The sequence below is a fragment of the Schistocerca cancellata genome, chromosome 12, assembly GCF_023864275.1.
Source record: "Schistocerca cancellata isolate TAMUIC-IGC-003103 chromosome 12, iqSchCanc2.1, whole genome shotgun sequence".
In the NCBI taxonomy this organism is placed as follows: domain Eukaryota; kingdom Metazoa; phylum Arthropoda; class Insecta; order Orthoptera; family Acrididae; genus Schistocerca; species Schistocerca cancellata.
In genome coordinates, this window is record NC_064637.1 from 47,201,074 (window position 1) to 48,354,506 (window position 1,153,433).

Here is a 1,153,433-nt window from a genome sequence, read left to right on the forward strand (position 1 = left end):
CTCTCCATGGTACTCTATCCTGTGTAAGCTTCTTCATCTCCCAGTACCTACTGCAGCCTACATCCTTCTGAATCTGCTTAGTGTATTCATCTCTTGGTCTCCCTCAGCGATTTTTACCCTCCACGCTCCCCTACAATACTAAACTGGCGATCCCTTGATGCCTCAGAATGTGCCCTACCAACCGATCCCTTCTTCTAGTCAAGTTGTGCCACAAATTTCTCTTCTCTCCAATTCTGTTCAATACCTCCTCATTAGTTATGTGATCTACCCATCTAATCTTCAGCATTCGTCTGTAGCACCACATTTCGAAAGCCTCTATTCTATTCTTGTCTAAACTGTTTATCGTCCACGTTTCACTTCCTTACATGGCTACACTCCATACAAATACTTTCAGAAATGACTTCCTGACACTTAAATCTGTACCCGATGTTAGCAAATTTCTCTTCTTAAGAAACGCTTTCCTTGCCATTGTCAGTCTCCATTTTATATCCTCTCTACTTCGACGATCATGAGTTATTTTGCTCCCCAGATAGCAAAACTCATTACTGCTTTAAGAAATGGTTCAAATGGCTCTGAGCACTATGGGACTTAACTTCTGTGGTCATCAGTCCTCTAGAACTTAGAACTACTTAAACCTAACTAACCTAAGGACATCACACACATCCATGCCCGAGGCAGGATTCGAACCTGCGATCGTAGCAATCCCGCGGTTCCGGACTGCTTTAAGAGTCTCATTTCTTAATCTAATTCCCTCAGCAACATCCGACTTAATTCGACTACATTCCATTATCCTCGTTTTGCTTTTGTTGATGTTCATCTTATATCCTCCTTTCAGGACACTGTCCATTCCGTTCAGCTGCTCTTCCAAGTCCTTTGCTGTCTCTGACAGAATTACAATGTCATCGGCGAACCTCAAAGTTTTTATTTCTTCTCCATGGATTTTAATTCCTACTCCGAATTTTTCTTTTGTTTCCTTTACTGCTTGCTCAGTATACAGGTTGAATAACATCGGTGATAGGCTACAACCCTGTCTCACTCCCTTCCCTACCACTGCTTCCCTTTCATTCCCCTCGACTCTTATAACTGCCATCTGGTTTGTGTACAAATTGTAAATAGCCTTAGTCTCCCTGTATTTTACCTCCGCCACCTTTAGAATTTGAAAGAGAGTATTCCAGTCAACATTGTCAAAAGCGTTCTCTAAGTCTACAAATGCTAGAAACGTAGGTTTGTCTTCCCTTAATCTATTTTCTAAGATAAGTCGTAGGTTCAGTATTGCCTCACGTGTTCCAACATTTCTATGGAATCCAAACTGATCTTCGCCGAGGTCGGCTTCTACCAGTTCTTCCATTCGTCTGTAAAGTATTCGTGTTAGTATTTTGGAGCCGTGGCTTATTAAACTGATAGTTTAGTAATTTTCACATCTGTCAACACCTGGTTTCTTTGAGATTTTAATTATTATATTCTTCTCGAAGTCTGAGAGTATTTCGCCTGCCTCATACATCTTGCTCACCAGATGGTAGAGTTTTGTGAGAGCTGGCTCTCCCGAGGCTATCAGTAGTTCTAATGGAATGTTATCTACTCCCGGGGCCTTGTTTCGACTTAACGTCTTTCAGTGCTCTGTCAAACGCTTCACGCAGTATCATATCTCCCATTTCATCTTCATCTACATCCTCTTCCATTTCCATAATATTGTCCTCAAGAACATCGCCCTTGTATAGACCCTCTATATACTCCTTCCACCTTTCTGCTTTTCCTTCTCTGCTTAGAACTGGGTTTCCATCTGAGCTCTTGATATTCATACAAGTGGTCCTCTTTTCTCCAAAGGTCTCTTTAATTTTCCTGTAGGTAGTATCTATCTTACCCCTAGTGAGATAAGCCTCTACATCCTTACATTTGTCCTCTAGCCATCCCTGCTTAGCCATTTTGCACTTCCTGTCGATCTCATTTTAGAGACGTTTGTATTCCTTTTTGCCTGCTTCATTTATTGCGTTTTTGTATTTTGTATGCCCGCGAAAGGCAAAGGTCCCGAGTTCGAGTATCGGTCCGGCACACAGTTTTAATCTGCCAGGAAGTTTCATATCAGCGCACACCCCGCTGCAGAGTGAAAATCTCATTCTGGAATTCTAGCTACGCTCTCAGGTTTCTTCTCGGAAAGCGCAACATATTCGGGACTAAACACTCATGTATTTGTAACATGCAAGAATATAAATGTCATTGCTGGTCATTTCACTCGCAGCAGTTAGATTAGATTCCTGCCTAACTGCACCCTTTGAAATCGCGAAATATTCTGAACAAAAATGTCAAATATTTGTGACAAGAAAGAATGTACATGTCATTGGTATTTGTTTCATTCATAGCAGCGCCATCTTTCGTTTACTAATCCGAATGGAGTGTTGGGCACCTCTGCGTGCTAGCGGGGATCCTACACGATGTTAGGCAGGGTCTCAGTCTGTTTGGCTCTTCAGTGTAAATCGTCTAACCTGCTCAGTGCACTAATACGTCACAAATTCATATTGGTCAATTCAATTGGAATGTAGTCAAATTAAGTCGGGTGATGCTGAGGGAATTAGATTAGGGAATGAGACACTTAGAGTAGTAAAGGAGTTTTGCTATTTAGGGAGTAAAATAACCGATGATGGTCGAAGTAGAGAGGATATAAAATGTAGACTGGCAATGGCAAGGAAAGCGTTTCTCAAGAAGAGGAATTTGTTAACATCGAGTATAGATTTAAGTGTCAGGAAGTCGTTTCTGAAAGTATTTGTATGGAGTGTAGCCATGTATGGAAGTGAAACATGGACGATAACTAGTTTGGACAAGAAGAGAATAGAAGCTTTCGAAATGTGGTGCTACAGAAGAATGCTGAAGATACGGTGGGTAGATCACGTAACTAATGAGGAGGTATTGAATAGGATTGGAGAGAAGAGAAGTTTGTGGCACAACTTGACTAGAAGAAGGGATCAGTTGGTAGGACATGTTTTGAGGCATCAAGGGATCACAAATTTAGCATTGGAGGGCAGTGTGGAGGGTAAAAATCGTAGAGGGAGACCAAGAGATGAATACACTAAGCAGATTCAGAAGGATGTAGGTTGCAGTAGATACTGGGAGATGAAGAAGCTTGCACAGGATAGAGTAGGATGGAGAGCTGCATCAAACCAGTCTCAGGACTGAAGACCACAACAACAACAACAATTTCTCCATATCTGTACAAGTTATTATTCACAGTCTAACATGACAATCGCGAAAATCCGCCTACTTTACGTTACCTGTAGAAATTGTAGCGTGCCAAACGAACAGCAAGTGACACTTCTGGGTACGATATCGGAGGAATGCCAATCATTTACGACGATTTATTAGTTTTTTTTACGATATGGAGCGTGTGTACTTCCTTAAAAGTCGACAATAACTAAAGTCTGACACCTTGGTAGGTACGTTATTGTAGATTACAGGACAGTTTATTTACGATTGTCTTGTAACATAGCCGGTCTCTGTTGCCGATCGGTTCTAGGCGCTTCAGTCTGGAACCGCGCTGCTGCTAAGGTCGCAGGTTCGAATCTTGCCTCGGGCATGGATGTGTGTGATGTCCTTAGGTTAGTTAGGCTTAAGTAGTTCTAAGTCTAGGGGACTGACGACCTCAGATGTTAAGTCCCGTAGTGCTCAGAGCCATTTGAACCATTTCTTGTAACATACGGATACTTACCGAAGAATGTTTTCCTTTTTGACAAAAAATTGCCAGTAAACACTCCAAGTCCCGATCTTTTGCAGAAAGACGCCATATATCTGCCCACCAACGCGAAATTTATTTCACTACACATCCAGCCCATTTCACTGAATATGGTAAGTATGGAACCTGTTTGGAATGTAATACTTATATTATTCGAAGTACCATGTATGTCACCTGTAATTGAAGGGCAAGTCGTACAGATGTCATAATAAAACCCCAAAAAGCAATAAAACTGTTTCGAAACAGGAAAGAGACCAATTCCACAATCGTTGCTATATCTGAGCCACAAACGCCAAGAATCTTAAAACATATTCGCCTTTGAAGCAGCGGTAACATATCTACAAAAATATTCATTTATCAGAAAGTCGCGTGAAGCGCGAGAATGGGTGAAGTATTAGGCTCCATAAAAATTCTTTCACACGTCAAAGAAAGTACCTACCACGATAAGAAGTGACAACTACAAAAATATACGCTTTTCATGCATGAAATATGTATCTCTATTCTCTCGCTCACAGCGAAGTAAGTTGCAATTATACACATATTCGAAAGCATTTCTTCATGAATAAGTTGTACCTTATGTCACTGAATCAGTGAAATTCGGCTGTTTTTACATTTATTTGACGATAATTCGTGTCCTTTGGTAAGTTTGTAACACATGGATTGCAACAATATAACAGTTATTCCGTTAATTAAGTAGAAAAATAAATAAAACTTTCATTATCCCTATGACGCGTGCGTTCTCGCCGTCTGGAGCGCTAGTATCGCTCTAGTTGCCAAACGGTAATTACTTTCACTCGAAACTGTTGCGACTGTACTTATTAGATTGTGGTATTAATAACAGTCGTGCACACGCAGCTGCTGAAATGTTTTTTCGTCACGACACGCGTTTAGTTTTATTCCGTTAAAACGTCGACAATGAAAGAATTTTTTCGCCAGTTTATTGCTTTCAATGTGGATGCGACGTCTGCATGCACATTTCACTTAGCTTTCCCTCTATGAATTGGCATTTTAAGGGAAGTTTGCAGGCAAAAAAATCGTAATTCTTGACATTTTACAAAACAGTTCCTAGAATATTCTTTACACTTTCCTGCACAAAGCGTATATAAATAATCTTTGTGTGATTTTTAGAGGTATTTAATTTTAGGATCCCGAACGTCACTCGGTAAAAACGGAACCCTTATGCTTACAGGATCGCTTTACCTGTCTGTTAAGAAGTATTTTACTCAGGAACGGTTATCCATATCAAGTTGAAATTTGTCACATGCTGAAACGTCCCCGTCCCCTTAGAACAATTGTACAAGACTATGCTTAACCTGACACACAATATTATTTAGCGCAACGCAATCTGACTTTCAAAAATCCCTAAAAAAGAATGGCCCTGACTAACATTAAACTATACCTTCACAAATAACTTACCTCACAAAAATCTTCATTACTCGAACTACTGCAATACAGCGAGCGCCACTATTGCCAGCTAAATAAAAGATTCAAACTACAGAAGGTACTAACTACTGATAGGGATAGTTAGCAAATGAAAGATTTTAATAGAGAACAAACACTGTATTTACCTTAATATCATCAAAAGTCATAATATATGTATAGCAGTTCATGACAAATTACAAAACTCCGCCATCTCTCTCCCCACATCCACCACTGCTGGCGGCTCACCTCCAACTGCGCAACGCTACGCGCTGTTCACATCCAGTTGCCGCTGCCTAACACTACAATGGCAGACAACAATGCAAACTAGCCACAGGCTGCACACAGCACAGCCAGTGATTTTCATATAGAGCGCTACATAACGTTGCCAATAAGAAAACATAAACAGCCTACTTACATAGCCCCCATGCTCCCCACAAAAAATTTTACAAAATATTTTTGGGCAGTGGCCAATAATGATTTGAAAAAATTTTTCATAATTACAATAACAAAGATATCAAATGCACACACTTATTTATACAATGTTGGTCAAAAGCTAAAATTTTCTCACAGTCCATAAAGACAGTCCTGATCATTCATCACAGTAAAACTGCCGTTTCTTTTGTCAAAGTCTGAGCAGTAAAAGACAATGCACACGGAAGTAGTGGATGTCCATGCAGTCTTGAAGAAGTAGTGTTGTCCTTCCAACTGAAAGACAGTGCTGACTCTTGACATGCTGACAGGTAATGGGCTACAACAGAGCAAACCCACAGCAGAGTCATTCGACGTTTTGAAGAAGATTGGTAGGTAGGTCATCATAGAGCAGACCCACTGTAGTTCTGGTAGAGAATATGGTATTGGTGGGCCACCAGAGGTGCAGACCCACTGCAGTCCTTGTAGAGATAATGGTATTGGTGAGTCATAAAAGGTGTAGACCCACTGTAGTCCTTGTAGAGATGGCCAGCAGCCATCTGCTGTGACTGTGCAGGTGCACAATCACCATTGAAGGGTCTTGCGGAGAATATAGCAAGTCCATAACCACCACTTGTGCACTCACAAACTTTTTGAAATTGTCCTTAGAACCAGCAATGCTGTTATCCAGTCCCTTGCTGAATTATCAACACACATGTAAACACTAAGAGCGCCAACTTCTCACATATTGTCCATATACTATGACCAACAGAAACGTGTGCAGTGAAATGAAACTTACAAGTTACTTAATTTGATGAACTGGTGTCAATTACAATTTTATAACATAAAAATACAATAACAAAGGTACAAAATACATCATTAAAGAACATAACAATACAGATAACATTTGTAGTAATACAGGCTTTACAAAAGAATAGAAATAGACATATACATCAGTGTTACAGGAATTATGACAAAAGTAAATACATAAAAGATAAGAATAATTATTGAAACATCCACTTTACACATGAGCATTAAAACAAAACAGAATAAATAATGTCTAAGCATCTTTGCAAGGTAAATAACATATTATTAATGCCAATTATATTTGAGGATAACAGTATTCCTTATCATAGTGAATGTAGCTTGATATTAAAAGAAGAAAAAATTCTATGAAACTACACAGAGACAGGAAGAAAACAAATACACAAGGGTACACAAACACATAGTGGGATAACACAAAAGGAAGGGACAGGGTTTGTTTTACTGCAGTATTTTGCATGGAGACCTCCCTTCGTTCATCATTATTCCCAAAAGTCCTATCTAAGCCTGCTTTCTGTATTCTGTTCACATCCTCTGTCAAAAATAGTTTTTCTCCACTGTACAGTATCCTTTTTTTTTTTTTGCCCAAACCATTTTCATATAGCTTCTCAATACATTTCTTCCAAGTCATCATAGTTAGTTTCTTATATAGTCTACCCCTCTTAAGCTAACTTAAATCTACTGAGCTCAGATATATATACCAAGGGACGAGGCAATGCAGCATCACATAAAACAATTAATATAAACAGAAATAAAAAAACGCAATTTGCGAAGCAAGCAGCATTAAGAAATTAGCAAAGCAATTGTAATATTACAACTAATATGAGCCAATGTGCAGCAACAATAAAAATAAATCATTAGTAAAACTGGCTTAACAGAATAATAAAAAGTCAAATTCAATACCACTATGCCTGGCAAACAGCAGCAACTTATACCTAAACATGACAGAGCTCAAGCAGAAAAAATATTACAGTAAAAATGGCCATGTTTAATACTTATGTCACATCTTAACACTAGAGTGATGCATCACAAAAACTTACTCTACCAAAAAAAATTACCAAGTAGTTGAAAAGAAAATTATGTATGCAGTTCCTGTGAAATGTCTTTGTGCTCCCCCATTTTTGGGAAATGTATTACAAAATTAGTATTTACTGGATCTGTAGACAGAAAATATTTACATTAGTACATCTATAAAATTCTAATTTAACCAATGCTGCAGTGCAGCCAAAAAATTTTCGTCGGCATTGTAATACATTCACGCATTTACGTACATTTCATAACTCTTAAAGTACGATTCTTTCAGTCAAATCTCAAAAACGTCGTAGCTTTCTGCAATAATTTCAAAACCTAAAGAAAATTCTCTGCTCATTTCAGTAGTGTCATCTGCCTCAAACGTACTTTAAAAATCGTGATCCCAAAGAAAATACATCATTCAAAGCTCTCATAGTATCACAATGGTTCTGAAAAAATATGAACAGTTCACAAAGTACAGACAAAATACAATTTCATAAGTGTGAAGTTACCCAACTGTGTAATTGCGTAAACATCTGTCACTGACGTAGTAAAAAAGTTTGTCTCTCTCAGTTAAATGATCAGATAGCTGTGTAATTTATGTATTAGAGAAATATGGTACCGATGTGTAAAGTTGTATAAGCAAATACCATATTAGCTAGGGCTCCTTGTGCTTGCCAAACACATGGTACACAAAGTAGGCGTGTACCCCCCTGAGGATTATTGTAATTATATCCTCAGGTGTTACAGATTACAGCAATGGAATGAAATGTATCACAGAAAACTTTCTTTGTAATTCAAAAATCTTTAAAAATAAATGTTTTAAGTACAAAATTAATCACTCAAATACGTGTCCTGTAGCCCTAAATATACGTCTTGCTGTAAGATAATCTCTGTGGAAGTGTCATAGTTATTGTCCTCCAAAAGCTAAGTTCTGCAGAAGACAATGTACTTACCTCATGATAAACGAAAGTGAAATGCTTTGCGTATAGATATCTTAGTTATTACGCTTATTGCCGTGATGAAGAAAGTACTGTGCTGTAACGTATTGTTGTGCTACAGAAAAGGCTGTCTCATTGTAGCTATACCACAAAAGTTACTACTAAAACATGTTTTACTTTACAGAAGAATTCAGAAAAACTGTGCAGATATCAAACAGATACACCGCAAAAGCAACATAGTAAATTGTCACTCATTAGTAGCGTCGTGATAAAATCGTGTAGCTGTCACATAAACTAACCACTGTCTCATCTGGCATCTCACAAAAAGTACTTTAAATCCTGAATCCACTCTCAAGCAAACCAAAATGTTGCACGAAAATCTCATTAGCAGTGCTGGTATATGTTCTGAGTATGTAAGCCGTATATTCGTTACGTAATCGTGCAACTAACAAGGAGGAATGTATAAATAACAACACTGTGTCGTCTGTTTGCAATAACAATGCATTCGCAATTTCTGTTTAAATAAGTTCTCTTGGTTCTTGAGTCGATATTGAACTTCAAAACATTGTTGCATGTTAACAGTTTCTCAGTGTGACAAATTGTACAAGTAGCGTGAAGTGAAAATTGCAAAGACTAAGTTAAAAAGCAGATTATCTGTCAATAAATGGTTTTACATGTGAAATGTGGTGTAAACCTTTACTCTTCCTAGTACGCACAGTTTCAACTCTAACGCAATTATCATGTGGTATCCGTCGGTAAAGAATACTGGAATTTTTCTCAAGGTTAGCGTCAATGTTATTTTTCCCTGAGCCAGCGGGCGCAAGTGGCTGCCTGCGGTGTGAGTCATTGTCTATTTCTTTGTTGGCGTGCGCCGTTACTGCGATTTGGAGACCTAACTTCTACAAATTCACCGTGACGAGAATCCCACCAGTTCTGATGCAGTTCAGGTCTGTCGTTACGATCATATCGTCTGTTGTCATGTCGGTAGATTCCATAGTTTCTTTCCTGTCGGTCACGTGGTGGAGAATTTCTCCCTGAATCGTAACTGCGCGCTGCACCGTTGCGTCTGAAGTTATTCTGTCTCCCATGATAGTAATTGTTTTGGTTCCCATATTGTCTGTTTCTAAGGTAATCTCTGTCATATTCATCACTACGGAAATGCAATCTTTCTCTGTAACCATTACTCTGCCAGTGGTTGTCATACGGGTGGTGTCTCTTTTGGTCACAATTTACGTTGTAAGAATAGAATTGTCGTGTCCTGTTATTGTTTCTCTCGTCACGGAATTGTGACGGATGTGACCTGTAGTGATTGTTTTCCTGTTTTCGCATCCTGCGACTGTCTGTGTCAATTTCTAATTCTTGTAAGAGTCCCTGAAAAGCTTCAATGTCGTCTTTGCAACGTCCTGCCAAAATAATATGCCGTAAATGTTCAGGTAATTTGATTAAGCAAATGCGGATGAGTTCTGAGGGGCTGTATGGGTTTGACAGGTACTGATTCTTGTGCAACATGTCTTCAAAATATTTGACAAGACTGGAAAATTCAGATTGTTCAAAGTGTTTCATCATCATGATGCTATGTTTTACTCGGTCTTGTGTAGCTTGTGACCAATGTGCTGAGAGGAACGCATGGTAAAATTCTCCTTCACTGTGGCAATCGTGAATGACCGATCGCATTCTTACAGCTGGTTCATTCTCTAAGTAGCCACACATAAATTCTAACCTGTGCACCAATGACCAGTTGGGAGGGAAACAATGAGAGAATTGATGGAGCCACGCTTGTGGATGAATGTCGTTGGCAGAATTCTTAAACGTTTTGAATTTACGTGTAGTAATGAACAGCTTATAGTCAAAATCATCGTGTCGGCGAGTAGCATGTCGGTCATTGTTACGTCGTGTCGGCGGCTCGATCTCAAAATTCGGTGCACATTGCCAATTCCTTTCATAATTTCCGAAGTGCCCTGTGTTATTATTTTGTGGCTGTTCCGTATTTCTATGTCCCTCTTCCCGTATTGGAGCGCGAGTGTCCTCTGAAATACGTAATTCTTGTATTACCTGTGTCAGCTGATCTTGTACTTCCCAGATTTCTCTTTGGTGTTGCGTATCAATTTGATTCAGATTTTGTTTCAGTTTCCTAATTTGTTCGCTCTCTTCTGTGTCATTAAAGACTACCGGTTTTGCGTCATTCAGATTATCATCTACCTTCGTAGATAAATTATTTAGCTGATCCGAAAGTTCAACTACTTTCTCTGATAATGAACACATTTCCTCAGTGTGTTTTTCTGAACCAAGCTTCAGAGTGTCCATTTGTGTTGAAATCGAATCTACTGTGTCCTTTAAGTTTTCCTGAGTTCTTGCAAGTTGCGTAACCGAATCGGTAGATGCAACTGAGTCAATTTTAGCCCACAAGGTTTCATGATTTTCATGAACAATGGTTTGCAGTTCTTTTATGGCTGCTTCGTGATTCTGTAATGCATTTTCATGACGCGAAAAAATAGGTTGAAAATGCTCACAAATTTGTGTTTTTACGTCATTACACACTTTCTGACATTTCGGTTCAATGTTATGTAACTCAGCAGTGAAATCTTCACGTGTTTGTTCGAGAGTTTGTTCCAATGAGTCTAACTTTCGAAGCTTTTGCTGTGTTTGTCTCTGATTTTGTTCCATTGTGTGTAACTGTTGCTGTGTTTGTCTCTGGTGTTGTTCCATTGTGTCTAACTTTTGAAGATTTTGTTCCATTGTGTCTAACTTTTGAAGCTTTTGCTGTGTTTGTCTCTGATTTTATTCCATTGTGTCTAATTTTAGAAGATTCTGTCCCATTTGTCTCTGATTTTGTTCCATTTGTTGCATTAATTGCAATAATAATGTATTAGTGTCTGGAATCTGTTTCTCTATGCTTTTTGGCAGTGCATTTTCACCGGCAACATTCACATTTTGACAAGCAGAAAATGTGTCTTGACTCATTTGAGAAAACGGTGAGGACGCAAAACCTGAATCTACAGTATTTGCAAAATTGTGTCCTATCATTTCGGATTCATGAGGCGAGCTGTTGCCGACCGATCGATCGATAATGCTTCCCTGTTCACTACCTGTTTGACTGTCTACACCATTATTTGCCGCCCGCTCCATCTCCCTATGCACAATTACCAAATTAATACTTCGAATGTCTGTTAATTCACTACACAGTGGCGCTGATAAGCTACGCTCGTCGTCACTATTATTTCTCAGTTTACTTTGAAGCCTAGTGTTACGTTTTTCACACGTCATTATTGTCACAATATTTCACACGATAACACAGAAAAGCACAATTTGAAGAGCAAAAATAAGAGAACACATTAACATAGTACTGAAAATAATATCTAGTTAATTGCAGCTGCGAAATACTTGGTGCAAATCTACATGCATGACACAACTGTTTTACTGTACAACAATGAAAGGCTGCAACTACAAAGGAGATTCTCTCTACAATAACGCGCTAGCAATAACCAAAATCTACACTAATTACACAAACTACAAGAAAAAATCAGAAGATTCCAGTGAGGTATCCTCGGCTAAGGGTCGACATATGAAACGTCCCCTCAGAATAATTGTACAAGACTATGCTTAAACTGACACACAATATTATTTAGCGCAACGCAATCTGACTTTCAAAAACCCCTACAAAAGAATGCCCCTGACTAACATTAACCTATACCCTTCACAAATCACTTACCTCAAAAAAATCTTCGTTACTCAAGCTACAGCAAAACAGCGAGCGCCACTACTGCCAGCTAAATAAAAGATTCAAACTACGGAAGGCACTAACTACTGATAGGCATAGTTAGCAAATGAAAGATTTTAATAGAGAACAAACAATGTATTTACCTTAATAGTCATAATATATATAGCAGTTCATGACATCCATTTTTACAAATTTCTAAACTCCGCCATTTCTCTCCCCACATCCACCACTGCTGGCGGCTCACCTCCAACTGCGCAACGCTACGCGCTGTTCACATCCAGCTGCCGCTGCCCGACACTACAATGGCAGACAACAATGCAAACTAGCCACAGACTGCACACAGCACAGCCAGTGATTTTCATATAGAGCGCTACGTAACGTTGCCAATAAGAAAACATAAACAGCCTACTTACAATGCTAAGATCTGCGATGCCTTGGCGGTGTAAAAAATGAAAACTTCTAAGTAATGCTGTCAAAAGATATGGTCATTCGTGCCACATACTTTGATACTCGCAAACTCACTCATCAAAACCTACAGGTTACTTTCCGTTTACCTAGAATCATGAAATTTGACTTGACAAGAAGCAGGGTTCCACAGTACAATCACAGGATAAAATTCGAGAACTGTAAATCTGTAATTATGTCACACGAAAATAATTTTCTTTGTCATTTGTTATGTAACTGTTTGTCGGCCTGTCTTTTAGACCCCGTTTTACATGAAGTGGTAGACATATCAAGTTCAAATTTGCCGCATACTACGTACGATTTATGGTGCCTTGGCGGGGTAAAAAATAGAAGCTTCTACGCCAATTTCGTCAAAAGATACGGCCATTTATGTCATATGTTTCGATTCTCGCACTCACTCATCAAAACCAACAGGGTACTTCCAGTTGGCGTAAAATCATGAAATTTGGCAAAAACCAAATATTCATAGAACACCTAAACGAAAATATCCGAAAACTGCAAATTTGTGTTTATATCACACGAAACACAGTATTTTTTTGTCTTTTGTTGTTCGACGTCGATCTTGAAATTTAAATATTGTTTAAAATCTTGGAATCACTGGGGCCGATGTCTTGCCAGTGTAAACGTCCATAACAGGCAAAAATGTTGGAGATTTTCAGTTGTTGCAAAGAATGAATTGGCTGTTTATACCGGTCCAAAATTAAAGCAATAAACCACTATTTCGCCGTCCTGTGTCTTATTGTGTTGGCAGAAGAGCCAACACCGTGTGCTAGAGGAGGCCGAAATGCACGCCTTTAAGCTCACGCAGGCTGGCGTGAGGTCTGGAAAATGACAATGTAATTAATATAGCCAATAAGGTACGTTGCTGCTGGAATACTTAACTTTAATCCATAATTGGTGTACATCTCTCTTGACTGTACATGCTTCACAATCTCAATATTAACTGGTAATGGCGCCTTGCTAGGTCGTAGCAAATGACGTAGCTGAAGGCTATGCTAACTATCGTCTCGGCAAATGAGAGCGTATTTGTCAGTGAACCATTGCTCGCTAAGTCGGCTGTACAACTGGGGCGAGTGCTAGGACGTCTCTCTAGACCTGCCGTGTGGCGGCGCTCGGTCTGCAATCACTGACAGTGGCGACACGCGGGTCCGTCGTATACTAGCGGACCGCGGCCGATTTAAAGGCTACCACCTAGCAAGTGTGGTGTCTGGCGGTGACACCACTTGTCTAATTCACGATCTAATCATACAGACTGTCAAATGTTCGTACGATCGTGTCCTGCACGGAAGATGGCATTCTGGTCAACGGACAACCATCTCAAAAATGACGCCAGGGCACCTATCAAAGGGGGTAGTGCTGCCGAGTAGTCCCACATCCACAATCACTGCGTACAGAATCACAGACGGTGCAGCATAGCACAGAGAAGACGCGTACCAGACTCTCTGTGTTGAAGGACCATGAGAAAAATCGAATCAGGACAGTCGCAGATTGATGTGGCCCGATGGCTTAACGTGAATCGTTCTGTTGTTGTCCGGATGTGGCTCCAGTTTACAGAGACCGAAACTGTATCCCGAAGACCCGGGGCGGAGCCGACCACCTGTGACATCGGAAATGTTGTTGTTGTGGTCTTCAGTCATGAGACTGGTTTGATGCAGCTCTCCATGCTACTCTATCCTGTGCAAGATTCTTCATCTCCCAGTACTTACTGCAGCCTACATCCTTCCGAATCTGCGTAGTGTATTCATCTCTTGGTCTCCCTCTACGATTTTTACCCTCCACACTGTCCTCCAGTACTGAATTGGTGATCCCTTGATGCCTCAGAACATGTCCTACCAACCGATCCCTTCTTCTGGTCAAGTTGTGCCACAAACTTCTCTTCTCCCCGATTCTATTCAATACCTCTTGTGCCACAAACTTCTCTTCTCCCCGATTCTATTCAATACCTCCTCATCTAATCTTCAGCATTCTTCTGTAGCACCACATTTCGAAAGCTTCTAGTCTCTTCTTGTCTAAACTATTTATCGTTCATGTTTCACTTCCATACATGGCTACGCTCCGTACAAATACTTCCAGAAACGACTTCCTGACAGTTTAATCTATACTCGATGTTAACAAATTTCTCTTCTTCAGAAACGCTTTCCCTGCCATTGACAGTCTACATTTTATATCCTCTCTACTTCGACCATCGTCAGTTATTTTGCAAAAGTCCTTTACTACTTCAAGTGTCTCATTTTCGGCTCTAATAGCAGCTGGTAATTTCCAGTCAGTGTTGCTGATATTCAGGGGCTTCCTGACGTTTGTCGCTTGTTGGTGTATGTTACTATACCACAGGTGGCTACGCCCTAGCTAGCAGTGTCTTTGACCGCTTGTGCTTCCACCTGTCGTTGTGATCGTAGTTTCCCAGAGTGAGGATGAAAGGATTGTTGGAGTGTCTCGAGTTCCTGTATTGTCGTGTGGCGCGTTTCCTGAATACTTCCTTGAGGGTTTCAAGGCGGTATCCATTGTGAAGATCAAAAAAATGGTTCAAATGGCTCTGAGCACTATGGGACTCAACATCTTAGGTCATAAGTCCCCTAGAACTTAGAACTACTTAAACCTAACTAATCTAAGGACATCACACACACCCATGCCCGAGGCAGGATTCGAACCTGCGACCGCAGCAGTCCCGCGGTACCGGACTGCAGCGCCAGAACCGTTGACCACCGCGGCCGGAAACCACTGTGAAGATCCACGGTGCGTGTGTAGCGTGGAGCGTTGCTGATCATTCGTAGCATTTTGTTCTGTATGATCTGCAGGCGGCGCAGTCGTGTAGGAGCTGCGTATCCCCAGATGGGAGCTGCGTACGTCATCAGAGGTCTAATCAGTGTCATGTATATGGACCTCGACACCCTCCTATTCAGTGTGCTTTCCCTGTTGAGCATTGGGTAGAGCTGTTTGAGCCTCGCATGCGGTCTGTTGGCAACGTACTCGATGTGGTCCCCCCACGTAAGTTTCCGGTCCAGCCAGACACCTAGGTATCTGACTTTCTCTCGGAAACGTATATGTAGTGTTATCTGTATACTGTGTTGATGTTTGCGCAGTAGTTTCGGTGTGCGTGTAAACAGAAGTGCTTCGCACTTGTTGACGTTTACTTTAATACGCCATCGCCCCATCCAAGGCTCAGCTGTTCTGTATTCGTGAATTAATGTTCGACGGTTTCCAATCTTGCGCAAGGATGGCGGTGTAGATGGCTAACGTCGTGCTTTGTGTTGCTGGGAAGTCGTTAATGTACAGGTTAAACAAGGTGGACCCTAGGATGCTTCCTTGCGGTACTCCAGCTTGGATACATCTACATCTACATCCATACTCCGCAAGCCACCTGACGGTGTGTGGCGGAGGGTACCTTGAGTACCTCTATCGGTTCTCCCTTCTATTCCATTGTTCGTGGAAAGAAGGATTGTCGGTATGCCTCTGTGTGGGCTCTAATCTCTCTGATTTTATCCTCATGGTCTCTTCGCGAGATACACGTAGGAGGGAGCAATATACTGCTCGACTCCTCGGTGAAGGTATGTCCTCGAAACTTCAACAAAAGCCCGTACCGAGCTACTGAGCGTCTCTCCTGCAGAGTCTTGCACTGGAGTTTATCATCTCCGTAACGCTTTCGCGATTACTAAATGATCCTGTAACGAAGCGCGCTGCTCTCCGTTGGATCTTCTCTATCTCTTCTATCAACCCTATCTTGTACGGATACCACACTGCTGAGCAGTATTCAAGCAGTGGGCGAACAAGCGTACTGTAACCTACTTCCTTTATTTTCGGATTGCATTTCCTTAGGATTCTTCCAATGAATCTCATTCTGGCATCTGCTTTACCGACGATCAACTTTATATGATCATTCCATTTTAAATCACTCCTAATAGGTACTCCCAGATAATTTATCGAATTAACTGCCTCCAGTTGCTGACCTGCTATTTTGTAGCTAAATCTACCTTTCTATGTATTCGCAGCACATTACACTTGTCTATATTGAGATTCAATTGCCATTCCCTGCACCATGCGTCAATTCGCTGCAGATCCTCCTGCATTTCAGTACAATTTTCCATTGTTACAACCTCTCGATACAACACAGCATCATCTGCAAAAAGCCTCAGTGAACTTCCGATGTCATCCACAAGGTCATTTATGTATATTGTGAATAGCAACGGTCCTATGACACTCCCCTGCGGCACACCTGAAATCACTCTTACTTCGGAAGACTTCTCTCCATTGAGAATGACGTGCTGCGTTCTGTTATCTAGGAGCTCTTCAATCCAATCACACAATTGGTCTGATAGTCCATATGCTCTTACTTTGTTCGTTAAACGACTGTAGGGAACTGTATCGAACGCCTTGCGGAAGTCAAGAAACACGGCATCTATCTGTGGAACCGTGTGTATGGCCCTCTGAGTCTCGTGGACGAACAGCGCGAGCTGGGTTTCACACCATCGTCTTTTTCGAAACCCATGCTGATTCCTACAGAGTAGACTTCTAGTCTCCAGAAAAGTCATTGTACTCGAACATAATACGTGTTCCAAAATTCTACAACTGACGTTAGAGATATTGGTCTATAGTTCTGCATATCTGTTTGACGTCCCTTCTTGAAAACGGGGATGACCTGTGCCCTTTTCCAATCCTTTGGAACGCTACGCTCTTGTAGAGACCTACGGTACACCGCTGCAAGAGGGGGAGGGGGGCAAGTTCCTTCGCGTACTCTGTGTAAAATCGAACTGGTATCCCATCAGGTCCAGCGGCCTTTCCTCTTTTGAGCGATTTTAATTGTTTCTCTATCCCTCTGTCGTCTATTTCGATATCTACCGTTTTGTCATCTGTACGACAGTCTAGAGAAGGAACTACAGTGCAGTCTTCCTCTGTAAAACAGCTTTGGAAAAAGACATTTAGTATTTCGGCCTTTAGTCTGTCATCCTCTGTTTCAGTACCATTTTGGTCACAGAGTGTCTGGACATTTTGTTTTGATCCACCTACCGCTTTGACATAAGACCAACATTTCTTATTCGTGAATTAGAATTCCAAAGGATTGGAAAAGGGCACAGGTCATCCCCGTTTTCAAGAAGGGACGTCGAACAGATGTGCAGAACTATAGACCTATATCTCTAACGTCGATCAGTTGTAGAATTTTGGAACACGTATTGTGTTCGAGTATAATGACTTTTCTGGAGACTAGAAATCTACTCTGTAGGAATCAGCATGGGTTTAGAAAAAGACGGTCGTGTGAAACCCAGCTCGCGCTATTCGTCCACGAGACTCAGAGGGCCATAGACACGGGTTCACAGGTAGATGCCGTGTTTCTTGACTTCCGCAAGGCGTTCGACGGTTTCCAATCTTGCGCAAGGACGGCGGCGTAGATGGCTAACGTTGTGTTTTGTGTTGCTGGGAAGTCGTTAATGTACAGGTTGAACAAGATGGGCCCTAGGATGCTTCCGTGGGGTACTCCAGCTTGGATACCATGTTGTGTGGATTGTTTATCCTGCACGTCAGCGTCAAAACACCTGTTCGTGAGATATGAGTGTATGAGACGTACGGGTCCGTCCGGGAAACCAACTTCACTTACAGGGTGTTTCAAAAATGACCGGTATATTTGAAACGGCAATAAAAACTAAACGAGCAGCGATAGAAATACACCGTTTGTTGCAATATGCTTGGGACAACAGTACATTTTCAGGCAGACAAACTTTCGAGATTACAGTAATTACAATTTTCAACAACAGATGGCGCTGCGGTCTGGGAAACTCTATAGTACGATATTTTCCACATATCCACCATGCGTAGCAATAATATGGCGTAGTCTCTGAATGAAATTACCCGAAACCTTTGACAACGTGTCTGGCGGAATGGCTTCACATGCAGATGAGATGTACTGCTTCAGCTGTTCAATTGTTTCTGGATTCTGGCGGTACACCTGGTCTTTCACGTGTCCCCACAGAAAGAAGTCACAGGGGTTCATGTCTGGCGAATAGGGAGGCCAATCCACGCCGCCTCCTGTATGTTTCGGATAGCCCAAAGCAATCACACGATCATCGAAATATTCATTCAGGAAATTAAAGACGTCGGCCGTGCGATGTGGCCGGGCACCATCTTGCATAAACCACGAGGTGTTCGCAGTGTCGTCTAAGGCAGTTTGTACCGCCACAAATTCACGAAGAATGTCCAGATAGCGTGATGCAGTAATCGTTTCGGATCTGAAAAATGGGCCAATGATTCCTTTGGAAGAAATGGCGGCCCAGACCAGTACTTTTTGAGGATGCAGGGACGATGGGACTGCAACATGGGGCTTTTCGGTTCCCCATATGCGCCAGTTCTGTTTATTGACGAAGCCGTCCAGGTAAAAATAAGCTTCGTCAGTAAACCAAATGCTGCCCACATGCATATCGCCGTCATCAATCCTGTGCACTATATCGTTAGCGAATGTCTCTCGTGCATCAATGGTAGCGGTGCTGAGGGGTTGCCGCGTTTGAATTTTGTACGGATAGAGGTGTAAACTCTGGCGCACGAGACGATACGTGGACGTTGGCGTCATTTGGACCGCAGCTGCAACACGGCGAACGGAAACCTGAGGCCGCTGTTGCATCACCTGCTGCACTAGCTGCGCGTTGCCCTCTGTGGTTGCCGTACGCGGTCGCCCTACCTTTCCAGCACGTTCATCCGTGACGTTCCCAGTCCGTTGAAATTTTTCAAACAGATCCTTTATTGTATCGCTTTTCGGTCCTTTGGTTACATTAAACCTCCGTTGAAAACTTCGTCTTGTTGCAACAACACTGTGTTCTAGGTGGTGGAATTCCAACACCAGAAAAATCCTCTGTTCTAAGGAATAAACCATGTTGTCTACAGCACACTTGCACGTTGTGAACAGCACACGCTTACAGCAGAAAGACGACGTACAGAATGGCGCACCCACAGACTGCGTTGTCTTCTATATCTTTCACATCACTTGCAGCGCCATCTGTTGTTGAAAATTGTAACTACTGTAATTTCGAAAGTTTGTCCGCCTGAAAATGTACTGTTGTCCCAAGCATATTGCAACAAACGGTGTATTTCTATCGCTGCTCGTTTAGTTTTTATTGCCGTTTCAAATATACCGGTCATTTTTGAAACACCCTGTAGATGGGAAAGACAATGAAAGATGTAGAAAACTAAAATGGACTGAAGCAGAGAATAGTTACAGCAAAGAAAAGCTGAGAAATTAAATTATAGCCAGGTTGGTGGCGAGAACCAAGGACATGTTGTACAGCTAGTTCCCACCTGCAGAGTTCTGGTGTCTGGGAGCAGAATCCAGACATGTGGTGAAACAGGCACCGAGGTCATCAATGTCATGTTGTAGAGCATGCTCTGCAACATGATATTGCAAGTTGCCTCTGCCTACGCCCACTCGTCGTAATTGATAATTTGGTGGGAGTCGTGCCAATGTAGAAGGACGAACAGTGTTTACATAATAGCTGGTACATGACGGGTGTTTTGCGGGTGGCTTTCCCCTTGATTTTTGAAACACCCTGTAGTTTGCGTATGAGGACTTCGTGACAGAGCGCGTCCGTCGTAGATGTAAACGCAGGGGGCTGGCAGGGTTGCGGCGGTCTGTGGGCAGGAGCTGGGGGCCGGCGCGGCGCCTCGGCAGACAGACGACGCCGCCGCCGGGCGCCGAGCGGCCAGACGCCGCCGCCGCCCCCGCCGTGCCACGCCCTCCGGCGCCTGCCGCCGCTTCCTCCCCCTGTTTATCCCCGGCTATTGGCTCCCGGCCACCGCGCCCATCCCCAGCACAATACAGCGCCCGTCATCGGCTCGGAGCACCGGCCGCGTCATACTTCACTCTGGCCTCGCTCTGTTGGTTCCAGCCGGCCGTTACGTTCGGCTGTCGTCAGCGGCGTCTCGTCTGAAGCCGTGCCTGTTCGCTTCAAAAGAGCGCAGTGTGTCGTTTTTAGTATATACACCACTGCCCATTAAAATTGCTACACCACGAAGATGACGTGCTACAGACGCGAAATTTAACCGACAGGAAGAAGATGCTGTCATATGCAAATGATCAGCTTTTCAGAGCATTCACACAAGGTTGGCGCCGGTGGCGACACCTACAACGTGCTGACATGAGGAAAGTTTCCAACCGATTTCGCATTCACAAACAGCAGTCGACCGGCGTTGCCTGGTAAGACGTTGTTGTGATGCCTCGTGTAAGGAGGAGACATGCGTACCATCACGTTTCCGACTTTGATAAAGGTCGGATTGTAGCTTATCGCGATTGCGGTTTATCGTATCGCGACATTGCTGCTCGTGTTGGTCGAGATCCAATGACTGTTACCAGAATATGGGGTCGGGTAATACGGAACGCCGTCCTGGATCCCAACGGCCTCGTATCACTAGCAGTCGAGACGACAGGCATCTTATCCGTATGGCTGTAACGGATCGTGCAGCCACGTCTCGATCCCTGAGTCAACAGATGGGGATGTTTGCAAGACAACAACCATCTGCACGAGCAGTTTGACGACGTTTGCAGCAGCATGGACTATCAGCTTGGAGACCGTGGCTGCGGTTACCCCTGACGCTGCATCACAGACAGGAGGGCGTGGGTTGTTGTACTCGGCGACGAACCTGGGTGCACGAATGGCAAAACGTCATTTTTTTCGGATGAATCCAGGTTCTGTTTACAACATCATGATGGTCGCATCCGTGTTTGGCGACATCGCGATGAACGCGCATTGGCAGCGTGTATTCGTCATCGCCATACTGGCGTATCACCCGGCGCGATGGTATGGGGTGCCATTGGTTACACGTCTCGGTCACCTCTTGTTTTCAATGACGGCACTTTGAACAGTGGACGTTACATTTCAGATGTGTTACGACCTGTGGCTCTCCCCTTCATTCGATCCCTGCGAAACCTTACATTTCACCAGGATAATGCACGACCGCATGTTGCAGGTCCTGTACCGGCCTTTCTGGAATCAGAAAATGTTCGACTGCTGCCCTGGCCAGCAAATTCTCCAGATCTCTCACCGATTGAAAACGCCTTTTCAATGGTGGCCGAGCAATTGGCTCGTCACAATACGCCAGTCACTACTGCTGATGAACTGTGGTATCGTGTTGAAGCTGCATGGGCAGCTGTACCTGTACACGCCATCCAAGCTCTGTTTCACTCAATGCCCAGGCGTATCAAGGCCGTTATTACGGCCAGAGGTGGTTGTTCTGGGTGCTGATTTCTCAGTATCTATGCACCCAAATTGCGTGAAAATGTAATCACATGTCAGTTTTAGTATAATATATTTGTCGTATGAATACCCGTTTATCATCTGCATTTCTTCTTGGTGTAGCAATTTTAATGGCCAGTAGTGTATCCTGTTGTGTTCTGTTCTCTACGTCAAGTGGTGCGCTTTCATTGTGTGTACATGTGCAGTTCATTAAACTGTATCATTTGTAGTCACATATACGTATAGTAGGCACATATACGTATAGTTACAAATCTTAGAAAACAGGTTAAGGAAAGGCAAACCTACGTTTCTAGCATGTGTAGACCTATAGAAACCTTTTGACAATGTTGACTCGAATGCTCTCTTTCAAATTCTGAAAGTCGCAGGAGTCAAATGCAGGGAAGGAAAGGCTGTACAATTTGTACAGAAACCAGATGGCAGTTATAAGAGTCGAAGGATATGAAAGGGAAGCAGTGGTTGGGAAGGGAGTGAGACAGTTATCAACCTGTATATTGAACAAGCAGTAAAGAAAACAAAAGAAAAATTCGGAGTAGGAATTAAAATCCATGGAGACGAAATAAAAACTTTGAGGTTTGCCGTAGTCACTGCAATTGTGTCAGAGACAGCAAAGGACGTGCAAGAGCAGTTGAACGGAATGGTCAGTGTCTTGAAAGGAGTCTATAAGATGAACATCAACAAAAGCAAAACGAGGATAATGGAATGTAGTCGAATTAAGTCGGGTGATGATGCGGGAATGAGATCAGGAAATGAGACACTTAAAGTAGTAAAGGAGTTTTGCTATTTGGGGAGCAAAATAACTGATGATGGTCGAAGTAGAGAGGATATAAAATGTAGACTGTCAATGGCAGGGAAAGCGTTTCTGAAGAAGAGAAATTTGTTAACATCGAGTATAGATTTAAGTGTCAGGAAGCCGTTTCTGAAAGTATTTGTATGGAGTGTAGCCGTGTATGGAAGTTTAAACGTGGACGGTAAATAGTTTAGACAAGAAGAGAATAGAAGCATTCGAAATGTGGTGCTACAGAAGAATGCTGAAGATTAGATGGGTAGATCACATAACTAATGAGGAGGTATTGAATAGAATTGGGGAGAAGAGAAATTTGTGGCTCTAATTGACTAGAAAAAGAGATCGGTTGGTAGGGTATATTCTGAGGCATCAACGGATCACCAATTTAGTATTGGAGGGCAGCGTGGTGGGTAAAAATCGTAGCGGGAGACCAAGGGATGAATACACTAAGCAGATTGAGAAGGATGTAGGTTGCAGTAGGTACTGGGAGATGAAGGAGCTTGCACAGGATAGAGTAGCATGAAGAGCTGCATCAAACCAGTCTCAGGACTGAGGACCACAACAACATATGTATAGTTACACATCGAATGACGCCACACACACACACACACACACACACACACACTACAGCGACAACACAACTTATCACAGTCCTTTTTTTATGGAAATATTAAACTGAAGAGACAGAGTAACTGGTAAACCTGCCTAATGACGTGTAGGGCCCCCGCGAGCACGCAGAAGTGCCGCAACACGACGTGGCATAGACTCGACTACTGTCTGAAGTTTTGCTGGAGGCGATTGACACCATCAATCCTGCACAGCCGTCCATAAATCCGTAAGAGTACGAGGGGGTGGAGATCTCTTCTGAACAGCACCTAACAAGGCATCCCAGGTATGCTCAATAATGTTCATGTGTGTGGAGTTTGTTGGCCAGCGGAAGTGTTTAAACTCAGAAGAGTGTTCCTGCAGCCACCCTGTAGCAATTCTGGACTTGCGGGGTGTCGCATTTTTTTTTGCATTGCAGTTTCATTGAAATTAATACTGCTTCAATGTCATGGATTCGCGTGGAGAAATATCACTGTGTGGCGTATTTATCACTGATCATTCCGGAGTAAATTAATTTCTGTGAATTTATGGAGCCGTTACGCAACCATAAAAATATGATGAAAACTACTATTAATCGTTTCAAATAAATTAAAATGACACTGAAGATAAATAATTTAATTAAAATGCAGATTTTATAAGTTACTGCCGCGGCTTTGTGCCGTTTAATATTGGTAGTATTCAAATAAGACGTCGCACCCGTGCAAATGGCTGACAACAATCATTCGTAGGCGCGCGCTGTATTGCGCGTTTTGATATTCTGAAAAAAAGAATCATTAGTTTCCTATCATGTAGGGACGCTAAAGATGTATAAATAAAGGTTTTAAGACCAAATAAACACATATTAAACTAAAATGCAACTAAAGTACCCTTAAGAATGGCTCTCACGTCTGTCCTCATCCAAAATGCAGGACGTAATTACATAAAATCATTCGACTGTTTCACAGTTACTAATATTTTAACATAGAATAAAGAATAATATACATAATAAGTCGATATTGTTTTTAAATACAATTACGTTTGTCTGTATATTTTTACGTACATGCTCCAAGAGTCATAAAAGTCGTAATTTATAGCACTGTTCGTAATTCTACATGAATAAATATTGTTCTCCCCAGGGCAACCAATACAACAGGTACGGATCCGGGGTTTGCATCGAGGGTCATACTTTGTTATCCTCCGTCTCTCTCCCCTCCCCTCCCCTCCCCCCTCCACTTGAAATCCAACTTGATGTCCGCCACTTTTAATATGCCACAGATTTCTACGCCTTTAATAATAGGAGGAAGAAGGCAACAACTATGCCACGAACTTTTAAGTCATTTTCAGCCAGCTGTCCGCATACTTTTGATCACACAGTGTACGTCGACAAAATCGAGGAAGACCCACACCAGATTGGCAACGCTGCGGACGCTAGGCAGTACAGAACCACATACTGGAAAAGAGAAAATTCTCGCAACGACAGTGACTGTGGGTAGGCCAGTGCATGCAAAATTACTGCCAAAAGCACAGGGGTGTGGCACCTGGTCCTAAGTAGGCTGAGTACTGTCACATAAAAATGTTGAGAATGAATTGTTAGTTTCTACATCTAGTGTGTCTCCGTACATACTCTACAAGCCACTACATGCTAGGAGTGTTGATATTTTTGAAATTATCGGGACTCCGATATATCTACATTTTAAAAAGTATCATTGTCGGCCATCAATATATCAATGAAAAATATCGACTGCATATTGTAAATATACTGTCGGTTTCAGAGCTACCCGTCGAGAGCGCTAATGCGCTGCTTCCTGGACTCGGGTAGGCGCGCCGGCCGCGGATCGAATCCGTCCGGCGGATTAACGACGAGGGCCGGTGTGCCGGCCAGCCTGGATGTGGTTTTTAGGCGGTTTTCCACATCCCTCTAGGTGAATACCGGGGTGGTCCCCACGCCCCGCCTCAGTTAGGCGACTCGAAGACATTTGAAACACATCCGCACTTTTCCATGATTTACACTAGATGCAGACTCTGATTACGTCCCGGGGGGTAGGGGGTGGCGGCAGGAAGGGCACCTGGCCACCCCTCCAACTTAACATGCCAAATCTGATTTAACCACGCCAACCCCGCGCACAAGGCGGGACAACGGCGCAAGCGATAGATAAATTCAGGACAAATCCAGCATGTGACGAAACCGAACGACGGATCCATCAGATGCCTTTCATTGTGCCACTTACATGCAGTTAGCATTGCCGTTTGGATAGGCACTACGCAGGCTACTGGCTTGTTGATGCACAGAATTTCTATGAATAAGTCAATACTCAAATATACAGCTCTGAAACCGGCAGTGTAGGCAGTCCAGGTATCTAATCGAAGTCTCTGTGTCGAGCACAATATTACTAATGCCGTACTCGAGCATTATGGGATTGTTTTCCCTACTCATTTGCATTAATTTACATTTTTCTACATCTAGCAAGCTACCAATCATCACGCAAAATAGAAACTGTCTAAATCATCTTATACCCTCCTTAGTCACTAAACACCTTCCCGTGTACCACAGCATCATCAGCAAACAGCCATAGATTGCTACTCACCCTGTCCGCCAAATCATTTACGTATACAGAGAACAATAGCGGTCCTGTCGAAACCCTTGTGGCTCCTACAACGTGCTGACATGAGGAAAGTTTCCAACCGATTTCTCATACACAAACAGCAGTTGACCGGCGTTGCCTGGTGAAACGTTCTTGTGATGCCTCGTGTAAGAAGCAGAAATGCGTACCATCACGTTTCCGACTTTGATAAAGGTCGGATTGTAGCCTATCGCGATTGCAGTTTATCGTATCGTGACATTGCTGGTCGCGTTGGTCGAGATCCAACGACTGTTAGCAGAATATGAAATCGGTGGGTTCATGAGGGTAATACGGAACGCCGGGCTGGATCCCAACGGCCTCGTATCACTAGCAGTCGAGATGACAGCCACCTTATTCGCACGGCTGTAACGGATCGTGCAGCCACGTCTCGATCCCTGAGTCAACAAATGGAGACGTTTGCAAGACAACAACCATCTGCACGAACAGTTCGACGACGTTTGCAGCAGCATGGACTATCAGCTCGGAGACCGTGGCTGCGGTTACTCTTGACGCTGCATCACAGACAGGAGCGCCTGCTATGGTGTACCCGACGACGAACCTGGTTGCACGAATGGCAAAATGTCATTTTTTTGGATGAATCCTGGCTCTGTTTACAGCATCATGATAGTCGCATCCGTGTTAGGCGACATCGCGGTGAACGCACATTGGAAGCGTGTATTCGTCATCGCCATACTGGCGTATCACCCGGCGTGATGGTATGGGGTACCATCGGTTACACGTCTCCGTCACCTCTTGTTCGCATTGACGGCACTTTGAACAGTGGACGTTACATTTCACATGTGTTACGACCCTTGTGCTGGTTTCTGTTATTGACGAAATCGTCGAGTCGCTCACGGATCTGGGAATGTATTCTCTATCACGCGGCTTTCTGGAAATCCAGGAAGAAGGAATCCGGCTGTTGCCCTTCATCTGTACTTCGCAGGATCCATGTGATATTCTCACGAGCGGTGGTTATAAATTACAGTGCAATACGTATAACTTTTAATATGATGATGATGATTTGTATATAGCGGTGTTCAGTACACCGCTGTGGCATAACTTATAAAGAACTGAATTTCAGATAAATACAACGTTTGAGAAGCATTCGTTTGCAACTAGGAGAAATATGTCTGTCGTCCAGTTGATTTAAGAAGTATAACAGCATCAAACTCTGACAACTTTGACTACATTCGTAATTTTCACCTCATTAAATTGAAGTGTGCACTTTTATCAGTGAGCTGTGGCTGGCTCATACTATGCGCAGTATTAAACCTTCGTTGCGATTCCGTGTTTAGTCTCCTGCGGTTATCGCGATCATGCTGTTATCCTTCCCTTCCGCGGGTGGCAGCAGCAGTATGTATCGATATTCGCACCTTGGTCTATCTTTGATCTGGCGCTTATAGTTTCCGGCTGGACGGCGTGCGACCAGTTGGTCGGTTGGCGTGGAGCAGTGAGCAATTCTCCGCGGGACGTAGTTTGGCCAGGGCCACTGGAGGTCTCTTCGTGATGTCGGAGTGTGTGGGGCTGTTGCCATTGCTGCGAGGTCCGTAGCTCACCAATCCTAGACACGAAAGTTGAGTTTTGATTTAATCTACCGGCAAGTCAAGACTGTTCACACTGTGTCGTTTGGAGCTTGTTGTCGGCTGTTGGGGTTTTGCCGCGACCAACAACGTGGTTTTCAAGTTGGAAAATTCTAGCCACCCTCTGGTGGCCGGTTTGGAAGAATGCACGCACCTGGAGACATTCCTGCGATCCATACAGTCATCCCCAAACACACCGTGCATGCCACTGTCAGTTTCACTCGGATTATGTCCTTTGGTCCACAAATATCGAATTACACTTTGCTGGTCTTCTCAAGTTGACGACATATACATCTACATCTACATTTATACTCCGCAAGCCACCCAACGGTGTGTGGCGGAGGGCACTTTACGTGCCACTGTCATTACCTCCCTTTCCTGTTCCAGTCGCGTATGGTTCGCGGGAAGAACGACTGTCTGAAAGCCTCCGTGCGCGCTCTAATCTCTCTAATTTTACATTCGTGATCTCCTCGGGAGGTATAAGTAGGGGGAAGCAATATATTCGATACCTCATCCAGAAACGCACCCTCTCGAAACCTGGCGAGCAAGCTACACCGCGATGCAGAGCGCCTCTCTTGTAGAGTCTGCCACTTGAGTTTGCTAAACGTCTCCGTAACGCTATCACGCTTACCAAATAACCCTGTGACGAAACGCGCCGCTCTTCTTTGGATCTTCTCTATCTCCCCCGTCAACCCGATCTGGTACGGATCCCACACTGATGAGCAATACTCAAGTATAGGTCGAACGAGTGTTTTGTAAGCCACCTCCTTTGTTGATGGACTACATTTTCTAAGGACTCTCCCAATGAATCTCAACCTGGTACCCCCCTTACCAACAATTAATTTTATATGATCATTCCACTTCAAATCGTTCCGTACGCATACTCCCAGATATTTTACAGAAGTAACTGCTACCAGTGTTTGTTCCGCTATCATGTAATCATACAATAAAGGATCCTTCTTTCTATGTATTCGCAATACATTACATTTGTCTATGTTAAGGGTGAGTTGCCACTCCCTGCACCAAGTGCCTATCCGCTGCATATCTTCCTGCATTTCGCTACAATTTTCTAATGCTGCAACTTGTCTGTATACTACAGCATCATCCGCGAAAAGCCGCATGGAACTTCCGACTCTATCTATTAGGTCATTTATATATATTGTGAAAAGCAATGGTCCCGTAACACTCCCCTGTGGCACGCCAGAGGTTACTTTAACGTCTGTAGACGTCTCTCCATTGATAACAACATGCTGTGTTCTGTTTGCTAAAAACTCTTCAATCCAGCCACACAGTTGGTCTGATATTCCGTTGGCTCTTACTTTGTTTATCAGGCGACAGTGCGGAACTGTATCGAACGCCTTCCGGAAGTCAAGAAAAATGGCATCTACCTGGGAGCCTGTATCTAATATTTCTGGGTCTCATGAACAAATAAAGCGAGTTGGGTCTCACACGATCGCTGTTTCCGGAATCCATGTTGATTCCTACATAGTAGATTCTGGGTTTCCAAAAACGACATGATACTCGAGCAAAAAACATGTTCTAAAATTCTACAACAGATCGACGTCAGAGATATAGGTCTATAGTTTTGCGCATCTGCTCGACGACCTTTCTTGAAGACTGTGCTCTTTTCCAATCATTTGGAACCTTCCGTTCCTCTAGAGACTTGCGGTACACAGCTGTTAGAAGGGGGGCAAGTTCTTTCGCGTACTCTGTGTACAATCGAATTGGTATCCCGTCAGGTCCAGTGGACTTTCCTCTGTTGAGTGATTCCAGACAGTAATGTGTGCTCCGTGCTTGTTTTGTTGTTGAGGCTTCTCTCGCTAGAGCTGCACATGAAAACAAAATACCCTCTGTAGGGCAAACCTCAAGCTATATTGTCATGAAATTTCAACATTCCAGCTGCAATACCAGGGGAGAAAAAACAGTTGTGCATTAGCTTCTGATCCTCCCTCATATATTGTTTCTCGCTAAATATAATTTTAAACAATAACTGTATATACAACATTGTGCTGTTTTGTCTCCTTCCTTGCAGTCAGTTTTAACAGAAATCTGTATATTAGGAAAGCTGTATTCATGGCTTATAGGCTTATGATTAGAAACCTGCTACACATTCAAAACTTCGTGATTCTACATGTGCGCAGATTAAAACTGTGGGAAATAACATCAGTGAAGCTACAGTGTACTTTCAATATTTTGTGGTAATTGGGGACTTGAAGACCTTGGATAATTTAATTCTGTGAATAACCCGCAATTAAAGTGGAGTTTTACAAAAACAAAAATTATCATAATTAAGATCACTTAATTAACGTTTATAATAAATTCCACTTTATTAATCATATTATTTGTGAAAATACAGTACATACAAAGAATAGAGTGAAAGACAATTTCACTTTACACTACACTACTTTTAAACAAAATAGTCTTGGATTGATTTCTGTCTCAGTGAGACAGGTAGTCCAGTAACCCTTCACCCCATCGAAGTGCTGATTACTATTTCTGGAATCAGAGGAATGTTGTCATCTTTGTTGCTGTCATTCACCTCCTCAGATTTCTCTTGTACTTCTTGAACAATAGCACTGTCACTCAACATCTCATTTCAGAAATATTTTCTTCTTCAACAGTGTCCGCCTGCTTAGCTGGGTGGTAACATATTCACCTCCCATGCAAGCGGACCCAGGTTCAGTTCCCAACTGGGTTGGAGATTTTCTCCACTCGTGGACTAGGTGTTGTGTTGTCCTCGTCATCCTTTAATTCTCATCACTGGTGATCACGTCGCCCAATGTGTCGTCTAATGAAATAAGACTTACACTTGGCGGCCGAACTTTCCCGACTGAGGCCTGCCGGCCAACGATGCCATAAGCTCATTTCATTTTTTTCATCAACAGTATCACACACTAGAGTACTTCTCAAAACGACTGCTAATTTTGTAAATGAGCAGTCTTTTTCATCATCAGAATCACTGATTTCATCCCCCCCCCCCCCCTGCGGGTCTGGGGGTTAGAATAGGCCTGAGGTATTCCTGCCTGTTGTAGGAGGCAACTAAAAGGAGTTTCACACATTTCGGCCTTTATGTGCTGGTCCCCTGTAGGGTTTGACCTCCATTCTTCAAAATTTTCCCGAAGAACGAGCCAATTGGGGAAGGGCACCTTACAAGTTGCATCGTGTCCATCGTGCATTGAAATCTGTAGCCCACTTTCTTGTTGTCACTTTGCAGTCCTGCCCATTCGCCATCTCTTGGGCAAGAAGACCTTCCTGGGTGCGTTTTCCACGACGCACTATGCAGTGTCGACGATGACGATGGACTTCTTTGCACCTGATATCCAGTACGGTAGCCAGTCAGTTTTGGTGGGACCGCTATGTACCCTGTTGGTTGTAGCCCCCTGACCACACAGGGATCGCTCTGCTGATGCCTGTGCCGTTAACTCCCCACGTATGCCAAGGGGTAGATGCCCATCCCCCTGGGGCATCGGGACTCCCGGCAATGGCCATACTGCCAGGTGGCCATTGCTGTGGCTGGGTGGTGCCCGTGGGGAGGAGCCCTGGTTGGAGTGGGTGGCATCAGGGCAGATGACACGCCATGAAGTGCAGTCCATCATCTCTTGCTGGTGGTGAAACACCAGCAGTCTCAAAGTGACCACGAGCTCAATTCAATGCACAGTAGTATGACCCCAAATCGTTCCCCTCCCTGGCCACACCATGGGAGGAACGTCAGGCTAAGGATGGCAGCAGATCTTATTTGCCCAGTATCTTGTACGTTCGAGAGCTGATGGGGAATCTTTCATGACAATGAAGACTCAGTTTTTTGTTGAGCATTTAGAGGACAAGTTCGTGGAGGTGGAGGGTTTGTCCAAAATGAGATCTGGGTCAGTCTTGATCAAAACAGCATCCTCTACCCAGTCATGGGTGTTACTCGCTTGTGACAAGCTGGGGGATGTTTCTGTAACCATCACGCCCAATAAGAGCTTAAATATGGCCCAGGGTATCATATTTCACAGAGACCTTCTATTACAGTCTGACATTGAGCTGCGCTCCAATTTAGAGTGGCGAGGTGTACATTTCGTCTGGCGTGACCACTGGGATCCAAAGGATAATCAGGTTTCCACCGGTGCTTTCATCTTGGCCTTTGAGAGTGATACATTACCCGAGAAGGTCAAGGTGGTGGTCTACTGGTGTGATGTAAAGCCCTACATCTCTCCCCCGATGCAGTGCTTCAAATGCTGGAAGTTTGGCCATATGTCTTCCCGCTGTACTTCCAGCGTCACATGCCGAGATTGCAGATGCCCATCACATCCCAATACTCCATGTGCCCCGCCTCTCATCTGTGTCAGCTATGGAGAGCACCATTCGCCTTGCTTGCCTGACTGCAGGATTCTCCAGAAAGAAAGGAAGGTCTTAGAGTACAAGACCTTGGACTGACTGAGCTACACTGAGGCTAAGAGAAAATTTGAACGTCTGCATCCTGTGCATATGACATTGTCTTACACTGCCGCTACAACAGTTCTGGCACTATCAGCTTCACCAACCCAGGTCACCTCTCAGAATCGGAAGACTACACCTGCCCCTTGATGGTGAGGGGCATTTACCTCGCTGTTGCTCCTGCACCACCTGCTTCGGGAGCAACACCCCCCCCCCCCCAACCATTGGGGATGTTCGTCCCCACTTCTAAGCCGGAGAAGTGTAAGTCTTCTTTGGATTTTCTCGCTAGGAAGGGGTCCCTTCGGTCACTACCTTCCCAGGTTGCTTCTAGTGGGAAAGATGACACCTGCCAGAGCTGAAGAGCCCAAAAGCAGCCAGTCATAGGGCTTCACGCTCATTCTCAGTCCCAGCCGGAGACTGAGCCAGTGAAGTCCACCCAGCCAGGGAAACCCAAGGAGCAACGAGCAAAATTCAAAAGAAAATCCGTAAGGCCAAGGAAATTGCGGTGGCAACCACGCCACTGCTACCTACAAGCTCTGCGGCTGAAGATGGGTGGAGATTCTGGCGTCTGCTGAGGACCTAGATTTTGCCAGACCCTCAGACACAGTGGATATAGACTGCTCAGGCAATAAATCGGTGGCAGCAGGTGATTCTGAGGCATAAACTGCCTCATTGAATGTTCCATGCCTTCCCAGTCTCATGATGATGTCATCCAGTGGAACTGCAGCGTTTTTTTCCACCACATGGCTGAGCTATGGCAACTGTTAAGCTGCAACCTGCTATCTGCAGTGCCCTCCAGAAAACTTGGTTCCCAGCAATGCGGACCCCTGCCCTCCGGAGCTGTAAGGAATATTACAGGAACCGTAGCGACTACAATCGAATGTCAGGTGGAGTTTGCGTTTATGTCCTAAACTCGTTCTGTAGTGAACATGTGCCCTTTCAAACCCCTCTTGAAGCTATCGCTGTCACAATAAGGATGACGCAGGAAATAACTGTCCGCAATGTATATCTTCCTCCAGATGGTGCAGTACTCCTGAATGCATTAGCTGCACTGATTGATCAACTAGACACGGGACTGCTATGGTCGCAGGTTCGAATCCTGCCTCGGGCATTGGTGCGTGTGATGTCCTTAGGTTAGTTAGGTTTAAGTAGTTCTAAGTTCTAGGGGACTTATCACCTATGATGTTGAGTCCCATAGTGCTCAGAGCCATTTGAACCATTTTTGATTGATCAACTCCATAAACCTTTCTTACTTCTGGGAGATTTTAATGCCCATAACCCCTTGTGAGATGTTACCATGCTTACTGGCCGAGAGAGAAATGTCGAAACTTTACTGTCGCAATTCGACCTCTGCCTCTTAAATACTGGAGCCGCCACACATTTCATTGTGGCTCACGGTAGTTACTCGGCCATTGATTTATCAATTTGCAGCCCAGGACTTCTCCCATCTATCCACTGGAGAGCACATGGCGACCTGTGTGGTAGTGACCATTTCCCCATTTTCCTATCATTGCCTCAGCGTCAGGCGCACCTACACCTGCCCAGACGGGCTTTGAACAAGATTGACTGGGGAACTTTCACTTCTACTGTCACCGCCGAATCTCCCCCACACGGTAACATTGATGTGATGGTTGAGCAGGTGACCAGCACTGTTGTTTCTGCGGCAGAAAACGCGATCCCTCGCTCTTTAGGGTGCCCGATGCATAAGGCAGTCCCTCGGTGGTCGCCGGAAGTCCCTGAAACAATTAAGGAGCGTCGGCGAGTTCTACAGCGGCACCCTTCCCTGGAGCACCTCATAACCTTTAAACGGTTCTGTACCCTTGTTCACTACGTGTGTTGGTAGAGATACGGCTCCACCATTGGGTGCCACACGTCACCTTCCCAAGTCTCAGAAAAGATCAAACGTCTTTTCGGGTACCACGCCGCAATAGCTGTCCCCAGTATTACCATAAATGGCGAGTTATCGATTGCCGAGCACTTTGCTGAGCACTTTGCTCAACCGTCTGCATCAGAGAATTACCCCCAGCCTTACTCAGACTCAAATGGCGGCTGCAAGGGGACGTCCTCTCATTCACTACACGCTGCATTGAATCCTATAACACCCCATTTACAGAGTGGGTGCTCCTCAGTGCCCTTGCACATTGCCCCAATACAGCTTCTGGGCCCGATTGCACCCACAGCCAGATGATTAAAATCTGGCTACAAGCGACATCTTCCCGTCATCTTCAACTGGTTCTGGTGCGATGGCTTCTTTCCATCGCAATGGCGGGAGAGCACCATCATTCCAGTGCTCAAAGTCGGTAAAAACCCGCTTGTTGTGGATAGCTATTGGCCCATCAGCCACACCAACGTTCTTTGTAAGCTGCTGGAACGTATGGTATGTCGGCAGTTGGGTTGGGTCCTGGAGTTACGTGGCTTGCTGGCTTCATGTCAGGGCAGCTTCCGTCAGGGTCGCTCTACCACAGATAATCTTGTGTCCATCGAGTCTGCCATCCGAACAGCCTCGTCCAGATGGCAACACCTGATTGCCATCTTTTTTGACTTACATAAAGCGTACGACACGACTTGGCGACATCATATCCTTGCCACATTGTATGAGTGTGGTCACTAGGGACCACTCCCAATTTTTATCCAAAACTTCCTGTCGCTCCATACTTTCCGTGTCCAAGTTGGTGACTCCCACAGTTCCATCCATATCCAGGAGAATGGAGTCCTGCAGGGCTCTGTATTGAGTGTGTCTCTATTTTTAGTGGCCATTAACGGTCTAGCAGCAGCTGTCGGGCCCTCCGTCTCACCTTCTCTGTATGCACACGACTTCTGCATTTCGTACTACTCCACCAGTACTGTCGTTACTGAGCGGCGCCTCCAGGGAGCCATCCACAAGGCGCAGTCATGGGCTCTGGCCTACGGCTTCCAGTTTTCGAGTCGTGTGTCGTGCACTTCTGTCAGCGTCGTACCGTTCGTCTGGAATCCGCACATCACCTGAATGACGATCCACTCGCTGTAGTGGAGACATATCGATCCGTAGGACTGGTTTTCGACGCTCACTTGACTTGGCTCCCTCGCCTTCGTCAGCTCAAGGAGAAGTGCTGGCAGCACCTCAATGCCCTCTGTTGCCTGAGCAACACCAATTGGGGTGCAGGTTGCTGTACGCTGCTGCAGCTCTACAGAGCCCTTGTCCAATCCCGAACTGACTACGGGAGTGTGGTTTATGATTCGGCAGCGCCGTCAGCATTGCATTTACTCGACCCTGTGCACCACTGTAGGGTTCGATTAGCCACGGGAGCTTTTAGGACGAGTCCGGTGACCAGTGTGCTGGTGTTCCTCCACTGCAGATCTGACGTGCGCAACTGCTCGCCAGTTACAAAGCACACATTCATAGTTCCCCTGAGCATCCAAATTACCGTCTCCTTTTCCCACCTGCGGCAGCCCATCTCCCGCATCGGCGGCCCAGATCGGGGCTAATGATTGCGGTTCGTGATCGGTTCCCCCTCTCCGAACTTGAGACCTTCCCTTTACCACCTCTACTTGCGGTCCGTTCACCTATGCCTCCATGGTGTACACCTCGGCTGCAGCTTCGTCTGGACCTTTTCCACGGCCCTAAGGACTCCGTTAACCCCGCCACCCTCCGCTGTCACTTCCTCTCGATTACTGAAGTGTTGTGGGGCGCCGGCCGGTGTGGCCGAGCGGTTCTAGGCGTTTCAGTCTGGAACCGCGCGACCGCTACGGTCGCAGGTTCGAATCCTGCCTCAGGCATGGATGTATGTGACGTCCTTAGGTTAGTTAGGTTTAAGTAGTTCTAAGTTCTAGGGGACTGATGACCTCAGATGTTGGGTCCCATAGTGCTCAGAGCCATTTGAACCATTTTTTGTTGTGGGGCTCTGAAGCAGTTTACACTGACGGCTCAATGGCTGACGGTCACGTAGGCTTCGCATATGTTCGTGGAGGACATATTGAGCAGCACTCCTTGCCAGTTGGCTGTAGTGTTTTTACTGCAGAGCTGGCGGCCATCTCTCATGCCCTCGAGTACATCCGCTCATGCTCTGTGTACTGACTCATTGAGCAGCCTACAAGCTATCGATTAGTGCTACCCTCGCTACCTTCTGGTAGCATCCATTTAGGAGTCCATCTATGCCGTGGAACAGTCCCGTCATTCCGTGGTGTTTGTGTGGACCCCAGGACACCTCGGAATCCCCGGCAACAAACTTGCCGACAGTCTGGCCAAACATCCGATGCAGGAACCGCTTCTGGAGATAGGCATCTCCGAAGCTGACCTACGTTCTGTGTTACACCACAAGGTTTTCCGGCTTTGGGAGATGGAATGGCATAACAGCACGCACAGCAAAATGTATGTCATTAAGGAGACTATGAATGTGTGGAAGTCCTCCATACAGGCTTCTCGCAGGGAATCGCTGTCCTCTGCCGGCTCTGCATTGGCCATACGTGACTAACGCATGCTTACCTACTCTGTCGCGAGGATCCACCTCGGTGTCGCTGTGGCTCCCAAATGACAGTCGTCCACCTCTTACTGGACTACCCACTTTTAGCCGCTCTGCGGCAGACTTTTAACTTTCCCAGCATCCTGCCTTTGGTGTTGGGCGACAATGCCACCACAGCAGCTTTAGTTTTATGTTTTATCCGTGAGAGTGGGTTTCGTACTTCTATGTAGGTATAAGCGCATGTCCTTTGTCCCTCTGTGTCCTCCACCCTAGTGCTTTTAGGGTGGAGGTTTCAATGTGTTGCAGAGTGGCTGGCTTTCCCTTTTTATTCTCGTGGTTGGCCAGCTACTGTAATCTGCTTTCATGATTTTTCTCTTCTGTTTCTAGCGTCTCACTGTTGTTTTCTTGTCCTCTTTTTATTCCTTTTTGTGTTCGTTGCCTTCCCTTTGTTATTGTGTTTTTTCCTTTCTTTCCGCTTTGTATGTTTCGTCCATTTTACTCTCACACTTGTGGCATTGTTTTATTAGGAATAAGGGACCATTGACCTCATAGTCTGGTCCCTTCTCCCGCCTTTAAACCAACCAACCAACCGATTTCATCAATTTTAGGGTCAATGTTTTTCCGTGATTTGGCTATGGTCGTTTGTTTAACTTAATACTTCATAAATTCCATCTCACACAGTCAATTGTTTCCAAAATGTTCAAAGATTACTGCCCTCTTTGAAGTTTTTGTAGCAGATTTCCTCTAATTAATTTTCCTCCTGGTAGGAATGGCACCCTGATTCAGTGGATGAATTAAGGCTGTCACATTATGAAGTAACTATTCATCCCATATTATTATTTCAAAACAAGTTCATTCAGATACTGTGGTGTATTGTCCAGTAGCAAAACAGCCCTTGCAGGTAGACCCTTCAACACAAAATATTTTCGCTTCTGTGGCACAAAGCAATTGTGAGTGGTCCATCCAAGTCCCTTTCCGGTGAAAATTATGGACAGATAAACTGTGCATTTTTCCCCCTTTGAAACAGTACAGTTATTTTAGCTTTTACTATTATACCAAGCTTAGCTTTATGTGATCCTGTACCATTAGTTATTCTTTTCTTACTTGATTTATAACCAGGCGCATTACCCTCTGTCTCTAAAGCTAAAGTCTTTGTTGGTAAACACTTACCACAAATCACCCAGTTTTGTCTGTGTTGTATATCTGCCCCAGCTGTAAATTTTCTTGTGCAATAAACTCCTGCAAATCACTACAAAATTCAGAAGAAGCCTTATTACCTGCACTAACTTTTCTCCTCGGACCACAATCTGCCGGACACCGTGACACTATTTAAATCTTCTAAGCCAGCCAGAAGGTGCATTAAAATCTCCTTCAATCCTCAAGGTTTTGAAGAAAAACTGTGCCTGTCTGGCCAGGTACTTCTATTCCCTCTGCTATTTTCTGCTGAAACCATTCCAACATGGCTTTATAAAGTACTGTATATGTATACATTTTCAGAACCTTCCACATAGGCAAACCTTTAGATGAGTCAGAACTGCTAGCAAATTGAATTATTTTGTCTTTGTTTTTTGGAATATCACAGATTGTAGTTCCAACCACAATGTGAATCAATGCCATATTTCGCATATCAGTACTGCCTTCTTAGTATTTGTGTATTACTTTCAGTTTCTGCTGTATCATTAGCATAACTTGTTTTCACTTTTCAGACATTGTTTGTTGATAACAAAAACCAAATGATTACAGGATCCACTGCAACAATACAGCCCAGTAGTTTCAGTTAGAGCAGCACATTGTTTACTATAAGGGGCATTCAAAACGAAACAAGCTGGAGGCATAATTACAGAAACTAGTGCCTGTATGTTAGAAGTATTGGCCCTGGCTGTTGAGACACAAATGGCTGTCTCATAAAATTCCTGGGCCTGCGATGTTAAACAGTTCCACACGTACAGCTGGACGTTGTCGTCCGAGGTAAATCGTTATGCTGATGTTCTTCTTTGACCATGATGACCACTTCCTGCAGCACGGGACAACAGTGAATGCCCTGTGTTACTAGCAAACCTTCACCACCCTTCGCCAAGTGATCAAATCAAAACACAGGCAATTTCACCCATGGGGTCATTCTGCTCCACAACAATGCAAAATCTCATACGGCCAACACAGTCACGGCACTCCTGCAGAAATTCAAATGGGAGGTTCTCGGCCACCCTCCATACGGTCTGGACCTCTCTCCCTGTGATTACGCCTTTTTTCCCCTGAAAAAGGCTCCGAGGGGCAAACAACTCACCTCGGACGACGACATCCAGTTGTACGTACAGAACTGGTTGACATCGCAGCCCCGGGCATTTTCTGAGACCGCCTTGTGTCACAGTGGGACAAGTGTCTCAACAGCCCTGGTAAATACTTCTAACACACAGGTACTGGTTTCTCTAATTATGCCTCCAGCTTGTTTCTTTTTGAGTGCCTCTTATACACTTGTGTTGTAACGTGACAATATCATCCACCAGTCCCAGATAAAAGAAAAACTTTCAGCAGTTAAATAAAAAAAAAAAAAAAGATTCAAAGTAAGTGAATCAGGGTTTTGTCTGCAGTAAGAACAAAGAAGGCTCAAGTCAGGCGTTAAAATACATTGGAATTCCCCCTTTACTAGCTATTATGACTCAGATCCCAGGATGTGTGCATGTGCACCACATGCTGTGAAAATGTGCTGTTTTGTTTTCTTCCTCACAGTCAGTTTAGGGCATTTAAACGGTTTGAAAATTTTTTCACTGAACAGTTGCTTGTTGCCCTACCATGAACTGATAGTTCGGAAAACCTGCTCATACTCTCTCTCACCACACTGTATCACAAAAAACTGTCCGCCCCCGGTAGCTGAGTGGTCAGCGTGACAGACTGTCAATCCAAAGGGCCCGGGTTTGATTCCCAGCTGGGTCGGAGATTTTTTCCGCTCAGGGACTGGGTGTTGTGTTGTCCTAATCATCATCATTTCATCCCCATCGACGCGCAGGTCGCTGAAGTGGTGTCAAATCGAAAGACCTGCACCAGGCGAATGGTCTACACGACGGGAGGCCCTAGCCACACGACATTTCATTTCATTTCATCACAAAACTCAAAAATATTCACAAGTTTTGTAATTGTATTTGGCATAAAAAGTTTTTTAAAAACCTAAAAAAAAATAAAAACCAAGAATGGAAAAACTAGTATCGTTCATTTATATTTCATATGATTTTTTACAATTTTGAATTCCTTACATTTGCAGTTGCCAAGGTTGTAACAAGGAGCTGAAATTTGTGTCGTGTCACAATTCTCATGGATACCCCAGAATCAGATTTACATCCAATTCTCGTACATATTTAGCAACTATAAAACTTTGTCAAGTTTGCTAGCACACAATAAAGTTTAAGTTCATGTGATTTGCTTATCTTTTGCAAATGTCCTGTAGGTTGTCCTTCTTGATGGAATTGACAGAATGAACCCCTTCCCCAAATCTACAGAACATAATGAATGAGTGAGTGCGTGACTAAACAGGAAATTAACGTCCCATACATTCAAACCAGACTAAAAGAAAACCTTATTAGCCACTGCCATAATTCATCAGAACTCAAGCGATGTTAATTCCAGTTGACTGTAGTTTTTGTATTAAACTAGTTTTGACTTTTCCAATAAATGTACTGCTAATACTGTTCTGTGTAGAGTTACCTAAAGGCTTTCTTTGTAGTAGTGTAAGATGAAACCAATAAACTCCCAATTATTTAAAGAACCAAACTGCCAGATATAAAACAGCTTCAAACATATCATTACAAACGAGTTATTTAACATAAAACAAGTAAATGAGGGAAGGTTTATATAAATTTGAAATTATGTTTCAAGTTCATTGGAAGTCACTAAGTGCTCCCATTATGAAACACTGGTAGTTAAGCAAACTAGTTTTTTATGCATGTAAATGTCTATGATGCCCTGAACTACGTGCCATACAATGATCTAAATTTCCCGCACATTCAGTGGTATATGTGGATACTGTCTGCACGTTGTGTTGCAAATAGAGTTGGTAGTAAAGAAGTAATAAATTAAAACTTCATGTCTGCTGCAACAGTTTTACTGCCTGAACAGCAAAAATGTATTAACCAAAAAACTTTCTTTGCTTTCATCATCCTGTGGGGGGTGTCCGTGGTCAAAAATTTCATAAAGGTTTGCGGTTATGTGTAAAGTTGCTAAATGCTCTCATTCCCGAGAGATACAAGGTGATTCAAGTGCCCTACCAAAGAGGCAACCCGCAACGCCTTCAAAGGCCATCCACAAGATTTGCATATTCTCTCGTTTGCCACACGCAAACTATTAATCACACAGAAAAAAATGAACAAGACATGTTTGTAACAAAATTAAGTGTAGTTGATACTTTGCTGCCCGCACGTCTCGTACAAATTTATTCGCTTGACGCCGGCAGCACTATGTCGGATTACTTGGCTTGTCGCCGGCAGCTTGTCACCTTTCCATAGACGACAAGGTTCAAACACATTGACTTTTGCGTGCTTTAATTTTCCAGAAATCCTCTATTTTGCCATATAGTTCGACATACTCAAATTTCCTTTTCAAGTAACTTCTCTGCACGTTCTACACTATTATAATAATTATCCATGCAGAGGTGATATCACTTTCCATCAGAAGGTGTCAATAGTTCCATCACTGTTTTTGCTAAAGGCTGTCCAGTGCCGGAATATATCTTGAATGAGGACATGTATCCCTTACTCGAATCGCACAGCATCCGAATGAGTATGCCATATTTCGTAATTTTCAATGGATTGTAAATTTTAAAATTCAACCCATCCACACCACGGTATCATTCTTTCATCAGTTAAGATGTTTCGACTTAGATTAAACATTTCTTTAAACTTTATGGAAAAATAATCAATTACGATTTGCACTTTGACAAGCCAGTTGGCATTATCCAGTTTATTGTTGCAGTCGGAAAAATGTAAAAATGAATATATTTGTCTGAATTGGTTGCGGGCGGGACATCGTTTTACAAAATATTGGTGTGTCTATCAACGGATTCGTTGACCAATAATCATTGATCCTTGCTTTTCTTACAATTCCCATAAGGAAAGCAAGCCCAAACCATTTTCTAAGTTCGGGTCCCGTAACGTCAACAAATTTGGCATTTTTTTTTAAAATCCAGCTTCCTTCTATTGCAATTTTGACTGTAGTACTTTTTGGTTTTGTTGATAATGTATTCAAATAGATTGTTCCCAATACATAATTTATGATATCCTCGACGCTCTGTGCATCTTTGGGAAATATGTTTGGACCCAAGGATCTTTCAGATTCATTATTGGTCCTCGGTAAATCAAAGTCTGGCCACTGTGCACTGTCTTCTTCGTCTGATTCAGCTGAATTAGTTGGCAACCGTAGTGTTCGCTGAATTCTTCTTGGACATATTTCACTATCTTCCTACGATTCTGCTTCACTTTCATTTTTTTCATATCCAATGTCTTCTTCCCAATCAGTCAAGCCGTCCGGAACATCAGACAAGACATCTGCACTTTCATCATAAATAATCCTATTGTCTCTTTTGTCCACCATGATGAAAAGGCACAAGTACTTATAAATTCAAAACACTGGTTGACATGTGTAACTTACTGTTACCTAAACAAAACACCAACAGAAAGCAAAAGATACTAACGTGCTGTCGCCGGCCACTGAGCGATACTTGCAGACGACAACGCTATGATGTCGCCGGCCGTTGACCGCACGACACTACTGTGGTGTCGCCGGATGGCATAGTGTTAAATTTTGTGTTGGGATACGTTTTTGCTGGAGGCCACTGTTTTCGAGTTACTCGAGAAAAAAGTATTTGTAGATCACTTTTGCACATTTTTCTCAAATAATTCGAAAACTAAGGCACGAAGCGAGAACGTATCCCAGTACAAAATTTAAGTACATTAAATTTCCTACAATAAGCTCTGGTCATTTTTTCTGCAGGAGTAACAATTTGCATGTAGCGAGTGAGTGGATATGAAAATACTGCTTGTGATAACTGAAGGCATTTCAGGTTATATAGAGTCCATTGGAAGTGGCAGCTGAATCACCCTGTATATGTAGGAGCGAGAACTATTATTAGGTGACTCCTCTAGGAATGTGCACTCCCGGAATTTCAACAGCAGACCAGACTGTGATGCACACTAAATCGTATAGCATCTGTCACTGGAGCCAAATGAGCATCTCCCCAATGCTTTTGCACTTACTAAGCAAACTGCCAATGGAGGGTGAAGCTTTGACAATGCCAGCCACTCGTGCTGGCGAAACGTCAGAAAAATCATTAGATGAACGTTGGCCGAAGAACCCGAGACAGAAGCTAATAGGCAGTTTGTCAACAAGTGGCCACGAAAGCCTTAACAATTTTGTAAACTGCCTGTCTTTGAAGATTCTCTGTTTTCCTGTTATCCCACAATGAGGAGCAGTACTTGGGTAGTAGCTGAACAAGGGTTTTTTTGTAAGCTAAATCCCTCGAGGATGGATCCCGAGGATTCTTCCGACGAATCTGTTGGGCAGCTGCCTTTCCTTCAATTAGTTTTATGTGGTCACTCCACTTTAAACAACTCCAGATTTGTACTCCCAGATATTTGAAGCATGTGCACGAATAATGCTGTGTGGCACATCTCACAATTTTTAGGGAATTGACAAAAACTGTTAATTCCAGAGAATTATTGCAAAATAGCAGACACGTATTTTTTGTGCAGACAGAATATTGAAAATACTTGGTTGTGCTTTTTAAAATTGTGCTAAACATAGGTTTTTGAAAATAAGTAAGCATTAAAATGATAAAAATGCTGCATAGCGACGGGTATACGGCACTATTCCAGATCACTCTGTACTCTTCTGTAGTGATAACATAGCCTAGAATGCAAAAGCTGTAAATAAGAAAATTACAACTAGATACAATTTAATATTTATTGTAAACTGATTAATTTGGCCTTAAAATGGTAACAGAACATGAGTTTGCTATCAAGCTGAGACACAAATATGGTACATTAAACTCAGTTGTCACACTGGAGGTTTTCATAAAAATGCCTGTATTTTGGCTCCCTATATTTCGACGTGTCCAATAGTTCACTTTCCTTCCCCATTGTGGATCAACTGAAAATCAGAGGGCAAAAGAAATTTTTTTACTTCACATTCACAACCACGTTTCACAATACAATGTTTTACCCACGGACGAAGCACGTTGTGATTACTACAGATGCTTATGCCTTGAGGATCCTCACTACATAGCTTTGACCGGAGCACAGCAGCAATTTTCAAAGCAGGTGGCATTTTGAAAACCAACTCAACGGATCCTATGCCCTTGAAGTCTTCCGTCATCGTCTCCTGAATGGTCAGTTTTGAAGGATTGGCAAAGGCCTAAACAATGACATGATTCCATTCTAGAGGAACCGTAACTTTTGACACTTACTTTCTTTTCTCAAGCGTTGCGAACTTCCTGTCACAAGGTAGGAAACTATGACTTGAACATAAAAACTTTTGATGTATTCCTATAAAGTACTTGCAGTTGACCACAAAGAAATAAATCTCTAAAACTCTCCAGTTATTGTTCTGCCCAACACAACGGTGAGACCACACAATCAGTTTGTGTCCCATATATTCTTCAAGCATCACAAATTTAAGCAGACAGGAAACTATATTGGCTGAACCTCTCCTTGCAGCAGATTCATCCCACAAATTTACTGTGTTGTGTCCAGACCAAAGTCATGAAACATGAAATTATACGACGACAGCTGCCTGTCAGAATACCGTGGAATGCGCCAATGTAGGACAAAGTAAAATATGTTGTAAGTTAACGCATACATGTATATTGTTGTTCCTTTTAGCCATTTTAGTATCATTTTAGCACTTCGTATGCTTTTGCAAGATGCAACTGATTCTCAAGTTCAATGTTGTGGATTTCCATTTCAGCTGAAGCTGCGATCATAAACAATAAGTACATTCTGCAGAGGTCGATATCGGGGTACAGACATTCTATTGAGGATTTATTCCTGCTGTAATGGCTCATCTGTTTCAGGAAATTCGAAATGTGTTCCCGAATCAGAGCCCTATTGTCATTTGATGACGACATGTGGGCTACTGAAATGTTTTCCTCGTACGTCTTTAGGAGCGGTCATTCTACCTCGCAGTTCATGTCGAAGAGTCGGCATTCGGCGCTGGGTTACGCAGCAATGTTTTTTGACACATTTCTTTTCAGTGGACTTTGTATTTGAAAGTACTTATTTCCGTAAACTATCATCTGTCTTACCTTCCTTTCGTCTGGCCGGCACACGATTTTCCACGGAATCAAAAAGTGGACTGCTCATCGTGCATCAAAGCGTGACATTCTTCATACAGCTTCATCTTAATTTCCAGGCTTATGTCCTTGCATCCTTCTTTTGTACATACTTCTGCACTGCATACACGATCCTGAATCACGCAGTCAGTATTACTACCTAATAATCAATTGAATTATCATATTTCACCTTCTCTTTTAATAATATAACAATGATCATAATGTGTAATATATTTTTTTGTCGATGATAACAATAGAAATGTACCTAATTTTATTAATGTTACAAATTTTTACTGTAATGTTTTCAGAAGATGCTCATAAAGTACGTTGTTAGAGCCATGTACTCTGGAGGGCACATACATCACTGCACAGGACACACATGCTACTCTACAGCATACCAAACCGATGCAACGTTATTCCACTCACCCGCATCGGAGGCTGTTTCGCACGAATTACCTTTCCTTTTACGATTTATGTTCCACTTCAGCATCACGAAGTATTTTCTTCTCAATATCCTGCCAATTCCCAAAGTTAATTTTCCTTTTCTGAGCATTATTTGCACGTCCACTTGCGGTAAGTGTCACCTTGCTACACTCCGTCATTGTTGTAACATACACCATTGTTCTAACACTGAGTCTCTCAGTGTCTACTGCTGCCCTCGGATGATAAACAGGTCAACTATTACAGCAGCTGATGCACACTGTCATATAACACATTATTCCACGTGATTCTACAAAACAGTGTTATTCGTGCACACGCTTCATTTAATAGTCGGGATAATTTTCAGAGACTGTTCTATCACGTAAACGAACAATAATGGGTCCTCCTACTTATTTATGAAACATGACACACTTGTTTACATTGCTGGTCAACAGTCAATCCTCTCCAGGTCTCTCCAGTTCTACGTACATAAAAGATAGTGTGGACGGACGCGCGCGCACACACACACACACACACACACACACACACACTCACACACACACAGACAGTAAATCAAACTCCAAATTTTGTCTAAAATACTTTTATACTGAATTAACATAAAATCACTTTACACTGGGATAGACTGAAGAAAAAGGAAAGATACACAAGCTTTAGACACAACTACAGTTTTTAACACAACTTACATTGCAACAATAAATTAGACATCAGTTGTTTTAGACCTTTATAAATGCTTTTATCTTTACACAGTGCAGTTTGCAAATGGTGAAGAGAATTGCACAAAGCCGACAGACAGATATCAGTGGGGCGAAAAAAAAAAAAATCATTTTCACTGAAAACCACTCCATCTCCTAATATCACAAAAGCACAAAGCCACCAAGAACATGGTCTCTGCACACAATTTAACAGCCTTTCTTGCTGTACACCAAAGCACCCGAAAAAGCATTTCTCACCAAAGAGAAACACCCACTTTCAGAAGCAGCTTGTACATAAAAAATGCAGCATCAGGCAATATACGATAAGTATCTACGTGCAGTCGAGACTTCCACATTTGCCTGTCACAAGTCTTAACAACTGACAAATACCACAGCACATTTCACAATTCACCACCAACACTCGCAAAAAAAAATCATTTTCAAGTTTCACAGTTCTAACACCCTGGCCACAATAATGTGTACGAGTATTCCCATGTGCGCATAATTATAGTGAACTCGGAATGAAAGTTTCAAAAATTATCTATGCCTACACAAAGGTACAGGTACATATCAGTCAAGCGATGCAGGAGGAAGATAAGAATTTTGTGGAGGTTGCTGGATCCTACAGTAATTAAAATCTTTAAATGAGTATTACATTTTGATTTTTACAATTATATAAAAAGAAATATCTCAGTGTATACTAAACAACTGAGGCACAAAACTCACAGGTACTATCACGAAAATTTTCTTCCGTTGTTAGAGACTCCACAAATGCTCTGCTTACTTCCTACATAGTAAAAAAAAAAAAATTACATTGGCTAATTTTACACAAGGTACTATAAGAAGTGTGATCTCTTTGCAAGGCCATTCTAAAAACTGGTGTAGAGGTGAAATGTAACTATAATGTATATTAACATAAGGCATCGTCCTGCTTTGTTTCAATCTTTCTGCTGCCAGAAATTAAAAAAAAGTGAAAGACAAGATGAGGTTAAAACACATCAATAAAAGGTGACAACAGTAGCAAATTTCTTTTTATGTAGTTCTGGATTACCATTCATGACTCTGGACAGAGCTGAAGCAAAACACATAGCTCTGGCAGATGAGAAATACACGCCAGTGAGTGTACACAAGCAAGGATATCTCTCCACGTCGAAGAGATTCAAGGCACATACAACAGTTAGCTTCATGCTGAAGGAACTGGAATTAGCAGTTCTCAAACTACTGAGCTCACTCAAAGTCTCGGAGGAGGAAAAAAAAAAAATTAAGACAGTGGCTTCATTATCACTGATACGAAGCCAGCAGAACTTTACTTCATACACGTACCTCCCGATCTGTACCTAAAACTCCCCGGATCACCGACTAAGATTTGACCCAGACGGTACCTCCTCGAATGGTGAAATAAAGAAAACAGCAGCAGCAGTAAATGCAGAAGAAGATGCTCGGACATCCAGTTTCATTACATTTCACAAACTACAAGCACCACTTGACTTTGGAGACTACCAGTCTTATTATCGGAAACTGAGGTTGTGTGTGGCCACGGCTTTGCACCACATTATTCAGCAACATCCACATGACAGAATAAATATTTTTATGGAAGATGAACTTTGTTACACGTAATTTAAAGACGAGGCAAAAAGAAAATCACCATCGCACAAAGGCATAGGAATTGCTGTAATATTGAACCACAAATATTTAATGAATAACTCCATTTTTAAAGCCTCTGCATTGCGGTATATATCTTACATAAATGTGTTACAATTGGCACCACAGTATTTTAAGGCTATTATTTTGTGGAAGAATTTCTTTACACTGCAAGCAATGTAGCAGTTTATGGGAAACTTCTACAAACTGATAATCATTCCGTAATTGGGTCTTTTGACCGAGTTAACCAGACTGTGTGTGTGTGTTCTCAGGTATAACAGAAATCAGTGTCTCAAGTTTTATCAGCCGAACACTCGGTCGTCAGACTAGGTGAGGCACTTGCCTCTGCCTAGTAGCTGAAGCAGAGAAAAATGAACAGGCACGGTATTTCCACTGCCGTATCACCACTTTAGGGCGCAAATCTCTACCGTCCCGCAAACGGTGCGCCGAGCTTTTACACGGTCGTGATGCGAATCGACGCCGTGTTCAGTTGGAGAGGTGGCTCTTCCCTCTTGACCAACGTCGGTATCTGCGACCTCACGGGCGGCGGCTGCTGGATCTGCGACGTCGGCGGGCTGTAATTGAACGGCTGGACGATGGCAGACGCCGGGCGCGGGTTAGCGGGGCGAGCGAAGGGTCGGCCGGGCCCGGTGGCTCCGTGCGGTGCCTGCGCGGGCACGGTCGTGGCGGGATCCTCGCGCACTCTCCGGGGCTTGGCCAGTGAGCTGGCGATCCCCGTAGTGCCTCTCCCTGTGGTCGGACCTCCCCTCTCCGTGCGGGTGGCGGCTGACGTCAGTTCTGGTGAGTGTCAGAGTAAAGGTCATTAATATTCTGCCTCTCTCTCAGTATCTTAACGTACAATTATTATTTCTCATACAAACTGTTTTTTTTTCTATTTCTATGATAATGGGAAGTCTTTGGTGTGATAAAAAAATTTATGAGGATGGATTTACCAGGTATACAGGTACTAAATGAGTGTCAAGATACAAATGTGTCGATATGGAACAATTGTTGTGAATGAGCCTTAATTGTTTTTTGTTTGGTTGGTGTGGTGTGCGTACTGTAAGACCTTCAGTACACACACCATCAGATTATTTGACTTGTCGCTCTAACGAAGTAGGCGAGTGTCAGCAATATGTCTCGTGGTCTTATCGTGGCGTGTTTATCTTCTGCCGTTAAGTCAGACGATAGAAATGCCACTTGCACGCTTAGAGTAGCAGATTGACGGTGACCAACTTTAAACAGAACTTGATTAATTTTCATACACATTTATTAAAATGATAACAAGCGTAAACATCATGTAACTTGATTCTGGATGCTATTTACAATTGACAATCTGAAGTTCATTTGGTCTTGGTATGTTAATCTTATTCTCACATATATCTCTGATACTTGACAAAAGTGTCTATACATTTATCTTCATGGCTATGTACAGGAATATGATAATCATCTTAGGTGCAGACTGAAACTTGACTATAGACTGGTACAGACTAATGCAGACTGGTACAGACTGGTGCAGATAAATGCAGACTGAGTAATCGGAGGTCTGTACACTCGTTATAATACCTCGCGTGTTCAGGTATCACTGCGCGAGTGTGATCCGCGAGGAGAAAAGGTTCTACGTTAGCAGCAATCTCATTGGCTGCATTACATATTAATACGCGGATCGGCGGAAGCAGAATTTGGTCCGTCTCTTAGGCAGCGCCATCTCGTAGTGCAGAGACAGACGAGCGCTGCGCCTATGCTGTTGTGCTTAGCGGGGTGCGCTCTGGTGGGAAAGTTGTGTACGCACTGAATATGTGGAACTATGTACACAACAGTTGGTATGACATCTGTCAAAGATATCATATGTTTTCATCGTGTTAACAATGTCGAACTTTATACCAGAAAGTGATGATTTGTGGAAAGCATTAATTCTTCGTTTCCATTTGAAAAAAAGTGCTGCAGAGTAGCATTGAATTCTTATCGAGGCATATGGTGATCGTGCTCTATCAGAAGCAACATGCAAAAGATGGTTTCAATGGTTCAGAAATAATGATTTTGATGTAGGAAATGAAGAACGTGGAAGACCACCAAAAAAGTTCAAGCACGCCGAAATTGCAAGCAATATTGGATGAAGATGATACTTTGAGTCAGAAGCAAATGGCAGCAATGCTAAATGTTGCACAACAAACAATTTCTGACTGTTTGAAAGTTGTGGGAAAAATCCAAAAGTGTGGAAAATAGGTGCCACATGAATTGAATTAAAGACAGATGGAAAACCGAAAAACCATTTGTCAAATTTTGCTTCAAAGACGTGAAAGAAAATCAATTTTGCATCAAATTGTTACTGGCGATGAAAAATGGATTTATTTTAAGAATCCTAAACAGGAAAAATCATGGGTTAATCTGGGACAACCGTCAACATCGACTGCAAAACAAGATCAATTCGGCAAGAAGACAATGCTCTGTGTTTGGTGTGATCAGAAAGGTGTGGTGTATCGTGAGCTTCTAAAACCCGGGGAAACTGTGAATACTAATCGCTACAGACAACAAATTATCAATCTGAACTATGCATTGATCGAAAAAAGACCAGAATGGGCCCGAAGACATGGCAAAATAATTTTTTTACAAGACAATGAACCTGACACAAAGCAAAACTGGTTGAGTATACAATCAAAACACTCGGCTGGGAGCTGCTACCCCACCCGCCGTATTCACCAGACTTGGCCCCTTCCTACTACCATTTGTTTTCATCAATGGGACATGCATTGGCTGAGGAACACTTCGATTCCTACGAAGAAGTTGAAAATTGGGTGTCTGATTGGTTTGCTCCAAAAGACAAACATTTCTATTGCCAGAAAGGTGGTCAAAGTGTATAGAAAGCAATGGTCAGTACTTTGAATAAAATGTTTTTACTTTTCAATTCAAAATAAGTGTTTCATTTTCACAAAAAAACGCTCATTTCATACCGGTACACCTGGTAGGCTTAAATTCCTGTAAAGGAACAGAGAAATTGACCAACCTGGCAGCAGACATTAAGAAAAACACTGACATTTTATTTAATGTATCGAACACAGTGTTGGCTCTGTAATGCCTTTTCGGCACAGAAATGCAAAAATGTTGTACTGCAGATTGGATGTCAACCCTTTGGCTGCTGTGGTTGTGTATACACAGCCTGCTGTGCTGTGGACGTGTACATGTGCATTGCATGGGTTTTCCTACAGCCCTACGGATGTCTGTATGCATCTTGAGCCACTGACCTCTCACAGCTGGGCCTCCGTATCTATCATATAACAAATATGCCTCACTGTGTGCTATTATTTGCAGAAAACTTCATTTAAATATCTTGAATGGTTTACTAAATATTAGATTTGTTATGCCCAAACAATTCACGATGGGCAAGGATGTGAATGGGCACATCATGTGTGGCCACCCATCCGATACAAAACCCAATTACTGGAGAATGAAATGAGGTATCATTCTGCCCCCAATTTTAAATGAAATTTCGATACCATATCTACATTTCATTCATTGTTATGTACAACTAAAATTGACCATCTGCTAAGTTTACACAATGCACTTTACCTCTGCAAAATGTCACAATGGTTTACTTAATTTGATGCAGCACAGTAACTATGGCATATAATGAAAACAAGTTCAGCCCTTTATTGAATGAAGATATCAGATTGTAAGTTGTGCACAAATTAGTTTTTCATGTAAAATCAGATAAGTATTTCATAGCAGCTGGCAAGTCTGCACGGACAAAACTGGGCATGTCATATGTGCCCATCCATTGGATATAAAACCCAATGACTTGAGAAGAAATGAGATAGTGTTCTGCTCTCAATTTTAAATAAAATTTCGACATCTTATCTACATTTCATTCACTGCAATGTATGGGCCAAAATTAACCAACTGCAATCTTTACACAATGCATTTTTACCTCTGCAAACTCTTTAAACTTTCGTGCCACATTTCACTTTATTTGATGCACTGCAATATAATGGATAGCAAAAAGGAATTCAGCTCTTTATTGAGTGAAGACATCAGATAGTAAACTGTGCAAAAATCAAGCTTTTTCACCAACTAGTTTCCTTAAAATTGGATGATAAGTATTTCATATCAGCTGGAATGCTGTCTCTTAGCACAGGCACCAGTATTTGGCGAGCTGTACAGTCATAACAAAAGCGGTGCTCAGCACAGAGTGCACAGAGCAGATCGGCAGCAATGAAAGGGTTAAAATACTGATGAAGAAACTGGTCAAGACATTGTTGATATTACACATCCATTTAATTGGTACTAAGTTGCACCGAAATGGCAGCAGAAACCATTTCAAGAACTTAAGCTGTACAACAGTACGGCCTTATGTGGCATTCAGTAAGTTATATTCTTCGTGAGTAATGGGTTTATTCTTCCAATTTGCAAGGATGCACTGTGTTTGCTTACACTTAACCAGCGTCAATATTTTAAGAGTGTTTCCACTCCCTCCATCGTGGCAAATTTCCTACTTCGACAAATATAAACACCCTCATTGTTTAGTGGCAGAGTTACGTTAAACAAGAAATTACACTTCTATGTATTGGCCCGCATGCTGCCTTTTTGTTGTAATACATTTATTACAGGTGTGCCTACAAATGGTGCTATGAAATTCTCTGAAGTGTCCCAACTCTCTGGACAAACAGTGCCATTGTGTCACTAAAACACACACACACACACACACACACACACACACACACACACAAAAGGAGGGGAAAGGAACAGATTACTCAAATAATCAACCAAGCTTGACACTAATACTAGCTGCCTGGCAAACAATAAAATGGCATAATTTGGGTACTGTGAAAGTACCTGGACAAACTGCTGCTAATAAAACAAGAAATATAAACAGTAAACAGAAAACAATGAGCACTTCTCTTATGACTGTGTCAGAGGAAGAAAAGCTGGAGATAATTGGAAAATGTCAATTAGTTTTATAAATATGAAAGAAACTGTAGTAGATGTAGTCCAGAACATTATAGACATACAAACTACAGTGAAAAAATATGCATGAAGTTATGCACCCATTCTGTGGCAAAAGGAGCAGGAATTCAAACTCAGAGCTTCTTCCCAGTGTTAATAAAGGCACATGAGATTTTCCAGGGGACTGTCATGTTTCTTGGTAAACAATGGACAAAATTATATATAAAAATATATTCAACCAGTTGCATAAAAGAAATTTAATTTCTTCACTGGTTTCAAGCACTTAATGCCCTTCTCAGAAGGCTTATTAGTGATACATTCTTTATTATAATAAATGTGGTTTGAAGATCTTTAGTTAACTGAAGATTCAAAAGACCTCCGACCACATTTATTTTTATAAAGAATGTATCACTAATAAGACTTCTGAGAAGGGCATTAAGTGCCTGAAACCAGTCAGAAATTAAATTTCTTGTATGCAACTGGTTGCTTATTATTTCATTATACATGACTACAATTGCTGAGGATGGATAAAATACTAAAATGGACATAATTCAATATATGTGCAGTTAACTGGAAGATGTCACTACAGAATACAGACTAACTTCTGACTCCCCCCACCACTCACCTTTACGAGCCACCTTCTCCGTACGTGTCGGCGCAGCTGCCGAGTCAGCTGTCGGGATCCGGGACGTCGGTGTTCTCGCTGTGGTCCTCCCTCGCCCGGTAGTCGAGCTCGTCTTCTGCGCTGTTGCAGACTGCGCCACGTGAGAAGCGGCACTGCCTCCTCCCCTTGCTTCCCTCTTTTGCAGTTGTTGCTGTTGTTTCTGCTTTGTTTTTGATTCTTCAGCCTGTACACAAAATCATATATTTACAACCGTAATATCAAAAGGACCTTACAATGAGATAAGAATAATCATTATGAACAAGTCTTAGTTTTTAGATTTCACAGCAACTGACTGGACTGGTGTGGATAGGATGTACCTGGTGATAAATAAAAAAAAATGTTGTTAAATTCTATAATACAGCTTCTGTGATCATGAATTAACACTGCAATGATCAGTTTAACTATAACTAATTTTGGACACTAACTCATATTCAGCTGTTGATACACAATTCTTGCACACATTGAGTGCTGTTTTTTGTGAAAAAGTAATCTGTGGCTCACTGTTATATAAGCCCATGGAAAAAGACAATCCAGGTAGAGCCACTTAAATGAAGTTTAATTTGAACTCAACTTTGAGAGCAAGTAGCCTCAAATCAGGAAATCTGATTCTTGAACTGCATTATAAGCATCTTAATCACACTGCACATACATGGGACAGTGGCGGAGTATTATTGTTACTGCCCTCCCCCCCCCCCCCCCCCCCCCCCCCCCCCTTCCTGTCTGTGGTTGAAAGGAGCGTGTCCAATAGTTTGAAGAGTGCTCCAACACATTTTAAGTGTTGTTTTTCTGAGTACTACTGCTTTCAAGTGGGTGTCGCTTGAAGTGCAATTAATTGAAAGCTGAGTTACGCACAGAACGGAGTATATTAAGTCTACTGTAGAGGAATAATCAATTGCCACAAATGTTCTGATTTCATGATTGAGAGTTTCATCTTGAATTTACTACAATTAATACTATGCTATTCTACTGTCTGTAGCCCAGACTGTCACCAAACCCACAAACTTGTTACATTACATACATTTATATACATATATATATAAAAAGGCAGCTCCAACTGGAGGGGGAGGGGCAACCACTTCAATTTTATATGGTCCACACTCAACCAGAATCAATGAAGAAAACAATAGGAGCAGTAAATGTAGGAGAGATATAAAAATGTAGGAGAGAGATACAAGCAGAATTCAGACTTTAAGGATGGGTAGTGGGTCTTGCATGGATGTGTCACTCATGAAGCATTCGACTTCCAGTGGTTTTAACCCTTCAACACTGTTGGGAGTTGCATGTTGTGGCATTACATGATATGTAGTTGTCCACCTACATGAATTTCACGGCACACTGAAGTAATATGCCAGCAAACATTGCATATTTCTTGTTTCACATGAAATATAGAATCAATTTTAGATAACAAAAGTGAGTACATATTACTACATATCTGTTCTGAAAACTATGCTCAACAATAGAAAAATGCCTTTCCATATTATGTGTTGGGTGGGTGAGTCAGTCTTAATTCTGCATAACTATTGAAACTCAGTTTTATTTTGTGTGTGTGTCATTAAGCTGTTGTATGAGCTACAGTAGCTGTAATTTTATAACTCACTGGCACGTCTGACAGAACAGAAATTGTTAACAATCCACAGCTGTACGAAATCCTTCAAAATGTATTCACCGACTGTGAATTCCTCGGCATCAGCTGTATTAGGTGCAGATATACTATCCACTGGTGACATATATAAATTTGTGCCAGATCAGAACTGAACCTGGACTTCCCACTTATCACAAATAGTTACTTTAACCACTCCAGCTACCCGTGCATGATGACACCATCACGGATTATGACATAAGGATGTAGACAGTGTGATATATTGAGGTTTGGGGCAGTGCGGGGAGCACGCACAGATTGCCGAAGTCATTAAAGCGAGCTCCTGCAGTAAGCAGGAAATCTGGGTTCGAGCCACCACCTGGCACAAATGTTTGTGTTACTAATGGGTAGTACTATCATACCTAATACTGCTGATGCCAAAGAATTTGCAGTCAGCAAATACATTTTGAATTTGCAGTCAGTGAATATATTTTTAAGTATAATTTTATCTTTTCATTTCACTTTTGAATTGCTGGTCTAGAAACTGAAGATTAGCAGGATTATGATCAGAACTGATCATTTCTTTGGGGTGGGCGGGAGTGGGGGGGGGGGGGGGGGGGGGGGTGGGCGGACATATTACGTTACTCAAAAAACATCAGAGAATGAGCAAATAGAAGAAGGAAGACACTGAAACTTTGCTCCATGAGTTACATTCTGGACTTTATAGCTAAGGCATTCTTTTGTTGATCTGTCATATGATGGGTCTTGTGTCTAAAGAATTGATCTCTTAGGATCTTACAATAATGATATCACTGAAAAAGAGAGATAACAATCATAAAACAGTGAACAGATAAGGAAGAGCAAGAAGAGTAAATACCTTTTTCCAGAGCCCGGCGATCTTGCTGGTGGCTTCCCGCCGCGCCGCGGCCCTCTTGGCGGAGGTGGGTGCAGATGCGGCCTGTGCACCGACCGTGACTGCAGACGCAGACGTTGTCGGCCTGCCGGCTGTCACCGGCCGCCTCTTCTTTCGGTTCTGTTCGGGCGGAGCTGCCGGCGCCACTGTCGGCTTCGCTGCAGTAACCGCCGTGGGTTCGTCCTTTGTGAATGTTCCCTGACGCTCCGGTGGTCGAAAACTGAAACGGAAGTATACTTTTCTCCATAATTCTGCATATAATTACTATAACACTGACAGGTATAACGATATGTTTACGTAATGTGTATACATAAACATACAGTTATAAATGTCCCAGTTCGTAGTCGCTAATTATAACAATATGTTTACTTTTGTGCTGTAACATATAGCTATAATCAGCGGTGGAAACCTATTTGCGAACGCCGACCGTGTGCGGCTGTTTCTTGTTTGATCGTCTGATCAGTCGGAAGTTGCATTGCAGAGGAGAGAAAATGCCTATTCAAAATATAATTATTTTGGGATAGCTCAACATGAATTTCCTAAGGGATCGTAGTTTATCATGCATTTACCAGTAGAATATGGCGCGGAGAAAATATTTCGCCGCATGCAACTTCCGTCCGAACTCGACGAAAGAATTCGTGACTGTGAACTCTCTATTTGGCAGAAACATAAAGAAAATTAAATAACTTCATGAAGGAGTGAGACATAGATTCTATATTAAATAAATAGTCCATACACCAGTTCCATTTAACTCTGAATTTATGGCAATTAATAGACGAACTTACACTGCAATGAAGGATTTAACATGGATGCCGTTTTGACTGGCACTTCTCGTAATGAAAACAATTCCTCTGACGTTTTCACAAACACGTCGCGCAATAAATCTACTGCTAGGCACTTTTAATATTACACATTTACTTTACACTAAAACAATATTATTTTTAACGATAACAATATGGGGGCAAGACATGAGCGTCTGACACAAGTTACAAGAGACAAGAGAAGAATGAGTAACTGTTCATCGAGAATATCTCATACATTTAAAAAAAAAATGTGTAAAAGTGTTCTTCTTCTGTCCGTTTTTCGCGCTGCGGTTTTCAAAGTCAATAACTCACTGCATCTCTGACGGCGCTTCGTCAATAAACAAGTTACATCACAGGTCGTTCACCTTTTACATTCTCGCAACATTATTTGCTAACTGTACCTGTTGCCGAGCAACTGCTCGATTAGTGAATGATTTAAAATGATAAGGCAATCACATAATGTTACACAGGTAAACATTAATCACACACTTCTGTAGCTGAGCTCAGTGATATGTGTTAGTGTGATGTTATTGGAGTGGTGTAGCTCATTCAAACCCCAGAAGTGTACAAAACTTTGGTCCTAGCTGTGGGATGAAACAAGTGATACAGCATGTTGTCAATGGACTATTCTCTCTCGAACCATTGACCTTGCCACGGTGAGATGACTTGTGGGCCCATAGGTCAAACAACTATGGAGGTATATCTGTGGAGGAACCATACAATTTTGTGGTTCCTGAGAGGTGCAGCAGCTGTTTAAGCAGTTACTGAGGTAACAATCTGGTTGACTCGCTGTATGGCCTCGTAACATTAGTCAACATAACATTGCTATGAAGGTACCACGAATGGCAGAAAGCAAGGGGATAGTATAGTAGTTATTTCTCCAAGGGTATGCAACGTTTAATTTACGGCTTAATGTTCCAGAGATAAAACACTCCCATTTGGATCTCTCAGTGGGAACTACTCAGGCACATGCCGTCTTCAGGATAAACAAAGTTTGCATTCTACAGGGCAGACAGAGGAATGCTAGATCCCTTAATTGGGTAGGTAGGCTAGAGAACTTAATAAAATAAATGGATACGAAACAATTATATATAGGAGGAACTGGTGAATCACTGTGGCACGACTTCTGGTCAGGAGAGCAGAACTTCTGGTCGGAGGAAGAACAGAACTTCTGGTCGGGAGAGTACAGGGTTATAAATACAAAATCAAAGAGAGTAAGGCAAAAGTACGTATAACAAAGAATAAGAAAATATGACTTTAGGTCAACTTCTACGAACAACATAGAGAACACATTAATCAAGCCAGGACGGAGATGAGGCTAACGCCCACCACAGTAGCCCAAGTTATAAGCCTACTACCTCCACAGATGAAAAAGAGACTGAAAAAATGTAGGAAGATACAAAATAATTTATCCGTATAGTTAAGTAGGCCGAAATTTGACTGTGATGGGAGACTTGAGTTCAATAGTGGGAAAATTAAGTGAAGAAAAAAATAGTATACGTTGATCAAAATTACTTTCTGATTAAGAGATTCCTATAGTCGGGTGCGGTGTTGCCAGTGTGCACCCAGCCGCTTTACAAGAATAACATGTACCTACAAAACAGGCAACACAGGGTGTGCCCGGCACCTGAGAAAGAACTACATTTGGATGGCGACTGGCCCCTACCAGTTGACTCACTGGAATGTCAATTACAGTGTAATTTTAATCACAGTATAGTAGAACACTGACAAAAAGGAATGAAAAGGAAAAGCAATCTGGTAGAATTTTGCACTGAACATAATTTAATACTACCATATGGTTTCTGAGAGAGAGAGAGAGAGAGAGAGAGAGAGAGGATTATATTACGAGGGTAATCCCAAAAGTAAGGTCTCCTATTTTTTTTATAGGTACACAGCCCTGTTTATTTGCACAATGGTTTACATCAGTTTACAGCTTGAACAGTTAGCTATTTTTTGACATAATCACCATTTCTGTCGATGCACTTTTGTAGATGCTGTGACAGTTCTTGTATGCCCATGTCATACCAGCTCGCTGCCATGGTGTTCAGAAAGTTATAAACCTCTTCTTTCACCTCGTCGTTGGAGCATAAAAAGTTTTCGGTTTACTCGCTGCGTCAAATTTGGATAACATCCCAAGCTTTCGATGACTCCGTCATCTATGTAAGGGGTAAAACTGACTGTCGTAGACCGGTGAGGCTTCCGCTTTTATAAGCAGTGGACGGCTTCTCACTGGCTGGATGACGTCACGGTGAAAACAGTGCGTACCGAGGTGGCGGTCTCTATATCCATAGGTTTTCTTTGCGTGCTTTATCCAGCACTGCTTGCAGCGCCATCCATCGCAACAGGTGGAGAACTGCGAGGAACGTAAGAAGTCTCCGTCTGCGCTCTTTCTTTATCAATTGCGCGCTTCCATGCATTGCTGAGTGCATAACCGGAGTCTCTGCTGAAATTATTTTCACAGAGTCTAATTTCAACTGCTTCCCTGATGACAGAGTCCCAATAGTTTGAAGCATGAGCAAGTAGTCTTGTTTCATCGAATAAAATCTTATGTTTATTGTGCTCAGCCACCGCTGATTTTTCTAGATGTTATCCCAATTTGATGCGGCAAGTAAACCGAGAACTTTTTATGCAAGGACTCCGTCGCGAAAGACTTCATAATCATACCATGTAGCTTAGTTGTTTGCCTCCATAGTGAATTGGTCAGCACAGATGGCTGCCATGCAGAGGAACCGGGTTCAATTCCCAGCGCTGCCAGGGATTTCTCCTTTGTGAGTGGGTCAGTACGGGATGCACTTGGCCTCATGATCCCAACTGAGGAGCTATTTGACGGAAGTAGAGGTTCCACAGCCTGGAAAGTCTGCAAAATGGCCGGGAGAGCTGTGTGACGACCGCATGCCCCTGCCCGTACATAACGCATCTGCATGACACCATAAGGCAGAGAATGACATGGTGGCCAGTCAACATCCCTTGGGCCTTCATGGCCTCAATGAGGACACCCCCCCCCCCCATCTCTCTCTGTCTCTCTCCCCCCCCCACCCCCGCCCCCCTTCCTTTCCTTTCTTTCTTTTCTTTTCTTGATAGCCTAGATGTTGAGCAAATTACATGTGAAAGTGGGAAAAAAAAAATTTCTTGTACAGAAGTAAGATTAGTAGTGAATTATAAATGTATGCTGGGGTACCCCACCCCCCAAAAAAAAGGTATTTCTCAAAGGCTATATATTATCAAATTATTTACAAAACAACCCTATCCCCTTCAAAGGACTCTCTATTACAACTAATTGATTTGTCCCACTGGTACTTTCACTGTTCAAAACTGTTTTTGTAGTCTTTAGAAATGGCTGACAGCTCCTCCCTCGTTTTCTTCTTGACCACTTCAATGTTGTCAAATCAGTGTCCTAAGACTGAATAGCTGTGGAGATGGAGTGTACTAGTGTACACCCGTACATGCATATGCACACTCCGACGGCTACTCTGTGGATGTTTCTAGCCAGTAATTAGCATCCTGAATGCAGTGGATTGTGCACTGATATGAAACTTCCAGGCAGATTACAACCGTGGAATCGACTGCGACTCTAATCTGGGACCTCTGTCTTTCGCAGGCCTGCTCTACCGACTGAGCTACCGGTGCGTGACTCGTGACCCATCCTCACAGCTTTACTTCTGCCATTGCCTCGTCTCCTACCTTCCAAACTTCAGGGAAGTTCCCCTGCGAAACTTGTGGGACTAGCACTATATCAACAATTCCCCATGCTGCGGCTAAACCACATCTCTTGCAATTCCTTTCTTCCGAGGGTGCTAGTCTTGCAAATTTCACAGGAGTCCTTCTGTGAAGTTTGGAAGGTAACAGAGGAGCTACTGGTGGAAGTAATGCTGTGAGGACTGGTTGCGAGTTGTAGTCAGGTAGCTCAGTTGGAGCACATGCCCGCTAAAGGCACAGGTCCCGGGTTCGAGTCCTGGTCCAGCTCACGGTTTCAATTTGCCAATAAGTTTTAATTAGTGTCATTGTTTTACATTTTCTCTTTAACTGCAGGGAAAAATCCAGTGAATAGTGTCAAACTAACACATGTACAAGATTCTGAAATAATGCTGAGGAAGGCCGATCCTGCAGTTTAGTGACAAGTGTACTACAACCAAACATTTCACACATGGGTTGAAATTCACACTCCTACAGTGTCCACACACCCTGCCATTTTACTTGCTTTGTCTAAACAGCACACTCACCACGCATAATACCCCTATTTTAAAAATAATAGTTTTGCAATGCATTTCTAGCACGCATAGCATCGAGTAATCTCGTTTGCCTATTATGAGCATAAAAAACAGACCCATCAGTGTTCATAGGGTTGGCACACTATTTCTGTTCTTTCATGTTCTTTTCTATTCCTTCCAGTGTAAACACTTATTCACAGGTACAGACAAATCGTAGCGAACGACAGCAAATTTTCTGTAAATACTAATTTGTTAGTGTTTCTTTTCACTCAATCCAGTGTAAACTAGAGTTTTACATGTCTATGCTTGCTGCTAGAAATGCAGACATAGGGCCTAAGATTTCTGTCTTATCAAAACCCTAAGTTCCCTTTACACACATAAAAAACCAGTCACACTTTGTGGAAAATTTCTTCAATGTTTTTCAACGTATGAAAAAGTACCATGGGTCAGGTTGCTGCTGCTCCAACTCCAGCGGCGCTGGCGCCACAGGCAGCTGCTGGACTGGTATCTGCGACTGCTGTTGTTGTTGTTGTTGCTGTTGTTTCGGCTGCTGCAGCTTCTGCTGTGGCACTTTCGCTGTCTGTACGACAGGAACCTTGATAGGAGCCACAGCCGTCACAGGTATGCCACTCCGACCGGCACGCAGAGGTTTACGCCGCCCTCTTATCGGCTTCGGGCTGCCGTCTGCACTCCCGTCACGACTCCTCGTGACCTGTGACGAATAAAGAATAATCTCTAACAATCTACACTGTCAGTTCTGAAGTGCATACTGAAAGTTATTTGTGAAGTATTTATTAACGTGAATTCTGTGTTGATGCCACTGTGACCTGCACCTTCCCTCATTTTGCTGGACAAAGCAATTTTAATCAAATACAGTGGGCGTGAGGAAACGAAAAACGATATCATCCACACTGCCGCCAATAACCCACAAAGAGTGAAGAAATCATATAATCAATGCTAAGCATTTTGTACAAATTCTGTAATTGCTGGATAAGATGGTCTACTTTTGAAAACATAATTGCTTGTTTTTCTGGAAAGTCCTGGGTGGGATACAAGAAAATATTGTGTGTGCCAATCACAATTCCCCCCCCTCACACCATGCTGAGTTAGCCAGTTCCACATTCCCATCCCGTCCTCCTTTCCCTCGTCCATTCCACCCAACACAATCTCTTCATCCAGAATGAGATTTTCACTCTGCAGTGGAGTGCGTGCTTATATGAAACTTCCTGGCAGATTAAAACTCTGTGCCAGACCGAGACTCGAACTCGGGACCTTTGCCTTTCATGGGCAAGTGCTCTACCATCTGAACTATCCAAGCACCATTCACAACCCTCCCTCACAGCTTCAGTTCTGCCAGTAACTTTACAGAAGCTCTCCTGCGAACCTCGAAGAACTAGCACTCCTGGAAGAAAGGATATTGCACAGACATGGCTTAGCCACAGCCTGGGAGGATGTTTTCAGAATGAGATTTTGACTCTGCAGCGGAGTGTGTGTCGATATGAAACTTTGTGGAAGATTAAAACTGAGACTCGAACTTGGGACCTTTGCCTTTCACAGGCAAGTGTTCTACCATCTGTGAAGTTTGGAAGGTAGGAGACGAGGTACTGGCAGAACTGAAGCTGTGAGGGTAGGTTGTGAGTTGTGCTTGGGTAGCTCAGATGGTAGAGGACTTGTCCGTGAAAGGCAAAGGTCCCGAGTTCGAGTCTCGGTCTGGCACACAGTTTTAATCAGCCAGGAAGTTTCATATCAGCACATACTCCGCTGCAGAGCGAAAATCTCATTCTCGAAACTCCCCCCCCCCCCCCCAAGCTGTGACTAAGCCATGTCTTCGCAATATCCTTTCTTCCAGGAATGCTAGTTCTGCAAGGTTCGCAGAAGAGCTTCTGTGAAGTTTGGAAGGTAGGAGACAAGGTACTGGCAGAATTGAAGCTGTGAGGGTGGGTCGTGAGTTGTGCTTGTGTAGCTCAGATGGTAGAGCACTTTGCCGCATAATCTCTTCGTCATTAGGCTGCAGTGTTGGGACAATATAGCCACTGTTAGCTCTGAAGTGGATTTCTATGTGACTGTAGTGCTGTGAATGCCTCTACTGATTGCTTATTTATCTCTACAATGGGGCAGGTACAAAGTGAGAAAGCATAAAGGCTTTCTACCACAGTAAAACATCAGAAAAATATCTGCCATGAAAATATACATTTTGTATCTCTACAGACAGTTAACCTTTTAAAACTGGAGCAGGGGACAGCATTGATATTTAACATCCTACCATTCTACACTCAATACTGCTACCAAGTAAAAGAAGTTTCTCCAATTCTTCTTCGTTTCCTAAACTATGAAACTTTTACTATAAACAAAAAACACAGGTAACATCAAGTTTTCATACAAATACTATAAACTATTGTAGATTCAGATAACATATACCAAAACAATATGATGGCAGTCACTGCAATTTTTATCAGAAACAATGTACATCCTAATGAGAGAGAGAGAATGAGAGAGAGAGAGAGAGAGAGAGACTTAAAGTGTTGTACCTAATCTCAAGCCATAATGTGTACATATTTCCTTCTTATAAAATATTTTTGGAATGAAATGTTTCAGTATTTTTAAAGATAATGCCCACTTGAAGAACAAACAACTGCTTTGGAGTATGTCTGGAGCACTGCAACAGTATTGTTTTACTGCAGCAGTCGGTAAGCACTCTACTTTCAAAAGTCTTAACGCACTATCATTTCATTTCAGAATAGTGACACCCAGAGCTGAAGAAAAAAAAAAAAATCAGGCAGGGCATACGTTAATGTGATGCTGTTTGAAAACAAAACTAACAGTGAGTTGTAACAGTACAGCACACTGAAAATGTCTGTGGACCATATACAGATATCCCACATAGCAAAGTACTGCCCAGATCAGAATTGCATCTTGAAACTTCCTTGTATATATGAACACCTAAAGTTAATTTCATGCTTTACTCTCCGTACAAATCTTCCTGTTCCTGAAATTCATACACCCCTCCCCCCCTCCATGCAGACTATTCAGTATCACACGCTCTATGTTCTCGATAAAAGTTTGTATTAAAAACCACGATTTAACATTGTGCGCAACAGGAGAATAAAATTATTCTTTCAAATTGTTCTTCATTGCATCTGTCAAGAGGAATTTAGCTGAAAGGTAAATACAGGCTTTTATCAATCTCTCGAAATCTTATTAGTTAGTTGTACGGTGCTACGGACAATGTTTTAATACCCCTCTCCATCTTTTCCCCCGTGTGTTCTTAGGTAACAGATTTGACTCACAGGTTTCACAATCCTCGGTTTCTTCTGGGCACACTCTTCATCGTCCGTTGACAAACTCTGGTCTTCAGAATTTTCAGACAGCCCTTCCTCTCGCTCTTCCTCCTTCGCCACCGCCGGACTGTCACCTACAAGGTCCGCTTCTGCCGGCGCGGCCTCTCCATACGCGACGCATTCCGACGCGGCCCGCTGCCGCCGGTGCCCGGCCGCCTCCTCAGCATCCCCGAGCCCGAGCACGTCGTCGGGATCCGGCGTGTCGCAGCCGCCCGCCCTCAGCGTCTTCTCTTCCACGTCGCCCTCCTCCCCCTCGTCGTCGAGCACGGGGTGGAGGAGCTCCGCGTGCGGAGGGCCCGCTTCCACTCCGACTTCCACTTCCACTTCCACCTCGGCGTCTTCGTCCCCGTTGGAGCCCTCGACACCGTGGCCCGACTCGCTCGTGTTCTCGCTGTCGATGCTGACCAGGCTGAGCGTCTCGCACTCGAGCAGCAGGCTGTCGCCCGTGCGCAGCGTCTCCACCTCCTCGGCCAGGATGTGCGCCTCCCTCTCCAGCAGGCTGTTCAGGAGCAGCTCGTCCGCCGCTGACGGAGGCGAGTGGTTCTGCGGGAGAAACATTTTGTTACCGTGCATTACGCCCAAAGCGAAGAACTCGTCCTTACTTACGGCACAGAGGTTGAAACGGGACGATGGCAGTTGTGCTGTGCAATGTAACAGACCGAAGTCTGACTGTTGGACCGTACAGTACACTCCTTTAGTAAACATCCACATATACAGTTTTTTTAGGGTTCTGTGCTTCCATCTGGAAAGACGGAATCCTTATAGCAGTGGTTCCGCGGACCCCTAGGGGTCCGCACGCTATGCCAGAGTGGTCCGCGAGATGGTATTAGAATAAAAAATATATTAAATATATTTCGTACGATAACAGATTCTTTTGTTTTGGCCGCTTCCTGCACGAGCGGAGCTTTAGCTAATGCTAACTTCTGCGTCTAGCTTCTTCCTAGAGAGTAAAGAGATCGGCAGTGAGCACGAGCAACTTCTTATTCGTACGGAAGTAAGATGGATTTCTCGAGGTAAGATCGTGTCAAAATTTTTTGAACTTAGAGACGAGGTTTGTGTCTTCCTTCTTGACACAAAGCACACGGATTTTCTCACTAACTTCTCTTGGCTTTGCTCAGTTGCGTACTTAGCTGATGTGTTTGAACACTTGAATGTGTTAGAGTATATAAGGAAAAAATGTAGACATGTTCAAAGTTGTGGATAAGATTATTGCTATGGTCAAAAAGTGTCAGATTTGGGCGTCAAGGATAGAAAACGAGCCACTAACTAACTTTTCTACTTTGAAACAATTCTTGGAGTCATCAGAGGAGAGTTTACTTGACCAGATCGAGATCAATGTAGCCGAGCATCTATGCAGCCTTTTAGAGAGTATTTCCCTGAACCTGACCCTGACAACAGACGGATTTGAAATCCCTTCAGCTGTGAAGAAATAGACAGAATCCAAGGCCTCACTGAAGAAGAGCAAGATCAACTTGTGGATCTGTCCAGCTGTGGTACAATAATAAACATTTTCATCGGTGATAAAATTACTGACTTCTGGGCATCAGCACTCAAGGACTACAAGAAACTTGGAGATAAGGCAATGAAAAAGATGCTTCCATCTGCAACCACATATCGGAGTGAGCAAGCATTTTCTTCCATGTGTTTCATGAAAAACAAATATAAGAATCGGCTTGACATTGGTCGGATTTCAGAGTGAAAGTTTCAAGTTTGGAACCTAATATTTAAGTAACAATGGACTCAAAGGTCAGATTGAACTCATCTCATTAAGAACTGAAAATTAAAACTAACTGTCTACTGATGGTGTACTCTCTTGTAACTGTATTTTTTTCAAATGAATAATACCTTGCATGAAATTAGTGTTTTCTTATTTTTCACACCCGTCTTCTCAATGCAATCTCAAGTGTAGTACACTTGAAAGACCAATACACTCAGTTTTAATTTTTTCCTGTCATTTTCAGTTCATACTCAATTTTTATTTTTTTTTAAGGAGTTTGTTATACTAAACATCCAGATTTGAAGACAAAGATTTTGAGCAATAATCAAAAATTTAACAATATCAATGATGGCTAAATTGAAAAAGCTTTAAGCTCAATATTTTTTCAATAATGAATATGTCAATGTTTTTTCTGAGTACCAAAAATAGAAAACGTATAAAAAAGAGTCTTAATTTGGCTTTTTTAGGTACTTGATACTGTGATACGACAAGGTACCAATCATGCTCAATGAGGGGGTTCTTGAGAAAATTTTGTTGGGAACCCCTGCCTTATAAGACTGCTTTGTTATTCATCAGCCCACGTGCCTGTCTGTCTGTCTGTCCGTCCGACTAAGAATCCTTTTCCTCATACAAGTAGACATATGAAGTTCAAATTTATGTCACATATAAAGATCTGTGGTCCCTTGGCGGTGTAAAAGTATAAGCATTTAAATCAATTCAGTCAAAGGATATAACTATTTATGTCACATATTTTGATACGCAAAAACTCACTTATCAAAACCTATAGGTACTTCACCTTGACATAGAATCATGGAATTTGGCAATAAGCAAGGTAAAGGGAAAAAGTTTGAAATTGTTAATTTGTAATTATACCACACAAAAACAAACTATTTCGTTTGTCGATTGTTACCTGACTTCAAAACTGAAATTAAAACATTCTTGAAAATCTTGGCAGTATCAATGTAAATAACACGCAAAAACTGTCAATGTCTTCAATTTCCAGAATGGATAAATGATCTTTATATGTAATTAAGTTTGTACAGAACCTTCAGTGCACAAGTCCTACTCACAGCTGGCCAATTTCGACTACATAAATATATATTTCAATCAATATAAAATAAATATATATTTCTGTTCATTTCTAGGTTCTCACTTTACACTAATTACTGTTTAACAAGATTTCAAACAATATTTAGTCTTATGACCGGTGGGCTCCATTTGGTTCCCAAGTTGTGCAGCAACCGTAAACCATAAAATTACCAAATAAGCAGCAACCAGTCGCAAAATCATGTTTTATTTATTCACTTTTGCAAATCGATTTCAACTGATTAACAGCCATCATCGGTACTTTCAATGAATATGTGCCCTGAGTAGTAATACTGTCTTAAGCAGAGGTCAAACATAAAGCTGACTTTATGTTTGACCCCTACAAGATGATGCAATTATGCGATCAAATGTAAACAGTTATCACATTGTTATAGTCTTCAATACAATCTGAATCACTAATTTTCACACAAAATGATGTGGCTCCAGCATTGTAGTTCCAACTACTGTAGAGTATTAGAATACCCATTTATTTATAATTGAATTTACATTATAAAGTAGTATAATAGTGATTGTTAAAAACATTAATTTTATGAAGTTTCATTTAGGAAAGTTGGCATTTTTCAAACTATATTTTTATTTTCTGCTTACCATGTTATCACATGAGAGTTTATTTGCCATGAAGTTGTAATTATAACAATATTGTCAAAATTGGCCAAGGCAAGTAGATATTGTGGAAAATTCAATTTATAACTAAAATGTTAAGCCAATTTATGTCTTGAGCAGGAGCACTGGCATTATAGGTGCCAGATGTATATGCTTCTGAATCAAGTGTGAAGAGGGATTGTCTGTAGAGAAAGGGCGGTGGTAGTTGTTGGTGCATATTTTGCTCGAGGTAGCAGCAGTTGTGATTTCATCAGATTTAAAAATCAGTTGTTGATAGGAACAAATACAAAAGTTACACGGACTTTTTTCCTGGTGTTTTTTAAATTGATGAACAGATCATCTGGAGAGGAACAATTGTGAAGTGATTAATCAAAACTAAAAAGAGAAGGAGAAGAAAGACTGGTTCAGATTAAATGTAGGAAGCAACAATCAAGATGAGTATCTTGGTTGTTTATGCACTTTTCAGGAGAATACTAATGGTTCAGTAGTCGTCTCTTAACTGTTGTCAAAAAAGTTTTGCTGGAACTGGAAAGAGGAAATACATTTATCGTCCTGAATCTAATGCATCCAACCGTAATTGCATCACGTTGTTCTATAATTTTCCTATACCTGAACAGTGCATGGTCAACAATTTTTTTTAAAACTTGAGCCAGAGTTCCTCTACATGCTCTTGCCCTGTGCTGAAAAATTGGATTTCCTTGTTGAGATATGATGCTACTAATTTTTTATCTAGTTTACTGAACATGTGTATCTTTCTGCTTATTTTAGTTGTCTTTCATACTTTGGTAATCAGTGTTACCACAACTGTGTCATGGCCACGGATACCAGTTTCGATGAGGACATTGTCAAAGAGGTCAGGTCTATTTGTTGCCATTGCATCCAATATATTTTCATCTCAGGAGGGGGTTCCTAACTATCTGCTCTACACAGTTTTCAGAGACAGCATTTAGGAAAGTTTCACAGGATGTCTTATCACGCCCACCACTAACAAAACTTTAATTTTTGCGGTTAAGTGTTGGACAATTAAAGTCTGCACCGATGATTACAGTACGACTGGGGAACTTACGTACAAGTGAACTGAGGGTTTCTCTAAAGTTTTTGATTACATCAGGAGACAAGTGTGGTAGATGACAGAAGGATTTCTGTGTTACTTTAAGCCCACCCCTGATACTGAGTCTTGCTCAAACAATCTTACATGCAGCTTCAATTTCTGTGTCTGTGGACTTGAGTTCCTTGCCCAGAGCTATGTTTCGGTTCATTGTTTGATGCTGAGGAGATACCACTCAAAAAAGAGCAGTTGTAGGATTCCAAACATTAGCTGTCGAAAGATTGTGTGACACTCTCTGTTCGACTTTTTCGGAGACAGAATTGGGAGGAGGGGGAGTCACTTATCAGATACTGGTGGTAGTGCAAAGTGAATTGCGAGACGGTTAGCAGTGATAGGGTCAGATTTCGCTTTGCCGTGCTTACAGATGCGCAGTATCTGTTGGTCTTTGTTGAACACAAATAGAAAATAATTTGATCTGTCTTTGTGAGAGAGAGGTACGCAGATACGAATCTTTCCCACGATTCTTCCTTTTGTCCTTTTATAAGGTAGCGGACCGTAGCTTGAGAATATTTAAAGATGGGATTGGGGACATTTAAAAAGAAGAGTGTTCTTTGATAGGGGCACTTATAAACTCAAACTGCCCTTTTGTGATATTTAATGCCCACAGTGATGTCGTGTGTCCGTCACAGGACTGATGTCCGACAGGGGATTTTGTGAAAGTGGTATCACTATGAAGTGCTATCCAAAATTTTCAGGACTGGTGCTGCCATCTATTGAAAACCTTACCTTCGGACTAATGGTCACCATTACCCTCGAAGTAGTACCCATCCACAAATACACAGTGGTCCCAGTGCTTCTACCACTGGTCAAACGTTTTCTGGAAGTCCTGTTCTTTGAGAGTGTTTATCACCGCCAGCTATGCTTCTCGAATCCTCTCTAGAGTGCCGAACCAATGGCCTTTCGACTTGACTCTGTCTCGGGAATAGCACGAATTCGCAAGGTGCCAAATCTGGCGAGTATGGTGGGTGGGGTACAACCACTGTGTTGTTTTTTGCCAAAAAGGTCCTGGTGAGCACACACGTGTGACAGGGTGCATTGTCGTGATGCAGCAGCCAGTTCCCTCGATACCAAAGTTCGAGCCGTCATCGCCACATGTTTTCACAGAGCTGTCACAAAACGTCACAGTAGTACCCGGAATTGGCTGTTTGACTGGGTGGGACAAATTCTTTGTGCACAATTCCCTCGGTATCAAAGAAAACGATGACCATGCTCTTTACTTTGCTCTTCACCTGTCTCGCTTTTTTTAGTCTAGCAGAGTCCGGGCTCTTCCACTGGGACGACTGTTGCTTTGTTTCCGGGTCGTAACCATAAATCCAGCTCTTGTCGCCGGTGATAACTCGTGACGTGAAGGTCGGATCATCAGATGCGATTTGACCAAGGTCTGTGCACACTTCAACACGCTGTGCCTTCTGATCGGCAGTCGAGTTCCTCGGCACAAATTTTGCGGCGACACGACGCGTGCCCAATTCATCAGTCAACATTCGTTGATACATCGCAAAACCAGTACCCACTTCATCCGCAAGATCTCAGTACCCACTTCATCTGCAAGGTCTCGAATAGTTCCACGTTGATCTGCACGAACCAATTGTTGCAGTTTGGCAACAATGTCTGGCATTGTGCGGCTAATGGGCCTTCCAGTGTGAACACCATCTTCGACGTCTGTACGGCCGGCCCTGAACTGAGCGTGCCACTCAAACACACGCGTACGGTGCATGCTCTGTCCCCCAAACACTTGTCAAGTCATTGCAAGGATCTCTGTAGCAATTTTCCCAAGATTCGCACAGAATTCGATGCATAAACGTTGTTCTGTCCGCGGATCCATCGTAAAACCGCCACACACCAAACACGGAGTATTACGGAAACCACTGTGGACACGCAACACGTCCTCGCAGCTGAATGCCACTCCGCACACTGACTCATCAGATACGCAGCTGTCGCCACCTAGCGATGCAAAGATCTACCACCCCTACTTTCCAGATGGCAGCACCAGTGCTGAAAATTTTGGATTCCACCTCGTATATTGATGGTGTTAGGACAGCAACCAGCCACAAATTTACTTTCAGATCCTTTATTCAAAGGGCACCATTACCGGTTTCGAATCGTTGTGATTCATCTTCAGACGGTTTACACGCTTTCTTTATGACATGTTGTGTGTTTTTACAGATTAATTTTCGTGAAATGTCAGTTTGGAGTATTTCTTTCCATAAAATTCGTCCAACAGATGTAAATGCATTCCCACTGCATTCTTATTGTTGCACACATAAATTGTTCTCACAAAACACTTTAGATTTGTCACTGAGAGGATTTCTGCCACTTTACGTGTGCAACAATAAGAATGCAGTGGGAATGCATTTACATCTGTTGGACAAATTTTATGGAAACAAACACTCCAAACCGACGTTTCACGAAAATTAATCTGTAAAAACACACAAAGTGTTATAAAGAAAGCATGTAAACTGTCTGAAGATGAATCACAACGATTTGAAACCGGTAACGGTGCCCTTTGAATAAAGGATCTGAAAGTAAATTTGTGGCTGGTTGCTGTCCTAACACCATCAACATTTGTCTTCAAACAACAGCCACGGTCTCCATCATGTCATCATATGACAAAATTGCATTCCACCTCGTAGTTCTGTTGTCTGGCAAGATCACAGTGAGTGTGTGCCAATGATTTTTCAGTAGTCCCACAGGCAGGAGATTGAGCATTATGGAAGTGCCAGAAGTGTGCCAGTCATCATTCTTATAAGCTTGAGATGAGCTGAGATGTAGGGGATGTCCAGCTCAGTAGTGATCATAACCATAAGAGGACATTGTATACCTTCCACTGACTAAAAGGGTAAGAGCTAGTTATACACTGTAAGGTCAATGGTTGCAAAGGATCTGTGAGCTGTACAAAAATTATTGGGGAAGATAAAGGTTTAAAAACATATGTTCTAATAGTTTATCACTGTTAGGGTTCTTAGAGCTGCCCTATGAAGCCACCCATAAATGAAAGGGTACAGAACAAATCACTGATCTCGTGTTCAGTTCTCTCTTCCTGTAAGGTGAATTATTTATCTTAACACTATGGTATGAAGTTGTATTTGGTCACTAGAGGTGGTTTCAGGAAGCTGCATGCACATACTGCTACAGACTCTCTCAGTGTCAATTCAGTTCTTATAATACACTGCATAATTATGCAAAACGGATGAATATGTTGTAAGGAATAAGGTTTCCTGAAGAGCTATGCAAGCCACTGAGTGGTGTGAGAGCAGTTGTTTCATTTATAATACATGATGTCGATAACAACTGAGGGGTTTGGCACAAGGAGGAGGCAGCTCCACTTTTTGGCTCTATTGAGTTGAACACTCTATCACATAAAAAAAAAAGCCACTTTGTTTGGTGCAAGAAAGAGGCAGCTCCACCCACTAGTTTCAGAGAAATCCAACAGTTGGAGCTGCCTGTAATCCGAGTTTGCACGAAAACAGAGGCAGCTCCGAGAGCTGCCTCGTTCTTCCCCCGAACAATAGCAGGAAGGAGGTTGTGTTATGTACTGTTCAGCAGACCGGTGAAAACATCGCATGTTTCATGTCGCTGAAGTGGACCCGAGATTTATTTTCCACTTTGCTGACATGTTGAAGAAATCTTTTGTAAAGAACCCTTACGTATCACTATCGAACAAGAAGAGAGGAAAATATTTAATCACTAAGTACAAAATATTGCTCTACGAACAGCCATACATCAGTAAAGGGATTATTCAATGCAGTGCGACAGTAGGGATGACTGTCTTCGATAATGCGCAAATTTGCAACTGAGGACCTGCGAGTCTCATTAACAATGGACCACTTTCATTAAGCTTATGACTGTCTCCTCCTGCTTAAAGGCCAAAGGTTTAAAGATGTCAAAGAGCTGGCCAGAAAGTATGTCGGGCAAAACGAAATGTGGTTTTACGACCAGTTGACGTCAGACGCTTCAAACGATCCTGAGGTGACTGAAGGGGGGATAAAAGACTGAAGAAGAACTGTGGAGTTAATGTATTATGCCAATAATGTTGTACTTTCTTTATTAATAAATGTTTTTAAACTGAAGTATGGTTAATTATGAAGAGGCAGCTCCAAAATTCAAAACTCTATTGCACATAGTTGAGTGCATGCATTTGTGTGTATTCTCGTCAGTAGTATTAGATACCCCATAGCCTAAAACAAGGCTGACAACTTTTTCGTTTTGGTGAAAACCAAATTTTTAAAACGTTGTTTGCCACAAACTGGAAAAAGTGGAGCTGCCTCCTTCGTGCACCAAACCCTTCAATTTCTATTCTGTTGTATTATGTTTGTGTGCTTGCGCAATGCCAGCAGAAAAAGGATCAAACTGTTAGTCACTACTCAGTATGAGTTGATACCACCACCACCACCACCACCACCACCACCACCACCTTTCGGTTGTCATCTGTTTGCTCTATTTCAATAGTGGTGGGGGAGAATTGGGGGCAGTTGGGGTTGCTGGACCTGCCTTCACATTTGGTTTTTTATCATCATCATCATCATGGAGTTTTGGTTCAGTACAAGGTTTATCCTGATGTCACCAGGTATCTAGTACTGATGATGAACTGGTTGTTTCATAGCCCATTTCCCCACTCTTGCAGCTGCTGGCTGTCATTAGGCTGTGGTATTTTTGTGTAAAGTACTAGCACACAACCCTCCACCACGGGGTGCTGTCAGGTATAATACTTCATTATACAGGTAGAGATGTCCGAGGTCCTCAGTGCTGATGCAGAGGTAACGAACACGATAACAGATAAACGAAGACCATTGCTAATGCCCAATGATGAGAAAGGAGTTGGAATATTTGTCCCCACAGTAGATGACGGAAGGGTTGCTTTTTGGGTGTACGTTGCTGGCATCCAGACAGGGTAAAGGTGATTGTACTTGTTCCTGGCTTCCCGATATCTTGAACAATCGAAGATCTTGAACTCCAAAATCTCACACTCCTCTCTTGCGGCGTGGCCATCTGGTAATCTGGTGGAGGGATTGCACAGATATTTTCATTTGTACAACCAGATGACGTGTGATCAAATTTTGTAAACTTGAAGTATCTCATTGCTGTTGCTATATAGAGCTTCACCTCACACCAGTAAACCACAGTCCTAACTACATCTGGTAGTGTCCTCCTGATGTCTAGTTCGTTGCCTTTAAGTCGTCATCAGACCTATAAGATAAAATGGGCACCCCATCTCTCCAAATTTGCATGTAATGAAGTATGAGACCCCTGTGGAAGATATACCCTTGACTGTATTCAGTTTCCGCAGGGAGTAATTGTGACAGGGATGTCACCAAGTTTGTCACAGTTAATCAGTACAGATCCGTTCCAGACTTTGAACCAGCATGGAACTATTCTACATTTTCTATTTGAAGTCACTTATTTGTATTTGTGTTTCAGCTGTTCATAAAAAATAATGCATTGGTTTTTAAGATGGATTCACTTCAGACCTGGTACTGACCAGTTTCTCTCCTCATATTGTAAGGGTCCAGTGCCCTTACATAGTATCAATCATGCACTATGCAGTGATCATAAAATAAAGCAAAGACTGCCGTGCAGTCAACAACGTGCCAGTGGGTGAGAGAGATAGTCGAGTGCTGGAGTCCGTGAGTGGAAGTTGGATGTGTGAGAGGCTAGAGACAGTTGCTCGGTAACGATGCTGGAGATTAGTGGCAGAATGTAGGCGTAGTGGCACACAGTATTTGATTCCTGTTGAGTGTTTATTAATGTTGGTTTACGAAAGGGTGTTTTTAATTAATAAAATCCAATATTTGTGAAAGGAGATGTTATCATTTAGTAATATTATTGGTAAAAGTGTTCCCGGACTTTACGTACACCCTGTACGTGGATGTAAGACATTTTAAGCAATATTAACCAACTAATAAACTTAGCAGGTGAAATTGGAATAGTTATGCACAAAAATAATATTGCTCGCAACTCTAATAACGAACAATAGGAAGGTATGTGGCACAATGTGCATTCCCCATTGATCCACGGAATCTGTGAGACAAAGGGTGTACACACACACACACACACACACACACACACACACACACACACACAGAGCCACTTCATCTATTCTGTCTATTCGCCAACATGGATTATTTACAAAAATATTGGCCTTACATATTCCATATCTTTTGAAATGTGTATCAAATTTGTTACGATGAGGTAGCAAACTTAATGACATCATAAGAAATAAAACATATGGCCACCACACTTGAAACTCAAATTAGATCCAGGGGAAAAATGGTGATTTATCAAGAAATAATATAAGCTGACGAGGACGAGAACAACCTGACTCTCAATGCTTACTTCAGCATCTTCAGCTGCTTTCAGGTCTCTGTCCCCATCCAGAGTGCGCGTCCTGAACCTGTCTCGGCTCTCGGCAGACCGGCGGTGTTTCCTGGTGGCGGTGACCGCCACCACAGGAATAGACTCTGCCGTAGGTGGGCTCATCGCGATATCTTGGCCCTGGGTGGTGGGGGACGCGACAGCGACAGCCGGCTTGTCCAGCACCTGCGTCTGGAATCGCTGCCGGTCCTCCTGCCTCCTCTGCTTCGGTGTGATGCGGTACGTACCCGTCCGAATGCCAGTTTCATTCTCTGGTGGTGGTGAAATTTCTGTTGGAGAGGATATAACAAATGGTTAAATTGGAGTAACAAAAAAACTGTTCAAGTACTTACTTTTATTTCATATGAACCCTCTGCTACACTCGCAATCTTCGCAGTAAATTAGGTTAACGTAGAATAACAATGCAAACGGTGAACAACAATGCTTCTACAGCTAGTACAAGCAACTGGACAGGATAATTTTAGTAAATGAAATGCAGGAAGTTTACTTAGACTCTCCTCTTTAATGATATACTCTCATTTTTCGACAGAGTTGCCAGATACGATGACAAATTTCTGTCACCAATAAATAAGTTTTGTGAAGCTGCCACAAAAGAGCTCTGTTTTCCAACCAACCACCTGAATTTCATCATCTGGAGCTGTAGTTAAACCTCACTTCATTTCAGCAAACAGATGAAAATCACAAGGTAGCAAATCAGGACTGCACAGCAGATGTGGTATTGTCGTAGGATTCAGCATTGTAAGCTCTGCTTTAGTGGCATGTGACTTAGGTATTCTCATGGTGTCTTGTTGCAACAAAACATTCACTTTCATACCTTGAATGAATTATTCTGTGGAAATTTTTGGAGTTTGGACAGTATCTAGATAAAGAGTTCACATATTGATTATGTTTGGTTTATACATAACTCCATCACCATTCCAAAAGGCAGATGACAGCACTTTTCTAACTGGTGGCTTTTTCTTTAAAAAAAAAAAAAAAAATAATAATAATAATAATAATATTCAGGGTAAACTGATGACGATGATATCGGCTGAAATGAGGAGAAATTATGGGATTTGGTGAATGGAATGAACGGTCTAATAAGCACAGAATATGGATCAAGAGTACACCCAATAGAAAGGAAACTCAGCGATAAACTTAATGCAAGCTAGGGACAATGTAGTAGATAAAAGAAAAGAATTCTGCTACTTCAGAGGAAAAATAATACATGATGGGTGAAGCAAGATGGATATAAGAGACAGATAAGCACCACCAAAGAGGACATTCCTGGCCAAAAGAAGCCTACTATTTTCAAACACTGGTCTTAGTTTGCAGAAGGAATTTCTTAGAATGCACTGTGGAGCGCACTGATGCATAGAAGTGAATCGCTGACTGTGGGAAAAGGGGAAAAGAAGAAAATGGGATAGTCTGATATGTGGCATTGCAGAAGGATATTGCACATTAAAAGGATGAAAAACGGAAAAAATGAGGTGGTTCTCTGCTGGATCAGTGAGAAAAGAAATATATGGAGAACACTAATTACAAGAAGGAATAGGGTGATAGAACATGTGCTAAGGAATCACGGAGTAACCTCCATAGTACTAGAAAGCAAAAGAGCTACTACAGCAAGACAGAGTGCAATACATCCAACAAATAATGAAAGACATTGGGATGTAGGATGCCTCTGTGAGATGAAGATGCTGGCCCTAGAGAGGAAGTCGCGGTGTGCTACGTCAAAATAATTAGAAGGAAAAAACCCAACTTTAAGAACAACTTGCAGTCTTGTTGCGAGCAGCTTCACCAGCTATTAGGGAAAATTTCAGATCTGCAGACCTTCACTTCAAGTACAAATCTGTGAAATCCACAGAGCACAAATCTTCTGGTACTCAAGTAAAAGTGAAAATGAGTCAGACATCCTTGTAAAGTTCCATTTTGTCTCTCTTCTTGTGAAACTCATCTCAGTCACTGACGAATGACATTTGACACACCGTTTTACACCCAATTCCATTCTTCCAGTTCTGCCAGTCTTACACCTGAATGAAATTTTTGTTCTGCAGTGGAGTGTGCACTGATATGAAACTTCCTGGCAGATCAAAACCGTGTGCCGGACTGAGACTCACACTTGGGACCTTAGTGTAATTCTAATCCCTAAGTATTTAGCTGAATTTACAGCTTTCAGATTTGTGTGACTTATCACGTAATCGAAATTTAGCTGATTTCTTTTAGTACTCATATGAATAACTTCACACTTTTCTTTATTCAGGGTCAATTGCCACTTTTCGCACCATACAGATATCTTAGCTAAATCATTTTGCAAGTCATTTTGATCATCTGATGACTATAGAAGACGGCAAATGACAGCACCATCTGTAAACAATCTAAGACGGCTACTCAGATTGTCTCCTATGTCATTAATATAGATCAGGAACAATAGAGGGTCTATAACACTTCCCTGGGGAACACTAGATATTACTTCTGTTTTACTCAATGACTTTCCGTCTATCACTATGAACTGTGATCTTTCTATCACGAATCCAGTCGCACAACTGAAGCGATACTCCATAGGCATGCAATTTGGTTAGAAGACGCTCGTGAGGAACGGTGTCGAAAGCCTTCTGTAAATCTAAAACTATGGAAACAATTTGACATCCCCTGTTGATATCACTTTATTACTTCATGAGTACACTAGTTGTGTTTCACAAGAACGATATTTTCTGAATCCGTGCTGACTATGTATCAATAAATCATTTTCTTTAAGGTACTTCATAATGTTCGAATACAGTATATATTCCAAAACCCTACTGCAAATCGACGTTAGTGATATAGGCTTGTAATTTAGCGGATTACTCCTACTTCCCTTTTTGGGTATTGGTGTGACTTGAACAATTTTCCTGTCTTTAGGTATGGATCTTTCTGTGAGCAGGTAGTTGTATATAATTGATAAATATGGAGCTATTTTATCAGCATACTGACTTCTTTTTCCCACTGTGAGAGGAACCTGACTGGTATACAATCTGGACCAGAGGCCCTGCCTTTATTAAGTGATTTAAGCTGCTTTGTTACACCGAGGACATCTAATTCTATGTTTCTCTTCTTGGCAGTTGTTCTTGATTGGAATTCAGGAACATTTACTTCGTCTTCTTTGGTGAAAGAGTTTTGGAAAACCGTGTTTAATAACTATGCTTTAGTGGCACTGTCATCAGTGACTTCACCGTTGTTATTGCACAGTGCCACTGGTGTGCTTTATGTATGACCAGAATCTCTTCGAGTTTTCTGCCACATTTCGAGACAAGAGGAAATACTGTGATGTTTCCTACCTGTGAGTCATTGCTGTGGCCTTCCTCATTCCGTGTCCATTATTAGTAATTGGGAGTTAATATCTGGAAGAATTAAAGCTGTGAGGACGGGTCGTGTGTCGTGCTTGCCCGCAAAAGGCAACAGGTCCCAAATTCAAGTCTCAGTCAGGCACACAGTTTTAATCTGCCAGGAAGTTTGTCTTAAACCTGTTTAACCATCACCCCACAGCTAACATCATCAGCACTGTGGTTACCATAAACGACTTTTATTTTTTAATACATTTCACCACCTCCTGTTGAAAATTCGATGACACTGGACATAAGCTAGGCCATTTCTTCACACTATTCTTTCTTCCAGTAGCAATAGTCCCACAAGATATGCAGAACTTCTGGAGCTGACGTACTGGCAGTAGTGAATGTATGAGGGGTCATTAGTTGTGCCTCGATAGCTCAGTGGATAAGAATACAGCCTGTGAAAGGTAACGTTTTGTGTTTTGAGTCCCGAACTGGCACTCAGTTTGGACAGTGCTGCCACCTGTTGAGGAGTACTAACTACAGGGGTGCCACATATCATTCAGCCCCCATAAGAATCACCAGAGTGAGTAAGATATTAACTCCCAATTACTAATAATGGACACCGAATGAGGAAGGCCACAGCATTGACTCACAGCTAGGAAACATCACAGTAATTTCTCTGAACAGTTTGGGGAAGGCAAAGGAACACATAAGCACGAGTAAATCAGGGACAATGTTAATGTCTTCTGAGAATAAATGCTAAATGGAAGGCCTGTGATGGCACTTTACAAGATGGCAGCTATGCACGGAAAGAGCTTTCGTGTGTTAGAATATGTAAACTGTTCATCGATTATGAGCATTCAGTGTGGTCATACACAAGTCCCCAAAAGCTGCAAAGCTGCACCTGGTCAACAGAGCATTTGGTGTTGGTTTCGCCAGTTTTGTGGTACTAGTTGTCCATATATAGGGAAAGTCATATGATGTCTCAGAGGAAATCGTGTGTGTGTGTGTGTGTGTGTGTGTGTGTGTGTGTGTGTCAGAGAGAGAGAGAGAGAGAGAGAGAGAGAGAGAGAGAGAGAGAGATGCATGCAGCCCATTAAAATCAACCATCCACACAATCTGCGAACTTGGCATTCTGCAGAAAATAGTCTGTAATATTTTGCGGCAGAATTTCTATTTTAAAAACCTCCCCTGTATTTTGTAGGCATACAGCTGTGTCACTGTGTTCAATTCTATGAAGTGTTAGTGTTGATGTAGAGAGAATCGTATACAACCAATATACAGGGTGATTCAAAAAGAATACCACAACTTTAGGAATTTAAAACTCTGCAACGACAAAAGGCAGAGCTAAGCACTATCTGTCGGCGAATTAACGGAGCTATAAAGTTTCATTTAGTTGTACATTTCTGTGATTTTATCCTTGCTCAAATGGAAACGGATGAATCTTTCGTTTCAAAGATTGTGTTTAGTGATGAAGCAACTTTCCACACTAACGGGAAAGTCAACCGTCACAATGTCTGTATATGGGGCACTGAGAATCCGCGGGAAACAACTCAGTATGAACGTGACTCGCCTAAGGTGAACGTTTTCTGTGCCATTTCAGCCAATAAAGTTTTTGGTCCCTTTTTCTTCGAAGGTGCTACTGTAACTGGACTACAGTATCTGGAGATGTTAGAGAATTGGCTGTTCCCTCAGCTCGAACAAGAAATACAACAATTCATATTTCAGCAGGATGGAGCGCCACCACATTGGCACTTATCTGTCCGTAACTACCTGAACGTCAACTATCTGAGGCGATGGATCGGCCGCCAGGCAGCCCGTGACAGAGCACTTCATCACTGGCCTCCAAGAAGCCCTGATCTTACCTCCTGCGATTTTTTCTTATGGGGGTATGTTAAGGATATGGTGTTTCGGCCACCTCTCCCAGCCACCATTGATGATTTGAAACGAGAAATAACAGCAGCTATCCAAACTGTTATGCCTGATATGCTACAGAGAGTGTGGAACGAGTTGGAGTATCGGGTTGATATTGCTCGAGTGTCTGGAGGGGGCCATATTGAACATCTCTGAACTTGTTTTTGACTGAAAAAAAACCTTTTTAAATACTCTTTGTAATGATGTATAACAGAAGGTTATATTATGTTTCTTTCATTAAATACACATTTTTAAAGTTGTGGTATTCTTTTTGAATCACCCTGTACACTACTGGTCATTAAAATTGTTACACCAAGAAGAAATGCAGATGATAAATGGGTATTCATTGGACAAATATATTATACTAGAACTGACATGTGATTAAATTTTCATGCAATTTGGGTGCATAGATCCTGAGAAATCAGTACCCAGAACAACCACCTCTGCCTGTAACAACGGCTTTGATACGCCTGGGCATTGAGTCAAACAGAGCTTGAATAGCGTGTACAGGTACAGCTGCCCATACAGCTTCAACATGATACCACAGTTCATCAATAGTAGTGACTGGCGTATTGTGATGAGCCAGTTGCTCGGCCAACATTGACCAGACATTTTCAATTGGTAAGAGATCTGGAGAATGAGCTGGTCAGGGCAGCAGCCGAACATTTTCTGTATCCAGAAAGGCCCGTACAGGACCTGCAGCATGGGGTCGTGCATTATCCTGCTGAAATGTAGGGTTTCACAGGGATCGAATAAAGGGTAGAGCTACATCTGAAATGTAATGTCGTCTGTTCAAAGTTCCGTCAATGCGGACAAGAGGTGACCGAGATGTGTAACTAATGGCACCCCATACCATCACGCCAGGCAATACGCGAGTGTGGCGATGGAGAATACACGCTCCCAATGTGCGTTCACCAAGATGTTGCCAAACACGGATGCGATCATCACAATACTGTAAACAGAACCTGGAATCATCCGAAAAAATGACGTTTTGCCATTCGTGCACCCAGGTTCATCGTCGAGTACACCATCGCAGGCGCTTCTGTCATTGATGCAGCGTCAAGGGTAACCGCAGCCACGGCCTCCGAGCTGATAGTCCATGCTGCTGCAAACGTCATCGAACTGTTCGTGCAGATGGTTGTTGTCTTGCAAACGTCCCCATCTGTTGACTCAGGGATTGAGACAAGGTTGCACGATCAGTTACATTCATGCGGATAAGATGCCTGTCATGTTGACTGCTAGCAATACGAGGCCATTGGGATCCAGCACGGCGTTCCGTATTACCCTCCTGAACCCACCAATTCCATATTCTGCTAACAGCCATTGGATCTCGACCAACGGGAGCAGCAGTGTCGCGATAAACCGCAATCGCGGTGATAGGCTACAATCCGACCTTTATCAAAGTTGGAAACGTGATGGTACGCCTTTCTCCTCCTTACACGAGGCATCACAACAACATTTCACCAGGCAACGCCGGTCAACTGTTGTTTGTGTATGAGAAATCGGTTGGAAACTTTCCTCATATCAGCAAGTTGTAGGTGTCGCCACCGGCGCCAACCTTGTGTGAATGCTCTGAAAAGCTAATCATTTGCATGTCACAGCATCTTCTTCCTGTTGGTTAAATTTCGCGTCTACAGCATGTCATCTTCGTGGTGTAGCAATTTAAATGGCCAGTAGTGTAATTACACGTGTTTAACAAGCACCTTTCATGTAAGAGTTTTAAAAAAGCAGTTCTGAAGCAGCACTGGAAAAAAAGAAACAAAAAGGAAACAATAAAAAGCTTCTATACCTGACGGAGGAGGCTCTTCCGCTAAGGGTGTGGTGGCTTCCACCGCTTCCTCCACCGTCTCACTGGCCACCGTTGCATGGAGTTCTGCAGCGGCGGCCGCCGCCGTGTTGACGGTGTAAGTGCGGTAGCGGTCGCGCGCGGCCTGCCTCCTCTGCCGTGGCGTCTGTCTCGTCGCTATCCGGGACGGTGCGGCCGGCTTGGCAGTCGTACCGTAAGTGACGGGAGAGGCCGTCCCCCCTCCGCCACCTCCTCCTACTCCGCCCCCCCCGCTGCCCGACTCCGTAAGGTCTTCCCCGCCAGTGCTGCAGCTGGCTCCCCCGTCTGGTAGATCTTCCTCCACCTCGGCAACCTGAAATGGGTAAATTATGAGTGCTTGCAGCTTTTTTTCATTTTACTTACAAGAATTCCACAATTTTAACTACAACTGTTTTCTTTTCCCACTCATATGGAGAAAAAGTATCATCTCATTTCCCTGCACTGCATAAATAAATGGTTTAAATCCTTTCATCTGGCCTCCATCAGTCACTCTGGGGTCCCAACTCAAGGTGAAAGTGAAAGTTAAAATATTAAATGAAATTCCTTTATTGAACCTGTATTTTCCAGGCCCCTCCCATTTCCTGCCAATAATGTTGACCTGGTCCACTGCTTGTCTTTTATGAGTTACGTAATGCACATCATTTGAGAATGACTTGCTAAAAAGTCAAATCCGGATATGACACAATGTGTGTGTGTGCGTGTGTGTGAACAAAGGATGAAAAGTACAATAAAAATACTTCATTTACAAGACCTTAAAACAGGTATTGTGTATCCACAGGACATGTGGGCCGTAACTGGAAAAATAGTCATGACGATGTCTCCATTGGTAAAAGATTCTGGAATATTTCAGATCTCAGGTAAGGGACTACCAATGGAGAGGTGATGATGAGAAAAAGATTGAATAGCTGACAAAAAGATAACGTTCTATGAGTCGGGCTTGAAGTCCGAACGTGGTAAGGAAGTTAGAAAATGTGAAAGGAGAAATGTTAAGGCTCAATCTAGATATAGTCGGGAGTAAGTGAAGTGAAACGGAAAGAAGACAAGGATTTCTGGTCAGATGATTATAGGGTAATAACATCAGCAGCAGAAAATGGTACAAAGGGAGTAGGATATGTTACGAATAGGAAGCTAGGGCAGAGAATGTTAAGTTCAGGTATATGTGCCGACATCAGAAGCTGAAAATGAAGAGAAGGAGAAAGTATATGAGGATAATGAATGGGTAATTCAGTACATAAGGAGATGAAAATAAATAGTCATGAGGGATTGGAATAATTGTAGGGGAAAGAGTACAAGAAAGGTTTACAGGAGAATAGGGGTTTGGTACTACGAATGAGATAGGAGAAAGACTAATGGAGTTCTGTAATAAATTTCAGCTAATACACTCCTGGAAACTGAAATAAGAACACCGTGAATTCATTGTCCCAGGAAGGGGAAACTTTATTGACACATTCCTGGGGTCAGATACATCACATGATCACACTGACAGAACCACAGGCACATAGACACAGGCAACAGAGCATGCACAATGTCGGCACTAGTACAGTGTATATCCACCTTTCGCAGCAATGCAGGCTGCTATTCTCCCATGGAGACGATCGTAGAGATGCTGGATGTAGTCCTGTGGAACGGCTTGCCATGCCATTTCCACCTGGCGCCTCAGTTGGACCAGCGTTCGTGCTGGATGTGCAGACCGCGTGACACGACGCTTCATCCAGTCCCAAACATGCTCAATGGGGGACAGATCCGGAGATCTTGCTGGCCAGGGTAGTTGACTTACACCTTCTAGAGCACGTTGGGTGGCACGGGATACATGCGGACGTGCATTGTCCTGTTGGAACAGCAAGTTCCCTTGCCGGTCTAGGAATGGTAGACCGATGGGTTCGATGACGGTTTGGATGTACCGTGCACTATTCAGTGTCCCCTCGACGATCACCAGTGGTGTACGGCCAGTGTAGGAGATCGCTCCCCACACCATGATGCCGGGTGTTGGCCCTGTGTGCCTCGGTTGTATGCAGTCCTGATTGTGGCGCTCACCTGCACGGCGCCAAACACGCATACGACTATCATTGGCACCAAGGCAGAAGCGACTCGCATCGCTGAAGACGACACGTCTCCATTCGTCCCTCCATTCACGCCTGTCGCGACACCACTGGAGGCGGGCTGCACGATGTTGGGGCGTGAGCGGAAGACGGCCTAACGGTGTGCGGGACCGTAGCCCAGCTTCATGGAGACGGTTGCGAATGGTCCTCGCCGATACCCCAGGAGCAACAGTGTCCCTAATTTGCTGGGAAGTGGCAGTGCGGTCCCCTACGGCACTGCGTAGGATCCTACGGTCTTGGCATGCATCCGTGTGTCGCTGCGGTCCGGTCCCAGGTCGACGGGCACGTGCACCTTCCGCCGACCACTGGCGACAACATCGATGTACTGTGGAGACCTCATGCCCCACGTGTTGAGCAATTCGGCGGTACGTCCACTCGGCCTTCCGCATGCCCACTATACGCCCTCGCTCAAAGTCCGTCAACTGCACATACGGTTCACGTCCACGCTGTCGCGGCATGCTACCAGTGTTAAAGACTGCGATGGAGATCCGTATGCCACGGCAAACTGGCTGACACTGACGGCGGCAGTGCACAAATGCTGCGCAGCTAGCGCCATTCGACGGCCAACACCGCATGTCCTGGTGTGTCCGCTGTGCCGTGCGTGTGATCATTGCTTGTACAGCCCTCTCGCAGTTTCCGGAGCAAGTATGGTGGGTCTGACACACTGGTGTCAATGTGTTCTTTTTTCCATTTCCAGGAGTGTAATAACGAATACTCTGTACAAGAATCACAAGATGAGGAGGTGTAATTGGAAAAAGGCGGGAGAAGTGGGAAGATTTCAGTTAGAGTACAATACTATCAGACAGAGATTTCGAAATCAGATACCGGATTGTAAAGTGTACCCAGGAGCAGGTATAAACTCAGATCACAATGTGGTAGTGATGAAGAGTAGGCTGAAGTTTAAGAGACTAGTAAGGAAAAATCAATACGCACAGAAGTGCAATATGGAAGTACTGACGAACAAAGAGATACACTTTAAGTTCACTAAGGCTATAGATACTGTAATAAGAAATAGGTTAAAAGGAGGCTATCTTATGTCCCATTATGATTTTCAAGAAGTTTTGGCCATCAATGTGAATGAAGTTGTGAATCTGATAAATGTACTCAACCTCCAGCAAAGTAATTGGTTTGAAAAGGATGGATGCTGGCCTGTCATGTAGAGGGGGCAGCATTATTTAAGAACGATTTTCTTCTATGTTTTGATTAAAGAAAATGAGATTATATCAGTAGAAGAATGTTAAAAGGGAAAATTTCAAGGTAATTCAGTTTATAGAGGGTTATTCTACATGATGGACCCATTTTCAAAACTTCATATTTATTCAAGTACAAATCCAAAATGAACAAGCTTTAGAGCAATGAAAAGAGGAAATTTCAAAGTTTTTTGTCTATAATGTTTGATATCAATTTAAAACTTTCTTGAATCCATCGGACATCATCCTCTGACACACATGGTTGGCCTGTGCTTTCTCCTTTGCAACACACTCAGTCTGTTTAAATTGCTTAAACCAACAGCTAATGCTTTTGTGAGTTAGTGGTCGAATACCGAATTTGGTACGAAATGCCTGCTGCACTGCAGTTTACGACTCACTCTTCGCAAACTCAAGAACGCAGAAAACCTTGCTCGACAGTCACCATCTCCCTCACAATTGACAGTGAAACGGAATGACGGCCCTTTAGCCACGCAAACTCTACCGGCCAAATTTTTGAAAATGGGTCCATCATTTAGAATAACCCTGTATATCGGTCAACTGAATTATTTCTTCCATTACCCATGGTTTCTTCGCAGTTACCTTCTTTGTACCAATGGGTTTTCTTCCCAACTTCTGTAATTGCCCTTTTCAGAGATGTCCATTTCTCTTCAATTGTGCTACCTATTCAATTAGAAAGTAATGTGTTTGTGTTTGCATGTGTCTCGTTGGTATCTGATAAATGTATAAAACTTATTTTGGTATTGTAATACATAAATCTCAGTGCAGGGCAACAGATCAGTGTTAAAATTTAATTTTGTCCAGAAGTATATGAAGCCCATGCTACATTAGGCGAAATCCAGACTAATCAGTGTATCAAACAATTCGCCTGCAAGAAAGCAATCAGTTTCAGTGAAATTTACATACGCTATCTGACTGCGAAACACATGACTCAGACTAAATTGTTTGCCCTGAATATTGTTAATATTTATCTTAGTCTCTTAAACAATGACTGTACTGGAACTGTTAATTTAATTACACAGCAAATGAACATATAATTCAACGCAGCTGGCTTTCCGATGAAATTGCTTGAAAACTCACAAGATAGCACTTTACCAAGATCTTCTACTGGTATTAAGCCTCTGAACTAATATATTATTTTCACAAATAACATACTGACAATCACTGTGTCTTACAACGGACATGAATTTGGATGGTAATTAACTTCATTGGCCTACCTGTGTGCACTGAACACTTGTCTACTCTGGACTCTGACACTATTAAGATAATGAGACTGTTAAAAATCAAATTTCATTCACCTTACTTCCTTGCCATACAAGAGTCAAGAAGGAACAATAAGACCAAGAATGAAGTGATCGGATTAAAAAGGGTGAAAGACAGAGATGTAGTGTTTTGTCCCTACTGTTCAATCTATACATCAAAGAAGCAATGGTGGAAACAAAAGAAAGGTTCAGGAGTGGAATTAAAATTCAAGGTGGAAAGGATATGATATGATTTGCTGATGACATTGCTCCCTCAGTGAAAGTGAAGAAGAATTAGATGACCTACTGAATGGAATGAACAGTCTAATGAGCACCAAATATGTCGTGAGAGTTAATTGAAGAAAGATGAAAGTAATGAGGAGAATCAGAAATTGGAACAGTGAAAAAGTTATCAGGATTGATGGCCACAAAGTAGATGAAGTTAAGGACTTCTGCTACCTAGGAAGCAAAATAACCAATGATGGATGAAGCAAGGGCAATACCAAAAGCAGACTAGAACAGGCAAAAAAGGTATTCACGGCCAATCGAAGTCTACTAGTATCAAATACAGACCTTAATTTGAGGAAGAAATTTCTAAGAATAAACGTTTGGAGCAGCACAGCATTATTAAACACGGACTGTGGGAAAATCTGACGGAAGAGAATTGAAGCATTTGAGATGTGGTGCTACAGATGAATGTTGAAAATTAGATGGAGTGATGAGATAAGGAATGAGGAGGTTCTGTGCAGAATGGGAGAGGAAAGGAATATGTGGAAAACACTGACAAGGACAAGGGACAGGATGACAGGACATTTGTTAAAGACAGCTGGGAAAAACTTCCATGGTACTAGTGGGAGCTGTAGAGAGTAGTGACTGTAGACAAAGACAGAGAACGGAATACACCCAGCAAATAATTGAGGTCTCAGGTTGTAACTGCAACTCTGAGATGAAGAAGCTGGCAAAGAAGAGGAATTCATGGTGGGACCTTCACCTTTCAGACAGTGCACCTAGTCTGTCCAAAATACAGAGTGGGGGGGGGGGGGGGGGGGGGGATAATACACTGTTTAAAAATCCATAACTTGCAAACTAATTGACAGAGTTGTCACATTTTTGGTGAAAGTATAGCTTAAAGTCCAACTTAAAGATATCACTGTAGGTGTTCGAAATGGTCACCATTAACATCCACACACAAATGATGCCGCCGAACTGCAGCACGAACTACTGGCTGCAACGTTTTCAGTTAGACATCTGCACATGAATGTACGATAGATTCTCAAAGTTCATCCAATGTGTGTGGCTTTTGCTGATAAACGACATCCTTTAGTGTTCCCCACAGGTAAAAGTCCAGAGGCGTTCGGTCTGGGGAACGTATTGGATACTCCACAGCACCTCTACGGCCTATCCATCTTCCTGGTAGATTTTCGTCGAGATACGCCCCAACACAATTTTGGTAATGGGCTGGGGCACCATCTTGTTGAAAGTAAATTATTCCGTCTCCATACAAGTCTCGGATGGCAGGTAAAATGGATGTCTGAAGCTTCTGAAGGTACACCTCACCGGTAACTGTGCCGTCTAAGATGAATGGCACAATCGAGCCCCAGTAAGACAACCCACACCTGGCAAATTCGTGGCTTTGTCCACACGGACGTTCGGATTTTTGGCGGCCCAGTAGATGCAATTGTGGCGATTTAATGTACCACTGAGTTTGAACTGTGCCTCATCAGACCACACAGTCATCTCTGCAAACTCTTCATCGTTGCGCACCATGTTAGTAAACCACTCGCAGTACTCCATTCTACGATCTGGGTCGTCCTCGTCCATTGCGTGTAGCAATAGTGGGATGTAGCACTTCCACTTTGCTATCTTCAAAATTCGCCAAACACTTGAGCAACTCACTCCAATTTCACGGGCACACTGTCTCACAGACTTCTGTGGTGAGCGAGTGAATTGTTGTAAAACACGACAGGAGTTAGTTGGACTTGTTACTGTCACAGGTCGTCTAGATCATTATGTGTGTACATCTTTAACACAGACTTCGGCTTCAAATTTGTCTCGAATGTGACGAATCGTTAAACATGTCGGTGGCTCTATTTGATACTCATTTCGCCATTGCCATTGAACCTCATGTTTTCGTACTTAAAATACCACTTCAAAACTTGCTCCAGCCATGTTTACTCGTGTAACTAGGTGCAACTAAGAACAAAACACTGACTATCTGGCGACTTTCATCTGACAAAACAAAACAAAACAATACAACACTTGTGTGGCGATTGCCGGAACTACAAACTATTACACTACCAAAGATGAGACAACTCCATCAATCAGTTTGCCAGTTATGGACTTTTAAACAGTGGATACATTTTTTTGGACCCCTCTGTATTAAATTCTGCATTTAAAAACACGAGCGACCAAAAATTTTCTGTTTGGGGGCATTGCTGCGGTACATATGCAACGTATTGTGACTCCAACACCGGTATACGAGCACTGACATGTAGACAAGAGATTAGTACGTCATTTTTTTCTTTCTGACGTGTATTCGGTAAATGTGGAAATGTGAGTTATGGCATCGTTATTGTCAAATGCATCCAAACAGGTCCAATGTGCTCTTATTCTTTTCTTGGCTGCCAAAGGATGAACACCGAGAGACATCCACCAGAATGTTTAAAATGCACATCCTCATACCGCAACTGTTGTAGTGTAGACGCTATGCCAATTCTAGTGGGAGACACCCACCTCTATTTTTTATGTTTGCTGGCAAATTATTGATGATGAGTGTTCCTGAGTAGTGGAACCCTTTTTGAACTAAAGTTCTTGTGCAGATCATTTTCGTTCCTGGTATTGTATGTATGAAGTGAGCTGTTTGTTGGAAAAAGAGATATATTATTTAGGACAAATTTCATTAAGGAGTATATATACTAAGAGGCAGTAGTTAGTATACCCAGTTCTTTGCAGAGGTTTCTACAGGACGTCCATGAGTTTACTCCATAAATAATAAGTATTACACACTTTTGGACTCTGAAAACTTTTGTTTGACTTGAAGAGTTACCCTAAAATATTATACCATATGACATTATGGAATGAAAGTAGGCAAAGAATGCAAGCTTTTTCATTTTTATGTCACCTATGTCAGCTAACACTCGAACTGCAAATACAAATTTGTTAAGGCGTTTCTGCAGTTCTGTGGAGTGCTCCTCCCAACTGAATTTATTATCAAGTTGTAATCCCAGGAATTTAAGACTGTCAACCTCTTCTATCTGCTATTCTTCATAATTTATGCATATGCTGGGTGGGAACCTCTTACAGGTTTTGAATTGCATATAGTGAGTCTTTTCGATGTTTAATGTCAGTGAGTTGGCTTTAAACCATTTATTAATATCTATGAAAATATCATTAGCAGATCTTTCTAGAACTACAATCGACATACTATTTATTGCAATACTTGTGTCATCAGCAAACAGAACGAACTCTGCTTCTGGCAGTGTAACTGATGAGAGATCATTAATGTAGATAAGAAAAAGCAATGGCCCTAAGATGGATCCTTGTGGGACACCACATATAATTTCTTCCCATTCTGATGATGACTTAATTCATTAGTCCTTTGCACTGACACCCTTTGTTTTCTGTTAGCGAGGTATGACTTGAACAATTTTGCAGCACTGCCCGTGACACCATAGAATTCTAATTTATTTAGAAGGATGCTGCGGTTCACACAATAAAATGCCTTTGACAAATCACAGAAAATACCTGCAGCTTGTAATTTGTTATTTAATGAATGAAGTGCATTTTCACTGTAGGTGTGAACAGCCTTCTCGATATCAGAACCCTTCAGAAATCCAAACTGTGTTCTTGATAATATGTTATTTGTGGTCAGATGGTTGAGAAGCTGCCTGTACATCACTTTTTCTAAAATTTTTGAGAATGCTGGCAAAAAAAGCGGTTTGTAGTTTGATGGTATCTCTTTATCCCCTTCTTGAATAGAGGCTTAACATCTGCATATTTTAGCCAGTCAGGAAATGTCCCAGTTATAATTGACTGGTTACACAAGTAACTCAGAATTGTACTAAACTCACAAGAACATGCCTCAATTAACTTTGTTGATATTTCATCGTAACCATACTGTACCACACTTTAGATTGATAACTGAGATATAACCTTGTGCAGTATCTTCACAAACATATGACTGGATGGACAAATTTTTCACCAATAGAAGCCCGTATGTTTTATACAATGGCAAATGTTCTATACAGTGTTAAGGACAGAAAGACAACATCATCACAGGCATGAGTGATCTCGTTTCATTAAGTTATGCACAGAATAGTGTAGATCACATTTTATGTAACAGTAAAGGCCAATTTCAGGTAAGTTAGGTTGCCTTCAGACTTACAACTAAAATACTGGACTGTCAGTAGCAGCAGCATCAACCAATGAGCATTGTCACAAGTCATAATGACACACCAGCTGATGTTGGTGGCACTGTTAGTCCAGTATTTTAGTTGCAAGTCTGAAGATGACCTAATTCAGCTGATAGTGGTCATGACAGAAACTTGGGTATATTACAAGACAGCTAATATTCTCAAAATACAAAAATTATTTAGCTTGCCGATTTGGCTATTCGCATACAGTGCAGTTTCACAGCTCGATTTCTGGCTGTAGGCCCTTCTGCATGCCTTGCTGAACTGGATCTTCTTGGAGAATGGATACAGCAGAGGACAACTTAGCCATGACTTGAAGTTTGTTTCTGGAATGTGTAAAATTTAATAAAATTTTCTGGCAGATGAAAATTGCGCGAAACTGGTGCTCAGACATAGGCCTTAGTCTTCGGAGGCACAATTCACATTCCAACTCGCAGCTTGAGTCTGAGAGAAGTTCTCTCTCAGTAACAACAGAGAGCTTTACTGTTAAGAGTCTCTCACGGGGACATATGTTTAATGCATTGAGAAGTTTCGGTTCGTATACTCTCTGCTGCAGAGTGAAAGATTGTCGCCAAACTCAAGTGCTTCATTTGTACATCCTAGGGTGTGTTTGATGCAGCATTACAAATTACAGTGGGGTGATCTGGAGGAGATAATTCCACAACAGACTTCATAAAGCCAAAGCAAAGACCAACAGATGAAATAATAAATTATGAATATCACTCTTTTAGAATTTTGGTTGAGGATCATTTGCACTGAGTATTCTATGACAGTCAATTACTTGCTGCAAATACATGACTACAACTATGATACAATTAAAGAAATAGGACTGATAACTTATTCCAATCATCTTTTTATAGAGGGTTTCACAGTGGTGAAGTTACTGAAAGTTAGACACATGCTCCCACCTCAGGTGCTCCTGGTTGATTTGTAAATATTTTTATTTAGTGCTTTTTACAGAATTTGCTAATTCTGGCCTTACAAGCCTTTCTCAATTCCTACAGGTATCAAAACACTGACAGCAAGTACGCATACTAATATCACAACTCCCAATTTACTACAGCAAGTGGAAACACATACAGCAATGTATCTGGTTATAAATAACATACATTGGCTTTTGGATAGTGGGAGTATGTGCTCAGGCAAGTGCCAGATTTAAAAATAAGTTGTTGTTGTTGTGGTCTTCAGTCCTGAGACTGGTTTGATGCAGCTCTCCATGCTACTCCATCCTGTGCAAGCTTATCTCCCAGTACCTACTGCAACCTACATCCTTCTGAATCTGCTTGGTGTACTCATCCCTTGGTCTCCCTCTACGATTTTTACCCTCCATGCTGCCCTCCAATAGTAAATTGGTGATCCCTAGATGTCTCAGAATATTCCCTACCAACCAACCCCTTCTTCTAGTCAAGTTGTGCTACACATTTCTCTTCTCTCCAATTCTATTCAATACCTCCTCATTAGTTATGTGATCTATAAGTAATTAAATAAAGTAAGATAAAAATTTAAAAAATAAAATAAGTAAGTGTTTGCCCACACAAAAATGAGCACATCAATGGTACACTGTCACTTTCGAAACAACAAAGTCAGTTACTTATAACAGTGTATACTGGGAGCTACAATATAAGTACGGCTACATGTTGTCAGTAAAAATGAAATGATTGTACGGCACTGCCAGCCGGAAGGCTCCATCTGGGGATGATCGGCCGCCGAGTGCAAGTCTCATTTCAGCCTACGCCACATCGGGCGACTCGCGTGCCGGTGACGACGACGAAATGACGATGGGGACAACACAATACCCAGTCCACGAGCAGAGAAAATCTCCAACTCGGCCGGGAATCGAACACGGGCCAGATGCACGGGAGGCGAGCACGAAACCACTGAGCTAGGCAGGCGGACAAGTAGTCAGTATTTTGATACCTACAGGACTTCAGAACAATCTGCAAGGCTGAAACTGGCCAGCTGCTAAAACACAGTGAATAAAAATACTAGCACACTGAGCAATAACAGACTAGGTGGAACCGTGCCTCTAACCTTCAACACGTGGGACAGACCTCAGAGGTGATACTGGCGACGCTCAGCATGCTGCTCTCCATGTCAGCCGGGGGCCGCACGTGGTCCAGCTGCGAAGTGCAGCTGCTAGAAGCACTCACACAGCCGTTGTCCCCGGACAAGTTCTCCAGGCTGCCGAGAGCCCTCCGCACCTGTACACAGCCGAGCAGGCAATAATATTTCAACTTTCGTTGCACTGAACGCGTCGTGTATGTCACAGGGTTCGACTACACGGTAATAGAAATGTTGCGGATGTGGAGTGCAATTAATAGTGCATTGCAGTCTATTTAGATGACGTGTGTGTCATTGGTCACAGCTGTATTTTGTTAATGCAAAAATGATACTCCAGTGAGAGATGCTAAACAAAGACACTGTTGTGAGGGAGCAGAATGTTAAGACTCCTGTCTTGCAAAGTTATTTAAAACAATGGGTACAAAATTAAGTCATTCACCATGCCTTCTACAATTTATCAGAATATTTGAACTAATGGATGTAAGTCCCACTAACTCTAACATTTGTATTAAACAGATGTTGACTTTACACAGAATACTAATAGCTGTCTATAAACTGGCAACGTTACGTGAATGTTTTTAATTGAAGTATCAGATAAAAACACCTGATGAGTAGTAGAAGATGATGAGAAAAGGCACATATTAAAGCAGCTGTTTTTGTCCTAAAATACAGAAACAACTTAGGCCACTTATTCCTTAAAGAATAAAACTTCCATATATACAACAGCTCTAAATGTTTGATTATTTTACAAATGATAATGTGTTAAATTATTTGAATTTAAGTGTGTAATTGAGAAATGGGTTAAGGAAGGTTTGAAATAATGATTAAAGTTTATTGGAAGTCACTAAGTGTTCTCATTATGAAACACTTGATGAATATAAACTAAGAGATTTGCTCTCCATTTTAAGCAAAAGCTAGTTTTCCAACGCCTCTCAATGTTTCTCATCATATCTCCTGAGCTATATGTTGGGACTGTGTTGCGAATATAGTTAGTAGTAAAGAACTAATCAATTAAGTCACACCTGAGATTAAAGTTTGACTCCGTGAACCATGGAAATATATTACGTGATTGACTTTTTTTCCCCACCATTTTGTGGGGGCATGTCAACAAAAACATGTTTCGTATAGGTTTGACATAATGTGTAAGCTTTGTTTGAAGTTGCTAAGTGCTTTCATTCTCAAATACTGGATGAATTAAGTTAGTGTATTTGCTAGTTGTTATTTATGCTGCCTATAGACAAACGTACTGTTTTTACCTGTAATGCTTACCTTAATGTGTAATTTAATATTTTCCCGGCAAAATAAATGTTCGAAGAGATTTCAGGACTGCAGCGGGTCGTCGTAAACTTCATTCCATGATATTTCAACTGGACTGGTTGGTTGTTTTGGGGAAGGAGACCAGACAGCGTGGTCATCGGTCTCATCGGATTAGGGAAGGATGGGGATGGAAGTCGACCGTGCCCTTTCAGAGGAACCATCCCGGCATTTGCCTAGAGTGATTTAGGGAAATCACGGAAAACCTAAATCAGGATGGCCGGACGCGGGATTGAACCGTCGTCCTCCCGAATGCGAGTCCAGTGTCTAACCACTGCGCCACCTCGCTCGGTTTTCAACTGGACTGAAGATGACTGGCAGGTGTCCAGTTGAAATATCGTGGAACGGACTTTACAATGACGGACTGCAGTCCCGAAATCCCTTCGAACATCGTCTTAATGTGTTCAACTTTTAACATAAGATTATACAGGGTGGTGCAAATAAAAGCGACCGGAACGAGTTGGTACAACTGGTGCGAGTGTGTGCATATAACCATTGGTCTTTAAATATGTCTGCTTGTGTCTGTATATGTGTGGATGGATATGTGTGTGTGTGCGAGTGTATACCCGTCCTTTTTTCCCCCTGAGGTAAGTCTTTCCGCTCCCGGGACTGGAATGACTCCTTACCCTCTCCCTTAAAACCCACATCCTTTCGTCTTTCCCTCTCCTTCCCTCTTTCCTGATGAGGCAACAGTTTGTTGCGAAAGCTTGAATTTTGTGTGTGTGTTTGTGTTAGTTTGTGTGTCTGTCGACCTGCCAGCACTTTCATTTGGTAAGTCACATCATCTTTGTTTTTAGGTATATAACCATACCCTGTGACGCACACACCACGTATACACCCACCATGTAATCCACACCAGTTCAGAGTGTAGTAGCACACTTACACAATCTCCACATCTGACAATGTAGTCAGCAGTAAGTCTGGTCACAGCTCAAAAAGGTCACCCACGTTACCTGATTCTCAGTGTGTGATTATTTTGTGTGGGGAGCCCTCGTGTATCGCAACACGATTCGTAGTCTTCAAGAACTGCAGCAGAACATTCTGCACGAGGTCGCAGCTGTCCAGCCTCGATCCACCTGCAGTAACTTGCTGACGAGGGCCCAAAAGCACCAAGAGACGAATGGTGGTCACTTTCAACATCTGCTATAGTCAGGTTATCACTGTATTTTCTTTCCTCTGCAGTGTTTCCTCGTACCCCGGAACTACATTCTCCGGGCCACTTGTATTTGTCCCATCCTGTACTTCTGCATGAGTGGAGTATGACAGCTATACAAATTTTTAAATTCGAGCAATAATCACGCGAAATATTGAAACTCGAGTTTTTGCTCCACCTATACTGCAACTGGCACCGGACTCCAGGTTAATACAGATCTCTAGTTCCGATACATATTTAGCAACTGCAAAGCACTGATGGGTTCACTAGTAATATACAAATGTTTTGTACTTTGAGTGCTCAGAAATATTCTAATTTCCAAAAATGGCAACTAGACTGAGGTGAGAGCAGCATGCGGCTCACTAGACTTATTGTGGCCATCCCTGCTATGTAAGTTCTGCATAGGGCACTGGCTCAGAAGAAACTCGCCAAATTGGTGGAGGCAACTTGCAACACTGACCAAAACATTGTCTGTACAACAACACAGTAATGTCGGGTAAATGCTTCACGAGTTCTTGTTGTGTCAGATTTGCATTCAGTGTCGAACAGTCGAAAATTAGAGAAGTGCTATGTCCAGTAAAAGACAGCCTTAGCTCCACGTTCCTTTTTCATAAAATACCATTTGAATCTGTTACCATTTACATTAGTTAATCAATACAAACATTTTCAGGACGCTGCCACATTAAATATCGTAACTTCAACAAATTTGCTGTTCCCCAAAACAGCCTCATGAATGTACATACATTTATGTTATATGAAACAGAAATATTATCCCATGCATCTAACTACAGGTATTCTGTCATCAAAGAAGTCACTGAGATTGAAATTTGTAACAACTACTTTAACTGCGACAGTGGCTATACCATTAAAGGTGCATGGAAACAGGTGCTTGATGCTGAATGAGAACAGAGAAATATGGTGAGTCATCAGCCGTGTAGTGAAATCAGCATCAGAATGTTCTTCAGTCATAAACATCGACATCAGCACAATACGTGACTTTGTGAAATTTCCAAGACATAATTCAATGAACATAATTCAACGAATGAAATAAAGTACCAAATGGCCTACGGAAATCTCCTGATGACACTATCGAGGAAGTCGTCAAAAGCTATGTTGTCACAATAATACATGATAATGCATATAACAATATTTATTTATGGTTCATTTAAGTTTTTTTATAACTTTTTGCTTTAAAATTTTCGCAGATTGGTCTGTATATGTTAAGTAAAGTGTACTATACTGGAGATTGCAGTTCTTTGCATAGTATGTGAGTAATGTAAGTAAAATACTAAATAAATTGTTTATTATGTTAAATAATTTTCCGATGACCTTTCGTATTTAAAAATATTTGTGTGTATAATTTGTTCATGTTAATGTAAAATTTGACAATTTAAGAAAGGTAACACTTGGCAACAATGTAAGAAATAGGTCTCATGTAAAAGCCAGTGTGCTATTGTTTAAAATGAAAGTGGCTCTGGGGAATGGAAAAGGTGGCAATGGGGAATTGGTGCACTACCTAGAGAAAACGCAGGAAGTAAGTTACACAGTCTGTAGGCAGCAGTGACTGAGACAACACCTTTATGAAGCAGGAGGAGCTTTACCTGCAAATTTGCACAAAATGCCTCAGATGCATACTGTAAATGGCCTACGGCATAGCTGCAAGTTGTTGGGTTAATGTTTATAGAACTGAATGACGCCAAGAAGAGAAATTGAGCCCATACAGCAAGAGACTTGCAGGCCATATTGTGGGTAGTGTAGCCACCATAACAGTTTGCCACACCCAAGCCTACAGCCATCAGATAAGTCTTTTTTATTGCAAATTTACATTTGTACAGTGTGAACCATTAATTTACACTGTGTTTTAATAATTATTCTTGAACTTTAAAGAAAGTGGTTCAACCTGTTATTTCATCCTAATCATACACCTATATAGGATTCCTTCCTGGTGTTTGATGAATCCGAGTATCCTATTTTATAAATGTATGAAGTGCCAAGTTAATATAAAGAGGCACCATTTAAATTGTTTTCGTTTTGTCTTAACAATTACAAAGTGTTGTAGTAAAAGTTTACTTACATAAAATTCAAACAGAGTGTAGCTAAGGTATTAGAATCTGGTAAATGACTATACAGAGTTAGTTCAAAGAATGATAGCTTTTGAAAGTAAATTCCAGTAACAAAGAGGTTTTCTTGAAGTGAAATGATCAGTATAAAAAGTGTGCACTTTAGTATCTAAGTATTTAAATTTGTTTAGTATAGAAAATGATTTTCTATATATCCCCCTGGGCAATTTTTTTTAGCTTCCCTGAAGTTATCTACTGGGCTTGTTCTCTCTTTAAAATGCAATGTATAAGGGTGTAGTACTCAAAAAGAAATTCCAGTGTCTGCACCAACATTGTTTACATAGAGTAATATTTATTTGAAGAACCAAATTAAACAGTACTAGGAAAGCAGGCAAAATTCATACTTCTGCTTTTCCAATACTTCACTGTTCCATTGCCTGGCGACCATTAGTACATGTCATAAACCACTAAATGAATTTGGAACTGAGTTGTCCTAGCTTCAGTATAATATTATTCATACTGTGTTTCTATTCAACTGCTTGGTAAAATCTTAGGAAAAGAACTGAATAGTCTGATTTATTTATTCATTAGACACAAAACACGGTCAAATCCTTAAAAAGGGTAACTCTATTAACTAGCTTTTCCTATTAACAGGGCTACTCTCCCATAGTGTACTTTATTTGGAAACTACACTATATTTTAGCATGAGGATTATACGTGGCTTTTTCTGTGACAGGACTATTTGTTCTTTTGGGATATAGTATATGTGACAACTTAGAGAAAGGTTTTTCTGTTATTTAGGTAAAAGCATACTAAATTACACTAGTAGTGGTAGGGTTATATGCGGTCACGTAACTGGAAAAGTTTTATACAAAAAAATAGTTCCTCTTAAGAATACAGTCATGTCAAAATTAAAAGGACGGTACAAAATACTTTATTTTATTTTTTATTTATGTATTTATTATTTGAATTGACAGTTATAGAGAGGAGTGGATCGCTCACCATGAGACTGGGCAGAGACCTCTTACGGTTCTGCCGCACTGAGCCACCCGACTGCTGTGTGGTGACATTTATGGCAGCCGCCACAGCCTCCGCTTCGGCAGCCAACGCGGCGCCGGTCTCGGAGCTCGTCGTCATGGAGATGAGGCTGGTCATCAGTGACGGAGGACGTACGGCGTCGAGCTCGGTCGATTCGCTTCCTTCTGGCACTGTCAGGCTCGGGAAGGACACGTCATTGGGTGACACCTGCCAAAGGTAAAGAAAATTAGAATCGTGCTGATGGAATTACTGTTAACCTCATGTACTAGTCCCTGATGGAATCACAAAAATATTAGGAAAAGGACAGATTGTTAGTCACCATATAGAGGAAATGCCGAGTCACAGACAAGCACAATGAAAAGACAGTTACACATTTAAGCTTTAGCTCAATAGGCGTACTTCTGAAGTAGAAAACACACACACACATGGCTACTATCTCTAGCTGCCACGGCCAGACTCAGTGATGTGTGTGTGGGTTGTGCTTGTGGGAATGTGTGTGTGTTTCCTACCTCAGAAGTATGCCAAAAAACTTAAATGGGTAGCTGTCTTTTCATTGTGTGTATCTGTGACTCAGAATTTCCTCTACATGGTGAGACACAATTTATCCTTTTCAAAATATTGTTGTTAGAGAAACACTTGGCATCCCTTTGAGTGATGCTCGGAATCATGTACAGCAAATGAGGTCTGTCAAAATGTTTCTTTGATCTGTCGTATTTCTTACTTTTAGACAAACCATTTCACGAAATATTTTACAGATTTTTGAATCAAAATATTTTTTTATTCATTTAATCTATCTGGAGTACATTAAACAACAATATAGTGAGGATAGATAACACCCCAAATTTTTACATTGTTTGCAATAAATATAACAAATGCTGATTTTAAAAGTAATTAATATGGAGTATACAAACTTTACAGGTTGAAAACGTAGGGATGTCTAGAAGTTGTAGCAAACGTCTGGTACAAACCCGACCAAACTAGACTGCGGCATAAGGCTGTAAGAGTTCTATGCTATATTTGACAGACACTTCATATATGCGAACTTTCTGATGACTTCGTTTTCAAAGGCAATTTTCCTATGCCTCACAGTGCACTCAAACCTTCAGCTTACCATCAAATTTCTTCTAAAAACACTAAAAAACATCCCAGGTCCAGCTGCTATGTGCTGCAGTATCTAGACTATCAGGAAGTTTCCTCACACACATAAATTCTGCTGCAGAGTGAATAATGAATTATGGAACTCACAATTTGTTTCATAAGTTCTAGACTGACTAGTACACCACTTTCTGAAACCACAGACAATTAAATTTCATAACTAAATTGATAATTACAAGTGTGAATTTCTTGAACTGGGTAAGTAACCTTTTTCAACCAAAAATACATTTGTTTTATGTAGTTCCTTTTCAGGTGAACTTTTGTCTAATTCTTCTCCAGTACGTTTATTGGATCTCTGAAGTACTTGCAAAAGATCAATATACAGCTGCGTCGGATAGCTGAGTGCATTAACATGCTACTTCTGGGATTTAGGGAAGAAAAGTCAGCCCCACATCAAATCCACCTTGTAGATTAACAACTATGGCTCATGAGGTGAACAGCACAGATGTAGCTTTTTAGATTGTTTCCCAGATCCAACTATGTAAAAATGCCGGGCTGGTACACATTTCCTGACTCAGATAAGTGCTGTGCAAACATTTAGCAAATTTTCTCTGACTTTACTCTAAATGCAGATAGATATGATGATGTAAAGTTTCCGTCCTCGGAAGAGTGGTGGTGTCAGGAACGGCATCCGGCCACCATCTACATCTACATCTACATCTACATGACTACTCTGCAATTCACATTTAAGTGCTTGGCAGAGGGTTCATCGAACCACAATCATACTATCTCTCTACCATTCCACTCCCGAACAGCGCGCGGGAAAAACGAACACCTAAACCTTTCTGTTCGAGCTCTGATTTCTCTTATTTTATTTTAATGATCATTCCTACCTATGTAGGTTGGGCTCAACAAAATATTTTCGCATTCGGAAGAGAAAGTTGGTGACTGAAATTTCGTAAATAGATCTCACTGCGACGAAAAACATCTTTGCTGTAATGACTTCCATCCCAACTCGCGTATCATATCTGCCACACTCTCTCCCCTATTACGTGATAATACAAAATGAGCTGCCCTTTTTTGCACCCGGTAGAAAGAGCCAATTATTAACTTTGTTCGGCTGTTAAGTATAACCTCCACCCATACCAATTTGCACGGAGTATCGACTTCGACTTCACTACAAGATAAACCACTACTGACAGACACAAACACTCCACCACCAATTCTGCCTAATCTATCTTTCCTGAACACTGTCTGAGACTTCGTAAAAATTTCTGCAGAACTTATTTCAGGCTTTAGTCAGCTTTCTGCACCTATAACGATTTCAGCTTCTGTGCTTTCTATTAGCGCTTGAAGCTCAGGGACTTTCCCAGCACAACTACAACAGTTTACAACTACAATTCCGAATGTTCCTTGCTCCAAGCACGTCCTGTATTTGCCATGCACCCTTTGAGATTGCAGCCCACCCCATACCTTCCCGAGGCATTCTAACCTAAAAAACCGCACAGTCCATGCCACACAGCCTCCGCTACCTGTGTAGCCGCCAGCTGAGTGTAGTGAACTCCTGACCTATTCAGCGGAACCCGAAACCCCACCACCCTATGGCGCAAGTCAAGCAATCTGCAGCCAACACGGTCACAAAACCGTCTGAGCCTCTGATTCAGACCTTCCACCCGGCTCTGCACCAAAGGTCCGCAGTCGGTTCTGTCAACGATGCTGCAGATGGTGAGCTCTGCCTTCATCTAGTAAGCAAGACCGGCAGCCTTCACCAAATCAGATAGGCGCTGGAATCCAGAGTTGCCACATCCCATCAAGAATGCCGACTCCACACAGAAATGTAAAAAACACAAGAAAAGAAGACCCAAATACAGCTGCCATGGTCTCAGAACATTTTCCAGGCACAAATTTATTTTATTCCAGTAACAATGCCAATTTTTCCATACAGCTGTATCACACAACTTTATGTTCAGTTTAATAACCTGATTTTAAGGCCACATACCATTTGTTTACAATATCCTGACAGAATTCTCTGCTAAGTGTGGGAGCGCAGAAAGCAAGCTTCACCCACAGGTACACTACAAATTGTCAGTGGCGTGGAGAGTGGTGGTGTGGGAGGAGGGGAGGTGCAAACAAACTACACTTTCCTCATGCAGCGCTGGCACTTTTAATGTCACAAAATTTTTCACGCAAACATTTATACTCTTAACTGCTTGTGCAGTTACAAGTTACATTTAGCTATGCCTTGCATCTGTCAGGTAAAGTAGATAGATATTGCATTTTACTGCAAAATTTTTTAATATTTTTTTTTTTTTGTTTTAACTCACAAGAATTTGATTGTAAACCCCCCCACCCCATAGGTCGATGAGTGGCACAGTCAACTGGTGATTGTGCGCTATGTACTATAGACTAGCAACTATTGCACCTGTCTTGCAAGCCAAAGACGCGTTGAGAACATGAACTCCACAATGCCACACGCACTGCTGTTGTTTGCTTATTCGTTTCTTTGTATTTTTTAAATAATAGTAATTGTTAATTTTTTTCTTGTTTTATTAGAGGATGTTTGTAAGAAGGGAACTGGCTCTGTTGAACAGCACGTAACAGACAAAGATTTTTTTTTTTTTTTTTAATATATACTAAACTGCATTATTTTATGATAGCAATAAGAAAGAAACTTTAATTAATTTTCTTCCAGGTGAGCTTCCTGCCCTTAAAATGGCCACTGAACCAACTATTTGAAAGTAAGAAAGAGAGAACACTGCACGCGAGTTTACTGCTTCATATCCCACTTCATTAAAAATTGTCACGCAAATGCTTCATTGTATGTCCAGAGATACATTAATTTACTACTGAGCACAACATGGCATGACAGTAACATCATAAAGGCTACCATATGCCCAAGTATTGTAGTTTTAGATTATTACTGTTTGTTTTATTTATCTACTTACCAATTATCCTTCAAAGACTACCATCAGGGATTCTCTCACATCTAACCAGACAAAACTCATTTTATATTCCCCTCTTTAGTAAAAGGCAAAACATTCCATTGTTTTTATGCGAAATCAGAGTAAATATTGGCAGTGGCCAGGCGAATGACACTTTTGGCCCGAGTCAATCTACTTCCGCTTCTCCACAACTAGGTAGCTCTGGCTAAAGACACTGAATAAACAACAGTGTACTCATGAAGTATCATATCCACCTCGAAAGTTGAATGACAAAATAACTACAAAAAGCAAAGATGTTGTATATATTAGTGTATTAAAAGATATTAAATTTGTGGAAAGTACAGATTAGAGATAAACTAGCCGATGTTATAAAAGTGAAACAGACTACAACTGTGTAAAAGGGAACTGACAGGGCCCAAACTGTACTGTGCAATTCAATAAGACAGATCTATTTGTGACTGAAAACTATTTTTCTTCCCATATACTCAGTATATGAGGTTCAGACATATTCGGACTTTATAAATATAATTTTTTAAGTAAAGCAAGCATTTACTTTTACCTCTTCGTTCCACGTGTCCCCAGCACCGTAGCTCTGTCGCATTACGATAGCCGAGTCTAGAACTCCGGTCCTCCCCAAAGGTCCACCGGCATCTAGTGGCGAAGGCGTCTGCACAGAATCGACATCAGATATCGTGTGGTCACCAGTCGGCAGCCTGGGCCGCACCGAGCCAAAAGCGCCTTCCGCTAACTCGGCGCCTTCCACCTTGGCCGCAGCATTCTCCTCCGTCGGCCAATCCGGCAGCCTGTCACCCGAGGGAGACTCCTTCTGTTTCGACTCTGACGAATACGAGCCGGGTGTCGCTATGTTGGGCCTGTTGAGATTGGAGTCGGGGCTGAGAGAGTCCAGAGAATACGTACGGTCGTCGGGCACTACGTTCGCCGGCATCTCTAAATCGGCTTCTGCGGATTCGAGACCGAGTTGTAAACCGGAGCCGTCAGTAGGAGAGACGAGGGTGTGCTCCTGAATGTCACTCAGCAGCCTCTGGATCGACGGTTTGCAGTCTCGTCTCCCTCTCCTCGGCGACGCGTCGGCCGGAGCAGCTGCAGCGACAGCTCGTGCCGAGCACGGTACCTCTTCGCCGACTGCCGCGGGAATGTCACCGTCGTGCCGACTGACGTCTGAAAGTGAGTCGGTGTTAGATTCACTACGAGGACCCACAATCTCGTAAGGTGTCACGGCCGTTTCGCTTACGGCGGCAACAGCTTCAGACCTCGATAATGAACTCTTAACCTCTTGTCTCACATGAGGTGCACCTGCAAACTTCTCTGAATGGATTGTGGCCTCATCACCGAGATCAGTTTTATATGCCAACTTCGCCTCTGAAGTACGAGAGAGATCGGCGACTCCTAGGGTACCGACGGCACCCTCTGCGCGTTCCAAATTGTCCAGCAGGCCAATCATGACGTCACTGATGTCAGCCTCTTCTGCTACCTGCAGGTGCTCTGCAGATTCACCGTCTACGACATTACGAGGAATTCTGTCCTTATCCAGATCGTCGAGAACTGACCGAGCGTTATCGAGGTCTCCGAGATTAACGACATCCGGTTCGCTGACATAAGCCCTATCAGAAAACCCATCTGCAGGACTGTCGTCTTCCTCTTTCACATCAAGATTGAGGATATTTTCAGCACTTTCACAGACAGCTGCCACTTGTGCATCTACTCCTCGGTGTTCCTCCTCTGCAGAACCGAGTTTGTCACCGTCAGACACAAACTGTTCTTTTAGCACATCTCGTGCTCTTTCTGGGACGTGGCCTTTGACACACTGAAACTCATATATTTTTTTACTGTCTACATCAACATTCAGTGATATAACATTGTCATTGGGAGAGATACCTAACTGGTCCCCTAACAAGTACTCCCGATCTGTGCACTTTAGCTTATCGGGACTCGGAGTCGAGTGAGGCACTTCTACACTTAACTTCAGCTCGCTCTCCAATAACGAGGGCTCATCAGCAAACACTCTACCATCAGCAGAATCCTTAACATCCTCTGAACAATCTGCAGAGATACGAGATTCAACTAAATAGGCTTCAGTTTCACTGCTGAAGACTTCACGCTCTTCCGTAACATCTTTCATATCTCGGATGTCATTGTCATAAAGTGGTTCATTCTTATCAGTTTCCACAAAAATTTCTGGCGAGTGGCACGGCGGAACATTACGTACCGTCCTCGTCTCTCGTACTGTCGCATCTAACAGCCTGTTGTCAACACACACCGGTGCAAGGTCCGAAGTACAAGTGTCTGCCGGTGTGACGCCATCCGGCACAGAGACATCCCCACCGAGTCTCTCCTCACTCGGCAGTTGTTCCCCGTCCGTGTCATCGGTATACGCTACTCTACACCGTCGAATCTCTACGTCAGTCTTATTGACGGAACTGCCACTGTCGCCTGCGGACAAAGTCTCCCTCGTATCCGTATCGCGAAGCCTATTATCCATTTCGTCACTTGCCGTCGAGCCACTTTTACTGCCAGTTTCCGTCCGGCAAGAGTCGTAGTCTACCGGGTGACCGCTCGCACCGCAGACTCTACCGACGCCCGCGGGGAGGCCTCCGGCAGGAACACTCGGGCTGCTGTCCGGCGGTCCAGTCGGAGGATGTGCTCGAGGAAGGAGCTGCTCCGTCGGCTTGCTGCCGGTGGTGGCCGTGTCCGTGGTGGTGACGGTGGTGGTGGTGCTTGCGCCGCCTCCGCCGTCCGCCGCAGTCTGGGCAGCAGCAGGAGGAGGAGGCGGCAGCCTCTCGTTTTTTGGCGGTCGGCTTCCGTCGTCGTCGGCCGTCCTCAGAGACAGAACCGCCATTCTCGACTCGAGCTGTGCGATGCCGTGCTCGTGGTTCCGCGTTCGGCCGAGCACCTCTGCCTTCTGTGCTTGCATGTTTCGGTCCACCTGAGCAGTCACAACAAACAAATGATATTTAAAGTATATATAATAATACTGTATATAAATATACACAATAATACTGTTACATTCCATCCTGGATTTCCCATTGTTTGATATTTAAGGGGCGTAGGATGTGAAACGGGCCGACTTGGAGCAGGAGAAGCACCACAGGACATATTAATTTACACTGTCTATACTTTTACAAATAAATTCATAAAACTTTGTTAGCATGACCAGGAAGGATTCAGGATTCACACTCGTAGCAGAGGAAGTTCAAAACCATAACAAAACAATTTTTTTTTTACATGTGAAATTTCATCATTTTTTCACTTGGTATTGACTGCATTTGTTGCTGTAGGTACACTTTTCTTCATAAGTAAGAGAGATTCTTCGATGAATTTTGCACAGCATACAAACCATATTTACAGGTGTATGACACACTAGAATTTCCCAAATCTTTTAAAAACTGTGGTAAAAATTGAGATAATTCGAGTTTCCTCTAAACATGAAGTTTAAAACGTAACAGCCCATTCATTTTTCCACAGATTAAATAAATTCTAGAGTTTCATACACCTGTTAGTATGGTTTTTAAGCTGTGCCAAATTCATCGAAGAATCTCTCTTACTTATGAAGAAAAGTGTACCTACAGCAACAAATGCAGTCAATACCAAGTGAAAAAATGATGAAATTTCACATCTAAAATAAATTGTTTTGCTATGTTTTTGAACTTCCACTGCTATGAGTGTGAATCCTGAATCCTTCCTAGTCATGCTGACAAAGTTTTATGAATTTATTTGTAAAAGTATAGACAGTGCAAATTAAAATGTCCTGTGATGCCTCTCCTTCTCGAAGTTGGTACGTTTGACGTCCTAACCCCCCCTTAAAGAAACATTTTTAATCCAGATGCAGCTGTTGTCCGTCAGAAAGATTTTTGCACAGGAGGTTAAAATTTCTTATACTACTACTCTGTTCTACCTTCCAACAGATGATATTACTATATACTTCTTCCAACTGACTCATACTAATGTTGAAAACATCATGTAACCTTCATTGTTACGTTAGCATTATTCCGTGTGCCTGTGAAAACTTGGTTTGTTGAAAATGGATTATCTGCTTGCCTGGCCTTCTAGTTGATAGGTAAGTATGACTTCTTGGTGCAGATTTGTATTAGAGAAATAACTGTCTACATATTCTCTCAGAACGTCATATTAGTACAGTAAAGGATAATATGGGTAGGGCATGCCTGATATAACATCAGTGACTGACTGTTTAATGACATTAGCTTCATGCAGGCAAAAATCAGATACAATGTTTTCCGTCTTTTGTCTTTTGCTATAACACAAGTACACGTGCTTACACTATATTTTGCAAAGCATGGGGTAAAGCCGTATATTCAAAGCAAACCTGTAATATATAGGTTGACGTTCTGGTGTGGAGGGCCAAGTAATAGATATCTGCCGTGGCTTGTACCACAACAGTATGCTGTCACATTGCCAGAAAAATACAGGGTGTATAAACATTGTACAGATATCATACATATTGCATTTTGAAGAGAAACTCTGAAAGGTTTTTTTTTTCTTTTCTTTTTCTACAAACATTTGATTTGCGACCCTGAGTGACCCGGCAGATGTCAATGCGGTAATCGAATTCCCGCCACTCCCGTCCCAGTATGGCATCGTCGATTGTGGCAGTCGCTTCCTGTATTTTCTCCCGGAGCTCTACAACACCTCGTGGTAGAGGTGGTACATCACCAGATTTTTAATGTGTCCCCACAGCAAAAGTCACACAGAGTCAGATCTGGTGACCAGGAATGCCATTTCATGAAACAGCTGTTCCCTTCTGTAGCACGGCCGCTCCGTGTTCAGGTACCCACGATCATCATGATGAAAATGGATTGGGGCCTTGGAGCCCCATCCTGCTGAAAGATGAAAGGAGAGTCTGATTGCATTTGAGGCATCAGCAATTGCTGCAACATGTCCAAGTAGGAATATCCAGTGACAGTGCTCCCGGGGAAGAAGAATGGCCCGTACAGTTTTCGACGTGACAAGGCACAAAAAAACATTTACCTTTGGGGAATCTAGCTCAAATTCAATGCATTCATGTGGATGCTTTGTACCCGAGATTTGACAATTATACAGGGTTATTACAAATGATTGAAGCGATTTCACAGCTCTACAATAACTTTATTATTTGAGATATTTTCACAATGCTTTGCACACACATACAAAAACTCAAAAAATGTTCGATATGTGCCCCTTTAGTGATTCGGCAGACATCAAGCCGATAATCAAGTTCCTCCCACACTCGGCGCAGCATGTCCCCATCAATGAGTTCGAAAGCATCGTTGATGCGAGCTCGCAGTACTGGCACTTTTCTTGGTAGAGGAGGTTTAAACACTGAATCTTTCACATAACCCCACAGAAAGAAATCGCATGGGGTTAAGTTGGGAGAGCATGGAGGCCATGACATGAATTGCTGATCGTGATCTCGACCACGATCGATCCATTGGATTTCCAATCTCCTGTTTAAGAAATGCCGAACATCACGATGGAAGTGCGGTTGAGCACCATCCTGTTGAAAGATGAAGTCGGCGCTGTCGGTCTCCAGTTGTGGCACGAGCCAATTTTCCAGCATGTCCAGATACACTTGTCCTGTAACATTTTTTCCGCAGACGAAAAAGGGGCCGTAAACTTTAAACCATGAGATTGCACTAAACACGTTAACTTTTGGTGAATTGCGAATTTGCTGCACGTATGCATGAGGATTCTCTACCGCCCAGATTCGCACATTGTGTCTGTTCACTTCATCATTAAGAAAAAATGTTGCTTCATCACTGAAAACAAGTTTCGCACTGAACGCATCCTCTTCCACGAGCTGTTGCAACCGCGCCGAAAATTCAAAGCGTTTGACTTTGTCATCGGGTGTCAGGGCTTGTAGCTTGTAAACGGTAAGGCTTCTGCTTTAGCCTTTTCCGTAAGATTTTCCAAACCGTCGGCTGTGGTACGTTTAGCTCCCTGCTTGCTTTATTCGTCGACTTCGGTGGGCTACGCGTGAAACTTGCCCGCACGCGTTCAACCGTTTTTTCGCTCACTGCAGGCCGACCCGTTGATTTCCCCTTACAGAGGCATCCATAAGCTTTAAACTGCGCATACCATCGCCGAATGGAGTTAGCAGTTGGTGGACCTTTGTTGAACTTCATCCTGAAGTGTCGCTGCACTGTTATGACTGACTGATGTGAGTGCATTTCAAGCACGACATACACTTTCTCGGCTCCTGTCCCCATTTCGTCTCACTGCGCTCTCGAGCGCTCTGGCGGCAGAAACCTGAAGTGCGGCTTCAGCCGAACAAAACTTTATGAGTTTTTCTACGTATCTGTAGTGTGTCATGACCATATGTCAACGAATGGAGCTACAGTGAATTTATGAAATCGCTTCAATCATTTGTAATAGCCCTGTACATGTTCACTTCCCCATTAGTGTGAAAAGTGGCTATGTCGCTAAAAATTAAGCAATCAACAGTGCCATCCTCATCCAATTGTTGCAACTGCGAACAAAACTCAAAATGTCGTCGTCGTCATTGAACTTCTCCACTAACTCCAATTTGAATGGTTTCATAGACAGCTTCTGTCACAGGACATTCCATACTATCATTGGAGCCATTTCGAGTTCATGGGACGCACGATGCACAGATTTCTTTGGACTCCCTACGAATGTCTCTCGTACATGCTGCACATTCACTTCACTCACACTAGGATGTCTGCTTCGCCTTGCTGGGCTCAAGCACACTGTCGTAACAAATTTGTTGTGCCAGTGGTAAATAGCCTTCCTTGTTGGTGGCTTCTTACTGTCCTTGGTTCTAAACATCGGTTGAACAGCAGTAGCAAACTTATTTTTATCAAAGTTCAACATACAGAAAACTCACTCCACAACAAAAAGAACTTACTTGGTCCAACAACCAATTATTTGCCTGGCTACATGTTTCACTCACCTCCTTCCACAGTCGTAACATGCCTTCTACACCAGCCCCGCCCCTAATTGATTTTCTCATCTCCTCTCTCTCTCTCTCCCAGCAATTTTCAACATTCATCTCATTCTGTGTCCCTCCAGTTTTAATAATGTTTTCACTTAAGTCCATCTCTCATACCTATGTATCAAAAATTCAAATTCACATTAAATGTTACAGTTCAATTTTAGACTCGATGAAAATTTGGAAAATCCTAAATGTGTACGGATTATATGATTTACAATATTGCGATACTTACTGCAAATACAACACTACTAAGCAATTTTTTTCTGCACACACTAGTGTGGGTGAGATAAATACAAAAAATAAGTACACAGTATGAATACTTCAAGATATATCTCTACAAATAACAGTTGTGACACACACCATAATTAGGCCATAACACACAGGAAATGCTTCAAAAGCGATGTGGGGCAGTACTGAATCCACTCTCTGGAGAGTACTAAATTAAAATTTTTTGTGTGAAAAATGTGCAGTGTTCAAAAAAAGTGACCCTTGCAGTTTTCATGACGCAAAAGAAGAAACCTGTGAATGCTAGTACCTTCTGTGAAGGAACTTTAGTCAGTTGCAGGGCTGGGGTAGTTCTACAAGCATTCCCTTACATTCTCTCTTTAGCAAACATAGTACATATATAAAGCGTGGACAACACATGGCTTGCTTTTCCCTAGAATATATTTTCATACAAATTAGCACTTGTTTTCATTGTAAAAGAATGTGTTCCATAATTTAAGTACTACCTCCACTTCTTGTTTATAATTTAATGCCAAGGTCACTGACAATGTTTCAAAGAGTGCACGAAAAGTGCAGACTTGACAATCTCAGCAAAAATATCCTTTCAGTATTTGCTTGCAGATCTTTAGAGGAATTTTGGGAATTAGTGCCAGAATGGAAGCAGAGTGACAGGATGAAATTCCCCAGAATGTGAGCCCACTAAGACCCTGATTAAAGCAATGGTAATACAAAAAAATTACAGGCTCTCTGATGGAGATGTTGGTTGTAAGTAATAGTCTGTGCTCATTAATTCATATATGAGGACTGCCAAAACAGGATACACACATTTTGCAAGCATCGAGCCATCATTCCTGATATAGAGACCAGAACGCATAGGACAAGAGAGCAAGGTGATAGAAGCACCTGGAGACAAACTTAATGGAGACCAATCATTGTGCACTTGACTTAAACCAAATCCGACACCTGGTCCGAAACTAGACAGACTAAAATATTACAATATTGTGTTATTATAATCTTCAACATTGAGGCAGAATTGTCAGTCAGAATTTATCTCCAGGAGGTGAAATATTTAATAATTCCAATATCGATGTCATTGTTGCTGTCGTAGTCTTCAGTCCATGCTACTCTATCCTGTGCAAGCCTCTTCATCTCTGAATAACTACTGCAACCTAAATCCTTCTGAAACTGCTTACCATATTCAATCTTGATGTCTCTCAATACCCACACATCCTTCCAATACCACATTGGGGATTCTTGACATCTCAGAATGCGTCATATCAACCAATCCCTTCTTTTAGTGAAGTTATTCCACAAATTCCTTTTTTCCCCCAATTGTTTTCAGTCGAAAATTACACTTACATTACACTTTGGAGTATTCTGTGGGATATTCATATTATGTGTGTTCATTTTTGTTTTCACTGGATTTTACTTTGCATGTAAAGCCTCAAATAACATTTTTGTTAATAGCCTAATTTTTAGTTTATATGTTTCTGCTGAAACTTGTTAATTTTTCAAACACATACATCCCAAAAATGAAATTTTCTTATTGAACACACAACTTACATAGCTGGTGTGCCCCATGAATTGTGCAAAATGAAATGAGTAAGACATCTTACTCACCATAAATAACACAGTCTCATACTTGGGACAATAGAGCTAGTACATGTAATTGTATTATCAATTGTTATCCATAACTTAGGGCAGCAGCAGTGGAGAGACACGCAAAGGAAACAAACTCTGGTGACTTTCAAAAGTACTGATCACTGGCAAAGCTGGACAGATTAGTGTCTCAGGGGACAGTAAACACATGCACAAATCGATAAGATACACAGTGCCCATCTATCCTACCTACTGTTACACTAGCCTATCTTGACAGGCACATGAGATAAGAAATGATAAGCTGTCAGTTTGCCTTCTTTCTTGAACAGAGCCCTTCTTTACTACTTGGCTGACAAGTGCTCCATGTGACTACATCAGCACTGCACAATTATTTAAATTCCCATTGATTAGGCTTCATTCTTTCTCACCCTTACACACTGCTGACTACTTCTGCTCAACCTAAGATTCTCAATTAACCGTATCACTCCTTGGTATTCTCCTAGGCAGTTTTCTTCCTTTTTCCTTGCTGTGTCAACTCTGTGTCTCTAATAAATAGTTCATAAACCTATGAACTCCAAATTTTTTTTATTCTTTTGTAAATCTCTTCTTTGTGGGAAGTACTTTGTTTATATATATTACAGTAATGCAAATTTCAGGATGGATTTGGCGGTAAGAAATTTAAAAGCATCCAATAATCCACTGATAAATGATGTGGACCCACACACACAGAACATATCAGAATATTGACTAGCACCTGAGATATGTAATTGTTCTGTGAGTGATTGAGGACAGAGAAACTAAACCAGAGAAAGCATGATACTGTACCTCAAAAATTAATGCAACTATAATATCTGTTATCTACATCTATATCTTCATGACTACTTTGCAATTCACACTTAATTTCCTGGCAGAGGATTCATCAAACCACTTTCACACTATTTCACTACCATTTCACTCTCTAACAGCACAGGGAAAAAACAAACACTTAAATCTTCCAGCACAAGCTCTGATTTCTCTTATTCTACAATGATCATATCTCCCTATGCAGGTGGGTATCAACAAAATATTTTTGAATTTATAATAGTACATTGAGATTAAAATTTCATGAAAAGATCTTGCCACAGCATAAAATACCTCTGTTTTAATGACTGTTCCTAAATCGCTTATCATATCTGTGACTCTCTCCCCTATTTCACAATACTACAAAACGAGCTGATCTTCTTTGAACTTATTCAAAGTTCTCTGTCAATTCAATATGGTAAGAATCCAGTACCACACAGCAATACTCTAGCAGAGGATGGATAAGTACAGTGTAGTCAATGTGTTTAGCAGACCTCTTGTATCTTCTAGATGTTCTGTTAATAAAACAAAGTCTTTGGTTTGCCTTCCCCACAGGACAGCCTTTAGATTTGTACGATTTATCGTATAATTGAAATTTAATGGATTCGTTTTAGTGCTCAGCAGAGGGACTTTCTTGTGCAACGGCATATTTCACTTCTGTTTGTGGTGTAACCTGATGTTCCCTCTCTTTCTCGCAATGAGATGAAAGAGGTTCACGTAATTTAGGTAGTTAGCATGTAAGAACTTTCCATTGTGCACGTGCTGGTTTGTTAATTGTACAGCGCCAGTTCAAGAGACGTGAGCACAGAACATCACCGAGGCGTGACGGCAACCGGGCATCTCCACCTGCCACGAAAGGGTCACTTGTACTTTGGCATCGCAGCTTGGTGGCGTTTTGTAAGACAGTGAACAAGAGGTGCTGCCTACAATGACAACAACCAGAAATAGTTGAAAGAAGCTGCAGAGAAACTTAATTCTCATATGCTCTACTCTGAGATTTGGGTTGCAGATGAAGTTCAGAGAAATAAGCAATCTCTGCAGATGGAAACGATGTCACACAGTACAAAGAGCGGGACTGCATAGCAAGGTCACAGATTCAAGAAACAACAATAAGGCAACTATAAGAAAACAATCAGGCTAAAAGCAATCACGAAGATCGTCTAGGCGGCAGATCATCAGTAAAGTTGTTGACTCTGTTGCAGCTCATAACTTGAGACTTAACACTTCATGTTTTGTGGGATAACTTTCCATTGATTACAAGAAATTGTCCCCTTTCTGACAGGAAATCACAAATCCAGTCACACAACTGAAACAATACTCCATAGGCACACAATCTGATTAGTAGACACTTGTGAGGAATGGTATCAAAAGTCTTCTGGAAATCTAGAAAATGGACTCAAACTGAGGTCACCTCTCAATAGCACCCAGTCCTTCGTGTGAATAAAGAGCTACATGTGTCGCACAAGAATGATATTTTCTGAATCTGTGCTGACTGTGCGACAACTGAATGTTTTTCCTTGAGATAATTCAGAATGTTAAATCGACATCAGTAATATGGGTCTGTAATTTATTGCATTAGTCCCACTTCCTTTCTCCAGTACTGGAGTGACGTATGCAACTTGCCAGTGTTTAGGTACAGATCTTTCGTCAAGTGAGTGGCTGTCTATGGCTTTTAACTACAGAGCTATTATATCGGCATACTCTGAAAGGAATCTCATTGGTATACAATCTAGACTAGTCGGCTTGGCTTTATTAATTCTTTTAAGCTGCTCTGTTATGAGTATCTGTGTGCCACTTAGCATTCATCTGCATGTGAGCGACTCACTTCCTTTGTTACTTTTTATAATTTTTTTTTTATTATACATTATATAACTTTCATTCTAGAGGCTGCAAGTGAATATTAACAATTCTCTAACGCCTTGAACAGGGAAAGGTTAGCATAACTGGACTCACATTTGGCAAGGTTAAATTCCCATCCAGCTATTGAGATTTAGGTTCCCATCATTTCCCTTAATTGCTTATGGAAAATATCAGGATGGGTCCTTTGAAAGGACACAGTCAGTTTCCCCTCACAATCCTTCCCAAAGTCCAAGCTTGGCTCTGTGTCTAATGATTTTGTTTCCGATAGGACATTAAACCATAATCTTCATTCTTTCTTCCTTTTAATTCTCTTTGATCTCTGTTCAAAGTGTATTGTGTAACACACAACGTCTAAGAAAAAATTGATGAAAAACAAGGATTCTTAATTGTAAAGCCTATGTTGCAGTGGGTTGTTTTAAGGAAAGTTTTAGTAGGTCTCTATGTTAGCACCATTTACACGGTGGATCACTGATATGGCCATTCCTAAGGCCTCCACTAATTGCCTACACAAATCTGGAACAGCAATCGCACAAATCAGACAAGTTTTAAAATTTATTGAACTCACTAAAGCAAATATGATGGGGAGAGGTCCAGCAATTGAGGTGGCCACAGTGTACTTCCAAATGTCCCAACCAGGAAATGTCACGTACAATGTCAATATAATGTGGAGGGAACGAGGGCCGACAGAAAATGGTCGACGGTAGAACTGAGGTACAGTACAATCCGCAGCACACCTATCATTGATACCAGAACAGAATGCTGTTGTAAATGGAGAGGGTTGTACCACAATTGACACAAAAATTGTGTTGAGCACATGCAACTGATTTCATTTCAGTAAGCCACATTCTGCGTTTACTGAACTGGGCTACTCTTGCTTGTTGGCCATCTTTACTCAGCTGAAGTGAACAGGTACATTCCTCATTATTATTGTGTGACTTGGCATGTATCTCTTCAATGCAGCTGGCTAACAATAAGATTTCTTATTTCCAGTTCTGTAAAACCCAATATAGCATGTGCAGTATATAGATAAAAATAATAACCTTTGCTTTAAAAGTATTATTTATATAAAATATGTGTAATCCATTTTAAAGATAATACACTTTTGATTGAATACATAGAGACTTGCATTTGTGTAAATCCACGTGTACACTATCACACATTTCGATCCTATTTCTAATCCCAGTTAGTGAACTCTACTGACAAAGATTACGTAAGTTTACATGCATGGCTACAGCTTTGAAATTGATCACACTGATCCTGCTAGTGTACATTTGGGTGATTGTGTGTGTACTTTTACTAGAAAAAGAACAAAAGCTTGAAAGCAGTGTAAATACTGTTTTCTGTTGCATGTTTCTGTGTGCCACACATTGGTCCCCCCCTATAAGCGAGTGATTGGCTTTCCCTTATTTTATGTATTTTTCACACGTAATATTTCTATATCAATTTATACAGCTGTAGAAAAAAGTTATTATTTACAATCACACGGGCAGCTTAATTTTCAACATGCTCTACGAACAGAGAAGAAAGAGGCAAAGAGTGTTTACTGATGTAAGCATAGTGTGTTCCTCACACTTAGCCTGAGCGACGTACTGTTCCTTTATGCAGTAGTCCTCTTCGGGCTTCCACATAGCGAGTGTAAGTCCAGACACTGTTGTGGCTTGAACGACACTGTAGGTTTGGTAACTGAGTAGTCAGCGAAGTGGAATTCGTACAGTATGCTCGGCACACAAAATAGATGCATAATGAAATCGTGAGTAATTTTTGGTGATGTGTGCATCCATTAAGTGCAACAAAAATAACTTCTGAGCAATTTTGCATGCAGGAAAGATGCTGAATTCTTAATTATTGTTTGAAGAAACTGAAAAGCTCCTGTCTTTGCTAATGATTTTATCCACAGAAAAAGGCAGGATTATGACCAACGAAGTGAAAGTGTACGACTCCGACATGATAAGAACATTATTAATTGGTAGCTTCAAAACTAAATTAAAAATGATACTGAAACTTAACTTTGGATCTGTTCTAAAGTTAAATTTTTTTGTTTGCTAATAGCATACAATCGGACCGAAAGTTTAAGCATGTTCATATTGTTTAGGGCATGTGGTTCCAGTTGAAACAAACGTGACCTGCACATGTCGGGCCCGCTACTAGCAATCCGCCTAAATGTTGATGAAATACAACAGTGTGAAAATTGGTAGACAGCACTTACTCTGAGATGCAAATCTTTGTTAACCATCAGTTCATTTCCAGATGTTCTAAGGTAACTAGATAGATAAAAAAATCTACTCACCATGCGGCTGCAGAACACACACGTAAAAGATTATAATTAGGCAAGCTTTTGGAGCCAGTGGTTCCTTCTTCAGGCAGAAAGGTTGACGGGGAAGGAAGAGGGGTGAGCAAAAAGGGCTGGACAGGTCTATGAAAAGGACAAGAGTTTGAGAAGTGACCCAGAACCTTGGGTCAGGGGCACTTACTGGATGGTAAGTCTCCACTCACCGTCCAGTAAGTCTCCCCTGACCCACGGTTCTGGGTGACTTCCTTGAAATCTACCCCTTTTCCTAAACCTCTTCAATCCTTTTCCTTCACCCCTCTTCCTTCCCCTTCAACCTATCTGCCTGAAGAAGGAGCTGCTGGTTCCAAAAGCTTGCCTAACTATGATCTTTTGTGTGTGTTCCACCGCCACTTGGTAAGCAGATTTTTTTATCTATCCAATTACCTCATTTTGTCAAAAACCGATTGTTTTCATTGTTATATTTCCAGATACTCTGTATGTCAATTCAAGCAATTTATGAGAACACCTTATAAAATTTATAGGATTTGTGTTACTCAGGTCCTACATCGACACAATCTCGTGACACATCAGTTCACATACTTCATTCATTCATTCATTCATTCATTCATTCATTCTGACACATTCATTCTGAAAGAGTAACGTCTACAGACAGAGTCATAGTGTTGACACTTGCCGGCAGGGGAATTCTACAAGCAGCAGCCCGGGAGGACGATCCGCGGCTCTTCGGCATTCCAGAACTAATGCACTGTTCCAGCAGGGCCTGCTCCGAGGGCGTCGGCTCCGTCGAACCGAGGGAGTCGACACTCAGTGAACTCAGGGATCCCCCGCGACTGAGTACAGTCTGCACTTCTTCTGATGCTGATGCGCAGCTCACACCGAGCTCCTCTGGAAAAATAAGCATATTGTAAAAACGTTGTCACCTACATAATATTGTTCTGACACACTGCCATTTGCAACACTCTGGCTCCAAGAGTGTACATTAGATACTCTGTTAGTTACAAACCATTAAGCACGTGGCTGGTTGAATGTCATTCAAAATTTTCATACTACAATGGCCAGTTATTTGGAATTTACCCTGTATCTTCCTCGGTGAACTCCATGCAGAAGACATGATTTTATTTTGTCCTCGGCCTTACCTGAAGCCTGGCAGCTGTTATCTTCCACTGTGGTGGCGTCCAAAGAACTGGGAGAAGTGCCCCTAGCTGGGGGCACAGCACCCTCCGGGAACGTGGGCACCGGTAGGCTGCTACTGCTGCAGCCATTCTCAAACACGGGATGTCCTTGTGAAGGTCTGGAAATGACAACATTGTTATCCACATTAATGCACACAGGGTCACTTTTAATAGGCAAGAGAGACATCATCAACTTGGAAAACAAACAGAAAACTATGTATGAAAACGGGGTCTCATTTCGCTTCGGTTCCAAGTTGCCACTCTATAATATGAGTTGCCGTTAATCTTAACTTTGGAAGCCACCAACTTATGGAACTGTTTCAAAGAGAGCTGTATTGTTTGGAGATGAAGCTCTAAGCAGAGTGTATGTGTGTATGTCCACAATCTCCTCCCAAGCTCCTTACTCGATTTCAGGCAAATTTGGCATAAAAACAGCAGGTCTCACAAGTAATAGCGCAGTGGAGTTTATAACCTCCTGGCTCCAACAGGAGTGGAGATACGGGCAAAAGTGTGTTTTTTCATCCGTGGCATACAGGCTGCTCTGGACGAAAGGCATGCTATGTAAAAACAGTATTGGTCTACCAAAGCAACTTGCTTTGCAGTGCAGTCTACATGTCAGGGGCAAGAAATGGTTCTCCAGACACCCACATGTAGGCTGACCTAATTGACAGGTTATATTGTGGTAGTAGTATTGGCCTACTTTAATGAACTGTATTGCAGGGGCTACACATGCTGATGAGCGCAGCTGCAGACAGGTTGAGATGGATAGGAATGGGGATGGACACAGTGAGGTGAAGGAGAGAGGGGGAAGAGGAAATGTACAGAGAGGGAAGGAGGGTGAGATGCATGAGGCATATGGAGAGTGTAGAGGGCTGATGGAAAAGAAAGAGGAGGAAGTGGGAATGGAGATGGAAAGAGAGATGGGGAGGAAGATACAGTCAAAGGGTGGAAGGTGGAAAGTATAGTCAGAGGGAGGGGAGTGGATGATATAGTCAAAGAAAGGGATGGAGAAAATGGACAAAGAGAAGGGGAGGAGTAGATGAAGAGACAGAAAGAGTGGGGAGGTGGAGATAGATAGAGGTGGGAGGATGAGGGCAGACTTAGTGAGGATGAGGTGGAATAGGATTTTTTTTTTTTTTTCTTGGGGGGGGGGGGGGGGGGGGGGGGGCAGATGTGTTCAATACAGGTGTTTAACACACATGGTCAAACCCATAGGGAAAAGGCTAGTAGTTAACATTGATGAAAAAATAATTTTATATCATTAATTAATTGTCTACAAATAACTAAATTTGCAGGGCAGAGGACAGTTTTATTTCAATGTTTGCCTTTCAACTTACAAAATTATTGCTTGAAGGTTTCTCAAACATACAGCCAGGTTGATTGGTTGTTGTGGAACACACTTTTGGTGGCATGTCATGCCATCATCATCAGATTATTCTTGCTAACTGATGTCGTGACTTAGAGGATAAGATATATATACAGCTGCCACCTCGGACCACTCTTGTCACGTGCACGGGCCATGCGACACGTTAGTCACAGTAGGGGGTTGGGGGGGGGGGGGGGGGGTTCCCTCACAAGAGTCGAGTGAAGGACCTCAACCCTCTACTCTGCCTTTTTTGCTGGTCAGTAATCTGCCTGTGCTTTGTGCAACTTCAAAGTTGCATTCATTCCTTAGATTAGCTGGAATCCAATGTCCCGCATCAATGAGGTTCGTACATAGCTGAATTTCAATGGCCACAGTTCTAAAAAAATAAGGGATTTTTTCCAAACTTTTGTTTCTTCATATTCCATTTTATGGTCAGTCTCTATGCAATGTTCCTCAATTGCCGATTTTGTTGGATGCCAGAGATCAGTATGTCTTTTACGTTCAGTACAGTTTTCTTCAACTGTGCAAATGGATTGTCTGACACGTGCATTTCTGCTCTAGCACAGTATGTAATACACACAAGGTTTTAAGAGTCCCAGGTCATCATTTACTGCCCGTAGAAGGTATTTAGCCTCAGTCAATGGGAGGTACACATCTCTGATATTTTGTCAGCAAAAAATTCTAATGATTTTTCTGAATACGTTGCTCGCATATGCGATGTAGTCTGCCAGTGTGGGTTTATCCTCATCTGTTGTCGGCTGTCGCGTGGCCTTCCGATTAAAGGAGCGTTGACTTGGCAGTGAATATAGCCACGAAGATGGCACATTATGCCGTCACAATTTGTTCCACAATGAACAAACAATCCACCTGACCTGCATGCCTGAGACACCTCAGGAGGAGCATATTTTCCGGGAAAACCTTTGAACGTCAGTTATTATTGAACATTGACTGAACCCAGCTCACTGCAATATGCTTCCCTGTGTAGAACTTCAGACTGAGCAACATCCGCAGCCAATTTATAAAATCCTATCGTTTACGCGATAAGTCACACAAATCTGAATGCTGTAAATTCAACTAAATACTTAGGGATTACAATTACAAATAATCTAAATTGGAATGATCACATAGATAATATTGTAGGTAGATCAAACCAAAGACAGTGATTCATTGGCAGAACACTTAGAAGGTGCAACAGGTCTGCTAAAGAGACTGCTTACACCACGCTCGTCTGCCCTATTCTGGAGTACCTCTGTGCGGTGTGGGATCCGCATCAGGTCGGACTGACGGATGATGTCGAAAAAGTGCAAAGAAGAGCAGCTCGTTTTGTAGTATCGCGAAATAGGGGAGATAGTGTCACAGACATGATACGTAATTTGTAGTGGTAATCATTAAAACAAAGGCATTTTTCGTTGCGACGGGATCTTCTCACGAAATTTCAATCACCAGTTTTCTCCTTCGATTGCGAAAACATTCCGTTGGCACCCACCTACATAGGGAGAAATGATCATCACGATAAAATAAGAGAAATCGGGACTCGCACAGAAAATTTTAAGTGCCCGTTTTTCCCGCCGTTCGAGAGTGGAACGGTAGAGAGACAGCTTGAAGGTGGTTCATTAAACCCTCTGTCAGGCACTTTATTGCGAATAGCAGAATAATCACATAGATATGGATGTCGATGTGTAACCCTTAACATTTTGGGCTATAGCCACAAGCAGCCTTCTTCACGGTGACTTGTGTGTCGCATATTCACAATTATAAACACAATACTGTGCCATACTACCCATCCCCCTCGGCTGCTAAAGGACGAGGACACAATGGCGATAACGTGGAGCTCGTATGCTTTACGGTCAAAACTGCTTCTTACTGTTTGTTAATCACAAATCAGACAGAAACTGCTCCTGTGATGCACTACTGCTTATGCAATTTCCCACAGTTCAGAGGATCTGCCAGGGCATACTGTTCATTCTCTTGGGCTATTTACCCCCGTGCACTGTGGGTCGCCTCTACTGCAACAGGTTCAGTCAGATAATATCCACATACTTTGCATAACGGGAGAATCGGTAAGGTCTGTCATGAGCGAATATGCCTACTGGGATGACATAGCAGCAGCTGATGTAATATTAATAAGATGATAAGTAGTTGTTGTGATGGTGTTCATTTTGGAGACTGGTTTGACAACAGTGTATACTGTGCAAGCCTCTTCATCTTTGAATAACTTTTGCAACCTGCACCCTTCTGAATCTGTTTGCTATATTCATCTACCAGTCTCCCTCTATGATTTTTACTCTTGACACTTCCCTCCATTACCAAATTGGCAATTCCTTGATCGTCTCAGAATGTGTTCTATCAACTGATCTCTTGATGTAGTCAAGTTGTAAAGTGAATTTCTTTTCTCCCTAATTCAATTTAGTACCTCTTCGTTAGTTGTCAAACATACACATCTTATCTTTAGCATTCTTCTGCAACAACACATTTCTAAAGCTTTACTCTCTTATAGTGTGAACTGTTTATCGAGTGAACTGTTTATCGATCACATTTCGCTTCTGTACAAAGCTCCTACTCTACACAAGTATCTACAGACAGGCCTTCCAAGACACCAATTTCAGTTTGGCTCCTCTTTCCATGAAATCTCAAGCCCATCATAATCTGAAGTGTCCCCTTTTCTTACATCCACCTGAAGTGCCCACATCACTCCAATCTTCTATTTTGTCTTGTAGAAGATTCTCTTTCGCTAGGTCTCTCAGTACTTGATTCTCCACTCGTATAATTGTGTCACTGATTCTAGTATACAAGAACTTCCTTTCACAAACCCATATTCTACTTACTTGCCTTTACTTCAATATCATTTGCAGCAAGCTGAAATAGGTGCACAGTAGGTCTTGTATATGACTCTTTTGCAATTTTGGGGCACTTCCTTGTTGAAAATCAGTCTTCTTGTGGTCTTGAAAAATTCTGTCACTTTTTATACCCTTTAACTTATCTCTTCCCTGTTTCCCCCACAGGATTATCAAGGAATATTCAGAGAATATTACACAGAAAATGAGGACTGTTGAGGGTGGGGAGGAGAAGGGTGTATGGTGAGGGAGGGATACCATACTTTAATTTGTAACATGAACAACAGCAAATAAACTAGATCACGGAATTCCTTCAGTGTCAGGTAAAGAATAAAAAGGAGAATACGCTACAGAATACTATGAATATATAAAATGCACAACAAAACTGGAATTCCCAAACCACCATGCACTTTTGACCAGTGTCCAGGTGATACAAACACACTTTTCTTAAATTCATATCTACAAGTGCTAAAAATAGTGGTTCTACAGGGTGGCAACATTGTTGCACCAAAAGGTTTACCTGAAATTTCTTTTTTTTTGTCTTTTTTCTTTTTTTTTCCACGCTGGTGCTCCAGCTTTCCTGACCTCATTTTTGTCATATTTGAAGTTTTACTATACTAGTTTTCAGTGAGACAATTTTTTTAGCTGTCCCATTTAGTTGGGATTTACAGTTTTATAACAATTCACTAAATTATAAGCTCTTGGTGCCCCCATAAATTCCTTCATTACTGTAGTCTGATCCCATTTCATGCCTCATTGCATCATTGCAATAATCTTAAGTATGAGAAATTCTCACACCAAATGACTTCAAACTGTTGTCAGTGGAAAGTAATATCAATAACTTTGATATTAACTATATATCATTTTTTAAATTGCAGGTCTTCACACAAAGGTCACTGCTAACTCCAACCATGCTACTGTGAGCAATTCATCAAGGTAGAACCATATTCACAGCTACCTGACAAATTGTAATGCACACGAATTACACTCCACAACACAATAATGACTATTCTCGAGGTCAGTGTGCCCTAGAGTTAGTCACAATCGAGCAACAACCATTACAATTCAATGTCTTCTTTCACCTTTCCTTACATGACTTCACAAACTGCTGTTACTGAAGCAGATGCTTGAGGGTGTAACAAAATACTCAGTAGATTTCTTTCCAACAATGAAATGTTATCTTCCATTTAAAATAGCTCAAGTGTCCCACCGAGTCTTTCAGAATTCTCTGAGATTTCTGTGACTTACTGGCCCATGTAGGTCCCCAAGAACACCCAATTTTTCAGGTTTCTCCGACAAGCCGCCATCCCGTTACAGGACAGAGACTGCTTACTGACCTCTTCAACAGTACCGCAGGTTCTCCCGAGCCCGTGGTGAGGTCGCTGAGAGAAGAGCGCACCGAGAAGTTGTGCGGGCTGTCCTCGGTGGCAAACGTCTCGAGCTCGTCCTGGGCAGCCTGCCCCGGCGGTGGCACTCGCAGCCTCGAGGACAACGAGGACGCACGCCTCGGCACCACCCGGGCAGCTGAGGCGGTGTCTGCAGCAGCCACGGGCCGGTGCAGCACCGTAGAGGTGCTGGGAGTCTTAGCCTGCAATACCAACGCACAAACTGTGCATACTGTGGGTCTGACACAAATACAGAATTACAGGGTTTAGTTACACAGCTTGTCTAAAGCAATTTTTTTAATATAATTTCCTAAGTTAGGTTTCTGTCAGAGACACAAATAGTATTTTTGTTAGCAACTAATTTCTAACATTTAATTCATTCTCAAACCATTACGTACATTAGAAGGTACAATATTAACAAAATATGAAATAAATTTTATGTACCTAGATCACAGTAGTACAACAAATCTTTTATAGCATTACCTGCATTTGTAATGCTTCACAATACATAATACATCTGTTTTTACAACAGCTCTATATAACAAATGTTGAAACTTCCTGGCAGATTAAAACGATGTGCCGGACCGAGACTCGAACTCAGGACCTTGTCTTTTGCGGGCAAGTGCTCTACCATCTGAGCTACCCAAACACGACTTATGCCCTGTCCTCACACCTTTACTTCTGCCAGTACCTCGTCTCCTACCTTCCAAACTTTACAGAAGCTCTCCTGCAAACCTTGCAGAACTAGCACTCCTGGAAGAAAGGATATTGCGGAGACTTGGCTTAGCCACAGCCTAGGGGATGTTTCCAGAATGAGATTTTCACTCTGCAGCAGGTCCCGAGTTCGAGTCTCGGTCCGACACACTGTTTTAATCTGCCAGGAAGTTTCATATCAGCGCACACTCCGCTGCAGAGTGAAAATGTCATTCTGGAACCATCCCCTCTGCTGTGGCTAAGCCATGTCTCCGCAATATCCTTTCTTTCAGAAGTGCTAGTTCTGCAAGGTTCGCAGGAGAGCTTCTGTAAAGTTTGGAAGGTAGGAGACAAGGTACTGGCAAAAGTAAAGCTGTGAGGACGGGGCATGAGTTGTGCTTGGGTATCTCAGATGGTAGAGAACTTGCCCGCGAACGGCAAAGGTTCCAAGTTTGAGTCTCGGTCCAGCACACCGTTTTAATCTACCAGGAAGTTTCACAGCAGTGCACACTCCGCTGCAGAGTGGAAATCTCATTCTGACAACAAATGTTACTTGACTGTATTACGGTTCTCTTGATACACTGAAAATATGATAGCCATCTTTCATTGCTTATATATCAAAATTTGACATGGGCTTTTAGTTGTTTATTATGTGTTCAAATGTTCTTTCTCTCAGAGCTCATAATGTTACAGCTAAATATGCAGATGCTGTACAGACAGAAGGTCTCAGACATTATTGAACTATTTTATAAATTACCAATATGTCACAAACTAACTGTATAGCTGAATCATGAATCACTTTTAAAAAGAGAAAAAAATTATTGTATTAAAATTTGTACTGTTCATTCATAAATTTGTCCGACTCCTTTATTTTCCGTTATATATTTTCCAGTCTTCAAGTATGTCTAACTTCATTCCTTTAGGTGCCATTTGAAAATTTTCATAGTGATCTCACTATGAAGAATAGGAAATACACAAATGGAAGATAAAGGAGCCAGAAAAATTGATTAATGAACAGTCAGAATTTAAATAAAGTAATTTCTTCTATTTCAATACACGATTCATGGTTCAGTAAAGCAGTTAGTTTATGACATATCAGTAATTTATAAAACAGTGCAATAATGCCTGAGATCTCAATCAATACAGTATCTATGTATTTAATTGGAACATTATGAGTGCTGAGAGGCAGAGAATATGAACGCATAACAAACAATTGAAGGTGCCTGTCAACTTTTTATATAAAAACAACTAAAGATGCCTATCCAATTTTGACTGTGTCTAGACAATTGTGATACAGACGGATAACATTTGTTAGACTGATATGATGTAAAAAAAATATATATTATTTACTGTGAAACATTAGAAATGTAAGTATGTCATAAAACATTTATTGCGCTACTGCACTTTGTGCACACAAAATATTTGAAAATTTTGTGTTTTACGTTTCTTAATAACACTGTACCTTATAATGTAGGTGGTTTGAGAATGAACAAAAATGTTCGAAAATAGCCACTAATAACAATATTACTTGCAAGTCTGATGGAAACCTAAATTAATGTACAGGGTTACTATAAATGAGGGACCCATTCTCAAAAATTTGCAGGTATTCAAGTACAAATCCAAAATGAACAAGCTTTATACCAATTAAAAGAGGAAGTTTCAAAGTTTTTGGCAGGCAGCAGCGGGGGGCGGTGACGGTTTCAGAAGCGGCAGGTAGAGTTCGCACGGCAATAGGGCCATCATTCTGTATCACGGCCAGTTGTGAGTGAGATGGTGACTGTGGAGCTGTTTTCTGAGTTCCCAAGTTTGCAAAAAGTGAGTTTCAAATTGCAATGCAGTGGGCATTTCATACCAAATTCGGTATTTCACCTCCAACTCACAAAAGCATTAGCCGTCGGTTTAAGCAATTTAAACTAACAGAGTGTGTGCAAAGGAAAAAGCACAGGCCGGCCGTGTGTCTCAGAGGACGATGTCCGACGGATTTGAGAAAGTTTTGTGCACAGTCCCAGTAAATCTACCAGTACAGCCAGTCGAGAACTCGGAATACGCCAACCGACTGTATCGAAAGTTCTGAGATGGTATTTGCTGTACAAGTCCTACCGATTACAACTTGTGCAAGCTCTCAACCCCAATGACAAAGAGAAGCGTCTCATGTTTGTGGTCACGTGCTAGCAAAGACGGAGGGTGACACACTTCTACAGCACGTAATATTTTGTGACGAAGTAATATTTTAGTGGAAAAGCTAACAGCCACAATGTTCGCATATGGGGTTTGTAAAATCCACATTCACCATTGCAACACGAAAGAGACTCACCAAAGATCGATGTGTTCTGTGCCGTATCCCATACAAAGGTTTATGAGCCATCTTCTTCTTCTTCTTCTTCTTCTTCTTTTTGAGGAAAGTACTGTAATGGGAATCATGTACCTGGACATGATGGAACAATGGCCGTTCCCTCAAGTTACGGAAGATTTCCAGGACTTCATTTTCCAACAGGATGGAGCTCTGCCCCATTGGCACCGTGATGTACGAGGCTTTTTGAATGACTCCCTTCCTGAGCGCTGGATCGGTCGCAGGGGACTTGAGGGCCCACTCTGCACTTCTGGCCACTCTGCGACTATTTGTTACGGGGTTATGTGAAGGAAGCTGCTTACGTCCTACCACTACGATCTGCGGAACTGGATCACTGCTGCTGTGGACTCAGTAACAGCAGATACGCTTTCGCGTGTGTGGGACAAGTTTGACTACCGCGTCGACGTTTGCCGTGGAGCCGACGGTGGCCACGTTGAAAATTTATCACATTTCTGATTATTTAATTATTGTTAAAAACTAATTAATTACAAATTATTAAATTTATTAAATTGGTATCATACATTATGAAAAAAAAAAAAAAAACTTTGAAACTTCCTCTTTTCATTGGTATAAAGCATGTTCATTTTGGATTTGTACTTGAATAAATACGAAGTTTTGAAAATGGGTCCATCATTTAGACTAACCCTATATAACAAATAAGTTGAGTAGCTGATCCTGATATCAACACAATGTTAGAAATACGTAAAATATTTTTCGTTAGATATGCGGAAGTGTTCCAGAAGCTCTTTCTTTCAAAGCATTTAGGTCATTGAGGATCCACTTGTTTTCACGATACGGTAAATTTATATCGAGCCACATGCCCTTACTGTTTCCGTAGCCTTCAGTTAACACAACGGAGGCATGTGCGCCATTAGTCTGTTTAAAATGCATTCTGTGTATCATTGTATTTTAACTGTGTATGTATCGTATTTCCTCAAACGGAGATGTGAGGCCAGCCCAGCATGTGCCCAAAGAAACCTAGAACACTGTCTAAAACTCCAGACCCACGTTGGCTGGTGTGCAATGCCAACAGCCATTAATCCACCACACAGACGTGATCCGGGTCTGGCTCACCTCCCTGTCATGCCGGCTAGCAACCTGTGTGCTGCTACGTGAGTCGCTTACAAGAAACTAGGCAAAGCTTTCTCTAAAAATGCACTTCAAGTTCAGAATCAAAATTTGAAGCAAAGATAATCTATTTTACTGTATAGCTAAAGTGGTCACTCCATTCCTCAGTCCCAGTTGCAAGTTGCCTTTCAAATGGTTTTCCAAAGCCAATAAAAATTTTATTTTCAATATTTCATATAGCTGACGAGTTTAAACAATTAAAATGCTGACATAATCTACTTGTTAAGAGGTACAATCTCACGTTGAAGGCTCAACACAAGTATTAAATATAGAAAATGTGTAGATGTCTTGAAGTAGTATAATTTAAAGTGCGCAAAATACCCAGACTATATTCATTCACTTCAATCCAGATAATGATAGCTGTATGAAACCCAGAAGTATCTGTGTAAGACTGAAACAAATGCATCCCGCAGGTGTGAGTATTTAAATTCTAATGGCAAATTGCTGAAGCATGCGCAACAACACGCAAGAGTTTGAAGCGCTCATGAAAAGTGGTGAAGCTCACATAATACTAGGTATAAAAAGTTAGTTGAAAGCCGAAATCGATAGCACTGACATTTTTGGAGAAAATTTAAGCGTATATCAAAAGGATAGGCAAATAGGCAATGGAGATGGTGTATCTGTCACAGTACACAAACTCAAATCCACAGAGATAAAAATTGAAGGTGCATGTGAAATTGTTTGGGCAGTATCAGGGGTGGGCATAAAATGATAACTGGATCCTTCTACACTCCTGGAAATTGAAATAAGAACACCGTGAATTCATTGTCCCAGGAAGTGGAAACTTTATTGACACATTCCTGGGGTCAGATACATCACATGATCACACTGACAGAACCACAGGCAAGTAGACACAGGCAACAGAGCATGCACAATGTCGGCACTAGTACAGTGTATATCCACCTTCCGCAGCAATGCAGGCTGCTATTCTCCCATGGAGACGATCGTAGAGATGCTGGATGTAGTCCTGTGGAACGGCTTGCCATGCCATTTCCACCTGGCGCCTCAGTTGGACCAGCGTTCGTGCTGGATGTGCAGACCGCGTGAGACGACGCTTCATCCAGTCCCAAACATGCTCAATGGGGGACAGATCCGGAGATCTTGCTGGCCAGGGTAGTTGACTTACACCTTCTAGAGCACGTTGGGTGGCACGGGATACATGCGGACGTGCATTGTCCTGTTGGAACAGCAAGTTCCCTTGCCGGTCTAGGAATGGTAGAACGATGGGTTTGATGACGGTTTGGATGTACCGTGCACTATTCAGTGTCCCCTCGACGATCACCAGTGGTGTACGGCCAGTGTAGGAGATCGCTCCCCACACCATGATGCCGGTGTTGGCCCTGTGTGCCTCGGTCGTATGCAGTCCTGATTGTGGCGCTCACCTGCACGGCACCAAACACGCATACGACCATCATTGGCACCAAGGCAGAAGCGACTCTCATCGCTGAAGACGACACGTCTCCATTCGTCCCTCCATTCACGCCTGTCGCGACACCACTGGAGGCGGGCTGCACGATGTTGGGGCGTGAGCGGAAGACGGCCTAACGGTGTGCGGGACCGTAGCCCAGCTTCATGGAGACGGTTGCGAATGGTCCTCGCCGGTACCCCAGGAGCAACAGTGTCCCTAATTTGCTGGGAAGTGGCGGTGCGGTCCCCTACGGCACTGCATAGGATCCTACGGTCTTGGCGTGCATCCGTGCGTCGCTGCGGTCCGGTCCCAGGTCGATGGGCACGTGCACCTTCCGCCGACCACTGGCGACAACATCGATGTACTGTGGAGACCTCACGCCCCACGTGTTGAGCAATTCGGCGGTACATCCACCCGGCCTCCCGCATGCCCACTATACGCCCTCGCTCAAAGTCCGTCAACTGCACATACGGTTCCCGTCCACGCTGTCGCGGCATGCTACCAGTGTTAAAGACTGCGATGGAGCTCCGTATGCCACGGCAAACTGGCTGACACTGACGGCGGCGGTGCACAAATGCTGCGCAGCTAGCGCCATTCGACGGCCAACACCGCGGTTCCTGGTGTGTCCGCTGTGCCGTGCGTGTGATCATTGCTGGTACAGCCCTCTCGCAGTGTCCGGAGCAAGTATGGTGGGTCTGACACACCGGTGTCAATGTGTTCTTTTTTCCATTTCCAGGAGTGTATTACCCACCAGATCTCCTGATGTAACTGAAAACTTCACGTATACGTAAGTTCCCCCACCATACCATAATCATCGGTGGAGACTTTAATCATCCAACAAGTAATCAGTAAAATTACAGTTTTGTTAGTTGTAGGGGTAATCAGACATCCCGGGAAACTTTACTAAATGCCTTCTCTCAAAACTACCTAGAACAGATTGTTACGAACCCCACTCATGATGGAAATACAGAGGGGTCCAAAAAAATCCACTGTTTAAAAGTCCATACCTGGCAAACTAATTGATGGAGTCGTCTCATCTTTGGTAGTGTAATAGTTTGTAGTTCCGGCAATCGCCACACAAGCGTTGTATTACGTTATTTTGTTTTGTCAGATGCCAGTCGCCAGATAGTCAATGTTTTGTTCTTAGTTGCACCTAGTTACTCGAGTGAACATGACTGGCGCAAGACTTACATTCGATGAAAGGAAGTCAGTTTTGAAGTGGTATTTTAAGTACGAAAACATTAATGAGGTCCAACAGGCAATGGCGAAATGAGTATCAAACAGAGCCACCGACACGTTTAACGATTCGTCGCATTCGAGTCAAATTTGAAGCCGAAGGCTGTGTTAAAGATGTACACAAACAACGATTTAGACAACCCGTAACAGTAACAAGTCCAGCTAACTCCCGTTGTGTGTTACAATTCACTCGCTCACCACAGAAATGTGTCCGTGAAACTGGAGTGAGTCACTCAAGTATTCGACGAATTTTGAAGACAGGAAAGTGGAAGTGCTAAATCCCACGATTGCTACACGCAATGGACGAGGACGACCCAGATTGTAGAATGGAGTACTGCGAGTGGTTTACTAACATGGTGCTCAACGATGAAGAGTTTGCAGAGATGATTGTGTGGTCTGATGAGGCACAGTTCAAACTCAATGGTACAGTAAATCGCCATAATTGCAGCTACTGAGCCACTGAAAATCCGAACGTCCATGTAGACAAAGCTGTAAATTTGCCAGGAGTAAATGTGTGGTGTGGGCTGTCTTACCGGGGCTTGATTGGGCCATTCTTCTTTGACAGTACAGTTACCGGTGAGGTATACCTTCAAAAGTTTCAGACATCCATTTTACCTGCCATCCAAGACTTGTATGGAGACAGAATAATTTACTTTCAACAAGATGGTGCCCCAGCCCACGACCAAAAATCACGTTAGGGCGTATCTCGACAAAAATCTCCCAGTAAGATGGATAGGCCGTAGAGGTGCTCTAGAGTATCCACCACGTTCCCCAGACCCAACTCCTCTGGACTTTTACCTGAGGGGAACACTAAAGGACATTGTTTATCGAGAAAAGCCCCACACATTGGATGAACTTCGAGAATCGATCGTACATTTGTGTGCAAATATCTAACTGAACACGCTGCAGTCAGTAGTTCGTGCTGCATTTCGGTGGCATCATTTGTGTGTGGATGTTAATGGTGACCATTTTGAACACCTAGAGTGATATCTTTAAGTTGGACTTTAATATACACTTTCACCAAAAATGAAACAACTCCATCAATTAATTTGCAAGTTATGGACTTTTAAACAGCGGATGCATTTTTTGGACCCTTCGGTATATTGGATCTCATGGCAACAAATAGACCTGACGTCTTCGACGATGTCCACATCAAAACTGGTATGAGTGACCAAGATGCGGTTGTGGCAACAATGCTTACTGAAGTACAAAGCACAACTAAAACAAACAGAATGACATATATGTTCACAATAAACTAGATAAAAAGTCAGTAGTGTCATATCTCAATGAAGAGCTTGAAACTTTCAGCACAGGTCAGGAGCGTGCAGAGGAACTCTGGCTCAAGATTAAAACAATAGTTGTCCATGCACTGGGTAGATATGTACCCAGTATAACAGTTCATAATGTATGGGAACCTCCATAGTATACAGTGACTGTAAAGAAACGTCTAAAGAAACAGAGATTACTGCACAATAAGTGCAAAACAAAGCACAGGGAGACATGCTCAATAAAAAGTGATTGGTTGACAAGAGAGCAACGGGTGATGCCTTGAATGATCACTGTAGAAGAATATTATCAAGTGATCTTCCACACAAGCCAAACAAATTCTGGCCGTATGTAATGGCTCTTAGTGGCACCAAAGTTAGTGTCCAGTTCCTTGTGAATGAGATAGGAACTGAAATTAAGGGTATCAAAGCAAAAGCTGAAGTGCTTAACTCCACTTTCAAATGTTCCTTTACAAAGGAATACCCAGGGAAATTGCCCCAATTTAATCCTCGTACCACTGAAAAGATGAAGTAAATAAGTATTGGTGCCAGTGGTATTGAGAAACAGCTGAAACTGTTAAAACTGAACAAAGCTCCAGCCCCGAAGGAATCCCTGTTAGATGCTATACTGAATTTGTGGCTGAGTTAGTCCCTCTTCTAACTACAATCTATCATAGATTCGTCGAACAAAAAACCGTGCCCAGTTCTTGGAAAAGCACACAGGTATACAAGAAGGGTAGTAGAAGTGATCCACAAAACTACCGTCCAATATCCTTGACATCTTAGAACATCTTCTGAACTCAAACATAATGAGGGATCTTGAACAGAATGACCACCTCAATGCCAACCAGCACAGATTTCGATAAAATCAATCATGTTAATCCCAACTTGAATGTTATATTGAAAGCTTTGGGTCAAAGCCACACCACTGCTCAGCAGTGTGGGATCCGTACCAGATAGGGTTGATAGAAGATATAGAGAAGATCCAACGGAGAGCAGCGCGCTTCGTTACAGGATCATTTAGTAATCGCGAAAGCGTTACGGAGATGATAGATAAACTCCAGTGGAAGACTCTGCAGGAGAGACGCTCAGTAGCTCGGTACGGGCTTTTGTCAAAGTTTCGAGAACATACCTTCACCGAAGAGTCAAGCAGTACATTGCTCCCTCCTACGTATATCTCGCGAAGAGGCCATGAGGATAAAATCAGAGAGATTAGAGCCCACACAGAGGCATACCGACAATCCTTCTTTCCACGAACAATACGAGACTGGAATACAAGGGAGAACCGATAGAGGTACTCAGGGTACCCTCCGCCACACCCCGTCAGGTGGCTTGCGGAGTATGGATGTAGATGTAGAAAGCAACCAGGTAGATGCAGTGTTTCTTCTTGATTTCCGAAAAGCATTTGACACAGTACCACACCTCTGCTTACTGTCGAAAGTACAATCATACGGGGTATCAAGTGCAACCTGTGACTGGATTGAGAACTTTTTGCAGGGAGGACACAGTTGTTATTTTGGATGTAGAGTCATCATCAGATGTAGAACTAACTTCAGGCGAGCCCCAGGGAAGTGTATTAGAAGGCTTGCTGTTGAAGTAGATTAATGACCTTCCAGATAATATTAATAGTAAAATCAGGCTTTTTACAGATGATACAGTTGTCTGTAATGAAGTACTATCTGAGAGAAGCTGCATAAATATTCAGTCAGATCTTGATAAGATTTCAATGTGGTGCAGAGATTGGCAACTTGCTCTAACTGTTCAGAATTGTAAAATTTTGAACTTCACACACACACACACACACACACACACACACACACACACACACACACACACACACACACAAATAAAAAAAATAAAAAAATAAAAAATAAACCATAGTATCCTATGACTATAATATCAATGAATCACTGTTGGAGTCGGCCAACTCATAAAAATACCTGGCTGTAACACGTTGTAGAGATATGAAATGGAATGATCACATAGGTTCAGTCATGGATAAAGCAGGTAGTAGGCTTCAGTTTATTGGTAGAACACTGGGGAGATGCTATCAGTCTATAAAGGACATTGCTCACATATCACATTGCGAGTTCTACAATATCGCTCAGGTGTGTGCGATTCGTACTAGATAGAACTAAGGCGAGTTATTGAACAAATGCAAAGAAGGGCAGCACAAATGGTCATAGGTTTGTTTAATCTGTTGGATAGTGTCACGGAGATACTGAAGGAACTGAACTGGCACTCTTGAAGACAGATGTAAACTATTCAGAGAAAGTCTATTTCTACAGGGTGTTTATAAATGAATATCGTGGTTTTAACACTTTATAATAAATATTATATTAAACTTATAGTTATAAATGATATGTCAAATGAAAGAGCAACTCAAACAGTTTTACCAAGAACCTTATAAATGTTCAATGTGAGCACCATTTGCCACAGAGCACACATCAAGTCTATAGCAGAGTTCTTCCCAAATGTTGATAAGCGTGTCTTCAGTGATTGTAGCAACAGCTGCTTCAATCCAGTTTCTTAATTCAGGGAGGTCTGCTGTTGGCGGAGGCACGTACACACGATCCTTGATGATGCCCCAAAGGAAAAAAATCACATGGCGTTAGGTCGGGTGAACGTGGAGGCCATGCAAAGCAAGTCCTGTCATTGGGCCCCTTGCGGCCTAACCAGCGCTTGGGTACAGTGAAGTTCAACCAATCGTGTACTTCGCTATGCCAGTGCTCACACTGAACATTTATCAGGTTCTTAGTAAAACAGTTTGAGTTGCTCTTTCATTTGACATATCATTTATAACTGTAAGTTTAATATAATAAATATTATAAAGCATTAAAATCCCGATATTCATTTATAAACACCCTTACTACAACCCGCAAGATATCAGTCACATTGGGATTGTGAACATAAGTTTAAAATAATCACGACATGCACAGAGGCATTCAAACAATCATTCTTCCTGTGTTCCGTATGTGAATGGAACAGGAAGAAACCCTAATAACTGGTATAATGGGACATCCCCTTTGCCATGCACCTCAACGGGGTTTTCAGAGTATAAATGCAGATATACATGTAGAAATGATATCACTTAGCGACTTCTAACAAACTTTACACAAAATTTCAAACCTTTTCAAAACTTTCTCATTAACACTCCCTACAAAATAATGAAAGGCAAAACAAGTATCACTTAAGGTACATTTTTGTTGTTTATGCAGTAGAACTTCATAATATTTTAATTTATTACTTCTTTACTACTAATTCCATTCACATCACTTTTGTAGATGGTATCCACATGTATCACTGAATTTACCTGCAAAATTATTTCATTGTATGAGATATAGTCCAGGAAGTATGACATCACAACCACCGAGATGCATGACAAACTAACCCTTCTTAAAACAGAGTGCAAATTACCCAGACCATACTTATCCAGTGATAATGATGTTTTTTATACATGGGAATTCAATTCTTTTAACAATGAAGGGTTTGAGAGTTATTGGCCATCACTAATCAAAACATTAACACACCGAAGTAAACAGATGACAGACCTTGTTTCATTTATTGACTACTGACACAGTATAGCCACGGAAGGTTGCTATCCATTCTGTGATACAATTAGGACAATAATTCTACCTTCCTTTCTCCATCAGCACATTTATTTATGACACAACTTGCGGAAGATAAAAACCAGATGCCAAACACAAAGTTTTGCTGACATGTTTTCATGCTGAATCTCAATTGACTTTGCTAATGCAACTGAATATCAGTTTCCAAGCATCAGATATTTTACATAAATTGTGCCTGGAACAGCTGTTTACATTTCATGAACGAGGGTGAGAGGTAGCCAATACTGTTGTAATGTTTTTAATAAAGAGAGAGCTTATCTCCTTAAGGTGTCAGTGAAATTGTAGGTGAAGAGGGAGATTGTTCTAGAGTCGATGTTTAAAAATCTTATCCAAGGCAATTATTGAGTGCAAAACCATTTTATTACACCCTCCAACATCAAGCACCTTATCAAAAAGTGTAGAGTGATCAGTGAAAGAAAAATATAGGACTGTGGTATTTTGGAACCTTGAAAAGATTACAACACTTCTGAATGAAGGAAGGGGCATCCCTACTTCTGTGCACAAACACTAAATGTTTTATCATAAAAAGACACTGGGAAAAGCAATTCACAAATTAACTACTTGTGCAGAATATAGAGTTGTTGCAAATTATTTCAATTTGGTATTCCAGTAAAAATACACTTGACGGGAGGGGGGGGGGGGTGGAGGGGGTTGTGACGCACCTTGAAGGAGTTATGCAAATTGATCACAGATTGATATTCCTACAGTTATCGAAGGAAAATGTAAAATTGTAAACTTTGGTGGTCGATGGATGACTGTGTGATGCTGCAGCACAATTTCATGGCACAGTTGACAAAGATAATAAAAAGGGACATGTCATTACAGGGTATAAAGTCTTTGCGAATTTCATTCCACATACGCTTTGTCAGCTGGATAGTAATTGTACCTGACAAACAGATGTGTGAACAATATATGCAGATCTCAGGATCTGAGACAGGATGTGTAATTGGGCTGAAAGAAGCCGGTTGCAGTAATTAGTGAATCGCTCAACACTTGAATAGGACTGATACCACTGTTTGATGATGTTGGCAGGAATGGATGAACCGTGGCCGAACATAGTGCGAAGGAACAAGTGGTCGACCTAGAGAGATGACAAAATGTGAGGACCGAGCAATAGTAAGAGAGGCAACAACTGCTGCTTCAGTGATCACAACGACCATTAATACGCAGCCTCACAGAAAGGAAGCTGAGCTTATGGCCCCCCTTGCACCGACTACCATTGATCTCTGTACACCAATGAGTGCATTTGCAGTGGTGTCAGGCACGTTCGGCCCGGAATATAAATGTTACCTGCCGTACAATACAACAACCGGAGTGATGGTCTGCGATGCCACTTCATTTCCCAGTAAGGCCCCTTTGGTCATCCATGGCACCCCTACAGCACAAAGGTATGTCAGTGATATTCTATACCCCAGTTTTGTTGCCCTTCATGGCAAGCCATCCTGGGCTTACACTTCAGCAAGATAACGCTCACCTGCGTACGACAAGAGTTTCTACTGTTTGTCTTCGTGCTTGTCAAACCCTACCTTGGCCAGCAAGGTCTCTATCAATCACTGCTAAGTTGAATAACTGCTTGCACAAGCATCAGAAGTGGATCAAAGCATTATTAACTTGCTCAACTTGTGAAGCCCTTTCTCTTACGAAAACGGACCAAATTTTCTGAAATTGCAATCATTTGTTTGCCTGCACACGTACAACAAATCGACTGATTTCCGTCCCATTCAGGTAATTTCTTTGTGGTGCATTGTTGTTTTTGCCTTAAGGGTGTATCAACACTTCTGCAGCTCCTTCCACCTAATAAAGATAAAAAAGATTTTCCTTAAACAAATCTCTACAAGTGAGAAGTGACGATACAACATGCCCTCAGTTCTTGAGACCACCTGGCTTTAATGTTAGTTACTTTCTTCAGTCTCAGCATTTCTTCTCAGTAACTATTTCTTTCCTCACTCCCTTTTAGTTTTCTATATCTTTCATTTTCTGACCAGTCTATTTTTGCCCACTCCCCACCACTACCACATACAATGCACTTAACTTTCTGTTCTTATTAACTTGTGGACAATGTTTTGTCAGTAATCTCTATTTCGAGTATTATCCTATCTTCCACCTTTAAGCTCTCCAATTTTCAAATCTTGACTGGCGCAGTCCCCAAAAATTAGTCTTTCCTTCTCGTCTCGTCTGGTAATTCTCCCCTAACCTAGGGTTATGGGCAATTCTTCTGAACTCTCTCCATTTCCTAAATCTCATCGGTCCTTTCCCGACATCCCAGTTCTTCCCCCATCAACTCTTCTGCCAAAAGGAGCCACTAGCTTGCAAATTTCGATACTTTATATGTGCTTTCTACTGCTGCCATTTGGTAAGTAGATTTTCTATTCATCCAAAACCATTATATTTTCAAAAATTGATTATTTTCACTGTTAAATTAGTTGTGGAGTGTTTCTCCGTGAGAAACAGCATTGGCAAGTCAATTCCCACACAAATGTACTTTGCAATCCATGTAAAAGCATTACATATGTTTAACATGCATTCTATAGCAACATTGAAACGGACAGTAACAGTAAGGCGTAAGATACTATTTTTGCAATGCACACCAAAGTTGAAATACATGGGAAAGTATGATTCTTGTGGGCAAACGTATGAATTGTACACAGGTTCACCATGAAATTCTACCAGTATATGAACCAAATGCAATGTCATGACCAGCTGTACTGAAATGGTGCCAACAATTTGACTGACACCGCAGATGTGAGTGATGTTGATCAGAAAGAGCAGATCTTGTACTGTGCGGGGTCCCTTTTTTCAGAAGCTGAAAGAACATCTGTGGAGAAAGAGATTTTCCGATGACGACAGTCAAAGTGCAATTCTCACGTGGCTCTGTGACTGACGAATGGATTTATATTAATGAGGAACTGAATGATTGGCAGAGTGTTCTGACCACTGTTTGCAAAGACTCTGTGATTATATCTTGAAAAACTGTGTCCTTATCCGTGCCACTTTAAAGTGAAGTGCACAACTCAATAAAAGTTACTCGGCCTGCTGAAATAATGGGCAACTTTTTCAAGTCCCCTCATGTTGTTGTTGTTGTTGTTGTTGTTGTTGTTGTTGGGGGTCTTCAGTCCTGAGACTGGTTTACTGCAGTTCTCAGTAAAGCTGCATGTCCTCGAGAAAAATTACGGCTGTAGTTTCCCCTTGCTTTCAGCTGTTCGCAGTACCAGCACAGCAAGGCCATATTGGTTATTGTTACAAGGCCAGATCAGTCAATCATCCAGACTGTTGCCCCTGCAACTACTGAAAAGGCTGCTGCCCCTCTTCAGGAATGACACGTTTGTCTGGCCTCTCAACAGTTACCCCTCCGTTGTGGTTGCACCTACGGTACGACTATCTGTATCGCTGAGGCAAGCAATCCTCCCCACCATCAGCAAGGTCCGTGGTTCATGGGGGGGGAGTTCCCTCATAGATGGTACAAAAGCAGTGTGGGCAATTAATTTGGGTCATTTCATTCTTGCTAATGGTTTAATCATATGCATCAAAATACAGTATACTGAACAAAACCTGCAAGACAGGCATATAATGACTCCACTTCCTCATATCCAAATAAATTAGATAAGTCCACAATAACAATGACAGGAAGTGCCAAACACATTCACAGCTAAAGACTTATGTGATATTTGTGGACAAAATGTAACTGACGGGCAAACTGTCTTTTGTAGTGTGTCATGGAAGTGCACATGTGCTACTGGCATCGCACGCACACACACACACACACACACACACGGAAGTGCACATGTGCTACTGGCATTGCACGCACGCACGCACGCACGCACACACACACACACACACACACACACACACACACACACACACACCATATATCTAACAGAGCACTTTACCTTAGGCATGCCGGACTGGATGCATTCTGCCAGCATGTTGTCATCGCCGCCAGCTGACAAGTTGTCGTCCGAGAGGTCCCCTGTTCCCGTGCCAGTCCCCGGTAATGACAACACAGAGAGGTCGGAACGTGAGCCGGCGTGAGACAGACCGGCTGCCGGAGTGCCCTCGGTGCAGTAGGTGCGCACTGTGTCTTCACACGGACCTCCGGCGTTCATCTGCTGGGGAGGAGCAGGTGACCCAAAATTAGAGTCAGTACTTTTCACCAACATAACTAAGAAAGATGTCAGTGTACCTCATTTTTGCCCTAAATGAAATACAAACTTCCAAAACTCGTCACTGTTATTTTAACAGTATGCTGCAGTTAAGCACCTCTGAGTCCAAAGCACTACTTGAAATAACAATATAAATTATTCTCCGAAAGTATATATGTATAAAAAGCAATGTCAGTACTTCTTACTTCAAAACTAGCTCTGGAAGACGTAGGTCTATGTGTATGACCACAGTATGAGAAGAAATTGTTGTATAATCACCAAATTGTAAATGTGAATTACATTACATGAAAAGGTCTACCCGTGGGCAGAGAATTGAAAATTTTGTGAAAGCAAAGTTGGGGATCTGCGTTCTAATTATTGCAGAATCCACTGTTACTTCCATTCATTTCTCAGTACTGTTTTTCACTTTTAGTAGTTTATCCAAATACTGTTTCCATCTTTTCCTTACCGCCTCTTGTTGCATTATTAGCTCTCCATTTTTCCCTTTCACCACCCTTCCACTATCACTTCTTTTTACTTTCCTGCCATTTCCTTTTACTTTCTTCCTTTTCATCTGTGTTCCATTTTTCTTCTTTTCCTTTGCTGCTTTCCTCTCCCTTTCTTTCCACAATGGTGTCTCCTTACCCTTCATCTTTCAAGACGTTCTGACACAGGTGTTCTCTGCAGTGTGTACAAATGCCTCTCTGAACTTATCCCATTCTGTCTCCACATTTCCACATTCAGTGCTTGGTATTTTGAGCTTAAGTAACTCCCTGAACTTTTCTTGTATCTTCATACCTTTTAGTTACCACACTTTTATTTTTTTCTCCCTTTCTGCCTTTAATCTTTCATTTTACCCATCCTCATCTTTGCCACCACTACTCAATGGTCTCTATCAAAACCTTCTCTTGTGAGTGCAGTTACATCCATCAACTGTATATGATTTTGCTTCTCCACCAGAAAGTAGTCAATTACCATATTTCTCCTTATCTGTCCCCATCTGTAACTTCTTGTCTTTTCATTATTTTTCTTCCCATATCATGTGTTGCCAACATTCAAACCATTTCTTACGCAAAAATAAACCAATATGTACCCAAGTCCAATATTACTCTTTAAAGTGAACTATTAAACAATAAGCTACTTGTTATTATAAGTATTGGTAGAAAGACTGAAGGATTTCATTACGGTAAATTTGAAAGTAGTTACTCTGTTTATTACATTTTACTCTTGTTCAACAGCACATGCCACTGCTTACATATTAATTCCCATTTCAGGTCCACCTCGAGAAAGTCGTGGCATGGATGAAAAGGCACCTACACTTCCACTCTTCCTATGCAACTGTTTCCCTCGCATTTGGCACAGGTTTGAAGACTTGGGAAATTTTTTTATGCTTCATCAAGTCAGATTCTGCCATCACTGCCAACTGCTCATCAACAGTCCTTTCTCAGATTGTGACCTTTGCACACCCTACTTTTGGTGTTCCGTAGCTCTAGTAGTATATGGATTACTTTATAAAATTCACAATTCTCTTGTTTGTCAATTTTTCCACTGCCGTACACAAAATCACAACAACAAACAACTATTATGCGGACACTATATTGTGGCAGTAAGCTGTGAGCGTACACAAAAGAGAACTTGAGACTGCTCGAGTGGTGAGGAGTGGTGCTGGGGAGCAAGCCCCGTCTCCTTCACACAGTGGTGCCACCTGTGTCCGTGTTCTGTGCACCTACGAAACCAGAGCTGACCTAGCAGTCATAGGGATCATTAACGCCTTCTCGTGTGGTGAGAGTTGCAGTCAAACCTCTTTATGCAGCAGTGTTATTGTCTTCACTCACTTCAAAATAAGAAAGAAAATGACAGTGCACAAGACAAAGCAAAGTGGAGTGTAATAAACTATTTGGTGGCGACTACAGTGGAACTGTTCACTGCGGTTGGCAGTGGTGGCACACAGCCGACCTACTGGTAACTTACACAACCACAGTGCAAAATAACTGCACCTAAAACTGCCACAATATAGTGTCCACATAACAACAAAATAGACAGCTATTTGTATGCACACAAACTTTCGAACAAAAGCAAATTGGCATTGTTTTCGCTCGGACATGTGGCCATACAACTGACACCGAGGGTAGTGACAAATACGAGGGTAATCCCGAAAGTAAGGTCTCCTATTTTTTTTATAAGTACCTAGACCTGTTTATTTCTACAATGGTTTACATCAGTTTACAGCTTCAACATTTAGCTATTTTTCAACACAATCACCATTTCTGTCGATGCATTTTTGTAGACGCTGTGGCAGTTTTTGTACGCCCATGTCCGCCTCCATAGCTTAGTGGTAGCGTTTCTGTCTACCACGCAACGGGCCCTGGTTCGATTCCCGGCAGGGGATGGGTGTTTTGTGTCCTTCATCATCATTGACCCACAAGTCATGGAAATGGTGTCAACTAAAAATGACTTGCAATATGGTGGCCGAACTCCCCCCACATGGGGCGCCCCGGCCAACAATGCCTTATTTCATTATTGTATGCCCATGTCATACCAGCTCGCTGCCATGCTGTTCAGAAAGTTATGAACCTCTTCTTTCACCTCGTCGTCGGAGCTGAATCGCTTTCGGCCAAATGTTCTTTTAACCTAGAGAACAGGTGATAGTCAGGAATATAGGGTGGGTGGGTGATTACGTTCCACTGAAACTGTTGCAGGAGAGCAACGGTTTGCCGAGCGGTGTGTGGGCGAGCGTTGTCATGGAGAATGTGTACGCCCTTGCTCAACATTCCTCTTCTCCAATGCTGGATTGCCCTTTTGAGTTTTTTCAGAGTCTCACAGCACCTGTCAGCATTAACTGTGGTCTGAGCAATTCAGCTCCGATGATGACGTGAAAGAAGAGGTTCATAACTTTCTGAACAGCACGGCAGCGAGCTTGTATGACATGGGCATACAAAAACTGCCACAGCGTCTACAAAAATGTATCGACAGAGATGGTGATTATGTCGAAAAATAGCTAAATGTTCAAGCTGTAAAGTGATGTAAACCATTGTAGAAATAAACAGGTCTATGTACTTACAAAAAAATTGGAGACCTTACTTTAGGATTACCCTCGTAAAAGTCAGAGCAAGAGTGAAGCATTTACAGATAAAAACAGAGGGAGATATTGCCGTACAATATAAAATATTCGCCACCCTTGGTAGAAAACATCAGCAACTCCACAGCAATACACAGGTAACTACCTACAACGTCATTAATACTACCCTGCCACGCTGCAAAATTGCTGTGTATTGCACCCACATTGCAGCAATGTTGACAGAATTGCTTTTGTTGCCAAATATTTCCGTAAAATATAGACCACAAAAACATGCCTTACAGGACATTGTCAGAAAGCTGAGAGGCAATTTCAATCTTGTTTACATGCCTGCTGTCTGGCTCAATGCTATATGTCAAGTGGTTACCTTTACTCCTTCCATTGTTTATTATTAATCCAACATAATTCAAGATTGGCACATGACTTACATTCTGATGCAGGCACACACGCGTATCTACAGCTCCACCTCACTGGTAATGGTATTTTTGTTTAATGAATTATTGCTCACTGTGTTCTAATTTCAGTAACTAACTTTCCTCAAGACATGTAAAAGCAGTAAGTCAAAGGCACAGTAAAGGAGAGTGCAGCACAAACCTCTACGTAGTTGTTCTGCGGCTGGGGCGCAGCCACCACTTTGGCGTGCCTGCGAGGGCCGGCTCCCACCTTGAGCGGAATACCGCTGGGGCGGCCCGGGCTCCGGTTCGCGTGGCCGGCCGACCGGTGGCCCAGCCTGTCGTAGTGCCGCTGCCTGCAACGGCGAGTACTCTCAGGTGAAACTGATACACTGGGTGACAGTTGCTAAGAAACAGGTACATTGTCGGACAGGAATAATCACAGGTAATGATGGGCGATCTGGAACCTGTTACGTACGTAACAGGGGTGGTGGTATATTTATAAAAGAAAAGGGTACAGACTTCACCAAAATGGAAAGCAGGATAACACACATACATATGTATATAACAATGAAAACAATTTATTATTCATAAAATTATTTAATTGGATAGATAAAAAATCTACTCACCAAGCAGCGGCAGAACACACACAAAATAGACTGCTGTGAATGGCAAGCTTTCACAGCCAGCGGCTCCTTCAGGCAGAAGAGTTAAAGGGGAAGGAAGAAGGGTGAAGGAAAAGGACTGGAGAGGTCTAGGAAAAGGGGTAGATTTTGGGAAAGTCACTCAGTGCTGCAGGCAGGAGAGACTTACCGTATGGGATGAGAAGGAAGGACTGACTGTTGGAGACTGCATTGGACGAGATTTGAGAACATGAGAGCTTTTTCCACCTTTAGTGGAAGACAGGGTAATATGCAAAGATAGAGATTACTACTAAAACATCAAAAATGGCTCAAATGGCTCTGAGTACTAAGGGACTTAACATCTGAGGTCATCAGTCCCCTAGAACTTAGAACTACTTAAACCTAACTAACGTAAGGACATCACACCGATCCATGCCCGAGGCAGGATTCGAACCTGCGACCGTAGCAGCCGCGTGGTTCCACACTGAAGCGCTTAGAACTGCTCAGCCACAGCGGCCGGCACTAAAACAATGTGCACAAGTTAATAAGAGTGAGAAGCTACGCAATTACCGTAACTACTCTTTGCATCACTCTGTTTTAGTTTTCTACATCTTTCATTGTGTTTCCTGTCTACTTTACTGCACCCTCCCACCTCTGTTATGTACAATGCACTTAGCTTCTCACTCTTATTAACTTGTGCATCACGATTTAGTAGTAATCTCTGTCTTGCATATTACCCTGCCTTCCACCTTTAGCTCTCAGATTTTCAAATCTTGTCCGACGCAGTCCCCAACAATCAGTCCTTCCTTCTCATTCCTTACGGTACGTCTTCCCTGGCCCACAGTGCTGGGTGACTTTCCCAAAATCTGCCCATTTTCCTAGACTTCTCTAGTCCTTTTTCTTCACCCTTCTTCCTTCCCCTTCAACCCTTCTGCCTGAAGAAAAAGCCACTTGCTCTGAAAGTATGTCAATCAAAGCAGTGTGTGTTCTGCCGCCACTTGGTGAGTAGATTTTTTATGTATTCAATTAAGTAATACATATGTTTATAATTGACACAGGCACAACTCCCTACATAAAGTACGATATTGGACTCTCAGTAACGAATATGACCTCCTCAGGCACTAATGCACATTTTGCACCTGTTATTCGTGCTGGCTACCAAACTGTTGAGTCCTTGGGGGATACTGCCACACTCCTCTATCAAGGTGGTTTTCAGTTCTTGCACGGTTTGGGATGGGGGTGTTCACTGACAAGAACACCTGCTAAGAGCATATCACGCATGCTCTATAGCATTTACGTCTGGAGAATACGCAGGTCATTCCAGACATTCAATACCTTCATTTGCCAGTGTGCCTGACATCTCAGCAGTCCTGTGCAGGTGGGCAGTGTCACCCACAAACAGAAAGTTGGTACCCATTAACAGACACACACAATCCAGAAGAATCTCACTGCAATAATACTCTGCTCTAACAGCACTTTGTGCAAAGATATGCAGCAGTGTTTGGCCATTGTGTATAATGCCTGTCCACACCATAACGTCTATGCCATACTGATGACATTCACAAACATTCTGTGTTCTGTAGTGTGTTCCCCTCTCTCTCCACACTAACTGGCATCCAGGGTCACTTGCCACAGAGAAGCAGAATTCACTGTAGAATATCACTCTGGACCACTGTTGCTGACCAAACCTACATGCTCCTTACACCTACAAACTCATTCTCGACAATGGCGTGGTTGAATTGGGCCGCATTCAAAGGCTTCCGAGTATACAAACGAGCCTGATTTAATAGCCGTAAAATGGTTTTGGCAGCAGCTGCAAGAACTGCCGTGATTTACCTAGGAGTGAGCCTTCTATTCCCTTTTGCTACTAGGGCTACCTATTGATTCCCTTGCAGTGTGATGGTATGTCTATGACCACTGGTGTGCTTCCGCATAGCATTTAGACCGTCAGTGGCCTATCTTAACTGTGAGACGACATTTTTGGACACACACATTATTGTGGCCACAGCAGTAATACCTTGACTGGCTTCAAGTCGTCCAACTGCTCATCCAATCATAAGCACTTAACTCATGTCTCACAGACATGCTGTTGAACCACATGGAATGTCACACTAATTGGTTCCACAACCACCTTTGTCAAACACTGTACTTGTTGAACTGTTGAATGCAGTTAACACACCCCACCCTTTACCCTTTTACTGTCATCGGTTGGGTGCTCCGAAGTAATTGTTGATCGTTCCGTAGCTGTTGGGAGTTGTTCCTTAGCTAGGGTCAAGCACTGTAGTTCAGTGCCTGTGAAATTCTGAACTATTGACTACTGTAGTAAAGTTTCATTGTCCTCCTGTGACGTTGCCTGAAGATTTATGGCAAAGCAGAACTTTGTGGTGAGCAATTGTAAACAAAGTCTGACTGCACAGGGATGAACTTTGCTAATTTACAGGGTCAGGAACGGCAATCGTTGAGGTACTTCTTAACACACTCACCACCATTGCTGAGATACATTATACTGAAGAAATGACATTTTTATTCTCATGTCGTACGATCCTGGTACCTGGGATTTTAAACAACGTATGGCAGCCATCTGTACCTGTATGAGATTGTGAAACTGTTGACAGGTCAGAATTTTTTCAGATGTAGCCGAAGTTTTTAGAATGAGAGAGGGATTCACGTACGAACAGTTATCGTGCTTTTAGCACTTGACGGCTTTCCCGAGCAGCCATGTTAGATAGTTACTTTCCACAGATAGTACTTGATTTCTGACAAATAAGACTAATATTGGTACAGTGTTATCTTCGTATTATTTCAGGAATCACATCACCTGCATTTATACTCCACAGTCACCCGTACAGTATCGATATGAACCTTCTGGTAATAGTGTCATTGTGCACTTACTTTCTGTAGACACATCCTACAGAGGGTAACTACATGTTCAATTCTCGATTCACTCTGAGTTCTATATATCAGTCAATTTTTTATAACAAATTACTATTAAGCACAGAGATTTCACAACCTTTCTCCACTTGTCTGAGTATAAACAAGAGATAAAGGTGTAGTAGATGACATGCTGATTTCACAAGAAGCATGCAGAGAAAGCAGATTAATAATACACAAGACAACACTTTGCACGTTGCAAAAAATAATGGCGTGTTTCAGTGTTTAAAAATTCTTTGGTTGACTATACAGGTGCAATACTGATTTAAATTACACTACTGGCCATTAAAATTGCTCCACCGTGAAGATGACGTGCTACAGATGCAAAATTTAACCGACAGGAAGAAGATGCTGTGATATGCAAATGATTAGCTTTTCAGAGCATTCACACGAGGTTGGCGCTGGTGGCGACACCTACAACGTGCTGACATGAGGAAAGTTTCCAACCAATTTCTCATACACAAACAGCAGTTGACTGGCAATGTCTGGTGAAACGTTGTTGTGATGCCTCATGTACGGAGGAGAAATGTGTACCATCACGTTTTCGACTTTGATAAATGTGGGATTGTAGACTATCGCAATTGCGGTTTATTGTATCGTGACACTGCTGCTCGCGTTGGTCAAGATCCAATGACTGTTAGAAGAATATGGAAACAGTGTGTTCAGGAGGGTAATATGGAATGCCGTGCTGGATCCCAATGGCCTCATATCACTAGCAGTCGAGATGACAGGCATCTTATGCGCACGGCTGTAATGGATCGTGCAGCCACATCTCGATCCCTGAGTCAACAGATGGGGATGTTTGCAAGACGAACAACCATCTGCACAAACAGTTCGACGACATTTGCAGCAGCATGGACTATCAGCTCGGAGACTGTGGCTGCAGTTACCCTTGACGCTGCATCACAGACAGGAGCGCCAGTGATGGTGTACTCAATGACGAACCTGGGTGCACGAAAGGCAAAACGTCATTTTTTCGGATGAATCCAGGTTCTGTTTACAGCATCACAATGGTTGCATCCGTATTGGGCGACATCGCGGTGAACGCACATTGGAAGGGTGTATTCGTCATCACCATACTGGAATACGACCAGGCGTGGCGGTAGGGGGTGCCATTGGTTACACGTCTCTGCTACCTCTTGTTCACATTGACGGCACTTTGAACAGTGGACGTTACATTTCAGATGTGTTACGATCCGTGACTCTACCCTTCACTCGATCCCTGCGAAACACTACATTTCAACAGGATAATGCACGACCCCGTATTGCAGTTCCTGTGCGGGCCTTTCTGGATACAGAAAATGTTCAACTGCTGCCCTGGCCAGCACATTCTCCAGATCTCTCACCAATTGAAAACGTCTGGTCAATGGAGGCCGAGCAACTGGCTTGTCACAATATGCCAGTCACTACTCTTGATGAACTGTGGTATCGTGTTGAACCTGCATGGGCAGCTGTACCTGTACATGCCATCCCAGCTCTGTTTGACTCAATGCCCAGGCGTATCAAGGCCGTTATTAGGGCCAGAGGTGGTTGTTCTGGGTACTGATTTCTCGGGATCTATGCACCCAAATTGTATGAAAATGTAATCGCATGTCAGTTCTAGTATAATATATTTGTCCAATGAATACTCGTTTATCATCTGCATTTCTTCTTGGTGTAGCAATTTTAATGGCTAGTAGTGTACTAAAGAATACTGAGGGGTCACAAGTAACGATAAGAAGCACTCTTTAAGTCTGTATATTAAAATGAGAGTTAGTCAAAGCTGCAACTTATCACTTCTTCTCACATAATTAGCTGGAAAATCTAAGGAAAACTGAACCAAAGTCTCAGTACCAGAGAAATTGTACAGAAATGTCTGTCACTACAAACAGGTCACGCGTACAATGTACTACACGCACTGACAACGGGAGGCCACGACGTTGGGATCACAGATTTGCTTGAAACTTAGTACACTTTTAGTAGGCCATCAAAACAACGTAATGTGCAAATTGTAAGGTGCACTACTTTAGCAATTTTGAGAAAGTCACAAGAGAAGTTTTACACATCTATTACGTAACTGATGTGTCTCTACGTAGGTGCCAGAGAGCAGAGTTCATGACCACGTGGTTAGCATTCGATCTTTGTAAGAAGAATGTATACGAGGCTACAGTTTGACTCTGCTGAAACCTTTATTTTCGTAGTGCAAATGTAAATTCTGTGATATTCAAAAAATTTGCACCGACACTATCTGTTCTTGCTACTTAAGCTATGTCTCACCACTACACAGGTTAAATGCCAGATGAGGCCTGCCTTTGTATCTGCAACTCGAAGTGTTGAGATGCAATGTAGTTCCAGATACCTTACCAGATTGTATGTACCGGGTAATCAAAAGGTCAGTATAAATTTGAAAACTGAATAAATCATGGAATAATGTAGATAGAGAGGTACAAATTGACACACGTGCTTGGAATGACATGGGGTTTTATTAGAACCAAAAAATAAAAAAATACAAAAGTTCACAATATTTCCGACAGATGGCGCTTCATCTGATCAGAATAGCAATAATTAGCACAACAAAGCAAAGATGGTGTTCTTTACAGGAAATGCTCAATATGTCCACCATCATTCCTCAACAATAGCTGCAGTCATGGAATAATGTTGTGAACAGCACTGTCAAGCATGTCCGGAGTTACAGTAAGGCATTGGCGTCGGATGTTGTCTTTCAGCATCCCTAGAGATGTCGGTCGGTCGATCACGATACACTTGCGACTTCAGGTAACCCAAAAGCCAGTAATCGCAAGGACTGAGGTCTGAGGACCTGGGAGGCCAAGCCTGACAAAAGTGGCGACTGAGCACACGATCATCACCAAACGATGCGCACAAGAGATCTTTCACGCATCTAGCAATTTTTTTTGGTTCTACTAAAACCCCATGTCATTCCAAGCATGTGTGTCAATTTTTACCTCTCTATCTACATTATTCTGTGGCTTATTAAGTTTTCAAATTTATACCGACTTTTTGATCACCCGGTATACGAGATTTCACAAATTACGACAGGCGAATGCAGTAAGGCACCGACCTGCCCGTGCCGGGCATCCCCACGCTGATGCAGGCGTTGAGCATGTCCTCGTCCGCCTCCTCCTCGCCCTCGCTGACAGGAGGCAGCTCGCCGCACTCCGTACCCTTCTCGCGGTCCTGCTTCTCCGTGCCGTCCTCTTCGGACGTCACCTGCAGCGACGGGGACTGCCTGGGTGTCGTACGAACTTCCTGCGGCAGGAGAATTACGTCAGTGAAATCCGGAAAAAAGAGGGAGAAATAGCTCTTGTAAAAAACAGTGGATGAAATGGTACAGTATCAACATTTGGAAAGCTAGGGAAAAGAACAAAGTGGCCTTCAACTTTACAAAAACTTTTAATCAAGTCTTTCTGCTCACTAAAACTGCTACCAACCAAAACCGAGGTATAAATAGCATTGTGCACCCTCAAAGAGACAAACTGCAACCTACATGTTCAGACAACTGTAATCATTTATATTCTAATTACGAGATTGAATTGCTGGACAGTAATTACTTTCAGGAGGAGAAATGTTAAGTGCTGTTGACAGACATACATAAAATCATAACTACTAGTTCCTCCTCATGGAGGAGACAGTGACAGGTTGAGAAAGATTAGGAAGAAAGGACCAGTTACTCAAACCCCTGGGTTTTGGAGGAACTATGTCATCTCTCTTTCAAGGATTCCTATTAAAGTTTCACATCAGTTTCTCTTACGTGAAAGTACAGAAGTTTTGTGTAGTTAAATTCAGGATGTTTCCCTTTACAGTCATTGTATACAAATGAGTAATCAGGTAGTTTATTAATATTATGTTAAAGTCAATGCACTTCAAACAATACACCATTGTGTTTCTTATTTTTAGACAAATAATTCTGTGTGTTAGTTCAAATACTGGTTTATGTTATTTTGTTATTTGTTTGAGGTACTCCTTCAGTGGTGTGTGGTTGTTTGAGTTTGCCAGCAGACACCTTTACATCAGAATGAGCAATGTCAATATTTTCAAGGGAGAATATTCGTGAACAACATATATAAATGCATTCTGTAAAAAATTTACAAATCATTTTAATGTCAATTCGGTACCCACACTAAAAGTACGCATATATATATGATCGCGCAATAAATGCACACCGATGTACAATTTAGTAAAACTTATTTAAAGTGTGCAAGAGAAAAAGTAAATAATTAATATGCTGAAACGGAATATACTCCCATGAATACGTTTAAGATTTTACCACTTCAGTACCCTACCATGTGGTGACACCCTGGTGCGAAATACGACTCTGAAAGAAATAAAGTTCACACTGAGAATTAAAAAAAAAAAAAAAAAAACATGAAACTAATGAAGAAAATATTTACTACACGACTTTACTACATTTTTGGATGACCCATACCCTCTAGAGCTCTGCTTGGCAAAACCATAAAAAATATTCTTGAACAATGAAAACTCTAGGTTGGAATATTAGGAAAAGTTAGATGCTAGTCACCACAAGGATGGCACATCGAGTCACAGACACCACAATGAAGAGACTGTTACACAGTGAGCTTTTGGGCAAAGCCTTCTTCAGGGGGAAAAACAACAACAACAACAACAACAACCAACAACAACATGCACATTCACAGTTCATGCACACACGATCCCCCCTACCTCCGGCTAGAATGCAAACTGGCTGGAGCAGCCTAAAAGAGCATTGCTGTATGCATGAGGTGTGTTTGCTTGAGTGAATGTGTGTGTCTGTTTTCTTTTCTGATGAAGGCTTTGGCCGAAAACTCGCTGAGTGTGTAACAGTCTTTTCATTGTGCTGTCTACAACTCAACATGTCATCTTTATGGTGAGTAGCAATCTGTACTTTTCCTAAAGATATTCTTGAAGTATATTCTGTTTTAACATATTAATTATTTACTTTTTCTTTTGTGTAATTTAAGTTTCCACTGCATTGTGTATCCATGTACATTTTCTGTGTGAACATACATGATAGTGGTCTCAGTGGGGATATCAAATTGACATTAAAATGATTTACAGATTTTCAGAGAACTTTTTTTATATATAATGTTAATGAATGTTTTTCCTTGAAGAATATTCGATTAACTTCTTCTGATGGGCTGTGTGGAGTTGGAAGCTGCATGATATACTTGTTCTAATGTAAAGGCATCTGCTGAAAAACTCCAACTGTCCCACATCACAAAAGTAGTACCTCAAACAAATTATAATACAACACTAACCAATAATTTTACTAACAGAAAATATTATATGTATAAAAATATGAAATGTGAGGGTGCATTGTTTAAAGTGCACTGTCTAAAACACAATGTTAATAAACAACATGATTACTCACTGATAAATGACGACGAGGGTACAGTTAACTTTGCGTCTCTATTTAAGAGAAAAATACCAAATTTAGCTACGCAACAATTCCGTACCCTCACAGTTACACTTTTTATGCATTATACTGATGTACTACAACTCTACCACTGTACTGTGGTGCTCATCCACTGTCTGTTACCATGCCTACTCGATAAATACTCCAGGAATTGATTGCATCTTGTCTGCTATTTACTTTACAGATGTGCTGCACTGTCCCAGAACACTTTTAATCCAAGATTTCCATTTGAAAGGAATGAGTATGCTGAAAACGATGTAAGGTGTTACATCCCACTTGCCAAGAGGGCATTGTTGAGGTGGGAGAGCTAGAAGTATTCTCTTGTAATATGTGACATGAAATGTAACAGAGTCCCCACTATGATTTCATTTCTACTGAGCATCTCTGAGGTACTATTGAGCAAGTTGTGTGCATATAGGACTCAGCTCTGACCAATCACCATGCGGTCATGAACTCGTGGATTGGGACTGTTGTATAATGCAATCAGTGTCTCGTGGAGTCTGTGTAACAATGCTTTGCTGTTGTCAACAGTGTGAAATGGAAGGTGCACTGTGCTATGAGATGTGTCTAATTGAAAGAGAATGAATGGTCTTTCAGAAGTCACTACTGAAGTATGCATGGTCAATGCTCATAACTCTTGTATCAACAGCTATACGGGCCCTAGTATGGTGTTCTTTACTGAAATGGTATACTTTTTTAAAAGCCATTCGAAGGACTAACACAGTGCTCAACACTTGTTAAGGTTAGTACTGAAAGTTCTGTGAAAGTATCCAAGATAAGAGCTAAAACTGAGTGGCAAGGTAGCTGGAATACGCTACTAAGATATAAACATTTCTAAACTTCTTCCGACATTGAACCTTCCATGAAAGCCATACTTGACAGTATTCACACTGCAATAGTGGACTCAGCCACTTTATCTCACAATTTCAGCACATTTATCAGATTATCGATGTCTGTTCCCAGTTAATGTAATGCTTATGACGTGGCAATATTAATACTTCAATACTTGAAAGGTTCCATATATTTATCGCTGTACAAGTTATTTAACAAATATGAGATGTATATAAACAAATGAATACATAAATTAATGTTGTGTAACTTCCACCCAATGCAAGCTATGCTTGAATGTCAAATCCATTGTTACTTCTCATTTGATCTCAACAGATTGAGTTGGCCCTCCTTCTATAGCCACCACACATTTAAAAAAAATTGTCCCCATGTGATCACCAACTGGTCATATACAAGTCAACATCCCCTTTTTCTCAACACTTAATTGTTGTACAGGGATGAATGACATCGTTAGAAAGGTTTTTTAATCTGCTTCTGGTACTGCAAACCGGTTTTGTGCTAAAAGTTACTATTTGTGAAAAATTTTAACATAAAAGAGACTTTTAACTATTACAGGCAAAAGGGCATCGTGGATGTCCAGCTTCATACTCATTATGAATAGTATTTCATATGTTTTAAAATACTTATTAACATGATAATTTGTATAGAGCATTTTCACAGACAATAACTGCAATCACTGCAGTAGTCCATTATTCCTACCTGTCGTACACACTGACTTTTCTATAAGAATATGCTCTCGGAAACGACAAACATATATGTCACTGTCATCTTGAATTGCGATTTACCTACTTCTACTACGGCCTAACATGCTTGCTGTAATTGAATTGTGTTCAAACTTATGAGCATGGAAATGTATATACAAGGATGTATCATGTCGTTCAGTTAATTTTTAAAGATATTTTTACTTCATTCCCACAAATACCCTTATCCCAATGACTACTCTTATTCCAAATACAGTCATTATTTACTGGCTTGACTCGTGTATCATCATCTGAACTTTGTCACCTGCATACAATCTCTTTGTGCTAAACTCAGTAATGATAATTACCTGTTCTCTCTTTCTTTCTACATCTTATGTAGTGCTATTTAAATGTCACCACCAAACTATTTCCACTTATATAAAAAAACTACACAGTTAAAAGAAAATGTTCCTTACCTTCAAAAGAGTATCATTTGAGATCTTTGGCTCATCATCAATGGTCAGTGACGAAAGACTCGTTGCTCTCGAAAACTCCACAGGCGTGTCCTCCTCCTTAAATGCCGCTACATCATCTTCAAATACACTTGCCTTGGGAGCGTTCGATCTGCCACCTGTCCGTAAAATACAAAATTTTCAATGATGAAACACAGCTTATGGTGAACAGGCCAGCCAAAGTGCATAAAGCTAAACACAATACTAACACATCAATAATAAGGTGATAAACCAGACAAGTGTGAGAAGGATGCACACACTGAGGGTTCCATGCAAAATTAATTGTGTGTATAAATAATAATAATATTGTGTGGTTCAATGGCCTGGTTCAAGTCTTTCTACTGGAGGCCATTTCCATGTGTTGCGTGTCCCTAACACATCCCAGTTACACAGGGAATGATGACCTACAGTTTAATGTGTAATCTGAACTACCTGCTGTTTCTGGTGACTCCTCACATCATTCCGAGGTGCACGCTAGGTTAAAACAAAGACTGAAAAATCTGTGGTCTGACCAAGATTTGATCCTGTGATCTCTTGGTTTGTATGCACGTGCTTTACCACTAGACTAACATGCCTGACATGAATATAGATAGTTCATCTACGACAACGAGCTAAAAAGTAATTTCTCCAAATTTTCTATGTGAAGACTCTTTAAAACTTTTTAAATAAAAACATTAACATTCGACATCATTATCCTTCATGTCTACATGTTTATTCCTCAGTCACCCTGGTGATGAATATATTTATCCTAATGAGAGGCCAGTTTGTTGATACCATCACTGTAGAATGTTTGACTTTGTTAATGGAGCCACAACCTCATCTCTGCTAGCATCGCTTCATCACTACTGAAGTGAACTCCTCAAAGGAATACTTTATGTTTTGGAAAGAGATGAAAATAAGATGGAGCTAAGTTGAGACTGTATGGAGGATAAGTGTGCTCTACATGTAGATGAACTCTTCAAATTCAAAACTCAATTACAGCACGCAGTTTCTCACAAACTGACATACCGTATTTACTCGAATATAAGCCGCACTTTTTTCCGGTTTTCGTAATCCAAAAAACCGCCTGCGGCTTAGAATCGAGTGCAAAGTAAGCAGAAGTTCTGAAAAATGTTGGTGGGTGCCGCCACAACTAACTTCTGCCGTCGAATATATGTAGCGCTACACAGGGATGCTTTGCAGGCACAAAGATAAATACTGGCACCAAAACTTCTGCGTTGGCAAATAAATGGAAAGAAAAGGTAGAAGAATGTAAACATTATGTCGTGTATTCTTTCGTGTTTGCTGCTATCTTATTTAAATCCTGTCTGCCTAATAAGCTACGAAACTAGAGTGAGGCAACAGCAAACGTGGAAGAATATAAATATCATGTCATGTTTATATTCATATTATTCTTATGCTGAATAGTGATACAGTCAGAAATGAAGCACGGCAACTGACTAGATTTTTAAATCTAAAATGTCTCTAATTTCTGTGTTGAATGTAATGTACTAAAGAGGCATCTGCAATGATTTTCAAACGGCCAAAAATGTCCGCTAAACTCTCGTTCAGAACATCTTCTATCACACGCAGTCTATCATTTGGTTCTTGTTGATCATTATCAAAGAAAGCAGCAGTGTAAGTAACAACAAATAGCAATCTATTGCTTTTCTTTTGCTTATGAGAACATTCCTCTCTTTTTCTATTGTAAGCGGCAGTAGCGCGCACAAAAGCGAGCCACACCGTGAGCGGCTAAGGTCGTAAACACTCATTATCAGAATGCGACAAACAATGCATGACACAGTACAATAATGCATTTTCAGCTTAGAGTGATGTAAACACCTATAACAATGAGAACAGCACTTATCAGATCAAAGCAAAATAAGCAATCGATTCAAACCAGACGAAGCACGTGAAGAAGGAAGGTTACCTGTATAAATACGGACGGAGCGCCTGACACATAGCAATGGCTACTTGGTAAATTTTAACTGTTAAGCTTACGACTCGAACCAAACTACTGTAGCTGTATCTTCATCCTTTCGACCTAAATTGTGTCTCATGCTACAATGGACCAACTTTGCTTCGATTGGTTGGTGCAGTCTAAAACTTTTCTCGACCCTTGAATTTCGAGTCTCAAATTTCAGGTGCGGCTTAGATTCGGGAACATTTTTTCCCCTTGATTTCGAGTCTCATTTTTCAGGTGCGGCTTAGATTCGAGTGCGGCTTAGATTCGAGTAAATACGGTATTTACATTACACACCGCCATGATACTTGCTACAACTCGAAGTCCCCTCATGGCAGAAGGTTGCAACTGTGTCAGTGAAGTGAGAAAGTTGACTGAGTAATATGCATGACACGTAATACGTCAACCAATGTTGAGAACAGAATAAAAAAATTCAGAAGCATTACTTTTTAAAACGTTCTTATATGTGTTTTGATTAATGAGTTTGAGAGTATCAAAATAGGTGATGTATATGGCTGTATCTTTTGACTGCATTGACCTAGAAGCTTAAATTATTTACACTGCCGAGGGACCGTAGAACTTAGTACCTGACATAAATTTCAGCTCATTACCTCTACCTGTTCCTGAGAAAAAGGGCTCTTATCAGACAGAATATATATGAAAGCGTTGGTACATTGATAGAGACAATAACAAACACAAACACACACACAAATCTCAAGCTTTCGCAAGCCACGGTTGTTTCATCAAGAAAGAGGGAAGGAGAGGGAAAGACGAAAGGATGTGGGTTTTTCCCACGTGGAATGTTTCCCTCTATTATGTATGCTTTGGCTTTTTGATGCTACCGACAGACCATAGACCTCAGGATGTGACATACATTTCAATTTAGGACAGAAAGAAGGTCAACATCAGTCATAACATCTGTTTGTTTTTTATTGCATTGCAGATCTACATTCCAATTGACAATGCAGTGTTGTAAGTAGTCATGCAGACTGAATGTAGTTATAATGAGACACATTGAAATTTAACTCGGGCATGTGCATTTGATACATCTACTTGTTCCTGAGGAAAGGGGTCTTAACAGTTTGACAGGACGGACAGACAACAAAGCGATCCTGTAAGGGTTCCGTTTTTTCCAACTGAGGTACGGAACCCTAAAAATGAAAGTTTATGCCAGCCTATGACTCCAACCTATATTCCCTGCTTTTCACGAGCAGTTGCCTTAACGGTGAGACTATCTGTGCACACCTTCAGGCCTGACCCAGGCTTTCACTGTTGCTCATGTTTCCACCTATGATTACCAAACCCTGCAACCACGGGTTCTCACGAGCTATGTGGGAAACGCACCACTGGGAGAATCAAGTCAGTGGAGGATGCTGTCTTGTGTGCCATTAGGGGTATATTGCAGTGAAGATTCATTGAAAAAAAAAAATGAATGATACAATAAGTTTTCACCAATAACATTTCACATCTTGATTTAATAACATTTAACATCTTGATTGCATTAATGTCACACAATCATTAATGCAATCAAGATGTTAAATGTTATTAAATCAAGATGTGAAATGTTATTGGTGAAAACTTATTGTATCATTCATTTTTTTTTGATCAATGCATTCTTCCTGTGATGACGTACGGATGCGAGACATGGACACTGAACTCATTCACAAAAGGGAAACTTAGGACAGCACAGAGAGCCATGGAGAGATCAATGCTGGGCTATACAAGAAAGGACAGGAAAAGGGCAGATGACATCCGGTCTGTGACAAAGGTTAATGACATCTTAGAGAGAGTAGGTTCCTTGAAATGGCAGTGGGCTGGCCACGTCGCAAGAAGAAAAGACAACAGGTGGACGAAGCTAGTACTGGAGTGGAGTCCGAGAGAGCACCGGAGGCCTAGAGGAAGACCACCAGACAGATGGGACAAAGACATCAAGAAGATCGCTGGTAACACCTGGCAGAGAACTGCCCAAGACCGTCTCACTTGGAGAAGACTGCTGAAAGCCTACCTGAATCCACGACTCGAAGAGGCCACATCATCTAATGATTGAATTGGCTGATGATGATGATGATGAACATCTTGATTTGACTTCTATCAAACCATTCATTTCATTTCAGAAACCCTAATTCTGTTGAATTCTGCTGACTCTTTGTTGCAAGCTGCTACCCATTAGAGATCCCCGAACTCTTTTGAGACTTGACTCTCAAGTCTCTAGCACTGCCCATTTACAGATGTACACTGGTCTCTTGAGTCTTGTCAGGTATAAGTAGACTCTAGCAGTGTAGGAAGGTGAACAAGTACACGAGCTTGCAAGAATAACCGAGGATTCGCGGCATTGCAACCACTTACACAACTGTTGAGCTCTACGATTATTATAAGATTAGCACGAGAAGTTCTCTGAATTGAATAGAAACACTTTTTATTTTTCAATGTAGTCCTTCTGTATACTAATGCACTAGATCTAGCGATGTTCCAATGTCACTATCTCATCTCAAAAAGAAGATTCCTTTAGGCCCACAAAATACTCTTCTTCTGCTGTCAGTTCTTTGTCCAAAAAGAATTTCCATCCCATGAGAAACATTTTGAGATTGGGGGAGAGATGAAAGTCTGGTGGACTCAAATCGGGCGAATATGATGGGTGTGGCAGCAATTTGTATCTTAGTTCACATATATCTGCCACAGTAATGGCACTTGGGTGTTGGCAAGCACTGTCTTGATGAAGGATCACTTACTTCCTTTTTAAACCTTGCCTTTTTCCATGTATCTTTTGGCATAGTTGGTCCAGAAGGTTAGCATAACACTGTCCCATTAATTCTTTCACCGATGGGGAGATACTCTAGCACAGGGCTTAACAACTGGCCGGTTTTGAGCGCGAGTACTCGCGTCTGCTCAGGCACGTGCTCGCGAGCAGGTGCAAGGTCGCAGAGTAGGGAGGGAGGGGAAATGCGCGCGCACGTTTAAATAGAGCCACAGCGTGCCTATTGAATTTGCGCCGACTGTGTAACATTTAAAGCACTACGATCAGCTCTAACAGTCATTGTGCTGGTTAAGAATCATGTCAAGCCGCCATTGTGTAACCCCAACCATGCTTTTGCAGTTCAACCCCCATTGGGAGGAATTGTATCTGTTCACAGAAAAAGATGGTGTTGCAAAATGTTTAGTATGTCACAAAACGCTGAATTCTTTGAGGAAATTTAATTTGCAGCGACATTATATGTCGTACCACGCGAAAGACTACGGAAGTGGAAAATGTGATGGACCAGATCGTGCACAGGAAGTTATTAAACTTTGAAGGAAGCTACCTGAAGAAGATCTGGACGACAAAGAAAAATCAACTGAGGCAGCTCTCAGAGTGAGTTACAAAATTGCTTTGCTTTTAGCACAATCCCTGTGCCCCTTCACTGATGGCGATTTAATAAAAGAATGTTTGGTAGTTGCAGCGGAACATATGTGTCCATCTCAAATTGAACAGTTTCGGATTGTGCCATTATCTAACATGACCATTATGCGCCGCATACAGGACATGGCAGACGAAGTCCAGAGCCAGCTTGCAAATATCTGTAAAGATTTTATGGCGTATTCTCTAGCTCTGGATGAAAGTGTTGTTATCACTGGAACAGCGCAGCTTGCCATATTTATTAGAGGTGTTAATAGAGACCTTCAGGTGAGGGAAGAGCTCCTCGATGTAGTAGCCATGAAGAACACTACAACCGGAGGTGATATATTAAGTAGTGTCGAAGAAAGTGTTGAAAATATAGGATTGTCGTGGAATTCGTTAGAAGCAGTGTCTACAAATGGTGCACCAGCGATGACAGAGAAAATATCAGGTTTCGTTGCGCTGTTGAAGGAGAAAATGCAAAAACTGACCATGCCGAATGCAGGGAAAAAATCAGGTTTCGTTGCACTGTTGAAGGAGAAAATGCAAAAACTGACCATGCCGAATGCAGGGAAAAAATCAGGTTTCGTTGCGCTGTTGAAGGAGAAAAAGCAAAAACTGACCGTCCTGAATGAAATAAGGGGCGTTCACTGTGTGATCCACCAGGAAAACTTATGTGCAAAGAGTATCACTCTAAAAAATGTGATGGTTGTTGTTGTTCGTACAACCAATTATATAAGGAAGCATGGACTACAACACAGGCAATTTAAAAGCTTTCTTGAGGGTGTAGAAAGCCAGTATGGTAGCCTGCCTTATTACAGCGAGGTCCGCTGGCTTAGTCGTGGCGAATTATTAAATCGATTTTTTTGCCTATTAGATGAGATAAATGTGTTCATGGAAATAAATAACATGTGTTCCTGAATTGAGAGAGCCTTCATGGAAATGTGATCTTGCGTTCTAAGCAGATTTAACTAGCCATCTGAATGCTTTGAACATTTCCCTACAAGGTAAAGATCTGCTAATTACTCATTTCATAGATCGAATCCGAGCTTTTAAAATGAAATTGACACTTTGTGTGAGTCAGCTGGAAACAGGAAATCTAGCTCATTTTCCTAAATTATCATCCATGAAAGATGTTCACAAAGTCTGTGAACGTCATTCACATAGTTTAGTTGCCTTTAAGGAAGAATTTGATCAACACTTTCAAGATCTGACAGCACTAGACAGAGATTTTGATCTGTTCGCCTCTCCATATTCAGCGAATATTGAAAAGATTCGTCCTGAGCTGCAATTAGAAATTATTGACCTGCAGTGTGACAGAGAATAGAGACAAATTTCAGAACAAGAAAAACATTTTGTAATTCTACAGACACTTCCCTCAGGATAGATTTCCTCGTTTGCACAAACTGGCGGCTACAATAATATCAATGTTCGGTTCCACGTATGTTTGTGATCAACTGTTCTCTGCAATGAAATATAACAAGACGCGCCTGAGAAACGCATTGTCTGACCAAAATTTAAACTGCACGCTGCGCCTACAATGCACAAGAACAATTACTCCGAACATAAACGCAATTGTAAACGACAAAAAGTACAAGATAACCGAGAATCCCACACTTCAGTGACACCTTTTATTGTGTAACAGTTCACAAATTAATACGAATGTAGAGGCGTACACTAAGCTAATAAAATTATGTGGCACGTGTACATTCTCCTTTATTTGTTTCATTTGTCGCAGTAGCATTCGTGAGTGATATCCCTGCAAGGTGGCCGCGGATTTACACTGACTGGCGGCAGCTGTAGTGTGCCCCACGTGACTCTCCCCACTTTCCGCTCTGGTCTGGTAGTGGGGGTAGCGTGCTCGCGCTGCTCTGTGCTCGCGCCTTGCTGCTCACAGCTTGCTCCGCGAGCACGTATGTTGTGAAGCCCTGCTCTAGCAGCAAAATCTTTTTCACATCCCAAAAAACTGATGCTATGACCTTTATGACTGACCATATTGGTGAATCAACATACTTCCACTGCTTTGACTGTTGATTCTTTTTCTGGAGTATAGCAGTGAGCCCAAGTTTCACCTACTGGTGCGAAAAGGCTTGCAGGTTGCTCCAAAAAATGTGTCAAATACGGCTCAGACATTTGCATCCTGATCCTGCATTAAGAGTCACAGCACTCATATCCAATTCCATTGTTAAGATGTGATGTGCCTGGTTAGATGATATCCTTACTCAGCAGCAATGTCCCACAGTTTCAGTCAGCAATCCTCCATGACCATTTTATGCACATTTGCTCATGTGAGCTGGCTCGTGTACACAGCACAGCAGTAAGCAACCAGCTAACTGATATAACATGAGGAAAGGTTGAATGAACTGAAGATAGGGGAGGGACGGATCGGAACAGGATAGCTTTGCGATAAGTCTTGTTCTAGGGCCAATAATGTTATGTTCCACAGAGATGCATTGTTTCATGGTGGCTCACTAATGTGTTTCATGGCAAACTTATTTTCTAAGACAGTTGTATTAATGAAAAAGACAATAAAATTGAGTGAACATTTCTTAATATTTTGATGAAGCGAAGAACATGGGGCAACTACAAACAAGACATGATATTTCTTATCCGAGCAGCCTCATGATGAATGTCGTTCCAGGAAAAAATTTAAAATGACCAACATATTTTGTTACCATTTAATGCAAACATTAAACACAGAAACACAGGATGTCAATTAATATTACTTATTTTGCTATTCACTAAAGAATCAATATCACACAACTTGTCGAACACTGCTATTTTGAAGACAAACTTTTAAGTTGAAGTCAGTGAGCTCCTGTGGGTATATTTCATTCTCTTCATTGTAGAAAAAAGTTGCTCGCACGAGTATATAGATCGATACATCAACATAATTGCAGCTACAGACTTATAATAAGAGAATAAGACGGCAAGACTAAATTTGTTATGAAACTTACCACGCAAATGTCACACTGTATTTCTGTAAGTCATATATATAATATATGGTAACTTGCTCAACCTGCAGATTCATTTGTTGAATGTTCCTCTAGGGGAAAAAAAATCTTCATTGTGAAAATGAGGAAAGTTATTCAGGTATTTATTTCTCTGCTACTGTATGACAAATACTTATTTCTGTCACATCGCTTAACTGAACTTCCTCTAATTTTTGCACCTCCATTTTTCACTGTTCGCTTTGCAATTGTGCATAATTGTCTGCACTGAAGGTATTGTAATGTCATCGTAGACTGAATTTTTTTCATTTTGTTCAGAGTTTTGAAGCACACAAAACATATCAAGTTATCATCACATATTACAAACATTCAGGCATCCTGCACTGAAGAGATGTAAACTGACGTCTGTGTGTGTGGCCTTTGCTACTTTTCAACAGTTTAAAAAGTGTTACTCTCCACTTTCAGCACTGCACCGTAAGTATATACGTTTGTGTTTAAGGCTATGCCAAACCTAACTATGGTCATTAAGCTAAAGCCAGTGCATCACTTGCACTTCCCCTGTGCTACATAATGACGTCCCTCCACCCCATTTTACCACAAAAGCTCACTGCCCAGGTGACAACCAAGTGTGAGAGCTCTCGCTTGCCTAGCCACCTCCTAAACAGTCACTACCAAATTTAAACTCAATTGATCTGTTGGAATTACATTTTCCTTCTTTGATAAGGATAGAAGCTGAAGTAATGAATTAAAATTTGTGCTACAGCTGGGAATTGAACGCACGTCTCCTCCTTACAAGGTGGATGCGCTAATCACTGCACGAACTACCCTAGACTAATGCCGACCCTAACACAAACTTCGTTTCACACCTTCAGCCCATTTTCCTCATCTCAAACCGTCGGTATTAAGATAAAGTTGAGACTTGTACGTCTACAGGGAAACATAATTCCACCAGATCGATAGCTCACCTACTCCTGAGGTACAGGCAGGATTTCCCCGTTATGTACAAAGCTGGGGTGCTATTCCAGTGTCGGAGAGCCTCGGCAAAACTGATGATTTAAGAAGGGGAAAATGAGCTGGTTTGTATTTGGGAGGATACTAAACTAGGTGATCCCGTGCAGCTGTGGTAGTCACAATGCCACAGTAGTATTGTGATTAGCACACCTGCAGAAGACCCGGGCTCAAGTTCTGGCCATTTAATGCATCACTTCAGCCTCTACCCTTATCAAAGAAAAACTTTAACTTGTCTGTCCACACTGGTTGAATATGAAGGAGTAGGCTCCACCAGTGTGTTCTGAAAATTGGCACGACTTCTTTGTTGTCATACCTTTCTTTATGAAGTGCTTAATCAGTTCGCCAATCTCTTTTTTTTCCATCTTCATAAATCACAACATGGGAACAACCATAGAGAGATATATCTGCACCACTGATCTCTGCCAAGAGCACTGATATGACACGTGTTTACTGACAGAGGATGACCTATTATTACGCAGGAACATTGTCGCGCTAGCACTGATGTCTGGTGAAGATTCCGAGAACTTTAAAAGTTACTCTCATAGATACCAATATAAAGACTGACTGGTTAGCAATGAATATTATTCTGTTTATACACACATTTACATAGATGTGTATTCATTATGTGCAACTGGACCCTATCAAATCATGCAAAACTATTGTATCTCAATTGTCGGAGAGTCAAGCAGCTCTAATTTTTTCTCCTTCGATTCTTTTTCTTTTCTTAGTCTACCACATCCTCAGTCTGTTGCTGACTTTGTTTTCTGGCAGTACTACCCATTTGCTAATTTTCTGTCTGTATGAGTTTATGTTCAAAATGTCTGATGGAATTATACACTGAAGCACCAAAGAAACTGGTATAGGCATGCGTATTCAAATACAGAGATATGTAAACAGGCAGAACACGGCACTGTGGTTGGCAACACCTATATAAGACAACAAGTGTCTGGTGCAGTTGTTAGATTGGTTACTGCTGCTACAATGACAGGTTACCAAGATGTGAGCAAGTGTGAACGTGGTGTTATAGTCAGCGCATAATCAACGGGACACAGCTCTCCGAGGTAGCGATTAAGTGGGGATTTTCCCATACAACCATTTCACAAGTGTACCGTGAATATCAAATATACAGTACAACATGGAATCTCCGACAACGCTGTGGCCAGAAAAAGATCCTGCAAGAACAGGACCGACGACAACTGAAGAGAATAGTTCAACGTGACAGAAGTGCAACCCTTCCGCAAATTGCTGCAGATTTCAATGCTGGGCCATCAACAAATGTCAGTGTGTGAACTGTTCAACGAAACATAATCAATATGGGCTTTGAGCCGAACGTCCACTAATGTACCCTTGATGACTGCACAACACAAAAGCTTTTCACCTTGCCTCGGCCTGTCAACTCCGACACTGGACTATTGACGGCTGGAAATATGTTGCCTGATCAGATGAATCTCATTTCAAATTGTATAGTGCGGACGGACGTGTGTGGTTATGGAGACAACCTCATGAACCCTTGGACCCTGCATGTCAACAGGGAACTGTTCAAACTGGTGGAGGCTCTGTAATAGTGTGGAGCCTGTGCAGTTGGAGCGATATGGACCCCTCATACATCTGGATACAACTCTGACAGGTGACATGTACATAAGCATCCTGTCTGATCATCTGCATCCATTCATGTCCATTGTGCATTCTGACAGGCTTGGGCAATTCCAGCAGGACACACACATATGCATATGCAACTTCATATGTATATGCAGGTATATACGTATTTGTGGCACGTGTGTGTGTGTGTGTGTGTGTGTGTGTGTGTGTGTGTGTGTGTTTTCAACAGCTGCTTCACTACACAGACCATTTGGGTACTCCATTCCACCACAAGTTCCTTTAAACCACGTGCACGGGAACAATCTCTCTAGCACATCCTGGCCTATAACCTCTGCTGAACTGTTCCCACTGCCTCACCTTCTTCCTTCTCTCATCTGTCTGCACCAGTCCTTCACCACTCAGATCGTGCATTGCCTTCCCCCTACACTCTTCCTCCTGCCATGAGGACATTCTCTCTCTCTCTCTCTCTCTCTCACCCCTCAATTTGTTTCTCTTCATCTTCACCTTCACCTTTCTCCCCCCCCCCCCCCCCTCCTCCCTCTTCCTTCATCTCGTTCTGATCTATCCTCTGTACTCTTTTCATCTTGCTGTGCAGCCCCGGAGACTTTGGTCCAAAAATTTATCTGTTTCCCACAACACCCTCCCCACCTTCATCAGCCCATGCAACTACTTCCAATAATACTGTATCAGTAATCAGTCTTGCCATGACCACGTGAGTATCCAGTTGGATATCTGTATGGTTGTATGTGTACATGTGTGTTCTACTGTTAGAAAAAGATCTAATGTTCAAAAGCTAGTGTGAATGCTATTTTCAGTTAAGCATGGATCAATCCGCTAATATGTGACTGGTTGCCTTTTCCTTATTTTACATATTGCTCCATCCAGGAATTTCCATTATTGTAATGTATCTATGTAAATATGAATGTATATCACACACTGCCAAAAGTAATGTGACATCTCAAAAAAACCATTTGTGGGCAATCATGTTTAAATATGTGAATGGTAATTTAGTTTCCTAATAAGATAAGGGATGAAAGTATTATTACATTCATGGTTACTAAGTGCATTTTAAGCATTTATCTAAACTTACAATTTGGAATTATCACACTGCTCTATTGGTTATCATGAAACTGATGAAGAGATTTATCTTTTTATACTTCTTCAGTAATGAAATATCTAAATTAAAATTAATTACTTTTTACATGTAATTATGTAGCAGTTGTCTTTGCAATGTAATGGGATGTACCCCCTGCTATGCAACTCACAATGGTTTGCAGAATATAGATGTAGATGTACAATCGTACTTGTGTTTTTATGTGTATTGTTAATTGAAGTATAAAATTTTAGAGGTTTTAATTTCCAATTGACAATGAAATTGATGATCTAGGCGGAACAAAATTTTGAAACTTTCTGGGCTATAACTATTTCACTAAGATTTTTGATCAAGGTGTAAAACCTGATAGCACTCTAATATGCAATTTGTTTAACCGAAATAAAGAAAAAATAACTGTTGTAATTTTTCTGACTATCATTGTGTTGTGAATGCAGTATGATGTCTTGATACCTTTTTAACTTTAACTTCTACATGAATCATAATAGAGGAGATCAGGATTTTGTAGAATGAGATTCTAATGTAATGAAAAATCTGTTTATTCTCAAAAAAACATGAAGATGACAGTAGTACTGATTAAATTTGCCAATGCATCATATGACAATACAATAATTAAATACGGTCATAATTGTTCAACACTTATAATATTAATTTGAAACTTATAAAATTTTTGTTAGTGTTAAAAATAAAAATACAATATTAAAACTAAAAAATGTAAAATGAGACCATTTGAAATATAAAAATAGTAATAATATTAAAATTAAAACAACCATTTTTCACATCTCTTTAAATGTCCTAAATATTAATGATGGAACCATAAAAGTTAAAATAAGAAGTTGGAATGTATTTCTCACAAGCTGGAGTCATCAAGTCGTTCTTTCGCATAGTTGGAGCTCCTCGTGGCAGTCTGTGGGCTTGACTTATTTCTAGTCATTAAATTATTTGTCTCCTACTTCCTAGCGAATTACATTTTTGTTTTTCGTGAATTGAATAGCTTCTCTATTTCCTCTCACTTTCCTGATTTGACCTATCTTTTCTTTCCACACAGACTTCACCTTTGCATAGTTCTACTGCTCCATAATCTTCATTGGAAGACTTCTTTACATTTTTATACATCCAATAGAAAATCATATTGAGTTGGTGGTCGTCAGAAGTAAACAGCTTAATGCTTTCGGTACTCTTCAGTGGAAACTTCACAGGAACCTAGTAATTTTTTCTGCTGCACTTCCTTTTGTTATTGCCATGGTCTTTAGACAAACCTTTGTCTTCTTCAGATGTAGAAATGTTGTTTCATTCATAGCAAGATCACGATCTTCTATGCTATCAATGCTGTTACGAAAGAGTTTATACTTATTCTCATTCAGTCCGATGCACATTCTTCTGTTTGAGCATTTTACTAAAGGAGGAGATAGCAGAAACACTTTTCAAGAAGGAATCAAGTCCTGCTTACTTCTGGTCTGCAAGTACTGAGCACACTCATAATTGCAAGACAGTCAAACATTCTGATAAAATTAAAGCAAACAAGCTTACTACAACATTCCTTTCTAGTTTCACCTGTTCCTTTCATCATAAGCACGCTTTCTGGTTCCGGATAGTCCTCAGTCTTTTGTGTCTTGGCAATTAAAACTATTTTTCGGAATCTCCGAGTGGGTCCTGGGACTGTTGAATTGTTGACATGTTGATTTTAATGTCTAAAAATATGAAAAAACAAAAATAAATAAGTAAAGGGAAGTTATACCTATAGGATAAGCCATACCTTTCTGTGTGGTGCAATGCTACAAATTAAAATAAAATCAAAATAACAAAAATGAGGAATGTTACAAAAATTAAACACACAAATTATGCTACTTTAGAGGATATAATTCTTCCTGTGGTCTTATTGGTAATAATTCTGGATAAAGTTAGTTGGCTGATCAGAAACTACTTTACTGTAGTTGTGTCTAAATGAAAAAGTGTGAGAAATTTTGCATTAGTGGGAAGTTGGTTAAGTCAGATAACATCATCCTTTCAAGAATTAAAGCTATTTTTGTTTTGTATCATGTCACTTTCGGTCAAGTTCTGCTGCTGCTCTGTTTGTTTGGGCTTTGTACGGCAATGAGAGTAGCCAAGCTGCACATTACATTATCATAAGTAAAGCTAACAGACCCTCCATGCAGTATGCTGCTCCAAGAAATATCGACGACCCGAACATCCAACAGACAATGACAACTAAATTAAAGTGATTGGTAATGGAATTCGTTTTATCACTTAAGACAAAGACAACTCACCGTATGTTAAAAGAAGAATAAGTTATTTTTTTATCTTCAAGTTCTTGGTCTAATCCTTTAATAGAGTTGCAAATTAATGAATAACTAATGAGAACCTGTCAGGAGTTTAACAACTTTTGCTAAATAAAGAAGTGTTTGACGGTCGTGGACTCTCACTCTTGGAGACTCCTCAGTGAAGAATACTGCTACAAGGAACACAGTGCAAGCCCAAAAACAAATGGTTATCAGAAATAGAATCATATTAACAATGACAGCAAGATGCAAAAGAAGAAGCAACCAAATTTCGACATCAATCCAACACTACTGACAAGAAAACGAATACTACAAAGATGAAATACAGAAAACTTAAGTTCATATGTGTAATTCTGGGCAGTGAAACAGAGATACAGAACCCAAAGGAGTGTAATCTTAAAATACAAAATTCTGACACCATGATTAGATCATCAAAAAAGTGACAAACTTCTTTCAAAACATATGCTGACAAGTTAATCATCATTTAAGAAGTATTTTACAAGATTATACCTTTAAAAAATACAATTAGGAATGCATTAAACAAATCGGTTATTACACAATTAAACACGGGGATACATGCGAACAAAGAAACTCGATATTTGTTTCACAATAAAAACTGACCAGATAAGCAACATGTGGACACTAGTTGATATTTTGTGGGGTACAAGGATAAATTAGGATTCAACCAATCATGATTTCGTGTGATACTGTGCTACACTCATAACTGTACATACAATCACATCGCCCAGTAACAAATTAACAACACAGGTTCGACTACCACATCAGCGTTTCGAGAGTTTCAATACGGGTTGGTAGCCAGTGGGCTTGGATTACAGTGCGTCACTAGGAGACTGCAGCATGAGCAGTCACAATACACACTGGTAGCGGCAGCCAACAACACGACACTACATACATGCTACAGGGAATTTCAAACATAATTAATGTGATGTTAAGATGTAGGAGACGTTAAATTACAAATGATATATACTTAGTAATGAACATTTTTTCACTTCTAGTTTTTAGATTTATCTACATAATCAAATAACATAATACGGCTTTCATTAACAATAATATAACCACGGAAGGGTTTATGCAATCAGTATCAGACCAATTTTCTCAGAGGAATAACAGATTCACACAAATGGACAGAAATTTTGCAAAGATCGAGAACAGATTAGATGATATAAAAAGTAAACTACAAGACTTAATTTCCCATCTTAATGGTAGAATGAATAGGTAGGAAAAGTGATTACACCAAGAACTCAGTAATACTGCCAAAATAGATGAACGACTTTGAATCGTAGAAGAAAAGCTGTACCACTAAACAGAACATGTACATAACATAAAATTTGAACAAGGAAATTTAATAGCTGTAATAGGTACAGTGACCTCAGTAACAAGAAAAGTCTTCTTCTCTCGGGGACCTGTACATTAAGACAACAACAAATTAATTGTTTGTCGATCTTCGCGTTGTTGGACTGCTTCTTTAATAGAGTTGCACATTTACGGATAATTAAGAAGTACCTGTCAGGAGTTTTAATAACTTTTGCTAAATACAGAAGTGTTTGACAATAGTGGATGCTTGCAGACTTTGCAAAATCCTAAAGGCAAGTAATGTGACAAGCACAAATTCAATTGACTAGCAATGCGATCATTAGAAAATACTACAGGAAAATGACAAACAATGTACCATTTCACCCAAAAGTCAATCTACTGACCATATAGTACACCCGAGAGCCTGAAGCTAACTCAGCGATTCCTAGCTGTTACGAGGATGAACAAGCCACTCCCCTCTATTTTCTCCAACACGATACTGTTACGGACATCTCTCGGAAACACTATGCACTTGGATTATTGCACTACTGCAGTTCTGTAGAGAGCATTCTGCACTATTTCTTCACAGTGCTAACCAAAAAATAATATTTTTTTGAGATGTCACATTGTTAGTGTCACTGTGCAATATATGTATGCATTATATCTGCATGTACGTATGTATGTATATAAATCTTTTTTGGGAGAGTGCTTTTTTTTACATTTAATCTCTGTTCAGACAATGTCTAACAACTACACTGACAAACACATTTCTGACACGTTATTGAGTCTGTGACAACAGTACAAGAATGTAGGACATGAGGGTGAAGTGTGTTCTCTAAATGGTGCTAAATATTAAGATAAATTTATAGAAGTCTTCAAAAAAGTTATAGAAACGAGTGATAAGCTACACATTTTGCTATTAGCCCATAAACACAAGTTGTCGTGAATAAAAGAACTCTTAACAATGGAGATTCCTGGATGCACTAATATGCACAATAAACGAAAGTCAACCACTCACTTGTAGCTGACTGATGTGGGCAAACAGAAATGTGCGACAGAGAATAGTATTTACTAGCTTTCGAGCTCTTGCACTTTATCTAGAAAAAGCAATCACATTCACACACACACACACACACACACACACACACACACACACACACACACACACACACACACACACACTGTTTGTTCATGAGGTCTGTTAATGTCGTACACTGACCGTGGTGTCTGGCAGCCGGCAGCAGGTGCGTCCTCTCGGGAAGGCGGCCCACGAAGTCTCCGGCCCTGTGGCCGGACCTAGCAGGCACTCCACTGACAGAAGCCGGCCCGGAATGGTGGGGGCCGGGGCTCGGAGGCACCGTCTGTGTTGGCGAGTCCGGCAGCTCACTGGGAGATACGGCACCGCTCGTCCTCCGGCTGTCACAGAATCGTACCATATAGAGGTGCACACTATATAGGTAGCTGCTACAAAAATTAACTGTAGCTTAATACAGGGTGTATACGCGGACAAGAAAAAAAATTCCTGGATTTCCCAGTTAAAATTACACTTTCTCCCGGGTGAAAATACACTTCCCTGTCAAGTGACAGTATAAGTTTCCTCGAAACTGTAAAACTTATCAATCCTTTGAATGGTTACAGTAAAAAACACGTTTTGTAATATTTTCATATTACAAAAGTGTAAATTTAAATTCCACCAAACGCCACATGTTACTTTCCGAAGCATTGAAATCAAGATTGCAATGCGCCTTTGTAGCCAGTCATAGTTCGTCACGTGATCTCACCGGCTGATGACAGCAGATCTTCTAGTGTAGGATACATGATGTAGTCAGCCAATAGCAATATCACTGTTAAGTAGCGCGTTCACACAAATAGGAAAAGTTTATGGTTTATATTAACATACACAGCGTTACTACAAGAAAAGCAAAGCTTCCACATACAATATTGATCTTGGAGATTAATAAGCTGCAAGAGAAGCTAAGCTTTCACATATAATGTTGATTTTTTTTGCACGTGTTGCACTTTAAGGTACAACATACAAATGCGTCAGTAAAATTTTTAATAAAGGCATAAATGTCTGATCTTCTGAGCTCTAAATTTTTCTAAATATACGTCCTCAAAGACTTGATTTTTAAATGAGAGTCAAACTCTCTGTGATTTAAGAAATTCATCATACATTCTCACACATAATTCATCTTGCATAAAAGGAAATTTACTTTGAAAGTAACACTTTTCAAACAACCATTCGAAATATTTTCCCGTGACCTGTTACAAATAGGTTCGTTTCAGTAGTTGCCAGAGAGCGCCAGAAACAGGCGTCACTGTGCTTGCGCAGCTACGATGATGCAGGAAGCCCGTATGTTCGTAGGTGTAAAACATTAAAAGATCTTACACTGTGTCATAAAAGAAACAAGACATCAGAGGATACTCCAAGAACATCGGAATTCCGTGAACCATACCACAATGCGTAATTTGGCTTAAAGTGCACATTCGAATGTTCAGATTCTGACGTAAATTTTCTTGAGTACCGGTACTGTATTATCTCGTGTTTGGTTCTTTATTATGGCATAATGCCATACGTGCTAGACGATGAGAACATGCACTTTTGAAATGCAGCGAACAGTTGAAACTAGCCCATAGTATGGAATTAAACACTTCGTTTCAAAAAATTGACTGCCCCGGTGGAAAAGATTAATATACGCCAAATTTCTTTGCAAACTGACAAAAATAACTTCATTGTTCTGCCAGGCGATTAATGCCTGACTGTCAGAAAGGTGGAGATAAAACCTGAAACGAGTAACATATTTTAGCCTTCCGTAATTATGCGAACGTATTTTAATTCATTTGATAGCTCACGGCCATAGATATCCGTTTTGTTTTCGTTTAATGTGAGAGCAATAAATGAACAGGAAACAGCAAAATCACTAAACGTAAACACAGGTCACGTGGAGACTTCCCACTAGAACTCAGACTGCTCTGTGAATCAGCCCCGGATCTCCGATATTTCCGAACCGGGGCAATATTTGATAGTGGCGCCCAACCACACGTCTGCAGCGAGAAGTGGGAAAAGGTACTTCTCATACGTGACTCAACTGCACATGCATAAGGGCCAGCCCACAACTGCTCAAACGTATCTAAAGTAAACAGTTGTGACGTCATGCTCATCGGAGACAATTTGTTGTTAGGAAGCATTGCATAGTCGTCCAAAAGCCTTTGACACACTTTGCAGTTGGCAAACGCTTGTTTGAGCACTGTGATTTATTGTTGTATATTGAATATTTCTTTTGCGACTTAAGTTTTTCTTTCTTTCTTTTTTTCCCATTCATGTTTTGATGCTGCAGTATTATACTGCAGAAGTGGGATACAGTAATATCCTTTGTTAGAGTATTGGTTCTTACCCGTCAAAATCATAAAAATTTAACTGAAAACTAAAAGAATGAAAAATTCCCGGGTTTATCCCGATTTTCTCCTGGATAAAAAAAATTCCCAGGTTTTTCCCGGATCTCTCGGTTGTCCTGGGTCGTATACAACCTGTAATAGTAATGAACCTATCATTTCCGATGGGCCTCAAGTGGTTTAATAAAGGAAGTGAGGTTTAACTGAGACCCCAACTACAGAAGACCTAACATAGGAATTGCAGAATATGAAAACTGCTCTTCTCCTATGAGATTCTAGTGTGTTCTGTCTCACTTCACTTGGCCCCTATACTTTAGTCAAATGATTTAAAAAATTATGATATCAGACAATTAAAAGTTTCACTGTTCATTTTACATTACAGAAAGTTCTAATAATGGTGAAAATCACATGGAGTGGTGAAAATCACATGGAGTGTCAGGTAAAAAGTTCCACTTCCTCCAGTAAAGTATGGAGTTTTCAGCAACCACACAAAAAAAGAGGGAAACCATTGTTTATAAACCATCTTTATAGTGGAATGTGGTTCCGTAGATAGATGCCGTGCTACAAATTCAACAGTCCAGTTCATTCTACGATTTTTTTCAATTGCTTACCTCTTCTTTGAACTTGGGGAATCATGAGTTACGTAAAAAATGGTAATCTGCACACTTTAAACATAATGCTCCTATCACCCAAAAACTGGCTGGGTATGTCATTTCACAGATAGGAGAAAGGCAACGGCATATCACTTTTAATATTTGATTTAAGATAACAGTTCTGCTTTATCACTAATAATTATTTGCATTCAGCCACTTTAATAGTACTTGATATAATACAACAACACATTTCAAGAGACAATACACTCATCATCAGGTTGTTGACACTCAGTTTGTAGCATTCATTAAATAAATTAAATGCCACAAACTGCTATCAATGACCTGAAGATGAGAGGATTGTCTCCTGAAATATGTTATTTGATCATCCAACAATCAATTGGGAAAATGATAGTTTTGTTAGTGGTGAGCACGATAAGACATCCTCTAAAAATTATATGCCTTCTCTGACAACGACCTAGGTCAGAACCCCACTCATGAAGAAAATATATTAGAAAATATGACTACAAATAGAACTGACTTCTTTGAGGATGTTCCATCAAAGCTGGTATTAGCGACTATGACGCTGTTGTATCAAAAGCAATTACCAAAGCACAAAGGATAACTCTCAGGACACGATAAGAGCATGTACAGGAATAATTTAAATGCATTCGACAGATACGTACCCAGTACAACCCACCATGGTACACATATACAGTTACTGTAAAGAAATTTCTAAAGAAATGGAGACTACTGCATAATATGTGTGAACAAAGCACAGGTCTATAGAAAGAGCGATGTTGAACGAAACACATTTCACTGTCAAGAGAACAATGCAACAATCCTTCTGTGACTTCCATAGCAAAATATTGTCAAATGATCTTTCACAAAACCCAAAGAAATTCTAGTTGTATGTAAAAGCTGTTACTGGCACTGAAGTTAACATCCAGTCACTCGTGAATGAGACAGGAACTGACATTGCAGGCAGTGAAGCAAAAGCTGAAATGCTCAACTCTGTTTTCAAATGGTCCTTTAAATAGGAAATTCCAGGGCAATTGCCCTGATTTAAGAGTTAGTGTCAATAGTGCTGAGAAACAGCTAAAATCATTAAAAATGAACAAAGCTCCAGGGTCCAATGGAATCCCTATCAGATTCTATACTGAATTTGGGCTGAGTTAGACCTTCTGATGCCTGTAATCTATCGATGATCCCTCAAACAGAAAACTGTTCCCAATAGTTGGAAGAAAGCACAGGTCACAAATGTCTATACGAAGGGTAGCAGAAGAGATCCAAACTACAATCCAATACCTTGTTTTCAAATTTTTGTAGTATCTTAGAATATATTGTAAATTCAAACTTAATGAGGTATCTCAAACAGAATGACCTCCTCCGTGCCAACCAGCGTGGATCGTGCAAAACCCGACTCTCACTTTTCTCACATGACATACTGAAAATTTTGGATCAAGGCAGTCGGTAGATGCAGTAGTTCTTAATTTCTGAGAAGCATATGACTTTAAATCTACAGTTACTGCCAAAAGTACAATCATATGTAGTATGATTGCAAAATTTGTGAGTGGATTGAGTAGCTTTTGGTAGGGCAGAACTAGCTTATTGCACTGGATGGAGAGGCAACAGATCAGATCTCAACGTAACTGCAGTTGTGCCACAGGGAAGTGTGTTGGGACCCTTGCTGGTCACGTTGTATATTAATTACCTTGCAAACAACATTAACACTATGCTGTCCGGCGACACCACAGCGGTGTTGTGCGCGAAACAGCGGTCAACGGTCGGCGACACCAGAGTGGTGTCATGAGCATAGTATCGCGCAATGGCCGGTGACAGCATGTTAGTATCTTTTGCATTCTGGTTGATGTTTTGTTTAGGTGACAATAAGTTACACACGTCATCAAGTGTTTTGTTTTTATAAGTACTCGTGCCCTTTCATCATGGCGGACGAAAGAGACAATAGGATTATTTACGAAGAATATGTGGACGTCTCCTCTGACGTTCCAGACGACTTCGCCGATTGGGAAGAAGACACTGGATATAAAAAAAAAAAATGAAAGTGAATCAGAATCGTAGGAAGATAGTGAAATACGTCCAAGAAGAATTCAGTGAACGCTACGATTGCCAATTGGTTTGGAGGAATCAGACGAAGAAGACAGTGCACAGTTGTCAGACTTTGATTTACTGAGGACAAATAATAAATTTGAAGGATCTCAGGGTCCAAACATATTTCCCAAGGATACACAGAGCGTCAAGGATATCATACAATTATATATTGGGAACGATCTATTTGAATATATTAGCAACGAAACCAAAAAGTCAAAATTGCAATAGAAGGAAACTGGATTTTAAAAATGCCAAATTTGTCAGTGTCACGGGAGCTGAACTTAGAAAATGTTTTGGGCTTTCTATCCTTATGGGAATTGTAAGAAAAGCGTGGATCAATGATTATCGGTCAACAAATCAGTTGATAGACACACCGATATTTCGCAAAACGATGTCCCGCAACCGATGCAGACAAATATTATCATTTTTACATTTTTCTGACAGCAACAATAAACTGGATAGTGCCGATCGGCTTGTCAAAGTGCAATCCATAATTGATTATCTAAGTCAAAACATCTCAATTGATGAAGGAATAATACCGTGGTGTGGACGGTGAAATTTTAAAGTCACAATCCATCGAAAATTGCGAAATTCGGCATACTCGTTCAGATGCTGTGTGATTCGAGTACGGAATACATTTCCTCATTCAAGATATATTCCGGCGCTGGGCAGCCTTTAGCAAAATCAGTGACAGAACTACTGACACCTTCAGATGGAAAGTGACATCACCTCTGCACATCACCTCTGCATGAATAATTATTATAACAGTGTAGAACTTGCAGAGAAGTTACTTGAAAAGAAAATTCGGATTTGTGGAACGATATGGCAAAATAGAGGATTTCCGGAAAATTAAAGCGCGCAAAAGTCAATGTGTTTGAAGCTTGTCATCAACAGAAAGGTGACAAGCGGCCGGCGAGAAGCCAAGTAATCCAACTTAGCGCTGCCAGCACCAAGCGAATAATTTGTACGAGGCGTGCAGACGGCAAAGTGTTAATAGTAACCTTATACTTTTGCAGATGATGCTGCATACACATTCAGTCACATCTTAAAAAATATATATATAAAGGAGAAATAGAGAGGAAGGAGGAGAAGGAGGAGGAGGAGGAGGAGGAGAAGGTATCCTACGACTATAATACCAATGAGCCACAGCTGGAACTGGTAAACTCATTCAAATACCCGAGTGTAGTACATTGCAGGGATATGAAATGGAATGATCACATAGGCCCAGTCATGGGTAAAGCAGGTGGTAGAGTTCGGTTTATTGGTTGAATACTGGGGAAATACAATCAGTCCCCAAAGGAGACTGCTTACAAATCATTCATAGGACCCATTTTGGCATATTGCTGAAGTGTGTGGGACCCACGCCAAATGGGACTAAGAGGGGATACTGAAAGTATACAGAGAAGGGCAGCATGAATGGTCACAGGTATGTTTGTCCCATGTGGGAGTGTCACAAAGATGCTAAAGAAACAGAGCTGGCTGTGTCTTGAAGTTAGATGTAAAAACACCATACCTAGTACGTAAGTCATGCTGAACAGTTTTTACTGAATGAGATTTTCACTCTGCAGCAGACTGTGTGCTGATATGAAACTTCCTCGGGTACCCCAGGCTGTGGCTAAGCCATGTCTCCGCAATATCCTTTCTTCCAGGAGTGCTAGTTCTGAAAGTTTCACAGAAGAGCTTCTGTGAAGTTTGAAAGGTAGGAGACGAGGTACTGGCAGAATTATCGCTGTGAGGATGGGTCGTGAGTCATGCTTGGGTAGCTCAGTTGGTAGAGCACTTGCTTGCGAAAGGCAAAGATCCCGAGTTCGAGTCTCAGTCCGGCACACAATTTTAATCTGCCAGGAAGTTTCAGTTTTTACTGACCCCCACTGCGCAAAACGTCGAACACAAAATGCTTTCTGTTGTCCCGACACCAGTTTTACTAGAACTGAAGGGAGGACACACTGCTGCTACCGAGAGGGAACCATGTGAAACTAGAGTGTTTGTTCTTTCCAACAGTACATCGTTCACGCACATATCTCAAATAACACAATAGTTATGATTTTTTTTTTTAAATCGGAGGATTCTTTTTGATAGCAGTGATTAAGTACTTCATAAAGAAAAGTATGAAAGCAAAGAACATTCGTGCAGACTTCCAGAATACATTGGGGGACTCTGCTCCTTCATATTCAACTGTCGCCAAGTGCACAAATGAATTTAAATTTGGTCGGGAGAGCTTAGATGACGATCTGTGCAGTGATCAGCCAAGATGCGTCACTACTCCAGAAATCATTGCAAAAGTGCACAAAATGGTCATTGAGGATCACCGATTGAAAGTGCGAATTCCTCATGCTTGCCAACTGTCACCTGAGACCATATGTTACATTTTAAATGAAGAATTACAAATGAAAAAATTATCTGGAAGATGAATGCCGCTAATCTTCACGGTAGATCAATGACATATGCCATCGCCACGGCAAAATTACACGAACTAAGGTACTAATAGTTGCCACACCCGCCTTATTGACTTGATACGGCTCCATCAGACTTCCATTTCTTCTCAAAGCCGAAAACTTTTCTTGGTGGATGAAGATTCACTTCAAACGAAAAATTGATAGCTCGAGTTGACAACTATTTTGCACAGGCTTGGAGGAAACTCATTTTCGAGATGAGATTGAGGCACTGGAACACTTTTGGACCAACTGCATTAATGTACAAGGAGACTACAGTGAAACATAAAAAAAGTTTCAGTGATGTAAGTACTTTTTTTCTATTCCGTACCGAGAACTTTTCAAACCACCCTCATACAAAGTTTCGAGAACCGGTTTTAAATTATGATTCTACAAATATACTACAACTTCCTACGTATCACTCACTCAGGGATCGTTAGGAAAAGATTAGATTAATTACAGCATGCACAGCAGCATTTAAGCAATCATTCTTTTGCTACTCAATATGTGAACTGAATGGGAAGAAAACATAGCAACTGGTATAGTGGAATGTACCCTCTGCCACGCACTTCACAGCGGTTTGAAGAGTATAGATGTAGACGTAGATTGTGTTGTATCAAGTACTGTTAAAGTGGCTGAATGCAAACAGTTATTCCTGATACGAGTATACCAATTCCGACAGGTCCAGCTGAACATGTAGTATTAGAATAACTTACAGTTTAAGGACAGATTTACTCTTTTCATTGTACCAGAGGAAAGTTCTCTCGAGGAAACTATAAAATTAACGAACACAGGTAATAAATGTGTTGCATATATAGAGTATAGCATTGAACTTTTTTCCAGAGATCACTCTTCATCTTATGGAACATATTTTTGAAATTGTATAAATTGCATCACTTAATTTTTGTCTTATACCCTCCATAATCTCACAAAACACAGTTTTCTTAGGGGCCATCTGATCCCGACAACTAATCATTTTGTCCTTCAGTGCTATTTTACAACAGCAAGATTGTTCAATCATGGACCACCGTGCCACCATTCTCAGACTTGTCATATTCACAGAAGCACAGTGAGGTGGCAGGAATCCATTAAATATCTCTTATACGCCGACAACCTTCAGTTATACCTGAGCCAAAGTCCGACAAACCTGTGCACAGCCATCTAGCACGTAAATGCTGACTTACTTGCTTATCAGAGTGGGTGCAGAATAGAGGTCTGAAACTTAGCCCATCTAAAATGCAAGCAAATCTTAGTCAGACTGAGCACACATCTTCAGTCTGTAAGAAACCTTCAGCATTGTTTCACTCACTACAGAAATATAAAAAAGTATTTCCTTTTGAGTTTAAAAAGAAGCTCTCAGAGACCCTAATACTCCCCATCTTGACCACTGTGATGCCATTTCCCAATGACTTCATACAAAGGCTCACGTAGGCTGGAACTGACAATGAATGCTCGTGTATAGGGCACGCAGAATACCGTGGCTGGTAGATGCGCAGATGGCAGGGCGTGCGTGGGGGATAGTTGTAGTGGTGGGGGTTACGGGCAGCCACTGTATGCGAAATGCGGAGTGCTGGAGAGCGAGAGTGCCATTCTAAACTGAAGCCTACACTCACATTTTCTGTAAATATTAAGTGAGAGACCCTCCATGGTCACAGTTGCACGGTGGCCATTCGAAAGGATCTACTGTCACCTTTGCTTTGGTCAGTACTAATATGAATTTTGCCGAAACCATTTGTAACTTTCAGAGAAGCATAATGAGTGGCGAATTTTGATTAAAACCTACACATTTCTCTGGTTGTCATGTTAAAATTTGCTTCTTTTGCCAAAACACAGCAGAGTCTACACAGTCTCGCCTCACTAACATGTCGTGCAAACGTAATTGGAAAATAACTCTGAAAAAGTGGTTAGCTTATGAAAAAGCATGTTCTCAGTACAAAATAAATGTGCAATGTCTTCACTTATACTGTTCCAAAACACAAAGCATTTCTCATTTCATCAGCTATCGATGGCCCTTAAAAATTGCATTCTTTGATTGAAAAAGTCTGTAGTTAGTGGAAGAATATGACAGATAATGAAGTTTTGCATAAAGACTACATGGCAAAATACTCTCCTTTTTGCGTGCTATAATTTGCCAAATCTCATTTCAGTATCTCAAACTGTTTATTACATACGAGGAATGTTGTAGATATTTCACTTTATTCCTGGCGCAGCGTGATCACAAATGAGTGTGCTACGTCAGATCGGTTTTCTGGAGATCGGTGATAGACAAAGACCTCAAAGCAATTCTAAAAAAAAAATCAATATATAAGCTAAATTTCATATGCTGCTAAATATTATGTAATATGCACAAAACGCAAAATCGTAGATTTTTCATTGCAAACTTTTTAGAATTTCACACACAGTGTTTTACTTCCACATAAATATCACAATAACTATGACCATGAATGAAATGATGGGCACTTCACTATGAACCTGACATACAAAGCTATTAGTAAAGCAAAAATGAATTTTTTTACCGACTGGTTTGTGTAAAATTGTTTGAGAAAGACTGCAGGGCGTGCACCTCATTGTCATGGCCGACCAGCTGAAAGGTTTCAGACACTGTTGGCCAAAAGGTCTCAGACTCTGTCGGCCTTCCCTTCCGAACAAACAAATGAATTCGCCCAGTGCTTTGGACGAAAAGTGGTCACTGTGCATTGGCCACCGTATCCTACGTGCACTATACAATACTTTTGCAGCACACGCTATTTGGCTCATATCATTCCTGTGATTTAAAACTTTCCCAGCGTACATATTGTTCCACAAAATTTCGGGCAAACTGCCAGATGTTTGCAACTTCCTGCCACAATATTTGGCGCAGAAATCTTCTGGCCTATTGGCCAAAAATCAAATGGCAGGTTTTCAAAACAAATGTCTTAGGTTTGACAATAATTAACTAAAAATACCAAGAAATAGTGGAATACTCAGGAGGTAAGATAAAAAGTAGGAAACCAGAAGTGGTGGTGGTGGTTAGTGTTTAACGTCCCGTCGACAACGAGGTCATTAGAGACAGAGCGCAAGCTCGGGTTAGGGAAGGATTGGGAAGGAAATCAGCCGTGCCCTTTCAAAGGAACCATCCCGGCATTTGCCTGAAATGATTTAGGGAAATCACGGAAAACATAAATCAAGATGGCCGGAGACGGGATTGAACCGTCGTCCTCCCGAATGCGAGTCCAGTGTGCTAACCACTGCGCCACCTCGCTCGGTGAAACCAGAAGTCTCCCACTTAAATCAGGAGAAGTGGCAAGAGTATACTTAAAATATAATATTTAAGATATTAACTCATTTGAAAAGTAATCAGCAGAAGTTTAAAGCTGTTCTGTACATGGGAGTATGATCCTTAACAGAAGCAAGGGTTTACTGGCAGACATTTACAGGAGTACACATACTATTCTAACTTTCGGGACTGATAGTTCCATACTCAGGCAACACACAGGTTAAAAAGCAAAGGCAGCCAATGAGACTTTCTTGTGGTGACCCCTCTCATCTTGCAGGCTGCATGAGCTGCCCTTCCTTTCTAACCTTCCCCACCATAGCCACCTTCCCGCCTACAGGTACAACTCATTAGTTCCAAAATCTAGGAAACTTAAGTATTTTTGTGTGTGTCTATTGGCAGTACTCACGTTTCTCCTGTAGGTTAGAACTGGCCAGCAATTCTGTCCCACAAGTTCATAGTTATCCTTTCTTAACTGCATTGTGGAAAATTTATTTATTGCACTCCCCAATTTTCAGCCTGTTCTGCCTCAAAACTACATAAACCACAGTGAGAAGAAAATTTACTACACATTTTAAGAGACATACCTGAAATCACTTATGACAGAGCTGCGGTCATCGTGTATCGAATGCTGCTCGAAGCTGCTCAGTGACCCGAGAGAACTGCATCGAGAAAACATCAGTGGTGTCTCCTCTGCTCCAGCAAAGGTGACGACTTTGTTAGCACAAGCACCTGGAAATGATTACTCAGTCAAAGCATTGCCTGTTGCACTCTTTAGCATATCAAACAAATGACCTGTACAAGAGAAGTTATAACATCATATCTCAGCTACAAAATAAAAACAAAAAAATGAAATGAATATTTAAGCAAAATATATAGAATATCGCAAAGCGCGTCGCGAAATTATTTGAACCATATCTCTTGAATCGGAGAACGTAAAGACTTCTTGGAGTGATACAAATGAAGAACAGAATGGTTTTTAAATGTGAAGGTTTTTGTTTCCTCATTCTTATAACATGGTTTTTTCTTACATAAAAAAAATTAAAAATTAAAACAAAAACTGAAGATACTAATGATTGGACAAGGTTCCCACAGTAACAATTGGCCCACAGATGGATGCAACAACAGCTGCTAATGCATTACAATACCTATTCACCTGCTAAACAGATACAGCATATGAATAACACCTCAGAGTTCCCCATTTCCAAAGAAAGACAATTCAAGGTCTGGATTACAAAACTTCAAAAAGACTCACAACCAGTTTCAAAGACGTGATTCGAGTTCAACAAAGCACAGTGTTATCTGGGGCTGGCTCCTACTATTAGGCTCAGCATGACCAGCATCAAAGCCAAGAGAGTATCAAAAAAGGGCAGCTGAGGAAAGAGAGTGAGGGCTATTCCAAGGGACCAGGATGACGGCTGTGGACTGCAAGTACTGACTATCCACCTACTTTTTAGATGCTTCAGTTCCTCAACAAATAGTAGGCCACAGAATAATAAATGTTATTTGCTTCAGACATCAACACTAGATTATTTTCCAAAAGAAGAGGCACATACCTACCAACCAGAATAGCTGTAATAGAGAAATCAATCAATCCACTCACTTCCACAGCCACGACAGTCACATCGCACCAATCTTTCCCCACTAATTGAAACACAAAAACTATACATTTTATGTGAAGCAAGTTGTGTAATGATACAGTGTACCAGTATTCAGCACTGGTGATAAAAAATTACCCAATACATCAGTTTTTAATAGAAAATAAATTTAAAACACACAGGTAGCTATTTTAATTTGTCTTGTAAAACAGACGGTTGCAGATTTCCGGACAGCACGCTCACATGCCTGAAGAAATCCACTGAGAAATACTGTTGTAATATAACAAATGAACTTTGTACAAGATATCTGTATTACTAAGCAGCTATCCCAGAACCCAGAATACCGTACCAATTGCAGGTTGCCTCTCTAATGACTTCCAGAGGCAATGAAAATTTGATTTTTTATCATCATCATCATCATCATTTAAGACTGATTATGCCTTTCAGCGTTCAGGATGGAGCATAGCCCCCTTATAAAATTCCTCCACGATCTCCTATTCAGTGCTATCATTGGTGCCTCTTCTGATGTTAAACCTATCACTTCAAAATCATTCTTAACCGAATCCAGGTACCTTCTCCTCGGTCTGCTCCGACTCCTCCTACCCTCTACTGCTGAATCCATGAGTCTCTTGGGTAACCTTGCTTCTCCCATGCGTGTAACATGACCCCACCATCTAAGCCTGTTCACCCTGCCTGCTACATCTATGGAGTTCATTCCCAGTTTTTCTCTGATTTCCTCATTGTGGACATCCTCCTGCCATTGTTCCCATCTACTAGTACCTGCAATCATCCTAGCTACTTTCATATCCGTAACCTCAACCTTGTTGATAAGGTAACCTGAATCCACCCAGCTTTCGCTCCCATACAACTAAATTGGTCGAAAGATTGAACGGTGCACAGATAATTTAGTCTTGGTACTGACTTCCTTCTTGCAGAAGAGAGTAGATCGTAGCTGAGCGCTCACTGCATTAGCTTTGCTACAACTTGCTTCCAGTTCTTTCACTATGTTGCCATCCTGTGAGAATATGCATCCTAAGTACTTGAAACCGTCCACCTGTTCTAACTTTGTTCCTCCTATTTGGCACTCAATCCGTTTATATTTCTTTCCCACTGACATTACTTTCGTTTTTGAGATGCTAATCTTCATACCATAGTCCTTACATTTCTGATCTAGCTCTGAAATATTACTTTGCAAGCTTTCAATCGAATCTGCCATCACCACTAAGTCATCCGCATATGCCAGACTGCTTATTTTGTGTTCACATATCTTAATCTCACCCAGCCAGTCTATTGTTTTCAACATATGATCCATAACTACTATGAACAACAGTGGAGACAGGTTGCAACCTTGTCTTACCCCTGAAACTACTCTGAACCATGAACTCAATTTACCGTCAACTCCAACTGCTGCCTGACTATCCATGTAAAGACCTTTAATTGCTTGCAAAAGTTTGCCTCCTATTCCATAATCTCGTAGAACAGACAATAACTTCCTCCTAGGAATCCGGTCATATGCCTTTTCTAGATCTATAAAGCATAGATACAATTCCCTGTTCCACTCATAACACTTCTCCATTATTTGCCGTAAGCTAAAGATCTGGTCCTGACAACCTCTAAGAGGCCTAAACCTACACTGATTTTCATCCAATTGGTCCTCGACTAATACTATACTTCGCATAATCATTGACTCAATTTAAAATACTGCAATAATCTACTCACTAAGAGGTCTAATCTTACATTACAAGTTTAACTCAATAAGACTAGTATTAGCTAGAAACTTTATTTTCTTGAGTCATCATTACTGACAGTGAGAGTCATGTGACTGTGGTACCAGTACCAAAGCTACCTCAAGTACTATCCTCTCCTGTGGATCCTGGAAAAAAGGACAGGTAAACACTCGCGCACACACACACATATCCATCCGCATATACACAGACACAAGCAGACTGCTTGTGTCTGTGTATATGCGGATGGATATGTGTGTGTGTGTGCGCGCGAGTGTTTACCTGTCCTTTTTTCCCCCTAAGGTAAGTCTTTCTGCTCCCGGGATTGGAATGACTCCTTACCCTCTCCCTTAAAACCCAAATCCTTTCGTCTTTACCTCTCCTTCCCTCTTTCCTGATGAGGCAACCGTTGGTTGCGAAAGCTTGAATTTTGTGTGTATGTTTGTGTTTGTTTGTGTGTCTATCGACCTGCCAGCGCTTTTGTTTGGTAAGTCTCATCATCTTTCTTTTTTTTATATATATATGAATGTATGTGTGCTTGTTTACTATGCACTCACAAACCATCCGTCCGATTGCAAAGTACTGTAATATGAAGGTAGCAAGGAAAAATGAAATATAAGGTAATTTGGACAAAATAGAGGGCTCCTTCAAAGTGATTGCGAACAAAATATCTGAAATGGAAACTCACCTTTTCTTGCCAGGCGTTTGTGGTGATACGCCAGGATGATTCTTGGAAAACTGTTTGAATCTTCCAATGCTACGCACGCTTTGTCCTGTGTATGTAGTAGTTTTCACTGAAGATTTGTAAAAGGGGTGAAGCAATTTTTTCTGCTCCCTTTCCCTTTCACAGCATTCAATCACGCGCAATATAATTTTGCGAGCATCGCTACGTAATACTGGTTTCCTTCTAACCGTAGGCCTACCGGTAGGGGTTGTTGGCGACTCCCGAGATGGGCCAGCAACTGCCTCTACACTCATTTTGATAATGTTTAGCACAACTGCACAATAAAAACACGCAGAACAGTACAGTGCAAAACAATAACGAAGCAGACGACAATGGCTACCTTGTACAACACTGTCAGCTACGTAATGTTGGCAGCAGTCGAAACTGTGTGCCTACCGAAGCCTCTCGACGTTTACCGACTTCTATCGATTCGGGACTAGGGAGAGATCTGCCATCTAAAAGTTTGCACACTGTACTGATCCCTCTAACCAAGTCAGTCTGTTTATTGCCGTATCCATTTTACTTCTTTTATTTGTGAAGTACCTTCAGTGGTGAATTCAACACTGTTAGCTCATGCTTGTAGTCCTGGAGGCTTATAATGCCTTTATATTTACCAAGATGGTATCTGTTCTCTCAGACATGTCCGAAAGAACAGATACCATCTTAGTCAATATATAGTTAAGGCTCACCGGCCACTTGACCATCTTCTTCTTCTGTGCGAATGCACAAACAGTGCCCGAACTCTTACGGGAATCGGCAACGTGCTGCGAGTAATGAGTATAATGGGCGGGGGCACTACGAATGTAGTGCGGGACAATACGTTGCGAATGTGGGTTTCGCGGGAGGCGTGCTAGAGATAAATCCCTGCAGTCGCGCTATCCTCTGTGTCCTCGGTGGCTCAGATGGGTAGAGCGTCTGCCATGCAAGCAGGAGATCCTGGGTTCGAGTTTACAAGGAGAGTATACTGAAAAGCAGAATAGACCTATCTCTCAGAATATCGTAAGTTTATTTGGTTCTTTAAATTGCTGCAACCCACAAGACCGATATGTCCTGGGAGGTAGCAAAATACCCCTAGACATGAGAAGAATGTGCCATCACTCGATAACCAGGATGGCAAGGAAATTCCTTGTTTGTGACTTTTTCTTGTTCTTCGTTGAATTCCAATATCCAGTTGAACAAAAATTTCCATGAAATAAAGTTCTAGCCATATACAGGACAAATTTTGCTCTGGATGCGCTCTGCAGGCACTCCCTCCACTCATAGGAATTGCGTTGTTCTTGTCGGGTACACACTCATAGCACTCCTGCCTTCTTGGTCTGGCTGGAGATCATTAATACTTTTTATCGGCTACCTTCCACACAATGTGTTCTACCACCTTCTAGACATGTACAGGTACAAAATGTAAAACTGTATGTGCTATTCTGGCATTTGTGACTTATTTACTGCCTCACCCTCAGATTTAACACATTAATTCACTTGTAAATTAATCAGATGTTTATACACGGGAGATTGATTTTTTTTAAAGCATCGGGATTTACTAGTATACACTATTTGCACAGTCACCTGAAAGATGGAAGATAGGTCTGAACATCTTGTCGAAGACAAGATCACTGAGATGGAGCACGAGCTCAGACCGAGGCAAGGAATCTCAAGGAAGGCAGCCACATCCTTTCGAAGGATATCATTCTGGCACTTGCCTTGCACAATTTCGAAATCTGGAGAGATGGACAGGGATCTGAACCGCTATCCTCCCAAATGTGAGTGTCAAAGAGTTAATCACTGTGCCACCTCGCTTAACCAACATTTTGATATAACAATGCAACACACTTGTCGTCTGATATTTTCCTCTAGATGTCACCAACATTTTAGCCTGAGGACTTAAAGATGTGTAATAAACTACTATATCTCAAGTTACTCAATCTGTACATTGAGCAGGCAGTAAAGGAGGCCAAAGAGAAACTTGGAAAAGGACTTAACAATCAGGGAGAAGAAATAGAGACTTTTGAGGTTTGCCAACGAGACTATAGTTCTGTCAAAGACAGCAAAAGGACTTGGAAAAGCAGTTGAATGGAATGTATAGTGGCTTGAAAGACATTCTAACATGAACATCAACATACAGGTATGTTAATCAAGGGTATTGAAGGATTTTCAAATAAATGCAGGGTATGCTAAGGTAATTGAATTAAGAAATGAGACACTTAAAAAAAGAAAGTTCTGCTATTTGTACAGCAACGGATAAAATTGAGAGGGAATAAAATTTACACTCACACTAGCAAGAAAGGGCTTTCTGCAAAAGGGAAATTCATTAACAACAAATACAAACGTAAATGTCAAGATGTCTTTTGTGAAAGTATTTGCCTGGAGAGTAGTGCCATATGCTTGTCTGTCCCCTTCTGGATTATTGCTGCTCAGTACAATATCCTTACATCATAAGACTGATGGAGGACACTAAAAAAGTTAAAAGAAGGGCAATTGGTTTTGTATTATCACAGAATAGGGGTGACAGTATTACAGATACAATAAGCACATCAGGGTGGCAATCATTAAAACAAAGATGTTTTTCCGTGTGGTGACATCTTTTCACAAAATCTGAAACATCAACTTTATCCTCCAAATGCCAAAATATTCTTTTGCTCCCCACCTGCATAGGAAGAACTCTCCATTGCAATAAAATAAGAAACATCAGCTCGCATAGTATGATTTAAACACTGCTTTTTCCTACTTGCTATTCAATTGTGGAATGGACCAGAAACTGTCTCAAAAAAGTTCTAAGACTGCCTTGCCATACACTTTGGTGTGAATTGCAGAATAATCACTTAAATGTAGGCATACAAGGGGCATTCCGTAAGTAATGCAACACTTTTTTTCTTGGCAATTTTGGTTGAAAAAATGCAGTCTGTTGTGGGACATCACAGAATATTCCCACTTCACTCCATATAGTTCCACGACGTTCTGATAGGTGCCGGCAGTATACACAACCGTCAAAATAGCATCTGTAGCAGAGGTGTGTTTCAAGCAGAGCTGTCATCGGGTTTCTTCTGGCGGAAAATCAGAGCATTGCACGTATTCGTAGGCGTATGCAGAATGTCTAAGGCAGTGAACAAAAGCACGGCGAGTTGTTCGCTCAGGCGTCTGTCACCATCAGAACAAGGTCACACAAACCTGTCGAATCTCCCGTACGCCAGCCGGCCGCAAACAGCTGAGGCACCTGTAACCTTGTAACGTGCGGACATTCTCATTCGCGCTGATCGGCAGATCGCAATCGACCACCCCACTGCTCGACTGGACATCTCTGTTGGTAGTGCTGACACAATCATCCACCAGCTGTGGTACTCAAAGGTGCGTGCCAACGGGATTCCTCGCTACCAAACAGAAGACCGTAAACAGCAATTGGAGGACCATATGTGCAGAACTGCTTGAGCATTACGAGGTTGACTGTGACAATTTGTTGTCAAAAATTGGGACAGGCAATCAAACAGGGTTTCATCATTTCAAACTGGAAACAAAAAGGCAATCTAGAGAGTTTCGCCACACCATCTCCCCTCCGAATAAAAACCTCAAAGCCATGCCCTCAGTCGGTAAAGTCATGGCGACAGTCTTCTGGTACTCTGAGCGTGTTGTAAGGGGTCCGTAGGCCCTTGCTATAACTTTGCACTCGGCACAGATCGATAGGGCGAACAATCGATTGTGACGTGTTGCGAGAGCGAGTGTCGAGATGCGCCAGAGTGGTTGGCGGGAAAGGTGTGTGTGTGGAGTCCATTATTGGAATGCAGGGTTTTTAAGCGAGAAGGGTGTCACCATCGCCATCGTTCGACCCCTAAATAATAAATAAATACCGGCAAAGTGATGAAGTATCTTTATAAAAGTGATCGGTGACGTTACTAGGGCCGATATATAGTTTCGCGTTTACCGCGCCGGCCTAACCTTGGATTGCAGTGTTGGATGCAGTGATGGATTAGCGTGTGACGATAATGGCAAATGAAGAAAGCCTGTGCTGAGATTAGAAGTAATTAGATATGTATGACGAAGGCAGTGGCTGTCTCCTTTTAGTGTTTTGAGAAGAATATAAGTCATTAGTAAAACAGTGTTAGTGTTCCTTATTACCATACATTCAGTATTATAGTATTGAACAGGACGAACTGGAAAGTAACAACTTCCGTAGCAGTCAATTCCGATTACCAGCCCCATTAGGTTCACAGTCATGTTAATAATAAATATTGGGCTGCTAATCGATCAGATCAGGTCGGGATAAAAAAAAAGGAGGTGTTACAGGGTTGATGTCCTCCCTCACTGTACAATGATCAACTCTGAATTATATTGCTACCCTGGAAACTGAAGAAACAACCTCAGAATGTTCGTTGCCATAAAAATGCTAATGACTGCTCCTTCCCCGTGACAATGCGAAGCCTCACGCAAGTCTGTGCACCCGAGAGGAGTTCACAAAAATTCACTGGACGGTTCTTCCTCATCCACCACGCAGCTCGGATCTTGCACTTTCAAACTCCCATCCGCCTGGCCTAATGAAGTACCCAATCCGTGGGAAGCAGCACGTGGATGACGGGGGAGGTTGTAGGTGCAGCGAGGTGTCGTCTCTGACGTCGACCAGCAGAGTGGTACCTTATGAGCGTATGAGGCCTCCCAGTAAGAAGGTGTAATCCCGTCACATTAAATGGAGACCGAGTTGAAAAATAGGATTCTGTAGCCGAAAGAGTGGGGAACAACAATGTGGCGTATTGGAGCCCAGAATAAAACCAACCTGTTTTCAGGAAAAAAAGTGTTGCATTACTTATTAGTGTTGAGAGCAGCATCAAAGTGGACTGTGGATTGAAGACCACAACAACAACGGCAACAACAAAATACTTATGAAATGTAAATTAGTAATTCCTTGATAAATTTCTGAAATGCCATTTATAAGAATAACCATTGGTGCAAAAATTGGAAATATGTGGTAAGTTCTATGGGACCAAACTGCTGAGGTCATCAGTCCCTAGGCTTACACACTACTTAATCTAACTTACGCTAATGACAACAGACACACACTTGTGCCCGAGGGAGGGCTCAAACCTCCGACGGAGAGAGCCGCGCGAACCGTGGCGAGGCACCTTAGATACCCCACGCAGCTAACCGTTGGTGCCAAAAGTTGACTGAAGTGTAAGTTAAAATCCGATAACAGGACAGTACTGGAGCCACAAGCAACTGAGAGCAACACTCACACAGACAGGCAGTTTCACTCACCATCCCTCTGCTCCTTGGCCTCCTCCACAACCGTCTCCTGTGGGTGCAGCGCTCGTCCGGTTGGCACTGCGGCCTGGGCGGACGCCGCGGCGCCCACCAGGTGCCTGTGGTCGTCTGGCGCCGCAGGGTGGCTGGCCAGGGAGCTGAGCGAGCTCACGCGGGAGAAACAGGGCGTTCCCTCCTCGCAGTACGCGACGGGCTTCTCGGGTGACACGAAGCCGGCAGGCGTCGCCTCTGCCTGCACTTCCACTGCGGGCTTCAGCTGCAACGGTACCAGTAAGTTGTGTCGGCATTAAAAGACTGTACGGAGCCACTATTTTACAGCTGCTCGGTGTAGGATGTAAGAACCGAACTAGTCTTCGGCTACAATATGTACAAGCACTTGGGACACGCATTACAGACTTAGTTTGTGATAGTGTTATGTTCACAAAAATATGATTAATGTCAGTTTACAAACATCAAATAAAAAAGTTAGCACAAATGGACAAGAATTTTATGTGAGGTGCTTTGTACAAAAATACTTACACCACAGATGAGCTTCCACATACCATCAGAATTTCATTTTGATCATAGAGATCCATTATGAAGGAGATAGTGACGACAGGGAGAGGGTGGGAGGAGGGAGGGGAGAGGCATGATAGAGGACGTATGTCAGATATTGAGGGAGGGAGGGGGTAGATGACATCCTGTGGTCTTATGTTCTTCTCCTGTCCTGTATATGCCACTACCTCCTTTGCCTCTCATGCAAGATTAGAAAATTTCTGAGTGCTGTTAAGCAAAAAATATTTCCCTCTAAATACTGCAGTAACCAGTATTTGAGTGCGTAGCTTGAGAGTTTTGTAATCGTAATGTCAATAGTTAAAATCTCACTAGCAGTAACTTTATTTTGCTTTCATTTCAGTTCCATATTTATGTAACAAATGGCAATGGAAACTGACTGATACTGAACGATATTTTTTTAATAAAAATGACATCTTGTTATATTTAATTAACAATCATATGAAAATGCAAATATTCACAATAAATCAAAATTTGATACAAAAGTTTGAAGCATCAAATTGAAAATGAAATACTCTCTTTTTTCTACAATCTGAACAGTATGATTACTGTACATAATGTTTTAATTTAACGCTAAGATGTTGCACGTTCAAAATTTTAATTTATTTTTGTATGACCATTATTTAAAAATAAAAAGATGTTATTTTTATTAAAACATTACAACTCAATATTTGTTACTTAACATTTCCATTTGATAAAAAGTATAGAACTTAAATATTTTTTTAAAAAAGATGTAGCAACTACTGACATTAGAATGGACAATTATACGATTCCAAGACTTTTATGGTACACATTAGGCAACCTGCAACTACTTTTGTACTTAACACCGCTCAGAAATATTCTAATTCTTTCTTTTTTCAAAAAAAGAAAGAATGTTATTTTTATTTAAAAACATTATTCAATACTTACAACATTTCCATTTGATAATAAATACGGAATATAAATAAAAATAAAAAAGTGCTTACCAACAAGGATTGAAACAGGGGCTTCGTCATTACAGGACTACATACTCTGCTATAGGTGATCCTGTTAAAATGTTGGAAATGTGCAGTATTTTACAGCACACTGAAATCTTTTACTCCTCAACTTCAATTTTTTTTTTCTTTTCATTTTTAATAGTGTTTTTGAGAACTATGTTGTACTACTTTAGCAAACAAAGGTCTGAGCACTGACTTTTAAATCCTCTAAGGATGAAGAAAATTGAACAGGGCTAGTCCACTCCTTGTAAGATGTATATGCGTGGCACACGTAATATTCCCTGTTCTTTGAAAATTGATGACAATCGTATTGTGATCTTCATAATTCATAATCGCATGGCAATATAAAATGACTGAGTTAACCAGAGCAAGGTATAGAGTTCTAATGGTGGCCAAGTCACGCTCTGACTGATAACTCTACGACATAAAAGAAGCACAACAGTCTGCTTCTGTGTATATTCCATTTTATCTACCCACAGCCCATGGAATTTAGTCCCAGTGAGCAATTAAATTAGTTGATTATCTATTACTACTGTTTCTAAGTGTGCTGTACGGTTCTGTGACGAGGGGAAGACCATTTGAGCTGGTTTATCCATATTAAGTATGAGGTTGTGATCATAAAGCCTTTCAGTCAACCAAGTGAGCTCTCATCTGCTGTGGGTATATGTAAATAATACAGGTACTGTGGATGACAGATTTCTAGGAGATCATTAACAAAAAGAAGGAAGAGAAGGAGGGCTAAGGTTGAGCCCTATAGAATTCCTCAGCTAACTGTTATCACATCTATGTGAGTTCTTCTTCCACCGTGTATTGTTATTTCTAACAACTGACCTCTGCTTGGTAGAAGAAATTGACTTGGATGGCCATTAGAGGGGACCGTGTTGCCACTCATCCTGCCATGTGGCTATGTCGACGAATAGAATTCCTCAGTCAGTTCTGTATTCCCATCTTATATTCTCCATTACTATCCTTGCTGTATTATAGACTATTTCATGACAACCCCACTTGGCACTTTGTCTTTCTCTCTAGCCCCAATTCAGATTGTTTCTCTCTTTGCTTGTGACCTGTTGGCATCATTGTGCCAAAGGTTTCCACTTTGCACCTCATTGTCACATAGGTTGCTTTGGGCTCATCCTAGTCTGCGTCCTGATCACTAACTGTCAGCCTCGTTTAGCTCAACTACCGCTTGGTGTCATTTTCTCTTCTGCAGATGACCCTTCTGCCTTGCGGCTTCATCCATTTCCCTCCTGTGTTCAGATGCATGCCCTGGTATCTGGCTACTCACGGATATAACAGTACCAAGTAAGAGGTAAGGGGGCCTGCTGACCCTAATCTTGCCAGATTAAATTTACCAATAAAAAGAATAAAATAAAGTGAAACTACCACAGGAAAATAGATGTATGGAAGGTAAGCACCACGCCAAAATCTAGTGCAAGAATTCGGCACAAAAGAAGAGGCTTACAAAACACTCATCTGATCGATTTTCTACATCTACATCTACATGGATACTCTGCAGATCACATTTAAGTGCCTGGCAGAGGGTTTTTTCGAACCAACTTCACAATTCTCTATTATTCCACTCTCGTATAGCGTGCGGAAAGAATGAACACCTGTATCTTCTTGTACAAGCTCTGATTTCCCTTATTTTATCGTGGTGATCGTTCTTCCCTATGAAGCTCAGTGTCAATAAAATATTTTCGCATTTGGAGGAGAAAGTTGATGATTGGAATTCCGTGAGAAGATTCCGTCACAACAAAAAATGTCTTTCTTTTAATTATTTCCAGCCCAAATCCTGTATCATTTCTGCGACGCTCTCTCCCATATTTCATGATAATACAAAACGTGCTGCCCTTCTTTGAACTTTTTCAATGTAGTCCGTCAGTCCTATCTGGTAAAGATCCCACACCTCGCAGCAGTATTCTAAAAGAGGACGGACAAGCATAGTGTAGGCAGCCTCCTTAGTAGGTCTGTTACATTTTCTAAGTGTCCTGCCAATAAAATGCAGTCTTCGGTTAGCCTTCCCCACAACATTTTCTATGTGTTCCTTCCAATTTAAGTTGTTCATAATTGTAATACCTAGGTATTTAGTTGAATTTATGGCTTTTAGATTAGACTGATTTATCGTGTAACCGAAGTTTAACGAGTTCCTTTTAGCACTCATGTGGATGACCTCACACTTTTCAAACACTGTTCATCAGACTGGGATCCTCAAAAAACTGTATTAGTAGAATTATGTCATGAAGATCCAATGAAAAACAGCACACTCAATCGTGGTATCGCTTACTCAGCACAAGAGTGACACAGAGATGCTAGTCGAACTCCAGAGATAGAACCAACAAGAGAGGTATTGTACACAATGGACAGGGTTACAGTTAAAATTCACAGACAATAACTTTCTAGAAGATTTGAACAACATATCATTTTCTCCCACATACATCTCGAGAAATGACCACAGCGGGAAAGTCGAAAAAATAGAGCTTATAAAAAGACTTACCAACAATTGTTCATCCCGTGCACCATTTGTGAATGGAGATGAAAAAAGGAAAAATGACAGTAGTACCCCGCTATATAAAATGAGACGGCTTCCAGAGTACAGATATAAATACACATTTCTTTACCTGTCTCTCAGCAGCCACTTCCTCCTCGGCTGCATTGGCATCATCGGATGCCGCACGTGGTGCTTCCACCTCTTCCTCCTTCACCTTTTCCGACTGTGGGGTAGGCGGTTCACATCTCAGATCAGACATGGAGGTCGCAGTGGAGAAATTGTACGGTGTCTCATAAGGCGTCCCTTCTGTGCAGTACGTCTTCAAGGTGTCTTCGTGAGCAGCGTCACTGTAGTAATTTACACGGTCCTGGTCACTCCCGTGGAGCTGGAAAAGGAAAATCACAGATATTTGCATTAGTGTTGCAACGTGCAACACGCAAAACTCAAAAAAAGTTATAATCGTATTTTTTGTCCAGAATACAATCCACCATCGTTTCATTTAACACGATACTTGAAAGTTGTGGTTGGAACAAAATAATGGAAAGAGTAAAGTTAACTAATCAATATACTACTCAGGTGTTGTGTGATCAAGAGGCACATAACCAAAACTGAAATCCTGTTCCATGAGGTTTCAGGATTGCAGCCAGATGATAACCACATTTTGCCATTATATTTCAGCAGATGACCATTCAGCCACCTTAAGGTGGATTTTACACAGAAGACTGCTGGTGGACAGACCTGACCTTATACCAAAAGTTAGTGTGGTGGTGCAAGTGCATGTATTTTCCCTGCATAATCGCTTTCTGTCAAGCTGAGAGTGCTCTCTCGAAAACTGCTCTATCTGAGGTATGTGGATTACATTAGATGTACTTCTCATTCCAATTGATCCCTAGTGAGGAGATCCTCTGGGATGTGGAACACACCAGAAAACAAGAACACACAAAAATATTTACAAAACAAGAACAGATACGCTAATGCACCTACTGTAGATCCCAAATGAAATTATCCTCATGGATGTGGAATCACTCAAAAAAATCTTAAGCATATTTACATTTAAAAGAATATATAACCGGTCACCCAACTTTAAATGTTCAATACCCTTAGGTGCATAAGCAGGCATGCATCATCAAATAAAAAAGGTACAACAAAAATATTTTACAGCACTTATTTACAATGACGGAATTACTGCACAAAATTTGTACAGAAGTCAGATTCTACACAATATTTACATTACATGATATTATTAACGATATACACGCATTAATCGGTTCTCCTATGTAATTCGTCAATAGAGTAAAAGTATTCGGCCACCAACAAATTCTTTAGACTCTTCTCAAACTGAACTTTATTATTAGTTAAACTTTTTACGGCTGCTGGCTTGTGGTTGAAAATGTCCACTGCAGAATACTGGACACCTTTCTGAACCAAATCTTAGTGACAGTTATTCTTATTTCTGGTATTGATTCCACGAACTGAGCTGTTGGTTTGAAAAAAAGATACACTTTCAACGAAAAATTTCATCCCGCATTTCTTAAACAGCCCTCTACAGGATGTTCTTCAGTTCACACCACATTTTTGGCTCAAAAAACTTCAGCCTGGCTTTGTTTAGGCACTTGCGTAAATACTGAATGTATGATGTCTGTCAAATTTTGAACCCACAGAGTTAAAATCTAGTCGTCAAAATAATACATTTACCTGTCATAACAGTTGAAATTTGGTACAAACTTTGTCTTTGTAAAGAAATTAAAGAAATCAATGGGTCTAACATGTTGCCAAGTCGAAGGCACCAGCATGACTAAATAGATCTTCTGCCAAACATATTTCCACAGATTCCTTAATTATTGAACACCACAAGAATTTTGTTGTCATCAAAATTTCGTGGCAGAGTAATCCATTGCATATCCCGTGGAGATACAATGCACATCTATTGCAGATTTACTGGGCTTCTCTGTTTCTCCGTAAGTTTCCTTAAAGTGACTGTTTACCGTAGAGGTTCCCTCCCATTACTGTGTACGTATCCATCCAGTACATGGTCAAATATTCTTTTAAACTTGAGTCAGAGTTCCTCTACATGCTCCTGTCTTCTGCTGAAAGTTTGAAGTTCCTCACTGAGATATGACACTACTTTATCTAGTTTACTGAACTTATATATCTTTCTGCTTGTTTTAATTGTCCTTTGTCCTTTGGTAATCACTGTTGCCACAACTGCATAATGGTCATTGTTACCAGTTTTGATGTGGACATCCTCAAAGAGGTCACGTCTATTTGCTGCCATTAGATCCAATATATTTCCGTCATGAGTGTGGTCCCTAACTACCGCCGGCCAGAGTGGCCGAGCGGTTCTAGGCACTACAGTCTGGAACGGCGTGACCGCTACGGTCGCAGGTTCGAATCCTGCCTCGGGCATGGATGTGTGTGATGTCCTTAGGTTAGTTAGGTTTAAGTAGTTCTAAGTTCTAGGGGACTGATGGCCTTAGAAGTTAAGTCCCATAGTGCTCAGAGCCATTTTGAACCTAACTACCAGTAACAATGACGAGGGGCGTACCAATAAGTGAAATGGGTTTTACAAATTTATTGGATGTTGTCATTGGCAATGACTTCAACTGGAATCCACATATTACAGATCCTCTAAAATGGCTTAAGTTCTGAACTTGTGTGTCACTGAAGTAGAAAGAATGTAGGGGAAACTGGCAAGAAGTTGACACGTTTAGTGTATTTTCTATCATTATCACTCTACAGCATCAAATAATATTGAAACTCTTCATTATAGAATATACCATTCTTCTTCTTCTTCTTCTTCTTCTTCTTCTTCTTTCGTTTCACCCTCTTTGGGGTACGCTGGATCAATCATTTCTTTGTGTGTTGTTCTTTTCTTATGGCCCAGTATTTCTTCATTCTTTCTGATCTTCCTTTTCTCTCTTCTTCCGAGATGAAGGGTTTGGACTTTTGTATAGATTTGTCTTGGAACCTTATGTTTTCATCTTTAGTAATTAATTCAGCTGTTTGATAAATAAGTGAATTTTCTGAAATCTTTAATTCTATTAGGTCTTTCTCAGTTTCTTTAAACCAATTGGGTTTCGTTTTGCGGTTATGGAAAAAGTCAAAGATTTGTTTAGTTAATCTGTTGGAATTCATTCTGAGAAGATGACCATAAAAATTTATTCTCCTTTTTCACATAGTATCTGAAAGTTTTTCAATTTTCTTGTAGAGAGTTTTATTTTTGATGTATATAATCTTATTCTCTTGAAATTTTGGCCCAATGATTCTTCTTGATTCTTCTTAAAGTTTTTCTTTCCTGTAGCTCCATTTGGCCTTTGAAATTCATGTTTAGTGTTTCTTCTGCATACAGTGCTTCTGGCTTAATCATTGTCTTGTAATGTGTGATATATACCATTAATTGTTTAGAATCCTGTAATAAACTAATTCTGTCCACTATTGTTGCCTCAAAAGGATTACTTTTGTAACAATGAAAATGTACCACCTTAGTCGCTAACAGTGATTTTTATTTTAATACCTAATGCATATCGAGGCCTGGAGGCTCTCATCTTCCAGTGCTTTATCAGTTTACACTATCTTGTGTAAACAAATTGGCACATAGGTATATTACAGGATGTAGCAGCTACATTTTTACAAAACTAACACAAAAAAGAGAATTACTTACTGTTACTAGCAATGGTACAGGTTACTATTCTCAGGTTATTATGAACTATTGCAGGCAACACTAATTTTCTTTATTGGTTTAGTTTTGTAAAAATTGTAGTTGAATAACCACGTAATACGCAAATACACTCTTGAAAATAGCAGCAGTTGCCCATTTTCCAAAATTATATAAACTACTGAGCATCTCAAGATGAGCCCTGAGGCTCAAAATGCATTCTGTATTGAAATAAAAAATCACACTCAGTGATTGGAGGCAGACTGTTTTCTTTTTCTACGAACGTGTAATAAGGACTCCCTGAAAGCGACCCCACATTACAATCTCTCCGTTGTGAAGGGTAGGAGGAGGTGGCTGATCCCTCACCTGCCTGTGAGCAGCTTCCGCGCTCTCCTCGTCTTCCTCCTCCTGGTACTGCAGGCTGTAGTCGGTCGGCTGGTCCAAGTCCGTCTCCGCGTAATCCCCGTACACGCTGCTCAGTTTCTTCTTGTACATTGCTCCTGCCTTAACTCTGCAAATTAAATTGCACGGGTGATTAGGTACGCAACTCGTATCTCGACCACTCGAGCCGGGATCAGAAGTACGTACTTAAAGGCTGCCTGCATCAGCACGAGCAGTTACCTGACCACATACTAACCAGCTGCAAAGTCACTCGTAAATCTGTAGTGCTCTGTTATCTGTTGACAACAGGCAACACCACTCCATCAACAAAGTGTAAGGATATCTGTCCTGATGCACTGCTGAAAACCTCATTTATACCGGAGCAAATAGCAGACAAAACAAGCTAATGTTGTACCTGTGAATGGGCATTTAAACTGGAGTCAATGAAAGAAGACATAAGAGAGAGCCCTATCATTTCAACCCTACAAAATTACAAATGCTGCTGTTTTCTTCATTATTGTTTTTATATCTCCCCCCCTCCCTCCACTTTAATTGTGATGCAGTTTTCACTAAGTACTTGACACACAGGTTACACGCAATACACCAGCTATAGCCACAATGCAAAAATCTAGATATTCAGATAGGATTATTTTGCACAGTGAGCACATTGTTTTTGACAAAATGAGAAAAGCGATATAACGGTCTGGGCAAGTCAGTTCAAAGGGTGCGAGAGCATCTGCATCAGGATCACGCTTCGTGAAGCATTCCAACATTGAAACTAAACTTCACACTGAGGACAGTATTAACTATTTATAAATTGTGCGGTGTTATGAACTGCGTTTCTGAGACATGTTTAGATGAATAAGTCACCAAATGCAAAGATATGGGTTCAAACTGTGGTCCCAGCACAAAGTTTTATTCTGTCATATAGAGAAACATTTGTGAACACACTATATGCTGGGCTGCGTTTCATTATTAATGTCAAACTCTAACTTCTTTTACATTCACCATTTTAATATAAACTATGAAAGTGTGTAAAATTAAAACAACACCCAAACGCGAAGAACAAATTTTATTGAATATGGAATCTTGCTTTCCTTGTAACAGCAACTTCGTTTACTCTTATACTGCAACCAGTTTCGAAATATCAAATTTCATTTTCAAGTGCATCTGTGCAAATCATTAATGCCTTTTGAAACTAGTAGCTAGTTTTGTAGGTTTGCTCAAGTAGTAATTGAACATGACACCATATACGGAAATCTGGTACTGCATTTGTTTCACTACCATTTATTAGAGGCAGCACAATATAAACATATGCTCTGTTTGTGGTTTACAGAATATGGACGTAGATGTAGAAATGGCTGAGTCACATATGTGATGTTATGAAAGGCTCCGATGATTCGTACAGGCACACTTGAAGGTGAACCCTGATATAAAAAAACTGGTCATAAGAGAGAAAGAGTAAAGTACAGGGTGGAGCAGAGGAAACGCATGTTTTTTGGACTGCTAGTATGCAGCGACAAGACGGGGTATATTGACCTAGAATGAATGTTGGCAGACTGCCCATACAAGGCAGTTTCAGTCGCTACAGAGCATAGAGCTTCGTGTGCTCATTGTCGAGCAGTACTTTAGAAATATTGATTCTGTAGTCACACTGCAACGTCTTTTCCGTCAAAATTTTAGAGTTTGAATACGAGGTGCAGTGCCTGATCGAAATACTCTACTCCTATGGGTTGCAGCATTTAGAAGTACTGGATCTGTAATGAAAAAGAAACCACCTGGTCTTCCCCATTCAGTTCGTACTCCAGAAAATGTAGACCGAGTGAGAACGGCAGTTCTCGCTAGTCCAAAACGATCAGCTAGGCGACAGGCTGTAGTGCTGGGTACGTCACGTCATTCGCTTCACGGCGTCTTACACGATGATCGTAAGTTTCATCCAAGATAATGATCGTCCAGCAGCTTAGTGAAGGGGATTTTGTGCCGCGCAGAGAGTTTTGTCGCGTAATGGACAAAATTTTTATGGAAGATGCAGCTGCTACAGTCTTCATGAGTGATGAAGCACTTTTTCATGTAGACGGTTACGTCAATGTTCAAAATTGTCGGTATTGGGCACTGGAGAACCCACATGAATTACACTCTCCTCGGTATAAAGTAACAGTGTGGTTCTGCAAATCAAAGATGGAGATTGTTGGACCCTTTTTTTTTTTAAGAGGAAGTAACTGCAGTTACTGTGACATCAGTGCACTACGTTAAAATGTTAAACAACTTTCTTCGTCCAGAACTTGAAAGGCGTCAAGTGAACATGTGAGAAATATGGTTTCAGCAGGACGGCGCCACAGCTCACACGGCAAGAGCATCCGTGGAACTGGTGCGACAAATGTTCCCAGGACATGTTATTTCGAGATATGGTGACATTTACTGGCCCCCTCGCTCACACGATTTGCCGATATGTGACTTCTTTTGTGGGGATATTTAAAATCAAAAGTCTATATGAACAAGCCTCACACATTCGATGACCTGAAGGATTCCATTTGTCAGGAAATTGAAGCCGTGCCGAATGAAATGTTGGAGAGAGCCATGCATAACTTTCGGGAGAGGATCCAAATTTGTATCCAGCAAGGAGGACGTCATCTCCAAGACATTATTTTTCGAACCTAATTAAAGTACGTACATTTCAAAACTGCATTAAAAAATCTATTACTTAATGCTTGTTTTTATTACTTTTATCAAACTGTGTCTCTGTCATTCACTAGTGAAAAAACATGTGTTTCCTCTGCTCCATACTGTCTCTGTTACAAGAAAATCAAGTTCTTGGACTTCAGAATTCGGGACTGTGAACCAAGCACAATATTTTCAACAACATGGAGATAAGTACGTGAAGAGCTTTTACTTGAAAGTAAATTGTTTGTACTGGAAACTGGTGTAATCTTTCAGAAGAAGATTTTGAAAATGAATACAACATTTATTCTGTAAGTTACACTAATTGTCTTACAATTTTCATTGCAGAGGTAACAATGTGCACCCAATATACGCAATGTGAGGAATACAGTTTTGAATGCATGCATCGCATTTTGTTTGGATGAAATGATAACGTCAAGGTACGTAACACTTACTACATCCATATCTCAACAGTTATGAAGAAAAACAACCTCCTCAAGCCTTGTTCTGATTAAGAGGCATATTACGAATTCACCTCATTTAAACTGTTGGAACAAAACCTCAGGATCTGTTTCTAACAGAAGATGCAGCAATAAGCAGCACTCAAATCACTGCAAAAAGCTGTCATCCACTTTCACAAATTGTACGCAATTGACCCTATGAAACATTGCCAATCTGTGTTCAGCTGTTTCAAAGCAATTGCTATTGTGAGTGTCAGACAAATGCATGAGATGCACATCAGCAGTTACCTGTCAAGCTGTGTGAAGTTTCAAGGCTCTCTTACACTTCCCTTACTCTCACAATCCTGTTACCGCATTCACTGACATGTGTAACCCAACATATGAAGACAGGAGAATGCAATCACAATTAAAACAGTAACAAGGATCATAATGGGTTCGCAATACTGATCCTTATACACAATGCAAATACATAGCAATGGTTCATTAATATTCACTACACTGTTAACAAACAATTTGTGGTATATCACTAGAATTTAAGATGAAACATATAAATTGTATCATTGATGATTTTTGCTTTGTGGGGAGTAGACAGTGGTGCGAGGCATGTTTCTGACCCTATCATCCCATCTCCTAATACTGGAGACACCAGTGGCCATAAAGACTAAGATAGTAGTTTCATACTTAAGCTCTGCAGGCCTAACTGTTCACACTTATGCACACAATGGTCACCAAGTTGTGGTGCCATGTGTTATGTAGCTTGTGGTGGGGAAGATCTGGCACTGTTTGCTTTACTTAGCACTGAGGCCCACAACTTGTCAATTTCAATCCTCCTCCTCTTCTGTTAAAAATATTTCGAGTTTTTGAATTTCTTTTACCTCTCTGTACATCCTAGCATAGTAACGACTGAACTTCAATAAAACCATGGCACAGGAGAAACAAATTTGGTGGATCCCTCGACCCAATGCACAATCTGTTACTGCCAATTCATCCACACTGCCCAGACGACAATTCCTCTTTTGTTCTTTGAGCTGGACGTTATTGATTAGTTTTGTAGTTCCTGTCTACACTTGAATGTGTATGTGAGCGATTTTGTATACTTCCCCACTAAAGCTATAACACACGTCAGTGCTACTCCACAGCAGTCTGATGGCATCGTGACCCAATACGTATAAACAGTTTGGCTTGCTGAGCTTTTTTCAAGTGTGAAACTGCTACCCGAGTCTTTATAGCCTCTGATGACGACGACGACGATTATCTCTCCAGCATTATCAGATGAAACATTAGCCAGAGAAACAAACCTTTGACCACTGCCTAATACTCAGGAAACACAAATTAATAAGGACATACATACCAACTGTGAAAGTCAGCATCATACAAACTATTCTCACAGTAATTTTGTAGAAGGATTGCACTTAAAAGTAGAACTACTTACCGCGCACTTGTAAGCGGGAGGTCTGCTGTCGTGACAGGCGGTCTGGCCGTGACTTGAGGGTACGGCTCTGTGGCGTTCGAGAGTTCTGGAGTGGGCAATCCATTTCTCGCTGTAGTACTGACGTCTGCAACGTACTCGCAGCGGACCGTCGTCGTCGATACGGTGGCGACAGTATTACTCGTAGATGACCGGTCGAACCGTTCGCTCGAGACCGAAGACGTTGCCGCACGTAGAGAGGAATAGCCGCTACGAATCTCTGGTGATGCAGATTCGCTGCGCCTAGGTTCAGTCTGAATCTCCCCTGAACGAGGCAGAAGGATGTGTCATACATTAGATGATAACACACATACCAATATAAGGCAAATCGGCGATCAGCATTTCTACTTCGCAGCCTTTGTGAACTCTGCATCTATCACAGAGCAAACTTATAAAATAAACATATATCAAATTTGCAATGCAACTTCAAGTCATGAGGAGACTTTACTGATTTGTCTCAGCAGGTTCTCCAAGGGCATTTCAACTAGGTTTCAGTAACCAAAATAATTCAAACATGTTGCCTCACTCGACTGTCTCCAAAACTTACTGTCACACTCATTTTACTGTCGGCAGCGACAGTATTTTACAGATAACAGGATTTACAGCAACTAGTCACTACACAAGTTTTGAAATTCATTACATTTTCCTTTTTTGTTTAGTGTGTTCCCACGTATCATATGTCCCTTTCTCAATTTCACCTGGAACGTGTATATTTATCAATGAGGAAAACAAATTCTTGATATAGAGCCACACTCATTAAGAACTTTGCAAATATTACCGTTCTGAATGCCTAATAATTTTTTAATTGTTGCATTTAAATGTTTTGACCCTACCATCATTTTACCCAAACCTATAATTTTCTAAATAAAACTCTGTGTTGTTATACAGTAAATCCTATGCTAAAGCAATTTTTAACTGGCCTTGTTCTTGCTTTAGCATAGTACTTATTGTATAATTATACTGATCTTTATTTCAGAACATCCAAGTTTGTGTCCAATGACAGCAGCAATCTAAATGTATTACTTGAAATAAAATAAAAATCATTAAGCAAACAAGGCAGTATTTTACTGTAGCAAACATGACAAACAAGAGTCATACTCTTATTTGATCCTGCCTCCTTGCAATTTTGTCATTCTTCTTTTTAGTTTAATGAGTACATACTCCTACTGCGGAATCATATACCCAAACCAATGTGAAGAATGAAGGAGTCACACTTTACTTGCAAAGAAAGGTGATATCCTTGTGTAGGTAAGCCAGATCGTCAGAAGTACCTTTTGCAAAAAAATCACCATGTCAAAACTCTCCAGACCAAAATACTGTGATTTTTTTTCCAACAGTGTTTGCAGAGTGCTTGTTCTTTCATATTTGCCACTGGAGCCATTGGCACATATCTATTCTATAAAGTATAAAATGTAAATTGTAAGAGAGCATCCATCACCATTCCACTTTCAGTGCAGAGAAGTAAATTATATTTCTGCCACACATTTCACTTAGTATGGCAGCAGACACCACGTGTGTATAAACATCAATGTTCTCAGAACTGTTGTGATAAATACAGAGTGCGTTCCATAACTATGCGACCAATTTTTTTCTGACGCAACGGTACACCACAGCGTGTTGTAACCGGCTGGGTTAAGTGGAGGGGGGAGTGTTAGTTTCAAAACGTTCTTAGTCTCATTTGGCTGCAAGCTGCCGGAGAGTCAAGACGTGTGTTTCTGTCAACCATGTTTTGAGTTTATGTGACACGGCACAATGGATCATTCTGTAGAGCAACGGTACACTATCAAATTTTGCGTTAAACTTGGGAAGTCCGCCACCGAAACGTTTCCATTACTTCGGTATGCCTTTGGGACTGATTGCTTGTCCATATCACAAGTTTTCCGATGGCACAAGTCGTTCACGGAGGGCTGAGAGGAGATCACCGATGGTTTCGCAATGGACGGCCATCAACCGCAAGAGTCGACGAAAATGTGATGCGATTGTTTGAACTCTGACAGACGGTTGAGCCTTCACTTGATAGCACAAACTCTAAACATGTCAAAAACAACAGTTTTCCGCATTGTGACCGAAGATTTGAACATGAGATAGGTGTGTGTCAAACTCGTCCCAAAAGTGTTGACTGACGAACACAAACACGTGCGAGTGCTTCGGTGCCGAGAAATGTTGGAAATGTGTGAAAATGATTGTCATTTTTTAAACTCAGTTATCACTGGTGATGAGTCATGGATTTTTGTGCACGACCCTGAGACAAAAAGGCAGAGTTCAGAGTGGTACACCCCATCGTCGCCCCGTCCCAAGAAGGCACGCACGAGCAAGTCCAGGATCAAAACCGTGCTCATTGTTTTCTTTGATGTCAGAGGCATTGTCCACCACAAATTCGTACCTACTGGGACTACAGTGAACTCAGCTTTCTAAGCTATCTACTTGCAAGTGCTCAAAAGACTGAAAAGGAGGGTCTCACACTGTCGAAGCGACATTAAGCGCACACGGAAAGTTCACCACAACAACGCGCCGAGTCACCACCTTCATTGTCAACGACTTCCTGGCCAGGACCGAGACCCCACTGGTTCCCCTGCCTCCATACAGTCCTGACCTGGTTCCCGCTGACTTTTTTGTTTGTTTCCTCGGTTAAAAGAAGTTGTGAAAGAAAAACATTGGGACATGATTGAAAGCATCTAGGCGCATGTTACATCAGCGCTAAAGGACATTCCCTAAAGGCATTCCAGGATGCCTTCCAGGCATGGGAACACTGCCTCCAGAACTCTATCGAAGCAAGAGGGTTCTATTTTGAAAATTTTTGATTATTTGTACGAATATATTCAGTAAATGTTTTTTTATGAATTTTGTCGCATTACTTACGGAACACACCTTGCATGACTCTGGTTGCCCTTTCGTTTGAGTCAACAGTTCGTTGTTTCACTGTAGCAAGTTAGTTGACTGCATTACAACACTAAGGTTAATTGATTTGAAATCAATAAGACACAGAGCTCTGTACTTACCAGAATAGGTATCTAAAATGATAACTTTATGCAGTTACAATAAGTGTTCCAGGTAGATATACAAGAACATTTCCCATCCATCAATATTTAAGTGTAGCCCCCCCCCCCTCTCACCCCCACCGACTGTGGAGTTGATGAGAATCACATTCTAAAATGTGAATAAATAAGTTTCTTTACCCTCAGACCCTTAAACTGGAAAAACAAAGAAGGAACATGACATTGTGCTGTTTGTCTGAAGCAAGGAGGATGAGAGTGGATGGCAGCATTTAAAAGAGAAATTTACAGAGCAAGGCTGAAAATAAACTACAAGACGAAAATTGTGTGTAAACAACATACAATAAAGAAAATCATACAAATTAACAAGGGAGTTATGGACACAGTTGTTTTTATGTTTATAGTAGGTGAAAACAATGATGCCAGAGACAGAAAAAATATAAACAAATGAGTAAGAATGGAATGGAGCATTTTGGTAAAGCAAACAGGCTTTCCAAAGCTAACCTTGCAATATCTCTGAAAAGGAAAATTAGCAATTAGTGTGGATTATCAGTTCTGACTTAAGGCAAAGAGACATGGACTTCTAATGCAAAAAATATCTAAAAACAGAGAGTTGTTCAGTGAACAATGAAGAGATGAATGTTTGGAATTAGTAACTGAACAGATGTTCTCTTCTTATTTCATAAAATCCAGTAAAGACCAAGATACAAATATAATGGAAGATGGGTAGATGGCACTAGAAAACACAATGAAGCAACATGGATGTGTATTACTAAAGACTATAATCCAAGGAAATGTTGTGGGGAGCCCATTAGCCAGTGGGGCATGTGGAATAAGGATGATGATGATGATGATGATGATGATGATGATGATATCCCATGATAAAAATGCATGCAAGGAGTCTGTGAGTCGCCTTATATACATTTCACATCTAGAAACAGCAACACATAACCAACTAGCCAATGATGTAAGGAATTCCATGGGTAATAAAGTTACCCTTTTAACACAAACACAAATAATATCTGAATGTGTAATAATAATTTGTGTGTATGTATGTTTGTTTATTTATTTATTTAGAAAAAAATGTGACTTCAGAAAGTCGTATAAATGGTCAACGTGTTGGAAACAAAAGAAAAGTTTGGAGTAGGTATTAAAATCCACGGAGGAGAAATAAAAACTTTGAGGTTCGCCGATGACATTGTAATTCTGTTAGAAACAGCAAAGGACTTGGAAGAGCAGTTGAACGGAATGGACAGTGTCTTGAAAGGAGGATATAAGATGAACATCAACAAAAGCAAAACAAGGATAATGGAATGTAGTCGAATTAAGTCGGGTGATCCTGAGGGAATTAGATTAGGAAATGAGACACTTAAAGTAGAGTAAAGGAGTTTTGCTACTTGGGGAGCAAAATAACTGATGATCGTTGAAGTAGAGAGGATATAAAATGTAGATTGGCAATGGCAAGGAAAGCATTTCTGAAGAAGAGAAATTTGTTAACATCGAGTATTGATTTAAGTGTCAGGAAGTCGTTCCTAAAAGTATTTGTATGGAGTGTAGCCATGTATGGAAGTGAAACGTGGACGATAAATAGTTTTGACAAGAAGAGAATAGAAGCTTACGAAATGTGGTGCTACAGAAGAATGCTGAAGATCAGATGGGTACATCACATAACTAATAAGGAGGTATTGAATAGAATAGGGGAGAAGAGGAGTTTGTGGCACAACTTGACTACAAAAAGGGATCAGTTGGTAGAACAGAATTGGAGGGCAGGGTGGAGGGTAAAAATCGTAGAGGGAGACCAAGAGATGAATACACTAAGCAGATTCAGAAGGATGTAGACTGCAGTAGGTACTGGGAGATGAAGAAGCTTGCACAGGATAGAGTAGTATGGAGAGCTGCATCAAACCAGTCTCAGGACTGAAGACCACAACAACAACAACAACAACAACATGTTGCCATATTTTTCACTGAAAAAGTGCACAAGGTCTATCCTGACAGGAATGTCACCAATTCTGTGATCTTTGCACTCAGGCTAGTTGGCATGTGTTAGCTGACCAACAGAACCGAACCCAGTTTCCTTTGAGCTCCCAGAGCGCCAGAATGTATACCTATGTGAACGTCTGGTTTAGTGTTCCAGTTCCGCCACCATGCAGCGTTCACTTGAACAATGGTACATAATCAAATTCTACACAAATCTTGGGAAGTCCACTGCTGAAATGTTTCCAATGACTGAGCATGCATTTGGGACTGAATGAATGTGAAACAGCAGGTGTTTCAGTGACACAAAGCGTTTTTCAATGGCCAATACGATGCCAACAACAAAACTTCCACTGGACAGCCTTTGACATCAGAAGGAGAAGATTGTGGTTCGTGTGTCTGAATTTTTGAACACAGCCTTTGACATCAAAAGGCGAAGATTGTGGTTTGTGTATCTGAAGTTTTGAACACAGTGTTCATCTGATACTTCAGAGTCTGGAAATACCCAATACCATTGTCTACGAGACTGTAACTGCACAACTGAAGATGAAGAAAGCGTGAAAATATTATACCGAAAACACTGATTGGCGACCGCAAGTCCAATTGAGTACACATTTCCAAATAACTTCTGGAACTGGTGGCACTGTGTAGAAATTATGCTATCGTTTTGGACCGTGTTATAATGCGTGATGATACGTGGATTTCTGACTCACAGCTGACTGCCACATCTCGCAGACACCACACTCCAAGAAGACGTGCACAACCAGAACTGATAATGCTGACCGAGCCCCACTACAGTCCCAATCTCGTTCCAGAACACTTTTATTGTTTTTCCTGGCTCAAGGCACCCTCAAAAGCACACCAACAAGACACCAACGATTAGAATTCTGCTGTTACGTGTTGAAATACGCTCACTATTTTTATATACTTGAATTTAGCATATTTCGTGACAGTATTCATTTTTCCGTGGATGTTTATAAGATCATATTTGACCTTTTTGTGTTGGCTTCAGTCGTCTAGTGAAAGTATGATTCCATAATGCTGTTTCGTCAGCTGTGGAAATGTCCTGGTCCAATGTGTTTGCCTCATTTCTGGTGCTTCAAATATCATTTTTCCGAATGTGCTCCCTTCTTGATGTTTATATAAAAAAGTAGTAGAATAACTCATTTTTGCTGGTCACTTGCAAATTATTATAACAGGAACCAGTACATTTTTCCACTGTCACACGTCGAGTGTTCACTGCCGACAGACTACGGTCAAAGACGACTCCAGCGTCAAAGACATTTCACACAAGATACAAGCTTCCACTTGTAACCAGTCACTTTGATATTATTCGTCACATCTACTAATATTAATCAATATACTGTCACTCTCAAACATATAAGCAAATTAGCGTAAAATAAGACGAATTACAATTCACAAAAAATATTCTGACAAAAATATAAGAAAACATTTACAACCTCCCTCATTAGATTTGGTATCGACAAATCCGGTAGAAAATAACAATCTCCCAGATCCATTACAGTGTGCACTAAAGGACACTCCAACCTTGAGCTCCCAGAATGCCTACATCACTTGGAAATATTGCTGGATAAAAATGTATTGATGCAGGAGCATTCTATTTTGAATAATTTTGATGCAGTTGGCTGTGCTCATGATAAATTAAGTTTTTATGGACCCAGACATTACTTTGACAAATCTCGTATTATATTTTGTAATACTGATTCCTGCCACATCACAGCAAGAGATTGAATTATCGTCCAGGAATGAGAGCAAAGACCGAACCAAACTGTACACACTCCAGGGAGCGCGCTCACCTGCAGCGCTCAGCGGCCGGACCCCTCTCGGTTCCTCGGAGCCCAGCCTGGCGGCGTGTGGCAGCGAGTGCGAGCGCCTCTCCCTGCTGCCGGCGGACCCCCTGTCCTCCTCGGGCACGGTGCCCGGGCACAGGCCGCGGTGGCGCAGCAGCCGAGCCGTCGACGGAGGGACCCTCGAGCCCAGCGTGGCGCGTTCGAACACCGAGTCCGAATGGGTGCTCGTCACAGAGTCCTTACTCTCGGACCTGCAAAACGTCACTGTGACAGTGGTTTTTCTGCTCACGGTATACCGAATATGCAATACGTTGAGCACTCTAATCTGTAGTATTTTTGATTTTTCAGCTAAGGTAATATTATTTTGCCACAGATTTCTGATTTGTGTTCTTCAGGTATCTCACAGCTTTCAGTTCAACACAAATATGAACTGGAGAGGTGTTGCACCAACTTTTATGGCAACGACTGTCTCCTGGCACCAACAAATATGTTCCATTGGAATTATTTTCTGCTTTCTGTGTTGTTTTTTTGACAGGGGAAGGGGTTGGGGAGGGAAGACAGAGAAAATACACATTTCCCTAAAGGGAAACCATTTAGTGGACTATTTACTTGTGTCAAGAATGCGATACATAATAAAAATTTTGTGCTTCAACCTTTTCTCTTCCCATTTCAGCATATGCTATACTATGTCAAAGTATTTGTTCCAATGAATATAATAGAGGGAAACATTCCACGTGGGAAAAATATATCTAAAAAGAAAGATGATGAGACTTACCAAACAAAAGCGCTGGCAGGTCGATAGACACACAAACAAACACAAACATACACTCAAAATTCTAGCTTCCGCAACCAACGGTTGCCTCGTCAGGAAAGAGGGAAGGAGAGGGAAAGACAAAAGGATTTGGGTTTTAAGGGAGAGGGTAAGGAGTCATTCCAATCCCGGGAGCGGAAAGACTTACCTTAGGGGGAAAAAAGGACAGGTATACACTCGCGCGCGCACACACACACACACACACACACACCCATCCGCATATACACAGACACAAGCAGACATTTTCTATGAAAATGTCTACTTGTGTCTGTGTATATGCGGATGGATATGACTCCTTACCCTCTCCCTTAAAACCCAAATCCTTTTGTCTTTCCCTCTCCTTCCCTCTTTCCTGATGAGGCAACAGTTGGTTGCAAAAGCTAGAATTTTGTGTGTATGTTTGTGTTTGTTTGTGTGTCTATCGACCTGCCAGCGCTTTTGTTTGGTAAGTCTCATCATCTTTCTTTTTAGATATATTTGTTCCAATGAATATATTATTTTTATTATTAGTCCTTTTACTTGAACAATTATTAAAAAAGAAACCTTTGTTTGTACTTTTACAGTAGATGCATTACATAGCTAATGACATACTTTTGTTTGTAGTTTGTGATGGCTCTAAGGACTATGGGACTTAACGTCTGAGATCATCAGCCTCTGGACTTAGAACTACTTAAACCTAACTAATCGAAGGACATCACACACATCCGTGCCCGAGGCAGGATTCGAACCTGCGACCGTAGCAGCAGCGTGGTTCCAGACTGAAGCGCCTAGAACTGCTCGGCCACAGCGGCTGGCTGTATTTTGTGAGATAAACACAGTGGTATTTAATCATCAGGACTGCATACAATTAATGTATAAATGGCTTTCTTTTATTCGATGATGCTCCATTGAAGGCCTGAACTATGTAACTTTCAATACTTTACACTATAGAAACAGTATTTATGTTTTGATGCAACAAGTTAATTGTCACTTAGTTACATGGATGTAATTCACAATAAGATACCATGTATCATATATGTGTTGTACTCTCCTATTTTTTACATTATGTAATGTAACTGCTGTATGACCAAGTGTTTGTAGGTTTCTAATTATGTACACTCACCATGGTAATCCTGTTAGTGTTCAAAGCCAAAAGTTATAGCACAAAATTCTTGATTTGGTAGGGCAGGGTTTTAACAACATGATTTTAAAAATCATTCAATGAATCACTTAAATAATAAAATGTTGTACAGAAAATGCCTATTTTTAAAACAATTAAAATAAAATAGAAGTAACAATATTAATTAGGATAGATTGTTAGTTATAACATTGAGGAGGTGTTGAACAGCAGACAGGCATATTTAAAAGTAGACTGTTGGATATTTTTAGCTATAAATAGCTAAAATAATATTAATAAAAAATAAGAAATGCCTAAAAATAGCCAACTGTCTACTTTTAAAAGAGGCTGTCTGCTGTTCAACTTTTCCTCTGTGTGATGAGTAGCAATGTATCCTAATTCATATTGTTATTGCATAACAGACTTCCTTCTGTTTGAAAACAGAAGAACAAAAGAAACACCCTCTTCCTTGACTCACATACGTAGCATCAAACTACTCCTTCTGTTATGGTTTTATGGAGTCACTTCCAATATTACTGCCTCCCATTAGTAAAGGAAGGACAACAACAGAACAGACATGTTCTTTTTTATCATTAAAGAAATGGACTAAATATCCACCAGCAACCTATTTAATGACATTAAACAACTCATATACGATATTTAATTTTCTAACAGAAATGTTATTTGCTTGCACATGATGTTACTTTGCGCAGAAAAACCGACCATATGCACTTATGAAATTAGTTGATTTAACCTGCTGAACCTGTCTTCTTGCCTCCTAGTGTGCTGAAGTGCGACTCTTCAAAATACACACAAACAATATTGCAACAAAATCACAATTCCAGTCTGCTTGCTTGTTGTACCAACTGCTCAACTTGAAAAGTTAACGACCAAGTCAATGTTGTATAGTAGCACACTTTCTTGTGTTTCGAGGCTACATATCTTTGGTATGATAGTTCAAAGATAGTGCTTATCCACAGTATACCAGTAGAAGAGTTCAGTTGCTTACTCCTTGTCTCATGCAATCTTCTTTGGCTCACATACATAACATAAAACTCTTCCATCTGGCTGAAGAGGTTATGGTAATAAAACCAATAATATTTCATCACTATAATTTATAAGCAACACATACTCCAGTATCCATTTTTGAATATACTGGTTGACACTAAGTCAGGTTTCCAAATAACAAATCTTTTTAGATGTGTGTATATACAAATTAACTGTGCTAAAAGGGGAAAAACTGCAAGAAATGACATCTGAGAAGATAAGGAACAAAAAAGGTGAAGCTGACATATCACCATAAATGCTTTCTGAGACAAGCACACTTACTTGAAGATGAAGACAAAGGATTGTTGGAAGTCTAGGTATCAATGATTGAAAGCACACACGAGAAAACACCAGGCACCACGCTGTACTGTACATGTGTGATGAATTAATTAATACTTAGTAGTATAAACACCATGCATTTCCAGCCACAGGTACACATGACCTTTAATACTCAGTAGTGTAAACACCAAGCATTTCCAGCCACATGTCCACATGACCATTTTTGCTACTCATCCTCTAACCAATTGTTTCTTGTAGTTTATCCCCATTTAGCAAGCTCACGCTGCGTATATACACATCTAAATAATTTTGCACTTTGGAAACATGTCACAGTATTTTGGCATGACATATATTTGAGTATCAGTTGTGAGTCAGATTGCTATCAACACAAATAAGTAAAAGTTTCTGGACTTTTACAACAAACACTTACTCACTCTTACTTCCAGTCAATGACAAACAGATTAAAAGACAGGCACCGGAATGCCAGCTAATTATTAGTTAAAATGAATAACCTCATTATTACACTTTCTGATGCACGTTCCATCCTAAGTAGATCATTGCACCCATCTTCTGAATTCTGTTTCAACAGCAGATGAGACCTTTGGATCAACAAAACACCAACAAAAGATCAACTCGACTACTAGGCAGTTTCTACTGCTCGAATTTAATGCCTTGACTATCTCAACTTGACTCCAATCAAGTTATCATTTAATATTCTATGTAACTACTATTTTATCACTGTTTGTAAGATAAATGTGTACTTAAAATAAATATAACATGACTAATGAAAATTTAAGCCACACCAACAATGAAACCTGTATTTCTCACCATTCACAATCAGTTGCCTTAATTGTTACCCTGTCTGAGCACACCTCCAAGCCTGACGCAAACTTTCACTACCACTGATGTTTCCTCCAATTACTGCTGAACAAACACAGCCTTTCTCCATTCTCGAATACAATCTATAGAGGAATTAACAAGACTGGGATGACAGTTTTCCCAGTCATAAGGGATATATACCAATTGAATTTACTGAAAAGAAATGTGTGGAAATGATGACAAACTGAACAAAATGAAGTGACACAAAACGGCATCAGTTAAGACCACTCACTAAATGCTGAACTCTGAGGTAATGGAAACGTTGGGGCTAATTAAATTTCACGTCATCGCATTTCATCGATTTCATCCTCATTTTTTACAAGATCTGTTCCTCCATTTCCCACGTAGGAGAACCTCCACTGTAATGTTTGAAAGTAATACGAGAAAACATCAGCGACAATGGAAGTTTGGGTGAAGGCTGGAGGTATGCACACATAGTCTAATGGTTAAGATGACTGCTCACAATAGGCAGGAAATACAGGTTTCACTTGCAGTCTGGTGCAAATTTTCATAAAGTATAACACATTTATGACACTGGATCAATAACTAGCCTTGCCATGGCCATGGGAGTGCTCAAATACTGGTGTGAATACTGTTTTCCATTACGTGCTAATGCGCTCCACGCATCGGTCCGCTAAAGGTGACTGGTCGTCTTTATTTTACATACTGCTCCACCCAGGAATTTCCATTATTGTCACACACTGGAGTTAGCATATTTCAGTGTACTTCAATGAAATTATTTCATCTTACTGCATTTGACTGAATCATCTCATCAAATCCATCCATTTCATGTCAGTGAATTTAATCTAACATACTCAAAAAGTAATACTATGATAGACAGTATTTAGCAATGGACCTGAAGGGGTAACGACTATACCTGCACATGGAAATGAGGACGAGGCAACACGGCAATATAAGATTTTTGTAAGTTTTTATATCTACAGTAAGTGAAGTTTAGAACTCAAACATCAACCAACCAAAGCAGTTCAATGCAACTCAAAATTCTTCAAGAAAATCAGCTTGGAAGTTTACCAAAAATCTCTAAATTCACTAAATTTACAACAACAGGCCACATGGCTCTGTGGGACAATGCCGGCCTGGCACATGCCGATGCACTCTCTACACACATTTCCACGAAGTGTAAAATAAAAGAGTGACGGGTAACCCTATGTCTATATTGGCAAGGAATGATGCTCAGAAACTAAAAATAATACAGTGGTTTAATATTTAGGAAAACACAACTGTCATGTGGTTTTGTTACACAATTAGAACATGGCAAGGAAATGGAGGGCACCACATCTTTCGAATCTGGGGCAGTGTTTGCATTAACTGCACAAGGTGGAGTATCTACATGAGCATTTGTGTATATTCCCAGGATGGAGTAATGTGGCAAGCCCGGAGCACATGCCCCCAGAGTGGTGATGCTGGGGATGTTTCGTGAAGAAAAACATAAGATTGTAAAATTTTATTCATGTCAGTCTTATGTCAGATCTAAAGAGTATAAGAGGTGTTCCTGTATTAAGAATGTCTTGTAAGTAAGAAATTACTGTATTGTTATCAACGAGTCTACAAAGAAGGCCTTTGAAGTAACTGTTCAGATTTATTTCAAATGCCTTGATGTTATCTACATCTACGTGATTACTCTGCTATTCTCACTAAAGTGCCTGGCAGAGGGTTCAATGAACGACCTTCACGCAGTCTCTCTACTGTTCCACTCTCTAACAACACACGGGAAAAACGAGCACTTAAATTTTTCTGTGCGAGCCCTGATCTCTCTTATTTTATTGTGATGATCATTTCTCCCTATGTAGGTGGGTGCCAACAGAATGTTTCTGCATTCGGAAGAGAAAACTGGTGATCGAAATTTCACGAGAAGATCCTGTCGCAATGTAAAACGTCTGTTTTAGAGATTGCCACTCCAATTCACATATCATGCCTGTGACACTATCTTCCCTATTTCGAGATAATACAAAACGAGCCGCCCTTCTTTATACATTTTTGATGTCATCCATCAGTCCCACCCAATGCGGATCCCACACTGCACAGCAATACTCCAGAATAGGGCGGACATGTGTAGTGTAAGCAGTCTCTTTGGTAGACCTGTTGCACCTTGTAAGTGTTCTGCCAATGAATCCGCAGTTTTTGGTTTGCTCTACCCACAACATTATCTATGTGATGGTTCCAATTTAGGTTATTTGTAATTGTAATCCCTAAGTATTTAGTTGAATTTACAGCCCTCAGATTTGTGTGACTTATTGCGTAATCAAAATTTAGCCGATTTCTTTTAGTACTCGTGTGAATAACATCACACTTTTCTTTATTTAGGGTCAATTGCCACTTTTCACACCACACAGATATCTTATTTAAATCATTTTGCAATTCATTTTGGTCACCTGATGACCTTACAAGATGGTAAATAGTATCATCTGCAAATAATCTAAGAGGGTTACTCAGATTGTCTCCTATGTCGTTAATATAGATCAGGAGCAATAGAGGGCCGATAACACTTCCTTGGGGACCGCCATTTATTACTTCTGTTTTACTCGATGACTTTCCATCTATTACTACGAACTGTGACCTTTCTGACAGGAAATCACGAATCCAGTCGCACAACTGAGGCGATACTCCATAGGCACGCAGTTTGGTTAGAAGACGCTTGTGAGGAACGGTATCGAAAGCCTTCTGGAAATCTAAAAATATGGAATCAATTTGACATCCCCTGTCGATAGCACTTATTATTTCACGAGTATAAAGAGCTAGTAGTGTTTCACAAGAACAATATTTCTGAATCCGTGCTGGCTATATGTCAATAAATCGTTTTCTTCGAGGTACTTCATAATGTTAGAATACAGTATATGTTCTAAAACCCTACTGCAAATCGATGTTAGTGATACAGGCCTGTAATTCAGCGGATTACTCCTACTTCACTATATTAAAGCATCTTCCTACCAGCATTATTCCAGATGGCACAGGAAAAGAAAGCTGAGAATTTAACACAGGCACAGCCCAGAGCTTCATTAATCTAAATACTATACAGTAACAATAGCTCAGCTGTTAACTGACAGGAGCCTGACCTGCTGACAGAGTGCTGCTGGTGGTAGAAGCTACTGGCTCGGTGGCCGCTCCTCGTCAGGCGGTCCGCCCCGCTGTCCGAGTGAAACGAGCGCGCGCCGGTGGGCGGGGGCGACGTGCTGGGTTCGATGTTATCGCACGTCTCGGCCAGCGTCTGGTCCAATTCCTGCTCCAGTGCCCTCTGCTTGCGGATGTACAGGCTGGGCAGTTGCGGGAGGCCCATGCCTGTAAAAAAGGCACAGCAGAGTTAGTACAACCCACATACAGTGTAGCCACTCGCCAGATGAGAGCGAGGTAGGAACCTCTCAAACGTGCACTAAATGGGCTGCATTAGTTCAGTGCACTTCAACCGACAGTTTTCTGCTGAGCAGACCCAATCTAAAAAGTGTAACTATTTTTCTTTATTTATTGAGAAAATAAACACAAATCTTAGTAAATCAAACAATGGAAAATCTGGGATGGAATGTAACAAGGGTTTCGATTACCTCTCGTCGTATCCTGAAATGAGGAATGTCCTGCCCACTACCATTCCCACCCCTCCCACGGTGGTATTCCACCATCCACCGAACCTAGACAACATACTCGTCCGTCCTTACACAACCCATGCTTCCAATCCCTTACCTCATGGCTTGTAGCCCTGTAATAGACCTAGATGCAAGACCTGTCCCATACATCCTCCCACCACCACCTACTCCAGTCCGGTCACTAACATCACCTATACAATCAAAGGCAGGGCTACCTATGAGACCAGTAAAGTGGTCTACAAGCTAAGCTGCAACCACTGTGCTGCATTCCATGTAGGCATGACAACCAACAAGATGTCTGTCTGCACGAATGGCCACCGACAAATTGTGGCCAAGAAACACACTGCGAAACATATCCTACATTTCAATGACTGCTTCACACCCTGTGCCATACGGATCCCTCCCACCAACACCAGCTTTAATGAATTGCGCAGGTGGGAAGTTTCCCTGCAACGCATCCTACGTTCCCGTAACCCTCCTGGCCTGAACCTTCGTTAGTCACTGTCCTCACCCATCCAGCCCCTTTCCTGTTCCCATTCCGGCACTACGTAGCCGTCATTCCACCACCACACCAAACTTTTTATTTCTCTCTTTTTCCACTACTACCCCCCCCCCTTTACCCTGCCCTCAGTCTACCCTGCAGTACTTCGCTGTCTGCCACCCCCACCACACTATCCCTCCCCCTCCCCACTCCAGCCTCCTCCTTACCCCTACCCAGTTGGCACTCCCATCATGCACTGGTGTTGCTGCTCATAGTGTGGTTTCAGTTGCCTGAGACTGCGGACAATATGGGAGATGTTAGTGAGGAGCAAGGAGAGTGTTTTCACTAGGTCATTAAAGTGATGGAAAAAGGCTACCAAAGCTGCTGGAACACCAACATAATGGGGGACTACTGTTGGTCACATCACGGAGAAGTTCAGCAAGCGACTCATCGTAGAAAAATCTACACAAGAAGCTTCAAAGAAAAAAGAGAAATAAAATACAAACCAATTCCAGTTGACAATTGAAACCTCTATTAACACATATCATTGTTTTACATTGCTTACTGTAAATACAAACCCCGCTTATATTGCCACAAAGTGTTTCATTAATTTCCCCGTTTACTGTATAGCATAGGATTTTTATACTGGATGATACAAAAAACCAAGGCTAGATCTATAAAGATCAGCTATCAAAGTAAAAAAACTTTTCAAAAAAATAATCCATTTTCAGCACACAAAAATGAGAAATGATAATATTCCACCTCTTGGTCACTTTCTAACTAACTACTATTTGTGCCCTGCCGCCCACTACCAAATCCCTCACTGTGTCACGTACATATTTAAAGTTAAATGGACGTACTGGACAGGGAGAAGTATCCTGTGACCTATTGTAACAGGCAAAGTTTTCTCAGTTCACTATCAACACGCATCTTACAGAATAAGTCAAACTTGATCAGTTAATGTATGCCTAGGACAGGATATGAGAAGCCCGTGAGGAATACTTCAGTACTAGGATATGGACAGATATGAGCAGGAAAGAGTGAATAATGGGAAATAGGTCCAATAAAAAGTCACTTTTCTTTGGTTCTGGAGGTGAGTTCGAAACAGATACTGGAACAGCAGTACCGAGCTTGTCAAACAGGTGGTGAAATGCGAAATACTTCAGTATGTTATCAACTTGCTTCCTAATCAACAAGGTTCCTCAAGCTAGAGTGAAAAGGAACTCTGACACGTGTTTCCTAGCCACTGAGATTACTTCAGATAGAAATTTCTCCTATGTCACCTTACTCACTTATTTTAATAATACTGACAAATCTCTATCAGTTTCTTCCCTTTTCTATTTAAATAACTCTCTTTCACTATACAAATGGCTCTGAGCACTATGGGACTTAACATCTATGGTCATCAGTCCCTTTCACTATTCATTATTATTTGTTAGAGTCTTTGTTCCTTTGTAATATAACATGGAGGGCAGTTTCAAGCAGTAAATTAGTAATAGTTAATTCAGTATCATAAGATTTGATATGAGAAATGAGTGCAAATCAGAAAAAGTGCTGGAATGGTTGTCTGCTGGCAGAGAACAAGATCACAAAAATACTAGGAGTACTGTAACAGACAACGACAAACATGTACATGAATTATGTCCAACTTGTTTAAAAAAGGTGTAATGTAAAAATATCCAGTTAATATTAAAGGCCTCGGTGATGGGCCATTACTAAAAGATGAAAAAATAACTGAGAGGACATAATGCACTTATCACTACAACATATAACTGTTGAAACGAGTTGACATTCCAAATTGGCTTCTTTGCTAAAATGGCACAACAACTAGGAATAAAGAGAAATAACATCTTTATCCAGTTGCACAACAATGTAAAGCTTTTTAATACTAACAACAAAAATATATATATATATATTTTTAATTCCGATTTTGGCCGTCTAGGGACCGCGTTAAACAACTATTTTTCAATGTACATTTCTCCTATTGCGCTCCTCCTCTTTTCTCTTCTGCCAATATGTCTTCATCCTCTCTCTGTGTTGCTCCCTTCGGTCTTCTGTCCACACTGTTCCTCCAGTTCTTCTCATAGTATCTCCCACTTTCTCAATTTTGTCAAACACTTCTCTATTACTTCTAAGCTTCCAAGTCCCATTCTCAAACCTCGGCCCAAGTACTCTTCTAATGATTTTTCGCTCCTTTTTTGCTATAGCTTCCATTTCCTTGTTAGTGTTCATTGCTAAACATTCAGATGCATACAGACACTCTGGCTTAATCACAGTGTTGTAGTGCCTTATTTTTGCGTTAATTGATACTGACTTCTTGTTGTACACATTCTTTGTTAGCTGGAATGCCATTTCCATTTTTCTTGTTCTTGTTTTATTTCCTTCTTTATCTGAAGCATTGGGCTGGATGATTTCCCCTAAATATTTGAAATTAGAAACCTTCTTTATCTGGCCATACTTTGTAATCATATTGTTCGGTGCCTTTAATAATAATAATAATAATAATAATAATAATAATAGAAGATTCAGTACTGTTCATGCATCATGTAATTGATTGTAAAAAATTACCTAGAAGTAACTGGGCTGCTTCTGAGGAAGCTAGAAGTAAAGTGCACAGCCCAATTAAAATTACTTGATAGTTGATGTCTGTCACTTGCCACTACAGTGTTGCGACATCCGCTGCTGGCTACTCCTTAATTATAGGCGACACACAAACACGGCAGGTCACTCCACAAATAAAGTTAAAGTGCAACGCGAAGCAATGTTGGAAGCGGCCACCAAGAGGTACCGTATTTACTCGAATCTAAGCCGCACTCGAATCTAAGCCGCACCTTAAAAATGAGACTCAAAATAAAGGGAAAAAAAATTTCCCGAATCTAAGCCGCACCCGAAATTTGAGACTCGAAATTCAAGGGGAGATAAAAGTTTTGGGCCGCACCTCCAAATCGAAACAATGTTGGTCCATTATAATACGAGACACAATTTAGGTCGAATGAATGACGATACAGCTACAGTAGTTTGGTTCGAGTCGTAAGCTTAGCAGTTAAGCTTTACCATGTACCCATTGCTATGCATCAGGCGCTCCGTCCGTATTTATACGTGTACCCTTCCTTTTTCACGTGCTTCGTCTGGTTTGAATTGATTGCTTATTTTTCTTTGATCTGATAAGTGCCGTTATATGTTTACGTCACTCTAAGCTGAAAATGCATTACTGTACTGTGTCTTGCATTGTTTGTCGCATTCTGATAATGAGTGTTTACGGCCTGTCGCCGCTCGCGGCGTGGCTTGCTCTTGTGCGAGGTTACTTACACTGCTGCTTTATTTGATAATGATCAACAAGAACCAAATAATAGACTGCATATGATGGAAGATGTTCTGAACGAGAGTTTAGCGAACATTTTTCACCATTTGAAAATCTTTGCAGACGCCTCTTTAGTACATTATATTCTGCACAGAAATTAGAATCATCTTAGATTTAAAAATTTAGTCAATTGCCATGCTTCATTTCTGACTGTATCACTATTAGGCATAAGAATAATACGAATATGACGAACATGACATGATATGTGTATTCTTCCGCGTTTGCTGTTGTCTCGCTGTAGTTTCATAGTTTATTATTCATTAGGCAGACAGGATTTAAATGAGACAGCAGCAAACACGAAAGAATACATGGCAAAATGTTTATATTCCTATTATTCTTATTGTGAAGAGAATACTGCATGTGATTCACAATTCATAAAAGTTCCTAGTAGCAACCATCTCTTCTCACAGGTAGGAAAAAATTCAGGACGTAGAGTTTCCCATATTGACAAACATCCCAAACAGTCTTGCCAGTCGGATTTTCGTAGTACATTGAGATGCTGCTAGAAGATGAACAATACGAAATTTCTATTTACTTCGTTGGATAATGTATGAAAGTGCAGTGGTCGAAACTCGGGGCGGAGAAAAAAAGCTCGTTTTCCACCTTTTTTTAAAATTTATTTACTGACGAAGAGGTTTTGGCGCCAGTATTTATCTTTGTGCCTGCAAAACATGCCTGTTGTAGCGCTACATATATTCGATGGCAGAAGTTAGTTGTGGCGGCACCTACCAACATTTTTCAGAACTTCCGTGTACTTTGCACTCGATTCTAAGCCGCAGGCGGTTTTTTGGATTACAAAAACCGGAAAAAAAGTGCGGCTTAGATTCGAGTAAATACGGTATGACGGTAATGGGAGATGCTCTGTCAACACGTGATTTTAAGTGACTGATGACTGAACTGCAGCAGACAATGGATTTTGTATCCCTGAATTTAAACTCACATTCTGACCTAACCACAACCTCGTGATGTACAATGCACCCAAGAACAGTGGTCAACAGTCTGCAGCAAAATTAAAATCACGGTATTTAAGGCTAACCTCAACATGCAGACTCTAGACAGAAAAAAATTCATAAAATTTTTGTTTGCTTAGCCATCTTCTGCAGAAAAATTTCAATTTTAGCAATAAAAGCAAACTGTAAGTAACTTCTCGCTGTCACTGGTTACCAGAAACTATAATTGCTACACAGGATGGCACATTACCAACCTATCAGCAGTCCTGGTTGGCACATGGTTGTAGAGTACATGTGACACAAATAGATTCCAAATGAAAAAAGAATTATAGAAAGAAAAAAAAAGAGCAAATAAAAAAGTAAATGTGATGATGAAAATGATGCAGGAATGTATTAGACATTAAAAATTACATTTAAACTAATTAATTAAATAAAACAATAGAAATATTTTGCTTAGATTTATAAAAATAAAAAAATTCATCGCATATGACGAGATCCAAACCACTTACATTCTCCACATCAAATGTTTATGCTAAGCATTATGCTATGCACTGTAAAACACTGATGTATTTATGACTCTGGTGTCCCGGTCGCAATGATTAACTGACAGTCTTCAAAACTTTTTGGCTTCATGCTATGTCATGTAAAGCTTATCTAATGTAAGCCAATGACTGTCATTATTATAACTGTATGAATGACCCCGAGTCATGTCTTGTGCAGAAATATCTACTAGTGTTTGGTTGGTGTTGTGTATGAAACGTGTGAATTTCTTTAGCATCTTTGTGTTTGTGTGTAATTTGTCATCATGAAGTATGTCTGTGTGTTTTTCCTTTTTTGTGTGGTTCTCTTGTTATCATGTGTGACAAAATATGAAATAAAAGGACCAGATCCAGGATTCAGGATCCAAACACATCAAGAGCAGACATGCCAACTTTCAAAAGTGAAAAATCAGGAGAATTTTAGCGGTGTACTATTGTGATCCCTGTTGATTAAAGTTGCAATAATTCAATAACTGCAACAATTCAATTACATTTGCTTTATTATTTACATGTAAATACTAAATAATGGACATACCTGAGCCTTCGGACTGTATAATTTATCATTCAGCATGCTGAACAATATGAATGATGAGCTCTGCAGGTTTCTTCAAATGAAGCACTCTCGAGAGAATTACAGTTCGAAATTACGATCCGAGGAAACAAATTAACGTATATTAGATTTCTGTTTTGACATTAGCACAGTTTTTGCATGAATAAATCACTGTTAAATGATCACACGTTTTCATTTCATAATGCAACCCATATTTGCATGGCATCTTATACATCTTATATCCGTAAGACATCTTTCCCGAATTTAAATCAATTTTATACAGGATGTACATGTTAGACTTAGCAAATAATCTGAATAGTTTATCAGTCTGAATTTGTCTGATTACAGTAGTTACTTATTCAGCACACCCGTAGCTGACTTAGACTTCTTCAAAAACTCTGAACTAAATAACTGCTCAAAGCACTTGCCTTTTTGAACTGATTTTAAATTCAAAAATTTCTCCAAAGACGTTTCTGAAAGTATGGACCTGAACTGAGTTTTGGTCTTTGTAACTGTGCTAAAAATTCTCTCATATTTCGCATTACTATGTGGAATTGACAAAATAGCCAGCATCACCTTTGCAAGTTTATCATATTAAAGAACCCTATCAGCCAATTTCTTCTGACCTACCAACGCCCACTGAACATTAGTTCTCTCTGCTGCCAAGTTGGTTTCTTCCAGCTGAAAGTTACAGAACTGAGAGTGAAGAATATCAATTTCTGTATCTAAGTGTTCACTTTCGCTAGTCAGAATATTAGGAAATCTGTTTATGAAAAATCTACGGCTGGAAAATGATGCTTTGCCAATTATAGGAATATTTGCAACTTTTACATGCATTAAAACTTCATCTTTGAGTGGAAATTTGTGTATCATGTAATCACATGATGATAAGAAACATCTTCTTACAGACTTGAAGAATATAGACTTTTCCTCAGGCTTCAAAGTTGTCACCAAAGTAAAATAGTAAGGAAAGTACTGAAACTGCTCTGAAAATCGGGAGATCGGTCTTCACTGTCGGGAGATCAGGAGGAAGAAGGAAAAATCGGGTGTCTCCCGCTTAAATCGGGTGAGTTGGCACGTCTGCAAGAGACAAGGAATTGGAAGTGAACTAACTGCTGTGACAGTCTGGCAATGGCAAACGGTTCAGGTGTGATGTTGAGAGCTCTGATTGGAAGAAACCAGTTAGAATGTGTGAAGTGTCAGCTATCAAGTAATTTTAATTGGACTACAGTAGACTTGATTGTATGCAATACTGTAATCTCTGATGTGGAAAATATAAAGATGATGATGATGGTGGTGGTGGTGGTGGTGGTGGTGGTGGTGGTGGTGTTGATGATAAGAAAGAGGACGAACTCAACTACTGGCAGAGGCACACAAGGAACTCTTCACATTTCTGAGTGAGGGTCTGCTGTCATTACCTTTGGCTGTGGCATCCATGGGAAAGAGCGCCTCATGGTGGGGGCGTGCGGCCAGCAGATTCTTGAGGGCAGCAGATGAACCCATGGAGATCATCTTGTGCTTGGAGTGTACGAGCGAGCGCAGCATCGCGACGGCGCCCAGCTCCCAGAGTGCGCGCTGGTCGCGTGCAGAGTGTGCCGAAAGGTTCCACAGGGCACCGCACGCGTTGCTCACCACTGTCAATGATGGCGACTTCAGCTGCTGCAGCAGCGTCTGCAGGCAGTTGTGCTCTCGCAGGATTTGCCTGCAAAATTAATAATTGTGAAAGTCAGCAACACCGAAGCCCGCACGATTTAAGACAAGATTTAACACAATCATACAGGGTGTTTCAAAAATGACCGGTACATTTGAAACGGCAATAAAAACTAAACGAGCAGCGATAGAAATACACCGTTTGTTGCAATATGCTTGGGACAACAGTACATTTTCAGGCAGACAAACTTTCGAAATTACAGTAGTTACAATTTTCAACAACAGATGGCGCTGCGGTCTGGGAAACTCTATAGTACGATATTTTCCACATATCCACCATGCGTAGCAATAATATGGCGTAGTCTCTGAATGAAATTACCCGAAACCTTTGACAACGTGTCTGGCGGAATGGCTTCACATGCAGATGAGATGTACTGCTTCAGCTATTCAATTGTTTCTGGATTCTGGCGGTACACCTGGTCTTTCAAGTGTCCCCACAGAAAGAAGTCACAGGGGTTCATGTCTGGCGAATAGGGAGGCCAATCCACGCCGCCTCCTGTATGTTTCGGATAGCCCAAAGCAATCACACGATCATCGAAATATTCATTCAGGAAATTAAAGACGTCGGCCGTGCGATGTGGCCGGGCACCATCTTGCATAAACCACGAGGTGTTCGCAGTGTCGTCTAAGGCAGTTTGTACCGCCACAAATTCACTTGCAGCGCCATCTGTTGTTGAAAATTGCAACTACTGTAATTTCGAAAGTTTGTCCGCCTGAAAATGTACTGTTGTCCCAAGCATATTGCAACAAACGGTGTATTTCTATCGCTGCTTGTTTAGTTTTTATTGCCGTTTCAAATATACCGGTCATTTTTGAAACACCCTGTATAATGACAGAAATGGTGGAAGGTCTGAACTTTCTGGCAGATTAAAAATGTGTGATCAGTACTCTAAACCAGAACATATCCTTTCATGGGCCATATTCTTACTGACAGTTCTATCCGAGCACAATTCACAACATACCCTCACAGTTGCAGTTCTCCCATTATGTGTCTCCTGAACTTCACAGAAATGTGGTTAAGCTACACTACTGGCCATTAAAATTGCTACACCACGAAGATGATGTGCTACAGATGTGAAATTTAACCGACAGGAAGAAGATGCTGTGATATGCAAATGATTAGCTTTTCAGAGCATCCACACAAGGTTGGCGCCGGTGGCGACACCTACAACGCGCTGACATGAGGAAAGTTTCCAACCGATTTCTCATACACAAACAGCAGTTGACCGGCGTTGCATGGTGAAACGTTGTTGCGATACCTTGTGTTAAGGAGGAGAAATGCGTACCATCACGTTTCCGACTTTGATAAAGGCCGGATTGTAGCCTACGGCGATTGCAGTTTATCGTTGGTCGAGATCCAATGACTGTTAGCAGAATATGGAATCGGTGGGTTCAGGAGGGTAATACGGATTGCCGTGCTGGATCCCTACAGCCTAGTCTCACTAGAAGTCGAGATGACAGGCATCTTATCCGCAAAGCTGTAACGGATCAAGCAGCCACGTCTCAATCCCTGAGTAAACACATGGGTACGTTTACAAGACAACAACCATCTGAACGAACAGTTTGACGATGTTTGCAGCAGCATGGACTATCAGCTCGGAGACCAAGGCTGCGGTTACCCTCGACACTGCATCACACACAGGAGCGCCTGCGACGGTGTACTCAACGACGGACGTAGGTGCACGAATGGCAAAACGTCATTTTTTTGGGATGAATCCAGGTTCTGTTTATAGCATCATGATGGTCGGATCCGTGTTTGGTGACATCGCGGTAAACGCATATTGGAAGCGTGTATTCGTCATCACCATACTGGCGTATCACCTGCCGTGATGGTATGGGGTGCCATTGGCTACATGTCTCGATCACCTCTTGTTCGCATTGACAGCACTTGGAACAGTGGACTTTACATTTCAGATGTGCTACGAGCCGTGGCTTTACCCTTCATTCGATCCCTGCAAAACCCTACATTTCAGCAGGATAATGCACGACCGCATCTTGCAGGTCCTGTACGAGCCTTTCTGGATACAGAAAACGTTCGACTGTTGCCCTGGCCAGCACATTCTCCAGATCTCTCACCAATTGAAAACGTCTGGTCAATGGTGGCCGAGCAACTGGCTTGTCACAATATGCCAGTCACTACTCTTGATGAACTGTGGTATCTTGTTGAAGCTGCATGGGCAGCTGTATCTGTACACGCCATCCAAGCTCTGTTTGACTCAATGCCCAGGCGTATCAAGGCTGTTATTACAGCCAGAGGTGGTTGTTCTGGGTACTGATTTCTCAGGATCTATGCACCCGAATGGCGTGAAAATGTAATCACATGTCAGTTCCAGTATAATATATTTGTCCAATGAATACCCGTTTATCATCTGCATTTCTTCTTGGTGTAGCAATTTTAATGGCCAGTAGTGTATCTCTCCACATATCCTTTCTTCCAATATGCTAGTCCCACAAGGTATACAGGAGAGGTTGTATGAAGTTTGGAAAGTAGGAGGAAGGTATTACCAGAATTGAAGATGTGAGAGTGGTCTATCTCAGGCAGTATGAGTATTATAAAATGTAAACTTTCACGGCCAGAAATGTCACAATTAATACATTCTGGGCTATCGTGATGTGGTCGAATTGATTTCACATTTAAATTCAACATTTTGTCCCCATCTGTGTAGAACATTTTCGTGGAGGACCGTAGCTTCTTTGAGTGGCCCTTCACACCCTGGCTCGCTACTGACTGCAGCAAAATTCCATTTTGTGTGTGCTTCTGCACAGTGGCGTGATGTCACACATTTTGAATATCTGAGCCCATTGGGTGTTCCCAACTGCCTTCATCTGCTGTTAGTATCACCCCATCATGGAAGACTGTTACACACCTTTTTCAGCACTAGTATCTACACATCATTCAATTACAGCCCTCCTCTTTCCTATTTTAACTCCTGTATTGTTTTACAATCTCTATGGCCTCTCTATATAGCCTGCACATGCAGAGGAAAACCATTAGTTTCTATAATTTTGATCTGACAAAATGAGCTAGCTCTACTACAGAGCTAAGAGGAGCAGCTTTTATACTTGTGAACAACAGTATATCTGTATTGAATGCGTGACTCCTTGTACTGTGTTTGCGTACCTGTTATAACAAAAGATGAATGTATGGAAAGAAAAATAACTTCTGTAGAGAAACCCCAAATCCAACTTAACATCAATTGGGTCAGGATTGGTGCAGACTACCTAATGTCTTTACTACAGCAGAGACTACATTTTTGTTTCTACAAAAGACACATACGACCCATCAGTGCTGAAGTCCTAGACCAGAGTGTTCCAGCTTGTGTGGTATCTGACATTTGCAGGATAGGTTCCATCAATTCCTGTTTGCTGTATGCAGCTTTCAATGTTCTAGATTTCATACCTAATTCTGCATTTTATCTGCTCTAGTACAGCTTTATACACATTGGTGGACCTTCATTTCCGATATTTCCAGTTGTCTAAGAACTTCCTTTCTCAAGGGCCAACATTCTGCCATTTAACTTGATTTGAAATAGAAATGGAGACAGATTGCATCCATCACCAACCTTGGCTTACGTCTATGTGTGATGATAACTGCTTTCCAGTGTCCATGATGATCCTGGTATTGGAATAAAGATTGAATCACTTGGCTCAGACGTCTTGCAAGGCTATTTTTTACATTATTTTTCTTAATTTCTTCCTGTCTGCACCATCAGATGAACAGTACAAAATTATTTCCTTGTGCATTTTATAGTCTAGCTATCCCCATTGTATTGCAAAATTACATTCATTTCATTTGAAGCAGAAGTGCCATTTGAACCATATTAGTCACAAATATACATTAAGACTGGAGTAACCTTTTGCCCTGAAATAATTTTTTTCAGCCCTTTATACTTGAAGTTTTTATTCAGGAATGTCTATTCATTGCTGTTGTTCCTCTTGAGTATCTACTCGCCCCACCCCGTACCCCTCTGGTGTTATTGGAAGTTCCATCCACAATTAATCTGTCAGCTTACGGCGGAATGTGTGTTGCTTTGAAATGTCCCAGCAGATTAAAAGGGTGCTGGATGACACTCGAAGCAGGTACCGTGCATTCTGTAGGCAATACCCTGACTCACCCTGACTCACATATATCAGGAAGTATTGTTATTTCATAATGAACACCTAAGTAAACACAAAAAGAGGGACGAACAGTTACAAGTGTAAGAGGGGGTACCCAAAAGAAACTGAACTAATTTTTTGCCACTAGGAGTGCCCAGAGTGAACATAAGGGTCAGTAAGCCAAGCACCATCAGCAGAGTTTATAGTGATAAGAGTCTGGTGTGACTGTTGTTTTTTTCCAATGGCTGATTTTCGTGAACAGCACACAGTGTTGAAATTCCCCTTTTTGCTCAGGAGAAGTAGAACAGAAACTACATCTACATCTATATCTACATACATACTCCACAATCCACCATACGGTGCATGGCGGAGGGTACCTCGTACCATAACTAGCATCTTCTCCCCCTGTTCCACTCCCAAACAGAACGAGGGAAAAATGACTGCCTATATGCCTCTGTATGAGCCCTAATCTCTCTTATCTTATCTTTGTGGTCTTTCCACGAAATATAAGTTGGCGGCAGTAAAACTGTACTGCAGTCAGCCTCAAATGCTGATTCTCTAAATCTCCTCAGTAGCAATTCATGAGAAGAATGCCTCATTTCCTCCAGAGACTCCCACCCGAGTTCCTGAAGAATTTCCGTAACACTCGCGTGATGATCAAACCTACCAGTAACAAATATAGCAGCCCGCCTCTGAATTGCTTCTATGTCCTCCCTCAATCCGACCTGACAGGGATCCCAAACGCTCGAGCAGTACTCAAGAATAGGTCGTATTAGTGTTTTATAAGCGGTCTCCTTTACAGATGCACCACATCTTCCCAAAATTCTACCAATGAACCGAAGGCAACTATCCGCCTTCCCCACAACTGCCATTACATGCTTGTCCCACTTCATATCGCTCTGCAATGTTATGTCCAAATATTTAATCGACGTGACTGTGTCAAGCGCTACACTACTAATGTGGTATTCAAACATTACAGGATTCTTTTTCCTATTCATCTGCATTAATTTATATTTATCTATATTTAGAGTTAGCTGCTATTCTTTACACCAATCACAAATCCTGTCCAAGTCATCTTGCATCCTCCTACAGTCACTCAACGACAACACCTTCCCGTACACCACAGCATCATCAGCAAACAGCCGCACATTGCTATACACCCTATCCAAAAGATCATTTATGTAGATAGAAAACAGCCGCACATTGCTATCCACCCTATCCAAAAAAAATCACTTATGTAGATAGAAAACGACAGTGGACCTACCACACTTGCCTGGGGCACTCCAGATGATACCCTCACCTCCTATGAACACTCACCATCAAGGACAACATACTGGGTTCTATTACTTAAGAAGTCTTCATGTCACTCACATACTTGGGAACCACTCCCATATGCTCGTACCTTAGATAGGAGTCCACAGGGAGTGATTTGGAGTTCACTGCAGTGAACTGTGACAGAAAATTTGGGAATGAAAAAGGTTGCTGCCGTATTGGCGCCACAACTGCTGACTGCTGAACAAAATCTCTTCAGACGTTAAAAACAGCCGATAAGGACACTGTGATGGGGGAAACTCAAGTGTTTGAGCAGTTTCCTCATTTCAGAAATGGTGAAATGTCAATTGATGATAAACCTCGTTCTGGTCATCCTACCGAGGCCCAAACACATGAAAATGCTGAAAACATTCATGTACTCAGTAACAAAGATAGACACTTGTGGAGCTGTCAGGAGTGACTTGGAGTTCACTGCAATGAACTGTGACAGAAAATTTGGGAATGAAAATGGTTGCTGCCGTATTGGTGCCACAACTGCTGACTGCTGAACAAAAACAAGGTTGCGTGAAAGCATGCTGTGTATTGAAAGAAGAGTCCTGAAATGAATTTTTTTTCAAAAATTATCACAGGTGACAAAAATTGGTACTATGCTTACAATGTCAATTTGTCATGCATATGTGCATTGGTGGACTGTATGATTACACATTTGTTTAAGGCTATGGTTTGAAAATGGACATGATGATCCAAAACTAGTCGCCACAAGGAAATGACTATTATCACAACTGTGGCTGATACTGCAAAAAAATTGAAACGCTAATTTGTTTTTTCAATGTTACAGGAGTCACCCTTTAAAAGTTTATTCCACAGAGGCGGACAGTTAACCAGGTGTTCTATTCGCCAGTTTTGAAAAGACTGCACAACCATATGTGGTAGAAGTGGTCTGATTTGTGGCAATCAGGTAAGTGGTTTTTCCATAATGACAATGCCCCTTCTCATACAGCAATGTCTGTACAACAATTCTTGACCAAAATTGGTACAATCCCTGTTCCTCACCCTGTATGCTCACCCGACCTTGTCCCAAGTGATTTTTTTTGTTTCGTAGAATGAAAAGAGATATGAAAGGAAAGTGTTACGCTGATGTTGCTGAAGTGAAGGAAAAAATGACAGAGGCGCCGTCAAGCATCACAAGAGATGAATTTAAACAATGTTTTGAAACATGGAATAAAAGATTAGTCAAGTGTATTAGTGCAAGTGGACAGTACTTTGTGGGGATTGAAGGTTTGTCCCTAAAATGTGGATAAATAAGTTAAAAAAAGTTCGGTATCTTTTGGGCACCCCCTTGTAGTTTGGTTACATATAGAAGTCTTCTAGTCAGTATAAAACAAGTATCACAAGATTATCCAACTGCAACCTAATGCTTATCTTTAGGGGCATCTGCGCACTTTCAAGTTCTAGAAAGAAGAAAATGTGTGAAAATTTTGTGAGCAGATGAAATCCGTTAACAGCTGCATACCTGTAGTCTTCCCTCACAGCAATGTGGCTCGAGATGTTACGTAGTATGCCGCCAGCATTCTCGACGATGGCCAGTGTCTTTGATGGAGCTTCATAGCTCAACATATCCACCAAAAATCCAAGTGCACCCTCAACTTCACATATGTCAACCTGAAAGTTGGAAGTTAATAGTTTATAGTACTGGTCCCTTTTTAGTAGCAAACCTTCAATATTCTCAATTAGAAACATTTATCCCTACAACAAAATGGATTCAAGGTACGAGGATCCAGTTACGACTGGCCAGGCACGCTCACCTTGTTCATGCTGCAGTGTGCCGACAGGTTCCAGAGGGCAGACAGTATAGATTTGAGTGTCGCTTCCTTCGTGCCAGCCATAGCAGCCCGGACGAGCGCAGGGACTGCCCCCACCTCACGCAGCGCCTGCTTGCTGGCTCCGTCCGCACGCCACGACAAATTGCGCAGCACACTTGCCGTCACCTGTAGGAAACGACTCGTATAACATCTCTCCGACATCTTCCACTGATACGGCTAATACATTTTATAATTGTTGTTTGCATGTTGACACAGAGGACAGGGCAGTAAAGTAATACGAATTAGCAGACAGTACACATCTTCACTCTCAAAAGCTTTATTGTTCTCTTGTATTTATCTTATATACCTATAAATTCAACCACAGTGTGCAAGATTTAGTTGCTTGTATTACCACTGACGTAATTCCTCCATTCTGAAGAAAGTAATAATGTAAATATTGCTTCCCAATAATTAGAATGAGTAACACACTGTTATATAAGCACTGTTGGTACCAATGAAAGTTAGCATTTTACATATTTTTCAGAAATTTATGGGTCTAGACACATTAACAGGATCAACAACATCACATCTTCAGTAGCGAGATGGTGTGTGGAGCACATTAACACACAACAGTAAACAACATTCACTCAGACTTTCGACCACTAGCTCTTTTTCTAGCAAAAGGCTACATGTTCACACACACAACCACACAGACATGTACATGCAAGTGTGTGGCTGTGTAGGTGAATGTGTGAATTGTTGCTAGAAAAAGAGATTGTGCTCCAAAGCTAGTGTGAACACTATTTTCTGTTACGCGTTGCTGTGATCCATGCATCAATTCACTATAGGCGGGTGGTTGCCTTTACCTCATGTATTTCCCTTACTTACAATACAACATACTTGACTATGACTTCCTGTCAGTTTCTTATCAGACAAAACAGTTCTGTTCTACAGAAAGGCTCCATCTTGTTGTCAGGAGTAACAATAGTACAGCATTTTTCCACCCAAGTCACAGTCTAGGTCCGACAATTTATTAATACAATCACTTTGAATCAGGCCATTTTGAGATCTAAAATATACAGAGTAAAATACCTATCACTGACATCAGCTGGTGAGCACTATTTGTTTATATCACAGTCAAAATCATAACACCACAAGTGACAATGTAATAAAATAATAGTAACCTTTGTTTAATGTGTACTGCGGTTCCATTTGAAACACCACCAAGAGCATGTTTTAATATTGCTACACATGCTCTTTAAGTGATGACACACAGATGAAGCAGATGGTCCAGTGTCATGCTCCCCCCATGACACAATTACGAGAGCACTGTGACCAGTTTTGGCCAGTCAGTTCAGTAGGTAGGAACAGGCAAGTAATCTTTATAACCCCCAATTTGCTTAATATGAATTATCTTGTACATCACCAAAATGCTGAAGGGGCACTGAGAGGAAGGCATTACCTTGGCATAAATGGTTTTTCTGGTTCCTCCAATGACTGTTAATGACTCAAACTCTACAATAAAACTTTCCATTGCTCCTTGCCGCCGTTGGATAAGCAGCTGCAGCAGCAAGTCGTATACTCCTAGCTCACTCATTTGTTACATAGTTTAATTCTTAATTTCTTTGCGTGTTTTTGGTACTTGCATTGTTTAATTCATAAATTTCGGGCGTATTATAGTATTTGAGAGTTGTAGCATCGCGTCTTAGTACCTGAATAGTGTAAATTCGCGTAGTCGTCTGTCATCTGTTTTTGTTTTGAACGGCCAGTGTCGGTTGGTCACAGTCAGTGTGCTCCCTGCCGCCGTTGGATAAGCAGCTGCAGCAGCAAGTCGTATACTCCTAGCTCACTCATTTGTTACATAGTTTAATTCTTAATTTCTTTGCGTGTTTTTGGTACTTGCATTGTTTAATTCATAAATTTCGGGCGTATTATAGTATTTGAGTTGTAGCATCGCGTTTTAGTACCTGAATAGTGTAAATTCGCGTAGTCGTCTGTCATCTGTGTTTGTTTTGAACGGCCAGTGTCGGTTGGTCACAGTCAGTGTGCTCCCTGCCGCCGTTGGATAAGCAGCTGCAGCAGCAAGTCGTATACTCCTAGCTCACTCATTTGTTACATAGTTTAATTCTTAATTTCTTTGCGTGTTTTTGGTACTTGCATTGTTTAATTCATAAATTTCGGGCGTATTATAGTATTTGAGAGTTGTAGCATCACGTTTTAGTACTCGAATAGTGTTAAATCGCGTAGTCTCCTTCCGCCGCCGAGCAGTGTGTCAGCAGTGCACAAGTGGCAGCATTACTGCATTTACTAGGCAATCTTGTATTTTAATAACCGCTTCAATTTTGTGTCGTTTTGTTTGCGCTCTCTGTAGATTAGTTCAGACGTTCTTTGCACAAGTTTTTAGCATGGATAGGGACTGCAACTGCTGTGTTCGGATGCAGGCTGAGTTGGCATCCCTTCGCTCCCAGCTTCAGGCAGTGTTGGCTTCGGTCACACAGCTTGAGGCTGTTGCCAATGGGCATCACTGTGGGGGTCCGGATGGGGGTTTGTCGGGGACGGCCAGCTCGTCCCACGCATCCCCCGATCGGACTACGACTGTGGTTGCCCGGGATACTGCCCGCATTGAGGCTGCTCCCTCACCTGTGGTAGAGTGGGAGGTCGTCTCAAGGTGTGGCAGGGGGCGAAAGACATTCCGGAGGGCTGAATGGAAGGCCTCTCCAGTTTGTCTGACGAACCGGTTTCAGGCTCTGTCTCAGGCTGATACTGATCTTCAGCCTGACATGGCTGCTTGTCCTGTTCCAGAGGTTGCCCCTCAGTCTGCAAGATCCGGGCAGTCGCAGAGGGTGGGCTTACTGGTAGTTGGGAGCTCCAACGTCAGGCGCGTAATGGGGCCCCTTAGGGATATGGCAGCAAGGGAGGGGAAGAAAACCAAAGTGCACTCCGTGTGCATACCGGGGGGAGTCATTCCAGATGTGGAAAGGGTCCTTCCGGATGCCATGAAGGGTACAGGGTGCACCCATCTGCAGGTGGTCGCACATGTCGGCACCAATGATGTGTGTCGCTATGGATCGGAGGAAATCCTCTCTGGCTTCCGACGGCTATCTGATTTGGTGAAGACTGCCAGTCTCGCTAGCGGGATGAAAGCAGAGCTCACCATCTGCAGCATCGTCGACAGGACTGACTGCGGACCTTTGGTACAGAGCCGAGTGGAGGGTCTGAATCAGAGGTTGAGACGGTTCTGCGACCATGTGGGCTGCAGATTCCTCGACTTGCGCCATAGGGTGGTGGGGTTTCGGGTTCCGCTGGATAGGTCAGGAGTCCACTACACGCAACAAGCGGCTACACGGGTAGCAGGGGTTGTGTGGCGTGGGCTGGGCGGTTTTTTAGGTTAGATGGCCTCGCGCAAGTGCAGAAAGGGCAACAGCCTCAACGGGTGCGGGGCAAAGTCAGGACATGCGGGGACCAAGCAGCAATCGGTATTGTAATTGTAAACTGTCGAAGCTGCGTTGGTAAAGTACCGGAACTTCAAGCGCTGATAGAAAGCACCGAAGCTGAAATCGTTATAGGTACAGAAAGCTGGCTGAAGCCAGAGATAAATTCTGCCGAAATTTTTACAAAGGCACAGACGGTGTTTAGAAAGGATAGATTGCATGCAACCGGTGGTGGAGTGTTCGTCGCTGTTAGTAGTAGTTTATCCTGTAGTGAAGTAGAAGTGGATAGTTCCTGTGAATTATTATGGGTGGAGGTTACACTCAACAACCGAGCTAGGTTAATAATTGGCTCCTTTTACCGACCCCCCGACTCAGCAGCATTAGTGGCAGAACAACTGAGAGAAAATTTGGAATACATTTCACATAAATTTTCTCAGCATGTTATGGTCTTAGGTGGAGATTTCAATTTACCAGATATAGACTGGGACACTCAGATGTTTAGGACGGGTGGTAGGGACAGAGCATCGAGTGACATTATACTGAGTGCACTATCCGAAAATTACCTCGAGCAATTAAACAGAGAACCGACTCGTGGAGATAACATCTTGGACCTACTGATAACAAACAGACCCGAACTTTTCGACTCTGTAAGTGCAGAACAGGGAATCAGTGATCATAAGGCCGTTGCAGCATCCCTGAATATGGAAGTTAATAGGAATATAAAAAAAGGGAGGAAGGTGTATCTGTTTAGCAAGAGTAATAGAAGGCAGATTTCAGACTACCTAACAGATCAAAACGAAAATTTCTGTTCCGACACTGACAATGTTGAGTGTTTATGGAAAAAGTTCAAGGCAATCGTAAAATGCGTTTTAGACAGGTACGTGCCGAGCAAAACTGTGAGGGACGGGAAAAACCCACCGTGGTACAACAACAAAGTTAGGAAACTACTGCGAAAGCAAAGAGAGCTTCACTCCAAGTTTAAACGCAGCCAAAACCTCTCAGACAAACAGAAGCTAAACGATGTCAAAGTTAGCGTAAGGAGGGCTATGCGTGAAGCGTTCAGTGAATTCGAAAGTAAAATACTAGGTACCGACTTGACAGAAAATCCTAGGAAGTTCTGGTCTTACGTTAAATCAGTAAGTGGCTCGAAACATCATGTCCAGACACTCCGGGATGATGATGGCATTGAAACAGAGGATGACAAGCGTAAAGCTGAAATACTAAACACCTTTTTCCAAAGCTGTTTCACAGAGGAAGACCGCACTGCAGTTCCTTCTCTAAATCCTCGCACCAACGAAAAAATGGCTGACATTGAAATAAGTGTCCAAGGAATAGAAAAGCAACTGGAATCACTCAACAGAGGAAAGTCCACTGGACCTGACGGGATACCAATTCGATTCTACACAGAGTACGCGAAAGAACTTGCCCCCCTTCTAACAGCCGTGTACCGCAAGTCTCTAGAGGAACAGAAGGTTCCAAATGATTGGAAAAGAGCACAGGTAGTCCCAGTCTTCAAGAAGGGTCGTCGAGCAGATGCGCAAAACTATAGACCTATCTCTCTGACGTCGATCTGTTGTAGAATTTTAGAACGTGTCTTTTGCTCGAGTATCATGTCGTTTTTGGAAACTCAGAATCTACTATGTAGGAATCAACATGGATTCCGGAAACAGCGATCGTGTGAAACCCAACTCGCTTTATTTGTTCATGAGACCCAGAAAATATTAGATACAGGCTCCCAGGTAGATGCCATTTTCCTTGACTTCCGGAAGGCGTTCGATACAGTTCCGCACTGTCGCCTGATAAACAAAGTAAGAGCCTACGGAATATCAGACCAGCTGTGTGGCTGGATTGAAGAGTTTTTAGCAAACAGAACACAGCATGTTGTTCTCAATGGAGAGACATCTACAGACGTTAAAGTAACCTCTGGCGTGCCACAGGGGAGTGTTATGGGACCATTGCTTTTCACAATATATATAAATGACCTAGTAGATAGTGTCGGAAGTTCCATGCGGCTTTTCGCGGATGATGCTGTAGTATACAGAGAAGTTGCAGCATTAGAAAATTGTAGCGAAATGCAGGAAGATCTGCAGCGGATAGGCACTTGGTGCAGGGAGTGGCAACTGACCCTTAACATAGACAAATGTAATGTATTGCGAATACATAGAAAGAAGGATCCTTTATTGTATGATTATATGATAGCGGAACAAACACTGGTAGCAGTTACTTCTGTAAAATATCTGGGAGTATGCGTGCGGAACGATTTGAAGTGGAATGATCATATAAAATTAATTGTTGGTAAGGCGGGTACCAGGTTGAGATTCATTGGGAGAGTCCTTAGAAAATGTAGTCCATCAACAAAGGAGGTGGCTTACAAAACACTCGTTCGACCTATACTTGAGTATTGCTCATCAGTGTGGGATCCGTACCAGATCGGGTTGACGGAGGAGATAGAGAAGATCCAAAGAAGAGCGGCGCGTTTCGTGACAGGGTTATTTGGTAACCGTGATAGCGTTACGGAGATGTTTAACAAACTCAAGTGGCAGACCCTGCAAGAGAGGCGCTCTGCATCGCGGTGTAGCTTGCTCGCCAGGTTTCGAGAGGGTGCGTTTCTGGATGAGGTATCGAATATATTGCTTCCCCCTACTTATACCTCCCGAGGAGATCACGAATGTAAAATTAGAGAGATTAGAGCGCGCACAGAGGCTTTCAGACAGTCGTTCTTCCCGCGAACCATACGCGACTGGAACAGGAAAGGGAGATAATGACAGTGGCACGTAAAGTGCCCTCCGCCACACACCGTTGGGTGGCTTGCGGAGTATAAATGTAGATGTAGATGTAGATGTAGAAGGAGAAGTCCAAGAACTCCAGTGAGGTTGAAATCCTTTGTCACACCAAATATGCAGATATCGCATTACACAAGTTTGTCATTACACTAATGGATGCCTAAGAGTGGCAGCGTGCAAAAAACAATACTGCATAGCAGCAGCACTCCCTTGGGCACAGGGTGGAGAGCGACAGTTATGAAGGAAGAAGGCAGGTGTTGTCACTCACTACACAGGCAACAACCCTCCCCACAAAGGCTAAAATGTGTGTCAAGTTTAAGCATTCTTTATTGGCTTTGCAGATGCATTGGACACGACAGGGATTAACCTGTGAAAACAAAGCAGTTCTTATCTTGCTAGGTGTGGCTATCTTCAAATCTCTTAGCTGTCAGCAAAGGATACTCTGGATAAGATGAAAGTTACTCCATGAATGGTACTTTGGATGAAAATTTCTTCACAAGCACCTTCAGTCTGTTTAAACTCCTTTATTTAGGGATGTTATATTATTTACTTTTTCCTTTCAACGAAGTCCATCTTTCTTATTTAAGAAACAACTGTTCCGCTTAATTATTTTTGAAGCATTCTAAGTGATGATCAGCTGGAGATATTTTTGTTGTTGCTTGTACAATACAGTGGATGCGTGAGCACATTTCACCATTAACAATGTCACATGCACGTGTGGTATCTGTTTCTTTGCAGACCAGTTACATATATTAGCTGGAGACTTGCAGGTACATGCTACAAATGTTTACTGGAGTGTGCCACCATTTACATATTCAGCAGAGCACAGATGTGACAATGATCGTGATAAAAAGCGATTAACCACACTTTCAACACAAATTAAGCATAATGCCATTGGTTGATATTTAGAAGCCTTTTATCTATCTTTACAAAAAGAAAACACCGTATTTCTTTCAGTAAGAAAGAAACTAACACCACAAATAGAAAGTTATGTTGACTTAGAGCCTGTGCCCACATTCATCTGACAGATATTCAGTACAACTTTCCCCATGGTAAAAACTACTGGAAACCTTTTGCATGGTGGAAGTCAAATAATTGATAATCAATGTTAACTTTTTCCCATTTGCATGTCACACAAACAATTTTAAGACACAAGTGAATTACAGACATTGGCTGCGAGTAGGCACTGATGTAAATGCGTACTGCATGGGTAAGTTGAGAATCTGGGTTTGACGGGAGGTGTGCTAGGGTAGTCCAGGAAGTTGGTATGACCACTGTGTCCGGATGGCTAAGTGGTCAGAGCAACTGCCTAGTAAGCAGGAGACCCAGGTTTGGATCCCAGTTCGGCACAAACTTTCAACTTTCCCCATTGGTTTACATCAATGCTCATTCACAGCCAATGTCTGTAATCATTTATGTCTTAATGTAAAGTGGCTGCTGGATCAAAAAATAGTGTCTGTACTTTTCGACATGTCCTAAAGAATAGACACCACATATGTACAAACAAATGACTGTGCAAAAAAAAAAAATCCTCGTCTGTTTAATGTGTTTCCACACTTACATCACATACATTTAATGTAGTTCTTTTACATTTTTTAAATATGCAAGTGTCATGCAACAATCCAATAACTTTATTGCTGAATCCAAATCTAATTTAGTTATTATTTAGAACCAAAAACTTACTGCAACTAAATTAACAACTTTATCTTAAAAATAACATTAATTTTAACAATTGTGAGTTGATCATATAATGTGCTTGTCTGAAGTTTCGCAGGAGCCAGAGAGAGAAAAAAACACTATAGGATGTGTCCTCACTTTCAGTGGGAAAAGTGAAAAAGTTATTTTAATAGCAAGAGTAAGAAATTCACAAGTACGTAAGTAAAAAGTGTAACATTTCTTTTTAGCCCTCCCTATGCTATTATGTTTCACAGCATATTTCACAGTGGACTAATGCATTTTCTTAGTGTAAAATAATCCATCTGCAGCTGTCCCTTACACCAGACAACTTAGTAATGGTCGCACAAAATGAAGCTAGATTTGGGTTTCAAATTCTCTTAACAATAAGGTCATTAGAAATGCAGCTCAAGCTAGGGGAGAATACTGGCAGCGTCCTATTCAAAGGAAAGGCTCCAGCATTTGCCTTAAAGCAATATGGGGAACTTGTGGAAAACCAATCTGGATGGCTGTGTGAGGATTTAAACTGGCGTCTTCCTGAGTGTGGAGTCCTGTATCAACAACTGTACCACACTATTCTATAATATAAACTGGATAAAATTTGAAAGCTGTATACGTGTTCACTCTCACAGATCTTTTGTGTTTTCTATTATCCCCTTCCACTAAGAGAGCTATTTTAAAACATCTGATATTTATTATATTGTTTCAATTTGTTTGTCAATCCCCTGTTGTTGTTGTTGTTGTTGTTGTTTTTGTGGTCTTCAGTCCTGAGACTGGTTTGATACACCTCCCCATGATACTCTATCCTGTGCAAGCTTCTTCATCTCCCAGTACCTACTGCAACCTCCATCCTTCTGTATCTGTTTAGTGTACTCATCTCTTGGCCTCCCTCTATGATTTTTACCCTCCACAGTGCCCTCCAATACTAAATTGGTGATCCCTTGATGCCTCAGAACATGTCTTACCAACTGATCCCTTCTTCTGGTCAAGTTGTGCCACAAACTTCTCTTCTCCCCTACCCTATTCAATACCACCTCATTAGTTATGTAATCTATCCATCCAATCTTCAGCATTCTTCTGTAGCACCACATTTTGAAAGCTTCTATTCTCTTCTTGTCCAAACTATTTATCGTCCATGTTTCACTTCCATACATGGCTACACTCCATACAAATATTTTCGGAAACAATTTCCTGACACTTAAATCTATACTCGATGTTAACAAAGTTCTCTTCTTCAGAAACACTTTCCTTGCCATTGCCAGTCTACATTTTATATCCTCTCTACTTTGACCATCATCAGTTATTTTGCTCCCCAAATAGCAATACTCCTTCACTACGTTAAATGTCTCATTTCCTAATCTAATTCTCTCAGCATCACCCAACTTAATTCGACTACATTCCATTATCCTCGTTTTGCTTTTGTTGATGTTAATCTTATATCCTCCTTTCAAGACACTGTCCATTCCATTCAACTGCTCTTCCAAGTCCTTTGCTGTCTCTGACAGAATTACAATGTCATCGGTGAACCTCAAAGTTTTTATTTCTTCTCCATGGATTTTAATACCTACGCCGAATTTTTCTTTTGTTTCCTTTATTGCTTACTCAATATACAGATTGAATAACATCGGGGATAGGCTACAACCCCGTCTCACTCCCTTCCCAACCACTGCTTCCCTTTCATATCCTTCGACTCTTATAATTGCCATTTGGTTTCTGTACAAATTGTAAATAGCCTTTCGCTCCCTGTATTTTACCCCTGCCACCTTCAGAATTTGAAAGAGTATTCCAGTCAACATAGTCAAAAGCTTTCTCTATGTCTACAAATGCTACAAACGTAGGTCGGCCTTTCTTTAATCTAGCTTCTAAGATAAATCGTAGGGTCAGTATTGCCTCACGGGTTCCAATATTTCTACGGAATCCAAACTGATCTTCCCAGAGGTCGGCTTCTACCAGTTTTTGCATTCGTCTGTAAAGAATTCCCATTAGTATTTTGCATCCATGACTTATTAAACTGATTGTTTGGCAATTTTCACATCTGTCAGCACCTGCTTTCTTTGGGATTGGGATTATTATATTCTTCTTGAAGTCTGGGGGTATTTCGCCTGTCTCATACATCTTGCTCGCCAGATGGTAGAGTTTTGTCAGGACTGGTTCTCCCAAGGCTGTCAGTAGTTCTAATGGAATGTTGTTTACTCCCGGGGCTTTGTTTCGACTCAGGTCTTTCAGTGCTCTGTCAAACTCTTCACGCAGTAGTGTATCTCCCATTTCATCTTCATCTACATTCTCTTCCATTTCCATAATATTGTCCTCAAGTACATCGCCCTTGTATAGACCCTCTATATACGCCTTCCACCTTTCTGCTTTCCCTTCTTTGCTTAGTACTGAGTTAACCCCCTATTGTTCATAAATTAGCAGATGGTGTAGAAAGACATTTCAATTCTATCTTGAGTACGTTCTGTTACTAGCATAAATGTTTTTAACACTAGCCTCACACAACACAATAAAAAAGTTTTAGCTCAGTTCAGATGGTGTGAATACAGTGTATTAACAGTCCTAGAAATCTACCACTAAGGATAGCATTTCTTGTTTGAAGCTGGTACTATTCTCAAACAGCCAATAAAAAAATTAGATTTTAAAATAATTGCTGTTATATAAATCTACCAGGAAACATTTTCTGTACCAAAAGCATACATTTGTGAGTCCCTTCTACCAATCATAACAGGTTCCTTTGCACAACAATAGTAGTCTCAAAAATGAGATCAAATAGAAACCTATTGGCAGCTGTGTTCACAGGGTTGATGGCAAGAATAAGTTAAAATTTCCAGAATGCTTAATTCTGAATGCTGGTCCTGTCCTCAAGTCCAAAACTTTGCCTTCTGTGGGCAGTGTCCTTAACAACTTAGTTATCACGGAGTGTTTCACAACTTACTCTCTCAGCTTCAGTTCGCACAGTACTTCTCAATCCTACTTTCCAATCCTACATACAGTTGGAAAAAATAATGGAATGTTCTCAACAACAAGGTCATTTTTTTGGGAAGTGACGTGACAGGTTGTTCATCGTTGTGGGAGCATACGATAAAAAAGTCAGACCAAATGAAACACGTGTCACAATAAACGGAGCCCAAACAATTTCATCAATATCACAGCGACCCTCCTCTTGCAGTAACATAGGCATGTACGTCAGATGCGAACAATCGCAAGGATGCCAAACGGCAATAGACTGTCCCGAGCATTTTGTCCTTTTTGTTACAATTTGGCAATGGTTCTTGCAGGCCCTGAAGGGCTAGGGAGTTCTAGTATCACATGACCTACACATCTTCATTTGACAAAAGATCTGGTGAAGTTGCTGCCCAGGGCTGTTGTTGTACACCACAAAGAGCAAGTTACATCAAAGTAGCCGTTTCTGGACATGCACTGACCTGCTGCAAATCCGCATCACCTTCCAGTTGAAGAAATGGCAGTAGCTCAGGGATAATAATACAGTTTGAAGTGGGACACACTTGGAGATAGACAACGCGCTAAATGGAAGGGGCTGCTCACTAAATTCCAAAATCCGATCTTCGCCGAGGATGTAGAGCATATATTCCAGAATGAGATTTTCACTCTGCAGTGGAGTGTGGGCTAATATGAAAGTTCCTGGCATATTAAAAATATGTGCCGGACCGAGACTCGAACTTGGGACCTTTGCCTTTCGTGGGCAAGTGCTCTACCGACTGAGCTACCCAAGCACGACTCACGCCCCGTCCTCACAGCTTTACTTCTGCCAGTACCTCATCTCCCACCTTCCAAACTTTACAGAAGCTCTCCTGCGAAAGGCAAAGTTCCCCAGTTCGAGTTGTGAACCAGTACATAGTTTTAATCTGCCAGGAAGTTTCATATCAGTGCACACTCCGCTGCAGAGTGAAAATCTCATTCTGGAACCATCCCCCAGGCTGTGGCAAAGCCATGTCTCTGCATTATCCTTTCTTTCAGGAGTGCTAGTTCTGCAGGGTTCGCAGGTGAGCTTCTGTAAAGTTTGAAAGGTAGGACACAGGGTACTGGCAGAAGTAAAGCTGTGAGGACGGGGCGTGAGTCGTGCTTGGGTAGCTCAGTGGCAGAGCACTCACCCGCGAAAGGCAAAGGTCCCGAGTTCGAGTCTCGGTCCGGCACACAGTTTTAATCTGCCAGGAAGTTTCTTAGAGCATATATTATTACCACCAACTTTCAAATTGCGCAATGATCACCACTCAAAAGATAATGGAAATTAGAGCTCGTACAGAGATGTTCAGAGAGTCATTTTTCCTTCACACGATCTGTGAGAGCAACAGAGGGGGAGAAATACGATTTTGGCGCGAATAGTGCCCTCTGCCACACACCGATTGGTGGCTAGTGGAGTACATATGTATATGTAGCTGTAGATAGCCTGTGAAATTTAGTGAGTACCAGTTACTTCATCTTGCAGGATACCAACGTGCCCTTGAGTTGTAACTGATGGCCACCACACAGGGATGGGACCCAAGCATCATGGGCAAATGCACCCTGTAACAGGCAGCTCACCAGGTCTACGGCATATACATCTACGTCTACTCCATCACTCGCTTACAGACAGACCCTACTCTCATCACTGGAGACAACTGAGTGTCATTCCAATTTACAGTAAACTCTTTCAGAACCACAAAGCAACCACACTTGGCACTGTCGTGATATCAGCGGTAGCCTAGCCAGAGACACACGTGATCTAAATCCTGCTGCAAGCAGACTGTTCCCAATGATCCCTGATAACACTTCAGATGTAACACGTACCCATAATTTGTCCCTGGATGATGTTCGGTCAGCCACTGCTGCTCATACAACACAATGATCTTGACACGGGTCTGTACTATGTGGACATCTGGAACCTAGTCTACAGGTGTGGGAATGATTCTCAGACCAATGTTGCAAGCAGTGACACACTGTCAATACAGTGTGCCCAACACGTGGCAGTCTGTCAATACATCCATCCAGCTTTCCACAGGCCCACAGTTTAGCCTCATTTAAAGGGAGGAGGCTGTTCAACACAAATACGTACTCACCAGAGAACATGAATGTATCCTAGAATCAATGTTTCACACACTGTTCACCTCTAAAGCTCAGCACAGTTTGTGATTGCACAGTCAAAGTAGAGAGTGCACAGACAGGGCTTCTGAGCACCATCCGATTGCTGATGACCATGATAAGTGAATCACTAACACTGCAACCTCTCTGTATATATGTACACTACTGGCCATTAAAATTGCTACACCACCAAGATGACGTGCTACAGACGCGAAATTTAACCGACAGGAAGATGATGCTGTGATATGCAAATGATTAGCTTTTCAGAGCATTCACACAAGGTTGGCGCCGGTGGCGACACCTACAACGTGCTGACATGAGGAAAGTTTCCAACCGATTTCTCATACACAAACAGCAGTTGAACGGCATTGCCTGTTGAAACGTTGTTGTGATGCCTCGTGTAAGGAGGTGAAATGCGTATCATCATGTTTCCGACTTTGATAAAGGTCAGATTGTAGCCTATCGCAATTGCGGTTTATCGTATCACGACATTGCTGCTCACGTTGGTGGACTATCAGCTCGGAGACCATGGCTGCGTTTACTCTTGACGCTGCATCACAGACAGGAGTGCCAGCGATGGTGTACTCAACGACGGACCTGGGTGCACGAATGGCAAAACATCATTTTTTCGGATGAATCCAGGTTCTGTTTACAGCATCGTGATGGTCGCATCCGTGTTTGGCGACATCGCAGTGAACGCACATTGGAAGCCTGTATTCGTCATTGCCATACTGGGGTATCACCCGGCGTGATGGTATGGGGTGCCATTGGTCACACGTCTCGGTCACCTCTTGTTCGCATTGGCGGCACTTAATGAACAGTGGACGTTACATTTCAGATGTGTTACGACCCGTGGCTCTACCCTTCATTCGATTCCTGCAAAACCCTACATTTCAGCAGGATAATGCACGACCGCATGTTGCTGGTCCTGTAAGGGCCTTTCTGGATACAGAAAATGTTAGACTGCTGCCCTGGCCAACACATTCTCCAGATCTCTCACCAATTGAAAACGTCTGGTCAATGGTGTCGAGCAACTGGCTCCTCACAATATGCCAGTCACTACTCTTGATGAACTGTGGTATCGTGTTGAAGCTGCATGGACAGCTGTACCTGTACACGCCATCCAAGCTCTGTTTGACTCAATGCCCAGGTGTATCAAGGTCGTTATTACTGCCAGAGGTAGCTGTTCTGGGTACCGATTTCTCAGGATCTAAGCATCCAAATTGCGTGAAAACGTAATCACATGTCAGTTCTAGTATAATATATTTGTCCAATGAATACCCGTTTATCATCTGCATTTTTCTTGGTGTAGCAATTTTAATGGCCAGTAGTGTATCATATTCTAGTGGCACTGGACACATTCCTTGAGGGTGCTGCATTTTTTTATTTATTTTACTTTATTTATTTACTTTTTCTGGCAGTGTTTCTTGCTAGACTAGCATTCATGAAACATAAATCTGATTATGAAGAAACAATTAGGCTACAGCCCATAGGTTGTTTTCAGAATGATTAGTCTGCTGGTGTCTCCAATGCTACACAATCTGAAACCATTCATGACTGGTGTCGCTGATATTTCTTTTGAGAAGCAAATGAAAAAGGTTTGAATTTTTCAGTCATAGTCAGTTCGGAGTAGGAATTAAGCTCCATGGAGAAGAAATAAAAACTTTGAGGTTCACCAATGACATTGTAATTCTGTCAGAGACAGCAAACGACCTGGAAGAGCAGTTGAACGGAAGGGACAGTGCCTTGAAAGGAGGATATAAGATGAACATCAACAAAAGCAAAATGAGAATAATGGAATGTAGTCGAATTAAATCAGGTGATGCTGAGGGAATTAGATTAGGAAGTGAGACGCTTAAAGTAGCAAATGAGTTGTGCTATTTGGGGGAGAGGGGGGTGGGGGGCAAAATAACTGATGATGGTTGAAGTAGAGAGGATATAAAATGTAGACTGGCAATGGCAAGGAAAGCATTTCTGAAGAAGAGAAATTTGTTAACATCGAGTATAGATTTAAGTGTCAGGAAGTCGTTTCTGGAAGTATTTGTATGCAGTATAGCCATGTATGGAAGTGAAACGTGAACGATAAATAGTTTAGACAAGAAGAGAATAGAAGCTTTCAAAATGTGGTGCTACAGAAGAATGCTGAAGATTAGATGGATAGATTACGTAACTAATGAGGAGGTATAGAATAGAATTGGGGAGAAGAGGAGTTTGTGGCACAACTTCACTAGAAGAAGGGATCGGTTGGTGGGGCATATTCTGAGTCATCAAGGGATCACCAGTTTAGTATTGGAGGGCAACGTGGAGGGTAAAAATCATAGAAGGAGACCAAGAGCTGAATACACTAAGCAGATTCAGAAGGATGTAGGTTGCAGTAGGTACTGGGAGACGAAGAAGCTTGCACAGGATAGGGTAGCATGATGAGCTGCATCAAACCAGCCTCTGGACTGAAGACGACGACGACGACGACAACGCGACGACAACAACAACAACCAACAACAACAACATCAAGTCTTCAGTTCAAAAATTGGTTTGCGACAGCTATCTATGCTTGTCTACCCTGTGCAACCACCCTATTTCTGCACGATTACTGCAACTTATATCCAGCTGAACCTGCTTCCTATACAGTGTGTCCCACGAGGAATGGCCAGTATTCAGGGATAACACAAATGATCATTCGAAGCAAGAAATTTTAGCCACGTGAGTTCTAAAATGCACTTTTCATGCTTGAATCTGTGACACAAATCTCTTCTACTACACCATCATTGCTTTCCATACTTTGGGAGGGGTTAGTATGGACCAACGCAAGAAAAAATTGTGTTGGAAATGAGCACATGTTCAGTAGAAGAGATATGTTCCACAGTAGCAAAGACGAATAAGTGCTCATAGTTCTTAAAGTATGCACTTTAGAACCCATGTTTCCAACACAATTTTTTCTTGTTTTGGTCCATGCTACCACCTCCCAAAATATAGAAAACAAAGAGCCTGCAGTAGAAGAGATTTGTTTCACAGTATTTCAGATAAAGAAGTGCATATAGGTCTTAAGGTACCCATTTTAGAGCCAATGTTTACTCAACATAATGAATGTTCCTGCCATATACCTGACTTTTGATCATTCCTCGTGGGACACCACATATTTAATCCTTGGTCTTCCTTTACACATTTTACCCTTCTGTGCCTCTTCTCTTCAATCCCTAATTATTTCTTGGTGCCTCTGGACACGTCCTATCAACCTACCCCCCCCCCCCCCCAGTTTTTTTTATTTTTTGTTTTTTTTTTTAAAGCTGTGCTGGAATTTCTTTCTCGTTGATTCGATTTGGTACTTCTGTGTGAGCCTGCCATATCTGCCTGGCTTACAATGCTGTTGGCAAACCTTGAAATTTTTATTTTTTTCGCTTGAACTTCAAATTCCTTTTTCAAATTTCTCCTCACTTTCTGATACTGGCTGCTACATGCACAGACTGAATAATATGATATTTTACAGCTCTGCCTCACTCTTTTCTCAACTCCTGCCTCCTCCTCATGTCCTTTGACTCTTAAAGATTTAGAACATCTTGCTGTAAAATTAACAAAAAAACACACAGACACATTGGCTAAAACTCACCTTCATGTGTTTCAACCATCATAACAGTCACTGAAACAATGCAGGTTCTCTTTCTTCCACAAACAAAGTGACTTTCTATTAGCCTGGATTCTGGTTGACCTGGAACCCCCCGCCCCTCCCCACCTACGATACTACTCACATCATAAAGGAAAGCCATGTCAAACAACCTGAAAATTGGAATATTCTCTACCAACTGATGTATATTATTGTGTTAACTCTGGTAGCTGTAGTGCAGGGGTTTCTAAAACCCCATACATACTCATGAATAACACTGCATATCAACTGCTTTAGCATGAAATGCCGATAGTAATCAGCAGTGAGGCAACAGTGCAGTTGTGTAAATGGTGGCACAAAGCTTACAGTACCTGAAAGATTACGTTATATTGTGAAAGCGTATGTGGGCTGTGTCATTCAAGCACTGCTGGCCAACTTTTCGTGCAGTATCCCAAAATCCGTATTTTACCTGCATCGCAAACGGTGTCTCGGTTATATGTACAGACTGAGTATATCTCTTGCCGTTTGTTATGTCCACAACCAACAGTGCAGTCTCAACATGGTAAACAAAGAAATAAACAGCAGTAAGTGAGGAAACATAAAATTAAACAAAGTAAGCATGTTTATATGTCACAATGAAGCAGCAAAGTAAGGGGCTGCATCTTTACTCCATGCAACATCTGCTACGACAAACGACGAAAGCCCTCACTGGTAAAATCAATTCATTTCATCTTCTTACTTTCACTTGCATCACAAAAATCTACATTAAACTTTGACAAAATGTTTGTGGTATCTCTTGCTTTTCCCATCTTGTTAAGATAATAGCACCAAACTATGTTGCAGTAAATGAAATTCCAGTGCAGTCTAATGGGATAGTCTAGAATAAAAATATGAGAAAGCAGGCAATATAGTCAGAATGTTGACAGACCATAAACTACATCTCAAATTTCCAAGATGCAGTTGACCACTGAATCACAATCTGTATAACGGTGAGAAGAAAACAAAGTATGCTTTTGTATGACTAGCAGCAACATAAAACATGAGTATAATTTCCATGTGACAGTGAGAGCAATTATCTTGATACATACTTTTGACAAAATAAAACTGTGAGTCTGAGCAGCTATGTTTCCTTCTCTTTTTAATACAAAGCTGGAGGAAAAAAGAAAAAAGAAGAAGAAACAGGTATTACTAGAAGAAGAATAAATGAACTGATTACACATTGAGTATCACTCTGCAACAGGTACAACAAGAATGCCAGATTAATTTTGGTTTAAATGTTGGCATGAAATTAAAACAACTAAGCATACACATCAATATACAGCTTTGTCACATATCTACAAACTGCCATGTATTAGAATTGAGACAGGATACAAAAACAACAAAATAGAAAATAAAATCATCACACAATCGTGTGCAGCAGTACCTGTCGGAGGTCTTCGCTGGGAGATGCCAGCTGTGCGACGAGCGCCCTCATGAAGGGCCGCAGCGAGCACAGGAGGGCCTTGTTGGCGCCGTCGCCAAACGTCAGGTTTGTCAGCGCCATTCCGGCAAACCGCCTGAGTGTCACGCATGCCTGGTCGGATGTCGCTCCACCGTGGGCCTCGTGGTCCATCTGCACAATAACGACAAACAGCCCTCAAATGTGTGCTCCAAGTGACGCTTTACTAGTCATACCTCAGCACGTTCAGGTACAGAAATGTTTTTGCGGTATGACTTGCTGCAAACATTACTCTACACAGCAGCAGGGTAATGAAAGTTGTTATTTCAGAAACTGTCAAACTGTTTCTAATTCATTTTCTTACATTTATTAACAGTACCATATACAACAACATTCACTGTCACCACCTCTATTTGCAGTTCATTTTTGTGTGTGATATCACTTTCTCAGTTTATTTACATTTTAAATGCTTTCCCTATTGAATCCTGTCATCTTTGCCATCACGTAATACACATCTATACTACACCATAACTTCTCTTGATAGGCACTTCTTGCTCGTGGTCTTGCGGTAGCGTTCTCGCTTCCCACACACAGGGTCCCAGGTTCGATTGCCGGTGGGGTCAGGAATTTTTCCTGCCTCGAGATCACTGGGTGTCGTCTTCATCATCATCATTCATCCCCATTACGGTCGGAGGAAGGCAATGGCAAACCACCTCCACTAGGACCTTGCCTAGTACGGCGGTGCGGGTCTTCCGCATCGTCCCCTACACTCTTCGGAGTATGGGACCTCACCTATGAGATCAGTGGTTGAGGCAAGGCATCATGTTATCTATGTATCCACATAACCTATATGTCACCTTTCTTGTAAAGAGACACGTCATTGTAAGAAACAAGTCAGGCTGAGTACTTGACCAGCCTATGTATCTTCATAGTCTGATGTACCACTTTTATTTCAATCATAAGATGAGATTTCTTCCCAAACTCATCATTTGAAAAACACAGGGTTGTCTTACATTTGCAGATTAAACTAATGTTGCTGGGGTCAACATTTTTACATAATTCTGAAAAGCTGCACACAAGGGTTTTCTTACATTTATATATGAAGGATTGACAACTGATGTCCCACACAGATTTATTTTGGAGAATATTGTCATTTTCTCACATCAATATAGATGTGAAATCTGCTAGGTGAAACTATTATCCCATTTGCTAGGCACAATTGATGTTTTGCCAACCTATGAGCATTAGACACACACTGCCGCAACTGGCAATGACTGTGATCTAGGCTTTAGCCCAGGAGACAAATTAATGCTAACAAAATACATTCACATTGAACACTTGAAACACAGCACAGCAAATGAAACACGAGCTTCAACAATGACACTAAATTAGCTACTGCTCTACAGTACTGTTGTTTTTCAAAGCTGCTACAGTATACATACACAGGGTGTATACGTGGACAAGGAAAAAAAAATTCCGGCTTTTTCCCCGGATTTCCCAGTTAAAAATACATTTTCTCCCAGGTGAAAATACACTTTTTCTGTGTTAAGTGACAGTATACTCTTCCTCGGCACTGTAGAACTCATCAATCCTTTGAATGTTCATGGTTTTATATACCGACGTAGAATTTCCCAGCACTTTTAGAAAACTGAACTCAGAGGGGGGGAAACGCGTTTTGAATGACCTTTGATGTGCAGCAACATGTACGCTGCATATTTTCGTATTACAAAGGTATAAATCTGAATTATGTCACTTTCTGAAGCATTCAAATCGAGATTGCGATGCGCTTTTATAGGCCAGTCATAGCCCATGTCCATGATCTCGCCAGATGATGACATAATAGGACACGTGATGAAGTCAGCCAATAGCAAGATCACTCTTAAATAGCGCAAACACACAAATAAGGAAAGTTACTGGTTTAAATTAATATACATAGCATTCACATAAGAAAATTAATAAGCTGGAAGGGAAGCTAAGGTTCCACATATAATGTTTATCCTTTTTGCGCATGTTACACTTTAAGACACATCACACAATGTGCCAGTAAATTTTTGATAATGATGTAAATGTCTGATCTTCTGGGCTGGAAATTCTTCTAAATGGTCATCCTCAAAGAGTTGATTTTTAAATGAGAGTCAAACGCTTCGTGATTTAAGAACTTCATCGCACATAGTTCATCTTGCGTAAACGGAAATTTACTTTGAAAGAAAGCTTTTCAAACCACCAATCGCAACATTTTCCCGCAACCTGTTAGAAATAGGTTCATTTCAGCAGTTGCCAGAGCGCGCCAGATAACGGGTGTCACCGCACTTGCGCAGCTATGATGACGCAGGAAACCTGATGTTACTACGTGTAAAACACTAAAAGATCTTACATTATGATATAAAAGAAACAAGACATTAGAAAATACTTCAAGAGCATCAGAATTTCGTGAACCATACTAAAATGCATAATTCGGCTTAAAGTGCACATTAGTATGTCCAGATTCGGATGCAAATTTTCTTGGAGTACCAGTACCGTATTATCTCATGTTTAGTTCTTTATTATGGCAAATGCATGTGTGTACTTGAAATTCAGCAAACAGTTCAAACTAGCCAACAGTGTGAAATTGAACACTTAGTTTCAAATAAATTGACTGCCTCAGCAGAAAAGATTTAGTTAAAGCCAAATCTCTTCAACAAACCGACAAAAAAACTTCATTGTTCTGCAAGGTGATTAATGCTTGACTGTCAGAAAGGTGGACATAAAATCTGAAACTAATAACATATTTTAGCCTTCCGTAATTATGCGAACGTATTTTAATTCATTTGCTAGCTCCCAGCCACAAAAATCTGTTTTGTTTTCATTTAACATGAGAGCAAGAAACAAGAAGAAAACAACAAAACCACTGAACGTAAACAAAGGTCACATGGAGACGACCCACCTCCCTACCACAACTCACGACTGCTCTGTCCTCTGTGCATCAGCCCCTGATCTACTAATTTCTGAACCAGGACAATACTACATACTAGATAGTGGCACCCAGCCACACTTCTGTAACCAGAAGCAACTGCGCATGCCCAAGAGCCCGCCCGCAACTGCTCAAACTAATCTAATTTAAACAGTTGTCACGCCACGCTCATCGGAGGCAATTTGTTGTTATGAAGCATTGCCTAGTCTTTCTAAAACCTTTGACACACTTTGCTGCTGGCAGACGCTCATCTGAGCACTGTGTTTTGTTGTTGTATATGGCGCACTTCCTTTGCAACTTAAGTTTCATTTCTGTTTCCTTTTTTTCTCTTGTTCAAGCTTTGTCACTGCAGAATAATTCTGCAGTAGCGGGATACAGTAATATCCTTTGTTAGAGTATCGGTTCTTACCAGCCAAAATGCCAAAAATGTAACTGAAAACTACAACAATGAAAAGTTCCCGGAAGTCTAAACAATTCCCGGGTTTTTCCCGGGTGAAAAAATTCCCGGGTTTTTTCTCAGCTGTCCCAGGTCGTATACACCCTGATACATCTATAAATTCAAATCTGTAAAATTTTGCTGGTTCAGCTGTAGGTAGCCAAGAGGACAACATATTGTTGTCATTCAGTTTGCTTATATTGTCAGTGCTGTATGAAATGTAAAGTACAGTAATTGATAATGGATGCAACTTACAGCCACTGACTCACTGAGAAATGTTAATTTTAAATTAGTGGTTGTTCAGAAAGACTGCTCAGCAGGAAGAAAATTTGTAGTCACAGGAGCAAACATTTGTGGATGGTGTCCAATGTAGAACAACTTAAAGAATACCAGTGCCACATGCCAAACTTTCAGGACCAAAAAGGGGAAGGTTTCACTAACTGGAGCAGCAGGCTCAAATAAATTTTCCTTTTAATCTTCATCATTCATGTGCAGGTTGAATGGTTGCCAGTTCCAAAATTTTTGTTTGTTTCTTCCATCCTGGCCATTCTTGTAATACTTATAATATAAAGATAACCTGAAATCACTTCTAATCAACAGTGGTTTATTGGTTGCAGTACGCAAGTGGTGAATATGTTGATTAATCACGTTTGCCCTGCATTTCAAGCAAGTTTCAGTTTGCACCACTAAATTGTGGATTCCCAGTACAAAGAATGACTGCAGCTGGCTCCAGAACTATTCTACAAAGCTTACTTAACTGGCATATTGGTAGTTAAATGGCAGTCATTGAGGGCAGTTTTAAGTGTTCCACAGGTATAGTACCTGAAGGGCAATAGGCTGGAATCGTATACGAGAGGATCAAGGGCACCTGTAATATTATTGGGATTTCTGTAGTATGAAAGCTGTGAGTACCCTTGGAAAGGCATAAGACATTTGTTTTATATAATTTACGTAACTGTAAAGATGCGCATCTAGCGCAGATGCTAATACATCAATTGCGTAGTCAAAGAAACATTTTAACAGAAGCTGAACTGACGTTCCGCTTTGATCTAATAAAAGATGACAGTAAAAAAAAAAACTTTGGTAGATCTTCAGATTTTAATGTACTTCTTCTGCTTGTATTGTGAAAACGTAAAGAAGGTCGACTTTAAGCTAGAAAAGTGAGCGGTCTTGCCAGCGTGCAGACAACATTATTAATTAATAAAATTCAAGTAATTTATGTTCGAAACTGTAAATCGGCAAATTATTTTTATGAAGGTGTTGAACAGTGCAAGAATTGCCTTTAACGAAGGAGAAAAGTAATGACTGTAATTTGTGACAAAAACGTAAACCAAGGAGACAGCACAGGGCAGGCTGAAATCTGATTGCACCATACAGTTAGAAAAGTACTCTATAAATAAGCCCTAATTGCTTGTGAGAATTGTTTGAATATATTTAGTGTTTACCAGATTTCTTATTATATTCTTTTCCTTTATACTTTTTTAACCTCCATGCCATATTATTTTTATAAATGTCAAACAGCCTCTACTACAGCAGAGAATACTGCGGCATCCTGGTCGTGTACAGAAGGCCGCCCCTTGTCTTCTATACATCTCATAGCTGCCCCATTTATTAATGATTTCATTTGCAAATGCAATTTTTTTTACTGTTCATTGTTAAAGGTCCCTTAGGTAATTATAAAATTCATACTGATTACATAAAGAAATCTGGGTTGTTCTTTTCCAAGTAATAGAAGTTTTTGCGTAATCAAAAACTAGCCTCCTTCTGACAACGATCAGGAGCCGACCAGAAGACGGACGTCTTCGACTGCTTTCATGTCTCCTGTTGCAAAGCTGTGCCAAACTTGGAACGCGACATTCTAGTATGAAACACAGATTTAAATTGAAAGAATTGAAATATATTTAACCTAATAATAATTTTTTTTATCATACTAGACACCCCAACAGAAATGCTGCAACAATTTTTGATTCATCATTATCACTGACTGTAGAAAGTAGTTTTGTATACACTATCACTGGTTGTAGTTTATGAAGCAAAAGAAAATGAGCTCCACTTCCTTGCAGTTTACATTAAAATAATACTGTTCATGCACAACTTATGCCATAAACTGAATCTGTTATCAGGACAATGAAACCGTTGACAGCATCTCACATTTATATGTGTTACACTTCCATGAACATTTAGAAACATATTCATATATTCTCCCTATGCTATTGCATTACTGTATGTGACCTAACAAGGAGCATGCGCTCTTCAGCACATCGTATATCCTCTGCATTTTCTCAGTACAACTCATTTTTCACATTATTTCATAATATGTCAAATAAGGTGAGGCAGCACTGCAAAAAGGTGGTTTGGAATTAACAGCTGACAATATCTTACAACGGACAGCATGCACAAAATACTTTACAGACAAACAATAAAATCTCTGCACACGCTTACAAAGTTTACATCAGTAGAATTCTCATATAAAAGACAATCAATGCTTAACCACGTCACTCGTGGGGAGAATGGAGGTGATCCTTACAATAATAACAGAAAATTTACAGTTGACATGACTGGAATATATTAATACTTTTAAACAATATATCTTCTTTTAAAACATATAAAATTACTAAACCTTTTTCATTAATAATGAACTCAATCTAATTTACTTGAAGATATGGCTTGGACTTAGGATTTTTGGGCTGTGCTTGCATATTTCTCTCCACACATCTATTGTAAAACAGTTTCAGGACAAATTTCAGTTCCTGGAAGTTGCAGGTTTCCATCTGGAGTAGGGAACCGTTTGTGTGTGGCAGAAAGTGGTTAAGTCAGATAGCTGCCATCATCAGGATACAAGGTTGATTCAAATGAAGACTTTAAAGTTTCATAAAAGTTCATAAAGTTGTATGATGGAGTTGGTAGATAGTAATTTTCTCTGGGGTTCAGAAAGTGACCGACAGGTGGCAGAGAGAAGACAACAGCATCCACAACAAGATGGCTGACCTTCTGTCAACAAGCACTGTGACTGAGCAGTGATCTGCGATGTTTTTGTTGGGTGGTGAAGGGGTCAAACCAATCGAAATTCATTACAGAAGGACAGCACAGTACGATGATTCATGTTTGTCTTTGCAGCAAGTGTACAAATGGTGTAGGGAGTTTAAAATCAGTTTAACTTCTGTGAAGGTAGGCTCACTTTGTAGTGACGGACAGAACAATGTGTCAGTGGAAGAGATTGTAAAGTAGAGCAGATGCATAATTCTGAATCAAACAGCCACAAGACTGAAGATTAGTACTGATTTACTTCAGAATACTGTTCACGATGTACTGCATTTCAGTCATGTGTCTGCAAGATGAGTGCCACATCAGATGACTGCCACACTGAAAGAACTTTTGCATTGTTTCCACGTCGAAGATGATGCATTTCTGGGAAAAACTGTGTGGTGTCACAAGGCTTAGGCCTGTCCCACCCCTCATTAAATCGACCAAGACTTATACAAATAATTGTAAGAACAGTTATTATTATTATGTTCTTTAAGTCTGTTTTTGGGTTTTCGGAAATTTTGTGGGAAGAAAGTTTATTTATGTTGCAGATAACATGGAAGACGTTGCCCAACGATCACCATGAAAGTTTGACATAGCGGCAAGTGGGCAAGGAATAAAACGAATGCTGCAAACTACCGCGAGCCATGGAAGAGCCTGGGCCGCAAGCGCGTCGAGCTTCCTAGGTCGTTGTTGGACAACATCAAAAGAAGAGATAGTCTGCTTTCTCTTTGTAAACAGATCGATCGAGTCTTGAAAGGTTCATCTAAAACGTATAGGCTGGTGACACATTAGGTGGGACCCGATGCCTGTAATACTTCCATAGTTATTAAAAAGTTGTTAAACGGCAAAACCAATAGTTCATCATTTATATAGATAAAAAGTAGTAAAGGTATAGGAAAGGAAGAGTTGCGGCATCAGAACGAAAAGTGATACATCACTCAGCAGTGAAGGAGGACGTAAACCGCGGGCGTTACGTGGTGAAAACAAATCAACTGATAAAATAGTAAGTCTGTAATTAAGCATAAAGCCATGTAACACTGCAACTGTTACAGGTGATGAGACATGGATCCACTATCACAAACCAGAAACAAAAATGTCAAGCACGCAATGGCACCACAGCTCATTGCTGAAATGAAAAAAATTCCGCAATCAACAGTCTGCTGGAAAAGTCTGTGCTCATTTTCCTCTAGGGTGCACATGGAGTAATTTTGGTGCATTCAAATTTCACCCTACAATTAGGAGTAAACAACAAAAACTTCTGATTTCAGGCATATTGCTACAGTATGACAATGCCCAAATGCATACAGCCTCTAAGACAGCTGAGGCTATTCAGAAAATTAAATTTCAGTGTCTGGTAGATCATCTTTATTTACCAGACCCCATTCCTAGTGACTTCCAGCTGTTTGCTGCACTCAAAGAAGCAATGGGGGTGACAAAGAGGTGAAAACTGTAGTGCATGACAAGCTATACACACAGCCAAAAGATTTCTTTCATCATGGTATCTATGCACCCAGGATCAGTGGAATACATGCATTCAATGTCAGGGAGAGTATGTCAAAAAAATGACACGCGAGGTTTTTTTTTTCGTTCTTACAATTAAAAATACTATAGCATCATACTTTGAAATAACTTGGTGCATTGCTACAAAAAAAAAATTAAGAGCATAACAGGATAACATTGGCCCACACATAAAACAAAGAAAACCAAGACTGTGTTATCGCACGCTGCAATATCTGCGATACTGAACTGTGTAATCACTCAGTACAAGCCTTCAATTACTTCTATTTCATAATGACTAAAGCCATAATTACATTATTCCTAACAATATTCTAGATGAGACAACACTGCGCAATTTGCTCCTTTCTGAAAGAGGCTTGGGAGCATTAACTCGAAACAATAATGCCAATAAGGTTGCATTCACCTTCCTGACTGCGAGAAGAACACACACGAGAAACTAAACACCTGAATTACCTGGATGAGTTCCGCAACAGCAAGCAGTCCACCTAGGTGGCACATGGCGTGGCGATGCTCTTCATCAAACGATAGCTTCATGAGTGCTGCAATTGCTGGACCAGGGTGGTGGTCTGTTTCATCTGTTATAAAAATAATACACACTCAAAAATTGTGCAATGCTCACTGTTCGGTAATAAAAGTGTTGTGGATTTATTTTATTTAATTATTTCAATCCCAACTTTTCAACAAGAAACAATCATTTATGGTAAGATAACAAGTGAAACGAGTTGTTTATTAAATGAAGCTTAAGAAATGTAGGTTAAGGCTTAATGCCCCAAAAGCACACAGATCATTATGAAAGAAGGAAGTTGTCAATAAATGCAAAATTATTGGTAGGCTTGTTGTTAACAACTATAAAGTGAGTCTTTAACTCCTCACAGTTTGGATCAGAACAATATTAGTTATATTTTTGGTGTTCATGTCGTACATGGAAGTTATCAAATAACACATAAATGTTATAAATACTAAGTAATGTGGTAAACAGGCAAGGCTCAGCTAATATGATGGAGGATCGCAAAGAAACACAAAATAATTTTTTTCTCCACTGGTATTGCTGCGGGAAGGTTGAAATTTCACTATGAGAGACTTCGAAGTTTGCACTACAGAGCATATTTTGTTTTCATGTACTACTCTAGCAAGAGGAGCCTGAACTATGAAACAAACATGGTGCACACGAAGCATAATTCGATATTTGTGGGCCAAAGGACATAAAACAGAGTGAAATTCACAGGGACATGCGTGGCACGTATGGGGACGAATGTTTGTCTCCAGGTGGTGTGTATTCTTCCAAGAGGGGCGTGTTAACCTTACTGGTTTCCCACGCTCCACGTGACCGGTAACAACGGCAACCCATAGAATGTCAGAGACATTGAGGCAGCAATTTTGAACAACCAGCGTGTGCAACTACAAACCTTATCGCAGTGGTTCAATATTTCCCATGGTGCGGTATATGATACTGTTCGTGGCGTGTTGAAATTTCGTAAGTTAGCCCTCACCTGGTGCCTAAGAACCTGACAGGCAACCACAAAGGCCAGCCCATGATGACATGACTTTCTGAAATGAATCAGCACTGGTGATGAGTCATGAACATACCACTACACACCCAAAACTGAGCAGGCATCTATGAAGTGAAAACATGATGATTCCCCAGTACGAAAAAAATTCAAAGTGAGTCAAGTTGCTAGGAAAGTGCTTGCGACAGTGTTCTGGAATAGACATGGTGTGTTATTGGTGCACTCTGCTGAACATGGAACCACTGTGAATGCTGCAGCCTACATTACAACTAAGTTGCATCTTGCCTTTCAGAACGAGTGCCACAACATAATAATAATAATAATAATAATAATAATAATGGATGATAAATCTCTGATCAAGTATAATGTAGTCCAAACCTTGCTCCTAGAGAAGTTCAGCTTCTCACATAGCTAAGAATTCCTGGATGGGAAATATTTCATAAACAATACCATCTTAATAACGCTGTAAACTGGCTCAATGACCTGGTGGCAGCCAACTTCTTCTTCAGTATATTTGTCTTACTACTGGTCTCCACTAGACCCTCTCACCTTTCCTTTGTCCTTCATCTCTCCTTTAATCTGCTGCTAACTTTGTGAATTTCTAATGTCAGCTAGCATCCCAAACCGTTTTCTTACTTTCCCTCCCTTTCCTGTAGTCTTCCTTTCTATAGCTCTGAGTCAGACGCAGTTTCTTCATGCTGTATCTCCCAACCAAGATGTTTCCCTCATTCTTACCATTTCCACTACCTTTCCTTCCTCTCCAATTGTTACAAACACTTCTTTATTTCTCGTTCTGTCAATGCATTTAACATTCAACATTTTTTCTCCACAACCACGTTTGAATACCACCCAAGTATTTTTCCTCTTTTCAACTGTCCACATTTCACTGTCATGTAAAACTACACACCAGAAACACCCACCGGATGAAGCGCAAAAGCATGGTACCTGACTATGACATGCAAATTGTAAAGCTCATGGAGCAACACTATTTCTTTTAAATAACAGACGATTAAAGGAAGACATCGAAGTAATACGGAGGCGGGTTACTAGATTTGTGAATGGTATGTTCGATCAACCTGCAAGTATTATGGAGATGCTTCTTGAACTCTAATGGGAATCCTTGGAGGGAGGATTATGCCGTTTCTGCAAGGCACTGTTGTGCACATTTAGAAAACAAACATTTCGTGCTTACTGCAGAACAACTCTACTTGCTGCCAACATACATTTCGTGTACAGACCATGAAGATAACGTGGAAGAAATCATGCCTCATACAGAGGCTTTTAGACAGCTTTTCTTCCCTTGTTCTATTTGCAAGTGCAATAGGAGAGGCTAGGACTAGCAGTTGTACACGGTACCCTCCGCCATGCGCTGTATGATGGTTCAGTTTGCAGGGTATGCATGTATATGTAGATTATGAAAGAAAATAAGCTCCAATGTTATAAGAAGGGACCTGAAAAATTTGCATCTATTTTTGGTGACATTTAAATGATTAGACATGCAAATTTGAAAAAAAAAACTGTCTTGCTATGTGCCCGAGGGCAAAGCTTAGCACTTTGAAACTAAAAATTAAAAACACGGGGTGATTGGAGAGCTTTTTGACTGGAATGTTTGCCTTTGCAAAAACTTCCACAGCTTTGTTTTTTTCTCCAAAATGGTCTTTGTTTTCTTCTTCTGGCTCTGTTTGAGCATTCAACAAATTATTGCTTCCACTGAGAATCAGCAGAAATTTCCAGTTGGTGGGCAATGTGTTCCTCTGATTTAAGGTGTTTCTAGACACTGTTTTTCTTTTCCCATCCAATTCGATGATTACAAAAGTGACAGAATATTAATTTCAATCTTTCATGGACATTATTACCCATATAACTCATACTTGACAACACTAGAGAGAGAACAGACAAGGTAGGACCAAAAATAACTCCGTTCACAGATTAGAGGAAGACTTTTAGTGAGGTCGAAATAAGTTGACAGGTTTTGTTTTCTGGTCACTATATTGAAAATTGCAGAAATGAAAAAACTGGCTTTCGGCTGCAAATGTAAACGAACTAGAATTATGACCACCAGAGGGAAAAGGATCCACACAGGTAAACAAGCCCCACCTCCCTCTCCTCTCACAAGGCAACCAGCCTACACCTTCGTTCTGTGGTTCTGCAAAAACAGAATTGACACATGGTCACAGAGGTTGCTGATCCCTTGTGGTGTTGTGAGTGTTGTAATCAAACTCCAAGGTGGACCAGGGTTAGTCTGTCCACTTGTTTCAAAACAAGAAAGGAAAGCAAAGAGCAATAAACAACACAAACTATTTAGCAACAGCTACCACACAATTACTTGCTAAGGTTGGCAGTCTTGTAGACGTGGTTATTCACACCTGAACTCTACCAGTATTTGATGCAACCACAACTCGAAACACCAGCCATCTAAAGCTGCCACGTTGAAGCGTTCACATTTAACCAACTTTTGAACTTTGGCTAGCAGACAAATACACTCATTTCTTTGGTCTAGTATGCTAGTTCCATGGCTGACTCTTACATTGTATTACATAGTGTGTATCTTATGGAAACCATTCAACAGCCCATAACTGACTTGGCATCAGAGCATCAAGTGCACAGACAAATTTTTATTTTGCAAATGTTATTTTTGTCACAAGTGCAGATTTTTCAGGTCCACAGTTAAAAGTGACGGATTTCTTGTTAACAAAATATATTTCTTGAATTTAATTTTTTCTCTGCTGTAGACATGTATACACATCCTACTATGCCATTCTCCAGGTGTTGTTGACATCTATAAATGTGCCGCTAGAATTTTCCTACAGTGCTGTGGATGTCTGAATGCGTCCTGTATTGTTGACCTCTCAGTACCGTGGACAAGTTACTTCCACATTTTGGTGAATAAAAAAGTTTCGAGTATTTATCATATAACATATATGCCTCAGTGTATGATATCATTTGCAAAAAATCTTGTGTCGATATGTTGAATCATTTATGAGGTATGACAAGTGTTATGACCCCATGGTTTGTGATGAGCAAGGACATGAAAGGGCGCATTGTGTGCGACTGTCCTTCACATATAAAACCCAATAACTTGAGAACAAAATGAGATATCATTCTGCTCTCAATTATAAATAAAATTTTGATACCTTATCAACATTTCATTCACTGCAATCAATGAGCTATAATCAATCATACACAAACTTTGCACAATGCATTTTTAGCTCTGCAAACTCTTTAAAATTTCGTTCAATGTTTTACTTAATTTGACGCAGCTCAGTAAGTATGATGGACAACAAACACAAATTCAGATCTTTATTGAGTGAAGATACCAGACTATAAGATATGCAAAAAACATTTTTTTTTCAGAAAATAATTTTTGAAAAATTGCGTGATAAGTATTTCAGATCGGCTGGAGCGCCGTCTCTCAGCACACGCAGCAGTATCTGGCGAGCAGTACAGCCATAACAAAGGATGCCTCAGCACAGTATGCACAGAGCACGTCTGTAGCAGTGAAAGAGTTAAAGCTAAACAGTCATCGCTCCCCGATTTAACCTCACAGCATGAGAACAGAACAGGCAAATGTCGAAAAACTGAGAGAAGTAGAAGGAAGAAGCAGATGAAGGGGTAACAAACAACGTTTTGTAAACGCCTTGATCAATGCACTGCAGATTTGTAGGCGACTATAATTATTCAGATGTTAGGTAAGGTAGAAAGCAAAGATTCCACTGACCGTCCTGTGGGGAGGGCTGCCCCTGCAGTGTGGCCCTCAGGGTCTCGCAGTACTCGCGCAGCTGCTCCAGCAGGCGCAGCACGCGCGCCTCGCGCCGCCCGCGCCTGTCGGGTTCCGGCGTCGCCTGCACTACGTTGCGCAGCGCACGTGCAGCTCGCGCCCGCACCTCCGCACTCTGCCCCGGCGAGTGCAGCAGCTGCACCAGCAGAGGCAGGCAGCCTGCGGCACAGGAAAGAGGTACCTCAGCGAGCGGGAACTCCGACGGGAACGCACGACGGACAACTGACGAGGAAGCCAGGTTACTGTTCAATGTCCTATCCAAAACGAGGTCATTACGAACAGTGTGTGAGCTCAGGCTGGACACAGATGGAGAGCGAAAACATACGTGCCATTGTTAAAAGAACCGTATCTCACATTTTAGGAAAACTGTGGGAAACCTCAATCCAGATGGCAAGATAAGCACAGAAACCCAAAAACAAGTCAAACATTCTCTCACCTAACCCACCCAAATTACATATAATTGCTTCTCAGGAGTTGATAAACAAATCATTCAGTTGACCTCATCACAGTTCAAAAGAGAAGACGACTGGCAGTCCATCAGTCACCAGTGTTGAAACAAAAGCCAAATATATGGTTCTTGCGCTTTTGAGAATGGCGGTACTATCACCTCTTGGAAGAATTGGATGGAAAAGAGAAGATATTAAAACGTTAGTGCAAAATATGTTAGTTCCCTGTTTTCATAATCAGAAGGACTTTTTTTTTCCTTTTTGTGAGTTTGTATCTTATGATAACAATATTCTCAAGTGGTTCATACTCCAATTAAATCGAGTTACGTTTCACGAAAGTTAATGATAAGAGTAACAAGTCAGGTACAGTGTTACAAACAAGGTCCAGCAATCCATTACACAAAGTTTGTTTTCACTGAGCAGTAAAAAAATCAATAACAGCTTTCAAAACTTTACTCTTCCTTACTGGATTTTTATTTTTTTAAAATTCAGTCTTGATTGCACCACGAATGCTACGAGAACATAGGTGACCGGTTTCAGTCATATCACATGACCATCATCAGACCTGTAATTTAATTTAGAAAGTAATAGTAAAACCTTACTAGATTGACAATAAAATATAACCAAATGCTTATAAGGATAAAATACAATAAGACTTGTTATACCCACGGCATCCTTCGAAGGTGGTAGGTGGAGCATTCTTCTCAGCTGCTGTGATGTCAACTGGTGTCAGCAAGTGATGGACATATGCTTAAATACGAAGATGCTCCACCTACTTCTTCTCCCTCTACCTCACGTCAACCAATCAGTGTAAAACGGGTTCACATGATCGTCAAAACGTAAAAAAGTACAATAATAACATAAAAATAGTTATGTATAAAATATCTCTTTACAACCATGGAACTACTTAAATATTGTATAAAATATCAATTAAAAGCTTTAAAATAACTGCACAGACAATGTATACTCAGTGTGCCATCTATGGGCTAAGGCGGTACTACCACAATGGTTTCAAAGTCACCGATGTTGTGAAGGTCTTTGGCATTGCGGCATCACATCAATATGTGAGTCGTGATTCAACTAACTGCAAGTATACACCTATGCTAGATTCAGTCTGTCTGTCTTATCTTAACTTTATTTGCCACTGGTGATATATGTAATAATGGAATGATCAGTTGCAGAGTGGTATGATATTACACATGATCGCTGTTCCAAAAATGTTTATTAAAATTATAGAGTTTTCCTTTTAATAGATCTTCATGTTTACAGTAAAATCTATTTTCATATACAAGAGAGTAAAGAAAAAAATAGCAACAGGGAATATGTCAACTGTGGGCCATCTTTTAACTTGAAGAATTCAGCTTATCCATTTTGCACTGTCAAAAATATCCCACATCATATTAATGTAGTGTGGCAATAAAAAATAAATAAATAAATAAATAAATAATAAAAAATAATAAAATAGAAATTTTTAAGTTATTACTTGTGCACGTAGACTGGAAACTTTATTTGCATGAATTTATCTAATATTAAAACATCGTACCCCAACAACTATCGTGGAATCTCTTTATTGTCAATAACATACGAAATTCTATCTAAAGCCCTACTAAACCGATCAGAACCTCAGCTGGATTCAAAACTAGGCGAATACCAAGGCGGATTCAGAAAAGGTCGATCACGCGTACAACAAATCCTGAACTTGAAAAACTCAATGAAATATTTGCATAGTACTTCAAACAAAAGTTACGTCATCATGTTTGTTGACTTTAAAATAGCATATGACGGTATAGACCGAAAATCCCCTTTTGAAGTGTTAGTAGAAATTGGGCTAGATCGAAAGACAACAAACATCATAAAATAAACACTCACAAGACCAAATCCAAAGTAAAATTTATGGGAGAATTGAGCACAGAATTTGAAATAGACACAGGAGTGCGACAAGGGGATGGACTGTCCCCAGTGCTCTTCAATTGTACTCTTGAAAAAGCTGTTTAAGAATGGAGAAAAGCAGGTGCACCAGCACACAGATTGGGACCAAAACGTAAGGGCATAGAATTAAACTGTTTAGCATTTGCTGATGACACGGCACTGATCGCCCAAGGCATTATCAATGCACAGAAACAGCTGGAATCATTACAAGACCAAGCAGCAAAAATAGGATTAGAAATTTCATTTGAAAAAACAAAATTTATGACTGACACCAAAGATGCACCTTCTGATCTCAAAATTGGTAATAACTACATCTCTCGAGTAAAAGAATTTAAATATTTACGTGAATGCATTGCAGAAAATTGGACTGAAAAGAAATCTGTCAGATCGAAAGTCCAGAAAATGGAGATGGTGTTTCAGTTAACAAAAAACATTTACAACAAAAAGAGTCTCTCATGAAACTGCAAAATACAGCACTACACAACAGTAATTAAACCCGAAGCTCTCTGTGCATCTGAGACACTAAATCTTCAACACAGAACACTAAAAGGGGAATTAGAAGTGAAAGAATGTAAAATAATGACGAATATCGTACGACCAAGAACTAAAGATGGTGTGCATTATCCACAACCAAATGCAGAAAAATATAAAAATAGCTCCAAAATAACAGACACAATGCACATGAGAAGAATCCAATTCATGGGACATTTAGAAAGAATGGACTCAAACAAGTAAACGCACAAAATCCATACATTTTTAAAGAACACAACTACAAGATTGAAATGGTTCAAACAAACGGGAAAAAAACGATGAGAGAATTAGGGTCTCAAATCTACACAAGAGAAATGAAATCAGGAAAATCACAAACACGCGAGGTTTTGAGGAAGAAGAGACAAAAACTAATCGACATTGTTGTGACAATGCCACGACATTTAACAGTGCCGCCACGACAGTACGCACAAACGGCGATAGAGGCGCTCCGCAACTCGGCTGAGCGTGGGAGCGCCACCTAGCTACGAACGGCGCCGGCCGCACGTCACGGCACAGCAGTCAAATGAGAGATACTGAGTTGTTGTCATGTAACCAGCTATTGTTTCGAAGTGAGTGTGTTTGAATATCCACGCAATTATTGGTGATTAAAGGTTATAACACTTTTTGGCGATGAGGTCCGATATTTTCATTGTGTTGTGGATTTGTGTGTTCGTGACGGGGCAGACACGGAACAGCTTATGCAAGCGCTCATTGAACAACAAACACAGCTGACGGCTGCTATTCAGGCACAACAAACACAGCTGACGGCTGCTATTCAGGTGTTGTCGACGTCGCTTACTCATCGTCTGTCTTCCTATTCTCCGCCTCCGTTCCCTCCTTACGACGAGGCCACTGAAGACTGGGAGGATTACGAGAAGCGTTTGCGGCAACACTTCTCGGCTTTCGGCGTTGTCGACGCTCCTAGAGTAAGTCGTTATTTCTAACTCGGATTTCCCCACGGATCTATCAGCTGCTATCTCAGTTAGCACCTCTGCGGCAACCTGCCTCTCTGTCCTTCCAAGAAATGTGTGACTTATTGTCTAACTATTGACGAAAAAACACCCACGTCGTTGCCGCCCGCGTGGCATTCTACCGGTGTCGTAAACAGCCCCATCAATCTTACCGGGCTTGGGCGGCGGAACTACACGGTCTGAGTAGGAAATGTCAGTTTGTCACGGACACTCATCATGAGTCTTATGCTGATACAGTGGTTAGGGATGCTATTCTACGGCTTGCTCCTGATAAAGAAGTTCGGCAACGTGCCCTACAACTGCCAAACCCGTCGTTGTCGGAAGTTCTCAGCATCGTTCAATCCTTTGAAGTGTCTCACGCTGCTGGCACGCAAATAGATGCGTGGTGTGATGTAGGCGCCGTACAGTCAACTTTCGACACGGACAATTTGCCCGTTTCACAGGAGAACGAAGATGTGGCGACGGATCACTCGCATAAACGACGGCGTGTTGGGCCGCAACGCTCGCAGCGACAACAGCGACCACAGAAGCAGGTTCGTTCCGCACTTCCTTCTCGTCCACGTTGTTTCATACAACATGATGGGGCCGCGTGTCCAAAATGTTGGACCACGTGTAATTCGTGTAGGAAAAAAGGCCACATTGCTTCTGTGTGTCGGTCCCCTAAAGTTCCTGTCGACGAGGACGAGGCATCGGACACGGATGTTAGCTGTGTGCTTTCTCAAACAAATAAATTGTTTGTTACCGTTCGTGTTCTGGATAAAGACATTCGCATGCCAAGTGAACACTGGCTCTGCAGTAACTCTCATTAATTCTCGCATGTATTTGGAGTTGGGCTCCCCTCCCTTGTCTCCAGTTACGCGAAATCTGAGAACTTATAATAAACAGAAAATTCCTATCACTGGTCAGTTTGATGCTTCCACTGCCTACAAGTCTGTTGTTAGGCCCCTCACGTTTTATGTGGTGGATCATGCGGGCACTGAAAATCTGTTCGGTTATGATGCTTTCCAGTTGTTTGGGTTCTCCATTGATGATGATGTGCACCTCATATCTGGGGATATTCCGTATCAACAGCTGGATGGATTGTGTTCTGAATTTTCGTCCGTGTTCTCTGCTGGTCTGGGTCGTGCCAAGGATTTTGAAGCCCACATTACTCTTAAACCTACAGCTCGCCCTAAGTTTTTCCGGGCACGCCCTATTCCGGTGGCGCTGCATGCACCTGTCAAGGCTGAGATAGACAGGTTAACAGCTTCAGGGATTCTCCTTCCTGTTACCTCCAGCGAATGGGCATCGCCAATCGTGGTGGTTTCTAAACCAAACGGGAGTCTGCGATTGTGTGCTGATTTTAAAGCCACTGTCAACGCTCAGAGCCTCATTGACACTTATCCTCTTCCCCGTCCTGAGGAGTTATTTACCAAGCTCGCTGGGGGCCAGTTCTTTTCCAAACTTGACTTATCAGAGGCGTACCATCAGTTGCCGTTGGATGCTTCTTCCAAGGAATTTCTCGTCGTCAACACTCCTTGTGGGTTGTATCAGTACCAGCGGTTACCTTTTGGCGTCGCTGGCGCGCCGGCCACTTTTCAGCGGTTTTTGGAACAGCCCACGGCTTCCGTTCCCAGCTGCATAAACTATCTGGATGACATTGTTGTCACGGGGCCTCCACCGAGGAGCACCTTCGCAATTTGCGTTCACTGTTTTGGGTTTTGCATTCGGCTGGGTTGAGGTACAATCTGGAAAAGTCACAGTTCTTCCAACCCTCCATTGTGTATCTTGGTTTCCACTTGTCCCGTGAGGGTATACGTCCTCTACGTCAGCACGTTGCGGCCATTAACGCTCTACCCCGGCCGTCTACGGTCAAAGAACTTCAGGCATTTCTAGGCAAGATTGCTTATTATCACAAATTCATTCCATCTGCGACAGCGGTAGCTCATCCTCTGCATCAGCTGTTACGCAGAAACGTCCCTTTCTGTTGGTCCGATGAGTGTGAGCAGGCTTTTGTCTGCCTGAAGGCTCATTTGCAGTCGGAACCTTGTCTTGCCACATTCCGTTCGGGTCAGAACTTGGTCCTGGCGACTGACGCATCACAGTATGGCCTAGGGGCTGTTCTCGCCCGTCGGTATGAGGATGGGTCGGAACGACCTATCGCCTATGCTTCCAAGACCCTCAACGATGCGCAATGGCGTTACTCTCAAATCGAAAAGGAGGTGCTCGCTATCATTTATGCTCTAAAAAAGTTCAGAGTTTTTTTGTAAGGTTCTAAGTTTCACCTCATCACCGACCACAAGCCGCTGGTCTCTCTGTTCAGCCCATTGGCGTCGCTTCCGGATAAGGCAGCTCACCGCCTGCAACGTTGGGCCTTATACTTGTCTCGTTTTCACTATGAGATTCACTATCGCCCCACGGCCCAGCACGCCAATTCTGACGCATTGTCACGATTGCCGATGGGCCCCGACCCGGTTTTCGATCGTGATGAACTACTCTGTTTCCACATTGATGAGGCAGAACGTCATGCGGTCGAGGGTTTTCCAGTTACAGGTTCGCAGGTCGCGTCGGCTACTGCGCGGGACCCGGTCCTGCATCAGGTGATCGGTTTTGTTCAACGGGGTTGGCCGGACAGGACCAAGGGCCAGGCATCGGATCCCCTTCGCAACTACCATGCCTTGTGCCTTCGTCTGTCTGTTCGTGATGGTGTTGTTCTTCTGGCCACGGATGGCACATTTCCACAGGTCGTGGTGCCAGCCCCTCTTCGCAAAGATGTTCTCAAACTGTTGCATGAAGGCCATTGGGGTATTCCTCGGACCAAGTTCCTGGCCCAGAGGCACGTTTATTGGCCCGGTATTGATTCGGACATCGCCCACACGGTTGCTGCGTGTGGCCAATGTGCTCAACAACTGGCTGCACCTCATACAATGCCCTCTCCATGACCTTATCCGGCGCAGCCATGGGAACGGGTGCACGCTGACTTTGCCGGCCCCTTCCTCGGTACTTATTGGCTACTGTTGATTTACGCCTTCTCGAAGTTTCCGTTTGTTGTTCGATGTCCGTCGCCTACCACTGCGGCGACGACGCTGGCTTTGTCCAAAATCTTTACGCTAGAAGGTCTTCCATCCACGATCGTCACGGACAATGGCTCTCAGTTCTCTTCGCAGGCCTTCCGTGATTTTTGTACTGGACAAGGGATTCATCATGTTACAGCACTGCCCTTCCATCCGCAATCGAATGGGGAGGTCGAGCGCCTTGTCCGCACTTTCAAAAGCCAGATGAAAAAGTTCCTTAGTGATTTTTCGACAGATGACGCTCTGCTGCAATTTCTGAGTTCTTATCGCTTCACGCCTCTGGGTGATCGCAGCCCTGCTGAACTCTCGCATGGCCGCCAACCGCGCACTCTACTGCACCTGCTTCACCCTGTCAGGCCTTGTGCTGTGTCCCATAATGCGGGAAAATACTCGGTGGGTGCCGACGTGTGGGCACGAGGGTATGGATCTCGCCCTAAATGGATTCCATGGGTGGTCAAGGCTCTTTGCGGCTGCCAGCTTTGTGAAATACTTATGGATGACGCCACGGTTGTTCGCCATTACGACCAGACGCGCCCACGAGTGGTGGCCACGCCGGTGCCACCGCCCCTTCCTTCGCCTCCACCAGCCAGAGAAGCCAGTCCTGTCGCTGCTGCCTATCTACCGTACGTGTTTATGCAGCCGACGTCGCTACCACTTCAGAGTACGCCGGAACCGGCCCCAGTCGCTACGCCGTCTTCTCCGGGACCCATCTTGCTGGAGCACACCCCCCTGGTCCACGAACACCTATGGATCTGCTCCGGAGTTTTCACCCATCATCTTGTCCAGGAGGCACGTTCCACGCACGAGCTTCCGTCCTGGACATTTTCGACCATACTCTCGTGTCTCTCCACGGGATCTTCTCGGGGCCTCACAAGAGGCCATGGATGTCTCCGCACTGTCCATGTTTCCAAGGGAGTGAGTTTTTTTTTCTTTTTTTTCTTTTTCAAGGGGGGAAAAGTGTTGTGACAGTGCCACGACATTTAACAGTGCCACCACGACAGTAAGCGCAAACGGCGATACAGGCGCTCCGCAACTCTGCTGAGCGCAGGAGAGCCACCTAGCTACGAACGGCGCTGGCCGCACGTCACGGCAGTCGAATAAGAGATACTGAGTTGTTATCATGTAACCAGCTATTGTTTCTAAGTGAGTGTGTTTGAATATCCACACAATTATTGGTGATTAAAGGTTATAACAGACATATGTGGTCTGCGCAACAAAAACTAGCCCATTCGTTGCGTATGAACTGGGCCAACAAATGTTGATTTATGCATGGTCCTGAGTGATTCATCCGTAAATAAAAAGAAGAAGAAGAAGAAAACATTATACTTCCCAACGGATGTTGAGATTTGTTACGGGAAGCTATGTAATGTATTTATGTTATTTGTTATTACTTTCTGCATTGTTACTCTCTTCATGAGCTAGGAGTAGACTGATACATGAGTGTCTCAGGAAATTGCATAAATTAACAACAACCTCAGAAGTAAAAAAACATCCATTCTGCACAGAAACAAGGCATGACAGTTTCATCGTTGGCAAACAATGTGATAGTATCCAGGATGAGACTTTCGCTCTGCAGTGGAGTGTGCGCTGATATGAAACTTCCTGGCAGATTAAAACTGTGTGCTGGATTGAGACTCGAAGTCGGGACCTTTGCCTTTCGCAGGCAAGTGCTCTACCATCTGAGCTATCCAAGCACAACTCCTTTCCAAACTTCACAGAAACTCTCCTGCGAACCTGGTAGAGCACTTTCCCACGAAAGGCAAAGGTCCCGAGTTCAAGTCTCGGTCCAGCACACAGTTTTAATCTGCCAGGAAGTTTCAATGTGATAGTAGTCAAGCTGTTACAAGTTAATTGGTGAGGAGTAATTTGTTTGTCAATTGTAGCTAATGTAATGCAAGAAATCATATTGTATTTTAAATTTTACAAATATTTCACCCATTCAACCAAATTTCATTTATCTAATGAAGCATCAATTAACTAAAATTGAAAGACTGTTGGAATTAATATTTTCCACACTACTATAAAGTGAACTCCACAGAATTTGTGTTTGTACAAGTGTATCAACACAAAAATTTCCAAGTTTTCAGGCATGAATACTGATGGAAATTTAAACTGGAAATACCATATAGTCGACCTGATAAAACATTCAGGTTCTGCCATATTTACCAAGAGAATGATGACCAATTTCAAGGACACATAGATCTTTGTATACATGTATTTTGCACATTTTTATACCCAGATGACCTGTGGGATGATGTTCTGGAGTAGCTTATCACTTAGACAAAGCATATTCATTGCACAAAAGAAAGTAATTAGAAGACGTTTGATTTCCGCATCCACCTTGCAGGCATTTCTTAAAGCAAACTGAGAATATTAACTAAAACCTCACAGTATATTTCTCTTTTTTTCAATGGCAGAATGGCCTGTCAATGATCCATTGCAGTTTGAGAATAATAGGTATATTCATCAATATAGTTGAACACTAAAAGGAAAAAGGAGGATATAAGATGAACATCAACAAAAGCAAAACGCGGATAATGGAATGTGGTCGAATTAAGTCGGGTGATGCTAAGGGAATTAGATTAGGAAATGAGACACTTAAAGTAGTAAAGGAGTTTTGCTATTTGGGGAGCAAAATAACTGATGACGGTCGAAGTAGAGAGGTTATAAAACGCAGACTGGCAATGGCAAGGAAAGCGTTTCTGAAGAAGAGAAATTTGTGAACATCGAATATAGATTTAAATCTTAGGAAGTCATTTCTGAAAGTATTTGTATGGAGTGTAGCCATGTATGGAAGTGAAACATGGACGATAACTAGTGTGGACAAGAAGAGAATAGAAGCTTTTGAAATGTGGTGCTACAGAAGAATGCTGAAGATTAGATGGGTAGATTACATAACTAATGAGGAGGTATTGAATAGGATTGGGGAGAAGAGAAGTTTGTGGCACAACTTGACTAGAAGAAGTGATCGGTTGGTAGGACATGTCCTGAGGCATCATCAAGGGATCACTAATCTAGTATTGGAGGGCAGCGTGGAAGGTAAAAATCGTAGAGGGAGAACAAGAGATGAATACACTGAGCAGATTCAGAAGGATGTAGGTTTTAGTAGGTACTGGGAGATGAAGACACTTGCACAGGATAGAGTAGCATGGAGAGCTGCATCAAACCAGTCTCAGGACTGAAGACATCATCAACAACAACAACAACAACAACAACAACAGTTGAACACTAAAAGGAAAAATTATCTGCATTTCTCCGTGGCGAGCGTAACTTTAGCAGCAAAAAAAGAGTGAAATAATGCAGCTACAAAACCATAGGTCTATAATGTCTGACCAACATTAGAAATGTTTTCAGATTTAGATTCAATTTGATTCTCCTTCCTAATCTGTTTTTATATCATACAGCAACTCTTGAATAGAATTAAACTAGCCAATAGCCAGATTGTAGCCATAGCTTTTCTGTAGTTTCCTCTGCAACCTTCAGTTCAGCAGAGATGTTCCATAACACAACACTTACCACGAACACGAGCTACAAAACACGGAGCTACTTAACAACTTCTGAGTGACATACCAGACTGGCGCATGGCGGCGCAGCTCTCGGGCGAGCTCGACATGGCGAGCAGGGTGCGGCTCATGTCCTGGCGCTCGTGGCGCAGCATCGACAGCAGGTTGTACACCATGTCCACCTTGTGGCCCAGCTGCTGGGAGCTGTACGACCGGCGCTCGCTCTCCAGGGAACACGCCCCGGAGGGGGGGCCCGCGCCATTTGACGATGTAAAGCTTACGATGCTGGATATCTCCTGTTAGAATGGACACACGTGTAGTGGTTGCACCAAAATATGGCTACAGTTGTGAAAAATGTGTTTACTGACTTACCTGTAGCTTAATGAGATGATTTATTATCAAATTAAATAAAAGCACTACTGAAGCCTTATTTCTAAGTTTACCTGAAAAGTAAATTTTTTTTGTCTTTATTATTCTATACGTAACAAGTACAGTAAAATCATACGAACTCATGCATATTATCCACTACACTTTTGTCCTGCAATAGTCACACATGCATAAAAGTAAGTGTGTGTGTGTGTGTGTGTGTGTGTGTGTGTGTGTGTGTGTGTCCCAAATTGCCACCTAAACCACTGGATCAATTTCAGTCAAATTTGGCACACAGAATACTTATTTATCTGGAGGAAAGAGAAGCTCCAATAGGGATGAGGCTGATGGGGTGATAGGCGTTGTTAACTCCTAAGCATAGGTAACCACTGACATCTAGGCTGCTCTGCAGGATATGTACAGGGTGTACGAAAAGTCTTTCCCTGATTACATAAATTGATAACTCAGGCTAGAAGTAAAATACAAATATGAAACTAGTGTCTAATTGTTTACAAACTATGAAAGTTTTTTTTTCTTTTTTAGTTCGCAGTACGTAAGTAGTGGATGTGGTGCAGTGCCCAAGAAGCCATGTTAACCAATCAGGAGAAGGCACAGTGTGTCCTGTGGTACCATGAGACACGATCACCAACCACAGTGCAGACACTTCCAGACAACATTTAGAAGGAATCCACTTGATGTCAAGAGCGTTAAAGCCTGGTATGAGAGATTCAAGAACACAGGATCGGTTGCTGACCTTCCGAGGTCTGGTCGACCAAGAACCTCAGCAGACAGGGTGGAAGCTGTAAGGAGGTCTTTTCTGTGAAGTCTGAAGAAATCAGTCCACAGGGCCTCACGTGAATTACAGATGCCAAAAAGCTCTCTCCATGACATTTTACACAAACGTTTATTGTTTCGTGCATACAAAGTGCAAATCGTTCAGGCCTTGTTGCCCATTGACAGTACGTGTCGATATGACTTTGCGGTCGAAACGCTATCACGTATTGAGAACGATGATGGTTATCTCAGACGAATTGCCTTTTCCAACAAAGCGACCTTTCTTGTCAGTGGAGGAGTGAATCGCCATAATGTGGCGAGGTCATGGAGTGCACCAGAGGCAGTTCAAAGGTGAATGTTTGGTGCGCGCTATTCCACGATCAAACTATCGGGTCATTCTTCTTCGCTGAGGCTACCGTCACATCTGCAGTGTATCTGGACATGTTGCAACTGTATGCTGTTCATCAGCTGCTTCAGTATCACCCCAATGTCTTGTTTCAGCAAGACGGTGCACCGCCTCATTGGGGTTTGGACGTCCGTGCCTATCTCGATATGACCTTTCCTGAGCGATGGATTGGTCGTGATGGGCCAACGGTTTGGCCTCCACGCTCTTCTGACATAACCCCATTAGACTTCTTTTTATGGGGTTATATCAAGGACGAGGTCTACCGAACACGTGTACCAGATCTTGAAACGCTGCAGCAACGGATAACCACAGTCGTTGAATCAATCCCTCCAGTGATGTTGGCTAATGTGTGGGCGGAAATTGAATATCGCCTAGATGTGCTACTTGCTACCAAGGGTGCTCATGTGGAAGTTTACTGATGTGTGAAAAAAACTTTGATAGTTTGTAAACAATTAGACACCAGTTTCATATTTGTATCTTACTTCTAGCCTATCAATTCACGTAATCAGAGAAAGACTTTTCGGACACCCTGTAGTTTCGATAAGTGGTCTCATCCTCAAATACTGGATGAATATAGTCTGCGTAATTTATTCGCCATGAGTTACAATTGCTCAAAACACGTATACAGTTTCTAACACTTTTTGTGTTCAACTTTCAAAGGTAACTTTATACTCCTTCATGAGTACATGGGAACAGCGATTTCATTTTTTTTTTAAGTTAGGTCAAAGTCATATGAAATATTGAAAATAAAATCATCGTTCCCATTGCAAGCTGTTAGGTAGGCAACCTTCAACTGGTACCATGCACCGTTTTAACCTTTTCGTCATACAGATACCAAAATGTTCGAAATATCCCTGAGAAACATTTGAGATTTTGTCGGAGGTTGGGCTCTGCCCTTTTTTTTTTAATTAACTTTGCTGATGGCACTCTTAAAAATCAGACAACAGTCGTTTGGAGCTGAAACACGGACTGAGGTTCTGGAAGGGATGAACACACTGGTCTGCACAACACAGCGTTGGCAGACTATGCACAGTATTGTTAGTCTCACTACTTTTGTCTCACACCTTGTATTTGTGGGGTGATGACTATGCTGTTTTAAGTGATCAAATGTGGAATGATTGCTTCATTTCTTTATATTCATTCTAAATGACAAACAGCAACACAGTGCTAAACCTATCAAAAGACTTGAAATAGATGTAAACAACCCCCCCCCCCCCATAAAAAACCATTAATATCATATACACATATTCCATAGTTGAAAAACCTCAAAAAAGAAGAAAAAATGGTGAAATATTTATAATGCAGGACGTACAAGATCAGTTTCACCAGCATAACAGCACCACACATTCATGTAGTGCAAAAGTAATACACATAATGTAAATAATGAAATACATGGTGAGGAAGGAAATGCCAGAGCCAAACTGTTTATAATTCACAAGTACAATGTCAGAATATGTCAGTGAAAATGTGTATGTATTTCAGGCCACAGAAGATGCTTCAAAAAAGTTGAGCCAAAACATGTGTGGTAAATATAAACTGCATTTATTCAGCTGCAGAAATACATGAGCTAAAAACGATTTTTCCTCTTCCTTTCATTATTCCCTATATAGGATCACAGATAGCTCCTTTAAGGATTGTGTTTTTCTTCTCCTCCTCCTCTCTTCTCCTCCTCCTCCTAGCACATCTTCATCCTTTCTCTTCGTCTCTCCCACTCACTTTTCAAGGTCTTCAGTATCCTCTTCACTTGTCTGCTTCACTGGTTATTCTCTGTCCTTATCCTATATCCTCTTGCACTATCCATTGTTTCCCATACACTTTTGTTATTCTATGACCATCTAAACCTTACACCTTTTCATTCTGGTTTTACCTTATAATTGTTCTGCACTGTGTGTCCCTCTTGTTACATAGTCTAAGCTGTATACAGAACCATTGCTTGTCTGTAAATACAGGGTGATATGTTTAGATACCAGAAAAGTAAAACATTATATACAAGAGACGATGCACATTTACTGCTTATTAACAGTACATACCGAATGCGGCACTTATAAACCTTGTGTCCACGTCGCACTGTGTGGCACACAGCATTTCTGGAGTGATTTGCTGAAAAGGCCGCTGTAATCAGCCTATGCAGATTGGCCAAATTCTGTGCACTTTGTGCATACACAGTTGACTTGACGTAGTCCCACGCAAAAGATCTGTTGACATTAGATCCGTCTTCAGCTCTGCCGATAAGCGGTGGAGTGACTTTTATGGGCAAGTCACGGCTTGTTGAATATCTTGCTCCTTGTTTCTATCGCACAACCTTCCACCTGGATGAAGTATCTGCAGTCCATTTTGCAAGAACATGCTGTACCATTTATAATGTCTCAATGTCATGGGACACCTGACAGCTCACTGCGTGTCTATGGCAAATGAAAATTTTGCATACCATACGACACATTGAGCGTGTTGCTGTGGCATTACGACCATTTGCAGTTAACAACCGGGACATCCGTGAGTGTGCTAACTTGTGCCACGTCCATACAATGTGTTTCTGACATCTGGTGTTTGCGCAGTGAGTTATGCACTCCGTACAAAATATTTGTGATATATGACATTCGTGCTGTGAACTATATGCTGTCAGCTTTCCTCCTGGAGCATGGTCACTCACTGTAAACTCTCATAATTTTAATGTACATTACAGAAAACTGCTCAGATATATATATGTTAACTTAATAATTATAAGTTTATACTTTTCTGCCATCTCAAACAGATCACCCAGTATATTATGTTTACAGTATATATCTTTAGTCATATAGAAGGCCCATATCATCTTCATCATTATAATATTAATACGTGAACACGAAAACTGGAGTACCAATTTTTAATATTAATTGTACAAGGAAGCCAATGAAACATATAATTCGAAAGGTACTTTGCCATAGATGTGCACAAAGGCAAAATCACATGCATTCGTAGCCATGGCAAAAGGAAGTAGATATTTCTATATTCATAATCTTGATGATAACTTCTCTATCACACATTAAAATCTCCAATAAGAGAACATTGACTAGTGAAGTGCTGCCTAACTTCTGCCCTCAATACCAATCAGGTTCTGTGGTAAAAATGAAACATGAAAGTAAAAACGTTTCGTGAAATCGAATTCTATGGACGTTGATATTTAAATGTTGCAGAGGGTTCATTTGCAGTAACAAACACACAATAAGCAGCTACAATGTCACAGCTGCTATTTCATTTATGTTGTCAGTAGTGGAAAATGAAATTTAGTAAAGAAGTCATCAGGGGCAACAATCGTTTATTAGCATAATTTTTTTCTCATTTTGAATAGCTACAATTTTCCTTGTTACACAGAAACTATGTTTGTTTAAGGTGATGCCTCGAAGAACAATAAAGAGTTGGACTGAAAGACAAAGCGATAAGAGGGACACAATTTTTTCATAGACAAAGTAATAGGAATAACGTGGATGCTGATAAGCATAATGCTATTCCTGTTTTTAAAAGATAAGATTTAAATGTGCGCTAAACATAATTTCAAATAATTTTAAGAGTTATTATTGCAGTTTGACGAATTAACAGTCCATATTTAGTAATGCAAATCATATCACATCTGCTGTTACTTTACGCGACATAATGGCACTCACATTGCGTTGTCATAAATTATTTTGCCCTCATTACACAAAATTTAGTTTTCAATATTGAGCACTCACTTCAAATGATCAAACAATGAAAAGGAAATCAAAGAATTATTTCAAGAAAACTCGTAGCTACAATGCAGCATTTGCTACGGTTCATTTCTGACACTAAAATTTCAGAGTTCTGCATGGAGTGTATCACTTTTGAGATACACGGCATATTTATCACACGTCAGATCTACTGATTCAGTTGGTCAAATATCGAACGCAGACAACACTAGTCTCTATTATTCCCTCATTCTTCATGTTTCTTCTAGTTGTATATTCTCTCAGATATGCTACTGGTGTTTCCCAATCCCCAGTAGTACTCAGTGTCTCAGTCTTATTACAGGCAAACCTCAGTTACACTCTTCAGGCTACCTCACTTACGTTAAAGAGTTATTCCTTTATTTCTTTTTCTGTATCTCAAAGCAGTCATAATAATAACGGGTGATCAAAAAGTCAGTATAAATTTGAAAACTTAATAAACCACAGAATAATGTACATAGAGGGGTAAAAATTGACACACATGCTCGGAATGACATGGGGTTAAAGGTTCACAAAATGTCTGACAGATGGCGCTGGACAGCAAAATGTCAGTGACTGCACATGACAATCGTGTATAAAAGGAGCTGTAATGAGGAGAGAATCAGATGCGCCAGCAGTCGCACCATGTTGATGTTACCTGAAAAGGCGCTTTTAGTGGAGCTGTATTGTCAGAATGGGGAAAGTGCTAGTTCAGTGTTACGATCCTATCACCATAGAAAGGGGATTCGAACGGGTAAAAGTCCATTGACAAATGCAGCTGTGGCAAGAATGATTTTGAAGTTCGAAGCCATGGATTGTTTAGACGATAGACCCCGTAGTGGCCGACCGAGCACAAGGCTGCTGAGACAGTTCAGGAAGAAATGGAGACTGTAGCGGGTTCGTCTATGCCCGGGGAAGTCAGCACTCGTGCAGTCGCACGTCGCACCGGCATTCCAGTTTGGTTGGCACTGAGACGTACCCTCCGATGCTAACCGTACAAAATCCATCGGCATCATGAACTGTTACCTGGCGATTTAGTGAATCGGAGGGCATTTGCGGTGTGGGTGTTACAAAAGATGGCGGAAGATGACGATTGGTCGAGTAACGTGTTGTGGACCGATGAAGCTCATTTCATGCTCCGAGGGTCTGTCGACACCCACAACTGCAGAATTTGGGCTATCGAAAATCCTAGAACTATCGGGGAAACTCCATTGCACGACGAGAAAGTCACGGTATGGGTTGGATTTAACACACCTACCGTTATCGGGCCTTTTTTCTTCAAGGAAATGTGTGATTCTGGTTTTGTAACTGCTACCGTGATGGGTGAGAGGTACGCCGATACGTTACAGAATCGCACCACCCCCAGCCCGGCTGATGTTTATGCAGGATGGCGCTCCACCCCATACTGCCAGATGCGTGAAAGATCTCTTGCACGCGTTGTTTGGTGACAATCGTGTGCTCAGCCGCCACTTTCGTCACGCTTGGCCTCCCAGGTCCCCAGAACTCTGTCCGTGCGATTATTGGTTTCGGGGTTACCTGAAGTCGCAAGCCTATCGTGATCGATCGACATCTCTAGGGATGTCGAAAGACAACATCTGACGCCAATGCCTCACCATAACTCCGGACATGCTTTACAGTGCTGTTCACAACATTATTCCTCGACCACAGCTATTGTTGAGGAATGATGGTGGACATATTGAGCATTTCCTGTAAGGAACATCATCTTTGCTTTGTCTTACTTTGTTATGCTAATTATTGATATTCTGATCAGATGAAGCACCATCTGTCGGACAATTTTTGAACTTTCGTATTTTTTTGGTTCTAATAAAACCCCACGTCATTCCAAGCATGTGTGTCAATTTGTACCTCTCTGTCTACATTATTCCGTGATTTATTCAGTTTTCAAATTTATACTGACTTTTTGATCACCCGGTACTTGTATTACATTAAAAAAAAAGTTCCAGAATGTGTTAACTACGTTAAGGCGAAGAAAAACAGCATGTAGTGGAATATGAATGTACATCCTTAGACTCTGTAAACCACGACATTATTTATTTGTCGTGGGATTTTTGTCTCACGCCTTGGTTATCACAGCATCTCTTTAAGTCTTATATCGCTGGTGCGACGCTGTTAACCGACGTTTAATGGTAAGATAGACGTGTTTGTTATACGTTTTCAATGCGTAATTACCTTTAAATGGCATACTGCAAGTTACAATACAAAACAGCTAAATATGCCAAAATAAACATGGCGCCTGGCACATCGGTCGTCAATATTGCATGTGACTTCATGTGTGCAGTAAGTCTTGTGAGATGAGTGTTTTCCGATTTTCTACGGCATCGCTTCAGTGTTGTCGCAGTTCTAACGACGACTGTAGTTTTCACATGCACCCGATTGCACTTCGCAGTTGAAACCTGCCAACTGTACAGCCATTCTTTCGCCGACTCTACTACGGCATTTAGTGAGGAATCTAGGATTATATTACAAATCATTGCATGCTGCTGCTGCAGCGATCGTGAAAACAAGACTAATTTCAGAGCTGACAGAAGCAGTTTAGTAGCAGTCATTGCTACCGCGCTGCAGGGAACGAGACGAGACAAGAGACTACTCTGTACTACTAACTAAATCACGGATTTACTTCAAACTGTGTACACTTTTAGTGGGCCATTAGAACAACATAACGTGCAAGTAGTAAACTGCACTACTCACACAGTTCTGAGAAAATCGCAAGAGAAGTTTCACGCGTCTATTACGTAACTGATGCAGCCAAAATGTGCGAAGGTGCCGCACCCAACAAGTCATTGTGATGAAGCAATTAGCGTTCGCGCTGCGGAAGGGGGTCTTACGCGAGGCGACCATTCGAATCCCGCTACCGCGTACTTTTCAATCTATAATTTTTTCGATCAATGGTCTTCTTTTTCATTTATATGACATTTGAAAGATAAGGTAATGGGGGGGGGGAAAAAAAAGGGGAGACAGACAGAGAGAGAGAGAGAGAGAGAGAGAGAGAGAAACATGCACTTTAATGAAGCTGTAGTGAATTCCATATGTTATTTGAGTATTTACTATCTGTAATTAAATTTCAAAGGATGATAAATTATTATGCAAATGACATTATTTGCTATCAGTAATATCTTAAGTCACAATGTGCTACACCACAAGAGTGATGTACTCGTCGGATTTGCTCTCGACATAACACGTTTCAGGATGGTATTTGTCCAACAGACATCGAAAACAACTGAAACTTCATGTATACAGGGTGTTACAAAAAGGTACGGCCAAACTTTCAGGAAACATTCCTCACACACAAATAAACAAAAGATGTTATGTGGGCATGTGTCCAGAAACACTTAATTTCCATGTTAGAGCTCATTTTAGTTTTGTCAGTATGTACTGTACTTCCTCAACTCACCGCCAGTTGGCCCAATTGAAAGAAGGTAATGTTGACTTCGGTGCTTGTGTTGACATGCGACTCATTGCTCTGCAGTACTAGCATCAAGCACATCAGTACATTGCATCTACAGGTTAGTGTTCATCACGAACGTGGTTTTGCAGTCAGTGCAATGTTTGCAAATGCGGAGTTGGCAGATGCATATTTGATGTATGGATTAGCACGGGGCAATAGCCGTGGCGCAGTACGTTTGTATCGAGACAGATTTCCGGAACGAAGGTGTCCCGACAGGAAGACGTTCGAAGCAACTGAGCAGCGTCTTAGGGAGCACGGACCATTCCAGCCTATGACTCGCGACTGGGGAAGACGTAGAACGACGAGAACACCTGCAATGGACGAGGCAATTCTTCGTGCAGGTGACGATAACCCTAATGTCAGCGTCAGAGAAGTTGCTGCTGTACAAGGTAACGTTGACCACGTCACTGTATGGAGAGTGCTACGGGAGAACCAGTTGTTTCCGTACCGTGTACAGCGTGTGCAGGCACTATCAGCAGCTGATTGGCCTCCATGGGTACACTTATGCAAATGGTTCATCCGACAATGTGTCAATCCTCATTTCAGTGCAAATGTTCTCTTTACAGATGAGGCTTCATTCCAACGTGATCAAATTGTAAATTTTCACAATCAACATGTGTGGGCTGACGAGAATCTGCACGCAATTGTGCAATCGCGTCATCAACACAGATTTTCTGTGAACGTTTGGGCAGGCATTGTTGGTGATGTCTCGATTGGGCCCCATGTTCTTCCACCTACGCTCAATGGACCACGTTATCACGATTTCATACGGGATACTCTACCTGTGCTGCTAGAAGATGTGCCTTTACAAGTACGACACAACATGTGGTTCATGCACGATGGAGCTCCTGCACATTTCAGTCCAAGTGTTCATACGCTTCTCAACAACCGATTCGGTGACCGATGGATTGGTAGAGGCGGACCAATTCCGTGGCCTCCACGCTCTCCTGACCCCAACCCTCTCGACTTTCATTTATGGGGGCATTTGAAAGCTCTTGTCTATGCAACCCCGGTACCAAATGTAGAGACTCTTCATGCTCATATTGTGGACGGCTGTGATACAATACGCCATTCTCCAGGGCTGCATCAGCGCAACAGGGATTCCATGCGACGGAGGGTGGATGCATGTATCCTCGCTAACGGAGGACATTTTGAACATTTCCTGTAACAAAGTGTTTGAAGTCACTCTGGTACGTTCTGTTGCTGTGTGTTTCCATTGCATGATTAATGTGATTTGAAGAGAAGTAACAAAATGAGCTCTAACATGGAAAGTAAGTGTTTCCGGACACATGTCCACATAACATATTTTCTTTCTTTGTGTGTGAGGAATGTTTTCTGAAAGTTTGGCCATACCTTTTTGTAACACCCTGTATACATGTGTTTTTTGCATTATATACCTACACCTACATCTACATCTACATGATTACTATGCAATTCACACATAAGTGCCTGGCAGAGGGTTCATCGAACCATTTTCACACTACTTCTCTACCATTCCCACTCTCGAATGGCGCGTGGGAAAAAGGAACACCTAAATCTTTCCGTTGGAGTTCTGATTTCTCTTATTTTATTAAAATGATCATTTCTCGATACGTAGGTGGGTGTCAACAAAATATTTTCGCATTCGGAAGAGACAGTTGGTGACAAATTTCGTAAATAGATCTCGCCGCAAAGAAAACCGCCTTTTGTATTTTTTGGTTCTAATAAAACCCCACATCATTTCAAGCACGTGTGTCAATTTGTACCTCTCTATCTACATTATTCCGTGATTTATTCAGTTTTCAAATTTATACCGACTTTTTGATCACCCGGTACATCTACCTACTGAGGACTGACAAAAGAGACAACATTACAAAAGCACAGCAGTGACAGCAGATGCTACCTGGCTGCCGTTGAGCTGCGCGTGGAGACCCCTGGGGTTGCCGCTGCCTCCGGCACCCAGGGAGCTGGGCCCACTGTGCCAGAGGCCGTGCTCCACGGGCCACGTGCCGTGGTACAGCGAGGTCAGCCGGTCCCGGTCGCAGCCGGGCTCCGACGTCGACATCGGGCTGTCATGCGGGAGCGCCGGCCTCCGTTCCTCGCCTTCCTGCTGGCCGGGTGACGGCTGTTCTGTCCTGCTCGCTCCCAGCCTGGAGTTGCTCTCTGTCTCCACTTCTTCTAATTCATTCTTTGACTGTAACAGATAAATATTAGATAAAGTCTGAAGCGTTTTTGCTTCTCAACAGAACACACAATAACAGCATACAAACACATAACAGAATGTGACTTCTAAAATACAGCCAAATCCCGTCAACATTCTGCCACAATATTTCGGACCAGAGACGTCCGGCCATCATCAGGTGAGTCCACAACTATTGAAGAGCTCAGGTGCAGTCGCGGTATTTATGCCAAATCTCGCGCACGCCTGAAGGCAGCACGTACAACTCGGCTATGCCGTGCATGTCAACACCTGACACATGCACTGTAGGATGCCAGTACATTTCGCAAGCGCGAGATTTGGCATAAATACCGCGACTGCACCTGGGCTCTTCAGTAGTTGTGTACTCACCTGATGATGGCCAGACGTCTCTGGGCCGAAATATCATGGCAGAATGTCGACGGGATCCGGCTGCATACCCGGAAATTATGTTTTCCATAACTTGATGTTGTAAGGAAATTGTCCAATATGTGGTAAAAGTTACAAAGTAGACACCCCCCAGAATTTTTCGCAGTTTGTGGATGATGTATGTACATGCCCTCGATCCTGGATGTGTGTGATGTCCTTAGGTTAGTTAGGTTTAAGTAGTTCTAAGTCTGGGGGACTGGTGACCTCAGATGTCAAGTCCCATAGTGCTTAGAGCCATTTGAACCATTTTTGAAACGAAACTGAAAGAGTAGAAAACAAATAAGTCACCTGGTCCGAATGGGATCCCAGTTCGGTTTTGCAGAGAGTATTCTACGGCACTGGGCACTCGATTACCTTGCATTTATAGTGAATTTCTCACCCAGCGCAAAGCCCCCAGCGACTGTAGAAAAGCAGAGGTGGCTAAAGTTTAGACGAAGCGTAGAAGAACGGACACGAAAAATTACATACCAGTATTCTTAACATCGGTTTCTAACAGAGTGTTGTGTTATGTTATGTTAACCGGGGACCTAGAAACGACGGAGAGGCTCCGCCCCCGCTGCAGCGGCAATGGTCCGCAACCCGACGACAACTACCGCAGACCACTTCACACCTCCGTCGCCCCACACCCAACCCAGGGTTATTGTGCCATTCGGCCCCCGGTTGACCCCCCATGGAACGTCTCACACCAGATGAATGTAACCCCTATGTTTGTGTGGTAGAGTAATGGTGGTGTACGCGTACATGGAGAACATGTTTGCGCAGCAATCACCGACACAGTGTAGCTGAGGCATAATAAGGGGAACCAGTCCGCATTTGCCGAGGCACATGGAAAACTGCCTAAAAACCATCCAGACTGGCCGGCTCACCGGACCCCGACACAAGTCCGGGCGGATTCGTGCTGGGGACTGGCGCTCCTTCCTTCCCGGAAAATCGTGCGTTAGGGCCACACGGCCAACCGGGCAGCCTATGTGTGTACATAATATAGATCAAAACACTGTTCAAAGACTTGTCTGTTATCTAATATGTGTTTTCTAAGTTTACCAGGCAGTTTTAGCTCTGATGACAAAAAGTTTGTGAATCACAGCAAAGTGTGTTTAAATATGGCACTAACATAAACATTAGGCTATGCTCTAGGCGAGTATATTACCATAAACTTAATCTGACATTTACATTCATCGGCTTCACCGACTCACAAGCAAATTATCCCCTTCAGACCTAACCTAGATATAGTAAAATAAAAAGACAAAATGATGATTTTTGCAGGTGATATGGTAATATGGCGTGATAAAGAGGTAGATGTACAGTTACAGCTTCATGCGTGGAAGGAAATAATGAAAAGGTGTGGATTAAAAATAAAGAAAAGAGTGAAGTGATGGTATTTGGAAGAGAGAAAGGGATCAACATAAATATTACCTTGAACGGAGAACCCCTAAAAGTGGTAGAAAGTTTCACTTATTTAGGGAGTGAAATATCTAGGTAAGGAGGAATAACTAACGAAATTAATAGGAGGTTACGAAAGGGAGGCAATTTCTACCAAACAATAAAACACCTGATTTGGAATAAGGAAGTTTCAGAAAAAACAAAACTCCTTATGTATAAGAATTATTACTTCCCTATTGTCACCTTTGGTGGAGAAACAATGGACAATGACGGAAAGGGACTGGAGCAGATTGCAAGCAGGGGAAATGGAATTTCTCAGAGCAGTTAATGGAAAAACAAGAATGGACAGAGTAAGGAATGTAGAGATTAGAAGGGACCTTAAACAAGAAAGTATGAGAGAAGAAATTGAAAAAAAGAGATTAAGATGGTATGGGCATGTTAAGAGGACGCATGGGCAGAGACTCCCCAGAATTATGGAAGAACTAAAGATGGATGGGAAAAGACAAAGAGGGCAGCCAAGAACATGGTGGAAAATGGGAGTGAGAATATCTGTATAAAGGAGAGGTGTGACCTGGCAGCAAGTGGAGGAAGAAAAGTGGCAGGAGGACCGAGCCAAATGGAGAGGACTCATCAGCACCCAGACCCGGCAGTAGCTGGAGCGGGATTTGGATATAGATAGATAGATAGACCTAACCTAGACCTGGGTCTGTGCTACAGGTAAGTCTGTCAAAGGAGAAAGGAAGATTAAATTGTAATGTCCAGTTGACAACATTGTTTTTAGTGACAGCACAAGCTCAGTTTATGAAAGCATAGGTGAAAGATATGGCTTTGTCCTTTCCAAAGGAACCATCATGGCACTTGCCTGGAGCACTTTAGGGGAATCACAGAAAACATAAATTTGACAGCTGGATGGGAATTCAAACCACTGTCCATCTACATCTACATCTACATCCATACTCCGCAAGCCACCTGACGGTGTGTGGCGGAGGGTACCTTCAGTACCTCTATCGGTTCTCTCTTCTATTCCAGTCTCTTATTGTTCTTGGAAAGAAGGATTGTCGGTATGCCTCTGTGTGGGCTCTAATCTCTCTGATTTTATACTCATGGTCTCTTCGCGAGATATACGTAGGAGGGAGCAATATACTGCTTGACTCTTCGGTGAAGGTATGTTCTCGAAACTTTGACAAAAGCCCGTACCGAGCTACTGAGCGTCTCTCCTGCAGAGTCTTCCACTGGAGTTTATCTATCATCTCTGTAACGCTTTCGCGATTACTAAATGATCCTGTAACGAAGCGCGCTGCTCTCCGTTGGATCTTCTCTATGTCTTGTATCAACCCTATCTGGTACGGATCCCACACTGCTGAGCAGTATTCAAGCAGTGGGCGAACAAGCGTACTGTAACCTACTTCCTTTGTTTTCAGATTGCATTTCCTTAGGATTCTTCCAATGAATCTCAGTCTGGCATCTGCTTTACCGACAATCAACTTTATATGATCATTCCATTTTAAATCACTCCTAATGCGTACTCCCAGATAATTTATGGTATTAACTGCTTCCAGTTGCTGACCTGCTATTTTGTAGCTAAATGATAAAGGATCTATCTTTCTGTGTATTCACAGCACATTACACTTGTCTACACTGAGATTCAATTGCCATTTCCTGCACCATGCGTCAATTCGCTGCAGATCCTCCTGCATTTCAGTACAATTTTCCATTGTTACAACCTCTCGATACACCACAGCATCATCTGCAAAAAGCCTCAGTGAACTTCCAATGTCATCCACCAGGTCATTTATGTATATTGTGAATAGCAACGGTCCTATGACACTCCCCTGTAGCACACCTGAAATCACTCTTACTTTGGAAGACTTCTCTCCATTGAGAATAACATGCTGCGTCCTGTTATCTAGGAACTCTTCAATCCAATCACACAATTGGTCTGATAGTCCATATGCTCTTACTTTGTTCATTAATCGACTGTGGGGAAATGTATCGAACGCCTTGCGGAAGTCAAGAAACACGGCATCTACCTGTGAACCAGTGTCTATGGCCCTCTGAGTCTCGTTGACGAATAGCGCGAGCTGGGTTTCACATGACCGTCTTTTTCGAAACCCATGCTGATTCCTACAGAGTATATTTCTCGTCTCCAGAAAAGTCATTATACTCGAACACAATACGTGTTCCAAAATTCTACAACTGATCGACGTTAGAGATATAGGTCTATAGTTCTGCACATCTGTTCGACGTCCCTTCTTGAAAACGGGGATGACGTGTGCCCTTTTCCAATCCTTTGGAACGCTACGCTCTTCTAGAGACCTACGGTACACCGCTGCAAGAAGGGGGGCAAGTTCCTTCGCGTACTCTGTGTAAAATTGAACTGGTATCCCATCAGGTCCAGAGGCCTTTCCTCTTTTGAGGAATTTTAATTGTTTCTCTATCCCTCTGTCGTCTATTTCGATATCTACCATTTTGTCATTTGTGTGACAATCTAGAGAAGGAACTACAGTGCAATCTTCCTCTGTGAAACAACTTTGGAAAAAGACATTTAGTATTTCGGCCTTTAGTCTGTCATCCTCTGTTTCAGTACCATTTTGGTCACAGAGTGTCTGGACATTTTGTTTTGCTCCACCTACCGCTTTGACATAAGACCAAAATTTCTTAGGATTTTCTGCCAAGTCAGTACATAGAACTTTACTTTCGAATTCATTGAACGCCTCTCGCATAGCCCTCCTCACACTACATTTCGCTTCGCGTAATTTTTGTTTGTCTGCAAGGCTTTGGCTATGTTTATGTTTGCTGTGAAGTTCCCTTTGCTTCCGCAGCAGTTTTCTAACTCGGTTGTTGTACCACGGTGGCTCTTTTCCATCTCTTACGATCTTGCTTGGCACATACTCATCTAACGCATAATGTACGACGGTTTTGAACTTTGTCCACTGATCCTCAACACTATCTGTACTTGAGACAAAACTTTTGTGTTGAGCCAACAGGTACTCTGAAATCTGCTTTTTGTCACTTTTTCTAAACAGAAAAATCTTCCTACCCTTTTTAATATTCCTATTTTCGGCTGAAATCATCGATGCCGTAACCGCTTTATGATCGCTGATTCCCTGTTCTGCGTTAACTTTTTCAAATAGTTCGGGTCTGTTTGTCACCAGAAGGTCTAATATGTTATCGCCACGAGTCGGTTCTCTGTTTAACTGCTCAAGGCAGTTATCAGATAAAGCACTTAAAAAAATTTCACTGGATTCTTTGGCCCTGCAAGGGCAGTGTGCTAACCAGTGCACCACTCGCTCGTGTTAGTTTGTTACCACAACCAAAATTTCAGAGGCATCCAATAACACCCTCTACTAGCAATATGTTTAAAAAACTCAGATAAACTGGAATACATTACATGGAAGTGTGCACGATATACAAAATGTGCATGAGCCTAGAGGGAACTGTAAGAATGAAAGGCTTAGGGAGCTATACATGGGATGCACTCTTTCTCCTCTACTTTTCAATCCGTACAATTCAGAAATTCCCGTTACGGACTTTTAGGACTTGTAGAGGGGTGTGAGTGGATAATATTTTCATTCACTGGAAACCGTGTCCAGAAATGTACCATTTCCATGCTACAACTGTTTGAAGACACGTTAGTAATGCAACTACTTTTAAAAGCAATTGATTAGACATGACCCAGTACATCACTTGTCTTACAATTCCACTCATCAGTAGCCAAAGAAATTGTTCGTGCACTCGTTGGCGGGTTCTCTTCAACACAACGCAGTATGGCCTCCCCTAATGTGGGTGTGCGGTGTCTCCTTGGAGCAAAACAGCCACACCTGCTTACAGTGAAGGTAGGTGGCAAAAATAGTATGTGATGGAGTCTGACACTGTGGAAAACAATCTCGATAAAGACGATGTGCAGCTCTCCCGTTACCGTGATTTTTGACATTCAGAAGGATCGTGTCACTGTATTTTGCAAACATGTACTCAACCATATTACTCTAACATTCACAGACACGTGAATGAGGCTCGAATCAGGGCCAGAGAGGTAGATCAGACATCAAATGACATCAGCCATCTGACGTAACCACCCTCAAAATGATTACCCTGTTGCATTCCTACCTAACAAACACGTTCTCAAAAGGCTGCAGCATGGGAACAATCATTCAAAATACTATGTCCTCACTCCCCTCTACAAGTCCTAGAAGTTTGTAACAGGAATTTCCAAACACTTTGCATATCATTGAAGCAATGAAACAAAGAAATAAAAGTTCAGGAGAGAGATTAAAACTCAGAATGAAAAGATATCAATAATAAGATTCGTGGTAAAAGTTTATAAGGGGTCATCCACACGCTAGCTTCGAAGAGTTCATAATAAGTATGTTGGTATTTGGTAACACCTGTCACGAACACTTGTAATTTAAGATAGCAAACCAGCTGATTTGTATAGCCAATCACATAACAATATGTTTTCATACTGACTGCAGAAGAGATAATAAGCATTTAATGTAAAACATTAACATAGCAGTTGCTATTTTCAGAGAAAAAACTTACAACCAGTCACCTGCCAATAAACCTAGATGTCGAGCTATGCTACGTATCAGTCAGCCACCATACACTGTACTCGATTTTTGAGTAAAATCATTAATAATATTGTAACATACATAGTGAAAGTGCCATATATAATTATATTAGAAAAGTTATAATGAGGCCAAAGCAGGCAATGAAAAAAGGGCTACCCCACAACACGAGTAATACGTGTCTTTTGTTATGACAACCAAGATTCATATATCCAGAATGAGATTTTCACTCTGCAGCGGATTGTGCACTGCTTGGGTAGCTCAGTTGGTAGAGCACTTGTCCGCGAAAGGCACAGGTCCCGAGTTCGAGTCTCGGTCCGGCACACAGTTTTAATCGGCCAGGAAGTTTCAAGATTCATATATGTGGGGAAATCAAACATTTATAACATTTCATATCTTTCTGCTTGACATGGAGACAAATTGCTAAAACCTGGTCTGTAGTGCAGTGCACGGACGGCCCCCTGTGAAGTTTAGCAAGATTCACTGATGACATTTCTGTCCTTTATGACAATGAAGAACAATTACAGGACCTGTTGAATGAAATGAACGGTCTAATGAGCACAAACTATGGATTGAGGATAAACCAAAGAAAGACACAAGTATCGAGGAGCAGCAGAAATGAGATTAGGAGCGAACTTGACTTCATAATTTTAGTACTAGAAAAAGTGAAGCAAAATAATGCATGGCAGATGAACAAATGAAAGCAAATGAAGCAGACTATCACATCCAAATAGAGCATTACTTATCAAAAGGATTCCACTAGCATTAAACATAGACCTTAACTTGCAGAAGAAATTTCTGAGAATGTGTATGTGGAATACCCTATAGAAGTGAATAATGGATTGCGAAAAAACTGGAAAAGGAGAGAATCAAAGCACTGGATATGCATTGCAGAATAACGCTGCCATTGGGTGTAATTGCTACACTGAGGTTAAGAAATTGGCACAGGAGAGAAAATCTGGTGGGCTCCATCAGAACACACAAAAGACTTATGGCAGGAAAAGTGGAGGTGGAATGGAGAATGGAATGTGTAACTCAGTGAAAGTTAGATGATAATCTTCATAAAAATATGACTATTACGTTTTCTTATATGAGGGTCACTCCAAAAGAAATGAACACTTTTTTTTTTTTTTTTTTTTTTAAATCCATCTTTTATTCTAAATGTTTGAAAGTTTTGCAGTGTGTAGATACATCCTTTTTGAACAATATTTTCATTTTTCCACATAGTTTCCATTCCTCTCAACTGCCTTACGCCATCTTGGAACCAGCTCCTGTATACCCGCATGGTAAAATTCTGGACCAACCTGTTGGAGCCACTGTTTGGCAACGTGCACAAGGAAGTCATCATCTTCAAACCTTGTTCCATGAAGAGAGGATAGTCACATGGAGCCAGGTCAGGACTGTAAGGCGGGTGTTTCAGTGTTGTCCATCCGAGTTTTGTGATCGCTTCCATGGTTTTTTGACTGACATGTGGCCATGCATTGTCGTGCAACAGCAAAACATCCTGCTTTGCCGATGAGGTTGAACATGGCTCAGTCGAGCTTGAAGTTTCTTCAGTGTAGTCCCATATGCATCAGAATTTATGGTGGTTCCACTTGGCATGATGTCCACAAGCAAGAGTACTTCAGAATCGAAAAAAACCGTAGCCATAACTATTCCAGCAGGTGGTGTGGTTTTGAATTTTTTTTTCTTGGGTGAATTTTCATGATGCCATTGACTGCCCCTTCGTCTCTGGTGAAAAATAAGGGAGCCATGTTTCATCACCTGTCTCAATTCTTCTAAGAAATTCATCTCCACCATTCTCCTACTGTTCCAAAAGTTCACTGCATACCGGTTTTCTTGTTTCTTTGTGAGCCACTGTCAATATCCTGGTAACCCAACTGGCACAAACCTTTTTTAACACCAACACTTTCAGTATTCTGCAAACACTTCCTTCCCCTATCCCAACATGGCGTGACAATTCGTTCACTGTGATGCGTCTGTCAACAGTCACCAATTCGTTAGCTCTCTGCACATTGTCTGAAGTGTGTGCAGTACGAGGCCTGCCACTGCAGGACAATCCTCAATATTGCTGTGCCCGCTTTCATCACATAACCTGCTTGCCCACCAACTAAATGTACTGTGATCGACAGTAGCATCTCCATTCACCTTTTTCAACCTTTTGTGGATGTTTCCCACTGTCTCGTTTTCAAAGCACAGGAATTCTATGACAGCACGTTGCTTCCGATGAACGTCAAGTGAAGCAGCCGTCTTGAAGACATGCTGTGACGGTGCCATGCACGGGAATAGGTTGAACTAAGTTTGAAAAAAAGTGGGAAGAATGTATCTACACACTGTAAAACTTTCACACATGCAGAATGAAAACTGTATTTTTACAAAAATAGTGTGCATTTCTTTTGGAGTGACCCTCGTATGACTCTAGAGGATTCAAAGGCATATCAAGCCAACCGCAAATGTCTGTTATGTGTGATTTAAACACAATGCACACAAGACAAGAAGCTTTAAAACAAAGTAAACAAAAATGGGTATATGATAAGAGGCGAAAAGAAAAAAAGGAAAAAACCACTGAGTGTTTCATGAAATTAAAAATCCCAATTCTGTTGATGTACTCATTGTAAACTGGACTGTGTCACATGCAGGAAATATTTGCCAGTCAATCTCATAACTATGCAAGGAGGACCACGTAGGGAATTGTGGAAATCCAGTTAACACTGTTACAATGACATCCTTTCCACTATTTAATTAATAGCACTGTGAACCTAGAATATGTTCTGTACCATCTACTCAATACCGAGATGAAACACAAGACTTGAAAATCTTCAGGAAGGAAGGAACATTATAGTTTATCATCTCTCTAGGTATAGGGGCATTAGAGAAGTACCCACACACTGAGTGGGAGAAGATGAGGAATAAAGCTGGCTGTGTCATTTTCAAAGGAAGTAGTGGCCTTTAGTAATTCAAGAAACCCACAGAAAATCTACATATGAGTGCCTGGGCAGGAAATATTCCAGAGGTAAAATAGTCCCCCATTCGGATCTCCGGGCAGGGACTACTCAGAAGGGCATCTTTATCAGGAGTAAGAAAACTGGCGTTCTACAGATCAGAGTGTGGAACGTCAGATCCCTTAATAGGGCAGGTAGGTTAGAAAATTTAAAAAAGGAAATAGAAAATTTAAAAAAGGAAATGGATAATTTAAAGTTAGATATAGTGTGAATTAGTGAAGTTCAGTGGCAGGATGAACAAGACTTTTGGTCAGGTGAATACAGGGTTATAAATACAAAATCAAATAGAGTAATGCAGGAGTAGGTTTAATAATGAATTAAAAAAGTAGGAGTGTGGGTAAGCTACTACAAACAGCATAGTGAACGCATTATTGTGGCCCAGATAGATACAAAGCCCATGCCTACCACAGTAGTACAAGTTTATATACCAACTATGTCCGCAGATGATGAAGAGATTGTTGAAATGTATGATGAGATAAAAGAAATTATTCATATATTGAAGGGAGACGAAAATTCAGTAGTCGTGGGTGACTGGAACTCGATAGTAGGAAAAGGAAGAGAAGGAAACATAGTATGTGAATATGGAATGGGAGTAAGGAATGAAAGAGGAATCTGCCTGGTTGAATTTTGCACAGAGCCTCGAGATACTGGAAGGTCTCAGATAGATTATCTAATGGTAAGACAGAGATCTAGGAACCACGTTTTAAATTGTAAGACATTTCCAGGGGCAGATGTGGTCTCTGACCACAATCTATTGGTTATGAACTGTAGATTAAATCTGAAGAAACTGTAAAAAGGTGAGAATTTAAGGAGACTGAAGACCACAACAACAAGAAAAACATGCAAATTACTGGATAGAAACTGGAACGGATTAAGCTGCATGGGAAATTAAAATGGTCTAATTAATGCCAGAATCGTGAATGATACCACGTCATTGTTACGTTCCTTGCTATACAATACGAAACTAAAGAGTCGTAATCGCAAAAGTTCTGGAGTATGTGCCACAAGAAACATAATCCTGCAGTTCCCTGTATGATTCACAGTGTGAAACGTACGTTACCGGTACCTCTGTTCACTCGCTGATTAATGAATTCTTTAGTAAGTACCAAAGCTGCTACTCATTCGTTGGCTCCTCTAAAGCATAGTAAAGCTGACACATTTCAATATAACCTAGACCTCAGATTACGCTACAAATCTGTCACCAGTATCTCCATGCCAAATAATAATACTGATGCATAACAAATATTATCAGCGACCTGATACGCCTCTTTTCGATTTCGAATACCCGCTCACAGCGAGATAAAAGCGTATCACAGTAAACAGCTTCTGCTAGTTCGTGCTTTTACCGCGAGAGGCGCTATCACTGCCTGTAGATAACGAAAACAACTTCCTTCCGCCAGGACTGAAGTCACGCCCTCTACTGACACGGATCTTGCGGAAAGGAAGCAATATTCCCATGCAGTACAGTAACTGAGTTGTAAGTCTTTAATTCTAGCTATCGCCTCGAATTCCAACCACAAAAGGTGTAGACCCATAATAATCAACTCACAACTGCATTTCAATTCAAATGAACTCCTAACAGAAACTATATGCATTCTCCTCCTAAACGAACTACATCGGATTACTGAGTCGATATTTAAAAGAACAATGTAAATTATCAATAAAACTTGCATCTCATGGTTCTGTGACTCACCTCATTCTTCTCGTCTTCTTCCTTTGGCTCCTGCATAGTGCCCTCTTTGTTGCAATGTCCTACTGGCTTTGGCATCAGATTCAGTCTCGCCAGGAGTGACTCTGTCGTAGTCATCTGCTGGTACTGCAACACACAGGCAAAATGGCCTTGTAAGCACACGAAATGTAGAGAAAATTGTTTCTTGAAAACATAGACACATAATCACTAAGTTGCATCGGGCTCCCAAACCCGGATTTCATAAGCTGAGGTCATGTAAACACTTCAGTATCGACTCGCCGGGTTGCAATTTCTACAGTCGGCTTTCGCTTCGATTAAACGCACATCCGCTTTTGAAACCCACTTGGGCTGTCACGTTACCGTCTTATTTTTACAAATTTTCTGCTAATATGGACGGATTGACTTTCTGTGCAGCGAGGAGAAATAGGAATATCCGCTTGAGCACGAAATTGTCTACAAAATCCCCAAGAATTCTCTGTAAATAATGATCTAAAAATGGTGCTCATTAGAATCGCCTTTATTTAAAGGATACTTGAATAAATTTTGCAAAACTGGAAGAGGAAATTGTTGGACTGGGAATCTCCATTGGAGAAGAAATACTGCATGTTTCATTCTTCGCCAACGACCACGTCCTGACAGTAGCTGACAAAGAAGACTCCAGTTATGTAAATATTCAGGAAACTGCACGAGGAATACTCAAAATGGGGCCCAACTACAAAAACAAAAAATACAGAATACATGTTAGTAAATGAGGAGGACCAAGACCTTCTGGATGCAGGATTCTGTAAGTCTAAATATGTCTACACGTTTAAATACTTGGGCGTCACTTTTACAACAAATGGGAGAAGCACACAAAACATTTCAAATAAAACTGGCTAAGTAGAAAGGGAGAGTTTGGTATGGCCACGTCCAACGAATGGACGATAACCGATGGTCTTTCTTACACCATTACCCCTGATTGCAATAAGATATTAGCTAGTACCCCCCCCCCCCCCATAATCCGCCACATTATCATCAACTTTAGCACCTAGATAAACTGTAGAATGAAACACTTTTCTTGGAACACTTTTATTTTTTTGATTATGAAAGATGAATGACAATTTTTGTCGGTGTGTGTGTGTGTGTGTGTGTGTTTGTGTGTGTGTGTGTGTGGGTGAAAGAGGGGGAGGGGGGGAGGGGATGTTAGAATGAGTGACGAAGAAATTCGTGGTACATCCGAAGTACTACCGACAGCTCCTTCTCAGATAAGAAAGCTATCAGCAGTGAGGGTAGACACTTGCCACAAAACACACTTCTCCTGCATTACTCCTCTCCATTGCGATACTTGCTTGGCCTGCACACTGCAACCCATTTAAAATCAACCAAGATAAAATGTATGCTCTATACTTAGTGTTCGTAAATCACTCCTAACTTCTGAACTGGCAGAAATTTGACGACTTCAGGCTTTGTTGATGACCACTCTAATAATAATAATAATAATAATAATAATAATAACAAAAACACTGGGTACAGTACTATACTAGCCCTTATATACCGGGTGATCAAAAAGTCGTATAAATTTGAAAACCGAATAAATCACGGAATATTGTAGATAGAGAGGTACAAATTGACACACATGCTTGGAATGACATGGGGTTTTATTAGAACCAAAAAAATACAAAAGTTAAAAAAATGTCCGACAGATGGCGCTTCATCTGATCAGAATAGCAATAATTAGCATAACAAAGTAAGACGAAGCAAAGATGATGTTCTTCACAGAAAATGCTTAATATGTCCACCATCATTCCTCAACCATAGCTGTAGTCGAGGAATAATGTGAACAGCACTGTAAAACACGTCAGGAGTTACGGTAAGGCATTGGCGTCGGATGTTGTCTTTCAGCATCCCTAGAGATGTCGGTCGATCACTTGCGACTTCAGGTAACCCCAAAGCCAATAATCGCACGGACTGAGGTCTGGGGACCTGGGAGGCCAAGCATGACGAAAGTGGCGGCTGAGCTCACGATCATCACCAAACGACGCGCGCAAGAGATGTTTCACGCGTCTAGCAATATGGGGTGGTTCAAATAAAACCCCATGTCATTCCAAGCATGTGTGCCAATTTTTACCTCTCTATCTACAGTATTCCGTGGTTTATTAAGTTTTCAAATTTATACTGACTTTTTGATCACCCTGTAGTTACTGCTGTGTCAATTAACTCATTTATGTGTTTCGAAGCGAGTAATGAGGCAATTTGTGGACAACTGCGGGTACTGTCTATAACTCGGAGAAGATATTTTCTTGACATATTTAGCATTTGTTAAATATCTGTCTTACTTTTATCATCAGCTACTTACGGGACAAAGCACAGCATATGTGTGTAGTGGGTGGACTACGTGAGGAACCTATAACCTCAATCGTATTAATGCTACTAACTGAAAAAAGTAGTAGTTGATAACTTAAGACTCTTACAAAATTGTGATAATAGTAATGACCTTTTGAAAATAACTTAGTTTCGTGACTGAAACAGAATCGAATCATTTAGTTTTTACCCCTCAGGAGTAATTACCCCCAGGTTGGGAACTAGAAGGTGGCGCCTTGAGGAAAAACACTGGACAAACATGGATAAGCTGAGAAGCGGAAGGCAATGAGTGTCATAAAAAGATCGCGCGCGCTATGTAATGTATACCTACCTGCAACATTTAACTGAAGGGGAACAGTCATTGGCCTGACTAAATCAGGAACTGGAACAGCTGATTTCCAGACGCCATTTTGGTGAAACAACTGACGATCGGTAAAATGATATTAATTTTATTCATGGCTGTAATTTTCAGCAACTGTAGTATTATTTTTCCAGTATAATTCTGAAGATGACAAATTAATTTATCGAAACGGGAAAGCATAGTAAAATTTATTTGAACCCATGAATTAATTTTATCCTAGAAAAACCGATATTTGTTTGACCTAGCAAAACCGCTTTAGGCTTTAACCTGCAAACACGACAGCGAAAAACTGTTTCATAAATGCGGTTTTCGTTTTATGGAAGTTGTGACGCATTTATGAGTAGTAACCGTCATGTTAGTTGGCCTTCCTGCTACATCTGACAGCCAATTTTGCTTTCAAGGTGGTGGTTGTTGTTGTTGTTGTGGTCTTCAGTCCTGAAACTGGTTTGATGCAGCTCTCCATGCTACTCTATCCTGTGCAAGGTTCTTCATCTCCCAGTACTTACTACAACCTACATCCTTCTGAATCTGCTTAGTGTGTTCATCTCTTGGTCTCCCTCTACGATTTTTACCCTCCACGCTTCCCTCCAATACTAAATTGGTGATCCCTCGATGCCTCAGAATATGCCCTACCAGCCGATCCCTTCTTCTAGTCACGTTGTGCCACAAACTCCTCTTCTCCCCAATTCTACTCAGTATCTCCTCATCAGTTATGTGATCTACCCATCTAATCTTCAGCATTCTTCTGTAGCACCACATTTCGAAAGCTTCTATTCTCTTAAACTATATATCGTCCACGTTTCACTTCCGTACATGGCTGCACTCCATACAAATACTTTCAGAAACGACTTCCTGACACTTAAATCTATACTCGATGTTAACAAATTTCTCTTCTTCAGAAAATTCGTAATAATACTCAGTCAATGATCAAACAATGACTCCACCGTGCATCGTGGCCGTGAGGGCAGCATAGTGTGTTTGATACATTTGAACTGTGTCTGCAAAATGTTATACAGACACATATAAGCTGACAACAATATACTGGATGCTTCTAGGCAATACCTTTCTATATGTTTTCAGGTTTGGAATAAACTGCTCCCGATAGTACCACAACATTTCAGCATCTACAGTTCCAAAACATGTGACATTAACTTTGGAAAGCCGGCTGAAGTGGCCGAGCGGTTCTAGGCGCTACAGTCTGGAATCGCGCGACCGCTACGGTCGCAGGTTCGAATCCTGCCTCGGGCATGGATGTGTGTGATGTCCTTAGGTTAGTTAGGTTTATGTAGTTCTAAGTTCTAGGGGACTGATGACCTCAGCAGTTAAGTCCCATAGTGCTCAGAGCCATTTTTTGAACTTTGCAAATCCGCTCAAATAAGGTTGGTTGGTTTGGGGGAGGGAACCAAACAGCGAGGTCATCGGTCCCAACGGATTAGGGAAGAATAGGCAAGGAAATCGGCCGTACCCTTTCAAAGGAACCATACCGGATTTAGGGAAATCACGAAAACCCTAATTCAGGATGGCCGGACGCGGGTTTGAACCGTCGTCCTCTCCAATACGAGTCCAGTCTGCTAACCACTGCGCCACCTTGCTCGGTAAAAATCAAGAAAGACATTTTCGTAAGTGCAGACTGTTACAGCAGAGAGAAAAATTATTAAGACCGAAAGCCACATAACTGCTCAAACCTGAAGAGTGTTTAGAAATTACTGGGCAGCAATTCATACAATTCTGCACTAGCATCTTCAAACTGAAGAAGTGTTTTCCTTTCAAACTTAAGGCTGTTACCCACTTAAAGGAGCAGTAAATTAAAACTTGAATCCGCTGCCATCGCATTCCACGATCTTTTATGCGTCATAAATCGTAATAACATGTACGGTTTTGAGGAATCTTCTACATCCACATCTACATCTACTTAGATACTTCGCAAGCCACCGGACGGTGCGTGGCGGAGGGTACTCTGTACATCTAGTAGTAATTTCCTTTCCTGTTCTACTCGCAAATAAAGCGAGGGAGAAAGGACTGTTTACATGCCTCCGCATGACCCCTAATTTCTCGTATCACAATGTGGTCGTTAGATGCAATGTTTGTTGACGACAGTGGAATTGTTCGGCAGTCAGTTTCAAATGCTGGTTCTCTAAATCTTCACGCAGTGTTGCGTCGAAACAGCATACCTTCGTAACACGCAAGTTTAAATGCGAGATGGTTCAAATGGCTCTGAGCAGTATGGGACTTAACATCTGAGGTCATCAGTCCTCTAGACTTACTAACTAACCTAAGGACATCACACACAACCATGCTCGAGGCAGGATTCGAACCTGCGACCATAGCAGCAGCGCGGTTCCGGACTGAAGTGTCTAGAACCGCTCGGCCACAGCAGCCAGCTTAAACGCGAGAAATATCAAATATTGCATAAAGTTGTTATTCAATACGGCGTCTGCTCAGTTTGCTTCTATCAACCAATCACAGCAAGGCCAGGTCACACCACGGAAACTCGCTTCTGATAGTAAAACTGACCGCTGACAATCTTTACTGCAACATTCATTCAATTTTTTAACTATGTTCTAGAATTAAGTTTGCAGTGATAGATATCTGTCGTGTAGTCCGAGATCTAGGTTAGATTGACAGGTGATAATCTGGTTGTGAGCTGACGAAGCCAATGTGATTTTACTAGAAGATATTGTACCACTTGTGCAAGATGAATTAAAAGCACCCTGTTTATGCGCGTAACGAGACGGTGGTGTTTGCGTGACTTCAAGTGTCATATACTGTGACTAGCTCATAGCAGCAAACTAAGACGCCGCACTCGATTATATCTCTGTGGAGTGAACATGCCGCATTTGGTGGTATTGAAGCATGAGTTCTATGAAAAATGTGCTGATTCGATACAACCACGTCTTAAAGATTTTTGGAAAAAAAACACACACTAATTTTTTTGTAAGTTTTATGGTAAAAATGTGTCCGAAGCGTTACGGTACCAACATTGTCGAAGAAGAAAGCGATCAGTCACAATGTCTTTGAAGAGCTTTTACTTCCTCGCCTTCATCGGTTTCAGCGAAGTAAAAGTACACCCACAAGAAGACGGCTATACTTGGGTTACCTAAGCAGTGAATGATTTCAGCGACATAGCTTTTGTGATTAAACAGCTCCACTGGACAACATGGTTTGTGTCTTCAATGACGTAACAACTGACACTAATCAATGGCTATTGAACAGGAGTTATTGGGGTGACCGGGCCAGTTTCATGTAGCACGTGTGCCATAAGGGGGGAAGAACCACCTTCTCCCTCATAAGGTAGAAGTTGCATCATCACACGTCGTTATTCTCAATGTCGACCGTCGTGACTCCAAGAATCCATCGCGGACGGTTATCAGCTTCTCTTAGAGCAGTTGTTCCCAACCGGGGGTAAATACCGCCCGAGGGGCAAAAACAAAACGCTTAGATTGCGTTTTGGTCGTGAAACTTCATCTTTTTTAAAAGATCACTACTGTTATGTCTCATCTTCATCACTAGGCCACCCATCTCACACATAATTTGTGTGGTGTCACCGCAAGACACCACACTTGCTAGGTGGTAGCTTTTAAATCGGCCGCGGTCCGCTAGTATAGTCGGACCCGCGTGTCGCCACTGTCTGTAACTGCAGACCGAGCGCCGCCACACGGCAGGTCTAGAGACAGATACTAGCACTCGCCCCAGTTGTACAGCCGACGTTGCTAGCCATGGTTCACTGACAATTACGCTCTCATTTGCCGAGACGATAGTTAGCATAGCCTTCAGCTACATTTGCTACGACCTAGCAAGGCGCCGTATTCAATTGACATTGAGATTCTATTAATGTATCATCAAGAGCGATGTTCTACAAATGTGGATTAAAGTTAAGTATTCCAGAAGCTACGTACTTTTCTTTATAGCATTCATTACGTATCCTGTTTCAGACCTCACGCCAGCCTGCGTGAGTTTAAGCGCGTGCCTTTCGGCTTCCTCTCATTGTGTCTAGGCTGTCTTGTCTAGACACAACAATTTGTACTTCGCATCACGCGTCTATGACAGCAAAACTGAGACCCATACACCGCATACGCTTAAACATCTCATGAAACTGACTTCTTCCAGTTGTTGGTAGTTCCTGGAGTAGAGTAGGTTGGCTCACTATTCACTAGTTCCTTTATTATTAAAGGAACTAAGTAACTGGACAACATAACAAACTGCAGGTCCTACACTCTAATAATAATAATAATAATAATAATAATAATAATAATAACAATAATATCTGTAAATATTATTATTAGTGCCAGTGATAAGCCTCAAAGCCTGAAGTCTTCCAATTTCTGCCAGTTCAGAAGTATGGAGTCCAGCAATCAGTAGACATTTGTATGGTGCACATGTTTCAATCTGATTTTGGATAGAGGTGCAGGATGCGGGGTGAAGCAAGAGCCGCTAAGTAGAGGAGTAGTACAGAGAAAGCATGTTTCGTAACAATGTCAGCTCTCAATGTGGCTACTTAACGTACTTCTCTGAGGAACTGTTAACAGTGAGGGGAGGATACAAGCGTGTGTGTGTGTGTGTCTGTGTGTGTGTGGGTGTGTGTGTGTGTGTGTGTGTGTGTGTGTGTGTGTGTGTGTGTGAGGGGGGGGGGGAGGATTGGGGTGACACAAAATACACTAGTGTGCAAAATTAAAGCAACAAACAGAAATTTTGCAAGGGTGCGTTTATTTTGCCACAAAACAGTATAAACGGGTGATAGTAAGGTAGAAAAATGTAAAGAATACAGAAGTAAACAACTGCAACATGCATAACGGTGGTCAAAAATGTCCTTTTTTTACAACACACATTCTGACAAATGGCTCTGAGCACTATGGGACTTAACTGCTGTGGTCATCAGTCACACATTCTGACAACTGGTTAATGTGCTCACAAGGGAACCTCCCCATCGCACCCCCCTCAGATTTAGTTATAAGTTGGCACAGTGGATAGGCCTTGAAAAACTGAACACAGATCAATTGAGACAACAGGAAGAAGTTGTGTGGAACTATGAAAAAATTAGTAAAATACACAAACTGAGTAGTCCATGCGCAAGATAAGCAACTTCAAGGAAAATGTGAGCTCAGGAGCGCCGTGGTCCCGTGGTTACCGTGAGTAGCTGCGGAACGAGAGGTCCTTGGTTCAAATGTACCCTCGACTGAAAATTTTACTTTCTTTATTTTCGCAAAGTTATGATCTGTCCGTTCGTTCATTAACGTCTCTGTTCACTGCAATAAGTTTAGTGTCTGTGTTTTGCGACCGCACCGCAAAACCGTGCGATTAGTAGACGAAAGGACGTGCCTCTCCAATGGGAACCGAAAACATTTGATCGCAAGGTCATAGGTCAACCGATTCCTCCACAGGAAAACACGTCTGATATATTCTATACGACACTGGTGACGGCATGTGCGTCACATGACAGGAATATGTAGTCGACCCACCTAACTTGTACATGGGTAAAAAGATTCTTCTACCTTGCCACATTTAGGTTTTCTTGTAGATGTGATAATCACTCGCAAAAAAGTGCTGAAAACATAAGAGTTTGTCACATAAACTGAAAATAAAAAATTACACTTTTCACTCGAGGGAAGACCTGAACCTAGGACCTCTCGTTCCGTAGCTGCTCTCGCTAACCACAGGACCACGGCGCTCCTAGACTCCCATCGTCCTTGATGTTGCCTATCTTCGGATGGACTACACAGTTTGTATATTTTACTAATTTTTTTCATAGTTCCACACAACTTCTTCCTGTTTTCTCGATTGATCTGTGTTCAGTTTTTCAAGGCCTATCCACTGTGTCAACTTATAACTAAATCTGAGGGGGGTGCGACGGGGAGGTTCCCTTGTCAGTATGGGGTTGACCACCTCTGGCAGCAATACAGGCCTGACAAATGACGGGCGATGCTCTGAATGATGTCATTAATCTCATGTTGATGCAGTAACGCCCATTCTTCCTGCAGAGCTGCTCCCTAGTCTTGGAGAGTTAATTGTTGGATGCTGACGTCATGCAACTTGTCTCCGTAGTGCATCCCAGACATGCGCTATGGGATTCAAATCGGGAGAGTGGGCAGGCCACGCCATGCGTGCTATATCTTCCATTTCCAAAAAAAAACATCAACTGCCAGTGCTCCATGAGGTCGAGCATTATTGTCCACCAGTACGACGCCTGGACCCACAGCACCTCGCAATAGCCGCGCATGAGATTCCGAGATACCCTCACGGTACCTGACAACAGTTAAAACTTGCTGAAAAAAATGTCGCCTGACTAGGGCCTCCCGTCGGGTAGACCGCTCACCGGGTGCAAGTCTTTCGGTTTGACGCCACTTTGGCGACTTGCGCGTCGACGACGGGGATGAAATGATGATGATTAGGACAACACAACACCCAGACCCTGAGCGGAGAAAATCTCCGATCCAGCCGGGAATCGAACCCGGGCCCTTAGGATTGACAGTCTGTCACGCTGACCACTCAGCTACCAGGGGCGGACAGTAAAAACCTGCTGATTCACCCAAACAATTTTATGAAGATGTGTTAGAGTGGTCAACGTAATCCCTACCCACACCGTTAGGGAACCACCTCGATATCGATCTCTTTCCACTATGTTTGGATTCCGAAATCATGCTCTCCAGTTGTGAATCCGTCGAGAATCACTCTCCAGACCAAACTAGGACTCGTCTGTGAAAAGAGCATTGGCCCACCGTTCGACCGTCCGCGTGGCATGTTGACGGCTCCACTCTAGACGTTCCCTTCTGATAAGACGAGCCCGAGGTAAACAGACAGCAGGTCTCCGACAATAAATGCCACTCTGGTGAAGCCTCGATACAACACGCCCAGGGGATACAGCGAGGTCAGTTGCAGTGCAGGACTGATGTCACTCGTGGTCGGCCCTGTCCTGTTCTCCAGGATACAGTTCCGGTATCTGTAAACTGTCGTCTCATCCGAGAAACAGCAGAACGATTCACATTAAGCCATCGGGCCACGTCATTTTTGCGACTCTCCTGGGGCCATTCTTCCTATGGCCCTACACAGCAGGCGTCTTCTCTGTGCCATACTGCATCGTCTGTGAGTGTTTACACAGCGATTCAGGATGTGGGACTACTCTGCAAAGACTACACCACTTGATAGGTGCCTGACGTCATTGCTGGCGTGGTTGTCCGTTGATCGGAATGCCATCTTCCGTGCAAAAAACGATCGTAACGACACTTGTTGACAGTTTGTATCATTATATCGTGAATAACACACAGGACTGGGAAATACACTACTGGCCATTAAAATTGCTACACCAAGAAGAAATGCAGATCATAAACGGGTATTCGTTGGACTAATATATTATACTAGAACCGACATGTGATTACATTTTCATGCAATTTGGGTGCATAGATCCTGAGAAATCGGTACCCAGAACAACCACCTCTGGCCGTAATAACGGCCTTGATACTCCTGGGCATTGAGTCAAACAGAGCTTGGATGGCGTGTACAGGTACCGCTGCCCATGCAGCTTCAACACGATACCACAGTTCATCAAGAGTAGTGACTGGCGTATTCTGACGAGCCAGTTGCTCGGCCACCATTGACCAGACGTTTTCAGTTGGTGAGAGACCTGGAGAATGTGCTGGCCAGAGCAGTAGTCGAACATTTTCTGTATCCAGAAAGACCTGCAACATGCGGTCGTGCATTATCGTGCTGAAATGTAGGGTTTCACAGGGATCGAATGAAGGGTAGAGCCACTGGTCGTAACACATCTGAAATGTAACGTCCACTGTTCGAAGTGCCGTCGGTGCGAACAAGAGGTGACCGAGGCGTGTAACCGATGGCACGCCATACCATCACGCGGTCGTGGAGTACACGATCGCAGGCGCTCCTGCCTGTGGTGCAGCGTCAAGGGTAACCGCAGCCACGGGCTCCGAGCTGATAGTTCATGCTGCTGCAAACGTCGTCGAACTGTTCGTGCAGATGGTCGTTGTCCTGCAAACGTCGCCATCTGCTGACTCAGGGATCGAGACGTGGCTGCACGATCCGTTACAGCCGTGCAGATAAGATGCCTGTCATCTCGACTGCTAGTGATACGAGGCCGTTGGGATCCAGCACGGCGTTCCGTATTACCCTCCTGAACCCACCGATTCCATATCCTGCTAACAGTCATTGGATCCTGACCAACGCGAGCAGCAATGTCGCGATACGATTAACCGCAAGTCGGAAACGTGATGGTACGCATTTCTCCTCCTTACACGAGGCATCACAACAAGGTTTCACCAGGCAACGCCGGTCAACTGCTGTTTGTATATGAGAAATCGACTGGAAACTTTCCTCATGTTAGCACGTAGTAGGTGTCGCCACCGGCGCCAACCTTGTGTGAATGCTCTGAAAAGCTAATCATTTGCATATCACAGTATCTTTTTCCTGTCGGTTAAATTTCGCGCCTGTAGCACGTCATCTTCGTGGTGTAGCAATTGTAATGGCCAGTAGTGTAGCAGTTTGTTGCTTAAACTTTGGACACCAGTATATTTGATGGCACTGCAGGGCAATGGTTTCAGTAAGGTTGGGACCACTGTCTTACAACTTGCTAAAGAGGTAGACTGGAGGTCTTCACGGTTTGGTCGATGCACCTGCTGACGGATCTCCACCTCGATTTTTCCTTCCATGATTAATGTTTCTCGATTTTCTCCACATCTTTTTACAATATGGGCCGAGAACTAGAGATTCTTTAGCTGGCACGAAAACAAAGGAACCTAGAGGTACTGAGTTGCTTAATAATGGAGACACCAGCTGTTTATATGAAGATAGTAACTGTTCTGGAAAGAACAGATGCCATTGATGACCGTGCAGAATAGAATAAATGATAATTATTTGAACCCCTCAGCTGCCGACAAGTCTTGTTGACATACCTTGATGAGGACAGCTGAAAATGTGTGCCGCGACTGGGACTCGAACCCGGGATCTCCTGCTTACATGGCAGACACTTTATCTATCTGAGCCACCGAGGACACAGAGGATACCGCGACTGCAGGGACTTATCCCTTACATGCCTGCAGTGAGAACCACATTCCCAATTGTCCACAATCTACATACATAATGTTCCTAGTAGATACTTTGCCCATCCACTCCTTACTCGAGCCCACTAAGGTGACGATTCCCGTAAGAGTTCGGGCAACCTGTGCACATTCGCACAGACGAAGGTCAATGGCCAGTAGCGTGCAAGGGATAAGTCCCTGCAATCGCGCTACTCATCTGTGTGCTCGGTGGCTCAGATGGACACAGCGTCTGCCATGTAAGCAGGAGATCCCGGGTTCGAGTCACGGTCGGGGCACACATTTTCAGCTGTCCCCATCAAGGTATGTCAACAACACCTGTCGGCAGCTGAGGGTTTCAATTAATTATCATTTACATTAGTTGTTCTTTCCGTTCATTCCATGGACAGTATGGTGCGCCAGCACCAAAACTCAAACGCATCAATACGTTTCTTGTCTGGCCTTAAGGGTCCACGTTACGCAAGTGTGCAAGATGACGTAAAACGCGAGTGCTTGAACAAGCCGACTCTTTGTACTTCTTCGTTATCGTTCTGTTCTGCCAGATGTCGGTGGGCTACTGCGTAGCCACTCACGCCGGCGTGATCCGCCCTCTTATCTCGTCTTCAGATCTTCCCGTGTCGCAGATGCTTGACACAGGATGATGAAAGAATCCACGACTTGCAGTTCATTTAATCCACCTGTGTTCTTCGACCAGTTAGCACGAGTTTGGACCTGCTGAGACTAATCCATATAATAGACTATCGTTCTTTACTTCTGTTGGTAGGTCAGCAACTTCACGTTAGTTTGCTTGCTAGCAGCACGGTGCCATCGGCAAATTGAAGGCTGTTCATAGTTCTTCCACCAACTGAGATGCCTCTAAATTGTAAATTTGTAGTAAACTCTTATGGGACCAAACTGCTTATGTCATCGGTCCCTAAGCTTACGCACTACTTAATCTAATTTAAACTAAGTTACGCTAACAACAACACACTCAACCACGCCCGTGGGAGGACTCCGACCACCAACGAGGGGGGGTGGGGAGGGGCGGGGGGGGGGGGGCCGCACGGACCGTGACAAGACGCCCCTAGACCGCCGGGCTAGATGCCGCTAGTCCAACCATCAAGAGCTTTCCTAATAACATGTTCGGCACAGGGGAGGGGCGGGGGGGGGGGGGGGCCGCACGGACCGTGACAAGACGCCCCTAGACCGCCGGGCTAGATGCCGCTAGTCCAACCATCAAGAGCTTTCCTAATAACATGTTCGGCACAGGGGAGGGGCGGGGGGGGGGGGGGGCCGCACGGACCGTGACAAGACGCCCCTAGACCGCCGGGCTAGATGCCGCTAGTCCAACCATCAAGAGCTTTCCTAATAACATGTTCGGCACAGATGTTCTACGGTTGGGGGTACGACACATCTACATGGATACTCTGCAAATCACATTTAAGTACCTGACAGAGGGTTCATCGAACCACCTTCACAATTCTCTATTATTCCAATCTCGTACAGCGCGCGGAAAGAACGAACACCTATATCTTTCCGTACGAGCTCTGGTTTCCCTTATTCTATCGTGGTGATCTTTTCTCCCTATGTAGGTCGGTATCAACAAAATATTTTCGCATTCGGAGGATAAAGTTGGTGATTGGAAAATCGTGAGAAAATTCCTCCGCAACGAAAAGCACCTTTGTTTTAATTATGTCCATCACAAGTCATTTCAGTAACACTCTGTCCTCTATTTCGCGATACTACAAAACGTTCTGCCCTTCCTTGAACGTTTCGATGTACTGCGTCAGTCCTCCCTGGTAAAGATCCCACACTGCGCAGCAGTATTCTAGAAGAGGACGGACACGCGTAGTGTAGGCAGTCTCCTTAGCAGATCTGTTACATTTTCTAAGTGTCCTACCAATAAAGTGCAGTCTTTGGTTAGCCTTCACCCCAACATTTTCTGTGCGTTCCTTCCAATTTCAGTTGTTCGTAATTGTAATACCTAGATATTTAGTTGAATTTACGACTTTTAGATTAGACTGATTTATCGTGTAACCGAAGTTGAACGCGTTCCTTTAAGCACTCATGTGGATGACCACACACTTTTCGTTATTTAAGGTCAGCTGCCACTTTTCGCACCATTCCGATATTTCTTCTAAATCCTTTTGCAAATGGTTCAAATGGCTCTGAGCACTATGGGACTCAACATCTTAGGTCATAAGACTTAAACCTAACTAACCTAAGGACATCACACACACCCATGCCCGAGGCAGGATTCGAACCTGCGACCGTAGCAGTCCCGCGGTTCCGGACTGCAGCGCCAGAACCGCTAGACCACCGCGGCCGGCCCTAAATCCTTTTGCAATTGGTTTTGATCTTCTGATGACTTTATTAGTCGATAAACGACAGCGTCATTTGCAAACAAGCTAAGACGGTAGCTCAGATTGTCTTCCAACCCGTTTATATACATAAGGAACAGCATAAGGCCTATAACACAACCGTATCTCACACTTTTTGGTAGATTGAAGAAATCAGATGTGCCAGCACTTGTTTTCACAGCTGCGAGGTAATTATTGTGTAGACTTCTGATTAATGGTGTCTAACGTGGCGGGACTCTAATCTGTACAACCGCCTGCCACAAACTTTCCCAGACAACATGGCCAAAGGCTTTCCTTTACTCAAGGAAACCGATGAAAAGTGGAACAGGGAACTCGCGATTTCTCAAATTACTTGTCGTACGTTGAGTATCTGACCACACAGCGGTAACAAAACCTTAAAGATGCCTAACAGAATGACATGTTCAACGCAACAAAGCATTCAGCAATGTTTATAACCACACACAACAATGGGCCGGCCGAAGTGGCCAAGCGGTTCTAGGCGCTTCAGTCTGGAGCCGCGCGACCGCTACGGTCGCAGGTTCGAATCCCGCATCGGGCATGGATGTGTGTGATGTCCTTAGGTTAGTTAGGTCTAAGTAGTTCTACGTTCTAGGGGACTGACGACCTCAGATGTTGAGTGCCATAGTGCTCAGAGCCATTCACACAACTACAGCCTTATCACAACCGATGGAGTGACTTCCTCGTCCAAACGACCACGGCAAGTGAGTCTATTCATGCAGCGCTCCTAGAATATTCCTGTACAACTCGCTTGTGAGGAATGGATGTTTCTGTTTACACGTCGTCGACAAAATTGCTTGTGCTGTGAGAGCTGCATGCTGCGCAGTTTGGCGCCATTACCGTGAAATTGAGGTTATGAAGGAGCGTCCTTATAAAAAAAAAAGTGGAAATACAGCAACAGACTGAAGGAATTATAACAGTGACCGTTCAGTTTACTAATGGTCGCCGCGTTCGATGGCCGCGTGGTCCAAGGCGCCTTGCCATGGTTCGCGCGGCCCTCCCTCACGTATGGATGTGTGTGTGTGTGTGTGTGTGTGTGTGTGTGTGTGTGTGTGTGTGTGTGTGTTGTCGTTAGTTTAAGTTAGATAACGTAGTGTGTAAGTCTTGGGAGCGATGACTTCAGCAGTCTGAAATGAGAATTATATTAATACATCTACATGATTACTCTGCAATTCACATTTAACTGCTTGTCAGAGGGTTCATCGAACCACAATTATACTATCTCTCTACCATTCCACTCCCGAACAGCGCGCGGGAAAAACGAACACCCAAGCCTTGCTGTTCGAGCTCTGATTTCTCTTATTTTATTTTGATGATCATTCCTACCTATGTAGGTTGGGCTCGACAAAATATTTTCGCATTCGGAAGAGAAAGTTGGTGACTGAAATTTCGTAAACAGATCTCGCCGAGACGAAAAACGTCTTTGCTTTAATGACTTCCATCCCAACTCGCGTATCATATCTGCCACACTCTCTCCCCTATTACGTGATAATACAAAACAAGCTGCCATTTTTTGCACCCTTTCGATGTCCTCCGTCAATCCCACCAGGTAAGGATCCCACACCGCGCAGCAATATTCTAACAGAGGACGAACGAGTGTAGTGTAAGCCGTCTCTTTAGTGGACTTGTTGCATCTTCTAAGTGTCCTGCCAATGAAACGCAACCTTTGGCTCGCCTTCCCCACAGTATTGTCTATGTGGTCTTTCCAACTGAAGTTGTTCGTAATTTTTACACCCAGCTACTTAGTTGAATTGACAGCCTTGAGAATTGTACTATTTATCGAGTAATCGAATTCCAACGGATTTCTTCTGGAATTCGTGTGGATCACCTCACACTTTTCGTTATTTAGCGTCAACTGCCACCTGCCACACCATACAGCAATCTTTTCTAAATCGCTTTTCAACTGATACTGGTCTTCGGGTGACCTTACTAGACGGTAAATTACAGCATCATCTGCGAACAACCTAAGAGAGCTGCTCAGATTGTCACCCAGGTCATTTATATAGATCAGGAACAGCAGAGGTCCCAGGACGCTTCCCTGGGGAACACCTGATATCACTTCAGTTTTAACAGACTGATCGGTAATAAACACTATGGTAACAAATTGATCACATGTAGCGTAGCGTAATGTTTACTTTCGCGCCATATTTAAACGCTGGCGGTCGTTGATATATATATCAACGGGGACGGGTGAAAATGTGTGCCCCGAACGGGACCAGACCCCGGGATCTCCTGCTTACATGGCAGACGCTCTATCCAGCTGAGCCACCGAGGGCACAGAGGACAGCGCGACTGCTGGGACTATCTCGCGCACGCCTCCCGCGAGACCCACATTCTCACCTTGTATGTCCACACACTACATTCGTAGTGTCCCACCCCAACACACTCATTACTCACGGATTACATTCTTACCAAGTCCCGTAAGAGTTCGAGGAATATATGTGCATCCGCACAGGAGGAGGAGGTCATGGCCGGTATTGCCACAACTATATACTTATATGGATATGTCCGAAAGAACAGACACCATATCCATATCAACAGTCTGGTCCCACAGGAACGTACCGCAAATTTCCAAATACTAATTGTCAACGAAAATTCATTGTGGATTTTCTTGACAGAGGTAGTATGGTAAATTCTTCACACTGCTGAGAGCCTAAAGAATAGGAAAAGTGTCATCCAAACTAAAGTTGCATTAAAAAAGGCAAAGTGCGTTTAAATATGGCGCGAAAGCAAACATTAGGCTACGCTACATGTGATCAATTTGTTACCGTAGTGTTTATTTAGTATTCACATTCGTCAACTCACAACCAAATTATCACATTTCAACCAAACCTAGACCTCCGTCTACAGATCAGTCTGTTACCACAAAGAAGATTTCAGGATGTGAGACCAATGACACGCTCGAGCCAAGTGGAAATCCTCATGCAATGTTTGCATGTGTCACGGATACAAAGCAAAAAATAAAATAAAAATTGAGAAGATATCAAAAAGCACGGTATCCATTACTACAATTATGAAACGTATTCGCAAATTGCGAATACTACTGTACACCAACTATACGATTTACTAAAAACATGAAAATTTGTGCAGGGCGGGGGATCGAACCCGGATTTCCTGCTTTACGCGAGTGGTCCCCTAACAGCTTTGACTACCCGTGCAGGACTCACGGCCAGACCCAAATTTCCTTAAAAGTCCTAATGTCTAACAAGGAGAGGTCCCCAACAGTCCGACCGACTTTTTGAAACCAGATATACGGTGGTGTAGGTACATCCCAGGTATCACACCCTGCCGCCACTCGCCCTAGTGGGCCGTTGTTTGAGAGTCACTGACGAAAAAAAAAAAAATCGGAATTTTGTGTGACACGCAATAGCATTAAAAATGCTGGCTCAAATACCCTGGTTGTGTGGTGTATTCGGTAGGATATGCAAGAGGTTGGGGTTGGGTTGTTTGGGGAAGCAGACCAGACAGCGAGGTCATCGGTCTCATCGGATTAGGGAAGGACTGGGAAGGAAGTCGGCCGTGCCCTTTCAAAGGAACTATCCCGGCATTTGCCTGGAGCGATTTAGGGAAATCACGGAAAACCTAAATCAGGATGGCCGGACGCGGGATTGAACCGTCGTCCTCCCGAATGCGAGTCCAGTGTTTAACCACTGCGCCACCTCGCTCGGTGCAAGAGGTAGTGAGTTCGAATGTCGTCAGCTGTACTAAGTCTCTTTATTTTAAATCTTTATCAATTTCACTTTGATCATTCCTTTTTCAGTTAACTGGTTTAAATGTAATTTTTTATTTCTGTTCCTTTGTCACATTATTTTAACCACCATATGAACTTTTTTTCATTTGTTTCATTTTTTCTTGACCGCCCCCGGTAGCTGAGTGGTCAGCGCGACAGAATGTCAATCCCAAGGGCCCGGGTTCGATTCCCGGCTGAGTCAGAGATTTTCTCCGCTCAGGGACTGGTTGTTGTGTTGTCCTAATCACCATCATTTCATCCACATCGACGCGCAAATCGCCGAAGTGGCGTCAAACCGAAAGACTTGCACCAGGCGAACGGCCTACCCGGCGGGAGGCCCTCGTCACACGACATTTACATGTTTTCTTTGTGTCATTACTTTTCCTGTCGGAATTTTTGTGAATATGAATTTAATTGTATTTATCTATTATAATGTTCAATTCTTTGGAAATTCCGATCTATCAGTTAAAAACAAAAGACAAAATAATTTATTTATATTGGTTGTGTAATGGTGTGAAAATGCATAACTCTTTACCATATGCGCATGTTTTCGCATGGTAATCCTTGTACAAACATTTAAAACATAACCTAAATATCTATTTCACTATGGGAAAAATAAAACATGAAGATTTAAATGAAAGAAGGGTTTATAAGAATAACGAAATTCAAATAAAATGAGGAACAGATACAACGGACACAATAATGTGGACGTAAAGAGTGTGAGATAAAACAAAAGAAATTAAATCGAAATTAATGCATAAAATTAGTTACATGACATGAAAAAAGATTTCAAGTGGGGAACAAATGAAATCACGAAAAATGAGAGCAAATGAAGAAGTCGATATTATAATTACAATATGTGATAAAGCAATGAATATAAAAAACTATTTAAATGAATTAACTGAATAAAAATTATCATCAAAATCATTTCGATAAAGATTTTTAAAAACTCTTCACTGGATATGTCAAGGTTTGAATCCACAACTTCTTGCATGCGAAGCTGTTATCCTACCGATTTCACTACACAACCTGACTACAGAGTGGTCCATTGATAGTGACCGGGCCAAATATCTCACGAAATAAGCATCAAACGAAAAAACTACAAAGAACGAAACTCGTCAACCTTGAAGGGGGAAACCAGATGGCACTATGGTTGGCCCGCTAGATGGCGCTGCCATAGGTCAAACGGATATCTACTGCGTTTTCTTAAATAGGAACCCCCATTTTTTATTACATATTCGTGTAGTACGTAAAGAAATATGAATGTTTTAGTTGGACCACTTTTTTCGGTTTGTGATAGATGGCGCTGTAATAGTCACAAACATGTAAGTACGTGGTATCACGTAACATTCCGCCAGTGCGGACGGTATTTGCTTCGTGATACATTACCCGTGTTTACATGGACCGTTTACGAACTGCGGAAATGGTCGATATCGTGTTGATGTATGGCTATTGTGATCAAAATGCCCAACGGGCGTGTGCTATGTATGTTGCTCGGTATCCTGGACGACATCATCCAAGTGTCCGGACCGTTCGCCGGATAGTTGCGTTATTTAAGGAAACAGGAAGTGTTCAGCCACATGTGAAACGTCAACCACCACCTGCAACAAATGATGATGCCCAAGTAGGTGTTTTAGCTGCTGTGGTGGCTAATCCACACATCAGTAGCAGACAGAGTGCGCGCCAATCGGTAATCTCAAAAACGTCGGTGTTGAGAATGCTACATCAACATTGATTGCACCCGTACCATATTTCTATGCACCAGGAATTGCATGGCGACGACTTTGAACGTCGTGTACAGTTCTGCCACTGGGCACAAGAGAAATTACGGAACGGTGACATTTTTTCCACGCGTTCCATTTAGCGACGAAGCGTTATTCACCAGCAGCGTTAACGTAAACCGGCATGATATGCACTATTGGGCAACGGAAAATCCACGATGGCTGCGACAAGTGGAACATCAGCGACCTTGGCGTGTTAATGTATCGTGCGGCATTATGGGAGGAAAGATAATTGGTCCCCATTTTATCGATGGCAATCTAAATGGTGCAATGTATGCTGATTTCCTACGTAATGTTGTACGATGTACTTCCAACATGATGGATGTCCGGCACATAGCTCGCGTGCGGTTGAAGCGGTATTGAATAGCATATTTCATGAGAGGTGGATTGGTCGTCGAAGCACCATACCGTGGCCCGCACGTTCACCGGATCTGACGCCCCGGATTTATTTCTGTGGGGAAAGTTGAAGGATATTTGCTATCGTGATTCACCGACAACGCCTGACAACATGCGTCAGCGCATTGTCAATGCATGTGCAATCATTACGGAAGGCGAACTACTCGCTGTTGAGAGGAATGCCACACGGATTGAGGTTGACGGACATCATTTTGAGCATTTATTGCATTAATGTGGTATTTACAGGTAATCACGCTGTAACAACATGCGTTCTCAGAAATGATAAGTTCACAAAGGTACATGTATCACATTGGAACAACCGACATAAAATGTTCAAACTTATCTACCTTCTGTATTTTAATTGAAAAAACCTACCTGTTAACCGACTGTTAGTCTAAAATTGTGAGCCATATGTTTGTGACTATTACAGCAGCATCTATCACAAAGCGAAAAAAGTGGTCCAACTAAAACACTCATATTTCTTTACATACTACACGAATATGTAATAAAAATGGGGGTTCCTATTTTAGAAAAACTCAGTTGATACCCGTTTGACCTATTGCAGCGCCATCTAGCGGGCCAACCATAGCGCCATCTGGTTTCCCTCTTCAAGCTAGACAAGTTTCGTTCTTTGTAGTTGTTTCGTTTGACGCTTATTTAGTGAGAAATTTGGCCCCGTCACGATCAGTGAACCACCCTGTACATGAGCTAGCTTTTTAATGCTGTTGCGGGTAACAAAAAATTTCGAAATTCGTCCAACAATGGCACAAGTGTATAAAGTGCACCGCACGTCTGTTGCAATTTCACAGCTCACGCGACACCTGGGGAAAGCCTGCTACTCGCCGCTATTCGATAACGAGGGCGCCCACCTGGTCGACAATGGCATCGATAATGCGCTGCGAGTGCAACGGACAGTCGAAGCGAGCACGCGCTCTCTCTGCAGTCACGTGGGTATGCGCCCGTGAGTCTCTAGCGACAAGTTTGTCAACTTCCGTGCACCGTGGGCAATGGCATTACGACTCCATTCAGCAGTTTTCATGTTACGACCTCTGCCTCGTTTCTTTATGAGCGTACCTTATTCTCTGGTCAGACGATATTCAACAACTCCAGTGTAAAATCAAGCATCAAATCGGGAATTCAAAACAAAATAAAAACACACCTCATTAGGCACTCTTTCTACAAATTAGCTGAACATCTAGATTCGGAGATTGGAGTGATCTGTTAGCTACATGATAAGTAGCAGTGCTCGTTAACACTACACTTGGCCACTGTTTCTATGTTTCGATACAGTGTATCGATACGTGGAACTGTTTCAGTGTTTCGGAACGGCTACGGTTCACTGTTTCGAAACAGTGGTGTTTCATTCCACCCCTGTCTCGGATAACCGGACCAGATTCGATCTCGAGCCAGCCACAGAAACTGTATCGTTGTTTCAAAATAAGGCTGTTTCAGTCCACCAGTGATTGGAACGGACTAATTGTATCGAAACAGTGATGCTTCATTCCCCCCTGTGTCGGACGAGATTGGGGTTCGGCACAGGTACTGAAACACATTTAACATACCACTTCATGAAACACTTTCAAGAGTGTCAAAATCTTTTTGACAAGCAATAGCATGAAGCTTGAGATATCCGAAAATAAAGCTTCGTTTCTAGCTGACTGTCATATTCCGAAATGTCGTAACATCTGCTTTATAAACACTAACCAAGCAATAAAACAACGCATACTATTCACATTCAAAATAATAAATATGTGAAAATCATTCAGTTAAATTACACTTTTTGATAACATACGCTTCTCTGTTCATGTACAGTAAGTAAGCCTACAACATTTTGAATAAAAAAAGGCGTAGAGTGACAGTTATTAGACATATACATTAATTTGATGTAGGTATAATTGCAAGCAATCTGTTTGACATATCACTGATAGTGTAATGGTGAACGGGAAGGACTAGGAAGCATGGTGAATTTATAGTAACGGTTCGAAACATCTTGAAAGACAAAAATTTTTTCTGTTAAATTTTGTTATTTATTCGAATTATTTGGCGTTATTTGTGAGTCTATAGTCACTGTGCCTATTATCCTCATTGATTCCCTTTGTGTGCATGGAAATTAGCAGGATGGGTATATTACCCATACTAACGGAATGTGGGAATTCCAGTAGCATATCCGTTGTTTCTGCAGTTTGCTCCCACCTCCAGTTCCGTTCGTGGTGGCCTTTCTGTCTTCAGCTACGGCTGTCCTCAGCCAATTGAAAAGTATGAAAGTCACACGACACGAAAGCGGCGCATTTGCTGCAGTAATACGAAACTGCCAAGAGGCCTAAGTGATAGTTTCATACTTTCTGCGATATGATTAGCGCTCTCGCAACTCATTTGTGTTTATATGGACATACTTATACAGTAGACAGTCAAGATGATAAAATGTGTAGGTTTATTAGATTACGAACTGTTTCACTGTTTCGAAACAGCGTATCGAAACATTACATTGTACTGTTTCATTTGTTTCGAAACAGTTACGTGTTTCAGTTTGCCCATCTCTAGTTAACACACCGTGACAAGTACTAACGTACCATAAATAGGGCTCATTTTCTTTTAAAGATACAAGTGCAATCAAGTAACATTAAGCTACTAATAGCAGGTAAACAACAGTTGTACAGTATTATTGAGGAGTCAGCAGCTTTCTATCTAATGTATTCGCTGAAATTTAGCTGACAGAAAATTACAAGTATGCCGTTAGCACTGTATACACATTATTTTCTTTGTTTTTCTGAATACATAAACTGATTCGGTCTACATTACTGGAAGTTTCGCCTTCTTGATGGGCTCTACCGAACACGATGGATGGATGAATGTTACGGATACCTGAAAACCAATAACAATTGTGGAATCAATATGACTCCATCTGGAAAGTAAGAATATGATGGCGTTTCTCGCCTTTGTGTAGCATCAATACTTCATTCGCCTGTTTGATTTTTAAGCATAATCTGCAATTGGAGATTCTACCTGTGGACAACATTCATTCACACACGGTGTTCTGAAAACACAGACATGACAATGAGGCTTAAGAAATGTGGAGCGAGTCAAATTAAACAACACTAATAGAAGCGGCTAGAATTTGCTAATTTACATAAAAAACTGTCAACTACCTACAACCCATAGGTAAAGTTAAAAACTTTTACGGAAGAACGTTAGCGTTAACTAGAATTTTTACATACCCGAATGCAAATTCACTGGTAAATTAAATCATGGTTCAAATGGCTCTAAGCACTATGGGACTTAACGTCTGAGGTCATCAGTCCCCTAGACTTAGAACTACGTAAATCTAACTAACCTAAGGACATCACACACATCCATGCCCGAGGCAGGATTCGAACCTGCGACCGTAGCAGCAGCGCGGTTCCGGACTAAAGCGACTAGAACCGCTCGGCCACAGCGGCCGACCTGATAAATTAAAGAAGGCGTATCTAATAAGGCATTATTTTACTTTCGTTTGAAAGATTTGGAGTATTTCATTGTTCTGACGTATCTACCTGTGATGTACTTTCGCGCTAGAAAATGTAACTCCGTTCTTAATCTTCAGGAAGAGCGCAATATGGATTTACAAATTATTTTTACTTCTAGCACTATAGCTGCGAATTTCACGGTTGTTCCTACATCGATTCTTGTTATTAACCACAAATACTACTAGGAGGTTACTGCAACAGAACTACAAACGCGTCAGCACTTGGTCTAGAAAGGCACTGGCGTCTTTATACAACTGCATAGAAAACGACAGGAATTAACTGAAACTCAGAAAGTGCTGCAAAAATAGCGAGGAAAATTCGATATCGTAACACACATACAGACATAACCCCCTCACATGTAGTGTTCCGTAGCTGTCCACTACGAAGACCTTCAGGGAATAATAAAGATGAGTACCTAGATTTCACAAGTTCTAACCAGCAGAAATTTTTCAGTTGGTTGCATGGTGCGAAAAAAATGTTACCCAATTTTGTTATCGCCGATATTCATCGTAGTACGTATCTTTACGAAATTGTATATTTTTACTACCAGGCAATATTTCTTTCGGGAATACCCACAAAACAAACGTAGGAAAGGATCTCGTAATAAACTGATAGCGTGGAGAGCGTTTTCGCTTGCTTCTCGAGATGGTCATAACATTGTAAATGCAACATTAGGAACTCGTTTTTGGACTTACCTTGCTCGCCACGTATCTCATTGCGGTTATAAGACACATGACCTCTATAGGAATCTTGTCGTTCATAATGACGCTGCTAATTATCACAAGCACGACGGATCAAACCCAAAGTATCCTCAAGCACACAACGTGTTAGAAGAGATTAACTACTTCACACTATTTCCCTTACATGGGTTTGTCACCACGCACTTCGCTAACGCCCCCGGTAAACTGACAGTCATGCTGTTTACTGACTGCTTTAAAGACTTAATATCTTTGGTGGACGGCAATAAACGGCAGATTCTGACAACAATCGAGGTAAACGTCCAGTCAACGGCTCCGACCAGCCTTTTCCCTCTTTAGACTCAAGCCCCAGAAACCAGACAAGCGGTTACTACTAGGAACAGCAGAATGTTAAATACACACATACAAATATTGAATTGTGACACAGAAAACACGTCAAAAGAAACAAAAAATAATCAAACTTTATACAGGGTGTCTCACTTATCTTGACCACCCTAAACAACTGTTTGTCCAGATGCAAATTACAAAATGTTTCAAGCAAATGTTCTTTAGCCGTCAGGGGGACATCATTCAGCATGATTGCTTTCGTTGTAGCTTTGTTTTTTACAAAGATATGAACAGCGGTACGACTTTTTTAAATGGCACCCTGTATTTTTTATTCGATAATTCATTTTCCCTCCTTCAAAAATGTTCAAATTTGTGTGAAATCTTATGGTACTTAACTGCTAAGGTCATCAGTCCCTAAGCCTACACACTACTTAACCTAAATTATCCTAAGGACAAACACACACACACCCATGACCGAGGGAGGACTCGAACCTCCGCCGGGATCAGCCGCAGAGTCCATGACTGCAGCGCCTTACACTGCTCGGCTAATCCCACGCGGCTTTCTCTCCTAAAGACCTATTCAAAAATGTATCAGTGTACCATTCACTGAAACACAACGTTATTCATCACATAACACAACACTGACTATGACGCTCCCAGCGCTTAGCGCAGGAACTCGGGGTAATGAAACACATGCACGTGCTGACGTTGACAGAGGACGAATGTAAATACACTCCTGGAAATGGAAAAAAGAACACATTGACACCGGTGTGTCAGACCCACCATACTTGCTCCGGACACTGCGAGAGGGCTGTACAAGCAATGATCACACGCACGGCACAGCGGACACACCAGGAACCGCGGTGTTGGCCGTCGAATGACGCTAGCTGCGCAGCATTTGTGCACCGCCGCCGTCAGTGTCAGCCAGTTTGCCGTGGCATACGGAGCTCCATCGCAGTCTTTAACACTGGTAGCATGCCGCGACAGCGTGGACGTGAACCGTATGTGCAGTTGACGGACTTTGAGCGACGGCGTATAGTGGGCATGCGGGAGGCCGGGTGCACGTACCGCCGAATTGCTCAACACGTGGGGCGTGAGGTCTCCACAGTACATCGATGTTGTCGCCAGTGGTCGGCGGAAGGTGCACGTGCCCGTCGACCTGGGACCGGACCGCAGCGACGCACGGATGCACGCCAAGACCGTAGGATCCTACGCAGTGCCGTAGGGGACCGCACCGCCACTTCCCAGCAAATTAGGGACACTATTGCTCCTGGGGTATCGGCGAGGACCATTCGCAACCGTCTCCATGAAGCTGGGCTACGGTCCCGCACACCGTTAGGCCGTCTTCCGCTCACGCCCAAACATCGTGCAGCCCGCCTCCAGTGGTGTCGCGACAGGCGTGAATGGAGGGACGAATGGAGACGTGTCGTCTTCAGCGATGAGAGTCGCTTCTGCCTTGGTGCCAATGATGGTCGTATGCGTGTTTGGCGCCGTGCAGGTGAGCGCCACAATCAGGACTGCATACGACCGAGGCACACAGGGGCAACACCCGGCATCATGGTGTGGGGAGCGATCTCCTACACTGGCCGTACACCACAGGTGATCGTCGAGGGGACGCTGAATAGTGCACGGTACATCCAAACCGTCATCGAACCCATCGTTCTACCATTCCTAGACCGGCAAGGGAACTTGCTGTTCCAACAGGACAATGCACGTCCGCATGTATCCCGTGCCACCCAACGTGCTCTAGAAGGTGTAAGTCAACTACCCTGGCCAGCAAGATCTCCGGATCTGTCCCCCATTGAGCGTGTTTGGGACTGGATGAAGCGTCGTCTCACGCGGTCTGCACGTCCAGCACGAACGCTGGTCCAACTGAGGCGCCAGGTGGAAATGGCATGGCAAGCCGTTCAACAGGACTACATCCAGCATCTCTACGATCGTCTCCATGGGAGAATAGCAGTCTGCATTGCTGCGAAAGGTGGATATACACTGTACTAGTGCTGACATTGTGCATGCTCTGTTGCCTGTGGTTCTGTCAGTGTGATCATGTGATGTATCTGGCCCCAGGAATGTGTCAATAAAGTTTCCCCTTCCTGGGACAATGAATTCACGGTGTTCTTATTTCAATTTCCAGGAGTGTATAAGTAGAATGCACACCCGTCATTCCGTCAACCATCGTCAGTTGAAGAGTTGTGTGAGTAGAATGTACACCAACGAAGAGAAGGTAGAAATGCTATTCATCTATGGGGAATGTAAATGAGCAGAACAGTAATTACAATATTGTTTTCTTGAGTACGGGTACATTTAGAACAGTAGTTTAGTCCTTTTAAATGGTGTTGTGTAGAGGAGGCAAGGAGTAAAGGCTGTCCTTCCTACAAGCTGCATCGACATAACGTTTGTTTTATTGTTGTTGTTGAAGATAGCCGAAATGCTACGCAGGCAACAGAACTGTTCAGAGCGCGATATCCTGATAAGAACCCACCTTCCCGACGGATGTTTTTTCGTCTTGCTGCGACGCTTCAGGAAACGGGAAGTTTCAACCCACGACAGCGCAATCGTCGTAGTACTCGCACAGACGAAGCTGCCGAAGTTACTGTTCTCTGACCACGTCGCCAGGATTCTCCTTCCTGACGAGTATATCGTTCTCGCAGCGGAACTCCACGCGATCCTGAAGGCACTGGAGCAGATGCGTCGTACTCGGGGCAAACGGTTTCTCATCTGCTGCAATTCTCTCAGAATCGTTACAGAACCTATACCCAGCTGACAAGATGGCGCAGCTGATATATAACCAACTGCACTTGCTCCAATGGCAGGGTAAGCAGGTGTCATTCTGCTGGGTGCCAGATCATGTAGGGATACGAGGATTTGAACAGGCCAAGCGGGCAGCCAGGGAGGCCTGCAGAGGGCAGGATGTGGCACTGTGTCCTGTTCCCTTGCAGGCTGTCCTTTCTGCACTACACAAGAAGTGTATGCAGTTGTGGATCAGGAATGGCTGGCGGTGACGGCCAATAAGCTGGTGAAGTCAACAACCCGGCCGTGGCGTTCCTCCCGCCGGTTGTTCACGTGTCTTACAAGGGAACCTCCCCATCGCATCCCCCTCAGATTTAGTTATAAGTTGGCACAGTGGATAGGCCTTGAAAAACTGAAAACAAATCAATCGAGAAAACAGGAAGAAGTTGTATCGAACTATGAAAAAATAAGCAAAATATACAAACTGAGTTGTCTATGCGCAAGATAAGCAACATCTAGGATAATCTGAGTTTAAGAGCGCCGTGGTCCCGTGAGCAGCTGCGGAACGAAAGATCAACGGTTCAAGTCCGCCCTCGAGTTAAAATTTTAATTTCTTATTTTCGCAAAGTTATGATCTGTCCGTTCGTTCATTGACGTCTCTGTTCACTGTAATAAATTTAGTGTCTGTGTTTTGCGACCGCACCGCAAAACAGTGCGATTAGTAGACGAAAGGACGTGCCTCTCCAATGGGAACCGAAAACATTTCATCGCAAGGTCTTAGTGTTGTGGCGTATCAAGACAGCCACGCCACTCGGAAGTAGCCGAATTGCACGCGTTACACACGCCGGCTGGCGTGAGGTCTGAAACAGGATACGTAATGAATGCTATAAAGAAAAGTACGTAGCTGCTGTAATACTTAACTTTAATCCATCATTGTGGTACATCGCTCTTGACGATACAAATGAGACTCTTTAAATACAAGCACTGTAGGGCTAATGGCGCCTTGCTAGGTCGTAGCCATGGACTTTGCTGAAGGCTATTCTAACTGTCTCTCGGCAAATGAGAGAAAGGCTTCGTCAGTGTAGTCGCTAGCAAAGTCGTCGTACAACTGGGGCGAGTCCTAGTACGTCTCTCTAGACCTGCCGTGTGGTGGCGCTCGGTCTGCAATTACTGACAGTGGCGACACGCGGGTCCGACATGTACTAATGGACCGCGGCCGATTTAAAACTACCACCTAGCAAGTGTGGTGTCTGACGGTGACACCACACTTAGGTCAACCGATTCCTCCACAGGAAAACACGTCTGATATATTCTATACGACACTGGTGACGGCATGTGCGTCACATGACAGGAATAGGTTGTCGACCCACCTAACTTGTACACTTGGCAAATGGGTAAAAAGATTCTTCTACCTTGCCCGATTTAGGTTTTCTTGTGGATTTGATAATCACTCCCAAAAAAGTGATGAAAACATAAGAGTTTGTCACATAAACTGAAAATAAAATATTAAACTTTTCACTGGAGGCAGGACTTGAACCAAGAACCTCTCGTTCCGCAGCTGCTCACGCTAACCACGGGACCATGGCGCTCCTGAGCTCACACTGTCATTGATGTTGCCTATCTTACGCGTGGACTACTCAGTTTGTATATTTTGCATATTTTTTCATAGTTCCACACAACTTCTTCCTGTTTTCTCGATTGATCTGTGTTCAGTTTTCCAAGGACTATCCACTGTGCCAACTTATAACTGAATCTGAGGGGGGTGCGATGGGGAGGTTCCCTTGTTAGAATTGGGCGCTGCCCTCTCACACAAAGCTTTTTACTACGGCTAGAGGATCCCCAGGTATGTATTGCTTCTGGCGTGCACGTCTCTATCCGTCATATTTTAGAGGAGTGTATTCTATTCCATGATTCAAGGGCAGCAGCAACTATTGGTGGGGATCCGCCCTGCATTTTAGCTGACGATGAGACGAGTGAGCCGGCCGGTGTGACCGAGCGGTTCTAGGCGCTTCAGTCTGGAACCGCGCGACCGCTACGGTCATAGGTTCGAATCCTGCCTCGGGCATGGATGTTTGTGATGTCCTTAGGTTATTTAGGTTTCAGTATTTCGGAGTTGTAGGGGACTGATGACCTCAGATGTTAAGTCCCATAGTGCTCAGAGCCATTTGAGACGAGTGTAAATAACGTTTTAAAGTTTTGTCTGGACTCTGGCTGAAACTTTTAGGCTGGAGATTTTAGTGTATCGCAAAGTGGTTGGTTCCCCCTTTTATTATTGTTGCGGTCAGCCTTCCGCATCCATCTGCTATAGTGTTTTAGCTCCTTTGCCACTTCCTTCCTGTGTAGTTAATGTCTTACTATTGACCCAGTACTTTGTTCCGTGCTTGTGTGCGGGTAAGCACATAGTTTTCCAATTTTCGTTACCTTTCTCATTAAATGAATTCGCATTTGCGAATAATGACTACCATCAGCTGTAGAATGGAATGACAACAATGAAAATTTTTGCCGGACCGGGACTCGAACCCGGATTTCCCGCTTATCGCGAGCGGTCGCCTTACCATTCGGCTATCCGTGCACGACTCTCGGCCAAACGCAAACTTCCATACGTCGCCAACCATGCGTCTACGACCTGGACTCGTACATCCATTATGTACACTCCTGGAAATTGAAATAAGAACACCGTGAATTCATTGTCCCAGGAAGGGGAAACTTTATTGACACATTCCTGGGGTCAGATACATCACATGATCACACTGACAGAACCACAGGCACATAGACACAGGCAACAGAGCATGCACAATGTCGGCACTAGTACAGTGTATATCCACCTTTCGCAGCAATGCAGGCTGCTATTCTCCCATGGAGACGATCGTAGAGATGCTGGATGTAGTCCTGTGGAACGGCTTGCCATGCCATTTCCACCTGGCGCCTCAGTTGGACCAGCGTTCGTGCTGGACGTGCAGACCGCGTGAGACGACGCTTCATCCAGTCCCAAACATGCTCAATGGGGGACAGATCCGGAGATCTTGCTGGCCAGGGTAGTTGACTTACACCTTCTAGAGCACGTTGGGTGGCACGGGATACATGCGGACGTGCATTGTCCTGTTGGAACAGCAAGTTCCCTTGCCGGTCTAGGAATGGTAGAACGATGGGTTCGATGACGGTTTGGATGTACCGTGCACTATTCAGTGTCCCCTCGACGATCACCAGTGGTGTACGGCCAGTGTAGGAGATCGCTCCCCACACCATGATGCCGGGTGTTGGCCCTGTGTGCCTCGGTCGTATGCAGTCCTGATTGTGGCGCTCACCTGCACGGCGCCAAACACGCATACGACCATCATTGGCACCAAGGCAGAAGCGACTCTCATCGCTGAAGACGACACGTCTCCATTCGTCCCTCCATTCACGCCTGTCGCGACACCACTGGAGGCGGGCTGCACGATGTTGGGGCGTGAGCGGAAGACGCCCTAACGGTGTGCGGGACCGAAGCCCAGCTTCATGGAGACGGTTGCGAATGGTCATCGCCGATACCCCAGGAGCAACAGTGTCCCTAATTTGCTGGGAAGTGGCGGTGCGGTCCCCTACGGCACTGCGTAGGATCCTACGGTCTTGGCGTGCATCCGTGCGTCGCTGCGGTCCGGTCCCAGGTCGACGGGCACGTGCACCTTCTGCCGACCACTGGCGACAACATCGATGTACTGTGGAGACCTCACGCCCCACGTGTTGAGCAATTCGGCGGTACGTCCACCCGGCCTCCCGCATGCCCACTATACGCCCTCGCTCAAAGTCCGTCAACTGCACATACGGTTCACGTCCACGCTGTCGCGGCATGCTACCAGTGTTAAAGACTGCGATGGAGCTCCGTATGCCACGGCAAACTGGCTGACACTGACGGCGGCGGTGCACAAATGCTGCGCAGCTAGCGCCATTCGACGGCCAACACCGCGGTTCCTGGTGTGTCCGCTGTGCCGTGCGTGTGATCATTGCTTGTACAGCCCTCTCGCAGTGTCCGGAGCAAGTATGGTGGGTCTGACACACCGGTGTCAATGTGTTCTTTTTTCCATTTCCAGGAGTGTATATTCCCCTACAGGTCAGACGTTATGTTTGAAAGCCGTTTGCCCGGTAACGGCAAATAAATATGATATTGCAGTGTCTGTGTTATTCTCATTACGATGCGAAGTTCCTTTGGACATGCACGCATCGTAATTATAACAACAGAGGCACTTCGTTTTTCCTCCTGCTTCGTGTATTTTACCGACAATCGTCTCAATCTGTTTTCGCGTGGATGCTGAAGACCTCGCTGTCGAGCGGCCACGTCAGCATTACGGGAATGCTCCTCCTACAACTCACAGACGAGCAGACGAATGCAGTTGCCGAGTGACTCCAGTGAACTGGCAAGACAGACTTGAGACTGTCTTGGGGAGGGGCGCTGCCACGTGCAGGGGGCAGGAGCACGTGCGAGGCTGGCTTTCCTTGGCGCATCAGTTTACCGTGGGACGGGAGCCCCAGTGACGTGCGTGTCGCAGCTGCCTCCTCCCACGCACACACCAGACACCAGCACATGTGCTTTGGCCTATGGCACCAGGGAGCCCCAGCAAGCACAAACGAGAGCGCCGAAGACACCAACTCCATCTCTGCTGATTTCAATCTCCTCTACAAAGGGTATTGTAAAACAGCTTTATTTGTTTAATTTTTTTCCAAGTAATTTCCGCCACACCGAATACACCTCCCTACCCTCCTAAACGAACCCCTAAACTAGTTCTCCCAAGTTTCTGTAGGGAGTAAGGCACACTCTTTGTCCCAAGCCCTGGGGAAGTCCTGGTCAGCCGGCTGGAGTGGCCGTGCAGTTCTAGGCGCTACAATCTGGAACCGCGAGACCGCTACGGTCGCAGTTCGAATCCTGCCTCGGCAATGGATGTCTGTGATGTCCTTAGGTTAGTTAGGTTTAAGTAGTTCTACGTTCTACGGGACTGATGACCTCAGCAGTTAAGTCCCATAGTGCTCAGAGCCATTTGAACCATTTTCAAGTCCTGGTCACTTGAAAACTGCGCTCCTTTCAGCTTCATTTCCACGTGCGGGAACAGTGCAGAGTCACAAGGAGCAAGGTCTGGACAGTAAGGAGGGTGCTCAAGAAGTTTCATTCTTGTACCCCGCCGCAAATATTCGGTGCACGATTTGGTGCGGTGATGGTTCAAATGGCTCTAATCACTATGGGACTTCACATCTGAGGTCATCAGTCCCCTGGACTTAGAACTAGTTAAACCTAACTAACCTAAGGTTCAAAATGGGTCTGAGTACTATGGGATTTAACTTCTGGTGTCATCAGTCACCTAGAACTTAGAACTACTTGAACCTAACTAACCAAAGAACATCACACACATCCATGCCCGAGGCAAGATTCGAACCTGCGACCATAGCAGCAGCGCGGTTCCGGACTGAAGCGCCTATATATAAATGACCTAGTAGATAGTGTCGGAAGTTCCATGCGGCTTTTCGCGGATGATGCTGTAGTATACAGAGAAGTTGCAGCATTAGAAAATTGTAGCGAAATGCAGGAAGATCTGCAGCGGATAGGCACTTGGTGCAGGGAGTGGCAACTGACCCTTAACATAGACAAATCTAATGTATGCGAATACATAGAAAGAAGGATACTTTATTGTATGATTATATGATAGCACAACAAACACTGGTAGCAGTTACTTCTGTAAAATATCTGGGAGTATGCGTGCGGAACGATCTGAAGTGGAATGATCATATAAAATTAATTGTTGGTAAGGCGGGTACCAGGTTGAGATTCATTGGGAGATCCTCAGAAAATGTAGTCCATCAACAAAGGAGGTGGCTTACAAAACACTCGTTCGACCTATACTTGAGTATTGCGCATCAGTGTGGGATCCGTACCAGATCGGGTTGACGGAGGAGATAGCGAAGATCCAAAGAAGAGCAGCGCGTTTCGTCACAGGGTTATTTGGTAACCGTGATAGCGTTACGGAGATGTTTAACAAACTCAAGTGGCAGACTCTGCAAGAGAGGCGCTCTGCATCGCGGTGTAGCTTGCTCGCCAGGTTTGGAGAGGGTGCGTTTCTGGATGAGGTATCGAATATATTGCTTCCCCCTACTTATACCTCCCGAGGAGATCACGAATGTAAAATTAGAGAGATTCGAGCGCGCACGGAGGCTTTCAGACAGTCGTTCTTCCCGCGAACCATACGCGACTTGAACAGGAAAGGGAGGTAATGACAGTGGCACGTAAAGTGCCTTCCGCCACACACCGTTGGGTGGCTTGCGGAGTATAAATGTAGATGTAGATGTAGATGTAGAACTGCTCGGCCACAGCGGCCGGCTTGGCGCGGTAAGCTCGAGCGTTGTCGTGATGGAGCAACCGAGTGTCCGTTCTTCGGTCTCAGTTTCTCCAAAGATTGGACGGCTTTGGGTAGGCACTGCTCAGTGTACCACTTAGCTGTGACTGTCTTCTCTATGTCCAGAACAACACGCTCCACAATTCCACTCGATTTAAATTAAAAGAAAAAATGCTATGATTTTCTTCTTTACTGATCGGGATTTTCTGACAGCTACTGGTGTGTCGCCGTCTTAAAAGACCCAAACTTTGTTTTGTGTCTTAGCTGGCACATCATAAAAGTACACAGCCAAGTCTAGTCACCTGTCAAGCCGGCCGCGGTGGCCGTGCGGTTCTAGGCGCTGCAGTCCGGAACCGCGGGACTGCTACGGTCGCAGGTTTGAATCCTGCCTCGGGCATGGATGTGTGTGATTTCCTTAGGTTAGTTAGGTTTAAGTAGTTCTAGGTGACTGATGACCTCAGATGTTAAGTCCCATAGTGCTCAGAGCCATCTGAACCATTTGAACTATCACCTGTTACGATGTTATTCACATACCGAGTTTGTCCCTTAGAAAGCTTCTTTAACATCTCTGAACACCAAGTCACACGTCATGTCATCAACTCTTCCATCAGTCTATGCGGCCTCCAGAGACGACAAAGTTTCTTTACTTGCAAATGATCACGCGGAATAGAACGAATTGCCGGTGCATTTAGCCTCGAGGTATCCCCTACCTGGTTATAGCTCTCTCGCCTGTCTTCGTCTAGCATTTTGATCACAGCATCAATGTTTTCCTCCATAAACGATAATCGTGGCCTCACCGTCCTCTCAGCGTCCTTCAGAGTGAAATTTCCTCTTTGGAATTCTCTGCACCACCTGAATATAGTTGTACGATGTGGACAAAGATCACCAAGTGCAAGAGTCAATTCTTCAAAGCACTGGCGAACGTTTCAAACACGCGCTAAGTTGTACTGCAAAACTGACCACGATGGCACAGCAACCACTTCAAACTAACCCTGCTGGTGTACGACTGGACCCGCAGACATGGCTATAATGCAAGTATGAAGTATTCTTCAGAACACAGCAACTATCACCCTTCTGTGACAGATGTAAAATACAGTAAAACAAGCGAAATCCGTGGGGCAACCAAACAAATTTATTTTCATTTTAATGGAATGACGGAATTTCTAAGAAGAGACCTGTGGTCTATTTTGATACTAAGAAACGACAGAAGATACGTAAAATCAGTGCTTTTTTTCTAAAAAAACGTTTGAGGGTACTCCGACATTGGCTATAATGCAGCGAAAATTACTTATAACTGAAGCACTGGATGCCACCCGTTTGCTTTTATCCATGACGTCATCAACATGTCAAACTAAAAAAAAAAAAAAAAAAAAAAAAAAGTATCGGACTGTTCAGTTGACAGGAGAATAAGTAAAATAGTTTGTTAGTTTTCTGCTCATCTCTCACCTCCAACTTAACTTACAAGTTGCAACGAAAGACAGGACACACTGTATAACTTCGCACAACCGACACGGACGGAACAGCAAATACAAACGAATATAGAACAACAAAACAAAGATGGCAATTAATCGCGAAGGATCATGGTAGCGGGACCGTAGAGACATCTATCGGTAGGTCGGCGTTTGAGCGTACGCATATCCGTTTAGCACTACTTCGAAATGCTTGAAAAGAAAAAAAAACTGCACTAGTATCGTACGTATAGCAATTACCAACAGGAAAAAATTAAATAAAAAATTTACGCCCGTGAAATAAATCTTTGTCACTCTTCCAAGTACTCAACAGCGTAAAAAATCTACTTTGTCGATGAAAACGTTTAGGGGTACGCATCCCCCAGCGTTCCCCCAGAAAAACAGCGCTGATGAATATAGCATTGTTTGAACCGAAGTAGACGGGCTGGCAATGAAGTTAAGCACGTGTTAGCAATGGTGACATAAGAGTCGCGCTGGATAAGCAAACCAATAGAGTTGCAGTTACCTGTGACATCTGGAATGGTCACCTGAGAGCACTAGTCTTTTGACTTAGTGGTCATGTTATGACGGGTGACAGAGAGTACATTGGACGCACAATGCGTCAAATGGCCACTGAGCCGTGAGGAGAATCGCGGAAAATTCCGCGCGCTCGTTCGAAGCAGCGATGTCAGCTGTTGACGCAGTTCGAAACGGCCGTCGATGTGTGTCTGCAAGCGGCCGGCTAATCGAACTGCGCAGTATGCAGGAAGGTGGTGACTTCGGCTCGATGTTGAACTGAGTGAAGAGGGAAACTACGCGAGTCGTCTGGTCCACCAAGTCTGACCAAAGCAAGGAAGCATGGCCGTACTGTGATCCACGCTCACCGAAAACTCCTGCTCCTGCCATCCAGGTACAGGGAATGGACTCACTGCGACCCCGTGTGTCCTGTCGCAGAAATTGTTGGAGACTAGCAGGAGCTCGCCCCTACATACTATTCGGTCCAGTCATATTAATGTGCCCACCGCGTATGATGGACGTTGACGTGCAATAACTAATAACAGACGGCCGCTGGCAGAACTAGCGGTGGAGGGATAGTTGGTTGGTTGGTGGAATGGGACCAAGCAGCGATCTCATGTCACACGTTGCAATTCGGAACCCTTTAAAAGCAGAGGGTTGCAACTTGCTTTAACAAAGTGGGAAAGTCGACAGTTATATGGATCATCCAATATCGGGAACAGTATTAAAAAATATCTGTTGTTTTTGTTGTTGTTGTGGTCTTCAGTCCTGAGACTGGTTTGATGCACCTCTCCATGCTACTCTATCCTGTGCCAGCTTCTTCATCTCCCACTACCTGCTGCAGGCTACGTCCTTCTGAATCTGCTTAGTGTATTCATCTCTTGGTCTCCCTCTACGATTTTTACCCTCCACACTGCCCTCCAATACTAAATTGGTGATCCCTCGATGTCTCAGAACATGTCCTACCAACCGATCCCTTCTAGTCAAGTTGTGCCACAAACTCCTCTTCTCCCCAATTCTACTCAATATCTCCTCATTAGTTATGTGATCTACCCATCTAATCTTCAGCATTCTTCTGTAGCACCACATTTTGAATGCTTCTATTCTCTTCTTGTTCACACTATTTATCCTCCATGTTTCACTTCCATACATGGCCACACTCCATACAAATACTTTCAGAAACGACTTCGTTACACTTAAATCTATACTCGATGTTAACAAATTGCTCTTCTTCAGAAACGCTTTCCTTGCCATTGCCGGTCTATATTTTATCTGAAGCATTACAATTCAGGACGCCGTCGGGTATAGGGAGAAACTTGTCCTCCGACCCTTCTCTGCGGCGTGTCTGGATAAAAATCATTTCCAATTCTTGATCTTACGACAGCTGTCAGGCAGTCAGTGATGTTACACTTGATCGCGATGGGGAAGGTATCTCTCAAACGCTCGAGAACATTATTCGAAATGGAGAGACTTAAATACTGGAAATATTTTATTCATAAATGGGAAATTTTTGAAGAAACGCCAACAGGTGATGCGGTTAGAAAGAATGCAAAAGAAAGGAAAACCTATAGTGGACGAAGCCGCTTCCAAAGCCACTCCATTTGTATTATACATCAAGTATACATCAGTATATATCTTGCCATTTCTCAACTGCACTGAACAAAGCGAAGACTGCAGAATTTAAAAATAATCATCAGTGAGGTTTCGTGTCCATTCGACCATCTCTCGCACGGAGACTGTAATTACTATTCGGTGGGGCTGAGTGAATGGTAAGTAATAGGGTCTCCAAACAATGAACTGGGCGCTGATTCTTTGCTGGTACCAAAATACCCCAGCCGTATGCTGCGCCTTGTCGCTTGGCAGTTCGAACAATGAGCATCGCGTGATCATAGAGTGGGTGAGGGATAGAGGAGAGGGGGCGGAGGAGGAAGGAGTGGACGCGAAGGAGGGGAGGAAACAAAACGTTCCGAGGGCCAGACGGTCGATGCCCGCGCATGCGCACACGCGGTAATCCATACAATGGCTGGCCGGCAGCGGAAGGAAGAGTCCTGGTCAGAGGCAGACGGCGCCTTTCCGATTTCTCGTCTCCCAGCGCCTTACAGCAGTCACCCACTCAGGAGACGTCACGCTAATACCCAGCAGCGCCTCCTCTGCCCTTTGATAATAACGGCTGCAGTTCGGCAAGGAAAGTCTACACTACTGGCCATTAAAATTGCTACACCAAGAAGAAATGCAGATGATAAACGGGTATTCATTGGACATATTATACTAGAACTGATATGTGATTACATTTTCACGCAATTTGGGTGCATAGATCCTGAGAAATCAGTACCCAAAACAACCACCTCTGGCCTTAATAACGGCCTAGACACTCCTGGGCATTGAGTCAAACAGAGCTTGGATGCCGTGTACAGGTACAGCCGCCCATGTAGCTTCAACACGATACCACAATTCATCAAGAGTAGTGACTCCCGTATTGTGACGAGCTAGTTGCTCCGCCACCATTCGCCAGACGTTTTCAATTGGTGAGAGATCTGGAGAAAGTGCTGGCCAGGCCAGCAGTCGAACATTTTCTGGATCCAGAAAGGCCCGTACAAAACCTGCAACATGCGGTCGTGCACTATCCTGCTGAAACGTAGCGTTTCGCAGGGATCGTGTTGTGGCGTATCAAGACAGCCACGCCACTCGGAAGTAGCCGAAATGCACGCGTTACACACGCCGGCTGGCGTGAGGTCTGAAACAGGATACGTAATGAATGCTATAAAGAAAAGTACGTAGCTTCTGTAGTACTTAACTTTAATCCATCATTTGTATACAGCATTCGTGATGATACAAGTGAGACTCTCTCTAGAAATGGTTAATGGCGCCTTGCTAGGTCGTAGCCATGGACTTAGCTGAAGGCTATTCTAACTGTCTCTCGGCAAATGAGAGAAAGGCTTCGTCAGTGTAGTCGCTAGCAACGTCGTCGTACAACTGGGGCGAGTGCTAGTACGTCTCTCTAGACCTGCCGTGTGGTGGCGCTCGGTCTGCGATTACTGACAGTGGCGACACGCGGGTCCGACATGTACTAATGGACCGCGGCCGATTTAAAGCTACCACCTAGCAACTGTGGTGTCTGGCGGTGACACCATAGATCGAATGAAGGGTATAGCCACGGGTCGTAACACATCTGAAATGTAACGTCAATGCGAACAAGAGGTGACCGAGACGTGTAACCATAGGCAACCCATACCATCACGCCGGGTGATACGCCAGTATGGCGATCACGAATACACGCTTCCAATGTGCGTTCACCGCGATGTCGCCAAACACGGTTGCGACCATCACGATGCTGTAAAAAGAACCTCGATTCATCCGAAAAAATGACGTTTTGCCATTCCTGCACCCAGGTTCGTCGTCGAGTACACCATCACAGGCGCTCCTGTCTGTGATGCAGCGTCAAGGGTAACCGCAGCCACGGTTTCCGAGCTGACAGTCCATGTTGCTGCAAACGTCGTCGATTCGTGCCGATGGTTGTTGTCTTGCAAACGTCCACATCTGTTGACTCAGTAATCGAGACGTGGCTGCGCGATCCGTTAGAGCCGTACGGATAAGATGTCTGTCAATCTCGACTGCTAGTGATACGAGGCCGTTGGGATCCAGCCCGGCGTTCCTTATTACCCTCCTGAACCCACCGATTCCGTATTCTGCTAACAGTCATTGGATCTCGACCAACGCGAGCAGCAATGTCTCGATAGGATAAACCGCAATCGCGATAGGCTACAATCCCACCTTTATCAAAGTCGGAAATGTGATGGTACGTATTTCTCCTGCTTACACCTGCAACGCCGGTCAACTGCTGTTTGTGTATGAGAAATCGGTTGGAAACTTTCCTCATGTCAGCACGTTGTAGGTGTAGCCACTGGCGCCAACCGTGTGTGAATGCTCTGAAAAGCTAATCATTTGCATATCACAGCATCTTCTCCCTGTCGGTTAAATTTCGCATGTGTAGCACGTCATCTTCGTGGTGTAGCAATTTTTATGGCCAGTAGTGTATATTCAGATGAACCCATCCGTTGATGTTGGCATGTCAAACAGATGGCAAATTGCGGCGATGCTGACTGCTACTTCTCATCCGCTAGTACAAATAGTGCCGGCTATTTCTGCGGATTAAGATCGAGTGATTTAGCGAACCACTGCAAATACAAGGTCACGATTATTGAACTATTTGAAATAAAATCGTCATATTTCTGAACGATTTGCATTTGGACGTTCAAACTGCACGGTTGGTCGCGGGGTGTGATGTAAATTAGTATGCATGTTTAGCGACGAAGCCCGCTTTCATTTGGATGTGTTCGCCAATATACAAGTACGGCGCATTTCGGGTCTGAGAATTCGCATTTCGAGATAGAGAAGTCTCTTCATCCTCAACGGGTGACTGTGTGGTGCACAATGTCCAGTCACGGAATAACCGATGCGATTTTCCCTGATGGCACGGTGACTACCGAATGGCATGTGAATGTTTTGGAAGATGATGTCATCCCCATTATCCCTGGTTTTGACAAGATGTGGTTCATGCATGACGGAGCTCGACTCCATCGATGGGGGAGAGTGATGTCTTGGAGCAGCACTTTGGGGACCGCATTCTGGCTCTGGGGTACCGACAGGCCACTGGCAATAGGCCTCGATTGACGACCATACTCTCCGGATATGAACACATGCGAACCCTTTGGTGGGGCTAAATTAAAAACAACGTGTTCAGCAATAACCCCAAAGCTATGAAAACAACCATCCAGGAGGTCATCGACAGCATCAATGTTCCGACACTTCAGCGGCTCACGCAGAATTTCGCTAGTCGTCTGCGTCTCATCATCGTCAATGATGGCAGTCATATCAAACATGTCATAAGGTACATCCGAATGTCTGTAGTGACGTTTACATGTTGAATAAAGTGTGCGCACGCCGTAGTTTGTAACCAACTTACATTTCTTTCTCATGTAGTTCAATAATTGTCAGCCTGTGGAAGCAGTACGGCATCAATTGATGAATGCGAGCGTGCAGCCGCGCGAGTACGGCTGATTCCGTGGAAAATGGAACACTCATGACTGTACAAGAAACGGCTACACATGTTTACTAAAAATGTCAACTAAACATACTGTAGGGAAGCAGCCTACTCACGCCGTAATAAATTCTCATCAGTCTTTCCATTATGTGCCAGCCGAGTCCACTATAACTAGCTCTGACGTCATGAATGTTGCACAATACTTTAAAAAATCAAGTAAATAGCCTGAAACGTTTCTAGCATGTCAGGAGTAATACTAAATCAATATGTGTTGAATATCAGTTCAATAACTTTAACCATTTTCGAAATTTGGACGTTTTTCTGTAATAATGATTGGCGCAACAGAAAAGAGCTAGAGACTTAAAAATTTATATTTAGATTCCTTTTTCGTAATAATTTAATAGAAACAGTATTCTGGATCTCACAAATTAAAATTTTAGTTGAAATTCAATATTTTCTAGTTTCTGTCTTAAAAATTAAGGCAGCAAGATAGATTAAGTAGGCTAATAAATAAGGCTAGGATGTTTATATTTAAGTAGAATGGAGATCCGCTATAATCATAAAGATGTGAGAAGTTTCAATTGAATAACTATAAAGCTATAGCAATAGCGTATCTCCAAAGGGCAAGTTCAGAGCTCGTCTACTGCGTGTAGTGTAATTAAATTAATTCTCTCGCCCAAAATATTTTACTTAGCCACATCAGACTTTTATTATGATTACTTACCTGTGTGCTGAATGCACATTTAAATTAAGAGCTTCATCGGCCATCAGCAAAGGAAGCGATGATTTATTCAATAACTCAAAGTGGTGCATTACTAGCCCAGCGGCTAGTTGGGAGAGCCGATCTGATCAGGCGTTCCCTTAGCCGTCCGCACCGCGGCTTTATATATAAGAACGCTGCGCGAGGAAGGAAGGCCCCAGTTCCCTCCAGACGCTGAATAGCACACCACCTGTGCCGGGAGTCGCGTCGCGTCGGTATCATTGCTATAAACAGCCTCGGATGCCGTAATAAGTTACTCGGGATACGCGTAACCATGAAATCGTTTTCGAGTGAAGTGTAAATTCTGGGATGACTTTAATGATATATTTTCAGTTTGCGAATGTCGTATTTTCACGTGCCGTCGCGGGACAGACATTCTACCATTATTTAGCGTGGCGTTTGATGAACATTACCATCAAATTATGGCGAGCATTCATTTCAACATTTAATTTGGACAGTTATAGTTGCATCAGCGCATTAGACTCTGAACTGCTCTGTTAGGTTGTGTGGATTCTTTTTTTTTTCATCTGTGACTTTCAGAATACAGAGAACTTTTTTTTCACGATCGTTTTTGATTATGAATCCCAGACAATCTCCTAATTCCTCAGAGCTATAAGCTGTAGCTATAAGTGTATTTCTCAGATGAAGTGGGCACTAGGAATTCTAATTACAGGCTTCACGTTTTGCTAATCACTTTCTGGTTGCCAAAATTGTAGTTAGAGAGCCAGTGTTGAGAACGGCAAAACAACAGCACACATAATAGGAACATTTATATAACAATTAATTTCCACCCGCCGCCCCACATATGGTTAAACGGCAGGGAAATGCATCTTTTCTTTTCTACATTACAAAACATTCAGCCGCCCCACAATACTTACTGGGCCGTATGAATAAAGCTGATGCACAAGCTTGGAAAGTAAAGGTAAAAGAGCATTTCCTCGCGAGCAAAAGGAATAAAACGATGCTTTTGCTTCAGGCTGTATGAATAACATTTACCTTTTCTTCCTACCTTTTGGTAAAATGTAAATGTCGTGTGACTAGGGCCTCCCGTCGGGTAGACCGTTCGCCGGGTGCAAGTCTTTCGATTTGACGCCATTTCGGCGACTTGCGCGTCGATGGGGATGAAATATTGACGATTAGGACAACACAACACCCAGTCCCTGAGCGGAGAAAATCTCCGACCCAGCCGGAAATCGAACCCGGGCCCTTAGAATTGACATTCTGTCACGCTGACCACTCAGTTACCGGGGTGGACACCTTTTGGTACTAATACAAAATCAAAGACTTCCAGCGATCTGCTTCGTCTGTATTGTGGAGTAAGCGAGGCTATCTGTTTTCGCTGTTCTTTTGGCCCTAGGACTTCCTGTCGCTTCATTTCTTCTAAGTCAGCAAATGTTACTTGTCAATTAAAGGTGTCCTCATCCAATTCGGATGAAAGCTCGGTATGTGCAGAAAGTAAGTTACGAGACTATTTTTTAGAATCGTATCCCGAATTATTATAGAAACGAACACTTTCGGAAGCAAAAAGAAAGAAACATGAAGCAACTCCTCGCCTACAGCAAGTTCACACGACAGGCCACGGTCCTTGAAGGAAACAAAATGTTTAGCAGAAACAGATGAGGCAAAGGTGCTCGGTACCACAGAATTACACACACTGGTTCTACTGAAATAATTGAAATTGGTAAGGATGCAAACTATGATAATGAACTTTCTTAATGCAAAGATGAACTACGAAATCAATGTTGAAGAGGAGAAAAGATAAAACAGTTTTAATATATGTACTGTGGTTTGGACTACGTATGTTACCAAAAATGTTCAAATGTGTGTGAAATCTTATGGGACTTAACTGCTAAGGTCATCAGTCCCTAAGCTTACACACGACTTAACCTCTATTATCCTAAGGACAAACACACACACCCATGCCCGAGGGAGGACTCGAACCTTCGCCGGGACCAGCCGCACAGTCCATGACTGCAGCGCCTAAGACTGCTCGACTAATCCCGCGTGGCGTATGTTACCAATAAGCAGTTCTGTATCTTTTCATAAATAAATTAGCTCAAAATCATACATCTTGTGTTAGAGCTTTTTTTTTTTTACTTTTCATGTCCTCTCCTAAGAATTTTCTCCTCACTTTCAGGCTAGTCTTCATTATCGCCATCGTCACGGAAATCCCGCGCAATATCTTCAAAATCTTCACCCTGTACATGTTTCGCTACATTATGCAGTACAAAACTATAAGCTTTAATAACTGGAACATTTGATAAGGACACACACACACACACACACACACACACGTAAACTGTAAAATAGGAAACTTTTGGTGATAAAAACAAGCAACTACCATAACTCACACATAAAATGCAAAATCGGAAACCTCTTTAGCTGATCAAAACTGGATCCTACTATGACACTCTTAAGCCTGCTGAATGATTTGTGACTCTCTTCAGTTGATTTGTGTTAGGGCTTCATTAACCAGTCCTCTAGGCCATAGCCTTCACCATCCAAAAGACCAGTGGCCTCAAATTCAATCACAACTTACCCGACACTTGAATTTCTCCCTATTTGATTGTCACGTGCGGACCGGGACCAGCTAACCTCACCGCTACTGAACTGTGCCTTTACATTGCACGTTGTTGTTGTTGTTGTGGTCTTCAGTCCTGAGACTGGTTTGATGCAGCTCTCCATGCTACTCTATCCTGTGCAAGCTTCTTCATCTCCCAGTACATACTGTAACCTACATCCTTCTGAATCTGCTTAGTGTATTCATCTCTTGGTCTCCCTCTAAGATTTTTACCCTCCACGCTACCCTCCAATGCTAAATTTGTGATCCCTTGATGCCTCAGAACATGTCCTACCAACCGGTCCCTTCTTCTAGTCAAGTTGTGCCACAAACTCCTCTTCTCCCCAATTCTATTCAATACCTCCTCATTAGTTATGTGATCTACTCATCTAATCTTCAGCATTCTTCTGTAGCACCACATTTCGAAAGCTTCTATTCTCTTCTTGTCTAAACTATTTATTGTCCAAGTTTCACTTCCATACATGGCTACACTCCATACAAATACTTTTAGGAACGACTTCCTGACACTTAAATCAATACTCGATGTTAACAAATTTCTCTTCTTCAGAAACGCTTTCCTTGCCATTGGCAGTCTACATTTTATATCCTCTCTACTTCGATCATCATCAGTTATTTTGCTCCCCAAATAGCAAAACTCCTTTACTACTTTAAGTGTCTCATTTCCTAATCTAATTCCCTCAGCATCACCCGACATTGCACGTAGCCTGTGCATTTATACATTCACATACTCGTATGCGTCGCCATACTCCATAGGTTTCAGAATTCACACGTATGTAAAATCAATTACACGTGTAGCACTTGGAAATTTATATTTTTCTATGCAATAGTTTTTTGCCAAAATCACATAATGTGGTGACGACATATTCTATAGGTATGTCAGTTTTTTCCAGGTATGTCAGCTTTTACCGAAAGAAAATATTCATCCTCAGTTCTGACGACATTGCCCTACCTCTTTCCCCCCCCCGTGTCTGGCAGAAAGTGATTGGCAGTCCATTTAACATCTTACACGTTCAAACGATACAGACTGTTATAATGCTCTTCAAGGCGTACACTCGCCGCGTGGCATTAGCCGAGCGGTCTAAGGCGCTGCAGTCATGATGGACTGTGCGGCTGGTCCCGGCGGAGGTTCGAGTCATCCCTCGGCCATGGGTGTATGTGTTTGCCCTTTTAGGTTAAGTAATGTGTAAGCTTAGGGTCTGATGACCTTAGCAGTTAAGTCCCATAAGATTTCACACAAATCTGAAATTTGAAGGCGTACACTCGCTGCTACCTGAGACACATCTGCAATCTGTAAGGGTGACTCTATTGCTGACCAGCTTCCGCATTTTAGAAGCTATTGGGTCCAGAACGAAGTCAGAACTTCTCTTTATTTCTACGGTTTATCTAATATCGAAGCCACAGCACAAGGCGAAGCAAAAGCTTTCTTTTCCGTTTCGTCCCTACGAGCTAGAACTCTTGCTTTATTCACAAATTCCGAAGGTTAAGCTCCGAAATTTAAAGGAAAATCGTTTGTTTCACATTATTATGGACAGCCCTGAAGGATTCACGGTGTCAATTCCGTCCAGACATCAGTCGAGTCCACGCCACGTCGTGTTGCGGCACTTGTGTATGCTCGCAGGGGGCCTACGCGACATTAAGCAGGTGTACCAGTTTCTTTGGCTCTTCAGTGCATGTAGGTGTAGATAATAGAGGCGGACACGAAACAGAACACGACAAGGAGAGGATAAGAAGTAGCCTGAATTAATTACGTATACTGGATGTTTGTTGGGATACGGTTCAAAAGTTATTTTTTTCTGCATCACAGCTAAACCTCGGGGAAGATCAGTTTGGATTCCGTAGAAATATTGGAACACGTGAGGCAATACTGACCCTACGTCTTATCTTCGAAAATAGATTAAGGAAAGGCAACTCTGCGTTTCTAGTATTTGTAGACGTAGAGAAAACTTTTGACAATGTTGACTAGAATACTCTCTTTCACATTCTGAAGGTGGCAGCGGTAAAATACAGGGAGCGAAAGGCTATTTACAATTTGTACAGAAGCCAGATGGCAGTTATAACAGTCGAGGGGTATGAAAGGGAAGCAGTAGTTGGGAACGGAGTGAGACAGGGTTGTAGCCTCTCCCCGATATTATTCAACCTGTATATTTGGAACGGAGTGAGGCAGGGTTGCAGCCTCTCCCCGATATTATTCAACCAGTATATTGAGCAAGCAGTAAAGGAAACAAAAGAAAAATTCGGAGTAGGTATTAAAATCCACGGAGAAGAAATAAAAACTTTGAGGTTCGCCGATGACATTGTAATTCTGTCAGAGACAGCAAAGGACTTGGAAGAGCAGTTGAATGGAATGGATGGTGTCTTGAAGGGAGGATATAAGATGAACATCAACAAAAGCAAAACGAGGATAATGGAATGTAGTCGAATTAAGTCGGGTGATGCTGAGGGAATTAGATTAGGAAATGAGACACTTAAAGTAGTAAAGGAGTTTTGTTATTTGGGGAGCAAAATAACTGATGATGGTCGAAGTAGAGGGGATATCAAATGTAGACTGGCAATGGCAAGGAAAGCGTTTCTGAAGAAGAGAAATTTGTTAACATCGAGTATAGATTTAAATGTCATGAAGTCGTTTCTGAAAGTATTTGTATGGAGTGTAGCCATGTGTGGAAGTGAAACATGGACGATAAATAGATTGGACAAGAAGAGAATAGAAGCTTCCGAAATGTGGTGCTACAGAAGAATGCTGAAGATTAGATGGGTTGATCACATAACTAATGAGGAGGTATTGAATAGAATTGGGGAGAAGAGGAGTTTGTGGCACAACTTGACAAGAAGAAGGGACCGGTTGGTAGGACATGTTCTGAGGCATCAAGGGATCACAAATTTAGCATTGGAGGGCAGCGTGGAGGGTAAAAATCGTAGAGGGAGACCAAGAGATGAATACACTACGCAGATACAGATGGATGTAGGTTGCAGTAGGTACTGGGAGATGAAGAAGCTTGCACAGGATAGAGTAGCATGGAGAACTGCATCAAACCAGTCTCAGGACTGAAGACCACAACAACATCAACAACAGCTAAATTTTTAGGTAACTCCTTTTGTTTCAAAAGACTCTTAGTTTTCTTAGACGTACGGAGGCGTCTAGAGAAACGGTGTCTGTGAATCATCAAGTGTCACGTTGTAACGTAAAAAAGCAGTGACAGGGAAGATCAAAGATGTACGAGAACGCAATAGAACGACGACGCGCGTTTGTATTATGAGATCAGCGGCTCGTAAATGCCACGCAGGACCGTGAAAATGTCATCCTCCCCACAGAGGAGAGGGCCAAAGGTCGAAAAGCGCTCGTCAACAAAAACCACTGACCAGCTGGCGTCGTCACGAAACTTTGTATTACAGTATGTGTGTCCACATGGCGTCCGATACCACTGGGGCACTGCTGCGCTACTTGCACTCCGCGCGCAACAGAATGAAAAGGAGCAGCGTTTATCAACTACGTACCACGTGGGCCGCTTAAGCTTTCATAAAAGCCAAGAAATAACTAATTTTTTTTGTACAAACCGTTTTGTTGCTTCCAAAAATATCAGCCTTCAATATTTACACAGTTCTGCGTACGTTCGGAAAAATCTGAAAAAGTTTCTTTCACTCTGATTCTGGCACCTCAAAAGACCGTGCTTTTCCAAAGATTCAAAATCTTATCGAGGTGGTGAAATTCGCTGGCAAAATAACGTTTTAGTCGACTTCTGGGAACAAAAACAAACTGTCAAAACAGGTGAATAGGAGCAACAATGGCATTAAGTCGATGTTTCTCTCCGTCAAATAATCAACTGCTCGAGATGTTGGCAACAGCTGGCGTTATCATCAAGAAGAATGATCCAGAATGGGATTTTCACTCTGCAGCGGAGTGTGCGTTGATATGAAACTTCCTGGCAGATTAAAACTGTGTGCCCGATCGAGACTCGAACTCGGGACCTTTGCCTTTCGCGGGCAAGTGCTCTACCATCTGAGCTATCGAAGCACGACTCACTCCCGGTCTCACAGCTTTACGTCTGCCAGTATCTCGTCTCCTACCTTCCCAACTACAGAAGCTCTCCTGCGAACCTGGCAGAACTGGCACTCCTGAAAGAAAGGATATTGCGGAGACACGGCTTAGCCACAGCCTGGGGGATGTTTCCAGAATGAGATTTTTCACTCTGCAGCGGATATTGCGCTGATATGAAACTTCCTGGCAGATTAAAACTGTGTCTCCGACCGAGACTCGAACTCGGGACCTTTGCCTTTCGCGGGCAAGTGCTCCACCATCTGAGCTGCCAGAAAGTTTCATATGAGCGCACACTCCGCAGCAGAGTGAAAATCTCATTCTGGAAACTTCCCCCAGGCTGTGGCTAAGCCATGACTCCGCAATATCCTTTCTTTCAGGAGTGCTAGTTCTGCAAGGTTCGCAAGAGAGCTTCTGTAAAGTTTGGAAGGTAGGAGACGAGATACTGGCAGAAGTAAAGCTGTGAGACCGGGCGTGAGTCGTACTTCGGTAGCTCAGATGGTGGAGCACTTGCCCGCGAAAGACACAGGTCCCGAGTTGCAGTCTCGGTCGGGCACACAATTTTAATCAGCCAGGAAGTTTCATATCAGCGCACACTCCGCTGCAGAGTGAAAATCTCATCCTGGAATCAATAATCATTGTTATTTTGCTGCTTAAAGAGCAAAACGCGTCTACCAGTCTTACTGTCTCATGTCATAATATTTGTATCTAACTTTTCTGGTAGTAATGATTTTATCTTGGAGCTCTTCCATTTGGTCCGTGTTTGCATAGAAAACAGTAATATCAGAAATTGAGTCCGCCTTGATGCAAAACAGCTTGTTATTCGTTTATTTCTTTATTCTCCTAAACTAACTTCGGCGACAAATGTCACCATCATGAGTGGTTTTTTTTTATAATGTAAAACAAGGAGAATATAGGATGGTTACACAAACCATGTGTAACCATGCTATTTTCTGCACCTTTTAGATTTAAAGAAAACGACTGATGATGGTAATATTTGTCACCCAAAATACACTCCTGGAAATTGAAATAAGAACACCGTGAATTCATTGTCCCAGGAAGGGGAAACTTTATTGACACATTCCTGGGGTCAGATACATCACATGATCACACTGACAGAACCACAGGCACATAGACACAGGCAACAGAGCATGCACAATGTCGGCACTAGTACAGTGTATATCCACCTTTCGCAGCAATGCAGGCTGCTATTCTCCCATGGAGACGATCGCAGAGATGCTGGATGTAGTCCTGTGGAACGGCTTGCCATGCCATTTCCACCTGGCGCCTCAGTTGGACCAGCGTTCGTGCTGGACGTGCAGACCGCGTGAGACGACGCTTCATCCAGTCCCAAACATGCTCAATGGGGGACAGATCCGGAGATCTTGCTGGCCAGGGTAGTTGACTTACACCTTCTAGAGCACGTTGGGTGGCACGGGATACATGCGGACGTGCATTGTCCTGTTGGAACAGCAAGTTCCCTTGCCGGTCTAGGAATGGTAGAACGATGGGTTCGATGACGGTTTGGATGTACCGTGCACTATTCAGTGTCCCCTCGACGATCACCAGTGGTGTACGGCCAGTGTAGGAGATCGCTCCCCACACCATGATGCCGGGTGTTGGCCCTGTGTGCCTCGGTCGTATGCAGTCCTGATTGTGGCGCTCACCTGCACGGCGCCAAACACGCATACGACCATCATTGGCACCAAGGCAGAAGCGACTCTCATCGCTGAAGACGACACGTCTCCATTCGTCCCTCCATTCACGCCTGTCGCGACACCACTGGAGGCGGGCTGCACGATGTTGGGGCGTGAGCGGAAGACGGCCTAACGGTGTGCGGGACCGTAGCCCAGCTTCATGGAGACGGTTGCGAATGGTCCTCGCCGATACCCCAGGAGCAACAGTGTCCCTAATTTGCTGGGAAGTGGCGGTGCGGTCCCCTACGGCACTGCGTAGGATCCTACGGTCTTGGCGTGCATCCGTGCGTCGCTGCGGTCCGGTCCCAGGTCGACGGGCACGTGCACCTTCCGCCGACCACTGGCGACAACATCGATGTACTGTGGAGAACTCACGCCCCACGTGTTGAGCAATTCGGCGGTACGTCCACCCGGCCTCCCGCATGCCCACTATACGCCCTCGCTCAAAGTCCGTCAACTGCACATACGGTTCACGTCCACGCTGTCGCGGCATGCTACCAGTGTTAAAGACTGCGATGGAGCTCCGTATGCCACGGCAAACTGGCTGACACTGACGGCGGCGGTGCACAAATTCTGCGCAGCTAGCGCCATTCGACGGCCAACACCGCGGTTCCTGGTGTGTCCGCTGTGCCGTGCGTGTGATCATTGCTTGTACAGCCCTCTCGCAGTGTCCGGAGCAAGTATGGTGGGTCTGACACACCGGTGTCAATGTGTTCTTTTTTCCATTTCCAGGAGTGTAGTTTGGGAGAATAAAGAAATAAACGTATAACAAGGTGTTTTTCATCAAGGCGGACTCAATTTCTGATATTACTGTTTTCTGGTAGTAATTTCGACTACCACTGGCGGCCATTTGATAACTGAGAGCCGCGCGGGATTAGCCGAGCGTTCTCAGGCGCTGCAGTCACGGACTGTGCGGCTGTTCGCGGCGGAGGTTCGAGTCCTCCCTCGGGCATGGGTGTGTGTGTCTGTCCTTACGATAATTTAGGGTTAAGTAGTGTGTAAGCTTGGGCACCGATGACCTTAGCAGTTAGGTCCAATAAGATTTCACACACATTTGAACATTTTTTTGATAACTCAGATTCTCATCCTAATAAATTTTCCTGAGGTGATTATCAACGGAGAAAGAAGTCGGCTTATAAACTGTCAATCACGAAGTTAAATGAATTATGAACACATACATACTGACAGACATGTCCATCGTAGTGGTATTCCGTAACCGCAAGATGAATACTAACACAAGACGAGTGCTTCTTGCAATCAATAACAAGACGAGTACTCTCAGACAGATAACGCATGACGTTGCAGAATTGTGTATATTAAGATAACGGCCAGTGGGACAGTAGCTGATATTATCACTCAACACAATAAAATGCAGATATTGGCCGGAGCAAGCTGGACGACATTCATTATTACGGTCTGTCCTCGCACTACTCACGCCTGAAAGTGGACTCAGTCAGAGATTAAGATGTTAACAGTATCTCAAAATATAGCTGCGATGTCAATTTTCGTTTGAGAAAAATAAATTAATAAAAATATTTTGTTAAATCTACATTAAGTAGGCCTACTCGTTTTATTGCCGGCGGGAAATGTTAAATAACGTTTGGCAGGCTATTCTGTCAAGGTCAATACGTAAAGAGTCGAATATAACTGTAATATACTGTCGGAGGAATAGTTGTAGAGTAATACGTCTGTCTCCTACTGATTTAAGAGGAAAGCAATTTGTTTCCAATATCACTGCTGCGAAACTTTCAGAGAAATGAAATGATCGTGTGGCATTGTTGGCCGGGAGGCCCCATTCGGGGGAGTTCGCCCGCCGTATTGCAAGTCCTCTTTAGTTGACGCCACGCCGGCGACCTGCGAGTCAATGATGATGGAAGACACACAACACCCAGTCCCCTGCCGGGAATCGCACCCGGGCCCCCTGTGTGGTAGGCGGTAACGCTACCACTACGCTACGCAGGCGGACATTTTCAGAGAAATGTGTCTAGGAGAAAATAACAATCATCTATGGGTGCACATTCCATAATCCATTTCCGAAATATCTGCGGTGCAGGTTTGAGGCAATTAGCCCTTGTAGAGCTGCAACTGACAATCGCTCACTATTGAGAAAAGCGACACGCGCCGCGCGTTACCTGGCGATGTGTCCGTGTAACTGTCCAGTGGCTCTGAGGGAGTAATCCCAACAGCTAGTTCCGAGGCGGCCGCTAGACTAATCTCCTAGAGACAATGCTCTGTTTGTTCTCTCTGTAAGATAGCGGCAGGTGCGTGGCGTGTGCTCCTAGGCGGACTATCATTCACTGCCCAGTGATTCTAAATCGTGTTCGTGACATGGTCGCGAACTGAACAGTGACTCAAATACAGAATAAAGTTCCTTTACTTCACGTCTATGGACACAATTTATTTATTTATATTTTTTTCATTACACTACCGGTTTCGGTCTATAATGACCATCTTCATATCTGTTTCATAAAAACATGTCCTAATACAGGGTGTTACAAAAAGGTACGGCCAAACTTTCAGGAAACATTCCTCACACACAAATAAAGAAAAGATGTTATGTGACGTGTGTCCGGAAACGCTTAATTTCCATGTTAGAGCTCATTTTAGTTTGTTCTTCCACCTACGCTCAATGCAGCACGTTATCATGATTTCATACGGGATACTCTACCTGTGCTGCTAGAACATGTGCCTTTACAAGTACGACACAACATGTGGTTCATGCACGATGGTGCTCCTGCACATTTCAGTCGAAGTGTTCGTACGCTTCTCAACAACACATTCGACGACCGATGGATTGGTAGAGGCGGACCAATTCCATGGCCTCCACGCTCTCCTGACTCCAACCCTCTTGACTTTCATTTATGGGGGCATTTGAAAAAATCTTGTCTACGCAACCCTGGTACCAAATGTAGAGACTCTTCGTGCTCGTATTGTGGACGGCTGTGATACAATACGCCATTCTCCACGGCTGCATCAGCGCATCAGGGATTCGATGAGACGGAGGGTGGATGCATGTATCCTCGCTGACGGAGGACATTTTGAACATTTCGTGTAGCAAAGTGTTTGAAGTCACGCTGGTACGTTCTGTTGCTGTGTGTTTCCATTCCATGATTAATGTGATTTGAAGAGAAGTAATAAAATGAGCTCTAACATGGAAAGTAAGCGTTTCCGGACACATGTCCACATAACATATTTTCTTTCTTTGTGTGTGAGGAATGTTTCCTGAAAGTTTGGCCGTACCTTTTTGTAACACCCTGTATACTGGAGTCACAGGGCGTCCTCAAATGCTAAACACAAAATCAGTGCCATCCTATGGAACACTGTATGTATTGTATTGTATGTTAACCGGGGACCTAGAAACGACGGAGAGGCTCCGTCCCCGCCGCAGCCGCAGTGGTCCACAAACCCACGACGAACCCAGGGTTATTGTGCGGTTCCAACCTCGGTGGACCCCTCAGGGAACGTCTCACACCAGACGAGTGTAACCCCTACGTTTGCGTGGTAATGGTGGTGTACGCGTACGTGGAGAGCTTGTTTGCGCAGCAATCGCCGACAGTGTAGCTGAGGCGGAATAAGGGGAACCAGCCCGCATTCGCCGAGGTAGATGGAAAACCGCCTAAAAACCATCCACAGACTGGCCGGCTCACCGGACCTCGACACAAGTCCGCCGGGCGGATTCGTGCCGGGGACCAGGCGCTCCTTCCCAACCCGGAAAGCCGTGCGTTAGACCGCTCGGCCAACCGGGCGGGTGCCCAGTGAATCTAAATCGAGTAATAAGCCCCGTTCTACAAGCTGCGGCATCGTCGCGAACTGAACAGTGACCCGAATACAGAATAAAATTCCTTTACTTCATGTCTATGGTCACAATTTTTTTTTGTCATCACACTTCATGTTTCGGTCTATAATGGCCAGATCTGTTTTATAAAAAACATGTCCTAACATACTGAAGCCACAATGCGTCCTCAAATTCTGAACGCAAAATCAGTACCAGCCTATTGAACATTAGTAAGCAAACATTGTTCTTCATCATGCATCATCGTTTGGAAGTGTAGGAATTTTAAAATACAATGACCATCGAAAACAAGACAAAAGTCACGTATCAGTACTGTGGAACCATACGTACGAGGCGTATTCGGAAAGTAAGGTCCAATTAGGCGCGAAATGGAAACCACTGTGAAAATCCGATGGAACTTTGCACAGACGTGTTGGGCAGTGTCTTTAGTGTGCCTGCCGATCGCTTCACGTCGCTCTTTTTCAGTTCAGAGCGCAAAGTGATCACGTAGATATGACTAAAACAACAGTGTCTCCCGCCAAGTATGTGGATATGGTGAAAGATTTTGCCTGAAGCTATGCAGCCCACATAACATAAATGTCCTGCGTTTACTTCTGCAAGCCGCATCCTGCAGGGGCAATGAAGACGCCCCTCTAGCGTTTTCGGTGGTAAGTGCTTCATCGCCCACAATACAGCCCTCAATTGGCTCCCTCCATTGTTCATCTCTGCTCATACGAACCACTTGCTACGAAGACAACATTTTGGGATAAACAAAGTGTAGGGAATTCACGGAATGTACAGTCCGCTGCTTTCTGTGACGAGGGTACTGGAAAGGTTGTACAACGCCACGACGAATGTCTAACTCGGAGCGGGAACTACACTCCTGGAAATTGAAATAAGAACACCGTGAATTCATTGTCCCAGGAAGGGGAAACTTTATTGACACATTCCTGGGGTCAGATACATCACATGATCACACTGACAGAACCACAGGCACATAGACACAGGCAACAGAGCATGCACAATGTCGGCACTAGTACAGTGTATATCCACCTTTCGCAGCAATGCAGGCTGCTATTCTCCCATGGAGACGATCGTAGAGATGCTGGATGTAGTCCTGTGGAACGGCTTGCCATGCCATTTCCACCTGGCGCCTCAGTTGGACCAGCGTTCGTGCTGGACGTGCAGACCGCGTGAGACGACGCTTCATCCAGTCCCAAACATGCTCAATGGGGGACAGATCCGGAGATCTTGCTGGCCAGGGTAGTTGACTTACACCTTCTAGAGCACGTTGGGTGGCACGGGATACATGCGGACGTGCATTGTCCTGTTGGAACAGCAAGTTCCCTTGCCGGTCTAGGAATGGTAGAACGATGGGTTCAATGACGGTTTGGATGTACCGTGCACTATTCAGTGTCCCCTCGACGATCACCAGTGGTGTACGGCCAATGTAGGAGATCGCTCCCCACACCATGATGCCGGGTGTTGGCCCTGTGTGCCTCGGTCGTATGCAGTCCTGATTGTGGCGCTCACCTGCACGGCGCCAAACACGCATACGACCATCATTGGCACCGAGGCAGAAGCGACTCTCATCGCTGAAGACGACACGTCTCCATTCGTCCCTCCATTCACGCCTGTCGCGACACCACTGGAGGCGGACTGCACGATGTTGGGGCGTGAGCGGAAGACGGCGTAACGGTGTGCGGGACCGTAGCCCAGCTTCATGGAGACGGTTGCGAATGGTCCTCGCCGATACCCCAGGAGCAACAGTGTCCCTAATTTGCTGGGAAGTGGCGGTGCGGTCCCCTACGGCACTGCGTAGGATCCTACGGTCTTGGCGTGCATCCGTGCGTCGCTGCGGTCCGGTCCCAGGTCGACGGGCACGTGCACCTTCCGCCGACCACTGGCGACAACATCGATGTACTGTAGAGACCTCACGCCCCACGTGTTGAGCAATTCGGCGGTACGTCCACCCGGCCTCCCGCATGCCCACTATACGCCCTCGCTCAAAGTCCGTCAACTGCACATACGGTTCACGTCCACGCTGTCGCGGCATGCTACCGGTGTTAAAGACTGCGATGGAGCTCCGTATGCCACGGCAAACTGGCTGACACTGACGGCGGCGGTGCACAAATGCTGCGCAGCTAGCGCCATTCGACGGCCAACACCGCGGTTCCTGGTGTGTCCGCTGTGCCGTGCGTGTGATCATTGCTTGTACAGCCCTCTCGCAGTGTCCGGAGCAAGTATGGTGGGTCTGACACACCGGTGTCAATGTATTCTTTTTTCCATTTCCAGGAGTGTATTTGGAGAGGTAGCTGGAAGGTGTGGCTAAGTGTTGCTAGTAAATAGTTTTTGATTTTCACTGTGGTTTTAATTTCGGTCCGCCCCGATAGTTGAGTATGATGATGAGTTGGGTTGAGGGGGCGCTCGACATCACGGTCATCAGCGCCCTGACGAAAAATCAAGAGGAAATCTCGTGGGTTGGGACGAAGGCTGTCCCCACATGCAGAGCAGTTAATAACGTACTAGAGTCTGCCGGCCTTCCCCACCAGCTTAGGGATGAGGCCTGATAGTTCACCACTCTGTTAACAGTGGTATCGGTATCTGCGAGGGCGGTGTGCAGATCTCCAGCGAGACCAAGGGCTGCCCTATTGTCAGTATACAGGAAACACACAGCCACAATATGCTGAAGTGAAAGCGGGACGCCACAAACTTCACAGAAAGGTGGATACTCCCCCCGGAAGAGGAAGCCTTGTGTGAAAGGGCTGTGCCCGATGCGCAGTCTGGTAAGCACCGGCGAAGTTGACGCGAAGTCCGCCAAGCTTTTGTGGTCGGTTTGGGTGACAGCAGTTTACTGTCCGACACCTGCAACCATTCAGTCTCCCACTGACGCATGGCGCATCTGTCAGAAAATGAGATAATGGCGTGCAACGGGATGGGACACTCATGGACAGCACCATCCCAACATGCTTCCTTGGCAACTTTATCAGCCACGTCGTTACCCTGTATCCCAACGTGGCCAGGTACTGTAACGTTCCCTGGCAGCACACGGGAAAGGAAATGACTTTTAATTGTACGATGTACGCTATGAAGCAATTCGTATGTACTGTAATTGTTTAACAAAAAAAAATATTGACATCTTGGGTTGTCGGGTGTTCTGCCGGATATCAGCGTCGTACTTGCACGATATTTCGGTCACGTAGCTCGTGGCCTTCATCAGGTGCGACCTGAGACTACTCCTCGAGTGGATCTGGTCCAGTATTTATGCCTATGGCCTTCCCCCTCCACCAACGGCTGCAGGCGCTTCCTCTGTGGCGCGGACCACAGAGGAAGCGCCTGCAGCCGTTGGTGGAGGGGGAAGGCCATAGGCATAAATACTGGACCAGATCCACTCGAGGAGTAGCCTCAGGTCGCACCTGATGAAGGCCACGAGCTACGTGACCGAAATATCGTGCAAGTACGACGCTGATATCCGGCAGAACACCCGACAACCCAAGATGTCATTAGATCGCCGGGAAAGCCTGAAGAGTTACAAAAAAAATATTATTTAATTTTGTACAAAGGACATTCGTTATTATTGTAATATTTTCTGTAATAATATTCTCGATGTATTTATGATTGTGATATTTCTATACTCATAATGTAATTACGAAATATGTCAATATCTGCGATAAAAAAAAATGTAAAATGCAGCCAAAGAGGAAAAATAATGTTGTAAGATTACAAAGAGAAATTAACAAGCAGCAATGATATAAATAGGAATACATAATGAGCATTCTTTGTCGCCTTCCTCGAGAGCTGAGAGAGAGAGAGGAACCTGTGACGTAGCATTTTATGAATGAGTAGACTTCTTGTGTCTGTATCTACCTTTAGCCGCCATTAGAGGAGAAATTACAAACTAATGTAAGTTGAATTATTGTTGTGGTCTAAATACATTATAATTTATCAAAATTGTGTATTATTAATGTAAATTAGCTTGCCCATGTCATCTATAATATTTCTTTAAAGAATTTTCAGCATTTTTAGCAATTATCGCTGGTGTTGCTGGGCTGTGCCGCGACCGAACGATTTGCAGCGGCGGCACATTTAAAAAATTGTTCCGCTAAGAAAAATTAACCAAACCCGTAAATCGGGAGCAGATAAAACTAGCAGTGAATTACGAAAATATTTTTCTTTTACAGCAATCCTGAGACTGACGGAATTTATTAATGGTTTCACATTTGTGCATTCATAGGCGGATAGTTAACGTTGAAGTTTAACAGTCTGTTGGTTCTTTCAATTTCTAAAGCAAATAACTTAAACGTATAGTGAAGTGTGTTTTATCAATTATAATTAAACGATCAGGTCGGCTTGGCAATATTTAACCATTTTCTGCTAACAGAGACAGTCTTGTGTTCCATAGCTAACGCCGGGAAAGAACTCAGTAACTATTTAAAAAAGAACCACTGCATTTAGAAAATGTGTGCCAAGGCCGAAATACGTAAATTTAATTTATACAATTTTCAACTGAATGTTCTTAATCAGTTAATATGAATTTATCAGCATGAGAGGGTTGACTAAGGTTCACGTAATTTTAAATGTGCTTCATTCTGTCTAAATGAATTTTTATTACCACACGTAAATAAGGGGTTCTACAACAAAGTTCGTACTGAAAGAAAAAATACCAAAAATATATAAAGTAACATTTCAATCCCCTAACATATTCAGATCAATATTCATTTTATTATTATTATTTTTTTTTTTATAATTTCATTAAAGTACCCAGCAAAAGATCACGTCCTTGCCACGGCGTTGGAGGCGCTGTAAGCAGTCATGGATGAGCTGAATCAGCGGGTCTACCGGATACATTTGGTGAAGCGCTTGCAGTGCACTAAGAGAGTCGGAACAGACAAGGAAACTCGTACGGTGACGTCTGTGAACCCTCTCCAGTGCCTTTAGAATGCCATGTAACTCCGCATCACAATTTGTAAATTGTTCTAGAAGACGTACTTTAAAAAGGGAAAACCACAGGACAAACGACAGCATTCCCCTGCTGGGATCCATCTGTATAAGTAACTATAGAACTATGGTACATACTTAAAACAGACGAAAACAAAGTTGTAAAAACCATATCTGGAGTACAATTTTTCGGGTACTGCGTCAAGCTTAAAATCACTTTGGACCTCCGAAGACACCAAGGCGGCAGTGCGTTCCATCCCTGCCCGAGAGATCCAAATCCTTGAGGCAGGCCGTAGCGCGGATACCAAATGGCTGGGTCGCGTCGGGCCGATTCCTGAATAGTCGATAGGTGATTAGTCAGTGCGGCGGCTTATCACGCCAAGGGGCCCGCGTTCGATTCCTGGCTGGGTCGGAGATTTTCTCCGCTCAGGGACTTTGTGTTGTCCTCACATCATCAGCGCATCAGCGGAAGGCAACGGGAAACCACCACTGGAATCACTTGTGTAGAGGCTCATGCGGTGGACCTCTCTGACGGGGCTCCCCCATGACAAGACCTACCGTAAGGCAGAACAAAGTTTTTTTTTTTTTTTTTAAATTTCGCGTCCGATCGGACCTTGCTTTCCGAATAGCCCTCGTATTCCATAATACAGTGGCTACTCGTCTACGAGATAACCTCCAAAAGTGTAGAGTCTGTTCACCATCTATCAAACGTGTGACTCAGGAACATTTACAGAGATCTCAGGACACACTACGAGGACGATTTCTGAAACAACGCATGTCGATGTCTACTACGTCTGCGACCTCAACTTATCAGCAATCTAGTCTCTCTAACATCATCAGTTTCATCTGGCACTTCAGGCCGAGCGGTTCCAGGCGCTTCAGTCTGGAACCGCGGCACGGCTACGGTCGCAGATTCGAATCCTGCCTCGGGCATGGATGTGTGTGATGCCCTTAGGTTAATTAGGTTTAAGTAGTTCTAAATCAGGAAAAAGAAAACTGGCGTTCTGCGGATCGGAGCGTGGAATGTCAGATCCCTTAATCGGGCAGGTAGGTTAGAAAACTTAAAAAGGGAAATGGATAGGTTAAAGTTAGATATAGTCGGAATTAGCGTCGTTCGGTGGCAGGAGGAACAAGACTTTTGGTCAGGTGAACACAGGGTTATAAATAGAAAATCAAATAGGGGTAATGCAGGAGTAGATTTAATAATGAATAAAAAAATTGGTTTGCGGGTAAGCTACTACAAACAGCATAGGGAACGCATTATTGTCGCCAAGATAGACACGAACCCCACGCCTACTACAGTAGTAGAAGTTTATATGCCAACTACCTCTGCAGATGATGAAGAAATTGAAGAAATGTATGATGAGATAAAAGAAATTATTCAGGTAGTGAAGGGAGACGAAAATTTAATAGTCATGGGTGACTGGAATTCGACTGTAGGAAAAGGGAGAGAAGGAAACATAGTGGGTGAATATGGATTGGGGCTAAGAAATGAAAGAGGAAGTCGCCTGGTAGAGTTTTGCACAGAGCATAACTTAATCATAGCTAACACTTGGTTCACGAATCATGAAAGAAGGTTATATACATGGAAGAATCCTGGAGATACTGCAAGGTATCAGATAGATTATATAATGGTAAGACAGAGATTTAGAAACCAGGTTTTAAATTGTAAGACATCTCCAGGGGCAGATGTGGACTCTGACCACAATCTATTGGTTACGAACTGTAGATTAAAACTGAAGAAACTGCAAGAAGGTGGGAATTTAAGGAAATGGGACCTGCATAAACTGAAAGAACCAGAGGTTGTACAGAGTTTCAGGGAGAGCAAGGCCCCGGGAGTAGACAACATTCCATTAGAACTACTGACAGCCTCGGGAGAGCCAGTCCTGACAAAACTCTAGCATCTGGTGAGCAAGATGTATGAGACAGGTGAAATACCCTCAGACTTCAAGAAGAATATAATAATTCCAATCTCAAAGAAAGCAGGTGTTGACAGATGTGAAAATTACCGAACTATCAGTTTAATAAGTCACAGCTGCAAAATACTAACGCGAATTCTTTACAGACGAATGGAAAAACTGGTAGAAGCCGACCTTGGCGAAGATCAGTTTGGATTCCGCAGAAATGTTGGAACACGTGAGGGAATACTGACCCTACGACTTATCTTAGAAAATAGATTAAGGAAAGGCAAACCTACATTTCTAGCATTTGTAGACTTAGAGAAAGCTTTTGACAATGTTGACTGGAATACTCTCTTACAAATTCTAAAGGTGGCAGGGGTAAAATACAGGGAGCGAAAGGCTATTTACAATTTGTACAGAAAGCAGATGGCAGTTATAAGAGTCGAGGGACATGAAAGGGAAGAAAATGGTTCAAATGGCTCTGAGCACTAAAGGACTCAACTTCTAAGGTCATAAGTCCTCTAGAACTTAGAACTACTTAAACCTAACTAACCTAAGGACATCATACACATCCATGCCCGAGGCAGGATTCGAACCTGCGACCGTAGCAGCAGCGCGATTCCGGACTGAAGCGCCTAGAATCGCTCGGCCACAGCGGCCGGCATGAAAGGGAAGCAGCGGTTGGGAAGGGAGTGAGGGAGGGTTGTAGCTTCTCCCCGATGTTATTCAACCTGTATATTGAGCAAGCAGTAAAGGAAACAAAAGAAAAATTCGGAGTAGGTATTAAAATCCATGGAGAAGAAATAAAAACTTTGAGGTTCGCTGATGACGTTGTAATTCTGTCAGAGACAGCAAAGGACTTGGAAGAGCAGTTGAATGGAATGGACAATGTCTTGAAACGAGGATACAAGGTGAACATCAACAAAAGCAAAACGAGGATAATGGAATGTAGTCGAATTAAGTCTGGTGATGCTGAGGGAATTAGATTAGGAAATGAGACACTTAAAGTTGTAAAGCAGTTTTGCTATTTGGGAAGCAAAATAACTGATGACGGTCGAAGTAGGGAGGATATAAAATGTAGACTGGCAATGGCAAGAAAAGCGTTTCTGAAGAAGAGAAATTTGTTAACATCGAGTATAGATTTAAGTGTCAGGAAGTCGTTTCTGAAAGTATTTGTATGGAGCGTAGCCATGCCTGGAAGTGAAACACGGACGATAAATAGTTTAGACAAGAAGAGAATAGAAGCTTTCGAAGTGTGGTGCTACAGAAGAATGCTGAAGATTAGATGGGTAGGTCACATAACTAATGAGGAGGTATTGAATAGAATTGGGAGAAGAGGAGTTTGTGGCACAACTTGACAAGAAAAAGGGACCGGTTGGTAGGACATGTTCTGAGGCATCAAGGCATCACCAATTTAGCATTGGAGGGCAGTGTGGAGGGTAAAAATCGTAGAGGGAGACCAACAGATGAATACACTAAGCAGATTCAGAAGGATGTAGGCTGCAGTAGGTTCTGGGAGATGAAGAAGCTTGCACAGGATAGAGTAGCATGGAGAGCTGCATCAAACCAGTCTCAGGACTGAAGACCACAACAACAACAACAAGTTCTAGGGGACTGATGACCTAACATGTTAAGTCCCATAGTGCTCAGAGCCATTTGAACCATCTGACACTTCTACAATAATTTCTGACAGATGTAGACGAATTCGTCGCTAGAGATGAGATGTTTATGCTTCAGGAGCCTCGTTAACGACGTTAGACACCCAATACTGGAGGAAAGCTTTACATTTAATTCATCCTGGCTACGATCCACATAACCACCACGCTATGGGTACCACGGTCCTCAACGCCGAATTTCAAAGTTTTCGCGCTGTTGTCACTGATAAGATTAACCCCTATAATGCTCTCGCTGATGGATGGACAGATGTTTCCAGACACAAACTGATTAATTTCCTTGTCACAACAGCAGAACCAATTTCCTTCAAAAATATTCTTCCTCTCGTGTGTAGAGGAACAGCCAAATAAGAATATAAAATACGCAATGGACTTGACAGTCACGTACAACAGTTCGCTCGACGAAAGATCCGTGCCCAAGAGTCGAAAGTGGCACAGGTCACACCAGTATTCAAGAAAAGTAGCAGGAGTAATCCACTAAATTACATGCCCATATCGTTAACATCGATATGCAGCACGATTTTGAAACATATATTTTGTTCAAACGTTATGAATTACCTCGAAGAGAACGGTCTGTTGACACACAATCAACACGGATTTAGAAAACATCGTTCTTGGGAAACACAACTAGCTCTTTACTCGCACGAAGTGCTGATTGCTACTGACAATGGATCTCAAGTTGATTCCGTATTTCTTGATTTCCGGAAGGCTTTTCACACTGTGTCTCAGTTATGTGAGTGGATTCGTGATTTCATGCAGAGAGGTCACAGTTCGTAATAATTGACGGAAAGTCGTACAGTAAAACAGAAGTGATTTCTGGCGTTCCCCAAGGTAGTGTTATAGGCTCTTTTCTGTTCCTTACCTACTGTAACACCCCAAATATGGAACCTCTAATGAAAGCCCTTTGGTAGCAAAAGAAAGAGCAAAATTAGTTATCCTGACATTGACAGGAGCTACTGACAACAAAATTAACACTACTGCAAGTTTGACTAACAGGAATACTATGTAACTAATAACGCTTATTATAAAGAAAGGACTAAACGAAATAATATCAGACAATACGAACCCTCAAACTTTAAATAAATAATTCAAAATATATTCTTTACGTACGTTAAAGGCCAGACTATAAATAGATCAGAGATAACATTTATCCAGTAAAAAAGTTGTAACGAAATAAATCTCGGGTGAACAGTCTGGTATCAGTGTGCATAGGACACAATATTTCGGCAGTCGACCACGTTGCCATCATCAGAATCACAAGACAGTTGTAGCCGTATCGAGCTGTAAGTTGGCTGCGACTACAATGTAACACTGCAATGGAGATGTTAATTCAGTCTCTCTTGTAGACGTCGCAATAGTAGTAAGCCTATTGAATGCTACTAGATTGTCTGAAACCCATTTGATGTTTTAAAAAGTTTTCCAGTATCGACTTGACGTGCTAGTCAGAATTACGAACTGAAGTAAAATAACATTTACGGTTTAGCCAGACAACGGAGCAGTTATTATATGTGAAACAAAAGTAAATCGTGTCATACCTGATTAACGCTGGGACTTAGCCTTCGTGATCTGTGACTGTCACGAACATCCAAGGGCACAGCAATATACCAACCGCCGACATAAACTGTATTATTAGCCTTAAGTAGGAAACAGCTAAAACGCGATCACGAATATAACTGTAATGCTTCAAAATGGCTCTGAGCACTATGCGACTTCATTTCTCAGGTCATCAGTCGCCTAGAACTTAGAACTAATTAAACCTAACTAAGGACATCACACACGTCCATGCCCGAGGCAGGATTCGAACCTGCGACCGTGGCGGGCGCTCGGCTCCACACGGTAGCGCCTAGAACCGCACGGCCACTCCGGCCGGCTTTTAATGCTTCGTGTCCGCGATGTCATTTAATGGAATTAAGAAACGAACTATTTCTTGAGAGAACGCAGAAGTTAAAGGTGAACAGCAAGTTTATACCGAAATACGATGCTTTCAAGAATGGTTCAAATGGCTCTGAGCACTATGGGACTTAACACCTGAGGTCATCAGTCCCCTAGAACTTAGAACTACTTAAATATAACTAACCTAAGGACATCACACACATCCATGCCCCAGGCAGGATTCTAATATGCGACCGTAGCGGTCGCGCGGTTCCAGACTGAAGCGCCTAGAACCGCTCGGCCACACCGGCCTGCTAATAAATCAACATCCTCGCAAAACTATGAAGTGGATTCGGCTTGAATGATGTACTTCATAATTCAAGATATTCAATTATTTGCGTTTGAACACTCATTTGCAATCCGGGCATAAGAACTACAGTTATCAAGTTCGCGTATGCTTCTCAGCCTGCTGCGACTAGGTGAAGCATATTTGGTTAATTGTTTCAGATCAAGGGCGTTGTTGCGGTACAAAGTGGTGCAGTCGCTGTGCAGGTATGGAAGACCGACAGACTTCGAACACCAGTGCTTCAATTTTAAACATGGGCTGCTCACACATTCCGGCGTGCTACTCTATCGATATGCTGATATCAGTGTAAGGGAGACAGTGTCTGAAATTAATCAACCAAGCGAGGAGTTTGTTTTTAACAGCTACAGAGCGGAGTCGCGGCGACCGACGGATGCTTTTCCATGTCAACCAGACTGGGACAACCATCACCACCGAGCCGACACAAATAAAACGCCACACTACATAAATGATTTGGGAGACAATCTGAGCAGCCGTCTTAGCTTGTTTGCAGATCACGCTGCCATTTATCGACTAATGAAGTCATCAGAAGATCAAAACAAATTGCAAGACGATTTAGAAAAAATATCTGTATGGTGCAAAAATTGGCGACTGACCCCAAATAACGAAAAGTGTGAGGTCATCCACATGAGTACTAAAAGGAACTCATTAAAGTTTGGTTACATGATAAATCAGTCTAATCTACAAGCCGTAAATTCAACTAAATACTCAGATATTAAAATTACGAACAACCTAAATTGCAAGGAACACATAGAAAATGTTGTGGGGAAGGCTAACTAAAGACTGCGTTTTATTGGCAGGACATTTGGAAGATGTAACAGTTCTACTAAGGAGACTGCCTACACTACGCTTGTCCGTCCTCTTTTAGAATACTGCTGCGCGCTGAGGGATCCTTACCAGATAGGACTGACGGAGTACATCGAAACGTTCAAAGAAGGGCAGCACGTTTTGTATTATCGCGAAATAGGGGAGACAGTATCACTGAAATGATACAGGATTCGGACTGAAAATCATTAAAACTAAGGCGTTTCTCGTTGCGACGGAATCTTCTCACGTAATTCCAACCACCAACTTTCTCCTCCGAATGCGAAAATACTTTGTTGACGCCGACCTACATACGGAGAAACGATCACCATGATACAATAAGGGAAAAAAATGGCTCTGAGCCCTACGGAACTTAACATCTGAGGTCATCAGTCCCCTAGAACTTAGAACTATTTAAACCTAACTAACCTAAGGACATCACACACATTCATGCCCGAGGCAGGATTCGAACTTGCGACCGTAGCAGTCCCGCGATTCCGGACTGCAGCGCCAGAACCGCTAGACCACCGCGGCCGGCCGTGGCGTAGTGCATTATGTATTTTTGCAAGGTCGTATGGTCAATAAGGCGTATTACTTTGACGTTATGCGCCGTTTGCGAGAAGGAATACGCAAAAAAAGTCCGGAACTGCCGGCCGGTGTGGCCGTGCGGTTCTAGGCGCTTCAGTCTGGAACCGCGTGACCGCTACGATGGCAGGTTCGAATCCTGCTTCGGGCATGGATGTGTGTGATGTCCTTAGGTTAGTTAGGTTTAAGTAGTTCTAAGTTCTAGGAGACTGATGACCACAGATGTTAAGTCCCATAGTGCTCATCCGGAACTGTGGAAAAATAATTCATGGCTTTTGTATCACGACAATGCAGCTCCTCATTCATCGTTGCTTGTGAGAGATTTTCTTGGCCAAAAGAGCACGACAATCATGCCTCAGCCACCATATTCACACGATTTGGCCTCCTGCGACTTTTTCCTGTTCCAAAGACTGAAGAGACCTATGAAAGGACGAAGATTTTCAACGACTGAAGAAATAAAAACTGCATCGCTGGAAGCACTCAAGGCTGTACAAAAAGTGGTTGTGAGAAGTGAAGTGTTTGAGGATTGGAAGAAGCGTTCGCACAGGTGTGTTGTATCTGAGGGGGGCAACATGAATACTGAAGAATAAATAAATATTTTTTCGTAAAAATATAAAGTCACCTTACTTTTTGAACACACCTCGTATGTTTGGTGTCAAGTGAATTAGACGAGTACAGCATTCAGCCCTGGCGACAAGGACAAAAGAGATATAAGGGACAGTCCGAAGGGCTCACTGTCAGAAAATGCTGACGGTACTTACATTCACGGGACGGAACTGCGGAAGACGTGACGACCGCTTTGACACGCAGTAACAGCTGTACTCGCAGGCTGAATGAGCGGGGCTCGCCACAACATGAGCAGCGGCCAATTGGCGCGGTGTTGCGTCAGCGAGCGAATCCTCCCAATTAGGCGCGATGGCAGCTGGAATCCATCCAGGCCGGCCTAGGCGCATATTACGCGGTCGGCCGACGGCAGTTTGGAGAATGCGCGCCCATTACGCGGTTTACGCGCCGAAAATGTTCCACACCTGCGTGGGTCCAGTATCACAGGGTGCCATGTTTCTGAAGCGAGGCGGTAGAGGGTGGAAAGCAACATGGGCAGCTGTCCAGGCACTCTTCGACAGTCAGTGCGAATGCCGCCATTTGAAATGCACTGTGGTGCGTTTTCGCCTTCCATTCCACCCCGTTGCGTTCCATCGTAAAGCTACATCCTAAAGACTACTCTGCCATTCACACTTATGTACACTGAAGACCCAAAGAAACTGGTACACCTGCCTAATATCGTGTAGGGCCCCCGCGAGAACGCAGAAGTGCCCCAATACGACATGGCATGGACTCGACTAATGTCTCAAGTAGTGCTGGAGGGAACTGACACCGTGAATCCTGCAGGGCGGTCCATAAATTCGTGAGAGTACATGCGGATGGAAATCTCTTCGGGGCAGCAAGTTGCAAGGACTGCTAGATATGCTCAATAATGTTTATGTCTGGCGGGGTTTGATGGCTAGCGGAAGTGTTTAAACTCGGAAGAGTGTTTCTGGAGCCACAATGTAACAATTCTGGACGTGTGGGGTGGCGCATTCTCCTGCTGGGCCGGCCAGGGTGGCCCAGCGGTTCTAGGCGCTGCAGTCTGGAACCGAGCGACCGCTACGGTCGCAGGTTCGAATCCTGCCTCGGGCATGGATGTGTGTCATGTCCTTAGGTTTAAGTACTTCTAAGTTCTAGGGGACTGATGACCTCAGAAGTTAAGTCCCATAGTGCGCAGAGCCATTTGAACCATTCTCCTGCTGGAATTGCCCAAATCCGTCGGAATGCACAATGGACACGAATGGATGCAGGTGATCACACAGGATGCTTATGTACGTGTCACTTGTCAGAGTCGTATCTTGACGTATGAGGCATCCCACATCACTCCAACTGCACACGTCCCAAACCATTACACAGCCTCCACCATGGATTCATGAGGTTGTCTCCACACCCGTGCACGACCATCCACTCGATACAATTTGAAACAAGACTCGTTCGACCAGGCAACATGTTTCCCAGCAATTTGTGGAAGGGTTGTACTTCTGTCACGTTGAACGATTCTTTCCAAAAATGGTTCAAATGGCTCTGAGCACTATGGGACTTAACTGTTCAGGTCATCAGTCCCCTAGAACTTAGAACTACTTAAACGTAACTAACCTAAGGACATCACACACATCCATGCCCGAGGCAGGATTCGAACCTGCAACCGTAGCGGTCGTGCTTCCAGACTGTAGCGCCTAGAACCGCTCGGCCACTCCTGCTGGCGATTCTTTCCAGTCGTCGTTGGCCCCGTTCTTGCAGGATCTTTTTCCGGCAGCAGCGATGTCGGAGATCTGATGTTTTAACGGATTCTTGATATTCACAGTACATTCGTGAAAGGGTGGTACCGGAAAATCACTACTTCACCGCCAGTTCGGAGATGCTGAGTCCCATCGCTCGTTCGCCGACTACAATACCACGCTCAAACTCACTTAAATCTTGATAACCTGCCATTTTAGCAGCAGTAAAGGATCTAGGAACTGCGGCAGAGCCGGCCGGGGTGGCCGAGCGGTTCTAGGCGCTACAGTCTGGAGCCGCGCGACCGCTACGGTCGCAGGTTCGAATCCTGCCTCGGGCATGGATGTGAGTGATGTAATTAGGTTAGTTAGGTTTAAGTAGGTCTAAGTTCTAGGGGAATGATGACCTCAGCAGTTAAGTCCCATAGTGCTCAGGGCCATTTTTTAAAGCTTTTATAGAAAATCGAACTAGATTTACATTCATAAAAGGTTCGCTATCGCACCACATTTTAGCAGCAAACCACGCGTAACGCATCATTTCGCCGAATATTGGCTAGCATAGATGTTGATGCACAATGGACGCGATTTCTTTTTCTCTCTCGATGACGTACGAGCGGATTTGAAGATTTTTGATCAAATTCTTTACCTGAAGATAAAAATAGACATCTCAGGATTGCGCTAGCGAAGTATATTTCGGAGAGAACTGAATTACTGTTCATACAGCACGATCGAAACAGTCACGATTCAGTTAATAGAACGGCATACAATATTTTTTGTAGGAACACACCACCATCTGACTGTCTAAATGTTTACTTACACTCGTGGTCATAAATTAAGGACAATGCTTATACATGTGAAACAAAGCTCTGGTGGGCAGTTTACGGGTTCAAATCACCTCGGGGTATGACCATGCGGTGCATTTGACCTGCGATCGTCGTACGGTGGCGCTGGCAGCAGTCCACATACGCAGAGTTGTGTTGGTCCACGTGAGAGTACGGTGCAGCGAGTAAGTGTGCAGACGTTTTCAGACGTGCTAATGGTGACTGTGCGTTGAAAATGGCTCAAAGAAGACATATTGATGACGTTTTGAGGGGTAGAATACTAGGGCGGCTGGAGGCTGGTCAAACACAGCAGGTCGTAGCACGGACCCTCCGTGTGCCACAAAGTGTGATCTCAAGATTATGACAACGATTCCAGCAGACAGGAAACGTGTCCAGGCGCAACAGTACGGGACGTCCACAGTGTACACCACCACAAGAAGACCGATGTCTCACCATCAGTGCCCGCAGACGGCCACGGTGTACTGCAGGTAGCCTTGCTCGGGACCTTACCGAAGCCACTGGAACAGTTGTCTCCAGACACACAGTCTACAGACTACTGAACAGACATAGTGTATTCGCCCGGATAGCTGCAAGGTGCATTCCACTGACTCCTGGTCACAGGAGAGCCTGTAAAGCCTTGTGTCAAGAACACAGTACATGGGCATTGGAACAGTGGTCCCAGGTTATGTTCCAGGTATAGTCCGAACAGTGATTCTCTTCAGGTTTTCATCTGGCGTGAAGCAGGAACCAGATACCAACCCCATAATGTCCTTGAAAGGGACCTGTATGGAGCTCGTGGTTTGATGGTGTGGGGTTGGATTATGATTGGTGTACGCACACCGCTGCATGTCTTTGACAGAGGAACTGTTACAGGTCAGGTGTATCGGGACGTCATTTTGCACCAGTATGTCCGCCTTTTCAGGGGTGCAGTGGGTCCCACCTTCCTCCTGATGGATGATAACGCACGACCCAACCGAGCTGCCATCGTGGAGGAGCACCTTGAAACAGAAGATACCAGGCGAATGGAGTGGCCTGCCTGTTCTCCAGCCCAAAACCCCATCGAGCACGTCTGGGATGCTGTCGGTCGACGTATCGCTGCACGTCTTCAGACCCCTACGACACTTCACGAGCTCCAACAGGCACTGGTGCAAGATGGGAGGCCATACCCCAGCAGCTGCTCGGCCACCTGATCCAGAGTATGCCAACCCGTTGTGCGGCCTGTGTACGTGTGCACGGTGATCATATCCCATATTGATGTCGGGGTACATGCGCAGGTAACAGTGGCGTTTTGTAGCACATGTGTTTCGGGACGGTTTTCTCAACTTATCACCAATACCGTGGACTTACACATCTGTGTCGTGTGTGTTCCCTACGTGCCTATGCTATTAGCGCCAGTTTTGTGTAGTGCCACGTTGTGTGGCACCACATTCTGCAATTATCCTTAATTTATGAGTATGAGTGTATGTACACTCAAGTTCAAAAAAAAAAACAGAACACCTTGCACGACTAGCGATAGGGTGTTCATATTCACGAGAGATATACATTATAATGTTCGGCAGAAAGCCTCTCGGTCTGTGGCGCCTTGCCACGGTTCGCGGGGCTGCTCCCGCCGGAGTTTCGAGTCCTCCCTGGGGAATGGGTGTGTGTGTTGTCCTTAGCGTAAGTTAATTTAAATTACATTAATTAGTGTGTAAGGCTAGGGACCGATGACCTCAGCAGTTTCGTCCCATACAACCTTACCACAAATTTCAATTTCTTTCCTGCAGAAATCATTAGCATTCCAACCATGTCTGTCCGCGGGCCCGTCAAAATCGACATCAGGGCGAATCATCACCTCTCGGTAAAATGTGCCTGCGGCGGTGGTTGTAGCTTTAAACTGAAGGTGATATATCAGTACGACCTAAGCCTCGCAGACATATTCGCGAACCGCTCTGTCAAATCAGTGAGTAAGAAAGAGGGCGTATTTTTGGGATGAGAGAATGTGATGCATCCATCCGGGAAAGCGCTGCTCGTGTGGGGAGAAGTGTTTCGGCAGTGCAACGGGTGAGTGCAGAATGGATCGCGGAAGGCCGTAGAACTGGACGAGGTGAGTCAGGTCGCACCAACCAGACCACCTCCCCAAAATATCGACACCTCATCCGAACGGCATTGCAGAACGGATCTGCATCCTCTTCGGCTCTGTCGCAACAGTGAACAATGCAACACATCGTACACTATCAGGAGTGAGAGTCCGTCTCCGTTTATTACGGTACGGGTTACGTATGTGTAGTGTGCGTACTGTAAGACCTTCGGTACACACACCATCAGATTATTTGACTTGTCGCTCTAACGAAGTAGGCGAGTGTCAGCAATATGTCTCGTGGTCTTATCGTGGTGTGTTTATCTTCTGCCGTTAGGTCAGACGATAGAAATGCCACTTGCACGCTTAGAGTAGCAGATTGACAGTGACCAACTTTAAACAGAACTTGATTAATTTTCACACACATTTATTAAAATAATAAAAAGCACAGACATTACGTAACTGGATTCTGGATGCTGTTTACAATTGACAATCTGAAGTTTCTTTGGTCTTGGTACGTTAATCTTATTCTCACACATCTCTGATACTTGACAAAGTGTCTATACATTTCTCTTCATGGCTATGGACAGGAATATGATAATCTTATTAGGCGCAGACTGAAACTTGACTACAAACTAATGCAGACTGACTAATTGGAGGTCTATACACTCGTTATAATACCTCGAGCATTCAAGTATCACTGCACAAGTGTGATCCGTGAGGAAATAAGGTTCTATGTTAGCAGCAATCTCATTGGCTGCGCTACATATTAATACGGGGATCGGCGGAATACTTATTAATACGGGGATCGGCGGAACCAGAATTTGGTCCTTCTCTAAGGCAGCGCCATCTCGTAGTGCGGAGACGAACGAGCGCTGCGCCTGCGCTGTTGTGCTTAGCGGGGCGCGCTCTAGTGGGAAAGTTGTGTACGCGCTGACTACGCGGAACTATGTACACAACAGTACGCGTCGTCGCCTTCTCCACCTACTTTTTACGAATGTGCAGAAACATGCTAGACGGCAATGGCGTATCCAACGACGTCACTGCGGACAGGAATGGAATGAGAGTTTTCGGACGAATCCAGGTTCTGTTAGTTTGAAAACGATGGCCGCATTTTGGTTCGCCGCAGTCAGGGGGAGTGACATCACAGTAACTGCATTCGTACAAGACATGCGGCGCCATCTCAAAGCCTTATGGTGTGGGGTGCTCTTGGGTACAACCACAAATTACAGTTGGTGCGTGTCTAGGGCAGTGTGACCTATGCGAATGACATCCTGTGACCTGCAGCCATACCATTTCTGAACAACACCCCAGAGGCTATTTTTCAGCAAGACAATGCACGACTACATGTTGCTGGACGAACACGTGCCTTCTTGGTGTTACAGGATGTGGCCCGCCAGATCATCAACTTGTCGCCAATCGAAAACGCAAAGGACATGGTCAAATGATAGGTGCTAACCACCACACTTTGCAACCAGGTGAATGAAGCACGGATGGCTATAGCATAAGGCGCCATTCGCGCCTTATAGCCGTCGATGGTATCACGCTTGGAACAAGTTATCGGGGCCCATGGCGGACACTGTGCCTACTACGAAACACGACAGACGGTGAACCGAGGTGATTGAAATGTTAATCATTTCTGCACAACATACTGTTGTACACGTCCAGTGAATGTGAACGTCCTATATCTAGACGTTCAAGGCGTTGTCTTTTTTCTGAACATGAATGTACATTACTGGCCATTAAAATTGCTGCACCACGAAGATGACGTGCTACAGAATCGAAATTTAACCGACAGGAAGTTGATGCTGTGATATGCAATTGATTAGATTTTCAGAGCATTCACAAAAGATTGGTGCCGGTGGCGAAACCTACAACGTGCTGACATGAGGAAAGTTTCCAACCGATTTCTCACACACAAACAGCAGATGACCGGCGTTGCCTGGTCAAACGTTGTTGTGATGCCTCGTCTAAGGAGGAGAAATGCGTACCATCACGTTTCCGACTTTCATAAAGGTCGGATTGTAGCCTTTCGCGATTGCGGTTTATTGGCGCACGCATTGGTCGAGATCCAATGACTGTTAACAGAATATGGAATCGGCGCGTTCAGGAGGGTAATACGGAACGCCGTGCTGGATCCCAACGGCCTCGTATCACTAACAGTCGAGATGACAGGCATCTTATCCGCACGGCTGTAACGGATCGTGCAGCCACGTCTCGATCCCTGAGTCAACAGATGGGGACGTTTGCTAGACAACAACCATCTGCACGAACAGTTAGACTACGTTTGCAGCAGCATGGACTATGAGCTCCAAGACCATGGCTGCGGTTACCCTTCACGCTGCATCACAGACAGGAGCGCCTGCGATGGTGTACTCCACAACGAACCTGGGTGCACGAATGGCAAAACGTAATTTTTTCGGATGAATCCAGGTTCTGTTTACAGCATCATGATGGTCGCATCCGTGTTTGGCGACATCGCGGTGAACGCACGTTGGAAGCGTGTATTACTCATCGTCATACTGGCGTATCACCCGGCGTGATGGTATGGGGTGCCATTGGTTACGTTTGCAAAGTCGGAGAGATGGCACCACCGGCGCCTATCGACGTCATCTTTGTAGCATCTTTGGAAGGAACGCACACCAATTTTGAGTCATATTGGTCAATTTCTTTGTGTTTGGCATTCGTGTGAATCAAGGAAGTCGAGCGATTGTCAAAAAATGGACGAAGAAGAATTTCGTGTGGTGATTAAACCTTACTTTATGAAAGGCAAAAAGCCTCAGGCGACTGAAGAGTAGCTTGATAAACATTATGGTGACTCTGCACCTTCGATCGGTTTCAAAATTTTCGGAGTGGCCATATGGGGATGCTGGACGTTCTGGTCGCCCTCCGGAGGTTACATCACAAATCATTGATAATATCCACGGTGACGGATGACAGAACAGTTGAGGTGTGTGAGATTGCTAGTGCTGTGGGCATCTCGAATAAACGGGCACATAATATTTTGCATAAACATTTGGACATTAGAAAGATATCTGCAAGATGGGTTCCACGATTGCTCACGGTTGACCAAAGACGGAATCGTGCGAAGTGTTGCAAGGATGGTTTGCTGGTGTTCAGCTAGAATCGGCATGACTTTAAGCGTCGTTTCGTCACTGTGGATGAGACATGAATGCATTACTATACTCCTGAAACCGAACAACAATCTAAACAGTGGTTTACCAAGGGAGAATCTGCACCAAAAAAGGCGAAGACCATTCCTTCGCCCAGAAATGTTATGGCGATTGTCTTTTGGGATTCGCAAGGGGTAATCCTTATCGACTATCTGGAAAAGGGTAAAACTATTACAGGCGCATATTATTCATCGTTATTGGACCGTTTGAAAACCGAACTGCAAGAAAAACAACCGGCGACTGGACCGCAAAGAAGTCCTTTTCGATTACGACAATGCGCCAGCACACACCTCAGTAGCTGTCGTCGCAAAATTAATGGAAACAGGATTCCAACTCGTTTCACATCCCCCCTATTCTCCAGACGTGGCTCCCTCGGACTACTATTTATTCCCCAATTTGAAGAAATGGCTGGCGGGACAAAGATTTTATTCAAACGAGGAGATGATTGCAGCAACTAATGGCTATTTTGCAGACACGGACAATTCCTATTATTCGGAAGGGATCAACAAATCGGAACAGCGTTGGACGAAGTGCATAAGTCTAAAAGCAGACTATGTCGAAAAATAAAAAAAGGTTTACCCCAAACACCTTAAGTAGTGTTTATTTTTGCACGGACTTTTCAAACGTCCCTCGTATAGCACGGAGGTGGCAACGCCAATACGTGTACAGGCGGGAGTAGGCAGACACTGTCTGTGCTAGCCGGCCAGCTGTGGAGACGCGTTTTTTCCTCGCGGTTAGTCAGCACGGCGCTTCCTTCCGCTGGCCTTGTAGCGGCACGCGCCAGCCGCCGCCTTGTACGTACTCAACTTGCACTTGGCCCGGCGCGGCTCCTAAGGCTACATCGCCTGCCTGTGGCCGGCGGAACACAATGGCAACTGCACAGTAGCGCGGCACTCGGCGTTTCCTCCACTGAGAACTATCTGCTTTTCTACCGGACTGGTGGAGGTCTTCATGTTTCCCCACCTCCTACTAAACTTTTCATCTGTCCATAGCTATGGAGTATTTCCAAAACGACTTATTTCGATTTCATAAATCACGAAAGAAGTCACGACGGCTATTCGATCATTTACTCCCGATCGGTCGCGGTCAGAGTAATTCTTTTATTTGCAACAGTTAGCTACATCTTCCAGTTACTTTTCTACGAGGGTCACTCCAAAACAAATGCAAACTATTTTTAAAAAAATCCATCTTTTACTGTACATGTTTGAAAGTTTTACAGTGTGTAGATACATCCTTTAGGAACAATATTTTCATTTCTCCACATAATTTCCATCCCTCTTAACTGCCTTACGCCATCTTGGAACCAGCGCCTGTATACCCGCACGGTGAAATTCTGGGCCAACCTGTTGGAGCCACTGTTTGGCAGCGTGCACAAGGGAGTCATCGACTTCAAACCTTCTTCCACGACGAGTCTTTCGGTTTTCCAAAGAGATGATAGTCACATGGAGCCAGGTCAGGACTGTAAGGCGGGTGTTTCAGTGTTGTCCATCCGAGTTTTGTGATCGCTTCCGTGATTTTTTCACTGACACGTGGCCATGCATTGTCGTGCAACAGCAAAACATCCTGCTTTTGCCGATGTGGTCGAATACGACTCAGTCGAGCTCGAAGTTTCTTTAGTTTCGTCACACATGCATCAGAATTTATGATGGTTCCACTTGGCATGATGTCCACAAGCAAGAGTCCTTCGGAATCGAAAAACACCGTAGCCATAACTTTTCCAGCAGAATGTGTGGTTTTGAAATTTTGTTTCTTGGGTGAATTTGCATGATGTCACTCCATAGATTGCCTCTTTCTCTGGTGAAAAATTATGGTGCCGTGTTTCATCACCTGTCACAATTCTTCCAAGGAATTCATCTCCACCATTCTCATACTGTTCCAAAAGTTCGCTGCATACCGTTTTTCTCGTTTCTTTGTGAGCCACTGTCAACATCGTGGGAGCCCACCTGGCACAAACCTTTTTTAACGCCAACACTTTCAGTATTCTGCAAACACTTCCTTCCCCTATCCCAACGCAGCTTGACAATTCGTTCACTGTGATGCGTCTGTCAGCAGTCACCAGTTCGTTAAATCTCTGCACATTGTGTGGAGTGTGTGCAGTACGAGGCCTGCCGCTGCGAGGACAATCCTCAATATTGCCGTGCCCACTTTCATCACGTAACCTGCTTGCCCACCGACTAACTGTACTGCGATCGACAGCAGCATCTCAGTACACCTTTTTCAACCTCTTCTGGATGTTTTCCACTGCCCCGTTTTCACAGCACAAGAATTCTATGACAGCACGTTGCTTCTGACGAACGTCAAGTGTAGCAGCCATCTTGAGGACATGCTGTGACGGCGCTAGTCACGGGAACAGGTTGAACTAAGTTTGTAAACAAGCGGGAAGGATGTACCTACACACTGTAAAATTTTCACACATGGAGAATGAAAACTGTATTTTTTAGAAAAAAATAGTGCGCATTTCTTTTGGAGTGACCCTCGTACATAGTCGCCGCTCTGGCTTACACATTTATGGTAGCGTGGTACCGACGTTACAATACCCTCGTAATAAAACGCAGCCGCTTGTGCTTTTCGATAATTCTCTACACTGGTCTCGATCTCGTTTCTGCGTTAAAATGCTGTCGTCAAATCCAGCGGTTCACGGGAGCAGAGGTATAGCTCAGAGGGAGCGAAATCCGCGCTGTATGTTGGGTGAGCAAACACTCCCCATAGCAAACGCTGCAGGAGTCTCTTCACCGCCCCTGCAGTGTGCAACGGGGATTGTCAAGAAAAAACAAATTGTGACTTGTAAGTACTGCATCTCTTTCCAGTCAGTACACACTTTAGTTTATTAATATCTTATATACCTATTATGTTTTACAACAGTTAGTTTAATTCTGAAGACGATGCTCATAGTAGCGTCGAAAGCTGGTCAATTTTGACTTAATACAGGGTTATTACAAATGATTGAAGCGATTTCACAGCTGTACAATAACTTTATTATTTGAGATATTTTCAAAATGGTTTGCACACACATACAAAAACTCAGTTTTTTTAGGCATTCACAAATGTTCGATATGTGCCCCTTTAGTGATTCGGCAGACATCAAGCCCAAATCAAGTTCGGCGCAGCATGTCCGCATCAATTTCGAAAGCATCGTTGATGCGAGCTCGCAGGTCTGGCACGTTTCTTGGTAGAGGAGGTTTAAACACTGAATCTTTCACATAACCCCACAGAAAGAAATCGCACGGGGTTAAGTCGGGAGAGCGTGGAGGCCATGACATAAATTGCTGATCATGATCTCCACCACGACCGATCCATCGGTTTTCCAATCTCCTGTTTAAGAAATGCCGAACATAATGATGGAAGTGCGGTGGAGCACCATCCTGTTGAAAGATGAAGTCGGCGCTGTCGGTCTCCAGTTGTGGCATGAGCCAATTTTCCCGGGGCTACGCGTGAAACTTACCCGCACGCGTTCAACCGTTTCTTCGCTCACTGCAGGCCGACCCGTTGATTTCCCCTTACAGAGGCATCCAGAAGCTTTAAACTGCGCATACCGTCGCCGAATGGAGTTAGCAGTTGGTGGATCTCTGTTGAACTTCGTCCTGAAGTGTCGTTGCACTGTTGTGACTGACTGATGTGAGTGCATTTCAAGCACGACATACGCTTTCTCGGCTGCTGTCGCCATTTTGTCTCACTGCGCTCTCGAGCGCTCTGACGGCAGAAACCTGAAGTGCGGCTTCAGCCGAACAAAACTTTATGAGTTTTTCTACGTATCTGTAGTGTGTCGTGACCATATGTCAATGAATGGAGCTACAGTGAATTTATGAAATCGCTTCAATCATTTGTAATAGCCCTGTAATTGTGACCGAGTGCTTATCTGTTCTAATATAAAATTGATGGTAGTTGTTTGGGCAGCATGAGATCAGGCGAAATCTCTCACCAGGCCCTCACACGTGGCTGGAGACACTTTTGTCTACGCATCTTCACGTGCTCACTCTGCGCTCAGAACTGAAGAGAGCGACGTAAGGCGATCTACGAGCGTACTAGAGTCACTACCCATCACATCCGTGCAAAGCTTCACCGCATTTTCCCATTGTCGATTCCATTTCGCGACCGATCGGACCTTAAGAACGAATAACACTCGTAGAAACTTGTGGGTGAAGTTTAAACTTATTTACACACACCATAACCTTACTACTCCCCCCCCCCCTCGAGTCCTTTTGTACTCCCCTCCTCTGCCTTCCCCAATCCCTGGCACGTCTGCTCAGCAACCCCCACCCCTCTTATGGATCCTCCTCCTCCATTGCCTCCTTTCCTCCCCTCCCCCTCCACCATCACTTTTCGTCTCCTTCCCCCCCCACCCTTTTTCCTGTCATCTGACCAGCTTCCCCCCACCTGCTCTCGGGTGTGGTATGTCGTATTTGTGCCAACTTTTTAGTGCAGTGTTTAAGTGAGTGTTCTAGAGATGGGTCGAACTCGTTCATTCCCGTGAACTACTTCATTCATTTCACTCTTTGCCGTGAAGCGTTCAAATGAAGTAGTTCATTGATGAAGTACGGAAGCCTGGCGAAGTTGCTCAGTTCGCCGCTCATCCGCGGCTACGCTCGCTTCGCCTCGCTCGTACAACAAAGCTTCGTAATACTTCATAATTTTACCAACAGATGGCCGAACTATGCAGTAACGTGCACGCAACGTTTTGCGTATTACTGCGTCTGACGTGAGTCAGATCATGGTCGAAGGGGACAAAGGAAAGATAAACAGAGAAGCATGTCACATATAAAGAAGGTATTACGTTTAATCTTGCTCGACATTTTCTCATGAAGCGCCAAAAAAAAGTCTTCATCTGCCAAGTGAAACCTTATTTGTTTTATTCATGGACTGAAAACTAGGGCTACCAAAGAAATGCAGTCCAATTTTATGTTCCTTTTAAAATTTAATCCAAAATGGAATGAGTATGTTTCCCACTGTCACAAAGTCTATGTACCTACGTTACGTAATGATTCAGAAGTTTTCCTGAATATTTTATTTTTGTTGCGAATAATAACCCTCTAAATTCAAAACGTAAACTGTCACCTGTAGTCATTGGTACGATTTCAGGTAAAATCCCTCATTATTTTATTCAGACAGCAGTTTTTGTTTCTGTTCACGCTTATACAATGGCTAGCAACTCACGATCGCCTAAAAGTAGTGAAATTTGGGGTTTCTTCGCCGGTTTAGGTAATGGTAAAGTGCAACTGTTGCTCTAAGTGTATTTCACCGCGCGATTCATCGACAGGCAGTAGAGGGAGGACTGAAGTGAAGGGAGAATGAGTGACGTAGCGGCGATGTAGTGGGAGAGGGAGAGTGGAAGAGAGTGAGTGAACTATACAAAAGTGTGGAGTGTGCTATCTGTGAAGAGTTTGAAGTGACAGTTCATTGAAATTGAGTGGTTAGTTCACACTTCACTGGAGTGAAGCGTTCATTTGAACGACTCATTCACGAGCTCCCCATCACTAGAGTGTTCAGTGTTGCGTGTCCTTCCACAGTGTTGCGAACAGAAATCATGCTGTCGCTGAGTGTGCTTTTTATATCTCTTGCGAACAGAACCCAGACTGTCACCGTGTTTTTTTAATTGTCTGTCTATTATTTTTCTGCTTCCTGTGTATTTTATTAGCTTCATCGACCCTGTGTTTTATGTTTTACGCTCCATAATTTTCTGCCATTTTTACCTTTAAGTCACCGATTTTATCGCCATCTGTTATTAATTTTTATTATCTTCATCTTTTTACAACAAACTCTGTAGGCTGAAGAGCGGCGTAATAAGTTGCTGCCAGCCCGCCCCCTTTAGGGGGAATCGAAACTCAATAAAGGAAAAAAAAAAAAAAAAGGAAGCTTACTTTCGGCCAGTTGAAAGTTCATGCGGTCGCAGTCCGATAGCTACCTCGGTTACCCGGACATGTGGTCTAGCTTTTTGTACAAGTGCGAGAACATGCCGACAATTAAAGTTTTCAAGAGACAGAGGAACGTATGGAACTCAGTGCCACCACTGCCCTCCCAGTTCCTCCGGTCTCACTTTTTTGAGGTTGTAGGAACATTACCTCTATGTGCCGCGGCTCCCAATAACTTTAGGTGAATTTCAACGTGGTAGCAGCGGCGAGGGCAGAACTCCAGACGTGCTCGGAAATATATGGCACGACTTTGATTTAGAGATGGGAAAACTCGTTCATCCTTGGGTACTGGTTCACTGGTGATCGCTCTTTTTTTGGAAACCGTTCATTTTTACTCGTCCACCGTTCATTTCTGCATGGTATACGGTTCTTATGAAAAATTGTAAGTTAGTAGCATAGGTGACTGAAGATGGAAGTCGCCAAGAGGGGGCACTTGCCTCCCCCCCTGGAGTGCAGAGATTTTATTCATTACAGAATTCTCACACACTAGTACAAGTAATTTCTGTGATTCTCCAAATCCTCTCGTTTTGTCAACTCTAGCGTTATGCGGCTGATCGCAGTGAAATAATACAGGGTGTTACAAAAAGGTACGGCCAAACTTTCAGGAAACATTCCTCACACACAAATAAAGAAAAGATGTTATGTGGACATGTGTCCGGAAACGCTTAATTTCCATGTTAGAGCTCATTTTAGTTTCGTCAGTATGTACTGTAGTTCCTCGATTCACCGCCAGTTGGCCCAATTGAAGGTAGGTAATGTTGACTTCGGTGCTTGTGTTGACATGCGACTCATTGCTCTACAGTACTAGCATCAAGCACATCAGTACGTAGCATCAACAGGTTAGTGTTCATCACGAACGTGGTTTTGCAGTCAGTGCAATGTTTACAAATGCGGACTTGGCAGATGCCCTTTTGATATGTGGATTAGCACGGGGCAATAGCCGTGGCGCGGTACGTTTGTATCGAGACAGATTTCCAGAGCGAAGGTGTCCCGACAGCAAGACTTTCGAAGCAATAATGTCAGAGAAGTTGCTGCTGTGCAAGGTAAAGTTGACCACGTCACTGTATGGAGAGTGCTACGGGAGAACCAGTTGTTTCCGTACCATGTACAGCGTGTGCAGGCACCATCAGCAGCTGATTGGCCTCCACGTGTACACTTCTGCGAATGGTTCATCCAACACTGTGTCAATCCTCCTTTCAGTGCAAACGTTCTCATTACGGATGAGGCTTCATTCCAACGTGATCAAATTGTAAATTTTCACAATCAACATCTGTGGGCTGACGAGAATCCGCACGCAAATGTCATCAACACAGATTTTCTGTGAACGTTTGGACAGACATTGTTGGTGGTGTCTCGATTGGGCCCCATGTTCTTCCACCTGCGCTCAATGGAGCACGTTAACATGGTTCTATGCGGGATACTCTACCTGTGCTGCTGGAACATGTGCCTTTACAAGTACGACACAACATGTGGTTCGTACACGATGGAGCTCCTGCACATTTCAGTCGAAGTGTTCGTACGCTTCTCAACAACAGATTCGGTGACCGATGGATTGGTAGAGGCGGACCAATTCCGTGGCCTCCACGCTCTCCTAACCTCAACCCTCTTGACTTTCATTTAAGGGGGCATTTGAAAGCTCTTGTCTACGCAACCCCGGTACCGAATGTAGAGACTCTTCGTGCTCGTATTGTGGACGGCTGTGATGCAATACGCCATTCTCCACGGCTGCATCAGCGCATCAGGGATTCCATGAGACGGAGGGTGGATGCATGTATCCTCGCTAACGGAGGACATTTTGAACATTTCGTGTAGCAAAGTGTTTGAAGTCACGCTGGTACGTTCTGTTGCTGTGTGTTTCCATTCCACGATTAATGTGATTTGAAGAGAAGTAATAAAATGAGCTCTAACATGGAAAGTAAGCGTTTCCGGACACATGTCCACATAACATATTTTCTTTCTTTGTGTGTGAGGAATGTTTCCTGAAAGTTTGGCCGTATCTTTTTGTAACAACCTGTATAAGGCGGCGCACGAAAAACCGGCTCCGAGTACAGACCGCTCGCCAATTACGCACTTCCGGCCGGTGTGGCGCTTCAGTGTGGAACCGAGCGACCGCTACGGTGGGAAGTTCGAATCCTGTCTCGGGCATGGATGTGTGTGATGTCCTTAGTTTAGTTAGGTTTAATTAGTTCTAAGTTCTAGGCGACTAATGACCTCAGAAGTTAAGTCCCATAGTGCTCAGAGCCATTTGAACCATTTGAATTACGCACGATTTGTTGGCCGCTACGAGCAGAATAGATAAATACGTAATAATTAGGCACTGAAGAAATAACAAATAAGCTAATGCAAACAACAACTTGGAAACGATGACGATTGATAAGCGACAATGAGCAGTCTAGTACTCGGGGCCGATTTTTGGTGCGGCATCCTGTACCACTGAATAATGCTGTAGAAGTTATCGTATTCTCTGTAGAAAATGTGACACCGGACACTCGATTATGGAACGCGGGCTTCAATCGGTTGTAAGTCGGCCTGCCTTCCATAACAATGGACATGCTCTTTTACCTTGGGTCTGTAGCTGTTAGAGCCTTTCTTCTCCTTCTTTCACTCCCAGTTTTAGCAGGAGCTATTACCATATTATTAACAGACCGAAACCTAAATACATCACTCTCTGACCCTGCAGTAGGATCAAATCGGAAAATGGCCACCCGTGTGTGCCGTGCCGACGTCCTTACCATGTGTGATAACAAAAAATCTTGCCTTTTTAAAAGTATTTCTTCTGCCGTTTAACGACATAGTGAAGTAAGTTGATACACCGTTTTGTTACCTGAAAATATGTATGTATTACATACCACGTAAATTTTATGTAGTTTACGTAATTATCGTTTTAATTACCGGTCGTGGACGCTGAATAGAATACGAAAGAGAACCAGGAGTTCAGAGTTGAAAAAGGTCTGAAACAGATCTAGAATGGACGTGTGCAGCGAACGATAGGAACAACAACAACTCGATACTGAACTATGAGCAGTCGGTGGTGTAACTGCGGCGAGCGGCCACGCGAAGAAGGACGAGTCCGGCCGAGAGAGACCGAGACAGTGACAGACGGGAACGGGACCGAGGCTGGAACGAGACCGACCGTTTCTCGTTCCCGGGAACTGTAAGCAGAAAGCCGCGAAATAACTAAACTACGAAAGACCGTTCCTTAGAATTGGTTCCTCGCACGTTCCGTTCACCTTGGTGAACCGTTCCTTTGGACCCGCTAGTTCGCGAACGACCGATCTCTACTTTGATTATTGCTTGTCGAGCGTCCGGTAGTGGGGACATTGAACATTTTTGGGAAACGTAAATTGAAACTTTGATTATAAACTTACGAGGGCCCGCTGGAAAATAACGCCTACGAAATTTTTATGTGAAAATTCTTAAGGTTTTTTAAATGACACAAACGTTATTGACAGTCTACAAAAAATGGTTCAAATGGCTCTGAGCACTATGGGACTTAACATCTGAGGTCATCAGTTCCCTAGAACTTAGAACTACTTAAACCTAACTAACCTAAGGACATCACACACATCCATGCCTGAGCAAGGATTCGAACCTGCTACCGTAGCAGTCGCGCGGTTCCGGACTAAAGCGCCTAGAACCGCTCGGCCACCACGGCCGGCGACAGTCTACATCTTTACAGTCCATATGTACATATTTGCTGTTCTATGCCGTTTGACAGCCTCGAATTATAGCGTGTAATGTGGCAGTGTGTAACGTAACTATGTCGGGGCGTGAGAAGCAGCGTCCTGTAAACGAGTTCCTAACCGCAGAAGTTCTGCCACAGGTAGAGCACCCCCGTCCTTCACCATGACAATGGCGGTCCACACAGGAGCGCTGCGACATCTTCAAAAATCGGGCTCAGTGTGTTCACTGTCACCCATCCAGTCCCGACGTGGACGCATCGGATTTTCGTTCGTTTCCAAAAAGAACGCCTTGGAGAACTTCACTTTGACAATGATGAAGCGGTGCAAGCAAGATCGAAGTTGTGGCTCCGTAAAGGACGTCAGACATTCTACAGTGACGGAATCAACAAACTGGTGACTCGTTGGGAGAATCGTTTTCGTCGCCAGGGTGACTATGTTAAGAAACAAATATGCAGACATGAAGGCTAAAGATACAGAATGCCAATAAAACTTGTTTTATTTAAAAGCTTTAAGAGTTTTCACTCAACATCGGTCTATAACAAAAATTTCGTACCTCAGAAAAGTTTTCGTTGCCTAACGATATTCGTGGTTTCTTTCTTTCCTCATCGGAGCGCAACACATACGTCATTCCCTTTCATTGGCATAGTAGCAGTTGAGATACGAGGTCTTCTCTCTGATATTGCAATAACAATATTTTAGATTCACTTTTGAATTATGAGATTTTCACTTTTAAGCCGACGGAACAAAACTTTTCGAGCTATTACTTTTGAGCACGCCCTCGTAATTGGAAAAAAGTATCCCAAAGTGTATCTGGTTGCAAACAAAAGACATATGAATTATAGTAGTTCAAAAGAAAAACGCTTTTTGTATGCTCCACATTTATCTTGCGCAGCCAGACGCGTTTCCCCTTAGTTACAAGACGTTTTCAGAGGGTGTCCTGAAATATTAGACAAGTTTTTTGTTTGCACATACAGGTTGTCCTTTGCACATACACATTACAGATTCAAAATAGTTCATTGATATTTTTGTAATAAAACGGAGAAGTTATTACAGATCAGATAATGAATTAGACGCTGATCTGAGTGCTATTCCATTTCATTACAAAAACACTAATGAACTGTCTTAAATCTATAATATATATGTGGAAAGACTGTTAGCAGAATATGGAATCGGTGGGTTCAGGAGGGTAATACGGAACGCCGTGCTGGATCCCAACGGCCTCGTATCACTATCAGTCGAGATGACAGGCATGTTATCCGCACGGCTGTAACGGATCGTGCAGCCACGTCTCGATCCCTGAGTCAACATATGGGGACGCTTGCGAGACAACAACCATCTGCACGAACAGTTCGACGACGTTTGCAGCAGTGTGGACTATCAGCTCGGAGACCACGGCTGCGGTTACCCTTCACGCTGCATCACAGACAGGAGCGGCTGCGGTGGTGTACTCAACGACGAACCTGGGTGCACAAACGGCAAAACTACATTTTTTCGGATGAATCCAGGTTCTGTTTACAGCATCACCATGGTCGGATCCGTGTTTGGCGACATCGCAGTGAACGCACATTGAAAGCGTGTATTCGTCTTCGCCACACTGGCGTATCACCGGGCGTGATGGTATGGGGTGCCTTTGGTTACACGTCTCGGCCAGCTGTTGTTCGCATTGACGGCACTTTGAACAGTGGACGTTACATTTCAGTTCTTCTTGATTGTGTATTAATGGCTTATAGCCGATGGTTTGAATTTGTATGCTTCTAGTTGGGTTTCAAATAATGGGCCTTCAGCCGTTTTAAAAGTAAAAGTTCCTTACCTGTCAAGTCTTGAATTGTTTGGTCCTTCAGCCTCATCTAAAATATTATTTTGGATAAAGCTTTGGGCCTTCTGCCTTTAGAAAATTTATTGTAGTTGTGTTTTTAAATCATGGGCCTTGAGCCGTTTTAAAATTAAAATTCCTTACTTGTCAAGTCTTAGACTGTTTGAGTCTTTAGCCTCATTGAAATATTATTTAAGGATAAAACCTTGCGCCCTCTGCCTTTTGAAAATTTATTGTAGTTGCGTTTTAAATCATGGGCCTTCAGCCGTTTTAAAAATTAAAGAGGTTGTGACCGTAAGCCATAAGACTGTGTGGCATATTTAGCCTATTGTTAAGCACGAAATTTGCGCTGTAATGTTTGGGCAACTAAATAAAGTTATATGTGTTTGAGTTTAACTGACAGCCGCTCATTTTTGGTCCATTTTCACAATTCTAGCTACCTGTTCTGTCGTGCGGATTTAACGAGGCGTTTTGAGTTCGTTTTATTTTTTAAAAAAACTTGACTTTCCATCAAAAAATTCGGAGCATTACTTTCCAGCACGCCCTGTTCTTTTTACGTATTAACTGGCAAGAGTAGGGGCTTTTATAGGTCGATAGGGCACTTGACGATTAAGTGGACAGTTAGAAAGTTATCAAATGTGATATGTATACCTACGAGTAGGTGTGTCGAAATATACACAGCAAACTGGTCAGAAGAACTGAGCACCCCGTCTTCAGGCCACGAGTGGCCTACCGGGATCATCCGACCGCCGTGTCATCCTCAGTGGAGGATGCGGATAGGAGGGGCGCGGGGTCAGCACACCGCTCTCCCGGTGGTTATGATGGTATTCTTGACCGAAGGCGCTACTATTCGGTCGAGTAGCTCCTCAATTGGCATCACGAGGCTAAGTGCATCCCGAAAAATGGCAACAGCGCATGGCGGCCTGGATGGTCACCCATCCAAGTGCCGGCCACGCCCGACAGCGCTTAACTTCGGCGATCTTACGGGAACCGGTGTAGCCACTGCGGCAAGGCCGTTGCCTCAAACTGTGTAACTAGGCTGTTTAGGTTTTTATGTTGGTAACGCCATGTAGCGCTCTGTACGAAAATGACTGGCCGTGCTGTGTGCAGACTGTGACTGGTTTTCATCGTTGTTTGCTATTGTAGTGTTGCGCAGTTGGTTGTTTAACAGCGCGTAGCGTTGCGCAGTTGGAGGTGAGCCGCCAGCAGTGGTGGATTGACTTTTGAACACTATTAAGGTAAATACATTGTTTGCTCTCTATCAAAATCTTTCATTTGCTAACTAGGCTTATCAGTAGTTAGTGCCTTCAGTGGTTACAATCTTTTATTTAGCTGGCTGTATTGGCGCTCGCTGTATTGCAGTAGTTCGACTAACGAAAAAAGATGGTTCAAATGGCTCTGAGCGCTATGGGACTCAACTGCTGTGGTCATAAGTCCCCTAGAACTAACTAACGTAAGGACATCACACACATCCATGCCCGAGGCAGGATTCGAACCTGCGACCGTAGCGGTCGTGCGGTTCCAGAATGTAGCGCCTTTAACCGTTCGGCCACTCCGGCCGGCTCGACTAACGAAGATTCTTGTGAGGTGAGTGATTTGTGAAACGTATAGGTTATTGTTATTCAGGGCCATTGTTTTGTAGGGATTATTGAAAGTCAGATTCCGTTGCGCTAAAAATACTGTGTGTCAGTTTAGTGATGATCATTATAAGTAAAGAGAGAAATGTCTGAGTACGTTCAGTTCTGCTCAGCTGTTTGAAAATCAAATAATGTTTGGTTCAAATGGCTCTGAGCACTATGCGACTTAACTTCTGAGGTCATCAGTCGCCTAGAACTTAGAACTACTTAAACCTAACTAACCCAAGGGCATCACACACACCCATGCCCGAGGCAGGATTCGAACCTGCGACCGCAGCGGTCGCTCGGCTCCAGATTGTGGAGCCTAGAACCGCACGGCCACTCCGGCCGGCAATGTAAGAGGTTTATCAGCGCAGTAATCCATTAAGTTTTATAAGGGGACGTTGCAACTGGTCAGAAGAAACTTGTAAAAATACCACGTGGGCAGCTTAAGCGGCTCTGTTCGTGTTTTACGTGAACCGTGCTTACACTTTCGTGCTGTCTGTGGAAACCTGTGTACGCCGCGACTGCCGCACGGCCGGCTATACGGACGGTTCCCCTGCAGTGTAGCGCTCCAGCGGGCGCTCCCCCTACCCGCTTGGCAGCCTTCTGATGTGGCGGTACGCGCGCCGCAACCCCTCCCATCCACCCACGCGCAGCGCTACGCCACGGCACGGCGACGCTCCCCAAAAATTACGCCGCAGCGCCGTAAACACTGCACGGCCGAGTGCGCGCCACCCTCCGCGCCGCCGCCGACAGTTCGTCAGAGCCCGGGGGAGCCGGCAGGCAGTATGCAGATCACCCGCCGACAGCCGACGCCACAGTAGCAGGGGAGGCAGATTACAGCCGCTACGCCACTCTGCAATCGCATACCGCCCGCGGCACTTGGGCGTGGCCGAACTCCTCTACCGGCCGCTGTGACCGAGCCCTTCTAGGCGCTTCAGTCCGGAACCACGCAGCTGCTACGGTCGCATGTTAGAATCCTGCCTTGGGCAAGGATGTGTGTGATGTCCTTAGGTAAGTTAGATTTAAGTAGTTCTACGTTCTAGGGGACTGATGACCTTCGGATGAACCTGGCGTGGACATTATTATCTTCGGTGTTTACATGTTACCTTCAATAAACTAGACTGCATACGCACCAACCTTTGGAGATAGTTGTCGTTTCTCTCATTTACGAGGTGCATTCAAGTTCTAAGGCCTCCGATTTTTTTTCTCCGGACTGGAAAGAGATAGAAACACGCGCACTGTTTTAAAACGAGGCCACGTTCATTGTCAATACGTCCCAGAGATGGCAGCACCGTACGGCACATGTAATTTTACCGCCAGCGGCGAGAATGAGAACTGTTTTAAATACTTAAAATGGCGACGTTTTCCTTACTTGAACAGCGTGCAATCATTCGTTTTCTGAATTTGCGTGGTGTGAAACCAATTGAAATTCATCAACAGTTGAAGGAGACATGTGGTGATGGAGTTATGGATGTGTCGGATGTGTCGAAAGTGCGTTCGTGGGTGCGACAGTTTAATGAAGGCAGAACATCGTGTGACAACAAACCAAAACAACTTCGAGCTCGCACAAGGCGGTCTGACGACACGATCGAGAAAGTGGAGAGAATTGTTTTGGGGGATCGCCGAATGACTGTTGAACAGATCGCCTCCAGAGTTGGCATTTCTGTGGGTTCTGTGCACACAATCCTGCATGACGACCTGAAAATGCGAAAAGTGTCATCTAGGTGGGTGCGACGAATGCTGACAGACGGCCACAGGGCTGCCCGTGTGGCCTGTTGCCGAGCAATGTTGACGCGCAACGACAGCACGAATGGGACTTTCTTTTCGTCGGTTGTGACAATGGATGAGACGTGGATGCCATTTTTCAATCCAGAAACAAAGCGCCAGTCAGCTCAATGGAAGCACACAGATTCACCGCCACCAAAAAAATTTCGGGTAACCGCCAGTGGTGAAAAAATGATGGTGTCCATGTTCTGGGACAGCGAGGGCGTAATCCTTACCCATTGCGTTCCAAAGGGCACTACGGTAACAGGTACATCCTACGAAACTGTTTTGAAGAACAAATTCCTTCCTGCACTGCAACAAAAACGTCCGGGTAGGGCTGCCCGTGTGCTGTTTCATCAAAAAACGCACCCGCACATCGAGCTAACGTTACGCAACAGTTTCTTCGTGATAACAACTTTGAAGTGATTCCTCGTGCTCCCTACTCACCTGACCTGGCTCCTAGTGACTTTTGGCTTTTTCCAACAATGAAAGACACTCTCCGTTGTCGCACATTCACCAGCCGTGCTGCTATTGCCTCAGCGATTTTGCAGTGGTCCAAACAGACTCCTAAAGAAGCCTTAGACGCTGCCATGGAATCATGGCGTCAGCGTTGTCAAAAATGTGTACGTCTGCAGAGCGATTACGTCGAGAAGTAACGCCAGTTTGATGGATTTCGGGTGAGTAGTTAATTAGAAAAAAAAATCGGAGGCCTTAGAACCTGAATGCACCTCGTAGTTCTAAGTTCTAGGGGACTGATGACGTCAGATGTTAAGTCCCATAGTGCTCAGGGCCATTTGTTTTACAACGCGTCCAGTGGATGGTGCGAAGTCAGATGCCAATCGCCGCGCAGTACTAAGGCGGCACCGTCGTGCCCTTACAGCCAAATAACGCTCCTCTCTATTTGGTACCACAAGTGGTCGGCCCCACCCTGGTCTTCGGAACACTGTTTCGGTCTCTATAAATTGACATCACATCTGAGAAACAACAGAACGATTCACGTTAAGGGGACCACGCGGTGGTTCAGTTCGAAAAAAATAGATTTTCGGTTTACATCATATTTCGGTAGATTAAGGTTTTATTTAAGTACTCTGAAAAGGATTTTGCTGAAAAAAAAAATTTTTATAAGCATTTAAATAGCATTTTCCTACCACGTGTGCTTATGTGTGGAACATAGGTTAGTCACCCACTTTTCTGCATATATTTTGGATCTTTATATCACCTACATTGAAAATTAGGGATTTTTTTTTTACTCCCGAGTGTGTTGGCTATCCTTGGAATGCAACGGTCGGTACTCTTTTGTTTCTGCTGTTTGTAAACAACAAGCTTTCAAACACGCGTTTAGTTTTGTTCAAGTGTGACTTGTTATAGTGCTTAGAGCTGTTTTTGAACTATCCCGTTTGACAGGTGCCCTGACGTCATCTTTGGCGTGGTTTTCAGCTGAAGGCCACCTCCCGGGCAGAACACGATCGTACGAACATCTATTGACAGTCTGTACGATTCTATCGTGGATTAGACACAAGACGGGGAGACAGCGCCTTGGAACGGATGGTTAACTGGCGTCTGGTCTGGCTGTTAGAGACCAGACAGCTCCTTAGCCGCTTTCAGTGTGGATTCCGAAAATTTCGGTCCACGGTCGACAACCTGACCCTCCTAGAGGCGGCTATTCAGCAGGCTTTTCTCCGTCAGCATCATTGTATCGGTATCTTCTTTGATATCAGTAAGGCATATGATACCACTTGGAGACACTATATTCTTGCACAACTGCATCAATGGGGCTTTCATGGCCGCCTCCCCATTTTCATTCGGTCTTTCCTGTCTCAGCGGTTTTTTTGGACCCGAGTTGGTAACACACTGTCTGATCGCTTTGAGCAAGAGAACGGTGTCCCCCAGGGCAGTGTTTTAAGCGTTACCCTCTTTGCCATAGCAATCAACAGTATAACGTCTACAGTGAGGAGTCCAGTAGAGTGCTCCTTATTTGTGGACGACTTTGCTGTTTTCTGTTCCTCCTCCAGTGTTGCAACCGTGAGCCGTCAGTTGCAGCTAACAGTGCGGCGGTTAGAGGAGTGGGCTGCAAAGAGGGGTTTTCGGTTTTCTGCCGATAAGTGTGTTTGTGTTCATTTTAATCGTTCTCGTCATCTTTTTACTTTGCCTGCCTTGCATATGGGGGATACTGTCCTACATTTTAGAGACACAGTGCGGTTTCTGGGCCTAATTTTTGACTCCAGGTTGTCATGGCTGCCACACCTACGTGACTTGAAAGCCAGAACGCTGAAGGCACTGAACATCCTCAAGTGCCTCAGCCACAGGTCTTGGGGCGCGGACAGGGCGCGTCTCCTTCAGTTTTATGGAGCTTTTGTGCGTTCACGGCTGGACTATGGGTGCACAGTATATGGGTCAGCGAGGCCATCTTATTTGCGGATCCTTGACGCTGTTCACCATGCTGGGATTCGACCGGCCACGGGTGCTTATCGGACCAGTCCCGTATCCAGCCTCTGTGCTGAGGCTGGCGAACCGCCACTTACCATCCGGCGGCAGCTCCTGCTGGTGCGCCAGGCTTGTAAGTTTCTTGCAGCTCCCAGCTCGCCTGCTCACCGCCTTGTTGCCCATCCACCTCTGGACCGCCTTTTTTCCCGCCGTCCCCGGGCTACGTTGCCGTTTGGGATGCGTGTGCAACGTGTACTAGAGTCCCTCGGTGTGGAGTCTGTACAACCCCAAATCCAAGGTTTTAACCGCCTGCCACCCTGGTTACTGAAGAGGCCCGGAGTGATTTTAGATTTATTGCAGTACAAGAGAGATTGCACTCCTGCTACCGTTTTTAATGCAGCATTTTCTGCCATTTTATCTGAGCACCACGACTATGTAGCTGTTTTCACGGATGGGTCGAAACAAGGGGATTCCGTTGGTTGCTCAGTTGTTTTTCCGGATCGTGTGCTCAAGGTCCGACTGCCTCAGACTTTTACTGTCTTTGATGCAGAATTGTCTGCGATCTTGCGGGCACTGGAGCACATGAGACATTCTTCCTCTCCTAAATTTCTTGTCTGTTCCGATTCACTCAGTGCCCTTCACTCATTGCAACGTTTGTATCCGGCAGACAAAATTGTCCAGGCCATCCAGGATGCCCTCCTCCGACTACAGCGACTGGGGAAGGTTGTAGCTTTCTGCCGGGTTCCGGGGCATGTCGGCATTGCTGGGAATTAAAGGGCAGATCTCGCAGCCAAGGAGGCGTGTCTCGCCCCACACGTATCTCAGTGTGCTATCCCCTTGCACGCACTCACCTCGCTGTTGAGCTCACGGGTCATGCGTCGGTGGGAGGATGAGTGGCTGGAAGTGACTGACACTAAGCTCCGTATAGTCAAGCCCACAACGCGTGTGTGGTGTACTTCCTTTCAGCCCCATCGACGGGACGAGGTTCTCCTCACTCGGCTTCGAATAGGCCACAGCCCTATGACGCACGGCTTCCTGCTCCGGCGAGAGGACCCTCCAATGTGTGGTGCTTGCGGCGTCCAGGTCACTGTGCGCCACGTTTTATTGGATTGCGTTTTATTTTCTGACCAACGGGCCGCGGCTGACTTGCCAGCGGACCTGCCATCTCTTTTAGGCAACACTCGGACGAATGTGGCTAAAGTTTTAAAGTTCTGTGCCATGTCAAATGTTTTTACAAAGATTTTAGGGAGAGGATTTTAATTTGCTCACCGTGTGACAAGCTCGCCCATATTTTATGTAAGTGGCCAGCCAATAACAATTTCCTGTGACATTCTTGTTGTTATGTTTCCCCTTTCCTTAGGTTTTACTTTCTTATGTAGCATTTTCCTTCTTTTCCTGCTTTCTTTGAGTGTGTGCTTCAGTTTTCTTAGGTACGTCCACATTCGTTCCTTTTAATGTGTGTCAGGGCGCTGATGACCTCGATGTTGAGCGCCCATAAGCCCCAACACACCACCACCACCACTTGTTGCTTTAATTTTGGACACCAGTGTATTTCATAGGAATAAGCTGAGACGACCAAAATACAAAGAACCGAGCGATAGTGGGAGAAGCAATTGCTGTCGGACACTGCTGCACAGTAACAGCTCACATCCCGGCTGCAACGTCGGCTGCTCTGGCGACAGTGACTCAGTGGCGCGTGGGCTTCAGTCGGGCGCGGCGTAGATGTAGTCGGAATGCCACCGAGTGCTCACAACACTTTCTGGAATTGTCATACAAACACCACTGCCTCGCTACTACTTTCATGTTCGTTTTACGAGTAACTCGAAAAACCTTTCCGATACAAGAAAAAAGCTGTGAGAACGTTGCGTGAGTCGTGCTTGGGTAGCTCAGTTGGTAGAGCACTTGCCCGCGCAAGGCAAAGGACCCGAGTTCGAGTCTCGGTCCGGCACACAGTTTTAATCTGCCAGGAAGTTTCATATCAGCGCACACTCCGCTGCAGCGTGAAAATCTCATTCGTTCTGGCAAAGGTTCACATTCTTCGGAGATCGTCATATGCCACGTTGCACTCTCTCAGTAAGAACAGAAAAATCTCTCTAAAGTTCCCTGCTAAGATCGATTTCCGCAAAAGCACTGCGGCTGGCATCTCCTCTGTCTTCTTGCCGATTCTGAACTATATATAATGGAGAAAAGAACTAACGATCGCGAAATCAGTCCTTTTATTACAGCAAGTCTAGACTGCAACTATGCATTAGTACAAAGCCTCACCTAGTAAACAATACTGGTTGATATAGAACATACAAGAACTTATGTTCTCAATTAAAAAAAAAAAAAAAAGGTAACATTCCTACGGAAGGCGAGAGGAGGACGTGAAATGTAACTCACTACGCAGTCGGTGAGATAGCAGCGTACGGAGACAGAACTGGACTGCTTTTCTCTAGGACTCTGTCTGGGTAAGCCTTGTCGAATTCCGCCACGATAGCGTGTATTTACGAACGAAAACGAAAAATTTCAGACTACTTGGACTACCCATCACATAAAAATCGAAATAGGCACATTTTAGCTGTAACTACAAGAAGAAACTGGTATAGGCATGCCTATTCAAATACAGAGAGATGTAAATAGGAAGAATACGGCACTGTGGTCGGCTACGCCTATATAAGACAAGAAGTGTCATGCACAGTTTTCATATCGGTTACGGTTGCTACAATCCCAGATTATCAAGATTTAAGTGAGTTTGAACGTGGTCTTATATCTCGGCGCACGAGTGATGGGACACAGCATCTCCGAGGTAGCGATGAAGTGGGGATTTTCCATTACGACTATTTCACGAGTGTACCGTGAATACCAGGAATCCAGTAAAAAATCAAATCGACATCAATGCAACCGGAAAAAGATCCTGCAAGAACGGGTCCAACGTCGACTGAAGAGAATCGTTCAACGTGACAGAAGTGCAACCCTTCCGCAAATTGCTGCATATTTCAATGCTGGGCCGTCGACAAGTGTCAGCGTGCGAACAATTCAACGAAACATCATCCATATGCGCCTTCGGAGCCGAAGGCCCACTCGTGTACCCTTGATGACTGCACGACACAAAGCTTTATGCCTCGCCTGCGCCCGTCAACACCGACATTGGACGGGTGATGACTGGAAACATGTTGCCTGGTGGGACGAGTTTCGTTTCAAATTGTGTCGAGCGGACGGACGTCTACATGCATGGACACAACCTCATGAATCCATGGACCCTGTATGCCAGAAGGGGACTGTCCAAGCTGGTGGACGCTCAGTAATCGTGTGGTGCGTGTGCAGTTGGAGTGATGTGGGGCCCCTGATACGTCTACATACGACTTGACAGGTGACACGTATGTAAGCATCCTGTCTGATCACCTGCATTCATTGATGTCCACTGTGTATTCCGACGGACTTGGGCAATTCAAACACTCTTGTGAGTTTAAAGATTTCCACTGGCCACCAAACTTCCCAGACACGAACATTATTGAGCGTATGTGGGATGCCTTGCAACGTGCTGTGCAGAAGAAATCTCCAAACCCTCGTACTCTTACGGATTTATGGATAGCTCTGCAGGATTCATGGTGTCAATTCCCTCTAGCTCTAATTCAGACATTAGTCGAGTCCATGCCACGTCTTGTTGCAGCACTTCTACGTGCTCGCGGTGGCCCTACACGATAATAGACAGGTGTACCAATCAGGAAGTCTCTTCTGAAACTATTTGTATGGAGTGTAGCCGTGTATGGAAGTGAAACATGGACGATAAATAACTTAGAGAAGAAGAAGTTTTCGAAATGTGGTGCTGCAGAAGAATGCTGAATATTAGATAGATAGATCACATAACTAATGAGGAGATATTGAATAGAATTGGGGAGAAGATGAGTTTGTGGCACAACTTGACTAGAAGAAGGGATCGCTTGGTAGGACATGTTCTGAGTCATCAAGGGATCACCAATTTGACAAACTGCCTATTGGCTTCTGTCTCGGGTTCTTCGGCCGACGTTCATCTAATGATTTTTCTGACGTTTCGCCAGCACGAGAGGCCGAGACAGAAGCCAATAGGCAGTTTGTCAACAAGTGGCCACGAAAGCCTTAACACTTTTGGATCACCAATTTACTACTGGAGGGCAGCGTAGCGGGTAAAAATCGTAGAGGGAGACCAACAAATGAATACACCAAGCAGATTCAGAAGGATGTAGGTTCCAGTAGGTACTGGGAGATGAAGAAGCTTGCACAGGATGGAGTAGCATGGAGAGTTGCATCAAACCAGTCTCTGTACTGAAGACCACAACAACAACACCAGTTTCTTTGGCTCTTCATTGTATATGTTCACTTATTATGACCCCTCTTGCACTGAGCGAATTTTCTGGGAAATCGAATTATGGCACTTGCCGTGTTCTCCTCGCAAGCCGTGGCTGACTGAACGTGTCGCGTCGAGACTGAGGTAACGGCAGCCAGAGCGCGCCAGGCCAAGCTCTGCGTTCTGCACCGCGGAGCGCAGCGGCTCCGTTTGAAGCCAACGGATGGGCAGACGGATGGGGCCCACTGTGCCGTCACCACCACCCTGGCGGACACCTCAGCGGCAGCTGCACGTTCTTGCCTGTGCTAGGCACTCTACAGCTTCCCCCGACATCAGACACGGGTCGGATACGACATCTCTCCTGGTAGGGTCGCCACCGACGATACTCTGATTTAAATTACAGTACCATTAAAGTTGCAACGCCAAGAAGAAATGCAGATGATAAACGGGTATTCATTGGACAAATATATTATACTACTGACATGTGATTACATTTTCACGCAATTTGGGTGCATAGATCCTGAGAAATCAGTACCCAGAAACAACCACCTCTGGCCGTAATAACGGCCTTGATACACCTGGGCATTGAGTCAAACAGAGCTCGGATGGCGTGTACAGGTACAGCTGCCCATGCAGCTTCAACACGATACCACAGTTCATCAAGAGTAGTGACTGGTGTATTGTGACGAGCCAGTTGCTCGGCCACCATTGACCAGACGTTTTCAATTGGTGAGAGATCTGCAGAATGTGCTGGCCAGGGCAGCAGTCGACCATTTTCTGTATCCAGAAAGGCCGGTACAGGACCTGCAACATGTGGTCGTGCATTATCCTGCTGAAATGTAGGGTTTCGCAGGGATCGAATAAAGGGTAGAGTCACGACTCGTAACACATCTGAAATGTATCGTCCACTGTTCAAAGTGCCGTCAATGCGAACAAGTGGTGACCGAGACGTGTAACCAATGGCACCCCATAAAATCACGCGGGGTGATACGCCAGTATGGCGATGACGAATACAGGCTTCCAATGTGCGTTCACCGCGATGTCGCCAAACACGGATGCGACCATCATGATGCTGTAAACAGAACCTGGATTCATCCGAAAAAGTGACGTTTTGCCATTCGTGCACTCAGATTCGTCGTTGAGTACACCAGCGCAGGCGCTCCTATCTGTGATGCAGCGTCGAGGGTAACCGCAGCCGTGGTCTCCGAGCTGATTGTCCATGCTGCTGCAACCGTCGTCGAACTGTTCGTGCAAATGGTTGTTGTCTTGCAAACGTCCCATCTGTTGACTCAGGGATCGAGACGTGGCTGCACGGCCCGTTACAGCCATGCGGATAAGATGCCTATCATCTCGACTGCTAGTGATACGAAGTCGTTGCGATCCAGCACAGCGTTCCTTGTTACCCTCCTGAACCCACCGATTCCATATTCTGCTAACAGTCTGTGGATCTCGACCAACGCGAGCAGCAGTGTCTTGATACGATAAACCCCAATCGGGGTAGGCTACAATCCGACCTTTATCAAAGTCGGAAACGTAATGGTACGCATTTCTCCTCCTTACACGAGGCGTCACAACAACGTTTCACCAGGCAACGCCTGTCAACTGCTGCTTTTGTACGAGAAATCGGTTGGAAACTTCGCTCATGTCACCACGTTGTAGGTGTCGCCACCGGCGCCAACCTTGTGTGGATGCTCTGAAAAGCTAATCATTTGCATATCACAGCATCTTCTTCCTGTCGGTTAAATTTCGCGTCTGTAGCACGTCATCTTCGTGGTGAAGCAATTTTAATGGCCAGTAGTGTACTTCCCGCCTGACGCCTGCGATTGCAAGTTTCGACCAGCACTGTTTGCAACCAGTCAACTCTCCGTGACGATCGTAAATGCCTTTAAAGCCCTTTTTCTCCAGTCGCAGACTGTATGAACGGGGCGTGAATGTAACAACTTGAGGTAAGGAAGCCTCGGCCGAGTCCGGCAATAAAATGTGGTGTCACGACCAGACACCACACTTGCTAGGTGGTAGCCTTTAAATCTGCCGCGGTCCGTTAGTATACGTCGGACCCGCGTGTCGCCACGATCAGTGATTGCAGACCGAGCGCCGCCACACGGCAGGTCTAGAGAGACTTCCTAGCACTCGCCCCAGTTGTACAGCCGATGGTTCACTGACAAAATACGCTCTCATTTGCCGAGACGATAGTTAGCATAGCCTTCAGCTACGTCATTTGCTACGACCTAGCAAGGCGCCACTACCAGTTACTATTGATGCTGTAAAACATGTACCGTCAAGAGCGATGTTTCCCAATTATGGATTAAAGTTAAGTATTCCAGAAGCTACGTCCTTATTTGCTAAAGTCTAACTTCCTTGTCCTGTTCCAGACCTCACGCCAGCCTGCGTGAGCTTAAACGCGTGCCTTTCGGCTTCCTTATAGTGGATTGGCTGTCTTGCGAATCCACAACATAAAACCTCGCGCATTTGACGTAGCCGGCGTGTGAGTTGTAGTGAGGATACTGATATGGAGTGTGCTTTGTATTAAAGCTATGCACGTGCCATTTTCAGTGTGCGCCATGGCGTGGCTTACGAGGGAACCTCCCCATCGCACCCCCCTCAGATTTAGTTATAAGTTGGCACAGTGGATAGGCCTTGACAAACTGAACACAGATCAATCGAGAAAACAGGAAGAAGTTGCGTGGAACTATGAAAAAAATAAGCAAAATATACAAACTGAGTAGTCCATGTGGAACATAAGCAATACAAGGAGAATGTTAGACCAGGAGTGCCGTGGTCCCGTGGTTAGCGCGAACAGCTGCGAAACGAGGTCCTTGGTTCAAGTCTTCTCTCGAGTGAAAATGTTACTTTCTTTATTTTCGCAAAGTTATGATCTGTCCGTTCGTTCATTGACGTCTCTGTTCACTGTAGTAAGTTTAGTGTCTGTGTTTTGCGACCGGACCGCAAGAACTTGTGATTAGCAGACGAAAGGACGTGCCTCTCCAATGGGAATCGAAAACATTTGATCGCAAGGTCATAGGTCAACCGATTCCTCCACAGGAAAACACGTCTGAAATATTCGACACTGGTGACGGCATGTGCGTCACATGACAGGAATAAGTTGTCGACCCACCTAACTTGTACACTTGGCGAATGGGTAAAAAGATTCTTCTACCTTCCCCGGATTAGGTTTTCTTGTCGATGTGATAATCACTCCCAGAAAAGTGATCGCATCGGACGGACAGATAATAATTGTCTGAAAATAAAAAATTAAAACTTTTCACTCGAGGAAAGACTTGAACCAAGGACCTCTCGTTCCGCAGTTGCTCACGCTAACCACGGGACCACTGCGCTCCTGAGATCGCGCCATCCTTGATGTTGCCTATCTTGTGTATGGACTACTCAGTTTGTATATTTTGTTTATTTTTTTCATAGTTCCATACAACTTCTTCCTGTTTTCTCGATTGATCTGTGTTCAGATTTTCAAGGCCTATCCACTGTGCCAAATTATAACTAAATCTGAGGGGGGTGCGATGGGGAGGTTCCCTTGTTAGTGAGCATCGTGCGTTTGTTCTGGAGGAATTTATCCGTAACAGTGGTTCTGTGATTAGTACTCAGCGAGCGTTTCGGAGACGATACTAACTCGGCCGACATGACCGCGTCCCGTATAGAAAAACTATTCAACCGTGGGTGTCATACTTTCGCAAGACAGGTTCACCACTGAAGGAAAAAAAAAAAATCTACCGGCCGTTCTCGGGCTGCAACAACGCCGGAAAATGCGGCGCGTGTGGGAGTGTCTGTGCAACATTCATCAATGCGTTAAACATGCAGCTGCCCTGGGATTATCTGATAGGAGTGTAAGAAGGATTCTTCAAATAGAGAACTTCATACGAAGGACTTATTTCAATAGTGGTACAAGTCCATTACCTCCACGTATCCGCCTATAATGCTTCTGAAATTAATGAGCCAAACAAGCAGAAAGAAAGGTTTATCTCTAGCAAGAAGCCATATGCTTGAATATTTCTGGTATCTCAACTGCAGATTTTTCAGCGTTCATTTAACTTTAGGATTCTGTATCCCAATATGAACAAAAATGGACTTGTACCACTATTGAAATAGGCCCTTCATATGCTCTTGTTCAAAACGATGGTTACTCAGAAATTAAGAGAAAGAGGGTTTGAACCTCCAGAGCTGCGTGTAAGGAAATTCTTCAAAACATTGCACCTGGAGCTGTGTTTATTTCTTAGGATGAGGCCCATTTCCACTTATCAGGAACTATAAATTAACGGAATTTACGCTACTGGGCCGCAGAAAATCCTCGTGAAAGTCATGAACGACCACTATATCGCCCTCATGTGACAGTTTGGTGCTCCGTTACTCAATGTTTTGTGTGGGGACCGTATTTTTCGAAGAAGGTGGCACACGGTAACGGTTAACTCAACCCGTTATTGTCACATGCTTCAGACCTTCCTCCAACCTAGGCTAAACCACTTTATCGCAGATCATGAAGATCAAGAAGTGTCGTTCCAGCGAGACGGAGCAACATCCCACACCTCTCGGCATTCTATGAAAATGTTGCGCGAGTTGGTTCCCAGTCATCTTGTCTCTTTTGTGAGGAGACATCGCGTGGCCCTCGAGGTCGCCTGATTAATCGCCTTGTGAGTTCTTTCCTTTAGGGACACTTAAAGGCTCTACTGCACAAACGTCTGCAAGCACTTAAAGAGGTCATTACCCAAGAAGTGGCAGCCATTCCAAGAGAAATGACAGGAAGACGTATGGAGAACTTTCGGGATAGAATTCGTCAGTAAGTCAAGAATGGAGGACATCAATACGTACGTCTTTGGATAGGTTCCGCCTTTAGCAAAACACAATTTTGTTTTTTAACCCAAACATGTTTCGCTGCAGTTGCAGAATCTTCAGTGGGCTTTTATTTTATGGCTGTTCTTTACTGTTTGCATACATGTAACTATTAGTTTTTACATCGTAATTACAGATATTTGAAAAAACACATAAAATTATGAATTCATACCTTTTTACCACATGGTGTGATTTTTTTGATGTATTGTGTTTCTACAGTGACTGTTTTGTTCCACAGTATGTCATCTGCAACCAATTACACCTTTAAAGTAGATAGATTGTTTAAGGCAAAATTACGATTTGAAAATTGTTATTTCCATGCCTGAAATTAATTAATTCTGTGTGTGTGTGTGTGTGTGTGTGTGTATGTATTTACATTATGTTTCACTTACATTTTCTTGTTCCTCATCTTCATCATTGTCAAACACTATATATTGAGCTGTCACTGTTTTACTGTTTACCAGCTGTAAAAACAAACATGGTGGACTGCGGAACACTTGAAGGTGTAAAAACAAGATGGCTGACAGTGGAACAGATGAAGGTGTTTGTGGCAGTTGTTCTGAATCTTTCAGAGGTGTCTCTCTCTGTGTGTGTGTGTGTGTGTGTGTGTGTGTGTGTGTGTGTGTGTGTGTGTCTGAGAGAGAGAGAGAGAGAAAAACATTAACCCAACAAACATCAATACTGATATGAAATTCTCAAATGCAGCAACAGCCCCCCACAAAAATTAATAATTGAAGAAATTTATCAGATATAAAAAGCTGTAGTAGAAGGAAAACAAGTAATAAATGAATACACAGCTCTCTGCAATGGAACTGTTCTGTCCTTAAAGAATTATTAGACAAGACCAACCTACAGAGCTCTCACCCCCCCCCCCCCCCCACACACACACAAAAACCCTCAAACCTACTGTCACACTCACTCTCACTCTCTCTCTCTCTCTCTCTCTCTCTCTCTCTCTCTCTCTCTCTCTCTGCCCCCCTTTACACACACACACACACATACACACACACACACACACACACACACACACACACACACACACAAATGCACAGACACCTCTGAAAGAATCAGAAAAACCGCCACAAACACCTTCAACTATTCCACTGTCAGCCATCTTGTTTTTACACCTTCAACTGTTCCACTGTCCACCATGTTTGGTTTTACAGCTGGGAAACAGTGAAACAGTGACAGCTCAATATGTAGTGTTTGACAGTGAGGAAGATGAGGAAAAAGAAAACGTAAGTGAAACATAATGTAAATAGACACACACACAGAATTAATTTCAGGTATAGAAATAACAATTTTCAAATCGTGATTTTGGCTTAAACAATTTATCTACTAAGGTTTATGTGGTTGCAGATGACAAACTGTGGAACAAAACAGTCACTGTAGAAACACAATACATAAAAAAACCACACCCTGTGGTAAAAAGGTATGAATTCATAATTTTATGTGTTTTTTGAAATATCTGTAATTACGATTTAAAAACTAATAGCAGACCGCGGTGGTCGTGCGGTTCTAGGCGCTCCAGTCCGGAGCCGCGTTTCTGCTGCTGTCGCAGGTTCGAATCCTGCCTCGGGCATGGATGTGTGTGATGTCCTTAGGTTAGTTAGGTTTAATTAGTTCTAAGTTCTAGGGGACTGATGACCACAGCAGTTGAGTCCCATAGTGCTCAGAACCATGTGAACCATTTTTTTAAAAACTAATAGTTACATGTATACACACCGTACAGAACATTCTTTAACACCCATAAAAGCCCACTGAAGATGCTGCAACAGCAGCGAAACATGTTTGGGTTAAAAAACAAAACTGTGTTTTGGTAAAGGCGGAACCTATCCAAAAACATACGTATTCTTAAAGCAAACACGGAAAAATGAGCTTCAACCCCGATGTCATTTAGCAGATATAATTTTTACAACCAAATAAACCAAGAAGGCAAAGTATGTATTTTTCATAAATAAAAGTAATTTTTCTTCACCTAGGTATTTAGTTGAATTTTCGGCTTTTAGATTAGACTGATTTATCGTGTAACCGAAGTTTAACGCGTTCCTTTTAGCACTTATGTGGATGACCTCACACTTTTCGTAATTTAGCGTCAACTGCCACTTTTCGCACCATTCAGATATTTTTTCTAAATCGTTTTGCAGTTTGTTTTGATCTTCTGACGACTTTATTAGTCGATAAACGACATCGTCATCTGCAAACAACCGAAGAATCTGAGCAGTCAGATTGTCTCCCAAGTCGTTTATATAGATAAGGAACAGCAATGGGCCTACGTTGGGGATCGCCGGAAATCACTTCTGTTTTACTCGATGACTTCCGTGAATTACAACGAACTATGACCTCTCTGACAGGAAATCACAAATCCAGTCACAGAACTAAAAGCCTTCATCCACCCTGCAGTGAAAACCTGGCACCCGCGGCCTTCCATCTCTTTGCGCCGCTTAAAGATTCTCTACGGGCAACATACTTTGAAGATGACGCGAGCGTCACTCATGCAGGGGAAACGTGGATGCGCCTACAGGACAAGAGCTTTTACCAGCAGGGAATACATGCTGTTGACAACGTGGAAAAATAGGACACGTTGATGCTACCACTGCAGCAAGGCCGTTGGGAGGTGTTCAAAAACCCGCGGTCCAAAGTGAAGCTGGGCTCCACCATCGCGGAACCACAACCGCTGAAGAATAACGAGTGAGTAAAGTCTAGAAATCTGCGTAGTACCCAACAGTCGTGGCAACAACAGTACCGGTACAGAGCACAACTGAGCAACAAGGAAACTACCTTCGGCGACAGCGTTCCGTTCTCCTAACCGCTCGACACTATGAAACTCTTGCCCGTGACAGTGACTGCACATCCAAGAACTGTGCGCACATTCCATGCTTCGTGAGCCACGGTACAACGACGGAAGCATACTGACCTACTGTCCCTCTGCCGTAACAAGGACACTACACTGACTATACACAGACGTTGGACCCGAACTCCACCAACAAAATTACGGAGTTGTGTAACAACAACAATGTTGTACTATTGTACATGTAAGTAATTTTTTTTCTTCTGATTTTTCGATAAATTAGTGTAATCAATGTTCTGATTTCATTTGTTTTCTTGTTTCATGCCATTGTGTTAAGAAAACTGTAAACAATTTTCAATGTGAATATTAATGTTTATGTCAAATTTCAAGCAATACTGTAATAGAATTGAAGTGTAACAAATGTTGAGACTGTTGTAAGATGTTAAAATTGTAACTGTGCGTCTGGTCCATACGTAGGCAATGTGTTAGAATATGTAGAATGCAAAACCTCGGGTGAATACCCTGTCTGTAAGGGAGCGGTAAAAGGTGGATGGCAGGCGAGCGCGGGAAAATGCACGCGGGCACTGCACGGCATAACGGGCTCAGCAGTAGTAGTTGGAGTTTGGCATTGGTCTGAGCAACACCTTCTGGAGCGGGGAGGCTCTCCTGGAAGACGTGGTTTCACTGAGCCTCGGATATGCCGTTCCAACGCCTATACAGCATGGCAATATTCCATAGGCACTAAATGGAAAAGTATTGCGACGCTAAGAAGAAGTAAAGTGCCGATACATCAAGAGCCATTGCTGTGGTTGTATGTGTGCTCTGTGCCTCGCCATCTCGCCGCCCGCCAACCGCCGCATCGATACAAACAGGTTGAAACTTTTAGTACTGTATTCGTATGGAACAGTGTTACTTTTGTTCCATACTGTTCAATAACAACTTAAATTTTACCAGAACTTTCCTATCATATAATTATCCTCACAACTAACCTAGACAGGGTCCTTTCCAAATGTTGTGCAATCCGAGTGTCCCGAGATGAAAAATTAAAGTTTCTGTTAATAATAATTACCTGCAGACCTAACTATGTTAGAATGGTGTTTAAAGAACTGTTTTGTTAATGAACCAGTAAATGAATAACGAAGGTCTGACAAAGTTGGAAGATAACTTTAATATTGATTTAGTAATGAAGTTTAATTATTGCGAGACAGATATAAAAGTATTTAAATGAGTAGGAAATAAGATAAAGAGAGTAGTAACTAATATATTGGAAATCTTGAGCGCATAATGGTGTCAGTAATTAATTTTTTAAATACAGTGATCATAACAGTTTCAGAAACCCCCCCTTTTTATTCATTTGAATTCTGAAGTGTTCTATATTGATTAGACCAGCAAAAGTTAAAGTCAATATGAAATCCAAAATTTATCAGTGTTTTTAATTTTATCAAAACTGACATTGTATGTGTGACTCGAAATTACTATTTCTAGAGTAACCTATGCCCGATTTTAATCAGATCAATAGACAGTACGAAGTTTGATAGTATACATTATAGAATGGTGTTGTGTATTTATGGTTTTTCCATATCAGTACAGAAAGTGAAACTATCAGTTCAATAGAATTTCTGGTTCTAAAAATTACTATATTATGCAGTATTACTACGTGTTGGTTTGCATGAATATACACCAATTTGTACAGGGAAGAAACTCAGTTAATGCCTAATTAGGCTGGCGACCGTATTATTAACAAATTGGTAGCATCTTCTGTGTTGATTTTCGTCCGTCCTGTCGCGTAGTTGCACTTCGAACTTGCTTGACGTATCATTGTTATTACAGAGTGGGTGTAAGTCTGATTTTGCCACCATTCAGGTACACGCGGTCAATATATATATACGAAAATCCTTTCTCATAAGGTGAAGCCCGTCAACTTACCATAGTACAGGCTTTAATGAGTATCGTGTGCCCAAGCGCCCAGTCTTACAGTTGCTCAGGGATATTATCTGACAAGTTTGGTATACGTAGTCTCCGGTGGCTCGTGACACAGAATTGCATTTCGTTTTACTCTCTTTCTCGATATTAGTCTTTGTATCTGTCTTACGCTGAAAATATCTGCGCAACAACTCAGGTGTCGACGTTATGCGCCGTCTGTCTTGTTTGGAAACCACAACCATAGATGGAAACATATTAGACCAAAGACACTATTGGCAAGGAACTAAACATCTATGGTCCACAGCACGCTAACACGACAGTACTGGCGAGCCCGTGTAACACAGCTACTACTGGTAACCCCAGATGCTCGACCCGCCGAAAAACAGGCAACCGCAGGGAAACCGTACTGTACACAGCACGCAAACCAGCCACACACACCCCCTACACTGTCTGTGAGCCGATCTATCCACCGATCGCCCACTAATGTATGACGACCTTGAACTGTTACAGGGACGCAGCAACTGTCGCAGATAGCAAGCCGCTACTGCCCTTACTACCCGTCCTACTGTCGCAGAGGTTTTTCTCCCTTGGCGCTTGCCTTGGCACTTTTTTTCCTCTGCCCTTACAACCGCTACCCTTCGATCGCTTTCGTCCACTTTCTATCTCCTGATGGACCATGTTAAATGCCGGCCGGAGTGGCCGAGCGGTTAAAGGCGCTGCAGTCTGGAACCGCACGACCGCTACGGTCGCAGGTTCGAATCCTGCCTTGGGCATGGATGTGTGTGATGTCCTTAGGTTAGTTAGGTTTAAGTAGTTCTAAGTTCTAGGGGACTTATGACCACAGCAGTTGAGTCCCATAGTGCTCAGAGCCATTTGAACCATTTGAACCATGTTAATGAGTAATCTTATCACGCACGTATAACATCACAGCCCGTATCCTGTGACTCCTGATTCAAAAACTAACATGTTATACGGAGGTGACAGTAGAACTTTTGGTTTGGTCACCACGTTGGTGTGGGCGTGGAGGGGTCCCATCCTTTAATAAATGTTTGGAAAAAAAATAAACTTGCTATGTTCACTCCTGGTACTTCCATCATTTTGAACTGGAGTCAACTAAATGGCACCATTCCAACTCCCCAAAGAAGGAATTCAAAAGTGCGCCTTCAGCAACAAAAGTGATGGCTGCTGTGTTTTTTGATTCAGAAGAACGGTTGCATGTGTATATCATGTCACACGGAACCGCTATCAGTTCTGATATGTATGTGGTAGCCTTCAAAAACTTCGTGCTCGAATGTATCGCGTTCGAAAACATCGGCAAAAACATGATGTTCTGCTGTTGCATTGTAAAGCCCGGCCACATGTCATTGAGAAAACCACCACCTAAGTTACAAAGCTTGCAGTGAAACACCCACCCTACAGTCCTGATCCGGCAACCGTGTGACTATCACCCCTTTCGGTAAACTGAAGGAACCCCTTTTTTGTCCTTAATCAAAATACTGTTAAAATATCACCGCTATGGAGCCTCGTATAGGTCGGCCGGAGTGGCCGTGCGGTTCTAGGCGCTACAGTCTGGAGCCGAGCGACCGCTACGGTCGCAGGTTCGAATCCTGCCTCGGGCATGGATGTGTGTGATGTCCTTAGGTTAGTTAGGTTTAAGTAGTTCTAAGTTCTAAGCGACTGATGACCTCAGAAGTTAAGCCACATAGTGCTCAGAGCCATTTGAACCAATTTTTTTTGGCCTCGTATACACAATACCCCCCGTATATTCGGCTCCGTACCTCAATTGGTAAAAACAGTGCCATTAGAGCACCAATCTGGTTCCTGTCTGTCTGTAGTAGAGACTCATTTTTCTCACGAACAGGTAAAGGTATCAAGTTGACATTTATGTCAAACACTAATGCGTACGGTTCCTTGGCGATGTACAAAAAATTCAAGCTTATAAGTCAACGCAGTCAAAAGAAATTTTCTATTTAAAAAGAGAGGGTTACACTACCGGTTTCAACGAACTACGTCATTTTCAAACGTAAAAACACCAGTTACAGCTCGTACAAAATAGATACATGTTTCATAGTGTTAGTATCGTTCACAGTAGTCACCATCATTGTGTATAACCCGTTGCCAACAATGTCCAAGTCGTAGGATACTCTTAGCAGTGCCAGTTGTGTTGACAGTTCGGGCGGCGCGGTCTATTGCCCGACGAATTTGTAGCAGTTCTGAAGCGAATGCCGTGAAGTGTCCCTTCAGTTTAGAAATCGAGTTGAACTCACGAGGACTTAAGTCAGGGGAGTGCAGTAGGTGGTATAGCACTTAACAGCCCCATCAGTCTAACAAATCAGTAACCGCTTGCACTGTACGTGCTTGAGCATTGTCCTGCAAAATGGTCAGGTTCTGCAGAAAGTGTCGTCACTTGTGTCTCTATTCTGTTCATTTTTGGAACACAACCTAAGACTAGATTAGAGACAGAAGTGGTGACACATTCTGCAGGACCTGACCATCATTTTGCAGGACAATGCTCAAGCACGTACAGTACAAGCTGTTACTGATTTGTTAGACTGATGGGGCTGCTAAGTGCTATACCACCTACTGCACTCCCGTGACTTCAGCCCTCGTGAGTTGATCTCGATTTCTGAACTGAAGGAAACACTTCACTGCATTCGCATCAGAACTGCTACAAATTCGTCGGCCAATAGACCGCGCCGCCCGAACTGTCAACACAACTGGCACTGCTAAGAGTATCCTACGACTTCCACATCGCTGGCAACGGGGTATACACAATGATGGTGACTACTCTGAAGGTCAGTAAAACTTTGAAACACGTATCTACACTACTGGCGATTAAAATTGCTACACCACGAAGATGACGTGTTACAGATGCGAAATTTAACAGGAAGAAGATGCTGTGATATGCAAAAGATTCGTCATCGCCATACTGGCGTATCAATCACCCCGCGTGATGGTATGGGGTGCATTGGTTACACGTCTCGGACACCTCTTGTTCGCATTGACGGCACTTTGAACAGTGGACGTTACATTTCAGATGTGTTACGACCCGTGGCTCTACCCTTCGCTCGATCCCTGCGAAACCCTACATTTCAGCAGGATAATGCACGACCACATGTTGCAGGTCCTGTACGGACCTTTCTGGATACAAAAATGTTCGACTGCTGCACTGGCCAGCACATTCTCCAGATCTCTCTCCAACTGAAAACGTCTGGTCAATGGTGGCCAAGCAACTGGCTCGTCACAATACGTCAGTCACTACTGTGGTATCGTGTTGAAGCTGCATGGACAGCTGTACCTGTACACGCCATTCAAGCTCTGACTCAATGCCCAGGCGTATCAAGGCCGTTATTACGGCCAGAGTTGGTTGTTCTGGGTACTGATTTGTCAGGATCTATGCACCCAAATTGCGCCAGTTCCAGTATAATATATTTGTCCAACGAATACCCGTTTACCATCTGCATTTCTTCTTGGTGTAGCAATTTTAATGGCCAGTAGTGTATTAAGCGATCTAGACGTCGTTACTCGTATACGTGAATGTAAACTTTCTTGGCGAGCTTCTCGGGAAATCGAGTAACACGTTCGTTTCGGAGCACTACTTCGGCGAGATTCTTACTTGTCACTATTTGGAGAAGACAAATCAGAATGCCATACTGAGACGAATGAATTGCTCGGCCGATTTCCCGAGAAGAATTAATGTGTCTGCGTGAAGCTGGACATTTAGAAAGTAAACAAGGTCTCTGTGGAGTGTGGGGCTTTACCGTGATTTCGCGGCCCAGGGAGCGCCTCTGGAGGCGGGCCCGCCCCCGCGCCTGCTCGGCCAGGAGGCGGCGCTCCTTGTCGGCGTGTGGCCGCGAGAAGGCCAGCCCCAGGTCTGGCCGCCGGCTGCGGCCCCCGGGGGCGGTCGCCTCCAGCTGCTGCAGCGCCGCCGGCGGGTCGCACAGCGACGTGGGGCGGCGCGCCGGCCTGGGGGCGGCGGCCGCCGCCGCGGCCTCCTCTGGGGGCGGCGTCGCTGTCGTCGCCATCTCCAAACTGCACTCACATCCCAGGCCCACCGCACTCTGTGTTCTCCTCCCGACGCCTCAGACTCACTTCACAGTTCTTGTACAGCCTTCTTTCCCCAACGTAACACACTCCTGCTATTGATCACTGACCTCGTGTCCAGTACCAGGTATCTCTGGTCACTGATCCAAATTCAGTTAACCCCAAATGTGGTCCTGATTTGAGAACTTTTGATGGATTGCCAAATGGATAATGATCTTCGGATCACTGGCTGGACTTAGGGTTCTCCTGGCCACCGGCTGGTCTCGAGATAGTTCTGATCGTTGGCTGAACTTTCGAATCTTCTGATAACTGATAGAATTTGAAGATCTTCTGATAACTGTCAGAATTTTGGCGGTCTTCTGATCACTGGAAGAATTTGGGGATCTTCTGATCACTGGCAGAATTGGGGGATCTTCTGATCACTGGCTGAAATTAGGGTTCTCGTGGTTGCTGGCTGGAGGTTCTTTCCCACTGGCTGAACTTGGGGATCTTCTGATCACTGCCCACTGCCAGAACTTGCAGTTCTCCTGATCACTGGCAGAACTTGGGGGTTCTTCTGACTACTGAGAGAACTTGGGAGTTCTTCTGATCAGTGGCACAACTTGGGGGATCTTTTGATCACTGGCAGAATTTGAGGTTCTTCTGATCACAGGGTCCACTTATAGCACTTCTGACCACTGGCTGGACTCGAGGTAGTTCTGATCAATTGCTGAACTTGAGACACATCCAAAGAGTACCTTCTGACTGCTGCTTAAACCTTTTTCAGCAGTTCCTGCCACTGTTGTAAGCTTTAGATAGCTTTGATCACTGACTGATCACAGTGGATTGTTTGCATACCTCAGATCGCAGACAAAACTTCATGGGATATGTCCGAGCAATGATCAGTCTCCATGTACTTTTGATCACTGGTGAAAATTATACGTATTTATTTTGCAGTCTTACTGATCACTGGCGCACCTTTTCAGCGTCATATAATCGTTGGTCCACCTTCTTGGGGTCGTACAATTCTTGGTTAAGCTTCTAAACACGCTTAATCACTGGACTTACTTAACTTTTCACCAGTTGCTGGTCTATGTGCAGATATATTTACCGCTCAACCAACTGTTCCAAAACCTAATCTTTAGCAAACATTGTGATTGCTAAGAGACTCAGTTCAAAAGTTGTGTCTTCAACCTTCTGTGAAGTTTCAGAACTTGTTTCTTTAAAGGCAACGTGTTATTCCCAGACTCATTTCACACAGTTTTTTCTTGTTCGTAGAGGCAAAGGATCTACACAATTTCAGTTTTAACAGTGAAGCACAAGAAACTTGGAAGTGTGTCGATCAAGTTTACTTCTGTACTGAGATGAGAAACGGCCCACTGGATCGTGAGAAATCGACTACTTGCACGAAGAAATTGTCTTTAGGTGCTCTGGGCTAAAAAGACTTCAGTGCAAAGATACTGCTGCGTTAAGTTAGCAGTGCACAACTACGAGTAACTTCGAAGAGGCTCCCTGATCGGCTTCTACTGTGAATGACGCTCCTGTGGGCTTTGCTAAACTGCGCTCGTATTCACGATTAGCTAACTTCGCGCTGGAAGACGTACTCAGTATTCAGAATATCATTCTGTGTACGTAATAATGACCGCGTACTGTTTATTACATACGGCTCCACACTTGCGAAACGAAAACCGTTCTCGTCTACAGATGTTAGAAAGCACGTGGTGTTTTGAAATGGCCCACCACTAACAACAGACTTTCCGTTTACCTAGTACCTTCCCAAAAAAATTTCTTGGAAGATGGACCCTGGCTCTCTCGTATACAGTGATTGTAACAGATACATATGCAACTCGAGAAAGCGCAAAGTTACTTCAGATCACTGTTTAACTGTAAACAGGATAAAATCCGTGCTTGAATTTCACAAGCGCCGCTTTACAATGTTTTACGAGACAACTAATTCGATCGACGTCACGTTTCACGACAAAAACCGCAGAACTATTCTTACGTTTTCACAGGCTTTAAAAACCTTTTAAGAAATAAACTACGCCGTCTCTTCGGATTAATACAAAATAAGAAAGAGAAAAACTTTATTCCAAAAAATGCTAATTTTCCTGACTTTTTTCTGCTCAAAATATATCCTTTTTATCTGACTGAAGATTTTTGTCGTTATCCTCTCTTTTAGCAAAAAATTTTCTCACACAGCCACTTTGATGATTGCCAGAAATCACGTCAGTAACAAGAACAACCAGATACTTAAAAAGTCTTCTGACTACAATAACAGCGGGAATAGCGAGATTTGTAAACTACGTGGGTTCTACCAAAAAGCGAACGGAACATGTCTAGGGTGTGCTGAGTTATTGCGTTTGCCCGACAAAAACTGTCGGGAGGTGAACGTGGGTATTGTGGGGGAAATCTGTTAGTCCGACAATCAGGTGCGCCAGCTAGCATCTACCGTGAGAGAATTCTGAACAGCGGCAAAGGGAGAAAGTACACCTTACTAGTAACGTACCTATATGCTACTGGAACTACGCTTTTCGACGCGAAATCTCCTACCTCTAGCAGTCTTAGCTATCGACTAATTTAAGCTCGTATATTTTTGACGGCAAAAAGGGGTACAAGTACGATTGCTGAAGGGACAGCTATGGCACTAGTGAGCGAAAAAAGAACTATTCTGTATTAGTACAAAAGTCTACGCAACAACTCTTTACTTGTAGGTCTCAATGCGAGCTATAAAATTCGTCAGTGGTAAAAAAATGAATCACAGAATTCCTTATCCGAAAACGAGGCCACGAAATTCCTCCAGATATACAAAACGGTCTGTACTCCTCAAGAAAAATATACTCTTCTTAAAGAAATGCTTGAAAACGGTAAACAAACGTTGCGGGCTCCTTTGAAAGCTAGGTTGCTTCCAACTAGATGCACCGTCTCTTTAAGGCGAGTATAAAAAAAATCGTTATGTAAATATGATGCCTCTGTCGGAGAATCAAGTAAACAACAATGCTGCAGTTTTAAATAAATTCTGTTTCTTACGCTTCGAATCAGCACCTCGTTCTTTCGAAGTTTGTAAAAATGGTCTACAAGAAGAAGTCTCAACTGAGCAACCTCCACAAACTACAAAAATTTCAAAAAATTCCTAAGCTCGGCACAACGTGGATTTTACCATTAATCTGCATCGGTAAATGTTGTGAATCATACGAAGTGCTACGTGCTTCCAACAAAATACTGCGTTTATTGTGTGTTCCGCCGGAGTATTCAAATAACAATAATTCGCCGTTCTGATTACCAAAAAAGTCTGAGTGTCTTCCCCTACGAATCAGTATCCGTTTACTTCCTCTTTTATAAAACGAAGAAAGGCGAGGAATCGCAATAGATGACAAGTCTTTAGACAGGCAGAATTTCAAAAACTGTTTCGCTTTGCAATAGTTAGTAAATCGAACTCCTCAGTATGGGTATCTTCGTGACTTAACAATGAGCACAGACAGTTTATTGAACAGCGAGGAGATAAATTCGCTACCGCCAATCCAGTTGCTTTTAACAATTACAGCAAATAACGGGAACGACACTGAGCTATATATGTAAACGAACAGCGGCTAATCACTGGCAAGAAGAATTCGAAAACGGAATCCGTCAACGAGATAGTAGCAAAACAACATTACGTTACAATAAAATTACCCTCCTCTACTCAAATTCGTTGGAGACGTTTCTCAAGCACGTGCAAAGGTTTTGAATGGCAAAATAGTAAAGGTAGAAGGTTGTTCGTCTGTTTATGTAATGCCCGGATGACACAATTGGGCCAAATTTTTTTCCGTTTACCGCAAGTTTGTAGGCGGCGCTGGGAATGGTTAATTACCACACAGTAATTCAGCTGCTGGTTACGTCGCAGCTATATTGGCTGTGACTGAACGTGAACAGGCCATAGAAACGTGTAAATGTTGGCTGTTTTCCTTGAAAATTACTCACCAGTTATAGCCACTTTCGTCGGACATTTCAGTGCCTGAGAAACTCAGGTACAGGTTTTGGATGGCAAAACAGTACGCACAGATGATGGTTAGTCTGTTTGTACAACGACGGCTGTAACGAATTTTTTTAGCTTTTCAGAGTCGAACGGCTGTACTGTGCAAGAGGGGTTGGAAATGACTGTCGTGGAGCGCGAATAGAAGTGTCTGCTATGTCGCAGCTATTTTGGAACTCGGGGTAGAGCGGGAAGTGTGTACACACTTATTGATTGCGCGGTGTAGCGGTGTAGACATCTGGCGACGGCCCTTTCAATGGTGGGAACTGCAGCCAGCGAAAATCGATTCGTTGTGTGTGCTGGGAGAGAAGGTGGCGGAGATAGGGAGAGGAGAGAGAGAGAGAGAGAGAGAGAGAGAGAGAGAGAATTCTCTCTCGGAAAGCCAGTGATTGCGGCTGTGGCTACTATTGTAGCGCCGTGACAATGGTGGAAGATTAGCCCGGAGCTGTCGGCAGCAGATCCGTTGTGTAACAGCCGCCCCCGTCTCTCGGCATTAGGCACGCACTGACAACACGGAACGGACTACGCGCAGCTGGTGGGTGTGGCAGATCGCGGGATAATCCAGAGAGGCGGATTCCGGACCGACTCGGAACACGTCATCGCTCGGATCAAACGATACGCACGCACGCACCACCGCAGACGTGCGCTGCGCACGCAACACGCACACGCTCCTTATAGAACACCCCCAAAAGAGTACGCCCTATGCTGACGGAAACGGCGCTGTCAGCAAGCGGGTCGATCCCGGCTGACCTCTACAACTTCCCTCTGACCTCGCCGCTATCGATCACGTGGTGGCTGCCGTCAGCTGCCACCATAAACACACCGGCTCCCCGCCAGTCACCGGAAACTCTTCCCAATACTCTCCGCGACACTTCAGCGTTGCACCAAAACCCACAACAAGGCCTTAACCTCACCACCTCACTGCTTCCTACACCTTTGACTCAAGATCGAACTAATCTTTACTCCAGCACAACCTAACTATTCCGCACACCCCCTATCTCACCACGTGGGCAGCTCCACCTGTCTTAAAAATCAGTTTCAAAAGTCCTGAGAAGTTCATTATCCTCATCATTTCTCTGTCTCTTAACAACTCTTCCTTCTAGCCCAGAGAATCGTATTTACTATCTCGCAACACTCGATCAGTTTGGATTCATCGTCACAAGTTCACGAATCTGTTGACAGTTTGACAGAGACTGTTCTTTTGTTACGTTACACAAAAAATCACAAGAGCACCAAGAATTTCTTATTTTGTCCTGTGTTGCATCTAGGTGTTCATGAGCGCAGTGCAGTAGAGAAGGTGACCTTTCCCACAACTTCGTCTCACCTACGGCGACATACATAACATGATAGTGTTTACAAAAGTAGTGCAGCTACGCGCCGTAGTCTCTCCTGGCGTGCCTTTGACCACCTGCACTCCCTGGTGAACTCCAGCTCCAGCAGGCTTTTTCTGGATCTATCGATCTGCACACGCGTTCACTACAAATGCTGTTGTAGGTATCTGCGAGAAGATGCGGCGACGACCAGCAGATGTCGCTGCGGTGAAGGAACACAGCTGGAAGAAGTGATGTTTACCTCAGCGCGGAGATATGCAATAAAAACCGGGAACGCACACCGCGGTGTGTGAGAACAGACGCCGTAGCGACGCGCAGTGCAGAGCCTGCGCCGGCAATCCCTCTCCCAGGGACCAGGGAGCGCTACTGCTGGAAGTCGCGCCCTCTGCTGGAGTCGTGGAGGGCCCGCGGAGGGAGGAGGAGAGGGAAAGAGCGGACGGTGCCGCAGAGGTGCCGGTGGCGCCGGCTGGCGGTGGCCGCCGCAACCGCGCCCCGCCACGGCGGCGCTGCGTCAATATAGGGACGGGTGGGCTGGTCGCCGCTGCAACCGCATCCGACGCACCAGCGCACTGCTCACGTGCCACGCTGGCATCTGGGCCAGTGACGTAATAGCGGTGCACTACTACCCCTAGCTAGCAACCCTGGATTCTCGCCTGGAAAATGCATTTTTTCTTCTTCAGTAGCTGTACAGCCTTTGGTGAGCCTTGGCTTCTTCAACAATCTTCCTCCACACTTCTCGGTTATTTGCTGCTCTTTTCCACCCCCGGACTCCCATATTGCTGACATCCATTATTACCTCATCGATCCACCTTCTTCTAGGTCTCCCATTTCGCCTAACTGATTGGATCATACCTTTCATCATTTTCTTTGGAATTCTATCCTCTGCCATTCTCTCCAAGTGTCCTAGCCATCGTATTCGCTGTGATTTCACAAATTTTACTATGTCCCTGCCTTGTATTAACTCTTGTAATTCGGCATTGTAGCGTATTCTCCAGCCTTCTTCCTCCCTTATTGGCCCATAGATTTTGCGTAGTATTTTCCGCTCAATGCTTCTTAGAGCATTTTTATCGTGTTCTGTCAACGTCCATACCTCTGAGCCGTATGTGATAACTGGGTGGACTAGGGAATTATATATTAGCAGTTTAGTTTTTCTTGTAACAAGGCTATTTTTGAAAAGCTGCATATTTGCAAAGTAAGCTCTGTTTCCTGCTTGTATTCTTTCCCTTATAGCCTTTCCAATACTGTTATCATTTGTTATTAGGGCTCCCAAGTAGTTAAAAGAGGACACTCCATTGAAGCATTTCCCATTGATGTTTAGGTTTTTAGGGGTTCCTCTGGCCTCAGATTGTGACAGTACCATATATTTTGTTTTGTTTTCATTTACTATGAGGCCAATTTTTAAGGCTTCTGTTTCCATTGCCCGGTATGTTTCTAGGAGTGTATTGGTATTTCTTCCTACTATAGCAATGTCATCAGCGTATGCATAGATCTGGCTAGTTTTCATAAATATGGTGCCTCTTTTGTTGATTTTATTTACTGCACTATGCAGGGCTATGTTGAATAGGACAGTGGAGAGACTATCCCCTTGCTTCACACCTTTATTAAAGTCAAAGCTTTCACTTGTTCTGCTAAGGTCCTTACCAGTTCTGCACTACAGACCATTAAAACTGCTACATCTCTCCAGACACAAATAACTAGGACGTCTGTTTACAAGCCACCACTGACATCGGTACGAAATACTGTCCTAGTTAGCACAAACCAGTAAGTCAGATATTGTCCTAGTTAGTACAAACCACTAAGCCTTCCACATCCGATTCTTAATAAATCGAACTCCCATGTAATGGTAATTTCGACATACATCCAGTGCTATAACTGGACACAATCTGAAAAATGTGTTGCGAATACGGTTAGTAGTAAGAAGCAATAAGTTAAAGCGTCGTGCTTGAAGCTGAAGTTTTATGGCAGGAACAACCAAAACGCAGCAAGTGATAACCCCTTTTCATCCATCATTTTGAAGGAGGTGTCAACGAGAAAACTTTTTCGATAGTGTGGCGTTTATACCTCATCCCTGCCCACGTTTATTACACCTCTGTTGCTATGTTTTAATGCACAGTACAAGAAGACTTTGTTACGTGAGGCCAGCGAGTAGGTAGGATCAGAAGGCAGAATCATCCAAAGACGTGCCAGATGGTCACACAGGGGGAGAACGGCCGGGCGAGCGAGAGCCGTATCGCACTGGAACAGAGAGAGAGAGAGAGAGAGAGAGAGAGAGAGAGAGAGAGAGAGGATTCACCTACCATGCTGGGCGCTAAGAGAGCGCATCTTTTATTGTTTATATTTGCTGTTTCCTTATTACTATACAGCAGTATAATAACATACAATCATGTTGACGTTGTCACTTGCACTAATAACTTGTTAGTCTGTCTACGATAGGTTTTCGAAGTGGTAACACGCGATCTACTGTGTGAAGTGCATCTCCGCGGAGAACGGAATTAATTGCTAAATTTGCCTCGGCAAACATACAATACTGGCCATTAAAATTGCTACACCACGAAGATGACGTGCTACAGACGCGAAATTTAACCGACAGGAAGAAGATGCTGTGATATGCAAATCATTAGCTTTTCAGAGCATTCACACAAGGTTGGCGCCGGTGGCGACACCTACTACGTGCTGACATGAGGAAAGTTTCCAACCGATTTATCATACACAAAGAGGAGTTGACCGGCGTTGCCTGGTGAAGCGTTGTTGTGATGCCCCGTGTAAGGAGGAGAAATGCGTACCATCACGTTTCCGACTATGATAAATGTCGGATTGTAGCCTATCCCGATTGCGGTTTATCGTAACGTGATATTGCTGCTCGCGTTGGTCGAGATCCAATGAGTGTTAGCAGAATATGGACTCGGTGGGTTCAGGAGGGTAATACGGAACGCTGTGCTGGATCCCAACGGCCTCCTATCACTAGCAGTCGAGATGACAGGCATGGCTGTAACGGATCGTGCAGCCACGTCTCGATCCCTCAGTAAACAGATGGGGACGTTTGCAGCAGCATGGACTATCAGCACGGAGACCGTAGCTGCGGTTACCCTTGACGCTGCATCACAGACATGAGCGCCTGCGATGGTGTACTCGACGACGAACCTGGGTGCAAGAATGGCAAAACATCATTTTTTCGCATGAATCCAGGCTTTGTTTACAGCACCATGATGGTCGCATCCATGTATGGCGACATCGCAGTGAACGCACATAGGAAGCGTGTATTCATCATCGCCATACTGGCGTATCACCCGGCGTGATGTTATGGGGTGCCATTGGTTACACGTCTCGGTCACCTCTTGTTCGTATTGACAGCACTTTGAACAGTGGACGTTACATTTCAGATGTGTTAAGACCCGTGGCTCTACCCTTCATTCGATCCCTGCGGAACACTACACTTCAGCAGGATAATGCACGACCGCATGTTGCAGGTCCCGTACGGCCCTTTCTGGATACAGAAAAAGTTCGACTGCTGCCCTGGCCAGCACATTCTACGGATTTCTCACCAATTGAAAACGTCTGGTCAATGGTGGCCGAGCAACTGGCTCGTCACAATACGCCAGTCACTACTCTTGATGAACTGTGGTATCGTTTTGAAGCTGCATGGGTAGCTGTACGTGTACACGCCATCCAAGCTCCGTTTGACTCAATGTCCAGGCGTATCAAGGCCGTTATTACGGCCAGAGGTGGTTGTTCTGGGTACTGATTTCTCAGGATCTATGCACCCAAATTGCATGAAAATGTAATCACATGTCAGTTCTAGTATAATATATTAGTCCAATGAATACCCGTTTATCATCTGCACTTCTTCTTGGTGTAGCAATTTTAATGGCCAGTAGTGTATATTTACATGGTCACGACAGAATGAGGCAATCAGGCATAAACTCTGCAGAGGTAGAGTGCTTTACCAACTACTGCAATATGCTGATGCAGGCGAGGGTCCGGGTCAGTGACCGTGACCGCCCCCACACCCACACCCACTTTACAAGAACATCCTATTAAAAGCGTTTATAGTTTTACGTAGAGGGAGATATTTTTTTAAGTTTTTTATTCAATTGATTGGCGACTCCATGTTGTCTTGTGCACTACGACCAGATAACAGGTATACTTGAAAAAAGAGACAGCATTGGTCGTATATTTTTTACTATCGCAAAATCGATTTTCTGTCACTGAGTGACCATCTTCAGTGCTATATTGTATAACTTAAATTAGGATGCACTGTTGTCACTAAGCTTACGGCAATCACATAGATTGCCGTAAGCTTAGTGACAACAGTGCATCCTAATTTAAGTTATACAATATAGCACTGAAGATGGTCACTCAGTGACAGAAAATCGATTTTGCGATAGTAAAAAAAAATATACGACCAATGCTGTCTCTTTTTTCAAGTATATTTTTTATTCAAACAACAATTGATACATGATTAACCCACTACCTAACTACACTCCTGGAAATTGAAATAAGAACACCGTGAATTCATTGTCCCAGGAAGGGGAAACTTTATTGACACATTCCTGGGGTCAGATACATCACATGATCACACTGACAGAACCACAGGCACATAGACACAGGCAACAGAGCATGCACAATGTCGGCACTAGTACAGTGTATATCCACCTTTCGCAGCAATGCAGGCTGCTATTCTCCCATGGAGACGATCGTAGAGATGCTGGATGTAGTCCTGTGGAACGGCTTGCCATGTCATTTCCACCTGGCGCCTCAGTTGGACCAGCGTTCGTGCTGGACGTGCAGACCGCGTGAGACGACGCTTCATCCAGTCCCAAACATGCTCAATGGGGGACAGATCCGGAGATCTTGCTGGCCAGGGTAGTTGACTTACACCTTCTAGAGCACGTTGGGTGGCACGGGATACATGCTGACGTGCATTGTCCTGTTGGAACAGCAAGTTCCCTTGCCGGTCTAGGAATGGTAGAACGATGGGTTCGATGACGGTTTGGATGTACCGTGCACTATTCAGTGTCCCCTCGACGATCACCAGTGGTGTACGGCCAGTGTAGGAGATCGCTCCCCACACCATGATGCCGGGTGTTGGCCCTGTGTGCCTCGGTCGTATGCAGTCCTGATTGTGGCGCTCACCTGCACGGCGCCAAACACGCATGCGACCATCATTGGCACCAAGGCAGAAGCGACTCTCATCGCTGAAGACGACACGTCTCCATTCGTCCCTCCATTCACGCCTGTCGCGACACCACTGGAGGCGGGCTGCACGATGTTGGGGCGTGAGCGGAAGACGGCCTAACGGTGTGCGGGACCGTAGCCCAGCTTCATGGAGACGGTTGCGAATGGTCCTCGCCGATACCCCAGGAGCAACAGTGTCCCTAATTTGCTGGGAAGTGGCGGTGCGGTCCCCTACGGCACTGCGTAGGATCCTACGGTCTTGGCGTGCATCCGTGCGTCGCTGCGGTCCGGTCCCAGGTCGACGGGCACGTGCACCTTCCGCCGACCACTGGCGACAACATCGATGTACTGTGGAGACCTCACGCCCCACGTGTTGAGCAATTCGGTGGTACGTCCACCCGGCCTCCCGCATGCCCACTATACGCCCTCGCTCAAAGTCCGTCAACTGCACATACGGTTCACGTCCACGCTGTCGCGGCATGCTACCAGTGTTAAAGACTGCGATGGAGCTCCGTATGCCACGGCAAACTGGCTGACACTGACGGCGGCGGTGCACAAATGCTGCGCAGCTAGCGCCATTCGACGGCCAACACCGCGGTCCCTGGTGTGTCCGCTGTGCCGTGCGTGTGATCATTGCTTGTACAGCCCTCTCGCAGTGTCCGGAGCAAGTATGGTGGGTCTGACACACCGGTGTCAATGTGTTCTTTTTTCCATTTCCAGGAGTGTACATTAGTGGGTCCTATGTTTCCACAATTACAGCAGCTACATAGATTATTTACTGCAGGTTCTGTTAATATGTCTATTACTATTCCACTATGGCCATCTGTAGGTTTTGCTACTATTTTAATGCTACATATTTCTTTGGTTTACTAAGTTGCCTATGAGGTTAGTTTATTGACGTCTATTTGTATACTACACTACTGGGCATTAAAATTGCTTCAGCAAGAAGAAATGCAGATAATAAACCGGTATTCATTGGACAAGTATATTATACTAGAACTGACATGTCATTACATTTTCACGCAATTTGGGTGCACAGATCCTGAGAAATCAGTACCCAGAACAACCACCTACGCCTGGACATTGAGTCAAACAGAGCTTGGATGGCGTGTACAGGTACAGCTGCCCAGGCAGCTTCAACACGATACCACAGTCCATCAAGAGTAGTCACTGGCGTATTGTGACGAGCCAGTTGTTCGGCCACCATTGACCAGACGTTTTCAGTTGGTGAGAGATCTGGAGAATGTGCTGGCCAGGGCAGCAGTCGAACATTTTCTATATCCAGAAAGGCCCGTACAGGACCTGCAACATGCGGTCGTGCATTATCCTGCTGAAATGTAGTGTTTCGCAGAGATCGAATGAAGGGTAGAGCCACGAGTCGTAACATATCTGAAATGTAACGTCCACTGTTCAAAGTGCCGTCAATGCGAACAAGAGGTGACCGAGTCGTGTAACCAATGGCACCCCATACCATCACGCCGGGTGATACGCCAGTATGGCGATGACGAATACACGCTTCCAATGCGCGTTCACCGCGATGTCGCCATACACGGATGCGACCATCATGATGCTGTAAGGAAAACCTGCATTCATCCGAAAAAAATGACGTTTTGCGATTCGTGCACCCAGGTTCGTCGTCGAGTACACCATCGCAGGCGCTCCTGTCTGTGATGCAGCGTCAAGGGTAACCGGAGCCATGGTCGCCGAAGTGGCGTCAAATCGAAAGACTTGCAGCCGGCGAACGGTCTACCCGATGGGAGGCCCTAGTCGCACGACATTTACAACGAACTGTAGACACAATTTGAAAGATCCCTTATGACGTCACAAAACGATAAAAAGAAAAGTATCGTTTACTACTTTTTCGCTCTTCTTGCAGTAAAATTGCCGCACGAAGCATGACGTTTCAATTTATCACTTCTGTACTACTAACTGTATTTGCGACACGTTTTGGAGATAGTATGCATGTATATTTCCAAATGTACCAGAAAAATTATATCACTGTAAGACACATAGTTCAGGAGTTTTTACGTCAAATACTGAGATGCATGAAAAGAGCCGTATTATGCGAGGCGTTTTAACTCATTACTTTTTACAGCTAACTTACTACCAACTCTATTCACAGAACATTTTGGAGACGGTAGCCACACATATGATTGGATGTGCCTGCACAATTATATCCCTATATAGCACATTGTATATTAACCGGGGGCCTAGAAACGACGGAGAGGCTCCGTCCCCGCCGCAGCCGCAGTGGTCCACAACCCCACGACGACTACCGCAGTCCACTTCACCCCTCCGCCGCCCCACACCGAACCCAGGATTATTGAGCTGTTAGAACTCCGTTGCCCCCCCCCCCCCCTCCCTCCCAGGGAATGTCTCACACCAGACGAGTGTAACCCTCACGTTTGCGTGGTAGAGTAATGGTGGTGTACGCGTACGTGGAGAACTTGTTTGCGCAGCAATCGCCGACATAGTGTAGCTAAGGCGGAATAAGGGGAACCAGCCCGCGTTCGCCGATACAGATGGAAAACCGCCTAAAAACCGTCCACAGACTGGCCGGCTCTCCGGACCTCGCCACAAGTTCGCCGGGCGGATTCGTGCCGGGGACCAGGCGCTCCTTCCCAACCCGGAAAGCAGTGCGTTAGACCGCTCGGGCAAACGGGCGGGTGTACAACACATAGTTAAGGAGAGACGACGTCATAAACATTGAGTTGCGTCAAAATGAAACTGCAGAGCGAAACTTGGTAGACATACAGGTCTAATACCTTTACAAAAACGTGTGAAAATATATTTGGCATGTGGATACGTGGGATAAAACAGACATAAACGTCTCATCTTAAACTAGCGGAACGATTTCGCCCAAATTTGGTACACCTACTCCCAAACCTCCAGATGTGAAACACTCAGGTCGGTACCAAACGTTGTGAGTCGATGGAGTATCAACCGAAACACCGATTTAGTTCTTGCTGTGTGCTGTCGTCCAGTAGAAGATGCGTAAAAGGTAAATAAAAGTAACACCAGAAGTACGGTGTTTAGGCAAACCATGTCTGTGAGCTCTGAATGTGATCTCTGGTACGTGAAGTGGTGGAGCGTCAGATCGTCCTACTACAGATCACGAGTTCGGAACTCACTGACGGCGATTTTTTTTTAACGGATTACGTGTGAGATTGTTATATGGGAAAACATTTTTCTGGCATGTAAAAGGACGTTTCAGAGTTTCTAGCAATGTTATTTTGGTAGTCTGCTTTCGCTTCATTAGCTTAAAGTAGCAAACCTATAGAGTACATCTGTATAGATAGGTTTGGTGTCATCTATACAAATGTACAATATAATGAAAAATCCAGCATGGAATGTAGCAATATTATGAGAAAGAAAGTTGCCACTCACCATACAGCGGAGATGCTGACTCGCAGATAAGCACAACAAAAAGACTCTCACAAATAAAGCTTTCGGCCATTAAAGCTTTCGTCAACAACAGACGTAAACATACACACACACGCACACGCACAAAACTGCAGTCTTAGGCAACTGAAACCAGACTCAATAACGTCGCCATACTTCACGTTTTTTTACAGCATGCATGTCGGAAAGACGAATTTCACACTAACGTTTCACTTGCCTGAGACTGCAGTTACGTGTTGTCTGAGTCTGCAGTCGTGTGTGTGTGTGTGTGTGTGTGTGTATGTTTGTGTGTGCGGGCGAGCGCGCACGTATGTGTGTCTATTGTTGGCGAAAGCCTTTGGCCGAAAGCTTTAAGTGTGAAAGCCTTTTTGCTGTGCCTATCTGCAACTCCGCATCTCGGCTATATGATGAGTAGCAACTTTCCTTCTGATAATATTGTTACAAATGTACAATATATGTTTCCTACTTTCAACTAACGAAGCGAAAGCAGAATGTCAGAGGAATATTGCTGCAAACTCTGAAACGTCCTTTCAAATGCCAGAAAAATGTTTTCCCATATAACAATTTCACGTATAATCTGTTTAAAAAAAGTAACTATCAAGAGATTTCGTACTCGGGATCTTTAGCACTACAACCTAACGCTCTACCAACTCACCTACCAGACATCTTGACATGTTGTTGTTGTGGTCTTCAGTCCTGAGACTGGTTTGATGCAGCTCTCCATGCTACTCTATCCTGTGCAAGCTTCTTCATCTCCCAGTATCTACTGCAACCTACATCCTTCTGAATCTGCTTAGTGTATTCATCTCTTGGTCTCCCTCTACGATTTTTACCCTCCACACTGCCCTCCAATGCTAAATTTGTGATCCCTTGATGCCTCAGAACATGTCCTACCAACCGATCCCTTCTTCTAGTCAAGTTGTGCCACAAACTTCTCTTCTCCCCAATCCTATTCAATACCTCTTCATTAGTTACGTGATCTACCCACCTTATCTTCAGCATTCTTCTGTAGCACCACATTTCGAAAGCTTCTATACATCTTGACATTCAGAGCTTAAAATGGCTCTAAGCACTAAGAGACTTAATATATGAGGTCATCAGTCCCCTAGACTTAGAACTACTTAAACGTAACTAACCTAAGGACATCACACACATCCATGTCCGAGGCAGGATTTTAACCTGCGACCGTAGCAGCTGCGTGGTTCCGGACTGAAGCGCGTAGAACCGCTCGACCACAGCGTCCGGGTCACATTCATAGCTCACCTACATGGTGTTCCTATAACCTGTAGTTCTGGTGTTCCTTTTAATTACTATACACGCATCTTCTAATGGACGACAGAACACAGGACAAAAATAGCTCTGAGCACTATGGGACTTAACTTCTGAGGTCATCAGTCCCCTAGAACTTCGAACTACTTAAACCTAACTAACCTAAGGACATCACACACATCCATGCCCGAAGTAGGATTCGAACCAGCGACCGTAGCGGTAGCGCGGTTCCAGACTGTAGCGCCTTGAACCGCTCGGTCACCACGGCCGGCGGACACAGGACAAACTAAATCGTTGTTTTGGTTGACACTCCATCGACACACAACGTTTGGTACCGATCTACGTGTCTGACATCTGGAGGTGTAAGACCCACAGCTTCCCGTCAGGGTGCGCGTGACAGCATGGAGAGAGAAGGAGGGAGAAGGGGCCAGACAGGCAGCGAGGAGGAAGGAGGAGATAGACGGAGTTAGGGAGGGGCAGGAGATGGACAGAGAGAGGTAGGGGGGTAGATAGAGGGGAGAGGAGGAGATGGCAGAAAAGGAAAGCGGAGGATACGAATGAGGAGAGGGGGAGTAGGAGATGGAAACAAAGGGGGGAGGAGGAGAGTGCCAGAGAAAAGGGAGAGGAGGAGCTGGAGAAAGAGAAAGAGTAGGGGTATGGGGAGTTAAAGGAGTAGGTGGAACTAGAGGAGAGGAGATGGACAGAGGGAGAGAACGAGCTGGTGGACAGTGGGGGGAAGGAACAGGTGGACAGTTGGGGAGGAACAGATTGACAGAGATAGAGAGGAGGAGATGGAGAGTGGGGGTGTAGGATGTGGGCAGGGATTCAGATGGAGAGAGAAGGGGATGAAGATTGACTCATAGAAGATTGGAAAAAATACATATCCGCGTAACGGCAGGTGCTCAGCTAGTAAATGCATAAGGCCTTAAAACTGCAATACTCGTTTTGAAACACACGGTTTTATAGGTCCGTGTACCCGCCAGGTTAGCCGAGAGCGCCTCCTGGACTCGGGAAGGCGCGCCGGCCCCGGATCGAATCCGCCCGGCGGATTAACGACGAGTGGTGGTGTGCCGGCCACCCTGGATGTGGTTTTTAGGCGGTTTTCCACACCCATCTAGGTGAATACCGGGCTGGTCCCCAGGTCCTCCCTCACTACTGCATCTACATCTACACACATACTCCGCAATCCACCATACGGTGAGTGGCGGAGGGTACCTCGTACAACAACTAGCATCTTCTCTCCCTGTTCCACTCCCAAACAAAACGAGGGAAAACTGACTGCCTATATGCCTCTGTATGAGCCCTAATCTCTCTAATCTTATCTTTGCGGTCTTTCCGCGAAATGTAAGTTGGCGGCAGTAAAATTGTACTGCAGTCAGCCTCAAATGCTGGTTCTCTAAATTTCCTCAGTAGCGATTAACGAAGAGAACGCCTCCTTTCCTCCAGAGACTCCCACGCGAGTTCCTGAAGCATTTCCGTAACACTCGCGTGATGATCAGACCTACCAGTAACAAATCTAGCGGCCCGCCTCTGAATTGATTCTATGTCCTCCCTCAATCCGACCTTATAGGGATCCCAAACGCTCGGGCAGTACTCGAGAATAGGTCGTATTAGTGTTTTATACGCGATCTCCTTTACACATGAACCACAACTTCCCAAAATTCTACCAATGAACCGAAGACGACTATTCGCCTTCCCCACAACTGCCATTACATGCCTGTCCCACTTCATATCGCTCTGCAATGTTACGCCCAACTATTTAATCGACGTGACTGTGTCAAGCGCTACACTACTAATGGAGTATTCAAACATTACGGGATTCTTTTCCCTATTCAACTGCATTAATTTACATTTATCTATATTTAGAGTTAGCTGCCATTCTTTACACCAATGACAAATCCTGTCCAAGTCATCTTGTATCCTCCTACAGTCACTCAACGACGACACCTTCCCGTACACCACAGCATCATCAGCAAACAGCCGCACATTGCTATCCACCCTATCCAAGAGATCATTTATGTAGATATAAAACAACAGCGGACCTACCACACTTCCCTGGGGCACTCCAGATGATACCCTAACCTCCGATGAACACTCACCATCGAGGACAACGTACTGGGTTATACTACTTAAGAAGTATTTGAGCCACTTCCATGGCTCGCAGACATCTGAAAACGTTCGCACTTTTTCACGGCTTACACTAGACGCAGACAGCTGGGGTGACATTCATACCGTCCCCTGGAGAGGGGCGAAAATGGTTCAAATGGCTCTGAGCACTATGGGACTTAACTACTGAGGTCATCAGTCCCCTAGAACTTAGAACTATTTAAACCTAACTAACCTAACGACATCACACACATCCATGCCCGAGGCAGGATTCGAACCTGCGACCGTAGCGGTCACGCGGTTCCAAACTGAAGCGCTTAGAACCGCACGGCCACACCGGCCGGCGGGGCGGCGACAGGAAGGGCATCTGGTGGCCACCCTCTGACACTAACATCGTCAATTCCATAGTAACGAGGCCGACCCCCCGTAGAAGTGGGACAAAGGCCAAAGGAAATGATTGTGTAATATGTCCATGTCCCCTGTGACGAATCAAAATACCGCATGACTACATACACTGCTTCCCCCAATATACATCTCGCGCAATAAGAGCCACGCTCAAATGAGAGAAATTCTGTCCCATTGTAAGACGTGTATATTTCTATAGTCTATTGTCAAATCACAATTTATGAAAGATGTTTATATTTTATTAATAGGATTAAGTAGGAATAATTAATATTTGCCATGTTGGAAATAATTGTGGTAGCAGGGAATGTCTGCACCAAAGTATTGTCGACAAGATAGACCGCAAATTGATGTAATTTTAAAAAGGGCGGGAGAGACCGCGTATGGATACATTTTAAGAAGAGAGCGAGAAAGACCGCGCATTGATACATTTTGTAATGGCAGCAGGGATTGCCTGCGCCAGAAAGCATTCTTGGCAGGAGAGACCGCACTTTAGCGTTCGCAGGAAGTCAGTAGTAAGCGAGAAGTGAAGCGAGTCGGTAGCAGGTGTGAAGCGAGAGGTTGAGAGGAGCGGTGTGCCTGCCAACCACCAGCTGTGACTTACAAGAGATTATAAAGGGATGTTCAGAGACATTAGCTAACTCTTATCGTAAGAGGAACTAATATTATTCAATTATTTTTTTGAGAAACTCAAGACTACTGAAGGTACGTTTGCGCAATGCTAGTTGTAAGATTATTGTAGAAAGTAAGGCCCATTTGAACGTTTGTAAAATCATTTCATTACCAACAGTAAATATTTGAACCTTTTTCAGAATATAATTAATTTTTGCCAGCAATGTTGCATTACTGATTATAATCCATGCCAAAAACCATCAACATAAAACTTTGTAAAAATTTTATTGTTGTCAAGAAAAAGTGTAACTATGAATTACGTAACTTCAGTCAAAGTAATTAAAGAATAACGTCAGCTTTGGTAATAAATACAGCCACTTATTATGACAGCCCACCAGCAGCTAATAGAGTATAGAAAAGACAGAGTAAGTATATTCATGTCGCAGTTCGATGTAGCAGTTAGATGGCGATCCAGTAACAGTAAAGAAAAGGTAAGGAACAGTTTTGGGTCCGCAGCTCGTGGTCGTGCGGTAGCGTTCTCGCTTCCCGCGCCCTGGTTCGATTCCCGGCGGGGTCAGGGATTTTCTCTGCCTCGTGATGGCTGGGTGTTGTGTGCTGTCCTTAGGTTAGTTAGGTTTAAGTAGTTCTAAGTTCTAGGGGACTTATGACCACAGCAGTTGAGTCCCATAGTGCTCAGAGCCATTTGGACCATTTTTGAATAGTTTTGGGTTATTGCAGATAACGAGTGAGGGCCACACGACGACGACACATTCTATATTTCGTCGAAATAATCCGAAAATCAGATTTAAAAAGCAGCAATTAAATTTGTATGTGAAGATCGAGAAAGAGAATAAATTTCAAAGGGAAGGTTTCATTTGTTATTATTAAGCAAGAGATAGAAATCCTAAGGGAAGGTTACATAGGTTATTGTAAAAGGGAAGGTTATCATTAACAAAAGAGGTATAGAGGAGACGGGAAGGTTTCACCATATACGGGATAGCGACACACTTTCTCGCCGCGTACGCGGCAGCGAGCGGAGTAGGAAGGGAGGACCCACACCGCTCGTTGCCTTCTGACGTACAGGACCTGACGCAGAGCACTTCCCTGTACATGGCACACGGTGCGCCGTTTGTGCGGGCAGTAGCCGCCTTCTGCCGCGGAGAGAAGGAAAAACTGCAGAGCGCATGCTGAATGTTTCAGCGCTCGGGCGCTGCGGTAACTTTTGGGAGCGTCCGCCATGAGCAGAGTGCAGCGTTACTTATGCAGCAGTGGGACCTCCGCTACCTGGTGCAGGCCCTGTTCCCCAGAATATGTGGGGCGGCCGCGGTGACCGCTCCAGGAAGTTCCCGCTGACCTCATGTGTATATTTAACGCCGCTCCCAGTAAACACGGCAGCCGGGGATCTGGTTTCGCCCCGTCGAGTTTTTTGCCCGGTTTGACGCCTCGTATGAGCTGGCAGGCCACATAACGCACAGCACTCGCTCCCCTCTGCTTTTTTTTTTTTACTCTGACGCGCAACAGGCCAAAGGCGCAGTGCAAAGCTGCACTTCAATGCGTTCATCATAAGAATAAACCTGATGTAAACATTACGCCATGTGTCTACATCTACATCTACATCCACACTCCGCAAGGCACCAGACGGTATATGGCGGGGGATACCTTCAGTACCTCTATCGGTTCTCCCCTCTATTCCAGTCTCGTATTATTCGTAGAAAGAAGGATTGTCGGTATGCCTCTGTGTGGGCTCTAATCTCTCTGATTTTATCCTCATGGTCTATTCGCGAGATATACGCAGGAGGGAGCAATATACTGCTTGAATCTTCGGTGAAGGTATGTTCTCGAAACTTTGACAAAAGCCCGTACCGAGCTACCGAGCGTCTCTGCTGCAGAGTCTTCCACTGGAGTTTATCTATCATCTCCGTAACGCTTTCGCGATTACTAAATGATCCTGTGACGAAGCGCGCTGCTCTCCGTTGCATCTTCTCTATCTCTTCTATCAACCCTATCTGGTACGGATCCCACACTGCTGAGCAGTATTCAAGCAGTGGGCGAACAAGCGTACTGTAACCTACTTCCTTTGTTTTCGGATTGCATTTCCTTAGGATTCTTCCAATGAATCTCAGTCTGGCATCTATTTTACCGACGATCAACTTTATATGATCATTACATTTTAAATCACTGCTAATGCGTACTCCCAGATAATTTATGGAATTAACTGCTTCTAGTTGCTGACCTGCTATATTGTAGCTAAATTATATGGGACCTTTCTATGTATTCGCAGCGCATTACACTTGTCTACATTGAGATTCAATTGCCATTCCCTGCACCATGCGTCAATTCGCTGCAGATCCTCTTGCATTTCAGTACAATTTTCCATTGTTAAAACCTCTCGATACACCACAGCATCATCTGCAAAAAGCCTCAGTGAACTTCCGATGTTATCCGCAAGGTCATTTATCATCGCTAGGCAATGAAAACCTCGTAACTGAAATTGGTCAAATTTTACAGGAGAAACAAAAAACTAATTATAGAAAGCACATGGGGACCTGATTAGTCAAATGTAATGGTTTCTGCTACACAATATGGATCCAGTCATTGGTACATGAGACTTTATTATGTACTTCAAATTGTCTGCAGGTTTTTGGAGTTACGAGGTTTTCACAGTTATTTTTTTGGTAGTGATGGGGATAAGAGGCACGTAACGAGTGCACGGTTAAGAACTGAAATGAATGAATGTTTAATTTGTTTTAAAAAATACTTACTTAAACTTTGCATTATTTGTGTATTATCAAACATCTGTAAGGATATAATGTTACAGATATAAAGTGAAATGAATAACTTCACATTGATCAAAATATTGGAATCTGGATGTTAATAAATTACCGTGTTTAAAAAACATAGAAACAATGTCGTTAACTTTAATTAAACTTTTATTACTGTAAACATTTGTGCAGTTTATCAACATTTATTATTGTTACTATTACTGCTACTATCACAGTCATAGGCGGCTGTAAACATGTTTGTTTTCGGCTGCATTTTTTTTAGGCACGGACATGTTCTCTAATTACAAATGTGAGGCAGTGTGTCATGAAATGAATGCACATCCTTAGGAAGGACCAGCTTTAGTTGTTGCAAATGCGTAAACTTTTCTGCACTGATCTTTAGTGCTGAACTGTAGAGAGGGGCACTGTAAATGAGCTGCGTATGTTTGACATCATTCTTGGAAGTGGTTCCCACGTGTCGCTGAATTTCAATTTATATTCCATTTTTCTGGACGGATCATACTTGGGACATCGGCTATCAGTCACTGTTGGATCCCCAATTTTGGATCCTGGCCGAATAGACGAATACAACGAGAGTTTATCGTAGGACTTGAAAATGTGTCGTCCAAATAATTGACAACATAAGGTCTAGGACAGGGCTTCACGACATACGTGCTCGCGGAGCAAGCTGTGAGCAGCAAGGCGCGAGCACGGAGCAGCGCGAGCACGCTACCCCCACTACCGGACCAGAGCGGAGAGTGGGGAGAGTCACGTGGGGCACACAACAGCTGCCGCCTGTCAATGTAAATCCGCGGCCACCTGCAGGGATATCACTCACGAATTATTGCTGCGACAAATGAAACAAATGAAGGAGAATGTACACGTGCCACATAATTTTATTAGCTTAGTGTATGCCTCTACATTCGTATGAATTTGTGAACTGTTACACAATAAAAGGTGTCACTGAAGTGTGGGATTCTCGGTTATCTTGTACTTTTTGCCCTTTACAATTGCGTCTACGTTCGGAGTAATTGTTCTTGTGCATTTTAGTCGCAGCGTGCAGTTTAAATTTCGATCAGACAATGCGTTTCCCAGGCGCGTCTTGTTACATTTCATTGCAGAGAACGGTTGTTCACAAACATACGTGGAACCGAACATTGATATTATTGTAGCCGCCAGTTTGTGCAAAATAGGAAATCTATCCTGAGGGAAGTGTCTGTAGAATTCCAAAATGTTTTTCTTGTTCTGAAATTTGTCTCTGTATTCTCTGTCACACTGCAGGTCAATAATTTCTTGCTGCAGCTCAGGACGAATCTCTTAAATATTCGCTGAATATGGAGAGAAGATCAAAATCACTGTCTAGTGCTGTCAGATCTTGAAAGCGCTGATCAACTAAACTATGTGAATAACGTTCACAGTCTTTGTGAACATCTTGCATGGATGATAATTTAGGAAAATGAGCTAGATTTCCTGTTTCCAGCTGACTCACCCAAAGTGTCAATTTCATTTTAAAAGCTCGTATTCGATCTATGAAATGAGTAATTAGCAGATCTTTACCTTTTAGTAAAATGTTCAAAGCATTCAGATGGCTAGTTAAATCTGCTAAGAATGCGAGATCACATTTCCATGAAGGCTCTTTCAATCGCCGGCCAAGGTGGCCAAGCGGTTAAAGGCGCTACAGTCTGGAACCGCGCGGCCGCTACGGTCGCAGGTTCGAATCCTGCCTCGGGCATGGATGTGTGTGATGTCCTTAGTTTAGTTAGGTTTAAGTAGTTCTAAGTTCTAGGCGACTGATGACCTTAGAAGTTAAGTCCCATAGTGCTCAGAGCCACTTGAACCTCGCTCTTTCAATTCAGGAACACACATGTTATTTATTTCCATCAACATATTTATCTCATCTAATAGGCAAAAAAATCGATTTAATAATTCGCCACGACTATGCCAGCGGACCTCGCTGTAGTAAGGCAGGCTACCATACTGGCTTTCACGCTCAAGAAAGCTTTTAAATTGCCTGTGTTGTAGCCCATGCTTCCTTATATAATTGGTTGTACGAGCAAAAACACTCATCACATTTTTTAGATTGATACTCTTTGCACATAAGTTTTCCTGGTGGATCACAAAGTGAACGCCCCGTATTTCATTCGGCACGGTCAGTTTTTGCATTTTCTCCTTCAAGAGCGCAACGAAACCTGACTTTTTCCCTGTCATCGCTGGTGCACCGTCTGTAGACACTGAAACTAAAGAATTCCACGACAATCCTATATTTTCAACACTTTCTCCAACACTACTTAAAATATCACCTCCGGTTGTAGTGTTCTTCATGGCTACAACATCGAGGAGCTCCTCCCTCACCTGAAGATCTCTATTAACACCTCTAATAAATATGGCAAGCTGCGCTGTTCCAGTGATATCAACACTTTCGTCCAGAGCTAGACAATACGCCACAAAATCTTTACAGATATTTGCAAGCTGGCTCTGGACGTCGTCTGCCATGTCCTGTATGCGACGCATAATGGTCATGTTAGATAATGGCACAATCCGAAACTGTTCAACTTGAGATGGACTCAAATGTTCCGCTGCAACTACTAAACATACTTTTATTAAATCGCCATAGTGAAGGGGCGCAGGGATTTTGCTAAAAGCAAAGCAAAGTCCATAACTTGCAAACTAATTGACGGAGTTGTCTCATTTTTGGTGAAAGTGTAGCTTAAAGTCCAACTTAAAGATATCACTGTAGGTGTTCGAAATGGTCACCATTAACATCCACACACAAACGATGTCGCAAAACTGCAGCACGAACTACTGACTGCAAAGTGTTCAGTTGGATATTTGCACACGAATGTACGATGGATTCTCAAAGTTCATCCAATGTGCGTGGCTTTTGTCGATAAACGACGTCCTTTAGTGTTCCCCACAGGTAAAAGTCCAGAGGAGTTAGGTCTGAGGAACGTGTTGGATACTCCACAGCACCTCTACGGCCTATCCATCTTCCTGGTAGATTTTCGTCGAGATACGCCCTAACACGATTTTGGTAGTGGGCTGGGGCACCATCTTGCTGAAAGTAAACTCTTCAGTCTCCACACAAGTCTCGGATGGCAGGTAAAATTCATGTCTGAAGCTTCTGAAGGTACACCTCACCGGTAACTGTGCCGTCAAAGAAGAATGGCCCAATAGAGCCCCGGTAAGACAACCCACAGCACACATTTACTCCTGGCAAATTCACGGCTTTGTCTACATGGACGTTCGGATTTTCGGCGGCCCAGTAGATGCAACTGTGGCGATTTACTGTACCATTGAGTTTGAACTGTGCCTCATCAGACCACACAATCGTCTCTGCAAACTCTTCATCGTTGCGCACCATGTTAGTAAACCACTCGCAGTACTCAATACTCTACAATCTGGGTCGTCCTCGTTCATTGCGTGTAGCAATCGTGGGATGTAGCACTTCCACTTTGCTGTCTTCAAAATTCGCCGAACACTTGAGCGACCCACTCCAGTTTCACGGGCACACTGTCTCACTGACTTCTGTGTTGAAGTGAATTGTTGTAACACACGACGGGAGTTGGCTGGACTTGTTACTGTTACAGGTCGTCCAGATCGTTGTTTGTGTACATCTTTAACACAGCCTTCGGCTTCAAATTTGTCTCGAATGCGACGAATCGTTAAACGTGTCGGTGGCTCTGTTTGACACTCATTTCTCCATTGCCGTTGAACCTCACTAATGTTTTCGTACTTAAAATACCACTTCAAAACTGACTTCCTTTCATCGAATGTAAGCCTTGCGCCAGCCATGTTTACACGAGTAGCCAGGTGCAATTAAGAACGAAACACTGACTATCTGGCTACTGTCATCTGACAAAACAAAACAACGCAATACAACGCTTGTGTGGCGATTGCCGGAACTACAAAGTATTACACTACCAAAGATGAGACAACTCGGTCTATTAGTTTGCCAGTTATGGACTTTTAAAGTGTGGAGACATTTTTTTGGACCCCTCTGTAGTATTCTAATTACAAAGAAGAGTGACGAAAATTTCTAACTTAAACATAGGGTAATGCAAAAGCTGTGTATAATGCAAAAGCGTACTGCAGGGATTTCACCGTACTGTTGAATACGGAAGCCACTGAAGGTATTCATTACAGTCAGTCGTCTGGTAATCTCTCAGCTCCTTCCTTATCCGAATCCGAGAAATACATCTCAGTTCTGGAACTGCAATCTGCTACGTTGATAACGAGTAGATCAACAACAGAAGTCAACCAGGCGCCGCATTTTCTCCTCTTTTATGACGATCCGTTCTATATCCCGCCAGTGTTCGGCAGTGAGGTGTGAAAAAGCTGCGTGCGTTAGTTCCAGTACGTCTGGCAACTTAACAGTCCTGTTACTTCTCGGGCAAATCTCTTAACTTGTCTCCAGATCAGTTCCCTTAGGTTCATTTCGTAATTGCACAACGGCAAATGTAAAGATGCAGCATTTGTATGGTGCCCCCGATGCTGTGAAAATGATTGTTTTTCGTGTTTCTACGACACATCTGTGGTATAAAACGGTGGACATAGTCCAAATAAAGAGTATTTGGTGTTTCATTTTTGCCTTAAAAATTGTTATGTATTCTTAATTTATTTAAGAAACCTTTAATAACAGTTTTAATATAATCCATTATGGAGTCGAGGTAGCAGTTGTTATACTGGTTATCACTGTTAGCATTCAACCGCGATTCTTATACATATATTTTAACAACGCGTTTCAAGAGACAATGCTCCCATCATCAGGTTGTAAAATCTATGTCATGAAATTAAACGGACTAAAAGAACAAAATACCATCACAAATAGTTGGGAAGTCCATAGAGTAAAACAGAATTAAAAGTACGAGGGCAGTTCAATAAGTAATGCAACACATTTTTTTTCTCGGCCAATTTTGGTTGAAAAAACCGGAAATTTCTTGTGGAATATTTTCAAACATTCCCGCTTCATCTCGTATAGTTTCACTGACTTCCGACAGGTGGCAGCGCTGTACGGAGCTGTTAAAATGGCGTCTGTAACGGATGTGCGTTGCAAACAACGGGCAGTGATCGAGTTTCTTTTGGCGGAAAACCAGGGCATCTCAGATATTCATAGGCGCTTGCAGAATGTCTACGGTGATCTGGCAGTGGACAAAAGCACGGTGAGTCGTTGGGCAAAGCGTGTGTCATCATCGCCGCAAGGTCAAACAAGACTGTCTGGTCTCCCGCGTGCGGGCCGGCCGTGCACAGCTGTGACTCCCGCAATGGCGGAGCGTGCGAACACACTCGTTCGAGATGATCGACGGATCACCATCAAACAACTCAGTGCTCAACTTGACATCTCTGTTGGTAGTGCTGTCACAATTGTTCACCAGTTGGGATATTCAAAGGTTTGTTCCCGCTGGGTCCCTCGTTGTCTAACCGAACACCATAAAGAGCAAAGGAGAACCATCTGTGCGGAATTGCTTGCTCGTCATGTGGCTGAGGGTGACAATTTCTTGTCAAAGATTGTTACAGACGATGAAACATGGGTTCATCACTTCGAACCTGAAACAAAACGGCAATCAATGGAGTGGCGCCACACCCACTCCCCTACCAAGAAAAAGTTTAAAGCCATACCCTCAGCCGGTAAAGTCACGGTTACAGTCTTCTGGGACGCTGAAGGGGTTATTCTGTTCGATGTCCTTCCCCATGGTCAAACGATCAACTCTGAAGTGTATTGTGCTACTCTTCAGAAATTGAACCAACTTCTCCTTCTTCATGACAACGCAAGACCTCACACAAGTCTTCGCACCCGAGAGGAGCTCACAAAACTTCAGTGGACTGTTCTTCCTCATGCACCCTACAGCCCCGATCTCGCACCGTCGGATTTCCATATGTTTGGCCCAATGAAGGACGCAATCCGTGGGAGGCACTACGCGGATGATGAAGAAGTTATTGATGCAGTACGACGTTGGCTCCGACATCGACCAGTGGAATGGTACCGTGCAGGCATACAGGCCCTCATTTCAAGGTGGCGTAATGCCGTAGCATTGAATGGAGATTACGTTGAAAAATAGTGTTGTGTAGCTAAAAGATTGGGGAATAACCTGGCGTATTTCAATGCTGAATAAATCAACCCCTGTTTCAGAAAAAAAATGTGTTGCATTACTTATTGAACTGCTCTCGTATATTGGACTGTGGGTCCTCGTCTTACATTGAAGTTGTTGACACAAGTCGATGGCCGTCCTATAGCTACCAGATATGCTGTCGCACTGTGCCGGCTCGGGAGCTGTTGTGGACTGACGTGCCTAGGTGTTGTGGCGCGGTTACAGCCGTGTGCTTGACGGTAACGCTATGCTATTGGGCGCCTGATTTCCTTATTGCATTGGTCTGCTATCGTTAGCCCCTCGCAACTCCGTCAGTGACATGCTACAAGTTTAAAGTCGCATACCTACTCTAACATAATCAGGCGCCCAATAGCATAGCGTTACCGTCAAGCACACGGCTGTAACCACGCCACAACACCTAGGCACGTCAGTCCACAACAGCTCCCGAGCCAGCACAGTGCGACAGCATATCTGGTAGCTATAGGACGGTCATCGACTTGTGTCAACAACTTCAATGTAAGACGAGGACCCACAGTCCAATATACTTTTAATTCTGTTTTACTGTATGGACTTCCCAACTATTTGTGATGGTATTTTGTCTTTTTAGTCAGTTTAATTTCATGACATAGATTTTACAACCTGATGATGGGAGCATTGTCTCTTGAAACGCGTTGTTAAAATATATCTATAAGAATCGCGGTTGAATGCTAACAGTGATAACCACTTTATTAACCGTCTTTCATAAAATATCGATAACTGAGAATTTATGTCTGAAATGAACACAGGAATTTCGTGTGCAATATGTAATTAGAAATAAGAAGACGTGCATTATTCATCATTTTGTGGGAGTATCAGCAATAAAAACTTTCCTAAGAGTTTCAAACTATGTGTAAAGCATTTTGGAAGTCCCTAAGTGCAGTCATTCTCAAATACTGAATGAATGTATTCTGAGTAATTTGCTTGCTGTGAGTTCGTTCCGTCAGTATATATACACACTTTTTAACTTTAATACTTGATATCGTCAACAATTTTTCTCCTTTAGGGCCAGCAGCATAATATATGTCTGATAACCACACGATTATTAGAGTAGATGCACCAAATAGGTGCTTATCATAAGTAATCTTTATTCACGACAGGCTGTTTCGGCTTTATCGCCATTTTCAAATACGTCTAGATTGATGTGGCGTCCATATTACGTCGTTATCGGACTGTCTTATTACTGCCCTACTATTTTAATAAGATGATAAATGATGTCAGTATGTCGAAAAGAAAATGTTAATTACGATGTGGCAGTAATTTGACGACAGTTCCACTCTTATGACGCTATATGTTTATATATAGCGTCAGTCAAATAACTGTCACATCGTGTTTACCACTGGATGTCACATCAATGTAGACGTACTTCGAAATGACGATAAAGCCGAAACAGTCTGTCATGAATAAAGGTTACTTATGATAAGCAGCTATTTGGTGCGTCTGCTCACGTAAGTTAACACTTGACATATCCTGCTTAAACCTTTAACATAAGATTATACCTCTTAACCCTTTGAGTTTCAAAAATATGAAAAAAGGTATCACTCTAAAATTTCCGACGAACTTTTTTTTTTACAAAATTAATCTTTAGTATCATTATAAGGAACGAATTTAAGAAGGAATTGCCAAAAGCAATCAGTCATCTGTTTTAAGGACTGTGGTTTCGCTTTGAAACGACTAGGACATATACTTTTTAATCACCCATCATTTCATGTATTACGAACAGACGAAACTACAATCTTACGGCCATAACTGTGTGTCGTTTGGTTGCTCTCGGAGATGGCTCACTGGACTACAACATATAAAATATTAGTTCACTTTCTTGCATTAGTCCGCAGCTCGTGGTCTTGCGGTCGCGTTCTCGCTTCGAGAGCACATGGTCCCGGGTTCGATTCCCGGCGAGGTCAGTGATCTTCACCTGCCTCAAGACTGGGTGTTGTGTCGCCCGATCATCATTCATCCCCATTACGGTCGGAGGAAGGCAATGGCAAACCACCTCCGCTAGGACCTTGTGTAGTACAGCGGTGCGGGTTGATAAAAAAAATGTTCTTACCTTGTTACAATCCTTTGCCACAGCAGTGCTTGATAATTTACAACTGTCATTGATGTATGCAGTTAAACTCTTCTCTTGATATACATTGCTCAACATTTACGAAAACGCATTTCCATCTGTTACTTGAATAAATCTTTAGTCCTACTCTACGATATTTACTTTTTCAGCTGAGGCCACAAACTAGGAAGAGCGCTTCCATGCCCTGCTCTATATTGGCCTATGTGCGAGGGCACTAAGACAAGGAGGACGTTGCGAGGTGGAAACAGTACTGTGAAAAGCTGTACTCTGGAATCAACAACAGCACGGAAAATCAAGCAGTTGAGCAACATACTTTGGAGCCTACAATTTTACGCAGTGAAATAGAGAATGCGGTTCAACATCTGAAGAATTAAATCCCGTGGTGTAGTTGGTATATCTGGAGAAATGACCAAAGAAATGGGACAGGAAGGTATTGATGCGCTGATTTCATTGTGTAAAACTCCGCCCCCGGTAGCCGAGTGGTCAGCGCGACAGAATGTCAATCCTTAGGGCCCGGGTTCTATTCCCGGCTGGGTCGGAGATTTTCTCAGTTTAGGGACTGGGTGTTGTGTTGCCCTAAGCATCATTATTTCATCCCCATCGACGCGCAAGTCGCCGAAGTGGCGTCCTCTCGAAAGACTTGCACCCGGCGAACGGTCTACCCGACGGGAGGCCCTAGTCACACGACATTTACATTTTACATTGTGTAAACGAATATGGAAAACTGAGGAGTGGCCGGATGACTGATCAAAGTCTCTCTTCATCCCCTTACACAAGAAAGTGTCTATCAGGAACTGCTCCAACTACCGAACTATTGGCCTCATGTCTCACACAAGTAAAATTTTGCTCCAAATCCTGAACCAACGTTTGAAGCCGTACATTCAGCCTCACATATGCACAGAACAAGCAAGTTGTGTTGAAGGGGTCCGCAGCTCGTGGTCGTGCGGTAGCGTTCTCGCTTCCCACGCCCGGGTTCCCGGGTTCGATTCCCGGCGGGGTCAGGGATTTTCTCTGCCTCGAGATGACTGGGTGTTGTGTGCTGTCCTTAGGTTAGTTAGGTTTAAGTAGTTCTAAGTTCTAGGGGACTGATGACCATGGATGTTAAGTCCCATAATGCTCAGAGCCATTTCATGCGTCAGCGCATTGTCAATGCACGTGCAAACATTACGGAAGGCGAACTACTCGCTGTTGAGAGGAATGTCGTTACACGTATTGTCAAATGCATTGAGGTTGTCGGACATCATTTTGAGCATTTATTGCATTAATGTGGTATTTACAGGTAATCACGCTGTAACAGCATGCGTTCTCAGAAATAATAAGCTCACAAAGGTACATGTATCACATTGGAACAACCGAAATAAAATGTTCAAACGTACCTACGTTCTGCATTTTAATTGAAAAAAACCTACCTGTTACCAACTGTTCGTCTAAAATTGTGAGCCATATGTTTGTGAGTATTACAGTGCCATCTATCACAAATCGAAAAAAGTGGTCCAACTAAAACATTCATATTTCCTTATGTACTACACAAATATGTAATAAAATGGGGGTTCCTATTTTTTTAAAAACGCAGTTGATATCCGTCTGATCTATGGCAGCGCGATCTAGCGAACCATAGCGCCATCTGGTTTCCCCCTTCAAGCCAGACGAGTTTCGTTCTTTGTAGTTTTTTCGTTTGACGCTTATTTCGTGAGATATTTGTCCTGGTCACGATCAATGGAACATCCTGTATGAATGTAATGATTGACTATAACGCAGCAATATCCATACTCATGAGTTACAACACAATCGTTTTAAAATGTCTTCTCAGCTGAAACTGCACCGTAGTTAATGCAAAGTAAAGTATTAATTAATCCATCCATCGGTTATCGCTGTAGCAGAATGTTACCATTCCATCTCGCGACGTATTTGGCGGTCACATTAAAACCCAACCATCTGCCCACCACACCAACGCCGTCCCCGCGAAGATGATGCAGACGTGTCGGGCGGCTATCCGCGGAACAGATCTCTATTTGCGTCACGGAACGAAAGACAGAGGCACCATTCAAGACGGCGGACGAAGAGGAAAGTCCGATGGCGCGGCGCGTGCTGACGTCACTCGCAGATTACAGCCTCAACAAGTCTTTCTTTAACACATGACCCGCCTCCAGCTCCTCCCAGCACTGGGGCGGTGGCGTCAACGGCAATTAATTGACGAATTACTGGAACCGGCAGGTTCATTCCTTCTCCTTTTCGTACTACTCCGCCGAGACACGTTCAGGCCTTTCAGCAGCCTTCACGGACTCTTCTTGGAGGACGTACTTCCTGACAACGTACTGATATTTTTTCTGTCCCATCCCATTCGTGTAAGGCGACCACGGAAAAATTCTGTCTACAAAGCTCTGCATGCACCCTGTTCTCTCCAGCCTTACTCCGTCATCTACATCTACATCTACATCCACACTCCGCAAGCCACCTGACGGTGTGTGGCGGAGGGTACATTGAGTACCTCTATCGAATCTCCCTTCTATTCCAGTCTCGTATTGTTCGTAGAAAGAAAGATTGTCGGTATGCCTCTGTGTGGGCTCTAATCTCTCTGATTTTATCCTCATGGTCTCTTCGCGAGATATACGTAAGAGCGAACAATATACTGCTTCACTCCTCGGTGAAGGTATGTTCTCGAAACTTTAACAAAAGCCCGTACAGAGCTACTGAGCATCTCTCTTGCAGAGTCTTCCACTGGAGTTTGTCTATCATCTCCATAACGCTTTCGCGATTACTAAATTATCCTGTAACGAAGCGCGCTGCTCACCGTTGGATCTTCTCTATCTCTTCTATCAACCCTATCTGGTACGGATCCCACACTGCTGAGCAGTATTCAAGCAATGGCCGAACAAGTGTACTGTAACCTACTTCCATTGTTTTCGGATTGCATTTCCTTAGGATTCTTCCAATGAATCTCAGCCTGGCATCTGCTTTACCGACGATCAACTTTATATGATCATTCCATTTTAAATCACTCCTAATGCCTACTCACATATGGTTCAAATGGTTCAAATGGCTCTGAGCACTATGGGACTTAACATCTTAGGTCATCAGTCCCCTAGAACTTAGAACTACTTAAACCTAACTAACCTAAGAACATCACACACATCCATGCCCGAGGCAGGAATCGAACCTGCGACCGTAGCAGTCGCGCGGTTCCGGACTGTAGCGCTTAGAACCGCACGGCCACCGCGGCCGGCTACTCACAGATAATTGACAGAATTAACTGCTTCCAGTTGCTCACCTGCTATATTGTAGCTAAACGATAAAGGATCTTTCTTTCTATGTATTCGCATTACATTACACTTGTCTACATTGAGATTCAATTGCCATTCCCTTCACCATGCGTCAATTCGCTGCAGATCCTCCTGCATTTCAGTACAATTTTCCATTGTTACAACCTCTCGATACACCACAGCATCATCCGCAAAAAGCCTCAGTGATCTTCCGATGTCACCCACAAGGTCATTTATGTATATTGTGAATAGCAACGGTCCTATGACACTCACCTGCGGCACACCTGAAATCACTCTTGCTTCGGAAGACTTCTCTCTATTGAGAATGACATGCTGCGTTCTGTTATCTAGGAACTCTTCAATCCAATCACACAATTGGTCTGATAGACCTTATGCTCTTACTTTGTTCATTAAACGACTGTGGGGAACTGTATCGAACGCCTTGCGGAAGTCAAGAAACACGGCATCTACCTGGGAACCCGTGTCTATGGCCCTCTGAGTCTCGTGGACGAATAGCGCGAGTTGGGTTTCACATGACCGTCTTTTTCGAAACCCATGCTGATTCCTACAGAGTAGATTTCTAGTCTCCAGAAAAGTCATTATATTCGAACATAATACGTGTTCCAAAGTTCTACAACTGACCGACGTTAGAGATATAGGTGTATAGTTCTGCACATCTGTTCGACGTCCCTTCTTGAAAACGGTGATGACCTGTGTCCTTTTCCAATCCTTTGGAACGCTACGCTCTTCTAGAGACCTACGGTACACCGCTGCAAGAAGTGTGTACCGCATGAGACAGCTAGGATAGGACACCCAACATACACTGGCAGACAAAAAACTAAAGCGCCCAGAAAGGTAGGAGGAACGAAATGAAATATCACTGGTTGAGAATGCATGAGATGTTATTACAGTGACTGCAAAACTTACAATAAACTTGGCAGTATGAGACCACTTATAAGTAGAGTGTTGCACGAACTCTGGCGTGTATGCATCCACAGACTCAGTTACCATGGATCTTATGGGGCTTTATCAGCGCTGATTCAGTACGGAAATGTGTCACAAAACCGTTCTATCCTCTTTTGTTTTGCTTCGATAGATCGGTACTTTAAAACACTTAAACAGTACAATAGATAAACAAAAATATTTAAAACGTCCTAGCAGTTTAAAACCGTGTGCCGGACCGAGACTAGAACTCGGGACCTTTGCCTTACGCGTGCTCATTCTGGAAATATCCCGGACGCTGTGGCTAAGCCATGTCCCCGCAATATCCTTTCTTTCAGGAGTGCTAGTTCTGCTTGGTTCGCAGGAGAGCTTCTGTAAAGTTTGAATTCTAGGAGACGAGGTACTGGCAGAAGTAAAGCTGTGAGGACGGGGCGTGAGTAGCTCAGTTGGTAGAGCACTTGCCGCAAAAGGCAAAGGTCCCGAGTTCGAGTCTCTGTCCGGCACACAGTTTTAATCTGCCAGGAAGTTTCATATCAGCACACACTCCGCTGCAGAGTGAAAATCTCATTCTGGAAAAATATTTAAAATTACAAGGAGAAATACCTCAAATGAGTATAACAAAATGAAGTAAAAACGAAAGCAAATAAAAAAGTTAATACGGCAAATTAAATGAAGCGGTGAAGAATTAAAACTGACAAATTATATCTAAACCAGTCATATCAATAAAAACAACGATGGAAATAGTTTTGATAAAACAAAAACTAAGAGGATTGTATTCAGCGGGATTTGAACCCACAACTTTCACGACACCAGCCTAATCACTTAACAGCTACTCTACGGGGCTGCTTTGAAATCACTGCTATCTTCACGGCTATAGTCAATCACAAGGAATTTTGAAACTTTCTTTTCTCGACTTTTCGTAACTGTGGCTCACTTTGCTGAATGGTTCTAGTCTGTGATAGCTAGGACCCTAATATACACCACCATACAGATGGTTTGAAAAAATCGATTCCACACCGGAGACCTCACTTGTTATCAACTACCAGCGTACAGATGGTTTGAAAAAAAATCGATTTCACACTGGAGACCTCTCTTGCTATCGACTACCACACCTCGATATGCACTGAAGCGCCAGAGAAACTGGTATAGGCATGCGTATTCACATACAGAAATATGTAAACAGTCAGAATATAGCGCTACAATCGGCAACGCCTATAACAAGACAAGAAGTACCTGCCTGGGGCAATTGTTAGGTCGGTTACTGCTGCTACGATGGCAGGTTATCACGATTTAAACGAGACTGGTCGTGGTGTTATAGTCGGCGCACGAGCGACGGCACACAGCACCTCCGAGCTAGCGATGAAATGGGGATTTTCCCGTATGATCATTTCACGAGTGTACCGTCAATAACAGGAATACGGTTAAACATCAAATCTCCGACATCGCTGCGGCCGGCCGAAGTGGCCGAGCGGTTCTAGGCGCTACAGTCTGGAACCGCGGGACCGCTACGGTCGCAGGTTCGAATCCTGCCTCGGGCATGGATGTGTGTGATGTCCTTAGGTTAGTTAGGTTTAATTAGTTCTAAGTTCTAGGGGACTGATGACCTCAGATGTTGAGTCCCATAGTGCTCAGAGCCATTTGAACCATTTGAACATCGCTGCGACCGGAAAAAGATCCTGCAAGAACGGGACCAACGATGACTGAAGAGCATCGTTCAACGTGGCAAAGTGCAACCCTTCCGCAAATTACTGTAGATTTCAATGCTGGGTCATCAATAAAGCCGCGCAGTGTAGCCGCGGGGTCTAGAGCGCCTTGGACCGTTCGCACGGCTTCCCCAGTCGGAGGTTCGAGTCCTCCCTCGGGGGCATGGGTGTCTTGAGTGTTGTCCTTAGCGTAAGTTAGTTTAAGTTGGATTAAGTAGTGTGTAAGCCTAGGGACCGATTACCTCAGCACTTTGGTCCCATAGGAACATACCACAAATGTCATCAACAAGTGTCAGCGTGCGATCCATTCAACGAAACGTCATCAAATTGGGATTTCGGAGCCGAAGGCCCACTCGTGTACCCTTGATGACTGTACGACACAAAGCTATACGCCTCGCCTGAGGCCGTCAACACCGACATTGTACTGTTGATGAGTGCAAACATGTCTGGTCGGACGAGTCTCAAAAAAATGGTTCAAATGGCTCTGAGCACTATGGTACTTAACTGCTGTGGTCATCAGTCACCTAGAACTTAGAACTAATTAAACCTAACCAACCTAAGGGCATCACACACATCCATGCCCGAGGCAGCATTCGAACCTGCGGACGTAGCGGTAACGCGGTTCCAGACTGCAGCGCCTAGAACCGCTCGGCCACTCCGGCCGGCGGACGAGTCTCGTTCAAATTGTATCGAGGGGATGGACGTGTACGTGTATGGAGACAACCTCTTGAATCCATGGACTGTGCATGTCAGCAGGGAACTGTTCAAGCTGGTGGAGGCTCTGTAATGGTGTGGGGCGTGTGCAATTGGATTGGTTTGGGACCCCTGTCACGTCTAGATACGACTCTGACAGGTGATACGTACGAAAGCAGCTTGTCTGATGACCTGAATCCAAACAAAACAAATTACAGATGCATTTGACGTGAAGGTACACCAAATGTTTCTCTAAACTTTTTACCACTATTAAACAAGTCATTTGACAGAAATATAACATTTTTTTTAATTATGCTTTACTTACGCAAACTATTTCGGTTAGTTGGGACGCTTGGCAATAACATTGACTGCTGATGAATTATTACTCCAACAACCAAATATCAGCAAAATTTCTTTATTAGGAATTTACTGATATATCGGGACAGGTGTGTATACACTTGAAGTACTTTGAAAGAAGCATATTTATGCCATCCGCTGTACAGTTGTATGTTTCCCCTCTACTGGTTTTTGGTTATTACATCCATCTTCTCCTGTGAAGACGGCTGTAAAAAGCGAAAACAGCGGAGAATAAACATACAACTGTACAGCTGATGGCACGAATATGCTTTTTCAAAATATCAAGCAGCTGTAGCTAGTCACCTACGAAACGTTTTATTAAATACTTTGGCAATACCTTTACACAATACTTGGAGATGCAGAGTAAAGAGTATAGATACGACGTAATTCAGACAGCGTGTGATAGGACTGTAGCTTAGTCATCTAACATTGAAGCAGTAGCTGGGTTCGAACTCACACGGACAATGAATTACATTCATGCTCATAAATTAAGGATAATTGCAGAATGCTGTGCCACTCTACTTGGCACTACACAAAACTGGCGCTAATACCATAGGCACATAGCGAACACATACGACACAGATCTGTAAGTCCACGGTATTGCTGGTAAGTTGAGAAAACCGTCCCGAAACACACGTGCTACAAAACGCCACTGTTTCCTGCGCATGTGCCCCGACATCCATATGGGATATGTTCACCATGCACACATACACAGGCCGCACAACGGGTTGGCATACTCTGGATCAGGTGGTCGAGCAGCTGCTGGGGTATAGCCTCCCATTCTTGCACCAGTGCCTGTCGGAGCTCCTGAAGTGTCCTAGGGGTTTGAAGACGTGCAGCGATACGTCGAACTAGAGCATCCCAGATGTGCTCGATCTGGTTTAGGTCTGGAGAACAGGCAGGCCACTCCATTCACCTGATATCTCCTGTTTCAAGGTGCTCCTCCATGATGGCAGCTCGGTGGGGCCGTGCGTTATCATCCATCAGGAGGAAGGTGGGACCCACTGCACCCCTACAAAGGCGGACATACTGGTGCAAAATGATGTCCCGATACACCTGACCTCTTACAGTTCCTCTGCCAAAGACATGCAGGGGTGTATGTGCACCAATCATAATCCCACCCCACACCATCAAACCACTACATCCATACAGGTCCCTTTCAAGGACATTAAGGGGTTGTTATCTGGTTCACGCCAGATGAAAACCCGGCGAAAATCACTGTTCAGACTATACCTGGACTCGTCCGTGAACATAACCTGGGACCACTCTTCCAATAACCATGTACTGTGTTGTTGACAGAAGGGTTTACGGGCTCTCCTGCGACCAGGGGTCAGTGGAATGCACCTTGCAGATCTCCAGGCGAATAAACCATGTCTGTTCAGTCGTCTGTAGACTGTGTGTCTGGAGACAACTGTTCCAGTGGCTGCGATAAGGTCCTGAGCAAGGCTACCTGCAGTACTCCGTGGCCATCTGCGGGCACTTATGGTGAGATATCGGTCTTCTTGTGGTGTTGTACACTGTGGACGTCCCGTACTGTAGCGCCTGGACACGTTTCCTGTCTGCTGGAATCGTTGCCATAATCTTGAGATCACACTTTGTGGCACACGGAAGGCCCGTGCTACAACCTGCTGCCTTTGACCAGCCTCTGGTCGCCCTAGTATTCTACCCCTCATAACGTCATCAGTATGTGTTCTTTGAGCCATTTTCAACACACAGTCACCATTAGCACGTCTGAAAACGTCTGCACACTCGCTGCACCGTACTCTGACATGCACCAACACACCTCTGCGTATGTGGACTGCTGCCAGCGCCACCGTGCGACGACCGCAGGTCAAATGCACCGCATGGTCATACCCCGAGGTGATTTAAACCTGCAGACTGCCCGCCAGAGCGTTGATTCACCATGCATCAGCATTATCTTTAATTTATGAATATGAGTGTAGATTACTCATGTACCTGAAATGCTCAGCCTTTCTTCCGTAGTGATCAGCTGCTGAAAGTTCGTCGTCACATAAGAAACACTCATTTTTAATTCATTGACGAGACAGTCAAATGTACCGTACTATCGAAGAATTCGATCTTCGTAGTTGTGATATACGAGGTGCATTCAAGTTCTAAGGCCTCCGATTTTTTTTCTAATTAACTACTCACCAGAAATCGATGAAACTGGCGTTACTTCTCGACGTAATCGCCCTGCAGACGTACACATTTTTCACAACGCTGATGCCATGGTTCCATGACAGCGGCGAAGGCTTCTTTAGGAATCTGTTTTGACCACTGGAAAATCGCTGAGGCAATCGCAGCACGGCTTGTGAATGTGCGGCCACGGAGAGTGTCTTTCCTTGTTGGAAAAAGCCAAAAGTCACTAGGAGCCAGGTCAGGTGAGTAGGGAGCACGAGGAATCACTTCAAAGTTGTTATCACGAAGAAACTGTTGCGTAACGTTAGCTCGATGTGCGGGTGCGTTGTCTCGGTGAAACAGCACACGCGCAGCGCTTCCCGGACGTTTCTGTTGCAGTGCAGGAAGGAATTTGTTCTTCAAAACATTTTCGTAGGATGCACCTGTTACTGTAGTGCCCTGTGGAATGCAATGGGTAAGGATTACGCCCTCCCTCTCCCAGAACATGGACACCATCATTTCTTCAGCACTGGCGGTTAACCGAAATTTTTTTGGTGGCGGTGAATCTGTGTGCTTCCATTGAGCTGACTGGCGCTTTGTTTCTGGATTGAAAAATGGCATCCACGTCTCATCCATTGTCACAACCGACGAAAAGAAAGTCCCATTCGTGCTGTCGTTGCGCGTCAACATTGCTCGGCAACATGCCACACGGGCAGCCGTGTGGTCATCCGTCAGCATTCGTGGGACCTACCTGGATGACACTTTTCGCATTTTCAGGTCGTCATGCAGGATTGTGTGCACAGAACCCACAGAAATGCCAACTCTGGAGGCGACCTGTTCAACAGTCATTCGGCGATCCCCCAAAACAATTCTCTCCACTTTCTCGATCATGTCGTCAGACCGGCTTGTGCGAGCCCGAGGTTGTTTCGGTTTGTTGTCACACGATGTTCTGCCTTCATTAAACTGTCGCACCCACGAACGCGCTTTCGAGACATCCATAACTCCATCACCACATGTCTCCTTCAACTGTCTATGTATTTCAATTGGTTTCACACCACGCAAATTCAGAACACGAATGATTGCACACTGTTCAAGTAAGGAAAACGTCGCCATTTTAAGTATTTAAAACAGTTCTCATTCTCGCCACTGGCGGTAAAATTCCATGTGTCGTATGGTGCTGCCATCTCTGGGACATATTGACAATGAACGCGGCCTCATTTTAAAACAATGCGCATGTTTCTATCTCTTTCCAGTCTGGAGAAAAAAAATCGGAGGCCTTAGAACTTGAATGCACCTCGTATGTCCTTTCTCGCCTTAGAGTCATGAGTGAAGCTAATTTTGTTGCCTTACTCTCGTGCCACAGTCCACAGTATTCTACAGTTAATAGCCGCCATTTTTTTAGATGAAGGTGGTTTGCTCTTGTAGCCGAAGTTCCACACTCACACGAGCGACACCAGAGCACATAGCCCAGCGCCGCTGCTTGTAGGTGGGATGTGTCAACTCCGTACTCCGCGCGCTGTCGGTCGTTTCTGTCGCTCACGTAGCACGCAGTCTCAGCTGCTTCACAATGTATCATAAACTGACTGTGTTACAGGCCTCCTAAGACGTTTTATCGAAGAACGCGTGTACGCGCTCCTGGAGCGAGTTTCTCAGGCCACGCGCCGCGTTCTTACACGCTGCCCTTTATACCGCTGTTGACACCAACGCTCCGAGACACATCGTTCCCAGCTGTGTGCGGCGCCAGCGATAAATACAGGCCTGAGCGCACGTCCCTGTGACGTCAGCAATGTAGTGCTAACGACACCCCCGGGATAACAAGGCCGCCCAGCAGTGTTAGTGACGTCACACTAAGCGGCCCATAGCCGACGCAGCAGTCCACGGACACCTCCGTGCAGACGCGCCTGATGCTAACGACCTTCTGTCCGTCATACAGAAAGGAGCGAACTATAATTCGAACCAAAGACCAAATTATATACATTCTTGTAAACAGCATAAAGGTTCATAACGAAATACCGATTACATATATGGGCAGGAATAAGGTTAATCGATTGAGGAACTTTGCCACTATTTTATAACTGTCAGAACACTATTGAGCTTTAAAACTCGCATACAGGTGGTGACAAATGCCAACTGACAGCAGGACTTAACATTTTCACGCTATTACACTGAAAGTAAATTATCTTAAACACTGTCATACATAACAAAACCTTCACAACTTTCGTTTACAATAAGGAAACAAGAGTTCGCTTTATCTCATAAAACACATGACTATTGTGAATTTACTCATACGTTCATGGTGACAGCTCTTTTCGAGAATTTTTACAAGTGTATCCCCAGTAATAAAGAATGGAAACAAAAGATAGATATCAAATATTCTCCTTTTAACATAGACATCACTGAACACAAGATTCTGTCTTGCAATGTGATACTAAGGGACTGCTCTTTCCTTTAAGAAAAGCCTGACAATTTGAAGTTCACTCTGCTATTGAAGAAACATTTCTTGAAACAATATTAAAAGTGTTATGAAAGGTAAGGAAATGGAAAAACAACCAAGTGCATTACATGTGAGAATGTGAGCAAAAGGCTGAGGCTCTCTTTACTTACCATTTTCAATCTCTCTACAGCTTATTTCCTTTTCCACGTAGAAATCACCAACTGCAAGTCTCATTATTGCTGTCTGTTACTAACAAAGTGCTTTTCTATTTAGAAAACCTGACAATTTGATGTTCATTCTTGTACTGAAGATAAACACTTTTCAGAGGAGTTCTAGAACCTATTCCTGCCCGTATATGTAATCGCTATTTCGTTATGAACCTTTATGCTGTTTACAAGAATATATATGATTTGGTCTTTGGTTCGAATTATAGTTGGCTCCTTTCTGTATGACGGACAGAAGGTCGTTAGCATGAGGCGCGTCTGTACGGAGGTGTTCGTGGACTGCTGCGTCGGCTATGGGACGCTTAGTGTGACGTCACTAACACTGCTGGGCGGCCTTGTTATCCCGGGGGTGTCGGTGCTAACCGCCGACTGAGTCAAACGCATGCTTTGTGAAAGATTTCGTCAAACTACTTTGACCAAGCTACCTCACTGGACCTGTTACACGATCGTGAAATTTTTCGTCTTACTTCTTTGCGAATGGATGCCGAACAGTTAACACCCTGTAAAAATTGACTATGTCGTCGTATAGCGCATTGCTTCAAAAGAAAAAAGAAATACAAATAGTCGTGGATGAAATCGAGGATAGCGAGAGGAGCCGACCTCCGTGGCCGTGCGGTTCTGGGTTGGTTAGGTTTAAGTAGTTCTAAGTTCTAGGGGACTGACGACCTCAGCTGTTAAGTCCCATAGTGCTCAGAGCCATTCGAACCATTTTTGAGGATGATGCCACTGCGTGGACTGCCTTTTCGTGGCGCACCCAGCTTTCGTCTCCCGTAACGATCGGTGACAGAAGGGCCTCTCCGTCGGTCTCAAAACGCTCCAACAATTCATATGAAATGGCCTTTCTTCGAATCTTGTGATACGCCGTGAGCATTCGTGGAACCTATCGTGAGCACGTCTTTGAATAGCCGAGAGTCTCGATCATTGCAGACGCACTTCCAATGCTGACCGACAGCTGTAGAGCCAAATATCGAGTTGTGATGCGCCGGCCGGCACGAATAATGGCGTCCTCAAGATTGAGCATATCTGGAGCAGTGGCTGTGACAGGACGTCCCGAGCGTGGCTGACCGTGGAGCTCTGTTTCTGCATTTCCTGAGGCTGTGACTTTCTCTACCCATCTCTGTACTCCTATCAACTGCAGCATCGTCATACACTGCACACAAACATTTACGGATGTCCACCACGGTTTCTTTTTCTGCACACAAGAATTCAATAACACCACGCTGCTTGTAACGTGAGTCGTATGTAGACGCCACTCTGACGCTCTGCCATCTGCCAGAACGGTTCTAAACTTCACCGGCGCACAAAACAATCATCAAATGTGGAGCACTAACAAGGACGTCTATCTAAGTGTATTAATGGCTTTTAAAAAAAAATGTCGAGCATTAGTTATTGAACGACCTTCGTACTTCGTCATTTTACAGCTTAAATGCAATAAAGAAAGCAAAATGGCTTGTGAACAGTGGGCCTCGCGCTAAGTTTTGTCAAAGATCTTTGTTAATAGCTTCCTTACTATAATATCGAAGATTTTCAAATGTTCAAATGTGTGTGAAATCTTATGCGCTTTAACTGCTAAGGTCATCAGTCCCTAAGCTTACACACTACTTAACCTAAATTATCCTAAGGACAAACACACTCACCCATGCCCGAGGGGGGACTCGAACCTCCGCCGGGACCAGCCGCACAGTCCATGACTGCAGCGCCACAGACCGCTCGGCTAATCCCGCGCGGCGTCAAAGATTTTACCACTGGGCTTTGATACGTACAGGGCTATTACAAATGATTGAAGCGATTTCATAAATTCACTGTAGCTCCATTCATTGACATATGGTCACGACACACTACAGATACGTAGAAAAACTCATAAAGTTTTGTTCGGCTGAAGCCGCGCTTCAGGTTTCTGCCGTCAGAGCGCTCGAGAGCGCAGTGAGACAAAATGGCGACAGGAGCCGAGAAAGCGTATGTCGTGCTTGAAATGCACTCACATCAGTCAGTCGTAACAGTGCAACGACACTTCAGGACGAAGTTCAACAAGGATCCACCAACTGCTAACTCCTTTCTGCGATGGTATGCGCAGTTTAAAGCTTCTGGATGCCTCTGTAAGGGGAAATCACCGGGTCGGCCTGCAGTGAGCGAAGAAACGGTTGAACGCGTGCGGGCAAGTTTCACGCGTAGCCCGCAGAAGTCGACGAATAAAGCAAGCAAGGAGCTAAACGTACCGCAGCCGACGTTTTGGAACATCTTACGGAAAAGGCTAAAGCGGAAGCCTTACCGTTTACAATTGCTACAAGCCCTGACACCCGATGACAAAGTCAAACGCTTTGAATTTTCGGCGCGGTTGCAACAGCTCATGGAAGAAGATGCGTTCAGTGCGAAACTTGTTTTCAGTGAGGAAGCAACATTTTTTCTTAATGGTGAAGTGTACAGACACAATGTGCGAATCTGGGCGGTACAGAATCCTCACGCATTCGTGCAGCAAATTCGCAATTCACCAAAAGTTAACGTCTTTTGTGCAATCTCACGGTTTAAAGTTTACGGCCCCTTTTTCTTCTGCGAAAAAAACGTTACAGGACACGTGTATCTGGACATGCTGCAAAATTGGCTCGTGCCACAACTGGAGACCGACAGCGCCGACTTCATCTTTCAACAGGATGGTGCTCCACCGCACTTCCATCATGATGTTCGGCATTTCTTAAACAGGAGATTGGAAAACCGATGGATCGGTCGTGGTGGAGATCACGATCAGCAATTCATGTCATGGCCTCCACGCTCTCCCGACTTAACCCCATGCGATTTCTTTCTGTGGGGTTATGTGAAAGATTCAGTGTTTAAACCTCCTCTACCAAGAAACGTGCCAGAACTGCGAGCTCGCACCGACGATGCTTTCGAACTCATTGATGGGGACATGCGGCGCCGAGTGTGGGAGGAAGTTGATTATCGGCTTGATGTCTGCCGAATCACTAAAGGGGCACATATCGAACATTTGTGAATGCCTAAAAAAAACTTTTTGAATTTTTGTATGTGTGTGCAAAGCATTGTGAAAAAGTTATTGTAGAGCTGTGAAATCGCTTCAATCATTTGTAATGACCCTTTATTTATCGTTGACCATGGACACTACACTGCTGACGTCACATAGATGTGCGCCTGTAATTACCGTTGACCACGAGCTGTGCGCTAGCGACTTCAAAAACAGCCACAACCGCGCCTCTCGCCTTCGTGACTCCATGGGACACTCTGTCCGTCCACTCCCCTTTCTCTCTCTCTCTCTCTCTCTCTCTCTCAGTACCCAGGAGACTGCAGCTGGGCCAGACAGACACTCCGCCGCCTCCCGGTCGATACGCAGCGGCAGCAGCTAAGTCTGCGGCCTGCCGGGATAACAAGAGAGCCCGCCCGGCTGCTAAGTGATTACCACCCTTTGTGGCGACGGGCCTCCCACTTCCCGCCGCGGCCAATGACGGATAGAGACCGCTGCTTTCTGCTCCGCTGATTAAAATTGTTCTTCTGCAGATGCGCTCGTCACAATAACAGTGGGCGCGTTCAGACAACTCTTGTTGCTTCATTTTCGTCCTCGCACTCTCGTGGGACACGAAGCGAGTTGAAACCGCTAGATACACTACTAGCCATTAAAATTGCTACACCAAGAAGAAATGCAGGTGATAAACGGGTGTTCATTGGACAGATATATTATACTACAACTGACATGTGATTACATTTTCACGCAATTTGGGTGCATAGATCCTGACAAATCAGTACCCAGAACAATCACCTCTGGCCGTAATAACGGCCTTCATACGCCTGGGCATTGAGTCAAATAGATCTTGGATGGCGAGTACAGGTATAGCTGTCCGTGCAGCTTCAACACGATACCACAGTCCATCAAGAGCAGTGAGTGGCGTATTGTGACGAGCCAGTTACGCGGCCACCATAGACCAGACGTTTCCAATTGGTGAGAGATCTGGAGAATGTGCTGGCCAGGGCAGCAGTCGAACATTTTCTGTGTCCAGAAAGGCTCGTACAGGACCTGCAACATGCGGTCGTGCATTGTCCTGCTGAAATGTAAGGTTTCCCAAGCATCGAATGAAGGCTAGAGCCACGGGTCGTAACACATCTGAAATGTTACGTCCACTGTTCAAAGAGCCGTCAATGCGAACAAGAGGTGACCGAGACGTGTAACCAAAGGCAACCCATACCATCACGCCAGGTGATACGCCAGTATGGCGATGACGAATACACGCTTCCAATGTGCGTTCACAGCGATGTCGCCAAACACGGATGCCACCATTGCGATGCTGTAAACAGAACCTGGATTCATCCGAAAAAATGACGTTTTGCCATTCGTGCACCCAGGTTCGTCGTCGAGTACACCATGGCAGGCGCTCCTGCCTGTGATGCAGCGTCAAGGGTAACCACAGCCACGGTCTCCGATCTGAAAGTCCATGATGCTGCAAACGTTGTCGTACTGTTCGTGCAGATGGTTGTTGTCTTGCAAACGTCCCCATCAGCTGACTTAGCAATGTGTACAGCTGTCAGTGCTAACAGACAAGCAATACTGCGGGAAATAACCGCGGAAATCAATGTGGGATGTACGACGAATGTATCCGATAGGACAGTGCGCAGAAATATGGCGTTAAATGGCTGGCCGGAGTGGCAGAGCGGTTCTAGGGGCTACAGTCTGGAACCGCGCGACCGCTACGGTCGCAAGTTCGAATCCTGTGCCTCCGGCATGGATGCGTGTGATGTCCTTAGGTTAGTTAGGTTTAAGTATTTCTAAGTTCTGATGACTTCAGACGTTATGTCCCGTAGTGCTCACAGACATTTGAACCATTTTTCTATGTTTGTAGGATAACCATTACACTAAGTTTGTATTATCATTCCACCATGATTTTTGTCATGTAACTGGTCAATCCATGAACCTCACAGTTTCCAGGAAATACAGTTACTCAAATGATTCAGACACTTACGAGTTTGTATTGACCAAAAGGCATTATACGAGGTGCATTCAAGTTCTAAGGCCTCCGATTTTTCTTCTCCGGTCTGGAAAGAGATAGAAACATGCGCATTGTTTTAAAATGAGGCCACGTTCATTGTCAATACGTCCCAGAGATGGCAGCACCATACGGCAGATGGAATTTTACCGCCTGCGGCGAGAATGAGAACTGTTTTAAATACTTGAAATGGCGACGTTTTCCTTACTTGAACAGCGTGCAATCATTCGTTTTCTGAATTTGCGCGATGTGAAACCAATTGAAATTCATCGACAGTTGAAGGAGAAATGTCGTGATGGAGTTATGGATGTATCGAAAGTGTGTTCGTGTATGCGACAGTTTAATGAAGGCAGAACATCGTGTGACAACAAACCGAAACAACCTCGGGCTCGCACAAGCCGGTCTGACGACACGATCGAGAGAGTGGAGAGATTTGTTTTGGGGGATCGCCGAATGACTGTTGAACAGATCGCCTCCAGAGTTGGCATTTCTGTGGGTTCTGTGCACACAATCCTGCATGACGACCTGAAAATGCGAAAAGTGTCATCCAGGTGGGTGCCACGAATGCTGACGGACGACCACACGGCTGCCCGTGTGGCACGTTGCCGAGCAATGTTGACGCGCAACGACAGCACGAATCGGACTTTCTTTTCGTCGGTTGTGACAATGGATGATACGTGGATGACATTTTTCAACCCAGAAACAAAGCGCCAGTCAGCTCAATGGAAGCACACAGATTCACCGCCACCAAAAAAATTTCGGGTAACCGCCAGTGCTGAAAAAATGATGGTGTCCACGTTCTGGGACAGCGAGGGCGTAATCCTTACCCATTGCGTTCCAAAGGGCACTACAGTAACAGGTGCATCCTACGAAAATGTTTTGAAGAAAAAATTCCTTCCTGAACTGCAACAAAAACGTCCGGGAAGGGCTGCATGTGTGCTGTTTCACCAAGACAACGCACCCGCACATCGAGCTAACGTTACACAACAGTTTCTTCGTGATAACAACTTTGAAGTGATTCCTCACGCTCCCTACTCACCTGACCTGGCTCCTAGTGACTTTTGGCTTTTTCCAACAATGAAAGACACTCTCTGTGAGCGCACATTCACCAGCCGTGCTGCTATTGCCTCAGCGATTTTCCAGTGGTCAAAACAGACTCCTAAAGAAGCCTCCGCCGCTGCCATGGAATCATGGCGTCAGCGTTGTGTAAAATGTGTACGTCTGCAGGGCGATTACGTCGAGAAGAAACGCCAGTTTCATCGATTTCGGGTGAGTAGTTAATTAGAAAAAATCGGAGGCCTTAGAACTTGAATGCACCTCGTATTTTTGTTTCCGTCTGGTTCGGCCTGCGCAGGCGCTGAGGCGGCTGCTGCCCTCTGGAGCGTTTTTCTCGGGGGGTCGCGCGCGCTCTGCTCGGCAGTTGGATTCGCACCGAGCTGGTGGTATTTTGCCTTCCCCTCCGGCACGGAGGTGTGGTCTCGTTGTTGGCGGGCCTCGTCTATTTGGCCGTTGGGCGGTGTGGCGTGTTGATGATGTGGTGTAGTGGACGACTGATGGATTACCGCATGAGATCGCTCGAGGTTCTCAGCGTCTGAAGAGGGTGCCACGATATAGCTAGGGTTTCCGCACCCAGGAGTTGTAAGGACTGCAGGGCAGGCTTTCTGTGTGTTTGCTCTGTCCGGTCCGCGTGGCGGGGTTCGTTTCACCTTACTTCAGCTGTTGTTTATATTTTCTGCGTGATTCCGTTTTGGTCGGAGTCTAGGTGTCGAGTTTTCTGCTGGTGTGTACCCGGTCGTCGCCCTCGTTTTCCTGCCCGGGGGGAGCCGTATCTGTTGGTGGGAATTACTTGGCAGTGTGTGTTTTGCGTGGACCCGGTGTGCTCACGCGCCCTGATTCTGAGTTGAAATTACTGTGGTCAGGCTGGCTCGGTTGCTGGAGTGTGTGTTGCTGGTTTTCCGGCTTGCTGGGGACTGCGCGCGCGCCTATTCCGTTTGTGATGTGGCAGCAGTCTGATATTTTTATGTGTGCTTGTTAAGTTGCTAGAAATTGCTTTTAGCCTTGTGCTTACTTATTTTATTTAAGTTGCTGGGCATTGTCATTTGTCTGTTCTTCTACCTTTATTTATTTGTAGTGTCAATTAATCCTAAGACGATGTCCAAGGTGCTAGCAATTGATTTTAGCCTCGCCTGTACTTAATCCTATTTAAATTCTTGGGCATTAGCATTTGCTTGTTCTTTTACTCTTATTTATTTGTTGTGCCAGTTAGCCCTAAGATGATGTCAGACTTTGGTATCTGTCAACCTTATTTCGGCTACTAGCGCTGAGGTGCAATATTGCCGGGTCTATCCCGGATTTGTCATTAATCGAGAGCCTTTTTTATACTGTATTTTTAGTAGTAGGTTTGGCAAGTGCACTTGCGTATGGTATTTTTTGTGTTTGCCCCCCCCCCCCTTCTTACTCCTTCGTCTAAACTGATTTTGGTAAGATTGCTAGGTGGCCTGTGTTATTACCTAAGAAAGTTTGCCCGCTGCTATAGTCGTAACATGTTTTGACCGGCAAGCGGCCCATGTTGGCGAAAGTTTCAATGTGTTTTGTGCTGTTGATGTTGGGCCTTGCCGTACATATATTTAGTCATGTAAGTGTTGTTGTGTTAAGCATTTTAGGGCATTTTTAACTGAGATACCTTTTGAAAATTTTATCACTCTTTTAAAGAAAGAGTAACTTGAACCGCAAATTTAATTGTAAATTATACGTTTGTGCTTCACATTATAAAATTTAACTGTATTAGGTCAAAGTATGTAGTTTAATGCACAACGATTATTTGTTAATGTATCAAATTGTAAACAGTTTAGAAGTTTCTCTGTTTACCTGTGGTATATAACATGTTTATTACCTCATATTGTAAGCAGCTTGATTTGTTTGGGTCACTGTAATTTGTAAGCCACAGTGTAATTTATTACAATTAATAATAAAATAAATAAATAAATAAATAAATAAACCTTGAGCCGGCCGGAGTAGCCGTGCGGTTCTGGGCGCTACAGTCTGGAGCCGAGCGACCGCTACGGTCGCAGGTTCGAATCCTGCCTCGGGCATGGATGTGTGTGATGTCCTTAGGTTAGTTAGGTTTAAGTAGTTCTAAGTTCTAGGCGACTGATGACCTGAGAAGTTAAGTCGCATAGTGCTCAGAGCCATTTGAACCATTTTTTTTTAATAAACCTTGAATTGTATGTCCCCTTCTCATTAACCGAATCCCATCCAAATCGTCCGCTCACATATTTGGCAATTCCAAAGCAGTGCCACTTCACTAGTATGCCAGGCACTTTACAGTGGTTTGCAGAGTATAGCAGCCACCGCAGCGCGACTCGCCAGTTCGCGTGTTGCCGCCTCCTGACATTCCAGTAGCGCCTTGAGAAGCGGTAGGCACTTGAGCGGCGCTGCTTGCCGAAACCTTAGAAGCGGAGAGCCAGCCGTTTCCTCGAATCGCAGCAGGAGTCCGCCGATGCGGTTTTGCGGGGCAGAGATTGCGGTCGCGACTTCCTCTGAGGTTTTGCGGCCTGCGCCGCTCCGTCGCTTCTCCTTTCCTGGTATGCTACCAGCGAGACTGTGCGGCAGGAGCGTCGAAGTGCAGAGCCGGATCGCGTTGTGGATGGAACACACTGTCCACTCAGAGACTGGCAGGAGACGGCGAGCGTGTTACAAAGTTTCCAGAACGAAATTTTTACTCGTTAGCGGAATGTGCGCTGATATGGAACTTCCGGGCAGGCTAAAACTGTGTGTACCGCACCGAGACTCGAACTCGCGACCTTTGCCTTTCGCGGGCAAGTGCTCTACCAACTGAGTTACCCAAACATGCCTCACGCCCGGTCCTCACAGCTTTACTTCCGCCAGTACCTCATCTCCTACCTTCCAAACCTTACAGAAACTCTCCTGCGAACCATGCAGAACAAGCACTCCTGAAAGAAAGGATATTGCGGAGACATGGCTTAGCCACAGCCTGGGGGATGTTTCCAGAATGAGATTTTCACTCTGCAGCGGAGTGTGCGCTGATATGAAACTTCCTGACGGATTAAAACTGTGTGCCGGACCGAGACTCGAACTCGGGACCTTTGCCTTTCACGGGCAAGTGCTCTACCAACTGAGCTACCCAAGCACGACTCACGCCCCGTCCCCTCAGCTTTACTTCTGCCAGTACTTCGTCTCCTATCTTCCAAGCTTCACAGAATTTCTCCTGCGTAGTTTCCCGACCTACCAATCCTCGAATGTACCGGGTTCGACACACAGTTTTAATCTGCCAGGAAGTTTCACCTTACAAAAATGTCACAGATTTTTAATTTCAGTCGCAGTCGTGATTTAATGTAGGCACTTACATGAAACTTCCTGGCAGATTAAAACTGTGTCGTGATTTAATGTAGGCAGTTACATGAAACTTCCTGGCAGATTAAAACTGTGTGCCGGACCGAGAAGGTAGAACACTTGCCCGCGAAAGGCAAAGGTCCCGAGATCGAATGTCGGTCCGGCACACAGTTTTAATCTTCCAGGAAGTTTCATATCAGCGCACACTCCGCTGAAGAGTGAAAATCTCATTCTGGAAACATCGCCCAGGCTGTGGCTAAGCCATGTCTCCGCAATATCCTTTTTTTCAGGAGTGCTAGTTCTCCAAGGTTCGCAGGAGAGTTTGGAAGGTAGAAGACGAGGTTCTGGCGGAAGTAAAGCTGTGAGGACGGGGCGTGAGTCGTGCTTGGGTAGCTCAGTTGGTACAGCACTTGCTCGCGAAAGGCAAAGGTCCCGAGTTCGAGTCACGGTCCGGCACACAATTTTAATCTGTCAGGAAGTTTCATATCAGCGCACACTCCGCTGCAGAGTGAAAATCTCACTCTATGCAGTTACATCTTCAGACTTTTTCAGCTTTGATACAGTGTAACACTGTAATGCATTAGACTGTAACAAAATAGAACATATCTTAACTTGTAATCGCCTTTATTAGGTGGAACCGCAACTGAAACAAATAATCCGTTATAAATTGCCAACAAATTAACTTCTCATAGTTGGGGTTTACAGTCATTTAGAATTTATTAAAGGATATCATATTTGCCGTCAACTGTAGGAATTATTTATTTCACAATCGAAGTTTCGGCCTTCGGGCCATTTTCAAGTGGTACTGCAAAAGATTTTGCTTCAGCACACGTCGGACTTTAAACTCCTCTGACATGTACACATCTCATCGTCAAAAACAGGTCTTTTCACTGTAGAAATATAGTAACACCGGACGCGTGCGAACCTCTGTATGTCAGCTGATGTTATTGTATTTCTACAGCGAAAGGCCTATTTTTAAAGATGACAAGTACACCTGTCGGAGGAGTTTAAAGTCTGACATGTGCTGTAGCACAATCTTTCGCAGTACCACTTGAAATATATAGTTTCTAGAGTTAACGGCGAATACGATGTCCTTTAAATTTTTTTTTGCAATATTTGCTGCATCTATCCACATTAATTGTGTCTCTCCTTATAAGTTACAATGTCCTGTATTTTTGCGTGTATACATGAAACAAAATCTGAAATAAACGAACGTCGGCCGAAGATCCCGAAGCAAAAACCAACAGGCAATACGCCAAGAAGTAGACACGAAAGCTCCTACCATTTTGTTGAATCTGAACTCCAAGAAGCATGTTACTGTGATCCTAAACAGTTCCCCCAAGCACATACTTCCTTTCATTGACCGCTGACAATGGGCAGCTTAGTCACAATCTGATTTCTGTCGACAAACGGCAAGATAGTGGACGCAATGTCGCTGAGACAACTGAAGTTGAAAAAGAGTTGTTGTAGGTGGGTTCCGAGAATGTAGACGGATGCCCACATGGGAACATGGAACACAGCGTCAGCGCACTTCTGGAACAGAACGAGATTTTCCAACTCCAGTTTGCCGGGGGTGGTATACAAAAGCTAGCCATCTCCTTTTGTCTTCACACATTTGTTCCACGACAACTTCCCATTCGTATCTTTTCTCCTCCACATCTGATCTCATAGTCTCTACTAAGTGTTTTCTTGGTCTTCCAGTGGTCTTCTTCCTACGAGGCTGAGGTTGAAATACTTTTTGTTCGGTCTTTCGCCGTTCATTCCTATTATGTGGTCATAACACTGAAGCCTGTGTTTCTTTATGACACTGCTAACACCAACCACAATACCAGCTACTTTTCTATTCACCTCATTCCCGATTTTGTCCTTTCTGGTTGTTTGGTTCATAGTTCTCATGAATCTCATTTCTGTTGCCGGAATTCTGCTGAGGTCTTTGTTTATTAGGGTACACGTATCAAAATCATATGTTAGTATTGCTACGAAATAGGTGTGGTACATGGTCGCTTTTGCTTTTCGTGGCGTTTTAACATCCCAGAGAAGATTTCTGATTTGACTGTAAAAAGTGGATGCTTTCTGTGTCCTGCTGAGTATTTCCTGCTTAATGGTATTGTCTTTCGAGATCATGCTTCCTAGGCGCTTGAAAAATATTTGCGTTTGTTCAAATGGCTCTGAGCAGTATGGGACTTAACATCTGAGGTCATCAGTCCCCTAGACTTATCATCATCATCATCATCATCATTTAAGACATTATGCCTTTCAGCGGTCAGTCTGGAGCATAGTCCCCCATATACAGTTCCTCCATGATCCCCTATTCAGTGCTAACATTGGTGCCTCTTCTGATGTTAAACCTATTATTTCAAAATCATTCTTAACCGAATCCAGGTACCTTCTCCTCAGTCTGCCCCGACTCCTCCTACCCTCTACTGCTGAATCCATGAGTCTCTTGGGTAACCTTGCTTCTCCCATGCGTGTAACATGACCCCACCATCTAAGCCTCTTCGCCCTGACTGCTACATCTATAGAGTTCATTCCCAGTTTTTCTTTGATTTCCTCATTGTGGACACCCTCTTGCCATTGTTCCCATCTACTAGTGCCTGCAATCATCCTAGCTACTTTCATAGCAGTAACCTCAACCTTGTTGATAAGGTAACCTGAATCCACCCAGCTTTCGCTTCCATACAACAAAGTTGGTCGAAAGATTGAACGGTGCACAGATAACTTAGTCTTGGTACTGACTTCCTTCTTGCAGAAGAGAGTAGATCGTAGCTGAGCGCTCACTGCATTAGCTTTGCTACACCTCGCTTCCAGTTCTTTCGCTATGTTGCCATCCTGTGAGAATATGCATCAAATGGTTCAAATGGCTCTGAGCACTATGGGACTCAACATCTTAGTTCATAAGTCCCCTAGAACTTAGAACTACTTAAACCTAACTAACCTAAGGACATCACACACACACACGCCCGAGGCAGGATTCGAACCTGCGACCGTAGCAGCCTCGCGGTTCCGGACTGCAGCGCCAGAACCGCACGGCCACCGCGGCCGGCCGAATATGCATCCTAAGTACTTGAAACCGTCCGCCTGTTCTAACTTTGTTCCTCCTATTTGGCACTCAATCCGTTTATATTTATTTCCCACTGACATTACTTTCGTTTTGGAGATGCTAATCTTCATACCATAGTCCTTACATTTCTGATCTAGCCCTGAAAAATTACTTTGCAAACTTTCAATCGAATCTGCCATCACAACTAAGTCATCCGCATATGCAAGACTGCTTATTTTGTGTTCACTAGACTTTACTTAAATCTAACTAACATAAGGACATCACACCCATCTATGCCCAAGGCAGGATTCGAACCTGGGACCGTAGCGGTCGCGCGGTTCCAGACTGAAGCGCCTAGAACCGCTCGGTCACTCCGGCCGACTTTGTGGTTGTTCCTCGACTGTCGATGGTCATTTCTAATGTCTCTGTTTTACTTATTTTTACTCCAAAATTTCTGATGTTTTATTTCAATCACTAAGTTTCTACTGTGCTTCAGCTACTGTCTGTCCCCATACTATCAAATCATCAGCAGAAACCACAGCATTTGGTTCGCTATCTATCTTCTTGATAGATTTTATGATCTTGTCCATTACTATTACAAACATGAGAGGTGAGAGGCCGCTTTCATATTGGGCACTCCTCTTTGTTTCAAACCATTCTGATCATCCGTTGCCTATCTGCACACAGCTGTAAGACGTCTCGTATAGCATCTTGACTTCATCAATTAGATACTCATAGGAGGTAATTAGAAGAGGACACCACTGCCTTGTGGAGAAGAGGGATCTTGAAAGGCTAAAAGAGTAAACCCTGAAAGAAAATCCGCACCTGCGTTAGGCCTAGCAAGTCAGCAGCGGAGCAAATACACACTGCTTTCATATCTAGACCAAGCTTCGGATGGAAGGATGGGCAAGAGTTACTTGTAAGAATTGTGAAGGGGGATGAAAACCGGTCGCATCATTCTGAAACGGAGACGAAACGGCAGTCGATGGAATCGCATCGTGCAGACTCATCGAAGGAGAAGGAATTCAAAGCTTCGTCGACAGCAGGAAAAGTGATCGTTATGGTTTTTTTATTATTCAGAGGGAATGTCGCTTTTGGACACCATACCATACGAAACCACTACCAAATTTCACGTTTACGTGGAGACCCGTAAACGATTTCACACTCGAATGTGCCGTGTTCGACAACATAGGCAGAAACACGATGTTCTGATGTTGCATGACAATAGTGAGAAAACCACCACGAAGACCTCAGAGCTCGGGTAGAGAACAATGGAACAGCCACAGTACAGTCCACACCTGACACCGTGTTACTTCCACCTCCTCGCTAAGCTGAAGGAATCACTTCGTGGAACGAGATTTGAAGATGAAGACTGCCTTGTAAAGGTTGCTGAACAGTGGCTGAAGCGTGCTCACCCTCACTTCAACCGTGCACCTGTACAGGCCTTTGTTCCATGCCGGCTAAGGGGCGGAGATTATGTGGAAAAGTTACATTATATTCTGAACATACTGCAAAAAATATGAAAGGTACGAAAAATAAACTAGTTTCAAAAAGGTGCATTTCTTTCGGAGTTACTCTCGTAATAACTGTGACATTACCGGCCTTGAAAGTTATCGTTTCTCAAAACACGCTACTAAAATAATTACATTCGCCTTCAAAGTATTCTCCATGGGTCGCTATAAACGTTCCCATATAACTGGAAAAACTAACTAGCGATGACTCCATGACTCCCATGCGCAAAACGTTCTCCTTTTCTTGCCGAGCCAAATTAGAGTAAAATGTTGTGGATTGGCAAGACAGCCAATCCACTATGAGGAAGCCGAAAGGCACGCGTTTAAGCACACGCAGGCTGGCGTGAGGTCTGGAACAGGACAAGGAATTTATACTAGCAAAAAACGTACGTAGCTGCTGGAATACTTAACTTTAATCTATAATAGGTGAACATCGCTCTTGACGGTACATGTTTTACAGCATCAATAGTAACTGGTAATGGCACCTTGCTAGGTCGTAGCAAATGACGTAGCTGAAAGCTATGCTAACTATCGTCTCGGCAAATGAGAGCGTAATTTGTCAGTGAACCATCGCTAGCAAAGTCGGCTGTACAACTGGGGCGAGTGCTAGGAAGTGTCTCTAGACCTGCCGTGTGGCGGCGCTCGGTCTGCTATCACTGATAGTGGCGACACGCGGGTCCGACGTATACTAACGGACCGCGGCCGATTTAAAGGCTACCACCTAGCAAGTGTGGTGTCTGGCGGTGACACCACATAAAACTTCAAAGTCTTTTGTCGTCACCTTCGTGGTCTCCATTAGAGATGGGTAGTTCGCGAACGAACGGGTGCAAAGGAGCAGTTCACCAAGATGAACGCAAGGACCGAGGAACGAATTCCAAGGAACGACCGGTTCATAGTTCACTTCGGTCGCGGCGGTCACTTCGGCAGTTCTCGTTCCAGCCTCGGTCGCGTGCTCGTCTGTCTCGGCCTCCCTCGGCCGCACTCGTCGTTCTTTGCATGACCACCTGGCTCAGTTCCACTGCCGACTGCTCCTAGTTAGTTCAGTATCCAGTTGTTCGTTTCGTTCACTGCGCTCGCCCGTTTTACATGCGTTCCAAACTGTTTTTGCACTTGGTTCCGGCTTTCACCGTCCACGACCGGTAATCAAAAAGTATTTTATAGTTACGTAAATCACAAAAAATTTTTTTGTATGTAATAGGTACGTCTCTTCAGGTAACAAAAGGGCATATCAGCTCACTTCATTATATCGATGAACAGCAGAAGACATACTTATAACAAGGCAGTTTTTTTTGTTATTCATATACTTTTGGTTTCATCGACTTGATTTAGCAGCTAGCTTTCAATAATTTTCTTAATTTTTAGTGTAACAAAATTCATATAAAACGATTTTCGTGCATCTGTCATATACGTAACACTACATTTTGGAAGGCTCTAATTATTTTTAAGTTTGATTGTTTCCAATTTGCATTACCTGCTAGTCTGGTTTCTTTGAAGAAAAAAAAGATAGGTTGTGGGTCATTTTGGCTCAGTAGGAAAAGCGGTGCCTCTGTATTTGAAAAGACATAGATTGCCATAAAATCGTATTTACTTATTATCTCAAAAACATTTGTTCAGAAGAAGCTTTCAAACCAAGAACTTTATTACTGCAAACTTAATTATTATTATTATTGCTGCATTAACTTAAATAATGCAGCATAGAAATCTAATTTTTACTAAGCGTGTGACGCAAGTATGAGAAAACCACATTTTATTTTATGCTTCCATAAAGTCTCTACTTGGCCTACGAACTCACGAAGAATTTTATACAAGACACTTGTGGTTTATTAAGTTGGGAAACAGCCTCCAACAGGTTTACAAGACTACATGAGCTATAGCCCATGCGCGTCGCGTGAGATTTTCATGTTCTCTTCTCCAGCTCTCTCGCAATTGTTGTTTGCATTACCTCGTTATTTCTTCATGCCTAATTATTACATGTTTGTCTGTTTGTCGTATGTGCTCGTAACGGGCAACACTAGTCTGTACTCGGGGCCGGTTTTCCGTGCGCCACCCTACATTATTTCCCTGCGATCAGCCACACAACGCTACAGTTGGCTAAACGAGAGGTTCTGCAGAATCACAGAAATTACTTCTAAAAGTGTGTAAGAATTCTGTAATGAATAAAAACTCTATACTCCAGGGGGGAGGCAAGTGCCCCCTCTTGGTGCCCTGCATCCTACAGTCACCTACACTACTAGTTTTCAGTTTTTCATAACAATCATATACCAAGCACAAATGAACGGTGAACGGGTAAAAATGAACGGTTCCCAAAAAAGAACGATCAGCAGTGAACTAGTTCCCAAGGACGAACGAGTTTGCCCATCTCTAGTCTCCATCAAGAATAATTCACTGTCACTACTGCTACTATGATGGCTTTCTTAATTACAAATAATCGACCTGGGAGTGGTCGACCTTCGCCATCGCGACGTCATGCTGTCAAATGTGATGTTCTTCCTTCCCCTCCCCCTCCTCTCCTCCCCAATGCGACGGATGAAGGCCCAAATATTTATCCATATTTACTCGCTTCCTCTTAGAGATTGTCCAGGCTCCAATGTTCTTATTATTCACTGTAGCGCGTTTCCTCCATAGCCATCACGAGTGCTAATTATTACTGCAATGTTCTTTGCCGGCCGGTGTGGCCGAGCGGTTCTAGGCGCTTCAGTCTGGAACCGCGCGACCGCTACGGTCGCAGGTTCGAATGCTGCCTCGGGCATGGATGTGTGTGATGTCCTTAGGTTAGTTAGGTTTAAGTAGTTCTAAGTTCTAGGAGACTGATGACGTCAGATGTTAAGTCCCATAGTGTTCAGAGCCATTTGAGCCAATGTTCTTTACGGGTGTCGGCAAGGTATCTTTTACGTACTATTGTTAAGAGTGTGATGTAATGAGGACTATGACCGACATGACGAATACTAGACATATTGCGATACCTACAAATTCTGTGAGTGACTGATAAGAATGATCGTTTCCGTTATTTCGACCAGTGCCTCTGATGTTAAGCAGGAATAATTGCAGGTTAACGTTTCCCTCCCATATTTCATGGAAAATGCTCTTTGGGGACTTTCATCTCCGATACGAGTGGCAGAAAGCCAGAGTACAGATAATTACCCCCAGTGAGGCGCAGCGCACGCCGTGAAATCAATGCCGGCACGAAGCGAGCGCTGCAAACGATCATGCGCTCGGCTTCACAATTACTGCACTCTCTAGCAGGTCCCAACTACATAGCGCTCCCCGTAATGAGGGGAGCGCCTGGCAAGCGGGCAACCCGCGGAGCACCGCGGCGTGGCGGGTCAGTCGAGCGGCACCGCTGCAGGCGCCACCTGCTCTTCTACAGGCAGCCGCACAACAGGCTTCAAAACTCCTTTCTACAAAGTCACTCTGGCGTACGGGCAAATCCTGGCCCGGGTTTTCGGGTGGTTTACCCCGGTCCTGCGCTTAAGAACGGAACTGTATCCAATAATACGCTGCAAATAAATTCCTAACTGGGAGATATAAAAAGGCCCTCTCCATAGCATAAACTTTCATCAACTATGGGGTGTTCAAAAAGTCTCTCCGCATTGGCGTAAATTTGTTAGCCGCGGGTGCCGTACGATTTTTCGCCTGCGTGGGTTACTTCCCTTCAAGTGGACTCTCCCAACATTCCACTGTTTCGTTTATCCCAGCCAGCGTCAGTAGTATCGTTGGTGTGTGTCGTTACGTGTTGACGCGAACGTCTAAGTTTAGTTCCTTTGTTCGTTCGTTTCGTTTTTGTCACTGTTAAAATGCTTACCAAGTGTTCAAAGCTGGCGGTAAATACACAGTTTCAGTTCGTCAGACATTTAATTCAGTTTTCTCGGCGACAACACTCCCACATCGCGATACTGTGCGAGATTTGAATAACAAATTTCGAAGTACGGCTTCAGTGACAGATGCATCGAGAAGTGGTCGTCCTAGCATTTTGTCTGAGGATAAACTACGAGTCCGAACAAGTCAGTAAGAAAGCTCGCCCACGAAATTGATATTAGTGTCGAAACAGCTCACACAGCTGTAAGGGCCGGCCGCGGTGGCCGTGCGGTTCTGGCGCTGCAGTCCGGAACCGCGGGACTGCTACGGTCGCAGGTTCGAATCCTGCCTCGGGCATGGGTGTGTGTGATGTCCTTAGGTTAGTTAGGTTTAAGTAGTTCTAAGTTCTAGGGGACTTATGACCTAACCGAGCGGGGTGGCGCAGTGGTTAGACACTGGACTCGCATTCGGGAGGACGACGGTTCAATCCCGCGTCCGGCCATCCTGATTTAGGTTTTCCGTGATTTTCCTAAATCACTCCAGGCAAATGCCGGGATGGTTCCTCTGAAAGGGCACGGCCGACTTCCTTCCCAATCCTTCCCTAATCCGATGAGACCGATGACCACGCTGTCTGGTCTCCTTCCTCAAACCAACCAACTTATGACCTAAGATGTTGAGTCCCATAGTGCTCAGAGCCATTTGAACCATTTGAACAGCTGTAAGGAAAAAATTGGAACTTTGTATGGGAAAAGTTCCAATTTTTCCCATACAAAGTGAGAGTCGTGCAAGACCTGAAAAATACTGATCATGGCAAGATACTGCATTATTGTCAATGGTTCAAACATTTCGTTCAACAAACTGGAAAGGATATTCTAAATGAAACGTTTTTCACTGATGAGGCGTGGTTTCATTTATCCGGGTACACGAACTCGCAAAATTCTCGTATGTGGAGTATTTCAAATCCATTGTGTATTCATGAGGAACCACTTCATTCTGTGAAAATACGAGTCTGGATTGCAACATATAGGGAGTCGCAATATTTACGCTGCGAAAAGAAGTGTACGACGAAATAGTTCTATCGAGTGACAAAAGAACGATAGTCCACCACAAAAAAGAGTGAGAAACATGGTGAACAGTGTGTGGATGGCGAGAACACAAAGACGTGAATATATTGCAGTGATAAAAGTGGTAGTGCGACCTCCATACCAGATGTGAGGAAAAGCAGACCAGTAAATCATCCCACTGACGATGCCTTAGAACAGGAGAAGGCGAAGCGGATATGGGATAAATAAAGTAACTAGCAGCAGGAAGATTTGCAAAATAAATATTTACATACATACTTCCTGCTGAGGATGGCCACGCAAACAAAGTTGTCATCCACAAAATACTTGAAAATGACCTAAGGCCGGAATCGTACAATCGGACATGAAATAAAGAGAATGGCAGCTGAAGGCATCACGAAATCATTCAAAAAATTATATATTAATGATGTTTAGGTTAGGGCTGCCTGTAAGGAACTGAACAAATGCAGTATTTGTTTTGCCAGACGCCTTTCGGCTTGGTTTATTAAGGCATCGCCAGTGGCTACGTGTGCTGATATTGCTATACAAGTGCTCTCGCTGCACAACTATTGCTTGACAGGTGCCATTGCTGCACTACTGACGAAGCTGTTACTCTGTCTGCACCACAGAAAACAATTCTCAGCACAGGGCAGACACTGCACACAGACTCTGCTTCCATGTTACCTCAACACAGCCGAAGTCGTGCAAGGGTGTGTGGGCAGTTTTCTAATGCAGGAAACCATTGAAAATCGGCGCACAATTCGCAACACATCTTAAAGTTTCAAGCAAGAACCTAGGTACGAAGACGGGTTTTCACTAACAGCTACACAAAATGGCACTTCCAGGGATAAAATATGGCGCTGCATCCCGGAATGTCAACATTTACAGCGGCGGATCAAGTCGAACAGATGAGAGCAGTAGCAAGCCAACCAGGTACTCACCTCTGGCAGCATCGACGACGCGGACGTAGACCAGCCGTCGCCGGCCGCGCGCAGCCCGTTGAGGCAGCCCCTGCAACACACAGGGCTAGCTGACCTCTCACCTCACAACAGTCAGCAGCCAGGTCTACCAAAACACCTGGCAAGAAGGCACTCAACATCACAAACTCCCAACCAACCCTGTCTGAGCTTCGTAACACGTTCAGAGCGGACGGAGTTAAAACCCCTCGTTTGTGGCGTCACTCTTACCCCCAATTAGAAACCTGTGAGCAAAATTACCGTTACAGCTTGTGAAGGCACAGAAGAGGCAGTACTGAAAAATAATTCCTCCAAAATTTTTATCCTGTTCTCAATACCGGTATGGTATACACTGAAGCGATAAAGAAACTGGTATAGGCATGCTTATTCAAATACAGAGATATGTGAATAGGCAGAATACGGCGCTGCGGTCGGCAACGCCTATACAAGACAACAAGTGCCTGGCGCAGTTGTTAGACCGGTTACTGCTGCTACAATGGCAGGTTATCAAAGGTTAAGTGAGCTTGAACGTGGTGCTATAGTCGGCGCACGAGTGATGGGACACAGCATCTCCGAGGTAGCGATGTGGGAATTTTCCCGTACGACCATTTCACGAGTGTACCGTGAATATCAGGAATCCAGAGAACATCAGATCTCCGACATCGCTGCGGCCGGAAAAAGATCCTGCAAGTAGGGGACCAACGACGACTGAAGAGAATCGTTCAGTTTAAATGCGAACATTTAGGTTAGGCTTTACCGTGATTGTTATTGACATTAAATGAAACAACAAGTTTACTGTTGCCAGACACCGTTTTTATTATTTCCACGACGTGTTTCAAAGGTTTCAACCTCCATCATCGGCTGGATTAACATTAGTTAATATGACATTTATGTGTGTGTGTGTGTGTGTGTGTGTGTGTGTTGTGTTACGATTATTTGGAGGAACTTGTGGCACTGCCTCCAGCTGTCACGGGTTCCTTTCGCTGTCGTAAAACATCACATGTACAGGGCTATTACAAATGATTGAAGTGATTTCATAAATTCACTGTAGCTCCATTCATTGACATATGGTCACGACACACTACAGATACATAGAAAACCTCATAAAGTTTTGTTCGGCTGAAGCCGCACTTCAGGTTTCTGCCGCCAGAGCGCTCGAGAGCGCAGTGAGACAAAATGGCGACAGGAGCCGAGAAAGCGTATGTCGTGCTTGAAATGCACTCACATCAGTCAGTCATAACAGCGCAACGACACTTCAGGACGAAGTTCAACAAAGATCCACCAACTGCTAACTCCATTCGGAGATGGTATGCGCAGTTTAAAGCTTCTGGATGCCTCTGTAAGGGGAAATCAACGGGTCGGCCTGCAGTGAGCGAAGAAATGGTTGAACGCGTGCGGGCAAGTTTCACGCGTAGCCCGCGGAAGTCGACGAATAAAGCAAGCAGGGAGCTAAACGTACCACAGCCGACGGTTTGGAAAATCTTACGGAAAAGGCTAAATCATAAGCCTTACCGTTTACAATTGCTACAAGCCCTGACACCCGATGGCAAAGTCAAACGCTTTGAATTTTCGGCGCGGTTGCGACAGCTCATGGAAGAGGATGCGTTCAGTGCGAAACTTGTTTTCAGTGATGAAGCTACATTTTTTCTTAATGGTGAAGTGAACAGACACAATGTGCGAATCTGGGCGGTAGAGAATCCTCACGCATTCGTGCAGCAAATTCGCAATTCACCAAAAGTTAACGTGTTTTGTGCAATCTCACGGTTTAAAGTTTACGGCCCCTTTTTCTTCTGCGAAAAAAACGTTACACGACACGTGTATCTGGACTTGCTGGAAAATTGGCTCATGCCACAACTGGAGACCGACAGCGCCGACTTCATCTTTCAACAGGATGGTGCTCCACCGCACTTCCATCACGATGTTCGGCATTTCTTAAACAGGAGATTGGAAAACCGATGAATCGGTCGTGGTGGAGATCGTGATCAGCAATTCATGTCATGGCCTCCACGCTCTCCCGACTTAACCCCATGCGATTTCTTTCTGTGGGGTTATGTGAAAGATTCAGTGTTTAAACCTCCTCTACCAAGAAACGTGCCAGAACTGTAAGCTCGCATCAACGATGCTTTCGAAATCATTGATGGGTACATGCTGCGTCAAGTGTGGGAGGAACTTGATTATCGGCTTGATGTCTGCCGAATCACTAAAGGGGCACATATCGAACATTTGTGAATGCCTAAAAACCTTTTTGAGTTTTTGTATGTGTGTGCAAAGCATTGTGAAAATATCTCAAATAATAAAGTTATTGTAGAGCTGTGAAATCGCTTCAATCATTTGTAATAACCCTGTATACTGTCCAAACTGACAGTATACATGTGATGTGTTACGACAGCGAAAGGAACCTGTGACCGCTCAAGGCAGTGCCACAAGTTCCTCCAAAAAATCGTAACACAACACAACACACACACACACACACACACACACACACAAATGTCATATTAACTAATGTTAATCCAGCCGATGATGGAGGTTGAAACCTTTGAAACACGTCGTGGAAATAATAAAAACGGCGACTGGCAACAGTAAACTTGTTGTTTCATTTAAAGAATCGTTCAGTGTGACTGAAGTGTACCCTTTCCGCAAATTGCTGCAGATTTCAATGCTGAGACATCAACAAGTGTCAGCTTGCGAACCATTCAACGAAACATCATCGAAAAAGGCTTTCGGTGCCAAAGTCCCTCTCGTGTACCCTTGATGACTGCACGACACAAAGCTATACGCCTCGCATGGGACCGACAACACCTACATTGGACTGTTACTGATTGGAAACACGTTGCCTGGTCGGACGAGTCTCGTTTCAAATTGTATCGAGCGGATGGATGTGTCAAATTGTATCGAGCGGATGGACGTGTACGGGTATGGAGACAACCTCAAGAATCTATGGACACTGCATGTTAGTATGGGACTGTTCAAACTGATGGAGGCTCTGTAATGGTGCGGTGTGTGTTCTGTTGGAGTGATATGGGACCCCTGATACGTCTAGATACGACTCTGAGAGGTGACACGTACGTAAGTATCCTGTCTGACCACCTGCATCCATTCATGTCCATTGTGCATTCCAACGGGCAATTCCAGCAGGACAATGCGACACCCCTCACATCCAGAACACGCTGGGTCCAGGAAATCTCCGCAGACATGAATACTATTTAACATATACGGGATGCCTTGCAATGTACTGAACGAGGTGGCGCAACGGTTTGCACACTGGACTCGCATTCGGGAGGACGACGGTTCAAACCCGCGTCCGGCCATCCTGATTTAGGTTTTGAGTGATTTCCCTAAATCTCTTCAGGCCTCCTTTGAAATGGCACGGCCGACTTCCATTCCCATCCTTCGCTAATCCAATGAGACTGATGACCTCGCTGTTTGGTGTCTTCGACAAATCAAACCAACCCAACCGCCGCCCCCTCGCAATGTGCCGTTCAGAAGAGATTTCCACCCATTCGTACTCTTACGGATTTATGGACAGCCCTGCACATGGTGTCGTCTCCCTCCAGCACTACCTCAGACATTAGTCGAGTCCATGCCACGTCGTGTTGCAGCTTTTCTTCGTGCTCGTGGGGGCCCTACACGATACTAGGCATGTGTACCAGTTTGTTTGTCTCTTGACTGTAAGTAGTGGGGCAATGGGGCTTCAAGCACCAGCGACGTCACAGCCTATCTCTGATGTCACAATGACGTAATGATGACGTCACAATGACGTAATGATGACGTCAATGATGTAATTATGACGTCACATTCACAACCTATCTATGGCGTCATAATGACGTAATTATGACGTCATGATGACTTAATGATGAATTACATCATAATGACATCATGATAGTGTAATATTTTTATGAAGTTATGATGACATACTTGGTGGACTTTTGCCAACAGCGTTGACCTTATTTCCACATGTTTTGACACTGACCTTACATAATATGACGTCTTTACCTCACTGCGATAGTGTTGACAGTGCCACAACCTACATAGCTATATTTTGTTAAGTCATGATGATGTCATGGTGATGTACTTGATGGCACTGACCTTACGTAATATTACGTCTTTAGCTCATTGTAATATCAATGACAGATTTTTCCTCTTGTTACCTCCTCTGACGTACTTGATGGCACTAACCTTACATAATATGATGTCTTTAGCTGATTGTGATGCCATTGACAGATTTTTCCTCGTGTCCCCCTCCTCTAAGCGTTGCGTCTACCTCACACACACACACACACACACACACACACACACACACACACACACACACACAAGGTGTGCAATAAAAACAAGCTTATATGTTTATTCACATATCATTTAATGTAAGAAAAATAATTTTGTTACAAAATGTTATTAATTTATTTTACACTTTTACTTAATTCTACTTCATCATCTGACAGATCAGGTTTATTTTTCAACCATAAATACATGCAACGAGGGAACCAGCGATAGTGTTCCCTCCATGGACATCACCATCAACTCAATCATGCAGTGTCCCAACACAGTAGAAGCAAGTCATTGTGACGTCAGAGATAGGCTGAGACGTCGCTGGTGCTTGAAGCCCCATTGCCCCACTACTGTTGTATAAGTGATGCAGATTATTACGTCGACTTTCACGCTTCGCTGATGCAAGTTGCGACCGTCTGCCGCTAGAGAGCTCCGGATTGCAGCGTGTAACTTGCCTGTGTACAACGAAACTATTGTCGGCAAGTCAAAAATGGCTCTGAGCACTATGCGACTTAACTTCTGAGGTCATCAGTCGCCTAGAACTTAGAACTAATTAAACCTAACTAACCTAAGGACATCACACACATCCGTGCCCGAGGCAGGATTCGAACCTGCGACCGTAGCGGTCGCGCGGTTCCAGACTGTAGCGCCTAGAACAGCACGGCCACTCCGGCCGGCTGTCGGCAAGTCAGAAACAGCGTGTGCTTCAGTACAGTTCCGAAGCGCAGAAAACGTGCCTGCAATTGAAATCCACAGCAACGTACTGTGTACTGTGGTGCTTGTATCAGCATCAGTACCGTGCGACACTGGGTTGTTCGTGCTCGTAATGAAGGCAATGGTGGTGACAACCTCAACGGCTATGACGGAGTGGAAGAACGCATACGGCAACCAACGGGACTCATTGGAACCAGGTTGATGGACTCTTCAGAGAAAATCGTCGGATAACACAGACACGCCTCTGAGGTACGTGTGGCGTATTACGAGAGCGTGCACAGGCCATCATTGCACAACTGTTCAAATGTGTGGGAAATCGTATGGGACTTAACTGCTAAGGTCATCAGTCGCTAAGCTTACACACTACTTAACCTAAATTATGCTAAGGACAAACACACACACCCATGCCCGAGGGAGGACTCGAACCTTCGCCGGGACCAGCCGCACAGTCCGTGACTGCAGCGCCTGAGACCGCTCGGCTAATCCCGCGCGGCATTGCAGAACTGCGGTACAGAAAACTGTGTGCACGGAGGGTGGACCCAATGCTACCCACTTACATGAAACAGAAGAGACTGGACATACGTCAACAATTTCTTTTGCATTTTCAGCGTGACAGTGGTGAGATCCTTAACGTCATCGTGACAGGCAATGCAAGTTGGTTTCACCCATTTTAACACCGACAACAAGAGAGCATCAACGGATTTCCGCCACAAAGAAACACTGACGCTAAAACAGTTCAAGACCATGAGATCAGCAGCCTAAGTCATGCCAACAGTATTCTGGAATGTTTAAGTTGTGATGCAATTGGAAATCATGCATAAAGGCACCACCACGAAATCTGCAACGTACTGAGAGACACTCCGAAAACTAAGAGCACGAGTCCGAAGAGTTAATCAACAGATCCTCTCCTTCACCGCGACAATACCAGACCACACACTAACACTGCAACGTCTGCAACAACCAGACGACCTTGCGTTCACTGCCATCGATCATCCTCGATATACATTACTGGCCATTAAAATTGCTACACCAAGAAGAAATGCAGATGATAAACGGGTATTCATTGGACAAATATATTATACTAGAACTGACATGTGATTACCTTTGCACGCAATTTGGTTGCATACATCCAGAGAAATCAGTAACCATAACAACCACCTCTGGCCGTAATACGCCTGGACATTGAGTCAAACAGAGCTTGGATGGCGTGTACAGGTGCAGCTGCCCCTGCAGCTTCAACACGATACCACAGTTCATCAAGAGTAGTGACTGGCATATTGTGACGGTGCAATTGCTCGGCCACCATTGACCAGACGTTTTCAATTGGTGAGAAATCTGTAGAATGTGCTGGCCAGGGTAGCAGTCGAACTTTTTCTGTATCCAGAAAGGCCTGTTCAGGATCTGCAACATGCTGTCGTCCATTATCCTGCAGAAATGTAGGGTTTCGCAGGGATCGAATGAAGGGTAGAGCCACGGGTCGTAACACGTCGGAAATGTAACGTCCACTGTTCAAAGTGCCGTCAATGCGAACAAGAGGTGACCGAGACGTGTAACTAATGGCACCCCATACCATCACGCCGGGTGATACGCCAGTATGGCGATGACGAATACACGCTTCCAATGTGCGTTCACCGCGATGTCGCCAAACAAGGATGCGACCATCATGATCCTGTAAACAGTACCTGGATTCATCCGAAAAAATGAAGTTTTGCCATTCGTGCATGCAGGTTCTTCGTTGAGTACACCATCGCAGGCGCTCCTGTCTGTGACGCAGCCTCAAGGATAACCGCAGCCACGGTCTCCGAGCTGATAGTCCGTGCTGCTGCAAACATTGACGAACTGTTCGTGCAGATGGTTGTTGTCTTGCAAACGTGGCCATCTGTTGACTCAGGGATAAAGACGTGCCTGCACGATCCGTTACAGCCATGCGGATAAGATGCCCGTCGTCTCGACTGCTAGTGATACGAGGCCGTTGGGATCCAGCACAGCGTTCCGTATTACCCTCCTGAACCCACCGATTCCATATTCTACCAACAGTCATTGGACCTCGATCAACGCGAGCGGCAATGTCGCGATACGATAAACCGCAATCGCGATAGGCTACAATCCGACCTTTATCAAAGTCGGAAACGTGATGGTACGCATTCCTCCTCCTTACACGAGGCATCACAACAACGTTTCACCAGGCAACGCCGGTCAACTGCTGTTTGTGTATGAGAAATCGGTTGGAAACTTTCCTCATGTCAGCACGTTGTAGGTGTCGCCACCGGCGCCAACCTTGTGTGAATGCTCTGAAAAGCTAATGATTTGCATATCACAGCATCTTCTTCCTGTCGGTTAAATTTCGCGTCTGTAGCACGTCATCTTCGTGGTGCAGAAATTTCAATGGCCAGTAGCGTATAATTCCCCGACTTCACCCCAACCGATTTTCATATGCTTCTGAACACCTCCCAAGACTTCACTTTGGTAGCGATGAAGCGGTGCAAGAAAAAGTGAGGATGTGCCTTCGTCAACTAAGTCAAACATTCTACAGTGACGGTAAAAACAAACAGGTCTCTCGTTAGGAGAAACGTGTTCGTCGCCAAAGTGACGGTGTTGAGAAATAAATGTGTAGAATGTTAATAAAGTATTTTTATTTAAGGGGCTCTAAGAGCTTGCACATAAAAAATTCGGAGGCATTACTTTTCAGAACGCCCTGGTAGATTGTTTAGCGAATGTCTGAATGTCTCTCTCTCTCTCTCTCTCTCTCTCGCTCACACACACACACACACACACACACACTGTCGGCCGCTGTGACCGAGCGGTAATAGGCGCTTCGGTCTGGACGGTACTCACGTATAGTTAGGTTTAAGTAGTTCAAAGTGTAGGGGACCTGATGACCTCAGATGTTAAGCCCCCTAGTGCTCAGAGCCATTTGAACCATATCTCTCTCTCTCTCTCTCTCTCTCTCTCTCTCTCTCTCACACACACACACACACACACACAGAGCGCGCGCGGGCTAGAGAGAGAGAGAGAGAGAGAGAGATAAAGTGTGTGTGTGTGTGTGTGTGTGTGTGTGTGTGTGTGTGTGTGTGGAGTAAAGGGGATAGGTGGAGAGAGCCAGAAGGAGCACGCTACGAGAAGAGACGAAACTAAAGGAAAGCGACATTTTATTTAAAGACTGTCCTTCTGACGTCAACGCGACGCAAACACCGCCGGGGGAAACCCTTGCCGAGCTCCTCTATATTAAACTGAACTTCAACTTTTTTTTCGAGTCATCGGTCTTCTGACTAGAGCTGGTGTCAGGCAATTGGCCACAAATCTTTTCCACTGCCAATCACTTTAGCTCAAGAGTAGCGCTTGCATCTGGCATCCTGAATTACTTATAGCACACATTCAAATCTCCGTCTTCTCCTACAGTTCTTAACCGCTACAGCTCCATCTAGTACCCTGGACGTTATTCCTTGATGTTTCAACACATGTCCTGTCATCCTCTCCCTCCTTCTCGTTCGCCTCCTCGACGATACTGCAGAGAACCTCCTCATTCTTTCCCTTATCAGTTCACCTAATTTCAACTTTCTCCTGTAGCACTGCATCTCAAACACTTCGATTCTCTTCTGTTAAGGTTTTCCCACACTCCATCATTCACTATTCATAAAATTCTTCCTAAATGGCCTATATCTGTTACCTACTAGTGCATTTCTAACGACCACGAGTATTCTTATCGCCTCTGATAATTTGCTCTGTATGTCCTCCGAGCTTCGCTCAGCCTCCAACTAGCACAGCAATGAAACTTCCAGGCAGATTAAAACTGTGCGCCGGACCGAGACTCGAACTCGGGACCTGTGCCTTTCGCGGGCAAGTGCTCTACCATCTGAGCTACCCAAGAACGACTCACGCCCCCTCCTCACAGCTTCACTTCTGCCAGTACCTCGTCTCCTACCTTCCAAAGAAAGGATATTGTGGAGACATGGCTTAGCCACTGGGATGTTTCCAGAATGAGATTTTCACTCTGCAGCGGAATGTGAGGACGGGGCGTGAGTCGTGGTTGTGTAGCTCAGTTGGTAGAGCACTTGCCCGCGAAAGGCAAAGGTCCCGAGTTCGAGTCTCGGTGCGTGCACACAGTTTTAATCTGCCAGGAAGTTTCATATCAGCGCACACTCCGCTGCAGAGTGAAAATCTCATTCTGGCAACATCCCCCAGGCCGTGGCTAAGCCATGTCTCCGCAGTTATCCTTTCTTTCAGGAGTGCTAGTTCTGCAAGGTTCGCAGGAGAGCTTCTGTAAAGGTAGGAGACGAGGTACTGGCAGAAGTAAAGCTGTGAGGACGGGGCGTGAGTCGTGCTTGAGTAGCTCAGATGGTAGAGCACTTGCCCGAGAAAGGCAAAGGTCCCGAGTTCGAGTCTCGGTCCGGCACACAGTTTTAATCTGCCAGGAAGTTTCGTATCAGCGCACACTCCGCTGCAGTGACAATCTCATTCTAGCACAGAACTGTCGTCAGCGAACCTTATCCTTGACATCCTTTCAACATGTATTTTAATCCCGCACTTGAATCTTTATTTTATTTCCGTCCTTCCTTCTTCGATACATAGACTGAACAGTAGGGGCGAAAGACTACATCCCTGTCTTACAACCTTTCTAATCAGATCACTTCGTACTTGGTCTTCCAATCTTATTATTCGCTTCTCGCTCTTGTACATATTGTATATTTATTACCCGTCTTGCAATGCAGCTTCCTGCTATTTTAGTCCGAACTAGCTGAGTCTCCGGCGTTGCTTAGGTATCTATTTATTCCCACCTTCTATTAATCCATCTCTTCTTTCCCCCATTCTCTGTCCATGTCCTCTCCCACCTCTCTGTCCATCTCCTCCTACCCCCTTCCTGTCTGTCCATCACCACGTTATCACCCCTACCCGAATAGGAGGTTGGTGGTTCTTACACCAACAGCATTTGTTACCAACAGTAATACATATTTGTACCATTTTTTTTATAATCATACCAGAGGTTTAGGAGCAGCTTTTCACCCGCGGCTTCACCCGTGTACGCACATGTCACATTTATTTGACACATTTCAGACATACTTTATCTGTATCTCTTGCGCAAGTTAGCTAATATCTCCTGAAGTATGTGTCGTATAATGATATAATTCTGCAGGTATATTCATGAGTGAGAACACTGTATACAAAATACGTTGCGAATAGAGTTAGAAGTAGATCTCAGTTTTTATGACGTCGTATCTCTTGGACTATATGTCGTTAAATGATATAACTCTGCACGTACATTCAGTGCTATATGTGCATACTGGTTGCAAAATGTGATGCAAACAGATTTAACAGTGAAGAATTAGCGATAAACTATTTTCTCTTCATATTTTTGTGGGAGGTGTCAGCGAGAAAAACATTCGTGATGGTCTAAAGTTACGTTAAAAATTTGTTGCACCTCACTAAGGGCTCTGATTCTCAAATATTGCATGAATATAGTCTAGCTATTTGCATGCAGTGTTCTACGCTGATATTTCACCTCTTTGAGAGACAGATAATTCTAACCCCCACAATATGGCTCTGAGCACTATGGGACTTAACAGCTATGGTCATCAGTCCCCTAGAACTTAGAACTACTTAAACCTAACCAACCTAAGGACATCACACAACACCCAGTCATCACGAGGCAGAGAAAATCCCTGACCCCGCCGGGAATCGAACCCGGGAACCCGGTCGCGGGAAGCAAGAATGCAACCACATGACCACGAGCTACGGACTAACCCCCACAGCGAAACTTTCATGACAGCAGGTGATCTGTGTACCAAATTTGGTTTAATCGATCCAGTGGTTAGGAGCAGATGTCGAACATACATACATACAATGATCGACCAAAACATTACTGACCACCGACGTACTATCGATATAAAGCAGTCCAGGTGATAGCTTACCGACGACAGTGGTATTTTTCAGCTAGACAATGCGCCATGTCACAGGGCCACGAGTGTGACGAAGTGATTCTAGGGACACAGTGGCGAGTTCCAATTGATGTGGTGCCCCCCCCCCCCCCTCCCCAACTCGCTAGGTGTGAATCCGACCGAACACACCGGGGACATGATTGAACGTGGCGTCAGAGCTCATCACCCAGTCCCAAGAATTTACGGAAATCAGGCGACTTGTGTGTGCAGATGTGATACCAACTTCCTCTAGCGATCTACCAAGGACTCATTCCTTCCGTGACACGACGCGTCACCGCTGTTATCAGTGCTAAAGGTGAACATACGGATATTTGGGCACGTGGTAATAATTTTCTGGCTGATCAGTGCACAGCCGCCCGGGGTGGCTGAGCGGTTCTAGGTGCTACAGTCTGGAACCGGGCGACCGCTACGGTCGCAGGTTCGAATCCTGCCTCGGGCATGGATGTCCGTGATGTCCTTAGGTTAGTTAGGTTTAAGTAGTTCTAAGCTCTAGGGGACTGATGACCTCAGAAGTTAAGTCCCATAGTGCTTTTTTGCGAAAGTCTGATGGTATATCACCAGGCTCATAGTTTCTACACACCAACATCAAATACAGCTTGGTTGCCACTTCCCCCAATGATATCAGGTATCTGACTGAACTTTATCTATCCCTACTGTCTTGTTCGATCTTGTATTTCAAAGTTGTTCTAATTCTAACAGGGGATACCCTGTCTACTGTATATTGACTCCTGTTTCTCCTTTTATCACGTCATCAGACAATTCCTCCCGCTATTAGAGGACCTCAATATACACTCTTTCCACCCGGCCTCTTCTCTCACCTACGCTTAACAGTCGATCTCCCCTGCCACTCTTGATGTTGACACCCTCCTTCTGTTTCACTGTAAGTTGTTTTGACTTTTCTATATGCTGAATCAACCCTTCCGACGACCACGTCTCTTTCGATTTCTTCACTTTTCCCTACAGCCACTTAGCCTTAGCTTCCCTAAACTTCCAAAGTGACTTATACACTATGTAATCAAAAGTATCCGGACACCCCCAAAAACATACTTTTTTCATATTAGGTGCATTGTGCTGCCACCTACTGCCAGATACTCCATATCAGCGACTTCAGTAGACACTGTGAGAGAGCAGAATGGGGCGCTCCGCGGAACTCACGGACTTCGAACGTAGCCAGGTGATCGGGTGTCACTTGTGTCATATGAGATTTCCATACTCATAAACATCCCTAGGTCCACTGTTTCCCATGTGATAGTGAAGTGGAAACGTGAAGGGACACGTACAGCACAAAAGCGTACAGGCCGACCTCGCATGTTGACCGACAAGTCCGCCGACAGTGGAAGAAGGTCGTAATGTGTAATAGGCAGACATCTATCCAGACCATCACACAGGAATTCCAAACTTGCTACCTGCGACGGTCGTTCGCTGCAGTACGGGAAGCCAGGATCCGTTTACCTTAAGGCTTTCCTCTTTCTTGTTGAAACTGTTCGCGTGCTTTTGGATTTCTACAGCTTCTCTGAACTGATGACAAAAAAAAAAAAAAAAAAAAAAAAAAAAAAAAAAGAAAAAAAAAAAAAAACCAAGCGAGGATCCGCTGCAAGTACTGTGAAGTGAGAAAACTTGGATTTCATGGTCAAGCGGCTGCTCATAGGCCACACATCGCGCCGGTAAATGCCAAACGATGCCTCGCTTGGTTTGTTTTTTTTTTTTTTTTTTTCATCAGTTCAGAGAAGCTGTAGAAATCCAAAAGCACGCGAACAGTTTGAACAAGAAAGAGGAAAGCCTTAAGGTAAACGGATCCTGGCTTCCCGTACTGCAGCGAACGACCGTCGCAGGTAGCAAGAGGAGAAACGCACCGGAAGTGACCGCGGAGAAGCCCTCGGACGTTGGCGCGCCAGGTACATATAGCCTGCGGCCGCGAGCTCGGCTCCAGTTCACCACCGGCAATGGAGGGTGAAGCTTTGACAATGCCAGCCACTCATGCTGGCGAAACGTCAGAAAAATCATTAGATGAACGTCGGCCGAAGAACCCGAGACAGAAGCCAATAGGCAGTTTGTCATCACTGTATTTATTTAAATTCTTGAGTGTCGGAAAATGAAGTTTTTTATGGAATTTTACTAACTTCCAAAATACAACTATTTTTGATCTCAGACTTTGCACAACAGAAGGATGTACATCAAATATGACGTTCCTCAGGTTATTCCTTTATCAGTTATTAATATTTTTAGTTTCGTATGATGTAAGTGGCCTACCAGCGCTACTCCACTGCTTTCACACGCGCAGCTGCAGCAGATGGTCGTGACGTCAGTCTGCAGGACACAACTCGTCCGTTACTGACCGTATAATACTCTACCGGCTTACACTGCAGCCCACATACATTCTGAAGTAAAGCTTTTAATAGACAAATGGGCGATCGCGCACTAGTTGCGATGCCACAACATAGTGTATTTCTGTGCTCCTGAAATTTCCTGAAAGGTTTTGTAATTACATCTCTCGCCGACCATGTGAACTATTTCTTCTGTTACCGAAGGTTTCTTCGCAGTTACCTTCCTCGTAGCGATGTTTTTTATGAACAACTTCTGCGAAGTCTCTTGTTGGAGAAGATCATTCCTCTTCAACTGAACTGCCTTCTGAGCTGTTCCCTACAGCAGTGTCTATAGCCTCACAGAACTTTCCTTACTACTTCTCTGTCCTACTTCTTTTTGTGCACTGATTCTTCACGACTAGTCTCTTAAACTTCAACATATTCTTCATTATTACTAAATTCATATATGCATCTATATCTGCTCCTCTTAGACTCCACTACGTACCTGATTTCGGAATCTCTACCTGACCATGAGGTAATCTAACTAAAATCTTCTTGTATTACCTGCCCTTTTCCAAGTACACCTCCTCTTGTGGTCATTCAACAGAGTATTCGCTATTACCACCTGTAACTTACTGTAGAACTCAATTAGTTTTTCTCCTCTCTCATTCCTAGTACCAATCCCATATTTTCCCGAAACCCTTTCTTGCACTCCCTCCCCTACAAACGCATTCCAACCCCACATGACTATTACGATTCATCTTCCTTTATGTACCGTATTACCCTTTCAAGATCCTCATATACTTTCTCTATCTCTTCATCTTTTGCTTGCGACTTCAGCATGTGTACCTGAATTATCACTTTCGGTGATGGTTTGCTGCCGATCCTGATGAGAACAACCCTGTCAGTGAACTGTTCACAGTAACACACTCTCTGCCTACCTTCCTATTCATAACAAATGCCACTCCCGTTACACCATTTTCTGCTGCTGTTAATATTACCCAATCCTCATCTGACCAGAAATCTTGTCTTCTTTCTATTTTATTTACTGATACTCACTGTATCTAGATTAAGCCTGCCGGCCGATGTGGTCGAGCGGTTCTAGGTGCTTGAGTCTGGAACCGCGCGACCGCTACGGTCGCAGGTTCGAATCCTGCCTCGGGCATGGATGTGTGTGATGTCCTTAGGTTAGTTAGGTTTAAGTAGTTTTAAGTTCTAGGGGACTGATGACCTCAGATGTTAAGTCCTATAGTGCTTAGAGCCATTTGAACCATTTTAGATTAAGCCTTTGCCTTTTCCTTTTCAGATTTTCTAGCTTCCCTACCATGTTTAAACCTCTGTCATTTCGCGTACCGACCCATACAACGTTACCCTTACGCTGGTTATTCAATCCTTTCCTCAACGTCACCTCACCCTTGGCAGTCCCCTCCTGGAGATCCAAAGGGGGGGGGGGGGGGGGCTATTCCGGAATCTTTTGGCAATGGAAAGATCATCATGACACTTTTTGAATTACAGGTGTGGAAAAAGACAATTTTGTTGCATCTGAAGATAGTTCATTCCAGTCATTGTCTTTTCCTAAAGAAAGAAAGGATCGTAGTCTTTTTTACGAGAAATCGCACAAAGAACGTTCACTATACATGAGTCTGTTTCGCACTCAGTAACGTCTTGAGAGTTCTGGAGTCCCCATATGAGCATATTAGGTCAGTTTACTTTACCGCTAATATGAAATGTTGCTTCCTCACTGAAAATTACCCGCTTATGAAACCGTCTCCTCAAGCACAGGATTGCTGAAGTAAACCATTTTCCTTTTATCACCAACTGCAAGAGTTTGCACTAACTGTGGTCTACATTGTTTTTAGACCAAACGACGCCTTAACACTCGCCAGAGAGATGTACGTGGCATTGCCAGATGTCTGCTTGCTTGGCGAGTAGCCTTCTGTTGACTCCACTCTATCATTTGGCGAATTCTTCCCACCATCCCATTAGAAGTGTGAGGTCAACCTGGCCTCTTACCTCTGCATAAGCATCTTAAGCCTTCTGTTGACTCCACTCTATCATTTGGCGAATTCTTCCCACCATCCCATTACAAGTGTGAGGTCAACCTGGCCTCTTACCTCTGCATAAGCATCTTACTTCTTCAAATTGGCGATATTATTCCAATCCCCCATGACTATTAATATTCATCTCCCTTTACGTACTGCATTACCCTTGCATTGTATTTGGATGGAGGCGCATCAGTGACGAAAATCGTTGACTCATTCTTTGCAAACGACAGCACATTAACAGCCTTCTGCTGACCGGACGCCAACTTGCTTCTAGCTGACTACAAACTGACTGCGAACACGCACTGACCGACAACTAAAGACGAGTTTCCTTTAATTTACTTCTATGGCGACATCGCGGTGAACGCACATTCGAAGCGTGAATTCGTCATCGCCATACTGGCGTATCACCCGGCGTGATGGCATGCGGTGCCATTGGTTACACGTCTCGGTCACCTCTTGTTCGCATTGACGGCACTTTGAACAGTGGACGTTGCATTTCAGATGCGTTACGACCCGTGGCTCTACCCTTCATTCGATCCCCGCGAAACCCTACATTTCAGCAGGATAATGCACGACCGCATGTTGCAGGTCCTGTACGGGCCTTTCTGGATACAGAAAATGTTCGACTACTGCCTTGGCCAGCATATTCTCCAGATCAGTCACCAACTGAAAACGTCTGGTCAATGGTTGCCGAGCAACTGGCTCGTCACAATACGCCAGTCACTACTCTTGATGAACTGTGGTATCCTGTTGAAGCTGCATGGGCAGCTGTAACTGTACACGCCATCCAAGCTCTGTTTGACTCAATGCCCAGTCGTATCAAGGCCAGAGGTGGTTGTTCTGGGTATTGATTTCTCAGGATCTGTGCACCCAAATTGCATGAAAATGTAATCACATGTCAGTTCTAGTATAATATATTTGTCCAATGAGTACGCGTTTATCATCTGCATTTCTTCTTGGTGTAGCAATTTTAATGGCAGTAGTGTGGTTTCCGACGGCCTTGATTAAAATTGCAAAACAGCGACAGGGGGAGAAGTGTTGGCAAGCGGAGAGGGAGTTCGTAAGAGTGCACGTGTGGGGGGAAGCACGCGCGTCCCCTTGCCACAGAAGCCGCACGCCGCCGTCCTTAATCACGGCATCGCCTGCTCGCATCCCACCGCACCCCACCCCACTGACAGACGGCGCCGCGCATCGGAAGCAATCAATCCGCGCGTCCCCAAACAGCAGACGCTATCTCCTCCCGAACCGAATTGCAGCCTCCTTTCGCAGCGGGCGCCTGTATCTCGGGACCTGCCCTCATACAGCGAGGGAGGTGCTGGAGGTACGCGAAGGAAGGGTCCACACGTAGCGACAGCCTTCCGCTGCGTGAATCAGGAATTCCTGTTTGCTCCGTAATGGCCGTATGACTCACCGCCGATACACATTACTCAATGGCCCCTCTTCTTACGCTAGTGGGGGACGCTTACCTTCGTCCTTGTAGTAAAGGCAGAGTCAAAAAAATTCTTCTGCTCTTTCTACACGTACATGATGAAATGAAATAGAAATGCCTGCATTAACCGCAGTCGAATATTGAAATGAATTAAATGGCAATGAGCATAAATTTATACCTGAACGGGACACGGAGCCGTATTTCTTGCTTTTCGTGAACAGTCGCCTTAACAACTTCGGCTGTCCGAGTATGCTTTCTATCCACCGCAAATACGTAAACTTGTCGCACACCACTTGCGTAGTGTCCATAATACTGATTATTCGCACCCTCACTATGATACCCTCAAGAGTTTAGGAGAGAGAGTGCATCCACATGTTGTAGTTGTAGTAGTAGTAGTTGTCTTCAGTCCTGAGACTGGTTTGATGCAGCTCTCCATGCTAACCATACAGTAAAGCTGCGTGCCCTCGGGAAAAATCACGGCTGTAGTTTCCCCTTGCTTTCAGCCGTTCGCAGTACCAGCACAGCAAGGCCGTTTTGGTTAGCGTTACAAGGCCAGATGAGTCAATGATCCAGACTGTTGCCCCTGCAACTTCTGAAAACGCTGCTGCCCCTCTTCAGGAACCACACGTTTGTCTGGCCTCTCTACAGATACCCCTCCGTTGTGGTTGCACCTACGGTACGGCTATATGTATCGCTGAGGCACGCAAGCCTCCCCACCAACGGCAAGGTCTATGGTTCATGGGAGGGGGAGGGGGGCATTTACATCCACATGTAAATGATCTTAATGTTCGTCAAGTCCGAGAGAACAAACACCGCGCGCGCGCGAGCGCCAACACACACACACACACACACACACACACACACACACACACACACACACACATGTACTGCCGGATACAAATTAGTACACCCTTTTAGAGGTTTCCAGTTCACTCAAGATTTATTGTTGCACCAGTCCATAAGCATTACATGAAATTATTATATTTACATATCAATAGCACTAGCAGTTCTGAGGTGCCACATATAGACCCGTCCTGAAACACCCATATTAGCACGTGGTGTAGCGAAACTTCGTGGCAGATTAAAACCGTGTGCCGGACCGAGATTCGAACTCAGAACCTTTGCTTTTCGCGGGCAAGTGCTCTACCAACTGAGCTACCCACGCATGACTGACGCCCCGTCCTCACAGCTTTACTTCCGCCAGTACCTCATCTCCTACTTTCCACCATAAATTTTCCAGCAGAAGGTGTGCTTTTGAATTTTTGTTTCTTGGGTGAATTTGCATGATGCTACTCCACTAATTGCCTCTTCGTCTCTGGTGAAAAATGATGGAGCCATGTTTCATCACCTGTCACAATTCCTCAAAGAAATTCATCTCCTCCATTCTCGTACTGTTCCAAAAGTTCGCTGCATACCGTTTTTCTTCTTTCTTTGTAAGCCACTGTCAACATCCGGGTAACCCACCTGGCAGAAACCTTTTTTAACGCCAACACTTTCAGTATTCTGCAAACACTTCCTTCCCCTCTACCAACGTATCGTGACAATTCGTTCACTGTGATGCGTCTGTCAGCAGTCACCAATTCGTTAACTCTCTGCACTCTGTCTGGAGTGTGTGCAGTACGAGGCCTGCCGCTGTGAGGGCAATCCTCAATATTGCCGTGCCCGCTTTCATCACGTAACCTGCTTGCCCACCGACTAACTGCACTGCTATCGACAGCATCATCTCCGTACACCTTTTTCCAACCTCTTGTCGTTGTTTCCCACTTTTAAGTAAGTACCGTTTCGAAATTTTTACATGAAAGACTGTACCTTAATCTACTTTTTTACATAATTTCCGCCAATACTGAGGCACTTGTCATAACGTTGTACCAGTTTTTGAAACCCTCCTCATAGTCTGCCGCGTGACTTGTTAACCACTGCATCACCACTGTTTTGACTTCGTCATCGTCTTGAAGACGCTGACCGCCCAGGTGTTTCTTCAAGTGCAGGAACAGGTGGTACTCACTGGGCGCAAGATCGGGGATGTACGGAAGATGATCTAGAGTTTCCCACCGAAAAGATGTGATGAGATCTTTGGTCTGATTCGCCACTTGCGGACGGGCATTGTCTTGCAGCAAAACGATGCCCTTGCCCAACTTTGATTCTGGTGTGACGTAGGCCGCCCATGTTTCATCGCCCGTAACAGTTTGGCTTAAGAAATCATCACCGTCGTTGTGGTACCGCTTAAGGGAAGTCAATGCACTGTCTAAACGTTTGGTTTTGTGCACATCCGTCAATATTTTCAGTATCCAACGTGCGCACAATTTTCGGTAATTCGGGTGCTCGGTCACAATGCCATACAAAACACTACGAGAAACATTAGGAAAGTCATCCTGCAAGGAGGAAATCGTAAAGCGTCTGTTTTCTCTCACCTTATTGTCGACTTCCTGCACCGAACTTTCATTAACGACCGAAAGACGCCCACTCCGTTGTTCATCCTGCACATTTGTGCGGCCATCTTTAAATGCTCTCACCCACTTTCTTACCATTCCATCACTCATAATGTTTTCTCCATAAACTGCACAAATCTCACGATGAATATCTACCGCTTATAGGCCTTTAGCACTAAGAAATCTTCACAGTCGGCGGGACTCACGATTATCGGAGGCATCTTAAACACTCAGTACACAACGTAAACAACGAAGCATCAGACTGTAATGGCGTGAGTGCGTAGATTAAAGTACAGGCTTTCATGTAAAAATAAAATTATTGAGAGATCTTAGCACCTCTTTTTTAATTTCAAAACGTAACTTACTTTAAAAAAAAGACGCCTGGTATCTACACACTGGAAAACTTTCGCACATGCAGAATGAAAACTGTATTTTTACAAAAATAGTGTGCATTTCTTCTGGAACGTCCCTCGTAAGTTTCCTTATTGTGATAAAACTCATTAATACGACTATCTGATTGTGTAGCGAACCGAGAAGCCACGATTACTGAACATCCCATACCTGACGACAAGAAAATAATAAAATCCGTGAAACCAACTTCGTGGCCTCGTTCTGTAAGCGCGGAATCTTACCCGACTTTCCCATACTGTTTTATACTTTTATGCAGCTGAGTTACCATTCGGCCAGTGTCAAATAACCCCTCCCTCTGGTGCTAGCCACAGGCTGACAAGAACAGGGAATTCCCATCTAATCAATAGTCTAAAAATATTTAATAAACTTCCATTTTCTTCTCGGTCGGCTCACATAAGTAGCTTCAATCCTTTTTACAAAATAACAGAATTTATGAGTGTAAAATCAGTTTACATTAATTTTTAAGGATTGTATTACGTGATGTCAGTGAATGTATTTATCTTATGTTATGGTCTATGTTATCATCTATGGGCACTATGTGTAATGCTCATTTAGCTTTAAGGTACTATTCAAGGAAAATGTTATATGATATCCATGTAAATTGCCTATTCCACCTCAGGTGGTCAATGGTGAATGAAGAATCTGAATAAAGAATCTGGTATGACTCCTCCCACTACAGATCTAACAAGGAAACGGCACGACCGTGGGGTCGGGGATTTGTCCGAAATTTTGTGTGTTGAAAGAGGACCCCTAACACCTCACGTGGTTAAAATATTAGGACGCACTACTCGGAAAATTCCGGGAAAAATCGATCCAAAGTTTCTTAGGTGCCTTATGAGTATACAATGTTAGTCCATTGCCAAGCTGTCGTCTGGCCTAGATGGATAGGGCTCGGACTCTAACGCCATATGTCTCGGGTTCGATAGCTCCTCCGGCACTTTTTTTCTTCTGTTTCATTTTCTTTTGTTATTCCACAATTATTCACCGAGCGAGATGGCGCAGTGGTTAGACAGTGGACTCGCATTCGGGAGGACGACGGTTCAATCCCGCGTCCGGCCATCCTGATTTAGGTTTTCCGCGATTTCCCTAGATCGCTCCTGGCAAATGCCGGGATGGTTCCTTTCAAAGGGCACTGCCGACTTCCTTCCCCGTCCTTCCCTAATCCGATGAGACCGATGACCTAGCAGTCTGGTCTCCATCCCCAAAAACAACCCAACAACAACAATTATTCGGAAAGTTTCTCAAACCTACATTATCTTTAACAAATTAGTTACATTATTGAATAAACATTATGTTCTTTTTGTCCAACAACACAATTCATGGCGGTGGGCTTTCCATTTTTCATTGTAAAGTATATGACGAGAGACATTGGGTTTTTAATCAGAATAACACAGTCGATTGAGAAACATTCAATTCTTATACATATAACAATTATAAACACGAACATAGCATCGCGAGAGATTTCTTCCGAAGATGTCGATGCAATTAAATTATTTTCCATCAACAGCTTTTCATAATACACCGCTGCGTCCTTTATCGTAATTTTGATAGATCACTATGAATGGATTCTTCAGGAATGTCTTCCCCTATTCCAGACGAGACAGCAACTTCTTCAGTCGACATGTTTAGCCTCGGATCGGAATAATACGCTGAAATTTGAAACAGTCACGTCTGTTCACGACGAAATCGAAAAACAAACTGCATTTACTTCTCACAGACCTATGCGCAGATGACCGTTTCAATCCCTAGGGGACCCTTACAAAACCCCTTTAAACCTTGAGACCCCATAAAACGAAATAGAACAACGAACACGAATATTTTTCAGTGAATGAAAAACTTCACGTTCTTGAGCTAAAATAATGTTTTAAAATAATGTAGGTCTGAGAAACTTTTTGAATAATTTGTAGAATAACAAAGAAAATGAAACAGAAGAAAAATAAAGTGCCGGAGTAGGAATCGAACCCGAGACATCTTGCATAAGGGTCCGAGTCCTAACCATCTAGGCCAGACGGCGGCTCGGCAATGGCCTAAGATTATATACTCATAAGGCACCTAAAAAACGTTGTATCGATTTTTCCTGGGATTTTCCGGGTAGTGCGTCCTAGGATTTTAACCACGTGAGGTGTCAGGGGTCCTCTTTCACCACACAAAATTTCGGACAAATCCCCGACCCCACGGTCGTGCCGTCTCCTTGTAAGAGCCGCGCTACCCGTCTGTGAAGAGCCGAGATGGCATCGGAGACGGTCGCAGCAGCTACGACGGAGAACGCCCGCTGTGCCCAGGTGCGCCGATCGATGCAGTGAGCAGACATTAAGAGCAGACGGCGGAGAGCGCGCCTACCTGCTGACGTCATCCAGCGTCGCGACGCCGCCGCTGCCGACCCACTGGGAGACGCCCACCAGCCCGGGCGTCGGCGCCGCCGAGTTGTTCAGGTCCAGCTCTAGTCTCTCTGCAACACACAGAGGGCGGAGAGGTCACGTCAGCGTATCTCTCTCTCTCTCTCACACACACACACACACACACACACACACATTCTTGTCACTATGAATTACCAGGGCTATTCCTAAAGTCAGGGCCGCTCAGTCATGATAAGAAATCGCTCTCCTTTTGGGTAAAATGATGTAAGCCTAGAACTACACTGAACAGCCAAGGAAAATAGTACACTTGCCTAATACCGTATCGAGCCCCGGCGAAGTTCCGCAACAAAAATAAATAAATATGTTTCAAATGGCTCTAAGCACTATGGGACTTAACATCTGGGGTCATTAGTCCCCTAGAACTTAGAACTACTTAAACCTAACTAACCTAAGGACATCACACACATCCATGCCCGAGACAGGATTCGAACCTGCGAGTCCGCAGCTCGTGCTCGTGCGGTAGCGTTCTCGCTTCCGACGCCCGGATTCCCGGGTTCGATTCGCGGCGGGGTCAGTGATTTTCTCTGCCTCTTGATGATTGGGTGTTGTGTGCTGTCCTTAGGTTAGTTAGGTGTAAGTAGTTCTAAGTTCTAGGGGACTGATGACCATAGATGTTAAGTCCCATAGTGCTCAGAGCCATTTGAACCCTTTTGAACCTGCGACCGCAGCGGTCGCGCGGTTCCAGACTGAAGCGCCTAGAACCGCTCGGCAAAGATTCACGTGCGGGGTTAAAATGCATGGTGAAAGGATGTCAACGATAAGGTTCGCTGACGACATTGCTGTGCTAGTTGGAGGCTGAGTGAAGCAAGGAGGACATTATTATGCAAATTATCAAAGGCGAAGAGAATATTCGTGGTCGTTAGAAGTGCACTAGTAGGTAACAGATATAGGCCCTTTAGGAAGAATGTTATGAATAGTGAATGATGGAGTGTGGGAAAACCTTAACAGAAGAGAATCGAAGTGTTTGAGATGCAGTGCTACAGGAGAAAGTTGAAAACAAGGTGAACTGATAAGGGAAGGAATGAGGACGTTCTCCGCAGTATCGTCGAAGAGGTACTAGTTGGAGTTGTTGCGGATAAGAACTGTAGGAGAAGACAGATTTGAATGTGTGCTATAAGTAATTCAGGATGCCAGATGCAAGCGCTACTCTTGAGTTAAAGTGATTGGCAGTGGAAAGGATTTGTGGCCGACTGCCTGACACCAGCTCTAGTCAGAAGACCGATGACTCGAAAAAAAAGTTGAAGTTCAGTTTAATATAGAGGAGCTCGGCAAGGGTTTCCCCCGGCGGTGTTTACGTCGCGTTGACGTCAGAAGGACAGTCTTTAAATAAAATGTCGCTTTCCTTTAGTTTCGTCTCTTCTCGTAGCTTGCTCCTTCTGGCTCTCTCCACCTATCTCCCCTTTACTCCATACACAAACACTCTCTCTCTCTCTCTCTCTCTCTCTCTCTCTCTCTCTCTCTTTATCGCTGTGTGTGTGTGTGTGTGTGTGTGTGTGTGTGTTGGGTCAAATGGCTCTAAGCACAGTGAAACTTAACATCTGAGGTCTTCAGTCCCCTAGAACTTTGAACTACTTAAACCTAACCAACCTAAGAACATCACACATATCCACGCCAGAGGCAGGAATCGAACTTGCGACTGTAGCAGCAGCGCGTTTCCAGACCGAAGCGCCTAGAACCGCTCGGCCACAGCGGCCGGCAGTTCCGCAACCCAACTGGCATGTCTGAAGTAGTGCTGGAGGGCTGTCCACTGATCCCTAGTGTGAGGAGGCGCAGATCTCTACTGAACGGCACGTTGCGAGGCATCCCAGATATGGTCAACAATGTTCATGTCGGAGCAGTTTGGTGGCCAGCGGAAGTGTTTACACTTGGAAGAGCGTTCCTCGAGCACTCTGTAGCAATTCTGGACGTGTGGGGTGTCGCATTCTCCTGATGGAATTGCCCAAGCTCGTCGGAATGCACAATGGAGAAGATGGATGCATGTGATCAGAGAACATGCTTACATATGTGTCACCTTTCAGAGTCGTATCTAGACGTATCAGGCGCCGCATACAACTCCAACTGCTCACGTCACACACCATTACAGAGTCTCCATCAGCTTGAACAGTCCCGTGCTCACATGCAGTGTCGACATCTACATCTACATCCATACTCCGCAAGCCACCTGACGGAGTGTGGCGGAGGGTACCTTGAGTACCTCTATCGATTCTCCCATCAATTCCAATATCGTGGCCGGCCGGAGTGGCCGAGCGATTCTAGGCGCTACAGTCTGGAACCGCGGCACCGCTACGGTCGCAGGTTCGAATCCTGCCTCGGGCATGGATGTGTGTGGTGTCGTTAGGCACTTGAATTACCGAAAACTGCGCACGTTGGGTACCGAAAATGTTGACGGATGTGCACAAAACCAAACGTTTAGACAGCGCATTGACTTTTCTTGAGCGGTACCACAACGACGGTGATGATTTCTTAAGCCAAACTGTTACGGGCGATGAAACATGGGCGGCCTACGTGACACCAGTTGTTCTAAGTTCTAGGGGACTTATGACCTCAGCAGTTGAGTCCCATAGTGCTCAGAGCCATCTGAACCAATCTCGTGTTCTTCGTGGAAAGAAAGATTGTCGGTATGCCTCACTGATTTTATCCTCAGGTCTCCTCGCGAGATATACGTAGGAGGGAGCAATATACTGCTCGACTCCTCGGTGAAGGTATGTTCTCGAAACTTCAACAAAATCCCGTACCGAGCTACTGAGCGTCTCTCCTGCATAGTCTTTCACTGGAGTCTATCATCTCGGTAACGTTTTCGCGATTACTAAATGATCCTGTAACGAAGCGCGCTGCTCTCCGTTGGCTCTTCTCTATCTCCTCCATCAACCCTATCTGGTACGGAACCCACACTGCTGAGCAGTATTCAAGCAGTGGGCGAACAAGTGTACTGTAACCTACTTCCTTTATTTTCGGACTGCATTTCCTTAGGATTCTTCCAATGAATCTCAGTCTGGCATCTGCTTTACCAACAATCAATGTTATATGATCATTCCATTTTAAATCACTCCTAATGCCCACTCACAGATAATTTATGGAATTGGCTGCTTCCAGTTGCTGACCTGCTATATATTTTAGCTAAATGACAAGGGATCTTTCTTTCCATGTATTCGCAGCACATTACACTTGTCTACATTGAGATTCAATTGCCATTCCCTGCACAATGCGTCAATTCGTTGCAGATTCTCATGCATTTCAGTACAATTTTCCTTTGCTACAACCTCTCGATATACTAAAGCATCATTCGCAAAAAAGCCTCATTGAACTTCTGATGTTATCCACAAGGTAATTTATGCATATTGTGAATAGCAACGGTCCTACGACACTCCCCTGCGGCACACCTGAAATCACTCTTACTTCGGAAGACTTCTCTCCATTGAGAATGACATGCTGCGTCCTGTTATCTAGGAACTCTTCAATCCAATCACATGATTGGTCTGATAGTCCATATGCTCTTACTTTGGTCATTAAACGAGTGTGGGGAACTGTATCGAACGCCTTGCGGAAGTCAAGAAACACGGCATCTGCCTGTGAACCCGTGTCTATGGCCCTCTGAGTCTCGTGGACGAATAGCGCGTGCTGGGTTTCACATGATCGTCTTTTTCGAAACCCATGCTGATTCCTACAGAGTAGATTTCTAGTCTCCAGAAAAGTCATTATACTCGAACATAATACGTGTTCCAAAATTCTACAACTGCTCGACGTTAGATATATAGGTCTATAGTTCTGCACATCTGTTCGACGTCCCTTCTTGAAAACGGGGATGACCTGTGCCCTTTTCCAATCCTTTGGAACGCTACGCTCTTCTAGAGACCTACGGTACTCCGCTGCAAGATGGGGGGCAAGTTCCTTCGCGTACTCTGTGTAAAATCGAACTGGTATCCCATCAGGTTCAGCGGCCTTTCCTCTTTTGAGCGATTTTAATTGTTTTTCTATCCCTCTGTCATGTATTTCGATATCTACCATTTTGTCATCTGTACGACAATCTAGAGAAGGAACTACAGTGCAGTCTTCCTCTGTGAAACAGCTTTGGATTTAATAGGTTATTTCCATACCCGTACATATCCATCCGCGGGATACAATTTGAAACGAGACTCTTCCTACCAGTCAACAGGTTTCCAGTCATCAACAGTCCAATGTCGGTGTCGACGGGCCGAGGCGCAGTGTAAAGCTTTGTGTGCTGGAGTCATCAAGCGTACACGAGTGGGCCTTCTGCTCCGAAAGCCAATAACAATGCTGTTTCGTTGAATGGTTCGCACGCTGACACCTGCTGATGGCCTAGCACTGAAATCTGCAGCAATTTGCGGAAGGGTTGCACTTCTGTCACGTGGAAGGATTCTCTTCAGTCTTCGGTGGTGGTCCCGTTCTTGCAGGCAGTAATAATGTCGGGGATTTGATGTTTTGCCGGATTCCTGATATTCACTGTATACTAGTGAAATGGTCGTATGGGAATATCTGCACTTCATCGCTATCTCGGACATTATTCTAAGGGGTGGCTTCTATAAAAGCCTTTGTTCTTTTTGGTCCTGGTGGCGGAAGGATTCGCCGCTAGGATTCTTCCTAACGCCCAGGGTACGCCCGATTGTCCTAAAACTCACCCTCTCTTTATCAACAACGCCCCTTGCAGCATCCTCGTGGTGGCTCCTTCCTTGTACCCAACCAAACGTGCTTAGAACATCTGTCTCGGCACTATGTTTCTCTGCCGCAGAATACGCAGCACCCATCTGGCAAAACTCTGCACATGCTGAACATGTACACTACGGGCCATTGTCCACCGCGCGTGGTCTCGCGGTAGCGTTCTCGCTTCCCGAGCACGGGGTCCCGGGTTCGATTCCCGGCGGGGTCAGGGATTTTCACCTGCCTCGAGTTGACTGGGTGTTTGTGTTGTCCTCATCATTTCATCATCATCCAGGAAAGTGGCGAAATTGGACTGAGCAAAGGTTGGGAAATTGTACGGGCGCTGATAACCACGCAGTTGAGCGCCCCACAAACCAAAACATCATCATCATCATCACTACGGGCCATTAAAATTGCTACACCAAAAAAAGAAAAAAAAATTCAGATGATAAACGGGTATTCATTGACAAATTTTTTACACTAGAACTGACATGTGATTATATTTTCACGCAATTTGGGTGCATACGTCCTGAGAAATCAGTACCCAGAACAACCACCTCTGGCCGTAATAACACCCTTGATACGCAGAGCTTGGATGGCGTGTACAGGTACAGCTGCCCATGCAGCTTCAACACGATACCACTGTTCATCAAGAGTAGTGACTGGCGTATTGTGACGAGCCAGTTGCTCGTGATGCTGTAAACAGAATCTGGATTCATTCGAAAAAATGACGTTTTGCCATTCGAGCAGCCAGATTCGTCGCTGAGTACACCATCGCAGGCGCTCCTGTCTGTGATGCAGCGTAAACGGTAACCGCAGCCATGGTGTCCGAGCTGATAGTCCATGCTGCTGCAAACGTCGTCGAACTGTTCGTGCTAGAATCCGACCGTTATCAAAGTCGGAGACGTGATGGTACGCATTTCTCCTCCTTACACGAGGCTTCACAACAACGTTTCACTAGGCAACGCCGGTCAACTGCTGTTTGTGTATGAGAAATCGGTTGGAAACTTTCCTCTTGTCAGCACGTTGTAGGTATCGCCACCGGCGCCAACCTTGTGTGAATGCTCTGAAAAGCTAATCATTTGCATATCACAGCATCTTCTTCCTGTCGGTTAAATTTCGCGTCTGTAGCACGTCTTCTTCATGGTGTAGCAATTTTAATGGCCAGTAGTGTATATATTATTGGATCTGTGTCATAAATACTATTGTACGTATTTAATTTGGAAATTTGTTATGTGAATCAATATTTATCAGTTTTTGTAATTATTTTATGTCCTGGACTCGAAAAATAAAATCTCTACCTGGGAGAGACTGTGTCCCATGGCTCGTGCGCCGACTATGATGCCACGTTCAAACAGTCTTATATTTTGATAACCCACCACTGTAGCAGCAGTAACCGATGTAACAACTGCGCCGACCGCAGCTGCTGTATTCTGTCTGTTTACATATCTCTGTATTTGAATACGTATGGCTGTACCAGTTTCTTTGGCGCTTCAGTGTACCAAAAAATCTGGATAAGTGCAAACAGCGCTCGCGAACCTGCAGCTTCCGTACAAACTTAATAACGTATACACAGTGTTCGGAAATTCCCGTCACAAACTTCTAGGACTTGCAGAGCAGGTTCAGTGCATAATCTTTTGAACAAAAACCCATGTCCGGCACAGCCGTTTGAAAACATGTTTGCTAGGTACGTATGCAACAGAGTAGCCATGGTGGGGAGTCCTTACGTCGGATCGACTGATGTCACCTGACGTCTATTCTACCTCTCTGACATGGTTGGAGCCTGTCAGTGAGTATTACAGGAACATACGTGGGTGAATCAAATGAAAACATTAAATGCTTTTTAAAATGTTATTTATTGTGCAGAAGTGGTACAAAGCTGTATCATTGTTCAACATAATGTCCCCCACGCTCAATGCAAGTCCTCCGGCGCTTACAAAGTGCATAAATTCCTTTAGAAAAAAATTCTTTTGCTATTCCGCGCAACCACCCATGCACCGCGTGGCGTACCTCTTCATCAGAATGGAACTTGTTTCCTCCCATTGCGTCTTCGACTGGTCCAGACATATGGAAATCACTTGGGGCAAGGTCTGGTGAGTATGGTGGATGAGGAAGACACTCAAAAATGCAGGTCTGTGATTGTTACAACTGTTGTACGAGCAGTGTGGGGCCTTGCATTGTCATGTTGCAAAAGGACACCTGCTGATAGCAATCCACGTCGCTTTGATTTGATTGCAGGCTGCAGATGATTTTTAGGAGATCTGTGTATGATGCACTGGTGACAGTGGTCCCTCTATGCAAGTAATGCTCCAAAATGACGCCTTTTTCGTCCCAAAAGAGAGTCAGCATAACCTTCTCCGCTGATGGTTCTGTTCGAAACTTCTTTGATTTTGGTGATGAGGAATAGCGCCATTCCTTGCTCGCTCTCTTCGTTTCTGGTTGGTGGAAGTGAACCCAGGTTTCATCCCCAGAAACGATTCTTGCAAGGAAGCCATCACCTTCTCGTTCAAAGCGTCGAGGATGTTCTTCACAAGCATCAACACGTCGATCTCTCATTTCAGGAGTCAGCTGCCGTGGCGCGCATCTTGCAGACACTTTGTCAAACTGGTGCACATCATGCACAATGTGGTGTGCTGACCCATGACTAATTTGTAAACATGCTGCAATGTCATTCAGTGTCACTCGGCTGTTTTCCTTCACTATGGATTCAACTGGTGCAATATTCTGTGGAGTCACAACTCGTTGTGCCTGACCTGGACGAGGAGCATCTTCCACTGAATTCACACCGTTTTCGAACTTCCTACTCCATTCGTAGACTTGCTGCTGTGACAAACATGCATCACCGTACAGAAGCTCCATTCGTCGATGAATTTCAATAGGTTTCACACCGTCACTACGCAAAAATAGAATAACAGAACGCTGTTCTTACCTGGTGCAAGTCGCAAGTGGGGCGGCCATCTTTATACTGATACTGCGACGGTATGCGTGCATCTGCACTATGCCGCCACCTACAGGCCATTCTGCACGCTGTTTGTAGCACGCTTACCAACTTACAGGATAACGGCGGAAAATTTCGATTTGTTATTATAAATTTAAGGTTTTCATTTGACTCATCCTCGTAGTTGAGTACACGTTTTCAGAAGACAACGAAATGGTCCTTTTGAATGGCGAAGCTCACGGTAATGGAGGATCTGCTCGTCGCCTTTATGAAGATCGTTCTCCACAACGTCCGACCACATCGCATAGCCTTTTCGCCGCAATTACGCAACGGCTTCGAGAAAGGGTACCTTCACTATTAACAGGGGTGACTGTGATGTTCGAAGGAGACGCCGCACGCCCGAACTGGAAGAGAGCGTACTTCATCACGTTGAAGAGAGGCTCTTAAGGAGTGGAATTGCACAACACGTGATGTACCGGGTCACGCCCAATATGTTACAGTAGACCCCCGCTAATCCGTCACCTTCGGGACCGGGACTATGGTCGGAACGTGAAAAAGGTCGGATTATCCGAAAAATCTAATATTTATCGCAAAAAATATAAAAAGGCATTTAGTACAAAAAATTAAACGATTTAAGAACTAAAAGATGTCTACAGTAATATAAAAAGATGTTTTTTACACAGTGTTAAACAGTATATTAACTAAAAAACGTCTACACACACTATAACATGTATTGGTTTTGAAAGGAAAAACGACAAACAAATTACAGCGCTGTACTGTACATAATAACGTATAAACGATATATACTGTAAACTAAAGAATGTTTATAGCACTGTATATAAAAAAGTAATTTTTTATAAAGAAATAAACTACTGTATGTAAAAACTGAGAAGTGATTATACTGTATTAATTGTCTTTCAGTAAAAACGAAAACAAATTACTTGGAAAAAAAGTCGGGGATACATTTTTGACGAGTTTTCCAAGGATCAATCCAGCCTTCACTGGCAGCAAATTTACTTTCGGCTTCCAGTTTTTTGTGCGAAACTATCGCTTTTTCTTTGAGAATTGGCCCGGATATTGGAGATCCTTTCCTTCTTTCTTGACAAAACCACATCCACAATACGTTATCAGGCAGTTCAAGTTTAGGCTTTTTTAATGTTTTGCGATTCTTCAGAGTGTTTTCACCATCAATCGTAACTGTATAGGAGTCAATGTCTTTCCGATTCTTCTTCCAATCCTTAATTGTCGTAACACCTACATTCAGTTTCTTTGCAATTTTTTGGACGGAATCTCCTTCGTCCAGACTTTGTAGCACTGCTAATTTTTCATTTAGTGAAGGAGGTACGTGTTTACGTTCGAATCCAGACATGTTCAAAAACAGACAAGTGTACACACAGTGAATCTACAGTAATAAGTACGGTAGAGAACACGGAATAAAGCAAACAACGAAGTTTTTTAATCCCAACAAAGGATAAAACTGCACAATAACGGACAGTATAACAATATGCACAGAGATAGACACCGCAACAATGGCCCGACAGGCGTCCAGTCAGTGACAAGTTGGCACAGGCTCGCGAGCCTGAGCATGGTCGGGCTAACCGGAGTGACGGACCATCCGAGGTCGGATTAGAGGGAATCTATAAACTGAAAGAACCAGAGTTTCAGGGCAAGCATAAGAGAACAACTGACAGGAATGAGGGAAAGAAATACAGAAGAAGAAGAATGGGTAGCTTTGAGGGATGAAGTAGTGAAGGCAGCAGAGGATCAAGTAGGTAAAAAGACGAGGGCTAGTAGAAATCCTTGGGTAACAGAAGAAGTATTGAATTTAATTGATGAAAGGAGAAAATATAAAAATGCAGTAAATGAAGCAGGCAAAAAGGAACACAAACGTCTCAAAAATGAGAATGACAGGAAGTGCAAAGTGGCTAAGCAGGGATGGCTAGAGGGCAAATGAAAGGATGTAGAGGCTTATCTCACTAGGGGTAAGATAGATACTGCCTACAGGAAAATTAAAGAGACCTTTGGAGATAAGAGAAACACTTGTATGAACATCAAGAGCTCAGATGGAAACCCAGTTCTAAGCAAAGAAGGGAAAGCAGAAAGGTGGAAGGAGTATATAGAGGGTCTATGCAACGGCGATGTACTTGCGGACAATATTATGGAAATGGAAGAGGATGTAGATGAAGATGAAATGGGAGATACGATACTGCGTGAAGAGTTTGACAGAGCACTGAAAGACCTGAGTCGAAACAAGGCCCCCGGAGTAGACAACATTCCATTGGAACTACTGACGGCCTTGAGAGAGCCAGTCCTGACAAAAGTCTACCATCTGGTGAACAAGATGTATGAAACAGGCGAAATACCCTCAGACTTCAAGAAGAATATAATAATTCCAATCCCAAAGAAAGCAGGTGTTGACAGATGTGAAAATTACCGAACAATCAGTTTAATAAGCCACAGCTGCAAAATACTAACACGAATTCTTTACAGACGAATGGAAAAACTAGTAGAAGCCGACCTCGGGGAAGATCAGTTTGGATTCCGTAGAAATACTGGAACACGTGAGGCAATAGTGACCTTACGACTTACCTTAGAAGAAAGATTAAGGAAAGGCAAACCTACGTTTCTAGCATTTGTAGACTTGGAGAATGCTTTTGACAATGTTGACTGGAATACTCTCTTTCAAATTCTAAAGGTGGCAGCGGTAAAATACAGGGAGCGAAAGGCTATTTACAATTTGTACAGAAACCAGATGGCAGTTATAAGAATCGAGGGACATGAAAGGGAAGCAGTGATTGGGAAGGGAGTAAGACAGGGTTGTAGCCTCTCCCCAATGTTATTCAATCTGTATATTGAGCAAGCAGTAAAGGAAACAAAAGAAAAGTTCGGAGTAGGTATTAAAATCCATGGAGAAGAAATAAAAACTTTGAGGTTCGCTGATGACATTGTAATTCTGTCAGATACAGCAAAGGACTTGGAAGAGCAGTTGAACGGAGTGGATGGTGTCTTGAAGGGAGGATATAAGATGAACATCAACAAAAGCAAAACGAGGATAATGGAATGTAGTCGAATTAAGTCGGGTGATGCTGAGGGAATTAGATTAGGAAATGAGACAGTTAAAGTAGTAAAGGAGTTTTGCTATTTGGGGAGCAAAATAACTGATGATGGTCGAAGTAGAGCGGATATATAATGTAGACTGGCAATGGCAAGGAAACCGTTTCTGAAGAAGAGAAATTTGTTTACATCGAGTATAGATTTAAGGGTCAGGAAGTCATTTCTGAAAGTATTTGTATGGAGTGTAGCCATGTATGGAAGTGAAACATGGACGGTAAATAGTTTGGACAAGAAGACAATAGAAGCTCTCGAAATGTGGTGCTACAGAAGAATGCTGAAGATTAGATGGGTAGATCAGATAACTAATGAGGAAGTACTGAATAGAATTGGGGAGAAGAGAAGTTTGTGGCACAACTTGACCAGAAGAAGGGATCGGTTGGTAGGACATGTTCTGAGGCATCAAAGGATCACCAATTTAGTATTGGAGGGCAGCGTGGAGGGTAAAAATCGTAGGGGGAGACCAAGAGATGAATACACTAAGCAGATTCAGAAGGATGTAGGTTGCAGTAGGTACTGGGAGATGAAGCAGCTTGCACAGGATAGAGTAGCATGGAGAGCTGCATCAAACCAGTCTCAGGACTGAAGACCACAACAACAACAACTGTACTTGCAAAAGTGGTCGCGTTATCAACAAGTTTTCAAATGGTTGTAGCATGGTACGTTTCTGACATGGGTTTCAATCCAAAATATAGTGTACTCGCTTCACTCTACAAGTCCACGACGTTTGTAACGGGAGTTTGCGAACACTCTGCATAGACAGTTCATCCATCTTCGGCATCGTGAATCTCGACAATTTTCTCCTGCTATCGATATCAATATAGGCAAGACATATCTCTAGCCAATCCGGTGAGAAACGGGTCTTAACAGAAGCACGGACAGACAGTTGGTTAAGAAATCACAAAAAAATGTTTTCGTGTGTGAAAGTCAAGAATTAGCAGTTTTCGGATTTTTTCCTTGCCAAATTTCATTATTCTAGGTCAGCGCGAAGTACTCTATAGGTTTTGATGAGTGAGTCTTTTGACTGCATTGACTTGAAAAGCTTACATTTCTAATATCGCCAAGAGAGTGTAGACCTTAGTATGTATACATATACAGGGTGGTCCATTGATCGTCACTGGGCCAAATATCTCACGAAATAAGCGTCAAACGAAAAAAACTACAAAGAACGAAACTCGCCTAGCTTGAACGGGGAAAGATGGCGCTATGGTTGGCCCGCTAGATGGCTCTGCCATTGGTCAAACGGATATCAACTGCGTTTTTTTAAATAGGAACCTACATTTTTATTACATATTCGTGTAGTACGTAAAGAAATATGAATGTTTTTGTTGGACCACTTTTTTGCTTTGTGATAGATGGCGCTGTAATAGTCACAATATGGCTCACAATTTTAGACGAAAACTTGGTAACAGGTAGATTTTTTAAATTAAAATACAGAACGTAGGTACGTTTGAACATTTTTTTCGGTTGTTCCAATGTGACACATCTACCTTTGTGAACTTATCATTTCTGAGAACGCATGCTGTTAGAGCGTGATTACCTGTAAATACCACATTAATGCAATAAATGCTCAAAATGATGTCCGTCAACCTCAATGCATTTGGCAATACGTGTAACGACATTCCTCTCTACAGCGAGTAGTTCGCCTTCCGTAATGTTCGCACATGCATTGACAATGCGCTGACGCATGTTGTCAGGTGTTGTCGGTGGATCACGATAGCAAACACCCTTCAACTTTCCCCACAGAAAGAAATACGGGGACGTCAGATCCGGTGAATGTGCGGGCCATGGTATGGTGCTTCGACGACCAATCCCCCCGTCATGAAATATGCTATTCAATACCGCTTCAACCGCACGCGAGCTATGTGCCGGACATCCATGCGTTACTTTGGCTGAAGTATTCCTAACATACCGGTAACAAGTTTGCTCATACAGAGATGCCACCATGCCCTGTAAAAGAGTCCACACATATAAATTTATAATGTGCAGGCTGGCCGGTTTGCCGGCACGGTAGCTCAGCGTGTTCGGTCAGAGAGCTGGTTGGCCTCTGTAATAAAAAACTGAATGGAAGGATCAACAAACGAACTTTAAACTTTAACGGAAACACAACGATCAAGTCGCAGGTTCGAATCCTGCATCGGGCATGATGTGTGTCATGTCCTTAGATTAGTTAGGTTTACGTAGTTCTAAGTTCTAGGGGACTGATGACCTCAGAACTTAAGCCCCATAGTGCTCAGAGCCATTTAGCTAGATCCGTGAAACATTGTCGTACTGCTCACATTTAAATACATTGAAACGAGACAGCCCTAACTTTTCCCATACGTCTCGTACAGCGAACATTAGTTCGTTACAGCCAGATTCAGTAAGTGCTCAAAAAATACTTTAGTGACTATACCGATTTCAACTGTCTATCTTTATAAATACGCCATAAATATTGATGGTTCAAATGGCTCTGAGCACTATGGGACTCAACTGCTGAGGTCATTAGTCCCCTAGAACTTAGAACTAGTTAAACCTAACTAACCTAAGGACATCACAAACATCCATGCCCGAGGCAGGATTCGAACCTGCGACCGTAGCGGTTTTGCGGTTCCAGACTGCACCGCCTTTAACCACACGGCCACTTCGGCCGGCATAAATATTGATGAGCCGATGCTCTTACTGCAGTCGAAGGAGATAAAAGCACAGCAATAGTTCAGAAGGAAGTCAGACATCGAGCTAACTGCGAAGGAAACCAGGGAGAAATTTGGAAAAAATATTACACTTCATAGAGAAGAAACAAAAATGTTTGATGTGCCGATGACATCGTAATTCCGTGACAACACTCCAGAGGACTTGGAAGTGCAACTGAACGGAATGAATAACGTCATGACAAAAGTTCATGAGACGAAAATTAACGAAAGCAAAACAAGGGCAGTGGACAGTAGTCGATTTACATGATAACATGATCACTAATTCTCTGTTTTTGATTGATTGATTGATTGATTGAGTGATTTCTTTATTAATCCATGTAAAGATTTACATTGTGTGGATTTTGTCAGCAAAATCATATATAATACAATATACCTACAATTTATACCCATAAATTTAATATTTACACATATTTTTAAAGTATCTTACATTAATTTTATATCCTTACGTAATTTTCTTGCAGGCTACTTTTAATTACACTACATGTTTTAATTCAGAAAATCCGTTACTGCGTAATAACTTTTATTTAATAAAAAAAATTTGAGTTTTGTTTTGAACTGTCCAATTGTGTCCTTATCTTTTATATCTTGGGGTAATTTATTATATAATTTAACGACATTGTACAACAAGCTCTGCTGAGTTTTAACTTTATTTTTCCTCTCTAGATGCAGATTGTATAGCTGTGTACTAAAGAATTTTTAATATAGCAGTCATTTTTTTTTACATACATAATACTTTGAAAAATGTATTCACAGGGGACAGTTAGGATTTCCAGCTTTTGGAAAGGTTCAAGGCAGTGAGCCCTACTGCCACTCTTGGTTATTATATGAATTGCTCTTTTCTGTGACTTGAAAATTATTTGAGTATTTTTACTGTTGACTCCCCAAAATATTATTCCATAGGTAATAACAGAGTGGATACAAGAAAAATATACAGATCTGACACATGTAGTATCACACACTGCAGTCAGAATCCTAAGAGCATAGCATGTTGTAGCGATTCTGTTACTAAGTATTTTAATACATTCTTCCCACTTTAACTGGCTGTCAACATGCATACCAAGAAATTTTGTGTAGACTACACATTCTATAGTTTCATCGTTTAACTTGAAGTTGTTATAGTGTGGTTTTTGCAGATATAGAAGTTAACAGCATTTTTTGTTTTTTAGTTTATTATTGGATGCCCACTCACGTACACTGTTTAGTGTTTGTTCGGCTTTTTCTTTTGTTGTTAATATACAGGCTCATTTATTATGAGGTTTATATATTTTATATCAGAAAGTATTAATGATCAATCAAGAGGGCACTGAACGAATTTACTGTTTGGAAATGATCCGCATCTGATCGTCGGCTATCGCACAGGTAGTGCCTAGTCACGAATGATTTGTGCGAATTTCGCACTCGCAATGCACGGAGCGCCGCTAGAGCCACCTATGGGCCGCGTCGCGCTTTACCGCGCACGACCCGCGCTGCGCTTGCCCCTCGACAGATGGCAGCACGGGCAAATGGCGAGTCAATGAACGGGCCGCGTCGCGAATGTCAAGTTCACGCCCGTGCGCTGGCCTAGCGCAGCCAGTTCAGACCGCCCCGGCAAAACTGTTTTTGTTGCAGTTCTCGCGTTGAGAGTCGTTTTACCAACAAACGGCCCACTGTAGTCTGAAGTTTCCGAAAAGCATTAGCTCCATACTTACCAATCATATACAACCGTTCGCTCGACGAAACATTCGAACCCAAAGACTGGAAATTTGCACAGGTCACACCAATATTCCAGAACGGTAGTACGAGTAAACCAGTAAATTGCAGGCCCATATCGTTAACGTCGATATTCAGCAGGATTTTAGAACATATATTGTTTTCGAACATAATGAATTACGTCTAAGGAAACGGCCTATTAACACACAGTCAACATGGGTTTAGAAAACATCGTTCCTGTGAAACACAACTAGCTCTTTATTCACATGAAGTGCTGAGTGCTATTGACAAGGGATTGCAGATCGATTCCGTATTTCTGGATTTCCAGAAGGTTTCTGACACTGTACCACACAAGCGGCTCGTAGTGAAATTTCGTGCTTATGAAATATCGTCTCAGTTATGTGACTGGATCTGTGATTTCCTGTCAGAGAGGTGACAGTTCGTTGTAAATGACAGAATGTCATCGAGTAAAACAGAAGTAATTCCCCAAGGTAGTGTTATAGGCCCTTTGCTGTTTCTTATCTACATAAACGGCTTGGGAGACAATCTGAGCAGCCGTCTTCGGTTGTTTGCAGATGACGCTGTGGTTTATCGACTAATAAAGTCATCAGATCAAAACAAACTACAAAACGAATGGTACGAAAAGTGGTGGTTGACCCTAAATAACGAAAAGTGTGAGGTCATCCACGTGAGTGGTAATAGGAACTTAAACTTCGGTTACAAGATAAATCAGTCTAATATAAAAGCCGTAAATTCAACTAAATACACCTAAGTATCACAATTACGAACAATTGGAACACACAGAAAATGTTGTGGGGACGGCTAACCAAAGGCTGCGTTTTATTGGCAGGACACTTGGAAAATGTAACAGACCTATTAAGGAGACTGCCTACACTACGCCGGCCGAAGTGGCCGTGCGGTTAAAGGCGCTGCAGTCTGGAACCGCAAGACCGCTACGGTCGCAGGTTCGAATCCTGCCTCGGGCATGGATGTTTGTAATGTCCTTAGGTTAGTTAGGTTTAACTAGTTCTAAGTTCTAGGGGACTAATGACCTCAGCAGTTGAGTCCCATTGTGCTCAGAGCCATTTGAACCATTTGAGCCTACACTACGCTTGTCCGCCCTCTTTCAGAATACTGTTGCGCTGTGTGGGATCCTTACCAGATAGGACTGACTGAATACATTGAAAAAGTTCAAAGAAAGGCAGCACGTTTTCTATTATCGCGAAATATGGGAGAGAGTGTCACAGAAATGATACAGGATTTGGGATGGAAATCATTTAAAAAAAGGCGTTTTTCGTTGCGACGGAATCTTCTCACGAAATTCCAATTACCAACTTTCTGCTCCGAATGCGAAAATATTTTGTTGACACCGACCTACATGGGGAGGAACGATCGCCAAGATAAAATAAGGGAAATCAGAGCTCGTACGGAAAGATATAGGTGTTCATTCTTCCCGCGCGCTATACGAGATTGGAATAATAGAGAATTGTGAAGGTGGTTCGATGAAACCTCTGCCAGGCACTTAAATGTGATTTGCAGAGTATCCATGTAGATGTAGAAAGTCCGCACTGCTAACGTGTACGACAGCACAATGGTTCCTGGCTCATCCAAACAAATGGATAGTTCTGGAAAGGACGACGTGATTCCACCCACGACTGTAAACGCTATCCATCCGTATTCGCTACTGGCTAATTTCGGCATCTTATGCGCAACGAGTAAGCTTCAATACTTGAATATACTAGTATAATCGTTCCTTTTCGTATAGTATTTGTGTTGTTGCCTCTTTTTATGAGGATTAAATTAATTGCAGTGCGTTGATTGCAGCTGCTGTTTGATAATAGACGAACTTTTCGAGTCTGTAAGCGCAGAACAGGGAATCAGTGATCATAAGGCCGTTGCAGCATCCCTGAATTATGAAGTAAATAGAAACATAAGAAAAGGGAGGAAGATTTATCTGTTTAGCAAGAATAATAGAAGGCAGATTTCAGGCTACCTAACAGATCAAAACGAAAATTTCTGTTCCGACACTGACAATGTTGAGTGTTTATGGAAAAAGTTCAAGGCAATCGTAAAATGCGTTTTAGACAGTTACATGCCGAGTAAAACTGTGAGGGACGGGAAAAACCCACCGTGGTTCAACAACAAAGTTACGAAACCACTGCGAAAGCAAAGAGAGCTTCACGGCAAGTTTAAACGCAGCCAAAACCTCTCAGACAAACAGAAGCTAAACGTTGTCAAAGTTAGCGTAAGGAAGGCTATACGTGAAGCGTTCAGTGAATTCGAAAGTAAAATTCTATGTTCCGACTTGACAGAAAATCCTAGGACGTTCTGGTCTTACGTTAAATCAGTAAGTGGATCGAAACAGCATATCCCGACACTCCGGGATGATGATGGCATTGAAACAGGGGGTGACACGCGTAAAGCTGAAATACTAAACACCTTTTTCCAAAGCTGTTTCACAGAGGAAGACCGCACTGCAGTCCCTCACACAAACGAAAAAATGGCTGACATCGAAATAAGTGTCCAAAGAATAGAAAAGCAACTGGAATCCCTCAACAGAGGGAAGTCCACTGGACCTGACGGGATACCCATTTGTTTCTACACAGAGCACGCGAAAGAACTTGCCCCCCTTCTAACAGCCGTGTACCGCAAGTCTCTAGAGGAACGGTAGGTTCCAAATGATTGGAAAAGAGCACAGGTAGTTCTAGTTTTCAAGAAGGGTCTTCGAGCAGATGCGCAAAACTATAGGCCTATATTTCTGACATCGATCTGTTGCAGAATATTAGAACATGTCTTTTGCTCGCGTATCATGTCATTTCTGGAAACCCAGAATCTACTCTGTAGAGATCAACATGGATTCCGGAAACAGGAATCGTGTGAGAGCCAACTCGCTTTATTTGTTCATGAGACCCAGAAAATATTAGATACAGGCTCCCAGGTAGATGCCATTTTCCTTGACTTCCGGAAGGCGTTCGATACAGTTACGCACTGTCGCCTGATAAACAAAGTAAGAGCCTACGGAATATCAGACCAGCTGTGTGGCTGGATTGAAGAGTTTTTAGGAAACAGAACACAGCATGTTGTTCTCAATGGAGAGACTTCTACAGGCGTTAAAGTAACCTCTGGCGTGCCACAGGGGAGTGTTATGGGACCATTGCTTTTCACTATATATATAAATGACCTAGTAGATAGTGTCGGAAGTTCCATGCGGCTTTTCGCGGATGATGCTGTAGTATACAGAGAAGTTGCAGCATTAGAAAATTGTAGCGAAATGCAGGAAGATCTGCAGCAGACAGGCACTTGGTGCAGGGAGTGGCAACTGACCCTTAACATAGACAAATGTAATGTATTGCGAATACATAGAAAGAAGCATCCTTTATTGTATGATTATATGATAGCGGAACAAACACTGGTAGCAGTTACTTCTGTAAAATATCTGGGAGTATGCGTGCGGAACGATTTGAAGTGGAATGATCATATAAAATTAATTGTCGGTAAGGCGGGTGCCAGGTTGAGATTCATTGGGAAAGTCCTTAGAAAATGTATTCCATCAACAAAGGAGGTGGCTTACAAAACACTCGTTCGACCTATACTTGAGTATTGCTCATCAGTGTGGGATCCGTACCAGGTCAGGTTGACGGAGGAGATCGAAAAGATCCAAAGAAGAGCGGCGCGTTTCGTCACAGGGTTATTTGGTTAGCGTGATAGCGTTACGGAGATGTTTAGCAAAAGAGAGGTAATGACAGTGGCACGTGAAGTGCCCTCCGCCACACACCGTTGGGTGGCTTGCGGAGTGTAAATGTAGATGTAGATATAGAAGAGATGAAACAGCAAATATGAATAACATTTCCACTCGTGAGCGATCATGTGTTCCTTTCGAAAATTTTATACGGCTGTGGCACCCGACAGAAGGAAAGTAATGCTTGTTTTCATCGTGAAATTAAATTTCTTAGTTTAAGGCGATCTTCTCATCCAACCAAGTTATGGGGGTACAGTGACTAACACTGGTACACCACACCGACAAAGGAATTTACATGGGTCACAAGTCTGAATAAGTATAAGGAGCAGTCAAATCGAAACGAGACGGATGGGAAAAAGTTAAGTAAACTGTTTATTATTTCAAAAGTAATCGCCCTGATTGTTAATACACTCAGCCCACTGTGCGACAAGACGATGAAACGCCTTCATGGGGACATGTCTGCTGTTGCCCACGGAACCACGATTACACCCAGGCGTGCCAGAAGAAAATCGACAGCTACAAATGTCTTTCTGCAAATGATTCAAATGGCTCTGAGCACGATGGGACTTAACATCTGAGGTCGTCAGTCCCCTAGAAATTAGAACTACTTAAACCTAACTAACCTAAGGACATCACACACATTTATGTCCGAGACAGGACTCGAACGTGCGACCGTAGCGGTCGCGCGGTTCCAGATTGAAGCGCCTAGAACCGCGCGGCCACACCGGCCGGCTGTCTTTCTTCGTGGCTCACAAGGGAACCTCCCCATCGCACCCCCGTCAGATTTAGTTATAAGTGGGCACAGTGGATCGGCCTTGAAAAATTGAACACAGATCAATCGACAAAACAGGAAGAAGTTGTGTGGAACTATGAAAAAAATAAGCAAAATATACAAACTGAGTAGTCCATGCGCAAGATAAGCAACATCCATGAGAGTCTGAGTTCAGGAGCGCGGTGGTCCCGTGGTTAGCGTGAGCAGCTGCGGAACGAGAGTTCCTTGGTTCAAGTCTTCCCTCGAGTGAAAAGTTTACTTTTTTTTATTTTCGCGAAGTTATGATCTGTCCGTTCGTTCATTCACGTCTCTGTTCACTGCAATAAGTTTAGTGTCTGTGTTTTGCGACCGCACCGTAGATCCGTGCGATTAGTAGACGAAAGGACGTGCCTCTCCAATGGGAACCGAAAACATTTGATCGCAAGGTCATAGGTCAACAGATTCCTCCACAGAAAACACGTCTGATATATCCTATACGACACTGGTGACAGCATGTGCGTCACATGACAGGAATATGTTGTCGACCCACCTAACTTGTACACTTGGCGAATGGGTAAAAAGATTCTTCTACCTTTAGGTTTTCTTGTGGATGTGATAATCACTCCCAAACAAGTGATCGCATCGGACGGACAGATAATAATTGTCTGAAAATAAAAAATTAAACTTTTCACTCGAGGGAAGACATGAACCAAGGGCCTCTCGTTCCGCAGCTGCTCACGCTAACCACGTGACCACGGCGCTCCTGAGCTCACACTATCCTTGATGTTGCCTATCTTACGCATGGACTACTCAGTTTGTATATTTAGCTTATTTTTTTCACACCTCCACACAACTTCTTCCTGTTTTCTCGATTGATCTATGTTCAGTTTTTCGAGGCCTATCCACTGTGCCAACTTACAACTAAATCTGAGGGGGGTGCGATGGGGAGGTTCCCTTGTGAGCCACGAAGAAAGACAGCCGGCCGGTGTGGCCGCGCGGTTCTAGGCGCTTCAATCTGGAACCGCGCGACCGCTACGGTCGCACGTTCGAGTCCTGTCTCGGACATAAATGTGTGTGATGTCCTTAGGTTAGTTAGGTTTAATTAGTTCTAAGTTCTAGGCGACTAATGACCTCAGAACTTAAGTCGCATAGTGCTCAGAGCTATTTGAACCATTTTTGTTTTATGCGGTTTTTAAATGGTGTTGAGGACTGCTACTAAAATCCCACTTGAGCCTAACTGACGAGACAAGGAAGAAAAAAATTAACGAAAACAGAGACTAATTTTCTGCGACGTTTAATAGCGTTTACAATGTGTTGCAAAGGGAAACATTCACCGTGGAAACAATCGCTATGCTTGTGGCTAAGCCATTTCCCCACAGTATCCATTATTACAGGAGTGCGTATGCTGCAAGTTAAGCAGGTCAACCTCCGAGTCGTGACACATGTTGTCTAGTTAAATGATGCAGAGACATAGCAAAAATAAGTGGCGACCACTTCAGGCCCTCCACCACCTACAGAGCTGAAATGGTAATTAAATCAAGACCCTAAGCTAGCGACAGGCGCTGCTATACATCAAGGGGAAAAGTTGAAAATGTGTGCCGCCATCGGGACTCGAACCCGGGATCTTCTGATTACATGCCAGACGCTCTATCCATCTGAGTCACCGATGGCACAGAGGATAATGTGACTGCAGGGATTCATCCCTTGCACACTCCCCGTGAGACCCACATTCCCAACTTAATGTCCACACACTACATTCGTAGTGCCCCTGCCCATTACACTCATTCCTCGCGGCAGACAATCTTACCGAGTCCCGTAAGAGTTCTGGCAATGCGTGTGCATCCAGTACAGAAGAAGAAGGTCAATGGCCGGTTAGCCTTAACTATATGAAGATGGTATCTGTTCTTTCGGACATGTCCGAAAGAACAGATACCATCAGTGACCATGCAGCTCTCTTAGAATGAAATGATGATTAAACCAAGATTCTGGGTTCGAGTCCCCGTCGGGGCACACATTTTCAACTGTTCCCGTTGATGTGTACCAACACCTGTCGACAGCTTAGGGTCTTGATTTAATTATCATTTCATTCTAAGAGAGCTGCATGGTCACTGTGGAATCTGTTCTTTCGGACATGTCCGAAAGAACAGATACCATCTTCATACCTTAAATTTGTTGAGATCTTTTGTTACTAAAATCCGACATGTTCCGTTTGAAGCTACTGCTCAGTTTTCACAGTGCATTAGAATGTTGATCGCAGTTCTTTAACCCTTTCCACACTGGTCCACACGATCGTGCAGGTTTGGTTCTTACTTTGCCGCGGCTCAGCCACATCAGTTTTCTGCGTCACTCTGGACTGCAACGATTGCGAAAGTTCGCAGCTTCTATTTAGCAGTTGTTTTGTTTCATTTTATGACCACCAGAGGATAACATATCACTTCAAACTTGAACGAGAGGACAGAGGCAAGGGTCCCGAGGTAAATATAATATATTTTCCTACATTTCGTTGGTTTGAGGCAATTCCTACTTAATTTTAAACTGGGAATATTTCTTTTAACGTACATAAGTTGGAGTTGGTATTAAAATCCATGGAGAAGAAATAAAAACTTTGAGGTTCGCCGATGACATTGTAATTCTGTCAGAGACAGCAAAGGACCTGGAAGAGCAGCTGAACGGAATGGACAGTGTGTTGAAAGGAGGATATAAGATGAACATCAACAAAAGCAAAACGAAGATAATGGAATGTAGTCGAATGAAGTCGGGTGATGCTGAGGGAATTAGATTAGGAAATGAGACACTTAAAGAAGTAAAGGAGTTTTGCTATTTAGGGAGCAAAATAACTGATGATGGTCGAAATAGAGGATATAAAATGCAGACTGGCAATGGCAAGCAAAGCGTTTCTGAAGAAGAGAAATTTGTTAACATCGAGTATAGATTTAAATGTCAAGAAGTCATTTGTGAAAGTAATTGTACGGAGTGTAGCCATGTATGGAAGTGAAACATGGACGATAAATAGTTTGTACAAGAAGAGAATAGAAGCTTTCGAAATGTGGCGCTACAGAAGAATGCTGAAGATTAGATGGGTAGATCACATAACTAATGAGGAGGTGTTGAATAGAATTGGGGAGAAGAGGAGTTTGTGGCACAACTTCACAAGAAGAAGGGATCGGTTGGTAGCACATGTTCTGAGACATCGAAGGATCACCAACTTAGTATTGGAGGGCAGGGTGGAGGGTAAAAATCGTAGAGGGAGACCAAGAGATGAGTACACCAAGCAGATTCAGAAGGATGTAGGCTGCAGTAGGTACTGGGAGATGAAGAAGCTTGCACAGGACAGAGTAGCATGGAGAGCTGCATCAAACCAGTCTCAGGACTGAGGACCACAACAACAACAACAACAACAACAACAACAACGTGTCTAAATAAATCCACGAAGTGCCAGGTGGACATTATACATGTTTGTATAGGGCTTTTTGAACAAACTATCAGCATGAAAATTTTTTCAGAATTTTTCCCTGATCCTACAGGTGATAATGTATGGAAATTGGTACATTTCACATAAAGCTTAAGACAATTTTCTCTCAGGGTGGAAAGGGTTAATATACACGGCTAAATATACTGCAGAAGTCAATGTATCGCCAGCGTCGCAGTGGAAAGTTGGCCGTACTTTCCCTGTACAGATCTTTAGTGAACGACGGCTGTGGAGATGGTACAAGCGAACAGGCACGCAACTGACCGCCTAGAACAGCCAACAACTTCTGCACAACGACCGTTGAGCGAACGTTGGTGTGTGTAAGCCTCCCTAGCGGGCACCTGTGTCACGCACTCGGGCTGACTGCAGTACATAGGCGAGGAAGGCTGGATTAGCACGCCACTACTTCAACTGGGTGTCCACTGAGTGCCGTTATCAAATGAATCGCGTTCTCAGCTCCGTCGGACGGACGGTCGTTAGCGTGTAAGGGTATGGGAAATGTTATTGTGGTATCATTGGGTGATCTCGTTATTCTGGAAGGAAAGGAAATTGGAAATTTATGGTACGGTCTTATGGCCGGTATTACACTATCAAATTTCTTTGTCAAAGATTTGATCAAAGATGTGATCAAATATTCCGTCAAATATATTTGACAAAGATCTTTGACGTAGCGCTAGAAGGGGTATTACACTGTCATCAAATTTTTCGTCAAAGTTCAAGATGGCTGACAACAACTTGTTATTAACCGCAGCAGTTGCACGTACCGCAATTGCATTGTGTGCACATGCGGAAAAGAAGTGGAGGAAAAAAAGGAACCATACATACGGAGTTGACAGTCTTAAAAGTCCTGGGATTACAACTTGATAATAAATTCAGTTGGGAGGAGCACACCACAGAACTGCAGAAACGCCTTAACAAATCTGTATTTGCTATTCTAGTGTTAATAGCAGACATAGGCAACATAAAAATGAAAAAGCTTGCATACTTTCATTCCATAATGTCATATGGTATAATATTTTGGGGTAAATCTTCAAGTCAAAAGCGTGTCCAAAAGAGTCCAAAAGCGTGTAATACGTATTATTTGTGGAGTAAATTCACGGACGTCCTGTAGAAACCTCTTCAAAGAACTGGGTATACTAACTACTGCCTCTCAGTATATTTACTCCTTAATCAAATTTGTCGTAAATAGTATATCTCTTTTTCCAACAAACAACTCAGTTCATACATACAATACCAGGAACAAAAATGATCTACACAAGGACTTAAAAGCACTTACTTTAGTTCAAAAAGAGGTCCACTACTCAGGAACACTCATCTTCAATAAATTGCCAGCAAACATAAAAAATTTAGTTACAAATAAAGATTAGTTTAAAAGGAGCCTGAAAGACTTACTAGTGGTCAACTCATTCTACTCCACTGACGAAATTTTTAATAGAAACAAATGATGTATTTATTCATACTATCAGTATTGTTATTTCAGCTTTAAAAAATTGAAATGTTCCACATCCACGAGGATCTCCTCAGCACGGATCTATGGAACGAAAAACTAATCTAATCTGGGTGATGCCGTGGGTTTTACGACGACACGATAAAAGCATTTAACAAAACTTCTTACGTGAGCTTACAGCGGAAGACGTCAAGTGGTACATCAATTACTTAAGAATGGATGAGCATACATTCCTGTATGTGCTCAGTGAAGTGTATCCTCATATCACAAAGCACAATATTCACTTAAGAACTGCTACACCTGCAGAAGACAGGCTCATTGTAACACTCCAATTCCTTGCTACAGGAGAGGGTTATGTTAGGTTAGGTTAGGTTAGGTTAGATCAGGTCAGGTCTCCAATCTTCTTAATCTATTTTTGTATTCAGGGTGCCTAACTTTGTAAAGCGCCTCATCAGCTTCATACATCTCTATTAATTTTGTAGTTGTCGGCACACACCAATAGTATTTACCGGCAATGGTTATGAAAACACTACAGATGACAGAACGTTGCAGCGATGCTAGCGCTCCATATCACATTGCAGTGAACAGAAGACAAGCGATTTCTTTGATCAAATCAACAGCGAGGCCCTAGATTTGATCAAATATTGGACGACATTTGACAAAGTTCCTATTACACCATCAAATATCTTTGACAAAGATTTTGGACAAAGATATTTGACAAAGAAATTTGATAGTGTAATACCGGCCTATGGGACCAAACTGCGGAGATCATCGGTCCCTAGGCTTACACACTACTTAATCTAACTTAAACTAACTTACGCTAAGGACGACACACATACACAAACACACCCATACCCGACGGAGGACTCAAACCTCCAACGGGGGCAGCCGCGCGGACCGTGACAAGACGCCCTAGACCGAGCGGCCATTCTAGAAGGCATTGTGGATCGACACAAGTATGCATCTATCCTTCCGAACCATGTCCACTCCTACATATGGTCAGTGTGTCCTTGGTACGATGGCATTACCAGCAGGACAATGCACCGTGGCGCACAGTTCACAGTGTACGTGCGTGCATAAACTGTCCGGATCTAAACCCGATGTAGAAACTTTGGGAGCCACCTGGATCGGAATTTTCGCGCCACGGATCCTCAACCGAGAAATATAGCGCAGTTGGTCATGGTATTGGAATTGGTACCTTCCAGGAAAATAGGCGCGGTGGCAAGGGGGAGTCTCATATGAAGGGCTTATTTCAATAGTGGCACAAGTCCATTTTTGTTAATTTTGAGATACGGAGTCCTAAAGTTAAACGAGCGCTGAAAAATCTGCAGTTGAGATACCAGAAATATTTGAGCTAGAGATGAACCTTTCTTTCTGTTTGTTTGGATCATTAATTTAAGAACCATTGTAGGCAGAGAAAGTGGAGGTAATGGACTTGTACCACTATTGAAATAGGCCCTCCACATTACACTGGATAAAATGACTTCCGAAATCAGCGAATATACAGGGTGTTACAAAAAGGTATGGCCAAACTTTCAGGAAACATTGCTCACACACAAATAAAGAAAAGATTTTATGTGGACATGTGTCCGGAAACGCTTAATTTCCATGTTAGAGCTCATTTTAGTTTCGTCCACCTACGCTCAATGGAGCACGTTATCACGATACCTGTGCTGCTAGAACATGTGCCTTTACAAGTACGACACAACATGTGGTTCATGCACGAGGGAGCTCCTGCACATTTCAGTCGAAGTGTTCGTACGCTTCTAAACAACAGATTCGGTAGAGGCGGACCAATTCCATGGCCTCCACGCTCTCCTGACCTCAACCCCCTTGACTTTCATTTATGGGGCATTTGAAAGCTCTTGTCTACGCAACCCCGGTACCAAATGTAGAGACTCTTCGTGCTCGTATTGTGGGCGGCTGTGATACAATACGCCATTCTCCAGGGCGGCATCAGCGCATCTGGGATTCCATGCAACGGAGGGTGGATGCATGTATCCTCGCTAACGGAGGACATTTTGAACATTTCCTGTAACAAAGTGTTTGAAGTCACGTTGGTACGTTCTGTTGCTGTGTGTTTCCATTCCATGATTAATGTGATTTGAAGAGAAGTAATGAAATGAGCTCTAACATGGAAAGTAAGCGTTTCCGGACACATGTCCACATAACATATTTTCTTTCTTTGTGTGTGAGGAATGTTTCCTGAAAGTTTGGCTGTACCTTTTATGTAACACCCTGTATTACTCCAACAGATTCAACCATTTTTTTTATAATCATGTAGCAATGCAGGTTGCAATGTATTCCAAACACAACAACAGAATAAGAGCGGCAAATAGCTTACTACCTAAACCTATAAATATCATTTAACTTAAAATAGGTGTGTTATTATTTATTAATACACATTTTTACCCGTGATGACTGGGTGTTGTGTGATGTCCTTAGGTTAGTTAGGTTTATGTAGTTCTAAGTTCTAGGGGACTGATGACCATTGATGTGAAGTCCCATAGTGCTCAGAGCCATTTGAACCATTTTTTGAACATTTTTACCCTGAACTCCAAAACATTTACCAATTCCAACCAACACCAAATTTTACCAGTTTGTCGGCAGAGGACCTAGACTCTCCTTTTGTTAAGCCATATTCCATACCCCCAACCCCCACGCATTTGCCCCCCCCCCTCTCCCACCCACCTTGACCGACATCTAGAATCACCCCTGCAGAACCGCCTCAGTGACACTCTTCCCGCACGAATTCTGGCTTTGGACAGGCAGTTACATTAACGTGACTAGGCAGTATAAGTTACCTGGCGCGTGATAACAATGTGTAACTTACTTATGGAAGCCCCCTCATCCTTCATGGTTAGTATTGCTCCCGGCTGACCAGCCAGATGCAGTCATTTACAAAACACGGCACTTTCTACAGCGTATGTTGCGTTCAGCTTCAGAACATACCTCAAACATGTAGCAAACAAGATGATCGCCAGGTATGTTTCGTAAAGAAGTGTACCCAGCTGGAAACCCGATAACAATATAAACCACACGGAAGCGTCAACGAAATTGGTATAGGCATCCGTATTCAAATACAGAGATATGTAAACAGGCAGGAGACAGCGGTGCGGTCGGTAACGTCTATATAAGACAAAAGGTGTCTGGGGCAGTTCTCCTCTTCAAGCTCCAAACCTTCGCCCTTCCCATTAACTACGTCCGTCTGATCGGCTCCTTTCTCTCCCGCCGTCCCCCCCACGTCACCATCCATGACACGGATTCCTACACCTTTTTCCCCTCCACCGGTGTGCCCCAAGGCTGCGTCCTCTCCCCCCTTCTGTACCTTTTGTACACGGCGGACATGCCGCCGCCGTCACCCCCCGTCCACCTTCTCCAGCCGATGACGCCGCCTTCCTTGCCCTCGCCCCCACCCTGCAGCGCTCCCAACACCTTCTCCAATCCCATCTTGACCGGTTCACCGCTTGGTGCAACCAGTGGTTGCTCAAGGTCAATCCCTCCAAAACCCAGGCGATCATTGTAGGCAAAACCACCTCTTCCTTCCGCCTCCTTGATTTCTATCTCACCATGTATGGCCGACCTATCACCCTCACCCCCCCACCCTTAAGTACCTTGGCGTCACCCTCGACCGTCGCCTCTCCTGGACTCACCATCTCCGGACAATCCAAGCCGAGGCATGCTCCCGACTCCGTCTCCTCGAGCTCCTTTCTGGCCGTACGTGGGGTCTGGACCCCTCCACCATCCTCCACACCTATAAATCCCTCATCCGCCCTATCCTCTGTTACACCCATCCGACTTGGATCTCCGCCCCCCCTACCTATTATAAATCCCTCCAAATCCTTGAACGCCATGGTCTCCGCCTCGCCTATCGCATCCGTCTCCCCTCCCCCACGCGGATCCTGTACGATCTCGTCCTCTTCCCCCACCTCCTCCTTTTTCTTGAAAGGATACAGATCCTGTACACCTCCCGCAAACTCGATCCTCCTCACCCGCTTGTCTCACCCATCCTCTCCCACCCCCGCCCGCTGCCGCGCCTGTATTCCCACATCCCACCCGGTCTCCATCTCTCCACCCTCCTTACCCTCTCCCAAGGTGGCTTCCGCCAGCTCCCCCTCCCTGATGAAGCCCTCCTCCCCTCCATCTACCCCTCCTACCAACTTTGACCCTCCCACCCTCCTCCTGGGTTTGCTCCTCTGGGCACCCTACTTCCCTTCTCTCCCTCTTCCCTACCTCCTCCATTTCTCCCCTCCCCCGGGCTTCCCCTCCCCTGTCCCTCCCTCCTCCCCCCCATCTCCTCACCCATTGGCATCCTTTTTCTCCCCTCTCCCCCACCTCACCCCTGTTCCCCTCTTGGCAGGTCCCCGGACTCGCACACGCTACGTGGACATTCGCGCGCCGGAGATCACCGCCATCAGTGTCTCGTGTGTGTCGTCGTGTTTAGTGTTCAGTGTTCACCGTCACGCTCCATCGTTCACCTGTGCCATCGCCATCTTCAGTGTTAGTGCGTCGTGACAACAGTTTGTAGTGTGGATTATCATCGAGTGTGAACGGCTTCATGTTTTTTTATGTTCATGTGTCTACTGTTTTTTCCCGCCGTTTTGTTGCAAGTCATATATCTTCTCTGTTTTTATCATTGTACTATCTTTGGCTGAAGAGCGGCGTATTGTGCTATTGCCAACCTACCTGTTCTATGGGTTTTAAATCACAATAAAGAAAAAAAATGAGCAGTTGTTAGATCGGTTAGTGCTGATACATTGGAGGGCTATCAATATTTTGAACGTAGTGTTATAGTCGGCGCATGAGCGATGGGACACAGCATCTCCGAGGTAGCGGTCAAGCGAGGATTTTCCCGTAAGACCATTCCACGAGTGTAGCGTGAATATCAGGAATCCGGTAAAACATCAAATCTCTGACATCGCTGCAGCCGGAAGAAGATCCTGCAAGAACGAGACCAACGACGACTGAAGAGAATCGTTCAACTCTACAGAAGTGCACACCTTCCGCAATTTACTGCAGATTTCAATGCTGAGCCAACAACAAGTGTCAGCATGCGAACCATTCGACGAAAGATCACCGATATGAGCTTTCGGAGCCCACTCGTGTGACCTTCATGACTGCACGACACAAGCCTTTACGCCTCACCTGAGGACGACAACACCGCAACTGGACTGTTGATGAATAGAAACATGTTGCCTGATCGGATGGGTCTCGTTTCAAATTGTATCGAACAGATGGACTTTTTTTTTTTTTTGTGGTTTAAGGGCGCTCAACTACCGCCCAGTCACAATTGTTAGAGCACATAGAATCTAGTAAAACTCAAGAGGGGGGGGGGGGGGGGGGGGGGGGGGGCACCAGAAAGTTCTTACAAAGATGCAGATAAAATACGTGAAAGGGTTAGATGTCTTTGGACAAGCCAGTCAAAGTAATAAAACGAAGAACACGAGCAGCTGCTCGAGCGTCATCAGCTAAAATATCCTGTAAAGTAGATGGCAGGGACAGGACAACACAAGATTGACTAAAACGGGGACACGACAACAAAACATGGCGCACTGTCAAGGCATGACCACAAGGGCACTGCGGGGCTGGGTCACCGGAGAGCAAGTAGCGGAGGCTAAACCGGCAATGCACAATACGCAACCTGGTCAGAAGGACCTCTTCTCGCCGAGATGTTCGGGAGGAGGTTGTCCAAGCTGTTGGGAACGGTTTTACTGCCCGGAGCTTGTTTTCTTGAAGTGATGACCAAGTATCCCACCACAATGACACAAGCCTCTTAGAAACAACCCCACTAATGTCAGATGGCCGAGGCAGGAGGACTGCAGCCTTGGCTGCAGCATCAGCAGCCTCATTCCCAGGCACTCCTACATGGCCGGGAACCCACAGAAAGCTGACAGGAGAGCCATCATCAGCAAAAGAATGGAGGGACTGCTGGATCCGTTGCACCAAGGGATGGACCGGATATGGAGCTCCAGCGGATGGACGTGTACGTCTATGGAATCCACGGACCCTGCATGTCAGCAGTGGACTGTTCAAGCTGGTGCAGGCTCTGTAATGGTGTGGGGCGTGTGCAGTGGGAGTGATATGGGAACCCTGTTACGTCTAGATACGACTCTGACAGGTGACACGTACGTAAGCAACCATTCGTGTCCATTGTGCATTACTACGGGCTTGAACAATTCCAGCAGGACGATGAGACAATCCACACGTGCAGAACTGCTGCAGGGTGGCTCCAGCAAGACTCTTGTGAGTTTAAACACTTTCGCTGGCCACCAAACTGCCTCGACATGAACATTATTCAGCATGTCTGGGATGTCTAGCAACTTCCCGTCCAGAAGAGATCTTCACCCCCTGGTAGTGTTACGGATTCATGGTATCAGTTCCCTGCAGCACTTTAAGGCACGTCGTCTTGCGGAACTTATGCGCGACACTACACTCGCATTCGGGAGGACGACGGTTCAAGCCCGCGTCCGGTCACCCTGTATTAGGTTTTCCGTCATTTCCCTAAATCGCTCCAGGCAAATGCCGGGATGGTTCCTATGAAAGGGTACGGCCGACTTGCGTCCCCGTCCTTCCCTAATCCCATGAGACCGATGACCTCGCAGTTTGGTCTCTTCCCCCAAAACAACCCAACCCAACTTCCGCGCACTGGCAGGGTCCTTACACGATATTAGGTCGGTGTACCTATTCCCTCGTCCGCTCCCGGTAGCTGAATGGTCAGCGTGACGGATTATCAATCCTCTGGGCCCGGGTTCGATTCCAGGCTGGGTCGGGGATGTTCCTCCGCCCAGCGACTGGGTGTAGTGCTGTCATCATCATCATCCTATCATCCTCATCGACTGCTGGTCGCCGAAGTGCCGTCAAATTGAAAGACCGGCACCCGGCGAATGGTCTGCCCGACGGGAGACCCTAGTCACACGATAAAATAAAAGAAAGAAATAAAATAATTAAAAAACCTATTTCCTTGGCTCTTCAGTTTATATCTGGATGGTAGTACTGGGTATTCAAGGTAGAACTTAGAACTACTTAAACCTAACTAACCTAAGGACATCACACGCATCAATGCCCGAGGCAGGATTCGAACCTGCGACCGTAGCGGTCGCGCGGTTCCAGACTGTAGCGCCTAGAACCGCACGGCCACTCCGGCCGGCTACAGTGTTTCGAATACTGGGCTACCTCGCTCAGTTTAGAGACACGTGGAACTGTATCTGCTGCTGTATGCTCGTACGGCACTACATCGTTACAATCAGCTAAGTGAACATCTTCACAATACCGCTTGTTTAACGCCAGCCGGCACCTCGCAGGACAGAGATAGCAGAGTTGCCGGTGAATATTATTGCTAGAGGAGTGCGCAGTTTTTCTCGGCGCAGAGGCGCCCCCTGCCGTTACACAGACACCCCGGGGCCTCTCGACCTCCCCCAGCTGCCGACACAGGCGGGGGCGTCGAGTGTTAAGGAAGGAAGGAAGGCAGCCCGGCTTGCTGAGGCGCCACTTAACGAGCTGCAGGCGAGGCTAGGGGGGCCACGCGACGCCAGGCAACAGACAGCGGCAGAGGCGTCCGCTGGAGCCCAAGGGTTGCGCGAGAGGGAAAACAGCGGCGCACGGCCGACCCTACTGCCGCGGCAATCACCCCGTAATTGCGTCCTCACGGCGCGGGTGCGGGGCGGTGCGAGCGAGTGGCACGGCGTAACGCCGTAATATCGCGACGCCCGGCCGTCGTTAATGTAAATCCTAAACAGCCGCACCCTAGTAATACCGAGTTATACAGTCGCAGCCGAGACTACACCCACCTCTCTCTCTCTCTCTCTCTCTCTCTCTCTCTCTCTCTCATTCCCCTACCCCTCTTTTCACACTTCCTCTGTTGTTGTTGTTATTGTTGTTGTTCTGTTCTTCAGTGCTGAGACTGGTCTGATTCAGCTCTCCATGCTACTCTGTCCTGTGCAAGCTGCTTCATCTCCCAGTACCTACTGCAACCTACATCCTTCTGAATCTGCTTAGTGTATTCATCTCTTGGTCTCCCTCTACGATTTTTACCCTCCACGCTGCCCTCCAATACTAAATTGGTGATCCCTTGATGCCTCAGAACATGTTCTATCAACCGGTCCCTTCTTCTGGTCAAGTTGTGCCACAAACTCCTCTTCTTCCCAATTCTATTCAATACCTCCTCATTAGTTATGTGATCTACCCATCTAATCTTTAGCATTCTTCTGTAGCACCACACTTCGAAAGCTTCTATTCTCTTCTTGTACAAACTATTTATCGTCCAAGTTTCACTTCCATACATGGCTACACTCCCTACAAAAACTTTCAGAAACGACTTCCTGACACTTAAATCTATACTCGATGTTAACAAATTTCTCTTCTTCAGAAACGCTTTCTTTGCCATTGCCAGTCTACATTTTATATCCTCTCTACTTAGACCAGCATCAGTTATTTTGCTCCCCAAACAGTAAAACTCCTTTACTACTTTAAGTGTCTCATTTCCTAATCTACTTCCCTCAGCATCACCCGACTTAATTCGACTACACTCCATTATCCTCGTTTTGCTTCTGTTGATGTCCATCTTATATCCTCCTTTCAAGACACTGTCCATTCCGTTCAACTGCTCTTCCAAGTCCATTGCTGTCTCTGACAGAATTACAATGTCATCCGCGAACCTCAAAGTTTTCATTTCTTCTCCATGGATTTTAATACCTACTCCGAATTTTTCTTCTGTTTCCTTCACTGCTTGCTCAATATACAGATTGAATAACAACCCTGTCTCACTCCCTTCCCAACCACTGCTTCTCTTTCATGCCCCTCGACTCTTATAACTGCCATCTAGTTTCTGTACAAATTGCAAACAGCCCTTTGCTCCCTGTATTTTACCCCTGCCACCTTTAGAATTTGAAAGAGAGTGGTCCAGTCAACATTGTCAAAAGCTTTCTCTTAGTCTACAAATGCTACAAACGTAGGCTTGCCTTTCCTTAATCTTTCTTCTAAGATAAATCGTAGAGTCAGTATTGCCACACGTGTTCCAACATTTATACGGAATCCAAACTGATCTTCCCCGAGGTCAGCTTCTACTAGTTTTTCCATTCGTCTGTAAAGAATTCGCGTTAGTATTTTGCAGCTGTGACTTATTAAACGGATAGTTCGGTAATTTTCACATCTGTCAACACGTGCTTTCTTTGGGATTGGAATTATTATATTCTTCTTGAAGTCTGAGGGAATTTCGCCTGTCTCATACATTCTTCTCACCAGATGGTAGAGTTTTGTCAGGTCTGGCTCTCCCAAGGCTGTCAGTAGTTCTAATGGAATGTTGTCTACTCCCAGGGCCTTGTTTCGACTCAGGTCTTTCAGTGCTCTGTCAAACTCTTCACGCAGTATCACATCTTCATCTACATCCTCTTCGATTTCCATAATATTGTCCTCAAGTACATCGCTCTTGTATATACCCTCTAATTACTCCTTCCACTTTTCTGCTTTCCCTTCGTCTAAGGACGAAAAAGTAGGGTGGCATAGGCTGCGAAAAAACATAAGCTCAGACGTCATGCGACTAGACTGCCGGGTGTAGAGATTAGACACTGCCCTTACGACCGATTCACAATGTTTACTTGTGACTCGAATACCCAACATCGGAATCCGCTTTCGCCCTGACCAGTACACGCACGATTCTTTAAAGAGCCAAACTGCTACTTCTTTCTGAGGGTATTTTAGTACTGTCGTTGCAACTACAAGAAAACGCGTTTTTTTTTCACTAGAGGCGTTTCGAATTATTTAGATACAGCATCATCAGTTGTCTGTAATTACAGATAGCCGAGGGGTCTAAAGGCGCTGCAGTGATGGACTGTGCGGCTGGTCCCGGCGGAGGTTCGAGTCCTCCCTCGGGCATGGCTGTGTGTGTTAGTCCTTAGGATAATGTAGGTTAAGTAGTGTGTAAGCTTATGGACTGATGACCTTAGCAATTAAGTCCCATAAGACTTCACATACTTTTGAACACATTTGAATTAAAGATATTTACAATTGAAAGAAAACAGCCCTCGGTCACTATTTTTAACGAATTAACCGGGTTTCAACACTTCTGGGAGCGTCTTCCTCAGAAGTTACATCAAAGAATGGTCTATAACATGATCACAGAATTATGACTAAAAATGTATGATACAGAGTATAACTACAGAATCATCGTGAAAGACTGGCCGTACTTATATGTCATTTACAAAACAATAAATATGCCAAAAGGGCATTAGTCACAAAGAAATTTAAGATAAAAAAATTGTGTTGGCGAGCCACTAAGGGCTGCTCGCCACTTACGCGGTTACAGGTTGCAAACGGACTTTTTTAAAGATATTTACAATTTGATTTGATTTTAAGATCGAAAAAAATTTCGTTAACAATATGCTGCTTTTTACGTCGGTGATCTTCACATCGTTTGCCCTGCGGGGTAACCGCACGGTCTATGGCGCCTTGCCACGATTCGCGCGGCTCGCCCCGACGGAGGTTCGAGGCCTCACTCGGGCATCGGTGTGTGTGTGTGTGTGTGTGTGTGTGTGTGTGTGTGTGTGTGCGTGTGTGTGTGTGTGTGTTGTCCTTACCGAAAGTTAGTTTGAGTTAGATTAGGTAGTGTGTTAGCACAGGGATCGATGACCTCAGCAGTTTGGTCCCATAGCAACTTACCACAAATTTCCACTTCGTTTCTCGCCTATATCGGGAAATGCCGTCTGCTAGCACATCTTGTGATACTTGTAGACTAATTTTTAGTTTCCCTGCACAACTATGCATTTCTAATGTTTTACACAGCAAACGTTTTCTCACACCACTGTTTTATGGTTATTTTTATACTTCTAAGTGTGTATTGTGGTTTTTCTTTTTTAGTGTTGCAAACATAACGTTGCTATTAGTTTGTCATTGACCTATATTTCTTTATATTTCAGTTAATTATATGTGTGTCATTCTATTCAACATTGTTGCTGTGTATTTATACAGGGTGTTACAAACAGGTACGGCCAAACTTTCAGGTAACATTCCTCACGCACAAAGAAAGAAAATACACTCCTGGAAATTGAAATAAGAACACCGTGAATTCATTGTCCCAGGAAGGGGAAACTTTATTGACACATTCCTGGGGTCAGATACATCACATGATCACACTGACAGAACCACAGGCACATAGACACAGGCAACAGAGCATGCACAATGTCGGCACTAGTACAGTGTATATCCACCTTTCGCAGCAATGCAGGCTGCTATTCTCCCATGGAGACGATCGTAGAGATGCTGGATGTAGTCCTGTGGAACGGCTTGCCATGCCATTTCCACCTGGCGCCTCAGTTGGACCAGCGTTCGTGCTGGACGTGCAGACCGCCTGAGACGACGCTTCATCCAGTCCCAAACATGCTCAATGGGGGACAGATCCGGAGATCTTGCTGGCCAGGGTAGTTGACTTACACCTTCTAGAGCACGTTGGGTGGCACGGGATACATGCGGACGTGCATTGTCCTGTTGGAACAGCAAGTTCCCTTGCCGGTCTAGGAATGGTAGAACGATGGGTTCGATGACGGTTTGGATGTACCGTGCACTATTCAGTGTCCCCTCGACGATCACCAGTGGTGTACGGCCAGTGTAGGAGATCGCTCCCCACACCATGATGCCGGGTGTTGGCCCTGTGTGCCTCGGTCGTATGCAGTCCTGATTGTGGCGCTCACCTGCACGGCGCCAAACACGCATACGACCATCATTGGCACCAAGGCAGAAGCGACTCTCATCGCTGAAGACGACACGTCTCCATTCGTCCCTCCATTCACGCCTGTCGCGACACCACTGGAGGCGGGCTGCACGATGTTGGGGCGTGAGCGGAAGACGGCCTAACGGTGTGCGGGACCGTAGCCCAGCTTCATGGAGATAGTTGCGAATGGTCCTCGCCGATACCCCAGGAGCAACAGTGTCCCTAATTTGCTGGGAAGTGGCGGTGCGGTCCCCTACGGCACTGCGTAGGATCCTACGGTCTTGGCGTGCATCCGTGCGTCGCTGCGGTCCGGTCCCAGGTCGACGGACACGTGCACCTTCCGCCGACCACTGGCGACAACATCGATGTACTGTGGAGACCTCACGCCCCACGTGTTGAGCAATTCGGCGGTACGTCCACCCGGCCTCCCGCATGCCCACTATACGCCCTCGCTCAAAGTCCGTCAACTGCACATACGGTTCACGTCCACGCTGTCGCGGCATGCTACCAGTGTTAAAGACTGCGATGGAGCTCCGTATGCCACGGCAAACTGGCTGACACTGACGGCGGCGGTGCACAAATGCTGCGCAGCTAGCGCCATTCGACGGCCAACACCGCGGTTCCTGGTGTGTCCGCTGTGCCGTGCGTGTAATCATTGCTTGTACAGCCCTCCCGCAGTGTCCGGAGCAAGTGTGGTGGGTCTGACACACCGGTGTCAATGTGTTCTTTTTTCCATTTCCAGGAGTGTATGTTATGTGGACAGGTGTCCGAAAACGCTTACTTTCCATGTTAGAGCTCATTTTATTACTTCTCTTCAAATCACATTAATCATGGAATGGAAACAAACAGCAACAGAACGTACCAGCGTGACTTCAAACACTTTGTTACAGGAAATGTTCAAAATGTCCTCCGTTAGCGAGGATACGTGCATCCACCCTCCGTCGCATGGAATCCCTGATGCGCTGATGCAGCCCTGGAGAATGGCGTATTGTATCACAGCCGTCTGCAATACGAGCACGAAGAGTCTCTACATTTGGTACCGGGGTTGCGTAGACAAGAGCTTTCAAATGCCCCCATAAATGAAAGTCAAGAGGGTTGAGGGCAGGAGAGCGTGGAGGCCGTGGAATTGGTCCGCCTATACCAATCCATCGGCCACCGAATCTGTTGTTGAGAAGAGTACGAACACTTCGACTGAAATGTGCAGGAGCTCCATCGTGCATGAACCACATGTTGTGTCGTACTTGTAAAGGCACATGTTCCTGTATACAGTGTAAGACTAGAAAATGAATAGTGATGGAGCTTTTTCTTTAGGTGCAGGAGGAAGAAGCCATGATGAAAAGTCTAAGCGTATAGTAGTGTGTGACATGACGGAGTGTGAGTTGGAGGAGAAGCTGATGATGCTTTACCTCAATAAAACGAAACGCGTCTAGTGGAAAAAAAACACGCATTTTCTTATAGCTGCAACGACAATAATCTCAAGAAATGTGAAGCAATTACGGACAATATGGCCACACACATGAAGAATTCATCTTCTTCTTATTCTGATACGTTTCTGCTTATGTAGGTCCTATAGAGAGCCTATTCCAAGCGACTCCTTTCTCCCACAGTCAATCATTTGTCATCTCCTTCGACTGCAGTCCTCTTTGGCTCACATAATCCTCCACCTGGCCTCATCATTTTCTTCGTGGCGCTGCAATTGCTCTTCGTCTAGATTCTGTCCATTCTAGGGCTCTTCTCGGAAGTCTCTCTGGTCCCATTCTTTTAATATGGCGCCGAGCGGTTCTAGGCGCTTCAGTTTGGAACCGCGTGACCGCTACGGTCGCAGGTTCGAATCCTGCCTCGGGCATGGATGTGTGTGATGTCCTTAGGTTAGTTAGGTTTAAGTAGTTCTAAGTTCTAGGGGACTGATGACCACAGATGTTAAGTCCCATAGCGCTCAGAGCCATTTGAATTTTAATGAGGTCAAACCACTTAAGCATACTTCTCTCCACAGCTTCTTTTAGAGGTCTGATCTGTAGGGTGTTTCGTATTGTTTCATTCCTTACGCTCTGCGTACTCGACTTACCCAGGATCCCTCGTAGAGAGCGCATCCCTGTTTTATATACCGCTCACATCTTTTTTGTGCAAGTCCAACATTCTGATCTATAGGTCAAAATGGGCAGACAATATGTATATGAATGAGATTCTCACTCTGCAGCGGAGTGTGCCCTGAAATGAAACTTCCTGGCAGCTTAAAACTGTGTGCCGGACCGAGACTCGAACTCGGGACCTTTGCCTTTCGCGGGCAAGTGCTCTACCATCTGAGCTACCGAAGCACGACTCACGCCCGGTACTCACAGCTTTACTTCTGCCAGTACCTCGTCTCCTACCTTCCAAACTTTACAGAAGCTCTCCTGCGAACCTTGCAGAACTAGCACTCCTAGAAGAAAGGATACTGCGGAGACATGGCTTAGCCACAGCCTGGGGGAAGTTTCCAGAATGAAAACAGGCGGAAATAAAGCTATTAGGATGGGTCATGAGTCGTCCTTGGGTAGCTCAGTTGGTAGAGCACTTGCCCGCGAAAGGCAAAGGTCCCGAGTTCGAGTCTCGGTCCGGCAGACAGTTTTAATCTGCCAGGAAGTTTCATATCAGCGCACCCTCCGTTGCAGAGTGAAAATCTCATTCTGGAAACATCCCCCAGCCATGTCTCCGCAATATCCTTTCTTTCAGGAGTGCTAGTTCTGCAAGGTTGCAGATGCTTGAAAGTATCTACATCTTTAACAATTTTTTCAACTGCAAGCTACACCCTCCATTTCTTAATTTTTCCTCTTGGTTTTCATTACTTCACTTTTCGTTAAGCTTATTTCCATGTCTGCTTCTGCAGTTACTCTCTGCCAGGTGTTTAGTTGTTCTTCCAATTTCTGCTAATTTTCTTCCCAAATCGTCATACCATCTTCCCTAACATGTCACAGGGAAAGGGAACCTACAATTTAACGTGTAATCCAAAGCACGTTTCATTGCTTGCGACTCCTCACATCGCTGAGAAATGAAGGCTACTTTAGAATGAAGGCGGAAAAGTTTCCTTGGTTCCTTCACGCATTGCCACTACACCACCAGGCCTGGCCGCAGTAAAGTTAAGATTGAAACAATGAAATGGATCGGTGCAGTTAAAGAAGACGTGAAAGAACGAGGGATAACACAGCTTGATATACCAGACAGGACACCTCTGGACAGGTGGACTGTCAGAAAAACCCAAGAGGAGCGAAACAGCTTGGTTTGACGATCGGGTAAGAGCCCATTCTGAGAGAAAGGAAGTAGTATAGGGAGAAAGGCAAGGTGTAACGAAAGTCTGTAAATGCTTCTTAATGTACAATGCGTGATGTAGTTGGTTCCAAACGTGGATAATAATAGTCTTTGTATGATCACAGATTCGCATAATGTGTAGAGAAACATACGGGTTCCTCATCATGTACAGTTGGCATAACGTTTCATGTGTCTTGATCATGTTGAACCTCACAGCTGCCACTCATGATCAATAATAAAAAAAAGACCTCAGTTGCTTTATTACGCATTTTTTTGTGTTACGACCGGTTTCGTTCGTCGAACACCTTCAGGTAGCATGCAGTTAAAGAAAACAGGAAATTCGGTTAAAACTAAAACATCTTACGACAGATGACTGGCTTGTACTAAATCAATTAAAGGATTTCCACTTGCCGGCCACTGTGGCCGAGCAGGACTAGGCGCTTCAGTGCGGAACCGCGAGACTGCTACGGTCGCAGGTTCGAATCCTGCCTCGGGCATGGATTTGTGTGTTCTCGTTAGATTAGTTAAGTTTAAGTAGTTCTAAGTCTTAGGGGACTGATAACCTCAGATGTTGAGTCCCATAGTGCTCAGAGCCATTTGAACCATTTGATTTCCACTTCATGGAGCGTCGGTACAACAACCGGTATGCAGTGTGGGGTAAAACCAAGTTTGGTTGCATAAATTGCGTAACACAACAATGATAATTGCTTATTAATTGTGGATGGCAATAATTGTAGCTGTGCTGCAAACACCAGACAGTATGCAATAATAATGTATATATTTATTCTTCATGTTAATATTTCTCGCCATACTTGTAGTAATGTAAATACTGTAAAACTGGTAAATATCATAATGCATAAATTCTTTGTATATTGTTCAAGAGATAATAGATAAAGCCCTCTGGAGATGCAGAAACGTCTCCGAAACATGAACGGGTAGCAAAACAAGAAAAATGTATGTGGTGAAGGCAGAACCACATTTCCTTATTACATATTACAAAGAAAATGCGGTCACAGGAAGGACTTACACCACATCTAGTGGGCCAACCATAGCGCCGTCTGGTTTCCCCCTTCAAGCTACACCAGTTTCGTTCTTTGTAGTTTTTTCGTTTGATGCTTATTTCGTGAGATATTTGGCCCCGTCACTGTCAATGAACCACCCTGTAGATGACTCGTCGCAAAGGACAGTCGTGGATGGCATCGAAACAAGTAAGGAGACGACTAGAATAAGTAAGGGGAAGACGAGGAGAATAGATGGTGTTGAAACATGATGCTAGAGAGAAATGCTGAGGATTAGATGGGTAGATCGAGCAAGTAATGGAGAGGTAATGTCGATATGTCTGATTCCGAATATTTTTAAAAATATCTTAAGTCCTACTGCGCAATGTGGGAGGCACAGCCGTGCGGATTTCTGGCCAGGCAGGGCAACTTGCAGCCGGGAGCCAGCCAGGCAATTAGCACAGGAGACGTTGCGTCCCGAGGCGCTCGCCTGCAGAAAGTCTCTGTCCCCCCCCCCCCCCCCCCCCCCCGCTCCGAGCACTGCACAGCCAGGAGGGAGAAACGGGGAGTCCCGCAGAATGCGACGGGGCAGCTGTGAAGCGACGGCAAGGCGCGCGCCGCTAGGTGGGGAGTATACGGTGCTGCAGCCCTGCCCCTAGAGCGGTGCGGGAAGAACGCCAACGGAGCAGAGCGCGCACCCCATCTACGCCGCCCCGGGCACGCATATGTTGTCGACGCCCCACGGCTGTTCTACCCCCATTGTCTTCCACTGCCGAATCGCATTATGATAAGTGTCGCCGAGATGTGACGTTTACAGCCAGTGGCTCGTGACTCACGTCACTGGCGGAGCACGGTCGAGTTCAGGGTATAGCAGGCTCTCCCTATAGACTGCCCTTAGGAGGCACATGAAATTTTAATGCTTCATAAAAAAAAACACCTCAGCTGTGTAACGAGGTGCATTCAAGTTCTAACGCCTCCGATTTTTTTTTTCTCTGGACTGGAAGGAGATAGAAACATGCGCATTGTTTTAAAATGAGGCCGCGTTCATTGTCAATACGTCCCAGAGATGGCAGCACCGTACGGCAGATGGAATTTTACCGCCAGCCGCGAGAATGAGAACTGTTTTAAATACTTAAAATGGCGACGTTTTCCTTACTTGAACAGCGTGCAATCATTCGTTTTCTGAATTTGCGTGGTGTGAAACCAATTGAAATTCATCGACAGTTGAAGGAGACATGTGGTGATGGAGTTATGGATGTGTCGAAAGTGCGTTCGTGGGTGCGACAGTTTAACGAAGGCAGAACATCGTGTGACAACAAACCGAAACAACCTCGGGCTCGAACAAGCCGGTCTGACGACATGACCGAGAAAGTGGAGAGAATTGTTTTGGGGGATCGCCGAATGACTGTTGAACAGATCGCCTCCAGAGTTGGCATTTCTGTGGGTTCTGTGCACACAATCCTGCAGGACGACCTGAAAATGCGAAAAGTGTCATCCAGGTGGGCGCCACGAATGCTGACGGACGACCACACGGCTGCCCGTGTGGCATGTTGCCGAGCAATGTTGACGTGCAACGACAGCACGAATGGGACTTTCTTTTGGTCGGTTGTGACAATGGATGAGACGTGGATGCCATTTTTCTGTCCAGAAAAAAAGCGCCAGTCAGCTCAATGGAAGCACACAGATTCACCGCCACCAAAAAAATTTCGGGTAACCGCCAGTGCTGAAAAAATGATGGCGTCCATGTTCTGGGACAGCGAGGGTGTAATCCTTACCCATTGCGTTCCAAAGGGCACTACGGTAACAGGTGCATCCTACGAAAATGTTTTGAACAACAAATTCCTTCCTGCACTGCAACAAAAACGTGCGGGAAGGGCTGCGCGTGTGCTGTTTCACCGAGACAATGCACCCGCACCTCGAGCTAACGTTACGCAACAGTTTCTTCGTCATAACAACTTTGAAGTGATTGCTCATGCTCCCTACTCACCTGACCTGGCTCCTAGTGACTTTTGGCTTTTTCCAACAATGAAAGACACTCTCCGTGGCCGCACATTCACCAGCCGTGCTGCTATTGCGTCAGCGATTTTGCAGTGGTCAAAACAGACTCCTAAAGAAGCCTTCGCCGCTGCCATGGACTCACGGCGTCAGCGTTGTGAAAAATGTGTACGTCTGCAGGGCGATTACGTCGAGAAGTAAGGCCACTTTCATCGATTTCGAATGAGTAGTTAATTAGAAAAAAAATCGGAGGCCTTAGAACTTGAATGCACCTCGTATTATACATTTACTGTGATGCAACCGGTTTCATTCGTCGAACACCTTCATGCTGCCCACAGTTGAACAGAAGAGGAAAATTGGCAAAAGCTACAGCGTCATAACGAATGAAATAGGCAACTCGATTTGATAGTAGCCTCATACTACGAGCGATACCCAAAAAAACCGGAATTTTTTTGTAAAACTACATACACTATGTGATCAGAAGTGTCTGGACACTCCCAAAAACATACATTTCTCATATTAAGTGCATTGTGCTGCCACCTACTGCCAGGTACTCCATACCAGAGACGTCAGTAGCCATTAGACATCGTGAGAGAGCAGAATGGGGCGCTCAGCGGAACTGACGCACTTCGAACGTGGTCAGGTGACTTGGTGTCACTTGTGTCATACGTGTGTACACAGATTTCCACACTCCTAAACATCCCTAGGTCCATTGTTTCCGGTGTGATAGTGAAGTGGAAACGTGAAGCGACACGTACAGTACAAAAGCGTACAGGCCGACCTCGTCCGTTGACTGACACAGAAAAATGGTTCAAATGGCTCTGAGCACTATGGGACTTAACAGCTATGGTCATAAGTCCCCTAGAACTTAGAACTAGTTAAACCTAACTAACCTAAGGGCATCACACAACACCCGGTCATCACGAGGCAGAGAAAATCCCTGACCCCGCCGGGAATCGAACCCGGGAACCCGGGCGCGGGAAGCGAGAACGTGACTGACACACACTGCCGACAGTTGAACAGGCTCGTAATGTGTAATATGCAGACATGTATCCAGAGAATCACACAAGAATTCGAAACTGCATCAGGATCCACTGCATGTACTATGACAGTTAGGCGGGAGGTGAGAAAACTTGGATTTCATGGGCGAGCGGCTGCTCGTAAGCCACACATCACGCCGGTAAATGCCAAACGACGGCACGCTTGGTGTAAGGAGCGTAAACAAACGACGCCTCGCTTGGTGTAAGGAGCGTAAACATTGGATGATTGAACAATGTATGAGGGCAGTTCATTAAGTAATGCAACACATTTTTTTCTCGGACAATTTTGGTTGAAAAAACCGGAAATTTCTTGTGGAATATTTTCAAACATTCCCGCTTCGTCTCGTATAGTTTCGTTGACTTCCGACAGGTGGCAGCGGTGTACGGAGCTGTTAAAATGGCGTCTGTAACGGATGTGCGTTGCAAACAACGGGCAGTTATCGAGTTTCTTATGGCGTAAAACCAGGGCATCTCAGATCTTCATAGGCGCTTGCAGAATGTCTACGGTGATCTGGCAGTGGACAAAAGCACGGTGAGTCGTTGGGCAAAGCGTGTGTCATCATCGCCGCAAGGTCAAGCAAGACTGTCTGATCTCCCGCGTGCGGGCCGGCCGTGCACAGCTGTGACTCCTGCAATGGCGGAGCGTGCGAACACACTCGTTCGAGATGATCGACGGATCACCGTCAAACAACTCAGCGCTCAACTTGACATCTCTGTTGGTAGTGCTGTCACAATTGTTCACCAGTTGGGATATTCAAAGATTTGTTCCCGCTGGGTTCCTCGTTGTCTAACCGAACACCATAAAGAGCAAAGGAGAACCATCTGTGCGGAATTGCTTGCTCGTCATGTGGCTGAGGGTGACAATTTCTTGTCAAAGATTGTTACAGGCGATGAAACATGGGTTCATCACTTCGAATCTGAAACAAAACGGCAATCAATGGAGTGGCGTCACACCCACTCCCCTACCAAGAAAAAGTTTAAAGCCATACCCTCAGCCGGTAAAGTCACGGTTACAGTCTTCTGGGACGCTGAAGGGGTTATTCTGTTCGATGTCCTTCCACATGGTCAAACAATCAACTCTGAAGTGTATTGTGCTACTCTTCAGAAATTGAAGAAACGACTTCAGCGTGTTCGTAGGCACAAAAATCTGAACGAACTTCTCCTTCTTCACGACAACGCAAGACCTCACACAAGTCTTCGCACCCGAGAGGAGCTCACAAAACTTCAGTGGACTGTTGTTCCTCATGCACCCTACAGCCCCGATCTCGCACCGTCGGATTTCCATATGTTTGGCCCAATGAAGGACGCAATCCGTGGGAGGCACTACGCGGATGATGAAGAAGTTATTGATGCAGTACGACGTTGGCTCCGACATCGACCAGTGGAATGGTACCGTGCAGGCATACAGGTCCTCATTTCAAGGTGGCGTAAGACCGTAGCATTGAATGGAGATTACGTTGAAAAATAGTGTTGCGTAGCTAAAAGATTGGGGAATAACCAGGTGTATTTCAATGCTGAATGAAACAACCCCTGTTTCAGAAAAAAAATGTGTTGCATTACTTATTGAACTGCCCTCGTAAAAACGTTGTGAGGCGTGACGAATCACGGTACATAATGCGGCGATCCGATGGCAGGGTGTGGGTATGCCGAATGCCCGGTGAACGTCATCTGCCAGCGTGTGTAGTGCCAACAGTAAAATTCGGAGGGGTGGTGTTATGGTGTGGTCGTGTTCTTCATGGAGGGGGCTTGAACCCCCTTGTTGTTTCGCGTGGCACTATCACAGCACAGGCCTACATTGATGTTTTAAGCACCTTCTCACTTCCCACTGTTGAAGAGCAATTCGGGGATGGCGATTGCATCTTTCAACACGATCGAACACCTGTTTATAATACACGGCCTCTGTCGGAGTGGTTACACGACAATAACATCCCTGTAATGGACTGGCCTGGACAGAGTCCTGACCTGAAACCTACAGCACACCTTTGGAATGTTTCGGAACGCCGACTTCGTGCCAAGCCTCACCAACAGACATCGATAGAGCACTCTCTGAAGAATGGGCTGCCGTTCCCAAAGAAACCTTCCAGCACCTGACTGAACGTATGCCTGCCACAGTGGAAGCTGTCTTCAAGACTAAGGGTGGGCCAACACCATATTGATTCCATGGAGGCCACGAACTTGTATGTCATTTTCAGTCAGATGTCCGGATAGTTTTGTTTGTATAGTGCATGCAACAATCAGTCGTTTTGCGTTCACTGTTACCGAACGTCCTCCATACAGTTCTGACTTCGCCCCATCCGATTTTCATCTGTTTCCAAAACTAAAAGAACACATTCGAGGACTTCACTTTGGTAGAAGTGACGCGGTGCAAGCAGAGGTATGGTTGCCGTTCCGTCAACAAAGTCAAACATACAACAGTGATGTTACCAGTTTCTCTGCCTCGTGATGACTGGGTGTTGTGTCATGTCCTTAGGTTAGTTAGGTTTAAGTAGTTCTGAGTTATAGGAGACTGATGACCATAGATGTTAAGTCCCATAGTGCTCAGAGCCATTTGAACCATTTTTTGATGTTATCAACAAACTGGTATCTCGTTCGGAGAAAAGTGTTCGTCGCCAGAGTGACTATATTCAGAAATAAATATGTAGATTTGACGAATATAGATGTATAATGTTAATAACTTTTGTTTTATTTGAAAAGCTTTGAGAGCTTTCACATAAAAAATTCGAAAGCATTACTTTCGGTACGCTCTTATACATTACGACAGCTGCCCGGAGTGATCTTAAGTGGAATGGACACACACACGTCAACTGCAAGAAACGCAGATGCCAGGCAGAGATTTACTGGGCGAATCCTAAGAAAATAAAATTCATCCAAGAAATAAGTGACCTACAAAACACTTGTCCGATTGTTTCTTGAGCACTGATCATCAGTTACCCACGTATGACAACAACAGTCAAACACTCTCTTTATAGACACATGTGACGGCAGCACGCACAACATGGGATCTTGCAGTACTGAGACTTCAAAGACAGGGCACAGCCACCAGCTTAACGCTTCACAAATGTAACGAGTGTCGTTCAATAATTAAAGAGACAAATTGGTCTGGAGAAAAAAGCGTTTATTTTTACAAAACAATACTTTGTCTACTTTTCAACATAATGCCCTTGAACATTTATGTACTTATTCAAACGGGCTACAAGCTAACATATTCCGGCTGCAAAAAACTCCTTATCTTCATGTATGAACCAATTTCCCACAAACTTTTTCACGTCCTCTTTGTCCTGAAACCTCTTCCCACGCAATGCCTCCTTCAGTGCACCAAACAAATGGAAATCACTAGATGCTAAATCAGGACTGTAAGGGGGATGAGGCAGTACTTTCCAGCCCATTCCGTCGACAGGAGGACGTGCGTTATCTTGCTGGAGAATCACACCTCTATTCTGAGATCCACGACGTCTCTCTCATGGCTGGCTTCACCTCGTTTAAAAGCAAATCCGATTAGTACTGGCCGTTCACTGTACGCTGCTCTTCGAGATAATCACAAAAAAAACTGGACCTTCAGCATCCCATAACATCGTCAACATGGCTTTCCCTGCTGATGCTTGCGTTTTGAATGTTTTCTTGACAGGCGAGTTGGTATGTGCTTCCACTCCATGCTTTGTTTTTTCATTCTCTCTCGTAATAGTGAACCCAAGTTTCATCACAAGTTAAATTTTTGTTGAGGAAGTGCTCATCTTCTCTTTCATAACGTTCCTTTAGCTCTGTAGCTCTGTACACACTCTCAACCTCGTTGCCTTGTGCAGCCGCGTCAACTCCTTTGGAACCCATCCTGCACATGTTTTGCGGTACTTCAGCTTGTTACAGATAATGTTATGAACTGTACCAGTACTAACTTGAACCTTATCAACTATCATTTCAACAGTCACACGGCGCTCGGCACGAATAGTGTCATCAATTGGACTTTCAAGTGAGGGAGTTGAAACTCCAACTGGTCGGCTAGAACGGTGTTCGTCAGTCACTGAGTCGCAACCACTTCTGCTCTACCCACTAGTAAAAATTTGCACGATTCATACAACCTTCACCTTAAACTTTAGAGATTCTACAGTATATATTCACTGGTTTCTCGCTTTCAGCAAGTAAAAAACGAATAACAGAACGTTGTTCAACGTTTCAAGCGAACTCGCCATCTTGAAATGTATTTCTAAGGCTATAAACAAAACAATGTTGATACATCAGCTGGTCAGGGCTCATCCCAGTGATGCCAACTTAAAGCCATAAAAGTACCAAGCTTGCCCTACTAACAGCTTTTTTTTTGCCCCAGACGAATTTTTCTCTTTAATTACTGAATGACCCTCGTAGTAGTGATGGTGTAGTGTAGCCAATAGCGCCTCAAATCACAACGCAGTATGCTTGACCCGTACGACGATGACGGATATAATATGGTCACGTTCGTTCTCTTCGGAGTCTCCACACATGGATACGTCTGAAACGACGACTTTGTGCCGCTGCATTCTTCAATGTTTTCGTTTCGCGAACCACTTTTGGAGCTCCACTCCCAGTTGCTGCGTCGTGAGAATCACGATACGTCCATGTGGTACTTGCCTTGCTACAAAGAACCTCATTTCAGACTTCGAGCACGCTGCTATGCGAGCGAACGCTGTCTCTGTCCTCTCGGGCGCTAGTCACGTGGGGCCGCAGAGATCCTGCACGACACTGATCACGGCTCACCTGAAGCCATCGACTCCATATTCGCGTGACGGTCATAAATTATACACGAGGCGCATCGAGATCTTCTCACAAATAAACAAAACATTTAAATGTGATTCTAAATGAGAAACCCGCTGCGTGCTCTTTCCTGATACAACAGACAATATACACTACTGGCCATTGAAATTAAAACACCAAGAAGAAATGCAGATTATAAACGGGTATTCATTGGACAAATATATTATACTAGAACTGACATGTGATTACATTTTCACGCAATTTGGGTGCATAGATCCTGAGAAAAGTACCCAGAACAACCTCCTCTGGCCGTAATAACGGCCTTGATACGCTTGAGCATTGAGCTTGGATGGCGTGAACAGCTACAGCTGCCCCTGCAGCTTCAACACGATACCACAGTTCATCAAGAGTAGTGACTGGCGTATTGTGACGAGCCAGTTGCTCGGCCACCATTGACCAGACGTTTTCAATTGGTGAGAGATCTGGAGAATGTGCTGGCCAGGGCAGCAGTCCAACATTTTCTGTATCCAGAAAGGCCCCTACACGACCTGCAACATGCGGTCGTGCATTATCCTGCTGAAATGTAGGGTTTCGCAGGGATCGAATGAAGGGTAGAGCCACGGGTGGTAACACATCTAAAATGCAACGTCCACTGTTCAAAGTGCCGTCAATGCGAACAAGAGGTGACCGAGACGTGTAACAAATGGGACCCCATACCATCATGCCGGGTGATACGCCAGTATGGTGATGACGAACACACGCTTCCAATGTGCGTTCACCGCGATATCGCCAAACACGGATGCGACCATCATGATGCTGTACACAGAACCGGGATTCATCCGAAAAAATGACTTTTTTCCGTTCGTGCACCCAGGTTCGTCGTCGTGTACACTATCGCAGGCGCTCCTGTTTGTGATGCAGCGTCAAGGGTAACCGCAGCCATGGTCTCCGAGCTGATAGTCCATGCTGCTGCAAACGTCGTCGAACTGTTGGTGCAGACGGTTGTAGTCTTGCAAACGTCCCCATCTGTTGACTCAGGGTTCGAGACGTGGCTGCACGATCCGTTACAGCCGTGCGGATAAGATGCCTGTGATCTCGACTGCTAGTAATACGAGGCCGTTGGGATCCAGCACGGCGTTCCGTGTTACCCTCCTGAACCCACCGATTCCATATTCTGCTAACAGTCATTGGATCTCGACCAATGCGAGCAGCAATGTCGCGATACGAAAAACCGCAATCGCGATAGGGTACAATGCGACCTTTATCAAAGTCGGAAACGTGATGGTACGCATTTCTCCTCCTTACACGAGGCATCACAACAACGTTTCACCAGTCAACACCGGTCAACTGCTGTTTGTGTATGAGAAATCGGTTGGAAACTTTCCTCATGTCAGCACGTTGTAGGTGTCGCCAGCGACGCCAACCTTGTGTGAATGCTCTGAAAAGCTAATCATTTGCATATCACAGCATCTTCTTCCTGACGGTTAAATTTCGCGTCTGTGGTACGTCATCTTCGTGGTGTAGCAATTTTAATGGCCAGTAGTGTAGATACAGTACTTGTACCTACTTTGTGCGTGCGCTGATATGCTAATCATTTGTACTCGTGTATCGAAGCAGGTGCTTAATGCTAATCTGACGACTGTTGCAAGCTGCCTTCAGGGTGATGCAATTTTATTCGCCAGCAGGGTATGCAAATTTCAGATGGATGAGAATCCGACGCAGCGGCTGTGAAATGACGGCAAGGCGTGTACCGCCTGTGGTCATAGAGAAACGCAGCCAGCGTGGGGTATCGCCGCCGAGAGTAATAACAGCGAAATAAAACAGCCGCAGGGGCAGTTTGGCAAACCGGCAGACGTCGCTCCCCACGCCTACACATCTCAAACACGCATTCGCTGCCACTCCCCCTGCGTGCCCCTCGGCTGTTTGTCCCCTTATTGTGTTCCTTTATGCTCCGTTCAGTGTCGGATCGCATTCTGACCGCAGTCGCCGAGAAGTGACGTTTACTGCGCGACGTGCCTGACACATGTCACGTGATGTGCGTTGGCGGAATGCCCCTCCCATTTAGGGTGTCGTCCCCATGCAACGCGGCCATGGCAGTGTCCACACGAAACGCATGCAATGGCATTTAAACCACATAGTATACCTGTACGATATCTTACCGAGTGTACGATAATTAATACTACACTCCTGGAAATTGAAATAACAACACCGTGAATTCATTGTCCCAGGAAGGGGAAACTTTATTGACACATTCCTGGGGTCAGATACATCACATGATCACACTGACAGAACCACAGGCACATAGACACAGGCAACAGAGCATGCACAATGTCGGCACTAGTACAGTGTATATCCACCTTTCGCAGCAATGCAGGCTGCTATTCTCCCATGGAGACGATCGTAGAGATGCTGGATGTAGTCCTGTGGAACGGCTTGCCATGCCATTTCCACCTGGCGCCTCAGTTGGACCAGCGTTCGTGCTGGACGTGCAGACCGCGTGAGACGACGCTTCATCCAGTCCCAAACATGCTCAATGGGGGACAGATCCGGAGATCTTGCTGGCCAGGGTAGTTGACTTACACCTTCTAGAGCACGTTGGGTGGCACGGGATACATGCGGACGTGCATTGTCCTGTTGGAACAGCAAGTTCCCTTGCCGGTCTAGGAATGGTAGAACGATGGGTTCGATGACGGTTTGGATGTACCGTGCACTATTCAGTGTCCCCTCGACGATCACCAGTGGTGTACGGCCAGTGTAGGAGATCGCTCCCCACACCATGATGCCGGGTGTTGGCCCTGTGTGCCTCGGTCGTATGCAGGCCAGTTTTTGGCGCTCACCTGCACGGCGCCAAACACGCATACGACCATCATTGGCACCAAGGCAGAAGCGACTCTCATCGCTGAAGACGCCACGTCTCCATTCGTCCCTCCATTCACGCCTGTCGCGACACCACTGGAGGCGGGCTGCACGATGTTGGGGCGTGAGCGGAAGACGGCCTAACGGTGTGCGGGACCGTAGCCCAGCTTTATGGAGACGGTTGCGAATGGTCCTCGCCGATACCCCAGGAGCAACAGTGTCCCTAATTTGCTGGGAAGTGGCGGTGCGGTCCCCTACGGCACTGCCTAGGATCCTACGGTCTTGGCGTGCATCCGTGCGTCGCTGCGGTCCGGTCCCAGGTCGACGGGCACGTGCACCTTCCGCCGACCACTGGCGACAACATCGATGTACTGTGGACACCTCACGCCCCACGTGTTGAGCAATTCGGCGGTACGTCCACCCGGCCTCCCGCATGCCCACTATACGCCCTCGCTCAAAGTCCGTCAACTGCACATACGGTTCACGTCCACGCTGTCGCGGCATGCTACCAGTGTTAAAGACTGCGATGGAGCTCCGTATGCCACGGCAAACTGGCTGACACTGACGGCGGCGGTGCACAAATGCTGCGCAACTAGCGCCATTCGACGGCCAACACCGCGGTTCCTGGTGTGTCCGCTGTGCCGTGCGTGTGATCATTGCTTGTACAGCCCTCTCGCAGTGTCCGGAGCAAGTATGGTGGGTCTCACACACCGGTGTCAATGTGTTCTTTTTTCCATTTCCAGGAGTGTAAAACTGTCACGAATGAAAGAACACAAGAACACACTGAAGAGCCAAAGAAATGGTGCACCTGCCCCGCGAGCACCCAAAAGAGTCGCTACACGACGCGGCATGGACTCGACTAATGTCTGAAGTAGTGTTGGAAGGATTTGACACCATGCATCCTGCAACGTTCTCCATAAATCTGTAAGAGAACGAGGGGGTGGAGATCTCTTGTGAGGAACGCCTTGTAAGGCATCCCAGATATGCTCAATAATGTTCATGTCTAGGGAGTTTTGTGGCCAGCGGAAGAGCTTAAACTCAGAAGAGTGTTCTTGGCTCACTCTGCAGCAATCTTCGACGTGTAGGGTGTCTCATTGTCCTCCTGGAATTGGGCAAGTCTGTCTGATTGCGCAATGGACATGAATTGGTGCAGGCGACCAGACAGGGTGCTTACGTGCGTGTCAGCTGTCGAAGTCGTCTCTAGATGTATCGGGGGTTCCGTATCACTTTAACTGGACACGCTCCACACCATTATAGAGCCTCGACCAGCTTGAACCCTGCTGATGTGCAGGGTCCGTGGATTCATGACGTCTCCACACCCGTTCACGTCCGTCCGCTCGGTACAATTTCAAACGGAACTCGTGCGACCAGGCAACATGTTTCCAGTCATCAACAGTCCAATGCCGTTGTTGACGGGCTCAGGCGAGGCGTAAAGCTTTGTGTCGTGCAGTCATCGAGGGTACACTAGTGGGTCTTACCTTCCGAAAGCCCTTATCGATGATGTTTCGTTGAATGGTTCGCACACTGACACTTATTGATGTCCCAGCATTGAAATATGCAGTGATTTGCGGAAGGGTTGCGCTTCTGTCACGTTGAACGATTCTCTTCAGTCGTCGTTGTTCCCATTCTCACAGCATCTTTTTCCGGCCGCAGCTACGTCGGAGATTTGATGTTTTCCCGAATTCCTCATATCCACAGTACACTTGTGGAATAGTAGTACGAGAAAATCCCCACATCACCGCTACCTCGGCGATGGTGTGTCCCTTCGCTCGCGCGCCGACTACAACGCCACGTTCAAACTCACTTGAATCTTAATAACCTGTCACTGTAGCAGCTGTATACGATCTAATATCTGCGCCAGACACTTGTCTTATATAGGCGTTGACGACCGCAGCGCCGTATTCTGTCTGTTTACATATCTCTGTATTTCAATAAGCATGCCTATACCAAGTTCTTTGGCACTTCAGTGTAGAAGCGAAACCTTTGCAGTACATATCTCTGCACAAACAAATAATTAGGATGTCTGTTTACAAGTCGCCACTCACATCGGTACGAAATACTGTCCTAGTTAGCACAAACCAGTAAGTCAGATGCGCGACTGCTACGGTCGCAGGTTCGAATCTTGCCTTGGGCATGGATGTGTGTGATGTCCTTAGGTTAGTTAGGTTTAATTAGTTCTAAGTTCTAGGGGACCAATGACCTCAGAAGTTGAGTCCCATAGTGCTCAGAGCCATTTGAACAATGGCAAATTTAGACACACATCCAGTGGCATAAGTGAACACTATCTGGAAAATGTGTTGCGAATACGGTTAGCAGTAAGAAGCAATAAATTAAAGCGTCGTGCTGGAAGCTGAAGTTTTACGGCAGGAACAACCAAAACGCAGCAAGTGATAAACCCCTTTTCTCTCATCATTTTAAAGGTGGTGTCAACGAGTAAAACTTTTTCAAAACTGTGGCGTTTATGCCTCATCCCTGCCCACGTTTATTGCTATGTTTTAATGCACAGTACAAGAAGATTTTGTTACGTGAGGCCAGCGAGTAGGTAGGATCAGAAGGCAGAATCATCCAAAGACGTGCCAGATGGTCACACAGGCGGAGAACGGCCGGGCGAGCGAGAGCCGTATCGTACTGGAGCAGAGAGAGAGAGAGAGAGAGAGAGAGAGAGAGAGAGAGAGAGAGGATTTACCTACCATGGTGGGCGCCAAGAGGGCGGATATTTTATTATTTATATTTGCTGTTTCGATATTAATATTCAGCAATATAATACGAGTACAGTACTGGCCATTAAAATTGCTACACCAAGAAGAAATGCAGATGATAAACGGGTATTCATTGGACAAATATATTATACTAGAACTGACATGTGATTACATTTTCACGCAATTTGGGTGCATAGATCCTGAGAAATAAGTACCCAGAACAACCACCTCTTGCCGTAATAACGGCCTTCATATGCCTGGGCATTCAGTCAAACAGAACTTGGATGGCGTGTACAGGTACAGCTGCCCATGCAGCTTCAACACGATACCACAGTTCATCAAGAGTAGTGACTGGCGTATTGTGACGAGCCAGTTGCTCGGCCACCATTGACCACACGTTTTCAATTGGTGAGAGATGTGGAGAATGTGCTGGCCAAGTCAGCAGTCGAACATTTTCTGTATCCAGAAAGGCCCGTACAGGACCTGCAACATTCGGTTTGTACATTATCCTGCTGAAATGTAGGGTTTCGCAGGGATCGAATGAAGGGTAGAGCCACGGGTCGTAACACATTTGAATTGTAGCGTCCACTGTTCAAAGTGCCGTCTGTGCGAACAAGAGGTGACCGAGACGTGTAACCAATGGCACCCCATACCATCACGCCGGGTGATAACGCCAGTATGGCGATGACGAATACACGCTTCCAATGTGCGTTCACCGCCATCTCGCCAAATACGGATGCGACCCTTATTATGCTCTAAACACAACCTGGATTCATCCGAGAAAATGAAGGTTTGCCATTCGTGCACCCAGGTTCGTCGTTGAGTACACCATCGCAGGCGCTCCTGACTGTGATGCAGCGTCAAGGGTAACCGCAGCCACGGTCTCCGAGCTGATAGTCCATTCTGCTGCAAACGTCGTCGAACTGTTCGTGCAGATGGTTGTTGTCTTGCAAACGTCCCCATCTGTTGACTCAGGGATCGAGACGTGGCTGCACGATCCGTTACAGCCGTGCGGATAAGATGCCTGTCATGTCGACTGCTAGTGATACGAGGCCGTTGGGATCCAGGACGGCGTTCCGTATTACCCTCCTGAACCCACCGATTCCATATTCTGCTAACAGTCGTTGGATCTCGACCAACGGGCGAGCAGCAATGTCGCGATACGATAAACCGCAATCGCGATAGGCTACAATCCGACCATTATCAAAGTCGGAAACATGGTGGTACGCATTTCTCCTCCTTACACGAGGCATCACAACAACGTTTCACCAGGCAACGCCGGTCAGCTGCTGTTTGTGTATGAGAAATCGGTTGGAAACTTTCCTCATGTCAGTACGTTGTCGGTGTCGCCACTGGCGCCAATCTCGTGTGAATGCTCTGTAAAGCTAATCATTTGCGTATCACAGCATCTTCTTCCTGTCGGTTAAATTTCGCGTCTGTAGCACGTCATCTCCGTGGTGTAGCAATTTTAATGGCCACTAGTGTAATATTGTACCGTGCTGACGTTGTCACTTGCACTAATAGCTTGTTGGTCAGTCTACGATAGGTTTTCGAAGTGGTAACACGCGAACAAGTGTGCGAAGTGCATCTCCGCGGATAGACGAAATTAAATGCTAAAGTTGTCTCGGAAAAGATATTCGTGTGATCTGATGTGAATTCTAAGATCGTGTGAAGGATTTTATGACTTTTGCTTGCTCGGGAACTAATTATCAATGAGCGGCAATCTTATTATGGATATTAACGATAGACTGGCTCTAGAAACCGTTTCACTGATTATGCGATTGGTGAAATAAAACAAAATTAAAATTAGAATTTCACTCTGCAGCGGAGTGTGCGCTGATATGAAACTTCCTGGCAGATTAAAACTTTGTGCCCGACCGAGACTCGAACTCGGGTCCTTTGCCTTTCGCGGACAAGTGCTCTACCACCTGAGCTACCGAAGCACGACTCACGCCCGGCACTCACAGCTTTACTTCTGCCAATATCTCGTCCCCTAACTTCCAAACGTTTCGCAGGAGAGTTTCTGTAAAGTTTGGAAGGTAGGAAACGAGATACTGGCAGAAGGAAAGCTGGGAGTGCCGGGCGTGAGTCGTGCTTCGGTAGCTCAGATGGTAGAGCACTTGCCCGCGAAAGGCAAAGGTCCCGAGTTCGAGTCTCGGTCGGGCACACAGTTTTAATCTGCCAGGAATTTTCAAAACAAAATTAGCTGGCATCCTAACATTTTACGATTGTCGTTTTTCTTAGCATTTAAATGTATCCACTTGCCACATTATTACGAGATGAGAGATAAGCAAATTGGCTACAATACATATGTTTTTGGTTACGGTCCGCCTTTAGCAAAACACAATTTTGTTTTTTTTAACCCAAACATGTTTCACTGCAGTTCCAGCATTTTCAGTGGGCTTCTATTTTACGGCTGTTAAAGATAAAGAATGTTCTTTACTGTTTGTATACATGTAACTATTAGTTTTTAAATCGTAATTATAGATGTTTGAAAAAACACATAAAAATTATAAATTCATACCTTTTTACAACATGGGTTGGTTTTTCTGATATACTGTCAGTACAGTGACCGTTTTGCTTCGCAGTTTGTTATCTGCAGTCACTTACACCTTATAGTAGATAAATTGTTTAAGCCAAAATTACTATTTGAAAATTGTTATTTCTATGTCTGAAATTAATTAATTCTATGTGTGTGTGTGTGTGTGTGTGTGTGTGTGTGTGTGTACATTATGTTTCACTTACGTTTTCTTTTCCCTCATCTTCATCACTGTCAAACGCTATATACTGAGCTGTCACTGTTTCACTGTTTCCCGGCTGTAAAAACAATACGGTTGACAGTGGAACTGTTGAGGGTGTTGCTGGCAGTTGTTCTGAATCTTTGAGAGGTGACTGTGAATTTGAGTGTGTGTGTGTGTGTGTGTGTGTGTGTGTGTGTGTGTGTGTGTGTGTAAAGGACACACACACACATACACAAACACACAGCCGGCCGCGGTGGTCTCGCGGTTCTAGGCGCTTCAGTCCGGAACCGCGCGACTGCTGCGGTCGCAGGTTCGAATCCTGCCTCGGGCATGGATGTGTGTGATGTCCTTAGGTTAGTTAGGTGTAAGTAGTTCTGAGTTCTAGAGGACCGATGACCACAGATGTTGAGTCGCATAGTGCTCAGAGCCATTTGAACCATTTGAACCACACACACACGCGCACACACACACACACACACACACACACACACACATACAGAATTACTTAATTTCAGGCATAGAAATAACAATTTTTAAATCGTAATTTCGGCTTAAACAATTTATTTACTTTAAGTTGTAAGTGGTTGTAGACGACAAACTGTGAAACAAAGCAGTCACTGTAGGAACACGATACATAAAAAAACCTCACCATGTGGTAGAAAGGTATGAATCCATAATTTTATGTGTTTTTTCAAATATCTGTAATTACGATTTAAAAACTAAAAGTTACATGTATACAAACAGTAAAGTTCTTTATCTTTAACAGCCATAAAATAAAAGGCCACTGAAGATGCAGTAACTGCAGTGAAACATGTTTGGGTTAAGAAACAAAATTGTGTTTTGCTAAAGGCGGACGCTATGCAGAACATATGTATTGTTAAACCAAACACGGAGCTTGAATCCCAAGATGATTAAATCGGCTAGAATTCAATTACGAGAAGTGAGAGACGGGCGCACTGGACTTTCTTCTGTTAACCTCACGTAGCACCACCGTGCATCCCCGTGTACAATGTGACACAGACTAACGGGGAATGTAATGTGCTATTGACGTCGGAGGTGCGGTGTGGGAAAGCGATACCAACATGTTTGCAGTAAGACAGCTCGCTGCGAAATCGACCAGAGCCAATTACGTTAGGGGTGTTCTGTACGCAGGTAAATTAAAAACGCGCCATAAATGGGCTCCCGTGGGACTATAGAATGAACACATACTTGTAAGGTGCCTCTTGACATTCTCCGCTGGCCATTAAAATTGCAACACCGTGGAGGCCACATACAACAAATGTCAAAATCACTCATCCAAGCTCAGATCGATTAAGGCCGCCGTTGCTGCTAGAGGCGCCAGTTCTGCGTACTACGCACCCAAGTACATTGCAAATCAACCACAAATTTATTCATGTACTCTAGCTATTATACAGTTTGCCGCCCGGTGTGGCCGAGCGGTTCTAGGCGCTTCAGTCTGGAACCGCGCGACCGCTTCCACCTTCGCAGGTTCGAATCCTGCCTCAGGCATAGATGTGTGTGATGCCCTTAGGTTAGTTAGATTTAAGTAGTTCTAACTTCTAGGAGACTGATTACCTCAGAAGTTAAGTCCCTTAGTGCTCAGAGCCATTCGAACCATATTATTATACAGTTTCATCGAAAGTATCCAGATAACCGTCCATTATAATTATCCGGGCTGTTATGCCGTGGTCGGTTGATGAATGCTGTGGTGATTCCCAACGTTTAGAGCTGTTTAAGTGTTGTTTGACGACCACATACTTCAAGTGGAATGAACAGTTTTATGAGCAAACGGATGGCATGGCTATGGGAAGCCCCCTAAGTCCCGTAATTGCAAACTTCTTTATGGAGAAATTCGAAGAACAGGCCTTAGGTACTGCCAGCAAGAAACCAAATGCATGGTTCCGATACGTGGATGACACGTTTGTGTTGTGGAGACATGGTAGGGAGGAACTAAGCCGGTTCCACGAACATCTCAACAGTATAAACTCAAGAGTTCAGTTTACAATGGAGGAGGAGGCAGACGGCAAACTACATTTCCTCGATGTGCTTGTGTTTAGAAACGAAAATGGTAGTTTGGGTCACTCAGTGTACCGCAAACCCACGCACACGGACCGTTATTTGCACCGGGATTCGAACCACCACCCACAACAGAAGCGGGGTGTTATCAAGACGTTAGCGGACAGAGCTAGAAATATTTGTGAACCTGACTTGCTCGACGCTGAGATGGAACATCTCCACAATGCACTAACGAAGAACGGATATTCGTTCGCCGAAATAAAACGTGCGTTGAGGCAGCCACGCAGAAATCATACTGACGTACAGGCTACTGCAAAATCTAAGGTTTTCCTGCCGTTTGTTAGAAATGTAACGGATAGAAGAGGGAGGATCTTGACGAAGCGGAATATTACCGTAATTTACAAGCCCACCAGGAAGATACAGGAATACCTTAGGCCTGCCAAGGACGCTCGCAAACCATTGGAAAAATCTGGAGTGTATAGGATCCCATGCAGCTGTGGTGATGTTTATGTGGGTACCACTAAAAGAACTGTTTCTAAACGTTTGGAAGAGCACAAGGGAAATTGCAGAAGAGGAGAAACGGAACGATCAGCTGTTGCGGAGCATGCTTTCCAGCCAGGGAACCACAATATTCGTTTCGAGGAGACGCAAGTACTAGCGGCCACGAGCGGATATTACGAAAGGCTCTATAGGGAGGCGATCGAAATCGCTAAACGCCCAAATAATTTCAACCGAAAGGAGGAGGGCGTCAAATTAAACGGTATATGGATGCCGGTGTTAAAGAAGATGTGTACCACTCGTCCACTACTGGGTGATGGCAACGGCGATCGACGGCGACGGACAGCGGCCAATTGCACTGACGTTTTCAAAACACGTGACGTCACGCCGCGGACACGGAATTTAGCGGCAGTCAGTAGCGAGCCAGTGTGTGTGTTGGACCTTCCATCAAGCTACGGACCCCCTTGAAGATGTCTCCCGCAGTCGGAGACGAAACGTTGGGAATCACCACAGCATTCATGAACCGACCACGGCATAACAGCCCGGATAATTATAATGGACATGATATTTCCGGCCGTGAAAGTTTACATTTTAGTATCCAGATAACTATTATTCGCGTTCACAGCGAAGTACAAAAGTCGTGGGACAGCTATGTGGAGAGATAGAAATGGCGGTAGCATAGCGTACACAAGGAATAAAAGGGCAGTACATTGGCCGAGTTGTCATTTGTATTCAGGAGCTTCATGTGAAAAGGTTTCCGATATGATTCTGGCAGCACGACGGGAATTAATGGACTTTGAAAGCGAAACAGCAGTTGGGGCTAAATGCACAGGACATTTCATTTCGACCAACTTTAGGGAATTCAGTATTCCGAGAGCCACACTGTCAAGAGTGTACCGAGAATACCACATCTGAGGCGTTGCCTCACACCACAGACAGTGCAGTGGCCGACGGCGTTCACTTAACGACCGAGAGCAGCGGCGTTTGCCTGAAGTTGTCAGCGGCAGCACACAAGCAGTCCTGAGTGAAATAAACGGAAAACTAATGTGGAACTTACGACGAAGGTATCCCTTAGGACAGTGCGGCGTTGCTCCAAACTGTATCGCTCTAGATCCCACTGCAGATCTCTTTCAGTAAAAAGAAGACGAAACGTGTCTGGGAAAGATAAATTACAGCGCAACTGGAAAAGGCGCTTTTATTTACGAGGTGTAACAGTAAAGTTACGAGACTGATCTATAAAAAAGATGTTGCTTACCGTTTTAGTCAAGTTTACTGGTGTCTCCTTCAAAGTAGTTCCCTTCTGATTGCACACACTTTTTCCAGCGCTTCTGCCATTGATGGTCACATTTCTGGAACTCATCTTCTGTAGTATCCTCCAAGACCCTCGTAACAGCTTTTTGGACATCTTCTGTTGTTTGAAAATGGTGTCCCTTGACCGTCGTTTTGACTCTCGGAAATAGAAAAAAATCGCACGGAACGATATCTGGTGAATAAGGTGGCTGTGGTACTACTGAAATTTGTTTTGAGGTTAAAAATTGCTGTACTCACAGAGCAGTATGGGATTGTGCATTATCGTGATGCAGAATCCAGTTGTCAGCAATGTTAGCATGGACACGAAGAAAACTTTTACGACGTCTCTCTAAAATTTCTTTGTAGTAATATTGGTTAACTGTTTGTCCAGGAGGGACCCACTCTTTATGAACAATTCCCTTGGAATGAAAGAAGCACACAAACAGGCATTTTTTTTGTCTGGGTGATCCCTTTGAGCACCATTGCGAACTTTGGCGTTTTGTTTCTGGATTGTACTGAAAAAACCAACTTTCACCACCAGTGATAACACGGCTCAACAATTCTGGATTGATTTCCGTTTGCTCTAACAGATCGGCTGCCACATTTTTCCGTGTTTCTCGCAGTTATGGTGTGAGATTTTTGGGGACCATTTTTGCACAAATCTTTCTCATACCAAGATCTTCAGTTATTATTAGACAAACCGTTTCTCGATTGATGTTCAGTTCTTCTGCAGTCATTTTCACGGATAATCTTCGATCAGATCGTACGAGTCCACGCACCTTGGCCAAGTTGATATCCGTCAGTGAGGTTGATGGTCGTCCACTGCGGTCTTCATCTTCAACATTCGTTCTGCCTTCACTAAACATGCCAACGAAAAACTTGAATTCTTGACATAGCCTCCTCTCAAAAAGCCTTCTGAAGCTTACCATAAGTTGACGTCGCGTTTTCACCCAATTTAACGCAAAAAGAAATGGCATACCGTTGCGCAATATTATGCGCTTCCATTTCCGTGATGAGAGACACAAACACGTGTTAACTTACTACAGCACAACTCACGACTGAGCAGTTGCATCGATGTGCCGCTCGGACTAGAAGCAGCTTATAGACCAACGTCAAAGATATTGTGCCTACGCAGTCCTGCAGGGTTGCCAAGAAAATTAGTCTCATTACTTTATTGTTACACCTCGTACAAAACAAATATCTGATATATTTTTGTTCCGCCTTTTTTTAATTTTACCAAAAAGGTAACATTACTGTTATCAGCAGCAATTATTATGAGTAATTACCATGAGATTTTATTCCATATATTTTGAGAAAATGTTTTTTTAGCGCTATGTGATAAAATGTATTGTTTTTTCTATTTTCAAAACAATATCGCTCTGTTGCACATTATGTGGTGTCACCGCCAGACACCACACTTGCTAGGTGGTAGCCTTTAAATCGGCCGCGGTCCGTTAGTATACGTCGGACCCGCGTGTCGCCACTATCAGTGATTGCAGACCGAGCGCCGCCACACGGCAGGTCTAGAGAGACTTCCTAGCACTCGCCCCAGTTGTACAGCCGACTTTGCTAGCGATGGTTCACTGACAAATTACGCTCTCATTTGCCGAGACGATAGTTGGCATAGCCTTCAGCTACGTCATTTGCTACGACCTAGCAAGGCGCCATTATCATTTGCTATTTATCTTGTGATGCATGTACCGTCAGACCGATGTTCACCAATTATGGATTAAAGTTAAGTATTCCAGAAGCTACGTACTTTTCTTGCTACTAGACCTCACGCCAGCCTGCGTGAGCTTAAACGCGTGCCTTTGGGCTTCCGTCCGCCCCGGTAGCTCAGTGGTCAGCGTGACAGACTGTCAATCCTAAGGGCCCGGGTTCGATTCCCGGCTGGGTCGGAGACTTTCTCCGCTCAGGGACTGGGTGTTGTGTTGTCCTAATCATCATCATTTCATCCCCATCGACGCGCAGGTCGCCGATGTGGCGTCAAATCAAAAGACTTGCACCAAACGAACGGTCTACCCGACGGGAGGCCCTAGCCACACGACATTTCCATTTTGGGCTTCCTCCTCCTAGTGGCTTGGCTGTCTAGCCAAGTCACAACACATTACGTATCAACAATTTTCGTATAAATCTGAAGTAAATATTGACCATTTCAATTTTGCTATAAATGCTGTTAAATATTTAGAACAAAACTGTTACGTTGGTTACACGGCCCTTTATATATCACCAATCAGTTTCTAGACAGTTTACCACTTCCAGTTTGTAGGGGAATCTACTAACTCACTGATTGCCTATGGAAACAAAGGTACTGAAACTTAGTTAACGCCCAACGGGTATACAACACACCTAACGTACAAGGGATGTGGTTACTGTCTTAACTGAGGAAATCATCTAGGGAAACCTACTTGTGGTAGCCTACGGTAGTATTACAACTCTAGTTGTTACTGCTTGTCTACTGGCAATAGAATACTCGTCACGTCCTCTTATACTAATTGTTCCTCCTTTCATGAGATCTAATGGTCAATATCCAATTACAAAGAGCTGATGGCACAGTTACGATCACAGAGTGTACTCTTCCTACTTGCTATATGCGGAGAGTAAGTGAAGTTTCGTTATTTGTATTCTCCGTGGTGTTGCAGTTTTAATGGTCGGTACTGCACAGCGTGGATCAAAAAGAATCATCCGATTTTTAAAAAATCATAAGCATTACATGATCTGAGGTATGTGCATCACAACATACTGTAGGAAAGAGCAGACTCTCGAGTTTTAATTGGTTCCCACTAGGTAGCAGCAGTGTGCGCCCACTTCGGTTCTAGTAAGAATGGTTTCGGGACAACAGAAAGCGTTTCGTGTTCTACGTTTCAGTAATGACTGTTCAGCGTGACTTTCGTACTAGGTATGGTGTGGATCCTCCTACAGCACAGAGCATTAGACTATGGCACAAACAATTCCGAGAAACAGGTTGTTTGTGTAAAGGCAAATCCCCGGGTGGTCCCCGAGTGTCTGACACAGAAGTCGCATCCGCCATAGTTTCACAAGGAGCCCGCAGAAATCCGTTCGCCGTGCAGCTCGACAGCTCAGCATGCCCCCGATGTCCGTCTGGCGTGTGTTGCGTCGAGTCTGCACGTGAAACCGCACAAAATTCAGCTACTGCAAGCTCTTCATGAAGGTGACAAACGACAACGTGTGGAGTTCCGTTATTTCGTTCTTGGCAACATGGAGGGTGACAGTTTTCTTGCACGCTCAGTGTTTCGAGATGAGGCAACATTCCATTTAAATGGAATGGTGAACCGTCATAATGTGAGAATATGGGGTACGGAACAACAACATGAAGTTGTACAACATGAGAGGGACTCTCCAAAATTTAAAGTGTTTAGTGCAGTTTCACAAGAAAAAGGGAACAGTCCATTTCTCTTTGCCGAGAACACTGTTACAGGAAGCTGCTATCTCGAAATGCTTGAGAACCTTCTTTTCCGACAGTTGGAGACTGATTCGAACGACTTCATTTACCAACGGTATGGGGCACCGCCACGCTGGCATCTAGAAGTGTGGGAATTTTTAAATCGAAGTATTACTGAACGATGGATCGTTCGCACTGGACCAAATGATTTAGCCTTACATTACTGACCTCCAGGGTCACCGGACCTGACTGCATGTGAAAACTTCCTGTGCGGGGTTTATAAAAGGCTCTGTTTATTTAGCTCTGTTACCAACAACAATGAGTCAACTGAGACATCGCATAACAGCAGCTGTGGAAGGTGTAACTCAAGACATGCTCGCTGGAGTGTGGGAACTACACTACTGGCCATTAAAATTGCAACACCAAGAAGAGAAGCAGATGATAAACGGGTATTCATTGGACAAATATATTATACTAGAACTGACATGTGATTACATTTTCACGCAATTTGGGTGCATAGATCCTGAGAAATAAGTACCCAGAACAACCACCTCTGGCCGTAATAACAGCCTTGATACGCCTGGGCATTGAGTCAAACAGAGTTTGGATGTCGTGTACAGGTACAGCTGCCCATGCAGCTTCAACACGATACCACAGTTCATCAAGAGTAATGACTGGCGTATTGTGACGAGCCAGTTGGTCGGCCACCATTGACCAGACGTTTTCAATTTGTGAGAGATCTGGAGAATGTGCTGGCCAGGGCAGCATTCGAATATTTTCTGCATCCAGAAAGGCCCGTACAGGACCTGCAACATGAGGTCGTACATTATCCTGCTGAAATGTAGGGTTTCGCAGGGATCGAATGAAGGGTAGAGCCACGGGTCGTAACACATTTCAATTGTAGCGTCCACTGTTCAAAGTGCCGTCAATGCGAACAAGAGGTGACCGAAACGTGTAACCAATGGCCCCCATACCATCACGCCGGGTGATACGCCAGTATGGCGGTGACTAATACACGCCTGCAATGTGCGTTCACCGCGATGTCGCCAAACACGGTGAAAGGTGGCTACACTGAGCCACAGCGCCAGAGATCGCGCCAGAGTTGCATTGCATTCATATTTTTTTAATTAAGCCCCCATGCAACGGATGCGACCATCACGATGCTGTAAACAGAACCTGGATTCATCCGAAAAAATGACGTTTTGCCATTCGTGCACCCAGGTTCGTCGTTGAGTACACCATCGCAGGCGTTCCTGTCTGTCATGCAGCGTCAAGGGTAATCGCAGCCATGGTCTCCGAGCTGATAGTGCATGCTGCTGCAAACGTCGTCGAACTGTTCGTGCAGATGGTTGTTGTCTTGCAAACGTCCCCATCTGTTGACTCAGGGATCGAGACGTGGCTGCACGATCCGTTACAGCCGTGCGGATAAGATGCCTGTCATCTCGACTGCTAATGATACGAGGCCGTTGGGATCCAGCACGGTGTTCCGTATTACCCTCCTGAACCCACCGATTCAGTATTCTGCTATCAGTCATTGGATATCGACCAAGGCGAGCAACAATGTCACGATACGAAAAACCGCAATCGCGATAGGGTACAATGCGACCTTTATCAAAGTCGGAAACGTGATGGTACGCATTTCTACTCCTTACACGAGGCATCACAACAACGTTTCACCAGGAAACGCCAGTCAACTGCTGTTTGTGGAAGAGAAATCGGTTGGAAACTTTCCGCATGTCAGCACTTTGTTGGTGTCGCCACCGGCGCCAACCTTGTGTGAATGCTCTGAAAAGCTAATCATTTGCATTTCACAGCATCTTCTTCCTGACGGTTAAATTTCGCGTCTGTAGCACGTCATCTTCGTGGAGTAGCAATTTTAATGGCCAGTAGTGTATTTGCACGCCGCATTGACATATGCCGTGCATTTCAAGGGAGGCATATTGAACACCGGTTAATTTCCAAGAATGATTGCCTATCGAAGTCGCGGGTTCCAAACGATACATATCGAACGTACGATCGTAAATCGATCATGCGACTCTGGTGGCGGGCGATATGAAAAATTTTTTGTGATCGTCATTTTTATCTGTTTTCCGTCGTTCCCTTAGTTGTTCTAAATTACATATCTCCGCGAATTATTTGACAGTCGCAAGGGAAACCCAAACGATTTATGACGTTAGTGAGTGAGATTGGTGTTCTTGACGTTTCTTCGGCGGATTGTATCACATGGGAAAATCTAATTCCATGCTCATGCAGCGTATAAAATTGTTTCACTTTTTGTCGCAAATATGGAGTACCACCGGAAGAGGAAAGGAGGGACTGCGTAGAATGTGGTGGTGCAAAGTGTGTAAAACTTCGTATGAAGAATTTCGATACTGAAATACCGTTACAATTTCATTGTGGACAGTGCGGAAAACGAACGAGTTTCAGGAAGAATACGTGATTCGACTCACCCAAATTATCCATCCAGGCCAACGCAATTCTTCTATTGCGTGATACTGGGAGAGTTTACTGAGACCATGGGAAAAAGGGAATTGTTCCCGTAGCATACACATCACACAGACTTTCACCTGACAACAACACCGACTTACAGTAAGGTAAGTCGTCTCCTTCGTTATTACAAGTATTTTTGTAACGCTCTTCTTTTGTCGTTGCTGTTGTGACCACCATAAAGATACTCATAACGCCCGCCACCAGAGACGCATGATCGATTTAGTATCGCACGTTCGATATGTATCGTTAGTGGACCCGCGACTTCGATAGGCAATCATTCTTGGAAATTACCACACCTATGAAAAGTACGAAAAAAAACACTTTTTGTGTTTCTCGTTCATCTGTTGAGTTGTACATGAGACAGGTAAATAAATTAGTGAAATCAATATGAAGTGATGTAAAAATTAAAAAATAAATGAAAAACTTAGTTTAGTTTAGAAGAGTTACACACTGGCAAACAGCGGGCAGAGCAGCAGTGGCAACGGCCGGCGCTTGCAAGTCAGCACGTTCAGGAGAAGCCATCACTGTCCCCACGTAGGTGGGAGCTGACGATTCAGCCGTCAGGGCATCGCCCGACTGGCTCACGTGTTTCTCAGCTGTCGCATGTGAGCAAAGGCCCTCGCCTACATCCCAAGAGCCAATGACAGACGTTAAGAAGATTCTTCGAGAAGCTTTTCAACGTGACACAAGAGGCAATGAACGTGAAGTCGTTCAGTGAACTGAAGTGAATAAATACGTGAGACGCAGTGGTCCCGACAGGAGTAGTTTTCAGTTCCAGTACAGTTCAGTCGGTGCTGAAGACTGTCATGCAGGAAGAGACTACATCGTACACAGAAGCACCAAGTCCGCCGCTGTAATGGAATAGCAAGCTGCAGCCAGAAGACAGACGTTAGAAGGTATTTGAAGACTGATTTTTACGTACCTAGGTGACTCGTGAGGATGGGAAGGAGACGGCCTCACATCAGCAGTCACCTGTGAGCTGGAACGAAGATATGACAGCTGAAGACTGGCAAGCGGGAGTCCGTTGTTCGAGTCCGGGACACTGGCCTTTCACCGCCGCGCCGCTCCGCTGGCCGACGCACAACACTGTCACACGAGGCCGCATAGAGAGAGAAACACTGGGACGCCACATCCAAGGTATCACCATCCGATTCACGACTTCGTTCTCAATAATTAAACGGGCCACCGCACGATGCGCGACTCCGGTCAACCGAGCGAAACAGCGACACGAGATACACACCGCCAGGCGTAATCAGACGCCGCTGCCCACGCAGCAGAACGCTTCGCAGACGGCACTGCTGCCGCTCTCCCAGCCAGAACAATCGAGTAAGGAAACAATAGTACAAATCTTTCAATAAAAGTTATCTTATGTAAAAATGCTGTTTCATTCTACCTCATACCCGAGCCAAGGAAGAACCCACGCTGCCCACATATTGTTAAGAGAGAAAAGGTAATTTTTTAGTGAAACTTCTTGGTAGCTTAAAACTGTGTGCCTGACCGAGACTCGAACTCGGGTCCTTTGCCTTTCGTGGGCAAGTGATCTACCATCTGAGCTACCCAAGCACGACTCACACCCGGTCCTCACAGTTTTACTTCTGCCAGTATCTCGTCTCCTACCTTCCAAACTTTACAGAAGCTCTCCTGCGACCCTGCAGAACTAGCACTCCTGAAAGAAAGGATACTGCGGAGACATGGCTTAGCCACAGCCTGGGGGATGTTTCCAGAATGAGATTTTCACTCTGCAGCGGAGTGTGCGCTGATATGAAACTTCCTGGCAGATTAAAACTATGTGCCGGACCGAGACTCGAACTCGGGACCCTTGCCTTTCGCGGGCAAGTGCTCTACCATCTGAGCTACCCAAGCACGACTCACGCCCGGTCCTCACAGCTTTACTTCTGCCAGTACCTAGTCTCCTACCTTCCAAACTTAACAGAAGCTCTCCTGCGAACCTTGCAGAAATAGCACTCCTGAAAGAAATCTGCCAGGAAGTTTCATATCAGCGCACACTCTGCTGCAGAGTGAAAATCTCATTCTGGTAATTTTTTAGTGTTTTTCACCCTGACATAATGCTTTAGAATCAAATGCCCTTTGCAGTAATTCTTATCCTGACAATTGCCTAGCATCAAAAGAGAAAACCCAGGTACACATCAGAAAGCAAAATGCATTGTATATATTCTTTAGTTTGAGACATACAGACGTGCCAAATCGGATGATTCTTTTTCATACAGCCTGTATTTGACAGAGTGCACGGTCTCCGGGAATGCGCTGCGAGGGCAACGCGAGACAAACAAGACCAGACAGATGGAGACGCAGACGCAGACAGACGGGGCGACGTCGGCGCCGAGTGCAGTTATTCCAGTGCGGGGCTCCCCTCGCAGTGCGCGCCGCCAAACGAGATTACAGAGCGGCCGGGCGCCGCCCCCGCCCCTGCCACGCGGCGACTTTATTACGCACCCCCACTGACAGTTATTGCTCTCTGTCGCCGGCCCTCTGCGGAAGAAATCACCGCCTTCGTCCGCGGCGGCCGCTGTACAAACAGCGCATCGTCGGCACTTCTCGCGACGGCCGGTCCCCCAGCACCGCAGTGAATGCGCCGCCGAACTCCGCCCCTTTCGCTTCCCCCGGAGTCGGTCGCTGCTGACCGAGCCGTGCTGTGTCTCCGCGATGCCCCACTCTCTGCTAGTAAGGCTACGGCCACAATGTAGGCAGCTGACTTGTCGCCCGGGTACCACGCGACTCGCCTTGCTAAAGAAACAGCTGCGAACTTACGAGACGGGCCGCACTGAGCGCTAGGAGCGGCAAAACCGCGCGGCAGAGCCTTGGTTGCCATGGAAATGCCGTCAGCGGCGCGGCAAAGCCGGCTCTGCCGCGTGTCGCGCTGCAGGTCCGCACCGCCAATCACAGAAGGCGCTGAGCGTGACGTCAGAAACACGACCCCCAGCTATCCGAACTTTCGCCGAAGCGATGGCGCTGCAGCATCCATGAAATACTTATCATACCATTTCATGGAAACTACTTGCTGAAAATATTTGATAATTCTGCATCTTACAGCCTGATATCTTCGCTCAATAAAGGACTAATTTTATTCAGTGGGCAGAGGTAAAAACACACTGTGTACACTTTGTGTTTACTTCATTTTAGGTAGTACATTATTGCGTATGAAATTCATCCAACATATCGAGATTGTTTTTAAAGTTGAGAGCAGAACGATAGTTGCCACTGTTCTCGACATATTGGATGACACTTGGACAGACGGGCTGCATGGCGGCCACGCGCGGGTCGCTCGCGACGACACCGATACTTCGCCTTGCTCGTCGTAAATGACGTGGTTTTATCAGCCCCCAAAATAAAATAAAAGAAAATAAAAATAAACGGTTCAACAAATCGACATGTTCTTTCTTTGTGCAAATGATAGCTCATAAAAAGTCAGGTATTTTATTGCGTAATAAGCATGCAAATGCTATTTACCTATTCAGAGGTGAAAGTAACTGTAGTTTTTCACAACAGACAGATAACGTTTTTTTAAAAGGCATTTAACAGCATGTGAAATGAGAATTACAGTAACATAGAACACATTAACATTTACAATACCCTATATAGGCCTAAAGAAGTTAAACCGAAACTAATTTGCTGGTATGTCATAAGATGTAATTTAGTATGTATCTATTACTATTGATTATTTAGTTTTCTAAGTAACAAACGCTTTTTTCTTGCTGCAATATATGTTACTTGTTCGAGAAGTGTTTCGCCTGTTACTTTCAGGCACCTTCAGTGGAATCTAATGCGATATCTGTAGATTATAAAGCAGTTGACATCTTATTTTTTACGTAATAAGCGTTTATTTAAAGTTAAGCACATGCTGGAGGTCCCCTAAAACTAAACTTACGGGACATAACCACATTTTCACGTTTGCTCTATTTTCTTTATTATTTTCATATTCTTCCTGGTAGTTAGGGTGGAGCCCTATTATTCTTGTGTCACTAGCTGCAGACATTTTACCGAAAACTGTGACTTAAAAGTCATAACTACAGTGTGTTTACTTTGTGTCTCTCTGTATTTGATTTGTTCATAAAGAAATTGCCAACCTGACGAATTATATGCTGGAAATAAAAGTATGTTCATTTCGATTAACCTTCAATGTGTGTAAGTGTGTGTGTGTGTGTGTGTGTCGAGTTACAGGAAGTTGAATGTGAATGCACTAGTAAATTTTTGTATCGTTTAACTACCTGAATAATCTCTTTTATCATACATTGTTTCAATCTGTTCATCTGTAGTGTAGGTAGCCATGTAAACTAGTATCACTGTGATTGGGTGTTAGCTTTATGTATATTGCAAGTTTAGAGATGTGGTTAAAATACATGGTTTTAACATAGGAAATACTGTGTATCAACTGTTAGACATTTTCAATTGTAAATAAATGACACCACAATACAGGTAATGTACTGTCATTATAGTAAACTGCGTTTAGGTACTGCAAATTGGAATACTAAAGGGTGTTATGAAAGTAACAATTAGTTTCTGTTCTGGGGCGTTCGGTTTTCTCAGTGAGATAGTAAACAGTTACGAACAGTAATCATCAAATGTGTTTATGGTAAAATACGAAAACATGAGTAACGAAATATCTGAAAGGGTGCATTGCAAATAAAAAATTGGTGTGTCTTCACCGAACTTCGTCTTTCCCTCATGTAGGTTCACAGTACAGTTAAACGCACCGGGCGTCTTGAGACAGCGTAGTACTTTCATCTTTATAAAATACAAAAATCTCCTTATAATTGCGTAGGCTTCCGCGGCCAGAGTCAGTCAAAAAAAAATGGTTCAAATGGCTCTGAGCACTATGAGACTTAACATTTGAGGTCATCAATCCCCTAGAACTCAGAACTACTTAAACCTAACTAACATAAAGACATCACACACGTCCATGCCTGAGGCAGGATTCGAACCTGCGACCGTAGCGGTCGCGCGGTTCCAGACTGAAGCGCCTAGAACCGCTCGGCCACAACGGTCGGCATAAGCCAACGTAACGTACTGTGGATACGAGAGGCGTTCAATAGGTAATGTAACATTTCTTCTCGACCAATTTCGGTTGAAAAAATGCGGAATTTGCCGTGGGACATAGCGCAATATTCCTGCTTCAGCCCCTACAGTTTCATGAAGCTCTGTTGGGTGGCGGTATTATACGTAGCCTTGAAAATGGCATGTGTAACGGAGGTGCGTTCAAAGCAGAGAGCTGTCACACAGTTTCTCTTGGTGCAAAACCAGAGCGTCGCATATATTCTCAGGCGGTTGCGGAGTGTCTACGGCGACCTGGCAGTGAACAAAAGCACGGTGAGTCGTTGGGCGAAGCGTTTGTCTTGATACCAACAGAACACGTCAAACCTCTCCGATCTGCGTGCCGACCTGCCGTACACAGCTCTGATTCCTGAAATGTTGGAACGTGCGGACAGTCTCATTCGAGGTGATCCGCGGATCACAGTCAAACACCTCGCTGCTCAACTGGACGCGTGCAGTGTATGGACGACGGGGAGCTTATTGATGCAGCAAGACGTTGGCGCCGACGTCTACCAGTAGAGTGGTAGCATGCGGCCAGACAGGCCCTGTCAGTGAGGTGGGCTAAGGTCGTCGCATTGAACGGAGACTATATTGAAAAATACAGGGTTTTGCAACGTGTATAGCAATCCTGAATTAAACCAACCTGCTTACAATAGCCTCATTGGCATTGTAGCGAGAAGGAAGTGCTTCTCTGGGCGGTATCACAAACCTGGTGTCTAGCTGGTTCGGTAAGTCCCTCGTAGCACAGTAGTAGCGCTCAGTCGCCAGGTTCTGTGTAGGTGGTGATCCAGCTGAAGTGGAGTGTTTAGGGATGCCAGTTGTTAATTGTCAACAACGTGTGTGATATACCTATTTTAATACAGAAACTGCTTTGTCACACACGTCACAGAATCAGCATTTGCAATATGGCGGAACTGGACTACGCCGTTACATTCGGCCCTTTACACAGTTTTCTGACTTTACATAATGACAGACACTGCCCGCGACACGTGTCGTTTTTATAACTAATAACTTCACTTTATATCTTGTTTAACACCTGAAATATGCACTCGCGACCGTTCTTTAACAGCCGCCCGGGTTACTCGACCGTGCGTTTTGAGTGGTTAACTCGCCCTGTCTTCCCGAAGGACAAGACAGACCCCCCCTCCCTTTCTCCCTCGCCCAATAAGGACACTTCTCTCGTTTTCTGCATATATCTATAGGGTGTTACAAAAACGTACGGCCAAACTTTCAGGAAACATTCCTCACACACAAATAAAGAAACGATGTTATGTGGACATGTGTCCGGAAACGCTTAATTTCCATGTTAGAGCTCATTTTAGTTTCGTCAGTATGTACTGTACTTCCTCGATTCACCGCCATGATTTCATACGGCATACTCCACCTGTGCTGCAAGAACATGTGCCTTTACAAGTACGACACAACATGTGGTTCATGCACGATGGAGCTCCTGCACATTTCAGTCGAAGTGTTCGTACGCTTCTCAACAACAGATTCGGTGACCGATGGATTGGTAGACGCGGACCAATTCCATGGCCTCCACGCTCTCCTGACCTCAACCCTCTTGACTTTCATCTACGGGGGCATTTGAAAGCTCTCGTCTACGCAACCCCGGTACTAAATGTAGAGACTCTTCGTGCTCGTATTGTGGACGGCTGTGATACAATACGCCATTCTCCAGTGCTGCATCAGCGCATCAGGGATTCCATGCGACGGACGGTGGATGCATGTATCCTCGCTAACGAAGGACATTTTGAACATTTCCTGTAACAAAGTGTTTGAAGTCACGCTGGTACGTTCTGTTGCTGTGTGCTTCCATTCCATGATTAATGTGATTTGAAGAGAAGTAATAAAATGAGCTCTAACATGGAAAGTAAGCGTTTCCGGACACATGTCCACATAACATCTTCTTTGTGTGTGAGGAATGTTTCCTGAAAGTTTGGCCGTACCTTTTTGCAACACCGTGTATATCTCCAAACCTTCAGCGAATGGCCGTTCAGATCGCTGTTGCTAGGCGGATCTGACGTCACGTTGGCGGACATTCTGACACAAGTTTGTCTCGGAACACTGTCTCAGATTGTAAGATCCTACTCCCGAATAGTCTGATCTTGTCCCTACTAAGGTTGCGCAACATTGCCTCCTATCATTTCGTCACTAATGCTCCTTACTGACGCTTAATTGTCAAATGTACATGTAGCCTGGCTGCTAGTGAGCATTCCCAGTCGCATAAATGTGCGTAATACTCGGCTTAAACACGTGAGGGGATTGCAGGTCTGCATTACATGCTTTCAGAAAAAAAATGTGGTACATTACAGGGGCGATGTTGTTGAGACAATATTATGGAAATGGAAGAGGATGTAGATGAAGATGAAATGGGAGATATGATACTGCGTGAAGAGTATGACAGAGCACTGAAAGACCTGAGTCGAAACAAGGTCCCGGGAGTAGACAACATTCCATTAGAACTACTGTCAGCCTTCAGAGAGCCAGTCCTGACAAAACTCTGCTATCTGGTGAGCAGGATGTATGAGACAGGAGAAATACCCTCAGACCTCAAGAAGAATATAATAATTTTAATCCCAAGGAAAGCAGGTGTTGACAGATGTGAAAATTACCGAACTATCAATTTAATAAGTCACAGCTGCAAAATACTTATGCGAATTCTTTACAGACGAATGGAAAAACTGGTAGAAGCCGACCTCGGGGAAGATCAGTTTAGATTCCGTAGAAATATTGGAACACGTGAGGCAATACTGACCCTACGACTTATTTAGAAAATAGATTAAGGAATGGCAAACCTACGTTTCTCGCAATTGTAGACTTAGAGAAAGCTTTGGACAATATTGCCAGGAATACTCTATTTCAAATTCTGAAGGTTGCAGGGGTAAAATACAGGGAGCGAAAGGCAATTTACAATTTGTACGGAAACCAGATGGCAGTTATAAGAGTCGAGGGACATGAAAGGGAAGCAGTGATTGGGAAGGGAGTGAGACAGGGTTGTAGCCTCTCCCCGATGTTATTCAATCTGTATATTGAGCAAGCAGTAAAGGAAACAAAAGAAAAGTTTGGGGTAGGTATTAAAATCCATGGAGAAGAAATAAAAACTATGAGGTTCGCCGATGACATTGTAATTCTGTCAGAGACAGCAAAGGAATTGGAAGAGCAGCTGAACGGAATAGACAGTGTCTTGAAAGGAGGATATAAGATGAACATCAACAAAAGCACAACGAGGATAATGGAATGTAGTCGAATTAAGTCGGGTGATGCTGCGGGAATTAGATTAGGAAATGAGACGCTTAAAGTAGTAAAGGAGTTTTGCTATTTGGGGAGCAAAATAACTGATGATGGTCGAAGTAGAGAGGATATAAAATGTAGACTGGCAATGGCAAGGAAAGCGTTTCTGAAGAAGGGAACTTTGTTAACATCTAGTATAGATTTAAGTGTCAGGAAGTCGTTTCTGAAAGTATTTGTATGGAGTGTAGCCATGTATGGAAGTGAAACATGGACGATAAATAGTTTGGACAAGAAGAGAATATAAGCTTTCGAAATGTGGCGCTACATAAGAATGCTGAAGATTAGATGGGTAGATCACGTAACTAATGAGGAGGTACTGAATAGAATTGGGGAGAAGAGGAGTTTGTGGCACAACTTGACTAGAAGAAGGGATCGGTTGGTAGGACATGTTTTGAGGCATCAAGGGATCACCAATTTAGCATTGGAGGGCAGCGTGGAGGGCAAAAATCGTAGAGGGAGACCAAGAGATGAATACACTAAGCAGATTCAGAAGGATGTAGGTTGCAGTAGGTACTGGGAGATGAAGAAGCTTGCACAGGATAGAGTCGCATGGAGAGCTGCATCACACCAGTCTCGGGACTGAAGACTACAACAACAACTGTGGTATTCTTGAATAAAAATATGAAGCATTATGTTCGGAACGACCATCGTAATTAACAACTTTGCCCCGTCTTTAGCCAACGGTTTGCGGGGGAATGCTCCGTCTGATGTCACAGAGCACAAGGTGGGAGTCGCGGCTGCAGAAGCGGACAATTCGCGGCGCGGGCACAAATTGCTTTAGCGCCTGAGTCAGCGGCGGGACGAGAGTCTAGGGCGGCGATACGGCGACAGATATTGGCGCCGGCGATCTCGCGGGAGCTGCCTCGGGCACACGCGCGGGCCCAGCACTGTGCCCTGGGGAACGCCCGCCCGCTGCACACCGCGGCGACTCCTGCTGACGTCACCAGCTCCGGCGGACGCATACCGCGACCGGTCGAAGAGGCGCCGCCGTGGTTTAACTGGCTGTCACCTCACGTCACGTCACAATCACGTCCAGTCACAACATTCTGCAGTGCATTTAAAATCGCTGCGCCCGCACTGGCCATCCCATCCCGTCCCGTCACTTCTCAATCAATACGAGGGTAAGTCAAATGAAAACCCTAAATTTGTAATAACTAATCGAAATTTCGCGTCGTTATCCTGTTAGTTGGTAAGCGTGCTACAAACAGCGTGCATAATGGCCTGTAGGTGGCAGCATAGTGCAGATGCACACATGCCGTCGCAGTACCAGTATAAAGATGGCCGCCCCACTTGCGACTTGCACCAGGGAAGAACAGCGTTCTGTTATGCAGTTTTTGCGTAGTGAAGGTGTGAAACGAAATTCATCGACAATTGAAGGTTCAGTACGGTGATGCATATTTGTGACAGCAGCAAGTCTATGAATGGAGTAGGAAGTTCGCAAATTGTGTGAATTCAATGCAAGGTGCTCCTCGTCTAGATCAGGCAGGGAACATTGCAGCAGTTGAACCCATTGTGTAGGAAAACCGCCGAGTGACACTGAATGACACTGCAGCATGTTTACAGATTAGTCAAGGGTCAGCACACCACATTGTGCATGACGTGCTCCAGTTTCACAAAGTGTCTGCAAGATGGGTGCCACGGCAGCTGACTCCTGAAATGAGAGAACGACGTGTTGATGCTTATGAAGAACGTCTTCGGCGCTTAGAACGAGAAGGTGATGGCATCCTTGCAAGAATCGTTACTGTGGACGAAACCTGGGTTCACTTCCACCAACCGGAAACGAAGAGGGCGAGCAAGGAATGGTGCAATTCCTCATCACCAAAACCAAAGAAGTTTCGAACAGAATCATCAGCAGGGAAGGATATGCTGACTCTCTTTTGGGACGAAAACGGCGTCATTTTGGAGCATTACATGCCTAGAGGGACCACTGTCACCAGTGCATCATACACAGATCTCCTAAAAAATCATCTGCGGCCTGCAATCAAATCAAAGCGACGTGGATTGCTGTCAGCAGGTGTCCTTTTGCAACATGACAATGCAAGGCCCCACACTGCCCGTACAACAGTTGCAACAACCACAGACCTCCACTTTGAGTGTCTTCCTCATCCACCATACTCACCAGACCTTGCCGCAAGTGATTTCCATATGTTTGGACCACTCAAAGACGCAATAGGAGGAAAGACGTTCCGTTCTGATGAAGAGGTACGCTACGCGGTGCGTGAGTGGTTGCGTCGGCCACCAAAATAATTTTTTTCTAAAGGAATTTATGCACTCTGTAAGCGCTGGAGGACTTGCGTTGAGCGTGGGGGAGATTATATTGAAAAGTAATACAGCTTTGTACCACCTCTGCACAAAAAATATTTCAAAAAATATTTAAGGTTTTGATTTGACTCACCCTCGTATTTGTGAGGAAGAAAGTTTTGACGGTTGACGTCATCCGTCCGTTGTTGGTCACATGAGGTCAAGTTCATTTCCTCCCGATACATTGCCATTTACGTTGTTGGTATCAGTTCAGCAATGCTCGTTATTGGTTATAAATTGTTTCGTTTATTTCTTTCGTTAAAACTTATAAGAAATGACGAAAGATTAATTGAAGCACTGAGGTAGCAGTCTGAATTGTACGACATGAGCGTACTAAATTACTTTTTATACACTGAATAGGCAAAGAAACTGGTACACCTGCCTAATATAGTGTAGGGCCCCCGCGAGCACGCAGAAGTGTCACAATACAATGTCGCATGGACTCGACTAATGTGTGAAGTAGCGCTGGAGGGAACTGAAACCATGAATCCTCCAGGGTTGTCCGTAAATCCGTATGAGTACGAGGGGGTGGAGATTTCTTCTGAACAGCACGTTGCAAGGCATCCCAGATATGCTCAATAGTGTTCATGTCTGGGGAATTTCGTGGCCAGCAGAAGTGTTAAATCTCAGAAGAAAGTTGCTGGTGCCATCCTGTAGCAATTCTGGACCAGTCGTGTATCGCGTAGTCCAGCCGGAATTGCCCAAAAGCGTCGGAATGTACAATGGACATGAATGGATGCAGGTGACCATGTAGGATTCTTACCTACGCGTCACCTGTCATAGCCGTATCTAGACGTATCATGGGGCCCATATCACTCCAACTGCACACGCCCCACACCGTTACAGAGCCACCACCAGCTTCAAAAGTCCCCTGCTGACATGCAGGGTCCATGGATTCATGAGGGTGTCTCCATACCCATGCACATCCATCCGCTGGCTACAATCTGAAACGAGAGTCGTCCGACTAGGCAACATGTCCCCAGTCATCAACAGTCCAGTGTCGGTGTTGACGGGCGCAAGCGATGCGTAAAGCTTTGTGTCGTGCAGTAACCAAGCGTACACGAGTGGGCCTTTGGCTGCGAAAGCCCATATCGATGATGTATCGTCGAATGGTTCGCACGCTGACCTTTGTTCTAGGCCTCGCATTGAAGTCTGCAGCAATTTGCGGGAGGGCTGTACTTCTGTCACTTGTGAAATGGTCGTACAGGAAAATCCCCACTGTATCGCTACCTCGGAGATGCTGTGTCTCATCGCTCGTGCGCCGACTATAACACCACGTTCAATCTTTATAACCTGCCATTGTAGCAGCAGTGAGCGATCCAACAACTGCGCCAGACATTTGTTGTCTTGTAAGCCCGTGCCGATCGCAGCGCCGTATTCTGCCTGTTTGCGTATCTCTGTATTCGAATACGAATGCCTATACCAGTTTCTTTGGCGCTTCACTGTAGTTCTACTAATGACGGAACGTAGCTCACCTGTTGTGTAGTAAATCTCTTTACACAACCAATTCTTAAATATTTAATTAAGACATACAATGAATGACTGATCCTTCATTAAGTTTCTTGCCCCTATCGAAGAGAGAAAAAACTAAGATAGGTGGGCAGACTATCTTATCTTTGTTAACAGTTAAAGCTAAACACAACAGTTAAACATAATTTATATAGAAAATAAAAATAAGTGTGACTAGCAGTAGTATAGCATAAATAATTGCTCTACACAATCGCGGTTTCTGCTCTGAGCCACTGTGTTTGCGCCCGCATCTCGTGGTTGTGCGGTAGCGTTCTCGCTTCCCACGCCCGGGTTCCCGGGTTCGATTCCCGGCGGGGTCAGGGATTTTCTCTGCCTCGTGATGGCTGGGTGTTGTGTGCTGTCCTTAGGTTAGTTAGGTTTAAGTAGTTCTAAGTTCTAGGGGACTGATGACCACAGCAGTTGAGTCCCATAGTGCTCAGAGCCATTTGAACCACTGTGTTTGCAGTAAGTTCGAGAACGGAGGAAGACACCGAGCCAAAAAGAAGAAAATGAAGTATGGTTCTGACTGGGGCCCAAACTGAAAAGGCTGAAACTGATTGCTCGGCCTCTGCGTATGACCTAGCCATTTTTGACAACAATATTAACTCAGTAATGATATGTGATAGAGTAGGATTACAGGTCCTCCCGGGGAAGACAAAATACGTGACAAGCATCAGAAAATGGACCGGAACGGATGATTTCGAACTCAAGGAAGATTAATCATGTGTAGAAATTTAGATACCTAGATGATATAATAAAACAGAGTGGCTTAGAAATGAAAAGATCAATCTAAGGATGCAGAAACTGAACCGAGCTTAGGACAAGACGAAAAATTTCGGTAGGTCTAATAAGACGTCGCTGAGAATTGGAGCAAAGCTAAGGCACTGCAGCGTCCCATACGCTTTTCGGCTTCTATTGCGGGTAGGAATTATATTCGTAGTTTTTGATAGAATGTCAAAGTAATAATTCAGCGATTAGCCTCGGCCAGAGATAATGGTAACCGAAGATATGATACGCTGCACATGTCTGCCTGTCCTTGTACGTTCTCTCTTCGACAGAGGAAGGTAAAAATTATGAAGGAACAGTCTCCCATTGTATCTCTTAATTAAATCTGTAAAAAGAGATTGTGTAAAGAGAGTTACAATATAACGAGTGAGGTACTTTCCGTCATTAGCAAAACTACACGTGAATGATAGTCGGAAGCTATTGTAGTAATTTCTTTCTGGAGAGGTTCTATTAGCTGTAAAAAGATAAAAAGCTTTACAGACCTCATACTCGATCGAAGTGTAGAGGCGAAGATGAAAGAAAAATGAAAGAAAAAAGCTGTATTTAATTTTTTATTATTATTATCTTATCAAACACTAATCCATCTAAAGTTGTGTCTCAACCCCCACAGACCAAGTAATTTTTTATAACATACGCTTCACATTTATTTGCCTTCTCTGGAGCACCCAGCTCTAACTTTGAAAAGAAAGGGGGGATGTTGTAACACAATCGCAAGGTTGTCAAACGAGAAGGACTATATGTTTCGGAGGCTTTGAGCACGAATAGACAAGGACTAAGGGATAAGTAGTCAGAAGATAACGCAGGATATTAAGGAAGATATTTAGGCAACAGATGGATTAATGTGCATTATGTTCGAGATCACATGAGTAACTGTACAGCAAACCAGAAACGGTAACATCAGCGATTAAAAAGAAATGGCTGTTGTTCTACGGGCACGTATTCTGGATGTTGGACGACCGTCCTAATGTTTATTGCGTTTGGCCTTACGAAATTCCAAATTTTCTTTGTCAGACGTTTCCGATAATAAATACACTACTGGCCATTAAAACTGCTACACCACGAAGATGACGTGCTACAGACGCAGAAATTTAACCGACAGGAAGAAGATGCTGTGATACGCAAATGATTAGCTTTTCAGAGCATTCACACAAGGTTGGCGCCGGTGGCGACACCTACAACGTGCTGACATGAGAAATCTTTCCAACCGCTTTCTCATACACAAACAGCAGTTGACCGGGAACGTTTGCAAGACAACAAACATCTGCACGAACAGTTCGACGACGTTTGCAGCAGCATGCACTATCAGCTCGGAGACCACGGCTGCGGTTACCCTTGACGCTGCATCACAGGCAGGAGCGCCTGCGATGGTGTACTCGACAGCGGACCTGGGTGCACGAATGGCAAAACGTAATTTATTCGGACGAATTCCGGTTCTGTTTACAGCATCATTGATGGTCGCACCCGTGTTTGGCGACATCGCGGTGAACGCACATTGGAAGCGTTTATTCGTCATCGCCATACTGGCGTATCATCCGGCGTGATGGTATGGGTTGCCATTGGTTACACGTCTCGGTCACCTGTTGTTCGCACTGACGACACTTTGAACAGTGGACGTTACATTTCAGATATGTTACGACCCGTGGCTCTACCCTTCATTCGATCCTTGCGAAACCCTACATTTCAGCAGTATAATGCACGACCGCATGTTGCAGGTCCTGTACGGGCCTTTCTGGATACAGAATATGTTCGACTGCTGCCCTGGCCAGCACATTCTCCAGATCTCTCACCAATTGAAAACGTCTGGTCAATGGTGGCCGTGCAACTGGCTCGTCACAATACGCCAGTCACTACTATTGATGAACTGTGGTATCGTGTTGAAGCTGCAGGGGCAGCTGTACATGTACACGCCATCAAATCTCTGTTTGACTCAATGCCCAGGCGTATCAAGGCCGTTATTACGGCCAGAGGTGGTTGTTCCGTGTACTGATTTCTCAGGATCTATGCACCCAAACTGCGTGAAAATGTAATCAGACGTCAGTTCTAGTATAATATATTTGTCCAATTTCTTCTTGGTGCAGCAATTTCAATGGCCAGTAGTGTAAAAATCTAAAATAAATCAGTATGGAGAGGACAAAAACATGGAAAAGAATTTTAGACAAATGGTGGACAACTATCCGGGTTTTATGCTGGGTGAAGAATTGAACAGAAGAAAAGGGCCTCTGCCAGAAGACCATAAAGGACTGGCTGACGGGCTCAGGATTCAATGGGAGGACGTAAAAGCTGACAGACGATCAAAAACTGAGAAATGGTATTTATTGTTAACTCGCAATTGACAGCGGCTCAATTCGAAAATAACGTATAATAGATAGTAATAACTTTTTTTATTATTAGTTTTGGCCAACATTGGACCACTTTAGTCAATATCATGAATTAGGTTGTTCTTTATTTTGTTGGCCCAACACCATTTCATTCTTTCAGATCGTGCTGTTCTCTCCTCATGCGATATTACCCTTCCCATTCTCTTTCTGTTAATTTTCATTGGTAATGTGTTTGCACTGAAGTATCTTGAGAGCGTCTTTCTTCCCTTCCAAATCCTCCATAGTAATCTGTCATGTCAGAATGTACTCCTTCATCTCTGCGTTTCATCTAATGCCGCTCTTGCTATTGCATAACTTCTTAATTATTCTCCTGCTATTTCTATTTTCTGCTGTCTTAATCAATGTTCGAATAATAATAATAATAATAATAATAATAATAACAAGTGTAGCGGCAGCCGCCGAGCAGAGAGGACGCGCCGCAGCAGGACTTGTCTGATAAACAGAACGTTAATTTAGTCTTTTTTTTCACGTGCGTTTGAAAGGAAGTGAACTATACGTGTTTATTTTACAATGTACACTAGTGATTAGAAAATTAATCGTAGTTTTTGTTTTTACTTAAGTCTTCTGAATATCCTTGTGCAGGGCGGCTTCCTAGTGTAAATTTTCCCGTTGCCAGAAACTCCGTCACGCCACTAAGTTTTAATTTTGGACTAGTAGACAGCATACAGTTTAGATCAGCGCAGTCTAGTTTGAATATTTATCTCGTGCAGTAACTTTTCGGTAAACAGGATTTCTAATAACAGGTATCTGTAAATTCATCAACTTCAGTAGAAAAAATTATTTCTGTTTAACAGCTAGCAGTCTCAGAGTACAGTGAGAAATCTGCACAGCAACTTTTAGTGTTATTTTATTCTCCTTTAGTACATTTTTTTATACATTTCAAACTCAATAGCGCCATTTGAGACCTTACATCTATTTTATACACAGTATAATATGCTTAGGGACTCTGTTTGTTGTGAGCGGACACAAGGAGAATTGGCTGCTATCCGTAAACACGTGGAAGCTGCGCTGGCTATATGTAACACCCCAAGAAATCCGCAAACCCAAATAAGAATGTCATGATAATTTAAAGTAGGGAACAGTGTTATCCTGACAGGTACGACAACTTTGACAATAATATAACACCTTAAAGTTTTGATGAACACCAATTTCAATAATTACTGAGTATGTCGTGATATAAAGGTAGAAAGAAAGGTTATTTTTAATTAGCTATCAAACATCTCAGTAATAACTGCAAATCAGTACGACGAAAGTTAAGTCCAAAGTAATATGTCGGTCAGAGATAACATTTATTGTGATAAAGAGTTGTAAACGCAGCGAAAAGGAAATTCAATGCGTCTACAATGCTCGATCATAGAAATGGTAATCGCTTGCTAGCTTGCTTGCTATCAAATCGTGACAGAGCACCGTTTGTTATAGTACTACAAACGGAACGCTCGGAACGCCACGAGATTTTTATTTATTTATTTTTTTTTTTTTACTTGAGAACTTAAACTGAAGTGATATTCTGATAGTGTACGACGAGTCAATGACCTTTAATTATAGGACATATTATTGTTGGACTCAACCTTCATCAAAGTGAACAGTTACAACGAAGAATGGACATAGTATTGAAGACTGCAATACCCGATTACTCTTGAGTAGGAAACATTAATACGACCACACAAATACGCCTATTGTAAAAGTTGTCGTAATTGTCACGATCACCGAACTGAAAAAAATCGTAATTGATCTGATCCGTCGGTGTGCGTGTGGTGTGATGATTATAAAGTAACTGCTAAGAAGGAACAATAAAAATTGTTCGTCAGTAATGGAAATCTCATGTGTTGGCTCCATCATTAATTGAACTGTGTGATAGTTGATGACCAAAATTAATTAACTGTGAACATTTTAGTTGAAAGAGTGACCTGATGAACATTCAGCATTGAAAGGAGTGTTTTGCCGAAATAATATCACGACGCACGAAAGCAAGATACCATTATAGATTATCTCTGGATTTGCGACGTGCCGTAGTGAACAATTCTGCCTTGCAACGTAACAACTACTGATACTGAACCGCAAATGAATTTTTCCTAGCTTCAGTGGTGTGAAACGACGCCGGTGATGAATGACTTACTCAATACTGCAATAAGTAACCAACCGGGCATAGCAAATCATCACAATACCATGACAGACAATTAAAATCAGCAGTTCGCATCGCAGAGAGAACTGCGCGGACTCGCAAACGGACTTTCATACATTACGCGACGAACAATTTCCTTCAGAGATTTTCAGGTGCTGTTCCACGTTATCCGACGGGGACAACCATCACTGCGCGTCGCGTCTCCATTCCACCGACATAGCTGCAGCAGTAGCGGCTCAACATCAACAGCGACAATGAAAAGGGGAGAGGGGGCGTCGACAAGCATCTAGCTAACGCTCAAAGTTGCGATGATGTCGGCCGGCCTGAGTGGCCGTGCGGGTCTAGGCGCTACAGTCTGGAGCCGAGCGACCGCTACGGTCGCAGGTTCGAATCCTGCCTCGGGCATGGATGTGTGTGATGTCCTTAGGTTAGTTAGGTTTAAGTAGTTCTAAGTTCTAGGGGACTGACGACCTCAGAAGTTAAGTCGCATAGTGCTCAGAGTCATTTGAACCATTTATTTGCGATGATGTCGGGGCACCAGTGACGAGACCTGCGACATTGAGATTCTCTGGTGACCCGGACGTCACTACGGCTTCCGATACACGACATCTGACCGGTCCTCCCTCACTCCAGAGTGGCTGGCAGTCAGTGGTGGGTTCGCGTGTCGCTGGGCGGAAGGGAGCAGGCCGAGCAGCTGGCTCACTTTATTTATTTATTCTTTTTTTTTTTTGTCATCAGTCTACTGACTGGTTTCATGCGGCCTGCCACGAATTCCTTTCCTGTGCTAACCTCTTCATCTCAGAGTAGCACTTGCAACCTACGTCCTCAATTATTTGCTTGACGTATTCCAATCTCTGTCTTCCTCTACAGTTTTTGCCCTCTACAGCTCCCTCTACTACCATGGAAGTCATTCCCTCATGTCTTAGCAGCTGTCCTGCCATCCTGTCCCTTCTGCTTATCAGTGTTTTCCACATATTCCTTTCCTCTCCGATTCTGCGTAGAACCTCCTCATTCTTTACCTTATCAGTCCACCTAATTTTCAACATTCGTCTGTAGCACCACATCTCAAATGCTTCGATTCTCTTCTGTTCCGGTTTTCCCACAGTCCATGTTTCACTACCATACAATGCTGTACTCCAGACGTACATCCTCAGAAATTTCTTCCTCAAATTAAGGCCGGTATTTGACATCAGTAGACTTCTCTTGGCCAGAAATGCCTTTTTTTGCCATAGCGAGTCTGCTTTTGATGTCCTCCTTGCTCCGTCCGTCATTGGTTATTTTACTGCCTAGGTAGCAGAATTCGTTAACTTCATTGACTTCGTGACCATCAATCCTGATGTTCAGTTTCTCGCTGTTCTCATTTCTACTACTTCTCATTACCTTCGTCTTTCTCCGATTTACTCTCAAACCATACTGTGTACTCATTATACTGTTCATTCCGTTCAGCAGATCATTTAATTCTTCTTCACTTTCACTCAGGATAGCAAAGTCATCAGCGAATCGTATCACTGATATCCTTTCACCTTGTACTTTAATTCCACTCCTGAACCTTTCTTTTATTTCCATCATTGCTTCCTCGATGTACAGATTGAAGAGTAGGGGCGAAAGGCTACAGCCTTGTCTTACACTACGTCTCAGAACAGGTACGATGTGCTTCCCAGTGTTGAAGATAACTCTGAGCCAGCACGGGATGCCTCTCCTGTTGAGCCAGTGGTCGATTTTCCTGCCCAGTTCGGACATGTACAGAGGGTGGGTATGCTAGCCATTGGGAGCTCCAATGTTAGGCGGGTGATGGAGCCCCTCAGGGAGATAGCAGGCAAGGCGGGAAAGAATTCCAGTGTGCATTCGGTATGTTTGCCGGGAGGTCCCATCCCTGATGTGGAGGGTGTGCGGACATTTGGCACGGCGGACATTTGCCACGGTTTTACCTGCTCCTAAAGCCGTCGGCACACGGACCGTGCATCCGAACGTTGAGCGTTGAGCGTGCACAGTTTCTGACGTCATAGCGTGGAACAGCACTTTCGGGAGTCTTTCCGAACGTGCAGAGCAATATCTGGCGTGTCAGATATTCTGAGCGTGCGTCTGAGCGTTGACCAATGAGATGGCACAACGCCACCTACGTCACACGCACGCCGCCTCCCTTCAGTACAGAGTTGTGAGGCGCCCTATTGGCATTCATTTCAAGCCTATATGTATATATGTGCCGTTTCTGAGCACCAGAAAATTGAGAATCCCTGGAAGACCGTCGTTAGTTGTGTGATCCGTTCCAATAAATAATGAGAAACATCACATTCGTGGCAAAAGAATTATTGTAGCTTGCGTATTATGAGGGTAGGCTATTTGAAGGCAGCGACACACCGAAGATCCACCCAAAACACATTGTTCTTGGTACAATGTGTTATAATTAAATTTCAATTAGTAACAGTTATCTACGATTAACGTTTTTAGTATGGTGTAACACAATATGGCGAACTGCATAGAGCGTGTTGTCGGTTTAGTGTAATGAGAAGCGTCTCTGCTCGCTACTGGGTATTTGTTGGGGTGGTGGTTCGCGTCTGAACACTTCATTTTTTCCCTAACATTCGCGCTTTTATCAGGTTCTGATAGTTTATTATTAGTTTAATATAAGTATATGTTACAATATTTGATGTTATGTAAATATAAGTCCACCTTTTTTTTGAGGGGTGACTTTGTTCGATTGGCTTAATCTACAGGACAGCTTGCGCTACTTGTATAAAGATAGTTTGCTCCTTTTTCTTTTATGCTTCGTAATTCACATCTTGCAAAGATTCTGCTACTGGGTAGGAACAGTGATCAAGTAAGACTGACCTCGGGGTTTTACTAAAATATGGGAATGATGAAATAATGTTTATCTTATGCGGAGAAGTATTCCAAATTTGTACCACACTGTTTGTAATGGAAGTTTTATAAGCCTGTTTCCTTACTAATTGAACATGGTACTTTCCTTTTCGTGGACGATGGAGGAAATGTACGTTTTAATAGGGCTAACGTGGGAATTTTACGCCCGCCCGTTTAGTAAACAGTGTGATTTACGAACTAGAAACAACCCTCAACTGTCGCTGGAGTGCGTTGCGATCGCTTAAACCATGTTGGGGCCCACGTACCGTATGCACAAGTCGCATCGTTGCTGAGCGTTCAGCAGCACGTTGAACTTGGCACGCTCAACGTTGACGTTCCAAGGGTTCGATCCCTTGTCTCCCCCTCCTCCTCCTCATCGCTGTCGCGCAGTAAAGGTACTTACTGAGCCTTTCCGCTGGTTTTCTTAACATAGGACCAGAATCTCTTTGCATTTTCCGCCACATTTCTAGAGCGAGTTTCGTTGTGGAAACTATTAAATGCGTCTCGCATTGAAATCCGCACCAAATTTCAAGCCTCAGTTAAACGTCGCCAATCTTGGAGATTTTGCGCCCGTATAAATTATACGTGCCTTTTTCGGTGCTCCTGCAGCAGCTTTCTGTCGTGTTTTGTGTACCGTGGGGGATCAGTTCCGTCTGATATTAATTTATTTGGTATGAATCTCTCGAGTGCTGTTGATACTATTTCTTTGAACTTAAGCCACATATGGTCTTCACTTGCATAGTTTGGAAGGATTGGAACTGTTTCTTAGAAAGACGTCAACCGAATTTTTGGTTGCTTTTATAAATAGATATATTTCGCGTTTAGTTTTGGTGAATTTCTTTGTTACGGAATTGAGCCTCACTACGATTGCGTGTTTACTAATCTCTGTATCCGTCGTGATGCTCAGGATTATTTGTGGCTAAGAGGTCAAGTATGTTTTCGTAATCATTTACAATTTGAATGGCCTCGTCAACTAATCCTTAAAAATAATTTTTTAAAAAAGCATTTAGAACAACTATGGAAGTTATTTTCTATCTACAATAGGGTCTGAAAATGTATTTTTGTCAGCCAGCTGTTGTGGCCGAGCGGTTCTAGGCACTTCAGTCCGGAACCGCAGTGCTGCTACGATCGCAGGTTCGAATCCTGCCTCCGGCATGGATGTGTGTGATGTCCTTAGGTTAGTTAGGTTTAAGTAGTTCTAAGTCTAGAGGACTGATGACCTCAGATGTTAAGTCCCATAGTGCTTAGAGCCATTTTGTATTTTTGTCAACATACGAAAGGTAGATTGAAGTCACTGCCAACTACAATTGTATGAGTAGGGTACCTGTTTGTCATGAGACTCAAGTTTTATTTGAACTGTTCAGCAACTGTTTCATCTGAGACCGGGGATCGGTAAAAGGAGCCAGTTATTCATTTATTCCGGTTGTCGAATATAACCTCTGCCCATACTAAGTCACAGGAACTATCTGCTTCAATGTCGCTTGTGAGCTGAAACACACATTACATTATTTTTCCTTAAGTTGTGCTTCTTGTTTGTGTTGTAGTGCGGATCATTATAATTACGGCTTTCCCCTCCAAAACCTAGGATGCTTTCTCTGTGACCCTGTAAATACCAGAGCTAAACAATGTAGAAGAACAACATAAGTTACAAGCATAGCATTCTGTATTCCTTCATTTCCTTATTTCTAATATTTTAAAATTGTACATCGACTTTACGTGACGTGTCAATGATAAATGTTCTTATCTCTATTTAGTGAACGTATTTTCAGTCATGTTTTGAACATTGTCCCACTACACTATATTAACTAATGTTTCGCCGCAAGGGATATCGCATTTTAGAGAGTAAATTAGTATGCAGTATGCCGTTCTTCTTTTCAAACATTCACATACCCATTTCTTCTTTCCTTATTGTCTTTTGGGCATGCAGTTGTAGTAATTACAGTAGGCACAAATGCAATGATCAAAAAGAAATGATTAGCGTACATTCGCATTCCCTTTGCACCGTTCCTTTCTTGTTGCTCCCATGGCGATGGACTGTTTCTATCGCAATCAGTAAGCGTGACAGCAAGCTACCGTACAGACAGACGGATCTATATTTCTACTTGGCAGAACTAATTACATACTGACATAATCGTCAGTATTGCTTTCGTTTCCCAAAAGTTATAAATACACTCCTGGAAATTGAAATAAGAACACCGTGAATTCATTGTCCCAGGAAGGGGAAACTTTATTGACACATTCCTGGGGTCAGATACATCACATGATCACACTGACAGAACCACAGGCACATAGACACAAGCAACAGAGCATGCACAATGTCGGCACTAGTACAGTGTATATCCACCTTTCGCAGCAATGCAGGCTGCTATTCTCCCATGGAGACGATCGTAGAGATGCTGGATGTAGTCCTGTGGAACGGCTTGCCATGCCATTTCCACCTGGCGCCTCAGTTGGACCAGCGTTCGTGCTGGACGTGCAGACCGCGTGAGACGACGCTTCATCCAGTCCCAAACATGCTCAATGGGGGACAGATCCGGAGATATTGCTGGCCAGGGTAGTTGACGTACACCTTCTAGAGCACGTTGGGTGGCACGGGATATATGCGGACGTGCATTGTCCTGTTGGAACAGCAAGTTCCCTTGCCGGTCTAGGAATGGTGGAACGATGGGTTCGATGACGGTTTGGATGTACCGTGCACTATTCAGTGTACCCTCGACGATCACCAGTGGTGTACGGCCAGTGTAGGAGATCGCTCCCCACACCATGATGCCGGGTGTTGGCCCTGTGTGCCTCGGTCGTATGCAGTCCTGATTGTGGCGCTCACCTGCACGGCGCCAAACACGCATGCGACCATCATTGGCACCAAGGCAGAAGCGACTCTCATCGCTGAAGACGACACGTCTCCATTCGTCCCTCCATTCACGCCTGTCGCGACACCACTGGAGGCGGGCTGCACGATGTTGGGGCGTGAGCGGAAGACGGCCTAACGGTGTGCGGGACCGTAGCCCAGCTTCATGGAGACGGTTGCGAATGGTCCTCGCCGATACCCCAGGAGCAACAGTGTCCCTAATTTGCTGGGAAGTGGCGGTGCGGTCCCCTACGGCACTGCGTAGGATCCTACGGTCTTGGCGTGCATCCGTGCGTCGCTGCGGTCCGGTCCCAGGTCGACGGGCACGTGCACCTTCCGCCGACCACTGGCGACAACATCGATGTACTGTGGAGACCTCACGCCCCACGTGTTGAGCAATTCGGCTGTACGTCCACCCGGCCTCCCGCATGCCCACTATACGCCCTCGCTCAAAGTCCGTCAACTGCACATACGGTTCACGTCCACGCTGTCGCGGCATGCTACCAGTGTTAAAGACTGCGATGGAGCTCCGTATGCCACGGCAAACTGGCTGACACTGACGGCGGCGGTGCACAAATGCTGCGCAGCTAGCGCCATTCGACGGCCAACACCGCGGTTCCTGGTGTGTCCGCTGTGCCGTGCGTGTGATCATTGCTTGTACAGCCCTCTCGCAGTGTCCGGAGCAAGTATGGTGGGTCTGACACACCGGTGTCAATGTGTTCTGTTTTCCATTTCCAGGAGTGTATTTCGATTTCGGAAAATAAGCTCTGTATTTGGCAAAGTGGTTGAAGAAGAATGTCCCTTACGTACTGGTTGTATCGAGTAAGATGTGGAGACGGCGGTTTGAAAGCGGACAGAAGAAGTACGAGGAAGTTCGTCCGTTACCTGAGGGATCGCTACCTGGCGAAGGGGCAAGTGTGGCAAATGTCCAGCGAGGCAAATGTCCGGCGTGGCAAATGTCCGGCATTCATGTGGAGGCGGCTATCGAGCGCACTGGGTGCAATCGGTTGCATGAAGTGGCACATGTCGGCAAGAATGACGCCTGCCGCTTGGGTTCTGAGGCCATCCTCGGCTCCTTTCGGAGGCTGGCTGATTTGGTGAAGGCAACCGGCAACGCATGCGGGGTGCAGACTAAGCTGTCTACTTGTAGCATCGTACCCAGGCTTGATAGCGGACCTCTGGTTTCGAGCAGAGTGGAAGGTCCAAACCAGAGGCTCAGATGACTCTGCGACGGTATCGGATCCGAATTTCTCGACCTGCGCTATCTGGTGCAGAATTGTAGGCTTTCCTTTAATAGATCGGGCGTTCACTACACGCAGGAAGCGGCTATTAGGGTAACGGAGTACGTGTGGCGTGCACATGGGGCTTTTCTAGATTACAGAACCCTTCGGATCAAAGACGATTTCCTGTTCAAAATGATTGAAATGGCTCCGAGCACTATGGGACTTAACATCTGAGGTCATCAGTCCCCGCCAGCCGGAGTGGCCGTGCGGTTCTAGGCGCTACAGTCTGGAGCCGAGCGACCGCTTCGGTCGCAGGTTCGAATCCTGCCTCGGGCATGGATGTGTGTGATGTCCTTAGGTTAGTTAGGTTTAATTAGTTCTAAGTTCTAGGGGACTGATGACTTCAGAAGTTAAGTCGCATGGTGCTCACAGCCATTTGAACCATTTGAACCATCAGTCCCCTAGAACTTAGAACTACTTAAACCAAACTAACCTAAGAACATCACACATATCCATGCCCGAGGCAGGATTCGAACCTACGACCGTAGTAATCGTGCGGTTCCGGACTGAAGCGCCTAGAACCGCTCGGCCACCGTGGCCGGCATTTGACTGTTAAATCAGCCACAGGGTCCTCAGAGTATCTTCGTCTTCGCAGATCAGAGACACAAAAAATTAATATGATTTCAGTAAACTGCAGGAGCATCCAAGGAAAGGTCCCACAATTAGTATCGCTTATTGAAGGTTATAAAGCACAGATAGTATTGGGAACAGAAAGATGGTTGAAACCAGACGTCAATGACAACGAAATCCTAAGTTCAGATTGGAATGGCGGAGTGTTTATTGCAGTAAAAAAATTCAATAAAATCTAGTGAGGTTATCACGGATTCCGAATGTAAATTAACGTGGGTGAAATTGGATATCAAAGAACGCTCAATAATGGTGATCGGATGCTTTTATAGACGACCTGGGTCAGGATCTGTAGTTATAGAGCGCTTCAGATAGAACTTTCAGAATATCATTAGTAATTTTCCTGATCGTGCCGTTGTAATAGGGGGTGACTTAAACTTGCCAGGTATAGATTGGGAGTGTTATGCCATCAAAACTGGTGCCAGACACAGCGATTCCTGTAGCACTGTTTTGGATGTCTTGTCCGAACATTGCCTTGAGCAGTTAGAGGTTCAAATGGCTCTGAGCACTATGGGACTCAACTGCTGTGGTCATAAGTCCCCTAGAACTTAGAACTACTTAAACCTAACTAACCTAAGGACAGCACACAACACCCAGCCATCACGAGGCAGAGAAAATCCCTGACCCCGCCGGGAATCGAACCCGGGAACCCGGGCGTGGGAAGCGAGAACGCTACCGCACGACCACGAGATGCGGGCTGAGCAGTTAGAGAACCAACTCGAGAGGGTAACGTCTTAGACCTCGTGGCAACAAACAGACCTCGACTTATCGAATCAGTTAACGTAGAGGAACGTATCAGTGATCACAAGGCTGTGACAGCATCTATGACGACGGGTACTACAAGGAATGTTAAGAAAGCTAGGAAGAGATATTTGCTCAGCCAGGGTGAGAGGATACAAATTTCAGAATATCTCAGCAGTCAGCATCAAATATTCGGTGATGAGGACGCAGATGTGGAGAACAAATGGAAAAAATTCAAAGGCATCATTCAATATGCCATAGACAAGTATGTTCCGAGTAAGGTTTTACAGAATGGGAAATGTCCACCATGGTTTAATAGCCGTGTTAGAACGCTGCTGCGCCGGCCGAAGTGGCCGTGCGGTTAAAGGCGCTGCAGTCTGGAACCGCAAGACCGCTACGGTCGCAGGTTCGAATCCTGCCTCGGGCATGGATGTTTGTGATGTCGTTAGGTTTACCTAGTTCTAAGTTCTAGGGGACTAATGACCTCAGCAGTTGAGTCCCATAGTGCTCAGAGCCATTTTTAGAACGCTGCGTAAACAAAGAGCACTTCATCTGAGATTCAAGAGAAGTAAAAACCTAGTTGACAAACAAAGGCTGAACAAAGCGAAAATGCGCGTAACTAGAGCAATGAGAGAAGCGTTCAATGATTCTCAAAGTAAAACGTTGTCAACCGACCTGAGTAAAAACCCTAAGAGATTTTGGTCGTATGTAAAATCAGTATGTGGGTCAAAACGATCTATTCATTCTCTCTGCGATCGCGCCGGCACCGAAACCGAAGATAACAGAGAGAAGGCGGAAATCCTGAATTCGGTCTTCCGAAGTTGTTTCACCGCGGAAGATCGTAACACTGTCCCTCCTTTCAATCTTCGTGCGAACGTCGAAATGGCAGATATTGAGATAGCCGATCGCGGAACTGAAAAGCAGCTGGAATCGCTTACTAGTGGAAAGGCGTCAGGACCAGACGAGGTATCTATAAGATTCTATAAAGATTATGCGAAAGAACTTTCTGCCCTTCTAGCAGTAATTTATTGTACATCGCCTGAGCAACCAAAGGTACCTAACGACTGGAAAAAAAAACTCAGATCATTCCCGTTTTTAAGAAAAGCGGTAAGACAGATCCACACAATTATAGAACTATATCGTTGACGTCAATCTGTTGTAGAATTATGGAACATGTTTTATGCTTAAGAATTATGACGTTTTTGGAAAATGAACAGCGTCTCTATAAAAATCAACATGGATTTCGCAAACAGAGATCCTGCGAAACTCAGCTCCCTCTGTTCCTCCTTGAGATCAACAGCGCAGTGGACAACGGCGCTCAGGTTGATGCCGAGTTCCATGATTTCAGTGAGGCAGTTGACACCGACTCACATTGCCATTTAATGAAAAAAATACGAGCTTACGGAGTATCGGAGCAGACTTGCGATTGGACTGAAGACTTCCCTGCAGATAGAACTCAATACGTGGCTCTTAACGCAACAAAATCGACAGGTGTAAAGAGTGTGATAGGCTCAAATGGCTCTGAGCACTATGGGAATTAACATCTGAGGTCATCAGTCCCCTAGAACTTAGAACTACTTAAACCTAACTAACCCAAGGACAACACACACATCCATGGTCGAGGCAGGCTTCGAACCTGCGAGCTTAGCGGTCGCGCGGTTCCAGACTGAAGCGTCTAGAACCGCTAGGCAACAACGAAGTGTGATAGGACCGTTCATGTTTACAATATATATAAATGATCTAGTAGAGAGCGTCGGCTGCTCTTTAAGGCTATTCGCAGATGATGCAGTTGTCTGTACCAAAGTAGCAACACCAGATGATAGTAAAAAGTTGCAGAACGACCTGCGGAGAATTGATGAATGGTGGAGGCTCTGGCAGTTGACCCTGAACGTAAATAAATGCAACATATTGCGCATAGATAGGAAAAGCGCTACACTATTAATGACGAACAGCTGGAGACAGCGTCTGCCGTAAAATATGCAGGCGTAACTATCCACAGCGACCTTAAGTGGAATGACAACATAAAATATGTGGTGTCACCGCCAGACACCACACTTGCTAGGTGGTAGCCTTTAAATCGGCCGCGGTCCATTAGTACATGTCGGACCCGCGTGTCGCCACTGTCAGTAATTGCAGACCGAGCGCCACCACACGGCAGGTCTTGAGAGACGTACTAGCACTCGCCCCAGTTGTACGACGACTTTGCTAGCGACTACATTGACGAAGCCTTTCTCTCCTTTGCCGAGAGATAGTTAGAATAGCCTTCAGCTAAGTCCATGGCTACGACCTAGCAAGGCGCCATTAACCAATTCTAGAGAGAGTCTCACTTGTATCATCAAGAATGCTGTATACAAATGATGGATTAAAAGTTAAGTATAACCGCAGCTACGTACTTTTCTTTATAGCATTCATTACGTATCCTGTTCCAGACCTAGCGCCACCTGCGTGAGTTGACGCGTGCATTTCGGCCTCCTCTAACTACAAGGTGTTGGCTCTTCTGCCAACACTACAAAATAGGTAGTGGGAAAAGCAGACACCAGAATGAGATTCATCGGAAGAATGGTAAGGAAATGTAACTCATCCGCGAAAGAAGTGGCTTATAAGGCACTAGTTCGCCTGATCTGGGATCCGTATCAGGTAGGACTGATAGAGGAGGTGGTGTAGATATGACGAAGAGCGTCGCGTTTCGTCACGGGACCGTTTACCTGGCGAGAGAGCGTTAGGGAGATGCTAAACAAACTCCACTGGCAGACGTTACAAGAGAGGCGTCGTGCATCACAGAGAGATTTACTATTGAAATTCCGGGGCAGCACGTTTCAGGAGGAGTCGGATAACTTCCCTTCTTCACATACATCTCGCGTGTTGGCCACGGGGAGAAAATTCGAGAAATTAGAGCAAATACAGAGGCTCACCGACAATCATTCTCCACACGCATTGCTCGCGAATGGAACAGGGTTGGAGGGCTCAGACAGTGGTTCCTAAAGTACCCTCGGCCATACACCATTAGGTGGCTTGCGGAGTATGATGTTGATGTAGATGTAGATGAAGAAGAAGAAGAAGAAGAAGAACATAGCCGGCAGGGTGGCCGAGTGGTTGTAGGCGCTACAATCTGGAACCGCGCGACCGCTACTGTCGCAGGTTCGAATCCCGCCTCGGGCATCGGTGTGTGTGATGACCTTAGGTTAGTTAGGTTTAAGTAGTTCAGAGTTGTAGGGGTTGATGACCTCAGGAGTTAAGTCCCATGTTGTTGTTGTCGTCTTCAGTCCTGAGACTGGTTTCATGCAGCTCTCCATGCTTACAGTAGAGCTGCATGTCCTCGGGAAAAATTACGGCTGTAGTTTCCCCTTGCTTTCAGCCATTCGCAGTACCAGCACAGCAAGGCCGTTTTGGTTAGTGTTACAAGGCCAGATCAGTCAATCATCCAGACTGTTGCCCCTGCAACTACTGAAAAGGCTGCTGCCCCTCTTCAGGAACCACACGTTTGTCTGGCCTCTCAACAGATACCCCTCCGTTGTGGTTGCACCTACGGTACGGCCATCTGTATCGCTGAGGCACGCAAGCCTCCCCACCAACGGCAAGGTCCATGGTTCATGGGGAGGTTAAGTCCCATAGTGGCTCAAAATGGTTCAAATGGCTCTGAGCACTATGGGACTTAACATCTGAGGTCATCAGTCCCCTAGAACTTAGAACTAATTAAACCTAACTAACCTAAGGACATCACACACATCCATGGCCGAGGCAGGAGTCGTACCTGCGACCGTGGCGGTCGCTCGGCTCCAGACTGTAGCGCCTAGAACCGCACGGCCACTCCGGCCGGCTAAGTCCCATAGTGCTCAGAGCCATTTGAACCATTTGAAGAAGAACATATACCTCCGCGTTGTTCAGCAAGCAATCCTCGCTTTCAGGATGCTTCTCACATTGAATTTTCATCAAGTCTCACTGCTGTAAGTCAAAAGCTGTAAAACATAGAGAGACGGTGAGCGTCCCTCTAGGGACAAACAGGAATCTTGGCTTTGAAGACCCTGCTTAATTCACCGAAAAGAAATGCAGGTCATTTTTACCGTCTGCTCATTTCTTTCGCTGTCCCACCACTAACTGTCTCCAACTGTCGTAAACACAAAAATGGTAATAATAATTAAGTCGACTTTCATACGCCAGCCGAGAAAATGGCCGCAACTCAAGTACCGAGGCCTCATTAGCAAGCGGCTCAACCAGCGGAACTGTAGCGAAGGAAGCGGGCGGAAGAGACGGAGTAGGGGAGGAGAGAGGAAGTAGTCAGCGACGAGGTAGCGGGAAGGAGACGTCGGTGGGAGGGAATACGTGAGAGAAGGGGACGAAGGGGAAGCTGTGGGAGGAGACGAGAGGGATAAAAATGAGAGGGGGCCGGCCACCGCATACCGGCAGCAGCGGAGGAGAGAGAAGGAGAGAGAGAGAGAGAGAGTCCGTTATCAGACGGGACGGGGAGCACCACGGCCTCCAGACGGCCTTTTAGCAAGACAGAAAGTGGTGGAAGGGGGGGGGGGCAGAGTCGAGACAGCGGGAATTCAGAATGGGGGTATTACGACCGAGGGCTCCCGTGTCGGAAACGCCGTAATTTGGAATCTATTGCGAGAGATTTGCTGCCGTTTCTGGTCTCACGTTGCGAGAATCCCGATTCTGCCGAACGGCAGTGAGTGCACAACGCCCTCTACAGCGTGGAAAGGGGGAAGAATCGTGGCTGGGAAATTTCGAACGAGGATACGATATCCTTACACACTTCAGGAAAGATGACTGTGAAACGGCTACAAGCACACCACACGGCGATTGGATTTTTCATTATCTACACTATTGGCCATTAAAATTGCTACACCAAGAAGAAATTCAGATGATAAACGGGCATTCATTGGACAATTATACTAGAACTGACATGTCATTACATTTTCACGCAATTTGGGTGCATAGGTCCTAAGAAATCAGTACCCAGAACAACCAACTCTGGCCGTAATAACGGCCTTGATACGCCGGCATTGAGTCAAACAGAGCTTGGATGCCGTGTACAGGTACAGCTGCCCATGCAACTTCAACACGACACCACAGTTTATCAAGAGTAGTGACTGGCGTATTGTGACGAGCCAGTTGCTCGGCCACCATTGACCACACGTTTACAATTGGAGAGACATCTGGAGAATGTGCTGGCCAGGGCAGCAGTCGAACATTTTCTGTATCCAGAAAGGCCCGTACAGGACCTGCAACACGCGGTCGTGCATTAACCTGCTAAAATGTAGGCTTTCAAAGGGATAGAATGAAGGATAGAGCCACGCGTCGTAACACATCTGAAATGTAACGTCCACTGTTCAAAGTGTCGTCAATGCGAACAAGAGGTGACCCAGAGTGTAACAATGGCACCCCATACCATCACGCCAGGTGATACGCCAGTATGGCGATGACGAATACACGCTTGCAATGTGCGTTCACCGCGGTGTCGCCAAACACGGATGCGACCATCCTGATACTGTAAACAGAACCTGGATTCATCCGAAAAAGTGACGTTTTGCCATTCGTTGCACCCAGGTTCGTCGTTGAGTATACCATCGCAGGAGCTCCTGTCTGTGATGCAGCGTCAAGGGTAACCGCAGCTATGGTCTCCGAGCTGAGAGTCCATGCTGCTGCAAACGTCGTCGAACTGTTCGTGCACATGGTTGTTGTCTTGCAAACGTCCCCATCTCTTGACTCAGGGATCGAAACGTGGCTGCACGATCCGTTACAGCCATGCGGATAAGATGCCTGTCATGTCGACAGCTAGTGATACGAGGCCGTTGGGATCCAGCACGGCGTTCCGTATTACCCTCCTGAACCCACCGATTCCATATTCTGCCAACAGTCATTGGATCTCGACCAACGCGAGCGGCAATGACGCGATACGATAAACCGCAATCGCGACAGGCTACAATCCGACCTTTATCAAAGTCGGAAACGTGATTGTACGCATGTCTTCTCCTTACACGAGGCATCACAACAACGTTTCACCAGGCAACGCCGGTCAACTGCTGTTTGTGTATGAGAAATCGGTTGGAAACTTTCCTCATGTCAGCAACTTGTAGGTGTCGCCACCGGCGCCAACCTTGTGTGAATGCTCTGACAAGCTAATCATTTGTATAGCACATCATCTTCTTCCTGTCGGTTAAATTTCGCGTCTGTAGCACGTCATCTTCGTGGTGTAGCAATTTTAATGGCCAGTTGTGTGTATTTATGGCACATGAAGCTCAGGACTCAAATATCTATCCTTCTCAGTAATTTTACGTAATTTAAAAAAATCTCGAGTATATCGACTGTGTCCTTAATACCATAAAGAAAAATCGATTTTTCTACGGGCAGCGTGGTTCTGTGTTAGAATGTTTAGCAATCACATGGAGCATCTATGTTCGATTACGGACCGACGCAACATTTTAAACAAATGTTGACGTTTTACAAGCATTTCAGTGAAGCGTTAAATACACAACGGCGAAAAAATTCTTTTTCTTAATTTAAACAACCTTTATTAACAATATTTTATAAAACGCCAGAAGTTAAGAATTTATATCTGCAATGAAAACGGAATTTTTGTGCGAGACGTGTAATTAGAAAAAGGAATAAGTGTTTTTTCATAAAAATCACAATCAAATAATTGTTAATTTGGATATATTTGATGAACTTCATATTGAAATGACATAGGTCCGCATCAGGTGGGACTGACGGACGACATTGAAAAAGTACAAAGAAGGGCAGCTCGTTTTTTATTATCGCGAAGTAGAGGAGATAGTGTCACAGACATGATACGTAAATTGGAGTGGCAATCATTAAAACAAAGGCGTTTTTTCGTTGCGACAGTATCTTCTCATGAAATTTGAATCACTAGTTTTCTCCTCCGATTGCGAAAACATTCTGTTGGCGCCCACCTACATAGGGAGAAATGATCGTCACGATAAAATAAGAGAAATCAGGGCTCGCACAGAAATATTTAAGTGCTCATTTTTCCCGCGTGCCGTTCGAGAGTGAAACGGTAGAGAGACAGCACGAAGGTGGTTCATTGAACCCTCTTCCAGGCACTTTATTGTGAATAGCAGAGTAATCACGTAGATGTAGGTATTATCACTGAACGGAAAACACAAAACATAATGACCGAAATGAGGCTCGTACCAGCAATGCACCGATTAGTAGTCGCGGATGTTATTAATTTTTTTCCCCATCTTTATGTATTTTACGCTTGACCTAAATGCTCACAGAACATGCAACATAGTAAAAAATTTGCACAGGCTTGGACTCGAACCCAAGTTCCCGCACACGGCAAGCGAGGATTCTATCACAGAGCCTCTCGAAAAAATCGACCTTGCTTTAGCGTACAATAGTCGCTTAGGATATTTTAAATTAGATTTTCTCAAGACTTTTTAGTGGTACATTGGAACGCTTTGATGGGTTGGTATCTGAGTTCTCAACTTCACGTATTACAAAAATCCGATTGCCGTCTGGGATCCTTGTGGGATCGATCTGGTAGACAATATCGGACGGGGAAAACACTACAGAAACGTGTGGTTGCTTGGCTGATTTATGCATGGAGGTATACGGAGGGGAGATGCTATGACGTCACAAACTTGAAGCCGACAGAAACCGAGCTCCGCCATTGCAGTTTGGTCAGAAGACTCGTTTCCGATTGTGCTACTGTGTAGAGCTGCTGAACGTTTTTTTCATTTTAAAATGCCGGTTTGCGTTGTTTACGGGTGTACTAACCGTTGGAATAGTGCTACCAAGTTACAAGGAATCACGTTCCCTGCGTAAGTGGCCCCGTTCGTAAAATACTGTCGTTTATATTCGTGAGATGTGCGGCCTGGTTTACGTTTCGTGAAACTGTTTTCTTCTTATTTTATTTCAGATTTGCGATCAATGAAGCTCGTAGGGCTCTGTGGGTTCATATGCTTATTTTTCTTGACAAAGCACAAACGATGTTTGTATTTACAAACGAAATTTTGTATAAGTGTGTAAACGAGTAAGAAATATCATCCGGTATGTAAACTAGCATAGCTTTCGGGTTCTGCTTTCAGTTTACATCGACACAAATACAGTAAAGATTTGAGTTTGAAAAGAGCTTTGTACACTGTTATTTTTCATCATTCGAAGGTCGTATCCAAAAGAAACACTTAAGTTAACGAGACCAAATAAGTTGTATTGCTGGGGGCAAAAACGCATTAAAAACAAAACGAAAACACCTTAAAAAGCTATTCTGACGTTGTGTTATGCATGTAAACATTGTAACACTCATCATCTGAAATTATTTCGCAGACATAACGTTAAATATGAAGAACACGCAATTCTAGCAAGAGCTCTGTCACTGTTTTGACCAATCAAATATGGCGGCCCACCGGCTTCAAACAGACGTACAGCAGACGGCCATAGTGCCATCTCCCCTCCTTATACCTCCATGGATTTATGGCAGGGGACCAAACAGAGAGCTAATCAATCCCACCGGCTTCGGGAAGTACGGGGAAGGAAGTCGACCGTGTCCTTTCAAAGGAACCGTTCCGACATTTGCCTGAAGCTATTTAGGGAAATCACGGAAGACCTAAATTAGGACGGCCGGATGCGGTTTTGGACCGTCGACTTACCGAATGCAAGTCCAGTGTGATAACCACTGCGCCACCTCGCTCGATCATAAAAACGTGTGCTATGATGAGAGTCGGCAACAAACACTCCTACAACATATAGACGAGACCGATGCCAACACCGTAACACTGGAATAATGCGAATGTGCCGTGAGCATTCTACGAAAACAATACGTGGCAGTCTCCAAGTATCAGAGGTGTGATCTCTTGAAATCTAGACGTTTGCATTTAACAACTACGTGCGGAAGAACCCCACTCGAATAGATGACGGTCTGTCAGAACTTCCGCCAGCTTTGGAAGAGCCAGCGACCACAAAACTCTTCCATCTGGTGTGCAAGACGTATGAGACAGGTGAAATACAGTCACACTTCAAGAGGTAGAACCAGTGTGAGTCAAATGAAAATCTTAAATTTGTAATAACAAATCGAAATTTCGCGCCCGTATCCTGTAAGTTGGTAAGCGTGCTACAAGCAGCGTCCAGAATGGCCTGTAGGTGGCAGCATAGTGCAGATGCACACATACCGTCGCAGTATCAGTATAAAGATGGCCGCCCCACTTGCGACTTGCACCAGGGAAGGACAGCGTTCTGTTATTCGATTTTTGCGTAGTGAAGGTGTGAAACCTATTGAAATTCATCGACGAATGAAGGATCAGTACGGTGGTGTATGTGTGTCACAGCAACAAGTCTACGAATGGAGTAGGAAGTTCGCAAATGGTGTGACTTCAGTGCAAGATGCTCCTCGTCCAGGTCAGGCACAACGAGTTGTGACTCCACAGAACATTGCAGCAGTTGAAGCCACAGTGAAGGAAAACCGCCGAGTGACACTGAATGACATTGCAGCACGTTTACAGATTAGTCATGGGTCAGCACATCATATTGTGCATGATGTGCTCCAGTTTCACAAAGTGTCTGCAAGATGGGTGCCACGGCAGCTGACACCTGAAATGAGAGAACGACGTGTTGATGCTTGTGGAGAAGTTCTTCGGCGCTTTGAACGGGAAGGTGATGGCTTCCTTGCAAGAATCGTTACTGGGGACGAAACCAGGGTTCAATTCCACCAACCGGAAACGAAGAGAGCGAGCAAGGAATGGTGCCATTCCTCATCACCAAAACCAAAGAAGTTTCGAACAGAACCATCAGCAGGGAAGGTTATGCTGACTCTCTTTTGGGGCGAAAAAGGCGTCATTTTGGAGCATTACATGCCTAGAGGGACCACTGTCACCAGTGCATCATACACAGATCTCCTAAAAAGTCATCTGCGGCCTGCAATCAAATCAGAGCGTCGTGGATTGCTGTCAGCAGGTGTCCTTTTGCAGCATGACAATGCAAGGCCCCACACTGCCAGTACAACAGGTGCAACAATCACAGACCTGCATTTTGAGTGTCTTCCTCATCCACCATACTCACCAGACCTTGCCCCAAGTGATTTCCATATGTCTGGACCACTCGAAGACGCAATGGGGGGAAAGACGTTCCGTTCTGATGAAGAGGTACGCCACGCGGTGCATGAGTGGTTGCGCGGACTACCAAAAGAATGTTTTTCTAAAGGAATTTATGCACTTTGTAAGCGCTGGAGGACTTCCATTGAGCGTGGGGGAGATTATGTTGGAAAGTGATACAGCTTTGTACCACTTCTGCACAATAAATAATATTTAAAAAAATATTAAAGGTTTTCACTTGACTCACCCTCGTAATAATTCGTATTTGAAAGAGAGTAGGTGCTGCTTAGAAGATAGGAAAGGCAAACCTGAGATTATAGTGTTTGTAGATTGAGAGAAAGTTTTTGACAATGTTGACTGGATCTTTCACTGAAGTTCTGAAGGTAGCAGGGATAAAACACAGGAAGAGAAAAATTACACTCCTGGAAATTGAAATAAGAACACCGTGAATTCATTGTCCCAGGAAGGGGAAACTTTATTGACACATTCCTGGGGTCAGATACATCACATGATCACACTGACAGAACCACAGGCACATAGACACAGGCAACAGAGCATGCACAATGTCGGCACTAGTACAGTGTATATCCACCTTTCGCAGCAATGCAGGCTGCTATTCTCCCATGGAGACGATCGTAGAGATGCTGGATGTAGTCCTGTGGAACGGCTTGCCATGCCATTTCCACCTGGCGCCTCAGTTGGACCAGCGTTCGTGCTGGACGTGCAGACCGCGTGAGACGACGCTTCATCCAGTCCCAAACATGCTCAATGGGGGACAGATCCGGAGACCTTGCTGGCCAGGGTAGTTGACTTACACCTTCTAGAGCACGTTGGGTGGCACGGGATACATGCGGACGTGCATTGTCCTGTTGGAACACCAAGTTCCCTTGCCGGTCTAGGAATGGTAGAACGATGGGTTCGATGACGGTTTGGATGCACCGTGCACTATTCAGTGTCCCCTCGACGATCACCAGTGGTGTACGGCCAGTGTAGGAGATCGCTCCCCACACCATGATGCCGGGTGTTGGCCCTGTGTGCCTCGGTCGTATGCAGTCCTGATTGTGGCGCTCACCTGCACGGCGTCAAACACGCATACGACCATCATTGGCACCAAGGCAGAAGCGACTCTCATCGCTGAAGACGACACGTCTCCATTCGTCCCTCCATTCACGCCTGTCGCGACACCACTGGAGGCGGGCTGCACGATGTTGGGGCGTGAGCGGAAGACGGCCTAACGGTGTGCGGGACCGTAGCCCAGCTTCACGGAGACGGTTGCGAATGGTCCTCGCCAATACCCCAGGAGCAACAGTGTCCCTAATTTGCTGGGAAGTGGCGGTGCGGTCCCCTACGGCACTGCGTAGGATCCTACGGTCTTGGCGTGCATCCGCGCGTCGCTGCGGTCCGGTCCCAGGTCGACGGGCACGTGCACCTTCCGCCGACCACTGGCGACAACATCGATGTACTGTGGAGACCTCACGCCCCACGTGTTGAGCAATTCGGCGGTACGTCCACCCGGCCTCCCGCATGCCCACTATACGCCCTCGCTCAAAGTCCGTCAACTGCACGTACGGTTCACGTCCACGCTGTCGCGGCATGCTACCAGTGTTAAAGACTGCGATGGAGCTCCGTATGCCACGGCAAACTGGCTGACACTGACGGCGGCGGTGCACAAATGCTGCGCAGCTAGCGCCAGTCGACGGCCAACACCGCGGTTCCTGGTGTGTCCGCTGTGCCGTGCGTGTGATCATTGCTTGTACAGCCCTCTCGCAGTGTCCGGAGCAAGTATGGTGGGTCTGACACACCGGTGTCAATGTGTTCTTTTTTCCATTTCCAGGAGTGTATATACACCGTGTACAGCAATGAGACCGCAGTTACATGAGTAGAGAGGCATCAGAATCAATCAGCAGCTCAGAAATGAGCAAGAGAGGGTTGCAGCCTATCCCTGCTATTATTCGATCTGCACACTGAGCACCGTGGCCCTGTGGCCGAGCGGTTCTAGGCGCTGCAGTCCGGAACCGCGCGACTGCTCCGGTCGTAGATTCGAATCATGCCTCGGGCATGGATGTGTGTGATGTCCTTAGGTTGGTTAGGTTTAAGTAGTTCTAAGTTCTAGGGGACTGATGACCTCAGATGTTAAGTCCCATAATGCTCAGAGCCATTTTTTTGCACACTCAGCAAGCAGTAAAGGAATCCAAAGAAAAATTTGGAGAATAAATTAAAGTTCAGGGAGAAGAAATAAAAACTTTGAGGTTTGCCGTTGACATTGTAATTCTGTCAGAGACAGCAAAGTACTTGGAAGAGCAATTGAATGGAATGGACAGTGTTTTGAAAGGAGGATATAAGGTGAAAACCATAAAAGAAGGATAATGGAATGTAGAAGAATTTACTCAGGTGATGCTGAGGGAATTAGATTAGGAAACGAGATACTTAAAGTAGTAGAAGAGTTTTGCTATTTAGACAGCAAAATAACTCAGGTGATGCTGAGGGAATTAGATTAGGAAACAAGATACTTAAAGTAGTAGATTAGTTTTGCTACTTAGACAGCAAAATAACTGATGATGGTCGAAGTTGCGAGGATATTAAATGCAGATTGGCGTTGGCAAGGAAAGCGTTTCTGAAGAAGAGAAAATTGTTAACATCGAGTATAGATTTAAATGTCAGGAAGTCGTTTATGAAAGTATTTGTGTTGAGTGTAGCCATGTATGCAAATGAAACATGGACTATAAATAGTTCAGCCAAGAAGAGAATAGAAGCTTTTGAAATGTGGTGCTACAGAAGAATGCTGAAGATTAGATGGGTAGATCACGTAAAGAATGAGGAGAGGTACTAAATGGAATTGGGGAGAGAAGAAATTTGTGGCACAACTTGAGTAGAAGAAGGGAACGGTTGGTAGGACATATTCTGAGACATCAAGAGCACTGTGTGTTGATGACAACCTCAGCTTATCTGCATATATTGAATTTTTAATTTTGGATTTGACGACGCCGTATCTGTTTCTAGTTCAGTAGTTATACTCACGCCTTTTATGCTGACATGGTCTCCAAATCTGTAATAGTTATGTCGGTACTTACTAATGTTGTGCAGAACTCTTATTAAGGACGCCTCCACATGTTATGTTTCTACTCTCTTCTGTGTGCATCGTAACATGCGACAAATATAATAACTTTTGTTTTGATTTACATCGATAATGCACAAAGGGGAGAAATTATGTAAGAAATGAAGTAAAGTGTTTATTCCCGAGTACATGGACAGCCTCCGCAGAATTACAGGGTAGCGGAGTCAAAAGCAGCCCGCCTCCAATTTGAATGCGAATGCAATATTTCGACTTATGAAATAGACTTAACAGCAACAACAGTGAACAGTTAATGAATAATCGATTGTTAGCATTCTCCTGTCAGCATTTCAGTTTATTTCATCAGTGAAATTACACGTTTCTCTTTGTGAGCTGCAAAATGACTTTATCGATAGAAGACAATTAAAATTGTTGAAGCATATGTGAAAACAGCTTTGATTATGGGAACTCGGAAAATTTTCGGGTCAAGTATCCGGATAGAGGACTACCAGCAAAGTGAGCAATAGAGAGGCGGCACAAAAACGGTGCACCTACGGATCCGTGCAAAATGTAAAACGAAAGAATTCCTTCAGTTCGCTCACCAGAAGTTATTGCAGACATTCGCCGAAGAGTTATTCAGGGCTCAGGCGCGTGCAAGGAAGAGGAGTTGCCGGCTTATATTGAAAAGTCTTAATTTGAAGCCATATCTTGTGACGGTTTGCAGCAATTGCGGGAAGATGACAGACAGAAACCTGTATATTAGTGCACGTGGCTTTTAAGTAACATAGACCATGGTTTGTTACTCAGTCCACACACAATACTGGAACTGAAAGGCAGCTTCAGCCGTGAAATTGCCACCATCGATATCCGAGCTTTACGCCGGTCGTATCTGAATATGCTTAGATGTGCACAGCTGTGTATTGATGTTGCAAGGGGTCAAAAAAAATGGTTCAAATGGCTCTGAGCACTATGGGACTTAACATCTATGGTCATCAGTCCCCTAGAGCTTAGAACTACTTAAACCTAACTAACCTAAGGACATCACACACATCCATGCCCGAGGCAGGATTCGAGCCTGCGACCGTAGCAGTCACACGGTTCCGGACTGAGCGCCTAGAACCGCTAGACCACCGCGGCCGGCTGCAAGGGGTCACATTCAGTATCTACAGTAAATGTCCCCAGAATGAGATTTTCACTCTTCAGCGGAGTGTGCGCTGATATGAAACTTCCTGGCAGATTAAAACTGTGTGCCCGACCGAGACTCGAACTCGGGACCTTTGTCTTTCGCGGGCAAGTGCTCTACCATCTGAGCTACCGAAGCACGACTCACGCTCGGGACTCACAGCTTTACTTCTGCCAGTACCTCGTCTCCTACCTTCCAAACTCTACAGAAGCTCTCCTGCGAACCTTGCAGAACTAGCACTCCTGAAAGAAAGGATACTGCGGAGACATGGCTTAGCCACAGCCTGGGGGATGTTTCCAGAATGAGATTTTCACTCTGCAGCGGATTGTGCGCTGATATGAAACTTCCTGGCAGATTAAAACTGTGTAACTACAGCAAATGTATTTTTCACTGTAGTAAATAATACGTCAATTTCATCTCTGCGTTTCTGTAATTTCAGTATATTTCCTTTGTATTTAAATTGGCTACTTTTGTCTGTGCCATCGTGTATAAAGCGCGTTTCCGTAAGAGCACGCAAAAAAATTGGAAATTTGTGGTAAGATCTTGTAAGACCAAACTGCTAAGGTCATCGTCCCTAAGCTTACACACTACTTAATCGAACTTAAACTAACACTAAGGACAACACACACACCCATTCCCGAGTGAGGACTTGAACCCCCGACGGAGGGAGCGGCGCGGACCGTGACAAGACGGCTGAGACCGCGCGCCTACCCCGCGCAAAAATTTAACAGGACGTAGAAGATGCTCCACCGAACAATTTGAGGTAGGGATCCTGGGTTAGGAGATGCCAGCTTAAGGAGATAATAGCAATAAAATTGTGTACTTTTTTATTTACGTTAGTTAACTGCAAACACCGATTTGATACAATGAACGTACCATTTGTACTGTATCCTACAAAATGTGCTGAAACTGACGGCCATCAGCACAGCAAGCATGACATTGGTGAACAAGATTCCGAAACGCCCTCACAAATAACCCTGGTGTGTTTCGAATCACACCACAGCCAGCTACAATTCGGGCAACTAATTCCATCTGCATATGCACTCTGCTCTCTCATACACGTGACTTTAGATATCCCCGTGGGAAATAATCTAGGGAATTCAGGTCAGGTGACCACGCAGGCCATGGAAGAGGACCTCCACTTCCTATTCAGCGACCAGGAAATACTGTACCGGTACTGCTCCATCGTACTGTACTGTATGTCTCTTAACAGCACTGACAAGGGAATGGTCAGACTTGTCATGTCGAAACCTGTGTTGCTTTTTTTACCACTGTGAGTTAACATTGCGAGAAGTCTGTATGCAGAATTTTAGCTGCTGACATGACCTGGAAGTCTGTAAACAATTTTATGAAGTAAGACATTATTGTCGCATGGATTCCACGCTTATAACTGCCTCTTGTACAACCCCGACCTCTCTCGCTATGTTATACCAACGCCATCTAGGGAAAAGGTGGCGTTAGCTACGCGCCGCTCTCTTGCCACAGCGGTGAGAGAGCTGATTCCCCCAGTGACAGCGATCGTATGATAATTAAACATTCGTTGACAAATATGGCTGATATGTTATCTACGACATTCTTTCCAAATAGCTATGAAATAGACACAAATAAATATACCGTTTAGAACACGTCCAAATTTTATTTCTTGTAGTTACAGCAAAAATGCGAAACATTGATACATTGTTCAAAACATAGGTTTTTTGTGCACCAAGAACATACAAGTAAAGACGACATATGACAGCCCTGCGAATCACAGACGTTGTTAGATGTCCGTAGACAAAACTGGGCTGGTGTTAGGAATGAATCAGGCCTAATATCAGCATATTTCCAAGAGTGCCACGCATATTTAATCAAATTCTGAAATCGTGGGGAGGAAAATTGATAATGTACTACTGATTGCAGCTTGAGAATATTGTCACGGTGATAAGAAAGGAAATTGCAGTGATCAGCACACAATAATCTTCTCTGTTAGTTTTCTGTAAAATGCCTTCCACTGGCGGAAAATTTCTCTGTCTACAGGTTGAATTACGTTGGTCGTGCCGGGTGGAATCTGAAGCAACTCTATTTCTTTGTCATGGTGCGCTCGAAATACAGATTTTAATGAATCAGACCTTTTACGACCTGACCACGAATCTAGGAGAAGAGATTTGTTCCCGCAGAACGGAAAAAAAGCATGACGCATGAAAAGTGTAACGTTTTCATTTCTATTTTTCCAGACTTCGATGCGTCTACCACAAGATTGTTTGCGTAGAACATTGTTCTTTTGACACGTGGTCCAAAACGTCCAGTTGGTTCTTGAAGACACACATAAATTTTAGGCAGCAATGAACCATCCAGACTAATTATAGGCATTATAGTGTATGAATGCGTGAGTGCAGTCGTGGACTGTGCAATCGCCTTAATATGTTTTTCCCGTTTGAATGACAGTGTTCTTTTCGCACGCATTTCTTTTTGAAAACCTGACTGATCTGCATTGTACACGTATGATTCACTAAAACTAGCGATCTTATTTTTTGCATTCGTAAGAAAAGCTTATATCATTTCGATTTGTGTCACTTCATTTTCCGACCTGTTTCTCGATACAAATTTTGTTATTTTTCTTGCCACAATTTTATGTGATCTTTTGAAGCGACTAATCCAACTTTGAGAAGCTGTAAATTCTTTAGCGCCTATCGCGTTGGCAATCTCTAACGCCCAGTCACTCAAAGTTGTATTGCTCACACCAAATGACTGTTGTCTGGCATCGGTAAATAACTCAAGAAGTCGCGCAGTTATCTCCGTCGCAATTTCCAGTCGACTATTACGTCGTCGAGCGACTTGCTTTTTCCATCTATACAATTCACGTTCAGAACGGACAAAGCGATACTTATTTTGAACAGTACTGACACGTAGGCGTTTCTTACCACTTTCGTTCAACCAATACGTCACCGCTTTTTCTTTGTCTGATAAGGTAATTGTAGTTGCTGGTGTTACTTTCGGAGATAATACATGATGGTACGCGGCACTATCACTCGAAGAGTCTTCACGAGTGCTACTTTCGTCGGTGTCTTCGCCGTCTGTATAGTCACAGTCTGCAATATCGAGTGTTCCAGTTGTTTCTAGCCACATGTCTACGCCATTTACATGCTCGTCTAGAAGTTTAACAACCATGTCGCACAACACATAAGTCTTCACGCGTGTTTTCTGTTGATTGCTTCATTTGGCGTCTGTGGTATATCTCTATGGCAAGCAGCAAAACATTTACAGGGTTCGCCATCACTTGTGAGAGGAGATTGAATGTTCACCGTAAAGTGGCTTGCGGAGTATAGATGAACATGTACAGAACATCTTTCATATCTCTAACCAGTTTCAGGACGGTACGTTTCGAAATACGTACCAGTGATTAAAAGGACGTGCATGCCACAGAAACGAATATTCGTTCCCCCTTTCCACCAAAACCTTGCAGCGATATTCCTCTTTAGTGTACGCCGCGATAAGACGGCCGCACTTCCCGACCATGCGCACAACGCTCGCGACTCGCCATTTCCAGGGGTGGCCAGCTGTCACTGCAAGCGCCAAGCAGGAAACACAGCCATGTTCGTGATTTTTTTTAGGGACTTCCAGTTCATGTCAGCAGCTACAATTTTGCAAACGGACCTTTTGCACAGTTAAATAACAGTGCTAAAAAAATCAATACATGTTTCGGCATGACAAGTCTGACCATTCCCTTGTGAGTAATGAATGGATCTGCCGTTAATTCATAGCTCGTTCTGTCGAGGGACGATATAAACACGATACAACAGACCCATCTACATCTACGTGATTACTCTGCTATTCACAATAAAGTGCTGGAAGAGGGTTCAATGAACCACCTTCATGCTGTCTCTCTACCGTTCCACTCTCGAACAGCACGCGGGAAAAACGAGCACTTAATGTTTTCTGTGCAAGCCCTGATTTCTCTTATTTTATCGCGATGATCAGTTCTCCCTATGTATGTGGGTGGCAACAGAATGTTTTCGCAATCGGAGGTGCAAACTAGTGATTGAAATTTCATGAGAAGATCCCGTCGCAACGAAAAACGTCTTTGTTTCAATGATTTCCACTCCAATTCACCTATCATGTCTGTGGCACTATCTCCCCTATTTCGCGATAATACAAAACGAGCTGCCCTTCTTTGTACTTTTTCGATGTCATCCGTCAGTCCCACCTGATGCGGATCCCACACCGCACGGCAATACTCCAGAATAGGGCGGACAAGCGTGGTGTAAGCAGTCTCAAAAAATGGCTCTGAGCACTATGGGACTCAACTGCTGTGGTCATAAGTCCCCTAGAACTTAGAACTACTTAAACCTAACTAACCTAAGGACAGCACACAACACCCAGCCATCTCGAGGCAGAGAAAATCCCTGACCCCGCCGGGAATCGAACCCGGGAACCCGGGCGTGGGAAGCGAGAACGCTACCGCACGACCACGAGATGCGGGCTAAGCAGTCTCTTTACTAGACCTGTTGCACCTTCTAAGTGTTCTGCCAATGAATCCCAGTCTTTGGTTTGCTCTACCCACAATATTATCTATGTGATCGTTCCAATTTAGGTTATTTGTAATTGTAATTCCTTGACATTAGTTGAATTTACAGCCTTCAGACTTGCGTGACTTATCGGGTAATCGAAATTTAGTTGATTTCTTTTAGTACTCATGTGAATAACTTCGCCGGCCGCGGTGGTCTAGCGGTTCTAGGCGCTCAGTCCGGAACCGCGCGACTGCTACGGTCGCAGGTTCGAATCCTACCTCGGGCATGGATGTGTGTGATGTCCTTAGGTTAGTTAGGTTTAAGTAGTTCTAAGTTCTAGGGGACTGATGACCTCAGATGTTAAGTCCCATAGTGCTCAGAGCTATTTGAATAACTTCAGAATTTTCCTTATCCACCTTATGGATGAGTAATGTCAACAAAACCTGCATCATGACTTCCTGATAACCAGGCTCTTCCTCCTTGTTTCCTTGAACGAAATGAAGAGTGTACAAGTAAATAAACAGCACAGTACTTGTAAACTTGTACGCATGTTACTTGTAAATGAGTAATGCTAGACAAAGCGGTAGACAAATTTAATTCTATATCTCCTTAAGCCGTCTTCTCCAACTCCTGGTTCCCTATTTCAACCATTCTCTACGTCCTGTTACAGTTTTGCACACTGTTACGGAAACACCCTGTAGAATACTGGATATCACATATGTTCAGCCTGCAAGAGTGGCCGAGCGATTCTAGGCGCTACAGTGCGGAATCGCGCTGCTGCTACGATCGCAGGTTCTACTCCTACCTCGGGCATGGGTTTGTGTGATGTCCTTAGGTCAGTTAGGTTTACGTAGTTCTAAGTTCTAGGGGACTGATGACGTCAGAAGTTAAATCCCATAGTGCTCAGAGCCATTTGAACCATTTTGAACCTATGTTCAGAGATCATAACTGCAAGAGAACAAAAGATACAAGGAAAAACTCTCTGAACAAGACAAAAACAGTTTGCGTAAAGAAAGGAGAGAGCACGTAAGAAAGATTGGGGTTAAATGTGCCGCCCTGATGAGGCCTTGGAGACATTGCAGAAGCTCACAGAGAACCTGTGCCACCCACGCACTGTAGGCTACACAGCTCACACGCTGTCATGTTATCACCGCCACTAATCACTTCTAGCAACTCTCGTTCTCCTCAACCCCATAGTGCCACTCTAAATACCGGGACGTATTAATTTTGTAACGTCTTCTAACTTGATGCCTTTGTTACAAGATGTAAAAACCTCATGATGAACATGGCTGCTGTCATGCCGTTTAATTCAATTCCGAGTGCGTGGCTCGTACTCGGCAGGATTCAAGAAGTAATGCCCCACAATTTTTACTCAAAACATATTTATTGTTAAGAGTCAGAATTTGCTGACTATACATCAACATATCTTGTCCATGCCCCATTTTTCTACGTAGTCTCCATCACGTTCTATGGTCGTACGCCAATGTTTGAAAGGGCATGTACTCCCTGCGGGTAAAAGCATGACTGACACTCTCGTCATCTTCAAAGTGAGTTCCCCGTAGAGAATCTTTAAGAAGCCCAAAGAGATGGAAGTGTGATGGTGTCAGGTCTGGACTGTAGGGTGGATGAGGCAGTGATGGCGGCCAGTGTGGCCACGCGGTTAAAGGCGCTTCAGTCTGGAACCGCTACGGTCGCAGGTTCGAATCCTGCCTCGGGCATGGATGTGTGTGATGTCCTTAGGTTAGTTAGGTTTAAGTAGTTCTAAGTTCTAGGGGACTGATGACCTCAGATGTTTAGTCCCATAGTGCTCAGAGCCATTTTTTTTGAGGCGATCTCCAACCCAATTTGGCGATGTGTTTCCGGGTTCTCAGACTTGTGTGTGGGCGTGCATTATCGTGTTGGAGCAATATTTCTGTTGGATTCTTGTCCGGTCGAACAGGTCGGAAATGGTTCTCGAGTTTATTCAGAGTCTTCACGTGTGCCTCTGAATTGATGGTTGACCCTCTTGGCATCACATCCACGAGAATGACGCCATCACAATCCCAAAAGTCTCTCACCGTGAGAGGGCATTTGTCTCGAATTTCTTCTTTTCTGGTGAATGAGGATAGTGCCACTCCGTGGACTGCCTTTTTGATTCTGATGCAAAGTGGTGCACCCAGCTTTCGTCCCCCAGAGCGATCCGTGACAGAAAAGCCTCTCCGTCGGTCTCGAAACGCTCCAACAATTCAGATGAAATGGTCTTTCTTTGAATCTTGTAGTCCGCTGTGAGCATTCGTGAAACCCATCGTGAGCACCTTTTTGATTATGCGAGAGTTTCGATCATTGTAGATGCACTTCCAATGCTGCTGACAACTGTAGAGCCAATTGTCGAGATATGGTGCGCCAGTCGGCACGAATAATGGCATCCGCACGATTCAGCATGTCTGGAGCAGTGGCTGTGACAGGACGTCCCGAGCGTGGCTGACCGTGGAGCTCTGTTCCTGCATTTCCTGAGGCTGTGACTTTCTTCACCCACCGCCCAACTGTACTCCTATCAAATGCAGCGTCGCCATACACTGCACACGAATGTTTACGGATGTTCACCGTGGTTCGTATGTAGACGCCATTTTGACGCTGTACTGCGGCCAGGACGGTTCGAAACTTTACCGGCACACAGAACAACTACAAAAGTGAAGCACCAACAAGGACGTTTGTCTACGATATTTATGGCTTTTTAAAAAATGTGGGGCATTACACATTGAACGACCCTCGTATTTGTTTGCTGAACTACCTCTAAGTCTTTTTAGTGCACTTTATAATAGAAGTACGGAGACATATCTGGACTTTTGTCACTGTTATCATTGTGGTCACTCCTGTTCATTCACGTCAGCGTGAGTAACCTCGATGAATTAATGTAACACAGCAATTGTTGATTCACGCCTGTAAGCAGAGCCTAGTACGATACTTTCCATGCTACGCGAAACAGAAATCTCCATAGTAGATGGTCACACTGGTTCCAAGAATACTCAACGAGAAACATGCGCCCATTTTGGACTCGAACCCACATGATGTTAAGGGCAACAGTTTGAGAGTTGTACATCAGCAAGGTCACTGAATGCTCTCGGTGTCTTGGAGAGACGGTGCCAATACAGTTTAGCACCTTTAGCGGAGAATGACCTGGGTAGCATCTCATCAGAGCAGCCCGCAGCTGATGAGTCAAGGGCAGCGCGAGGGAGTGGACACTCACCGTTGTCGTTGTGGTCGAGCAGCAGCGAGGAGGAGGCGGACAGCTCCCTCTGCAGCTGGATGGTCTCGTGTCGCAGCGAGCGCACGCGCACCAGCAGCTCCTCATAGCTGGACACGGGCAGCGTCATGTCCCCGCTGGGCGGCTCGCATCTGCAACGACACACCAGCCATCAGCATACGGCCGGGGCACGGGCAAACAAGCTGGGACACCGTTAACCTTCATAAGGAGCTAACCTGACACAGTCCAGTAGCTTGTACATTCCAGAACGACGACAACGCTTCCAGGGCATGACTCACAGTTTTTTTTACTCATCTCTCGAGTAGCACTCTTAACTATACCAAAAGACACAGACTTTGCTGCCCTCCAAACTTCATTCCAACCACACTGCTGACACGCAACAATCCAACAAGCTATCGCTTCACGTTACCATCCATCCATCCATCCACTCATCCATCCAACTACTCACCCACCAACCCATACACCCACTGTTTTATTTATCCCTCAAGAAACAGTTCAAACTACATCATTGGAGGCAGACTCTGCAGTCCTCCATATATCTGTCCAGTTATGCTTCCAACCAACCTGACAACCAGCCATCTATTGATTTAACCACACATCCAACCATCCATCCATCGATACAACCACACCCATCCATCCACGCAACCTTGCATCCATTGAAACAACCATCCACTCACCCATCGATATAACCTTACAGTCATTGGTACAACCAACCATCTATACATGCATCCACCCATCCACCCAGCTAAAAACCCAGAAACCACCTAGTAATCCATTTGCAAGCCACCGATCCAACCACCCATCTGTCTATCCAGCCATTCACTTATCCAACAATACTCCTTCCCATCCATTTATCCATCCATCTACCCTAACAACAACAATCGGTTTTCCAAGATCTAGCTGAGAAGAAGAGCTACCAGATCCGTTTGTTGACGGAACCGCTGACATTCATAATGTCACAGCAGTTGTAACAATACATACTGAAGCGTCAACATAAACGGATTCTGTATTCTTGTGCGGCAGAAAAAGAGAGATTCTGGTATGAAGGGAAGAACTACAGCAATAATGACAAGGGAAAGGCCCTTACGCTTTGGCGCGACAGGTACATACACTACCTGATCAAAAGTATCTAAACACCTGTATGTAACGTGGAACGGACCACATGATGCCAGGAGAAGTGGAGTCGACAGTGTAAAAGGAGGCGGGTATTGTAGTGTTGTGTTGTCTGTTGTTGTTGTTGTTGTTGTGGTGGTCTCCAGTCCAGACACTGTTCACTGTTTTGATGCAGCTCTCCATACTACTCTATGCTGTGCAAGCTTCTTCGTCTCCCAGTACCTACTGCAACCTACATCCTTCTGAATCTGCTTAGTGTACTCATCTCTTGGTCTCCCTCTACGATTTTTACTCTCCACGCTGCCCTCCAATACTAAATTGGTGATCCCTTGATGACAAAATGGTAGATATCGAAACAGATCACACAGCGATAGAAAAACAATTAAAATCGCTCAAAAGAGGAAAGGCCGCTGGACCTGATGGGATACCAGTTCGATTTTACACAGAGTACACGAAGGAACTTTCCCCCTTTCTTGCAGCGGTGTACGGTAGGTCTCTAGAAGGGCGTAGCGTTCGAAAGAATTGGAAAAGGGCACAGGTCATCAACGTTTTTAAGCAGGGATGTCGAACAGATGTGCAGAAATATAGACCTTTATCTCTGACGCCGATCAGTTGTAGAATTTTGGGACTCGTATTATGTTCAAGTACAATGACTTTTCTGGAGACTAAAAATCTGCTCTGTAGGAATCAGCATGGGTTTCGAAAAAGACGGTCGTGTGAAACCCAGCTCGCGCTATTTGTCCACGAGACTCAGAGGGCCATAGACACGGGTTCCCAGGTAGATGCCGTGTTTCTTGACTTCCGCAAGGCGTTCGATACAGTTCCCCACAGTCGTTTCATGAACAAAGTAAGAGCATATGGTCTATCAGACCAATTCTGTGATTCGATTGAAGAGTTCCTAGTTAACAGAACGCAGCATGTCATTCTCAATGGAGAGAAGTCTTCCGAAGTAAGAGTGATTTCAGGTGTGCCGCAGGGGTCGTAGGACCGTTGCTATTCACAATATATTTATAAATGACCTTGTGGATGAGATCGGAAGTTCAGTGAGGCTTTTTGCGGCTGTAGTATATAGAGAGGTTGTAACAATGGAAAATTTTACTGAAATGCGTACTGAAATGCAGGACGATCTGCAACGAATTGACGCATGGTGCAAGGAATGGCAATTGAATCTCAATGTAGACAAGGGTAACGTGCTGCGAATACATAGAAAGAAAGATCCTTTATCATTTCGCTACAATATGGCAGGTCAGCAACTGGAAGCAGTTAATTCCATAAATTATCTGCGAGTAAGCATTAGGAGTTATATAAAATGGAATGGCCATATAAAATTAATCTTCGGTAAAGCAGATGCCAGACAGATTCATTGGAAGAGTCCTAAGGAAATGCAGTCCGAAAACAAAGGAAGTAGGTTACAGTACACTTGTTCGCCCACTGCTTGAATATTGCTCAACAGTGTGGGATCCGTACCAGATAGGCTTGATAGAAGAGATAGAGAAGATCCAACGGAGAGCAGCGCGCTTCGTTACAGGATCATTTAGTAATCGCGAAAGCGTTACGGACATGATAGATAAACTCCAGTTGAAGACTCTGCAGGAGAGACGCTCCTCCTACCAGCCGATCCCTTCTTCAAGCCAAGTTGTGCTACAAATTCCTCTTCCCCCCCAATTCTAGTCAGTGCTTCCCTTATTAGTTACGTGATCTACCCATCTAATTTTCGGCATTCTTCTGCAGCACCACATTTCAATGTGGTGTTGACAGTAGAGAAGCATAAAAGGAGAACGGGTCGGTCATGAGAACTCAAGACACTTTGATTGTGGACTGGTCACTGGATGTAAACTGAGTAACTCACCCATCACGGTCACGTCAATGCTTTGTAAAGCTGCCCATGCAGAATACTGGTGATGCGACTGTGAAGTGGAAACGCGAAGAAACAACCGCAGGTAAACCAAGACTACGCAGACTTCACGTACTGACTAACAGGGACTGTCCATCATTGCAGAATGTGTTTGTAAAAAATCGTACGCAATTAATGGAAGGTATTAATGGTGAGTTCCAGTGGCCGAGCTGCTCCTCGTAAGCCAGACATTTGTGTAGACACTGCTAAGCGACTGATGAAGTGGTGTAAAGACCGACGCCATTGGATACTGGATGACGGGAAATGAATGATTTGGAGCGATGGATCTGGATATACTCTGGGCAATCCGATGGTAGGATGTGGGTTTGGCGAATGCCTTGCGAGCGTTATCTGCCGTCATGTGTAGCGCCAACAGTGAAATCTGGTTATGGTGGTGTTACGATATTTTTCATGGTTAGCATGTGGGGCCTTTACAGAGCTTAAGAAAATTCTAAATGCGGAAGGATCTGAACACACTCTACAGCAAAGTGTAGTATGTAGAATATACGAACTGTTTCGAGACGATGATTGATTGTATCAATATGACAATGCATCCTCTTCTAAAGAAAGATATCTGAGGCAACAGTGGACATAACATCTCAGAAATTAACTGGTCTACCCACCCAGAGTCTCGACATGAGAAATGTTGTGTTGGCAGAAGAGCCAACACCGTGTTACTAGAGGAGGCCGAAATGCACGCGTTTTAGCTCACGCAGGCTGGCGTGAGGAGGGAAGGACTATACTGACGTGAGGTCTGGAACATGACAAGCAATCAGAATTCAGAAAGCGGACGTAATTAGTTTGATACTTAACTTTAATCAATTAATTATGAACGTCACTCTTGACGGCGCATGATTCACAATACTGTCTGTTCAGAATTCATTCTAATTACTGAATATGGCGCCTTGCTAGGTCGTAGCAAATGACGTAGCTGAAGGCTATGCTAAACTGTCGTCTCGACAAATGAGAGCGTATGTAGACAGTGAACCATCGCTAGCAAAGTCGGCTGTACAACTGGGGCGAGTGCTAGGGAGTCTCTCTAGACCTGCCGTGTGGCGGCGCTCGGTCTCGGTCTGCAATCACTTACAGTGGCGACACGCAGGTCCGACGTATACTAACGGACCGCGGCCGATTTAAAGGCTACCACCTAGCAAGTGTGGTGTCTGGCGTTGACACCACAAGAACAACTATGGGATGAGTCAGAATGCCGACTTCGCTACAGGCGCCAGCGTCCTTGTCTGATTTCGTCTCTTGAGGAAGAATGGGCTCCCTTTCTCACATTCATTCAGACACCTCACTGGAAGTGTCCGTAGTAGAGACGAAGCCATAATTAAACGCGCATAAACACTGGGCGAACGAAGGCCAAGGTACAACACCCAACCGCTTCGTTGGGTGAGACTTGCTTAGTGTGTACGTGTAGCAAACCGAAGCCGACAAAGCGGTTGGACCTGGTTGCGGTTCAGACTACCAACGGTAATATCAAAGTGTTGGCTGTGAGCTGGACCCCTGATATAATGAGGCCGCCGGGACGAATATTCTTTGGTTCAACAGCGATTTGTAGTGTCTGCTGAACAGGCGCGTATTTACTGGTTCAAAAATTCTGGCATACGGAGTGGAACAGGGTGACAGGATTTTATCGTGAATGGGAATTTTTGTGGGACCCTATGAACTATGAACATAAAAACAAATTGAAAAGCTTACATACGTGGAGCGAGCTGTTATGAAATAGTGTCCAGGACATAATTAAGAAAACGGCGCCTTTATTGACATCTTTCTGCCGTAAACGACAAAGAGAAACCGACAAAACTAAGAGCGTGCAGATGAAATGTACATATCGACCTAGTTTTATTTTACTAGTACGAGCTTCGCCGAAAAAAAAAAAATACTACGTTGAACACAAGAGATCAGTGGTACCGTTTTAACATAACTTATGTATATATTATTTCAGGCGTCACTATTCTTATTGCAACGAAAACTCATGTTATTAGCCATAAATTGCTTTTTAGAAGTTGATAGAAAACACAGAAAATTTAAAACTGCATTACTTTTCATTTTTACAATTACACAGAAACTCATAAATTGCGAAACATGTTCAAATTCACTACGGGTTTAATTTTGAATAATCAGTTTAAATACGCAATTAACTTGTATCCCTTTTCAATTAGATTTTTCAGGCATATACCCCGCCATTCTACTCTGCCGAATAGGGATAATCAGCGATTTCCCCCCCGTTATTTCACTCCTTGATCCACTTTTTCTAGCTCTTTTTGTAAGCATGCACATACGACGACTGATAAATCCTCTTCTTCCCTCCTAATATAGGCCCGAGACACTGTAATTGAAACGCTACTATCGATTCCAGCTGGCAGAATCCCCTGGCCCCTAGCGCTCGGTCTAGTGAGAATGACAGAGCGAACGCCAATACGTTCACGACCAACGTTCGGCACAATCCAATGGCTGTCGTTTGTTAGCCTTCGCTGGACTAGTAAGCATGTACACCGTCTTATAGGGCACTAATGAGGTCTTGACACTTTGAACCTGATAATGTAACATCTCCGACCGCGTGCTAGACTTCAGTACGCCACAGCGAAACTTGGACGCTGCCATCCACTCGTGCTCGCAAAACTACAGACAAATCAATAAACGTCGACCGATTATCCTGAGGTACAAGTGAAAAGGCAATGCCAACGGCCTTGCCGCAGTGGTAACACCGGTTCCCGTCAAATCACTGAAGTTAAGCGCTGTCGGGCTGGGCTAGCACTTGGATGGCTGACCATCCGGTCTGCCGAGCGCTGTTGGCAAGCGGGGTGCACTCAGCCCTTGTGAGGCAAACTGAGGAGCTGCTTGAGGGAGAAGTAGCGGCTCCGACCTCGTAAACCGACACACGGCCGGGAGAGCGGTGTGCTGACCACATGCCCCTCCATATCAGCATCCAGTGACGCCTGTCGACTAGGACGACACGGCGGCCGGTCGGTACAGTTGGACCTTCATGGCCTGTTCGGACGGAGTTTAGTTTCGTTTACTTCTAGTTCATAAGTCACAACGTAATATGCCAAGAAGCCGCGATAAAAGATTCAACAATTATGTGGTGAAGTACACTACTGGCCATTAAAATTGCTACACCACGAAGAAGACGTGCTACAAAAGCGAAATTTAACCGACAGGAAGAAGAAGCTGTGGTATGCAAATGATTAGCTTTTCACAGCATTCACATAAGGTTGGCTCCGGTGGCGACACCTACAACGTGCTGACATGAGGAAAGTTTCCAACCGATTTCTCATACACAAACAGCAGTACCGGGGTTGCCTGGTGAAACGTTGTTGTGAAGCCTCGTGTAAGGAGGAGAAATGCGTACCATCACGTTTGCGACTTCCATAAAGGTCGGATTGTAGCCTATCGCCATTGCGGTTTATCCTATCGCGACATTGCTACTCGCGTTGGTCGAGATCCAATGACTGTTAGCCGATTATGGAATCGGTGGGTTCAGGTGGGTAATACGGAACGCCGTGCTGGATCCCAACGGCAACGTATCACTAGCTGTCGAGATGACAGGCATCTTATCCGCATGGCTCTAACGGATCGTGCAGCCACGTCTCGATACCTGAGCCAACAGATGGGGACGTTTGCAAGACACCAACCATCTGCAGGAACAGTTCGACGACGTTTGCAGCATCATGGACAATCAGCTCGGAGACCAAGGCTGCGGTTACCCTTAACGCTGCATCACCAGGAGCGCCTGCGATGGTGTAGTCCACGACGAACCTGGTTGCACGAATGGCAGAACGTCATTTTTTCGGATGAATCCAGATTCTGTTTAAAGCATCATGATGGTCGCATCCGTGTTTGGCGACATCGCGTTGAACGCACATTGGAAGAGTGTATTCGTCATCGCCATACTGGCGTATCACTCGGCGTGATGGTTATGGGGTGCCATTGGTTACACGTCTCGTTCACCTCTTGTTCGCATTGACGGCACTCTGAACAGTGGACGTTACATTTCAGATGTGTTACGGCCCGTGGCTCTACCCATCATTAGATCCCTGTGAAACCCTACATTTCAGCAGGATAATGCACGACCGCATGTTTCAGGTCCTGTACGGGGCTTTCTGGATACAGAAAATGTTCTACAGCTGCCCAGGCCAGCACATTCTCCACAACTCTCACCAATTGAAAACGTCTGGTCAGTGGTGGCCGAGCAACTGGCTCGTCACAATACGCCAGTCACTACTCTTGATGAACTGTGGTATCGTGTTGAAGCTGCATGGGCAGCTGTACCTGTACACATCATCCAAGCTCTGTTTGACTTAATGCCCAGGCGTATCAAGGCCGTTATTACGACCAGACGCGGTTGTTCTGGGTACTGATTTCTCAGGATCTATGCACCTAAATTGCGTGAAAATGGAATCAAATGCGATCGCAGGTTCGAATCCTGCCTCGGGCATGAATGTGTGTGATGCCCTTAGGTTAGTTAGGTTTAATTAGTTCTAAGTTCTAGGCGACTGATGACCTCAGAAGTTAAGTCGGATAGTGCTCAGAGCCATTTGAACCATTTGAACATGTCAGTTCTAGTATAATATATTTGTTCAGTGAATTCCCGTTTATCAGCTGCCTTTCTTCTTGGTGTAGCTGTTTTAATGGCCAGTAGTGTATTTCCTCTCGACGTGTTTGCAGGTATTCAAATTTGCAGTTTTCGAGAAGCATTTGCGGCAGGTGTTTTTTGCTTCCAGACTTGATAGAGCTAGTAGGCTGGAAGTCGGCGAGCCTCGCAGCAGAGGCCTTACTTTCTCTGGCCGCCTCCCCTAAATGACCGCCGGTTTGTGAAGCGGAACTAATCACCGCTTCCCTCCCTGCCACTATACTGGCCCCAGAACGGATCCGCGGGGGACGCGCCGGCAGTGAGAGGCGTGGCGCGGAAAGCCTGCCGGCCCAGACAATGGGTCCGCGGCCGTCTTAATAACTACGCCCTTACCTCTTCCCCCACCCCGTCGCCTTTCCCACGGTGGTGCAATTAGCAGCGCGAGCTCCGGAACCGCACACTCAGCCGGCCGCAATTCCCCATTACCCTCCCCACTTCCTCCGGCGGACTCAGAAAAATGGCCGCAGCAGTCGGCTAGCTTACGGCCGGCGCACACCTGGCAACTAACAAGGGAACTAGAGTCCTGCATGACCGAGTAAGCGAGCACAAAATACGATATGGGGCGAGCACACCCTGACTGGATAGGCTGCCCGCACTAGTTCTAGTGACGGAGCGTAGATGCCGTGACCGAACACGAAGCACGGAACTTCAAACACATTACACGAGTCATTATCCGTGTGAGACTACAGCCACTACGGGCTTCTCATTTGCAGTGTATCTGTAATCATGCAGCGCGAAGAAACCAGTGCAGTAACACGCAAGATTGAAACCAATGTTTACACATTGAAGAAATGCGAAGGTCTAAAAAACCAAGTAAGGAGTACATTTCTGTTGGTTGTAGACGAAGACAGTGCGTCTACTGGGTACGTATCGTGCATAAACTGCTCCACATTACTGTGTTTCCAGACGGGAACCTCCCATTTAAAGAAACACAGTTGCAGGAAACCTCACATAGATACAGCTCCTTCAGGGATACCGGCAGTAATAAAAAATAGTATTACAGCATAGTGTGTTGCAATGTGTGCTAAAGATATGAGACCTTTTAATGCTGTTTCCGGCGAAGGTTTCAGAGAACTAGGCCAAGAAATAATACATCAAGGAGCGCATTATGGAGAAGTTAACGTGGCAGATGTCATGCCACATCCCTCTACTATAAGCAGACATGTCAAAGAACAAGCTGATGCAATACGAAGCAGCATAATGCCTTCTGTTTTTGCGGAAGTTATTAATAAAACATATGCTGCGATAGTTGATATGTGGACTGATTCGCATAATCAGGTGCACTATTTGACGCTTACAACACATTACATTAACACAGATTCGTCTCTAGTGAACAATATTTTATTTACAACAAAATTCCCGGACGTTAAGAAGACGGGAGAAAGTATTATGAAATAAATTGAAGAGAGGATGTCTGATTGGGACATTTCGCCGAACATGTCGCACAGTTTTGTTTTTGTCTCCGACCAGGGTGCCAATGTGGTAAACTCTTGGGAAAATCACGAAAGGATTCCTTGTGCTGCTCATTGCATAAACACAGCACTTAGCCATACTTTCGATGAAGATAACTTCTTGTTAAATCATACCACGAACATCACATCAACAATAAATACTGTAAAATGAATGCAAGGTGCGTTAAGAAGAGTGGCCTCTGCTAGTCTTTGAAATCATCATTGAAACAAGAGGTCTACACCCGCTGGAACAGCTTGTACACTATGCTGGAATCCTCACACAGTATAACGAAGTTGCTGCTTTCTGACGGAAAAGGACTCCGCTTACAGATTTCAAGGATATGATAATGAGCTTGCAGGAAAAACTACGAATTTTCTGAGACCATTTAAAGAGGCCACAGATGAATTAACATAATCGTTTTTGCATAGTTAGTGGATATTGTATTATAGAAAAACGAGAATGCTTTAATTCGTATAATATTTCATTAACGTAAAACGCCTAGTTTTTACGGGAACGTTTCGATGATTTCCACATCAGTTCTGTATTACTTGTCACTTTTGTTTATTAGCATATATCCTTCACGTACTGACAAGGGAACGTCCCCATCGCACCCCCCTCAGATTTAGTTACAAATTGACACAGTGGATAGACCTTGAAAAACTGAACTCAGATCAATCGAGAAAACAGGAAGAAGTTGTCTGGAACTATGAAAAAAATAAGCAAACTATACAAACTGAGTAGTCCACGCGCAACATAGGCACCATCAAAGATAGTCTGAGCTCAGTAGCGCCGTGGTCCCGTGGTTAGCGTGAGCAGCTGCTACACGAGAGGTCCTTGGTTCAAGTCTTCCGTCGAGTGAAAATTTTACTTTCTTTATTTTCGCAAAGTTACGATCTGTCCGCTCGTTCATTGACGTCTCTGTTCACTGTAATAAGTCTAGTGTCTGTGTTTTGCGACCGCACCGCAAAACCGTGCGATTAGTAGACGAAAGGACGTGCCTCTCCAATGGGAACCGAAAACATTTGATCACAAGGTCATAGGTCAACCGATTGCTCCACAGGAAAACACGTCTGATACATTCTATACGACACTGGTGACGGCATGTGCGTCACATGACAGGAATATGTTGTCGACCCACCTAACTTGTACATTTGGCGAAGCGGTAAAAAGATTCTTCTACCTTGCCCGATTTAGGTTTTCTTGTGGATGTGATAATCACTCCCAGAAAAGTGATGAAAACATAACGGACGAACAGATAATAATTGTTTGAAAATAAAAAGTTAAACTTTTCACTCGAGGGAAGACTGGAACCAAGGACCTCTCGTCTAGCAGCTGCTCACGCTAACCACGGGACCACGGCGCTCCTGAGCTCCGAATATCCTTGATGTTGCCTATCTTGCGCATGGACTACTGAGTTTGTATATTTTGCTTTTTTTTTCATAGTTCCACACAACGTCTTCCTGTTTTCTCGATTTATCTGTGTTCAGTTTTTCAAGGCTTATCCACTGTGCCAACTTACAACTAAATCTCAGGGGATACGATGGGGAGGTTCCCTTGTAAGCAGCGCGCCTGTCTAATTCCTCCTTTTCTTGACATAATGCACTGAACAGCCAAAGAAACTGTTACACCTGCCTAATATCGTGTAGAGCTCGCCGGAGCACGCAGAAGTGCCGCAACACGACGTGGCACGGATTCGACTAATGTCTGAAGTAGTGCGGGAGGGAACTCACACCGTAAATCATGCAAGGCTGTCCATTAATCCCTAGGCAACCACGATATGCTCCATACTGTTCATCTCTGGGAGTTTGGTGGCCAGCGGAAGTGTTTAAACTCAGAAGAGTGTTCCTGGAGGCACTCTTTAGCCGTTGTGGACGGGTTGGGTGTCGCATTGTCCTGCTGGAATTGTCCAAGTCCGTCGGAATGCATAATGGACATGAATGCACTCAACAGAGTGAAGTCCACTGGACCTGACGGGATACCAATTCGATTCTACACAGAGTACGCGAAAGAACTTGCCCCCCTTCTAACAGTCGTGTACCGCAAGTCTCTAGAGGAACGGAAGGTTCCAAATGATTGGAAAAGAGTACAGGTTGTTCCAGTTTTCAAGAACGGTCGTCGAGCATATGCGCAAAACTATAGGCCTGTACCTCTGACATCGATCTGTTGTAGAATTTTAGAACACGTTTTTTGCTCGCATATCATTTCTGGAAACTCAGAATCTACTCTGTAGGAATCAACGTGGATTCCGGAAACAGCGATCGTGTGAGACCCAACTCGCTTTACTTGTTCATGAGACCCAGAAAATATTAGATACAGGCTCCCAGGCAGATGCCATTTTCCTTGACTTCCGGAAGGTGTTCGATACAGTTCCGCACTGTCGCCTGATAAACAAAGTAAGAGGCTACAGAATATCAGACCAGCTGTGTGGCTGGATTGAAGAGTTTTTAGCAGACAGAACACAGCATGTTCTTCTCAAAGGAGAGACGTCTACTGACGTTAAAGTAAACTCTGGCGTGCCACAGGGGAGTGTTACAGGACCATTGCTTTTCACAATATACACAAATGACCTAGTAGTTAGTGTCGGAAGTTCGATGTGGCTTTTCGAGGATGATGCTGTAGTATACAGAGAAGTTGCAGCAGTAGAAAATTGTAGCGAAATGCAGGAAGATCTGCAGCGGATAGGCACTTGGTGCAGGGTGTGGTAACTGACCCTTAACATAGACAAATGTAATGTATTGCGAATACATAGAAAGAAGGATCCTTTATTGTATGATTATATGATAGCAGAACAAACACTGGTAGCAGTTACTTCTGTAAAATATCTGGGAGTATGCGTGCGGAACGATTTGAAGTGGAATGATCATATAAAATTAATTGTTGGTAAGGCGGGTACCAGGTTGAGATTCATTGGGAGAGTCCTTAGAAAATGTAGTCCATCAACAAAGGAGGTGGCTTACAAAACACTCGTTCGACCTATACTTGAGTATTGCTCATCAGTGTGGGATCCGTACCAGATCGGGTTGACGGAGGAGATAGAGAAGATCCAAAGAAGAGCGGCGCGTTTCGTCACAGGGTTATTTGGTAACCGTGATAGCGTTACGGAGATGTTTAACAAACTCAAGTGGCAGACTCTGCAAGAGAGGCGCTCTGCATCGCGGTGTAGCTTGCTCGCCAGGTTTCGAGAGGGTGGGTGCGTTTCTGGATGAGGTATCCAATATATTGCTTCCCCCTACTTATACCTCCCGAGGAGATCACGAATGTAAAATTAGAGAGATTCGAGCGCGCACTGAGGCTTTCAGACAGTCGTTCTTCCCGCGAACCATACGCGACTGGAACAGGAAAGGGAGGTAAAGACAGTGGCACGTAAAGTGCCCTCCGCCACACACCGTTGGGTGGCTTGCGGAGTATAAATGTAGATGTAGATCATGTAGAGCCCCCGGGAGCACGCAGAAGTGCCTCAACACGACGTGGCATGGATTCATCTGACGTCTGAAGTAGTGCTGGAGCGAACTGACACCGTGAATCCTGCTGGGCTGTCCATAAATCCGTAGGAGTACGAGTGGTTACAAGGCATCCTATATATACTCAATAATGTTCATGTCTGGGGAGTTTGGTGGCCATCGTTAGCATTTAAACTCAGAAAGTGTTCCTGGAGCCACACTATAGCAACTTTGGACGTGAGGGGTGTCGCATTGTCCTCCTGGAATTGCCTATGTCCGACGGAATGTACAATGGACGTGAATGGATGCAGGTGATCAGACAGGACGCTTACGTACGTGTCACCTGGCAGAGTCGTACTCAGGGATCTCGTATCACTCCATCTGCACACCCCACACCATTACAGAGCCTCCACCAGCTTGATCAGTCCCTTGCTGGTATGCAGGGTCCATAGATTCATGAGGTTGTCTCCATGCCCGTACACGTCCATCTGCTCGATACAATTTGAAATGAGACTCGTCCGACCAGCCAACATGTTTCTAGTCATCAATAGTCCTATTTGAGTCTTCAGGGGCAGAGGCGAGGCGTAAAGCTTTGTGTCGTGAAGTCATCAAGCGCACACGAGTGGGTCTTTGGCTCCGAAAGCCCATATTGATGATGTTTCGTTGAATGGTTCGCGTGATGACACCGTGACGCTCCACTGTAAAGTGACGCGTGGAATGTAGCTGCATAATATAATGATATAGTGAATCATAAGTACATCAGTACGTTAAGTTCCACATTCTCACCCTAAGCCCACCAATCTAACTCTACCGATCGCCGTGTCGTTATCTGCCAATGGTTTCATCCTGTGCGGTGCGGTGAGGCATGTGGTCAGCATACCTGTATCCGAATTGGAAGTGATGTTAGAATATTTTCTAGGTTTGTACGTGTATCTGAACGCTGCCCTCTCGCACTGTTTATGACCATGACATGCAGACGCTTGGAACTGTTGACCGTCTGCAGCAGGTAGGAAAATGTTAGAACAAAAGAAAACAAAATTCAGCAGTTCGGTTGACATGTTCACATCCCATTCTTCACTTTAAATTTTCGCGTTTCAAGAAGAACACGGCGCAATATTTATCAGAAAACGTGGAATTAACACCGGAAGGCAATTTCTCTCATTGAATTTGGGTGTAATTTTACTTACAGCTGGCGCGCGGGGTAGCCGAGCGGCAGTGTGCGATTTGTGCTTTTACCAGTGGGGGGGATGTCTTAGGGGATTAGTATAATTATATATGTTACTAGCCTGGACCGTGGCGTTACCCATGGTTAAACAGTTATTTATAAATAGATGTTAATGCCGAAACTCACTATTCACGCGTATGCACTATCAGAAAAGCCATCCCTTGTTATATCTTTAAAAGTAGATTATAGGTAAAGCTTATTCACAAAATCGTCTACATACAGGTATACGAGGGGAATTCAAAAAGTAAAGGCACATTTGTCAAAAGCTGTACTTATTCTGATGACCGAAAACTGAAACATGCGATATTTTTCTACGTAACCTCCCTGGACTTCAATGCAGTTTTCCCGACACTTTACGAGGCTTTTTTTTATTTCATCAGAAAATACGTTTATCGGTTGCACCGCACCGCAGCAATGACGTCTTCATCACTTTCAAATCTTCTTCCCTGTAGTGCTCCCGTTAAGGGTCCAAACATGTGAAAATCGCTTGGAGCCAGGTCTGTACTGTATGGTAGATGTTCCAGCACCTCGAATCTCAACTCCTTTATTGCGTCGGCTGTCCGTTTGGCAGAATGTGGGCGAGCGTTACCTTGCTGCAGGATGACACCTCTTCACAGTTTCCCACGACGTTTGGATCTGATTGCAGGTTTTAGTTTCGTACGCAACACATCACATCCACCATACAACACAGACCTGGCTCTAAAGCCTCGTTTACGCTGGGGCGACGTCTTGCAACATTGTGGCATGCAACGGAAATGTGGCGTGCGTCGTTTGTCATTTAGTTCTAAATGTTTTGAAATGCTTAACTACTACATAACACTTTTTCAGAATTAATAAGCAACATATTAATAGTATTAATAGTAAACTTTCAGTGTTCGTCTCCACAAATTTAAATTACATGTAAAGTTTTACTCCAGTGCGTGGGAAATAAACATCCCAGGTTGGGATGCATAAACTAAAACTAGAGGAGGGGATGGTCTGATGCAGAGGGGGGGGGAAATCTCCCCCATCCCCCCCTGCAAATCGCACACTGCCGAACGGTCTAGGGCGCCTTGTTACGGTCCGAGCGGCTTTCCCCGTCGGAGGTTCGGGTCATCCCCCTTGGGCGTGTGTGTGTGTGTGTGTGTGTGTGTGTTTTTTTTGTCCTTAGGTTAAGGTAGAATAAGTAGTGTGTAAGCTTAGGGAGCGATGGCCTCAGCAGTTTGGTCCCATAAGACCTTACCACAAATTTCCAGTTTTTTTAACTTACACCTGTATGTGTTTCTTATTACCAGTGTTTTAATATTCCTGCTGAGCATTCTGAGAGATGTTTGTTTTCAAGACTTGATCTTCAAATACATTTAAAGTGTTTCATTTTAAATAGAAAACTATATACAGGGTGTTACAAAAAGGTACGGCCAAACTTTCAGGAAACATTCCTCACACACAAATAAAGAGAAGATGTTATGTGCACATGTGTCCGGAAACGCTTAATTTCCATGTTAGAGCTCATTTTAGTTTCGTCAGTATGTACTGTACTTTCTCGATTCACCGCCAGTTGGCCCAATTGAAGGAAGGTAATGTTGACTTCGGTGCTTGTGCTGACATGCGACTCATTGCTCTACAGTACTAGCATCAAGCACATCAGTACGTAGCATCAACAGGTTAGTGTTCATCACAAACGTGGTTTTGCAGTCAGTGCAATGTTTACAAATGCGGAGTTGGCAGATGCCCATTTGATGTACGGATTAGCACGGGGCAATAGCCGTGGCGCGGTACGTTTGTATCGAGACAAATTTCCAGAACGAAGGTGTACCGACAGGAAGACGTTCGAAGCAATTGATCGGCGTCTTAGGGAGCAAGGAACATCATTCCAGCCTATGACTCGTGACGATAACCCTAATGTCAGGATCAGAGAAGTTGCTGCTGTACAAGGTGACGTTGACCACGTCACTGTATGGAGAGTGCTACGGGAGAACCAGTTGTTTCCGTACCATGTACAGCGTGTGCAGGCACTATCAGCAGCTGATCGGCCTCCACGGGTACACTTCTGCGAATGGTTGATCCAAGAATGTGTCAATCCTCAGTTCAGTGCAAATGTTCTCTTTACCGATGAGGCTTCATTCCAACGTGATCAAATTGTAAATTTTCACAATCAACATGTGTGGGCTGACGAGAATCCGCACGCAATTGTGCAATCACGTCATCGTCACAGATTTTCTGTGAACGTTTGGGCAGGCATTGTTGGTGATGTCTCGATTGGGCCCCATGTTCTTCCACCTATGCTCAATGGAGCACGTTATCATCATTTCATACGGGATACTCTACCTGTGCTGCTAGAACATATGCCTTTACGACACAACATTTGGTTCATGCACGATGGAGCTCCTGCACATTTCAGTCGAAGTGTTCGTACGCTTCTCAACAACAGATTCGGTGACCGATGGATTGGTAGAGGCGGACCAATTCCGTGGCCTCCACGCCCTCCTGACCTCAACCCTCTAGACTTTTATTTATGGGGGCATTTGAAAGCTCTTGTCTACGCAACCCCGGTACCAAATGTAGAGACTCTTCGTGCTCGTATTGTGGACGGCTGTGATACAATACGCCATTCTCCAGGGCTGCATCAGCGCATCATGGATTCCATGCGACGGAGGGTGGATGCATGTATCCTCGCTAACGGAGGACATTTTGAACATTTCCTGTGACAAAGTGTTTGAAGTCACGCTGGTACGCTCCGTTGCTGTGTGTTTCCATTGCATGATTAATGTGATTTGAAGAGAAGTAATAAAATGAGCTCTAACATGGAAAGTAAGCGTTTCCGGACACATGTCCACATAACTTATTTTCTTCCTTCGTGTGTGAGGAATGTTTCCTGAAAGTTTGGCCGTACCTTTTTGTAACACCCTGTATACTGAAAAGTAATACTTCCCGATTTTTTTTTCTGTTTTCAATATAAGTTGAGGAATTACATATCAGGCATATCTACTCGGTGGACTTCGCTGACGCATGTTTCAATCTTCTGCCGCTATAGGGCTCCGCATTGTAGCGTGTAAGAGGGCGGTGGGTAATGTAACTATGTCGGAGCGTGAGAAACAGCATGCTGTAATCGAGTTTCGAAATCGGAAAGTCAGTCTACACATGCAGCATCCTCTCCTTCAGCAGGACAACGCCAGACCACGCACAGCGCTGCGACAACTTCAACAGTCCAACGCCTTGACTTGACTGTCATCGATCATCCACCGATACAGTCCCGACTTGGCGCCACTCGATTTTCATCTATTTCCAAAACTTAAAGAACACCTTCCACGGACTTCACTTCGATGGTGATGGAGGGGTGCAGCTAGAGGTGAGATTTTGACTCCGTCAACAAAATCAAATACCGTACAGTGACGGTATTGAGAAACTGGTCTCTCGTTGGGAGAAATGTGTTTGTCACCAGGGTGACTATGTAGAGAAATAGGCAGCACATTATGACCACCGACCTACTACACTCCTGGAAATTGAAATAAGAACACCGTGAATTCATTGTCCCAGGAAGGGGAAACTTTATTGACACATTCCTGGGGTCAGATACATCACATGATCACACTGACAGAACCACAGGCACATAGACACAGGCAACAGAGCATGCACAATGTCGGCACTAGTACAGTGTATATCCACCTTTCGCAGCAATGCAGGCTGCTATTCTCCCATGGAGACGATCGTAGAGATGCTGGATGTAGTCCTGTGGAACGGCTTGCCATGCCATTTCCACCTGGCGCCTCAGTTGGACCAGCGTTCGTGCTGGACGTGCAGACCGCGTGAGACGACGCTTCATCCAGTCCCAAACATGCTCAGTGGGGGACAGATCCGGAGATCTTGCTGGCCAGGGTAGTTGACTTACACCTTCTAGAGCACGTTGGGTGGCACGGGATACATGCGGACGTGCATTGTCCTGTTGGAACAGCAAGTTCCCTTGCCGGTCTAGGAATGGTAGAACGATGGGTTCGATGACGGTTTGGATGTACCGTGCACTATTCAGTGTCCCCTCGACGATCACCAGTGGTGTATGGCCAGTGTAGGAGATCGCTCCCCACACCATGATGCCGGGTGTTGGCCCTGTGTGCCTCGGTCGTATGCAGTCCTGATTGTGGCGCTCACCTGCACGGCGCCAAACACGCATACGACCATCATTGGCACCAAGGCAGAAGCGACTCTCATCGCTGAAGACGACACGTCTCCATTCGTCCCTCCATTCACGCCTGTCGTGACACCACTGGAGGCGGGCTGCACGATGTTGGGGCGTGAGCGGAAGACGGCCTAACGGTGTGCGGGACCGTAGCCCAGCTTCATGGAGACGGTTGCGAATGGTCCTCGCCGATACCCCAGGAGCAACAGTGTCCCTAATTTGCTGGGAAGTGGCGGTGCGGTCCCCTACGGCACTGCGTAGGATCCTACGGTCTTGGCGTGCATCCGTCCGTCGCTGCGGTCCGGTCCCAGGTCGACGGGCACGTGCACCTTCCGCCGACCACTGGCGACAACATCGATGTACTGTGGAGACCTCACGCCCCACGTGTTGAGCAATTCGGCGGTACGTCCACCCGGCCTCCCGCATGCCCACTACACGCCCTCGCTCAAAGTCCGTCAACTGAACATACGGTTCACGTCCACGCTGTCGCGGCATGCTACCAGTGTTAAAGACTGCGACGGAGCTCCGTATGCCACGGCAAACTGGCTGCCACTGACGGCGGCGGTGCACAAATGCTGCGCAGCTAGCGCCATTCGACGGCCAACACCGCGGTTCCTGGTGTGTCCGCTGTGCCGTGCGTGTGATCATTGCTTGTACAGCCCTCTCGCAGTGTCCGGAGCAAGTATGGTGGGTCTGACACACCGGTGTCAATTTGTTCTTTTTTCCGTTTCCAGGAGTGTATCATTATAAACCCTTCCAGGCGATATCAGAACCACCTGGCGAGGAATAGCTGCTAGTCAGCCACACGTACGGTGCATGAGTATCAGTGAGCGTGCTGTGCGTGTGTAAAATGGGGAAGGTGTGGGATCTATCTGAGTTTAATCGAGGGCAAATGTTGGTAGACCAGATGCTCCGCACGAACATTTCGGAAAGTGCATGACTTGTCGAGTGTTCAAGGAGTGTTATGATGAGCCTCTTCAACACGTGCCTAAAGCAAAGTGATAGATAACATTCCATCAGAATTTCTAAAATCATTGGGGGAAGTGGCAACAAAACGACTATTCACGTTGGTGTGTAGAATATATCAGTCTGGCGATATACCATCTGACTTTCGGAAAAGCATCATCCACACAATGCCGAAGACGGCAAGAGCTGACAAGTGCGAGAATTATCGGACAATCAGCTTAACAGCTCATGCATCGAAGCTGCTTACAAGAATAATATACAGAAGAATGGAAAAGAAAATTGAGAATGCGCTAGGTGAAGATCAGTTTGGCTTTAGGAAAAGTAAAGGGACGGCTAATAATGGAAGCAAGGCTAAAGAAAAATCAAGATACTTTCATAGGATTTGTCGACCTGGAAACAGCGTTCGACAATATAAAATGGTGCAAGCTGTTCGAGATTCTGAAAAAAGTAGGGGTAAGCTATAGGGAGAGACGGGTCATATACAATATGTACAACAACCAAGAGGGAATAATAAGAGTGGACGATCAAGAACGAAGTGCTCGTATTAAGAAGGGTGTAAGACAAGGCTGTAGCCTTTCGCCCATACTCTTCAATCTGTACATCGAGGAAGCAATGATGGAAATAAAAGAAAGGTTCAGGAGTGGAATTAAAATACAAGGTGAAAAGATATCAATGATACAATTCGCTGATGACATTGCTATCCTGAGTGAAAGTGAAGAAGAATTAAATGATCTGCTGAACGGAATGAACAGTCTAATGAGTACACAGTACGGTTTGAGAGTAAATCGGAGAAAGACGAAGGTAATGAGAAGTAATAGAAATGAGAACAGCGAGAAAACATCAGGATTGATGGTCACGAAGTCAATGAAGTTAAGGAATTCTGCTACCTAGGCAGTAAAATAACCAATGACGGACGGAGCAAGGAGGACATCAAAAGCAGACTCGCTATGGCAAAAAAGGCATTTCTGGCCAAGACAGGTCTACTTATATCAAATACCGGCCTTAATTTGAGGAAGAAATTTCTGAGGATGTACGTCTGGAGCACAGCATTGTATGGTAGTGAAACATGGACTGTGGGAAAACGGGAACACAAGAGAATCGAAGCATTTGAGATGTGGTGCTATAGACGAATGTTGAAAATTAGGTGGACTGATAAGGTAAGGGATGAGGAGGGTCTACGCAGAATCGGAGAGGAAAGGAATATTTGGAAAATACTGATAAGGAGAAGGGACAGGATGATAGGACATCTGCTAAGACATGAGGGAATGACTTCCATGGTACTAGAGGGAGCTGTAGAGGGCAAAAACTGTAGAGGAAGACAGAGATTGGAATACGCCAAGCAAATAATTGAGGACGTAGGTTGCAAGTGCTACTATGAGATGAAGAGGTTAGCACAGGAAAGGAATTCAAAAAAATGGCTCTGAGCACTATGGGACTTAACATCTGTGGTCATCAGTCCCCTAGAACTTAGAACTACTTAAACCTAACTAACCTAAGGACCTCACACACATCCATGCCCGAGGCAGGATTCGAACCTGCGACCGTAGTAGTCTCGCGGTTCCGGACTGAACGCCTAGAACCGCTAGACCACCGCGGCCGCCGGAAAGGAATTCGTGGCGGGCCGCATCAAACCAGTCAGTAGACTGAAAAAAAAAAAAAAGAAAAAAAAACGAGAGACTATGATCTCCCCATCGTTTCCACAATCGCACAAATAAGTAGACGTAACAAGGTTCGATATTAAAAAAACTCTATTGCATCTCAGTATACTGCACAATATCTCGCCAACTGCGAGTACTATGCTAAACAATCATCAATGAGGTGCCCGCGAGCGGTAGCCCTATGAGACGTGCGACATATGACATCCGGCATCAGGGGAGTCTCCAACCAGTCTGGAGAGTAGAGGTGGCAAAAAATAACGTAACTGATAGAAATAACCGGTTACTGAGAAGTAACGGTTACTGCGATAACCGTTCCTCTGATCCTGGCAGTTATTTCAATAACTGTTTAGTGTCAACAGAGCCTCGCGCCATCTGTTGACCGAAGATCGTACTGCGCATTTGGAAGGCGTTCTATAGACCATGGGAATAACTGTGAGACTGCGCGCCATCTGTTGATAAGAACTGTGTACTATTTCGTGGGCCTTCGTTACTTTTAGCATAAACAATTAAATAAAGTTAATGTCCGAGCCGTGGCTGATAGGAGCTGCAGTACAGGCATTAACAAGTACGGTCGTTCCCTTAAGCCACCGCCTTACGTGTTAATTTAGCTTGGACGGGTAGTAGAAGGAAAGTTACTTAGGAATTCGAGCGACTATGGAAATAACTGTCAGAGACCGGTATTCTCCTCTGGCAGTTATCGTTATTGGCTCGTAGTTCTAGTTCTCTGGTAGTTATCGGGCTACCACCACAGATAACCTGGAAGCTGGTAACGGAATAACTGTGTGTCTAGACGTTCCTGACTCGGTGACTCCAGTTAAAAGTCGTAGTTCCAGGTGATATTTCCAGAGAGGATAGTAACTGGAGCGAACAAATATTTTCGTACTGCTACGGAAATAGCCGCTGGCAATCGCGAATGACAAATAACATGTCAGAAAGTATAACATAATACAGTGGAATATAATAATTATTATCCTCATCATTTGTCAGGAGATTGTTAAAATATGTGAATATATCACAGTAACTGCTAATATTTACAGAATTGGTATACTGACAGAATAAAACACAGTTACGTACTTTTAATAAATTTATCGTACACAGAATACCCGATCTTGACTGTTGCAACCAAGTGCTGTCAAAACTGAAATATAACAGAATTTTTACCTAAGCTGGTCTGTCAGTCTCTGTTACGATATTCATCTACAGAGTAGAAGGAGGGGTCAATGGAAGCGTCTGATTCCACCCGCCTGCTTCGACGTAAAGGTGTTGTGGTGTGTGAATGTCATTACGGCACGGTGTTTCTGAGTTTGTTTGTGTGTGTGTGTGGGGGGGGGGGGGGGGTGTCGATCTAGGTTGCAGTGCCGGAATTTGCTGGTGGTAATTAAATTTTTTTTTCTAGCTGTGATGTTTTGTGTATTTATGATGTATTGAATGTGATTTAATTTATGTAGGGATGATTGATTTGTGGACTTTTGGGATTGTGGTTTTATTTTTCGCAGTTGTAGGTGTTGGTTTTTTGGCATCGGTAGCTGTGGTGGACCTATATAGGTCACCGGAAATGACCGATTCCCATTTACATAGTTGTGTTTGTTGATGTTTTAGTATCGTCATCTTAGGTTGACCTATATAGGTCAAGGGAAATGTCTGATTCCAATTTTCGTACTTTTAGTTGTGGGTATTGGTGTTTTGGTATGGTCACCTATAGTTGACCTATATTGTTCAAGGGAAGTGTCCGATTCCTGCAGATTTTTGTTGGTGTAGCAGAATGCTGTAATTTTTTTTTCTTTTTGTTCTTCATTTTGTGTTTTGGGATCAGGGTGTGTTTTTTTTTACTAGCTTGTCCTCACCCTAAAACCCCCAACTTCCCGCAGTTGTCCCATTGGTTTGATTGTATTTTTGGTGGGAAATGTAATTGTATTATTTATATGTATCTTCGTGTATGTAGTGACGTCATAGACACACTTAAAATAGCCATTTCCGGCATATTGATGACGGGTGGAATCAGACACTTTTGTATCAAATAGTCTTTCAAACACACTGTAAACCGTGCCTTATCTGAAACCAAGTTTTTAATGGTTGCTGACTTGCTGGCAGTTTATTGAAAATGCATGTTCCTGAATATTGGACCCCTTTTGGACGAAGGTAAGTAATTTTAGGTCTTTATGTAGATTGCTGTTCCCATTTGTAGTACTGATATTATGTATTAAGCTATTGGTTGGAAATACTTGTAACAAATTTCATAAAGGAATAAATAGACTAGGAAGCAGTGGTTAGAATACAAAGTTCCTTGAACAGGTTCCTACATGATGTTCTTGAATTGATACCACAAACGATTTTTATTACACGCTTTTACATGCGAAAAACTTTTGCTACGTTTGATAAGTTCCCACAGAATATGCTCCCTTATGAAATAACAGAATGAAAAAATGTGGTATGCCCTTCCCAACTGAATTTATTATCGAGTTGTAGTCCCAGAAATGTAACACTGTCAAACTTTTCGATCTGCATGTCTTCATATGTTATAAACATGCTGTCGCTGGAGAAATCGAGCAGTTTGCAAATCTGACATAAAACTTGGATTAGCGTAATCACACTTTCCCCAATAGGACTAGCTTTTACAGCACAGGAGTAAACGAATCTGTCACATTACGTATATTTTTTGTTGTATTATAAGGGTGTACACTTTATTCTATTATGTGAGCAGCACAAGAAATTAAGCTTCGAATTTAACCTACAGTACTCAGTTTACATATTACTTCATACTTAAAAACGCACGTTGTTAACATTTTACTTAAACAGTGCTTTGGCGAAGTTCCGCGTACTTTCTGTCGCAGCTGCGAGGATAATATTTCTAATAGCGACCGATAACCTACAAACATATAATATGAAACACTAATAATCGTTCTAACATCAACTAAAATGTACCCGGAGTTAATAAGCTAAGGTTATGACACGATTCATACGACATTCCTGCTATTTTACACTACTCGCAGTTATACTGATAACTAAACTGATGGATTCCAACTATGTCGTTATTTAACTGTCGGAGTTATCGGTATTCGCTAGCGAAAAATAACTTGGCAGTTATTAATAACGGTTAACTATAACGGTTATCAAAGAATAACTGGAACTGTGATAACGGTTACTCCAGAATAACTGTTTGGCCCACCTCTACTGGAGAGCTCCCAGCACTGCGGCTGGGGCAGCAGCGGGACAAAAGAATGTTTACCTGGCGGTGGAAACTCAGCCCGTACAATGGTGGCGAGGCTACCCTTAGTTCCAAAATTTCACACAGGGGGCAGACCAGACTGGACAGCATCACTGTCTAGACTGCCGCCAGATGGCCATTGTGAGTCCAAACAGTCGACATACCGGCTATTACGCAGGTGGTCATAATGTTCTGGTTGATGAGACTATTTAGACATGAAGTTGCACTCGCGGTACAAGAAAGATCGGGAGCATGACGACAGGCAAAAGTTAGTAGAGATTCGTGCTGCTGTAAAAAGAGCGATGCGCGAAGCGTTCAACCACTACCACCGTCATACCTTAGCAAAATATCTCGCTGAAAACCCAAGGAAATTCTGGTCTTACGTAAAATCGGTAAGCGGGTCGAAGGCTTCCATCCAGTCACTCACTGATCAGTCTGGCCTGGCAACGGAAGACAGCAAAACGAAAGCTGAAATTTTAAATTTAGCATTTGAGAAATCTTTCACGCAGGAGGATCGTACAAACATACCGGCGTTTGAGACTCGTACAGATTCCCGTATGGAGGACATAGAGATAGACGTCCCTGGGGTTGTGAAGCAGCTGAATGGGTTGAAAATAAATAAATCGCCAGGTCCTGGTGGGATTCCAATTCGGTTTTACAGAGAGTACTGTACTGCATTGGCTCCTTACTTAGCTTGCATTTATCGCGAATCTCTTGCCCAACGAGCGACTGGAAAAAAGCGCAGGTGACGCCTGTATATAAGACGACTAGAAGGGCGGATCCTTAAAATTACAGACCAATATCCTTAACACCGGTTTCTTGCAGGATTTGAATTTCCTTGAGACAGAGAAGTTTCTGTCCACGCATCAGCACGGCTTCAGAAAGCATCGCTCTTGCGAAACGCAACTCGCCTTTTTTCGCATGATATCTTGCGAAACATGGATGAAGGGTATCAGACGGATGCCATATTCCTTGACTCGGTGCTCTACTGCAGACTCCTATCTAAGGTACGTGCATATGGGATTGGTTCCCAAATATGTGAGTGGCTCGAAGACTTCTTAAGTAATAGAACCCAGTACGTTGTCCTCGATGGTGAGTGTTCATCGGAGGTGAGGGTATCATGTGGAGTGCCCCAGGGAAGCGTGGTAGGTCCGCTGTTGTTTTCTATCTACATAAATTATCTTTTGGATAGGGTGGATAGCAATGTGCGGCTGTTTACTGATGATGCTATGGTGTACGGGAAGGTGTCGTCGTTGAGTGACTGTAGGAGGATAGAAGATGACTTGGACAGGATTTGTGATTGGTGTAAATATGGCAGATAACTCTAAATATAGATAAATGTAAATTAATGTAGATGAATAGGAAAAAGAGTCCCGTAATGTTTGAATACTCCATTAGTAGTGTAGCGGTTGAGACAGTCACGTCGATTAAATATTTGGGCGTAACATTGCTGAGCGATATGAAGTGGGACCGCTTATAAAACACTAATATGACCTATTCTTGAGTACTGCTCGAGCGTTTGGGATCCCTATCAGGTCGGATCGAGGGAGGACATTGAAGCAATTCACATTACGGGCTGCTAGATTTGTTACTGGTAGGTTTGATCATCACGCGAGTGTTACGGAAATGCTTCAGGAACTCGGGTGGGAGTCTCTGGAGGAAAGGAGGCGTTCTTTTCGTTAATCGCTACTGAGGAAATTTAGAGAACCAGCATTTGAGGCTGACTGCAGTACAATTTTACTGCCGCCAACTTACATTTCGCGGAAAGACCACAAAGATAAGATAAGAGAGATTAGGGCTCGTACAGAGGCATATAGGCAGCCATTGTTCCCTCGTTCTGTTTGGGAGTGGAACGGGGAGAGAAGATGCTAGTTGTGGTACCTGATAGGGATCCCAAACGCTCGAGCAGTACTCAAGAATAGGTCGTATTAGTGTTTTATAAGCGGTCCTTTACAGATGAACCATATCTTCCCAAAATTCTACCAACGAACCGAAGACGACTATCCGCCTTCCCCACAACTGCCATTACATGCTTGTCCCACTTCATATCCACCGTATGGTGGATTGCGGAGTACGGATGTAGATGTAGAAGAATAAAGATGCGGAATGTTAATAACGTCTGTTTTATTTAAAAAGCTCTGAGAGTTTTTAGATGCTTCAGCTGGGTACACCACACCTGGATAAAGTTCCTGACACTCTTCTTCGCCGGTCTGAGTGCTTTATTAAGGCCAGAGCCAGTGTTAAACGGTACTAGCGAGGTTTCTCCTGGGAGTGTCTGTTTTGTTGTGTAGTGTGCTGATGAGGAGACGCTAGACGAGAAACGATCTGTCTGGGCCAGGTTGGGGACGGAAGAGCGGGGGTCGGCGACCGGCGGCCTTTCACGGATGGCCGCCGTGGGAGCAGCCGGCAGCGGCTGAATGTCACGCGGCGGTGAAAGGCAGGGGAGGCCACGAGCCTCTGTAAGTCTATACAGTGACGGGCGTCTCCTCAACAGCCGGCCCAGCCACTCGGAATGGGGGCCGCCAACAACAGTCAGCGTGATCCTCACCATGTTGCAAGCAGGCTGTTTAGGTTTTTATGTTGGTAACGCCACGTAGCGCTCTGTATGAAAATCACTGGCTGTGCTGTGTGCAGTCTGTGGCTAGTTTGCATTGTTGTCTGCCATTGTAGTGTTGGGCAGCGGCAGCTGGATGTGAACAGCGCGTAGCGTTGCGCAGTTGGAGGTGAGCCACCAGCAGTGGTGGATGTGGGGAGAGAAATGGCGGAGTTTTGAAATTTGTAGGACTGCATGTCATGAACTGCTATATATATTATGACTTTTGATGACTATTAAGGTAAATACATTGTTTGTTCTCTATTAAAATCTTTCATTTGCAAACTATGCTTATCAGTAGTTAGTGCCTTCCGTAGTTTGAATCTTTTATTTAGCCGGCAGTGGTGGTGCTCGCTGTATTGCAGTAGTTCGAGTAACGAAGATATTTGGTGAGGTAAGTGATTTGTGAAAGGTATAGGTTAATGTTAGGGCCATTCTTTTGTAGGGATGTTTCAAAGTCAGATTGCGTTGCGCTAAATAATATTGTGTGTCAGTTTAAGCACAGTCGTGTATAATTTTTCTAAGGGAACGTTTCATATGTCGACCCTTAGCCGAGGATACCTCACTGGAATCTTCTGATTTTTTCTTGTAGTTCGTGTAATTAGTGTAGATTTTGTTTATTGCTAGCGCGTAACTGTAGAGAGAATTTCCTTTGTAGTTGCAGTCTTTCATTGTTGAACACTAAAACAGGTGTGGCACGCATGTAAATTTGCACCAAGTATTTCGCAGCTGCGCTTGCAATTAACTAGATATTATTTTCAGTGCTATGTTAACGTGTTCTCTTATTTTTGCTCTTCAAATTGTGTTTTTCTGTGTTGTCGTGTGAAATATTGTGACAATAATGGCGTGTGAAAAACGTAATACCAGGCTCCAAAGTAAACTGAGAAATGACAGTGAAGACGAAAGCAGTGTGTTAGCGCCACAATGTAATGAATTAACTAATGTTCAAAGTAGTAATTTGGTGATTGTGTATAGGGAAATGGAGCGGGCTGCAAATAATGGTGTAGGCAGTGAAACAATTAGTGAACAGGGAAGCATTATCGATCGATCGGTCGGCAACAGCTCGCCTCAGGAATCCGAAATGACAGGACACAATCTCGCAAATACTGTAGATTCAGGTTTTCGGTCCTCACCGTTTTCTCAAATAAGTCAAGACACATTTTCTGCTTGTCAAAATGTGAATGCTGCCGGTGCAAATTCACTGCCGAAAAGCACTGAGGAACATGTTTCAGACACCAGTGCATTGTTATTACAAATAATACAACAAATGGGACAAACACAGCAAAAGCTTCAAAACTTCGCCATTTTTCTCCCCACATCCACCACTGCTGGCGGCTCACCTCCAACTGCGCAACGCTACGCGCTGTTCACATCCAGCTGCCCAACACTACAATGGCAGACAACAATGCAAACTAGCCACAGACTGCACACAGCACAGCCAGTGATTTTCATACAGAGAGCTACGTGGCGTTACCAATAAAAAAACCTAAACAGCCTACTTACAATGTATTAACTTAGTATTTTACCAGTCTGTTATTTTCTCTCATTTGTGCATCTACAAATAGATGTCATATGTGAATTATTACTCAGTCAATGCCTAGAAGTCGAATGTGTAAATTTGTATGAGTCAGGACCTTGGAGTGATATAGTAAACCGTCTGTGTCAGTTAAAGCTCAGTAGTTAAAGTGTAAATTTAACATGTTGTCTTAAAAATGCTGTCAAAACACTATTACATTAGGTGAAGTGTTGACCATTAATATATCAAGTTGATATATATCTCAAGTTGATTCCGTATTTCTAGATTTCCGGAAAGCTTTCGACACCGTTCCTCACAAGCGACTTATAATCAAGCTGCAGGCCTATGGGGTATCGTCTCAGTTGTGCGACTGGATTCGTGATTTCCTGTCAGGAAGGTCGCAGTTCGTAGTAATAGACGGCAAATCATCGAGTAAAGTTGAAGTGATATCAGGTGTTCCCCAGGGAAGCGTCCTGGGACCTCTGCTGTTCCTGATCTATATAAATGACCTGGGTGACAATCTGAGCAGTTCCCTTAGGTTGTTCGCAGATGATGCTGTAATTTACCGTCTAGTAAGGTCTCCGAAGACCAGTATCAGTTGCAAAGCGATTTAGAAAAGATTGCTGTGTGGTGTGGCAGGTGGCAGTTGACGCTAAATAACGAAAAGTGTGAGGTGACCCACATGAGTTCCAAAAGAAATCCGTTGGAATTCGATTACTCCATAAATAGTACAATTCTCAAGGCTGTCAATTCAACTAAGTACCTGGGTGTTAAAATTACGAACAACTTCAGTTGGAAAGATCAAATAGATAATATTGTGGGGAAGGCGAGCCAAAGGTTGCGTTTCATTGGCAGGACACTTAGAAGATGCAACAAGTCCACTAAAGAGACAGCTTACACTACACTCGTTCGTCCTCTGTTAGAATATTGCTGTGCGGTGTGGGATCCTTACCAGGTGGGATTGACGGAGGAAATCGAAAGGGTGCAAAAAAGGGCAGCTCGTTTTGCATTATCACGTAATAGGGGAGAGAGTGTGGCAGACATGATACGCGAGTTGGGATGGAAGTCATTAAAGCAGAGACGTTTTTCGTCGCGGCGAGATCTATTTACGAAATTTCAGTCACCAACTTTCTCTTCCGAATGTGAAAATATTTTGTTGAGCCCAACCTACAAAGGTAGCATGGTTCAAATGGCTCTGAACACTATGGGACTTAACTGCTGAGGTCATCAGTCCCCTAGAACGTAGAACTAGTTAAACCTAACTAACCTAAGGACATCACACACATCCATGCCCGAGGCAGGATTCGAACCTGCGACCGTAGCGGTCGCGCAGTTCCAGACTGTAGCGCCTAGAACCGCTTGGCCACTTCGGCCGACAGAGGTAGGAATGATCATCAAAATAAAATAAGAGAAATCAGAGCTCGAACAGAAAGGTTTAGGTGTTCGTTTTTCCCGCGCGCTGTTCGGGAGTGGAATGGTAGAGAGATAGTATGATTGTGGTTCGATGAACCCTCTGCCAAGCACTTAAATGTGAATTGCAGAGTAATCATGTAGATGTAGATTGACAATCTAAATTCCTGAATAAGAGTTGATTTGATCATTTATACATTACTAAGTGACATGAAATGTGAGGAGGTCAAAAATTAATCTACGCAGTGCTGTGCAAACATTATCAAAGAAGGGCTGTACAAGAAGAAATTCCGTATGACTTCAGAGAGAAAATTACAGCTTAATGCTGTAGTGATCACATTCCAGAAGACCAATCTAACCAAAAATCACTCTCAAACTCCTAGAGCACCCCAGAACCACTCCCCACAATCCTTTTCCCCCACTTGCTTTCTGCAAATCTGCCTTCTCAATGCTCCTCAAAATCCATACACTAATCCTGGATTCCCCATTGTAGCTGGTTACTTTGCTCCTGGGGAATGAATCTCTATTCATATTGACAAACAGCTGAAACCTATTGCTCACAGCCTAGCCTCTCATGCCAAGAACATGAACCATTTCCATCATCACCTTGCAATTATTTCTATTCCATTACCACCTGTCTGTCACTGTTGATACCATCTGCCTACACAGGAACATCCCCTGTACCCATCATCTTGCCACTTCCCTGTCCTTCCGGCGAGCCGGGTAGGTCGTTTATGAACAGGGCCCCCAATTTTACTCAGTTTTATCCTCTATTATTCAGACATTCGTTAACCTTGTGCCACTTATGACGCGTCACTGCCCACATTTATTTCCATTTTGTTGCCATGTTTCAGTGCACAGTATAGGAAGGTTCTGGTGCGGGAGGCTAGCGAGTAGGTAGTAGCAGATTCATCGATTGACACATGAGCATGAGAACGGCCGGGCGAGCAAGAGCAGTATCGTACTGGGGCAGAGAGAGAAAGAGAGAGAGATAGTGGGGATTCAAAAAATGGCTCTGAGCACTATGGGACTTAACTGCTGAGGTCATCAGTCCCCTAGAACTTAGAATTACTTAAACCTAACTAACCTAAGGACATCACACACATACATGCCCGCGGCACGATTCGAACCTGCGATTGTAGCAGTTGCGCCGTTCCAGACTGTAGCGCCTAGAACCGCTCGGCCACTCCGGCCGTCCAGTGGGGGATTCACTTACCACGCTGGGCACCAGAAAGAGAATGCTCTATTATTTATATTTACTGATTAGGTATTTAAATACAGCTCCAACCACGCTGATGGCGTCATTTGCCCTGAGAACTTGTTAATAATAACTCAAATATCACCAAATCCATCAAGAAATGCTAGTTGCAAATTTTAGTTAGTGCTTACTGATGTGAAAATTTTAGTTACCGCTTACTGACGGAATGCATGGACCAATGACGAGTGTGCCCTGACAGGGCAGGCCGCAAACTACTAGCATATACTGTGATCAAAAGTATCCAGACACCTGGCTGAAAATTACTTTCAAGTTCGTGGCGCCCTCCATCGGTAATGCTGGAATTCAATATAGTGTTGGCCCACCCTTAGCGTTAATGACAGCTTCCACATCCGCAGACATACGTTCAATCAGGTGCTCGAAGGTTTCCTGGGGAATGGCAGACCATTCTTCAGATTGCTTCACTGAGGAGAGGTATCGATGTCGGTCAGTGAGGCCTGGCAACAAGTCGGCATTCGGAAACATCCCAAAGGTGTTCTGTAGGATTCAGGTCAGGACTCTCTGCAGGCCAGTCCGTTACAGGCACGATACTGTCGTCTAACCGCTACGCCACAGGCCGTGCATAATGACCAGGTGCTCGATCGTGTTGAGAGATGCAATCGCCATCCCCGCATTGCTCTTCAACAGTGAGAAGCAAGAAGATGCTTAAAACATCAATGTAGTCCTGTGCTGTGATAGTGTCACGCAAAACAACATTGGTATTTAACTTCTCAGTTCCAAATTTACGTGTGTAAGTGGTTGAAAGATTTTTGAAAATAAATAAATAATAAAGAACTGCTAAAGATTTTTTTAGGCTACATCTACGACAATTATCATTTGGCTTGCGGGTTACAAATAAAAGAACGTGTGTTTCGGTGTTTCTGGAAATTCAACACCCCTTAGATGATGAAAATTTTTCAGAAAATATTGCGTTACGTTAAAAAAACTGTAAGGCTAAATATATGAATACTGGTATTTCACTTCTCGGTTAGATACAAAGAAATGTTTGTTATGGCATGAAAGTTGCTATGTAAATACCTCCACAAGAACGCAAAAGAACTTCGGACTCCAGCTACGAGAATCGCTTTTTGATCAGAAGTACATTCGGAAAACACAATGTTTGTAAGGCCTTAAATGGTGTGAAAAGGATAGATGGTGTTGCAAGTTGTAAACAACATAAAAATTGGATTGAATAAAAACAAAAACTATCTCTACAGGCCATACGGCGTATGCGATCGGAGCAGCGAGCACTGAGCTACACTACTGGCCATTAACATTGCTACACCACGAAGATGACGTGCTACAGACGCGAAATTTAACCGACAGGATGAAGATGCTGTGATATGCAAATGGTTAGCTTTTCAGAGCATTCACACAAGGTTGGCGCCGGTGGCGGCACCTACAACGTGCTGACATGAGGAAAGTTTCCAACCGAACAGCAGTTGACCGGCGTTGCGTGGTGAAACGTTGTTGTGATGCCTCGTGTAAGAAGGAGAAATGCGTAGCATCACGTTTCAGACTTTGATAAAAGTCGGATCGTAGCATATCGCAATTGCGGTTTATCGTATCGCGACATTGCTGCTCGTGTTGGTCGAGATCCAATGACTGTTAGCAGGGTTCAGGAGGGTAATACGGAACGCCGTGCTGGATTCCAACGGCCTCGTATCAATAGCAGTCGAGATGACAGGCATCTTATCCGAACGGATGTAACGGATCGTGCAGCCACGCATCGATCCCTGAGTCAACAGATGGGGACGTTTACAAGACAACAACCATCTGCACGAACAGTTTGACAACATTTGCAGCAGCACGGACTATCAGCTCGGAGAGCGCGGCTGCGGTTACCCTTGACGCTGCATCACAGACAGGAGCGCCTGCGACGAACCTGGGTGCACGAATGGCAAAACGTCATTTTTTCGGATGAATCCAGCTTCTGTTTACAGCATCGTGATGGTCGCATCCGTGTTTGGCGACATCGCGGTGAACGCACATTGAAAGCGTGTATTCGTCTTCGCCATACTGGCGTATCACCTGGGGTGATGGTATGGGGTGCCATTGGTTACACGTCTCGGTCACCTCTTGTTCGCATTGACGGCACTTTGAACAGTGGACGTTATATTTCAGATCTGTTAAGACGCGTGGCTCTACCCTTCATTCGATCCCTGCGAAACCCTACATTTCAGCAGGATAATGCACGACCGCATGTTGCAGGTCGTGTACGGGCGTTTCATGATACAGAAAATGTTCGACTGCTGCCCTGGCTAGAACATTCTCCACATCTCTCACCAACTGAAAACGTCTGGTCGATGGTGGCCGAGCAACTGGCTCGTCACAATACGCTAGTCACTACTCTTGATGAACTGTGGTATCGTGTTGAAGCTGCATGGGCAGCTGTACCTGTACACGCCATCCAAGCTCTGTTTGACTCAATGCCCAGGCGTATCAAGGCCGTTATTACGGCCAGAGGTGGTTGTTCTGGATACTGATTTCTCAGGATCTATGCACCCAAATTGCGCGAAAATGTAATCACATGTCCGTTCTAGAATAATGTATTTGTCCAATGAATACCCGTTTATCATCTGCATTTCTTCTTGGTGTAGCAGTTTTAATGGCCAGCAGTGTAGTTTACAATCGACACACAAACACGCCATTCCCCTATTGCAGTTTTCTTGAAATCCCAACCGCTCTCCGCATTCAGACAGGCAGAGCATAGTGGCGCTTCGATGTTCAAACCCCCAGACATTGCCTCCGCCGTTGCAACTCCCACTGCACTCTAGCATCCGCAGGGAAGCGCAGAGTGCCGTTAGGCGGGTCTGGAGAGAGAGCTGGATGCGGCGGCCTTGTAGGCCACGAGCGCCGGAGATGCGGGGCGGCTGGTGATTCAGCCCGCTCTCTCTCCCTCTCCCTCTCTCTGTCTCTCTCCCTCCCCCTTCCTTTCCTAAACAGCATCTCCCGGGCCCTGACCCGCATAGCGCGCGCTCCGCTCCAGCCGTGTCCGCGGGAACCGGTCCGCAGGCGCCACCGTGCCGTACCAGAACGGGGGCGACTCTCAAGGCCGCTCTGCTTTAAAACCAGAGGCTTTCTGGCCGAAACCGATTACCGGACTCGCCGCGGCAGCGCCTGTAATCAGCCGCCACCCACGTCGCGAGGGCATCGGCTGCATCAGGGACCGACTGAGCGTACCCCGTCCGCAGTTCTAAACTCTCGAGTATGCTGCACACTGTACGTCAAACAGGGCACTGGCTTCGTCTCCTAATGTTCGACGTTAACCTAATCTCCTGTCACAGCAATAAATTTTTTGCCTGATTAATGTTTATCAGTATACAGGGTGTTTCACAATTCATGTTACTAATGGTTCAAATGCGTAGCTGTACGAGGTGCATTCAAGTTCTAAGGCCTCCGATTTTTTTTTCTCCGGACTGGAAAGAGATAGAAACATGCGCATTGTTTTAAAATGAGGCCGCGTTCATTGTCAATATGTCCCAGAGATGGCAGCACCGTACGGCAGATGGAATTTTACCGCCAGCGGCGAGAATGAGAACTGTTTTAAATAGTTAAAATGGCGACGTTTTCCTTACATGAACAGCGTGCAATCATTCGTTTTCTGAATTTGCTTGGTGTGAAGCCAACTGAAATTTATCGACAGTTGAAGGAGACATGTGGTGACGGAGTTACGGACGTGTCGAAAGTGCGTTCGTGGGTGCGACAGTTTAATGACGGCAGAACATCGTATCACAACAAATTGAAACAGCCTCGGGCTTGCACAAGCCAGTCTGACCACATGATCGAGAAAGTGGACAGAATTGTTTGGGGGGTTCGCCGAATAACTGTTGAACAGATCGCCTCCAGAGTTGGCATTTCTGTGGGTCCTGTGCACACAATCCTGCACGACGACCTGAAAATGCGAAAAGTGTCATCCAGGTGGGTGCCACGAATGCTGACGGACGACCACACGGCTGCCCGTGTGGCATGTTGCCGAGCAATGTTCACACGTAACGACAGTACGAATGGGACTTTCTTTTTGTCAGTTGTGACAATGGATGAGACGTGGATGCCATTTTTCAATCCAGGAACAAAGCGCCAGTCAGCTCAATGGAAGCACACAGATTCACCGCCACCAAAAAAATTCCGGTAACCGCCAGTGCTGAAAAAATGATGGTGTCCATGTTCTGGGACAGCGAGGGCGTTCCAAAGGGCACTACGGTAACAGGTGCATCCTACGAAAATGTTTTGAAGAACAAATTCCTTCCTGCACTGCAACAGAAACGTCCGGGAAGGGCTGCGCGTGTGCTGTTTCACCAAGACAACGCACCCGCACATCGAGCTAACGTTACGCAACAGTTTCTTCGTGATAACAACTTTGAAGTGATTCCTCATGCTCCCTACTCACCTGACCTGCTCCTAGTGACTTTTGGCTTTTTCCAACAATGAAAGACACTCTCCGTGGCCGCACATTCACCAGCCGTACTGCTATTGCCTTAGCGATTTTCCAGTGGTCAAAACAGACTCCTAAAGAAGCCTTCGCCGCTGCCATGGAATCATGGCGTCAGCGTTGTGAAAAATGTGTACGTCTGCAGGGCGATTACGTCGAGAAGTACCGCCAGTTTCATCGATTTCGGGTGAGTAGTTAATTAGAAAAAAAAATCGGAGGCCTTAGAACTTGAATGCACCTCGTACAGTAGTGGATTTCTCTTCCTATGTATGCGCAGTATGTTACATTTATTTACGTTCAGGGGCAACTGCCAGAGCCTTCACCATTCATCTCTGCAGGTGGTTCTGCAAATTCTTACTATCTTCTGGCGTTGTTACTTTGGTATAAACAACTGCATCATCTGCGAACAGCCTTAAAGAGCATCCAACGCTTTCTACTATATCGTTTAGATGTACTGTAAATATAAAGTAGTTCAAATGGCTCTGAGCAATATGGGACTTAAAATCTGAGGTCATCAGTCCCCTAGAACTTAGAACTACTTAAACCTAACTAACCTAAGGACATCACTCACATCCATGCCCGAGGGCAGGATTCGAACCTGCGAGCGTAGCAGTCGCGCGGTTCCGGACTGAAGCGCATAGAACCGCTCGGCTACCGCGGAAAGTTTCAAAGGTACTGCAGTTTGTGAATAACGCAAAAATTCGATCGAAAGAAACTGTGCAGACCATACAGTCTACGCTAGCAAAGAAGCGGGCGCTAAGCTAGTTATATTCATTTTTATTTATTTTTTTATTCATTTTTATTCATATTCGTTCATATTTGGCTCTATCACTTTCTTGTGGGAGAATCATATCTTGTTTCGGCCCACACTGACCGTCATCAGATGCTACATCAGAAAAAATAAAAAGCTAATATACAGACCTTAAATCAGGAAACTGAAGATGGCCATTGTCGAACGAACCCGGTATTGATTGACTTATTAAAAGCCATTGTAGTAAAAATAAACAAAAACTTTATTGTAAGTCAGTCATCGTTCTCCTTAACTGGAGGTAGTTTACTTTCCTCTTTGCTTTGTTTTCGTCATATGCTCTGCAGGTTGGTCGATGATCTGGTATTAAGTATACTAGCGTTCTCTCGAAGTAGAGACGAAATGTATGACAGTAGCAACGTATTTACGTTTTACAATACCTGAACATAGAAAAAGACTACACTATGGATAAATAAGAAAGTAAATCGAATAAATATATTTAACGAAAATTCTTTCAAGAGTGAAGAAGTCAGATCTATTCCACGAGGAAAATAAATTTCACTGTTATTTAACACTTAAAAGGAAAAAAAAGAGAATAAAATAAAGAAGCGTTTTTATGCCTCCCAAATAGCGTTCGAAATTATTTATTTTCCCCAGCAAATAAATGAATGCCTTTTAAAACGTTTGGACGGCAGTCCTAATTTTTCTTGTCCTTGAAGATGGTTCAAAGGGCTCTGAGCACTATGGGACTCAACATCTTAGGTCATAAGTCCCCTAGAACTTAGAACTACTTAAACCTAACTAACCTAAGGACATCACACACACCCACGCCCGAGGCAGGATTCGAACCTGCGACCGTAGCAGACCCGCGGTTCCGGACTGCAGCGCCAGAACCGCTACACCACCGCGGCCGGCTGTCCTTGAAGAGCTGAGAATTTACCATACGACTTTTGTCAAGAATATGCACTATGAATGTGGTGTCACCACACTTGCTAGGTGGTAGCCTTTAAATCGGCCGCGGTCCGTTAGTATACGTCGGACCCGCGTGTCGCCACTATCAGTGATTGCAGACCGAGCGCCGCCACACGGCAGGTCTAGAGAGACTTCCTAGCACTCGCCCCAGTTGTACAACCGACTTTGCTAGCGATGGTTCACTGACAAAATACGCTCTCATTTGCCGAGACGATAGTTTAGCATAGCCTTCAGCTACGTCATTTGCTACGACCTAGCAAGGCGCCATTACCAGTTACTATTGATGCTGTAAAACATGTACCGTCAAGAGCGATGTTCACCATTTATGGATTAAAGTTAAGTATTCCAGCAGCTACGTACGTTTTTTGCTAGTCTCATTTCCTTGACCTGGTCCAGACCTCACGCCAGCCTGCGTGAGCTAAAACGCGTGCCTTTCGGCTTCCTCTCATACCGGTGTTGGCTCTCCCGCCAACCCACAACAATGAATTTTGCTTTTATCATTAGTAAACTCTATTATCGTTTTTTTCTTACATTCCAATACTATACTGTATTCCGATTTTTTCGTGAAAAGGATGGTCCCCTCATTACTCAATTTCACCTTTCAGGTGCCAAAATGCACAGCAGACAGCTCTGACAAGTCACACCGTTTTGGCATTGCCGCTTAAAGGAAAATGACCACTTGAGATGGTTCAAATGGTTCAAATGGCTCTGAGCACTATGGGACTCAACATCTTAGGTCATAAGTCCCCTAGAACTTAGAACTACTTAAACCTAACTAACCTAAGGACATCACACACCCATGCCCGAGGCAGGATTCGAAACTGCGACCGTAGTAGTCCCGCGGTTCCGGACTGCAGCGCCAGAACCGCTAGACCACCACGGCCGGCTGACCTCTTGAGAGGGGTGAGACTCAATACTGCAATTTGCCTACACGCCATCACTCATTTAATCCGCATTTATGACCAAAAAATGAAAGTGTCGGAAGCGGTACATCCCGACAGACAAACGTAAAATAATAGCGATAGCAATAATAATAATAGTAATAATAATAATAATAATAATAATTGAAAAATACACATCCAACTGGCTGAGGAAGTCAAGGACATGTGGCATCAGGATAAAGTTGACATTACACCAATTATACTATCAACTACAGGAGTAATACCACACAATATCCACCAGTACATCAACGCAATACAGCTACATCCAAACATATATATACAACTACAAAAATCTGTAGTTATTGAAACATGTTCAATGACCCGAAAGTTCCTAAATGCAATGTAACATATACCGTACAGTTAAAAGGAAGTCACACTTGATGAAGGTCCGCGTCACTTTCCATTTTTAACCAGACCTAAGGTCTGAGAAAGGAAAGAAGATGATGATAAATAATAATAACAGCTTTTTTGGCGCAGATTGTGCGAGGCGTGAGAAATTTATGTTAGCATAACACCGAGGCAGCGGCTGGCGCATCGGAACTACCGTGAAGAGCCAAAGAAACTGGTACAACCGCCTAACATCGTGTAGGGCCCCAGCGAGCACGCATACGTGCTGCAGCATGATATGGCATGGACTTGACTGATGTCTGAAGTAGTGACACCATAACAAAAAAAAAAACCTTGCCTTGTTATTAGTGTGTCTTCTGCTGTTCATCGATATAATGAAGTGAGCTGATATGCCCTTTTGTTTGCTGATAAGACGTACTTATTACATACACCGTAATTTTTATGTAATTTACGTAATTATATAATACTTTTCGATTACCGGTCGTGGACGCTGAATAGCCAGAACCAAGTGCAAGAACAATTTGGAACACATGTAAAATAGGCGAGCGCAGTGAACGAAACGAACAACTGGATACTGAACTAACTAGGAGCAGTCGGCAGTGGAACTGAGACAGGTGGTCATGCCTAGAACGAGTGCGGCCGAGGGAGGCCGAGACTGAGACGAGCACGCTACCGAGGCTGGAACGAGAACTGCCCAAGTGACCGCCGCGACAGAAGTGAACTAGAGAACTGATCGTTCCTCGTTCCCGGGAACTGTAAGTAGCCCGCCGCGACCGAAGTGAACTATGAACCGGTCGTTCCTTGGAATTCGTTCCTCGGTCCTTTCGTTCATCTCGGTGAACCGTTCCTTTGCACCCGTTTATTCGCGAACTACCCACCTCTAGTTGGGACGCCTCAGATTCCGCTCTCGCTGACCACATTATACAGTGTCTGCCAGTGCGACGGGTCGCGCGCAGACGCAGCCTTTCCCACCCAGCAGCGAAAGTGCTCCGAGCGAGTGCGCCAAGGACGTTGGCCCGCTGTGACTCACTCCGCGAGGCAGTTTGCGCAAAGCACTCTCCTCCCCACTCCACTCCTAGGGTCAAACTCCGCCGCCAGTTGTGTCTCCTTCCAGCAGCGCTCACGCAAGCGCCCTCACTCCATTTTACCGCGGCCACATCCTAAGTGTTCAAATGGTTCAAATGGCTCTGAGCACTATGGGACTTAACTTCTGAGGTCATCAGTCCCCTAGAACTCAGAACTACTTAAACCTAACTAACCTAAGGACCATTACACACATCCATGCCCGAGGCAGGATTCGAACCTGCGATTGTAACAGTCGCCTGGTTCCAGACTGTAGCGCCTAGAACCGCTCGGCCACTCCGGGTGGCCTAAGTGTTCACAAACGTTCTCGATGGATAGAAGTCTTCCGAAGTAAGAGTGATTTCAGGTCTGCCGCAGGGGAGTGTCGTAGGACCGTTGCTATCCACAATGTACAAAATGACCTTGTGGATGACATCGGAAGTTCACTGAGGCTTTTTGCGCATGATGCTGTGGTGTATCGAGAGATTGCAACAATGGAAAATTGTACTGAAATGCAGGAGGATCTGCTGCGAATTGACGCATGGTGCAGGGAATGGCAATTCAATCTCAATGTAGACAAGTGCAATGTGCTGTAAATACATAGAAAGAAAGATCCTTTCTCATTTAGCTATGATATACCAGGTCAGCAACTGGAAGCGGTTAATTCCATAAATTATCTGGGATTAGGCAATAGGAGTAATACAAAATGGAATGATCATATAAGGTTGATCGTCGGTAAAGCAGATGCCAGACTGAGATTCATTAGAAGAATCCTAAGGAAATGCAGTCCGAAAACAAAGGAAGTAGGTTACAGTACGCTTGTTTGCCCACTGCTTGAATACTGCTCAGCAGTGTGGGATCCGTACCAGATAGGGTTGATAGAAGAGATAGAGAAGATCCAACGGAGAGCAGCGCGCTTCGTTACAGGATCATTTAGTAATCGCGAAAGCGTTACGGAGATGATAGATAAACTCCAGTGGAAGACTCTGCAGGAGAGACGCTTTTGTTGAAGTTTCGAGGACCTCGGTGAAAGTATGTCCTCGGTGAGTCAAGCAGTCTATAGCTCCCTCCTACGTATATCTCCGCGAAGAGACCATGAGGACAAACTCAGAGAGATTGGAGCCCACACAGAGGCATACCGACAATCTTTCCTGCCACGAGGAATAGGAGTCTGGAATAGAAGGGAGAACCGATAGAGGTACTCAAGGTACCCTCCGCCACACACCGTCAGTTGGCTTGCCGACTATGGATGTAGATGCAGATGTAGAACATCCTCTTAAGTGGCCCTATTCAGTTGTGCCTTTACGATTATACAGGACGATTCAAAACTGTGTTACCAGTTAGATATGGCCCGCATCTCGTGGTCGTGCGGTAGCGTTCTCGCTTCCCACGCCCGGGTTCGATTCCCGGCGGGGTCAGGGATTCTCTCTGCCTCGTGATGACTGGGTGTTGTGTGATGTCCTTAGGTTAGTTAGGTTTAAGTAGTTCTAAGTTCTAGGGGACTGATGACCATAGACGTTAAGTCCCATAGTGCTCAGAGCCATTGGAACCATTTTTGAGTTAGATATGTTGCTGGTCATAAACAGTCACACATTTCCTGATCCTCTGCCCCTATTTTAGCCACTTACGTCTCAGGGTCGGGCTGCCGCCCGCTTTGCCGGACATTTTAGCAAATGTGCGAGCTGTGGCTCGCGTTTTAAGTTTTTTTTAAAAAGCCAGTAATATGGCAAAAGAGATTTGATTTCTACCTGGCGACTCTGGTTTCTTGTCGACGTCTTTTAGTTACTCTACCGTAACGTCTTGATGTTTTAATTTGTTTTTTTTCTTCTCTTTTGTATTCGACCTCGTAACGGCGTAGCCCGTTGGATGTCCGCGATATCGAAAAGAAGCTTTCCTTTCAGTCGCCTTTCCACTCGAGGAAACAAGAAAAAATCTAAAGGCGAGAGGTCGTCCGGATATGACGGATATGGGACAGCAAAATGTCTGGCCAGATACTCGGTAACCGATAAAGCAGCATGGCGTCTTGTATTGTGACGCAGTAAGAACCAGTCCTGACAATGTCACAAATCAGGGTGCCAACGTCGAACTGCTTGTCGCAAAAAATTTCAACAATTCTCTGTAAAGAGTGTGTGTCACTGCTTGACCTGGAGGTGAACTAATCCTTTACTACCAAAGAATGCGACCAACACTGTCTTTATTCTCGAAAGTTGTCGTTTGACTTTTTTCGGGGCTGGTGATCCAGGTCTCCACCATTTAGCACTTTGACGCTTTGTGTGAGGGTCATACTGGTAGAACCACCTTTCATGGTTCAAATGGCTCTGCGCACTATGGCACTCAACATCGGAGGTCATCAGTCGCCTAGAACGTAGAACTACTTAAACCTAACTAACCTAAGGACATCACACACTTCCATGCCCGAGGCAGGATTCGAACCTGGCACCCTAGCGGTCGCGTGGTTCCAGACTGTAGCGCCTACAACCGCTCGGCCACAACGGCCGGCACAGAAATATGCCCAAGGTCATTTCAAGGAGGCACACATACCAAGTAACATAAAAAATTTGCACTTTTTTAGTATTTCAAGATCACAAATAAAAATAGCCTGTCCTGGAACTATTCTGACAAAGGGAGTAGAACCGCATATCGTTCAGTCATAGTCTACTGTGTACTATAAATATAAATTGCATTTTAAATGTGATAAAAATTAGAGTCAAATGGCTCTGAGCACTATGGGACTCAACTTCTGAGGTGTCCGCCGCTCGTGGTCTCGCGGTAGCGTTCTCGCTTCCCGAGCACGGGGTCCCGGGTCGATTCCCGGCGGGGTCAGGGATTTTCACCTGCCTCGAGATGACTGGGTGTTTGTGTTGTCCTCATCATTTCATCATCATCCAGGAAAGTGGCGAAATTGGACTGAGCAAAGATTGGGTAATTGTACGGGCGCTGATAACCACGCAGTTGAGCGCCCCACAAACCAAACATCATCATCATCTCAACTTCTGAGGTCATTAGTCCCCTAGAACTTGGAACTAGTTAAACCTAACTAACCTAAGGACATCACAAACATCCGTGCCCGAGGCAGGATTCGAACCTGCGACCGTAGCGGTCTTGCAGTTCCAGACTGCAGCGTCTTTAACCGCACGGCCACTTCGGCCGGCCGATAAAAATTAGTTCACTGTTTAACTTCTGCTCTTTTAAATAGCCAAAGCAATTAATTTTGATGCAGGAACAGTTCACATCCACAAAGTTAAAAAAAATTATATAATTATTGTTGACAGTTACTGCTCAATAGCAAGTGCGAAAGTTGAGGAACATGTTTTACATAAGCTATACTGAGTACTGAAGCAATGTCCGATATGCTTTTATTTCGCTGATTTTTAAATTCTATGGTTTTTTTATGATACTGCGTTTTGTACCGCTACATGAAAAATCTGTATGGTTTTCATTATTTTTACAACAATATCCCTGTGTTTCACGTTACAATTCAACAATTACCCAATAAAAACCTGAATTAACCAATGATAATTTCAGTTTTCCTGTAAGTACTTTTTATTTCTAAGTTGACTGGGGGATAACTCTGTAAAATGAAAATGTTTCGTACGTTACGCGGCCCTTTACATAGCCCCACTGAGGTTCTAGACAGTTCACCGCTTCCTGTTTCTACAGGAAGGTACTAACACACTGATGGGTTACGCAAACAAAGACATGGAAATCACGAAACGCCCGGTACATATTCAGCTCACCCAACGTACAGGTAAGACAGTTTTTTCGTACGGTAGTTTTCCTAGTATAGTCGCCTCTGAGCCTCTACCACGTCCAGCTGCTGTATGACGCCACTGCTCGCAGTTCCTGCCTGGGCAGGCTGGCCAGGGCACGCCCTCTCGCTTTGTCTCGCTACACTGTGGCGTGTGCTTGCTGGCAAGCTGCCCGCACTTACGTCACGGCGGCCCGGCTGTACACAGCTAACCACCTCTGCCGTAGATACACCTGTACGAATAGCACCAATATCACCGATCCAAAGCTTTTAAGAAAACACCGCATTTAAATACTGGTGCTGTATAACCACGGCGTCGGCTTCGGAAAGACTGTTGTCGAACGTAGGATATGCTATCAAAAATGCAAATGAGCGAAGACGAAACTTCTCTTACACTACTGGCCACTAAAATCGCTACACCACGAACATGACGTGCTACAGACGCGAAATTTAACCGACAGGAAGAAGATGCTGTGATATGCAAATGATTAGCTTTTCAGAGCATTCACACAAGGTTGGCGCCGGTGGCGACACCTACAACGTGCTGACATGAGGACAGTTCCCGATTTCTCATACACAAACAGCAGTTGACCGGCGTTCCATTGTGAAAAGTTGCTGTGATGCCTCGTGTAAGGAGGAGAAATACGTACCATCACGTTTCCGACTTTGATAAATGTCGGATTGTAGCCTATCGCGATTGCGGTTTATCGTATCGCGACATTGCTGCTCGCGTTGGTCGAGATCCAATGACTGTTAGCAGAATACGGAATCGGTGGGTTCAGGAGGGTAATACTGAACGCCGTGCTGGATCCCAACGGCCTCGTATCACTAGCAGTCGAGATGAGAGGCATCTTATGCGCACGGCTGTAACGGATCGTGCAGCCACGTCTCGATCCCTGAGTCAACAGATGGGGACGTTTGCAAGACAACAGCCATCTGCACGAACAGTTCGACGACGTTTGCAGCAGCAGGGACTATCAGCTCCGAGACCGTGGCTGCGGTTAGCCATGACGCTGCATCACAGACAGGAGAGCCTGCGATGGTGTACTCGACGACGATCCTGGGAGCACGAATGGCAAAATGTTATTTTTTTCGGATGAATCCAGGTTCTGTTTACAGCATCATGATGGTCGCATCCGTGTTTGGCGACATCGCGGTGAACGCACACTGGAAGCGTGTATTCGTCTTCGCCATACTGGCGTATCTCCTGGGGTGATGGTTATGGGGTGCCATTGGTTACACGTCTCGGTCACCTCTTGTTCGCATTGACGGCACTCTGAACAGTGGTCGTTACATTTCAGAAGTGTTACGTCCCGTGGCTCTGCCTTTCATTCGGTCCCTGCGAAACCCTACATTTCAGCAGGATAATGCACGACCGCATGTTGCAGGTCCTGTACGGGCCTTTCTGCATACAGAAAAGTTCGACTGCTGCCCTGGCCAGCACATTCTCCACATCTCTCACCAATTGAAAATGTCTAGTTAATGGTGGCCGAGCAACTGGCTCGTCACAATACGCCAGTCACTACTCTTGATGAACTGTGGTATCGTGTTGAAGCTGCATGGGTAGCTATACCTGTACACACCATCCAAGGTCTGTTTCACTCAATGCCCAGGCGTATCAAGGCCGTTATTACGGCCAGAGGTGGTAGTTCTGGGTACTGATTTCTCAGGATCTATGCACCCAAATTGCGTGAAAATGTAATCACATGTCAGTTCTAGTATAATATATTTGTCCAATGAATTCCCGTTTATCATCTGCATTTCTTCTTGGTGTAGCAATTTTAATGGCCAGTAGTGTAAAAAATTTTTACACCCTATATACAAGAATTTGTGGGTATTTAATGTTGACTATTGCTGTATTTATTGATAAGTGTGATGTTAGATAAGCCAACGGCCTTACCGCAGTGGTAGCACCGGTTCCAGTCAGGTTACGGAAGTTAAGCGCTGTCGGGTTTGGGTAGCACTTGGATGGGTCACCGTCTGGGTGTTCCGAGCGCTGTTGGCGAGCGGGGTGCACTCGAGTGGCCAATTGTGGAGCTACTTCACTTAGAAGTAGCGGCTCCGGTCTCGGAAACTGGCATACGGCCGGGAGACCGGCGTGCTGACCACATGCCTCTCCGTATCCGCATCCAGTAACGCCTACGGGCGAAGGATGACACGGCGGCCGGTCGGTATAATGCGACTATGCCGATGGATGAGAAACAGCGCGCTGTAATCGAGTTTCGAATTGGAAGAGTTCGTCCATACGACACCGTGGATTCACTGTCATCGACTATCCTCCATAAAATCTCCACTGGGCCCCATACAATTTTCATCTCTTTCCAAAACTTAACGAACATCTTCCAGGACTTCACTTTGATAGTGACGAAGAGGTGCAAGCAGAGGCACGGTTGTGACTACACCAACAAAGTCATACAGTTGCGACAACTGTGTTGTCAGCGTTTCTATGTTCAGAAATAAATATGTAGACAGAAAGAATAAAGATGTACAGTGTTAATGACAGTCAGTTTATTTCAGAAGCTTAAAGAATTTTCACATGAAAAATTCGGAGTTACCCCTTGTCAGCACAGTCTCGTGTGTTGCTTTTTAGGCCATTCTATAATTTCATCAAACAATGAAGAACCAAAGAAACTGGTAAAATTGCCTAATATCGTGTAGGGCACCCGTGGTCACGCATAACTGCCGCAACACTACGTGGCATGGACTCGGCTAATGTCTGAAGTAGTTCTGGAGAGAACTGACACCACGAATCCTGCAGGGCTGTCCATAAATCCGTAAGCGTACGAGGGGGTGGAGGTCTCCTCTGAACAGCACGTTGTCTTGGAGCCACTCTGTCGCTATTCTGGCTATATCGCGTGTCGCATTGTCCTCCTGGAATTGCGTATGTCCGACGGAATGTACAATGAAGATGAATGGATGCAGGTGATCACACAGGATGCTTACGTACGTGTCAGCTGTCAGAGTCGTATCTAGACATATCAGGGGTCCATATCACTCCAGCTGCTAACTATTACAGAGCCTCCATCAGCTCGAACAGTTGCCTGCTGACATGCAGGGTCCACGGATTCATGAGGTTGTCTCCATACCTGTACACTTCCATCCGCTCGATACAATTTGAAACGAGACTCGTCCGACCAGGCAACATGTTTCCAGTCACCAAAAGTCCAATGTCCGTGTTGTCGGGTCCAGGCGAGAGGTAAAGCTTTGTGTCTCGGAGTCATCGAGGGTACAGGAGTAGACCTTCGGCTCCGAAAGCGCATATCGACGGTGTTCCGCTGAACGGTTCGGATGCTGACGCTTGATGGCTCTTTTGTATCTCGCCTGGATATTCGGGTCGTGGGTCTGCCCCTGTGAAGTGCTTCTGTAATATAGGCCGACAGCGAAGGAAGCGGGTAGGAGCAGCGGAGGTGAAGCCCTTCGGTACTGCATGTAACTCTAACAGAGTCAAAAACACAAGTAAATATCAAATGCATATATAGCTTTGACTAGGATGAGCACGTAGGCGTGAAGCCGTAGTCCATGTCTAATCCTGTGAAGTTAGGATGATTCTTCTGTATAATCTCAAGGTTAACTGTGGTGTCACAGCCAGACACCACACTTGCTAGGTGGTAGCCTTTAAATCGGCCGCGGTCCGTTAGTATACGTCGGACCCGTGTGTCGCCACTATCAGTGATTGCAGACCGAGCGCCGCCACACGGCAGGTCTAGAGACACTTCCTAGCACTCGACCCAGTTGTACAGCCGACTTTGCTAGCGATGGTTCACTGACAAATTACGCTCTCATTTGCCGAGACGATAGTTAGCATAGCCTTCAGCTACGTCATTTGCTACGACGTAGCAAGGCGCCATTACCAGTTGCTATTGATGCTGTAAAACATGTACCGTCAAGAGCGATGTTCACCATTTATGGATTAAAGTTAAGTATTCCAGCAGCTACGTACGTTTTTTGCTAAAGTCTAATTTCCTTGTCCTGTTGCAGACCTCACGCCAGCCTGCGTGAGCCAAAACGCGTGCCTTTCGGCTTCCTCTCGTACCGGTGTTGGCTCTCCTGCCAACCCACAACACTAACAAATACTCGTAGCTGTCCAAACTTTAACCGAACGTGACTAATACAAAGTCTCAATAGTAAGCTAGCCCACTGGGTAATAGAAGCGATATTTTCAGACCGTCTGCTCTTGATGACATGAGGAGAAATCAGAACAGCACTCCCTGAGCTCCACAGCGTCGGCCAGAGGGCGTAGTTAGTCTACGAGAGCGTACACCGACGTTGTAGCATCGTAACTACCGACGCCACAGACACAGCACTGAAACCTCCAGGAATCTGCAGAATGGTTGCACTTCTGTCACGCTGGACGATTCTCTTCAGGCGTCGTTGGTCCAATTCTTTCCGGCCGCAGCAGTGTCGGAGATGTGATGTTTTAAGAGACTCCTAATATTCACGGTACACTCGTGAAATGGTCGTGCGGGCAAATCCTCATTTCATCGCTACCTCGGACATGCTGTGACCCATCGCTCGTACGCCGACTATAACACCACGTTCAAACCAACTTAAATCTTGATAACAAGCCACTGAAACTTCCTGGCAGATTAAAACTGTGTGCCCGACTGAGACTCGAACTCGGGACCTTTGCCTTTCGCGGGCAAGTGCTCTACCATCTGAGCTACCGAAGCACGACTCACGCCCGGTCTCACAGCTTTACTTCTGCCAGTATCTCGTCTCCTACCTTCCAAACTTTACAGAAGCTCTCCTGCGAACCTTGCACAACTATCACTCCTGAAAGAAAGGCAGGAGAGCTTCTGTAAAGTTTGGAAGGTAGGAGACGAGATACTGGCAGAAGTAAAGCTGTGAGACCGGGCGTGAGTCGTGCTTCGGTAGCTCAGATGGTAGAGCACTTGCCCGCGAAAGGCAAAGGTCCCGAGTTCGACTCTCGGTCGGGCACACAGTTTTAATCTGCCAGGAAGTTTCATATCAGCGCACACTCCGCTGCGGAGTGAAAATCTCATTCTGGAAACAAGCTATTGTAACAGCAGTAACCAATCTGACAATTGCGTCAGACACTTGTTGCCGACCGCAGCGCCGCATTCTGACAGTGTACATATCTCTGTAATTGAATACGCACGTCTATACCAGTTTCTTTGGCGCTTCAGTGCATAAATCGATGTTAATAATGTTTTGGTGTCAATTATTAGCTATCATCGGTGTTATGTGCCAAAAATTAAATCGAAATCAGCATTGGCGATTTGCCAACACAGCACGTCCTCAGATGCTATCTCCCAAACAAGGTGTACTGCAAAGCACCAGAGTTCCGATTCCAAGCCGCAGCTGTCTGTGTTTTCAGAGTAGCACATTCCGCTGAGACACAATTTCTCATTCTGAGGCTGTAACGGAACGTGACAGCGTTCCAGTCACAGGCGGTTGCCAACACACCACAGCGGTGAGACGCATCGTTGCCGCGGCTGCAGAAAGATGGCCAAATTTGGCGAGGCCTCGGCAGAAATGAGTGGAGTGGCGTAAAGCCAACACAACAACACGGCAAAGGTCAGGGTACGGCCGAAGCTGCGGCGGGGACAGGTGGGTGTCTGCTGCTTGTGCAACGGCGGGCGACAGTGGGGGTTTTCTCACTGACATCACACTCACATCCGGCTCACTAAAGCCTACCCTTAATACTGTACCACGGGCATCCGGAAGGGGTGAGGGTCAAGAAGGTGTACTTGCACCCTGCTAGAATCTAGGGTGGACTGATCACTGAGTCCAGAATTGTCTCGTACTCTACATCTACATCTACATTTATACTCCGCAAGCCACCCAACGGTGTGTGACGGAGGGCACTTTACGTACTCTACATCTACATCTACATTTATACTCCGCAAGCCACCCAACGGTGTGTGACGGAGGGCACTTTACGTGCCACTTGTAACGCCGGAAATGCATAACCTCCTATTTCCATCTACTGCACTGCAAATTTTTTCCTTATTTTGTTACCTGAAGATATAACATTTCTGTGTCTTTGTATATTGTAATTGTTTTACTATTTGTATATATATGCATTTATGTCGATTTATAATTGGTTTGTTTTGTGAATATTATTTGTATTTATACGCTGGGTCTGGCCTGGGGAAAACTATGCTATCGAACGAATACATCGATAGGTCGTGTGGAGAAGCAAAGTGTTTAGGATCTTTGGTAGTGTTAACTCTGTCGCGTGGAGCGCGGGCTAAGCAGAGAGGGAGTCTGGCTGGAGTAGTGAGTGGAGCAGGTGTGTTGTGTGACGCTCCCGCGAGTTGCCGCGCTTTCGGGGTTTGGCAGAATGTGATTGCGCTCGAATTGCTGCGATAGTTTCTGACACGGTGTCGCGGACAGGAAGCATTAGGTGGCGCACATCAAGAGCCCGTTTCGTCTGGTGACCGTGTCGAGAAGAAGGCGCGCCAACATCCAGCTTCTGCAACAGGACAACATTCTGAGTTCTATTTTTAATAAGTCTTCGAGCGACTCACATATCTGTCAACTTATTGTAGATGCACGTACGTTCGTTAACAGCCTGCAATGGGGCAGCTTGTGGAATGCCCTCTGTGGATCTAGGATTATCAAATCTCCATGCTGCTATTCATCCATACTTCTGTGCGGACTACACAACACTTCCCGCCTGCTTTTGGATTGGCAGATCTGCTTCTCACGATATACGCTGTTGTGGTGATTTCCCCATCACGTACATGTACCCGGAGACTTCTGATCAGCCAGTGTATGTAGAAGTGAGCCGTGTGTTTGAAAAGGTGTTGTGTACATAGTTCCGCGTAGCCAGCGCGTACACAACTTTCCCACTAGAGCGCGCCCCGCTAAGCACAACAGCGCAGGCGCAGCGCTCGTCCGACTCCGCACTACGAGATGGCGCTGCCTTAGAGACGGACCAAATTATGCTTCCGCCGATCCCCGTATTAATATGTAACGCATCCAATGAGATTGCTGGCCCGCATCTCGTGGTCCTGCGGTAGCGTTCTCGCTTCCCACGCCCGGGTTCCCGGGTTCGATTCCCGGCGGGGTCAGGGATTTTCTCTGCCTCGTGATGGCTGGGTGTTGTGTGATGTCCTTAGGTTAGTTAGGTTTAAGTAGTTCTAAGTTCTAGGGGACTGATGACCATAGATGTTAAGTCCCATAGTGCTCAGAGCCATTTTTTTTGAGATTGCTGCTAACGCAGAACCTTTTCTCCTCGCGGATCAGACTCGCGCAGTGATATCTGAACGCGCGAGGTATTATAACAAGTGTACAGACCTCCGATTAGTCAGTCTGCATTTGTCTGCACCAGTCTGCATTAGTCTGTACCAGTCTATAGTCAAGATTCAGTCTGCGCCTAATAAGATTACCATATTCCTGTACATGGCCATGAAGATAAATGAATAGACACCTGTCAAGTATCAGAGATATGTGAGAATAAGATTAACGTACCAAGACCAAAGGAACTTCAGATTGTCAATAGTAAACAGCATGCAGAATCAAGTTACGTAATGACTATGCTTGTTATTATTTTAATAAATGTGTGTGGAAATTAATCAAGTTCTGTTTATAAAGTTGGCCACCGTCAATCCGCTACTCTAAGCGTGCAAGTGGCATTTCTATCGTCTGACCTAACGGCAGAAGATAAAGACACCACGAGACATACTGCAGACACTCGCCCACTTCGTTAGAGCGACAAGTCAAATAACCTGATGGTGTGTGTACCAAAGGTCTTACAGTACGCACACATCAAAAGGTCCGAAATGTTTCCGCGACTCGGCTGCGGGAAGTTGGGTTGCGAGAGTGTAAACAAACAGTAGTGGCCGGGAGGGACTGGCCGCTGTCCAGCCGGCCGGGCGCGTACAATGTTGGCAGCGCTGATTTACGCAGGCGGAGGACAATGAGTTTGGGGAAATGGGTCGGGCCCGACCAGCTAGTGCGTCCGTCCGCAATTAACTGCGCCGCGACTCACACACACACACACACACACACACACACAGAGAGAGAGAGAGAGAGAGAGAGAGAGAGAGAGCCTAAAGACCCGGCCCACTCTACTCCCGGCGCCTGCCGAGACGCCCGAAAGCAGGTGTTGACTCACTGCCGCCGTGGCGGGACCGATTTAGCCGGCGCACGGCGTCGCGTCGCGCCCCCAGGGCAGGCAGTGTGTGACTCGTCAACACGACGCTCCGGCAATTACACGGGAAAACAACGCTACCTGCGTGCGGTGCCTCTCACCACACAGGGGAACCCCCGACACAAGTTCGCTTTTTACGAGGGCTTTTCGGAAAGTAAGGTTGTAAGAGGTCCGTGACTAAAAAATTTATTGCTACCGCATTCGAGCAGATGTTATTTCGATGGATTGCTCACGCACTGCCTGCGACATGTAAGCTATATCCCTTAATCGTGCAGGTAGGTTAGAAAATTTAAAAAGGGAAATGGATAGGTTGAAGTTAGATATAGTAGGAATTAGTGAAGTTCGGTGGCAGGACGAACAAGACTTTTGGTCAGGTGAGTACAGGGTGTTAAATACAAAATCAAATAGGGGTAATGCAGGAGTAGGTATAATAATGGATAAAAAAAAACAGGAGTGCGGGTAAGCTACTACAAACAGCATAGTGAACACATTATTGTGGCCAAGACAGACACGAAGCCCACGCCTACCACACTAGTACAAGTTTACGAGGTGCATTCAAGTTCTAAGACCTCCGATTTTTTTTCTAATTAACTACTCACCCGAAATAGATGAAACTGGCGTTACTTCTCGACGTAATAGTCCTGCAAACGTAGACATATTTCACAACGCTGACGCCATGATTCCATGGCAGCGGCGAAGGCTTCTTTAGGAGTCTGTTTTGACCACTGGAAAATCGCTGACGCAATAGCAGCACGGCTGGTGAATGTTTGGCCACGGAGAGTGTCTTTCATTGTTGGAAAAAGCCAAAAGTCACTAGGAGCCAGGTCAGGTGAGTAGGGAGCATGAGGAATCACTTCAAAGTTGTTATCACGAAGAAACTGTTGCGTAACGTTAGCTCGATGTGCGGGTGCGTTGTCTTGGTGAAACAGCACACGCGCAGCCCTTCCCGGACGTTTCTGTTGCAGTGCAGGAAGGAATTTGTTCTTCAAAACATTTTCGTAGGATGCACCTGTTAGCGTAGTGCCCTTTCGAACGCCCTCGCTGTCCCAGAACATGGACACCATCATTTTTTCAGCGCTGGCGGTTACCCGAAATTATTTTGGTGGCGGTGAATCTGTGTGCTTCCATTGAGCTGACTGGCTCTTTGTTTCTGGATTGAAAAATGGCATCCACGTCTCATCCATTGTCACAACCGACGAAAAGGAAGTCCCATTCGTGCTGTCGTTGCGCGTCAACATTGCTCGGCAACATGTCACACGGGCAGCCCTGTGGTCGTCCGTCAGCATTCGTGGCACCCACCTGGATGACAGTTTTCGCATTTTCAGGTCGTCATGCAGGATTGTGTGCACAGAACCCACAGAAATGCCAACTCTGGAGGCGATCTGTTCAACAGTGATTCGGCGATCCCCCAAAACAATTCTGTCCACTTTCTCGATCGTGTCATCAGACCAGCTTGTGCGAACCCGAGGTTGTTTCGGTTTGTCATCACACGATGTTCTGCCTTCTTTAAACTGTCTCACCCATGAACGCACTTTCAACACATCTACAACTCCATGACCACATGTCTCCTTCAACTGCCGATGAATTTCAATTGGTTTCACACCACGCAAATTCAGAAAACGAATGATTGCACGCTGTTCAAGTAAGGAAAACGTCGCCATTTTAAGTATTTAAAAAAGTTCTCATTCTCGCCGCTGCGGTAAAATTCCATCTGCTGTACGGTGCTGCCATCTCTGGGACATATTGACAATGAACGCGGCCTCATATTTTAAAACAATGCCCATGTTTCTATCTCTTTCCAGTCCGGAGAAAAAAAAATCGGAGGTCTTAAAACTTGAATGCACCTCGTATATGCCAACTAACTCTGCAGATGACGAAGAAATTAAAGAAATGTATGATGAGATAGTCATGGGTGACTGGAATTCGGTAGTAGGAAAAGGGAGAGAAGGAAACGTGGTAGGTGAGTATGCATTGGGGCTAAGAAATGAAAGAGGAAGCCGCCTGATGGAATTTTGCACAGAGCACAACTTAATCATAGCTGACACTTGGTTCAAAAATCATAAAAGAAGGTTGTATACATGGAAGAAGCCTGGAGATACTGTCAGGTTTCAGACGGATTATATAATGGTAAGATTTAGGAACCAGGTTTTAATTGTAAGACATTTATAGGGGCAGATGTGTCTCTGACCACAATCTATTGGTTATGAACTGTAGATTAAAACTGAAGAAACTGCAAAAAGCTGGGAATTTAAGGAGATGGGACTTGGATAAACTAAACCAGAGGTTGTACAGAGTTTCAGGGAGTGCATAAGGGAACAACTGACAAGAATGGGGGAAAGAAATACAGTAGAAGAAGAATGGGAAGCTTTGAGGGATGAAGTAGTGAAGGCAGCAGAGGATCAAGTAGGTAAAAAGACGAGGGCTACTTGAAATCCTTGGGAGACAGAAGAAATATTGAATTTAATTCACGAAAGGAGAAAATATAAAAATGCAGTACATGAAGCTGGCAAAAAGGAATACAAACGTCTCAAAAATGACATCGACAGGAAGTGCAAAATGGCTAAGCAGGCATGGCTAGAGGACAAATGTAAAGATGTAGAGGCTTATCTCACTAGGAGTAAGATAGATACTGCCTACAGGAAAATTAAAGAGACCTTTGGAGATAAGAGAACCACTTGTATGAATATCAAGGGCTCAGATGGAAACCCAGTTCTAAGCAAAGAAGGGAAAGCAGAAAGGCGGAAGGAGTATATAGAGGGTCTATACAAGGGCGATGTACTTGAGGGCAATCTTATAGCAATGAAAGAGGATGTAGATGAAGATGAAATGGGAGGTATGATACTGCGTGAAGAGTTTGATAGAGCACTAAAAGACCAAAGTCGAAACAAGGCTCCGGGAATAGACAACATTCCATTAGAACTACTGACAGCCTTGGGAGAGCCAGTCCTGACAAAACTCTACCATCTGGTGAGCAAAATGTATGAGACAGGCGAAATACCCTCAGACTTCAAGAAGAATATAATAATCCCAATTCCAAAGAAAGCAGGCGTTGACAGATGTGAAAATTACCGAGCTATCAGTTTAATAAGTCACGGCTGCAGAATACTAACATGAATTCTTTACAGACGAATGGAAAAACTGGTAGAAGCCGACCTGGGGGAAGATCAGTTTGGATTCCGTAGAAATATGGGAACACGTGAGGCATTACTGACCCTACGACTTATTTTAGAAGCTAGGTTAAGAAAAGGCAAACCCACGTTTCTAGCATTTGTAGACTTAGAGAAAGCTTTTGACAATGTTGACTGGAATAGTCTCTTTCAAATTCTGAAGGTGACAGGGGTAAAATACAGGGAGCGAAAGGCTATTTACAATTTGTACAGAAACCAGATGGCAGTTATAAGAGTCGAGGGGCACGAAAGGGAAGCAGTGGTTGGGAAGCGAGTGAGACAGGGTTGTAGCCTATCTCCGATGTTTTTCAATCTGTATGTTGAGCAAGCAGTAAACGAAACAAAAGAGAAATTCGGAGTAGGAATTAAAATCTATGGAGAAGAAATAAAAACTTTGATGTTCGCCGAAGGCATTTTGATTCTGTCAGAGACAGCAAAGGACCTGGAAGAGCAGTTGAACGGAATGGATGGTGTCTTGAAAGGATGATATAAGATGAACATCAACAAAAGCAAAACGAGGATAATGGAATGTAGTCGAATTAAGTTGGGTGATGCTGAGGGAATTAGATTAGGAAATGAGAAGCTTAAAGTAGTAAAGGAGTTTTGCTATTTTGGGAGCAAAAAAACTGATGATGGTCGAAGTAGAGAGCATGTAAAATGTAGGCTGGCAATGGCAAGGAAAGCGTTTCTGAAGAAGAGGAATTTGTTAACATCGAGTATAGATTTAAGTGTCAGGAAGTCGTTTCTGAAAGTATTTGTATGGAGTGTAGCCATGTATTGAAGTGAAACGTGGACGATAAATAGTTTGGACAAGAAGAGAATAGAAGCTTTGGAAATGTGGTGTTACAGAAGAATGGTGAAGATTAGATGGGTAGATCACATAACTAATGAGGAGGTACTGAATAGGATTGGGGAGAAGAGGAGTTTGTGGCAGAACTTGACTAGAAGAAGGGATCGGTTGGTAGGACACGTTCTGAGGCATCAAGGGATTATCAGTTTAGTATTGGAGGGCAGCGTGGAGGGTAAAAATCGTAGAGGGAGACCAAGAGATGAATACATTAAGCAGATTCAGAAGGATGTACGTTGCAGTAGGTACTGGGAGATGAAGAAGATTGCACAGGATAGAGTAGCATGGAGAGCTGCATCAAAGCAGTCTCAGGACTGAAGACCACAACATCAACAGGTTAAAGTTCCGGCTTTTCTTTTTACCCAAACATGTTTTTGCACCTCTGTGCCATCATCACTGGGTTTTGTTTGTAGTAAAACTGTAAGAAGTGGACATACAAAGTTCGCCAGAGAAATTGGAAGAGGTCCATGACAAAGGAGTTTATTACTAGCGTACTCGAGCAGATGTAACTTCGATGGATTGCTCACGCACTGCCTGCGATGTGTAAGCTGTAAGAGAATCTCAGACCAGAGAGCAGTGTTGGCTGCAGTAAGAGCAGTGTCAGTAGGAGTAAGTAGTGGCTGGCAGTGTGGTGTATGGAGTTGGCTGGGCCGGTCGTGGGGAGCGATGGCGGCGCCTGAGCGATGTAGTATAAGGAAAAAGCAGCCGCGCACAAATGTAGTTTGTTACAACTAAATTTGTACTATTGTTATATCAAGTAGCATGTAAAAGGTTTCTTAAAAAATTTTTAATAATAATCTTTTCTATAAAATTAACTTGTTTGAGAATCATTCATTTGAATTTAAAGAATTTACTAATTTCTGCAATCCATGGTCATACCAACTATCGTAAAGAAAAATCAGTCGTCTCCTTTTATACATGACAAATCTAGTGGCCAGCATTGCACTGGGCTGTGCCAGAAAATTTTCTTATAGGAGCAGATATATACGCGTTATCCGGCGACTTCATTGAGGTAAGAATTTTCAGTTTATTCAGAATGATCTTTCAGGGCCATGACGTCCAAATTTACCAGTTTAGATTCACAGTCAGTTAATTATTGAAAGGTTGTATATGAGTCACATTTTTATTGCGAGATTGTGGTGTAACCTCCCAACTGTAAAAATAATATGTATAACATTCACATTCAGTGTAACCTCCCAACAGTTTATTACTCCGTAACCTCGCAATAATAACGTGACTAACCTCCCAATAAAAAAATGTGACTCATATACAACTTTCAATAATTAACTGACTGCGAATCTAAACTGGTAAATTTGGACGTCATGGCCCTGAAAGATCATTCTGAATAAACTGAAAATTCTTACCTCAATGAAGTCGCCGGATAACTCGTATATACCTGCTACTATAAGAAATTTTTCTGGCACAGCCCAGTGCAATGCTGGTCGCTAGATTTGTCATGTATAAAAAGAAACAACTGATTTTTCTTTTTACAATAATCGGGATGACCATGGATAGGAGAAATTAGTAAATTCTTTAAATTGAGATGAATGATTACCAAAAGTTAATTTTTTATAAGAAAGATTATTATTAAAAGATTTTTAAAAACATTTACATGGGACTTGATATAACAATAGTACATATGTGCGAGGCTGCTTTTACCTTATACTACACCCCTCAGGCACCGCCATCGCTCCCCACGACCGGCCCAGACAACTCCACACACCAGACTGCCAGCCACTACTTACTCCTACTGACATTGCTCTTACTGCAGTCAACACTGCTCTCTGGTCTGAGATTCTATTATAGCTTACATATCGCAGGCAGTAAGTGAGCAATCCATCGAAGTTACATCTGCTCGAATGGGATAGCAATAAATTTTTTAGTGATGGATCTCTTACAATGTCCTATATGTCTCGAAATGGTAACGACAGCGAAAATTCGATGAAGCTTTGCACAGCTGTGTTGAGCGGCGTCCCAACTACGCCCGTCCATCGCGTCATGTCGCTTTTCAGTCCTGACAGTACTGTGAGGACGCAAAGAAGCGTGCCCGCTGCGACGTTTCGCCTGATTTCATGCAACCCCACACAACGTACCTGTCATGCCGCACACTGCAGCGGCTATGATGAGGCCCCTGTACGATTTTCTATGGACAGTGTTTGGTCACCCACCACATAGCCCAGACTCGCCCCCCTCTGATGTTCATATCTACTCACATCTACAGCTTGCTATAAACACAACATTTTTCCACAGACAACGAACTGCAGACCACCGTAGAGACGACGGTGTTGAAAACTTGGTACAACGCTACGACAAATGTCTGATTATAGATGGCTGCGTTGGTTTGGTTTTGTTTTGCTTTAGGGCGCAAAAACAACTGGGGTCACACGCACCCAAATGGCTCAAATGGCTCTGAGCACTATGGGACTTAACATCTGAGGTCATCAGTCCCCTAAAACTTAGAACTACTTAAACCTAAGTAACCTAAGGACATCACACACATGCATGCCCGACGCAGGATTCGAACCTGCGACCGTAGCGGTCACGCGGTTCCAGACTGAAGCGCGTAGAACCGCACGGCCACACTGGCCGGCTACATGCACCCAAGTTGGGTTGTTTGGGGGAAGAGACCAAACTTCGAGGTCATCGGTCTCATCGGATTAGGGGAGGACGGGGAAGGTAGTCGACCATGCCTTTCAAAGGAACCATCCCAGCATTTGCCTGAAGCGATTTAGGGAAATCACGGAAAACCTAAATCAGGATGGCCGGACGCGTAATTGAACCGTCGTCCTCCCGAATGCGAGCACGCATCCAAGTCAAAACTATAGAACATGAAGACAGAGAGGAGTTAAAAACGACTATTCGTCATTCACAATTGAGAGAATAGAAGACAGTTAAAAACAGGCACGTGGAAAAAGGGCTAAAAAGACACCATACTGAAACGAAGGTCAAAAACTAAAAATTAAATGGCCTTCGCCAAATTGTTTCGGCGGATAAAAGTAAGACGCGGTCAACAGCCCGCGCGTCATTTGTTAAAACGGCTGAAAAAAAAAGATGGCAAACCCAAACGGGCCGGCCGAAGTGGCCGAGCGGTTCTAGGCGCTACAGTCTGGAACCGCGCGACCGCTACGGTCGCAGGTTCGAATCCTGCCTCGGGCATGGATGTGAGTGATGTCCTTAGGTTAGTTAGGTTTAAGTAGTTCTAAGTTCTAGGGGACTGATGACCTCAGAAGTTAAGTCCCATAGTGCTCAGAGCCAGAGCCAAACCCAAACGGGAATGAAAAAGGTTAAAAAATGGGCAGTCCGTCAGGAAGTGGCGGACAGTTAAAACTTGAGTGCAATGTGTACAATGTGGTGGGGTGGCGTCAGTTAGGAAATGACGATGGCTAAAAAGGCAGTGCCCAATTCGCAGTCGAGTTAAAATAACCTCCCGGCGGGAGGTCGTCCAAGCCGCTAGGAGAGGCTTAATAAGTCTGAGCTTATTCCCGTCAAGGGAGGACCATTGGCGATGCCCAAGGGACACCACCTCCTGACAGACGGCAACGCAGAGGTCATCGGAGGGAATATACAGGGTGTTTCAAAAATGACCGGTATATTTGAAACGGCGATAAAAACTAAACGAGCAGCGATAGAAATACACCGTTTGTTGCAATATGCTTGGGACAACAGTACATTTTCAGGCAGACAAACTTTCGAAATTACAGTAGTTACAATTTTCTACAACAGATGGCGCTGCGATCTGGGAAACTCTATAGTACGATATTTTCCACATATCCACCATGCGTAGCAATAATATGGCGTAGTCTCTGAATGAAATTACCCGAAACCTTTGACAACGTGTCTGGCGGAATGGCTTCACATGCAGATGAGATGTACTGCTTCAGCTGTTCAATTGTTTCTGGATTCTGGCGGTACACCTGGTCTTTCAAGTGTCCCCACAGAAAGAAGTCACAGGGGTTCATGTCTGGCGAATAGGGAGGCCAATCCACGCCGCCTCCTGTATGTTTCGGATAGCCCAAAGCAATCACACGATCATCGAAATATTCATTCAGGAAATTAAAGACGTCGGCCGTGCGATGTGGCCGGGCACCATCTTGCATAAACCACGAGGTGTTCGCAGTGTCGTCTAAGGCAGTTTGTACCGCCACAAATTCACGAAAAATGTCCAGATAGCCGGATGCAGTAATCGTTTCGGATCTGAAAAATGGGCCAATGATTCCTTTGGAGGAAATGGCGGCCCAGACCAGTACTATATGAGGATGCAGGGACGATGGGACTGCAACATGGGGCTTTTCGGTTCCCCATATGCGCCAGTTCTGTTTATTGACGAAGGCGTCCATGTAAAAATAAGCTTCGTCAGTAAACCAAATGCTGCCCACATGCATATCGCCGTCATCAATCCTGTGCACTATATCGTTAGCGAATGTCTCTCGTGCAGCAATGGTAGCGGCGCTGAGGGGTTGCCGCGTTTGAATTTTGTACGGATAGAGGTGTAAACTCTGGCGCACGAGACGATACGTGGACGTCGGCGTCATTTGGACCGCAGCTTCAACACGGCGAACGGAAACCCGAGGCCGCTGTCGGATCACCTGCTGCACTAGCTGCGCGTTGCCCTCTGCGGTTGCCGTATGCGGTCGCCCTACCTTTCCAGCACGTTCATCCGTCACGTTCCCAGTCCGTTGAAATTTTTCAAACAGATCCTTTATTGTATCGCTTTTCGGTCCTTTGGTTACATTAAACCTCCGTTGAAAACTTCGTCTTGTTGCAACAACACTGTGTTCTAGGCGGTGGAATTCCAACACCACAAAAATCCTCTGTTCTAAGGAATAAACCATGTTGTCTACAGCACACTTGCACGTTGTGAACAGCACACGCTTACAGCAGAAAGACGACGTACAGAATGGCGCACCCACAGACTGCGTTGTCTTCTATATCTTTCACATCACTTGCAGCGCCATCTGTTGTTGAAAATTGTAACTACTGTAATTTCGAAAGTTTGTCCGCCTGAAAATGTACTGTTGTCCCAAGCATATTGCAACAAACGGTGTATTTCTATCGCTGCTCGTTTAGTTTTTATTGCCGTTTCAAATATACCGGTCATTTTTGAAACACCCTGTAGGTGCTCGCGGGTTGAGGTACGAGGGCTGCAGCCTTGGCACCAGTGTCAGCTGCCTCGTTTCCCGGCACAGCGACATGACCAGGAACCCACATAAACACAGCACTGGCCCCACGAAGAATGAGCAGTTGACAGCTTTCCGGGACCCTCTGCACTAGGTGATGGGCGGCGTGCAGCACACAGAGGCTCTGAAGGGCACTGAGTGAGTCTGAGCAGAGGGCACAATTGAAAAGGCTGTGCCGCCTACACGACTGCCAGCTGTCATGTCTGAGAGAACAGACACCACACATTCATGTGTAAGTGATTCGCCTCGATGGACAATGAATCCAGCTCCTCCAGTGCCGATGCAAATTACATTACTGGCCATTAAAATTGCTACACCAAAAAGAAATACAGATGATAAACGGGTATTCATTCACAAACATATTATGCTGTAACTGACATGTGATTACATTTTCACGCAATTTGGGTGCACAGATCCTGAGAAATCAGTACCCAGAACAACCACCTCTGGCCATAATAACGGCCTAGATACGCCTGGGCATTGAGTCAGACCGACCTTGGATGGCGTGTACAGGTACAGCTGCCCATGCAGCTTCAACACGATACCACAGTTCATCAAGAGTAGTGACTGGCGTATTGTGACGAGCCAGTTGCTCAGCCGTTGACCAGACATTTTCAATTGGTGAGAGATCTGGAGATTGTGCTGGCCGGGGCAGCAGTCGAACATTTTCTACAAAGGCCCGTACAGGACCTGCAACATGCGGTCGTGCATTATCCTGCTGAAATGTAGGGTTTCGCAGGGATCGAATGAAGGGTAGAGCCACGGGTCGTAACACATCTGAAATGTAACGTCCACTGTTCAAAGTTCCGTCAATGCGAACAAGAGGTGACCGAGACGTGTAACAAATGGCACCCCATACCATCACACCGGGTGATACGCCAGTATGACGATGACGAATACAGGCTTCCAATGTGCTTTCACCGCGATGTCGCCAAACACGGATGGGACCATCATGATGCTGTACACAGAACCAGGATCCATCCGAAAAAATGACGTTTTGCCATTCGTGCACACAGGTTCGTCGTTGAGTACACCATTGCAGGCGTTCCTCTCTGTGATGCAGCACCAAGGGTAACCGCAGCCACGGTCTCCGAGCTGATAGTCCATGCTGCTACAAACATCGTCGAACTGTTCGTGCAGATGGTTGTTGTGTTGCAAACGTTTGCATCTGTTGACTCAGGGATCGAGACGTGGCTGCACGATCCGTTGCAGCCATGCGGATAAGATGCCTGTCATCTCGACTGCTAGTGATACGAGGCCGTTGGGATCCAGCACAGCGTTCCGTATTATCCTCCTGAACCCACAGATTCCATATTCTGCTAACAGTCATTGGATCTCGACCAACGCGAGCAGCAATGTCGCGATACGATAAACCGCAATCGCGATAGGCTACAATCCGACCTCCTTACACGAGGCATCACAACAACGTTTCACCAGGCAACACCGGTCATCTGCTATTTGTGTATGATAAATCGGTTGGAAACTTTCGTCATGTCAGCACGTTGTAGAAGTCGCCACCGGCGCCAACCTTGTGTGAATGCTCTGAAAAGCTAATAATTTGCATATCACTGCTTCTTGTTCCTTTCGGTTAAATTTCGCGTCTGTAGCACGTCATCTTCGTGGCGTAGTAAATTTAATGGCCAGTAGTGTACTATCTAGTGACATTACAAATAAAGACGTAAGTTGTTGCTTGGAGTCTGCCTAGAATCTTGCTCGCTCTCTGTTCAAACAACAGAGTGACAGAGTCACGGCTACTACTTAATGAAGTGTGGTGCATACGTGAAGGATATTTTTCCACTGGAGTCCTCAAGAAGGCTGACAATAGATATCGAACGGATTCATATATTCGTCTACTACCAGTTGTTCTCAGGCAGACTGTTCAAGATTCCCCTACCGTCTGCATAAGTAACAACTCAAGGCTTAGGAACAGACACCCTCTATTCGCCTCTGTGAAAGCATTCCACTTGTGTGTTAGCCCGACGTCAGAATGAACCAGCTCAGCAAGCATCCAATGACGAGTGCCTACTTCACAAAATCTGTATTAAAAAAGAAACAGCGACAAATTAGTGGAAATTGAAGGAAACGAATGACTTACCGTGTTGTCTTGAAAAGTACAAACCGTTACTTGCCTAGTACACCATGAACCGCTGGAATGCGAGCCTCGTTGCAGACGTCGCCGCATGCGAAGTAGCTTCCCGTGTCGCCACATTACAGCATTACAATTCAGTTGGAACGAAATAATACGTCAGAAAGAAAAGATTTCTTGAAATATGAACAGCAAATTACACGGTTCGACTTACAAATAACATACTTTACGAAAACATATCGTGCAGTGTTAGCACAGGAGCTAGAAAAATTACGGTGCTTCTCTTATCCTCGCGTGCGCGAAAGCCGGTAATGTGATCTAGCTTAAAAGCAAACGAACGGTCTACGTGCCAACATTTAAAGCACACAAACTACGCACTGAAGCGGAGTTGTAAAGTAAAAAAAACTGCGGTTACCTCGCACAGAAACAAGAAGCCACAAAGGAAATAAATGTTTGAAAGTAGTATATTATTATTCCGTGGAGAAATATTGAAAAGTTTGCCGTTCAGGTGCTAATTCTGACATGACACATTGTGTCTCTTGTATTCACTCCTGATCCTGGTCATATTGGTAACAGAAACGTGTTGATACTGATAGCGGATTCCACAAATATACGATGGCTGGAACTTTAATAGTGGCAACTATTTGTTTACACCTCGTACAAAGTAGATACGTGTTTCAAAGTTTTACTGACCTTCATAGTAGTCACTAGCATTGTGTATAACGCGTTGCCAGCGATGTGGAAGTCGTAGGATACTCTTAGCAGTGCCAGTTGTGTTGGCAGTTCGAGTGGCACGGTCCATTGCCCGACGAATTTGTATCAGTTCTGAAGCGAATGCCGTGAAGTGTTTCCTGAAGTGTTTCCTTCTGTTTAGAAATGGAGTTGAGCTCTCGAGGGCTTAAGTCAGGGGAGTGCAGTAGGGGGTATAGCACTTAGCAGCCCCATCAAACAAACAAATCAGTAACAGCTTGCACTGTACGTGTTTGAGCAATGTCCTGCAAAATAATTGTCAGGTCCTGCAGAAAGTGTCATCACTTCTGTCTCTAAGCTGGTCGTAGGTTGTGTTCCAAAAATGAACAGCATAGAGACAGAAGTGGTGACACATTCTGCAGGACCTGACAATCGTTTTACAGGACAATGCTCAAGCACGTACAGTGCAAGCTGTTACTGATTTGTTTGACTGATGGGGCTGCTAAGTACTATACCACCTTCTGCGCTCCCCTGACTTAAGCCCTCGAGAGCTCAACTCCATTTCTAAACTGAAGGAAACACTTCACGGCATTCGCTTCAGAACTGCTACAAACTCGTCGGCCAATAGACCGCGCCGCACACACTGTCAACACAACTGTTACTGCTAAGAGTATCCATACCGCTTGCAACGGGTTATACACAATGCTGGTGACTACTTTGATGGTCAGTAAAACTTTGAAAAACGTATCTACTTTTGTACGAGGTGTAAATAAATAGTTGCCACTATTAAAGTCCCAACCCTCGTAGAACCAGAATGAACACTGATCGTAAGTGCTAACATGATCGAGAATCTGAATCTATAGAAGGAGGTCTTTTATCTTACATGCTGCACGTAAAAGGTGTTGTTCAATAGGTCACCGTATTCATAAACACACTCGTGTATAACAGTTAACGACTAGTAAGATTCGGATGACATATCACTGCCAAGTAGCATAACTCGACATAACTTCCACCATACGTGAAAAGAATTGCTATTACATCAGAGCAAGAGTATTACGGATTTAAGGACAGTAGTGGAAATGTGAGGTATGTGCAAAGGTGTGAGAAGCATACTAGTGAAGTGCAGGAGTTGTGCACGTTGCGACTGTCAGCTGAAAGTGACTGCTTACGTTGGCACTTCTACAGATCCTAAGCTGTTCTTAAATGGAATGAGGACGAAAAAAATACGACAGTCGACTATAATAAAATATATTTTTTTAAGAAAAGGAAGTCCGAGGGGCATCTGTTAGTGACGGGATGATCATCTTAAATTTCTGTTTGAGTTGAAGGCCTACCCTGAGATAATTACTATTATTATTATGATCATCATTATTATTATTTCTTTCCTTTCTCAGACGTTATGTCTGGTTAAAAATGGAAACTGACGCGGACCTTGACCAACCGTGACTTCCTTTTAACTGTACGGTATTTGTTATATTGAATTTAGGAACTTTCGGGTGATTGAACATGTATCAATAATTACGGATTTCTGTAGCTGTATATATAAGTTTGGATGTAGCTGTATTGCGTTGATGTACTGGTGGATATTGTGTTGTATGACTCCTGTAGTTGATAGTATAATTGGTATAATGTCAACTTTATCCTGATGCCAGTTGGATGTATTTTTCAATTTCTTCTCCTGTTTTCTTTTGTATATTTGTTGTATTGGGTATGGATATTTCGATTAGTTGTGTTAATTTCTTCTTTTTATTGGTGAGTATGATGTCAGGTTTGTTATGTGGTGGTGTTTTGTCTGTTATAATGGTTCTGTTCCAGTATAATTTGTATTCATCATTCTCCAGTACATTTTGTGGTGCATACTTGTATGTGGGAACGTGTTGTTTTATAAGTTTATGTCGTAAGGCAAGTCGTTGATGTATTATTTTTGCTACATTGTCATGTCTTCTGGGGTATTCTGTATTTGCTAGTATTGTACATCCACTTGTGATGTGATCTACTGTTTCTATTTGTTGTTTGCAAAGTCTGCATTTATCTGTTGTGGTGTTGGGATCTTTAATAATATGCTTGCTGTAATATCTGGTGTTTATTGTTTGATCCTCTATTGCAATCATGAATCCTTCCGTCTCACTGTATATATTGCCTTTTCTTAGCCATGTGTTGGATGCGTCTTGATCGATGTGTGGCTGTGTTAGATGATACGGGTGCTTGCCATGTATTCTTTTTCCAATTTACTTTCTTCGTATCTGTTGATGTTATGTGATCTAAAGGGTCGTAGAAGTGGTTATGAAATTGCAGTGGTGTAGCCGATGTATTTATATGAGTGATTGCTTTGTGTATTTTGCTAGTTTCTGCTCGTTCTAGAAAGAATTTTCTTAAATTGTCTACCTGTCCATAATGTAGGTTTTTTATGTCGATGAATCCCCTTCCTCCTTCCTTTCTGCTTAATGTGAATCTTTCTGTTGCTGAATGTATGTGATGTATTCTATATTTGTGGCATTGTGATCGTGTAAGTGTATTGAGTGCTTCTAGGTCTGTGTCACTCCATTTCACTACTCCAAATGAGTAGGTCAATACTGGTATAGCATAAGTATTTATAGCTTTTGTCTTGTTTCTTGCTGTCAATTCTGTTTTCAGTATTTTTGTTAGTCTTTGTCTATATTTTTCTTTTAGTTCTTCTTTAATATTTGTATTATCTATTCCTATTTTTTGTCTGTATCCTAGGTATTTATAGGCATCTGTTTTTTCCATCACTTCTATGCAGTCGCTGTGGTTATCCAATATGTAATCTTCTTGTTTAGTGTGTTTGCCCTTGACTATGCTATTTTTCTTACATTTGTCTGTTCCAAAAGCCATATTTATATCATTGCTGAATACTTCTGTTATCTTTAGTAATTGGTTGAGTTGTTGATTTGTTGCTGCCAGTAGTTTTAGATCATCCATGTATAGCAAATGTGTGATTTTGTGTGGGTATGTTCCAGTAATATTGTATCCATAATTTGTATTATTTAGCATGTTGGATAGTGGGTTCAGAGCAAGACAGAACCAGAAAGGACTTAATGAGTCTCCTTGGTATATTCCACGCTTAATCTGTATTGGCTGTGATGTGATGTTATCAGAATTTGTTTGGATATTAAGTGTGGTTTTCCAGTTTTTCATTACTGTGTTTAGAAACTGTATCAATTTAGGATCTACTTTGTATATTTCCAAAATCTGTAGTAACCATGAGTGGGGTACACTATCAAAGGCTTTTTGGTAATCAATGTATGCGTAGTGTAGGGACCTTTGTTTAGTTTTCGCTTGATATGTCACCTCTGTATCTATTATCAGTTGCTCTTTACATCCTCGTGCTCCTTTGCAGCAGCCTTTTTGTTCTTCATTTATAATTTTGTTCTGTGTTGTATGTGTCATTAATTTCTGTGTGATGACTGAAGTTAATATTTTGTATATTGTTGGTAGGCATGTTATGAGGCGATATTTAGCTGGGTTTGCTGTGTCTGCTTGATCTTTAGGTTTCAGATAGGTTATTCCATGTGCAAGTGTATCAGGGAATGTGTATGGGTCTGCAATGTAACTGTTAAATAATTTAGTTAGATGTGAATGTGTTGAGGTGAACTTCTTTAGCCAGTAATTTGCTATTTTATCATTTCCAGGGGCTTTCCAATTGTGTGTAGAATTAATTGCTCGGGTGACTTCATGTTGCAAAATTATCACTTCAGGCATTTGTGGAGTCATCTTGTATGTGTCTGTTTCTGCTTGTATCCACCGTGCATGCCTGTTATGTTGTACCGGGTTTGACCATACGCTGCTCCAGAAGTGTTCCATGTCTGTTATGTTTGGTGGATTGTCTATTTTAATGTGTGTGTTATCCATTGTTTGGTAAAATCTCTTTTGGTTTGTGTTGAATGTTTGGTTTTGTTTCCTTCTATTTTCACTTTTTTTGTATCTTCTAAGTCGTTTGGCCAATGCTTGCAATTTCTGCTTTTTTTCATCTAATTGCTCTATTGCTTCTTGTTGTGGGATTTTACCTAACCTTTTTCGTTTTTTGTCTGATATTTCATTTCTTATAAATTGTGTTAGATGTCCGATATCTTTTCTCAGTTTTTCTATTCTGATCTGTAACCTGTGTTGCCATGCTGGTTTTGTGCGTTTCTTCTGTGTGTTGGTTTGTTCTGATCTCTGCCTAGTGTGTATATTTAGTGTAGTGAGTGCTCCTATATAAACCAGTAGTTGTAACTCTTCCATAGTTGTGTTTTCATTTATTTTGTTGTGTATGATTGTGTTGATAGTTTTTATTGTTGTTTCGACTTGTGGGTTATTTGGCGGTCTATGCAGGAATGGTCTAATGTCTGTATTTGTGTCTTTGTATTCTATATATGTCAGCTGAAATTTCTCTTCTATATCTAACACATGTGTCTCTTCGTGTTCTATTTGTGCTTGTTCTGGTGGCTGTCTTAAGATTTCGTTTTCCTCTGATTGTTTAATTGATGCGTGTTGGTCTTTGTTTGTTTGCTCTGGGATGTTTGAGTCCATTACTGTGTTTTCTTCTTCTTCTGATTGCACATTATTTTGTTCCAGTATTTGTTGTACTTGTTGTTTGATGTTATCTAATTCTGACTGGGGTATCCTGTTATTTTTGATTATTACACGGATCTGATCAGCTAGTCGTTGTTCTGTTAAAAATTTTAATTCCGGGTATCTAGTAATAAATGTTGTGTATACTTGTGATCTGTATCCAGTTGTGTTGGTTCCTAGGTTTGTTGCTTGGTAATAACAGAACATGAGGTGTCGATTGACTTCATCTGACCATCTCATCCTCTGTCTTTGTTTTCCTTCTAGGGTGGTTGCAGGAAGCATATCCTGCAAAACACCTCTATTTGGATTTAAATCATTTTCCAGTTGGCTAGCAGTGTCGTTACCATTGTGGGCGGGCATAGGGTTCAAGCGTCGTCCCCGACCATGACGGCGCTTGTCCGAGGCTTCTTTAGTTCTGTCCTAATCACACTAAAAGGGGGGTTAGCCCTATTAGTGGTTTGTTCTTTTCGTCGCCTTTTACGACTGGCAGAACATACCGGAGGCCTATTCTTTTCCCGGGCCTTATTATTATTATTATTATTATTATTATTATTATTGCGTGGGGCGTAATTAATGTAACATTTCTTTTCTGATAGCAGGTTCTTTTACTCACGGTTTCAATACACTACATTATTCTCACTCTTTCTGCTGCAAAATTCTATTTTTCAACATAATCTTGGTTCTCTTCAATGCAACGACCATACGCCACCTTAGTGGCAGGTCGTGTATGCCTGCACTGTACCACACTACTGCTCGACGTCAGAGCCAGCGTCTTTCTGCATCAATAACCTCCCCATCATCCACATATTGCTTGCCGCATCCTTCACTAGGCCAAATTGATGGAAGTCGGAGATGCCAGATCTGGCCTGTAGGGTGGAAATCTGACATGTTTGCGCTACCTTCCTGTGATGATGACAAACGCCTCGCCCAAAGACTCGCTGTGCTTTTGTTCACTGCCAGATCTCCGTAGACAGTCTGCAGGCGACTATGAATATCTGCAATGCTCTGATTGACCAGCAAGAGAAAGCTGCTTGGAACGCACCTCCGCTCCAGACGCCATCCTGGAGACTACGTATAATTCCGCCACCTATTGGGACTTCATGAAACTGTTGGGGCTGAAGAGGAAATATTCCACTGTCTCACAACAACTTCCGCATTTTTTCAACCGAAACTGGCCTAGAAAAACCTGTGTTGCATAATCTATTGAATATCCCACGTATTATTACAGTGATGGTGGGTCACTGTATCGAGTTTAACCAGAAAAGAAAACGAATGAGAAATTTGTAAAGGAAATTATACTTCAATTAGAAGAAATAAAAACTTTTTGGTTCGCCAATGAGATCGTAATTCTGTCTGTGGCGTCAAAGGTCTTAATACAGCAAGTGAACGGAGTCTTGAAGATGTTCTACGACGAATATGAACAAAATTAAGACAAGAGTTGAGCAATGTAAGTGGTATTAGATCAGTTTTTCTATATGGGCGGAAAATTAACTGACGATGATCGAAACAGAGAGTATACAAACTACACTAACGACAGCAAGTAAAAACACCTCTGAAATAGAGACATTTGTTGACTTCGAATGTAAATTTAGGCGATAGGTAGTTTTTCTTAAGGTTTTTGTTAGGACTGTACCCTTTTACGGAAGGGAAGGGTGGACGATGAGAAGTTGCACAAGAAATGCAAACTTCCCGCGCGGGATTAGCCGAGCGGTCTAAGGCACTGCAGTCATGGACTGTGCGAGTCCTCCCCCGGGCATGGGTGTGTGTGTTAGTCCTTAGGATGATTTAGGTTAAGTAGTGTGTAAGCTTAGGGACTGATGACCTTAGCAGCTAAGCCCCGTAACATTTCACACACATTTGAACAAGAAATGCAAAATAGTTTTTGAAATATGATACTAGAGGAAACTCTTTTGATACGCCAGATCCTGAGGTATCAAGGAATTGTCAGTTGGGTACTAGTGGGAAGCGTGAGTGATAAACAATGGAGATGGAGACCAAAGGTTGAACTACAAAATGTTTCAAATGGCTCTGAGCACTATGGGATTTAACATCTATGGTCATCAGTCCCCTAGAACTTAGAACTACTTAAAGCTAACTAACCTAAGGACATCACACAACACCCACTCATCACGAGGCAGAGAAAATCCTGACCCCGCCGGGAATCGAACCCGGGCGCGGGAAGCTTGAGCTACAGTAAACAGGTTCAAATGATAGTACGTTGAAATAGTTATGCTGAGATGAAGTGGCTTGTACAGGAAAAAATAACATCGAGAGCTGTGTCAAACTTGTCTTCAGTGTGAAGGCCACAGCAACACAAAAGGTTACGAAGAAAACTCGCGGTAGCTAGTGTGAAACACAGGACAGCTTTAGCTTTCAAGACGGCAAACGATGCACATTATGAAGGAAGATTTGGAGAACCCTCGTCGTTTCGCCTGTACGCCAGATAGCGCTGCTCCGATGTAGCAGGCACAGGCCTTTAGCGGGACAGGGGCACTTAGGCTTCTCAAAGAGCGGAGCAGTCTGAGAAACACTTGGCTGCGGCGTCTGCGCCTGCCCTGGGCAACAGACCGCAGCTGCGAGATGAAAGAGGGCGGCCGCGCCTAAACAAGCCTTCAGCTCGACACGAACACGAGGCCGCTCTCCCACCGACTCAGACGGCCTCCACGCCGATGTCGTACGTAACAAAACGTCGTCCGTAGTGGACTACTACTTATACGGACTGCGACTCATTTACATACGAACCAATAACACACCCCTCTCCTCTCCCCTATTACAAACTCTAACGGATCGAACTCCTATGTATAAAACAAAGTAAGAGTGATTTCGGGTGTGCCGCAGGCGAGTGTCGTAGGACCGTTGCTATTCACAATACAGGGTGTTACAAAAAGGTACGGCCAAACTTACAGGAAACATTCCTCACACACAAAGAAAGAAAAGATGTTATATGGACACGTGTCCGGAAACGCTTAATTTCCATGTTAGAGCTCATTTTAGTTTCGTCAGTATGTACTGTACTTTCTCGATTCACCTCCAGTTGGCCCAATTGAAGGAAGGTAATGTTGACTTCGGTGCTTGTGTCGACATGCGACTCATTGCTCTACACTACTAGCATCAAGCACATCAGTATGTAGCATCAGCAGGTTAGTGTTCATCACGGACGTGGTTTTGCAGTCAGTGCAATGTTTACAAATGCGGAGTTGGCAGATGCCCATTTGATGAATGGATTAGCACGGGGAAATAGCCGTGGCGCGGTACGTTTGTATCGAGACAGATTTCCAGAACGAAGGTGTCCCGACAGGAAGACGTTCGAAGCAATTGATCGGTGTCTTAGGGAGCACGGAATATTCCAGCCTACGACTCGCGACTGGGGACGACCTAGAACGACGAGGACACCTGCAATGGACGAGGCAATTCTTCGTGCAGTTGACAATAATCCTAATGTCAGCGACAGAGAAGTTGCTGCTGTACAAGGTAACGTTGACCAAGTCACTGTATGGAGACTGCTACGGGAGAACCAGTTGTTTCCGTACCATGTACAGCGTGTGCAGGAGGCACTATCAGCAGCTGATTGGCCTCCACGGATACACTTCTGCGAATGGCTCATCCGACAATGTGTCAATCCTCATTTCAGTGGAAATGTTCTCTTTACGGATGAGGCTTCATTCCAACGTGATCAAACAGTAAATTTTCACAATCAACATGTGTGGGCTGACGAGAATCCGCACGCAATTGTCCAATCACGTCATCAACACAGATTTTCTGTGAACGTTTAGGGAGGCATTGTAGGTGATGTCTTGATTGGGCCCCATGTTCTTCCACCTACGCTCAATGGAGCACGTTATCATAATTTCATACGGGATACTCTACCTGTGCTGCTAGAACATGTGCCTTTACAAGTACGACACAACATGTGGCTCATGCGCAATGGAACTCCTGCACATTTCAGTCCAAGTGTTCGTACGCTTCTCAACAACAGATTCGGTGAACGATGGATTGGTAGAGGCGTACCAATTCCATGGCCTCCATGCTCTCCTGACCTCAACCCTCTTGACTTTCATTTATGTGGGCATTTGAAAGCTCTTGTCTACGCAACCCTGGTACCAAATGTACAGACTCTTCGTGCTCGTATTGTGGACGGCTGTCATACAATACGCCATTCTCCAGGGCTGCATCAGCGCATCAGGGATTCCATTGCGACGGAGGGTGGATCATAAAAAAGTGCACGGAAGTATGTTTTTTAACATAAACATACTTTTTTTTAAATGGAACCCCGTTAGTTTTGTTAGCACATCTGAACATATAAACAAATATGTAATCAGTGGCGTTTGTTGCATTGTAAAATGTTAATTACATCCGGAGATATTGTAACCTAAAGTTGACACTTGAGTACCACTCCTCCGCTGTTCGATCGTGTGTATCGGAGAGCACCGAATTACGTAGGGATCCAAAGGGAACGGTGATGGACCTTAGGTACAGAAGAGACTGGAACAACACATTACGTCCACATGCTAACACCTTTTTATTGGTCTTTTTCACTGACGCACATGTACATTACCATGAGGGGTGAGGTACACGTACACATGATTTTTCCGTTTTCAATTACGGAGTGGAATAGTGTGTGAACCGACATGCCAGGCCAATAGATGTTCAAAGTGGTGGCCATCATTTGCTGCACACAATTGCAATCTCTGCGTAATGAATGTCGTACACGCCGCAGTACATCTGGTGTAATGTCGCCGCAGGCTGCCACTATACGTTGTTTCATATCCTCTGGGGTTGTAGGCACATCACGGTACACATTCTCCTTTAACGTACCCCACAGAAAGAAGTCCAGAGGTGTAAGATCAGGAGAACGGGCTGGCCAATTTATGCGTCCTCCACGTCCTATGAAACGCCCGTCGAACGCGTACCTCACCCCTCATGGTAATGTACATGTGCGTCAGTGAAGAAGACCAATAAAAAGGTGTTAGCATGTGGACGTAATGTGCTGTTCCAGTCTCTTCTCTCCTCACGTTCGGTCTGTGGAATCGATTCGTCAGTATTTGATGTGGTTTACGAAATATATCCAGCGGTAATGTTAGGTGACTCACCCTGTATACACCTAGTGAGCAGTGTGTCTTTCAACATAATACAGCAATACGTATCACAATATACTATCATACAACGAGGGAAATGTACAAATAAAGTACCATAAAACTGTAATATTTGGCTAACTGCGCCAAACCCCTAACATACGACAATGTCTAATCACTATATTACGACAGCATTTTAAGTTTTTAAAGACGGTCCGTAATTATATGAAATACTGAAAATCAATTTTTTCTTACCCCTGCAAACCATCAGATAGTCAACCTGCAACTCGGAAAGTACGACCTTTCTAGGCGTTCAGTAGCGTTTACAGCTCGAACGTATGATCCTCCCTGAGGCAACGCTTAATGTTGTACTCCTGCCGTTTCATTATTTCACGTTCTCCCTCTCGCTCGCCTCTTCATTCAATATCTTTCTTAACTTGTTGTCATTTGTATTCTCCACATAACAGAGCAGTAACTACCGGATTTTTTCATGATGGACAACTTAAGTCCTGAAACACTGGTGAACCGCGTCTCGAAGCCGGTACCTTTGCTTTCTCGTTCAAGTGCTCTACCGACAGAGCTCACGATGATGATGAAGTCCCATAGTCCTTGACAGAGCGTAGGGGACGATGCGGGAGACCCGCATCGCCGTACTAGGCAAGGTCCTGGCGGAGGTGTTTTGCCATTGCCTTCCTCCGACCGTAATGGGGGATGAATTATGATGATGATGATGATGATGATGAAGACAACACGACAACACCCAGTCACCGCGAGGCAGGTGAAAATCCTTGACCCCGCCGGGAATCGTGCTCGGGGAGCGAGATAGACAGAGCTACCCAACCACAACTCACAACCCGCCCTCACAGCTTTACTTCCGCAAGCACCGTATATTTCCCAGCTTGCTTTAAAAGCTCAGTCGGTAGAGCACTCGCCAAAGGTCTCAGATTCGAGTCTCGGCCCGGCACACAGTTTTAATCTGCCTTGAAGTTTGAGATGAGCGCACACCCCGCTGCAGAGTGAAAATTCATCCTCGCTTCAAGTTAGTGTTGCGTCACGCGAAACAAGACAAACGGTTCACATGGCTCTGAGCACTATGGGACTTGACATCTGAGGTCATCAGTCCCCCAGAAGTTAGAACTACTTAAACCTAACTAACCTAAGGACATCACACACATCCATGCCCGAGGCAGGATTCGAACCTGCGACCGTAGCAGTCGCGCGGTTCCGGACTGAAGCGCCTAGAACGATCGGCCAGGAACAAGACACACGGATACTTTTATGGAGACTGCTCAAAACGTCTCGGTGGTTGGTATATCGCTGCAGAGTTAATTCCATATCTGGCTGGCGCATGTCTGAACTAGCTCTCACACGCAGAAGGCAACGCTGAGACGAAGAGGACGGAATTCCCCCGCAGTGTGGCGCGGAACAAGTTGCGAAAGTCGGGTCTTGCGGAACAAGCTTTCGCGGCGCTGCGAGAGTCTGTGGCAGAGATCAAAGCGGGTCGTGTGTTGTACGAGCGCTGTGAGGAAAGCCCAGGGAAAAAGGCAGGCTGGAGAACCGCGCCGCACAAAGCACGTCTAGCTGGCAAACGCCTGCGGCCTGAAGCGTCGACATTTTCCTGATATCGTAAGCGGGCGGTAAAGATCAAAGGGAAAATCCTTTGCCAGAGTATAACCTGCTTTAATCACTGAGGTACTGTCAAGTTCAGAAAAAAATGTAGTAACCTATAGCGCCAGTCCAAAAAGTTGCGAGACTGATTTTATGCCTGGTGTACAGCCAACATCAGCACAGTAACAAGGCTGGAATTTTGAACTAGCGAGTCTAAACAACAGATGGACAGATCTGCATTCGAATAGTCAGCTGCGAGCAGGCACTGTTAAGTAGTGGGCGTGCGCCCGTGATGTGTCAACACTGTTGAGACACTAATCGCAACTATCATCTCTAAATCAAGTGTCCACGATCAAACTTCCTGGCAGATTAAAACTGTTTGCCGGACCCAGATTCGAACTCGGGACCTTTGCCTTTCGCCGGCAAGTGGTCTACCAACTGAGCTACCCAAGCACCACTCACGCCCCGTCCTCACCGCTTTACTTCACCAGTACCTTGTCTCCTACCTTCCAAACTTTACAGAAACTCTCCTGCGAACCTTGTAGGACTAGCATTCCTGAAAGAACGGATATTGCGGAGATATGGCTTAGCCACAGCCTGGGGGATGTTTCCAGAATGAGATTTTCACTCTGCAGCGGAGTGTGCGCTGATATGAAACTTCCTGGCAGATAAAAACTGTGCGCCGGACCGAGACTCGAACTCGGGACCTTTGCCTTTCGCGGGCAAGTGCTCTACCAACTGAGCTACCCAAGCACGACTCACGCCCCTTCCTCACAGCTTTACTTCTGCCAGTACCTCGTCTCCTACCTTCCAAAGTTTGCCGGCCGAAGTGGCCGTGCGGTTACAGGCGCTGCAGTCTGGAACTGCAAGACCGCTACGGTCGCAGGTTCGAATCCTGCCTCGGGCATGGACGTTTCTGATGTCCTTAGGTTAGTTAGGTTTAACTAGTTCTAAGTTCTAGGGGACTAATGACCTCTGCAGTTGAGTCTCATAGTGCTCAGAGCCATTTGAACCATTTTAATCCAAAGTTTACAGAAGCTCTCCTGCAAACCTTGCAGCACTAGCACTCCTGAAAGAAAGGATACTGCGGAGACATGGCTTAGTCACAGCCTGGGTAGCTCAGTTGGTAGAGCACTTGCCCGCGAAAGGCAAAAGTCCCGCGTTCGAGTCTCGGTCCGGCAAACAGTTTTAATCTGCCAGGAAGTTTCATATCGGCGCACACTCCGCTGCAGAGTGAAAATCTCATTCAAGGGTCCAGGATGTTCTCCATAACACATGAAATGTATTCGCTCTTGCGGATGTGCCCAACCATCAGCTGTAGAATGGAACGACGACAATGAAATTGACCAGGACTCGAACTCGCATAGCCCGTTTATGGCGAGCGGCCGTCTTGCTATTGGGTTACACGACCACGACCTCACGTCCAGACCCGAACTTCCGTATGTCGTAAACCTGCACTCGTATACCCATTAGGTATATTTTCGACATTTGACGAGGAGCGTTAGACAAGTAATGGAACACATTTATTTCCGCAAGCAGGTAGGTTTTATTCAGTAATTCCCAATCTTTTCGCTAGAAAATCCTATTTCTCAACACAATCTCCGTTCAATGAGACGGCTTACTGAAAGTACCTGTATTGTCGTGTCCCGAGATAGGTGGGAGAGGGACAAAAGGGGTTACTGGTCTGCGCTCCCGTGCGGTACAGAGGAGAAGGCAGAAGGACAATTCACAGTGAAGGCATATAATTGTTTTCTTCTATCTGAGCAAACACTGGTACACCACGAAGAAATGCAGATGATAAAGGGGTATTCTGTCGACAAATATATTATACTAGAAATGACATGTGACTACATTTTCACGCAATTTGGGTGCAAACATCCTGAGAAAACACAACAAACACCTCTGGCCGTAATAACGGCTTTGATGCGCCTGGGCATTGAGTCAAACAGAGCTTGGATGGCGTGTACAGGTACAGCTGCCCATGCAGCTTCAACACGATACCACAGTTCATTAAGAGTAGTGACTGGCGTATTGTGATGAGCCAGTTTCTCGGCCACCATTGACCAGACGTTTTCAATTGATGAGAGATCTGGAGAATGTGCTGGCCAGAGCGGAAGTCAAACATTTTCTGTATCCAGAAAGGCCCGTACAGAACCTGCAACATGCGGTCGTGCATTATCCTGCTGAAATGTAGGGTTTCGCAGGGATCGAATGAAGGGTGGCGCCACGAGTCGTAACACATCTGAAGTGTAACGTCCACTGTTCAAAGTTCTGTCAATGCGAACAAGATGTGACCGAGACGTGTAACCAATGGCACCCATACCATCGCGCCAGCTGATACGGCAGTATCGCGATGGCGAATACACGCTTCCAATGTGCGTTCACCGCGATGTCGCCAAACACGGATGCGACCTTCGTGATGCTGTAAACACAACCTGGATTCCTCCGAAAAAATGACGTTTTGCCATTCGTGCACCCAGGTCCGTCAATGCGTACACCATCGCAGGCGCTCCTGTCTGTGATGCAGCGTCAAGGGTAACCGGAGCCACGGTCTCCGAGCTGATAGTCCATGCTGCTGCAAACGTCGTCGAACTGTTCGTGCAGATGGTTGTTGTTTTGCAAACGTCCCCAACTGTTGACTCAGGGATCGAGACGTGGCTACACGATCCGTTACAGCCGTGCGGATAAGATGCCTGTCATCTCGACTGCTAGTGATACGAGGCCGTTGGGATCCAGCACGGCGTTCCGTATTGCCCTCCTGAACCCACCGATTCCATATTCTGCTGACAGTCATTGGATCTCGAACAACGCGAGCAGCAGTGTCGCGATACGATAAATCGCAATCGCGATAGGCTACAATCCGACCTTTATCAAAGTCCGAAACGTGATGGTACGCATTTCTCCTCCTTAAACGAGGCATCACAACAACGTTTCACTACGCAACGCCGGTCAACTGCTGTTTGTGTATGAGAAATCTGTTGGAAACTTTCCTCAGGTCAGCACGTTGTAGGTGTCGCCACCAGCGCCAACCTTGTGTGAGTGCTCTGAAGCCGGCCAGGGTGGCCGAGCGGTTCTAGGCGCTACAGTCTGGAACCGCGCGTCCGCTACGGTCGCAGGTTCGAATCCTCTCTCGGACATGGATGTGTGTGAAGTCCTTAGGTTAGTTAGGTTTAAGTAGTTCTAAGTTCTAGGGGACTGATGACCGCAGACGTTGAGTCCCATAATGCTCAGAGCCATTTGACCCATTTGAACCAATGCTCTGAAATGCTACCATTTGCATATCACAGCATCTTCTTCCTGTCGGTTAAATTTCGCGTCTGTAGCACGTCATCTTCGTGGTGTAGCCAATTTTAATGGCCAGTAGTGTACATTCGACGCCACATTGGGCGACATGCGCGCCGGATGGGGATGGAATGATGATGAAGACAAAACAACACCCAGTCCCTGAGCGGAGAATATCCCCGACCCAGCCGGGAATCGAACCCGGGCCCGTAGGACGGCAATCCGTCACGGTGACCACTCAGCTATTGAGACGGACAGTGATAATGAGGATAATAGTTTGTTAGGCGCTCAACATCGAGGTATCAGAGCCCGTACAAGTCCGTCATGTTTCGAGTTCCAATCTCGCCACTATGATGATGATATGATGAGAACAGCACAGACACAAAGTTCCTTTTGCAACCGAAATTGGGCGATGAAATAAGTGTATTACATTATTTACTGAAAGCCCTCGTAAAGGCACTGCAACATCGCATTCTCCATAATGTTTTGAAGATGAAAAATGTGCGTGCGAAGTATGTGCCCCACACCTTGACTCCTGAACAGCAACAAAGACTCCTTGATGCTTGCCGACGCGACTTGACTGAAATGTACAAACACGAAGAATTCGATTCCGAAAAAAAAAAAAAAGAAGAAGAACGTTACGGGTCACGATACTCTGTCTTATCAACACGAATCTTCACATAATCTACATCTGCATGATTACTCCGCAATTAACACTCAAGTGCCTGGCATAGGGTTCATCGAACCATTTTCATACTACTTCTCTATCATACCACTCTCGAATGGTGCGTGGGAAAAGCGAACACCTAAATCTTTCTGTTCGACCTCTGATTTCTCTTATTTTATTATGATGATCATTTCTCCCTACGTAGGTGGTTGTCAACAAAATATTTTGGCATTCGGAAGAGAAAGTTGGCGGCTGAAATTTCGTAAATAGATCTCGTCGCAAAGAAAACCGCCTGTGTTTCAGTGACTGCCACCCCAACTCGCGTATCATATCAGTGACACTCTCACTCATATTGCGCGATAACACGAAACGAGCTGCCTTTCTTTGCACTTTTTCGATGTCCTCCGTCAATCCTGCCTGCTAAGGATCCCACACAGCGCAGCAATATTCCAGCTGAGGACCGACAAGCGTAATGTAGGCTGTCTCTTTCGAGGGTTTGTCGCATCATCTAAGTGTTTTGCCAAAAAAGCGCGGTCTTTGTTTCGCCTTCCCCACAATATTATCTATGTAGTCTTTCCAGTTTAAGTTGCTCGTAATTGTAATTGCTAGGTATTTAGTCTAATTGACAGCCCTTAGATTTGTGCGTTTTTTCGCATTGCCAAAATTTATCGGATTTCTTTTAGTACCCATGCGGATGACCTCGCACTTTTGTTTGTTTAACAAAACGCAGAATGGCTCTCTGACGATTCGCCAAGACCAGACCTGAATCCGCTGGATTTCTGCACCTGTGGGCGTTTAGACAACTCATCGACTGTTCGGAAGCCGAGCGGTCCAGGGCGCTGCAGTCATGGACTGTGCGGCTGGTCCCGGCGGAGGTTCGAGTCCTCCCTCGGGCATGGGTGTGTGTGTTTGTCCTTAGGATAATTTAGGTTAAGTAGTGTGTAAGCTTAGGGGCTGATGACCTTAGCAGTTAAGTCCCATAAAATTTCACACACATTTGAACACTTTTTTTTTTTTTTTTTTTTTACTGTTCGGACACGTACCTACTTAACTGTTAACTAAGGAGTCATTTCGCAGCGCCACCGCATCAAAATTTACTGAAACAGACACTCAGCAATAAGGTAGAGTACAGAACAAAACCGAAAGAAACAGCAGAGGATATCTCTTTTCTTTATATACATATTAACAAGTATCATTTGAACTGTGACCAAGGGAAATACCGTTGGATTTCTCTCGTCAAACCTTTACACTAAGTTCATTCCACACATCGAATGCAATTTATTAAGAGGGAGACATCAATACAATTTACTAAAGGATTAGTCCTTTTTGAAAATTTCAAAAATTCATTTTTTCTTTTTTGGCTTAAAATGTTCTCCGGGATGTTCTCTTTACTGCAAGTTCGTACTAATTCCACCAGAAACTCCCATATCTAGTAACAAGGCAATTTGTGAAAGTGTCTTCGAAAACCACTCACAGCGGGAACAAAATGGTCGATATGTAACGACGGTCCAACAGGCGTCATGGAAATTATGAACGTTCTCGGACGTGAGACCGGACCAGGCTTTTACAACTTCTGCGCAAAAGCGAACGGAAAGCGTATCGAGCTAGCAGAACACAGAGACGGAAGCCGCCAAAGATGCCCGCAAGACTGCCATATGGCCCAACGACCGCTGACTAGAATTAATTTAACTTACCTACAAAAAATGTAACACTACTCTTACACGAGATTTTCTCGAAATCGTTGTTTTCAAATCGGTGGGAAACGTCAAGTTGACAACTACGCTTTTGATCGGAATTTGGTCCCGGGATTCTAAATTGCATTCTCTGCCAGCGTACGGACTAGTTTATACCCACGTAAGTCTATTTTTGGTGCACGCTTTTGTGGGCGAAAAAAATGACGTTAGTTTCAACACGTTATCATTTGATAAAGAACTTAATATTTTTCAGTTATCCTACATATGCTGATAGAAAACGTATTGAAACTGACTTAAACGAAATGCATTTTGTTACAGGCCCAACAGCCGGCCGGGGTGGTATAGCGGTTCTAGGCGCTCAGTCCGGAACCGCGCGACTGCTACGGTCGCAGGTTCGAATCCTGCCTCGGGCATGGATGTGTGTGATGTCCTTAGGTTAGTTAGGTTTAAGTAGTTCTAAGTTCTAGGGGACTGATGACCACAGATGTTAAGTCCCATAGTGCTCAGAGCCATTTGAACACGCCCAACAGGGAATTCCCGGCGATGATTAATGTGCCGGCCGCTAGAGGACCTTCCCCTGGTAAAATGCAAATGTGTGACTAGGGCCTTCCGTCGGGTAGACCAGTGCAGAGCCTACAGCAGCGGACACACAAATGATTAAATCTTAAAGACAAAGGGGTAACAAATAAATCCATACATCAAATTTAACCTCACTTTTGATTTTACTTGAGAAAAAAAAAACAATTTTTTTTACTTTTTTTTTACTTCTTCAAAGAGGGCCCCCCCCTCCCAAAGATCCTATGAAACACGTGTACAAAACCCATAGTACTTTTTAACAGGATGTGTCTCTTTTAGTGATGTTCTTAGGGGCGAAGCTAACTCCAGACAACAACCAGATGTCCTGCTCCTCTATAATTGATGCCTGTGATATAGTGATTGCATGCAGTAAGCACAGTGGAAAAGCAGTGACGTAAAACACTCTAGGACGTTAGACAGCTAAGTCTCCAGATATAAAAAGCTAGCATGCTCCTAACTGTTACGCTCCTAAGCAATAAACGCTTTACTTGATGAAGCCGCACATCATACTGCATAACAACAAGTAAAGCAATTTTCAGAAGATGATCATGCAAGCACGAGTATAAACAGGTTTTACTTGAGCGCACGTAAGGAAATTTTACACCTACAACTATATTCAGCGAATTACTAGAAGGGCGTCTGAGAGTGTACTTCTTACTGTACTGAATATTGAGGTTTGTTCCTATTCCATTAAAGACTGAGCATTTCGCAATAAATATCCAAGGTCAGCTGTTTATGTGATAAAATGTAGCACCTGCTCGGAGTTTCGCATACGCCAAAAGGGGAAAACTTTTGATGGTTGTCGTAGAGAATATTGTAATGTAGTTAGTAATAAAACGGCTATTACTTCTCGTTTAAAAAAAATGGTGACATAGTGTAGTACGCACAGAGCAAAGTCGTGATATCTGTCATTATGTTCCTCAAGGACTCCATTTGGATACACTTTAAAACCTTGAAACCTATGTTACTAAATCGAAGTCCCCGGCACGTTCTGTTTGTATGTGAATGCTAATCTCAGAAACTACGGCAGCAATTTTGGTAGGATTTTCATCAATAGATAGGGAATGTCACGAGAAAGATTTATGTACTGTAGGTACATGGTTGGTTGGTTTGCTGATTTGAGGTAAGGGACCAAACAGCAAGGTCATCGGTCTCATCGGAATAGGGAAGGATGGAGAAGGAAGTCGACCGTGGACTTTCAAAGGAACTACCCCGGAATTTACCCGAAGAGATTTAGGGAAATCACGAAAAACCTGTATCAGGATGGCCGGACGCGGGATTGAACCGTCGTCCTCCCGAATGCGAGTCCAGTGTGCTAACCGCTCCGCCACTTCGCTCAGTTACATGTATGATGATGAGGTCCCATACTCCTTGAGCGAGCGTAGGGGACAATGCGGGAGACACGCACCGCCGTACTAGGCAAGGTCCAAGCGGAGGTGGTTTGCCATTGCCTTCCTCCGACCGTAATGGGGGATGAATGATGATGATGATGAGGGCGACACAACAACACCCAGTCATATCGAGGCAGGAAAAATCCCTGACCCATCCGGGAATCGAACCCGGGACCTCGTGCTCGGGAAGCAAGAACGCTACCGCGAGACCACGAGCTGTGGACGGTTACATATAAGGGACAGTCAAATGAGAGGCGGATGGTAAAAAAGTAATCGCCGAAACTGATGATACATCTATCCAAAACTCATATTGAGCAGCTGTAATGTGATATAAAAACTCGAAGAGAAGCTCTAACCACCGAAATGCATCTGTTTTCTACATGCCTTGTAATTTCTGGGCAGTTGTGTTCTGAAACCTTGGAGCTACGAATGCACAATCGTGTACGTCGCACCCCTCGCCTCGCTGGAGTAAGAAACGGTGGGAAAGTATTTTTCTCTTACTGTTACTTCTCACTGCGACATTAATTAAAATAACTATACATTACTGTCTTTCACTAAAAAAAATAGCACTACACGGTTGACATAAACATCTATAGTAGTGTGTAGAGTAGCTGAACTAACATGGAAAGTGGAGAAGTGAGCGATCGCATGAACCGCAGTTGGACCGTGTACATCGGTGTTAACTGGCAGGGAGGTTCATTGTGATTTGGTCAGTTTACGACTTAGGTTAGGTAAGCCATGGGAATAACAAATCCAACAACGCCATCCCTTGCACAGTACTGTGGTGTTCACACCATCCGATGGGTCAATGTTCACTTCGCTGGAGTACAGTGCGACAATTTTGTGGTATTTTAATGTTACTTCAACATATAGCAGAACACATCTACAGTAGTGTACACTACATCCGAATTTACGAAATAAAGTAAGCAGTGAGTATGCGTGAGGACTGTAGCTGGGTAATATACCTGGGCATCTGGGTTCAAGATCCAGGTGACCTACTGGATGTCAAAAATGGGTGTCCTATATGGAGAAGAAATAAAAACTTTGAGGTTCGCCGATGACATTGTAATTCTGTCAGAGTCAGCAAAGGACTTGGAAGAGCAGTTGAACGGAATGGACAGTGTCTTGAAAGAAGGATATAAGATGAACATCAACAAAAGCAAAACGAGGATAATGGAATGTAGTCGAATTAAGTCGGGTGATACTGAGGGAATTAGATTAGGAAATGAGACACTTAAAGCAGTAAAGGAGTTTTGCTATTTGGGGAGGAAAATAACTGATGATGGTCGAAGTAGAGAGGGTATAAAATGTAGACTGGCAATGGCAAGGAAAACGTTTCTGAAGAAGACAAATTTGTTAACATCGAGTATAGATTTAAGTGTCAGGAAGTCGTTTCTGAAAGTATTTGTATGGAGTGTAGCCATGTATGGAAGTGAAACATGGACGGTAAATAGTTTGGACAAGAAGAGAATAGAAGCTTTCGAAATGTGGTGCTACAGAAGAATGCTGAAGATTAGATGGGTAGATCACATAACTAATGAGGAAGTATTGAATAGGATTGGGGAGAAGAGAAGTTTGTGGCACAACTTGACCAGAAGAAGGGATCGGTTGGTAGGACATGTTCTGAGGCATCAAGGGATCACCAATTTAGTATTGGAGGGCAGCGTGGAGGGTAAAAATCGTAGGGGGAGACCAAGAGATGAATACACTAAGCAGATTCAGAAGGATGTAGGTTGCAGTAGGCACTGGGAGATGAAGAAGCTTGCACAGGATAGAGTAGCATGGAGAGCTGCATCAAACCAGTCTCAGGAATGAAGACCACAACAACAACATATATGGGTGTCAACAGCCAGGTGAAATACCTGAGTGTCGTCAGTAAGCACTGCCAGATATGAGGTGGCCCGCGGCCTACCTGGATATAGAAACCCAGGTGCCACAACTGGGCGTGAACAGCTGGGTAGCATATCTGGGTATCAATCGGCAGGTAGCATATCTTTATGTCAATAGCCAGGTGGGCTAGTTTGGTGTTAACAGCCACGTGGCATAACATTGTCAGGAGCAGGTAGCATATGTCAGCATCGACGACGAGGTGCTGTGTGTCAATAGCGAGGTAGCATACTTTGGTATCAATGACCAGATAGCATTCCTGGATGTTAACAGCCAGGTAACAGCTGGGGTAGCCTACATGTGTAGCTTAGCCAGATAGCACATTTGTGTATCAACAGCCAGGTAGCATACCTGAGTATCAACATTCAGATTGCACACCTGGATCCAGAATGAGATTTTCACTCTGCAGCGAAGTGTGTACTGATATGAAACTTCCTGGCAGATTAAAACTGTGCGCCCGACCGAGACTCGAACTTGGGATCTTTGCCTTTCGCGGGCAAGAGCAGGAGTGCTAGATCTGCAAAATTCACAGGAGAGCTTCTGTGAAGTTTGGAAGGTAGGAGACGAGGTATTGGCGGAATTTGAGCTGTGAGGAAGGAGAGTGAGTCATGCTTGGGTAGGTCGGTAGAGGACTTGCCCGTGAAAGGCAAAGGTCCCGAGATCGAGTCTCGGTCTGGCACAAAGTTTTAGTCTGCCAGGAAGGTCCAGTTTTAATATGTCAGGAAGTTTCAGAATATCTGGATTTTAACAGCCAGGTAGTACAGCTGACTGTCAACAGCTAGGTAGCATACCTGGGGACCTAGCAGGTAGTCAACAGCCAGGTAGCCTACCTAGGTAGAATACAAGGGTATGAACAGTCAGGTTGTCTACTTGAGTGTGAACAGCTGGATTGCCTACCTGGGTGTCACCAGCCAGGTAGCATACCTGACTGTCAACAGTGGTGTAGCAGACCTGGGTATCGACAGCTGGGTATGGCCTACCCAGGTGTTAACATCCAGGTAGCACACCAGAATATCACTGTTTGGGTAGGATATCTAGGTGTGAAAATCCAGGTGGCATAGCTGGGTGTTAATAGCCAGATACCATACTTCAGTGTTGGCAGCTGGATATCAAGAGCTGTTGGCCTACCTCGGTGTTAACAGCAACCTGGCTGTGAACAGCAAGGTAGCCTACCTGGCTGTGAACAGCAAGGTAGCCTCCCTGGGTGTCAACAGCCAGGTAGCCTACCTGGGGACAACAGCCAAGTGGCCTACTTGGGTGACAACAGCCAGGTGGCCTACCTGGGTGACAACAGCCAGGTGGCCTACCTGGGTGACAACAGCCAGGTGGCCTACATGGGTGACAAAAGCCAGGTGGCCTACCTGGGCGACAAAAGCCAGGTGGCCTACGTGGCTGTGAACAGCAAGGTAGCCTACCTGGGTGACAACAGTGAGGTGGCCTACCTGGGTGACAACAGCCAGGTGGCCTACCTGGGTGACAACAGCCAGGTGGCCTACCTGGGTGACAACAGCGAGGTGGCCTACCTGGGTGACAACAGCCAGGTGGCCTACCTGGGTGACAAAAGCCAGGTGGCCTACCTGGGCGACAAAAGCCAGGTGGCCTACGTGGCTGTGAACAGCAAGGTAGCCTACCTGGGTGACAACAGCGAGGTGGCCTACCTGGGTGACAACAGCGAGGTGGCCTACCTGGGTGACAACAGCGAGGTGGCCTACCGGGTGACAACAGCCAGGTGGCCTACCTGGGTGACAACAGCCAGGTGGCCTACCTGGGTGACAACAGCCAGGTGGCCTACCTGGGTGACAACAGCGAGGTGGCCTACCTGGGTGACAACAGCGAGGTGGCCTACCTGGGTGACAACAGCGAGGTGGCCTACCTGGGTGTGAACAGCAAGGTAGCCCAGATGGGTGTCAACAGCAAGGTAGCCCATATGGATGTCAGCAGCAAGGTAGCCTACCTGGGTGTCAGCAGCAAGGTAGCCTACCTGGGTGTCAGCAGCAAGGTAGCCTACCTGGGTGTCAGCAGCAAGGTAGCCTACCTGGGTGTCAGCAGCAAGGTAGCCTACCTGGGTGTCAGCAGCAAGGTAGCATACCTGGGTGCCAACAGCAAGGTAGCCCACCTGGCTGTGAACAGCAAGGTAGCCTCCCTGGGTGTCAACAGCAAGGTAGCCTACCTGGCTGTGAACAGCAAGGTAGCCTACCTGGCTGTGAACAGCAAGGTAGCCTACCTGGCTGTGAACAGCAAGGTAGCCTCCCTGGGTGTCAACAGCCAGGTAGCCTCCCTGGGTGTCAACAGCCAGGTAGCCTACCTGGGGACAACAGCCAAGTGGCCTACTTGGGTGACAACAGCCAGGTGGCCTACCTGGGTGACAAAAGCCAGGTGGCCTACCTGGGTGACAAAAGCCAGGTGGCCTACCTGGGCGACAAAAGCCAGGTGGCCTACGTGGCTGTGAACAGCAAGGTAGCCTACCTGGGTGACAACAGCCAGGTGGCCTACCTGGGTGACAACAGCCAGGTGGCCTACCTGGGTGACAACAGCCAGGTGGCCTACCTGGGTGACAACAGCCAGGTGGCCTACCTGGGTGACAACAGCCAGGTGGCCTACCTGGGTGACAACAGCGAGGTGGCCTACCTGGGTGACAACAGCGAGGTGGCCTACCTGGGTGACAACAGCGAGGTGGCCTACCTGGGTGTGAACAGCAAGGTAGCCCAGATGGGTGTCAACAGCAAGGTAGCCCATATGGATGTCAGCAGCAAGGTAGCCTACCTGGGTGTCAGCAGCAAGGTAGCCTACCTGGGTGTCAGCAGCAAGGTAGCCTACCTGGGTGTCAACAGCAAGGTAGCCCATATGGGTGTCAGCAGCAAGGTAGCCTACCTGGGTGTCAGCAGCAAGGTAGCCTACCTGGGTGTCAACAGCAAGGTAGCCCACCTGGCTGTGAACAGCAAGGTAGCCTACCTGGCTGTGAACAGCAAGGTAGCCTCCCTGGGTGTCAACAGCCAGGTAGCCTACCTGGGGATAACAGCCAAGTGGCCTACTTGGGTGACAACAGCCAGGTGGCCTACCTGGGTGACAACAGCCAGGTGGCCTACCTGGGTGACAAAAGCCAGGTGGCCTACCTGGGTGACAAAAGCCAGGTGGCCTACCTGGGCGACAAAAGCCAGGTGGCCTACGTGGCTGTGAACAGCAAGGTAGCCTACCTGGGTGACAACAGCCAGGTGGCCTACCTGAGGACAACAGCCAAGTGGCCTACTTGGGTGACAACAGCCAGGTGGCCTACCTGGGTGACAACAGCCAGGTGGCCTACCTGGGTGACAACAGCCAGGTGGCCTACCTGGGCGACAACAGCCAGGTGGCCTACGTGGCTGTGAACAGCAAGGTAGCCTACCTGGGTGACAACAGCGAGGTGGCCTACCTGGGGACAACAGCCAAGTGGCCTGCTTGGGTGACAACAGCCAGGTGGCCTACCTGGGTGACAACAGCCAGGTGGCCTACCTGGGTGACAACAGCCAGGTGGCCTACCTGGGTGACAACAGCCAGGTGGCCTACCTGGGTGACAACAGCGAGGTGGCCTACCTGGGTGTGAACAGCAAGGTAGCCCAGATGGGTGTCAACAGCAAGGTAGCCCATATGGGTGTCAACAGCAAGGTAGTCCATATGGGTGTCAACAGCATATGGGTGTCAACAGCCTCCGCCTACCTGGCTGTCAACAGCAAGGCAGCCTACCTGGGTGTCAACAGCAAGATAGGATAGCTGGGTATCAAGAGCAAGGTAGGATAGCTGGGTATCAACAGCAAGGTAGGATACCTGGGTGTCAACAGCAAGGCAGCCTACCTGGGTTTCAATAGCAAGGTAGGATAGCTGGGTGTCAACAGCAAGGTAGCGTACCTGGGTGTGACAAGCCAGGTAGCATACCTGGCTATCAACAGCTGGGTGTGGCCTACCCAACAGTGTACCAGGGTGTCAGTTGTTGGGTAGCATACCTAGGTGTGAAAATCCAGGTGGCATAGCTGGGTGTTAATAGCCAGACAGCATACTTCAGTGTTGACAGGTGGGTATCAAGAGCTGGTGGCCTACGTAGGTGTCAACAGCAAGGTAGCCTGCCTGGGTGTCAACAGCAAGATAGCCTACCTGGGTGTCAACAGCAAGGTAGCCTACCTGTGTCAAAAGGAAGGTAGCCTCCTAGGTGCCAACAGCAAGGTAGTGTACCTGGGTGTCAATAGCAAAGTAGCCTACCTGGGTGTCAACAGCAAGGTAGCCTACCTGGGTGCCAACAGCAAGGCAGCCTATCTGGGTGTCAACAGAAAGGTAGCCTACCTGGGTGTGAACAGCACAGCAGCATACCTTGGTGACAACAGCCAGGTAGCATACCTGAGTGTCAGCTGCTGGGTACCATAACTGGGAGTCAACTGCCGAGTAGCATACCTCGGTGCGAATTAGCAAGTTGGGATGTACAGCAACTGGGTCAGATTACAACTCATCGCTGCGGATTAGGTGATCGCTGACTCAGTTTGTCGTGTAGTGCGGCCTCGGTGAAGAAAAGCAGTGCCTACGATAGTGGCGACAGTGTGCAGAGAGGACAGAAGACACGCGCACATCTACTGGAGAGGGCTGAGGCGGTGGCAGACAACAAGCAGAGGCCCGGCTACTCACTCCCACTCGAGCAGCAGCTCGTAGACGCTCTTGCGGGCGGCTGCGGCCGCGGGCGCCCCGGCGGCCGGCGCTGGCCCCTGGCGCATGTCGTCGGCGTCGCGGCGGCCGGCCAGCGCGCAGGCGCCGGCATGGACGCCGCCGCGGCCTCACTGCGGCGCGCCTCCGCCTCCGCCTCCGCCTCCGCCGCCTCTACTCTGCAGCGAGAGCGGGCGCGGCCGCGGCGCGGGCCTGCGGGCGCAACATACCGCCTGTCCAGCGACACTGCCGCTGCCGCTGACGCTCGACAACACGCCTCACTCCTGTACTCTCTGGGGGGGCAGCCAAACCAGAACCGAGCACCCGCCGCAACTACACCGTGCAACGCCTCCACTCGAAAGTACACTACTGGCCACTAAAATTGCTACACCACGACGTGCTAGAAACGCGAAATTTAACCGATAGGATAAAGATGCTGTGATATGCAAATGATTAGCTTTTCACAGCATTCACACAAGGGTGGCGCCGGTGGCGACACCTACAACGTGCTGACACGAGGAAAGTTTCCAAACGATTTCTCATACAGAAACAACAGTTGACCGGCGTTGCCTGGTGAAGCGTTGTTGTAATGCCTCGTGTAAGGAGGAGAAATGCGTACCATCACGTTTCCGGATTGTACCCTACGGCGATTGAGATTGATCGTATCGCGACATTGCTGCTCGAGATCCAATGACTGTTAGCAGAAGCCGGCCGGGGTTGCCAAGCGGTTAAAGGCACTACAGTCTGGAACCGCGCGACCGCTGCGGTCGCAGATTCGAATCCTGCCTCGGGCATGGATGTTTGTGATGTCCTTAGGTAAGTTAGGTTTAAGTAGTTCTAAGTTCTAGGGGACTGATGACCTCAGCTGTTAAGTCCCATAGTGCTCAGAGCCATTTGAAACATTTGTTAGCAGAATATGGAATCGGTGGGTTCAGGATGGTAATACGGAACGCCATGCTGGATCCCAACAGCCTCTTATCACTAGCAGTCGAGATGACAGGCATCTTATCCGCATGGGTGTAACGGATCGTGCAGCCACGTGTCGATCCTTGAGGACGTTTGCAAGACAACAACCATCTGCACGAACAGTTCGACGACGTTTGCAGCAGCACGGACTATCAGCTCAGAGACCACGGCTGCGGTTACCCTTGACGCTGCATCACAGACAGGAGTGCCTGCGATGGTGTACTCAACGACGAACCTGGGTGCACGAATGGCAAAACCTCATTTTTTCCGATGAATCCAGGTTCTGTTTACAGCATCATGATGGTCGCATCCGTGTTTGGCGACATCGCGGTGAACGCACATTGGAAGCGTGTATTCGTCATCGCCATACTGGCGTATCACCCGTCGTGACGGTATGGGGTGCCATTGGTTACACGTCTCGGTCACCTCTTATTCGCACTGACGGCACTTTGAACAGTGGACGTTACATTACAGATGTGTTACGACCCGCGGCTCTACCCTTCATTCGGTCCTTGCGAAACTCTACATTTCAGCAGGATAATGCACGACCGCATGTTGCAGGTCCTGTACGGGCCTTTCTGGACACAGAAAATGTTCGACTGCTGCCCTGGCCAGCACATTCTTCAGATTTCTCACCAACTGAAAACGTCTGGTCAATGGTGGCCGAACAACTGGCTCGTCACAATACGCCAGTCACTACTCTTGATGAACTGTGGTATCGTGTTGAAACTGCATGGCCTGCTGTACCTGTACACGCCATCCAAGCTCTGATGACTCAATGCCCAGGCGTATCAAGGCCGTTATAACGGCAAGAGGTGGTTGTTCTGGGTACTGATTTCTCATGATCTATGCACCCAAACTGCGTGAAAATGAAATCATATGTCCTATTGTAATATATTTGTTCAATTAATATGGGTTTAGCATCTGCATTTCTTCTTGATGTAGCAATTTTAATGGCCAGTAGTGTAATCACCTCACGCCGTGAGTCATTTATCCCACTGGGAGGCGGTACGATTAATTCTTTTCGTAGAACTCGGTAGGCTGCTGACTGGTCGACAGGGGCACTTCCTGGTCCAGCTCAAACCTACGTCCCCGCCTGTCTTTCTTCGGGTCACCAAATACAGGGTGAATCAGGACCAAAGGTACGTGTTTTGACGGGTGATATCATTACTGATCCCGAACAAAAAACTTGATGTGGGCGTATGGATAGGCCTGCAGGCTTCATGATGTCAATTCCCTCCACCACTATTTCAGACCTTATTGGTCCATGCCACGTCGTGTTGCGGCACTTCCGCGAGCTCACTGTGGCCTACACGATATTAGGCAGGTGTACCAGTTTCCTCTCTTCTGTGTAAATAAGCGATTTGGTGGACAGGTTGGGCAGCAATCTCCAGTTGTTTCCTGCGGCAATCTCTGATGATGCTGTGGTGTACAGTAAGGCGTCGAAGTTGAATGACTGTAGGAAGATACGACTCAGACAAAATTTCCAGTTGCTGACATGAGTAGCAGCTAGGACTGAATGTGGTAACATGTAAACTAACGCGGATGGGTTGGAAGATCAGACCTATAATGTTCGGATACAGTATCAAGAATGTCCTGCTTGACACAGTCAATTCGTTTAAATCTTTGGGTGGAATGTTGGGATATGAAATGGAACGACCATGCAGAACTGTGGTAGGAAAGTGAATAGTCGACATCGGTTTATTGGCAGAATTTTAGGAGAGAGTGGTTCATCTGTAAAGGAGACCGCGTGTGGGGCGCAGGTGCGACCAATTCTTGAATACTGCTCGAGTGTTTGGGATCTGCACCAGCTCAGATTGAAAGGAAACGTGGAAGCAATTCAGAGGTGGGCTGCTAGATTTGTTACCGGTAGGTTCGAACAACACGTATGTGTTGCGGAGACGCTTCTGGAAGTCAAATGGGAATCCCTTAAGGGGAGGCGACCTTCTTTTCGAGAAACACTGATGAGAAAAGTTAGACCGCCGTCATTCGAAGCTGATTGCCGAACGACTCTTCTGTCGCCGACACACATTGCGCGTAAGGACCACGAAGATAAGATACGAGAAATTAGGGCCCATACGAAGGCATATACAGTGAGGGTTTTGGAGCATATAGTGTATTCAAACATTATGAATCACCTCGAAGGGAACGATCTATTGATACGTAATCAGCATGGTTTCAGAAAACATCGTTCTTGTGCAACGCAGCTAGCTCTTTATTCGCACGAAGTAATGGCCACTATCGACAGGGGATCTCAAGTTGATTCCGTATTTCTAGATTTCCGGAAAGCCTTTGACACCGTTCCTCACAAGCGACTTCTAATCAAGCTGCTGGCCTATGGGGTATCGTCTCAGTTGTGCGACTGGATTCGTGATTTCCTGTCAGGAAGGTCGCAGTTCGTAGTAATAGACGGCAAATCATCGAGTACAACTGAAGTGATATCAGGTGTTCCCCACGGAAGCGTCCTGGGACCTCTGCTGTTCCTGATCTATATAAATGACCTGGGTGACAATCTGAGCAGTTCTCTTAGGTTGTTCGCAGATGATGCTGCAATTTACCGTCTAGTAAGGTCATCCGAAGACCAGTATCAGTTGCAAACGATTTAGAAAAGATTGCTGTACGGTGTGGCAGGTGGCAGTTGACGTTAAATAACGAAAAGTGTGAGGTGAACCACATGAGTTCCAAAAGAAATCCGTTGGAATTCGATTACTCGATAAATAGTACAATTCTCAAGGCTGTCAATTCGACTAAGTAGCTGGGTGTTAAAATTACGAACAACTTCAGTTGGAAAGACCACATAGATAATATTGTGGGGAAGACGAGTCAAAGGTTGCGTTTCATTGGCAGGACACTTAGAAGATGCAACAAGTCCACTAAAGAGACAGCTTACACTACACTCGTTCGTCCTCTGTTAGAATACTGCTGTGCGGTGTGGGATCCTTACCAGGTGGGACTGACGGAGGACATCGAAAGGATGCAAAAAAGGGCAGCTCGTTTTGTATTATCACGTAATAGGGGAGAGAGTGTGGCAGATATGATACGCGAGTTGGGATGGAAGTCATTAAAGCAGAGACGTTTTTCGTCGCGGCGAGATCTATTTACGAAATTTCAGTCACCAACTTTCTCTTCCGAATTGGAAAATATTTTGTTGAGCCCAGCCTACATAGGTAGGAATTATCATCAAAATAAAATAAGAGGAATCAGAGCTGGAACAGAAAGCTTTAGGTGTTCGTTTTTCCCGCGCGCTGTTCGGGAGTGGAATGGTAGAGAGATAGTATGATTGTGGTTCGATAAACTCTTTGCCAAGCACTTAAATGGGAATTGCAGAGTAATCATGTAGATGTAGAGTCCAAAAACTATTCGTCGTCTAGCCACATACCTTTTAGAAAACAAAGTCTGTGTAACATGAAATGAAATGTACACAAAATCTAAAGAGCCAGTCATGTAAGAAGTACCTCGGTACTACGTGAAGAAAGATATGCGTGTACGTCTGTTACAGCTGGAGTAGGAGGTACAATAGTTGGTGCAGTTGTGGATCCATCAGCAGCTGACCGCACTGTGCGAAACAGGAATTGATTGTCTCCTCTCCCAGTGGGGTAAAAGTCTCAACGCGTGTGGTGATTACTTTTGAATGGAATCATTCCATGGTCCTGTTGCGGCAGCTGTTCAGTTTTCATTTGACTGCCCCTTACATTACCGTCTCTCTCAACATGTAACCCCCCTCCCCCCAGGTGTCTGCTCAACGCCGGGCATACTGTAGTTGTACACTTCTCACAACTGAATAGGCTGTAGCAAACGGCTATCAGACATCATTGGAATGGCGGAAAGTTCCACGGGACTGGAAGAAGGCCCAGGTCACAGCAATCTATAAAAAGGGTAGAAAATCGGATGCACATAATTACCGGCCAATTTCACTGACGATTTGTTGTAGAATCATGGAACATATTTTGTGTTCAGACACAATGACCTTTCTAGACTCTGAGAAGCTCATCTGCAGAAACCAGCACGGTTTTAGGAAACAGCGGTCATGCGAGACACAGCTGCCCTCTTTGTGCATGATACACAACAGGCTCTAGATACCGGCTCCCAGGTTGATGCCATATTTTTTTTTTTTTTTAAAAAAAAAAAAATATTCTTTATTAACAACAATATTAATTATACATGTTTAGCCCACCTCCTAACATGATTAGTGGGCCATAATTATTACATAATTTATATACAATTTTGCAGCTGATGTTACAATTTGTGTTAGTGAGCTACTTTTTAAGTTCTTGAAGTAATGTTAAATTCCTACAGTAACAACAATAATACTTTAGTTTACCTATGATTTCTATTTATGAAGTACTACTTTAAGTTCCTAAACTAGTGTTAGTTTCCTACGGTAGCAATGAGCAGTTTAATTTACCTATTTCTAATCTAAAATGACTACTAACTGCAGCGTCACAGGTGTGCCAGTGAGTATAAACCTACTTGGAATGGCCAGGCTCCCCGAGCTAACCCCGAGGAGCGTGCCCCTGGCACTGGGCCGGCCAAGGTTAGTAATCGCTGCAGCTTCCTATGTTAGTATTCTAATCTAATCCTACTCTACTAACTTAACCTACGTCTTATTTGGTGCTTTTGTCATAATCGGTTCGGTTGATCCCATCCCCCTAATCCCGCACGTGGCGGTTTCCAACTAACAGAAGTCGGCCATTCCACGCACAGGCGGTATGGGATTGAGATCAAGTCTTAATCGGTTGGTTGGTCAAAATTTGGTATTTTGTATTTACCCTAGATCCCTTAGGTACTCTGTTAAAACCTTCCGTGATACCTCTTCTGCCAGAGCATTCAAGGTATGAAAAGTGTCTTCCTGCCGTAGAAGGTCGTATGTCTCGTTATGTGGAAGTCTGTCTCTGTAAGTTTCTGCCACGTCATTGAAGAGAGGGCACTCGAAAACCACATGTTCGGGAGTTCCTTCCGCCGCGCCACAGTCACACTCGGGGGTTGCCCTTTTCCCAAACCGACATAAGTATGTCGGATAGGGTCCATGACCAGTGAGAAAGTGGATGAGTCCTCGTGTGGGTTCAAAATACTTCATGGTACCGCGTTCTTTAACATCAGGTAAGAACTCGAAAGTTCTTCTCCCCGTTTCATCTTCCTCCCAGTTCCTCTGCCACAGTTCCTCCCCTCTGTTTCTTATCTCCCTTTTATCCTCTACTCTCACACCCATAATATCTATTATTTTTTCCCCATTTCCTTTTTTCGCCCAATACCATGCCGCTTGTTCTCTGATTTTGATGTCTAGTGGGCAGAGCCCCATTATAACTAACAGAGCTCCCCCCGGTGACGTCCTATAGGCCCCCACTGATCTTAGTATCATGTTTCTCTGGACTCTTCTCACTGTCATGGCGGGCACGACCCGCGTGAGCCTGTGCGCCCAGACTCCCGAGCCGTAACCCACTACTGATGTGAGGATGCTGTTGTGATAAAGTTTAATGAGATGAGGGGGGAGATGAAAACGTTTATGTCCAATGGAAATGAGATTGTTTAATATTTGTAAAGCTTTCTGCGTTACGGCTTCTATGTGCCTTCCGAAGTTCCATCTCTCGTCAATTATGACTCCCAGATATCGCGCCTCACGTCGCCGAAGAACTGGTGAGCCATCAATTCTCACTGTAGGATTTCTAATGAGCTGACCTTTTAGTAATAGATAGGTAGACTTAGTAGGAGAAATTTTCATTTTCGTTTTAAGGCACCATTGGTGCAGTCTTTCAATGGCCCTTTCGATTCTTGGCTCTATGTCCTCTCGGCTACGACCGCCGACCAACAGGAGGAGGTCATCTGCGTAGGCTATCACCTCTAGCACTTCTTCACTTTGTTGCAGTTCGTCTAACAAGGGTTCCATATGGATGTCCCAAAACAGGGGCCCCAGTACAGAGCCTTGGGGACATCCCTTACTGATTGTTTTTCCAATTCTCCCGCTAGGGGATGATAGCCAAACCTCCCTATCCTTACAATAGCTCCTCAGACACCCATATAGCGGCCCTGGACACTCATTCTCCCGTAGGCAGGAGAAGAGCGAAGGCCACCACAGGTTGTCAAAGGCGCCACTGATATCCACCATGATGCCAACGACATACTTATGCAGGGTCGAGCCGCAGACCTCAGCCGCCAGAGCGATGGCATCAGATGCCGACCGTCCCGGCCTGAAGCCAAACTGCCTGCTGCTCATCCCCCATAGCATCCGGTGAGCCGTCAATCTGTCAGCCAGCAGTTTCTCCAAGAGCTTTCCAAATAGGTCCAATAAACAGATTGGCCTATATGATTTGACGTCAGTTGGGTCTTTCTCTGGTCCTTTCTTAATTATAATCACATTCGCAGTTTTCCACTTCTTGGGAAACCTTCTTTGTTGGAGACACTCGTTGAAAAGGCGAGTTAGCGGCGCGACCAACTGGGGTGCCAGAAATTGCACCACCTCAGCCACAATGCCGTCTGGTCCTGGAGCTTTCCCTCTCTTCAGGGATTTTATTTGTGCAGCCACCTCCTCTTCCGAAAATGGGTAGACTGCCGTGTTGTTGTTGTATTCTGTTAAATATGCGTCCCGCAGTTGCTTTTGGTTTTCAGTTTCCTCGTCCGCATTGTCGTCAGGCAGCAGGGACTGGAGAAGGACCTCAGCAGTTTCCCGCCAAGACTCCGTCATCCCATCCCCTCGCCTGACAGTTGATAACTCCAGAGGAGAGCGGATTTTTTCCCGTACCATTTTATAAGGGAGACCCCACGGATCTACAGCCAACTGGTTCAGCACATAGCTTTCCCAGCTACGTAGTCTCACTTCACGTAATGCCTTCTGAAAACCTTGCTTAGCCTCCCTGTATTGCAACTGCCATCTTTGTCTTTCCAGCCAGACGACACTGCGCTGGTAGTTTCTCCTTAGCCTTCTAACAGATTGACGTAACTCCTCTAATTCAGGCGACCATGGTGCAGGCGAGGCCGCCACGGCCTTCCTCCTGGTTGGTACGGCGGCCCTCACCGCTCTCTGTACTGCACCCACCAGTTCCTCAGCTCCTTTGTCTATGTCGAAGTCTTCGTGTACGTCACCTTCTGGTAATGCAGGAATGTCGCACTCCCTCGCTAAAAGTTCCCAATCCGCTCTATTGTAATTATACTGCACCTCCCATCCCATGGTCCAGCGGCACTCTCTTTCACTCAAGGTGAAGGTTATTAGGTTGTGGTCGCTCGTGGTGGCATTGCTTATAACTCTCCAGTTCTTTATTAAATTGGCTGCGTTATGTGATGTTAAGGTAACGTCTATGTTCGTGCCTTGTCCTCCTCCTGCTGTGTAGGTAGGAGGATTGCCCGGCTTGTTTGCCACCACAAGCTGTGAAGCCATTAGAAAGTCCTCCACTTTGTCTCCATTCACATCTCTGGTGCCGCTGTACCATAGGGGGGATTTAGCATTGATGTCAGCTGTTATTATTATTTTTCGTCCTCGCAACGCCGTGGTGACTCTTGCCAGATGTTCCAAGTGTCGTTCTATTTCATCTCCATATTGGAAATACATGTTTATGAGTATAATTACTCCCATTGGTGACTGGAGCTCCACGACGTTGCAGTGACGTGTTGCGAATTGTGAGAGGGTAGTTACCCTTAGGAGTTTATTTGTTATTATTATTGCTGCTCTAGGATCCTCATCTCTGCTGACAATCTGCCATGTTGTAGCAGCAAAGGCTATTTTCCCAGCTTGGGAGTACGGCTCCTGCAGGCAGAGCACATCTAGTCTCCTCTCCTCCACCTCTTTACGGAGCTCCTGCATAACAAGTCGACTGTTATGCGTATTCAGTTGTCCAATTGTTATTTCTGTCGTCATGGGAAGTATGTGTGCATATGGTCGTCTGGCCAGGTCTTACTCCAGTCGAAAGCAATTCGTCCATTTGCCAGTACGGCCTGTTCGTAGATGTCCTGAAGGTCAAACTTTTCACATCGTCTCTCAAAGACTTTTTTCAGTAAGTCTCGCAGGGCTCCGAAATCGGTTGGGAGATTCACTGACTTGAGCTGTATTCTATCTACAGCCTCCATTACCGAGAAGGTTACCTTTCTTCCCTCTTCGTGTCCTACACGGACCACATGCCGTAAGGCAGTGGCCAGGGTAATCGGCTCTTCCAGTCTGGCCAGTTGCATCGTGTACTCGATGTTGGGATAAACCCTTACCGGGTCCACGGGTGGCAATCTGACCACTGGGGGGTTATGCACTGTGGGCTTCGAGCTTGTGCTTGTGACAGCACTGTCTTGTATGGGTTTTACTCCAGGTTTTATCGGAGATATTTCTGTTGTAGGATGCTCTTGCCGCTTTGGGTGGAATGTCGGCTTTGTTTCCCTTCGTCGAGGGGCGGGATCCATGTTTAGCACTGGAGGATCTGTCTGTATGTTTTTGTCTATCATATAAGGCTCCGTTTGTATGGCCTTATCTATTATTTCCGTTTTAGTGGCGCTTGAAAGCGCCATTAGGAAATTCTTGAATCTAGTTGCCCTCATGGCGTCCCGCCTCCTCTTACTTGGGGATTTATGTTTTAGCATCCTATTTCTTGGGCTGTGATCAGCCATAGTCGATTTTTGAGATAAGTCGTTGCTCCAACATTCTGTATGTTGGGCAACTGCGTCCCGAGGCTCCGCATGACTTCTTCCCTCGGTTTTTGCAGGGGATGCAAACCGCTGCTGCTTTACAGTCTTTGCGGTTATGTCCATTTGTACCACACTTCGTGCACGCCGACTCCCTGGTACACATCCTTAGGATGTGGTCCAGGTCACCACAGTTGTGGCAGCGAGGTACCACGATGTAGTCTCTTACGTTGATTGAGTGAAAACCTACATATACTCTGCTCATTGCTGTAATTCTTTTCCACATCTGTGCCGAGACCTCAGCTACGTGATGTACCACATCACGCCCCCGAGGCCCCGTCTTAAATCTCAACTTAAAGCTCTTTCGGAATTCTTCCTCGTCTATGTCATCAAAATTCTGCTCTCTAATTGTATTTGTCAATTCGTCATCTGTCATGATGGTTGGTACGTCGTAAAGAATTACAAGTGGATTCCTTTTCTTAGGAGGTTCGCACTTGACTAGTGAGTTTAGTTTTTGATTATTTAATATTTTTTTGATGCCATATTTCTCGACTTTCGAAAGGCGTTCGACTCAGTACCGCACTGTCGCTTGCTACAAAAAGTGCGCGCTTACGGTCTATCCGATGACATATGCGGTTGGATAGAAAGTTTTCTAACAGACAGGGAGCAATATGTCGTCCTGAACGGAGTAACTTCAACAGAAACAAGCTTAACTTCAGGTGTGCCCCAGGGCAGCGTAATAGGTCCTCTGCTTTTTACGATTTACATAAACGATCTGGTTGATGGTATTGACAGGGGCATTACACTGTTTGCCGATGATGCTGTAGTCTACAGGAAAGTAGTATCACACGAAAGCTGTGAACAAATCAATGAGGATTTGTAGGAAATAAATGCGTTGTGTAATGACCGGCAGTTATCTCTCAATACTACTAAGTGTAACCTACTGCGTATAACAAGGCGAAAATCCCCATTAATGTACGAGTACAAAATAAATGCCCATTCTTTGGAAGCGGTAACATCCGTCAAGTATGTGGGTGTGACTATTCGAAATGATCTCAAATGGAATGATCAGATGACGGGTAAGGCGAACTCTAGATTGCGGTTTATTGGTAGAATGCTGAAGCGATGTAGTCCTTCAACAAAGGAAATTGCTTACAATACGTTAGTTCGTCCAGTCTTAGAGTACTGTTCGTCTGTATGGGACCCTTACCAGTTGGGTCTGATTCAAAAGATTGAGAAGGTCCAAAGAAGAGCGGCAAGATTTGTGACTGGTACATTTAGCTATCGGGAGAGCGTTACAAATCTCATAGAAAGTCTGAAGTGGGACACACTTGCAGATAGATGGAGCGCTAAGCGGAAGGGGCTGCTCACTAAATTCCGAAATCCAATCTTCGCCGAGGATGTAGAGCATATATTATTACCATCAACTTTCAAACTGCGCAATGATCACCATTCAAAGATAAGGGAAATAAGAGCTCGTACTGAGGCGTTCAGACAGTCGTTTTTCCCTTGAGCGATCCGCGAGTGGAACAGAGGGGGGGGGGGGATATGACTTTGGCGCGAATTGTGCTCTCCGCCACACACCGCTTGGTGGCAAGCGGATTATAGATGTAGATGTAGAATGTAAGTGAGATGCAAGTCTTCTAGACAGTAGAACACAATCTACATCATTCCTGCTTACGAGGAGACTCAGAAAGGTGGATACGAAGTCCATATTACTAGGGAGATAAAATAGTCACCTGCTCCCAGTTGCATGTTCCCCATTCGACGGCTTCTAGGGGCAGTATTTCATGTATTTATTGGCTAAATATAAAAATTTAAAATGCTCCGTGATCTACTCATTGGCAGGTATAATATTAAGTTAAAGGTTCAACGTAATAAGTACTTAATTAGAACCTGTGTATATCTCTTCAGGCAGCGTAACACAGGCGCGAAACTTAGCCAGACTATATTCATCGAATATTTGAGAACCAGAGCAAATGGCGACTTCCAACAACCTTTACACATAATTTCAAAAGTTTTTCTCTCTGACAACTCCCACAAAAAAAAAAAAAAAAAAACCAACGAAGGAAAGTTTATCGCTTACTGCATTTCGCCGTTACAGCAGTATAATTTTACTATCAGCTGTAACGTTCTAATTTATTACTTCTTGCCAACACATTTCTCAGACAGTATCCCCATACACCATTAAATACACATACAAAATAATCATTGTACAATATATAATCTGTCACCTTCTTTTCAAATACACTCCTGGAAATTGAAATAAGAACACCGTGAATTCATTGTCCCAGGAAGGGGAAACTTTATTGACACATTCCTGGGGTCAGATACATCACATGATCACACTGACAGAACCACAGGCACATAGACACAGGCAACAGAGCATGCACAATGTCGGCACTAGTACAGTGTATATCCACCTTTCGCAGCAATGCAGACTGCTATTCTCCCATGGAGACGATCGTAGAGATGCTGGATGTAGTCCTGTGGAACGGCTTGCCATGCCATTTCTACCTGGCGCCTCAGTTGGACCAGCGTTCGTGCTGGACGTGCAGACCGCGTGAGACGACGCTTCATCCAGTCCCAAACATGCTCAATGGGGGACAGATCCGGAGATCTTGCTGGCCAGCGTAGTTGACTTACACCTTCTAGAGCACGTTGGGTGGCACGGGATACATGCGGACGTGCATTGTCCTGTTGGAACAGCAAGTTCCCTTGCCGGTCTAGGAATGGTAGAACGATGGGTTCGATGACGGTTTGGATGTACCGTGCACTATTCGGTGTCCCCTCGACGATCACCAGTGGTGTACGGCCAGTGTAGGAGATCGCTCCCCACACCATGATGCCGGGTGTTGGCCCTGTGTGCCTCGGTCGTATGCAGTCCTGATTGTGGCGCTCACCTGCACGGCGCCAAACACGCATACGACCATCATTGGCACCAAGGCAGAAGCGACTCTCATCGCTGAAGACGACACGTCTCCATTCGTCCCTCCATTCACGCCTGTCGCGACACCACTGGAGGCGGGCTGCACGATGTTGGGGCGTGAGCGGAAGACGGCCTAACGGTGTGCGGGACCGTAGCCCAGCTTCATGGAGACGGTTGCGAATGGTCCTCGCCGATACCCCAGGAGCAACAGTGTCCCTAATTTGCTGGGAAGTGGCGGTGCGGTCCCCTACGGCACTGCGTAGGATCCTACGGTGTTGGCGTGCATCCGTGCGTCGCTGCGGTCCGGTCCCAGGTCGACGGGCACGTGCACCTTCCGCCAACCACTGGCGACAACATCGATGTACTGGGGAGACCTCACGCCCCACGTGTTGAGCAATTCGGCGGTACGTCCACCCGGCCTCCCGCATGCCCACTATACGCCCTCGCTCAAAGTCCGTCAACTGCACATACGGTTCACGTCCACGCTGTCGCGGCATGCTACCAGTGTTAAAGATTGCGATGGAGCTCCGTATGCCACGGCAAACTGGCTGACACTGACGGCGGCGGTGCACAAATGCTGCGCAGCTAGCGCCATTCGACGGTCAACACCGCGGTTCCTGGTGTGTCCGCTGTGCCGTGCGTGTGATTATTGCTTGTACAGCCCTCTCGCAGTGTCCGGAGCAAGTATGGTGGGTCTGACACACCGGTGTCAATGTGTTCTTTTTTCCATTTCCAGGAGTGTATATTAGTCATGTCATCTACCACCTCTCTTCAAGAGAACTAAAACCACTGCCGCACTAAAGCCAAACAAAGATGCAAAGCTGAAAACCATCAGTGTAATTCCGTGCCGGGAACTAACCACTGTAATTGGCAATACACTGAATAGCAGATACTTCCAGACGTTCTCAGGTAAAAGCAGAGTTCACAAAATAAAAAATAGTTCAAATGGCTCTGAGCACTATGGGACTTAACATCTCTGGTCATCAGTCCCGTAGAACTTAGAACTACTTAAACCTCACTAACCTAAGGACATCACACACATCCATGCCCGAGGCAGGATTCGAACCTGCGACCGGAGCAGTCGTTCACAAAATAAATTCTGGTATCACACAAGGCTTTCTTTTGGCACCCCTCCTTTGAAAATTGTATACGAAGGTTGGAACTTAAATAGTGACAACTATTTATTAACAACCGATACAAAAAAGTTACATGTTTGCACCTGGTACTGTCCTTCAAAGTAGTCACCAGCGTTGTGTAGAACACGTTGTTAAGTCCCATAAGATTTCACACACATTTGAACATTTAGAACACGTTTCCAGCGATGTGGGAGGGTTAGTATACCGTTAGCAGAGCCTGTTCTGTTGATGGTGCGAGTGGAGCGGTCCACTGCCTGTCGAATCTCTGGAACAGTCCTGAAGCGAATGCCACGAAGTGGTTCCTTCATCTTCGGAATCAAATCAAAGTCACAAGGACTTAAGTCCGGGGAGTATGGTGGGTGGTACGGTACTTCCCAGTCCTATCGATAGAACAGAGCAGCCCGCATCTCGTGGTCGTGCGGTAGCGTTCTCGCTTCCCACGCCCGGGTTCGATTCCCGGCGGGGTCAGGGATTTTCTCTGCCTCGTGATGGCTGGGTGTTGTGTGCTGTCCTTAGGTTAGTTAGGTTTAAGTAGTTCTAAGTTCTAGGGGACTGATGACCATAGCTGTTAAGTCCCATAGTGCTCAGAGTCATTTGAACCATTTTAGAACAGAGCAGCCACAGCTTGCGCTGTATGCGCCCGCGCATTGTCGTGCAAAATGATGGGTGGGTTGCGCAGAAAGTGTCGCCGCTTCTTTCGCAAAGCTCTTCGCAGCTGATGCTGCATAAACGAACAGTAGTACTGTGCATTGACGGCTTGCCCAGGAGGAACGTAATGCGTTATGATAACACCATCGCAGTCGTACACGAGAATCACCATAACTTTAAACCGCTCCATTCGCACCATCAACAGAACAGGCTCTGCTAACGGTATACTACGCCTTCCACATCCCTGGCAACGGGTTCTACACAACGCTGGTGGCTACTCTGAAGGACAGTAATAGGTGCAAACATGTAACACTTTTGTATCGGTTGTGAAGAAATAGTTGCCACTATTTAAGTTCCAAACCTCGTAAATAAAATCTTCCACAAACAAAGTCCAGTAAGTACCTTTAAGCTGATGATGTTACTATGGTCGCTCAGAATCAAAGCTTTACGGAAGCAATACTGAGACATCAAGACGTTGGATGAATACTTCAAACATAACTCCAACCAAATCCTCAAAAGATCATTCTATGAACTTTGCTCCTACGAAATGAACACGCAACCCACAAACCTACCATCACACTTTGAGGTCAGACTCTCCAATAGTGAAACACTCCAAAATACCTCTGTCTGACCGTAGGCAGGTCTTTCACATACAAAATCGATCTCTGTAATGAGGCAGCTCAAATCAGAAACCGGAACAATATACTCAAGAACTTACAGGAAGGCACAAAATAGGAGTTCCAAGGTTTTTTCTACTACGAGGTAATACGGGCTGATACATTCTTGCCGGCCGCGGTGGTCTCGCGGTTCTAGTTGCGCAGTCCGGAACCGCGCGACTGCTACGGTCGCAGGTTCGAATCCTGCCTCGGACATGGATGTGTGTGATGTCCTTAGGTTCTTTAGGTTTAAGTAGTTCTAAGTTCTAGGGGACTAATGACCACAGCTGTTAAGTCCCATACTGCTCAGAGCCATTTGAACCTTTTTTTTTTATACATTCTTGTTATGATATTTATACTATAACAGACAATCTGAAATTTAATACGGAATGTTTTCAAAGTAGCAATGAGTGTACAGAGTCTTGAACTGAATTCCGTCATGGCTTTCTGAAGACTATTTTCGGCTGTACCAATCTGTCTGGAAATTGCGGTTCGAAGATCCTGGGATGGTGAAGATCGAGACGATCTGATACCTGAATGTCGTCTGAAGAAAATGAAAGACGACTGCAGTACGGTAGGGACGTGCTCCGTTCTGCGTGAAACATTAGTTTTAGAGTATTCGGCGGCGGCGTGCAACCAGTACAAATTCGTATCCCAGGACTTGTCTGTATTTGTTTTCTGTTACGGGTTCCTCAATAAAAATGGTCTCAATAATGCACTGTACACAGATTGCGCACCCAACACCGAATTTTTGTGGACGAGTTGAAGCGGCAGCTTGAACGTGTGGGTTCACAGTACCGCTGTTACAATGTTAGTGCTTCCATTGTGAAATGTGGACTGATACATCAGTGAGTGAGCTAAAGAATTTTCAGAGCTACAATAAAACAATATCACCAGGAGAATCATTTAGGGCACAAGATTAAACCTCAGCAGACAAACACTTTGAAACAACAGATCACATTTTCACACTAAGAGAATTGTTTGAAAACACTGGGAATGTGATACAGATGTCTACAGCCTGTTCGTCGATTTTCAACATGCATATGACAGCATCCAAAGGAATAGCCTATACAATGCAATGTGTGACTTCACAGTCCCTGTGAAGCTAGTGAGAATGGTGAAAGCTTGTATGGAAGGGTCAAAGGCAGCAGTACGTTTTCGAGGTGCCGCATCAGAAACATTCGAGATTGAGACAGGCCTCAGACAAAGGGATGGATGCTCTCTCATGTGTTCTGTTCATCTTAGAGAAAGTAATAAAAAGAGGAAAGTAATAATAACAGGAGTGGGCTGGAGTAGAGATGGACGGTAACTTCAATTGTCTCACACATGCAGATGACATAGTACTACTAACAAGGGAACCTCCCCATCACACCCCCTCAGATTTAGTTATAAGTTGGCACAGGGATAGGCCTTGAAAAACTGAACACAGACCAATCGAGAAAACAGGAAGAAGTTGTGTGGAACTATGAAAAAAATAAGCAAAATATACAAACTGAGTAGTCCATGCGCAAGATAGGCAACATCAAGGATAGTGTGAGCTCAGAAGAGCTGTGGTCCCGTGTTTAGCGTGAGCAGCTACGGAACGAGAGGTCCTTGGTTCAAGTCTTCCCTCTGGTGAAAAGTTTAATTTTTTATTTTCAGACATTTATCAAAGTTCAGGCACTCACTCACACATCATCAACTTCGCTCTCCAAAATTCCTGGACATGTTCAGATTTGCTTGGACATATGCAGGATTTGACAGTCTACACACGGAAAAATTTGAAAACATTAAAAACATATGTTTTGACAGAGCACAGGTAAAACTGTGCGACTGTGAAACTGTTACATTCATTTGTTGCAGTTTATGTCACAAACTCTTATGTTTTGATCCCTTTTTTGGGAGTGATTATCACATCCACAAGAAAACCTAAATCGGGCAACGTAGAAGAATCTTTTCACCCATTCGTCAAGTGTACAAGTTAGGTGGGTCGACAACATATTCCTGTCATGTGACGCACATGCCGTCACCAGTGTCGTATAGAATACATCAGACGTGTTTTCTGTGGAGTCCTTTCGTCTACTAATCGCACGGCTTTGCGGTGCGGTCGCAAAACACAGACACTAAACTTATTACAGTGAACAGAGACGTCAATGAATGAACGGACAGATCGTAACTTTGCGAAAATAAAGAAAGTAAACTTTTCACTCGAGGGTACACTTGAACCAAGGATCTCTCATTCCGCAGCTGCTCACCCTAACCACGGCGCTCCTGAGCTCGGATTATACTTGATGTTGCCTATCTTGCACGTGGACTACTCAGTTTGTATATTTTGCTTATTTTTTCATAGTTGCACACAACTTCTTCCTGTTTTCTCGATTGATCTGTGTTCAGTTTTTCAAGGCCTATCCACTGTGCCAACTTATAACTAAATCTGAGGGGGGTGCGATGGGGAGGTTCCCTTGTGAGTGAGTCACAGCACGAGTTGGAAGGAACGTATCAGAAAATGGACAATTATGCACACAAGGTAGGGCTCAAAGTGAATCGAGACAAAACAGAGTTTTTTTTGGATTTGGCAATGTTAATGGTAGAGGGTTGTCAGACGCCCTTTCTGACGCCTCCTCCCCTCCCCCCCCCCCCAACTTCCCCCCTCGGCCAGTGTCTAGTATTATCGCACGTATAAGTGTGATAACGTTTTCTAAACTTTTCAATGGCTTGTGTGTGAGGCAGGCCGTGGGTCCCAGCCCAGTACTCATCTAGTCGGATGTGGGAAACAGCCTAAAAATCCCGTCCACTCAGTACGGCACACCGGCCATTGTCCATAATCCGACTGGTGGATACTGGTCCGGGACGGAAACCCGCGCGCCGGCCGAAGTGGCCGAGCGGTTCTAGGCGCTACAGTCTGGAAGCGCCCGACCGCTACGGTCGCAGGTTCGAATCCTACCTCGGGTATGGATGTGTGTGATGTCCTTGGGTTAGTTAAGTTTAAGTAGTTGGTTCTAGAGGACTGATGACCTCAGAAGTTAAGCCGTATAGTGCCCAGAGCCATTTTGAACGCAGTTTAACGCGCTAGGCTGTCATGGTGGATCGAAGTATTTATTCGAGAATGTCGCCGCGAATACCTGTGTATTCGTGAAAAGGGGTTCATTAATTTTTGTAGTCGGCAGCAAGGGATACAATATAGCTCCTAATTTTTTAACTTATTCACGATTTAAATTGCCTTCTTCCACGACTGCTAGTCCTGTAAGGTTTGAATGGTTCAAATGGCTCTGAGCACTATGGGACTTAACTTCTGAGGTCATCAGTTCCTTAGAACTTAGAACTACTTAAACGTAACTAATCTGAGGACATCACACACATCCATGCCCGAGGCAGGATTCGAACCTGCGACCGTAGAGGTCGCGCGGTTCCAGAATGTAGCGCCTAGAACCGCTCGGCCACTGCGGCCGGCTAGTCCCGTAACGTATGGTTCCAGTCACGGTCCGGCACAGCTGCAGACTGAACGATTAATTCTGGAAACAGTGCTGTACGTGCTTTCGACGTCTGCCGAGGCTAATGTGTGGAAAGCTACTGGCCATGTCTTCCGCATTACGGGGAAAAAAAATTAGTCCGTACCGCGGAGCACAGGCGGCCAAGTGGAGGTCCGCCAAAGGTCACGGTGCCGCAGCACCGCACAAGAAACTCCATCTGCCGCAAATGTCAGCCAGCCGGCGGTCTACTTAGCCACTCAGGCCGCTGCTCCTGAAACTCATAAACCAGGCTGCGTAGTAAGCGGTCTCGTTAGCTACCGTTGCTCCATCCCCTAGTTACGTTAGAGTTACCTCTGTCCCATTTCATATTAACGTAAAAGCTGGGTATGTAGCCGCGTACTGGCCTATACGAGCCAATCGATACCGACCGACCGCCGTGTCTTCCTCTGCCAATGACGTCACTGAATGCAGTATGGAGGGTTACGTGGTCAACACACCACTCTTCCGGCCGCCGTCGATATTCTCGATCTTGGAACCGCTACTGATCGGTCGAGCAGATACCAGTCCTCCGACAAAGGAAAAATTCCTGGCAGAACCGAAATCCCATATTACATGCAAATCTTTTCGTAACATCTGCGCATTTGTGTGCACATAATATACAGTAACCCGCCAGGTTAGCCTAGTGCGCTAACGCGCTGCTTCCTGGACTCGGGTAGGCGCGCCGGCCCCGGATCGAATCCGCCCGGCGGATTAACGACGAGGGCCGGTGTGCCGGCCAGCCTGGATGTGGGTTTTAGGCGGTTTTCCACATCCTCCTAGGTGAATACCGGGCTGGTCCCCACGTCCCGCCTCAGTTACACCGCTCGCAGACATCTGAACACTTTCGCACTATTTCATGGCTTACACTAGTCGCAGACAGTTGGGATACACTAATCCCTTTCCAGGGGTACGGGGTGGCGGCAGGAGGGTCATCCGGCCACCCCTTCAACTAACATTGGCACATTCGATTAACCATGCGTATCTGCGGTAAAAACGGCACAAGCAAAAGAAGAAGAAAAAGATGAAAAGAAGAAATTGTTCAAATGGCTCTGAGCACTATGGCACTTAACTTCTGAGGTCATCAGTCCCCTAGAACTTAGAACTACTTAAACCTAAGGACATCACACACATCCATGCCCGAGGTAGGATTCGAACCTGCGACCGTGGCGGTCGCGCGGTTCCAGACTGTAGCGCCTAGAACCGCTCGGCCACTCCGGCCGGTTACAGTACGTGGAAAGCCTGGTTAGGTGTAAGAGAGGGGTGTTGTAGCCCCAATTTCACCACACTTAATTAATAAGTAAAGATACTGTCAGCAGTCCTACTTAATGGAGTTTAATCTAAAAGCCGTAAATTCAACTAAATACCTAGGTATTACAGTTACGAACAACTTCAATTGGAAGGAACACATAGAAAATGTTGTGGGGAGGCTAACCAAAGACTGCGTTTTATTGGGAGGACACTTAGAAAATGTAACAGACCTACTATGGAGACTGCCTACATTATTCTTGTCCGTCCTCTTTTAGAATACTGCTGCGCGGTGTGGGATCCTTACCAGATAGGACTGACGGACTGCATCGAAAAAGTTCAAAGAAAGGCAGCACGTTTTGTATTATCGCGAAATGTGGGAGAAAGTGTCACTGAAATGATACAGTATTTGGGCTTGACATCATTAAAAGAAAGGCGTTTTTGGTTGGGACGGAATCTTCTCACGCTATTCCAATCACCAACTTTCTCCTCCGAATGCGAAAATATTTTGTTGACACCGACCTACATAGGGAGGAACGATCACCATGATAGAAGAAGGGAAATCAGAGCTCGTACGTAAAGATATAGGTGTTCATTCTTTCCGCGCGCTATACGAGATTGGAACAATAGAGAATTGCGAAGGTGGTTTGGCGAACCCTCTGCCAGGCACTTAAGTATGATTTGCAGAATATCCACGCAGATGTAGATGTAGAAAGGAAACGGCAAACGCCATAAATAAATAAAGCCCATATGAGTAGATTTAAAGGAACTGTTTTTCTATCTATAACGAAAACGTTTAACTGAATAAAAGGTAAAGTATAAGGTGACGAAAAATTCACTTACGTAGTTCCAATGACAGTGCCAGTATTGCAAAAGCACAGAACATCTGAGTGGAGGCACACCGTTAAGTTATGACGAGAGGCAGAGGGGACCTGAACTTAGTGACGCGTCAAATAGCCCTGAGGTGGGTCGTGTTAACCACATAGCTCCTACACTGTCCACAGCGCACGGGAAGATACTCGTTAGCACAGCACTTAGCCTTCGTTATGCCAAAGTCGCTGCGACGGAGGACAGCTGTCATGCAGCTTGACACTAGACTAGCTGATGAGCAGGAAGTAGGTCAACCATACAGTCTTAATGCGGGTAACTTTCCTTTTTCCATGCTTTCCGGAAAGTTATTACACTGTGTAAAAAACACTTCCAAGAAAGACCTTAAAATGATATACTCATCCTTATGCATAACTTGTTATTGTGGTAATGTACAGCAATTGAACTCATGTACACAAGTACAACTTTTCATGTTCATTTGTGTGTGCCACGTGCAGGGTGAGTAAAATATAACGGCGATCAAAAAGTTTCCGTTTGAGGGCACTGCTGCAGCGTACATGCACTGTAGCGCGACTCCGATGCAGTTATACTCTGAAGAGCCAAAGAAACCGGTGTTGTTGTTGTGGTCTTCAGTCCTGAGACTGGTTTGATGCAGCTCTCCATGCTACTCTATCCTGTGCCAGCTTCATCTCCCACTACTTACTGCAACCTACATCCTTCTGAATCTGCTTAGTGTATTCATCTCTTGGTCCCCCTCTACGATTCTTACCCTCCACGCTGCCCTCCAGTACTAAATTGGTGATCCCTTGATGCCTCAGAACATGTCCTACCAACCGATCCCTTCTTCTGGTCAAGTTGTGCCACAAACTCCTCTTCTCCCGAATTCTATTCAATACTTTCTCATTAGTTATGTGATCTACCCATCTAATCTTCGGCATTCTTCTGTAGCACCACATTTCGAAAGCTTCTATTCTCTTCTTGTCCAAACTATTTACCGTCCATGTTTCACTTCCATACATGGCCACACTCCATACAAATACTTTCAGAAACGACTTCCTGACATTTAAATCTATACTCGATGTTAACAAATTTCTCTTCTTCAGAAACGCTTTCCTTGCCATTGCCAGTCTACATTTTATATCCTCTCTACTTCGACCATCATCAGTTATTTTGCTCCCCAAATAGCAAAACTCCTGTACTACTTTTAGTGTCTCATTTCCTAATCTAGTGCGGTATACGTGCCAAATATCGTCTAGGACCACGTGGCAAATATCGTCTAGGACCCCCGCGAGCACGCCGAAGTGCCCCAACATGACGTACATAACGTGACATGGACTCGACTAATATCTGTAGTAGTGCTGTAGAGAATTGAGACCATGGATCCTGCAGAGCTCTCCAAAAATCGGTCAGAGTACGAGGGGGTGGAGATCTCCTGTGAACAGCGCGTTGCATGGCATCCCAGATATGCTCAATAATGTTCATGTCTGGGGAGTTTGATGGCTATCAGACGTGTTTAAACTCAGAAGAGTGTTCCGGGATCCACTCTGTAGCAGTTCTAGACGTGTGGGGTGTCGCATCGTCCGGCTGGAACTGCCGAAGTCCGTCGGAATACACAACGGACATGAATGGATGCAGGTGATCAGACAGAATGCTAACGGACGTTTCACCTGTCAGAGTCGTATGTAGACGTATCAGGGGTCCCATATCACTCCAACTGCACACGCCCCACACCATTACAGAGCCTCAACCAGCTTGAACAGTCGCCTGCTGACAAGCAGGGTCCATGGACTCATAAGGTTGTCTCCATACCCGTACACAATTTGAAACGACAGTAGTCCTACCAGGCAACATGTTTCCAATCATGAACACTCCAATGTTAGTGTTGACGGCCCCAGGCGAGGTGTAAATCTTTGTGTCGTGCAGTCATCAACTGAACAAGAGCGGGCATTCGGCTCTGAAAGACTATAACTACTGTGTTTCCTTGAATGGTTCGGACGCTGACACTTGATGATGCCACAGTACTGAAATCTTCAACAATGTACGGAAGGGTTGCACTTCTGTCACGTTGAACGATTCTCTTCAGTCGTCGTTGGTCCTTTTCTTGCAGGATCTTTTTCAGGCCGCAGCATTGTCGGAGATTTGATGTTTCGCCGGATTCCTGAAATTCACGGTACACTCGAGAAATGGTTGTACGGGAAAATTCTCACGTCATCGCTACCTCAGAGATGCTGTGTCCCATCGTTCATGCGCCGACTATAACACCATATTCAAAGTCATGTAAATCTTGATAACCTGCCATTGTGCCGGCCGCGGTGGTCTAGCGGTTCTAGGCGCTCAGTCCGGAACCGCGCGACTGCTACGGTCGCAGGTTCGAATCCTGCCTCGGGCATGGATGTGTGTGATGTCTTTAGGTTAGTTAGGTTTAAGTAGTTCTAAGTTCTAGGGGACTGATGACCACAGATGTTAAGTCCCATAGTGCTCAGAGCCATTTGAACCATTTGCACCTACCACTGTGTCCGCCGCTCGTGGTCTCGGGGTAGCGTTCTCGCTTCCCGAGCACAGGGTCCCGGGTTCGATTCCCGGCGGGTCAGGGATTTTCACCTGCCTCGAGATGACTGGGTGTTTGTGTTGTCCTCATCATTTCATCATCATCCAGGAAAGTGGCGAAATTGGACTGAGCAAAGATTGGATAATTGTAAGGGCGCTGATAACCACGCAGTTGAGCGCCCCACAAACCAAACATCATCATCAAGACCTACCACTGTAGCAGCAGTAACCGATCTAACAACTGCGCCAGACACTTGGGTCTTATATAGGCGTTGCCGACGGCACCGCCGTATTCCGCCTGTTTACATATCTCTGCACTTACAATCTAACCTCGGTCAAACTCAGGTACATCGAGCGCCTTCCCCATTCTACACGAGGACATCACCTCACTGATACTACATGCACCGTGCGTGCGTCTAAAAATGTGTGTGTATTCCTAAGAGACCAAATTGCTTAGGTCATCGGTCCCTAGACTTACACACTACTTAAACCAACTTACGCTAAGAACAACATGGTGGTAGGCAGAAAACATCTTCCGAGATTGTCCTAAATGCTTTCTCCGAAAATTATTTCGAGCAGTTAGTCCACGAACCCACGCGAATTGTAAATGGTTGCGAAAACACACTTGACCTCTTAGCCACAAACAACCCAGAGCTGATAGAGAGCATCATGACTGTTACAGGCATTACTGATCACAAGGTCGTTGTAGCTAGGCTCAATACAAAATAATTTTATTTAAAAAAGCGGATAAAGTGTCACTAGAAGCCTTCCTAAGAGACAATCTCCACTCCTTCCGAACTGACTATGCAAATGTAGACGAGATGTGGCTCAAATTCAAAGATATGGTAGCAACAGCAATTGAGAGATTCATACCTCATAAATTGGTAAGATACGGAACTGATCCCCCGTGGTACACAAAACAGGTCCGAACGCTGTTGCAGAGGAAACGGAAAAAGCATGCGAAGTTCAAAAGAACGCGAAATCCCGAAGATTGGCTAAAATTTACAGACGCGCGAAATTTGGAACGGACTTCAATGCAAGATGCCTCTAATAGGTTCCAGAACGAAACATTGTCTCGAAATTAGGTAGAAAATCCGAAGAAATTCTGGTCGTATGTAAAGTACACAAGCGGCAAGACGCAGTCAATACCTTCGCTGCGGAGTGCCGATGGTACTGTTACCGACAACTGTGCCGCTAAAGCGGAGTTATTGAACGCAGTTTTCCGAAATTCCTTCACCAGGGAAGACGAATGGAATATTCCAGAATTTGAAACACGAACAGCTGCTAGCAGAGTTTCTTAGAAGTAGATACCTTAGGGATTGCGAAGCAACTCAAATCGCTTGATACGGGCAAGTCTTCAGGTCCAGCTTGTATACCGATTAGGTTCCTTTCAGATTACGATTATACAATAGCTCCCTACTTAGCAATCATATACAACCGCTCGCTCACCGATAGATCTGTACCTACATATTGGAAAATTGCGCAAGTCGCACCAGTGTTTAAGAAGGGTAGTAGGAGTAATCCATCGAACTACAGACTTATTTCATTGACGTCGGTTTGCAGTAGGGTTTTGGAGCATATACTGTATTCAGACATTATGAATCACCTCGAAGGGAACGATCTATTGATACGTAATCAGCATGGTTTCAGAAATCATCGTTCTTGTGCAACACAGCTAGCTCTTTATTCGCACGAAGTAATGGGCGCTATCGACAGGGGATCTCGATTCCGTATTTCTAGATTTCCGGAAAGCTTTTGACACCGTTCCTCACAAGCGACTTCTAATCAAGCTGCGGGCCTTTGGGGTATCGTCTCAGTTGTGCGACTGGATTCGTGATTTCCTGTCAGGAAGGTCGCAGTTCGTAGTAATAGTCGGCAAATCATCGAGTAAAACTGAAGTGATATCAGGTGTTCCCCAGGGAAGCGTCCTGGGACCTCTGCTGTTCCTGATCTATATAAATGACCTGGGTGACAATCTGAGCAGTTCTCTTAGGTTGTTCGCAGATGATGCAGTAATTTACCGTCTAGTAAGGTCATCCGAAGACCAGTATCAGTTGCAAAGCGATTTAGAAAAGATTGCTGTATGGTGTGGCAGGTGGTAGTTGACGCTAAATAACGAAAAGTGTGAGGTGATCCACACGAGTTCCAAAAGAAATCCGTTGGAATTCGATTACTCGATAAATAGTACAATTCTCAAGGCTGTCAATTCAACTGAGTGCCTGGGTGTTAAAATTACGAACAACTTCAGTTGGAAAGACCACATAGATAATATTGTGGGGAAGGCGAGCCAAAGGTTGCGTTTCATTGGCAGGACACTTAGAAGATGCAATAAATCCACTAAAGAGACAGCTTACACTACACTCGTTCATCCTCTGTTAGAATATTGCTGCGCGGTGTGGGGATTGACGGAGGACATCGAAAGGGTGCAAAAAAGGGCAGCTCGTTTTGTATCATCACGTAATAGGGGAGAGAGTGTGGCAGATATGATACGCGAGTTCGGATGGAATGCGAAAATATTTTGTTGAGCCCAACCTACATAGGTAGGAATGATCATCAAAATAAAATAGGAGAAATCAGAGCTCGAACAGAAAGGTTTAGGTGTTCGTTTTTCCCGCCCGCTGTTCGGGAGTGGAATGGTAGGGAGATAGTATGATTGTGGTTCGATGAACCCTCTGCCAAGCACTTAAATGTGAATTGCAGAGTAGTCATGTAGATGTAGATCCTTGCCCGTGGGAGGACTCGAACCTCCGGCCTCAAACCGCGCGGCTGCGTGTGTCTACCTCGCAGTCATTCCTCGGCAGGTGACGCTGCTGTTGCCCGAACAGACTTATATCGATAGTTGGTCAGTGGTCATAATTTTGTGGCAGATCGGTGTATTTGTTTCGCAACAATGTCCCCGCGGCGATGAACGCAATTCTCTCAACGAGAGATCAATTTGTTGAACCGTCACCGTTGACTTTGTTGATGGAGTTAGAACCACATCCCTGCTTGCAGTATCGAAGTGTAGTCCTCGAAGGCGTTGTTAATTTTGTGTTAGCAGAAGAGCCAACTCCGTGTTACGAGTGGAGGACGAAATGCACGCGTTTTAGCTCAAGCAGGCTGGCGTGAGGAGGGAAGAACGATACTGACGTGAGGTCTGAAACATGACAAGGAATGAGAATTCAGAAAGCGGACGTAATTAGTTTGATACTTTAACCCATTAATGATGAACGTCGCTCTTGACGGTACATGACACACAATATTGTCCATTCAGAATTCATTCTAATTACTGAATATGGCGCCTTGCTAGGTAGCTGAAGGCTATGCTAAACTGTCGTCTCTGCAAATGAGAGCGTAATTTGTCAGTGAACCATCGCTAGCAAAGTCGGCTGTACAACTGGGGCGAGTGCTAGGAAGTCTCTCTAGACCTGCCGTGTGGCGGCGCTCGGTCTGCAATCACTGATAGTGGCGACACGCGGGTCCGACGTATACTAGCGGACCGCGGCCGATTTAAAGGCTACCACCTAGCAAGTGTGGTGTCTGGCGGTGACACCACAGTTAAAGTTTTGGAAACAGATGAAAATCGGATGGGGTGAAGCTGGGACTGTACGCGCGATGACTGGTGGCGGGGAAACCAAAGCATCGGATTGTTGCAGACGTTTGAGCTCTCGTGAATCGTCTAGCACTGTCATGCTCAAGCAGAAGGTGCTCCACGTGTGGACAAACGTTTCGAATTCAAAACTGGATTACAGCTCGCTGTTTACACGCACCGATATAGTCGCGCTACACACCGCCGCTCTACATGCTACAGAACAGAGCCCTGTAGCGACAGAGGGCTGCAAATATGTAGACTCAAAGATTAGAGATGTAGAATGGTGTTAATGTTTGTTTCATTTAAGAAGCTTTACGAGATTTCCACATTAAAAATTCGCTGTGTTACTTTCCAGTACCCCCTAGAAGTTGAACGCAGCGTGGTGGATAGAAGTGGCCGAGTTACGAAACATGCGCTGGTGGTTCACGCTTTGGTGTATGCTAATTTTTTCTGTCATCTTCGCAATTCCTAAAAGGTTTTTTGGTAAATAAATAGAAATATTTTCCATAATAGTCCATTCGATGCTACATAAACATGATTGTGCCCTACCTTAGGAGTGAGTTTCTCCAATTTTGGGAAGTTTTAGAAAGTAGGTATCCTTATTTAATTATCATCATGCATCAAAAAAAGCAAAGAGAGGATAAAGGAATGTAGTCGAATTAAGTCGGATGATGCTGAGGGAACTAGACTAACAAAAGAGACACTTAAAGTAGTAAAGCTGTTTTGCTATTTGGCAGCAAAATAACTGCTGATGGTCGAGCTAGAGAGGATATAAAATGTAGACTGGCAATGGCAAGGAAAGCGGTTCTGAAGAAGAGAAATTTGTTAATATCGAGTATAGACTGAAGTGTCAGGGAGTCGTTTCTGAAAGTATTTGTATGGAATGAAGCCATGTATGGAAGTGAAACGTGGACGATCAATAGTTTGGACAAGGAGAGAATGGAAGCTTTCGAAATGTGGTGCTACAGAAGAATGCTGCAGATTAGATGGGTAGATCACATAACTAATGAGGAAGTATTAAATAGGATTGGGGAGAAGAGGAGTTAGTGGCACAACTTGACGAGAAGAAGGGACCGGTTGGTAGGACATGTTCTGAGGCATCAAGGGATCACAAATTTAGCATTGGAGGGCAGTGTGGAGGGTAAAAATCATAGAGGGAGACCAAGAGATGAATACACTAAGCAGATTCAGAAGGATGTAGGTTGCAGTAGGTATTGGGCGATGAAGAAGATTGCACAGGATAGAGTAGCATGGAGAGCTGCATCAAACCAGTCTCAGGACTGAAGACCACAACGACAACAACAACATCATCAACAACGTGTACATGGATAAAATGGTTCAAATGGCTCTGAGCACCATGGAACTTAACTTCTGAGGTCATCAGTCCCCTAAAACTTAAAACTACTTAAACCTAACTAATCTAAGGACATCACACACATCCATGCCCGAGGCAGGATTCGAACCTGCGACCGTAGCGGTGTACATGGGTATTTAAGTTGTTACTGACACTACAGACAGAACAATGAGTAGCACAGGGGCAATGGAGGAAATACGCATTTTAATAGAGGTGATATAGTGCAAAACGGAGTCCCATTTCCGTAGACGTGGTATGCTAGCCATATACAGCAGACACCTGCCGCCGGCGAGCGCTGCAGTCACAAACCACGACGAAGTGCACCTCCCGTGTAAGGCGATCGCTGCCTCTCGTTACGACGAATTTCCCGTCGCCGTCCACGCCCACGTCAGCGCCCCGTGTGAGGAGTGCGGGCTCGACAGTGGTTTCCAGCGCGGCCCAGTTTTCCCCCGAGGCGCATTCCTGGCGCCGGAAAGGAAGGGAGAGAGAAGCGCCGGCCAAGGACGGGCCGAGCACGGCGGCGGCGCTATCTCCCGTTCTCCCGGCCTGCCCCCCGGCCGCAAGGAAACGCGATACCTGGGCGTGGTCGCGGCGCCGCCGCAGGGCGGGCCCGCCCAAAACTGCCCGCGGTCCCCTTACAGGGAGGGCCTCCTGCGTCCACACGGCATTCTACGAGCTCTCACTGCACCATTATGTAACAGTGAAGCACTGACGTACACCGAACGAAAACTGCGTGCGAATCCAATGCCAGGTGATACATTGATCCACGAGATCTTCAAGGAGTACTGATATAAGAATTCAACAACAACACAACGTGAAAAAAAAAGTGAAAATACAATGAACCGCCACAGAAACTAGTATTCAGTATTCGTATTCAAATACAGAAATAGGTAAACAGGCAGAATACGGCGCTGCGGTCGGCAACGCTTGTACATGGTGGTCCATTGATAGTGACCGGGCCAAATATCTCACGAAATAAGCGTCAAACGAAAAAACAACAAAGAACGAAAGTCGTCTAGCTTGAAGGGGGAAACCAGATGGCACTATGGTTGGCCCGCTAGATGGCGCTGCCATAGGTCAAACGGATACCAACTGCGTTTTACACCCCCATTTTTATTACATATTCAAGTAGTACGTAAAGAAATATGAGTGTTTTAGTTCGACCACTTTTTTCGCTTTGTGATAGATGCACGTAACATTCCGCCAGTGCAGACGGTATTTTCTTCGTGATACATTACCCGTGTTAAAATGGACCACTTACCAATTGCGGAAAAGATCGATATGGTGTTGATGTATGGCTATTGTGTTCAACATGCCCAACGGGCGTGTGCTATGTATGCTGCTCGGCATCCTGGACGACATCATCCAAGTGTCCGGACCGTTCGCCAGATAGTTACCTTATTTAAGGAAGCAGGAAGTGTTCAGCCACATGTGAAACGTCAACAACGACCTGCAACAAATGATGATGCCCAAGTAGGTGTTTTAGCTGCTGTCGCGGCTAATACGCACATCAGTAGCAGACTAATGGCGCGAAAATCGGGAATCTCAAAAACGTCGGTGTTGAGAATGCTACATCAACATCGATTGCACCCGTACCAGATTTCTATGCACCAGGAATTGCATGGCGACGACTTTGAAACGTCGTGTACAGTTCTGCCACTGGGCACAAGAGAAATTACGGGAGGATGACAGATTTTTTGCACGCGTTCTATTTAGCGACGCAGCGTCATTCACCAACAGGGGTAACGTAAAGCGGCACAATATGCACTATTGGGAAACGGAAAATCCACGATGGCTGCGACAAGTGGAACATCAGTCACCTTGGCGGGTTTATGTATGGTGTGGCATTATGGGAGGAAGGATAATTGGCCCCCATTTTATCGATGGCAGTCTAAATGGTGCAATGTATGCTAATTTGCTACGTAATGTTCTACCGATGTTACTACAAGATGTTTGACTGCATGACAGAATGGCGATGTACTTCCAACATGATGGATGTCCGGCACATAGTTCACGTGCGGTTGAAGCGGTACTGAATAGCATATTTCATGACAGGTGGATTGGTCGTCGTGGCCCGCACGTTCACCGGATCTGACGTCACCGGATTTCTTTCTGTGGGGAAAGTTGAAGGATATTTGCCGTCGTGACAACGCCTGAAACATGCGTGAGCGCAATGTCAATGCATGTGCAAACATTACGGAAGGCGAACTACTCGCTGTTGAGAGGAATGTCGTTACACGTATTGCCAAATGCATTGCGGTTGACGGACATCATTTTGAGCATTTATTGCATTAATGTAGTATATACAGGTAATCACGCTGTAACAGCATGCGTTCTCAGAAATGATAAGTTCACAAATGTACATGTATCACATTGGAACAACCGAAATAAAATGTTCAAACGTACCTACGTTCTGTATTTTAATTTAAAAAACCTACCTTTTACCAACTGTTCGTCTAAAATTGTAAGCCATATGTTTGTGACTATTACAGCGCCATCTATCACAAAGCGAAAAAAGTGGTCCAACTAAAACATTCATATTTCTTTACGTACTACACGAATATGTAATAAAAATGGGCAGCGCCATCTAACGAGCCAACCATAGCGCCATCTGGTTTCCCCTTCAAGCTAGACGAGTTTCGTTCTTTGTAGTTTTTTCGTTTGACGCTTATTTCGTGAGATATTTGGCCCGTTGACGATCAATGGACCACCCTGTATAAGACAAGTGTGTGGCGCAGTTGTTAGATCGGTTATTGCTGCTACAATGGCAGATTATCAAGATTTAAGTGAGTTTGAACGTGGCGTTATAGTCGGCGCACGAGCAATAGGGTACGGCAACTCCGAGGTAGCGATGAAGTGGGAATTTTCCAGTACTACCATTTCACGAGTGTACCGTGAATATCAGGAACCCGGTAAAACATCTGATTTCCAATACCGCTGGAGCCGGAAAAATATCCTGCAAGAACGGGACCAATCGTTCAACGTGACAGAAGTGCAACCCTTCCGCAAATTGCTGCAGATTTCAGTGCAGGGCCATCAACAAGTGTCAGCGTGCGAACCATTCAACGAAACATCATTGATATGGACTTTCGGAGCAAAGGCCCACTCGTGTACCCTTGATGACTGGACGACACAAAGCTCTACGCCTCGTCTTGGCTCGTCAATACTGACATTGGATTGTTGAAGACTGGAAACAGGTTGCCTGGTCGGACGAATCGCGTTTCAAATTGTATCGAGCGGATGGACGTGTAGGGTTATACAAATCTCGTCAATCTATGATCCCTCCACGTCAGCAAGGGACTGTTGAAGCTGCTGGAGGGTCTGTAATGGTGTGGGGCGTGTTCAGTTGGAGTGGCACGTGACCCTTGATACCTCTAGATACGACTCTGACAGATGACACGTACATAAACACCCTGTCTGATCACCTGCATCCATTCATGTCCACTGTGCATTCCGACGGACTTGGGTAATTCCAGCAGGACAATGCGGCACCACACACTCCAGAATTGCTACGGAGTGGCTAAAGGAACACTCTTCTGAGTTTAAACACTTCCGCTGGCCACCAGACTCCTCAGGCACCAACATTATTGAAGACATCTGGGCTACCTTGCAACGTGCTGTTCAGAAGAGATCTCCACCACCTCGTACTCTTACGGATTTGATGATGATGATGTTTGGTTTGTGGGGCGCTCAACTGCGTGGTTATCAGCGCCCGTACAATTATCCAATCTTTGCTCAGTCCAATTTCGCCACTTTCCTGGATGATGAAGAAATGATGAGGACAACACAAACACCCAGTCATCTCGAGGCAGGTGAAAATCCCTGACCCCGCCGGGAATCGAACCCGGGACCCCGTGCTCGTGAAGCGAGAACGCTACCGCGAGACCACGAGCGGCGGACTCTTACGGATTTATGGACAGCCGTGCAGGATTCATGGTGATAGTTCCCTGCAGCACTACTTCAGAAATTATTCGAGTCCATACTACGTCGTGTTGCGGCACACCTGCGTGGTCGCGAGGACCCAACACGATATAAGGCGCAGGTGTACCACTGTCTTTGGTTTGTCCGCCGCTCGTGGTCTCGCGGTAGCGTTCTCGCTTCCCGAGCACGGGGTCCCGGGTTCGATTCCCGGCGGGGTCAGGGATTTTCACCTGCCTCGAGATGACTGGGTGTTTGTGTTGTCCTCATCATTTCATCATCATCCAGGAAAGTGGCGAAATTGGCCTGAGCAAAGACTGGGTAATTGTACGGGCGCTGATAACCACGCAGTTGAGCGCCCCACAAACCAAACATCATCATCATCATCACCGCTGTCTTTGGCTCTTCGGTGTAGTTGTAATATAAGAAGTCAACAACACGAAGTAAAAAAAAGATTTGGTAAAAATAATATAAAAGCTGAAGTAACAATTGGCAGAGACGTGTTTAGGAAGAGTTCGTATGGAGGGATTCTAAAAAAACCTGAAGTGGTCAGAAAAGAGGAAGTAGATACAGCGAGGAATTGAAGTAGTACTGAAAGCAGAGAAAAGAACAACGAATAAAAACTCGAAACTCACACATGGTCCTGATTTAGCCTATGTCAGAAGGAAAAACATTAGTACTAGTAAGAAACTTCCTGGCAGATTAAAACTGTCTGCCCGACCGACTCTCGAACTCGGGACCTTTGCCTTTCGCGGGCAAGTGCTCTACCATCTGAGCTACCGAAGCACGACTCACGTCCGGTACTCACAGCTTTACTTCTGCCAGTATCTCGTCTCCTACCTTCCAAACTTTACAGAAGCTCTCCTGCGAACTTGCAGAACTAGCACTCCTGAAAGAAAGGATATAGTACTAGTAGGTTAAAGTGTTATACATGGAGGATAGCGTAGCACCAACACATGACGTTTCCTGGTCGGTGTTAGAATGCAGTTTTTTTTTTTTTTTTGTGGTTTTTAGGGCGCAAAAACTGCTATGGTCATTAGCGCCCGGTTAGAATGCAGTGTGTTACGGTCGCAGGTTCGAATCCTGCCTCGGGCATGAGTGTGAGTGATGTCCTTAGGTTAGGTAGGTTTAAGTAGTTCTACGTTCTAGGGGACTTATGACCTAAGATGTTGAGTCCCATAGTGCTGAGAGCCATTTGAACCATTTTTAGAATGCAGTGACGGAGCGATCAGGGAATAGCTCTTCTTGCTACAGGAAATGTTCTGAACAAGTATATAATTCCTAAGGTGTTAACTGATTGCTTTGGAAGATGCTTCAAGAAGCATTATTGTGTTGCTGTTAATATTTAGCTAAATAGAACTGTGCGTATTGAGCATAATGGTGCCAATAAGCATTTTTGCATTTTAGATTATGTGCATCATTATAATGATATCAGTTCTTAATTGAAGGAGCTTAATTATTGATTCCTCGTTACGTGACGGGTATCTCCACATCATTACTGTTCTGCTCAAAAGCAACTTTCTACATGCTAACTCTCCACGCTCTCCTGTCTTCTGCCATCCTCTTCAGGTCTGCGTAATTTCCGCTTCCCTTCACGTCGTCTACTGTCCATCTCTCACTTCCTATCAATATCCTCCCACAAACTAGAACTCCCACAGCGCCTGCTAGCAAACACAAGTCAATAAATCCATCAGGAGGGAAAGGAAATTTTTCATGCGGTAAACAGGAAATAAGGAGTTGTCAGCTTCCTACGTAAACAAATAAGTAGACAATGTACAGTATCGTCCGCCTCCGGTAGCTGAGTGCTCAGCGCGACAGAATGTCAATCCAAAGGGCCCGGGTTCGATTCCCGGCTGGGTCGCAGATTTTCTCCACTCGCGGACTGGGTAATTGTGTTGTCCTAATCATCATCATTTCGTCTCCATCGACGCGCAAGTCGCCGAAGTGGCGTCAAATCAAAAGACTTGCACCCGGCGAACGGTCTTCCCGACGGGAGGCCCTAGTCACACGATATTTATTTAATGTACACTATGTGATCAAAAGTATCCGGACACCCCGAAAACATACGTTTCTCATATTAGGAGCATTGTGCCGTCAGTCGAGTTGTTCTAACATCGCGGCTATCAACAGCGGCGGATGCCGGGATTGTAAAATAGTTTGTGGGAATAAACAATGATGGACGTAGAGGAATAATGGGCTAAGTTTGAACTGATTTAAATCGAGCTTATGAGAAGCATGTGCAGAGTAAGTGGAATAAGTTCGGAGAAGATCCACCGTCGTTTCATAACAAAATTCGAAAAATGCTGAGGAAACAAGAGATGGATGCACTCTCTGTTAAAAAAAAGCGCACGGAAACGTCAATACGTGAGTTACAAGAAATACGTGTATCTATAAAAAAAAATCGAAGCGCGAAGTTACAACTTCCGCCGACATACCTTAGGGCTTACAGAAAGACCTTGCTGAGAACCAGAGAGAATTCTGGACATACGTAAAATCGCTAAGCGGATCAAAAGACTGTGTCCAGTTACTCAACGGCCAGTATGACGTGGGAGCAGAAGACAGCAAAAGGAAAGTTGAAGTCTTTTTGCATTTAAAAAATTACACAGGAGGACCGTGCAGCCATACCATGGTTTCACCGTCGGAGGGGCTCCATATAGAAGACGTAGAAATAGGCATCCCTGGCGTTGAAACGCATTCAGTCTGGAACCGCGCTGCTGCTACGGTCGCAGGTTCGAATCCTGCCTCGGGCATGGATGTGTTTGATGTCCTTAGGTTAGTTAGGTTTAAGTAGTTCTAAGTTCTAGGGGACTGATGATCTCAGATGTCAAGTCACTTAGTGCTTAGAGCCATTTGAACCATTTTTGAAACGCAACTGAAAGAGTAGAAAACAAATAAGCCAACTGGTCCGAATGGGATCCCAGTTCGGTTTTGCACAGAGTAAGTATTCTACGGCACGGGGCCCTTGATTACCTTGCATTTATAGTGAATTTATCGCCCAGAAGAAAACCCCAAGGGGCTGGAGAAAATAGGAGGTAGCTATAGACGAAGCGTAGAAGAACGGGCACGAAAAATTACATACCAGTATTCTTAACATCGTTTTGTAAAAGAATGTTATGTTAACCACGCACCCAGAAACGACGGAGAGGCTCCGTCCCCGCCGCAGCCGCAGTGGTCCACAACCCCACGACGACTACCGCAGTCCACTTCACCCCTCCGCCGCCCCACACCGAACCCAGGACTATTGGGCGGTTCCAGACCGAAGCGCCTAGAACCGCTCGGCCACATCGGCCGGCAGAAAGGTGGCACTTGGGACTGACTGCAGAACGATTCTGGTGGCGCCAACGTACATTTCACTTAAGACCAAGAAGCTAATATGAAATTAGTGCTCAAATGCTAGCATATTCGTCAGTCGTTTTTCCCCCGGTCCATTTGCAAGTGGGACAGGAAAGGAAATGACTTAGTAGTGGCATACGGTACCATCCCGCACTGGCTTGCAGAGTAAGTATGTAAGTGGATGTATACTGCTTTAGAGCCAGTGCTGGCAGCAGCTGTACGTGAGAGGCAGAAGTTAATATCCGGTATGTCGATAACAGCGTGCGTCAGCTAATCTCTCCGTGACCCACATCTCCGGATTCCGCTGGAGCGCCGACGCCGTATCGACTGGACAAACTTCGCAACAGGTCAGCCCCCGTAGCGAGCACATTCTGCTGCAGCGCAATAAGCGCGCCGATCCCAACTGTGAGCGTAGAGAGTGGGATTGCCAAGAACCCGGATTTGGGTCACGATCAATGGACCACCCTGTTTTGTTTTGTTTTGTTTATTAATATCTTACTTGATTTTGTATTAGTTATACGTTTTTCTAAAGCTGCACAAAAAAAAATATCAAATGTATCTAAACAGAGCCCGCCTCCACGTGGCGGGACACGGGCAACGGTGTGAGTGGGGACGGGAGCCGGTGTGGTGTTACTTTCAGTCACTGCGGACCCCGGACCCAGTCACAGCGGCTAAGTGGCAATATACGACCCACCATAAGAAATTAGACGGTGGGTCATAAAATGTAAGCAGCTGGTGAAGAAAAAAAAAGTGTACACACACACACACACACACACACACACACACACACACACACACTAGTATTATAAAACAGATACCAAGAAGATAGCAAGCTGCTTGAAAATTAACGGGTTTGCAACACACATGGTAACGTGTTTTTGCTGTTCGCATATCTCTGTCCCAGCCCTGTACAGTCTTCTGAAATCGGATTATGTTTTGGAAACATTGTACAGGAGAGGTGCAATACAGACACTGCACGCAGCAGCAAATAAAGTTACGTGGCTGTACGCAGTCGCGGCGGGCGGCCTGCGCTGTTGAGAGGCTCCCGCAGTCAATACGGTGGCGGCGCTCCAGCAGCAGGTTGCCATGTGGGTCGCGCTCCAGCTGACTCGTCCACTTATCGACGCGCCGGGTATTGCCTTCTGTGACTCGCTGGCGCAATCTGTACTGAGCAACGGCGGCCATTGTACAGCCACGAAGTTGTTACAACCGTTCCACAATGACAATAGCGCCGGTTGTGTCAGGTCAGCCTTCCTGCCACATAGCTCGTATGTGGAACACTGGTCTCAGGGAGCTCAACAATTCAAAAACACTACTGTCCGGAAGGTAACGCGCCTTTCCATGTAGCATGGTAAGTAGTGCGGCGACAGACCAGTCTTTACACTGACCTATGCAATAAGCCATTGTAGAAGAGTGACTGACCCACGCTGGGTCTCGTTCGCCAGCAGTACCCGTTGTACACTACTGGCCGTTAAAATTGCTACACCACGAAGATGACGTGCTACGGACGCGAAATTCAACCTACAGGAAGAGGATGCTGTGATATGCAAATGATTAGCTTTTCAAAGCATTCACACAAGGTTGGCGCCGGTGGCGACACCTACAACGTGCTGACATGAGGAAAGTCTCCAACCGATTGCCTGGTCAAACGTTGTTGGTTGGTTGGTTGGTTGCTTGGGGAAGGAGACCAGACAGCGTGGTCATCGGTCGCATCGGATTAGGGAAGGAAGTCGGCCGTGCCCTTTCAGAGGAACCATTCCGGCATTTGCCTGGAATGATTTAGGGAAATCACGGAAAACCTAAATCAGGATGGCCGGACGCGGGATTGAACCGTCGTCCTCCCGAATGCGAGTCCAGTGTTTAACCACTGCGCCACCTCACTCGGTCAAACGTTGTTGAGATGCCTCGTGTAAGGAGGAGAAATGCGTACTATCACGTTTCCGACTTTGATAAAGGTCGGATTGTAGCCATCGCGATTGCGGTTTATCGTATCGCGACATTGCTGCTCGCGTTGGTCGAGATCCAATACTGTTACCGGAATATGGAATCGGTGGGTTCAGGAGGGTTATACGGAACGCCGTGCTGGATCCCAACGGCCTCGTATCACTAGCAGTCGGGATGACAGACCTTATCCGCATGGCTGTAACAGATCTACATCTACATCTACATTTATACTCCGCAAGCCACCCAACGGTGTGTGGCGGAGGGCACTTTACGTGCCACTGTCATTATCTCCCTTTCCTGTTCCAGTCGCGTATGGTTCGCGGGAAGAACGACCGTCTGAAAGCCTCTGTGCGCGCTCTAATCTCTCTAATTTTACATTCGTGATCTCCTCGGGAGGTATAAGTAGGGGGAAGCAATATATTCGATACCTCATCCAGAAACGCACCCTCTCGAAACCTGGCGAGCAAGCTACACCGCGATGCAGAGCGCCTCTCTTGCAGAGTCTGCCACTTGAGTTTGTTAAACATCTCCGTAACGCTATCACGGTTACCAAATAACCCTGTGACGAAACGCGCCGCTCTTCTTTGGATCTTCTCTATCTCCTCCGTCAACCCGATCTCGTACGGATCCCACACTGATGAGCAATACTCAAGTATAGGTCGAACGAGTGTTTTGTATGCCACCTCCTTTGTTGATGGACTACATTTTCTAAGGACTCTCCCAATGAATCTCAACCTGGTACCCGCCTTACCAACAATTAATTTTATATGATCATTCCACTTCAAATCGTTCCGCACGCATACTCCCAGATATTTTACAGAAGTAACTGCTACCAGTGTTTGTTCCGCTATCATATAATCATACAATAAAGGATCCTTCTTTCTATGTATTCGCAATACATTACATTTGTCTATATTAAGGGTCAGTTGCCACTCCCTGCACCAAGTGCCTATCCGCTGCAGATCTTCCTGCATTTCGCTACAATTTTCTAATGCTGCAACTTCTCTGTATACTACAGCATCATCCGCGAAAAGCCACATGGAACTTCCGACACTATCTACTAGGTCATTTATATATATTGTGAAAAGCAATGGTCCCATAACACTCCCCTGTGGCACGCCAGAGGTTACTTTAATGTCTGTAGACGTCTCTCCGTTGATAACAACATGCTGTGTTCTGTTTGCTAAAAACTCTTCAATCCAGCCACACAGCTGGTCTGATATTCCGTAGGCTCTTACTTTGTTTATCAGGCGACAGTGCGGAACTGTATCGAACGCCTTCCGGAAGTCAAGAAAAATAGCATCTACCTGGGAGCCTGTATCTAATATTTTCTGGATCTCATGAACAAATAAAGCGAGCTGGGTTTCACACGATCGCTGTTTCCGGAATCCATGTTGATTCCTACATAGTAGATTCTGAGTTTCCAAAAACGACATGATACTCGAGCAAAACACATGTTCTATAATTCTACAACAGATCGACGTCAGAGATATAGGTGTATAGTTTTGCGCATCTGCTCGACGACCCTTCTTGAAGACTGGGACTACCTGTGCTCTTTTCCAATCATTTGGAACCTTCTGTTCCTCTAGAGACTTGCGGTACACGGCTGTTAGAAGGGGGGCAAGTTCTTTCGCGTACTCTGTGTAGAATCGAATTGGTATCCCGTCAGGTCCAGTGGACTTTCCTCTGTTGAGTGATTCCAGTTGCTTTTCTATTCCTTGGACACTTATTTCAATGTGCAGCCACGTCTCGATCCCTGACTCAACAGATTGGGACGTTTGCAAGACAACAGCCATCTGCACGAACAGTTCTACGACGTTTGCAGCAGCACGGACTATCAGCTCGGAGACCGTGGCTGCGGTTACCCTTGACGCTGCATCACAGACAGGAGCGCCTGCGATGGTGTACTCAACGACGAACCTGGGTACACGAATGGCAAAACGTCATTTTTTCGGACGTTCTGTTTACAGCATCGTGATGGTCGCATCCGTGTTTGACGACATCGCGGTGAACGCACATTGGAAGCGTGTATTCTTCATCGCCATACTGGCGCATCACCCGGCGTGATGGTATGGGTGCCATTGGTTACACGTCTCGATCACCTCTTGTTCGCATTGACGGCACTTTGAACAGTGGACGTTACATTTCAGATGTGTTACGACACGTGGCTCTACCCTTCATTCGATCCCTGCGAAACCCTACATTTCAGCAGGATAATGCACGACCGCACGTTGCAGGTCCTCTACGGGCCTTTCTGGATACAGAAAATGTTCGATTGCTGCCCTAGCCAGCACATACTCCAGATCTCTCACCAGTTGAAAACGTCTGGCCAATGGTGGCCGAGCAACTGGCACGTCACAATACGCCAGTCACTACTCTTGATGAACTGTGGGATCGTGTTGAAGCTGCATGGGCATCTGTACCTGTACACACCATCCAAGCTCTGTTTGACTCAATGCCCAGGCGTATCAAGGCCGTTATTACGGCCAGAGGTGGTTGTTCTGGGTACTGATTTCTCAGGATCTATGCACCCAAATTGCGTGAAAATGTAATCACATGTCAGTTCTGGTATAATATATTTGTCCAATGAATACCCGTTTATCATCTGTATTTCTTCTTGGTGTAGCAGTTTTAATGACTAATAGCGTAGCTTCACATGCAGGCCGCTGTGCGTACGAACGTCACCAGGTGCAGTAAATTTACTCGCAACTGCGAATACGTCTAACGTATTTCTTGCGCTGACACCGCCAGATCTGCGCCTGTTGGCGAAAACTAGAGCTACAGTTTACCAGCATAAATCAGTTCTCCATTAAGGCATTACCGTATCTACCAATTTTCGCTGCCATAGGGGTAAGATAGATATTGCCTATAGGAATATTAGAGAGACCTTTGGAGAAAAGAGAACCACTTTTATGAATATCAAGAGCTCAGATGGAAACCCAGTTCTAAGCAAAGAAGGGAAAGCAGAAACGTGGAAAGAGTATATATACATGGGCGATGTACTTGAGGACAATATTATGGAAATGGAAGAGCATGTGGATGAAAATGAAATAGATGATACTCCGTGAAGAGTTTGACAGAGCACTGAAAGACCTACGTCGAAACAATGCCCCGGGAGTAGACAACATTCCTTTAGAACTACTCATAGCCTTGGGAGAGCCAGGCGTAACAAAACTCTACCATCTGGTGAGCAAGATGTATGAGACAGGCGAAATACCCTCAGACTTCAAGAAGAATATAATAAGTCCAATCCCAAAGAAAACAGCTGTTGACAGATGTGAAAATTACCGAACTATTAGTTTAATAAGTCACAGGTGCATAATACTAAGGCGAATTCTTTACAGACGAATGGAAAAAATGGTAGAAGCCGACCTCGGGGAAGATCTCTTTGGATTCCGTAGAAATGTTGGAACACATGAGGCAATACTGACCCCATGACTTATCTTAGAAGAAAGATTAAGGAAAGGCAAACCTACGTTTCTAGCATTTGTAGAATTAGAGAAAGCTTTTGAAAAGGTTGACTGGAAAACTCTCTTTCAAATTCTGAAGGTGGCAGGGGTAAAATACAGGGAGCGAAACGCTATTTACAATTTGTACAGAAAGCAGATGGCAGTTACAAGAGTCTAGGGACATGAAAGGGAAGCAGTGGTTGGGAAGGGAGTGAGACAGGGTTGTAGCCTCTACCCGATCTTATTCAACCTGTATAGTGAGCAAGCAGTAAAGGAAACAAAAGAAAAGTTGGGAGTAGAAATTAAAATCCGTGAAGAAGAAATAAAAACTTTGAGGTTCGACGATGACATTGTAATTCTGTGAGAGACAGCAAAGGACTTGGAAGAGCAGTTGAACGGAATGGATAGTGTCTTGAAAGGAGCATATAAGATGAACATCAACAAAAGTAAAACGAGGATAATGGAATGTAGTCGAATTAAGTCGGGTGATGCTTAGGTATTAGATTAGGTAATGAGACACTTAAAGTAGTAAAGGAGTTTTGATATTTGGGGAGCCAAATAACTGATGATGGTCGAAATAGAGAGGATATAAAATGTAGACTGGCAATGCCAAGGAAAGCGTTTCTGAAGAAGAGAAATTTATTAGCATCGAGTATAGGTTTAAGTGTCAGGAAGTCGTTTCTGAAAGTATTTCTATGGAGTGTAGCCATGTATGGAAGTGAAACATGGACGATAAACAGTTTAGACATGAAGAGAATAGAAGCTTTCGAAATGTGGTGGTACAGAAGAGTGCTGAAGATTAGATGAGGAGGAATTGAACAGAATTGGAGAGAAGAGAAATTTGTGGCACAACTTGACCAGAAGAAGGGATCGGTTGGTAGGACATGTACTGAGGCATCAAGGGATCACCAATTTAGTATTGGAGGGCAGCGTGGAGGGTAAAAATCATAGAGGGAGACCAAGAGATGAATACACTAAGCAGATTCAGAAGGATGTAGGTTGCAGTAGGTACTGGGAGATGAGGAAACTTGCACAGGATAGAGTAGCGTGGAGAGCTGCATCAAACCAGTCTCTGGAGTGAAGACCACAACAACAACAATTACGACTACGACGACGACTACGACGACAACTACAGCCCGAGCTGGACCTGTGTGAGTACTTGCACTTTAATTGCAACCACCCCAGTAGTCTAACGTCTGCCGACTCGCCGCTTCGCCGTTGGCGCAGCTACAGCGGCGCCTCGCGATCCGTTGGGCCGCGGTTGAGCAGGCGCCGCCTGGGACATCCGGCATCGGGTTAGGATCCGCGTGGGAGGCGTGCAGACGTAGCGGGCGTGTCAACCGCCGGTTTTAGAAACGGCGGAAGCGCCGGCCGCGCGGTCTGTTTGTTTACGCAGGCGCGGGCGGGCCAGATCACCTCCAACTCGCCTTTCCGCGTCTGAGGTTCAGCCGGATGTGCCGACAGCGGCTCTGACCACATCGCCCAACACGCGCCAGGCTGTGAACTGGCAACCAGGGCGTCGTGCTGCCTCCCGGCTGCCCCACTGATGTCACTCACTCCTTACTGCAGCTACCAACAAGGAGGCGTTGTGTCCTTGAGTTCATTATACCAGTGAGGTAGCTTACTTGGAGAAATGCGTGATACACACTGTGCTGTCTTACAATACATTTATTCACTACCGGTTTCATTCATGAACCAACTTCACAGTGCTATCACAAAAAAAGGAAACAAAATGAAAATTGTGATCCTCAAAACACATTACATTTTCATGAGAATTATTAGTCACAAAAATTAAGTCTATTTACGAAAAATATCTACTGTAACATCTATGTACACCTACATGGATACTCTGCAAGTCACATTTAGGTGCCTGGCAGAGGGTACATCGAACCACCTTCACAATTCAGTATTATTCCGTTCTCGTACAGCGCGCGGTAACAAAGAAACACCTATATCTTTCTGTACGAGCTCTGCTTTCCCTGGCTTTATCATGCTGATCGTTCCTCCCTTTGTACACTACTGGCCATTAAAATCGCTACACCAAGAAGAAATGTAGATGATAAACGGGTATTCATTGGACAAATATACCAGAACTCACATGTGATTACGTTTTCACGCAATTTCGGTGCATACATCCTGAGAAATCAGTACCAAGAACAACCAATAATAACGGCCTTGATGCGCCTGGGCATTGAGTCAGACAGAGATTGCATGGCGTGTACAGGTGCAGCTGCCCATGGAGCTTCAACACGATACCACAGTTCATCAAGAGTAGTGACTGGCGTATTGTGACGAGCCAGTTGTTCGGCCACCATTGACCAGATGTTTTCAATTGCTGAGACATCTGGAGAATGTGCTGGCCAGAGCAGCAGTCGAACATTTTCTGTATCCAGAAAGGCCCGTACAGGACCTGCAACATGCGGTCGTCCATTGTCCTGCTGAAATGTAGAGTTTCTCAGGGATCGAATGAATGGTAGAGCCATGGGCCGTAACACATCTGAAATGTAACGTCCACTGTTCAAACGCCACCCATACCATCACCCCAGGTGATACGCCACTATGGCGATGTCACCAAACACGGATGCCACCATCATGATGCTGTAAACAGAAACTGTATTCATCCCAAAACATGACGTTTTGCCATTCGTGCACCCAGGTTCGTCGTCGAATACACCGTCGCAGGCGCTCCTGTCTGTGATCCAGCGTCAAGAGTAACTGCAGCCGTGGTCTCCGAGCTGATAGTCCATGCTACTGCAAACGTCGTGGAACTGTTCGTGCAGACGGTTGTTGTCTTGGGATCAAGACGTGGCTGCACGATCCGTTACAGCCATGCGGATGAGATGCCTGTGATCTGGACTGCTAGAGATACGAGGCCGTTGGGATCCAGCGCGGCGTACCGTATTGCGCTCATGAACCCGCCGATTCCACTTTCTGCTAACAGTCATTGGATCTCGACCAACGCGAGCAGCAATGTCGCGATACGATAAACCGCAATCGCGATAGGCTGCAATCCGAACTTTATCAAAGTCGGAAACGTGATGCTACGCATTTCTCCTCCTTACACGAGAGATCACAACAACGTTTCACCAGGCAACGCCGGTCAACTGCTGTTTTTGTATGAGAAATCGGTTGGAAACTTTCCTCATGTCAGCACGTTGTAGGTGTCGCACCCTGCGCCTACCTTGTGTGAATGCTCTGAAAAGGTAATCATTTGCATATCACAACATCTTCTTCCTGTCGGTTAAATTTCGCGTCTATAGCTCGTCATCTTCGTGTTGTAGCGATTTTAGGGGCCAGTAGTGTATGATGTACAGCAATTTTTACCTGCTATTACACGCAAGTCTGTAGGTACAGCAACGTATGCAATAATAATATAAATATGATGGGAAAATTATAGTTCAAGATCCTATACCAGTGAATTGGTTGAGAAAAAACATGTCACAAAGGTAAATATCAGATTGAAGAGTGCCTTGTGAATTTTAATACTCGAAAGATGGACTTTTTGTTCCCCTGCCCGTCCCCTAGCCGAAATCAACTGTTCACAGCATCCGTAGTCCCGAAGCACGCACATAGGATACATGGCGAAATAAATTATTTTTGGATATCGACTTAAACAAATTTTAGTACCAAAAGTAAATAAAAACGTTACACGACGCATTACGCGTAAATAGTCGCACATATATAGAGAGCTCTGTTTAATTACGCTACAGGCGGGAACTGGACACAGCAAAAACCATAAAATACGTAGGGGTATCTGACTGGAGCGAACCAAAGGGGAGTGAGTAGTTGTAGCAAAAGCAGATACCAAGCTCACAGTCACTGGAAGAATCGTAGGTAAATTCACCTGAGTCCGAAAGAATTGGTTTACCAAACAACGGTACGCCCAGTTATTCAAGTTGTGTCCGCCTGCTTAGCACGCCGGCACGGTAACTCAGCGTGTTCGGTCAGAGAGCTGGTTGGCCTCCGTAATAAAAAAAAAAAACTGAGTGGAAGGATCAACAAACTAACTTGGGCGGATGTCATGTGACGTCCGCAACGAGTAAAGACAACGATCAACAACAAACAAAAAGGAAAAAAAAGAATAAAAAGCTGGGTAGTAACGTGCTTGCTTCCCGTGCAAGCGGGCCCGGGTTCGATTCCCGGCCGGGTTGTAGATTTTCTTCGCTCGAGGACTGGGTGTTGTGCTGTTCTCATCATCATTTCATCCTCATCACCGGCGCAAGTCGCCCAATGTGGCGTCGACTGAAACAACACTTGCACTTGGCGGCCGAACGTCCTCGAAAAGGGGCCTCCCTGCCAACGATGACATTCTCGTATCTCCATTTTTTTCACAGATTTGGCGAAAACTGATTTAGTGGTGTATTATGTCACGCCGAACACCAGTACCACTTGTTTCCATACCATTAACTATACATTTAACTCACTTTGCAGTTATGGACACACATAATTTTGCGCTTCAGTGTCTGCCACGTGAAAATATTTAAGAAAAGAAGGTAGGTAGGAGCTTTCGGGTGTAAAAATGAAAATTTTTGAGTTTTCCTCGCCAGTACAGGACGCAGAGAACTGTCACGGAGCTTCTCACCAGTGGCAGACGCTGCAGAAGAGGCGCTCCGCATCGCCGGGAGATTTGCTGATGGAACTCCGAGAGCGTACGTTCTACGAAGATTTAAGCAAAGCGTATTTCTTCTCACACACGTCATGCAGAGAGACGGCAAGGAGCACACGGCAGAGAAATCAGAGCACATAATGACTTAATCCACAGTCGTTCTTCCCCCGCAATATTCCTCATTGCAACACGAAAATGGGCTAAACGTAGAAGTAAATATCCTAAGAGTAGCGAAGCAACTCAAATCACTTAATAAAAGCAAGTCTTCTGGTCCAGACTGTACACCAATTAGGTTCCTTTCGGAGTATGCTGATGCATGAGCTCCATACTTAACAATCATATACAACCGTTCGCTCAACGAAAGATCCGTACCCAGAGAGTAGAAAGTTGCACAGGTCACACCAATATTCAAAAAAGGTAGTAGGAGTAATCCACTAAATTACAGGCCCATATCGTTAACGTCGATATGCAGCAGGATTTTAGAACACATATTGTGGTCGATCATTATGAATTACCTCGAAGAAAACTGTCTATTGACACACAGTCAACATGGGTTTAGAAAACATCGTTCCTGTGAAACACAACTAGCTCTGTATTCACATGAAGTGTTGAGTGCTACTGACAAGGGATTTCAGATCGATTCCGTATTTCTGGATTTAAGGAAGACTTTTGACACAATACCACACAAGCGGCTCGTAGTGAAATTGCGTGCTTATGGAATATCTCCTCAGTTATGTCACTAGATTTGTTATTTCCTGTCAGAGAGGTCACAGTTCATTGTAATTGACGGAAAGTGATTTCTGGCGTTCCCCAAGGTAGTGTTATAGGCCCTTTGCTGTTCCTTATCTATATAAACGATTTGGGAGGCAATCTGAGCAGCCGTCTTCGGTTGTTTGCAGATGACGCTATCGTTTATCGACTAATGAAGTCATCAGAAGATCACAACAAACTGCAAAACGATTTAGAAAAAATACCTGAATGGTGCGAAAAGTGACAGTTGACCTTAAATAACGAAAAGTGTGACGTAATCCACATGAGTATTTTGGAACTCGTTAAACTTCGGTTACACGATAAAGCAGTCACATCTAAAGGCTGTAGATTCAACTGAATACCTAGTAATTACAATTACGAACAAGTTAAATTGGAAGGAACACATAGAAAATGTTGTGGGGAAGGGGTAACCAAAGGCTGCGTTTTATTGGCAGGGCACTTAGAAAATGTAACAGACCTACTAAGGAGACTGCCTACACTATGCTTGTCCGTCCTCTTTTAGAATACTGCTGCACGGTGTGGGATCCTTACTTGGTAGGACTGACGGAGTACATCGAAAAAGTTCAAAGAAAGGCAGCACGTTTTGTATTACCGCGAAATATGGGAGAGAGTGTCACAGAAATGATACAGGATTTGGGCTGGAAATCATTAAAAGAAAGGCGGTTTGCGTTGCGACGGAATCTTCTCACGAAATTCCAATCACCAACTTTCTCCTCCGAATGCGAAAATATTTTGTTGACACCGACTTACGTAGGGAGAAACGAGCGCCATGATAAAATAAGGACAATCAGAGCTCATAGGGAAAGATATAGGTGTTCATTCTTTCCGCTCGCTATACGAGATTGGAATAATAGAGAATTGTGAGGGTGGTTCGATGAACTCTCTGGCAGGCACTTAAATGTGATTTGCAGAGTATCCATGTACATGTAAATGAAACTACAGCCGTAACTGACGTATTCTATGCCAGAAACCAAAATGTAGCTAGCGCCGTACATATGTAGACGCCGATCAATAAATACTGCAGTAACTTTGTTAGCAAAATTACGATCAAAATTGCATTTCTGTTGTGTACCAGTACATTCATAAAAAAAAAAAAAATTGCCATGTGCTAATAGACCTCGCACGCTGAGGGTTCTGTAAAATTTTAAGTATGTACACCCAGTAGCTAAGCGCCCGCTCCTTCGCTCGTGTAGACACTGTGGTCTGCACACATTATTTCCTCTACTTTTCTTGGTTCAAATGACTCTGAGCACAATGGGACTTAACTTCTGAGGTCATCAGTCCCCTAGAACTTAGAACTACTTAAACCTAACTAACCTAAGGATATCACACACATCCAGGCCCGAGGCAGGATTCGATATTGCGACCATAGCAGTCCTACTTTTCTTCAGTCGAATCTTTGATATCTTCACAAATTAGAAGAGCTTACAAACTTTTCACGGCATACGTGGTCAGAGAAACATGGTCTTCGCCGAAAGTAATTCTGACAAAAAAAAAAGCGATTTTGACAGATGGAATCCTTGGTTTTTGCTGATCAGGCCTTTTGGGTTCTTGTGGCGGTATTTCCATAGAAACTTCATACTCTCAACACGTTATTTTTTAATTCATAAGCGAGAAGTCAAAATAGCAATTTTCATAGATTTAGCATCAAAACTGTTTTGATATAATGATTTTCATAAAAATTTTCATCTCCTACTTCATCCCCTTACGGGCTGAATTTCCAAAAAAGACTGAACCGCATCATTTTTTTTTATTTCTAAACGAGAACCAGCTCTTTCACCGCTTTAGGAGTTGAATTTCCGAAAATGCTGAAACACGCATTTCTTCATTTCTGACCGAGAAACCAAATACCAGTTTTCGTAGTTCTAAATTCAAAATCGTTCAAACGGCTCTGAGCACTATGGGACTTAACTTCTCAGGTCATCAGTCCCCTAGAACTACTTAAACCTGACTAACCTAAGGACATCACACACATCCATGCCCGAGGCAGGATTCGAACCTGCGACCGTAGCAGTCGCGCGGTTCCACACTGAAGCGCCTAGAACCGATCGACCACACCGGCCGGCTTTCATAGTTCTAGCTTCAGAATTATATTAATAGCGACATATATTCAGAAAGGTTTCTCATCCCCTATTTCAGCACCTTTGGAGTGTAATTTCGAACTATCCCTTCTTAAACGACGCCTGCAGTGTAAGATCCACACCCTCGCCAAATTTCAAGTTTCTATCCGCAGCGGTTTGGGCTGGGCAATGATTAATAAGAGAGTCAGTCAGTGTGTCGGGACACCGCCTTTTATGTACAGAAGTAGAGAGTGAATCGAGCATCTCGACGGCATACCGGTCCTTGGAATTCCAAGTTTAAATTTTTCGTGTAATTTCGCGTTTGCTATTGTAATTCTTGAGAAAAGAGCAAACAAACGACAATTTTTCTTTCGTGTGATATAATTATAAAGTGACAACATTCCGTTAGAACTACTGAGGGCCATGGGAGAGCCAGCGGTGACAAAGCTCTACCATCTAGTGAGCAAGATGTATGAGACAGGCGAAATACCCTCAGACTTCAAGAAGAACATAATAATTCCAGTCCCAAAGAAAGCAGCTGCAGACACATATGAAAATTACCGAACTATCACTTTAATAAGCCACGGCTGCAAAATACTAACACGAATTCTTCACAGACGAATGGAAAAACTGGTAAAAGCCGACCCTGGGGGAAGATGAGTTTGGATTCCGTAGAAATGTTGGAACACGTGAGGCAATACTGACCCTAAGACTTATCTTAGAAGAAAGATTAAGGAAAGGCAAACCTACGTTTCTAGCATTTGTAGACTTAGAGAAAGATTTTGACAATGTTGACTAGAATACTCTCTTTCAAATTCTGAAGGTGGCAGGGGTAAAATACAGGGAGCGAAACGCTATTTACAATTTGTACAGAAACCAGATGGCAGTTGTAAGAGTCGAGGGACATGAAAGGGAGGCAGTGGTTGGGAAGGGAGTGAGACAGGGTTGTAGCCTCTCCCCGATGTTATTCAATCTGTATATTGAGCAAGCAGTAAAGGAAACAAAAGAAAAGTTCGGAGTAGAAATTAAAATCCATGAAGAAGAAATAAAAACTTTGAGGTTCGCCGATGACATTGTAATTCTGTCAGAGACAGCAAAGGACTTGGATGAGCAGTTGAACGGAATGGACAGTGTGTTGAAAGGAGGATATAAGATGAACATCAACAAAAGCAAAACGAGGATAATGGAATGTAATCGAATTAAAAGGGATGATGGTGAAGGAATTAGATTAGGAAATGAGACGCTTAAAGTAGTAAAGGAGTTTTGCTATTTGGGGAGCAAAATAACTGATGATGGTCGAAGTAGAGAGGATATAAAATGTAGACTGGCAATGGCAAGGAAAGCGTTTCTGAAGAAGAGAAATTTGTTAACATCGAGTATAGATTTAAGTGTCAGGAAGACGTTTCTGAAAGTATTTGTATGGAGTGTAGCCATGTATGGAAGTGAAACGTGGACGATAAATAGTTTACACAAGAAGAGAGTAGAAGCTTTCGAAATGTGGCGCCACAGAAGAATGCTGAAGATTAGATGGGTAGATGACATAAATAATGAGGCGGTATTGAATAGAATTGGAGAGAAGAGAAATTTGTGGCACAACTTGACTAGAAGAAGGGATCGGTTGGTAGGGCATATTCTGAGGCATTAAGGGATCACCTATTTGGTACTGGAGGGCAGCGTGGAGGGTAAAAATCGTTGAGGGAGACCAAGAGATGAATACACTAAGCAGATTCAGAAGGATGTGGGAGATGAAGATGCTTGCACAGGATAGAGTAGCATGGAGAGCTGCATCAAACCAGTCTCTGGACAATTATAAAGTACCAATTATCGGATTTTTTCCTTAAATTAAACAGTGAAACTTCGCTTCTTGCCAAATTTCATGATTCTAGGTTAACGGGTGTACCGTGTAGGTTTCGATGAGTGAGTTTGCGAGTACCAAAATGTGTGACCATAAAAAGCCGTATCTCTTGATTGCGCTGACTTACAAGCTTAAATCTTTTGCACCGCCAAGGGACAGTAAGTAGACCCTAGTATGTGACGTGAATTTCAACTTGGTACCTGTACGCGGTCCTGAGAAAAAGGGATCGTAAAAGACGGACGGAGGGATAGACAGGAACAACAAAGTGACCCCGTATTTACCGAACGAGATACGGAACCCGTAAAAATGACACAATTCAACCTCCAGTCGTCACTTGAAGCGGACAGCAGACACAGCGGCGGAGTGAACTAAAGCCCGCCGGAAGTGTCAAAGTAGCGTGTCGTGTTAATGGAAATGGGCCGTAGCCGCGCCCGCTCTACAACGCCCGCCAGCAATTACGCGGAGCGGCGGCACGTGAAACGCGATCCCCGCCTGTTCTGCCCTGTCCGGGATAACGAGTCAATTTCTGCCCCCTGCTGGACCCCACCCACTAGCGGCCGACGCGTGCCGACCCTGCATCGCAGCACCGTCAGACAGAGTCGTACAATGGGCGCTCGCGTCTGTATATCAAATTCTATGCATGAGACTGGAATGCTTATACACTGCCGGAAAGAAAAATTGAAGGAGGTAAAAGATATGATCGGACGTCGACGTAAGTTCCTCACGCTAACACCATTGCTGAGTATGTAGATAATGATGTTGTTGTGGTCTTCAGTCCAGAGACTGGTTTGATACAGCTCTCCATGCTACTCTACCCTGTGCAAGCTTCTTCATCTCCCAGTACCTACTGCAACCTACATCCTTCTGAATCTGCTTAGTGTATTCATCTCTTGGTCTCCCTCTACGATTTTTACCCTCCACGCTGTCCTCCAATACTAAATTGGTGATCCCTTGATGCCTCAGAACATGCCCTACCAACCGATCCCTTCTTCTAGTCAAGTTGTGCCACAAACTCCTCTCCTCCCCAGTTCTATTCAGTACCTCCTCATTAGTTGTGTGATCTACCCATCTAATCTTCAGCATTCTTCTGTGACACCACATTTCGAAAGCTTCTATTCTCCTATTGTCCAAACTATTTATCGTCCACATTTCACTTCCATACATGGCTACACTCCACACAAATACTTTCAGAAACCACTTCCTGACACTTAAATCTACACTCGATGTTAACAAATTTCTCTTCTACAGAAACGCTTTCCTTGCCGTTGCCAGTCTACATTTTATAGCCTCTCTACTTCGACCATCGTCAGTTATTTTGTCCCCCAAATAGCAAAACTCCTTTACTACTTTAAGTGTCTCATTTCCAAATCTAATTCCCTCAGCATCACCTGATTTAATTCGACTACGTTCCATTATCCTCGTTTTGCTTTTGTTGGTGTTCATCTTATATCCTCCTTTCAAGTAACTGTCCATTCCGTTCAACTGCTCTTCCAGGTCCTTTGCTGTCTCTGACAGAATTACAATGTCGTCGGCTAATCTCAAAGTGGAACGTAAATTAATAAGAGATAGTACTGAAGGTCCATGACACACAAAAGAGATCAGAACACTGTTGCAGAAGCAACGAAATTTAACAGAAAGCAGAATTCCGAAGACTGGGGAAGTTTTACAGAAGCTCGATATTTGCTGCGAGCTTCAATGCGAGATGCTTTTAATAGTTTCCACAGCGGAACTCTGTCTCCAGATCTGTCACAAAACCCAAAGAGATTCTGTTCGAATGTTAAGTACACCAGCGGCAAGACGCAATCAATACCTCCACTGCGCGATAAGAGTGGTTATATTATTGATAACAGCATCGATGTAGCAGAGTTACTAGACACGGTTTTCAGAAATTCCTTTAGCAAAGATCACGAAGTAAGTATTCCAGAATTCCAATCTAGGACTGCCAACACGAGTAACTTAGCAGCAGATATCCTCTTGGTAGTGAGGCAGCTTAAATGACTTAATAAAGGCAAGGCCTCCAGTCCAGACTGTATACCAGTCACGTTCCTTTCACAGTATGCTCATAGAAAAGCTCCACACTCAGCACTCATATATGTACAACCGCTCGCTCGTCGGAAGAATGCTAGCTAAAGGCTAGAAAGTTGTATAGGTCACACCAATACCAAAGAAAGGGAATAGGAGTAATCCACTGATTTACAGACCCATATCACCAACGTCGGTTTGCAGTAGGGCTTTTCACATGCTGTGTTCCAACATTATGTATTGCCTAAAAAAAAACAATTTTGGACAACACAAGTAACTTTTTATTCTCACGAAATAATGACTGCTATAGTCAGGGGATGTCAACTTGATTCTACATTTTCAAACTTCGAAAAGGCTTTCGAAATGTAATGGTACTTGAATTACGTAACCATTACTGTACCTCACCTCAATCTCTCGATACCAGCAGCATTCTATTGTGTTTCTGTAAAATAGTTACCATATTTCTGTGACACCATTCAGATTTGATTTCATTAATGTAGAGATACTTTAATACGTCGATATGTTTATATTGCAATATTATTCTTATGTGTATTCTTTCTTTTTTCACTATGATCCTTGAATTACTTGTAACTCTGATTTTTGGGCGCGTAAGCGATTATTAGAGAGTCAAGCTTTGGTCGTCATGTTAAGAAGACGCAAATTGTAGTCAGTTTATGAAATGCGAACTTTAACAGCGAGGAAGATATTTTCAAGTATGTTTTATATTGTGAAGTGATGTTTTGGAACAAGTTACGTGATATTGCAACAGAAGTAATAAAAAAGAAGTGTAACTTAAATTCGGAGTGCTGATTACTTTTTTACATCACCATTGACCTAACTTGCAAAAGTTTAATCTTCAATAATGGTTTATGAAACACATCTATAAAACTTTTGAATATCGCAGAATAACACCTAGGCCTCTTTGCATCCGAGCTTGCAATCACCGCTACCTAGCTTTTCGACGATTGAGCCATGAGTTCACAACGAGACCAGCGTGGGAAACACGAAAAGATGAGTGCCTAGTTTATCCATTATTACATGAAATGACTTTATTAACTGTGCTCTAATGACACCTGCCACATTATATAACTTTGTTGTTGCCCAAAAATGCAAATTTAGCAGCGTGAGCAACACTACAATCATAATTAATTTTTGACCTTTGTTGTGGTAGGGTTGTTAGAGAGACCATTCCTAACAAGCGTCTTCTAATCAAACTGGCCGAGCGGTTCTAGGCGCTTCATTCCGGAACCGCGCGACCGCTACGGTCGTAGGTTCGAATCCTGCCTCGGGCATGGATGTGTGTGATGTCCTTAAGTTAGTTAGGTTTAAGTAGTTCTAGGGGACTGATGACCTCAGATGTTAACTCCGATAGTGCCCAGAGCCATTTGAACAGCCGTTTTAATCAAACTCCCTGGCAATGAAGTATCGCTTCAGTCGTTTTCACAAAGGTCACAGTTTGTGGTAAATGACAAAAAGTTATCGAGTAAAACACAAGGAAGTGTTTCAGGCCCTCTGCTGTCCCTGATCGACATAGGAGCAGCCCTCTTCGATTGTTTTCAGATGACGCTGTCAGTATGAAGGAGCAATTAAAACACTTGTGGGCAGCGTGCCTCAGAAGGGTGGAAACAACTGCTTTTGAGACCCTCCCCAAGGGAATGAGTGCGTGCATGCAGGCCAGAGTGACTGCAACGGCACAGCAATTGCCCTCATATTGCCAACTTCTTTGTAAACTTGAGTCGATGCTCTAATCACTGCAATAATATCACGTACCCTCTGAACTCGTCAATTTTCATTCAGTTTCCTCCTCTCCTCCTGGATTGTTCGCTTGCTATACAGTGCCGGCACACACGCTACTTATCTCGAATAGCTCCATGGCGGCTCCCAAGCTTAGTGTCCCAACCCGAAAGACGAGTCACTTTCAACACTGTCACATGCTTTCACCCCCACGAGACACTGCGGAGAAGTTTGGAATTTGACCATCACTGCAATCACTCAGGCACCTTAGGTCACCAACACTCCACCTACACTATGAGATTGCCAAATTATAGACCTGTTACCTGATGTTTAAAACAGGTCGTACATCTTACAATTTTCGTTTTTCATCTTTTTACAGTTTTCCTTCCTTTTGTTTTATCTACAACATTTACAAAGAATGATTCAAAATAACAATAATTTGAGGTTGACATATAAATAAAATTTTGTTGTTTTTAAGAAGAATATAAAAAGAAGATAGGATAGATGAGAGATTTGTTAGTACCATCACCGAGTGTGACTGACGGTGAATACCTCGGAATGGTTTCATCGAGCCGTTGACCGCCAGTCACACAGACACAAATGGTTATTAGTAGAGAAATAATTTTTCTTATCCTATTTGTTACTAATCCTATGTATTAACTACATTAGGTGCGCATCCATGTACAGCATTTGGTGTTTTCTTGGCTAGATTGCCAGCAATTTGCTTATTTACTGTCACGTCTCAGCTTCCTCCTCCTGTTCCTCCTCATTGTCACTATTTTCGTTGTCACTGTGGGTATCGCTGTCCATCCTCTGGAGATTTCTGTTACGCTGCACATAGGCATGTCTGTGATGTCGTGTCCGCATATACTCTTCATGTGTTGTTTTTGAAATACTGTTTGTCAGTGCGTTTAATTGTGCCCATTGTTCTTCGTCTCTTATTGCTGTGTATATATCTATGTCTGTGTAATCTAAGTCTATGTATGTCTATTGTTCGCGTATTGCCCGCAGAAAAAGACAGTGTGTTCTGGGGAACCTTCTTCCCCGCATGTGCATGTAGGTGTCTGCCTCAGACTCACGCGGTTTAAGTGCGTGGGATAAGGTCCGTGCCCGGTTAAGAAATGTACCATACCGCGGCTGGGATCGATATGTCTCATTCTCAACCGCTCCCTTATGTCAGGGAGAAAGTCGTGCAGTCTACGTCCCTTATCACTTACATCCCACTCACCTTGCCATGTATCCAAACGCCAACTTTTCAGGTGACGTATCGTCTCTATGGGCACACCGGTTATTGTGTGTACCTACACTATGAGATGAAAAGCATCCGGACACCCCAAAAATCATACGTTTTTCATAGTAGGTGCATTGTGTTGCCACCTACTGCCAGGTACTCCATATCAGCGACCGCAGTAGTCATTAGACATCTTGACAGAGCAGAATGGGGCGCTCCGCGGAACTCACGGACATTTAACGTGGTCAGGTGATTGGGTGTCTCTCGTGGCATACGTCTGTACGGGAGATTTACAAACTCCTAAACATCCCCAGGTCCACTTTTTCCGATGTGACAGTGAAGTGGAAACGTGAAGGGACACGTACAGCGCAAAAGCGTACAGGACAAATTCGTCTGTTCACTGACAGAGACCGCCGACATTTGAAGAGGGTCATAATGTGTAATAGGCAGACATATATCCAGACCACCACATAGGAATACCAAACTGCAAGTACTATGACAGTTTGACGGGAGGTGAGAAAACTTGGATTTCATGGTCGAGTGGCTGCTGCTAAGCCACACATCACGCCAGTAAATGCTAAACGACGCTTCGCTTTCTATAAGGAGCGTAAACATAGGACGATTGAACAGTGAAAAAACGTTCTGTGGAGTGACGAATCAAGGTACAGAATGTAGCGATCCGACGACAGGGTGTGGATATGGGAAATGCCCAGTGAACGTCATCTCCCAGCATGTGTAGTGCGAACAGGAAAATTCGGAGGCGGTGGTGTTATTGTGTGGTCGTGTTTTACCTGAAGGGGGCTTGTTTTGCATGGCACCATCACAGCACAGGCCTACAGCAATGTTTTAAGCACCTTCTTGCATCTCACCGTTGAAGAGCAATTCCGGGATGACGATTGCATCTTTTAACACGATCGAACACCTGTTCATAATGCACGGCCTGTGCCAGCGTGGTTACACGACAATAACGTCCCTGTAATGGATGATGATGTTTGGTTTGTGGGGCGCTCAACAGCGTGGTTATCAGCGCCCGTACAATTACCCAATCTTGGCTCAGTCCAATTGCGCCACTTTCCTGGATGATGATGAAATGATGAGGACAACACAAACACCCAGTCATCTCGAGGCAGGTGAAAATCCCTGACCCCGCCGGGAATCGAACCCGGGACCCCGTGCTCGGGAAGCGAGAACGCTACCGCGAGACCACTAGCGGCGGACCCTGTAATGGACTGGCCTGCACAGAGTCCTCACCTGAATCCTACAGAATACCTTTGGGATGTTTCGGAACGCCGACTTCGTGCCAAGTCTCACCGTCCGACATCAAAACCTCTCTTCAGTGCAGCACCCCGGTAAGAATGGTCTGCCATTCCCCAAGAAACCTTCCAGCACCTGATTGAACATCTGCCTGCGAGAGAGGAAGTTGTCATCAATGCTAAGTATGGGTCTAGACCACACTGAATTTCAGCATTACCGATGGAGGGCGCCACGAACTTTGAAGTAATTTTCAGCCAGGTGTCCACATACTTTTGATCACATAGCGCACATGCCCGCCAAACACTGGCGGTGAAAATTTTTTCCTGCATCAAGATTCGAACTGGCTACCATCGAGTAGAGCGCCACCGTACAGGGCTGTGCTGGCAACATCGGGTACGAAGTCGGGTGGATGTTTGTGTAGAACACGTGTGACACGACAAAACTCGGATGCATCAGTTTGGAAATGAAATGGTTGGTCGGAAAGTGGCTGTGCAAAGCGCGCAGCTTGCTGGTTAGTCAGTGATGGACAGTTCTCTAAAGCAGTTTATGAGCGCAGCCCCACCCGGGCAGTTTATCGTGGCTTTACTAGGTGGGCATAATAGTGACTAACGTCCCGTATTCCGTGAAGTGGTGACCGCAATCACGCAGTACACCAGAAGCGGTGACTAACACGCGCCATTCAAATGCCTCTCCACGCAGCTGGCGGTTTCCACTCATCGCAGCCTCTAAATGGCCCTTCACACGCTCGGCTATTTCCACCGACTTGTCTGCACAGACAAATCGTTGCGTGTGAATGGATCGCCCACTGAAAAATATGTGCGTTACTGTCTGTGTTCGGCCTATGCGATGTGTGGTGGCGCTTGAATTGGCACAATAGACGTACAGATCTGATGAACTGGTGTAATAATTCATGTTTGACACATGTTTCCGGAATGATATGGCTAAGCTATGATGACGAAACAACCTTTCAGTTCAGCATAGCCTCTGCCAGTGGCCAAGTACCTCGGTTCCACAAGCTGCGACATCGTCGCGAAAAAACAGTGACCTGTATATGTAATCAGTTTCCTTTAATTTACGTCTATGGTCACAAACTGTTTGATAACAGATTACCGTTTTCGGTCTTTTAATGACCATCATCAGATCTGTTTCATAAAAACAAAGTCCTAATATACTGCAGCCATATTGGCATCGTCAAATGTTAAATGCGGAATCAGCACCAGCATCGTCAAATACATATAGATAACATCACATGCACGAGTCATGTTGTCAGTAGTACTACTTTGTTTTTATGAAACAGATCTGATGATGGTCATTAAAGACCGAAACCGGTAATCTGTTATCAAACAGTTTGTAACCATAGACGTAAACTAAAGGAAACTAAGTACCTCGGTGTTACTACAAGTCTTTCAAAAGGACTTTTCGATTTGCTCATTACAGTGTCATGTCTCCTTATATACGGGGGGGGGGGGGGGCGTACCCATGCTTACCTGGGGGGGGGGGGGGATGACGTGCTTGCCTACCATGCACTGGGGCCGTGTTCGACTCGTGGCCGGGTTGGCGATTTTCTACGCTTGTGGACTGGGTGTCGTGCTGTCCTGATCATCACCACCGACGCGCAAGTCGCCTGATGTGGCGTCAGCTGAAATAAAGAGTTGCAACCCGGCGACCGAACTTCACCGGTTGGGGGCTCCTGGCACTCAATGTCAGCCAACATTTCATTTCATATACTACAAAAAGAATGTCTCTTCGTCCTAGGTGGTTGAAGCAGTCCTTTTTTTTCAATATTTAGTCACTTCAAAAGATTAACAAGTGCAAGCATTTCACACTTCCGAAGCCACTCTTTCATCCACTTCTTCGTACTGATCTCTTTCTTTTTATAACTCCCGAAATAATACCACTAGAAGGAATAATTATCGGATTAAGGGGCTCCGGAAAGGCTCAAAATCATTGAAAAGTTCAATTTTTACTTTTTTGCGTTTTCTGAATCTGCAGACTATTAACTTTTAATAGATATATAATTTATTCAATTCCGAAGACTACAACTATTTTTAAATTTTTTTTGAAATGTGTTCTACATGGGCGTGACCCACTGTGGCGCTGTTAAACTGCTGTCAAATGGTGTTATTATTAACGTCCGTGTTCATCAGGTACATTTTAGTGATGTGAGATAAAGTATGTGTTGTGGCTAACCTATTTTCAGAGACTTAGCAGCACCTGAACTGTTGAAAAAGTGTATTCACGGAAAAACTTAAAACCCCAATGAAAGTGTAAATAGTGTTATATGGTCGAGAATCCCCAAGACTGTATTTGTTGGAATAGAAACACTTCATTTTCGTGTGTATGATGCTGTTGCGACTTTCAATGATGGGAACATTGTAAGGTGCAAGGTATTTAGAAATATGGGAATGAAGATAGGTTCTAACATGGTACGAGCAATGCTTGCTTTAGACAAGGAACGCCTTCGGGCTGCAGACAGGGCTGTAAAGAGTCTAGAAATACAAGCAAGAGTAAACAGGAGGAGGAACAAGAGGAAGCTGGAGGAGGAGTTTGCAGAGGATCAAGATAATCCATCCTATGGACCTGGAATGCACTAAAAAGTTAATCCAATCTTTGTCGCCCGATTCCCAAAACTTTTATTTTCTCACACTAATTACATGTTTTCTAAGGATCTTCCAAACATATTTGTTTCAAACTTTCAGTAAATGTTACACAGTATCTTCTGCATAATTTAACACAACCTTTTTCCAAAAAACTGTATATTTCTGAATATATAAACAAAAAATTGCAAAAAAATGTTGAGAATTTTCATTACAATTGAAAAAAAACATCTTTAATAACTGAACTAAAATTTTGTAAAATCCCTGTGTTAAGTTGTAGCCCATATTCCAATAAATAATCTGTAAAAAGTTCAACTTTCTACCTCAAATACTTTGTGAGGAAAGATGTAATTTATAAGCGTTATTTTAACATTGCAAGTATAGGGCGTTCCGGAGCCCCTTAACGAACATAATTATTTTGGCCATGACCAGAAAATGCCAACGCCACAGTGATAACACGGGTTCCCGTCAGATCACCGAAGTTAAGTACTGTCGGGCTGGGCTAGCACTTGGATGGGTGACCATCCGGTCTGCCGAGCGCTGTTGGCAAGCGGGGTGCCCTCAGCCCTTGTGAGGCAAACTGAGGAGCTGCTAGAGTGAGAAGTAGCGGCTCCGGTCTCGTAAAGTGACATACGGCTGGGAGAGCGGTGTGCTGACCACATGTTCCTCCATACCCGCATCCAGTGACGCCAATGGTCTGAGGATGACACGGCGGCCGGTCGGTACCGTTGGGCCTTCATGGCCTGTTCGGGGGGAGTTTAGTTCAATTTTTATGACTAGAAAATACTCTGCACTCTCGGACTATGCCTCAGGGCTGTGCGAAACCTGCACTGTGGTTGGAAGGTGTAATACGAATTCAGGCCACATAAGCAGTCGGTCGTTGGTAACATCAGCTGCTCAGACAAACCTAAGTGTGGAAAAGGTCCTTAAATCCGAAGCTTGAACAACGACAGTGAAGTAGACACATTTTTCAGTCGGCGATCAATTCAGAAGCAAATTTCTCGGTACACACACCGCATGGATCTCAGCGTTTGAAGGGCCCTTTACATCACGTCCGGCCACGGCGTGCCAAACTTGACGAGTGCAGTAGACTTGGCCACTGTTTCTATGTTTCGATACAGTGTATCGATACGTGGAACTGTTTCAGTGTTTCGGAACGGCTGTGGTTCACTGTTTCGAAACAGTGGTGTTTCATTCCGCCCCTGTTTCGGATAACCGCACCAGATTCGATCTCGAGCCAGACACAGAAACTGTATCGTTGTTTCAAAATAAGGCTGTTTCAGTCCACCTGCGCTTGGAACGGACTAATTGTATCGAAACAGTGATGTTTCATTCCGCTCTGTGTCGTACGAGATTCGGGCTCGGCACAGATACTGAAACACAACATAACACTTCATTGAAACACTTTCAAGAGTGTCGAATTCTTTTTGACAAGCAATAGAATGAAGCTTAAGATATCCGAAAATAAAGCTTCGTTTCTAGCTGACTGTCCTATTACGAAATGGCGTAACATCTGCTTTATAAACACTAACCAAACAATGAAACAACGCATACTATTCCCATTCAAAATAATAAATATGTGAAAATCATTCGATTAAATTACACTTTTTTTATAACATACGCTTCTCTTTTCATGTACAGTAATCGTATTAAGAAACGCAAGGAAGCGTACAATATTTTGAATAAAAAAAGGCTTAGAGTGACAGTTATTAGACACATACATAAATTTGATGTAGGTATATTTGCAAGCAATCTGTTTGACACATCACTGATAGTGCAATAGTGAACGGGAAGGGCTGGGAAGCATGGTGACTTTATAGTAAAGGTTCGAAACACCTTGAAAGACAAATTCTGTTATATTTTGTTATTTATTCGAATTATTTGGCGTTATTTGTGAGTCTATAGTCACTGTGCCTATTATCCACAATGATTGCCTTTGTGTGCATGGAAATTAGCAGGATGGGTATATTACCCATACTAACGGAATGTGGGAATCCCAGTAGCATATCCGTTGTTTCCGCAGTTTGCTCCCACCTCCAGTTCCGTTCGTGGTGGTTCTTCTGTCTTCAGCTATGGCTGTCCTCAGCCAATTGAAAAGTATGAAAGTCACACGACACGAAAGCAGTGCATTTGCTGCAGGAAATACGAAACTGCCAAGACGCCTAAGTGATAGTTTCATACTTTCTGTGATATGATTAGCGCTCTCGCACCTCATTTGTGTTTATATGGACATACTTATACAGTAGACGTTCAAGATGATAAAATGTGTAGGTTTATTAGATTACAAAACACAAACTGTTTCCCTGTTTCGAAACAGCGTATCAAAACATTACATTGTACTGTTTCATTTGTTTCGAAACAGTTACGTGTTTCAGTTTGCCCATCGCTAGAGTGCAGTGTGTGCGGACCGCGGGCTGGCCATCGCCCGAACTGTCATTCGGCTCTCCTCGGTCCTTCTCGGAAGTACCAGTAACGGCGCGACATTTCATTTAGCTTCGCGGTGCGGCATTTCTCGGCCGGCCAAGTATTCCGGCGTAACGACAAGAAGCATCGACACGAAGATGAAGAACGCCACAGCAGAGAAGACAGTGAGGCGACGTTCGCTGACTAGGACGGCATCACGACAGCAGCGGCCTCTACACGAAGAGAATATAAGCGCCGTCCCTGACAGCTTCGGCCGGACAGTAGAAGACGGACACTACTACAGCTGTTGCTTGTGATCCATACCCATTACATGTACGGATATTCTATACAGCGAAAGACATTGATTATTTGCCTGTCGCCAATAGCTTGCGACCCAGCATTGTAAACCAAAGTTAAGCATTGTCAATCCACTTTATTGTAATAAAAACCATTAATACGATTTCCTTCAATTGTTGTATAGCTATCCGAGAAAGCAGCATCCTTTAAGCACACTATAAGAGATGAGTGGGCAGAGTCTCTTCAGTGCTGCAGAATCGTGACGTCAGAGCTATTCACCCTTCGCCATTTGTTCGCGGTGTGAAGGCCGTTCACATGTCCACTGGCTGTTTGCACAAAAAGGGTAGGTAGCGATCTATCTTCACAAGCCTATAAAAACGAATAGGAATGACAGGAAACAGGCATCAGAATTCTCAATATACAGGGTTATTGCAAATGATTGGAGCGATTTCACAGCTCTACAATAACTTTATTATTTGAGATATTTTCACACTGCTTTGCACACACATACAAAAACTCAAAAAGTTTTTCTAGGCATTCACAAATGTTCGATATGTGCCCCTTTAGTGATTCGGCAGACGTCAAGCCGATAATCAAGTTCCTCCCACACTCGGTGCAGCATGTCCCCATCAATGAGTTCGAAAGCATCGTTGATGCGAGCTCGCAGTTCTGGCACGTTTCTTGGTAGAGTAGGTTTAAACACTGAATCTTTCACATAACCCCACAGAAAGAAATCGCATGGGGTTAAAGTCGGGAGAGCGTGGAGGCCATGACAGAAATTGCTGATCGTGATCTCCACCACGACCGATCCATCGGTTTTCCAATCTCCTGTTTAAGAAATGCCGAACATCGTGATGGAAGTGCGGTGGAGCACCATCCTGTTAAAAGATGAAGTCGGCGCTGTCGGTCTCCAGTTGTTGCATGAGCCAATTTTCCGCGGGCTACGCGTGAAACTTGCCCGCACGCGTTCAACCATTTCTTCGCTCACTGCAGGCCGACCCGTTGATTTCCCCTTCCAGAGGCATCCAGAAGCTTTAAACTGCGCATACCATCGCCGAATGGAGTTAGCAGTTGGTGGATCTTTGTTGAACTTCGTCCTGAAGTGTCGTTGCACTGTTATGACTGACCGATGTGAGTGCATTTCGAGCACGACATACGCTTTCTCGGCTCCTGTCGCCATTTTGTCTCACTGCGCTCTCGAGCAGCCGAACAAAACTTTATGAGTTTTTCTACCTATCTGTAGTGTGTCGTGACCATATGTCAATGAATAGAGCTACAGTGAATTTATGAAATCGCTTCAATCATTTGTAATAGCCCTGTATAGTATGCAGTAGCACAAGCGACGGGTACTGGGAATTTTCCACGAAACATTAGAATACCACGCAGAAAGAATTCAGACATTTATTTGGTAACGACAGAGCAAAAAATTAGAGCGATCTACAGATGGGATTTATTGTACATCAAAAAGCACTTTGTGCTAAATATGCAGGCAGGAGCAGATCAAGAAATTGGTGGTACGAGTAGTCACATTTCTGACGTCGCAAGCATTGTTCTGAATTCGGCTGCAACAGTTTTCGATGGAACTGAACAAAGATTATGGAGACTTATTGAAAAGAACGTTGGTTAAGGCAAGACGCCTGGAACGGTTTTTCGATTTAAACTTCGGTTCTGTTGAATTTATGAAGGAGAAGTAAGTGCAGGAACGAAAATTAGAACATCCGGAATGGAAAAGAGACCTCGTGTTTTAAGTGGATTCGGTTGCAACTGCCCACAGGGCAGGGGGATGAATTTAAAAAGAAAATCGCGTTGTAAAACGGACAAATTCAGACATACAGACCAGTTCCCTAAGGAGAATGCCGTCAAAGAAAACGCGAGGTTTGTAGACTTCATCGTGGTCTTAAAAAAATTACGAGGTGTATTTTCAAACGTTTCGAGGACACTGCCAATCTTGCATCGCTTTTCGAGCTGTATTTGAGATTCTTTACCACAGTCGAATTAAATCGAGTGATGCTGAGGGAATTAGATTGGGAAATGAGACACTTAAAGTAATAAAGGAGTTTTGCTGTTTGGGGAGCAAAATAACTGATGATGGTCGAAGTAGAGAGGATATAAAATGTAGACTGGCAATGGCAAGGAAAGTGTTTCTCAAGAAGAGAAATTTGTTAACATCGAGTATGGATTTAAGTGTCAGGAAATCGTTCCTGAAAGTATTTGTATGGAGTGTAGCCATGTATGGAAGTGAAACGTGGACAAGAAATAGTTTAGACAAGAAGAGAATAGAAGCTTTCGAAATGTGGTGCTACAGAAGAATGCTGAAGATTAGATTGGTAGATCACATAACTAATGAGGAGGTATTGAATAGAATTGGGGAGAAGAGAAGTTTGTGGCACACGTTGACCAGGAGAAGGAATCGGTTGGTAGGACACGTTCTGAGGCATCAAGGAATCATCAATTTAGTATTGGAGGGCAGCGTGGAGGGTAAAAATCGTAGAGGGAGAGCAAGAGATGAATACAGTAAGCAGATTCAGAAGGATGTAGGTTGCAGTAGGTACTGGGAGATGAAGAAGCTTGCAATAGAGTAGCATGGAGAGCTGCATCAAACCAGGACTGAACACCACAACAACAACAACCAATTCAGTTCAAAGCACCCCCGTGCGTGTGCAGATACAACTGATTGATCTACAAGGTAATTCCCTTTTTAAAAAACAAATCCCTTTAATATTAGAATCGTCCAGGACGTTGCCATTACTTTCCCCAGGTAGACTTTCCACGTCTCCACAACGAGGTTCCAAATGTTCTACAATATTTCCATCGACATCTTGTGCGGAAGAGCTTTTCTCGATTATCACACGAAGTAAGTCAGGATTACCTCACCGTGAAAATGAGTGAAATTCTCCATGGCTGCCCGTGTATATGTCTTCAACATGCCAAAAGTAACTAAATACTCGTAATACCGAAAATTTGTTTTTTACGTCTGTTGTTGACAAATATGAAATATAAAACCAATTGAAGTGTTGCGAACTGCACTGTCAGTTAAATGCGGCGCATTTACAAAACCGCCGGATGTAAATCCTATCAAACCCACATGGGTCAATATAGGGGGGCCAACACCGCGTACGTGAATCAGCGGGCCGTTATTTACGCAAAGTGTGCGTAGACATCGAATGTGGTATATCTCCAAAAACGTACCAGCAAACTGTGGCGCCCCTGGCACGCAGAATCAGTGATGCATTTCGTTCCAAAGACGGGCAGACAAGCTATTAAGCAGGTACTCATAATGTTCTGGCTCACCAGTGTATGTAGTCCGCGCGACCGCTCCAGGGTTAACGTAGGGCAGCTGCAGCATGAAACGCAGCGTTAAGGTTTTTAGGGACGTCGTACGGAGAGCGGCGCTGCAGCGTAAAGCACGTGAGCAGGGCCCCACACGCGGCGTGCTATTTTGTAGGGTAGGGCAGGGCAGGGCAGACAGCATTCACTCACAATGCGGCGGCCGGCAGCGCGTGTTTCGCGGTGCGGGCCGCGAACAAAGCGCCGTGGGCGTGACCGGCTGCCTGGCTCTACTGATTCACGCCGTGTGGCAGGCGGGCGGAACGAGCAAGCCTCGTCTGTTCTGACTCACTCACTCGCTGCCGGGTTCAACACCAGATGCAGAGGCACGCTGTCAAACTGCGAGGGTCGTTCAATAAGTAATGCCCCACATTCTTTTTCCTCAGAACATATTTATTGTAAATGTAAATGTCGCGTGACTAGGGCCTCCCGTCGGGTAGACCGTTCGCCGGGTGCCAGTCTTTCCATCTGACGCCACTTCGGCAACTTCCGCGTCGATGGGGATGAAATGATGATGATTAGGACAGCACAACACCCAGTCCCTGAGCGGAGAAAATCTCCCACCCAGGCGGGAATCGAACCCGGGCCCTTAGGATTGACATTCTGTAGCTCTGACCACTCAGCTACCGGGGGCGGACATATTTATTGTTAAGAGTCACAATACACATCAACATGTCTTGTTCATTTCCTATATTTCTACGTAGTCTCCATCGCGTTCTATGGCCGTACGCCAACACTGTCGAAAAGCTCTTGTCCTGTAGGCGTAGCCATGTTTTTGTTGCATGAATGACACTCTCATCTTCTAACTGTGTTCCCCATAGAGAACCTTTAAGTGGCCTAAAGAGATGAAAGTGCTAGGGTGCCAGGTCTGGACTGTGGATGTCCTACCCAATTTCGCGATGTGTTCCTGGGTTCTCAGACTTGTTTGTGGGGGCGCAGTATCATGTTGGAGCAAGATTTCTGCTGGATTCTTGTACAATCGAACACGTCGGACACGGTTCTTGAGTTTATTCATGTATGCCTCTGAACTAATAGTTGACCCTCTTGGCATCACATCCACGAGAATGACGCAGTCACAATCCCGTGACTTTTCCGGCAGAGGGCGTTGTCTCGAATTACTTCTTTTGTGGTGAATGCGGATGATGCCACTCCATGGACTGCCTTTTTTGTTTCCGGTGCAAAGTGGTGCTCCCAGCTTTCGTCCCCCGTAACGATCCGTGACAGAGAGGCCTCGCCGTCGGTCTCGAAACACTCCAACGATTCATATGAAATGGCCTTTCTTTTAATCTTGTGGTCCGCTGTGAGCTTTCGTGGAACCCATCGTGAGCACCTCTTTGAATATCCGAGCCTCGAACATTGCAGATGCACTTCCAGTGCTGACCGACAACTGTAGAGACAATTGTCGAGTTGTGATGCGCCGGTCGGCACGAATAACGGCATCCGTACGACTCAGCCTGTCTGGAGCAGTGGCTGTGGCTGGCGTTGCTAACATTTTCAAAAGGTCTGTGCAGTCAAGAGGTATCCTCTATACAGACTATCTTGGGGACGGGGACAGTAAGGCTTATCAGAAAGTGGTAGAAGATAAACCTTATGGGCCTAGAGTCAAAATTAATAAACTGGAATGTATAGGACATGCACAGAAAAGAATGGGATCGCGACTTCTAAAGATATGTAAGGAAAAAAAGTTGGGTGGTAACGGGGGCCTGACAAAGGCTGAAATAGACAGGATCCAGAGTTATTACGGTATGGCCATTAGAAATAGCTGCAACAATGTAGAAGCAATGAGGCTACATTCTTTCATAAAATTTCAACAGATGAGGAACCACAACATAACTTTTGCCCACGGGGACCTGACAGCTGGTGCAAATTCAACAACCCAGCTACATCTTCCAGCTATAAGCACAAACATTCTGTTGTGGGTTGGCAGGAGAGCCAACACCGGGTACTAGAGGAAGCCGAAAGGCACGCGTTTTAGCTCACGCAGGCTGGCGTGAGGTCTGGAACAGGACAAGGAAATTAGACTTTAGAAAAACGGACGTAGCTGCTGGAATACTTAACTTTAATCCATAAATGGTGAACATCGTTCTTGACGGTACATGTTTTACAGTATCAGTAGTAACTGGTAATGGCGCCTTGCTAGGTCGTAGCAAATGACGTAGCTGAAGGCTATGCTAACTATCGTCTCGGCAAATGAGAGCGTAATTTGTCAGTGAACCATCGCTACCAAAGTCGGTTGTACAACTGGGGCGAGTGCTAGGAAGTGTCTCTAGACCTGCCGTGTCGCGGCGCTCGGTCTGCAATCACTGATAGTGGCGACACGCGGGTCCGACGTATACTAACGGATCGCAAGTGCGGTGTCTGGCGGTGACACCACACATTCAATTCCAGAAAAAATCCTGCTAGCTGTGAAACCCACTTTCAGAGACCTTAGCCAACAAGAGCTCCCCCATCTACTGACCAATTTTCACACTTTTTTTTTTTCCTCTGCCATACGTTTCCCCTTTCTGCGGTAATATTCCATTGCAATTTAACGTCATAGTGACCACTGGTGTTATTTCTACAGCGTTTTGAAAGTTTAATTATAATCACCCTGCACATCTTTAACTGCCAATAAACGTTTCTAGTCGTTTTATTACAATAAATTGAAGGAATATAGACACTTTAAATGCGAACATTTTTAGGTTAGGCTTTACCGTGACTTATTGACATTAAATGAAACAACAAGTTTACTGTCACCGGTCACCGTTTTATTTATTTCCACGACGCGTTTCAAATGTTTAAACCTCCATGATCGGATGCATTTACATTAGTTAGTATGACATTTGTGTGTGTTGTGTTACGATTTTTGGAGGAAATTGTCGCACTGCCTAGTGGAGAAACAAGGCACTATTTCAGAACATGGTTTTGGATTTCTTCTGGCAAAAAATTTTTAAACTGATATCTAATGGTAAACATAAAATAAGTAAACTAGAGTACCTCCAGTGGTCACAGGTTCCTTTCACTGTCGTAACACATCACATGTATACTGTCACATTTGTAAACAAATATTGCGTCTGGAATCTGCTGGGTGCAAGGTTTGTATAGCAGAAGAGAAGACATAATCGCAAGGTGCAAAGAATATACAACATAACAACATTAAGCTGTTTTAACTTGTCAAATTGGATTTATATGCCACCTGAAGTACACACATATATATTCGACATCTCAAAAACAAACACCTCCAAATGCTTTAAACAATTATTCTGTAATAACGTAACTTATAGGTTAACGCACTATGCAATAAAAAAATCGTAAGCTCAAATTGAGGCGAATGTTACTGTTTTGAACGTGATAATCGCCTTACGTGTTGTCAACCGTACGATCATGAAAGTCGATTGACAGCTTATTCCATATTCTGTACAGTGCGCTGTTACGTTTGCACCAAGTCTCGCGAGGTGAGTTCTATCCAAACCACGAGGTAGGCTTTAGATATTTTAGAAAAAGTGGCTATAAAAATATCGTTTGTACGTTATAGAGCTGTATATTTAAGTACTGATTTATTGTGAGATATTGTGTACATCAACAGCCTAGTAACCTACCTATGCCCCTTTGTGCAAGAATTGAAAGGAAAACGATGCACATTCACGCTTGGAGATAGACACTTTGCTAATAAGAGTAATTACATGTAAGTGAGACAATAAATGGTGCAGACAGGTCCGTCGTTCGGTTTCGTCGCATATCGGATTTGTCCGGAACACTTCATGTCGACTTCCCCATTTTTTCATTTCTGCAAACGCCAGCGACCTAGCCGCTGTAGTGTCAATATTGCGTGGTGAAGCTAAACGTTGCCGTTTCTGTTGGCAGCACCGAGCGCCGATTACGTCTCTCCCCACCGCAAAGACCAGTCTTGTACTCGTATTTTAGATGTTTGTTCGTCATTTTCAGCAACTGTTTTTAAAGAATGGCGATCTGAAGAAATACCACGCTAGTTGCGTTAAAATTGTTTAAGGGGAGACGTTGATGAAATTGACCAAAAATGTCAATCTTCGATTTATTTTTTATTTGTTAGAAGAACTCATGGACAATAAGTTCGCAAAGTTTCAGTGTTGAAATCGCATCCGAAGTGCCTGAAAATTAATTAAAAGTGTGATGCGGCTTCCTTGCCACGCCCACGTTTTGAAGCAGCAGAGGGATAAACAACCCCTACATTCACAAGGAGAGGCTTCCAAATTGTATCCTGGACCTTGTCAAGGCAACTTAACAGGTTTCTGGCCGATCCTGCACTTATCAAAAAGTGTGTTCATTGCAAAATCCAAATAAGTCTCTAAATTCGCTCTTATGGAAACGATGCCCTTAAGACACATTTGCATCTGCTAAGTTGTTAGAATTGCAAAAATGGTTTAAATGGCTCTGAGCACTATGGGACTCAACTGCTGTGGTCATCAGTCCCCTAGAACTTAGAACTGCTTAAACCTAACTAACCTAAGGACATCACACACATCCATGCCCGAGGCAGGATTCGAACCTGCAACGGTAGCAGTCGCGGGGTTCCAGATTGTAGCGCCTGGAACGGATAGGCCACACCGTCCGCTGCAACATATTATGGAGTTATTGTATTTAATGATGGGAACGTCGGCAAGATAAAGGTAGTAGAAAGAATGGGATACAAGATAGGAAATTTTACTCAAGACATCCTCAGAAAAATAGGTTTACAGCGCGTCTCTGCAGGTGAAAAGTCAGTTAAAGACTGGTAAAGGAAACAAGACAGACGAGAAGAAACCAGAAGAGAAGCCTTGAAGGGAAAGACGACCCAGAGTAGAAATGTGGTGCCTTCTGCAGAAGTGACATAAGGAAAAGAGTTAGGTTGAACTTTAAATTGCGTTTCCTGAAGGTGTTTTTTTCCAAGTTTATGTACTTTTTCCTCAGATTCTATTAATGCTAGAATTATGACACTTTGTACACATATTTCTGTAAGCCTAATAAACGTTGTCTCTAGAGAAAATTATGAAATTCTGATTGCAAGCTGAGATGTGGGACAAAGTGCTTGCAATCTTGCATGAATTTAAAATTGTAGTTGTGGAATGGTTCAAATGGCTCTGAGCACTATGGGACCTAACATCTGAGGTCATCAGTCCCCTAGAACTTAGAACTAGTGAAACCTAACCAATCTAAGGACAACACACACATCCATGCCCGAGGCAGGATTCGAACCAGCGACCTTAGCGGTCGCGCGGTTCCAGGCTGAACCGCCTAGAACCGCTCGGCCGCATTGGCGAGCTGTACTTGTGGAATCATAATTGAAAATTGTGAAAACCTATTCCAAAAAGCTCATGAGAGGAGAAGAAGAAAATTTAAAGGGATGAAACAGAACATTTATTGTAGAAACCTCTTGATTACTTTCTGAGAAAAAGAAATAGTGCGTGTTTTTCATCAAAGTCCCCCTTTAACGCCACTGGTGTGCTATTTGTTGACATCGGAAATCTTGTTATTCCATTCACCCTCCCCCCCCCCCCCCCCCCGCCACCGAACTTCTTGTTTTGAACAATTTCAAACATTTACTTATAATTGAGAAAAAAATATAACATAAAATAAAAACATCGACAGATCGATATAGCAGATTCTATTCCGACAGATCGATATTTCATTAACAGCCCTAGTTGAGACACAGCCCTGCTGATGTTTTCAGAATGAGATTTTCACTCTGCAGCGGAGTGTGCGATGATATGAAACTTCCTGGCAGATAAAATCTGTGTACCCGACCGAGACTCGAACTCGGGACCTTTGCCTTTCGCAGGCTGCTGCTCTAGCAACTGAGCTACCCAAGCACGACTCACGCCCCGTCCTCACAGCTTTACTTCCGCCAGTACCTCGTCTCCTACCTTCCAAACTTTACAGAAGCTCTCCTGCGAAACGTGCAGGACTAGCACTCCTGAAAGAACTGATACAGTTTCGCAGGACAGCTTCTGTAAAGTTTGGAAGGTAGGAGACGAGGTACTGGCGGAAGCAAAGCTGTGAGGACGGGGTGTGAGTCGTGCATGGGTAGCTCTGTTGGTACAGCACTTGCCCGCGAAAGGCAAGGGTCCCGAGTTCGAGTCTCGATCCGGCACACGGTTATAATCTGCCAGGAAGTTTCTGCCCTACTGACGTGTACGCAGCGCGTGACGCGCAGGTGCCACTAGGAGTGGAATCAGAGCGGCAAGCGCCTGGCGTGAAGCAGGCTGCGTGGCGCGCTACGCCACTCACTGTACGTGCAGCGCCGGCGGCCGGCGCTCTGGAAATAACACGGCCCGTGCAGTCTTGTCTCCCTCCCCACAGGGCGCGAGCGCGCGGTCGGCCGGAGAAGCCCCTCCCTGCTCAGCTGCTGGTCGCCTGCCTGCACGTGCCGACAAGCGCTCGGGAGCCTGCTTATCTCTCCGCTGTGCCGTAGCGCATCTCACTACTGCCAGTACCGCAGGCAGTCGAATCAGTGTACCAAAAACAGCACTAGCCAAATAAAGTACCGTTATACGGGTCACAACGCGAAACTAGTGGTGGCAGAGACGACGAATTTATAACAAATGAATAAAAAAACCGTCTCCATTACTTCTTTATTTCATGCCTGGAACCGCAAATTGTTCTCTACAAACATATACGATTTGGCACCAATCCGCAATTTGTAACATTATGTGATTGTCTTATCATTTTAAATCATTCACTAATCGAGCAGTCGCTCGGCAACAGCTACAGTTAGCAAATAATGTTGCGAGAATGTAAAAGGTGAACGACCTGTGACGTAACTTGTTTATTGTCGAAGCGCCGTCAGAGATGCAGTGAGTTATTGACTTTGAAAACCGCGGCGCGAAAAACGGACAGAAGAAGAACACTTTTACACATTTTTTTTTTTGGAGGTACGAGATATTCTCGATGAACAGTTACTCAGTCTTCTCTTGTCTCCTGTAACTTGTGTCGGACGCGCATGTCTTGCCGCCGTATTATTATTGTTACAATTAATATTGTTCTAGTGTAAAGTAAATGTGTAATACTAAAAGTGCCTAGCAGTAGATTTATTGTGCGACGTGTATGTGAAAACGTCAGAGGAATTGTTTTCATTAAGAGAAGTGCCAGTCAAAACGGCATCCATGTTAAATCCGTCATTGCAGTGTAAGTTTGTCTGGGTCAACAGAAACATCCGATCTCACGCGTCGGCTTTGACCCGTGACGTAAGGGTGTTGTGGTGTGTGACGTCATTTCAATCTTTATGGTCTATATGTTTTGTCGCTACTCGTTATGTCTAATGAATCAATATTGTTTTTTTCTTTTTTTTATTTGTTTCTTTTTTTATCTTTTGATTGACCTACACATTGATCTGTAGCGTAGCCCTGAATACGAGGTTAGGTTGGGAGTTTTTTTTTGGCGGGGGGGGGGGTCAGGGGGGGGGCGCAGCCCCCCCCCCTGCCTGGCCTTGAGTACCACTTGTTTATTATCATCTTTGTTTGCTATCAATGTTAGCAGATTGTTCTTGTGAAACCTTTGTGTGTGTTCTTTTTCTATGTGTTTTCGTCTTTGTGATACGTATGCAACGTTTCTATATCCGCCATATTGGAATTGTCGTTTCCGCTATATTTGTGACGTCATGGGTCAAAGCCGACGGGTTAGATCGGACGCTTCCGTATTTCCATTACTCGCCATAAATTCAGAGTTAAATGGAACTGGTGTATGGACTATTCATTTACTATAGAATCTATGTCGCACTTCTTCATGAAATTATTTAATTTTCTATATGCTTCTGCCAAATAGAGAGTTCACAGTCACGAATTCTTTCTTCGAGTTCGGACGGAAGTTGCATGCGGCGAAATATTTTCTCCGCGCCATATTCTACTGGTAAATGCATGATAAACTACGGTCCCTTGGGAAATTCATGTTGAGCTATCCAAAATAATTATATTTTGAATAGGCATTTACTCTCCTCTGCAATGCAACTTCCGACTGATCAGACGATCCAACAAGAAACAGCCGCACACGGTCGGCGTTCGCAAATATGTTTCCACCGCTGATTATAGCTATATGTTACAGCACAAAAGTAAACATATTGTTATAATTAGAGACTACGAACGGGGACATTTATAACTGTATGTTTATGTATACACATTACGTACACATATCGTTATAAATTCTTAGCTGATGATGCCGTGGTGTATTTAATATCTTTTGTGTGGGATCAAAAATTTAAAAACCTCTCTCACACCGGCCTGATTTAGCTTCACTGATCAGGGATAGTAAAAGCATGCGTATATTAAGGGAATTTTCATTGACAAAGCAGGCTTATCACATTCACTCAGTTCAATACTGTTCTATCCTGATTAAATTCAGCTTAACTTAAATTCCATAAGGCAGTGAAGCAATTTCGAAGTCTCGGTGCGACGAAAATTGTCAGTCGATCTCCTGGAAACATTTGTAACAATTATTAACTTTCGGTGATCACATGGGGAAGACCGGAGATCTGCTGGTAAGACCGTGTTAGCCTATTTATTTGAAGTAACTGGATATCTTGAGCGTAAAAAACGGCAGGTTCGTCCAGTGTAAATCAGACGTTCCCCACTGATCCCGTGCAACACAGCGTAGTAAGCAGACACTGTCTATAATAATCAGTTAAATAATACGCGAACACACTTACTTTAGTTTAGTTCATGTATTAAATTCCTTCTCATACAGAATCTCATCAAGATGGCGACTAGCTCAACAATACATACATATACATCCTCCTCCTTTCACGACTAATCGGCAAGAAGTCTACTTATTCTTTTCATAAGAGAAAACATAGATAGCAGAGAAGCTACTCCATGGAGTAAATGGACGCATGCGTGAGTCGTGCGTGGGTAGCTCAGGTGCTAGAGCAGCTGCCCGCGATATTTCAGAAATTTCACTTTTTATAAATTATATAACTCAGTACATATCTCGAAATATCTCTTCTTATCTTTCCGATTATCAATGCAAAGTAGTTTCAAGCTTTCGAAATGTGGTGCCACAGCAGAATGCTGAAGATCAGATGGGTAGATCACATAACTAATGATGAGGTACTGAATAGAATTGGGGAGAAGAGTAGTTTGTGGCACAACTTGACTAGAAGAAGGCATCGGTTTGTAGGACATGTTCTGAGGCATCGGCCGGCCGAAGTGGCCGTGCGGTTAAAGGCGCTGCAGTCTGGAACCGCAAGACCGCTACGGTCGCAGGTTCGAATCCTGCCTCGGGCATGGATGTTTGTGATGTCCTTGGGTTAGTTAGGTTTAACTAGTTCTAAGTTCTAGGGGACTAATGACCTCAGCAGTTGAGTCCCATAGTGCTCAGAGCCATTTTGTTCTGAGGCATCAAGGGATCACCAATTTAGTACTGGAGGGCAGCGTGGAGGGTAAAAATCGCAGAGGGAGATCCAGAGATGAATACACTAAGCAGATTCAGAAGGATGTAGGTTGCAGTAGTTACTCAAAGATGAAGAAGCTTGCACAGGAGAGAGTAGCATGGAGAGCTGCATCAAACCAGTCTCAGGACTGAAGACCACAGCAACAACAACAACAACAACAACAACAGGAACAACAACAAGCTGCTGGACGATCATTATCTTGTACGGGTGAAACTTAAGATCATGATGTAAGATGCGGTGAAGCGAACGACGTGACGCACCCAGCGCTACAGCCTGTCGCCTATCCGATCGTTTCGGACTAGCAAGAACTGCCGTTCTCACTAGGTCTACATTTTCCGGAGTACGAACTGAACGGGGAAGACCAGGTGATTTCTTTTTCACCACAGATCCAGTACTTCTAAACGCCGCAACCCATCAGGGTACAGTATTTCGATCAGGCAATGCACCTCGACGTCCAACTCTAAAATTTTGACGGAAAAGGTGTTACACTGTGACTACGGAATCATTGTTTCTGAAGTACTACTCGACACCGAACACACGATGCTCTACGCTCCACCGCTCCATAGCGACTGAAACTGCAATGTATGGGCAGTCTGCCAACCTTCAATACACCCCCTCTCGTCGCCGCGTACCAGCAGTTCAAAAAACATGCGTTTCCGCTGCTCCACCCTGTACACACACAAAGTCGCACTCGCACTTCGCACGCTCCCTGCAGCGTGGGAAAGGGGACCACGGTTCCACCGCTGTGTTGACGAGTTTGTGGCGGTTTCACTAGTGGGACAAGCTTACAGCACTTTCTCATGCTTTCCCGCAAGGCAGACCACAAAGTTGTCCACAGAAGGCACATAAAAGGCCAACCGCCGCAGCCACAGATTTGTTAAATGAACACGACAAGTGTCAGCAAAGATATTCCCTTCTACCCGTGACAGATAAGAAGTCTTCGAAATTTTCGTGCAGTTTATCATACAGACGTTCTGAAGCATAGCTTATTAGTGTTCGCGCACACGCATCACGCCATTGTTATTACCCACCCATTCGGGACGGTGTGTCACAGTCCTGAATTGCCCTCGTGACGGTAAACTTGTTGTGGACACCTCCAAGAGCTAAAGATGCAACCCCCCCTCCTGGTTTTCTGCACAATTATACCTGCATCCCCTTTGCGTCATAGCAGTAATTGCCTTTCGTCTGAGCCGTTCCCCCCCCCCCCCCCCCCCCTCTTTGTGTCGTTTGCGTAACCGCTATATCTCACGTAATTACAGAAAGCTGCCACAAAACAAGAGTAGGCTGCAGGAAACGTAATCAACTGGAAGCTTCTGTTCACGATCTGGCCGCTGTTTGTGTATCACGTAATGCACTCCGTCTTCAGGCCACGAGTGGCCTACCGGGACCATCCGACCGCCGTGTCATCCTCAGTGGAGGATGTGGATAGGAGGGGCGTGGGGTCAGCACACCGCTCTCCCCGTCGTTATGACGGTATTCTTGACCTAAGTCGCTAAAGTTCGGTCGAGGCTGAGTGCACCCTGAAAAATGGCAACAGCACATGGCGGCCTGGATGGTCACCCATCCAAGTGCCGACCACGCCCGACAGCGCTTAACTTCTGACGGGAACCGGTGTACCCACTGAGGCAAGGCCGTTGTCCTGTGTATCACGTCCTGTGTATCACATACGACATACAAACTATTCGGAATAGAATCACAGATGCTATCGAAGATTCTCTTAATTCACAGTTCAACGCGTAATACAATGAGAAATGCAGCACGTTCATTTGATTAAAAAATCGACACAGACAAAAAAAAAACCCCAACGCAAAAAAATGAATGTAGAGTGATGAAATTAGGGAATACATTTGTCTAGGTAACATACACTGCAAGATCACAGGTTAATGTAAGAGCGAGATGCAAATGTGAAATGCTGGTACATTAATAACCTCTGTAGCCGCCAGAATGTTGAATGCAAGCAATCAAACGTGCATGCACTGTAATGTGCAGCTGCCGGATATCAGTTTGTGGGATGGAGTTCCATGCCTGTCGATCAGTACAGGGACGGTTAACGCTGTTTGTGGATGACGCTGGAGTTGTAGTCCGATTATGTCCCATATCTACATCTACATCTACATACTCCGCAATCCACCGTACGGTGCGTGGCGGAGGGTACCCCGTACCACAACTAGCCTCTTCTCTCCCTATTCCACTCCAAAACAGAACGAGGAAAAAATGACTGCCTATATGCCTCTGTACGAGCCCTAATCTCTCTTTGTCTTATCTTTGTGGTCTTTCCGCGAAATATAAGTTGGCGGCAGTAAAACTGTACTGCAGTCAGCCTCAAATGTGCTGGTTCTCTAAATTTCGGCAGTAGCGATTCACGGAAAGAACGCCTCCTTTGCTCCAGAGACTCCCACCTGAGTTCCTGAAGCATTTCCGTAACACTCGCGTGATGATCTATCAGTAACAAATCTAGCAGCCCGCCTCTGAATTGCTTCTATGTCCTCCCTCAATCCGATCTGATAGGGATCCCAAACGCTCGAGCAGTACTCGAGAATAGGTCATATTAGTGTTTTATAAGCGGCCTCCTTTACAGATGAACAACATCTTCCCAAAATTCTACCAGTGAACCGAAGATGACTATCCGCCTTCCCCACAACTGCCATTACATGCTTGTCCCACTTCATATCGCTCTGCAATGTTACGCCCAAATATTTAATCGACGTGACTGTGTCAAGCGCTACACTACTAATGGAATATTCAAACATTACGGGATTCTTTTTCCTATTCATCTGCATTAATTTACATTTATCTATATTTAGAGTTATCTGCCATATTTACACCAATCACAAATCCTGTCCAAGTCATCTTGTATTCTCCTACAGTCAATCAACGACGACACCTTCCCGTACACCACAGCATCATGCAAACAGCCGCACATTGCTATCCACCCTATCCAAAAGATCATTTATGCAGATAGAAAACAACAGCGCACGTACCACACTTCCTTGGGGCACTCCAGATGATACCCTCACCTCCGATGAACACTCACCATCGAGGACAACGTACTGGGTTCTATTACTTAAGAAGTCTTCGAGCCACTCACATACTTGGGAACCAATCCCATATGCTCGCACCTTAGTTAGGAGTCTGCAGTCGGGCACCGAGTCAAACGCTTTCCGGAAGTCAAGGAATATGGCATCCGTCTGTTACTCTTCATCCACGGTTCGCACGATATCATGTGAAAAAAGGGTGAGTTGTGTTTCGCAGGAGCGATGCTTTCTAAAGGCGTGCTGATGCATGGACAGCAACTTCTGCTGTGTTGGCAGAAGAGCCAACACCGTGTTACTAGAGGGGGCCGAAGTGCACGCGTTTTAGCTCACGCAGGCTGGCGTGAGGAGGGAAGGACTACACTGACGTGAGGTCTGGAACATGACAAGGAATGAGAATTCAGAAAGCGGACGTAATTAGTTTCATACTTAACTTTAATCAATTAATGACGAACGTCGCTCTTGACGGTACATGATTCACAATATTGTCTGTTCAGAATTCATTCTAATTACTGAATATGGCGCTTTGCTAGGTCGTAGCAAATGACGTAGCTGAAGGCTATGCTAAACTGTCGTCTCTGCAAATGAGAGCGTATGTAGACAGTGAACCATCGCTAGCAAAGTCGGCTGTACAACTGGGGCGAGTGCTAGGAAGTCTCTCTAGACCTGCCGTGTGGCGGCGCTCGGTCTGCAATCACTGATAGTGGCGACACGCGGGTCCGACGTATACTAACGGACCGTGGCCGATTTAAAGGCTACCACCTAGTAAGTGTGGTGTTTGGAGGTGACACCACAATTTCTCTGTCTCAAGGAAATTCATTATATTCGAACTCAGAATATGTTCGAGAATCCTGCAACAAACCGACGTTCAGGATATTGGTCTGTAATTTTGAAGATACGTCCTTCTACCCTTCTTATATACAGGCGTCACCTGCGCTATTTTCCAGACGCTCGGTACTTTACGTTGGGCAAGAGATTCGCGATAAATGCAAGCTAAGTAAGGAGCCAATGCAATAGAGTACTCTCTGTAAAACCGGATTGGCGATTTATTTATTTTCAACCCATTCAGCTGTTTCACAACCGCAGGGATGTCTATCACTATGTCCTCGACTGGAGACAGATTTGGTCTACTAAATACACGCTGTATCGGTCGTGAGCGTCAGTCAAGAATGCCTTTAAGGCTACACAGGCGCGTATATAGACACCTCATTGAGTGTAATAGAGTTACGAGAAGATGACTGTTCCTTCTGAAATATTTAAAAAAGATTTGGCAGGAAGCTGCCCGGTGTGGCCGAGAGGTTCTAGGCGCTTCAGTCTGGAACCGCGCGACTGCTGCGGTCGCAGGTTCGAATCCTGCCTCGGGCATGGACGTCTGTGATGTTCTTAGGTTGGTTAGGTTTAAGTAGTTCTAAGTTCTAGGGGACTGATGACCTCAGATGTTAAGTTCCATCGTGCTCAGAGCCATTTGAACCATTTGGCAGGATTGTAGGCACTGTTCGTCATTGCTGAAAGTAGTCGTCACGAAAAGGTACGATACGGCCACGTGACTCTATCGATAGGGAAGTCCATCGTGTTCAGCGTATGACTCTGGGTATCGTACTGAACCTGCAGCAACAATTTGAATAGCAGTTAGTACCACAGTGACACAACAAAAAATGGTTCAAATGGCTCTGAGCACTATGGGACTTAACATCTATGGTCATCAGTCCCATAGAACTTAGAACTACTTAAACCTAACTAACCTAAGGACATCACACAACACCCAGTCATCACGAGGCAGAGAAAATCTGTCCTTAGGTTTGTTAGGTTTAAGTAGTTCTAAGTTCTAGGGGACTGATGGCCACAGATGTTAAGTCCCATAGTGCTCAAAGCCATTTGAACCCAATACTCGCTATACTAGTAAACATCTACTTTACACACCAAGATATCAATGTACATCTGCACAAACCTCCATTACTATTGCCAATCTTTCTCATGTTTTTCATTATCATTTGATTTTTTTTACTGTTATTATTATTGCTTTTATCATAATCTATATGTGTAGCACGTGTTGTAAAAATACTGCTAGCATTTACTTTATTAGGTCTTAGTCATGTTTATCATTATTATTTGATTTTTTTACTGTTATTATTATGGCTGTTATCATAATCTGTATGTATGGCACCTGTTGTAAAAATACTGCCGCATTTACTTTATTAGGTCCTAGTCACTACTCTTTATTCATATTGTCACTAGAGTAAGCTAATTTTCTCATTTAAACTATGGTCATGATGTAACTCTGATGTGTGAAATGCTGCATGTGTGGAACACTGGTCCGATGTAAGAGAGGGCCTGATGGCCCTAATCTGATCAGGTTAAATAAATAAATAAATATACCTGGAGTTGTGGTCCGGGACGAGATTTCATATGACAACAGGAGCGCTGTCGTGGTTTCCCATGCACCCTCACTGCAAATTTGTACGTTATCTTGGTGATTCTGACTATTGTCCTGCCAATCACGAACAACATTCCAGGGGGTGTTTTCCAACAGGATAATGCTCGCCCACACACCGCTGTTGTACCCCAACATGCTCTACAGAGTATTGGCACGTTGCCCGGCCTGCCAAATCTTTTTTAAATATTTCACCACCTCGTTCAAACTCATTGAGGTGTCTATATAGGCGCCTGTGTCGCCTTAAGGGGAGCCGGAGGTGCCTGTGCTGCCCTTGTTAAAATCACAAAGTTTGAGGAACATTTATGAATAAACTACCAAATAGAAAAATTTGAATTTTTTTTACATACAGAGTGGTTTAGTATTACAGTTATGACAGAGGGATTTTGAAGTATCTTTTCTAGTTTCCTTCCAATTATTTTTTTTATTAATGACCCAAATTTTTTTTTTACAAATAATTGCTTTATAATCAAAATGAAATGTAACTACTGAACATATTGCCAAATGGCTGTGTTACAATGTAAGTTTGACCACTAGGAGTACTGTATAAAAAGTTCATCCCTCTAGCTAGAGTGGATTTTGAGAAAATGTTCCTTATATTCGAAAAATTCTAATTCACGGGAAATGGCTATCAAAGTTTCTCAATACATTCCTGCACTATAGGATGGATTATCAGGGTCTTCTTCTTTATCCTCCAAAAGCTTCCTCCTCTGTCTTCTTTTCTGGCCTGTTGTTCCATCATACTTCATATGCCTTTCTCTTCTTTCTGCTCCTCTTATCCTTTCTCTGTCAATATTTCTTAGTGCTCGTACAGTGTTCACCCCAGCTGTAAATCCTAATGCCTTCAGAGCTTCACACTTCACACTGTTCACTTGGTTGTAGGTTGCTATTTCATCATAAATGCCAAAGTGCAGTGTTTTTACGCTTACAAACACCCTTTTAGGAATCACTTTCCAAATCAAATTGTTTACGCTCTCATTAGGATTCTGCGTCTTTCCGTGTAGACATTTGTGTAACAATTCTGGCTGTGCTAAGTCATGAAAAATTGGTTTTATTGCATTTACCACAGCTGCTGGTAAACCATGTTTGTGATCATAGTCCTTTTTTGCATTATATTTGCACCAGGAATCTTTTGGGCACAGGCTGTGTTGAGGGTATTCATTGGAAGAGGCAGTATGAAGGAACAATGCCCACCCTGCTTTTCGCATGTCTCTAACATTACTAGTATTTTGCCTTATAGCATACCCATAGTATCTCTGTAGACGTTCAATCACCTCATCGGTAAGCCTGCCTCTCCCTCCTATTGTCTTTCCATCACTGAGCTTACTTGAACCCAAAGTTTGTTTGAGCGATCGAAGCCGTGCACTCATACGCTTTTGTACATGCCCAATGCATTCCAACTTTTCAACTACAAATTCATTTCCGTATGGTTTCAGTTCCTCTATAGTCTTGAAACCTTTGGAGTCACCATCCCCAAGGTAGTATTTGCTAGAAGATGTCACAGGGCTATGGCCGGCCATGTGTTGCTTAGCAGAAGAACGCACTGTTTCAGTAATTGTAGTATCGCAACTTGGTATTAGTGTTAATTTTCTTTTCCCTACGTTCTTCCTCTTCTTATATACACGGTTACTAAAACGTGGCATCGTAACCAGAACAACGCTTTACACAAGAAGTATAATACTACCAACAACAGGCGCAACACTGAACTAATTCGATACGGTAAACAGCAAAGAGACCATGTTCCGCGCTCTTAGCGCTTCATTTGTTACAAAAAACAATGTAGCCAACCCTTGCACACTCGCTGTATGCGTTAACATAAGGCGCTGTATGCGTAACAGGCCGAGAAAATCCCAAGCAGTTCGCCAGGAAGTCACGAAAGGGTGTTAGATGCATTCAGCGGCCGCCCATTTCCTCTGCACGCATGGGGGAAAATGGTAATAACTCCACTTCTAGGGCGAGTAGAACAATAATTCAAAGTTTACATTAAAGAGGAATGTTCCAATTAATTTTCGGTAGCAAAAAAAAAAAAAATAAAAATAAAAATAAATTAAAAAATCGTAATTTTTTGGATTTGACCACCTCCGGCTCCCCTTAAAGGCATTCTTGACTAACATCAACTTACCACATCCAGTCTCAAAGATGACTGACGCTCACGACCGCTACAGCGTGTATTTAGCAGACCTAATTTGCACCCTTACAGTGGCGCTAGCGCTGCTCTAATGCGACTGGCGCGAAATCTGAATAGACGCTGTCTTTTAGATATAAAAACACGCCTACCAACTGGCGTTTATATTGCACAACCCCTTCTCGTTGTTCCGATTTTTTTTCGGTCAGTGTATATTACTAAATGGCTGAAACGGTGCACGATTCCACTTTCAGGTTGCCTACGTATGGGGAAACAAAAATTTTGTTTTACGGCATTTCGTACGGTTACTGATCGAGTTTAAAAAGTTAAAATGATGTCGTAATCTACTCATTAAGAGGCATAATGTTAAGCTACAGGTTTAATACAGTAAGTCAAGAGTTAAAATTTAGGAACCGTGTGCTTGGCTTGCCGGAGCGTAACTCACGGCGCGCAAACATACGGACTTTTATTCAGCGAGTATTTGAGAATGTGAGCATTTAGCGACTTCCGACAAACTTTGCAGATAATTTCACACCTTACGAAACTTTTTCCAACTGCATTTCCGTGCTACAGCAGTCTTCACGAATTGTTTCCAAATCGTTGGCGTGCCAGTTCACCGGATTTGACGCCTGTACACTTTTTCCTATGGGGAATGCTGACTACAAGGACATACCAACAACACCCGATGATATGCAACGACGTATTACTGCAGCCTGCTCGGACATCTCTGCTGAAATGCTAGATCGTGTGCAGCAGTCGTTCAATACCAGACTGGAAGCGTGTATTGGCGCTGCCGGTGGTAACACAACCTGATATTGTCACATGGGCTGTGCGGCTGGTCCCGGCGGAGGTTCGAGTCCTCCCTCGGGCATGGGTGTGTGTGTTTGTCCTTAGGGTAATTTAGATTAAGTAGTGTGTAAGCTTAGGGACTGATGAACTTAGCAGTTGAGTCCCATAAGATTTCACACACATTTTTTTTGTTATGGTCAGTTGTCTGGTTGCTGGTCAGAATCCACACAACTAGTGTACGCACGTGTGTAGTTCTTTATTGTGTGCTACCACAGGTATTGTACGAGTGTCGATGTGGGAACTTTCAACACGATACCTCGCAAACGAATCGCACTATAATCCTGCAACAAACACGCTGACATTCTAACTTAGTCTTCTACTTTTAGACTGTTGATGTCAAAAGGCATTGTTTCATTTGAAAAAAAGTGTACGTTTCCATAAATCTGTTGATTAGCTAACAGCACGAGCCCCTTACAAGCAATACATTCTGTGGAACCTGCATATCAATAGCATTTTCCATTTCCGCAATACTTGCGGTGAAAGTTTTGGGTGACTTAATCTGTTTATAAGGAGCAGCCAAATGAAAACGGAACACTCGCCACAACGGGTCCATGGAACGGTTTCGTTCGAAAGTAATCACCGCAGCTCCTGATGTAGTGGCTAGCGGTGCTGCCTCTGGATCACAGCCGGCCGCGGTGGTCTAGCGGTTCTAGGCGCTCAGTCCGGAACCGCGCGGCTGCTACGGTCGCAGGTTCGAATCCTGCCTCGGGCATGGATGTGTGTGATGTCCTTAGGTTAGTTAGGTTTAAGTAGTTCTAACTTCTAGGGGACTGACGACCTCAGAAGTTAAGTCCCATACAGCTCAGAGCCATTTGAACCATTTTTGTAAATGGGCTCTCATTAGACTTTCACAAAACACAGTAAATGGGATGACACCATTAATAAATACAGACTTCGATCAGAAATCGGTAGCTAAGGTAGAATATTCAAAATTTCTAGGTGTATGCATTGATGAGGGGTTGAACTGGAAAAAACACACTGAAGATCTGCTGAAACGTTTGAGTTCAGCAACTTATGCTATTAGGGTCATTGCAAATTTTGGCGATATACATCTCAGTAAATTAGCTTTCCACGCCTATTTTCATTCTCTGCTTTCGTATGGCATCATATTCTGGGGTAGCTCATCATTGACTAAAAGAGTGTTCATCGCACAAAAGCGTGTAATCAGAATAATTGCTGGAGCTCATCCAAGGTCATCCTGCAGACACTTATTTAAAGAGCTAGAAATCTTCACTGTAGCCTCACAATATATATATATTCACTTATGAAATCTGTTATTAACAATCTGAAGGAATTCAAAAGTAATAGCAGTGTACATGGCTACAACACTAGGAGAAAGTATGATCTTCACTACTCAAGGTTAAATCTAACTTTGGCTGATAAGGGGATAAATTATGCTGCCACAAAAGTCTTTGGTCACTTACCTAATAGCATCAAAAGTCTGACAGATAGCCATATAGCATTTAAAAGGAAATTAAAAGAATTTCTGAATGGCAACTCCTTCTACTCATTAGATGAATTTTTTGATATAGTAAGTGGGTAATTCCCCCCCCCCCCCCTAAGAAAAAATTGTCATGTAATATATTGTGTAATTTAATATCTTGTATAGACACCTTTTATTAACCTGGCACGTTCCACATCATTACGAACTGTCGTATTCATGATCTATGGAACAAGTACTAATCTAGTCCAATCTATTTCGGAAATCGTTAGGGACTGCAATATTCCGAAATCCACAGTGTCAAGAATGTGTCGAGAATAACAAATTTCAGGTGTTACCTATGACTACGGACACTGCAGAGGCCGACGGACTTCACTTAACGACCGTGAGCAGCGGCGTTTGCGTAGATTTGTCAGTGCTAACAAACAAGCAACGCAGCTTGAAATGACCGCAGAAATCACTGTGGGACGCACGGCGAACGTACCCGTTAGGGCTGTGCGGCCGAAATACGGCGTCATTGAGCTACGGCAGCGGACGACCCGCATGAGTGTCTTTGCTAGGAGCACATCGCCTGCAGCGCCTCTTCTACATCTACATCCATACTCCGCAAGCCACCTGACGGTGTGTGGCGGAGGGTACCTTCAGTACCTCTATCGGTTCTCCCTTCTATTCCAGTCTCGTATTGTTCGTGGAAAGAAGGATTGTCGGTATGCCTCTGTGTGGGCTCTAATCTCTCTGATTTTATCCTCATGGTCTCTTCGCGAGATATACGTAGGAGGGAGCAATATACTGCTTGACTCTTCGGTGAAGGTATGTTCTCGAAACTTTGACAAAAGCCCGTACCGAGCTACTGAGCGTCTCTCTTGCAGAGTCTTCCACTGGAGTTTATCTATCATCTCCGTAACGCTTTCGCGATTACTAAATGATCCTGTAACGAAGCGCGCTGCTCTCCGTTGGATCTTCTCTATGTCTTGTATCAACCCTATCTGGTACGGATCCCACACTGCTGAGCAGTATTCAAGCAGTGGGCGAACAAGCGTACTGTAACCTACTTCCTTTGTTTTCGGATTGCATTTCCTTAGGATTCTTCCAATGAATCTCAGTCTGGCATCTGCTTTACCGACAATCAACATTATATGATCATTCCATTTTAAATCACTCCTAATGCGTACTCCCAGATAATTTATGGTATTAACTGCTTCCAGTTGCTGACCTGCTATTTTGTAGCTAAATGATAAAGGATCTATCTTTCTGTGTATTCGCAGCACATTACACTTGTCTACATTGAGATTCAGTTGCCATTCCCTGCACCATGCGTCAATTCGCTGCAGATCCTCCTGCATTTCAGTACAATTTTCCATTGTTACAACCTCTCGATACACCACAGCATCATCTGCAAAAAGCCTCAGTGAACTTCCGATGTCATCCACCAGGTCATTTATGTATATTGTGAATAGCAACGGTCCTATGACACTCCCTCTTCTGGGCTCCTGACCATATCGATTGGATCCTAGACGAGTGGAAAACCGTGGGCTGGTCGGATGAGTTCCGACTGAAGTTGGTAATAGTTGATGGCGCGGTTCGAGTGCGGCGCAGACCCCACGAAGCTATGGACCCAAGTTGTCAACCACTGTGCAAGTTGCTGGTGGCTCCATACCGGTGTGGATGTGTTTACATGGAAGGGACTAGCTTCTCTGGTCGAACTGAACCGATCAGTGACTGGAAATGATTATGTCAAAAATGGCTCTGAGCACTACGGGACTTCTGAGCTCATCAGTCCCCGAGAACTTAGAACTACTTAAACCTAACTAACCTAAGGACATCACACACATACATGCCCGAGGCAGGATTCGAACCTGCGACCGCCTAGGACCGCTCGGGAACGAGTGAAAGTCTGTTCCGCCTTGCATCGAGAAATCAGTTCGGGAGGCTATTCATTAATTAGCTCTGAGAGACTTTTAAGGAGACGCTTATAACTACATCCTTGAACATTGAAGCACCAAAGAAACTGGTATAGGCATGCGTATTCAAATACAGAGATACGTCAACAGGCAGAATATGGCGATGCCGTCGGCAACGCCTGTATACGACAGCAAGTGTCTGGCGCAGTTGTTAGATCGGTTACTGCTGCTTCAGTGGCAGGTTATTAAGATTTAAGTCAGTTTTAACGTGGTGTTACAGTCGGCGCACGAGCGATGGGGACACAGCATCTCCGAGGTAGCGATGAAGTGCGAATTTTCCCGTTCGACCATTTCACCAGTGTACCGTGAATATCAGGAATCCGGTAAAACATCAAATCTCCGTCATCGCTGCTGCCGGAAAAAGATCCTGCAAGAACGGGACCAAGGACGGCTGAAGAGCATCGTTCACCGTGACGGAAGTCCAACCCTTCCGCAAACTGCTGCACATTTCTACTTTTCAACGTAACATCATCGATATGGACTTTCGGAGACGAAGGCGCACTTGTGTACCTTGATGACTGCACGACACAAAGTTTTACGCCTCGCCTGGGTTCGTCAAGACCGACATGGCAGTGCCTACAATCCTGCCAAATGGTTCAAATGGCTCTGAGCACGATGGAACTTAACGTCTGAGGTCATCAGTCCCCTAGAACTTAGAAGTACTTAAACCTAACTAACCTAAGGACATCACACACATCCATGCCCGAGGCAGGATTCGAACCTGCGACCGTAGCGGTGACGCGGTTCCAGACTGTAGCGCCTAGAACCGCTCGGCCACACCGGCCGGCATGATTATGTCCGTTTACTTCAGTTCTAGCCATTCATGGACTTGATGCTCCCAAACAACGATGGAATTTTTATCGATGATGGTTCAAATGGCTCTGAGCACTATGGGACTCAACTGCTGAGGTCATTAGTCCCCTAGAACTTAGAACTAGTTAAACCTAACTAACCTAAGGACATCACAAACCTCCATGCCCGAGGCAGGATTCGAACCTGCGACCGTAGCGGTCTTGCGGTTCCAGACTGCAGCGCCTTTAACCGCACGGCCACTTCGGCCGGCTTTTATCGATGACAATGCGCCATGTCACCCTGCCACAAATGTTGGCGACTGGTTTGAAGAACATTCTAGACAATTGGAGCGAATGATTTGACCACACAGATAGCCCGACATGAATCCAATGACACATTTATGGGGTATAATCGACAGGTCAGTTCGCGCACAAAATCCTGTACCGACAACACTTCCGCTATTATGGGCGGTTATAGAGGGCAGAATACCTCAATAATGAGATTTTCACTCTGCAGCGGAGTGTGCGCTGATATGAAACTTTTCTGGCAGATTAAAACTGTGTGCCGGACCGAGACTCGAACTCGGGATCTGTGCCTTTCGCGCATAAGTGCTCTAATCTGCCAGGAAGTTTCATATCAGCGCACACTCCGCTGCAGAGTGAAAATCTCATTGTGGAAACATCCCATACGCTGTTGCTAAGCCATGTCTCCGCAATATCCTTTCTTTCAGGAGTGCTAGTTCTGCAATGTTCGCAGGAGAGCTTCTGTAAAGTTTGGAAGGTAGGAGACGAGGTACTGGCAGAAGTGAAGCTGTGAGGACGGGGCGTGAGTCGTGCTTGGGTAGCTGAGTTGGTAGAGCACTTGCCCGCGAAAGGCAAAGGTGCCGAGTTCGAGTCTCGGTCCGGCACACAGTTTTAATCTACCAGGAAGTTTCAGAATGGCTCAATATTTCTGCAGGGAGCTTGCAACAACTTGTCAGGTACATGCCGGAGCAAATAGAGGTCCGAGATTAGGAGCTATCCCATGACCTTTGATACCTCAGTGTATTATTGTAGGAGGTTTTCTTCTAGTTTTGACCAGTACTACCTCCTGCATAAATATGTGACACTGACTTTTTAAATACACAACACAGCCCCGAAACATGGCTGATGCCAGAGGTTCAAAACCAAACTTAGGTGGTTATCAAGAAAGAGTTACACAGACGAAAAAAAGCGGACCTCTTGAAATCCTCGCAGCGTCGGCAAACCGTCTGCTTCCGATGGCCGGGTCCGTGCAGCGTAGCCATCACGGTGCCGCTGACATAACACAGGGCGGGCTGGGGTTGTCACTTGCTGCACCGCGGAACACGCGAGACTGTGAACGCCGCAACACGCAACCACGGACAACGCACCGCATACTCCAGATGCCTGGCGGCTACTGAGCAGCCAGATGTGCGACAGCGGGCCACGCGTGAGACAGCCCGAGTGGTGGGGGGAGGGGTGACCGGGTGGGGGAAGTCGTGAGTGCGAGTGGAGGGGGGGAAGCGAACGCAGCCTCGTGGACCCGCCGAGGTCGTCTGGCGGCTATTCTACTTCTCTGTGGCGATAGGCGACCGAGATGCGAGGCCATTTCGATTGTTTACACCAGTCGCTGATTCATATCGATGAACTGAATCCTCATAATCGATTGTTCGATTAATTCTTACGTTACGGTCTTTTCCCCTTCCTCGTATGGGCCAACAAAGAACCACGTGCCAACCCCAATTCGTTATTCTCTTCTTTCCTTTGACTACTCTTTCACCTCTGCTCCCTGTGCTCTGATTACTTCACACCAGTTTTTTTCACTCACTTACCTTGGAATCCTTCCATATCAGTACCTTTTCACTAAACACTTCTCTGTCAGTTTTTTCTTCAACTTTAGTATTATCGAATCCTGCCTCGGGCACGAATGTGTGTGATGTCCTTAGGTTAGTTAGGTTTAAGTAGTTCTAAGTTCTAGGGGACTGATGACCTCGGATGTTAGTCCCATAATGCTCATAGCCTTTTTTTAGTTTTTAATAAAGTTTTCCTCAATTTCTGCAAGTTTCCACTTTTCAAAACCTCTGTTACTCCTTCTAATTATCTTTGCTGGTTCCTGTATTTGCGGCTTGAATTGATCATACTGTTCAATTTTTCTCGGGCATTTCCATTTTTTTCCGTTTTATGTTCCTCTCTGTTAAAGCTCATTCACATATTGCATTCCACCATATATTCTTTTCACTTTTGATAGACGCAAATATTTTTCGTGCAGCATTATTAATGCCTGCAGATAACTCTGGCCAGTTGCCATGTTTATCTATTTTATTGTCGGCTTGATATTTTTGAATCGATTCTTCTGTTATGATAAACAATTCTGGATTATTTTTTATTAGTTCTTGGACTATAAAGCATTCGACTGGGATCACTTCCAGCCCATAAGCGCGTACAATACTTACATTCTTGTGGCATCAACACTAGGTATTCTTCAGACCACACCACTGCTCACGCAACTCGTGTCAGCAACGGAAGCAGACAAGACAGCAGACGAAAACGTTCTGTAACTGCTAGCGGCGAAGTGGAGAGGGGGCGATGTTCCTTTGGCGGTTCGCTAAAACACCGACAAACAGCGGAACACGAACGAACACTAACGAATGCCGTTTGCTGAGGCGCGCCTTGTGTCTACACCAGAGAGAACTCTTGCCCGCTTTCGCGCGTTCGCTCCGGCGCAGTGCAACCATCATATTGCGATCTACCCTAGAGCGGTAATAGTAAAGGGAGCAGTGTGGGTGAGAAGGAGTTATATTGTGGGGAGTGAGAGAGAAGTGGTGATAGCATGGCCGTGTTGGAAAATTTGGAAATTTGTGGTAAGCTCTTATGGGACCGCTGGCTGTGGTGGCCGAGCGGTTCTAGGCGCTTCAGTCTGGAACCGCGCGACCGCTACGGTCGCAGGTTCGAATCCTGCCTCGGGCATGGATGTGTGTGATGTCCTTAGGTTAGTTACGTTTAAGTGGTTCTAAGTTCTAGGGGATTGGTGACCTCAGAAGTTAAGTCCCATAGTGCTCAGAGCCATTTGAACCATTTTCTTATGGGACCAGACTGTTGAGGTTATCGGTTCAAATGGCTCTGAGCACTATGGGACTCAACTGCTGAGGTCATAAGTCCCCTAGAACTTAGAACTACTTAAACCTAACTAACCTAAGGACAACACACACATCCATGGGCGAGGCAGGATTCGAACCTGCGACCGTAGCGGTCGCGCGGTTCCAGACTGAGGTCATCGGTGCATAAGCTTACCCACTACTTAATCTAACTTAAACTAACTTACGTTAAGGATAACACGCACACCCATGCCCGAGGGAGGACTCGAACCGACGGGGGGAGCCGCGCGAACCGTGGCAAGGCACCGAAGACCACGCGGCTGTAGCTGTGTTACTCACGAAACGTGACAACACGCTACTACACACGCTGCAGACGACTTCCCTCGGTGCGGTATACTTCCACCAAAACGTGCGCCTCACAGTCTTAGACTCGCGTGTTCCCTACCCGTTAACACTTTGTCGTGAATCCACAGGTTGGAACCGCTGCTCAAGGCTACGTCTTTTAAAAGAGAAGTAAGACTTTTGACGGCGTGACCTACATCTGTATCTACAGTGGTATTACTTGGACTCACTTTTAGTTTATGCAAAGCGTAGTTTTACGATCAGATCTAACAAAAAGGGTTAACTCAGTGCAAAATAAACTAGGCTACCCGCATCGCTCAGTGTGAAGCGGCAAATTTCCGCGAGCTCATCGCTGATGGGTTACAGAGGGAGCGATATACGGGAAACTACCTTAAAGAAAAAGAAAAAAAAATCACATAATCAGCGAAGTGTGGAAAGTGGGGAGACAATACTGTGTCGAGAGAAAGTATCCTGTCGCAAACTGGGCTTCAATATGAACAAACGTCATTAACCGGATTTATACATCAGAGGCCAACGCAACGTGACACAAAACAATGATGTACCCCACTGATAAACCAGCTGGTTTAGCGCAATCGGGCGGAGGCAAATGCTGTCTGTAACATATGAGAACTAAAAAAAAACTGAAACTCCTCCAGAACAGGCTTTGAAGGTCCAGTAGTACCGACCGGCCGCCGTGTCTTCCTCAGGACCACAGGCGTCACTGGATGAGGATATGGAGGGACATGTGGTCAGCACACCGCTCTCCCGGCCGAATGTCAGTTTCAGAGACCGGAGCCGCTACTTCTCAGTCAAGTAGCTCCTCAGTTTGCCTCACAAGGGCTGAGTGCACCCCGCTTGCCAACAGCGCTCGGTAGACCAGATGGTCACCCATCTAAGTGCTACCCCAGCCCGATAGCGCTTCACTTCGGTGATCTGACGGGAACGGGTGTTACCACTGCGGCAAGGCCGTTGACCAACATATGGGAACTAGAAAACACTAATTCGCAGATTCACATGTGACGCGATAAACGAAACGTCAAAATGGTTCAAATGGCTCTAAGCACTATGGGACTTAAAATCTAAGGTCATCAATCCCCTAGACTTGTTGTTGTTGTTGTGGTCTTCAGTCCTGAGACTGGTTTGATGCAGCTCTCCATGCTACTCTATCCTGTGCAAGCTTCTTCATCTCCCAGTACCTACTGCAACCCACATCCTTCTGAATCTGCTTAGTGTATTCATCTCTTGGTCTCCCCCTACGATTTTTACCCTCCACGCTGCCCTCCAATACTAAATTGGTGATCCCTTGATGCCTCCGAACATGTCCTACCAACCGATCCCTTCTTCTGGTCAAGTTGCGCCACAAACTTCTCTTCTCCCCAATCCTATTCAATACTTCCTCATTAGTTATGTGATCTACCCATCTAATCTTCAGCATTCTTCTGTAGCACCACATTTCGAAAGCTTCTATTCTCTTCTTGTCCAAACTATTTATCGTCCATGTTTCACTTCCATACATGGCTACACTCCACACAAATACTTTCAGAAATGACTTCCTGACACTTAAATCTATACTCGATGTTAACAAATTTCTCTTCTTCAGAAACGCTTCCCTTGCCATTGCCAGTCTACATTTTATATCCTTTCTACTTCGACCATCATCAGTTATTTTGCTCCCCAAATAGCAAAACTCCTTTACAACTTTAAGTGTCTCATTTCCTAATCTAATTCCCTCAGCATCTCCCGACTTAATTCGACTACATTCCAGTATCCTCGTTTTGCTTTTGTTGATGTTCATCTTATATCCTCTCTTCAAGACACTGTCCATTCCGTTCAACCGCTCTTTCAAGTCCTTTGCTGTCTCTGACAGAATTACAATGTCATCGGCGAACCTCAAAGTTTTTATTTCTTCTCCATGGATTTTAATACCTACCCCGAATTTTTCTTTTGTTTCCTTTACTGCTTGCTCAATATACAGATTGAATAACATAGGGGAGAGGCTACAACCCTGTCTTACTCCCTTCCCAACCACTGCTTCCCTTTCATGTCCCTCGACTCTTATAACTGCCATCTGGTTTCTGTACAAATTGTAAATAGCCTTTCGCTCCCTGTAAGTTACCCCTGCCACCTTTAGAATTTGAAAGAGACTATTCCAGTCAACATTGTCAAAAGCTTTCTCTAAGTCTACAAATGCTAGAAACGTAGGTTTGCCTTTCCTTAATCTTTCTTCTAAGATAAGTCGTAAGGTCAGTATTGCCTCACGTGTTCCAGTATTTCTACGGAATCCAAACTGATCTTCCCCGAGGTCGGCTTCTACTAGTGATAATGTGTATATTATGTACTCAATAAACAAGGTACAAGTGGGCCAACAGATGTCATTATGTTCACGCATACCGAGTATGAGGGAAGCGCAACATACATCGACAACAAAGAAGGAGATGGAAATCAGTCAGAGCATTATCAACACCGACCTACTATCGATATAAACCCATCTAGGCGATAACAGCGTCACCTGGCCAGGAATGACTGCTAGTCAGACAGACACACGGGGCACGTAGTATCAGTCAGCGTGCTGTCCGTGTCTACAATGGGGCAGACGCGCTATCTGATTTTGACTGAGAGCAGATTAGATTAGATTTACTTTCATTCCAATTGATCCGTAGTGAGGAGGTCCTCCAGGATGTGGAACATGTCAGAAAAACAACAATACATGACAAATATTTACAACTAAAACAAATAAGCGAATGTACCATTCCACAGGTCCCAAGTGGAATGATCGTCATTTTTTAATGAACACTAAGAGTCATTTTACAAATACTAATGCACTGAATTTAAAATAAAAAAAGTTTATTTATTTATTTATAAGGTAATAAACATGTAATACAACTACTGTAATACTTATTTACAATGAACACATTACTGCACTGAAATGGTGCAGAAGTTAGATTATACTTACACACACACACACACACACACACACACACACACACACACACAAATTTTCAATGAACACATTACTGCACTGAAATTGTGCAGAAGTTATGTTGTACTTATATACAAATCAGTTGGTTTTACTAAGAAATTCATCAATGGAGTAGAAGGAGTTGGCCACCAATAAATCCTTTAGGCTTCTCTTAAACTGAACTTAATTGGTTGTTAAGCTTTTTATGGCTGCTGGCAAGTTATTGAAAATGTGTGTTCCTGAATAATGCACACCTTTTTGTACAAGACTAAGTGACTTTAAATCCTTGTGAAGATCATTCTTATTTCTAGTATTGATTCCATGAATTGAGCTGTTGGTTTGAAAAAGTGATATATTTTTAATGACAAATTTCATTAAGGAATAAATATATTGCGAAGCTGTAGTTAGTATCCCTAGTTCCCTAAACAGGCTTCTGCAGGATGTTCTTGAGTTCACACCACATACAATTCTTACTGCACGTTTTTGTGCCCGGAAAACTTTAGCTTGGCTTGATGAATTACCCCAAAAAATAATCCCATATGACATTATGGAATGAAAGTAAGCATAGTATGCCAGCTTTTTCATGTTTATATCCCCTATGTCTGACAAAATTCGCATTGCAAACAGAGATCTGTTAAGACGCTTCAGCAGTTCCGTGGTGTGCAGATTGTAATGGCCTGGGGGCTCGGCACGAGCATTTGGGAAACCGAATGACTTTTCAGGTGTTCGAGGAGTGCTGTGGTGTCTTCAACACGTGGCGAAACCAATGTGATACCGCGTTCAGACGTCCTGCGGTTGGGTGGCCGCGCCTCATTACAGATGTAGAACGTCGTAGGCTGGGCACACTGGCATAATAGGACAGACAGGGAACTGTGGCAGAACTAACGTCAGACTTGTAAGTTGGGCAGAGTACAAGTGTGGCTGAACACACAGTACACCGAACACTCCTAACGATGGGCCCCCGCAGCAGACGACCCGTCCATGTGCCAGTCTTAACATCACGACATCGCCAACTACGACTGAAATGGGCACGTGACCATCGGCACTGGACGTAGGCGCAGTGGCAGAGCATCGCACGGTCTTATCAATCCAGATACCCCTAACGATGGGCCCCCGCAGCAGACGACCCGACCATGTGCCAGTCTTAACACCACGACATCGCCAACTACGACTGAAATGGGCACGTGACCATCGGCACTGGACGTAGGTGCAGTGGCAGAGCATCGCACGGTCTTATCAATCCAGATACCCCTAACGATGGGCCCCCGCAGCAGACGACCCGACCATGTGCCAGTCTTAACGCCACGACATCGCCAACTACGACTGAAATGGGCACGTGACCATCGGCACTGGACGTAGGCGCAGTGGCAGAGCATCGCACGGTCTTATCAATCCAGATACCATCTTCATCATGCCAATGGGAGGGTCCGAATCCGTCGTCTTCGAGGCGGTCATCTCCTTGGCACCTGTACTATGGGACGTACAAAACCGGGGGGCAGCTCCATTATGCTCTGGGGAACATTCACAGGGGCATCTGAGGATCCAGTGGAGCTAGTGCAAGGCAGCGTGACGGGCAAGGAATATCGCACGCTTGTTGCACACCACGTACATCCCTTCAGAACGATCATGTCTCCCGACGGCTGTGGCATTTTTGTCTTCGAACACGACAATGCGCCATGTGACAGGGCTAGGAGTCTGATGGAGTGGCTCGAGGAACACAGTGGCGAGTTGCAGTTCATGTGCTGGTCCTCCAGTCTGCCATATCTGAACTCGATCGAAGACATCTGGGACGTGTCCGCCCCCGGTAGCTGAGTGGTTAGCGCGACAGATTGTCAGTCCTAAAGGCCCGCGTTCGATTCCTGGCTGGGTCGCAGATCTTGCACCCGGCGAAGGGTCTAGCCGACGGGAGGCCCTAGTCACACGACATTTACATTAGTTTATCTGGGATGTGACTCAACGTGGCGTCAGAGCTCATCAGCTCCCCTCCGCGGAATCTACGCGAATTAGGCGACACGTGTGTGCAGATGTGGTGCGAACTTTCTCCAGCGACCTACCAGGGCGTCCATGCCACGACACGTCGCCTCTGTTATCCGTACCAAAGGTGGACATACCGGCTGTCAGGTAGCAGGTCACAATGTTCTGACTGATCAGTGTATGTTACAATAGTATTTCAAAAAACAAGTGCTTATTAAGCCGAGAGTCTTTCTTTACTAACGTTCGCTCTATAAATCAAAGACGCAATGACGGAGCGAGGTGGCGCAGTGGTTAGACACTGGACTCGCATTCGGGAGGACGACGGTTCAATCCCGGGTCCGGCCATCCTGATTTAGGTTTTCCGTGATTTCCATAAAATCACTCCAGGTAAATGCCGGGATGGTTCCTCTGAAAGGGCACGGCCGACTTCCTTCCCCATCCTTCCCTAATCCGATGAGACCGATGACCACGCTGTCTGGTCTCCTTCCCCAAACAACCAACCAACCAACCAAAGACGCAATGATGGATATAAAAAAAAATTCAAGAGTAGAATTAAAATTCAACGTGAATGGGTATCAATGATAGCATTGCTATCGTCAGTGACAGTGAAACACTATTAGAGAACGTGCTCAATGGAATGAGAAGTGTAATAAGTACGAAATGAGATTAAGGATAAAGTTAACACCAAAATTGGGAAACACGAAGGAGATGATGTGAACGAATTCTCTTAGGTGCCAAGCAAAATAACTTATGACCGAGGAAACGAGGAGGACATAAAGACGACTAACACAGGCAAAGAGGGAATTCTTGGGGAAGTCTTCTAGTAATATCAAGCAAAAGGTAATTCAAAAAAAGAATTCTCAACAAAACCGTACCTTTAATCTTATAGACCAAATAAAAGGCCATTTACGTTGGTTTGAATACAATATTACATACGGATTAAGTTTAAATTTTAGATGAGTCGTCAGCGCGACAGAATGTCAATCCTAAGGGCCCGGGTTCGATTCCCGGCTGGGTCGGAGATTTTCTCCGCTTCATCCATATCGACGCGCAAATCGCCGAAGTGGCGTCAAACCGAATGACTTGCACCCGGCGAACGGTCTTCCCGACGGGAGGCCCTAGTCACACGACATTTACTTTTTTTTTTACCAGCGAAGGAGAAAAATCACACAATTACCTGTTTCACTTGTTGATTCGCTTTCCTACTGGTTATTTTTCCAGCTTGCTGTAAGAACAGGTCGCCTACAGTGAAGTGTCTAACTGCATGACTAGAACTCGCCACTCGAGAGCAAGCGATAAAATCTGCAGCCAGCAGACAACGAAACAGTATCTACATCTACATCTATACTCCGCGAGCCACCTTACGGTGTGTGGCGGAGGGTACTTATTGTACCACTATCTGATCCCCCCTTCCCTGTTCCATTCACGAATTGTGCGTGGGAAGAACGACTGCTTGTAAGTCTCCGTATTTGCTCTAATTTCTCGGATCTTTTCGTTGTGATCATTACGCGAGATATATGTGGGCGGTAGTAATATGTTGCCCATCTCTTCCCGGAATGTGCTCTCTCGTAATTTCGATAATAAACCTCTCCGTATTGCGTAACGCCTTTCTTGAAGTGTCCGCCACTGGAGCTTGTTCAGCATCTCCGTAACGCTCTCGCGCTGACTAAATGTCCCCATGACGAATCGCGCTGCTTTTCGCTGGATCATGTCTATCTCTTCTATTAATCCAACCTGGTAAGGGTCCCATACTGATGAGCAATACTCAAGAATCGGACGAACAAGCGTTTTGTAAGCTACTTCTTTCGTCGATGAGTCACATTTTCTTAGAATTCTTCCTATGAATCTCAACCTGGCGCCTGCTTTTCCCACTATTTGTTTTATGTGATCATTCCACTTCAGATCGCTCCGGATAGTAACTCCTAAGTATTTTACGGTCGTTACCGCTTCCAATGATTTACCACCTATGGCATAATCGTACTGGAATGGATTTCTGCCCCTATGTATGCGCATTATATTACATTTATCTACGTTTAGGGAAAGCTGCCAGCTGTCGCACCATGCATTAATCCTCTGCAGGTCTTCCTGGAGTACGTACGAGTCTTCTGATGTTGCTACTTTCTTGTAGACAACCGTGTCATCTGCAAATAGCCTCACGGAGCTACCGATGTTGTCAACTAAGTCATTTATGTATATTGTAAACAATAAAGGTCCTATCACGCTTCCTTGCGGTACTCCCGAAATTACCTCTACATCTGCAGATTTTGAACCGTTAAGAATGACATGTTGTGTTCTTTCTTCTAGGAAATCCTGAATCCAATCACAAACCTGGTCCGATATTCCGTAAGCTCGTATTTTTTTCATTAAACGTAAGTGCGGAACCGTATTAAATGCCTTCCTGAAGTCCAGGAATACGGCATCAATCTGCTCGCCAGTGTCTACGGCACTGTGAATTTCTTGGGCAAATAGTGCGAGCTGAGTTTCACATGATCTCTGTTTGCGGAATCCATGTTGGTTATGATGAAGGAGATTTGTATTATCTAAGAACGTCATAATACGAGAACACAAAACATGTTCCATTATTCTACAACAGATTGACGTAAGCGAAATAGGCCTATAATTATTCGCATCTGATTTATGACCCTTCTTGAAAATGGGAACGACCTGCGCTTTCTTCCAGTCGCTAGGTACTTTACGTTCTTCCAGCGATCTACGATAAATTGCTGATCTGCAACTCCACTCTTCATTTACGGGTTCTGTAACAATAACTCGGGCAAAGAACATACGTCGCCTTCCAGTAGCTCAGTTGAAGAAATTTCTGTAACATAGTTGGGGTCTAGTGAAGCAGGGGATACAACCCGTCGGCTTTGAACAATGACGTCATTCCTTAGTCATAGATAGTAATGTCTTCACTTCGAGGCATAGATAATAAAGCAGTTCTGTGTTCTAATAAGCGCTATCATTAAAATAATTGAATGTGAATTTAAAAGCGATCGCTTGATATTCGCTAAATCATTAAACGTGTGATTTAATTAAGTTAATTGTTTGTTTCTTATTCAGAGGTTGCAAATGTAACGTACGTGTATTTGCACCTATTCGTAAGTAGGATCAGTTTATTCTATCTCGTGAGATTTATTTTTAAAGCCAAAAAACACTTATCAGCTACTGAAGCATCAGTATCTTAGGATCAGTTTATATTATCTCGTGAGATTTAAAAAAAAAAAAAGCCAAAAAACACTTATCAGCTTCTGAAGCATCTGTATCTTAGTATCAGTTTATTCTATCTCGTGAGATTTTTTTTTAAAAAAAACCCATTAGGAGATACAGATGCTTCAGTAGCTGATAAGTGTTTTTTGGCTTTTTTTAAAAAAATCTCACGACATAGAATAAACTGATCCTAAGATACAGATGCTTCAGTAGCTGATAAGTGTTTTTTGGCTTTTTTAAAAAAAAATCTCACGAGATAGAATAAACTGATCCTACTTTATGTTAGTAATAGCGGAGACGAAATAAACAGCACATCATATAATGTTGATCGTCGGTAAAGCAGATGCCAGACTGAGATTCATTGGAAGAATCCTAAGGAAATGCAATCCGAAAACAAAGGAAGTAGGTTACAGTACGCTTGTTCGCCCACTGCTTGAATACTGCTCAGCAGTGTGGGATCCGTACCAGATAGGGTTGATAGAAGAGATAGAGAAGATCCAACGGAGAGCAGCGCGCTTCGTTACAGGATCATTTAGTAATCGCGAAAGCGTTACGGAGATGATAGATAAACTCCAGTGGAAGACTCTGCAGGAGAGACGCTCAGTAGCTCGGTACGGGCTTTTATTGAAGTTTCGAGAACATACCTTCACCGAAGAGTCAAGCAGTATATTGCTCCCTCCTACGTATATCTCGCGAAGAGACCATGAGGATAAAATCAGAGAGATTAGAGCCCACACAGAGGCATACCGACAATCCTTCTTTCCACGAACAATACGAGACTGGAATAGAAGGGAGAACCGATAGAGGTACTGAAGGTACCCTCCGCCACACACCGTCAGGTGGCTTGCGGAGTATGGATGTAGATGTAGATGTAGATCTACAATTTGTATCCCGTGTTCCACTTAGGGTTTACTGAAGCGGAGGATACATCGGTCAGGTGAAGAACAGGACAGCAATGCTAGTTGAAACTAAGAAATCGACTACGCTGAACTTGTATCCCGTACTGCACTTAAGCAATACAGTTCGAAAGAGTTTCGAGATACAACTGACTTACATGTAACGTGATGTATTCTTTGCTAGTAATTTCATTCATTTCTTTCCATTGTATTTTGCGGAGAAATACTAAGATACAAACAAGCGATATCGTTAACGTGAAAATACTGCTGGCCCTTACGTATGTGAAATAAAGTTTATCTCTCTCGCACTCCTTTGTTTCTCAACATTCTCCTCAGCTCTTTCATCTTTGTAATACATGCTCTCTGGCGACTTGTGACGTCATTGTTCAAAGCCGACGGGTTGTATCCCCTGCTACACTAGACCCCATAGTTGTAACATATGGAGTACGGGGTGTTTACTACATCCAAACTCAGGATTACAAACAATACATCAAATCAGACATCCCTTCAAACAGTTTTTCTCAAACGTGTTCAATGCGAGCATCGTTTGTCTCACACACACAGTCCACAGGCGAGCTCTTCCCAAACCTTGATCAGTGTTTCTGGAATAACTTTTGCAACAATGCTGTTTCTAAACTCGGGTACATCAGCTGGTAGCGGAGGCACACACACATTATCCTCTTCGTGAAGCCCAAAAGGCAAAAACTGCACGACGTGAGATCGTGTGTGAACGTGGATGCCATGCGAAACAAGCTCTATCGTCCGGCCCGTTGAGGCCGATGCAGCGGTCGGGTACAGTGCCGTTTAAGAAACTGCGTACCAAGTTATGCCGGTGAGGAGGCGCACCGTCTTGTACCCAAATACACTCCTGGAAATTGAAATAAGAACACCGTGAATTCATTGTCCCAGGAAGGGGAAACTTTATTGACACATTCCTGGGGTCAGATACATCACATGATCACACTGACAGAACCACAGGCACATAGACACAGGCAACAGAGCATGCACAATGTCGGCACTAGTACAGTGTATATCCACCTTTCGCAGCAATGCAGGCTGCTATTCTCCCATGGAGACGATCGTAGAGATGCTGGATGTAGTCCTGTGGAACGGCTTGCCATGCCATTTCCACCTGGCGCCTCAGTTGGACCAGCGTTCGTGCTGGACGTGCAGACCGCGTGAGACGACGCTTCATCCAGTCCCAAACATGCTCAATGGGGGACAGATCCGGAGATCTTGCTGGCCAGGGTAGTTGACTTACACCTTCTAGAGCACGTTGGGTGGCACGGGATACCTGCGGACGTGCATTGTCCTGTTGGAACAGCAAGTTCCCTTGCCGGTCTAGGAATGGTAGAACGATGGGTTCGATGACGGTTTGGATGTACCGTGCACTATTCAGTGTCCCCTCGACGATCACCAGTGGTGTACGGCCAGTGTAGGAGATCGCTCCCCACACCATGATGCCGGGTGTTGGCCCTGTGTGCCTCGGTCGTATGCAGTCCTGATTGTGGCGCTCACCTGCACGGCGCCAAACACGCATACGACCATCATTGGCACCAAGGCAGAAGCGACTCTCATCGCTGAAGACGACACGTCTCCATTCGTCCTTCCATTCACGCCTGTCGCGACACCACTGGAGGCGGGCTGCACGATGTTGGGGCGTGAGCGGAAGACGGCCTAACGGTGTGCGGGACCGTAGCCCAGCTTCATGGAGACGGTTGCGAATGGTCCTCGCCGATACCCCAGGAGCAACAGTGTCCCTAATTTGCTGGGAAGTGGCGGTGCGGTCCCCTACGGCACTGCGTAGGATCCTACGGTCTTGGCGTGCATCCGTGCGTCGCTGCGGTCCGGTCCCAGGTCGACGGGCACGTGCACCTTCCGCCGACCACTGGCGACAACATCGATGTACTGTGGAAACCTCACGCCCCACGTGTTGAGCAATTCGGCGGTACGTCCACCCGGCCTCCCGCATGCCCACTATACGCCCTCGCTCAAAGTCCGTCAACTGCACATACGGTTCACGTCCACGCTGTCGCGGCATGCTACCAGTGTTAAAGACTGCGATGGAGCTCCGTATGCCACGGCAAACTGGCTGACACTGACGGCGGCGGTGCACAAATGCTGCGCAGCTAGCGCCATTCGACGGCCAACACCGCGGTTCCTGGTGTGTCCGCTGTGCCGTGCGTGTGATCATTGCTTGTACAGCCCTCTCGCAGTGTCCGGAGCAAGTATGGTGGGTCTGACACACCGGTGTCAATGTGTTCTTTTTTCCATTTCCAGGAGTGTAAAATTATGCGATTCCACTTCTTCCAACTGAAGAAACAGCGCGTACCACTTTGGTGCCAAATACAGTTCTGTTTCAGCTTCTTCCAACTGAGGGAAGAGGCACGGTTCTAGAGCGTCAAGGTAAGAACCACCAGTCGCTTCACCGAAAGAGAGAGGCCAACAGACTTTCCGCTGGGATATGGCACAAAAAAAAACAATCAACTTAGGGGAGTCTCGTTGCAACCGTACCAACTCGTCGTGATCTGCTAATCCCCAGATGCGCATACTATGAGTCTTCACGTTTCCACTTACGTGAAATGTCGATTCATCGATGAAGACGGCACGACCCAGAAAATCTTTATCGTTATGCAGCAAAATTTCGTTTGGAAAGTTGCCACGTAAATCGTAGTCTGTAAGCTTTAGAGCTGCAAACTAGACTGAAGAGGCGAAGAAACTGGTACATCTTCCTGATATCGTCTATAGCCCTCGCAGAAGTGCCGCAACACGACGTGGCACGGACTCGACTAATGTCTGAAGTACTGGTGGAGGGAATTGACACCATTAATCCTGCAGGGCTCTCCATAAATCCGTAAAAGTACGACGGGGTGGAGATCTCTGAACAGCACGTTGTAAGGCATCTCAGATATGCTCAATAATGTTCATGTCTGGGGAGTATGGTGGCCAGAGGAAGTGTTTGAACCCAGAAGAGTGTTTCTGGAGCCACTCTGTAGGAATTCTGGACGTGTGGGGTGTCGCATTGGCCTGCTGGAATTGTCCGTCGGAATGCACAATGGAGATGAATGGGTCAAGGCAATCATACAGGAAGCTTACGTACGTGTTACCTGTCAGAATCGTATCTAGACGTATCAAGGGTCCCATATCACTCCAACTGCACACGCACCACACCATTACAGAGCACTCCTGATGACATGCAGGGTCCATCCATTCACGAAATTGTCTCCATACCCGTACACGTCAATCCGCACGATACAATTGGAAACGAGACTCGTCCGACCAGGCAACATGTTTCCAGTCATCAACAGTCCAATGTCGGGGCTGACGGGCCCAGGCGAGGCGTAAATGTTTGTGTCGTACAGTCATCAAGGGTACAAGGGTGGACCTTCGGCTGCGAAAGCCCATATCGATGATGTTTCGTCGAATGGTTCGCACGCTGACACTTGTTGATGACGCAGCATTGAAATCTGCAGCAATTTGCTGAAGGGTTGGAATTCCGTCACGTTGAACGACTGTCTTCAGTCGTCGTTGGTCCCGTTCTTGCAGGATCTTTTTCTGGCCTTAGCGATGTTGGAGATCTGATGTTTTACCTGATTCCTGATATTCACGGTACACTCGTGAAATGGTTGTACGGGAAAATTCCCTCTTCATCCCTACCTCGGAGATGCTGTCTCCCATCGCTCTTGCGTTGAATATCACACCACGTTCAAACTCACTTAAATCTGATAACCTGCCATTGTAGCAGCAGTAAACGATCTAACAACTGCGCCAGATACTTGCTGTCTTATATAGGCGTTGCCGACCGCAGCGCCGTATTCTGTCTGTTGACATCTCTCTGAATACCCATGACTATAGCAGTTTCTTTGGCGCTTCAGTGTACAAGGATATAGGTGTAAGCGTCTTCTTAAAAGTCTCCCAGAGCTATCACTGGAATTCCTAATTAATGAATAGCCTCCCGAAATGATTTTTCGAGCGGTTCTAGGCGCTTCAGTCTGAAACCGCGAGACCGCTAAGGTCGCAGGTTCGAATCCTGCCTCGGGCATGAATGTGTGTGATGTCTTTAGGTTAGTTAGGTTTAAGTAGTTCTAAGTTCTAGGGGACTAATGACCTCAGATGTTAAGTCCCATAGTGCTCAGAGCCATTTGAAGCATTCGTTTGAAACGCTCTTCAGACACACTTCGTCGTTTCATACTCTTCCCTTTGCACACAGGTACATAAGAAAACTGTTTGCGTTGCTCTTTCATTTGACGTATTGTTTATAATTGTAAGGTGAATGTAACAAATGCTGCTAAGCCTTAAAATGCGTATACTGATTCTGAAAGACCCTGTATTATGGTGTGGTGGCTCACAACCAAACTCCTCCGACGTCTGCCCTGGCACTGCGCTTCCCTGCAGCAGAGCACGCAGCACCGGTCTGGCAGAATCCCACACGTGCCAAACAGGTGGGCGCGGCGTTCAATGGGACTTGACGCAATGTGACTGGCTGCCTACGACCAACTCCTGCCAGCAAAATTTGTCAAACTGCGGGTAAAGCGCCACTGTTTGTATAAAGCGTTTATTTTGCATTTTGTTTACGACCTTCCACTAAGGAAGGGATTCTATTTGTGTTTATCTGCTCTGCATAGTAACTAACAGTTCTTGATAAAACTTTACGTAGTTTTCGTGTTAGATTTCTTAGTGTTTTCTTGATCGTTTAGAACAGAAAGCGCCCTAAAACCGTCATTTGTTTGTTTCGCGGCCGTTAGCCACTAGTCACTTGAATCAGCAGTTGTCTTGTGACAGCGAGAGCACCAGCAGCAGCGAGTACTGTTTGTATAAAGCGTTTTTGTACTTATTTGCTGCGCTTAGCTTTTAAATAGTTTTTCTGGGAAAACCTAGCGTAGTTTTCGCGTCTCGTATTTCAGTGAGTGTTTCTTGATTATCAGAGTAGCTCATCAGAAGATTATCTTGGGAATTTGTCACCGTATAGGGTAGGGTAAACATAGTCATGTGTAGGGACTGTGGTTGTTGTGAGCGGACGCAAGGAGAATTGGCCACTCTTCGGGGGCAGGTGGAGGCTTTGTCTGTTAGGCTCATCGAGCTCGAGGCGCAGGCGGCTCGTAGTGGCGTTGGGGCAACTGTGGTGAGACCTATGCCTACTTCGGTGGCCTTGGAATCACATGGAACCCCTGATGTCGCTGCGTCTTCCGGCAGTGAGCATCTTACCGGTCAGCCATCACTCCAGGGTGAATGGCGGACAGTGGTGGGCTCTCGCGTGCCTGGCCGAAAGGCGAAGGTGGGATCTGGCCGCGTGGCAGCTGCCTTACCCCTTTCCAACAGGTACGGGGTGCTTCCTAGTGGTGATGACATCGTTTCCGAGCCACCACAGGATGCCTCGCCTGTTGGGCCAGTGGCCGATTCTCCGGCAAGGTCCCGACAGTCACAGAGGGCGGGCCTATTAGTTATAGGGAGCTCCAACGTTAGGCGGGTTATGGAGCCCCTCAGGAAAATAGCGGGTAGGTCGGGGAAGAATGCCAGTGTGCACTCGGTGTGCTTGCCGGGGGGTCTCGTCCGTAATGTGGAGGAGGCCCTTCCGGCAGCTATTGAACGCACTGGGTGTGACCGGCTGCAGATAGTAGCACATGTCGGAACGAATGACGCCTGCCGCTTGGGTTCTGAGGCCATCCTTGGTTCCTTCCAGCGGCTGGCTGATTTGGTGAAGACAATCAGCATCGCACGCGGAGTGCAAGCTGAGCTTAATATCTGCAGCATAGTGCCCAGAGTCGATCGCGGTCCTCTGGTTTGGAGCCGTGTGGAGGGTCTAAACCAGAGGCTCAGACGACTCTGCGACTATAATGGTTGCAAATTCATCGACCTCCGTTATTGGGTGGAGAACTGTAGGGCCCCCCTAGACAGGTCAGGCGTGCACTACACACCGGAAGCAGCTACTAGGGTAGCAGAGTACGTGTGGCGTGCACACGGGGGTTTTTTAGGTTAGAGGGACCCCCCCTTGGGCGAAACGATAAAATACCTGACGGCTTACCAGAGAGGACATTATCATCGTTGATAAAGAACGTCCGTCCTCAGAGACCAAAAACAGGAAAAGTTAACGTAATATTGGTAAACTGCAGGAGTATCCAGGGCAAGGTTCCTGAATTAGTATCTCTTATTGAAGGAAATAGTGCGCATATAGTATTAGGAACGGAAAGTTGGTTAAAACCGGAAGTGAACAGTAACGAAATCCTAGACACAGAATGGAATATATACCGCAAGGATAGGATAAACGCCAATGGTGGAGGAGTATTTATAGCAGTAAAGAATTCAATAATATCCAGTGAAGTTATTAGCGAATGCGAATGTGAAATAATCTGGGTTAAGCTAAGTATCAAAGGTGGGTCAGATATGATAGTCGGATGCTTCTATAGACCACCTGCATCAGCAACCGTAGTAGTTGAGCGCCTCAGAGAGAACCTGCAGAACGTCGTGAAGAAGTTTCGTGATCATACTATTGTAATAGGGGGAGACTTCAATCTACCAGGTATAGAATGGGATAGTCACACAATCAGAACTGGAGCCAGGGACAGAGACTCTTGTGACATTATCCTGACTGCCTTGTCCGAGAATTACTTCGAGCAGATAGTTAGAGAACCAACTCGTGAAGCTAACGTTTTAGACCTCATAGCAACAAATAGACCGGAACTTTTCGACTCCGTGAATGTAGAAGAGGGTATCAGTGATCATAAGTCAGTGGTTGCATCAATGACTACAAGTGTAATAAGAAATGCCAAGAAAGGAAGGAAAATATATTTGCTTAACAAGAGTGATAGGGCACAAATCGCAGAATATCTGAGTGACCACCATCAAACGTTCATTTCTGAGGAAGAGGATGTGGAACAAAAATGGAAAAAATTCAGAAACATCGTCCAGTACGCCTTAGATAAGTTCGTACCGACTAAGGTCCAAAGCGAGGGGAAAGATCCACCGTGGTATAACAATCATGTACGAAAGGTACTACGGAAACAAAGAAAGCTTCATCATAGGTTTAAGAGTAGTCGAATCATAGCTGATAAGGAAAAGCTGAACGAAGCGAAAAAGAGCGTAAAGAGAGCAATGAGAGAAGCATTCAACGAATTCGAACATAAAACATTGGCAAACAATCTAAACAAGAACCCTAAAAAGTTTTGGTCATATGTAAAATCGGTAAGCGGATCTAAATCCCCTATTCAGTCACTCGTTGACCACGATGGCACCGAAACAGAGGACGACCGAAGAAAGGCAGAAATACTGAATTCAGTGTTCCGAAACTGTTTCACTGCGGAAAATCGTAACACGGTCCCTGACTTCAGCCGTCGCACGGACGCCAAAATGGAAAATATTGAAATAAACGATATCGGAATTGAAAAACAACTGCTATCACTTAGTAGCGGAAAAGCATCCGGACCAGACGAGATACCCTTAAGATTCTACAGTGATTATGCTAAAGAACTTGCCCCCTTTCTATCAGCAATTTATCGTAGATCGCTGGAAGAACGTAAAGTACCTAGCGACTGGAAGAAAGCGCAGGTCGTTCCCATTTTCAAGAAGGGTCATAAATCAGATGCGAATAATTATAGGCCTATTTCGCTTACGTCAATCTGTTGTAGAATAATGGAACATGTTTTGTGTTCTCGTATTATGACGTTCTTAGATAATACAAATCTCCTTCATCATAACCAACATGGATTCCGCAAACAGAGATCATGTGAAACTCAGCTCGCCCTATTTGCCCAAGAAATTCACAGTGCCGTAGACACTGGCGAGCAGATTGATGCCGTATTCCTGGACTTCAGGAAGGCATTTGATACGGTTCCACACTTACGTTTAATGAAAAAAATACGAGCTTACGGAATATCGGACCAGGTTTGTGATTGGATTCAGGATTTCCTAGAAGAAAGAACACAACATGTCATTCTTAACGGTTCAAAATCTGCAGATGTAGAGGTAATTTCGGGAGTACCGCAAGGAAGCGTGATAGGACCTTTATTGTTTACAATATACATAAATGACTTAGTTGACAACATCGGTAGCTCCGTGAGGCTATTTGCAGATGACACGGTTGTCTACAAGAAAGTAGCAACATCAGAAGACTCGTACGTACTCCAGGAAGACCTGCAGAGGATTAATGCATGGTGCGACAGCTGGCAGCTTTCCCTAAACGTAGATAAATGTAATATAATGCGCATACATAGGGGCAGAAATCCATTCCAGTACGATTATGCCATAGGTGGTAAATCATTGGAAGCGGTAACGACCGTAAAATACTTAGGAGTTACTATCCGGAGCGATCTGAAGTGGAATGATCACATAAAACAAATAGTGGGAAAAGCAGGCGCCAGGCTGAGATTCATAGGAAGAATTCTAAGAAAATGTGACTCATCGACGAAAGAAGTAGCTTACAAAACGCTTGTTCGTCCGATTCTTGAGTATTGCTCATCAGTATGGGACCCTTACCAGGTTGGATTAATAGAAGAGATAGACATGATCCAGCGAAAAGCAGCGCGATTCGTCATGGGGACATTTAGTCAGCGCGAGAGCGTTACGGAGATGCTGAACAAGCTCCAGTGGCGGACACTTCAAGAAAGGCGTTACGCAATACGGAGAGGTTTATTATCGAAATTACGAGAGAGCACATTCCGGGAAGAGATGGGCAACATATTACTACCGCCCACATATATCTCGCGTAATGATCACAACGAAAAGATCCGAGAAATTAGAGCAAATACGGAGACTTACAAGCAGTCGTTCTTCCCACGCACAATTCGTGAATGGAACAGGGAAGGGGGGATCAGATAGTGGTACAATAAGTACCCTCCGCCACACACCGTAAGGTGGCTCGCGGAGTATAGATGTAGATGTAGATGTAGATTACAGCCTCAGAGCCACAGTCTACATCTAGATACACTACTGGCCATTAAAATTGCTACACCAAGAAGATGACGTGCCACAAACGCGAAATTTAACCGACAGGAAGAAGATGCTGTGATATGCAAATGATTAGCTTTTCAGAGCATTCACACAAGAGTGGCGCCGGTGGCAACACCTACAGCGTGCTGACATGAGGAAAGTTTTCAACCGATTTCTCATACACAAACAGCAGTTGACCGGCGTTGCCTTGTGAAAAGTTGCTGTGATGCCTCGTCTAAGGAGGAGAAGTGCGTACCATCACGTTTAAGCCTTTGATAAAGGTCGAATCGTAACCTATCAGGATTGCGGTTTATCGTATCGCGACAATGCTGCTAGCGTTGGTCGAGATCCATTGACTGTTAGCAGAGTATGGAATCGGTGGGTTCAGGAGGGTAATACGGAACGCCGTGCTGGATCCCAACGGCCTCGTATCAATAGCAGTCGAGATTACAGGCATCTTATCCGCACGGCTGTAACGGATCGTGCAGCCACGTCTCGATCCCTGAGTCAACAGATGGGGACGTTTGCAAGACATCAACCATCTGCACGAACAGTTCGACGACGTTTGCAGCAGCATGGACTATCAGCTCGGAGACCACGGCTGCAGTTACCCTTGACGCTGCATAACAGGCAGAAGCGCCTGCGACGGTGTATTCGACGACGAACCTGGGTGCACGAATGGCAAAACGTCATTTTTGCGGATCAATACAGGTTCTGTTTAAAGCATCATGATGGTCGCATCCGTGTTTGGCGACATCGCGGTGAACGTACATTGGAATCGTGTATTCGTCGTCGCCATACTGGCGTATCACCCGGCGTGATGGTATGGGGTGCCATTGGTTAAACGTCTCGGTCACCTCTTGTTCCCATTGACGGCACTTTGAACTGTGGACGTTACATTTCAGATGCGTCACGGCTCGTGGTTCTAACCTTCATTCTATCCCTGTGAAACCCTACATTTCAGCAGGATAATGCACGACCGCATGTTGCAGGTCGTGTAGGAGCTTTTCTGGATACAGAAAATGTTCGACTGATGCCCCGAACAGCACATTCTCCAGATCTCTCACCAATTGAAAACGTCTGGTCAATGGTGGCCGAGCAACTGGCTCGTCAAAATACGCCAGTCACTACTCTTGATGAACTGTGGTATCGTGTTGAACCTGCATGGGCAGCTGTACCTGTACACGCCATCGAAACTCTGTTTGACTCAATGCCCAGGCGTATCAAGACCGTTATTACAGTCAGAGGTGGTTGTTCTGGGTACTGATTTCTGAGGATCTATGAACCCAAATTGCGTGTAATCACATGTCAGTTCTAGTATAATATATTTGTCAATGAATACCCGTTTATCACCTGCATTTCTTCTTGGTGTAGCAATTTTAATGGTCAGTAGTGTATATACTCCACTAGCCACCAATCAGTGTGTGGCGGAGGGCACAATTTGCGCCAAAGTCATATTGTGCCCTCTCTGTTCCACTCGTTGATCGCGCGAGGGATAAACGACTGTCTGAATGCCTCAGTACGAGCTCTAATTTCCCTTATCTTTGAATGGTGATCATTGCGCGATTTGAAAGTTGATGGTAATAATATATGCTCTACATCCTCGGCGAATATCGGATTTCGGAATTTAGCGAGCAGCCCCTTCCGTTTTAGCGCGCCGTCTATCTGCAAGTGTGTCCCACTTCAAACTATCTGTGAGATTTGTAACGCTCTCGCGATGGCTAAATGTACCAATCACGAAACTTGCCATTCTTCTCTGAACCTTCCCAATCTCCTGAATCAGACCCAACCGGTAAGGGACCCACACAGACGAACAATACGACTGGACGAACTAATGTATTGTAAGCAATTTCCTTTGTCACAGAACTGCATCGCTTCAGGATTCGACCAACAAGCCGCAATCTAGAGTTCACCTTGCCCCTTACTTGTGTAATCTGATCATTCCATTTGAGGTCATTTCGAATAGTCACACCCAGATACTTGACGGATGTTACCTCTTCCAGAGACTGGGTATTTCTTTTGTACTTGTACATTAATGGGGATTTTCGCTTTGTTATATGCAGTAGGTTACACTTACTAATATTGAGAGATAGCTGCCAGTCATTACACCACTCATTTATTTTCTGCAAATCCTCATTGATTTGTTCACAACTTTCGTGTGATACTACTTTCCTGTAGACTACAGCATCATCGGCAAACAGTCTAATGCCGCTGTCAATACCATCAACCAGATCATTTATGTAAATCGTAAAAAGCAGCGGACCTATTACGCTGCCCTGGGGCACACCTGAAGTTACGCTTGTTTCTGTTGAAGTCACCCCGTTCAGGACGACGTACTACTCCCTGTCTGTTAGAAAACTTTCTATCCAACCGCATATGTCATCGGATAGACCGTAAGCGCGCACATTTTGGAGCATCCGACAGTGCGGAACTGAGTCGAACGCCTTTCGAAAGTCGAGAAACATGGCATCAACCTGGGAGCCAGTATCTAGAGCCTGTTGTATATCATGCACAAAGAGGGCCATCTGTGTCTCACATGACCGCTGTTTCTTAAAACCGTGCTCGTTTCTGCAGATGAGCTTCTCAGAGTCTAGAAAGGTGATTATACCTGAACATAAAATATGTTCCAGAAATGGGGAGAAATAAGTAGGAAATGGATCCTAGGCACCACCGTTTCGATGCGAACCACGAAAACCTAGGTTGAGCTGAAGGAGGATCTTAGTGCGCACATCAGCAATTCCATCCGTGATGTCGTCCGAAGAACGAGGACGCAAGGCATGGTTCGTACGTCGTGACAGTACGACACGTAAGCACAGCCGGTCTGGACGCAACCCCTACGTTAACGCAACCTCAATGGGTTCCATACGTCACCTCTGCTGAAGACTAGAAACGTCACAGCGCAGAGCCTCTCAGCTCACAAGGAGAGGTGCCCAGCAGTGAGATCGACTTTTTGGAACTATCTATACGGTGATGTAGGTTAAGATCCAAGGTATCACGCACAGCAGCCATTCGCCCTGGTTGGTCGTCGTCTGTGAGTAATTTACGAAAAAGAATCGGAATTATGTGTGATAATCAATAGCGTTAAAAAAAGTGTGGCTGTGTAGTGTAATGGATACGATAACAGCTCCGTTTATAGGACGTTGTGGGTTCGAATCTTGTCAGGTGCACAAAATAGGTTTTTTTTTAAATTTTTAAATCTTCATCAACATTACTTCGATCTTTATTTTTATTCAATTAATTGGTTTAAACGTAATTTTTTATTTGTATTCCGTAATCGCATCATTTTATTAACGCTGTGTTGTTCGTTTATTTCACTTCTTCTTTATATAATTCTTAAAGAAGAAAGCTGATGAATATGTAGGTAAATCGAGTAATTAAAGAGGAAGTCCTGAATTGAACTGGGGAAGAAAGAAATTTAATGGCGCAACTTGACAACAACAGGGGATCGGATTATAGTTACAAGGGAATTATCATTCGGGTAATGGAAGTAAGTGCGAGTGTATGTTTGGGGTGGGCGTGGGGGGGGGGGGGCAGAGGGGTAATTGCGAAGGGAGAGATATACAGAGTGTTCAAAAATTCTCTCCGCAGTGCCGTATGATTGTTACCCGCGCGTGCTGTATGATTGTTCGCCTGCCTGCGTTACTTCCCTTCAAGTGGACTCTCCCAACATTCCACTGTTTCGTTTATCTCAGCCAGCGTCAGTAGTATCGCTGGTGTGTGTCGTTACGTGTTGACTTGAACGTTTAAGTTTAGTTCCGTTTTTTTTCGTTTTTGTCGCTGTTAAAATGCTAACCATTGGAGAACGTGTGTTTTTAGTCGAACAAGTGTTCAAAGCTGGCGCTAAATACACAGTTACAGTTCGTCAAACATTTAATTCAGTTTTCCCAGAGACAACACTCCCACATCGTTATACTGTGCGAGATTTGATTAACAAATTTCGAAGTACGGGTTCAGTGACAGATGCACCGAGAAGTGGTCGTCCTAGCGTTTTGTATGGGGATAAACTACTCGATATTTTCGACAAAATGTCCACGAGGTCGAACAAGTCAGTAAGAAAACTCGCCCAGGAAATCGATGTTAGTGTCGGAACGGCCAACACAGCTGTAAGGAAAGAATTAGAACTTTTCCCATACAAAGTGACAGTCTTGTAAGAACTGAAAAATACTAATCATGGCAAGAGACTGCATTATTGTCAATTCAACAAAATGGAAAAAATGGTTCAAATGGCTCTGAGCACTATGGAACTTAAATTCTGAGGTCATCAGTCCCCTAGACTTAGTACTACTTAAACCTAACTAACGTAAGGACAGCACACACATCCATGCCCGAGGCAGGATTCGAACCTGCGACCGTAGCAGTCGCGCGGTTCCGGACTGAAGCGCTTAGACCAGCTCGGCCACAGCGGCCGGCAAGCAAGGTCAAATGGATGTAGCTTGCGGTGGGTATGCAGCTGGTGTAGCATAGAATAGGATGGAGCGCTGTTTCAAATCATACTACGGACCTGACTGAAGACCAGAAAAACAGTAAAACGATGGGACGTGCTCCATAAGTTCAGCGATAATCTTGTAATCGAATACTATCGAATTGATTCTCTTGTTCAAGGGTATTGTCTCGCACCTATCCCAAGATTTACGGAGTCGCTACTCGTCACAGGAGGAATTTCTGTCGCCACCGTGTGCTCCTTCGTTTTCTCGCACTAATCCAGTGACATTAGTGTCCTGCAGACAAGGATACTTGTGAACCTGTTTTAGAAACTGCTTATGCGTACTAAGAGCATCAGCAGTCCTATTTCGCTTGCCTGTTGCGCGCCTGACTTTGAATGATCGCCATGCAGTGCGAGGTACTGGGTTCTGTCGGCCGGTGTTACGAGGGCGAAAAGCACAAATGAGCGTGTCACTGGGCAGAAACACGCACCATTCAAACCTTGGCGCAGTTTCGGCACAGTCAGACGGACCTCAGTGATAAATCGACTTTAACAGGCCATCTCTCTCGCGTGTCACAACAGCTGCGGGGAATGTATTTCGGAAACGAATTCCGGCCAGAGGAGTTTGGACGCATACCGTACACATCCGCGTGCGCTATGTTGCGCCATGGGGCTCGCGATGCGTGGTGGAGGGTACTGACTACAAGCGCCTGCAAACGATTTCATATTGGCGTGTCTTCTTTCGTGTACCATATGCTATCTCAAAAAAATGGTTCAAATGGCTCTGAGCACTATGCGACTTAACTTCTGAGGTCATCAGTCCCCTAGAACTTAGAACTACTTAAACCTAACTAACCTAAGGACATCACACACATCCATGCCCGAGGCAGGATTTGAACCTGCGACCGTAGCGGTCGCGCGGTTCCAGACTGTAGCGCCTAGAACCGCTCGGCCACTCTGGCCAGCATGCTGTCTCAACCGTGCCTTCGTTACCCTCCCGAGAAACGAGGAATCAAAGACAGACTGACACTCTACGTCAACGGAACACGATGGAACGTCAGGCGACGCCATCGCGACATTGTGGAGGCTTCAGACTAGGCGGAGCGTTAACACAAACGTCAATTCGATTAGCTCAGCACCGAACAGTCAGAGCGAGAGTACGAGATGCCATTCGCCTTACAGAGTGTGAGGCTATAGTATCGTAACTAATACTACGTTGCCCGCCCGGCTGGCCGTGCGGTCTAACGCACGGCTTTCGGGGCGGGAAGGAGCGCCTGGTCCCCGGCTCGAATCCGCCTGGCGGTCTTGTGTCGACGTCCGGTGAACCAGCCAGTCTGTGGATGGTTTTTAGGCGGTTTTCCATCTTGCTCGGCGAATGCGGGCTGGGTCCCCTTATTCCGACTCAGCTACACTATGTCGGCGATTGCTGCTCGAACAAGTTCTCCACGCACGTGTACACCACCATTACTCTACCACGCAAACATAGCGGTTACACTCGCCTGGTGGGAGACGTTCCCTGGGGGGGGTCCACCGGGGGCCGAACCGCACAAGGGTGATGATGATGATGATGTTTGGTTTATGGGGCGCTCAACTGCGGGGTTATCAGCGCCCGTACAATTTCCCAATCTTTGCTCAGTCCAATTTCGCCACTTTCCTGGATGATGATGAAATGATGAGGACAACAAAAACACCCAGTCATCTCGAGGCAGGTGAAAATCCCTGACCCGCCGGGAATCGAACCCGGGACCCCGTGCTCGGGAAGCGAGAACGCTACCGCGAGACCACGAGCGGCGGACCGAACCGCACAATAACCCTGGGTTCGGTGTGCGGCGGCGGAGGGGTGAAGTGGACTGCGGTAGTCGTCGTGGGGTTGTGGACCACTGCGGCTGCGGCGGGGACGGAGCCTCTCCGTCGTTTCTAGGCCCCCGGTTAACATACAATACAATACAATACTACGTTACTTTACTCTATTTGTCATTATTTCATTACTGCAGTTGATACCAATTGGTAGTTCCCGCCAATCTCGTACTGTCAATATAGGATGTAGAACAGGACATTTCGTACTTACAAGGGGATACCCCAAAAAAGTCGAAACAGGCCCCGGGAGTAGACAACATTCCATTAGAACTACTGATGGCCTCGGGAGAGCCAGTCATGACAAAACTCTACCATCTGGTGAGCACGATGTATGAGACAGGCGAAATACCCTCAGACTTTAAGAAGAATATAATAATTCCAATCCCAAAGAAAGCAGGTGTTAACAGATGTGAAAGTTACCGAACTATCAGTTTAATAAGTCACAGCTGCAAAATACTAACGCGAATTCTTTACAGACGAATGGAAAAACTGGTAGAAGCCGACCTCGGGGAAGATCAGTTTGGATTCCGTAGAAATGTTGGAACACGTGAGGCAATACTGACCTTACGACTTATCTTGGAAGAAAGATTAAGAAAAGGCAAACCTACGTTTCTAGCATTTGTAGACTTAGAGAAAGCTTTTGACAATGTTGACTGGAATACTCTCTTTCAAATTCTGAAGGTGGCAGGGGTAAAATACAGGGAGCGAAAGGCTATTTACAATTTGTACAGAAACCAGATGGCAGTTATAAGAGTCGAGGGGCATGAAAGGGAAGCAGTGGTTGGGAAAGAAGTGAGACATGGTTGTAGCCTCTCCCCGATGTTATTCAATCTGTATATTGAGCAAGCAGTAAAGGAAACAAAAGAAAAATTCGGAGTAGGTATTAAAATTCATGGAGAAGAAGTAAAAACTTTGAGGTTCGCCGATGACATTGTAATTCTGTCAGAGACAGCAAAGGACTTGGAAGAGCAGTTGAACGGAATGGACAGTGTCTTGAAAGGAGGATATAAGATGAACATCAACAAAAGCAAAACGAGGATAATGGAATGTAGTCAAATTAAGTCGGGTGATGCTGAGGGAATTAGATTAGGAAATGAGACACTTAAAGTAGTAAAGGAGTTTTGCTATTTAGGGAGTAAAATAACCGATAATGGTCGAAGTAGAGAGGATATAAAATGTAGACTGGCAATGGCAAGGAAAGCGTTTCTCAAGAAGAGAAATTTGTTAACATCGAATATAGATTTAGGTGTCAGGAAGTCGTTTCTGAAAGTATTTGTATGGAGTGTAGCCATGTATGGAAGTGAGACATGGACGATAACTAGTTTGGACAAGAAGAGAATAGAAGCTTTCGAAATGTGGTGCTACAGAAGAATGCTGAAGATAAGGTGGGTAGATCGCGTAACTAATGAGGAGGTGCTGAATAGGATTGGGGAGAAGAGAAGTTTGTGGCACAACTTGACTAGAAGAAGGGATCAGTTGGTAGGACATGTTCTGAGGCATCGAGGGATCACAAATTTAGCATTGGAGGGCAGCGTGGAGGGTAAAAATCGTAGAGGGAGAGCAAGAGATCAATACACTAAGCAGATTCAGAAGGATGTAGGTTGCAGTAGGTACTGGGAGATGAAGAAGCTTGCACAGGATAGAGTAGCATGGAGAGCTGCATCAAACCAGTCTCAGGACTGAAGACCACAACAACAACAACAACAACAACCCCAAAAAAACACATGAATTATTTTTTAAAAAAACTATATACAGGGTTATTCTAAATGATGGATCCATTTTCAAAACTTCGTACAAGGTATACAACTTTGCTTCCGCTGTTTTTTCCCCAACGTTTGAGGCTTTAACGAAACAAACTGGTTACACATGTATCATTCAAAGTATTTTCCACAGCTGGCCACTACTTTCTCCCATCTTTCGGGCCATGTACGAATCCCGCGTCCAAAAAATATGTTCATCTTTTGAAGCGATCCACGAATCGATCCAATTTGTGGTTTCTTCATGAGTGCGGAAGTGTTGGTCAGCCAGGCCATGCGCCATTTTTTGATCTAAACAGGTGATGGAGGGAGCAATGTCTGGAGAATACGGCGGGTGGCGTAGGACTTCCCATTTTAACGTTTCCAGGTACATTTTGACCTCTTTTGGAACGTGGGGTCGAGCACTTTATCGTGCTTCTCGCTGTATTGCGGCCGTTTGTCTTTTAATGCTCTGCTCAAAAGCATTAATTGCGTTCCATAACAAGCACCTGTGATTGTTTCACTCGGTTTCAATCCCCCATAGTACACGACGCCGAGCTGGTCCCACCAAAGGCAGAGCATGATCTTGGAGCCGTGAGTATTCGCTTTGGCCGTCGCCGTGGAAGCGTGGCCGGGTTATCCCCACGACTTATTGCGTTTACGGTTATCGTAATGAACTCATTTTTCGTCCCCGGTCACAATGCGATGCAGAAATCCCTTCCGTTTTTGCCTCTGAAGCAACTGTTCAGAAACTGTTCAACGTTCTAGGGGACTGACGACCTCAGATGTTAAGTCCCATAGTGCTCAGAGCCATCTGAACCATTCTTGATCAATTTTGTATGGAAAACTGCTGAAGATGAAACATTTCAAAACATCGATATTTACTTCCTAGTCGAAATACACAGGGTGGTTAAAAAAAGCGCCACATATTCGAGCAGATCGTAGTACTGGCATTTAAAGAGAATGTAAGTCATAACGTCAGAAACACCAGTAGTTTTCTCCTCCAATAAAAATACATTACTGGCCATTAAAATTACTACACCGCGAAGATGGCGTGCTACAGACCCGGAATTTAACCGACAGGAAGAAGATGCTGTGATATGCAAATGATTAGCTTTTCAGAGCATTCACACAAGATTGGCGCCGGTGGCGACACCTACAACGTGCTGACGTGAGGAATGTTTCCAGACGATTTCTGATACACAAACAGCAGTTGACCGGCGTTGCCTGGTGAAATGTTGTTGTGATGCCTCGTGTAAGGAGGAGAAATGGGTACCATCACGTTTCCGACATTCATAAAGGTCGGATTGTAGCTTATCGCGATTGCGGTTTATCGTATCGCGACATTGCTGCTCGCATTGGTCGAGATCCAATGACTGTTAGCAGAATACGGAATCGGTGGGTTCAGGATGGTAATACGGAACGCCGTGCTGGATGGATCCCAACGGCCTCGTATCACTAGCAGTCGAGATGACAGGCATCTTATCCGCACGGCTGTAACGGATCGTGCAGCCACATCTCGATCCCTGAGTCAACAGACGAGAACGTTTGCAAGACCACAACTACCTGCACGAACAGTTCGACGACGTTTGCAGCAGCATGGACTCTCAGCTCGGAGACCACGGCTGCGGTTACCCTTGATGCTGCATCACAGAGAGGAGCGCCTGCGATGGTGTACTCGACGACGAATCTGGGTGCACGAATGGCAAAACGTCATTTTTTCGAATGAATCTAGATTCTGTTTACAGCATCATGATTGTCACATCCGTGTTTCGCGACATCGCGTTGAACGCACATTGGAGCGTGTATTCGTCATCGCCATACTGGGGTATCACCCGGAGTGATGGTATGGGATGTCATTGGTTACACGTCTGGGTCACCTCTTGTTCGCATTGAGGGCACTTTGAACAGTGGACGTTACATTTCAGATGTGTTACGACCGGTGGCTCTACCCTTCATTCGATCCCTGCGAAACCCTACATTTCAGCGGGATAATGTACGGGCCTTTCTGGATACAGAAAATGTTCGACTGCTTACCTGGCCAGCACATTCTCCATATCTCTCACCAACTGAAAACGTCTGGTCAATGGTGGCCGAGAAACTGGCCCGTCACAATACGCCAGTCACTACTCTTGATGAGCTGTGGTATCATGTTGAAGCTGCCTAGGCAGCTGTACCTGTACACGCCATCCAAGCTCTGTTTGACTCAATGCCCAGGCGTATCAAGGCCGTTATTACGGCCAGAGGTGGTTGTTCTAGGTACTGATTTATCGGGATCTATGCATCCAAACTGCGTGAAAATGTAATTACATGTCAGTTCTAGTACAATATATTTGTCCAATGAATACGCGTTTATCATCTGCATTTCTTCTTGGTGTAGCAATTTTAATGGCCAGTAGTGTACATTAACTTGCGACGTTAGCATGCGGCGACAGTGTTCCGGTTACCGAGTCGACGTCAAAACTTTCTTCCCGAGAAACCGAGACCGTGACGTCCCGCTTCGTTGCGTTCCGTTCCGTTGACGGCTTGTGTGAGTGCCGCAATTTGCAATGCACTGCACAATGCTTTGACGACCTGTCTCATTCGGTCAAGTGGGCATCGACCTACAACCTCTCTCACGAAGGCCACTTGCAACAGTACTTGATAAAACCTGCTGTACACAAGGGGCACAGAAATGAAAACGAGAGAGATGGAGAAAAATAAGTAAACTGTTTATTGAGACTTCCTGGCAGAAAAAACTGTGCGCCGGAGCGAGACTCGAACTCGGGACCATTGCCTTTGGCGGGCAACTGCTCTACCATCTCAGCTACCAATGCACAACTCACACCCCGTCCTCACAACTTGAATTCCGCCAGTACCTCGTCACCTACGTTCAAAACTGGTAAAACACTTTCCAGCGAAAGGCAAAGGTCTCGAGTTCGAGTCTCGGTCAGGCACACATTTTTGATCTGCCAGGTAGTTCCATATCAGCCCACACTCCGCTGCAGAGTGAAAATTTCATCCTGGAAACTTTTTAAATAATAATCTCCATAGCTGTTAATACATTTATCCCACTGTGAGACAAGACGGTCAATGCCTTCGTGGAAAAAATGTTTGCAGGCGCCTACGGAACCGTGACTGTATTCTGGCGTGTACCTCTTCGTCCGAAGCAAATCGACGACCGCGAACGTCTTTCTTCGGGGCTTCAAAAATATGGAAATTGCGTGGGGAAAGATCGAGGACTCCTGGGCACAGCCGTGGTTCCTTGGACAACAGCAAACTTTATGAAGATGGTATGCAGCTCTCTTAGAATGAAATGACAATTAAATCAAGACCTTAAGCTGTCGACAGGCGTTGATGTACATCGACGGAGACAGTTCAAAAAGTGTGCCCCGACCGGGACTCGAACACGGGATCTCCTGCTGGCATGGTACGACGCTCCATCCATCTGAGCCACCGAGGGAATAGAGGATAGTGCGACTGCAGGGACTTATCCCTTGCACGCTCCCCGTGAGACCCACATTCCCAACTTAATGTCCACACACTACATCCGTAGTGCTCCTGCTTATTACACTCATTACTCGCGGCAGACAATCCCGTAAGGGTTCGGGCAAAACGTGTGCATCCGCACAGAAGAAGAAGGTCAATGGCCTGTGTTAGCCTTAACTATATGAAGATGGTACCTGTTCTTTCGGACATGTCCATACTCTTACGGGACTCAGTAAGATTGTCTGCCGCGAGTAATGAGTATAATGGGCAGGGACACTACGAATGTAGTGTGTGGACATTAAGTTGGGAATGTGGGTCTCACGGGGAGCGTGCAAGGGATAAATCTCTGCAGTCGCACTATCCTCTGTGCCCTCGGCAGCTCAGATGCACCTTGGAAGACACGGCTGCAACAAGGGAAGTAGCCACGATGTTTTAATTTTATTATCAATTTTATTGTGCCTCGTGCATGTTCCATTTTAGCGAGTTGTAACAGGTTCTTTTACTTTTTATTTGTGGTGTGCATACTGTAAGACCTTTGGTACACACACCATCAGATTATTTGACTTGTCGCTCTAACGAAGTAGGCGAGTGTCAGCAATATGTCCCGTGGTCTTATTGTGGCGTGTTTATCTTCTGCCGTTAGGTCAGATGATAGAAATGCCACTTGCACGCTTTGAATAGCAGATTGATGGTGACCAACTTTAAACAGAACTTGATTAATTTTCACACACATTTATTAAAATAATTACAAGCATAAAAATAATGGTTCTGGATGCTATTTACAATTGACAATCTGAAGTTCCTTTGGTCTTGGTACGTTAATCTTATTCTCACATATCTCTGATACTTGACAAAGTGTGTATACATTTTTCTTCAGGGCTATGTACAGGAATATGGTAATGTTATTAGGTGCAGACTGAAAGTTGTCTATAGACTGGTACAGACTAATGCAGACTCGTACAGACTGATGCAGACAAATGCAGACTGACCAATCGCAGGTCTGTACACTCGTTATAATACCTCGCACGTTCAAGTATCACTGCGCGAGCGTGATCCGCAAGGAGAAAAGGTTCTTCGTTAGCAGCAATCTCATTGGCTGCGTTACATATTAATACGCGGATCGGCGGAAGCAGAATTTGGTCCGTCTCTAAGGCAGCGCCATCTCGTAGTGCGGAGACGGACGAGCGCTGCGCCTGCGCTGTTGTGCTTAGCGGGGCGCGCTCTAGTGGGAAAGTTGTGTACGCGCTGACTACGCGGAACTATGTACACAACGTTATTATTCTGATGATGGAAGGTTGACCTCCGAAACGCGTCAATCTTAGTGTTTTACACTATAAATAAGTGGCTGAGCCGATATATTTTTCAACATTTACCCAGACGCATGAAGGTGGCGCAGTGGTTAGACTCTGGACTCGCATTCGGGAGGACGACGGTTCAATCCCGTGTCCGGCCATCCTGATTTAGGTTCTCCGTGATTTCCCTAAATCGCTCGAGGCAAATGCCGGGATGGTTCCTTTGATAGGGCACGGCCGACTTCCTTCGCCATCCTTCCCTAATCCGATGAGACCGATGACCTCGCTGTCTGGTCTCCTTCCCGAAACAACCCAACCCTAACCCAACATCACACAGTCCGCATCCTGTGACTCCTGATTCAGAAACGGAGGTGACAGTAGAGCTTTTGGCTTGGTCACTACGTCGGTGTGGGCGTGGAGGGGCCCCATCCTATTGAAACGCAGTCAATGGTGTGAAGGAGGCTCTGCAGGCGTGCACGTGGTGCGCCCGACAGCCGGCAGACACTGAATCACCTGAGCGGCGGCCGGCAGCAGTCGATACGGCGGCGCCGGCTGGCCGGCTGTCTGTACAGCGGCAGCAAGAGTAGCGCGGCACTCGCCACCGGCTTTTCCACACACTCCCGCTACCAGCACGGACACGTCACGCCGTTACGCAACGGAGCTAGCTGGCGACCGCGACAAACTGCTTCCCGTCAAAATCACTCCGTGACTGCCGCGGTGGCGCTAGAGCAGCAACCAGGCCTGTTGATATTTTTAAAAACATCGCGAATCCGATATATCGATGTTGTTGAGGTCTTCAGTCCTGAGACTGGTTTGATGCAGCTCTCCATGCTTCTCCATCTCCCAGTACCTACTGCAACCTACATCCTTCTGAATCTCCTTAGTCTATTCATCTCTTGGTCTCCCTCCACGATTTTTATCCTCCACGCTGCCCTCCAATGCTAAATTGGTCATCCCTTGATGCCCCAGAACATGTCCTACCAACCGATCCCTTCTTCTACTCAAGTTGTGCCACAAACTTCTCTTCTCCCCAATCCTATTCAGTACTTCCTCATTAGTTATGTGATCTACCCATCTAATCGTCAGCATTCTTCTGTAGCACCACATTTCGAAAGCTTCTATTCTCTTCTTGTCCAAACTATTTATCGTCCAATGTTTCACTTCCATACATGGCTGCACTCCATACAAATACTTTCAGAAACGACTTCCTAACACTTAAATCTATACTCGATGTTAACAAATTTCTCTTCTTCAGAAACGCTTTCCTTGCCATTGCCAGTCTACATTTTATATCCTCTCTACTTCGACCATCATCAGTTATTTTGCTCCCCAAATAGCAAAACTCCTTTACTACTTTAAGTGTCTCATTTCCTAATCTAATTCCCTCAGCATCACCCGACTTAATCCGACTACATTCCATTATCCTCCTTTTGCTTTTTTTGATGTTCATCTTATATCCTCCATCCAACTGCTCTTCAGAAATGGTTCAAATGGCTCTGAGCACTATGGGACTTAACTGCTAAGGTCATCAGTCCCCTAGAACTAAGAATTACTTAAACCTAACTAACCTAAGGACATCACACACATCCATGCCCGAGGCAGGATTCGAACCTGCGACCGTAGCGGTCGCGCGGTTCCAGACTATAGCGCCTAGAACCGCTCGACCACCCCGGTCGCCCAAACTGCTCTTCGAAGTCCTTTGCTGTCTCTGACAGAATTACAATGTCATCGGCGAACCTCAAAGTTTTTATTTCCTCTCCATGGATTTTAATACCTACTCCGAATTTTTCTTTTGATTCTTTCATTGCTTGCTCAATATAGAGACTGAATAACATGGGGGAGAGGCTGCAATCCTGTCCCACTCCCTTCCCAACCACTGCTTCCCTTTGATGTCCCTCGACTCTTGTAACTGCCGTCTGGTTTCTGTACAAATTATAAATAGCTTTTCGCTCCCTGCTGTATTTTACCCCTGCCACCTTCAGAATTTGAAAGAGAGTATTCCAGTCAACATTGTCAAAAGCTTTCTCTAAGTCAACAAATGCTAGAAACGTAGGTTTGCCTTTCCTTGATCTAGCTTCTAAGATAAGTCGTAGGGTCAGTATTGCATCACGTGTTCCGATATTTCTGCGGAATCGAATATATCGATACCTGAAATGATATCATTACTGGGCCTCAATATGTCGAGAAAAAATAACGACATAACTACGCAAAAAATACAGACGGCCTATAAAAGTATCAAATGGTTCAAATGGCTTTGAGCACTATGGGACTTGACACCTATGGTCATCAGTCCCTCAGAACTTAGAACTACTTAAACCTAACTAACCTAAGGACATCACACAACACCCAGTCATCACGAGGCAGAGAAAAGCCCTGACCCCGCCGGGAATCGAACCCGGGAACCCGAGCGTGGGAAGCGAGACCGCTACCACACGACCACGAGCTGCGGACATAAAAGTATCGGCTGCACATTGTAAATACGAGGGTCACTCCAAAAGAAATGCACACTATTTTTGTAAAAAGACAGTTTCCATTCTGTATGTGTGAAACTTTTACAGTGCGTAGATACATCCTTCCCGCTCGTTTTCAAACTTAGTTTAATCTGTTCCCGTGAGTGGCGCCGTCACAGCATGTCTTCAAGATAGCTGCTACACTTGACGTTCGTCAGAAGCAACAAGCTGTCATAGAATTCCTGTGCTGCGAAAACGAGACAGTGGGAAACATGCACAAGAGGTTGAAGAAGGTGTATGGAGATGCTGCTGTCGATCGCAATACAGTTATCGGTGGGCAAGCAGGTTACGTGATGAAAGCGGGCACGCCAATATTGAGGATTGTCCTCGCAGCGCCAGGCCTCGTACTGCACACACTCTACACAATGTGCAGAGAGTTAACGAACTGGTGACTGCTGACAGACGCATCACCGTGAACGAATTGTCACGCTGCGTTGGGATAGGGGAAGGAAGTGTATGCAGAATACTGAAAGTGTTGGCGTTAAAAAAAGGTTTGTGCCAGGTGGGTTCCCAGTATGTTGACAGTGGTTCACAAAGAAACAAGAAAAACGGTATGCAGCGAACTTTTGGAACAGTACGAGAATGGCGAAGATGAATTTCTTGGAAGAACTGTGACGTGATGAAACATGGCTCCATCATTTTTCACCAGAGACGAAAGAGGCAATCACCCAAGAAAAGAGAATTCAAAAGCACACCTTCTGCTGGAAAAGTTGTGGCTGTGGTGGTTTTAGATTCCGAAGGACTCTTGCTTGTGGACATCATGCCAAGTGGAACCACCATCAATTCTAATGCAGGGCTTAACAACTGGCCGGTTTTGAGCGCGAGTACTCGCGTCTGCTCAGGCACGTGCTCGCGAGCAGGTGCAAGGTCGCCAAGTAGGGAGGAAGGGGAGGGAGGGGAAATGCGCGCGCACGTATGAATAGGACCGCAGCGTGCCTATTGAATTCGCGCCGACTGTGTAACGTTTAAAGTACTACGATCAGCTCTAACAGTCACTTCGCTGGTTAAGAATCATGTCAAGTCGCCGTTGTGTAACCCCAACCATGCTTTCGCAGTTCAACCCCCATTGGGAGGAATTGTATCTGTTTACAGAAAAAGATGGTCTTGCAAAATGTTTAGTATGTCACAAAACGCTGAATTCTTTTAGGAAATTTAATTTGCAGCGACATTATATGTCGTACCACGCGAAAGACTACGGAAGTGGAAAATGTGATGGACCAGATCGTGCACAGGAAGTTATTAAACTTTGAAGGAAGCTACCTGAAGAAGATCTGGACGACAAAGAAAAATCAACAGAGGCAGCTCTCAGAGTGAGTTACAAAATTGCTTTGCTTTTAGCAAAATCCATGCGCCCCTTCACTGATGGCGATTTAATAAAAGATGTTTGGTAGTTGCAGCGAAACATTTGTGTCCATCTCAAATTAAACAGTTTCGGATTGTGGTTCAAATGGCTCTGAGCACTATGGGACTTAACATCTATGGTCATCAGTCCCCTAGAACTTAGAACTACTTAAACCTAACTAACCTAAGGGCATCACACAACACCCAGCCATCACGAGGCAGAGAAAATCCCTGACCCCGCCGGGAATCGAACCCGGGCGTGGGAAGCGAGAACGCTACCGCACGACCACGAGATGCGGGCTTTTCGGATTGTGCCATTATCTGACATGACCATTACGCGTCGCATACAGGACATGGCAGATGACGTCCAGAGCCAGCTTGCAAATATCTATAAAGATTTTATGGCGTATTGTCTAGCTCTGGACGAAAGTGTTGATATCACTAGAACAGCGCAGCTTTCCATATTTATTAGAGGTGTTAATAGAGATCCTCAGGTGAGGAAGGAGCTCCTCGATGTAGTAGCCATGAAGAACACTAAAACCAGAGGTGATATTTTAAGTAGTGTTGAAGAAAGTGTTGAAAATATAGGATTGTCGTGGAATTCTTTAGTTTCAGTGTCTACAGACGGTGCACCAGCGATGACAGGGAAAAAATCAGGTTTCGTTGCGCTGTTGAAGGAGAAAATGCAAAAACTGACCGTGCCAAATGAAATAAGGGGCGTTCACTGTGTGATCCACCAGGAAAACTTATGTGCAAAGAGTATCACTCTAAAAAATGTGATGAGTGGTGTTGTTCGTACAACCAATTATATAAGGAAGCATGGGCTAGAACACAGACAATTTAAAAGGTTTCTTGAGGATGTAGAAAGCCAGTATGGTAGCCTGCCTTATAACAGCGAGGTCAGCTGGCTCAGTCGAGGCGAATTATTAAATCGATTTTTTTGCCTATTAGATGAGATAAATATGTTCATGGAAATAAATAACATGTGTGTTCCTGAATTGAAAGAGTCTTCATGGAAATGTGATCTCGCGTTCTTAGCAGATTTAACTAGCCATCTGAATGCTTTGAACATTTCACTACAAGGTAAAGATCTGCTAATTACTGATTTCATAGATCGAATACGAGCTTTTAAAATGAAATTGACACTTTGGGTGAGTCAGCAGGAAACAGGAAATCTAGCTCATTTTCCTAAATTATTATCCATGCAAGATGTTCACAAAGACTGTGAACGTTATTCACATAGTTTAGTTGCCCTTAAGGAAGAATTTGATCAGCGCTTTCAAGATCTGACAGCACTAGACACTGATTTTGATCTGTTCTCCTCTCCATATTCAGCGAATATTTAAGAGATTCGTCCTGAGCTGCAACTAGAAATTATTGACCTGCAGTGTGACAGAGAATACAGAGACAAATTTCAGAACAAGTAAAACATTTTGGAATTTTACAGACACTTCCCTCAGGATAGATTTCCTCGTTTGCACAAACTGGCGGCTACAATAATATCAATGTTCGGTTCCACGTATGTTTGTGAACAACTGTTCTCTGCAATGAAATGTAACAAGACGCGCCTGAGAAACGCATTGTCTGATCGAAATTTAAACTGCACGCTGCGCCTACGATGCACAAGAACAATTACTCCGAACATAGATGCAATTGTAAAGGGCAAAAAGTACAAGATAACAGAGAATCCCACACTCAGTGACACCTTTTATTGTGTAACAGTTCACAAATTAATACGAATGTAGAGGCATACATTAAGCTAATAAAATTATGTGGCACGTGTACATTCTCCTTTAGTTGTTTCATTTGTCGCAGTAATAATTCGTGAGTGATATTCCTGCAGGTGGCCGCGGATTTACACTGACTGGCGGCAGCAGTTATGTGCCCCACGTGACTCTCCCCACTCTCCGCTCTGGTCCGGTAGTGGGGGTAGCGTGCTCGCGCCTTGCTGCTCACAGCTTGCTCCGCGAGCACGTATGTTGTGAAGCCCTGTTCTAATGCATATGTGACGACACTGAAGAAACTTCAAGCTCGACAGTCGTGTTCGACCACATCGGCAAAAGCAGGATGTTTTGCTGTTGCACGACAATGCACGGCCACATGTCAGTCAAAACACCATGGAAGTGATCACAAAACTCGGATGTACAACACTGAAACACCCACCTTACAGTCCTGACCGGGCTCCGTGTGACTATCATCTCTTTGGGAAACTGAAAGACCCTCTTCGTGAAACAAGATCTGAAGATGATGACTCCCTTGTGCACGCTGACAAACAGTGGCTCCAACAGGTTGGTCCGGAATTTTACCGTGCGGGTATACAGGCGCTGGTTCCAAGATGGCGTAAGGCAGTTGAGAGGGATGGAAATTATGTGGAGAAATGAAAATATTGTTCCAAAAGGACGTATCTACACACTGTAAAACTTTCAAACACGTAGAATAAAAGTTGGATTAAAAAAAAAAAATAGTACGCACTTCTTTTGGAGTGACCCTCGTATACCGCCGGTTATAGATGTGTGTATTTAAGTATTGATTTATTATTAGCTACTCTGCACATCAACAACCTAGTAGCCTGCCTATGCCCCTTTGTGCAAGAATTGAAAGGAAAACGATGCACATTCACGCTTGGCGATAACCACTTTGCTGATAATAGTAATTACATGTAAGTGGCAGAACAAATGGCGTCAGACAAGTCCTTCGTTGGGTTTCGTCACATGTCGGATTTGTCCGGAACACTTCGTGTCGACTTCCCTGAGTTTTTTCATTTCTGCCAACGCCAGCGACCTAGCAATTGTAGTGTCAGAACTGCGTGGTAGCGCCGGGCGCCGATTACGTCAGGATTTCCCCTCACACGTCTTCGCACACCCCAAAGACCAGTTTTGTCTTTTCGATTTTCGTTCATCAGTTTCAGCAACTGTTTTGAAGAACGCCGATGCGAAGAAAGAGCACGCGAGTCGCGTTAAAAAAAAATTATTTTTTAACACAACTGGAGCGCCTTTCTTCACATCGATTTATACTTATACCAGTCTATAAGTTCCCGACATTTTGCCCCCCCCCCTCCTCCCCAGTACACTCAGACAACTACTTTTGTGGCAACTATACTTCCAACTATACTTGCTCCCCCCCATGAACCATGGACCTTGCTGTTGGTGGGGAGGCTTGCGTGCCTCAGCGATACAGATGGCCGTACTGTAGGTGCAACCACAACGGAGGGGTATCTGTTGAGAGGCCAGACAAACGTGTGGTTCCTGAAGAGGGGCAGCAGACTTTTCAGTAGTTGCAGGGGCAACAGTCTGGATGATTGACTGATCTGGCCTTCTAACAATAACCAAAACAGCCTTGCTGTGCTGGTACTGCGAACGGCTGAAAGCAAGGGGAAACTACGGCCGTAATTTTTCCCGAGGGCATGCAGCTTTACTCTATGATTAAATGATGATGGCGTCCTCTTGGGTAAAATATTCCGGAGGTAAAATAGTCCCCAATTCGGATCTCCGGGCGGGGACTACTCAAGAGGATGTCGTTATCAGGAGGAAGAAAACTGGCGTTCTACGGATCGGAGCGTGGAATGTCAGATCCCTTAATCGCGCAGGTAGGTTAGAAAATTTAAAAAGGGAAATGGATAGGTTAAAGTTAGATATAGTGGGAATTAGTGAAGTTCGGTGGCAGGAGGAACAAGACTTTTGTTCAGGTGAATACAGAGTTTTAAATACAAAATCAAATAGGGGTAATGAAGGAGTAGGTTTAATAATGAATAAAAAAATAGGAGTGCGGTTAAGACAGTACAAACAGCATAGTCAACGCATTATTATGGCCAAGATAGACACGAAGCCCACGCCTACTACAGTAGTACAAGTTTATATGCCAACTAGCTCCGCAAATGATGAAGAAATTGATGAAATGTATGATGAGATAAAAGAAATTATTCAGGTAGTGAAGGGAGAGGAAAATATAATAGTCATGGGTAACTGGAATTCGAGAGTAGGAAAACGGAGAGAAGGAAACATAGTAGGTGAATATCGATTGGGGGGAAGAAAGGAAAGAGGAAGCCGTCTGGTAGAATTTTGCACAGAGCATAACTTAATCATGGCTAACACTTGGTTCAAGAATCATAAAAGGTTGTATACATGGAAGAATCCTGGAGATACTAGAAGGTATCAGATAGATTATGTAATGGTAAGACAGAGATTTAGGAACCAGGTTTTAAATTGTAAGACATTTCCAGGGGCAGATGTGGACTCTGAACACAATCTATTGGTTATGACCTGCAGATTAAAACTGAAGAAACTGCAAAAAGGTGGGAATTTAAGGAGATGGGACCCGGATAAACTGACTAAACCAGAGGTTGTAGATGGTTTCACGGAGAGCATAAGGGAGCAATTGACAGGAATGGGGGAAAAAGTACAGTAGAAGAAGAATGGGTAGCTCTGAGGGATGAAGTAGTGAAGGCAGCAATCAAGTAGGTAAAAAGACTAGAGCTAGTAGAAATCGTTAGGTAACAGAAGAAGTATTGAATTTAATTGATGAAAGGAGAAAATATAAAAATGCAGTAAATGAAGCAGGTAAAAAGGAATACAAACGTCTCAAAAATGAGATCGGCAGGAAGTCCAAAATGGCTAAGCAGGGATGGCTAGAAATTTAAGGATGTAGAGGCTTATCTCACTAGGGGTAAGATGGATACGGTCTACAGGAAAATTAAAGAGACCTTTGGAGAGAAGAGAACCACTTGTATGTATATCAAGACCTCAGATGGAATCCCAGTTCTAAGCAAAGAAGGGAAAGCAGAAAGGTGGAAGGAGTATATAGAGGAACTATTCAAGGGGATGTACTTCAGGACAATATTATGGAAATGTAAGAGGATGTAGATGAAGATAAAAAGGGAGATATGATACTGCGTGAAGAATTTGCAAGAGCACTGAAAGACCTGAGTCGAAACAAGGCCCCGGGAATAGACAACATTCCATTAGATCTACTGACAGCCATCGGAAAGCCAGTCCTGACAAAATTCTACCATCTGGTGAGCAAGATGTATGAGACAGGCGAAATTCCCTCAGACTTCAAGAAGAATATAATAGTTCCGATCCCAAAGAAAGCAGGTGTTGACAGATGTGAAAATTACCGAACTATCAGTTTAATAAGTCACAGCTGCGAAATACTAACGCTAATTCTTTACAGATGAATGGAGAAACTGGTAGAAGCCGACCTCGCGGAAGATGAGTTTGGATTCTGTAGAAATGTTGGAACACGTGAGGCAATACTGACCCTACGACTTGTCTTAGAAGAAAGATTAAGGAAAGGCAAAACCTACTTCTAGCATTTGTAGACTTAGAGAAAGCTTTTGACAATGTTGACTGGAATACTCCCTTTCAAATTCTGAAGGTGGCAGGGGTGAAATACAGGGAGCGAAAGGCTATTTACAATTTGTACAGAAACAAGATGGCATAAGAGTCAAGGGGCATGAAAGGGAAGCAGTGGTTGGGAAGGGAGTGAAACAGGGTTGTAGCCTATCCCCGATGTTATTCAATCTGTATATTGAGCAAGCAGTGAAGGAAACAAAAGAAAAATTCGGAGTAGGTATTAAAATCCATGGAAAAGAAATAAAAACTTTGAGGTTCGCCGATGACATTGTAATTCTGTCAGTGACAGGAAAGGACTTGGAAGAGCAGTTGAACGGAATGGATGGTGTCTTGAAGGGAGGATATAAGATGAACATCAACAAAAGCAAAACGAGGATAATGGAATGTAGTCGAATTTAAGTCGGGTGATGCTGAGGGAATTAGATTAGGAAATGAGACACTTAAAGTAGTAAAGGAGTTTTGCTATTTGGGGAGCAAAATAACTGATGATAGTCGAAGTAGAGAGGATATAAAATGTAGACTTGCAATGGGAAGGAAAGCGTTTCTGAAGAAGAGAAATTTGTTAACATCGAATTTAGATTTAAGTGTTAGGAAGTCGTTTCTGAAAGTATTTGTATGGAGTGTAGCCATGTATGGAAGTGAAACATGGACGGTAAATAGTTTGGACAAGAAGAGAATAGAAGCTTTCGAAATGTGGTGCTACAGAAGAATGCTGAAGATTAGATGGGTAGATCACGTAACTAATGAGGAACTACTGAATAGGATTGGGGAGAAGAGAAGTTTGTGGCACAACTTGACCAGAAGAAGGGATCGGTTGGTAGGACATGTGTTGAGGCATCAAGGGGTCACCAGTTTAGTACTGGAGGGCACCGTGGAGGGTAAAAATCGTAGAGACCAAGAGATTAGGCAGGATGTAGGCTGTAGTAGGTACTGGGCGATGAAGAACCATGAACAGGATAGAGTAGCATGGAGAGCTGCATCAAACCAGTCTCAGGAGTGAAGACCACAACAACAACACTGTACCTCTGTGAGTAGCTACTCTTTAACTGTTACCACCCAGTAGATACAGAAAGGTTCGCCACCCATGCTGTATAGTGTAGCGTGCAGTAAGAGTGTAGCGTGTAGTGGGAGCGGCAGCCAGCCAGCCAGCCAGCAGGGCAGAACACGCGGCCGTATTGATTGGCCCTCTCGTCTCAGCTCGGCCCGCTTTGCCGCCCCCTGCCACCCCCTCACCGTGCTGAGGCCAGCCTACCCTTCAGGGTTTCTTGCCCGGCCTGTCGCACGTTTCCCGCGGCCGCAGGTATTCACTCCAGAGGGACACCATACCGCAGGCACGCATCGCGAGGACGGCAGCGAAGAGAACTGAACGACTCTTCCACATGTTACATGCCGTCAAAACGAAAAGTGGGAAGTGTGTGATGGTAGTAAAAATAACATTCACTCAGTGTTCAGCAATCACATTCAGAAAATTACACGACATTACAGCGACCGCTGACTTAATTATCCACAAAAGCAAAACAAGGATAATGGGATGTAGTCGAATTAAATCAGGTGAAGCTGGGGAATTAAATTACGAGATCAGGCACTTTAAGAAGTAGATGAGTTTTCCTATTTGGGCAGCAAACTATCTAATTATGGTCGTAGTAGACAGGATATAAACTGTAGATGGGAAATGGCAAGGAAAGAGTTTGTGAAGAAGAGAAATTTGTTAACATCGGATGTAGATTTGTGAGGAGGTCTTTTCTGAAGGTATTTGTCTTGAATGTAGCCATGTATCGAAGTGAAACATGGATGATACACTACTGGCCATTAAAATTGCTACACCAAGAAGAAATGCAGTGATAAAAGTGTATTCATTGGACAAATATATTATACTACAACTGACATGTGATTACATTTTCACGCAATTTGGGTGCAGAGATCCCGAGAAATCAGTACCCAGAACAACCACCTCTGGCCGTAATAACGGCCTTGATACGCCTGGGCATTGAGTCAAACAGAGCTTGGATGGCGTGTACAGGTACAGCTGCCTAGGCAGCTTCAACATGATACCACAGCTCATCAAGAGTTGTGACTGGCATATTGTGACGATGCAATTGTTCGGCTATCATTGACCAGACGAGGATGATGATGATGTTTGGTTTGTGGGGCGCTCAACTGCGTGGTTATCAGCGCCCGAGTTTGACCAGACGTTTTCAATTGGTGAGAGATCTGGAGAATGTGCTCGCCAGGGCAGCAGTCGAACATTTTCTGTACCCAGAAATGCCCGTACAGGACCTGCTACATGCGGTCGTGCATTGTCCTGCTGAAATGTAGGGTTTCGCAGGGATCGAATGAAGGGTAGAGCCACGGGTCGTAACACATCTGAAATGTAACGTCCACTGTTCAAAGTGCCGTCAATGCGAAAGAGAGGTGACCGAGACGTTTAACCAATGGCACCCCATACCGTCACGCCGGATGATACGGCAGTATGGCGACGTCGAATACACGCTTCCAATGTGCGTTCACCGCGATGTCGCCAAACACGGATGCGACGATCATGATGCTGTAAACAGAACCTGGATTCATCCGAAAAAATGACGTTTTGCCGTTCGTGCACCCAGGTTCGTCGTGGAGTACACCATCGCAGGCGCTCCTGCCTGTGATGCAGCGTCAAGGGTAACTGCAGCCACGGTCTCCGAGCTGACAGTCCGTGATGCTGCAAACGTCGTCGAACTGTTGGTGCAGATGGTTGTTGTCTTGCAAACGTCCCCATCTGTTGACTCAGGGATCGAGACGTGGCTGCACGATCCGTTACAGCCGTGCGGATAAGATGCCTGCCACCTCGACTGCTAGTGATACGAGGCCGTTGGCATCCTGCACGGCGTTGTTTTGCCCTCCTGAACCTACCGATTCCATATTCTGCTAACAGTCATTGGATCTCGACGAACGCGAGCAGCAATGTCACGATACGATAAACCGTAATCGCGATAGGCTACAATGCGACCTTTATCAAAGTCGGAAACGTGATGGTACGCATTTCTCCTCCTTACACGACGCATCACAACGACGTTTCACCAGGCAACGCCGGTCAACTGTTGTTTGTGTATGAGAAATGGGTTGGAAAGTTTCTTTACGTCAGCACGTTGTAGGTGTCGCCAGCGGCACCAACATTGTGTGAATGCTCTGAAAAGCTAATCATTTGCATATCACAGCATCTTCTTCCTGTCGGTTAAATTTCGCGTCTGTAGCACGTCATCTTCGTGGTGCAGCAATTTTGATGGCCAGTAATGTAGATTTAAGTGTTAAGAAGTATTTTGTGAACGAATTTGTATCGAAGTGAAACATCGATGATAAATAGTTTAGACGACAGGAGAGTAGAAAATTTTGAGAGGTGGTGCTACAGAAGAATGCTGAAGATTAGATGCGTAGATCACGCAACTAATGAGCAGGTACTGAATAAAAATGGGAGGAAAGGAATTTTATGGCACAACTTGAGTAGAAGAAGGGATCGATTGGTGTGACATTCTGAGGCACCAAGGGATCACCAATTTAGTACTGGAGGGATGCGTGGAGGGTAAAAGTCGTAGAGGGAGACCAGGAGATAAATACACTAAGCAGATTCAGAAGGATGTAGGTTGCAGTAGGTACTGGGAGAGGAAGAGGCCTGTACAGGGCAGAGTAGGATGGAGAGTTGCATCGAACTAGTCTCTAGACTGAAGACCACAACAACAATAAATATTGAGATGCGTGAAAAACTAGCTTTTCTTGAATCAGATCTGTATTGTACATTGTGGGTTTGACCCTTTTTTAAAGAATAAAGGTTTGGGTCGGGGCTAGGGGGAGGGGTGTCGATGGCTATAATCAAAAATGTTTGTGTCTGTATTACACTCTCGACAGCAAGGTCGTGTCATAGGCCCTCTGCTGTTCTTGATTAACATAAATAATAATCTAGGTGATAATCTGAGCAGCCCCCTTAGATTGTTTGCAGATGACGCTGTAATTTACCGTCTAGTAAAACCATCAGACGATCAATTCCAATTACAAAATGATCTAGAGAGAATTTCTGTTCGGTGCGAAAAGTGGCAATTGTCACTAAACAAAGAAAAGTGAGAGGTCCTCCACATGGGCACTAAAAGTAATCCGATAAATTTTGAGTAAACGATAAATCGCACAAATCTTAAGGGCTGTCTATTCGATTAAATACCTAGGAATTACAATTACGAGCAACTTAAATTGGAAAGAGCACATAGATAATATTGTGCGGAAGGCGAAACAAAGACTGCGCTCTGTTGGCAGAACACTTAGAAGATGCGACAAACCCACTAAAGAGACAGCCTACAATACACTTGTCCGTCCTCTGCTGGAATAATGCTGCGCGGTGTGGGATGCTTACCAGGTAGGATTGACGGAGGACATCGAAAAAGTGCAAAGAAGGGCAGCTCGTTTAATGTTATCGCGCAATAGGGGTGAGAGTATCACTGATATGATACGCGAATTGGGGTGGCAGTCACTGAAACAAAGGCGGTTTTTGCGGCGAGATCTATTTACGAACTTTCAATCACCAACTTTCTCTTCCGAATGCGAAAATATTTTATTGACACCTACCTACGTAGGGAGAAATGATCATCACAATAAAATAAGAGAAATCAGAGCTCGAATGGAATGATATAGGTGTTGCTTTTTCCCACGCGCCATTCGAGAGGGTAATGGTAGAGAAGTAGTATGAAAATGGTTTGATGAACCCTCTGCCAGGCACTTAAGTGTGAATTGCAGAGTAACCATGTAGATGTAGATGTAGATTAACAGATTTTGAGCATTGCTATCACTTCTTTTTCTTTTTCATTGCTAAAAATATAAATAAAAAATAACAAAATAACCATAAAGCAGTTCTAAGTATGAACTTTGATGTGTGTCTTCTGTCTTCAGTTTTGGGCCTGCCTTGATGCGATCTTAAAACAACACCACGTCAGGAGACGTGTCCAACGTAAAGTCCCGAGTGACTGGAAAAAAGCGCAGGTGACGCCTGTATATAAGAAGGGTAGAAGGACGGATCCTCAAAATTACAGACCAATACCCCTAACATCGGTTTGTTGCAGGATTCTCGAATATATTCTCAGTTCGAATATAATGAATTTCCTTGAGACAGAGAAGTTGCTGTCCATGCATCAGCACGGCTTTAGAAACATCGCTCCTGCGAAACGCAACTTTTCACATGATATCTTGCGAACCATGGATGAAGGGTATCAGACGGATGCCATATTCCTTGACTTCCGGAAAGCGTTTGACTCGGTGCCCCACTGCAGACTCCTAACTAAGGTACGAGCATATGGGATTAGTTTCCAAGTATGTGAGTGGCTCGAAGACTTCTTAAGTAATAGAACCCAGTACGTTGTCCTCGATGGTGTGTGTTCATCGGAGGTGAGGGTATCATCTGGAGTGCCCCAGAGAAGTGTGGTAGTTCCACTGTTGTTTTCTATCTACATAAATGGATAGGGTGGACAGCAATGTGCGGCTGTTTGCTGATGATGCTGTGGTGTACGGGAAGGTGTCGTCGTTGAGTGACTGTAGGAGGATGACTTGGACAGGTTTTGTGATTGGTGAATGGCAGCTAAATCTAAATATAGATAAATGTAAATTAATGCAGATGAATAGGAAAAAGAATCCCGTAATGTTTGAATACTCCATTAGTAGTGTAGCGCTTGACACAGTCACGTCGATTAAATATTTGGGCGTAACATTGCAGAGCGATATGAAGTGGGACAAGCATGTAATGGCAGTTGTGGGGAAGGCGGATAGTCGTCTTCGGTTCATTGGTAGAATTTTTGGAAGATGTGGTTCATCTGTAAAGAACACCGCTTATAAAACACTAATACGACCTATTCTTGAGTACTGCTCGAGCGTTTGGGATCCCTATCAGGTCGGATTGAGGGAGGACATAGAAGCAATTCAGAGGCGGGCTGCTAGATTTGTTACTGGTAGGTTTGATCATCACGCGAGTGTTACGGAAATGCTTCAGGAACTCGGGTGGGAGTCTCCGGAGGAAAGGAGGCGTTCTTTTCGTGAATCGCTACTCAGGAAATGTAGAGAACCAGCATTTGAGGCTGACTGCAGCACAATTTAACTGCTGCCAACTTATATTTCGCGGAAAGACCGCGAAGATAAGATAAGAGAGACTAGGGCTCGTACAGAGGCATATAGGCAGTCATTTTTCCCTCGTTGTGTTTTGGAGTGGAACAGGGAGAGAAGATGCTAGTTGTGGTACGAGGTACCCTCCGCCACGCACCGTGCGTTGGATTGCGGAGTATGTATGTAGATGTAGGTGTCTAGCAGTAGAGGTGCCAATTTCGCTCTCTTTGGAGCTGTTGCTATCTGAAGCTTTCCCAAGAAAAAACCTTTTAACGTACAGTCGTCTAGTGCTTCAAAGGCAGCTAGCAGGCAATCACACTCTCTGCATCGATTAAGTCCTTCATTGGTTTCGAATCTGCGGCTGAGCACACAACAGCAACACGTGTCGCGTAATCCAGTTACGGGCCAGGTTCAAGAGCAGCGGCCATCCCATTAGCTCAGCCGCCAGAAACCTGTCTCAAATTCCGTCCTACGGCTTCACCGCGCCTTCCATCTAGTGTTCAACAGCTCGTGACAAACGGAATGGTATGGCGAGTGTCTTCGGTGAGGCTAGCTTCCTGAAAAGTGCAGCATTTCGGACTGTAAGAATCAAGTTTGGTCCAGGTCTTCAGCCTAGGAAAGCTTCACAAGCAAAGTTATACCGTGCATTTCCCAAGTCTGCGGACCTATAGAAGAAAATGAATAGTACTTAAGAGTTTAACGTCCCGCTCACAGTACGATTTTTAAAATGTAATTTTTTTTTTTTAAGAATGTGGGAAGGAAGCTTGGGGACGGTGAAAAGAGGCGAGGGATGAATCTAATCCTCCGACTGGTTTGATGTAGCCCTCCACTAATTCCTCTCCTGTGTCGATCTCTTTATCTCATTGTTACTCAATTATTTGCTGGATATACTCCGGTCGCTGTGTTCCTCTACTACATGCTCATAAATTAAGGATAATTGCAGAATGTGGTGCCACACAACGTGCCACTACACAAAAGTGGCGCTAATAGCATAGGCACACACACAACACAGATCTCTGAGTCCACCGTATTTGTGATAAGTTGAGAAAACCGTTCAGAAACACATGTACTACAAAACGCCACTGTTACGTTGGTTTGGTTTTTTTGGTTTTAGGGCGCAAAACTGCTATGGTCATTATCGACCGGTCCGTGACTTAGGAAACAGTAAAAAACCGAAAATGGAAACCAGCAGCAATGGGAACGAAACTCAAAAAATTGGAGAAACTAAAAGCAGAAGAAAGGCTTAAAAATCCACTACAGAAAGGGGTTGGTTGTCCCCAAAAAGAGCTTCAAATGACTGACGTCATTTCACTGGCACTAAAACTCGAGAACGCGATCGGCCGAGCGCGTGTCATCTGCTAAAATTGACGATATATCAGGCGACAGCTGGAGACGGGCGCGTAACGGAGTAAAATAGGGGCACTCAATTAAAAGGTGTCTTACCGTCCACAGCTGAGAGCAGTGGGGACAGAGTGGGGGAGGATCGCCGCTTAAAAGATGTCGATGGCTAAAAAGACAGTGCCCTATCCTGAGTAGTTAAAATTACCTCCTCCCGACGACGCGTTCGGGAGGAAGAGGTCCAAGCACAGGGAAGAGCTTTCACGTGCGCATGTACCCCGACATCAATATGGGATATGATCACCATGCACACGTACACAGGCCGCACAACGGGTTGGCATACTCTGGATCAGGTGGTCGAGCAGCTGCTGGGGTATAGCCTCCCATTCTTGCACCAGTGCCTGTCGGAGCTCCTGAAGTGTCGTAGGGGTTTGAAGGCGTGCAGCGATACGTCGACCGAGAGCATCCCAGACGTGCTCGATGGGGTTTAGGAGAACAGGCAGGCCACTCCATTCGCCTGATATCTTCTGTTTCAAGGTACTCCTCCACGATGGCAGTTCGGTGGGGCGGTGCGTTATCATCCATCAGGAGGAAGGTGGGACCCACTGCACCCCTGAACAGGCGGACAGACTGGTGCAAAATGACGTCCCAATACACCTGACCCGTTACAGTTCTTATGTCAAAGACATGCAGGCGTGTACGTGCACCAATCATAATCTCACCCCACATTATCAAACCATGAACTCCATATAGGTCCCATTCAAGGACATTAAGGGGTTGGTATCTGGTTCCTGGTTCACGCCAGATGAAAACCCAGCGAGAATCTCTGTTCAGACTATACTTGGACTCGTCCGTGAACATAAACTGGGACCACTGTTCCAATGACCATGTACTGTGTTCTTGACACCAGGCTTTAAGGGCTCTCGTGTGACCAGGGATTAATGGAATGCACCTTGCAGGTCTCCGGGCGAATAATCCATGTCTGTTCAGTCGTCTGTAGGCTGTGTGCCTGGAGACTATTGTTCCAGTGGCTGCGAGCATGGCTACCTGCAGTACTCCGTGGCTGTCTGTGGGCACTGATGGTGAGGTTCGAATGGCTCTGAGCACTATAAGACTTAACTTCTGACGTCATCAATCCCCTAGAACTTAGAACTACTTAAACCTAACTAACCTAAGGACATCACACACATCCATGCCCGAGGCAGGATTCGAACCTGCGACCGTAGCGGTCGCGCGGTTCCAGACTGTAGCGCCTAGAACCGCTCGGCCACTCCGGCCGGCGATAGTGAGGTATCGGTCTTCTTGTGGTGTTGTACACTGTGGACATCCCGTTCTGGACACATTTTCTGTGTGTTGGAATCGTTGCCATAATCTTGAGATCACACTCCGTTGCACACGGAGGGCCCGTGCTACGACCTGCTGTGTTTGACCAGCCTCCAGTCGCTCTAGTATTCTACCCCTCATAATGTCATCAATATGTGTTCTTTGTGCCATTTTCAACACACAGTCACCATTGGAATGTCTGTAAAAGTCTGCACACTTACTCGCTGCGCCGTACTCTGACATGCACCAACACACCTCTGCGTATGTGGACTGCTGCCTGCGCCACCGTGCGACGACCGCAGGTCAAATACACCGCATGGTCATACCCTGCAGTGATTTAAACCCGGAAAGCGCCCACCAGAGCGTTGTTTCACCATGTATCAGCGTTATCCTAAATTTGTGAGCCTGAGTGTATGCAAACATGTGATGTGTCTTGTCATCCAAGCTGTGAAGAGGGAAAATAACGCAAAAGAACTGGCTAATTTACATATAAAAATCGTATCAGTACGTCTATAACGAACGTCCACGTAACGTCTAAATACAAATTCCAACAAAGACCGCAAATGGTAGGATCGATATTACACGCAAGAACCTATGACAGTGGCAATATGCAGAAACGAGCTCATTGTCATTAATGCAATAAAATTGATATGAAGAACACTATAGTCGGTATATCACTATCGCAAATGGCAGTGCCCTGGAAAGAGATTATAAGCAGGGCATCAATAATAGTGAAAGCAGGGTAAGGGAATTTTGTCTAACTAGATGAGACGCTGTTGTGGCAAGTACCGGGAGAACAAAAAGTTCGTATAAAATTTGAAAACTTAATAAACCAAGGAAAAATGTAGATAGAGAGGTAAAAAGTGACACACATGCTTGGAATGACATGGGGTTTTATTAGAACCCAAAAAGACAACAAAGTATTGCTAGACGCGCGAAAGATCTCTTGCTCGCGTCGTCTGGTGGTTATCGTGTGCTCAGCCGCCACTTTCGTCATGGCTGGCCTCCCAGGTCCCCAGACCTCAGTCCGCGCGATTATTGGCTTTGGGGTTTCCCGAAGTCGCAAGCGTATCGTGATCGGCCGACATCTCTAGGGATGCTGAAAGCAACATCTGACGCTAATGCCTCACCACAACTCCGGACATGCTTTACAGTGCTGTTCACAACATTATTCCTCGACCACAGCTATTGTTGAGGAATGATGGTGGGCATATTGAGCATTTCCTGTAAGGAACATCATCTCTGCTTTGTCTTACTTTGTTATGCTAATTATTGCTATTCTGGTCAGATGAAGCGCCATCTGACGGACATTTCGTGAACTTTTGTATTTTTTTGGTTCTAATAAAACCCCACGTCATTCCAAGCATGTGAGTCAATTTGTAACTCTGTATCTACATTATTCCGTGATTTATTCAGTTTTCAAATTTATACTGAGTTTTTGATCACCCTGTATAATAGGACACGAGACATTAAAAATAGGAGACGGTAGAGTAACCTGTTTGGAGTTCTTCGTATTCTTTCTTCCATTGTTTTCCTAAATCGGTTAAAGCAAATGCCCTGAGTAATTAACTTGAAAATGATATGGCTGATCATTCCCCCCCCCCCGCCCCCCCCACTCTCGCCCCCCCCCCCCCCCCCCCGACAGCTATCCTTCCCGTATCCGCGCCTCTGCTCCATCTCTAATGACCTCGTCGTACACGGAATGTTAAACTTTAAAAAAAAAAAAAAAAATAGTGGTGCGCTCCTTTTCAACCAACAGGGTACTCTGTTCTGTGAGATAAATTCTCATAAATAAAAAGTAAGAAATGGGCCCATTCTGCGGCGCGTTCAAAGTTTTATCTGCTCGGAACTCCGCCAGCTTGAAATGCTAACAGACACAGCCCACTCTTTTGTGCTGTATAGGGAAGTTGGTAGCTTTCCAATTTTTTTTTTTATCTCCGGCGCAGAAAATGTTTCTTCGCAATAAGCCGTTGGCTCAAACGTAACTGTCTCCTCGGATGCTTTTCGGTGTAGCTTAAAAACTTTTTGTGGACACTTGTGTGTCAGAAACATCGTTAAAACTTCACGGCTTTGCTGTATGCACTGTATATGACAGAACTGGATTTCTCATAGCCGCGCAGTCTGAGGCGTGTTGGCACGCTTCGCACGGCTCGCCCCGTCCGAGGTTCGAGTCCTGCCACGGGTATGGGTGTCTGTGTTGTCCTCAGCTCAAGTTGCATTAACTAATGTGTAAGCCTAAGGACCGATTACCTCAGCAGTTTGGACACACAAAAACGTCTGTTAGCTGCCTCTAATTTCGTTTCCTCAGGTACAATACAGGCTTATTACAAATGACTGAAGCGATTTCACAGCTCTACAATAACTTTATTACTTGAGATATTTTCACAATGCTTTGCACACACATACAAAAACTCAAAAAGTTTTTTTAGGCACTCACAAATGTTCGATATGTGCCCCTTTAGTGATTCAGCAGACATCAAGCCGATAATCAAGTTCCACCCACACTCGGCGCAGCATGTCCCCATCAATGAGTTCGAAAGCATCGTTGATGCGAGCTCGCAGTTCTGGCACGTTTCTTGGTAGAGGAGGTTTAAACACTGAATCTTTCACGTAACCCCACAGAAAGAAATCGCATGGGGTTAGGTCGGGAGAGCGTGGAGGCCATGACACGAATTGCTGATCGTGATCTCCACCACGACCGATCCATCGGTTTTCCAATCTCCTGTTTAAGAAATGCCGAACATCGTGATGGATGTGCGGTGGAGCACCATCCTGTTGAAAGATGAAGTCGGCGCTGTCGGTCTCCAGTTGTGGCATGAGCCAATTTTCCAGCATGTCCAGATACACGTGTCCTGTAACGTTTCTTTCGCAGAAGAAAAAGGGGCCGTAAACTTTAAACCGTGAGATTGCACAAAACACGTTAACTTTTGGTGAATTGCGAATTTGCTGCACGAATGCGTGAGGATTCTCTACCGCCCAGATTCGCACATTGTGTCTGTTCACTTCACCATTAAGAAAAAATGTTGCTTCATCACTGAAAACAAGTTTCGCACTGAATGCATCCTCTTCCATAAGCTGTTGCAACCGCACCGCAAATTCAAAGCGTTTGACTTTGTCATCGGGTGTCAGGGCTTGTAGCAATTGTAAACGGTAAGGCTTCTGGTTTAGCCTTTTCCGTGAGATTTTCCAAACCGTCGGCTGTGGTACGTTTAGCTCCCTGCTCGCTTTATTCGTCGACTTCCGCGGGCTACGCGTGAAACTTGCCCGCACGCGTTCAACCGTTTCTTCGCTCACTGCAGGCCGACCCGTTGATTTCCCCTTACAGAGGCATCCAGAAGCTTTAAACTGCGCATACCATCGCCGAATGGAGTTAGCAGTTGGTGGATCTTTGTTGAACTTCGTCCTGAAGTGTCGTTGCACTGTTATGACTGACTGATGTGAGTGCATTTCAAGCAAGACATACGCTTTCTCGGCTCCTGTCGCCATTTTGTCTCACTGCGCTCTCGAGTGCTCTGGCGGCAGAAACCTGAAGTGCGGCTTCAGCCGAACAAAACTTTATGAGTTTTTCTACGTATATGTAGTGTGTCGTGACCATATGTCAATGCATGGAGCTACAGTGAATTTATGAAATCGCTTCAATCATTTCTAATAGCCCTGTATATTGTGCCGGTGGAATTTTGAATGCTGAAACATTTCATTTCCCGTGTTCTCGCTCAGCAGCTGTTGTGGCTGAGCACCTGAAGAATAATTTGGATAATATTTCGAGTAGATTTCCCCACCATGTTATAGTTCTGGGTGGAGATCTTAATTTACCGGATATAGACTGGGAGACTCAGACGTTCATAACGGGTGGCAGGGACAAAGAATCCAGTGAAATTTTTTTAAGTGCTTTATCTGAAAACTACCTTGAGCAGTTAAACAGAGAACCGACTCGTGGCGGTAACATATTAGACCTTCTGGTGACAAACAGACCCGAACTATTTGAAACAGTTAACGCAGAACAGGGAATCAGCGATCATAAAGCGGTTACTGCATCGATGATTTCAGCCGTAAATAGAAATATTAAAGAAGGTAGGAAGATTTTTCTGCTTAGCAAAATTGAGAAAAAGTAGATTTCAGAGTACTTGATGGCTCAACACAAATGTTTTGTCTCAAGTACAGATAGTGTTGAGGATCAGTCGACAAAGTTCAAAACCATCGTACAATATGCGTTAGATGAGTATGTGCCAAGCAAGATCGTAAGAGATGGAAAAGAGCCACCGTGGTTCAACAACCGAGTTAGAAAACTGCTGCGGAAGCAAAGGGAACTTCACAGCAAACATAAACATAGCCAAAGCCTTGCAGACAAACAAAAATTACGCGAAGCGAAATGTAGTGTGAAGAGAGCTATGCGAGAGGCGTTCAATGAATTCGAAAGTAAAGTTCTATGTACTGACTTGGCAGAAAATCCTAAGAAATTTTGGTCTTATGTCAAAGCGGTAGGTGGATCAAAACAAAATGTCCAGACACTCTGTGACCAAAATGGTACTGGAACAGAGGATGACAGACTAAAGGCCGAAATACTAAATGTCTTTTTCCAAAGTTGTTTCACAGAGGAAGATTGCACTGTAGTTCCTTCTCTAGATTGTCGCACAGATGACAAAATGGTAGATATCGAAATAGACGACAGAGGGATAGAGAAACAATTAAAATCGCTCAAAAGAGGAAAGGCCTCTGGACCTGATGGGATACCAGTTCAATTTTACACAGAGTACGCGAAGGAACTTGCCCCCCTTCTTGCAGCGGTGTACCGTAGGTCTCTAGAAGAGCGTAGCGTTCCAAAGGATTGGAAAAGGGCACAGGTCATCCCCGTTTTCAAGAAGGGACGTCGAACAGATGTGCAGAACCATAGACCTATATCTCTAACGTCGATCAGTTGTAGAATTTTGGAACACGTATTGTGTTCGAGTATAATGACTTTTCTGGAGACTAGAAATCTACTCTGTAGGAATCAGCATGGGTTTCGAAAAAGACGGTCATGTGAAACCCAGCTCGCGCTATTCGTCCACGAGACTCAGAGGGCCATAGACACGGGTTCACAGGTAGATGCCGTGTTTCTTGACTTCCGCAAGGCGTTCGATACAGTTCCCCACAGTCGTTTATTGAACAAAGTAAGAGCATATGGACTATCAGACCAATTGTGTGATTGGATTGAGGAGTTCCTAGATAACAGGACGCAGCATGTTATTCTCAATGGAGAGAAGTCTTCCGAAGTAAGAGTAATGTCAGGTGTGCCGCAGGGGAGTGTCGTAGGACCTTTGCTATTCACAATATGTGTATAAATGACCTTGTGGATAACATCGGATGTTCACTGAGGTTTTTTGCGGATGATGCTGTAGTATATTGAGAGGTTGTAACAATGGAAAATTGTACTGAAATGCAGGAGGATCTGCAACGAATTGACGCATGGTGTAGGGAATGGCAATTGAATCTCAATGTAGACAAGTGTAATGTGCTGCGAGTACATAGAAAGAAAGATTCTTTATCATTTAGCTACAATATAGCAGGTCAGCAACTGGAAGCAGTTAATTCCATAAGTTATCTGGGAGTAGGCATTAGGAGTGATTTACAATGGAATGACCATATAAAGTTGATCGTCGGTAAAGCAGATGCCAGACTGAGATTCATTGGAAGAATCTTTAGGAAATGCAATCCCAAAACAAAGGAAGTAGGTTACAGTACGCTTGTTCGCCCACTACTTGAATACTGCTCAACAGTGTGGGATCCGTACCAGATAGGGTTGATAGAAGAGATAGAGAAGATCCAACGGAGAGCAGCGCGCTTCGTTACAGGATCATTTAGTAATCGCCAAAGCATTACGGAGATGATAGATAAACTCCAGTGGAAGACTCTGCAGGAGAGACGCTCAGTAGCTCGGTACGGGCTTTTGTTGAAATTTCGAGAACATACCTTCACCGAAGAGTCAAGCAGTATATTGCTCGCTCCTACGTATATCTCGCGAAGAGACCATGAGGATAAAATCAGAGAGATTAGAGCCCACACAGAAGCATACCGACAATCCTTCTTTCCACGAACAATACGAGACTGGAATAGAAGGGAGAACCGATAGAGGTACTCAGGGTACCCTCCGCCACACACCGTCAGGTGGCTTGCGGAGTATGGATGTAGATGTAGAACGTTGCACAATGTTTTGTTGGTAATATGAAAAATGCAACCTAAAGTAACAGGTTTACAGACACTGGAACAATGTTAGGTTGTGACACGGCGCTTCTCTTCGCAACAGTGGGATGTCACGAAAGCAATTCCGTGGCGCGGTCCGCGTTTCGTTAGGCCTTTGTGACGCATATGGTCCTGGCACGAGGTGTGACCCTCAGGGATCTGACAGTTTGTTGGTATGTTTCTGGAGGTATGTGGTATTATACACACATCAAAAAAAGTTTTGCATCACCTCAGTTCCCAGAACTCCTGAAGATAGACGTTGCTGTGGATATTGTATCACAGACACAGTCTCTTTGACTCTTCAGAGATGTCACCAAACCCGCCCAAAGATGTAAACAACCATGCATGAGCAGCGCCTATTGGACGGAGAGGTCCGACAGCCGATCAGTTCCAGTCATTCCACCAGGAAGGAGGTACACGGCTCGGGTTGTCTGTAGTTCAACCATGCCTAGACGGTCAATACCGCGGTTCGATCGCGTCCGCATTGTTACATTCCGCCAGGAATCGCTCTCACCGAGGGCAGTTCAAAAATGGTTCAAATGGCTCTGAGCACTATGGGACTTAACATCTGTGGTAATCAGTCCCCTAGAACTACTTAAACCTAACTAACCTAAGGACATCACACACACCCATGCCCGAGGCAGGATTCAAACCTGCGACCGTAGCGGTCGCGCGGTTCCAGACTGAAGCGCCTAGAACCGCTCGGCCACACCGGCGGGCTCGGATGTGGAAACTTATTTCTTGCTGTACAGAAAACTACAAGATTCTGAAAATGCGTCCCCGTGGTCGGAGGTGGAAACTGCGCTGAACTTCTTGGAAGCAGTTCTAGGAAATGTGGCTTTCAAGAGAGAGAGCACACCAGAGAGGCAGGCAGAGCCACGGACATCTGCAGAAATTTATGCAAGACCGGCGGTAGGGTGCGGAGGCTTCTAAAATTTTTATTTTTTATTTAAATGATTTGGTCAGAACAATGTTTCATAGGCGACAGTAAAAACCTATTATGTCCCACGGAACTGATGGTTATTCAGTCACTTCTAGAAGTATTTGAGAATTCTGTAATGAATAAAAGCTCTCAACTGTAGTTTCAGGAGGAGTGGGGTGCAGGTCTGGGGGGGGGGGGGGTTAAGTGTGGCAAAGGGGACGTCCCTCCTCTTGCCCTCCCTATGGACAGCTATGAGCAGAACCAGTTGCTAGATTGATTCAAGTACACTTGGCGAGGTTTGATAGAAATCAGTAAATTATACAGATTGGGTCAGAAAAGTAGTTTACAACTTAGGAATGATAAAGAATTTTATTGAGATAACTTACAGAATCCGTAGATGCGTCATTTTGTAGCAAACAACCTCACGTTTCACATAAAAGTGTCAAGTGTCATTTTGGTTCGATGTGACTACCATTCGTGATGTGGCAAACATCCCACCAGCAATCAGTTTCTTCCCACACTCGTTGTAGCAAATCAGGTGTAACCTGTGCAACAGCACCGTAGATTCGATTTTTCAGGTCGACTAGGTTGGTTGGAAGTGTTGGAAAGCACACACGATGTTTCATGAAACCCCAGAGAAAGAAATCCCGTGACGTCAAATCTGGGGAGCGAGATGGCGACGCGACTGGCCCTTCAGGGCTAGTCCACCTACCTGTGAAGCGATTACCTCGAACTTCCCTGAGGACATGAGGTGGTGCAACCATTCCACCTCGGTCATCTTTATCGATATGGACCAGTGAAAGTTTCTCCACAATGAGGAAAGAGCCGTATGCTTTCAATCTGCTAACGGCACAAAACATATTAAGTCGAGGCTGTAACGAACGTGTTTCAGGGTTGTATGTGGAATTTGACTCCCCATATTCTGAAGTTGTGGGTGTCCACCACGCCATTGATATGAAATGCTGATTCATCGGAGAAGGATCAAAGGGTTCAAATGGCTTTGAGCACTATGGGACTTCTGAGGTCATCAGTCCTCTAGAACTTAGAGCTACTTGAACTTAAGTAACCTAAGGACTTCACACACATCCTTGTCCGAGGCAGGATTCGATCCTGCGACCGCAGCTGTCGCGCGGTTCCAGACTGTAGCGCCTAGAACCGCTCGGCCATTCCGGCCGGCCTTTGAACTCTGTTCTTGTTTTGTTGCGGTTGTGATAACCGGCGGGAGTTGCTAGGACAGGCGGAGTAGTGAACTGTTCGCGGAGAACACATACCACTCAAGTGGTCGGGTGTCCGATTCTTCATGAAAATAATTCCATAACAATAGAGAGATTAATTAAGGACTTAGGAATGGCTGGAAGTTACAAGACTGGGTCAAAGAGAGTCTGGCGACCCTTAATTAGAATGATTGTCACCGCATGACAGCAGAGAATTAATGCGGGCCCGCCAGTAAAGGCTTGCAATTATATCCACGGAGCAGTGCGTGTCATTTTCTCGCAAGAGTGCGTGCATTCTGCTCGCGGCCGCAAGCGATATTTCGTGCGTCGCTACAGCAGCTCCGAGGCGCGGATTGAATATGCTGGGTGTATCGAAAAGAATCACCCGATTACTCACAGTTATATTTCTGAAACTACACTACTGGCCATTAAAATTGCTACACCACGAAGATGACGTGCTACAGACGCGATATTTATCCGACAGGAAGAAGATGCTGTGATATGCAAATGATTAGCTTTTCAGAGCATTCACACAAGGTTAACCGACTTCTCATAGACAAACAGAAGTTGACCGGCGGTGCCTGGAGAAACGTTGTTGTGATGCCTCGTGTAAGGAGGAGAACTGCGTGCCATCACGTTTCCGACTTTGATAAAGGTCGGATTGTAGCCTATCGCGATTGTGATTTATCGTATCGCGACATTGCTGCTGGCGTTGGTCGTGATCCAATGACTGTTAGCACAATATGGAATCGGTGGGTTCAGGAGGGTAATACGGAACGCCGTGCTGGATCCCAACGGCCTCGTATCACTAGCAGTCGAGATGACAGGCATATTACCCGCACGGCTGAAACGGATCGTGCAGCCCCGTCTCGATGGCTCTGAGCACTACGGGACTTAACTTCTAAGGTCATCAGTCCCCTAGAACTAAGAACTACTTAAACCTAACTAACCTAAGGACATCACACACATCCATTGATTGGCGACTCCATGGAGTGTTTATGTGATCGCTCTAAGCTTGTTGATACAGCGCCTACCAATTTTAATTGTATATTACAGCACTGAGGATGGTCACTAAGTGACCGAAAATCGAATTTGCGGATAATAAAACAAAAAAAAATAAGACCAATGCTGTTTCTCCTTCCAATTATATCACACACATCCATGCCCGAGGCAGTATTCGAACCTGCGACCGTAGCGGTCGCGCGGTTCCACACTGTAGCGCCTAGAACCGCGCGGCCACCACGGCCGGCAGCCACGTCTCGATCCGTGAGTCAACAGATGGGGACGTTTCCAAGGCAGATTGTTAATCTGCACGAACAGTTCGACGACTTTTGCAGCAGCATGGACTATCAGCATGGAGACCGTGGCTGCGGTTACCCTTGACGCTGCATTACACAGGACCGCCTGCGATGGTGTACTCAACGATGAACCTGGGTGCACGAATGGCAAAACGTTATTTTTTCAGATGAATCAAGGTTCTGTTTACAGCATCAGGATGGTCACATCCGTGATTGGCGACATCGCGGTGAACGGACATTGGAAGCGTTTATTCGTCATCGTCATACTGGCGTATCACCCGGCGTGATGGTATAGGGTGCCATTGGTTAGACGTCTCGGTCATCTCTTGTTCGCATTGACGACACTTTGAACAGTGGACGTTACATTTCAGCTGCGTTACGACCCGTGGCTCTACCCTTCATTCGATCCCTGCGAAACCCTACATTTCAGCAGGATAATGCACGACCGCATGTTGCAGGTCCTGTACAGGCCTTTCCGGATACAGAAAATGTTCGACTGCTGCCCTGGCCAACACAGTCTCCAGATCTCTCACCAATTGAAAACGTCTGGTCAATGGTGGCCGAGCAACTGGCTCGTCACAATACGCCAGTCACTACTCTTGATGAACTGTGGTATCGTGTTGAAGCTGCATAGGCAACTGTACCTGTACACGCCATCCAAGCTCTGTTTGACTTATTGCCCAGGCGTATCAATGCCGTTATTACGGCCAGAGGTGGTTTTTCTGGGTACTGATTTCTCAGGAGCTATGCAGCCAAATTGCATGAAAATGTTATCACATGTCAGTTCTAGTATAATATATTAGTCCAATGAATACCCGTTTATCATCTGCATATCTTCTTGGTGTAGCAATTTTAATGGCCAATAGTGTAATAAACGTATACAATGAATTTTATTTTTGATGCACGGGAAACTCATACCTTTTCATACGTGTTCAATATGACCCTACTGATATGCACGACATATGTCAATGCGGTATTCAAACTGTTACCACACTGCAGCGAGCATGTCTTGAGTTACACCATTCACAGCTGCTGTTACGCGATGTCAGTTCATTCACTGTTGCTGGTAACAAAGGCATATGAACAGAGTCCTTCATAAACCTCCACTAGAAATAATAACACGCAGCCAGGTCCGGTGACCTTGGAGGCCAGTAATATAAGGCTCCAGCATTTGGTCCAGTGTGACCGATCCATCATTCAGTAATCCTCCTATATAAGAATTCCCGCACTTCCAGATGCCATTGTAGCAATGCCCCATTGTATTGCTAAATGAAGTCGTTCGAATCAGTCTCCAACTGTGTGGAAAGAAAGTTCTCAAGAATATCGAGATATCTGTTTCCTGTAATACAGGGTGATTCAAAAAGAATACCACAACTTTAAAAATGTGTATTTAATGAAAGAAACATAATATAACCTTCTGTTATACATCATTACAAAGAGTATTTAAAAAGGTTTTTTTTCACTCAAAAACAAGTTCAGAGATGTTCAATATGGCCCCCTCCAGACACTCGAGCAATATCAACCCGATACTCCAACTCGTTCCACACTCTCTGTAGCATATCTGGCGTAACAGTTTGGATAGCTGCTGTTATTTCTCGTTTCAAATCATCAATGGTGGCTGGGAGAGGTGGCCGAAACACCATATCCTTAACATACCCCCATAAGAAAAAATCGCAGGGGGTAAGATCAGGGCTTCTTGGAGGCCAGTGATGAAGTGCTCTGTCACGGGCTGCCTGGCGGCCGATCCATCGCCTCGGGTAGTTGACGTTCAGGTAGTTACGGACAGATAAGTGCCAATGTGGTGGCGCTCCATCCTGCTGAAATATGAATTGTTGTGCTTCTTGTTCGAGCTGAGGGAACAGCCAATTCTCTAACATCTCCAGATACTGTAGTCCAGTTACAGTAGCACCTTCGAAGAAAAAGGGACCAAAAACTTTATTGGCTGAAATGGCACAGAAAACGTTCACCTTAGGTGAGTCACGTTCATACTGAGTTGTTTCCCGCGGATTCTCAGTGCCCCATATACAGACATTGTGACGGTTGACTTTCCCGTTAGTGTGGAAAGTTGCTTCATCACTAAACACAATCTTTGAAACGAAAGATTCATCTGTTTCCATTTGAGCAAGGATAAAATCACAGAAATCGATTCTTTTAATCTTATCAGCTGCAGACAGCGCTTGAACCAATTTCAGACGATAAGGTTTCATAACTAACTTTTTTCGTAGGACTCTCCATACAGTTGATTGTGGAATTTGCAGCTCTCTGCTAGCTCTGCGAGTCGATTTTCCTGGGCTGCGAACAAATGCTTGCTGGATGCGTGCTACATTTTCATCACTCGTTCTCGGCCGTCCAGAACTTTTCCCTCTGCACAAACACCCATTCTCTGTAAACTGTTTATACCAACGTTTAATACACCACATATCAGGAGGTTTAACACCATACTTCGTTCGAAATGCACGCTAAACAACTGTCGTCGATTCACTTCTGCCGTACTCAATAACACAAAAAGCTTTCTGTTGAGCGGTCGCCATCTTAGCATCAACTGACGCTGACGCCTAGTCAACAGCGCCTCAAGCGAACAAATGTACAACTAAATGAAACTTTATAGCTCCCTTAATTCGCCGACAGATAGTGCTTAGCTCTGCCTTTTGTCGTTGCAGAGTTTTAAATTCCTAAAGTTGTGGTATTCTTTTTGAATCACCCTGTATTGTTCTCGGCAAAGAAAAATGGACCAAACACCTTTTCTCGCGAAACTGTACAAAACGCGATAAATTTTGGAGAGTCCCTCTCAAGTTGTACAACTGCATGTGGTTGTTCCGTTCCCCATATTCCCACATTATAACGGTTCACCTTTCCATTTTAATGGAATGTTGCCTCGTCACTAAACACTAAGCGTGGAAGAAAACTGTCATCCTCCATCTTGCCAAGAACGACATTACAGAACTCCACACGCTGTTGTTTGTCACCTTCACGAAGAACTTGCAGTAGCTGAATGTTGTACGGTTTCACGTGTAAACGTCGACACAACACACGCCAGACGGGCATCGGGGCCATGTTGAGCTGTGGAGCTGCACGGCGAACGGACTTCTGCGGACTCCTTGCAGAACTGTGGCGGATGCATTCGACGTCTGAGCCAGACACTCGGAGACGGCCCGGCGATTTGCCTTTAAGGGGCTCCGGAACGCCCTATACTTGCAATGTTAAAATAACGCTTATAAATTACATCTTTCCTCACAAAGTATTTGAGGTAGGAAGTTGAACTTTTTACAGATTATTTATTGGAATATGGGCTACAACTTAACACAGGGATTTTACAAAATTTTAGTTCAGTTATTAAAGATGATTTTTTTTCAATTGTGATGAAAATTCACAACATTTTTTGCAATTTTTTATTTATACGAGGGCCGTTCAGAAAGTAACCTCCGGTTGATTTTAAAAAATACACCAAGTTAAATAAAAATATTTTAATATATACATCTTACAACTACATCTTTGAACTATTTTTCTACATAGTCTCCATAGCGATTGAGGCACTTATCGTATCTCTTCACAAGCTTTGAAATTCCTTCTGCATAAAAATCACCCGCTTGTACCTGGAGCCAGCCTGTGACCGCATCTTTGAGCTCTTCGTCGTCATCAAACCGCTGTGACCCGAGCCATTTCTTCAAATGCATGAAGAGGTGATAATCACTTGGCGCCAGGTCTGGGCTGTAAGGTGGATGGTTGATAACGTCCCACTTGAAGGACTCAAGAAGGGCCGTTGTTCTGCGAGCAGAGTGAGGACGGGCGTTATCGTGCAAAAAAACGATACCGGAAGTCAGCATACCACGACGTTTGTTCTGTATAGCCCGTCGTAACTTTTTTATTGTTTCACAGTACACGTCTTGATTAATGGTCGTACCACGTTCCATGAATTCAACCAACAACACCCCTTTGGCATCCCAAAACACCGTTGCCATCAGTTTTCTGGCAGAAAAATCTTGCGAGGCTTTTCTTGGTTTGGTAGGCGAATTTGAATGTGCCCACATCTTTGATTGTTCTTTTGTCTCAGGGTTCACGTACTTAATCCAGGTTTCGTCACCGGTCACGATTCTGTTTAACAATGGTTCTCCTTCGTCCTCATAACGTGACAGAAAGTCTAATGCAGAGGCCATTCTTTGAGTTTTGTGGCGGTCGGTAAGAATTTTGTGCACCCATCGTGCACAGAACTTACGGTAACCCAATCTTGCTGTCACTATCTCGTACAAGAGAGTCGTAGAAATCTGTGGAAAACCAGTAGACAACTCCGACATTGAGAAACGTCGATTCTCACGAACTTCTGCATCAACTGTCTGAACGAGTTCGTCAGTCACCAATGATGGTCTACCACTCCTCTCTTCATCATGAACGTTTTCTCGTCCACTTTTAAATAAACGTACCCATTCACGGACAACTCCTTCACTCATAACTCTTGGTCCGTACACGGCACAAAGCTCACGATGAATAGCTGCTGCAGAATATCCTCTGGCTGTAAAAAACCTTATGACAGCACGCACTTCACATTTGGCGGGGTTTTCTATTGCAGCACACATTTCAAACTGCCACAAAAACTAAACTAGCGCAGGTACGACGTTCACTCGACCACGGCTTGATGCCGACTGACCTGTTGAGTGCATGAACGCACAGATGGCGTCGCTACTCCCCCCACAACCCGCACTGTGACCGATCGGAGGTTACTTTCTGAACCGCCCTCGTATATTCAAAAATATACAGTTTTTTGGAAAAAGGCTGTGTTAAATTATGCAGAAGGTACTGTGTAACATTTACTGAAAGTTTGAAACAAATATGTTTGGAAGATCCTTAGAAAACTTGTAATTAGTATGAGAAAATAAAAGTTTTGGGAATCGAGCGACAAAGATTGGATTAACTTTTTAGTGCATTCCAGGTCCATAGGATGGATTATCTTCATCCTCTGCAAACCCTTCCTCCAGCTTCCTCTTGTTCCTCCTCCTGTCTACTCTTGGTTGTATTTCTAGACTCTTTACAGCCCTGTCTGCAGCCCGAAGGCGTTCCTTGTCTAAAGCAAGCGTCGCTCGTACCGTGTTAGAACCTATCTTCATTCCCATATTTCTAAATACCTTGCACCTTACAATGTTGCCATCATTGAAAGTCGCAACAGCATCATACACACCAAAGTGAAGTGTTTCTATTCCAACAAATACAGTCTTGGGGATTCTCGACCATATAACACTATTTACACTTTCATTGGGGTTTTGAGTTTTTCCGTGAATACACTTTTTCAACAGTTCAGGTGCTGCTAAGTCTCTGAAAATGGGTTAGCCACAACACATACTTTATCTCACATCACTAAAATGTACCTGATGAACACGGACGTTAATAATAACACCATTTGACAGCAGTTTAACAGCGCCACAGTGGGTCACGCCCATGTAGAACACATTTCAAAAAAAAATTTAAAAATAGTTGTAGTCTTCGGAATTGAATAAATTATATATCTATTAAAAGGTAATAGTCTGCAGATTCAGAAAACGCAAAAAAGTAAAAATTGAACTTTTCATGATTTTGAGCCTTTCCGGAGCCCCTTAAACAAACAACCTGTTTCTCGGAATTGTTCATGCCATAGTCTGATGCTCTGTGCTGTAGAAGAATCCACACCATACCCAGTACGAAAGGCACGCTGAACAGTTATTACTGGCGCGCACTGAGCAAAATGTAGAACTCAAAACGCTCTCTGTTGTCCCGACACTATTTATTATTTTATACTATTTTAAGGGGAGATGGCGCTACAGACTTAACGCTGTACGTTGTTTTGAAGCCAGGGAGCGGGGCCTGCCGCCATCTTGGATCCCCCAAAACATTAGCAGACGAGTGTTTGCAATTGCTTCTTGTTCTTTATTTCTGACGTGTGCACGCGATATTTGTTTTATACAGTAAATGTTACACTGTTTTAGTGAACAACACAGCATAAGGAGCGCAACTTCAAACGTTTTTCTGGTCTTAAATGCGTATTCGATACAGTAATACGTCACGAAAATATGACGCATCTGGCCTCAGTACTGTAATTCCTTTTTGTTCATACACTTCGAATAACCGAGAAGAGAAGTATGAGCTATGAAAAGCGTGCTTTGGTAATCTATTTCTATTCACTTTCATTGTGTTTGTGTCGATAATTGATAAAGCTAGAACTCCAAAAGCTACGATTGATAGTTTAGAGGCACCGATTTGTATTCGTTGCATTTTTAATGCAAATTTTAAAGTTTGCAAGAAACTAACCTTATTTCCTTTGGTGTCCCATAGATGTATGCAGGGCTGATGTAAACAAGCCAACTGTCATGTCAACGAAAGATTCGTTAAATTACGATGGAAAAGAACGGAATTTAAGACTGTCAGGCCCACTGTACTTTACACATCTGCTTTGTTTTTAAATTGTACCTACCAAGTGACATTCAGTGTGGCAAATAACAGCAATGTACAGGGTAACACGACAACATAGTGATTAATGTCATTATCTAAATTGCCTGGACTTAGATAGGAAACTTTGCTTTAACAAATATGTAACCCTTTAATTACTTATAATTTAACCACTGTAACAGGTGTTCCACATATTTTACTGAAGATTTAATTAACTACATGTAGTTACATTACATTTATATTAAATTATCGCATTTTAAAACATTAGTCCCCATTTCCAGGATATTTCATGCCAGGACTTTTCAGTTACTTGGGAATAACCAAACAATGAAAACCAAGTATATTGCTCACCTTCAGAGAGCTCATCGCGTTGGATTGACAGGAAATCTAAAGTCAAATCACAGAAATAAAACCATACTGTACAACTTTACAGAGCATCAGAATTTCAAGTATATATAAGAAAATAGCACTTAAATAGGTCCACTTACGAATGAAACGTGATTTGTTTAGACTACAATCAGAACGATTAGTACACTCGTAAGCGACGCGAGCCGTCATTTTTTATCAAAACACTTCACGACTACACGGAATCAAACCACCAGAAGAGAATGTTTTGGGGTAGCTAACATGGCGGATCTTCACTTGGGTCGGCTTCAAATTTGTAACGTCATGACAACTCTTATTTTTACCTCCATGATTTTTACTGGAACTGAAGTGGGCGCACACTGCTGCTATCTAGCGAGAACCGTGTAAAACTCGAAAGTCTGCTCTTTCCAACAGTACATTTTCACGCGCATAAGACCCTGTATATCACACGCCGCGAGCCACCTAATGGGTTGTGGCGGAGGGTATATTTGTGTTCGGACATTCCCAGTACAGACTTCTGGAAATTGTTGAGAAAAATGGGTACATAATATTTTGAACTGGGATCTATGACTTGAAACTTCATCCAACGACTCTACAGAGAGCCAAAGTTACAGGTTCCGGCGCCTGTAAATGTATGTGTATATAGGGTGATTTCGAGATGAGGTTACCAATTTGAGGTGAGGGTAGCTTGTTCGGAAACTACCGAGTCGAAAGTTATAAGCGAAAATCATTCTGATACCTCTATCAGTGGAATACAATTGCCGGTACTGTCGTTGCTAAGAATGTAGGGTATGCAACTCTCTGAGGTTGTAGTATGGACAAAAACAAAGAAAAAATATCTAGTAAACATGGACTATAAAATGCATCCTAAGGTACAAAGTTTTGCACAGTCGTCTCTAATTTTTTTAATTTTTTGCAGGAGGAGAATGAAATTTTTTGTGAACATAGTTGGAACATTTAGCTGTAAGTTGGTATATAAAAGTATTTTCTTTTATTTTCGTGTGAGTCATAATGGACCGTGAAGTAGATGTCAGGTTGCGACAACGGCCGGTGATGAATTTCCTCTTAAAGACCGGCAATGACTCTGCCACATCGCCGCGAGTGATTAGCCGAGTGGTCTAGGGCGCTGCAGTCATGGACTGTGCGGCTGGTCCCGGCGGGTGTGTGTGTGTTTGTCCTTAGGATAATTTAGGTTAAGTAGTGTGCGACCTTAGGGACTGGTGACCTTAGCAGTTACGTCCCAGAAGATTTCACACACATTTGAACATTTTGACTCTGCCACATCGATTCACAGGACGTTACTCCCTGTTTATGGGGAGGGCAGTGGATCGCAGCAGTATCCAGTGGTGGTTGCAGAGGTTTAAAGAAGCTGATTCCCTTTACTGGACAATCCACGATGCGGTAGACCATCGACGGCAGTGAGTGATGTGACTAAGGAGATCATTGATCAAATCATCCAAAATGACATATGTGTGACGAAATGACTCGTTTGTCACTGGGTAGTGTGGTATCACTGGTACAGTCACTAGAGTACAGAAAAATTTGTGCACATTGGGTGCCTACATTATTGACAAGAGAAATGAAAACAATGAGGAAGAATGTGTGCGAGGCTCTCATGAAGACCTTTACTGAAGAGTGCAAACAGTGTTTTGACGGTGTCATTACCCAGGATGAAACATGGTTGTTTTTGAGCAGAACCCAATCCATGGAGTGGCGTCATCCGGGTTCCCCTCGGAAGAAGAAACCACAATTTCACGAACAGCAGGCCGGAAGGTGGTGGCCTCCTTCTTTTGGGATCAGTGTGGTTCCAACTTTTTGGAACCTGACTCCACAATTAACCAGGACCGCTACCCGACGTGCTATAAAGACACACAGACCACAGATTCAGGGTCAGCTCACAGACCACAGATTCAGGGTCAGCTCATCAGACTACACCATGACAATGCCAAACCCCATTCAGCCCTTATGACACAGGAGAAAATCAGGAAAATGTGTTGGAAAATTGTTCCACATCCTCCCTACAGTCCGGACCTGGCTGCGTCTGATTTTTAACTCTTTGGTCGTCTGAAGGCCCACCTGCGCGGTGGGATATTGAGAAAGACCTTATTTCCCGTGTCAAGCGAAGGTGTAAAAGTCAATCCCCAGAATTTTACCAATATGCATTTACATCATGGAAAGAACATTGGGCCAGATGCGTCACAGCTGGTGGAGGCTACATTGAGTAGGCTCAAAGTATAGTTCCAAGCATGTTCACAAAAAATTTCCTTCTTCTCCTGCAAAAAATAAATAAAAACTGGAGACGACTGTACAAAACTTTTTGAGCGCCCTTTGTATGTATTTTAGAGTGCTAGACATTTTTTCTTGTTTTGGTCGGCACTGCCACGTCTAAAAGACGACTACTCTATGATTCTAGTAACAACAGAACAAGTTTATGTATTCCACTGTCAGAGATATCAGAACGGTTTTCGCAAATACCGCCGCCCAGTCTAGGGCGCCTTGCCACGGTTCGCGCGGCTCCCCCCGTCGGAGGTTCGAGTCCTCTCTCGGGAATGGCTGTGTGTTTGTAGTTCTTTGCGTTAGTTAGTTTAAGTTAGATTAAGTGGTGGTTAAGCTTACGGACCGACGACCTCAGTAGTTTGGTCCCATAAGATCTTACCATAAATTGCGTCTCGTACGTTTCCGGTACAGGGACACTTCGTTACCTCAAACTGATACATTTAGCCTTTCCCATCATCCCAGAAAGTTTGTAACATCATCGCGGAATCATACCGTCTGCACTCACATTTACAGGCGCCGGCATCTGTAACTTTGGCGCTCTGTACCGTCGTTGAATGACGTTTGCGGACATGGGTTCCTATTCAGAATATTACGTACTCACTCCCCTCTACAAGTCCTAGAATCTTGTAAAGGGAACTTCCAATCACCCTGTATATATACACCAAGTGTCCCTCCTAGGAGTCATCCAAATGGTTCAAATGGCTCTGAGCACTATGGGACTTAACTTCTAAGGTCGTCAGTCCCCTAGAACATAGAACTACTTAAATCTAACTAACCTAAGGACATCACAAACATCCATGCCCGAGCCAGGATTCGAACCTGCGACCGTAGCGGCCGCGCGGTTCCAGACTGTAGCGCCTTTAACCGCTTGGCCACCACGGCCGGTTAGGAGTCATCCGCAGATACAACTACAGGCCATTAAAATCGCTACACCAAGAAGAAATGCAGATGATAAAAGGGTTTTTATTGGACAAATATATTATACTAGAACTCGCATGTGATTACATTTTCACGCAATTTGGGTGCATAGATCCTGAGAAATCAGTACCCAGAACAACCACCTCTGGCCGTAATAACTGCCTTGATACACCTGGGCGTTGAGTCAAACTGAGCTTGGATGGCGTGTACAGGTACATCTGCCCGTGCAGCTTCAACACGATACCACAGTTCATCAAGAGTAGTACAGGCGTATCGTGACGAGCCAGTTGCTCGGCCACCATTGACCAGACGTTTTAAATTGGTGAGAGATCTGGAGAATGTGCTGGCCAGGGCACCAGTGGAACATTTTCTGTATCCAGAAAGGCCCGTACAGTACCTGCAACATGCGGTCGTGCATTATCCAGCTGGAATGTAGGGTTTCTCAGGGATCGAATGAAGGGTAGAGCCATGGGTTGTAACACATCTGAAATGTAACGTCCACTGTTCAAAGTGCCGTCAATGCGAACAAGAGGTGACCGAGACGTGTAACCAATGGCACCTCATACCATCACGCCGGGTGATACGCCAGTATGAAGACGTCAAATACACGCTTCCAATGTGCGTTCACCACGATGTCGCCAAACACGGATGCGACCATCATGATGCTGTAAACAGAACCTGGATTCATCCGAAAAAATGTTTTGCCATTCGTGCACCCAGGTTCGTCGTCGAGTACATCATCGCAAGCGCTCCTGCCTGTGATGCAGCGTCAAGGGTAACCGCAGCCACGGTCTCCGAGCTGATAGTCCATGTTGCTGCAAATGTCGTCCAACTGTTCGTGCAGACTGTTGTTATCGTGCAATCGTCCCCATCTGTTGACTCAGGCATCGAGACGTGGCTGCACGATCCGTTACAGCCGTGCGGATAAGATGCCTGTCATCTCGACTGATTGTGATACGAGGCCGTTGGGATCCAGCACGGCGTTCCGTATTACCCTCCTGAACCTACCGATTCCATATTTTGCTAACAGTCATTGGATCTCGACCAACGCCAGCAGCAATGTCGCGATACGATAAACCGCAATCGCGATAGGCTACAATCCGACCTTTATCAAAGTCGGAAACGTGATGGTACGCATTTCTCTTCCTTACATGAGGCATCACAACAACGTTTCACCAGGCAACGCCGGTCAACTGCTGTTTGTGTATGAGAAATCGGTTGGAAACTTTCCTCATGTCAGCACGTTGTACGTGCCGCCACCGCCGCCAAACTTGTGTGAATGCTCTGAAAAGCTAATCATTTGCATATCACAGCATCTTCTTCCTGTCGGTTTAATTTCGGATCTGTAGCACGTCGTTTTCATGGTGTAGCAATTTTAATGTCCAGTAGTGTATTTCGTTCCAGTAGTGTATTTCGTTTCAAGCAGTTTGCTCGCCACGAACAAATGCTGCTGAACAGGCGATTAATCAATTGTTCGGCTTCCATTCGCCAACTACTATGACGAAAAATTTTACAATCGTGTAATAGCTCCAGTGAAGTACCGGGTGTTCAAAAAGTAACTATGCAGTGCCATGTCGAGGTGTGCCAAGTAATGACTGATATGGTTATCAAATATTAATACAACATTTTCCATTGCTTAACGTATTTTATCCATATTGGCCAGGTATTTATACACTCCTGGAAACGGAAAAAAGAAGACATTGACACCGGTGTGTCAGACCCACCATACTTGCTCCGGACACTGCGAGAGGGCTGTACAAGCAATGATCACACGCACGGCACAGCGGACACACCAGGAACCGCGGTGTTGGCCGTCGAATGGCGCTAGCTGCGCAGCATTTGTGCACCGTCGCCGTCAGTGTCAGCCAGTTTGCCGTGGCATACGGAGCTCCATCGCAGTCTTTTAACACTGGTAGCATGCCGCGACAGCGTGGACGTGAACCGTATGTGCAGTTGACGGACTTTGAGCGAGGGCGTATAGTGGGCATGCGGGAGGCCGGGTGGACGTACCGCCGAATTGCTCAACACGTGGGGCGTGAGGTCCCCACAGTACATCGATGTTGTCGCCAGTGGTCGGCGGAAGGTGCACGTGCCCGTCGATCTGGGACCGGACCGCAGCGACGCACGGATGCACGCCAAGACCGTAGGATCCTACGCAGTGCCGTAGGGGACCGCACCGCCACTTCCCAGCAAATTAGGGACACTGTTGCTCCTGGGGTATCGGCGAGGACCATTCGCAACCGTCTCCATGAAGCTGGGCTACGGTCCCGCACACCGTTAGGCCGTCTTCCGCTCACGCCCCTACATCGTGCAGCCCGCCTCCAGTGGTGTCGCGACAGGCGTGAATGGAGGGACGAATGGAGACGTGTCGTCTTCAGCGATGAGAGTCGCTTCTGCCTTGGTGCCAATGATGGTCGTATGCGTGTTTGGCGCCGTGCAGGTGAGCGCCACAATCAGGACTGCATACGACCGAGGCACACAGGGCCAACACCCGGCATCATGGTGTGGGGAGCGATCTCCTACACTGGCCGTACACCACTGGTGATCGTCGAGGGGACACTGAATAGTGCACGGTACATCCAAACCGTCATCGAACCCATCGTTCTACCATTCCTAGACCGGCAAGGGAACTTGCTGTTCCAACAGGACAATGCACGTCCGCATGTATCCCGTGCCACCCAACGTGCTCTAGAAGGTGTAAGTCAACTACCCTGGCCAGCAAGATCTCCGGATCTGTCCCCCATTGAGCATGTTTGGGACTGGATGAAGCGTCGTCTCACGCGGTCTGCACTTCCAGCACGAACGCTGGTCCAACTGAGGCGCCAGGTGGAAATGGCATGGCAAGCCGTTCCACAGGACTACATCCAGCATCTCTACGATCGTCTCCATGGGAGAATAGCAGCCTGCATTGCTGCGAAAGGTGGATATACACTGTACTAGTGCCGACATTGTGCATGCTCTGTTGCCTGTGTCTATGTGCCTGTGGTTCTGTCAGTGTGATCATGTGATGTATCTGACCCCAGGAATGTGTCAATAAAGTTTCCCCTTCCTGGGACAATGAATTCACGGTGTTCTTATTTCAATTTCCAGGAGTGTATTTGTCCGCAGGTTCGGTTTGATTGAAGACCAACGTCTTGTGTGACATCACAGTGATCCAGGTCATAACGCTGACGATTGAACATAGAGTGTTTCTTCTGGCTCATGTGTTCCGCAATGGAGACAAGTTTACCTCAGCAGTATAAGCTGCATTTGCGCCCAAGTTCCCAGGAGCGAAGACTCCTAGCCGCAATGCTGTACGGAACCTCATTAACAAGTTTAGAAACGCTGGAAGCGTTCATAATGCTCCAAAATCAGGCAGGCCATCCACATCAACATCGGAAGAGAAGGTGACGGAGGAGCAAGACGTGATTCTGCAAAGTCCTACGAAATCGGTTAGGTGACTAGCTCAAGAGGCCCACGTGTCCGTGGGTTACGCTCAGAAGTGTCTCCGGACATCACTGTCCATGTATCCGTAGAAAATGTCGGTCGTGCATAAACTGAGAGACGCCGATCGCCCGTCGCGTGTGAACTTTTGCAACTGGTTTCTGTGCATCTGCAGAACAATGGTGAGGGAATTCTAGATACAACTTTTCTAACGGATGAGGCACGGTTTCTCCACTCCGGTTACGTGAATAGCCAGAACGGTCGTGTGTGGACTACGGAGAATCCGAACGAATTTAAGGTGTCCCCACTGCACGATCAAAAGGTTGGTGTTAGGTGCGCCGTGACTCGTAAACGCATCATTGGGCCGGTCTTTTTTCAGGCACCATAAATGCAGAATGGTACTGCACCTGCATTTTGGAGTCCTTCCGAGGTGAACTGAATGAGAATGCCAGGTTACAACAGGATGGGGCGACCGCACATACCGCCCACAAGGCGATGAACTTTTTAGGGGACATCTTCGGTGACCGCACCATCTCCCGAGGACTCTGGCCTCCACGTTCACCCGACTGGGCCCCACCGGATTACTTTCTATGAGGAATGCTTATGGGAAATGCCTATGAAGGCAATCTTCATACCATACAAGTCCTCCAAACTGCACTGACACGTCACATTCGGAACATCACTCCCGATGTTGTGCGCAACGTCTTCAAGAACATGCAGAAACGGGTGCAACTATGTCTTCAAGTTCAAGGGTATCACTCCCAGCAGCTCTTATAGCTTCCATGACTAATGCGGCAAGTTATGAACTGCATTGTTATTTATTGAACACCCTGTAGTTTGGTCAAGTTTGACGAAATTTTTAAGCAATTACGAATTCGTGTCGGCCACAACGTCTTCAAGAACATGCAGACACGTGTGCAACTGTGTCTTCAAGTTCAAGGGGATCACTCCCAGCACCTCTTATAGCTTCCATGACTAATGCGGCGAGTTATGAACTGCATTGTTATTTATTGGACACCCTGCAGTTCGGTCAAGTTTGACGAAATCTTTAAGCAATTACGAATTCGTGTCGGCCAAGGAGGTTAAAATATGTGGAGATACGTTACCTATGCTGAATACAAGGGAGATTCTAACCTCCTTGATGTTGGGGCCGATAGGTAACACTACATTGCTGACGTCAAACAGACGTGCGCTTAGGTCTGTGTTTATCGTAGGCCACGTAGTGAAGTATCTGTTATACGATGATATAATGTTGCAGGCACCATTCAGTAGATATGACGTCATGAACAGTGATATGAGTGAAAAACTAGCCTTTCTTAAAACGGAGCTGTCTTACATATGGGAGTTTGATTCCTTTAAGAATCAGGGGCGGGGCGGGGTTTCTGGTACGACGGGGAACTGTTTTTGCCCTTATTTCTCTACGTCGGTTGCGAGACGCGGTTTTTAGAACTCAAGGTCCCCGGTTTTCGAGAGCAGTGATTTCCCACAGGCGGAATTTTGTTTGAGACACGTCCCGCAATTGTCCAGCGACTACGCTGACATGGCCAGCAAGCATATAGGGTTATTGCAAATGATTGAAGCGATTTCACAGCTCTACAATAACTTTATTATTTGAGATATTTTCAGAATGCTTTGCACACACATACAAAAACTCAAAAAGTTTTTTTAGGCATTCACAAATGTTCGATATGTGCCCCTTTAGTGATTCGGCAGACATCAAGCCGATAATCAAGTTCCTCCCACACTCGGCGCAGCATGTCCCCATCAATGAGTTCGAAAGCATCGTTAATGCGAGTTTGCAGTTCTGGCACGTTTCTTGGTAGAGGAGGTTTAAACACTGAATCTTTCACATAACCCCACAGAAAAAAATCGCATGGGGTTAAGTCGGGAGAGCGTGGAGGCCATGACACGAACTGTTGATCATGATCTCCACCACGACCGATCCATCGGTTTTCCAATCTCCTGTTTAAGAAAGGCCGAACGTCGTGATGGAAGTGCGGTGGAGCACCATCCTGTTGAAAGATGAAGTCGGCGCTGTCGGTCTCCAGTTGTGGCATGAGCCAATTTATTCGTCGACTTCCGCGGGCTACGCGTGAAACTTGCCCGCACGCGTTCAACCGTTTCTTCGCTCACTGCAGGCCGACCCGTTGACTTCCCCTTACAGAGGCATCCAGAAGCTTTAAACTGCGCATACCATCGCCGAATGGAGTTAGCAGTTGGTGGATCTTTGTTGAACTTCGTCCTGAAGTGTCGTTGCACTGTTATGACTGACTGATGTGAGTGCATTTCAAGCACGACATACGCTTTCTCGGCTCCTGGCGCCATTTTGTCTCACTGCGCTCTGGCGGCAGAAACCTGAAGTGCGGCTTCAGCCGGACAAAACTTTATGAGTTTTTCTACGTATCTGTAGTGTGTCGTGACCATATGTCAATGAATGGAGCTACAGTGAATTTATGAAATCGCTTCAATCATTTGTAATAGCCCTGTATGTCCAACTCGGCGCGCACCACACAGGTGATAGTGGAGGCGCCCCGAACGTCGTTCGCTATTTCTCTCGAACGTTTCATTCCAGGATCCGTCTCTAGCTCAAGGCACCAAAATCCGCGCAGCACTTGGTTTGGCACGAGAGTGCCTCGCCGAACGGCAGATCACCCTTAAGCGAGACGGCGAGGTCAGGGAACGCTATCGATTGGCAGGTGCCTCCCCTCCCTTCCCCCAACCACAGGGAAGCTGCCAGGTACACAGCCAGTGCTGCTCGCAGCTTCTGCCCTCCATCGCCGACTGTAGCTCCACAGCGTCACAAGTGTCCACCTATTGGACGTTAGCTCGCATCACATCGCTCCCAAGTAATCGAGTTGAGTTCTTGCTCGGGATGAGAAATATTCCAGAATTTGAATCAAGAACAGCTGGCAAGATGAGTAACTTGGAAGTACATATCATCGGAGTTGTGAAGCAACTTAAACCACTTAATAAAAGGAAATCTTCCTGTCCAGACTTTATACCAATTAGTTTTCTTTCGGAGTACCCTGATCCAACAGCTCCATGATTCATCATATACAAACGCTCGCTCGTTGAAAGAACCGTACCCAAAGACTGGAAAATTGTACAGGTCACACCAATATTCAAGAAAGGCAATGTGATAAATCCACTAAATTACAGTGCCATATCATTAACTTCTACGTGCAGCACGGTTTTGGAACATATATTGTGTTCCAACATTATGAATTACCTAGAAGATTCAAGTGGTTCAAATGGCTCTGAGCACTATGCGACTCAACTTCTGAGGTCATTAGTCCCCTAGAACTTAGAACTAGTTAAACCTAACTAACCTAAGGACATCACAAACATCCATGCCCGAGGCAGGATTCGAACCTGCGACCGTAGCGGTCTTGCGGTTCCAGACTGCAGCGCCTTTAACCGCACGGAATTACCTAGAAGAGAACGGTCTACTTGACACATAGTCAACGCGAATTTAGGAAACATCGTTCCTGTGAAACACAACTAGCTCTTTACTCACAAGCGGCTTCTAATCAAATTGCGTGCTTATGGAATATCGTCTCAGTTATGTCACTGGATTTGTGACCTCCCGTCAGAGGGATCACAGTTCGTAGTAACTGATGGGAAGTCATCGAGTAAAACAGAAGTGATTTCTGGCGTTCCACAATATAGTGTTACAGCCCCTCTGCTATTCCTCATCTATACAAACGATTTAGGAGACAATCTCAGCAGCTGTTTTAGGTTCTTTCCAGATGATCCTCTCGTTTATAGTCTAGTAAAGTCATCAGAAGATAAAAACCAATTGCAAAATGATTTAGAAAATGTATCTGTATGGCGCGAAAATTGGCAACTGAAAGTGTGATTCACCCATACGAATGCTAAAAGGAATTCGTTAAACTTATGATAGACTATTTAAATCTAAAGCCCGTAAATTCAGTAAACACCTAGGAATTACACTTACGAACAATTTAAATTGGAAAAAACACACAGAAAATATTGTGGGGAAGGCCAATCGAAGACGGCGTTTTATTGGTAGGACACTTCGAAAATGTAACAGATCTACTAAGGAGACTGCCTACACTACGCCTGTCCGTCTTCATTTGGAATACTGCTGCGCGGTGTGGGATCCTTACCAGATAGGATTACCGTAGTACATTGAGAAAGTTCAAAGATGGGCAGCACGATTTGTATTATTAAGAGATAGAGGATAGAATGTCACGGACATGACACAGAATTTGCGGTGGATATCATTAAAACAAATGCGTTTTTCGTTGCGGCGGGATCTTCTTTCAAAATTTCAATCAACTACCTTCTCCTCAGAATGTGAAAATATTTTGTTGACGCCCACCTACACAGGGAGAAACTATCATCATGATAAAAAAAAAGGGAAATCAGAGCTTGTACGGAAGGAGACAGGTGCGCGTTTTTTCCGGGCGCTGTTCGAGAGTGGAGTGACAGAAAATTATTGAGAAGGTGCTTCGATGAACGCTCAGCAAGATACTTAAATGTGATTTGCATAGTAGCAATGTAGATGTAGATGAAACTCACTGGTTAAAATCCATAGCGGCATTGTAGTTCTGAATTACAGGTATTTTTCGGATTTGGTCTCGGTTATAAGTGGTGTTTTTTTAAATTTTTACCATTAGAACTAATGACAGCCCTGGGAGAGCCAGTCCTGACAAAACTCTACCACCTGGTGAGCAAGATGTATGAAACAGGCGAAATACCCTCAGACTTCAAGAAGAATATAATAATTCCAATCCCAAAGAAAGCAGGTGTTGACAGATGTGAAAATTGCCGAACTATCAGTTTAATAAGCCACGGCTGCAAATTACTAACACGAATTCTTTACAGACGAATGGAAAAACTGGTAGAAGCCGACCTCGGGGAAGATCAGTTTAGATTCCGCAGAAATGTTGGAACACGTGAGGCAATACTGATCCTACGACTTTTCTTAGAAGAAAGATTAAGGAAAGGCAAACCTACGTTTCTAGCATTTGTAGACTTAGAGAAAGCTTTTGACAATGTTGACTGGAATACTTTCTTTCCAATTCTGAAGGTGACAGGGGTAAAATACAGGGGGCGAAAGGCTATTTAGAATTTGTACAGAAAGCAGTTGGCAGTTATAAGAGTCGAGGGACATGAAAGGGAGGCAGTGGTTGGGAAGGGAGTGAGACAGGGTTGTAGCCTCTCCCCGATGTTATTCAATCTGTATATTGAGCAAGCAGTAAAGGAAACAAAAGAAAAATTTGGAGTAGGTATTAAAATCCATGGAGAAGAAATAAAAACTTTTGAGGTTCGCCGATGACATTGTAATTCTGTCAGAGACAGCAAAGGAGTTGAAAGAGCAGTTGAACGGAATGGACAGTGTCTTGAAAGGAGGATTTAAGATGAACATCAACAAAAGCAAAAGGAGGATAATGGAATGTAGTCGAATTAAGTCGGGTGATGCTGAGGGAATTAGATTAGGAAATGAGACACTTAAAGTAGTAAAGGAGTTTTGCTATTTGGGGAGCAAAATAACTGATGATGGTCGAAGTAGAGAGGATATAAAATGTAGACTGGCAATGGCAAGGAAAGCGTTTCTGAAGAAGAGAAATTTGTTAACATCGAGTATAGATTTAAGTGTCAGGAAGTCGTTTCTGAAAGTATTTGTATGGAGTGTAGCCATGTATGGAAGTGAAACATGGACGATAAATAGTTTGGACAAGAAGAGAATAGAAGCTTTCGAAATGTGGTGCTACAGAAGAATGTTGAAGATTAGATGGGTAGATCGCATAACTAATGAGGTGGTACTGAATAGAATTGGAGAGAAGAGAAATTTGTGGCACAACTTGACTAGGAGAAGGGATCGGTTGGTTGGGCATATTCTGAGGCATCAAGGGATCACCAATTTAGTATTGGAGGGCAGCGTGGAGGGTAAAAATCGTAGAGGGACACCAAGAGATGAATACACTAAGCAGATTCAGAAGGATGAAGGTTGCAGGAGGTACTGGGAGGTGAAGAAGCTTGCACAGGATAGAGTAGCATGGAGAGCTGCATCAAACCAGTCTCTGGACTGAAGACCACAACAACAACTCATAACCGGGTAAAAAAAAATACCGAAATATCAATTAGCCATAGCAACAGGGCAAAAATGTTTAGTTTTTTATAAAATCCTGTTTTAGGAAACGAGTAATTTCTATTCGCAAAAACTGCATTAGTTTGAAACAAACCGTTATCACAGAAAATGGGAAGAACGTTCAGCGTTATTTTAAAAATAATGTCGATAAAATCGAGCAAAGGAACACATGCCGCAAGAGCTGGTGCAGCACAGCTGAGACCATAATGTACCTGTTACCATGGGATGTGACCTACTGGATGGTACGCGGTTCTAAGGAACCCTCCCGGCATTCGCCTCAAGCGATTTAGGGAAATCACGGGAAACAGAATGGAGGAGGGCCGGACGCGGGTTTGAACAATTCGTCCTCCCTAAAGCGATTCCAGTGTGCTAACCACTGCGCCATATGACTCGGTGCAAAATTATAGGGGAGTTCAAAAAGAAACGAAGCGGAGAAGTATTGACCCTGGCTGTTGTCCCATTGACACAAGGCGGTGAATGGCTGCCTCATGAAATTCCCGTGGCTGCCATGTTAACCAGTTCCGCACGTACAGCTGGGCGTCGTCGTGCGAGGTGAATCGTTTGCCCCTCATAGCCTTTTTAAGGGGACCAAAAATAGCGCAATCACGGGGAGAGAGGTCCGTACTGTATGGAGGGTGGCCGAGAACCTCCCACTTGAATTTCTGCAGTAGTGCCGTGACTGTGTTAGCCGTATGAGGCTTTGCATTGTCGTGGAGCCCAAGCACCCCAAGGGTGAGATTCCCTGGTCGTTTTACTCTGATCGCTTGGCGAAGGGTGATCAAGGTTTGCGAGTAACGCTGGGCATTCACCGTTGCCCCGTGCTGCAGAAGTGAATCAGAAGGGGGCCATCTTAGTCAAAGAAGAACGTCAGCTCTGAGGGGCAAGCGATTCACCTCGGAGGATGACGTCCAGCTGTACGTGCGGAACTGGTTAATATAGCAGCCCCAGAAATGTTATGAGACAGCCATTCACCGCCATGTCTCACAGTGGGACAAGTGTCTCAAAGGCCAGGATCAACACTTCTAACACACAGGTACTGGCTTCTGTAATTATCCTTCCGGCTCGTTACTTTTTGAATGCCCCTTATATGTCGCAAGCTCCACTGAATAAGACAGAAGATCAAACAGAAAACAATACCAACCAGGTTTCAGAAAAACATCGGGTTGACGGAGGAGATAGAGAAGATCCAAAGAAGAGCGGCGCGTTTCGTCACAGGGTTATTTGGTAAGCGTGACAGCGTTACGGAGATGTTTAACAAACTCAAGTGTCAGACTCTGCAAGAGACGCGCTCTGCATCGCGGTGTAGCTTGCTCGCTAGGTTTCGAGAGGGTGCGTTTCTGGATGAGGTATCGAATATATTGCTTCCCCCTACTTATACCTCCCGAGGAGATCACGAATGTAAAATTAGAGAGATTAGAGCGCGCACAGAGGCTTTCAGACAGTCGTTCTTCCCGCGAACCATACGCGACTGGAACAGGAAAGGGAGGTAATGACAGTGGCACGTAAAGTGCCCTCCGCCAAACACCGTTGGGTGGCTTGCGGAGTATAAATGTAGATGTAGATGTAGATTAAATTTCTAACTTGAGAACTATGCCCACGATCAGCACAATGCGGAACCTTAACACAGTCGTTACGTTTAACGATTTGAAAAAAAGTACACAGAATTCCTGACAGTGAAAAAAGCAGGGATCGACAAAACCGTCAGACTATTAGTCAAACAGACAGTGCTTCAAAAATTTACTTTCTAAGAGAAGTTTCTGAGCCTTCAGAATTACCGCAGGTGTTCGGCAAGGCGATGGGCTCTCACTGATTCCCTTTAATCTGTTCTTAGAGAAGGCCATCAGACATGGGATAAATGAATACAAGAGAAAAACATCAAAGGAATCTATCTAGGACAAGGAAGAGGAAGATCTGAGGTGACATGTCTCGCTTTTGCTGACGATATTGCAATAATTTCTAAGAACAAAAGAGCCGGCCGGTGTGGCCAAGCGGTTAAAGGCGCTACAATCTGGAACCGCGTGACCGCTACGGTCGCAGGTTCGAATCCTGCCTCGGGCGTGGATGTGTGTGATGTCCTTAGGTTAGTTAGGTTTAAGTAGTTCTAAGTTCTAGGGGACTGACGACCTTAGAAGTTAAGTCCCATAGTGCTCAGAGCCATTTGAACCATTTTAAGAACAAAAGATAATGATACAATTACGTCACAAAACTGAAAAAAATGCAAATGGGTCTGAGCACTATGGGACTTAGCATCTGAGGTCATCAGTCCCCTAGAACTTAGAACTACTTAAACCTTACTAACCTAAGGACATCACTCACATCCATGCCCGAGGCAGGATTCGAACCTGCGACCGTAGCGGTAGCGCGGTTCCAGACTGAAGCACCTAGCACCGCTCGGCCACAGCGGCCGGCAACACAATCTGACTTTTATTCACGAAAAGTGTAAATAATTTAATTCCAGTCATGTTTTACAATAAAATATATTTAGTTCGTTTTTAAAACAGTTTTTATCCCTAATTTTCGAGTTTAAAGCTACGTGGCCACTTTGCCGGCTTATGTTGTGCAAAGTGGTCACATTGCCATTTCGTGGAAATTGAAGTGTTTAAGTACCTACTCTAATACTGATGTAATTAAACTAGTCGATTTAGAGTTCAACCAGTGCACATCGTAATCAAATGGTTCAAATAGCTCTGAGCACTATGGGACTTAACATCTGTGGTCATCAGTCCCCTAGAACTTAGAACTACTTAAACCTAACTAACCTAAGGACATCACACACATCCTTGCCCGAGGCAGGATTCGAACCTGCGACCGTAGCAGTCTCGCGGTTCCGGACTGAGCGCCTGAACCGCTAGACCACCGCGGCCGACAGATCGTAATCACTCGTTTCAATGCATTTCCGTCTATTAGAACTCACAATGAGATTTTCACTCTGCAGCGGAGTGTGCGCTGATATGAAACTTGCTGGCAGATTAAAACTGTGTGCCGGACCGAGACTCGAACTCGGGATCTTTGCCTTTCGCGGGCAAGTGCTCTACCATCTGAGCTACCCAAGCACGACTCACGCCCCGTCCTCACAGCTTTACTTCTGCCAACACCTCGTCTCCTACCTTGTCCTCTGCGACATCCTTCTCTTCCCGAAGCAGGAAAGAACCACGAAAGGACGTCATTTTACGACTAATGGTGAGATAAAAACACAATCCCTGAAGGAGCTGAACACCGTAACGAGAAGTGAGTTCCAGAAGTGCTTCCAGAAGTGCCTTTGAAGGGCATAAAGTTGATGTTTATGGCTAAATAAAGATTATTTATGAAAAACAAAAATTCCGGTCCTTTTTGATCACACGTATGTGTCGGCGGAAGCTATACATTTGTTGTCTCTTCTTGGACAGTATTTTCTCCTCTAGGACAGTACGCCCTCGGAACTTCCACAGTATACCTACGCCACACCGTGATGCAGAACGCCTCTCTTGCAGTGTCTGCCACTGAAGTCTCCGTGAACCTTTCCCGCTTACTAAATAAACCTGTGACGAAACACCCATTAATCAAAGTAAGGTCGTACGGGGAACCAAACGATACTTGTGGTGGGATTGAAAACTGAACAGAACACGACCGAATGCCACTTGCTTACGCGCCCCTAGTGTTTACACCAGAGAGAATTCTCGTTTGCTGTTTTCCTTTTTTAATTTATTCACTTTCTGGACATGCCCATATAGGCATCTCAATAGCGCGATGTCAGTTATGACGATACGATCGTAAGGACAACGCCTTGTCCCCGAGCTGAAAAAATCTCCGACACGGCCGGCCATCGAACCCGGGCCCCTCGGGTTGGCAATCCGCCGCGCTAAGCGCGCAGCTCCAGAGGTGGACTTCGTACGCTGTTGCAGATGCGCTTGTGCTGGCTTTGGTGTACACAGGCCTTACACTCAGCTCCTCATACAGCTTGTCCTAGACGCTGCTTGTTCACCCACCTGCGCACGCCTCAAGAGATACGACATTCTTAACGAGACCCCTGTTTACGCACCTCAGTTCCACAACACGCACATTACCCTTTTGCTAACTATGTTTGCCTTTACATTGCTGCTGTATACAATCGAAGTCATAAAACACCCACAACCATCATAAAGAAGCGCAAAGAACATCTATTTAAAAAGCTGATAAAAATGCTCTTAACGCCTTTTTCTAGAGACAGTCTCCACTCCTTCCGATCTGATCACGTAAGCGTAGAAAAGTTGTGGAATGATTTAAAAGACGTTGACAGGAAGGGGGGAAAGAAATACAGTAGAAGAAGAATGGGTAGCTTTGAGAGATGAAGTAGTGAAGGCAGCAGAGGATCAAGTAGGTAAAAAGACGAGGGCTAGTAGAAATCCTTGGGTAACAGACGAAAAATTGAATTTAATTGATGAAAGGAGAAAATATGAAAATGCAGTAAATGAAGCAGGCAAAAAGGAATAAAAACGTCTCAAAAATGAAATAGACAGGAAGTGCATAAGGCTAAGCAGGGATGGCTAGAGGACAAATGCAAGAATGTAGAGGCTTATCTCACTAGGGGTAAGATAGATACTGCCTACAGGAGAATTAAAAAGACCTTTGGAGAAAAGAGAACCACTTCTCAGATGGAAACCCAGTTCTAAGCAAAGAAAGAAAAGCAGAAAGGTGGAAGGAGTGTATAGAGGATCTATACAAGGGCGATGTACTTGAGGACAATATTATGGAAATGTAAGAGGATGTAGATGAAGATGAAATGGGAGATACGATACTGCGTGAAGAGTTTGACAGAGCACTGAAAAGGCCTAAGTCGAAACAAGGCCCTGGGAGTAGACAACATTCCATTAGAACTACTGATAGCCTTGGGGAAGCTAGTCCTGCTAAAACTCTACCATCTGGTGAGCAAAATGTATGAGACAGGCGAAATACCCTCAGACTTCAAGAAGAACATAATAATTCCAATCCCAAAGAAAGCAGGTGCTGACAGATGTGAAAATTATCAAACTATCACTTTAATAAGTCACAGCTGCAAAATACTAACACGAATTCTTTACAGGCGAATGGAAAAACTGGTAGAAGCCGACGTCGGGGAAGATCAGTTTGGATTCCGTAGAAATATTGGAACACGTGAGGCAATACTGACCCTACGACTTATCTTAGAAGCTAGATTAAGGAAAGGCAAACCTACGTCTCTAGCATTTGTAGACTTAGAGAAAGCTTTAGACAATGTTGACTGGAATACTCTCTTTCCAATTCTGAAGGTGGCAGGGGTAAATTACAGGGAGCGAAAGGCTATTTACAATTTGTACAGAAACCAGATGGCAGTTATAAGAATCGAGGGACATGAAAGGGAAGCAGTGATTGGGAAGGGAGTAAGACAGGGTTGTAGCCTCTCCCCGATGTTATTCAATCTGTATATTGTGCAAGCAGTAAAGGAAACAAAAGAAAAATTCGGAGTAAGTATTAAAATCCATGGAGAAGAAATAAAAACGTTGAGGTTCGCCGATGACATTGTAATTCTGTCAACGACAGCAAAGGACTTGGAAGAGCAGTTGAACGGAATGGACAGTGTCTTGAAAGGAGGGTATAAGATGAACAGCAATAAAAGCAAAACGAGGATAATGGAATGTAGTCGAATTAAGTCGGGTGATGCTGAGGGAATTAGATTAGGAAATGAGACGCTTAAAGTAGTAAAGGAGTTTTGCTATTTGAGGAGCAAAATAACTTATGATGGTCGAAGAAGAGAGGGTATAAAATGTAGACTAGCAATGGCAAGGAAAGCGTTTCTGAAAAAGAGAAATTTATTAACATCGAGTATAGATTTAAGTGTCAGGAAGTCGTTTCTGAAAGTATTTGTATGGACTGTAGCCATGTATGGAAGTGAAACGTGGACGATAAATAGTTTGGACAAGAAGAGAATAGAAGCTTTTGAAATGTGGTGCTACAGAAGAATGTTGAAGATTAGGTGGGTAGATCACGTAACTAATGAGGAGGTATGGAATAGGATTGGGGAGAAGAGGAGTTTGTGGCACAACTTGACTAGAAGAAGGGATCGGTTGGTAGAACATGTTCTCAGGCATCAAGGGATCACCAATTTAGTATTGGAGGGCAGCGTGGAGGGTAAAAATCGTAGAGGGAGACCAAGAGATGAATACACTAAACAGATACAGAAGGATGTAAGTTGCAGTAGGTACTGGGAGATGAAGAAGCTTGCACAGGATAGAGTAGCATGGAGAGCTGCATCAAACCAGTCTCAGGACTGAAGACAACAACAACAGTATCGCCTGCAATTGAGAGATATATACGACATAATCTAATAAGTGATGGTACTGATCCCCCATGGTACAGAAAACGGGTCAGATCGCTGTCGCAGAATCAACGAAAAAAGCACGCTAAATTTAAAAGAACACAAAATCCGGAAGATTTGCAAAGTTTTGCAGAAGTTCGAAATACAGCGCGTGCTTCAATGAGAGATGCTTTTAATAATTTCCACAATGAAACTCTGTCTCGGAATCTGGTAGAAAACCCAAAGAGATTCTGGTCATATATGAAGCCCACCAGTGGCAAGACGCAATCAATACCTCACTGCGCGGTAACAACGGTGAAGTCACTGATGACAGTGCCACCAAACCAGAGTTATTGAACACGGTTTTCCGAAACTCCTTCACCAAAGAAGACGGAATAAATATTCCCTAATACCAATCAAGATCAACTGCGAAGATGAGAAACACAGAAGTAGATATCCTCGGTGTAGCAAAGCAGGTTAAATCACTTAATAAAGGCAAGGCTTCCGGTCCAGATGGTATACCAGTCAGGTTCCTTTCAGAATATGCAGATGCAATAGCTCCATATTTATCAATTATATACAACCACTCGCTCACAGAAAGATCCGTATCTAAAGACTGGAAAATTACTCAAGTCACACCAATACCCAAAAAGGGAGATAGGAGTAATCCGTTGAATTACAGGCCCATATCACTAACGTCGACTTGCAGTGGGGTTTTGGAACATATACTGTATTCCAAAATTATGAAGTACCTCGAAGGAAACGATTTATTGACACATAGCACGGATTAAGTAAATATCGTTCTCGCGGAACACAGCTAACTCTTTACACTCATGAAGTAATGAGTGCTATCGACAGGGGATGTCAAATTGACTCCATATTTTTAGATTTTCACAAGGCTTTCGACACCGTTCCTTCTTTCCTTGTTCTTCTAACCAAACTGCGTGCCTACGCAATATCGCCTCAGTTGTGCGACAGGATTCGTGATTTCCTATCAGAAAGGTCACAGTTCGTAGTAATGGAGGGAAAGTCATCGAGTAAAACAGAAGTAATATCCGCCGTTCCCCAAGGAAGTGTTATAAGTCCTCTATTGTTCCTGATCTATATTAACGACAAAGGAGACAATCTGAGTAGCTGTCTTAGATTGTTTGCAGATGACGCTGTCATTTACCGTCTTGTAAAGTCATCAGATGACCAAAACGAATTGCAAAATGATTTAGATAAGATATATGTGTGGTGCGAAAAGTGGCAATTCACCCTGAATAAAGAAAAGTGTGAAGTTATTCACATGAGTACTAAAAGAAATCAGCTAAATTTCGATTACGCGATAAATCACAAAAATCTGAAGGCTGTAAATTCAACTAAATACTTAAGGATTACAATTACAAATAACCTAAGTTGGAACGATCACGTAGATAATGTTGTGGGTAGAGCAAACCAAAGACTGCGATTCACTGGCAGAACACTTTAAAGGTGCAACAGATCTATTAAAGAGACGTCTTACACCACGCTTGTCCGCCCTATTCTGGAGTATTGCTGTGTAGTGTGGGATCCGTATCAGGTAGGACTGACGGATGATACTGAAAAACATCAAAGGAGGGCGGCTCATTTTGTATTATCGCGAAATAGGGGAGATAGTGCCACAGACATCATACGTGAATTGGAGTGGCAATCATTAAAACAAAGACGTCTTTCGTTACGACGGGATCTTTTCATAAAATTTTAATCACCAGTTTTCTCCGCCGATTGCGAAAACATTCTGTTGGCACCCGCCTACATAGGGAGAAATGATCATCGCGATAAAATAAGAGAAATCAGGGCTCGCACAGAAAAATTTAAGTGCTCGTTATTCCCGCGCGCCGTTCGAGAGTGGAACAGTAGAGAGACAGCTTGAAGGTGGTTCACTGAACCCTCTGCCAAGCACTTTATTGTGAATAGCAGAGTAATCACGTAGTGTAGATAACTTTCCTTCCTCGCCATAGAATTTTTCAGTGACATTTTTGTTGTTGTGGTCTTCAGTCCTGAGACTGCTTTGATGCAGCTCTCCTAGCTAGTCTATCCTGTGCAAGACTTTTCATCTCTGCAACCTACATCAAATTGAGCCAGTTTTCTGTATTCTAGCCGTGGTCTGCGTCTACAATTGGACTGGTTTTGAATTTAATCCAGGACATTCCCGAAAACACTGGTGATCAGCTACCTTACGCCACCGCCTATCCTGCCCTTGCCGAGCAAACACTGATAATGAAAATATTCCACCACCAGGATTCGAACTGGCTTACCGCCAAACCGAACGCCACCGCACAGTCACCACATGAACTCTGTTTGCCGCACCGTTCCTCGGAGTTAAAATATTTTTTTGTAGATTTTTAGTTATCTTGCTACACTCCTGGAAATGGAAAAAAGAACACATTGACACCGGTGTGTCAGACCCACCATACTTGCTCCGGACACTGCGAGAGGGCTGTACAAGCAATGATCACACGCACGGCACAGCGGACACACCAGGAACCGCGGTGTTGGCCGTCGAATGGCGCTAGCTGCGCAGCATTTGTGCACCGCCGCCGTCAGTGTCAGCCAGTTTGCCGTGGCATACGGAGCTCCATCGCAGTCTTTAACTCTGGTAGCATGCCGCGACAGCGTGGACGTGAACCGTATGTGCAGTTGACGGACTTTGAGCGAGGGCGTATAGTGGGCATGCGGGAGGCCGGGTGGACGTACCGCCGAATTGCTCAAGACGTGGGGCGTGAGGTCTCCACAGTACATCGATGTTGTCGCCAGTGGTCGGCGGAAGGTGCACGTGCCCGTCGACCTGGGACCGGACCGCAGCGACGCACGGATGCACGCCAAGACCGTAGGATCCTACGCAGTGCCGTAGGGGACCGCACCGCCACTTCCCAGCAAATTAGGGACACTGTTGCTCCTGGGGTATCGGCGAGGACCATTCGCAACCGTCTCCATGAAGCTGGGCTACGGTCCCGCACACCGTTAGGCCGTCTTCCGCTTACGCCCCAACATCGTGCAGCCCGCCTCCAGTGGTGTCGCGACAGGCGTGAATGGAGGGACGAATGGAGACGTGTCGTCTTCAGCGATGAGAGTCGCTTCTGCCTTGGTGCCAATGATGGTCGTATGCGTGTTTGGCGCCGTGCAGGTGAGCGCCACAATCAGGACTGCATACGACCGAGGCACACAGGGCCAACACCCGGCATCATGGTGTGGGGAGCGATCTCCTACACTGGCCGTACACCACTGGTGATCGTCGAGGGGACACTGAATAGTGCACGGTACATCCAAACCGTCATCGAACCCATCGTTCTACCATTCCTAGACCGGCAAGGGAACTTGCTGTTCCAACAGGACAATGCACGTCCGCATGTATCCCGTGCCACCCAACGTGCTCTAGAAGGTGTAAGTCAACTACCCTGGCCAGCAAGATCTCCGGATCTGTCCCCCATTGAGCATGTTTGGGACTGGATGAAGCGTCGTCTCACGCGGTCTGCACGTCCAGCACGAACGCTGGTCCAACTGAGGCGCCAGGTGGAAATGGCATGGCAAGCCGTTCCACAGGACTACATCCAGCATCTCTACGATCGTCTCCATGGGAGAATAGCAGCCTGCATTGCTGCGAAAGGTGGATATACACTGTACTAGTGCCGACATTGTGCATGCTCTGTTGCCTGTGTCTATGTGCCTGTGGTTCTGTCAGTGTGATCGTGTGATGTATCTGACCCCAGGAATGTGTCAATAAAGTTTCCCCTTCCTGGGACAATGAATTCACGGTGTTCTTATTTCAATTTCCAGGAGTGTATATGGTAAGTGTACAGTTTGTGTATTTACTGGAAAACAGTAGTCTATTCAGATGAGTCCCCATTTCAGTTGGTAAGAGTTGATGGTTGTGTTTGAGTGTGGTGCAGACCCCACGAAGCCATGGTGCTAAGTTGTCAACAAGGTTCAAATGGCTCTGAGCACTATGGGACTTAACATCGATGGTCATCAGTCCCCTAGAACTTAGAACTACTTAAACCTAACTAACCTAAGGACATCACACACACCCATGCCCGAGGCAGGATTCGAACCTGCGATCGTAGCAGCAGCGCGATTCCGCACTGTACCGCCTGCAATCGCTCGGCCACTCTTGCAGGCTGAACATATGTGATATCCAGTATTCTACAGGGTGTTTCCGTAACAGTGTGCAAAACTGTAACAGGACGTTGAGAATGGTTCAGATAGGGAACCAGGAGTTGGAGAAGACGCCTTAGGGAGATATAGAATTAAATTTGTCTACCGCTTTGTCTAGCATTACTCATTTACAAGTAACATGCGTACAACTTTACAAGTACTGTGCTGTTTATTTACTTGTACACTCCTCATTTCGTTCAAGGAAACAAGGAGGAAGAGCCTGGTTATCAGGAAGTCATGATGCAGGTTTTGTTGACATTACTCATCCATAAGGTGGATAAGGAAAAGTCTGAAGTTATTCAAATGGCTCTGAGCACTATGGGACTTAACATCTGAGGTCATCAGTCCTCTAGAACTTAGAACTACTTAAACCTAACTAACCTAAGGACATCACACACATCCATGCCCGAGGCAGGATTCGAACCTGCGACCGTAGCAGTCGCGCGGCTCCGGACTGAGCGCCTGGATGTCAACAAGGCACTGTGGAAGCTGGTGGTGCCTGTATAATGGTGTGGATTGTACCAGAGGTTGAAAATACCGCTACAGTTGTAAAGTTCCATGGCCGAGCGGTTCTAGGCGCTTCAGTCTGGAACGGCGCGACCGCTACGGTCGCAGGTTCGTATCCTGCCTCGGGCATGGATGTGTGTGATGTCCTTAGGTTAGTTAGGTTTAAGTAATTCTTAGTTCTAGGGGACTGATGACTACAGATGTTAAGTGCCACAGTGCTTAGAGCCATGTGAGGAACAACCACAGGTAAACCAAGCCAACATAGACTTCATTCACTGCCGAGAATTCCGAAGGGTGGTTGTAAAAAATCCTACGGTATCAGCGGATGGAATCATTCGTCAGTTCCAAAAGGCTACCAGCAGTCCAGTTTGCATAATGACTGTGCGTTGGCAGTTGAAAATAATGGGATGAAAGGGTCGAGCTGTTTCTCCTCATAAGCCACGCAACTGCAGTGAATGCTAAGCCACGCTTGAGGTGATGTAAAAAGTGAGGCTTGTGGTGCCGGATGCCTAGAAAAGAATGATTTGATGTGATGAATCACGCTATACCTTGTGACAACTTAATGGACGGGTTTGACAAAAGCCCGAACAGCGTTCCTGACTTCAAGTATGGCAGTAGTGAATAACGGTGCAGGTGGCGTTACGATACAGGGATGCTTTTCGTGGTAAAACGTACAATCGTGTGACGAGGGCCTCCCGTGGGGTAGACCATTCGCCGGGTGCAAGTCATTCGATTTGACGCCGCTTCGGCGGCTTGCGCGTCGATGGGGATGAAATGATGATGATTAGGACAACCCAACACCCATTACCTGAGCGGAGAAAATCTCCGATCCAGCCGGAAATCGAACCTGGGCCCTTTGGATTGACATTCTGTCGCGCTGACCACTCAGCTACCGGGGGCGGACTTTTTCGTGGTTAAGGTGTGGTACCACTACTGCGCTTAAGAAAACGCTAAATTAGGAAGATATTGACGGATTTTAGAGCACTGTGTTCTGCGCAGAGCGGTGGAACATTTCGGAGACCATAATTTATTGTATCAGCGAGACAATACACCCTGTCACGAAGCATCATCTTTGATGCAATGGTTTGTGGACAAGAAAATTTCTGAAATGGATTTGCCTGCTCAGGGTCCCGACCTAAACCCAAATGGCGCACCTTTGTGATGAGTTAAAAAGTTGACTTCGTTCCAGACTTCAGCGTCCAACTTCACTAATTCCTGCGGTTTCCGCTCTTCAGGAAGAATGGACTGCCATTCCTCCATAGACATTCATCCACCTCAATGTACGAGGATAGTCCCATAAGTACCCGGACTGGCCGAGACATGGCAGTCGTTGTTGAAAAATATCTCTGGGTTAGAAAGTATACGATCTACACTCCTGGAAATTGAAATAAGAACACCGTGAATTCATTGTCCCAGGAAGGGGAAACTTTATTGACACATTCCTGGGGTCAGATACATCACATGATCACACTGACAGAACCACAGGCACATAGACACAGGCAACAGAGCACGCACAATGTCGGCACTAGTACAGTGTATATCCACCTTTCGCAGCAATGCAGGCTGCTATTCTCCCATGGAGACGATCGTAGAGATGCTGGATGTAGTCCCGTGGAACGGCTTGCCATGCCATTTCCACCTGGCGCCTCAGTGGACCAGCGTTCGTGCTGGACGTGCAGACCGCGTGAGACGACGCTTCATCCAGTCCCAAACATGCTCAATGGGGGACAGATCCGGAGATCTTGCTGGCCAGGGTAGTTGACTTACACCTTCTAGAGCACGTTGGGTGGCACGGGATACATGCGGACGTGCATTGTCCTGTTGGAACAGCAAGTTCCCTTGCCGGTCTAGGAATGGTAGAACGATGGGTTCGATGACGGTTTGGATGTACCGTGCACTATTCAGTGTCCCCTCGACGATCACCAGTGGTGTACGGCCAGTGTAGGAGATCGCTCCCCACACCATGATGCCGGGTGTTGGCCCTGTGTGCCTCGGTCGTATGCAGTCCTGATTGTGGCGCTCACCTGCACGGCGCCAAACACGCATACGACCATCATTGGCACCAAGGCAGAAGCGACTCTCATCGCTGAAGACGACACGTCTCTATTCGTCCCTCCACTCACGCCTGTCGCGACACCACTGGAGGCGGGCTGCACGATGTTGGGGCGTGAGCGGAAGACGGCCTAACGGTGTGCGGGACCGTAGCCCAGCTTCATGGAGACGGTTGCGAATGGTCCTCGCCGATACCCCAGGAGCAACAGTGTTCCTAATTTGCTGGGAAGTGGCGGTGCGGTCCCCTACGGCACTGCGTAGGATCCTACGGTCTTGGCGTGCATCCGTGCGTCGCTGCGGTCCGGTCCCAGGTCGACGGGCACGTGCACCTTCCGCCGACCACTGGCGACAACATCGATGTACTGTGGAGACCTCACGCCCCACGTGTTGAGCAATTCGGCGGTACGTCCACCCGGCCTCCCGCATGCCCACTATACGCCCTCGCTCAAGGTCCGTCAACTGCACATACGGTTCACGTCCACGCTGTCGCGGCATGCTACCAGTGTTAAAGACTGCGATGGAGCTCCGTATGCCACGGCAAACTGGCTGACACTGACGGCGGCGGTGCACAAATGCTGCGCAGCTAGCGCCATTCGACGGCCAACACCGCGGTTCCTGGTGTGTCCGCTGTGCCGTGCGTGTGATCATTGCTTGTACAACCCTCTCGCAGTGTCCGGAGCAAGTATGGTGGGTCTGACACACCGGTGTCAATGTGTTCTTTTTTCCATTTCCAGGAGTGTATGAAGCACATGTTTCAAATTTGAAGACGCCACATTATTTAGCCGTTGTTTGGCAGACATCTACATCTACGTGATTACTCTGCTATTCACAATAAAGTGCCTGGCAGATGGTTCAACGAACCACCTTCAAGCTGTCTCTCTACTGTTCCACTCTCGAACGGCACGCGGGAAAAACGAGCACTTAAATGTTTCTGTGCGAGCCGTGATTTCTCTTATTTGATCTTCATGATCATTTCTCCCTATGTAGGTGGGTGCCACCAGAACGTTTTCGTAGTCGGAGGAGAAAACTGGTGATTGAAATTTCGTAACAAAAACGCCTTTCTTTTAACGATTGTCACTCCAATTCACGTATCATGTCTGTAGCACTATCTCCCCTATTTCACGATAATACAAAACGAGCTGCCCTTCTTTGTGCTTTTTCGATGTCATCGTCAGTCCCACCTCATGCGGATTCCACACCGCACATAAATAATCCAGAGTAGGGCGGACAAGCGTGGTGTAAGCAGTCCCTTTAGTAGACCTGTTGCACCTTCTAAGTGTTCTGCCAATGAATCGCAGTCTTTGATTTGCTCTACCCACAACATTATCTATGTGATCGTTCCAGTTTAGGTTATTTGTAATTGTAATCGCTAAGTATTTAGTTGATTTTTCGGCCTTCAGATCTGTGTCTTATCGCGTAATAGAAATTTAGCGGATTTCTTGTGGGAATAACTTCACACTTTTCTTTATTCAGGGTGAATTGCAACTTTTCGCACCATACAGATATCTTATCTACATCATTTTGCAATTCGTTTTGGTCATCTGATGACTTTACAAGACGGTAAATGACAGCACCATCTGCAAACAATCGAGGACGGCTACTCAGATTGTTTCCTATATCGTTAATATAGATCAGGAACAATGGAGGGTCTATAACACTTCCTTGGGGAACGCCGGATATCACCTCTGTTTTACTCGATGACTTTCCATCTATTACTACGAACTGTAACCTTTCTGATACGGAATCACGAATCCAGTCGCACAACTGAAGCGATGTTCCATAGGCACGCAGTTTGGTTAGAAGACGGTGTCTAAAGTCTTCTGGAAATCTATAAATATGGAATTAATCTGACATCCCCTGTCGATAGCACTCATTACTTAATGAGTATAAAGAGCTAGTTGTGTTTAGCAAGAGCGATATTCTCCGAATCCGTGCTACGTTACAACAAATCGTTTTCTTCGAGGTACTTCATAGTGTTCGAATACAGTATATGTCCCAAAACCCTACTGCAAATAGTGATACGGTCCTGTAATTCAGCAGATTACTCCTACTTCCCTTTTTGGGTATTGGTGTGGCTTGAGAAATTTTCCAGTCTTCAGGTAAGGATCTTTCTGCGAGCGAGCGGTTGTATATATGTGAACAGTGAACGGGACTGAACTTGTGAAAATGGGAAAAAAATGTCATCGTTATTTTTTGCGCTGTTTCATAACCATGGATGAAACATGGGTCCACCACTTCACTCCGAGACAAAAGAACAATCAAAACAATGGACACAAATTGGAGAATCGACTCCAAAGAAGGGGAAGAATTTTTCCATCTGCAGGCCAGCTCAAGGCGTCGGTTTCTGGGGATGCACGTGGTTAATTTTCACTGACTACGTTGAAAAGAGACAAACTATCAACGGCAAGTATTATGTGAAGTTATTGCAATGTTTGTGCGGATAAATCAAGCAAAAACGGCACCACCTGGCCAAGAAGCAAGGGTTGTTTCTTCAGGACAATGCACCAGCTCACAAGTCCGTTATTGCAATGGCCAAAATTAATGAATTAAAGTTTTAATTGCTATCTCATGCACCCTATTCGTCACATGTAGTTCCCTCGGATTATTTTCTGTTCCCAAAATTGAAAAAATGTCTAGGTGGTCGAAATTTTCAACAAATGAAGACGTGGTTGACAGTTAATGGCTATTCTGAGGAGTTTGAACAATTCTCATAATAAAAAGGGTATCGAACTTATTGAACATCTCTGGGAAAAGTTTATACAGCTGAAAGGAGATTATGTTGAAAAATAAATACATTTTTTCCAAAATTTTTGTATTTTCTTTGTTGGTTCGGGTACTTACGGGACCACCCTCGTAAGTGTCCCCACCACCAGCAGAGTTAAGGCCAGCGTAAAGACGAAGGATTGTCAGACCAATATTAATGTCCACTAATTGATGACCAGATAACTATGACCATATAGTGTACGTGTCCCGCCATCTATGTCTCCAATTCTTCTGGCCTTTTCCCTTCTCGTTGTTGCAGGACGTCTTCATTTGTTACTGGATGAATCCATCTATTCTTCAACAGTGTCCTAGAACATCACATCTAAGATTTCTGATCATTTCAATCTGACTTCCCCATTCCTTGAGTTTCGCATCATTGCGCAGCGGTTCTCCAAACCTAGTTTTAATCGAACTCTTTCTGCTCTCAAATGTTTATAGACTGATGGAAAGGAATTCTCAATACCAAGATGGAGTTGTGCAACATAAACGGAAGTTGGTAGACGTGTTTATACATTCGAAATATCCATTAAATTTCGCGCCAGTCTCATCACAGTGTTCAAACTTCGCGCCAGTGGCCAACTAGCGCCAGTGTGAGGATGCAAATCAGGTTTGCTTTAAATATACGCTGTCATGGTCGTGAGCATTAGTTTTCTTTGAGATTCGATGTAGTGAGTTGATGTTGGTCAAGAATGCCTTTAAGGGGGGGGTAGGACATCAAACCGGCCGACTTGGAGCCGGAGAGGCACCACACGACATTTTAATTTCCACTGCCTACACTTTGTAAGTAGGCTGTTTATGTTTTCTTATTGGCAAGGTTACGTAGCGCTCTGTATGAAAATCACAGGCTGTGCTGTGTGCAGTCTGTGGCTAGTTTGCATTGTTGTCTGCCATTGTAGTGTTGGGCAGCGGCAGCTGGATGTGAACAGCGCGTAGCGTTGCGCAGTTGGAGGTGAGCCGCCTGCAGTGGTGGATGTGGGGAGAGAGATGGCGGAGTTTTGCAATTTGTCATGAACTGCAATATATATTATGACTATTAAGGTAAATACATTGTTTGTTCTCTATTAATATCTTTAATTTGCTAACTATCCCTAACAGTAGTTAGTGCCTTCTGTAGTTTGAATCTTTTATTTAGCTGGCAATAGTGGCGCTCGATGTATTGCAGTAGTTCGAGTAATGAAGATTTTTGTGAGGTAAGTTATTTGTGAAAGGTATAGTTTAATGTTAGTCAGGGCCATTCTTTTGTAGGGATTTTTGAAAGTCAGATTGCGTTGCGCTAAAAATATTGTGTGTCAGTTTAAGCACAGTCGTGTACAATTGTTCTAAGGGGACGTTTCATAACATTTACAAATAAATTAATAAAAACCATCTGCTTACTATGTTTCTTATAGAATATTCCAATTGAGGTTATTGAGTATTTCTGTAACATTGCCGTAATGTTCAATTAAACGTTCCTTGAATTTTTCATTGATTTTTCCCAAATCTGCTATATATTATTCGCCGCACTGCTAGAATTCCTTCACGTCTGACATATCCCCCCCCCCCCCCCCCACCCCAAACACACACACACCAACCCAAACTTGTAAAAATAAAATCAGTCTTAGAAACTTGTTTCAACTTCCCTTCCATTCTTCCGTGTAGTACTCTACTGAGTGCTTAAATTAAATTATAGGCTCCACTGTATACCGTGTATACTGTCTGGGGATTCTGTAGCGTTTTTCCGTTTTCTGTACTCATCTTCTTGCGTTTGCATGGCCTGGAAGGATTCAGGATTCACACTCACGGCATTGGAGGTTCAAAAACAAAGCAAAACAAATTTATTTATGTTGTGACTTGGCAATCTTGCCAAGTCACTATGCGAGGATGCCGAAAGGCACGCGTTTAAGCTCACACAGTCTGGCGTGAGGTCTGGAACAGGACAATGTAATTAATATAGCCAATAAGGTACGTTGCTGCTAGAATACTTAACTTTAATCCATAATTGGTGTACATCGCTCTGACGGTACATGCTTCACAAGATACATAGCAAAGGATAAATGGCGCCTTGCTAGGTCGTAGCAAATGACGTAGCTGATGGCTATGCTAACTATCGTCTCGGCAAATGAGAGCGTAATTTGTCAGTGAACTATCTCTAGCAAAGTCGGCTGTACAACTGGGGCGAGTGCTAGGAAGTCTCTCTAGACCTGCCGTATGGCGGCGCTCGGTCTCCAATCACTGACAGTGGCGACACGCGGGTCCGTCGTATACTAGCGGACCGCAGCCGATTTAAAGGCTACCACCTAGCAAGTGTGATGTCTGGCGGTGACACCACACTTACATGCGAAATTTCATCATTTTTTCACTTACTATTGGCTGCATTTGTTTCTGGAGGTACACTTTTCTTCATAAGGAAGAGAGTTTCTTCGAAGAAATTTGCACAGCATACAAACCATACTTGCAGGTGTATGAAACTCTAGAATTTTCGAAATCTATTAAAAATTATGGTAAAAATTGAGGTAATTAACGATATAATTTAAGTTTTTTCTAAAAATTAAGTTTAAAATGTAACAGCTCATTCATTTTTTCATAAATTAAATAAATTCTAGAGTTTCATATACCTGTAAGTATGGTTTGTATGCTGTGCAAAACTTATCGAAGAATCTCTTACTTATGAAGAAAACTGTACCTACAGAAACAAATGCAGCCAATGGTAAGTGAAACAATGATATATATAGTTATGTTTTTGAACTCCACTGCTATGGGGGTGTTTTTAAGTAAGTGCCGGCAAGTGTGACCGAGCGGTTCTAGGCGCGTCAGTCTGGAACCGTGCGACCGCAACGGTCTCAGGTTCGAATCCTGCCTCGGGCATGGATGTGTGTGATGTCCTTAGGTTAGTTAGGTTTAAGTAGTTCTAAGTTCTAGGGGACTGATGACCTGAGATGTTAAGTCCCACATTGCTCAGAGTCATTTGAACCATTTTTTTAAAGTAAGTACCGTTTTGAAATTAAAAAAAGACGTGCTAAGATATCTCATTAATTAAAATTTTACATGAAAGCCTGTACCTACGCCCTGACGCCATTACAGTCTGATTCTTCCTTGTTTACGTTGTGTACTGAGTGTTTAAGATGCCTCCGATAATCGTGAGTCCCGCCGACTGTGAAGTACGGGTTGTTATAAGATTTCTTAGTGCTAAGGCCTAAAGGCGATCGATATTCATCGTGAAATCTGAGCAGTTTACGGAGAAAACATTATGAGTGATCGAATGGTAAGAAAGTGGGTGAGAGCATTTAAGGGTGGCCGCACAAATGTGCGTGATGGACAACGGGAGTGGGCGTCCTTCAGTCGTTAATGAAAGTTTGGTGCAGGAAGTGCACAAGACGGTGAGAGAAAACAGACGCTTTACGATTTCCTCCTTGCGAGATGACTTTCCTAATGTTTCTCGTAGTGTTTTGTATGACATTGTGACCGAGCACTTGAATTACCGAAAATTGTGCGCACGTTGGGTCCCGGAAATGTCGACGGATGTGCACAAAACAACGTTTAGACAGTGCATTGACTTTCCTTGAGTGGTACCATAACGACGGTGATGATTTCTTAAGCCAAATTGTTACGGGCGATGAAACATGGGTGGCCTACGTCACACCGGAATCAAAGCAACAGTCCATTGAAGTTGGGCATCGTTTGCTGCAAGACAATGATCGTCCGCATGTGGCGAATCAGACCAAAGATCTCATCACATCTTTTCGATGGGAAACTCTAGATCATCCTCCGTACAGCCCCGATCTTGCGCCCAGCGACTACCATCTGTCCCTGCACTTGAAGAAACACCTGGGCGGTCACCGTCTTCAAGACGATGACGAAGCCAAAACAGTTGTGATGCAGTGGTTAACAAGTCAGGCGTCAGACATCTATGAGGAGGTATTCAAAAACTGGTACAACGTTATGACAAGTGCCTCAATATTGACGGAAATTATGTAGAAAAGTAGATTAAGGTGCAGGCTTTCATGTAAAAATAAAATTATTGAGATATCGTAGCACATCTTTTTTTAATTTCAAAACGGTTGTTGTTGTTGTGGTTTTCAGTCCTGAGACTGGTTTGATGCAACTCTCCATGCTAATCTATCCTGTGCAAGCTTCTTCATCTCCCAGTACCTACAGCAGCCTACATCCTTCTGAATCTGCTTAGTGTATTCATCTCTTGGCCTCCCTCTACGATTTTTACCCTCCATGCTGCCCTCCAATGCTAAATTTGTGATCCCTTGATGCCTCAGAACATGTCCTACCAACCGATCCCTTCTTCTGGTCAAGTTGTGCCACAAACTCCTATTCTCCCCAATTCTATTCAGTACCTCCTCATTAGTTATGTGATCTACCCATCTAATCTTCAGCATTCTTCTGTAGCACCACATTTCGGGAGCTTCTATTCTCTTCTTGTCCAAACTATTTATTGTCCATGTTTCACTTCCATACATGGCTACACTCCATACAAATACTTTCAGAAACGACTTCCTGACAATTAAATCTATACTCGATGTTAACAAATTTCTCTTCTTCAGAAGCGCTTTCCTTGCCATTGCCAGTCTACATTTTATATCCTCTCTACTTCGACCATCATCAGTTATTTTGCTCCCCAAATAGCAAAACTTCTTTACTACTTTAAGTGTCTCATTTCCTAATCTAATTCCCTCAGCATCACCCGACTTTATTCGACTACATTCCATTATCCTCGTTTTACTTTTGTTGATGTTCATCTTATATTCTCCTTTCAAGACACTGTCCATTCCGTTCAACTGCTCATGTCCTTTGCTGTCTCTGACAGAATGACATTGTCATCGGCGAACCTCAAAGTTTTTATTTCTTCTCCATGGATTTTAATACCTACTCCAAATTTTTCTTTTGTTTCCTTTACTGCTTGCTCAATATACAGATTGAATAACATCGGGGATAGGCTACAACCATGTCTCATTCCCTTCCCAACCACTGCTTCCCTTTCATGCCCCTCGACTCTTATAACTGCCATCTGGTTTCTGTACAAATTGTAAATAGCCTTTCGCTCCCTGTACTTACTTCAAATACACGCCTCGTATATTGTTGTTTTTGAACTTCCGCTGCTATGAGCGTGACTCCTGAAGCCTTTCTGGTCATGCTGACAAAATTTTCGGAATTTATTTGTAAAAGTATAGGCAGTAGAAATTAAAATGCCCTGTGGTCCTCTCCTGCTCCAAGTCGGCCCGTCTGACGTCCTACCCTCCTTAAGGAGACAAAGACGCCATTAACACCACCGCACTGAGTCTGAACTCCTGTAGTAGAGCTATGGGAAGCTGGATATTTCTTGTGCGACATTGCAAAAAGTCTTGGCAGGAATGCAGCCGCTATACATCATTGCTGGTAGAGGTGGTCACCAGAATGCACGGTCGCTAGAAGACCGCGTTTCGGTCAGCCACGTGGCACTATTGAGAGCGAAGACCATCGTGTTTGGTGCATGGCTCTGGCCAACACCGACTCAAAGGAAGGCCTCTCTGACACAGGAAAACGTGAAACTACTGGCGGTAGTTGACCGACACACATTGTTCTGAGAGATTTCTGCAATCAATTAATTGTGCAGTTCATTACACTTCTTAACAAATAGTGTACTCCTGAACTTAAATTTCCACCTGTTTTAAGGGTCGACATACAAAAACAACTTCATGGTCCAGCAGCAACAGAATTCGTGCTTCTTTACCTTATTTGTAAATCTGAGGAAGTTCCGTTTGTACTGGGTTGCTTTTACAAGAAACTGTGAACATATTGGTGCTCTTCTTTAGGTATCTTGGTTGACTATGGGGTGAGGAGCACTGAATGTTAATGAAGTATCGTGCGATTGTACACGTTGGGGGAGGCGGTGGGGGACAGAAGAAGAGGCAAAAGAGAGATACTTCTTTTGTCAAATACAATTTTTTTTATCTTATAAAGTTTCTCCTTTCAGTTGCAAGAGGGGATTATTTATCTTTTCTAATGTGCATGTTTAAAAAAGTTTAAGCTCAGCAGTATTTTCGATGTGTGAAGCTATTTTGTTTCATGTTTAGAATTCCTTTCGTTGAAAACGACTGTAATCTAATGACTGGCAACAGTTGGACATTTACACATGTAAATTACTTCACATTTCCAGTGACGATGTCAAACGAAAATAAATAAATAAATAAAAGAAATCAGTTAATTGTAAGGGGGTTGGGGTAAGTTTCGATAACAAAATGGATCAAGTAAATATAGTTACTTGAATGTAAAATTACCGAAGCTTGCAATGGGGCAAAGCATCTTCTCATATTGATCTACGTTAGTTTCGACGGGATTCAGTAATACAGAACTATCATCTTCATTTGTAGCTTTACGATAGTAAGAAAATCTTTCATCTAAATAAAATTGCAGAATCCAAAACAATACCAAACATTTTGTCCAAAAATAAGAGATTTATGGTGGTAAGCACGCCCAGGCGTTTCTGCCTGCAACAGACCTGGCGTTCGCCGTGCCTAGCTGACGTGACGTCACCAACAAGCGCCGAGGCCTTCCTTTGGGTCGGTGTTGCTCTGGCGCATCGCACTGCATCTGCAGCCGCAATTCGAGCAGCAGTTGGCACCACAGTACCACAACGCACTGTTACAAATCGGTTGCTTCAAAGGCAGCTCTGAGACAGACGCCGTGTAGCGTGAATTCCACTAACTAAGCCCACGCCACCATGATTTAAGACTTCAGTGGTGTCAAGTGGAGGGCATGGTGGAGGTCTGCTGTGTTTTCTACTGAAAGCTGGTCCTGCCTCGTGCCAGTAATGGCCGTGTGTTGGTTACATGGAGGTAAGAATAGAGGGAGACGCCGTGACGTCACAGCTGTGAAGCTATGTGAAGCCGAGGGTAGCCATCTCAATCTGACCAAAACATTGCTGCTGTGAGCTTGTGTGCATAGGCTTGTCGCTCGCTTTTGGAAGGATTTTGCGCTATTATGGTGACTTGTGTGGTGTTCGGATGTACGAATCGTTCTGATTGTGATGCGAAATCGAAGGGAATAACATTTCATGTGTAAGTTGTCTCGTTAAGTGTGATTTTACAACTTCATTGTGAATGAACGTGTGCTACATCGGTACTTGTACTATAGCGTGTTTTTCTCCTGTATGATTTCAGATTTCCTAAAAATGAAAGTCGGAAAGCTCTGTGGGAGAATGCCGTGAGGAGGAAGAATTGGCGTGCGTCTAAATGGAGCACTATATGTTCTCAGCATTTCCGAGAAGAGGACATAGACCGAACTTCCCTTTCAACAGTAAGGCTCCGAGAAAATGCTGTACCATCAGTTTTCCCTACACACCCAAAACATTTGCAAAAGGTATGTTAATTCAAAGAATTAAATTCTTAGTTTTCAAGTTCGCGTTTCAGTATAATACGTACGTATCGTCGATAATCGAAGTGTTGAGTAACTCACTTTGTCTTCATCATGTATCAAATTAAAAGCTAACACTACATTAACTTGCGTAAAGTATAGGCCTAAACAGGACACTGTGTAGATTTGCCATTCTATGTACCGTATTTTAGTAAATATTGGTGGTAATGAACAGTGTTTCCCAGTAGTGTAACGTAACTGAAATGTCCCAGAACGTATTACAAACAAGATGTATTTATGGGGCTTTGGAGGGAGGGTATAGCTAACTTAGTTTTCAGTTTCTATTATTTAGTTTGTGATACACGTTTATTACTGAATTAACAAAATTGTATCGTTTACATTGAAGACAAGCTATTCGTAATATTACATTAAAAACTATTTTTAATCAGAAGAAATGCGGAATTTCGCCTTTACGAGATTTTATTTTAAACAAAAACTTTGAAATAACCAATCTGATGACGTTACATGCGTATGTGGTGCAATTAGCGACTGTAATACACGCAGCGCTATAGCACACTGGCAATGTTTTGGTCAGAGTGTCATGGCAGCGAGCCACGCCCCCATGGCTTCAAAACGTAGTACGGCTGGGATACGTAGCGCCATCTGCCCTTATTCTTACCTCCATGGTACCGACTACGATTAACACCATCTTTGGAATCTTATTTGCTCTGTCGAGCCTCCGTGTTAGTTTTTAGTTCTGTTCTGTATCTCAAGCTGTGTACACGAAATATATCTCTATGTGGAATTTAATGGGGATAGTTATTGAAACACGTGAGGCAATACTGACTTTACGGCTTATCTTAGAAGAAAGATTAAGGAAAGGCAAACCTACGTTTCTAGCATTTGTAGACTCAGAGAAAGCTTTTGACAATGTTGACTGGAATACTCTCTTTCAAATTCTAAAGGTGGCAGGGGTAAAATACAGGGAGCGAAAGGCTATTTACAATTTGTACAGAAACCAGATGGCAGTTATAAGAGTCGAGGGACATGAAAGGGAAGCAGTGGTTGGGAAGGCAGTAAGACAGGGTTGTAGCCTCTCCCCGATGTTATTCAATCTGTATATTGAGCAAGCAGTAAAGGAAACAAAAGAAAAATTCGGAGTAGGTATTAAAATCCATGGAGAAGAAATAAAAACTTTGAGGTTCGCTGATGACATTGTAATTCTGTCAGAGACAGCAAAGGACTTGGAAGAGCAGTTGAATGGAATGGATGGTGTCTTGAAGGGAGGATATAAGATGAACATCAACAAAAGCAAAACGAGGATAATGGAATGTAGTCGAATTAAGTCGGGTGATGCTGAGGGAATTAGATTAGGAAATGAGACACTTAAAGTAGTAAAGGAGTTTTGCTATTTGGGGAGCAAAATAACTGATGATGGTCGAAGTAGAGAGGATATAAAATGTAGACTGACAATGGCAAGGAAAGCGTTTCTGAAGAAGAGAAATTTGTTAACATCGAGTATAGATTTAAGTGTGAGGAAGTCGTTTCTGAAAGTATTTGTATGGAGTGTAGCCATGTATGGAAGTGAAACATGGACGGTAAATAGTTTGGACAAGAAGAGAATAGAAGCTCTCGAAATGTGGTGCTACAGAAGAATGCTGAAGATTAGATGGGTAGATCACATAACTAATAAGGAAGTATTGAATAGAATTGGGGAGAAGAGGAGTTTGTGGCACAACTTGACCAGAAGAAGGGATCGGTTGGTAGGACATGTTCTGAGGCATCAAGGGATCACGAATTTAGTATTGGAGGGCAGCGTGGAGGGTAAAAATCGTAGGGGGAGACCAAGAGATGAATACACTAAGCAGATTCAGAAGGATGTAGGTTGCAGTAGGTACTGGGAGATGAAGAAGCTTGCACAGGATAGGGTAGCATGGAGAGCTGCATCAAACCAGTCTCTGGACTGAAGACCACAACAACAACAACAGTTATTGCATTCGACCGATAATCGTATCCCGTTCCCATACGAGGAAACCAGTTGATGCCCTGCAACCAACCTGCGCGCTAAACAAACTAGACCTACACCTGGAGTTGTTGTCTGGGGTGCGATTTCGTATGACAGCAGGAGCACTACCCTGACTGTATATTTGTTCGTCCATCTGGTGATTCGATCTGTTGTCCATATATCGCTATTCTACCTCAACATGCTCTACAAAGTGTTAACGATATATTGCCTTGGCCTGCTCGATCAGATCTGTCTCCAATAGAGCACATACAGGGTGTTTCAAAAATGACCGGTATATTTGAAACGGCAATAAAAACTAAACGAGCAGCGATAGAAATACACCGTTTGTTGCAATATGCTTGGGACAACAGTACATTTTCAGGCGGACAAACTTTCGAAATTACAGTAGTTACAATTTTCAACAACAGATGGCGCTGCAAGTGATGTGAAAGATATAGAAGACAACGCAGTCTGTGGGTGCGCCATTCTGAACGTCGTCTTTCTGCTGTAACCGTGTGCTGTTCACAACGTGCAAGTGTGCTGTGGACAACATGGTTTATTCCTTAGAACTGAGGATTTTTCTGGTGTTGGAATTCCACCACCTAGAACACAGTGTTGTTGCAACAAGACGAAGTTTTCAACGGAGGTTTAATGTAACCGAAGGACCGAAAAGCGATACAATAAAGGATCTGTTTGAAAAATTTCAACGGACTGGGAACATGACGGATGAACGTGACGGAAAGGTAGGGCGACCGCGTACGACAACCGCAGAGGGCAACGCGCAGCTAGTGCAGCAGGTGATCCGACAGCGGCCTCGGGTTTCCGTTCGCCGCGTTGCAGCTGCGGTCCAAATGACGCCCACGTCCACGTATCGTCTCGTGCGCCAGAGTTTACACCTCTATCCGTACAAAATTCAAACGCGGCAACCCCTCAGCGCCGCTACCATTGCTGCACGAGAGACATTCGCTAACGATATAGTGCACAGGATTGATCACGGCGATATGCATGTGGGCAGCATTTGGTTTACTGACGAAGCTTATTTTTACCTGGACGGCTTCATCAATAAACAGAACTGGCGCATATGGGGAACCGAAAAGCCCCATGTTGCAGTCCCATCGTCCCTGCATCCTCAAAAAGTACTCGTCTGGGCCGCCATTTCTTCCAAAGGGATCATTGGCCCATTTTTCAGATCCGAAACGATTACTGCATCACGCTATCTGGACATTCTTCGTGAATTTGTGGCGGTACAAACTGCCTTAGACGACACTGCGAACACCTCGTGGTTTATGCAAGATGGTGCCTGGCCACATCGCACGGCCGACGTCTTTAATTTCCTGAATGAATATTTCGATGATCGTGTGATTGCTCTGGGCTATCCGAAACGTACAGGAGGCGGCGTGGATTGGCCTCCCTATTCGCCAGACATGAACCCCTGTGACTTCTTTCTGTGGGGACACTTGAAAGACCAGGTGTACCGCCAGAATCCAGAAACAATTGAACAGCTGAAGCAGTACATCTCATCTGCATGTGAAGCCATTCCGCCAGACACGTTGTCAAAGGTTTCGGGTAATTTCATTCAGAGACTACGCCATATTATTGCTATGCATGGTGGATATGTGGAAAATATCGTACTATAGAGTTTCCCAGACCGCAGCGCCATCTGTTGTTGAAAATTGTAACTACTGTAATTTCGAAAGTTTGTCTGCCTGAAAATGTACTGTTGTCCCAAGCATATTGCAACAAACGGTGTATTTCTATCGCTGCTCGTTTAGTTTTTATTGCCGTTTCAAATATACCGGTCATTTTTGAAACACCCTGTATGAGACATCATTGACCGACAACTGCAGCGTCATCCACAACACCCCCTAATCGTCCCTTTACTGACCGACCAAGTGGGACAGGCATCCCACAAAACTGACATCCGGTACCTGTAAAACACAATCCATGCGCGTTTGCACGCTTATATTCCACGTTCTGGTGGACATCGGTTGTTAATATACTAGCATTTCACATTTGCAATGGCTTATCTTGCGGTTACATTAATCTGTGGTCTTGCAATGTTGGATCACTTACATATGCTATCTAGACAAACGTATTCCCGAAATTTCATCACTTTACATGTTGTTGTTGTGGTCTTCAGTCCAGAGACTGGTTTGGTGCAGCTCTCCATGCTACTCTATCCTGTGCAAGCTTCTTCATTTTTATCCTCCAATACTAAATTGGTGATTCCTTTACATTACTTTACTTTTTTTTGTGCTGCAAATTTTTCCGTCCGCGTAATTTCCGGATGTAAGCAGCTGTTTGTTTCCTTGCTTTGAAAAACCATTGCTAGCATTTCTTGTATCATCGTTCTTTATCCTTTTTTTCCCGCCTGCCAATTTCGTCTATATCATATAATGTGTTGACCACTCAACCAAAATTCTGCTACACACATCAATATTTTTGTTTTGTTCTTTTTGTTTGCGTGCATATTACGGCCAGAAGCTAGCACACGTTCCTGTTAATTGCGGCCAAACGCAAGAAAATGATCACAGAAACGGAAAAACCCCACAGAATCCCCAAACAGTACACATGGTAAACAAAATAGCCTATTCCAGAATAAGATTTTCACTCTGCAACGGAGTGCGCGCTTATATGAAACTTCATGGCAGATTAAAACTGTGTGCCGGACCGAGACTCGAATTCGGGACCTTTGCCTTTTGCGGGTAAGTGCTCTACCATCTGAGCTACCCAAGCACGTCTCATGCCCCGTCCTCACACCTTTACTTCTGCCAGTACCTCGTCTCCTACGTTCCAAACGCTACAGAAGGTTGCCCGCCAAAGGCAAAGGTCCCGAGTTCGAGTCTCGGTCCGGCACACAGTTTTAATATGCCAGGAAGTTTCAATGTAGCCTATATCAATTAAGTAATCAGTAGAGTACTATACGGAAGAATGGACGTTGACTGATTTTATTTTTACAAATTGTATTTGTGGGTGGGAGGATGTCAGACGAGAAGGAATTCTAGCAATGCGGCGAATAATACAGAACAGAGTTGGGAAAAATCAATGGAAAATTCAAGGAACGTTTAATTGAACATTACGGCAATGTTATAGAAATATTCAATAAACTCAACTGGAATATTCTGTAAGAAACATATAAGCCATTGGTGAGTGGCTTCTATTACAAATGAGACAATTTGGAAAGCACGGTTTCTCATAACGTTACCTGAGATTCTTAGTCGTATGTGTTATGTGGACATTTGAGATTACAGTGGAGAACTGTGGTTGTTGGTTAAACTTATGTCAGCCCTCACTGTCAAAGTCTGAACTTCTGTCACTGTCATATTACAAGCAACACATCATGATGAGAATATTGGGTGACAATACACATCTAATTTATTGTTAAGATCGCCTCGTAAAAAACAGTCGTTTCAATTTGAAAGTAACGTGAGGGCATGGTTTTGAGTCGAGCTGCATTTCTTTTTCCACGATATGCGTCCCGCATATTTGTGTGTGCCACACCTTTAAGTAACGAAAAAGACAGAAGAAAAAATTCCAGGGCATATTGGAGAAGAAAATCTTGCTTCTTCCCGCAACACGTGAGGTGTCGTATTATCAATCTCCCCTCCTGCCTACAGCAATGTTTGCCACTACTAGATCTCCGATAAAAATAATGTTTACAAACAGGAAACAAGAAAATAACACTTCGCGGTTCTGCACTGTTAATAATGGTAATGAGCAACCCTTGACGTTTGACCCAACTACCCAGAAATATCACACATTTCACAAGGAGCCAAGTATACCGGTGACTACGAAACATCAACAAAAAATTGCTGTTCAGTCACGAAGATAAAATAGGAAAGATAATTTAAAGCAGTTATATAAAGGATGGTGTTCTGGGATTATGTCTTACTCATCCACAATATAAAACAAACCAAAGTTTATCATCCTACTGTTTAATAACAGGAGTTAAAAGTTTCTGCATTTTCAAATATCGTATTGAAAATATGTGAAATTAAATCGCGGTATGGTCATGGAATTTTATAAGGGCTTTTAAAATTTCTATCAATAATGCATTCATGAAGAACCTAGGCAGATGGAATTTTTTTTTTTGACATTTAGGTAAGATAAACAAACCAAAACAAGGCACTTGCGACACAAGCACGCTCCTTCATGAAGTCTGACCCTATATATTAAGTCAGATGAGGAGCTTGCACTTAACTAGAAATGAACCAAACTTAATGTAGCAATCGATACATCTACTGTTTAACGTGTTATAATTTCGTAAAGGTCAGATACTCACCATTATTTATCAGAAAACAGCTCGTTCAGCACCCTACAACCACCGGAAACCTAGTCTACGAATAACTTGGCCCACGCCCGCTAGATGGCAGCACTACAACGCCCGGCCCAAGCACGGACTGATGAAAACTGTTGTATGTTGTTGCTTGCTCGTGGTGTAGCACATTTTATTCATTTATTTGTTACTCTCGATACTAAAACATCATAGGCACCAAAAATATATGCTTTATTCATAGTATTTTGACAAACAGTGCAACCTGCCGGTGTTACATCTTTTAGGTTAAAAATTACTGAAAATGTAACTTACACTGACAAAATTAAAGAGTCAGGAAGTATCTGTTCATCTGAAACATACGTATTAGAACCTTTTACAAAATATCAGCTCCTTGTACAGCTCTTCATGGTAGATTTAGAGCTATTTAATTTATGATACATGCTTGTAAAATACATGATACATGCTTATAAAGTGCCTTCGGGACTTCTGATACATGATCACTCATATGAGTGTCATCGAGAAATATATAATAATCTCTGTGACTTTCCACAAATCAAGGTTTTAGTAAACAAATGAAATAAGATTTACCAAACAACCATCTGTGAAGTCTGCGAAGCAAACTTTACCGGAAAGGAGATTCTACTTTAACTATGTGAAGACTCAGATTTAATAATGGAATGGCATATTTTAAATACTTTTCGTTATAAAGATGCGTTGGAGTTAACGGAAACTGATAAGGGAAATAATGTAACAAACTCCAAAAATCTGTAGGTACATTATCTGTGAACAGTTGCAGACGACGCGTGGCAGTGAATATGAGAAACGGTAGCAGATGGCACTGAATGTTTCGCTATCCGTTTCCGGCCACGTTATGTTGACTAGCAAGTTTAAGTGAAAAATATTGATAATTTAAAGCAAAAGGGAACAAAAGAACAATTTTGTCAGTTTAAATGTTTCCTTGACTATCTATTAGAATGGGTGAACCGTTATTGTGGACTGTTATACCAGTGATTCTAGCTGTTATAAGTGTAGCGGACGGTGGCGAATTGACTTTCGAGCTACCAGATAATGCGAAGGAGTGTTTCTACCAAGAAATTAATCGAAATGTTACGTCAACGCTCGAATTTCAGGTAAAGACTCAATGTAAGCTACTTAGTAAGTAAACTGTTCCAAGAGAATTACAATTTGTCTTAGTCTTAACAGCCAGTGGTTATGTTTGGAATAGTTATTGTTAATGTAATAAATATTACTCAAAACGCTTAGATATATGGGGAAATATCCTTTCATATTGTTCAATGTTGAAAGCATATTGTTGTCGTATGACTTTTTAATGAAAACAGCCGTTTTAAAGATAGGAAGAAAGATGCTCATACTGCCATTGCAATTGTACGTTTTCACGCAGTAATTCTGTTCTAATCTTGTAAATACGGCACCGGGGCGAGGGGGGAGGACATATGGCAGTTTGTGAAAGCCCCATGTTAGATAGTTATTGTGTATCTTGGACTGTTTATGGTGCTAAAACTAGTCATTCAAATAGGTCCCCAGACGACACTTCATGGGTAGGAAACAGACATGCACTTATTTCACCGTCTGAATTTCAGTTACGAATCACCAGTTTTCTTACCAAGTGGGACCAATCTATCTTCAAATAAAATATTAGTGTTATTTATCTAATGGAAACCGGGATCTGGAACTGAAGTTACTTTTCGAACAAGACATTTAGAAACAAATTCCTTGCACGGTTCGTTCTCTATACTGAAAAAGACAGAAAACATATAATCAGTAATTTTTGTTGTTGTTGCAATTTTCTCACTTAGTCTGGAGTGATTGAGAAGGTTATGATTTGGTAAAATTCAGGATTATTGTTACGAAGCAGTTCGTATGTGCTACCAATTTATAAATATAGGTATTTCTGGAGGTAAGGGGGTTTGCACGCTCATTTTGTACATATTTCCTATTTTGGAGATAAGCCTACATTCATTTGTGGGTCTTACTGGACCAAGAACACATTTGAAATTATCAGTCCTGGTAATATTGTTCCTTTTATGTTGTGGTATTAAATTACCATTAGTGTTTATCTCATGTATTTAGACATATTTTTTCACATTGATTACACATTTTTTGCTTCAGTAAGGGTCATTCCATATCAAATCACCCAATAAAAAATAAATTTTACACCCACCTCCTTAGATTTTCATGAAATTTGGCTCAAATGGTTCTAATACCATCCTGACAACATCTGCAATTTTTTTTTTTTGCTGTATCTCTTGTAGTTTTTTAAATAAATTTTAAAGTTTTTATGTTTTGCATTTTCTGAACCTTCGGAAATGGTAAATTTAATTTGTATTCAAAACTTTAAAATTGCTTATCTTAAAAACTCTTTTAGATAGCATCATGAATTTTTGCAGCAAGTTTATTTATTATACATATTTGAAGATAAAAATGATACAATTAAAATATATTTATATTTTCTATGAAAAAATATATATATATATTTTTTTTAATGGATGTTTTGTTTTATAAGAATTGCTATATCTAGAGTCTCAGACCTGATAGAATGCTCAAATTTGTTTTGATTTACTGTTAAACATATAGGCTACTTGATAAAACAAAAATAATGATGGCTTTTTAACATGTTCATTAATTATAGCAGATTACATTAGAATTATGTACAAAGATAGTGTACTTACGACACTTATGTATAACCCAACTGATTGCTTGAAACGTTGGATTTTTTGAGTAATTTTGTCTTTTTAACAAACATTAATGCTGATTCAAACTGTTTCTCCACTTCATCCAAGAGATTTCAGTTCTTTTGATACAGTCTTTTTTGAAGTAATACATTCTTCCAGTGCCGCTTGATTGAGGTTTGTTTTTACCAGTCCAAAGTATCAGTTACTATCATAATTTGCAGTCACATAGCTATTTATGGATGGTTCAACACGAACCCAATCAGAAGAAGAATGGAAAGAAAAGACTAAGGAGGGTTCTACACTATCTGTAGTTCTTCTAATTTCAAGGTTGTTTTGTGAAGTTGTTTGAAGTTACGAAAACTTCTTGTTCCAGGAATGGTTCGGGTTGCTGAAAAACGTTTTTCTAGTTTTAACCGTAGCAAATCGGCTTCTTTTTTTGTCAATAAAGTGGAAATGAATGTTTTCAATATTTTTTCACAAAACTTGTACACGTCAATTGCTGTCATTATTTGTTCTTCGTCTGAAAGCTGTATACTGGCTTTCCTTAAAATTCTTTTAATAGTTCCTCCTAGGCCATCAGAAATTGACTTCCCATGACTTGTTGGGCCTTCAAATTAAAGTCTCTCAAGTGTTCAGTCAAATTTTTCAAACTGTTTATATTTTTGTACTGCCCAGCACAACCATCTGTAAAGTAGTGAACTGAGTCAATGTCAGTATGATGTAATGACAGCCACTTTGTAATTTCTTTTTGTACAAAGTTAACAAAACCAGTGTCATGTTCTTGGTCATCACTAATAAAACAGTGGTTTGAAACAAAAACATTTTTTTCCTCATTTCTTTGAAAAACTCCAACTGGGTGTAGAGTACAACCACCTCTATTCCAGTGGTAACTTTGGATCTCATTTTGTATAACAAAGGAATAATTTTCACTGAAATCCATCACAATAATTGCTGTTTTGGGTGGTGGGTCTTCTTTCAATCTTTTAAAGGCTGCTGATTGGGATTTTGCTATAAACGAGTGCAGGGTGAGCTTTTCCAATGACCTAACCAATAAAGAAATGTAGTCTTCAACACTGATAGAATGTTTGATCATTTCTGTCCTGTCTGTGTTAATCCACCGACTGATTACAATTTCTTCTTCTAAATCATAATCTTCACTTAGTTTTTCAGTTAAGTACTCAGTTAGTGCAGTATTTGCAGGACAGCTGTCGCAATGATGTAGCATGCAGTTTTGGTTTTCCGTGTTGCACACAAGCATCTTAATTAGGTCTTTATAAGATTCTTCAATTTTCACAGCATCCAGTAATAGTTTAACATTCTGGTGGATACTGCATACACATACAGTGTGTGTGCCTGCAGCACCAGCAAGGATACACAATTTAGGTCTCAAGAAACAAAATTTTGAAAATCCTACTTCTACCTCAGGATTCTCCCATTTGAAAGAATAATAGAGTTCTCTCAAGTTACACAAAATGAGTCTTTTTTTTACAGGTACACATTTTTTTGAACACTTACTTTGTCTTTTGTTCCAGGTAGCACTCTGGAACTTTCATCCTTTTCATAAAAATCTGTTACAAGTGTTACTGTATTTTCAGAAAGAGTTTTACATTTTTCTGGACCAGGAGTTTCCAAAATACCCTTTTCAGATTTTAGCTTTCTAGCTTGTCGCACCATGTACTCACTTACATTAAATTCTTTCATCACTTTATTTCGACTCCAAGAATCTGGAGCCAAGGTCACAATCTGGATTTTTCTAGACCTCCCAACAGATGAAATCTTCTCTTTCATAAGAGAAATCATTACATCAAAATCCTGTGCTTTCTCAACCACATTTGTATCTTCTTCGTCATCATCAGAACTTGGTGCATCACATTTTAATGCTTTTCAAACCACCTTTTTTGCAGCCTTTTCAATACTGCTAACCTTCCTTTTAAAATAAGACCCTTTACTTTGTTCTGACAAGCCATGAAGCTTTATCAGTGTTAAACCTAAATCATCAAGAGCAATGTTTGTTTGTACGAGGGATTCATTTCTGGATTCCAATTATTCTAATTCAACCATGACTTCATCATCTGTTTCACTTTCATTGACTTCAACTCTTAATTTTTCCTCACAAAAGTTACGGCATGTTGAGCAAAGCTTTTGTCCAGGTTTTATGCTAATATTTTTTGTCAGTAATTGTTTAGAAAGATCCAAGCCTACACTTCTCAACGATTTTTTGATGGGCTCTTTGTGTTTTATTAGTGGGTCTACTCATGTTGTTTGATACTTTTCAAAAACATTTAAAAAGTAGTAGCTGTGGTGTGAACATATGTTCTTAAATTCACACAGATTAATTCCAGATCGTTAAGTGGATCAAATCTTTTTCTTCCTCACTCAATTCAGATACTGGTTGTAACTTTTTTGAAGGTGTGTAGGTTGTTTGGAAACAGTCAGATTTTTTAAATAACTCTACACTACGGGTTTGAATATCTGACATACTGATTTCACTTTTGGTCTGATTACTGTTCTGGTTACTTTTATAAGATATTGGAAAAGAATCTCTGTAAACTAAGTAACAGTAATTACTGAAAGTTCGAATAAACTTAATAAAATACTATCTAAGCACTATTTAACACTGTAATAATTTTTTACTTCAAAACACAGAAGTAACAAAACAAAATCAAAGCGTACATTATTACTCCAAGAAGACAAAAACTTATTTTCGGTGTCACTTGGTACTTTTTATTTTTAAAATATAATTAATATTATTTTTAAAATTAGATAACTATTAAACAGGTCAAAAAGCCAACATAATTTTTCTTTTATCTAATAGCCTATACAATTAAGAGTATTTTAAAACAAATTTGAGCTTTCTATCAGGTCTGAGACTCTAGATATTGCAGTTTTTGTAAAACCTAAACATCCGTTAGCTAAAAAAAATCTTTATGGTCATTTTTTTTAACATTTAGACATAATACACAAACTTATTCCAAAATTTCATACTGATATCTTGAGTATTCTTTAATATACAATTTTTTTTAGTTGTGAGGACACGTTTAAGTTAAGATTTTCGACTGCTGAAACGCCAAATCTAAAAACTTTAAAAATTTATAAAAAAAGCTATAAGAGATAGAGCAGAAAAATTGTACAAGTGCTTTCAGGATGATAAAAGAAGTAATTGTACCAAGTTTCATCAAAATCTGACATGGTTGGTGTCAAGGCCTGGGTGACTTGACATGGAATGACCCGTAAACAAAGCTGTCACCTGTAGTGATAACGTGCACGAATGACGGCGTATGTCACCCATGTATTTCACAGATTATAATGACCAATGCAATGAGCACTTGGTGTGACTGGATTACTTCACAGGTAACAAGAGAGCATATTCTGTTGATCAACTTTGACAACAGTGCAGTGTAGCTGCCATTTTGCTTGTGCACCACACAAATGATCTTGCTTCATCTGGGAATATGTTTAATTCATGATTAGTTTCCTGTTCATGGATCATTGTGCACGATACATCATAATTATGTGGAATGAGGTCATTTTAGTCACATCGCAAATTAATTTGTAAATATGGTTACATTGTGAACATTTATTAGATAAAAAATACAAATTTTGAGTTAGTAGTTGCTACACACCACTTTTTACACATTGCAGTAATAGAAATAATACGGAATGGAGGTAGCTGTCAGGAAGAAACTTTTCTGTTTGTTTTTGGTTTTACTTTGCTGTGTGTCACACATTTTATATCCCCATGCAAGTGATAAAAAAATTTTGTTGCAGCATTCTTCACCCCTTTTATGCTGACAGCCTTACTATGGATTAATGAAGGTCATTATTCGTTTTATAATGTAGTTATGTACATTGTTCCATTCCAACTGCTGTGGATTACTCACAACTTCATCAGGGAGGGGGTAAATATACTGTGAAGCAGGAGTCAGAATGTCCTCCTTAAACAGATGTCTACAAGATGATTGTGGGTGAGCACCACGTATTATTGTTACAACAGGTTTTTGAGCAATGAAGACCCTCTTCAAGATGAGTTATCCATGAACATTATTTCTATATGACACTGAATGAAAATATACAAAATATGTGAACTTACTGATTTGTCTCCCCCAGAATTAACAGTGATTATAAGTGCAGATGTGGCTGAACTAAGTTATTTTAGGAGTTCCAGTATGTGCTTTTCCCAGTTTAAATTATGATCGGCATGGACAACTAAGAATTTTGAAGTTTTCACCTTATTTAGTAATTCCTCACCATGTGTTACTCTTATTGTGTAGGGCCCCGAGATGTGCAGAACTGAATGTGTTCTTTTTACAATTCAGGGTGAGACTATTTGTGGAAAACCATGCAGTGATACTTTTAAGATGTTTATTTACCATTTCTCCTGTTTTAGTATGTAAGCTTGGACTGATTACAGTTCTGTTGTCATCTGCAAAAAGAACCAATTCTGCTTGTTGCATATTAGATGAGACTGTTTACATATAAAAGGAACAATAGTAGTCAGAAGACTGAGCCTTGGGAACCCCAAATGCAATTTGTCAGTCGTAATTATGTCCCAGGACTATATTGATTGAATTACTAAGTACAACGTTCTGAACTCTTTGGGTTAGATGTGACAGTATCCATTGGGCTATACCATCAGTCTCTTAAAACTTCAGTTTAGCTAGGGGAATATGGCAATTCACACAGTCAAATGTCTTATACACTTCACAAAAAATACCAATCGATGCTCTTTTATAGTTTAATGCTAATGCACTTAATGTGTGAACGGCATTCTCTTCTGAAATGCAAACTGTGGTTTGCTAAGGTATTATTGTTGTTCTGGTGATGAACTCTTCTAAAATACATCACCTTCTCAAAAGTTTCGAAAAATGTCAGCAATGGGATAGGACAGTGGCTATTGACATCTTTCATATCATCTTTCTTAAAGAGAGGTGTGACAATGGCATATTTCGGTCTGTTTGGAAAAATGCCTTCAGTTAGTGATAACGCATTACATATTTAAGATAAGACCGGACTTACTGCATGGTAACAGTTTTTTTAGTACTGTATTAGAAACACCATCAAAATCAGACAAGCTTTTATTTTGTGAGTGAATGCAAAAATTTCTTAATTTCAAAAGGATAAATGTTGTTGTTGTGGTCTTCAGTCCTGTGACTGGTTTGATGCAGCTCTCCATGCTACCCTATCCTAGGCAAGCTTCTTCATCTCCCAGTACCTACTGCAACCTACATCCTTCTGAATCTGCTTAGTGTATTCATCTCTTGGTCTCCCTCTACGATTTTTACCCTCCACGCTGCCCTCCAATACTAAATTGGTGATCCCTTGATGCCTCAGAACATGTCCTACCAACCGATCCCTTCTTCTAGTCAAGTTGTGCCACCAACTCCTCTTCTCCCCAATCCTATTCAATACCTCCTCATTAGTTATGTGATCTACCCATCTAATCTTCAGCATTCTTCTGTAGCACCACATTTCGAAAGCTTCTATTCTCTTCTTGTCCAAACTAGTTACCACCCATGTTTCACTTCCATACATGGCTACACTCCATACAAATACTTTCAGAAATGACTTCCTCACACTTAAATCTATACTCGATGTTAACAAATTTCTCTTCTTCAGAAACGCTTTCCTTGCCATTGCCAGTCTACATTTTATATCCTCTCCACTTCGACCATCATCAGTTATTTTGCTCCCCAAATAGCAAAACTTCTTTACTACTTTAAGTGTCTCATTTCCTAATCTAATTCCCTCAGCATCACCCGACTTAATTCGACTACATTCCATTATCCTCGTTTTGCTTTTGTTGATGTTCATCTTATATCCTCCTTTCAAGACACTGTCCATTCCACTCAGCTGCTCTTCCAGATCCTTTGCTATCTCTGACAGAATTACAATGTCATCAGCGAACCTCGAAGTTTTTATTTCTTCTCCATGGACTTTAATACCTACTCCGAATTTTTCTTTTGTTTCCTTTACTGCTTGTTCAATATACAGATTGAATAACATCGGGGAGAGGCTACAACCCTGTCTCACTCCCTTCCCAACCACTGCTTCCCTTTCATGCCCCTGGATGATGCTTATAATTGAATCTTATGAGAATTACTTTTTCAGCATACTGCTTTGATTTTTCTCTTGAACTGTTTGTCCCTATAATTCCTATTATATTTTAAATGATTATTAAATATATTTGCTTCCTGTGACTCATCATTTAAAGCCCTTCCCTTTTGTTCAGTAATGATGTTATCCTGTTGTGTGTCTGGTTGTCTCTCATCTCGTTTCACTACATTCCTTATACTAGCCTTAAGTCTGTTGTCAGTATCACTGATGTCTGATGTTATATGTGTTATGTCGAGATGAAACTACAGTGATCAATCTATAACTGAGTTGTTGATTGCTGTGTGAGCTGGCTCAGTGGGACAACAACATTAGTTCACTTTATTACTTAACGTGATACAATCTTATTTCACAGGATTGCTTGACAATTTACCACTGACATTGACTATTAAAACATCAGTGGATGCACTAATTAACAAACCTTGAAGTACAATGTTTAACATTTACAACAGTACATTTCCATCTGGAACTTGAATGTGTCTTTAGTCCTACTCGAAGTTGACTGCTTCAGCTGAGGTCAACAACTGAACTTGAGTGCCTCCATGCTTTATGTACTGACCACCGTGTGAGAGCACTGCTGTTCTGATAGAGGGTGTATCTTCTTCAGCCTCTCCCATTCATCACTGTGGATTACGAGACATCACTAATGTCTGTGGTATTGACGTGCGTTGACGACTTTGATGTGGTGCCGTAAGCTATGGGCGATATAATAATGTGCATGTTCTATAGGGAATCGTATAACACTCTTGGCAAATGCCTTTCTGTGATTAATGTCTGAAATACTCTTCTGTGATACAGAGATTGAGTCAACAATTAAATCACTAAAGACTGAGGACTCTCATGGAAATGAGGAGTGCCTAGCAGAATATTAAAATTCTATGCTGCTCATGTTAGCCCCGTATTTAGGCGTATTTGTAATTTTTCCTTTTGGAATGATCAGCTTCCTGAATGATTAAAGTACTCAGTAGTAAAGCTGCTTTATAAAAAGGGAGAAAGGGATAATGTAGACAACTGTAGACCTATTTCTATGCCATCAGTGTTTGCTAAGGTTATTGAAAATGCTGTGTGTGTAAGGATAATTGATCATTTTATATCACACGCTTTGCTCTTAAATGTGCAGTTTAGAAGTCGTATAACAACTGAAAATGCTGTATTTTCTTTTCTCTGTGAAGACTGGATGGGTTTAACAAAAGGTTTTGAACGCTTGGTATATTTTTTGATTTAACTAAGGCATTTGATTGCACTGATAAAAAAGAATCGCTCCGGAAGTTGGACCATTGCGGAATACTGGGAGTAGCTCACAATTGGTTCACCTCTTACTTTAGCACCAGACAGCAAAAGGTCATTATTCAGTATTGAGAATGGTTGTGGTGTGGGGTCTGAGTGGAGTTCAGTCAGGGGGACGGGCAGTTCGGGCAATAATTGGTGTAAGTTCACCAATCTCTTGTTAACCCCGGTTCACGATTCTGGGTATTTTGACATTGGCCTCTCATTATATATATTCCTTACTCTCATTTCTTGTTAATAGTATTACCTTATTCCCAAGAATAAGCAGCTTTCACTCGGGTAATACTTGGCAGAAATCAAACTTGCCTCTGGATCAGACTTCATTATCTCTTGTGCAGAAAGGTGTGCAATGCACTGCTGCATCCATTTTCAATAAGCTACCACTAGAATTAAAAAATCTTAGCAGTAACCCACGTGCTTTTAAATGGAAACTGAAGAGTTTCTTCATTGGTCACTCCTTCCATTCTCTCGAGCAGTTCCTTGAAGAATTAAGCTGATTCTTGTTGTATTATTGATTGCGTTTACTTAAACTTATGGCTTGACTTTTTTTTGGGTTCATGTTGTTGTCATTACGGTCTTCAGTCTAGAGACAGGCTTGATGCAGTACTCCATGCTACTCTATACTGTGCAATACTTCATCTCCCAGCTCCTACTGCAACCTACATCCATCTGAATCTGCTTAGTGTAGACATCTTTTGGTCTCCCTCTACAATTTTTGCCCTCCACGCTGCCCTCCAATACTAAATTGGTGATTCCTTGATGCCTCAGAACATGTCCTACCAACCGATCCCTTCTTCTAGTCAAGTTGTTCCACAAACTCCTCTTCTCCCCAATTCTATTCGATACCTCCTCACTAGCTATGAGATTTGCCCATCTAATCTTCAGCATTCTTCTGTAGCACCACATTTCGAAAGCTTCTATTCTTTCTTGTCGAAACTAGTTATCGTCCACGTTTCACTTCCATACATGGTACACTCCATACAAATACTTTCAGAAACGACTTCCTGACACTTAAATCTATACTCAATGTTAACAAATTTCTCTTCTTCAGAAATACTTTCCTTGTCATTGCCAGTCTACATTTTATATCCTTCCTACTCCAACCATCATCAGTTATTTTCCTCCCCAAATAGCAAAACTCATTGACTACTTAGTATCTCATTTCCCAATCTAATTCCCGACATTCCATTATCCTGGTTTTGGTTTTGTTGATGTTCATCTTATATCCTCCTTTCAAGACACTGTCCATTGCGTTCAACTGATCTTCCAGGCCCTTTGCTGTCTCTTGACAGAATTACAATGTCATCGGCGAACCTCAAAGTTTTGGTTTCTTCTCCATGGATTTTAATTCCTACTCCGAATTTTTCTTTCGTTTTCTTTTATGCTTGCTTAATATATAGACTGAATAACATTGAGGATAGGCTACAACCCTGTCTCACTCTGTTCCCAACCACTGCTTCCCCTTCATGCCCCTCGACTCTTATAACTGCAGTCTGGTTTCTGTACAAATTGTAAATAGCCTTTCCCTCCCTGTATTTTACCCCTGCCATCTTCAGAATTTGAAAGTGTGTGTCCTAGTCGGCATTGTCAAAAGCTTTCTCTAAGTCTACAAATGCCAGAAATGTAGGTTTGCCTTTCCTTTATTTTCTAAGATAAATCGTAGAGTCAGTATTGCCTCATATGTTCCAACATTTCTATGGAATCCAAACTGATCTTCCCCAAGGTCAGCTTCTACCAGTTTTTCCATTCGTTTGTAAAGAATTTGTGTTAGTATTTTGCAGCTGTGACTTATTAAACTGATAGTTTGGTAATTTTCACATCTGTCAACACCTGGTTTCTTTGGGATTTTAATTATTATATTCTTCTTGAAGTCTGAGGGTATTTCGCCAGTCTCGTACATCTTGTTCACCAGATGGTAGAGTTTTGTCAGGGCTGGCTGCCCCAAGGCTATCAGTAGTTTTAATGGAATGTTATCTACTCTCAAGGCCTTGTTTCGACTCAGGTCTTTCAGTGCTCTGTCAAACTCTTCACACATTATCTTATCTCCCATTTCATCTTCATCTACATCCTCTTAGATTTCCATAATATTGTCCTCAAGTACATCGCCCTTGTATAAACCCTCTATATACTCCTTCCACCTTTCTGCCTTCCCTTCTTTGCTTAGAACTGGGTGTCCATCTGAGCTCTTGATGTTCATACAAGTGGGTCTCTTATCTCCAAAGGTCTCTTTAATTTTCCTGTAGGCAGTATTTATCTTACCCCTAGTGAAATAAGCCTCTACATCCTTACATTTGTCCTCTAGCCATCCCTGCTTAGCCATTTTGCACTTCCTGTCAATCTCATTTTTGAGACGTTTGTATTCCTTTTTGCCTGCTTCATGTACTGCATTTTTATATTTTCTCCTTTCATCAATTAAATTCAATAATTCTTCTGTTACCCAAGGATTCCTTCTAGCCCTCATCTTTTTACCTACTTGATCCTCTGCTACCTTCCCTATTTCATCTCTCAAAGCTGTCCATTCTTTTTCTACTGTATTTCTTTCTCCCACTCTTGTCAATCGTTCCCTTATTCTCACCCTGAAACTTTCTACAAACTCTGGTCCTGTCAGTTCCCTTATGCTCTCCCTGAAACACTCTACAGCGTCTGGTTCCGTGAGTGTACCCAGGTCTCGTCCCCTTAAATTCCCACCTTTTTGCAGTTTCTTCAGTTATAATCTCCAGTTCATAACCTATAGAATGTGGTTACACATGCTCAGCTACTAAAGTGCGTCCTACACACAATTGCCAGCTACACCTCGCATTTCGAGGTAACGATTGCTTATTTTATACATCACGGTGAAGCAACTTCTACAACTCGTAAAGTCTGAATAACCTTAACAATGCTAAATTAATGGTAAGTGATACAAAGCACGCAGAACACGTGCTCACCTACTAAAGTGCGTCCTACAGAGTCCACACCTGCCGCTGGAAATGTCTTACAATTTAAAACCTGGTTCCCAAATCTCTGTCTTACCATTATATAAATCTATCTAAAACCTTCCAGTATATCCAGGCCTCTTCCATGTATACAACCTTCTTTCATGATTTTTGAACCAAGTATTAGCTATGATTAAATTATACTCTGTGCAAAATTCTACCAGGTGGCTTCCTCTTTCATTCCTTACCCCCATTCCATATTCTGGTTCATAAACATTTTATTTTTATGCCTTATTACTCATATGTTGTAATTTCATGCACTGACATGTTCCATGATCTTGGAGATTTGCTCCTTAACTTGGTCCTACAGAACTTGACATGTAAATAATAAATAAATAAATCGAACAAACCTGTAACCATTTGTGCTGCTCTTCTCTGTATCCCCTGAGAGTCCCATTCATTATGGGCCCCACACATTTGAGCAATATTGTAGAATAGGTCACACAAGTGATTTATAAGCAGTCTCCTTTGTAGACTGGTTAGGCTTCCCCAGTATTCTACCAATAAACTGAAGTCTATCACCTGCTTTACCCACGACTGAGCCTACAATGTGTGTTCAAAAAGTTCCGGAACTTTGCCCACAAAATTTTTCTTCTCTTATCGTGCATGGTCTCCTTTGAAATACTTCCCCCAGCAATTGATACACCACTCCCAACGCTGTTTCCTCGTCTGGAAGCAGTCTCTGTATGTCCATTGCTGTATCGTCTGCGAATTTTCTTCTACCTTATCTGTTGTTGCAGATCTTCATCCTTTCAATGGCGTTTTCAACTGTGGAAATAAAAAAAATTGTCAGGGGTCAGGCCTGGAGGGTAAGGAGGATGAGGCATTGCAGTGATTTCATTTTTTGTACAGTAATCGTGCCCCAGTGAATGTGCAGGTGTGTTATCATGAAGCAAGAGCCATCAATTGTCTCGCTGTATGTCAGGCCATTTCCTTCTCATATTTTCCTACAGGCATTGCAACATGACCCGGTGAGTACCATCATTTAACACTTTGTTGCTGTGGCACGAGTTTCGTTGACATTCATGACATGAGCATCATCAGTAGACATCGAATGGTGTCCCGAATGAGTCATCTTTAACTTCTGGCTGAGCATTTTTAAATCGCGTGAACCATTTGCAATACCGGTGTGGCTTAAGTACTCGTCACCGTATGCTTCTTGTATCATTTGGTGTGTCTCTGTAAATGTTTTCTTGAGTTTCATGCAAACTTTAATGCAGGTGCATTGCTCCTCTAACTCTGCCATTTTGAAATCCGCAAACTGTGCAACGCAATGTTCTGCTCAGTACAACACTGAATTATAACAGACATGACAGTCAAATGTTGGCAGTTACACATTAGACACAGGCATGTGAAAGGATGCCAGTCGCATTTTGCTCCCACACATCATTGGCACAGAATTATGAATGTTCCAGAATTTCTCAAACAGACGTTACGAAATGTCACACACTGGTATTTGCACGAGTTGGACAATTCCAACTGTGGCTCATTGACATTATAGTCGTAGGATGCTACATTTTTTTATGTTTTGTGAAGTGCACAGTTTTACATTTCTGAACATTTAAAGCAAGCTCCACTTTCAAATCTTGTCAAGATCTGACTGAATATTTATGCAGCTTCCTTCAGACAGTACTTCATTATAGATATCGACATCTGCAAAATGTCTGAGGTTACTATTAATATTGTCTACTAGGTCATTAATATACAACATCAACAGCAAGGCCCCAATACACTTACCAGGTGCATACCCAAAAGTACTTCTATATCTGACTATGTCAATAATGTTGATTTCTTAATTCTTCTGCATTGAAAGCTATTCCGTATTTAGTATTATAATCTTAAAAAGGTTTCTGTCTGTTATTTCCGATTCTTTGGTGTTGGCTTTTTCTAGTGCTTTCCTTATTTCTGTAATCCATGCTATTGCTTATTTCTTCTTCCAGAAATACGGGAATATTGTTTCATTAGGCTGTTCTCATTCAGTAGAGATGTCCAAAAATGATTACTCTTCCTTTAGTGGTTACTTCTGTTATTTTCTCTCTCTTTTTTGTAGAGCTCTCCATTACTTCTCATTTTCCACACATCTGTAGTTTGTATTGCACCCATTATGTTTCCAAAAATTAATCTTTCAAGTACTTCTGTTCTGTCCAGTTTATACTTCATTACTAGACGTTCGCATCGATATAGCATTCTGATTGTGCCACTGTGATATATTGTTTTCTACATGTTGTTGTTGTTGTTGTTGTTGTGGTCTTCAGTCTGGGGACTGGTTTGATGCAGCTCTCCATGCTACTCTATCCTGTGCAATCTTCTTCATCTCCCAGTACCTACTGCAACCTACATCCTTCTGAATCTGCTTAGTGTATTCATCTCTTGGTCTCCCTCTACGATTTTTACCCCCCCCCCCCCCCCACGCTGCCCCCCCCCCCCCCCCCCACGCTGCCCTCCAACGCTAAATTTGTGATCCCCTGATGCCTCAGAACATGTCCTACCAAACGATCTCTTCTTGTCAACTTGTGCCACAAACTCCTCTTCTCCCCAATTATATTCAATATCTCCTCATTAGTTATGTGATCTGCCCATCTAATCTTCAGCATTATTCTGTAGCACCACATTTCGAAAGCTTCTATTCTCTTCTTGTCCAAACTATTTATCGTCCATGTTTCACTTCCATACATTCCTGAAGAGGGGCAGAAGCCTTTTCAGTAGTTGCAGGGGCAACAGTCTGGATGATTGACTGATCTGGCCTTGCAACACTAACCAAAATGGCCTTGCTGTGCTGGTACTGCTAACGCCTGAAAGCAAGGGGAAACTACAGCCGTAATTTTTCCCAAGGGCATGCAGCTTTACTGTATGGTTAAATGATGATGGCGTCCTCTTGGGTAAAATATTCCGGAGGTAAAATAGTCCCCCATTCGGATCTCCAGGCTGCGACTACTCAAGAGGACGTCGTTATTAGGAGAAAGAAAACTGGCGTTCTACGGATCGGAGCGTGGAATGTCAGGTCCCTTAATCGGGCAGGTAGGTTAGAAAACTTAAAAAGGGAAATAGATAGGTTAAAGTTAGATATAGTGGGAATTAGTGAAGTTCGGTGGCAGGAGGAACAAGACTTTTGGTCAGGTGAATACAGGGTTATAAATACAAAATCAAATAGGGGTAATGCAGGAGTAGGTTTAATAATGAATAAACAAATAGGAGTGCGGGAAAGCTACTACAAACAGCATAGTGAATGTATTATAGTGGCCAAGATAGGCACGAAACCCATGCCTACTACAGTAGTACAAGTTTATATGCCAACTAGCTCTGCAGATGATGAAGAAATAGATGAAATGTATGACGAGATAAAAGAAATTATTCAGGTAGTGAAGGGGGACGAAAATTTAATAGACATGGGTGACTGGAATTCGAGAGTAGGAAAAGGGAGAGAAGGAAGCATAGTAGGGGAATATGGATTGGGGCTAAGAAATGAAAGAGGAAGCCACCTGGTAGACTTTTGCACAGAGCATAACTTAATCATAGCTAACACTTGGTTCAAGAATCATGAAAGAAGGTTGTATACATGGAAAAATCCTGGAGATACTAGAAGGTGTCAGATAATTATATAATGGTAAGACAGAGATTTAGGAACCAGGTTTTAAATTGTAAGACATTTCCAGGGGCAGATGTGGACTCTGAACACAATCTATTGGTTATGAACTGTAGGTTAAAACTGAAGAAACTGCAAAAAGGTGGGATTTTAAGGAGATGGGACCTCGATAAACTGACTAAACCAGAGGTGGTACAGAGTTTCAGGGAGAGCATAAGGAAACAATTGACAGGAATGGGGGAAAGAAGTACAGTATAAGAAGAATGGGTAGCTCTGAGGGATGAAGTAGTGAACGCAGCAGAGGATCAAGTAGGTAAAAAGACGAGGGCTAGAAGGAATCCTTGGGTAACGGAAGAAATATTGAATTTAATTGATGAAAGGAGAAAATATAAAAATGCAGTAAATGAAGCAGGCAAAAAGGAATACAAACGTCTCAAAAATGAGATCGGCAGGAAGTGCAAAATGGCTAAGCATGGATGGCTAGAGGACAAATGTAAGGATGTAGAGGTGTATCTCACTAGGGGTAAGATAGATACCGCCTACAGGAAAATTAAAGAGACCTTTGGAGAAAATAGAACCACTTGTATGAATATCGAGAGCTCAGATGGAAACCCAGTTCTAAGCAAAGAAGGGAAAGCAGAAAGGTGGAAGGAGTACATGCAGGGTCTATACAGTGGCGATGTTCTTGAGGACAATATTATGGAAATGTAAGAGGATGTAGATGAAGATGAAATGGGAGATACAATACTGCGTGAATAATTTGATAGAGCATTGAAAGACCTGAGTCGAAACAAGGCCCCGGGAGTAGACAACATTCCATTAGAACTACTGATGGCCTTGGGAGAGCCAGTCCTGACTAAACTCTACCATCTGGTGAGCAAGATGTATGAGACAGGCGAAATATTCTGAGACTTCAAGAAGAATATAATAATTCCAATCCCAAAGAAAGCAGGTGTTGACAAATGTGAAAATTACCGAACTATCAGTTTAATAAGTCACAGCTGCAAAATACTAACACGAATTCTTTACAGACGGATGGAAAAACTGGTAGAAGCCAACCTCGGGGAAGATCAGTTTGGATTCCGTAGAAACATTGGAACACGTGAGGCAATACTGACTTTACGACTTATCTTAGAAGAAAGATTAAGGAAAGGCAAACCTACGTTTCTAGCATTTGTAGACGTAGAGAAAGCTTTTGACAATGTTGAGTGGAATATTCTCTTTCAAATTCTAAAGGTGGCAGGGGTAAAATACAGGAAGGGAAAGGCTATTTACAATTTGTACAGAAACCAGATGGCAGTTATAAGAGTTGAAGGGCATGAAAGGGAAGCAGTTGTTGGGAAGGGAGTGAGACAGGGTTGTAGCCTCTCCCCGATGTTATTCAATCTGTATATTGAGCGAGCAGTAAAGGAAACAAAAGAAAAATTTGGAGTAGGTATTAAAATCCATGGAGAAGAAATAAAAACTTTGAGGTTCGCTGATGACATTGTAATTCTATCAGAGACAGCAAAGGACTTGGAAGAGCAGTTGAACGGAATGGACAGTGTTTTGAAAGGAGGATATAAGATTAGGAAATGAGACACTTAAAGTAGTAAAGGAGTTTTGCTATTTGGGGAGCAAAATAACTGATGATGGTCAAAGTAGAGAAGATATAAAATGTAGACTGGCAATGGCAAGGAAAGCGTTTCTGAAGAAGAGAAATTTGTTAACATCGAGTGTAGATTTAAATGTAAGGAAGTCGTTTCTGAAAGTATTTGTATGGTGTGTAGCCATGTATGGAACTGAAACATGGACAATAAATAGTTTGGACAAGAAGAGAATAGAATCTTTCGAAATGTGGTGCTACAGAAGAATGCTGAAGATTAGATGGGTAGATCACATAACTAATGATGAAGTATTGAATAGAATTGGGGAGAAGAGGAGTTTGTGGCATAACTTGACAAAAAGAAGGGACTGGTTAGTAGGACATGTTCTGAGGCATCAAGGGATCGCAAATTTAGCTTTGGAGGGCAGCATGCAGGGTAAAAATCGTAGAGGGAGACAAAGAGATGAATACACTAAGCAGATTCAGAAGGATGTAGGTTGCAGTAAGTACTGGGAGATGAAGAAGCTTGTACAGGATAGGGTAGATTGGAGAGCTGCATCAGACCAGTCTCAGGACTGAAGACAGCAGCAGCAACAACAACAACAACAACAACAACAACAACAACATGGCTACACTCCATACAAATACTTTCAGGAACGACAATCGATGTTAACAAATTTCTCTTCTTCAGAAACGCTTTCCTTGCCATTGCCAGTCTACATTTTCTACATATACATATTGTATTGGTAATATTCTTTGTCAAACAGTATGCTTCCTCCACTTTTACATCTACTTCAAATTTTTGAATTTCTTCTGTTGCATGGTTTCTCACCATATCTATTTTATCTATTTGTGTTTTTACAAATTTTGGTGCACTTTTTATGTTTATTGTAAATTTAGTTTCTTCATCTGAAGTTTTGAGGCCAGTTCTGTTTGCTGTTCATCCCAAAAGATTTATTTGAATAAATCAGTATATTAGATTTTCTGACAGTATTGCAAAATCGTCTTTAAAAGCTAGACAGTTTACCCTAATTCCATTTGTTTTCTTTCCTTGAATTATTAGTTCAGGTTTGTAATTTTTTAGCTCCAAATTCCGGATCTTTAAATATTTTCTGCAATGAAATTAAACAGTAAAAGTGTTAAACCCTCCCTGTGCCTAACATCAGTTTTTGTTTCAAATGACTAAGATACTTCTTCAATTAATGTAACTGTAGATATCGTATTTGTTACAGTATTATGAATTATGTTTGCTAATTTTATCACCAAATTCTCTAATGAATTTATTTATAGTTTCTCTGTTTACCAAATCAAACTCATTCTTTATTATAAGGTGGCTGGTTATCATTCTATGATGGATTTAATGATTTTAAGTTAAAAATCTCTTCTGTGCAGGATCTTCCATTTTGTTAACCTTCCTGATTTTCTCTTATTGTTTGTGTAAAGATTCACGATAGAATGTAACAATATAATGAGAAGGAAAGTGGAAAATGATGAGTTGCGACTTTCCTTCTCATAATATTGTCTAAAGATTCTATAGTTCTGTCTTGAAGAATTCTTGAGAATATTTTGTATGCCACTGGTAGAGTGACTCTCTTCTGCAAATTGTTGACATTTTGTTGGTCTCCCTTTCTATGTACCTATCTCTTCTGGAATGTTTGAAGTGTTCGAAAAAAATCTTAAAAAGCGGTTGTAGATCATTTATGGTTCTGGTTCTGATCATTTCGTTAATTCTACTGTCCTATGGGGTCTTCATCACTTGCCTTATTGTTTTTTTAGTGATTTGATGGATTTGTGAAGATCTTGCTCTGTTGGTGGGAAACCTTCCTCCAAATTTAGTGGTACTGCTGAGAATACCAATTTAACTGTTGGAACTGGACAGTTCAAGAGTGTACCAAAAAAGTTTTGCTAATATTTTACAGTTTTCTTTGTTATGTAATAATATTTTGCCATAACAAATACTTGGTGTTTGACACCCTGTAAGTGTATGTTTAAAAGTTTGGTAAAAATAGCTAGTATTATTTTTGGTAAAATTTTCTTGTTGTTCCATAAGCTGAGATTTTTCAAAGATTATTTTTGAAGTGTCATTTTTTTGGTGTCTGCATTCTTTAAAATGTTCTTTTTTTTTAACCTCTGCATGAGCACAAAGCTCATTGTTCTAGTACTTTTTCACACTCTTGGTTCCACCATGTCATATTCTTGGCCAGTCCTAAAGCCTTCTCCGCTGCTTTAGTAATTTGTGCCTGGAGTTTGTGCGAGTCGCCTTTGTCTGTTGTCTGAGTTTCTTTAAATTTTTCTATATTTTCTATTGTAATATTAGCTATAGTGAGGGAGTTGTACCTTATTGCTTTCTTGGTTGTATTTTTTGTTTTTGATGGGTGAAATTGTATTTAATTCTTAAAAAGATAAAGATGTGAATCAAATGCCCCTTTCTGATTACTTGAACATTCATAATTTCCATGATATTCCTTTTAGATATGGCTATGTGATTCAGTTGAAGTTCTCCTAAGTTTGGATTTGGAGATATCAGAGTTTTTGCTTTTCTTGGTAGCTTGCAAAAATGTGGCCATCAGTTTTGACTGGAACATTTTTACACGTATTGGTCATTCTTTCATCATTTCTGTTTGTTCTTAAGTTGATGGAATTCACTTGTAATGTTTGTAAATGTCTTTTCCTTCCCAACTTACACATTGAAGTCACCGAGAAGTACTTCTACTATCTCACATTTTTCTACGAAAAATGCTGTTACAAACTTTGGCAGGTTTTCCATTGTAAGTCTGCAGGCTTTCGTGGCCATTGTCACTGAAGTTAAAATCTTCTGGGTCATTAGGCCGTGTCATGAAACATGGTGCGGGCAAATAACACAGAAGATTTTAATTTCAGGTTTTCCATTATTCGTATTGCTGGTTTCCAATTGTAAATTCTGTAATACTGTGTATCACCTATGTTCTCATCTAAGAACATAGTTTCCTGCACAGCTAAAATTTTTATAGAGTTTTTCTGTAGAAATAATTCCAATTCCTTCTGTTTCCCAATTTTCAGAAGAGAATTTACATTTGAGGTTCCAAAGTAGTACCTCTCTTCATCACCACAAATGTTGGAACTCCCCAGAACCTTAGGTCCCAATGCATTACAAGATGTAATGGTGGATTTCTCATCAGAGTTACCACCTTGGAGTTAGTTGGTTTCATGTTCAACGGATCATTTGCATGTTAAATCATAATCTTTGCGCAACAAGTCATTTTACCAACACAACACAGCTTAATTTTTAAATGTGGCTGCATGCTGAACATTTATAAACTTTTTTAGTTTTCTTTAATATACAGGGTGTTCAGAAATTCCAGTTACAAATTTCTAGAACTTATTGAGAGAAGTAAGTACATAATATTTTGAACGGAAACCCTTGTCTAAAAACATACTGTTTCTGTTCTAAGACAGTCTCAGTTCAGATGGGTAACGCATCCACATCTGCTGAAGGAAAGAGAGAAGTCTCAGAATTGCTGGTCCTGGTATACAGTAGTGTAGACAGGATGACAGGTACAATGTCTATAATAACGTTGGTGGTCGCCACATCGAGCCACTGTTGTAAAGCATCGGTACTGTCCTGTACGTACATTATGCTGGGTTCTTTTTTGTTATGGAATAATGTAAACATGTAATAAGTGTTAATACAAGCAAATATGGTTAGGTGATAAATGGATGTTTCATTATGTTTACTTTAAAATTGTTACCTAATAACTGTACTGTCTCACACCTAATTCAATTCCTCAAGCAGAAGTGGATGTATTAAACATCCGAACTGAAACCATCATAAAATGGAAATGGTATATTTCCGGACATGAGTTCCTGTTCAAAATATTACGTACTCACTCTCCTCTGCATGTCCGAGAAGTTTGTAATGGAAATTTCTGAACACCTGCATACAGATGAGAGTAGTTTCTACCCATCATTTTTTGCACATTACAGTAATAAAAAATTTTCTTCAGAGTTGGCAGCAATAAACTTTTTTAGTTTGTTTCCAAATTTAACTTGGCTGTGTGCCAGACATTTAATATCACTGGGTAAATGATAAAAATTTTAGTTGGCACATTGTTCACCCCTTTTTCTGCTAAATACAACCTTAATGTGGAGTAATGAATATCTTTTCCTTCTGGTATTGTAATTATATACATCATTTTTCCTTTTGAATTGCACTGGATTATTGAAAACAAACTCCTTGATGGATAAATATATTGTGATGCAGTAATCGGAATGCCCAGCTCCTGAAACAGCTGTCTAAAAGATGGTTAGCAGTGAGCACCACATATTATTCTTACAACATGTTTCTGAGCAATGAAGACTCTCTTAGAGATGAGTTACCTAGGAACATTATTCTATGTGACATTGCATGAAAATATTGCCTTTCCCCAAAATTTCCAGTGATTCAAAATGCAAATGAGGTTAACCTAAATTGTATTAGGAGTTCAAAATGAGCTTTTTCCCAGTTTAAACTCTTGTCAATATGGACACCTAACAATTTTGAAGTTTCCATCCTATTTATTATTTCCCCACGATGTGCTATACTTATCATTGGTTTGGTACCCCCTAGATTTGCAGAACTGAATATGTTGTCTCTCTTTAAAATTGAGGTATCATTGACCAGTCAAGGATACTTTGACAACATTGTTTACCATTTATTCTGTTTCTGTATGTGTGCCTGGAGCGATAGAGTACTATTGTCATCTGCAAAAAGAACTGACTCTGCTTGTATATTGCATAGAAGATTGTTCACATGTAAGAGGAACAATATTGGGCCTAAGATTGAGTCATGGGAAACCCCATACATGATTTTTTTTCCCCAGTCAAAATTAAATCTCAGAACAATATTGGTTGGATTACTATGTACAACATTCTGCATTCTTTTGGTTAGATATGACATTATCCGTTTGTTGGCTATACCATCAGTACCTTACAACTTTATTTTATCTAGGAAAATATGGTGGTCCATCCAGTCAGTTGTGTTGGATAGGGTGCAGAAAATGCAGGTGCCATTTTATTATTTAATGATTGTGAAATTTGGTGAGTGTGAACATGTAAATGGCATTCTCAGTAGAGCAGCTCCTCTGAAACCCAAACTGTGGTTTGCTAAGAAAAGAGGGGTTTAACAAAGGTATATTTCAGTTCCACTGGAAAAATGCCTAGAGTTACTGATGCATTACGTATTTCAGATAAGTCTCTGCTTATTGTATGTGAACACATCTTTAAGTCTCTATTGGAAACACCATCAAAACCAAATGAGCTGTTATTTGTGAGAGAATGCATAAATCTCTTAATTTCAGATGGAGAAGTTGGTGATGCATATGACTGAGTTTTATGAGAGTTACTTTTTCAGCATCTGTTCACCTCAGATATTTCTGAGACCGTGTAAGCTATTCTAATTCCATTGTCACCCAAATGAACTGCTGTGTCAAGCCCATCAGCCTGACACAACAGTGTCATATAATAAAATGAACTTGTGGGTAAGACAGCAATTGATTTCATGTTCAAAGCAGATAATCTTAAGCTTCAAGTATTGTAATTTCTGGGAAACTAGTAGTTTGATTGTGAGGAGTCATCTGCATTTCAATTCATCTCTATTAAAACTATGATACTGGCAGTTGAAATTACTATATTTCTTTGTTGCTGTTGTTGTGGTCTTCAGTCCAAAGACTTGTTAGATGCAACTCTCCATGCCATTTTATCCTGTGCAAGCCTCTTCGTCTTCGAATAACTATTGCAGGCTACATCCTTCTGAATGTGCTCACTGTATTCATCTCTCCCTCTGCAATTCCCTCCAGTACTAAACTGATGATCCCTTGATGTCTCAGTATGTGCCCTATCAACCAATGACTTCTTTTGGTCAAGTTGTGCCACAAGTTTCTCGTCTCTCCATTTCTGTTCAGTACCACCTCATTAGTTACTTGATCTATCCATCTAATCTTCAGAATTCATCTGTAACACAACATTTCAAAAGCTTCTAGTCTCTTCTTATGTAAACTCTTTATTGTCCATGTTTCACATCCATACATGGCTACGCTCTAGACGTATATCTTCAGAAAAGACTTCCTGACATTTAAGTCTACAATTGATGTTAAAAAATTTTGCTTGTTTATAAATGCTTCTCTTGCCATTGCCGGTCTACATTTTACATCCTCTCCACTTTGATCATCATCAGTTAATTTGCTGCCCGTATAGCAAAACTGTGTCACCTGTTTTAATTCCTTGTTTGTTGATGTTCATCTTATGTCTTCCTTTCAAGACATTGTCAGTTTCATTAAACTGTTCTTCCAAGCCCTTTGCTGTCTCTGGCAGAATTACAATATCACCGGAAAATGGAAGTTTTTATTTCTTCTCTGTGAACTTTAATTCCTGTTTGAATTTTTTTCTGTGGTTTCCTTTACTACTTGTTCCATGTACAGATATGCTACGACCCTGTCTTGCTCCTTTCTTAACCACTGCTTCCCTTTCACATCTCTTGACTTTTATAACTGCTGTCTGGTTTCTGTACAAATTGTAAATAGCCTTCGCTCCCTGTATTTTAACCCTGCTACCTTCAGAATATCGGAGTACTCTAGTCAACATTATCAAAAGCTTTCTCGAAGTCTGGGCATGGTATAAACATAGGATTGCCTTTCCTTAACCTATTTTGTAAGTCTTAGGTCAGTAGTGCCTTGCATATGCGTACATTTCTCCGAAATCTGATCTTCCCTGAGCTTGTATCAGTTTTTCATTATTCTGTTAAGCATTTTGCGGTCATGACTTATTAAACTGATAGTTCGGTAATTTTCACATCTGTCAGCAACTGCTTTTTTTGGAATTGAATTATTATGTTCTTCTTGAAGTCTGATGGTATTTCGTTTAGTCATATATCTTGCACACCAGATGGAAGAGTTTTGTCACAGCTGGCTCTTCCAAGGCTGTCAGTAGTCTGATGGAATGTCATCTACTCCCAAGGCCTCGTTGCGACTTAGATCTTTCAGAGCTCTGTCAAATTCTTCTCGCATTATCACAACTCCCATCTCATCTTCATATATATATCCACTTCTCTTTCTAATAATATTGCCTTCAAGTTAATCTCTCTTGTATAGACCCTCTAATCCTTTCAGCTTTTTATTCTTTGCTTAGGTCTTTTTTTTCCATCTGAACTCTTGGTATTCGTACAGATGCATCTCATTTCCCCAAAGGCTCTTTAATTTTCCTGTAGGCGGTATCTATCTTTAGCCTAGGGAAATATGTTTTTAACTACTTACATTTGTCCTCTAGCCATTCTTGCTTAGCCATTTTGGACTTTCTGCCAATGTGATATTTTTAAATGTTTGTATTCCCTTCTGCCTGCTTCATTTGCTGCATTTTTATATTTTCTCCTTTCATCAGTTCAGTTCAGCATCTCTCATGTTATCAAAGGTTTTCTACCAGGCATTGCTTTTTTTCTAGTGGATCCTCTGTTGCCTTCACTATTTCATCTCTTACAGCATCTCATTCATCTTGTACTGTAGCTATGCCCCGTTCCAGTCAACTGTTGCCTAATGCTCCCTCTGAAACTTTCAACAACCTCTGATTATTTAAACTTATCCAGGGCCTACCTCCTTAATTTTCTACTTTTATCCAATTTCTTGAATTTTAATCCATAGTTCATAACCAATAAATTGTGGTCAGAGCCCACAATTGCCCCTGGAAATGTCTTACACTTCAAACTCTGGTTCCTAAATCTCTATCCTACCATTATATAATCAGTCTGAAACCTTGTGGTGTCTCCAGGTCTCTTCCCTGTACACAACCTTCTTTTATGATTCTTGAACCAAGTATTATAAATGATTAAATTGTGCTCTGTGCAAAATTCTACTAGGCGGCTTCTCCTTTCATTCCTTTCCCCCGAACTCACATCCACCTACTGTTTTTCGTTCTCTTCCTTTCCTACTATTGAATTCCAGTCCCCCATCACAATTAAGTTTTTGTCTCCTTTAAGTATCCAGATATTTTCATTTATATTATTATACATTTCTTCCATCTCATCATCTGTGGAGCTAGTTGGCATATCAACTTCTGCTATTGTGATAGACATGAGCTTCGTGTCTATTTTGGCCATGATAATGCGTTCACTATGCTGTTCATATTAGTGTGTCCGCATTCTTATTTTTTATTTATTTTTAAACCCACTCCTGTATTTCCTCTACTTGATTTTGTATTTATAACTCTGTATTCACCTGATCAGAAGACCTGTTGCTCCTGCCAGTGAACTTCACTAATTCCCACTATATTTAACTTCAACTTATCTATTTCTCTATTTGAATTCTCTAACCTACATGCCTGATTAAGGGGTCTAACATTCCACTCTCCAGTCGGTAGAATGACAGTTTTGTTTCTTCTGATGACATCCTCCTGAGAAGTCCCCACTTGCAGATCCAAATGGGACGCAGAAAACTGCAACTGGTCACTTTTCTGAAATACTTGTTTATTCCATAAACCAGTTTTTAGATCTTTCGAGGCTCATCTTCAGATGGTGTACGGTAGGTTACACAACTTTTTCATAATGTAATGTCGGGTGCTGGCTTGCGAGAGTGTGGGCAACTTTGTAATTGGTGATTTCTAGTTGGTTAAACATCACTCGCTTTACCATGGATATGAATATACAGGATGTCTCAGTAATGTTGCAGCAAACTTCTAGGGGAGAGTGGAGTACATTGTATGTATTGAGAATTGCATAGCAACCAGTGGCTGCAAACATTAGGGGGAAGTGGTAGCAGAGGTCGAAGAGCAGAAAGGAAGTGAGAGAATGGTTAATTTGAAACTTTGATTGGACATGATGAATACATATGGTGCACAGCATGAATATAGCTGTAATGTTACAACAGATAGTCTTTAAGTTTGCACTGTCAGACGCTACACGTGCTTGACGTGGACGGAGCATCATATGCCAGACACGCTCGAACACACTGGGTGTTTCTTTGACTGTAGCAGCTGCTGTTCTTGTGGCGAGATACATTTCAGACTCCACAAGAATGCGATACATGAGAGATTTCGTGGCTCCGCACAGAACGAAATCGAGGCTCGAAAAATCTGATGAGCATAGGGGTGTGGATTCGGGCATGTCAGACAGTGCGTCGTGGTGTCCTTTGAGCTTATGTTGTAATATCAGAGCTGTATTCATTTCATACACCATGTGCACTCATTATGTCCACTAACTGTCTCAAACGAACCACTCTGTTGTTTCTTTCCTGATCTTCGACCTCTGCTAGCACTTACCCCTAACATTTATCATGGGTTGATATGCAATTCTCCATCCTTACGATGTGCCCCACCTCCCCTAGAAGTTTGTCGCAACATATCTGGGACTCCCAGTATGTACCTATTATCCTGAAACATTGCCAGCATCCAGCATGTGCTGTACATCGGTAATAGATAAGCTTACTATATTTCGACATAAAATTTTTCTGGTTGTGGTACCACGTCATATTTTATAAAACTACTGCTGGAGAAAATCCAACGTTTAGGCCACAATTGCAGCAGCCTTTTTCTGGGTCTACTGGTGCATTCTGTCCCTTATATTTTATTATTACTGTTCACTGTGCATGCCGTTACGTTATAATTTTAAAAAGATAGTTCATTTCATTTGAAGGTCACGTGAGGAGGAAGTAGAGATAACTTTATTTTAATAGGTTATTACGGTGGAGGGAGAGCGTAACCTCTGTTGTCTATTGGCTCTTGTGTTATGTGCCATGATTGGTGGTCACCGGCGAATGACAAGTTGGCGCCTGTTTACCAAATGCTGGATGGTGGCCGCGCGGCTGCAGTTACTCGCCCGTAATGCTCGTGCCTTGTGTCGACACTGCGGTCTGTTGGGCTCTGATTGCTGGCAGCCAAGATGGGGCAAGCCTGAGCGCAACCTCTCCATTAAGATTCTTATTTTTGATGGCCTTGCTGATTTTGCATTTCATTATAACGGACTGCTTGGCCAACACACAGGCTTCGCCGAATTTTCTTTTCTGCAATCTTGTTGATGTTCTGCCGCTGCAGATTTGTTGTGTTGCCCCAGACGAATATGGTGCTAGTAGTTTTATACAATATGACATGGTACCATAGCCAAAAACTTTTAAGTCAACTGACGCTGGCCGCGGAACCCTAAGCAATTCCTATATTTCTTTTTGGAAAAAAGTGAAGTTGATACCAATATCTCTCTAATATCATTATGAAAATACACTGTATGTCATTTAGTGAAGACGTTTTCAATTCATTGGGGCCAAAACAGAACTGCAATATGTTAAATGATCCCAGAAATGTTTAGGGTGTATAGCTTGTATGAATCGACCTGTATTTACGTTTTATTTATTTGGAAAATACAGGGTGTTACAAAAAGGTACGGCCAAACTTTCAGGAAACATTCCTCACACACAACTAAAGAAAAGATGTTATGTGGACATGTGTCCGGACACGCTTAATTTCCATATTAGAGCTCATTTTAGTTTCTTCCACCTACGCTCGATGGAGCACGTTATCATGATTTCATACGGGATACTCTACCTGTGCTGCTAGAACATGTGTCTTTACAAGTACAACACATGTGGTTCATGCACGATGGAGCTCCTGCACATTTCAATCGAAGTGTCCGTACGCTTCTCAACAACAGATTCGGTGACCGATGGATTGGTAGAGGCGGACCAATTCCATGGCCTCCACACTCTCCTGACCTCAACCCTCTTGACTTTCATTTCTGGGGGCATTTGAAAGCTCTTGTCTACGCAACCCCGGTACCAAATGTAGACTCTCTTCGTGTTCGTATTGTGGACGGCTGTGATACAATACGCCATTCTCCATGGCTGCTACAGCGCAGCAGGGATTCCATGCGACGGAGGGTGGATGCATGTATCCTCGCTAACGGAGGACATTTTGAACATTTCCTGCAACATAGTGTTTGAAGTCAGGCTGGTACGTTCTGTTGCTGTGTGTTTCCATTCCACGATTAATGTGATTTGAAGAGAAGTAATAAAATGAGCTCTAACATGGAAAGTAAGCGTTTCCGGACACATGTCCACATAACATATTTTCTTTCTTTGTGTGTGGGGAATGTTTCCTGAAAGTTTGGGCGTACCTTTTTGTAACACCCTGTATATTTGTATAACTGCGCCGTCTAAATAGTGTAGCTTCCGGTGTTTTTCTTTTTGTTTTACTTGAAAGTGTCTCTCTCTCTCTCCATACTTTAATGTAAACAATACATTAACAGATTTATACATAGTTGAGATTGTCAACCTTTACTTATTACATATTGTCTTGGGCATTAATTGGAGTTTAATTCAATTTTGCAGGTGGTTACAGGAGGGCAGTATGATGTGGATGTTCAGCTGCAGGCACCCCGTGGGGAGATCATCTACAGACAAGTGAAAAAGCAATTTGATAGCCACACATTTATCTCGGCTGAGACAGGCATATACACAGCCTGTTTCAGCAATGAATTTTCCACGTTCTCCCACAAGCTGGTCTATATGGATTGGCAAGTGGGAGAAGAGAAGCCTCTCCCGGGGATTGGAGAGCACATAACTGTCATGACACAGGTACGTTTGGCAGTCGTATGCACGGGCCACTTAATTCTCTAGTCTGCAGAAAAATTTAACAGTTTTATCCCACAGGATGTTTTATTGAATACATTTACAGCTGCTACAACTTTTTATATTAACATTTTTATTCAATTGTTTTTCCCTCATGGTCAGGGATAATCGCTCACTATATTCGGTTGCTCGTGGCTGAGTATTAGAGTTGCCTTCCTTGAAGTATAGGCATTCTTCTGCAACAGGTGGTAGCATGTCTGTTGAACTAAGTTGCTCCAGTTGTCAATTGTCATAGTTCTATTCACACAAATGATTTTGACTTATCTTGCTGGAAGAAGTTGGGGATGTCAGCTGATGTAAAATTGTTACAGAGAATAAGGCATTATTATGTTTATTATAATGAACACTTTGCACAGGTGTGTTTATTAACCGTTTATTGATTTTACGCAGTAGGAAGTACTGCAACCAGTCACAAGATTTTTTTGGAATGGTGTTATTGTAAAATTACTAGTTTCGGGGCTGCGCTCATTGTTAGATGGTAACATTGACTTCTTTGCAAATTTTACATCTCTGTCTTCCTGAAAAGCCCTTCTTTACTTGTTAATTCAGTTCATTGATCAGTATGGATTGTAAAAGAAAATCAAACCTGTGTCATATACTATGTAAAGGAGGGCATTTCAGGAAGGTACAGTTGTAAAACTTGCAAAGAAGTCAGTGCTACCATCAAATGGTGGGCTTGAGCCCAGAACTAATAATTTTCCAATAAAAATTATTAAAAAAAAACTTGTAGTTAGTTGCAGTATCCCCTACAGTGCAATTTATGGAAACATTCAAAATGGATAAATTAATGTGTTTATTGATTTTGTGGTTGAGGTGGGACCATACATAATACATACTCCGTACGGTAAGAGAACAACTCTGACAATAAAAATGGCCTCGCTGCATGGGCTTTACACGTCCATTATGAACAATCAGATCATGTGATTTTGTTTAAGTCACCGTGGCAATGCCCTAGTGTTGTAGAGCTGGGTGACACGTGCTTATTTGCACTACACCATCTCTCATAAACCCAGTTTCCGAATGGAACGCCAAGGGGTTGTTTCACTCATATCAGGAATGTCTTCCACTTCAGACTGTAACTTCTCCAATACAGCAGCTACTGTTGGAAACTGGAAGTCTTGGATTTTCATTTCTATGACCCCCCTGCGTAAACGCGTCCGGTGCAAACTACAGCATATCCAGCCCTGTTACGGGGAGTTACAATGGAAAATGTTTTTCACATTTTTGGATTTTTATCTCATAAAATTTGCAATTTTCCGAATAAAATGATACATACGGGGTGTTCAAAAAGTCTCTGTGCAGTGCAGTAAGATTGTTAGCCATGCGTGCCGTATGATTGTTTGCCTGCCTGGGTTACTTCCCTTCAAGTGGATTCTCCCAACATTCCACTGTTTCGGTTATCTCAGCCAGCATCAGTAGTATCGTTGGTGTGTGTCATTGTGTGTTGACATGAATGTTTAAGTTTAGTTCCTTTGTTTCGTTTTTGTCACTGTCAAAATGCTAACCATTGAAGAACATGTGTTTTTAGTCAAACGTGTGTTCAAAGCTGGCGGTAAATACACAGTTTCAGTTCTTCAAACATTTAATTCATTTTTGCCGGAGACAACACATCCACATCGCGATACTGTGCAAGATTTGATTAACAAATTTCGAAGTACGGGTTTAGTGACAGATGCACCGAGAAGTGGTCATCCTAGCGTTTTGTCTGAGGATAAACTGCTCAATATTTCCGATAAAATGTCCACAAGTCCGAACAAGTCAGTAATAAAACTCTCCTGGGAAATCGATGTTAGTGTCGGAACAGCCCACACAGCTGTAAGGAAAAAAATTAGAACTTTTCCCATACAAAGTGACAGTTGTGCAAGAGTGAAAAATACTGATAATGGCAAGAGACTGCATTATTGTTAATGGTTCAAAAATTTTGTTCAACAAAATGGAAGGGATATTCTTAACTGATGAGGTGTGGTTTCATTTATCCGGGTACATGAACTCGCAAACTTCTTGTATGTGGAGTATTGCAAATCCATTGTGTATTCATGAGGAACCATTTCATTCCGTGAAAATAGGAGTTTGGATTGCAATTTCTAGACGGATTGTGGGTCCCATATTTTTCAGTGAAACAATAAATGCACAATGATACTGCAGTGATATTCTGTACCTATTCATAGGAAAACTTGTGTTAAGTGAAATACTGAACGGTTCTTTTCAAGAAGATGGTGCAACCGCACATTCAGGTCGCGTTTCAGTGTCACTGCTTGCTGATGGTTTTGATGATCACATAATTTCACAGGGACTTTGATCCTCTACGATCGCCTGAACTAACACCGCCTGACTTTTTCTTCTGAGGTGCAGCAAAAGCAACTGTCTATAAAAACTGTCCAAAAGCCATCGATGAATTGAAACTGCAATATCCACTTTCACTGCTTCTGTTACAGAAGAAATGTTACAGCTTGTGTTTGGAGACATGATTAGGCGAATTGGATTGTGTATTCAACAACAGGGGGACGCTTTCAACATTTAATGTGAAAATTTGAAAGTAAAAATGACTATTCAATAAATTAATAACTTGTATTTCACCGAGTTTTATTTCAGTATGCTCACTTCTGCCATACGGCCTGCGTGGCTAACAATCATACGGCACTGCGGAGAGACTTTTTCAACACCCCGTATATCACTTATAAACTTCCATGGGAAGTACACTCCTGGAAATTGAAATAAGAACACCGTGAATTCATTGTCCCAGGAAGGGGAAACTTTATTGACACATTCCTGGGGTCAGATACATCACATGATCACACTGACAGAACCACAGGCACATAGACACAGGCAACAGAGCATGCACAATGTCGGCACTAGTACAGTGTATATCCACCTTTTGCAGCAATGCAGGCTGCTATTCTCCCATGGAGACGATCGTAGAGATGCTGGATGTAGTCCTGTGGAACGGCTTGCCATGCCATTTCCACCTGGCGCCTCAGTTGGACCAGCGTTCGTGCTGGACGTGCAGACCGCGTGAGACGACGCTTCATCCAGTCCCAAACATGCTCAGTGGGGGACAGATCCGGAGATCTTGCTGGCCAGGGTAGTTGACTTAAACCTTCTAGAGCACGTTGGGTGGCACGGGATACATGTGGACGTGCATTGTCCTGTTGGAACAGCAAGTTTCCTTGCCGGTCTAGGAATGGTAGAACAATGGGTTCGATGACGGTTTGGATGTACCGTGCACTATTCAGTGTCCCCTCGACGATCACCAGTGGTGTACGGCCAGTGTAGGAGATCGCTCCCCACACCATGATGCCGGGTGTTGGCCCTGTGTGCCTCGGTCGTATGCAGTCCTGATTGAGGCGCTCGCCTGCACGGCGCCAAACACGCATACGACCATCATTGGCACCAAGGCAGAAGCGACTCTCATCGCTGAAGACGACACGTCTCCATTCGTCCCTCCATTCACGCCTGTCGCGACACCACTGGAGGCGGGCTGCACGATGTTGGGGCATGAGCAGAAGACGGCCTAACAGTGTGCGGGACCGTAGCCCAGCTTCATGGAGACGGTTGCGAATGGTCCTCGCCGATACCCCAGGAGCAACAGTGTCCCTAATTTGCTGGGAAGTGGCGGTGCGGTCCCCTACGGCACTGCGTAGGATCCTACGGTCTTGGCGTGCATCCGTGCGTCGCTGCGGTCCGGTCCCAGGTCGACGGGCACGTGCACCTTCCGCTGACCACTGACGACAACATCGATGTACTGTGGAGACCTCACGCCCCACATGTTGAGCAATTCGGCGGTACGTCCACCCGGCCTCCCGCATGCCCACTATACGCCCTCGCTCAAAGTCCGTCAACTGCACATATGGTTCACGTCCACGCTGTCGCGGCATGCTACCAGTGTTAAAGACTGCGATGGAGCTCCGTATGCCACGGCAAACTGGCTGACACTGACGGCGGTGGTGCACAAATGCTGCGCAGCTAGCGCCATTCGACGGCCAACACCGCGGTTCCTGGTGTGTCCGCTGTGCCGTGCGTGTGATCATTGCTTGTACAGCCCTCTCGCAGTGTCCGGAGCAAGTATGGTGGGTCTGACACACCGGTGTCAATGTGTTCTTTTTTCCATTTCCAGGAGTGTATTTTATTTTATTTTTTAAAGATAATCTACACCAGTTGAAAATGTCAAAATTTTTACTTGCAGTACATCTCGATCTAATAAAATTGGTAATTTTGTATATAGAAGGCTGTAGATTGCTGTGTTAAAGGTTAAATTACGTGTTTGTATTGGTAGCATTGTCAAAAATTGTATTGTATCGTTTCATAGTATAAACACGCATTGTATGTTGAAGTGCTAACATTTTTCCAAGGAAAAGTGAGGAATAGATTGATAAATCTCTCAAAAAGTGAAGTATGACACCAAAACAAAGTGTTTTTAAGAAACGTCGGCTTCATAGTAATAGATTTTCGAATAAAGAGAAACATTGTATTCAGAATGTGGCGTGTGAAGTTACAGACAATGAAATACAGGCAGGCTCGTCAGTACCTAGAGAAACACTCATTAGTGCTTTGAAGATTAAAATAAAACATTGTGACACACAGTTTCCTCAAAATGAAAGTGGTGTAAATGGTAGGTTAGCGTATATTCTGAGAGATTTACACATCCTGACAAGGGTGTTAGGTGAATGTGTGTGTGATAAAATATGTGGAGGGCCAGTTGGTTTACATGAAGACAGTGAGGAATCAGATGCACTAGCCAGGAAACTTATCATTAATTGTGCCAGTTGTAAATATACTCATTCATTTTGGAATTCTGGTAAGTGTAAAGATAGTTATTTTGAAGTAAATGTTGGGTGGTTTTATGGATTAAGAGCTATTGGCGAAGGACACACTGCAGCAGAAACAATGTGTGCCATGATGAATATGCCATGCTCATCTTGTAAGATCGACAAGTATGCAGGATTTATTGGAGCTGCTGTGAAATATGTTGCATGTGAGTCAATGAAGGGTGCTGTAAATGAAGCTGTTAAAATAAATTACGATATGATTGACATACCAGTAGCTTTTGATGGCACTTGGCAGAAGCTCAGCTACAGTTCTAAGAATTCGGTTGTTATGGTGACCAGTTTGAATACTGGAAAGGTAATAGGTTTCCAGATTTTAACCAAACATTTTAATAAGTGTAAATCAGAAAGGGGAGTGTGTTACACTGACTTCTTAGGTGATAAAGACTCAAAAGCATATAACAGTGTAGTAGCCACTCAGCCTTACTGTGAGAAGATTATCATAAAACTGGAATGTGTTGGTCATGTCCAGAAGAGGATGGGCACCATATCGAGGAAGTTGAAACAAAGTTTGAGAGACAAGAAACTTTCTGATGTTAAAACCATAAGAGGTAGGGTGACAGACAAAACGATTGATGAACTAGAGCCGTATTATGGGATGGCCATTAGAAATAATACTGAGGATTTGTTGAAAATGAAGCAGGCAGTATGGGCCACCTTCTTCCACAGACTGTCAGCTGATGAAAAACCAGTACACCACCTTTGCTCTCCTGGACCTGATTCATGGTGCAATTACTGCAATGCCCAGTACTCAAACCGTTCATACAGCTACAAACATTCCATCCCAGCAGAAGTCATGGATATCATAAAACCCATTTACAGAGACCTGACAAATCCTGAATTACTCAAGAAGTGTCTGCATGGTCAGACTCAAAATCCCAATGAGTCATTCATATGGACTCACTTACCAAAAAATGTTTTTGTTGGAATGAAGACACTAAAGTGAGGGGTCAGTGATGCTGTTATTGCTTTTAATGATGGCAACATTGGTAGGGTGAAAGTGCTACAGCATATGGGAATTAATTCTGGAGCAAACTGCCTAAGAGAACTTGAACTGATGGGCAAGGTTTGCATTGGTAAAGCGGAATGTGCAGGACAGTTGGCCACTAAGGAATCTAGAAAGAAGAAAAGAAGAAAGAAACTTGGAAGAAGATCAAGAGGATGACATGCAATATGGTGCAGGGTGCTTCTGAATAACTAAGAATAAAAAATTAAGCATATATTGAATCACAGGCTTGTGAAACTTTAGTGGCCGTTGCTGAAAATTTGCATTTTCTGTTGCATTTTTCTCTAAATCTGAGAAACCACTTCAAGTAGTGTGTTCAAATTTTCAGGGAATAATAACATACATATCCTGAGTCTACTGAACTAAAAGAACAACATAATGGCATGTATAATTAAAATTATTTAGGATAACATACAAAAGAAGTACACAAAATTTTAACTGTGTAATTAAAAAACGGTATTTGTGAAAGCAGTGGCTGAAATGCAATTATTGTTGTTCAATAGACTCAGAACATACAGTTTAATGACCTGTAAAAGTTTCATGTCAATGACTACAATGGTTCCTGAAATACAGGGAAGCCAAGTCACTAAATTTAACATTGTAGGGGATAGGGCGTCACAAGTAATCTTGAATAGGAGAGGACCCAATGGATATGAAAATTACAATTTGTAACATTATCGTCAGCTGTAATTTCATTATCAATTTATTGGCAACTGTTTCTGATGAAACACTTAATCATCAGGCCCTCTAAATATATAGTGACTGAATTTTCCTAAAAGATGTCAGTCAGAAAGTCCCACGCAGAAATACAAAGTATCTGTAGTAAGCAACCATGGCCATACTGTGTGTGGTTGGTTACTATGGGAGCTGATATAGACACCAGTTACTTTCACGTGGGACTTTCTGGTTGATATCTCTCAGGAAAATTCAGCCATTATATATTTCGAAGGCCTGATGATGACAAAGAGTATCATTGGAACTGTTCGCTAATAAATCAATAATGAAATTACAGCTGACGGTACTGTTGAAAATTACAACAGTGCAAGCTTCTGTCGTCTGCCAGTACTTCTTTTTGGTGACACAAAACATGAAGTTTCTCTGTGTTCCCTCAAAATTCAATTGACTGCACTTTCACTAATACCAATACATTCAGAAGTTTCTTTACTGGATGTGATATGGAACTGATTACAACCTGTTCTTTTTTGCCCTCAAAGCAAGCATGTGGACTGAAAGCCACTGATTACTGTGGACGTGTGACAGCTCTGTAAATGATGCATGGTTTCACACAAGACAACTAATTATTTCAAGAAGACTAACAGCAGTACAAAACGATGATGGGCTGCATAATTGTTTCCTATCTGATGGGAAGCCACAAAGTAAACACAGCAACAATGAATAATCAAGTGGAAATACTGCTTCAGACATCTGGCAACATGGCATAAGTGAGCTTGTGGCACACATTAGATGCAGAAGCAAATAAATGTGATAGCAGCACTTGATGCACGTTAATGTGCATAAAAGCATAAGAGCTGTCAAAGGCAACAGAGCTTGCATTTACACTTTTCGCCTTGTTGATACGTATGTCATTAGGCAAACTGCGGTAATCTGTACTCACCGTTATCAGGACAAAATGACTAATTGGAAAGCAACAAACATTCACCTCTAAGCAGAGAATGAATCTATCTTTAAAATGTGCAAAGGAAATCTTTCTCTTAATTATGGTCTGACTTATATAACTCCTCAAAGTTGAGATGACACTTGCAAAAAAATGCTTGAAATAACACAGTTACTCTTAAATATTACAGCGTATGTAGCCCTCTTTTTAGATAAAATACAATATTTGTACACGATTCTGGCAAGGTACAACACATGCGTTTGTCATGCATTGTAAAGAGAGTATGGGCTCAAAGCCAGAGATACATCATTGTGAAATGGCAGTCGTGAATGTACACTAAATAGCCAGAATGGAATACTGATAAATCAAGGTAGTAGTAGACTTCTGTGAGCCAAGAAAAAAGAAAATAAACCCTAACGAAGAAAATAGATGGAGAGAAGACAGAACAACAGACCAGAAAATACTTTGAAATGTCTCTGTTGTGGAGATTCTTTGTTCCGATAAAGATAAAAAAATCAGTTGTCAGTTGCAAAAGCAAACCTTTATTTGGTTCACTTTACTGGTTTCAACAGTTTAAACTGTCATCTTCAGAAGTGAAATAATCTCAAATTTTCAGTCAGCCGACATCAAAATAAGAATTGGGCAGTGGAATCTTTTGCTACAGAGTCAATAAAACAGAGAGACATTGCTAAAAATATGTGTTATGTGTGATGAGTGGCAAACAATTATCAGACTGCATCGTATATACTATGTATTACAAAGGTCAATCACTGGATTGCTAAGTCTGGTGGTTGACTTTTGTCATACACACTGTGTACAATGTGGAATCTGGTAGTTAATTGTTTGCTATTCATTGCATGTAATGTACATTTTTAGCGATGTCACTGTTTAATTGATCCTGTAGCAAAGGACACCGCTGGTCAGTTCTTATTTCAACGTTGGCTTACTAATGATTTGAGCCTATTTCACTTCTGTGAACCGAATAAAGGTTTTTCGAGTTCAGCTGATGGATTCTGTAGCTGCAGAACTACAGCCATGGACAAAATCACAATACTTTGCTCATTTAACAACTGATGCTGGTACTTTACATTAACAAAAATTTAAACTCTCTCAAATGTACCTAAATGGCATTCTTTAGGGATGTAGGACACATACCAAGAAGCTACTCTCAGCGTCCTTCTTTGTCAGAATTTTTAATATAAGTATTTCCTTCAGGTAGTGTGCTTACTCGTGTAATAATGAGCTGTTTCTTGGTTTTTGTTTCTAGATGGAGTCTTCCTCTGCAGAAATTCACAAAGCACTGAACAAAATTATAGACTACCAAACTCACCACCGCTTGCGAGAAGCTCAAGGCCGCAAGCGAGCAGAGGATCTGAATGAACGCGTCATGTGGTGGTCAATTCTGGAAACAGTTGCCATACTGATTGTTACCATTGGCCAAGTGTTTATCCTGAAGAACTTCTTCACGGAGAAGAAACCATCTCAGATGTTGCTTAACCACAAGTAATGGCCATACAGGACAATTGTGGCATCTGTTGAGCGACTGGAAAAGTGTCTTTTATTTGCTTGAGCTGGGCGTGTGAAAGGGAATAATGTGCCTGCCATTTCGTAATGTTGGGTCTGGATTGGCACGGAGACTAAATCAAAATCAATCAATCTGTTGTTAGCATTTTGTTGCTACTGAGTCCTGTGTGATTGGTAGTTTGATTTAAAAAGAATGGGAAACTGCAGAGAAATATGTTAACTTACCAAAATTGTAGTGTATACATGTACAAAATACATGTTTTGTTTTGTTTTGAGGGATGTACTCATTTCATGAAGTGGACTTGTGCTTTACATCTCTATGTGTGAATGCTTGGCAAAACATGCAAGCAGTAACATATTCTATTTCTCCTTCATTTTTTGTTCTGTATGTGTGGCTGATGAAATTTGGTGATTAAAGTATGCAGCATCTTGAGTTATATTTCTTTCTCACATTCAATGGGAAGTGAGTAGTAAGTCCAAGTTCCAGTTGAATGTTTCTTTTTATTTCTGTAACTTATTTAAAAATTTGTGGGTATGTAGTTTTAGGTGCATGTCCATGTAACAGCACATACCGTAATTAAGATCTGTACTATTTTCATAGTACTGTAGGTTACCAACTTCCTATAATCATTGTAGCTGTTTAAATCATCTTCCATGATCAGTTCACAGCACAGGAAAGTAGGATTGTACAGGACTGGGAATATCAATATAGTTAAACTGCAGTCAGAATTTTGTTGTGAACTAAAATTTAAAGAGCAAAAGAACACTCAAGTTTCATGCATCATATTTTTATGCACAGCCTCAGAAATTCAGTTTTCCTGGGTTAGTCCATCAGTAAAAAACTTAGATGATAATGATATAGTCACTTAAAATTTTAGAATATGGTTTTACAATCTTGGAGGATCTTGTTTAAAATAAGTTGGAAATTTTTTAAAACTAGCCAATAGAGCCTGTGATTTGGCATTATTAATGTTAAAAAAAGTGATTTGCTGTTGCAAAACTCAAAGAAACCTTTTTATGTGAAGTGATACTGAGCCTATGTACTTGTAAAATTTTATGTAGACAGTTAGTGAAGGGTTATTGTTGTGTTACGGGTGCAGAACTTGAGTGGGATTGGTCCAGCAACTTACAGTTGAAGAAGATAGCTCTTATATGCGAAATTATATTTTGCACAATGCATTAAATTTTGTATAAGATATACAAGGTATCTCATTTCTCTCTTGCAGACAAGATCTTTATTCTTCTTAATATCAGTTAATGACAATTTCGTAGCTGGATTGTACCATTTGCATTTTATGCAGTTAACATTTTAGCAGCATGTATTTTGAGAACAGACTAGTGATAGTACCAGTGAATATTTTTAACTTTTCTCCTTTTGGCTCATCCACAATTCTAACATTTCAAATTTAAAATTGACAAAGATTGTGCAGCACAGCCGCATGATCATTTCACCACATGTTTTTTTGTTTTTGGCCCCATGCACAATTTTGAGGAAGAGTTCCATGAATGAGCTGCCACAGTGTTATTTCACATAGTATTTTCACCAATCAGTTAATCAGAAAAAATGTGACATTGAGTGAAATTCTGCCAACACAATGACATGACTTCACTTAAAACATTAATTTTTGTAACAAGATTTGCATTCAGTGTCAGCTTGGCATGTTTTTGTTTGGAATGTACCAAGGTAGCGCAGTTTAATATCAGATTAATAGAAAGGAACACGTCATAGTTCATTTTCTCATATCCCTCCACTTGTCTTCTCTGTTTGATGCCAGTGTTACAGATGGTGTGTTTGTGCAATATTTTATGGTTGTGTGCAGAATTAAGTTGCTTATGTAGTTCATGGTAGCAGCAGTATGCGTAAGCTTTCAATGTTTATGGAGGAGAGGAACTCTTGTGATTGTGGCCTACAAACAATAATTGGCATAAAGAAAGAACTGGGAGGGTATCAGCTGGAATTGGGCATTGAGATGATTAATGATACTCGTAAATGCACTGTAATTTGGAATTCCAAAAAAAAGAGAGGGAAAGCGGGTCTGTGCCTCAAAAAAATAATTTTACACAAACACTTTCAACATAATTAAAATTCTAAGCTGGTATAGCTTATACAGATAGAGCTTGATATTTCTTAATGATAACACGTAGCTAATGAATAGCAAGAGGATGGTATCAGTATCTTGTCATGTGGAATTTGTTTCATCTTCAGAGTTACAGGGCACATGAATTATTCCTATAGGTTTTCTCCATCGTTCTCAGTTTTCAGAAGGCTCAATAATGCTAGCAATGTATGTAGCCTTCCGCGACATGTAAACAAACTGTTATCCACACATTCCTGGTCTTTACATGGATTTATGTTCTTAACGCATAGAGCCCAACATAGCAAAAGATTACATTTTGGTTAACTATTTGCAAACACTTTGTAGTGATGGCACGTAAAAATGCAGAACTGTCTTTATAAATGGCTCTCTCACTTTTTTGACGTAGTAATTGGTGTAGCAGATTGAACTCCAGTTTGACCATTTCTCCTTGCTTTCATTTCGTTACTCTAGTAACAAGCCAGAAAGGTTATATAATGAGGACAGTTGTGACCAAAGTGAAAAAAAGAAAAAAAACCTTAACAGATATCTGTGTATGTGGCACGGGCCCTCTTACTCAATATTTTGCAAAATCTCAATATCAATAACTGAATTGTTAAAATTCATCATGTTTTGTATATTTTTTGTGTTGTTGATGTGTAATGAATTTGTCCAATGACATAAGTTGCATGTCTGATCAGTATTTAATGATTGTGTACCAGAAATTAGACTATTTTGAGTAGTATTTGACAGTATTGTGTGTGTGTGTGTGTGTGTGTGTGTGTGTGTGTGTGTGTGTGTGTGTGTGTGTGTGTAAATTGCTATGGTTTTGACATCAATTGTTTTTTTCCATATATTTTCTTCTATGTTTTGTATCTTCGAGACTGGGGTAATATTGTTTATAGGGCTGGACAGTGTGAAAGGTACACGCAAATTTTGAACAAGTCACATTAGTTAGCCATGGGTATGTAAATAACATCTGATCACAAGTTCTTTTATGAAATATGACATAATAGTCAGTTTGGTTAGTTTTTTCTCATCAGAAATACTGCAGAGTCTGTTCTTTTTCATAGGTTCAGTTACTATAATTTTGTAGCATTTTGTCCTGCAGTACCTGAATATGTTGCTGTTTCAGTTATTTTGGACTGCTGTAGAGGAGTAGGAATGTACATGTGTGTGAGGAGATTCTTTTATTGTTATGTATGACTTCATGCTGTAAGGCATAGAATAAAGCTTACTTCTAGGCAGATCTGTTTATTTTAAAAGTCTTGTTTTGTTATGTATGCATTAGCTTTTGGTACTAGTTACCACTTTTCACAAACACAAATGTTTCATAAACATCTACAGTTACAAATACAAAAGCACAAATTCACTATGAACTGTCATGTAAATAAACAGTCAAGTCGTCAGATTTATCCAACCTAGTTGTAGAAAATGACAGATTTTTCTTTACATTACTTTGTTCATTTAAAAATTCCCTTTCCCATTTACCTTCCATTTTGTGTTGTAAACAGGTCAATTATATCACCAACTTGTAGCATAGTTCTGGGATACTGCACTTCTGCAAATTTAAATTTCATTTTTGAATTTTATAAGGTTCTTTCTGTTGCTTTTGTAAGCTGTGAAGAGTAACCTGTGTCATATGTATGTAAGTGTTACTGCCAAGATGTGTATGTTGCTGATGAACTTACATTGTAAATGCCTTTTGTTGTGTGAAGAGAGCTTGTGCTGTTTGAAGTAACTGAAATAAAAGGATGCAGACATGTCTTCAAACTTTTGTATTACTTGTCCTAACACTATTATTTATCCGGAATCTCATGTAACATGAACACTTAATTACTTTCAGAACGGAAAAAATTCTTGCCAGTTGTCTGATACAGATCACATTCAGTGATACAGTGCAAGATTTCTGTTTCCTTCTTTATCACCCATTTTTATGGATGAGTGCTTTTGAAAGTCTTGTAAGTTTTGGCATTCATTTGCTTTTTGCCAGTCTTGGACAAAATTGTCAGTGGACTGATAGGTATTTTCAGCATCATGTTAACATAACAAATTGTACAGAAATATATCTAAAAACAAAGTTGATGTGACTTACCAAATGAAAGTGCTGGCAGGTCGACAGACACACAAACGAACACAAACATACACACAAAATTCAAGCTTTCGCAACAAACTGTTGCCTCATCAGGAATTTGCGAAAGCTTGAATTTTGTGTGTATGTTTGTGTTTGTTTGTGTGTCTGTCGACCTGCCAGCACTTTCATTTGGTAAGTCACATCATCTTTGTTTTTAGATATATTTTTCCTACATGGAATGTTTCCCTCTATTATAACCATATCATTAAATTGTACAGAATGTTGACATGCTTGTCTGGGCTGAAGGAAATGTTTTGATAATGTTGTTGTGTCTTTTAAATGTTTTTACAGTGTCAACAAGGTGTGGAACAAATTATCAGTTCTCTGTATTTTATTTTTGTTGAGGATGAAACAAAATATTTTGTGGTAAACCTCCTTTAATAAACAGAAGAAACAGAAAAATACTGCATTTACTGATAACCCTGCAGTTCTTGACACACATTACACCACTGTTACCTCATTGAATACCACCCTCATGTTGCATATTTGTTCTCTTAGTTTAATAATGGATATAATTATTCCTAGATCAGTTACATTTCCCAGTAGTACAGGTTGACACTTTCATTTCAATTGTAACATAATACAGTTTTTCTTCTTGTGCATTTACACTTATAAAAGACAAATTAAGACAGTTATCTGTCAGTCACTGAAATTTACCTTCATGATGAATTTCACAGCCTTATGCCCCCATCTTCAGTTGGATCAGTCACTTCTTAATTTCGAAAATGTTTCAATGAAAAAGACCATCCAGGCCTTTATATATACACATTTGTATTACAGAAATGTATTACTTAATACACATGTGTGTAAATAATAATCTGCAGTGTGCTTTTCACTGGAGCATTGTCAAAATGTAGCATAAGGTGGACAACTGTCTACATCCAGGAGATACACTTATGTAAACCACTGGTCAAACTGAAGATGAGAGTGCAAGACCTCAGAATGTGTCGTGGAAGAAAATAATAGTGACTGAGACAGACAATTATTTTATTTTGTCTTCTGTATCACAAACACTGGCATTTTCCTAATTAGTCCAGTGTTGTTAAAATACGGTCATTTACACATTTTAACTGTAAAATGTGCTTTATTTGACCCTGGAATTTTTAATGATTGAGCTACACTATTATCAGTTTTTGTTGACCATAAAATATGATTAAATACCAGTGTGTCAAATATTTGGGTTCTAAATGATTAATGGAAAATCTATTGAGATGTGAAACAAATACTAACAAAGAGATAGAGGGGCTGGCCAGTACCTACCTCAGCTCAGTACAGCCGATAGATTCACAAAACAGAACAGAAAATTTACATTCCTAGCTTTCGGAACTTTGTTCCTTCATCAGGGAGGGGAGAGGGGAAAAAAGGGAAGAAGGGAAAGTGGATTCAGTTACTCACAACCCAGGTTATGAAGCAACAGGGAAAGGTAAACAGGGAGGGTAGCAAGGATGGAGGCGTGGTTGTCAGAGGGAAGCCAAAGATATTCTGCTGTTAAGTACTGTGCCAGCTTCAAACCAAAGAGGATGCATACAGAAGTAAAGAGGTATATATTATAAAGATAAATACAACTATGTAGGATGAAAAGATGCGTGAATGGCTAAAGAGGAGAGGGAAAAAGGAGAAGACTGAAAAGTAAATGGGAGTGAGGTTGGTTAACGTAGGTTCAGTCCAGGGGGATGGTGGGATGAAAGGATGTGTTGGAGTGCAAGTTCCCATCTCCGCAGTTCCGAGGGACTGGTGTTGGGTGGGAGAAGCCAAATGGCACGTACGTTATAGCAGGTTCCTTGGTCTCTAGAATTATGCTGGATGGCATGCTCTGCTACTGGGTATTGAACATCTCCTAGGCAGACAGTTTGTCTGTGCCCGTTCATGCGCTCAGCCAGTTTAGTTGTCGTCATACCGATGTAAAAGGCTGTGCAGTGCGAGCATGTCAGCTGATAAATGACATGTGTTGTTTCACATGTGGCTCTGCCTTGAATTGTGTATGTTTTACCAGTAGCGGGACTGGAGTAGGTGGTTGTGGGGGGGGATGCATGGGGCAGGTTTTGGAGCGGGGTCGGTTACAGGGGTAGGAACCGCTGGGTAGGGAAGGTGGTCTGGGAATATTGTTGGGTTTAACCAGGATGTTACGCAGGTTAGGAGGGTGACGAAATGCAACTCTGGATGGTGTGGGGAGAATATTGTCAAGGTATGATCTCATTTCAGGGCTTGACTTGAGAAAGTCATTTCCCTGGCGGAGTAATTTGTTGATGTATTCGAGGCCAGGATAATATTGGGTGACAAGTGGGATGCTTCTGTGTGGTCTGGGGGTAGGAACATTGTTGTTGGACGGCGAGGAATGTATTGCTCGGGAGATCTGTTTGTGGACAAGGTCTGCAGGATAGTTTTGCGGGAGAGGAAAGCACTGTTGAGGGATTCGTCACTGGAGCAGATACGTTTGCCACGAATACCTAGGCTGTAGGGAGGGAGCGTTTGATGTGGAATGGATGGCAGCTATCAAAGTGAAGGTACTGTTGTCCAGCCATTCACACATCTTTTTCTCCTACATAGTTGTGTTTATCTTTATACTATATACCTCTTTACTTCTGTATGCATCCTCTTTGGTTTGAAGCTGGCACAGTACTTAACAGTAGAATATCTTCGGCTTCCCTCTGACAACCATGCCTCCATCCTTGCTACCCTCCCTGTTTACCTTTCCCTGTTGCTTCATAACCTCGGTTGTGAGTAACTGAATCCACTTTCCTTTCTTCCCTTTTTTCCCCTCTCTCCTCCCTGATGAAGGAACAAAGTTCCGAAATATTTGGGTTCCTGTGTTAAAAAATGGCAGTTGTTCTAGCCATAATTGTTTGTGCTTCTGGTAGTACTTTTCAGATTGTTGGTTATTCACACTGTGTATAAAAGAGAAATTCAGCTGAGAAAACTAATTAATTTTGAGACAAAATTGCTGGACTGTACTTGCTTAGAGGTGAAATGTATAGTACTGCTGACAGATCGATATAAAAGCAAAAGTGGTACACTGCATAGCTTTTAAAAATAAGTGTTCCTTCCTTGGGGAGGAAGAAGAGGCTGAGGAAAAATTTTTGTGAAAACGAAGTAAATAGGTTGGAAATGCGTGCTGACTTAGATGCTAGAAATGGAAGACAGACATATTGGAAAGTTAACTTGTTGGTTAAGGGAAAAAACTGTTGTTAGCTGCCATTGACTACTGCTCATCGTTTGAGTCATGGTTAGCAAGAGTATTCTCTATAATGTGTAGAAAGATTTTGATTTTAAGATGCACTCCCTCTTAATTTATTTGTCATAGTAATCATCAAAGCTCAGGAGCACATACAGTAACATAATTTTGTGTAGTATCCAGTATCGTCATTGTTCATTTTATATATATAATCAGGCTAACAGTTGTATGTACTAACGTACTAGCTACCAAGTACAGTTTCTGTTCATGACAGAAGTAGCATCAGCGCCTGTTTCTTAATGTTTGAACACGGAGGCCATTTTCAGGAGTTTTACAGTATTATATGTAGACAACTGCTAAAGAACTCCTGCCATTGTCTCTCTTCAGTAACTGACAGGTCTTCAAAAAAAGGAAGGAAAGCTACATAGATTACAAAAATTATTTAATAATGCCAGGTTGCCTGGTACACCCTACGTCTTTGAAATTTAATGAAACAAGCAAATGTGTTACACAGAATGGAACTGTTACTGAGAGGCCTAAAGGACATTAGAAACAAATTGTAGTTTCATTTATTATAAGAGCCAGTAAAATGAAAACGAGATGGGGAAAAACCGTAAGTGAACTGTTGAACAATAACGTTTCCTGACTGGAGCAATATATAAAACAAGGGACATATGACTACTCACCTATAATGAATTAATGCATAAAGCCCAGAAACAGAAAGCAGCGTTCATGTTTTATGAATGCTGTTTTCTGTTATGCGTGTGTCTCATCCACAAATCGATCCACTATAGTTGGTAGCCTAACTGCTTTTAAGTAAACTTTTCATAATTTCAAAACTATTTGTCATAAATAATAATACATTTACCCCACTGTCAAAGGTGGTCAGTGCCTTCATGGGAAAATATTTGGGTTTGCCCGTGGAACTGGTGAGTGTAACCAGGCATGCACCTATTTGCATGAAGCAAATCAATGGCCACAAACGTCTTTCATACTGTAAACAACCTTGGCAACGTGTAATCCTACCTATGTTCCCAAGGTTGTTTCAAGTTTGCTACCAAAGTTTCTTTAGAAAACCCTTATGGATCCTCCATCCAGTCCCGATCCTTCCTCATGCAATTTCTGTATTTTTGGAACCCGAAAGAGACATTCATAGCTGTTAATTTGCTTTGAACAAAGGGGTACATGATGGGTACAATCGTGGTTCTGTAGGCAACATATTTCCATAAAGGTGCTGACCGTCATGTCTCATAGTGGGATAAACGATTTCACAGTTATGACTTTTACTTCTGAAATAATAAACAGTTTAACTTACTTTTTCCCATATGTTGTCTTGTTTCCAGTTGACTGTCCCTTATAATAAATCTGAGATTACCTCTTATGTGATTTGTCACCTAAAATCAGATTTTATGAGGTGCATTCAAATTCTAAGGCCTCCGATTTTTTTTCTCCGGACTGGAAAGACATAGAAACATGCGCACTGTTTTAAAATGAGGCCGCGTTCATTGTCAATACGTCCCAGAGATGGCAGCACCGTGCGGCAGATGGAATTTTGCCGCCAGGGGCGAGAATGAGAACTGTTTTAAATACTTAAAATGGCGATGTTTCCTTACTTGAACAGCGTGCAATCATTCGTTTTCTGAATTTGCGTGGTGTGAAACCAATTGAAATTCATCGACAGTTGAAGGAGACATGTGGTGATGGAGTTATGGATGTGTCGAAAGTGCGATCGTGGGTGCGACAGTTTAATGAAGGCAGAACACTGTGTGACAACAGACTGACCTCGGGCTCGCACAAGCCGATCTGACGACATGATCGAGAAAGTGGAGAGAATTGTTTTGGGGTATCGCCGAATGACTGTTGAACAGATCGCCTCCAGAGTTGGCATTTCTGTGGGTTCTGTGCACACAATCCTGCATGACGACCTGAAAATGCGAAAAGTGTCATCCAGGTGGGTGCCACGAATGCTGACGGATGACCACACGGCTGCCCGTGTGGCATGTTGCCGAGCAATGTTGACGCGCAACGACAGCACGAATGGGACTTTGGGACTTTCTTTTCGGCGGTTGTGACAATGGATGAGACGTGGATGCCATTTTTCAATCCAGAAACAAAGCGCCAGTCAGCTCAATGGAAGCACACAGATTCACCGCCACCAAAAAAATTTCGGGTAACCGCCAGTGCTGGAAAAATGGTGTCCATGTTCTGGGACAGTGAGGGCGTAATCCTTACCCATTGCGTTCCAAAGGGCACTATGGTAACAGGTGCATCCTACGAAAATGTTTTGAAGAACAAATTCCTTCCTGCGTGCAACAAAAACGTCCGGGAAAGGCTGCGCGTGTGCTGTTTCACCAAGACAACCCACCCGCACATCGAGCTACTGTTACGCAACAGTTTCTTCGTGATAACAACTTTGAAGTGATTCCTCATGCTCCCCACTCACCTGACCTGGCTCCTAGTGACTTTTGGCTTGTTCAAACAATGAAAGACACTCTCCGTGGCTGCACATTCACCAGCCGTGCTGCTATTGCCTCAGCAATTTTCCAGTGGTCAAAACAGACTCCTAAAGAAGCCTTCACCGTTGCCATGGAATCATGGCGTCAGCGTTGTGAAAAATGTGTACGTCTGCAGGGCGATTACGTTGAGAAGTAATGCCAGTTTCATCGATTTTGGGTGAGTAGTTAATTAGAAAAAAAATCGGGGGCCTTAGAACTTGAATGCACCTCGTAAATTGGTCTGATACAGTCACAAGATAAAATGTCTTTCTATACAAAGAAATAATTGCTAAAATCAAAAAAATAAACAACTTCTAGAGCAGAAAGAGAGGATGTATGAAATGAAATGTGTTACAGGGACTTCAAGATCAGAGAGGAAGGATATACAGGGTTATTACAAATGATTGAAGCGATTTCACAGCTCTACAATAACTTTATTATTTGAGATATTTTCACAATGCTTTGCACACACATACAAAAACTCAAAAAGTTTTTTTAGGCATTCACAAATGTTCGATATGCGCCCCTTTAGTGAGTCGGCAGACATCAAGCCGATAATCAAGTTCCTCGCACATTCGACGCAGCATGTCCCCATCAATGAGTTCGAAAGCATCGTTGATGCGAGCTCGCAGTTCTGGCACGTTTCTTGGTAGAGGAGGTTTAAACACTGAATCTTTCACATAACCCCACAGAAAGAAATCGCATGGGGTTAAGTCGGGAGAGCGTGGAGGCCATGACATGAATTGCTGATCATGATCTCCACCACGACCGATCCATTGGTTTTCCATTCTCCTGTTTAAGAAATGCCGAACATCATGATGGAAGTGCGGTGGAGCACCATCCTGTTGAAAGATGAAGTCGGCGCTGTCGGTCTCCAGTTGTGGCGTGAGCCAATTTTCCGCAGGCTACGCGTGAAACTTGCCCTCACGCGTTCAACCGTTTCTTCGCTCACTGCAGGCCGACCTGTTGATTTCCCCTTACAGAGGCATCCAGAAGCTTTAAACTGCGCATACCATCGCCGAATGGAGTTAGCAGTTGGTGGATCTTTGTTGAACTTCGTCCTGAAGTGTCGTTGCACTGTTATGACTGATGTGAGTGCATTTCAAGCACGACATACGCTTTCTCGGCTCCTGTCACCATTTTGTCTCACTGCGCTCTCGAGCGCTCTGATGGCAGAAACCTGAAGTGCGGCTTCAGCCGAACAAAACTTTATGAGTTTTTCTACGTATCTGTAGTGTGTCGTGACCATATGTCAATGAATGGAGCTACAGTGAATTTATGAAATCGCTTCAATCATTTGTAATAGCCCTGTGTATCAAACGAGAAAGCGCTGGTATGTTGACAGACACAATAGAAAACACACAAATTTCAAGCTTTCGCAACCCAAGGTTGCTTCATTTTTCTCACGTGGAAAATGTCTCCATGCATGCCTGATGCCACTGCGCCTCTGGCTCAGTAAATACAGGGTGGTCCATTGATAGTGACCGGGCCAAATATCTCACGAAATAAGCGTCAAAAGAAAAAACTACAAAGAACGAAACTCGTCTAGCTTGAAGGGGAAAACCAGATGGGTGCTATGGTTGGCCCGCTAGGTGGCGCTGCCATACGTCAAACAGATATCAACTGCGTTTTTTGAAATAGGAACCCCCATCTTTTTACTACATATTCGTGTAGTATGTAAAGAAATATGAATGTTTTAGTTGGACCACTTTTTTCGCTTTGTGATAAATGACGCTTTAATAGTCACAAACGTATAAGTACGTGGTATCACGGAACATTGTCAGTGCGGACGGTATTTGCTATGTGATACATTATGCGTGTTAAAATGGACAGTTATCAATTGCGGAATAGGTTGATGTCATGTCGATGTATGGCTATCGTGATCAAAATGGCCATCGGGCGTGTGCTATGTATGCTGCTCGGTATCCTGGTCGACGACATCCAAGTGTCCGGACTGTATTGAGTATTGCTCATCAGTGTGGGATCCGTACCAGATCGGGTTGACGGAGGAGATAGAGAAGATCCAAAGAAGAGCGGCGCGTTTCGTCACAGGGTTATTTGGTAACCGTGATAGCGTTACGGAGATGTTTAGCAAACTCAAGTGGCAGACTCTGCAAGAGAGGCACTCTGCATCGCGGTGTAGCTTGCTCGCCAGGTTTCGAGAGGGTGTGTTTCTGGATGAGGTATCGAATATATTGCTTCCCCCTACTTATACCTCCCGAGGAGATCACGAATGTAAAATTAGAGAGATTAGAGCGCGCACAGAGGCTTTCAGACAGTCGTTCTTCCCGCGAACCATACGCGACTGGAACAGGAAAGGGAGATAATGACAGTGGCACGTAAAGTGCCCTCCGCCACACACCGTTGGGTGGCTTGCGGAGTATAAATGTAGATGTAAATGTAGATGTAGATGTAGCTGTTCGCCGAATAGTTACCTTATTTAAAGAAACAGGAAGTGTTCAGGCACATGTGAAACGTCGACCACGACCTGCAACAAATGATGATGCCCAAGTAGCTCTTTTAGCTGCTGTCGCGGCTAATATGTACATCAGTAACAGACAAATTGCGCGACAATTGGGAATCTCAAAAACGTCGCTGTTGAGAATGCTACATCAACATAGATTGCACCTATACAATATTTCTATGCACCAGGAATTGCATGGTGACAACTTTGAATGTCGTGTACACTTCTGCCACTGGGCACAAGAGAAATTACGCGACTGTGACAGATTTTTTGCACGCGTTCTATTTAGCGACGAAGCGTCATTCACCAATAGTGGTAGCGTAAAACGGCATAATATGCACTATTGGGCAACGGAAAATCCACGATGGCTGCAACAAGTGGATCATCAGCGACCTTGGCGGGTTAATGTATGGTGTGGCATTATGGGAGGATGGATAATTGGTCCCCATTTTATCGATGGCAATCTAAATGGTGCAACGTATCCTGATTTCCTACGTAATGTTGTACGATGTCCTTCCAACATGATGGATGTCTGGCACATACCTCGCGTGCGGTTCAAGCAGTATTGAATAGCATATTTCATCACAGGTGGATTGATCGCCGAAACACCATACCATGGCCCGCACTTTCACCGGATCTGACGTCCCCGGATTTCTTTCTGTGGGGAAAGTTGAAGGATATTTGCTGTCGTGATCCACCGACAACGCCTGACAACATGCGTCAGCACATTGTCAATGCATGTGCGAACATTACCGAAGGCAAACTACTCGCTGTTGAGAGGAATGTAGTTACACATATTGCCAAATGCATTGAGGCTGACAGACATCATTTTGAGCATTTATTGCATTAATGTGGTATTTACAGGTAATCGCGCTGTAACAGCGTGCGTTCTCAGAAATGATAAGTTCACAAAGGTACATGTATCACATTGGAACAACCGAAATAAAATGTTCAAACATACCTACATTCTGTATTTTTATTTAAAAAACCTACCTGTTACCAACTGTTCATCTAAAATTATGAGCCATATGTTTGTGACTATTACAGCGCCATCTATCACAAAGGGAAAAAAGTGGTCCAACTAAAATATTCATATTTCTTTACGTACTACACGAATATGTAATAAAAAATGGGGGTTCCTATTTAAAAAAACGCAGTTGATATCCGTTTGACCTATGGGAGCGCCATCTGGTTTCCCCCTTCAAGCTGAATGAGTTTCGTTCTTTGTAGTTATTGTGTTTGAGCTTATTTTGTGAGATATTTGGCCTGGTCTTGATCAATGGACCACCCCGTATATATATATATATATATATATATATATATATATATATATATATATATATATATATATATATATATATACTCCTGGAAATGGAAAAAAGAACACATTGACACCGGTGTGTCAGACCCACCATACTTGCTCCGGACACTGCAAGAGGGCTGTACAAGCAATGTCACACGCACGACACACCAGGAACCGCGGTGTTGGCCGTCGAATGGCGCTAGCTGCACAGCATTTGTGCACCGCCGCCGTCAGTGTCAGCCAGTTTGCCGTGGCATACGGAGCTCTATCGCAGTCTTTAACACTGGTAGCATGCCGCGACAGCGTGGACGTGAACCGTATGTGCAGTTGACGGACTTTGAGCGAGGGCGTATAGTGGGCATGCGGGAGGCCGGGTGGACGTACCACCGAATTGCTCAACACGTGGGGCGTGAGGTCTCCACAGTACATCGATGTTGTCGCCAGTGGTCGGCGGAAGGTGCACATGCCCGTCGACCTGGGACCGGACCGCAGCGACGCACGAATACACGCCAAGACTGTAGGATCCTACGCAGTGCCATAGGGGACCATTCGCAACCGTCTCCATGAAGCTGGGCTACGGTCCCGTACACCGTTAGGCTGTCTTCCGCTCACGCCCCAACATCGTGCAGCCCGCCTCCAGTGGTGTCGCGACAGGCGTGAATGGAGGGACGAATGGAGATGTGTCGTCTTCAGCGATGAGAGTCGCTTCTGCCTTGGTGCCAATGATGGTCGTATGCGTGTTTGGCGCCGTGCAGGTAAGCGCCACAATCAGGACTGCATACAACCGAGGCACACAGGGCCAACACCCGGCATCATGGTGTGGGGAGCGATCTCCTACACTGGCCGTACACCACTGGTGATCGTCGAGGGGACACTGAATAGTGCACGGTACATCCAAACCGTCATCGAACCCATCGTTCTACCATTCCTAGACCGGCAAGGGAACATGCTATTCCAACAGGACAATTCACGTCCGCATGTATCCCGTGCCACCCAACGTGCTCTAGAAGGTGTAAGTCAACTACCCTGGCCAGCAAGATCTCCGGATCTGTCTCCCATTGAGCATGTTTGGGACTGGATGAAGCGTCGTCTCACGCGGTCTGCACGTCCAGCACGAACGCTGGTCCAACTGAGGCACCAGGTGGAAATGGCATGGCAAGCCATTCCACAGGACTACATCCAGCATCTCTACGATCGTCTCCATGGGAGAATAGCAGCCTGCATTGCTGCAAAAGGTGGATATACACTGTACTAGTGCCGACATTGTGCATGCTCTGTTGCCTGTGTCTATGTGCCTGTGGTTCTGTCAGTGTGATCATGTGATGTATCTGACCCCAGGAATGTGTCAATAAAGTTTCCCCTTCCTGGGACAATGAATTCACGGTGTTCTTATTTCAATTTCCAGGAGTATATATATATATATATATATGAGAGAGAGGGGGGGGATAGGGGTGGAGGGGGATTGGACAGTGGTTGCTGAGCTGGAGGCGTAGTGGCATCAGGCCAACCTGAAGTTGGTATTACATGCCCCACCCATCGTACAAAAGTCCACAGGAGTGCCTCAAGGCTACCTCTGCACCTACACCTACACCTATACTCTAGAAACTACCGTGAGGTGCACCGTACCAGTTATTAGGGTTTCTTCCTGTTCCACTCGTGTATGGAGTGCGGGAAGAATGATTGTTTGAACGCCTCTGCGCATGCAGCAATTATTCTAATGTTATCTTCACATTCCCTATGCGAGTGATATGTAGGGGGTTGTAGTATATCCGCAGAGTATTAATTTTAAGCTGGTTCTTGAAAATTTGTTACTAGACTTTCTCGGAATAGTTTATGTCTGCCAGTTCAGTTCCTTCACTCTGTCTGTGGCACTCTTCCGAGAATTAAGCAAACTTGTGACCATTTGTGCTGATCTTTTCTGTATTTGTTCAATATCTATCTTAGTCTTATCTGGCATAGGTCTCACGTACTTTAGCAATATTCTAGAGCTGGTCGCATGAGTGATTTGTAAGCAATCTCCTCTGTAGACTGATTGCACCTCCGTGGTATTCTATGTATAAACTGAAGTCTACCACCTGCTTTACCCACAACTGAGCCCATCTGATCATTCCGATTTCATTTTCGTACAAAGTGTTACAGCCAGGTATTTGTATGAGTTGGCTGATTCCATTAATATTGCAGTCATAGGATACTAAGTTTCTTTGTTTTGTCAAGTGCAAAATTGTACATTTATGAACATTTAGAGCAGGTTGCCAATCTCTGGACCACTTTGAAATATTACGAATATCTGAGTGAATATTTATGCAGCTTCTTTCACCTAGTACCTCATTATAGGTAATGGCATCATCTGCGAAAAGCCTGATTTTACTATTAATATTGTCTGCAATGTCATTAATATAGAATGTGAACAGCAAGGACCTCAACACACTTGCCTGGAGGACACCCAAAATTATTTTTATACCTGACAATGACTCTCCATCTAAGATACCATGCTGTGTCCTTCCTACCAAGAAATCCTCAACCCATTTGCAGATTTCACTTGATATCCCATATGATAATATTTGTGGAAGTAACCTTAGGTGCAGTGCTGAGTCCAATGCTTTTCGGAAATTGAGAAACAAGAAATATTGCTTCTACCTGGTTGCCAAGATCCAAAGGTTTCAGGGTGTTGTGAGAAAAGTGCGAGTCGGGTTTCACACGATGAATTTTTTTGAAGTCTGTGCTGGTTGGCATTGAGGAGGTACTACTGTTCAAGATAACTCATGGTTGAGCTCAGAATATGTTCTAAGATTCTGCAACAAATTGATGTCAAGGATATTGGACGGTAGTTTTGTAGGTCACTTCTACTACCCTTCTTGTAGACAGACTTGACTTTGCCTTTTTCCAAGAACTGGGCAGGTTCTTTGTTTGAGGGATCTATGATAGATTATACACTCCTGGAAATGGAAAAAAGAACACATTGACACCGGTGTGTCAGACCCACCATACTTGCTCCGGACACTGCGAGAGGGCTGTACAAGCAATGATCACACGCACGGCACAGCGGACACACCAGGAACCGCGGTGTTGGCCGTCGAATGGCGCTAGCTGCGCAGCATTTGTGCACCGCCGCCGTCAGTGTCAGCCAGTTTGCCGTGGCATACGGAGCTCCATCGCAGTCTTTAACACTGGTAGCATGCCGCGACAGCGTGGACGTGAACCGTATGTGCAGTTGACGGACTTTGAGCGAGGGCGTATAGTGGGCATGCGAGAGGCCGGGTGGACGTACCGCCGAATTGCTCAACACGTGGGGCGTGAGGTCTCCACAGTACATCGATGTTGTCGCCAGTGGTCGGCGGAAGGTGCACGTGCCCGTCGACCTGGGACCTGACCGCAGCGATGCACGGATGCACGCCAAGACCGTAGGATCCTACGCAGTGCCGTAGGGGACCGCACCGCCACTTCCCAGCAAATTAGGGACACTGTTGCTCCTGGGGTATCGGCGAGGACCATTCGCAACCGTCTCCATGAAGCTGGGCTATGGTCCCGCACACCGTTAGGCCGTCTTCCGCTCACGCCCCAACATCGTGCAGCCCGCCTCCAGTGGTGTCGCGACAGGCGTGAATGGAGGGACGAATGGAGACGTGTCGTCTTCAGCGATGAGAGTCGCTTCTGCCTTGGTGCCAATGATGGTCGTATGCGTGTTTGGCGCCGTGCAGGTGAGCGCCACAATCAGGACTGCATACGACCGAGGCACACAGGGCCAACACCCGGCATCATGGTGTGGGGAGCGATCTCCTACACTGGCCGTACACCACTGGTGATCGTCGAGGGGACACTGAATAGTGCACGGTACATCCAAACCGTCATCGAACCCATCGTTCTACCATTCCTAGACCGGCAAGGGAACTTGCTGTTCCAACAGGACAATGCACGTCCGCATGTATCCCGTGCCACCCAACGTGCTCTAGAAGGTGTAAGTCAACTACCCTGGCCAGCAAGATCTCCGGATCTGTCCCCCATTGAGCATGTTTGGGACTGGATGAAGCGTCGTCTCACGCGGTCTGCACGTCCAGCACGAACGCTGGTCCAACTGAGGCGCCAGGTGGAAATGGCATGGCAAGCCGTTCCACAGGACTACATCCAGCATCTCTACGATCGTCTCCATGGGAGAATAGCAGCCTGCATTGCTGCGAAAGGTGGATATACACTGTACTAGTGCCGACATTGTGCATGCTCTGTTGCCTGTGTCTATGTGCCTGTGGTTCTGTCAGTGTGATCATGTGATGTATCTGACCCCAGCAATGTGTCAATAAAGTTTCCCCTTCCTGGGACAATGAATTCACGGTGTTCTTATTTCAATTTCCAGGAGTTTATTTAGAAAAGGGGTTAACTTGGCTGCAAATTCAGTATAAAATCTGACAGTCTTTCCATTGGATCATGGAGCTTTGTTCAGTTTAACGATTTCAGGTGTTTCTCAACGCCACTGACACTAATACTTATTTCATTCATCTTCTCAGTGGTACGAGGATAAAATTAGGGCAGTTCTCCTGGATTTTCCTTTGTAAAGGAACATTTGAAAACTGAGTTAAGCATTTCAGCTTTTGTTTTGGTGCTACTGACAGCCCTTACATATGACCAGGATTTCTTTGGATTTTGTGAAATGTCATTTGGCAATATTCTGCTACGGTAGTCACTGAAAGCATTATGCATTGCTTTCTTGACAGCCAAACACATTTCATTCAGCATTTCTGTGTCTATAGCCTTATGCTTCATTTTACATGTACTATGCAGTAATATCTGTTTATTTACAGTGACTGTATACAATGGAGGTTCTCTCTCATTATGAACTGTTCTTCTGGGTATATATCAATCCAGTGGATGATCAAATATATTTTTACTTGAGCCAGAGTTCCTCTACGTGATCCTGCCCTGTGTTGAAAATTTGAAGTTCCTTTTGTAGGTAATTTTTAGAGAAGACACTCAGTAATGTTTCCATGACGTCTTATCGCACCCACCACCAACGAAACTAATTTTCCAAATTACTTGTTGGATGGTTAAAGTTTACACTGATGATTACAGAAAGACTGGGGAACTTACGTAAAAGTGAACTAAGGTTTTCAGTTACATCAGGAGATGAATCTGGTGGGCGATAGAAGGATCCGATTATCATTTTATACCCACGTTTGATACTGAGTCTTGGCCAAACCATCTCACACGCAGATTCAATTTCTACCTCAGGGCATTTGAGTTTTTTGTCTACTGCAATAAATACACCACCTTAGTTTTCCATTTGTCTGCCCTCCTGATAGAAAAATAAATTTTCCTCAAAAATCTGTTATCAATTTCAGGTTTCAACCAGATTTCTGTACCTACTATTTGTGAGCTTCATTGCTTTTCACGAGCACTTCAAACTCGGACACTTTGTTGCAAATGCTTCAGCAGTTTAGCATTAAGATTTTAATACTCTCACCTGTGGGAGGCATTTCTTTCGATCTTACACTGACACTTCTGGGTTTCCTAAGGCTGTTGTCTGGATTGGATGGAGAGTGGCCTAATCTAAAGAAGCTTTGTGTGCACCCCACACTAAGTCAGCTACCTGAGTAGCAGGCTCTGTTGTGTAGTTCACACCTGACCGATTTAGAAGGACCCTATAGTTCTCAACCTTACGGCGCAATCCAGGAAGTCGCAGCCCAGCTCATCACAAAACCTTCAAACTCTCTGGTTCAGTCTTTCCACTTGACTCAGGACCACAGTCATTTCTGGGGACAATGCTGCAAGTTACGAGTTTCATTGAAGCTTCTCATACGAGGCTGGCCTTCTCAACTTTCTCTGCCAGTCGCTGGAATGACCTCAGAGCCCAGACAGAAGGCATCGTTTGTTCCAATGTTCGCCACAGTCTGCAGTTGGTTGCACCCTGTTGCCTCAATGGCTTCCGGAATGGCCTTTTCAAGATGCTGAAAGAGGCTCCTAGGCATACACATTGAGTGCACCTGGTACACTTTCCTGTCGCTTGCTGCCATTTCCCTAAGGAGTACTACCATTCGCCATACATTTGAACTGCAAGCGATTAGTAGACCCCATCCTTTTGTGTCTGCTGCCTCCTGGTATTGGACAAAACAGGTTTCATGAAAACATTTGAAGTGAGTCCCACGTGCTTAGTTTGGGTTTCAGTGAATGACAGCGCCCCAGACTTATTGGTTAGGGGGATCAGTACAACACCCTGAGTCCTCCCTGGTCCCCACCCACACTGTACAGGGCACCTAGATCTACCACTGACACACCACTCATAGCCAAGTGGACAGATAATGACAGATTCCATATTTTCTGCAGGATCCACAGGAGAGGATAATACATGAGGTACCTATGGTACAGGTATCAAAGGTACATGACTCTGAGGAGTTGTTCCAACACACTGATCCGCAGCAGCAGCCTACTGTTTGACAGTAATCAGCCAATTTCCAGCTGCTTACAAACGTTAACCAACTCACCCCATGTTCGAGAACGTCATTCAAAGTGGGTCTGAATTTTGGCTGGCGCAATGTACACTCCTGGAAATTGAAATAAGAACACCGTGAATTCATTGTCCCAGGAAGGGGAAACTTTATTGACACATTCCTGGGGTCAGATACATCACATGATCACACTGACAGAACCACAGGCACATAGACACAGGCAACAGAGCATGCACAATGTCGGCACTAGTACAGTGTATATCCACCTTTCGCAGCAATGCAGGCTGCTATTCTCCCATGGAGACGATCGTAGAGATGCTGGATGTAGTTCTGTGGAACGGCTTGCCATGCCATTTCCACCTGGGGCCTCAGTTGGACCAGCGTTCGTGCTGGACGTGCAGACCGCGTGAGACGACGCTTCATCCAGTCCCAAACATGCTCAATGGGGGACAGATCCGGAGATCTTGCTGGCCAGGGTAGTTGACTTACACCTTCTAGAGCATGTTGGGTGGCACGGGATACATGCGGACGTGCATTGTCCTGTTGGAACAGCAAGTTCCCTTGCCGGTCTAGGAATGGTAGAACGATGGGTTCGATGACGGTTTGGATGTACCGTGCACTATTCAGTGTCCCCTCGACGATCACCAGTGGTGTACGGCCAGTGTAGGAGATCGCTCCCCACACCATGATGCCGGGTGTTGGCCCTGTGTGCCTCGGTCGTATGCAGTCCTGATTATGGCGCTCACCTGCACGGCGCCAAACACGCATACGACCATCATTGGCACCAAGGCAGAAGCGACTCTCATCGCTGAAGACGACACGTCTCCATTCGTCCCTCCATTCACGCCTGTCGCGACACCACTGGAGGCGGGCTGCACGATGTTGGGGCGTGAGCGGAAGACGGCCTAACGGTGTGCGGGACCGTAGCCCAGCTTCATGGAGACGGTTGCGAATGGTCCTCGCCGATACCCCAGGAGCAACAGTGTCCCTAATTTGCTGGGAAGTGGCGGTGCGGTCCCCTACGGCACTGCGTAGGATCCTACGGTCTTGGCGTGCATCCGTGCGTCGCTGCGGTCCGGTCCCAGGTCGACGGGCACGTGCACCTTCCGCCGACCACTGGTGACAACATCGATGTACTGTGGAGACCTCACGCCCCACGTGTTGACCAATTCGGCGGTACGTCCACCTGGCCTCACGCATGCCCACTATACGCCCTCGCTCAAAGTCCGTCAACTGCACATACGGTTCACGTCCACGCTGTCGCGGCATGCTACCAGTGTTAAAGACTGCGATGGAGCTCCGTATGCCACGGCAAACTGGCTGACACTGACGGCGGCGGTGCACAAATGCTGCGCAGCTAGCGCCATTCGACGGCCAACACCGCGGTTCCTGGTGCGTCCGCTGCGCCGTGCGTGTGATCATTGCTTGTACAGCCCTCTCGCAGTGTCCGGAGCAAGTATGGTGGGTCTGACACACCGGTGTCAATGTGTTCTTTTTACCATTTCCAGGAGTGTAGTTGTCAGCAAATTCGAATATGGAGTTAGTTTAGGCCTACGATAAATGCAGATAGTGTATAGGGCTACTCCTGTTTAAGGAAAAACTAGATGTAACATGTTATGTTAGTTAGAAAATCTGCTACAATAACTAAATCACAAATGCCGATTTGCTACAGATTGTTAGATTATGCAACGAACAATGGTAACTTCCAAAAAATCCTCAAAAACACACGTTTACTTGTGTTGAAATACAATGAAACTTGGCGATGGTGTAGTCTTTGGCTGAACTGTGAATTACAAACGCACATTTTATACGAAATAAATTGCGTATCCAAAACACTTTTACCAGTAATTTACAAAAATATAGTTTTGTAAATGTCAAAAAAATTCTCAAACTAACCTTTCCTCATATTCGGAACCACGGGCTTTTTTACATTGTTGTGTGTGAAAGACCCTATTTATTATCCCTGAAGTAATAAAAACTGGTGGTGGGGCTGTAATAAAGCAACTGCACATATTAATATCTGGTATACGGGAAACAGAAACTATGCCAGATAACTGGAATAATAATCGCCATTTATAAGGAAGGGGGACAGAATAGCATGGGAAAACTACAGAGGTATAACACTCCTAAGCACAGCTTATAAGATCTTCATAAGTATATTAAACGAAAAGATACCGAAATACACAGAAGACATACTAAGGGTATATCAGTGTGGCTTTCGACCAGACAGAGGAACAACTCGGCAAATATTTGTGATAAGTCAAATGATGGAAAAGTTTTATGAGTATGATAAAGATCTGCATTTCCTATTCATTGACTTCACACAGGCATCTGGCAGCATAAACCAGCAAGAACTATAGAGAGTACTGAAAAAAGTTGGTTTATGTTCTAAACTAACAAGACTAATCAGAATGGCAATGGCAGAGACAAGAGCAAAAGTAAAGGTCTTTAGCAGAACAATTCAAAGCTTTGACTTTATAAAGGCGTGAAGTAAGGTGACAGTCTCTCCGCTGTCCTATTCAACATAGCTGTGCATTGTGTAGCAAATAAAATCAACAAAAGAGGTGCCATATTTATGAAAACTAGCCAGATAGGTGCATACGCTGATGACAATGCTACAGTAGAAAGAAATATCCATACCCTCCAAGACATATACTGGACAATGGAAACGGAAGTCTTAAAATTGGCCTCTTAGTAAATGAAAACAAAACAAAATATATTGTATGGGAACCACGGTATCTGCCCCAGGTGCAGTTACGGGGGGAGGGGGCGCCAAATTCATGTTCTTAAAAAAAAAAAAAAAAAAAAAATTGTTTCACACGAGTATAGCAATCAGTGCACTTTGGTCTATCGATTATCCATGAGATTTTGAAACGCATACCAATTGGTTTTTGAACACGTTTTATGCTCATTTCTGAACGAATCATAAGTTGATTATTGAATGCGTGCATAGTGCACATGTCTCTGCAAGTGGAAGCCCCGTCGCTTCTAGAAGTAAAAAAAAACTTCCCCGCAGACGAAAGGGGACGAGGCTATAAGAACTGAGCCGAATAAACCTGGACGGGTGAATGCCAATCGCTGTTTTTGTGGTTAACTGGATGCGCGGATGATCAGCGTTGTTATAATTATTAGAGAAATCCATAAATTTAGATTGCCAGAATGGAAATAAACGACAAACGGGAATAGCAGGTAAGAGAGATTACATGTTATTTTCTCGGTATATAAATGAAAATGAAATTTTGACAGAAAATTTTTGCCATATCGCTGAACTACCAGCTGTACTGTCCCTGATGAGCAGCCGCTGGAAGTTCTATTCCCAAAATAGCGCGCAAAACACGTTGTGCGAACACGTAATAACGCCTAACCGGAAAATAAACGCGACACAACTAAAGTGGTGATTCTGGCGGGGTCAGTGAAGTTAACCGGAGAATAACTTTTGACAATGGTAGGACTAATTACAGAATTAATGATGACAAGTTTGTGTGTTAGAGCGAGGAAGGAGAAGACACGGGGACATAACACAAATTATATGGAAGAATATGACGAGTCCCTTGAGAAACTGGAGCGTATGAATGCAATTAGAATCTATTTCCTAACATAAAACTTTTTGCTTGTAATAGGCCTAATAGTCATTTGATATTGATACTTCGTGAATGAGGTTCATAAAATGACAGTTTCTGCCAAAACAGCCTTGCTTAATTGTCGTGTGTTAAAATTGCTGCATATTAGAAAGGCCTATTTCGTTTTGTCTACCAGACTGACAAATATACACGTAATCAAATCGAAGAATCCATGAAAACTGCGCCCAGTGAAATTTGCGTCCAACCGGAGCTTTGTGAAATCTGCTCCCTTTGTGTCACGGCTTACCAGCGGACCATCGCAATTGCTGTAATTACCTTCTCCCCAGACTACGACTGAACTGCGCCACGATAGACCACCTCGGCCACAATCGCCGACCTTGGTTGCTTGCGTAATCTAGGGTAAAATTTTGTCACTGAAATGCCATTCGAGGAAGCAACAAACTTTACACTACAAGCGGGCAAAATCACTGAGAATTGAGCAAGGTGCGATTTGTGCTTTTACCAGTGGGGGGAGGGGGGGGGATGTCTTAGGGGGTTAGTAGAATTATGTATGTTACCAGCTTGGACCATGGCGTTACGCATGGTTAAACAGCTATTTATAAATAGATGTTAATGCCGAGACTCACTATTCAGGCGTATGCACTATCAGAAAGGCCATCCCTTGTTATATCTTTAAAAGTACATTGTAGGTAAAGCTTATTTACAAAATCATCTACACTCCTGGAAATGGAAAAAAGAACACATTGACACCGGTGTGTCAGACCCACCATACTTGCTCCGGACACTGCGAGAGGGCTGTACAAGCAATGATCACACGCACGGCACAGCGGACACACCAGGAACCGCGGTGTTGGCCGTCGAATGGCGCTAGCTGCGCAGCATTTGTGCACCGCCGCCGTCAGTGTCAGCCAGTTTGCCGTGGCATACGGAGCTCCATCGCAGTCTTTAACACTGGTAGCATGCCGCGACAGCGTGGACGTGAACCGTATGTGCAGTTGACGGACTTTGAGCGAGGGCGTATAGTGGGCATGCGGGAGGCCGGGTGGACGTACCGCCGAATTACTCAACACGTGGGGCGTGAGGTCTCCACAGTACATCGATGTTGTCGCCAGTGGTCGGCGGAAGGTGCACGTGCCCGTCGACCTGGGACCGGACCGCAGCGACGCACGGATGCACGCCAAGACCGTAGGATCCTACGCAGTGCCGTAGGGGACCGCACCGCCACTTCCCAGCAAATTAGGGACACTGTTGCTCCTGGGGTATCGGCGAGGACCATTCGCAACCGTCTCCATGAAGCTGGGCTACGGTCCCGCACACCGTTAGGCCGTCTTCCGCTCACGCCCCAACATCGTGCAGCCCGCCTCCAGTGGTGTCGCGACAGGCGTGAATGGAGGGACGAATGGAGACGTGTCGTCTTCAGCGATGAGAGTCGCTTCTGCCTTGGTGCCAATGATGGTCGTATGCGTGTTTGGCGCCGTGCAGGTGAGCGCCACAATCAGGACTGCATACGACCAAGGCACACAGGGCCAACACCCGCCATCATGGTGTGGGGAGCGATCTCCTACACTGGCCGTACACCACTGGTGATCGTCGAGGGGACACTGAATAGTGCACGGTACATCCAAACCGTCATCGAACCCATCGTTCTACCATTCCTAGACCGGCAAGGGAACTTGCTGTTCCAACAGGACAATGCAAGACCGCATGTATCCCGTGCCACCCAAAGTGCTCTAGAAGGTGTAAGTCGACTACCCTGGCCAGCAAGATCTCCGGATCTGTCCCCCATTGAGCATGTTTGGGACTGGATGAAGCGTCGTCTCACGCGGTCTGCTCGTCCAGCACGAACGCCGGTCCAACTGAGGCGCCAGGTGGAAATGGCATGGCAAGCCGTTCCACAGGACTACATCCAGCATCTCTACGATCGTCTCCATGGGAGAATAGCAGCCTGCATTGCTGCGAAAGGTGGATATACACTGTACTAGTGCCGACATTGTGCATGCTCTGTTGCCTGTGTCTATGTGCCTGTGGTTCTGTCAGTGTGATCATGTGATGTATCTGATCCCAGGAATGTGTCAATAAAGCTTGTACAGCCCTCTCGCAGTGTCCGGAGCAAGTATGGTGGGTCTGACACACCGGTGTCAATGTGTTCTTTTTTCCATTTCCAGGAGTGTATTTTGTTGACACCGGCCTACATAGGGAGAAACGATCACCATGATAAAATAAAGGAAATCAGAGCTCGCACGGAAAGATATAGGCGTTTGTTACTACCGCGCGCTATAGGAGATTGGAATAATAGAGAATTGTGAATGTGGTTCGATGAACCGTCTGCCAGGCGCTTAAATGTCATTTGCAGAGTATCCATGTAGATGTAAAGATTCCTGAAGACGGTATTCTTGCACAAATATCACGACTAGAAAACTGTTTCAAACTTTATTTTGCCGCTAAGGTTCTTAACTTTGTGTGTTCGCTAGCGTTATGTAAGAGAATTCCTTTTTCAAAACCAAATTAGTTAGAATTATCTTCGGTGCACCATGAATCAAGCACGAGTGACTACTTTTAGCAGTTAGTCAACCAACAAATGAGCTGGCTAAAGACACCGATACTGACGAATCATTTTCAAAATATGCAGCCGAAAAAAAAGGAAGACATTCGAAGCTACGTGCTAGTCACCTACCACGTGAGAGGTTTTCGGTTACTTGTTCTGCTTCGTTAATAATCCGTTAAACCGTTTGCTATTTTTATTTATAAATTGCTATTCGCATTTTGTATATTTTTCTATCTATATACATCTTCTGTATATAGATAGGAAAATATACAAAACGCAAATAGCAATTTATAAATAAAAATAACATATTTAGCTCCCCCCCCCCCTCCCCCACGAACCATAGACCATGCCGTTGGTGGGGAGGCTTGCGTGCCTCAGCGATACAGTTAGCCGTACCGTGGGTACAACCACAACGGAGGGGTATCTGTTGAGAGGGCAGACAAACACGTGGTTCCTGAGGTTTCAGAGCTCCCATTTTCAAACCATACTACACAGAACGCTGCGAACTGAGAAGGTCAATGTTAAGAGTGCATCGACAGTTCTCTACAGTTCTCTACAGCGGCCCTTTCTGGGCGCAAATTTCAGTGGGCGCAGTTTTCAGTTCACCCAAATCGAGAAACCACACCAATCTTGGGTACTATTCGTATTAACAGTGTTGTGGACTGACAAGACAGCCAGTCCACAGTGACGGGTAACCGAAATGCACGCGTACACACACGCCGGCTGGCGTGAGTTCTGGAACAGGATACGTATTGAATGCTATAAATAAAAGTACGTAGCTGATGTTATACTTAACTTTAATCCATCATTGTGGTACATCGCTCCTGACGATAAAAATAAGACTCTTTCAGTACAAGCACTGTAAGGCTAATGGCGCCTTGCTAGGTCGTAGCCATGGACTTAGCTGAAGGCTATTCTAACTGTCTCTCGGCAAATGAGAGAAAGGCTTCGTCAGTGTAGTCGCTAGCAAAGTCGTCGTACAACTGGGGCGAGTGCTAGTCCGTCTTTCTAGAGCTGCCATGTGGTGGCGCTAGGTCTGCAAATACTGACAGTGGCACACGCGGGTCCGACATGTACTAATGGACCGCGGCCGATTTAAAGCTACTACCTAGCAAGTGTGGTGTCTGGCGGTGACACCACAAACAGCTTTTACAGTATTGGACAAAGGCATTTTGATTTTTCATGTAGCAACACGTTTGACGAACTTTGAGGAGGTAATAGACTCTTTCACAGAAAGGAAAGCACGCCATGTAAAGCTGTACCAAGATTAGACAGAAAAGAATGTTGGGACCTAAGGATGTAAGAAATGTGTACGTCTTGCTTGTTTCATGTTTTTACTGGCTTTATGTTTACTGTCCTTAATTTTATGTCACAAAAGAGAAAGTTATGAGCTAACAGACAACAAAGAGTGCAAATTTCCTGAAAAGTTCTTATTCTCACGGTCTTAAATAATCCCACCCAGTATTAATTGAAAGTCTTCTTTTTTTTTTTTAAGGGGGAGGGGACGGAGGATGTCAAACCGGCCGACTGGGAGCAGGAGAGGCACCACAGAACATTTTAATTTCCACTGTCGTGAATATAGGTGCGATGGCTTCCATTACAAAATACACACGTTTGAATACCACAGATCGAATTACAGTGACGTGCTATAGAAGACTGCTGTGTGAAGAGGCATGGCCCTTCGCTCTAGCGCACTTAAGACCGAGTCTTACATTTCCTCGAACATACACTACTGGCCATTAAAATTGCTACACCAAGAAGAAATGCAGATGATAAACGGGTATTAATTGGACAAATATATTATGCTAGAACTGACATGTGATTACATTTTCACGCAATTTGGGTGCATAGATCCTGAGAAATCAGTACCCAGAACAACAACCTCTGGCCGTAATAACGGCCTTGATTCGCCTGGGCATTGAGTCAAACAGAGCTCGGATGTCGTGTACAGGTACAGCTGCCCATGCAGCTTCAACACGATACCACAGTTCATCAACAGTAGTGACTGGCGTATTGTGACGAGCCAGTTGCTCGGCCACCATTGACCAGACGTTTTCAGTTGGTGAAAGATGTGGAGAATGTTCTGGCCAGGGCAGCAGTCGAACATTTTCTGTATCCAGAAACGCCCGTACAGGACCTGCAACATGCGGTCGAGCGTTATCCTGCTGAAATGTAGGGTTTCGCAGAGATCGAATGAAGGGTAGAGCCACGGGTCGTAACACATCTGAAATGTAACGTCCAGTGTTCAAAGTGCCGTCATTGCGAACAAGAGGTGACGAAGACGTGTAACCAACGCCGGGTGATAGCCAGTATGGCGATGACGAATACATGCATCCAATGTGCGTTCACCGCGATGTCGCCAAACACGTATGCGACCATCATGATGCTGTAAACAGAACCTGGATTCATCCGAAAAAATGACGTTTTGCCATTGGTGCACCCAGGTGATGCAGCATCGAGGGCAACCGCAGCCACGATCTCCGAGCTGATGGTCCATGCTGCTGCAAACGTCGTCGAACTGTTCGTGCAGATGGTTGTTGTCTTGCAAACGTCCTCATCTATTGACTCAGGGATCGAGACGTCGGTGCACGATCCGTTACAGCCGTGCGGATAAGATGCCTGTCATCTCGACTGCTAGTGATACGTGGCCGTTGGGATCCAGCACGGCGTTCCGTATTACCCTCCTGAACCCACCGATTCCATATTCTGCTAACAGTCATTGGATCTCGACCAACGCGAGCAGCAATGTCGCGATACGATAAACCGCAATCGCGATAAGCTACAATCCGACCTTTATCAAAGTCGGAAACGTGATGGTACGCATTTCTCGTCCTTACACGAGGCATCACAACAACGTTTCACCAGTCAACGCCGGTCAATTGCTGTTTGTGTATGAGAAATCGGTGGGAAACTTTCCTCATGTCAGCACGTTGTAGGTGCCACCACTGGCGTCAACCTTGTGTGAATGCCCTGAAAAGCTAAACATTTGCATATCACAGCATCTTCTTCCTGTCAGTTAAATTTCGCGTCTGTAGCACGTCATCTTTGTTGCGTAGCAATATTAATGACTATATATATATTAAACTCTTCAGAAAGATGTGCGCTACAAAATGAACATATTTATTGAAAGATTGAGCTTTAATCATATTTAAAGTCCTTGAGGGGAGGGGGCATCACTATCAAATTTTTACCCCGGTTCGGAAATACCGAAGGGCAGAAAATTTGTGGTAAGGACTATGGGACCAAACTGCCGAGGTCATCCGTCCCTAGGCTTACGCATAACTAAACCTAACTTAAGCTGAGGACAACACATCCACCCATGCCCGAGGGTGGATTCGTACCTCTGTGGGGTGGTGAGGGGGAGGGGTGGGGGGAGGAGGGGGGGGTGCTGTGCGATGCGAACCGTGACAGAACGACGATGTTTTTTTATTTTTCTTCGGCAACTCGCGAGTCAATGATGATGAATGACACACACCACCCAGTCATCTCGAGGCAGAGAAAATCCCTGACCCCCGGAAATCGAACCCGGGACCCCGTGCGCGGGTGGCGAAACACTACCGCAAGACCACGAGCCGCGGACAATGCCCGAAGTAAGAATTGTTTCCGACACTGGCTGATAAGAATGGGGTGAAGGCTGGGCCACATACTGCCTGTTAAGGAAGGAGCTGAAACCCCAATTTAGGAACTTTGTAAGAATGGATATGCCTTATCGATCCTACATGACGTGATTCGCGCAAGTCATACAGTAATGAGGGACGCTAAAAAAGTGCGATCGTAAATATGCAAAACAGCTTTTACAGTCCTTGCTGGCCGCAGCCGGCACAACTGCTTCTGAATATTGTGGCCATTCTCTCAACACTGTAATTCCTGATGTCCTGAAATAATACAATACAAAAGATGCAATCAAATCATATGCGGTACTTTCACCAATTAAGGTGATAACACACATATCGAAAGTAAAATCATGTAATAATTTACGAAAAACATAAACTCAAAGTTAAACATTTGTAGACGTACCTTATTATGGTACAGCGTATTTAGAGGATCAAATAGACACCCTTCCTGTCTGTGTTTCATTCTATTTCTACAATAAGAAGCTAGAATTAGAAATACAGCTTTTCTCAAAGGCGATAGAAAAGAGATTTTTCATTTTTGTACCGCATTTATAAAAAATTACTCATTGAATAATGTGCAAAATATCTCCGACAATAGCCAAAGAGTCCTCGAGACACCATATGCCATGCACCTCATGGTGGTTTGAAGAGTATACATGTGGGTTTACATTTCTCGTCTCGTGACCACTCTTGAAAACAATGTTGTTGTTGTTGTTGTTGTTGTGGTCTTCAGTCCAGAGACTGGTTTGATGCGGCTCTCCATGCTACTCTATCCTGTGCAAGGTTCTTCATCTCCCAGTACTTACTGCAGGCTACATACTTCTGAATCTGCTTAGTGTACTCATCTCTTGGTCTCCCTCTACGATTTTTACCCTCCACGCTTCGCCTCCAATACTAAATTGGCGATCCCTTGATGCCGCAGAACATGTCCTACCAACCGATCCCTTCTTCTTGTCAAGTTGTGCCACAAATCTCTCTTCTCCCCAATTCTATTCAATACCTCCTCATTAGGTATGTGATCTACCCCTCTAATCTTCAGCATTCTTCTGTAATACCACATTTCGAAAGCTTTTATTCTCTTCTTGTCTAAACTATTTATCGTCCACGTTTCACTTCCATACATGACTACACTCCGTACAAATACTTTCAGAGATGACTTTCTGACACTTAAATCTATACTCGATGTTAACAAATTTCTCTTCTTTAGAAACGCTTTCCTTGCCATTGCCAGTCTACATTTTATATCCTCTCTACTTCCACCATCATGTTATTTTGCTCCCCATATAGCAAAACTCATTTACCGTCAACCGGGGTTACATTGGCCCTTGCGGGGCTACTTCGGCCCACAACGAAATAAAAGTTTTTGAATTTCATTGTGTGCAAACACTTCAACAATTGCTCCTAGAACTTATACTACATCCTAGGTGGCAGCACCAGCTACCTTTTGTGATGTCGCAAAAACTTCTCACAATGCCCACCAGAGTGTAGTGTCGTCACTTTCTGACTGCAGCAAAGTAGTACGATTTTTGTTCTGTTCCTACTTTGTGTTGTAGACAGACTAGCACAGGCCAGAAAAATTTGGTAAGTAGACAGTTTATCCTCTAAGGCATTTACTCTTACACAGAGAAGATAAGGTTGATTAATTATTTGTAGTTAATGGTTAATTTGGAAATGATTAAATTGTGTGCTACTTGGCACCATTTTTGGGGCTACTTTGTCCCGGGCCAAAGCAGCCCCAGGTAAATTAGCTTTAGGTTCTCAACTTGTCTTAGGTCTGTTTTTCAATGTTTTGTTTTTCTTTTTTTAAATTTCAGATTATAAATATGGTTCGTCTACACTCCTGGAAATGGAAAAAAGAACACATTGACACCGGTGTGTCAGACCCACCATACTTGCTCCGGACACTGCGAGAGGGCTGTACAAGCAATGATCACACGCACGGCACAGCGGACACACCAGGAACCGCGGTGTTGGCCGTCGAATGGCGCTAGCTGCGCAGCATTTGTGCACCGCCGCCGTCAGTGTCAGCCAGTTTGCCGTGGCATACGGAGCTCCATCGCAGTCTTTAACACTGGTAGCATGCCGCGACAGCGTGGACGTGAACCGTATGTGCAGTTGACGGACTTTGAGCGAGGGCGTATAGTGGGCATGCGGGAGGCCGGGTGGACGTACCGCCGAATTACTCAACACGTGGGGCGTGAGGTCTCCACAGTACATCGTTGTTGTCGCCAGTGGTCGGCGGAAGGTGCACGTGCCCGTCGACCTGGGACCGGACCGCAGCGACGCACGGATGCACGCCAAGACCGTAGGATCCTACGCAGTGCCGTAGGGGACCGCACCGCCACTTCCCAGCAAATTAGGGACACTGTTGCTCCTGGGGTATCGGCGAGGACCATTCGCAACCGTCTCCATGAAGCTGGGCTACGGTCCCGCACACCGTTAGGCCGTCTTCCGCTCACGCCCCAACATCGTGCAGCCCGCCTCCAGTGGTGTCGCGACAGGCGTGAATGGAGGGACGAATGGAGACGTGTCGTCTTCAGCGATGAGAGTCGCTTCTGCCTTGGTGCCAATGATGGTCGTATGCGTGTTTGGCGCCGTGCAGGTGAGCGCCACAATCAGGACTGCATACGACCGAGGCACACAGGGCCAACACCCGCCATCATGGTGTGGGGAGCGATCTCCTACACTGGCCGTACACCACTGGTGATCGTCGAGGGGACACTGAATAGTGCACGGTACATCCAAACCGTCATCGAACCCATCGTTCTACCATTCCTAGACCGGCAAGGGAACTTGCTGTTCCAACAGGACAATGCAAGACCGCATGTATCCCGTGCCACCCAACGTGCTCTAGAAGGTGTAAGTCAATTACCCTGGCCAGCAAGATCTCCGGATCTGTCCCCCATTGAGCATGTTTGGGACTGGATGAAGCGTCGTCTCACGCGGTCTGCTCGTCCAGCACGAACGCCGGTCCAACTGAGGCGCCAGGTGGAAATGGCATGGCAAGCCGTTCCACAGGACTACATCCAGCATCTCTACGATCGTCTCCATGGGAGAATAGCAGCCTGCATTGCTGCGAAAGGTGGATATACACTGTACTAGTGCCGACATTGTGCATGCTCTGTTGCCTGTGTCTATGTGCCTGTGGTTCTGTCAGTGTGATCATGTGATGTATCTGATCCCAGGAATGTGTCAATAAAGCTTGTACAGCCCTCTCGCAGTGTCCGGAGCAAGTATGGTGGGTCTGACACACCGGTGTCAATGTGTTCTTTTTTCCATTTCCAGGAGTGTATTTTGTTGACACCGGCCTACATAGGGAGAAACGATCACCATGATAAAATAAAGGAAATCAGAGCTCGCACGGAAAGATATAGGCGTTTGTTACTACCGCGCGCTATAGGAGATTGGAATAATAGAGAATTGTGAATGTGGTTCGATGAACCGTCTGCCAGGCGCTTAAATGTCATTTGCAGAGTATCCATGTAGATGTAAAGATTCCTGAAGACGGTATTCTTGCACAAATATCACGACTAGAAAACTGTTTCAAACTTTATTTTGCCGCTAAGGTTCTTAACTTTGTGTGTTCGCTAGCGTTATGTAAGAGAATTCCTTTTTCAAAACCAAATTAGTTAGAATTATCTTCGGTGCACCATGAATCAAGCACGAGTGACTACTTTTAGCAGTTAGTCAACCAACAAATGAGCTGGCTAAAGACACCGATACTGACGAATCATTTTCAAAATATGCAGCCGAAAAAAAAGGAAGACATTCGAAGCTACGTGCTAGTCATCTACCACGTGAGAGGTTTTCGGTTACTTGTTCTGCTTCGTTAATAATCCGTTAAACCGTTTGCTATTTTTATTTATAAATTGCTATTCGCATTTTGTATATTTTTCTATCTATATACATCTTCTGTATATAGATAGGAAAATATACAAAACGCAAATAGCAATTTATAAATAAAAATAACATATTTAGCTCCCCCCCCCCCTCCCCCACGAACCATAGACCATGCCGTTGGTGGGGAGGCTTGCGTGCCTCAGCGATACAGTTAGCCGTACCGTGGGTACAACCACAACGGAGGGGTATCTGTTGAGAGGGCAGACAAACACGTGGTTCCTGAGGTTTCAGAGCTCCCATTTTCAAACCATACTACACAGAACGCTGCGAACTGAGAAGGTCAATGTTAAGAGTGCATCGACAGTTCTCTACAGTTCTCTACAGCGGCCCTTTCTGGGCGCAAATTTCAGTGGGCGCAGTTTTCAGTTCACCCAAATCGAGAAACCACACCAATCTTGGGTACTATTCGTATTAACAGTGTTGTGGACTGACAAGACAGCCAGTCCACAGTGACGGGTAACCGAAATGCACGCGTACACACACGCCGGCTGGCGTGAGTTCTGGAACAGGATACGTATTGAATGCTATAAATAAAAGTACGTAGCTGATGTTATACTTAACTTTAATCCATCATTGTGGTACATCGCTCCTGACGATAAAAATAAGACTCTTTCAGTACAAGCACTGTAAGGCTAATGGCGCCTTGCTAGGTCGTAGCCATGGACTTAGGTGAAGGCTATTCTAACTGTCTCTCGGCAAATGAGAGAAAGGCTTCGTCAGTGTAGTCGCTAGCAAAGTCGTCGTACAACTGGGGCGAGTGCTAGTCCGTCTTTCTAGAGCTGCCATGTGGTGGCGCTAGGTCTGCAAGTACTGACAGTGGCACACGCGGGTCCGACATGTACTAATGGACCGCGGCCGATTTAAAGCTACTACCTAGCAAGTGTGGTGTCTGGCGGTGACACCACAAACAGCTTTTACAGTATTGGACAAAGGCATTTTGATTTTTCATGTAGCAACACGTTTGACGAACTTTGAGGAGGTAATAGACTCTTTCACAGAAAGGAAAGCACGCCATGTAAAGCTGTACCAAGATTAGACAGAAAAGAATGTTGGGACCTAAGGATGTAAGAAATGTGTACGTCTTGCTTGTTTCATGTTTTTACTGGCTTTATGTTTACTGTCCTTAATTTTATGTCACAAAAGAGAAAGTTATGAGCTAACAGACAACAAAGAGTGCAAATTTCCTGAAAAGTTCTTATTCTCACGGTCTTAAATAATCCCACCCAGTATTAATTGAAAGTCTTCTTTTTTTTTTTTAAGGGGGAGGGGACGGAGGATGTCAAACCGGCCGACTGGGAGCAGGAGAGGCACCACAGAACATTTTAATTTCCACTGTCGTGAATATAGGTGCGATGGCTTCCATTACAAAATACACACGTTTGAATACCACAGATCGAATTACAGTGACGTGCTATAGAAGACTGCTGTGTGAAGAGGCATGGCCCTTCGCTCTAGCGCACTTAAGACCGAGTCTTACATTTCCTCGAACATACACTACTGGCCATTAAAATTGCTACACCAAGAAGAAATGCAGATGATAAACGGGTATTAATTGGACAAATATATTATGCTAGAACTGACATGTGATTGCATTTTCACGCAATTTGGGTGCATAGATCCTGAGAAATCAGTACCCAGAACAACAACCTCTGGCCGTAATAACGGCCTTGATTCGCCTGGGCATTGAGTCAAACAGAGCTCGGATGTCGTGTACAGGTACAGCTGCCCATGCAGCTTCAACACGATACCACAGTTCATCAAGAGTAGTGACTGGCGTATTGTGATGAGCCAGTTGCACGGCCACCATTGACCAGACGTTTTCAGTTGGTGAGAGATGTGGAGAATGTTCTGGCCATGGCAGCAGTCGAACATTTTCTGTATCATGAAACGCCCGTACAGGACCTGCAACATGCGGTCGAGCGTTATCCTGCTGAAATGTAGGGTTTCGCAGAGATCGAATGAAGGGTAGAGCCACGGGTCGTAACACATCTGAAATGTAACGTTCACTGTTCAAAGTGCCGTCATTGCGAACAAGAGGTGACGAAGACGTGTAACCAACGCCGGGTGATAGCCAGTATGGCGATGACGAATACATGCTTCCAATGTGCGTTCACCGCGATGTCGCCAAACACGGATGCGACCATCATGATGCTGTAAACAGAACCTGGATTCATCCGAAAAAATGACGTTTTGCCATTCGTGCATCCTGGTTCGTCATGGAGTACACCATTGCAGGCGCTCCTGTCTGTGATGCAGCATCGAGGGCAACCGCAGCCATGGTCTCCGAGCTGATGGTCCATGCTGCTACAAACGTCGTCGAACTGTTGGTACAGACGGTTGTTGTCTTGCAAACGTCCCATCTGTTGACTCAGGGATCGAGACGTCGGTGCACGATCCGTTACAGCCATGCGGATAAGATGCCTGTCATCTCTACTGCTAGTGATACGAGGCCGTTGGGATCCAGCATGGCGTTCCGTATTACCCTCCTGAACCCACCGATACCATATTCCGGTAACAGTCATTGGATCTCGGCCAACGCGAGCAGCAATGTCGCGATACGAAAAACCGCAATCGCGACAGGCTACAATCCGACCTTTATCAAAGTCGGAAACGTGATGGTACGCATTTCTCCTCCTTACACGAGGCATGACAACAATGTTTCACCAGGCAACGCCGGTCAACTGTTGTTTGTGTATGAGAAATCCGTTGGAAACTTTCCTCATGTCAGCACGTTCTAGGTGCCACCACCGGCGTCAACCTTGTGTGAATGCTCTGAAAAGCTAAACATTTGCATATCACAGCATCCTCTCCCTGTCAGTTAAATTTCGCGTCTGTAGCACGTCATCTTTGTTGTGTAGGAATTTTAATGGCTATATATATATTAAACTCTTCAGAAAGATGTGCGCTACAAAATGAACATATTTATTGAAAGATTGAGTTTTAATCATATTTAAAGTCCTCGAGGGGAGGGGGCACCACTATCAAATTTTTGCCCCGGTTCGGAAATACCGTAGGGCAGAAAATTTGTGGTAAGGACTATGGGACCAAACTGCCGAGGTCAAAGGTCCCTAGGCTTACGCATAACTAAACCTAACTTAAGCTGAGGACAACACACCCACCCATGCCCGAGGGTGGATTCGAACCTCCGAGGGGGGTGGGGAGGAGGGGGGGTGCTGTGCGAACCGTGACAGAACGACGATGTTTTTTTTATTTTTCTTCGGCAACTCGCGAGTCAATGATGATGAATGACACACACCACCCAGTCATCTCGAGGCAGAGAAAATCCCTGACCCCCCCGGAAATCGAACCTGGGACCCCGTGCGCGGGAGGCGAAACGCTACCGCACGACCACGAGCCGCGTACAATGACAGGAGTAAGAATTGTTTTCGACACTGGCTGATAAGAATGGGGTGAAGGTTGGGGCACATACTGCCTGTTAAGGAAGGAGCTGAAACCCCAATTTAGGAACTTTGTAAGAATGGATATGCCTTATCGATCGTACATGATGTGATTCGCGCAAGTCATACAGTAATGAGGGACGCTAAAAAAGTGCGATCGTAAATATGCAAAACAGCTTTTACAGTCCTTGCTGGCCGCAGCCGGCACAACTGCTTCTGAATATTGTGGCCATTCTCTCAACACTGTAATTCCTGATGTCCTGAAATAATACAATACAAAAGATGCAATCAAATCACATGCGGTACTTTCACCAATTAAGGTGATAAGCACACATATCGAAAGTAAAATCATGTAATAATTTACGAAAAACATAAACTCAAAGTTAAACATTTGTAGACGTACCTTATTATGGTACAGCGTATTTAGAGGATCAAATAGACACCTTTCCCGTCTGTGTTTCATTCTATTTCTACAATAAGAAGCTAGAATTAGAAATACAGCTTTTCTCAAAGGCGATAGAAAAGAGATTTTTCATTTTTGTACCGCATTTATAAAAAATTACTCATTGAATAATGTGCAAAATATCTCCGACAATAGCCAAAGAGTCCTCGAGACACCATATGCCATGCACCTCACGGTGGTTTGAAGAGTATATATACGTGTGGGTTTACATTTCTCGTCTCGTGACCACTCTTCAAAACAATGTAGTTGTTGTTGTTGTGGTCTTCAGTCCAGAGACTGATTTGATGCAGCTCTCCATGCTACTCTATCCTGTGCAAGGTTCTTCATCTCCCAGTACTTACTGCAAGCTACATACTTCTGAATCTGCTTAGTGTATTCATCTCTTGGTCTCCCTCTACGATTTTTACCCTCCATGCTTCGCCTCCAATACTAAATTGGTGATCCCTTGATGCCTCAGAACATGTCCTACCAACCGATCCCTTCTTCTTGTCAAGTTGTGCCACAAATCTCTCTTCTCCCCAATTATATTCAATATTTCCTCATTAGTTGTGTGATCTACCCATCTAATCATCAGCATTCTTCTGTAATACCACATTTTGAAAGCTTTTATTCTCTTCTTGTCTAAACTATTTATCGTCCACGTTTCACTTCCAAACATGACTACACTCCATACAAATACTTTCAGAAATGACTTTCTGACACTTACATCTATACTCGATGTTAACAAATTTCTCTTCTTTAGAAACGCTTTCCTTGCCAATGGCAGTCTACATTTTATTTCCTCTCTACTTCGACCATCATGTTATTTTGCTCCCCAAATAGCAAAACTCATTTACCGTCAACCGGGGTTACATTGGCCCTTGCGAGGCTACTTTGGCCCACAACGAAATAAAAGTTTTTGATTTTCATTGTGTGCAAACACGTCAACAATTGCTCTTAGTACTTATACTACATCCTAGGTGGCAGTACCGGCTACCTTTTGTGATGTCGCAAAAACTTCCCACCATGCCCACCAGAGTGTAGTGTCGTCATTTTCTGACTGCAACAAAGAAGTACGAATTTTGTTCTGTTCGTACTTTGTGTTGTAGACTGACTAGCACAAGCGAGAAAAATTTGGTAAGTAGACAGTTTATCCTCTAAGGCATTTACTCTTACACTGAGAAGATAAGGTTGATTAATTATTTGTAGTTAATGGTTAATTTGGAAATGATTAAATTGTGAGCTACTTGGCACCATTTTTGGGGCTACTTTGTCCTGGGCCAAAGCAGCCCCAGGTAAATTAGGTTGAGGTTCTCAACTTGTCTTAGGTCTGTTTTTCAATGTTTTGCTTTTCTTTTTTTAAATTTCAGATTATAAATATGGTTCGTCTATATGAAAGGAAGATTGGGGCGAGAAATTACGGAAATTATACAAAAGAAGATCTTGAAAAGTGTTTGGAAGAAATTAGGTCAGGTCAAAAAAGTCAGAGAACTGCTGCAAATACTATGGAATTCCAAGAAGCACCTTAAAGAATAAACTGAAAGGGAAATTTACTAACAAACATGGTCACCCAACAACATTCAGCCCTGAGGAGGAGAAAATGTTTGTGGATCACATCAGTAAAATGGCTGAATTTGGCTTCCCATTTGTTCAAACTGATCTTAGATTTGTTATTAAAAGCTATTTGGACAAGAGGCATTGTGAGTAACTGCTTCAAAGACAATCTGCCTGGTTACGAATTTATTAAATCTTTCCTTAGAAGGCACAAAGAACTAACCACACGATTTTGCAGCAATATCAAACGTGTGAGAGCAGCAATTGACAAGACTGTCATTAATGAGTATTTTGACCACCTTGAGGTTTCAGTTAAGGATGTCTCTCCAGAAAACATTTGGAATTATGATGAGACCAACCTCAGTGATAATCCTGGCACAGTCAATGTAATTTGTAAGAAAGGGATTAAATACACTCCTGGAAATTGAAATAAGAACACCGTGAATTCATTGTCCCAGGAAGGGGAAACTTTATTGACACATTCTTGGGGTCAGATACATCACATGATCACACTGACAGAACCACAGGCACATAGACACAGGCAACAGAGCATGCACAATGTCGGCACTAGTACAGTGTATATCCACGTTTCGCAGCAATGCAGGCTGCTATTCTCCCATGGAGACGATCGTAGAGATGCTGGATGTAGTCCTGTGGAACGGCTTGCCATGCCATTTCCACCTGGCGCCTCAGTTGGACTAGCGTTCGTGCTGAGACGACGCTTCATCCAGTCCCAAACATGCTCAATGGGGGACAGATCCGGAGATCTTGCTGGCCAGGGTAGTCGACTTACACCTTCTAGAGCACGTTGGGTGGCACGGGATACATGCGGACGTGCATTGTCCTGTTGGAACAGCAAGTTCCCTTGCCGGTCTAGGAATGGTAGAACGATGGGTTCGATGACGGTTTGGATGTACCGTGCACTATTCAGTGTCCCCTCGACGATCACCAGTGGTGTACGGCCAGTGTAGGAGATCGCTCCCCCACACCATGATGCCGGGTGTTGGCCCTGTGTGCCTCGGTCGTATGCAGTCCTGATTGTGGCGCTCACCTGCACGGCGCCAAACACGCATACGACCATCATTGGCACCAAGGCAGAAGCGACTCTCATCGCTGAAGACGACACGTCTCCATTCGTCCCTCCATTCACGCCTGTCGCGACACCACTGGAGGCGGGCTGCACGATGTTGGGGCGTGAGCGGAAGACGGCCTAACGGTGTGCGGGACCGTAGCCCAGCTTCATGGAGATGGTTGCGAATGGTCCTCCCCGATACCCCAGGAGCAACAGTGTCCCTAATTTGCTGGGAAGTGGCGGTGCGGTCCCCTACGGCACTGCGTAGGATCCTACGGTCTTGGCGTGCATCCGTGCGTCGCTGCGGTCCGGTCCCAGGTCGACGGGCACGTGCACCTTCCGCCGACCACTGGCGACAACATCGATGTACTGTGGAGACCTCACGCCCCACGTGTTGAGCAATTCGGCGGTACGTCCACCCGGCCTCCCGCATGCCCACTATACGCCCTCGCTCAAAGTCCGTCAACTGCACATACGGTTCACGTCCACGCTGTCGCGGCATGCTACCAGTGTTAAAGACTGCGATGGAGCTCCGTATGCCACGGCAAACTGGCTGACACTGACGGCGGCGGTGCACAAATGCTGCGCAGCTAGCGCCATTCGACGGCCAACACCGCGGTTCCTGGTGTGTCCGCTGTGCCGTGCGTGTGATCATTGCTTGTACAGCCCTCTCGCAGTGTCCAGAGCAAGTATGGTGGGTCTGACACACCGGTGTCAATGTGTTCTTTTTTCCATTTCCAGGAGTGTATGTGGAGAAATTATGAATAGCTCAAAAACTTCAACGTCTATTATGCTGTGTAGGAATGCTGTGGGAGAGCTGTTACCACAATATGTTGTCTACCCAGCTGAGAATCTGCGGACAACATGGACTGAAGGTGGTCCAGTAGGATGCCATTACAATCGCACTAAACATGGATAGTTTGATGGTGCAACATTTGAGGACTGGTTTAGGGTTCTTTTGCTACCAAGACTCAACAAACAGCAAGGCATGAAATTAGTGATTGGTGGCAACTTGTCTACTCACATTAATCCAGAAATCCTACAACACTGTGAGGAAAATAACATTAGATTTGTGTGTCTCCCTCCTAGCTCCACCCAACTCACACAGCATCTGGATGTAGCATATTTCGCTCCAATGAAGAAAGCTTGGAGATATACACTCCTGGAAATTGAAATAAGAACACCGTGAATTCATTGTCCCAGGAAGGGGAAACTTTATTGACACATTCCTGGGGTCAGATATATCACATGATCACACTGACAGAACCACAGGCACATAGACACAGGCAACAGAGCATGCACAATGTCGGCACTAGTACAGTGTATATCCACCTTTCGCAGCAATGCAGGCTGCTATTCTCCCATGGAGACGATCGTAGAGATGCTGGATGTAGTCCTGTGGAACGGCTTGCCATGCCATTTCCACCTGGCGCCTCAGTTGGACCAGCGTTCGTGCTGGACGTGCAGACCGCGTGAGACGACGCTTCATCCAGTCCCAAACATGCTCAGTGGGGGACAGATCCGGAGATCTTGCTGGCCAGGGTAGTTGACTTAAACCTTCTAGAGCACGTTGGGTGGCACGGGATACATGTGGACGTGCATTGTCCTGTTGGAACAGCAAGTTTCCTTGCCGGTCTAGGAATGGTAGAACAATGGGTTCGATGACGGTTTGGATGTACCGTGCACTATTCAGTGTCCCCTCGACGATCACCAGTGGTGTACGGCCAGTGTAGGAGATCGCTCCCCACACCATGATGCCGGGTGTTGGCCCTGTGTGCCTCGGTCGTATGCAGTCCTGATTGTGGCGCTCACCTGCACGGCGCCAAACACGCATACGACCATCATTGGCACCAAGGCAGAAGCGACTCTCATCGCTGAAGACGACGCGTCTCCATTCGTCCCTCCATTCACGCCTGTCGCGACACCACTGGAGGCGGGCTGCACGATGTTGGGGCGTGAGCGGAAGACGGCCTAACGGTGTGCGGGACCGTAGCCCAGCTTCATGGAGACGGTTGCGAACGGTCCTCGCCGATACCCCAGGAGCAACAGTGTCCCTAATTTGCTGGGAAGTGGCGGTGCGGTCCCCTACGGCACTGCGTAGGATCCTACGGTCTTGGCGTGCATCCGTGCGTCGCTGCGGTCCGGTCCCAGGTCGACGGGCACGTGCACCTTCCGCCGACCACTGGCGACAACATCGATGTACTGTGGAGACCTCACGCCCCACGTGTTGAGCAATTCGGCGGTACGTCCACCAGGCCTCCCGCATGCCCACTATACGCCCTCGCTCAAAGTCCGTCAACTGCACATACGGTTCACGTCCACGCTGTCGCGGCATGCTACCAGTGTTAAAGACTGCGATGGAGCTCCGTATGCCACGGCAAACTGGCTGACACTGACGGCGGCGGTGCACAAATTCTGCGCAGCTAGCGCCATTCGACGGCCAACACCGCGGTTCCTGGTGTGTCCGCTGTGCCGTGCGTGTGATCATTGCTTGTACAGCCCTCTCGCAGTGTCCGGAGCAAGTATGGTGGGTCTGACACACCGGTGTCAATGTGTTCTTTTTTCCATTTCCAGGAGTGTATTTTGAGACAATGGAAGGACTCTCCAAGTGGAAAGAAACATGAAGTGCTGCCAAAAAATGTGTTCCCCCAACTTTTGAGGAAACTAATGCCAGAGATGGAACACAGTGGAAAGGCAACAAATTTAATTTCTGGCTTCCGTAAATGTGGACTACATCCCTTTGATAGAAATGCTGTTTTGAATTCTTTGCCAAATGAAGAAGTTGCAGTCGAGGATGTCAGCAACGCTTTCATACAGCATCTGATTCAGAAAAGGAATGAACGTAAGACACCAGTAGAAAAGAGGAGACACAGGAAATTAAATAAAAGTATCTGCCCACAAAACTTGAATGATTCACCCCTAACTTCAGGTACAATTGCCTCTGTTTCGAATGACGACAGTTCTATTCCGAAAAAGAAGGGAAGACCCAGAAAAATAATAGAGGCCTTTGAATCATCAGAGTCAGAGTCTGATAATTTCAGCATTCATGATTCATTATCAGAGTTGGAAATTTCTGAGGAAGAAATCTGTGAGCAGCAAGAATCTATACGTATGACTCACCCCATATCACCAAGAGAGGATTTGTCGACTATTGTAAAAGTGGGTGACTTGTGACAGTTATTTATGATGAACAAGAATACCCTGGAGTGATCCTAAAAACAGACCTTCTGAAAGGCCCCACAGTGGACTGCATGGAGAAAAGTAAGAAATGCTGGAAGTGGCCCCACAAGAAAGACATAATGACATATCTGTGGTCATCTGTTGCAAGAAAAATTTCCCCCCCAAAACTGCTTTCGAAGAGGGGATTTTTTCAAGTGCCTGAGTTAGACAGTTTATATCAGATATAGTGTAAAGCATCCCACTGTTTTGTTTAAACATTTTGATTAATTTTGTAATGTGTAGCAATAATATTTGTTGTATGCATGTACAGGTAATGGATTTGTCCGGTTCGGAATTTCCTTGTAAATAAACTAAAATTCCTTGAAATATTGCTATGTTTTGTTGCTGTACTATCACAATTCCCTATAATCAGATGTACAATTGACCGAAAATGATGAAAGGGTAATTAATTAGGAAAAAAATTTATTGGAACAAAGTAGCCCCACTTTGGTACAAAATTGGCCCACTTTTTGAAAACATAAAATCAGTTTCCAAAAAGGTCTGCAGAAGCCGTTAATGTAGTGTAATAGTTGAGTAAACATCTGTTAAATAAAACAATTTTTTGTGAAATTATTGTTACAGATTTATTCGAAATATTACAGAATTAAACTAGAAATTGCAAATAATTGGGCCAATGTAGCCCCAGTTGACGGTACTACTTTAAGCGTCTCATTACCTAATCTAATTCCCGGAGCATCACCCGATTTAATTCGACTATATTCCATTATCCTCGTTTTGATTTTGTTGATGTTCATCTTATATCTTCCTTTCAAGACACTGTCCATTCCGTTCAGCTGCTCTTCCAGGTCCTTTGCTGTCTCTGACAGAATTTCAATGTCATCGTCGAACCTCAAAGTTTTTATTTCTTCTCCATGGATTTTAATTCCTAATCCGAATTTTTCTTTTGTTTCCTTCATTGCTTGCTCAATATACAGATTGAATAACATCGGGGATAGACTACCACAACACTGTCTCACTCCCTTCCCAACCCCTGCTTCCCTTTCATGCCCCTCGACTCTTATAACTGCCATTTGGTTTCCGTACAAATTGTAAATAGCCTTTCGCTCCCAATATTTTACCCCTGCCACCTTCAGAATTTGAAAGAGAGTATTCCAGTCAACGTTGTCAAAAGCTTTCTCTAAGTCTACAAATGCTAGAAACGTAGGTTTGCCTTTCCTTAATCTATTTTCTAAGATAATATCAAGTGGAAAACCCTTTCGAACTGCTGCGTTCCGCGCATGCGCGCAAACAACTACTGCTCATGCGCGGATAGGTGACGATAAATAACGATTCCTTTTCCTGCCGGGGAATAAACCGTATGTCGAAATCGCAGCTTCACCCTTTTTGCCGCTAGGTGGTGGCGTGTGTATTCCGGTTTTAGTTTCGTTGATTAAAATAGTACTGACACTTAATAAGAATGTTGCATGAAACGCGCGTAAGCTAACTGGTCTCAATCTGTTACCATTGTTAGCTGCTACTAGTGGAAGAAGCGCGCTTTGTTAGTGCTGCACATTTTTTGCGATTTCGTCTAAGACAAACGACATTATAGTGTTCACCTTCTTCACGCCAGAGTAACAGCATCAGATAAGTTAAAAACTCGTGCGATTCGCACATTTATTTGTGTATAAAAGCCGAATACGTAATTTTCCTTTGTGTGACACTGTGTGTGCCAGATTCGTGTGCCGACTTGAAATTCTGGATTCACATATTTTACTGTTGGCATCGCTTCTGCGTTGTTCTTATTGATTGTATCAGTACTTTTTTTATTGTGAAATATTTTTGGAAATTTTTGTTAAGTCACAAGAGTTTCATCACAGGTCCAGAGCATCCAGAGGAACTCTGGCTCAAGTTAAAAAAAAAAAAAAAAATGGTTGACCACTCATTGGAAAGATATGTACCTTATAGAATAGTTCATAGTGCGAGGGTTCAGAAGAAACAGGGATTACTGCATAATACGTGTAAAACAAAGCGTAGTGTTGTAGACAGATAGATTTTGAATGAAACGCGTTTGGATGTCAAGAAAGCAATGTGTGAAGCTTTCTATGACTACCGTAGCAGAATATTGTCAAATGACATTTCACAAAATCCAAAGAAATTCTGATCATATGTAAAGGGTGTCAGTAGCACCAAAGTTGGTGTCCAGGACCTAGTGAATGAGACAGGAACTGAAAATGAGGGTAGCAAAGCAAAAGCTGAAATGCTTAACTCAATTTTCAATTGTTACTTTACAAAGGAAAACTCAGGGGATTTTTCCTCAGTTTAATTCTTGTAACAGAGAAAATATGAATGAAATAAGTACCGTATTTGTATCAGTGGTGTCGAGAAACAGTTGAAATCGTTGAAATTGAACAAAGCTCCAGGTCTCGATGGAATCCATGTGAGATTATATACTGAATTTGCGGCTGAGTTAGCCTTTCTTCTAGCTATAATCTGTCGTAGATCCCCAGAACAAAAAACCGTTCTTGGAAAAAGACACCCGTAGGTCACACCCGTGTACAAGAAGAGTAGCAGAAGTGAACCACAAAACTACCATCCAATATCCTTGACATCGATTTGTTGTAGAAATTGAGAACATATTTTGAGCTCAAACATAATGAGTTATCTTGAACAGAATGACCTCCTCAGTGCGTACCAGTATGGATTTCAAAAACATTGATCATGTGAAACCCAACTCGCACTTTTCTCACATCACACACTGAAACCTTTTGATCAAGGCAGCTAGGTAGAAGAAGTATTTCTGAGAAGCGTTTGGCTCTGTACCTGATAAGCACATATTGTCAAAAGTATGATCAAAAGGGGTATCAAGTGAAATTTGTGACTGGATTGGGGACTTTTTGGTAGGGAGCACACAGCATATTATCTTGGAAGGAGAATCATCGAGAGATGTAGAAGTAACTTCGAGTGTGCCCCAGGGAAGTGTGTTGGGACCATTGCTGTTAATGTTGTATACTAATGATCTTGCTGACAATATTAATAGTAAAACCAGGCTTTTGCGGATGATTCAAATGAAGTACTGTATGAAAGGAGCTGTCTAAGTATTTAATCAGATCTCGATAAGGTTTCTACGGGGGGCAGAGATTTGCAACTTGCTCTAAATGTTCAGAAATGAACTTCAGAAAACGAAAAAAAACGTAGTAGTCTCAATGAGTCACTGCTGGAATCGGCCAACTCATACAAACACCTGGGTGTAACACTTTGTAGGGATATGAAAGGGAATGATCACATAGGTTGAGTTGTGGGTAAAGCAGGTTGTAGATTTTGGTTTACTGGTAGAATACTGGGGAAGTGTAATCAGTTTACAAACGAGATTCCTTACAGATCACTTGTTTGAACCATCCTAGAATATTTCTCAAGTATGTGGGATTTAGATTAGATTTACTTTCATTCCAATTGATCCGTAGTGAGGAGGTCCTCCAGGATGTGGAACATGTCAGAAAAACAACAATACATGACAAATATTTACAACTAAAACAAATAAGCTAATGTACCATTCCACAGGTCCCAAGTGGAATGATCGTCATTTTTTAATGAACACTAAGAGTCATTTTACAAATACTAATGCACTGAATTTAAAATAAAAAAGTTTTTTATTTATTTATAAGGTAATAAACATGTAATACAACTACTGTAAAACTTATTTATAATGAACACATTACTGCACTGAAATGGTGCAGAAGTTAGATTATACTTACACACACACGCACGCATACACACACACACAGACACACAAATTTTCAATGAACACATTATTGCACTGAAATTTGTGCAGAAGTTATGTTGTACTTATATACAAATCAGTTGGTTTTACTAAGAAATTCATCAATGGAGTAGAAGGAGTTGGCCACCAATAAATACTTTAGGCTTCTCTTAAACTGAATTTCATTGGTTGTTAAGCTTTTTATGGCTGCCTGTAACAGATGGGACTGAGATTAGGTTCCATACTCTGAGGAGCTTAGGGGACGGTGCGGGAGACCCACACTGGCGTACTAGGCAAGGTCCTAGTGGAGGTGGTTTGTCGTTGCCTTCTTCTGACTGTAATGGGGATGAATGATGATGATGAAGAAGACTATACAAAAACACCCAGTCATCTCGAGGCAGGAAAAATCCCTGGCCCCGCCGGGAATCGAACCTGGGACCTCGTGCACGGGAAAGAGAATGCTACAGCAAGACCACGAGCTGCGGACCAGATGGGACTAACAGGGGATGTTGAATGTTTGCGGAGAAGGTCAGCATGAATGGTCACAGCTTTGTTTAATCCGTATGAGAGTGTCACAGAGATACTGAAGGAACTGAAGACTTGTGAAGATGGATAGAAACCATCCCGAGAAAGTCTATTAACAAACTTTCAAGAATCGACCTTTCAATCTTCATGTTCTTTTTAGTGTTTCAAAATGAATTTAAATAATGCAAGGAGTAAAACTAGTTACACTAATGCCATGTGCTATGCAGTAAAAAGTACAGTGCAGTGGTTAGCATCACTGGCTGGCATTATGCGGGTCACCAGTTCAGACTCCACTACCTGTCATTTCTTCATCATTTTCTTCGGGCCTTTGTCCCACTTCAATGGGGGATCAGCATTGTTACTACTGATTTGGCGATGTTAGTGGCAGAAGGTGGCCGGATGCCCTTCCTCTAGCCATGCCCTTCCTGTTGCCACCCCGTATTCCCCGGGATGGAATTAGTGTACCCCAGCTGTCTGTGTCTAGTGTAAGTCATGAAATAGTGGGAACGTTTACAAATGTCTTCGAATTGTGAAACTGAGACGGGACATGGGAACCAGCCCAGTATTCACCTAGTGGGATGTGGAAAACCGCCTAAAAACCACATCCAGGCTGGCTGGCACACTAGCCCTCGTCGTCCGCTAGGCGGATTTGATCTGGGGCCAGTGTGCCTTCCCAAGTCCAGGAAGCAGCGCATTAGTGCCCTTGGCTAATGCAGTGGGTCAGACGCCACTACCTGTATTTAGTATTTGTGATCATCTTTTGATGATAAGGGTTATTATATTTCGTTTGGTATAATTGGTTTATTGTTTGTTGCTGTTTTTGGTGGTAGTCTTTTGTCTTGGTTAATTTTTCCTATTCCTCATGTGGGCTTTACCTTGTTATTTAAAGTTTTTAACTATTGCAGTAGTTGTTTTAGGTGCTTATTTGGGTTATCTTATTTCTAAGTTTGATTTTTCTCATAATTTACTTTCTTTAAGTATACTTTCTTTTGTTAGATTTGCTGGTTCTATATGGTTTATACCTTTTCTTTCAACTAAGTTTGTTAGATATATTCCTTTGAAATTATGTTATTATTCATCTAAATCATTTGATTATGGTTGGGGTGAATTATTTGGTGGCCAATGTTTATATAGACTATTTATTTATTTAATTGGATATATTCAGGGTTGATATGGTTCTAATTTCAAGATTTATCTTTTAACTTTTATTTTTTTATTTTTTGAATATTTATTTTAGTGATATTATTTTTCGTTTACTTAAATAGCTTATAATTAGAGCGTGACACTGAAGATGTTAAGGAAGTATTTTTACTTTTAGGTATTTATAAGTATAGATATATTATTTTTACAGTGAAAATGTAATGTTTTATTTAAACACACACCTAGTGTGTACAAAAATAAACTGAGAACCTGCTATACCACCTTTATTGCTTATTGTACAACATTTTAAGCACTGTTCCTCTCAAAATAGTATCCTCTACTGGCAATATAGTGTTCTCACTGTCTCTTCCGGCCTTGTAAAGCTTCCTGAGATGCATTTTCTGGGATGAGGTGCATGTCTCTTGTCACACTCTCCTCAGTCACGGTTTTGGTTCGGAAACCGTGTGCTTCCAGTATGGCTTTAAATTTGGGAAATAGGAGGAAGTGCAGGGGCTAGGTCCATACAATACTGTGGATGGGACACAATGGGCATGTGATGTTGACATGGAAGGTCGCCCAGGGTTGGGATCATTGCTGGCCAACATTCTGTTCTGTTGAAAATGCTTAAGCCACTCATACAGTCCTACTCTCTCTCTCTCTCTCTCTCTCTCTCTCTCTCTCTCTCTCTCTCTCTCTCACACACATACACACACACACACACACACACATACACACACACACATATGCACGCAAACCTAGTGCAAATACTATGGAATATTCAAATGGTTCAAATGGCTCTAAGCACTATGGGACTTAACATCTAAGGTCATCAGTCCCCTAGACTTAGAACTACTTAAACCTAACTAACCTGAGGACATTACACACATCCATGCCCGAGGCAGGATTCAAACCTGCGACCGTAGTAGCAGCACGATTCTGGACTGAAGTGCCTAGAACTGCTTGGGCACAAGGGCTGGCTCTGGAATATTCAAAATTTGTATAAATATCTGTATCCTCTGTTTGGTTGAGTTGTACTGTTACAGCTGTGTGTTGGTATTTTTCATAAATGAACTTTCAGTACAAAATGTTGTATTTCATTGATGACCCTGCTTTCGGATTTGGACCCGAGTGTGGTTAAGACAGTGACTATTTCTGTTACAGGTAATACTTTTTAAGGTTGTGTGCAAGTGAACAAATGCAGTATAAGCGAAAACCTACAGTGGAAGGAGCCTATAGATTTATGACACCTGCAGATCTCTTTGTGTTGCTTGATTTGCTGAGGAAAGAGAAAAATGAAAATTTGCATGCATTTTATTTGTAAATGAGGAACTTGTGGATTGCTGAGTGAGCATATCTCTCAGCACACATTAAACTTGGCAGCCACTCTAATCCTTTGAAAATCTCAATCTTTTCTGGAAAACAAGGAGAAAAAATTTTGAAGAAACAATTAACATCTTTCACAAATATCAGCACTCTTGAATGACAGGTGACATAAATTTCTTATATGCTTACTGGAGGTTAGCATTCGTACAAATGGACCTCCCTCCATTTACAGATAATTTTAAAACAGGGCAGCCACAGCTAAGATTGTTAAACACAATTGATTGACAAAATACAGTACAACACGTGTTAAAACATGCTTGTATTTAAACACCTGTTTTACTGTATGAATTGTCAATTAATTATGTACACATTCTATTTGTTTGCACAAAACATTTTACATATAAAAGTAAACAATATTTTTATATTTGTGGCTCCCATTTAACTCGGGTACCCACTTTTGTACTGCCTAGCCTTGATACAAGTGATGGCGTATTCTTTGAGTAACACAGAACATCAGGGTCACATTTATTAATAAAAGTTGTTGCCTATCTGTCTTTGCTTTTTTAATTAGTTGCTTTTTGTGAAAGTAACTGTATGATTTTACTTCTTTTTTTAGCATGTCTTAATGCTGCAGTCATTTCCTAGTGATTGCAGGCTCACTGTAACATAAATCTTGCTCACTTTTTTCATTTATGTTGGGTTGGACAGCCCACCAGTTAGTGGAGGAAGAATTTTCAGTACACTAGGTAAATGCATATCATTATCAGACTTCTTCCTGTTATGAAAATTTTTGGAACATATTCTTTTATACACTTAATTTGTGATATTTGGAAGATGATTTGATATGATTATGAAAAGGTTGGAGATATTGTAATGATGCCTCAGGTAGTGTAGTGAGTATAGGAGCTGCCAAGATGACACTACAGGCCATTGTAAGTGTTAGGTTTCAGGTATTACTGCAACCAATTGTCATTTTTTCTTCAATTTTTATTTATTCGTGACTGATTTCGAATCGCTGGGTCATTCAAAATCGGTCATGAATAAATAAAAATTGAATAAAAAATGGCCATTGGTTGCAGTAATTCCTGAAACCTTTAACAAGACAGTCACAGTGTTACAAATCCAGAATGGATAAAAGTTTCGTTGAAAGTATGGTTACCTGCAGCTAGACTGCCTCATTTGTCTCACTTAGATGTGCCAGATGTCTTCCTCCGGGACTTACAAAGAGTGTGGTTTATGAAACCCAAGAAGAGTTATTCTAATTTTTGATTGGCAAGACATGTGCAGCATGTGAGGCCATTTCACTGAACCAGGTATCTGGCAGCAATGTATGCTAGTAAAGAACATTGGAGATATTAAAAATTATTTTGTGTGACTTATGGCTTTCCTTGCGTATGATTATTTTGAAATGTTATCTGGTTACTGTAATCCTAATGGAGCAACACTTTGGTGAACCAAACCTGCGCTGTCTCCTCTCCGAGTCAATTTGATGATTAACTGCCTGATATATGCCTTCTTTCCTACAGTCAATATTGGGCCTGCAGTACTCACACGTGACTCTTCTGGCGAGGCCAGAGTGGAAGTGTGCTATTGGAAAAGCCAGGTAGTGAATGGACATAAATGTATTTTGAGTGCAGAACTTGTGATTGCAATTACTTCTGCCTATTGCAGTTGAAGAGGCTATCTCCTGTATCTGAAACCTTATTTTGCACAATGCATTTAAACTTTGTGTAAGGTATAGAAGAATGGTATCTCATTTCTCAAGTGGAGACAAGATCTTTATTCTTCTTGATATCAGTTAATGATTGGATTCTACTATATGCCTTGTATACAATGAATGACTTTCTAGCAGCATGTATTTTGAGAACAACATGCTAATGATAGTACCAGCAATTATTTGTAACTTTTCTGATTTTGGCTTATCCACAATTTTGACAGCATTTCAAACAATTTTTGGCTCCCTGCAGAATTTTAAAGAGGATGTGAGCACGAGGGAACTACCACAGTGTTTGCTCGAACAGTCCACGGGTGTACTGCCAGTCCGTAGTGTCCGACGGGCACAATATTTCGGCGATCAGACATGTCACCGTGGTCATGTGCACTGACGAACTGATCTGAGGACAGGCGGCTGTCTTAAATCCCCTCCCCCTGCGAGGCATTCTCTCCGCGGTCGCGCGTCGGCGGTCGCTGAGACTCTGGTGTCAGTGTAATTGCCTCGTCCGCTCTGGTTGCCCGTTTGTTTTCTTTGCTGAGCACCTTTTTAATTAGACTCAATGCTAGTTCTCGTGCCTTGCTGAGTTTATAGTCGCTCGGTTGATGAGTCCGTTCCTGGTATAAGTTTCGATAGCCTCTCTAACGACGCTGCCCCACTATTTAGATGTCTGTGCCAAGACCCTGGTATGTTGGTAGCCCATTTCGTGATTTTCGGACAAACAGTACTGTGCCACTGCTGACTTGTTGGGATACCTAAGTCAAATGTGCCTCTAATGTTCTCGGCGACGATCTTTGATGGTGCGTTCTGTCTGTCCAATATAAGTCTTCCCACACTGACACAGAATCTGGTATATGCTAGCCTTATGCAAACCAAGATCTTCTTTAACACTTCCCAATAATGCTCATGTTTTATTAGGTGGGCAAAAGACAGTTCCTATTTTGTGTTTCCTCAATATTCATCCTGTTTTCCTCGATAGTGCGCCAGTATACGGTATATGGGCAGTAGCTACCTCTTTCTCTGTGACTTCGTCCACTTCCACACGCTGTACTGTAGAGGTGGGGTGGAGAATGTGTCTGATCTGCCATTTCGAAAACCCGTTTTTCCAGAATAGTTTTGAGGTGTTCCAGCTCGTGGGGCAGACTCTCCGCATCAGAGATGGTACGCGCCCTGTGCACCAGTGTTTTTAGCACCCCATTCCACTGCGAAGGGTGGTGGCAGTTATCCGGATGCAAATACAGGTCAGTGTGCGTTTTCTTCCTGTATATCCCATGCCCCAGGGTGCCATCTGCTCTTCTTTTGACCATGATGTCCAGTAATGGTAATCTTCCTTCTGCTTTAGTCTCCATAGTGAATTTGATTTTCTGATGTGTGGTGTTCAGGTGCGTAAGGAAGTCTAGGAGCTTATCCCTTCCATGCGGCCATATCACGAATGTGTCATCCACATAACAGAGAAAACAAGTAGGTTTCCGTATGGATGCTGCCAAGGCTTCCTCCTCGCAGTACTCCATATAGAAATTCACAACCACAGGCGAGAGTGGACTCCCCATTGTGACTCCTACTGTTTGGTGATAGTACACTCCTGGAAATGGAAAAAAGAACACATTGACACCGGTGTGTCAGACCCACCATACTTGCTCCGGACACTGCGAGAGGGCTGTACAAGCAATGATCACACGCACGGCACAGCGGACACACCAGGAACCGCGGTGTTGGCCGTCGAATGGCGCTAGCTGCGCAGCATTTGTGCACCGCCGCCGTCAGTGTCAGCCAGTTTGCCGTGGCATACGGAGCTCCATCGCAGTCTTTAACACTGGTAGCATGCCGCGACAGCGTGGACGTGAACCGCATGTGCAGTTGACGGACTTCGAGCGAGGGCGTATAGTGGGCATGCAGGAGGCCGGGTGGACGTACCGCCGAATTGCTCAACACGTGGGGCGTGAGGTCTCCACAGTACATCGATGTTGTCGCCAGTGGTCGGTGGAAGGTGCACATGCCCGTCGACCGGGGACCGGACCGCAGCGACGCACGGATGCACGCCAAGACCGTAGTATCCTACGCAGTGCCGTAGGGGACCGCACCGCCACTTCCCAGCAAATTAGGGACACTGTTGCTCCTGGGGTATCGGCGAGGACCATTCGCAACCGTCTCCATGAAGCTGGGCTACGGTCCCGCACACCGTTAGGCCGTCTTCCACTCACGCCCCAACATCGTGCAGCCCGCCTCCAGTGGTGTCGCGACAGGCGTGAATGGAGGGACGAATGGAGACGTGTCGCCTTCAGCGATGAGAGTCGCTTCTGCCTTGGTGCCAATGATGGTCGTATGCGTGTTTGGCGCCGTGCAGGTGAGCGCCACAATCAGGACTGCATACAACCGAGGCACACAGGGCCAACACCCGGCATCATGGTGTGGGGAGCGATCTCCTACACTGGCCGTACACCACTGGTGATCGTCGAGGGGACACTGAATAGTGCTCGGTACATCCAAACCGTCATCGAACCCATCGTTCTACCATTCCTAGACCGGCAAGGGAACTTGCTGTTCCAACAGGACAATGCCCGTCCGCATGTATCCCGTGCCACCCAACGTGCTCTAGAAGGTGTAAGTCAACTACCCTGGCCAGCAAGATCTCCGGATCTGTCCCCCGTTGAGCATGTTTGGGACTGGATGAAGCGTCGTCTCACGCGGTCTGCACGTCCAGCACGAACGCTGGTCCAACTGAGGCGCCAGGTGGAAATGGCATGGCAAGCCGTTCCACAGGACTACATCCAGCATCTCTACGATCGTCTCCATGGGAGAATAGCAGCCTGCATTGCTGCGAAAGGTGGATATACACTGTACTAGTGCCGTCATTGTGCATGCTCTGTTGCCTGTGTCTATGTGCCTGTGGTTCTGTCAGTGTGATCATGTGATGTATCTGACCCCAGGAATGTGTCAATAAAGTTTCCCCTTCCTGGGACAATGAATTCACGGTGTTCTTATTTCAATTTCCAGGAGTGTATTTTCATTAAAGAGAAAATACGTGGAAGTCAGGACGTGCCTGAAAAAGGCCTGTCATCTTCTCGTCAAATTTTTGTGCAATAAGCTCAACTGACTCTCGAAGAGGCACCCTGGTAAGTAATGAAACACCGTCTAAACTCACCAGGGTCTGAGTTTTTCAGCTTGAAGTTGTTGAGATGTTTTACAAAATCCACAGAATTACGAACATGATGATGGCCAACCAACCTCCGGAGCTCAGTTCGTCAGCACACCTGACAATAGCGGCATGTCTGATCGCCGAAACATTGTGCCCGTTGGACACTATAGACCGGCAGTACACCCGCGGATTGTTCGAGCAAGAAGTACGCCGGGAGAAACCGAAGAATCATACCACAGTGTTTGTTTCATTATGTATTTCCACCAATCAATATTCGTACAAAACAGCTTTCACAGGACAGTTAATCAGAAAAGTGTGTTGATGTTTAGTGAAATTCTGCCAACACAATGGCATGATTTGTTTTGTTACATTAATTTTTGTAACATGATTTGCATCAGTGTCAGCTTGGCACATTTTTTTATGCGGAAAGTGCCAAAATAGTGCAGTTTAATATCAGACTGATAGAAAATAACAAGCCATATTTCATTTTCTGATATCCATCCACATATCTTCTTTGTTTGATACCAATGTTTTAGTGGTTTGTTTGTGGAATATGTTATAGTCATGTGCAGCATTAAGTTACCTATGTAGTTCATGGTAGGCATTCAGTTTTTATGGCAGAAAGGAACCCTTGTTTTGAAGTAATTTTTCCATTGTCATCTACAAACAGTGACTGACAAAAAGAAAGAGTTGGGAGGGGATCGCCAAGAAGTCAGGTGTTGAGATGACGTAGTGATAATAGTAAAATGCTCTATAATTTGGTATTTCAAACAAGAGAGGGAAGCATAATGTTACATTAAAACTTCCAACATCATTAGAATTACAAGCTTACATAAAGTTAATAGTTGTTACATTTTTCACATATACAGATTTAGTTTTATATTTCATGATAATAACATATTGCGAAGTAATAACAAGAAGCAAATGGCAGTGGCATGCCATGTGAACAATTCATCATGTTCAGAGGTTAAAGGCATATGAATGATTCCTATAGTTTTTTCTTCATGACGTCCTTTACAGTTTTCAGAAGAATCAAAAATGCTGGCAAGTTATGGAACCTTCCTCTATGTTTGAAGGAACTTTTATACACACATTTCTGGGATTGGGTTGATTAATGTTTCTTAACACACGCTGCCCAACATCACAAAAGATTACTGTTTGGATAACAGTTTGCAAATACTTTGTAGTGATGGCACATTTTAAGAATAGAACTGCTTTTATAAATGTCTGTCACTATATGGTCATAATGAACAGAGTAGCAGATGGAATTTCACTTTGACAATTTTATTTTCCTTTCATTAAACTAAGTATATATGAGAAAGATTATAAAATGAGAACAATTGTGACCAAGGAGGAGGAAAAAAGGGGACACCTGTATGTGCAACATGGGTCCTTTTACTCAATGTTTCCCAAAACGGAAAAAAAAGCTTTTGACAATTACCTGATTTTACTCATCATTCAGTGGTACAATGCAAGATTCTGTTTTCTTCTTTATTACTGTTTTATATGGATGCATGCTTTATTAAATTCTTCTGGATACATTTGGTTTCCCCAGTCTGGGACAATATTGTCAGTGGGCAGATAGGTCGTTTACCTCAATGAATTGTACAAATATGATAACTGTTAGTTTAATGCTGAAGTGAATGCTAATGTGCTGGTTTGGGCTGAAGGAATTAACGTTTAATTTGTATCATGGCTTTTAAATGTGTTTACAACATCAAAAAGGTATAGGAAAAATTGTTTGTCCTCCACACTTCATCTGTTTGTATATGAAAAATACAAAATATTTTATGGTTACAATGAAAGGTTTCTTGGCATCCTTTAAGAAACATAAAAATGCTGTATTTACTGACCACCCACCAGTTCTTGACCCACATTGTACCAGTAGACTGTTGTTACCTCATGAAATACCATTGTAATGTCACATATGCACTTTCCTATTTGAATGATAATAATAATAATAAAACAAAAAAGAAAACCAGATAACCAAACTGTACACTTTTATTTACCAGTATAAACTGCATATATTTATAATAACACGAATCTCTGCTATTATTATTACAGAGGCATTTACAGTAGGAATGTGTGCAGTGAAGCCTAATAAACAAAAGGATATGTAATACATATGCATTTAGTATGTAGAGTACATATGTACACAGTTAATGCAGTGTGTGTGATACAGCCTAGTAAACAAAAAAAGTGTAGTACATATGCATTTTGCATTACAGTACTTATGTATATAATTAATGCTAAAAAATCCTTAATTTTGGTATGTCAAAGCCAGAGTACTCACTCATGAGCAGCTAAGACATGCTCTTGTTTCATACTAATTCAGAGAATGTTCTTTGTGTTGAGCAAGTTTCCCCACTCTCTTCTCAGGCTGAGAACATCAGAGGCGAAGAATATTATCTGGCACACTTTATTCATGCGAAACTAAGAATGTTGTCCGAAATTCTGTAAATAAAGTACATCCTCAGTTTTTTTCATAAGATGTAAAACACACACACACACACACACACACACACACACACACATTGTTCTTTCAGCTCTTTCATTGTCACTAATTCAATGAGCAGCTCGTGCACGTGCACATCTCAGCAGCCATAGCCCATTTACTAACAGACAGAGCAAAACATGGCAAATGACAGTTTATTGTCTATATATGCTATTACGTGATCCAGTGCGTCCCCTCTGCTATTTCAAAAGTTCAATTTCTTTGTGGACAGACCTCGTATATACATTCTAGAATAGTCAGTGTTTGTATAAGTAATTGTACTCTCTGCCCAATTCAGTTTTTCTGTTTTGGCTGTATCTTAGTGTTCTTAATAAATTAGCTGTCAGTATTAAGTGTCATATTTCACTGACAACCCTGCTTTCGGATTTGGACTTGTGTGGTTATGACGTGATGCAGATAATGATTTTAAGTTGTGTCTATGTGCAACTGAATAAATATGATATATGATATGCCATATGCATTGTACCTCAATTTACTGAAATGTATTCAGTGGCCTAGAACAGTGAAAGTATATGTATTTTTGAGGTGTACTAAAATTTTTGCACAACAGATAGAATCTGAAACCTGATGTTTTATCAGTTGCCAATTTGCTAGAAATATCTACAGTGTTAGTATATGCTAAAAAGGAAGTAAATTTGTCAGCTTGCTTCCAGAATCAGAAAATGATGAGCAAAGTCGAAAGACAAATACATACGCATACCTTTAACACTGATGCAGCACTTGTAACTTACATGTTTACTCACCATTCTGATAGTTCTGGCCATGCCATTTCCTAGCTCAAAATATGTTTTGAATGAAAGGAAAACTCAATCAAGAAAAGTAATGTTATGAGACTGAAATGGGCAATACTTATGTCCAGCTGGTGAAATGCGTAGTTGTGCTGATAGACATAAAAGGGGAGACACTTCAGAGCTTTCAGAAACAATAGTCCCTTGCTTGGAGAAGGGATAGGTTGTAGAAGGATAAAAAGAAAGGACAGGTCACTGAGACCTCAAGATAAGAAAGAGAGATCCACCTTTAGTGAGGACAAGGGTAGATAAAGATGAAGTGGGAGGCATTTTATCCAACTTACCCTTATAGCACATTTGTCTGTGCAGACTATTGATTACTCAGTGGTGCTAAGTGGCTTGAAAATCTGCAGTGGAAGAGAGCTTAGACAATTAGAGCATCTGAGAATCTCTTTCTGTTGTTTTGATTTGCAGAGGAAGGAGAGAAATGATAACTTCTTTGTATGTTCTGCGCAAATGAAGAAGTTATGAATTTTCCTGTGAGCATGTATGCTGGTAGAAATTCAATTCAGCAGCCACTCCACTCCTTGCTAATCTCTGTGTTTTCTGGAGAACACAGAGGAAAATCTTTTGAAGAAAGAATTGGCATCCCAACAAATATCGGTACTCTTAATCAGAGGATAGGAGACATAAATTTCTCAATATTTGCATAACTGGGGGTAGGCATCCTAAAATTGAACCGCTCTCATTTTATTTGTAAAAACTTTTGCATATCAAAATAGATTTGTGTATTTTTGGGTCTCGTTTAATTCCTGTACCCGCTTGTGTACCGTCTAGCCTCGATGCGAGTGATGGTCTATTCTTAGAGTAACCTGCAACATCAGAAATTATGTTACCAAAAATTATTGCTTATTTGTCTTTTCTTTTCTTATCAATTTCTGTTTCTGGAGGTTACACTGTGTTTTTTTTTTTTTCTTTTTTTAGCACATGTTAACGCCTCAGGCAATTCTTCATGGTTAGGGACTTGCTGCAACATAAATCTTATTCACTTTGTTAATTTATATTCGATTAAGAATTTCATTACACCTGGTAAATGCACGTTATTATCAAACTTATTTCTCTTATGATGATTTTTGGAAGATGTTCTTTTGACGCTCTTAATGTAGGGAATTTGAAAGATGTTTTGATATGATTATGAAAAGGTTGGAGGTATTGTAATGATGTCTCAGGTAGTTTAGTGAGTGTAGGAACTGTTGAGATGACACTGAAAACGATTGATAGTACGGTTACCTGCAGCTAGAGTGCCTCATTTGTTTCACTTAAATGTGGCAGATGTCTTCTTCTGGGACTTGTGAAGAGTATACTTTTTGAAACCCAAGAAGACTTATTCTAGTTCTCGATTGGCAAGATATGTGCAGCACGTGAAGACATTTACACTGAGCCAGGTGTTGTCAGCAATGTAGGCTAGTGTAGCAATGTTGGAGACATTAAAAATAATTTTGCGTGATTTTAGGTCTTCCTCGCATATGATTATTTTGAAATGTTCAGCTGGTTGCTGTAATCGTACCATAGCAATACTTTGGTGAGTCAAATTTATGCTGTCTCCATGTCGATTTGATGATTAATTTCCTTATGTGTGCCTTCTTTCCTACAGTCACCATTGAGCCTGCAGTACTCGGAAGCAACGCTTCTGGCTAGGTCAGAATGGAAGTGCGCGATCGGGATACGAGCCGCGGCCCTCGGCCCAACTGACACTGCTACGGGGTTTGCATTACGAGCGATTCACTCTTCCCCGCAACTGTGGCACTTGGACTGATGACCGTCTGGCCAATCTACTGTTCCACGGCCTCAGTATGAATCTGCAATGAAAGTTCTATGCTTCCTTTTGGCATGAAGAGGAAAAATATATTTTGTTGTACTAGCATATTCTTGTTGTAACTAATAACCACATTTTTAATTATGTGTTTTTGTCTCAGATATTACTGGTTTTAACAAGTACCATGTAATTATTAGATATGTGTTTAAAAGTAGTGCAGGGGGGTAGTAAAATGCTAGGAAGCTAACTTACGAATGATATTTAACTTCTATAAACACACATATGTACTTGGGTATGTTACTAAGTAGCTTGTGAACTGAAGAGGTCGGTAGAGGAATTTGCAGTGTGAATATGTCTACACGATGTGTTGGAACTGAAAACTCAAGTTGACTATGTAATTGTATGAAGTTAAGCTTAAGTCATAAATTTAAGATTGAAAAAATATTCGCAATGCAGAACTGATTGTGAGAAACGTCCTTTTGATATGGGGAACTAGTAAAATTATTTAACTACTGGTGTAAATAAGCCAAATGTGCAGTAGAAGCAGGATAGGTGACAGCCACCTGCAAACGTGATCTGTGAGTAGTGCCCTAGTTATCTGGCAGTCACAAGTGTACACTAAATGGCCAGAATGAAATAACTGATTAATTGAAGTAGTATTATGAGACAAGTGTTAGCCAGCAGAAAAAGGAACCCTAGTGAAAAATAAAGACAATGCTAGAGAAGGCTTCATTTAGCTTCTGATGTAGATATTTCGTTCATACCAGTAAAACTTTTATGTCTCTCAAATGGCATCCTTAAGGAACATAAGGATGTATACCAAGAAGTTGTTCTCTGTATTGTTGTTTGTCAGAATTTTTAAAATGAATGTTTCTCTAAGGCATTATGCTTACTCTGCGTAGTTACCAGCTGTTTCTTTGTGTTTGTGTGTACAGGGTGAGTCACAAGGTTTTCTCTGGCTTCTGGAGAGTATTCTTTAGGTTATTTGTAACAAAAAATGTAAATAAAGTAATGGGATCAGATCCATAATTAAAGAGTGACAGTAATTGAAAAAATCAGGAAAATGGCAGAAAAACTTTTATTGTAGTATTTCACTGTCAGATAATTAACTTAAACAATTTTGTAGCTATCTCTTGCATTTGAAGCCAAAGATTTGCATTACAGTGAACCGCGCGAGTAGCATTCCATAATTTCACATGCTCGTTCCTTACTGACTGTCCGACATTGAAAATGCGTTGTATCAATTCATCTTGTAGCGGAGTGTGCGCTGATATGAAACTTCCTGGCAGATTAAAACTGTGTGTCCGACTGAGACTCGAACTCGGGACCTTTGCCTTTCGCGGGCAAGTGCTCTACCATCTGAGCTACCGAAGCACGACTCACGCCCGGTACTCACAGCTTTACTTCTGCCAGTATCTCGTCTCCTACTTTCCAAACTGTACTCACAGCTTTACTTCTGCCAGTATCTCGTCTCCTACCTTCCAAACTGTAAAGCGTGAGTTGTGCTTCAGTAGCTCAGATGGTAGAGCACTTGCCCGTGAAAGGCAAAGGTCCCGAGTTCGAGTCTCGGTCGGACACACAGTTTTAATCTTCCAGGAAGTTTCAATCCTTCTTGTGTTTGATGAGATTTCGGGATAGCACCCAGATCACGTTGACTTCTTGCCACGATATTTTGGCTGGCGATTGTCCAGCCAACTTCAGGTGAGTGTCCATTATTGAAGACTGCAAGTTCCTGGAGTCAACTTTGTAGCAAAAAATTGGCGCGAAAACGCATGCGCATTGGCCTCCGTCACAGGAACGTCCTCTATCGAAATCTGCGCCATCTGGAGCAGCTGTTCTATCTGTGGCGCACAGGCACACGCGTAAAGGTGAAAACTACATGTCCTCCCTCTGTCGGAATGCGCGTCCGTGTCACTAGAAACAGACGTCAGATGTCGCCAGACGTGTCATTATGAATAAACTGTAAGATAAGATAAGATAAGATAAGATAAGATACTTTATTGTCACAAACATGTTTTTATACAATCATTCAATTGAGAACATTGGTGACTCGTCAGTCTTTAACCTAAGTTGTTACAGTATTTTATTTACTACAAGAAATACCTATATGAAGTATGGATGTACTGAACGGAATACAAACTGCCATTCAAACTATAATTCTATATATAAACATGAATATACAGTGAATGTGTAAACTTCGTATCTATATGGCTTCGAAAGTATATCATTTGTACTTGTATCCTTACTCCCTATTCCTATTTATAAATTCTTCTAAACTATAACATTTGCTTTTTATTCTATTAGAAATTCTTCTAGACTATAATAACATTTGCTTTTTAGGTATGTGCCAATGGTCTCCAATGTGGATTCCCCAAATATTGACCTTATCTTATTTCTGACCTTCAGAGCCATGTAATATGGAGTATTTTCATATACTGTGAGTCGGTGACAAGATAGCATGTATTTCAATTTATGTCTAGTTTCATAGTGAATGCATTACTGTGGCCAAGGTAGACACGAATCCCACGCCTACCAGAGTAGTACAAGTTTATATGCCAACTAGCTCTGCAGATGATGAAGAAATTGATGAAATGCATGATGAGATAAAAGAAATTATTCAGGTAGTGAAGGGAGACGAAAATTTAATAGTCATGGGTGACTGGAATTCGAGAGTAGGAAAAGACAGAGAAGGAAACATAGTAGGTGAATATGGATTGGGGAAAACAAATGAAAGAGGAAGCCGTCTGGTAGAATTTTGCGCAGAGCATAACTTAATCATAGCTAACACTTGGTTCAAGAATCATAAAATAAGATTGTACACATGGAAGAATCCTGGAAATACTAGAAGGTGTCAGATAGATTATATAATGGTAAGACAGAGATTTAGGAACCAGGTATTAAATTGTAAGACATTTCCAGGGGCAGATGTGGACTCTGCCCACAATCTATTGGTTATGAACTGTAGATTAAAACTGAAGAAACTGCAAAAAGGTGGGAATTTAAGGAGATGGGACCTGGACAAACTGATTAAACCAGAGGTTGTACAGAGTTTCAGGGAGAGCATAAGGGAACAATTGTCACAAAAGGGGGAAAGAAATACAATAGAAGAAGAATGGGTACCTCTGAGGGATGAAATAGTGAAGGCAGCAGAGGATGAAGTAGGTAAAAAGATGAAGGCTAGTAGAAATCCTTGCGTAACAGAAGAAATATTGAATTTAATTTATGAAAGGAGAAAATATAAAAATGCAGTAAATGAAGCAGGCAAAAAGGAATACAAACGTCTCAAAAATGAGATTGACAGGAAGTGCCAAATGGCTAAGCAGGGATGGCTAGAGGACAAATGTAAGGATGTAGAGGCTTATCTCAGTAGGGGTAAGATAGATACTGCCTACAGGAAAATTAAAGAGACCTTTGGAGAAAAGAGAACCACTTGTATGAATATCAAGAGCTCAGATGGAAACCCAGTTCTAAGCAAAGAAGGGAAAGCAGAAAGGTGGAAGGAGTATATAGAGGGTCTATACAAGGGCGATGTACTTGAGGACAATATTATGGAAATGGAAGAGGCTGTAGATGAAGATGAAATGGGAGATACGATACTGCGTGAAGAGTTTGACAGAGCACTGAAAGACCTGAGTCGAAACAAGGCCTTGAGAGTAGACAATATTCCATTAAAACTACTGATAGCCTTGGGACAGCCAGCCCTGACAAAACTCTACCATCTGGTGAACAAGATGTACAAGACAGGCGAAATACCCTCAGACTTCAAGAGGAATATAATAATTCCAAACCCAAAGAAAGCAGGTGTTGACAGATGTGAAAATTACTGAACTATCAGTTTAATAAGTCACAGCAGCAAAATGCTAACACAAATTCTTTACAAACGAATGGAAAAACTGGTAGAAGCTGACCTTGGGGAAGATCAGTTTGGATTCCATAGCAATGTTGGAACATATGAGGCAATACTGACTCTATGATTTATCTTAGAAGATAAAGGAAAGGCAAACCTACATTTCTAGCATTTGTAGACTTAGAGAAAGCTTTTGACAATGCTGACTAGGACATGCACTTTCAAATTCTGAAGATGGCAGGGGTAAAATACAGGAAGGGAAAGGCTATTTACAATTTGTACAGAAACCAGACTGCAGTTATAAGAGGTGAGGGGCATGAAAGGGAAGCAGTGGTTGGGAGGGGAGTGAGACAGGGTTGTAGCCTATCCCCGATGTTATTCAATCTGTATATTGAGCAAGCAGTAAAGGAAACAAAAGAAAAATTCGGAGTAGGTATCAAACTCCATGGTGAAGATATAAAAACTTTGAGGTTTGCTGATGACATTGTTATTATGTCAGAGATAGCAAAGGACTTGGAAGAGCAGTTGAACGGAATGGACAGTGTCTTGAAAGGAGGATATAAGATGTACATCAACAAAAGCAAAACGAGGGTAATGGAATGTTGTCGAATTAAGTCGGGCTATGCTGAGGGAATTAGATTAGGAAATGAGACACTTAAGGTAGTAAAGGAGTTTTGCTACTTGGGGTGCAAAATAACTGATGATGGTCGAAGTAGAGAGGATATAAAATGTAGACTGGCAATGGCAAGGAAAGCGTTTCTGAAGAAGAGAAATTTGTCAACATCGAGTATAGATTTAAGTGTCAGGAAGTCGTTTCTGAAAGTATTTGTATGGAGTGTAGCCATGTATGGAAGTGAAACATGGACGATAAATAGTTTGGACAAGAAGAGAATAGAAGCTTTCGAAATGTGGAGCTACAGAAGAACGTTGAAGATTAGATGGGTAGATCACATAAGTAATAAGGAGGTATTGAGTAGTATTGGGGAGAAGAGGAGTTTGTGGCACAACTTGACAAGAAGAAGGGACCAGTTGGTAGGACGTGTACTGAGGCATCAAGGGATCACAAATTTAGCATTGGAGGGCAGCGTGGAGGGTAAAAATTGTAGAGGGAGACCAAGAGATGAATACACTGAGCAGATTCAGAAGGATGTATGTTGCAGTAAGTACTGGGAGATGAAGAAGCTTGCACAGGATAGAGTAGCATGGAGAACTGCATCAAACCAGTCTCAGGACTGAAGACCACAACAACAACACTAGTTTCATAGGCATGTGTGAATGTATTTCCTTCAAACAGATGCGAGTTTTTCTGTTCAAAGAGTAGTATTTCCTATATGAAGATGGAAGGGATTGTCATGAAGTCCAGGCTTTCAAATAGTAGTTTGCATGAATGTCTACTATTGGTTCCTGTCATTGCTCTGATTTTTTTTTTTAAATTGTTGCATACCTTATAAGTGTTATGATATACTCTTGGTATACAGTTTTCTTCACCATTAAATCCGTTACTTTGTGTAGTACCCTCATTGCATAAACTAAACTATTTAATCTCTTCAGTTATGCATGCGTCTGCATGCCACAGATAGAACAGTAGCTCCAGAAGGCGCGGATTTCGATAGAGGATGCTCCTGTGACGAAGGCCAATGCATATGCATTTTTGTGCCAATTTTTTGCTATAAAGTTGACTCCAGGAACTTGCAGTCTCCAGTGATGGACAGTCACCTGAAGATGGCTGGACGATTGGCACTCGAAATATCGTGGCAAGAAGTCAACATGATCCGGCTGCAATCTCGCAATCTCATCAAACATTCAATATGCCGGGAACTCTTCAAGAATCACAGTTCTTCTTGTGTTTCCACCATGTCTTTCACCCACCCCCAGATGCAGTAATCTAGGGGTGTTAAATCTGGTGATCTGGCAGGCCAGTTGATAGGGGCCCCGTGACCTATCCATCGATGTGGGAATTGTTGACTAAGATAAGCTGTTACCACATGGTGGATGTGTGCAGGTGCCCCGTCATGTTGGATGTACATGGGGCGTGCGTCTTGTTTCCAAAGGAACATCTTCAAGAAGCTGTGGTAAGTCTTCTCGTAAAAAGTTACCGTACATCTAAACATTTAAATTTCCCGGGAGAATAGACAGCCCCAGTATCTGGTCAAACACAATACCGCGCCAGACATTGACTCTGAATCTGCGATGAAATTGAGATTCTACCATGGCGTGGGGAGTTTTGTCTGCCCATACATGCATGTTGTTGATGCGATCTCTTGTAAAGGTTGCCTCATCACTGAACATTATGAAGCGATAGGACTGCCGATTTCCATTTAACCAGATACAATATGAGGGGGGACCCAAAAGTAACTGGAATCATAATGCTGCACATCGTATACTTGTAGTAGCAGGATGCGTCACCAGAGGGTTGCAGTAGAAGAGTCATTTTGCCATGCGGCATCACCCAACAGTGAGAAGTGTGTGGTTTCTTTGGCAGCTCTTTGAGTGTGCGTACAGTGCAGACGTGACATGAGGAAATTGCTAGTTCTTACGAACAACGTGCGGCAGTGAAGTTTAGTTTCTTGCTTGGCAAAATGCAGCAGAAACTGTTGCAATGATTCAGACAGCCTACAAAAACTATGCTCTTAGTAAAACGCAAGTGTACGAATGGTTTTCTTCTTTTAAAAAGGGGGAAATGGTGATTGAAGATCTGCCCTGTAAACAACAGTCATCACAATGGAAGTCACCTGGCTCACCTCGACCAAAAAAAGCTCGACAAGTGAAATCGAATGTGTAAATGATGTTGATCTGTTTTTTTGACATCAAAGGGATTGTACACTCTGAATTTGTCCCTGAAAACCAGGCAGTAAACCAACAATTCTATTTGGAGGTTATGAAATGGCTTCGCAGAAGTTTGTCACGAAAACGTCCGGCTTTGTGGGATTCTGGCATGTGGTTCCTGCATCACGACAACGCTCCCGCGCACACAGCTCTCAGCGTTCACCAGTGTTTGGCCTCAACGAAGACGACTACCTCGACCCACGCACCCTATTCGCCGGATTTAGCACCCTCGGACTTCTTCCTATTCCCGAGGATGAAAAGAGACTCGAGAGGGAAGCGTTTTGTGGATGTGGAAGACATAAAATGCAATGTCATGAAAGTGCTAGCAGGTATCAAAGAGGACGAATTTAAAAGGTTCTTCGAACACTGGAATGAACATTTGGACAAGTGTATTAATGCTAATAGAGAGTACTTCGAAGGAGATTTAGGTTGTATTTGAAAACAATAAAGTATATGCTTTCTAGAAAGAAATTCCGGTTATTTTTGGGTCCCCTCCCGTAGTGCAAATGGTTGGCACAATCATGTGGCTCTAAATGGTGAACTTTCTGCACATGGAAAGGATACAGTCCATTCTCACGAAGAATCGTACATAGCGTAGATTGTGGTACGTTCAGTCAGGTAGCTAGGCGTCTTGTACTTGAACGAGGACTGCGCTCTACTGGATTAAGAATGTTTTCCTCTTCTTGAATGCCACTATGTCTTTCGGAGTGAATACGAATACTGGGAAGAGTAACAGTTCAATATGTTCCACTAAATGTTTTGGCACTCGGAATCCTACAATTAGGATATCGACGGTGATATTCGGCAACAGCAGCTTTGGCAGTACCATCACAGAAGCACAAAATGTACATCATCTCTCCATACTCCTGCGATGAAAACATATACAGCATCACAAAGTGTACTGTACACTTAACAATAACAGTAAACAGTGACTGTAGTATCAACAACGTGGTTGTTATGCAAACGTACCACTTGCTGCACTGAGACTGATGGTGTGTCCTATGAACACAAGAGTAGCAGTTCATACATCGTGGCGTGTTTCAGAACTTTGTTGTAGCTCCTTAATTGTGGATGTGATCACATTACTGTACTTACTTTTTTTGTTCCAAATAACCTAAGGAATAACCTTCAGCTACCAGGGGAAAACCTCATGACTCACCCTGTAGATGGAGTCTTCCTCTGTAGAAATTCACAAAGCAAAGCAGTGAACAGAATTATGTACTACCAAACTCACTACTGCTTGCACACCCGAGCAGAGGATCTGAATGAACGCGTCATGAGGTGGTCAATTTTATAAGCAACTGCTGTACTGTCAGTTACCATTGACCAAGTGTTTATCCTGAATAACTTCTTCACAGAGAAGAAACCATATCAGATATTGCTTAGCCACAAGTAATGGTCATACAGGATGATTATGGGATCTGTTAAGTACCTGGAAAAAGTGTCCTTTGTTTTCTTGAGCTTGGTGTGTGAAAGGGAATTATGTGTCTGCCATTTTGTAATGCTGGTTCTGGATTGCCATAGAGACTAAATCAAAATCAACAAATTTGTTGTTAGAATAATGCTGCTACTGAGCCCTGCAGAGAAATATGTTAACTTATCAAAACTGTTGTGCACACATGTTCAAAATAAACGGTTTGTTGTGTTTTGCGAGTTGTACTCATTTCATGAAGTGGACTTGTGCTTTATGTCTCTCAGAATGTGAATGCTTGGCAAAACATGCATGCAGTAACAATTTGTATCTCTCTTTTACTGTCTCTCTGTGTGCGGCTAATAAATTTTGGAGATTAAATTATCTAACTTGTCGAGTTATTTTATTTCTCACATTCAGTGCAAAGTGTGTGTTCTGTGCTAAAATGAAGCTATGCATGTAAGTGGTAATTCCCAATTCCTTCTTTTGTGTGTTTCTTTTTATCACTGTAACTTATTTATAAATTTGTTGGTTGGTAGTTTTAGGTACCTGCGCATGTACCAACACATACTGTTATTATGATCGATACTATTTTCATAGTATTGTAGGTTTCCAAGTTTCCATAATCATTGTATATGTTTAAAACCCGTCCCATGATTGAAAACTTCCTGGCAGATTAAAACTGTGTACCAGGCCGAGACTCGAACTCGGGACCTTTGCCTTTCACGGGCAAGTGCTCTACCAACTGAGCTACCCAAACACGACTCACACCCTGTCCTCAAAGCTTTACTTCTGCCAGTATCTCATCTCCTACCTTCTAAACTTTACAGAAGCTCTCCTGCGAACCTTGCAGACTAGCACGCCTGAAAGAAAGGATATTGCAGAGACATGGCTTAGCCACAGCCTGGGGGATGTTTCCAGAATGAGATTTTCACTGTGCAGTGGAGTGTGCGCTGATATGAAACTTCCTGGCAGATTAAAACTGTGTGCCGAACCGAGACTCGAACTCGGGACCTTTGCCTTTCGCGGGCAAGTGCTCTACCAACTCAGTCTGGCACACAGTTTTAATCTGCCAGGAAGTTTCATATCAGCGTCACTCCGCTGCAGAGTGAAAATCTCATTCTGGAAACATCCCCCAGGCTGTGGCTGAGCCATGTCTATGCACTATCCTTTCTTTCAGGAGTGCTAATTCTGCAAGGTTCGCAGGAGAGCTTCTGTAAAGTTTGGAAGGTAGAAGACGAGGTACTGGCAGAAGTAAAGCTGTGAGGATGGGGTGTGAGTCGTGCTTAGGTAGCTCAGTTGGTAGTGGACTTGCCCGCGCAAGGCAAAGGTCCCGAGTTCGAGGGTTGGTTCGGCACACAGTTTTAATTTGCCAAGAAGTTTCATATCAGTGCACACTCCACTGCAGTGTGACAATCTCATTCTTGAAACATCCCCCAGGCTGTGGCTAAGCCATGTTGTCTACGCACTATCCTTTCTTTCAGGAGTGCTAGTTCTTCAAGGTTCGCAGGAGAGTTTCTGTAAAGTTTGGAAGGTAGGAGACGAGGTACTGGCAGAAATAAAGCTGTGAGGATGGGGTGTGAGTCGTGCTTGGGTAGCTCAGTTGGTAGAGCACTTGCCCGCGCAAGGCAAAGGTCCAGAGTTCGAGTCTCGGTCCAACACGCAGTTTTAATCTGCCAGGAAGTTTCATATCAGCGCACACTCCGCTGCAGAGTGAAAATCTCATTCTGCACATCCCATGATTACTTCACAGTACAACTGTACAGGACTGGGAATGTCAACATAGCTATAGCATAACCAAAACCGCGGTCTGCACTACAGTTTAAAGGGAGAAAGAGAACTCAAGTTCAGTGCATCTTTATTTTTATGTATAGTCTGAGAAGTTCAGTCTCCAGGGATAATCCATCAATAAAAAGCTTATATGATTAAAATTTTGGAATATGCCTTTATAACTGGTCGGTTTTTAAAAATGAAACAACAGTTGGGTATTTGAAACAACTGGCCAATCCATACTGTAACATGGGATCACTAATTTAAAAAATTAATTATGGAGTAAACTGTTGCAGAACCCAGAGAAATGTTTTTATTTGACATGATAATGGGCTTACTTACTTGCAAAATTCTGTGCAGACGGGTAGTGGAGGGATGTTGATGTGTTCTGGATGCAGAATTTGTGACTGGAATAACTTCCGCTTCTTCCAGTTGAAGAAGATAGCTCTTGTATGTTGTTGTTGTGATCTTCAGTCCAGAGACTGGATTGATGCAGCTCAGCTCTCCATGCTACTCTATCCTGTGCAAGCCTCTTCATCTCCGAATAGCTACTACAACCTACATCCTTCTGAATCTGGTTAGTGTATTCATCTCTTGGTCTCCCTCTACAATTTTTACCCTCCACGCTGCCCTCCAATACTAAATTGGTGATCCCTTGATGCATCAGAACGTGTCCTATCAACTGATCACTTCTTATAGTCAAGTTGTGCCACAAATTTCTGTATATGAGACCTTATTCTGCCCAAGGCATTTAAACTTTGTGTAAAGTATAGAAACAATGTATCTCATTTCTCACATGCAGACAAGATCTTTAGTCTTCTTAATATCAGTTAATGACAATTTTGTAGATGGATTGTACCATTCACATTGTACACAGTTAACATCATTTTAGCAGAATATATTTTGACAACAACAAATTAGTGATAGTACCAGTGAATATTTTTAACTTTTCTCATTTTGGCTTATTCACAGTTCTAACATCATTTCAAATACAAAACTGGATTTTGGAGCACATCTACAAGATCAGTTTGACAGCTGTGTTTTTTTTGTTTTCGGCCCATGCACAATTTTGAGGAAGATTTGAACGTGATTGAGCTGCTACAGTGTTTATTTCATTAAGTATTTACACTAGTCACTGATTTTACAAAAAGCCTTCACTGTTGCACACACTTCACAATTTTTACAGCTATAGTAGATAAGAATTTTCTGTCATTACTTATAATTACTCTTGTATCAACTACAAATAACACAATTTTGGACAAACTATTGGGGCTTTTAATGTCATTAATATAGACAAAAATAATACTCTGTGGAATGTCTGCTTCCACTTTCTTAGCATCTGATACATACTTTACTTTTTTCCTGTTTTGAGATGAGATGAGCTTCACAACCTGAGTTCTGTCTTGGAGATTGTATTCAAACAATTTCCTCTCAATTCCTCTGATCCCTACTGAGTCTAGTTTGCCGAGGTGACTTTGGTGGTTTACTGTATCAAAGGCCTCAGAAAGCTCTAGGTTGATTCCTACCACACCTTTGATATTGACTAAATTCCCATCAATCTCTTTGGTATAGGCTTGTGTAGTTGTTTCTGTGTTCTATCCTGTATGAGAGCTGTGCTGGCTACGATTCAGAAGAGTGAAGGTGTCAAGGTAGCTTATGAGTTTGATTTTCATCAGTTTTTCAATTATTTTTGCAAATGGTTGAAGGAGGGATATATGTTTGTAGTTTTCTGTCTTACAAGCATATTCATTTTTGAATAATGGTGTAACCTTAGAATTTGTCAGCATCTATAGGAACACACCTTCACTAAATGATATATTGGAAATATGAACCAGTGGTTTCAAAGTTAGTGAGACACTGTTTGGTGAGACTGGTACATCATCCATTTCTGCAAACATTTTTGGTTTCAGAGTATTAATTACGTTCAACATTTCATGCATATTTGTGGAACTTATTCTTGTACTGCTGGCCACTTTTAGTGCTGTTATTTTCTCTTGTTCGGCAAAGTTCGTGCTTTGTTTCTCGAGTTGTGATGACACAGGCCACTGTAACTGCTTAGGTGTGAAAGAATGGGTCACTGTGAGCCTTCAGAAAAATGCATATAGTACCAATAGATTTTCTTTTTCCCTTAAAAATATTTGGTTTTATACCTTATAATATGAAGATTCAACATGTTTAAGTGATAAGCTTCTATCAGTAATGGGTGGGTGAAAACAAAATTTCTCTTTGAGCTGCAACTTTACAACAACAACACCCCCCCCCCCCCCTTTTCCTGTGTGTGGCCTGAGTGTTGCCCAACAGTGTCAATATTGGCTCTGAATCGCTCTCCGGCCAAATGTTCTTTTAACCTTGGGAACAGGTGATAGTCACTGGACGCTAAGTCAGGACTATAGGGTGGGTGGGTGACTACGTTCCACTGAAACTGTTGCAGGAGAGCAACGGTTTGCCGAGCGATGTGAGGGCGAGCGTTGTCATGGAGAATGTGTACGCCCTTGCTCAACATTCCTCTTCTCCGATTCTGGATTGCCCGTTTGAGTTTTTTCAGAGTCTCACAGTACCTGTCAGCGTTGATTGTGGTCCCAGCAATTCAGTTCCGATGACGAGGTGAAAGAAGAGGTTCGTACCTTTCTGAACTGCATGGCGGTGAGGAGCTGGTATCACATGGGCATGCCACAGCGTCTACAAAAATGCATTGGCAGAAATGGTGATTATGTCGAAAAATAGCTAAATGTTCAAGCTATGAACTGATGTAAACCATTGTAGAAATAAACAGGTCTATGTACTTATAAAAAAACAGGAGACCTTACTTTTGGGATCACCCTCGTATGTTAACTTATCAGAGTCAGAGTATATACATGTACAATGAACATGGTTATTTTATTTTGAGGTATGTACCCATTTCATGAAGGGAACTTGTGCTTTATGTCTCTCAGAGTTTGTGAATGCTTGGGAAAACATGCAACTGGTAACAGTTTCTGTTTCTCCATTATATTTTTTTTATATGTGGGTAGTGAATTGGTGATTAAAGTAAGAAATATCTTGAGTTACATGTCTTTCTCACATTCAGTGTTATGTGTGTGTTCTGCACTAAAATGAAATTATTAATGTGTGTATGCAGGTTCCTTTCTTTTGTGTGTTTCTTTTTATCTCTGTAACTTATTTAAATATTTCTGGGTATGTACTGTTGCTTGGCTTTCCGTGTTACAGCACATTCTGTCATTATGATCTGTGCTATTTTCATAGTATTATAAGTTACCAACTTTCCAACATCATCGCGTATGTTTCAGGTATCTCTCATGATTACCTAGCAATCAAGTAGGGTTGTACAGGACTGGATATCTTAACATAACTTGAGTTCGCTGCATCCTAATTTTTGTGTAAGGTATGAGAAATTCAGTTTTCCAAGGTTTACCCATCAGGAAAAATATAGATGACAATCGTATTGTCACTAAAAATTTTAGAATATGGTGTTATAACATTGGAGGATTTAGATTAAATGAAACAATAGCTGGATTTTTGTAAAAATTGACCACTACATGCTGTTGTATGGGATAACTATCAAACAGTAATTAAATTACGGTATAGACTGTTGCATAAAGTCAGAGATATCTTTTCATGTAATGTGATATTGAGCTTACATACTTTCAGCGTTATGTGCAGACAAATAGCAAATGGTCATTGATGTGTTTTGGGTGCAGAACTTGGAGTTGAATTACTTCTGCTTCTTGCATTTGAATATAGTACATGTGCATAAAATGTATGTATATAAAATCTTATTTTGCATACTACATTTAAACTTTATGCAAGCTGTGAATACAAGGTATGTCATTTCTCACACACTGACAAGATGCTCTTTCTTCTTAATATCAGTTAATGACAGTTTTGTAGCTTGAGTGCACCACACACCTTGTATACAGTGAGTGAGATACTAGCAGCACTTATTCTGAAAACAAAACTGAATTGATAGTCCTTTTCTCATTTTGGATCATTCACAGTTCTAATATCATTTTAAACACAAAATTGACCAAGGTTGTGCTGCACATCTACACGATCCTTATTGCCACCTGTGTTTTTATTGTTTTCAGACCCACGCACAATTTTGAGGGAGATGTAAGTGTGGGCGAGTTGCCACAGTGTTTATTTCACAAAGTATTTCCACCAAACACTAATAACGTCCTTTCAGTGTGGTTATAAGTTCGAGAAATAGGAAAATGTGTGCGGGGTTAGGTCTACAGAATACTGTGGAGGGGACACAATGGGGATTTGATGTTTGCTAGATAACTGTGGACAAGGAATGATTTTTTTAGTTGACACATTGTCATGATGCCACACAATGGAAAACATTTTGAAGAATGAAGTGGCATGTCAACAAATATCAAAGATCTTAATCAAAGGATAAACAAAACTCCATCCGAACAGGCCTCGGAAGCAGCGCCGGCTTTAGGGTGGGGCGACCCGGGCGATCGCCCAGGGCGCCGGGGCCCATGGGGCGCCACGTACTAAACGCATGTAAAAAAAAAATTACAATTTACAATCACCCATTTCGCGGAACTAAAATATTATTCAGTCTCATTCAACATACGTCACTAATCTCACGAATGCGCGATGAGTTCGGGGTAGCAGAAGAGAAATCATGCTGAATGCAATCTTCGTATTGTCTCCAACCATCCATGTTTGACGCGGGCTAGCACGGGCTCTACCAAAGCGCCCCTCTTATTTGTTTCAAGAACTGCAACAAGGAAGAGCCCGTGCAGCCGCACCATCTCTCGTTCACAACAGAAACTACCGGTCGCTCCAAATAAAAGAAAATACAGACTGTGAATATACATTACTTTATGATTTAATTAATACGAATGTATTTATATCGAAAAGAAAAGAAATATTTGGGATATATGAGCCTGTTTCAACCACATTTTACGCATCTTTTCTTTGTTTGGAACACGCAAAAACAATTTTCTGGAGTTTTTGTAGATGTACAGTGCAGTACTACGCAATATTTTAGACAATTTCCCAAAACGTGAATGCCCAAACAATATATCACTGCTATACTGACTGTTACGGCAGCGACAGCAGCATGCTGGACTGACGTCACAGGCTACACAAGACTCACATGGAGCGTCTTAGCGGGCTTTCAGATTATTTGGATTTCATTTCCATTTAAAAAAATAAAATACTCAAATTTACGAGGGAAAAAACCATGTTAGGCTCATAAGATGACGCCATTAACCACTTAAGACGATTTCTAGAAAACAGTCAAATACCGTGTTGCAAAGCACTGCCAGGTTCGCTATTTATACAATAAAGGGCGCCAACTGGACGACTCGCCCGGGGCACCTGGATGGCTAAGGCCGGCCCTGCTCGGAAGGCCCAACGGTACTGACCGGCCGTCGTGTCATCCTCAGTGCACAGGCGTCACTGGACACGGATATGGAGGGGCATGTGGTCAGCGCATCACTCTCCTGGCCGTATGTCAGTTTAGGAGACCAAAACCACTACTTCTCAATCAAGTAGCTCCTCAATTTGCCTCACAAGGGCTGAGTGCACCCCGCTTGCCAACAGCACTGGGCAGATCGGATGGTCACCCATCCAAGTGCTAGCCCAGCCCGACAGTGCCTCAACTTCTACATCTACATTTATACTCCGCAAGCCACCCAACGGTGCGTGGCGGAGGGCACATTACGTGCCACTGTCATTACCTTCCTTTACTGTTCCAGTCGCGTATGGTTCGCGGGAAGAACGACTGTCTGAAAGCCTCCGTGCGCGCTCTAATCTCTCTAATTTTACATTCGTGATCTCCTCGGGAGGTATAAGTAGGGGGAAGCAATATATTCGATACCTCATCCAGAAATGCACACTCTCGAAACCTGGCGAGCAAGCTACACCGCGATGCAGAGCGCCTCTCTTGCAGAGTCTGCCACTTGAGTTTGTTAAACATCTCCGTAACGCTATCACGGTTACCAAATAACCCTGTGACGAAACGCGCCGCTCTTCTTTGGATCTTCTCTATCTCCTCCATCAACCCGATCTGGTACGGATCCCACACTGATGCGCAATACTCAAGTATAGGTCGAACGAGTGTTTTGTAAGCCACCTCCTTGGTTGATAGACTACATTTTCTAAGGACTCTCCCAATGACTCTCAACCTGGTACCCGCCTTACCAACAATTAATTTTATATGATCATTCCACTTCAAATCGCTCCGCACACATACTCCCAGATATTTTACAGAAGTAACTGCTACCAGTGTTTGTTCTGCTATCATATAATCATACAACAAAGGATCCTTCTTTCTATGTATTCGCAATACATTACATTTGTCTATGTTAAGGGTCAGTTGCCACTCCCTTCACCAAGTGCCTATCCGCTGCAGATCTTCCTGCATTTCACTACAATTTTCTAATGCTGCAACTTCTCTGTATATTACAGCATCATCTGCGAAAAGCCGCATGGAACTTCCGACACTATCTACTAGGTCATTTATATATATTGTGAAAAGCAATGGTCCCATAACACTCCCCTGTGGCACGCCAGAGGTTACTTTAACGTCTGTAGACGTCTCTCCATTGATAACAACATGCTGTGTTCTGTTTGCTAAAAACTCTTCAATCCAGCCACACAGCTGGTCTGATATTCCGTAGGCTCTTACTTTGTTTATCAGGCGACAGTGCGGAACTGTATTGAACGCCTTCCGGAAGTCAAGGAAAATAGCATCTACCTGGGAGCCTGTATCTAATATTTTCTGGGTCTCATGAACAAATAAAGCGAGTTGGGTCTCACATGATCGCTGTTTCTGGAATCCATGTTGATTCCTACATAGTAGATTCTGGGTTTCCAAAAACGACATGATACTCGAGCAAAAAACATGTTCTAAAATTCTACAACAGATCGACGTCAGAGATACAGGTGTATAGTTTTGCGCATCTGTTCGACGACCCTTCTTGAAGACTGGGACTACCTGTGCTCTTTTCCAATCATTTGGAACCTTCCGTTCCTCTAGAGACTTGCGGTACGCGGCTGTTAGAAGGGGGACAAGTTCTTTCGCGTACTCTGTGTAGAATTGAATTTGTATCCCGTCAGGTCCAGTGGACTTTCCTCTGTTGAGTGATTCCAGTTGCTTTTCTATTCTTTGGACACTTATTTCGATGTCAGCCATTTTTTCGTTTGTGCGAGGATTTAGAGAAGGAACTGCAGTGCGGTCTTCCTCTGTGAAACAGCTTTGGAAAAAGGTGTTTAGTATTTCAGCTTTACGCGTGTCATCCTCTGTTTCAATGCCTTCATCATCCCGGAGTGTCTGGATATGCTGTTTCGATCCACTCGCTGATTTAACATAAGACCAGAACTTCCTAGGATTTTCTGTCAAGTCGGTACATAGAATTTTACTTTCGAATTCACTGAACGCTTCCCGCATAGCCCTCCTTACGCTAACTTTGACATCGTTTAGCTTCTGTTTGTCTGAGAGGTTTTGGCTGCGTTTAAACTTGCAGTGAAGCTCTCTTTGCTTTCGCAGTAGTTTCCTAACTTTGTTGTTGTACCACGGTGGGTTTTTCCCGTCCCTCACAGTTTTACTCGGCACGTACCTGTCTAAACCGCATTTTACGATTGCTTTGAAATTTTTCCATAAACACTCAACATTGTAGTGTCGGAACAGAAATTTTCGTTTTGATCTGTTAGGTAGTCTGAAATCTGCCTTCTATTACTCTTGCTAAACAGATAAACATTCCTCCCTTTTTTTTATATTCCTATTTACTTCCATATTCAGGGATGCTGCAACGGCTTTATGATCACTGATTCCCTGTTCTGCGCTTACTGTGTCGAAAAGTTCGGGTCAAAAAAAGTTTGGTGATCTGACGGCAGCCGGTGTTACCACTGCGACTAGGCTGTTGGCTAATCAAAGGATAGAAGACATAAATTTCTCAGTGTATGCTTACTTGAGCTTACCTGGACCACTCTTTATTTTTTCATACAAAATATAATATATATCAAAATAAATAGCATTCTTATGTTGCTTGGTCTCACTTTACTCCTGTGCCCACTTTTGTACCACCGAGCCTCGATATGAGTCATGGTGTATTATTAGAGTAACTTGCAACATCAGAAATCACGTTTATTATTATTGATTGGTGCTTATTTGTCTTTGCTTTTTTATCAATTTCTGTTTGTGGAAGTAACTGTGTGAATTTTTCTTCTTTTTTAGCACATGTTAACACTGCATACATTTCCTTGGGGACTTGGTGAGAGATAAAGCTTACTCACTTTGTTCATTTGTATTGTTTTGGAGAGAGCACCAGTTTGTGATGTAAGAATTTCAGGACACCTGGTACATGCACGTCATTATCAAACATCTTTCCGTTAGGATGATTTTTAGAACGCATTCTTTTGACGCACTTGGTGTAGATAATTTGGATGATGTTTTGATATGATTATGGAAACGTTGGAGGTATTATAATGATGCCTCAAGTAGTAAAATGGAAAAGCCGTGTGACTAGGGCCCCCTGTTGGGTACATCATTCGCCTGGTGCAAGTCCTTTGAGCTGACGCCACTTCGGCAACTTTCGTGTTGACGGGGATGAAAGGATGATAATAAGGGCAACACAACACCCAGTCCCTGAGCGGAGATCTCCGGTCCAGCTGGGAATTGAACCCTAGCCATTAGGTATGACATTTCGTCGCACTGACTACTCAGCTAACAGGGGCAGACACCTCATGTTGTGTATTGAGTATAGGGGCCATTGAAATTATGCTTAGCTAGGGTGCCTCATTTATGTGATTCAAATGTATCAGATACCTCCCTCCAGGTTTTGCGAAGAGTGTGATTTATGAAACCCAAGAAGAGTTATTCGAGTTCTCAATTGGCAAAATATGTGCGAGACGTGAAGATTTTTACACCGAGCATGGCGTCTGTTAGCAATCTACAACTGCATGACAATGTTGAATACATTAAAAATTATTTTGTGTGATTGATTCTGGCCTGAGCTGCCAGAGTTGGCAGTCATGTGTGTAAGAGGTGTGCTGGCTTCTGTGTGTCAATGGTGTGTGTTCCATTGTTTCTCTTTTGCTGGGGAAGGCTTTGGCCAAAAGCTTTGTGCAAGTGTTTTTTAATTGCACCTGTCTGCAGCTTAATGTTTCTTCTGTAGAGTGAGTAGCAAACTATCTTTTCTTACGTTGTTGATATTTGTACGTAGTTTTTTCATTGTTTGATATTTTAGCAGTGTACGATTATTTTGAAATGTTTTCAGGTATTCAACTAGGTGCCGTAGTCTTAACGGTGCAGTGCTTTGGGGAGCTGAGTTGATGCTGTCCCCAGGTTGATCTAATGACTGACTTATATACCGCTTCCCTCCTGCAGTCAATATTCCAACTGCGGTACTCGGGCGTGACACCGCTAACAAGTGCGAAGAGAAGTGCACGGTCAGGACGGGGACTGCAGCCCTCAGGCCAGCTGTGAAAGTCACGGGGTTTGCTCCTCCCTGTTACTTCCTCAGTTGGCCAGAGGTCCGTCCAGCCGACATACTGCTTCACGGCGTCAATACGAATCTGGCATGAAACTTTCAAGCATCCTTTTGACACGAGGGGAAAAAATGTATTTAGCAGGACTAGCAGACACTGTGTCGTAACTAATAACCGTGTCTTTAAGTGTATGTTTACTAATTGTATATTTAAAATTGTATCTTAACTGGTTTTAACTGTACCAGGTAGCTGTAAGATGATATGTTTAAAAAGAAGGGGCTGGGGAATAGTAATATGCTAGGAACCTAAATTGTGAATAACATAACTAGGCCTACTACAAACAACCATACATGCTCAGAGTACACTTCCTAGTAAATCGTCAACTGAAGAGGCCTGTTGAGGCATCCTCAGTATGAAAGAGTCTGACTTTGGAACTTAAGCTCCTGTTGTCTATGTAGCAATGGCTCTGAGCACTATGGGACTTTACATCTATGGTCATCAGTCCCCTAGAACTTAGAACTACTTAAACCTAACTAACCTAAGGACATCACACAACACCCAGTCGTCACGAGGCAGAGAAAATCCCTGACCCCGCCGGGAATCGAACCCGGGCGCGGGAAGCGAGAATGCCACCGCACGACCACGAGCTGCGGACTGTGTAGCAATATGAATTTGGTCACTCTTATGTCATAAATTTAAGATTGAAAATATTTGCAATGCAAAATTAATTGTGACAAACATCTGTTTAAAGAAACTACTTAACTAATTGTGTAGCTAAGGTAAATGTGCAGTGAAAGGGGGATAGATTATACTCACCTGCAGACGTGATTCGTGAGTAGTCCTGTAGTTATCTTGCAGTCACGAGTCTACACTGAACAACCAGAATGGAAGAACTGACAAATCAAGCTAGTGTAAGACTAGTGTGAGCCATCAGATTATAGTTTGAAGAAGTCCTTGTTGTGAAGATACTTTATTCATTTAACAGCTGATACAGATATTTTATTATATTACAAAAAAATTCAAATCTTCTAATTGTATTCAAATGGCACCCTTTATAAATGTAATGGCACCTTCAACAAAGTTGTTCTCTGTATCCTTCTTTGTCAAAATTTTTAAAATGAGTATTTCCCTGAGGCAATATGCTTACTGTGTCTGATAATTAGCTGTTGCTTGATGTTTGTTTCTAGATGTTATCTTCCCTTGCAGAAACTCTTCAAGCACTGAAGAAAATTATAAACTACCAAACTTGCCACCATTTGTGCAAAGCTGAAAGTTGCAAGCGAGCAGAAGATCTGAATAAATATATCATGAGGTGGTCAGTTTTGGAAATTGTTGCCATACTGGCAAGTGTTAATCCTGAAGAACTTCTTCACAGAGAAGGAATCATCTCAGATGTTTCTTAATCACAAATAATTGCCATGCAGGACAATTGCGGCACCTGTTAAGCAACTGGAAAAAGTGTCCTTTGTTTGATTGAGCTGGACATTTGAAATGGAGTTTTATGTGTGCCATTTCGTAATGTTGGGCGTGGATTGGTGCAGGGTCTAAAACACAATTACCAATTTTGTTCCTATTGAGCCTGGTGTGATTGGTAGTTGGGTAAAAAGAAAAAAAGACAAACAGAATGGGCAACTGCATAGAAATATTTTAACTCATCAGGATCATAGTGTATACATGCACAAAATGGTTTGCTTTTGTTTGAGTGATGTACTCATTTCGTGAAGTCAGCTTGTGCTTTATCTCTTTCAGAGTGTGAATGCTTGGTAACATATGCATGAATGCAGTAACAGTTTCTATTTCTCCTTTATAGTTTCTGTATGTGTGACTAATGAATTTTGGCGATTAAATTATGCAACAGCTTGAGTTATTGTATTGCACACATTCAATGGGGCGTGTGTATTCTGTGCGAAAATGAGGTTACGTGTGTAAGCAGTAATTCCAGGTTTCTTTCTTTTGTGTCTTTATTTTTATCACTGTAACTTATTTAAATATTTGTGGGTATGTAGTTTTGGGTGCCTTTCCATGTTACAGCACTTTCTGTGATTATGATCTGCACTATTTTCGTAGTGTTGTAAGTTATCTCATGAATACCTCACAGGTAAGTAGCATCATACAGGACTGGAAATCGCAACATAGCTTGAATTTGGTGCATCTTAATTTTTATGTATGGTCTGAGAAATTCAGTGTTCCTTTTTGTCCATCAGTAAAAAAATTAGATGACAATTGTATTGTCACTTAAAATTTTAGAATATGGTTTTATTACATTGAAGGATTTTGTTTAAATGAAGGAGCAGCTGGATATTTGTAGAAATTATGGAGTGTTGCATATAACCAAAGACATCATCTCATGTGTTGTGATATTGAGCTTATATACTTGCAAAATTCTGTTGAGGCAGATAGTGAAGGGTCATTGATGTGTTTCAGGTACAGAACTTGAGTGGAATCACTTCTGCTTTATCAGTTGAAGAAGATAGTTCTTGTATATGAAATTTTAATACATTTAAACTTTATGTAAGCAATAGAAACAAGGCACATCATTTCTCACATGCAGACAAGTTCTTAATTCTTCTTAATATCAGTTAATGACAATGTTGTAGCTTGAGTTCTCCATATCCCATGTATACAGCAAATGAGATTCTAGCAGCATGTACACTACTGGCCATTAAAATTGCTACACCACAAAGATGATGTGCTACAGACATGAAATTTAAAGGACAGGAAGAAGATGCTGTGATATGCAAATGATTAGCTTTTCAGAGCATTCACACAAGGTTGGCACTGGTGGTGACACCTACAACGTGCTGACATGAGGAAAGTTTCCAACCGATTTCTCATACACAAACAGCAGTTGACTGGCGTTGCCTGGTGAAATGTTGTTGTGATGCCTCGTGTAAGGAGGAGAAATGCGTTTCTGACTTTGATAAAGGTCAGATTGTGGCTATCGCGATTGCGGTTTATCGTATCGTGACCAGCACCTGCGATGGTGTACTCAATGACGAACCTGGGTGACAAATGGCAAAACGTCATTTTTTCTGATGAATCCAGGTTCTGTTTACAGCATCATGATGGTCGCATCCGTGTTTGGTGACATCGCGGTGAACGCAGATTGGAAGCGTGTATTCGTCATCGCCATACTGGCATATCACCCGGCGTGATGGTATGCGGTGTCATTGGTTACACATATCGGTCACCTCTTGTTCGCATTGATGGCACTTTGAACAGTGGACGTTACATTTCATATGTGTTACGACTTGTGGCTCTACCCTTCATTAGATCCCTGCGAAACCTTACATTTCAGCAGGATAATGCATGACTGCATGTTGCAGCTCCTGTATGGGCCTTTCTGGATACAGAAAATGTTCGACTGCTGCCCTGGCCAGCACATTCTCCAGATCACTCACCAACAGAAAACGTCTGGTCAATGGTGGCTGAGCAACTGGCTCGTCACAATACGCCAGTAACTACTCTTGACGAACTGTGGTATTATGCTGAAGCTGCATTGGCAGCTGTACCTGTACACGCCATCCAAGCTCTATTTGACTCAATGCCCAGGTGCATCAAGGCCGTTATTACTGCCAGAGGTGGTTGTTCTGGGTACTGATTTCTCAGGATCTATGCACCCAAATTGTGTGAAATTGTAATCACATGTCAGTTCTAGTATAATATATTTATCCAATGAATACCTGTTTTTCATCTGCATTTCTTCTTGGTGTAGCGATTTTAATGGCCAGTAGTGTATTTTGAGAACAACACTGTAGTGATTGTAGTAGTGAACATTTTTAATTGTTATCATTTTGGCTCTTACACAATTGTAGTGTCATTTCAAACACTACATTGACCAAGATTGTGCAGTATATCCACAAGATCACTTTTGCCACCTGTGTGTTTTTAGGCCCCACACACGATTTTGAAGAAGATGTAAGCATGAGTGAGCTGTCACAGTGTTTATTTCACAAAGAACTTCCACCAATCATTAATGACATCCTTTAAATGTGGATTTAAGTTTGAGAATGAGAAAAAGTGTGCTGGGGCTGTGTCCACAGAATATGGGGGCTGGGAGACAATGGGAATGTGATGTGTGCTAGATATCTGTTGACAAGGAGTGGTGCATCAAATGGCGTGTTGTCACGATGCAACTTCGAAGTCTGGTTTTGCCCACAATTCAGGCCTTCGCTGATGCCCACTTTGTTAGCAACTTCTCGAACGGTTAGATGTCGATTTCCATGAATCACAGCATGAGTCTCTCAACTGATCATCGTGTTGTTGTGCAAGATCGTCCACACTTGGGATGTTCACTGGCTGACATTGTGCTTTGTTGAAAAGGCCTAAACCACTCCTATCATCGTGTGCAGCTCAACCAGTTGACCCCCTATGCTGCCTGCCTAAACAATTGCAGTGTCTCTATGATAGTTAGACCAAGTTTGCAGAAAATTTTGCACACACACACAGAGAGAGAGAGAGAGAGGGGGGGGGGACAATGTTCTTTAAGCTCTTTCATTGTCACTAATCAGATGAGCAGATTGTGCACATGCCTACTTTTAGCGGCTGTAGCTCACTTACTAATGGTTGGTGTGTTTGGCTCACTGTTTCAAAAGTTCTCTTTCTTTTTAACACACCTCGTTTCTTGTTAATATATTCTGGAATATTAAATGGTTGTATAGATATCTTTAACTGTCCAGTTGAGTAGGTCTGTCTGAATGTCAGTGTTCTCAATAAAAGAGCTTCCAGTGCCAAATGTTTAATTTCATTGACGACCCTGCTTTTGGATTTGGACTTAAGTGTTGTTACAACTTTGACAAGATTTTATTCTACAGGTAATGTTTTCAAGGTTATGTCTGTGTGGATCTTTATGCCACACACATTTCACCTCAATTTACTGAAGTATATTCGGTGGCCTATAAGGGTTGTTTCAAAGTAATAGGAACTTATCAGGTGTTGAATTTCTTGTGCCAAAGGTAGATTCTCAAACACGATGTAAAGGAGCAGAGTGCATAAAATTTACTTGTTATCAGATGCTGATATGCCAGAAATATCTGCCATGTTAGTACATGCTAAAAAGGAAGTAAATTCATCAAGTTGCATCCAGAAGCAAAAAATTTTAAGCTAAGCCAAAGGCAAATACATTCATGCACACAATTTCACACACATACGGCAGTTGCGACTTAGATAATCTTCCATCATACTCATAAGATATGAACTGCAGTGGCCTCGCCATTTTTTAGCTCAAAATATTTTGTGTTAGGAAAATTCAGTCAAGAAAAGTAATAATTTATGCGACTGAAATATTGGGCAATTCTTAATTTAGGCTGGTGAAATGTGTAGTTCTACTGACAGCCATAAAACTTAGACGCTTCGTAGCTTTCAGAAATAATAGTCACTTTCTCGGGGAGGGGATATGTTGTAGAAGAATATAAAGCCAGGGCAGCATATTGAGACCCCAGGATGAGAGAGAGAGAGAGAGATAGAAATCCACCTTAAGTGAGGACAAGGGTAGACAAAAAGATGAAGGGGGAGGCATTTTATCCAAACTTGTCCTTATAGCAAATAATCGATGGACACTCGTCGTTATTCAGTGCTACTAAGCAGCCCAAAAACCTGCAATGAAAGGGAGCATATAGAATTAGTATGTTTGAGGATCTTTTTCTATCTGATTTGCAGAGGAAAGAGAAAACTGAAAATTTGCTTGTATCTTCTGTTTGAAAGAGGACCTGAAAGTTTGCCTGTGAACACATACCTCAACAGTAATTCAACTCTGTGGCCACAAAAACACAGAAAATAACTTTTTGAAGAATGAATTGGCATCTCAACACATGGAGATGGGTGACATAAAATTGCTTACTTAAAGTATAAGTGAACCACTCTCCATTTTTTTCAATGCAACATTTTATACAGCAAAATAAATAACACTCTTATCTTCTTTGGCATCATACAACTCCTGTACCTACTTTTATATCGCCACGGCCTGATATGAGTGCTGGTATTCTTGTTACTTGCACCATCAGAAATCAATTTATTAACGAAAATCATTGCTTATTTGTTTTTGCTTTTCTTATAAATTTCTTTCTGGAAGTACGAGGGTTATCCCAAAAGTAAGAAATGCATTGACAAAAATGGTGATTATGTTGAAAAATAGCTAAAAGTTCAAGCTGTAAACTGATGTAAACCACTGTAGAAATAAACCGGTCTATGTACTTATAAAAAGAATAGGAGACCTTACTTTTGGGATTACCCTCGTAACTGTGTGAATTTTCTTCTGTTTTAGCACATGTTATCATTGCAGACATTTACTTGGGGACTTGCTGAAAGATAAATCTTGCTCAATGTATTCATTTTTATTTGGTCGGAGAGACCACCAGTTTGCAGTGTACGAATTTCAAGACACCTGTAAATGCACTTCATTATTGAACGTCTTTCTCTTATGATGATTTCTGGAACACATTCTTTTGATGCACTTAACATAGGGAATTTGGAATATATTTTGACACGATTAGGAAAATGATGGAGGGATTGTAATGATTCCTCGTGTAGTGTATTGCATACAGGAACTGCTAAGATGACACTACAGACCATTGAAAGTATGGTTACCTGCAGCTGGGCTGCCTCATTTGTCTGATTTAAATGTGCCAGATGTCTTCCTCCAGACTTAAGAAGAGTGTGGTTTATGAAATCCAAGAAGAGTTATTCCAGTTCTCAGTTGGCAGAATACAAGCAGCACGTGAAAACTTTTATGCTGAGTCAGGCGTCTGTTAGCTGTGTACGGCTGTATGGCAATTTTGGAGACACTGAAAATTATTTTGTCTGCTTTTGGGGGTTTCCCAATCTATAACTATTTTTTAATGTTCCCAGATATTCAGGTTGGTGCCATAGAGCTAATGGTGCAGTGCTTTGGGGAGCTGAGTTGATGCTGTCTGTAGGTTGATCTGATGTGCCCTTCCCTCCTGCAGTCAATATTGCACCTGTGGTACTTGGACATGACTTCACTGCCGAGGGTGAAGGGAAGGGTGCAGTCAGGACGCGGCCTGCGGCCCTTGGGCTGACTGTGCCAGTCACGGAGTTTGCATCAGCAGTGACACATTCTCCCGGCGACTGCCTCAGTTCCTCTGCGGTTCGTCCAGTCAACCTACTGCTCAACAGCTTCAATACGAATATGGCATGAAACCTCATATTTTTATTTGTATATTTCAGTCTCAGATAATACAGTTGGTATCTTTACTTGTTTTAAGAGTACAAGTAAATATAAGATGACTATATCTAAAAACAAAGATGATGTGACTTACCAAACGAAAGTGCTGGCAGGTCGATAGACACACAAACAAACACAAACATACACACAAAATTCAAGCTTTCGCAACGAACAGTTGCTTCATCAGGAAAGAGGGAAGGAGAGGGAAAGACGAAAGGATGTGGGTTTTAAGGGAGAGGGTAAGGAGTCATTCCAATCCCGGGAGTGGAAAGACTTACCTTAGGGGGAAAAAAGGACAGGTATACACTCGCACACACACATACACACATATCCATCCGCACATACACAACTATAAGATGATATGTTTAAAAAGAAATGGCAGTGGAGTAGTAGAATGTTAGGAAACTTAATTGCAAATGCTATTAACCATTAGAAACACAATTGTATATGCTTGAGTATATTACCTACTAACTTGTCAACTCGGGAGGCCATAGAGGCATTCACAATTGCACAAGTTTGATCTCTGATGGTGGAACAGAAGGCTCCAGTTGACTATGTAATAGTATGAAGCTGGCCACTCTGAAGAAATAAATTTAAGATGAAAATATTTAGAAATTAAAACTGACTGTGAGAACCATCCTTCTCAAATGCAAATCTAGTATAAAAATTACATAGCTACAGGTGTATATAAGCTAAATGTGCAGTAGAAGCAGAATAGATGACGCCTGTCTGCAGATGTAATCTGGCAGTCACAAGTGTACACTATGTAGTCAGAATGAAAGAATTGACAAATCGAGTTAGTATTAGGCAAGTGTTAGCCAGCAGAAAAAGGAACCCTAACTAAGAAAAAAGACAAAAAAGAGCCAAAAAACATATTAACAGATTAAAAAATACTTCGAAAAAGTATTTGTTGTGGAAATATTTTGTTCGGGTAATAACTGATCCAGATATTTTTTTTTACACTATTAACAATTTCAAGCCTCTCAAATGTATCCATATGGCTTCCATTAGGAACATTATGACACACACCAAAAAGTTGCATCCTTCTTTGTCAGAATTTTTAAAATGGGAATTCCCCTAAGACAGTATGGTTACTATGTGTAATAAGTTGCTTGTTGTTTGTTTCCAGATGCAGTCTGACCCTGCAGAAATTCACAAGGCACTGAACAAAATTATAGACTACCAAACTCACCACCACTTGTGTGAAGCTCAAGGCTGCAACTAAGCAGAAGAACTGAATGAACACATTAATTTTGTAAGCAGTTGCCATACTGGTTGTTACCATTGGCCAAGTGTTTATTCTTGAAGAACTTCTCCACAGAGAAGAAGCCATCTCAGATGTTGCTTAACCACAAGTAATTGCCATACAGGACAATTGCGGCACCTGTTAAACATCTGGAAAAAGTGTCCTTTGTTTGCTTGAGCTGGACATTTGAAAGGGAGTTATATGCATCCCATTTTGTAGTGCTGGGTGTGGATTGGCACAAGATCTAAATCACAATTAACTATTTTGTTGTGAAGCATTTGTTGTTGCTGAGCCCAGTGTGATTGGTAGCTTGGTGAAAAAGCAGACAAAAAGAAAAAAAAAAAAAAAAGAATGGGAAACTGCACTGAAACACGTTAACTTATCAGAATCATAGTGTATAAATGATGTTTTGTTTTGTTTTGAGGGATGTACTCATTTGTTGAAATGTACATGTGTTTTACATCTCTCAGAGTGTGAATGCTTGGCAAAACATGCATTCAGCAAACATTTCTATTTCTCCTTTATATTTTCTATGTGTGTGGCTAATGAATTTTGTGATTAAATTATGCAAAATCCTGAGTTATTTTATTTGTCACTTTCAGTGATGTGTGTTCTGTACTAAAATAAAGTTACGTGTGTAAGCAATAATTCCAAGTTTGTTTCTTTTGTGTGTTCCTTTTTATTGCTGTAACTTTTTTGGGGGGTAGGCCTATGTATTTTTTAGCACCCTTCTGTGTTACAGCATGTTCTGTGATTATGATCTGCAGTATTTAACCCCTGACACAAATAAACAGGCCTTATAAGTTTAATGAATTTATTTGTGGTATCATAGCTGCCAAACAAAAGGTCAGATTTTAATGCAAGGACTTTAAGCGTTTTTTCATCACTGTGGATGAAACATGGATACATTACTATACTCCTGAGACCAAAGAACAGTCTAAACAATGGGTTACCAAGGGAGAATCTGCACCAAAAAAGGCGAAGACCATTCCTTCGGCTGGAAAGGTTATGGCGACTGGCTTTTGGGATTCACAAGGGATAATCCTCATCAACTATCTGGAAAAGGGTAAAACTATTACAGGTGCATATTATTCATCAATATTGGACAGTTTGAAATCTGAGCTGCAAGAAAAATGCCGGCGATTGGACCGCAAAAAAGTCCTTTTCCATCACGACAGTGCACCAGCACACACAACAGTTGTGGTCGCAAAATTAATGGAAATAGGATTCCAACTCGTTTCACATCCCCCCTATTCTCTAGACTTGTCTCCCTCAGACTACCATTAGTTCCCCAATTTGAAGAAATGGCTGGTGGGACTATTCAAACGAGGAGATGATTGCAGTAACTAACAGCTATTTTGCATTCTTGGACAATTCATATTATTTGGAAGGGATCAACAAATTAGAACAGCATTGGATACAATACCATTTTTGTATGGAGATGATGTCATGACCTCTGACCATGTGGCTTGTTACCACATCTTTATTGGTTTTTTAGCTTTCAGTGAAAGTAATATTTCTGCTGCAGACACTGCTGTTTCTACTGTGTTCTCAATTCCCAAAAAATCGAGGGTTTCTACCTGGGTCACCATTGAAGATGGAAGTTCAAATCTGCCTCTTGTGGTGGAAGTAATTCTGTTTCTTCATAATTCTGGATTAGAACTTTGCTGGAGTCAATCAGTTGCATTAGATGGAAGTAAACACATCAGAGTTAAATGGTTGTATACCTGTTGCACGGAAGGAATGCTTTGCCTTCTGCAGAGTGGTAATTCATTCTTAGGCATTACAAAATACCAGGCAGATGTCATTGTGTAGTTACAGTACCTGGGAGGTTGTGCATCCATTTGTCAACTCCAGCTGATGAAGAATCCACGGTCTAGGAGCTGAAGTTTATTACTGGCATGTAGTGGTAGGGATAACAAAGTTATGTGATAATCTTTACAATTGAAAACAGCTTGAAGACAGCAATATGACTCATGATTGCTGAGTATCACAAGGATTGGGTCATTCTCTAGTTGGTTTGGCATTGTCACTGAAGTGCTTTAGCCAGTTGGCAAAGAGATCAGAGTTTATGTAAACACTGTCTGAGATCATGGGGCGAGTTCCTTTGGATGTATCTTTAAAGAGTTCAAGCTTCATCCTCTTCCATGGAAAGATTATGGCTTGTGGTATGAAGAAATCTACAGGATTCATTGCACAGACAATCAATGCTGAAAGTTTTTTCTTTTCTATCAATCACGCGGAAAGGATCCACATACTTGCGGGCAAGTGGTGGCTTGACTGTATCATTATTGACCCAAATGAATTTACAAGTTAAGAGATACTTGTGATAGAAAACTGGCTTAGTATCATACCTGATAGGATGTATGTGCTGAAGTCTACACATGTGAGTTACGAAGTGCTGCAAAAATTTGGAATATTCCCCAACTGACAAATGTGAAAGAGGGGTTGGGGGTAAAAATTCATTAGGTACTCTCAAAGCTTCGCCGTAACCAGCTGGCAGGAGGAACAGCCCAAGTCGTCCTTGACAACAGTCTTTAAGCCCAGTAGCACTAATGGGAGCACAGCAGTCCAGGACTCTGCCTGACAAGACACAGCAGCGTTTAAAGTGTGCAGTGCTTACGCTCCATCATCTAATTACTGGCAGGGTGGTAGCTCATAGTTTTGAGATGCATACATCTGCAAAAATGTAAGAGTTCCTTGAACAGCTGACAATCAGTCTGCCTGCATTTACCTGATATTATCAACTGGGGAACACCAAAATGGGAAAACCAAGATGAAACAATAGCATGCACCACTGAAACGGCTGAGATGTCAGAAACGGGAATCACTTCAGGCCACCTAGAGAATTGTTCCACCATAGTAAATGAGAAACGGAAGCCCTCTGAGGGGGGTAGGGGACTAACAATATCTACATGGAGTGGAGCAAATCTCCCTGATAGTATAGGAAAATCTTCTACAGGGGCAGATATGTGTCAGGAGATCTTACACTTCTGACATTGAATGCAGCTCAATGCCCAACAATGACAATCTTTCTGCACCCCTGGCCACAAAACTTTATCTAAGATCAACTTTGCAGATGCCCTGATCCCTGGATGTGATAAATAGTGGACTGCATAGAAAACAACTCGAGATCAACCTGGTGGGAAGAAAGGAGTGCGGATCCCTGTAGTGGCACTTGCTCAAATGCAGTCCAGTGGAAACATTTGATCAGCAATTCAGGAGGAAAGGGTCAGCCTCTTGCTTGGCAGCCACTGCTGCCCAATCAATAACAGATATGGCTGTGCAGTTATGAGATAGTCAACTACCACATTCTGCTGTCCTGGAATGTCTTGGATATCTGTTGAGAACTGCATGATAAAATCAGCATGTTGAACCCAGTGGTGTGAGCTGAGCTCAGTAACATGTTGAAACTAGCAACCAGCGATTTGTGATCTGTGTAAATCTTGAACACTTGACTCTCCAACCATGGGTGAAAGTGTTTCACTGCCAGTTAGATGGCCAAGAGTTCCCTGTCAAGACCACTCCAATACTTCTGTTTCTCCAACAGATTCTTAGAAAAATATGTCAAAGGGTGCCATGTGGATGAAACTATTTGCTGTAACACAGCACCCATGGTGGTCTGACTCACATCTACCATCAAGGTGAGGGAGGCCCCAGGGACAGGCTGAGCAAGCAGTGTGTAAAAGGAAATGCTGCAGCACAGTTTCTCTGAACAACGCATACAATTGATGGGTCAAAATATCACCCAGTTGTTCAATAACACTCAAATTCAGTTGAGAAATAATCAAAGTAAACCTTTCAGTACCTCACACACTGCCATGCAACCTGAAACTGGCTTCCACTCGCGTAAGCCAAAGTTGTGCTCGTGTGGGCCAGAAGGGTGGAATTATAACGTTTGAAAATCTGTTAATATTTTTGGTGAACAAACATTAGACAAAGAACCAAAGAGATTATAATAATCCATTCTGGTGCATCCAGCATGCTACATAGTTCACTAAAGTAATTTTAGAAGCACTGTACAAAGGTGAAAATGTAAGTGGTGTCTTTTTAGACTTGTCAAAGGCCTTTGATACAGTTGACCACAAAATCTTACTTCATAAATTAGGGAAAATAGGAATAAGAGGTGTGACAAAGAAGTGGTTCAAATCATACTTGGAAAACAGAGTTCAATGAGTTGAGATATCACAAGTTTCAAACAATTCCCTGGTAAAACACCTGTCTGACCCAGGACATATGAATATAGGTGTCCCACAGGAAAGTATACTAGGCCCAGTATTGTTTCTTATATACATTAACGACGTCCCACAAAGCATCAGACATAGAGAAAAAATACTTTTTGCTGATGACAGCAACATAGTAATAACAGGTGAAAATCCAACACAACTGTCAGAAAGAGCAAACAAGGCTCTCAATGATGTCCACAACTGGTCATTAAAAAATAAAGTAGCCCTAAATGTAAAGAAAACTAACTATATTAACTTCCAATTGAACAAAAAACACAATGCCACTAGAATAAAAGTTAATAATAATGAATGAGAATGTGTAACAAGTACCAAATTTTTAGGGATGAATGTAGACAGCCAACTTAAATGGACAAACCATGTCAGCATTTTGGCAAAGAAATTATCCACAGCATGCTATGCTCTTAGAATCCTTGCACCAGTATGCAATAATACCTGTCTTAAAATAACATATTACGGATATCGACATTCAGTCCTCAGCTATGGGATCATGTTTTGGGGAACAAGTGCCAGTAACATACAAACTGTGTTAAAGTACAAAAAAAGAACCATAAGGATAATAACAAACAGCAACAACAGGGCCCACTGTCTGGAATTATTCAGAAAGCTAGGCATTCTAACTGTTTCTTGTGAGTATATCTTTCAGAACATAATGTTCATTAAGAAAAATCTCAACATGTATAACACAAACAGCCTAATACATGACCATGAAACAAGATCTTGTCACCACCTCCATCTAGATAGAAAGAACAAGGCAAAGATGCAAAAAAGTATATTTTATAGTGGGATAAAACTGTATAACAAATTACCACAGGAAATTAAAGAAATAAATGAGCCTCTCACTGTCAGACAAAAGCTTAAAACCTACTTAGTAAGCAAAAGTTGTTATACTGTAGAAGAATATTTAACATAGATGTACATTATTGGCAACATATGACATTATCACCAAAATATGATGTAATTATAAATGTATGTATGACTAGTTTTAAAAACTACACAAAATATGAGAAATCTGTTTCATTGTAAATGTAAATGTGTGCTCATGTATTATAAACTGACGACATCCATACAATATATATTGTTCCAAGGATGAATAAATACGAGGTGCATTCAAGTTCTAAGGCCTCCGATTTTTTTTCTCCGGACTGGAAAGAGATAGAAACATGCACATTGTTTTAAAATGAGGCCGCGTTCATTGTCAATACGTCCCAGAGATGGCAGCACCGTACGGCAGATGGAATTTTACCGCCAGCGGCGAGAATGAGAACTGTTTTAAATACTTAAAATGGCGACGTTTTCCTTACTTGAACAGCATGCAATCATTTGTTTTCTGAATTTGCGTGGTATGAAACCAATTGAAATTCATCGACAGTTGAAGGAGACATGTGGTGATGGAGTTATGGATGTGTCGAAAGTGCGTTCGTGGATGCGACAGTTTAATGAAGGCAGAACATCGTGTGACAACAAACCGAAACAACCTCGGGCTCGCACAAGCTGGTCTGACGACACGATCGAGAAAGTGGAGAGAATTGTTTTGGGGGATTGCCGAATGACTGTTGAACAGATCGCCTCCAGAGTTGGCATTTCTGTGGGTTCTGTGCACACAATCCTGCATGACGTCCTGAAAATGCGAAAAGTGTCATCCACGTGGGTGCCACGAATGCTGACGGACGACCACACGGCTGCCCATGTGGCATGTTGCCGAGCAATGTTGACGCGCAACGACAGCACGAATGGGACTTTCCTTTCGTTGGTTGTGACAATGGATGAGACGTGGACACCATTTTTCAATCCAGAAACAAAGTGCCAGTCAGTTCAATGGAAGCACACAGATTCACCGCCACCAAAAAAATTTCGGGTAACCGCCAGTGCTGAAAAAATGATGGTGTCCATGTTCTGGGACAGCGAGGGCGTAATCCTCACCCATTGCGTTCCAAAGGGCACTACGGTAACAGGTGCATCCTACGAATATGTTTTGAAGAACAGATTCCTTCCTGCACTGTAACAAAAACGTCCGGGAAGGGCTGCACGTGTGCTGTTTCACCGAGACAACGCACCCGCACATCGAGCTAACGTTACGCAACAGTTTCTTCGTGATAACAACTTTGAAGTGATTCCTCATGCTCCCTAATCACCTGGCCTGGCTCCTAGTGACTTTTGGCTTTTTCCAACAATGAAAGACACTCTCCGTGGCCGCACATTCACCAGCTGTGCTGCTATTGCCTCAGCGATTTTCCAGTGGTCAAAACAGACTCCCAAAGAAGCCTTCACCACTGCCATGGAATCATGGTGTCAGCGTTGTGAAAAATGTGTACGTCTGCAGGGCAATTACGTCGAGAAGTAACGCCAGTTTCATCAATTTCGGGTGAGTAGTTAATTAGAAAAAAAATCGGAGGCCTTAGAACTTGAATGCACCTCGTAAATAAAAAAAAAAATAAAAGTTCACAATCCATCTTCGATTTACGTGTGCATCTGCCACAGTGCCTTTTGAAGAAATCTTGAACACAGCGCTCTCCAGCTGCCTTTGTGTCCTTATTGAAGCACTGATCCAACTTGTTAGCCTCTGTGTTTTCACATCCTAGTTACATAAGCTGCTTCCTGTGGATACTGTAGAAGGTAGCTAATTTCGTTTCCAGCTCATCTAAGAAAATCCTTTAAAAATCCTAGTGACAATGGTACAGTGGTCTAAAAGAAAACACAACCTATGATTAGAATATTTTGAATATAGCTTATGTATTTTTGTATTGGACATTTAATGGGGAAATGCCAAAAACTATGTTCTCTACTCACAGCTTTCAGTCTCTTCCTTAAAGTAGATTCCTTCTTACCAAGAGCAGTGGAGAGCTTTGTTTTGCTTTCTCCATTTTCAATTTTTTTTCTGGCCTCATTGAGCAGCTCTTCAGTAAAGATGAGCTTCCTGTCCAATTTTGTACATAATTTGAAGTCATTTTGAAACAAAGCCTATCCTTTGGACTCCACAACACATGAAAGATTGTACAAATTTGCAATTGTGCCCTAAAGAGTATGCACGCATCCTATGGGGACATTATATGCATGCTTTTTCATACAGTAACAATGATTCCAAGATAAATGAACACATGGCAGCACAAGTCACATTTGCAAAACATGTATGATAGATTGGAAACTAGCCTTCCAAAATGCAGTCAAGAATTAAAGGCTATTGCTTGCGTAAGGCCAATTCACACTGTCCGTCACATCAGGGCACCATCATTTCATGCTGTGTTCACACTATCTGACACGTCACAGCATGCAAAGTCAATTCAAGCCATGTGATTATTCGCATTGCTGTCCACAGCCGTTCTTTCCACAGTAATTACAGTCTTCGATTTTCTACTGTTTTTACACACAAAATGTGCATACACAATGTGGTACCTTGTATACGTGCATGCTGGAGTCCACAGTTGTATGAAAATGACAGTTATTGAACTCAAATGGTTTGCAACTTGCAACTTGTGTAATAGAGGAGGGAGTCGAAAGTACAAAACTACACAAAGAAAGTGTGCAAGTCTGAAAAAACGTCATTTCCTGGTGCAGAAGGGGCATTTCAAATACTATACAAGGAGCCTGATGAAGAGGTGTCTGCATTTTATGTTTTCAAAAGCCGAAGCATCAGTTTTTTCATTTGTGACATCAAATTGTGCCCATAATTACAAAAGGAACATAGTGATACAAGATGGCATTGCATTCTGTGAAAATTTGGTTTGTTTTAAGGTTAACTTCAGTTGGTAGTCCAGTGCAGATTTTTGTGCAATAGTCATTTCTCCCTCAATACCTTTCACTTCAAGATATATACATTTTCTTTTCATGTTGTATTTGGCTTTTAATAGTTCAAGCACTTTATTTGAACAGGGGTTATGTAGTGGAAGCACATACATATTGACCACTGGTGCTTGAGAAACTATTTCATGCACAATTCAGAGAGCTGATTAACAATGAAAAGGCCTGCCACAAATACCTATTTAAACATACAATGCATAGTGCCTGGAAGTTTCAGTGCGTTTCTTTATGTAAGATCACAAGATGCCTGAAAACATACAAATAAGTTCCACCTACTAATCAACCTGATTCTATCCACAGTACTTCTTTCACTTCAAAGTGCAGCCATGTTGCAGTCTATTTAATTGCAAAACATTAAATCTAATACCAGTATTTATAAAAATAAACTTTATAAATGTAACTTCCTGGCAGATTAAAACTGTGTGCCCGACCGAGACTCGAACTCGGGACCTTTGCCTATCGCGGGCAAGTGCTCTACCAACTGAGCTACCGAAGCACGACTCACGCCCGGTCTCACAGCTTCACTTCTGCCAGTATCTCGTCTCCTACCTTCCAAACTTTACAGAAGCTCTTCTGTAGTAGAGAGCAAGTAATTTAGTACACTCATGTCATACAATTCAGGCAGGTGTCTCACTGCTTCAATTAATCTATCATCAGCATTATAAATTTTAACGAAATAAATGAGGAAACAAAACAATTTATAGCAAATAACAAACAACTGACATCAACCACAAAACCATTAAAAAATGAAATATGGAGATCTGCACATGGCCGTGTACCAGGAGGAAATGAGCTTATGGGTCATGTGATCGGCAATGGATGGATGACGTCAGCCGTCAAAACTTTCCTCCAGAGAAAACTTGATGGTGCCATGACGTGACAGGATGGCCACTGTGGTTGCCGCCATTTGAAAGGCATTGCAGAATGTTTTGACGGGATGGGGCGTGATGTAACATGACGGCCAGTGTGAATTGACCTGTGTTCCATGAATAACTTATGCAACAGAGTACCAGAATTACATCTAGGAAGCTGTATAGCGATTCTTACATTTCAGTCTGTAAGCATGGGATTTCTTCACAAAACTTCTATGAGATGTTTCTGATTTCACTCTGAACTCAGCTATGTCATTGGCAAGCTGATCAGTTTAGCCACCAGCCTGGAACCTAAGCTGCGCTCTTATTAGGAGTTGCATACTTTGGTACATTTACCATAAGTAAGAGTGTACAGGACTGGGGATGTCAACACAGCTCAAGTTCAGTGAACATTTATTTTTATGTATGGTCTGAGAAATGTAGTTTCGCAAGGTTGGTCCATGATGATGTGGTATTGTCACTTAAAACTGTATGGTTTTATTAACTTGGAGGGTTTTGCTTAAATGAACCAACAGTTGGATATTTAGAAAAACTGGCCAATACATGCTGTGGTATGGGATTACTAATAAACAAAAGTAACATTACAGTGTGGATTCTTGTGTATAGCCAAAGAAGTACTTTTATGTGATGTGCTATTGAGCTTATGTATTTGCAGATTTATGTGGAGGCAAAATGTGAAGGGTCATTAATGTGTTTCATGTGCAGAACTTGTGTGTAATTACTTGTGCTCCTTGCAGCTGAAGAAAATAGTTCTTGTATATGGAATATTATATTGCATTTTAAACTTTATGTAAGCTATAGAAACAAGTTACATCATTTCTCACAGCAGACGAGATATTCATTCTTAATATCAGCTGATGACAATTTCGTAGCTTGAGTTCACCACATGCTTCGTATGCAGTAAACAACATTCTAGCAGCATGTAGTTTGAGAACAACACTGTAGTAATAGTACCAGTGAATATTTTAAAATTTCATCATTTTGGCTCATTCACAATTCTGACATCGTTTCAAACACAAAATTGACCATGCAAAACATCTACAAGATGACTTTCGCCACCTATGTTTTTGTTTTTGGCCCCATGTGTAATGTTGAGGCAGATTTAACTGTGTATAAGCTGACACACTGTTATTTTACAAGTATTTCCTCCAGCCATTACCAATGTCCTTTCAATATGGTTCAAGGTTGAGAATCAGGAAAAAGTATGCTGGGCCTAGGTCCGTAGAATGCAGGGGTTGGGAGACAACAAGTCTGTGCTATTTGTAGATGCCTGTCAACAATGAGAGATGCTTGACCTGGTGCACTGTCAAGATGCATCATCCACATCTGGTTTTCTCACATTTCAGGCCTTCACTGATGTTCAAGCTCTTTCATTGTCACTAATCAGAAGAGCAGCTTGTGGTCATTCTTATTTTAGTGGCTGTAGCTCGCTTACTGAAGGTCAGAGTGAAAACCAGCAAATGGCAGTTTGCTGTCTAAGTCTGCTGCTATGTGCATTCAGTAGTGTCTGTGCACTCCCTCTGCTGATTGGTGTGCTATTTCAAAAGTTCAGTGTCTTTCTAAACACACCTTGTATATATATTCTGGAATATTAAATGTTCATGTAAATATCTGTACTTGGTCCATTTGAGTGTGTCTAGTTGTATGTTAGCATCCTTAATAAATGAGCTTTCAGTGGTATACGTTGCATTTCATTGATGACCCTGGTTTTGGATTAAAAGGCTGACAACATTTTATATTACGGGTAAGACTGTTTCTACGTGTAACTGAATAAATACAATATACATTATGCCATACACACTTCACCTCAATTTATTGAAGTCCTTTCAGTGGCTTAGAAAGAAGTTTGATAGTGATATGAATGTATCACATGTATTGAATTTCTTGTGCCAACGGTAGAACCTCAACCCTGATGTAAAGGAGCAGAGCGTTTAAGATTTGCATTTTATTAGGTGCTGATTTGGCAGAAATATCTACCATGTTAGTACATCCTAAAAAGAAAATAAACTCATCAAGTTGGCTCCAGAATCAGAAGATCATAAGAAAAAACAAAGACAAATATGGAGACGCACGCCTCTTCATGCACATGCATCAGATGTAACTTAATCTGTATCATGCTTGTAAGTTATGAACTGCTGTGGCTGTGGGTATTTCCTAGCTCAAAATGTTGTGTGTTAAAGGAAAATTCAATCAACAAAAGTAATAATTTATGAGACAGAATTTTTGGACAATACTTACATTAAACAGGCAAAATATGTAGTTCTGCTGATGGACATAAAAGGGAGACACTTAATGGCTTCCAGAAACAATAGCCCCTTCTGGGGGGAAATAGGTTGTAGAAGGATGAAAAGTATGGGCAGGTCACTGAGACCCCAGGATGAGAGAGAGACAGCAAGCAACCATTAGTGAGAACAAGGTTAGACAAAGATGAAAGGGAGGCGTTTTATCCATCTTGCAGTTGTAGCAATTTATCCATGCACGCTGTTGAACACTAAGTGCTATTAAGCAGACAGGACATCTGTAGTGAAGGAGAGCCTATAGAATTAGAATGTTTGAGGATACCTTTTTGTTGTTTGATTTGTAGAAGAAAGAGAAAAAAAAAAGAGAATTTAGTTGTATCTTCTGTGTGAATGAGGAACCTGTGCTTATGCCTGTGAGCACATATCTCGGCAGTAATTCAACTATGTGGCCACTCCACTCCTTCACAGTTCTCAGTCTTTTCTGGAAAACATTTTGAAGAATGGATTGGCATCTCAACAAATATGAATACTCATAATCAAAGGACAGGTGACATTAAGTTATCAGTATATATGCTTACGTGAGGTATAACTGAATCAGTCTCCATGTTTTCATACAAAAGATTTTATATATTGAAACAAATAAAATTCTTTTTTAAGAGTGAGTAACCAGTACACTGTTTTTGTTTTGTTCTATTGAACAGAAACTGTGTACTTGTTATTTAACCTTAAATATGGAATTGTTCTACCAAGACGTAAAAGAAGAATCCATAAATAATATTCTAATGTTAATTGGTGTCATGTAACTCCCTGTATCCACTTTTGTACCACCAAGCCTAGATGTGAGAGATGGTATATACTTAGAGTAATCTGCAACATCAGAGATTACATTTATTAATAACAATTGTTTTTTATTTGTCTTTGCTTTTCTTATCAGTTTCTATCCCTTGAAGTACCTCTATTAATTTACTACTTACTTTTTTTTTTAAGCACATGTTAACACCACAGGCATTTCCTCATGATTACAAACTTGCTGCAGCATAAATCTTGCTCACTTTGTAGATTTATGTGTGGTTGGAGAGTCCACCAGTTTGTGGAGCAAGAATGTCAGTTAAACTGGTGAACACGCATCATTAATGAACTTCTTTTTCCTACAATTATTTTTGGAACATATTCTTTTGATGCACTTAGCATGTGGAGTTTGGAAGACTGGAAGTATTGTAATGATGCTTTGGGTAGTGTGTTGAGTGTAATACCTGCTAAGATGGCACCACAAAGCACTGAAAGTATAGTTACCTGTAGCTAGACTATCTTGCTTGCTTGATTTATTTGTGCCAGATGTCTTCCTCCAGCGCTTATGAAAGCCAACATGAGTTATTCGAGTTCTCGACTGGCAAAATATTTGCAATATGTGAAGACTTTTCACATTGAGCCAGATGTCTATAAGCAGTGTACATCCATATGAAAACATTAGAGACATTAAAATTTATGAGTGTGAGACGTGACTCCATTGGAGGGTGAAGGAGAAGTGGGCGGTCAGAACATGGACTGACTGTCACAGTTGTGGAGGACCATCCAGCCAACATACTGCTCCACAGCTTCAATATGAATCTGATGTGAGAGTTTTAAGCTTCCTTTAGGCATGGGGTGAAAAAATGTATTTTGTAATATTTGCAGATTCCATGTTGTAACTTTTAACCCTGTTTTTAATTGTTTGTTTCAGTCTCAGATAATAAAATGGTACCTTTACTGGTTTTGACAGTACCAAGTAACTGTGAGATTATATGTTGAAAAAGGAAGGGCAAGGGAATTGTAAAATGCTGGGAAACTAAACTGCAAATGATATTGACTACTACAAACAAACATACATGCTTGAGTACGTTACATAGTAACTCGTCAACTGAAAAGGCCCATAGATGCATTCACAGTGTGAACAAGTCTGCCCTCTGATGTTGAAACTGAAGGCTCCAGTTGACTACGTAGTAGTATAAAGGTGGTGACTCTGCATTCAAGATTGAAAATATTCACAGTTCCAAACTGATCATAGGAAACACGCTTCTGAAATAAAAAGCCAGTAAAAAATTACTTAACTACTAGTGAAGATCAGCTAAATGTTAACTGGAAGGAGGATAGATGATGCCTGCATGCAGATGTGATCTATTATTAGTACTTTACTTATCTGACACTTGAAAGCGCACACTAAATGGCCGAAATGAAAGAACTGACAAACTGATCTAGTATTAGACAAGTGTGAACCAGCAGAAAAAGGAACACTAACTAAGATAAAAGAAAAAAAAGATAAGACTTAATAACAGATCAGAAAATTGCATTAAGATTTGGTATGTAGGACATCCACAGCTGAGAGACATGAAAATTAATTTAGAGATCTGCTTCAATTGTACCAGGCAGTTATAACTAAACTTTTCCTATTTAACATGTTATAACATGGAAACAAATTACTATATGAGTACCAAACATGGTAACATTAATGTCCAGAATATGGGGTGCACGTTTTCCATGTGTCACAGTGCCACCATCCAGTTCCAACTATGGCCACCAGGTGCCATCATCAGTCCTCGTGGTTCATAGTCTCAGAAACCTGTCTGGTCACAGTTCACTTGTTGACGTGTCAACATGAGCTTGGACAAAGAGAGCAGGCCATTATTGGTGAAGCTCTGTTATCAAAACAACTGTAAAGCTGCAGCTCCACTTTGAGAACATCACCAGCTGAAAGGATTACAGGAAGGTCCTCTTTCTCCACTTGCTGTGCAGAGCATGAAGAAGAAGTTTGAATCAACAGGAGAACTGGGCATCGCTCCGGGGCGAAGCCAACAACTGGTTGCACCACAGGTGGTTGATGAAATCGCTGTTGCTATGGCAGAAAACGCTGCACGCAATTCCTGGTCAATAGACAGTGCATGAGGTGTGTCATGACAGTTCAACATATCATGGTCCACTGTATGGAAGGTGCTTCGAACCATTCTCAAATAGTATCCATATCGTACAGCAGCTTGCATCACAAGATGCACAAGCACATGTTGGTTTCACTCTCCTTTTCTTGCAAGGATTGAAGCTGATGAGGGCTGGTCCTGGACCATCCTATGGACAGACGAAGCTCATTTTTCTCTTATGGGGGAGGTGAGCACACAGAATTACTGAGTGTGGGTATCATCACCTCCAGTCACCGTGCATGAAGTTCCTCTGTATGGTGAATGTGTCACAGTATGATGTGGCTTCACAGCTACATTCATCATCGACCCATTCTTTTTTGAATAGGCTGGCACTCATGGACCAAAGATGTGCAGTGTGTCTGGCTAGCATTACTGTAATATACTTCACCAGCATGTCATACCCACCCTACAGGAGAGAGATGTATTGAACTCAACAGTTTTCATGCAAGATGTGGTTTCACCATACATTGCTTGTGAAGTTCATCTGCTTCTTTTATTTATTTTTTTATTTACACATCGAGTTCTGATAGGACCAAATTGAGGAGCAAATCTCCGAGGTCATGGAATGCATCAGTACATGAAATTACAACATAAAAGTAATAACAGATAAAAATAAATGTTTATGAACTGGAAAAAAGTCAGTCCATAAGTTTAAGTAAACGTAATCGACAATACAATAACAATCAGCTTAATTTTTCAAGGGACTCTTTGGCAGAATAGAAGGAGTGACCCATGAGGAAACTCTTCAGTTTCAATTTGAAAGTGCATGGATTACTGCAAAGATTTTTGAATTCAAATAGTAGCTTATTGAAAATGGATGCAGCAGTATACTGCACACCTTTTTGCACAAGAGTTACGGAAGTCCGATCCAAATGGAGGTTTGATTTCTGCTGAGTATTAACTGAGTGAAAGCTGCTTATTCTTGGGAATAAGCTAATATTGTTAACAAGAAATGACAGTAAGGAATATATATGTTGAGAGGCCAATGTCAAAATACCCAGACTCGTGAACATGGGTCGACAAGAGGTTTGTGAACTTACACCACTTATTGCCCGAACTGCCCAATTTTGAGCCAAAAATATCCTTTTAGAATGGGAAGAGTTACCCCAAAATATAATATCATACAACATAAGTGAAGGAAAATAAGCAAAGTAGACTAATTTTCATGTCAGACGATCACTCACTTCTGATACTGTTCAAATAGTAAAAATGGCAGTATTAAGTCTTTGAACAAGATCGTGAATGTGGACTTTCCAAGACAGCTTGCTATCTATCTGAACACCTAGAAATCTGAACTGTTCAGTTTCACTAATCATATGCCCATTCTGTGAAATTAAAACGTCAGGTTTTGTTGAATTGTGTGTTAGAAACTGTAACAACTGAGCCTTACTGTGATTTAGTGTTAGTTTATTTTATACAAGCCATGAACTGAGGTCATGTACTGCACTATTTGAAACCGAGCCAATGTTGCACACAGCATCCTTTACTATCAAGCTAGTGTCATCAGCAAACAGAAATATTTTAGTTACCTGTAATACTAGAGGGCATGTCATTTATATAAATAAGGAACAGGAGTGGCCCCAACACTGATCCCTGGGGCACCCCCCACTTGACAGTACCCCACTCAGACCCCACATCACAGCCGTTATCAACATTGTGAATAATGACCTTTTGCTGCTTGTTGCTAAAGTAGGAGGTGAACCAATTTGAGCTACTCCCCGTATTCCGTAATGGTCCAACTTCTGGAGCAATATTTTGTGATCAACACAATCAAATGCCTTATATAATCAAAAAATATGCCAAGCATTTGAAACCTTTTGTTTAGCCCATCCAGTACCTCACAGAGAAAAGAGAATATCGCATTTTCAGTTGTTAAACAATTTCTAAAGCCGAACTGTACATTTGATATGAAATGATCAATTATCCTTATATACACAGCCTTTTCAATAACTTTTGCAAACACTGATCGCTTATAAATAGGTCTAAAATTATTTACATTATCCCTTTCTCCCTTTTTATAAAGCAGCTTTACTACTGAGTACTTTAATTGCTCAGGAAACTGACCATTCCTAAAGGAAAAATTACAAATATGGCTAGATACAGGGCTAACATGTGCAGCACAGTACTGTAATATTCTGCTAGACACTCCATCATATCCATGAGAATCCTTAGTCTTCAGTGATTAAATTATTGACTCAATCTTCCTCTTGTCTGTATCACAGAGGAGTACTTCAGACATCAATCTCGGAAAGGCATTTGCCAAGAAAGTTATACGATATCCTGTAGAAACTAAATTTTTATTTAATTCACAAGCAATGCTCAGAAAATGATTGTTAAATACTGTACATATATCTGATTTATCATTAACAGAAATATTTTTACTACAAACTGACTTTACACCGTCGACCCTGTGCTGCTGACCAGACACTTCCTTCACAACTGACCATATGGTTTTAATTTTATCCTGTGATTAGCTATTCTATTTGCATACCACATACTCTTTGTCTTCCTAATAACATTTTTAAGTACCTTACAATACTGTTTGTAATGGGCTTGATTGTGACTACTTCTAACATTTCAATATAATTCCCTCTTTGTCCAACATGATATCCTTATCCAACTAATCAGCCACCCGGGCTGCCTATTACTGCTAGTACCCTGTTTAGAACGTTCTAATGGAAAGAAGCTCTCAAAGAGCATGAGAAATGTGTTAAGGAAAGCATTGTATTTATCATCTATGTTATCGGCACTACAAACATCCTGCCAGTCTTGTTCCTTGATGAGGTTTAAAAAACACTCTATTGCTGTTGGATTAACTTTCCTACATAGTTTGTAATTAAATATGACATTGGTTTGAGTACAAAAGCCTTTTAGTGTTAAAATTTGTGCATCATGATCTGAAAGGTCATTCACACTTTTACTAACAGAATGCCCATCTAGTAATGAATAATCAATAAAAATATTGTCATTGACTGTGCTACTGTTCCCCTGCACCCTAGTTGGAAAAAATACAGTCTGCATCAGATCATATGAATTTAGGAGATCTACCAACATCCTTTTTCTTGTGATTCTTGAAGTTTTTCCGGTGGACATAATGTTACATCATCTTTCGGGCATGCACTCGGGACAGCGACAATTCTTCTTGCGATATTTCGGCTAGAAACCTCCCCGCCATCTTCAAGGCGAGTCAGAGACTGAGTTCATAGCGTTTGCGCATGCCTATTTATACGGAGAGTCACGTAATACAAAGCTGATGGAACATCCTTTTTCTTGCGCCATCATATAAAAAATTAATATAGAAATCACCACATGTAACTAATTTCTGGCACTTCCTACAAAGTGAATCGAGAACCCTGTCTAGCTTGAGCAGAAATGATCTCAAGTCAGAGTTAGGGGACCTATAAACAACAACAATTAGAAGTTTAGTTTCGCTAAATTCAACTGCCCCTGCACAACATTCAAAAATCTGTTCAGTGCAGTGTCATGATACATCTATGGACTCAAATGGAATACTGTTTTTTACATACATAGCCACTCCCCCACCTCGAAAGGAACTCCTTAGAAAACAGCCAGCTAATCTGTATCCTGGTAAAGGAAGGCTCTGAATTGTCAAATTGTTTAAGTGGTGCTCTAATATACCAGTAATTTCAGAGTTAACATCTATAAGCAGTTCACTAACTTTATCTCTAATACCTCTTATATTTTGATGAAATATGATAATTCCCTCTCTACTTGGAAACATTACATCCTCATTTAGAACATTAAATCCCTTATCTAGAAAGACTTCCTTTAAGCAGGTATACCTATCAGCTGACTTCAATCTAAAAAAGGTGCAGCTCTAACACCAACTACAACAGGAATTTTTCCATGAGTGACCTCACCACCACCCCCCACTACACTGTCACCTGTAAGCTTAGCCAGCGTCCCCTTCCCATACCTATTGAGGAAATGGATTCAGTTATCAGCCAATCATTTCCAAATGCTTGCCCAGCAAAATCACCCGATCTCACTCCTTGTAATTTCTAGTTGTGGGGCTACTTGTAAGGACAGGGTTTACCAGGGGAACATTCACACATGTGCTGATCTGAAGTGCAGCATATCAAGAGAGGTAGCCGACATAACTATGGACATGCTTCATTCTGCTGTGCAGAATGCAATCCTGCACTTTCAGACTCTTCTGAACACTGATGGGTGCCATATTGAGCCCCTTCCGTAGCAGTAATGGTACTGGTATGTAGTGGTATGATGTACTGTAGCAGCACATTAAAAGTTTTTCAATTGAACTGATTCTGCATTATTTCTCTTCTCCACGTCCTTAACATTAATGCTACCAAATTTGGCCCTTGTATGGTAATTAGTTTCCATTTTATAACATGTTAAAGAGGGAAAGTTTAATTATAACCACCAGGTATTAGTATTTATTTAAACCTTGACAGGTTTTTGAGATTTTAAAATCCCATCTTCATCTTCAGGTGTATAAAATTGTAGTACTTGCTAATATATAAATGCAGTCGGCCCTGTCAGTGCAGAAGTTCCAATCATTACATGTTGACTGGAGAGCTGCACGGTAGGAATTGTGCAACTCCCCAGCAGCAGACGTTTTCCGCTACACGCAGTGATTGGAACTCTTGCACTGACTGGCCCAACCGCATATTGTATATTAGCAAGTACTACAGTTTTATGCAACTGAAGGCTGGATTTTAAAATCTTGAAACTGGTTGTGGTTTAAATAAATATTAGTACAACTGAAGCAGATCTCTCTAAATTAATTATTATTAGATCAGAAAATACTTTGAAAAGTCTTTGTTGTGGAAATAGTTTGTTTATCTAAAATTTATGCAGATATTTTTTTATATTATACTTTTTTGTATTAGTCCCTCAAATGTATCCAAATGGCATCCATTAGGAATTTAATGACACAAGAGAAAAAGTTGCTCACAGCATCTTTCTTTGTCAGAATTATTAAAATGAGCTTTTCCCTAGGGCAGTACGATTCTTCTGCATAATAATCAGCTGCTGCTTGATGTTTGTTCCTAGATGGAGTCTTCCTCTGCAGAAATTTACAGAGCACTGAACAAAATTATAAGACTATGAAAGTCACCACTGCTTGCACGAAGCTCAGCACCGCAAGCGAACAGAGGATCTGAATGAATGTGTCATGTGGTGGTCAATTTTGGAAACAATTGCTGTACTGGGTGTTACTTTTGACCAAGCGTTTATCCTGAAGAACTTCTTCACAGAGAAGAAAGTATCTCAGATGTCGCTTAATTACAAGTAATGGCCATACAGGACAATTGCCATCTGTTAAGCAACTGGGAAAAATGTTCTTTGTTTACTTGAGCTCGGCTTGTGAAAGGCTGTCATGTACCTACCAATCCATAATGTTAGGACAGGATTGGCACAGAGATTAAATCAAAATTAACCATTTTGTTCTTAGGAATTTGTTGCTAATGAGCCTGGTGTGATTAGTAGTTGGGTAAGAAAAAAGAGACAAAAATAAATAAAGAATGAAAAACTGCATAGCAATATGTTAACTTATGAGTATCATAATGTATAGTGTACAATAGACATCGTTGTTTTGTTTTGAGCGATGCACTAATTTAATGATGTGTATTTGTACTTTACGTCTATCAGAGTGTGTGAATGCTTGGCAAAACATGCATGCAGTAAGTTTCTATTCCTCCTTTACATTTTCTGTATGTGTAGCTAATGAATCTGGGTGATTAAAGTATGCAACATCTTCAGTTGTGTTGCTTTCTCACATTCAATGGGTAGTGTGTATTGCTATGCTAAAGTGAAGTTATGCATGGTAACAGTAACTCCCAGTTTCTTTCTTTCGCATTACTTTTCTTTTGTTTCTTTTTAGCTCTGTAACTTATTTCAATATTTGTGTGTACATAGTTTTGGGTGCCTTTCTATGATACAGCACATCCTGAAATTATGATCTGTACTATTTTCATCATATTGTAAGTTACCAACTTTCCATAATCATTGCATTTGTTTAAAGCAGCTCCCGTGATTACTTCACAGGCAAGTAGTATAGTATAGGACTGGGAATCTTAAGACAGTTAAACTGCAAATAAAATTTTGTTCTGAACTGCAATTTAAAGAGAGAAAGAAATCTGAAGTTCAGTGCATCTTAATTTTTATGTATAGTCTGCGAAATTCAGTTTTTGAGGGTTTATCCATCAGCAAAAAACTTAGATGATAGTGATATTGTCTCTTAAAACTGTAGAGCATGATTTTATAAGCATGGAAGGTTTTGTATAAATGAAAAAAGGTGTTGGGTATTTGCAAAAAATGGCCAATATGTACTCTGATATAGAACCACTAATTCACAAAAATTAAATTACTGGATAAACAATTGCATAAAGCAAAAGAAATCTTTGTATGAGATATGATATTGTGCTTATATGTTTGCAAGATTCTGTGCAGAAAGGTGGTAAAGGGATGCTGATGTGTTTTGGATGCAGATCTTGTGATTGGGATTACTTCTACTTCTGGCAATTGAAGAAGTTTTATGACACCTTATTTTACACAATACATTTAATCTTTGTGTAGCTATACAAATAAGGAATCACTTAATGACAATTTCATAGCTGGACTCTTGTACACTCATTTTGCCTTATCCACAGTTTGAACATCTTTTCAAAGACTAGATTTACCAAGATTTTGGAGCACATCTACAAGATAACTTTTGCCTTCTGTGCTTTTTGTTTTCTGCCCCATACACAGTTTTCAGGAAGATGTAACCATAAGTGAACTACCACAGTGTTTGTTTCATAAAGTATATCCACCAGTCACTGACAGTACAAAACAATCTCCACAGGCACTTAATCAGAAAAGCCTGTTGAAGTCCAGTGAAGTTCTCCCAACATAATGTATGACTTCACATACTACATTAATTTTTGTAACATGATTTTTATGCTGTGTAAGCTTAGCATGTTTTAATTTTGATTGAAGTAGAATAGTGCAGTGTCATATCAGATTAACAGAATGGAACAAGTCATATTTCATTTTCTTCTATCCATTGACCCCTCTGCTTTGGCTCATACCAATATAATGTACATGTTTGCGCAATATGTTATGGTTGTGTGCATAATTAAGTTGCTTATGTAGTACATGCTAGCAGCAGTATATGTAGACATCCAATTCTTATGGAGGAAAGGAACCCTTCCATTGAAATAATTTTTCCATTGCGACAAACAATAATTATCAAAAAGAAAGAATTGGGAGGTGATCAGCAAGAAGTCAGGCACTGAGATGATATAATGGTATTAGTAAAATGCGCTATAATTCGGGATTTCGAAAGAGAGAGAGAAAGGGATTCTGTGCCTCAAAAACAGAATTTTATACAAACACTTTCAACATAATTACAGTTATGAGCTAGTATAGCATATCATTCGATATTTAGTAATGATAACCCGTAGCTAAGTAATAGCAAGAAGATGGTTGCAGTAGCCATGTCATGTGGATTTTGCTTCATCTTGAGTTAGAGATTCCATGAATTGTTCCTATATGTTTTCCTTCCTCATCATTTGAAGGAACTATTATCCAGATATTCCTGATCTTTGGGTTGATTTATGTTCTTAACATAGCCCAACATTGCAAAAGATTACATTTTTGGGTGTCTGTTTGCAAACACTTTGTAGTGATGGCTTGTAAAGATAGAGAACTGTTTTTATAAATGTCTATCTCACTTTGTTGACTAATAATCTGGGTAGCAGATGGTACTTCACTTTGACCATTTCTGTTTTCTTTCATTTCACTGCCAAAAAGATTACAGAGTGAGGATAACTGTGACCAAGAGAACAGAAACCATTAAACAGATATCTGTGTAGGTGTGTGGCATGAGCCTCTTATTCAGTATTTCACAAAATGTTAATAAAAATTACTAAATTGTTACATTTCTCCTTGTTTTTTGTGTTATTGATGTGCAATGAATTTGTTGGATTTGGCTGTTTGGGGAAGGAGACCAGACAGCGAGGTCGTCGGTCTCATCGGATTAGGGAAGGATGGGGAAGGAAGTCAGCCATGCCCTTTCAAAGGAACCATCCAGGCACTTGCCTGGAGCGATTAAGAGAAATCACGGAAAACTTAAATCAGGATGGCCAGATGTGCAATTGAACCATCGTCCTCCCGAACGTGAGTCCAGTGTGCTAGCCACTGCACAATGAATTTGTCAAACGGTGGAAGTTGTAAGCCTAACCAGCACTTTGTGATACTGTACCAATAATTTAGACTACTTTCAACGGTATTTAACTATATTTCATGTGTGTGTGAATTTATGCAGCTTTGATATAAATACTTTTTTTTCAATGCGGACAGTGCTGATTTAGTGAAGATTGAGCGATGTGTAAAGTGCACACACATTCCTAACAAACCACATTAGTTAACCAGTCACCAGGCAGACATATCTTGTAACAAATTTGCCTTATCATTTTTGTCTGAAATAAGACACAGTTGTCAATCTGGGTTGTTTTACCAGATCAGGATACCGTTTTGTCTCTTTTTTGTTGTAGGGTTGAGTTACTAAAATGCCATAGCATGTTGTCCTGCAGTACTTGAATGTGTGGCTGTGTCAAAGCTATTTTGGACTGCTGCAGAGGAATAATGTAGATACAAGTGTGCGAAGAGATTCTTTTATTGTTAAGTATGACTTCATGCTGTAAAGCATAGAATAAAACATACTTCTTTCGAGACATATGTATTTATTCTTAACGTGTTTTATTGCACATCCTTTAGCTTTCGGTACCACTTACTCATTTAACAGATGCAAATGTTCTGTAAACATTTACAGTTACAAATACAAAAGCACAAATTCACTGTGAACTGTCTTGTTAATAAATATTCAAATTATATTTATCCAGTCTAGTCTTCGAAAATGAGGCATCTTTGTTATGTTACATTGTTACTTTTAAAAGTCCCTTTCTCAGGTTTCTTCCATTTTGTGTTGTCAACTGCCAACTATGTCATCAGCTTGTGGCATAGTTGTGGGATACAGCACTTCTGCAAATTTAAATTTCATTTTTGAATTTTATGTGGTTGTTTTTAACACTTGGGGGAGCTTGATCATGGTGAAAATTACTGCTGATTTCTTAACTTCTACAGAGGTGATTACAATTTTGTTTCCTCCTCCACTTAATATAAGTCAGAAAGGACAGAAGCATCAAATTAACTATAGATTGGACTGTCATAAAATTCATAATGGTTCATGTTTACACTACGGCTAGAGTGATGAACAATAGTGTCCTTTCAGTTTCAGTTTGTGTGAGTGAAAGATGTTTTTCCATAAGAGCGTTTTACTTTGCTTTCCATTTTTGACATCAGTATTGTCAATACTGATGTGGCTGTGAAGAGTAATCTTTGTCACCTATGTGTGTTATCTGCCAAGATGTGGATGTAGCTGGTGAACTTACTTGTTCTAAATTCTTGTGGTGTCTGAAGAAAGCTTGTACTGTTTGAAAGACTTTAAATAAAAGGATGTCAGATTTGTCTTCAAACTTTTGTGTTCCTAATGCTACTGTTTACGTAGACTGCCACATAACATGCATACTTAATTAAATTACAAACACAAATGTTTTATTCCACCATTCAACATATTTACATGCAATTTGTGTCATCATTGTTAACACAATAATAATAATAATAATAATAAAACCCGTGGAGGCCTGGGAAAAGAATAGGCCTCTGGTATGTTCTGCCAGTCGTAAAAGGCGACGAAAAGAACAAACCACTAATACGGCTAACCCCCCCTTTTAGTGTGGTCAGTTGGTTCAGGACAGAACTAACGAAGCCTCGGACAAGCGCTGTCATGGTCGGGGAGAACGCTTGAACCCTATGCCCGTCCACAATGGTAACGACGCTGCTAGTCACATGGAAAATGATTTAAATCCAAATAGAGGTGTTTTGCAGGATATGCTTCCTGCATCCACTCTAGAAGGAAAACAGAGACAGAGGATGAGATGGTCAGATGAAGTTAACTGACACCTCATGTTCTGTAATTACCAAGCAACAAACTTAGGAACAAACACAACTGGATACAGATCACAAGTATACACAATATTTATTACCAGATACCCAGAATTAAAATTTTTAACAGAACAACGACTAGCTGATCAGGTCCGTGTAACAATAAAAAATAACAGGATACCCCGGTCAGAATTAGAAAACGTCAAACAACAAGTACAGCAAATACTAGAACAAAATAATGTGCAATGAGAAGAAGAAGAAAATACAGTAATTGACTCAAACATCTCAAAGCAAACAAACAAAGAACAACATATATCAATTAAACAATCAGAGGAAAACGAAATCTTAAGACAGACACCAGAACAAGCACAAATAGAACATGAAGTGACACACATGTTAGATATAGAAGAAAAATTTCAGCTGACATATATAGAATACAAGGACACAAATACAGATATTAGACCATTCTTGGATAGACCACCAAATAACCCACAAGTCGAAACAACAATAACAACTATCAACACAATCATACACAACAAAATAAATGAAAATACAACTATGGAAGAGTTACAACTACTGATATATATAGGAGCACTCACTACACTAAATATACACACTAGGCAGAGATCAGAACCAACCAAGACACAGAAGAAACCCACAAAACCAGCATGGCAACACAGGCTACAGATCAAAATAGAAAAACTGAGAAAAGACATCGGACAGCTAACACAATTTATAAGAAATGAAATATCAGACAAAAAACAAAAAAGGTTAGGTAAAATCTCACAACAAGAAGCGATAGAGCAGTTAGATGAAAAGAAGCAGAAATTACAAGCATCGGCCAAAAAGAAAAATTTAGAAGGAAACAAAACCAAACCAAACATTCAACAAAAACCAAAAGAAATTTTACCAGACAATAGATAACACACACATTAAAATAGACAATCCACCAAACATAACAGACATGGAACACTTCTGGAGCAACATATGGTCAAACCCGGTACAGCATAACAGGCATGCATGGTGGATACAAGCAGAAACAGACACATACAAGATGATACCACAAATGCCTGAAGTGATAATTTTGCAACATGAAGTCATCCGAGCAATTAATTCTACTCACAATTGGAAAGCCCCTGGAAAAGATAAAATAGCAAATTTCTGGCTAAAGAAGTTCACCTCAACACATTCACATCTAACTAAATTATTTAACAGTTACATTGCAGACCCATACACGTTCCCTGATACACTTACACATGGAATAAATTATCTGAAACCTAAAGATCAAGCAGACACAGCAAACTGAGCTAAATATCGCCCCATAACATGCCTACCAACAATATACAAAATATTAACTTCAGTCATTACACAGAAATTAATGACACATACAACACAGAACAAAATTATAAATGAAGAACAAAAAGGCTGTTGCAAAGGAGCACGAGGATGTAAAGAGCAACTGATAATAGATGCAGAGGTGACATACCAAGCTAAAACTAAACAAAGGTCACTACACTACGCATACATTGATTACCAAAAAGCTTTTGATAGTGTACCCCACTCATGGTTACTACAGATATTGGAAATATACAAAGCAGATCCTAAATTGATACAGTTCCTAAACATAGTAAAGAAAAATTGGAAAACCACACTAAATATCCAAACAAATTCAAGTAATATCACATCACAGCCAATACAGATTAAGCGTGGAATATACCAAGGAGACTCATTAAGCCCTTTCTGGTTCTGCCTTGCTCTGAACCCACTATCCAACAAGCTAAATAATACAAATTATGGATACAATATTACTGGAACATACCCACATAAAATCACACATTTGCTATACATGGATGATCTAAAATTACTGGCAGCAACAAATCAACAACTCAACCAATTACTAAAGATAACAGAAGTATTCAGCAATGATATAAATATGGCTTTTGGAACAGACAAATGTAAGAAAAATAGCATAGTCAAGGGAAAACACACTAAACAAGAAGATTACATATTGGATAACCACAGCGACTGCATAGAAGCGATGGAAAAAACAGTATTCAGCACTGATATAAATATGGCTTTTGGAACAGACAAATGTAAGAAAAATAGCATAGTCAAGGGAAAACACACTAAACAAGAAGATTACATATTGGATAACCACAGCGACTGCATAGAAGCGATGGAAAAAACAGAGGCCTATAAGTATCTAGGATACAGACAAAAAATAGGAATAGATAATACAAATATTAAAGAAGAACTAAAAGAAAAATATAGACAAAGACTAACAAAAATACTGAAAACAGAATTGACAGCAAGAAACAAGACAAAAGCTATAAATACTTATGCTATACCAATATTGACCTACTCATTTGGAGTAGTGAAATGGAGTAACACAGACTTGGAAGCACTCAATACACTTACACGAACACAATGCCACAAATATAGAATACCTCACATACATGCAGCAACAGAAAGATTCACTTTAAGCAGAAATGAAGGAGGAAGGGGATTTATCGACAAAAAAAACCTACATTATGGACAGGTTGACAATTTAAGAAAATTCTTTATAGAACGAACAGAAACTAGCAAAATACACAAAGCAATCACTCATATAAATACATCGGCTACACCACTAAAATTTCATAACCGCTTCTACAACCCTTTAGATCACATAACATCAACAGATATGAAGAAAGTAAATTGGAAAAAGAAAACACTACATGGCAAGCACCCGTATCATCTAACACAGCCACACATAGATCAAGACGTATCCAACACATGGCTAAGAAAAGGCAATATATACAGTGAGACGGAAGGATTCATGATTGCAATACAGGATCAAACAATAAACACCAGATATTACAGCAAGCATATTATTAAAGATCCCAATACCACAACAGATAAATGCAGACTTTGCAAACAACTAATAGAAACAGTAGATCACATCACAAGCGGATGTACAATACTAGCAAATACAGAATACCCCAGAAGACATGACAATGTAGCAAAAATAATACATCAACAACTTGCCATACAACATAAACTAATAAAACAACACGTTCCCACATACAAGTATGCACCACAAAATGTACTGGAGAATGATGAATACAAATTATACTGGAACAGAACCATTATAAAAGATAAAACAACACCTCATAACAAACCTGACATCATACTCACCAATAAAAAGAAGAAATTAACACAACTAATCGAAATATCCATACCCAATACAACAAATATACAGAAGAAAACAGGAGAAAAAATTGAAAAATACATCCAACTTGCTGAGGAAGTCAAGGACATGTGGCATCAGGATAAAGTTGACATTATACCGATTATAATATCAACTACAGGAGTCAAACCACACAATATCCATTAGTACATCAACACAATACAGCTACATCCAAACTTATATATACAACTACAGAAATCTGTAATTATTGATGTTGTTGTCGTGGTCTTCAGTCCTGAGACTGATTTGATGCAGCTCTCCATGCTACTCTATTCTGTGCAAGCTTCTTCATCTCCCAGTACCTACTGCAACCTACATCCTTCTGAATCTGCTTAGTGTATTCATCTCTTGGTCTCCCCCTACGATTTTTACCCTCCAATACTAAATTGGTGATCCCTTGATGCCTCAGAACATGTCCTACCGACCGATCGCTTCTTCTGGTCAAGTTGTGCCACAAACTTCTCTTCTCCCCAATCCTATTCAATACTTCGTTATTAGTTATGTGATGTACCCATCTAATGTTCAGCATTCTTCTGTAGCACCACATTTTGAAAGCTTCTATTCTCCTCTTGTCCAAACTATTTACCGTCCATGTTTCACTTCCATACATGGCTACACTCCATACAAATACTGTCAGAAATGACTTCCTCACACTTAAATCTATACTCGATGTTAACAGATTTCTCTTCTTCAGAAACACTTTCCTTGCCATTGCCAGTCTACATTTTATATCCTCTCTACTTCGACCATCATCAGTTATTTTGCTCCCCAAATAGCAAAACTCCTTTACTACTTTAAGTGTCTCATTTCCTAATCTAATACTCTCAACATCACCCGACTTAATTCGACTACATTCCATTATCCTCGTTTTGCTTTTGTTGATGTTCATCTTATATCCTCTCTTCAAGACACCATCCATTCCATTCAACTGCTCTTCCAAGTCCTTTGCTGTCTCTGACAGAATTACAATGTCATCGGCGAACCTCAAAGTTTTTATTTCTTCTCCATGGATTTTAATACCTAATCTGAATTTTTCTTTTGTTTCCCTTACTGCTTGCTCAATATACAGATTGAATAACATCGGGGAGAGGCTACAACCCTGTCTTACTCCCTTCCCAACCACTGCTTCCCTTTCATGCCCCTTGACTCTTATAACTGCCATCTGGTTTCTGTACAAATTGTAAACAGCCTTTCCCTCCCTGTATTTTACCCCTGCCACCTTTAGAATTTGAAAGAGAGTATTCCAGTCAACATTGTCAAAAGCTTTCTCTAAGTCTACAAATGCTAGAAACGTAGGTTTGCCTTTCCTTAATCTTTCTTCTAATATAAGTCGTAAGGTCAGTATTGCCTCACGTGTTCCAGTATTTCTACGGAATCCAAACTGATCTTCCCCGAGGTCGGCTTCTACTAGTTTTTCCATTCGTCTGCAAAGAATTCGTGTTAGTATTTTGCAGCTGTGGCTTATTAAACTGATTGTTCAGTAATTTTCACATCTGTCAATACCTGCTTTCTTTGGTTGATGCTTGTTCAATTACCCGAAAGTTCCTAAATGCAATGTAACATATACCGTACAGTTAAAAGGAAGTCATGCTTGATCAAGATCCATGTCACTTTCCATTTTTAACCAGACATAACGTCTGAGAAAGAAAAGAAATAATAATAATATAAACTTTCAGATGACAAATGTTAACTATACAATATAATACATATTTGTGCAAATGTCAATAAAAACAAGAAGTTTCCTAACAGATCAATTACTAGATAAATGAATTACATAGTTCAGTAAATAACAGATAAATAATCAAACAGATAATTAACAATAAGCACATGAAACAGTAATAAAGTAGTTGCACAGTGTGGCATATCTATAGTTTGCAGTTAATTTATAGTTCATTCTCATATGGAAATTGAGTCATTTGTCACATACTGAAGGAACTCTAGAGCAGAGTAAATTACTTTACTTTTCATCCACCTCAAAAGACTAGTTTTAAATTTATTTACTGGCACTGTGTAGGCATTTTTAGGTAATTCGTTGAAGTAGACAGGACCAAGATATTTGTAACTGTTATGTGTCTTTGCAAGCCTAGCATATGGCATATTAATTATATGTCCACTTCTTATGTTATGGTCATGAACTGTTCTCCTTAAGTCAGTATTACTCAGATTCTCTTTTATGAAGACAAGGCAGTTGTAAATATACAGGCCACACACTGTCATTGATTCATATGGGCTAAGTCCTGCTGTGCACCTTATGGCTTTGTCGTTTAAACACTAATTTTGACCCTATGGAATTGTCCCATAAAAGTATCCCATAACTCAGTTGTGAATGGAAGAATGCAAATTATGCATATAACAGAAGTTCTTTACTGACATTGCTCCTCAGCTTGTACAGCTGATATATGACATGTGCCAATTTGCCACATATCTTCCCTGTGTGGGTATCCCAGCTGAGCTTTTGATCTATATCAAATCCTAATAATTTTACTGTTTTGTTATTGTGACTAGGAGCATTCAGATTGAATAGAATAGCTTCAATTTGACTATCATTCTTCTGCAATATATTTGCCTCAAACCAAGTAGTGCACCTCTCCATTGACATTGCCATGCTGTGTTGAACATTTTCAAGACTGGTATCACATGTGATGAGTGTTGCATCATCAGCATATAGCACTGCACCACATGATACAGCTGCAGGTAAATCATTTATATAAATAATGAAAATGAAAGGTCCAAGAACATATCCTTGAGGTGGAAATAATTCTTGACCTTTGTCTGATACATACTGATCACTCAATGATACAATGCAAGATTACCATTTTTTATGGATGGGTGCTTTGTGAAATTCTTGTAAGTCTCTCCATATGTTTGATTTCCCCCTTCTTGGATAAAACTGTCAATGGACTGATAGATATCTTCAGTGTCATGTTAACAAATGAACCATGCAACTCTTTGTAGTAGAATGCTGGACTGAATGTTAACTTGCTGGTTTGGACTGAAGGCAGTAATTTTACTGTGTCTTTGAAACGCATATACGGTGTCAAGAAGATGTGGGGAAAATTTAACAGTTGTAAGTACTTATGTAGTGGCTAACAAGTGCTGTTTTTCTGTTCATGACAAAAGAATTATTGAAGACTGTTTCTTAATATTTCAACATGGAGGCATTTTTCTACACTTTTACAGGATTATTTGTGGGTAGTCACTATTAAACAACTGCCAAAGACCCCTATCAATATCCCTCATCTTATATACCGGTTCTTAAAAAAGAAAGAAAAGCTATATACATTACAAAAATTACATAATCATGCCAGACTGCCTGACACACACCATTTCTTCCAAATTTAATAAACCAAGCAAAAGTCTTATGTGAAATGAAAGTAATATATCTTTTCATCTGCAGCTCTTACTGAATAGCTAAACGAGATGTGGACAAATTGTAGTCTCATTTATTATAATGGGCAGTCAAATGAAAATGAGAGATGGAAAAACCTCAAGTAAACTGTTTAACAATAATTCAAAGTCCTAGATGGGGCAATACATAAAATAAGGGAAAGGCAACCCAACTCACCTATAGTGGATTGATGTGTGGAGCTCAGAAACATGTAACAGCAACAGCATTCATACTTCTGAGCACACACACACACACACACACACACACACACACACACACACACACACACACACAAGGTGTACATAAAGTCTGCTAACACTTTCATTTATTTATTACACAAGAACCAAACACTGTACAGATACCATACATATGTCATTTTGAAGAGAAACCCTGAAAGTTTCTTTTCCTGTTTACCGCCACAGCATAGTTTGGTAATTTGTCGATAGTCAGCGCTAGTCGCAAACATGCAAGGTGCAGAGCAAGCTGTTTCATGAAATGGCCTCCCCAATCACCGGATCTCACTCCGTGTAACTTTTTTATGTGGGGACACATTAAATATCTGTGTATGTACCGCCTCTACCACGTGATGTAGCAGAGCTCCGGGAGAGAATAAGGGAAGTGACTGCCACAGTCGACAATGCCATGATGTTGGGATGGGTATGGCAAGAATTTGATTACTGTATTGAAGTCTGCCAGGTCACTCATGGTTTGCATATCGAATGTTTGTAAAAAAACTTTCAGAGTTTCTCTTCAAAATGTGATATGTATGACATCTGTACAATGTTTATTTCTTGTGCATTAAATAATTGAAAGCGTGCTCGAACTTAATTTACACCCTGTGTGTGTGTGTGTGTGTGTGTGTGTGTGTGTGTGTGTGTGTGTGTCTGTGTGTAAGGAGGTCGTGTAAGGGCTTCTGCGGTGTACGCAAAACCACCTTGGCAACATGTGATTGCACCCACATTACCAAGGTTGTTTCCAGTATACTGCAGAAGTTTCACATCCTGCATACAATACAGACCTCTCTCCATGCAATATGGATAGTTTACGGGCCCTGAAGAAAGACATTCATAGAGGCTGATTTGCTTCAGACAAAGAGGTGCCCATTTAGGCACAGTCATGACTGTAGGCAACCACAAGCAATTTTCTATGAAAGCATTGACCATCTTACCTCACACAGACAAAAATGTATGAATAGTTATGGCAATTACTTTTGAAATTATAAACAGCTTACTTACTTTTTTCCATCTCTCTCATTTTCATTTGCCTGACCCTTATAATAAATGTGAGTTTATTTCTTTTGTTATTTTTGTCACTTAAAATTGGATTTTAAATTTGCCTGATACTGATACATGGAAAAGGTCTTTATGTGCAAAGAAACAAAGAACAGAAGGGGAGGTACAAGCTCTGCTCGGAACAAAGTTGTGCATGGGTGTGAAACATGAGATATATGAAAGACAGAAATGAAGTATGTTACAGGATACTTGTGAAGCAACAAATGAAAATTTCCTGCTGCAAACTGACAAGAAAAAATAAGCCTAATAAAGAATGTGATGACTTGGTGAGAGAAGGAGGGTGGGGGGGGGGGGGGGGGCGAGATTGGACAGGTGCTGTAAACCATAGTTGAAGGATGATGGAGAGAGTGAATTTCAGGGGAGGGGGTTAGTATATCAGGCATATAGCTAATAATACAGGATGCAGCAGTTGAGCTAAAGTGAGGAGGATAACTGGCATGTGACATCAGACCAACCTTAGGGTTGCTGACTAAAACAGTATTGTCATGCAAAGAATATTGCACAAAACACACATAACATAATTGGTCTCCGCCCATGTACAGACTGAGCCCTATCACTATTGCAGCAAATATACAAATGTGTTTCTTTTGTATGTTTATGGAAGTCTGTCTTACCATCTCTCTACACACCTGGCATCTAAAACTAGTTTCCTGTGCTTCAGAAGAAGTTTTTCTTTGTTGCGAAATATAGCTTTTAACTGTTATGAAATGTTTTGTGTACCTTTCAGGCATCATGGGAAGTATAAAGACAACCAAATAAAATCATTTTAAAGGCCAGTGGGAAGCATGGTTACCACAAAAGCAATTTCTTCACAAGGCATGTGTGGTATACTTATCACAGAATTAATATTTTGTTTTGTGGACTGCAGGATCATACTTACCACCAACTTTATTGTTTCACTAATCTCATGGGAATACGTTTTATCACAATTATACATTCTCTAAGGACCACTGGATATGCCTGACATGTTGTTGTATGCTGTACCAGGTGTATAAAAGCTGCGACAATAATCAGGTGCTATGTGTCATAAGATCACTACTTTCGTCACCTGCGAAGTTGGAACACATTGCTTCGTTTCTATAATATACACTATTATTACTTGTGTATCAGATCATTTCCTTATTGTGTGATAAACAAAGTTTCTAGGATTGTATTTGATATTACGGGAAGTAAAATAAAAGCACAAAAGTCGTTATTTTTTATGTGTAATGGCAACTTGAAACAGCTCGCAAAAGGGCAGTACTTACCACCACAGTTTTTAGTCATAAATAATAAAACATTGCATATAATTAGTCTGATCATGCTACATTTTGTGGTTTCAACAGTGTAAGTGCTGACGACACACAGTTCCAGTCATACAGCTAGAAAATGCTGGGGACTATATGCATTGTTTTGTCATATTGCAGTTTTGTTCTTATCATCCAAAGGATGAAAACATTATCACCCCCAGAATAAAGCTGGCAGTTGTGTTGAAATCTTGTAATTGAATAGAGAGTCACCTGTTTGGTGAGGATGTTGATGATGAAAATAATCTATTTACTGGTGACATTGATGCAGATCCTGAGTACATGCTGGGAAATACTTCACATACTGAAAATACTGGCAGTGTGGCTCATCATAATATTGCCACCAGTCAATCAAATGGCTTAGGCCCAACATTTATTAAAATTCTGATACTCTAAATGGCTCTGAGCACTATGGGACTCAACAGCTATGGTCATCAGTCCCCTAGAACTTAGAACTACTTAAACCTAACTAACCTAAGGACATCACACAACACCCAGGCATCACGAGGCAGAGAAATTCTGATACTCTCATTAACGCTTTACCTGCCAGTGATCTAGTTTTAGACTATACTGCTTTTTTATTTTATTACTAATAAAGGGTTAACTTATCCTGAATTCCAATATTTTTTTATTAGTTAACGTACAAACAGTGGGAATTTCCTTTTATTTTAAAACAATGCCACAACTGTTGCAAATGCAGCATGTTTCTTTTTATATACTTCCTATGTCTATCAATTACTTCTTAGTGTCTGTTCACTCTGGTTTTGCAGGAAATGGTTCATACAATAATACTTCAAGTAAATAAAATGTAAAGACAAACGATCTATTTTTAGATCACTTGGAGGAAACTGTATCGTCTGCCGACACAGCTACAATATAAGCAATATGAAAATAGCATTCAGTTCTATTAGTGGAGTTGATGAGTGAAGTTTACATTACTGAGTGTACCGCAATAAAATATAGAAAATGCAAGCAAACTATAATGTAGTGTATAAAGGCATTACAGTGGATGAAGTTTCAGACATTATAAATAATGATAATTTTGAAGGACTGATTGATGAAGACAATGAACATGTTGACATCGTTGTTGTTTCTTCAGATATTGATGGCTTTGACAGACCAATAGGAGGAAGGCGATGGCGCAACAGATACTTTGAATATTCTGTATGCTCCTGGGTTGGTGATGGGTCATTTTCACTGTACTGAAAATACGTATTTGGGGACTGTGGATAATGAAGCAATGGGTGCTGAAGATAGAGTAAACTCAAGAAAACAGAAAAAACTTTGCAGCTAACTGCCAACTTACAGTAAAATGAAGCTAGTACATGCTTCAACTCCTGAAAGTGACATTTCAGCTGATGCAGCTCTAGAAGGAATGAAAAACAAAGTAAAGGATCTCATGCATTTGAAGTTTGAGAAAATATCTTGAATTTCAATAATGCATTTGATTATATTGTGAGAGAATCAGTGCTATATGCAAGTTGCTTTAAAAATGAATAGGACTTCTCTTTTGATGCTGAAAACCTTTTGTCAGGTTACCACATACTTCCACCAAAAAACACATTATTGGTCTGAAGCTGATGACTTATGACTGGAAATCATCAAGAAAGCAATGTTGCAAAATAGATATAAGAAGACAAAATCTCTAATTCACTTCAGTGATAATGATCAAGCTTAAGACAGCAAACATGATAGATGGTTCAAGGTTAGGCCACTAATTACAAAGATGAATGAGTCCTTCCAGCAATTTGGTATATTTCCGGAAAACTTGAAAATCAATGAAGTGATTGTAATTCAATTCAATTCATTGCTCGTAACATCTAATTTTACATGCATGTGCGTATTCGACTAAGTATAAAGTTTTTACAATTACAGTTTTCTTAGTTTACATTATTTCTTATTACATTCAAGTTATAAGAGCATTTTTGGATGAGCCATTACTTGACTCACTTTTTAAAAGTATCTCCTGTCAATATCTTAACTTTATTTGGTAATAAATTATTAAAATCAGCTTCTTTGACGTAGGGGCTTTTCGCTGTTAAAGTTAATCTTCTGTTAACCATATGAAAATCTTTTCTACGCCTTTTTCATACTTGTGAATATCAATGTTTCTTGTTGTGATCTTAGTGCCTTATTTCACTGGCATTATAGTTTCTAGTTTATACATAAACTGTGAGAATATTGTGTTTAATGAATTGAGGTATGCAAGAAGTTCCTGGTTTTACTTTTGATATTTAATCTTCTGTTAACCATATGAAAATCTTTTCTATGCCTACACTTCAGCTCTCTGAGACTGCAGACGTGTGTGCAAGTTGTGTTTGCGTGAGTGTGTGTGTGTGCGTGTGTGTATGTATGTGTGTCTACTGCTGACAAAGGCCTTAATGGCCAAAAGCTATGACTGTGTGAATCTTTTTATTGTGTCTATCACGACTCAGCATCTCCGCTATATGGTGAGTAGCAACTTTCCTTCTCTGGTATTGTTACATTCCATGCTGGATTTCCCATTGTTTGATATTTTGAATAACAATTTGAAAATATTTGGTAAAAGAACTAATTGTGTATAAAATTCTGTATGTAAAAGATCAATACTTTATAAAATCTCTGAGCTGAGACTGTTTGTATTACCTCTATTCTTCTTGAGGTCATCAGTTGTTAAATAGCTGTCCCGAATTAGTAGTCGGTCTGTTATGGCACAAGTATAGTCGGGGACATGAACGGATTCACTGCAAGTGATACAGTCAATCGGTGTTGTAAAGTACTTTTCAACATTTACAATACTGCTTTGAACGACTAGTTAGACAACCAGCATACAATGTAAATATTTTAGACCTTGTAGCTACAACCAGGCCTGACCTTATCTGTAGTGTCAATACAGAGACAGGGATTAGTGATCCGATGTTGTAAAAGCGATGATGGTTACCAAAGTTCATAAACACATCAAGAAGACTAGGAGAGCATTTATGCCAGAAAAAGCAGGTAAACAGTTGTTACCAACCCTCTTAGACAATGACTGGACATCGTTTGTTTCCAATACGCCAGACGTAGAGGAATTATGCCCAAAGTTTAAACTGATTGAAAATCGTGCTCTGGAGACTTATGTGCCAAGTAAGTGGATTAAGGATGGAAAAGACACTCAGTGGTTTAATAATCAAATTCAGAAAATACTGAGAAAACAGAGATTGTTTCACTCTCGGTTTAAAAAAGAGCGCACAAATGTCAACAGGCATGAGTTAGCAGAAATTTGTTTGTGAGGAGATCAATGCACGAAGCGTACAACAATGTCCACCATCATACTTGTACATCTTGCCAAGAACCCAAAAAAAATTTTGTCATACGCAAAATCCTTAAAAGGATCGAAGGCTTTTATCCAATCACTCATCAACCAGTCTGGAGTGGCAACAGAAGACAGCAAAGGAATGCTGAAGTTTCAAATTTCACTTTTAAGAAATCATTCATGCCGGAGGATCGTACAAATATGTCATTCAACTGTTGCAAAGATTACCACACAGAGGACATAGAAACACATACGCCTGGTGTAGGGAAGCAACTGAGAGAGGTGAAAACAAATAAGGCACTTGGTTCAGTTGGAATTCCATTTCTGTTTTACATAGAGTACTCTGCAGCACTGGCCCTTTACTTATCTTGCATTTATCGCAAATCTCTCAATCAGTGGAATGTATCGTGCGACTGGAATAAAGTGCAGGTGACTCCTGTATATAAAAAAGGTAAAAGAACAGACCTGCATAGTTACAGACCAAAATCCTTAACACCAGTTTGCTGCAGAATTCTTGAACACATTCTGAAGTCTAACACAATAAATTTGCTTGAGATATTAAAGCTACTGGATACTAATCAACACAGATTCAGAAGGCATCACTCATCTGAAACTCAGTTTGCTCCTTTCTCACATGATATCCCACAAACCATCAATGGAGGGCAACAGGCGGATTCTACACTATGTGATCAAAAGTATCCGGACACCCCCAAAAACATACATCTTTCATATTAGGTGCATTGTGCTGGCACCTACTGCCAGGTACTCCGTATCAGTGACTTCGTCATTAGACATCATGAGAGAGCAGAATGGGGTGTTCTGTGAAACTCTCAGACTTCAAACGTGGTCAGGTGATTGGATGTCACTTGTGTCACAAGTCTATATGCGAGATTTCCACACTACTATACACTCCTAGGTCCACTGTTTCTGATGTTTAGGCAGAAAGTGAGAAAACTTGTATTTCATGGTCAAGTGGATGCTCATTAGCCACACATCATGCCAGTAAATGCCAAACGACACCTCGCTTGGTGCAAGGAGCATAAACATTGAACGACTGAACAGTGGAAAAATGTTATGTGAAGTGATGAATTATGGTACACAATGTGGTGACCCGATGGCAGGGTGTGGGTATGGTGAATGCCTAGTGAATGTCATCTGCCAGTGTGTGTAGTGCCACCAGTACAATTCGGAGGCGGCAGTTGAATGGTGTGGTCATGTTTTTCACGGAGGGGTCTTACACCCCTTGTTGTTTTGCATCGCACTATCACAGTATAGACTAACATTGCACTTTCTTGCTTCCCACTGTTAAAGACCAATTCGGGGATGGCGACTGCATCTTTCAACATGATCGAGCACCTGTTCATTATGCACGGCCTGTGGCAAAGTGGTTACACAAGAATAACAACATCCCTATAATGGATTGACCTGCACAGAGTCCTGACCTGAATCCTATAGAACACCTTTGGGATGTTTTAGAATGCAGACTTCGTGCCATGCCTCACCAACTGACATCTATACCTTTCCTCAGTGCAGCACCCTGTGAAGAATTGGCTGCCAGTCCCCAAGACTCCTTCCAGCAACTGATTGAACGTATGCCTGAAAGACTGAAAGCTGTCATCAAGGCCAAGGATGGGCCAACACCATATCGAAATGCAGCATTAGGGATGGAGGGCGCCATGAACTTGTAAGTCATATTCAGCCAGGTGTCCGCATACTTTTGATCACATAGTGTATATTCCTAGACTTCTGGGAAGCATTTGACATGGCACCCCACTGCAGACTGTTGACAACGGTCCAAGAATACAGACTTTTCAAGTAATAGAGTCCAGTATGTCAACAGGAGTGCAGCAGGGAAGTGTGAGAGAGCCGATCTTATTCTCTAAATGCATAAATGGTCTGCTAGAAGGATGAACAGCAATTTACGGATGTTTGCTGAATGGCTGTGGAAGGGATACAGGATCACTTACACAGAATTTCTAGCTGGTGTGATGGATAGGAGCTTTCTCTAAATGTAGAAAAATTTTAAGTTATTGAGGATAAGCACAAAGAACAATCCTGTAACATTTGAATACAGCATCAGCAATGTGCTGTTTGATATAGTCACATCTATTAAATATCTATGCATACTATTGAAAAAGCAAATTGAAATGGAATGAGAATATCATATTGGTAGTAGGAAAGGCAAATACTTGACTTTGTTTTATTGGGAGAACTTTGCGAAAGTGTAGCTCAACTATAAAGGAGACAATGTCTAGAATGCTAGTGTGAGTCAGTCTTGGATACTGTTCTACTTGTGAGTGAAACAGGAAAGGAAATGACAAAGTGTTATATTTCCCTCTGCTACGCACCGTATGGCAGTTTGTGGAGATGTAAGTAGATGTACATGTAGTTGTAATTACAGAGTTGGTGTGAGTAACAGTTATGGAGAAGTTGATACAAAATTATTTTCAAATGAATGGGTTGTAACAGAATGGAAACTGATTTGTGAGATTAGAGTAAATATGAGATGAAGATAATAAAAGCAATGATGAAGAAATTTAACCATGCAGTGTCCAAATTGTTAAATTTAAACAAGGCTGCCACAAGTATCCCCAAGTCAAATTACCTGTTTCCCTGTTTTTCAGACAAGTTTCAGCATGTTTCCCTGATCTCAGGGGTAAGTAAAGATGTAAGTTGACAATCCATCTTTGCAGCTATGGTCCACGAAACAATAGTGCAAAATGAGAAAATATCTAGATAAAATTTGAAAGCAGACAGTGTTTCCTAATGTGACCAAAAATCTTAAGTACTAACATCACCTTTTGCAATGAACTGTTTTTAGATGGAGCCCATCAGTGGTCATTAAGACCACTGATGTTATTTTATTTCAATAAAATGAAACACATTTGGTGACAAAAATATGCATTTCCTTGGAGTCACAAGACAGATTTAAAATACCTTCACTGACTTCAGAAATAACCTCTGAAAAAAAAAAAATAGGCCTCTTGAAAGAGAGGCGGGCAAGAATTGTGTAAACCAACAATATAGGTGACTGCCAATAAAATGTTGTTTCTACCACATTCATTATTGTCGGTTATTACCTACTGTGTTACATCTATTATTTTACAGGTATTATATGATTTTTCTTTCGATAAATATTTGAGTACATAGTGTACAAACTGCCATAATTTTCTTCTTCTTATTGTCCATACTTTCTAACATATAAACTACTTTCAAAATGACACAATTTACTAGACTAAATAAATGTCTCTAAATGCCACACCTTGTAACGTACTTGTGGCGAGACAGTCACAATTTCTGAAATCATTGCCCTCGGCCTCTGGCCTGCTGAGGAGCACTGCAGTCCTGAGTCCACGGATAAATTGAGAAAATCCATTGCATTACGCCACACACAAACAGACCTGGCCAGTAGGCAGGTCAGTGAGAACAGATCTGATAGGCAGGGCACGAACATTAGCGGGAAGCGAATCCTTGTCAGATCAGCAGGCCCGATCCATTAGAGATAACTGCAGAAATGGGCCGTGATTTTGGCCTGTCGCAAAAATCTGCTAGTGGGGCCAGCTATTCGGAAGACACAGACAGCATGTTGATGAAATGAGGCTGTAGCAATCAATCCGTGCAACAGGTAACTTGTGCAAATACTCTGAGAATCAATAATAATGAGGATGATTAGCAACTCACCGTAAAGCTGATCACTGAGCCACAGGCAGGCATGTAGAAAAGATAATCACACTCTCACAACTAAATTTTCAGCCACGGCCTTTGTCAGAAAACGAGAGCAGACACACACATTCACACAATCACTCAAATAAGACTCGTGCAGACAGGACGGCCATCTCCGGCTGCTGTGTCTACGGCCTCTGAGAATCATATCCAAACAACCCACTCTTCATGCCTCCCTGTTTCTCTTCTCCAGCTGCCAGGCTAGTGGCAACAAGTGCTGGCAGCACTGACTGCAAGCTGGGGGGAGTGGTAGGGAGGGGAGAAGTGGTAGTAATGACGGAGTATGGAAGCGGCGCACGTACTCGGCATCACCCAACCAGTGATGATGCACGACATCTCAGTAAACAAAGTATTTCATCTAGTGAGACAAAAATGAGACTTTTCCAGAGTTTGTTTCAGATTTCCCTGACCCATTTGAAATTCCTGGATTTCTGAAACCTGTGGCAACCCTGTTAAAATAACCCAACCACTGCTTTTTTTCTAAAAAACAAGTTGGAGGGTACTCTGACATTGGATATAATGCAGCGAAAATTACTTATAACTGAAGCATGGGATACCAGCTGTCTGCTTTTAGCCATGATGTCGTCAACATGTAGAACTGGGAAAAAAAAAAGAGAAAGGTATCAGACTCTTCGACTGACTTATCTCAAATGAAGCAGGCGATACCGAGAAACACCCAAATGTGGTATCGAACTCTTCAGTTTACGAAGCACAGTTTGTTAGTTTTCTGCTCATCTCTCACCTCCAACTTAACTTACATGTTGCAACGAAAGACAGGACACACTGTAAAACTTTGCACAATCGACAAGAATGGAAGAGCAAGTGCAAACGAATAAAGAACAACAAAACAAAGATGGCAATGAATCACGAAGGATCGTGGTAGCGGGACCTTAGAGACATCTATCGGTAGCTTGGCGTTTAAGCGTACGCATATCCGTTTAGCACTACCATCGTCCACTATTAGCGGGCGACGACACTACACGCTTGTCGAACTGGCCGCCTGCGATTCAGTTGTCGAGAACGGTTGCCACAGCTTCAAAGTGCTTGAAACAGTCAATGATGTCACTTTTCCCACCAATAACTGCACTGGTATCATTTGTATTGCAATTAGCAACACAAAAAAATGAAATAAAAAACTTACGTCCGTGAAATAAATCTTTGGCACCTTTCCAAGTTCTCAACATCGTAAAAAAGTTACTTTGTCGACGAAAAAGTTTTGGGGTACGCATTTCCCAGCATTCCCCCCAGAAGAACGGCACTGAACCTAACCATACCCAATAGACATAATTGTTTTCAGCGAGCCAGATTATCGATCAGGACCTCTAACTTCCTTCTCACTTAAAATGACTGCACTGACCTACTGTTACTCTTTTTACATAAAGTGCACATGAATGACTGATGGTTTTTAGAAGTAACATGGAGGGGTTCATACATGATAACATGGATTTTCAATTTAAAGGGCATGTCTGAGAATTTCTTGTAAATAATATGATTGTTTTTCAACAGTTACATAACGGTGATAGGCAATGAAAACTTCCATTTTGTTAAGCTTTGCATGTGAAGCAAAAACAGTTGCTTAAAAATAAAATAAAGTCATACAGGAAATTGCTATATGTGTAACAGTATAGAGGAACCCTAGATATCGACAGATAGACAAATCCATGCACTTTCAAATCTGTCTTTGATTATGGAGTTAATGGTTACTGGAATTACGAATTTTCACAGGGACACAGAGTTACCAGGTTTTCATTTCCTACCATCAATACGCACATTTATTAAATTAAGTACACTCAGAACAATCCACGTGTTTCCAAGGATTTCGATAGACAACTGAACCTCACAAGCAGAAACTTATTTCATGTCTGAATACAGGATCCACAAAGGCACGAAAAACTAACATTCTAGGTAACAAAAGTGCTGTTGACCACTCTACGAGTCTGGATCTTGTCAGACTACAACCAACTGCAACTGATATTTCATTGTGGTGTTAAGAACTCATCAAACTGTAACACAGTTCTTCAACAACAATACAATGACCTGTTCACTAAACAGACTTTCATCATTTTACTGAAAGAAGTGTAATTGAAACGTGTGCCCACTTTACTAAAATACAAATTTTTGCTTAGGTGATTAACATGAAGATGACCTCTTGCCTTCTTTTCAGGGCTATGATGGTCTCCGGATTTGGTTGTACAGAGAAAGATACAATTTCCAGGTTTGTTAAATTAGTGGTTTACCAACTACAAAAAGAAATAATTTCTTCATTAAATCTTTTGTATTCATAAATTTGTAGATGATTTATTCCCAAAACATGTCTCACAAAAGAATCAACAAGATTCCGCTTTCAACAATTACAAATGATTACTCCTTACTACAGTTTTTTAACCCTCCTTCTTATAATTCTTCCCACCAAATGCAAGACAGAACAAAGCAGGACAAAGATTCTATTGGACATGAAAGTCAAAGAACTTAGTTATCATCACAGATATTCAATGGAAATGTTTGAAATTCCTTTTTAAAGAAATTGTTATTTTAATATTTACGTAAATGACTTTACAAAATTACTATATTTTTAATGTTTTCATTAATTTAATTACACAAATGTTAAAATATGTGTTCAATGAAATGATAGTTCACAAGAAACTATAAAGACTAATCATTTTATACAAAAGATATTATTTAAATTTATGTTTAAGATTGATACCCACTGGTACTGTATTAAACTCAATTACAACACAAACTGCCAAAGCAAATTTTGCTGCAGTGTGGGACGCCTCATGAAACAGTGACACCACTCCTCTGGTGAAGCTGCAGATTTCACCCACTATAAAATTGCATCAGTGTGGGGAACGCCTTATTGGACACTTAAAGACTTAAAAAGGTGTACTGAATTACGAAATGTCCTCAGCTGCAAGTAAGGTTGTAATGTTTGCTAGTGATGCAAGTTGGCAAACTAATCTGGTTTATATATTTAGAACTGAGAAACACCATTTCTGAGGAATGTTGATCCAAATTTTGTGTTTCCCTCCTCAGAAAGAAACAAGTGACAGTACTTAACCCCAGGGTCAAAATCTTATACAAGTCCTTAGTCAGATTTCAACAACTCAGAAGTTGCAATAACAAACAACTGAGATAAGTATTTGAGCATATTTTCCACCTGTAAATCAACTGGGAAAAAGCAGAACAACTCAGTATGTCACACTATAAATACACTATGTGATCAAAAGTATCCGGATACCCCAATTTTTTCATTTTAGGTGCATTGTGTTGCCACCTACTCCCAGGTACTCAATATCAGTGATCTCAGTAGTCATTAGATGTTTTGAGAGAACAGAATGTGGCACTCCGCGGAACTTACGGACTTCGAACGTGGTCAGGTGATTGGGTGTCACTTGTGTCATACATCTGTACGTGAGATTTCCACACTCCTAAACATCCCTCATGTATAGCACAACAGCGTACAGGCTGACCTCATCTGTTGACTGACAGAAACCGCCAACCGTTGAAGAGGATCATAATGTGTAATAGGTAGACATCTATGCATCACACAGGAATTCCAAACTGCATCAAGATCCACTGCAAGTACTATAACAGTTAGGCAAGTATTGAGAAAACTTGGATTTTATGGTCCAGCGGCTGCTAAAAAGCGACATCACACACCGGTAATTGCCAAATGATGCCGTTCTTGGTGTAAGGAGAGTAAAAATTGGACAATTGAAAAGTGGAAAAACGTTGTTTGGAGTGCCGAATCACGGTACACAATGTGGCAATCTGATGACACAGTGTGAGTATGGCGAATGCCCGGAAAACATCATCTACCAGCGTGTGTAGTGCTCCAACAATAAAATTCAGAGAAGGTGGTGTTATGGTGTGGTCGTGTTTTTCATGGAGGAGGCTTGCAACCCTCGTTTTGCGTGGCACTATCACAGCACGGGCCTACATTGATGTTTTGAGCACCTTCTTGCTTCCCACTGTCGAAGAGCAATTCGGGGGTGGCGATTGCATCTTTCAAAATGCTCGAGCATCTGTTCATAATGCACGGCCTGTGGCAGAGTGGTTTCATGACAATAACACCCCTGTAATGGACTGGCCTCCACAGAGTCCTGACCTGAATACTACAGAACACCTTTGGGATGTTTTGGAACACAGACTTCGTGCCAGGCCTCACCGACTGACATCGGTACCTCACCTCAGTGCAGCACTACGTGAAGAATGGGCTGCCGTTCCCCAAAAAACCTTCCCGCAGCTGACTGAGCGTATGCCTGCGAGAGTGGAAGCTGTCACCACTGCTAAGGGTGGACCAACACCATACTGAATTCCAGCATTACTGATGGAGGACGCCAAGAACTTGTAAGTCATTTTCAGCCAGGTGTCCGGATAGTTTCAATCACATAGTGTACAACCTGAAAGGCATATTAAACTGCTGTTTAAATAATGGAAGAAGCAAATGTATTGTCTTCAAGGACATTCTCTACTGCAACTGTGATCATAGGTACTGACTAAAGGCATGATCAGTCGCTCAAGCAAACCCCAAAATTTGAGTGGGCATGCACAGCATACCTCCCTGAAAACTGTAGTATTATTTTTTCTTTACATGACTTAATAATAATTTTTTCATCATACACAACTGCACTATATATAAAGGTTTGCTTCTTGAGCGTAACTGCAAACAACTCATTCGTCACATTGACGGGCAGCTGGCTTTTGTAATATATCACTGTAAAGAGGTCATCTTAAAACAAACGGCTAACTGAATTTGTAAGAATTTAAATTCACATTGACATATAAGTGAAGTGAGCATTTTCTAAACAGTCCGAATATTAAGGGAATGCTGCTTGTTAAGGCAATAACGTAAAATGAAGGTGGTAATCTTTAATTAATATTACTATTGTATTAACTACCTAGAAATAAAGCTAGTTGAGTACGATACAATGAAAACATTTATACTACAAAGTATGAATTTAATTAGCAGTTTCTTTTAAGATGGCCTTTTGACACAATCACGTATGTTACCAGTGAACGAACATACCTGCTGTGAAGAGTGCCCCATCTGTCCTTGCTAAAATTTCCAGTAAATGCACAGTATTTATAACAACTTGACAAAGTTCTTTGTGTCTTAATAGACAGATCTACAACAATCACGAAATGTAACAGCTGGCAAGAGATTTTTTCCTTTGAAAATCATGTTGCATATACTGTAACTTATACTGAATTTGAATTTCCAGACTTCAAAAATTGAATGAACAATGAAGTAGTCAGAAGTCAGAACATGTAGACCGCTAGAGTTTAGTCTGCGTTTCGTTTGATCTGTGTCTCCATGTATTGTGTGTCAAAATCGTTAAAATGGCTAAGTATATAATGAGAAAAATATATCTAAAAACAAAGATGATGTAACTTACCAAACGAAAGCATTGGTATGTTGATAGACACACAAATAACTTTGTGGCAAAGTGATATTTCCAGCAGAGAGTACGAGTGTAGGACAGTAAATCTTTGACGAGGGCTGTTTGGTTGAATCTGGGAGTAGGGCTGAAGGTGAAGCCTTTGGATAGGACACAGGTTTCAGATTGGGAGAGAGGTTTGGAGGAAAGGTTAACTACTGAATTAGGGGGTTGTGGTTCCAGATTGCATTGATTAGGATTTTGAGGTTTTGGGGGGAGTGGAGCTGGAAGTGGGAGATTGAGTAGATGGGAGAGACTGGGTTTGTGTGCAATGAGAGGAGGTTGAGGTTTGTTGGAAAGGTTGTTGAGGGTGAGTGAGTTGCCTTTACGGAGGTGGGAAACCAGGAGATTGGATAGTTTTTTGAGGTGGAGTGTGGCATGCTGTTCTAATTTGCGGTTGGCCTGTAGGAGGATGCTCTGAACAGGCGGTGTGGGTGTGGGAGAGGAAAGATTAGGGACTTTTATTAAGGATAGGAGTTGACAGGTGTGTTCATTGGCTGAGTTGATGTGTAGGTGAAGGATTAGGTGGGTGAGGGCTATGGATTGTTCAGTTTGGAACTGGTATAGGGATGGATGGAAAGAAGGGTTACAGCCAGAGATGGGAACTTTAAGTGTGAGGCCTTTGGGGGTAATGCCAAATGTCAGACAAGCCTGAGTAAATAAAATGTGGGAGCATAATCTGGCTAGTGTAGTCGAATTAAGTCGGGTGATGCTGAGGGAAATAGATTAGGAAATGAGGCACTTAAAGTAGTAAAGGAGTTTTGCTATTTGGGGAGCAAAATAACTGAGGATGGTCGAAGTAGAGAGGATATAAAATGTAGACTGGCAATGGCAAGGAAAGCGTTTCTGAAGAAGAGAAATTTGTTAACGTCGAGTATAGATTTAAGTGTCAGGAGGTCGTTTCTGAAAGTATTTATATGGAGTGTAGCCATGTATGGAAGTGAAACATGGACAATAAATAGTTTGGACAAGAAGAGAATAGAAGCTTTCGAAATGTGGTGCTACTGAAGAATGTTGAAGATTAGGTGGGTAGATCACGTAACTAATGAGGAGGTATTGAATAGAATTGGGAAGAAGAGGCACAACTTGACTAGAAGAAGGGATCGGTTGGTAGGACATGTCCTGAGGCATCAAGGGGTCACAAATTTAGCATTGGAGGGCAGCAACAACAATCTGGCTAGGGCGAAGGCATGTTTGCGGAGGGAATGTAAATAAAACTTAATGGGGTCGTTGTAGGGATGTTGTGAGGGTGACATGGTATTAGAAGTTGGAAAGTGTAACATGAGGCTGAAATGAAAATGCAAATAAAAATAAAAATATATGGGGACAGATAAAGGTGAACTAGAAAGCAATTGGAGATCTGGTGTGAAAAAAGTCGAAAAAGTGTTGGTTAAAGCTGAGGTATGTTGATCTTGTGGTGAATGTGGGTTGGTAACCAACGATGTGCACAAAGGTTAGGTGGTTGTGTTGTCGCCAAAACACGTTAAAGGGTGGAGAAATTTGGGAAAATTTCGAAAAAACTGCGGGTAAATGTATTAAAAGGTGTGGTTTTGTGGTGGCAGATTATGAAAATGAGGCTAACAATTGTCTGACGAAGAAATAATGATGTAAAAACCTGTGAGAGGCAGCTAAAAATGATCAGTGATGTGGGAAAAATGGAAATGAAAATAAAGCGAAATGTGTGTCTATCAACATACCAACGCTTTCGTTTGGTAAATTACATCATCTTTGTTTTTAGATATATTTTTCCCATGTGGAATGTTTCCCTCTATTATATAAGTATATAGTGAAATACATAACAAATTTGACTGATAAGGATGATGATGAAGGTGACGTCAAATCGACAGCGTGTAGCAGTAGAAGTGATCCATCTTCAGCAGCTTGTGCAATGAAATCCCTTTTACTATTTCTGGTAATTCCATGAAAAATGGTACCAGTACTGAAAGTGGCAGCTGCAGAAGTAGGACTTTTCATAAACATTGCTTAAAGGCAAATACATGGATCCAGTATGATGGAAAATATGACAGAGAGTTTGTTTTTTTGTGTACGTCTATGTATGAAAACAAAAGACTGCCACCAAAAACTGTAACTGTGAACGAGAATTCCTATAATGGATTCATTAAGTACGGCTTTAAGAACTGGTCCGTTACTCTAAAATGATTCAAATCTCATGAAAAAAGTAATTTGTATGTATTTCATTAGTACAAATAATTCTATGAAAATAGAAATAAATATTCTGTCATGTTAGTTATTCTAAAGCAAAAGTAATGTAGCCAACTACTGTTTGTTTAAGGAAAATTTTTATTTCAATACTGTTCTTGGTTTGCCAGGGATGTTGACGAGTCTTCTAATTTTGTCAATATTCCGAAATTATGTTCCGAGTATGTACCCGAACTGAAACTATGGCTTAATCACACTAGTTACAGGTGGATGTCTCATGACATAATTAATGAAATTATAAAAACATAATTAATGAAATTATAAAAACAAAGAAGCTGTAACTTACCAAACGAAAGTGTTGGTATGTTGATAGAGACAATATAAACAATAAAAAAAACACAAACACACACACAAATTTCAAGCTTTCGCAACCCAAGGTTGCTTCATCAGGAAAGAGGGAAAGACGAAAGGATGTCTGCCTGTGTGTGTATATGTGCGGATGGATATGTGTGTGTGTGCGCGCGCGCAAGTGTATACCTGTCCTTTTTTCCTCCTAAGGTAAGTCTTTCCGCTCCCGGGATTGGAATGACTCCTTACCCTCTCCCTTAAAACCAACATCCTTTCATCTTTCCCTGTCCTTCCCTCTTTCCTGATGAAGCAACCTTGGGTTCTGAAAGCTTGAAATTTGTGTGTGTGTTTGTGTGTTTTTTATTGTGTCTATCAATATACCATCACTATCTTGTTTGGTAAGTTCCAGCATCTTTGTTTTTTGATATATTTTTCCTAAGTGGAATGTTTCCCTCTATTATATTAATGAAATTATAAGATTGATAAGCATGTCTCTTCAGAAAATTTTGGTTTAGCAAATAAAAGATTATGCATTAATGTTGGATGAGACCCCTGATACATCAGAGAGCAGATGTCTGTTCATTTCCATAGTGTTGACTACAATTTTTCTGTTCATGAGCTGTTTTGTGGTTTTTATGAGATCCTGTTAACTGATTCACATACCCTGCTTAAATATGTGAAGGATATATTATTAAGATATTCTATTTCTGTGAACAATCATCGTGGGAAGTCCTATGATGGCGCAGCAAATGTTAGTGGTTGTCTGCAAGGATTACAGTCACGGATAAAAGAATTTGAACCCAGGGTTATTTACAGTCACAGCTTGGCCCATCCCCTAAATCTAGCTGTTCAAGACTCATTTAATAACATTCTAGTACAAAGAGATATTCTGTCAATTCTCAAAGATTTGATTTCATTTATTCATGGTTCACCCAAAATGCTAAGAAAATTCAGAAATCTTAAACAATTGCTTTCATTTTCTCATCACATCGAAGCAGGTCAAGGTCTAAGACTGTCATGTCCAACATGATGATGCACTCATATTGTCTCTCTGTTGTGCGTAGATAATAATTAAGAAGTTCTTTTACAACTTCTTAATAATATGCAAGATCAAAGAAATGACACTGGTGCAAAAGCTAAAAGATTTCTAAAATGTCTGCAAAAATCTGAAACACTGTTTCACATCAAGGTGCTAATTTTTTGTATTCCAAAGAATATAACAACTTAATGCAGTACTTCATATAGTTTCATTGAATTTCTGCCTTGCTTGTAATTCTGTAGATGTTGCTTTGTCTTCAATAGGAGGAGCCAGAAATACAGATATATTTTTATCACTTTGGGAACATGCTAAAGAAAAGTGTGATGCACTGCAAATTGAGTCCCCTCACTGTTCCATGCCCTACAAAACTACCATTAAAATTAGGAGTTGATGACATGCATAATTCATCAGATACTCAAGGAAAGTTGCCCCTCCCCATTTTTTTTTTTTTTTTTTTTTTTGTTTAGGTAGTGGATCAAACAGTAAGCAGCTTTAAAAGCAGATTTCTGCCTGAAATAGTGTCACAACTTGTCAAAATAGAACAGTTTTTATTAGGCAAAGAAGACTGTAGTTACATTACATCTTTTTACAGTGATGATTTCGACTGTGTAAGACAGACTCTCCATAGAGATATTTTGTTGGATGTGGTAAACCAGCATAATGTTACACTAGATAGCTTTGAAAGTGTAGTGCAATACTTGAGTACGGCAGAGGATGACAAGTGTGTAGCTCTGAAGAACACGATACCAGAATACGTGAAATTATTGTGACTTTTTTTAACGATACCTGTATCCACATGTACTACAGAATGTTTGTTTTCTGTACTTTGAAGACTCAACACTTACACCAGAGCCATCATGAGCCCAGACCAGTTATATCATATAGCACTATTGAACACCCATTCTGATCTCACAACGGAACTGAATCTGGAACCTCCAATCAATGAATTCATCACCAAAACAACTGTCGGGAGGAGCACATTCCAGTCTCTCCCTATTTAGGTGAGTGATCACGTATTTTACTTTTGTAGCATTTACATTTACTATAATTATATGGTGGTAATTATGAGTTTTGAAGTGTAACATGATAAGCATACCCCAAGATTTTCAAATGTCAATGCCAGTGACTATGATAACATTTCTTTGGGGATGCCAATAGTGTACTTTCTGCGCACAGAAGGTAAATGATTCAAAAACTAATTTGTGTTTCAATTGTACCTTGCAATAATGTGTATCTTAGACCAAAAGTGTTTCTTTGTGTAGGTTTTGTCACTTTATAATAGTGCTGCTGTTCTTTAACATTACAACTAGGCAGATATTTTTGTACTGAAGCTGTTTTGTCAAATCCAACAAAAATAAATACTGAAATTCTGGAGGATAGGTTTTGAAACTAAACTGTCTTCCAGGTGCCACACTTTCTGTGATTACATGTGTGAATTTCATGTTGTTTCTAATTGTTTTTTGATATTCAGGATATTTTTAAGTTGTACATTCATTGCACTGGTTAGTCTACTCTCTACAGGAAAGAAGAACAAGTAATTAGTTTGTGTATTTATTTAAAATATATATATAAGTGAAATAACAGTATGTACAAACAGGTTCCACTAGCTTCCATCAGATAAGTGTGTCCTCTGAACGTATGTACTCTCCAATGTCTGCCTGGTGGAAGCATACAACTGCCATGGGGTCTGCATGTTTACACTCTGCCGTAGCCTTTGCCGCTGCTCCAAATCCCTGTGAACAATCAAATTTATGTTCATTTACTACCTATAGATAGTATGTAAAGCAGGAGAATAGAGGGTTACATCATAAAATTATATGTAAAATGTGTATCTCACATTTTGATGGTACAGAGTTAAAAATATAATCTCTGGATGGACAAAACCATCACAGTATGTCCAAGATACAGTATCCACATTGTTATTTTAACGATTCCTCACCTACACGATCTTCCGATTACATAACAGGTGCAGTTAATTGTCACAGCTTCATTTTTTGCTTTGAAAATTCTGCGAGTGCCATTTTATAGTTCTCAAAATTACTAGATTAATGTACACCAAATTCTGTGAATCAAAGAGTGCGTGCAGTTGAAGCTTACATCTGTACTGAGGACATCTGTAAGAGGACTTGTGAAATTGCTCATAAACAATTCCTGAACTCTAGTACTAATGTAAAAAAGCAGTGTTTACAAGTTAATAATAGAATGTGAAAATCTTGTAGACTTGGTGCTCCATAGCTTATAGGTATTTGTTAAAATACATCTTGTTTTACACTGTGAGCAGAACATATATGGGGTGTTTGTTTTAAACCGAGACAACTAAATATCTCAAAAATGATGCATTGTATAACAAAAATGTTCTAGGTGAAAACTAAGTATTAGTAAAGGGGACATCTGTCTCTGCTACAACTTACCACCTCGTAACCACCCCTCTACATCTATATCTATGCTTCGCAAACCACCATGAGGTGGATGATAAGAGGGTATGTCCCGTTGTACCAGTTATTAGGGTTTCTTACTTTTTCATTCACGTATGGAGTACGGGAAGAATGACTGTTTGAATGCTTCTGTGCATGCAGTAATAATTCTAATCTTATCCTCACGATCCCTGTGTGAGCAATTCTTACAGGGTTGCAGTACATCCCCAGTGTAATTATTTAAAGCCAGTTCTTGAGGCTTTGTTGATAGACTTTCTCAGGATAGTTTACATGTGTCTTCAAGAGTCTACCATTTCAGTTCCTTCAATACCTCTGGGACACACTCTCACAGATTAAACAAACCTGTGACCATTGGTGCTGCCCTTCTCTGTATATGATCAATATCTCCTTTTAGTCCTATCTGGTACAGGCCTCACCCATTTGAGCAATATTCTAGGATGGATCACACAAGTGATTTGTAAGCAACCTCTTTTGTAGACTGATTGCACTTTCCTGTATTCTACCAATAAACTGAAGTGTACCATCTGTTTTACCCACGACTGAACCTATGTGATCACTCCATTACATATCCATACAAAGTGTTACACCCAGGTACTTGTAAGAGTTGGCCGATTCCAACAGTGATTCATTGATATTATAATCATAGGACGCTGTGTTCCTTTGTTTTGTGAAATGCAAAATTTTACGTTTACGAACATTAAGAGCAATCTCTGAACCAAGTTGAAATCTTATCAATAACAGACTGAATATTTATGCACTTTCTCTCTGGTCGGCAGCTCGTGGTCTTGCGGTAGTGTTCTCGCTTCCTGCGCAACACACGGGGTCCTGTGTTCGATTCCTGGCGGGGTCAGGGATTTTTCCTGCCTCGAGATGACTGGGTGTTGTGTCGACTTCATCATCATCATCATCATCATCATCATCATCCATCCCCATTACGGTCGGAGGAAGGCAATGGGAAACCACCTCCACTAGGACCTTGCCTAGAACGTCGGCACGTCTCCTGCATCGTCCCCTACGCTCCTCGGAGTATGGGACCTCATCATCATCTCAGATAGTACCTCATTATAAATAACTTCATCATCTGAGGTCACTATTAATATTTTCTGAAAGGTCATTAATATATAAAATGAACAGCAAGTGTCCCAACGCGATTCTCTGGGGCGTATCCGAAGTTACTTCTGCATGTGACGATGACTCTCAATTCGAGATACCATGACGTGTCCTCCCTATCATATAGTCCTCAATCGAATCACAAATTTCACTTGATACTCTGTATGATGCTACTTTTGACAATAAGCAGAGGTGCAGTACTGAGTCAAATGGTTTTCAGAAGTCAAGAAACACTGCATCTACCTGGTTACTTTGATCCAATGCTTTCCGCATGTTGTGAGAAAAGTGCAGTTGGGTTTCACATGATTGATGTTTTGAAATCCATACTGATTGGCACTGAGGAGGTCATTATGTTCAAGATTCCTCATTATGTTTTAGCTCAGAATATGTTCTAGGATTCTACAACAAACCAATGTCAAGGATATTGGGCAGTAGTTTTGTGGATCACTTCCACTACCCTTCTTGTAGACGGATGTGATCTGTGCCTTTTTCCAAGAACTGGGCATGGTTCTTTGATTGAGGGATCCATGATAGACTGTAGTTAGAAGAGGGGCTAACTCAGCCACAAATTTGGGATAGAACCTGACAGGGATTCCACTGGGTCTGGAGCCTTGTTCAATTTTAATGATTTCAGCTGTTTCTCAACACCACTAATACTTATTTCATTCATCTTTTCTGAAGTACAGGTATTAAATTGGGGCAATTCTCCTGGCTTTTACTTTGTAAAGGAACATTTGAAAACACAGTTAAGCATTGTAGCTTTTGCTTTGCTACCCTAGATTTCAGTCCCTGTCTCATTCACTAGGGACAGGACACTAACTTTGGTGCCACTAACAGCTTTTACATGCGAACAGAATTTCTTTGGATTTTGTGGAACGTCATTTGACAATATTCTGCTACTGTAGTCACTGAAGCTTTCATGCATTGCTCTCTTGACAGCCAAATGCACTTCATTCAGCATTCCCCTATCTATAGCCCTCCTATGTGGGTGGGGTCAACATTGCATTTTCATATGGAAACCCCTCAATTTTATTACATATTTAGATTCTACACCAAAATATATGTATGGTTTATTCAAACATCTGTTTCCCACTTGTGTTACATGGTGCCCTGATCAACAAATTTCATGTTTGCCTGTTTTTGCAATGAAGAATCAATGAATTTGAGTCTACATTTCATTTACGATGTTAGTGTGTTTTGTACTCTAACAGCAGATGGAATAACATCAGGTATATGTTATGATCCTATCTCATTCCTGTGTTTTTATCAATGTTTACTGATTTGGTGTATAACACCAAAATTGTGCAGAGGGTTCATATTCAACATTCTTGAGCTGTGCATTTTAATTTCTCACACTCTCCACTGTTCGTTAAGAGGATGGAATATTACAATGGCAGAACTTTATGCAACAGGACACAAAAAAGCTAACAGAGAAAGCACTCCAATGTGTTGTATCGCATTGCATGACACCCTTACAAAGAAAAATTAGTAAGATTCGACAGCAGCAGCACTGGATTATTACATAAGTGAATGTCTTTAATAATTATTTACAATACAATAGCACAGTCCTACAGAAAATGAAAGATGATAAATACATAGTGCTTGTCAACAGATTCTTTGTTTCTGATTTTTAATCTTCTTTACAGTCTATTTAATTCACTGAGAACTTCACAGTGTGGATGATTTAGATGTTGTAATACGCACATCATATTTTTTAAAAAATTGCAGCCGACATCAAATGTTTTGAATATCTGTCCATTTCTGGTGTACAATTACTTGTATATCAACAAAGAATACTCACATACCTTAATTTTTTGCCTCTATAGAAATACTGTCTTGTACTTATGCACACATACACATCTACATCTACATACATACTCCGCAATCCACCATACAGTGCATGGCGGAGAGTACCTCGTACCACACCTCTGTTCCACTCCCAAACAGAACAAGGGAAAAATGACTGCCTATATGCCTCTGTACGAGCCCTAATCTCTCTTATCTTATCTTTGTGGTCTTTCCGCAAAATGTAAGTTGGCGGCAGTAAAATTGTACTGCCGTCAGCCTCAAATGCCGGCTCTCTAAATTTCCTCAGTACCAATTCACAAAAAGAACGCCTCCTTTCCTCTAGAGACTCCCACTCGAGTTCCTGAAGCATTTCCGTAACACTCGCGTGATGATCAACCTACCAGTAACAAATCTAGCAGCCCACCTCTGAATTGCTTCTAGGTCCTCCCTCAATCCGACCTGATAGGGATCCCAAACGCTCTAGCAGTACTCAAGAATAGGTCGTACTCGTGTTTTATAAGCGGTCTCCTTTACAGATGAACCACATCTTCCCAAAATTCTACCAATGAACCAAAGATGATTATCTGCCTTCCCCACAACTGCCATTACATGCTCGTCCCACTTCATATCGCTCTGCAATGTTATGCCCAAGTATTTAATCGACGTGGCTTTGTCAAGCGCTACACTACTAATGGAGTATTCAAACATTATGGGATTCTTTTTCCTATTCATCTCCATTGATTTACATTTATCTATATTTAGAGTTAGCTGCCATTCTTTACACCAATCACAAATCCTGTACAAGTCATCTTGTATCCTCCTACAGTCACTCAACGACGACACCTTCCCGTACACCACAGCATCATCAGCAAACAGCCGCACATTGCTATCCACCCTATCCAAAAGATCATTTATGTAGATAGAAAACAACAGCGGACCTACCACACTTCCCTGGGGCACTCCAGATGATACCCTCACCGCCGATGAACACTCACCATTGAGGACAACACAGTGGAATACTTACAGTAATTATTCTGACAAAAAGACAACTTGGTGTTGACAGCTGTCCAGGAAAACCTCAATTTTTGCAATTTAATCCTCAATCAAGCCTGCAATCTTTCTTCCGTTGCTTCTAGCGATGCACTGAGATGACAAAAGACACGGGATAAACCCTAATATCATGTCGGACCTTCTTTTGCTGGGCACAGTGCAGCAACTCAATGTGGAATGGACTCAACAGTTTGCTGGAAGCCCCCTGAAGAAATAGTGAGCTATGTTGCCTCTACAGCTGCCCATAATTGTGAGTGTTGTCACTGCATAATTTTATGTACAAACTGAACTCTCAATTACATCTCATAAATGTTTGATGTGATTTGTGTCAGGTGATATTGGTAGCCAAACCATTCCCTTGAACTGTCCAGAATGTTCTTCACACCAACTGCAAACAACTGTGGCCCAGTAATATGGTGGATTGTCATTCATAGAAATTCCATCACTGTTTGGGGACATGAAATCCATGAATGGCTATAAATGGTCTCCAGATAGCCCAAACAACCCAGCCTGTACCATTTAAACACAGCCCACTCCATTATGGAGCCACCACCAGCTTGCACAGTGCCTTGTTGACAACTCGAGTGCGCGGCTTCGTGGAGTCTGCACTACACTCAAACCCTACCATCAATTCTGAAATATGATCTCATCTGACCAGGCCACAGTTTTCCAGTCATCTAGGGTCCAACTCAGGTGGCCAAAAGCCCAGGACAGGCATTGCTGGCGATGTAATTTTAGCAAAGGCACTCATGTCGGCCATCTGCTGCTATGGCTCAAACATCTTAAGTACTAACACCAACATCTTCCGTAATGAAATGGTTTTAGATGGAGAAAGGAAGCCCAAAGGTATATGTGTTTTATTAAGACCACTGCTATTATAATAAAACACATTAGGTAACAAAAATACACATTTTCTTGGAGTGACAAGACAGGTTTAAAAACCACAATGGATAAAATTCATTTAGGTTTAAAATACCTTCACTGATTTCAGAAATAACCTTAGAAAAAAGTAATCCTCTTGAAAGAAGTGCAGAAGGCAGGGAAGAGTTGTGTAAACCAAGGGACTATAGGTCACTGCCACTAAAATGTTGGTTCTACTATGTTCATTATTGTCGGTTATTACTCACTGTGTTATACAAAATTGTTAAGGCTTTCGTGGCCACTAGATGACAAACTGCCTATTGGCTTCTGTCTCGGGTTCTTCAGCCGACGTTCACCTAATGATTTTTCTGACGTTTCGCCAGCACGAGTGGCTGGCATTGTCAAAGCTTCACCCTCCATTGCCAGTGCTGAACTGGAGCCGAGCTCGCGGCTGCAGACTATATGTGCCTGGCACGCCAACGTACGAGGGCTTCTCCGCGGTCATTTCCGGTGCGGTTCTCCTCTTGCTACCTGCGACGGTCATTCGCTGCAGTACGGGAAGCCAGGATCCATTTACCTTAAGGCTTTCCTCTTTCTTGTTGAAACTGTTCGTGTGCTTTTGTATTTCTACAGCTTCTCTGAACAAGCACGTGTGATAGTGCTTCTCTACAGCCAGAACTTCCGTGTCGGCGAATTTTATTACGTGGTCGGTCTCATTCAGTGTGTGCTCTGCCATGGCCGATTTCTCCACCTGCCCCAACCTGCAATGTCGCTTATGCTCTTTGATCCTGGTGTTAATTGATCGTCCAGTCATTCCGACATAAACTTTTCCGCATGTGCACGGTATACGGTATATTCCCGACATTGCAAGTGGGGTCTCTTTTTCTCCTTCGCCGATCTAAAACACTCTTTGATCTTCCTTGTCGGTTTGAAAATCGTCTTTACGCCATGTTTGCGCAATATACGGCCGATTCTGCCTGTCACTCTGGGAATGTATGGCAGAAAGGCCGTACCCAACATTTCTTTTTCTGGTTCCTTACTTCGCCGAGTGTTTGGCTCTGTTACACTTCTAATATAATTTGTGGAGTACCCATTGCTCCTCAGAACAGTTTACAGGTGCTGCATTTCTCTTTTGAGGTGTTGCGGCTCACATATTTGTCCTGCTCTCGTTACGAGCGTACTAATCATACCTCTTTTCTGGCTCGGGTGGTGGTTTGACAGTTTGTTCAGGTATCAGTCCGTGTGTGTCAATTTTCAATACACGCTGTGTCCCAGGTTTTCGCTGTCCCTTGTGACCAGCACATCTAGAAATGGTAGTTTCTTGTCCTTTTCTACTTCCATGCTAAATGTTATGTTGGCATGGAGGCTGTTCAAGTGTCTTAGGAAGTGACCGAACTGTTCTTCACTATGGCTCCACATCACGAAAGTATCATCGACGTACCTGTACCACGCCTTAGGTTTGCAAGTCGCCAAGTCCAGTGCCTGTGCTTCGAATTGTTCCATGAAGAAGTTGGCCACTACTGGACTAAGAGGACTACCCATGGCGACGCCTTCCAGCTGTTCATAGAAATCGTCATTCCACGTGAAAGAGCTCGTGGTGAGACATGCATGGAAGAGTTTTTTGATGTCTTGCGGGAAAATGGAACCGATGTGTTCTAGAGCGTCACTGAGTGGCACGTTCGTAAATAACGAAACAACATCAAAGCTGACCAGGATGTCGTTTGGTGCAAGTTTCAGTTTCTTCAGTTTCTCAATGAAATGTCCTGAGTCCTTTATGTATGTGTCGGTCTTCCCCACGTGTGGCTGGAACAGAGAGGCCAAGTGTTTTGCCAGTTTATACGTCGATGAGCCAGGAGTGCTAACGATCGGTCTCAGTGGAACGTTGTTCTTGTTATCTTGAACAGGAGAAGAGGAGAGTCTGAAAAAACTCAAACGGGCAATTCAGAACGGGAGAAGAGGAATGTTGAGCAAGGGCGTACACATTCTCCATGACAACACTCGCCCACACAACGCTCTTCAAACCGTTGCTCTCCTGCAACAGTTTCAGTGGAACATAATCACCCACCCGCCCTACAGTCCTGACTTGGCACCCAGTGACTATCACCTGTTCCCTACGTTAAAAGAACACTTGGCTGGAAAGCGATTGAGCTCCGACGACGAGGTGAAAGAGGTTCATAACTTTCTGAACAGCATGGTGGCAAGCTGGTATGACATGGGCATACAAAAACTGCCACAGCATCTACAAAAATGCATCGACAGAAATGGTGATTATGTCGAAAAATAGCTAAATTTTCACGCTGTAAGCTGATATAAACCATTGTAGAAATAAACAGGTCTATGTACTTGTAAAAAAAAAATAGGAGACCTTACTTTTGGGATTACCCTCGTAGTTTTGCACAAGAACAAAACAAGCTTGTTAAAAATGCTTACGGAGTTACTTATGGACTCACATGTCTATATTATCTATATGTCATGCAATGAAGTATCATGTAGACACTAACTATGAGCAAGTTGTAATAATTGATCTATTCACTCTATGTTGTAAAGAGTTCTGTGAATAGTTAAATGCAGAAGAGTCCTTTAAATCGTGGTTACATGATTTTGTAGCAAGTTATCATAAAGTATGAGCTCTCTTACAGCCCTCAACCCTCTGCAGACGAAGTTCAGCAGTCAAATTAGTGGCACTGCTTAACAGGACCACAGCATTAAAAAACATATATATGAAGAAAACTGTTGAGATTGAATAAAGTAACAGATTTTTGTGGCTTTAAGCCATGTCAACTTAAAATGAGCCAACACATTTATATGAGGGTCACTCCAAAAGAAATGCACACTATTTTTGTAAAAATACAATTTTCATTCTGCATGTGTGAAAGTTTTACAGTGTGTAGATACATCCTTCCTGCTTGTTTTCAAACTTAGTTCAACCTGTTCCCGTGAGTGGCGCCGTCACAGCACGTCTTCAAGATGGCTGCTACACTTGACGTTCGTCAGAAGCAACGTGCCATCATAGAATTCCTGTGCTGTGAAAACGAGACCATGGAAAATATCCACAAGAGGTTCAAGAAGGTGTACGGAGATGCTGCTGTCGATTGCAGTACAGTTAGTCGGTGGGCAAGCAGGTTATGTGATGGAAGCGGGCACGGCAATATTGAGGATTGCCCTCGCAGCGGCAGGCCTCGTACTGCACACACTCCAGACAATGTGCAGAGAATTAACGAATTGGCGACTGCTGACATACGCATCACAGTGAATAAATTGTCACACTACGTTGGGATAGGGGAAGGAAGTGTTCGCAGAATACTGAACATGTTGGCCTTAAAAAAGGATTGTGCCAGGTGGGTTCCCGGGATGTTGACAGTGGCTCACAAAGAAACAAGAAAAATGGTATGCACCAAAACTTTTGGAACAGTACAAGAATGGTAGAGATGAATTTCTTGGAAGAATTGTGACAGGTGATGAAACATGGCTCCATCATTTTTCACCAGAGACAAAGAGGCAATCAATGGAGTGGCATCGTGAAAGTTCACCCAAGGGGGGGGGGGGGAAAAAAAAAAAAAAAAAAAAAAAAAAAAAATTCAAAACCACAACTTCTGCTGGAAAAGTTATGGCTACGGTGTTTTTCTATTCTGAAGCACTCTTGCTTGTAGACATCATGTCAAGTGGAACTACCATAAATTCTGATGCATATGTGACAACACTGAAGGAACTTCGAGCTCGACTGAGTCGTGTTCGACCACATCAGCAAAAGCAGGATGTTTTGATGTTGCACAAGAATGCACCGCCACATGTCAGTCAAAAAAACCATGAAAGCGATCACCAAACTCGGATGGACAACACTGAAATATCCGTCTTACAGTCCAGACCTGGCTCCATGTGACTCTCATCTCTTTGGGAAACTGAAAGACTTTCTTTGTGGAACATGGTTTGAAGATGATGACTCCCTTGTGCACACTGCCAAACAGTGGCTCCAACAGGTTGGTCCAGAATTTTACCGTGCGGGTATACAGGCGCTGGTTCCAAGATGGCGTAAGGCAGTTGAGAGGGATGGAAATTATGTGGAGAAATGAAAATATTGTTCCTAAAGGATGTATCTACACACTGTAAAAACAACATACTGATATGTGTGCTCGCAATATGTAACAGAGTCACAAATGTAATTAATATTAATGACAATGACATATAAATGTCTCGGCTCATTTTAAGTTGACATGGCTTAAAGCCACAAAAATCTGCACTTGATAATGACCCGAGGCTGAAATTGCAATAGTGAAATAAAGAAAGTGTTACAGTCACTGGTGTAAATATGATGTCTTTTATTAAGTTCTACATGACTGTGAATCCCAGGTATAAAAAGTTAGTTGATGACAACTCAGTGCTCAAAATATCATTTAAGGAAGCACACCTACAACTAAGAGTTAAGTGCCTTGCAGGATTTTATCTTCAGATCTCTCAGATGTAGTCGTGAAGGGAGCTTACTGAGAAACAAGAGGTCAAGGAACTTTAGTGAATCATGCATCTTGAGAAGTGTGCCTCTAATGACTAGCATTGTCAATGTTGCAACTACAATGTCACCCATTACACCTGCTAACAAACGTCAACAACACAAGAAACTGAGGGAAGTACGCAGTTTTGGGTGGGGACAAACTGAACACATGACAAAACCAATGACAACACCATCCCAATCAAATATTCACCCAAAAATGACACACACAAATCATCAACAATCAACTCAAATAGAAAAAGCAAGAAACACACTATGGGTGTCATTCATTACACTTGACCTTTATAGCTCAAACAAAGACAGCAATACCAGGAACCCCCACACAACTTGAAAATCCAGTACCGCAAATTTCCTACATAGCTCAAAAGAAGCCCACAGCACCAACAACCGAAACTAGCAGAACTAAGTATTACCAAAACCCAGTGATATCAAAATTGTAGTAACCACAACCAACAGCGGGAACGCCTTGGGTTGCGGATCGGAGCCGCCAGGCGGGGAAACCGCCGGCGGTGGAGCACGCACCACCGGGTAAACACAGGACGAGTCGGACGACAGACCAACGACAACAGACCACGACCGACTATGAGCGACACAACAAGGAAGAGATAAACAATGGAGGCTTGTGGAAACCACAACACCAAACACCAAACGTAAATCCACTCGGAACCAGAGCCAGGCAAATGTCAACAACGAGCAACGACCAGAATGCAGTACCGCCGAGATAGAAAAGAAATCCAGAGCGAGTACCAGACTGGCTGGGCTAGGGCAGAGTGGTTCCCTATATACAAAACCGGAGGGAGCGGCTATTGGCCGCTGTCTGCACGTGGCTTCGCGGTGGCGCCTTCGCTGTGCGAGAGCCGCTGCGCGGAATAGCCGCCGCGGAGGTGGAGGCCTCTACGGGCTGACCACGTCCATTTGTTCTGCCGCGTGTTCGACTTCCGCGGCAGAAGGTACTAGAAAAATAGTTACAACACACTCCACAATACACTTTAAACTACTAAATATGAACTTCAATGAACAACACAGCATAACAATCCCGTAACATTTGAATACAGCATTACTAGGGTGCACCCTGACACAGTCTCATCAATTAAATATCATGGTGCAATGTTATGGGACAAAATAAAATGTAGTAAGCACATAAGGTTCATAGTAGGGAAGGAGAATGCTTGCCTTTATTTCATTGGGAGAATTCTGGGACAGTGTAGCAAGTCCATAAAGGAGATGGTGCATAGAACACTTGTGAGGCCCATTCCTGAGTACCCTGTAAGTGGTTGGTATGCCCACCGGGTCTGAGCAAAGAAGGGAAAGCAGAAAGGTGGAAGGAGTATATAGAGGGTCTATACAGGGGCGATGTTCTTGAGGACAATATTATGGAAATGGAAGAGGAGGTAGATGAAGATGAAACGGGAGATACGATACTGCATGAAGAGTTTGACAGAGCACTGAAAGACCTAAGTCGAAACAAGGCCTCAAGAGTAGACAACATTCCATTAAAACTACTGATAGCCTTGGGAGGGCCAGTCCTGACAAAACTCTACCATCTGGTGAGCAAGATGTATGAGATAGGCGAAATTCCCTCAGACTTCAAGAAAAATATAATAATTCCAATCCCAAAGAAAGCAGGTGTTGACAGATGTGAAAATTACCGAACTATCAGTTTAATAAGTCACAGCTGCAAAATACTAACGTGAATTCTTTACAGACGAATGGAAAAACTAGTAGAAGCCGACCTCGGGGAAGATCAGTTTGGATTCTGTAGAGATGTTGGAACACGTGAGGCAATACTGACCCTACGACTTATCTTAGAAGCTAGATTAAGGAAGGGCAAACCTACGTTTCTAGCATTTGTAGACTTAGAGAAAGCTTTTGACAATGTTGACTGGAATACTCTCTTTCAAATTCTGAAGGTGGCAGGGGTAAAATACAGGGAGAAAAAGGCTATTTACAATTTGTACAGAAACCAGATGGCAGTTATAAGAGTCGAGGGACATGAAAGGGAAGCCGTGGTTGGGAAGGGAGTGAGACAGGGTTGTAGCCTCTCCCTGATGCTATTCAATCTGTATATTGAGCAAGCAGTAAAGGAAACAAAAGAGAAGTTCGGAGTAGGTATTAAAATCCATGGAGAAGAAATAAAAACTTTGAGGTTTGCCAAAGACATTGTAATTCTATCAGAGACAGCAAATATAACGCTTTTCTCAAGACTTTTCTCATGCTCTTTGAAAGTTGCTTTCCGTTAGAACGTTTAAAACAGGGTACTAGCACAAACAGGCAGCCTGGGTGGCTGACTAGAGGGATAAGAATATCTTGTAGAACAAAGTGGCAATTATATCAAAACGTTAGAAACAGTCAAAATCTAAATGCAGCAGCCCATTACAAACAGTATTGTAAGGTGCTTAAAAATGTTATTAGGAAGGCAAAAAGTATGTGGTATGCAGCTAGAATAGCTAAGTCTCAGGATAAAATTAAAACCATATGGTCAGTCATAAAGGAAGTTGCTGGTCTGCAGAGACAGGTCGAGGATATATAATCAGTGCGTAGTGGGAATGTCCGTGTTACTGATAAGTCGCATATATGTACAGTATTTAATAATCATTTTCTGAATATAGCAGGTGAACTAAATAGAAACCTAGTCCCAACAGGGAATCATATATCGCTCTTAGAAAAAAGTGTTCCGAGACTGTTACCTCAGCCATATCTGTAACTTTTCCTTTAGGAGTGGTTGGTTTCCTGACCGATTAAAGTACTCGGTAGTGAAGCCACTTTATAAAAAGGGAGACATTGATAATAATGACAATTTTAGACCTATTTCTATGCCATCGGTGTTTGCTAAAGTTATCGAGAAGGTTGTATATACAAGGTTACTGGAGCATTTAAATTCACATAATTTGCTGTCAAATGTTCAGTTTGGTTTTAGAAATGGTTTAACAACTGAAAATGCTATATTCTCTTTTCTCTGTGAGGTTTTGGACGGATTAAATAGAAGGTTCCGAACGCTAGGTGTTTTCTTTGATTTAACGAAGGCTTTTGACTGTGTTGACCACAAAATATTACTGCAGAAGTTGGACCATTATGGAGTAAGGGGAGTAGCTTACAATTGGTTCGCCTCTTACTTTAAGAATAGAAAGCAGAGGGTAATTCTCCGCAATATTGAGAGTGGTAGTGATGTTCAGTCCCAATGGGGCACTGTTAAGTGGGGCATTCCCCAAGGGTCGGTGCTGGGGCCACTGCTGTTTCTTATTTATATAAATGATATGCCTTCTAGTATTACAGGTGATTCAAAAATATTTCTGTTTGCTGATGACACCAGCTTGGTAGTGAAGGACCTTGTGTGTAATATTGAAGCAGTGTCAAATAATGTAGTTCATGAAATAAGTTCGTGGCTTGTGGAAAATAATTTGATGCTAAATCACAGTAAGACTCAGTTTTTACTGTTTCTAACTCACAATTCAACAAGAACCGATATTTTGATCAGACAGAGTGGGCATATTATAAGCGAGACGGAACAGTTCAAATTCCTAGGCGTTCGGATAGATAGTAAGCTGTTGTGGAAAGCCCATGTCCAGGATCTTGTTCAGAAGCTAAATGCTGCTTTATTTACCATTAGAACAGTATCTGAAATAAGTGACACTTCAACACGAAAAGTAGTCTACTTCACATATTTTCATAGGCTTATGTCGTATGGTATTATTTTTTGGGGTAATTCTTCTGATTCAAAAAGAGTATTTTTGGCACAAAAACGGGCTGTTCGTATTATATGTGGTGTGTAAGTTCAATAACCTCTTGTCGACCCCTATTCAAAAATCTAGGAATTCTGACATTGCCCTCACAGTATATATTTTCTTTAATGTCGTTTGTTGTTAGCAATATTAGCCTATTCCCAAGTGTTAGCAGCTTTCACTCAGTTAATACTAGGCAGAAATCAAATCTGCATGTAGAATGCACTTCCTTGACTCTTGTGCAGAAAGGAGTGCAGTATTCTGCTGCATCCATTTTCAATAAGCTACCACAAGAACTCAAAAATCTTAGCAGTAGCTCAAACTCTTAAGTCTAAACTGAAGAGTTTCCTCACGGCTCACTCCTTCTATTCTGTCGATGAGCTCCTGGAAGAGCTAAAAAATTAAGCAAATTCCAGTGTTACATTGTTGATTGTCTTCATTTAAACTTACGACTTGTCACCTGAATATGTTTTTTTATATTTCATTTTATCTGTCTCTAATATCGTGTTATAATTTCATGTATTGACTCGTTCCATGACCATGGAGACTTCTCCTTAATTTGGTCCCATGGAACAATAAATAAATAAATAAATAAAAGGACTTGAAAGAGCAGTTGAACAGAATGGACAGTGTCTTGAATGGAGAGTATAAGATGAACATCAAAAAACGCAAAACAAGGATAATGAAATGTAGTCGAATTAAGTGGGGTGATGCTGACGGAATTAGATTAGAAAATGAGACACTTAAAGTAGTAAAGGAGTTTTGCTATTTGGGGAGCAAAATAACTGATGATGGTCGAAGTAGAGAGGATATCAAATGTAGACTGGCAATGGCAAGGAAAGCGTTTCTGAAGAAGCGAAATTTGTTAACATCGAGTACTGATTTAAGTGCCAGGAAGTTGTTTCTGAAATTATTTGTATGGAGTGTAGCCATGTATGGAAGTGAAACATGGATGGTAAATAGTTAGGACAAGAAGAGAATAGAAGCTTTTGAAATGTGGTGCTACAGAAGAATGTTGAAGATTTGGTGGGTAGATCACGTAACTAATGGGTAGGTACTGAATAGAATTGGGGAGAAGAGAAGTTTGTGGCACAACTTGACTAGAAGAATGGATCGGTTGGTAGGACATGTTCTGAGGCATCAAGGGATCACCAATTTAGTACTGGGGAGCACCATGGAGGGTAAAAATCATAGAGGGAGACCAAGAGATGAATACGCTAAGCAGATTCAGAATGATGTAGGCTGCAGTAGGTACTGGGAGATGGAGAAGCTTGCACAGGATAGAGTAGCATGGAGAGCTGCATCAAACCAGCCTCAGGACTGAAGACCGCAACAACAACAACACCAGGTCTGATCAAAGCAAGACATCGAAGCAACTCACGAGTCATCCTGCTAGATTTGTTACCGGAAGGTTCAATCAGCATGCAAGTATTATGGAGAGGCTTCATGAACACAAGTGGGAATCCTCAGAGGGAAGACAACGCTCTTTTCACGAGACACTATTGTGGAAATTGAGAGAAGCTGCATTTAGGGCCAACTGCAGAACGATTCTTCTGCCACCAATGTACAATTCGTGTAAGGACCATGAAGCTAAGGTGTGAGAAATTAGGGCTCTTAGGGAGGCTTTTGAACATTCATTTTTCCCTCGCTATTTGTGAGTGGGACAGGAAAGGATATGACTAATAGTGGTACAATATACCCTCTACCGTGCACTGCAAGGAAGTTTGCAGAATATGCACAATTGCTGTTTAAAATCCAACTTATATTTATAAAATCAATCTTTATTCACGTACAGTTCTTGACACTAGTCACCTTGAAAGTAGCCCCTTCAGCTTCTACACATCTCTCCCAACACTGCTGCCACTGTTAGAAGTATTTCCAGAAAGCCTCTTTTGGTATGGTGCACAACTGCTCCATCAAATTCTGCATGTCTTCCCTGTTCTGAAATATGGTCCCTTTCAAAGCCTTTTTTTAGTTTCTGGAAAAACCAGAAGTCACTCTATGCTAGATAAGGGGAACAGGGAGGTTGACAAATCACAGCCATATTGGGCTTGGCCAAAAAACTCTGAATTAATTGAGAATGATGAGCGGGTGCGTTATCGTGATGAAGAAGCCAACTGCCTGCTGCCCGAAAGTCTGGCCATTTGGATATTCCTGCTTCATGAAGGCAACAAAGAACTGCTCGGCAATACTTACTGTTGATATCAGTACTTTCTGGAGTGTACTCGTGATGGACCACACCACTGGAGTCACAGAGACTCACACCTTGCTGAGGGCCTGCCTTGCTAATTGGGTCTCAGGGATGATCGATGGTTCCATTGTGATGACTGGAACTTTGTTTCTGGGTCATACCAATAAGCCAAGGACTCGTCACCAGTGATGACTGTGTTACGAAAGTTGAGATTACTGGTTGCAGTTTCCAGCAAATGTGCGATCTCTGAATGACGTCGATTCTGCTCAGCTGTTAGCAACTGTGAAACAATTTTGGCGAGAGCATCCTGAGGTCAAAATGTTCCATTAAAACAAAGTGAGTGGATCCAATACTAATTTTAATAGGCATCTGCACTACATATTCTTACAAACATTGGGAGCAAGTGTGCCCCAATTCCATTGTCGGTTTCAACAATAAAAAATAAGGTCGGATACTTGCTGTTTAGCCCTCATATGCAGAGTACACATAAACCACAGAATCATAAAAATTACTCCAACATAAATTTTGATATCCACATCTCAAACAAAATTATGAACACAAAGAAAAACACCCCACTTCTTACAATTAACACTAAAAGTATGTAAAAAACATATATCCTACTGAAAGTAAGTTGACAAATAATGGCACAAAATACACACACACACAAGCACACGTCACACACATATGACCGTCAACTCCAGCATCTCGAGCCAGAATACAACATCATGTGAAACGCATGCAGCAATCTGGAGGGGGTGGGGGAGGGTAAGGAATAGTAGTGTAGAGGTGGGGAGAGAGACGAACTCTTTTGTTGTTATTAACCCTGTTCCACACTGACCTGTTCTTTCTGGTACACTGTACAGCAGATAATACTGAGGCATATCTATCTGTCCCTGCAATCTCACTTCTTGTAGCGTCACAGTACAGGGCTATTACAAATGACTGAAGTGATTTCATAAATTCACTGTAGCTCCATTCATTGACATATGGTCACGACACACTACTGATACGTAGAAAAACTCATAAAGTTTTGTTCGGCTGAAGCCACACTTCAGGTTTTTGCCGTCAGAGCGCTCGAGAGCGCAGTGAGACGAAATGGTGACAGGAGCCGAGAAAGCGTATGTCGTGCTTGAAATGCACGCACATCAGTCAGTCATAACAGTGCAACGACACTTCAGGACCAAGTTCAACAAAGATCCACCAACTGCTAACTCCATTCGGCGATGGTATGCGCAGTTTAAAGCTTCTGGATGCCTCTGTAAGGGGAAATCAACGGGTCGGCCTGCAGTGAGCGAAGAAACGGTTGAACGTGTGCGGGCAAGTTTCACGTGTATCTGGACATTCTGGAAAATTGGCTCATGCCACAACTGGAGACCGACAGCGTCGACTTCATCTTTCAACAGGATGGCGCTCCACCGCACTTCCATCATGATGTTTGACATTTCTTAAACAGGAGATTGGAAAACCGATGGATCGGTCGTGGTGGAGATCACGATCAGCAATTCATGTCATGGCCTCCACGCTCTCCCGACTTAACCCCATGCGATTTTTTTCTGTGGGGTTATGTGAAAGATTCAGTGTTTAAACCTCCTCTACCAAGAAGCGTGCCAGAACTGCGAGCTCGCATCAACGATGCTTTCGAACTCATTGATGGGGACATGCTGTGCCGAGTGCGGGAGGAACTTTATTATCAGCTTGATGTCTGCCGAATCACTAAAGGGGCACATATCGAACATTTGTGAATACCTAAAAAAACTTTTTGAGTTTTTGTATGTGTGTGCAAAGCATTGTGAAAAAACCTCAAATAATAAAGTTATTGTAGAGCTGTGAAATCGCTTCAATCATTTGTAATAACCCTGTATTTTACTTAATCTTCATGTCCTCTTTGGCTATTTCTTTCATTTTTCAAAATTATTTGTATATTCCAGGTTATGTTTGCCCTTTTTCTTTGTCAAAGGTGTATTCTGTATATCCCATCCATTATCCGAGCCTCTTGCTGTGATTCAGTGAGCCTCTTGTTGTGATTCAGTAATATGACTTTTTTACAGTGTAGAGTTATTGGCCCCATGCCCTATCCCCATCCTGGAGGACTTATTTAGGGTTTATGCACGTAGGAACGTTGGCTTCCCTTTGCCTTTTGAGTCATCCCTGCCCTATGATGTGAGAAACACTTTGCCTGTTTCCTCTGCCAAGACTTGTCTAGCTTGGTACGCTCTGGTGGTAGTTACACTACCTACGCTATTGCCAGCATAGCTCTCAGCTTATTTGACGTACATGAACCTTCCCTCCCTACAATGAACGTGTCTTCAATAAGGCAGCGTCCCATGGGAGGGATACGAGGAACTAACACTTCTTTAAAAAAGAACCAGCAGCCAATAACTAATGCTATTAAAATTTAACTCACTGACAAGGTGACAAAAACAAACTTCCAAAACACCGAGTAATGCACAGCAAAAAGTTCACTGCTGCACTAACATCACTCCGAAACAATTTAGAAAGATAAACATCCTACAACAGAGTATGCCAGCGGTTATTGCAATATGCCTCTGCAAATGCAATCCATTTCAAACACGCCAACTCTCAATGACGTCACAAGATACAGTTACCTCACAAAACAAAGCTGATGGGTGCTATCCTAGCCTTCGGTTGACCCCAAATTTGAAATTCATGTGTTGTCTTGACTCCTCCAATTTTCTGATGTTCTACTGCAACTGGTTTGTTTAGAATCAAAATATCGCAAAATCATTCACAAGTTGGGATGCCTCTGAATGGTGAATGCTACTACTCACTGTAATAACAAGTATATAAATTCTCAGGATGCTCTCATGATGGATACTGTGGCTTGTATCAAACTTGTCAATCAGTACTTTCCAACACAATACCTGAAACAGGGAAGTGAGAAGAAGGGTTTTATAAATATGAGAATATCTCCCGGGAAGCCATATTGATGGAAGTGGCTGACAGTGTTCTGCCTTGCCTCCAACTGCTCCTGTAAATTTTCTCGAGACTGAAAAAGAATTTTAATTGCTTGCTAAAAAAAGCATGCAGTATCACCAACTCCAACAGGCTCAGATTACCAATGGTGGAATGACATCTGCTTAAGTCAAACTGGAGGCAACAAAGGGGCTGCTCTGGTCTTAGTAGTGTACTGTATACATCACTGGTTGTGGGTAAGGTATTGGTTCCATTCCCCTTCATGAGCTGGAGGAGTGTGCTATGTACTGGGTCATATGATGAAAGGGCACCTACACATGGAGATCCAGTGCGGGCTGTAATTATCGTATGGCATTGAAAGTTGTTAAATATGCCAATGCTTAAATGCAAAACTGATTTATGATGAAAAAAAGGTCCACTTTGGGCCACCACGTGCAAATCTGGCACTGTACACACACTATATGCCAGCATGACACCCATGCTGCCATTTGATAAACAAAAACATGAGTGAACAGTATGGCTATCAAGAAGGCACATTGTGTGCTGTTAACAAAACCATTTTATGTGAATGGTTACAGTGGTGCATTGACAGAGTATCGCCAACTGAAAGGTCAGAGGAGACACCCGATGTCATTAAATGGTTTAATGAAGATAATGATGAAATTCAAAAACACGAGTGAGCGAACCTGGAAAAGGAAGTTATTGATGTGTTGCTGTTGCTGTAACGGACAACGCAGCATGTGCTAGTGCTCATGCAGTGTCACGAGAATTGTCTATCTCATGGTCAACTGTACAGAAAGTATGGCAGTATACAGGGTGTACATAAAGTCTGGGAATACTTTCAATTATTTATTGCATAAGAACTTAACATTGTACAGATGTCGTATACATTGCATTTTGAAGAGAAACTCTGAAAGTTTATTTACAAACATTCGATATGCAAACCATGAGTGAGGCGGCCGACGTCAATACGGTAATCGAATTCTTGCCATATCCATCCCCGCGTGGCATCATTGACTGTGGCAGTCGCTTCCTGCGTTCTGTCCCAGATCTCTGCTACATCACAGGGTAGAGGCGGTACATACACCAGATCTTTAATGTGTCCCCACAGAAAAAAGTCACACAGAGTGAGATCTGGTGATAGGGGAGGCCATTTCAGGAAACAGCTGTCTCCTTCTGTAGCACGACTGATCCATCGATGCGGCAGCTCTGAGTTCAGGTATCCATGAACTACTTCTGTCGCAGGACTTTCCACACTGTCATTGGAGCAATTTCGAGTTCACGGGATGCACAACACACTGATTTCTTTGGACTCCTTATGAATGTCTCTTGTAGGTGCTCCACATTTCCTTCACTCACACTGGGATGTCTGCTCCTTTTTGCCGGGCAGAAGCAACCCGCTGTAATGAATTTGTTGTGCCAGTGGTAAATGGCCTTCCTCATTGGTGGCTTCTTACCGTACTTGGTTCTAAACATCCATTGAACAAATGTAGCACACTTGTTTCTGTTGAACTCCAACACACAGAAAGCTCACTCCGCACCTGAACTCACCATGTTTGCAACTAGCGCTTACTATTGGCAAATTACCAAACTACGCAGTGGTGTGGCAGAATACATGGGGGGAGGGGGGGACTTTTAGAGTTTTTCTTCAAAATGACATATGTATGATATCTGTACGATGTTTTGTTCTTGTGCAATAAATAACTGAAAGTACACCCTGTATTTTACACTGGTTCTCTTACAAGATCCACAGCAATGTCCTGAATTTGCTCTTTGGTTTCTGGCACAGATTCGAATGTGACTGGGCACTATTCAATGGAGCGATGAGACACATTTTACATTACAGCGTGCAGTGAATACACAGAACTGCCAAATTTGGGATATTGTTAAACTGTGCGTTGTGCACGAAGAGCCACTGCACTTTCCATATGTGACTGTGTGGTGTGGATTATTAAGCACCTTCTTTTTTATCTTTCTCCTTTGAAGTGATTACTGGACCTCAGATTTTAGGTAAAAACCTATTATTTTCCTCATTAAATAAATGTTGTACAGACATGAATTAAACCAATTTAAGACAGAAAATGCTAGTTTTATAGCATCTTTTTAGGCCTAATTTCAGGTTAGTACTTGATCGTACCTAAATTTTAAAAATCCAATTAAATAAAATTTTTTATGACTAACATTATCTTGTGGTCTTCACAGCTAAGAATTACGCAGATATTTTATTGAAAATTGTAATTTTATAGTATCTAAAATACCTAATTTCATGTTAGACCCCGACTGTAAGTAATTTTTAAAAATCCAGTCAAAAATAATTTGTATGACTAAAACTACTGTTCTGGTTTTCCCAGCTACTTAGAAAACAGTAACTGAATGATAACTGGTTTGTTTGCATGCATGAATGCCAATGATGAGTCAAACGATGACAGTGTACACCAGGCTATTCACAATATACATAAATGACCTGGTGGATGACATCGGAAGTTCACTGAGGCTTTTTGCAGATGATGCTGTGGTGTATCGAGAGGTTGTAACAATGGAAAATTGTACTGAAATGCAGGATGATCTGCAGTGAATTGACGCACGGTGCAGGGAATGGCAATTGAATCTCAATGTAGACAAGTGTAATGTGCTGCGAATACACAGAAAGATAGATCCTTTATCATTTAGCTACAAAATAGCAGGTCAGCAACTGGAAGCAGTTAATACCATAAATTATCTGGGAGTACGCATTAGGAGTGATTTAAAATGGAATGATCATATAATGTTGATCGTCGGTAAAGCAGATGCCAGACTGAGATTCATTGGAAGAATCCTAAGGAAATGCAATCCGAAAAGAAAGGAAGTAGGTTACAGTACGCTTGTTCGCCCACTGCTTGGATACTGCTCAGCAGTGTGGGATCCGTACCAGATAGGGTTGATAGAAGATATAGAGAAGATCCAATGGAGAGCAGCGCGCTTCGTTACAGGATCATTTAGTAATCGCGAAAGCGTTACGGAGATGATAGATAAACTCCAGTGGAAGACTCTGCAGGAGAGATGCTCAGTAGCTCGGTACGGGCTTTTGTCCAAGTTTCGAGAACATACCTTCACCGAAGAGTCAAGCAGTATATTGCTCCCTCCTACGTATATCTCGCGAAGAGACCATGAGGATAAAATCAGAGAGATTAGAGCCCACACAGAGGCATACTGACAATCCTTCTTTCCACGAACAATACGAGACTGGAATAGAAGGGAGAACTGATAGAGGTACTCAAGGTACCCTCCGCCACACACCGTCAGGTGGCTTGCGGAGTATGGATGTAGATGTAGATGTAGGCTGTTCCAGAGCATTGTCGTTCACTGTCAACCGTCAAATGGGCTGGTAGGGCACGGAGGAGCCTTGTGATCTGCCTCCGGCACCTTCCTGCCCAGTCGGAACAGCCTGTTTAAAACACCAGCACTGTCTTCATTCAGTCAGTCAGCATGCTGCTTGGATGTGGTGAAATATTTCACATCAACAGTGTATTTGTGGAAAGTCAAGCATGCCAAAAGTAGCCAGCTCTGAATCTTATCTGATTTGTCAGTGGTTACAAGAATTTCCTGATTTCTCTACAGATGGCAATGTCTGCAACAAAGACGTAGGTAAAATGTTAACCTTTTATGTGGTGCCACAGTTTTTCCCAGGTTAACTTGGACACATGCAAATGCAAAAATATCGTTTCTAAACCCTAAACCCAGGTTAATTTTGCTACGTAGATATCGTACGTAAATTCTTCCACAAAGTGCTTCTCATTTCTTTTCATTTTCAGGTACTACATTCTGAACAGAGGTTTCATTTAAGTCAGCATTTTGCAGGGATTAAACACCAGAAAAATTTAAAAAATAAATCAAACTTGAAACAAATGTTTTTAACTAAAACAAATGCAACAAACAAAAACGAATTTCATCTTGACCTGAGTTGAGCCATTGTTGCAGCAAACATACCATTAAGTGCAGTTGAAAATAGCCAGTTCAAAAGTTTTCTAAAGAAATACTGTCACCGCTGCATTCCATCAGAATCCATACTGAGAAAGAACTATTTGGATGCTTTGTACGAAAAATACATTGAGCAGAATCAGGGAAGATATAGGCGAATCATATGTGTGGATTTCTGTCAAGGAGACAACTGACAGACAAGGACCATATGTGGCTAATTTATTTTTGGAAAGTTAGATGCTGGCACTTGCGCTGTACCTCATCTCATTTGCAGCACGGAGCTAAAAAAGACCAACCAGGAAACAATTGGTCACTTTGTTAATAAAGCCATCAAATTACTTTTCCGCGACAGTCTAAATGAAAATAAAGTACTTGTAATCTACATTGATGCAGACGTATACATGATTGCTGCTGTTAACTTGTTAACAGTATTTTACCCAGCCTTGCTCCATATCACATATCTTGCCCATGCCATGAATCGTGCAGTTGAGACAATACGTCTCCAATTTCCACATGTAAATAAGCTGGTTTCAACCATCAAAAAGGTTTTTACAAGCACCTATAAGAATTCAGTTATTTCAAGAACTTCCCAACGTACCGTTGCTATTCACAATATACATAAATGACCTGGTGGATGACATCGGAAGTTCACTGAGGCTTTTTGCAGATGATGCTGTGGTGTATCGAGAGGTTGTAACAATGGAAAATTGTACTGAAATGCAGGAGGATCTGCAGCGAATTGACGCATGGTGCAGAGAATGGCAACTGAATCTCAATGTAGACAAGTGTAATGTGCTGCGAATACACAGAAAGATAGATCCTTTATCATTTAGCTACAAAATAGCAGGTCAGCAACTGGAAGCAGTTAATACCATAAATTATCTGGGAGTACGCATTAGGAGTGATTTAAAATGGAATGATCATATAATGTTGATTGTCGGTAAAGCAGATGCCAGACTGAGATTCATTGGAAGAATCCTAAGGAAATGCAATCCGAAAACAAAGGAAGTAGGTTACAGTACGCTTGTTCGCCCACTGCTTGAATACTGCTCAGCAGTGTGGGATCCGTACCAGATAGGGTTGATACAAGACATAGAGAAGATCCAACGGAGAGCAGCGCGCTTCGTTACAGGATCATTTAGTAATAGCGAAAGCGTTACGGAGATGATAGATAAACTCCAGTGGAAGACTCTGCAGGAGAGACGCTCAGTAGCTCGGTACGGGCTTTTGTCAAAGTTTCGAGAACATACCTTCACCGAAGAGTCAAGCAGTATATTGCTCCCTCCTACGTATATCTCGCGAAGAGACCATGAGGATAAAATCAGAGAGATTAGAGCCCACACAGAGGCATACCGACAATCCTTCTTTCCACGAACAATACGAGACTGGAATAGAAGGGAGAACCGATAGAGGTACTGAAGGTACCCTCCGCCACACACCGTCAGGTGGCTTGCGGAGTATGGATGTAGATGTAGATGTACCACTTCCACCAGAACCCATACTTATTTGCTGGGGAATGTGGCTAGAAGCCGTGCAATATTACAGCAAGCATTTGGAAGACATTAAGAACACTGTTCTTAAATTGCCAGAGGAGGCAGTGGCATTACTTCAGCTAAAGATCTTCTAAACGACCCAACAATTTCCAATGACATTGCCTACATAAAATATCATCATGCATTTTTGGTCCCTATTATCAAAGCTCTAGAGTGTTCAGGGAAACCAGCCTACACGCAACTGTGATTTTTACATACCACGACTGCTACACGCAATGAACGAGGACGACCTAGATCGTAGAATGGAGTACTGCGAGTGGTTTAGTAACATGGTGCGCAACAATGAAGAGTTTGCAGAGATGATTGTGTGGTTTGACGAGGCACAGTTCAAACTCAATGGTACAGTAAATCGCCACAATTGCATCTAGTGGGCCGCCGAAAATCCGAATGTCCATGTAGACAAAGCCATGAATTTGACAGGAGTAAATGTGTGGTGTGGGTTGTCTTATCGGGGCTCCATTCTTCTTTGACAGCACAGTTACCGGTGAGGTGTACCTTCAGAAATCCATTTTACCTGCCATCCGAGACTTCTATGGAGATGGAATAGTTTACTTTAAACAAGATGGTGCCCCAGCCCACTACCAAAATCGTGTTAGGGCCTATCTCGACCAAAATCTACCAGGAAGATTGATAGGCCATAGAGGTGCTGTGGAGTATCCACCACGCTCCCCAGACCTAACTCCTCTGGACTTTTACCTGTGGGGAACACGCACATTGAATGAACTTTGAGAATCCATTGTACATTCATGTGCAAATATCCAACTGAACACGTTGCAGTCAGTAGTTCGTGCTGCAGTTTGGCGGCATTGTTTGTGTGTGGATGTTAATGGTGAAAATTTCAAAAACCTACAGTGATATCTTTAAGTTGAACTTTAAGCTACACTTTCCCCAAAAATGAGACAACTGCGTCGATTAGTTTGCAAGTTATGGAGTTTTAAACAATGGATACATTTTTTTGGACCCCTCTGTATTATGTAGGTTTTTGTCAATCTGTTTATCTTTCTAGACAATAAAATGTCAGATTTTGGTCACCTATTTAAGGCACCTAGTTTAAAATTTTTAGAACCTAAAAGTCCGAGGTCTAGTGATTACACCCAGAGTAACTGTCAGGTGTCCCATGATGTCTGCAAGTTATTGAGATTTCCTTTTACAACATGTGAATCCTGCTTTGGAATAGTGCAACTGCGTGGAAAACACAGTTTTCATGCTAGATGGGGCAACACCTCATGTTGCTCGCTCAATGGAAGATTTGCCGAATAGAGTCTTCTGTGAACATGATATCTCCAGAGATTCCACGACTTGCAAGATATCTTTATCTGAATCCATGTGACTTTTAGCTCTTGGGATATCTACCTGATCTGAAGGCCAGTATACAGAAACACAGTGCTCAAATTCCACCAGAACTGCTGCGAGCAGCTGCTGATCATGTCATTTTATAGGTGCAGGATCTTGTCCACACCTCCAGTACTCATACTGCAAAAACTCAATAAACAGCAGTTAATAATAAAATGAACATTACACCTGTCTCACTTGTTTGACCTTTTCTGCCCATGTCCCATTCCTAACCCATTGCATATGGAAACATTTCTATATGTCTTCCTTGCATTCGCAGCACCAGATTTACACTCGATAACACAAATACGAACTAATTTTTTTCCAGCTTAAATTGGATCTGCATTGATACACTAGAACATCTACAAAATTTTGCTGGCATACTTTAATGACAGCCCACTCTGGACCTCTGTGAACAGCTGCACTTTAAATACAACCATCCATCATTAGGTACATTGGACAGGGCAACAAAAATTGCTTGCACAGTGCCACAACAAGAGATGATGACTTGATGTCGAGTAATGTGCTAAAGTCTGGAAAAGAGGCAGCTATAATATTCTTTGTTATTGGAGAAGTCCCAACTGCCTTCCACTCAGCAAAAGTTGTGGGCAATTAAGAACTCGCAACCTCACCCATAAATTCATCCAAAGGTTCCAGTCCCACTATGGATCTTGTGGAACAACTGATGGTAATCAGACATTTATGCTATAACCTCTTCTTACTAAACATAATAATTTCACTGGATTCCTAACTAAAAGACTGTCCAGTTGCAGGAAAGCAGTAATTGAGCAAGGGCAGAGCCACATGTCTTCTGTATGCTTAAACCAATACTCCATCATCATAACCACCAAATTGATGAGAAAGAGCCAGTTGTCTTTACAGCACCTGGTCAATCTTGATACACATCAGTTTTGGTGGCTCCCTCCTGGGCACTACTATACATCGTAGATGAATCCAGTGAGTTTCTATGTAATATCTTTGGGCAACAGCGCAATTATTTCCAATACAATGTTTTCCTAAACCAATTTGAATTTTTTGGTTTGGTGGTTTTTGTCGAACCTAGTATGTTTAAATATGGCTCTACTGTTGGTACACCTGAATCAATTTATATTGACAGTATGCCTGTCATGGCCATGAAAGTAGCAAAGACTACAGTACAACTCATCAACTCTGAATAGTATTGCTATCAACAACGTAGACATTCACCTTTACTATGTAACCACAAAGGCAATTATGGTGTCATACAATAACATGTATTTTAACGACCAAAGTATTGTGACTCCTGTGGTCTCGCGGTAGCGTTCTCGCTTCCCGAGCACGGGGTCTCGGGTTCGATTCCCAGCGGGGTAAGGGATTTTCACCTGCCTCGAGATGACTGGGTGTTTGTGTTGTCCTCATCATTTCATCATCATCCGGGAAAGTGGCGAAATTGGACTGAGCAAAGATTGGATAATTGTACGGGCGCTGATAACCACGCAGTTGAGCGCCCCACAAACCAAACATCATCATCATCATCATCATCATATTGTGACTCCAGTGGAGAATGTGGGATTTTTGGGGAGGGATATTATTATGAACAACTTCAGATATATAAAATCTGGAAAATAAAAGACCACTGTGGGAAAAATATAGGTTTTCAGTATGGTCTTAATATTAAAATAACATGAAAATAATAATAATAATGTCAGGAGACACTCACTGGTTTCATGAACTCACAGCCGGGCCACGACCTTCCAATTTAATCTAGACCTTTGTCTAAACCACAGAACAGACTGTCACTAAAACCATCATTTAAAAAAGAGTGTCAACAGAAACGTCTCAGGCCAAAGAAGAACCTGAGTATTGGGAACTTCTCTACACCCAGGAGGCATTCAGAAGCACCACAGATGATCTTTCTAGATCATTTCCTTTCATAGTAGCTTACTCACAGAGCCTACTGTGTGCGACACAGGCGAATAGTATTCTACAACTTAAAAGTGTTATGCAGATTCATCACACACAATAGCCGTGTACGAAACAGTTTTTCCTATAAGATATTATGCATATTACAATAATAATAAAAAGCTGGAGATACTCACAAGCGGCATATCATTCATGGAAAGTACAATAACTCCTTGGTACTTTGGAGTATTTTCTGTAATTCTCCCCAATCCAGACTTCAGGACATTATGTCCATACAGAAACTGTTGCTCTCCTGATGGTTTCAACCAGATCTTGTACTGAAACAGTTAAACATTTTTTCCAATATGCAAATGTCACAAAAAGTCACCCCACCACCGCATCCTCCGTTTTCTTTAAAATAAAATAATTCACGTAAAACGAAAACTTTAACTCAAATTGTAGTGTAGTGCTAAATCGTTACCTGCGCGTATGGTGCGAGGTAATGTAGTGCTGTAATATGGAGACGAAACTTCCCAGACTTCGTGAATTTACCGAAGCACGTTCCAACACTGATTAGATGGTCAGGAGCGACATTCGACGCCAAACTTAAAACTCTCTCCGAGACGTAGTACACTCGGTCTTTCTGCTCCCTGAACACATATGTGCCATCTGGCCTGTCTATCAGGAGTTTCACATTAGCACCGATACTGCGGCGGAAAGAAAAGTGCTATTAGATCGCACGCTTCAAAAGTGATGGGTTGTCAAGCTGTCATTGATACGTTAATTGTAGGAGAAGTATTAAGTCACAATCTAGTTTCAGCTGTTAAGCTGCGTAAGTAAAAGAAACAAATGCTTGCTAGCCGTGAACCAAACACAGACATTAAGTTCCTGTACATATTTGTAGTCAGACATGCTTGAAACAAATGGCAGCTAAAATCAAAAGGAAATGAAGTGCTATTTAGCCAATACTCACTATTTTGCTAATTTTTCGAAAACGAGTTTCATTCGATCGTCACTTAAATGCTTCATTTCTACAGGTATACAACAAACAAATCACACCACGTGAATTTGTTTACGTTTATCTGAGTGGTGTGTACATGGTATAACAACACTGCCGGAACAAAGCACATATCACTAAAGATATAACATTAAGTCAAGATAACTTGATGGGTGATACCGAAAAGTATGTCTTTTTATAACGAACAAACATCAGTGTTTCTACGAAAGGGATTTGTATTTATTTGAATCTAGGCAAAGAGTTAAAATTTCATAGAATGGATAACACGAGTTACAGAACTCCTTGCGGGGCCAACGTAAACTGGGCCCTATTTCCATAGTGGTGAGAAGCGCCAACGCGTAAAAATGTGGATCGTCAGTTCAAGATTTTGATAAGTCTATAGACAGCAACAAATCTTGATATTTCACTTTTTATGCAGTAAACATATGGTGGAATTTCATTCTTTTGGTGCCGTGTACATCTGTTTATGACGTCTATACTTTACGATCTTCCAAGTCCAAAAAAAGCTGGAGGCATAATGTGACAGGGTACGAGAAGAGAATTTGCTACTGAAGAAGCATATAAAGCAAATTAGTGTGCGGCACAAAATAACAATAGCACACTTAGAAACTTGAGCTGCAGGTATGAAAAAAAAGACTAATTAAGTTTCTGGTGTGTTTAGTAGTAAAAACGTAATGCATACGTTAAACTAGCTTCTATACCTTCATGCTGGTGGTAAAGCATGACTATATTCTCAGCAAATAAGGAAATTGGCTCCGATCTTACATTTTTATTTTGCTAAGTTATATAGTTACTTACGAAAATTTGAGAAATTATCCCACTCACGAACACTTCACTGCAGTTACTAAGAAGTTCGTTATTTATAGACAGTGGCCATCTCTTTACGGAAACTAATATGGAGAAGAGGTGCATTATGTAAAACATAAATGTGCGCAAAAAGGATTACTTTATCTGCAGAATAACTCATTTATGTAGATCTTAATGTTTTGAGCAGACAGGCAAAGTTGAATGACAACTATACAGGGTGATTCACGAAGATATGCAAATATTTTAATATGTTATTCTACAAGTAAAACTAAAGAAAAAAGTTCATATAAACATAGGTCTGCAAATGTATAGTTACGGAGTTGCGGCTAATAACAGATTTTGCCTGAAATTTAGCAACTTCGCTAATATGAAGCCATCGCAAAACTGTATGAGGTTAAAGAAAAGCGCGATTTCCATTTATTTTGTTGTTATTGGTCTGGTGAATCTTACAAAACTTGTCACAGGTGTGTGTCTGCAGTAGTTCTCCAGACCATCCAGAGAAGCAAAGATTATTATACAAGTAAATTTTTTGCTTTCCATTAAGAACATAGAAACGTTTATGCTATTGTTGGCAACAATTAGTGAGTTGTTTCAGTCGTTTCCTGACCTTGAAACGAGTTAGTTTTTGTTCAGTGAAAGAACATAACAACAACAGTGTATTTAAGAGAAACCAAGTAGAACTGCTGTAGTTTGTAGATTATTTATGAAATAGGGGCGCCTTTCAAATATACGACAGAAGAATACTCCGATATGGTGTTTATTTTTGGCAAATGTGATGGTAATGTTACGGCTGCAGTTAATGGATATAGCGTACGTTATCCAACTCGCAGGATTCCGAATGCACGAACCATTAGTGGAGTATTTAGAATGTTATGGGAGACAGGTTTTCTACATAGCCTTCATAATCAGTACGAACGCTCGATACGTGAAGACGATGATGATAATATTATGGATGCTGTTCGCCTTAGCCCGGGTACCAGTACATGACATATCTCTCAATGATCAGGCATTTCACAATCTAATATGGCGTACACTGAAGTACAATAATCTGTATCCTTACTGCAAACAGGAAGTGCATCTTTTACATCTGGGAGAACCTGCCCTTCGCTTGGAGCTGTGCCACTGGTTAAAAACTAATTGGCAGTTACACAAATATAAATTATTCACTAATGGCGCACAGTTTATTCGAGATGATGCAAACAATTTACATAACGAGCACATATGGTCTGAAGCAAACCAACATGCAACAGTGCAGAGCAATTTACAGCAGCGATTTAGCATAAATGTGTGGTGTGATATAATCAACACACACTTTATTGGACCATTCATTTTCCCAGGACGTCTAATTGACGAGAGGTACTTACCCTTCCTTCAAGAAGAAATGCCCCACTTGTTCAAAGATGTTCCACTTGCTACGCGATTGCAAATGTATTTTCAACATGACGGTGCGCCATCACATTTCACCAACGCTGTTAAGATCCATTTAAATGAACATTTTCCCAGAAATTGATTGTTCATGGTGCTATACGTCTGTGGTCACCCAGATCACCCGATTTAAGGTCAATGGATTTTTGTGTACGGGGATGGATGAAAAACGTAGTTTATGAGGACAAAGTCAAGACATGTGAGGTATTACTTGTTCGCATTATGAATAGAGTAGACGAAATTAAGAACAACCCTGTGAAACTGAAACATGCAACAAAATCTGTTCATTCATGTGCAGCTAAATCCATTGAACTGGGTGGAGATACTTTTGAATATTTGTTGTGGATGTATTGTGAAATTGCCTGTACATTGTACAACTTCCTTAACACTGAGCTTTGTTTTTTCTGGTTTAATATGAATTCGCGTCTGCTATGGTATTAATAAAAGCAGGTTATCTGATACATTTGTACAGTTAACGTTATTACCATCATTTTTCCAAAATTAAATTATCTAGGGCGCTATGTGTTGACTGGTTAAGAATCTGGTATGCAGCTTAATATCAGTAGCATATGAGTGACAGCATAGCATGCTTTTTTCTATCTACCCACATCCCCACTAAAGTGAGCCATCTTAGTGTGCTCATGCCATTTATAGCGGTGAGTATAGTCTGTGACCCTCAATTATCGCTGATTGTGATTAGATACTTGTATGGAAGATAAAAATTTATTCATTATACAGTAAAGAATAGTAACACGCTTTTGGTACCTCAAGCTTCATATATACAACACATTTCTACAGAAAAATCCCTCAAGGAAATAAAATTACACTAGGACGTATTACATTTTCTCAAATATGAGATATAAAGTTTCTTTAAAAGACTACAAGGACTCTATTACTTTTTATCTTCAAGGAGAGTGCTACGAGACTGAACACAAAAAACTCTACACATGCAGTTGCTGATCTCTTTGGAGCAGGGTTATTAAAGGCTTTGGAGCCACTAAGAGGAATTTCCTATGGTCAGTTGAAACTAGTTACAACCATCTTGTGGCCGCAACTCGAACAGCTTTCTCCCAGTCACAAACCACAGTAACTGGGAGAATGCCTGTGCTGAATGTATTCGAGTAGTTGCAATGGTTGCAACTGTATCTCGAACGAATCTAGGCTGTTCGTCGTCACGGCACATCAAGTTAATTCAAGTCACGATTTCAACTCTCATGGCTGTCCTCAACTGTTCTTTTGGCGGGAATTGCGATCTTCGCAAGATGCAAGGTTACAAAATAATATGGTTGGGCAGTAAGCGTTCTGCTCTGCCATTAGCTGATATTGTGACGTTAGCGAAGAATCAGGCACTCACAAGCAGATGACAGGGCATGCGCGTTTACATTAAGTTTTTCAAATGGCTCTGAGCACTATGAGACTTAACATCTTAGGTCATCAGTCCCCTAGAACTCAGAACTACTTAAACCTAACTAACCTAAGGACATCACACACATCCATGCCCGAGGCAGGATTTGAACCTGCGACCATAGCAGCCTCGAGGTTCCGGACTGCAGCGCCTAGAACAGCATGGCCAACGCAGCCGGAGTTAAGTTTTTGATGAAAGATTTTGTTTATACCAGAATTTAGGTGTCTAAACTGCTTTTCTGCTGCTAAAATATCACAGTTAAAACTGATATCCTATCGTAGTTTATGCCTTACGCATCGGTAAAATATCAGATCACAACCAAACTGACACACATTTAAAATGCAAAACGTTGACTCAAATAAATCAGAAACTATTAATTTAATCACATTGAAATAAATTTACATGACTGCATACCTGCTGTAAATTACTGTTACGTAAATAAGAAACAAGTTTACTTACCATTTCTCCTCTGAAGTGAAGCTGCAAAACATTGTTGTAAATATGCAAAAACGTTCATAAGATCAGTCTTGTATTGCTGTGACCAAATTCGAGAGATGTTTACAAAAATAGTGTCACATGCAACTACAGTCTATATACAATAGTTCTGTCAAAAATGTATGCACCTATATACACAATTTTTATTTACAAAACAGACCATGTACTCAATTGATTATTGTGTAGACACATGTCATTTTCTCCCTCTTTTCGATAAGTGGTCTCAGGTATTCTTGCTCTGTCTTTTATTGAAAGGCAATGTAAAGGAATAAATGGGCGAGTTGTAGTGTAAATTCTAATTATCTCTTTGTATGTATTGGATAAACGTTCACCAAGCATTGCACGTAACTTACTAATGATGCCCCTTTCTCTAGACAAATTGTCACTGCCATGAAGCTGAGCAGAAGTCAGTTCGAATTGGCTTATTTTCTCAAGCCATGTTCCTGAAGGCACAAATAAACTTCCCCTAGAAATCGTGCACAACCAGCTGGTAGGTTTTTCTCCTGGGGTTGACATCAGCTCTTCAGTAGGTGTGGATAATGTTCTGTCATACTGTCTGCACTGATCAGCTATTTATCCAGCAAGGTACCGCATAGTACCCACAGATGCTGAGGCACTCTCATAATTTTCTGCAGTCAGTTCTATTCCCTCAATTTCTTTCCACCCTTCAGCCACTGACAGTGCTTCGGACATATCGGGAAGAATGCTACTGAACACTGCTGAAGTCACAAATGTTCCTTCTTAATCAGGTTCAACAAAAGAAGCACTAGATAGAGGGATATCTAAAGAACTGGTACTTAACAATAATAATCTTATTCTGTTTTTTACATTTACCGGAGTTGTATGGTCATAAAAATGTCCCAGGTCCGTTACAAGAGAAAAAAAGTTTTCTAGACAGTCCTGATTCAGCCTGACAGTAAGTATATATTTGACATCGTATTCTCTTAAGCCGCTGAATAGACCTAAAAGTGACTGAATACATTTCGTGAATCCTTCCTGAAAAGGTAACAAATGTCTTGATGATCCAACGTGCATGCTCTCACAGCATTTGTAGAACTTGTGCAGACATTGTTCTTGTGCTTCGATATGAATTCCGAATCCACATGTCACAGGTTTCTTGCTTTCCAAGGTCCTTGAATATCGTCGACCAGCAGTACGAAGTCGCTAGTGTGTCCTTCTTCTGGCATTAAATACAAAATGGCACAAGAAGTGTGAGACAGCAATTCGGGTGCTAAACTAACACTCTGTAGGACTCTGCCCTTAAAAGGATGTGTTTCTGACTTAAAATTGGGGCACATTTTCATCTCGTCACTGTCTAGCCAAAAGTCTCTCGAACACGGATTTTCTCACTGCCTTATTTTCCACAATAATACCTTCAGCCAGCAAATGGTGGTGGTGGTTAGTGTTTAACGTCCCGTCGACAACGAGGTCAGTAGAGACGGAGCGCAAGCTCGGGTTAGGGAAGGATTGGGAAGGAAATCGGCCGTGCCCTTTCAAAGGAACCATCCCGGCATTTGCCTGAAACGATTTAGGGAAATCACGGAAAACCTAAATCAGGATGGCCGGAGACGGGATTGAACCGTCGTCCTCCCGAATGCGAGTCCAGTGTGCTAACCACTGCGCCACCTCGCTCGGTTCAGCCAGCAAATGTTCTGTAACAATTTGTGCAAATGTGGTACATCAGAGAACGCCCACACACGTTTCCGTGTACTGCTAGGATGAGGAAAACAACTGTTTATGTGCGTCAAGCCAAGCAGGTTACAAACGGAAATGTGTTCGGTCCCATGTCAGCTACACAAGCTACAATCTTATAAGAATTACTGGCTAAGGCGACAATAATTTCATTCAAGAGGACAGCTGTCATCCGAATGTCAAAATAAAAATAAACAGGTTGTTTCCAACTTGCAAATGGTTCAAATGGCTCTGAGCACTATGGGACTTAACAGCTTAGGTCATCAATCCCCTAGAACTTAGAACTACTCAAACCTAACTAACCTAAGGACATCACACACATCCATGCCCAAGGCAGGATTCGAACCTGCAACCGTATCGGGCCTAGAACCGCTTGGCCACACCGCCCGGCTTTCCGACTTGCAAACAGCCCACGCACCGTAACAACTAAAACATTACTGTGGGGTCCTTACACCCTCTTCCCTTGTTGATCACTGCAAATCTTGCTGTCAATGTTCATTTCGTCAAAGGACAAAACGCAGACACGTTCTCTGTCTGTAAATGTTTCTGCCGTCATATTCATCATAATAAAAACATTGCCAGGACAGCAACTAAGAGAGCAGTTTATCCAAACCCTCCATGTCGACACTGCAGGTATACGGTACCCAATTTTTTGCCTGAGAAAATTATAATATTTCCGCGATATAGCACACAGAGTTATCGATTTACAAATATCCTCATTGCTCCATCGAACCCTTTTCGAGTTATTTAATAAACTTTCTATTTAATTTGGTGAAAATATTTTTCCCAACACACAAGTAAGCTTTATTAGACACAACCCCCTTATTAATTTCTTCCTCGCGCAGAAGTCATTGTGTTCTTGATAGCTGACTCTGAAGATCTCTATTACCCTCTCGAAGTTGCACACACTTGCTTGTATAAGTGCAGTATTCCTCCTTTCGATGGTGGTTAGTGTTTAACGTCCCGTCGACATCGAGGTCATTAGAGACGGAGCGCAAGCTCGGGTTAGGGAAGGATTGGGAAGGAAATCGGCCGTGCCCTTTCAAAGGAACCATCCCGGCATTTGCCTGAAACGATTTAGGGAAATCACGAAAAACCTAAATCAGGATGGCTGGAGACGGGATTGAACCGTCGTCCTCCCGAATGCGAGTCCAGTGTGCTAACCACTGCGCCACTTCGCTCGGTCCTCCTTTCGAACGCCGCTAGAGCATTCATCAAAGAAACTTTATCTGTGCGAGAAGAAAGATTGTCATCTGCAACTGTGCCCTTATTAAGATGTTTCCTATTTGGTGACAGCTTTTCAGAGTCTTAAGAGATCTTTTATGTAGTTCTCATGTCTTACACCGCTTGCTTCTGTCTTCTGTTGCATGGGACACATTGACACTCGCCCTACTGCATGGCAAATTGCATGACGGAACTGCATCCGACTTGAGCACTCTTTTTGGGGGCACATTGAGCAATTCAGACTGTAAATCCCTCATGTAATCTGCTTCTGCGAAATGACATGCAAAAATTTACACTGTCGTCCTACAACATTTGGAGAGCCTTAGTTTTTGTAATGTTTCATTACACAGGCGGAACTGTGATACATTATTCCAGTCCCCTTTGTCTACCGGTTGTATGAAAAACAGCCCTTAACAGCACTGCCTGGCATTGTAAAAATTAATTTTCACACTCATTTGTACATTCAGCACTGAGTATTTCACAGGACAATCCATAAACCATACAGCTGGCGAGCGCAATGTTGACCCCACTGTTCACTGTTCGCTAACAATTTAAGTTCCGAATCAAATCTCTATGCAATAACAGCAAAAACCGTAACACTCACGAATCTGTCAAAGTTTCCACTGTTGACTGTGTACTACCGAGGGAAGAACTCAATCAAAGTACTCCACCAAATACAGTAAAAGCTATTACACACAATGTGAACTAATGTATGGTTTGGCGCAGTTGCTTCCACTCTAACGTCATGCTAGCAACTGAGAAAACGAGTTACTTTCTTAGCATTGCTTACTGCGCACCCCTGCACATACACCTTAAACATTAGCGCCACCAGAGTTGAACCAGAGATGAGCAACGTCACAACACAACCAAAGATGACAAATGTCAGTGGCTATCGATAGTGAATTCCCGGGTTCCGCGTCCCGAAAAACAGCACAATTCGCGATTTGTGCACTCCAAGTTTGACTGAATGGCCCTACATGCTCTCACTCTTACCACATCTGCTGCATTTAGATTACTTTCCTCATGGTCGTCTTTTTATTTCTTTAACGCATCCCTTCAAAACAATCAGTCACATTATCTCCAATACTTTTTTAAATACGATTTTCACGCTGCAAAAGACGGGGTTAGTTCAAATTCCGCGTGCAACGACTTTCCTGTCCTCAAAACCATAAACTGATAACATTATGTCACACATTTAGTGCAAATCACTATATTTACATCTACCTCTATAGCTAGACTCTACGAACCACTTGAAGTGTCTGGCAGAGGGTACCGGCTGTCTTACCAGTTATTAATACTCTTTTCTGTTCCATTCAGGTACTGAGCATGGGAAAACTTATTGTTTAAATACCTATATCCATACTGTAATTAATCTAATATTGCCCTCATGGTTCGTATGCAAGCAGTATTTAGAGTCTTGTACTACACTCCTGGAAATGGAAAAAAGAACACATTGACACCAGTGTGTCAGACCCACCATACTTGCTCCGGACACTGCGAGAGGGCTGTACAAGCAATGATCACACGCACGGCACAGCGGACACACCAGGAACCGCGGTGTTGGCCGTCGAATGGCGCTAGCTGCGCAACATTTGTGCACCGCCGCCGTCAGTGTCAGCCAGTTTGCCGTGGCATACGGAGCTCCATCGCAGTCTTTAACACTGGTAGCATACCGCGACAGCGTGGACGTGAACCGCATGTGCAGTTGACGGACTTTGAGCGAGGGCGTATAGTGGGCATGCGGGAGGCCGGGTGGACGTACCGCCGAATTGCTCAACACGTGGGGCGTGAGGTCTCCACAGTACATCGATGTTGTCGCCAGTGGTCGGCGGAAGGTGCACGTGCCCGTCGACCTGGGACCGGACCGCAGCGACGCACGGATGCACGCCAAGACCGTAGGATCCTACGCAGTGCCGTAGGGGACCGCACCGCCACTTCCCAGCAAATTAGGGACACTGTTGCTCCTGGGGTATCGGCGAGGACCATTCGCAACCGTCTCCATGAAGCTGGGCTACAGTCCCGCACACCGTTAGGCCGTCTTCCGCTCATGCCCCAACATCGTGCAGCCCGCCTCCAGTGGTGTCGCGACAGGCGTGAATGGAGGGACGAATGGAGACGTGTCGTCTTCAGCGATGAGAGTCGCTTCTGCCTTGGTGCCAATGATGGTCGTATGCGTGTTTGGCGCCGTGCAGGTGAGCGCCACAATCAGGACTGCATACGACCGAGGCACACAGGGCCAACACCCGGCATCATGGTGTGGGGAGCGATCTCCTACACTGGCCGTACACCACTGGTGATCGTCGAGGGGACACTGAATAGTGCACGGTACATCCAAACCGTCATCGAACCCATCGTTCTACCATTCCTAGACCGGCAAGGGAACTTGCTGTTCCAACAGGACAATGCCCGTCCGCATGCATCCCGTGCCACCCAACGTGCTCTAGAAGGTGTAAGCCAACTACCCTGGCCAGCAAGATCTCCGGATCTGTCCCCCATTGAGCATGTTTGGGACTGGATGAAGCGTCGTCTCACGCGGTCTGCATGTCCAGCACGAACGCTGGTCCAACTGAGGCGCCAGGTGGAAATGGCATGGCAAGCCGTTCCACAGGACTACATCCAGCATCTCTACGATCGTCTCCATGGGAGAATAGCAGCCTGCATTGCTGCGAAAGGTGGATATACACTGTACTAGTGCCGCCATTGTGCATGCTCTGTTGCCTGTGTCTATGTGCCTGTGGTTCTGTCAGTGTGATCATGTGATGTATCTGACCCCAGGAATGTGTCAATAAAGTTTCCCCTTCCTGGGACAATGAATTCACGGTGTTCTTATTTCAATTTCCAGGAGTGTATATTCCTAGAGTCATCATTTACAGGCAGGTTCTTGAAACTTAGTTAGTAGACTTTCTCAAAATAGTTCCTGTCTATCTTTAAGAGTCCACCAGTCTGAGATCAGAATATGGTCCAAGATTCTAATACTAATCGAAGTCAAGGATAACAAAGGGGCTAACACAGCTGCAAATTCGATGCAGCATCTGATAAGGATGTCAAGTGAATTTAACAGCAATGTGGCAGGATAGGTCTGTGCCATCCCGGAAGTAGCTTGTCAGTCGCACAGTTGCAAAACATATTCTTTGCTGTTGCCAAGATTCAATTATGCTACTAGTAGAGAGAATATCAACCGATGTGTTCCTCGAGTGGGCTAGGAAATGACTACAGCAAATGTCTCAAAGACATGGTTGTTGTGGAACAGATTACCCAAAGGATATGTCAGTAAGTCTTATTCACATTACTGTAACTAGGTTTCGGGACTAGTGCATAGTTACTAATTCTTGTCAGATGCACTGTATGCAAACTAAACATCACAAATCAATAACTATCACAATTGTTTGTGTTTTTTTGTCTTACGCCTACTGCAAACTAGACAGCTCATTCGACAGACCTGATTGACATTTTTTTAATTCTCTCCAGTAGCTATACTGTAAATATTACGAACAGGCAACACATCCTTTTTATATTTACAGATGTAGAAAATATTTTTCTTGACACCACTGTTATTGGTGCTATCCCCATAAGAAAGACCGAGCGAGGTGGCACTGTCGTTAGCACACTGGACTCAAATTCTGGAAGACAACAGTTGAAATCCCCGACTGCCCAACCTGATTTAATTTTTCCATGACTCCCCTAAATCGTTCCATGCAAATGCTTTGGTGGTTCTTTTGAAAGAGCACAGCTGATATCCTTCCTCATTCTTGGAACAATCCGAGCTTGTGGTCCATCTCTAATGACCTCGATCTCGAAAGATTGCCAAAGAGAGGCATACAGATGAAGAGACGACAACACAGCACCGATTGCAAAACGTGAAGGGTGCCTTCCTAATCTACAAGTGAGGAGAGGCTACTGTGTCTGAAACCATACGCAGTGACAGAAATTGTGGGTTCCAAAAACCATTGAAAATTGCGTGTAAGTGTTGTTGTAACAAATTCGGGTGGAAAAACGCCGGAAATCGGCCAACTAGAGCATGGGAACTAATAAATATATCTCTAGGACCGTACGTATGGGCTAACAGCACTGAAAATCGTCACTGAAGATACTTCACAAATAAAAGAAGAGAAATGTGTATGGCAAGAAACAAAATGCCCTTCAGTTAGTTGCGTAGACGAAACATACCTCAATGAATTATTATCTACTCGTTTGATTGCAATGTATTCACTGCCAATTGTTTATCAATAAAAGTACAGAGCACATATTCCGAAGACCTATCCAACGTGCAGAATGCTTAAGGAAGCTAGACTCTAAATAACAGCAGGTTCACCAAGATCAGTATCATTCTGAGATTCCTTCAATATTTGCATGTGAAAGACGCCTCTAAGCTAGCACAATGTATATGAGAATAATCGAGTTGTAATGCAGTGGCAAAGATGGGCAGATCTAGAATTTGTAGAGACTTTCCATATGCTACTGATTCAGAGGGCCAAACGACTACTAAGTCTCATTATAGACCAGACTTAATTTCTGCCTGTGAAAGAATAGCTCAACAATGGGTGAATTGCATCAACACCCCTGCACCCCATAGACAACACAGAGTAATTATATGCCAATTAACTGCAGGAAAACGCTCTATGTGTACAGATTTTCGCCGATGACTTAATTTCGTGCTCATCATCCCATTGTTGAGAGATGAACGGCTGCCACAGTCTACCATCATTGACATCCACTTACTCCACTCACCTGCAAACCCACTATGGATGTCTTATAAATTATGACACTGAATACAGATTTATACCTTAACTGGTTTCTTATGGTCAGCTTTTCTGATGTGTATTCTGGCATTGCTCAGAATATGAATACTTAAGATAAGTGTGAATATTCGGTATGGAAACAGCCAATGTTTCCATTCCTTCAACCCCACCATTGAAACAATAGTGAAATAAGCAACAGAAAACTCCTATCAGGCACTAAATAATCGACAGTAATATGTAATTAAGTTTGTCAAACTCCATTTGTCATCTCACAATTATAAAAAGCTACTTCTTTGAACTACACAGCATTGCAGTTTCAAGGGTTTCATAGGATTCCATTACTTAATTTCGTTGCAGCCATTTTAAATTACAGTATAGGAGGAGGAAAAACATCTGACTTTAAATATACTTTTCTAGTGGGATTTGAATATATGGCTACAGTTACTGTAGCACACAGTTCCTAATGCCATCAAGAGTGTGAACATCCTCTCATTGCTATATTAGAAGGTAAGGTGGAAAGATGCAGATTTCTCACAAGGCAAACGATGAGTGACAATGTAATTCACTAGTAAAGAAAGTTTGTTGCAACTGAAAACTCAAATGTTTCTAGTTTACGATCACTTATTGCAAATGAATTTTTCAGAGTAGTGTATCAAAATCACAAGTAAATATCTAATGAACTTAGTAGCTCCAGTCCTGGAAGTCTGATAATTGTCACTGAGTTGCGAAATATTTTCCAGATAGCACTTTAGATATAACTGTTTTTTGAAAGAGGGAAGATTAGGGTTTAATTTGCTGTAGACTTCGAGATCGTTAGAGATGGAGCAAATGTTTGGGTTGTTTTGAGGATGGGGAAGAAAATCAGCTGTGCCATTGCAAGCCACTAGAAACTACATTAAACCACTGATGAGGTAACACCAAACTACTACTGCAACTTTCTTTAATTACTCTGTTTGTCACACCATTCTCTTCCTGTTCCAAATGATTGCACTATCGTCCTTTGTGATTGCGACTGTATTACCTATACCTTTCACCTCACAATTACCCTTGTATCACTATCTTTGTGCCATTTACTTCGAGTACAAGGCCAAGTGTTTGTTCTTGAAGCTCTTATCCCCCTCTTACATGTCTAAAACTATTATTTTGATCAGACCCGATATTTCTTTATGAGCCTGAAACGTCCAAAGACTATGTAGCACACATGGTCCTGAATCATTCTTTTTGCCACAGTTGGCAAAGTTACCATGTCCTCGACCTACCTCTAAGTAGTCCCCTCATAATATCTACCCATTCTCCATTTCTCTCCCATCTTTCTGGTACATTTACATTTCGAAAAAATCGCTGGCCATGCTTATTGGGCAGCCGATCTACATCCTGAACTTTTTCCAAAAATGTTTCAAATGTTTTTTTATTACTTCCTATGAATTTTTTAGAATTCTCTGGCAACTCTTTGAACAATTCCCTAATAGTTTCTGATTCTGATTTCCTTCCCTTTAAATGCGATAATTTTCGATACCATTCCTCAGATACTGTTTCAAGAAATTTTTCCCATCCGGCATGAACATTCTACATATTATAAACTCATACCACAAGCTGTCCTCTTTTTGTTCTGACCAAAATTCTTGTAAGAATTGTACCTTAAATTCAACGAATTTCGTATAAAATAAATCTAAATTTAATGGCTAACATTCTGTGTCAGTGGCTACAATGTCAATCACAGTTTTAATCTTCTCTTGGCCATTTATTTCTGCTGGAAAAGCAGTATTACAATTCCTCAGGAATTCCACAGAGTACCACACTCTTGGCTTTTGATGTGGATCATACTTTGCTTCATTATTTAAACACTCTACCTTTGAAATGTCAGCACCTGCTGCCTCTTGAATTTCAGTTTTAACTATTTTCAATATTTCTTGTACTTTCGATTTAACGATTGCTTCAATATTCTTTCCAATGCTCTGTGCTTCACTATTAAACCTTTAGTTTATTTCTGTGACTGAGTTTGGACTTCCTGTACGTCTTTGTGAATGGAAACCCCTTCCTAGTCTATTTTTATTGTCTCTTATCTTATTTCTCAAATCTGTTACTTAAGTTGGCATTCAATTCCTCCTTTCCCTTTTTTCATTTCTTTCATATTACATACTTTCTTACATGAAACATCTCTTTGTAATTTGATCATTTTACCCGAAAGATCGTTTCCTAATTTTGTTATTGTACTAGCAAAGTTATTTCCCGTGATAGCCCCAATACTTCCAAACTTTGTATTCATATCCTTCAACAACTGCATCATTTGTTTATTAAATGATTGCTGATCAATAATTTTATCCCTCTTGTTCTCTTCTTTCCTGTAACCAGAATCTTCTGATTTGCTTTTGACATAAAAATTTTCGTATTGTTTAGGTTCTTTACTTTTACTATGCAAGAGTTCATATGAATTCAAGCCACTTCCTTCCCTGCCTTGACCTACCATCACTTGTAACCCACTGCCCTAACAGCATGTCAAGCGATCACGCCTGTTTGTTTTTCACTCAGGGTCGTAAATTTCACATCAGACCTTCCTCCTGTCAAGGAGTGCAGTGGGACTCTACATGGCTATTTGACCTTTGGCTGTGCCAGCTCGCCCACTGCCCAGCACATAAACTAATTATTTCTGTTCTTGTCTGATGACACTGCAGTCTCCAATTTTCTCTGGTTCATTATTTCTTAACTACTGAAACACAGGTGTCCAAAATCAGAGCAACAAACTGCTGTTTTCCCGTCCTGTGTCTAATTCACGATATAATCATACAAACTTCAACAGATGTCGTTACCATCGTGTTCTGCACGTAAGATGCTATTCTGATCAATGAACGACACCAGCAATGACGTCAGGGTACCTATCAATAGGATGGCACAAAGAAGATGCTCTAATGTGGAGGACCATAGGAAGAATGGAAGCTTGGAGAGTCGCAAACTGACATGTCCTGATGACTTAATGTCAATCGTTCTCTTGTTTCTCGGATACAGCGACAGTTTATAGAGACTGAAACTAGGAAACGGCCGACCAAGTGTGACATCAGAAACAGTGGACCTTTATTTGGCTGCAGCGACTCGGCGGTACTGACTTAGTACTGCATTGCAACTGAAATCCCCTGGACATGCTGTATCGAGGCAAACGGTGTACACAAGGCTTCAACAGAGTGCTCTTTATTGTTGGAAACCCTCCGTCTGTTTACCTCTGGCGTTTCTTCACTCAAGGGAACTTCTAGAGTGGAGCTGTCAACGTGCCACCTGGACAGTGGAACAGTGGTCCAATATTCTTTTCACAGATGAATCCCAATTTGGTCTGGAGAGTGATTCTCGACGATTCACATCTGAGGATCATGTGGAACATGATTTTCGGATGCAGAATTGTGAGAAGAGACCGATATCGAGAAGGATCCATAATGGTGTGGTTAGGGATTATGTTGAGCACTAGAACATCTCTTCATGAAACAGCAAGATCCTGTGAGGAGATCTCAGGATCTCATGCGCATTTGTTTCGAGGTATTGCCGGCCCAGACTTCATATTGGTGGATGGTAATGCTCGATCTCATAGAGCACGGGTGGTTGATGTTGTTTTGGAAACAGAAAATAATGCATACATGGTGTAGCTTGCTCTCTCTGCCGATTTAAATCCCATAGAGCATGTCTGGGATGCACTAGGGAGACGGGTTGCATCACGTCAGCATCCACCGACCATCCTCCAAGACTTGTGGGCAGCTCTGCAGGATGAGTGGGCGTTATTGCCTCGATGTGAGATTGATAACATCGTGTACAGGATGTCCTGTGGTTGCCAGGCTTGTATTGGTGCCAGAGGCGGTCGCACCACATACTGACCACATTAACCAGTTGTCAGGATGTGTGTGCAAACTAGAGATGGGGGATCCGCTCTTGAACTGATTCATAGAGTTGAATCTTTCAAAGGAGTGAACAATCAGTGATTCAGAAAAAAAGAACGGTAGCTCCAAACGTTTCCCACGGCAGAGAGAGAGAGAGAGAGAGAGAGAGAGAGAGAGAGAGACGAAGCATATCAGCAGCACCTCTGCTGGTCACAGCATAGTGCACGCCACACAACACAGCCAGCGCCGGCCTCTGCCCTACTTCTACCTTGGCTGCCTGCATTGTGCAGTGCCCCATTGGATTTTGTGTTTCACATATGCCGTGCCGTCTCTGTGCGTCGTCTGCCGCGTGCAATGTCTGCCGCAGCTTAACTTCACATCGCACTCTGTCGGCGATCGTTTCAGTCGCACGTCCTGCCCTCTGGGCAGTTGATGCGAGCAACAGAACAGAGAGCAACCTAGCGGATAACATAGGAACTACTTGCAACAACCTGCTCGCAAGGGAACGGACGATTTGTCTCGGAGCGGGTGAGTGGTGGCCGTTAACCGCTCCCCCCACCCTCGGAACTCGCCCGCTCAACGCTCACCCCACCGTTCTCGACTCTAGCCAGAGCGTTGAGCAAAGCAACTCAGGTGTCACTCTGGTCTCTGCGGTCTTAGCTCACGCAGTAATACAGCTCGCGGCTCGACCTGCTCGACTCAGTGCTTCTGCATCGGAGTTCGTCTCTACTGGATATTGTTCTTCGTAGTAATACCGCTATGTATATTACATTATTATGTTATGTATAAATCATTTGTTTTTATTTTATTTTTATTTGTTTAAACTGATCAGATTAGGTTCCTGACGACTCCTCTTACTATAGGATTTTTATTATGGACACTCGAATTGACGCTTTAATTACGAGCGAACCGATAAACGTATCGCAAAATGTGATACACCAATATTTTCCTTATTTTATTCTGCGTAAGGCTATATGCAGCACTTTCGTTTTACAGTCAAATTTATATATTTTTTTCTTATTCTGGTACGGATTTTGCGATTTTAGGCGTCTTCAGAAGGAAACGTTCACTTTAAAAATATATGGCTTGCGATGTATTTGTATGAGGTTAATGAAATTTTAATACATTATAGCCAAATATATTGTTAATGTAAATCTCAAGTTACAACATTTTCCGATCACCCAAAAAACCACGATAGTGCAAAATAAATCAATAATCCAAAACTTTGTCATATCGTGGAAATTTCAATAAACAATACAAAATTCTTACTCATTATCTGTGTTACTTCAAAATAGGATCAAATAAGATCAAAATACAGGTATAGTACTGGAATAAACCAAGTTTAAAGAGCAATGTGCCTTCCATTTATTTTCTATTGTAAATGAGTGGTGAGTCATGAAAAAGAGCTAATTCATTTCAGGGAGTGAACAGTTCTGATCCGATCTCTGAAAAGAACAGTTTTGCCCATCTCTAGTGCAAACCCATTAAGTTGGGAAAAAACGAAGAAAATTTTTTCTCTTTTATGATTGTCGCATTGATTACGTTTTGTATTCTTTACTATCACATGTTTATACTGTTTTGTGGCAAAATAAACCCAATCTTGAAAAATTTCCATTTGTTGCTTCAATTTTGGACACCAGTTGCAAGCTAGCCTATAATGGTGGCAGTTCTCCATCTGCCAAACCACTAAAAAGTTGTGACCACCATACCCAAGAGGTGTCACATTTATCAATAGCGCAAGGAAATCTGACATCAAACAGTGGCTCCTGTGTGGATCACCACTGAGCTGGTTAAGTAGACATAAAATTAATTTAATTACTTCGAACCCACAACAAAATAAATGACTTCGTAGGGAATGAGAATGAGTGTTGTTGAAAAATTAATAACAAGGACCTACGGTATCACAAAGAGATTTATTAACTAATATCAGGGTCAAGAGAGAACAAACATATAAACAGAAACTTCAACTGTGTAACATTTCATTAGCACGAACTCAGGTTGGTTGGCAATAGACTTGGGGAACCTAACTGGAATTTACCTGTAAATGTGCCAGCTGCTGTGGCCGAGCGGTTCTAGGCACTTCAGTCCAGAACCGTGCTGCTGCTACAGTCGCAGGTTCGAATCCTGCCTTGGGCATGGATGTGTGTGAGCTCCTTAGGTTAGTTAGGTTTAAGTAGTTCTAGGTCTAGGGGACTGATGACCTCAGATGTTAAGTCCCATAGTGCTTAGAAACATTACGTGTAAATGAGACTGGCTACTGTGAGTGAAATGATGCCAATCTAGGCAAACACGATCTACTGTATCTTTCCACCGATTAGTCTCTCCTGTCAAGATAAAATTAAGCATGTACTGGGCACTGGGAGTGACTATTTCGAGTACAAGGCTGCTATGAAAAAGATGGTCGTGAAAATGATTGATAGGCTTTTGAATTTGCCAAAGCTGTGTAACGTTACTAATGTAGCTGGTGAAAGATGAGATGTTGTCGACTGCATGCGAGCGCTGCTTAAGCGTCATACACGAGGAGATGACCCCGCCGGTGATTATCTCACATCCGTGAAAATATAAAGTTTCGCCCTTCTGTCTGGACGTCTTTACAACTAACTCCTCTCTCCATAGAAACGAGAGAGCTCTAGCGACTGTATTCCATGATGGTAGAGAAGCATGTCCCCGCCTCTCCCTTTTACTCAAACCCTTCCGAAAAACAGTTGTTCCCCCTGATGTTCTAGCATAAACCTATCATGGCCTAGCAATGGTTACCGTGCCAGTCATGTTTTATAGCAAGGAGATGAGATCTTCGTCAACCAATCACTGCAGTGCAGTACACATTCTGTTCTCCTTGAGAACAGTATACAATGCCTGGAGGTCCAGCAGTCAAACCCCAGCGCGTTTCACAAGATGAGGGAAGCTTCCTAGTGGAAACAAGCTCCGTATCGTCCATCAAAAGATTTAGTGGGCGCTGGTTTGGCGGGGCGCGGCGGCATTTAAGAAACGCGACATTCGGAGAAATTCGTCATACCGTCTTACAGGGTACGCTGTTCTTGTAATAAACACATTAGACTGGCGCTAGCCTCACGTCGCTTTACCTGGACCCGAACATGGAATAAAGAGACCAGGGTTCCACACCATGTCCTCTCGCTAATAAACCGGGTAGGCCGGCGCCATGATGCCCGGCGCTGCCAGTTTCTAAAGAAGTGTCATTTCGCATTGAGCCGTAGCATTCCCACACTCTTGCTTGGCCGCTAGTGGAACAAGGGCAGCCGCCAGAATGGCGGCCTATGAACCGCTGCCCTCCCAGGCCCATGGCCCGGAAGGCTAGCAATGAGTAGGTGGCAAAAACTTGCCTGCTGCTCGGAGAAAGCGTTACAGCTGTCCCTAATGCAATGGTCACCTCCAGGGTCCAAAAATCTGTCTCTATAGCCTAGTTTGATTCTCCTACTGCTACACAAGTCATACAAGTACTGTGAGATCAATCAGTGGTTTACCCTGACCCCAACAGTCCATCAGATTAATATCAACCAGGGAAAAATTTACGCATATCAAAAAAAAGTTTTGCATCACCCCAGTCCCCAGAACTCCTGAAGATAGACGCTGACTATGGAAGTCGTATCACAGACACAATCTCATTCACTTTTGAGAGATATCACTAAACCCGCCCAAAGATGTAAATAACCATGCATTAGCAGCGCCTTTTATACCGAGGGGGTCCAACAGCCGATCAGTTCCAGTCATTCCACCAGGAAGGAAGTACATGGCTCATGTTGTCTGTAGTTCAACCATGCCTAGACGGTTAATACCGCCGTTCGATCGCGTCCGCATCCTTACTTTGTGCCAGAAAGGGCTCTCAACAAGGGAAGTGTCCATGCGTCTCAGAGTGAACCAGAGCGAGGAAGTTCGGACATGGAGGAGATACAGAGACATAGGAACTGTCGATGACATGCCTCGCTAAGGCCGCCCAACGGCTGCTACTGCAGTGGATCACTGCTACCTATGGATTATGGCTCGGAGGAACCGTCACAGCAACACCAACATATTGATTAATGCTTTACGTCGTGTTACGACTCAAACTGTGCGCAATAGGCTGCACGATGCGAAACTTCACTCCCAACGTCCACGGCGAGGTCCATCTTTGCAACCACGACACCATGCAGCGTGGTACAGATGGGCCCAACAACATGCCGAATATACCGCTCAGGACTGGCATCACGTTCTCTTCACTGATGAGTGTCGCACATGCCTTCAACCAGACAATCGCCAGAGACGTGTTTGGAGGCAACCTGGTCAGACTGACCGGCTTAAATGCATTGTACAGGGAGTGCAGAAAAGGTGGAGATTCCCTGCTGTTTTGGCGTGGTATTATGTGGGGCCGACGTACGCCACTGGTGGTCATGAAAGGCGCAATAACGACTGTACAATACCTGAATGCCATCCGACCGATAGTGCAACTATATTGGCAGCATATCGGCGAGGCATTCGTCTTCATGGACGTCAATTCGTGCCCCCATCGCGCACATCTTATGAATGACATATCTCGACTAGAGTGGCCAGCATGTTCTCCAGACATGAACCCTATTGAACATTCCTGGGATAACTTGAAAAGGGCTGTTTATGGACGACGTGACCCGCCAACCACTCTGAAGTTAAGGAGTGGGACAATCTTGACCAACAGTGCCTCGATGAACTTGTGGATAGTATGCCACGACGAATACAGGCATGCGTCAATGCAAGAGGACGTGCTACTGAGTATCAGAGGTACAGGTGTGTACAGAAATCTGAATCACCACCTCTGAAGGTCTCGTTGTATGGTGCTACAACATGCAGAGTGTGGTTTTCATGAACAATAAAGAGGGCAGAAATGATGTTTATATTGATCTCTATTCCAATTTACTGTACAGGTTCCGGAACTCTCGGCACTGAGGTGATGCAAAAATGTTTTTGATATGTGTAGATTCACCAAAGGAGAATGAAATTGTATGATAATCACCAAAACACAATGAAAGGGATTGTGCCTGATAGGTACTACCATGGCAGTGGCCTGCCCAGAAGGCACCGCCATCTTTCACAGTGTTCATACCCCAATAACACTTTACTTAACATAATAAAAGCTATTTTGTTACTGACTGCATATTCGAGCCATTGCAGATACCAGAATTGAAATAATCTATCATGGACAAATGACATATCATTTTCGACAAGGCCCTGCACTAGTTCTACACCTGTAATGACACTATCGCTCCGTTTTCTATTCGTAAAATACGATGTTCTATAGTTCCACTGTGGGTGCTCTTGAAACACAGCAGCCATTTCTGCATGCCGTTTACATCAAAATTAGAGTGTGACTTTGTAATCCAAAGACTTCAACAGGGTTTATTGATGAAGTGCGATAATGGTGACTTGCTCTAGATAATTGTCATTTCTTTCCTTTATTAAGATGGTGATGCGCTCACTAGTTTGTGAAAGTTTTTGATGCATAGGCGGATAAAAAGTATATCATATCACAAATGGCGAGCACGGAATGTGACGGACAAATAGGGCTGATTGGGGTCAGGGACAAGCCCCTAGGAGGCCAGAATGCCCATCCTGAGGGATGGCAAGCTATTGTCCACCTATAAAACTTCACAGGCTTATGTCCAGTTGCCGAGTAATACAGCGCTTAGTGCAGGAGACGTGGGCGCCGTTATGTTTTATGGACTCCTTCGAAGATAGTCATCTACCAGTTGTAGCAATTATGGGATAGACGACACAGTCTAGTATCACAGCGGCTCTTGATTTATTTCTCGAGTGCTGAGGTGCGAGGCTAATGGTGAAGGTAGGTGAACGCGCAATGGTAGAAATAGTGTGTGACGTCAGGACTGCAGCTCTGAAGTCAGTGATGTTCTTGTTGCGATTGGCGTCCAAAGTAGACGCGCTATTTTGGTGGGATTCTCTAGTTGAAGGGAAACATCGCAATTGGGCAGTAATACCTCTTAATTTTGCAATTGACAATTAGGACTGTTTTGGCTGAAAAGAATTAGGAGGTCATAAGTGAGTGCCACTGCAGGTGTTTTTCAAATCCTGTATTCATGATCCCTATGTGGGTGATACTTCGGCGGCTGAAGAATATCTTTAAATTCGTCACTTAATTGTGGTTCTTGGGCTTTTGTCACACAATTTGCAGATTTTTTCAAGAGCCTGCAAAATGATCTTTCTCGACATCTCTGTGACATTCTCCCGTAAGTCAACAAACCTGTGACTATTTGTGTTGCTCTACATTCGTATGGCAGTACACGTACTGATATGGTAACACTGCTCTGCACTGCACTGAAATTGTAAACATCAGCATCTAAGCTGTTAATTTGGTTAATATGGGCAGTAGTTCAATAATGAAATGTGCAGTAATAGGACAATAATTATACTCAGTCATCTCACACACAGAGTGGTTTTTATCTGAATGCTTCTTGTAAAAAGTAACTTTCTTGGCAAATTGTCAGAAGCACTCAGGGTGCTGTCTGTTCTATGCTAGTGATTTCTAATGTGTTCCAGGGCTCATTTTTCAGAGATTATTCTAATGTTTCAGTGTATAATACCTATTAATTTGACAGAATTTTATGTTAAACTTGTTTTTCTTTGCTGCTTTCAGCTGGTATTGCAGTAGCTGTGTATCCATTATAAATAAACAGTTACAAAATCGGTTTCCTAAGACAGCATGTACTGTTGTTTTTACAGAATGTGACTCTACTTTAAGGTCTTTTGCATCAGTGCTTAACTTTTATTCTGCAAGAGCATATGATGATAGCAAATGGGGGCACCCTGTTTCATGAAAGATGCAATTTGTATGTCCACAGTATTCCTTCGATGTAATGGTTAGTGAATTTATGAGTAAGAGTTTAAAATGTCTGTATTTCTGAACTTCAGTGCTCACAAGGGGCACTAGTGGTTACTTGATAATCACGTGGTATTACAGTCTAATATGACTAATGCTGTGAGAAAGCTTGAAGTCTTTTCCTCACATAAAGAAGAGTGAATGCAAATACAGTAATCTAATCATTTTTGAAGAACACTGAACAAGATTTAAGATAAAGTACACTGATTAATAAGTTGAAAGTTTGTTTTGTTTGTGAAAGTGAAATAAAGATTTAATTTCACAAAGCACTGGAGTATTGTTTTGTTGCATATAAAATAATCATTTATGTGTATAAACCATTTGTTGCTGTAATTCCTTTTACAGATCCGTAACTTAGTGTATGCTCCCAGTGATGGTAATGTTAAGCTGAAATCCTGACTGAAATATGTATTGCCAAGTGTGCAAAACTGTTAAACTAACTTGGTAGTATGTAGAATGACCTAACCATTCTTAGAAAGAGGAAAATTTCTGAGAGAAATAAAAAAAGGCTTTACTTGACATTAAATATAAGCTTTTGATTTTAATATTAATGTTTAATTCTACCTAATCTCAATAAATAATTTTCATGCAATCTTGTCGTGTGCCTCTGGCTAAAAGGTGTCATTGCGGTGTTTACTTTCTGAAAACCGTGTATTTTGGTAGTGAAATGATTGGAAGGATCTTGTGCTGTTTATACTGTTAACTATTACAGCTAATAGTTCGGTTTCAATGAAAATGGTGGGCTATTTTGCCATGATTTTGGCAATGTTTAAGAAATGAAATTTCGTATCAATGAATTAAGTTCTCAACCATGAGATTATGTGTATGCCTCCACAAAAGTAAAAATCTAATTACGAACTCACATGTGATTATCAGTTCAGTGGCTTGCGTTAGAGAGGGCAAGTTTTGCACAGGATATTTAGGGAAAAACCCTTGTCTTGGTCTCAACAAAGTGGAGAAGACTTCTGGCTTCAGTAAATGCCGGATCTCTGCATATTTAACACCATCTCCATTTTTCTAACCTCCTTAATCTGTGACATGAAATAAACTCAGAATGAGGAAAATTAAATTATGGAATGCCACTGGGTTCAGTACTCGGTCCATTCTTCTTTGTAACCTGCATAAATTATCTCCCAGTGAAGTTAAGCTTGAGCTCAAAAACTGTTAGGTTTCCTTTTTATACAAGCACAGTAATCAAGGGTCCAAACTCAACCTTAACAGACACCACTGAGTAGATAGTTTAAGTTGCCTACATAACTTCACAGGTAACAGTTTAAGTCTTAATCTCACAAAGACTCAAGTTAAAGAGTTTCAAAGAGCAATAACGATCTTTTAGCATCAGAAGTTGGCAGTAATGCTAACAGACTGAACGAAATACAATGTGTAAAATTCTTTAGTGTCCTACTGGATAACAAGTGAAAGTGGAGTGTACGGATGTATGAACTAATCAAGAAGCTCTCTCTTTGTGTTGATCTAAAGACAAGAGTGTTGCCATATTTCGTATATTTTCACTCCCTGTTGACTCGTGGAATTATGTTCTGGGAATGCAGCCATAAAGTGAATAAAGTGTTTGTTCAGCAAAAAGGGGCGTTAAGAAGTGGATAACTGAACAACTCGCAAAAACTTTTTTAATGGTCTTGGAATTCTTACACTCACATCCCAATCCGTTTACTCCATAACGATTTCTGCAGTCGCTTAAATCAGTTTGAAATGTATTGTGATATAAATTGTCACAGTACAAGAGACAAAAACAATTTTCCTTAGCACTTTGGCTTCTTCTTTAGGATTCAGACTTTAATTATATTCACTGATGGTAAGATATTCAACAAGCCCCGTCTAAAATAAACAGTAAATTGGGAATCCCTACCAACTGAAAACAAAATTAAAAGCCTATCTCATTAGACACACTTCTACAAGTTATTCAGGTACCCAAAATTTTTTTTCATTATATGGTCAGTACCAATATTTATTGTAACTTTGTATGACTAGTATTAATGCACTATAAATAGGACTCAGTATATAAATAGATGTAAAATACCATTGTAATTAAGTAAATTTTAACTGAGGTACTTGCTTCAGAAAATTGTAGGAGCTGAACCATGTGACAAACACAAATAAATTTATGTTGTAATATACATTTTACTTTGAACAGCGGAAGTCATAAATAATAGACTGGTTTCAATTCTTGACCTTCTGTCTGGAGATGGTCACCCTCAGAATTAAAACAAAATATCGACATTTCAATTTCTGTGCCTCAAATGGTGGTAAATGATAAGCTTAAGGTATTTATCCATCCCTTCATAATTTAGTACTGTAGCGTATAACATATCAAGCAGATATTAATATATTTTTGTGGGTGTATATAATATGTGCAAACATTGGACAGGAATGGTGCGAGAGCAACATTCATTACATCTTTGAGGATATATATTGATGAGAATTAAAATAGAGAAAGAATTAACTTTGAATTAAAGTTTTTTGTTTTTCATTTGAATACGTAATGTGAAAATATAATTTCTCCACTAAATCATCGTCAAGGAAGAAATTTTCTATTGGAAAAAGCGCTGGACGTGAATAATCTGTAGATCTCAGTGCACTAAAGAGGCAGTTGACAGTTATTTTGACTTCATCATGACTGCAAGCCCTACATATGACTTTTGCTGTGAAATGGGATGCAACTAGCTGATGTCAGCTGAGAACGAGTTACGTATATGCAGTTACAATACCAGTACTGGAAGAAAAAAGTACCTTCCTCTCCATTTATTAATACCTACCTGTAACTTGGAATAGGGCAACACTGAAGATAGGAAAATCGTCGATCACTTCCTAATGTCAAAAAATGCTTCACAGATGGCAAAGCTGAGTATCAAGGTTATGTAAATTGTTGCTTCTCACCAACTACTTTTTAATTGTCAAGTTTTTCATTCAAAGCGTGTAATGTATTTGACGCAAAAGAATTACAAGTTTAATTTCGTTGTTAATGTAATTTTTTATGTTATGTATATTCCTTCACAAGTGGAATGTATGCAATTATTTCTTGTCTTCATTCAGATAGTTTCCGCGTTCGTGAACATTGGAATTTCGATTTAAATATTAATTAAGAAGGAATTCCATTAATTATTTTATGTATGTAGTGCAGCTATGGGTAGAGAAAATACGCTGTGGTAATTCTGGACAGACTTTTCATTCAATGTGTTCAATGTTCTACTCCTGAAATTGTAACAGTAACTTACTCTCCTCTGTTTAGTGATAATTGGTTTGAACTGTTACAGTTAAAAGAATTTTTAGGAAATTCATGTTTATTAGTATTTTGAGACTCTTATCTATCCTTTATGGCTATAAAATCAGGGAAACTAAATTGTGCGAAATTGTGTAGCAGCATCATGCATCTGACGGCAGACACTGAAATCCGAGATGCAGCTGCATCTTTGTTGAGTGTTTGTGCGCTTGTCACATCTTTGAGCACTTCTTAGAAAATTGTGGCAGTGTTTAGGGTAGAATGGTTGTTTGGAATTGACGCAGCAAATAGGTTGAGGGCTTTGTCTTCGAAGGCTTTTCGGAGGTATAGAACTAATGTTAATATAGTTAACTGCTTTCCAGTTCTTTTGAGTCATTAATTTTATTTGCGTGATGAGCATTTAGCGTCTGATACGAACTGCAAGGCAGAGGAACTTTTACGGTAAACTTATTAATTTCTTACAGCATGGAAAACAAATCGGAGCCAGTCGGCATTGCCGCCCTTGAGAAAAGAGAAACTGATGGATCCCAAAACAGAGCTGTGGGAAATGGAGACAGTTCGGACCATCAAAAAGAAAGAAAGACAGACGAGCCAAAACCGCAGACATCAGACGAAAGTTGCCGCAAGAGAAAAGTTAAGCTTGAAAGCAGTGAAAAAGTTCACAAAAGAAAACGAATGCTTGTTCAGCGTTTGAAGCTGAGGTCTTTAAGAAAGAAACATGGTGAGTAGTGCGTCGTATGTGTAATGCTACCTTTGTTTGGACTGTTGTCTTGTCTGAAATTACTTACATCTGTATAGAATTATGTAACTATACTAACAACGCTTTGAAGAATTTCGTTTTGTTATGTAGGTCTAATGCAAGCGAGTGGCTCGCTTTGGGTATATGTTTGGATGGTACAGTAATTTGCTTTCTTATTCTGTTAGTCTCTTTCGAAATAAAAAGAAACGCCACAGTTGGTGCCTCAACATTTAACAACTAATCCCTGTTACATTATATGGAAGAGATGTAGACTATCCATGAATGTTTATTTTTATCGCACTGACGTTCTCAATTACAAAAACATCACGGTAGAGCCTATTTAAAAGTGTTGCGGAGGCCACACAATACCCCAAAAACTTAAAATAGGTCTAATACAAGTTACATTTTAAGTCAATGGAAAACTCATGTGATAAGCTGCAAATAGTATAGAAAATAGTATAGAAAATATCAGATCTAAGTGGTGAGTTTTACCAATTTGGACAGTGCAAAATGTTGACGTTTTTGGTTGCCTGTTTGTGTGTTTAATCACTCCGTGCACTTGAATCTGTAGTGAAATATCTGTTAACTGGCGCCTTTTATAAGAATTAATGATTTTTACTCCTGTGGCTTTTAATTGTGTTGCATTTTAAGTACAGGCCCATTTTGTAGTGGTGGTATTGTGTGTGGCAAATGTCAAAGCAGTTTTTCAAAGCACTGTCTCAACCACTTGTTATTATTTTCAGAAGCGGCTAGAAGAAGTGCTCAGCAGTACGGTCCAAGTCTCACAGACTTGTCAGACGAGTTGCTGCTGGTGGTGTTGCGTTCACTGCCACCTCGCGACGTGCGCTCTCTTGGGCAAGTGTCATCACGGTTCGTTAATGTGGTTGCTGACCATACGTTGTGGGTTTCTCCAGACTTCCGTCACCAGAGAGGATTGTCTTGTGATCAGTTCTGTGAGCAGTACTTGCCATTCTTAGGGCCGTGGACAACTTCGGTGGCTACTCGAGGTCCTCTCCTGTCTCCAGAACCAGCAAGGTACTTAATGTAGATGCAACTGTTACCAGGTATAAATGAAATGTAAGCTATGTAAACAGTAGAAGGAAGTCTTATTTCAGCAGACTTGAAGGTTTGCAAATTTAAAGGTACCTGCATTTAGCACAATAAAATCAGGTCAATGGAAGCATCCAATTCCACTTGTATGCCTTGACCCATGATGTAATAGTATAGTGCGACGCCATTACGGTGCGGAGCTTTTGAGTTGTAGAAGTTGTGTAGTTATATTTGATGGTATCCTCTGGTAGTGGATGTTTACGTGCAGAGTTTAACTTCCAGTATTGGGTTCACTTGAGTTTTGGCTGTCATCATACTAGTGTGGTTTAGCGTTTAGGTAGTAGGTGCAGTAATGGGAAGTGTTTTCAGTGGGAGATTAAGATTCGTTTTTGTTTATGTGTTTGGTGTTTTTGTTAGGTCTGGTTAGTTTGGTGTTTGTTGTGCCGAAAGAAGTCTAATCTTTCGTAGTGCTTTTTCATTAATGTGGATATGACAATGAAGTTCGTGAGTGTATCATTACGTTCTGAGATGTGTGATGGTATGATGTATGTCATACAGTTTCTGCAGATATTCAGTCTTATTGCTGAATATGTTGTGTGCATGCACATACGTACATAGATGGTAAGTAATTTTTGTCATGGTTTTATTGTACATTGTGATGTTTTGTGTTTTGCATAGTTATGGTAGGTCAGTTGTGTTATTTTAATGTGAAGGTGGCATATTTGGGTTTTTAAGTTGTGGGGGTCTAGATTCCACTTTTCAGAGTTGTAGGTGTTTGTTTTTTTGATATTGGTAGCCATGCTTGAGCTCTATAGGTCAAGGGAAATGTCCAGTTCCTGTGGTTTTGCTGGTGTACCAGAATGTCGTCATTTAATTTTTTTTATATTATTTGTTTTGGGATAGGGGGTTGTTTTTCATATTATTGTACATGTAGCATGTCCTCACCCTAAACCCCCAATTTTCTACAGTTGTCCTGTTAGTTTCATTTTATTTTTGGAGTGAGAAGTTATTGCTTACTTGCTTAGTCCTTGGTGCTACAGCCCATGTAGGGCCTTGTCTTCTCTGATGATCACAGCCCAATCCTGATGATTTTCTGCTCGCTTCCTCCATCTCCTGACTCCAATCTTTCTCAAATCATTTTCCACATCTGCCAGCCATTGTTTCTGTGGTCTACCTTTGCCACCTGGATTTCCTGTGTGAACCTTTTTGGCAGCTTGATCCTCTGATATTCGCTCTACGTGGCTCAGCCATCTTAATCTGTTACACTTAATTTCAGTCACCAAGTCAGGATTTCTATATAGTTCTTCCAATTCCTTGTTTCTCTTTATCCTCCATTGCCCCACCTCATACATGGCTCCAAAAATCTTTCTTGATATTTTCCTCTTCTTCTGCTAAAGTCATTGTCCATGTTTGAGCCATACATTACCACCGGTCTTATGACTGTTCGATAGACAGTCACCTTCGATTTTCTGTTCAGTCTATGTGACTGAAGGATCTTGATCAGGGCAATCCTAGATTTTATTTCTTCTCATATTCTGCTATCCTCCGTAACTAGCACTCCCAGGTATTGGAACTTCACATCTCTCATAATTGCCTCTTTTCAGTGTAATATATTTCTCTTTAACAACAGCATTTTTCCTGGAAGCAAAGAGATACTGTGTTTTTGTGTTGTTTACTCTAAGTCCCAACTGTTCTGCCTCCTTTTCCAGTTTACCAAATTCTTCTTCCATTTCTTTCAAACTTCTAGACAACATACACACATCATTGGCATCAGCTAGATTTCGGTGCATATGCTTAAACAGAGCGTCACATCGGTTATCAGTCTCCACCCTTTGCATCACTCTCTCCAACACTATGTTGAAGAGTAGAGTGGATAATACATCACTCTGTCAGAGTGGATAATACATCACTCTGTCTTAACCCTTGGTAGACCTCAAATTCTTTAGAAAGTTTTCCTTCTACTTTTACCTGGCATTTTGTGCTGGTGAGGGTCATATGTACCAGTCTGATAAGTTTACTTGGGAATTCCATCTCCATTAAGGTGTCATATAGCTTTTTCCTTTTATCACAATCATAGGCCTGTTTAAAGTCTACAAAAAGTTGGTGTACATCCACATTATATTCATAACACTTTTCCATTATTTGCCTTATAATGAAGATCTGGTCTGTTGTTGATTTGCCCCATTGAAAATCGCACTGGCAGTCTGGAGTATTTCTTCTGTAATTGGTGTCAGTCTCATAGCAGTGACTTTGGCTAATACTTTGTACACATTGCTGACTAAAGCAATAGTGCGATAATTTTCAGTTTGCTTTGTCCTCCTCCTTATGAATTGGGAATGTAAAGGCCATGTTCCACTGGTCTGGCATCTCTTCCTGGAGCCTTATTATTCCTCTATTTTTGGCATAGGTACAGGTCTTTCTGCCTGACTAACGTTCTGCCACAGTTGGTGACCCTCTGTTTCATTTTCTTCCAGAACTAATCTTTCTGTTGTGATATTCAGCAGCCCACTGAAATATTCTGCCCATCGGTCTAGAACCTGTTCTTCTCCTCCTATAGAATTTCCTTCTTTGTTTCTACAGAATACCATATGAGGTTGGAAGCCTTTTTTCAGTTCCTGAACTCTCTTGTGGAATTTTCTTACTTCTTGATCATTATATTCTTCTTCTAGCTCCGTAATCCATCTCCTCTCTAATTCCTCGCCGCAAATCATTTCTGCCTGTTTCCTTTTCTTCATGAATTCTTCTGTGTTACATCTTGTTGTCCTGTTTATCATTTTCTTCCTTGCCTCATTTCTGTCTTCCACTGCCTTTTTACAGTCATCATTCATTCTTGCCCTTCTCATCCTTTCTTCTAAACTTAAGACTTCTGCAGTTTCTTGTGGCGTCTTTTTAATCATACTCCACTTCCCTTCGATGCTTTCCACAGCTTGGCTTTGTTTCGCCTCACACTTCTTCTGCAGTTCTGTTTTAGACTTTTCGGATACTCCCTTCTCTTTCAATTTGGAAACATTGTATCTTCGCGGAGCTTTTGTCTTCCCTCTGGATCTATAGACAGCTGTGTGTTGTCTGTATTTCACTGTTACTATATAATGATCCGAATTGCAGTCGGCCCCCCTGCAGCTATTGAGGATGTCATACGCATGTCCCCTGTTGATTACCACATGGTCAATTTGATTAAAAGTAGTGCCACCTGTCGAGCGCCATGTGACTTTCCTTATGTTCTTTCTCTGGAGCCATGTACTCTACACTACCATGGCAGTCTATAAGTCTTTGTCCATTTTTATTCGACACCTCATGCAGGCTTTCATTTCCTACTGTTTCTCTAAAGGCTTCTTCCTTTCCCACTTTTGCATTGAAGTCACCCATCACTATCTTTACATCATTCCTTGGTATTCCTTGTAATTCCTGTTCCAGTCGACCATAAAACTCGCCTTTCACTTCACACTCCTCATTTTCTGTGGGTGCATCCACACATACTAGAGTGATGTTGAAGAAGCGAGCTTCATTCTCAAAGTACACATCCTTTCATTTATAGGTTTAAAATTTATGGCTGCTGCTTTATACTTATTGTCTAAAAGAAAGCCAGTACTAGCTACTATACCACTGTCTCCTCCACTATACATAATTGTGTAATTACCGCTTCTTATGATGCCATCTCCTTTCCATATGACCTCTTGAATTTCTGCTACTCCTATATGGTATTTCTCCATCTCTTGTTAGAGTCCATGTACACCTCCTGGTTTGTTCAAAGCTCTTACATTCCAAGCAGCAAAGTATCAGTTCTCCATTTACATTGTCCTTTCCTTGCATGGGTCGTTCATCAGTATCATTAGTCCAGGTGTTCCTATCTTTGAGTATTCTAACAATGTTTTTTTCCGATATGGGGTTGTTAGCCCCATGATCAACTTCAACCTGTAGGGCCTGGATTTGTATTGGGTTTACTCCCTTAGAGAGACTGGCTTCACCATGCCTCTAGAGCCCTCCCTGCCCTATGTTGTAGGAAATTGAAAATGATAAGGAAAAAGGATGGGAAAAGGATAGGAGACAGGTTATCGATAGGACGTTGAGGGACACACTTTGTCTGGCTCCTCCCCTTTGGTCTGTCCGGCATGGGTGACCCTGTTGATAGCTATGCTACCACCGGCATAGCCATCCAGATCCAGAGCACGCGAACCTCACCCACATGGACAGTGCTACATTAATGCGGTGTCCCCTGAGAAGTTATTGTGCCATTTTTATTTTTGTTTGTGTTTGTTGGCATGTGTATGTAGTGATGTCATTGTCGGCATTTTGTATATGCTGGAAGAACCTGTTTCTGCCATATTAATGATGTCATGGGTTAAAGCAGAGGGGTGGAACTGGACGCTTCTGTAATGCCTGAAGTTCTGGGTAAAAGTGACTCTATAACTCGAAGACGCGAAACAGTATTGGAAATTTGTTAAGTATTTTATGGGATGTTGCTTAAGACTTGGGAAAATTGTAGGTGCGGTAGACATCATAATGTTCAGCTGGTTAAGAGTTGGCTAGAAACAATTTAGCTTCGCCATATCCCTGAAATTCATTTTGTTGCAGTAGTATTCACTTCTTTCTGAGCTGAACTATGTTTTAATGTATTGTGGCACACATTAATTTTTAATTTAGTATTAAAATTGTGTGTGGCTTTGTTTCTTGTGAACTGTATTGCTTGTTTGCAACAAATGTCATGAGGGATATTTAATGTGATGCTACAGTCAAAATACTACTTCAGAGAGTTTGTGGTCAAATTTTACTTGTGGCAGTGGGGGCACAGTGTGCTGATACGGGCATCGACTGTTGAGTGCTGGCAATTGTGTGATGTTCATATTAACAGAAACGCCTTGTTATGAAATATTCAGGTTACAAGGATAACTAATCTTCTGAGCGGACAAGGTTTTGTCTCCCGCCTGGAAGGTGGTGTGTGGGTCTGCTCCTGTGATCTGCAGAATAGGCCGAATGAAGGAAGCGAGTAGGAGCAGGTGAGGTAAAGCACTTCAGTACTGTGTGTAAATTTAAAGATGTTTACTGTAGGCAAAAAGAAGTTAATAAATGGTTACATAACTTTGCGATGAGCATGTAGGTGCAAAGCCGTATTCTGGCCGTAAGTAGTACAAAGTCTCAATAGGAAGCCAACACACTCTGAAGTTGAAGCAATGTATCCAGGTCGTCTGCTGTTGATGAAATGGGCAGAAAGCAGAGCAGCACTCGTTGAGCTTCTCAGCGTTGGCTAGAGGACGCTGTGGTTGGCGTAGTCAGTCAGTTCTCGTAGTGCCAACCTACGAGTGTCCACCTACACTGTGGCATCGGAACTATCAATACCACACAAGGGTGTATACAAGAATGTGTCAATCATAGAGCAGGAACAGCATTAATTATTTACTTCGTGGCTGGTTGTTGCCTGCGTCACCACACTACACCACTACTGCCGCAAGTAAAAGTTTATCTAGTTGGCCACTGGACAATTGTGTGAGAGCATCCCATGTTGTGCCTACCTGTTCAACATGCTTAATGCATGGAAAAAAAAAACTTTTATTCAAGATTTATTCTAGGAAATAGACAGGGATTGGACATTGATTGAAAATATTCAGTCTATTAATTTACTGCTGGTTTATATCCCTCCAGAATTGAGGCTGACATGAAGAGCAACTGTGGTTGAACTCAGTACTTTAAAAGGTTGTAAAAATGACTTTTTTTTCCATGTTTGAATTGTCATTGATACACTGTACAAAACTTTTGAACTTTTGGAAAGGATTTGAGCTACTTATTCAAAGTACAATTATTATTTCATTTTTCAGTGCAATGTTTTTGGTAAATCACACCACTTTGTATGGTATGTTTCAGCAAATCATTTAGAACAGTAAAAGGAAAAACTGCTGTATTGTGCTAGGAAGGAAGAATTGCGTACAGGTGCCGATTTCTAACTGTTAAGTGAAGCAGCAGACTCTTCACAAACTTCAAATGAATTTCTGTTGGTGACAAATTACTGGAAATAAAGAATTTTATGACTGTGTGGCATTTGAATGAGATGCTCAAATGTACTTTAAAGTTCCTTGTAAACGAAAGTGATCCACATAAGTTGACACCTCACTTACAGTATTCTACAACATACTTATATGTAACAAAAGTATTATTTCACTGATAAGTCTCTGTTTATGCTGGTACAAGGACTTGTCAGTGTAAGATCTTTGTGTACAGTGAAACTGAAAAGTATTACCATTACATGTGCCATGTAGTTTCTGCTTTCACCGGGCATCTAATGGCTTTGGGTATGAATGTTTGGCGTACCTTCTGTCATAGGATTGCTGCTTCTGAGGAACCTTTATCTTGTCCCTACACTTATTGATCCATTGTTCATTTCTGCTTCACTACTCTTCTAACATTTGTACACACAGTAGATTACTTTCTGTTTTGTGCAGTGAATACCTAGCTACCACTGACAGAAAGTCCTTCGCGTGCACTGTGTCCACTTCTTTTGTTGACATAGTTGGTGCTTTCCCTTAATGGCTTAAATCCCTAGGGACTAGAAGCCTGTGCCCCTAAGCTCCAAGCATGAGAATTGTGGCCTAAACTTTGCAATGGACCGTCCGTGTGCTGCGTTTGTTAGTAGTGTACAGCAGATTTTGGCGGTGTGTTTCTGTGTCATGTTGGAATCAGCTTTTCACAACAGGAGTATAGTAGTAGTAGCAAATGGGCAGCTATTAACTAGATAAGATTTACACTACTAACATGCAAATGAATCACAATTTGGTGACAGCTGTTCCTTCACATTATACTTCTGCTACATATTGAGGTTTTTATTATTGTTAAATAGCACATGCACCTTTTATTTAGGAATTTTATTAAAGATTTTTGTCTGAATATGGTAATTACTTGCATTTTGTGCGCCCCTTCCCTCCCCCCCCCCCCCCCATTTGTTTTTCTGCTTTTACTGCTTACATTCATTTCTTTTGTTAGTATATGCAGCACTTTTGGGGTCAGGACAAATATCGGATTTGAGCCATCTGTAATGTTAATGGCTGCTATGGTATCACATTTTTGCTGTATATATTCAGTTTTGTTAGCTGGCATGTGAAAGCATATGAATCTGGTTGTGGTGAGTGATTGATCTGCAGCTTAGCCCGAGGTTTAAGTTGTCAGAAGGTGACTGTTTGGGTGTTAGTTACTAGAGTCAATGATTGTGAAAGTAGAAAAAAACCCAACTATGGTGACAGATTGATCTGTGCTGCAGCCTCAGGTCTGTGTTAGCTCACAAGCTGATAGTTTAATTTCCACCATTTTCTGTTCATTTCCACCCAGAGTCCTGCAGCATATACAGGGTGGATATTAATAAAACTGACAAACTACTGGAAATAGAGGAATAAAGATCCAATGAACATGCTCTGAAATGGACGGTGTGTGTGCAACGTCAACAAATTGTCCTGGAATGCAGACCAGAGCTGCAGCACATCCACATCACAAATGATTTTCAAAGTGGTGTCTGTGAGATACAGTGCACGTGTTCACACGTCGCATCACAGATTGCCTCACTCTTCGCACATTCTGCCCCCTCTCCGAATAGTACCACAGGTGTCATGAACACAAAGTTGAAAGTCCTGCACATTAGGAACTGGTTTAGCATACACAGTGTTTTTCAGATGCCCACATACATAAAAATCCAGGGGATTTAAATCTGGTAATCTAGCAGGCCATGCTAAAGGATCTCCGCATTGTATTAGACATCTGGGGAAGATGTCCTGTTGAAACCAGTCCTTCAAATCTGGTGTAGACACAGTCCACCACCTACCTGCATGTTATTATTTCTGAAAGGACCCACGATCACACAATCTGCCACCAAGGGCTCGAAACGCTGTGTGATTTGGTTATTGTCTGTGAGGGTACTTGTTTTGGTATAGGCGTGCTGCCTATCAACTGTTTCCATCTGTTTGGCCCTCCACAGATACCATCTCGGCTTGTTCCATGAATACTGGACCATTCTGCTGCTTGCAGTATGCTGCGTCAGTCACATAGCCTGCAACACACAAGGAACACCCTGCATATGTTCAGAGAACTTTTATTTACCATGGTAACAGTGCATTTCCAGACACATGTTCAGGGGGACCTTTTCCCCTCCATTTTCAGTCGGGAATCCATCCCTACAGTTGGTTGGCTTTATTAATGTTACCCTATATATTTGTAACAGAAACACAAAGGTTCAGCAAAAGCAGTTAATGGAAATTCAGTGTTAAATTATTTTTTAGCCTATGTGGACATTTGCCCCTGAAAAGTGTTTCGGTACAAAAATTTGTTTTGGCACTTTCTAGCATGTAGTATGTTAACCCTTTGTGCTGTTAGTGCCGTGACAGTGTGTGTGCACACGTGTGTGATCGGGCCGCCTTGCTGGCCATGATATGGCGCTATGCACTGTTGTGCTGAGCTTTTATCATTGCAGGCATATAATCACCATACATACGTCTTTTGTCATACCACTTAAAAGCCATCACAGTGGATGTCTAACCTAAATGCTATCTATCCTCTTTGCAGTTTGGCTTCAAGTTTTGGTGTATCTTTCCTGTTTGTACTAACTGTACATTGCATTGCAGTACAGTATTTGTTCTCCTTCGGAAGACAGATAGACTTGGGTAATAATTGTTCACATATAGTGTGTCCCCGTTTCCCAAACAAGTTTCCGAAAGTGTTGTCACAGTGCTTTCAAATCAAATCATTTTATTCTGTCTTGAAGTATTCTACAATGCATCTGATGCCATCATACAGAAATACGTGAAATACAGTACATGAAAACAAATACATAGAAAATACATGGACATTTTATACGAAGGATATGAACTGGTTAAAATAGTGCCAAAAAAGAACTACAGGACTTCAACAATCTCACTTATAAGAGAGTCATCAGTAAGGTTTTCTTTAGATCATGTATGAAACTCTTCTAGTGTATAAAAAGCTTTATCTGTTAGCCATTTCTATGTAAATTTTTTAAAAGCAAATGGTGGAACATCTTATGCAATGAATTAAAAAAAAAACTTAACTTCTAAAGACTGGTAGCTATTAATTCTCTTCTGAAGCCTAGTTGCAAATGTGTCTGTTTTCTTTCTTAAGAATGAAAATGAACTGTCACAACCGCAAGAAGCTTTTTTTTAATGATATTATCAGTTTTGGTCTGTTTCACACCATCTTCAAACCTCACACCATGATGACAGGAGGTGGCAGTTATCAATCGTGAAGTGAAGCGCCTGCTCCATTCGCAGCCCTTTACCATCATGGTGTGAGATCTGAATGGTCTAAAACAGAACAAAACTGATAACCTTATGTAAAAAAGTTTCTTGCATTGTGACTGTTAGTTTTTATTTTTAAGTAATAAAAAACTGCTGTACTCCAAAAGAAACATTGTCAAAAACTACTGTTTTCTTTGTCGTGTCATGTAGGTGAATAGATCTTCATTGGGGACATTTGATTTTTTGTAATGTGTAGTAAACAACTGAATAAAAATAATGCTCAAATGGTCAGTATTTTCAGCCTTTTAAAGTGCACTTTGCAAGCAGCTCTACTATCAGAAATTGTCTTTTTTTTCCAAATAGAGACTTCCTTTGCTCCTGGTGAGTTACCACATAGCAATATCCCATATGTTAAGTGTGCATGAAGAAGGCACAATATGAAATAAGCAAAATATTATCACTACCACAAGTTGTAAGTTTACCCAATAAATGACTTTTAGGTAATTTCCAAGAATGATTGCCTATCGAAGTTGGAGGGCTCCAAATGATACGTATCGAAGATGCGATAGTAAATCAATTATGGAAGTCTCGTGGCGTGTGTTAAGAGTATGTTTGAAGGTGTCACTACAGAACGACAAAAGAAAAGCGTTAGAGAAGCACTTGCAAATTGAAAGGAGGCGACTTACCTTAGTCGTTGTCGATGTTATCATCTTGTGACAGTCCGCGTGATGTATAAGATGTAGGGAAAATTCCTTTTTTTCCCATACCCAGGATAAACTCTGCCAATATTGCGTAGGATTGTCGGCAGAGTGTCGCATGCGTCGAACTTTCCCCTGCAAACGTAAGTTGTGAAAGTATAGGTACTGGAACAAGTACAGTTCATCCCTCTGTCCTGGACGCCCTTCTCTTCTTGAGGTAGACTTGACAGACTTCCACAGCCGTTCTATATTCTGGGTATGGACACTGGCGTCATCTGAAGAGACAAACTCCACAGAGTGGTTCACGAATTCGTGCTCGAGCCCTTCAGCTTTGAGAGTCTGGTACGACTGAAACCCATCTGTGCTGTGATGACTTTTGTTCAGGCAGTATGAAATGTTTTAAGAGACCCACTAAAGACACCTTGTCTCAGGACAATACCCTCACAACGAAACACTTGCGTGAATCCCTTTCTATCCCACCAAAAACCCAAATATGATCTACTTCACTTTTAGAAGGTCGTCCTCTCTGATTCTTTCGTCTAGCAATATGAGTCTTGTCTACTTCCACTATTTTATTTGGTCCACCAATTGGCACACTGTCATTTGTCACTATCACGTAGCACACTTCTCGGCAAAACCCGAAGTAGGCACAGATGGTATCGGCGATAGCTCAGTTTCTGATGCTGTGGCTTGCGAAGTATAATATTGGATCCAGCACGACACAAGAATTATGCTCGTCTGAATCGATAATTTAGAGGACTCGAACCACGTATTTTTCCTGATGCTGGTTCACTTTCTGCAAAGTCCGCAATGAAATTGCAACGAAATCTATGTCCATACTCCTCTTACACAGTTTCACAGACTTCACAGCACCACAGTCAACAGTGTCTCTCCTTTCGTCATCTGGCAGAAGTCCATATTTCCAGCAAAAAGTCAAACATTTGTCTATATTGGATATGCATGGAATTAGTTTTCCATGTGAGGCAATCTGCAGAAGAAACTTGAAGCAGCACACATTACACCCGCTATTAAGGGGCTCCGGAACGCCCTATACTTGCAATGCTAAAATAACGCTTATAAATTACATCTTTCCTCACAAAGTATTTGAGGTAGGAAGTTGAACTTTTTATAGATTATTTATTGGAATATGGGCTACAACTTAACACAGGGATTTTACAAAATTTTAGTTCAGTTATTAAAGATGATTTTTTTTCAATTGTAATGAAAATTCACAACTTTTTTTGCAATTTTTTATTTATATATTCAAAAATATACAGTTTTTTGGAAAAAGGCTGTGTTAAATTATGCAGAAGGTACTGTGTAACATTTACTGAAAGTTTGAAACAAATATGTTTGGAAGATCCTTAGAAAACATGTAATTAGTAAGAGAAAATAAAAGTTTTGGGAATCAAGCGACAAAGATTGGATTAATTTTTAGTGCATTCCAGGTCCATAGGATGGATTATCTTCATCTTCTGCAAACTCCTTCTCCAGCTTCCTCTTGTTCCTCCTCCTGTTTACTCTTTCTTGTATTTCCAGACTCTTTACAGCCCTGTCTGCAGCCCGAAGCCGTTCCTTGTCTAAAGCAAGCATCGCTCGTACCATGTTTGAACCTATCTTCATTCCCATATTTCTAAATACCTTGCACCTTACAATGTTGCCATCATTGAAAGTCGCAACAGCATCATACACACCAAAGTGAAGTGTTTCTATTCCAACAAATAGAGTCTTGGGGATTCTCGACCATATAACACTATTTCCACTTTCATTGGGGTTTTGAGTTTTTCCGTGAATACACTTTTTCAACAGTTCAGGTGCTGCTAAGTCTCTGAAAATAGGTTTTATCACCTCCATTATTGCATGAGGCAGACTATGCTTATGAGTGTACACTTCACCAGTTAGCAATCCTTTGTTATATTTACACCAACTGTCTTCTTCTTTGGGACACAAGCTATGTTGGGGATTTTCATCAGTTGAAGAAGTATGAAAAAAAAGAGCCCAAACAGCCTTCTTCATTTCGTCGACACTTTGTGTATTTTGCCTAATAGCCATTCCATAATAGTTCTGTATTTTGTCAATTACACTGTCAGTTAACCTTCCCTTCCCATCCAACCCTTTACCATCACTGAGTTTTTGTTTTTTGTACGAAGCTTTCAGTCGCCGAAGTCTTGTTCCCATTCGCTTCTGTATGTGTCCAGTACACTCAAATTTCTGCACTACAACATCATCACCATAGGGCTTCAGTCCTTGAACATGTTTGAAACTTTTAGAATCACCGTCACCAAGGTAATTAACATATCACACTTTATCACACGCCTCAGAACGCTGGAATATACTGGCAACACCAGCCACTTCCATTCCTCCACTACTGCCACTATAGTTAGCTTTGCAATTATTTTCACGTGTACCTTTATATTTTTGTGGACATCTACAATACTTTGATATTACTGCTACATCTAAAACTTTCCCTGTATACATACTGGTGGCAGATACTACACCATGAAGAGATGTGTCCCCGTTTATGCCAGGTACCATCGAACGCTGCAGCCAAATCTCTGTTACCATTATTTTCCATTACTGCCTCTTCCACAGCATTCTTCATAGATTCTATACAGACATCTTGTACTTTAGACCCTATTAATTTATTATAGGTCGTAAACTTGGTTGGGGGATTTGGAAGATTCATGATGCCACAGAAAATTGCACCTGCAGTAGCACCCTTACCAACTGAACGCAAGGAATAAACAAATCTAATGTTGTGTTCGTAGATTTTGCTACCATTTTCTTCAGTTGCAGTTACTGCAACACTGTTCCAAAAGGTGGTCATGTATGAACACTTATCACATTTCAGTTGTATTTCACTAGCAAGTCCTACGTGCTTTATTAATGAGAGTTCCAGACCAACTTCACTACAATGAATACATCTTACACAGTTTGAAAAAATTCCTTTGAGAACCGACATATCAAATATTTCATTCACATCCGATTCGCCCATAAAACATTCATAGTTTTCACTCATTGAACCAAACTTCTTCTGTGAAGTATTTTCTTTCCCACTTTGATTGCTATGGGCAGGTGTACTTGAGAGGTTAGGTTCACTCACTTGGTTATCGTCTTTATTGTTTACAGTAATAACACATACCTTTGGCTTTCCAACATTTCTCCTTTTCTTAAAAGCCTTCAGAGGATTTCTAATAACTTTACTTTTACTCATTATTATACTTCAACAAAACAGAGACTCAAGAAACAGAATTAATTACGAATATTTTCGAGATAACGACAGAGTAAATAAACATGAAACAATCGACAATCACACCAGCGATATATATTGAACCATCGCAGGTTAGCCACAACACATACTTTATCTCACATCACTAAAATGTACCTGATGAACATGGACGTTAATAATAACACCATTTGACAGCAGTTTAACAGCGCCACAGTGGGTCACGCCCATGTAGAACACATTTTAAAAAAAATTTAAAAATAGTTGTAGTCTTCGGAATTGAATAAATTATATATCTATTTAAAGGTAATAGTCTGCAGATTCAGAAAACGCAAAAAAGTAAAAATTGAACTTTTCATGATTTTGAGCCTTTCCGGAGCCCCTTAAGAGAAACTGTGTTGATTTCCCAATGGAATCACAAACAATTATGGTGGGAACGTAATGTACTCGAACTGAAGAAACAATGCAAAACTGATAAAAATGACAATCACAAATAATTTATCATAACGTGTGCCACGAGACTTCAATTATCGATTTACTATCGCATCTTTGATATGTACCGTTTGGAGCCCTCCAACTTCGATTGGCAATCATTCTTGGCAATTACTGACTTTTGCTATCTCTGTGCATATAAAATTCGTATTTGTCTCTCAAGTTAATACTGAGAAGCTCTGCTGATTTATTATCTATTTCTATATTGTGTAGATTGAAGAGAAGTCTGATTCCCAAATAGTCCTTGATGAGTACTGTATCACACTTTGCCCTAATTTAAACTACAAAGTCAGGTATAAATCTAATTTCACAGTCATACATAAACAATCATTTCTACACCAGAATTATGTCTGTTAGATGGAATGTAAAGTGTACCTTAAAGAATACGAAACTTTTGCAAACACAAACTTCTCGGAGTGGAGTGACTACCATCCTGAACTTCTCTGTTAAAAAACAACGCATCTTATTTTACGTAATCTTTCATGTGAAGTGGGAACTTTATTACAAAAAATTCTGCATTTGTAGTGACAATCAATGTCACTAGACTATTTTACCAAAAACTGCAGTTTTGAGGAAAGGTTGAATTGACAGAGATTCGGAAGTTCACTTTGACCTCGAAATTTCCCTCTATTGTAGACTATAGTGCAGTTCGCCTGTCAGCAGACTACTGCCGCGAGTCGGCGACTACTTGTCAGCGGAGTTCGTCGCCAGACTGGAGGCACGCTGCCCGAACCTGAAGGCGCTGGTGCTGCGGGACCACCGCATCGACGCACGTGAGGTCTGCCCGGGCACGCTGCCGCGCCGCCTCGAGCGCCTCTCCTTCCGCCGCTGCGGCCTGGTGGGCACGCAGCCGGGCGACTCGTACTTCTCGGGCTTCCACACTGCACTCGCCCACCTGCAGGAACTGGAGCTCAACAGGTGCCACTTCCGTATTTCTGTTGAGAGAAAAACTGATAGATTAGGAGATGGTAAGGGTTCTGTTTTCTGCCCAGACTGCTATTAAACATATTTATTCATTACAATCACTATTTCGGTCTACTGTGCCACGCCAGAGCGAGCTCGTAGAGAAGTTCATCAGTGCGATCCAGTTATTGAAGGATAATGTTCTCATGTCAGTTGTGTGTACATATTTGCACATGTATAAGAAGATGGGGTGGGGTATTCATCACCTCTGTAAAAGATAGTTGTGCTTTGTGTAATATTACTGTTGAATTTGTCGTCTGTGCACATATTTTCCAGTGTGCATTCGCCTGATGTTAAATTTGAGAAAGCTGTAAGCAGCTCAGTGTGTTCATTTCATTGTAATTTCATTCTAACGAGCTGCATGGTCACCGATGGTATCTGTTCTTTCGGACATGCCCGTAAGAACAGATAGAGAGAGAGAGAGAGAGAGAGAGAGAGAGAGAGAGAGTGTGTGTGTGTGTGTGTGTGTGTGTGTGTGTGTGTGTGTGTGTGTGTGTGTCTGGCCCCGTTGACGTATGTCAACACCTGTAAGCAGCTAAGTGTGTTCATTTCATTGTAAATTTGAGAAATATGTTGATTTTCACCAATTAAAACTGATGTTGGAATAGGTCCAGTGGTGTACTTACGTGTTTTGTGGAGCAATGTTGTCAGCACTTGCCAGGATATATGATTGGAACAGAAGAAGGTGTTGTGCGGTCAGTGGGAGAGCTGCAGGCAGACAACGTGTTTTAAAGTAATACATTCACAAGAAAGGGTGAAACATTGCTCTAAATGAGGATTATAAATGTAACTGCTCCTTGTGTGTGTCACAGCTGTTTAAGCTGTGCTAGTATCTGCAAACAAAGGATAGCATTACAACCCACAACATATTCAAAGTAAAGCAGTGAAATAGTTCTCTGCTCTTTGTTGCTACGAAGTCAGTCTGTGTGAGCACATTGAGTTAGTGGATCAATATTTCTTAATTAAATCATATGAGGAGGTAGGTGTATCAATGTTCATTAGTATATGTCATTGATCCATCTACCTTCCCCATTGACTTAATAACAATAAAAAAAGTTGATGTACTTAGTGAGCTTGCGCAGATCGATTGCATGGCCATTTCATGACCACATTTGATAAATTTTCGTGTCTATCCATGTAATCCATGAATCGCCCACCAATGGCCAACAGTGTCATGCAGAACTAAATGACTTAAATCAGGTAACTTTGTCGCATGCACTGCCATATTCACAAAATATCTCTCTCAAAACACACTAATAAACCAAAAAACAGCAAACGAGACACTTATTTTTGTTTTGGCAGTAGAAATATGTTCTCTCTCTTTTCATCTCTCATGTCAAAGAATCATCACAGTTGATATGTGAACTGATGCGTTGCCAACCTATGAGCAATAGCTAAGCACCGCAGTGACTTCACTGGTCCCGATTTAGACTTCAGTCCAGTGAGAAATGATCTGACATTCCCAAAAAATGTAATATACTAAGGACAGCGATTGACACAATGAAAATAAGCCTGTTTTATAAAAAGTGAAGATTCATGTCTTATAATAAATGTAGAATATGTTATTGTGATAGACAAAGGACATTATCCTCGTAAGAGGAATGATGCATTGGCAGACTTTGTAGTGAGCACTGCTCGGAAATGGCGCAGTAGGTTGAAATTGTGATTGTGTTGAATAAATACACTCCTGGAAATTGAAATAAGAACACCGTGAATTCATTGTCCCAGGAAGGGGAAACTTTATTGACACATTCCTGGGGTCAGATACATCACATGATCACACTGACAGAACCACAGGCACATAGACACAGGCAACAGAGCATGCACAATGTCGGCACTAGTACAGTGTATATCCACCTTTCGCAGCAATGCAGGCTGCTATTCTCCCATGGAGACGATCGTAGAGATGTTGGATGTAGTCCTGTGGAACGGCTTGCCATGCCATTTCCACCTGACGCCTCAGTTGGACCAGCGTTCGTGCTGGACATGCAGACCGCGTGAGACGACGCTTCATCCATTCCCAAACATGCTCAATGGGGGACAGATCCGGAGATCTTGCTAGCCAGGGTAGTTGACTTACACCTTGTAGAGCACGTTGGGTGGCACGGGATACATGCGGACGTGCATTGTCCTGTTGGAACAGCAAGTTCCCTTGCCGGTCTAGGAATGGTAGAACGATGGGTTCGATGACGGTTTGGATGTACCGTGCACTATTCAGTGTCCCCTCGACGATCACCAGTGGTGTACGGCCAGTGTAGGAGATCGCTCCCCACACCATGATGCCGGGTGTTGGCCCTGTGTGCCTCGGTTGTATGCAGTCCTGATTGTGGCGCTCACCTGCACGGCGCCAAACACGCATACGACCATCGTTGGCACCAAGGCAGAAGCGACTCTCATCGCTATCGCTGAAGACGACACGTCTCCATTCGTCCCTCCATTCACGCCTGTCGCGACACCACTGGAGGCGGGCTGCACGATGTTGGGGCGTGAGCGGAAGACGGCCTAACGGTGTGCGGGACCGTAGCCCAGCTTCATGGAGACGGTTGCGAATGGTCCTCGCCGATACCCCAGGAGCAACAGTGTCCCTAATTTGCTGGGAAGTGGCGGTGCGGTCCCCTACGGCACTGCGTAGGATCCTACGGTCTTGGCGTGCATCCGTGCGTCGCTGCGGTCGTGTCCAGGTCGACGGGCACGTGCACCTTCCGCCGACCACTGGCGACAACATCGATGTACTGTGGAGACCTCACGCCCCACGTGTTGAGCAATTCGGCGGGACGTCCACCCGGCCTCCCGCATGCCTACTATACGCCCTCGCTCAAAGTCCGTCAACTGCACATACGGTTCACGTCCACGCTGTCGCGGCATGCTGCCAGTGTTAAAGACTGCGATGGAGCTCCGTATGCCACGGCAAACTGGCTGACAACGATTTATGTCGCCATGTTGCTCAATTATGGCATGCCCATTGGTCGGCACTTCCCTGTAATAAATTGCGGGAAGTGAAAGCCCTTCCTTGCGCTTGGACCTCTTCCTCCCGAACGCGTCGTCGGGAGGAGGTAATTTTAGCTAGACTCCGGATAGGGCATTGTCGTTTTAGCCATCGACATCTTTTAAGCGGCGATCCTCCCCCACTCTGTCCCCACTGCTCTCAGCTGTGGACGGTAAGACACCTTTTAATTGAATGCCCCTATTTTAATCCGTTACGCTCCCGTCTACAGCTATCGCCTGATCTATCGTCGATTTTAGCAGATGACACGCGCTCCGCCGACCGCGTTCTACAGTTTATTAGTGACAGTGAAATGACGTCAGTCATTTGAAGCCTTTTTTGGGGACAATCACCCCCTTTCTGTAGTGGATTTTTAAGCAGTCTTCTATTTTTAGTTTCTCCAATTTTCTGACTTTGTTCCCATTGCTGCTGGTTTTAAATTTCGGTTTTTTACTGTCTTAAGTCACGGGCTGGGCGCTAATGACCATAGAAGTTTTGCGCCCTAAAACCACAAAAAAAAAAAAAAAAAAAAAAACTGGCTGACACTGATGGCGGCGGTGCACAAATGCTGCGCAGCTAGCGCCATTTGACGGCCAACACCGCGGTTCCTGTTGTGTCCGCTGTGTCGTGCGTGTGATCATTGCTTGTACAGCCCTCTCGCAGTGTCCGGAGCAAGTATGGTGGGTCTGACACACCGGTGTCAACGTGTTCTTTTTTCCATTTCCAGGAGTGTATGTTTAAGAGCAGAAAATGTTGTCTGCAGTTAATATTGCAGGACTTTGGGCATAGTTAAGCAGAAAATATTTGACATAGACTTGCTTTACTTAGGGAAGTAAATGTGTAGTACTGTCAATAGACGGTACAGAAGTGAGAGTGATATATTACCTAACTTTCAGAGCCAAAGGGTTCAACACACGTACCTTCTTACTGTCTGAACAACTGATAAATTGGATGTATGTAGGCATGTTAGCCAACAAACTGACTGATGTTTCTCATCATACGGTCAGTTTGGTAAGAGCACCCGTCTGTCTGTATTTCAGTTTGTAGGTTTCTTTTCTGATTCTTATCGGAAATGAAATCTAAAAACTGAAAAACAGAGTAAATATGGACAGTCGGTGAGCTGTTGCTGAAAACATGCTTGCTTCTTTGTTAGAAGTGTTAAAAAATCCAGCCCATCACCAAGTCTTCAGCTATAAAGATCAAAGTGTACCACTACTTTCACAATGCTAAAAGCTGCTAAATGCTTCATTTTTTATGTATGTGTTGCTCTATTTATTACATGATTTGCACCACCAGCATTAGTAGCCTTTCTGCTTCTAATTTTAAATTAGTTCCTCAGACTTGAAGGTGCATTTTTTATGCTGCTTACATTATAAGTACATGAGGTTTACATCAACATTGTGTTTTATTTGTTTTGCTTTACCGCGATGTATTCCCTCAGACAACTATACATCACATTGTGGGTTTCTAGAATCATTTTAGGTAGTAATTGTGGGGATACAAGTGCACTGAATTTGAACTCCTTGCAACTTCTGCCAGTGCTAGGAATGGGAATATAGCTAACAGCCTCTTCTTTCAGCGTACAGCTTCTCTCAAGACAATTCTATTTTACCGTACAGCTTCTCTCAAGACAATTCTATTTTACCACATGTGGTTTGATGCAATACAGCAGCTCTAAAAAGCAGTTTCGTCGTCTGTTAAATAATTCTGAAACTCTTCAATTTTCAGCTCCTTAAGTAATAGAGTGTGGGTGAATTTCTTCCTTTGCATTAGCCATTTCTCAGTCCACAGCTTTCTCTTGGCTTAAACAGTCATGGAAAGTCCCACTCTTTGTATCAGAGTAATGCTGAGTGGCGTCTCATACAAGATAACCCCAATGAACATAAAACACTTCGCAACTGGTTATAGGAACAGGGCAGTGCTGTAGTCACCAACTGCTGTTGGTCGTGACGTTTGTAGCCTAGAAATGAAATTGGTTAGTCAGTCGGTCTGCTGATAAACTGGTGCACGTATAGGCCCCTCAGTAGTTCCTTTCTCGGAATTGTGGGCTATGTCACCTGGACACTGGCATTAGGAGGATTCTCCTGTAGTGTGTTTGGCGGTAGTGAGGGTTAGTGGTGGAGGAGTCAAACATGGCATATTAGTAATAAATACAGAGCTGAATGAAAAGTGTGACAAGAAAGTGGGAGCTGTGTTAATAGAGATTAGGTCCAGGAGGATGTATGGATGTGAGGCTCTGACAATGGGCGAGTTCCCACCTCCAATGTTTGAGATGACTGGTATGGTGGTGGTATGGGGAGGCTGTCAGCCAGATAGCACCTCTTTTCAGTGACTGACTTGAGAAACTCATTGCCTGGACAGAGTAGTGATTGACTTGAGAAACTCATTGCCTGGGCAGAGTGAAGTTTGAGGCATTCCAGGGTGACGAGGTTAGAGGGGGGGGGGGGTGGCTTACTGTATTTGTCAGAGGGTGTGAAGAAGACATCACCCAGGATACTTGTTCATAGGTACAGTCTGTGGGGTAGTTGTGGGCGATGAAAGCCTGGGAGAGGTTGTTGGTGTAAATCTTGAGAGATTCTGTGGTGGAGTGTACACATTTGCCTTGCATCCCTACATTTACATACATACTCCACAAGCCACCATATGGTGTGTGGTGGAGAGTACCTTGTAACATACTGATTATTTTCTTTCCTGTCCCACTAGCGGATAGTGAGGGGGAAAAAGGACTGTCTGTATGCTTCCGTACATGTCCTAATTTCTTTTATTTTCGTGGTTCTTTTGCAAAATGTACGAGGGTGTGCTGAAAAGTAATACTTCCGAATTTTTTAATGAGAAAACTCTTAATACTTGCTAAATGTAACAGACGTTACTAACATTCTACATTTTTAGTCTTCATGTTTACATATTTATTTTGCAATATAGTCACCCTGGTTACGAACACATTTCTCTCAACTGGAGACCAGTTCATTGTTATCATCTTTGTAGAATGTTTCACTTTTTCGATGGAACTACAACATTGCTTCTGCTTGCTTGCGCTTCATCACTGTCAAAGTGAAGTCCTTGAAGCCATTCTTCAAGACTTGGGAACAGGTGAAAATTGGAGGGGGCCAAGTCAGAATCGTCAGGCGGATGATCAATGTCGGTGAACCTGAGGTGTCGGGAGTGATCCAGATGTCGTAGCCATGTGGTCTGGCATTGTGGCACTCCATATGCGGATGAACTCTTCGAATTCGATACTTGATTACAGCGTGCTGTTTCTCCCACACCGACATTAGTCCATTCGCCAACTCCCCAGAGGGTTCACAAAGCTTTTGCATGTGCTTGGCTACCACGGGGTCCCAGATTTTGAAGCATTACTTCCTTTCCATGCTGCATGCTTATACTTCCACTATCATTTTCCCCCTCTGCCTCTGTATTGGATGGTTTTCTTGGTCATGACCCTGCTCGGACCTGCTTTTTTGATTGGCCTCATGTTTCCTCTTCCAACCTATTCTAAAACATCTCGTTAAATAAACACACAGTACTCATTGTTGGGTTTAACCTGCCACCAATTTTCAAAATTCTCCAGAAGTGCGGATTGTGCAGGGAAGGTTGCCCGGTGAGGTGTGTGCTCCACCTTTGTGCCTTTTCATTTATGCACGTTTGCCTTTAATACAGAAACACACCCAAAACATAGCACAGTAGCCATCCCATTGGAGAGGGGGGGGGGGGGGGAGAGTCTCCTGACCCCACAGGGATTGCACTGTTGGTGCCTGAGCTTAAAACTCCTCATGCATACAAAGGAGTATGTGCTCGTCATGACTGGGGCATGGGGACTTTGAGTAATGGATTACTGGCCAGGTAACCATTGCTGAGGCTTGGTGGTGCCTCTGTGCAGTGCACTTACTCAGAACGGGTGGCACTGTGGCGAATCAGCTGCAAATGAAGTGGGTGAAGTTACCTCCCGCTTGTGGCCATACGACCCCAGCAGTCTCTCTGAAAGGACAGTCCTTTTTCAATGTAGGGAGATAAGACTCTAAAATGTTCCATTCCCTGGCTCTGCCATGGGACGAATGTGGGGCTAAGCGGCAAGTAGAGCGATACTCCTCGCAATACTCGGTTTGGATGAGGAGTGATGGTGAGTCCTTCTTGGCCACAAAGCCCTTTTTCTTTGTGGAGAACTTAAAAGACAAGTTTGGGGAAGTGACAGACATCTCTAAAATGAAAAGTGGGTCAATTCTGTTTGAAACGACATCCCCTTCCTAGTCCCAGGTATTGCTTGCTTGCAAGCTGCATAACACTCTGATGACCCTCACTCCCCACAACAATCTAAATTTAGTTCAGGGTATCGTTTCCCACAGGGATTTGCTCGTACAATCTGGTGATAAGCTACGTGCCAGCTAGGAGTGATCGGGTGTACAGTTTGTCTGTTGTGTACGTAGGGGGCCAGCGGACAGCACGGTTGCTACCAGAGCCTTCACCGTGGCCTTTGAGGGCGATTCATTGCCTGAAAAGGTCAAGGAGATGGTATACCGATGCAGTGTCAAGTCGTACGTTCCCACCTTCCCGACTCCCCTCCCCCCTCCCCCCTCCGTGCACTGCTTCAAATGCTTGAAATTTTGGCACACGTCTTGATATTGCAATGCTAGTGTCATCTCTAAAGTGCGTCAACGAGCGCTGCATGCGAAAGCTCTCTGTCCACCCTCCTTCATCTTTGTCAACTGTGGAAAGCACTATTCTCATTGCTCACCAGATTGCACTCTTTTTTTCCAGAGAGAATACAAGACTCTGGACAAACTCAGTTACCAAGAGGCCAAGTAAAAGTAAGAGCTGCTGCACCCTGTATGTCAACTAATGTCATGTGCTACAGCTATGACGACTTCGCCCATTTCAGCGACAGTACTCCCACCTGTTACACTTCCTACAATTGACCCTTAGGATCGCTCAGCCGTGCCTGCCCACATGATAATTGGGCTTCCTCCACACCTATTTTGGGATCAATGGCTTCCCACCCACCAGAGACGTTGGTCCCCACTTCCCAGTCACAGACAGATCACCTTCCTCCACCTTTGCTTGCCAGCCAGGGGTCCCTCAGGACACTTTCTTTCAAGGTTTCCGTTGGTCTATAACCGGGCACCAGCCACTCGCTAAAGGAGCTGAGGACTGCTTTTCGCAGGGCTTCGCAATCGACCTCTTTACCTGAAACTGATGCAGAGAAACCCAGGCAATCGTAAAAATTCTCTGAGGAAAGGAATGACGAGAAAAAGCCCTCCAAGGAGAAGGATGTTCTGGTGGCTCCCATGTCACCAGATCCCGTCTATTCCACTCCTGTGGCGGAGGTGGAGATTCTGGTGACATCATATGACAGAAACCAGAACCTACATATTGACACACAAAGAAAGAAAATATGTTATGTGGACATGTGTCCGGTAACACTTACTTTCCATGTTAGAGCTCATTTCATTACTTCTCTTCAAGTCACATTAATCATGGAATGGAAACACACAGCAACAGAACGTACCAGCGTGACTTCAAACACTTTGTTACAGGAAATGTTCAAAATGTCCTCCGTTAGCGAGGATACATGCATCCACCCTCCGTCGCACGGAATCCCTGATGCAGCCCTGGAGAATGGCGCATTGTATCACAGCCGTCCGCAATACGAGCACGAAGAATCTCTACATTTGGTACCGGGGTTGCGTAGACAAGAGCTTTCACATGGCCCCATAAATGAAAGTAAAGAGGGTTGAGGTCAGGAGAGCATGGAGGCCACGGAATTGGTCCGTCTCTAGCAATCCATCGGTCACCGAATCTGTTGTTGAGAAGCGTACGAACACTTAGACTGAAATGTGCAGGAGCTCCATTGTGCACGAACCACATGTTGTGTCGTACTTGTAAAGGCACATGTTCTAGCAGCACAGGTAGAGTATCCCGTATGAAATCGTGATAACGTGCTCTATTGAGTGTAGGTGGACGAACGTGGGACCCAATCGAGACATCACCAACAATGCCTACGCAAACATTCACAGAAAATCTGTGTTGATGACGTGATTGCACAATTGCGTGCGGATTCTCGTCAGCCCACAGATGTTGATTGTGAAAATTTACAATTAGGTCACGTTGGAATGAAGCCTCATACGTAAAGAGAACATTTGCACTGAAATGAGGATTGATACATTGTCGGATGAACCATTTGCAGAAGTGTACCCATGGAGGCCAATCAGCTGCTGATAGTGCCTGCACACGCTGTACACGGTACGGAAACAACTGGTTCTCCCGTAGCACTGTCCATACAGTGATGTGGTCAACGTTACCTTGTACAGCAGCAACTTCTCTGGCGCTGACATTAGGGTTATCGTCAACTGCACGAAGAATTGGCTCGTCCATTGCATGTGTCATCGTCGTTCTAGGTCTTCCCCAGTCGCGAGTCATAGGCTGGAATGTTCGGTGCTCCTTAAGACGCCGATCAATTGCTTTGAACGTCTTCCTGTCGGAACACCTTCGTTCTGGAAATCTGTCTCAATACAAACGTACCGCACCACGGCTATTGCCCCGTGCTAATCCATACATCAAGTGGGCATCTGCCAACTCCGCATTTGTACACATTGCACTGACTGCAAAACTACGTTCGTGATGAACACTCACCTGTTGATGCTACGTACTGATGTGCTTGATGCTAGTACTGTAGAGCAATGAGTCACATGTCAACACAAGCACCGAAGTCAACATTACCTTCCTTCAATTGGGCCAACTGGCGGTAAATCGAGGAAGTCTGGTACATACTGACGAAACTAAAATGAGCTCTAACATGGAAATTAAGCGTTTCCGGACACATGTCCACATAACATCTTTTCTTTATTTTTTGTGTGAGGAATGTTTCCTGAAAGTTTGGCCGTACCTTTTTGTAACACCCTGTATTGATGCCATAACTTAGCCAGAGGCAACAGGTGATCCTAAGGCATAATGTGCCCCCTTGGTTCCTTTGTGGCCTCACTGTACATTGACAAAATTATACTCCGATTGGATCGTGGCAGTTTTTTCACCATGTGGCTGGGCTATGACATCTTTCAAGCACATCATCTGCCTTCTGTGTTGCCCTTCAGGAGACTTGTTTCCCAGCAATGCAGACTCCAACCCTTTGTCGATACTGGGGTATTATAAAAATTGTGCTACCTATGACAGCGTATCGGGTGGAGTGTGCACATACGTTCTACACACTACATAGCAAACTTGTGCCTCTTCATACTCCTTCGGAGGCTGTGGTCATTCGGGTAAGGGCATTTCAAAATATTACCGTCTGCAATGTTTACCTTCCTCCTGATGGTGAAGTGTATTGGAACATATTGTTGCATTGGTTTCTCAGCTCCCTCTACCTTTCCTAATCTTGGCTCATGTCAGCGCCCATAACTCTTTGTGGTGTGGAATTTTAGTCTTGATAAGGACCTTGGGAATTTTACTGGCAGAACTTGACCTTTGCATTTGGAGTATTGGTACCCCCACACACTTTAGTGTGGCACATAGAACCTTCTCAGCCATAGACCTTTCCATTTGCATCTCTCGTCTTCCCCCATTCATCGACTAGAGGGTTCATGATGGCCTGTGTGGTAGTGACCACTTCCCAATCTTCCTGTCCCTCTGTCGTTGTCACTATCCTGGATCCCTGTCCCGATGGCCTCTCAACATTGCTGACAGGGATGATTTCCCCCCAGTCCCAACAACTGATTTTGTGATCCCCTGTTCCTTGGGCCCGCCCTGACAGAAGACTACATTGTAGGTCTGCAGAAATTGTGGAGGCCCTTTGAGATTGTAGGCAGTGTCTCCAACACGATAAGCGGACACATTAGTGGAGCACCTCATTGCCTTTAAGCAGCTATGTGCCCAGGGCTGCCACATAATAAAAAGACAGAAATGAGAATGCTGGGAATGGTACCACAGGTTTGGGCTAAGATCAGACATCGGTGGATACCAAACACCTACAGGTGTACCCGGTATTGCCTTTCTACACTGACCCAGTCGTCACCGCCGAACATTTCGCTCTGTACTATGCTGAAGCGTCAGCGTCTGAACGTTATCAGCCTCCAGCAGCAGATGGAGTGAAAGCAATTATCTTTTATTATGTGCCATGTGGAGCCACTAGTGCCCCACACAATGAGTGGGAATTCATCAGTGTCTTTGCCCACTGCCCTGTACAGCTCCAGGTCCAGGCCACATCCACAACCAAATGACCGAGCACCTACTGACGGATTGTCAGTTTCGTATCCGTGGCACTTTAACCGCATCTGGAGCGAGGGTGAGTTCCCATCGCAATGGCAAGAAAGCATCATTGTCCCATTACTGAACCCAAGTAAGCACCGTGTAGAGATGGACAGTTATCACCCAGTAAATCTCATTAATGTTCCCTCGAAGTTGCTTGAACCCACAGTGAGCCAGCGGCTGTGTTGGCTGCTTGCGTCTCGGGGTCTTCTGACTCCTTTCCAGGGTGATTTTTGCCAAGGTTGTTCCACTACTGATAATCTGGTTTACCTGGAGTCTGCCATTCGAACAGCTTTTGCCTGATGCCAACATCTTATAGCGGTCTTCTTCGACCTACAAAAGGCTTATGACACCACGTGACAACACCGCATCCTTGCTACCTTACAAGAGGGGTGTCTCTTGATTTTCATCCAGAGCCTCCTGTTGCACCGTACTTTACGGGTTTGAGTGGTGCTTCTCACAGTACCCCCTCCCATCCAAGAGAATGGGGTCCCGCATGTCTCTGTACTTGTATCCCTCTCTTTCTAGTAGTCATCAATGGTCTAGCAGCAGCAGCTGTGGGGCCCTCATTACCACCCTCCTTGTATGCTGATGACTTTTGCCTGTACTGTTGCTCCTGTAGCGTGGGTGTCACTGAACGTCGACTGCAAGGTGCCGTACGGAAGGCACGGGCATGGGCCCCTCACCCGTGGCTTTTGATGTTCCGCCCCCAATATTCGTGTCTTGCACTTCTGTCTATGTTGTACTCTTCACCCACGACCAGAACTTTACCTCGACGACCAGTTACTTGTGTGGTGGAGACGTATCGCTTGGAAGGACTGGTCTTTGATTTTTGATTGACACGGATTTCCCATCCTCACCAGCTTAAGCGAAAGTGCTGGCTGCACCTAAATACACTGAGTAAACCCAGTTGGGGTGCAGATCACACTATTCTTCTGCAACTTTACAAAGCCTCAATTATGGGAGTCTGGCATACGGTTCGGCATCACCCTCAGCATTGCGGATATTGGACCTGATACACCTCTGCGGGGCTTGACTTGGGACAGCAGCCTTTCGAACTAGCCCTGTGAACAGCTTACTCGTGGAGGCCGGGGGTCAGTCTGCAACAATTATGCTACCCATATTCGCAGCTCCCCTAAGCATTCAAACAACCATTACCTATTTCCAAACTTGGTAATCCATCTCCCATAACTGTGGCCCTGATTGGGGATAACAACCGCAATCCACATCTGGTCTATCCCCTCTGAACCACAGTTGCTTTCTCTTCTGTGTGTAGTCTGGACCAACCCCGTACACCTCCACGGTGTATTCCTCAGCCACAGTTTTGTCTCGACCTATCGCTAGACGACATTCCAACAAATCGTATAAATGAGTTTTTATTACGATAACATAATTATAATACTTATCTTTATGTTGCACAGATCTGTCGCAAGCAAAGGGTGATAAACAAAATAAGGTATCTCTTCAGTATAAACAATCCTAAGTCGGTGCTATACAAGTGCGTAATCCTGAGGCTGCTCTTCGATAGGGCCGCGACCGGTCGGGTGCGGTGCTTACATTCTCTTCACGTAGGGGCCGCTGCTGTCACGTTGTTATCTGGAGAGGGGTTAGTTAGCAAGCAATTGGCTGACCTCTTCTCGCAGCCCTCTCTACTGTATTGTTCCCGACTGGCATGCCAGCGCTTGACTGTAACGAAACCTGCTGTTGCATTTCTTAATGTATTCGTAAATGAAATAGGAAAACATTACCTGCTTTCTCGTGCCTACATTTATACCAGTCAGCTTCCGATGTAGTAATTTTGCACAAATATTGCCCAGTGTGGCCACTTGCTCACCAAAATGTTTCAGTGCTGTGAGCACACGTCTGTTGCTCACTGGTGTGCATTGAGCCTGAGTGTGGATGGTTCTTACGCAGTGTCAGAGAGACCTGTGCATCTGTTTTAACCTCCCCTGATGTATCCCTATGTAGTCCCCAAAGAAGGAACTATTAATTTGGATAGCTGGGTTAGTTTTTAGTACTTTTGTGTATCTGAGTGGTACTGAAATGTTTCTGAGTGCTACGTGAATAAGAATTGTATCACTTTAATTTCACACTTGGCAAATATAACTTTCGTTGAGCAGTAGATGGTCAAATAAAGCAAAGGAGTTAATATTTGCTGCATCTCTTTCACAATGTATTCTTCAGTTATGTTTATCTCTTATATAAGAATAAATTTTTTCTACCTTTTGCAACTGATTATCGTTTTTAACCAAACACTTTGCCTGTTTGTGTTGGGCATAATCAGTGGTCCATAAAAATGGTACAAAATTGTTCAACTATAAATATTTTGTTTTGAAATACATAGTGTATCATGGCATCACATTTACATTCTTTTATTATTACATTAATGAGAGTTAGGAATTTGTGACTAGCACTTTTATGTCTCTTGTTATTTTTATGTCCTAGTGCTTACACTAGAGCCCACGAGGACATAAAATATTTGGATAATATTTATTCTTATCTATGCGGTAAACATAAAATAAGACTGTGGTGTGTGTGTGGTTCACTAAATCTCATAGTGACATACTGTACCTTACAAAATCATTTAATGACTGGCAAGGCACAATGAGACAAATGATTACTGCTTGTAAATAAGTCATAAACATCATGTGCAGATTTTACATTTTCAGAATTTTTTATACTCATATACAGGCAGAGAGAGAGAGAGAGAGAGAGAGAGAGAGAGAGAGAGTGTGTGTGTGTGTGTGTGTGTGTGTGTGTGTGTGTGTGTGTGCGCGCGCGCGTGCGTGCGTGCGTGAGAGTGTTTGCCTATCGTAGTAGTAGTAGTAGTAGTAGTAGTAGTAGAATGTCAGAAATGGGAATCAGCAGCGTCTGCATGTGCACATTTAGTTTGTGATGGGTTTGTGTTTGTGCTTGGTACAGGTGCCCATGGTTCTACTCACACTCACTGATGGCACTGAGCAAGTGTGCTCACTTGAAGGTACTCCGCATCACACAGTGTCCCGGCATCGTCGACTCGCTCCCGTACATCAGCCTCTCCTGCCGGTTTGGCTTCAAGAGCTTGGAGGTTTGTGCTTACTTTGTGCGACTTTGTTTTGTCTGTCACACCTATTAAGGTGTCTCGAAGTGCGTTTAACTTGATGTGAAAATTTGGAAGGTTTTAATGTCAGTGAAACGGGAAGTATTAATCAGTCAGTTTGAGGAGGCTGTTGGCACGATGGCTGACAGGATTAGCTATTTCTGAGAAGTGTGAAGGCAGTGCATCACTTTGTGTCGATATTCACTCGTTACTGTCACAACTGAATTTAGTTTTCCATACTCTGCTTAGAGACAATATTACTGGAATATATCAATAAATTTCAATTGTTTCAAACTTAACATGTCTGTAATTTTTAAAAATTTTAACTATTAAGTCTGCTTTTATTTATGAGTATGTTGACACAACTGACAAGTGTGTCACCTGCTCTCTGAAGTCTACAGGCTGCCTGTGTTGAGGAAGCTGCCGGTACCGACTGCAGCCGTTACAGCAATACAGCTACTTCTGTCAGCATCGGACTTGTTTATTCGTACCAAAATACAAAAAAATTATTACAAACTTTGCAAATTGAGATGTTTTTTATGCTCACATAATTAGTTGTCTCACTGGAAACAGATTTCAAGCACAGGTTGAATTTAAAATGAAGATTGTTGTAAAAAAGTAATTTAGTCATATTCATTACTTATTATTTTTGTCCGTTGCTGGGCCAGGTCGGCACCGACAGCAGCTGCTGTGCAGGAGCTCGTAACTGAGGAACCCTCGAATGCTGCCTGCGTTTCAATATTGAGATGCAAGCAAAGCATTTCTTTGTGATCGAAGTCATGATCAGGACCCACAGGAAGGCAGGACAAGGTGTCCGCATTGGCATGTTTAGACATAATTGTAGTGATACAAGAACAGTACCTAGCTTTGTAGACGGTGTGCTGCTTTGTCAAGCAAGGAATGTGAGGGTTAAACAAGGAAACCAGCAGTTTATGGGCAGTAATAAGGTGAAACTTGGAGCCGTATAAAAAACATGAAATTTCTGTTAAGCATAGACTATGGCAAGAGCCTCTTTTTCCACCTCAGAGTAACATTGCTGGGCTGGAGTGAGAGATTGAAGTGGAAGCAATAGTTCGTTCAAAGCTGTCAACATGTCTGTGCACTATGACTGCACCGAGGCTATAGTGTGAGGCAAAACTCTGTCCAGAGAGAACATAGCTAAACAAGGGGCCAAGAATAGTTTGAATTTCAGCATCTGAAAAGAAAATTCGCAATCCGGACTCCAACAAAGTGGTACATTCTTGTGCAACAAGTTGTGCAATGGGTAGGTCACTGTTGCCATCCCGGCAGTAATTTATGGTAGAAGGTTATCTTCTGCAGGAGGGTCTGAAGCTCCTTTGTGGATGAGAGGGTGGGGCCTGGACGTAACAACAGAAATGTAGTCTGGCAGAGGGTGAAACCTTCTCATGAGATCTTTAACCCCAGATAAATAAACAATAGAGGGTTGAAAAAACTGAGATTTTGCGAGGTTTTACAGTAAACTTGCGGACGAGAGACGGAAAACTGCACAAATTTTTCAAGTGATTGGTCATGGAGGAGCACATGATTACAATATCATCCAGATAATGCAACCCAGGACAGGCATAGTCAATTGCTCTTAAAATTGCTGTACAACAATAGGGGTGCAAATATTGAGACCAAAAGAGGTATTCAAAATCAAAACTTGCCAAGACTCTTCACCTGTGGGAATCTGCAGACGTATTTCAGACACATAAAATTTAGAAAAGTACTGGCCACTTGATATTTTCCTGAGAGGCTACATATCCACGATTGACTGCATATTGCCGGTAGTACTGAAGTCGCCGCAGAGGCAGTGTGTCTCTGACAGCTTCTGAACTACAACCAGCAGAGATGACCGTACGCGTGCCATAACAGGTTGAATCACCCTAGAGACTGAAATCTGTCCAATTCTGCTTTCACTTGACCTCTCAGGGCGACAGGAATAGGACGCGCACATAAAAATGAGGCCGAGCTGTGGATTTCAAAGAAATATGAGCAAAAACAATTCATAGCACACCCTATACCTTCTGAAAACAAGTCTGACAACTCCTCACACAGTATTTCCAGTTGAGAATGTGGTGCCCGATCGGACACAAGGTAAACTGTGTTGGTGACAGAAAATCCAAATGCCTGAAATGCATCCCTCCAAAACAAGTTTTCGACACTGGCATCAGCAACCACCAAAAATATAATGGAACAAACCACTGATTTGCACAGGGCAGATGCCGTAAATTGTCCCAACAGCACACTCTTCTGTTTGTTATAATTGACCAGCTCCCACAGGACTGGTGTCAATGGCGGCAAGCCTAAACTGACATCAGTTTGAGAATTCCGTAACGTCACTGCGGCACCTGTAGACAGAGCACTTACACCCAAACTGCCAGATGTCACTCAGATCTGTACCAAATGTTGTATGTCTATAAAGTATCTACCAAAATTCCAATCTAGTGCATTGTGTGCACTGTTGTCCAGCAGAATGGATGTAAACGTTAATAAAAAGTAACACCAGAATTATCAGAGCACAGGAAAAGTGTGTCTTTGAAGATGTACATGTTGCTTCTGTGGGTGAGTTGGTAGAGCATTAGGTTGTTGTATCAAAGGTCCCGGATTCATATTCGAATGAAGAAAAATTTTTTTTTAACTGCTTATGCATGGAACTCTTCTTCTTCTTCTTCTTCTTCTTCTTCTTCTTCTCCCTCTTCCATTGGCACCACATCCCCGGATGGGACTTGGCCTCCTTGACAATTTTCCGCCATTTCTCTCTGGATTTCACCTCCAGTTATGTCAATCAACTCGTTCGGTGTCTTCTCCAACCTCATCACCCCATCTTAATCTCGGTCGCCCTCTTGCTCTTCTTGCTGCAGGTTCAATGCAGCAGGCTTTCTTGCAGGATCTCTCTCATCAAGTTGTATTACATGTCCAACCCATCTCAAACTACACATCTTTATAAACTTGACCACATCATCCTCCTTATAGCAGTCACAAAGCTCGGTATCCCTCGCCTCCGCCAACTCCCATTTTCATACACAGGTCCAAAGATTCTACTCAATATATTTCTTTTATGTGGTCTCAGTCTACTTTCACCCTGCTCTGTAACCGTCCATGTTTCTGAACCATACTTAAGTACTGGGTATATCAGCATGTTATAGAGCCAGCACTTGTCACTCGTGATAGAAGCTTGGGTTTAAAAAGTCACAGCATTCCAAAATAACACCAATTAAAAGCACTTATGCAGGCCATAATTTCAGTCGGTGCCGCCATTTGTTTCTATCGTTGCGCCCAGATAAGTGAAACATTCCACTTGTACGAAAGTCGTTCTATTAAGGGTTACTGTGTGCTGTAAATGTTGATTTGTACCATTATACAGAGTGGTCCCTTGATTGTGACCGGGCCAAATATCTCACAAAATAAGCATCATACGAAAAAACTACAAAAAGCGAAACTTGTCTAGCTTGAAGGGGAAACTAGATTGTGCTATGGTTGGCCCGCTAGATGGTGCTGCCATAGGTCAAATGGATATCAACTGCATTTTTTAAAAATAGGAACCCCATTTTTTTTTACATATTAGTGTATTATGTAAAGAAATATGAATGTTTTAGTTGGACATAGTTGCAAACGTATAAGTAAGTGGTATCATGCAACATTCCGCCAGTGCGTATGGTATTTGCTTTGTGATACATTACCCGTGTTAAAATGGACCGTTTACCAATTGTGGAAAAGATCGATATCGTGTTGATGTACGGCTATTGTGATCAAAATGCCCAACAGGTGTGTCCTATGTATGCTGCTCGGAATTCTGGATGACAACATCCAAGTGTCCGGGCCATTCGCCAGGTAGTTATGTTATTTAAGGAAACAGGAAGTGTTCAGCCACGTGTGAAACGTCAACCACGACCTGCAACAAATGATGATGCCCAAGTAGGTGTTTTAGCTGCTGTCGCGGCTAATCCGCACATCAGTAGCAGACAAATTGTGTGAGAATCAGGACTCTCAAAAACGTCAGTGTTGAGAATGCTACAGCAACATCGATTGCACCCGTACCATTTTTCTATGCACCAGGAATTGCATGGCGACAACTTTGAACGTCGTGTACAGTTCTGCCACGGGGCACAATAACAATTATGGGACGATGACAGATTTTTTTGCACACGTTCTATTTAGCAACGAAGTGTCATTCACCAACAGCGGTAACGCA

General features: G+C 43.5%; 4 protein-coding genes, 4 non-coding genes and 4 pseudogenes across 8 annotated transcripts in view; 5 read left to right on the forward strand and 7 right to left on the reverse strand.

The window, feature by feature from the left end:
- Nucleotides 1-45,486: 45,486 nt before the first annotated feature.
- On the reverse strand, nucleotides 45,487-886,776 carry LOC126109440 (uncharacterized). The gene is made up of 39 exons (XM_049914471.1): nucleotides 886,691-886,776; nucleotides 600,955-601,103; nucleotides 486,857-486,965; nucleotides 464,969-465,038; nucleotides 295,248-295,370; nucleotides 283,914-284,175; nucleotides 278,444-278,454; nucleotides 273,360-273,585; nucleotides 262,800-263,018; nucleotides 258,027-258,148; nucleotides 249,628-249,816; nucleotides 231,649-231,831; nucleotides 231,357-231,505; nucleotides 224,182-224,465; nucleotides 216,361-216,583; nucleotides 209,181-209,425; nucleotides 202,358-202,658; nucleotides 197,792-197,936; nucleotides 193,901-194,155; nucleotides 189,748-190,009; nucleotides 181,054-181,198; nucleotides 169,906-170,102; nucleotides 153,071-153,225; nucleotides 148,714-148,901; nucleotides 142,304-142,457; nucleotides 138,382-138,600; nucleotides 122,698-122,988; nucleotides 117,165-117,462; nucleotides 116,702-116,913; nucleotides 102,807-105,191; nucleotides 98,175-98,417; nucleotides 92,636-92,785; nucleotides 81,589-81,937; nucleotides 74,557-74,864; nucleotides 63,641-64,234; nucleotides 60,794-61,065; nucleotides 55,307-55,562; nucleotides 52,812-53,034; nucleotides 45,487-48,043 (listed from the first exon to the last, which is right to left on the reverse strand). The coding sequence occupies exons 2-39, from the start codon at nucleotides 601,079-601,081 to the stop codon at nucleotides 47,700-47,702; spliced, it is 10,488 nt and encodes a 3,495-aa protein (XP_049770428.1). The 5' UTR covers nucleotides 601,082-601,103; nucleotides 886,691-886,776; the 3' UTR covers nucleotides 45,487-47,699.
- Nucleotides 381,508-381,625, reverse strand: LOC126109970 (5S ribosomal RNA; annotated as a pseudogene).
- On the forward strand, nucleotides 388,289-388,363 carry Trnaa-cgc (transfer RNA alanine (anticodon CGC)). The gene has a single exon. It is a non-coding gene; the product is annotated as a tRNA-Ala (tRNA).
- Nucleotides 454,344-454,418, reverse strand: Trnas-uga (transfer RNA serine (anticodon UGA)). Its single transcript has one exon. It is a non-coding gene; the product is annotated as a tRNA-Ser (tRNA).
- On the forward strand, nucleotides 606,663-606,780 carry LOC126110011 (5S ribosomal RNA; annotated as a pseudogene).
- Nucleotides 645,626-645,744, forward strand: LOC126110060 (5S ribosomal RNA; annotated as a pseudogene).
- On the reverse strand, nucleotides 675,759-675,833 carry Trnas-cga (transfer RNA serine (anticodon CGA)). Its single transcript has one exon. It is a non-coding gene; the product is annotated as a tRNA-Ser (tRNA).
- LOC126109959 (5S ribosomal RNA) lies at nucleotides 780,303-780,420 on the reverse strand (annotated as a pseudogene).
- Nucleotides 886,777-887,317: 541 nt separating the features above from the next.
- LOC126109698 (transmembrane emp24 domain-containing protein 7) lies at nucleotides 887,318-929,349 on the forward strand. Its single transcript, XM_049914751.1, has 3 exons — nucleotides 887,318-887,814; nucleotides 916,234-916,479; nucleotides 925,245-929,349. The coding sequence occupies exons 1-3, from the start codon at nucleotides 887,659-887,661 to the stop codon at nucleotides 925,482-925,484; spliced, it is 642 nt and encodes a 213-aa protein (XP_049770708.1). The 5' UTR covers nucleotides 887,318-887,658; the 3' UTR covers nucleotides 925,485-929,349.
- A 64,914-nt stretch (nucleotides 929,350-994,263) lies between these two features.
- On the reverse strand, nucleotides 994,264-994,338 carry Trnas-uga (transfer RNA serine (anticodon UGA)). Its single transcript has one exon. It is a non-coding gene; the product is annotated as a tRNA-Ser (tRNA).
- Nucleotides 994,339-1,064,033: 69,695 nt separating this feature from the next.
- LOC126109679 (60S ribosome subunit biogenesis protein NIP7 homolog) lies at nucleotides 1,064,034-1,092,916 on the reverse strand. The gene is made up of 4 exons (XM_049914730.1): nucleotides 1,092,767-1,092,916; nucleotides 1,092,275-1,092,500; nucleotides 1,091,991-1,092,131; nucleotides 1,064,034-1,064,211 (listed from the first exon to the last, which is right to left on the reverse strand). The coding sequence occupies exons 1-4, from the start codon at nucleotides 1,092,820-1,092,822 to the stop codon at nucleotides 1,064,092-1,064,094; spliced, it is 543 nt and encodes a 180-aa protein (XP_049770687.1). The 5' UTR covers nucleotides 1,092,823-1,092,916; the 3' UTR covers nucleotides 1,064,034-1,064,091.
- Nucleotides 1,092,917-1,118,740: 25,824 nt separating this feature from the next.
- The window catches only part of LOC126109441 (uncharacterized), a gene marked incomplete at its 3' end in the record, with an annotated part of 43,273 nt that continues 8,580 nt past the window's right edge, over nucleotides 1,118,741-1,153,433 (forward strand). The window contains exons 1-5 of the mRNA XM_049914472.1: nucleotides 1,118,741-1,118,876; nucleotides 1,119,017-1,119,273; nucleotides 1,120,035-1,120,326; nucleotides 1,134,645-1,134,899; nucleotides 1,149,082-1,149,226. Of these exons, the coding sequence (XP_049770429.1) occupies nucleotides 1,119,018-1,119,273; nucleotides 1,120,035-1,120,326; nucleotides 1,134,645-1,134,899; nucleotides 1,149,082-1,149,226 (948 nt within the window). The remainder of the gene's footprint in view (nucleotides 1,118,877-1,119,016; nucleotides 1,119,274-1,120,034; nucleotides 1,120,327-1,134,644; nucleotides 1,134,900-1,149,081; nucleotides 1,149,227-1,153,433) is intronic.

What these genes read in the sequence shown, in the direction of transcription:
- LOC126109440 (XM_049914471.1), bottom strand. Translation starts at nt 601,081, where the DNA reads ATGACGCTGCCCGTGTCCAGCTATGAGGAGCTGCTGGTGCGCGTGCGC. An exon ending in CGCCGCCATGCGCCAGTCTG is followed by an intron (nt 263,019 to 273,359) that starts GTATGTCACTCA and finishes CCTGTGCCGCAG; the next exon opens with GCTGCCTGCCTCTGCTGGTG. An exon ending in TCTGTCATAAGTGATTTCAG is followed by an intron (nt 170,103 to 181,053) that starts GTATGTCTCTTA and finishes ATTCTGTGACAG; the next exon opens with CCGGAGGACGAGCGGTGCCG.
- LOC126109679 (XM_049914730.1), bottom strand. Translation starts at nt 1,092,822, where the DNA reads ATGAAGCATTTAAGTGACGATCGAATGAAACTCGTTTTCGAAAAATTA. An exon ending in TTCGAAAAATTAGCAAAATA is followed by an intron (nt 1,092,501 to 1,092,766) that starts GTGAGTATTGGC and finishes TTTCCGCCGCAG; the next exon opens with TATCGGTGCTAATGTGAAAC. An exon ending in ACCTCGCACCATACGCGCAG is followed by an intron (nt 1,092,132 to 1,092,274) that starts GTAACGATTTAG and finishes TAACTGTTTCAG; the next exon opens with TACAAGATCTGGTTGAAACC.
- LOC126109698 (XM_049914751.1), top strand. Translation starts at nt 887,659, where the DNA reads ATGGGTGAACCGTTATTGTGGACTGTTATACCAGTGATTCTAGCTGTT. An exon ending in CGTCAACGCTCGAATTTCAG is followed by an intron (nt 887,815 to 916,233) that starts GTAAAGACTCAA and finishes TCAATTTTGCAG; the next exon opens with GTGGTTACAGGAGGGCAGTA. An exon ending in ACATAACTGTCATGACACAG is followed by an intron (nt 916,480 to 925,244) that starts GTACGTTTGGCA and finishes TTTTGTTTCTAG; the next exon opens with ATGGAGTCTTCCTCTGCAGA.